Genomic DNA, 1,153,433 nt, shown 5'->3' on the forward strand with positions numbered 1-1,153,433 from the left:
CACACATGCACAGACAGTTATGGCACAAACTGTGGTTCACAGTAAATGTCCCAAAGACAAGCTTGTTCCTTACTCATTCCAAAAGGTTCCTTCAAGCCATTCAAAACTCTTAGATAGCCTTATTGTTTCCGTAGGAGGAAAGAATACAAGTCTTTCTGGCAACCCTTCATCCCTTTACCAACTGTCACAACAGTTTGAACAGTTCTGGAACTATTGGGTATGATGGCATCCTGAACCACCTGGTACTAGGGAGATTGTTTCAAGAATGGCTAGGGCACAAAAAAGGTTAAAGACCAGGATGGTATTTGAAAGATCTAGTGGTCGCTACATAAAAGGTCATCCAGTTGATCAAGTGGTAGAATAAACCTAGCGTGTCAAAAGGACACTGTCTCTATAGTCCCCGCACCCAGATAGCAATTACAACCAACTCGTCAATGACCAGTTTGTTAGCTCATCTCCAGATGTACAGCTTACTGTTTACAAGCAGTGTGGACAATACAGCAGAGGAATACATTCATGTTTTAGAAATGATAAGTTACTCACCGTAGTGACTAACATACTCTTAGTCGCCCTTTCCTCCATACTGTATGGGTGTCCCTAGCTAGGGACGGGAAACTGAACCTTTTTGGCCAGAAAAATCATCTTCACCTTTTAAATTTAGAGGCACGAGAAGGTGCGGCTATGGAGAACATGTGCTCCCCTGACTCTGCCCACCGGCGCCACTCCTCAGTCCCCTTTGACATGTCGACAATATTAACATTGCCTAATGACACCAGTTCTATTATGGGGCAGGATGGTGGGACGTATGGAGGAAAGGGGACTATGGACTTGGAGTACATTAGTCACTACGGTGTGTAACTTATAATTACTCCCCCGTCCCCTTTCCTCCATACTGTATAGGCGATTACAACTGAATGTAGCCCCAGGGTGGAGAGAGCCCCTCTTAAGAAGTTCCTCAAGACTGCCTGGCCAAATGCTGCTTCCGACCTGGCGCTGGCATCCAAGCAGTAGTGCATGCAGAAGCATGAGGGACTAGCCACATAGCCGCTTTGTCGATAACCTGCCATGGAACATGTCTTTGGAAAGCTACTGCCGTGGCCTTAGCTCTGATGGCATGGGCATGCATGTTTGCTGGCAATGGCTTGTGCTGCCCCTTGTACGCCTCCCTGATGTCATAACCATCCACCTTGCTATGGAAACCTTGGAGGCCTAACAGCCTAGTTTTGATCCCCCAAATGTGATTTACAGGGCATCTGATTTATGGAAGCTCTTTTTTCTGTCCAGGTAAAATCCTAGCGCATGTCTGACATCCAGACAGTGCAATACCCTCTGAGCCTCATCCGTAGTATTACCGACATTCTTTGTGGACCCTATCTCCTCATTCAGGTGAAAAGAGGCTACAACCTTAGGTAGAAATGCGGGGTTCTAAGCACTACCATGTCCTTGTGAAATGTAGTATATGGCTCTGAAGCCACCAGCGCCTGCATTTCGCTGATTCGGCATGCTGAGGTAAGGCCCACTAGCAGGGCTGTCTTGATGGCAACTAGCCTGATGTCCGTGGATGACATAGGTTCAAATGGTTTATGTTCCAGGGTCAGGACCACATTAAGGTCCCACATGGGTGTGGTTTCTTGATGCGTGGATACAGTCTAGTCAGACCCGCTAAGTGTCTCTTAATCACCGGATTCAAGGATGAAAATAACTCCATGCCTGAGTTCTTAAAGGCCCCAATAGCCACCGGCTACGTGCAGCATGTGTCTACCTCATACCTGCCTACATTCTCAAAGGCAAAACCTGGGGAATGATGTCACTGATGCCCCACCCCTTCCCCAAGACCCCGCCCACCCAACTCGACCACTGTAAAAACAAAACAAATGGCTGAGACACGCAAACAAAAGAAAGAGCAGTCTTTTTTTTGTGTGCGGGTGTCACTCTTCACATCAGTGCAGGAGATGCTGCTAACTGGGTGCCGGCCTTCAGATCTGTCGCAGATTCTTAGTTTCTGCCCACACCTCGATGTGATTGGCCACAAACAGTGTGTTTGCAGTCCATTACGTAGAGGTGTGGGCAGATTTCCTTGAATTGCGGGAAACCCTGGAGACTCCACGCTCTTTCTCGTAGACCCGAAAAGCTTAAAAACATGGAGTCTCCGGGGTAAACCCGGAGACTAGGCAGTTATGGTCTACCTGCACCCCTGAATGAGCGAGGTGCGCTGAGGATAGAACAACGTCCAACAAGCAAGTCAATGGATCAATTTCCTTTGTTCTGCCCAGTGACAGAACCTGGTCCACTTGATTTTGTACTGGCTCCTGGTAGCGTTGCTCCTAGCCCCTTGTATGATAGCCAGGTTAGCCTGTGAGAGGTGCAGATGCTTCAGGGTAACCTGTTCAGGAACCACGCTGCAAGGGCTAACTTTTACAGGGTGCAGTGAACCACTCTGCCCACTTTCTGGGAGAGTAGGTGTGCTAGGCTGAACGGGAGGTGTACCGGGGACTGATCCGACAGACTGTGACAGGGTCTTGTGGGCCACCATGGCGCTATCAGGATGAGCCGACGGCCCCGCGACTGCCTACCCCGGCAGATTACCCTATGCACCAGGGAAGTGGGGGGGGCGTACGCGTTAATGTTGTTCCATGTGATCTGCGTCGCCTAATGAACCCCTGCCTTGCCCCAGCCAGGAAGCCAACTGGGGGCACCTCCTGTTGGCAAAGAGGTCCACCTGCGGATGACCCCGCCTAGTGAAGATCCCCCTGAAGGACCTCCTCGTTCTACTGCCATTCGTAGTTGTCTGAGCCCAGCCTGCTGAGCCTGTCAGCATCTAGGTTGGACTCCCCCGGGAGGTGGATTGCCAACAAGTGCATGTTGTTCACCGGAGCCCATTCCCAAATGTCGATGGACAGTCTACAGATGGGAGGAGACCTGGTTCCATCCTGATTGTTGATGTAATACATGCATGCAGGCGGAGCGGTCAGTCTCTAATGAACCGAACACCAAGAGCTTTTGACTTCAAAAAGAGAACAAGATATGTGCTTTGGTGTCAGGCATGCAATCAATCCAATCCAATGCATTGTACAGTGGCTTGTGTACAAGTAATGCAAGGTGCACTTCTCTGTACTAGCTTCATATACCAGATCCCAGCATAAGACCAGATGGTGCAATGTACCAGTGATTAAGTCTTCATGGAGTGGGTAAAAAAATACACCTGCCAGTCTCCATCCCGGCACCAAGTTGGGACCTGTGACAGTCTCCTGCCCGCCTCCTTGGACAAAGGGTGGGGAGGGCGTGGGGTCAAATGCCCTGACTGCTTTGTGATGCTAGGCCTGGGGACTTTGCCGAGAGGATCCCCTTAACTTATCAACCATTCCTCTGTCATTTGGCAGGGGGCTGTCACAGAAGCAAATAACAAGGCCCTTTCTCTTTAAGGGGGTGAGGCTGTCGGTTTAGGTGGGCTTTCACGCTTGAACACTTTGGCTAAATCTGAGCTCCTGATTTCAGTTTTCTCAAGACAATTATAGCCATCAGACAATGCACACACAAGTAATCTTGCAATGAGAAGCCTGTGTACAACTCATTTACGGTTGAACAATGCTGGCTGATATAGCTAGAAACTGAGGTCAGCCGTAGTAGCCCTACCTCGTGACAATCAAAGATGGCAGTTGACCTTAACGAAGGCTCGCAACGGGCTGCGCATCAGTTTGGCGCAAGGCAGCTGGGGTCGTGTGAGGATCACCATCAATTTAATAATACATATCTTCACCTGCCTGCAGATACACGTGGGAGGTCTGCAGGTGTCAGCCTAGGGTGCTATAAAAGCCTCTAGCCTTCTCAGAGTGAAGTGTGTATTTAAGAACCAGAAGAGGAGCGGTTTCAGAGCATGCTGAAGGCAAGAGTGGGAGAGAGCCAGTTGGAGAAGGTGAAGGCTGGAGAAAGGAGGCCAGAGGCCAGGGCAAGGAGGTGGTAGAAAGTAAGGAGGCCAAGAGTGAGGTAGTAACATCAAAAGGAATTATGGGGTTGGATGGTGAGTAACAGGAAGTGAGAAATGAGGTTGGTGGTACCAGAAAGGCAGAAGATGAAGAATTTAATTTGGAGGTGGCTGGAGGAGATGACCTAGGAGGAGAGCCAAAGGTTCGAGAAGAGGAGCTTAGAGACCAAAAGGAGGAGAAGAGGAACGATAGCTAAGTGAATGATAAAGGAGCGAAGGAAAAGGAACAGGCAAGTTGCAAGACTGACCAGAGGACATTGTGAAGGGGTGGTGGTAGGACCATGCAGTGTAACATCAAGGAGGAGCAGAATGAGGGGTTCAGTGGAGCTGTGTGAAGAAGCAGGTGTGGCCGTTTAAGCATAATACATTGCAAGTCATCAAGGAGGCAGAAAAGAACTGTGTTGTGAACCGAAGGGAAGAGAAAGGAACCACACCACCCATAGACCAGCATTGGCGGCCAGCCTCCTGGTTGAAGCTCAACTTTGGGGCACAACATGGCACTTACCAGCCTGGCATACTACAGCTTCTCTGGTCTAATGTGCAAGCGCATGAGGGGGCAGAGACCAAAGCAGAAGAGCCTCCTAAGGTTCTAGGACCATAATGTAACTAGGAAATATAAAGAAGTATGGGGCACTTAAACCCTCAGACTAACTGCCAATTTGCCATATATCCTAGACTGGACCCTGTATTGATAGTAACAAAACCCAGTGTTATTGGAACCCAATGGTGAAGCCATCCCTCAGTTGTTACATCAGGAAGTGACTACTTAACCTTAAGGAAAAGCCCTACTGATTCTTGGAATCTAAGTTAAGCTAAACCCCAGAGAAACCATTCTACTTGCATATCGCTGTAGTTGCTTAAAGAAGTGCTAGGGATGTCTGAAGTCATTGCAGGGAAATGTTTTAGGCCCATCATTGTACCATTGGGATTACACAGGATAAACCTACAACTTAATTCCTATTTCGGTGTCTATGCATTGTTGACCCACTTTGCTTCATGACAGACTTCTTAAGAATTGTGTATGCAGAGAGCATGGTTACATTAAAAATGTGCTGCGTTCAGGACACCGTTTGGTGCTTTGTTTATATTGTTCATCCATGCGTACCGCTGGTGTGGATGTTGCATGTGCTGTTCTCATTTTTTTTCCTGTTCCCTGTATAAGTGTGTTTGAACCCATCCTGCCTTCATGGCTCTTGGCCAGTGTCTTTGCTGTATCCTGCTTACACATGTTGCTAGTTGCACTCCCATCCTCGTGTGACCCTTATTGAGGCCCATGTGCCCGTGGAGGTGGTGCCACCAAGTGCAGGAGGCCCAATTGGAGTCTCATGGGGCTGTGGCCTTTCCTTCTGTCATATAGTGGCAGTCAGCAGCTGTTCATCTGGTGTTGTCCCAGTTGTACTTTGTTTTATATTTTAGCCTGGTTAGTTCATAGTATCATTTTTTTTTTAAAACCCTCTTCCGTCTTTGTCATGAGATAAGTGGATAGGCGGTGTTTCGTGGTCTTTTGCGTATGGGTGTCCAGAGGAGGACGTATGATGGTTGGGGGTGAGGGAGAGAGGAGTTTGGGTAGCCCTCTACCTGTGGTGCTTGGATGTATGGGGTGTGTAGTCCAAGGGCGGGGCTGACTTGGGATGTATATTGGTAAAGGTCCGTGGTTGTGGCAGACCCAGCGAAGATTCTGTTGCTGAAGTATTTACCCATTTGGGTAGTAATGTATTTGTGGTTGTGCTTCTCTACTTCCATCTTCCTCGCCTTCCAGATGTTTGTTTCCTTCAATGGGAAATGGCGTGAGTGATGGTGTACGAGGGCCTGGAGTGTCCCTTTTGCCTCCCCCTCCGTGGGTTTCTGGTTCATTTTATCATCCGTCGTTTTTTGAGTGTTAAATGATTGCCTCCGGGAACAACCTTTGATTTCTACCACTTTCATGAGGAGAGGCGTGGGGATCTAGTCCTGCTGTCTGTGATGTCATGGGTGTGGGTGATATGGAATGTTGTCTCTTGTGTGCCCTTTTTCATTTGGAAGAATACCTTGGTGGTGTGGGTTTTGCCAGTCTCCCTTCTAGGCATTAAGAAACTTGCCAGAACAAGTGGGCTTACTTTCAGCCCACTGTCCTAACCATCCTTCCTGGAACCCAACTGGCACAGATCATAACAATAACATCTTTCCTTTTGTCAAGGAGAAACATGTATTGTTAAGGCGAAAACTGGAATCCATGTCGAAAAAAGCACCATGACTGGTTCGAAGCTTGTTGGTTCTTGTACTTGGATGACCTCCCTCCCTGCCTTCTAGTATGCCATCCTCAGAGCTTCAATAATTGACTGACCTCTCTGTGTGACCCACTCAGGATCTGCAATAACCTGCTTCAGTCTTTTCTATAGTACGTTCATTTTAAAACCAATGTCCATGTTGCCATAGTAACTGGCAGATAACTTCTATTTGTAAGCAAGTACACGATATGCTGCTACGCCTCTCTTCAGGGAAAACTGTTTTTGGGCTAGCTATTATATGGCAGTCTGAGTAGCAAACAATGAATTTCTGCCTTGCATTCCCATTTCCTGTAAAAAGTAAAACTAGGTACTCGGTGTTGCCAGAGGAATGCACAAAATGTCACTCTGCGGCTGGACACACACAGAGACACACACAGCGACACACACAGCGACACACACAGCGACACACACAGCGACACACACAGCGACACACACAGCGACACACACAGCGACACACACAGCGACACACACAGACACCCACACACAGACACCCACACACAGACACCCACACACAGACACCCACACACAGACACCCACACACAGACACCCACACACAGACACCCACACACAGACACCCACACACACACCCCCCCCCCCACCCCCCCAGACTCTGACAAAGTGTTTAAAAAAAAAGTGCTAACGACACTTGGAGCTCAATATTTCTTTCTTGAATGTCCTGTATTTGACAATATCAAACATTCACAAACTTTCTGTTGTGGTCAGCAAGGCACCAATGTAATAGGCTCTTACTAGGTAACACAACTCAGCAAGTTGAGGGTTCTCCTAACAGAACAAACCTCTGTCCCGTATTCGAATCTGACTCGCCACGTATTCTTGAAAGTGATTGAGTTGCATTACATTGTGTAATAATTTACAGAATCTGACACGAAGCACTGGATGAAAATTGGATATCATAATTATCATTATTACACACCAGCAACGTATGGCCCAGTTTCTTTTGATATTTGTTATCAACGGTAGGACCATAGGCAAACACATTGTAATATATTTGTAGAAGGATATACATTGGAGGGACACGATGAAGGTAAGCAATTCCATTAACTGTAATACCCCACAGTAAAAACACTGATCCCTGCCTTCTCCCAACCGCTATATTCACAATGTAATTGCCCCAGGTTCCAAGCTCCAGAGCTTGGAACCTGACCTAGCGTATCTAAGATAGTACACAAATCTAACCCACCCCCAAAACTGAACTTAAAACTCTAGAGAGTGACAAAACCAAAACAGAAGTGAAACTTAAAATTGTGGAAGAAAGAAAAAATTATGAAACAAAAAAATCAATTTACACTTTGGACAAGATAACATTCTAACACTATTGTAACTAAGTTACACATTGAAAAAAACGAATAAAGCATAAGACTGTTATATATTATATTTTATGACCTGACCTCCTTAAACCAAAAAGGTGTCTTCCTCACCCGCCCAGATCTAGCTCCTCCACCCATCCCGTCCTTCCCACTTTCATCATTTTCAAAGCTGCTTCTACCATCTACTTGTTCATTATGTACTTCAACTCTCTCCCTACACCAACTGCTGAATCCACACCTGCCAAATCACCACACACATCAATGATTGTCCGTGCTCTCACTCTGTCAGAATCTGGGCTATCCCTCCCGGCCATAAGTCCCACTACAATAATTTCATCCATATGATGTATTTTATTTGTATTGCGCTCATACACAATTGTTTCAGAGCACGACGATGCAAGGGAGGACAAAACGATTTTACTAGGCCCGTGACATTGAGAACTCGCAAGTGCAGTGGAGAGGGAAGGGGGAAGTGCAAAGGAGAAGGGCAGAGTGGAAAGTACTGAGCAGGGGATAAAACAACTGGTAGTGCAGCCAACAAGGTGGCAAGTGTAAGGTTAAAGCGCAGACAAGGGGTGTCTAATAAGTTCAGGTAAGGGGACTGTAGGGTTGCAGATACAGACCCAAGTGCAAGGGTTGCCAGGAGGCAGTACGGGTGTGTGGCTGGGTGGACAGGGACCTGGGCCCGAAAATCAGAGGGTAACCAGGTGCCCGTTGCCGAAGCAGACGTATCAGCAGGGGAGAGGAAGGGCAAAGGCAGAAGCATACGATGGTCTTGAGGTGCTTCCGGAACTGAAGATGATTCTCCTCGTTTCAGAGAGGCAGGAAGGCTGCTCCAAAGGGAGGCTCCAGCCAAGGAAAGAGACCTACCCTCAACTCATTGCTTGGAGAAGCGACTGGCCCTGAGGGAGTTGGAGGAGCAAAGAGCTCGAGTAGGAAGGTATTTATGGAGGGAGAGTTGAATGTATTGTGGACTTAGGCCCCAGAAAGCCTTGTGGAAAATGCAAAGGGTCTTGAATTTAACCCTTTTAGCCACTGGGAGCCAATTAAGAGATTTCAGGTCTGGAGAGATGCAACCCAGGGCTTGAGGTCAAGGACACGTCTCGCTGCATGTTCTGGATGAGTTGCAGAGGGCTGAGAGTAGAAGCAGCCAGATTTAGAAACAGGATATTGCCGTAGTACAGCTTAGAGAGAACCAGAGCTCTAGAGACAGTGAGCTTCTGGGGGAAGTAGAGGAACCTTCGAGGAGATGCAGTTTGTAGTTTGACTTCTTAGAGATATCGGAGATGTGAGGAGAAAAGGAGTGTGGAGTCGAAGATGACCCCGAGGTTCTTAGTCTCACAGGTGGGAGCAGGAAGAGGGCCAAGGGAGGCCGGCCAGCCAGAGTGTGACAGGAAAGGGGGGTGCAGGTGTGCCGAGGAGAATCTGTCTTACTGGCATGAAGGCAGAGATCATTGGAGGCATACCACTCCTGGATAGTGGACAGTCGTAGATGAGCGGAGAAGAGGTGGCAGAGGGAAGCCTGAAAATGAGCTGAGTGTCGTCCTCATAGCACTGAAAGTTGGAGCAGAGACTGGCAATGCGGTGGGCAAGGGGTGCCAGGTATTGGTTGAAAAGACAGGGAGAGGGGTTAGACAGGCAGAGAGTGAGGAAAGGAAGGACCCAAGTTGGACCTGGGAGGGGTGATCAAAGAGAAAAGAGGTCTGCCAGGCCAGGGCCTGATCAGTGATACCCAGGTTATTATGGAGACGTTTGAGCATGATGGCATGGTTGACTGTGTCAAAGGCAGAAGAGCGATCGAGTGGGATGAATACAGAAGGGATGTTAGTTGAGGTTGGACAGCAGGTCTTCACGGATGTGCAGGAGAGCAGTTTCCGACCTTCTGGCAGCTCCGAAGCCAGACTGATTGCCATGGAGACAACCAACAGAATCGTTGTGAAGATTAAGATGGGAGATGGCCAACTTTTCCAGGAGTTTGCCCAGGAAAGGAGTGATTGAGATCAGGCTATAGTTAGCCAGGCATGAGGAGTCGGCTGTGGGTTTCTTGAGGAGAGGGTGCACAAGAGAGTGCTTCAGAGAGGAGGGAAAGGCTCCAGAGGCAAAGGAGAGGTTGCAGAAGGCGGCAAGAGCAGGAGCAAGGGTGTCAATGTGGTCCTTGATGGTTTTGGACAAACAGGGAAGAACCTGTCTTGACAAGACCTTCATAGATCAGACTTGTCTGGAAATCTCGTCAGTGGAGAACAGAAGAAAGGAAGAGGGAGGGGACAGATGCAGGAGGGCCAGAGAGGGGAGGCAGAGGGGGGAGACAAGGAAGCTGAGGAAGGCAGCGAAGGGACAGCGGGAGATGAAAGGAAATTGATAAGGCGTGGGAAGCTTGGATAAGGAGAAGTCTGGCCTGAGGGCCTTGGCCAAGACTGTGACATTCAGGTATACATTAATGATAACCTTAGAGGAGTGGAAGGAGGCCGGGAGGGCTTCCCAGCGGGTGCCACCATTAATGGGAGAAGAGGAGAAAGGAGAGAGCACAGAGACCATATGAAGAGTCCATAGATATGGACCTATCTTCTAATCTCACTGCATTAGATAGAACCTCCACCACTCTTCTAGGTTCTGAATACTTAGACTTCCCTTTCGATACATTTGATCCAGGAAACACTTAATAGAACTCGCCTTCCTTAGTCTCTTGCCATAGTCCTTTTTATTCTTTTCTTGCAGCTGAAACAATCGAGGTCGCTCCTTCATCTCCCCTTCCCTCAACTCTCCACATTCCTTCTTAACATTAATCGCTTTATTGACCCAACTGGGATGGAGTCCAGTATTAGCCTCCCTCCTCTCCTCGTCAATTGGAATGGCAAAATTCCTTTAACACCACGAGGCGCCACCCTGATGTTCCACAACGTATTCACCGTATCGCTCACATTCATACCATTCCTAAATGCTTGTTCCACAGCACCAACAACCTCCCTATTAAATCGTTCCACTAACACATTGGAATGCAGATCATACAATGACGTAAATTTCCACTTAATTTCCTTACTTTTGGCATTCACCTGGCCACTTCTAAATTGAGAAATATTGTCACTTATTACCTCAGATGGGTATCCTTCCCAGCCTAAATACCTGCTCCATAAAACTCACTATTTCACTGCTAGATACTCGCTTCACTAACTGGATCTCTGACAATTTCGAGAAATAGTCCAGCATTTCCATCAAACTTAGTCTCGCTAGCAATAGTACTATATGGTCCTAAAACGTCTATTCCAACACACATCCATGCACCTTCCAGTGGCAAGATAGGCAACAATTCCTGTTTTTGTACTTTCATTCTCCTTTCAGAATTCTGACAAGGTTAACATTCCCTTACTTTTCTCTCTACCATCACGCCTGTTCCAGGCCATCAATACCTTTCTCTTAACATCTGCTTAGTACCCATTATCCCTGGATGCACCTCATGGGCTTTGTCAACCAACCTTTCGCTAACACACCCAGAGCTACTAGCACCTGTCCTCTAAGAAGCAATCCATCCTCCACAGACAATTCTCCTCTCGCTTGTCAAAATGCTCTGTATTCCTCTCGTTGTTCTTCACAGACCACCTTGGTAGTCGAGCTTCTGCACTCAAACGCACAACCTAGCGATTCTAGGTGTTGCTTTCATCCTCCCTTTTATCGTTAGCACTTCTACTAATGGTTTGTGTGCCATACGTACGATGAATCACCGTCCCCAAACATACTTCCTAAAGTATTGAATTCTCCACACAGATGCTAAACTCTCCACACACACATGCTAACCAGTGGTTTGGTTTGTTTGTAAGAACTACGTTCACCTGGGGGCTGGAGCCCTAATAATATACTTTATCGAAACAGCTCGAGTATATCAAGCAAAAAATTAGAAGTCTTGTCACTTAGGTTTGGAGTTTAGCAGTGATTTATTAACGCACACAAGCTGAAACTTGGTTTGACCCGTCTCTCTCAAGTCGTGTGTTTGGGAGCAATTAATGTTACAGGTAGAATGATGAGCTCCGGCGAGGCCTCTGCAACAAGATGAACGGTCACATCGATCTTTCGATGAAAAATCGCCGTGACCACTCATCTTGTTGCAGAGGTCTCACTGGCCTGTTAGATTGATACTCGGCAGAGCCACCACACCAGGGCTCATCATTCTACATGTAACACTAATTTCCCCCAAACACATGCCTTGAGAAAGACCCCTGTCGGGTCAAAACATGCGTCAGCTTTTGTGTGTTAATAAATCAAGTGACAAGACTTCTAATTTTTTGCTTCATTTAATCAAGCAAATTCGATAAACTACTACGTTATTAGGGCTTCAGTGCCCAGGTGAACGTGGTTCTTACAAACAAACCACTATTTAACTTGCAGAGACAGAAGAGCACCGTCTCCTAAGAACTACTTATTGGCAGCAGGATCCACTTCAAACTACCATGATCAGCACAGTCATCTGTTTATTCTAGTGCTCTACACACTACTTTCGTACTCACACATGCCAACAACTCTCAATAACTGAATATCTACTTTCACAATCCGTCACTGCCAGTTTTGAAAAGTAGCTGTGGGAGTATAATGTGCCTCCCGCTACTACCCCCTTCTTTTAAAGTATATATGTTGATTGGTGGCTATAGGCAGAGATGAAGCAGCCCTTTTGCAGAGGCACAGGTTGTATGCTGTGATATTTTGGAAGGAAACTGCATTCTATTGAGTTTGTTTGGCCTGAGGCAGAAGGTCCTATGTCCACTGACCTTAAATGCCAGTCATTACCGATTCTGAGTAGACGAACATACAGTCGGGCCTAGAAATGTAAGATGCGATAAATCTGGCTTCATGTCTGCAATTTTAGTATGGGAGTACTTTCTCTGGCTAATTTCCTGAGCGGTCATTCTTGAAAGTGTCTTGGAGGCTTCACAGATATCTGCCAGCCGTGTTTTTTTTGCCAAGTTTCATATCCGTCTGCTTTGAGTTTGCTTTAGTATTTCTAGAATTGCTCCAACCAAAGACCACATTCAGAGTTCCACCCCAAAGTTTAGTTCACCTCTAATTGTAAAATTAAGTATTGACAATAAAATTTCAAAGGAACTACTTCCATTCTTTCTAGTTGTGTACATGTATTTTGAGAGAGCTTGTCGAAAAGGGACGGCCCGGGATACGTTTAGGCCCAGGTGGAAAGTAGGACGGTAGTTCCTATACCAAAAAGATCCCAAGGGTCTACAAATACCAACAATTGCCTAGCAATATACAATAATGAATGAACCAAGGGCGAGCATCTTGTGTATTGATTCACATCACAGATTTGCAGATTTAAAAGGTTTCAATTGCACTTGATGACGGAAGAGGCTCTGTTTCACCACCATTGGACTGCTTTCACAGATCACTGAAGGGAATGCAGCATACAGCTCTGCTGCTGGGTGCAGATGAGTGCTCACAAAGCCAGTGGTAACATGTGAAAAGTGTTACTTCTCTCAATATCCAGCACTTGCCAAGTCTGCAGTTTGTTTATATAATTCTACCCATCCTAAAATATTTTGGGAGGGCTGGACACTAGGCTACACATCCACCTGCATGCACACGCTAAACAGGTGAGCGTTCCTTTGGAAACTCTAACACCAGCCCCATATGGAAGAGGTGCCCGGGAATTGCTGAAGGTGCTGGGGAATAGAGTTGTAATCTGTATCCCATTCGGAGTATAAGCCATGAGCTCCTAGGTACCTGGCAAGTGAAGCGGCACGGAGGTACATGATTATGTCACAGGGAAATTAAACACTGCTGAAAATGGCGAGGCAGAAAGCTTTGCTTACCGAAAATGTCGAATTCCTGTATTCCCTATACCCGACATCCCTTTACTGCTTAAAACCATACCTAGGAGGCCACCAGGAGGTGCCGGCAAGATGGCTGCCTGACGGAGACGCTCTGTGATTGTCCCCCCTTGTTCCTGGAGAACATAGCTGAATCCTGCATGATTGTGGGGTACAGAGTGTGGCAGTGGAGAGACAAAGCTCAGTGGCCCCCGTGGGTGTCCTTGGAAAGTACTGGACCCAGTGGATCGGCTGTTCAGAGGGCCTTCAGTTGAAGTTCTGGGAGAGGGCTTGGAGACTGAAGAGGATTGCAGTCTGGCTTTTGGAATTCTACTCCTGAGCCCCCCTCCACCCCAAGCGTCTTGGAGGGGCCCGGAGTCAGGTGAGGAGGGGGGGTCCCTTGAGCCGTTGTGTGGGATGGTGTGTTGCGTCACGATGCAAGGCCCTGCCAGGAGTGCGGTGACGGCCGCAGAGCCCGGGTGATGTCGTACAGAGTGCAGTAGAGCTTGAAGTGGCAGTGGAGAACCCCTGACGCCACCTGGGAGAACGTAGATCTGGCGGAGTGACACTGGTGAAAAACCTGGGTTTTAGAAGTCCACCCTGGAGGAGATAGCAAGAGGTTTTGAGCCCATCTGTGGGGCGCTGGATTATCTGGATAGTGGGGGATTTTGACAACTGACAGAGAGCCTGGGAGATCAAGGCAGCTGCTGCCCACCTGGGGTGAAGTTTAAGTACAGCAATCTACACGTGGGGGGCCCACAAGAGTGCTGCAGCGATGTGGAAGATCACTATTACCCCCCAACACCCCTGGGTTCAGCAGGTAGGCTTGGGACTGAATTTGCACACCTGCGCTGATGGACTGGTGCTCCAGTAACCCCCCCCCCCCCCCCCATTCATGCTGCTAAACACATCTCACACTTCGTAGGTACTCCTCTACGAAGTGTGAGATGTTTGGCAGCATGAAAGGAGGTGGGGGGGGGGAGGGGTTACTAGGGCGGCCACCTGAGGTAATAATAGTTTTGCATACCCTGAACGACATCTCAGGAAGAAAAGATTTTGGAGGACGTGCACTGATGCAGTGGTAGATGGAATGGAAGGCTGCAACGCTTTAATTTCCAGCGGCCACAAACCATGGCTTATGTGATGGGGGGCCAACCTGAGAAGGCCCAAGACACAGAAATAGGCACCATCAAGAAGGACATTAACTTTATTTTGGAGGAGATCGGAGGTATGCGCACCGATATTGGTGCAAAAGTTGCAGAACTATCTGGTAAGGTAGTAAACATTGAGAGGATAGAGTGCCTAGAGGCCAACCAGTCATCTGTGGATGTCCTGGAGACTCAGCTGAACATGAGGCTTTCGAGGAGGAGTTGGGGCTCAAACTAGACGATATTGAAAATCGTGAGAGGCGGTGTAATTTACGTTTTTTTGGCCTCAAGGAAGCAGAGGGTGAATCTCCCTCAGAAGATAGAGGGGATTCTGGCAAAGGTCCTTGTGGTAAAGGAGGACCCTTGTATAGTGCTTGATAGGGCCCAAAGGGCGGGGGAGGTTGTAGGGGCCCCTGCTCTGTACTGGTTAAGATCCATTACTATATAGATGAGGCCTGCATCCTGAAGAAGATGAAGGGAATGGGCTCCTTTGATTTTGAGGCTCTAATGTCTCTCTATTTCAGGACCTCTCCACCTACAACCGGTCACTCAGGAAAAAATGTGCCTCCTTTACCCAATGGCTATGGGATAAGGTTGCAGGCTATAGGTGGGGGCACCCGTTCGCCCTGATTTTTCAAGTGGGAATGAATTAGATACCACTTGGTTATGGAGGATGATATTCAGAGAGTGTCAAAGGAGCTCCTGGAAGAGCAGGAGGTGTTGGTGCAAGGTAATGAGGGAGGATTAATGGTGAGGGTGGGGAGCAGAGCATATACCGTAAAATCCAGGGGATGAGGAAATTCTGGAAATGAACTACTGTCGACTAGGAGAGGGCTTTCTTGATAGGCTCTCTGGTCCCTTGCTTGATGGAGCATTGTAAAGTCCAGAGGGCGATTGAGGGGAACCGACCTTGCTGGGTTTAGGGGTGTTTGTGGGGAATTTGGGGGGGGAGGTAGTGTTTGGGGTGGGATATGTGTGGATCTTCAGAGTGGAGAGCTCCCGAGGGGGTTCACGCTGTCTATGTATCTTAGGATGAAGTTGGGGTGTTCTAAGGAATTTCAAGGGGGGGGGGGGGGTCCTGGTGGTTCAGCTTTCCATGGTCATTGGAGGGAGGAAAGTGTGGACGCCTAGCAGGAGGAGTCAAGAGCAGGTGTGGCTCTCAGAAAGAGGAGAGGGGTGTTGGCGTTGGCGCTAGTTCGGTTGTATGTCTTTATCTTCATGTTTACCCTTTGTGTCTCTTTTGGGTCCGAATGGGTCCTGGGGGCCCCAGTGAAAGGTACTGCAAAGAACGTTGGCAGGTATGGTGGGGGGCCAGCATCGGATGGTGGGAAACTTTGTGAAGGGAAGCGATAGTGTTCAGCTGGTGGTGGCTTTGTTGAATGGGATGGGGCTAATCTCCCCCTTCAAAAGTACTACTAAACTACTAAAAAGGGAGTTTGGAAAACAAAGGTTGAATGTCTTGTGTGCTCAGGAAATGCATTTTCTGAGGGCAGAGGAGAGAATCTGGAAAGCGGGTGTGTGCAAGGAAGAAAATGTGGTGTTGCCATCCTTGTAGGGTCGGCATTTAGGTTTCAGAAGGTGGTGGTGGAATGTGATCAAGAGGGACACTTTAGTTTCATGAAGGGTCTTATGCAGGAGATGGCAGTGACATTGATCTGTCTATTGTCCAAATACGGGACAAGTAGTTTCTGGGAAAATGTGGGGCAATGACTTCTATTGTTTACAGAGGGTTACTAGGAACAGACACTGGCACCCATCACCCAGGCAGGGGCTCTCCCAACTGCCTAGGCTTGGACCCCTCACCAACAACATTCTCTCATCCACACCATAACATTCCACAATACATCACATGCTTCTGCATACACTAAGAAGCACATCACAATACATCTCCCTTCCATCCAAAGACACCACATGCACACAAAGCACATCACAACACATCCCCCTTCCATCCAAAGACACCACATGCACACAAAGCACATCACAACACATCTCCCTTCCATCCAAAGACACCACATGCACACAAAGCACATCACAACACATCTCCCTTCCATCCAAAGACACCACATACACAAAGCACATCACAACACATCTCCCTTCCATCCAAAGACACCACATGCACACAAAGCACATCACAACACATCTCCCTTCCATCCAAAGACACCACATGCACACAAAGCACATCACAACACATCTCCCTTCCATCCAAAGACACCACATACACAAAGCACATCACAACACATCTCCCTTCCATCCAAAGACACCACATACACAAAGCACATCACAACACATCTCCCTTCCATCCAAAGACACCACATACACAAAGCACATCACAACACATCTCCCTTCCATCCAAAGACACCACATACACAAAGCACAACACAACACATCTCCCTTCCATCCAAAGACACCACATGCACACAAAGCACAACACATCTTCCCCACATACACACACAGCACATAACACGTTCGCCATCACACACAGTCCCACTGTGCACCTATTTTAGAGAGACGCAACTCTGTAATAACCATGGGAGGCGTGTCCCCCTCACCCCTTCTTGAACTCTGAGTCATCAATGCGGATGGCGTCTCCCCCCGCCCCTACTCTTGCTGACCTTTGGTGCAGCACTCTAATAAAAAGTCGAGGTGCAAACACACCCGTATAAAACCAGGTGGGTGCGAACTTGCCCACCCTCTCAACTTTGTACGGACTCACTCCCCTTTAGAATGCAGAAGGCATGACCCTCCCTATCTCCTCGGTGGGACGGACAGTCTCTCTCTCTCTCTCTCTCTCTCTCTCTCTCTCCCCCTCTCCCTCTCCCTCTCCCTCTCCCCCCCCCCCCCCCAAATCTCCTTGGTGGGAGACTCACAGTACCAACCACGTTAACAATAGCCTCTACACAACATGACATTTACATGTGGGTCTTCGTCGCCTATAAGTTCGCTGTTAAGTCAACTCTTATAGCTGCAAATCCTCAACTTTGCTGTACAGGCAACAAAAAAAACACAATCTATCTCGTATTTATCATGACAACACCGCAAAGCACAATGCTTCATATAGTAAATCCAGTAATAAACTTCACACTTTTAAAAATAAACTGTATGATGCAGCTGACTTAAATGATGTCCCGTCCTGAAATTCCTCAAGGCGTTATACCGACTCTGATGTACAATTGGCACTAAACACCTCACGTAAACACTCTCATTCTAGGCTACACACTTTAACCCTTAAACTGTTCACCTCGCAGACATCACACGGTCTCTGCTTTCCTCGCACAGAAACGGCGCTTCCACATTCTCTGCGCACATTTCTCAGGACTTGCGTTAAATTCTTCTTTAACAATGGAAACCATGTGACACATGAAAAGCCATGTTTAACATTTCACCAGCTTCAGCATTGCATCTCGGGAGAAAAGTCTCCTTCCAGCAGCAGCCCAGCCTGCCGCTAACATAACCACTGCATTTGTCCATTTGCCTTTTTCTGCCAATTATTCCTTTGTGCATGCACCCCGCTGCGCTTTGCTACTTTCCACACAATCAATTGGCATGACAGTATTTCAAATGGCAAACTTGGCCGCAGTTTTATTTGCATGACAACAGAACTATTGTACACATTTGTGACCTTCAGTCTGTAAGTGTGGCGCTTGCTTTCCGGCTTTGCCTTGCTTCCCCCTATACTTATGTATAGTAGACCCCCAAATCTCCCGACCCTTTGTACCTGAGCCTATCCTGCCCGTGCAGGTGTCCGTGGGTGGGGAGAGCGCCATTTGTTTTGGGGGAAGCTGAGCCTTGTTCGTTACCACCAGACGCCCCCGCCGTTTAGGCCCCCAAGAGGCGCTGGTCCGGAAGAGCGAAGACCCATTCCGTTTCCTTCTGGCTCGTCTGGAGTCTATCATTTGTGCATGGTTGCCCAAACACCGCCACGCCACTTAGTGGGTTCTTGCCCACTGTGGCTCCCCTCCTTCCTGTCTCCTCATAACTCCAGCAATTTGGTACAAATATTCCAGAAAAAGAGCTCCATTCCCTTTGTGGACAAGTGTACTCCATCCTTTAGGAAGTACTTGGGCGTCTTCCCATCAATCAATCAAGCCATGCCTGATTTGATGGAAACCTCTGCCCCTGCAGAACTTTGCAATGGCTCCATTCAGGTTTCTTCTTGATTTTTCAACTGCTGAAATAATCTCTGCCCCTCTCCATTGTGCCCGGGGAATAACTTCAGACCATACAATTTTCGTTTTGCCCAACTGTGCTGAGATTTCCTGCAATGAGCTCGTAATGTCCTTCAGCAGGACACCCCTCCCCAGGCTGGTCAGGTCGTTCCCTCCCAAGTGTATTACCAACACCTCTGGCTTCCGCTGCCTATTCAGTAATTTCCACAATTGCCCCTTCAGCTGCGCCCACTTCATCCCTGGCACCCCGTGCCACTCAATCCTGAACTCGCCGGCCGTCAGCGCCTCCTGCTGCTGAGTCCAGCTCGCCTTGGCCCTTGAGATGAATGAGTGCCCCACTACCCACACGGTGCGTTTCCTCCTTCCTTGTGCTGCTGGGAAATGACAAATGGAGGGAACGGCATGGTTAACTTACATTTTTTCAGGCCTGATATATCGTTTGTAACATCCCGAAGACCATCTCCCCAATTTCTTGATGTCCTCCGCCCCAATTCCCCGACTGCCGCGGAGGTGGCGGCCCCTATTCGGAATGAATGTGTCCCAAACCGGCCCCCCGTCAACCCCATCTTTGCCAAACCTTGTGCCATCACTTTTTTAAACTGAAAGCGGCTTAATGCGGACCCGTCTCTGTGCAAGAGCCACGGCGCCTCTGCCTCAGATGGCAGCCGCTGCTGGAGAAAGTTGGCCACCGCTGTCACTGGGCATACTCTGCTTGTCTGAATGGCCTGCAGTGTTAATGCCGCCCCCTTCCCCTTCTGATCCGTTTTTGACCTTCTCACATAGATGACAACCTGGGTGCTGTTCACCTGTACATCCCTTAAGCAGAAAAACCCGTTACCCTTGCCATCCTTGTTCTCCGGCACCAGCTCGCTGACCCTGAGCGCCGCAAAGAATGCCACCGTAAAGGCGGCCGTGAACAGTACCCTCTCGGCCTCGTCGGTACATACTGCGCCCAGACATTTAATCAACCCGTGCAATTTCAAAATATCAATTGGCCGCCTCTCATCTGGTTTTGGTACAGTTTGCTTTGCCCAAGCTAGCATGATGTAGTGTTCCTTGGTGGGGTCCTTCTCCCCTTTCATCTTTGCGTAATGCGCAATGGCCGCCAAGTGGTATCCTACCCATGCCCGGGTCTTCCCCGTCTTCCAGCACCATCCCACAAATGCCCGTACCGGGTTCTCACCTCGGTCGCCTGTTAGCACCTCTTCTTGAAATTGCGTAAAACGGTCCCAACATGCCCTGTACCTCTTAGCTGTACCAGGCTCCAGTGCTGTCTCTCCCAGAGAGCTCAGATCACCCCAATCATCCCCCACCATTGTTCTTTGAACGGGGCCATTTCTTTCCTTGCTTCAGGGCAGCTTTCTCAGAACTGGTCCCACTGTAAACGAGACAGAGAATCAGCGGCCATATTTTTTACCCCGGGAATGTGCTGTGCCCTGACTTCAATGTTCAGACTTAACAGACTTTTGATAAGTTCCCTGAGTAGCCTTAGAACCCTCGGATTGCTGGACGACCCTGTGTTAATAATCTGGACCACCGCCAAATTATCCGACCATAAGGCAACTTTTGTATTCAGCAGGTGCTTCCCCCATAACTTAAATGCCACTACTATGTGGAATAGTTCCAATAGCGTGATGTCCTTAGTCACCCCTTCCTTGTGCCATTCCAGTGGCCATGCCACGCCACACCACCTGTCCCCCAGGATCGCACCAAAACCCAAGGACCCTGAGGAATCGGTAAACAGTTTGAGCCTCTGACTACTAGCCCACTCTGCCCTCCAGATCGCCACCCCATTGGATTCCGTTACGAAGGTATCCCACATCCTGAGGTCCTCCTTTACCTTGGTTCCCAACCGGACGTGCTGAGAGGCGTGTTGCAAGCCTACTGTCTTTAGTTCCACACTGGCGATGCTCTGCCCAATGGTATTACCCTCCCTGCAAAATTGAGGTTACCGGCCAATGACTGTAGCTCCCGCAAGGTTGCCTTGTTTTTCCCCAATAGGTCTCGTATCAAGACTTGTAACTTCTGTACCTTGTCCTGCGGGAGCCTACACTCCCCTTTCACTGAATCAATCTCAAATCCCCAGAAATTCAATGTTGTAGTTGGACCCATGGTCTTCCCTGGTGCCAACGGCACCCCCCAACTGTTCCATTCGCCCCTGAATTTCCTCCATCAGGGCCCTGCACTCCTCTGTCCCCTTTCTCCCAATGAAGAGGAAATCATCTAGGTAATGCAAAATTCCCCCCTCCTTTTTCTGCCTCACTGTAAATTCCAAGAAGGAGCTGAATGCCTCGAAATATGCACATGAAATGGCGCAACCCATTGGCAAGCACCTGTCGTAGTAGTTGTTGTTACCCACTTTGAAACCCAGCAAGTGGTAACTGTCTTTGTGGATTGGTAACAATCGGAAAGCTGACTGTCTGCTTTCCCTAACAGAGCCCCTTCCCCTGCTGCTTTCACCATTTGTACCGCATCCTCCAGGGAGGCGTACTGCACCCTGCACCACTCCTCCGGAATGCCATCATTCACTGACTGCCCCTCGGGGAAGGATAGGTGGTGGATCAGGCGGAACTGGCCCTCTTCCTTCTTCGGTACCAACCCTAGTGGGGATACTACCAGATTGCTTATGGGTGGAGCCGGGAATGGGCCTGCCACTCTCCCCAGTTTCACCTCCTTTCCCACCTTCCTTTCTACAACCTCGGGTTTCTCCAATGCCGACCGCAAGTTGGCTGCCTCCTTCCCCCCCTGGCTACCCGCCCCCGGGATCTGGAAGCCCCACCTGAACCCTTGCCACAACAACTTAGCATCCGCCTTGTTGTGATACATATTCAGAAAGGGAGTCATGGCAAGGAGGCTAACTGGCGTAGGTAATGCCCCTTTAATCACACGTTTGACATTCACAATTTCCCCCACATTGCATTGTTTTGCCGGCATATTTATCGTTCCTTACTGGTGTGGGATTCGGTTGAGCCAAGTTGAGTTTTAGGTCCTTCAAAAACAGAACTAGACCAAACAAGACTTTACATCGGAACCGTCAAACATAGCTTTCCACCAATCGTTGGCTGAAAAAGTTCGACGGGCCTCGACGAGAGGTCCGAACAATTTTGTTCGTAGTGAGCGGAACTTTGGGCAAAACAAGATCGTGTTTTAAATTCTCTGTAGAGTGTTCACAGAAGCAACAACTAAGATCAGCGGTTTCTTTGGATGCCCAAGTGCTTGATCGATCTTTAATTTAAAATAGACTTAAACGAAAGTGCAAATATAATAGTCTCGAGGTCTGGTCTGGAGATTGTGTCAAATATGGTTGTAATTTTTCCAGCTCTCTTGCTTCAGGTGGTGCATCTTTTATAAGTCAAGAACATGTTATATCGATGCAGGTTTGATGCCAGTCCGAAATGTTGCTTCTTTGATCCTGGAGAAAATGGAGGAACAGCGCATCTTAGAAAATGTGTTTCATGTTTCAAATTGGTTTTCGAAAACGGATTGGTACAGACTTTTTTTTTTTGATGTCCTATATCCAAACCTTGGCTTCTAGGGGAAGATTCCTTAGCCATATATGCTGCTTCGATTGATCGATCTATGGCCTTTGATCTGGTTGATGAGGCTATTTTGTGGACTAAATTGAACAACCTAGGACTCCCGAAAGGTTTGCTGATCATCCTTATCCATCTATATAAAGGAGCCTCTGTCCAAATAACGAAGGAGTTATGTCCAAACAAATTCCAACTTCTAATGGGCTTTGACAGGGTTGCATCTTGGCCCCCTGCCCTTTTAATCTATATGTGGCGGATGTCAGAGGAGGTTAATCTAATGCCTTTGTTCCACCCAAAATTGGGGAGCTCTGTATTTCATGGACAGCTGATGCTGGTGACTGTTTTATTTGATTGCACTCCAGTTAGCTTAGAAAGATAAATTGATGTTTTTACTCTTTTTTTTGTGTGTGAAGATAAGTTGAGGATTAACCCCCAGAAAACTGTAAACAGAAAAAGAATACCTATTCTTGGTTTACAAACCAATCTAAATTACTGTTCAGAGATAGTATGCTATATTTGGGCTATCCAATTGTCTCTCATCCTTCCAAAGTTTTTTATAGGAACTTTTTAAAATAAAAAGCAACTACGTTAGCTGCCCAAATGTGTAAAGCAGATGCGGAAATATGGTACATTTCCCATACTTCTGGTTTTGAAATTCTACGTAGGTAAGGTTATCCCTAAGTTTATTTATTGTTTGGAAACCTTCCCAGGGTGGTTGCTTTGTGAACTGAGTTCCGTTGAATCCTTGATGTGGCCAAAAGATCTGTATTTCCTGCCCGATAGCACCTCAATTTCAGCAATACTTTTTGAACTGGGTTTACAATATTTGCATAGCAAAGTACCCCTCCCTGTAACTAAGATCCCTACAAGAAACAGCGCCACAATGCCCGAGGGCTGCATGTGCGCTATACAAATTTAATAAATAAAGTATGGTGGAAACAACTTGCAATATATAGCAAATTCCACACCTCTCTTAAACAGTCTTTATATGCTGAATTTGGGAAATTGGGTGGGCATAGAGTGCTCTAGAAGTGCATTTTTCACCCATTGTTCAGTTGTTGCACAAGTTGCATCTACCCTTTGAAATCTTGATTACCAATCTGGAAGAAGTTAAGGAAATGCTAAGTTTTATTATACAACCATTTAAGTTTACATCACAGACGAGTTGGTACCACTGAATTATACTTGAGGTTGTTTCTAGCTACAAATCTTAGAAATGATTTTATGCATTTCTGTTTGAATGCCCTCCTTACAAAAGAGATTGTATGTATCCTAAGTCTACAGCCTCGGGAATCGGCCTTTTGTAGCTTCTGTAAAAATGTCCAGGAAAAGGAGACTTTGCTTCATTTGCTTGTAATGTGCCCTGCGCTTTTGGAAAAACGTATTTTCTATTTTGGTAAATATCTATCAAGTTTGGAGTGGGCAGTGTGACAACTCTGGCTGAATATTTTGAACGGGAAATCCATTTAATTGAAATTGGCAAGATTCTTGGAAAATGTATGTAAACTGTATGATTAGCTACAAAGCACGCGATGCACTTTAAAGGCTACTGAAGAGTTTGTCAAATATTTGTTCATCCTCCTTTTTTCTTTAAAATGATGCGTGATGTATTTTTATGAGATTAATTTAATGGTTCGTTTTATTGGAATTTGTACTACTTAATATTTTTAGGACTATTCTTTGAGATTAACTTAACTTTTATATAAGATGGAAGTTTATCTGTAGGTTTTAAATGAAAATTTGGAAAGGTTTCTTTAAAACGATACATAAAGATTGAATTGAACATATACTTACTCGGCCCTATGAATTCCCTGGCTCTCCCTGCTCTGCTTGATTAGTCTTAAGATGAAGACGGGGAGTGCATTCTATGTCAAGATGGGAGGCAAGCATTATGCATCTCCGATTCCTAGAGAAATATTTGTAGCTTACAACAAAACTCTATAATTTGTCCAGCCGCTGATCTCCTGTGTTCATAATACTCTGACATGCTTTCCACCTCTTTCTTTGCTTTACCTGCTCATTGTTTCCTACGATGTGTTATTGTGCAGTCTGTGATTCTCTTCCTGGTTCTTAATTGTGCGGTTTATGGACCTTGTTTGGGACCTTGTCCTATGCTGGAGTCTGACCAGCTCTGCAGCTGAGTGTGCAGAACTAAGGCCCTGCCCCAGCGTGATCATATCTCCCTCTACACAGGACTTCCAATACCCTACAGATGTGCTCACAGCAAGCTCTGTGGGCATGTTGCACAATGAGCAGATACACTTGGCTGAGCTCCAGCATTAAGACCAACTCACCAACACCACACCACCTGCGCCCCAACCACAAAAACGGGGCAGACATCAGTGATCCTTGTGGGCAGCAAACATTAGCTTGACCGAATCTGCAGATGTAAATGACTTCAAAGGCTACTGGTAGACTTGTTTCCAGGGAATGTGAAAAGATTCAGGAGAGCCTCTACCACGCTTAGTTTTATCCATTAGTATTTGTCAGTGAGTTATGACAATTATTATCATGCCATAACAATGGTCCCCAAAGTGGGGCCATCTAGTTCTTTGTAGCTCGGTGGAATCTACAGTCAGAAAGACTACATTAGAAGTCCTTATACCTGTGCAACAGTTTGGCAGCAATGGATGAAGTTCTGGCCCCATGCAGCAGTGAAATGTGGAGGGAAAATGCACGCCCACCAATCAGAAACCACCCCCTGTGCAATCTCTGACTCTTGATGCCGCACTAGTCAAGGATGCTTTTGCTAAGTTTTATGGAGCTTTCTTGGAGAAAAAAAAAAGCTCTGCTCCTGTGTCTTGACCCTCTGACATGGGCAATGTAAAAAAGAAAAGGCTACTCAGTTTTCTAGTTCTCCCCAGACAATGCGACTGACGCATGAGTCCACAGAACTTAGAGCTATATTTTAGATTTCCACAATTGTGGGAACACGACAACAGCCATCTCAGTTCTGGTGAAGCACACAATGTCTCAGAATAGAGAATGACACTGGGGAGACCCTCACAGCTGGGGGACATCACGGCTCTGTGATGTAGGTCCCATGGCAGGTAATTGGTTTATTCCTCAGCTTCCCCACTCCATCTCTAGCCTGCTTTGTTTGGCCCCATCCATTGCTCAGAAGAGCCCCTTGTTAAGGAGGGAGCCCCCAATTATGCTCCGGGAGTGTTCAGTATTCTCCTTAGAAAAGGGCGCATGAGCAATATGGCTCAAATCTTCAGATATCTAACCCCAGCCGTGTGTGCACTAGCTGTAAAATACCATCAAGTGGACAGCAACGAAATGCATAACCTTATTGTCTGTTATCCTGTGACTATTCTGTGCATGTATATATCTGTATTGTTAATTTATCTTGTGTAACTAAGATGAGAACATACCTGTAAACTTCGCGCCGCGATATCCTCTGGTCTGGAGCGCGTTACAAATGAATAAACAAACGTATATGTGGAAATGCCATTGGCTCCATGGAGAAAGAATGTGACATTGATTCTGTGGAGGAGAGCCAATGTAGGTAACAGTGAATACTTGATCTTTTGGACTTGGTGGGCTACAGAGCCGGAACCCTGGTGCAAAGGACTGGTTTGAAAAGTGCTGAAAGTTAACAACTACACACACACACACACACACACACACACACACACACACACACACACACACACACACACACACACACACACACACACACACACACACACACACACACACACACACACACACACACACACACACACACACACACACACACACACACACACACACACACACACACACACACACACACACACACACACACACACACACACACACACACACACACACACACACACACACACACACACACACACACACACACACACACACACACACACACACACACACACACACACACACACACACACACACACACACACACACACACACACACACACACACACACACACACACACACACACACACACACACACACACACACCCCCCCCCCCCCCCCCCCCCCACCCCCCCCCCCCCCCCCCCCCCCCCTCTCTCTCCGTTGGACACAGCTTTTAATGCAATGCTTGTATCAGAAAGATAAAGTATTACCGATTTGAGAATATAGGATTGGACGGTGCTGAGTGGTGGTGCAGCACACTACCTGGGTTTGAAGATGGCACCTGTGCTACAAGTACCGCAGGTGGCAAACCTGCACATATCCCCTCTCAGATTAACAAATGTAGGATCTCTAGCTTATTAGGGTGACTGCCAATCACACTGCTCACTCAAACGCTTCAACCAGCAGACGACACTTAGTCAATTGAGCAGTCCATACGTTTTTTGGGACCAGATAAAAAGGAGGAGTTGTGCGAGTGTTAGAGGCATTAGGCAAAGAACAGTGTGCAGCGGTGAGGATCACAGTCCAGAGATTAGGGGTGCAGAGGTAAAGAAGGATGTGCAGTGAGCAGAGCTGGCAAAGGTGACCATGACCGTGGCGTGAGGATGAGCGAGGTGAATAAAACTGGAAGATGAGAGGGGAAAGCAGAATATTTTGAGTGAAGAGGTGAGGGTAAGAGTAGGTGGGGAAAGGGTGTATCAGGAGCAGAGTACAGAATGACAATTGTTGGGGTGGGAAGGAAGGGGAGGCAGATGGAGAAGGAGGAGGTGAAAGTCAGAAAGAGGAAATGTAGTGAGAAAGAGGAGACCAAACAGAAGGTCCACCAGAGAGAGGGCTGTCCAAGGCCAGTGCTCTTGGAAAGTCTCTGAGCTTGGTGCATTAGTACCTAAGAGGGTCTCTAATCAGCTGTCATGGGGTTACGCCTAAGAATCTCAGGGCCTGCACCTCCAAAGGATCCTAAAGTGTCCGGCATCTACTCATCTGCTAGACGACCCAAGAGACGACTGGTAGCAGTGGTGGTATTCCTGAAGAAGTGACTTCCTGACCACATCAATGAAAAGCCAGACCAATAACTTCAGCAGGTAAAAGACGTGTGGGGAACATGCAACCTGAAAGACTTACATTTTGTTGTTTCCTGCCAGGAAGGTGGAGCCTAACAGAGGGAGGCAAGGGCTTTGGATCAGGGCCCTATAGAGAAGCTGGATTTGTTTGTTCTGTTGCATTCTCATCAAGTGACTTCAGTTACACCCTTGAATCACTTAGCCATGCGTTGAGCCCTTGACTCTGGAACACGCCAAGCCTCCCCCACACAGGCTGATGGTGTAACCCTTGGCTTGTGGATATAGCATGCAAGAGCCCTTTTCTGGAGCTATTGGTTATATGCCAACTAAAAATAGACGATCTTTTTTAGTTCATTACAGCCCCCAGTTTTTTCCAGGCATACTTTAAACTGCAATGCTGGGAGTTGATTCTGTCACTGTATACTGTTTATGGTAATGCAAGTATGTGCCATGGCTCCCTTTGACGAGGGCCTGGTGGAAAGAACATTCTGGAACAATGGAGAATTCTCAGTTGTGATTGCAGTGAATGGGCTGCCCGCATCAGCTGAGGGAGTGACAGTTGCAGGAAGCAAGTGGGCAGGGCTTCTGCTTCGTGTGGCCCCACCAGGGCCTGGGCAATGTGGAGGCCTGCGATTGCTAGAAGCTTCTCAGAGATGACATTTGGGCATTGCAGCATCAAAGTCCCAGACCACAGTGTTGCAGAGTGGCTCCCTCTTGCCAGAGCAGAGGAGCTTATGTGGATGGTAGAGAGGTGCTCTGCAGTGCATGTTTCCTTTCGCCCAAGTGCAGTGTACTTGCGATGTTCTACTTTTCTGGGGTTGGATGATAATAATGAAATATCTTGAGCCAGTTACATGAAAGCTGGTTTCATTATTGCATTCAGAGTTGTTACATCAACATTGTTACACAAAGTAATAGACAACGCCAAACAAAGTGTAAAATATGAGCACTGGACTTTATTTATTTTTTAACCTCTAGGTACTACAAGTTTTATATTAGGAGGTAAGAGCAGAGGATGAGCAGCAACGCATTACCTCCTTAACTGGGTCCCAAAGCACCAAAAATGGAGCCGTTTTTACTATTTAACTCTATAATCCAAATACTAGGCTGATTTTGCAGCATCCTGCAGTTAACCTAGGTTAGCATGATATTATTTACCGGTGGGTGACAAGAGAGCCGTTATGTACCTGTAGTACGACATTTACATCCTCGTATGACTACAACATGCACATTCCACAAAGTGGCTCAAGCAACGAGAATACAGATAGAATGGAAATGGGTGGAGACTTCCTTCTGAAGAGGTTGAGGTGATCACAACTCTATTTCAAGAAACCTTATCTGACGGGTGCCTACAGCAGTTTGTCGACTTCTCTGGGTACATTGCACGCATGCACAGGTGACAAGGTGGTGTAAAACATAGCAGGGACAGCAGCAGACAGGACAAAAATGAGATCAGTGATGAGACACTACGACGGCAACAGGCGTTCTCAGCTTCCTCCGGCAAGTCTCTGCTCTGTTAACGAGGCCTGCTGGGAAACAGTTTTGTTCTCATGGCTTCTGAGTTTTGATACAATTTCCAGGAATGCCAAACTCTGCACCTCCTTGTGTAGGGGTTCTAGAATACAAAATGAACTCTATTATTATATTACCATATATGAAATGTGATACAAATAAAAAAGAAAACATACACACTCTTGGTATGAACATCTGGTTGGCGGTACACTTAATACCCCATACAGAGACTGCAGAACTGGCCGGCAGTGCCAAAGGAGCCCCCACATGTTATGAGTGCAGTATCCCTTAACTTCCCCACCCCCATTTGCTAGTGCCCTTCAGTGTGCACTCTCTTTTGCATGTCTCATCGTGAATATTTATGCCAATACAAATAGCTCCCTGTGTTAGGTGATAAATTGCCATATGAGCTAAAGCTATGTAGCCTAAGGACACCTGCAGACGTTTTTAGCCACTACAAGCCACCCCTCCCCCTACACATCTTAAATGAAAATGTTTATCTCACTAGGTAAAATAAGTGAAACCAGATTCAAGAACCCTACTTTCAATATGGAGTTGTTACATTGACCAATACGCTTTGCATTTTTTGACGTGCTGTCCTGAATGCATAATGGAAGCGAAAACCTATGCATCAAATAAGGGGCCTCATCACGAGTTTGCAGTAACCCTTAAAATCAGCGGTAACGCTATCGGCGCCGAGTTTAAGGGTCCGTCGGATCAAGAGTACAAATACCGCCGGCGCCATTAGAGCCGGCGCAAGTACAGCAGGCTGTTAAAGTGTCGGCTGTAAAAGCGCCAGTATCCATTCGTGCTAAAACATACCAATCACAAGTCTGGCGTAGGCGCTATTAGCGCCAGAAAAGCGGCGGACAATCCGCCGAAAATACCCCCAGAAAAATGCTGGAGGTAAAAACACAGGCCACAGCAATAAGGGCCCAGGTGAAACCAATGCAAATCAGAGGCCACAAAGGACCCACCCACGCACAACACACCCTCCCCAACACCATTCCACCAGCAGGAGCAGGGAGGAGACAGCAAAAAGGGCCCAGGTGAAACCAATGCAAATCAGAAGCCTACAAAGGACCCACCCATGCACAACACACCCTCCACAACACCATTACACCAGAAGGAGCAGGGAGGAGACAGCAATAAGGGCCCAGGTGAAACCAATGCAAATCAGAAGCCTACAAAGGACCCACCCATGCACAACACACACTTCCAAACACCATGCTGCCATTTGGAGCCGGGAGCCTTGATGTGGACATTTACCTTCTGCGCCTGGAGCTACAGAGGCTAGCCAACCAGGCCAGGGCCCTGGGAGCGCAGGGTGTGGTGGGGATGAGGAGGAGGAGAGCAGCACCAGCAAAGCAGCCAGCCAGGCCCAGGCCAACACCCTGGGCCCTGACTGATGGCCAGTTGGTGACCGAATATAGGCTGGACAGGGCAACCATCACCCAGTTGCTTGACACAATCCAGGCTGACATCGGCAGCCGTATAGCAATCAGAACAGCACTGTGTTCGTGCTACAATTCCTCGGGACTGGCAGCTACCAACACACTGTTGCCATGATGCACGGCATGGCCCAGTCCACCTTCAGTGCCATGCTGGGACAGGTGCTGGATGCACTGTTGATCCATGTGAATGAGCACATTGCATTGCCTGCCACACAGGCACAGGTGAACCAGCTGAAGGGTCAATTCCATGCCATTGCCCAAGTTCCGAATGTAATAGCAACCCTGGACTGCACACATGTAGCACTCATACCACCCCAGGCACATGAGGCTGCCTACAGAAACCGGAAAAAATTACCATTCCCTGAATGTGCAGATGACATGTAGCCCTGACCTCATCTTCAGCCACTGCTGTGCCCGCTACCCAGGATCCACCCACGACACCCAGCGTACATGGAAAGGCACCAAGGCCAAAACACATTGATGTTGGGTGAGTACAAAAGTAGTCCGTAATTCATGTTGAATTACATCAGATGGGGCTGGTCACACACAGTGAAATCCCTGCATGCCAATAGGCAGCACCATCACTGCAACATTTCCATGCATGTACCTTGCACGAGAACCCTTGGACATGTCCAACACAGCAGAACACACCCAGTCTGGATGTCAGTCATGTGGCAGCACAGTCACATATGGAAAGCCTACTGCCACAAAGCTTCCTGTTTGTGCTGTGTCAGGGTGGGAAGCTATACTGCAACACAGACATCCAAGCCTGGCCACCCGACAGTCATGCCAATGTTACACGAAAGTCGGCACATCCACAAAATCACTACACAAAAGTAGTCTGATTAACGACCCTGTACATCCCTGAAACACTGACCCCTGATTGGCCAATCACATGCCTGGAGAACAGTACATAACAGTGGCAAACAGCAAATGGGAATGCCAATGACTCATGGGCTAACCACATGTCGCATGCACAAGCAGATGGAAGGGTCCCCTCCTCCAGTGACAAAGGACAGAGTACTGTTACATTTATAAACAGAGGCGTAGCAAGTTGTAAGTACTCCATTGATTCAATGCTGCTCCTAGCACAGCACACTCCACAATGTAAGTGACCAAATGATAAGTAGGCCATATGTTATGCATGAGTGTGATGCACATAACAACTCACAAATACATATACACAGCTGTATGGCAACCTCACACCATGCATGTCCTGGAAGTCAAAGGTCGGATGCCAACATTGCAGTGAGATAGTATGACCTTCGCGACACAAACTTGATCCTGCTGACAATTTCACTGATGACTGAGCCTTGTGTACCCACTGAACCTACCTTGTCCCCATACCTGCTTTCTCTCCCCTGCAGGTGATTCTGGATATCCCCAGTACACATGGCTCATGACCCTTGTGTGTCATCCACACACTGCACCTGAGCGGACATACAACATTGCCCATGGACGTACACGCATCTGCGTGGAGAGGGCATTTGGACTGCTGAAGGCACGCTTCCAGTGCCTATACCGTACAGGAGGGGCATTGATGTATGCACCTGAAAAAGTAGGAAAAATTGTACTTACACGTGCCATGCTGCACAACATTTGCTGTTGCAGGAATGTGCCACTGCCCCCCGATGCTCATGTGCAGCCACCTGAGGATGGGAGTGAAGATGATGATGTGCCAGAAGGTGTTACACGTGCACCCAGGAATGGGCTGAGGGAGGGGAGGTTGGCCAGAAAGGGCTCGATTGATAACTTTTTTTGATATGGGCGACGGCTACATTTTGCACATGTGACTTGAACATTAAAGAGCACTTAATCACAATCACAACTGTCCATGCTTTGTATGAATTTTAAATGTGATTTATTCAAAGATTTTCTATCCCACCTCACCCAGTGAACACCCAGTACACAATCCCCCCTCCCTTAGGGAACACCCAGCACACAATACCCCCTCCCCCAGTCAACTCCCCACAACAGTGCAGGTAGGTGCATGTTCCGGGTGCTTGCCATGTCCTGGCCCCTCTTGTGTGCGGGATCTGAGGTGGCGCAATGAACGCCGCCTAGATGAAGGCTCAAGGGATCCCTCCGTGGGTGTAGTGGAGGTTGATGGGACTGACCCGGTTGCCTGCAGATGCTGACTGAGAAGGTTGTTTGATTCCCTTGTCTGCACAGCTAGTGCAGATACTGCCTCGCACAACTCCCGTACCCTTTGGCCAAAACCTGTCAGGGCTGAGGTGCATTGCTCCACCACTCTCCGTGTGCGCGCGTTGTCTCAGGCAATGTACTTGCAGCCATGCCGTATGGACGCGCTGATGGCCTTGATGTGCCGGCTGTGCACTTTGGCCATGGATTCCACTTTTGCCTGTTTGGCCTCAATTATGTCCAGACATCCCATCACAGCTGCTCCCGTGATGAAAGGTAACCCTGGTGTGGCAGGTACCGGCCTGCCACTTGTGCGCTGTTGGGGAGGGGAGGCTGCATGGGGACATGTTGGCGGCTTGGATGGGGCTGCTGGGCTCTGAGTGCCGGTCTTCCGGGCTGCTATATGATGGTGTGTCTACATCTGGCTCTGGTGTGCGGACACGACACACATGCACACGTGGGGTTTGTGCTCCCTGTGTGACTGGCCCTGGGGTCCCCAGTGGTGTGCCCATCCCTTCGGCATTGCTGGTTCCAGGGGAATGCAAATGTCCTGCCTGATGCGCAGCTGGAGGTGCAAGTCCCACATCGGGCTCTGACCCACAGGTGATTCCCTCTGCATCGAAAGTCTGCATGGTGCCTTGGGGTGAGCTAGGTGCTGACACCGTGCGGTCATGTGGGTGCTGCAGTGGTCTGGTTGGGCTGCAGTGATGTGGGATGGGTCCGGCGTCTGTTCCATTCCACGCGGCCCCTTTGCGGGGTGGTGGTGCTGATCGAGGTACGCTGCATGGGGCACTGTGATGGAGTGGCATCCTCACCGTCATAGTCATCCCGTGAAGATCGCCGTGTGCCTGTGGGGTACATAGGGTGTGGATTGAGTTCAAGAAAACCTACATGAGTATCAAGCAGTTCATGCCATCAAGTGGGATTGTAGGCAGTAGCAATTATGCATGGCACTTGCAATGTGTTCAATCCCTGTGTAGTGATTGGTGGAATGTGTGAGTGTGGAGGAACACTGAATGGAAATGTTTGTGTGCCATCATCACATACGGGATTGGGATGCACCATGCTCAAGGTCCTGGGGGTTTATTAATGCACAGTCACACTCTATGTAGCTGTCCCATGGCTATGGTTGTCTGTCCCCTGCCCCTTGTATTGATGCACTGCACGTGCAGGGGAGTCTGGGCGGCACTACGGTTCAGTGGTTCAAGGGCTCCGTTATGGGTGTCTGCAGTGCCTCACACAATTTCATCACATTGATTCACTCAGGGTCTGCATGTGTGGTCCTTTCAGATACATGCATTCAGGGTGGGACTCACCTGCAGTCGGCTCGATACCAGTGCCTGCCTCTGTTCCACCTATTCCCTCTATGGTGCCCATGTGGTGGTGGTGGTGGTGGTGGTGGTGGCCCTCCTCCAGTTCCCCTGCTTGCACTCATGTGCTGTGAGAGTATGCCACAGACTCTCACACGCAAGTCATTGAGGCGCTTGCGACAGTCCTCGCCATCCCAGGGCACGCGCCCCACTGCAGACACCCTTTGGCTGATGTTCCGCCAGATCTGTGCACGACGTTGCCCACTTGTCTTGTGCTGCTGCAGTTCATAATGGTGGATCTCTGCCTCCTCCACCAGTACCGCCAGTTCCTGGTCACTAAATTTTGGTTTCCTGACCCTGTCCATGGCTGACTTGCCCCTAGTGCGCTCCTGTGACATAATTAACTCTTCCCAGGGGTGGATGGCTTGCAGGAGCTGTGATATCCGACGGTTTGGGATTTCCAAGATGGCCGCCGATTTATTTCCCAATCTGGCGGTGACGCATTTCCCACACGCTAATAGCGCGCTTATGGCGTGCTATTAGCACAGTATGGCGGTAGCGCACGGTGAGCTGGATTTACGGGTTCTTGGGCCTTTTTCCCCATCGAGCACTATTTGCGCTAGCGCCATGTCCCTGTGCAGGCAAACTCATGATCTGGTGGACTATCCGCGGGGGGCTTGGCGTTAGCGCTAATTACGCTCGATGGGATAACCGCTGCATTACTGCCAAACTCGTGATGAGGCCAAAGGACTTGATGGCCTCCAGTTGCTGGATAGGAGGCAAAATATGCCATTGAATTAATTTTGCAGTGAATCATAAGACATGCCCTAGCCAAAGTTAAAATAGATCACAGTGAACAGGCGATGAAGGGGAAGGCACATGGGGATAGAGGCAGGTATATATGTGTACTAATTTCTAAATCTCCATGCAGGACAAAGAACAGAGAAGTTATTTATTTATTTTTTAAACATGTTTTTTATTGTTTTTCACATATATAAGTAATCAACACAAAACATCCTTCATTGCCCCCTCCTCCCTCACCTCTCACCCCGTTCAGTTATATCTCTGGAAAGTCTATGAGCCATATATGTCTGTTATTTTGATATTGTGCGGACACCATTGTTCCATATAGTCTGACTGCAAATATGCCAGAACTGTCCCCCCACCCCCATTCCTTCATGAAGGATTCCTTCTGGCCCTGTAGGTGGAGCGTGATCTTTTCCATGGTCATTTGAAACCACACCTTCTGCAGCCATGTGAATACCAAAGGTGGGTCTTGCTTTTTCTAGTTTCGGGCAATTGTTGCCCATGCCGCAATGACCATGCCCATAAAACTCCTCCAGTGTGCTTTGTGAAGACTCTGGGCCTGTTGATCCTTGAATCCGCACAGCCACACTTTCTCCCCCAATTGATCCACCTCAGGGAACATCTTTTTCATTTCCGTTCGCACTTCCATCCAGAATACCTTGACCCCTTGACAGTACCACCAGATGTGCCTCCATGTGCCAGATTCCAGGCACCCCCTCCAGCAACGATCCAACGTTTCCGGGTACATAGTGTTGAGCCTCTCTGGTGTGTAGTGCCATTGAGTAATTATTTTTAACCACATTTCTCTGGTTTGCACTGCTCGGGTGAGTTTTGGGATACCAGCCCACAGTTCTGGCCATTGCTGTTTTGATATCTCTTACCCAAGCGTACCTTCCCATCTCTTCATGTATGCCCATTTGATTTCTTCACCCTGTGTATTGATAAAGTGATAGTGTTGAAACCAGTTTCTTAGCACCTGAGTTGGTTATTAGGTATTTTTCAAATGGAGTTAAGTCCCTTATGGCACCTTGTGTGAACTCTGGGGTAGCAAGCCGGTGTCTGATTTGCTCATATTTATACCTGTCCGCCTCTGTTAGGTTCCACATCTTTTTACATTTGGTGAATGTTCTTATTTCTTTGTCTTGGAACATTTCCCCAATTTTCCTGCACCCTGCGGCTTCCCATTTTTCGAAGGCCCCTGAGTCTTGTCTCGGTGGGAATTGAGGGTTCCGACAGATGGGCGTGAAAGGGGCCAATGGTGTGGTCATGGTACCCTTACGGGTTTGTTCGTCCCAGGCGTCTAAAGTGGTTTTCATGACCTCACTGATGCAGAGATTCGGGTGTCTGTGTTGCTTGTACTTCCATAGTAGATCCTGCAAGGGAGTTATGGCGACCGCCCTGTCTTGGGTTACCCATATTGTTTGTTGGTCATCCCCCAGCCATTCCTTCAGGACCCAAAGTTGCGCTGCTTGATAGTATTTCCTGAAGTGTGGGAGTGACATTCCCCCTGCTCTGGTAGGTGCCGTGAGGATGGCTCTGGTGACCCTTGGGGGTTTCCTGTTCCACACACAGGTCGAAATTGCCTTTGACAGTGCTTTAAAGAAAGAATTTGGGACTGTTATTGGGAGGGCATGGAAATAGTACAGCACCTGGGGGAGTATGTTAATTTTCACTGATTGAATTCTGCCCCACCAAGAGACCTGTAGTGGGCACCAGCGACCTAGGTCCCTCTTCACTCGAGCCAGGAGTAAATACCTTTATCTAACATGTCCACCTTGTGTGCGAGTGTTACTCCGAGGTACTTGATTCCCATCTCAGCAATTTTTAGCCCTAGCGAGCTAGTCTCATTTTCCAGTGTCCCTTTCTCCCCTGCTTAGAGCAAAGTCTCTGATTTTTTCCAGTTTGTTTTTAGTCCAGAGATCTCCCCAAAAGCCTCCAGTTCTTTTAAGGTTTGTGGTAGGGACCTCCCCGGGTCTTCAAGGGCCAGCAGCATATCATCTGTGTAAGCTATGACTTTGTGCTGTCTGCCTGCCATCTCGATCCCCCTTACCCCTGTATATTCCCTGATTTTAATTGGGAGTGGTTCCAGGAAGATGGCGTAGAGGAGGGGGGAAAGTGGGCATCCCTGTTTGGTTCCCCAGGTTATCTCCACCCTATCCGTGACCTCCCCATTTATCGCTATTCTAATGGATGGAGAATTGTAGTTGGCTTTGACCATGTTTATGTATTGATCTCCAAATCCCATGTGTTTCAATTTTTTGAAAAAAATGGACCACTCAACCCGGTCAAAAGCCTTTTCGGCGTCTAGTGAGAGCAAAATTGCAGGTGTGTGTGTAATACCTATTTTTTCTACCAGGTGAATTCTTCTTCTTAAATTGTCATGTGTTTGCCTGCCAGGAATGAATCCTGATTGATCAGAGGTTATTAGGGCAGGGAGAAGCAGGGAGAAGCGGGGACAGCCTGGCGGCCAGGATTTTGGTATAGATCTTAGCGTCCAAATTTATCAAAGCAATAGGGCGATATGAACTAGGGAGGGAGGGATCTTTACCCGATTTATGGAACACCAGCACCTTTACCTCGTTCATGGAAGGGGTTACGTTTCCGCAATCCTTAAATGTGTTCAATAATCTTGTCAGAACTGGAACGAGTGTGTCCGCATACTTTTTGTAGAAGGGAGCCGTAAAGCCATCCGGGCCTGGTGCTTTGCAATTTGGGAGTCCAGCGATTGCCCACTTCTGTGATCCGTGATTCCAACGCCAATTTGTCTTCCGCAGATATTTTTGGAATGGGGCGAGATTGTAGGAACCTGTCCTGATGCCAGTCACCCGGGTGCTCCATCGCATATAACTCTTGATAGAATGCTTTAAAGGCCTCCCCTATTTCTTTGGTGCATGTTTGTCTCTCCATGTGCATTTTTGACCTTCAGAATAGTCATAGATTTTTGCTTTTCGCAGAGTTGTCTTGCTAGGTATCTGTCCGCCTTATTGGCCTTGATATAGTATCTTTGCTTGAGAAAGAGGAGGGATTCCTCTGCCTTTTTGTTGCGAAGCCTATCCAGCTGTCCTTGCACATATTTCAACGCCTTCTTGAGACCTCGAGTGGAATGAGCTACCAACTCCCCTTGAATGTCCGTTATTTTCTTTTCCAGTGCTATTTCCCAGTCGTGCCTCTGCTTCTCCTTGGTGGCTTTCAGCGCTATCATATGTCCCCGGATCACTGCCTTGAAAGCCTCCCATACTGTTCCCAGTGGAACCTCCTCTGTATCGTTTTATTCAAAATATTCTTTGATTTTGTCCCTTGTTGCTTCTCCCATCACCTGGTCTGAGAGAAGATCCTGTGGCAACCTCCACCGCCAGAGGCCTCCCCCCTTTCCTGGGATCTGAATGTCCAACCAAAGCGGGGCATGATCCGATAATGCTATAGGGCCTGTTTCTATTCCTTGGATTTTGCCCATTAGTCCCACCGACGCCCAAAAATAATCTATTCTCGACATTGTGTTATGCACATGCTAGTAGTACGTGAAGCCACTTGCTTGACCCTTCATTTCCCTCCAAGCATCGCACAGCGCCAACTGCTCCATCTTTTGCTTGAGATGTTTGGACGGAGCACCCTGGCTTTGGATTCCCCCCACACTCCTATCCAAGGATGGTTGCCAGGCCATATTCAGATCTCCTCCCATTACTACCTCTCCTTTCGCAAACCCCTCTAATTTTCCCACCGTGTCCAGCAGGAAGCCGTCCTGCCCCGAGTTTGGTGCGTATATTGTCGCCAGGGTAAGTCGAAGACCACCTAATGAAACGTTTACAACGCAAACCTCCCATCCCTATCCGTCTGCTTGTCTGAGGGTTGCGTCCATTCCCCCTTTAACGGCTATCATTACTCCCGCTCTTTTTTCGCCAGCATTCGCTTGCGCCCAGACAGTGTACCCTCTGAGGCATACCTTTCTTTTAACCTGGGCTCTTATATGAGTTTATTGGAGCAGCAGGATGTCCGCCTTCTCCCTCCTAAGCAAGGCCTCTACCTTTTTCCTCTTCACTGGAGAATTCAGACCCCTTACATTAAATGAAAAAATTCTGAGCTTCCCCATCTCGTCTAGTCTACTGTGGCTGCCAACAATCCCGAGTTTTGTGATCCCATCTCTCTTCCGGAGTACCCCTCCATCCTTCCCCCCAACTCCCTAACTCCCCCCCCCAAAACTGCTAACACTAACCCAACTTTGGTCCCAAGGAGGGGCCGGGTACCTAAGGATGCTAGGTCGTTGCGCCTATCACTCCCTGCCCTCGAATGACTCGGGGTGAACTTTGCGGGGAGTCCTAAACCCTGCTTCATCCTCAGACCTTGATACTTGTCAGTTCCTGGTCCCCAGCCGGGCCGCTGGGTATCTGGCTCTGAGTGTCCCTCCATGATTTCCTCTCCAGCCTTCTATATTCAGAGACTGATTACTATCGGCCCCTTTGTCCGAGTTTCTCCTCTACTCCACTGTAGGCTGCCTTGTGTTTCCTCTTCCATATGGTTTCTTTTTTTGCCGCACTTCTTCCCATCCTCTCGGCCTCTTATGCTGTTCCCCCTTAGCCTTGGCGCCCCTGGTTGCCTACTCTACTTGCAGGTCCATTACATGGAGCCCTTCCTCACAGGTAGTCACTCTTCTCTGTTTGCCATCCCACTCGAACAGCAGACCAAATAGAAACGTCCATTTGTACCTTCTTTCTTTCGCCACTAGCTCCTTTACCAATGGGGCCATCTCTTTCCTTTTTAACAGTGTCACTGATGCCAGGTTCTGGTATAACTGAATGTCCACCCCATTTATCCTTATGTGATCTACTTGCCTCGCTCTCCTTAATATTTGCTCTTTTTGCACGTATGAGGAGAGGGCCACCAGTACATCTCTAGGTCTTTCCCCTGGGGCGCCAGTTCTTTTCGAGCCCACTCTGTCGATCACGATGCTTTCCGCTTCTTGCAATAATGTCTCTAGATACTTCTTGAACCGCACTCTTGAGATCCTTGTCCAACACTGACTCGGGCATACACTTAATGCGGATATTTGATCTGCCGGAGCGGTTTTCCAAGTCTTCACATTGGATTTCTAAGTTATGGGTTAACCATACCAGGTGCTCTTGCGTTTCACTGTTCTGCCGTGCTTCATCTTCTGCGTTTTGTACTTTTCTCTCTAGGGTATCTGTCCTTTCTTCCAAATTAGCTACATCAAGTTTCAATTCTTGGACTGTCTGCTTCATTTGGTTCCTCATTGAAGTGAATTGGTCCTGCACAGCAGACATGAACTTGTCCTGTAGCTCCACAAACCAAGCACGCATGTCATCCTTTGTTGGGGGAAGACTGCATGGGTTGGGGGGATGCCGTCAGCTGTGGGGTCTTCCAATGACCTACCCTTGGTATTTACTGGGGTGTCTGATGACCACATTTGTATCAAATTTGAGTCTTGTCTGGCCGATTGTGAAATTGTTTGGCTTGCACCCCCTTTTCCCTTAGCCTTGGACATTGTCCCCTAGTTACGGCGGTCCTGTTGTGTTTCTAGAGGACCTATGGGGGGCAAATTGTGCTGTCTCCACGGAGTGTGCCTTTGTGGTCCACTTCCCACTGATGGGTAGGGAAGGAGCTAGTGGGCAGCAGGTTTTGTGGTTAAGTGGCACTGTGGGGAGGGTGTAACTTCTCTCCTGCTCCCTCCTGGCCTGAGCTTCTTATGTGTTCTCTCACTCCCGTAGCTGGTACCTCAGCGTGTTGGTGCGGAAATCGCTGTCTCCTCCTCCCTCTATGCTCCTCCGCACTCCGGGTCCCGTCTTGCAGCGCCGGAGCGTGAGCAGTGTCCCCTTGGCTCTACTGGTCGATATAACCAGCCGCCTTGCATGCACAACGCTCCCCGGTGTTGACGTCCGTGCTTGCGGGCTCCCCTCCGCCCCTGGCCTTCCTCTGCTCATCAAGGTGCCGTACCCTCTTCCGGGGGGCTTGGGGGGATGGGTCACCCGTGCCTGCAGCCTCAGTGTTTGCGTGGTCTCCGGCGATGCCCGCGCAGCAACCTGCCCCGAGGGCAGTGTTCTGAGGCGGCCGCGGGGTGCCTTCGGGCCCAAGAGTGTTTTGGCTTTCTCCCACGGGAGGAGGTCTGCGAGTTTCCAGCTTCCGGCCTCCACCTCTATCCCCCACGGCCTCGCCTCGTCGCTCACCTGGGATCACCTGTGGTTCTCGAAGGGGGAGCGGCACCCGCGTCCCCTGGCAATGGCGTCTCCTCTGATGAATCCACCGGGGCGATCTCCCCTTACTACTGTGCCGCTGTGTCTGGGGAGAAGTTGCTCGGATTTTGCTCAAGAAGTGCTTTATTGTCAGCGGCCCGGCAGGAGCGCGGTTCAAACGCGACTTCCAATGCCGGCGGCCATCTTGGAATTCCTTTTTTTTTTTTTTAAACCACTTGCACAACCAAACTTCTCATCACACAGATTACAATGAAGCCTGTTGTAAAATAAAATTTGCATATATACTGATTGGACAGTTAAATAGTGTCTTGAACCATTAAAAAAGCTGGATTTTTTAATGGTCATTAAGGACTTCAAATTACAGGCTGTAGCTTTGATATTTCTTAACCGAACTGTACAATCACATTTTGCTGAAAACTGTTCTTTCTTTGGTCGATTTCCCAAATAGAACTTTAAAGGACTAGTATTTGATAGGGAATCATTGGAATACAAGATGAAATTTGACCAAGCAGTGCAACTGGATTGTCTCTTACAAGTGGCTAACCAAGGTTTTTCAATCCTGTAACTTTGAGAATCCAATAATTAACTCCAAATTAGTACTTTTTAAAGTACATGATCCATAATTAATAAGGGGAACATATAATTTAGCCTATTTCAGTTTGGTTCATATTCAGGTATGAAAAATGCCAGATGGCAGCACTGACATTGCTTTTAATTTTCAATTTAATATGGGTATCCATTTATAGCAAGGTCAGCGCTGCCACCTAGTGAATATTTTTGGGATAAACCCCTAAAAGGGAACATTCTTTCCAGGGAGATGTCAAAAATCAGATTAAATTGGATTTTACTGAAATCCAATAAGCCTAATCATAATTCAAGGGGCAGACCACGCAACCCTCTGAGTGTCATCCATTTTAGTCTGGTGCATGGTCCTGTGCAAAGACACAGGGACCGACAGTCTGACTATCAACCAGCTTTGTAACTCTAGTCTTTGTAACTGTGATCTAGACCTCCAGTATTTGTCTCAGTAGGTCACACCCTTTCTCACCCAAATGTCTCTTCAGCATTCAATTTCCAGTATAGAATGGTTCTTGTGGCATTTGCTTGTTCAGTGTCAAATTGGGAGATGAAGTACCAAGGTATATCTCTGTAGACACCTTGCTCATCGGGTTCTACAATTCAGCACTCCTTTTTTATAACTGGCTTGAATGAGCTTTGCTTGGTGCCAAAGCTCCTGAAGATGCATGTTAGAGAGGAGCCCTAGTGACAGTCACCTGCTGAGTCATGCATAAGTAGTGCATACTGAAGAAATCTCTCATCCAGCAGCAGCCATGTTGTAGTAGGGTTTGTACTGTTTGAGAGAGATTTTTTGAATGTTGCTTTCTTGTTGATCCCACTTACAGCCCTGTTTGTTAAGGGTCCAATTAGCAGATATTGTGAGACTGAGTCAGGCAGCATGCAACCAGCTGTTCCTAAATGTCCGTAGATATGCTCCCATAACCCAGAAGCAATGGCTATCTTGGCGACTCCACCCCCTCCAGCTTTAAGTGAGATGCTTTAAGTGAGACAGCAAGTCTATTAGAAGGCAGCATTACACACCAACAAAACCTAGACTGCTAATGTAAATCCCTAAAGAATAGAATATTTATTTTCATTAACTTCAATTCTACCTACCTACCTAAAGCATCCGACTTCCGAGTGGTATGTCAATAGATTTTCTTCATGTTCAGGCATGACTTCAACGAATGTAGGTTATATGTGGCCCAAAGCCTTTGAGCTCCACAAAGTAGGACTTGGGCATTTTGTCTGATCTTGAAAGGGCTGCAGTCATATTGTTAATCCCAGCTGTAGCCAATTCAATCAGGCATTTGAGTGACTTGTTTGTGACAGTCTAGCTGAGATATGGGTGGGGATTGTTCTTTGCATCTGGTCGGCTAGTCCACTGACGCAGCCAGGCTTGAGGAGAGCTGAACTCTATCCCATGCTTGTGTTCACAGACTGACATTGGGTAGTGTGCTTTTCAGCACATCATGCCCCGCCGAGAGGTTGTAGGGTTTAGGCTCCACATTTGAATCTACCTTTATTTCCAAATGTTGTTTGTTTAATAAATTCATGTATTGTTCTGACAAACATGTCGGCAAACTACGCAATGAAACTAATTAGTGCAAAGATAGGAGATGTAGTTTATCCAAAGATTTTTTTACAGCTGCAAGTAACAATTACTTAGTAATATCTGTTTTAGGTCTAACATGGCTCTGTCATCGAGACTTCTTTGAAGCATTTCATTTCATGTTGTACAGCAGTAGCATATTTTTGTAACAATGTGTTGCATTGTGAGTGTAATAGAAACACTTGAAGTTAAGTGTAATGTACAGAGGTGATTGAAATCAAAGGCAAAACCATGCAAACCAAGATTGAACATGATAAAGTGAACGTCGACTCAAGCTTCTTGAATTTTGGCCAATTGGGTCTTAGCATCGAGAGACAGCCCAGCCTTCATCAGGACGTTATTCATGCTAGGGGCAGCAACTTCTGATCCAAAAGTGTAGAACATATTTGGCAAATTAGCCTCTCTGTGGAAACACGAAATTTATCATAAATAGTTGCTCACTCATACGAATTCAAAATTGAGATGCCCAAGTGATACATATAGTGTGAGCGTTGGTGAGTACTTACGTGTAGGTTGCTTAAAGGTCTGTTAGTTGTACTGGAAGTAATCTCCTAATGGATTCTATGCAAATTCCCATCTGTGGAATGTATTTTTCAGTGAGCACTCCAGCTTGCGGGGTTACCGACCTGAATGGTATACAGAAAGTATATCATCTAGTGAAGAGTATGTAGAGAATTTACCAAATGTGGCAAGTGTGGGGGTCGCCCAAAATTGGTTGCACTTGGTTGGGTAAAACAAAGAATCTTACCCGGATGCTAGGGCTAGGTTGTGCTTCTGGGATGGATGGTTGCAACAGACTCAGGGTGGATGAGGAGAACTCTGTGCATGGATCTAATCTAACAGTCATATCAAGTCACAAGAGGAAATCACTGTAGGGTTACCGTACCCTGTACATCCGCTTGCTTAAATCCATTTGGCCACAGTTCCTGAATGGCAGACCACAGATGTAAGCAACTTTGTTGACGAGTTGTGTGTACACTTACCATACCAGTGCCTTCAAAACAGGGAATACTGTTAAGAATAGCAATTTTGAGTGGCGCTGTGTGGCAGCCATCTAGGAAGAAATGTTGGGTCCTGTGTGAGGCAGAGGAAACCTCTGGTTGTGAACAATAATCAGAGCACCTATGTCAGAAGGATTGAGTGTGCTCCTGGCACCAAGATACTGTTTATAAGTCGGTTATTGTCGCGCAAGTGTGTCAGTATGAGCATTTCTTATTGAGGGTGCACACGTCGGTCCTAAAGTGGTGCCAATCAGACTGGCTCTTTATCTGGGCAAAGCGTTGCACAGTTTGTCTGCTCATTAAGGCCAGTCTTGTGGGTATTTGATATGTGAAATCAATATTGCTCTAACTTGCACAGTCGGTTAGATAAAGAGAAATTGTTCATGTCTGGGTGTATGCTTTAATAATGAACCATATGATAGAAACATGACCAGTGGTTGTTACATTTACTATCATGACAATTAAGCATTATGTATTTTCCGAGATATATCTGCTGATTATTTACTTTTTTAAGCATGACACAGGCAGCCTTGTGATCCATCAAGTAATAGACCAATCGCTGTAATCGCAAACATTAAAGCAAATCTAAGATGAGCTGCATTACTAACTCATCGTGCTTTGCAAAACAAAATGGCCGCCTTACGCAACGCAATGACGTCATTACGCAAATACGTGTGAAGTTATCGCGTGATACGGCCTTTTCCCAATAAAAAGGCGCTTGAGCCACTATAGACGAGACATCAGGATGTGGCAGGCGCATTGTAGCCTCATCTGGTAAGAATCTGTAATGCTGCTCTCTATATTTACTTTATCCATCCTTACTCCGAGTATGGTAATTTACCATCTCTCGATACTTTGAAAAACTGTTGGTAATAAGTTCTTAAATATTACTAAAGCAAAAAATGATCTACCTTTTCTTTTTTGGGTACTTTGCACTGACCAATTTGAAGGAAACTGGTAAAATGCAATCATTGAAAATAAATTGGTTGAAGGACAAAAATTGAAAAAATACTCTTTAAAACATTTTGAACAACTACAGGGTGAGTAGTAAAACCCTCTGGTTATTTAGGATACAAATACTGTGCAGAATATCCAACTATGTCTATTAGGATGTTTATGTTGATACTGATTTGTGCTAACCTTACTATCGTAGACATCTCTCCTGATAAGCCACTGGACAAAGTGGTGTAACACGTGTTGAGAGAGTAAATTAATGCACTGTAAACCATATATGGTCATAAATAAACAAATTGAAAAAGGTGAAAAGTATTTGACTATTCTTGGAATTAAATATACCAGTTGGCTCATAAGGACATTATCTTTTGATCTAAAACTGTTTAAAAATCAGGTGAATCTGTTTTTAAATTGGTACATCACCTAATGAAATTGTTTACCTGAAGTACAGAGAAATACACACCTAGATTTATTGAAACAATGTAGTTTTCAGGTAACTGATGTTGGGTTTCCTTTTTTGGGGGTGGGGTGGTGGGTGCAGCCAGGCCTAAGAGTAATTGGGAGAGAGGACCCAACATCAGCATTGTTCATTCACATTATAATACGATTCATGTTGGTTCTGGTTGGAGTACTTTGCATTCGGATCCGGTAGGATCAATTATGACAAACTGAGAACATTGGAAATTATATATGGCAATTACGGCAAGTGATGCAATATAAGAAGGGTGGAACATCACATATCCAACTCCTTAAGGGCTTAGTTTTCTGCAGAAACACTCCTGGCTGGTTAGAGAGTGTGGAGTCGCTTGCAGATTTTATTTGTAAAGTAAACACATTATTAAGGGGGGGGGCGGATTTAAAGTTGCAGTTTTTGGTCAAACTTTCTGGGTGTTGCATTAACTAAAATGCTGAGGTTGGAATTTTGTATGCGACTGTGTGCCTTCAAGTTGGAGCAAGTTCAAATGAAAAGACAAAATGAAGGCAGGCCTCTGATTGTCAAGGGGAGGCAACAATTGCTTATGTCATGTCGTTCCGCACACAACAAAGGACAGATTGAATTTTTATCTAGAGCCTTTCCTATAATTATTGCCTGGAAAGAGGGGAACCTACTAGTAGGAGGTTATTTCAATTCAGTGTTGCATCGCAGCAGGGATAGGTTAATATTAGAGAAGTACACGGATGGGGAGAACAGAGAGAGATGGCCACTCCCATTTAGTTCTTTCTTTTAAATATATTGTAACTGGGAGATACCTGGGGGCAGTCCACCATGAGAGGAGGACACACATTATCAAAACACCCCACAGCTTTTCTAGAACAGTATTTATATCACTGAAGCAGAACCATTGTATTATGATCACTGCAATTATTCCCATGTCAGATCATGATACAGTTTTTCTGCAATCGGACGTGCCAGAGATTGAAAGCTGGTGGGGGAGGTAGCTATACAAAAAAATCTCGCCTTTGAGTCACTCGACTGCTCACTTTCCAGTAGTTACTCTAAGTCTGTGGGGTCATAAGTGGCATCAAATATCCATGGTGGGGGCAGACAAATTTCAGAATCGGTGTTTTCCCTCATTCTCTAGGCACTTCATCACAATGCACCCTGGATTAAGATGCCAATGTATTAATGTCTCCCTTGAAAGGGCAGTGCCAGAGTACACAGCTCAAACGTCCCAAATGCTCAGTTACTTCCAGAGTATCCCATTCATGATAAAGAACCCGGGTTCCTAAGCTGAATCCTAGAATATCACATGCTTGTATGTGTGGACCTGTTTTAATTCCATTAAAGAATTATAGCGAGCAAGGAACAAGTTACTTACCTGTAACTGTTGTTCTCCAGCATGGGTCTGGCATGGATTCACATGCTCATGAATATGCCCCGTCGTGAGGCTGGGAATCCTCGGTAAAGAAAAATCAGTATCAGTTTTGTTTCTGATCTGTCTTTCGTAGTAGTAACCAATCACTGATCTCTGCGTCATACTGACCACAGCCAATGACTGCCATCTCCCTAAGCCCCGCCTCTGGCAGCCATCTTCAGATTTGGTAGCACGTGAAGTGGCAGTATGACCAAGTGAAGAGCCGCAGAGGGGTAGTCGGGAGGGTTCGCATGTGAATCCATGCCAGACCCATGCTGGAGAACAACAGTTACAGGTAAGTAACTTGTTCCTTCTCCAGCATGGGGTCTGGCATGGATTCACATGCTCATGAATAAAAGAATACATAGCAGTACACACATGCACAACCACGGGAGGTTGCAAAGGCTCAACATTAAGCATTACATCCAAAACTAAACATTAAGCAATTCTTACCTCCTCACCAGGCTCACCTTAGGCGAACAGGTTGCGCAGCACTGCTTGGCCGACCCTGGACTCCTCCCTGGAATCCCGATCGACGCAGTAGAATTTCGTGAAGGTGTGCGTCGACCTCCACGTAGCAGCCCTGCAGATGTCCAGCAAGGGCACATCAGATAGGAACGCCGTGGTAGCTGCGATCGCTCTGGTGGAATGGGCTCTCGGACGGCCAGGCAGCGGTCGGTTTGCCAACCGATGACAGTACATGATACAGCCGGAGAGCCATCTGGAAATGGAAGCCTTCGAGAGAGCCTTCCCCTGATTGACAGGTCCAAAGTTCACAAAAAGTTGTGACGTCTTCCGAAAACTCTTCGTGCGGTCCACGTAGAACTTCAGCGCTCTAGCCGCATCCAGCGAGTGCAAAGTCCTTTCAGCCGGCGACAAAGGCGACGGGAAGAAAACAGGCAACACCAAGGGTTCGTTGAGGTGGAAGTCCGACGGCACCTTGGGCATGAAGGAGGGGTGCTTCCTGAGCACTACCCTCGTGTCGTGAAAAGTCAAGTACGGGGGCTTGCAGGAAAGGGCCTGCATCTCTCCCACCCGTCGTGCGGAGGTGATGGCCACAAGAAACGCTGTTTTCCACGACAAGAACTTCAACGGAGCTGAGTGCAGAGGCTCGAACGGAGGTCCCATGAGCTTGGTCAGCACCACGTTGAGCTCCCACGCCGGGCCCGGACGCTTCACCGGCGGGAACGATCTGAACAGTCCCTTCATGAATTCTTTCACCAGACGAGACCACAAAGACGTCCGTCCCGTGGTTCTGGTGTATCAGGAGATCGCAGCAAGATGAATCTTGATGGAAGCGTGCGCCAGTCCAGCCTTGGCCAGCGTCAGCAGGTACGGCAGTACTTGAGGAGCCGTAATCCGTAGAGGGTTAATGTTCTGTACATGGCACCAGACAGAGAACCTCTTCAATTTGTGTCCGTAGCATTAAAGAGTTGAGGACGCCCTGGCCTTTGCAAGAACCTCTCTGCAGTCGGCCGGTATGTCGTAACCTCCAAACTCTAACGCTGCAGGAGCCAGGCCTGCAAGTTCAGCGACTTCGGGTCGTGATGGAGGATGGCGCCTCCTTCCCTGGAGAGAAGATCCGCGTCCACTGGCAGCTTGATTGACGGGGACGCTGACAAGTCCAGAAGGTCCGGGAACCATATCTGCCTCTGCCACGCAGGTGCGACGAGGATCATCCTGCACCGTGACCTCTTGAGCTGGTTGATGAGCCGGATCAGCAGCGGCAATGGAGGGAACGCATATAGGAACAGGCCCTCCCAGGGGAACGAGAAAGCATTGCCCATGCTCCTCGGCTGGGGAAACCTGCTGGCGAACCTCTGGCACTTGGAGTTCGTCGCCGTCGCGAACAGATCGATCTGGGGTGTGCCCCACCATCGGAAGAGGCGGTCCACTAGATCCTGTCGTAGTTCCCACTCATGGCACGAGTGCAGCTCTCTGCTGAGCGAGTAGGCGATGGTGTTTTTTATTCCTGCCAGATGAAACGGCACCAGAAACATCCCTTGGGCGACGGCCCAATGCCACAGATCCTGCGCCTCCTTGGACAGGGCTGGGGATCTGGTACCGCCCTACTTCCTGATATAGAACATGGTGGTGGTGTTGTCGGTGAAGATCCTCACCACCTTGCCCTTGAGGGATGGAAGAAAGGACCCGAGGGCCCAAAACACTGCACGGAGTTCCAGGACGGTGATATGGAGGGACGTCTCCGTCGTCAGCCAAAGGCCCCTCGCGTGCAGATTTTCGGTGTGCGCTCCCCACCCTTCCAGGGAGGCATCCGTGGTCACTGTGTTCTGGTGGCCCGGGGTCTGGAAGTCCATGCCCGCCGTCAGATGCGCGCGGGTGCCCCACCACCGGATCGCTCGTCGGAAGCTCTCGTCGAGTGTGATCCTGTCCTCGAAGCTGCCCGTCGTCTGGATCCAGCGAGCATCCAGGAACTCCTGTAACGGGCGCATCCGAAGCCTGCACAGGCGGATGAGATAAATGCAAGAAGACATCATTCCGAGGAGGGACTCGATGGACCTCACCCTGGCCGCGTCTCCAACCAGCATCCGCTGCACCTTGCCCAAGATGGCCCTCGTCCTTTCCTCCGACGGAGAGACCAGAAGCGCCACTGTGTCGAGCTTCGCTCCCAGAAACAGTGCGTCTTGTGCGGGCACCAGGTGGGACTTGGCGTTGTTTATGGAGAATCCCAGGTCCGTGAGTAGTTGGACGGTCCTCGCCGTGTGCTCCGCGGCGAGCTCCTTTGTCTTTGCTTGGATGAGCCAGTCGTCCAGTTAGGGGTAGACGTGGATCCCCTCCAGGCGCAGCCGCGCGCCACAGGTGCGAGGCACTTGGTGAACACCATGGGTGCCGACCTCAATCCGAAGGGAAGGGCTGGTAGTGGCGCCCTTGGACCACGAATCTGAGAAACTTTCGGTGTCCCTTTAGGATGGGGATATGGAAGTAGGCATCCTCCAAATCCAACGACGACAGGAAATCGCCCTCCTCCAGCTGACCCAGGACGTGCTGGAGGGTGACCATCTGGAACTACTGTGCCTTGATGAATTTGTTCAGTCGTCGTAGGTCCAGGATGGGACGCCATCCTCCTGTCTTCTTCACAAGGAAGTATCTTGAGTAAACTCCGGAGCCCCGAAGCCTCTTTGGGACAAGCTCGATGGCGCCTTTCTTGAGCATCGCCTTTACCTCCAAGAGAAGTTGAGGGACGTGATGTTCCTTCCTGGCCACGGGGGGGGACGTGCGGGCACTTCTTTAGAAACTCGAGCGCGTGACCCTGGCCCAGGGCGTCCAGCACCCAACGGTCGATGGAGATGGACTACCACACGCTGACGTAGTTCGCCAGCCGGCCTCCCACCGGGATGCTTCGGTGGGGGCCCGACCCCACGGCCGGTTCAGTCCTGCTTCGACGAGGCTTTGCCGCCTTGTCCTCCCTGGCGACGACGGCGGGGTCCGCCCGACTTGCCTAGTCCCCTGTAGGCTTCCTGTGACGACGAACGGGCCGCTTGACAGTAGGTGGAATATCCGCCGCCGGAACCTTTGGAGCCACCCTGCTTGCCTCCGGCGCTCTGAAAGGGCGGCCGTCGTTGCTGGAGAACACCAAGAGCCCCGGCCATCTCTGTGTCCGTCTTGATGGCTTGTGGGGAACCGTTCACTGTTTTCCCAAACAGGTTGCTCCCGTCGAATGGCATGTCCAAAACTCTGGTCTGCACGTCCTGCCGGAAGTCCGTTGCCTTGAGCCATCCACGCCGTCTAAGGCACACGCCGTTGCCCAACTGGCGAAAACCAGTGTCAGCGATGTCCGTCGCTATCGTAATGGCGTGGTCCGACGCCACTTCTCCTTCCTGCAAGATCTCTAGGGCCTCTTGTCATCCGGTAGGAAGTCCAGCAGGGGGGCGATCTTGTACCACAACTCCCTGTCGTAGCGGGCTACGATGGCTAAGGCGTTGGCAGCCTTAATCGTCTACGCTGCCGATGAGATGACTCTGCGTCCCATTGTGTCCAATTTCTTTCCCTCGCCGTCCGGTGGGGAGGTACACGTAGAGGCCGAAGCCCCCCCCCCCCGCTTTCTTCCTGGCCGCCGCGGAGGCGACCGAGTCCGGGGTCGGCTGTGCCCGAAGGCACAAGGGGGCCGCGTCCGGGACCCGGTACTTCTTCTCGTACTGATACCTTCTCGCAGGCGTTATGGATGGGTTCTTGAGGAGGGCGAGACCCTCATCCCAGATATCGTCCAGTAGAGGTACAGCGAGGACCGTCTTCCTCTTGGTCTCGCGCCGTTGATAAAGGAAACCTTCCTCCTCCTTCTTCTCTTCCGGGCAGAGCCGGAAAAGCTCAGATGCCCTGGCGATCATGGCATGAAACGATCCAATCTCGTCGGGCGGGGAGGAGGTGACGACGTAAGATCCTCGTCGTAAACCTCGTCGTCTGTACCCGTCGCGGCCATGTCCGTCCCCGTATCATCCCCACGGGTCGTGGACGGGGAGGAGGGCTGAGCAGGGTGCGATGGTTGAAAAGGATGTGGAGGATGAATCCTTAGGAGGAGGGCTCCCAGAAGGGCCTGGCTCCGGGTCCCCTGTCGGGAGCGGTTCTTCCGTTGGTGGCAACGGCAATCTCGTCCTTATCTCCGAGCATAAGGATTGTACAGGCAACAAAATGGCCACTGAGTTGTCTTGCGGCACTGGTTGAGGGGATTCCGACAGGCGGTCAGGAGCCTCGTTGGCACCCTCGACGTTCTCGTCGTCTCCTACGTCGGGATCCCTCCCGATGGGCTGGTCTTCTGCCACGCCAATGCCGTGGCTTAAGACTTCGATCAGCTCCTCTTCAGAGGTTGAGGCCGAATCCACGACGACCTCCTGCCCCCCCTTTTTCTTCTCCATCGGAGGTTTCACGGGGGTCCTGTCGATGGGCTTGAAAGAGGACTCCCTCCGCGGTGGCAAGGAGACTCTGAGCCCCGAAGTCGCCTCCACTGGTGTAGCCTCCACAGGCTGAGTCAGGGCCGCCGCGACTGTCTCGATAGAGGTCTTGGCAGGGTGGATCAAGGCTTTCACCACCTTAGGTGCGCTCACCGCCTTCTCCTTGGGGGGAGGGTCACCGCCTCGCTCCCCCTCCGATGGGGCCTTCGAGCTCGACCAGGGTCTCTCCAGGAGCTTCGCCGGGTGCTCGGCCTTTCTCTTACCCGAGCCAGAGCGTTGGCTCGTGGTTGATGGCGGCGGGGAGGATGCGCCCTGCCTGGCAGCCGTAGAGCCCGACCGTTCGGCGCTCCCGGTGCCAGCGGACTCGCGGTGCTTGGCCTTCTGTTGGACCCCTGTTGCCGGGGCGCCCTCAAAGGTCTTAGAAGACCGCTCGGACGACTTCTTCTTCTCGCCTGACGGGCTCTTCCCTTCCAACCAGTTGGCGAGACGCAGATGGCGGTCCTTCATGGTCCGCTCCGACATATTGCCGCAAAATGCACAGTCCTTCTCCACGTGCGTCTTGTCCTCATGTAGGCAGTAAAGGCAAAGGGAGTGTTCGTCCTCCTTAAAGACATTCTGAAGCTGGCATCCAGGGCAGACCCTGAACAGCTTTCCGGGCGTCGAGCTTCCCTTCTCCTGGGCCATGTCCGAGATGGGCCTGAGAAACTTCTGGAGTCCTCCAAAAGCGTGGCTTGATGAAATCTTCACCCTTGAGGGGCGTAGAGGAATCTGACACGGGTCCCTGTTGATCGGATAAAGAAACGGTGGAGCTTGAGGCTCTTTTGACTGAAAAAAGAGAATTTTCCTATGAAAAAGCGCGAAAACGCACTACAGCTCGAGAGCAATAGCACAAGGATCCCAACACATGAACGTGCTGTAAAAATCTGAAGATGGCTGCCAGAGGCGGGGCTTAGGGAGATGGTAGTCATTGGCTGTGGTCAGTATGACTCAGAGATCAGTGATTGGTTACTACTACGAAAGACAGATCAGAAACAAAACTGATACTGATTTTCCTTTACCGAGGATTCCCAGCCTGACGACGGGGAATATTCATGAGCATGTGAATCCATGCCAGACCCCATGCTGGAGAAAGGCGCTACCAAATGCTCTTGATGGGCTCCAAGGGAAAGCATTGTGAGTAAATACTTTGTGCTAACCCTAGTTTACACTACTGATGCTTGTTGGCATGAATTCCTTATCCGCTTCCTATCCTTTCTTACCCAGACTCCACCTGTGCTGATGCCACTTCCGGAGTTTCCGTGCTCTGGGGGAAACACTCACTTTGGGGCGGGGGGGTGGGTTGGGATGCGGGGGAAAAGAGTCCATTGCAAGTCCCAGGCCCACGCATGGCCTCAGCAATGAATTTACAATTTAGCTGGATGCACCTAGAGCTCAGGGATATGGCCATTGTTTTCAGCCAAAGAACACAGGCCCCTTGGCTGTAGTTAGGAGTTCAGACAACTGCCTCTAACATCCCTGCCACTTTCAGATACTGAATACCTGAATGCCGTCTCCACATTTTTCTTCTACATTTCCTTGTAACCTGTGGCCCCTTCTGAGCTGCACACTGGCAAAACTGTTTGCCTGCAGTTGTTCATTCATCAGTCACGTTGGGAGCCAGCGGGACACACACCTGCACAAGTCTCCTCCCACCATGTACATGCCGTCCGTGCATCTGCTAACCCCTTTTATGAGGGTGGGGGGGAGCAACACATTTTAGATGCATTGAAAGCATCCTTCCAGCCCCTTGTATGAGTGTGAGGAGTACACTGCCTGCTTAAACGTGCTGTATCTCCTATAAACACTATATAAGTATCACAAAGCATGTAGGCATTTTAAAGCAAAAACACAGTGGGCCTCATTACGATTTTGGCGGTAGCCATGCCGCTATTGGCAGCATGGCTGCCGCCAAAATCGGGTCTGGGTTCCCAGAATGGGGAATTACCGGGCCATTCCGAGTTCGGAGGGCCCGGTAATTCCTCCCTCCAGGAACCCGGGCCCAGACCCTCCCCATTTCAGCCCCCATAGGGCTGAATGGCAATGGGGGAGGGAGCAAACAATGGGCCGATTACGAGCAGCCCGTTGTTTGCTCCCTCCTCCCCACGCGGGACCCGGTAAGCATGCCTGGTTTGACCAGGTGTTACTTACCTGGTCCCACGAGGGGAGCTTGTAATGAGGCGGAATGGGTTTAACGGGTCCACCTCCTTTAGCGAGTCCCGTTAACCCGTTCCGCCTCACTTGTAATGAGGCCCAGTATGCGTCAGTTACACTCCTAAAATGGATGTACTCCTCCATGCAGCAAAAAAATACACTTCTTGCATTCATTACATCAATGCAGCATTAAACTGCAGACACATTGTTTAGCTTAAGGAACACACATTTTAAAAGTTCAGAATCATATCCCCAATGCTGGAATACCCCATTTCCAACCTTATCACCAATAGGGTGTTTTTTTTCTTAGGTAGTGATTCTAATCTCAGTAAGATCATCAGGTGTGGATCCCATTGCCTCGCCCAAGAGCAGGGTCGATGAAGAGTAGCAACTAGATTGTCTATGCTTTTCTCTAGTGTGGTGGCATGGTTGGAGGTGTGTGCCTGAGAGGACTCTATGCTTTCACATCCTTGTAAACAGCAGAGGAATTAGATTGGAGCGGTGTCCTTGTGAGGAAATCTTATATCAAATAGGGCTTGGGGTCGCCAAAAATATATGTTATGTTAATTGAACTTTTAAAGCATGCGGTCTACAATGGTATCTTTGCGATGAGGAGGAGGTGAGGAGAACAGCTGAAAAAAACCACGTAGAATTAAAATAGCAGGGTCTTCAGAGATTTTCTAAAGGCTAGATGGTTGGATATAGCCTTGATCGTAGGAGGAAGGTTGTTCCACATTTGAGCCGCCGCAACCAAAAAGGCCCGGCCTCCAATGCGTATGAAGGGATTACCAGCAGTTCTGCTGAGGAGGAGGAGCACAGCATGCGAACAGGGTCATAGCGAACAAACAGACTGAAAATATTCTGCTCCCAGTCCATGGAATGCTCGATGAACAATGCACAATGACTTAAACTCAAGTTTACGACTGACTGGGAGCCAGTGCAAAGCACAAAGCATCGGGGGAATATGAGCTCCATATGGAGATACGAGCAGCCCGATTGTGAAGGCGCTGCAGCGCTTGATTAATCCCTTAGGTTGCGCGAGATATAGCGATTTGCAGTAATCTAGACGGCTAAGCACCATGGCTGCAACAACTGGAGGATGAAGAGTGACAGAACCTTTTTCAAAATCTTAAGATGGAAGTGGCATGTCTTGTACACAGCAGAGACCTGGTCGTGCATCGATAGAGAGGCAGAGAGAATAACACCCAAATTCCTAACCTTGGTCACCGGGACCGGCAGAGAGCCCAAACAAGAGGGCCAGAAAGAGGAGACCCAAAGTGAAGGATAGGGTGGGCACCAATCACCAACACCTAAGTCTTGTCACCATTCAACTTCAAACAGTTCCAACTCATCCACTCGCCTACAGCGACCAGGCACTGGTGGAAGCATGACGAACCTCAGTAGGAGCTAAATCCAAACGAATTAGAAACTGGGTGTCGTCAGCATAAGAATAGCACCGGATGCCAAGGGAGTGGATGAGACAGATAAGAGGCCAGATGTATATATTGAAGACAATGGGTGACAAGGCCGAACCCTGTGGCACCCAAGTGAGGTTAAAGGAGCGAGACAGAAAAGGAGGAAGAGAAAGCACCTGAGTGAGATCAGACAGAAAAGAAGAGAACCACAAGAGGACCTGGCCTGTAATCCCAATCTTGGACAGGCGGGAAAGCAAGATGGGATGATCGACCGTATCAAAGGCTGCTGAAAGATCCAACAAAATCAGAGCCCCAACACCACCAGTATCCACCAGCCTGGCCATGTCATCCAGAACTGACCCAATATGCTTTGCATACCCCGACCAGACCTAAAGCCAGATTGGGCAGGATCACGCAGTGTAGATGACTCTAAAAAGGAAGAGAGAAAAGAGGAGACCAAGGATTCCAGCAATTTCATAGAAAACGGGAGAAGAAAATAGGGCGGAAATTAGAAAGGAGGGAAGGGGCAAGTGACGGTTTCTTTAACAAAGGGAAACAGTAGCAATTTTAAATTCAGCTGGGATAGTTCCTGTCTGGCAGGAGACATTCACAGATGTAGTAAGTTCTGTAAGGATATCGCCAACAATTACTTTCATGACTGCTAACAGAATCACATCGGAGAGAGAGCCAGATTTAATCAACTGTATGGCCCCCATAACTGTTTCTTCAGAAAATAGATGGAAGGTAGACCATTCGTTAACTAAAGTAGGACTACCTGCTGAAATAGAACAACTATTAGAGGTTGAAGGCAGTAAGGAAGTTTGAATGGCAGTACGAATGGTATTGATCTTGGATATGAAGAATTGAGCAAGAGAATCACAGCGTTCCTGAGTGGAACAGAGAACAGGTGTAATTTTCTCAGAAGAGGAAAGAGCGAACCACCGAAAAAAGAGTTTTAGGTAGACAGAGGGCTGACTCCACCGTCTGATTGAAATAGTCTTTTTGCTTCGTGAATATCCATAAAGTAGGCTGCAGAACAGGCTTTAAATTGAGCCTTCGCATTAAGATCATAGGCAGTACGCCATTTGCGTTCTGTCTGCTTAAGCTAAGCTGCTTTAAGTGTCAGAGTGAACCAAGGCTGAGTGGGAAGCATGCGTGGATGAATGCGCCGGTGAGGGGCAATTATGTCCGCAGCTTCACACAGAGAGGAGAGCAGAGTTTGAGTTGTGAAAGTCCATAAAACCTTAGCCCCTGCAGAAAGGGCTGTAGCTATTGATCTCACTGCAGAAACCATAGAGATTTGAGATCTAATCATAAAAGAACATCCATGCTTTTGCAAGTGACTGATTAGTTCGTTAGAGCATTTTATGACGGTCCCATGTGAACCGATACCACTGTGGAACCTGGAAAAGGGATGGATGAACTTGTTTCTATGTTCGGTAACATTGGGGATATGATAAATCCATAACATGTAAGGGTTTTCATACATGTTGGTGTACTTAAACCTTTTGGTTTGCACCTTCACTGTTGTTGAGGGTTGTCTTTCTGACAATAGAACACATTGAACGATGCCTGAAGTATGAAAGGTGCGTTTCACTCAGCCTGGGAACTAGATCACACAATAGTGAAGAAATTAGGCAATTTACCCTGGGTATCAGAGAAAGGCTAGTCCACTTCTGTGGCATGCACAGTGCCGAAAAGGAAATGTAGTGAGTTTGACCTAGTCCTTCGAGGTTAAAGTGCAATCAGTAATTAGAAAAAGAGCATCACATTATTGAGACAATTTCCTACCTATGGGATAGGAATTCCTGTGTCGCCCCTAAATCAAGCATAGACTAATCTACTGAACCGAGAAGAGGCTAAAGCACAATTATGCTGTTTGAATGGTTTGGTGCCTCTGGCCTGGCCCACATGTGCGACAAAGCTTGTTGCCAGATTCGGTGCACGGACTTTACTGCTTGTCTCCAAGGATGACATTTGTCTTGGGGCATTGCCCTCTATTGTGGATGTATCGGTAGCTCTTGAGTGGGCCTATTTGATGGGCTCCACAATCTAGAGTATGCTTACTCACTACCTATATGCCAACATCGCAGTAATCAAACTGATATTTCAATAATTCCTAAGATTAGGCCCCAACTATACACACCACCAGGGCTTGCTTAGGTGTTTGGCGATTCCAAGAGTCACGTGGATGTACTGAAACAAGACAGACCTGTCTGTAGGGAGGTGGCCACCTTAATATGGTGTTTCATATTTAATTACGGTCTCTGATATCAAGACAAGTAATAATGAACAGCTGCTAGCTGTTTTAGTACACTGGGCCTCATTACGAGTTGGCCGGTAAACCGCTGGTAAATCTGCCGGAATACCGCCAAACGGAATTACCATTACTGCCACTTGGTCCGGTGGAATTACCGCCAGACTGCAAGTGAAGTAAATCCCCATTTTTTGAGAGTCCATTGGACTCCATAGCTCATTTTTGGCAGAATTACTGCTGTGGTAATTCTGCCGATTTTTGGCAGAAAGTGGGAGGATTTACCTCCAGCAATTTGCAGGAGGTAAACCCCCACTCAGGACCATACTCTTAGTATGGCGGTGTGGGAAAAGTGGTAGCAATTCCATTAATGCCAATGTTTTCTTGCAACATCATACACGTAATGAGCCCCAGTGTATTTAATTGTAAGAACCCACAACTGTAGAAACACCTGCTAGAGATAAAATCTAGTTACATAACAATACATTCTTAACAGCACCAATAACAGACATGAACCTGCAACTCCTGAGTCAATCCCGCCCTGATAACATGTTACTCCTGCTTATTTCTAGACTCCACTGGAGTGTGCTTCAGAATGTTAATTCTACCACCAGCTGTGTATGCACCCCTCCAACTTTACTCCAAAACTATGCTCCTTCACCCCCTTTTTGTTGCCCATTTTGGCTCCAAACCATTATAAGGATGTTTTTAAGTTTGCAGGGATTACAAAGTTATTGCTTTTTTCTCTCTTCATTTGAGCATGCCATCTTCTATGTTATGTTTGTTTAAAGTTTTTTTTTTCTTCAGCTCTCTCCTGCCTTAGATTTGGAGAAAGCAGTGCGTTATACAGTTGAGTGCACTAGAGGTACTTGTTAAGGCCAATTGTCTATCGGTTAGGTCAGAAAACCATTTTTTTTACAGGAAGCGATCAGAACATAAACTGTTGCCCAACTGGATACAAAGTGAGAGAAGGTTGGAACGAGGAAGTTTGGTTTCAGTGTTATCTGGTTTCTCCCAAAAATGGCCTACCGTTACTCTGAGAAGCATCTACTGGTCTGTAGTAGTAATGCAACATCCCCATGTGCCACCTCTTGTTTTCGCTCCTTTCAGCTCCTTGCGCCCCTCCACTGGAACTCCCTTCCCCTCTCTATCCGTTCCATCCCCACTTATTCCTCCTTTCGTGTCTCCTTAAAATCTCTTCTTCTCCACTCCCCTCCCTGATACTGTGATCCTCCCCCGCCCTTTCCTCTCCCCACCCCTCTTTTATCCTCTTCAACTTGCCTCTCTACCCCTGCCTTGTCTCGTCTTATGCCCCCTCTCTCGCCTTCAGCTTACCTCACTTCCTGTTCCTCACTCCTTTCCCCTCTCCACCCCTTCTTCCCTCATTTATCGCCACTGAAAAATAGTTTTAGTTGCTGTATTACTGGTTTGATTCATATCTTGTAATTGCTTCTACTGTTAATGTATTCTTGTTGTTATAATGTACAGCGCTTTGGTGTAAAGCGCTATGTAAACACAATAAACATAACTACAATTCTACATCAGGTCTTGTCAAATGGTAACGTTTACATATGAAATATAGCCAAGTGATTTCTGCAACCACTCTCTGATAAACCAGAAGATGCCTCACCCACTAGTCCCTGGGGATCTGGCATCCAGGTGGCCAGGACACAGCCTTCACTTTTGGATCCAGTTCCTGGGGGTTGACCAGTGCGGGAGGATCACTTGGGTGAGGGGTCTTCGGGGACCTTTACCCCTTCCTGTCTGCTAGGATATTTAAGAACTCTGCCCCCTTTTACAACATAACACTTTCTCACTAACAGCCCCCTCCAAGGGAAAACAGACTTTCACCTGAGCCATGTACCTGACATGTCCCAATACCATGGTAAGGCAAGGTCAGGCAATTATCAACTGTCACTTACACCCGACTTACATTACACTTCCCCACATGGATAAAAGGCGGAGCATGAGAGCACCCGCTGGGTGAGGCAAAGCACATGAGGAAAACGTTCCAAGATGGCTCTTTAATGAGAGGAGAAAGACGGCCAAACAGAAGGGGGTCAACAAGGAGGGAAGCTCCCTTGACCTCTTCGACAAGTAACCATTACTTCCACAAAACCTCTAGAGAAACCGTAAGACCAGGAAACCAGGCTGAAGAATCCTGCATAGTGTGTAAGAGGTACCCGGGGCCCTCCCGCATCAGTAATTAAGGCAGGGAGAATCTCCAGCTACTGTGGTACTGTCCTTTGCTCCAAGAACAAAGCTGCTTCAGTAAAAGCAACACAGCCAGTGAGTTGGGGAGACCGATACAAGACTGGTCTGTGTGGAAGCCAAGGTTGCAAGCAGCAACATTGTATGGCGAGCGCTGGAACGAACATTGTTAAAACGCGTGTGTTAAGAGACATGAATGAAATGAAACTGCTGATGCATGATTGAACTTTAAAGCGAGCTACAATACCTTTGACAGAGTGGACCGGCACCGCGTGAGTGCTCAATCAAAGGTCACTGTAAGGTACCCAGCTGAGAAGTGATAAAAGTAGATAAAGATGGTCCAAGCCCGCAGAGGGAGATCAATTGAAAGAGAATGAATAAATGTGAATCGAAATGGTCCTGTGACGGGTCAAGTCAAATCCTGCGCACAGTCGAAAATTTTCGATAAAGTAAAGATTGTAAAAGTATATAGATTTGGTCCAAGCCAGACGGAGGGAGATCAATTGAAAGCTCTGTGTTAAAGTGGGTCTAAGGCCGGCCGAGGGGGACCCGGGGTGAATCAAAAATCACCCAAGGAATTGTACATGAGAATCCTGAGGAGAGGAAAGGAACTTTTGAATGTTTGTTGCATCAGGCCCTCTAAAGTAAGAGACATTGAATGGCAAAGAGACTGTGACATAGAAGGCCCCGACACTGAGATTTGAACTGCAACCTCGAGCTAGAGAAGCCAGAGATTGTGCTAAGCTCGAGTGTGCTGCCTTGTCCCATGTTGAAAACATGGGAAAGGGAGGCCAATGGCTTGAATATCCAGACATATAATTTCTTGAACACTTTTCTTTTGCATAACATGGTTTCCCACACTATTTGTATTTGGAAGTAAGGATTGGCAATAGGTTTATTAATATAGGCCCTTTTTATTTTGACAAGTCCACTAGGACTACGTTATTATTTGATGGATGTACTTGCTCTCATCTTAGGTTTAGATAGCAGTTTTTCAAACCCAATTGAAGTAAAATAAACACTCTTGAACTGTGATCACTTGTGTCTGTCTGATTGCTTAATATCATGCCATCCTTACAACTCCTTTGCCACTGGTTCGTTCCCCTTATCCCTCACACACTCCCTTGTGTGATCTCTCCCGAAAAAACATTCAGCAGACCCCAACTGCCCAGCCAACTACTGACCTATCTGGATCACCCTCTTCCTTGGGAAACTCTTGTAGAAGCTTGCCTTCCCCAAACTTACTTCTCATACTGAACTTGTTGGCGGTCTCCACGACCATAAATCTAATCTGCTGGATTCTGAGCATCCAGAGGCACGGAACTGCTCTTCTGAACACCCGTGAAGAACTGCTTGTATCTCTGGACTCCATCTCTCCTCTGCCTTCGATACGGTCAACTATTACATCCTCGTAAAACGACTCCACGATACACTGGGTATCTTGGAGCAGGCACTCTACTGGCTGACCTTCCTAAGTGACCCTCCATCCCAGGTTATTCCAATCACCTTCTCCTCCTCTACCTCTCTCTCCACCTGTGGTGTCCCCCAGGGCTACAACCTCTCTCCTTGGCTCTTTGACAATTACCTTGCTCCACTGGCACTCCTCATTTCCATCTTCTCTCCTAACTTCCAGTGATACACAGATGTCTTTTCTTTAAACTCTGTGCTGACCCTCTTACTTCCTCCATCATCCCAGACTGCCTATCTGCCATCCAGTCCTGTTGCACTTCAAACGATCTCTGCCTCAATGCCAGCAAGACTGAGATCCTTCTTATTGGGACCCCTGCTCCCTCTAACTTCCCCTCACTTTGGCCATCCTCTATGGGCTCCCCCTGCTTCATCTGAAGCCAGAAACATTAGAGTCTCTCTCGCTCTCTCTCCCGTTCTCTCCCGCTCTCTCCCCTTGCCAAGAATTCCCACTTGACTACTACAATATCCTTTTCTTGAATCTACCCTCTTCCTCTCTAGGACCCGTCCAGCTAATCCACAATAGGGCAGCACGATTTATCCTTGGCCTCAAGCCCAAGGACCGCATCTCTCATGCCCTAAAAACCCTTGACTTGTTGTACTGTCAATCTGCATTATTTTATGGTTAGCATGAACAAATCCATCCATGCATTAATGTAAACGCTGTTCAACAATATAGTATGTTCTGGGCTATCCTGGATCGAGAGTTGGTGAGAGCCATGCAGAAAGATATAATGTATATTTGTTATTATGTATAGTACAAATTCCAGTTTCGAAGCGCTATATATGTTTGTGTGCCAATGCGAAAATGATGAATGCAGCTGAACACAGTGTAGAGATATTATAACAGCTTGTCTTTTGGCAGACTGTCGGCTATTCATGAGCAGAGAATACAGCCTTGACTGCGGGAGGAAGAGATGGCAAGAATGTTGTTTGTTTCTTCAGAGTTAGGATGTCTTGTACAAGAAAGTTGGCACGATATGCATTGCTTTCTTAGAATATGTCCAGTACAGTACATGTTGAAATGTATGCACATAGGTAGAAGCATGCTGTTTCCATGGAATGCTTCTACGCATGTAATGTACGTCAATGCCACTATGTATAAACAGTGGATTTCTGTTCAGTAGAGGAGCGAGGGAGCTCTCAGTGCTATGGTGTGCTGGGTGGCCGTGCTAGAGGGCTCATTGCTAGTGTGACAGCTAAGTGCTTGGGGCTTGGCTTGATAGTGAGCAGCCAACTTCTGCTGCCATGCATAATAAACTGTGTTCTGCTTAAATATCTATCCCAGTGTCTTGTGATCTTATTTTGTTTCCATAGTATATAATTTTGTGATTTACAGCACAGATTAAATTCAAATCCCTCTGCATCATCCATAAATCTGTCTGGGAACGGGGACCACGCTATGTGAAACTTGCTCTTACTAAATACTCTCCCCCTACACCTCCAAGTTCCAACTCTCTGTGTGTAAAGCATTTCGCTAAACAGAGGGCTTGAGGCCGATCCCTTTCCTCAGCTGGCTCCCTCTTATGGAACCGTCTCCGCCTTCCTCTTAGTCTTAAACCGGACCTCCTCAAATTCCAGAAGCTCCACAAGACTTTGCTTTTCACCTCCTCCTTGCCCTTCTTCCCACCTTTGCTAACCTCACAGTCACTGTGATTGGTGACCAGGGCATTTGTGTGGCCTTCGGGGCCCTGGCCTTCCACACCCAATCGCCTCAGCCTCTGCCCACAAATAGCACTTGCCTTGGCACCCACTGACCTACACCACTGTAGGCCTGCACTTCCCTACTTATTGCAGCTCAACGCTCCCTAGCATTTACTACACTGAGAACTTACATCTGCTGCTGACCCACGAGCAAAGGCACTCCAGCACTTACCCTCGACTCCCTCCTCTCTCTTCTCTCTGCACTTGCACGATCTGAATGCTCACAAGGCCTAGTAGGTTCGTCTTTATCGATTTAATGTATACATTGCTTTCAATCCCATGTTCCCTCCCTGTTGCCGCTTTGAAACACAATTCACTTGTTGTATAAGCGCCTAACAAATGCAAAATAAATAATTACCAACTATGTACCTCTCTTGGGTCTTTGCAGTCCTTAAATTCAACCTGCACCTCCCACCTCCATTCCTCTTCCCCTTTCAGTCGCTCTCTGCAAGCTCTGGACAATCTCTTTCGCAGCAGCCTCCATGTCCCTAAGCACTCTAGCAATCCCTGGCAGGGACTACTTTTCTGACTGCCTAGTTATTACACCTCCATTATCAAACCTAATTCACCAGGTCCCAAGCTTCTCTTCAAGCTTAACTGGTTGTGGTTACAGAATTAACTTCCTTGAGAGAAACACCCTCTCTCGCACACTCTCACTGTATAGTCACAGTCTCTCTTGGTTATTGTATAATTCCCCAGTAGCCCTTCTTATATTTCATATGGTTTTGCCGACTGGTTTGCTCAGATCACTGCTAGCCAGGCTGGTCCCCAATAAACAGCTTTGGGATAATATGCGGTTAAGTTAATGAGCTCCAACTGACAGAAACTCTGCCCTTCGAACTACTCCTCAGGTCCAACTTCAAACTTGGCGTAACTTTGTTAGATGAATACCAAGTTTGCCTACCTACACAAGACAATGAGACAGGGAGGGAAAGCAGATCGGACTGGCCTGTAGGGCAATAGAGCAATGCCCGAAGTGGAGGGCCAACATGATTGCACATGCCACTTTTTTGGATCAAACTGGGTCAGTGAAGTAGCTCATCAATCCAAGATTGATGAGCTACTTTACTGTGCAGGTAGTTGTGACCAGTTTTACTGAAAGCATATTTTAAATGTACAATTTGCAACACATTTTACAAGAGAACTCCCTATTTGGTACTACTCATACAGTCTTTTGCCAAAGGAATTGCCATTTGTGACCGTGGTGCCCGAGCGAACTTTATGCCCCAGTATGTCCTTTAGGGAAGGGTTAGGTGTTCAAAAGTGGGGGAGGAAGTGGTAAAATAAGAGACCAGCACATGGTGTACTTACAGAAGTCCAAGGGATATCACACACCCTGCCAATCACAATACCACTCAATCACATCCATGTGACATGCAAGCCGGACTGCAACACATCCCTCTCATATGTAAGACAAGCACAACAAAGACAGTGGGCTTTTGAACCAAGGTCTGGAGGGGACTCTGCAGCCTGGGCATGTCGGCCATCCAGGACACTGCAAGAGCCGTGAGCTACTTGGAGGCAGTAGAGGGTGGGAGCTTCAGAGCCACCATCTCAACCTATGGCTGTGCCCAGACCTGAGTGATGTGATTTCTGGACAAAAAATACAGGACTAAATCTTAACTCTATTGTGATTGCTTGGTCCCTAGCTCATATGTGCTGATGCAAGAGGAGGCTACCCCAAGAAAGTCACTATATGCTTTGGCAATACTGCTGCTGCTAAGGACCCAACAAGACATGCAGAATGAAATTTCCTAGTTTGCGGACCAGGCTCTAACAGAATATGCTGATGGAATATCCACCCTGTGGGATCTCCCATGTCAGGGAGGGCCCCAGTGGCAAAGCGGGAAGAGCACATGGAATATAGTGAGTGGAAAGCTGAGAGAATGGAACTGCTGCCTGAACTCACATCTCTGCTCAAGGGTGGAGATCCCTGCAAGCCGATCCAAGAATCTACCAGGAAAGAGGATCAAAGAGACCTCCAAGAGCCTGAAGGCAGGTGGAAGCCGAAATTAAGGTGGGACCATAGATGGTGTGTCAAATGAAGGTGTTGAACGTAATCTACAAATCATAGCGCCCCATGCAAAATGAGCAAATCAATGCCCTAATGGGAATGAGGAGGCGAGGGCTATACAAATCCAGCGTAGAGAGCAATTAGGAGAGATGTAGGCCTTGTGAGAGCCAGGAGCAGATCTTAGTAAAGCGGGCCAGAGTGCAGCAGGAGAAGCAGTCTTGCGGGAGCTAAGAACACAAGGATGAAGAGAAAGCCAGAGACGCTACCAAAAGAGCCAGAGACTGGCTCCAAGACCCACTGGTCATATGTCACCTGGGCAGGTGAACCCAACAGCTTTGACAAGGAGCGAGGGGTGGTCCCAGGAGCTGGACTCACTTAGTCACCTGAAGCATAGGTGGAAAGTGCACCATATCCTTTCATGTTAATCAGGAGGTCGCCACCTCCCTACTGTGAGTGAGTGGGTCACCATATCGCTTATATTAAAAACATGCAGTAAAACGTTCACCAAGACCGTGAAATGGCTAAATGGGAACAAAGAGTGAGAAAATAGGACTCACATATTGTTGGCCAGAATTCCTTCATAATTAAGGTCTAGAAATGTGAGATGGCACACTTTTCTTCCAGAGAATATGTGCTCTGGGTTAGGTGGCATGAGGAGGCCTGGGCCCAATAGACACAACTTTCCAGTCCACTAGTAGTTTGAGACTTTCTAACATGCTTGGTCCCCACAGAAACTAGGGGTGCCTACCCTCCTACACAGTCATTTCAAAACACCCATATTAATATACAGGCTCTTTAGACAGTTTTTGCTACTTAACTTTGTTTGTATTGTAATATGGGTCTCATTCCAAAAGCGTGTTAGTTTTATTTTTCAGGGAGAAGTTCATGTTTGTAGGATACTTTGAGCTGCCATGCTTCCCTAATTAGGGTTACCCTATGGGGGAGAACAATAACTAAACACTCACCTGATCCCATGACGGCACAGATCAGCACCATAGAGTTGTATTTGATTTCAGGTGCACTTGACTCATCTGTTAGCAGCCTATGGAGCACTTGAACCAATTTAGCATTTTCTAGGTCCTTCTCAGCTGTGCCTGAAATACACAAAATGAAAAACTCAAATAATTTGCAGCAGACCATGACTAGTATATGAACATTGTCAAACTTGCAATGGGATATTTGCTTTGTTGAATAATTCATTTTTAGAGAAAATCTTTCAATTTAACGAAGTTAGCTACTAAAGCCATAGCTAAGTGATTAGAAATTTGCATGTGAAATTATGCAACTGCAATTGGCATTGTCCGAAAAAAAATATTTCTCAACTTTGCAGCGTAGTAAAAACCAGTGAATTTGGAAAACATGCTAATGAAGTAACATGTTTAATTGCATCTGCGTCAGATGTAAAAGCGGTTTCTAATAAACAAGTTAAAGTTACTACTACCTGTAATACCTCCACAAACATTGCCAATGTGTTAAAGTACAAACACTGAGTTCAAAGGTAAAGTTTTAAGCCTACAGTTGTCAGGCGTGCCAATGTTAAGGTACCAATACTTAATCTAAATCAACTAATATTCTAATACAAAGTCCATTACACTATGAATCAAAGCTCAACTCACACTGCACCACTATTTCACAATGTTTGCTTTAAATATCAGGAAGCTCGCAATATAACTTAAGTCCTCTGGTGAATCTGCAAGAAATTTTAACAGCTGACTTTCCCATTTGATGTCATTGAGAATGCTTACTCACCGACAGACCACGAAAATCACTGACAGAAACGCCACCAATTTTGGACTTGTAGTATGTCCCAGGCACAGTCCTCAAAGGACATGGTTCCAGACCTATGCCCTACCCTACAGTGCTAGGCCTGCAACAACCCACAAACGCCATGACTTAGCTGCACTACTACTACCCAACGTACCCAGAGGGCTTGGCCTTCAGCCATTGCTCGTAGGTACTGCACACCCCAAAACTAATACCTCTTTCCTCTATACCCACAGTTTATTCTGCCATTTGAGGTTTCATGTGGCACTAGGAAACAGGTAGACCACTGGTTATGGCAACTGGAGATCATGCCCCAAATCGCAGGAGGATAAAAGGAGACATACCTAGGACATGCTGCACCATATGCATCCATATAAAACGGATGTCAGCCATTTTATGATGACACAGACATGGTCAATCAGTTAACCAACCTCAGTGAGACATGGTCAATCAATTAACTAATCTCAAAGTGTGCACTCATATTGTTGAGGTTGAAATGCTGTTTCAAAGTAGGACCAACAGAATCAATGCCACGTCTGAGAACGCACCTATGAATTTAGATATTCAAGCTGGTTGTAAAAGTATAACATCCAGTGATACCTTACAATCCCAAATACACTTTGTAGATGATAGGGTATGTTATTTTGCTGTCTACACACTTAATTGTCTCAAGTTGCTTGGTGACTGCCCCTTTTGTCTCAGACAACAAAGGATTACAAGGAGTTAGTGTTAATTGCGACTAAGGTGAAGAGTGTAGTGACACAGCAATGCAGAATGGGGTGATTGTCATTTAATTAACAAAGAAGGTGAAGGGTGGGCTTGAACTTAGATAGGCAGGTTGTTTCATAGCTAGGGAACTTGATTCACAAAGCATGCATTCTCCTCCTGTGATGTGTTTGGAGATGTGTTGGGTCCAAGACAAGGGTCTACTAAATGTATTGGGTGAGATTGTGTAAATGTCGCTAAGTGGGGTGGTTTGTGCTAATATTTTTTTATGTGAGGCAGAGACTCTTAAGGGTGATGCCGGTGGAGACTTTACAAGACATGTCCTACATGTAGCTACTGCACTTTTGAATTATGAGCATCCTGTTAAGTTGCCAATGTGGGATGCTGACTTAAATCACATTTTCACATTTAAAATATCTTTGGCTACTATTGAGTAAAGATCCTGGGGTAAGGCGGGCTTAGGGTAGGGATTTTCTGCGTTGTACGTTTGCCCCCATGATAGCAGCAAAGATTTTGGAGTTCAAGTGCTGGTCAGCATCCAGAATGACTCCTAGATACTTGGCAATGGTGTAAATGAGGTCAACTGTATGAGAGGAGGGGGTAGTTAGAAAATGTGTTAGGGCTTCAAAAGGAGTTGTGGGGAGTGAACATTAAGACTTTCATCTTGCAGCCTTCCCCACTTTCTGACCACTTTTGACCTATAATTTGAAAGCAGCCAAGCATACCGATATGTTAGTTGAGTTTTGAGAGCTGCAGAATCATAAATTGGCCTGTTATCTTCCTAGGAGTGGGTGTTCACTGTGACATCGGAGGATAGACATGTGGATGTTCAAGAGGAAGGTTAAGGGAACATCCTGTTACCCTGATTGAATAGAAATTTCAGAGTTTAATCTGTTGGTTGAACCCATTACACATTGCTCCAAACCATTGAACGGGTGAGATTTCGCTCTGTTTGCCTTATCTACTATTTTCCTACCATTATGGGTGAGGCATGGTGGTAAATGTGGCCGACAGGCTAGGGGGAATTGTCTGGGATGTCATGCAAGATGGATGCTATGGCAGTTTTGGTGCCATGTCTTGGTTTGATGCTATATTGGCATGGTTCAGAATGGAGTGTGATCATAGGTAGTGTTGCAGTTGGGTTATAGTTGTGAATAAAAATCGAGCAAGTGAACCAGAAAGAGAAAAAAATTGAGTTTCACTTCAGTCTACTAGGAAACATGTGTGTCTGCTTCAAGAAGCTTATATGTCTAATTTTTCAGAGGATTGAGGTACACTGAGCAGGGGTTCATAGCCTTTACTGTTCACGTTGGCCCAGACATCATTGTAATACCAGTGCAAATGACATTTGTCTTTCACAATCAATACATATGCTAGCCTTTAAATATTGAAAGACCACAAATTCCAAGTAACACTGCAAAATAAGGTTGAGAAAATTGACCATGAATTACAGATCAGATGAATCACAACCACCAATAACCAAGCTGGAAAAGAAAGATTAGCCAAGCTATTGTACATTCAGGGTGGCAGACTGTGAGGCCCTGAAACAGCAAAAAGAAATCTAATGAGGGTATGTGCTCCTGGAAAACAAAAGATAGTTCTACAATCAGAGAGATGAGAAGGATCAGAACTGAAACCGGATTTACAGTACAATAGGCACTAGGGTTTATAAAACGTTGGCAGAAAACCCAGGTTCAAGGTGGCGAAAGACCACAACATTCTCAGGCTGTGACCAAGAAACACATGGCTACTGTGAAGGCCTCATGAAGCAAGACACAGACAACAAATTAAAAATTAAATTATTAACTCAAATGTCAGAATGCTAGAAGGCCTAACTTGCCCTATGCCAACATGGGATTTGCCTAGCGGAACAAAACTAAAGAAAAGTCTGAGTCAGAGTGCAACTTAAAAGTCTGTCTGCACCCAAAATCTATCCTTGCCCACACAATTAAAGCAGTGTGTAGGGATGTCAATAATGAAAGAAATGGTGATCAACAAAGGTCTGAGGTTCCTCCAACTCTTAGCTTCCTTTTTAGTTCACATTCTCAGAGTTCCAGAGTTCAAGAAAGTTCAACAAAAGTCTCAAGATTACCTTTTCCCAGCCCAAAGCAATGCAATTCCACACAATCCTTGGGGTTTCCTTCACCAGGTTCAATGCAAAACAGTTCACACAAAAGGGGGTCTTGAGGCTCAGTCCCCAAGACAGTATTTGTAGTTCATCAAATCTCAGGGTTCCCTTCCCCAAGATTTCAATGTAGCACTTGCACTGGTTTCAATTTTTCAATGTTCAACACAAAATAGGCCCACTTGACCCTCCTTCTGGTTTGCTTCACCGGTTCACTCACAGTGCTGCTTGGTTTATTTCACGATATCTTTTGATTTGAAGGAATTTAGGGCTCACTGGTCTAGGCGCAATTGTCAGACCACAAAGTGCACCCATCACAGGTCACACAAGCAGGATCACTCTGCTCCCCAGCCCCGATCAAGTTCTTCTGCACATTCACTTGTTTCTCTTTAGCAGCCATTTGGCTTATGTGCCGATTTACACTTTGCTGATTTCTCCTGGTTAGCCTCTTGGCTTTGTCACCAGGTGTTACACAATTCTTGTCCTTTGCAGGAGGTTACTTGCAAATGGCACCTTCCCTTTTGGTTGTCATGCGTTGTTAACTTTGCACATAAGGTGTTATTCAGTTCTGTATGCAATAAGCTTAGCTCAATTTCAAGGTTTTCATTTAGGTCTATATTTGATATGTGCGTTTCAGTTATGTTTCAAAGTTTCATTAAATTCTGCGTTCAATAAACATATTTCAGCTTTGTTTTCAAAGTTGCAATCAGTTTGGTATTCAATAAATGTAATTCTCCAGCATTGGATCTTTCATGGATTCACATGCTTAGAATATTCCCCGTCGTCAGACTGGGAACCCTCGGTACACATATATATAGTCATTTCCAATAGGAAAACTTCTGCCCTATCCCCGTCTGCGTCCTCTACGGGGCCGCCCACGTACGCCCCGTTGGACGTGATGGTATATAAGCCCCGCCCCCGCGGGTCCCTTCAGATTTCAACCGTCTCCAAAGATAGTGGGATCTCCTCGTGTATTTTCTTCAAATACTTATCGATTGTTTCTAACTCCTGCGAGTTGGTCTGTTTGGTCCGCTTCCAACTCCTACGAGTTTTGTTAGTTAATCTGGCAATAATGTCGGGTAAGCCTCTTTTCCGCCCGTGTGCCACGTGCGGTCTAAAGAAGGTTTATGAAGGGGATGGCCACCTTGACTGCATCTACTGCCTTCACCCCCACCACTCGGCGGACCAATGTGATATCTGCAAGGGGTTTTCCCAAAAAACCCTGAAGGACCGGAATCGGCGACTGGTCTCGTGGCTGAACGACGGCGCTGGAGCGTACCCTCAATCGGAGGTAGGATCGGTGCGCAGTATCGCCTCAGCGAAAACATCAGAAGCCTCCCGACGCTCACATCCGTCGGAACCTCCGGCCAAAAAATCACGGCCTACGGGGAAGGACGTGCCTCGAAGTCATTCCTCTAAGGCCTCATCGAAAGAATCGACGAAGAAATCATCTTCCTCTTCTTCTTCGTCGAAGAAAGACAAGGACAGGCCAAAATCCTCCTCGAGCGATCAGAAAAGATCAGCTACGAGTAGAGAGGCGGATAAACACAGGGAGAGCTCCGCGAAGGCGGGACCGCCTAAGCCACCTGCAGGCCTTCCGTCGACGACGACGATGGCGACGATCCAAGTGCCCACTCCGTCACAGTCCCCCGCCTTTCAAACGGGCTCATCGTCGACGACGATTCCCTCGTCGACGGAGTTCCAGGCCTGGAGGCCAGAAACGTTCGACATGGGGCTACCCGACACACTGCTACAAGAACAGCCAGTTTCGATCGCCTCCAAAGAGGACGACGGCTTCAGAATAGTGAGCCCGGAAGACCTGGGGCTACGGCCCAGATTTCCTTCTGGTGCAACCTGCTCTCAAGTTTTCACCCAGCCTCCAAACGCCCAGGCTACTCTCTCCATGGAGGTACTTTCCTCCTTACACTCGCTCTTGAAGTCCCTGGACGAAAGGCTCCCGCCTGCTCCGACGACTCCCCTCGTCGACGAGCCCGGACCTTCACACCGCCCGACTAGATCGGTCGTGGGCCCAACTGCTCCAACAGTCCAGGAAGAAGGTGAGCTCTCGGACTCCCTCTCTGAACAGGGGTCAGCTTCTAATATCTCCCTCTCGCCGTCGAGAGACCCGTCATGGGTTTCGGATGTGGAGGTGGATCCTCCGAAAAGTCCCATTCACCCATCTCCACCGGACGACATAGGGGCCTTCCATTCCATGATGGAAAAAGCCTGCAAGGAGTTCGGTTTGACCCAACAAGAAGAAAAGAAGGACTGCTTCCTCTTTGACCACATGGGCAAGAATAGGCGTTCCGTTTTTTCGATACCGATACTGGACCACGTATGGAAAGAGGGCGTCCAAACCATGCGGCATCCATTCTCGGAACCTGCGGTCAAAGGCCGCGTAGAGAAAAAATTTAAAGTTCCAGATTCGACGCCAAAATGCCTCTCTGCGCAACCCACGCCTGACTCGGTGGTATCGGCGGCGGCGACGAGAAAGGCAAAGGCCCAGCATAAGTGCTCTACCCCGCCGGACTCCGAAGCTAGACGCCAAGACGCTTTCGGTAAGAAGATCCTGTCAGTGGGAGCGTCAACAGTGAAAGCAGCGAACTCCCTGGCAATCATGGCCAGGTATGACAGGGAGATGTGGCACAGACTGGCACCCATTTTGGACCACCTCCCCGAAGAACACAGAAAATCAGCTATGTCCCTGGTTCGTGAAGGAGAAGAAGCCTCGAACCATGCTATCAATATAGCGGTGGACCTGGCAGACTCGGGGTTCAAACAAATTAACAATGGAGTGGTTCTACGACGCCAGGCCTGGCTCAAATGCACCAACTTTAGACCCGAGGTGCAATATAAGGTCGTCGACATGCCTTTCGAAGGTGACCACCTGTTTGGCGAAAAGGTGGATGAGGCCTTGAAAGGAATGAAGGGGGACTCTGAGACGGTGCGCTCGCTGGGCTCCCTCCAAAGCGGTAAGCCCTTTCGTTCCTTTCGCCCCTTTAGAGGAGCTACGGGAAACGCACGATTTGCGGGATCCAGGGATAGAGCATTCGGGAGGTCTTCATATCCGTCCCAAGGTTATAGACGCGCCTCACAGTCCTCGACCCGACGCAGAAATTTCCAGGCCTCTAAGAGACGTCCCACTTACTCGTCGTCGACGGGAAAACAAAAAGATCAACAATGACGTTCTAGGAGGGAGAGTGTCAAGTTGCGTCGAGGAATGGGAGTCTATTACGACAGATCGGTGGGTTCTGGACACGGTGAGACTGGGACATTCCCTAAGATTCAAATCCAGACCTCCAAAACGTCCACCGATATGCCTGTCTCAACCACACCTAAGCGTCTTGCGTCGAGAGGTTGCGCTCATGCTAAAAAAAGGCGCCATCGAGTTAGTACCTGCCTCACAGAGAGGCTTAGGGGTTTACTCACGCTGCTTCGTAGTAAAGAAACCAAACGGGAAGTGGTGCCCCATCCTCGACCTACGGGACCTCAACAAAACCCTGCTGAGTCAAAAGTTCAAGATGCTTACTCTACAGGAGGTAATCAGATCGGTCCAAAAGAACGATTTCCTAGCGTCTCTGGACCTCCAAGATGCGTATTTTCACATTCCGGTGCGCACTCACCACAGGAGGTTCCTGAGGTTCCTAGTCGGCCAAACACACTACCAATTTACTGTGCTCCCTTTCGGCCTGAAGTCCTCCCCAAGAACCTTTACAAAGTGCCTAGCACCCGTAGCAGCCTGGCTGCGGAAGGAAGGGCATCACGTTTACCCGTACCTCGACGACTGGCTCGTGAGGGGATCCTCCCCAGCGTCGACCAACGACAGCCTATTGACCACCTTGCGACTGCTATAGCGTCTGGGATTTGCAGTGAACTACGAAAAGTCTTCACTAAAGCCCTCGAAGAGCTTGAAGTTCCTAGGTGCTCAATTCGACACCCACACGGGACTAGTGAAACCATCCCGGGAAAGGTTGTTGAAAATCAAACACCTGACAAGCCAACTTCGTTTACAGAGAAGGTTGTCAGCAAGAAAATATGCGGCTCTCCTCGGCTCCATGGCATCGTGCATCCACCTAGTCGCGAACTGCCGGTTGTTCATGAGACCTCTACAGGAGTTCCTATCAGACAGATGGAAGCAGGCCACAGGCCGCTGGTCGGACAAGATAATAGTCGACGACGAACGAGTTATCAAAGCCATCCGATGGTGGAAAGTGGCGCGCAACCTGGACAGAGGGGTCCCCTTGTAGGAGCCGGAATTTCAGAACACCATCATTACAGATGCCTCTCTGTCGGGCTGGGGAGCACACATGTCACGTCACCAAACCCAAGGCAGGTGGTCGTCGACCGAATCTCGCCTACATATCAACGTCCTGGAGCTAAGAGCGGTGAGATGGGCCCTGAAATCTTTCCTCCCCCACATCAAGGGGTCAAAAGTAAGAGTGCTCACGGACAATACGACAGCTATGTTCTACCTGATAAAACAGGGTGGCACCAGATCCAGGACCCTCTCGAAGGAAGCTCAAAAGATCTGGCATTGGGCTTTAAAACACCACATCTCCCTAGTAGCATACCACCTACCGGGAGCGAAGAACTTACAGGCGGATTCCCTGAGCAGGACGATGTCACAAATACACGAGTGGGAGCTGGACTCCACTCAACTCGGGGAAATCTTCGAAAGATGGGGGACCCCGTCGATCGATCTCTTCGCCACGGAAAGAAACCGAAAATGTGCTCAGTTCGCGAGCAGATGGCCCCAAACAGACTCCCTGGGGGAAGCGTTCTCGTTTCCGTGGACAGGCAAGTTCCTCTACGCCTTCCCTCCATTTCCCCTCATACGGAGGACGATCCAGGGGATCCACAGGTACAATTGCCGGGTCATCCTAGTGGCCCCGCGCTGGCCGAGGCAACCATGGTTCTCAGACCTCCTTCATCTGTCGCTGGATCAGCCGATACCATTCAGGAAAGTACCGAACCTCCTGTCCAGGGACGAGGGGACCGTGTGGCACCACAATCCGGACAGCCTGAACTTAACTGCATGGCTCCTGACTTCTCGGAGTTCGGGAACCTAAAAGTCTCGACTGATTGCCGAAGGATTCTGCAGGCGGCCAGAGCCCCGTCCACTAACAAATCATATGCAAGCAAATGGAAAAGGTTTTGTATATGGTGTCAAACACAACAAAATATACAACCTTTGGAAGTAACTCCGGAGCAAATCCTCCCGTATCTTCTTCATCTTGCGGAAAGCGGACTGTCATCATCGTCAATCAAAGTACACCTGGCGGCTGTTTCAAGATTTACCAGAAGAAGACAGTCCCCTCCACTATTCAGTGACAGGCTAGTGAAGCATTTCATGAAGGGTCTGTTTAGAACCTTCCCTCCGGAAAAACGGTTCCCACCGTCGTGGAGTCTGAACACGGTTCTAGCTGCCTTAAAGAAGCCTCCCTTTGAGCCAATGTCCTCTTCATCTCTACAATTTCTATCTTGGAAACTCGCGTTCCTAGTTGCCATCACTTCGGCTAGAAGAATGTCGGAACTACAGGCATTGGTCATAGACCCTCCATATCTGAGGTTCTTTAAGGACAAAGTTATTTTATCAACTAACCCTTCATTCATCCCAAAAGTACCGTCGGTCTATCATAAGCACTCGACCCTGGTACTCCCTACTTTCTTTGCATCTCCTTCGTCGACGGCGGAGAAGGCTCTTCACACTCTGGACGTCAAAAGGGCACTAAAATTTTACCTACAAAACAAGATATCAGAACCACCAGACAGCTATTCGTCGCCTACGGCCCCTCGGCTAGGGGTAAGGCTATCTCCAAACAAGGTCTGGCTCGCTGGGTCTCCTCGGCGATTACCCTGTGTCATTCCAAGGCCGGGAGACCTCTACTGCATCGTCCCAGAGCCCATTCCACGAGATCGACATCTTCCTCCGTGGCTCTATGGGCAGGAATTCCGCTGACGGACATCTGCCAGGCGGCGGCATGGTCTGTTCCGCACACGTTTACGCGCCACTACTGCCTGGAAAAGCAGCACGCGGATGAGGTACAAATGGGAAGGGCAGTGCTTCGCCACCTTTTTCAATGAGGTAAGCCAAAGTTTCAAGTAAAATGCTGCCTATTATTATTATTATTTGGCCTCAGCTGGTTTTTCTGAGTGTATACATGGAGGTGCATAGTTTATTGACCTAAACATAAGTGGTTGGGTAGATATGTGCGCAAGGGGTGCATACTGAGTCATATGACATAGCATTGTATGGCGAAAATCCGTTTCGTATCAGTATAATAAGTTGTTGCTTACATACATGGTGTAAACGGTAGTGTTTGGGGGTGTCTCTACGACTGTAAGTTACATTGCACTCTCACCTCCTTCTTGATGTTACTGCTTTACAATCTATTCTAAGCATGTGAATCCATGAAAGATCCAATGCTGGAGAAGGGAGTAGTTTCTTACCTGTAACTCCATTTCTCCAGCATTGGTATCTTTCATGGATTCACATGCGCCCTCCGGCCTCCCCGGACTGCAATGTGGAAGATTGGTATGCAAGCAAGTTTTCCCCCTGTTATCTTGGAGGGGTCGAAATCTGAAGGGACCCGCAGGGGCGGGGCTTATATACCATCACGTCCAACGGGGCGTACGTGGGCGGCCCCGTAGAGGACGCAGACGGGGATAGGGCAGAAGTTTTCCTATTGGAAATGACTATATATATGTGTACCGAGGGTTCCCAGTCTGACGACGGGGAATATTCTAAGCATGTGAATCCATGAAAGATACCAATGCTGGAGAAATGGAGTTACAGGTAAGAAACTACTCCCTTCAACCTTGGTCCGGTGATCAATAAACATATGTGGCCCTTAATTGCTCAAGCATAGCCCACTAGGAGCGCCCCGGTGCTAAGTGCCTTCCCCGCCACTCACTGGTCTTGGCGTTCCTCTCCCAGGGCTCTGCTTCTCTTCCTCTGTCTTGCAGACTGATGGGCTGGCTTCAGCTATCCCCGCTCGGATTCCGGATGCCGGCCCCGACACGGTGGCGGCCCCGCTTGGTCCGTTCTTCCTTCGGTCTCGTTCGCAGCTCCAACTGCTTTCTGTCCTACACGGAGGTTCCCAAGCCTGTGGCAGCTTCCAAGCCCAGCTTGTCCTGGGTTCCACAGGTCCTCTTCGATCTTGGCCGGCTTCCTTGCTTCCTCTGGGGTCCCACCACAGCTGTCTCCTCACGACACAGGTCCCTGCCGGTCTCTGCCACACAGGCCTCCCTGTTGCTCTCTTTTGCACTTTTGGTTTCGCTTTGACAGGTTGCAGCTGTGGATTTTCAATTGGGTTTGCCTGAACCATAATTAAAAGGATATGCCAGACTTTTAAGGCACTCTCCAGGTATCGTCTTCGTCCCAGTACTAGAGTGGTGAATTGAGGTAAAAGATGGGGGGAGACGTCTTACAGTAGCCTATTAGGGCCGGGGGAGGGTTAGGTTGGTCTTCAATAGGGAAAGGGGGATATCATTTCTCACCTGTGGGCATCCCACTCCCAATCCCCAGGAGCCACCACTGAGGTGATCATCCACATTTTGTCCAACCCCAGGATCCGGATCCAAGAGAGTTGGCCTTTCCCTGGCCACCTCAGAAGAGGATCCAGGGAGAGTAGGAGTGGGAACAACCTCAGATTTCAGACAATAGATCCTTGAACGAGTGAGCAGCTAGACTTGTGAAGCAGAAATGCGGAGTGTGTTGCCCTAGAAACGGACTTCAGGTGGCTTATCCTTGGTTTATTAGCGTCAGGAGCCACTGAGGGTAATACATTGTACATGCTTCTGAAACAAGCATTATTTGGAGATCCAAAAGCAGGGAAGCTATTGTCACATTTGTGAGCTGGGGGGCTCTCTGAGTGTTAAAGTGTCCTCAGATTTTACAAGCGTGGAGCTGCACAGGTCTTGAAGAGAGATGAACGGGCACACAAAAGGAAAAATTGCATGCATTATGTGCTCCAATATGTATTTGTTTCAGCAGCACCCTGAACTCAACTTATGAACACCATAGGGCAAAATTGCTATCAAAATATTTCTAGGAGAAGTTGCGTCTCGACAAGTGAGATCTGGGAATATTTCAGCTACTAGCTGGAAATGTCTCCTCCGCTTAGAGGTAAACATTGTTTTTTTAGGGGTGGTGCTTGTGGCATGGGTCTGGCACCAGATGCTCATGGAGATTAATGGGCTGTAGAGACAGGCCTGATTCACACACAGCAAAATGTAGAACTTCTCTTTAAAATGCAGTTTGTACCAGGTGCCTCCATGGAGGTCCCCCCACACCTCCATCCTCCTCCACTGTCTATGTGCTTTATCACTTTTGGGACTGCATGAACAATTAATCTGTCAAGACAAAAACTTTGGAGAAGGGAAGTGGGTAGGAATTCAGACTCATAAGGTAATACTGATGGCTCTGCATCAGAAGCGGTTTGTTGAGGAACACCCCTTATGACAAATGTCTGCTGAATGTCCAACTTGCTCAACTAGAAAGATGGACTAATATGTGTCGCAGACATGCTCTGTGCAGATACAACGCAAAGTGACAACGCTCAAAGTCTAATAGAGCCAATATGAATTATGAACAAACATCTGGTGAGAAGATTTTTTTAAAACTGTTCAAATAAAACATTGTAAATTACAAAAAAGCTGCATTCAAGATACCAAAAGCAGGGTGGGTAGGGATTGGTTAGAAGAGCTCAAATTTAGATTAAATGAAGACTAAGCAGAAACAAAAAAGCAACTGTACTTCATGTTTTGGTCACTGGCTCCAGTGCAATCAGGAGAATGATTTCTAAAATGTCAAAAAGGACTTTCCTGGCAATGCAAGTGAGAACAGTGGAGACCGCACATTTGCTGTGGCTCTTCCGTGTATTAATGGAAGCAAGAGGACTCCGAGCAACACAGGTTCGATCCCCAGGTCTGCGCTTAGAAACCTCTGGGTATTGAGTGCGTTCTAAATAACCAATTATAATTACTCAAGGTGCCTCTAGTACACAAGCACAGCAGAAGGTGCCAGTCCAAATGATGTCCCTTCAGTTCAGAACAGGAACAAACGCAAGAGAAGCAAAGTAACAAACTTTCAGGAATGTTAAGGAGATCAGGTAAGTAACCTGTAGACACACCCAGGCATGAGAAGCCATAGTTGACAGTCGGTAGTCAAAGTAAAAATCCATTTGTTCCTTCCTCAACAAACTGCTACTACAAACATGCATATAAGTGCAAAAAAGTACAACTGGACAACTGTGTTCCATATGCTTGTGATAGACGCAGCAGAAGCTTGTTTGCTGGTTACAATTAGGGTATTATTCCCAAAATAACCCCAGTATGAACATAAACATACACTACAAACATTAAGACATCTTATTGTCTGTCCCATTTGATCAATAATGCTTTAAGAATAGTCAGTTGATCTGCAGCTAGAAAATAGGGGATAAGCGCGCAACCAGGGAAAGAGGCAGTTGCGGCTTTACACCCCTGTAGCTGTGATCATTTAAAAATCTTATGGTACCATTATTGAATCTACATCTGAGTCTCAAGCCTCCGTCTCTAAAAGTTGCCACCCCAAAGACAAGACAAATAAAGCTCCCTCTGTATTTAGCCAGAAGAACATCCCGAGTGGTTGGAATCTTGATTGATGGAAACCGGGGCAGCTCTTTGTGCCAATGTTGTCTGATTTGCCCTGGTTGATAAGGGGGAGGCAGAAGGGATGGAGATATGGAGAGTGATTCAGAGTTTTATAGATATTTGCAGCATAAAGAAAAAAACTGCAGAACCCAAAGCTCACAATAGGACTTGGAAGTGGCAGTATTTTACTCATTTTTGGAAGTTGGGAGTAAAATGATTTCTTGCAGAGTAAAAAAAGGACGACTTATTCTGAATACTTGTATTTTTTTAAGCGAGTAAAAATATATTTTAATTGCACAACACATCAATTTATATTCACCAAATAATTCATGCTAATTGAAAAATGCAGTTTTACCTTAAGGTGCCTCTTCATTGCTCCTTCCAGTGGCATTGCTCTCCTGATACCACTGATTCAAAGATATCTTGATTCGGACTCATGTCTGTCTGTTTTTGTTCTCTGGCTGTCTCCCCCTTTGCATTGCCCGCTTACCCTTTTCCTCTGTTTTCTTTTTCACCCCACAACCACATTTGGGTTGCAACCTAGGTGGGGGTCACAGTTCGCCCATACAGACATGATTTGAGCCTTAGAAGAACCCTAAGGTGGTGCTGCGTGAAGTATAAAAGCCAATTTACATAACATATCCATGGAGTGGGTATAGCATATGGGTGGAAGAATGGGGCCATGGTCATATGGGCTGTGGTTGCCTACTTTTTGTTAGGGGCACCTGTAGGGCTGCCTGAAATCATATCCTTTTTTGAGGTAAGCAGCCAGCCCTCTATTGCATCAGGTGAACATCTTAGAGACCAAAAGAGAATGTGCAGAAGTGGCAGAGTATTCTTCCAAGCAAATCGAAATCTTATGAACAAATACTGTGGAAAACAATTGAGAGTTCCCAGCCAGGTCAGGTCAAAGTTTGCAGATTCACCTGATTAACCGGTTCCCCTCCAGGAACAAAAACTACAACATCACAAGCCTCATGCCATGTGATCAAATGACCAGTGTACCAAAAGAGAAGGGAGAAGGCCCAGTAGAACAGACTGGCACAGAGTAGCAGAAATGCCCCACAGAATGACAGCAGATTTGTCTCAAATTTTTTCCCCAGCTAGTTGCACCTAAATATTCCATTTAGGGAGAATTGCTATAACTGAAAACATAAACGGCACAGAGTCAGTCTGTTCTCCTTTCCAAATCCCCACGTAATATGCATTGCAACAAGAATGTCCCGATTTGAAAGTGATCATTCCCAAACATCACTGCACGAGAGAGAGAGAGAGATATCCCTTTTGAATTGCTTGAGCCGCATACCAGTTCTCCCTTACCAGCAGAACAAAGAAGCCAAAGTGCTCCCTGGCTCAGATTGAAATGCCACTCTGCGACTCCTTCAGAAAGATTGCAATCCCATAGACTTTGGAAACACTCCCATCTGCTGGAACATTTACTATAGCAGGCTGCCATCAAAAATCTGCAGAGAGAAAGGGGCAGGGCTTGGAACACCTTATTTGAATTCTGCTGAATGTAACACATCCCAGGTGGTGAAGAGAGGGACTAATTGCCTAGTGAATCGGAAGGGGGGAAACCAATGGAAGAACAAGAGGGAACATGAAAAAGGGCACAGGAAACAGGAAGCTGTGGGTTGTTAGGTTGAGGTCAGAGGAGGTGTAGGTGGCCCCCGAGACAGGAAGAGGAAGGGCAGTGTAGAGGAGCGTGGAGATGGTTTATAGAAAAGCTAAGGTTTTGGCTGGTTAGAAAAAGTGGTACTGTGGTGTGAGTATGTCTAAGGTGTGCGAGTGAAAGGGGTAGTAGGAGAGTAGGAATTGAGTAAAAGGGTAACTGGAAGAGTGCAAGAAGGGAAGGTGAAGTGATAGTAGTATGGATGTGAGAGTAGTAGTATTGTGGGGAGTAGTAGAGGTGTGGAGGCAGAGGTGTTGTGGGGGAGCGGAAGCAGAGTAGCAGTGGTGTGGGAGGGGAGAGAAGATAGGTGGGAGAGAGACTAACAGAGGGATAACTAGAAAGAGAGCAGGAAAGTGGAAGATGAGTGGGAGGAGGGAAGTCTAGTATCGAAGTAGGGAGAGTATAACATATGGGAAAGGAGTAAAAGGCTGTGAAAGATCAGGGGAGTGTCCTGAGTGATGGGAAAGCACTATCTAACTGTGGTCCCTGATAGTAGTCACCTAGATTGTTCCCAGAGGAAGTCTAGATAGACAAGGTGTTTGCCTTTAGACCTTCACCAACAGACAGATGTTTTTTAGATAGGAGGGGTTACCAATCACTAGTACCAGTCCGTAGTCAAGGGAGCCTGGGTTATAGTGAGACTGCAGATTCCTAAATATGGGAGAGAAAGAGAAAAAGAGATTGATTGAGAGGGAGCTATTAGGCCCCTTGCTAAATTTAAAATTAAAAGCTTCGAACCTCATCTGGGAGTTGGTGTGTTCTTGAGACCACCTGTGACACCTGGGAATATTGAAACATGAAAGTATGCATCTTTCTTGTAATCCCTCTTTTTTTAGGAGGTTTTTGTTCATGTTCGTTCATCCTAAACTTTTGAAGTTTTACAAATTTGTTTGCAGGGCATAAGATCTAGGAATGTTCTTTTGGATTAGTCTTTTTTGGGTACAAGGAAATACAGATTTAAAAAAAATTATTTTATGAGTGCAGACCTAACCTGAGAGCAGCGCAGCGATGTACAAGGTTTGGGTAGCCAGCGTTTGGGCTGGCACTGCGAGTTGCGTTTTGTGCATCCTTTGGGATTAGTACATCATCAGGTGCTGTTAAAAAAAAAAAAATCACATTTTGAGAGATTTACGAAATTAGAGAATTGTGGGTGCATTCCGAGTCGATTCTGGGATTGAGTTCCAGAGGGTGGGTACATGACAAGAGAAGGATTGTTTTGGGGATCTCTCCTTGCAGACAAGCTGTGATTTGAGCAGGTTGGTCGACTTGCTGCTTATGAAGCGTGTGCCACCAATTATATCGAGCTTAGCAGTCAGGTACGCTGGTGTGCTTCTTGGGACTGCTTTGTAGATGATACATGCAGTCTTGAACAGTATCCGGGCCTGAAGAGGAAACCATTGTAGTTTGCGTAGGACGGGTTGCTTCAGTCAAGTTTCTGCACACTCGTATTAAGACTGCACCGTGGTGGACTGGTTTTAGCATAGCCAAGTGAGAGACTGGGAGCCCCGTCAGTAGGGCCTAATTCCCCCCCTACCCATTGATTTGCGAGACCACAAGGGTCTGCACTACGGTCTGGAAAAATGGCAGCAGGATAAAGGATTTGATTTTGCGAAGGGTGGAGATTTCGACCCAGATTGTTTGGGCCTTCTTGGCTATGTGTTTCTGGAAGGACAGACTGCTGTCAATGGTGAAGCCTGAGGATTTTGCTGAATCCGAGTTTTGTGGATTAAATCCTTCTAGGTGCATATCAATGAGCCAGAAACAACTGATGTCCGGTGGGCATTTTATTCTCATGTACAACCGATATTAGGGGATGGCTATATCGAGTTCTTTGAGGAGTGTATCGAGTGTACCGAGAGGTTCCGTGTTAAAGTTTTAGAACAAACCAGGTTGATCTGGACAGCCTGGTGTCTGGCCGAGAGGTAGGAGGTAAACCAATTCAGGACAGTGTCAGAGAATCCCATCATGCCAGTGAGGAGGGGGGAGGAGGATACAGAATACTGCGTGAAATGGAGCGGAGAGGACAAGGAGGCACAAATCGCCTTCATCTATGATTTGGAGGGCATTATCCACCATCTCGATGGTGGACGTCTCAATGCTACACTTGGGACGGAATCCAGACTGATAGTTTTGGTGGTAGGTGTAGCTTCTTGGAGGAAGTTGTGTGGTCTTCCTAGAAGCTTGGTACCGTCCCCTCTCTTATTGTGCTCATCACCCACTTGTTCCTGGTGATCGCATCTGGTGCGTAGCTAGATTATGTTAAACTTCCTCCTACTGGAGAATTATGAAGGGAGGCATGGCCCCGGATGTCAGTTTAGAGGGCTGCAACATCCTCATAGAGGTTTGGCATCTACCTCGTCTATGACCATGACATTGTGGACACTGGTGTGGAATAATAGAAAGTGTACGTTCCTGTACTCCACCCGCTGTACAAAGGTTGGCTAAATTGATATGAAGCGTGTGAAACAGGACTAGACTTTAAAGGACCACACATTCGAGGACATTACACAGTGCTGATACAATATTCTGCAAACAGAAGACTTGAAGAGTATTGTGATTTTTTTGTATTGCTTTCGCCAAGTCCTCATTGTCAGTCTTTCTGAAGATCAGGGATTTTCTTCAAGAGGTGATGGCCTATGCTTGTCTCCATCTCTGTGCCCTCCAAGCATGGCCCTTTACCTCTGCTGCCCCAGTAACCTGGTTTCAGCCACATCCAATGCTTTCTTAATGGCCTTTTCGAAAGCAGCCTGCAGAAATCTTGGATTCTTTTATTAGAGAATCAGATCATCCCACTGTGTCCTGTTACACTGTACCAATAACGCCACTGCATTGGCAAATCGGCAAACTGTAGGCTACTTGAGAAGTCATCCTGCACCCAACAATAAATCTTTTATTTTTCTCTCTGGTGGGTGTTCTGTGGCAGAGAGATTGGTGTTGCTTCTCTTCCAGCCGATATCTACTGCCAGAAAGTCAGGTGATGGATAGCCCTTAATGTACATGGAGCCAGAAGGTGATGGCTTGGACTTTCTCATTGTATGGCTTAACAGCTTTTGAAGCTGCTGGTCTAAGCCAGGAGGAAGCTAATCATTTTTTACTCACTTCTTTACGAGGAATGCAGTGAGAAAGTGGCTTCTACTCCTCAAGGATATCTTCTATGAAATCAATGTCACGTTCGGACTTATACTAAAGTGACCTGCTATTCTGTTCAGAAGTGCAGTGTATTCATAGTGATCCCCATAGGGCAGGGAGTAATCCGAGGTTCTGCATCTATTGTCTATTGGTATTTATAGAGCACCTATGGCCAATGGCATCTAAGGGCTACAGTTCAAACATCTGTAATCGCCTTGCAGTACTTGCATCAATAGAGAGGTGTTTAATCTCGTTCTAAATCATGACTTTTTTTGTCTCGCTGCGATCCTGTGGAAGTGTATTCCAGTACTTAATGGCTAGTGCCTGAGAGGACCTCTCCATTGCGTTGGATCGTTTTATTCCAATACTAGTGAGAAGCAGAGCTTGAGAAGAGCTAAGAACACGCAGAGGGAAATAGAGCTGGAACTACTTTGGAAGGCATTTTTGTCCCATCTTCTAGAGGGCTTTAAACACCAGAACGAATGCCTTAAATTTGATTCTGGCTGTAACCATTAGCCAATTTAATTTCCAAAGAACACGGGTTAGGTGCATTCTTTGCGAGGCACCTATAACTGCAGGGAGGTTATGTTATGGATTACTTCAAGCCGGCTTAAGGTGAGTTTTTCGGGCAGTCGTCGGGATCCCCTTTGTCTTCTTCTTCTTGTCGCTATTCCTCCTCGTCATCTAAATACGTATCATAGTTCTGATAATCTTCATCTAGACCAATATTTGTTGGCAGGGATTCGGCAGCTGGGGGTTTTCTTACTGCCAGTTGTCGAAGTGTGTGAAAAATGATGTAGTGGAGCTATGTTCCCTGTTGGCCTGCCCCCACAAACCCCATTGCATGCACCCTCCCACGCGTAATACAAACACCCAAAGGAACGTCCAGTGCAGTGCACTGAAGTGCACGTCTTCATTTCTTCCTACACTATTATTTTAAAAACAAAACCATTCCGGAAGGGTTTCTTTAAACCTAGCCTTCAAATAAATAGTTTTTTTATTTGTTTGTACATCAGATTCCCAAATTCTTAATGTTTTCTATTTAAAAAGTTGTATTAGAATCTTCATTAAAATTATAATGCATTCCAAACAAATGAGCACGGAATGCTGCAAACAATGTGGTACATATCTAATCTGGGGTATGTATCTGCATATAAAAAGTCAGTCTTACCAGCGAAAGCCATTAAATAAAGAGGCTTGTGTACATCTAATAGCAGTGCCTCACGAAAGGATGAACATTTACACGAATCGAAACAGTTGGCTTTGCCAATGCTGGTTTTTAACTGGACTTCAGTTAAACACATGCATAGTTTTTATAAATCAAGTTGCTGAAGGTAGACCTGATTAAGAGTAGCGGGTTTACAACTCCAATTAAGTCTCAGAAGACAGAAGACTGCTTTGTAAAAACACTGGCAGGCACTTTTGAGTGCAAGGTTTGATGGTAGGTCTTGTGAAGTGAGCTGCAAGAGTTCCCATGAGAAGGTGTTTTGGGCGGGGAGGGGCAGGAGCTGGATGGGAAATGCCATAGGGATGGTCATGGGCAGTCAACGGGTGGGCAAATGCCCAAACACCTCCAAGCTGTGTCCCTCCTCATATGCCATTCCTCCCCATCTGTACTCTAATGCAATAGTTTTGGCTTATAGGTGTTGCAAGCAACAGATAATAGGCCAAACTAAAAAGAGTCACTGTCAGGTGGCTTGATTTCTCTCATATATGTGTGCAATTGCACTGTGACCACATTCACAAGTTTCTCTACACCTCTATTATTGATATTTTGATTAAGAAAAGACGATGAGACAGAGGAACTCATGTAACCAACTCAGAAAGCAGCCACGTCTTTCCGCAGGGAGGATTTTTGCATAGGTAATATCTCTGCTACAGTGGTCGAAGCGTACAAAAAGAACTAGTGGAACCACGTTCCCTACTGGCCTGCCCCCACTCCCCCGACACCCCATCACCATGGTCCTCTCGCACACAACACAAACCTTTAAATACTCACCCTTCCTTTATGAGGGACCGTTCAGTGCAGTGCACTGAAGTGAAGTGAAGGTTTCAACTTCTTCGTACCCTTTTAATTTTAAAACGAAACCATTCCGGGACGGTTGTTTTTGAAATAAAAGTATAGGAACAGTAAAACAAATCTAAAAGTAGAGGAGCACCGCTCCCAACCGCTTCGACCACTGTTTGCTGCGCTTCCACACCATGGGTTCTTCCAAGACAAAAAAATGACTTTCCCATAGTGGTATCAACATAGTTTGTGTCCCAAACCTATATGCATGGTTGAATGGGTAATTTAGTCATCTGACTAGCAGCTGATGTGCTTCCTCTTCCCCAACATCTTCCTCGGAAGCTGGACATTCTAAAAGCCCATTTATTTGCATGCGAGAAGCGATAAGTTGGCCTCTACAAAAGTGCTTGGAGATGCTTGTCTTTTGGAAGGACCACTAGGTTTAGCTGGGGAAGACCCCTTTCCCTCTAAAAATGGATCTACCCTTTTCATGCTGAACAGGTGGAGTGTGATTATGTTTTATGGCGCGAGGCCCGAGAGTGCTCGACGACTTAGTCTTCTTGTGGGTGTCCATAGTTTTTCAGCAAATTCTCAGCGTTCTCACGTTAGCGAGTGATTTCAGACCTTGGACTGTGTTTGATTTGGGAAATGGAGCAGCCTCATTGGCAGCAAAAGTTTTCTCTGTAGAGCGGCTCAACCTGGGCCCTATAGAACTATGGGCCGACTGCAAGGTTTACCTTTAGCACCACGTTTATCAGCTGCTCGAGCATGGAGTAAGCGTTCCGCAGCTCCAAGTGTTTTTGGTTTAAGGCACGTACACGCCGAGAACTTGCTTTCATGTTGGCAGGAGTGTTGCTAGGTCTGGAAAAGATCTGGGGCCACACTAATGTCTGGACTGTTGGGACTCGGGGCTAACTAGCCATTTGGCTGTAGCTCCTGAGCTTCTATCCGAGGCTATAACCATAAGACCCGCGGCTATAGCACCCTCATACCACCTTAGCAACATCTCTGCCTGTTGGTCTCGGAAAGGCAATTATCTTCCAAGGACTGTGTATTGCACTCCAGACAAAGTGCATTTGTAGTGTTTGCCAGGGGAAATGGCCCAAAGTGTCGCCCTCACAATTGTGACGGCCGAAATGGCCGACTTTTATTTTTTTTAAACACCCCCTTTACACCACATATATATGTGGGGGGGGGGGTATGGGATATTATATTCTTATGGGGGAAGCAGGGGTCTCACCCCGCATATGTATGTTGTGTAAAGGGCGTTAGCGGCATTTTCGGCCATCGCAATTGTGTGTGGTCGCAGGGATCACATAGATCCTTTTCCATGAGCGGCTATGAAATGAAGTGCGGCATGTGATGTAAACAGAAAGCGATATTGAGGCATTCTAATGCAAGGTGGGGGTAAAAAGAATATCTCCCTCCTCACCAGGGGTGGACTGCCCTGTAGGCAACTCTGGAGATTTCCCTGCAGGACTCTGCACCCTGGGTCTCTTGTGTGATAACCTATTTATTTCCAGATATACTCATAGGAAAGGGTTGGGCTGGCTAGAAATGTATAATATGAGGCCACTTTTATTTCCATGGCCTCTTTTGGTTCTCAGTCCACCCCTGCTCCTCACTCTCACTATTGTATGTCTCAGTGGCAGATGGCTCTGTCGTGAGGCGTCGGTAAAGTGATTCTTTGCCTGCTTGCTTGAAGAAGATCACTTTAAAAATGGCGGTCTCAAAAGGACGGTTTAATAGCGTCGAATCACTGTTTACTCTGCTCGAGGCGCCGAATTGATGAGGGGAAAAAAATCGATCTGAGGACGTTGACACATGAGATACATAGGTGCCTGCACATGTAGGGTAGGGACAGTGACAAGAATGTTTCTGACAACGGCGTTTTCAATTCCAAAAAACAGAGTATAATACCAACCACTAGATGGCAGCCCATGCAGAGTATGCGACTATGTATAAACAAAGACGTTTTTCCTATTTGGAAATAGAAATGAGTTTAAAAAATGATACATTTTTGAAAAATTATTTTAAAGCCCCTTAAAATATTAACTCAGAATATTTTTCTATTAGTGCTGCTTGGAAAATAGAATAATGAGAGTGGGAAAGGTATAAACAACAACGCGGATTATACAATTGGAACTTAAAAACGGAATTGTGCAGTAAATACTTTACAAACGACATTTACAACACCATCCAAATTTGAATCAGATCCGACATACAGTGCTCAACATAATACATTCAATCTGTCACTAAAACTTAATTTGGATATAAATATCCATAAAAGCAACAATCACAAAATCTTAAACACGCCAACAATAAAATATAAACTTCTTTTATTATGGTACTCAATGAGCGCTGACCTAGCTTCGAGAAGCAACTGAGTGCTTTACAGAAGTATGCAATAGTACAGATGCATAATAGAGCGCTTTTCAGTGGTAACAGAATAGCTATGCAGCAGGGGGTAGGGTACAGAGGGCACAGAGGAGGGGTACAGCTGAACCAGGTGGCGGGCAGGAGAGGGGTAGGCGGCGTCTAGCGAGTCATGTGGAGCAAGGTGACGACATGATCTCCTAGGTGTTGAGGACGAGAGACTCATTAACGAGGTGGGTCTTGAGTTCTTTTCTGCATTGAGGGAGCAAGTCTGATGCTGACGGGAGGAGGCTCCATAGTCTTGGGACGCAGGCGAAGAAGGCTTTTTTTCTGGTCCTTTTTCTTTTTGCAGCAACGGATTTCAAGTCTGCACGCGTCCTGGATTCTAGGTGTATGCTGTCCACCGGAGATGCTCAGTTTCTCTGTTCGTAGCTGGATGACTTGAGGGTGACTGCCGTATAGATGATACAGCAAGACCTGAAGGAGATTTGTGCATGCAGTGGGAGCCAGTGAAGGTCGATGAGGGCCGTGTTGATGTGGTAGTATCTGCGTAGACCCTTGATAAGGCATGCAGGACACTTCTCACAGCGCAATGGAGCACGGCGGGAGGCTTTAGAGGAGTGCTTTGCCCCACCCAGGTTGGATAGGATCAATGCTTGAATGGTGGATCTAAAGGTGTCCGGAGGGTGGAAGAGCTTGACTTTGCGCAGGAGGGAGAGCTGATATCAAGCTGTCAAGAGTTTTCTTAGCTATGTGTTTCTTGAAGGAGAGGTGTGTCACTATGAAACTCAAGGGACTTGGTCCAGGAGGTGAGCTCAGGTGTGAAGCCCTCACAGACCTGGCCATAAACCATGAACTCTACGTCTGGGTGTTCTGTGGTGTTGGTGAGGAGTAGGAATTCGGTCTTTGAGGGGTTGAGCTACACGTATGCACTGGATATCCAAGACTGGAATAGCGAGCAGCAGATTTTGAGCCTATGGATATACTTGGAGTCTACCTCGAGGTAGATGTGTGTCATCAGTGTATTGGTGGATTTTGATGTGTGTGGCTAGGAGGGTAACGCAACGGCTCCATTTGTAGATTGAAGATCATTGGGGAGAGGGTGAAACCCTGCAGGACTCCACAGGTGACGGCTTTGGCGATCCAGAGGAGACTATCTGAACAAAATTAGAAGTTACTCACCGTAGTGACTAACGTACTCTTAGTCCATAGTCCCCTTTCCTCCATACTGCCGCCACAGCATTCATGAGTCTGTTGAAGACCCTGGGGGGCGAGTTGAGGCCAAAAGGGAGCACCTTGTATTGAAAATGGTAGCCCATGATCCAGAACCGTAGGAAAGAAAGATGGAGTTGCCAAATTGGGATGTGTGGGTACGCGTCCTTCAGATCCAGGGAGCACATCCAGTCTCCCTTGTCCAATGTCTCCGCTATAAAAGCTGGCGTATCCATCTTGAATTTTTGCAGGGATAAGGAGAGGTTGAGGGTGGAAAGGTCCAGCACAATTCTCGGGCCCAACTGGTTCTTTTTCTGAATGGCGAAAAATCTTGGAGTAAAAGCCCAAGCTTCGCTGGGAGGCTGGGACTTCCTTCATGGCCTGGCTCTCTACGAGCGACCGGATCTCCGCCAAAAGAGTTGCTGTCCCAACCTGTGGGAATGGAGGGGAGGAGGGCGGAGAGGCTGGGATAGGAAGGTGGTACCCCGTGGATACTACGGTTGGGATCCAGGGGTCCGCAAAATTCTGGTGCCAGAAATGTGCAGGGAGAGCAAGCCTGCCCCCCACCGGCGACACGTGGACCAGAAGGGGTGCGTCATGCTTTCTTTTCCTCAGAGGCTGCCGCTCAGGAGGAGGACTGGAAAAAGCCCTTAGCCCTCCCCTCTTTTTTTGTTGCTTGTGCCGGCCCTGAAACAGCAAGCAGTCCGGCTGCCTGGATCTGCTTTCCTGGAAGCCACAAAACCCTCCATATGTACGACCCCTTTCCAAGCGCTGCTAAAATTGGATGTATGATTTGGGCGTGGTCTTCTTGAGGATGGATAAAGACTGCCGTTTATGAGCTGTTTTTCTTTTTGTCCAGCTCTTTGTCCGTAGAGGAGTAAAAGAGGGTCCCCCCCCCAAACGTTAGACCTAGAATGCTCTCCTAGACATTAGCGTTGAACTTTGTTGCCCGGAGCCAGGCTGTCCTCATGTCCATGGCAATACAGATGGCACGGCCTGAGGTATCGATATGAGCCACTGTGGATTACAGGAGGTCATGCGCCACCAGCTTGGCTTCAGCTAGCCCCGCCTTAAAGCGCGATTGGCTCTGGGTGGAGGGTTCCGGGAGGAAGTCTGCAATTTCCCGATATAATCTCTGATTGGCGGCAGCCCGCATGGCATCGGTGTTGGCTTGACGCAGATGTAAAGAGGCGTTGGAATAGAGTTTCTTGCCATATGTCTCCAAGATAATCTCCTTGCCTAGCAGCGCTGCAGAGGAAGAGGCTGAGGACGACTGGGGCTTCGAGTATAGTGATGCTGCAGCAATCACTGAAGAGTGTGGCTGAGGATGGGCCGAAAGCAAGAGTGTATCCCCGCCACCTGCCTGTACTTGGCGTCCAGGCGTCGATTGACCGGCTGGGGAGAGAGGGGTTCCCTTCTTGGCCAAGGAGACTACAGCGGTCTGCATAGGAATTCCCGATTTGGCAGAGGGCCATTGCGTGAGGACTTCAGCCAGAACCCCCTCTGCCGGCTGCTTGACCTCGGGTTGGGGGAGGCCCAGGTACTCCGCCAGACCAGCAAGACATTCGTGGAAGGCCCTGGCTGAGGATGGCATGTCCGGATCCTCCTCAGTATCCTGCAGATCTGGAGGATCTTGTGGAGGAGGAGAAGTAGCTGGCGCCAGAGGCTGGGGTACAGAGCCCGCGGCCGGAGGTTGATGTGGCGGCTGTGTTGGAGCCCCCTGTGGAGCCAGCTGGGGAGCCGGGGGAGGTGGCTGCGCCGGGGCAAGGGGCGCCGGCATCTGTGGTGCCGCTAGCATTGCGAGAAGGACATCCCTGATGGCGTCTTTGATGATAAACCCCATCTGAGGAGACCTCATGAGGCCGAAAAACTTCTCGAAGAGCACCTCCCCACTGGCCAAAGAGGTGGCAGGGGGTGCCGACGAGGTAGTGGGGAGCTGCTGCGTACCATATAGACGCCAAGGAAAACTGCCCTGTGCAGCTGAGGGGTAGAACTAGGCCAGCCCCACCTTGACACTCGTTCTTCGCCGAATTCCTGGAATGGTGTCAGACAGGTGCCTCTTTCTGGCGCAGCAGCTATTTTGTCGAGCTGCCTACCACGTGCATGCGACGTGGTGCTCAGCCCACTGGGCCTGGCCTCGTCCAAGACAGTTGCGTGTGGATCATGAGGCCTACCCTGCACCTCAGGCCTAGGCCGGTGGGTGTGCCACCCTCAACCTGGGCATCAATAGAGCTGCGTTTATGCGCCCCCTCAGACGTATTGCCAGTATTAGGGCATAGCCCCTCGGATGTACTTCCGATGTTAGGGCATAGCCCCTCGGCTGTGGTGCCGGTAAAAGGGCGGTCTACCGGTGTAGATCCGGCAAAAGAACCCTCTGGTCCCTCAACACAGCGCCCAGGAGGATCAGAGGATCCCTCGACCCGAAGGCCGGTAGCTGAAGCAGCCTCGGTGCACGTAGAAGGACCTGACCGGTCCCTCCCACGTGCGAGAGCGCCAGGGAAGGAGTCTCCCTTGCGGGGTGTGATGGAAAATATCGGCCCTACCTTGGGCCTTGTTCGATGCTTCACAAAGTTCTTGAAATCCTCTGGAGGCGACCTCTGGAAGAGCTCCCTACACCTAGTCTGTTCTTCAGCCCCTTTGAGGACAGCGAGTCACACGCCGAACATGATTGCCAACCGTGGTCTGGGCCAAGGCAACGTAGGCAGAGGGCATGGGGGTCTGAAGTTGGGAAGAGCCTGTTGCAGGATGGACACCTGCTGAACCCTGTAGAAGTCGACATGCGCCGAGGAGGAGTGTGACGCCTGAGGACTCAGTACCTGAATGATAGATAAGACCAAAAAAAAGACAAAGAGTATCCGCTCATGGAATTACATAGCCGAAGCCAAACCCAGGAGCGCTGGTGAATTCAGCCCATCGACGCGGAATGGGGACTGAGGTGTGGTGCCGGAGTGCGGAGTCAGGGCAGTGCATGCTCCGTCGGCCGTACCCTTGCGCGCCTCTAAATTTAAAGGGGGAAAAAGGTTTTTTTCTGGTGAAAAAGGTTCTGTCTCCCGCCCCTTGGAAGGGACGCCCAAGCAGTATGGAGGAAAGGGGACAGGACGTAAGAGTACTGTTGGCGTGATGGACTTTAACCAGCATAGGACTAGGTTGCAGATTACCATGCGCTGATGTAGGGTGTCCGTAAGCGCCTGATGGTCTACTGTGTCAAAAGCAGCTGATGGGTCAAGTAGAACCAGTAGGAAGGGGTGGCCATAGTCAAGGATGCTGAGGGTGTCGACCACCTGTATGGTTACCATCTCTGTGCTGCATCTGAGCCTGGATTGGTAGGTTTGAAGGATATTATTGGTGTCAATGTGTTGCTGCAGTTGTGCGGCTACCGTTTTCTCAATGATCTTATCTAGGAAGGGAAGATGGGTGATGGGGCAATAGTTACCTAGGTTATCAGGATCCAGAGTGGGTTTCTTTAGTAGAGGGAGGGTTTGTCCTGTCTTTAGGGTTGATGGGAAGGTGCCTTGATTTAGAGAGCCGTTGATAATCTCCAGGTAGGGAAGGAGAGCTTCTGTGGAGAGGGTCTTGAGGATGTGGTCTGCATACGATGTGGCATTGGAGGGCAGACAAGGTTTCTACCAGGTCCTCTGTCGAGAGCGTCTTAAATGTTTCCCCAGGGTGTGGAGATTTCGCAAGGAGGGATGCGAGCTGGGTATGTGGACACAGAGCCGGTGTCTATGTGCTGGCAAATTATGCTAATTTTGTTGTTGAAGGTGTTGTCTACAGTGGATTTTTCTATGGAGTGTGGTATGGCAGGGTCGGGTAGCGGGTTGATGCAGTGCTTGACCGATTTCAAGAGGGCTCTGCTTTTTTAGTTGGCTTCTGCTATGGTGTTCTGATAGTAGGAGGCCTTGACTGTGTTGATTAGTTGTCAGCGGTAGCTCAGAGTTCCTTGAGGCGCACCAGGTAGGTTGCAGCCCTGGAGTGGCACCAGTTTTTTTTTCGTGTTTCCTGATGTATCTTTTGCTAAGGTTGAGTTCTTGCATGTAGCAGGGTGATGATGGTTTTGGTTTGCAGGTGCGTTGTTTCAGAGGTGTGTGTTGGTCGATGGAGGTTGAGAGGGTGGAGTTGAGTGCTTCCAATAGAGAGTCGCTGTATGGTTGGTGTTAATTCCATTTAAGAAAGAGGTTGGTGAGGTCATCTATGAGGGCTTCCACCAGGAAGATCTTGAAGTTATTTGTTTAGAAAAGGATATATCATAAACATCTATTATGTATACCAGCCTTGTGAATAATGCTAAACAAATTAACCCATATGTCCAACATTTAATTCCATTTATTATGAACTAAAAGATTGTAGTTCCAAAAGAGAGCCTTTGTTAATGAAGAAGCTAGTAATGGGTCAAGGAAACCTTTTCCATGTTTGAATGAAAGAGCAAATTATTCGTACAGTTATTTAAAAAAGGGTTAATAGGGACTTAAGAGCGGTCACCTGCACGCATGTAATAGCTCAGGCTGTGAAAGAATGTGCCACTCCAATTGATCATTCAAACTCATTAAATGTGATTTCATATGGTATATTCATCATTATTCCCAATAGAGTAAGGCTCTTTCCATGCTGGGCTTCTTAGGCAATAGGTCACCAATCCACCAGAGATAATTGTATGCATGTTTATATTTAATAAAGTGTTTTTAAGTGATGCTACCAGATTCTGGCTTTCAATATGCTGTCTATGTTCATTAATCTGGATGTTTGCAGGTCTAATGGTTTGCCCAATGCATCTGGAACCACAAGGAAAGTCGATGCAGTGTATGGCCCCTTGAGTTTCATAGTTAGTCATTGCTTTAATGTCAAAACCTGATCAATGATTTGAAGATTAAGTTCTTTCAAGGGCCCAATAATCCACAAGGCTTTCTGTGGGCAGGGGTATTGGTAGTTAAAGTGCATCAAATGGTTTCGCATGTTTTTTTAAACTCTCCTGAATGCAAGTAAGGCAGCTTCTAGCAATAGAATTGATCAAGATAACAGGGAGCAATACTTATGGAGGAGTTCCCTGACCTGCTGAATGTCAGGATAAAAGGTCAAGACACACGCTAATCAGCGTTAGTCCAAGTTCTTTTAATGAAAAGGGCACACAGGCATGTACTTAGCCCGTTTATTGGATTGCTTAATACATTTCTTTGGATAACCTCCACTTGGTAAATGTTGATCCAAGTTGGCAGCATGTTCTTGATAGTACTGTACAAATGTGCAGTTGTGTCTAATGCACAGGTGTTTCTCATATGGAAGATTATCTCTGATAGACTGGTGGTAGCTACTGTAATGTAAATGTCTGTCAGTTGGTTTCCTACACAGGGCACACATCAGTTGCCATGATTGATGGTAAATCGAAACATCAAAGAAGTTGATGTTGTCTGAACTGGCAGCTATAGTAAACTGAATGTTAAAATGTAGGCTATTGTACGAGTGGAAACATTGGTTGCCATCACCTTGCCAGATCATAACATTGCTGATGCTTTGTTTCCAAATTCTAATATTTTGTAGATAAGGATTGGTGGTTGTTAATATTTTTTCTTTTTGTATTCACTCATATGAAGAATTGCCAGACTAGGCGCAAATGCAGCACCCATCTCTGTAACCTTCACTTGTGAATACATTTTTTTTATATTGAAAACAGTTCTCTGGGATAAAGAAACAGACATAAGGTTGATAGTTAAATATTAAAGTGTGACTGAATTCAATATTTCACTTATGCATTGCACTGCCTAGCGCTGTGGAATGTTTGTATATAAAGGATGTTTATCCATCCTGTGGAGGGTTTTGACCCATGTGGAATCATTAGACGGGGTGAATGTGGGGATTAAGCTGTCGCTGCCCATCATTTTGCCCCAGAACAAAAATAAATCGGAGTGGGTAAAGATGGGGATGCGCTGTCGCCGCCCATCATTTCATCCCAGAATCCAGGAGAGCTGCGCAGTTGTGCGCACACCAAAATGGTTACCTAACTTGCCACCCACCAGTGTAAAGAAAGGTCTTTGTTAACAAAATCCACTGTTACTGATGTCAAAAAGTTGCTGAAATCGTGACTCATTGGACCACTTTAAAGATTCAACCCTTTTTGTGGGGTTCCACATAACCATCTTACTGTAAGGAGCCCCATCAAAACAATGTTAAGCAAGGATTTACTACCATGTAAGAACCATTCCTGTTTAGAATGCATTAATCCAAGAAAATCCCAAAATTGCATGCAGTACCAACAAAATCCTCAAGGGGGCGCTGGCGGTCTAAACTCTGACAGGAGAATTGAGTGCAGTTGCTGACAAAGGGATTTGACTCAGCTGACTTCAAAGGCTGCATTTTAATTAAAAAATTAGCCACATGCTGTTCCCAGAGGCCTGAAGCCTGGGAAACCCTATCACCTCCAGAGCTTCACACTAGGAGTTAGAATCTCACATGACATTTTGATTGATAGAAGGCAGACTGGCTGGGAGCTTCCCAGAGACCACACAAAGGACCCTTTCCTCTGAAAGGAATATGTTAATTCTGAAATGTTTAATGTCAACAAAGCCCTGCCTGCCCAGAGGACTGACCCACCCAAGTCTTGGAGGCGGACCTCAACACTCTGAGGACTGAATTGGAAGTAAAATATATATTTTACAAAAACACTGATAACTCTTTGTAATCAAATGACAGAAATGTATAACTTTGAGAGCTTTAATTTAAAAAATGTACCTTTAATTCAAGACTAAACTCGAATTTGTGTGATGTTCTGGGGCAAAACCCCATTGTTTATTAATATTACAGACTCCCTGTTTCAGCTAGACAAACGAAAATGCATTGGTATGTGGGTAGATATGTGAGGAACAGTTGTATAAAATTTAATGAAGATCCAATGTTGTTTAGCACATTAAAAAGTGCTAGAAGTTGCCATTTGTGAATGCAAGCTCCTAGAAACAGAAGATTTGGGACAGAGTATACCTCATGTGATAGGTGACATGGGTATGTAATTTCAAACAACTGTGTAACTCTGAAGTATGTATTTTGATCATATATAGATTTGGGTGCACAGATGATAAGGGAGGTTCTTCAAGAGATCATAAATGGCTGACATCACTCTGACACAACTTAGTTCGCCAATCAGGGGACGAATGAAAGTTTGACCAATTAGAAGCTGAGAGAGAGGTAGGGTCAGTGATGCTAGAACACACCCACATTCTAAACACATAAAAGCAGACAGACAGGACAGATAGAGACCTTCAAAATCCATCTGCCGCTGGAAGCTCTGCCGGAAAAATCCATACTTACCTCCATCAAACCTCCAGAGAGCCAAACTAGAGACTTCAATCTATCCAGAACTAGAGACCAGACCAGAGGGAGAAAGCAGTGCTGTACCCAGAGAGAAAGCAGTGCTGTGCCCAGAGAGTGACCAGAGCCCAGTCTAAAACCCTGACCAGATCCGTGATGAGGCCCATTTAATTCAAGAATATAGTGTGAGTACCCAGCAGAACTGTGTAGAACCAATCTCTTAGTTTAAATTCATCTAATTCAATCTATTTAACCTAAGTAGAACTGCCTCCTAGCTGTCACCTGTCATTTCTAGTTGCAAGCTGCACTTGTCATTTTGAGCTTTTGAAATTTGCAAACCCAAAAACGACCTTTATTAAATCGCTCATATCTCCGCGACCGTTTGGGCTAGAGACTTGCAGTAACTTTCCTCTGATAGCTTAGAATCGTAGCTTTGAATCGCACCAAGAACCGCATTCCTACCCCTTATAGTTTTACCGCAATCGCGGAACACGCATCCGCGAATTTTACCGCGATTTGCAATTTCTTCACATGTAAAAACTGCTGCTGCTTGCCTTCCATTTGCCAGAAATTCGTTTGACCTGCTAACTATCCCTGCATCATTGCTAGTGTGAGCCTGGACTAATATTAACTAGATACCACTCACCCTGAACCTCTGAAAGGGAATTAAAAAGCATTTCCAGCATATTTCTCATCCATTGCTAGCACATATCAAAGCATTTGGGCCTGTGTTTTCAAAACTCCTATCTGTTTTCTGTAAGCTTGCTGGGATTGAACTGAATCACATTTGATTGCATTTCTGAGAACTGTGTGCTTCCTTCCATTTCCTTGCCTTGCATCAAGGGGGGGAGGGGATTGCCAGAGAAAAGTGATTACATTGTTTGGTTGAAATCATATTGAGTATTTTCTGTACTGCATTCATTGAATATTGCATCCACCTGAGCTTACATAAAGCATCCTCTACCACATTATACTTTTGTTCCTAATTACCAGTGTGCTACCTTACCCATTTCATCTCAACTCCTTAGTAATTATAAAGAAGTGTGCTAGTGCCAGATTCTCTGTTGTCAATCTTTATCATATCAGATTAAGTGTGCTATTCAATTATTAATTTATTATAAAGTGTTATATATATATCTATTGTTTAAATCATCAAATAAACCCTTTTAACTTGCAAAACAGAACTACTTCTTGGCTCAGTGGGGTCAGGGGGATTCCAAGAGAGGGGTGTTATATAAGGGTAGTCATCCAGAACGCATGAACTGGACCTAAAGATATATCAATAAGGGTTTTCATTCAGTATTATAGACTAGGCGTTGACTTAGCTGTAGTGTTGAATTGAATCCTCTTACAATCCAGAGTGACTAAAGGTTCTGTGTGCAAATCAAATGTGATGTTTTCAAGTAGGTTAATGGCTGCTGTGGTGTCCTGAACGAAGGTGTCTTATTTTACATAATGGTTTTAAAAAGAATTCCACATATGTACTAAGCGGTTCTAAAACAGAGACACACCCAGATGCAATGGTTCTATCTGGGGGAGACTTGGGTCCCTATGTAACTATGGCAACGTACACACTCTCCTACTCCTAACTGCACCCCATTCACTACTTCTACTCCCAACATCTTCCTCATCTGTCCCTCCGATGTCTCCCTCTACATCTTGCCGCCTCCCTTTGATTGCACTCCCTCACCCACATTACCACGCTCTCCTCCACTCCCTCCTTCACTCTATTACAACTCCATCCCACCTTCTTCTCAGTCACCATCCTTTCACTCCCACAATCACTTCACATGAACAATCTCACTGGCTACTCATGCACGCACACTCACCAACCACTACCACTTGCTTTCACCATCTAATACCTGGCATTTTCCAAAGAAATGTCTCCACACTGCAATACGCCGTCCTTCTTCCTGCTGGTCTCATGGTCTGCCACCTCTTCCTCCTCTCAATTTACCTGAACAGCCCACAACTTCCTGTTTCCTGCTGCCTCTCTATCCCCCCCTCTCCATCTACTGACTGGTTCTCAGCCCTGCCTCTTTTCTTCATGCAGGGCAGCCATGCTGCACGAACGGCGACCTCTACTGCAAACTGTTCAAGTTCATGTTAGAGAACCGAGGCGTGTTTCCCCTTCAGGTACGCACATTCTGGTTGAGCGGTTGTGGCTCTACTTAAAGTCCCTGGTCGTCTAAAGTGGCGGCAGCTGTTTCACTTCAGTACATGCTGAGGCGGGAGTCGGGGGGAGGTATCGGTCTCTCTCACCGTCCGTCGGTCTCTCTCACCATCCATCGGTCTCTCACTCGGGGCGCTAACGATTTGTTTTCCTGTTGGTGGTGAATTTGTTTGGCTGTTGCTTCTCTGGTAGTTATCGGAAAAAGAATAAGAACTTGACCAGAATTTCTGTTCGAAGGTATGCAGTGATGCAAGGTGGTACTGCAGATATAAAGACTGGCACTTGGGGGACAGGGCAGAATTGTGGCCCTTAACTGCTACCATTTCCCTATGGAGCATGACTGTCCCAGCCTTCTACCCATGTAGACCTCCCACCCCAGCCTGAGAGGGGTACCCATACCCTCGTGACAGGGTCAAGTTACTGACGACATCACATTGGAGAGTCACTGCTAAAACGCCAAAATAAGTCCTTTGGGACAAATTGTTCAGAATAAACCATATCACTTTCCCAATGACTTCTAGTACAAAACCTATTTCAGCTATATAGCTACCAAATGTAGTAGTGACCTTATGGTGCTAATATTTAATGCAGCAAAACGTGAGAGCTGTAAATTAAAATAAGATTTTGATGGGGCAGAGAGGAACTTTCTGGAACCGCTAGCAGTGATGCTGAAACCAAGGATAAAAGACTTACTATTACCAAACAATAAGATCATTTTCTAGCTGCAAGGATTAGTAAAACAAATACACTTGCAAAATATATACTCGAGTTTAAAAAATAAGTAATATCCCCTTAATCAACTGAAGATTATGTCAATAACCTTTCAAGAGAAACTATGAGGCTTGAATCAATATCAAGGCAGGCCTTCCTATGGGAAAAATTAGGGACCTTCTCTGAATCCTCTTGAAGGGACTTATTCGGAAGAAACAATCTATACTCCGACAAGAGACATCCTTTTTTAGGGGGAGATGCGCATAAGGGGGTGACAGAAAACACAAGATAAAAAGCAACCCCAAATGTGGTTTGTGATCTTTTTGTACTTTCCATCACATAGTTTATTCTGTGCAAATGGGGTGCACAGCCAGTGGTGGTAGATGAAGTCGAGGAGTGGCCCTATGATCAGTCAACTAGCAGAGGGAACATAACTGCACCCTGAAATATCCTCGCATACAAGAATGGATGTTTGATTCAGCTGGCATATGATCTGTCCTCGGCTCTCCAAAAATGACCCAAACAATATCAAAGTATTTCTATTTTACGACCTGCTTCTGTCATGTGCAGTCGTATAAAAAAATGACCTCTGCTAGTAGTCCTTTTAATATAACAACTGATGTGCTATATGGTTTGTTAACGTCCTAAGCAGTTAAGGAAGAGAGGGTAAATGAGGTCCCGGGGGTTCTAAACAAATGAATTTTTCTTTCGATCATTCTGTAAAGATTCAAATAAAATGGATGGTCCTGTGTGCTGCTGGGAATGAAGGAATTGAACTCTGGTTATAGACACATAGACTTCAGTGAATATTCCTGTATAGATGCAGACAATAGTTTTCCATTTCATCAACATCCGCTAACATAACAAATGACACATGTGGGAGGAGACGAATAAGGCAGCAAAAAAAAAAACAATTCAATTCTTGGCGATATCATCTAAATGTAGATCATTTGCAATATTTAGAATGCTTACCTCTTTGGCAAATTATTTGCATTCAGGCTTGTTCTTCGAGCCCACTCTAACAATAGGCAGCACATTAACAATGCATTTTACATTATAATAATCCTCCAAAGGGATAGGGCGGCATGCACTTACACTGAATCAGAACAGAAAGGCCATCTTAAAAGAGAGGTCTATGCATGCAATACTCGCTAACGGGCAATGATGGGATACTGCGGATTAGATCATCAGCGAGGCAACTAGGATTCCGCAACATGGCCTATTTTCAACAGGTCTTGCTAGAATCATTTTGTAACAGCTGATGCAGTTAGACAGACTGTGATCAATAGACAGGCCAATGTAACGCATCAAACATACTACAGTATATAAAGAGCCTGGAAGAGCAACATAATGGAATACCTACCTAATTCTAAAGATGCCATCAATCCCAGAGCGACAAGGGCTTCATTTTGCATTATTACATGCTCGCTAGTTGCCATGGTAACTAAGTGCACAATGCCGCCACTCTGCACAATGGTCCTAATTACATCCTGAAATAAATAAACAGGTAGGAAAGGGGTTTCATTACAAGTGAAGAAAAACGACAGACTTGGTGATGGGCTTTTTCTGGGTTGATGATTATTCTCCTCCCAGAATGCAACATAATTCTTTGAGGTCAAGCGTGGATCCTCGCAACCATTTTCAACAGGGGTTTTCCCTGAGGAGCGAGAGCATTGAGACTAAGATGTAAGTAGATTTAGACACCTGAACCCAAGCATCCGCCCCACTGCTGTGTTTAACAAAGGCTGACCTACCTGTATGCATTGAAAAGTACGAAACAAAAGATGCAATATTTTCCTTATAGTTCATTAATCAATAATCATAAAAAAAAACACAGGTGGTCATATCAAATTAGAATTTCAAGTGGATAAAAAAACCTACAGATAGCTTTAATGTATTGTGCACAGCCCAATCAAATACTATAAGCACTCATGAGTTAATCGTACAAAATGCATCTCAAAAGTATCACACAGAGGAAATAGTTTTGTGCATGCAGATTTTTGAAAGCTGGCTGTTGAAACAACCCTCCTATAGAAATGAAGAGCGCATCTGTGGCATTTTCATAAGAGTAAATGCCAACAGACATGGTCTTCAGCCCCATAGAATTTCGGACACCGCAGATGTCTTTAAAAGAACACAAGATGGCCACTTTTAATGAGGATGGCTCATAAGGAAACAAACACTAACTTGATGATGTAGTCAAACTTACAGAAGGGTGAGCGTATGACATCATGCCACTGCAGCTGGTCCACTTAGTAAAAGGCCTGTCCATAATCATTAGATTATAATCACAAAAGCAAGATACCCGTTCCCTTCCCCCGATGATAAACCCCTAAAGGCAGGACACGTCACGCAAGACATGCCAACTAATAGGAATAATTGTGAGTGGAGGTGTCTCAACATCGCAAAAGATACAATCTCACATTCATTACCATTCCTTTCCACAAAAAAAGTCATTCTCAGGTCACTACTATTGCAATGACGTATTTGCCAGACAACTCAAAAAGTTTCTCAACAGGTTGCCACGGATGCAAGCGCAGACCTGCTTGTGATTGAGACAGAAAAGGTACTAGTCTCAACACATGGACTCCAAGCCCCCGGCTTAATGCACACAGGCCATCACAATCAGGCCGACCAAAAGAACGGCCCCCAAACAATAGACATATTCGTAAAGCTCATGTCTCTTTATACAGCACCAACAGCACTGATGCACTCGCAGCACAAATCACAGGGGCCCAGGGTAGTTTGCTATGATCTCTTTGATAGATTTGTGATCTAACAGCTTTATGGCTGGTGGTCTGGGACTGACCTGCTCGCTGGAATGTTGGGGTCTTGGGACAGGGGCATCTGGACACTCTAACTTATGGTTTGGGCTGGGGAGGTCAGAGGCTCGTGCCCTCCTTCTCATGGGATAGTTGCTTGCAGGGAGCTCTCGGCCCCCTCATTGCCTTTTAGGGAACATTCTTTCTGAGTTACACGTGCGGTTAGTATGAGACAATGAGAGGCTTAATGAATCCCTGTGGGTTTGGCCCTGCCACTGCTGCCCAAGCTGCAACCAGCTCCTGCATTCACACACATTTCTATGTTTCGTGTTCGGGCCTACTGTTCTGGCTGCAGTGCAGCACCAGGACTCGATTTCAAGATGGCTGCTGTTTTCTAAGATGGCGTTTCATATTCTTGTGCAATCTACACCCAGTCAGATAATCTACCTACAAAGCAGTTTCTATTGTTACCCCCCTCCAACTTTGCCAAGCGCCTACAACATACTGTTAGGCCTCTGCTGAATTCAAACCCTCCTGGGGACCTGGGATGATCGCCCCTGCATCCCAACACCTCCTTGGACAAACAGTTGGAAGCAGCGCCGGCCGTAGGAGACAAAGAAGACTTTCAATATAAAGAGGCAGCTGCAACGACACAGGAATGGGGCTTAGGGTGGGATGCCAGGAGGACTGGCTCCCCCTCCATTAGCCAAAAGCAGTCATCCAGCTTTTTGTTAACATGAGCTTTGGTCTGAGACTTTTCTCAGACCTTTCTGGCTAAAGAGAGGATGTCTTTCTGCAGCGGAATACCCGAGCAGCCAGTGGAATGCACAGCAAAGACCTCTGCTAGCACCCCTGGCACTTGTGGGGCCTGTTCAGAGTAAGCCACACCTAGAAATTCTGCTAGGCCCTGAAGATGGTCATGAAATGATTCGACTGAAGCGGAAGGCTCCCCTACTGTGCTTCACCGTCCCCCATTCGTATCCTCTGGAGTGGAGTCTGGGTCTTTCTGAGGTGGAGCCGGAGGCGGCCCCACCTGATCCAAAACCTGCGAGGGCAGGTCAGAGGCAATGGGATCATGCAGCAAAGGCAGATCGAGCAATGGTGCCAGAGGTTGGAAGAGGCAGAGGTGAGGGGCCCAGAATGGAGCGGGCACAGGATGCAGTACCGGATCCCCTGGCAGAACTGGTGGGAGACCCAAAGGGGGAGGCCTCGGAGGCAACACCTGGGGGACCACCTCTTTGATGAGCTCCTTAAGGAATCCTGCAATTTGCTGAGAGCGCATAAGTAGAAGGAAGCACGCAAATAAATGGTCCTCACAGGCCAATGGATCGCACGGGCCGGCCCTACGGCGCACTCGGCCTCTTGTCTGCCTCGGCATGCTGAGGCACCTGGGAAGGATATCCAAATGGCTGGCAGGAATATAGGTAGCCCTGCGGGGACCCACCCACCCAAAGCCTAACAGCCTGAGCCAAGCTCTGAGGGAAGAGGACTGGAATCGCCCTGAGCAGCCCATTCCGAGCACGAGAGGGGGTGACTTGAAGGCATGTTGTCAGAATCTAAAATGGCCGCCGGGCATGCAGGCTCTGCCACATGCTTGTCTGCCATCTTGGAGACCTGCACCACACCCTGCTGGGTCTGACATAGTTGGGCCTGTTTTTGATCTTACCCTGAAGTGAAGCGCTGACCTCAGAGAGGGCTCCGGTAGGCCTAGGCCCTCAGCCAGAGGGCTAAAAGTCAAACTGTCCCCCCGTGCAAAGACCTCAGAGTGGGCTCAGGGAGGCTTTTTGCCCTCAGCCATAGAGTTGGTAGTTGTATGGGTCCGCGCCTGGAACTGGAGCACGAAAGTCCCCCGCACCCCTGTGCAGAAGGAGAACTGGAGCGCCCCTTGGTGGCAGGCCTGGAAGAGCCCCAGGCCTCCTCGGCGAGGGAGCCGGTAGCCTTACAGGCCTCAGGCCTTCCACCGATGTCAGGGTCTGGGTGAGCCCTCCCAGCCGAAGCCCCGGAAAGGTATCTCCAGGCTGGGGTGCCTTGGAGAATAAAGGACCTAACTTCTTTTGACACAAGGCCTTAGCCATAAAGTCCTTCAGGTGGCTGGGTGTTGAAGTGTGGAAGAACACCCTCCAGCGGGAAAGCAGATTCTTCAATGAGCGATGACCAAGAGAACTGCAAGCCGCGCACGCGTCCCAGCCATGATCAGGGCCTCTGGCACATGAGGCAGAGTGCATGGGGTCTGAGGCCGGGAACGAGCGGTCACAGAATGCGCATATCGTAAAACCTCTACGGTCAACATGCGCTGCCAGCGATACCGTCCTTGCGGAAAAGGGAACCGAGTTGAGGCGCCAGTGGGTGGGGCCTCAGGGCTGTTCCCATGCTCAGGAGTGCACCCCTGCATGCTATACTAAATTTAAAGTTGAAGCTCATATTTGTCGCTGTCAAAGTTTCCGGCACTGTCCCCATGCTGGGGGACACTTACAGGGATGGAGGAAAGACGACGGGACGTATGAGTTAAACTATTCCATTCTGACGAATTCCTCAGTAATTCTTTATTATGGCAAACAGTTCTCACTCTCTCCCCAACTTCACACAATTTGGAAAAAGGGTTCCCTTCCTTAGATTGCCACGTGGAACAATTTAATGAATGAATAGTAGCACATTTGACTTTGTAATGGGATCATGGCAAGCAAACATTAAATAATGAAAAGTTTGTATAAGCCCTACATGCTGAGGTTGGTTTCCTGTTTTGCAACGGTGCAAATAATCAATGCTACTTTTACCCAAAAACTCAATTTATCGACTTCGGAAGGACGAAAAACGGAGTCAACACAGCCAAAAAAAAAATCAAAAAAATATCACACCTGTATGGTACAAGTGCACACTCTACGTAGCGTAATGAACTTGCTGAGCTATTCGACCCGCTAAACCAACTTCAGGCAATCTTAAAATGGAGAATAATTACTTTGAAAAGTAAAGCTTTCCCCCCCAAGATATGCTCTTCTCGCCAAGCCCGTACTAACCTCAGACCCTCTTAAGTAATTCCTCAGTCACGGACTGTGGCACTGTAAGATGTACCTGGTATTCACAGTATTGTTGCTCATTGCACAGTTGTACTGTCATGCTAAAGTATACTTTTCCCTTGCACCTGCTGCTGAAGGCAGAAGGGACAGCGGTCATGTAAGATGCCCTTCTGTACTTGCCAAAAATAAAGGGGTTAGAATAAGTGAAAGCACCTCTTTCTTTTGAAGCTAGAAGATACGGCATATTTTCCAATTATCGAAACTCAAAAATAATCACTCAAGGTTCCCCGAGTAAATCATAGGTCAATGGAAGTGGCACGAAAAGCATGAGCTTAGGGCTTACACATGTGCATATGTCCTTATTTCGTGATACATTCCCATAAAAACACCGAAAATAAATACAAAACAACCAACATATTAAAAGTCAATCAATATATAGTGTACACAGGATAAAACCAACTAACATATACAGCCCAGCCTGGATTCAGTGCAACATGACAAATGAATCCATTAGTAAAACACAAATGCAGAATTAGCCAGATATGTAATATGCTTTTATTAGAATGGTGCAGAGGAACCAGAGCAGATAGAGGAAGTCACATGCTCCCAAGGGAATCGGACACTTAGTGTTTGTCCAAGATCGAGGAACAAGAGGCAATAGAACGGGCGAGAAAGTGGTCTCAGAAGGAGGAGGGAAATAATTAACCAGTGGAGTGGATCCAGTGAGAGGTGGACACAAGAGGATGAGAACAGAGAACTGCAGAGCAAAACATACTGGGGCAAGGAATCGGGGGAAAGATATGCAATACCTGTAACGCCACAAAGCGAGAGTGTGGTGGTGCATGCCGATACACAGTTCAATAGCCCGCACCGCCCCCTAAGGGACGATATATGGAAGTAGTTCCATGCTGGGAAATGAGGTCCAATGGACTCAGTCAGGAGTTTGCAACCTTGGGCTCTCCAGGCTATTTATACTACAACTCCCAAGATCCCCAACCAGTGAATAGGCAGGCTACATCTGGTGGGAGCTGGCCCAAGGCTAAGTCTAATCCAAATATTAAGTAAAAGTAATGTGTTAATTGGAATAAAATCCACAAATGTATGAGAACATCCAAAATATAACCAATCCGAATGTGCATAAAACTCCAATTACATCCCCATAGCATTAATTCCCCTCCAGTTACATCCACATTATAACAATATAAAGTTGCTTAACTCTAAATACAAACCCCCAACACCACCCCAAACACTGTCACTCTGAAGTATGGAACCTTTAAACCTATTAGGCAAGAAGCACTCATATAGACAAATATAATTCTGATACTTCACAACCTCTCCAAGTAACAGCAGTAAAATAATGACTGCCCATTTACAACTTTCTAGTTTATTCTGCAAGCTCATAGATAAAATAATAAAATAAGCAGCTGCCAAAGTCACTTCTGGTCAAATAGTACTGGGCGCCCGTAGTAATGTCTCCCGTAAGGGTCTCACGTTCAATTAACTATGGCCTGAGCCACCTTACCCTTAAGGGGAGATATGCTGCACACAAAAATATAAAAGTAGATCTTTGTTTTTTTAGCTCTGGCAAAGCTGAGGGCCCAGACACCAACATGCCCCCACCTTAAGTCATTTCCATGCCTCCTCCATAGGGAGAACATACCCGGCTTGAATTTCATGTATGGAGCTCTCATCCCAAAGCAATTCATGATTTCCGGAGAACCTTCTGGGTGCAAAAATGTCCTATTACCCCAATTGCCCTTGAAAGAGAAGGTGGGGTTACCGATAAATGCTGTAACCAATGCAACATTTAGTACATTCATAAAAGAGAAGCAAAGGCAAGACTTGAACAGGTCCTTCATGCTGGGCAATGAAATGCAAATCCTCAGCCCAAGTCTAAAACGGTGAGCAATAGAGAATGAAGAATCCAAGTATAATGCATGTGGGTGGGGGAGGGCGGGCGGGGGACATCTTACATTCATCTCAAGAACCATTGCAATACCAACACTCAAGACATACTGGGAAACTTTGCTCCAGTGTGTGTTATGGTGATAATCAAGGTTAATGCATATCGGAAACAAAGTCTAAAGTAAAACTACTGCACACCACAGCCCAACATGTGGGCGAAATTAACTCTGAAAAAGGTTCAAGAAACACAGCAACATGACATGGGCACAAAGGACACTGCTACTTCTGGCCTATGCCCATCAACACGTGGTTTTGCTCTTTCCTCTGTCCCCACTAATCCTTCCTAGCCTCGCCCGTTAGCCCCAATTAAAGCTTCAAAGGGTGGTAATGACTGACAGCAGGCGTAGCACAAAGGTGACAATGGAAATAAAAGTGATGCACATGCTTTCAAGCACAGCACCCATTTAATGTCAATGGGAAACGTGGGCATGCGCTACAACAGAAGCAGGACTGCTTCCTCCCAACTTCCTATGCCCTACAAGCTCACTAAGGCAGTGCCATCTCAGCCCAACATCACATGTCCCTTAACAAAAATCTCACCCATTTCACATATCACTTCAGTTTCTCTTACCACCTTGACAATGATACTCAGATCATCTGCTTTTTGTCCTTCACCACTGACATCTCGGAGTGCGTTGCCAGCTACCTCACTCGAGAATCCCTCACTCGACCCCTGCCTACAGGCTCCTCCCAGGTGGCCAGGGGAAGACAGGCGCTTCCTGATCCCAACCCTGTGGGGGGTGGGGGGCGTGTACTGCAGGAGGATCACCTGGGTGCAGACAGGGCCCAGGGTGGCGAGGAGATTCCGTGGGATGAGACACTGTATTTTCCCTCTGACAGGAAGAATCTTCCCAAGGTACCTAAAGAGGTAATGGCATATTGTCATTTTAATGTCCCTAACCCTCCTGTTAGAGCTAGATTTATGGACTTTAATGTTGGGAAGGTTCAGCAACCTTTACCAAAATAAACAACTTCCTCAAACCCAAAGGTGCAATATACAGGAATATGGAAATACTGTATTCACTAAAATATCTTCCTCTGTAAAGGCTACATTTCAGAGCCCCTCTCTTTATAACTTTAAGGGAATTAAATCTACCCTTAAAGGTAACTTAAATATGACAACTAACTTTTTAAAGAACTACAAGTGCCTGAATTCCAAAGGGACTGAGACGAGGAAGAGGGCTGAAGAGGCATGAGGGTACAGCAGGCGGGCAATTCAGCTTAAAAGCCATTACAGTAGTCAGGCAATTGAGCCCAACAGCGCACACCGGAAGGGACCAGGGAGGCATAACAGGCCCCCTCAACTAGAGAAAGAAGGAAGGAGTTGAAGGAGGTGGAACGTTGGTTTGAGTGCAGGCTGTAAGTGGGAGAACAAAAAGGGATGCAGGAATGTGGAGAGAGCAGATTTCACCTGAGTTTTCTGAGAGAGGCCTGTCCTCCCAAACAATGACGTGCAGAGGCTGCGCAGTGGAAGACGTACAGGAGAAACGGGTTTCATTGTAAGCCTGATTGCCATGGATACCAAGCTGTTGGCGTGCCAGAAATTGATGCCAGAACCAAATTGTTGAGCCAAGGAACTCGGGAGCAGAGGAGACCCCCAAAACATGTGGCTGACCTGAGACACCTGTTCAGGAGAAGGGTGTGGGTCCCCAGTGAGCCAGAAGCAGCAGAAGTTGTAGCAGAAGTTGGGAAAGCAGTGCAACTCAGAGTTTTTCAAAAGCTGGAGAATGAAGCACAACGTTCTAAAACATTGCACAATCCTTGCCAGTAACTACAGCTCCTTTGGCACTTGTGTAAGACTTCTAAGTGAGTAGAAGTCGATCACTGTATTAAAAATCCTCTGAACAATGGAATTGTAACACACGTATTGAATGAAGATTTTCTCACGCGTGTAGTAAGCCAACGCTGTTGAAACTCATTGTTTCACTAACCAAAGACTATTACTGTTCAGAGAGTGGTCGCGTGTCCCTAATTAAGAAAAGGGAACAATGTGGAAGACCATTTCAGAACGTTGAACCTTGACTATATCAAAGTTACAATCTTTACAGTGGGAAAGCGACATTAACAAATCGTCGCGTGTGCCTTATTGTGATTCCCCAAGGAGGCCCAAACTCTATCCTTTGGTTCTACAGCAGTGGTCTTCAAACGTTTTTAGCCCATGCCCCACTGAGCAAAATGTGGGCAGACCTGTCACCCCCCCCAAAATGCCAAATGGACAGCAATTCCAAATGGCTAGGAAGGAACAAGTTACTTACCTGTAACTGTTGTTCTCCAGCATGGGTCTGGCATGGATTCACATGCTCATGAATATTCCCCGTCGTCAGGCTGGGAATCCTCGGTAAAGAAAAAAAACCAGTATCAGTTTCGTTTCTGATCTGTCTTTCGTAGTAATAACCAATCACTGGTCTCTGCGTCATACTGACCACAGCCAATGACTGCCCTCTACCTAAGCACCGCCTCTGGCAGCCATCTTCAGATTTGGAAGCACGTGAAGTGGCAGTATGACCAAGTGAAGAGCCGCAGAGGGGTAGGCGGGAGGGTTCGCATGTGAATCCATGCCAGACCCATGCTGGAGAACAACAGTTACAGGTAAGTAACTTGTTCCTTCTCCAGCATGGGGTCTGGCATGGATTCACATGCTCATGAATAAAGAATACATAGCAGTACACACATGCACAACCACGGGAGGTGGCAAAGGCTCAACATTAAGCATCACATCAACTCAACATTAAGCATCTTACCTCCTCACCAGGCTCACCTCAGGCGAACAGGTTGCGCAGCACTGCTTGGCCGACCCTGGACTCCTCCCTGGAATCCCGGTCGACGCAGTAGAATTTCGTGAAGGTGTGCGTCGACCTCCACGTAGCAGCCCTGCATATGTCCAGCAGGGGCACACCAGATAGGAACGCCGTGGTAGCTGCGATCGCTCTGGTGGAATGGGCTCTCGGACGGCCAGGCAGCGGTCGGTTTGCCAACCGGTGACAGCACATGATACAGCCGGAGAGCCATCTGGAGATGGAAGCCTTCGAGAGAGCCTTCCCCTGATTGACAGGTCCAAAGTTCACAAAGAGTTGTGACGTCTTCCGAAAACCCTTCGTGCGGTCCACGTAGAACTTCAGCGCTCTAGCTACATCCAGCGAGTGCAAAGTCCTCTCAGCCGGCGACGAAGGCGACGGGAAGAACACAGGTAACACCAAGGGTTCGTTGAGATGGAAGTCCGACGGTACCTTGGGCATGAAGGAGGGGTGCGTCCTGAGCACTACCCTCGTGTCGTGGAAAGTCAAGTACGGGGCCTTGCAGGAAAGGGCCTGGATCTCTCCCACTCGTCGTGCGGAGGTGATGGCCACAAGAAAAGCTGTTTTCCACGATAGAAACTTCAACGGGGCCGAGTGCAGAGGCTCGAACGGAGGTCCCATGAGCTTGGTCAGCACCACGTTGAGCTCCCACGCCGGGGCCGGAGCCTTCACCGGCGGGAACGATCTGAACAGTCCCTTCATGAACTCTTTCACCAGACGATGAGACCACAAGGACGTCCGGCCCGTGGTTCTGGTGTATCGGGAGATCGCAGCAAGATGAATCTTGATGGACGCATGTGCCAGACCAGCTTTGGCCAGCGTCAGCAGGTACGGCAGTACTTGGGGAGCCGTAATCCGTAGAGGGTTAATCTTCTGTGCGTGGCACCAGACAGAGAACCTCTTCCATTTGTGTCCGTAGCATTTAAGAGTCGAGGACGCCCTGGCCTTTGCAAGAACCTCTCTGCAATCGGCCGGTATGTCGTATCCTCCAAACTCTAGTGCTGCAGGAGCCAGGCCTGCAAGTTCAGCGACTTCGGGTCGTGGTGGAGGATGGCGCCTCCTTCCCTGGAGAGTAGATCCGCGTCCGCCGGCAGCTTGATCGGCGGGGACGCTGACAAGTCCAGAAGGTCCGGGAACCATATCTGCCTCGGCCACGCAGGTGCGACGAGGATCATCCTGCACCGTGACCTCTTGAGCTGGTTGACGAGCCGGATTAGCAGAGGCAAGGGAGGGAACGCGTAGAGGAACAGGCCCTCCCAGGGGAACGAGAAAGCATCGCCCATGCTCCTCGTCTGGGGAAACCTGCTGGCGAACCTCCGGCACTTGGTGTTCGTCGCCGTCGCGAACAGGTCGATCTGGGGTGTGCCCCACCGTCGGAAGAGGCGATCCACCAGATCCTGCCGTAGTTCCCACTCGTGGCACGAGCGCAGCTCCCTGCTGAGTGAGTCGGCGATGGTGTTTTTTATCCCTGCCAGATGAAACGGCACCAGAAAAATCCCTTGGGCGACGGCCCAATGCCACAGGTCCTGCGCCTCCTTGGACAGCGCTGGGGACCTGGTTCCGCCCTGTTTCCTGATGTAAAACATGGTGGTGGTGTTGTCGGTGAAGATCCTCACCACCTTGCCCTTGAGGGACGGAAGGAAGGACCTGAGGGCCCAAAACACTGCACGGAGCTCCAGGACGTTGATATGTAGGGACTTCTCCGTCGGGAGCCAGAGTCCCCTTGCGTGCAGATTTTCGGTGTGCGCTCCCCACCCTTCCAGGGAGGCATCCGTGGTCACAGTCTCCTGGTGGGCTGGGGTCTGGAAGTCCATGCCCGCCGTCAGATGCGCGCGGGTGCCCCACCACCGTATCGCTCGTCGGAAACTCTCGTCGAGCTTGATCCTTTCCTCGAAGCTGCCCGTCGTCTGGATCCAGCGCGCATCCAGGAATTCTTGCAACGGGCGCATCCGGAGCCTGCACATGGGAATGAGGTAGATGCAGGAAGACATCATCCCGAGGAGGGACTTGATGGACCTCACTTTGGCCGCGTCGGCCACCAACATCCGTTGCACCTTGCCCAAGATGGTCCTGGTCCTCTCCTCCGACGGGGAGGCCAGAAGGGACACTGTGTCGAGCCTCGCTCCCAGAAACAGTGCGACTTGCGCGGGCACCAGGTGGGATTTGGCGTAGTTCACGGAGAATCCCAGGTCCGTGAGGAGTTGGACGGTCCTTGCCGTGTGGACCACGGCGAGCTCCCTCGTCTTGGCGCGGATGAGCCAGTCGTCCAGGTAGGGGTAGACGTGGATCCCCTCGCGGCGCAGCTGCGCCGCCACCGGTGCAAGGCACTTGGTGAATACCCTGGGTGCCGACCGTAGTCCGAAGGGAAGGGCTTTGAACTGGTAATGACGCCCTTGGACCACGAATCTGAGGAATTTGCGGTGCCCCTTTAGGATGGGAATGTGGAAGTAGGCATCCTCCAAATCCAACGACGATAGGAAGTCTCCTTCCTCCAGCTGACCCAGGACGTGCTGGAGGGTGACCATCCGGAACTTCTGCGCCTTGATGAACTTGTTCAGACGTCGCAGGTCCAGGATGGGGCGCCATCCTCCCGTCTTCTTCTTCACGAGGAAGTATCTCGAGTAGACTCCGGAGCCCCGAAGCCTCTTTGGGACGAGTTCGATGGCGCCCTTTCTGAGCATCGCCTTTACCTCCAGGAGAAGTTGAGGGACGTGAAGTTCTTTCCTGGCCACGGGGGGGACGCGCGGGCACCTTCTTTGAAACTCGAGCGCGTGGCCCCGGGCCAGGGCGTCCAGCACCCAACGGTCGGTGGAGATGGACTCCCACACGCTGACGAAGCCCGCCAGCCGGCCTCCCACCGGGGTGCTTCGGTGGGGGCCCGACCCCAAGGCCGGTTCAATCCTGCTTGGAAGCGGCCTTGCCGCCTTGACCTCCTTGGCGACGACGGCGGGGTCCGCTAGACTTGCCTCATCCTCTGTAGGCCTCTTGCGACGACGAGCGGGCCGCTTGACGGTAGGAAGCGAAACCGCCGCCGGAACCTTTGGAGGCGCCCTTGCCTCCGCCGCTCCGAAAGGGCGTCCGTCGTTGCAGGACTCCAAGGGCCCGGGCCGTCTCAGTATCCGCCTTGATGGCCTGAAGGGAATCGTCCACTGTCTTACCAAACAGGTTGTTCCCGTCGAAGGGCATGTCCAGGACTCTGGTCTGGACGTCCTGCCGGAAGTCCGTAGCTTTGAGCCATCCACGACGTCGAAGGCAAACACCGTTGCCCAGCTGGCGGAATCCAGTGTCGGCGATGTCGTGGTCCGAGGCCACCTCACCTTCCTGCAGGATCTCAAGGGCCTCCGCCCTCTTGTCGTCCGGCAGAAAATCCAGCAGGGGAGCCATCTTGTACCAGAGCTCCCTGTCGTAGCGGGCCACGATAGCCAAGGCGTTGGCCGCTTTAATCGTCGTCGCTGCCGACGAGATGACTCTACGCCCCATAGTATCCAATTTCTTTCCCTCGCCGTCCGGCGGGGAAGTCGATGTGGAGGCCGCACCCCCCCCGCTTTCTTCCTGGCTGCCGCGGAGACGACGGAGTCCGGGGTAGGCTGCCCCCGGAGGCATAGGGGGGGCCGTGTCCGGGACCCGGTACTTTTTCTCATACCGGTCTCTTCTAGCTGGCGCCGTGGAAGGGTTCTTGAGGAGGGAAAGGCCCTCATCCCAAATGTCGTCCAACAGAGGCACTGCGAGGACCGTCTTCCTCTTGGCCTCGCGCCGCTGATAAAGGAAGCCTTCCTTTTTCTTCTCCTCAGGGCAGAGTTGGAAAAGCTCGGAAGCCCTGGAGATCATGGAGTGGAAAGATCCGATCTCGTCGGGCGGAGAGGCCCTGGTGGGAGGCGACGACGGAAAATCCTCGTCGTATGCCTCGTCGTCCGTACCCGTCGCTGCCGTGTCAGTCCCCGTATCATCCCCTCGGGTGGACGGGGAGGAGGGCTGGAAGGGGCGCGACGGTTGAAAAGGAGGTGGTGGATGGATCCTTCTTTTCTTGGTAGGGGGAACACCAGAAGGTCCCGGTTCTGGATCCCCCGACGGGAGAGGTTCCTCCGTCGGTAACGGTAGCCTCGTCCTTATCTCGGAGCATAAGGACTGTATGGCCAACAAAATGGCCGCCGAGTTGTCTTGCGGCGCTGGCAGAGGGGAATCCGACGGGCGAGCAGGGGCCCCGTCGGTATCCTCGACGATGTCGTCGTCACCTGCGTCGGGGTCCATTCCGACGGGCTGGCCTTCTTCCACGCCTAGGCCGTGGCTTAAGACCTCGATCAGCTCCTCTTCTGAGGTTGAGGCCGACTCTACGACGACGCCCTGCCCCCCCTTCTTCTTCCCCACGGAGGGTTTCACGGGGGTCCTATCGATGGGCACAAAGGAAGACTCCCTCCGAGGAGGCAGGGAGATTCTGGGCCCTGAGGTCGCCACCACTGGTGCAGCCACCACAGGCTGAGCCAGGGCCGCCGCGACCGTTTCGATAGAGGGCTTGGACGGATGGATCAAGGCCTTCACCACCTTAGGTGCGCTCACCGCCTTATCCTTGAGGGAGGGGGCACTGCCACGCTCCTCCTCTGCCTTAGAGCTCGACCGGGGCCTCTCCAGGAGCTTCGCCGGGTGCTCGGCCTTCCTCTTACCCGACCCAGAGCGTTGGCTCGTGGTTGATGGTGCCGGGGAGGGTGCGCCCTGCCTGGCGCCCGTAGAGCCTGACCGTTCGGCGCTCCCGGTGCCAGCGGACTCGCGGTGCTTGGCCTTATGTTGGGCCCCCGTCGCCGGGGCGCCCTCAAAGGTCTTAGAAGACCGCTCGGATTTCTTCTTCTTCTCGCCAGACGGGCTCTTACCCTCCAGCCAGTTGGCGAGACGTTGATGGCGGTCCTTCATGGTCCGTTCCGACATGTTGCCGCAAAACGCACAGTCCTTCTCCACGTGCGTCTTGTCCTCATGAAGGCAGTAAAAGCAGAAAGAGTGTTCGTCCACCTTGAAGACGTTCTGCAGCTGGCATCCAGGGCAGACCCTGAACAGCTTTCCGGGCGTCGAGCTTCCCTTCTCCTGGGCCATCTCCGAGACAGGGCCTGAGAAGCTTCTGGAGTCCTCCGAAGTGTAGCTCGACGAAATCTTCACCCTTGAGGGGCACAGATAAATCCGACACGGGTCCCCGTTGATCGGATGTAGGATCGGTGGAGCTTGAGGCTCTTTTGACCGAAAGAATCGAAGTTTTTTGTAAAAAGCGCGAAAAAATAGCCCTAACACTCGAGAGCAATAGCACGAGGATCCCAACACATGAACGTGCGGTAAAAATCTGAAGATGGCTGCCAGAGGCGGTGCTTAGGTAGAGGGCAGTCATTGGCTGTGGTCAGTATGACGCAGAGACCAGTGATTGGTTATTACTACGAAAGACAGATCAGAAACGAAACTGATACTGGTTTTTTTTCTTTACCGAGGATTCCCAGCCTGACGACGGGGAATATTCATGAGCATGTGAATCCATGCCAGACCCCATGCTGGAGAACTATCATACGCCATCACCGCAGCCTACTCCCAGTATACTGCCTGGGCTCCCCCACCTGCTCCCATCAGTCTCTCGGCTCTCTCATCCCACTCCTAACCCAGTCCCTGTGCTCTCCCCACTCAACCAGAGACCCACGGCTCTCCCCACCCTGCTCCCACCAATGTCCTTGGGCTCTCGCCATCCTGATCCCACCACTATGCCATGGCTCCCTCCACCCCGCTCCCAGCACAGTACCAGGGCCATTGGCGGCTGGTACTTTTTAATCAGTGGAGGGGCATACTTATTTCTCACAGATATGCCATAGTTACCGAGCTTAGTGATGGAGACCGAGCCAATCTAGGGGTGTTCGGAGGGGTGGGCGGGTTGGGTTGGTAGGTAGGTAGTCCCTCTGGTTTTATTTTTAAAAAAATGGTTTCAAACATTGCATTTTAGAGCATACATTTACAAAACATGCAGTAAAACAGTTTGCAATTGGTGCAGGCATGGTATTTTTTACTGGACGTCTATGATGGATGTCCAGTGCAAAATAGCATCCCTGTCCCCTGGGCTCCACAGTGCCTCAGAAGGAGAGCTAATTTTGCAGGTGGGTAGGGGAATTGTGTAGCAAAGGCATTTTTAAACCCGCGCCCCCACTGCCCACTCACCAAAGTCAGCTCCATGAACCAACACAAACATTCATAGAGCAAGCACACCCATCATACATTCACTCATAACACAAGCATACACGCATCCAAACACAAATAAATAAAAAATTAATGAACAAACTTACCTTCTGCCCGGTCCTGAAGTTTCCTCCCCAGCGCTCCAGCTCCTGCATCATGAACAGGAATAGGGAAACAAAAGCTTCCTGGTTCCTGTACATGCGCGCAAGCGCCTGAGTGTGGGTGCTGAAATGCCCTGCTCCAGCCTGCCCTGTCTGTATTTGCGAGGAGACACAGGAGCTCTGCCTCACACATACAGACATGCAGTTCCCCGGCCAGCATTTCCAATGAAATATGGAAGACTGGCGAAGCAAAGCACCTGAGACTTGCATGGCTCATTGAGCATGTGCGGCTGGGGCACTGAACTGTCAAAGTGAAACCTTGTTTCCGTTTGATAGTTCAGCCAGCCCTGGCGCACTCCCTCAGCGTTTCACTGAGCTGGCTCCTCCATGATAGGTGAAGGGGCCACTGGGTTAATGCCTCCCTTGCCCTGTGCTCTCCCAGCCCAGCTTTTTCTTCCCTCTAACATTTATTTACTTTTCAGGCTAGGGTCTTTCAGCCACCCGCCTGAGGACGGGGGCGCATGCCCCACCATTTGAATGCCTCAGTTATATAGGAATACAATTACAAATTAATCTTTAAAGCTTGAAAACTACATCAAAGAGTGGTTGTATGTCCCTAATTGTAGTTTCTACTGAAAGACAACAGTTTACGTTGTGTAACAGTAATATACCTTTCATTTACAAGAATTTAAAGATTATAAACGATTGAAAAAGAGAACAAACATTGCCCAAGCCAAGAGGAACCCCATACTAATGGTAAAGCTGAGCCTTTTTCCAGAGTTTAGAGCAATCCAGCTGCATTGTGAAGTTACTAACAAATAAAAGGCCCAAGATACAAGTATCCAAACATTACCTGAAGCTAAGAGTGGCACCAAAGGTTCTGGGTAATTGTTTGGGCTGATAGCTGGGAGAAAAGTGAAGGTAAAGCTAGGAAAGGGGAAGTAGATGCTTGCACAAACTATTTTGAAGCAGACTTAACCTGTAAGCCTAAGACCACTGAAGCCAGAGAGGAGGGTCTTGAAGGCAAAACCAGGTTACTATTGTGGCAGTTAAGACAAGAGAGGCAAAGAGGTGGCCCTTTGAAGAAAGCTATTCAATTTAAGAGTGCCTTGCCTTCCTGAGGAGGTTGAAGTACTTTAAAAATCTATCTTGTCGAAGTCTGTCTAAAAGTCATAGAAGCTGTGGCAGTAGTCCAAAGTATTGGAATTAAAGGTGTATATCTGGTTGTCAATAGATTCTACATTGCAGTTGTTGAAATCAACATGAAATACTGTGGGACAAAGGTGACCGTTCTCGTAGCGAAGCTAGTAGAAGTGGAAGTGGCAGTATTAAGAAGTCATCCTGACAATTATACCCTTTTGACTGCTGAAACTATAATTCATGAAGTCCTAACTGTTAACCATGAACTGTGCAACATTAACAGTGTGGATAATGTATTTTGTTTTGTTTTTTTTAACTGTGGTAAATCTTCTTGTGGGATTGACAAAATGATCGTGGCCAGGATTACCAATGTGGCTATTGTCTTAGAAGTGGAAAGTGGATAACCTTAACCCCAGGAAGAACATTTGTTGTAAGTGCAAACTTTTGTTGATGAACTTTTGCTTTGACTTTAACAATTGCCAAGAACTGAGACATTTTCTTTTTCTGGTTGAACATTTTATGAAGAGACTATACAGCTTGGGGAAGGCAAATCTTCCACGACATTAGAAGGTCATTTAGGAAATGTAAATAGTGTTGATGTCATGACGAATTGCCATATCTTTCCAATCTGTGTTTGTTGCTTAGTCTGAGGGCAAGTTATCCTGTGTTAGTGTGTTCCCTTAGCTTTTAGACTAGGCAGAGAATTTGTCAGCAGAGTAGCGACATTAAGGTGTTTTGATATATTTTCTTTAAAAATAAAATGGCATATTTTGAAAGATCTACAAACGTTGTCTGCCACGCATTACTGACCCCTCACACTCTTCACCATCCGTCACTGGATGGCACTATGTTGTTTTATGCCAAACTCCTTTAAGATGGAAGTCACCTTTCTCCAGGCCTCCAACACCAGCAGCACTCTCCCAATACACTCCGATTTCAAGTTTCCAGTCTTTGTATTTATATCTCTTCATGGGCTATGCCTCCACTACCAGGATGATTACATCACCCCCTACTCTCCCACTGAGGCACTCGGCTCACTAACTCTCTATAACCTACATGTCACACAGGACCCGTCCTGCCCTTCTCCCCCTGTGGCATCAAAGCAGTTCAGTAAGCAGAAGTATATAGGATCTGTCTCAAGCCGCAAATGCTAGGCATGGAAGGGCCCCCTACTATATGTCACTTTGTGCCCATTCCTAGAACTCACTGCTCGCCCTAACCAGACAAACAATTGTAAACTATGTAACTTCTGGACCAAGGATTGAGTCCCTGTCTGTTTTTGTATTTCACATCAAGCGTAAGTTTGAATCTACTCAACCAGATAAATACAAAAGTACCCCATCCTCAAAAGCTGACATGTACCATGCAACAGACGTCACTCCTACCAACAGCTGACTTATCCCCTGCAGCAGTGCCCGCCAACCCTCAACATCTGACATGTTCCCTGCCCCAGCCTTATTCAAAAGCAAAAACACACTTTTATTCACCATCCACAGATAAATATATGGCTGAGGGAAGAGGTCTACCCAAAACAAAATGGAACAGATTAACTCCAATATAGATTACCCAGCCTCCAACATCTTTTTGTCTGACGCATTTAAGCTTTCCTCCCCAGGCTTAACGAAGTCAAAATATACAGTGGACATAAACATGGCTAGTGGGAAAGCTACTTTATTCTGAAGGCCCAAAAGTAGTAAGGATAGCATGCATGGGAGAGATAAGTACCATCACCTGTTTTATTGGTGCCAGGTCGTCGTCCGAAAAAAACCAAAAAAAACCATCCTCCCTCGCGTGTCCACCCCTCGGGGCCGGGATCCATAAGTGAGGGCCCTTCCCTGGCCACCTGAATAGAGGGTCCCTGGGGAGTAGGTAGGAGAGTGCATGTAGGTTTCTCACAGGGTGCAGGTTGAAAAGGAGTAGAGAGGAAGGCAAAGGAGTAGGCTTGAGCAGTAGTCCAGTTTGTTGAGCATGAGAGTGAAGATGACAGTTTTTGTAATGTGGTTAGCAGAAAATGACACATGTTGAAGAGGTTACTACGTGCAGCAGAGGCAGTGGTAGCGATTCATTGTTGCATTTGTGGGTCTCCATCAATGAGGACACCCAGATTGAGTGTCTTGGGCGAGGGAGCGAAAGGTCAGACGGGAAGGAGATAAAAGATGGTAGCGATTGCAATGGAAGACCGCAGAAAGAGGACTTCCTTTTTTAAAGAGTTTAGCATGAGTCAGTGTAATTTGTATCGTAAGCATGTTCCTGGAATGCCATACCCTTGAGAAAAATACATTACTTATAAATCCTTAGTTCCCAATTTGACTGCACAAAAATCATGTAAAATACCATCTAAACATTGCCAGTACATGATTAATTGTTGAGGCAGAAGTTGCCAAATGACTTAATCTCTTTAGTTAATTTAGGGGTAACGAACCGACACAGTCTATCTTTTCTCTGGGTCGTGGCTTTCCTGCAGGTTTAGAGTCTTGTGTCGGTGGTTTATCTCCATTAGGCATAGGTCTTTGTAGTGCCAGGATACTGCAGCCCTACCCCATCTTGCTGATGTCATGTGCTTAGTTCTTCAATTGAAATTGGTTCAAAAAAGGATATAGTAATTTGCAACAGATCTGTCTGTTAATGATTTCTTTCATCATGTCTTGAAGGTTTCTACTCCTTATTAATGTAGATTAGACCGTATCCTGGTAAAGGGGAACCTAGAACACCGTGAAGCATTACCAGACCTGTTTGCACCTAAGCTAAGATGGAGTCCTTTACAAGGAATGAGGTTACTTTCACCGCAATATCTTGTGGTGCCTTCTTTTCCTGGGCGGACACCTGGTGTGGCAATGTGAGCTCCTCAATCTATTTCATGTGGAGACGAGAAATCCAATATGTCTTTAAAGACTGTTTGCATGCTTCCCCAATCCCCCTTTTTTGTTCATGACCGATATGGTGTCCGCCACCACCTGCAGTTTTCCAGGTCTTCCGATTTGAGGCAGTATCTTTGGCGGTCGCCTCGTTTAGCATCAACATGTCATTCCCCCTACCCAAAGATGTGTAGATACATTTAAATTTGGATATGGCTTTCAAGAGGTCTCATTGAAAAAATGCAAACTGAGGTCTGATCCCACTGAATCTGAGCATTACAGCAAGTCAGACTTGGTGAGGGTTGCTCATATGATAAGATAAGATAAATTATTTATAATGTGCTTAATACCCAGAGGTTTCCAAGCACGGACCCGGGTATCGAACCTGTGTTGCTTTGTGTCGTCTTGCTTCCAAGACAAGCACGTTGCTGCTGAGCTTTCCTCCCGAGAAATATACAGTGCTAACTGTAGGGGCTGTCATTATTTCAGCTAGAGATGTAGTGTCTGTAATTTCCCTTCATTCAAAAAATACAGTGGTCTCATAATATGGTTACAGAAGCTGAGGAGTTGCCACAAGCACTGCAGATTTGTGAGGTAAGTATATTCCTGTATGGGGGCAGATAAGCGCGGTTCCTTGTGTTAAAATCCCCGCAAAAATATTGCGATACAAATATATTGGCATATTTTTGCAGTGATATTGAGGCATGGACCCCAAGGGGGACACCCCCGCAACCCCTGCTCCCACAAATTATCCCCCCAAAAATATCGCCTATGGCAAGACAAACGACCATATGTACGGCGATATTTTTGGTGGGGATAACATGTAGGGATCCCATAAGCGCATCACCCAGCTGGTGCTAAATAGCTCACTCGCTTAACACACAGGATGCACTCGCTCAGGCGCTGGTAAAATGACTCCCAGTCTCTCTACGAATCAGCACTGAGCATTCAGGAGGGATTTGCTGCTTCTCGTGTAAACCGCATCTCACCAGAGTGTGGGGAGCAGGGGTACACATCCAAATAATGCCCCATTGCTGCGTTATCCTGGCATAGATGTATGGATGGTCCTGGACTATGTTTCAATCGACAATTCAGTGCCCAGATGCCATGGTACGGTGCGCTTTATAAATGGCAAAATAAATAAAACGGCGCCAGTGCTTATGACACCCAACAATTAAGGTGCACCTGCTCCATTTAATCATTGCGTTCTGGATCGACCCTCACCTCTCATACTGCTATTTATTGTGGAATAGTCAGGTGGCTGGATTGAACCTCCCCTCCACCCCCATCACGCCACCGCTCTCCTGTACACTTGTCGCTGTGCTGATTAGCCCCTGGTCTCCGCCCTCAGTTTGCAGTGCAGCATTCGGGCACTAAATACTTCCCTCTGGGTGCAATAACCCCCATCTATCTAGGGCCATGTTGTGAAGTACATACATACACAGGGGTAGATTAGTGCAGCTGTGGCTTCTCGCTGAGCAGGTTTTGGGCTCGCAAGGGAAGACGAGGCTATGTTGTCTCAGAGTCGCCTCCTAGTTCCCTGCCACACTCCACTTCTCCCCCAGGGTCCGGGGACATTTTTGTTGGGGCATAGAGCGGGCATGCTGTTCTTACCATGCTGTGGTAACCCCCTCACAGCAATTCTACTCTGCTTTAAGCAGCACCAGCCACACCTACTTGAGTGTAATATATATTCGCTCTAGGTTTCACCAAGGAGCCATTATGGTTTAACCAGTGCGCGCTGATGACCACACACACACCCCTCTTTCCATACCTTTAGAATCTAGGATTGTTCTTGGAAGCTTGTGACTCTTCTGTAAGACTGAGCTTTTTTTTTGGGGGGGAAGGGGTGTAATTCTAAACTGCCAAATTAAGATTCTGTTTGCAACATGGGGCCCAACTCTTCTATGCACGAATCCCTCCTTACCAGCAAAGTATGAGGCTGTAACCACTCGCATTAAGGCACTGTAATCCATCCAAGTACAGAGTCTGAGGTAAAGGGTTCCTCTATATACACCTACCTCGTGCAACTCTGATTCCCGCAAAGTGCGTATTTTCAGCTGTGGGGGTGCTACCCCAAAGGCAGCTGTCTACCAGCATGAATGAACACCCTTATGGGCCGGGTCGGGAATTCGGAGCTGTTACACCTGCACTGGACTACACTACTAACCCCTTCCAGCACTTTCTATTATGCGCCCATGGTGCACTACCTCCTGACTATTCTGCACACGCTATACACATGTTTTCAATGCATGCCTTTTTTTGCAGGTGTAGACCGGATATACATGCTATACGCTCCTGCATGTACTATTTATATTCAGTCATGTGGGCGTCTGTGACAAGGCATTGCTAACCATAAACATTTAAGACTTCTGATCACTTCATCTGCTCACCCCTGCTCCGGGTTTTGTACACCTATGGGAGGTTGGTTCCTAGCGTTTAGATTCCTTTTTGGCCATTAGTGCAAATACAAATCACATCACGAACAGTGAAGTCCATTAAGCCTGGCAAGTGCATGATCAAGTTACAGATCAAACCTAAAAAGGGAGAGACATACAACCAGAGTGAAACATTTTTGCCAAACTCTGAGGGGGTTTATCTCAATAAGGCATGTACACAACAGAATGGTTGAATGCAGTGTGTGGCAATGCACACGCCACTTTAATAACCTACTATCGTGCTGCTGTACTTTTGCAAGTACATCAGAGGATCAAACATCCCCCCCCCCCGATTTCTCACTCAGTGCTGCTAGTCAATTTAGGTCACGTGCTGCAGTTGCCTAGTTGTCATTGGGTAAGCACAATGGACACTTATATCTGTACGGCCAGTTGTATTGCTATGTCGATACGCCAGTCTCCATTTAGAGATACTAAAACTGGTGTGGACCAACAATTGAGGATAATGGGTAGCTAGTTCACCGACTAAACACACTCCTGATGGTGCAGGAATACAGGAGAGGAATATCTAAGAATATTTCCTATATTGAAAAAACGAATCCGGTAGATAAATTAGATTAAAGCTATGATGTACAAGAATAGCAAACAATGTTTTTCGTCTTGATGTCATTTTGAAGAATAAAAAATTCTTTAGGTGAAAATGTATTTGAATTAAAAAAAATAAGCATTTTGCCAATGAAAACCGGTAAACATACAAGTAAGAGACATTTTGTAATGTAAAAGCACCCCGGCCATAATGAAGAAAACAAGAGACAAGGGGAAAGTATACAAAATGTGCTGTGCTGCGATTTCCTTTTCTTGTATAAAATGGATGATTGCAAAAACGTTACTGAAATACAAAACAAAAGACTATTGGTTGCGTAACATTACAATCATGTTTCTTTGTCTACCAAAGTACTAGAAGTAAAAACCAACCTTTGATTTACTGTGTCTTATAAGTGCAGAGAGTAGTCTGTTCGACTCTCCAATCACACCCACATGGTCCTTGGCTTCACACCACTCCACCAAACGCTCAACGAGCGTTGCATTTTTCCCCAGCTGTTCAGCGGCTTCCGCTACATAACAAGAGTAGAGATGCAAATGTTTTATAGAAATATCGTCATATACAGAGTGAAATAATAAAGAAGTCACAATGTATTGAAGCATCGACCTAGAGCCTGATGTTCGTGGGGTGAAATGTTGGTTCAGATGAGAAGGCAAATGTTGAAAAGAAAGAATGCATTTGAGCACCACTATGAGCACTAGCAGCCTAATCCTATCCAACAAGGGGGCCCAAACTGGAGGACGGTGGGGGGATTTGAGCCTCTGTTAGCGAGTTGCAGATGGTCGGGCACGATAGGAAGCCTGCTGGCGAGTCTTCTCTTTACTAGTTACCTTAGCCTCCAACCTTTATATTGTTTTGCAACATGTGGTGCGAGGTTGTGGGGTTTAGCCTCCAAGGATGCTGGTGTTCTCTCTGAGATTGCTTAGTAGGGGATACATGCAGTTTGGAATATAATCCTGGAAGGGAGGAGGAGCCAGCCAAGCTTGTGCAGTGTTGGAGAGATATGGTCAAATTTGCAGGCACCAGTAATGAGGCGGGCCGCAGCGTGGTGGGCTGCCTTGAGGATGGCTAAGTTTGTGGCTGGAAGTCTCGTAGGGAGGGTGTTTCTCTCGTCATTGTATGAAATCACGAGGGCTTGGACCACCATGCGGAAGCCATACGGGAGATGGAGGGTTTCATTTTGTGCAGACCTGTAGCCACAAGGTTTGAGCCTCTTTTGGCTAGGTCCTTTGAAAGGAAAGGCTTCCTTCAACAATGAAGCCCTAGTATTTGAGCGAGTTTGACAGTTGCAGAGTGAATCCTCCCATGCAGATGTCATCCAGCGATTCTTCTAATGTTTGGGGGGGGGGGGGACTGGTGAGGACAGAATTAGACGTCGTGGTTATTAGTACTTGGTAAGCATTTGAAATCCATGCTTGGATGATAGCCTGGCAAGTGCAAAGGCTAGAAATGTCCTTGCGGTCACTGACCTTAAAAAGGTACAGCGGAGTGTCATCAGCATACTGATGGATGGCTATGTTGCCATTTCGGAGAGAGTCCAAAGGTTTCCATCTGCAGAGTGAAGATGAGGCATGTCATGTAAATATATATTTTACACTGTGCACTATCACCACCTGAGTGGTCCCCTGGCACATCTGAAAAGCAAGAGGCTAAGGTAAATTAGTGGGTCTGAGCGGGAAGAAACACAAGAAAGCTGTGATGTGCGCTTGGCAGTTTGTTTGGTTTACACCGTTCGCTGAACATAGCTGTGAATTTTCGCTCGGTTGCTGTCATGTGCTCTTGTGCAAGGGTATGTGTGGTTTGTTTCATCGTTGCGGTGGGGAGAGGATGGAATGAGCCCATCTATACTTTCACACTTTGTTGGAAGATATTATTTATACAGCATTCATTTGTGATAAAGAGATGACCAGCAAGGTTTGCTTATCATGAAATCAAGTGGTTTCAGTGCTTTGGTCTTTATCAGCGCCATTTTGTGTCTTCGTTATGCCCAATTTACAGATGTGGACTTTGCTCCATTGGATTTCATCCCCATTCCATCTGCAGCTTTGTGTATTCTGAGTGGATTCTAAGTATTGGTGACACTTGAAGCCAACAGTGGAAGTATTTTCTTATTTACAAAGAGGACCCTCAGTACCAGAATAACAAGCCACAAGTGAGGCACCAGTCACTTGCAACTAAAATTATTAAATAGCTGCAATCCAAATGTTTGAACTTACCTTGTGCATCTATTAACATCCTCAGTGTTCCCAACAATTTGAATTGAACAGGAGGCATCTCAGATCGTAGAAACTTGAGCACCTCTTCGGCTACACCTGCTGACAGCATCTTTGCTTTATTTACAACTAAGGATGAAAATAAGAAAATAAATAAGACACTCTATAGTATTTTTTTCTATTGACAAATGGTATATTAACTAAATTTATTAGAAATACAAATAGGAAACCGTGTACACAAAAATATATTCCAGAACCATTTAACCAGTAACCAATCTAGTTTAGCACGTTCTTCAACGTGTGGCTTTACAGTGACAAAGCACCATCTTGTGTGGATTTCTTCCACTGAAATCTCAAGTTAGCTGCAAAGCATGTCACCTTCGTGCACCCAATCCTGGATGCCTCTGCCTGAAGATTTACAGTAAAAGCTAAATTATCCAACACCATTGGGAAATGGAAAGTCAAAAATGCTGGTAGACCAAAAGTCGGTTGTCCGAGCTGGATAACAAAGCAAAAAGGTCAGGTAACCAGGATTCTTGGCCTGCTTCCTCTGTTATATGGCTGCACACGCAACTATTAATGGCAGCCATTTTAAAACGCTGCATCCAACAGGATCGGCGTTCTAAAAGCAAACTGCTCGATAAATCTACTCCAGTCAAACCAGGCACTACTTTCAGGCATTATACATCAAGGGATCTATTTAGTGGCCACACCCAAATGATAAAATAAGGAATATGAAGAAGGGAATTATGGAGTTTGATAATGCTATTCATTTCCACTTCACCTTTTTAGGGGTCTTCACCCGAGAAGGGATTCCCCTCAACCTTTAAATGGTATATAGCACCATGAACTGCTATGGGCGAGTTAGTGAAAACAACATTTCTTTCTTTTTTGCTAGCAGCATAAATACATAAATACACAAAAAATTTAGCTGAACACCTATTGATTGTTATTATTGATATCTGTCAACAGATACAAAACAAGAAGCTTTAAAATATTTGAGCTATTGAAATCAAGCAGCACTTCTTTTTTCCTCCTGATGAGCCACTATAAGAACCGCGGTGAAACACGTGTAGAGGAAACGACTGATTAAGGTAGTAGCAACATCGGATATGATATGATAGGTTATTTATAAACGCACTTAATACCCAGAGGTTTCTAAGCAAAGACCCGGGGATCGAACCTGTGTTGCTCCGTGTCGTCTTGCTTCCAAGGCGAGCACGTTTCCCCTGAGCTATCCTCCCGAGATATACCTGTACAACTGTGCACTGCTCAGAAGCAATCAAAATAAAGCACAATTGTTGAATTTAACATATTACTATTTGAAGCATCTCTGTTCTAATCTACAACTACACACCCAGGTGGATGATTTTGGGAACTGGTGCAAAGTATTGACTCCACTCTAACAAAACTAATCTTTGAACATTGGGCAGACACAATTGTAGGGGTCAACTAGCGCCAGCTTTGAAACATTAATTATTTCAGGTTTTTCGCTACATGTTTGAATGATTTCTGCAACACTTTATTAACATCGGCTCCAAAATGCATTTCCTTATTTGGAACCATTACTATTACCAGCAATGGAGATGCCAGTTAATTGAGCGTTAATAAGGTGTTCATTTGAATAAGGCACCCTTTAAAAAGGTTTTTACTTACTGCACAACATATTAAAAGAAAGATCCTGTAACTGAGCTGGTCATATGAGAGAATGTACAATACATGCTTTGACTCCTTCAATCGTCCCCCCCCCCTTGACACAAGGGACCTTGCTGTCCTGAGTGTGCACTCTTGCCCTACACGACTGTCCCACCTGGCCCCAGCAACCACCAATATAAATTCCTGTGATGCAACATCAAAATAATCCGTCAAACCGTTATCAGCCAAAGCTACACGTCTTGAGGCCTAGAGGGGAAAAAAGGCACTGCACATAATTTTGGTGCCTCCTTTAAAGTGCTCAGCATAATCATGCTCAATTTAAGCTGGATTCATACTTTGAAGAAAGCCAGTGCAGGCTGTGGGGGATTCAATGTAGCCTGCTTTAAGCGGCCAACTCAACGTAACATTCCAGCCCTCATGCTCACTACTTGCTGAAGTTGCACGGTAGTCCTGTGCCGTTCAGTGCAGGACTGTGGACTGATGATCAATCCTCCAAATGATCCAGAGCAGACAAAAGCAGAAACGGCGAAAGGAAAATTCAGGAGCCTATAAAACAATATTTAGGTCGCTGCCCTGGCTCACTCCTACATGGTGATGCGTCAGTCAGCAATTTTCGGTTTCATGTGCATTTACCACGGCTCACTTTTCCTGCATCATCATTCCCAGGTGTGTTTTTCACATGATAGCCTTGTACCCTCTGCACTGACCCTTCTTTCCCGTCCCCTTGTTTTCTCTTCCCAGTGTCCTATATGCAGGGTAGATCCTCAGAAACCTCCTCCAGAATTATCTTTCTCACTAGATGCAGCAAGCAGACTTCTTCCCCACTAAACACCTATATCATACCTTAAAATTCTTGCCCCTTTTCGCCTCCCCTCGCTAACCGACATAACTGGTGTCATCAGCAGCCCTGGTTTTCATCTTGCCTCAGGTTACCTCTTCCGCAGACCATCCCCTGGTTGCTACTTCCGGGTTCACGTCTCCTCTTTTCGGTGTCCTCTGTACGTTCACACCTCCCCATGCCTATCACAGTGGCCGTGTTAGCCCTGAGCCATAATTCAAGCGCTGTGTGTGTAGATAAAATGTTGTGTCCCATTTTGTCAATGTTAGGTCAGCCAATGCTAATTGCCTTCAATTTGCTGTGCTCCAGCTACAACACCCTCCAGGCAATCAGAGATAGCAGATTATAGTAGCACTTACATAGATTCATCAAAGCAATCGCAACACTGCAGAATATATCTCATGAAGCGGGGCAGCGCTCCGTGGAACCCACAATGGGGAAATCCAAAAATGAATCACCTTCCAAAAAAAAAGAACCGCCTAGGAACCATGGACCCATATAGCATCACAACCCTCCGATAAAACACAACTAGGCCATGGGTGGTAGCACCTACCCTGCCCGGTGATCAGCATTTGCACTAGCAGTACTCAAAGATATAGGATTTGAAAAGTAATGTTTACAAGACCACCATCAGAAGGGCTGAGCCATGTTTATGTCAGAGCAGCCCGGTCTATGGGTCAAAGAAGGTTCTTCACTGCACAGGTCATGAAAGGTTATGTCACACACCAAGCTAGCACTAGGATTGAGCAATGTCAAAGTAGTATCTAGCCTCAAGACAGGCGTTCTGATGGATGCAGACAATATTCTCCAGCATTTTAGAGATTGGAGAATAGTTGCCCGGCCCATCCCAAGCCGGAAGGACATGACTTTAGAAAACATCTGATGTTTAAGAACCACAACTAGAAAGATAGGCCCAAAGTTGCAATGGTTAACAGAGCAGAATTTCTCAAACACAATTGTGACAACTCACGATGAGACATTTATCACTGGGGAAATCATGCTCCGATGATATCAATATTGAAAATGTGCTCCATTAATCTGGAAGATCACCTAGCTGTTGAACAATGTAAAAATCCTTTCAACAAACATTCACCCTCTAGAAGATTCTCACTGACTATTCTTCACGTTTATTCCTGTATCATGTTATTGACACTTCATTCATGGTTTTAAACTTGTGAAGGCCTAACAGTCTTAATGAGGTATTTCTGTTTATAGCTTCAGAGACTGTGCTAATTAATATACTGTCCTGCACCACTCGAAGTAGGATTTCATATAATATTGTGACATTCAATCCAATTTCAAAGCTTTATTCGGAACCGAGTCCAACAAAGTATAAATAAAACTATATTACAAACATGCATTATTTATATTATCCTAGCTGATATACCCAGCGTTGTTTGGGATTTCATTTATTCATAGGTACTATTTGTTAGAAATCCTGTAAGGTAGCTTTTACACATTTTCGGAAAGGCTCCATAAAACCGCTGAAAAGAAAAATGTATTTGATATTTAAATTTGTTTTCTTATGTTACAAAACACAATTTTTTGTTGCTCTTAAAAACTCATTCTGAAACTGTAAGTGAGAACACCACAGGAGGTTCCTGAGCAGCATGATGGGTGACATGATGCCGACGGTGCCAAGTGCCAACACACTATGGACCTAAAGTTTATTATTACTAAAGTACATGTTCATTTTAAGGTTGGTTTATAAAGAACATGTTATGCTTTTCCAGTTGGACCAACGGTATACAACTGATTTGGGGAACCCACGCTAGAACAGCCAACATATAACTAATTGCCCGTGGGAGAAAGATGAAGATTTCGAGTTGGTACCAGTGCACTTGATTGTCTGGCCCTGTGCCTTGTTGATCGTGATACTGAATGCCAGCCTGACCGGGAACTGTAGGTGCCTGAAACTGAACGGCACGTCTGTCGGAATGAGGCGGATGAATAGATCATCTCCTTTTAAACACTGTCTTTTCAATTATGGTGGGCAGCAATTTTTTTGTATTTATTTTGTTACGCGCAGCTTTGTGCCATTATTCATCATAGGTGGGTCGAGGTTGTGAAGCGGCATGATGGGTGACCCAACTTTCGGTCGAAGGTGATGTGGTGGCATTCCCGGGGAGTCAAGTGAGTTGAATTCTGTTGGATGGTTTACAGCTTCATCGGTATCCACCACCATATCGATTCAGTTGTACTCAGTAACTGTGCCTGGAAGCATATCCTGAATCTGATTATTCATTTCATTGACAGAACACTTTTCTTTTTAGCAGCAACGATAGCTTGTTCATACAGCCACTCATGAAATAACACTTAAGCATTATTCGTAAGAAAGTAACATAAATGCCTGTCGTACCTCTTTATATAGCAACAATTTGGAATTTTCTAGAATGCTACCTACACCTTCTCCTATGAGGTTCATTCACCTCCCATACGCCTTCGCCTTATGCCTCTCATACACCTTTGTCTCCGACACGCCAACGCTTCACCAAACCACAAAAATGTTTAACTTTTATATGGGATACATTACTCACCGTAATCGTATTACTGATGCTTGTATCTGTTTAGATTCACATGCTATGCATAGGCCGACATATAGTGGTAGTCAGAGTTTTACATTATTTGTTTTCGAAACTCGAAAAGGGACGTCGACAAGCGTGTCAGTAATACTATCCCCTAGTGTGATCTCCACTGTACCTATGGTCCTTCATGCGTTGAGGTCCCTCAGATTGATTTGTTTCTGACATGAGGTAGCATGAAGTGTAGCACGAGTACAGATGTAATAAAGCAGATAAGAAGCAATAAAGCCAGAAAACCATCCATGCACCTTATTCTCCAAGAGGGGAGGAAGGGTGAGCGCATGTGAATGTAAGCAGATACAAGCATCAGAAACACAATTACGGTGAGTGATGTACCCCTTCTGAGTCTTGTGGATCTGCTTAGATCACATGCTATGCATATACTAGCGAGCAGTATCAGGAGAAGGAGGTGGGTTGTGCGAAGGTACAGCAGCAAATAGATGTTTTAGCACTGCTTGTCCCCCCGTGAATCTGCTTTAGAATGTGTGTCAATGCAGTAATGCTGAGTAAAGGTATGTATGGAACTCCATGTAGCTGCTTTGCAAATGGCGTCTACTGGAACCTTTGCAATAAAAACCAAAGTAGACCCTGTACCTCTGGTAGAGTGAGCTCTTGGTGTGAAAAGCAGAGTTTTCTTTGATAGGGAATAGCAGAGCTGTATGCATTTCACTATCCATCTGGGGATGGCGTTCTTTGAAACGTGATCACCTTCCCTGCCAGGTGCTATGGAGACAAACAGCTGATCTATTTTTCTTAGTGGTTTTCTTTTGTTTAGATAGTACAAAACTACCCTCCTTACATCCAAGTGTATGGAGGTTTTTCTCTGCTGAATTGGATGGATTTTGAAATGAAGTGGATAGGTCAATGGATTGGTTAACATGAAACTTGGATATGAATTTAGATGAAAACCTTGGGTGTGTTCCAAGTACCACTTTGTCTTTGTGGATAACAAAGAAAGGACGTGTAGCTCACTAAGCCTTCTTATTGAGGTGATGGCTTCGAGAAAAGCGGTTTTGTATATTAGGCGTTTGAGGCTGGATTTGTGCATAGGCTCAAAGGGAGGACCCATGAGCTTTGAGAGTACAACATTAAGATTCCCAACTTGGAGGAGGGTTAGAAATGGGAACATGGGGGTAAAGTCTCTTATCTCCTTACATGAAAACCTTAACATGAACTTTCTACCAGGACACCTTGCTTTGTGAAGTGGTGTACGCAGACGCTGCTAGGTGAACCTTGATGCAGTTAGATAGTAGGCCAGAGTCTAGTAAGTAGGGGATGTAGTGAAGAATGTGTTAAGGAGTATATTCAATAGGGTTCATATCCTTTGATTAATACCATATTACAAATCTTTTCCATTTGTTGAAGAAGCACTGCCTGTTACATTTGAGCGCCTCATTGACGATTTCCATACACCTTTGAGGTAATTTTTAATCTCCAAACTCTGACTTCATGAGCCAAGCTGCCAAGTTCATAGACTGAGGCTGTGGGTGGAATGTTGTCCTCCCCTTGTACTTGGACAGCATTTTGTGGGGGCACAGGAGCTTGATTGGTTTGCACATCGCCAGCTTGAGTAGATGTTGAAACCAAAGTTGTATCGCCAACATAGGAGCAACCAGGATTAGAATTGCTTGTTCCGGGTGCATCTTGTGAACTATCCTGCTCAAGAGTGGTGTCAGTGGAAAAGCGTAAACAAATTTCCCTGACCAGCTAATCCACAGGGCATTCCCCCTTGGGCTGGGTTGAGGAAGCCTGGATGCAAAGTCGGGGCATTGTGCATTTAGACTTGAAGCAAACAAGTCTAAAGGAGGATAACCCCCAGAGGGAAAGACGACATCTAGAATTCCTCTGTTGAGTTGCCACTCGTGTTTCTCGGGTAGGGGATCTCTGCTTAGAAAGTCTGCTAGAGAATTGAGTTCCCATTGAACGTGTTGAGACACTAGGAACATGTTCCGCTTGAGTGCCCACTTCCACATTTTCTGGGATAGCCTGGACAGACTTTGAGAGTGTGTGCCTCCCTGCTTGTTTATGTCGAATATGGCAGTGGTGCTGTCTATGAAGACTTGCAGTTTGGCCAGTTAGATGCAGTTGGAAAGCTTGCGGGGATTAGAGTACCGCTGGATATTCTAGTAGGTTGATGTGGTTTTGGGTTGTGGTCTCTGTTCACAGGCCATGCGCTGTGTGGTGAAGGCAATGGGCAACCCAACGGGAGAAAGGCATCCGTTTTAATTATAACTTGTATTGGAGGATTGTGAAAGGGTTTCCATTTTAACAGATTTACCTTTGCCCACCAGCGAAGTGCTTGTACTAGGGTTAGCGGAACCACCACTGGATCGTCCCACTGAGCCCTTTCCTGAGACCAATGTTTTGCTAACCACTCCTGCATTGGGCGCAGGCGCACGGTGCATATAGTACTAGATAAATGCATAAAGCCATCATCCCGAGCAGGCGCATTGCCTTGCGTACGCTTATTTGGCGACTGGCGAGATGAGGTATTTGCAGCAGTATGTTTTGAAATCTTTCGTTTGAGGAGAAGTTTAGCCCCTTTTTTGTCTTTATGATAGCTCCAAGGAACTGCTTGGAACGAGGCTTGATTTTTTCTCGTTGATTGAAAACCTCAATTTGGAACAGAAGGTTGATTTTTCTTTGGGAATTTTTCTTGCAAATTTGGGGGGATTCCCCTGTTATCAGTCAACTCGTCCAGATAAGGGTAAACTGGGATTGTCTGCGTACATCCGCCGCCACTACCTTTGTGAATACCCTTGGAGCTGAGGTTATGCCGAAGGGGAGCACCCTGAATTGGTAGTGTTGATTTGCTACCTTCAAGCGCAGGAATTGTCTGTGCGCTGGGAACCTTGAAATATGAATGTATGCATCTTTCATGTCCAATGTAGCCATGTAGTCCACTTGTTTTAGCAGTGCAATTACTTCTCGCAGCGTAGTCATGCAAAACATTTGCGGTTTGACATATGGGTTTGCAGGGTGCAGGTCTAGGACAGGGCGCATTGTAAGGTCTTTCCTTGGCACAAGAAGTACATTGAAAAGATACCCTTGTTTACCTGGTTTGCCGGGAGCATCTCTATAGCATCCTTTTCCAAAAGTGCTTTGACCTCTTCCAGCAGAATGGGCTGTTCCCTGCTGCGTTGGCAGTCTTTGTCTTAGCGGGTGGTTGGGTGTTCTTTCCACCGTAGGAGTTCCATGCAATAGCCTCCCCCTACGGTGGAAAGTACCGACTTGTCTGATGTGGTCCCCGACCATGCATGGGTAACTTGACAAATGAGACCTCCAACTGGAGAAGCATGGGAGGGGACCTGGAGCGGGTGGTCATTGCTATGGGGGGTTGGGTGGGTGCAGCATCTGGTGAGGAGGCTCTGCCTCTACCCCTAAACCTTCTGTACCCCCTTTGAACATTTTGCTGGGAGGACTGCCCCTGCGAGGTATCCCAAGATAAAGTTAGAGGACAGTTGGGAGTTTGGTCCTTGAAAGCACTGTGTATTAAGCGCGCCTCTTTGCACTAAAGGTAAGTAAGCTGTCCCAGGAACTTGAGGGTGCCACACTCTTCGTTAGCACTTTCAGTGCATCCTCGACTGCTTTCCCAAATAAGGTGTTTGGTTCGATCGGCATATTAGGCAGTGTGGCTTCATTCTCCAGCTTAAAGCCGGATTGTCTTAGCCATGCATGGCGCTTAAGGAGAGTACCCTCGGCTACTATACAGCCTGCATTATCTACTGCATCCAGATTATTCTTCAGGATGCAATTTGCCACCTGCTTACCCTCGGCAACTGTTTTTAAAAGCTGTGTTTTAAGGGCCTCTGGGACAGAGTCTATTTGTTGTGAGATCTCGTCCCATTTGTGGCAATTGTAACTTGCCAAGAGCTTGGTCTTATTAACTATCCTTACTTGATATGCAGCTAAGAAAGATACTTTCCTGCCCAGTGTCCATATCTTTTTGCTCTGCTTGTCAGGAGGGGCTTCAGCAGAGGCTAAGGGCATGCCTGCTCTCTTTCTTGTGGTAGTTACGACGAGAAACAGGCTTTAATTGACCCCTGATGTATAATGGGTTGGAGGGGGCTTATCTGAATATCTTTTCAATACAGGGGTTAACTGCCCTCGTAAGGTTGGGGGTAAGTAATGAAGGCTGAATGCGCCTCTGGATGGACTGCAGGAGTGGTATAAACTGTGCTGCAGACCTCCTATCCCCAAGGATGTCCTCTACAAAGTCCTTGTCAACATGTGCCTCTTGGGTATCAATCTTATAATGTTCGGCAGCCTTTAAGGTGAGCTCATTTTACTGCAGCTGAATATCCACAGGGGAGTCAGCCACGGGTTGGTCATGATGGTTCTGGAGATTGTATGATGTAGACGTCATTGTCATCATAATACTGATCTGTGCCATTTAGGTCCACTTCGTCTGCTAATGAATCATGATCTTGAGAGCTTGAGACATGTTCGGTGAAGTACTTGGCTGGCATTGTCTAGTCGTGGTCTTTTGGCGGCAGGCTGGTTTTTAGTGGCCTCCCCTTGTGAGGGCCCTTGGAGGTTGGACTGTTGATCAAGACAGTCAACAAAGCATGACATTCTCCACATTACTTGGTCGAATTGTTCAGGGATCCATTGGGTGGAGCTTGGAAAACCTGTGGGAACAGGGGCAGAGATACTCTCTGATGTAGGGGGTTGCTTGTGCTGCATTGCCCCTGAAAGGGTGTCACTAGAGAGGGTTCTAGAGAGGGTTCTTTAGCCTTTGAAATAGGTGATTTAGGGAACAGAGGCGACGATTTTGTGTTTTTTGATGTTTTGGACTTGGTGTGTCTGGGACATGTTTAACGAGCTCCCTCGTTTGAGTTATTGGATAGGGACGTCTGAGCGTCTTTCAATGCACGTTCGCCAGTACCCGAGGATTTGTCTGTTTTGTTTGTGGTGTCGGAAACAGACTTCGGCGTCTGTTTTGGGGGCACGTCATGTGGCGAACGTGATGGTGATGATCCAGGAGGACCGGGATTATTCTGACATTTCCTTCGACACCGCATGTGGCTGATTGGTCAATGAAGTGGTCGACTGTCGGCGATGGGGTGTGTGTGTTTTGTGTGACGTGCAGTGTGGGTGCTTGAGCCACCAGGGTATCGTCTCCGTAGCAGGAGCACTGGCCTGCCTGAAGGAGTTGGGGGCTCGCACGTGGGTTCGGATCGCCTTCGGCATCACTTAGGACACTGCCATCGCTGGTGGCTCCATTCACGTCCATAGCAGCCTCGGCCTGCATGGTGTGATGGACCCAGCGCTTAGTCTTACGGCCCTTTTGTGTCTTGGCCCGAAAAAGTTTGAAGAACTTGCAATGCTTTTCAGGGTGGTCCCTGGGGAGGCAGAGGTTACATACCCTGCTTGCGTCCTTACAGGGGAACTTCCTGTTACAGGAAGGGCAAAATGGAAATGGTGTGTTTTCCATAGTATGGAAAGATGACATCTTGGCGATGGAAAAGGAAGAATAGGGAAATAGGCATTCTTTAAAGGAAAGAAGTTATGACCTCCCCCCACTCTCCCTACTGTGAAGGGCCAAGGCCCGTTGAAGCCTAAGTAGGCCTCAGTCAAAGTTAATCGAGACGATCGAAGTAGTCGTCGTCGACAAAGAATCCGTCGTTGCAAGCCATTGCTGAAGATTTTACGGTGTTATGGCCGTCGAAAGGATAGGAAGAAATCTAACTTTTAAAAACGTATATAATCAATGGCGTTAGCCAGAAAGAAGGAACTCTGCAACTTGCGTCAGACTATGATGGTGTAAAAAAACAATCTGAGGGACTTCGACGCGTGGAGGACCATGGGAACAGTGGACGTCATTCTAGGGATGGTATTACTGACCTGCCCTGTCAACAACCCTTTGAGTTTTGAAAACAAATAATGCAATACTCAGCGACTACCTCTAGATGTCGGCCTATGCATAGCATGTGATCTAAGCAGATCCACAAGCCTTAGAAAAATATATATATTATTCACTGAAAAAACTTTGTTAAAGGGTTGCAAGGTAAAACTGAAAAACCAAAGAAATATGCCTGTTATGGTAAGCTAAGCAACCATAACTTGTGCCACTGCCATGCACTGCTAAGATTAACGTTGAAAACATCAAAGATGGCACCAGAAATGGGATGGAAGGGTCTTTGGAATTATTGTACTAAAAGCTTTTAAAGAGCTTTAATGTACTATACATTATTACATTGGGAAACTTGCTTTTCAGTATTGATGGTATCAACTTACAATCATGACCGAACTAAAGATGTCAACTTAACCTCACCATCTCTGGTATGGAAAAGGATAACAGAACTGGTACAACCGTTCTCCTTTCTTGATTAATATCACTTAAATTGGAGTTTAATAAATAGTTTTGCCAGTTTTGAGAACGAAGAGTAACCATTTTTTTTGTGTTTGGTGCCACCCAGTTTACCCGTCAAGCCACAAGTATATTTTGTGGAGTAATTGGAGTGCCAACTAATATTAGTTTTAAACTCGTGGGTAACTGATTTTATTCAATCAGTTGATACTCTATATTTAATATTGATTTGTATTACTTGACCAATGCCACAGTTCCCTCATGTCACAGTACATTCACCAAACCACTTCTCGCCTGAAATCAATTAGAGAAATTCAGTTTGCCCTCATTTTAATTGCGTCCTCCGGCAACTCCACTTAGGTTCGAGATTATTTTTCAATCGCCACATCAGTGTGAGTGTCGCCCTCAGTATCTGCAGAATTATGCGCACATGTAATGGACCACACAAAAAGCAAATATTATGATGTTCGCTTATACTGTTCAAAGGGTCTTTGGGAAGCATGCAAGAGGGGTCACCAATTCAGGCTCGGGGTCACCAAACTGAACAGTGCAAGAGTGTCATCTCAGAGTAGAAACAAAATCAGTACATGAATGGCCTGGGCTAGGAGGTGTGATGAAGTATACATATCACCTCAAACAATTTAAAAACACAAATCAAAACTCATTACTTCATGAGGAATATTTTCCGGATCTATGTAATTCCATCGCCATGTTTTTTCGTGTAGATATTTGCTGCAGATCTTTGGCCGAAATGAATCATCGATTTTTCTTTTTTAATTTGGGGGGGGGGGCTAACCCCAATCCTCTCTTCCTAGTTTTTTACTACCTATTCCCCACATCCACTACACCTTATTATTTTACCTTTACGCCCCCCTGGCCTCTATATTTGTAGATGAATTTTTGGGCCACAAATCAGCAGCAAAAAACTGCAAAAATGGCAGGGTGTTCCATTTGACCATATTTTCCATCGCATAAGCCTTAGGCTGGCATCCCTGAATGGTTTAGTCACCCTCCCTACTAAGTAGAAATGGTTTGTGAGCGTGGGCGAGACACGTATATTTCTACACACACAAGCCTTTTTAGTTTGGTCTATTAGGTGGCGCTGAAATGCTACCTATAAAGCCGAAACTATTGTCATTAAAATAAAACCTTAAACATAAGAGCTTGAAACAGGGGCTTTGAATGTAGGTTTGTAATGCTTTTCAATGCAGATGACATGAGGATGGATTTATGTAGATTGGCTATGTGTCCCACCCATTTAAAGCCCATTGCCAAGTAAAAATCTATGGGATATTCCTCCCATTCCCACCCATTTTCCCTCCAATCACAACTCTTTTTGCACGCTTTGGCTGAATTTGTATTGTGTGGTGAATTTGTCAGCCATTTTCAATTCCAAAATGGCGGAAGCCATCTGTTAACATTATATAAAAGTTATTTGACTTGATTGATGCTTTAAAATAGATTTACTGCAGCTTTCAATTTATGTTACACATTTCACAGTATTTATTAAAAATAAACAAGGTAGCGTAATAATTTTGTGATTTGTGGGGGATTGGTCTTGTGTTTTTGATGCAAGGAGGATCTGATTGGATGGGCAGTTAAATTATGTTATTATTTTGCAACGTTCTTGAAATTAATTCAGAGCCACCGGCGGCTTGCTTCCCCAGATGTGAAGCCGTCACCGGCAGCGATTTTGTTTTCCCAATGTTAATTTGGGTTTCCGCCGCCGCCAAATAACGTTGCAAATATGTACTGGCAGCGGCTTGCAATGTTGTTAAGCCGCCACTGGCACGTATTAGCAACGTTAGTCAGAGGAGTTTGGCGTCGGCTTGGTAAGTCACAGGCAAATACTGCATGGATTTGTGAGTTTTAAACAATGTTGTTGCACTTGCAAGAGAAATGTTAATGATAATGACTGGCTGTTGGCAACTGCGATGTAAATACAGCATTTCTTCTGTTAAAAGCATATGCTGGGGCCAGTCATGGGGAACTCCGATTTCTTTGTTGCATGTTTTTCAAGTGTGACCATAGAGACTCTTCATGAAAAGTGTGAAATACTTCTTCTTAAACTGCTAATCATGACTAGTCACACAGGTGGACAGTAGCTATTGTGGTACTTTGTGAAATGTGTGCATGCAAGCTGCTCCCAGCTGTAGTAAACTTATGATCAGGCAAGCAAACCGTGGGTTTGGAAGCTTTGGGGCGGTGTCCCATGTCCAGCGCCACTGGGAAACGGAAACTAGATTGATTGTCTGCAGAGAGAAAGGATACGTTCTCTAGGAGTGAGTGAGAGGGGTCAGGAACAAGGGAAGGTTGCGGCAACAGACCTTTTGGTGGATACCTTGCTGTTTAATAGTTACTGAATGACTTGCGTGCAGATGGGGACAACATCGAACACAATTTAAAATGGTAGTCGAAATGCATTGCTGGAAATCAAAAACAAACATTCGCTGGGGGCTTAGTGTGTACGATGGGTGGGGCCAGGAGAGGAGTCGTGCAATCAAGTTGTAGGCGAATGAAGGAGGCCAGCATTTCCCCAAATTAATAATAAAAATAAAACAAATACTGGCAATAAATAGATACAATTGTAATACACCAGGAGCTGGTTTAAAGCTGCAATTAAGCAATTGCCTTTCTCCAGCTCTTACCTTTGCTCTCAGCCCTTACTTTTTCTAATCACCTTTCCTCTCATACTCACTTTTTCTCTTACTCCCTCACCCCCCCTTCTCTCTCAAATTTCCTTTTGCTCATCGGCACCCTCTATCAGTGGTTTCTTCTGTTGCTCTAATCCCCTTCTCATTCCATTGCACACCTGTAACCCTTACTGCAGCCTCCTTTAAAACGTTGCACTCTCCTCCTTTCACGCTGGTGCCTACAAATGCAAAGAAGAGTGAATGCCGAAATGATTGCCATTGCCAATGCTCGTTTCTTATGCCGCTACAAATCCCCCTTGCCACAGGCTCAAGGAAGTATCCTGACATAGCACTGAAAACCTACCCGATCATCTTCGCTTATCACCTACCCATGACAGCTGGTCTGCCTTCGGGCCCGATACTGGGTCAAGTGACACTTCACACATCCCCCCTCCCACACCTCTCACCTGTAGCAGCTAAGCGATAGAAAACCAAAGGTAATACAAATACAGGCAAGTTTGCAAACCCATTGGCTTCTTGTAATCTTGACTCATGGTGCCACAGGCAGGAGAAATAGTATGGAAAATATGTTTCTTGAATATTCCTTGAGGTAAGAAAGACTACTGGAGGTGGAATGGAGATGAATGACCCTCCACTCCCTCTGTCACACTAAAATGATGTAGGAAGAGAATATATATGTCATTTTAGGAAAAAGCGAAACATGACACTGCCACCTGGTAACTATCTCTGGATGTTTATATCCTGCTGCCTGTTTCGAATTTAATGTGTTTTTAGATTTAGTCATTTTTAAATGTATCTATTGAGGGAAGTAGACTACTCGAGCCGCATATAATACGGTTTAAAGTTGCAAGGAGAAATGCTACATCAGAAGCCCTGTCATTTGTGTAGTGAACTACAACTCCCAAGTGAGCTGTAGTTCTTCGGGCTATGTACCCCGTTTACAGGCGCAACAGAGACCAGCCGGTCTGTGTCGCTCCTTGGCTGCAGAGGTGCAGAGTGCGCCCATCCTTTTTGAGGTAAGACTCATTAGTCCAGTGTTATTAATCGGGTATCTACCACTGAGGCATTAACTACCATGTGCATTTTCTATTCTGCTACTGAACTTTTGTCTTTTAGGCACACTAGTCATGGCTTGCTACCGCTTTGTACTTTAAATAAAATCAGACTACACAAACAGCCTGGAAAATAAACAGTATCCTTGCAACCTTAAGCCAACGCCCGTGAAGGCTGCACTCATTAATGCCCGTTCAGCAGTGAAAAAAGCTACAGCTTTTAATTAGGCCATTTGCTCCTTGGACCTTGATTTTTGTTTTATTACTGAGACATAGTTCTCAGATAACTTTACAACACATTCATATGCTAGTTCCAGTCGACTACCATGTAAAATGGCATAACGGAACCATGTAAAAAGGAGGTGGAGTAGCCACTGTGATGAGCTCCTCCGTCGGAATTGATAATGTTCGACTGGGATGTTTCATCGCAAATTATGGCCTGTACGTATTACCCATCACCCAATGAAGCCCATAACTTTCTCCTTTGTTATAGACCCCCTGGCTCAGCCACTTTGTTCGTGGACACCCTTGATGTTTATCTAGGTTCTCAAGCGCTCCAACATCACAACTTTATTATTTTGGTCAACCTTAATATCTGGTGCAATGTTATGGAAGATGGAGACTGTAAATATTTGAATGACATTCTTCAGATACATGATCTTCAAATGTTATACCATCTGGCTACCCACATTGGTGGGCATTGTCTCGATCCTGTGATCTACCGAGGCTCAACTCTGGTTGATGGAACTACACCGTCAGTCAGTCCGATCACTCACTGGTGAGTTTTTTTTCTATGGACTTCATGCCATTTTAAACTATACAATATCGTCCAGTACGTGCAATTAGGTCGCCGTAAAAATGACCTGCACCGCATATCTGATAGGGATCTGGTTCAGAGTCTTCCGCCTATACTACCTACTGCGGATTGTGTAAACTACTTCTCCAACCTGATGTCAGGGCTGCAGAAAAATTGTAATTTTATTGCCCCACTAAAAGCTATTAAAGAAAATAAGAATAATAATAAATGGTATAATGAGAATCTCAAAATTCTTAAACAACAATATAGGAAAAAAAGAAAACATTTGGTGCAAAACCAGAGACGAAACTTCTCATCAGGGAGCCAAGACACCCTTGGCTACGTACAAAAAAGAAATCCTGCTGGCTAAATCGCTTGTTTTACAAAATCAAATTGAGCAAGCAGAGAACCAATCCAAGGCTTTGTTTTTGGTCATTAGAAATGTTTCCATCCCTAAAAATGTGAATCCTTAATCCCTGGCCTCTGTCACTCTGGCCAACGAATGTAATTGTTTATTCCAGGTGAAAGTTAATACCATCAGAAACAATATGTCTGTATGCTCAGTGTCCACTGAAGCAGACTTAAGTATCTCCCATCCTACATCTGTACCTAATTTTGGTCCCAAATTCTGGTTTTCCACTGTTGGGTCAGATGAAATTCTTGGCTACTTGGAATAGCCAAAACCTACACATTTTGCCTATGACCCCGATCCCGGCATGCCTGGCGAAACACGCCTCGGTCCTGAGCAAAAACTCTGGTGTCTTTTATAAATGCTTCTCTATCACAAGGCTGCGTTCCTTCGGAGTTAGAAACATAATTCCTTACACCACCGTTAAAGAAGCCAACTCTGGACCATAAAGTTTTGGCTAACTATCGCCCAATAGCCGGCCTGTTATGGCCAGCCAAAATTCTAGAAAAGGTGGTGACAAAAACAACTTCAGACATTTATTAACAAATATAAGATTCTCTACTGTTTTCAGTCGGGTTTTAGACCGGCCCATGGAAACAAAACCGCCCTGTTGAAGGTCTGGGATGACCCGTTGGGGGCTGCTGCCGAAGGTACTTTTATAATGCTTATTATGCTGGACCTGTCGGCGGCCTTCGATATTCTTATTACCAGGCTGTCATCAGTGGCACGTTTCGGAGGAGGTCATAAGATGGTTTGTGTCCTTTTTATCAGAACGTACCCAGCAGGTAAAAATGGGCGACTGCCTCTCTGAAACTGTGTTGGTTGAGTGTGGGGTACCCCAAGGGTCCTCACTATCGCCTTTGTTAACACCTATATTAGCATTTTGCTGAATATTCTATTGGAATTCTGTTTGTCATACCATTCCTATGCGGATGACACCCAAATTTACGTGCGACTAAACCAACCAGCTGAGGATGCTGGAAAACAAACTGCAGTTGAATCCAGAAAAACCGAGGTTATTGTACTGGGTGCGAGAGGGAAGGTACAGGACAAAGTTCATACTGTCCCATGTCCATCCCTCTTTGACATACCGACCAAGTATGTGGACATTGTAAAAAAACTTGGCTGTATCTGGCAGTCCAGTATGGACTGCAACTCACTTGGTTAATCAGATGGTGAAATCTGTATATTTCCAACTAAGGCTATTAAAACCAGTGATGCCTCTGATTGTGGCAAAGGATCGGCCAATGGTGGTGGGAACATTAACCAATGCTTGGTTAGATTACTGTAATGCTCTTCTCATAGGGGTGCAAACATTTCAGATTAAGAGGCTCCAGGTAGCTCAAAACACAGCTTTTAGGTTGATTTTTTCACTGAACAGAAGAACTTCAATCTCCCAGTTCAGAAGACAGTTACGCTGGCTTCCACTATCTCAAAGGATTCTCTTTAAGGTACTATGCCTGGTATTTCGGTGCATCGAAGGGATGGCACCAGCTTATCTGAGCGCAAAGATTCGGTTGCATCAACCGCAGAGACAGTTGCGTTCCTTGGATCAGTGATTTCTGCAAATTCCAAGGGTTAGAACGGCCAGATGGGGCAAACAACGGTTCTCAGTCCTTGGTCCTCAAATGTGGAATGCTCTTCCACTGAACCTTCGACTACATAAATCCCTTACAATCTTCAGGAAACAATTAAAAACGTACCTATTTGTTTAGTATAGAAGTCATGTGTTTTTCAAACCCCCAATCAACATTGCGACAAATGTATAGAGCAACATGCTGCGCCCAGATGCATTTGTGCTCGGTCCCTCCAAGGGTATGCACGGTACAAATCTACAAATCAAATCATATCCACACAGAGCCTCTATGGCTATGCAGTCACTGAATGAAAAGCTTGCATTTTTGCTCCGTATGAGAATAATGCCATTGCCTAATAACATTTGAGCAGCGCTTCTTTTGGTATAGCTTGATCAGACCAAGGCTGACTGCACAAGGCTGGAAATACATACGCGTTTCAACCTTTTGGAGATTCCATTGAGTTCTATCGCATTAAGGGGGTGGGGGTTTTAAAAAGCAGGGTTTGAAAATGAGGAGCTGGGAGCCATTTAGCTCCTGATTGCTTGCAGCCTAGAAGGGCCTCATTGGTTTGTCACCAACATATACCAGGAGTTACATTTGGCTCCCCAGACCAACTGATGCCGAACAAACACACCTATGAGAATTTAACTCCATGCATTTGGAAAAATCCATCAATAAACATTAGGACACATCTATACTACATTTAAAGCATAAGGGGTCATGAATAATGTACAGAATTATTTATCCATGTTATATGGAAGTTGGATTTGTGGAATGCTATGTACTAGCTCCTTGTTCCCCGGTGGTAGCTCCTGGTCATTGGTTAGTTCTTGATACCCAGGATCTGCACTTAAGCTCCTGCAATCTTAATTTTGAGCCCTGCATAATGGCTGTGGTTTTTTATTGCGACCAGTAACAAGTGTGCTGGCAAAGTTGTGTATCTTCTGCAGTTTGTCCAGTAGGTAAACAGATTAGAGTGTCATGTGAGAAACCAGAAGGTGTCTCACACACTAGTACCCGGAGATCTGTCATCCAGGTGGCCAGGACAGGGCTATCGCTTTTGGATCCAGTTCCTGAGGGTGGACCAGTGCAGGAGTATCACGTGGGTGAGGGGTCTTTGGGGAGTGGGACACCGAATGGTGAGACACGGTATCCCCTTCCTTGTAACACCTTTATCCCATCTTACCCAGTAGGATATTTAGGAAATCTACCCCCCCCACCCATTTTTACAACACACTTTCTCACGGACAGTCTGCTCTAAGGGAAAACAGACTAAAACCTGAGCCTTGTACCCGACATGTTCCAATACTATGGTTAGGCGAGGTCAGGCAATTATCAACAATCACTCACACCCGACTTCCATTACACTTCCTAACACAGACAAAAGGCAGAGCATGAAAGCACACTCTAGGCAAGGCAAAAACATGAGAAAACAGCAGTTAAAAGGATGGCAGTTTAACGAGAGGAGAAAGGCCATGAAACAAAAAGGGATCCAGAGGAGGGCAGTACCCTTGACCTTTTCAACAAGGAACCGTTGCTCTCACAAGTCCTCGACATTGGAAAACAAAGCCAGGAAAACAGGCTGAAGAATCCTGCATTGTGTGTCGGAGATAGTCGGGTCCCTCCAACCTCAATAATTAAGGTGGGGAGAATCGCCAGCCACCGTGGTACTATCCTTGGCTCCAACAACAAAGCCGCTTCAGTGAAAGCAACACAGACAGTGAGTTGGGAAGGCCGATACGAGACCGGTCGTTGTTGAAGTCAAGGTTGCAAGCATCAACATTGTATAGCGAGCGCTGGAACCAACATTGTTAAAACGTGTGTGATAAGAGAAGCGAGTTAAGTTAAACTGCCGATGACTGATTGAACTTTAAAGCAAGCTACAATACATTTGACAGAGTGGTCCAGCACTGCATGGGTGCTCAATCGAAGGTCTCTATAACGGATCCAGGTGAGGAACAACGAAAGTAGATACATTTGATCCGAGCCTGGCAGAGGGAGATAATTTGAAATTGAAGTTTTCGATGTTGATAGAGTAAAGAAAGTTTGTGGCAAAATGGATAAAGTTGGTCCGAGCCCGGCAGATGGAGATCAATTGAAAGCCTTGTGGTAACAGTGGGTCTGAGCCCAGTGGCGGGGGGCCTGGGGTGGTGAAGTGAAAATCACTCAAGAAGCTGTACATGAGAATCCCAAGGAGAAAGGAACTTTGGAATGTTTGTTATATCAGGCCCTCTGAAGTAAGAGACTTTGAATGGCAAAGAGACTTTGGTACAGAAGGCCCCGAGATACTGAGATTTGAACTGCATTCTCGTGCTAGAGAAGTCAGCCATTGTGCCAAGCTTGAATGTGTTGCCTTGTCCTGTGCTGACAACATAGAGAGGGGAAGCCAACGGCTTGAATATTCAGACATATTATTTCTTGAACACCTTTCTTTTGCATGACATTGTTTCCCACACTATTTATATTTAGAACTAAGGATTGGCAATAGGTTTATTGGTATAGGCCCCTTTTATTTTGACAAGACACCACCAGGACTGTTATTTGATGGTCGTAGTTTGCGCCGATCTTTAGATTTAGGATTACATGGGCGTTTTTCAAACCCAGTTGAAGTTCAATAAACGCCCTTGAACTGTGATCACGTGTCTGTTTTACTGTTTGATACCATGCCTTCCTTAAAGTCAGAATTGTTTCGCTCAGAGTTCTTGATGGTGGCAAAATCTTCTGCTGAGATGTCTGGAATGATTTAGCAGAGGGTTTTGTTGAGCAGCTGAGTAGAGGTACACGTACACATACAAACACACATTGACTTCAGCAATCTAACCCGTCATGCTCATACTTTTCTCCACAAGTGCTTGCGGGGTATATTTTTGTCTTTAAAAAATAAATCGAGTGCGCGTAGTAGAACAGTGCTATAGGAACTTAAGCATGTGTTATGATATTTGAATGAGGACCTCAGATTTTAATCTGTTGAGTTTCTCACTACAGTTGCTCAGACACTGTTTGGGGATTACAAATGTTCCCTGAATGAGGGTAGACTTGGCCTCTTGACCTTAAAGAAGAGTTTCCTGCTACCTCTGAGTCGGTATGTCAGCAAGAGTATGAGTGGGAGCACTAGTATGGACACAGACTCAAGTAATTAACCTAAAATAATAGTTGAAGTATTGAAATGAAAAAAGTACATAAAGACAAAATGTAAACTATACAAACAAATGTGACGCAGCTAACATAACCCAGACCATAACCCGCCAACATAAGCTAAAAGCATTTACTATTTAAAGAAAATAGGCACTTTTTTACAATGCATAATTTCTGTCACTGCTAACAGAGGATGTATATAATAATAAACACACTCCTTTCCAAATTAAGGAATCCGATCCATCAGCAGCAGATCTCCTTCTTGCAGTGCAATGCTGCTGATGCCTCCAAAGCTAGATTGGTCAGGATTAACTCAGACACCAGAAAGGTCTGAGTCTTTCACACTGGTTACTTCTCATTTCTTTGACAAATTGCACCAACCTCATGTTAGCGTGAAAATTGGGCCATTGCACCCCAGGTCTGTAGCCCTGCATGTGTGAGTCATTAATTTGTTGACTCAAATATATCTAACATAATTTTATGAGAGTGGAAGATAAAAGTTTTCTAGACAGCGAGGAAAGGGCTGCTTATGCCATTGCAAATTATTGCTGGAGTATATTCCTTACCGGGAATAGCTAGATTCCGTAGAGCGCTGAGAGCCGCATGCTGTACTGTTACATTGCCTTGTTCTACATGTCTGTCTAGCAGATCCATAAGCTTTTGAACTATTCCATTGTCCACCATATGTATACAGTTTCCATCTGAAAAAGAAAAGGAAGTGAATGGGTCTCGCTTCCAAATGGTCACATGACAGTGTTCACTACAAGCAGCCTTACCAGCTTAAGATCAATGGAACATATGCAATGATTAGTCACATCGGTTGAATTGCGTCCCTGGAAAAAAATAGAAATTACAGCCACCCAGAAAAACACATTTTGCTAAACCTTAGTGCTTTGGGCGGCACCCATTTGTATGCAATGCATTTTAAAACACAAATTAATAAGGTTTATATCACAGAATAAGCTTTGATCATGGTACTTTGGCCTTCAACAGTTATCATTTTAGAAAAATACTTTAAAGTAACCTCATAATGCAAATTATTCTTACTCCAGTAGTGTGCCAAAATATCTTAATGAATATTCAAGATGAGAATAACATCCAAATGGTACCTGTAAGGAAGGCATGGCATCAAAGTAAGACAGACACAAGTGGTCACAGTTCAAGAGTGTTTATTAAACTGTAAGAATGGGTGAGATAAACGCCTAATCTAAACCTAAATCTAAGATGGGAGCAAACTACGACCATCAAACAATAATACAGTCCTAATTGAGTCCAGTCAAATAAAAAGGCCCTATGCTATATAATCTATTGCTAATCCTTACCGCTACAAAATAGTGTGGGATAATCTTTACAAGAAAAGAAAGCGTTCACAAAATGATAGGTCAGGAAGTTATGGCCGGGGTCTCTTCCGCCACGTTTTTAGCACAGGACAAGGCGGGAATCTTAAGCACAGCACACTCGTGGGCTTCTCCAGCACGAGGTTACAGTTCCTTTTCCTTGATATAAGGGCCTTCTGTGCCCAAGTCTCTTTCATGCAAAGTCTCTTGCCTCAGAGGGCCCGATATATCAAAATGACAAACAAAAGTCCCTTCTGGTACTCTTCACAGTATGCGATTACTCTTTGCCTCTGGATCCCCCTCAGCAGGGCTCCGATCCTTCTCTCAACAATAGCCTCCCTCAATCGGGCTCAGATCAACCATTCATTGTAGACATCCCTCAGTCTGGTTCACGTTTGTTACCACAATGTTCACGGGTGTGTTACTGTTCACCCCAATTTGTAGGCATCCCTCAATTGGGTTAACTTTTGCCTCAAACAGTTCACCTTGTTTTCTTACAAATGTGGGATTCACTTCCCTTAGCTTTCTCCTGGCATCCCTCCGTCGGGTTCACACTGCCATCCAGAGTAAATATCATAACCTTGTAATCTTCAAGAATCTTAATGTCTTTTTTAAACAACTGTGCAACTTCTTCAGTGATTTCATGAGAGTTGCTGGTTTTCACAAAATCACATGGCATTCCCCTCTTCCGGGCACAAACGCCACCTTCACAGTTCTTTTAGTTTTGTGCACACTTTCACAACGTGTCAAAGACTTTCTCGTGTACAAAGGTTTTGGCATGACCCTTGTATGTTCACTTTGACATTTCCCGCTGGCCTCCCCTAGGCTTCTTGGACTCTGTAGTTTCGCTAATCAAAAAGTTCTCAGCTCAATAGCTTCACTTTCTTTCAGCAAAGGGATACCAAATAGAGTCTTTTGAATGAGCATCCATGTGGCACTGTACCACTCTTATGTCTGGTTCCAGTTTCACTCATAAAAGACCTATATTTATGATCTTCTTTCTTTACATACAATGTTGCCACTGCAACCTTGAGTCTAACACAGTCCCGTCCACTATCAGCTTCTTCAAACTCACCGGCTCTGCTGAACTCGTTGGCGTTTCCTTTGCCGCTGGAGTCAAAGATGGTACCACGATGCCAACCGCTTCTCCCCGCCCTGGCAATCAGTGCCGGAGGGTTCCACCTACCGCTGACATCTGACACCACTCGCCAGCTGCGATTCCCGGTCTGACATTTGCTTTCACTGAGGTTTTGCGGGTCTGGGTTGAAAAGGACAAGGGCAATTCCCTCCTTGTCGCCCTTTCAGATCTCTCCGCCTTTCTCCTCCGTTTGAACTGTCGTCCAGCAATGGCTGCTTCCTCATGCGTTCTGCCTTGCTCAAAATATGCTCTTGTGCTCCGCCTTTTATCCCTTTAGGGAAAACAATGGGCAGTCAGGTGTGTGGAGTTACCATCAATTGCCTGACTCTGCCTGTCCCTTGTGTTGGGAATGGCAGGTAAACGGCTCTGGTGTTAGTCCGTTGTCTTTCATGATGTGAAAAAGTGTTTGAGTCAGAAAGGAGGGTTGTGGGGGGGTGGGTAGAGTTTCTACGTATACTACGGGGGAGGATGGGGAAAGGTGTCATGGGGAATGTAAGGGAGAATTCTCAGAAATGTGTCAATTCCCTCTACATTAGAGACCCCCGGCAACTTTGCTGGATTTTGAGGACTTGATTTCTTTTAACCTGGAGAAAGTAAGACCCCTTTTCCCCACTCTCTCATGTATTTGAATGTGATTTTTGTACTCTGTTTCTTTTTGGTTGTGGAGTCTGACAAACTCTATAGGCATCATCTTTTACATTGTGGCACACAGCACCTTTAATGCATTAACACAGGGAAGTCTATTAGATTTCTGCAAGGTTTAAATACCTTCTCTGGGATAAACTGCTGTTTCCCAGAGCAGTAAAGTGAAATTGACTTTACTTACATAACTTTCTAGACCCAGCACACACCATTTTACAATAGGATGCTGGAGGGGTTACCTTGTATCCCCTTTTGTGTAACTTCTCACGTAACAATTTTATTGTACCCTTTCCTCACTGAATGGCTGGTGGCAGTGGTTTCGTTTTTACTACTGTGGTGTGCATTTACAGCAGGCTGCGTTCACAGCTGCAGTAAAGCACCCAAGGGTGCCATTTTTGTCAAAATGGCTCTGTTCTTCTTTTTTCACCATTTCTTTGTGGAAAGGTCCTTTTTGAGATTTACTCTGCGTGCCAAACCAGGTTTGGTCCCTTTGTTCGTTTTGCCTTTGGCGGGATTCACAAGTTAAGCCCACCTCTGGCTCCAGGGTGTTTGGGGTAGGCAGAAAGTGAGGGAGGTGCCCGAAATTCCCTGTGCTTAGTCTCCCAGGAGCCCCAAATGCACTGTGTGATGATTGTGACGATTGGCTGGCTGACTGTCAGGCAAGGACAGCCAACCTGCTGGGTGAGTGACAGCTAGGCTGGAATTAAAGGGAGAAAACTGTATAAAAGGCAAGTCTTTTGGCTTGGAAGGCAGAGTCGACCACTGGACGAAGGAACCGAAGAAGAACTTGAAGAGGACGCCTGCTACAACTCCTGGACCGTTGGTTTGCCCCATGAAGTTCTGCCAAGTTCGCATCAACAGAGAAGCCTCTGCAAGGACTACTTTGCCCCTCGAGTTGGTGGGACCAATCAACTCCAAAGTAAGCCACCTGGACATCCATCTCAGAGCTGGTTGAATTTCCACAGAGTTGCTGCTGGAAACCTTAGAGCCAGGGAGAGGAACACCTGTTTGTGTGCGTTGCTTTTAAGTTGGCCAAGAGCTCCAGGAAGATCCTCCAGACTCCCAGGAAGCAGGACTGACCGAGCCTGAGCTCCCTCAACAGAGTGCGGGACCCCAGAAGCCAGGAAAGTCCACCTCGACAGCCAGGAACCGCAGTGTTGCTATTTGCGGTAGACGCGAGGAGCTGAAACACTGAACAGCCACTGAAAGTGAAGTTTGTCAGTTGCAAGTTTTGACGGTCCCAGTGCAGTGCAGGAGTCCCCAGATGTCCTCCTTCTTCTCCCCACAATGGAGGCCAAGGAACAGTGAGAACTGCAGAGCTTCACAGGAACAGGAGTAATCTGCTACATCTTTTCTTCATCTCAAAGGTACTGTACAAAGTCTAAGAGAACTTACCTCTTTCTGTAGAGTTGCTTGTATCTTCTACTACTCACAAGTCTAACAGCTTCTGGACCTACATTGATTCATATTTCAAAGACTTCTGAAACATTGTGCAAAGACTTTTCTACTCACCTTCAAAGAAGTGCTTCAGCCCATACAGACTCTTGCCTATTGACATTGGATCTGAAATTACTCTTATTGGGGGATCTGAAAGTATTTGCCTGCTTAAGAAATATAGTGGTAACTTGTTTGCTCCAATAATCTTTTCCTTTTTACTTGCCCTTAACTAATTCTGAATGCCAACAGTAATACATTAATGTCAACAGCACTGTAGCAATTGAAGTCACCTGTGGGTGTAGGACTCTGCTGTATGCCATCCCAAATGGGTATTTACAGATTCTGAACTAATAGATTGTATAATTTTGAAGTACATTTGTGTGGTGTTTTACAGTGCTCCCTACTGAAGGTGGCTTATATTAACTGACTGGTAAATAAATTAATAATTGTTTTATCAAGAAACCCTGTGGGTAAGTGTTTGCTTGAATACTTGTCACTGTGAACCTCTTTGCAACTCCCCGACAGCTCACATTGACCCCTCTTGAGATAAGCCTGGCTACTCGTCCACACTACCAACCTGTGTAGTACAGACTTATACCAAAGGTTGGGTTACTACTGCCAGGAGGTCAGGGTTGTTGTAGTGCACCCTATGGGTACTGCATACAATCTTGCCTAACAAGGAATTATATCCCTCATCCTAGGGGGGTTGAAGGGTGAGTTTTGTAGGATTTTTGAAATTATTGCAGGAACTGTAGTGTTTTGTCAAAGCAGACAGAGTTCGAGAAATAATCAGAGGGACGGAGAGCAGAATGACAGAGTATTCGGATAGGCAACCAGAAAATAAGGATTCTGGGAGATGTAGTTTCCTCCTGCTACAGGGTTTGGGTTTCCAATAGGTTTACCAGATGCAGAGGGGTTGTTGGATTCTGGTAAGGGACATTCATTGGATGGAAGAGAGGGTGATTTTGAACAGCCCATAAAAGCCTCAGGAACTTGGTTTTCTTGTTTTCTCCCCCTGTGTAATACTGCGTCTCACATTGGGCATTCCCTCCCGAGCATAACCGTGGGTTCCCCTACCCAGGTGATCCTCCCTCGCTCGTCCAGCCCCCCTTGCCACCTGAATAAGGGATTCTCTGGGCCTACTTGGGTGAATACCCTCAGGATTCTCACATACCCCTCAAATAATGTGCCACAACGCAATGATTGGTTCCAGATTCATGGGTTGACCCAATGATGGCACCTTTCCCTCTTCCACACACCCTCCCTTAGCTCACTGTCCTCCTCCCATTTTATCCTCCTTTTTTTATACAGAAGTGTGCTTTCTATGCAGGTTTACACAACATACTGTGAGGGTGCAGAAGACAGACTCTGACACAAAGGTGGCATGTTTGGGGCTAAAGGCGTTTATTAAATAATAAAGCAAGAGAAAACCTATCTTTCCTTATTCCCAAGAAGGGGTTCTGTGCCTCAATTAAAGATAAGGTGTCTGTCAGGATGTCTCTTTAAGTAAAAGTGTCCACCGTCCTATGTCAAGAAAGTCAAGACAACCTTACTTCTGTCCCTTACACTATAAAATAAAGAACAAAGCAGTGCTGCTCCAGTCCCAGGAACAGGTCTTCCTTCTCCTGGGTTATGGTCCAAGATCCACGCAATGTTTCCTTGGTGGGCCAGGAGAATACCTCCCTTCTGACTTTCAGTCTCAAATAGCCTGGGGGAATGACCCCCTTCCCCAGGTCACTAAGTTCCAAGCAATCTCTTACAACCAGGGGGAATGACTCCCTTCCCCTGGTCTTCCCTTCATTAGGTTTCACACCTTCGACATCCAACTCTGAATGTTTAGGAGGGTCTGCGACCCTGGCTTCTTTTCTTTGGTTTGGCCCACCTGGTTCACTTCCTTGCTAAGGACTGCCACGAGGAAGATGACTCTTATCACTCTTTTGGTTTGGGTCCCCAAACCTGGTTTCTCTCCCCTTCTCGTCATGTCCCCTTGGCTGCCTCGCTTGGCAAGTACTGACACAAGGGTACAGTCCTGCTCGTTATATCCGTACAGTATTTTTGCCTCCTACCAGTCCCTGCACCTCTGCTGTTACCTTGCCTGTTCCTGGGATGCGTCGCCGGTTTTTCCTGGGGTCCCTCTTCTAATCTGTATGCTGCATGGGCATCTTTGTGTCTCAGTACCTTCATCTCGTGGATCTCCCTTGGAATGAAGCCGCCTCCTGCGTTCACATCACCATCTGCCAGCCCCATGTTACCATATGGACACCATTGGTCAAAAGAGTCCCGTTGTCCCCTCGACTGAGTGAACAGCTCTCAGATCCATCCTGGCCTTCTCTGTATCTCCTTCTCGCTTCCCGGTCTCTCGTCTCTCGCTCTCTTTGTTTGCGTTGCTCTGGTAGGTAGTTCATTGTTGATTTTTATGGCGTAGTCTATAACGCTGCAGTTCCTTTTTGGTATTGCTCTTCATTGTTCCTGTGTCCCACCTCGTCCCAGTACTTGGCTTACCTATGTTCCTGATGTTGTTCTTCATGTCAGTACTTTCCAGGACCTTCAGGTGTAGTCTGCCCACTATCCTTCCTCTGCCAAAGCATCAGTTAGACTAGATGTGATGGCAGAGTAATTGCGGGTGAACCTCCTGTAATATCCAGCAAGTCCTAAGAAAGGTCCCCAGATCTCTTCGTTTTTGGAGCTGGTGTTTCCTGGATAGCACTGACCTTTTCTAACTGGGGTTGGACTAACCCATTCCCCACAAACAATCCCAAGCATTTCACTGCCGACTGGGCTACGTGCTCTTCCCAGTACTGACTATGAATGACTGTCATCTGGATATGCGTTGCAAAATCTGGAATATCGTCACAAAATCTGGTCCATTAGCTATCAAAAAATAGCAGGAGCACAATGGAGCTGAAATGGGCATACTTTAAAACAAAATAGTCCTCTGGGGTGGAGAATGCTGTCTTTTCTATGTCCGTGGGATTTAAAGGCACCTGCAAATAGCCCTTGGTGAGATCAATCAAGGAAAGGTAGACTGCTGACCCCAGTCGATGAATAAGGTCATCAATCTGTGGCATCGGATAATTATCGAACTGGGAAATGGCACCGAGTTTCCTAAAGTCTATACAAAACCTCAACTGCTTTGAGGTGGTTCAATAATGTCTCCAGCTAACATTTTCTCCACCTCTTGGGGGACTTTTTCCTTCTTTACCTCTGCGCTCTGATAGAGCTCTAAAATTGATGTTTTTTCTAATTGTAGTGCCGATGTAATGTTGGATTCCTTTAATTCTTCCAGGCTTTCAACTAAAGACATCCGGGAATTGGGCCAAAAGATCTTGAATGTGTTGCTGTGGTGGAAGTTGAAGGGGTACTAAATTGGTTCCCTCTGTCTATTCTGACAAGAAACTGGCCATTACCATGGAGGAAGATTAAACTGGGACTTCTTTTCATTCCTTCAAAAGCTTGGCGTGGTATATTTGGATTTTATTTCATCTATCGGGTTGGACAACTCAATAGTTACAGGGGCCAGTTCTCTTCAAGACCTCATTGAGGCCATGCCAGCTGGACAGCATTTTGTGTTTTGAAGTGGGTACAAGTGCCAATACCTTCTGTACAACAGAAAACGACTGGGGTATCGCCTTTTTATCATATTTGGCATTTTGATTTTCCTGTACTTTTGCAAGGTGGGAATGTACTCTCTCACGACGGTCATATGTTCTTTAATCAGCTGTGCGGTTTAAGTCAGGGGTATGATTTCTACCCATGCCTCCCTCAAAAAGTCTAGCACGTCTCTTGGATCGCGTCCATAGAGTAGCTTGAACAGGGAGAACCCAGGGAAGTTTGGGAGCCTTCCTGTCAAATAATAAGCCCCAAAGAATCATCATATACTAATCACAGCCGCCGGCCACTAGCAATTTCTTCAAAATTCTTTTTAAGGTCTTATTGACTGTTTCAACCAACCATCTGTCTGTGGGTGATGATTCTTAAGGGTTTTAATCTGCAAAATTTGTTTTACTTCTGCAATGATCGTGCTCATAAATGTTGTCCCTTGGTCTGTCAACATTTATTTCGGGAAGCCCACCCGTGATAGAAAAGGGATCAAGTTTTTTAAGATTTGTTGAGATGTATTGTTCCTCAATGGGAAGGCCTCAAGGTAGCGTGTGGCATAGTCGTGAATGACTAACATGTATTTATTCCCTAGTTTAGATGGTTCTAATGTGCCTATTAAATCCATCTGTATTCTGGGAAAAGGGACCTCACTTATGGTCAATGGTTGTAATGGAGCTGGAGGAGGGCCATGTGGAGCGGTCTTTTGACAGAGAGAACATGTAGCGATAAAGTTCTTTACATCTGCATACATGCCTGGCCAGTAAAACCTCATCACAACCTGTGCCTGTGTTGTTGCCCTTCCCTAAATGTCCCGAGGTTAGGTAAGAAAGTGCTGTTTCTAGGACTACCCTTCGATGGCTTCTAGGGACCACTATTTGGGTTTGAGGGGTTCCCTCATTGGTGGTATCTCCAAGATATAATAACCCTTGTTTTAAAAAGGGAAAAAGGATGGACCTTCTTTACTTCTGCCTTCATCCTCACTTTCAGGAAGGCTTTGACCAGAATAGGGTCATTGCGTTTTGCGAACAGTAAATCAGGAATTATCTCAGGGGCACTTTCTTTGTGTGGGGCTTTGGCATTTGCACTTTAGGGTGTGGATCTTGGTCGGTGTGCCCCAAAAGCTTTGATTCCTCTTTCCGTCAGGTATTGCTTTTGGCTTGCTACAGGTTTGGGAAATAGGCATTTTCTAAATTCCCCTGGGTGATTTTCTCCCTAGTCTTTACATGGTAAGAAAATGTACAGTTCTGGAGAAGTTCTTTGACATCACCCCGGTAGTCTGGTCCATGACCCCAGCCATTACATCCAGACCGTGTTTCCAAGTGAGACCTGACCAATCGGATGTATGTACCGTTGGGGGGGCGCTAAGACTAAGTCAGTTGGTAGGAGTTTTCTTTCTCCAGGCCCCATTATAGCATCACACTTTATGGCTGCTCTTATTTGGTTTGGCCCACCTGGTTCACTTCCCTGCAAAATACTGACACAAGGAATATGGAATAGGAATATGGGTCTCCAACCCCGTTTTCTCTTCTTTGATTTGGCCCCCTTGGTTTACTTGCCTGCCAACGACTGTCACAAGGAAGATGACTATTATCATTCTCTTGGTTTGGGTCCCCAACCCAGGTTTCTCTCCCCTTCTCTTTATGTCCCCCTGGCTGCCTCTCTTGACAAGTACTGACACGTGGGGTATAGTCCTGCTAGTTACATCTATAAAGGGTTTTTGCCTCCTGTACCTTCGAGACTCTACTGATCCCCATGCCTCTACTGTTACCTTGCCTGTTCCTAGGATGCATGGCCTTTTCTTCCTGGGGACGCTCTTCTACTCTGTATGCTGCGCTTGCATCTCCATTTCGCTGTGCCTTCACCTCACAGATCCCCTTCCAAGCCCTTTGACCAACCGTATGGACATGGCTCTTGTGTTTGCGTCACAGTCTGCCAGCCTCCTGTTACCATCTGGACTCTGTTCAGCAAAGGAGTCCTGTTGTCCTCTAGACTCTGGAAGTGGACAGCTCTCAGCTCTGTCCTGGCCTTTTTGATATCTCCTTCGTGCTTCCCGGGCTTCATGGTCCTTGTTCTGGTTGGCTGTGGCTCCCGTATAGGTATTGCTTTGATGGTTATGGTTTAGGGTGAACCACGCCTCCGCGATAGTCTATACCGCTGCAGTTCCTTCTTGGTATTGCTCCTAGAATTATAATAATTATAAATGTTCTTTTATAACGCACTTATCTTGGACTAGTTTCTAAGTGAGAGCCTGGGATTCCACGCAAACACGCTGCCCCTGAGCTATCTTCCGACCTTCATTTTTCCAGTGTCCCACCTCGTCACAGTACTTGGATTACATATGTTCCTGATGTTCTTCTTCGTCTCAGTACTTTTCAGGACCTTGAGGTAGCTTGCCTTAAAAGAGTACATAGGTCTACTGTCTACAAAGAGGTTTGCAGAAGGAGAGGCTAGAGAGTAGGTCTGATGTTTTCATAAAGGCTATACCCTAGATGGTCATCTTCCTCCGTAGGGGTGGGGGAGGAGGAGCCCCTCCCCATGAGATCCTCACGCATTATACCAGCCCAGGGGGACTATCGGGTAGCAGCCTCACCTCCCTGGCCACATGGGAAAGGATTTGCCGTCCAGGAGAAGTGGAAATATCCAGTGATTCATGCAATACATATCATAAATTGGCACACAGATACATAAAAGGCTCCCTTGACCTGTAAATGTGTTGTGGTGCTTCTCTTATCACATAGCATTCTGCAAAAATATAATTCTGGGAAAAACACAGCATCCACGGACCACACAGATAGTTAGGAAATAAATAAATATACATACTAACAGCAAACCTATCCCAGTTATATAAACATTTATTTATTTCTCCAACGAGAAATGTGTCAAGGACCCCTGTCTCATTTTGGAAACTCCTTGTTTGTTCAACAATTATCTCAGCTCCCCATACTAGTTGTCAATGACCATGGGGAAAGACCCCTGGTCTTGGGAAAGACCCCTGGTCACCCTTATTTAGCCCCCATTAGTGAGCAGAAGACAGTCATATGCCAGGAACAAATACTGCTTAAAAGGACTTACCACAATACCAGAGATTGTATTTGGAAACTGTGTGGCCTCCACTCTGCTATATGTCAGATGTCCAAGGGAAAGTTACAAAATCTATAGCTTTGAAAAGTATTTAGATTCAACAAAAGCAAACAAGCATCCCAGTAAGACGCTTGATGTCTAACATAAGAATCAATATTACTCAGCACTATGCATTAGTCAGTTAGTTTGTCTAGAGTTTTAAGAAGGGGTGAGCTCAGTTTTCCCATGTTGATTACTTTTTTACATACGTCATGACAGGATTAAACCTCAGTCTTGAGTCAATGTGTGCTGAAATAATGTTCAGCATTAATCCATGTGAAGTGAATGACTGTAAATGTGCAAAGTATGTCATTGTTTGGAGGCCATTTTGTGTCATTTTTTGTAAACAGCTTCATTATACAAGATTGTAAGTTATTCCTTGTAAGGCTTAACCTAAAAATTGAAATGTGACCAAAGTGTTTATTACCTGCTTGCATCTCCTGGCTTTCCCTTGCTCTTCTCTACTATTACATTGTTCTTACAATTGAGAGAATTCTATCTGCTATCACGATTTGCAGTTACTGGGCAACTACCCTCTATTCAGTTGGTATGGATATATTAAACATAATTACATCTTTGTTTTCTTCAATGCCATTCTGCTCACAGTATCAGCGAATGTATGGTTGTCTTATATGTATGTTTATGTAGTGAATCCCTCAGTGAGAGGAAACAAGGGGAAGCAAATCCCAAGAGGGGCAACGTCTAAAGTCCCAAGAAACAGAGTGTTGACCGACATAAAACCCGACAGAGGGATGTCCACTATGAACTGTTTGAAAAGATATTGAGAAAACAAGGGAAGTGAATCCCGCTAAAGAGAGGAGAGAAGGGTCAGCGCCTAGAAGAGGGGACCCAAGGGGGAACCCATCACCCAGAAAACATTGGGAACAAACTTTCATTTGTTGAAGGAACTTTATTTTTGTTAGTTGAAGACCTCAGGTCCTCGAAGGCAAGAGACTTTCAAGTGAAATGAGACTTGGCCATTGACAGCTCTTTAAGCTGCCATTAGAACTGTTGTCTCGAGCTGGAGAAGCCCAAGACTGTACTGTGCTCCAAGATATCACCTTACCCTGTGCTCAAAACGTGTGGAAGGGAGACCCAGGCTACCGCTCCTGACATATTATTTGAGAACACTTCTTTCTTTTCTTGAGAACTATCCCACACCCTTCATGTATTAGTTGTGAGGTTTGTCAATCTTTTTTTTAGTATAGGCACTTTTATTTGATATGACGCCACTAGGAATGCCTTATTTTTCATTTGATGGTCGACGCTTGCTCCCATTTTAGATTTAGGTTGAGAATAGGCATTTTTCCAACCTGAATGCAGAATTCATTGTTCAATAAACACTCTTGAACTGTAATCACTTGCGCCTGTCTTACTTGTTGCCACCATGTGTTCCTCAAATTTGTTGCCACTATGTGTTCCTCACATTTCGTCGTAACACCATTTCCCAATACTACCAGGTAGGTTACCTAGGAATGGAACCTCCCTGCCCCCTTTTCCGACATGAACACGTTCTCACGGACAGTTCACCGTGAGCAACAATGGTCTAACAGCCTAGCCGTATACCTGACATGTCCCAACACAAGGGTCAGGCAGAGTCAGGCAATTACTGATAATTACACACACCTTCAATCACACTTCCTCACAGGGATAAAAGGCAGAGCACAAAATCACACTCTGAGCAAGGCAAAACACACAAGGAAGCAGCAGTTCTGAGATGGCAGTTTAATATGAGAAGAAAGATGGCAAGACCAGAAAGGGTTGCAAGGAGGGAATTGCCCTTGGCCTTTTCAGAGGAAGGAAACCGCTACTTTCACGAGTCCGCGACAATAAGAAACATAAGACCGGGAATTAAAGCTGAAGAAAGGTGCGTTGTGTGTCGAAGGTACCCGGGGCTCTCCCGCATCGATAGCCGAGGCGGGGAGGAGCGCTTGCCGGCATGGTACTGTCCTTGGCTCCTACAACAAAGCCGCCCCACCCAGTAAAGTCAGCACAGCCGGTGAGTGGGGAGACTGATAGCAGACCGGTCTGTGTTAGAACCAAGGTTGCAAGTGGCAACATTGTATGAAGAAATCTGTGAAGAACTGCGTGTAGGATGTATATGATGAGCGATGCGAATATAATTGAATATCCAAGGAGTGGCTGAACTTTTGAAACCAACGTTAGATGCAATATACAGTGTGGTCTGGCGCCACGTGGATACTCATTCGAAGGGTCTGTTAGGTATGCAACTGAGTGTAAAATTGTGAACTTTGAAATCGAAGTGGTGCTGCAACGAGTCAAGCCAAACCCTGTGCACATTCAAAAGTCTTTGATAGCTAATATGAACTGTAATTGGTCCAAGCCCAGCTGAGGGAGACTAATTGTGAAAAGGGGATCTGAGCACCGACTGAGGGAGATGCTCAGTGAACCGTGAGTCACCCGAGAAAAGATTGTGGTACAAAAGGGATCTGAGCCCAGATGAGGGGATCCAGGTCGAAGAGTGAATCGCCCTACTTGAATACTTGGAATGCAACTTTTTTGTTTGACACATCAGGCCCTCTGGATCAAGAGACTTTTGATAACTTAAGAGACTTGGGCATAGAAGGCCCTGATGCTTGTAATAGAACTGTGTCCTTGTGCCGAAGAACCCCACGAGTGTTCTATGAACAAGGGAAGCGCCTTGTCCCGGGCTGAAAACGTGGGGAAGGGAGGCAAACGGCCTGAACACCCCGATTTATCATTTTCTGAACACTTCTTTTTTTGTTTTCATGAACATTACCCCACACTATTTGTAAACTTGCAGTAAGGATTGGCAATAGGTTTTTTAAGTTTAGGCCCTTTTATTTTGAAGAGACTCCACTAGGACTGCGTTATTATTTGATGGTCGTAGCTTGCTCCCATCTTTAGATTTAGATAGGCGTTTATCACACCCTTGGCAAAGCTCAATAAACACCCTTGAACTGTGATCAGTTGTGTCCATCTTACTTTGATACCATGCCCTCCTTACAGTGTATATATGTGAATGTTGATAAATGAATGGCTTATGGCTGTGGTATGGATGGATGTGTGATTTTAATTTTATTAGGACTTATTTCATTATTATTATGTGAGGTCTTGTTTCTTTGCTGTCTGGCTTTTGTCTTGAAGGAAATTTCACATTGTAAATGATGAGGAATACATTATTTTTCTAAATAGATCCAGAGGTATTCTCTTTTTTTGTTCAACAAGAACCATCAAAATGAAGCAAGATGTCAGATTCAACCATAGTAAATTATAGGACGACCAGGGTAAGAAAGGTTGTCCTAGATACAGCTTCCAGGTGTTATTTACTTGCACACAGGGGACTTGCACATAGGCTGTTTATATCCACCAAAAGACAGAGGGTTTACATTTCCACCTTGTTCAGCTTCTCAATGTGTCAGCCCGACAGGGCTGAATAGATTCAGCCTTTTTGTTGGACTCCAAGAGACTGTCCACAGAGTCTTAGAAGGTTGCTTGCTCCTAGTCGCCCTGTTGTAATTATCACCTCTTCACCAATGACTTAGCGGGCCTCCTTCTGTCTTAGCTGTCTTCAGCTTCCTTTTTCTTCCTCACAGCCCCAATTCCCCTGATCTCAGGCACACTTCACCTAGTTGTAGTAAAGGGCACAAAAGTGGGCCATACTCCAAAAGCAGTCAGGCCCCAGTCAATGCCCTTCAGAACCCACACAAAACTGGCCCACATTCTTTTTATCCAAATCTTTAACTTGTCGAATTGGGTTGAGCAAACAGTTATATCAAGTCAATGGTAGGAGAAGGCATATCAAAATATTCCATCACATTTCCATTTATACGTAAAAATACAGTACCGAGACACCAAAAGCAAACGCTACAAAATATTGAACAGCATATCAGCACCCAGCATAATCAAAATACATATTGTCTCTATGAGCCAGATCCACTGCTCTCTTAAAAAAGAAAGAATTGCGTCTAATTGGATGCTGGGGCGATTGCTACATCCACACCCGAGAGCTGAAGGCATCTATCTGCAACTCCACCCATTACAGTCCCCTCTTCATCTCCAGTCACGGCCAATATGAGTGCAGGTTCGACCCAGTTAGTTGTACTGTCAACGCCTGGAAAGGATTCCACAAATGAGTGCACATTGTATTCCCCCGAATTTAGACTCTGGGGTGTCCGGGCCCTGGCACCGACATGCGACAAGTGGGTGGTGGTATCTTGGGATCAGCTGTGCGATTTAGTGACTGGTACCCGGAGAGCTTGTTTGGGACCATAGACCAATTTGTAGCCAAGATGGGTGGAACGCATGGTCCCCTCTACCAATATTACTGTATGAAGGGGGCCTTTCACTCTTGGACCCTAGATTTACCCTCTGAACTCCAACCTTCCCCTCTGCTGTATCCGTCAGCTGCAGGCACGTAGTCTCCACGCTATACAAAATGACAAAAACCTTTCACTTCCACAATACTCCAGCAGTAGGTGCAAATGGGAAAATAGACATGGCAGCATGTTTATACACTTGTAAAGTGTCCGTAAAAGGCTGCAAAAAAATTGATTCAAGTCTGAGGTGTTGCAAAGGGTAGATGTGATTACAGCTCGACAGGTCAAATTTCAATTGGCCAGCAGTGAGGCCTGCTCGAAGTGTGGCATACCAAGTCCAATGATTTTTCATATGATATGGTCCTGCCCACTACTACAAAGGTTTTGGTCGGCTTTCTCATAGAGACAGGCAAGATAATGAACAGACTATCCCAATGGAGCCTCTTCTTTGTCTACTTGGAAAGACAAGCAGCCTCCCGAAGGCCCTCAGTAGACTATTGGCAACATGCCTCCCAAAGGCCAAGTATTCGATTCTGCTCTCATGGACACACAAATGTCCACCTTCAAGAGATGGTTGGAGGATATCCCACAAGAACTACTACCGGGTTGTGAGCCAGCGAAATATCTCATGTGTTATGTAAAATAAAATTGTTCCCAAATAATTATTGCCTATGGGATAGGACAAACACATGTGCATTAAGTTTTCCAGCACTCCACAGTCCCTCCAAAACATATGCTGATTAGAGGGAGCGATGTTTGCGGAGGTGACATATGCTACCTCAGAATGAGCTTGTAAATCTTTTTATTGGCGACGCATCTAGAAGACTGACGAGATCTTTCCCAGATGCAGGCAGCACATCAGGGGGTTTAAGAACCTCCAGCTCCTTTTCCTGTTGTGACATGTTATGCCCGCAACCATGACCCTCAACGTCTACTTCGTCAAATCATTTCTACAGTTTTGAGACCGCCTCCGCCCGGCCCACATTCTTATTGGAGTTTTGAAAGACCAAGATTGCGGGGGACATGTTTTAACATCTCTGGTCTGAATAATGAACCATTATCAGGAAACCAGTATATCTACTGTCGGCAACAAGAAAAATGTAAAAAAAAGTCATGCAGAGTAGTGTCCCAGAACAGTAAAAGAGAAGAAGAATGGAATTCATTGTTTGCACAAGCTAAGAAAGGACACATCTAAAGTAACCAATTTAAATTCCTGGGAGCATAGGAAGGACGGTCTGTGGCCCTGGCACATTCTTAACTATGAACCCTCACCATCCTCCACATGCACACAACACACGAGGTCGTTCTGCAGAGTGGGAGGTTTCGCGAGGAGGATACATTCCGTTGCTTGCAGGTTCATGGCATGAGAGATGAAACAAATAGCCTAAAAATATTTAGTGTGGGGCTGCAAAAAAGGTCCTCTATTAAAGATATTGTGCTGCATAAAGTAAGGTGTTCCAAGAAATGAGCATTGCAGTGGCTTAAAGAGTGGCATTCAGGTGCCCTGGCAGGAGTGGTCCTTTCATCTCTGCATATTCCATAGGAATCTTTTCAACTTGACTAAATGATATGAACTGTGGGGCATGACTGTCAATGGATTGTCCTTAAAATGGTGGTTATGGAGATTTGTGAAACGGAATTGTGAAACGGTACTCGGGGACCCCATATAAACGAAGGACCACCATTTTGGAGAGAGGCGGGGCTTGTGGCATACACAAAAGCTGCTTTTATTGAGGGAAATTGGTCTGGTGCAATGGAGAGAAATGCTGCACCTGTTTGCCATCTATTGTCAGATAAGAGGTATAGACAACGAAGCACAAGAGCGTGAGACCGAACCTTCTTCCAGATCCAAAATGTATCACCAAGCTCCAGGTTGAAGAACTCCTTCCTAGAATGGCCATTCTCTGAGAGCAAATAACATGCCCACTGTGCATGTCCAGCCATCTCTGTACTGCGGCCTCTTCGGATTGAGAACATAGGAACACATTGTGTCTATTTCCTTCTAAAGGCTAGATAGCAGCTTCTTTCGCAAAGTGGTCCAATGCAAACTTCCAATTAGTTAGATTTGTTTTAGTGATCAACCGATTAAAAGACCCTTCCCATAGCAGCTTCCATGTGGTGCTGCTAACAGGATCCTTGAGTATGCAGTTTGGGGTTGGGAGGAATCCTTTGTGGCAATAATCTGTTATTTATTATAAAAGGAGAAGCGCCCCGGATATGCCAATACCGCCGGGTCACACTGCAGGAGAGCTAACACGACAACCATGCCCTTTGCAAAGTCCCTCAGGCAACACCATTGTAAAATGGAGACCTCTGCCCCAAACTCACTACAACTCCGGGGTCCTTCTAATCTTATGTTGATGTAATTTTTGTTATGTGCCAGTGCCCAGGTTGCATCGCAAAGGTTCGATCGAGCCATAGCCACCACCTGGAACTTGCCAAGGACCAGACATTGGTTGTGCCTGAAATCATGAAGGATTTAGTACATTTCCCATGGGTATGCGAGAATACCAATCCGCAGAATGAAGTGTTTGTTTTGTTATACGTCAAGCACTATCGCACTTCGGTGCACCATTTATGGACATCGTCATTCTGCAGTAAGTACTTTGTTAAAATGATTACCATCCAGAGTAAAAAAATAAAAAAGGTCAGACACTATCGCATTTAGCTGAATTTTGAGTGTAGCCACTGTATAGCATTTAACTGAATATTTGCGTGTAGACACTGCATTACATTTAGCGGAAATTGAGTGTAGCAACTGTTTTAAATCTAGGTGCATTTTTTTGTATATCCACCATGCTTTAAACCAGCTGTATTTCACAGTATAGCCACCAAATTGAACAGAGTACCGCTGCCCTTTGAATCCCTGCTCCTCTCCCGCATACCTCCCAAGTACCACACACGCCCTAAAGGGCCAGCCACAGTACACACAAAAGACACTAACCACACATTCGCCACATCAAACACTTGCCAAAACCCAAACACTGGGTGTTGCCCCTCTGGACACAACCCCAGTATACACTCAAAAAGCCGACACGCACAGATGTTGGTTTCTCCTGGTTCTGCAAGCAACAGGAGAGCACAACCTTCACCCTATCCCTCCCCCCTCATTAACCAACCCACTTCCTTACAGAGCCACCTGAGCGCCTGGAGACCATGCAAATGGTAGCCGTGTGCAGTATTAATCAACATAACATTTGTCAGCAGTCATCTGGGACTCGTTATAGAGCTCATTAGATGAAGGGTTTTCAGATAAAAGCAATGCGACCTATCCTTCCTTTTTAAATATTGAATTATTTAATGTCTTAAACAGTCTGCTTTTGAATAATATACATGAATATTACATGAGTTTAAATTATACCACACTGCGTTAAGCCATTTTGACAAACACTTTGTGCGCTCTTACCATTTCTGGCAAAATTGGCAATAGCCAGTGCCCCGGCAAGCTGTAACTGATGGTTATTGGAAGGGAGCCAGGATAGCACTCTTTGGAAGACACTGCCCTTTCCGCCATCGAATAGCTTCTGCATGGATTCATCTGGAGGAAGAAAGAGAAGCAAACCAATATGTAATAGAACCAAGTAACATGGCACATAATTGCTGTCATCACTGGTTTAGACTATGTTACTGAAGACATTCCTGCTGTTGGCTTCTAAACATGCATGATGAAATGCAAAGGGCAAATCAAGCGAAGATGCATACATGTTTTCCTGACTTATCTGTGCAAAGTTCATATGCAAGGGGGGACAAATGATCATTCTGAGGGTGGAAGTGATTCCCAAGAGAATCTGCCCAGGGCAATGATTTCTTCTCTCCTGCAGAAATTAAACGGGGGTGCCTGCAGCATACCAGAGTGTAACCGATTTTCATGTAAGGATGTTCCCTGGTACTGAGATCCTTGTTGTGCTTTTCTCCTCGTCTGGTCTCCCCCTTCCAGGGGCTCGGCACAGTAGAAAGTGGTCTGCGTAAACACATGCCTGTCTTTCCCAGCTACTGAAGCAGGGATCGAATTGTAAAACACATTGGAGCAGCTAAAGGTTTTCCCTTTTATACAGTCAGTCTGTGCGTGCATGTATAAGCAATCAGAGGATGTATTGCCTTGTCGGGGTGAATGTATAAAATGAGTGTGCTTGTGCAGTGGGAGCATGTATGGGCAGTTTCAGTGTGTGTGTGTGTCTTGGCATGGGTGACGTTGATTGTGCAATGTGTGGGTGCATGTACATTGTATGGATGTATGGGCAAAAAGTGAGTGACGTGAGCATGTTTGTGCAGTTTGCGGTGGCGTGTGCAGTGTGCGCACTGCAGGGTGCATTTCAAAACCCCTGACCAATTTTGTCTACATGACAAAACATCCACAGTGATAAATCCCCATAAGTGCACGCCTAAAGTCGGTACGCACTGGTGTTTTTGTGGGGTACTGAGGCATTATATATCAGGAGTTTATATCAGGAAATGTTTGGGGCAAGTTTTTTTTTTGCTTGGTCGGTAGGGACTGAGGTGAAATTGGGAGAAATGGGGAGGCGTATGTGGGGCAGAAAAACATTTTTAGAGAGAATTGGGGGCAGTGTGAAATGGCATGGAATTGAAGTGCTGTCTGGCTCAGTGTTTCGCTTTTCACCAACGTAAGGACATCCCCCAACCTTGTTAGTGTTACCTTTCGGATTCTGCACTTTCTTTTGGTTTCTTTGAGATTCATCGGATGCAAATGGACTGGCCGACAGACTTGCCTAAGAGAGTGGCCTAACAGCTGAACACCCGTGCCAAGCTTTGTCACAGAGCACAGCACAGCTGAGCTGTGGAATGTGGTGATGACTCGGACTGCCAGGCATGAAAAGCCTCTCCTAAGAAGTACACAGTGATTAAGCTGCTGGCTCAAGTCCCAAAGCTGCCAGAGCCTGCCTCGCAGAAAGAGCCTGCAGTTGCGAAATGTACTTGCTTCCCACTGTTCTGCGAAATGACCTATTTGTTAACACAGGTGCATTATACGTGCTGGTTTATTGGTGAAGAATAGATTTTGCTACTCCATTGTACATTAGGATGAGCCAGGGACTGGGAGGGGCAGAGCAGAGTGCAGCCCTCCTATGCACTGGTGTGTGTTCCCATTACAGCCCATTTGGAACAAGTTACTTACCTGTAACTATTGTTCTCCAGCATGGGTCTGGCATGGATTCACATGCTCATGAATATTCCCCGTCGTCAGGCTGAGAATCCTCGGTAAAGAAAAAATCAGTATCAGTTTCGTTTCTGATCTGTCTTTCTTAGTAGTAACCAATCACGGATCTCTGGGTCATACTGCCCCCAGCCAATGATTGCCCTCTCCCTAAGCCCCGCCTCTGGCAGCCATCCTCAGATTTGGTAGCACGCCAAGCGGCAGTATGACCAAGTGAAGAGCCACAGAGGGGTAGGTGGGAGGGTTCGCATGTGAATCCTTGCCAGACCCATGCTGGAGAACAACAGTTACAGGTAAGTAACTTGTTCCTTCTCCAGCATGGGATCTGGCATGGATTCACATGCTCATGAATAAAAGAATACATAGCAGTATACACATGCACAACCACGGGAGGTGGCAAAAGGCTCAACATTAAGCAATACAACAACTCAACATTAAGCATCTCTTACCTCCTCACCAGGCTCACCTTAAGCGAACAGGTTGCGCAGCACTGCTTGGCCGACCCTGGACTCCTCCCTGGAGTCCCGATCGACGCAGTAGAATCTTGTGAAGGTGTGCATCGACCTCCACGTAGCAGCCTGCAGATGTCCAGCAGAGGCACACCAGACAAGAACGCCGTGATAGCAGCGATCACTCTGGTCGAATGGGCTCTCGGACGGCCGGGCAGCGGTCGGTTTGCCAACCGGTGACAGTGCATGATGCAGCCGGCGTTGAAGGCGACGGAAAGAAAACTGGTAGCACCAAGGGCTCGTTGAGGTGGAAGTCCGACGGCACCTTGGGCATGAAGGAGGGGTGCGCCCTCAGCACCACCCTCGTGTCATGAAAAGTCAAGTATGGAGGCTTGCAAGATAGGGCCTGGATCTCTCCCACTCGTCATGCAGAGGTGATGGCCACGAGGAACGCTGTCTTCCATGACAGGAACTTCAAAGGAGCCGAATGCATAGGCTCAATGGGGCTCCCATGAGCCTGGTCAGCACCACATTAAGCTCCCACGCTGGGGCAGGAGCCTTCACCGGCGGGAATGATCGGAATAGTCCCTTCATAAATTCCTTCACCAGGCGATGAGACCACAAGGACGCCCGTCCCGTAGTCCTGGTATATCGGGAGATGGCAGCCAGATGTATTTTTATGGAGGCGTGAGCCATTCCAGCTTTGGCTAGCGACAGTAGGTATGGCAGCACTTGAGGGGCCGTAATCCGCAGAGGGTTAATCTTCTGTGCACGGCACCAGACAGAGGACCTCTTCCATTTATGACTAACACTTGAGAGTCGAGGAAGCCCTAGCCTTTGCAAGAACCTCACTGCAATCAGCCGGGATATCGTACCCTCCAAACTCTAGTACTGCAGGAGCCAGGCCAGCAAGTTCAGTGACTGTGGTTTGTGATGGAGAATGGCGCCTCCTTTTCTGGAGAGAAGATCCGCGCCCTCCGGCAGCTTGACTGGTGGGGACGTTGACAAGTCCAGAAGGTCCGGGAACCAGATCTGCCTCGGCCACGCTGGTGCAGGATCATCCTGCACCTGGACTTCTTGAGCTGGTTGATGAGGCGGAGCAGCAACGGCGTGAACGCGTATAGAAACAGGCCGTCCCAAGGGAACGAGAAAGCATCGCCCATGCTCCTCGGCTGTGGGAACCTGCTGGCAAACCTCCGGCACTTGGAGTTCGTCGCCGTCGCGAACAGGTCAATCTGGGGTTTGCCCCATCGTTGGAAGAGTCGATCCACTTGATCCTGGCGCAGTTCCCACTCATGGCACGAGCGCAGCTCCCTGCTGAGTGAGTCGGCGATGGTGTTTTTTATTCCTGCCAGGTGGGAGGGAACCAGAAACATCCACTGGGCGACAGCCCAGTACCACAGATCCTGGGCCTCCTTGGATAGGGCTGGGGATCTGGTGCCTCCTTGCTTCTGTATATAGAACATTGTGGTGGTGTTGTCGTGAAGATCCTCACCACTTTGCCCTTGCTTGGAGGCGGCCTTGCCGCCTTGGCCTCCTTGGCGAGGACAGCGGGATCCCCCTTGCTTGCCGCGACCTCTGTAGGCCTCCTGGGAAGAGGAGCGGGCCGTCTGGCGGTAAGTGGAGGAGCCACCGCTGGAACCTTTGGAGGCACAATGCTGCCTCCAGAGCTCCGAAAGGGCCGTCGCTGCTGAAGCGCCCCAAGGGCCCGGGCCGTCTCCGAGTCGGTCTTGATGGCCTGTATAGACTCGTCCACAGCCTTACCAAAGAGGTTGTTGCCGTCGAACGGCATGTCCAACACTCTGGTCTGGACGTCTTGGTGAAAGTCTGTCGCCTTGAGCCATCCTCGTCGTCGGAGGCAAACTCTGTTGCCCAGTTGGGGAAATCTGGTATCGGCAATGTCCGTTGCCACCATTATGGCGTGATCCAATGCCACCTCGCCTTCCTGCAGAATTTCTAGGGCCTCCGCCCTCTTGTCATCAGGTAGGAAGTCTAGCAGGGGAGCTATCTTGAAGCAGAGCTCCCTGTCGTAGCGGGCCACGATAGCTAAGGCATTGGCCGCCTTAATCGTCGTCGCCGCCGACATGACTCGTCGTCCCATGGAGTCCAACTTCTTGCCCTCGATGTCTGGCGGGGAAGTGGAAGTTGAAGCCGCCACACCCGCTGCCTTCTTTTTAGCCGCTGCCGAGACGACAGAGTCTGGCGTGGGCTGGACCCTGAGGCACAGTGGGGCGGCATCGGGGACTCAGTACTTCCTCTCGTACCTGTCCCTCTTGGCGGGTGTCGTGGAAGGGTTCTTGAGGACCGCAAGTCCCTCGTTGCAGATGTGCCGAGCAAAGGTACCACGAGGACCGCCTTCCTCTTGGCCTCTCGTCGTTGGTACAGAAACCCTTCCTTTTTTTGTTCTTCAGGGCAGAGCTGGAAGAGTTCGGATGCCCCGGTTATCATGGCGTGGAAAGAGCCAATTTCGTCAGGTGGGGAAGCCCGCGGGGGGGGGGGGGCGATGACGGGATGTCCGCTGTGTCATCGCCGCCCTCATTGTCCGTCCCTGTGTCCGTCGCCGTATCCTCTCTAGGGTCCGGTGAGGACGAGGGGTCCACAGGTCTCGCAGGAGCGAGGGGCGGAGCGGGGTGGACTCTCCTCCGCTTGTTCGGAGGGCTTCCCAAGGGGCCTGGTTCTGGATCCTCCGTCGGGGTCCGTGGTAATCTCTTCCTTATCTCGGTACATAAGGATTGGATCGCCAAAAAATGGGCGCAGAGCTATCCTGGGGCTCGGGAAAGGGCTGCGACGGACAGGAAGGCCATTCCACTGGGCCCTCTTCGTCGCCATCGTCGCTGTCTTCGATCACATCAGCAGGGACCGCCCCCTGGGATCGAACCCACTCGATCATCTCGTTGAGGCCTATGAACCTCTCGTTGAGGCCTATGGACCTCTCGTTGAGGCCCTTTGCGGTTTCCACCAGCTCCTCCTCAGAGGCTGATTCCGAGTCTGTAATGGCCACCGCCCCCCCCCCCCCCTCTTTTTCCGCTGGGGGCTTCACGGGGGTCTTAATGATGGGCTAGAAAGAGGATTCCCTCTGCGGCGGCAGGGACACTCTGGGCCCAGAGGCCGTTTCCACTGGCGTAGTCTCAGCCGGCTTCGCCAGGGTCGCAGCAACCACTTCGACAGAGGCCTTTGCCGGATGGATCAAAGCCCTCACCACCTTAGGTGCGTCCTGGGCCTTACCCTTGGGTGGAGGGTCAGCACCTCGCTCCCCCTTCGAGATCGACCGGGTCCGCTCCAGTGGCTTACCCGGGTTCTTGGACTTCCTCTTCCCCGAACCAGAGCGCTGGCTCATGGTCGAACGTGCCGGGGAAGTAGCGCCCTGCCTGGCAGCTGAAGAGCCCGACCTTTCTGCGCTCCCGGTGCCCGCGGACTCGCGGTACTTGGCCTTCTGTTGGGCCCCCGTCACCGGGGCGCCCTCACAGGACTTGGAAGCCCGCTCAGACTTTTTCTTCGCCTTCTCACCTGCCGTGCCCTTCTCCAGCCAGGCGGTGAGGCGGGTACGACGATCTTGTTTGGTCCGTTCCGAAAGGTTCTTGCAGAACGCACAGTCCTTCTCCACGTGCGTCTTGTCCTCATGAAGACAGAGACAACGCGAGTGCTCGTCCTCCTTGAAAACGTTCTGCAATCCGCATCCAGGGCAGCACCTGAGCAGCTTAGATCCGGGCGTCGGGCGTCCCTTGTCCTGGGCCATGTCCGTCGAGGTAGGCCGCAGATCTTCCGGAATCCTCCAAGAAGTGTAAACTCGACGAAAGCTTCACCCTTGAGGGGCGTAGAAGAATTCCGAAACGGATACCCGTTGTCGGAAGTAGAAACGGTGGAGCTTGAGGCTCGAATAAACCGAAAAAATTAGAAAATCTCCTGAAAAAGTGTGAAAACGTAGCAAAAAACTCGAGAGCTAAACACGAGAACGCCCAACACTTGAGCGTGCAGTAAAAATCTGAGGATGGCTGCCAGAGGCGGGGCTTAGGGAGAGGGCAGTCATTGGCTGGGGGCAGTATGACCCTGAGATCAGTGATTTGTTACTACTAAGAAAGACAGATCAAAAAAACGAAACTGATACTGATTATTTCTTTACTGAGGATTCCCAGCCTGACAACGGGGAATATTCATTAGCATGTGAATCCATGCCAGACCCCATGCTGGAGAACTCTACTTCTGGTCTCCTGTATATGATTTGTGTCCAAGTACCGAGTGTCTGCGGTGGCGTGGGGGAGCTGAATGAGCACTTGCATCGTGGGGAGCGGGACGGGCCTTTAACAGATGGTGCCAATCCCCAGGAGCTCCCCTTCCTGATGTGCATGACTGGGGTGTACAACAATACAACAGGTAAGTTAACAGAGTGTTTTTCACTGTACCTGTTGAGCCTTGACTAGGGGACTGGAGTCTTCAGGGACTCTAGGAATAATACAAAGACACTGCCTCGGAGTGCTGCAGTGGTACAGTACAGGGTTGCAAGGGCAACTACATGACTGCAATGAGGTCAGAGCACCTGTCATGGAGAGACAGTGTAGGGTTGATGCTGTAAAAGGCACCGGGTAGGAGTGTGAGGTCGGAAGCCTGAGTTAACCTGCAGTAAGACAGATACCAGTTACAGATTACAGTTATAGATCACAATATGGCAGATGCCAGTCCTCTGACCAGGCAAGAGGCGGGAGCAGATCGGTCATATAAATCAGGTCGAGGGCAGTGCTGGAGAGGTTGACAATTGGGATGTGGTCCCCCAGTCGGTATAAAGGAATAAGGAGGTGGAGGTTGCAGAGGAACAGCAGTTACAAAGGGTACCGCAGGAAGGAACAGGGGAGATAGTGCTGAACTACATGCAAAGCACAAAGATATCACAAAGGGACTGAAGATAGGGAGGGATCAGAGACTCTCAGATTTTGCAGTAATGCTTACGAAAACTTTCATGAGAGCCACAATATGGCGGCTATTGCCAGACGTGATAATCAGGGTGGCGAAAGGGAAGGTGGATGTGGAGGAAAAGTTAAGGTCCACCCAGGGATGGGCATACATTCTGAATGCAGCGGATTACACATGGCTGACAGTGAGAAAAGCAGTGCCGGTGAAGGAGTGCAAGGAGTGGGAGGAGGGAGAACACACAGAGGGGCAGGAATGTGAGGTGCTCGCACCAGTGCCTGTGGGGATTGGGGTGGATGACAGAACGCTGTGGGGGTGGCTCCATGTATTTCTGAGCAAGGGGAGGAAGAGTCAGGAAACACTGGCTGGCTAGGTACTGGGAGAGGCAACTGTGTGCAACAGAGGGGAGGGAGGACATTCGGGAAACAAGTGGTGCAATGACAGATTTGGCAAATCGATGCCTGCAGGGAGAAAGAGTCAGGGTACAGATAGTGCTAATGGTTGTGGTGACGCCAGCTACTAGGAGTACCACCCACATTCTGACAAACAAACGGGATCCTGACAGCATGGGGGAGACATGCCTAGACAAAAGGGGCAAGAAAATCTGAATTTCAGCAGGACGGGTGACTGTGCAGTGTGCACTTTAGATGGGGTAGTGAACAAAATACCAGTGCAAGGGGTAGCGTCAGGCGAATGCATGTCAGATTGTCAAAACACAGCAGGACGCTTTCAGGGCATGTGCACCAGAGAAGAACATTGACAGGCCCACATATAAAGAAGGTGGTCAGTGGACTCAATAGTGTGTGGGGGAAAGAGCACAGTATGGTGAATTACAATCAGTGGTGTTGGGTCTGGGAAGAAAGAAGATAATTCCGTCTGAGCGGGAGTGGCCCATGACACCTGACAATGACCTACAGCCAATGGCATCCATAGATCAAAAGCAGTGGCATGTGGCGGAGGGCCAACAGCTTGAAGTGGTGAAGATTATCCTACAGAAGAGCAAGAAGGAGGGTCAAAGAAAATGTGAGCAGCTCCTGGCAGATTGGAAAGTGGAGGATGAACACATGATGCTTTATATCAATGCAGAGAAAGAGCAAGACAATGTGTTTCAGTGCCTGACAGATGGCCTGGTGGCCAATGACAAAAGAAGGCTGGCAGGAGCGCGTGAACATTTATGTGACTTGTTGGAAGAAAAAAAACAGAAAGATTACCAAAAGGAGCAGTTCAAAGAGATGGATGCGAAAAGCACACAACGGGAAGACTGGTTGTTTGTTCTCCATGGTCTACTGTGTGAGCGGTCAGCAACCACGTATTCACCATGCAAGATGCTATTTGGGAGAAATATGACAAGCACTGACAAGCTGCTGCTGACACTGACTGCAGGTGCACCTAGGGACTGGGAGGTAACTAGGGGCTTACTATGTACTGGAAAGTAAGAGAAACATTTACTTTGACTTCGATAGTGCAAACAAACATGACAGACACATGAAGGAGGCAGTGCTGAATGTTAGCGTGACAGGGATGCTCAGAGTTAGAAAGGGATGGATATTTAGTTATGACTGTTTTTGTTGTTTTAGATGCACCCTTGATTATGGCTGATGCGAATAAGTGGGGCAGTGTTTATGCAGTGCAAAGCAGGAATTAATGGCTTTGTCTTAGTTTGATCATTTTTATTTTTTTCTTCCTTATTGAGAATGTATGCATCAGAATAGTTTTATTGCAGTGTGCTTTATGTAGAAGAGGTGCAAGGCTTTGGTAAGCGATTCATAGATAAAATGAGAAGGGAGAAGAAAAAAACATGTGTTACCTTTCTTATTCTGCACTTTCTTTTGGTGTCTGAGATTCATCAGATGCAAATGGACTGGCCTACAGACTTGCCCAAGAGACTGGCTTAACAGATGAACACCCATGCCAAGCGATGACGGAGAGTAGAGCACAGCACTGCTGGGCTGTGGAATGCCGTTATGCCTCAGACTGCCGGGCACGAATAGCCCCTCCTGAGAAGCACACAGTGGTGAAGCTGCTGGCTCAAATCCCAAGGCTGCCAGAGCTTGCCTTCCAGAAACAGCCTGCAGTTGCGAAATGTACTTTCTTGCCCTTGTTCTGCGAAATGACCTGTTTGTTATCATACATTCTTTATACATGCTGGTTTAAGGGCGGAGAAGAGATTTAGCTACTCCATTGTACATTAGGACGAGCCAGGGCCTGGGAGGGGCAGAGCAGAGTGCAGCCCTCCTATGTACTGGTGTGTTTTCCCATTACAGCCCATTTCTCTCTACTTCTGGTCTCCTGTGTATGATTTGTGTCCAAGTGCCGAGTGTCTGCTGTGCCTGAGGTGGCATGGGGGAGCTGGGCGAGTACGATTATCGTGGGGAGCAGGACGAGCCTGTAACAGTTAGACATAGGAAATATAGCATGTTTAACAGGATCAGATTGAAGAGGTCCTCTAAAAAAAAAGTTTACAAAATGCCAACAGACTTGCAGAAGTGGGAGCGTGAGGACAACCTCACATAACTGCAGGTGGCTAAAACTCATTTTAAAAGTGCAGATTAATATGCATTTAAAATGTCAGTTGTGCACCCAAAAATAGTAATATACAGTTAATGTGGGTAAATGCTAAAAGCAGCACTTTTATCACTGTTTGGAGTCTCCTTCAAAGGAAGCCTCTATATTGCTGTATGAAGGATCGCTTAGGTCCCATTAGACATAGTTTGTCTTGTTGTCTGGTTTCCGGAGCTCAATGAGATAGAAAACATTCCCCTTTATGGGAGGGTGCACACTTTCAAGGGGGCTTCTGAAACAAGATCAGTCTTTGGTATTGAAATGGAGTCATGTGAACTTTACGACTTATCTGAGGCTACAGAACCAGGGCTGCCGCTGGTGATAAGCTGACGTCAGCAATGGACCGGGCCTTCGGACTAGAGCAGTCATGAAGGGGGCACTCGCACAGAGATCGTGCCACGGCACAAGTCACCCTGAAGTTGCCAGCGTAGGAGGGACATTCTGAATGCAAAAATTAATTGGACCAGGCTTGCCTAAAAGTCTTCTGCAACATGTTGACATGCTTGATCACACAAAGTATTTGGAACATGACTTCTGGACCGGTGTGGAAAGGGGAAAATTGAACTAGTGGTACTCTGGCTGCATCCAAAAAGGAGGGAAATGGATGGTCAGGGCGAGGGGGGTTGAAGGGGCAGGGGCTTGGTACAGGTGGCGAGTGTGGGGGAAGGCGAGTCGACCAGGATTACATACCTTGGCTCAAATTGTTGGATTTCAAGGTCTACAGTAAGGTTTAAGTTACTTACCTGTAGCTATTGTTCTCCAGCATGGGTCTGGCATAGATTCACATGCTCATGAATATTCCCTGTGGTCAGGCTGGGAATCTTCGGTAAAAGAAAAAACAGTTTCACTCTCTTACAAACTGTATTTCTCCTTTAATCCAATCACTGTGCTCTGGGTCATACTGCCCCCATCCAATGACAGTCCTCTCCCTAAACCCCTCCTCTGGCCACCATCTTCAGATTTAGTAAGCACGTAAAGTGGCAGTATGACCAAGAGGAGCCGCAGAGGGGACCAATGGAGGGTTTGCATGTGAATCTATGCCAGACCCATGGTAAGTAACGTAAACCTTCTCCAGTAGGGGGTCTGGCATAGACTCACATGCTTATGAATACATAGCAGTTCAACATTACACAACCACGGGAGTTGGCAAGGCCCAACAGAAGCCATTATATTTACTCCTGCAACAGACTCACCTCAAGCAAACAGGTTGTGCAGCACTGTTTGGCCGACTCTAATCACCTCTTTGGAATCCCTGTTGATGCAGTAGAATTTCGTGAATGAGCGTGTGGACCTCCATGTATCAGCCATGCAGATGTCGAGCACAGGCACACAAGACAGCAACAGTGTTGCCATAGCGCCCGTTATGGTGGAGTGGCTCTTGGAGGGCCGGGCAGCGGTCAGTTAGCCAACCGATGACAGTGTGTAATGCAGCCCGAGAGCCATCTTGAAATGGAAGCCTTGGACATGGCCTTCCCATGGTTCACAGGACCAAAGTTCACAAACAGCTGTGAAGTCTTCTGAAAACTCTTCCTGAGAGTCACGTGAAACTACAGGGCACGAGCAACGTCCAGCAAGTGTAAGGTCCTTTCCGCTGGAGACGAAGGTTTCGGGAAAAAACAGGTAACGCCAAACGCTAATTGAGGTGGAATTCCAACAGAACATTCGGCATGAAGGAGGGGTGTGTACGCAGCACCACCCTCGATTTGTGGAAAGTCGGATAAGGTTGCTTTCAGGATAGTGCCTGGCTCTCACCTACACTCTAGGCAGAGGTGAGGGCCACAAGGAAAGCAGTTTTCCACAAGAGAAACTTGAGTGGGGCCTGAAGCGGGCCCCCCCCATGAGCCTCATCAGAACCATGTTGATTTCCCACGCCGGAGCAGGAGCCTTGACCGGCAGCAAATATCTAAAAAGTCCTTTCATAAACTCCTTAACGAGTCGATGGGACCAAAGTGAAGATTTTCCTGGTGACCTTGTGTAGTGGGAGATAGCCGCCAGATGTACCTTGATGGAGGCGTGGGCCAGACTGGCCTTGGCCAAGGATAGAATGCACGGCAGGCTCTATGGGGCCGTGACCCTCAAACGGATAATCTTCTGTGATCTGCACCACGTAGCTGTATCTGTAGCACTTCATGGTAGACAACATGCTGGCCTTGGCGAGGACCTCTCTGCAGTCCGCTGGCAACTCATCCTCCAAACTGTAGGGCTGCAGAAGCGAAGCCCTCAGATTCAGCGATCCTGGGTCGTGATGCAGGATTGTGCCTCCTCTGGTGAGAAGATCTGGAACCACTGGCAGCTTGACCGGAGGCAAGGCTGACAAGCTGAGAAGGTCCGGGCACCAAATCTTCCTCAGCCAAGCCGGGGCGATGAGTATCATCCTGTCTTGACAGTGAGTGTGTTGATGACACGTAGCGGCAGGGGGAGCGGATGAAACGTGTACGGAAACAGCCCTTCCCACGGGAAGGAGAACGTGTCACCCCCAGGCTCCTTAGTTGGTGGAATCTGCTAGCAAACCTCTGGCATTTGGAGTTTGCCGCTGTAGCAAACAGATCGATCTGGGGCCTGCCCCACTTGACAAAGATGCGGTCCATCTGATCCTGCCGAAGTTCCCACTCGTGGCAGGACCCCAAGTCCGTTCTGAGGGAGTCTGCAATGGTGTTCTTGTCTCCCGCTAGGTGCAGAGGGATGAGTAACATCCCTTGTCCAATGGCCCAGCGCCACAGGTCCTGCGTTTCTTTGGAGAGCACTGGGGATTGGGTGCCTGCCCGTTTCCTGATGTAGAACATGGTGGTGGTGCTGTCTGAAAAGCCTCTCCACCTTGCCCTTCAGAGATGGGAGCAACAACTTAAGGGCCCAGAACACTGCCCGTAGCTCCAGGATGTTGACATGGAGACCCTTCTCCTCAGGCAGCCACAGGCCTCTGGTGTGCAGACATCTGGTGTGAGCTCTGTAGCCTTCCAGGGAAGGATCTGTGGTGACAGTCGCCTGGTATGGAGGGTTTTGAAATCCTGTGCCCTGGGTGATGTTGGATCGGACACCCATCATCCTATCGACTGATGGAACTCGTTGTCGTGAAGGATCTTGTCCGCGAAAGCTCCCAGACACCTGTCCAGCGGACATCCAGGAACTCCTGAAGGGGGTCGCATATGCAATCTGCAGAGCCGGATGAGGTAGATGCAGGACATCATGCCGAGCAATGACTTGATGCGCCGCACTGTGGCTGCCCTCGTCGACGACAGTCGCTGCACCTTCCCTTGAATGGCTGCTACCCTCTTCTCCGAGGGTGATGGCAGGCAGGACACTGTATGGAGTCTGACGCCTAGGAATAGCGCGTTTCCGCAATGGTGTTAAGCAAGACTTTGGATAGTTGATGGAGAATCCCAGATCAGTCAGCAGCTGGACGGTTGTCTGCGTGCGTCTGATGGCCAACACTGGCGAGCAGGCCCGAATGACCCAGTCATCGAGGTACAGGTGCACGTTGTGTGCCCCGTAGACGTAGATTGGCAGCCACCAGCGTTGGGCATTTTGTGAACACTCTGGGGGCTGACTTCAATCTGAAAGGTAGGACCTTGAACTGGTAGCGCTGGCCCTGCATTATGAAATGCAGAAACTTGTGATGTTTCTTATGAATGGGGATATGGAAATAGGCATCCTCCAGGTCCAGAGACGTCAAGAAGTCTCCTTTCTCCAGTTGGCCAAGCGCGTGTTGAAACGTGACCATCCTGAACTTATGGGGCTTCAGGTATTTGTTGAGACTTTGCAGGTCTAGGATGGGCCTCCAGACCCCCGTCTTCTTAATGACCAGAAAGTATCTGGAATAGACTTCGGAACCCCCAGAGCTTTTGGGGAATTAGCTCCATCACCCATTTTCGCAGCATGGTCCGTACCTCTTCCAGGAGCTGAGGGATGTGCTACTACTGATGGGTAGTTTGAGGGATCCACGGACACCTGCTTTGAAACTCCAATGTGTGTCCCTGTGCAAGAGCATCCGGCACCCATCTGTCGGTGTTGATCTTCTTCAACTCGCCGATGAACCTAGTCAGCCGGCCTCCCACAGGGGTGAACACATGGGGGCCCGGCGTCCTAGACGGTTCAGGCCTGCTTTAGCGCCAGTGTCCTGCCCTGCGGGCAACAACAACACTGCCCTCCACCACTGTAGGCCTGGGAACGGCCTCTGTAGGCTTCCTGAGTTGTGGCTAAAGGAGGGCCGTTTGCAAGAAGCGGAGAAACCTTTGGCAGTCCTGCTCGACTTTCCCCTGGAGTGAATAGAAGATCGATGCTGCTGGAGAGTGCCAAGGGAACGGACCATCTTGGTATCCACCTTGATGGCCTGGAGGGACTTGTTGACGACCTTATGAAACAAGTTCTGTCTGTCTAGGGGCATGCCCAACACCTTTCACCTGGACCACCTGCCGGAAATTTGTGGCCTTCATCCAGCCTTGGCGACAAAGGCAGACACCGCTCCCCATCTGCCAGGACCCTGTCTCAGCGACGTCCAACGCCACTGTGATGGTGTGATCAGATGCTACCTCCCCTTCCTGGAAGATGGCGATTGCCTCCATCCTCTTATCGTCGGGGAGGACCTCCAGAAGAGGCCCCAGCTTGTACCACAGCTCCCAGTCATACCTGGCTAGGATCGCCAGTGCGCTGGCCGCATTGACAGTGGACACTGTGCTGTAAATCACCTTCCTTCCCATGGCGTCCATCCGCTTCCCCTCGTTGTCTGGAGGGAACAAGAACGGTTTGGCCGACCATTTTCTCGTGGCCACCCATACCACAGAAGCCAGCGATGGTTGAGACCTCAGGCACTTGAATGTAGAGTCCGGCCCCCAATACTTCTTCTCCAGCCTATCACGCTTAGCTGGAGCTGAGCAAGGGTTCTTCATGAGGGCCAGGCCCTTTTCCCACATGTCGTCCAGAAGGGGCACTGCCATGATTGCCTTCCTCTTGGCCTCGCGCCTCTGGTACAACAAACCATCCTTCCTGGTGTCCTCGGCCCCAAGCTGGAATAGCTCGGAGGTTCTGTAGATCATGGAGTGGAACGATCCAACCTCATCTGGTGGGGACACCCTATGTGGAGCATCCAAATGCAGAGACTCACTGTCCACTGCAACAATATCTTCATCCTTGTCTGTAGTCATGGCTGTATCCATGTCTGCTGGGGGGGGAAGGGTCCCAATGTGGAGGCTGAAATGGGGGCATCAGGTGACGCTTCCTCTTCTTTATTGGAGGCCGATTGGGGACCTGGGGGAACACCAGAGCCAGGTCCGGGGGCATACTCCTCTGGATCTCTGACACCAAGGTGTGCATGGTCGACAGAATGTCCAGAGACACGCCCCTCGGCTGAGCTGGCTGGATCAGAAAATGAGGCCCTGTGCCATCGTCAAACTCTTCCACGTCCTTGTGGACCGCGTGCAAGGACTCCGGGTCATCGACGTCCGGGGACAAGACCTCCATGGCTTGGGTGGCCACGGTCTGGGAGGGCTGTTTTGGGGGCCTCCCTGCCCCCGCCTTATTCCATCCCTCCCCCCGCAGGGCTTGAACCTGGGCCTGAGACGGTTTACCTCTTCTGGCGTGCCAGCAGACTTTGCCAAATTCACTGCGGCAGTGTCGCACCTTAGGGGCAGGGATACCTTCTGTGCTGCAGGGGCTACCTTTGCAGGGTCAATGCCCTTAGCCGTTGTGGCAGTAGCCAACTCCATCATCGACAAAGTCTTAGCCTCTGCTGACTGGGCCTGCTCGGGCTGGTCAACCTTCTTCTCCTCCGCCTGTGGCTTCTCTGACTTTTCCCGAAGTTTAGCCGGGGTAGATTATTTCCTTTTTGAGGAAAACTCAATTGTCGGCAGACAATGGAGGCAGAGGGGATATCGATCGCGCCCTATCCACCTTGGGACCCACTTCCGGGGCGAACCCGGGGGACTCACTTGCGGTTCTTGGCCTCGTCTTGGGCCCCCCCATGGATGAGGTGCACCCTCAAGGGAATTAGAAGACCGCTCCTTGGACTGGCTGGTCCTGGTTGAGGCATGACCCTGCTCGGAGCACGGGGCAGAGACCCTGGTGTTAAGCCACAGTCTACTGTGGCTGTCCCTAGTCTTCTTGGAGAACCCAACCCGAGGCATATCTCGCACTCCACCTCCTTATGGTCTGAATGTAGGCAGTAGAGGCATTGCAGGTGCTGGTCTTCTACAAACACATTCCGTAGCCCACATTTGGTGCTGGGCTTGAATAGGGACTTTCCCTCCTTCTCTGCGGTCATGGTCGGAGGGCACGAAGTAGGCCCGATGGCCTTCTAGAATCTTTGATGATCTTCGCCCTTGAGGGGTGCTGAAATTCACACACAATTGATCCCTGCTGTCGGCAGATGGAGAAGAGAGCACACAGGCTCTTTTGGAACAAAAATAGAACCATTTTCCATCGAAAACACATGTTTTTTCTTTTCCCAAGGATTCCCAGCCTGACGACAGGGAATATTTATGAGCATATGAATCCATGCCAGGCCCCATGCTGGAGAATTATGTCTTTGCTGGAGAATGACATGCATTACTTACCGTAAAAGCCTTTCTGATGATTGTATCTGCTTAGATTCACATGCTGTGCATATGGTCCGACATCCAGTGGTAACCGCAGAGTATTGCATCTTGTCTTTCGAGAATCGAAAGTGGACTTCGACATGGGCGTGCCTGTAACACCATCTCTACGTGACATGTAGTGTACCCAAAATCCCTCACGCGTCAAGGTCCCTCCGATTATATTTTTTCTGCGAAGAGGGAGCCTTGTGACCATCGTAAGTGAGTACAGAAAAGAGAGAGAAAGTGGTAAGACATCTATGTTCCTTCCATCCGAGCGGGGAGGAAGGGTGGGCATGTGAATCCAAGCAGATACAATCATCAGAAATGCTTTTACGGTAAGTAATGCATGCATGTCTTCTGATGTTTGTTAATCTGCTTAGAATCACATGCTGTGCATAGACTAGCGAGGAGTACCCGGAGTTGGAGGTGGGTTGTGAGAAGGAACAGTAGTGAAAAGATGTCTTAGTACTGCTTGTCCCACCTGAGAATCAGACCTAGAATGAGTGTCTAGGCAATAGTGTTTTGTAAAGGTGTGTACAGAACTCCAGGTTGCCGCTTTGCAAATAGATTTGAGGGGAACATTTGCAATTAATGATATGGACGCCCCAGTGCCTCGAGTGGAATGTGCTCTAGGCTTGAAGAGCAGTTCTCTCTTAGCAAGATTGTAGCAGAGTGTAATGCATTTGACAATCCACCTAGAGATAGTGGATTTGGAGACTGCGTCTCCTTCTCTTCCTGCCGCAACCTAAACGAAAAACTGATTAGTCTTTCTAAGTGGTCGAGTTCTTTCCATGTAGAATATGACAGCTCTATGTACATCCAGTGTGTGCAGGGTTCTTTCTCCCAAGCTTGAAGGATTTTGAAAGAACATTGGTAGTTCTAATGACTGGTTCACGTGGAACGTTAAAATGAACTTAGGTGCAAATCTAGGGTGAGTGCGCAGAACCACCTTGTCTTTGTTAACTGTTACGAAGGGATCTAGGATCGAGAGTGCTTGTAGTTCACTTACCCTCCTGATGGAGGTAATAGATATTAAAAAAGCAGTTTTAAAGGTGAGGTATTTAAGACTTGCTTTGTGCATGGGCTTGAAAGGAGCCCCATAAACCTAGTCAACACCATGTTTAGGTCCCATCCGGGAGCTGGGTTAGAAATGAGAGGGTGCATTCTTTTTACTCCTTCCATGAAAGCTTTAATAAGGAACAAGTTACTTACCTGTAACTGTTGTTCTCCAGCATGGGTCTGCCATGGATTCACATGCTCATGAATATTCCCCGTCGTCAGGCTGGGAATCCTTGGTAAAGAAAAAATCAGTATCAGTTTCGTTTCTGATCTGTCTTTCGTAGTAGTAACCAATCACTGATCTCTGCGTCATACTGACCACAGCCAATGACTGCCCTCTACCTAAGCCCCGCCTCTGGCAGCCATCTTCAGATTTGGTAGCACGTGAAGTGGCAGTATGACCAAGTGAAGAGCCGCAGAGGGGTAGGCGGGAGGGTTCGCATGTGAATCCATGCCAGACCCCTGCTGGAGAACAACAGTTACAGGTAAGTAACTTGTTCCTTCTCCAGCATGGGGTCTGGCATGGATTCACATGCTCATGAATAAAGAATACATAGCAGTACACACATGCACAACCACGGGAGGTGCGGGAGGTGGCAAAGGCTCAACATTAAGCATTACATCAAACTCAACATTAAGCAATTCTTACCGCCTCACCAGGCTCACCTTAGGCGAACAGGTTGCGCAGCACTGCTTGGCCGACCCTGGACTCCTCCCTGGAATCCCGATCGACGCAGTAGAATTACGTGAAGGTGTGCGTCGACCTCCACGTAGCAGCCCTGCAGATGTCCAGCAAGGGCACACCAGATAGGAACGCCCTGGTAGCTGCGATCGCTCTGGTGGAATGGGCTCTCGGAACTGCCAGGCAGCGGTCGGTTTGCCAACCGGTAACAGTACATGATACAGCCGGAGAGCCATCTGGAAATGGAGGCCTTTGAGAGAGCCTTCCCCTGATTGACAGGTCCAAAGTTCACAAAAAGTTGTGACGTCTTCCGAAAACACTTTGTGCGGTCCACGTAGAACTTCAGCGCTCTAGCCACATCCAGCGAGTGCAAAGTCCTTTCGGCCGGCGATGAAGGCGACGGGAAGAAAACAGGCAACACCAAGGGTTCATTGAGGTGGAAGTCTGACGGCACCTCGAGCATGAAGGAGGGGTGCGTCCTGAGCACTACCCTCGTGTTGTGAAAAGTCAAGTACAGAGGCTTGCAGGAAAGGGCCTGGATCTCTCCCACTCGTCGTGCGGAGGTGATGGCCACAAGGAACGCTGTTTTCCACGACAAGAACTTCAACGGAGCAGTGCAGAGGCTCGAACGGAGGTCCCATGAGCTTGGTCAGCACCACGTTGAGCTCCCACGCCGGGGCCGGAGCCTTCACCAGCGGGAACGATCTGAACAGTCCCTTCATGAATTCTTTCACCAGACGATGAGACCACAAAGACGTCCGCCCCCGTGGTTCTGGTGTATCGGGAGATCGCAGCAAGATGAATCTTGATGGACGCGTGAGCCAGTCCAGCCTTGGCCAGCGTCAGAAGGTACGGCAGTACCTGGGGAGCCGTAATCCGTAGAGGGTTAATCTTCTGTGCGTGGCACCAGACAGAGAACCTCTTCCATTTGTGTCCATAGCATTTAAGAGTTGAGGATGCCCTGGCCTTTGCAAGAACCTCTCTGCAGTCGGCCGGTATGTCGTATCCTCCAAACTCTAACGCTGCAGGAGCCAGGCCTGCAAGTTCAGCGACTTCGGGTCGTGATGGAGGATGGCGCCTCCTTCCCTGGAGAGAAGATCCGCGTCCGCTGGCAGCTTGGGGACGCTGACAAGTCCAGAAGGTCCGGGAACCATATCTGCCTCGGCCACGCAGGTGCGACGAGGATCATCCTGCACCGTGACCTTTTGAGCTGGTTGATGAGCCGGATCAGCAATGGCAATGGAGGGAACGCATATAGAAACAGGCCCTCCCAGGGAAACGAGAAAGCATCGCCCATGCTCCTCGGCTGGGGAAACCTGCTGGCGAACCTCCGGCACTTGGAGTTCGTCGCCGTCGCGAACAGATCGATCTGGGGAGTGCCCCACTGTCGGAAGAGGTGGTCCACTAGATCCTGTCGTAGTTCCCCACTCGTGGCACGAGCGCAGCTCTCTGCTGAGCGAGTCGGCGATGGTGTTTTTTATCCCTGCCAGATGAAACGGCACCAGAAACATCCCTTGGGCGACGGCCCAATGCCAGAGATCCTGCGCCTCCTTGGACAGGGCTGGGGATCTGGTACCGCCCTGCTTCCTGATGTAGAACATGGTGGTAGTGTTGTCGGTGAAGATCCTCACCACCTTGCCCCTTGAGGGACGGAAGGAAGGACCTGAGGGCCCAAAACACTGCACGGAGCTCCAGGACGTTGATATGGAGGGACTTCTCCGTCGGAAGCCAAAGGCCTCTCGCGTGCAGATTTTCGGTGTGCGCTCCCCACCCTTCCAGGGAGGCATCCGTGGTCACTGTCTCCTGGTGGCCGGGGGTCTGGAAGTCCATGCCCGCCGTCAGATGCGCGCAGGTGCCCCACCACCGGATCGCTCGTCGGAAACTCTCGTCGAGTGTGATCCTCTCCTCGAAGCTGCCCATCGTCTGGATCCAACGCGCGTCCAGGAACTCCTGTAACGGGCGCATCCGAAGCCTGCACAGGCGGATGAGATAAATGCAAGAAGACATCATTCCGAGGAGGGATTTGATGGACCTCACACTGGCCGCGTCCGCAACCAGCATCCGCTGCACCTTGCCCATGATGGCCCTCGTCCTTTCCTCCGACAGAGAGGCCAGAAGCGACACTGTGTCGAGCTTCGCTCCCAGAAACAGTGCGTCTTGCGAGGGCACCAGGTGGGACTTGGCGTAGTTTATGGAGAATCCCAGGTCCGTGAGTAGTTGGACGGTCCTTGCCGTGTGCTCCAGGGCGAGCTCCTTCGTCTTTGCACGGATGAGCCAGTCGTCCAGGTAGGGGTAGACGTGGATCCCCTCTCGGCGCAGCTGCGCCGCCACCGGTGCGAGGCACTTGGTGAACACCCTGGGTGCCGACCTCAAACCGAAGGGAGGGGCTTTGAACTGGTAGTGACGCCCTTGGACCACGAACCTGAGAAACTTTCGGTGTCCCTTTAGGATGGGGATATGGAAGTAGGCATCCTCCAAATCCAACGACGACAGGAAATCGCCCTCCTCCAGTTGACCCAGGATGTGTTGGAGGGTGACCATCCGGAACTTCTGTGTCTTGATGAATTTGTTCAGTGGTCGTAGGTCCAGGATGGGACGCCATCCTCCCGTCTTCTTCTTCTTCACAAGGAAGTATCTGGAGTAAACTCCGGAGCCCCGAAGCCTCTTTGGGACGAGCTCGATGGCGCCCTTCTTGAGCATCGCCTTTACCTCCAAGAGAAGTTGAGGGACGTGATGTTCTTTCCTGGCCACAGGGGGGACGCAGGGGCACCTCTTTAGAAACTCGAGCGCGTGACCCTGAGCTAGGGCATCTAGCACCCAACGGTCGGTGGAGATGGACTCCCACACGCTGAGGAAGCTCGCCAGCCGGCCTCCCACCGGGGTGCTTCGGTGGGGGCCCGACCCCACGGCCGGTTCAGTCCAGCTTCGAGGAGGCTTTGCCGCCTTGTCCTCCTTGGCGACGACGGCGGGGTCCGCCTGACTTGCCTCGTCCCCTGTAAGCTTCCTGTGATGACGAACGGGCCGCTTGACGGTAGGTGGAAAATCCGCCGCTGGAACCTTTGGAGGCACCCTGTTTGCCTCCGCCGCTCCGAAAGGGCGGCCGCCGTTGCTGGAGAACCCCAAGAGCCCGGGCCGTCTCCGTGTCCGCCTTGATGGCTTGAAGGGAATCGTCCACTGTTTTTCCAAACAGGTTGTTTCCGTCGAACGGCATGTCCAAGACTCTGGTCTGCACGTCCTGACGGAAGTCAGTAGCCTTGAGCCATCCACGCCGCCTAAGGCACACGCCGTTGCCCAACTGGCGAAATCCAGTGTCAGCGATGTCCGTCGCAATCGTAATGGCGTGGTCCGACGCCACCTCTCCTTCCTGCAAGATCTCTAGGGCTTCCGCCCTCTTGTCGTCTGGTAGGAAGTCCAGCAGGGGGGCCAGTTTGTACCACAACTACCTGTCGTAGCGGGCTACGATAGCCAAGGCGTTGGCCGCCTTAATCGTCGTCGCTGCCGACGAGATGACTCTGCGTCCCATCGTGTCTAATTTCTTTCCCTCGCCGTCTGGCGGGGAGGTCGACGTAGAGGCCGCGCCCCCCTGCTTTCTTCCTGGCCGCCGCGGAGACGACCGAGTCCGGGGTCGGCTCTGCCCGAAGGCACAAGGGGGCCACATCCGGGACCCGGTACTTCTTCTCGTACCGATCCCTTCTAGCCGGCGTCGTGGATGGGTTCTTGAGGAGGGCGAGGCCCTCATCCCAAATATCGTCCAGTAGAGGTACAGCGAGGACCGTCTTCCTCTTGGCCTCGCGCCGTTGATAAAGGAAACCTTCCTTCTTCTCTTCCGGGCAGAGCTGGAAAAGCTCGGATGCCCTGGCGATCATGGAGTGAAACGACCCAATCTCGTCGGGCGGGGAAGCCCGGGTGGGAAGTGACGACGGGATATCCTCGTCGTAAACCTCGTCGTCTGTACCCGTCGCGGCCGTGTCAGTCCCCGTATTCTCCCCACGTGTCGTGGACGGGGAGGAGGGCTGAACAGGGCGCGATGGCTGAAAAAGAGGTGGAGGATGAATCCTTCTTCTCTTAGGGGGAGGGCTCCCAGAAGGGCCTGGCTCCGGGTCCCCCGTCGGGAGCGGTTCCTCCGTTGGTGGTAACGGCAGTCTCGTCCTTATCTCCGAGCATAAGGACTGAATAGCCAACAAAATGGCCGCCGAGTTGTCTTGCGGCACTGGTTGAGGGGAGTCCGACGGGCGGTCAGGAGTCCCGTCGGCACCCTTGACGTTCTCATCGTCTCCTATGTCGGGGTCCCTCCCGACGGGCTGGTCTTCTTCCACGCCAACGCCGTGGCTTAAGACTTCGATCAGCTCCTCCTCAGAGGTTGAGGCCGAATCCACGACGACCTCCTGTCCCCCCTTTTTCTTCTCCGTCGGAGATTTCACAAGGGTCCTGTCGATGGGCATGAAAGAGGACTCCCTCCGCGGTGGCAGGGAGACTCTGGGCCCCGAGGTCGCCACCACTGGTGTAGCCTCCACAGGCTGAGCCAGGGCCGCCGCAACTGTCTCGATAGAGGCCTTGGCCAGATGGATTAAGGCTTTCACCACCTTAGGTGCGCTCACCGCCTTCTCCTTGGGGGGAGGGTCACCGCCTCGCTCCCCCTCCGATGGGGCCTTCGAGCTCGACCGGTGTCTCTCCAGGAGCTTCGCCGGGTGCTCGGCCTTCCTCTTACCCGAGCCAGAGCTTTGGCTCGTAGTTGATGGCGCCGGGGAGGATGCGCCCTGCCTGGCGCCCGTAGAGCCCGACTGTTCGGCGCGCCCGGTGCCAGCGGACTCGCGGTGCTTGGCCTTCTGTTGGACCCCCGTCGCCGGGGCGTCCTCAAAGGTCTTAGAAGACCGCTTGGACTTCTTCTCGCCTGACGGGCTCTTTCCTTCCAACCAGTTGGCGAGACGTTGATGGCGGTCCTTCATGGTCCGCTCCGACATATTGCTGCAAAACACACAGTCCTTCTCCACGTGCGTCTTGTCCTCATGTAGGCAGTAAAGGCACAGGGAGTGTTCGTCCTCCTTAAAGACATCCTGAAGCTGGCATCCAGGGCAGACCCTGAACAGCTTTCCGGGCGTCGAGCTTCCCTTCTCCTGGGCCATGTCCGAGATGGGCCTGAGAAACTTCTGGAGTCCTCCAAAAGCGTGGCTCGACGAAATCTTCACCCTTGAGGGGCGTAGACGAATCCGACACGGGTCCCCGTTAATTGGATGAAGAGACGGTGGAGCTTGAGGCTCTTTTGACCGAAAAAAGAGAAATTTTTCTGAGAAAAAACGTGAAAAAAGCACTAACGCTCGAGAGCAATAGCACGAGGATCCCAACCCTTGAACGTGCGGTAAAAATCTGAAGATAGCTGCCAGAGGCGGGGCTTAGGTAGAGGGCAGTCATTGGCTGTGGTCAGTATGACGCAGAGATCAGTGATTGGTTACTACTACGAAAGACAGATCAGAAACGAAACTGATACTGATTTTTTCTTTACCGAGGATTCCCAGCCTGACGATGGGGAATATTCATGAGCATGTGAATCCATGAGCATGTGAATCCATGCCAGACCCCATGCTGGAGAACTGGTATCTTGCACCATGACACTTTCTGTTGTGACCATGTGTAGGCTGAAAGTGCAGATCGGTGTACCTTTATGGAGTTGAAGACCAGGCCTGAGTCAAGTAAATGAGTTGGGTATAACACAATGTGTGTGGGAGAGCAGTTAATTGGATTAATGCTCCGAGTTGCAACAGATGGCAAACCGTTTCCATTTACTGGAATAGCAGTATCTGGTATTTGGCTTTCTTGCCTCCCTGAGAATGTCCATACATCTCTGAGGGAGTTGCAGGTGTCCAAACTATGACCTCAGGAGCCAGGCCGCTAAGTTCAATGTCTGCGGGCATGGGTGAAGCGTCTCCCCTCTGTCTTTCGACAGCACGTTGTACAGGCAAGGCAGTTTGACTGGAGGAGATGGGGACATCTCCATCAGATGAGCAAACCACGGTTGACGGGCCCACATGCGGGCCACCAATATCATCATGACTGGTTCCTGGTGCATCTTGTGCACAATCATGTTGAGAAGGGGAGTCAGGAGAAAAGCGTAGACAAATCTCCCTGACCATGTTATCCAGAGTCCGTTCCCGTTGGGAGCGGTTCTGGGGGTACCTGGAGCCGTAATATTGTCATTGAGCATTCACCAGAGTTGCAAACAGATCTAACTCTGGGAAGCCCAATTCTGCGAAAATGTTGGAGACGTTGTCTTCGTGTAATCGCCATTCGTACTCCCTGGGTAACAAAGTTTCTGCTGAGTTTGTCTGCTAGAAGATTGAGTTCCCCTTGAACATGTTGTGATAGTAGGAACATGTTGCGTTTGAGAGCCCACTCCCAAATGTTCTGGGACAGTTTGGACAGCCATGGAGAATGAGTGCCCCCTTGTTTGTTCAGATAGTACATGGCCGTGGTGCTGTCTGTGAGGATGAGTATCGTCTTCCCCTGCAGTTGTGTCTGGAAAGCCTTTAGTGCTTTGAAAACTACCAACAGTTCCAACAGGTTTATATGGTTGGATGCTATGTCTGACGACCAAGCTCCGTGCGCTGTTTCTTGAAGCAGGTGAGCTCCCCACCCTGTAAGAGATGCGTCTGTGGCTTCCACTGCGGGGGTGGTAAAGGATTTCCCTTTCAAGAGGTTCTCCCTCAACCAGCACTGCAGCGAGAGAACAAGGGCCGGCGAGACTACTAGGTCGTCCCACTGTCCGCTGGCCTGACACCACTGGCTGTTGAGCCATTCTTGCATTGGGCGCATGCGCAGGCGCGCGTGAGGAATCAAATAGAAACATGATGCCATCATTCCTAGCAGTCGAATAGCCTTGCGTAGAGTCACCTCTCGACTGGCTACATATTGAGGGATCTGAAACATGTTTGGAGGCCGCCCTTTGTTCGGAATTAGAGCCCCTAGGAATTGTTTGACCTGACTGGGGTCTAGGCTGGATTTCTTTCCGTTGATAGAGAATCCCAGACTGAATAAAAGATCTATCCTCTTTTGGGTATTTAACAGACATGTTTCATAAGAGTCCCGTTATGAGCCAGTCGTTGAGGTAAGGATAGACCGGGAAAGATTGCCTGCGCAGATGTGCTGCTGCCACAGCTAGTACTTTTGTAAATACCCTTGGTGCAGATGATATGCTGAAGGGTAGTACTTTGAACTGATAATGCTCGTCTTGTATCATAAATCTGAGGTATTTTCTGTGCGCTGGCAACATTGAAATATGAAAGTATGCATTTTACATGTCCAGTGTTGCCATGTAATCCCCTGTGTTAGCAGTGAGATTACTTCCTGCAATGTGACCATGCAGAACTTTTGTGACTTTACAAATTTGTTTGCTGGGCGCAGATCTAGAACAGGGCGCATGGTTAGATACTTTTTGGGTACACGGAAGTATACTGAATAAATACCTTCTTTTACCTGTGCCAGAGGTACGATTTCTATGGCTCCTTTCTCCTGTAGAGTTTCTACTTCTTGCAGAAGAATGCGAAGATGGTCTGGTGTCAGTCGTCTTGCTCGTGGAGGTCTGAATGTTGGGGACCGGTTGAACTCTATACAGTACCCGTGGGCCACGATCTTTAGCACCCACTGGTCTGTAGTTATCTCCTCCCATGCCTGAAGAAACGATGTTAGCCGGCCCCCGACCGGGGAGGAGTAGAAGGGGACCCGAATCGTCAAGTCATTTTTGAGCCTGAGGCCGGGGAGCCTCTAGGGGTATAGATCGGGCCTCTTCCTTTGACACAGCGTTGACCCCTTTGGGGATACAGGGTGGTGTATCCACTATGTCCCTGTGTAGAATTCCAATTGTTTCCCGATGAGTATTGTTGCTGAAGGAAGCGTTGGCCACGAAAAAGCCATTTGGATCCAGATCCTCTTCTCGTGGAGGGTCTCTGTGTGATCTGGTCCTGTGTTTTTAAGGTGTCATGCTCCCTTTTTGCAGTTTAGAGGACCTCATCTACCGCTTTCCCAAACAGGTTGGATTATTCCACTGGTTTATTAGTGACCCTTGCGTCTCTGGCTTAAATCCAGAGTTCCGCAGAACAAGCATGTCTTTTTAGGAGTGTGCCCTGAGCCAGGGATCGATCAGCCGTTTCGGCGGAATCCAAAGTATTCTTAAGAATGCTCTGGTTCACCTGTCTGCCTTCAGATATAGTGGAGAGGAGACTAGTATGTAGGGGTTTGGGAACCTCTTGTATGCCTTCCTGTAGTGAAGCCCAATGGGCATCGGTGTAGCTGGCCAACAAGGTATTGTTGTAGGCAATGCACGTTGAGAACGCGGCCGCAACCGTGATTCTTTCTCCCAGGCCGTAAAGTCATTTACCTTCCTTATCAGGGTGTGCCTCGCCTGACGTTTGGCCTGGCCGAAGACTGATTTGGGGTTGTGTGCTTTGTGCTGTGTACATGTTCGTCTATGTCGCCGGGGTGGGACTTCCCCATAGCAGTGCCTAAGCCATGCCTATCGGGCCGGGGACAGACGAGCGTTCTGTCGAAAGGTCAAAAACCTCCGGTTCGGAGGTATGCTCGTCACTCTCGCCGTCATCACATTCGGTGGCTGCCGCAGTGGGAGAAAATTCAGACTTTGACATTCCGTAGGCCGCCCACCGCTTGACTCTACGCTCCTTTAATATCTTAGGATGGAGGAGCTTACAAGCCGTGCATCCTTCCTCCTTGTGATCGAGCGGTAAGCACCGGTTACACCGTCTGTCTGTCTTTCCAAGGGAATTTACTCCTACAATTAGGGCAAAACCTAAATGGAGTCCTCTCCATAGCTGAGGATGGTTAGAGTGACGAAGACTAAAAGGGAAAGAGGAAGGAAAGGGAAAGGCATTCTCAATCTGTATAGAAATGTCCACCCCAACCCCACTCTCCCAACTGTATATGCCGGCAGAAGGCCCGGCCACGTGGTCGGCAGCGCCGACTGGATCACTGCCCGTCGAGTACTTCAAGGTCTTTGGCGGAGGTCTGTAACAGCTGTCAAAATAAGAAACGGATAGGGTGATATGGATAGTTTATATAATTAATGAACCACAGGTCGATGGGACAATAAGCAAAGTCTTTGACGAGCTCCGCATCAAGGCGACCACTATGCTGGGCGGAAAAAAACAATCTGAGGGACCTTGACGCGTGAGGGATTTTGGGTACACTACACGTCACGTAGGGATAGTGTTACAGGCACGCCCATGTCGACGTCCCCTTTCGATTCTCGAAAGACAAGATGATATACTCTGCAGTTACCATTGATGTCGGACCATATGCAGAGCATGTGATTCTAAGCAGATTAACAAACATCAGAAAATGTCTTATAGAGTTTACTTACAAAAAACACAGATTGCATAATAAAGCCACATGACAGCATGTAAATATTTATAGCAGCATGTTACGAATCTTTGTGGCTTTAATGTTCACATCCTGAATGGTAAACTACAAGTACCAGAATTCAAGATAATGCCAAACTGAAAAATCTAGTTAACCCCACTATACCTTCCAGTGATTTAAGACATGTAATAAAAGAAGTTGTGCAATAGACAAAGATAGATATGCAGATTCTTTGTCACAAACTTCCAGCACATGTTTGACAAATTGGCGGCCATTCTTATATTCCCAAAGTGCACTTGTTTTTATGCAAAGCAGCCAGAATCCTATATTCAGGGTACCCACATTTCTGAATACCTAGCTCTGCCCCCTCAGTCCCGCCCACACCACAGACAACCTACCCTGTGCGTAAAGGGCAGGGGGGATGAGTTCCCCCATTAAATTGTGTCAATTTCCAGTACTGCTTATACATTAAAGCACGGTGCAAAACTTATCTGACAAACCCGAGTGGTTTGTGGTAGAAACTTTCAGGGCAGAACTTTAGCAATGGCAAAAACTATCTGGGAGATCCCCAACCTGGTCTTAAATTGACAACAGATTGATTAGGGAGAAGTCCAAACCACACTTCGCCAGTGTAGTGTTTGAAAACAGGACTGGTAGAGCCCAGTAACCTTGCATTTGGCGGAGTGGGTATCAATGCATCACGGTGAGAGGACACCTGCCGAACTTCAACGAAGATGCAGAATAACTTCAAGCAGCCATCAGAAATCATATTTTTTGTCAACTGCAGTGCGTTCCTGCTAGTCATTGCTACAACATTTAGCACATACTCTGAAATCACCTTACTTAGTGCGGGCGTGGTTTGAGAATGACAAGCTTTTGAAATATTCAAACATTTGGTCAATGGTATTTTAGTCAACAAAACAGCGAGGGAAGTGGCTATCCGAACATCAGACTAGCAAAGACAGATTTCTGTAGGCCAAGGCAATGGCTTTCATTAAAAGCTTGTTGAGTAAATCCACATTTCCGTGAATGGCTCATCGACACATGTAGCATGCAACTGACATTTTCCTCAAGGACATCTAAAGGTTTTGAGGTTTTTAATTGAATGCATCCAATTTTCAAGTTCAGGACCAGGCAGAATCTCACATAACGTGACAACACATATTCTAAAATTAGTCACCTTAGGCAGCGTCCTTAGGGAGATCTGCGTGATCCAGACCTCAAACAATGGGCCTTGCTGCGTGTATTGCGCAGTCAGTAGTGGTAATTCCACCATATTCAATTACTGTGACTGACAAAATACTGCCTCCAGAATCCAAGGGGTTTCTAGGACTTCTCACCAATAGGGAGCAAGCCTGGTGTTGCGAAACAGCAATTCACCCAGGATGACAGAAATTACTTGTACTAGTCCTGCATGGAAAGACTATTCTGAAACATTGTGAAACTCGAAAACCACCAAGCTAGTGATATTAGCAAGTGTGAAGCATCAGTGGAATGACAGCAATGGGTTAAATTGTTTTTTGTAATGACGGTCTTCAGCTTGACTATTAAATAGGTGCTCCAGGCTGCCACTAGGGCAAGTAATTTAGCAGAAACACTGCCATACTTTCGTTTGTCTGCTATTTTCCAAAGATCGGCAGCTATATATTTGTTGTATCTATTCACGCACGCAATGACATTCCAATGTTCTCTTTGGAATCTCATTGCACGCGCAGCGTTAAGTGACTGTTGAAACCCAACTCTAATTTCCAGCCCGTGCATCCTAGCGCCTGGACCCACATAGGGTTTTATCTTCTGATAAACTTATATTGTACACTTTATACTTACCAGATGTGTGACTCCGTCCTTACAGCATTTTGTGGTGACGAGTGGGAGAGAAGAATGATCCATTGAGGAAGGAAGACCTCTGCGCTCTTTGGTGGTGGCCAAAGAGCGAGCAGCTGGGGGGCCCTGTGGTGTTCATTGTGTGTCATAGCCTACGAAGAATGCCATGTGCACTGCCTAGTGTCCTCTGCCACTGATCCTTGGTGAGGGTTGGACCAGCTTTGGCACGGCATTGTGGAGAGAGTTTCGATGCTTCACAGCAGTGCCATTTCCTCAGGAGAGTGCTGGTCTGGGGCAGTGGTGGCGAGCCCTGTTTTTTTCCACCCATCGGGAGCTGTTAGTAGGGATAGCCTCAGGGTAGTGACGGATCGGGCTCGTATCGGAGCTCAGAGTGTTGGCGCTCTGCTCTTCTCTTTGGAAAGTGTGGCTTTGTACAAGCCGGACCCTCCCTATATCGGGGCCTAGGTCGGGGCTCTGGGAAGAAGGAAATTAGCCTCCTGGTCAGGGCAGGCACCGCAGTGTCGTGTGTGTGGAGCCTTGCTGCTCTGTCTTCTCCCGGGTTTCCTTGCCTTAGGGTGATTTCCCCGATTGGCACTTGCATTTGAGCCCGGAGTGATGACGGCAAAGCCTCCCTTATCGAGACCGAGTCGGGGCTCTGGCATGTTGGACACCAATGTTGGGGCACCAGAGCGCCTGTCGGGGCTAGTGTCACGGTGCTGTGTGTGGAGCTAACCGCTGTGTGACTGTTTCCGTCATTCCCGGGGGCAACGCAGTATTGAGAGAACGCTGTAATAACAAGTTTGCACATTAGCTGGCTGAAGGTTGTGGGGAACAACTCCTACCATAGCTAGGCTGCTGGTTCCAGACACTGGCTGTTCTGTGAGTGTAACACCATCTTCTGGCCAGTCTATTGGTTTAATGTTTGGAGAGCCATAGCTCAGTCAGGCATGTTGATGGGACAGCAATTGGCTTTTAATGCTAGGCGCTATTTAGGCCAGGCTACACACTCAAACTGCAGTATTTCAAATTCAGGTTGGATTTTGCCCAGCTCCTTTTGGCAGTGGGAGTCCATCCTGCTAAAAACACGTCAGGTGGCAGTGGGAGATCATCCTGCCAGGGACAATTAGGGTCTTGTTGTTCATCACGATAAAATATACTTAGCATTATTTTGTGTCTTTTCCCTTCTCCTTTGTACATTGTGATGGCAATGTAATGTGATTTGGTCTCATTTCTGCCAGTGGGCGGCTGCTCCTGCTTCATCATTGCTTCAGGAGGGGGAGGCTGGTGTTTATGTGAATGTTATCCTGACTGGGGGTGGAACTTAATTCCTCTAACATAGTTTCCCTGAGTATTTGCCTTCATTCTTTCCACCAATACCACAGTGCAGAACCTGTATCCTCCACCGAAATTCTTGGCTACGCCTGATGAGCCGCCAGTTCCATGGGAGCACTGGAAAGATTTGTTTAAAGTTCTATTTTGTGGCATCTGGATTTGAGAAGCTTTCTGCTGAAAGTCTTCAACTCTTATGTGTTGTGTGGGGGCAAAGGCAGTTAGGGTAACAAAGAAATTACCAGGTGTACAAGGGGTTGATGGTGAAGACAGCGGAAGTGGGGGTGGAGTTGGCTTGTATGGTAAGGCAATGAGGAAGCTTGAGACCCAGTATGGCAAACAAGTAAATGTTTTGGCAAGGTATACATTTTTTCAAGAAAGCAGGGGATTCGAGAATCAGCAGATTCATTTGTGGCTGATCTAAGGCTCATGGCATCATGCAAATTCACGCGGAGGGGGAATGAGTACATCCGGGACCAGCTAATGATGCACACATCTAATCCCAAGATTCAGGAGCAGTTATGGCAGGCGAAGAGCCCTCCCCTACAGGAGGCATCAAATATAGCCAAGGGGATGGAGCTGACAAGCAGATGTTTGAAGGAAGTCAATGCTAAAAGCGGGAAGGAGAATGTGAATGTGGTTAGGGACAGTGAAGGGGAAATTGTGTCTAATAGCGAGGAAGCAAAAGTGTGTGTGTGTGTGTGGTGAAAAGGTTTAACAAGGCAGATGGAAATCAAGTGTCCCAGCATGCCACGCATAAGGGGCAGTGCCCGAGATGTGGGTTTGAGAAGCATGCTCTAACCCTAAGGAGTCTCCAGCCATGAGAGTGAAGTGCATGAAGTGTGGCAGAGTAGGTCATTTTGTCAGGTTTTGTAAATCCAACACCAGCGTGACAGAAGGTGAGGCAAGTGTGACGTGTGTGGAGGAGAAACAGGAATGGTCTAACAATATTCTCCACATTGTGGGTAAAGTGGGAATGATAAGGAGGAGAAATACACTCCAACTGAGGTGGAAATTGTGTTGTCAGGGAGTGCCATTAAAGCATTTGGGCGGATTCTGCGTCACCCTATAAAATCATTTCGGAGGAAAAATATAAGGAAAGTTGGGGTGGCAAATGCCACACGTTACACACTTCGGACATCAAGCCCAAAGCGTATGGGGGAGGTAAGATTGACATCCAGGGTTTTGTTTGGTGGAACATTGCATACAGCAAGACATATTCATGTCAAAGTGTATGCGGCGGCCAATGGCGATTGTTTTGTGGGGTGGAAGCACCAGGGAAAGCTTGGTTTGGAGTTGCATCCCAGAAAGGAAATACAAATAAGGTCGATTGGTAATGACAAATCTGAGAAATGCATGGATGAAGTGTGGAGTACGTTCTTTATTGTGTTCGGTAAAAAGGATAAGTAGACTACGTGGATATTGCCACAAAATTCAGTTGGTAGAGAGTGCTAGGCCATGTGTGCATAAGGGGAGGACCTTCCCTTGGGGGTGAGAAAAAGTCAGGATGGAGTTACGTAGTCTGTGTGAGTGGTTATCCCCTATTTCTGTGACCCAGCATCCTGATGGGCGGATAAGGCTGTGTGTCGAAATAAATCAAAATATATTGGTCAACAGACATCTCTTACCCAAGATGAATGAGTTGGTAACTACTATGGAGGAGGTGGAGTGATTTTCCATGCTCAACCTGTCAGCGTACTACCCGGTGGATATACATCATAAAACAAGAGCACAAACATCTTTCATTACACCTATGGGGACGTACCAGTTTAATAGATTGCCCTTCGGCTTGGTGTCTGCTGTCTTTCAGAAGATCATCGAAGATTAATTGGATTTATTCCTGGGGTGAAATGCTGCCAGCAATATATTCTAGTGGAAGCCAAGTTGAAGTTGGAACATGTGAATGCATGAGGTTTTCAGAAGGCTCGGGGTGGCGGAATTGACTGAAAACGTATAAATGCCAATTCAAGGTCTTTCTTGGGTCACAAATTGTCTTGAAGAGGTTTGGAAACTTGTCCGGAGATGGGTGATGCTATTCTGGAGATTAGATAGCCATCTAACAAGGATAAGCGTAAGTCATTCCTAGATTTGATGGAATTTTATGCCACATTTGTGGGGAACTTTTCAGCAAAGTGTGCGGTATTAAAGGATTCATTGAAAGTGAGGCCAGAGTTTGTGAGGGGGAAGGAAGAAGAGGATGTATTCAGGATGAACCAGGAGGTGGCCGCACCCACGTTACACAGGTTCAATCCGTTGGCAGAGACAACAATCACTGTGGATGCTTGGCTCTGTGGTCTGGGTGCGTCCGTCCTCAGTCAGTCCAGAAAGGACATGGAGGTGCCAGTGGCGCTCGCATCACAGGAACTCACAGAAACTGTGTCTAGGTACTCCACCATTGAGCACGAGAGCTTAGCATGTTATTGGGCTTCAAATTACTTCAAAAAGGTATGTGTGGGGAATTCCCTGTGTCATAAAAAGCGATCATAAGCCTTTGGCACATTTATTTTCCACGGGGGGTCGGGTTTGGCTACACCAAGAGTAGTTAGATGGTTATCTGCGTTGCAGGGATTTAACTTTGCAGTCAGGTTTGTTCCAGGGTGTTCTAATCCTATTGCTGTTTTTTTATCTAAATTTCCGAGGATGGGTTTGGTGGAGGTAGAGGTAGTGGGAGATGAATGGATCGCACAGGTGGTGAATAATGTGGACAGTGCATTTTCTAAAGAGATTTGGTTGGAAGGCATGGAGTGATATGGAGTTGAAGGAAGCCAGGCCAGTTCACCTTCCTACAAAGTGAGGGATGAACTGAGCATTTCGATGTGGGGTTTGGCCATGGGCGAAAGTTTGGTTCTACTCGCATCACTCCGGGGTGAACAGGTTAAGTGTGCCCATAGAGGCCATCTTGGCAAAAGCTTAAAGGCATGGTCTAGTAAAAATTGTTATTGTCCCTACGGGTCGCTCATGTTTTTTTAAGCCTAAGTGGCTCGATTTTAGAAAACTTTCCTATGGACCTTACCCGAGTTTTCGTTTATTAAACTTATCTTGGTCATTTAAAAAAAGTTTGTTTCATTCCTTTTCACAGGTGGTACAGGCTGGTGGCCTATCGTTCCTTTACATGGTGGCTCCACGGGAGGCTTGGACACTGCGTTCGAAGAGTGATACCCACCTGTGCTGTTCGTGCCATTAGAGAAACGTTCCCGAGTGACAGCGGTCAGTACAGGGGATTTTCTCTCGCTCTGCTGCAACCTGACTTGTATAATCTTTAAAGTCTTGTATTTTTGTGTCATGAAAATAAGATACAAAATAAAACATCACATATATTTTAACAACTGTTGTTTCGATTTTTTAAATGAATCAAGTGTGTCTCCATTCGAGGATGGACGTCAGACATCTGTGCTCCGAATGGGTGAAGGTCTGGTCGCGGTGAAGCAGGGTGGTCACTATCTATCTAAGCTAACATAACATTCTCCATATTCATGCACTAAATAACACTTGTTCAAAGTCTTTCAGTAGGTTATGTCTCTATAAAAGTCACACATATATCTATACTAACAATTACCATTGGATTATACAGTCTTGACCACTATAATACACCGGTTGAAGTGTGGGTCTGTGCTCACAAGAATCTCTGGTATGTGGCATTTGTTATTGATAAGCAACGATATACTATCATTGATATAAAGGCGATATACTATATATTGATATAAAGGCGGTTCACGCCAGTGGATGAGCGCTGGTATGGGGGGCTGTCAGGGGCGCGAAAGGCCAAGGTGCCAAACTACATGTACACTTCAAAAGGTATCCCACGCCAAGGGGCCATCGCTCACATGGCCTCCTCAGACCCCGTGTCTCCAGCCAGGCCTCCCCTTGAAGCAGGCCGCCTCCCTGCAATCCACAGAAGTGTGTCTCCATTCAGCAGTCTTCCTGTGCCTTATCTGCACGCCCCAGACCCATCCATCCCACCCCCCTCTATCAAAGGCGGTTCGCGCCAGTGGATGCGCGCTTTCAGGGGGGCGAAAGGCCAAGGTGCCAAACTACATGTACACTTCAAAAGGTATCCCCACCAAGGGGCCATCGGTCACATGGCCTCCTCAGACCCCCGTGTCTCCAGCCAGGCCTCCCCTTGAAGCAGGCCGCCCCCCTAAGACCACGACATACATACGTCATTCATTCACAAACACACCCCTGTTTCTAATACTTTATAAACCACTTGATGTCTCATGAGAACATCTTTGTGCTTTGCAAGTCAACTCCTGAATGTGTTACCTGGCACCCACTGAGATCTACGCTAATCTGCTCGTCGTCGTGCTATCCGTGAACTTCTGTGACCGCTTAGAGCAAACCCATCAGTGTGCTACCTGTGGCCACCCACCTATTCTCCTGCAACATACTGCTCTGCTTGCTGAATCCAACTGTTTGTTGGTGAAGGTAAGGCCATGTATCCTAGTCATATTTCGCAGATTTTTAAATTTCTATCTATTTGCGAGTAGAGTACACAATAGTGCTATGTTCATTGGTCTCATTGCTATTGACTTGAGTTTCCATTGCTATGCTATCAATAGATCTATTTATTTTCATCTGTGTCTATTGTCATCGAATTGCATCCTTCGGGGGTCCAGTCTATAATGTAAGCATGTTTCCTTCTCGTGCAATACAGAACATCCAGATTTTAGTCACATCATTTATACATTTCTGCAATTTATGCAAATACTAAGCCACACATAATGAACTGGTATAGTTCCTGCGACCAAAACAAACCTGGCATTGATCATTGTATGATTCATTTACTTTTGTATCAAATCTTTATTCTTGAAGATTGTATAATAATGTCGATATTTACTTTTCAGATTTATCAACAATGCCTGCCTGTTCGATTAGCGGTTGCCCTTCGAAGACCCATGCGAAATCTGAAGGCACTAAAATGCATGTATTCCCGAAAACTGTTGATCGAATAAGAGAATGGGTCAGACATTGTGGATATCCACTGGATGAGCTGGAAAGTAGAGTCCAACAAGTCTTACAGGACAAGAGGGGTGATCGATACCGCATCTGCAGCCGGCACTTTTCCTTGGACATGTACACAACATCTTGGGTAACAAAGAAGAATAAACGGCGAACGACACGGAAATTGCTCGAAAACGCTATTCCCACTCTATTCGTCCACATTCCGCCACCGGTGAGTCAAGTGTCCGGATTTAGCTTTAGGCCTTGCGGTGGTGTGTAGGTATCCGAACGGATTAATTGATATTGTAGGTGTTCTATCCCTTGTAATAATTTCTATATTGATATGAGTGTATAGTTTTTTGAATAATGACATTTATCAATATATTCTTTTTCGATTTCATAACCCAAAAACGCAATGTATATATATGGGAACAGGGAACTGTGCTGTATTGAGCATTTTTCAAGTATTCTGTCGCCTTGCATGGCTATTTTTAATATTGGCATTTCATTATCAATCATTAATTTACCTTTACAACTTCTTGACTATCCCTTGAATCTGAAGCAAGAACATTCTACATCCTTGACGTGGTCGCAGTTATCAACCACTTCTAGCGCATATCAGGTAATCTTACTAGGCTAATCCGCTACAGACTTGTTTTATGCATGTCAAGTAATAGTTTTATTTTATCGTGTAATTATTTTACCGAATGTTTGGTTAGTGCTTTCCAATTGATATACACCTAAGTTATCGTCCACTGGTGTTTGTTTTCAGTTATAATTAGTGTTATCCATACTAATGCAAGTACTGTCTTTCAGGGAGATGCTGAAGCGTCCGCCACATCTACAACATTTCTAGATGTTCTTCACCAGCAGGAGGTATGGATACTGACGGCTCCATCGAGCGTCATCATCAGAGCTGGAATTCTTGTCGTTTGATTGTTCTACACAATGTTTCATTCGTGGTTAGCCGTTGATATGTACCTGTGCTGTCGACCCCAGGTGTGTGTTATGTTTTCACTATTGTAATCATCACTAATGCAAGTACTATGTTTCAGGCAGTTGATGGAGCGTCAACCCCTGCACTTGATGCAGAGCCTGACATTCAAGTAATTCCAGGGGAAGTAGAAGCGGGACCATGCGTATACGAATCGGCGCAACAGCTTTCGGAAGTGCGCACTACATTTGCAACATCCATAGATATTCTTCAGCAGCACAAGGTATGGATAATGACAGCTCCATCATGCGTGATCATATAACGTGATTCCATTTGCTATACTTTCTTCCCTATTAACGCAAGTGCTGTGTTTCAGGGAGACGACGAAGCTTCCACTACAATCACAACATCCAATTTAGATGATGCAGATGTAAATAAATCAGAGAAATAGGTCGATGAAATGTGATCATATTTAGATTTTCCTTGATTCTTTTGGACAATGCATCATTTGCGGTTATCTCTTTATATGTACCTGTGCGTTCGACCCCAAGTGTGTGTTATGTTTCCAATATTGAAAACCATACTAATCCAAGTACTGTGTTTCAGGGAGACGACGGAGCTTCCACCACAATCACATCTCATTTAGATGATGCAGATGTAAAGGAATCGGAGAAATAAGTCGATGAAATGTGATCATATTTAGATTTTCCTTGATTCTTTTGGACAATGCATCATTTGTGGTTATCTCTTTATATGTACCTGTGCCGTCGACCCCAAGTGTGTGTTGTGTTTCCAATATTGAAAAGCATACTAATGCAAGTACTGTGTTTCAGGGAGATGCAGATGCCTCCTCTCCAGTTCAACCATTCATGGCAGTCCATGCAGAGCCAGAGGTATGGATACTGACAGCTCCATCGAAATAGATCATCACTGGTCGAATACTTGTCGTTTGATTGTTGCACACAATGTTTAAATCGTGTTTGGCTATTGAGATTACCCGTGTGTTCGTCCTCACGTGTGTTTTATGCTAACAATATTTTGATACATAGTAATGAAAGTACTATGTTTCAGGGAGACGATGGAGCCTCATTCCGTGCTGTCTATGCGGATAAAGAAAATATAGTCATTGCAGCGCAAGAGGAAGGGAGGACATGCGGAAACGAATCGGAGCTACAGCGTGCAGATGTTGAAGGTCAAGTCAAAAAAGTTGCCAAGAAAAAAAACAAAAAAAGGTTAGTTACAAACAGTTCATAACTTTAAAAAAAATGTTTGTGCTGGGGACTATTTTATGTTTTTTTCCAGTCAATTGAACTACACTTTATCTTGTGTTTAAACTGAACATCCCTTTTCCAATCTCTCCTCCAGTTACCCGTGGGTGTCAGAACTATACATACACAGACAGTGAAGCGAATGAGAGATGTGGCTTTCCAGACCGTGTACACTATGGAGGAACTATTAATTAGGCGAGGCGTGTTCAGGCTCGAGATGCTCATGTCCAATGGCCAGAACATGAATTAACTGTGTTTGGAGACTACAGAAAAGTTGTATTGGACCATACCTACAGTGCGACCGCACCACCACAAGAAGATGTTATTGAATGTATTGAAGATAGCTCTGAAGTAGTTGCAGATCAATTCACACAATCTACACCCGCCAAAAATTTGCCACCAAAAAACCTGTCGACATTGTTGTGTTCTCCCATCAATGTTGAAGCAATAGATGTCGAAATGACAGAGAATGAACCAGCCGCAGCATCCATAGACGCATCAGAACTTGATATCAGCGATATTACTTTCCAATGTGTTGAAATCTCCACAACGTCACAGGCCGAAACAACGTTGACGCAGGATGACAGTCTAATGAAAGAGAGCAAATACATTGTATTCGACAGTTGTTTGATGGAAATTATAAGTATGCTGAAATGTGTGCATTCCATTGGAGGGAAAGTATGTGGGAAGCCATTGATTAATGTGACTCGTCAAATAAAAGGCAGTAACGTCAAAATAAATGCCGCCTGTAGATTAAATCATAGGTTCTCATGGTCTGCACAACCGATGCTGGGGAAACTGCCAGCAGGCGATCTACTGTGTGCAGCTGCATCACTTTTTAGTGGCTCCAGTTTTAGAAAGTTAGAGGCTTTCTTTCAGTTTGTGGGACTCCATTTCATTTCTAAAGCGCTGTACTACATATACCAACGTGATTATCTGTTTCCGGCCATTAGCGATGCTTGGAAAATTGAACAATTGTCTCTAGCAAGTACATTCGAAGGCGAACGATTCAGGCTAGCCGGCGATGGACAGTGCGACAGCCCTGGATTTTCTGCCAAGTACTGCACCTACCACTTTCAGGACATGGATAGTAAGAAAATTGTGAGTTTGGTGGTTGTGCAGGTAACACAATGTACATCGTCAGTGGCCATGGAGAAACTAGGATTTATAAAATCAGTGGAATATCTGCAATCAAGGGGAATGCACATCGACCTCATAGCCACGGATAGACACATTTCAATTGCCAAGACAATGAGAGAGCAGTTCCCACATATTAAACATAATTTTTAACTTATGGCATCTTGCTAAATCAATCAATAAGAAAATCTCGGCTGCAGGGAAAAAAAAGGTTTTGAAAGTATTTTGCAGTGGTCCCATTCTATCACCAACCATCTTTGGTGGAGCTCAAAAACTTGTGAAGGGTCAGTGGAAATACTACTTGAAAAATGGCGGTCACTGATGCACCACTGTACCAACGTTCACCGCTGGACAGCAAATCAACATTTCCACCAATGTGAACATGGCCCTTTGTCCCCAGAGGAGGCACGGAAGAAGAAGTGGTTGATTCCATCTTCACCGACACACAAAGCCATTGAGAAGATTGTTTTCGACAAAACTATCAAGAGATTTGAGAGGACTGACAGAATTCTGTCACACAGGAGATTTGGAGGTGTTCCACAATATGTGCCTAAAGTACAGGCCAAAGCGCTTGCATTTTAGCTTTCGGGGCATGAAACATCGCACTCTACTAGCGGTCTTGGCCCATAACAGCAATATCGGACGAGAACAATCTAGGACTAGGGGTAAAGTAAGGATGCCTCGCTACACTAAGGTGTTTTCAAAACGAAGTAAGCAATGGGTGATCAAACCAGTCTATGATGAAATGCAGTTCGACTTTGTGAAAAGGCCTTATTGTTGCTGTGTTAGAGAAGCACAGATATGGAATTTTGGACGTTTCTGTGCAGAGCAGTGATCCATTGCCACCGAACATTGCGACTGTGCTATGCCCACCCGAAGCACAGCTGATTGTGAAGTACAAATCGCGGTTTAAATAATTGCAATACGATTGTCTTTTTATAAATAAATGTTATTGTACAGTGTACCTGTAACCCTAACCCCTACCTTCACCATCATGGGTGGCGAACAAGCTGGGTGTCATCTTTGAATTCTCTCTATTCACCTCATATGTGTATGTATATATTTTTCTCATGTCTCATCTCATGTAAATGTAAATGCTGCGCACTGTTAACGGAGGGGAGGCTTGCGTATTGCAAATAATAAAACAAACAAACAAACAAACAAAAAATCTCACTTTTAACTCAACTCCTGTGGTACTTTATACTTTCCCTGACCTTCCGCCAAAAATTAAATGTCTCAATTTGGGATGCAAAGCTCGCAGATAACGGGGACAAAATTGGGGCACTTACAACGCACCAACCAAGCGGGCCGTGGCATTTGGGAGAGAAGCCAGTTCGCATTTGCACATTGAGGCGCACTACATAGACGGATTCTAAACTTCAAGTTCTCACAGATGCCTATACTACGTGATGTTGCAAATAAAGAATGCGAAGGACAGCGGCTTTGATTTTCAGCTCGCGCCCAAATGAGGCCCACAAGTCGCACTGGAAGTATAAGGGTCTATTGTTTTTTTACCTTGAGACAGGGACCATGCCGAAAGAACTACATTTGAAGGGGGTGCGCAATAACGTAAGAGACGATAAGGCAGAAAATTCAGAAACTAGACAGTTTCATTTTAGTTCAGTATACGAAAAATCATTGTCAAGAGCACGGTCCGTTTTACAGACTGCATTACAAAGAGACACAATGGAAATTTCAAATATAATGTAAGTAAATGTTTACACGCTTTTATACCGGAATGAAGATTTAATGAATGGATGCATGCATGAATGAATGAAGAGCTAGGAAAAGCAAGGAAAACGTGTTCGTAGTGGGCACATGTGCATGCAGGTCCACTGGTCTCAACGATCTCGGTCCTTGGCCCAGCCACTTTTCCCTGCACTGCCTACCTGCACTATGGGACTGTCTCTATCCTTCAGAACCTTCTCCCCGCATTTACCTTGCACTTTCCACCAGCTGGCCCTATTATTTAATTTGTATTCAACTAACCATGTACAGCACTTTCCACCCCCTCCCCCCTTTCCCATGCACGATCAGAAAGACACCTGGCCTAGTAGGATCGTTGTCTTTCTGCCCTTGTTCCCCACCTGCCTCGTCGCGCCTAGAAACACTTGAGTATAGGCGCGTTACAAATGCCATATCATATATCATATCATTCCTCACGCATGTAGACTGTCGTTTATCATTGTGTGTTGGCCTCGATTTATTTCGTTACTTTTCGCATTGATTTTAGAGCCAAACATACTCCATTGAACTATCCTTGCAAGCAAATAGTTTCTGATCGGCTGTAATAAATAAAATAAGTAATATTAATGAAGATCGGCTGGCGAGACTAATTAAAAAATTTTTGTTTTCATAACTGGTATTTGCTCCCCTTCTGCTACTGCCATCGGTTTGAGACACCAGCAGATGGATTTTACAGTAGACACCTGCAGCTTCGTGTGAACAACTGGAGCACACTGACAATTTTATGGGACGATCGCCAAGGGCCCACATGCACTTACGCTGTACTAGTGGCTAGAAGCAACATATCAACCTTTACGATGGCCTAGTGCCTAGTTGATGGAACAGCCTTGCGGTTCACCGTGCTTCCAAAGTGCTTCTTTTAACGAAAAGCAACACCCTGTGTACCATGGCGGATACAGATAAAAGAAAATAAATGGCTTTTGGAGTTCATATGGCAATTGCTGAATATTCTCTAAACATTTAATGTAAAATAAATGTACTTTACCAAATGTACTGTGTTGCTGTTTGATTTTAAAGTTGTTTCATATTCCGAATTGTGGCGCGCTGTGTTGTGAGATGGTCTGTGTTGGTTTCCGGGTTCTGTGTGGAGTCGCGTAGAAGACGACTGGGCGCGTTTGCCTACGCAGCACAGTAACGTCACGGAGAGAGGCGGGGAATATGAATGTTTGGATAATGTCAGGCTCAGGGGCAGGGGAATTGATTTAGTGCCGCAAAAGCAGGTCAGCCAGGGCGATGCGGCAAGTGATAGGATTATTAGAAAATGGTGGCGCCCTGGTGCTTGTTTTCGCGTGCGTTTAATGGACGAAAACTCGGGTAAGGTCCATAGGAATGTTTTCTAAAATCGAGCCACTTAGGCTTAAAAAAACATGGCCGACCCGTAGGGACAATAAAACATTTTACTAGACCATGCCTTTAAAGCTTGAGTGAAGTTCTGGTGGCCCAGCATGGACGACATGGTGGAGGAGGGAGTGGGATTTTGCATTCCTTGTGGTGCAAGTGATGCATCTTTAAAGACCCAGAAGATGGAAATGGGGAGTGTGGAGGTTCCAGAGCATGCACGGGAGAAAGTGGCCATTGACTTTATCGAGCCTATGAGTATGTTGGGGCAGGAACATAGATTTGCCATTGTAGTTGTAGATTACGCGCCCAGGTGGTTTGAGGTGGAATTCATGGAAAGCAAGTGTGTGATTGAGTTTATGGAATTACTGTTTTCCGGAGAAGGGTATCCCAAGATTGTGATTTCTGGTAATGGCGTTCAATTGGTGTCAAGGGAGATGAGTAAATACTTGGATAGTAACGTCATTGAGAATCGCTGCACCGCCTTCTATAAACCCAACGACAATGGGCTAGTTGAACCCACCACTGGTATCATAAAAGAAACATCCAAATGGTATTTGCTAATGGTCTTAACTGGAAGAAAAGCATCCAGGAAATGATGAGCGTTCAGAGATACGCCTCGCGTGCTGAAGGGCGTTGCATCGTTTGCGAAGATGAGGGGTAGGAAGATGCTTTCAGAGTTATTCCCACATTGGTTGGTTGCGGATAGACATATTGAGGATGAGTATAAATTGGTGGAAGGAAGGCTGCCGTGTGTTGCTGGTGTGGTGCGCATAAAGAAGAAATTTTGTGTGCCCAAAGGATGTTCCCGTTATTTCGATCCCATCAAGGTGAAAAGGGTAGGGAAAAGTCATGTGGTGACAAGTGATGGCAGGCCATGGAACATGGACCGTGTTGCCATTGTCCGCCATCCACATATCAAGGAGTGTGATTCCAGGGAAGGGCGCAGCGCTGCAGTTCAGCATGAGGGTGATGATGAATGGTACAAGGGTGTCCAGAACAGTGGCTGTAGTGCAGAGCGCGATGGTGAAACTCTCCCATTCCGGTGATGTTGATTCTCATTGCAGCAATAATGATCCACAGGGAGGAGAACATGGGGAGCTTCTCGAAGGTTCTGTGCATAATGGAATGGTCAAGGGAAGGAGGGCTAGTTGCACTTCAAGTCGGTTAAGAAGACCGTCTAAATTTGATGATTATGAAACTTAAGTTTCCTTTGTCCTGTGCATTCTCCATTATACGAGTTATATCTACATCTCATTTTGATGCCACTACTGTATACATATTGGTTCCATGTTTCATTTTGTATTGTTAATTAAATCCTGCATTTTGCTTTTATAAGTGTATGAGGAAACTTCGGTTGTATCTATTCAGGCATATCTCTTTTGAATGTCATCGCGTTCGCGGCATAATGTGACGTCGAGCCCCTGCATCCTAGCGCATGGACCTGCATGGGGTATTTATTATCTTCTAATAAACTTATTGTACACCTTATACTTACCAGGTGTGTGACGACTCCTTACAGCAATATAGTTGCAAACAATTCAAGTTAAAACTACATTGTATCCACTAGATGGCAGAAAATCCTCAGAAAAGGTAAACTTTTAGATAATACGAGAAAGGGAAAAAGATAATACAATAGAGGGTAAAACAAATGGTTAAACCAAAGTTTATTCCAACAAATGAAACGAGAACCCCGCCCCCCAACAGCAAGTGGTGACATGGGTGGTAGTAGTAGGCAATAACCACGACCCATTTCTAATGCTCTAAAATGATGTCGCGCAAATGACGCAATAATAACTGCTGCCCAAATGGAAACAACAACATGGGAACCGAGTCAAGCCAGGTCCACCGAGTAGCCAATGGCACGTGGTCTACCGCAAGGGGGAGTGACACAGCCAAAGGCTGGAATATTTCAATAAAATATCACATCCAATTACAATATACATAGTTCAAAGCGCTTTTAAGTTGGCTTCCTAAGGGTGAAAAGGCCCGTTGCAAATTTGACTGATATTTTTTAGCACACAAAGACTCCCGTGTTAAAATAAGGAAGGATCTGACCGAGAGCTTCGCACACATACATAAAAACCCTCCCAGCCCTCCACTCCAAAAAATACCATTACAAATACACCTAGATTAGTGCTTTTGCTCCTTGGCGAAGACACGGTTGAGCGCAAATCGGCAATGACTCACTTGCAGTCATGAAAAGGGGAATATGGGGAGATGCTGTGGATATAGGACCAACTAGGAAGGGCGCACGGTCGCCACCCCCTAACACACCCTCACGACACCAAACAAAAGTGCGATAGGGGAACAGAGCACCGCGGCGTAGCCTGGGCCCCCTAAACAAGAAGCTCCCCAAATGACAAGAGCCAAGCAAGTATGGCAGCATTATTAAGAGTGTCGAAGGGCAGGACTGGCCCGTCGTTATTTAAGACCAGATCAAACATACACCAGCCACAAATGCCCCCGCCTGAAGCAATGAAACGAAGGTATTAGAATCTGTGGTTCACCCCATATCCGCCGTCGTGTTACAGCGCGCGGCTTGCTGTGCCGCCCCAGCAGCGATCAAAAGAAATGCGGGTAATCTCTTAAAAGCCCCTTAACCCCTTCATCCTTTCTGGAATCACAAAAGTGGCTTTTCAATGGCAACATTTACAGTCCACGACGAGGTTAATTGTGTTCGAGCATAGTTCCAGGAAGCTCTTTACCAATAGCAGCCAGAAGGATGGTATGCCAGCCTCAGGATAAAGGCAGGACTTAGACCAATTGCATTACGAGAATTATACACACTAAGCGCTTTGAAACACATTGGGTATAGGCGCTATATAAAACTATCATATCACATCACAGCATAGGCACGGATCTCTGGTTAGCAGCCTCACAGCATGTAGTATTGCTGAAGCAGGCACACAGGAGGCATTTTAGAGGCAGCAATAAAGGTACACATGCCATATCCTAGATGGTGGATAAGGGGTAGAAGCTAGCAGGAAGGGGCACGGATCCGAATATCGACAGCTTTGAAGAGGGCCATGATTTTTAAGTGGTGCTGCCATTAGTGAGCAAAGAAACAAATGAGTTTGCAGTGTGTGCGATGCATAAATGTTCGCTTTGAAGCCAACTAGTGGGGCTTTTTTCAAGAGTCTACCCTGAGAATCAAATCACATGCGTGAAGCTGCTGCCACAACGGATCTATGCCAGGAATGGCCACTTTAAATCACATGCATGAAGCACTTCAGCTTTCAAGCATGCGATTTAAAGTGACCATTGCTGGCACACATAGGTTGTGGCGCCAGCTTCATGCATGCAATTTAAAGTTACTGACATAGATAGGTTGCTCACTTTCAATGATATGCAGGAAGAGCTGCATTTGTATTTGTATTTTATTTATTTATATAGCGCAGAACCAGGCCCAGAGGCTACCGGGCGCATATCTTCAACAGTGGTTACAACAACACATGGACATGGTGCAGATCATGGGAATCCCAAAACTAAGTGCAGAAGTGCAGGTAAAAAACATAGTATAGGTCATAAGAATCAAGCAACAGAGCAGATAAGACAAGCATACATGTCAAACTGGGGTATCAGCTATTCAGTAGGACATGCAGTCATCTGAGGCGGCTAGCCAATGTTTAGCTTTGAGTTTAAATAGGTTGAGTGATGATCAATTTCTAATATTGAGAGGCACAGAATTCCACAGTTTGGCTGCCAAGACAGGGAAACTAGTTCCTCCGGCTGTCTGGAGGTTGAATCTGGGGATGTAAAGGCTCTGGTTATGGGCAGACGTAAGTGTTCCAGAGGGGGTATATTGCGTGAACCGCAAAGCTAGGTAAATAGGGGCTAGGTTATGAAGGCATTTGTAGGTGAGGGCAAGTGATTTTAGAGAGATCCTTTTGGCGACTGAGAGCCAATGCAGGTTCTTCCTGGTAGCCGAGATATGTGCTGATCTGGGGATGTTGAGGGCTGCTCTAATAGCGTTATTTTGAGTGATTTGGAGTTTATTGAGGTTGCATTGGTTAGTGCCTTGATACAGTACATTACAATAGTCCAGTTTGGACATAACCAGAGTCCTAGCGAGGCTGATGCAATTCTGCGTAGGGAGGAATGGGCGACAAGCTGTGATCAACTTACATGTGTAGGCTGATGCAGCAGCAACTGCATTGGCTTGTCTGTGCAAAGAAAGTGAGGAATCTAGGTAAATTCCCAGGGTTTTTGTGTCTTTGGATACTTTAGTGGGGTTGCCATCGATGTTGAATGAACTGAACAGAGGGTTCAACTTATTGAGTCTTTGTTGTGTGCCTAGAATGAGGAGCTCTGTCTTGTCATTAAGACAGAGCTCATGTTGTGCCATCCAGGCTTGGATGACAAGGTAGATGTCGTTTAGTGATTTAGAGTCAACAGAGTAGTCGCCCATGATGGGAATGAGTATCAGGGTGTCATTCGCCTAATTAGTGTAGTTGACACCCAGATAGTGAAGCACATCAAACAGAGGTTTAGTAAATACATTATAGAGGGTAGGTGATACGCACGACCCTTGCGGAACCCCACAGGGGACAGGCGCTGGGTCAGCTGAGGAGGTGGGGGAGAATACTCTCATGTTTCTGTTGTCTAGGAATGATCTGATCCAGTTGGTGGCGTTGTCAGAAAAATGAGCTGCAGATTTCAAGTGTTGACAGAGGATTTGGTGGTTGAGCAAATCGAAGGCAGCAGATAAGTCCAGTAGGAGTAGTAGTGCCAGTTTGCCATTGTCTTTTAGATCCTCTATTTGGGTTTTGAGATCCAAAAGGGCTGTTTCAGTCCCGTGTTTGGGTCTGAAGCCAGATTGTTTTGTACCCAGCAGACTGTTCGTTTCCAGATAATTCTGTATCTGTAAGTAGGCTGCCCTGTCTAGTATTTTTTAGGAGAAATGGGACAGTAGTGTTGGGCCTGTAGTTGGATGGAATCTCTGGATCTAGGGTAGGTTTTTTTAGTAGGGGAATGACCCAAGCATCCTTCAAATTGTTAGGGACCACTACCGATGGAAATGAGGAATTGATGAAGGAGGTTATGAAAGGCGCAAGGTCATGGGCCGATTCCTTGATGATCAGTGCCGGACAAGTGTCGCCTTGACAATTTGAAGGTTGTAGGGTACTGATGATTTTTTCAACCTCACTGATGGTGAGTGGTGTAAAGCTGAATGGGTTATGGGAAAATGGGGTAGTCATTTTCGGAGGCATAGACTTAGGGGAGGAGTGAGAAGGGTGTTTTGTTTGGCCTTAATTTTGGATTGCAGGGTAGCAATTTTGTTAAGCAGTGCGTTTGAATGTTATTACACCACATACTGTCTTTGATGCAGGAGTCGGGGACGGGTGAAGGAGATTCTAGTTCTTTAAGAATTTTAAATAGCTCCTTAGTGTTGGATTCAGCTTTCAATATACGTTGGTTGTACGTCTCTTTTTTGGCTTGAAGGATAGCTTCCTTATAGTTGAGTGAGGTGATGAGAAGGGAGTCTTTATTCGCCAAACTAGGCTTACTTTTCCAGAGGGCTTCGGCCTTCCTCTTTTCCTTGCGCAAAAATCTCAACTGTGGGGTGAACCACGAATTCAGATGAGATCGTTGTTTTGCTTTGCGTATTTTGAGTATGGCTATAGACTCAATGGCTTGGAGTAGGGTACGATTGTAGATGTCTACAAGGACGGTAGGGTCCTTTTGCTGTAGGGCGCATTTGTTGAGGATGGGGAGAATGAGCGGAATCAGTTTATCCCTGGTAATGTCCTTTTTATTCCTAGTGGGTATGGCAGGGGCTGTGGTGGGTTTGGGCTGGAGGTTGGTGGCTGGTAGATTGAACGTAATGATGTGATGGTCAGACCAGGCGCAGGCAGAGTTAAGATGAGATTGTAATGTTACAGTTATGGTCAGAAATCCAATCGAGTGTTCTGCCCTTGTTATGTGTGGGTGCGAGAATATGTTGTTGCAAGTCTAGGTTACTAAGGGTGGTGGCAACCTCGGTTGCCATATGGTCCTTGAGGTCAGAGAGGCCAAGATTGAGGTCTCCTAGTAACAGCACCTGAGAGTTAGGCTTAGTATTGGCAGACAAGATGGATGTAATATCTGTGAATGAACCTAGTGGACCAGGGGGTCTATAGATAAGGTGTATAGTAGCTGTTTTAGTAGGTGAGAGGGATAATTTCACGGATAAGTATTCTGCTGAGCTGAGTTGGGAATTGGTAGTGGTTCTCATAGTGATATTATCTCGATGTATAAATGCGACCCCTCCTCCTTTGGACAGGTTGGAGTGACGGTTGTTTCTAATGATGGAATAGCCGTTGGGTAAGGCTAAGGCGAGGAGAGGGCCGGAGGCAGCATGTAGTCAAGTTTCAGTGATGGCTAAGAAATCAAGGTTTTGGGCTATGATGAGATCAGCGATATCGAGAGCGTGGGCCGTGAGGGATCTGGAATTGATGAGTGCTCCCTTAAGCGCTGTGATTAGAGTGTGAGAGGGGGGGAGGTTGGGCATCGTGGGTGTATCCAGTTGTGTATGGGCAGTAAGGTTGCGCTGGGCGCAAGGTGCCCGGGGCAGTCTAGATCTCAGTCTGGTATTCCTAGATAGTAAGGTGCAAGGTTGGTTAGGTGTGGGTTTTGTTGCAAAGTGCCAAATCCATAGAGCTGGTCGTCGAGGTACGGATTAGTTTGGCGGTCTGTGCAGAGATGCATTGTGAAGTAGTGTGTGGGGAGGTGGTTGTGTGTCTTGGCAGCGCTAATGGCGAGAGTGACGATTGAATACACTGAGCTGACGAGGTAGGTAAGGTGGAGGCAAGCAGAGTGCCACAGCCGCATGGCGTGTCCTGATGGTTAGAATCTCAGGTAGGAAGAGGTGCCAGGTGCTTAATAGCTTGTGAGGTATTTGACCGGATGATAGTTCACCAAAAGGTGTCCACCACAAGTGGCAATAAGTGGAGGGCAATGGGTAGCCCCTAGATTCGAGATCTCAGTATAAGGCAAAAATGCACATAGATAACCCAATGCAATAAGGAGCACCTAAATTCGAAATGTCAGTATAAGGCAAAAATGCACATAGATAACCCAATGCAATAAGGAGCACCTAAATTCGAAATGTCAGCATAAGGCAGGAGGTAATGCAGTAGGCCTACAGTATGGCAGGTGAGTATAGGGGTAAGCACAGTGGGATTAGCAGGCAGTTGGAGGCAGAGGGATGCGCATAATCACATAAGTTTTTGCGCTGCAGCCTTCATGCTTGTGATTTTAAAGTGCCCATTAGTGGCATAGAAAGGTTGTGGCCTGGGCAGGCTCATCCATAATGAGTGTGGGGTACCGATCCACCAGAACCCTCGCCCATTACTTAGGAGCTGCGCCAGCCCATGAGCACTCTCTCAGCTCCTTGTTTGCGGTTTCCCTTTGACAGAGTGTACCCCAGACGTGCATGTCAAATGGAACATGCAAGGCTGAGGATGTTTTGCTTCCCCGGCCTTGCATGACCCTTTGGGGGACGGAGATTGGGCTATTGTATGTGTGAAGTGGTGCTGTGAACCATCGTCTCCTTGCACATACAAACTGAACGGGGTATTGCATCATCAGTGCTCCGGTTCCTGCACACATGTGTAGGAACCAGTAAGAGTACTTGCTGGTTCTTGTTTGTACTGCACTGGAGCTGGAAGCGTGTTAACACATTTGTTTCTTGGTACCTATGTTAGATGCCCAGTGGTTGAAAAAAGACCAGTGGTTGAAAAAAGAAAGCAAGTTTGTGTTATTACGTGCCTGGACTGGAGTTTTTGGGCAGGCAGTTTTACCATTTCTTACTGTGGCATACCATTGTTATTACTGGATATCTATGATACTGCAAGCATGTACAGTGTTGTTGCTTGGATAGACTAGCATTTTGAGGCATCCAATCTAGCCTTTCTTACTGTGGCATGATTTTATTTCACAGGACATCAATGATAAAGCAAGCATGGTATGTGTTCTAACTTGGCTAAACTGGCATTTTAGGGCTGGCAGTCTAGCCCTTTCTTACTGTGGCATGACACGTTTTACTGGGCATCTATGCCCAAGCATGGCATGTATTACTTGGCTAGACTGACATTTTGGTGCAGCCAGTCTATCCAATTCGTACTGTGGCATGGCTTTTTATTCTGGGCATCTATGATAAAGGAAACAGGATACATGTTAGCAGGTGTCCAGACTGGAATACATTGTGCATCCAGTTTGGACATATTTTCCTATTGTGACATGGTATTTTTTAAAGGCAAAGCCAAAAAGAGTATGTTCTTTTTTTGGGATACTGCCATATTGGCAGAGTCAATGTGGACATGGTTTTGTATAGTATTACTGGCATTATGTGCAAAGCAAACATGAGTATGTTCTTATACAGGAATTCTGACAACTATCGGTGCATCCAGCATGGAAATTTATGGGCACATAGAGTGTGAAAATGTTTTTATACTGGCATATATCGTGGGCATTGAGAAAATGCTCCTGTGCACTGCTGGTGGCTTGCATCTATTGCAGATTTGGATTGGAGATACCCTACAAAACCAGTTTTCCACAGAAAGTGTGTTGTATAATGCAACATTTGAACTCAATATTATACTGCTTCCTCCCTGAAGCCCCTTGGTTGCTACAGGAACCCGCGCTATAGCTACAGCTATAGACTTTGCAGGGAATGGTCACTATAAATCATACACATGAAGCGCTTCATGCACGTGATTTAAAGTGACGCTTTGTGGCATGGATAGGTTGTGGCTGCAGTCTAATGAAGATGGAAAGTTCTCCAATTTAGTGTACTGTTGTTGGCATGGCATTTCCTGGAATTTTTTGTCAAATATTGTGCTGCAAACCGTATTACTTCAGCCCATTATTTCATAAAATTTTCCCCACTTAATTATTATGTGCTAATTTGAGGAACTATTTAGGCCCCTCCACTCAAAATATTCCCCAGACATGGCTGCCCATGAATCATGAAATTGACTTTTTTCTTTTGTTTCCGTAGAGAAACAATTACAAATTGTATGACTTTTCATCCCATATTTCTGAAAAATGGTGCTGCAAAATGCATCAATGGAGCAAAATTTTACAAACAATCTCGGGTGCAACCCTCCCCACTCACCAAATCCCCACGTAATTATTTAGGGTGCCCTCGCTATGTTCGGTCACTCGCACCAATTTGAGGAAACTTTAAGGACCATTCACTGACTACATTCACCACCCCTGTGAAGACTCACCCATGAATCATTTAGAATCTTGGTGCCCGCTTCAGGAGCTATCCTCCCCCACATCCATCCCCACGGCACCAAAACATGCCTTCGCCACTGGAAGGATACTGCCCAAACGATAAAAGGACAGCACCCATGCTTTGACAGATCAACAGAATTCACATGGTTCCCTTTTCAATTTGTAAGTTATCCAGCCTGTTTTTCTTTCCTATGAATTCTGGGACTTGTCATGAAATCAAAATGGGATATGCAAAAACTACTAGTTCCAGAATGCAAAAAATAAAATCCAGATTGGTCGACATACTCATGCAGGAAATGAGAAAGTTTGAGAGCTGTGGATCACCGAGTATTCCTCTTTGGGTCACATATTTGGGCTGCAGGCCTCGATTCGATCCATTGTAGGGAAAATCAGATTTGGGGGAATTATCCAATGTGCCCATTCCTTACTGGATCTCCTCCTCACCCACACAGAATATTAAAGCAGAGAATGAATGGGTATGGTGAGGCAATGGTCGGTCTCCTCTTTCCGGCTGAGTGGGATGGCTGTACTGATTATTCTCCCACAGCAATTGTCATCTCAAACGATGATGAAAATATAAGCACCAACAGCTCTGACATAGTGGATAGAGGATACAGTAAGAGGCTCAAGGCCCCACCGATCCTTTAACTAGTGCAGTATCTTCCTATCCATTGTAAAAGAAAGAAACATCTTGAGCCTGGCGATTTGCGCACCATAATTCACCCTTGCCCTAATGGGCCTTGTGCTGCAGCTGCTTGCTGTTCTTTGTTTCTACTGTGTGCCTGCCTGCTAAGTGGACCTCTGCCATGAGGTGCTTTCAATATGCACCTTCCATCATGGCTGCCCTGGTCTCCTGCCCTCTCGAGCGCTGGGCTGCCTGACTGCCCCCCTCCTCCTGATTGGACAGGGACCCACATTTGTGGGACAATCGGAAGGTGTAAGCCAGAGCCGACTCGAAGGCTCACAATCAAAGGCCCTGACTGTGCCTGGCTGGGTCGAGGAGTGCCTGGAGAGGCACAGTTATTACAACTCCAGCTATGAGCCGGCCCCCAAACTAATTCCTGGACTGCTACTGACTTGCACGATCCCTGGAGTCATGATTGTGAATTTGGCCGACCTCCATATTATCAAGATTACCACAAAACATCCAGCCCTAAGTGTTCGACAACGGGCCTTGCACGTTTCAAGGAAACTCCGTTCCTCTGTTAAAAAGCCAAAATGCCTTTTCCAAATCCGTGCTGCCATGTTGCCATGGCGACTATGGAGTCCTCTCCACAAGCAAGACTACCGCGCTGCACGGAGGAGGAGGAGCCAAATGAGGTCGCGGCTACCCGTTATAACGCTTCCGGGTAGCCGTACTCGCTGCTTCTGATTTTCGTCTGAATCACAGCAAGCTCTCGTTCCCATGTCTTGTCCCCCTTGGCTGCGCCTGTTCATTTTTTGCCTTTGACCACAGTCTGTGTTTCTTGAAACGCCTTGTTTCCTTGTTTATCTGCATTTGGATCATTTAGACATTGCCGAACCCCGGAACGCTGTTTGACCTGCCTTTGTCTACTGTTTGTCACCTCCTGAACTGCTTTCAGGTTGCCGAACTCCTGAACGCTGTTTAACCGGCCTTGCCTGCTGTTCTATTCTGCCTATACTGTCCGCACGCTGCTGAACCCCGGAACACTAGTTGACCTGCCTTGCCACAAAGTGAATTCATCCTTCTTTAACATTTCGGATTCACCACGCTGGGTCAAAAGGAACAGCAACCTGATTCTCTACACTGTGGCACCATCATCACCTTACATGAGTGAATCTGCATACCCAAGAGAATAGCGCACAAACTAGAGACTGACACCTTGCGCTCAGATCGTTAGGCGTCCTCGTTTCGTCGGGGTAGTCTGTGGACTAGAGACTGCCAAATCCTGTCTAGGTGTCCTTGTTTCGTCGTGAGTCAGGGATAGGTTGGGTTTGCAGAGTTTTCTCAGTAGTGCCTTCCCAGTGTCTGCCCATTGGTAAGTCTCTCTATGTTTGTTATTTGTTCATCATACAAATTTCCCTATTGTCATTTATTGTCACTTCCCGAACTTGTCTTTCACGCTCTGTGTTTTGAAATCTTCTGATATACGACCTTACCTTCTACAGCCACATTCTCCGTGTAGATCAACACCCACTGCAGTGTTCCCAGATCGGCTGCCTTGTCTACACTCCACGGTGTCTGTGTCCATCTCCAGCTGCTGCAGTAGATCCATCTTTCGACTAATTGGTTCCTTTGTAGTTTATTTTGGAAATACAAAAGGGACACACTGGTAGGAAGAACTCAACAGCTAGTCTTTGAGTTCTTCTACCAGGCCTCCTGATCACGAGTTGGACTAACTTGACATAATCAGAAGCCTTAAATATATATAGAAAGAGGGATGTCAATGATACTTTGGTTAATGTTATGCAACTGATGGCTTAATTGAGGATCGATATGACGGCCGCTCGTAATGCCACTCAAGCAAGGATTGACGAACTACAAACACGTGCCCCACCTATGGCGTCAGTGCACCCACCGGCACTGGCTTCCGGCTCTGCCTCTCCGAATCCTCAGCCAGCCGTACAGCCTTCAGTGGTTATGGCCACACATTTCCCCTTAGCTCCTCCTGAACGATTTCATGGCGACCCTAAAGTTGTCAGGCTGAGAGGTCCTGTGTCCGCGGAAGCTTCTGAACCCCCGACAATCCCCCTGAAATGTAATTCCCAGAACTAGATATTAATTCAGCTCTGCAAACTACACCCCGAAGGGAAAGGGGGAAGTGGATAACAAAACAACACCAGGCTGACTGCGTCAAGGCTAACCAAAGCTGAACCTGCAGAGGATATAAGAAAAGCAGATACAAATCCTTTTATTACTTACTAATCTTTAGAGTTGGAAATACTTTACATCCTTAACTAATAATTAAGAATCATACCTGGTTCTTCTCTTGAAGTTTCTTAGAGAAGCTTGTAAAGAAGCTGAAAATCTCTCTTACTTGAGTCTCTTGAAATTCACAGCAACTTCTTATTTTGGGCAAACCTGGAAAGTTTTGCTCTTTCTTTTTCTTTCAAACTTTTCTTTAGTGTTCAAAACCTTTTTACAATTCTATAGAGTTTGAGAATTCTTGAAGAAACACGTGCTAAACACACACGCAGTTGATCTCAATGCTGAAGATTCGCACGTTGAAAACTTCCTGCGTTGAAGAACACGCGCACTGTAAGGAAAGTCCACGCGCAGAAAACACATGCGCTTGTAAACACACGCGAAGCAGAATTCACGCGCAAACGGATTCTCGCGCAGATAACACACGCGCTTGTAAACACACGCGCTGTTGAACTCCCGCGCCTATTCACACGTGCCTTATAACCCACGCGCAAAAGAGTTCACACGCGGTCGAGTTCACGCATTAAAAAGCACACGCGCTGGTAATCACACGAGCAATTGAGTTCTCGCCCAGAAGCACACGCGCTTGAAAACACACACGCAATTGGGTTCTCACGCGGCGTACAGATTCTCGCGTTAGGAAGCACACGCGCTGGAAAACGCACGCGCAATAGAGTTCTCACGCGGCAAACAGATTCTCGCGCATGGAAGCACACGCGCTGAAAAAACACACGCGCAGTTGAATTCTCTCGCCATGGAAGTACACGCGGTGGAAACACACGCGCAATTGACTTCTCACTCCGAAACAACGCGCTTGAAAACAAACGCGCTAATTTCACACGCAAAGGTTCAACGGTTAGTTTCAGATTACACGTAGTTCGTGTTTAACAAATAGCGTTCACCCGTTAACCTCGCGTAAAACTTCAAGCGCACTCAAAAAGTTCAAAATATAAATTCAAAGATAACATTTTACGAGTTCTCACTTAAATGTCTTTAAGATTAACAGAGCGGCAGTTAAACAAAGTTACTTATCTCCAGAACGATTTCCTAAAGATCTTCAGAGTTTCCTGTCTTCAAAACGCATTCCTGACAGCTGAGAACTTCTCCTGAAACCCCCAAGAAAGTAGCCGCTCAACTGCTAGCGCCTGAAGGATAAAATCCACCAGGCCCAAGTCTTAAGCAGGAGCAGCCACTGCACACGTCCTCTCAGCTGGGGTTAAGATGATGAAAGGCAAAGAGTGACAGTTTAGAATGTTCATTGTTGTTCTGCAGTGTTTTCTAACCAATCAGAGCTGTCACTGTGAAACTCCATTTTGCCTTGGGTCAGGACCAGGATTCTGAATCAGGAAGTTAAGGCCAAACCAACTACAACTTCCCACCCACACAAGGCTAATCTAAAAAGAATGATAAAAGAGAAATAATGGAAAGAAACTTGAATAAGGGAAAATAGCCTGAATAGGGGAAGGAAACCTGACAAAAGTATACCGGACTTTCTTAAATCAATGCCGCCTGCATTTTTTGTGTCGCCCCGCGGCCTTTCCTGACTCGGCTACAAAGGCAGCCTTTGTATTGTCACACTTAGCCGGTACCGCACCCACATGGGCTAACCCTCTATTGGAGGCCGGTAGCCTGCTACTCTTTGGTTGTGATGCCTTGCTGGAGGCAATGGGTCGGATATTTGATACTCGTTATAGAACCCAAGCCACCGAATTAGAACTCCTGGCTATTCAACAAGGGGCCCATCTTTGTTATCGTATATAGCTAAGTTCAACCAACTGGTTGCTGAAACAGGCTGGCCTGAGGACAAGAAGGCCTCATTGTTCTATAAGGGCTTATCGGATAATATCAAAGACATCCTTGCCACGGTTCCAGTGGTACCTACGGCCTTCCATGAACTGTTAGACCTCGTCCTTCAGATAGATGCTCAAAGAGCAGAAAGAAAGGGCGAAAAAAAAGGGCACAAAGCCTGTGTTGGTCACCCCTTCTCTTGCATCCTCTAATGCACCTGAGCCTATTCAAATTGGTGCCGTGCGGGGTCCTTTAACATCCATGGAAAGAGAAAGGAAACGTTTGAACAATCTGTTTCTATTGCGGGTCCCCCGACCATCTTTTGAAGGCTTGCCCAAAGAAACCCAAGAAGTCGGGAAACGCACTGACTCGGTAGCGGATGGAGTCCCCCTACTGAGTCCAGTGTCTCAGGACTCCATGATGTACTCTCCAATCATGCTCAATGCCTGTTTCCAACCCGTGTCGGGTTCTTCTTGGCTTGGTGAACCGATTCTGGACTCGGGAGCCACTGGAAACTATATTGATCTCTCTTACGCTCGTGGGAAAGGCGTAACCTTTGTGGCCAAAACCCACCCAGAGGTTGTGAATGCCGTAGATGGTACCTCATTATTGTCCGGCTTAGTCACTGAACAAACGGTGCCCTTGGTTATGACAACTCACAGGTCATGTTGAAACCATCACCTTCAATGTTATCACAGCACCACAGTTCAGAATCATTATTGGTTTACCTTGGCTCAGAACACATGACCTGACAGTTGACTGGAACGAAGGGAAGGTTACTTTTAACTCTAAGCACTGTGAAAACCTTCGTAAAATACACCAAATATCTACGGAAGGTCCTTGTCGAGCTCTCATGGACGTTGCATCCGCGGTGGGTGCTCTTGTTGTCATGTCTTTGCCTCACGAATATTCGGCTTATCAGGATGTCTTCGATGCCAAAGGAGCCGAGGTTCTACCACCCCACCGGCCCTATGACTGCCCTATTGATTTAATTCCTGGAGCTAAAATACCTAATGGAAGAGTATATTCCTTAACCACCAAAGAGGATGTTATCTTAAAGGAATATATAGATAAGGCCCTCAGTACGGGCTTTATCCGTCCGTCTCCTGCGGTTTCACCTATGTTCTTTGTACCAAAGAAAGAAGGGGCTCTTCGCCCCTGTATGGATTACCGGGAGTTGAATGCAGTCACGGTCTGAAATCAGTACCCAATACCATTGACTTCGCTACTCTTAGACCAATTAGGCAGTTCCAAGATATTCACAAAATTGGATGTAAGAGGTGCATACAATCTTGTGAGAATGCGTTCAGGGGATGAATGGAAGACTGCATTCAAGACAAAATACGGTCTCTATGAGTATTGTGTTATGCTACCTTTCAACATTTTATCAATGATGCCTTTCGGGACATGTTGGACACTTATGTTGTGGTTTATCTAGACGACATTCTCATCTATTCTCCATCGTACCAGACCCACATTAAACATTTATCTGCGGTCCTCCAGCGACTAAGAGACAATCAGTTGTACGCAAAGTTAGAGAAATGTGTGTTTCATGCTACCTCTTGAGTTATTGGGTTATAACATCACAGACAAGGGCGTACAAAGGAATGACACCAAGGTCAAGGCGGTTTTGGAATGGCTGGTACCTTCTACCCTTAAACAATTACAATCCTTCCTGGGATTTTCTAATTTCTACCAGCGTTTCATAAAATCCTTTTCCAGTATCGCTGCTCCCCTTACTTCTTTGACCAGTTCTAAACAAACCTTCTGTTGGAATCCGGCAGCCCAGACGGCTTTTGACCGTCTAAAATCCTCGTTCACCTCCGCTCCCATTTTAATGCATCCTAATCCAGACCTACCATTCGTGGTAGAGGCTGACGCCTCGGACATTGCGGTCGGGGCCATCCTTTCACAGGAATGCAAAGATAGTGGGCAGCTACATCCGGAAGCCTTTCATTCCAGGAAACTCACCACTTAAGAGGCAAACTATACTATTACAGAAAAAGAGCTCTTGCCATTAGGGATGCTTTCCTCGTATGGCGTCACCATCTCTTGGGGACTGCTCTACTGGTTCAGGTTTTCACAGATCACTGTAACCTCTTGGCACTGCAGTCGGTAAAATGCACTACCGCCAGACATGCCCATTGGCATGAGTTTTTCTCCATGTATCATTTTCAAATCACCTACAGACCCGGTTCCCGACACTCTAAAGCAGATGCTCTTTCCAGGTTACATGGTGTTTCTCCATCAAGAGATGAACGAACTATTTTTCGACCTGCTCAGGTAGCATGTGCTTGTGGAATATAAAAACCCTTATGATTAGCCCTAATACAATGGGCTAACTCTAGTCTGCAAGTCATCCAAGAACTGAATCTCACTGTGGTTCATGGCATTCCTTACCATGATGGAGTGGTGTACCTGCCTGACTCAGAAACTCGTACCACGGCTATGCGCTGGTGTCATGAGACCAAATTCTCAGCTCATTCTGGCAGTCGTAAAACGTTGGAGTTACTACGACGCTGGTCTTGGTGGCCAACAATGTCTAAGGACGTTCTGGAATATGTAGCCACTTGTGCCATTTGCGCTCAATGCAAGAGCATTCCAACCAAACCTATTGGCCTATTACAAGCATTGCCGACTCCTGGAGAACCATGGGTCATGATCTAGATGTACTTCATTGTCGAATTGCCATGTGATTGAGGCCATGATACTATTTGGGTCATTATTGACTACTTCACGAAATTGGCCCTTTTTGTGCCCTGCAAAGGGTTTCCTACGGCACCTGCTTTAGCTAAACTATTCTTGCACCATGTTTTCAGATTATTTGGTCTTCTTTGTGTGATTGTAACGGACCGTGGATCACAATTCACGTTTCTGGCGAGCTCTTACCGCCTCCTTGGGTATCCGAAGATCGTTTTTCCACAGCATATCATCCCTAGACGGATGGGCAAACCGAAAGGTTGAATGCCACTCTAGAACAGTATCTTCGATGTCTTACCTTGCAACACTAAGAATCTTGGTTGCCCTTGTTGGACATGGCAGAGTTTGCATACAATAAATCAGTGCACTCTGCTACTGGAATATCGCCCTTTTTTGCTATGTATGGACGTCATCCTCGCACCCTGCCCATGCAGCCAATCCCATCACCCTCTAGCCCTGCGGCCGGGGCCTGCGTACGGGACTTGGCTAAAATACGAGATGAGGTTTCTTTGCATTTGCGGAAGGCTAAGTTACAACAAAAGACTCAAGCCGACGCTCACAGACTCCCAGCGCCTGAATATAGGGTGGGTTCCAAGATCTGGTTGGCAACTAGGAAACTTCGTATTCCAGGTCGTCGTTTCCTTTTGCCACATTTTGTTGGCCCCTATCTGGTTACTGCTATCATCAATCCGGTTGCAGTACGTCTGGATCTGCCAGATAGTTGGCATACCCATCCCGTGTTTCATGTTTCTTTGTTGAAAGCTTGTCTTCCCTCCACTAGGTTACCTCTGCGCCCCTCTCCGGTCAACGTTCAAGGATGTGATGAATACGAAGTGAGCCACATCCTGGATACTAAGGTTCGTAGAGGGAATCCTCTTTACTTAGTGGATTGGAAGGGTTATGGTCCGAAGGACAGGACCTGGGAGCCTGCTGTGAATAAACATGCTTCCCGGTTGGTTGCAGATTTCTGGTCCGGGAAAGGGGGGCCTTCTTTGAGGCGGGGAACTGTCAAGATTACCACAAAACATCCAGCCCTAAGTGTTCGACAACGGGTCTTGCATGTTTCAAGGAAACTCTGTTCCTCTGTTAAAAAGCCAAAATGCCTTTTCCAAACCCGTGCTGCCATGTTGCCATGGCGACTATGGCGTCCTCTCCACAAGCAAGACTACCGCGCTGTATAGAGGAGGAGGAGCCAAATGAGGTCGCGGCTACCCGTTATAACGCTTCCAGGTAGCCATACTAGCTGCTTCTGATTTTCGTCTGAATCACAGCAAGCTCTCGTTCCCATGTCTTGTCCCCCTTGGCTGCACCTGTCCATTTTTTTCCTTTGACCGCAGTCTGTGTTTCTTGAAACGCCTTATTTCCTTGTTTATCTGCATTTGGATTGTTTACACGTTGCCAAACCCCGGAGCGCTATTTGACCTGCCTTTCTCTACTGTTGGTCACCTCCTGAACTGCTTTCAGGTTGCAGAACCCCAGAACACTCTTTGACCTGCCTTGCCACAAAGTGGAATTCATCCTTCTTTAACATTTCAGATTCATTACGCCGGGTCAAAGGGAACAACAACCTGATTCTCTACACTGTGGCATCATCACCTTACCTGAGTGAATCTGCATACCCAAGAGAATAGCGCACGAACTAGAGACTGACACCTTGCGCTCAGATCGTTGGGCGTCCTCGTTTCGTCGGGGTATTCTGTGGACTAGAGACTGCCAAATCCCGTCTAGGCGTCCTCGTTTCGTCGTGAGTCAGGGATAGGTTAGGTTTGCAGAGTTTTCTCAGTAGTGCCTTCCCAGTGTCTGCCCATTGGTAAGTCTCTCTATGTTTGTTATTTGTTCATCTTACAAATTTCTTTGTCATTTATGGTCACTTCCTGAACTTGTCTCTCACGCTCTGTTTTGAAATCTTCCGATATACGACCTTACCTTCTACAGCCACATTCTCCGTGTACATCAACACCCACTGCAGTGTTCCCAGATCGGCTGCCTTGTCTACACTCCACGGTGTCTGTGTCCATCTCCAGCTGCTGCAGTAGATCCATCTTTGGACTAATTGGTTCCTTTGTAGTTTATTTTGGAAATACAAAGCCACACATTGGTAGGAAGAACTCAACGGCTAATGTTCGAGTTCTTCTACCAGGCCTCCTGATCTCGATTTGGACTAACTTGACACATATCCAACTCTTGTGAGATATTTTCAGTGCGATTTACCTCCTGCATCATCACCTTATCTAACTTTATTACTTTCACTGCATTTAATCTCTCATTTGTGTTTAGCAGTACTGGTGAACCATCTGTCTTGCACGGTTTGCTGCCTTCATTTAAAGTCCATTTTGGGGCGTGCTTTTAAAGTCGAATTTGGGTGCTATGCTTTCCTGTGCACCATCTTCTTGCACGGTTTGCTTCTTTCATTCAATGTCGATGTTGGGGTATGATTTTAAAGTTGAATTTGGGTGTTTCTGCTTTCCTCTTCACATATAGTTTTTTTCGTTTGTTTAGTTTTTTGCAAATCGAGGCAGAAAACAATGCAATGCAAATATATTAACGATACATATGGTGATCCATTCTTGTATGAAATGTATATCACATTACCGTGATATTGTAACTGTATTTTTCATAGTGTACTGAGGGAAAATGATATGTGATGCCACTTCCTGTTTTGTCAAGGGGTGAAAGGTAGTGTGTTCCATTGCTTCTCGTGATGTCACTTCGGGGTGGGTCACATGGCATCACTTCTTGTTATGTCAGTGGTCAAGGGTCATGTATTCAATTTCGCTACCTCTGGCATTTTGATGAAATGGCTTCCCTGAGATGGAGCGAGGTATGCAGGCACGTGCTGGCTTCTGTTGAAGCAACGTTTGATTCAGTGGACTCTGCACCTTTGCGATACTCAAGTACTTGTGGCCACTGTTCGCTTCCTCGTAATTCTTTGCTAAGCCATTATAGGTCTGGGCTGGGATTCAGTGTATATACCATACATGTTTACGTCAAAACAAACTTCAATGCAGAAACCTATTTTCAAGGTTTGTGGATCCATAAAATTAAGTGGCAGACTAACACCTCTGTTTCGACGTAGGGAACATAAATTGGAATCCCTGTGTTCAAGTGGCCATTTAGAGTGGACAACCACGTGTTGAGGAAGAGAAATATCTGAGCGAATGCAGCATTATGTTAATTAATAAGAAATGTGTGTGGAGATTTTTCTTTTTCAAAGAAGGAAATTCTATATTATAGTTCAGCGCAACATTTAACCTTTGTCTTTAATTTTAAAATTCAAATATCTGGCCACTGACGAAACGTTCTAGGAGATTTTATGCCTCGCCCCTAAAACAGTTGCTATAAGAGAACCGCTGATCTCTACCTAAGTTGAAGCTATCTTTCTTTCTATGAGAGGAATTTCTGTATCGTTTTTTATTTTTTCCAAGTGTATTGTTTTCCCCAAACATGTACTGATTTAGTTCTGCTTCAGCTGATCAAAGCCCTCCCTAACAATCTATTCCATCATTGTGCAGCCCTGGATGCTATATAATGTAACCGGAATGTGTTTTGAGGCAGATTCTCATATTCCGTAGGCGCTTGTTTTGTTGGAGCAAGATCACAGGGCAAAAGTGAATTGGGATTTCTAGGTTTCGCTTGTTAGACTGGATTCCCTGGGATGAAACATCATATATATTACTGGAGATACTTAAAAGGCTCCGACAGCTGCTGTGGCCCACTGCCATGCTTCCTTTTTTTGGGTTCTTGCTGTAGGATCAAATAGAGGAAAGTTAAAACAGCTTCCATGGTATCAACTGCAGAAGTACCTGGAAACCAGCTCACCGACTAAAGAGATTTTGGACAAGAATCATCAATGATGGGGGACTCCAGCACTATGGAGGAAATACACAGCAAATGGAAGGGCCATGAAGAGCTTTTGGACAAGAATCATCAATGATGGGGGACTCGGCACTCTGGAGGAAATACAGAGCAAATGGAAGGGCCAGGAAAAGCTTAGGGATTGAGCCCATCAACCCCAAGTGTAAATGTTAGCCACGCACAGGTAACAAACTGTAGGGGTTTAGGTGGTTTTGGCCCCATCTTCTTGGTCGTGTCTTCATCAACCCGGAAGATGAAAGCTACAGTTGATGCGCCAGTGCCTCAATCGGGTATCGAACATCTCAGCAGAGTATCAGCCAATGGCATTTTATTGCCCTTCTTATTCCACCCCTTAAGAGTTTTCTGTAAACATCCAATGGAATAGTTAGGAAGGGAGCCCATAGTTGAGGATGGGTCTTCATATATAAAACACACTCAGTAGCACGAACGTCTTACCATCAGGCAAGGTCAGGCACGTAGAGACAACGTCACTAACCTCATCCTAAGCCCTGCAAACACAAAGAGGACTCAAAATGAAATATCCAGCTATTCCCGCGTGAAGCAGACAAGCCCAGCAGAGGCAAGTCCTGCACTGTCCAGTAACAGTGTGCGATTGCTCACACATCCTGCATGGTTTTGCCCCATCACCAGTTAAATAAGCAGACAAAGAATTGACTTGGATGATGAAATCGCAATGAGAAAGAAAACTGAGAATAAAAAGGTTGTGGGGGCTTACAGGGTCCTAAAACGGAACCACGCCACAGGGTCCAACTTCTGCAGTCTGTGTAGACATAGTGAGGTGAATCAGTGATGCGCATTCAAGTTATCTTAATGCAAGTTTCTACAAAACAATTTAAGACTCTAATCTTGGGTAGAAGGTGGCAGCATTGCCATAAAACGTGTACTGTGAAGAATGAAATACAAAAAATACACTTCATGCAACAGAGAACACTGAAACCCAAACATTTCAATACAGCTTTTATGAAGAGTAACATTTGAAAGTTGGTTAAAGGGAATCCAATTATCCGTGTGACCAAGCATAAGCAGGCAAAGGTGTGCATCTGAAGGCATAGTTGGAACACGAATTGTGGCCACAAACAGTGAAACCATTGCAAAAACTGAGAATAAAAACACACCTGAAAAACCGAAAGAGAAAACGATATAAAATATAGAACATTCTGTCCTGGTGAAGACCATCATTCATCAATTTTTTCGTGTTGCCATCTCTACTCACCTCCGAGAAGAAGCAGAACCATGAGATCGGAGGCCGTCTTGAGCTCCGCAACGTCGTCCTCTTTTTCGCTGTTCACAGTCTGATGGACTATCTCCAGAAGGCACTCCACCAGGCCAGCTTCAACCAACTGCAGCTTGATGATATCTGTGGAAGGCATGGACAGGCCGCGGGCATGAATAATATTAAGCGGATGCAGAGAGCCCATAGCTGCATACATAGAGCGCACGCTTGCCCCTCACCCATTCTGCCAACCCGACAACATTTCCATCTTCAACCTCTGTGTGCTTGGAACGTGAGGGGGTCATTAAGAGTGGGTCATTAACATTTCAAACATCAGTATTTGCCCAAGAACATTTCAATGGTCCACCTAACTCCGAGGCAGGAGTCGCGAAATACCTCACATGATCTTCCCAGGCCATTCTGTGGGTGTATTTAGAAATGGATTTCCCAAGCGTGCCACATTTTACAAACCACAGGGGGAGGTAAAACATGTAAACTGGCCCCCAAAAAGGATTTGCAATTCGTTTTTTTTATCTGTACAGGTTTCAGATTGGCACATTATAAGGGAGTCAAAGCATGGGCTTCGCCGATGCACCACTCCCAATACCGTAACTATGCAACGCATTATAGGGTCATAACTGACACCTTTGTGCATTTAAAAAAAAATGTACAGTCAAGGCAGAAGCCATGACTGTATGTAAGCCATTTCCACCATCAATGCAATGTTGAAAATCGATTGTGAAATGTAACCAACAAAAAAAATGAAGGGGCGGGGGATTCCAGGAATACCACTGCATTAGCAGTGGGTCTGAATCAGGTGCAATAATGCCTGAGGTGGTATTTACCGCCAGATGTATTGAGCTAATCCACCCAATTCATATTGTCCCTGCACCAGGTTGCACCTACTGTCCTGCTTTGGAAAGGTCTGATGATGCTGCGTTTTCACCAAACCTTGCACCTTGAAATAGTAGGAGTCCCCGATTGTTGTCATGTATGAGGAAATAAAGGTTTGCTCTCCCTTGAAGTCTGAGGGCCTAGGATTGGTCTCTAATGAGAAGAGGACATGTAGACTGTGCCAGACTCAGGATAGAGAAACCGCAAAACATTGGGTCGTAAATTATAAAGCACTAAAGGACTTGAGAGATTTGTACATGCATCCAGCTGGGTATTCTCTGAGAGTCAGTGGAGATGGAGCACGAGGAGTGGCTCGCTAGCACTTTCAACTGCACTAATTAATTTTATAGATGACATTTTTAAATTTAGTAAGTGATATAAATGGACTGACAAAGGAACTTTCAAGTTTAGCTGAATAAAATATATGTACTATATGTAGTATATAACATGGAGAAGTAAATGATGTGTAATTTCGTTTTTAGATCTATTTGACGTATAATTATAATTGTAATCATAATTGTTCTTTTATAACGTTCTAAGCAGAGAATCGGGATTCGAGCCTGTGTTGCGCTGCAGTGTCTTGCTTCCAAGATAAACGCGTTGTCCCTGAGCTATCCCCCCTCACCAAGTATGAACTTGTTATATGTATATTTATATGTATGAAGTGACAAAAGCGCTATCTTTTTTTGATTATGTTTTATGTATTATTTAAATAAATTAAGTGCTATATTCTGTTTCTCGTCATGTGAAAGGTTTAATACGTAACCAAATCACAATGAATACAACATTTTACAAAATGAAAATAAAAAAGGTATTGTCTTGGCCAAGGCCCAGTCTTTAACGCGGATTGCGAAAGCATGGACCCAATCCACAGAGAAGTGTCACCGAAGCACGTGCAGCTTCACCAGAAAGCTCCGACTTATTTCAAGGGGACATGAACAGCATTAAATCTGGAGGTCAAAAGAGGTTTATTTTATCCATTTATTTTATTGGATATTTGTAAGGCGCCTTTACAACAAATAGACTTTCTAAGCACCACAAGACAAAAGGGGAGGTGGGGGGACAACGGAGAAAGATATAATAACGACTTTACTAGGCCTTGTGACATTCCGAATGTGCAGGTGCTGCACAAGAAATGGAGGGGCGGGGGAAGAAGTGCTAATCTGCGCAAAACAAGTGCTAAACTGGAAGGGAAAAGGGTGAAGAGGTGAGGTGCAAGTGTTAAGGCGAGGCCAGCGGGCAAGTTCCAGGGAATGCAGGGAAGAGGGAGGCGGAGTGCATCGTACTAGGACTCCAGGAATATTAGCAACAAAAATGACTAAAAGCGTAAATACAGACATAAAATTGCACAAAGAGCACCTGGTGCAAATTCCGTCTGCTTCACAAAACTCGGAAAAGGCTATTTGCAACCAGGGCTAATTAAAAAATGGCTGCCTGCGACTGGTTGGTCAGGAGCTGTGCAACACCAGATACATACGCAGTTTGTATAAACAAAAAGGGGTTCTCTGGAGGAATAGCAATGGCTGGGTCCTTCAAATGAAGGTCGCGACCTGATGACAGAACAAAAAATATGTATCCTGCAACTCTACAGGAAAAAGTGTCACTTTTGTTTGGTTCACTTTTCTCGGAAGATGCTTTCAAGAAAATCAAACGCTTTTCAATTTAACAAAAAAAATAAACTTGTGGCCATTTCTAATATAGTGTTCTTTCTTCTCCTGTTTTGTTGGAGAATCAGGTTTTATGAGCCAAGCAGAGCCGGCCCTTTAAAGGAAAACGAAAGCAAGGACTGAGAGCCGAGGGACAGGAGTAGGGATTTGGGGGGAGGGGAAAAGCGAGGTGTTAGTGAGTGTAAGAAAATAAAGGTGTTCCGACGTATCCTGTGTCTGTGGAGTCATCGCATGGTTGGGCCGGCACCAGAACATAACTGGAGATGAGCAACGGCCCACTTTGCTGTCCCGGGAGGAGAGGACGTGCACAGCCCGGAACGGAGGAGGCGAACCAGGGCTGAGGATCCAATGTGTTGGCAGAGGAGAGCTGTTGGAGGGAGGAGACCCAAGACGCCCAGCAGTGCTGCCGGTGAGGAGGCAACGAGGAAGCAGAGTAGACCAGGATGTCTGGTGAGCAGTCTACGGAACGAAGACTGGCCCGGAGAAGGGACCGCCAGGAGCGAACGCCCAGCAGTAAAGCCGTTGATGAGGCAGCAAGGGAGCAGAGTAGACCAGGATGTCTGGTGAGCAGTCTACGGAACGAAGACTGGCCCGGAGAAGGGACCACCAGGAGCGAACGCCCAGCAGTACTGCCGTTGATGAGGCAGGAAGGGAGCAGAGTAGACCAGGATGTCTGGTGAGCAGTCTACGGAACGAAGATTGGCCTGGAGAAGGGACCGCCAGCAGTGCCGCCGGTGAAGAGGACCACTACGAGGCGGCAGCGGAGGAGCAGAAGGACCACCAGTGACGCAGACCGAGGACGGCTGCAAGAGGTATGGAGGCGGCCGAAGGGGGCGGGAACGAGCGGCGGATCCTGCCGCACGAGAAGACGTGTGAAATAAGCACCCGGACAAAAGAAGCCACTAGAAAGCAAGGAGTGGCGTTACACGCCAATAGACAGTTTGCCCACGCATCCGAAACCACTAGAAAGCGACAATTGCCCTAATAGAACCCACGGGGGAAGGCAATCTACAGAACCATTAACCCACTAGAAAGCGAGGGCTATGAGTTCTGCCCTCACAGAACCCATGAGGGAAGGCAATCTACAGGCACATTAACCCACTAGAAAGCGAGGGCTACACAAGTACAGCCCACTAGGAAAAGGACAACTCACAGGCCATAAATGCACAGAGAAAACGACAATCACCCACAAGAAAGGACACCTACACCAGAGATAACACCACTAGAAAGCGAGGAATAGGTGGTCCAGCATACTACGCTCAGATGGTAGGAGCCACAACGTCGCACAAAGACCAGGTCACACAGAGTGACGGCTTGCAGAGCAGCACGCGTCCTTTAGGGGGCACAACACTAGCAAAGGCAAGGCAGACATACCAACTCAAATATGTCACAAGCAGGGAGCACGGTAGCGGACAGTGCGGCACCACTCCCAGCAGGGTTAACACCCACCAATCCAATATCATTCCTACGCTGACCAAATCCCTTCACGCTTGTGCCACAAGAAAACCAAGGCCAGAGATGACAGGAATGGATGGATGAATTGGAAGAATTCATGAGAGCCGTGGGAAATCGAGATGCACCGAGTAACCTAGACATCTTCTCCAACCTGGTGGGCAAGGACATCAAAAGCATCATCAAAATCATTCCTGCTCAAGAGATAACAACCTACCCACTACTCATCACCGCAATCAACGGACGCCTACTGGTTCTACTGAAGAGAGACTATGAGCGATACACCTTCAACCAGTGCACCCAGGCACCCCATGAAACAATAAGACAGTTCATCCTACGTCTCCAAAGGAAAATAACATACAATGACTTTGCCAACTTCAACAACGACAAAGCCCTCCGGTTAAGGGTAATAGAGGGGTGTCTGTCCTCCTAGTTTAGGAAACACCTTCTGAAGAAACCCCTCCCCCTGTAGGAGATAGCAGAACTAGCAAGGGTTTATGAACGCGTCTACGTCAAGCTGCCAATATCAAGAACCCAAAGAAACTAGACATGGTAGCCGCCATAACCAACAACCTGCAAGGACAGACCCGCTAATTTGGCGCCCCGTCCCTCCAAGATACCTGGAGCACATGCCGTTGGACCCAACCTGAGAGACGGTGCTATCGCTGCAGGTTTGAATTTCCCCACAAAAGACAGTGTCCCGCAATTGACCAGATGTGTGAGGTGTGGCCAGGAAAATCATTTCCAGAGCATGTGTCGAGAAAGAGCACCACAACTGCATGCCTACAGGCCACCGATGCAGCAGATGCGAAACGGAAGTTACAAAACTTCGAAGACACCCAACCCAAGACCGTACCCAGAGAGAGAACACTAGGAACAACCCCCTCAGAAACACACCACACCCCGGATTCATCAGAGCCGTGGAGAACCTACAAATGGAACCAGCGAGTGGCACACACAACAGTCCAGAGTAACTCTAGCACATGCAACCCATCCCTGACGAAGGCCCGAGAATCAAATTCACCACTGGAGACCCGCACAAGAACCCTCCCATCAGAGAACAACCCAAGACGGAACAATACCAGGAATATGAACGGTACAGTAGAGAATATGTCCGACTCATCGGACAACAGTGCAGCACCCCGAGTGACTGTAAACCTAGGAGGGCTCAATACACCGTTCCTCACACACACAAGAGCCAAGGTCAATGTAATGAATGAGAAAACATACAAAGCACTGACCGAGGCATACCCCCTCCGACCATCTCAGGCTCACATCTTCCAATGGGGCACGACCATACCCCTAACATCCAAGTGCCAATTCCTGTGCGACTTAGAACACAAAGGATGAGTGCCAGTCACGATTCACAGCCCATTGACTGGGAGATGCCTCCTAACCTACAAAACAGCCACTGCACTACAATGAATCAACATTCAGTACGATCAGTCAGAGTTGATCCAAGGATTTCCACCAAACGCCCAGTCCATACGTGCCATGTCCCAGAAGGCACTAGACCTTGAGACCATAAGAGCCATGTTCCCCAGCCTGTTGGAGGGCGTCGGCATGTTAAAGGACACTGTGATCAAACTTCACATCAACCCCTCGATACGACCAGTGCCGCAACACCCCAGGGGGATAGGATTCCATTTACAGACCAAAGTGACTCACGAGTTGCAATTGCTACTCGACAACATCATCGAGAGAGGGGTAGGGCGCAACCCCTGGGTGTCCCCACTGGTAGTTGTCCCCAAGTCAGACAGCCGCCTTTGACTCTGCGTCGACATGAGGATGCCCAACACGGCGATCCAAAGGGAGAGACATCCAGAGCCAAACAGGGGACATGCTGGTAAGACTCAACCAAGCCACCCGGTTCTCGAAGCTGGACCTGAACCAAGGCTACCACCAGCTAGTCATCGATCCCGAGTCACGCCCTATAACAACTTTCACGACGCATGAAGGCCTCTTCCGGTACAAATGGTTAAATTTTGCAATCTCGTCAGTGGCCGAGATTTTCCAAGAGACCATTCACAGACTGATAAGCCCAGTCATAAACGCATTAAACTACTTGAACGACATCTTAGTGTTTGGTGTCACCCAAGACCAACACGACGATGCACTAAGGCAGGTCTGCCACATTCTCCAGGAAGAGAGCCTCTGTTACGCTCACCTGGTATCCACAGGGACACCACCCAGCCCTGGTAGGATGATTTGCACTCTCAAATCATCTCCCGGTCCCTTAGTAAGGCCTCTGGTTAAAGATGGGTCTGCAATATAGGAGAGCTGGATTCAATACCAGATTATCTGTTTACCTACCTCCCTTGGCCTCAACTCCTTCCCCCCCCTTGGGCCTTCTCCTCACCTTAACATTGTAAGAGGTGGATTCTCCGCCCTGCTCCTCGTGGCAGGGGCGCGTAGATGTGGGGGGTGAGCAGCGACCAAGTTACTTCACTGGTGCAAGCCCCCCTGGGGGAAACCAGGCCTGCTGCGAGTCCGTAGGTTTGCTGCTTTGCAGTCTTTATATGCAGTTCTTATGCTCCTCTTAATTCGAATAATAATGTCTTGCTTCTTTCCATTTAGGTATGGAAAGGTATTTTGGTGTTGTCATGCAGTTTGAAGATGAGCATTGGCCAGTAGGCGAAAGCGCAATGTGGGCGATGCTGTCCGGTGAGTTATGCGCGATGCGCAGCGCTGTTTCGCCTTTTATATTGCTAACCTGTGTCTTTTCTCCTTGCAGGTTGCAAGGTTCCTGGCCGAGCGCCGTAATGTTTCAGCAATGGATGACTACCCAGTTAAGAATTGTGTGGCTTTCTTCATTCGGGAGGAAACATGAGTAAACGCTTAGTAATGCTGTCTTTCTTTCTCCTCTTTCCAGGTTATGGTATTCCAGGATGCTTGCGGTGCCGGATGATGGAGTTCGTACCTTCAGGTGAGTGGAACTGAAGTCAGCGATGGATTGAAGACAGGATACTGTTTCATGCAAGTTTTGTAGTGTTCTTTCTCTGCAGGTCCTTGGTTTCAGGTAAGCTGGCATCAAAGAACTGGACATGGTGAGCGTTACGCTGCCCACAGCAGAATAACGCAAAGCATGTTCTGCTGTTTGGGTGTGGTTTAAATAGTCTCAGCTAAAGTAGTCCAGGTAATATAGTCCCAGGCCTGCCGCACCCAAAAGACTAGACCGCATAGCTCAGTTCCTTGTAACTGAGCTGTGTGTGTGCCTCCATGTTGGCTGAACCCCTCCCCCACGCCCCTCCAAGTAAAATAGTCCCAAGTAAGGAACAAGTTACTTACCTGTAACTGTTGTTCTCCAGTATGGGTCTGGCATGGATTCACATGCTCATGAAAATTCCCCGTCGTCAGGCTGGGAATCCTCGGTAAAGAAAAAACCAGTATCAGTTTCGTTTCTGATCTGTCTTTCGTAGTAATAACCAATCACTGGTCTCTGCGTCATACTGACCACAGCCAATGACTGCCCTCTACCTAAGCACCGCCTCTGGCAGCCATCTTCAGATTTGGAAGCACGTGAAGTGGCAGTATGACCAAGTGAAGAGCCGCAGAGGGGTAGGCGGGAGGGTTCGCATGTGAATCCATGCCAGACCCATGCTGGAGAACAACAGTTACAGGTAAGTAACTTGTTCCTTCTCCAGCATGGGGTCTGGCATGGATTCACATGCTCATGAATAAAGAATACATAGCAGTACACACATGCACAACCACGGGAGGTGGCAAAGGCTCAACATTAAGCATTACATCAAACTCAACATTAAGCATCTTACCTCCTCACCAGGCTCACCTCAGGCGAACAGGTTGCGCAGCACTGCTTGGCCGACCCTGGACTCCTCCCTGGAATCCCGGTCGACGCAGTAGAATTTCGTGAAGGTGTGCGTCGACCTCCACGTAGCAGCCCTGCATATGTCCAGCAGTGCACACCAGATAGGAACGCCGTGGTAGCTGCGATCGCTCTGGTGGAATGGGCTCTCGGACGGCCAGGCAGCGGTCGGTTTGCCAACCGGTGACAGTACATGATACAGCCGGAGAGCCATCTGGAAATGGAAGCCTTCGAGAGAGCCTTCCCCTGATTGACAGGTCCAAAGTTCACAAAGAGTTGTGACGTCTTCCGAAAACACTTCGTGCGGTCTACGTAGAACTTCAGCGCTCTAGCCACATCCAGCGAGTGCAAAGTCCTCTCAGCCGGCGACGAAGGCGACGGGAAGAACACAGGCAACACCAAGGGTTAATTGAGATGGAAGTCCGACGGTACCTTGGGCATGAAGGAGGGGTGCGTCCTGAGCACTACCCTCGTGTCGTGAAAAGTCAAGTACGGGGCCTTGCAGGAAAGGGCCTGGATCTCCCCCACTCGTCGTGCGGAGGTGATGGCCACAAGAAACGCTGTTTTCCACGACAGAAATTTCAACGGAGCCGAGTGCAGAGGCTCGAACGGAGGTCCCATGAGCTTGGACAGCACCACGTTGAGCTCCCACGCCGGGGCCGGAGCCTTCACCGGCGGGAACGATCTGAACAGTCCCTTCATGAACTCTTTCACCAGACGATGAGACCACAAGGACGTCCGCCCCGTGGTTCTGTTGTATCGGGAGATCGCAGCAAGATGAATCTTGATGGACGCGTGTGCCAGTCCAGCTTTGGCCAGCGTCAGCAGGTACAGCAGTACTTGGGGAGCCGTAATCCGTAGAGGGTTAATCTTCTGTGCGTGGCACCAGACAGAGAACCTCTTCCATTTGTGTCCGTAGCATTTAAGACTCGAGGACGCCCTGGCCTTTGCAAGAACCTCTCTGCAGTCGGCCGGTATGTCGTATCCTCCAAACTCTAGCGCTGCAGGAGCCAGGCCTGCAAGTTCAGCGATTTCGGGTCGTGGTGGAGGATGGCGCCTCCTTCCCTGGAGAGTAGATCCGCGTCCACCGGCAGCTTGATTGGCGGGGACGCTGACAAGTCCAGAAGGTCCGGGAACCATATCTGCCTTGGCCACGCAGGTGCGACGAGGATCATCCTGCACCGTGACCTCTTGAGCTGGTTGACGAGCCGGATTAGCAGCGGCAAAGGAGGGAACGCGTAGAGGAACAGGCCCTCCCAGGGGAACGAGAAAGCATCGCCCATGCTCCTCGCCTGGGGGAACCTGCTGGCGAACCTCAGGCACTTGGAGTTCGTCGCCGCCGCGAACAGGTCGATCTGGGGTGTGCCCCACCGTCGGAAGAGGCGATCCACTAGATCCTGCCGTAGCTCCCACTCGTGGCACGAGCACAGCTCCCTGCTGAGCGAGTCAGCGATGGTGTTTTTTATCCCTGCCAGATGAAACGGCACCAGAAATATCCTTTGGGCGACGGCCCAATGCCACAGGTCCTGAGCCTCCTTGGACAGTGCTGGGGACCTGGTTCCGCCCTGTTTCCTGATGTAAAACATGGTGGTGGTGTTGTCGGTGAAGATCCTCACCACCTTGCCCTTGAGGGACGGAAGGAAGGACCTGAGGGCCCAAAACACTGCACGGAGCTCCAGGACGTTGATATGTAGGGATTTCTCCGTCAGGAGCCAAAGGCCTCTTGCGTGCAGATTTTCGGTGTGCGCTCCCCACCCTTCCGGGAGGCATCTGTGGTCACTGTCTCCTGGTGGGCTGGGGTCTGGAAGTCCATGCCCGCCGTCAGATGCGCGCGGGTGCCCCACCACCGGATCGCTCGTCGGAAACTCTCGTAGAGTGTGATCCTTTCCTCGAAGCTGCCCGTCGTTTGGACCCAGCGCGCGTCCAGGAACTCCTGCAACGGGCGCATCCGGAGCCTGCACATGGGAATGAGGTAGATGCAGGAAGACATCATTCCGAGGAGGGACTTGATGGACCTCACCTTGGCCGCGTCGGCCACCAACATCCGCTGCACCTTGCCCAGGATGGTCCTGGTCCTCTCCTCCGACGGGGAGGCCAGAAGGGACACTGTGTTGAGCCTCGCTCCCAGAAACAGAGCGTCTTGCGCGGGTACCAGGTGGGATTTGGCGTAGTTCACGGAGAATCCCAAGTCCATGAGAAGTTGGACGGTCCTTGCCGTGTGAACCACGGCGAGCTCCCTCGTCTTGGCTCGGATGAGCCAGTCGTCCAGGTAGGGGTAGACGTGGATCCCTTCGCGGCGCAGCTGCGCCGCCACCGGTGCGAGGCACTTGGTGAACACCCTGGGTGCCGACCGTAGTCCGAAGGGGAGGGCTTTGAACTGGTAATGATGCCCTTGGACAACAAACCTGAGGAATTTTCGGTGCCCCTTTAGGATGGGAATATGGAAGTAGGCATCCTCCAAATCCAACGACGACAGGAAGTCTCCTTCCTCCAGCTGACCCAGGACGTGCTGGAGGGTGACCATCCGGAACTTTTGCGCCTTGATGAACTTGTTCAGACGTCGCAGGTCCAGGATGGGGCGCCATCCCCCCGTCTTCTTCTTCACGAGGAAGTATCTCGAGTAAACTCCGGAGCCCCGAAGCCTCTTTGGGACGAGTTCGATGGTGCCCTTCCTGAGCATCGCCTTTACCTCCAGGAGAAGTTGAGGGACGTGAAGTTCTTTCCTGGCCACGGGGGGGACGCGCGGACACCTTCTTTGAAACTCGAGCGCGTGGCCCCGGGCCAAGGCGTCCAGCACCCAACGGTCGGTGGAGATGGACTCCCACACGCTGACGAAGATCGCCAGCCGGCCTCCCACCGGGGTGCTTCGGTGGGGGCCCGACCCCACGGCCGGTTCAATCCTGCTTCGACGAGGCTTTGCCGCCTTGACCTCCTTGGCGACGACGGCGGGGTCCGCCAGATTTGCCTCGTCCTCTGTAGGCCCCCTGAGACGACGAGCGGGCCGCTTGACGGTAGGTGGAGAAACCGCCGCCGGAACCTTTGGAGGCGCCCTTGCCTCCGCTGCTCCGAAAGGGCGTCCGTCGTTGTTGCAGAACTCCAAGGGCCCGGGCCGTCTCGGTGTCCGCTTTAATGGCCTGAAGGGAATCGTCCACTGTTTTCCCAAACAGGTTGTTCCCATCGAAGGGCATGTCCAGGACTCTGGTCTGAACGTCTTGACGGAAGTCCGTAGCCTTGAGCCATCCACGCCGCCTAAGGCAAACGCCGTTGCCCAACTGGCGGAACCCAGTGTCGGCGATGTCCGTCGCAACGGTAATGGCGTGGTCCGAAGCCACCTCACCTTCCTGCAGGATCTCCAGGGCCTCTGCCCTCTTGTTGTCCGGCAAGAAGTCCAGCAGGGGAGCCAGTTTGTACCAGAGCTCCCTGTCGTAGCGGGCCACAATAGCCAAGGCGTTGGCCGCTTTAATCGTCGTCGCTGCAGACGAGATGACTCTGCGTCCCATAGCGTCCAATTTCTTTCCCTCGCCGTCCGGTGGGGAAGTCGATGTGGAGGCCGCACCCCCCCCCCCCCGTTTTTTCCTGGCCGCCGCGGAGACGACGGAGTCCGGGGTAGGCTGCGCCCGGAGGCACAGGGGGGCCGTGTCCGGGACCCGGTACTTTTTCTCGTACCGGTCTCTTCTAGCTGGCGTCGTGGAAGGGTTCTTGAGGAGGGTGAGGCCCTCATCCCAAATGTCGTCCAATAGAGGCACTGCGAGGACCGTCTTCCTCTTGGCCTCGCGCCGCTGATAAAGGAAACCTTCCTTCTTCTTCTCCTCAGGGCAGAGTTGGAAAAGCTCGGATGCCCTGGTGATCATGGAGTGGAACGATCCAATCTCGTCGGGCGGAGAAGCCCTGGTGGGAGGCGACAACGGTACATCCTCGTCATATACCTCGTCGTCCGTACCCGTCGCTGCCGTGTCAGTCCCCGTATCATCCCCTCGGGTGGACGGGGAGGAGGGCTGGAAGGGGCGCGACGGCTGAAAAGGAGGCGGAGGGTGGATCCTTCTTTTCTTGGTAGGGGGAACCCCAGAAGGTCCCGGTTCTGGGTCCCCCGACGGCAGAGGTTCCGTCGGCAACGGTAGTCTCGTCCTTATCTCCGAGCATAAGGACTGTATAGCCAACAAAATGGCCGCCGAGTTGTCTCGCGGCGCTGGCAGAGGGGAATCCGACGGGCGATCAGGGGCCCTGTCGGTACCCTTGACGATGTCGTCACCTGCGTCGGGATCCATCCCGACGGGCCGGTCTTCTTCCACACCGAGGCCGTGGCTTAAGACCTCGACCAGCTCCTCCTACGAGGTTGAGGCCGAATCTACGACGACGCCCTGCCCCCCCTTTTTCTTCCCCACGGGGGATTTCACGGGGGTCCTATCGATGGGCACAAAAGAGGACTCCCTCCGAGGTGGCAGGGAGACTCTGAGCCCCGAGGTCACCACCACTGGTGTAGCCTCCACAGGCTGAGCCAGGGCCGCCGCGACAGTTTCGATAGAGGGCTTGGCCGGATGGATTAAGGCCTTCACCACCTTAGGTGCGCTCACTGCCTTATCCTTGAGGGGGGGGACACTGCCTCGCTCCCCCTCCGCCTTCGAGCTCGACCGGGGCCTCTCCAGGAGCCTCGCCGGGTGCTCGGCCTTCCTCTTACCCGACCCAGAGCGTTGGCTCGTGGTTGATGGTGCCGGGGAGGGTGCGCCCAGCCTGGCGCCCGTAGAGCCCGACCGTTCGGTGCTCCCGGTGCCAGCGGACTCGCGGTGCTTGGCCTTATGTTGGACCCCCGTCGCCGGGGCGTCCTCAAAGGTCTTAGAAGACCGCTCGGATTTCTTCCTCTTCTTCTCGCCGGACGGGCTCTTCCCTTCCAGCCAGTTGGCGAGACGTTGATGGCGGTCCTTCATGGTCCGCTCCGACATGTTGCCGCAAAACGCACAGTCCTTCTCCACGTGCGTCTTGTCCTCATGTAGGCAGTAAAGACAAAAAGAGTGTTCGTCCTCCTTGAAGACGTTCTGCAGCTGGCATCCAGGGCAGACCCTGAACAGCTTTCCGGGCGTCGAGCTTCCCTTCTCCTGGGCCATGACCGGGCCTGAGAAACTTCTGGAGTCCTCCAAAAGCGTAGCTCGACGAAATCTTCACCCTTGAGGGGCGCAGACGAATCCGACACGGGTCCCCGTTGATCGGATGGAGAGTCGGTGGAGCTTGAGGCTCTTTTGACCGAAAAAACGAAGTTTTTGAGAAAAAAACGTGAAAAAAATAGCACTAACGCTCGAGAGCAATAGCACGAGGATCCCAACACATGAACGTGCGGTAAAAATCTGAAGATGGCTGCCAGAGGCGGTGCTTAGGTAGAGGGCAGTCATTGGCTGTGGTCAGTATGACGCAGAGACCAGTGATTGGTTATTACTACGAAAGACAGATCAGAAACGAAACTGATACTGGTTTTTTCTTTACCGAGGATTCCCAGCCTGACGACGGGGAATATTCATGAGCATGTGAATCCATGCCAGACCCCATGCTGGAGAAATAGTCCCATTCTAATGTTGGTCTTCATGATGGTTATGAGCCTGGCGCCAAAGGCACCAGGACAGACTCCAAGAGAGTCTTGGATGAGGTTTTAAGGCCTTTGACCTGGCTGGTCAAAGGCCTGACTTGCCAGTGAGGGCCAGGGCCAAAGGCCATGACAGCCTCACCCTCAACGGCATAAAGTGCAACATTTTTTATTTTTTTATTTCATTTAGTTCATACAAACTTTTAAAAAGAAAAGTTAAGAAAAAAAAACAAAAAAGAAGGCAAAGGAAAAAGAGAAGAAGAAAAGGAAATTGTAATCCATAAATCACAAAACTAAGTGCTCAAGACAAGCAAGGTAGATCAGCGAGGCAGGAAAGGTCCCACCCTTCCAAATCTCTATCATGTCCACAAAGTTTTTTCAGTTATGCATGATCTTCAAAAAGGTTTAAATCGAGCAGTAGTTTTCCTATTTAAAAGTCTATACCAAATGCCTTCCCAATTCACGTATTTTCTGTTTTCCATACAATATCAGTCTATCAACAGCATTTCAAGTTTTCGTAAAAAACAGACCATAAGTGTCTTTTTCTCTCAGATTAGAAAACTTTAATCACATATCTTCTTTGCATAAATTGGGGTATGTATTTACCACTTGTTTCAAATGTATCGTCCTCAGTGATTTTAGCCCTTCGCAGTCTAGAATTAGATGTTTTAAGGTCTCCAAGTAGTTCTCGCAAAAGCAGCATGTTAGTAACAGCGTTTGTTTGAATCTCTGTTTTCAACTTACCCTTGAATTGAAGAGGTTAAGTCGATATTTCATAAAGATTTTTCGGAAGTTGGCATTCCCTTCCCTTGCAGCATCTTTCATTAGAGTATAACAATTTCTATTGTCTATGGTTGCACACCAGTCTCGTTCCCACAGCTTTTTTTTGACATCATTTGGATTATTTTTTAATGTCTCAGTCTGTATATAGCTCCTTCAGGTGTCCTTCACAGGTATTCATCCATTTAGCTGGTATTGACTCTGGGTTCCATTCCCTCAGATCTGCTAATATTTCAAACTGCGGCATCCTCTTATCCAGAATAGTTTTCCAATATAAGGACAGCATATTCTAGAGCACCCTCGCATTCATTGATATTAGATTTAGTTCATATCGCAAACATGCGAACGGTAAGCCCTTTTGCAGTTGAAGTACTCTTCTCCAATACTGGCTTTCAAGTTGTGACCATATATTAGCCGGGGCTCCTAAAGTGCTTTCTGCCCCATATATTAAAGTCGGGACTGCCTTCTGATTGTAGTGAGCAAGTACCGGCAGCAAGGAAAACTACACATATTTCTTGTTTACAACCATAGCTTGACAAGCTAGTTTGCATTTTTGTTTTGCATTTTCAACCCATGGCGCATCGTTTATATTGCTGTTTATCCACATCCCAAGATATTTGGCCTTAGAGACGCACTTTAACACTTCATTATTTAGACGCCATTTTGGTTCCTGACTTTTGATTACTTTTTTTGTCCGATTAAGATCCTGCAAAATTAGTATTTCAGATTTAACAGGGTTGATCTTTAGTTTATTTTTAATGACGTAGCTCTCCAGTGCTGCTAATTTTCGTGTTTAGCCAATTGGCGTCAGGTCAAGGTGGGCGATATCGCCGGCGTACAACAGCAAATTTACTTCTTTGTCATTGCATTGATTTTGGGCGGGTTAGAATTAATGGCTTCAAAAACTTCTCCGATATCTGATAAGAACAAACAGAACAGGGTAGCCGCTAATTGGCATCCCTGTTTTACACCACAGTTGGTCAAAATTGTTGGAGTGTTCCAGCATTATCGAGTCGGATCTTAATGACCGTTTTAGTGTGTAATTCTTTAATGGGTTGCAACAGATTTTCTGGGCACATCCATTTTCTCATTTTTCTCCAGAGCAGTCCTCTATCCACAGTGTCAAATGCACTGGATAAATCAACAAATGCTATGTACATTTTTCTGTTTTGTCGTATTGCCTCCATCTTTAGGAAGTTTATCAATGTTAAGTTAAGGCCACAGCCAACACCTTTAACAAACACAGCTTGATGTGGGTCAAATCTCGCAGTTTCTTCCACCCACTTCAAATGTTGACATTGTAGCTGACTTGCAAAGATTTTACCTACCACGTCAAGGAGTGCAATCGGCCAATAGTTTTTTGACTGTGTTATGTCCCCTTTTTTAAATATGGGGACAACGATTGCACTCCGCCATGACATCAGGATTTTTCGGTTCCGTAAAATGGATGTGAACAGAACATAACAGAATTCGGCCCATAATTCTGGCTGCTGTTTTAGTTGCTGATTTGTCAGGCCGCCGGGTCCAGGAGCTCTGGATTTGCTGTGTCTCATTATCTTTCTTAAGATATCGTCCTTTTCAATCAAAATAGACCAAGTGTTTACAGGCTCTTGTTGTGTAACCACGATATTTTCTTTGCTGAACAGCATTTTGGTATAGTGGTTAACCCACAATTTTTCTGATACCATGTTGTTTATGAGTGCTCCTTGGGGCACATATACATCATTAAGCAAGTTCCAAAGGGAGCTTGTATTTCTTTTGGATAGAGTCTCCATCATCAACTCCGCATCGTGTTGAATCATTACAGATCTATGGCTGATCAACCAGTTCTTATGGGTTTGTCTTGCCTGTTTTTTTAGTCTCAGGGCTTCCTCAGCTGGATGAATTTGATCAGTTTTTATTGCTTTATTTAGAACTTGTTTTATTTGCTATTTCGTGGTCCCATGCATGACTTTTTTAAAGTCCGACTTTGATTTCGTCATGCATGTTTCCCGATATGCATATAGGAGCACAGTATATTCTGGTCTCTCTGGGTCATACTTATTCTCCAACGATTTCAGTATGTCACGTATGTTGTTCTCTTCCAGCCATAGATGGTTTCGCCATGGTACCACAACTAAGTGTTCTGGTTTTGGTGGTTCTCTCGTTTGATGTGCTTTCAATTGAAGTTTTAGCATGCAATGATCACTTCGTCCTATGTTGAAAACTTGTAATTTTTCAACTTGGGTTCCCAATCTCTCAGTGGCAAACCTATAGACAATAATTGACCTTTGTTGATTTCTTTGCCAAGTGAAGTTAGCTGGAATATCTCTAGGGGTGTTTCTGTTTAGCATCTTGAGATTCCATACTTTTATTTCATGCATCCATGCTTCAACCTTTACTTTAGCAGGTAAATTCTGATTTATGAAGCAGTTTATATTTAGATCACCACAGATCAGAATATTCACGTTAGCCTCTTTGCAGTGAATTTCGCTCAGAATTTAGAGACTTGGGAGATACATTTTTCTTGACGTATAGCGTCATATTGCCAGTACAAATTCATCACCACTAAAGTCTTACCGATTTTCTTCGTATATGACGGTAGTGAAATCCTACTTGAATATAAGGTGATACATTTTTGTGGAGGACAATACGTGCACCGCTTTTAACTCTTAAGGTTAAAAGGCCTGACATCGGCCTGCCCTTAGCACCCTTGATAGCTGCATTAAAAGCGGTCTCAAATCCCTCAGCTATAGGATTTTCCAAGAGCCATGTCTCCTGGAGACACAAAATGTCAATCAAGTTCAGTTGGTATCTTGCCAAAGAGATTAGAATGACCTATCGTATTCCAAGATGCTATACAGACATTTTCCAAGTGGCCAGTCGCTAGACGTTAGCTCTCATTTACCTTGTTCGAGTGCGACATTAACAAACACAGCATATGATTCTTTGGACACATCTTTTCTGATCAGGGCAGCAGAGCAGATCCCGACAAATTCAGCGCCATCCTAAACCTGGCGAGCCCGAAAGATGTGTCCGAGCTACGATCGTTTCTAAGCATGGCTGGAAACTGCGCGCAATACCTTCCCCGCTAGGCAACGCTCACCAGCCTGCTACGACAACAATTCAAGAAGGATCAACCATTCACATGGGATGAACAGTGCCAGCACGCTTTCTCCACAATCAAACACGAACTGGCTAACAAACAGCGGCATACTTCAACCTACAGTGGGACACTGAAATTACTGTAGATGTCAACCCGGTGGGCCTAGGCGCCATCCTAGCCCACACCAATCCGCAAACAGGTGGCCACAAAACACTTTGAGACGGCAGTGGGGGAGGGGGGAGCAGACAGAAGAAACCTGCTAAGGATGGCAAAGATACAAGGAGAACTGGCCACAACGGAGCAAGGAACACTCCTGAGAGGAAACTGGCTGGTGGCTACCAAAAGCCTCAGGAAGCCCCTGGTCATAATCGCGCACGAGGGACACCGAGGCATAGCCAACACAAAGAAGATACTACGCAATCAGGTCTGGTTCCCCCACATGGACACCATAGTGGAAGACACACTGAGGCACTGCGTGCCATGACAGGTGAAAGCGGCAAGCCCACCCCGTGCCCGCTCCAGACAGTTACCGTACCCGAGGCACCATGGCAACAAGTGGCGCTAGATTTCTACGGACCGCTAGAAGGAGGCCACCTATTAGTGGCAATTGACGAATACTCCAGATTTCCACTAGTGAAACACGTTCTGACCACAGCATTCCACCAGGTCATGGTCGTGGTGGATGAGCTATACAGAGAATGGGGCGTCCCCAAGGTGGTAAGAACTGACAACGGTCCACCCTTCCAAGGGCAGGAGTTTGCAAAGTTCACAGCCCACCTAGGATTTCACCACCAAAGGATTACGCCGCTGTGGCCCCAAGCCAACGGCATGCTAGAACGCTTCATGGCCACCATCAAGCGAACACGCCAGAAAGCTGCGGCAGACCAGACCTCCATGCCTCAAGCCATCTCCCAAATGCTGAGGAGTTACCGCAACACACCGCACGAGACAACCAGCCGGATCACAGCAGAACAAATGATTACATATAAGCTACAGACCAGACTACCACAGCTGGAAGACTACACCCCGGCGGAAGACGCTGAAATCAGGAGAAGAGAGGCTGAAAAAAGAAGGAAAGCTAAAGAGTGGACCGACCGGAAGCGGAAAGCTAGGGAACCCCAAATCCCGGCAGGCGAGATTGCGCTGGACAGACAGACAACAACGGAAAACCGACTCCAGATATAGTCCAGAGCCATTGGTGGTAACGGAAGTTAAGGGCCCATGATCACGGCCCAGGGAGACCACGGGAAAATAACCAGGAATGCCTCGTTCTTCCGCAAGATGTTTCAAGAGGACCATGAAGAGGATGCGTACATCAAGGACAAAGAAACAGAAGCCAGAGAAGCACCCGGGGCACCCCCCCCCGAAGACCCGCCGCCGAAGGCGCCTGATGACCCAGCAAATGACCTGCCTGGCCACCCCCAGTGGGTCTCACAAAGGACCCCCCACCTCATTGAAGAAATGTAGGACATGGACTTCCATGGTAAGTAAGGGGGGCTGTTATGGGCCAAGCAGCGCCGGCCCCTTTAAGGTAAAACGAAAGCAAGGACAGAGGGGAGGGGCAGGAGGATGGGGGTCGGAAGGGGAAAAGCGAGGGGTCAGTGATTGAAACAAAATAAAGATGTTCTAACGTATCCTGTGTCTGTGGAGTTATTGCGTGGTTGGGCGTGCACCAGAACATAACATCATGTCTATTTGCAGATGAAAAGGGCGGGAGGTACAAACTGCATGTGCCACAGGTGTGATTCTTTATAAATCAATCGAGTAAATCAAAACATTTTAAAATCTTCATTGTTCCTTTTTCACGCAGGGCTATGCTCTCAAATTGGAGTGCCTCTCACCTACTATCTAAGTGAGCACACAAACCTAAGGCGATAGTGTGATATTGTGTGACCAACGCTCATGTAGTCCAACGCCTGTATTAATCGTAAGTCAACGCTGGGTTTGGATAGACCACATCTTCCCCTTAGTGTCTGCTCGCCCAGCAGTGTTTCGTACTGGCCCGAGTGTTGAAAAGAGTAAAAAAATTGTGAGATACAATGCTACTACTGCTTTACTGGTTTGTTTTACGCTTGGTTTCTCGTGTCCGCTGTGAGTTTTCATGTTCTGATGTTTGTAATTCTGATGCCTGTTCAATGAAAACTTTCAGACAGACCCCTATGATTCGAAGTATGACATCTTCAAACATAATCGAACAGGGTATGGGATGTGTCCTAACAAAAAATTAATGAGGGTTACTAGTTCTCCTAGGTTTCGCCGCACTTTAAGATAAAGGTACCGTTTTCCATTTCCCCAGAGCGTCCTACGGCACTGGTTCCTTATGAGGTATGGGACATGAACGCTCAACATAAGACCTGCTGGTATTATCACTAACTCAAAAGAGTCAGCTATATTGAAGGCTTCAAGAGAGAACTAAACAAGTGCATGGGCCTATTCAGTGGCATAACACAAAATAAGTGGCCCCTCCTCCAAGCCCTGCTCCAGAGCCCCCCCACGAGCTGTGCCACAGACTCTAGGGCTGGCATGGGACACCATGCATGATGATCATTCTGCCACAGGGGCACACTGTGGACTGTACTGAGTGCTTAATTTTGTAAATAATTACCAGGGCCCACATTTTCTAGCGCACCCGGGAGACATCGGGCGGGCAACTCCCGGCTCACTACTGCCAACATCCATGATTGTTCCCCCAAGGTTCATGCATATTAAGGGTTAACGCTGCAACTTCTACTGGGTATTTTGGGTGATGGATGCATTAGCCATGGAACATGTGCAATGCACAGAGGCCAAACAACATACAATAACATACTAGTTTAAGATAAATGTTTGACTGCTTCTTTAAACACATCATCATTGTTAACATTTGGCTCGGATTGTATAGGTGGCAATTGGAACATGTCGACCATCTAGCATCAAGTTCATGAATAATGAATGATGCGCCGACACAGGGTGAAGAGAATTTGGCTGGTGCACACTGCTGTTGCTTGTTGTGTGACAACCGCTGAGGGAAAATTAATACATGTGCCAAAACACATCATGAGACAGTCTAATACAGAAAGTGCTGGGGCTCAGAAATAAGTTCCCGGGCTGAACCCTAGCAAAAAACCCCACAGGGCTGAACCCTGGCAAACAACCCCACAAATTAAACACTGGCTACACGAGGCAAAATATGTACCTTTTTTATCCAACCTTACATCTTTCAAGTAGTAAAGAAACAACTGGTGGTGGCGCCCTACCACTGGCACCCAAAGATACCAGCCCCCACTTTGTGCAGACAGTAACATTATTATGCACATGGCAGTGGCAAAGGCAGATTTCTATCTCAGGGACGGCTGCATGCCCTAGACAACAAATAATGGGACCCTGAAAACATGTATTTTAGGTCAGCAAGCATGGTTTCTGGTGGGCTTGTTTGCATCTTGTCTGCAGACTGTAAATACATCTCTCAGGATTACATTGTAAATAAAATGTGAATAAAAGACCCTCCCACTCAGTAAAAAAACAAAAAAAGACTTAAGAGTGAGTAAATCCCCCTCGTTGTGTAAATAAACCACCCATGAGTCAGTGAAGAGGGTCAAATACAATGCAAGTTCCTGGCTGCTTTACAAACATAAGCGTGACCACAGCTTTGCGTCTGATAATGATTAAATCGGGAAAGCATTCTGGCCAGGTCATGCACTGTGGTCTTCTGCTCATTTCATTTTTCACAACACTCACCCAAAAGGGTAAAATGTCTGCAAACCATGAGTCACGTGTATACTCATCTGCAGATCCGTGCTGTTCATTTGTAAGGCATGGGCTTGGATGACTTATTTCCCAAAATGAATTCCTCTCACAGCCTGTAAATTGTTCACAGACAGGGGAAATCGCGCCGGGCAATTGGTGGGGGACTGAAGAAGGCCCACGGTGCTCATTAAGGTGCCCCTTACCAGGTCAGCCCCCCCTGCACTGCGGGGGCTCCTGCAACGCCAGTGGGCCTTTTCTAAAAGACAATATATATGTGTCCATACTCACTAATGGAATACATATTGACCCAGTAAAAAAGCTCCCTGATTGTTTCTTTGTTTACTCAAACTCAAGAGACATAAATGAACAGCAGGTTTCATAGTTGCCTCGAGTTTCCTCCACGTCCAGATATAGTCACCCTCGGGTGGCAGCTCACCTTTCTACGGCTGTACAGCATATGGCTGCCAGCCGCCACCTCTTACTGCCCCCTTGCCTTAAGAATTTGCCTTACTAGCAAGACCTTCACATCACACCGTGCCAGGGTATTGACATTAGCCAATCAGCAAGAACTTCATAGAACCATTAGTTCATCTTCAAGAACTTTATCCCAGCGTGCCAGGGTATTACCATTAGATTACCAGCAAGTACTACTCCACTCCCCCCCACTCCCCTGTGCCAGAGTAGTTGGCAGGCTGATGCTATTCTCATCTACCAGCCCAGGGTCGTTAGAGCGCCCGCCCAGTAGGCTTGCCGCGACTGGCCATTCTTCCTCTCCGATTGTCAACATCTGAGATGGAGCCCTTTACCCATACTTAAGCATTGGTTCTACTCAGTAGAGTGGCAGCTCCCTGCAGGCTTTGGGTTCTCCTCCTCTCTTGCTCTAGGGGTGAATCCTGTTTATTCTCCCCACCCCCTGGTCCTTATTAGTTAGCTTAGGGCTTAAAGGCCTTGGCCCCATACTTTGAGATTCTGTGGAAGTGCAGCTGGCTTTGCATGGCTCCACGCTCCCTCTCTAGCCTCGGGAATCGAGCCTGATTGTACCGGGACACCCCTGCAATCTTTATGGGCATGGATGGGATGTCCATGGGACCCGGTGCTGCTCCAATACGTTGGCACGTGCCAGTGCTTCTCCACTGCAGAAGCGCTGCTTTGCCATCTGCCGCAAAGCCGCTAAGCATACCTTCTCTGCTCCAGTGACACAGCGGAGAGGTGGAGACAATCTGCATCCATGTCTGCACATATGAAAGATCGATCACCTGCTAGGAAAAGGGGGGACCGCAAAGCGTTTCCCCCAGGGGTGTTTTTGGCGCTGCACAGGCCAGCGAGCTGGCCTGCGCGTAGAGCGCCCTCCGGGGTACTTAAGGGGACAGGGAAGGCTCTGGAGCAGGGGACAGTTGGGACGTGCGTTTGACCCAGGTCGCCTGCTCCCGAGCCTTCCCTGCGTGGGGCCACGTTAGTTGGCGAGCGGAAGCGAAGCAGGTTTTAGGACAGTTAATTAAGGGGGACTGGTAGTTTTATAGTAGTATATGTATATATATATATATATATATATATATATATATATATATATATATATATATATATATATATATATATATATATATATATAAAGAAAAAAAAGAGGAAAAACCGCCATGGAGATGGACAGTTCAACCTGCACTCCAAGTCATGTAAAGAAGCAGCAAGGTCCCGTTCGTAGATAAAAAGAGCTTGAAACAAGTTACTTTCAAGTTTATTAAAGATACAAAAGTTGCATCATGTAATAGGGAGGAGGGGCTAAGCATAGTATAAATAGCAGGGTAAGTCCCTTCATGGTTTCTACACCTCGGCAAGTGGATACCTGTGTAGGTAAAACAATGGCAGACATCTTGTAAAGTAATGGCAAAGTGCTTGTACCTAGAAGCAAATAAATGACATTAGGACACAACCCAATCACAAAAACACAGGGGTTTGATTGATTGATAGATATTTTATTTGTATCGCGCTCATACACAAGTGTTTCAGAGCGCAACAAGGCAGGGAAAGGGAACAGGGGAGAACAAAAACAACGATCTTACTAGGCCCAGTGACATTGAGAACGTGCAAGTGCAGGGTAGAGGGAGAAGGGGGAGAAGTGCATGGAAGGGGGAAAAAAAGGATAGTGCGGAGAAGTAAAAAAACAAAAATAATAATAAAATAATAAATAAAAAGGCAACAATGGGAGTGCAGCCAGCAAGTGGCATGTGCTGGGTTTATGGCAGCAGGCTGTGTAGGTCTGAAAGTGCAGGAAGAAAAGGGGAGGGCTGTATGGGTACAGATACAGACCCCAGTGCAGGGGGTGGCCCGGAGGCAGTGCGTGAGGGTGGCAAGATGAGCAGGTACCTGGGCCCAGAGGACAAAGGGTGGCCAGGTGCATGGTGCCGAGGGAGAGTAGAATCAACAGGGGGGAGGGGAGGAGAAGGCAGAAGCAAAGAGGAAGGTTTTGAGGTGCTTCCGGAACCGGAGATGGTTCTTCTCAAGTTTTAGAGTGGCAGGGAGGCTGTTCAAGAGGGAGGCCCCAGCCGAAGACAGAGATCTACCCCCAGCTCGTTTCTTTGAGAAACAACTGACCCTGAGGGAGTTGGAGGTAGAGGAGCGGAGTGCTCGAGTTGGGAGGTATTTGCGGAGGGATAGCTGAAGGTATGTAGGACCCAGCCCCCAGAAAGCGTTGTGGATAATGCAGAGGGTTTTTAATTCAATCCTTGCATCCACTGGGAGCCAATGGAGAGATTTCGGAGCTGGAGAGATTGGAGTGGTTGGAATTTTATCCGGACAGAGAAGGGGCTGAGATTTTGAGAGAAGGTTTTTGTCACGGTTTCAGGATGGGTTACCAGGGGCCAAGGGTGCGTCGGTGGGTGGAAAATTTAAAGTCCGCTAAGGAAAATGTGGAGGTGGTGAGAGAAATTGGGCAAGGAGATAGCGGTGGGGAGGGTAGTAGGGCCATTTGATGATCTGCCGGGAGATTTAGAGGTATCCCTGCTGGGTGTTGTACCCAAGAAGGTTTCGGGGGAATTTAGATTGATACACCACTTATCATGGCCTGATGGCATGTCCGTCTATTATATCGCTCCGGAAGAGTGTGGGGTTGTATACGCAAGTGTGGACCAGGCAGTGGGTTTTGTCATGATGCCTACCTCTAAGGAGCCAGGCCGGGCCCAGCAACCCCAGAGGCAGACATCATTTTCCCCAGGGAAGTCTCAGCGGGCCCAAGTCGGGGCCCTTTGGACTCAGTCCTGGCGCCTTAGGCTCCAGGCTCATAGCGGACCCCAGTCCTGGCGCCTTAGGCGCCAGGCTCATAGAAGAGGATATGTGTTTAAGTGCTTGGGTGCACACTTACCTGATGCAGACCTTGCTGCTTCATCCAGGCCCTCTTGAGGCCTGAATGGGACTACTTAACCTATAGGACTACTTCACCACCCGGGTGTGGTCGGGGAAGGATACATACCTGATTGGTGGAAGGATACATACCAGGAACTTCTTCCAAGGCTATTTAAACCCCACCCGAACAGCCACACATGCTTCGCGTTGTTCTGCACCTAGCAGCTGGACGCTCACCGTGTCAGCTCCTGCATCCTGACTTCAGCCACGCCTGCCAGCACCCTGGAACACCTGCAAGGGGAGAAAGGAAGAGAATAGGAGAAGAAAAGCCCTTACCTGCTAAATCTGCATCCCGGAGTCATTTCTCCAACAGCCCTGAAAAGGAAGACATCATTTTAAAGGCATTTCGTTTCGATCGCTGCAGCGCTGCATTTTACTCACCTTTGCAAGGCGCTTCCATCTTCAGCAGCGATCTTCCGGATTCAGCTACGCTCCGGCGCCTAGAGGAAAAAAGACAAGAACAAAGGTGAGAGGGAGAAAAGGAATAAGGAAAGCTCAGTTTCCTTTTAAGTCTTACCTGTTGGATTATTCCCACTGCATTTCGGGTCCTGCCGCTTCCCGGCATCTCCGGACCCCGGCCCCTATGGGGAAAAAAGACAAAGACATTGAATGAGCGAATGCAAAGACATTACCTGAGCGCTCATCCAGAACTGTTTCACTTCGGGTCGGCGCCATATCTCCGGCACTCCGAACCCCGGCCCCTAAGGGGAAAAAGACATAAGCATTAGCGCTTGCTGCAATTAGACAACGAACATTATTATTAAGCTTGAACTTTTGAACAGAACTTTTACAGCGCCTTACCTGAACAGTCAAGCTTACCTGAACTCCCATCAATCCTCAATCCAGTGAAGTAACTGGGTTTCAACGCGCCCCTGCATCAGAAGCAGGATGGAGAGCTCATCCTTCCAAACCCTAAGGTGAGGCTTCACGGGGAATCGTGGAGGAGGTATCGTGGAGGGTTGGAAGGGAGTGGGAGGCTTGAGCATTGTTCCACAGTGGTAATACTCCCTTTTCACGCACAGGAGGGTATCCAACGAGCCAGGGAAGCCAGAATAGAGGGGCCCTTCCTGTCCATCTTCAGAGTTCTGCGCCTTCGACGCCGCGCCTCCGTGGGAACCAGGTGAGCGTTACAGAACGCGAAGCCTTACCACAATTTCCCACCTGGGCGCTATGGAGACTTCCGAGACAGATCAGCTGGCCCATCTTTTAGGGGAATTACGGGCAGAAGTGCACTTAGCCCGCCAGGAGACTAATGCTCTCAGAAGGGAACTAATCCTATCCAAGGAAAGAACTGATGATCTGGCCAAAAGGTTATTGCAGGGCCAGGCAGAGCACACTCCTTTGCCTGTTTCCGGAGATATTTCTACAACAATGGGTTCGAATAACCCGGTACAAATCAATCTACCTGGACACATGCCTTTGGCCCCGCCGGAACGTTTTGCGGGGGATCCCAAGAAATATGCCGTTTTTATGAACCAATGCCGTTTACACTTTTTATGCAGGCCCGGGGCCTTCCCCAACGACCAGACCAAAGTAGCCTTTGTACTATCTTACCTCAGTGGCTGTGCTGCCGATTGGTCTATTCCATTGGTAAATCAGGATGATCCCATTCTCCGGGATTTCCAGGGCTTCCAGGCCAGCATGGAAAGATTGTTCGCTCGACACTCGCAGGGACAGGCCCTTGACAACGAACTGCTATCCTTACGACAAGGTAATCAGGATCTTTTGTCCTATATCGCCACCTTTAATAGACTGGTTGTGGAAACCGGATGGCCTGAAAATAAAAGGATCACATTGTTTCATCGAGGCCTGCGCGGAGAGCTTAAAGATGTTATAGCTCAGATAGTAGATCCACCCCAGGCCTGCGCAGACTACATATACTTAGTGGTTCAACTTGATCACAGACTTCAAAATAGAAAAGCAGATCGGCTCAAGTATGAAACCAGAGTACCTATCAAGACCCACGTTAACTCCAGGAGTACTGACGTTTCCGAACCTATGCAAATTGGCAGTGTTAAAGGACCATTAACGCAGAAGGAACGAGAGAGAAGGCGACAAATGCAACTTTGTCTGTATTGCGGAACTTCCGGTCACTTTCTTCAAAGTTGTCCAGTTAAACCACCCAAGAAGGTGGTTGGAGCCACTGATAACGAGTTATTGACACCTGGTTCGGGAAACGACCTAGCCCGACAAGCGTAGGGGTCCGCTTGCCGAGCTTGAAAACAAACTCTTTGACCTCGCATTTTGTCATGCCAATGGTGCTTGTGAACCCAAAACAGCCTCAGCAGTTGCATGCTATAAAAGCATACATAGACAGTGGAGCTATTGGAAATTACATAGACCGTGAATTGGCTTCCAGGATTAAGCTTCCTCTCCGCCCGAAAGTAACCCAAGATGTAATTACTACAGTTGATGGAACCGAAATAGCCTCAGGGCCTGTAACGCATTCCACAGCTGAAATCACTCTGGTGGGTCAGGACGGACATCGGGAAGCAATCGTGTTTGATGTGATCAAGGCCCCACAATTTCAAGTACTTCTTGGAATCCCTTGGTTAGAAACACACAATCCGAGAATAGACTGGCAAGCAAAGAAGATAACTTTTCCTGATTGTGAACCAACCTGTTACCCAAGGAATCCAGCTATGGGTCTAGCCTCTGTAACTTCCACCCCTGTACAGCTACCATCTGAATACCAAGAATTCCAAGACGTTTTTCAGAAAGAGCAGGCTAACACCTTACCTCCCCATCGATCTTACGATTGCCAAATCGACTTGGTACCCAATGCACAACTACCTTGTAGTAGGATTTATGCTCTTACTGAACCTGAGAACCTGCATTTGCGCCAGTATTTGGATCAATACCTGGCCAATGGTTTCATTCGCCCATCAAAGTCACCAGTTTCTTCCGCTTTGTTCTTCGTACCTAAAAAGGAAGGAGACCTTAGGGCCTGTATTGACTACCGCGCCCTAAATCAGATAACGATTAAGAATCGTTACCCTTTGCCCCTGATACCTGAGCTTATCGACCAAGTAAAAGATGCTCGTGTGTACACCAAGCTAGATCTCCGAGGAGCTTACCACCTGGTACGTATAAAAGAGGGCGACGAGTGGAAGACTGCATTCCGCACCAAATTTGGGCTCTTCGAATATCAAGTAATGCCCTTTGGTTTGTGCAACGCACCTGCCGCCTTTCAGTACTTCATGAATGATGTTCTTCGGGAACTTATCGATGTTTGTGTCATCGTTTATATTGATGACATCCTAGTGTATTCCTCCTCAGAATCTGATCACAGAAACCATGTTAGGGCAGTTCTTGAGAAATTGCGCCAGCACAAATTATTTGCCAAGCTCGAAAAATGCGTTTTTCATACCACAGAAGTGGAGTTTCTCGGATTCATCCTGACACCTCAAGGAATCCGAATGGACTCGCGGAAAGTGGACGCCATTCTCAAATGGCCATCTCCTAGCTCTGTGAAGGGAGTGCAAAGCATGCTTGGCTTTGCCAATTTCTATCGAAGGTTCATCCCGGAATTTTCTCGAACTGTTCAACCCATCACAGCTCTCCTAAAGAAAAATAAACGCTTTGAATGGACTGTTGAGGCTGAACAAGCCTTTCAGGACCTGAAAACCAAATTCACCTCTGCACCTGTATTGAAGCACCCGCGCCCAGATCTCCCTTACATCGTGGAAACCGATGCATCCAGTTCGGCCATGGGAGCTGTCCTGTCGCAAAGAGACCCAGAAACTAACCAACTACACCCTGTAGCCTTTTGGTCCAGAAAATTCTCTCCACCTGAACTCAATTACGCAATTACCGACAAAGAACTACTGGCTATTAAATCAGCTTTCAAGGCTTGGCGTCACTATCTTCTCGGTGCAAGACACACCATCACCGTAATTACGGACCACAGAAATTTGCAGTATTTAAAGACGGCCAAAGCTCAATCTTTGCGACAACTCCGATGGGCTTTATTCTTTGCGGAATTTGATTTTGTAATTACCTATCGCCCTGGCTGCAAGAATGGTAAGGCAGATGCCTTATCCCGGATAGGCATGGAAGAACCCAATTCGAGTTTAGAACCTGTGCCAATCATACCGGAACAAAGAATTCTGGGCTTGACTTCATTACAAACCATTGAGGACATCCAAACTCAAGTAAAACAGCTTTTTGACTCTTCTGCCTTACTGGAATGGAGTCAAAAGGGTCCTCACTACACCGTTAAGGATGATTTACCCTACTTCCAAGAGCGGTTATTTCTGCCAAGTAAAGAATTGCAGGAACTTGTCATTACCCGTCATCATGAATCATTAATGGAAGGACACCCCGGTATCGCGAAAACAGAAGAAAAGATCAAACGCCACTTCTGGTGGCCTTCTTGGAGAAAAGACAGTCATTTGTGTTGTCTTGCGGAATCTGTGCCCAAAATAAGAGTCAAAAGAAAAGGCCAGCCGGCCTACTTCAACCTTTGGACATTCCACCAGCACCTTGGCACACCTTGTCAATGGACTTTATAACTGACCTGCCTCCTTGTGGTGGTTACAACACGATTCTCGTAATAGTGGATCTATTCTCCAAAATGGCCCATTTTATCCCTTTAAAAGGATTGCCGTCAGCTTCCACCTTGGGCAAGGAATTTATGGAAAATATAGTGCGGTTACATGGTTTCCCTTCCATATTAGTCTCAGACCGTGGAAGTCAATTTATCTCCCACTTTTGGAAGAAATGTTGCCAACTAGCACAAATAGACGTGCGGTTATCCACCAGCCACCACCCCCAGACCGACGGACAAACCGAGAGAACCAATCAGACTCTCGAGCAATATCTGCGGTGCATGTTACACCAATGCGAGTTGAATTGGAAGGACATCCTTTGGATTGCAGAATATGCATACAACAATTCAGTGCATTCTGGAACCGGACAGACTCCTTTTTATACCCTGTATGGTCACCATCCTCGGACCTCTGACCTAGATCCACCTCTGACCCTGGAGATGCCTGCAGTAAATCACCTACATTCCACAATAACCCAAGCCTTCAAAGAAGCTACAACCCACTTACAGCAAGCCAAGAAAAAGTATAAAGAAAACGCTGATTTGCACCGAAGTAAAACTCCTCCTTACCAAGTAGGAGATCAGGTATGGCTAGCAACTAAACATCTACCCCTCAAGGGTCAGCGAACTTTTAATCCCAGATTCATTGGGCCTTACCCCATCAAAGCTATTATCAACCCAGTGGCCTTTAAACTCGATTTACCATCCAACATGCGGATTCATCCCGTTTTTCACGCATCTCTTCTAAAACCAGTACAACCTGGAACCAGACTGTCTGAACCCCCAGGCCCTGTCCAAATTGATGGAGAATTAGAATTCGAAGTGAAAGACATTTTAGATTCCAAGATAGTTAAGTCGAAACTCTTCTATCTTGTTGATTGGAAAGGATATGGACCTCAGGAAAGATCTTGGGAACCCAGTAACTATGTTCACGCACCACGATTAATTCAAAGATTCCATCGAACATTCCCGCACAAACCAAAACCCCCGGAGGAAAAGACCTTGGGTGGGGCCTTGAGGGGGGGTACTGTCATGATGCCTACCTCTAAGGAGCCAGGCCGGGCCCAGCAACCCCAGAGGCAGACATCATTTTCCCCAGGGAAGTCTCAGCGGGCCCAAGTCGGGGCCCTTTGGACTCAGTCCTGGCGCCTTAGGCGCCAGGCTCATAGCGGACCCCAGTCCTGGCGCCTTAGGCGCCAGGCTCATAGAAGAGGATATGTGTTTAAGTGCTTGGGTGCACACTTACCTGATGCAGACCTTGCTGCTTCATCCAGGCCCTCTTGAGGCCTGAATGGGACTACTTAACCTATAGGACTACTTCACCACCCGGGTGTGGTCGGGGAAGGATACATACCTGATTGGTGGAAGGATACATACCAGGAACTTCTTCCAAGGCTATTTAAACCCCACCCGAACAGCCACACATGCTTCGCGTTGTTCTGCACCTAGCAGCTGGACGCTCACCGTGTCAGCTCCTGCATCCTGACTTCAGCCACGCCTGCCAGCACCCTGGAACACCTGCAAGGGGAGAAAGGAAGAGAATAGGAGAAGAAAAGCCCTTACCTGCTAAATCTGCATCCCGGAGTCATTTCTCCAACGGCCCTGAAAAGGAAGACATCATTTTAAAGGCATTTCGTTTCGATCGCTGCAGCGCTGCATTTTACTCACCTTTGCAAGGCGCTTCCATCTTCAGCAGCGATCTTCCGGATTCAGCTACGCCCCGGCGCCTAGAGGAAAAAAGACAAGAACAAAGGTGAGAGGGAGAAAAGGAATAAGGAAAGCTCAGTTTCCTTTTAAGTCTTACCTGTTGGATTATTCCCACTGCATTTCGGGTCCTGCCGCTTCCTGGCATCTCCGGACCCCGGCCCCTATGGGGAAAAAAGACAAAGACATTGAATGAGCGAATGCAAAGACATTACCTGAGCGCTCATCCAGAACTGTTTCACTTCGGGTCGGCGCCATATCTCCGGCACTCCGAACCCCGGCCCCTAAGGGGAAAAAGACATAAGCATTAGCGCTTGCTGCAATTAGACAACGAACATTATTATTAAGCTGGAACTTTTGAACAGAACTTTTACAGCGCCTTACCTGAACAGTCAAGCTTACCTGAACTCCCATCAATCCTCAATCCAGTGAAGTAACTGGGTTTCAACGCGCCCCTGCATCAGAAGCAGGATGGAGAGCTCATCCTTCCAAACCCTAAGGTGAGGCTTCACGGGGAATCGTGGAGGAGGTATCGTGGAGGGTTGGAAGGGAGTGGGAGGCTTGAGCATTGTTCCACAGTGGTAATACTCCCTTTTCACGCACAGGAGGGTATCCAACGAGCCAGGGAAGCCAGAATAGAGGGGCCCTTCCTGTCCATCTTCAGAGTTCTGCGCCTTCGACGCCGCGCCTCCGTGGGAAGCAGGTGAGCGTTACAGTTTGGTAAGGAAAGTGGGGTGCAGGGCCTTCATTGCCAAGTACAACATTAAGCCGGCTTTCAGGTTGTTGCCGGTGCACCCAGAGGATCTTTGGCTGTTGGGAATGTAATTTGAGGACTGCATCTACATTGACAAAGCTTTGCCAATGGGGTGCGCAATTTCTTGCGCCTTGTTTGAGCGTTTCAGTTCTTTTACAGTTGGTTTTCTCATACAGTTCTGGTTGGGAAGGGGTAATGCATTACCTGGATGATTTTCTGTTCATTAGCAGGGCAGACGGAGAGAGTGAGTGTGGGAGGTGCTAAAGATGTTTCAAACCCTGATGGGAGAGTTGGGGGTGCCTTTGGCGGAGGACAAAACCGAGGGACCAGCAGTGGTGTTGACCTTTTTAGGGATTGAATTGGACTCAGTGGCCATGACCTCACGCTTGCCGCACGACAATGTGAGCAAACTGGTAGGATTGCTGGAGAAAGCGGTGGGGGCTCAGAAGATGACGCTTATGGAAATGCAGAGACTGGTGGGGCATTTGAATTTTGCATGCAAGGTAGTGGTCCCAGGGTGGACGTTTTGTAGAAACATGGCGCTGTCTATGGCAGGAGCAAATTGCCCACATCATCGGGTACGGGTATCAGGTGTAGTTCGGGAAGACTGTAGGATTTGGCTGCGTTTTCTGGAGAGTTTTAACGGGGTGTCCATGTGGTTGCAAGGGGATCCGGTGTCATGGGAAGTGCAGATATTTTCAGATGCAGCAGGTGCAGGAGGTTTTGGAGTGTTTTGGGGAGGAAAATGGTGCGCAGAGAAGTGGCCATCGTGGTGGTTGAAGGAAGGGAGGAGCATAGCATTTCTTGAATTTTTTCCTTTGTTGTTGGCAATGGAGTTGTGGGGAAAGGAGTTGCAGAACAAGAAAGTGAATTTCAACATTGACAATTTGTGGTTCATGTAGTGAACAGGCAGTCGGCAAGGGACCAGAGGGTGGCGAGGCTGATGAGTTTGTTCTGCTTTGCATGGAATGGAATGTAGTGTTTAAGGCAACACATGTGCCGGGGAAGGATAATGGATAATGGCATTGCTGATGCATTATCTCGTTTTCAACGGCAGAGATTTCGTGAATTGGCTGCAGGAGCGGACAAGGAGGGGAACAGGAGGGGCAGCAGATTCCGGAGTAGTTGTGGAAGATAGGAAGTTGAGAGCGCTTTCATCGGTGGAGGGTTTGCTTGCCCCGGCGTCTAGGGAGGCATACAGGAGAGCTTGGGAGGATTTCATAAAAGGGGAGCTCGTAGTTGGAAGGGTAGGGGGAATGCAGAAGAGCGGAGAAGGGATGATGTCACTAACTTCCTCTTGCGGTGCATGGATAAGGATTGGTCTAAGGCAATTATAACGGGGAAGATGGCAGGGATCAGTTTCTATGGGAAATGATCTTGGAGTTTTCAGCTGAGCAGTGGAGAAATGGCGACCAGGATGCTGGAAGGTTGGGCAAGGGAGAGTAGGAGGGAAAAGGACAAGGAGACCGGTATCGGCGGACTTACTAGCCAGATTGTGTAGGGCTGTGGGGGTTTGCAGGTCAGCCAGGGAAGGAGAGTTATTTGCGACTTGCTTTACATGGCTGTTATTTGGGGCCTTTAGGGTTTCTGAGCTGGTGGGAGGAAAGGGTGGGGTAAGGGGACTGCGCTGGGAAGATTTTTTTTTTTTAACGGAGTTAGGGCTGGACATCAGGATTAAGAGGTCTAAGACAAATAAAAAAGGGAAGGGCTCTTGGGTTTTGCTGGGTTGGGATGCAAGGATTTGTGCCCGGTGCGGACAGGTTTGGTTTTTCAGCATGAGGATGGGTCGAATATGGTGGGGTGGTTATGATTTGAAAGTGATATTGTAATTTCTTTTTCAGATGCTGCTCGGAGGGCAGGGGAGATGCCGCAGATTTGGATTGTGGGCCACTCTATTGTTTAGTGGGTGGGGAAGGAGGCAGAGAAAAGGGTTTTTGGCAGGCAATTGGGTTGCAGCTACAATGTGGCATTGGTAAGATGGTCCGGTTTCAGGGGGCTTCGCTGGGATCAGTTGCTGCCTATGTTGGCGGGGTTGAGGGAACGCTATGGGTCTCCAGAGGGGGTGATCATTCATGTAGGGGAAAATGACCTTGTAAGAGATACAGGTGTGGCTCTTCTTAGAAAAATGAAAAGGGATTTGGTATGGGTCCTGGAAATGTGGCCCCAATCATGTGTAATTTGGACTAAGTTGTTGCCACAAAGAGTTTGGAGGGGAGCGAGAAGTGAGGTAGCAATAGAGCGGGCAAGGAAGGGAATAAATAGAGAGATGGTAAAATGTTGTGCCTCAGCGGCGGTGAAGGTTTTGGAACACACAGAAATAGTTTATGAAGGTTTCAAGATCTTCAGAGAGGATGGTGTCCAGTTTACAGGAATAGTTATTATCTGGCGGATTTGACCTTGCAGGTGGGAGAGATAGTAAGGAGTTGGCAGTAGAAAGGAGTGGTAGGGGTGGGGCAGAAAGAACACCTCGGTGGAGGGTTTTTCTGTTGCTGGAGGCATGGCCTCTTTAGATGTGGGGGGAGTGAAGCACAATGGGGGAATAGCGTGGTAAAGGATAGGGGTGGTGTGTTTGCACAAACAGGCTACCCCGGGGGAACAGGTATAGAACGTGGAGGGGCATGGCCCCGGGGAGAAAGCGGGATGCCTTGAGAAGATGGTAAGGAGATGGTAGGGACCGAGGGATAGTTAGGGAGGAAGTGGAACTATTTAATTATTTATTTGTTGGGGAAAAATGAAAGAGTTGAAGTATTAAATTGGTTGTTTAAAACATTTTGTTAGTCTGTAAGGCCATGGGAGCCAGGTTAGCGGTTATTTGTGAGCTTTGGCCTGCCACATTAAAGCAACCTTTTCCACTACAAGCGAGTCAGGGTGTTTTGTGCAGTAAGCCAAAAGGCGCGGGACAGTGCGTGTTTACTCAGCATGTGTTTCACAGCCGCATCCCTGTTCAGAGGTTGCGCACGTGGTGTGTGAACATCTAGCATTACAGTGTGGCCCCCTAGGTGTGGTCAACTCTGTGCACACAAACAGGTACATACAGTCAAGACTACTCGCCTCCACTGAAAGGGAGACTGCAGCTCGCAGCTTCAAGTAATAAAGGTAGACAGACCAAACTGAAGTATCGCGTTAGACGCCAGCGGTACGAATCTACATAAACCACAGACGTGAGGCCAGCTTCTAAACCGTCTTCAGCAACAGCGCCTCAATTAGCAGCTGGAACGTTCTGCTTCGACTCGGAGTGTAGGAATGTCTTCCGTGTCCTGAACATTAGTCTGCAATAGTACATGAAGTGATTTCCATCACTTTCTAAATTTCTTTTAACAATTTCTGAACAAGATGGTCTGCTGTTCTATTATTTACATCACCACACAAAGCCTCCAAGGGACTTTTCACTAAAGAAAAAGCAGATGACAAAGAGCATCCTTCACAGAGGGCTACTGCCTTAAGCATTACAATGTGGAAATTATGAGTGGGGCGGTATTCTGGCAGTAAATCAATCAGATTACCACCCAATGGAATGACCGTTGCCGCCACTTGGTCCAGCGGTATTGCTGCCAGATTACAAGTGACGGTGTCTGGGTGAAAGTGGCCATTTTATTGAGTCCATAGGACTCAATGGGGCATTTTCGGAAGAATTACTACTTTGGAAATTCTGCCGAAAACGATCAGAAAGTCGGCAGATTTGCATCCAGCTCATAGCTGGGGGTGAATCCTTCAACTTTCTGGCCATCTCATAGTCGGGTGGTGCGGTAATGCAGCAGCATATGGTAATACCGGCACATTTAACCCGCACCGCCAAAGTCAAACCCTGTTTTTGAGTTTTGTTTTTTTAAATATCAAACCGAAATAAGGTCCATCCTCCCCGCATTTATTGTTATACCAGGCAAGTATATTCACAGCAGCACAGATACTTTCACACAGCAACAGTTGAACGTACTTGAAGAAAGCAGATGCTATGTGCCAAAGCTGGATCGCCAACCACACAAGATGGTAAAGATGCGCTTTGGTAAAGTATGGGTTGGGGCCCCTCCCACGCACCGCAGGAGACTGGGGCAACATGCTCGCCTTGGAAGCAAGACAACACGGAGCAACACAGGTTCGATCCTCGGGTCCACGCTTAGAAACCTCTGGGTATTAAGCGCGTTATAAATAACCTATCATATATCACAGTTTCAGCTATAAGAAACTAGACTTGGGTCTCTCCTTTTCTCACATGCAGGTGAGAATTGCAAAGGACATGAGACAGAGTGGGAATTCACCAGACTACAGGAGGTAGAACAGCAGCAATCAGAACAGCAAACGTGATCTAGATTAATGGGTTTAACCTACTTAACATCAACACTCACGCCATTTTTACATCCATCACTACAGGAAAATATACAGTGCCCTTTATACTGATCATCCCCCCAAACCCCTGAAGAAGATCAACAACGGGAGACGGAAACATGTCATCTCAAAGATCAAAACGTGCGGTTAATGTAGAAATGATGTACTAGTAATGCATGTCTGAAATGCTCAGTCACAAAAACACAAGGTTATGTTGCCTTTCTTTGCTACCGTGATTAATGTCTGTATATATAGCCTAGTATAATACATTTTGGCTTTCCTCTCAAAAGAAACCAATGTATGTAAAACAGAGCAAGGTAAAAAATAAAAATGGTGTGGAAAGGAATAATGGAGTACAAATGTGATCTTCCTGACTGAACCATATGACCAGAGGCGTATCTATGCAGGGGGCGTGAGCTGCTGGGGGGCCTTCCTCAGGCTTTACAACTCATTTTAGTGTTAATAGAAAGAAGAAAAGTTTAAGGAAATCTGCTAAAAATAATGAGCTGTATCATCATGTGTCCATTATAAAGCACTTTCCTCCATATTCTTACATCTATGAAGCCCATTACCCAACTCTCGTTGCTATTCATTTTAGTAATCTCAGAAAAATGAAATGCTTAGATTGGCTTTGAATATGTGATCTGCAGGTTGCGCCCAGCCATCTGCAACAGATGTAGTGACCTGCAAGCCTACTTATCGGTTTACTAGAGGAGTCAGTGACACCCCCCGCCCCCCGTGACAGGCCACTTTAGGCTCCCGTGGCTGTCTGTCATGCCAAATGCCATATTCTTTGGGTAGGATCACACTCTGTGGCCTGCAAACATTCTTGTGCCAAAGGCATTAAGAAGTGATAATGCCACCAGGTCCCTGGATCAAGTGATTGCCAGATTCAGGTGCCCTCCTTCCTTGTAACCTAGCTCATGCTAGCTAAGGCAACGTTAGAGGTGTTGGTGGCCACCCAGGGAGGAGAGGAGAGGATAGGATGGCTCGTATATGGAGGGCTCTGCCACAGCAGAACATGGTAAGATTGGCTCCCCAGAGTAGCATGATAACATTTTCCCTACATGTGATTCAGAGACTGGCAATGAAAACAAAAGTCCTGAGATTCAGAGGACCAGCAATACAAGGCGGCAGCATGCAGTTACGAGATGCTCACCTAGTGCTCAGCACCTCATGGTGCTAGAGCACCAACCATACAAGGCTCCAAGCCGCCATGTCACGATAGCCTTACTTCCAGGTCACTTCTTCCACTCAAACCAAGCGGGACCTACTGGAACATCCATCACAGGTTACCACCTAGGCTCTGCACTCCCTCACTCCCACTAAAGACTGGTTCAGAGAAGGGGAGAAAAAGGGACTTGGCCAGACAATAGGGGAAGGCTGGTGCACAGGACCATCAGGGATGAGCTAAAACAAAACCAAGAGCAATCCACAGAGAGGCGAGTGAGAAAAGTGCAGGGTCCTACACCGGAAAGTAAATGGTCAGAGGTGAAACCCAGCTAAAAAACATGACAGGCCTGCTTTAGTGGAGCCTGCTATAACGCCGACTGATCGCTGCAGCAACCCACAGGATGGCAGAGAACAATTCTGAAACCAAAGATTATACATGAAGCAAATAAGAAATCATAAAAAGCATACGGCAAAGGTGTAAAAGACAACAGCGTGTCCTTCCCCAGCACAGTACCCCATCAGGGCACTGGTGTCTGGAGAAGAACGAGCACAGGTTAAGTGGGAACGTCTGAGTGTACATACTTGCATACATGCAGCCATATTTCCCTGCTTCCCAGACACAAAGTTAAAAAGTTGAAAATCAAAGGAAACCACGTTACATAGAGAAATTTGAAAAGTTGTGAACAGAAGAAATAGTGTTCTCAAATGGTCAGGTATTGGGGAAGGAAGAGGGCTATATGCTGCACGAGATCCGTCAACAAAAAAGAAGCCATGAAGACAGTGTTCTTATGCGGTAGGCAGGAGTAACCAAAAAAAGCACAATCATGGAAGAATGACTATTAATCACATATATGTTTCTTATACTGATGTAAACAGTGGTAACTATGGAGCCAGACAGCCTTTTCTCGTGGCAAAATGCTTAGGCCAGATTGTCAATTCACCAGATTTGAAATTCTACAGACTCCAAAGAGGGGGCCCTAACACATTTGGAAAACACTAAAGAATGTGACATTCTAGCCAAAGAGTTAATTGGCGTGGGCATTCATAAAGCAATTTATATCACTATGTATGATGGGAAAAGAAACGTGAACAAAGAGGAGCGACACAAGGGCTGGGTTCATGATGGATTCGTTATGGCCTAGCAGGTGTGCAGAAATATCAGTAGTTGTGCCTATACGTAAGGGCCTTTAAGCTAGGTTTACTGAATAAATGTGAGTGAAATGAATGAAAGACTAACTCCCCTTTCTGCACTCCATGCTAAACTCTCCTCGGTTCATATCCTCTTGGATCTACAATCAGCTACTTTTGACATGGTCAACCAGCCTTCTCTTCTCTCCACACTTGCTTCTCCGGGACCTTCTCAAAGGGTCCTCCAATGCTTTTACTCTTACCTCTCTGAAAGAACCTGTTCAGTGTCTTGGGCTGATCACATCTCGTCCCCACATTCCCTTCAATTTGGTGTCCCTCAAAGCCTTGTACTTGAAGACGATCTCTTCTCTCTTTACACTATCCATCTCTCCACTTTTATCACTTAATTCAATCTCTCCTGTAATTTCGATTTGGACGACTCAGATTTTCTTTTCCAGAACCCACGCATCTGAAATAATGGCCCGCCATTCTCCGAGATGCCGTGCTAGCCTGCCCCCAACTGGCAAACCATGGGTCATGGCCTCATGACTGAGTTGTAGCGGATGCGGCAGCCCATGATGGCAAAGAGGCAACGGCCCGAGTGGCTTTGGCACCACGATTTCCCCGACCACCACAGGATCTTTTTCTCTGCCCCTTTTGAATGGCAGCCCCTCTCGCTCTACCAAAAGAGGAGTAGTAGCAAAAGGAACCTCCCCTCCATTGCTGTCCCCTAGGACAAAAAGGCGGAGGTTGCCGTAATGCAGCGCTCAAAGACTTTGCTGCAGCTTTGGAGGTCTGCAACCTCTCAAGGCTCTCATCAGCCTTACTGCCAAACAAATGAACGCCATCAAAGGGCATGTTCAGAAGACAGGATTGCACATCCGGGGCAAAACCCGACTTCCGCAACCACGCAAACCTGCGTATCACGGTGCTCGCAGCCATGGACCGGCTGACACTATCTGCCGTGTCCAAACCCGACTGAAGGGATTCGCACTACTTCAACCCCATACTCCCAGCAGAAAATATCTTCCTCGCCCAACCATCGAAGCGCTTGTCGTCCCAATCAGGAGGGATGGTATGGTACAGAGTGTCATGATGCCTACCCCCGAGCATCCGGATCGAGTCCATCAGCCCCGGGAGCAGGCATCCAGATACCCATTAAAAACCCAACAGCCCTGGCTGGGGGCTGTTTGGATTCAGTCCTGGCGCCTTAGGCGCCAGGCTCATCATAGAAATCAGTCCTGGCGCCTTAGGCGCCAGGCTCAGACTTTACTTACCTTATGCAGACCATGCTGCAAATGAGTCCAAGCCAACGTGAGGCCTGGATGGGACTATTTTATTACAGGGACTATTTTTCACTGGGGTGTGGTTCTGTGGAACTTCTTACCTGGGACTACTTTGCAGGCTATTTAAACCACGCCCGAACAGCAGCCCATGCTTTGCGTTATTCTGCATCCAGCAGCGTGATGCTCACCGTGTCTGCAAGTCGGCATCCAGTCTTCTGCCACACCCGCCTCGAATCCGGAGCTCCTAGACAAAAGGCAAAGAAAGGAGAAGAGGTTAGATCACAGACATTATTTGATTCCTTACCTGATTCCGGACACCGCACATCTCCGAGCCTGGAAAGGACATTATTTCAGCACGCGTCGCTTCGCCAGCAGCAGCGCCGCGTTATACTCACCAGTCCACCGCATCTTTCGACTCGGCGCTGCCTCCATCATTTTCTTCGTCGAAACCCAGCACCTGGGGGGAAAACAAAAGGAATAACCAGGTGAGCCGAGAAAACCAACAAGGACAATCTCTTTGCCACCATAGGCTTACCTGCTTTACCACCGGAGGTATTATTCTTTAATTCGCTGCATCTTCCTATGCCGCACCTATAAAGGGAGAGAAAACAGCAAGTTAAACTCATGCAACTTTTACCGGACAGTGTTTAGTAATACAGACTCTTACCTGAACGCCATCAGCTACCTCCAGGCAATATTCTTTTGGAGCCAGCTGCAACCTAACGAGGGAATGTAACAAGAGTGAACATCAGACTTCTTGAACTCTGAACTTTATAGACACTGGAGTCAATATTCCTCCGGAACTCCTCCAGTACCTTCAACCCAGTGAAGTAACTGGCATCTACGCGCCCCTGCATACCATGCAGGATGGAGAGCTCATCATTTAAAAACATAAGGTGACGTTACCAAAAGGGAATATCGGAGGTGATTAGTGGGGAGAACGAGAACTGTTGGGGGGCCATCACTAAAGTCCACGGGTGGCTAAATCCCTTTCTCCACTTGCAGGAGAATACTTCTACGAGTCCAGCAGACAAGATTAGGCGGGCCAGTCCGGACTGTCATCTCTTCACTACGCATCACGTTGGTGGAGACCGCAGCTGTCCGGGTCCGATCGACGGCCCTGTGGGAACCAGGTGAGTAACACGCAGCCTGCTTCGAGGAGGCAGTAGCCGCCTGCACCACCAACTCTCTGGAGTAGGGTTCGATGATAAGTAGCAGGGGTCACTACTGGATAGGCGGTATTGTTTCAGCAATTACTTGTTAACTGCCTACAGACTCTCCGGAGCAGTCCAAGCCGCCACCGCCACCCTCTTTTGCAAAGCCATGTGAAACGGCAACACCGGGTCAGTGGACGGACCCTGATCCAGGATATCAGTCAGGTCATCCTGATCAAACCCCACTGGGAGGGGGGGCAGGCCACCCCAAGTACTCAAGTCACCCTCAACATGAGACGCCTATAGAAAGGCTCAGCATGCGCCCCTGGTTCAGGCCGGCCAAACTCCACCTCCGGAGAGGTGTAGAGGCCACTGGCGTCATGCAATGACTGACGAGTTCCTCCATCTGACTATGCCCAGACAAAAGGTCATCAGGAACGTCAGGATGCACAGGCAAGCCCATCTCCTGATCAGACAATTAATAAACCTCCAAAATGTCTTGCAAAGGTTGGAAAAAATCCAATCTAGGAGGTGGAACAGACCTGGGCTCAAAAACAGGCCTCACAGACTTACTGCAAGCCTTCCTCAGAGGATCCACAGCCCTCAGGGGCACCTCTGGCAAATCCTCCACAACAGCGGCGAGGGCACCGAGGTAATCAGTGTCGACCAAGGCGCTGACTTCTTCTTCAAAGGCTTCACAGGTCGCAACGGTCTCGATGGCGTCGAGGACCGGGACCTGGACCTGGCGCAGCTATGGCCATCTCCCTCGTCCGATCGGGACGGCTCCTGATGATCGTGCAGACCTCCCCAGCCCGAAGGCGTGTGAGTGGTGCACCGAGCCCATTCCCTTGCCGTTTTGTTTTTTGAAGGCGCCGACGGAACTATACCTTGCGCGCTAACATTTGCTGGCGGAATTAATCCTATTCGGCGAGTGACAAAGGCTTGGTGGGACAAGTCAACCGTCTGGCAGAGTCCTCCTCCTCCTCCCCCGAGGAAGGCGACCGGTGCCTTCGCTTCCTAGAATGCCTCGAGGCAGAGGAATGGCGGGAGCCACTCCTAGACCCCCTGGATTTTCACTGATGCGGAGAGTCGCCCCTCGAGTCATTGGTCGAAAGCCCAGCAGACTTCGATTTACGGGGTTTGGACACCCTACCTACCTTTAATTTCCCTTTACGCTCCGGCAAGGCCTTCGACGTCAGGGGCTGGCAGTCCTCGCAGTCGTCCGTGGCGTGGCTTTCGCCAAGGCACCAGAGCCAGATGTTGTGCAGTTCCGTGATGGACATTTTTGAACCATAGTCCTGACATTTTTTAAAGCCCGACCTCGGGGTTGTAGAGGAAGATGAAGACATTGTTCGAAGAGAAGAGTCGAGCGCGCCGAGATTCCAAAGCAAACACATTTGCAGAAAAAACGGAACTGAGGCTACGGGCGTCGTGAGTCCTATATATAACATCCGGTGACGTCAACCCACGACGGAGGACCTCGAGGGACATTGGACCGAAGCCATTGATGCAGGACGCCCTCTGGTGAAAATTTTCCGAAGCAGAACAGCTGTGGCCATTACCAGTCATAGATATGGAATACATCAGAGGACACAATCCCTTTGAAATCAGCTTGTTATCACTTTCTTCAGACATTACTAACCACCAGCCCTCCCCACTTAGAGACGGTCTTTTAACAATTTCAAATTTCGTTCTTAATGCTTTAAGTTTCTGACAATATAACACCAGATGTTTCAGCGATTCCTCTCCATTTGCACAGAATCTGCACCTTATGTCCATGCGGGAACTTCTTTCCCTCAGATTTTATATCTCCTTAGTTTGGAAAAGGTTTATGCGGAACTTCGAAGAAAATATAACGAGTTATATTGTGTGAGTGCCAGCTTAGGATTTTTGTCACAAGACAGAGAACTCTTTTTGATTTGGACATCCTGACACAGACATTCCATAGTTTTGTTGAAACCCATCTTAAGGTCAGGGATAGGTAGGATTTCCCCAACCCCTCTAATCTTTAAATGAAAGTCTTTATTTGATACAAAGCCTGTTACTGTGTCCAAGTCTACCTCTTGATTCCTCACAAGCATCACAAGGCCACAGAGTATGTAAATGTTGTTTTCTCCCAGTACTTCCCCTTGTTTAGGAGGCACAACACAGAAATACCCCTATCCCCACTACTTTTTGTTCTTGCCTTGGAACCTTTACTCCAAAGGATTCATAAGAATTACGCAATTAAGGGGGTGGGCTCCTCGGATGTATACTAATTGACCTTTTCACAATTGACCTCGGGAGAATTGACCCAATTTAAAAGGTCAATTAGGACATATATGTGGGGGGAAACTCCCCACAAACCCCCACCCAATCCAAAAACCCCTGCAACCCCCCACCCAATCCCCTTATATTATTTATAATCACAACCCAATACATATATAAAATAACTAAAATAATATAAAGGTCAATTGTGCAGAAGGTCAATTAGGACCACTATAATTAGTTCAATTTGGACAAAAGGTCAATTGTAAAAGGTCAATTTCGACAATACTGGCTCCTCAGGTTTTACAGTCAAAGTGTCTGCTTAGGGTGACATACAGGTCTATCTAGAGGAACCGGAAATGTCTTACCCCCTTCTTGCAAGAGATCAAGCAGTACTCTGGGGTATCCGGGTGTAAACTTAACTTAGGCAAAACCGAAGTAATGCCTCTAAATAATGTATGTTTTAGGTCACATACCAAGGGGCGGGGTCTCAAGTGGCAGCAGGGCAGTATAAAATATCTGGGTACTGACTTCTCAAACATAACTGCTGACACCCTAAAATTGAACTGCATGTGTATTAAATCCAAGATGGAATTGTTACTGAGCAAACGGTACCAGTTACTACTCACCTGGTGGGGGTGACTTGAAACGACCAAAATGTAGATTTCCTCAGTACTTGTGTACAGCACTGGTAACACTACTCTCCTCCACTGGCCCTCATCCTTTTTCAAGGACATACATAGGGGATTAACCACATTTATATGGAAAGGGAAGAGGGCCAGAATAGCCCTTAATAGTCTCCAACTGCACCCGCCAAGGGGGGACACAGAGGGTGGAGTGAAATTCCCTAATTTTAAAAGGTTATCTGACGGCTTTTAGAATTAGCCAGGGAATCTGGATCAGCAACTGGCATCGCTCGATCTGGAAGCATAGTTTACATACCCCTTTCAAACACGTGATACCTCACGGATAGGAGCCAAACCTTCTCTACAGGGGTCGGCCCGATATGTTTTACCTGTGATGCGTTGCAAACATGGGGTGCTTGCACAGGTGGTGAACCGTATTATCCTGGTGAGTGGCAACTCTGATACAGTTCAAATATTGGAATGGTAGATACATTCCTAAATTGGGCTACTTGGAAGAGGCCGGGTACATTGTACCTACGTCAGATACGGTCAGCCTCTGTAAGCCTCTTTTCTGTACTACAGAAGATGGTTGGCTTACCTGCCAGAAAATTCTTAAGGTATATTCAGCTGGCTAGATGTGCAGTGAAGAAGGAAAATGGGGCCGTAGAAGGAGTGAGTGGTGGGTTGGAGGAAACCTCCCTGCAATGTGTCGGGCATTTACGCTGCCCTAAATCAGGGAAATAAGACACATCCCAATAAGAAAACTGAATTGGCATGGAATGACGACTGTACAGTCTGTGAAAGCATCACGAAGGAGACAAACAGAACAGGTTCAGGAATGGTTCTCAAAAGGCTTTGTTAACTTAAAAGGCAGGATGGAGTAAGGCCTAAATTGCCCTATGTTAAGCTGGGATTTCCCTACTTAAAGAAAACTAGGGTAGTGTGTGTCAGGAAGTCCAAATCAAAAGTATGTCTGTGTCCAAAACACATACTTGCCTTCACAACTAACTGTATACAATGTGTAGGGATGCCAGCATCAAAAATGAATAGTGTTCAAAATAAAGTTCTGAGCTACTTACACATCTGGGCTTGTAATCAGCTCCCTCTTACCCAAGTCCAAAGCAGTTCCCTTCCCCCAAGAGTTCAAAACATCCAGTTTTTCAAAACCCATTTCCTTGGGACGAGTCATCTCTTTTGTCATAAATACTTTTCACTGGTTCACGCAAGTAAGTCTGTTTCTTGACTTCAACATCACATAAACGGCTGTTGCAAACCACAAGCTTCTTTACATTTACCTTCATTGGCTCTTTCCATAGAGTGGGGTGCTCGGTCTAGGGGCAGTTGTCGGACAGCACACTGCACCCATTACAGGTCATGCAACCGATACTTCGTTACACTTTCTGTATTATTCTGGCTCTTGCCCACACAGGTCTCCTCTTAACCTGCAGTTCCTTGAACTCTTGTAGCTTTGGCCAATACTCAGTTTCTCATCTCAAACCCTTCATAGTATTCTCTGGGCTTTGCCAACACTTGTATCTCACAAAATTCACTTCATGGTATCTCCTTCTTGCACCACTTTGCTTTGACTTCTTTCACAAGTGTTCATAACTTGCTTTTACTCTGTGTGGCATTCAAACCTGCTTGCAATATTTTTCAATTCGATTGGTGATCAAAATAACTTGTTTCGGCATTCAAACATGCTTATAACAATTTTCAGCTTGTTCCGTATTCAAAGGCAATTGTTTTGGGATTCAAAAGTGCTTATAACAACTTTGTTTGTTCAGCATTCAAATGTGCTGGTTTCCAGTCCCCAAGGCACCCTGGTATGAGTCTCCCTGTTTGCCCTCACCTGCTTCATGCAGTAGCTCCCTTGGTTTTTTTTCCATTCTCTAGTCTGCCTTCCAGCCTTTAATAGCTCCTTTCGTCCCGTGTGGACCGCTTACTCCCCTTGAGTCCTGTGGTGAGTAGCTCCACTCTTTCCTTGCAGCAGCTATAGAGCACACTGCTCGCTCTCCTGGTGTCCTGCTGCGACTGGAGGGCTTCAGCACCCACAGCTCAGGAGCAGTGCTCTCTATAGCAAGCTGTGTGCACCAGACAGGGAGGGCAACAGGATTTCCAGACCTTCTAGCAGCCAGCCTTGGCCTCAGCATCTCTCCCTCCCTCTCTTCTGCTTGACATGGCTCCACTCCAGCCTGCACCATCTCTCCAGCCCGTTTCTTTCTCTCCAGGCCGTCTCTCTCAAGGTGTATAAAAATGTTGGCCGCACAATACAAGGAGATTGTTAAATGACCTCAGGTGTGGGTCATTGAGTGCAAATGCCTGATCATGGTGAAACATATTAGCTGGACATGCCTGCCTATTCCAACTGAAAAACTCTATAGCCCTTGTTTGCATCCCAGTACCAGAGTGGAGTTTGCGGAGGTTTGAATTAAAGGAAGTGTGCATAACTCTGATTCATCCTCATTTTGGTACTTGACTGATGTGTGTCTGTATTTACAATGCAGGACTGATTGATTGATATTGGTCTAACCCAAATGAGGATGTGTCGCCTAGTTGGTTTCTTCCATGTCCCAGTGTTTACATTTCGTGCACGGGGGAGCAGGGGGCAAGAGAGATAACAGTAGCTTAGAAAAGGCTTGTGGATAGAGGGTTGATTCGGAAAAGGGAAAGTGGGATAGCATCTCTCACCTAAGGACGTCCTCTCCCCCTCCACAAGTTCCCTCCATCCAAGTGGTCCTCCGTCGAATATCCACCCCTTAGGGTCGGGTTCCAAAAGCGATGGCCTTTCCCTATCCACAGAGAGGGGGATCCAGGGGGAAAAGAAGTGAGGACACCTTATGGTTCCTCAAGGTCCACAACACTGGAAAGTACATGGTTGAACATTTGGCCAAAACAAATCAGACACTTTACTTGAGGCTTCCACTACCCAGATGCTTTATATGGTCTATAAAAGAGCCGTCTGCCCAACATCCCACCTTACAAAAGCAGGCTAGTCTGGGGATAGCTTACTCTGCTGTTCATGCAAGGAAGAAAAAAGCCCCCTTGGATCAGGTGTTATTTTGGTGCAGATTCTCAAAGGCATTCTGGGCAGAAGTCTGGCTGCGGGTCCTCCGCATTTGCAGCTCGAACATTCCATTCTCCCCGTGGCTGTGTGCATGGGCAGTCAGAACCCCTCACTCTAATGAAATAGCACCCAAGAGAAGCTACTGGAGTGCCTAATATCCTTACGAGATAAAGACATAACGTCGAACTGGAAGGAGCTCTCCAGCCTGTCGCAATGTTGCATTGGTGGAACCTGCTGGCGCATACTCACTGTATCAAAACTTAGCTATCCAGGAAATCTCTGGGTTCTAGATTAGGGACCTCTATGGGGCAGCATCTAGAGGAGTTTAATTCCACGTGAGAGGAGGTGGGCCATAATCCAAGTTATGTGTGATATACACATGATGCTCGCAGTGAGATCTGGAGTGGAGCATGGAAGGAGGCAATGGGGCTTATATAGTGACTGCTTAAAGCTGTCAAGTGTAGTGACCGTCCAGCCACCAGAGGAGCTGCTAAACCAACCAGAAATGCTTATGGACATCCTTTATGCAGCAGGCCAGGGGCAATGTATGGGGAAAATACAATTGACCTGGTGGCACCTACATATAATTCTGTGGGTATGTATTTCATTACATTTCTCTTTCCTTTTCATGCACCCTTGTCTGTCTCTCCCTCATGTCTGTGGTGCAAGTGTGTTTAATTGAATATATTTGATGACTATTGATATAGCGAAGAATACCAACTATATGTCTTGTGTGATATGAAGGTATGATGTTCAACTATGTTGAATGGATTACCGGTTAAATTAGTACTGTACAGGGTTGATTATCGGGTTAGGGATATTTGTTGATGAATTGATTGGACGTGCACGCAGGGGAACTGATGAATTTGAAGGTGGGTCTATGTGATGATCGTGTATGGGAGGAATTAATAGGGGAACCAATCTTAAGGGACAGTGAGCTAAAGACTTGGTAGAGTCGCTCCCAGGGGTTACACACCCAGGAATAGGTCATTGGGCTGTGTTTGTGCTGGTAGAGAGATTCCCAGACCCCCCCTTGTTTTGCAATCTTAAATTGGATCACCTAACTTAGATCTGTATGGGCGAATGATTGAGCTAATCCCAGATCTGCAACACCATTGCCATTCTAGCATTGCCGCCACCGATCGAGTTGGGAACACAGCCTGCCTTTATTCAAAGGAGGACTGCAGAAAAGGATATGTTCAAACCCTCAGCTATAATCGGTGGTGTACTATCGACTTTTGCACCCCTGTTGTGACGAACAATGGTAGGTGTCACTGTCCCCAACGCTGTCTGCGAGTCAGTCCTTACTATTCTCATGTTTTATTCATATTATTGCATATAAGGCAGGAGTGTGTTAGGGTGAGTAATACTCTGTATAAACTACAGATGTAATAGTGGGTTACTTTCCTGGGTTACTTTCCTGAACTACAGTTGTATTCTTTCGATCTATTGTTTCAATGAATTATTGTATTACGAGAAAACCAATAACATATTTAAAAAAAAAAACAAAGTTAATGGTTCTCCTCCACCCTCCCACCCGACCCCCCCCCACCCGACCCTGTGGGAAACTGTTAGTACATGCATGTAGACAAGTTGGCATCACAAGCAATCTGTTCTGTATTATTTGTATCTGTTTTGTTGAAGGGAAAAATCAACACAAAATTGGCAAAGAATGGGCATTTCATATTGGAATGAAGAGAAAAGGCAAGATAACTAGGGATGTCTACATCTTTCTTCAGAAAATGGGTAAAGCAGACTATGTGAGCCGAGTTCTCTTCACAAAGGCAATTAATGCTTATTCAACAAACTGATCTTGTAGCACTTCAACAACGGTGCTTTGCACTTAACACCACCATACTAACACCAAATCAGAACCTGAAATAGCTTAAATATGTTAAAGATTCATGGTGATTGTCAGATATTAAGAAAGCTCAACGTCCATCATTCCTTTTGGTAAAGTGTATGGCATCAAATAAGTTGATAACTTACAGCATTTGCACTATTCAAATATCCTATGTTATCAGGAGACTTTAAATAGAGTGTATATAAATGGTATGCTTACCATTTTCTGCCAGGGGTGCCAAAACTTCAAAAATCATTTCTTTCTTTTCATGCTCGGCCTGCTTTTTGAATAACTTTACAAGTTCGTCTGCAATATTTGTGGCAGCAAACTGCTCTTTACTTGATTCTACAAAAAAAAATTAATAATTTAGGGATGGATGGTTAGGAAGAACTTTTAAAAATGTAAATACATGGAACTTAAAGTATCTGCAAACCTTGAACTCTATAGCAATCGGGTTACATGTCTTACATACGTGTGTCGAACCGCAGAATTACATTTTCAAAATACAAGTGATACCTCTATATATTTCCTATATTAGTCTCTGAACAATACGAACAGTCAACTGCCTTCAACAATAGTTTCACTGACAACAGAGGAAATGTCTTCTTAGCCTAATGCAAATGCTTCATAGGTTGGACAAGTTGGAGCTCTTTGTGAAGGTGAGCACTATGAGAAGGTGCGTTACACTTTCTAGCCACCTCCCTCCTTAGCCTATTCAATCGCCTTCACCACCCATTTTGAAAAGGACTATACCCTTCCAGTAGTTTCTTCCAAGAAGTTGCTTTTTAGATAATTGATTTATAACAGCTTAGTTAACCTGAGTACATATTCTGCCTCTCAAAATCTTACAATTCCAGCACTGGTTTACAATTGCCCTCAAAGTGAAACTTCATATTTTGCCCTATCACCAATAAATTATGTGAAATATGAGGTGCACCTATTTTATTTAGGCTGAGTAATTTAGTCCTTCGCCCACAGATTTTTAAGGACCGCACTACATCAAATAATGGTACAGTCAGTGCTTAATTTGCGGGGGTGTTTGCCAGGGTCAGCCCTGGGTCCCATTTCTGAGACACTGCAGTTATTTTCTAAGACTCAGTCTGATTATGTTGTGTTTTGGCAACGTTATTACTAGATCTCATTCAGCAGTTCTCCCACAACAAGCAACAGTGTGCCCTGGCCACATTCTCTTCACCCTCTGTTGGAGCATAGCTATTGTTGAACATGAAAACCCACGTAGACAGCAGAGTTGAAGTTATCCATTTTCATTGATAACAATGAGTTGGAAGGTGACATTGCTGAGTGTTTGTGCTGGCCACACCTACACACTTATCCAGTCGTCCTGCATAACATTGGATCTCCTCTACTATTGCAATACGGAGCAACACTTGTGAAGGAATCATGATGTAAGATACAGACAACTGATTTTAAGTTCAAACAAAAATGATTTACAAACTTAAATGTCAGGGTGGTTGAAGGCCTAACTTGCCCTATGCCAAGGAGGTATTTCCATGCCTAAAGAAACTAAGGAAAGTCTGAGTCAGTGAGTGCAACTTAAAAGTCTGTGTCCATAACCTATACTTGCCCTCACTTTTAAAGCTAAACAATGTGTAGGGATGTCAGCATCAAAAGAAATTGTGTTCCAAATACAGGTCTGAGCTTCCTCCGGCTGCTGGGCTTACTTTCCAGCTCCCCCTTCCCCAAGTTTAAGACAGTTCTACAAAGCCTCTAGGTTCCCTTCCCCAAGAAGACAGCAGAATTCCCAAATAGGGGTCTCGAGGTTCCCTTCCTCAAGACAACCACAAAGTACTTAAGGTCACAGGTTTCCCTTCCCCAATACTTCAGCGTGTTCAGCTTGCACTTAGTCTCTCAATATTCAAAACCAGTTCCATGTCAACTTTACACTCCTTGGGTTTCTTGACAGTTCTTATAGCTTGATTTCTTCTGTCTCACTTCAGCAATCTCCTTCATACACTTGGATTTGCACTCTGCTACTTTATCTTTCACAGGTAGGGTATCTCCGCTCTAGGTGCAGTTGTCGGACCACACGGACCACCCATTACAGGTCATGTAACCGGTAACCCTAGGCTTTCTTGCCCACATAGGCTCTTCTATAACTGCCCCTGGGTTCTGGTTCACATTCACTCGACTTTCTCCTTGCCAACCTTTTAGCTTTGCCACAATGTGTTTTCCTCTTTGCCAGTCCCTTGACGTTGCCACCATGTGCTCTTTCAAACAGTTCACTTAGTGGTTCTCTCTTTCACGACACTGCTTTCACACTCTTCAGCAATATTCAATCCTTGCTTTTCACTGCATTTCATAAGATTATTTGCTTTCATTATATAGTTCTGAGCTTTTATTCTGTTGCTCACAGTCCATCTTATTCATATTTTTCCACACAACCCGTTGCTTTGGGTTTACTATATTTTGCATATAATATTTAGTTCATTCATCATTCACTTTTGCTCTCTAACAGCCCCCAGGAGTGCCCCGGTTTGAGTGTTTCCTCCTGTGCACTCACTGGTCCCTGGCATCTCCTGCGGGCGGATGCTTTATTTTCTTCTGCTCTGCTGACACGTTTTCTTCGGATTGCAAACCACGCTCGACACTTAGCTCCACTCTGTGGATTGCCAGCAGCTCTTGTTTCCCGCAGACACTGCTGGTAGCTTGCAGCCATCTGATTTCTTCTGTGCCCCGGAGCTCCTGCTACAGGCATCTGACCAGTGAGGCTCCCACCACTGTGGCCTTCCCACAGAGCACCTGGGCCTCGGCTCTACAACTCCTTTGGGATACTTCCCAGTGACCTGGCTTCCCAGCAGGACCCTACGTTGCTGCCTCTTTTTGCACAGGATTCTCCCCTCAGGCTCACAATGCTCGGCCTGTCTCCTCTCCTGCTGGTCTTTCCATTCTCCTTGTCGGCTCAACCTTTTATACACCTGCAACCATTTGAAAGGTTGCAGGTGTGAGTGCTCAGGCCCAATTGCCTGACCATAGTTAGTGGAGTACTCTGGACATGCCGGACCCTGACAACAGTCTGCAGGCTTCTTCCTTGTCTCAGTACTAGAGTGGGGAAATGACATGTTAATGTGCACTACTCCTAGTTGCTGCTTCCTCGTCCCAGTACTATAATGGCATGAATGAGGGGAAATGGTTTGCCATAATCTATAGAGGCAGGGGAGGTTGGCTCTCACAAGGAAAAGGGAGATACCATGTCTCGCCTGCGGATATCCTCTCCTCAATCCCCCAAGGACCCTCCACCCAGGTGATCCTGCCTCGCATCTCCACCCCCAGGGTCAGGATCCAAACGTGATGGCCTTTTTCTTGGCCACCTGAGAAAAGGATCCAAGGGGAGTAGGTGTGAGGATACCCTCAAGTTTCTCACACACTAAAACATTAGTTTAGGATTGGCAACAAGAGGATAGTTATCAGTTAGCAGCGCCAACACAAGGGAATGGCCAGGGAATACACCACTTGAGTAGTGCATCCATCACCCAAAATAGCCAGTGGGAGATGCAGCGGTAACCCTTAATATGCAGGCACTGTTGGGGAACAATCATTGGTGTTAACAACAGCTGATGGAACAAATATCTCAGCAGTCAGACCTGCCTTTAACCATGGATAGTTCTGATTCTAAGTTAAATTATATAACTGCACACCCAGTACCTGGTGGAAGATGGAAATTGAAATAGAACCCATGTCTGGTTTCAACATGATGGCCTCTGGCAATCCACAATTATACTGGCCAAAACCTATTTGTGTCATATCATTGTTAGCTTGCAACTCACTGACAGGACTGTTGTGTGTATGAATGCCTAGGAATTGGGGTTCACCCAAAACAACCATATGGGCCCACCTAGGAGACCCCATCCCCATGTTTTTCACCTCCCCCAAAAGCCAGGAACACTCCCCAGAAGGCTAACTGGGAGATACTACTTCAAATGCAAGCCCCATCAGGGCAATAGAGCACTTCGACCAGGGTGGTAATTAACAGAGACTCTAATGTAGGTGGACAGGAGAAGAGGTGGAGTAGAGTAGCCACAAAGAGGGACTTTCCAGCAAGATAGGCATTCCACCATCTTGGGGTTTCCTATGGTTCCCAACCTTCCTTTGTCCCCATTACACTTCATGCAGACAAAGCACTCTGGATATGACATCAGGCAGACGACTCTGAAATACCAGCCAGAATTGACCCCTTACAAAAGGCTAGAATGTAACCAATCCGCTGTAGTAGATTGCTTATTTAGTGGGGTGAGAACACCCCGTCCCCCTGTTGAATCCTCTTTGCATTACTGAAAGATTTCCCTTGGAACCTTGTTGAGGATGACGTCTGCTCCAAGCTCCAAAATCTTCTGTCAGAGGTGAAGGCAAAGACTTGCGAAGGAAAGATGTCACTTTTCCCTCAACCATCCCTGGGGAACATTTGGGGTGAACTGCTGGCTGAAAACGGCCTACTGCAAGCTAAGGCCACTTATAACGGATTACCATCAGGCAAGGGTCTGAAATCCCTGGCTTCTTTATTTTTATTATTAATACTTCCATCTCTGAAAGGCTATTCTGCTGATCAGATTCCCCCTTCATAAGCTCCATGCCAAGCATAGTGTGTATTTGTGCCTTGCTGCATCAGTATCCTGATCTGCGGTGCCTGCTCTACCAGCGGCACAGAGCAGGTTCAGAGGTCACAGGTGCCCAATTGACAGCTCTAGTATCTGCAGCACTGGGGCTGCATTTAATATATTCACCCCTGCACCAAAACTATGATGATCATAAGTAGCCCCTGCCGGTGGCAGGTTAAACTCTAAATATAAGCGAAGCCTGGGTTAAAGCATGGTGCATGGCACTACTCACGATTATGCAGCCACATCCAAATTTGATAACTCACATGTGTCGGCTCCTGTGGGCCAGCTCAGCTGTAGAAGGTGATATGTATTCTGGTCGGACAGGCTGATGCTGGCAAACGACCAGACAGGAACCTGAATGGTCTTGCATCTTCTTTGATCTCTTTGAGGGGTTAGGTAACACCCTCCTCCACAGAAAGTGGCACAACAGGCAGCTGACCTGAGCCCACACATCAAAGGAGTACACCCAATCAGAGGGAGTAGTCTCACACTAGGGTACTGCATTTCTAAATGCCTTTGATCCTAGTGAGAAGGGAAGCAGACGAGATAAGTGTAGATAGGTGATCTCTGTACAGTGGGGGAAGACTTCCACCACCTTGTTTCTCTACCTCTCTCTCCTTCCTGTCCCCTCCACTTCCTCTAGAGCAAAGTACTCGTGAGCGTTGTCAGATAGGCACAGTCCACTCATTTCAAGAACAGGCATTGGGCCACTGAGGGAGGGTAGTTTTAGTTCAATAACCTTTGGGCTTTTACCTTTAAAAGAAGGAGTCCCACATAACTTCTTTGAAGATGTAATTTGCATCTTGCTGGGAGAACAGTCCTTTCCAGAGTCCTCCAGTTGTGAGGTGAAGACAGATGTTCCAAGACAGAGGTGAACTCTGCCCCCTTACTATCCCCAGGGACCATTGGGGCTGAACCAGCTGCTGGAACAAGGCCTGCCTTTCTGCAAAGCACAGAAGTGCCAACGACCTTACCGTGTTGAAGGACCCCTGCAGTTGTGTGCCAGCCCCCACCATGCTTGGGAGCACGAGAAAAGGACTCATCTTGTCCTGGAGGCCATGAATTGGCACTCGCAGCACCGAGAGGCAAACAGACTGAATCCTAGTGTTTTTTGCCGTGGACTTGCTTGGAGCTGTGTTTCAAGAACCATTCGACACATTTAAACCACCAGGACCCCCTGTTGCTGCTTTTTGCACTCTCCTGACCTTCAAACCGCTAGCACAGTGCTAGGAAGTCTGGTTAGGTGCTGCCAGACCACACCCAGAACAGCAAAAAGGAACTGCTAACTTCCCCTGGTACATTCTAGGGCCCTGGAGACTGGTTAGATGACTTACACTTTTGCACCCAATAACATATCCCCTTTTTGAACATTGTGGTCTTGGTAATTGCCCTTTGTCCCCCTGTCTCATTACCCACAGCGCTGCATCTGCTATCTTTTGCATATTTTGTGTTTTCTACAGCGGTAGGTTTTTGTAGTGTTTTCTAGTCGGTCAATATTGTACATGGTGTTTGATTAAAGTATCTTTTTATAGAACCTTGATTGGATAGTCTTTGATTTTGGACTGTTTTTTGGACTGTTACACTTCACTGTTTGGGTTGCTAGTGAACCACATTCACACCCCTCTTGAAAGTATAGCCTTTTCCAGGACCATGTTGTTGCGGTTGTATACGTTTTGGCCATGACACAACTTTTCGCTGCCGAATTGACTGGTCAATTTGGCCGCGGAGCCAAATTAGCAGCGGTCATATCCGCCCTCATTTTAAAAAAACACCCAGACTCTACTTACCTTTTTGTTTTCTACGCATGTTCTGACCCTGCGCGTTTCGTATCTGCTGCCGCATGGACCGCTTTTCTTTCTTTTTTTTCGTCCCCCACCTTCAGACCTCCGGAAGCGGGGGACACCCCCGCTAACTTCAAAGGCCATTACTACCAAACATGAGGAGAGGGGACACCACCGCAACCACGCTCCCCATGTTTGGTAGTGATTATCCAAAATGATTCGTATAACACACACACCAACCGATTACAGAGTTCAGATGGAACAGGCTGCAATAAGAGAAATCCTACAGCTAGAGAGGGTGAGTCAAAAAAGCAGCACTATCAGAAAAGGCCGCAACTCCACTCAGAAATGAAATCCGAAACGACAGCTGACCCATTTAAAGACTTCTATCACAGGCTCGAGACATCATCCTTGCCACTGAAAATGCTCAGACCGAGCACCTGACCATTGCAAACACTCAGGGAGAACCTTTAAATTCCCAGGCCTATATTAAAGACCAACTCCCTGAACAGCAGTGAAAGACTTTGAGTGCAGAGTTGGTGAGTTTTGGCGCAGAAGAACAGTTGGAAAAAGAGGCAAGGACTGTGGAAAAGAGGAGACCACCCTCGGAGTAGAATGGAGGAATGTGCAGAGAAATAGAAACCGAAGAGTGTAAAAGGTTGGAAAAAAAGAAAAGCTGGAGGGTGAAAGAAGGAAGGAGGGAGAGAGAAAAGGAGAGAGAACATTTGGAGAGTTTAGGAAGGTGGGAAGCAAGAGTAAACACGAGAGGAGGGCGGTGCAAAGAAAGAGGAAGGTGGAAATTACGAGAAACCCCAGAGAGTGGAAAAAGGAGGAGAGAAAGAGGAAGAGGGCAAGAAGGTGCATGTGCAACATATTCCAGGATAAAAAGTAGTTGAGCAGGACACCCAGAGAGTAAAGACAAGAGTTTGTAGCCCATGAACAGGTATATTATGTATTGTGTAGAAGGGCAGCAACAACAAAAAAACACAAGGCTGTGAACAAAGAAGGTGGCAAGAGAAAAGACCAAACCTCAGGCCAAAGAGGGCAAAACGAGAAAAGGGTTAATCTATGGCAATACAAAAGACACCGAGAACAAAATGAAACAGCTGCCAGGGAAAAGGTGAAGAAAGAAAAGACAGACCACGGCGAAGGAAGTAAGAGACAATAAGGAAAGGCAGAGACCCCGGACAGTAAAGAAGAAAAATGAGCTGAAGACAAGAACTCATACTAAAAAAAAATAAGTAGGATGAGGGGCCTGGATACTTAATCATGGAGAAAATTAGCTGAGGCGTGGCCTGGGCACTGAGCCCAGAGAGACTGTTTCCTATCATGAGAACATATAAAAAAAAAAGCATAGGCAAGGTTTATGAATGCTCTAACAAGTGAATGAATACAAAAAGTGAATATTAAGAAACCGATCATTCATAAACATCCTCAAATTCATTTGTCAAAAAGCCTCTTCTTAAGAGCTGGAGTTGGGTCCAGAAATCTCTACATGCAGGGTGCGTGGCCGGTTGAGGAGGCACGTCCTTAAGTGAGCATTTCTCCCTAGACCGCAACGAAACTCAGCCAATAAGAATACGATAGTGGGACATCAAAGCGATGTAAACACCAAGTCCTCAAACAAATTGGACGTTGGCACAAAAAAAAAAAAAAAAATAAAAATAAAAAATAAAAAAGAGTCTGTGGTAGGGAATGCTTCATCAATCGAGTTACCAATATGAATATTTTCATAAAAATTCTCAAAGAGAATTAACATCGGTTGAGGATCCACCCGAATTCACTGCTCTGTCCATGACCATGTAGTTGTCCTCTTTATTGCTTTGTTAAACCTTAAGGCCACATAAGACATTTTTGAGATGGCTTCAAGCTTTACACACAAGCTTAAGTTTTCTCAAACAAAATGTGGAACAGAACGATGTTGAGTTGAAATGTTGTTGGTTGAAGAATAAACCGTGGGGTGCCACAGATCTAACTTACCCCAGTGTTCGGGTCTACAGATGCCACCCCACGGCAGCGAAGACCCGGGGCTGAACACAGAAGGAATTCATCCGCTGCTGACAGGCAGCGTGAGGAATTGGCTGCGCTTCCCTGCTTGCTTTTACTGAACAGGTGATGTGCAGGAAGACCTAGCAGACTTTTGGGGAAGTGCACAAGAGCCCAGCAGGGCACGCATAGTGAAGAAGCCAGGTTAAGGGAAAGGACCCAGCGCCGTAGCACGACGCAGCAGTCATTTTGGGTTGCTGTGGTTACCCATAAACAATACAAGCATCTCAGAGCCGCTACTCACATCTTCCTCATCACAGTATTGAAAACAAGAAAAACAAATCTTTTCTCTTTTCCGTTCATTTTCCTTGCCCATCCCTTGCTGGTACTGCATCCTTGGATTGGGGCATAGCGTCAGTGTTTGATCTTCAAACTAGAGCGTTTGATCAGATTTTGGAACTTTGGCAGCGATGTGATCATAGTGTTCGGTATGCAGAGCATGCATGCAAAGCCTCCCCCTTCCTTTCTGCCCAGCCTAGGGGAGCAGACAATACCATGGGAACTATGGTAGGACTCGTTTAAGGTCTACCTCAGGGCAGCGGGTGGAGCAAGACACATCGATGACCAGAAGGAGGCGGCACTGTTGAACTGTTTGGAGACAGAGGGCCTGCGCATCTTCAGACATATGCCAGGCAAACAGGTCACTATTGAGACTGACGATGGAGACAGAGTGGTGAGTGCCTCCGAGACCGCCTTACAGAAACTAAAGAAATGTTTTGGAAAGACACTCAATATTGTGTTGGAGAGGTACCATTTCTTCTCCAGAGTTCAAGGTTCGGACGAATCCATGGAAAGTTATGCTACAGCCCTTAGGACCCCAATGGCGACATGTAGGTTCACTGGATTATTGGATGAATACATAAGGTACCATATCATGATGGGCACATGTAACGCCAAGGTAAGAGAGAGACTATGGATTGAGAGAGACCCCTCTACGGAGAAAGCTATGGAAATGGCCTGTGCAATTGAGGAGCCTCCTAAGAGCATCAGGGCGATGACACACAAAGAGGTTGCAGGTCAGCAACGGAGGGTTGGCGGGACAGGCTGTGTACCCTACCAGGAAAGGAGGAGGATAAACCTATCGCAACAGGACAGAAGGACCACAGAGCACTGGGATGAAGCCCCGCTGCAACAGGTGTGGGTGGAGCAGCCACTCCACTGGGGCCAGAGACTGCCCGGCCATGTCCGCAGAGTGTAGGTAGTGTGGCACGAGGACATTTTGTAAAACAGTGCAGAGCAGCAAAGGAAGGATCATGCCTACGGAAAGGAAGCATTAACTTTGTTGAGGTACCAGAAGAGTTGAGGGTCCTAGTGCCAGTGATAAGAATGGATAATACTGCATGTCCAAGTGGAAAAGAAAAATTGGCCATGGTGACTGAATGGTGCGGACATCGAAATGATGGTAGACTCAGGGTCCCCGTAGAGTAGACTATGGTTCCCCCCACAACCCCGAGTTGTTTGAACAGACCTTCAAAAAGTCAGTGGAGTTGCTTATACTCCGGACATTAACCCCAGTGCCTATGGACAGGTCCTCATCACTGTGTTGGCGTATGAGTAGTGGGCTGACATCCAATTTAAAGGCAGACAGGCCAAGGGGAAGTTGTAGGTGGCCAACTAGGGAGCCAGTGTCCTTGTTTGGGATGAACAGGCAGCGTTGGACAACTAAATATACCCAGGCAGGGCTGTACCAGTTTTGTGTGTGGAGGCAGAAGTCGAACAACAGATATCTAAGGAGGGCCTTAAAGTGATGTATCCCACCATTTTCAGCGACAAGCTAGGGAAATTGAGAGGGTTTTTACCCAAAATTATACTAAAGAAGGGTGCAATACCCGTTACCCACAGAGCCTTGTAGGCTCATGCGGGGCTCAAAACGGAGTTGGACAAGCTGATACAGGTGGGTGTCATCGAAGAAATTGAGTCATCGGAGTGGTTGTCACCAGTCATGTTGGTTAAGAAACAAGATGGGGGCCGAAATGTGTGTAGACTTGCGGGACCTTAACAATAACCTGGGTGGACAGACACCCTCTCCCAAACATCAAGTTGCTGACCACAATGGGCAGAGCGTCATGGTTTTGCACATTAGATTTGTCCTCGGCCTACCATCAGATTGAGGTGCACGAGTCCTCATGCCATTTGAGCTCTTTTGTAACACCTTTTAGGGCCTTCATGTTCCACAGGATGGCATACGATTTGGCATCCGCAGCAGCAGTGATTCAACGTTTGATGCAAGAGCTGTTTGGTGGCCTGGCTGGTGTAAATTATTTTTAAGATGACATCCTGGTGTGGGGGTGTACGGAGGATGAGTATGACTGGAGGGTGCATCAAGTGTTGAGAGTGCTACAGGAGAAGGGGTTGACTGTGAAAATGTCAATATGCCAGTTGAAAGTGCGTTGTCTCAAATATTTGGCCCACACCCTTGATGGGGATGGAATAAGGCAAAAAAAGAGTTTGGGTGAAGTACTGAAGGGTGCATCTGTTCCAGAATCAAAGGAACAGCGAAGGTAATTTCTGGTTATGGCTGAATTCTACGTGAAATTCACCCCAGCATATGCTGAGACCGTTCACATGAGGGAATTACTCAAGAGGCATGTGTGGACAGATTAGTGTCATGTGTGGACGGAGCTCTGTCATTATCGACATTTGATGTCAAGGGGAGAAATGTTTTGACTGTTGATGCCAGTGAAGTGGGCCTCAGGGCCATTTTGTCACAGTGGAGAGAAGGGGAGTACAAGCCCTTAGCGTTAGAGTCCAGGGCTTTGCGGGACCCAGAGACCAGGTACTCAGTCATTGAAAAGGAGGTGCTCGCCGTGTACTGGGCATCCAAAGATTTTCAGACACTCCTCTGGGGTTTACCCTATGTGCTGCGTACTGTCATGATCACCAGCCAGTTTCCAAATTTAGTCTATGGGTCCTTAGGTTTAACCTTGTTAAAGGTATTGAGAGGTCCTGCTGTTAAGTCAGATTTATACTGAAAGTAATGGAAGTTCATTTCCCTCAATGGCCGCCAGGTTGTGCCATTGAGAAAGCTAACATTACTAGTCTAGTCTTTGACCAAACTCTGTTATAAGTAGTCATTTCCTGAGGGGACTCGCGCTTCGCGTTGCTGACTGCCCTGCAGTACGGACGCTTACCGCGGTCGTCTCAGAATTCCAGTCACAGCATTTAGCCCCTCCTGTTTTAGCCCCTTGCCTTTTCCTCAGTCTCCGAAGTTTTGCCCTTCTGTTATTATTCTTCCCTCCCATGTATAGCACCCTGTCCTGTTTACGGTTATTTAATTTTTCCTGTCACTCGCCCCTTGTCCCTCCTCAGAGGTCCTGACTGAAAATTGTTGTTCCTCACGCAAGTACTGTTTTGAGTGTTTTTAGATGATTTTGTGTGGCACTCGTGTGAGGTATCTATTTGTAACAGAGGCTGTTGGTTATTCGATAATTACATTTTCATTTGAATAACGTTTCCTTCTGCTTAGGTCTTGTCACACATTGTTCAGTTTATTCATGAACTTTTTTCTTTTCTGTATTTAGTTTAGGTATTTAGTGAGATAGTGATTATTAGAGCCTTACTCTCCATTCCAATCGCTAATACATGTTAGAAATGTCGCTCTGTATTTTAGGCACCATTTGGTTATTTTGTTATATTCCTCCTTCAGCTAGGTTCCACATCAGTCATATTATTATAGAGTGCCCTATTGTTTGTTCTCTCCTTCGTCTCCACTCTTCAGGACATGCGCCCTTGCGTGACGGAGGATGGAGAGCTCACACAATTAAACATTAAGGTGAGCTTTTATCGTTACTGTTACTTCAGTCACCAAATGGTGTGAGGGTTTTCATAGAGAGCAGTAGTTAAGGAGGGAATTTGTGGGGGCGTGGCTACATGGCCACGGACTAAGACGTGGTCTTTCTGGGCTCCTGCTGATCCGGCATCGATCCTGGCAAGAAAATGCACTCAGAGCCTGCTGAGTGACGCTGTTTTGAAGCAATGGTCGCGTGAATGAGTAAGGCATGTAGCACCCCGAAGAGTCGAGTGAAATAGAATAAGAAGTGCGAAGTTATGAGCTGGTGAAGTTGCCAAGATCTAAACAACGGCCGAAACAAAATGGCGCTCAATTAAGAACAAAGGGACGAGCCTTTGTTCGGCCGCATCGTAACATTGAGGAGCTGCGCGGCTACCCAGCAAAAGCGGACTCTGCCCACCAAATGGGGATCGTAATGAAAGTAAATAGCGGCAGTGATCACAGCTGACGCACTGCAGAAGCTTGCATACATGCGGTGGACTGACGACAGGAGCAACAAAGTATCACAGCGTGACTGAAAGTCTGGAAAATCTAAATTCGAGTGCATGAAGCACACTCATGCGCGGAGACAAAGTGGCAGTGAACAATAGGCTGCCCTCTAGATATTGGAAAGCCGGCGCGCAAGACGGCCGGGAAAAGGCACCCTGTGACGGGAAGCGGTACATTGCAGCAACTGAGGTGTGCTGGGACCAGGAGTCGCGGTGGCGGAGCCCCAAGCACTCGGATGGAAAAATAGCCGTGCGCGAGATGAAGCCTTGCACGGGCAATGAAAGCACAATGAGGACGCAACGTGCATAAACAAGATACGAGCTGGTGAACGGTGACATTAACATATGCCCAGTGGACCCCTGTTGTGATTCCATGTATGGCACACCCCTGGGACTGTATCCAGACGTGCACACTAGATGCAAGATGGCCATGTACTGATACAGTTGCATAAGGCGTGGAACGGGGGGCAGAGGCAATCGAGCTGGGATGACGTTCAGGATCATGAGCACACAGGTGCCTGCAGGAAGCACAAGGAGGCGTGCAAGGCGATCCCAAAGCTGCACCTAGAAGCAACAGAGAGTGAGGGGACTGTGAGTTGCCTTTATAGCAACGGAGAGCAAGCAGTGCAGACAGCGCACACTAATAGAATGGAATACGAATGAGTGGACAGGAAAGCAAATTAGACATTTCTGTTGCAGTGAGGAGAACGAAAAACCACACAGCTGAGATCTGCACACACTCAGAGGCACACCAAGGGGCTCCTGGAAAATCGGAACACCGCGCTTTGCCCTCACCTGCTGTGAAGGCACTCACTGCATGTGCTCGTGGGAGCACATAACATCCCAAAGATCCAGCTCTGTGCTGGGCTGATAGACATATCTGCCAATAGTAGTTCAGAGACCGCAAGCAGTGGCCGGAAGTGTAGTAGTGGCAATAATAGGTGCACTGGGACCGGATAGTGTGGAGCTGATGCCTCCAAGCCTGGGCAAGGCCTAGGATATTGAAACTGAGTGGGTGCCTCCCCCACTGGTGGAAAACTAGAGGCGGGCTGCACCACAGCGTACGGCTGCAGCGCCATGTCCAGCAAGCCTTCAAGACTAAAAGCAAAGCAACCCACGCTGGACGAATTTGCCAGGACACTGCTGGGCCCGGAAAGCGCCAGGAGTAAAGATAAGCCCCCCGCAGGCGGCATGGCTGCCTCGGGCACGAATCAGGAGGTCCTAGCTGCGATTGCAGACTTGAAAGCGGACTTGAAAGCGGCCTGGGAGGCCAAGCTCGAAATAGTGGTGTCTGAGCTGAAAACTGCGTTAGACCTTAAGGTCGGAGAAGTGCAGGAAGAAGTGAATCTACTCTGACAGGACGTAAGGTCTCTAGCGGAGCGCACAGAGAACCTTGAGAAAGCGACGAGCTCGAACACAGCGGATTGTGCCTCACACAAGTCGGAACTGCATATCCTGGTACAGAAAGTAGGCAATCTGGAGAGTAGGGCGGAGGAAGAGAAAGCCGCGCCCGAAGGAACAACATCCGCATTGTGGGTCTGCCTGAGGGGACGGAGGGCCACAACCCCACGGAGTTTGTGGAAAACATGTTGCTGCAGGAGATACCCGGAGGAGCCCTGTCTCAAGGATTTGCTGTGGAACGTGCGCATAGGACTCTAACGAAAAAGGCCGCCACCAGGCAATCCGCCTAGGCCAGTTACCGCCAAGATCCTTAACTACCGAGACCGAGAGAGGATATTGGAACACTTCCGCAAAGGTGGAACAATTAAGCGGGGGGAGGCAAGCATGACGGACTACCCAGACTATACCCTGATGGTGCAGCAGAGCCGGATGAACTTCGGGCGGTCAAAAGAAGACTGAGGGAAGCAGGTCATAAATACATGCTACTTCACCCGGTGAAATTGAAAGTTTTTCACAGGAACAAGACTTTGTTTTTTGACACTCCGGAAGACGCCATGGGATGGCTTGACATGCAGGGTTCCCCCCAGGAGCCCGGTATCCAGACGGAAGAAGGAGACGGAAGAGATAAGTAATGAGCACCGAGAACACTGGGAGAGGGAGCGATTTAAGACCATGGGACGTGACTATGGTCATTGATATGACCTGTTAGTGGATGAGACCAGACTAGGTTAGATAATGTTTTGTGCGCAATGAAACTGGTGCTTCTTAAGGAGCCTAGCAGAGCTAGTCTTAACACCCCCATTTAGTATTAATTGTTAAGTGGCCATTAGGGCGACGTCACCCCACTGAGCTCTGAGTATATTAGTCAGGGCTAGATGTGGGGGTGCCTGAGATCCAGGGATGGAGCTGGGCAACAGTTGGGAAGGGTGCTGTTGTGGAAGGGATGGGAGGGGGGAAGGGAGGGAGGCGGGGAGTTTGATATGTATATAGTTTTGGGGAGTTTGAGTTTTAGTTTAAACATGAGCCCGTATAGCAGGATTGTATGGTTGAATCTGTGTCGCGCAGGGGGGTAGGATTTGCTGGAGGTAGAAATGGAGGACGGGAATGAGCTATGGGGGACCTCAAAATAATTACATGGAATGTCAGGGGACTTAACAGCTACCTGAAAAGGAACAAGGTCATGTTGTATTTGAGGAGGCAGAGGATAGATATCGTGCTGCTGCAGGAAATGCACCTGACACGGGAGAAGATGGAGCTGATTGTTAAGAAATGGAAAGGGGTGGTGGTGGGCTCGACATACTCTGCGTATGCTAGGGGAGTACTAACCTGGGTGGCGCAGCATGTTCCGTTCCAACCATTGCAGGAGTTGGTGGAGACGGATGGGAGGATGGTCATGTTGAGAGGATTGGTGAAGAATAAAGAGATCAGCATTATAAACACATATGCCCCCAATCGGGACACAGCGGCTTATTTCAGGACTCCGGGTGCCAACCTCGGCATGTGTGTGGGTAGCGCAGTGATCTGGGGTGGTGATTTTAACTGTGTACTTAATCCCAACGTAGACAGATCGGATGGCGGGGTGTAACGAGGGGGGCCAAGGATGGCGCCCACGTTCAGTGTGCGTAGTAGGCCAGTGGCTTTAGCCTATGAGGGACACCTTGGGCGTACTTTGATGAAAAAGAGGGAGTGTTACTGGTGGCCTGTGATGGACAGTGATGTAGAGCGGGCAGTCGGAGATTGCGCCTCATGCGCTGGGAATGACAAGAGTCAGGTGATTAGAAAGCATCCAGTGGTGATTTCGGACAAAGTGTGGAGCTGTGTGGCGTTGGACATAATGGGACCTTTTAATTTGTTGGGTGAAGGGGATGGATTCATTTTTGTTTTGATTGATTACACATCCATGTGGATTGAATTAGTCTCTGTGCATTCGATTATGACCAGTTCAGTGCTGAAGTTTCTTCAGCAAGTGTTTGGCCGAGAGGGTTCACCAGACAGCATTGTCACCGACAATGTGCAGTTTGTCTCACAGGAGATGACAACATTTATGAAGGCGTGGAGTATAAAACACCACAGAACAGCCTTGCACAGATTTGTGAAGGGAGCGATTCAATTGGTGTTGGCCAACGGTTTGGAGTGGCGTGGTGTATGGACTGATGCTCTAGTTGCACGTAGGGAGACTCCCAATAGGTAGACTGAATGCGCACCTTTCAAACTCATGAGGCAGGAGGCGCAATGGGAAGCTGAGAACGGGAGGGATGGGCAAGGGTGCATTTTGTAAGGGTTAAGAGTCCACGTTTTGTGCGAAAAGGATTGCCAGTTTTTCTTCCTCTGACAGAAGTGATCAGAGTGGGTGATGGTTACATAAAATTGAGTGATGGTTCGGTGTAGATTAAGGGGAGGGTCTCAGTACAGGAGCGTATCCGGAGCGTGGTGAATGGATGTGTTGGTAGGAGCCAACCGACCACGGAGGTCCTACTGGAGTACAGGTGCCACCTTCTATCGTGGAGGACATGTCAAGGGTTGTTGGGGAGAATGTGGGTGTTGCTGGTGTTCCTGAGGTGTTTGGATTGCATGTTTCTTCCAGGGCCTGCAGTCCGCCCAAGATACTGGAGGATTATGTTTGCCAGTGATGGGTATTTGCTAAAGATGTTGGGGGTGTGAGGAAGTGGTTATTTCTGTTATCTATAATTTTCCATTCTCTTCTTTTGCTGCATCTTGTTCTTTTTCTACATCTTTCGTTTTCCTACTTTGTCCTTGTGGGTTTGGATAACGGGGGGACGACGGGGTGTTGTACAGATCTAACTTACCCCAGTGTTTGCGTCTCCTCTGGAGTACTGCAACTACATCACAGTCCTTGATCCCTATTCATGGAAGCTTACGGTCTGTGCCCTTGGGGCATGCACCAGGGCATCACCTTGTCTGCTTCATTGTTCTGGGCGGGAACAATGAGCAGGTGCACTTCCTGAGCAGGCAAGGTTTGAAAGAGTGAGAGCTTCACCTACAGGTTCACGTTTCCTTCAAGAAAGCAGCTACGTCTCGAATAAACAAATTCCTTGCAGATCTGGCTGGCCAAATTCAATGTCGCTGGGGAATTCATTTTTAGATTAGCTGGTGGGAGACCACCTTATATTCTTTTCCACAGATAATTCTATTGTACCGCCAACCATTTACAAGTTGAAAGCTTCAAACTGGGCCTCACATTTGGAACACACACAGCATGGCCACTTGGCAGAAATAATCTCCCAATTTATTAAAGTAAGGAACAATATGTTAAAACATTTTAAATCTCTCTACCATTTAGACAGTCGAGGCATGTATCGGTCCTTGAGGCTACATTGATGACAATGGTCACATCTCAGGTCCACAATTGGTGTATGTGTGTGGATGGTTTAAAATCCATCCAAGGACCTTCCCACATGTGTTTGCGAATTGCATTGGTCATCTGTCAAGCCCTGATGGCCTTTGGGAATTCTTTTTATTTTTTATCTCTGGCTATAAGACAGAGCACCGCACAGAAAAAGAAAATGGCTGAGGCACATCTTTAATGCAGCCAAGTATAAGGCAATGGCAGTGTAATCTGGGACACTTCACTTTAAAGTTCAGGCTTACAGTGTGACTGTCGAGCAGCCGGGGTTTAAGGAATTACATATGTTGGCATTACTCTGTCGGTCTGCATGCCCAGTTGCAGCCATAATTACAATCCTTTGTCGACAATAAAAGCAAATCATTGTGTTTTGGTTTGTCCTAATGATACTATGTTGTTAATCCGCAGCACAATTTACAGAGATTCGAAAAGGCCCCGGGTCATCATGAGTACATGCATCATGGCTTTTTAATCAATTTCACTTTGCATGATTGAACTTGTAGACCTTTAATCAGTTCTCATGTCAGTCCTGCTTTTTCATGATTGTCATCCTGTTTTTTGCATTTTATTAAGAGGCAGAGGACCAATGATGTGTGCGACATCTTCTGGCAGAGTAATTAAAAGTGGTATAACTATAGCTTAAACGGAACTGTTGCTGTGAACTACCGAAAAGTAGGGCTATCAAAAGAGCCGGGAAGCATCCCAAAGAACTGTGTTTTGCGAAACGCTTTGAACTCTTCGGGGACTGAACCCCAATGCCTCGTTAACAGGGCTGTTGCAAAATGTGGCGAGACCTGGAGCAAAACGTTTGGTGAGGCCACCTTACAATTTTTCGCACTGGGCTAGCGGTGGCACCGCCACAAAAAGGAGACTCGAGAAATCTCCCCTTGAGTTTGTGTGGAGGATCCCAAATATGGTTTATTACTACAACTGCAAATCATTTACAGCAAAGTTAGATTTTTCTACTGAAGGAAGGTTTATGCCAGACTAAGATTTGTATCATTTGCATATATATATATATAGGATGGCATGTGGTGCGTGACGCCAGCATTAAGGAGAACCCTGCCCCTGTGCGTGCATTGAAACATACATTATACACCGTGACAGATAGGTGATGTACAGTGGAGGCTGGTACATTTCTAAACTAAAGAGGCTTAAATGTTTGTGCCAATTATGCAGGATCAACAGAGCACAGTGAGGGAGCCCAAACTAAACAAGGGTCGCTTAAGGGGGTTTCTCAATCCCATAAAAATGTTTGAAAGATTGGGTTAAAATGATGCATGTTACAGCACTTTCTTTGCAAAATTGGGTAGAAATCCATACAGTTTGCAATTGATTTTGTATGGAAGCACATGGAAAATCCCAATAGTTGGAAATCCCCAACCGTGCACAGGAACATGTTCCAATACATTTCATGCCGCCTTTCCACACAACATATGCTAGTATAAAAATATATTCATGCTGGTTGTTCCCATGTATGTCCATGCAGCTGCCTCAATATATGCCATTATTCACATGTACGGACTCCCAGCCAGTGAAAATGCCAGTAAAAATGCCATGCCACAGAAAATATGTAAATATGTCCAGGCTGAGTGGGCACCATAAGCGTTATTACTGGCTAGATTGGCCTAAATTCAATTTGGGCCAATTTAGCCAAGTAGTATGCTTGCTTGCTTTAACCTTGATGCATAGTCCTGTGCATCAAGGGTAAAGCAAAAAGAGCATTGGCAATGCTAACAGTTCGGGCTTTCATGTAGGCATGGGAAAGGCACTGCTGTATTGGTATTAGCTGGCCGTTGATGGTACCAGGTGCAAAATTATTTGAGTACCTGAGCAGCTAATAGCAGTGCCTAGCAAATGCCTAATACTTATGCAGATGCCAAAACTGTTGGCTTTACCAATGCTTGTTTTAAACAGGACTACAGCGAAAGATATGAAGGGTGCTTTTAAATCGAGTGGCTGAAGGCAGACCTGGTCAAGACATTTTTATTACACTAGTACTGTGTTTACAACTCCGATTAAGTCATTAACTCTCTGAAGACTCCTTTGAGATGATACTTGCAGGCACATTGAGGGCAAAGTTTGATGGCAAGGCTTAATTAAAGCTAGCTCAAAGCGTTCCAATGAGAAGGTGTTTTGGGTGGGGAGGGCAGGAACTGGGTGATAATTGCCATAGAGATTAGCATGGCCATGAGAAGTCAACGGGTGGGCAAATAACTAAACAACATCTACAAACTTTGTGTCCCTCTTCATACTGTACTCAATGCTGTCATTGGGACGGATCTTCCCAGATCCGGGATCTAGCAAAAAATTACTCTGCATATATCAGATCGAGCTCCACAAACTGGGAAATCTATGTGCACTATATGTATATTTTTGAATGTGTGTTCATGCTTTAAACTATGTTGGGAGGGGAGTTTTACCGTGGTCGCTAGGTTCCAAAGTGAGACACTCCCCCCACAAGTCCACTTGAGGGTCTGAGCGGGAGCCCTGTGAAATCCCTTGTCAATGTTGCACTGTACTGGAAATATTGATGTGCATTTTTTAGGTTTAAAAGGGGTGCAAATTTTGAACTTTGCTGACGATAAATCCTCTAAGGGGAAGAGGCAAATGTTCATGGGGGTAACTAAAATACCTACCCTACACCCGGCCTCTTTCACTGCGGCAGGAGGGATGCCCCAGAAAAAAAAGTCCATTTCCACCACTGTCAGTTCGCTAAAGCAATCATTTTGGCTTATTGGTGGCACACCTAATAACCAAATCAAAAAGAATGCCAAGTAAAAAGAATGCCATGGAGTGGTGCAACACCATTGAGCAGATCGTGCTCTAACCCCCTCCCGAAATGTTGGGCTTTGTTGACTCTACCTGGCTGCATGGGCAGCGCCAGCCACCGGCCACTTTGAGGCAGAAGGTCTCTTTTGATGCATCGCCAGCCCGTAGCACTAGTTAAGGAGTGGCAGCAGCATCAAACATGCAGAGCGCAAAAAACCTTTCCATGCGATATCAACAGAGTCACTTTGATAAAGCCAAAATCTTAACTTCTGGTCTCAGCTTTTTAGAGAGTCCACCTCTCCAGAGAGTAGCATAGCATTATGAAATGGGAGCAGGGCTGGCTGAAGATGTGTCAGGGCTGGTAGGGGGCAATTTCTTGAGGTTTGGGTGCACACCTTGCATTGCTGATTGGAAAAATAGGCCAAGGCATCGGTGGAGTGCTTAAATCAATAATGCAACGAGGTGGTTAAAAACTGCAGATTATCAGTAGGTTTCTGTGTCATAAGACTGTCAAAATGGGGGCAGCTGCTTGGGGGCCCATTTCAACTGTAAAAGCTGAAAGGCCCAGATGCCATCCCTGAGTGGGTAGACCGACAGCGCAATGGGTTTATCGGCCCCACTCACTATCTGCTTTCAAAAATGTCATCCAGCCGCTGCCGGGCTGACCAACAGAGCCGTAGCCAGACGGAACAGGACACAAACGTTAAATGGTTCCTGGGATTCGCTGTTAACAAAGGCCCTACAATTACTAACATAAACCATTTCACTGTTAGCACCTGCATTCATATGCATACATTTTTAGGTAATTGAAATCATAATGTGGGGTTAGCACTTGCATGCCAGGGGAGTGATTAGAAGGGAAGTGGTGACATGAGACATCTCGTTCTCACAGCAGTCCTTAAGTGTGACGTTTCATAAATGAAGGTGAGCGTTAGCTGCTTGTAACATTCAAGCTTGACCAGAATAGTCTCATTCGAATTTGGAAAGATGTTGGGTGCCCCCACACAATTAAGTTTGCCCCCTCCCTCAGAGCCCCTGAAGTTAGTGCCTCTCCCAACATTTGAAGTGTTAGTCCCGCTGACACCCTGGACATTTTAGCCTAGGTTCACCTCTGATGCCATGACCCCCACCCCTTAATGAATTGTCCCACAGGGCAGCTACATTTAGGGGTGGGCTGCACACACACTCACATACAACACTTTCACCCATGCATTCATCCACCAGTCACAACTCCTTCATGCATGCATACATACATAAAACCAAACACATAATTGACACAAACACCAACATGCACGCATGCTTTCATGCACATATACATACTAATTTAAATACACAAATATACACAATTAATTTAAAATAAAAAACACTTACCTTACCTCCATGCACCTTTCAAAAGCCCCTGCACAGCCTCAGGGGACCGGATGGCCCCAACTCCGGCATGCTCCCTGACAGGAGAGAACTCCTCACCTATCAGTAAGCATGTTCACGCTGAGCAACGTGAACACGCTGACAGACAGGAGAGGAGTCTGGGAGAGGAGACAAATGTAACCATCTCTGGTTCCGAAAGCACCTCAATAGCTTCCTCTTTTCTTTTGCCTTCGCTCGCCTTCTCCCCTACTGATCGGTTCTCTCTTGGCACCATGCACCTGGCCACCCTGTGTCCTCCGGACCCAGGTACCTGCTCACCCTGCCACCCTCCCGCACTGCCTCCGGGCCACCCTTGCACTGGGGTCTGCATCTGTACCCATACAGTGCCCCCCCTTTTTATCTTCCTGCACTTATCAGACCTACCCTGTCTGCTGCTTTAAACCTAGCACTTGCAAATTGCTGGCTGCACTAAAACTGTTTGTTGCCTTTATTATTTATTGTTATTTATCTGTTTCTCCTCTGCTTTGCACGTTCCACTTCTCCCCCTTCCATGCACTTTTTCCCTCCCCCAGGCACTTGCGCGCTCTCAATGTCACTGGGCCTAGTAAAATCGCTGTTTTGTTCTCCCCTGTTCCCCTCCCTCGCCTTGACGCGCTCTGAAACACTTGTGTACGAGCGCGATAGAAATAAAATATCATATCTTTTCATTTAGCATGTCTACATTGTCAGCTGAATAACGGAAGGCAGCAGAGCTCACGGAGCACTGCTGTATCCCATTATTTTGCAGTTTATTGCAGAGCCAAACGGCTTCGCAACTAACAGCAAAATCATTGCAGGGGCAGAGAGCAGAAAGCACAGTCCCCCGTGTGAATAAAGGACACGGGTGGACTATGCTGCCTTCTATTTAGGAGAGGGTGCCGCGAGGCCCGGGGCCGTTTGCCCCTCCTGCCCCCGCCCTCATGACGGCCCTGCTTGTGAACTGTTTTGAACTTGGGAAAGGGGAAGCAGGTTACAAGCCAAGAGCTGGAATAAGCTCTGAACTTTATTTTGAACACTATTCATTTTGATGCCGACATCCCTACACATTGTATACAGGTAGTTGTGAGGCCAAGTATAGGTTTTGGACACAGACATTTGATTTGGACTTACTGATAAACCTTAGCACAGGGCAGGTTTGTCCTTACTGCATCCTGCTTTTTAAGTTAATAAAACATTTCAGAATCAATTTTAAATCTGTGGTCTGTGTATACTTCATGATGTCTTCACACCACCATACATAAAGGTGTGTAGTTTACAATTGCATATGATTTGCCATTTACCCCAATGTGGCAGTGGTACACTGTACCAGACATGGATTCAGTAACATGGCACAATCATCTGACTGCAGTGTATTCACTATTTTAAATAGGGCTGTGCCAAATCAAATTCCGGGCTACCATTGGTCCAGGAGTGAAAATCTGTTTCTAAACCATCAATCAGCTCCACAACCCCAATACACCAAAATGGATCCGAACAGATTGGATTATACAATCATACAATTAAAATTATAAACCTCCTTATCCAATTTAAAACGGGTGAATGCTCATCTTCTCTAAAGGTCCTGAACCATTGGTTATTTGCAACACAGCGAAAATACAAATATTACCCACGGATAAAAGGAGTATGCAGTCATTATTATCAAAACAGACAATCTAATAACACTACTAGTTAGAACTCACCATGTTAAGGAATGCAGAGTACAGACAGTTTCTAAGAAGGAAAAGGGATACACTCTGGATACTGACAGGAGGGTAGTTGGTATGCTAATAACCACAACAGTTTTTTAAAGGCTTCTTGGCTTCAGCAAAAAGGGCAAAAGGGCCTTAAAATGTTTCTCGGGCCTTCCCGGAAGAGCCAGGGGAACAGAACCACAATGTACCTCTTGCTGTAGGTTTTCCTGGTGCTCGACAGCATCCAGTCTGCTTCAGGGTGCTTTTCAGGCTTCGGCAACAGAGTTCGAGACAAGAGTCAGCGGCAGGTTAGCAGGCAGCCAAACAGTTCGGCGAACAAAGCCTCACAGTGACTCAGGGCTAGGAATCTTTGTCCAAGTGCTGATCGGCGGTTCTGCAGCGCTGGACGAGATGGCTCTGGTTCATTCAGTAACTGCGGCTCGACAGCGGTAGCTCGACACTTGAAGGCGGTCAGCGCTGTAGGCAGTTGCAGATCGAGGAACTCGACTTGCTCGAGAATGTCCTTTAAGACTGACAGTGGCACTGCACTTCTTCCTGTCTCTTCAATGGGCTTGTGTGGTCCTTGAAGGTGGGTGGCCCAGGATTTGACAGTGGGTTACAGGTAGCTGCGTTGTCCTTGGTTTCAGGTTCAGAGATCTTCTGGCACTCCGTGTCCAGGGAGCTTGCTGCAGAGGCTAGAAGGGCACACTATGTTCTGGCAGGGGACCGGTTCTGAAGCAGATGGAGGGTATTCAGAGTTCTTTTCTCCCTCTGTTCCCTGGGAGAAGTTAAGGAGAGGGATCTTGCTTCCCTCTATAGATGTTCCTGGCTTTCCTTCACTGGCGGAAGCTGTAAGGCAGACTGTACCTTCAGCCAGGGTCCAAGGATGAGTGGTTCTTCGTGCTTCAAGTGAAGTCTTCAGATGATCTGCCCGCAAGAGGGGCTCCAGCCCTCTCTTAAAGCCAAATGGGCCACAGAGATTGGTTTAGGTTGAGCTACCTCAGTAAACGATTCTTGGGGACCCTACCAACAATGTCTGTATGTGTGAGGTGATAACCAGTGTGTTTTGCAACAGAATAATATAAGGGGGTCCTACAGGAACAAGGGGGGTCCCAGAACCAATATGGCTGAACCCTTCTCTCAGCAGAAAGAGTTCTGGGTTCACACCCCTGTGATACTAGGTCCCACCCACCTTCTTGTCTGCTGTGATCAAAGAGTCTCTCTAGTTAAGGGTTCTCCCTGTGTGGTTACTTTTTAAAGCAGCAGATCTCCCTTGAAGGTGAGAGGCCAGACTCTCTGGCTTCTGCAAACCACATTCTTGTATCTTATGAACGGGGTCCCCCTATTGGGGGTTGTCAACTGCAACAATAACATAACAGGTGTATTTGTAGCACACACGTTCACCCACAGAGGGTCATATTGGCGCTATTGACAGATAAGAGATGTATATTGTTAACCAAAATAATGGTACTCATTTCATCTAGCTCGGAAGGATGAACGGCTGAGGGGACCTGTCGGGATTTGAACCTGTGACCATGAGGTCAAACACAGGCTCCTGTAGTGGATGTATTAGTCCACTGAGCCAAAGACCCGGCTCTGACATGTCAGATCACGGTCATTGATATTGAGAGGCGGGAGCTGGCTTCAGGTTGACACAGTTAAATATGAAATGTTTGTTGGATTTCTGGTCTCCTTTGTTATCCTCTGCAGCCAGGCCCCATGGGGGCCTGTTTGAAATACCCTCTACTGGTAGGTTAATCGCTGCCACCTGCTGCAGGGCTAACAAAGGAGTAGGGTGGTTCCAAGGAGGCTGTGTCAGTCAGTTAATCAGATGCCCATGGCAGGTGGCAGCTCCCCTCGCCCCCTTGGGATGACATTGTGCTCTCCTCGCCTGTCATATTCCAACTAAATATGACAGGGGCGGACAGTATCTGTACACTGTGTCAATGCCGGAGTACACAGGTCTATGCGTTTGTCATGGTGCGAGCATAGGAAAATGTGTAAGGATTAGCCCTACACATTTTCCTGAGGCTGATCTAAAATCATCCATTTACTTAAACATTCCAAAAAATCCCAGGCGAGCCCACACCCACCATGCCGATGTTCGAATTCCTCACAAGGGCGCACTAAGATTAGTACACAATTATTTTCTGTGTTGCAATTAGAAATGCGCCTGCGTATTGTGCCAGGCATTGCATTGTAAATATTGCACTGTGCCATATGTTCCTCTTTAGAACGCACTGTAAATCATATGGCTTTCAAACAATTTAAAAAATTCTGCTTTGGAATGCACCTTTTAAAAGATCTTGGTGGGGGGGGGGATCACCCCCAAACCTTTCTTGGGCGGTCAGACTTCATCTCATTGGGAGAAGGAATTTTTCTCACACCAATATGAATGTTAACCAACCGCAACTGACAGAACTAATAGGGCAGGATGGGGGCCCACATAGTTATGGGGCCTAGAGCGCCCACCAGGTCTTAATATGGCACTGAAAGCATAGATAGCTCTGTGGTAAGCCGGAATCTGAATGCCAATGGGACTGCAGTGAAACCAAGCGTGTAGGATTTATAGAGAAGAGTGTTGAAGGGAGGGGAAAGAGAATGTAGGTTGCTTTAATTATGTGCAGCAGCCTTTGGAGCGACTAAGAAATGTGGAGCTTTGGGTATAGCCAGAGCTGATAAGATGAGATATATGGGGCCTGACGGAGAAATACTGGGAAGTTGTCTAAAGGAAATAATGAAGAACATGCGAAGTGGGGGGGCTATGGCCTGGATGAGACCATATTTGGGGGAAAACAAACATTTGAATATAGTGGAGATGGTGGCATTGGCTAGTCTATGCCTTAAATGCAGTCTGGAAACCCTTTTACTGGGACCATGACGAGAGCCTGAAAAATCCTCTATGCGGAACAATGCTGTACATGCGATTTTGTATCTAAATGATCGCCCATTTATTTTTTCTTCTCTCCACTTTCCCATGAGTGAAGATCCAAATATTCGAAGCTCATGCGCAGTGGTTTGGGGGTCAGTTCAGCAAAATAGGAATTGATGCTCTGTTATGACCCAATGTATGGTCTGTACCAGAAGAGAAGAGCACAATGTGAGCAACTTGGACTAAGATCCGGTTTTCCAATTGGAGGATCCCCCAACTGGCTGGAATGTGGGTTAATATGGGTCTATTGTAACACTGCAAATGTGAGGGGTTCGCTTATTTTACCGGATTTAAGTCATCATGTTTCATTGGTATTGTAAAGGCATTTTGCTCAACAATAAATTAATGTTGACCTGCCACCAAAGTCCCCATATGACAACATTTCATGAAAACTAGGTTGTTTAAATCTCAGCTGAATTTTTAAATGGATTATCCGACTAATTAAAAAAGTCCCAGAAAACAAAAACTAGGTGTAACCCCTTTTTTTCTCCTCTGGTGTAACATCACAGATTATGACACTGCCTTGATCCCTTCAGGTTGTGAACAGCTTCACGGCGATAATTTACAAGAGGAGAGGGTCTCACAGGGCACCTCAGCTCTTAAAACTCAGAACCTCTGCAAACTGCAGAACGTCAGTTTTCACAGGGGAATGTTCCGGGTACTTTCATAGTGCCCTGCACCTGCCAGTGCTTTATGAAGAGGCACTTCTTCAGAAACACCACATCTGGCCATTATAGAATGTTACATGTATCTGATCAATGGCTCCGACACTAGATACAAGAGACACAACCAATACATGTGTGCAAACACGGGGCGCTCAACAATATACAAAAGGTCAAATGACCGTGCTCATAATAGCCCAGTAATATGTTTTACACGAGTGATACTTGTTATTTGGCAAGGTGTACGCAGGCTGGGAACAGCACATGCGGCAGGGGTGTTTAATAAAGCCCACGCACGGAGTGCATAGTGCTAAAAGGATTTGTTTTCCTCCGCCAACTAATTCATCCAGGCACAATTAAGGACAGTTTTCTTTACTTAGAAGGTTACCCCATCTCAATACAATGAGGTTGCAGGCTGAAAAATAAAAGGCACAGGTTAGACGTCTAAGAAATGTAGCGCCTGCTAACTAGAAGTAGCGCTGCTCCTTCTCGTTCCAGTTTAGCAAACCCTTACAAGGGACTCCCAGATTCCATGGCACCTTCCTCCTAGACACAACAAGTCCCGAAAGCAGAACGGGCATTTAATGCATGTAATTAACACCATGTCTGTAACGTATGCTAATGAGACCCGATAAGGCACTCTTCCAGGACCCTCAACTGATCTCCTTGGGGAATGCTCTACACCATCCTTCATCTGAACACAAGCGGTGGCATTCCAATCCCATGGTATAGCAGACACCTTAGCTGCCATCTGTAAATGAATACACTCTGAAGTTAGCCCAGCCTCTTTAATGCTTCAAGTGGGCATCTCTATAAAGGGGCGTGGTGCGCTAGAACACCTCCTGTCAAAATGTTACATGTCCTGTACCAAACCTGCCTCTACATACTCCGAATTGTAATGTAAAACCGTGTCATTACGTCAGTCACTGAGCCAGTACAACACTCTCATCCTTAGTGCTGACAATTACAAAAGGGGCTATGCCCTCCCTAAAGCAGAGCACCTCACCTCTTGAAGGGCTACTCGATTAATAAGAATGCCATACAAGGGTTGAGTAGACAGCTTACAGTGTTAGGTTTTAGAACCTCATTTGCATAGATAAATGAAGAGAGCGCCCATGAGGTCCAGGAATACAAATCTGCTACTCTGGGAACATCGCTTTAGGATCTCTTACCACAAATACCTTAAGGGGGAAGTTCACTCAAAAATATGTATATGGCTCAAAGGATGGGCCATAATCAAAAATATATATAAAAAATATTTTTAAACAGAAGCAAATGAGGCTCAAACTCAAAAATGTCAAGCACTAGGAGGCATCCATTTTGTGAAATGGATGAGCCTCCTGTGCTTGTGTTAAGCTCTGCCCTTGCGAAATAATGAAGCAAAAGCCACCTACTGGTACCTTTTGTTTATTACAGCTGGCTTTTGCTTCATCATTGCCGGAAACCAGAGAATGCAGTCAGGATCCTGTCTGTTGCTGGTAAGTGCTTTTTTAAAATGTATTTAGTTGGAAAATCACAACAATTATAAATACAATGCTGTTGTATCCATGATTGCAGTAGCTTTCTCTTTGAGTCTCTCCTCAAAGCGAAAGCCACTGCAACCATAAATAGCATTTTTTTTTTTTTTTAAAGTTTCCCAGGCTCCCCCGAGCCAGAGGAGCCCAGGAAACATAAAAAGAAAACCACAGAAATCACAAATACAACAGTGTTGTATTTATAATTTCTGCACCTTTTCTTTTGGATGAGTCCAGTCAATTATGAATACTTCGACGGCATCCGGCAGAGTATTCATAATTGCTGCAACTTTCTTTTCTAGTTTTCCCGAGCACGGGAAACTAGAAAAGAAAGATGCAGCAATTATGAAAACTCTGTCGGTAGCCGGTGAAGTATTTATAATTTCTCTGCCTTTCATTTTACATTTTTTGTGCTTCCCTGAGCTCGAGGAGCACAGAAAACATAAAATGAAAGCGAAGGCAGCCTCCTCTAAATGTTAAGCTCTGCCCTCCAGCTGCAGTAAGCAAAAGCTCGCAGTAAGGGGCTTTTGCTGCTTGATTATTGTCAACAGAGCAGAGCTTAACATGAACAGAGGAAGCTGCTTCAAATCACAAAATGGATGCCCCCATGCAAACACTGAGCCTCATTGCCTCAAAATGTTACATAGGAACGTTCTTTAAAAATATGTTTTATATATATATTTTTGATTATGGCCCATCTTTTAGGACAATAACATTTTTGAGTGAACTCCTCCTTTAATTTCCAGCCTTCTGCTTACCTCAGAACAAACGAAAAAAGAATGCTGCCAAGTGGCAGCCACAAAGCAAATAAACACAATTGACAAAATTCAATACTCCAACTATCCCCAATTAGAGAGGGAACTGGATGGTAAGAGTTCTGTCAGTTGGCTGGAAGAGGGCAGAAGATGTACTTTGAGCGTTTAGAAAATAAACATATTACCCAACCGTGCAAGTGTCCTCATTACTACACAATAGAAAAAAGGAACATTATTTGAGGCTAGTGAAGCAGTCAACCTCATGGTGAAGGGGACGATTAAAGCACTGCCCCTAGAAATAAAATCACAGCATTATGCACAGTCGGCGGGGTTGCTGGCGGGGGGCATTTGGGGCGGGGGACTATAGCCCCAGGTCTTTTGGTTGTAGCCCCGGACAGAAGCTCAGGGGCTACAACCAAAAGGCTAGCTAGCCCCGAGTCCCGACATTCTAGACATTAGCGTAGCCACTGATCTTTTCCAGACCTAGCAACACCCCTGTAGCACAGTTATATTCTCAAATTATGTCCTTTTCGGCCATAGAACCTGGAGCACACCATTTTAGATTGAACCTACATTGTCACTCGAACACTATTCTTGATTTTAATGGGCCCACGCAAGTCTCTCTATATAATGTATTTATACATTCAGGAGCTTATATGGAGACAAAATGAAGGCGTGCAGGCACTTCGTAGCTCAAGTGAGTTTGACCATTGTGAAACCTGGGAAGATATGAGACACAGGAAAAGGCGGCAATACAGCCTGTGCGTTGAGAGAACATTGGATAGGGAACTATAATCTAAACAGAAGGGCACGGCCAGCAGCTTACAGATGGGGAGATGACTTTCCAAGACATGTGAATGCACCAGACCATCCCCTCTACACATAGGCTTCATGGAAATTCAAAAACCCTAACTAGGGGGCACTGGTTAACATGCAGAAAGAGTGAAAATCGGGGGTGGGGGGAGATCAACTACACCATTCCAGAGCACAGAGAAACGCAAAGGTTGATGGAAGAGAGCAAGGGCATGACCAAAGCAGAAAGGTGGTCATCTACTGCTGTAAAGACAGTCTGTGGTACTGAAAGAGTGAGGCCGATTCAGTGATAGTTCTACTGTAAAAGCCATGTTATCCGGCATAAACCGGGGCCAGATAGTAAAATATGCCAGAGAACAATGGAGGATTGCCTGATGGCATAGACCCTATAAACAGATCAAACACGCATCTTAACAGCGCTTCCTGGTCTGCCCTTCTGTTTATGGGCACTGGGTCATCCAGAACATCTGATACATGGCCTTGAAACTTTCATAGCTAGCATGTTATTCACAGGTATGGCACTATAACCAGCAATGACAGGTGGCGGTAAACGCAGTGTTACGGGCAATGGAGTGCCCCCATAACACAGCTTTTGATGTTACAAACATACAACCAAAGGACCAGTTGCATAAGCACAGAGAGGACCACAAAAGGTGCGTAAACGTGGGAAATATGAAGCGCAGCCATTGCAGTACTGTGCCTTCTTGCAAACATGGGAACTAGCAGAGCTACGGAAAGAACAGCGCTGGCGGCCCAGAAGATAGAGCACATGATGCGTTAGCATGAAAGCTACACATAATAACAATCCCATAAAGGAGAAGGTGCAAGACGCCATGGTTAGGCAACAGATTGGATGTAGATGTATTACAGTATCATGGACGTGGGGAACCAGATGAAGAGTGGGCTATAGCGAATCCGTAAGATTCATGCTCAACCCCACTTCAAAACACAAGATCAATGCAAATCTTAACAATGGGAGAGATGAATGAGGACGTCATGAAAAAATCAGTTGGACTAAGCTATGTTCTTAGAATGGCTCTTAAAAGTGGCTCATTGATCTCGGGATGCATCAATGGGTGCGGTGGTTTCGGAAGTTGTGAAATCCCTGTTAGACGGGACGGCAGACCACCTTAATCTTACATCCATGAAGAATAGTGCGATTAAATCACCCAAGAAAAGCACTCTTATTAACAAAGGCACGCCCAACTATTTTCGTCATTTCGAAAGGTGCACAAACTTGAGACATAATCCTGCAAAAAAGAGCACATCCGCATATGTTGTAGTGGCTCCGTAAAGACACTCCGTCAAACATTCAAAAGAATGTGCCTCTAAAGCCAAGCAGCCATTTTCTGGAGTCACAGGAAGATACTAGTTAAAACAGAAGCAGTACTTCATCTCACCGCCAGGCAACATGCGTGTTGCGACTGTCTTTGCTCTGCCTTCAATATTGTAACCCATCTCTTCATGTGTCCCTCGGGTCACGTAGCACCTAACTATTCGCTGATACTGGCACCATGTAAGATACTGTAACCAACTTGTATATATTGTATATCTTTTATTGTGTATTCCTCATTTATACTGTTATGCTAAATATGTAACCTGTCAAACAAGCTTCGCATTTTCTGTAACTGCTGCGCCCTGTTACCCCTGGGTCTGGTGCGCATTACAAATTAATAAACTAAACTGGAATTCCCCTTACTTTTCTGACAGTCTCTCACCTGGATTCCCACCTTTTACAAAAACTAGATTCCCAGCATTGTACCGAAAATCTGATTCGCTAGTGCCAGCCACCAGTGGTTGCTACATTGCTCTCTTAGCCATCTGGATACAAGGAGACTTGTTCGGCTTGAAGTATATTGTGGTAGAGAGACATTGGGCTCATTACACGGTAGGCGGTAAGGGTTAACGGTCACCGTTAATGGTACCGGTGATCGTTAACCCTTACCGCCTGATTACGAGGTCCCTTTGCGGTTTGGTACTTTAACGCCTGCTTTTTAGCAGGCGTTAAAAACCAACCCGCAAAGGGACCAGGGTGCTAATTACGGTACCGCAATTTGCGGTACCGTAATTAGCACCTTCCCCATTCCCATTATGCCCTATGGGAATGGGGAAGGGCAATGGGGGAAGGGGGAATTATCGCCCCGCCAACCTTGGAATAGGGCGGTAATTCCCCTTTCCTCCAAGGCGGTGCCAGTATTTTACTGGCATGGACCAAGGTGCGGATAGCCTACCGTGTAATGAGGCCCATTGTGTTTACAAACTACTTACACTTGCCCTTTATTTCAGGACCACAGTCCTCCTTGAGGGAGCCGATTTTTCTTCCTGTATTGCCTGAGTGACAGACGCAGATTTTAAACCACAACCCAGATAGTGGATCCAAGAATCTCAGGGGTTTTTAACTGTATTCATCCTCATTCTTGTGGCCGGTCAGCAATCAACCAAACAGGCTCGAAGGATGGATGCTTATGCAAATTGCTTGTTAGTGATGGTACAGGCCCTGCCCGAGCTTCAGACAGAAATAAAGGCCGTGTGAGCAGAAAATGTACATAGAGCCAATGAACTACAGGCCAACATTAGTGGAAAGAACCCCATAAAAGTAAATGGTCAGCTACACGTAGAACGTCTTGTCCTTCTGAGGATTCCCATCCACACTGAGGCAAGCATATCTAGATTACACTTCTCCATAAAGGTTTTCAGGAGGCCTCTGGACCACCAGTGTTGTGCAGCATTCTTTGCCAAAGATGAGTCAAATTTCTTGAACCGTCCCAACCTTTTCCAATCTGATCAGGCCAAGATAACTCCTGTTATCATAGTTAACAAAGGACACCTTACACTCGGTAACCCCTAATTTTGCAAACCAGACCATGGACCGGGAATCATATCCGTCTTGTACAATTTAAGCTCATTTTCAAAAGATGACAGATAAAATGAACAGACAGAACTTTGAGAACTATTTTAGAATTATAAAAAAAGGACAACAAGTTGGTTCTCTATGATGTACAGTTCCAAAAATTAATCTAGAATTAAAAGTGGCCCAATGAGACGGCTGTGGGGGTGCTTGAAGCCACCATTCCTCAACCAGAGACAGCAGCTACCCTTTTCAAGACACCCTTACAAATTACAAAACTTAAGGGGAGGCGAGGGGCGAGAGGGGGCACCATCCCTGACAGGTGGCTCTTAGTAGCCTATTCAGATCACCTTCTGAGGTCGAAGTTGTGCATGCATTGAGGCCTATCGAACCATTACTTTATGTTCTGTCCCCAGGTGCAGGGAAACAATTTTGATCAGCCATAGAAAGCGGAAATTGGTTGAGCGACAACTGAGCAACATCCGCTTACCCTCATGCCTCCTTTTTTACTATAGAGTAGATGTTAAAGTGTAGTCAGAAAACGCGTTGAAAGCATTGTTGGACTGTGCGGCTCCCAGGTGTTCATGGTAACCCATTTGTCATTAGAACTACTACCCAATTGATAGCTATGCCCATGGCTGAGAATATGGGCTAGGTGGATAGTAGTGCCCACACATCACGGAATGTAACTTATCAGACCAAAGAATTATCTCCGATATGAGGAGCAAGAGATTTTATATAAATGTTCCCAAAGTGCCTATTATTTTGGAAATACCACGGCTCCATAAGCACAGTCCACAGATTAATCGGACATAAGGTATTATAAGAATCTTTTCCTTGTTAGGTTTGCAACACTGTATTGTACATTGCCAACAATAATCCCGATTTGTTATGACTATTATGGACCCCATAACCACGGAGAAACTAGAACTCACGAGTATGTGCAGCAGAAGCTCTTCCACCACATGGAGCTTATGATTGTGCCATAGACTTCCTTCCCCATACACAAATTCCCCATGGGTGCATGTATACACTCACAGTACAAGCAAATGAATGTCACAGATGGCAAGAAAGTCACACCAAACATCGGAGACAATTCAAGGGTTTTTATTTGGAAATTTGTGAGGGACATGGCCTTTCCCCCTCTCTCTATCCTGGGAAGGGCAGGGGTCCTCCCTAACCCATGCATCCTTCTCCCCAGGTTAGTGCTAGAACTTGGTAACCCCCGTCTAAAGGATATGTTGGGCTGCAGCGTTTACCTAAAAGCTTGGCCTAATCCATTTTACCTTCCTTAGGGAACAGTCTGACCTTTACCTATCCGTCATTCGTATTTTTAAGGTTAAGGATGTGCCTTCAGCCACCCATGTGTTCTGCCACGCCTTGATACTCCTTTCCCTGATCATCCTCCTGATGTTATCTTCTCCCTACTGTCCTTTGACGTTCCTATCTCCTCCCAATCTCTAACTCCTCCTCTGATGTCACACACTCCTCGCCTCCACCCCTTCGATCTTACCACATCTTCTCCTTCTCCCCTCCTAACTGCCCCTTCTACTATGCTATGCCATTCCTACTCCACGCCTCCTCCACATAGTAGTACTCCTCTTCCTCCACAGTTCTACTCCTCCTTCCACTCCTCTACACCCATCACTCCACCACTCTCTACAACATGCTTTTCTTTCACATCCACATTTACTTCACAGTCTCTCCTTACTCCATTTTACCTATTTTCACTGAATTTCACACCAACGGCCAAACAAACTGCAGTACCCTTGCCCTCACTAACCAACACCCCACCTTTCCAATAATTCACCTCCACGTTCTACCGCCTTGTCCTTCTCCTGCTGGTCTCTTGCTCCTCCTCCTTGAACTATGCAGACCTCCCCTGAAGCCACCCTTCCTGTTACGCCCTCTTGTAGCACCTCCGCTCTAGTTGTTGGTTCCCTGGCTGCAGGCATTCTTCCCCAGTATTTTCCCTGGGGGGGCGGGTGTACATGCATGAAAAGAGCATAGAGCGAGGGCTAAGCCCCACCCACTCCCTCTGCGTACATCGCAGATCCTCCACGGCGGCCTTGGTAGGCCCAAGTCTATGTTTGTGTATTGAGGCTAGCTTTAGTAGCTCATACCAGTAAGTCTGTGAGCTGGCAAGGCCCCAACCCATTGCTGTGTACCTGGTGGTCTAGGGCTGTTTTATCGGGTCCTATGGCAAAGACAATCTAGTGAGATTACCTCTGGTGATGAATAGAACATTATTTGTAACACACATTATGGCTAATTTGAAAACTAGGTTAAGGCATTTAGTGCATATAAAGCTCCAGAACCATTTTAATACCTCATCAACACCATTTTGATTTCGATCATCAAACCCCATGTGCCATCAGAAACACATTTCAATGGTTTAGGAGAGGCTACAGCTGCACTCGTTGTAAGCAAAGCTAGAGAAACATGCATTCAACCATTCTTCATTTTGTTTCTTAACAGCACAAGAGGTCTAGATGGATCAGTTAAAGACTGAACTGGTTCTGCACTGGAAGATGACATTCTCTGTTAAAAATACACATCTTTAAGATCGGTTAACGTTTACGATGAATTCATTTAAGATTTTGCTCAGATCAAGGCTCTGCTAGTACATCTTACAAAGGCGGGTGCTCTATTCTGCTGGTCAGAGGAACAGAAGCTGTCAAATGCCTGTGCACTGAACCAGAGATTCCCTTCAACACAAATGATTTGCCATCCTGATGAATGGCAGCCCTTAGTAGCTTCTGCCCCTCTTCTGCTTCAGGGGTCTTTTGTGCCTAAATTCCTGTTGGGGTAATTTCTGCTTTCTCCATTTGAAATTACACCGGTCTTCTGTTCAGGCATTTTGACCTTCCCCCTGTCTTCCTCAGGGGTTCTCGTAAGTCCCTCTGCTTCTGTCTCTTACCCCCTCTGTGGTGTATTCCCATCTTTTACATGGTGGCCCTTTTCTCTCCTGGCTCCTCTTTCTTTTCAGAGTATATCTTCTTTCCATGTGTCTGTCTCTTTGCACATCATATTTTAAGGGGGCCTGGATTTTTGCCCCTCTCCTCTCAGGGATCTCATTTATGTTCTGGTCGCTCTACCAGGGTCTTCGTGAGGTATTGCCTTAGCCTCTTCCCAGGCTTCTTAGGAGGGGCATCTTTTCTACCTTTTGGGCATAGGTGGGGCTGCACGGGTACTCTCCTTCTCCCCCCGGGTCAATCTGTTTTATCCAGGCTCTTCAGGCAGCTTCCAGGCAGGCAGTGCTTCAGGGTAGTCCAGGCTCATTCGCCCAGGCAGCATCTCCTCCTTCAGGATACAGCTCCTTTTCCCTTCACCTGCATCTGGAGAGACAAACAGGGAACCTGTCCCTGACTGAGACAAGTTCAGAGTGAGCTGGCTTTGGTTTTTTTAGTCAGACTCCTCCTCATCCTGTTTGCATCTGATTGGAGGAATCCCTGCTTAAAGGATTGGCTTGCAGGGTGTTTCCACTCTGGTCCTCATATGTTAGGCTCACTTTCCTGATTGGCCAGTTGGATTTCTATAGTTTTAATCATGATTTCACTTTCTTTATCTCCTTTTATTCATTTTTCTTTTATCTTGGTCTCTTTAAAATATTATTTGTCTGATCCTTCGGGATTAGGTTTTAATTTGAGTAATTTAAGTATCCCTTACATTCCCCAGGTTCCTCCATGGAGATTTGAATCCGGGTCTTGCCATAGGCTCTATGGTCTGCCAAACATCCAGGACTCATCCTGTCTGTCAAAGGAAAGGTATAGGGCCTTTCCTGAGAGGTCCTGTAGTGTCTCTCTTCCATCATCTCTCATCCACTTCCATCTCTCAGCGAGGAGCACGCCGTTGCCTGGCTCCCAGTGCTCCAGCACAGGCATGCAGCGGAATGGATGCCCTGTTCCTCCACGCGTCATGAGCTGCAAAACTGCTGCCAGTGTCCCACTCCAGTGTGGGGACCACTACCTGTTAGACCACTGTCCTCCCCAATGCTTTTCTTTTCACCTCGGCAACCCCTAAAATACAACTAGGCAACATGCGGTCAAAGTACAGTAAAAGTGGAGCAGCAATTAACATCACTGATTGGTTAGCCCAGAGGCTCTGTCTGTTACCTTGTAAAGTGTAGGTAGCCCGTCCATAATACAAATTCTAACAATTAGCTGATTTGAAAGCATGCCAGGAGGCAGGGCAATCCAGCTGCACCAGCATGTTGGGTTACATAAGCTTTAATTTCTTCTCTTACAACTTCTTTAGTACATTAGAATGTGATCCATGTACTTGGAATGGCAATGTTTGATTTGTGTTAGTCCCTTTCTTGCAATTACTTTCATAGAAATGTGGGTAGGATTTGTTTAGCTCAATTGAAACCAGAGACCGGACCAATCCTTCTCCAATAAGGGTTGAAGTGCGCGATCAGGAGTCCAAGTGGACAGCCTATAAAGGATGTGATGTTACTCTACTTTTCTGAATAATCAGCCATCTTTCCCTTACTTTCTTTTCGTCCTGGCACCGTTCTGGATTAAAACCTGCACCGCGTGTTAGATTGATGATATCTCGCAGACACAGTGTTGTGTCAGTTTATTTCACTTACCTCCTGGGGACATAAAGCCCATCTCGAAGTTAACACACAACAATGACTGCGCAGTGACTAGTTGTTCCTAGCGCTGAGAGACTAACTTCCCTGATCAGCAGGGCTCTGCTCATGGTTTGTATTCTGCATGATGAACGACTTTTGCAGGCAAAGCTGTGCAAGGCTAATCGGGGTGACTGTGGTCTTTACCAGGTCCCTTAATAGCTGCAAATAGTGGCTCATAGTGTTAGGACTCTTAATAAAAAATAATAATACCAGTTTATATATATAGCGCTAGGTCACCCGAGGGCAATGCGCGGTAATCGCAGTTCATATTATTACCCACCGTGTGGTACTCAATTTGATGAACTCGGAAGGGTGAAAGGCTCAGTTGGCCCCGCCTGGATTCGAACCTGCCTCAGCAGGCTAAGCGCAGATATCAATAACGAGCGCTAAGCTCATTGTGCTATCGGAAAGACTCAAGTGTTAGACTCCTGAAAAAGGTTTAAATACCACAAGCCACACAGAGTTTAATTGCTGAAATTCTAACAGACTGCCTGCTGCTTCATGGAGGGATTACTGCCACATTACCGAATGCAGTAATACCCAAAGTGGTATTACCAAATTCCCCAATGAAGTCCTATCGGACTGCACAATGGGTAATAATTGAATGGCCTGTATGACTCTAAATCGTGCAGAAATGTCTTGCTACTTCAATGCATTTGATGACAGTGTTGTAGTTTGGCAGTTTTCCCAGAAGAAATGCCCACAAACGTTTAATAAAGCCCTTTTTATTTTGCACTTGTGTGTATCTGTGCCTTTTCAGTGGGAAATGTCTATCTATGCATACGGAAGAGGTTGACATGGGGGTGTCGATACACACTCCCCCACCCACCCTCCACCGCCACGTGCCCTTGATAACCATGATCACCACTGAGAGCCGAAGAACTGTAATCTAGGACTTGGCATTCAGCACTGGGTAGGGTGTGAATGGCCGGGGGATGAAGGGGAGGTAGGCATAGGAATGCAGCTTTAGTGCTTTGAACAGGCTTGTGCTGGGCAGTAGTGCATACAGAAGTAGAGCAAGATAAGCATGCATGATGTATGTAGGACATAGGCCCCATGCATTTTCGCACATCTAGTTCTTTTTAAGTCATTGCTACTTATGTATTTCATTGTTCACACTGCCTGCATTTCATGTCCATTCCTTTTGTTGAAAGAATGTTTCTGTTTTTACCATTTTTATTGTAAGGAAGGCATGTTATCAATTGTAGACACAGACAATGGATACAAGTTAAAAAAACCTTCATTTGGGAGTTTTGGTTGGGTTGGTAGAATTCCCAACTGGCCCCAACTCTAGAATGGGAGTAGTCTCGACCACTAAACAAAATACAAACAAGTCCAAGTCATTCTAGTCAAAATAAAAGGGCCATAACAAAAAAAAACTAACCTTCCCCTCCTTCTCATATGACAAACATGTTAAGGGAATATAAAAGCAAAAATAGTGTCTTAAAAGAAATGTCACAATGGCTTAGGTAACAACTCCTTTCCCCACGTTCAGCAGCACAGGGTCTTGAGAGTTTCTTAAAAAGGATAGGTGGACTGCACAGTTCTATCAGTCTTCCACACTCTGGCTCACTGGTACAATTCGAGAGTTCAAGCTTGGGATTCAAGCTTTTGGCAGTTCAATTAATTCCTTAGGCTTAGTACGCCTTCTCATAAACACACAGTTCTACTTTTGACTTTTACTTTGCAACAATTCAACAGAGGCTTCCCACCGCCGGGCTCGAGCCCGTCTTTCTCTTTGCGAGGATTCCCTTCCCTACGTTTTGTCTTTATATCTTTTCAATGTCTAAGATTTTCGAAACTGCAAGGCTTTTACATAGACCTCTGCATGACCACTTCGACCTATGTTTAAACAATTCAGCAATCAACAATGTTCCTCATCTCCCATTGCTTTTTCGTACTTGTAGTTTATTATTCGCTTTACTTTGCCCTCCTTGGCCTCGTTCAAAGTTGATATACTTTGCCCTCTCATGTCATGCATCAGCCCTGGAAATGCTGGCATCGGTGAAGATACACCTAAGATGGACGTTGTGGTTCCACTTTGACGGTCTATGCTATTTCCAAGATGGCCGCCCGAACATATTTACGTCCATCAGATCCTAGAGCCGGTGCGTTGTATCGTCTTTGGATTCGGACGCTGCTAGTCTGTGTTGCTCAGTGACTCGCGTATCTTTTCCCGTTGCAGTTCTTAGTCCCTCTATTGCTCTCTCTCCCCTGTCTTCTGGCACACTCGGGTCTACATCTAGTCCTAAGGTAATATTTCTCTGGGATTTTTCTATACTTAGCCACCATAGTTTGTTTACTTTCGGAAGCTCACTACTTCCGGGTTTCCTGTACTTCTGTTGACTTACACTATTTGTTGTTCGCTTTCTAGCTATTTCCATTCTACTTTTTCACATCCTTCGGGTCCCAGATCTCTTTTCTGGTTCTCTTCCTCCTACGTTCATTCTATTTCTCCTAGGTATTTTCAGTTCAACAGCCACTTGGCGCCTTCCACCTTTTTGCTATTTGGTCCTTTTAGTCTTTTATTTTTCCTTTCGGAGGTCTTTGCTTCTGCCTTCTTTACTTCACTTGTGGCCTCCTTTTAGATTGTGCTCGTTCATACTTCCTGGTGTGCAGGCTGGATTTCTCTTCCTTGGAAGAGTCTTGGAGGCTTCCGGTGTCTTACCGCTTCGAAAGTCATCACTGTCCCATCAGAGGTGTTATTGGAATATTTACCATTTGCGCTGTTTTCCCAGTAAACTAAAGACAACGTGACAAAACTTTCTTCGAACTTTGGAAAGAACTGTTTGCTGCGTGCTCCATCACTACCTACCAGCCTAAACCAGAGGAGGACAGCTCTTCCACTCTACCAAGGATTTTTTCGGCCTGAAGGCTTTTTCCCTGAATTGGGGGCTTGCTCCTCAGGTGTCCCCTGGGCTTGGATAACCTTCCGGTCAAGGTGGCCACCGAGGGAGCTCGTCTCCATTTATGTCACAAGAAGGAGAAGAAGGGCAAGGAGGCTAAGAAACCAAGAAAGAAGAAGATTTCCGAAACACCAGAGAGCTCCTTTGTAGATACAGGTGAGGAGGAGTTAAGAGCGGTACTATCAAGTCCTGACATCTCAGCATATTCAGAGTTCACATACTTTGCTTTTCACTTATTCAACTTTTGTTCAGGATCGTCAATACTTTCTTGCCTTCGGTTCCTGTTTAATACACTTCAACTCAGAACATTTCACAGAGACTTTCGAATGTTGGATTTCACCTCACAGGACCACTCTGTTACTTTGAATCCATTCCTTTTACAATTCAGCAAATGTCCTTTCCATTACGCATTTTATCGGCACACGCGCAAACTTGAACTTTTGGGTACAGTTACTTTTGCTTTTAACACAAACTGGGCTTTTGTTGCCTTTGATAACTCACCGGTTGTGTTAATTGGGCTGCGCTCCAACGCCTTTAATGTAGCAGTCAAGGCCATTACCAATGCCTCTTCTGCTCCTCCCCATCTCCGTCTTTGGCCCACTAGAATCCCGGGTGAATCTGAAGCAACGAGAACGTTTCTCCTTTCCGCTCACTCGGTTTCAGTCTTGGAATGCTTTGGCTTCCCAAAAGTCTGGAATTCTTGCCTAGCTCTCTCGTTCTTCGCAGCTACCGATCAGCCTCTTGGCCTTCCAACTTCCATAGCCTGATATGCATCAGCCCTGAAAGAGCTGCTCCTTCTCGTACCCAGCCTTGCTCAGAGTGTGCCTGTGCGCGACACCTTTTATCCTGACAGGGAGTATTAAGTGGCAGGTGTGTATAGTTAGGATTACGTACCCGACTCTGCCTGGTCTCATTAAAGGGACAGAGCCATTGCAAGTCAGTAGAGGTAATCTTCCTGGCCTCATTCCTCATCTTCCTCAGCTCAGTAGTGCTGTCAATGTGAAGTGGGGAGGAATTATGCGAGCTGTAGTTTCCCATAAAATAAGCAGGGGGCGGGCTGGATGGGTTGTGGAAAAAGGATGGGAACCATGTCTCGCCATCAGGTGTTTCTCCCCCACTCCCTGTAAGGAGTGCATGGTATCAATAATAAGACTGACACAAGTAACCACAGTTCAAGGGTGTTTATTGAACTTTCACAAGGGTGTGATAAACACCTATCTAAACCTAAATCTACAGATGGGAGCAAGCTAAGACCATCAAATAATAATAATGCAGTCCTAGTGGAGTCTCATCAAAATAAAAGGGCCTATACTAAAAAACTATTGCCAATCCTTACCACTAATTTACAAACAATGTGGGGTAGTGTTCATGAAAAAGAAAGAAGTGTTCACAAAATGATGTCAGGATGCTTGGGCCGCTGGTTTCCCTTCCCTACATTTTTAGAATTGGTCAAGGCGGGTCACCTGAGCAAAGCACACACACTGGCTCCTGTGGCACGATGATACAGTTCAATTTCTACAATTCAGGACTGTGTCTAAGCCTCTTTACTTCTTGCAAGTCTCTTGACTCAGAGGGCCTGCTGTGCAAAAACACGCAAACATTCTGTTCCTTTCACCTGTATTCAAGTTGGGTGTTCGCCCTGGATCCCCCTCAGCTGGGCTCAGATCCCTTTCAAACCAATGTTCAGAGCATTCTCTCTCGGTGACTCACGGTTCCACCCCGGATGCCCCTCGGTCAGGCTCAGATCCCTTTCTTTCGCTCAATTAGTCTCCCTCAGCCGGGCTCAGACAAATTGTGATGTACATTAAACTAGCAAAGATATTCAAATGTGTACAGTGTTTAGATTGACCTGTTGCATGACCACTTCAATCTCAATATTCCTTTTTCTCACACTCAGCATTAGTTGGATACCTAACAGAGACTTTCAAATGAGTGCCCACGTGGCACCAGACCACTGTTTATGCTAACTTTACTTGGCCTCTCAAAGTTCAATTATAAGGTTCAACTACTCCTTTGGTTTACTATGTGTGTGTCACTCATCACAAACGCCTCACACACTGTTCTTTTCATACAAAGGTGCTGCTTGCAACCTTGGTTCAAAACACAAGCTGGTTTGGTATCAGTCTCTGCGACTCACCGGCTGTGCTGTCTTTTCTGACACCGCTTTGTTGTAGGAGCCAAGGACAGTACCATGATGGCAATCGCTCCTCCCCGCCTGTGTTATCGATGCGGGAGATCCGCGGGTACCACCGACACACTGTGCAGGTTTGATCAGCCTTATTTCCTGGTCTTTGGTTTCTTACATTGCAAGGCTCACGAAAGTAACTGTCTTTAGAGGTCAAGGGTACTTCCCTCCTTGCGACCCTCTCTGGTCTTGCCGTCTTTCTCCTTGTATTAAACTGCCATCTTGGAACTGCTGTTTCCTCGTGTGTTTTGCCTCGCTCAGAGTGTGCGAGTGTGCTCCGCCTTTTATCCGTGTGGGGAAGTGTGATGAAAGTCAGGTGTGTGCAAGGATCCGGAATTGCCGGACCTTGCCTGACCATGGTGTTGGGACATGTCAGGTATACGGCTCTGCTGTTAGTCCGTTGTCACTCACAGTGCGCTGTCCTTGAGAAAGTGTTTGTGTTGAGAAAGGGGGTGGAGTTTAAGTTCCTAGGTATCTTACCTTGTAGGATGGGGAAAAGGTGACCCGAAGACCCCTCATCCAGGTGATCCTCCCACACTGGGCCACCCCCAGGAACTGGATCCAAAAGCGATGGAGCTGTTCCTGGCCACCAGGATGACAGATCCCTGGGGACTAGCGGGGGAGACACCTTCATATTTCTCACAGGACCCCCCCCTCTGCAGGTGATCCTCCCTCGCTCGCTCGTCCAACCCCAGGGTCGGATCCAAAAGCGATGGACTTTCCCTGATCAGCTGAGTATAGGATCCCCGGGCAGTAGGTTGTGAAGCAACCTCTGGGTTTTCACATTATCAATAAATCCAATAATACATAATATGATTGAAATTATGGCACAATGTTTTTCCCCCTTTAATCCAGTGAAAAGCAGCACAGGTACCAAATAAAATGTTTGCAAAACTTATTTCAGTGAAAAAATTAAAAATACAGCACAGCAAAATGTGTGCAGTGTAAGATGCAGAATACGGAACAAACTGAGATGGTGTGAACCAGTAGTGTACCCCAAGAGCCGTTTACTGTTCAGTGGAAATGAGGGAGAAGGATCAGTCTTAGTAATTTAAGGAAGGCATGGTATCAACAGTAAGACAGAAAAGTTACCACAGTTCAAGGGTTTTTATTGAACTTCAAAAAAGGGTTTGAAAAATACCTATAGAATCCTAAATCTACAGATGGGAGGAAGCTATGAACATCAAATAATAATGCAGTACTGGTGGTTTCTTGGCAAAATAAAAGGCCCTATTCTAATAAACCTATTGCCAATCCTTAACTCTAAATACAAATAGTGTGGGAAAAAATGTTATGCAAAATGGAAGAAGTCTTCAAGAAATATGTCAGGATGATCAGGCCGTTAGCGTCCCTTCCCCACGTTTTCAGCATGGGACAAGGTGGTACACTCGGGTTTAGCACAGACTCTGGCTTCTCAAGCAGTTCAAACATTAGCATCAGGGCCTTCTCTGCCAAAGTCTCTTGGCCTTTCAAAGTTTTTTCTTTCAGAGTTCCTGATGCGACAAACAAACAATATGTTCCTTCTCAGGTGTTTCACTATCCACCTCGGAATCTGTAAAGCTCACCTGGTATCCATGGGGACGTCATTCAGTCTGTTCTGACCTCTTATGACCTCGAACCCTTCCCTGGAGGCTATTCAACCAGAGACTGGGCTTGAAACACAGGATTGATAGAGTTTAACTCCCTATTGTCTCTGTGTGCTTGAACCCCTTGTTCCCCGGGGTCCAACCCTTCCCTTTGATCCACAGCTCACCTTGTTTTCTTGGATAGTGTGCTCTCCGTCCTGCCTTCAGCGCAGGGGCGCGTTGATTGATGCGGGCTCATTGCTGCCTAGTTACTTCACTGGCAAGAGTCCGACAGGTAAGTTATAATGAGTCTTTTGAACAGTTCTCCAACTTTGTTCCTTTCCTTCCTTAGATGATGGCCGGAGTCCGGGGATGGCGGCGTGCTGCTGAGATGAGTAGCGCTGAAGGTGAGTGAGAGCGTGATGCGCGATGCACCCCTTTCGTATTTGCATTGAACGGAGTTATTTTTCTGTGTCTTTTAGGTGCCGCGACGTTTTCAGTGTGGATGCCGGTTATGAAGAACAAATGCGGTGGGTAAGCGCGGTATGCGGCGCCTCTAGATGTTTCCACGCTAACCTGTAGTGTCTTTTCCCTCTTGCAGATGGATGAGATGTTCCGGAGACAGAGTTCCCCCAGAGTGGCCGGGATTCAGGTAAGTGTTTGAAGCTCGTACAGTATTTAAAAATAAGTGAAGATTTGCAGAATGCTTACTAATGCCTTTTTTCTGTTCTTTTCCCTTTTCCTTAGGAAGCGGCGTGCCGGGATGGGAATGACACCGCCAAAGATGCCCGCAGAACAGAAGGAGCGATGACTGATGGGCAGAAGCGCCGCAAGGTAAGCCTGTTCCCAACGGTGTTCTTGCAGGAGCTGAGCGCAGATGCAGGCCTACTGGAAACCGATCCGAACACGGTGAGTGTCAGGCTGCAGTGCAGAAAACGCAAAGCATGTTTCTCAGCCTGGGTGTGGCTTAAATAGTCTCTGGGTATCCCAGGTGCCTCTGGGCTGAACCACACCCAAAAGACTAGACCGCACATGCGGTTCTGGGAACCGAAATATGTGGGGGCATCCATCTTGTCCCCATCAATGCACTACAAGTCCAATCCATAATGTTATCCTATGGGAGTGAGTGAGTCTGGTGCCACAAGCGCCAAGTCTGACTCGAAGTGGGTCTTTGGAGGGGCTGGGGACATGAGGGGCAGGAATCATGACAGAATCCCCTTCAGCCGGGCTCAGATCCCCTTCAATACAATGCTTGTCAGATTTTCACATATCCAATTTCTCGGGTGATTCACATTCAGTCTCCCTCCACTCGGGTCGGACCAACTTTGATTCACTTGAAGACAAACTTGCTATATCCCAAAAGCTTTCAATTGGTCTACCTCATTTGGGCTCGGACCAACTTTCTCTACTTTGTCATTTTAATCAGCCCCCCTCTGCCGAGTTCAGACTGACTGTCTATTTAGTCATCAACTTGCTTGGCAATATCAGCATCGAAGACTTTCGATTGTGCACAGGATTTCACTTGACCGGTCGCAGGACCACCTTGACTTACTGTTATTTTGCCAATCTTTCACCTTTCTTAACTCTCAGTTGGATATCTACAGAGACGATTGAATAAGCACCCACGCGGTGCCGGACCACTCTCTCAAGGGCATAATCGCTCGGTTTCTAAGCTCAATCACTCATCTGTTTTACTCGTGTTGGTTATCAAATGCATTTCATACACTGTTCGCTTCAGCATTCACCATACAATGTGGCCGCTTACAACCTTGGCTTCAACACAGACCGGTCTGGTATCAGTCTCCCTGACTCACCGGCAGTATGGATTTCTCTGGCGCTGCTTTGTTGTAGAAGCCAAGGACAGTACCACAGCAGCAAGGGATTCTCCCTGTCTTGATTATCGACGCAGGAGAGCCCCGGGTACTTCCGCCACACAATGGTGAAGGGTTCATGAAAGTAATACTTCCTCGTCGAAAAGGCCAAGGGCAAGTCCCTCCTTGCGAACCCGTTCTGTTTTGCCATCTTTCGCCTAGTGTTAAACTGCCATCTTGGAACTGCTGCTTCCTTGTATGCTTTTCCTTGCTCAGAGTATGCTCTTGTGCTCCGCCTTTTAGCTGTGTGGGCAAGTGTAATGGAAGTCAGGTGTGTGTGGTGATCAGTAATTGCCTGACTGTTGTATTGGGACATGTCTGGTATACGGCTTGGGTGTTAGTCTGTTTTCTCTCATAGCGAGCTGTCCATAAGAAAGTGTTTGTTTTGTGAAAGGGGAGGTGAGTTCCGAAATATCCTACCTGGTAGGATGGGGTAAAGGTGTTATAAGGAAAGGGATACTGCGTCTCGCCATCCGGTGTCCCACTCCCTGAAGACCCCTCAGCCAGGTTATCCTCCGGCACTGATCCACCCCCAGGACCTGGATCCAAAAGCAATAGCTAGGTCCTGGCCACCTAAATGACATCCCCGGGGACTAGTGGGTGAGACACCTCAGTGGGGAAGTGCAGCTGAGAGACGCTGCCTAAAGAGACGCTGGCTGGGAGAATCTCGACCTCTCGGTAGCGACCAAGGTAATGCTGTGCTGTTGAAAAGTTAGTGGAGCCAACTGGCGCATGGAGGAGGCAGCAGAGAGCAGACTGCAGGAGCCAGTCTGCTGTGAGGGTTCCACAAGAAGAAGAGAAGGGAAGGGAAGACTTCCTGGTGTACGCAAGCACTGTAAAAACAGCCTCTACAGCGCTTGAGCCCCGAGAAACCCAGAGCAGGCAAGCAGGAGCCATGAGAGACACGGAAACCAAAAAGCAGAGGCAGCAAACCCGGGAAGAAGGAACAGGATGCTGAAGAGCCGCTGCATTCTTACTGCAGAAGAACCGGCACAGCCATGGAGAGCCGGGACACCAAGGCATGCCAGCAACCCTACCGAAGGCAAATAAGAGTAAAGGAAGCATAAGAGAATGGGAGACTCAATATTTCCTAAAGAGACAGTTGAATGAATCCAAAATATTGTCAAGTTTACAAGTATGCCCAGTGAAACATATGAGAAAGTTCTGGAAGGAGAATATACCAGGCATATACAAGTTACAAGAGTATTGACTGAAGTACATGAGAAAGCCCCGTCATGAGAGTATAGCATGGAGATTCAAGTTGTAAGAGTGTTAAGAGAAGCTCACGCAAAGTCAAGTTGGACAATGTGTAACGCAAATCACATAAGGGAGTCCTGATAAGGATACATCAGATATAGCCAAAGACTGTATTGAAATCATACTAGAAGAGAAGAAACCTGGCAGGAGTACACCAGATATCCGACCAAAATTAAGATTAACAGCCAAGTTATTTTACATAAACTTTGTTTTGTTGACCAGAAGAAGCCCAAGGAAAAATCATATACTTAAAAGTTTAAAGTGCATTTAAGAGAAATCTAGGTGAAGGGAGACATCTGGAACTGTGAACTTTATTCATCTGGGTTGAGGTTCCGCTGTATCCTTTTTGAACATTTGTACACTTTTCAAGGCCAAAGACATTCCATTTTTCCCCTTAGAGTTAATTTATAGCGTGTGAGGGCCATGATAGTATTTCGGACATAGGACATTTTGCTTCGGCCATCTTGACATTGGACAGACACTTACTTTCTGCTCCTGGAATAGGGATAGTGAGGCATTACCCAACCCCCTTTTTGTTTTTATAAAAGTGTTTGGCCCAAACCATGACCTCACTCTGTCCGCGTCTCATTCCTGGCTCCTCACATTGCATTGTAAATAATAGATGTTGCTATGATGGTATTCCATTTTATTTACTGAGGATGAATGGCAGAATGGACCCTGCTACAATTTGAACTTATGCGTACAGGTTCCTCATGGATCTCTGGTGATCTACATATATAGACCTGGCACCATAGGATGAACCCTATTTCATGGTATTGCCTCCTCCAGCTCACCTCATTGTTTTTGCTGTATTCTGCCCTTTTTTAACAGTACTCCTTTGCTGAGTGCCAGGTACATACATACATACACTCTGCATATTTTTATGGGATCTACAAGACACCGAAAGCCAAAATAACTCTAAAATGTTCAAGAGTAGCGGAAGAGGTCCTAGCTGCTGTTGCTTCGCCCATTTGGAGTTTGATTCGGATATCAGGAGCCTGTTGGTGGAAAAATTATAAGTTACTCACCATAGTGACTAACAGTCCCTTTTCCACCATACTGCATGTGCGTCCCTTCCAAGAGACGGGAGACAGAACCTTTTTCACGAGAAACAACCTTCTTCCCCATTAAATTTAGAGGCACGCAGGGGTGCTGCCCTGGGGGCATGCGCTGCCCTGACCCCACCCTCCGGCCCCACACCTCAGTCCCCATAGACGCGTCGACAACGGATCAACCTTGCCTAACGACACCAGTTTTATTAGGGGGGTGAATGGTGAGATGTATGGAGGAAAGAAGACTTGAGGACTAAGAGTATGTTAGTCACTACAGTGAGTAACTTATAATTACTCTGACGTCCCGTCCCCTTTCCTCCATATTGCATGGGCGATTACAACTGAGTGTAGCCCCAGGGTGGAGAGGAGACCCTCCTTAAGCAAACCAGTTTCTAAGAACCGCCTGCCCAAAAGCCGCATCTGATCTAGAGCCGGCGTCCAAACAGTAATGCTTGCAGAAAGCCGAAGGGGGGCCCAGGTGGCCGCCCTGCTTATGAACTGACAGGGGACATGTCGATGGAAAGCGATGGCCGTGTCCTTGGCTCTGACCGTGTGGGCGTGCATGTTGGCTGGCAGTGGCTTATGCTGTCCCTCATAAGCTTCTTTGATGGCCGAGACCATCCAACGGGCTATTGAGGCCTTGTACCCCAGTCTGGAGCCGCCAAAGTTTACAGAGTGCCCGACTTTCGGAAACTCTTGGTCCTGTCCAAGTAGAAGTTCACGGCACGCCTGACCTCTAGTCTGTGAAGAACTCTCTGTGCCTCGTCTTTAGGCTCGGCAAAAAGCGTAGGCAGCACCATTTCTCTGTTCCGATGAAATGCAGAATTCACCTTAGGTAGGAATGCTGGTTGCGTCCGCACGACTACTTTGTCCTTGTGAAACCTAGTGTAGGGCTCTGAGGTGACCAGTGCCTGGATTTTGCTTACCCTGCGAGCCAAGGCCGACTAGCAAGGCTAGTGGTTACTTAATGGTTACCAGCTTGATGTCCGCAGATGCCATTGGCTCAAATGGTTTGTGCGCCAGGGCACCCAAAACTATATTGAGGTCCCACACAGGGTGTGGCCTCCTGATGGGCGGGTAGAGTCTGGCGAGTCCCGTTAGATGCTTCTCGACAATCGGGTTGGAGGAGGAGAACACCTCTTCCTCCGAGTTTCTGTAGGCCCCAATGGCTGCCAAGTAAGTGCGGCAAGTGTCTACCTGCACGCCTGAGGGGGCGAGGTGCACTGAGGAGAGCACGTTGTCCAGTGTACATGCAAGGGGGTTGATATCCTTAGAGTCTGCCCAGTGGCAGAACCTGGTCCACTTGCTCTTATACTGTGCCCTGGTAGCTTTGCTCCTGGCGCCCAGTATGATTTCTAGATTAGCTTGGGACAGGCTGAGGTGTCCTAGCGTGACCTGCTCAGGAAGCATGCTGTGAGGGCTAGTTTGTGTGGCGTGGGGTGAATGACCCTGCCCCCCTGCTGCGCCAGAAGATGTGCTGGGCCTGTCGAAAGTGAATGGATGGTCTCTGAGAGGCTGAACAGCTCCGAACCATGGCCTGGCTGGCCACCATAGAGCTATTAGAATGACATTGAGGTGGCGAGACTCCTTGATCTTGCACATCACCCTGTGAATCAGCATCATGGGCGGGAAGGCGTATGCCGTCATGCCATTCCACTGAATCTGAAATGCATTGCTCAGGGAGTCGGGGCCCTACCCCTGTCAGGAGGCGAACTGTTGGCACTTCCTTTTGTCCCAGGAGTCAAAAAGGTCCACCTGGGTGTGTCCCAATCTGCTGAAGATCTCCTGAAGTACGAGGTGGTTTAGCTGCCACTTATAATTGTCTGCTCCCAGTCTTCTGAGCCTGTCCACCTCCAGGTTGGATTCCCCCGGGAGGACGACGGCCATGAGGTAGATGTTGTTCTCCAGGGCCCATTCCCACATGCTGACTGCCAGTCTGCACAGCGGGGGAGCCTGGTACCTCCTAGCTTGTTGACATAGAACATGCTGGTCGAGTGGTTTGTCTGAATGAGGACGACCTTGCCCTCAATAACCGGAAGGAAGGCTCTGCGCGCTGGCCAGATGGCCCTCAGTTCCAGCCAATTGATGTAGTACTCCTGCTCCTGCCGGGTCCAGGTGCAATAGACGCAGTAGTTGTCCAGGGTGGCCTCCCCATCCCTCGAGAGAGGAGTCTCTGTAGTGATGGTGAGCTGTGGGGTAGGTTGCCGGAAGGGCTTCCCTGTCCGCAGGTTGCAGTACCTGGACCACCATGTGAGGTCCGGGTGAAGAGAGGGAGGAACATTGATCATCACCGTCTGAGAGCCCCGCTCCTGGTTCCATGGTGCCACGAATGCAGCTGTAGCCTCCTAATCCCGAGTCTCGAGTGGGGGACGGCCAGTAGGACCACTGCCATGAGACCCAGTAGGTGTTGGTACCACCTGGCCGATGTCACCTCTCTGCTGAGGAAGTGCACAGTGTCCCTCTTGATGGCCGCGATCTTGTCCTCTGAAGGAAAAACTCTCTCCGAGCCCATGTCCCAGATGAGCCCCGAGAAGGTCCGAGTCTGCAGCTGCGACTTCTTGAGATTAAGCGAAAAGCCCAGATCATGAAGTGTGTTCATGAGAGCGTGGGAGGTGCAGTGCGATAAAGCCCCGACGAGCCAGTCATCGAGGTGCAGATAGATTTGGTGGCCCTGAGGCAGCCCTGGGGACCAAGTTGAGGCCAAAGAGAAGCACCTTTTATTGGAAATGGTAGCCCATGATCCTGAATCGTAGAAAAGAACGAACGATGAGGCTGCCAAATCGTGACGTTTAAGTACGCGTCCTTCAGATCCAGAGAGCACATCCAGTCTCCCCTGCAAAATGTCTCCGCTATTAAAGCTGCCGTAACCATCTTGAATTTTTGTAGAGGTAGGGAGAGGTTGAGGGTGGAAAGGTCCAGCCCAACTCTGGTTCTTTTCCTGAATGGTGAAAATCCTTGAGTAGAAGCCCAAGCCTTGCTGGGAGGCTGGGACTTCCTCCACTGCCTGGCTCTCGACAAGTGACCAGATCTCTGCCAAAAGAGTTGCTGTCCCAAACTGTGGGAGTGGAGGGGAAGAGGGCAAACCTGCCCCCCACTGGAGACACGTGGACCCGGAGGGGCGTGTCATGCCTTCTTTCCCTCCGAGGCCGTTGCGGAGGAAGGGGACTGGAAAAAGCCCTTACTCTCCCCCCCCTCCCTTTTTGTTGCTTGCGCCGATGTTGGTTTGGCAAATATCTGCAGACTCATTTCTACCAACCTGTGACACAGTTGCTTAAATTGTAGAATAAATGATTTCTAGCATACATTAGGTGAAGGGTGAACAAGGGCGGCATTCATTCCGGTTTGTCACAGGGAAATAAAATGAAGTTAAAAAGACAAAGAGAGCCATGCCGGCCATCTGAGATTATTGCAAGGAACAGAGACACCCAATGGGTGTGAATACATGCAAATGTATTCATTATATATGTGATTGTATTCCTTGCATATGTATAGAAATGTCTCTGAAACCATGACGAGAGACAGCATTCAAACACATACCTTTATCTTCAGGAGGACACACAAGAACCCTGCTCAGTTGACAGTAACCAAGGAGAACACCACCCCCCCCCGCACCAGATGCTGAGTCCCAGGTTCCAAACAAATTGACACACTAGCATGAAACCTATCAAGAAGTGAACAGCTCCTGAAAAAAACAACAGCATAACCTATATTGTATTTATTTTTACTTTTTTAATTTATATAGCGCTTTATGCCAAATCGCTTTACTACCGCTTTGGCGCTATTAAAGCGCTATATGTTCAGGCTGCTACAAAACTAACCACTAAACGCGACCAGTGAAAAAAGCCATTCCGTTTTTTTCAGTCTTTTAGACCTTTTTTGCAAAAAGCAAGCACACTCAAGTAAAACAACATGATATTCGAAGAATGAAAACATTGGTGTAAAATACACACATTGCTAAGAACCTAGGATTTAAAGGGCAAAATATGATGCTGCAGGGATGCAACAAGTAAAAAGCTGGAGGATATTGACGGTCTAAGATCGGATGACCAGATTCTTAAAATAGAGTAGGACTACAGCTTCAACAAATAGTACGCCAATAAAACTGTAGTCCTACTTCTATGTCAGTGGCTTTTTCCGCACAGAGTACGTGTTCATTGAAAGCTCAAAGCTCTCATTAAAGGAGAAAAGTCATGGTGCAAGGGGGAGGGCATGAAACGTGGCGTTTCATGCCCTCCCCCTGCCCGATTTCAGCATTTGTTCGAGAGGCACCGGCAAAAACCTGGCCAATAGCCAGCGGTCCCCAAAACCCGGGACAGGGTTTCAAAACTCAAAAAGTCTCCAGACGCCAGGACCAAGCGCAAAATACCGGGACGGTCGCAGCAAGAACAGGGACATCTGGTCACCCTATCTAAGATGATGCTTGGTTGTTGCATGGTCTAAGAGGAAACAGGGCGTGGTCAGGCAGAAATCTCAGAAGACAAAGGATTCAAGGCAGCAGCAATCTGAGCCCTTAGATGGTGCAAGGCATAAAGAATATGATTTATGAATGGAGTGCTTTAGGTTTAAGCTACGCACAAAACCCTTGTGGTGAACATTCAGTCACAGCCATGCTCTTTCCTGTGGCTTTGCAAAGTAAAATAGGGTAAACAGGGTACCATTAAATTGAGTATCCAACAGCCGCTATTACAGCACTAAGAAGTGGGAGCTATCGCCATTAAGCGCATTTATTTATTATTAATGTGATACAGTTTTATACATAAGTAAAAACTTTACACATAAGACAATCAAACAAATCACTATAAAAACTTAAAGAAAGCAGAAGAGACAGGAATTCCCCGATACATGTAGGTAAATGTTACAAAGGCCAAAAACTTCTATTCTTTTCTTTTCAACTCTATACAATTTACAGAAAGATTTCCGCAGAAACAAAGAAAAATCAAAAATATACAGCAAAAGAATAAAAAACCAATAAAAACATAAAGTAGAGGATAAAAATAGCACATTAATAAAACCGGATTGTGTTAAAAAAACATCATGAACCCCAGGAAACCAGATTCAAACAAATACATTAAATCAGCAACAGTACAGTATTTAAGAATTCTGTCTGTAACATGACATGATTGAGCTAGCCTCAGCAATGGACAGTTATCGTTACAGTGTACAGTATTCCTCAGTCGGCAGGAGCTCAGATTTAAGAATCTGGGCTAAATTGGTCTGTGGCAGCTGCAAGCGCAGGATTCATATCTCCTGTGCGTGGAGTAATTGCAGGCACAAGTGATCTGCAGCCGATTAAAACAAATTGCTCGGGCCTTTTCATTTCGAAACAGCTGGAAGCACTAGAGTCAGGCATGCTCTGCTGTAGATGCAAGCCACCGTCTGCGCAGAAATGTGCATGTCTGTTGAAAAGGTAGAAACAACTTGCTTAAATGCAACAATCTTATCACTCTAGTAAAGTAATTGCTCTACACAAGGGTGTATTGTCTAAACCGGCTAAAGAAGCAAGCAAAAAAATATATATACATTTAAGATTAAAAGGGAGAATGAACAACAGCCGAGAGTGCGAGCGTGAATAGTTCAAAACCTTAAGAAATGCAAAGGGGTGTAAATAATAAAAATCCATCATATTCCACTTTTTGAGGATGAGCGGCATCGCCAGTTACTTGCATCACCCCCGTCGATTCAGCCATCTCCACTAGGCACACGCCCTGGAGTGATTCAGGACTGAACATATGGTTCCATTAGAGAATGAAGCAAAGCCGATGAGCCCCCAGAGATATCAAATCAACTAGCAGAGAAATAATCAGGCGGTACGAAGAAAAGCCGTTCCCCAACAAAATCAGCCTGTCTATTCGAAACTACCCTGAAAGTCACTCAAAAAAATCCAGGACTCCATGCAATGGAAAAGAAAGCATCCAATCTAAAGGCAATACCCATCAATGTAAAATGTAAACTGAATTTGGCACAGAAAAGGATATAATTGACAAAAAAATACAATTATCTTTAATTTGTCTGAATCAGGATTTGTCTAGAAAATCTAGACATGTTCTCAGCACGTGGTAGAATAGGAATCTGCTTGATAAGAGGAAAGCCCGTTGGGATAATCAAGAGAAGTTGAATGTCCCCAACCAACCTGATGTGCCATATGTCCTGAACGAAGTTATATGGGGACAAGGGAGAAAGTCCCTACAGTGGAGGCTCAAAGACTTCACAGCATAAGCTGAACCTGAGGCAGCGGGCATAGAGGTTGCGATGCACATTATTTGTTTGTATGAGCAGACAGGACTGAAGAGTAAGGATTTGCTGATGCCACCTGTCCCCAAAGTGTCCCGACCATGAATCATTGATAGGTCTGTGCAGATCAGGCAAATGAGTGGTGTCTGCAAATTATGGCTAGTCCTGTACGGCTTCAACAAGGCGGTGCAGGTTTTATATTGCTGTATTTTATTGTACAACACATCATATTCTGGGGTTCTAATACAAATTTATCTAGATGTGGAAAATCCCATGCCCAAAGTGTTAAAGGCTGTGCCAACAGCGTGGCATCGGCACTGCATATAAGAATGTGGGATGGAAAGTGCATGATGTGCACGTGGAATGCTTCCCTGGTTGAGGTTTCCTGGAGTGTCCATTTATGAAGGACTTGGCAGAGAGTGGTTGCTTCAGATCAGTGCATCCCTAATCTATGTTCTTACCTTTATGTAACTGAAAATAATCGTATTGCTTTTTGTGCTATATATGGATGCAGGCTGCTTATTAGTGCAGACTTACTTCACTAGAAGTAGAGTCTAGGAACAGAGGAAGCTTCTAATGAGCCATTTCCTTCCCATGATCAGTATACCTTTTTCCGCTCCTCCAAAGTATTTCAGCAAGGAGGGCAGGTCATCCCAATTAATGGCCAATCTGTAACATATAGCTGGCTATTATGGCACTTTACCAGATGCGGCAAGAACCAGAGTGTAGGGTCACACTGAAACATTTAGAGAAATCTGAAAGGATACCAGTGCTCGCACTACGGAAGCTCTTAGGCTAAAAGTCACCCCTTAAGCAAATGATCCCAGAAAGTTCCACAGACAATTCTGTGGAAACCGTGTTGCACGCATGCATGGTAAAAAGGATACCTTCAACTAAAGTAACAATCAGGTAGAACAATTATAGCAGGCAAAAATAATAAGGCTTTTGCTAACAAAGACTTTACAAAGACACAAACAATAGTTCCTACGAAACGTTTACAACATCCAATACAACATCCACTACAATGTTAGAATATTTTTAGCTACACATGAATAAAAACATTTGTAAACGAAATTCCTATTAAAAACAAATTAATATAAAGTATTGTAACAGAAAACTTTGTATTCAAATTTTAGGTGTGCAGAGGTCTGCAATATTGAAACCACTTCAACTTGTTTCGGGTATTCCCTTCTTCAGGAAGCAAGACCCTTTAACTTCCAGGAGAGCCCATATTCTGTTGTATGAATTGATGGTGTGCAGTCTCCATCATAAGCGGCCTGCTCTACCCACCCATGTGTCCTCCTGTGTCCGATGCCTTCATCTTGTGCTGCCCAGTTGGAGATCTTTATAACAATTTCTCGGGTAAAATCCTGGGCCACGTCCTAGCTGTCTGCAGATGTCGCCTGCTGGTCAGGCATTCTGTGCTGCTTTCCGTTTCCTTGAGCAGGATATTTGTTTCTTTCACAGTGTGATTTCTAGGTTTGTTCTTTTCCTTTGTGTCAACTTCTTTTGGTCAATGGTGATCGGCATACTCCTTTTTTCATACTACACCCTTTACCTATGCATGAACACACCCATGATCTCACCATCAAAGCTTACTACCCACGTATTTATTTAATTTGTATTTTATTGAGCATCTGGTTAGGCACTTTTGTCATTGTACTTTCTGCTCCACTTCTAGGCCTAGCATGTACCCTAGCTATTAACGCACAGCATTTATCCGCAGAGTGCATTTTCAAATCTAGGTACTGTCCCATTGTAACCTAGTCCTAGTGAGCACCAGACTTGCATTGCGTAGCTGCGCGCCCAGACCATGATCACCTGGTTCACTCTCACTCTCACCATGTTCCCTTTCTGCATCTTGCCGGACAATGTACACTGCACCGGCATCACCTTCATAACCGTCAACAACGGTTAAGCCAAGCTAGGCTGCCCTAGGCACTACCCGATCCCCTGCCCTACACCCTTCCTACCCTCCCAGCCCCCTTTTCCCCCCAACCACCACTCCCATCCTACTTCTTCCGTAGACAACAGCTCCCTTGCCAATGTGACCTCTAACAAGACTCCCAATCATAGCACACTTAGTGCTCTTTGTCGCACGGGGCCCCCCACATTGAAATCTCCAGAACCCCTACGCTCTACCAACCCCAACCTCACTATCCGCAACAGACTAGGCACCAGACTGCCCCTTACAAACAGCATCCACCTGACCAAACTCAACACCAAAACTAAGAAGAAATCAAAGACCCCTAATGCGCCTGACCCACTCCCCCTAAAAGGAGCCTTACTCAATGCCAGATCCCTGGCCGCCCACCCCACAGAAATTGCTGACACTATTCTAACATATGATGTTGACTTCCTTGCCCTAACGGAAACATGGCTACATGAGGCCTCAGGACCACACTTATCGTTAGCCATTCCAGCCAACTACTCCATCCTTAGAGCTGACAGACCTAATGGTAAGGGAGGAGGCATAGCTATCATCTCCAGATCTACACTAGGCTGCAGACTAGTCTCCACCCTATCTCCTAAATCTTGTGAGTTACTCACAATCAAGTTACAAACCTCCCCCACTAGTACGATCACACGACACCTTATATATAGACCTCCAGGCCCTCCGGGAACCTTCGAGGAAGACATTACAGCGCTCATTGCTGAAAATTCCAAGCCACTAGCAGAAACTATTATCCTCGGCGACTTCAACCTAGGCTACAATGACCCCAAGGACGCACCAGCCGCATCCTTAGCAAACGCCCTAACTGAGCACGGATTCGCTCAACTTAGCACTTCACCAACTCACCACAAAGGCAGAATTCTCGACTGGGTAGCAACTCTTAACTGCAACACCACCTGCAAGGTCCCCCAACCTCTTACATGGACAGATCACTACCTTATCCCACTCGAAATTCATACCAACCAGGCCACGCGCAAGAAACGCCCCCTGGCACCAGCCTGCCCAACCAGAAACAAGCGCAACATCACGGCCGAAGCCCTACTACCTCTGGTCCTACCCACCCTCAACGCTCTACCGGACAATGCTGACCTTAACCTACTAGTCGACTCCTTCAACAACTCCATGGCTACCGCCATTGATACCATTGCCCCTTTGAAACTACGTAAAAGTAAACCAATAAACCACCTCAATTTGTGGTACACTCCAGAACTCAAACTACTCAGGAAAAAGAAAGCCAAACTAGAACTTTTATGGAAAACTTACCCATCTCCTGAAAACAAATCCAATCTTAAAAACATCTCCGCGCTACACAAAAGTGAGATAATTCGCACCAAAAAAGATACCTATAATGCCAGGATTGACCAGGCAGGTTCTTCCACCAAAGAATTATTTAAAATTCTAAAGGAGCTAGAAAACCCCAATCCCCCTCCAGACAACTGCTCAAAAGATAAACCCTGGTGCACCAGCATCCAGAATGCCCTCAACAATAAAATCACAGGACTCCAGACCAAAATCGAGAACAAACGTCAACAACTCCCCAGCAACAAAACCGCCAACCCTAGCTTAAGCCCACCAACACCCAACAAAGCCAATTTAGGCTTCACCTTTAAGAAAGTGACCACCCTAGAAGTCAAAAAAATCATCCCTTCCCGAAAACCCTCTAATTGCAAAGGCGACAGCTGCCCTGCCCAAATAATAAAAGACGCTGCCAGAGACCTCTCCCCCTTTATCACCAAGTTAATTAACCTCTCATTTGCCAGCAATTCTGTCCCCAACAACCTAAAACAATCCTGGGTGCTCCCTCTCCTAAAAAAAACAATCCGTGGACCCAGCCATACCAACAAATTATAGACCCATCACTACTGTCCCTTTTCTGTTAAAAATCGTGGACAGAGTCGCCTACATCCAGATTCAGGAGTACCTGGAATCCAACCAACTGCTAGGTATTCGTCAATCTGGCTTCAGACCTCAACACGGAACTGAAACTGCCCTGGATGACCTCAAAAGCCAGATTGATGAAATCAAAGACCAAGGAAAGGCAGCCATCCTACTTCTCTTAGACCTCTCAGCGGCCTTCGACTTAGTCGACCACGAAATCTTATGCAACCACCTCTCCATCGCAGCCCACTTCTCCTCCTCTGCCTCCGCATGGATACAATCCTTCCTGGCGAATAGAACCATGCGAGTCTTCTCCACTACAGCTGCTGCTGACCCCATCCCCCTCACCTGCAGAGTCCCACAAGGCTCCTGTGTATCCCCCACCTTGTATAATATATTTACGAAGCCCCTATTCGACAAATTGGACCGTCTGGGTGTCACCTACACTAACTATGCAGATGACACCCAGATTCTTCTCACCATCTCAGGCAACTACAATGTGGACGTCACCCGGATCAACAAAATCTTCTCAATCATTCAGGCATGGATGGCCACCCACGGCCTCTGCCTGAATGATGAGAAGACGGAGCTTCTGCTGGTCGGCTCTCCTAACAACCTGTCTAAACTCAGTCCCATCTACAAGAACATTATCATAGATGGTAACACCAAACCTTAGGTTTCCACCTTGATGCCAACTCCAACCTCTCCAAACAACTCAATTCAACCGCCTCAGCCACTGCCTATACGGGTAAGCTAATCAGGGCAAGCAGACCCTTCCTATCCCCCGACAGCTGCCTCACTCTGGCCAGAGCACTCATTCAATCCAAACTAGACTATTGCAACAGCCTGTACCTAGGAGCCAACCAATATGTAACTAACAAACTCCAGGTTCTCCAGAACAATGCTCTACGCGCAGCACTCAACATCCCAAGGCGCGAGCACATTTCCACAACCAGGAAAGCGTGCAAATGGCTCTCCATACAGCAAAGAATTGACCTCAAAACTATCTGCCTCACCTACAAGGCCTTAAACAACCTAGCCCCACCGTACCTCTCCAACAAATTCACTCTAAAATCCACATCCAGAACCACTAGATCATCCAACTCCCTATACCTGCTAGTGCCCAGATATGCCTTAAAAAGAGCAGGAGGCGCGAGTTTCACTGTACTAGCCTCCCAACTTTGGAACACCATACCACTCAAAATTAAAACCACTGAGTCCTTCCCGATTTTTAGGAAACTTGTTATTGGCTGGTTACTGAACAAAGAGTAGCATCCACCATCATCCCGAATATCTAACAGCCGCAACCATACCTGCACTATATGTAAATTGTTGTACTATGTACATTTTTTGTAAATTGATGTACTTGTAAATGTAAATGCATATCTTTTGCCTGTAACCGTGTTCTTAAGCGCCCTTCTACCCACGGGTCCGGAGTGCTCTACAAATAAACTAAACAAACAAACAAACTTCTACATCAGAATTGTGTTTGAAAGCACCACAAGCATAAATGGGAAGGGAACAGGGAAAAATAATGGCAAAACAGTTAAATATAGATATTTCTCTCATCGTCCTTGGGCATTTGGATGTGCAAGTGCAGTGAGGGGGGAGTGCAGGAGATAGGGAGGGTGGGGAGCAGAGGAGTAGACAAGTGCTGGTGGTGGGCCCGGGAGGGAAATGGCAAGGGGAGCCAAGGAGGAGAACCTCAGAGTAAGTGCTAGTGCAGACGACTCCCAAAGGTGTGGATGTAGAGTCGCCAAGCAGGGGCTGGCAAGGGCAGTGCTGGTAAAGACTGCAAAGAAGGACCTGGAATCCTGTGAGATTTATGAGAATCAGGCAGCAGCAGTGGGGTGATTAGCAGGTAAGGAAACTGGGTAGGGAACAGCAGAGTTTTGAGTAGTTTCCAGAATCTAAGGCAGTCCGGCTTAAGTCTGAGAGGGTCAGGGAGTCCATTCCGAAGGGAGGCGCCACCCGAGGAGAGAGACCTACCCACCCACGCTCTGCTTGGAGAAGGGTTTGACAGTCAAAGAGTTGGTGTTAGAGGAGCGCAGGGCTCAATGATTTCTATCTACTGTGTTTAACAAGATGTTAAATCTTCCACATTGTTTGATCCTCAAGTTCACCTGGAAAACCAGGTCATGAACTATTCCATGAGGGATTCTGCACTTTTGGGGGTCTGTGGGGGCTTTAGGGGTGGGGATATCACTTTGTAAATAGTGACAAAATACTCTTGTGGGGTGTCTCTTGAAAAGGGACCTATGTGGTCATATTCAGGTTTTTAAATGTTATTGGGGCAATGCATTTTGGTCTTGCCATAGAAATTGACAAATTTGATGATGTGCAGGATAGCTGTAAGAAATGCCAAACAGCATTTTATGGCAACTATTGAAAGCTTCTCCTATTTTGACTCCTACTATTGTGATCCAAAAGTCAAGGGCACATGGGCTCACAGGCTATCCAGGGTTTATGAGAAGCAGACAAATGGAGAACATCAGCGTATTTGCTGTTTTCTGTGTAAGCAGTTGGCAGCCAAATACATGAATCAGAGGTTTGTGAAAACTCAATCTTAAAAGTGAAGCGCTGGTCAAGGGATCCCACTGTACAGAGGCCATGACAGGCTCAGTATGAAAGGGGAAAGATGGTTATGTCCCGACAAAAAATTGCCAGATTTAGAGACTGGAGAAAGAGGGCATGAAATATGTAGTCAAGGAGGTAAGAGCATTTTGGTTACAGCTTTGACTATGGTACACTATTGTAGATAGTCGCCCAAGAAAGATTGAGACTATCAAAAAAGAGTCTCAGTCTTGGATCTATTTATTTGCTATGGTCGATTAACTTTTGTTTCCAGAAATTAAAACGAGTAGAGTAGTACAATTTTGAGTGATTTAGCATAATCGAGGACTATTCAACATAAGTGAAAGAGAAGGTAAAAATGGTATTTAAAAGACAGTCCCTGTAGTGACCACACTACTCCTAGCTCACAGGGATGTGGCCAAAGCCTTTTCACAGCAAATAAAGCTAAGGGCTTTTAGCAAAGCTGGTAAGCATATGCTAGACTCTGTTCTGCTCTCTTAGGTCTGCCCTCTGGCTTCGTCCATCTGCCCTTTTTTATCCGACTAGGCCAGACCTCAGGGTTAGTTAACTCAGCGAGGGTGAAGCTGAAACATATGTAATAAATGGAATTCCTGCATAGAAGTAAAGTAGTCTCATGGGCGAGCAACATTTAAATTCTCCTATGACCAGGACCCTTCGTCTCCATACTCATGGGAAATGTAATGCAGCTTGCTCAAGAGGCTACACAAACTGCCATAAAATAGAAATAACAAAATCAATTTCACAGCGTTACTGAAAACACAGGATGATGGGTCTTCACTCTACACACGTTTAGTAGAATAGCTGGCCTGAATTGGACATCAGCCCTGGAACTAATATCCATCGAGTGGAGCACACAAAATACTTAAGGCAACGCCCGAAGGGCAGCCTTGCATACATCAAAAAGGCACATGTCCCTGAAAGTCAATGGATGGCGACCTAAAAAATGACTGCATGGGCTTGCATGCTTTTTGGGGGTGGGGGGGCATCTTTGTCAGATTCCAAAATACAAGGCACTTTCAATCTTACACTTGGAGAGTTGGGAGCTGCTTTCCAGGATCAAAGCTTCCGTAAGTACCAAAACGCCTTTATGAGTGCGTAGTGAACTTGCTGTTCTCCAATCAGAATTTAAGGGGTTTAAAACTGTATGTAGTATTCGCTCATAATTAGACTCTGCTGTCAAATGTCCTGGTTTTATGTCAAAAGCAGAATGGACTTCAGCCACAAAAAGAGGCTAGAAAACCATAAAAGTTTCCCCTCACTGAAAGAGACTGCAATTTACTAATTATTTTATTTATTCTTAAATTTTTGTTTTAATTGTTTCTATCGTGACACTGGCCCGTAGGAGCGCGTTACAGAGTGTTCAGGAGAAGCCAGAAGCTAGTGCTGAGCTAGCATTTTTAACAATAACGCAGTACTGTGGGGGATTGTCAGGGCTTCAGTCATGGGGGAGGAAGCAATGAAAGATTTTGTGAAACTGCATGATGGAAGGAGCAGTACAAGCCTGCAGGGGGAGTGAGTTCCAGAAGGGTGGGTTATAGCAGGAGAAGGTTTTATTTACAGTCCTTTCCTTACGGGTAAGCGTGGACGCTAACCTTTTCATGGTCTAGCTACGGGAGGTGCGGGAACCTCCTGAGATTCAGAGTTTGGCTGCCAGGTAAGAAGGGGTTCCGTTGGAGACCGCTTTGTATGCGACGCATAAGGTTTTAAAGAGAATCTTTGCAGGGAGGGGAGCAAGTGGATATCACGTAGAATGGGGATGCTGTGGTCGAATCTGCAGGCACCCATGATAAGACCAGCTGTTCCATGGTGGGCAGCTTTGAGGGGTACCATGTACGTGGCTAGGAGCCTGGCAAGAATGGTGTTACCCTGTCAATGTATGAGATGACCAGTGCCTGGACTACTGTACAGAAGTTGGCAGGGGAGATTTTCCTAAGTGTGGAGATTTGGAGCCAGGCGGTTCGGGCGGCTTTTGTGGCCACATGTTTTGGAGAGAGAGACCGCTATCGACAATGAAGCCTAGGGATATTTGGCCGAGTTGGTCAGTTTGGGGGCAAATCAGGCTAGGTTCATGTTGTCGAGCCAGTTTTGGACAATCTGTTGTTTGGAGGGGGGCCGATAAGGAAAAACTCAGTCCTTTCAGTTAAGTTTTAGGTAGGGGTTGAGTTGTAGGTAGGCGGATGACATCCAGGTCTGGATGATGTCCAAGCAGCAGCAGAGACAAGAGATGTCTTGAGGGCCAGTAACCTTAAGGTACAGCTGCGTGTCATCATGGTACTGGAGAATGGAGATTCAGGTGTAATTTGAGCAGTTTCCCAGGGGCTCCATATAAAGGTTGAAGATGATGGGTGAGAGAATGGAGCCCTGCGGTACACCGCAAGATACTGGTAGGCGTTTGGATCTTAACTGCCCTATTTGGATGGCTTGGAATCTGTTGCCAGGGTATGAGGTGAACCAGACATGGACTTTTCCTGTGAGGCCCATTCTGGTGGCGAGGATCGAAATGAGCATGGGATGGTCGGCCGTGTCAAACGCTGCTGAAAGGTTGAGGAGGACGAGGTGGTAGGAGTTACCTTTGTCTGTAAGATGAAGTGCGTCATCTATCAAGTTAAGTGTGTCAGTTTCCATGCTACATTTGGGGTCGGAACCCTGATTGGTAGTTACGGAGGAGGCCAAGTTGGTCGATTTTGCCCAGCAACTGATTGGCTACAGCCTTTTCGATGAGTTTCTTTAGGAAAGGGAGGCTTGTGATGGGTCTGTAGTTTGCTAGGTCAACAGGATCGCGTGAAGGCTTTTTCAAGAGGAAGAGAATCAGCCATGTTTTTAGAGAGTCTGAGAAGGAGCCTTCAGTGAGAGAGGCATTGACGATATTAAGTAGTGTGTTGAGTGCATAGCCTTGGAGCCGTTTGATGATGGAGGTTGGGAGGAGATCGTCCGAGCAAGCTGTGGGATGAGGGATGCGAGAGTGTCAGAGAGGTCCTTAATGGTGAGATGGGTGAAGGCTGACTGTGGGGCAGGGGATTAAGGGGGTGTTCGAGGTGCGGGTGGGGTGACTCCTTGGAGGCCTTTACAGAGTCAATAAAGTCCCTGATTTTTGCAATTTTGTTGAGAAAAGTGGTTATTGTATTGCATTTCTCCTGCAAAGCCAGGACCTCGCAATGTCAACGAGGGTTCTGCTCCTGTTAGGGGCACCCTCACTTGGGGTGGCATAAGCTGATTTTGTGTCAGTAATCAGCTTTTTGTGCAAGGGTTGCAGGGTTTTGTGTGAGGAGAGATCCATCGGATGTCAGTGTTAACACCGTTTTCCCCCATCAGCCTGATTGGCCGTGAGGAGTGTACAGCAGGTGGATGATCTGGCCTTCATCCATGTGGTCTTTAGCGGAAGTGGGTGTTAACCAGGTCAATGGTGGCAAGGGAGAAGGCTTCAACGAGCTCCGTAGCATATCTGGTGGAGGGGACGGTGGCCAGAGCTGGGTCAAGGAGGTCCACAGGTAAATGTTTGAAGGTGCGGCAGGTGATCTCAGGGATTGCCGGGTGGTCTGACCAATCGAGTGGGATGGGGTCGGCACAAGAGAGGAGATCCAGAGGTGTGAGGACGAGGTTGAGCATGTGAACCCCTGTGTGGGTTGGAGAGAGAATGATTTGTTGGAGGTTGCAAGAGTCGGCTAGTGCGTAGAGTGCATCGCTTGGGTGTTTAGAGGGTGGTGTCTGCGGGATGTTGAAGTCTCCGTGAAGGATGTTGCTGGCGTGTGCAATTGATGCTGAGGAGATAAGGTTGGTGAGGTCCTCTATGAACGACCCATTCCCTTGGGGCGGGCAGTATGTGAGATGGAATGTGATGGAGTCCTTGTGGAGCTGGGGAATTGACGGGACACTGATTGAATGAGAAGGAGGGTGTGTGAATGGCAGGACTGTGCAGGGCCAGTCTGACTTATTGATGACCACACCCCGCCACCTGTCTTTCCTTGCCGGTCAGTATGTTGACTACTGTATCCGGGTGGTAGGAGAACATCCAGGATGTGCTGGGAGGAGGGGGGGGGGGGGGCAGTAAACCACGTTTCCATGATGAGGATCGCATCAAGGTTACTATTGGTGATTAGATCAGCGATGTTGGTGGTGTGGGCTACGGCCGAACAGGCGTTTACTAGCATGGTGAGCCAGGACCTCATGATGTGAGGGTGTGGTGGGAGACACAGTACAGTGATGAGGTTGGACATGGTAGCCACTCATGGCTGCCTAGTTTGCATTGACGTACAGGTCCTGGCGATAGTGGGGATAGGCTGAGGATGGACAAGACACATGGTGATGTATATTGGAGAATTTGAGGGGGTTGACCCTGGGCCCTGCCAGGCCCTACCGAGCATAGCCAGGCTGTTTCCTTGTCCTCATACGTCCTTAGCCGAGGATGCCTAGGTGAGAGGTTATAGAAGGGAGCCTTTGGGAGCGTAGGATGGAAGGCCTGCTTAAGTAGGAAAAAGAGTGGCAAAACCAGAAGCTTACCAGTGAATTATAGGTGGGAGGAGACCTAATCCCCTTGCCCCAGCTGCAAAGGATGCTGGAAGGCCTGCTTAAATAGGGAAAAGAGCAGGAGCAAAGAGCAGGAAAACCCAAAGGTTACCAGTAATTGGCTGGTGGGAGGCGACCTACTCCCCGTGCCCAAACTGCACTGAAAGAGGCTAGCAGGTCTGCTTAAGTAAGGAAAAGATTAAGGGAAAGAGCAGGAAATCCGAAAGCTTACCAGTGATTGGCTAGTGGGATGAGAGCTACTCCACTTGCCCTAACTGCACTGAAGGAGGCTGGCAGTCGTGCTTAAATAGGAAAAAGAGTGGGAAAACCCAAAGCCTACCAGTGATTGGCAAGTGGAAGAGACCTAATAATACCCTTGCCCCAACTGCACTGAAGGAGGCTGGCAGGCCTGCTTAAGTAGGAAAAAGAGCAGGAAAACCGAAATCTCACTAGTAATAAATAGGCAGGTGGGAGGAGACCTTATCCCCCTGCCCCAACTTCTTGAGGAATCCTCCACTCTTTGATGATGTGGCTCGCCGCTTTTGTACGGATTTCTAATTTGTGGTTGTGATCCTTCAAGTGGCTGAGGGAATGGGCCAGACATTGTCTGAGAGGAGACTGGGCTATAGTATAATGCATTTCGATTGTTTCACTCACTGTCTGGACATATTGGCCTTATGCTAGATTTTAGTGGGCCTCCTTTACGGTGTGCTTCTATAAATGCATGCAGGAACAAACATGTGCTTGTTCTGCCAAGAAAGCCTCAAGAAAACTTTCTTCCAAGGCTGGTGCCACAGGTATAGCTACCATCAAGGTATCCATACTGTTAGGCTTTCTGAACTGCAGCTACATGGCACTCTTCCCTGGAGGCTGGAGGCCTTGCAGGACTTAATTTACCACTGTGCCTTGCTCAGAAGTGGACAAGAAGGGTTACGTTAGTCAGCTGAAGCATTGGGTTGCCAGTGCGTTATGGCCAGTTTCCGCATACACGAACACCGTCCATTAGCATAAAAAGCCACACAGACCAAAGCGCTCTTCACTGAGTGTTTGTGCCCACGCTTCCACATTACCTTGCCTGCAATCTTTGTTTTCTCTGCACCTGTACCTACTACTCTGTCCATTACTCCATTTCCCCATTCCCCCGCCTTCTTCCCTGAACATGCTTGCCATGGTCTGTCTAAACCCTGCCTAACCTCTTTTAGTGCCTGATCTCCTGCTTAGATCTCTGCCTGCCTTGTGGACTTCTTTTGGGTTGTTTGGATCTGGATTATTTCCATTGCCTTCATGTTATGAACTTGGTCTGCTCTTTGGATTTGCTGTTGGATTACGTTTTAACTCTGGATGTCGTGGTGTTTCTACTCTGATCCCTGTGACTCAAGAACGGGTTTTTGTTCCACATGGTTCTGAGTATCGCGTTCGCGTGCCACTGGGATAGGGCCTTGCATAATTTTCTTTCCTTTTTGTTTGTGCACCTTACGCCGTCAGTGTAGGTTCCCTGATCTAAGGACTCGGTGTAATGGAGGGAAGGAAGGAGTAAGTGACTCACTAGGTTTTCTGTGGGCCATCTCTTAACCCTAGGTAGGTGTATCTTTTCTGAGTGTTTCCAATATACTACTCTTTATGCCTTCTATGTTCATACATCACCTGTTTTTTTACGTTGTACTTTTTCCAGAATTCTTTTTTTGCCAAAAAATTGGATTCTTTTTTATTGGGGGTCCCAAACCCTCCTTCCCAATATTTATTCCCTATACCTTCCCCCATCCCTCATTTTTTGAGGATTTTATTTCTGGCAAAACAGGTTTGACAAAAAGTGGCATGAAATAAAAACTGGCGATTAATGAACGTCGTACCCGTTATACAGACCAATATCTCCCTTTTTCTGCAGCCTGGGGGTTCGAGGTATCAGTGCTGTTCCTTCCTCCCACCTTTTGTCTACCACTTTGGAAAATCTCATGACATTGAGATTTTGAAGAGGTGAGTATTAAGATGTGTTAGGTTACCTTGCAGATTCTCATTGGTTATCAAGCCACTGATGACCAGGTGAGGTATCCCGGACACGTAGCACCATCCATACACACATGAATGGCCTTTATAGACAATGGAACAACTTCCTCCTATTCATACTTTTCTTTTCAGGAAACCTTTGTATCCTACCTTTCATCCAGTGGAGGCAGATTTTGAACCAATGACTTTAGTGACTGATGAGATGTTGCAGAAGGCTGCATAGGAAGCAAGGGGGGCACCATTGGTAGTACAGCACTAGGCACTCCCACAGGCAAAGGAATGTGCAGAACAACTGAGGCAGCCACAGTATTAACTTTCCTAATGTGGTCCTTGAAATATTTCCTCGTATCTGAGGCTTTTGTTGCTGAGACTTTGCAAAAAAACATTTTGATCACAGAGCCTGGGAGGAAAGAGGCTCTGCTGGATTTCACGGTTGAGGCGCATGCTTAGCCGGGGCGCCTCAGACGACCATGGATGTGTACAGAACAGATGAGTCAGAGATTGGGAATGTGAAAGCCCACGTAGCCGATGGAAGAGGGTTACAATCAACCTGACAGTTGAAGGGATCTAGGAGTAGCATCTCAGATTCAGGGTCAGGAAAAACCAAACCAGAATCAGCATTTAATCTAAAGTTCCTTGCAGCCATGTCTTGTAGTGTAGTGCCAGGAATGTTGTCCTGAAGTTTAACAGAGTACTTGGCCTGTCTGGATTCAGCCTGCTTGCTTGAAATGGCACACCCACACACCTCCATCATTTTGGCGCAGTCTATCACATTCTGCAAAATCCTGATCCGTAGAATGGTCTCCTTAGAGGACATTGACTTCTTTGGGTAGGAAGCGCAAGAAGTAGTTGTGCTGAGCTATCCATGGAATTAATTCTAGCAATGAAAGATGCCTTGGGTACAGTCCCAGTACGAAACACTAGACGCTCTGGAGACGTCTTTCAGTGTGAAATATGGGTTTGATGACAGGGTGCAGCTGCAGCCCCTCAAGGAGAACCTTAATATCAGGGACTTCAGAGTCGATGACACAGGTGTCAGTACCACGGCTTAATCTCCGCCAGTGTGGCAGTGTCTCTTACCACAGCGGGATGTGTCGTCCTCCCTGGGGGACCGTGAAACCTGAGAAAGCATCACCAGGGTGAGTTGGTGAAAAGAAAATAGAGGGGCGGTATTAACCTTTTTCCTCCTCCTCTTTTCAAGCACTTAAGAAATTCCCACAAATGAGGTCGATGAACAATATCTGCACAATGCTGAAAAAGCTCACTGAGCACTCTCGCTGAATGCGTTACTAATGAGCACAAGTTCCATCTGCGCTCAGGGCCTACACACAAACAAAATAAAAGGCCTGAAGATCCATGGCTGGGAGCGGGAACCCACAGGACCCGTAGGAGGACATCTTTAAAAAGGAACAGACAGAGCCATCCTGCAATTGCAAAAACAGAATTAAATAAAGACGGAAAGCATGCAAATTATTAAAAAAAAAAAAAAAACGCACAGCTTGTTTTTAAGTGGCCAGTCCTGAAGGTGTGGAATCAAAGACTGGTGGCCGAAGCAGGAGAGTGGGGCATGGCAGGGCACAACTCAACTGTCACTGTTGCACTGGTTTCGCTAACAGCTCTGAAAAGGATTTTTTACTGTGCAATGGCTATGCTGGTTGTAGGTCAAAGGATCGAATCAAAAGGACCGAAAACAAAAGGGTCGATTTTTTTAGGGGGTCCCCCCAAACTCCCTTTTTGTGGTAAAAAACACTTTTTTATCCTATACGGAAACCCAAAAAATATATATATATTAAAAAAAAAAAATTGACCCTTTTGCTTTAGGTCCTATTGACTCGACCCTATGGCAATCGATCCTTTTGGATTCGAACCTTTGACCGGACACCAATGTTTGTCAACCCTCTGGGACGGATATGCTATAAGCATGGAAGAATCCCCCCGGCCCCCTGCAGTCAAAAGAGTCACTCTTACATTGATGTTAGATGCTATATTCACAGCTTATTTTCTACCTTTCATCACCTCAGTTGTTATTCCCTATAGCCCCATCCCTAAATCTTTACCTAGCTAGTCTGTTCTCACTTGGAGGTTTGCTTAAACAAACTCTTCTCAGTTGATGTGGGTGGCCCTCCGCATCAGAAACACCACTATACATAAGCTGTGGGGGTCCACTTGGAGGCAGCCTTAAGGAGATGAAGAATTGAGTAATGAGGCAGAAGAATAGTAAAGCGAGGATGCTGCATGAGGTACCCTTTTAAGGAATCTTTCAATGAGGGGCCCTATTGCCGAAAACCCACCCGGAAAGGGCCACAGGTGACATGGTCACTGATTCAGACTTCAAATAATCACGTATGTTTGCGTGGAAACACTGTTCCCGGTGTGAGGTTGTGCAAGGCAGAACTATTCACCGGGGAAGGCTAGACCATTTCACCTCTCCAAGGAGAAACCAGAAGCCATTTGTTACAGGAAAGCAGATGTGGCACATGAGAACGCTGCACTTACCAAGTTCTGCTAAATTGCCGAACGCAACAAGGCACATTTCTGTCAGCGCTGTGTTCTGGCAGTGGATCCCCAGCAGCTTCACTAGTGTAGGAATGACATCCATATTTATAAGCTGAGCTTGCAGGATATCTAGGCGGGAAAGGAAAATCAGATGAATTGTTAATGCTCATTAAGATGACATTAAATATTAAAGAGTATTTCGTTTGAAAGCAAAGCAAAAGCTGCTCAAATTGTGAGAAATTAATCAGAAGGTTAAAGAAAAAAAAAAGGTTCCTGTTCAGTTTCAAGGGAAAATAGTAACAGAAAAAGAGAGCGCTGCCATCCAACAGTACTAAGATACTCGGACGCTGTGTACACATAGCCGTGCAAGGAGAAAAGGAGTACAACCTATTATCCAATTTTAAAAAGCAAAAGAGAAGGTGGTGAGAATAAAAACAGTGCAACTCTTGGAGGAAAAAAAAAAAGAGTGAGGAGAAACCATAAATAGTTAGCTGAGGCAATGCATTGGAGGGTTTAAGAAAAGCCCTTACAGGCTCCTGTTCATATGCCTATAAATTGAGCACATAATCTTTTTAGAGAGGTAGCTCATGTTTAAGACCTGCGTAGTGAAGTCAGTTTTATGGCTGATCGGAACTTAAGTATGCTACTGGCTTGTAAAAGGGAAAATTGCATAATATTGATTTTACAGTCGGAGTAGTACAATAGATTTTCTCCACAATCTACTAATACAATTAACCTGCCCACTCAGCACAAGGGCACATATCAAGACAACAGAATAAAAACAAGCGGGGAGCGAACGTCAAAAACAACCCGTTTTCAAAGGTTTTAAATGTGACAAAAAGTCCTATCTAAAAAAAATAAATAAAAAATGATTCACAAAGCTGCCGCGCCACTCAAATGCAAGAATAGGATTTTCTAATATGGGCGAAAAGACCCACAGATGATGGAGCACAGATTGCTTACACTGCTGTCTGTAGAACAAAAAAAAACTATAAGGAATATACAGTGCAGTTAAATGTGATTGAACTGAGAAGTAAAGACTTAAAAATAGACAAAGTGTATTTTTTACATTTTAAGTCTGATAACCATAATCCATGTATACGTTAACATCCAAAAGGACAACCAACCGGAGGCTTAGTGCCACAAAAGTAAATGAATTTGTTAAAAGTATTGAAACAGCACACAACAGAAGCTCAATATGGGATACATTACTCACCATAATCGTATTTCTGATACTTGTATCTGCTTAGATTCACATGCTGTGCATAGGCCAACATCTAGTGGAAGCTGCAGAGTATTACAGTTTGTTTTTCGAAACTCAAAAATGGCGTGCCAGTAATACTATCCCTAGTGTGGCGTCCACTGTACCCATGATCCCTCACGCGTGTAGGACCCTCAGATTGTATTTTTTTCTGACATGAGGTAGCATAAGGAGTAGCGGGAGTACAGATTATCCATGCATTTAGATAAGACTACAAGCATCCATGCGCCTTCTCTCAGAGGGGAGGAAGGGCGGGCGCATGTGAATCTAAGCAGATACAAGCATCAGAAATACGATTACGTTGAGTAATGTATACCTTCTGAGGCTTGTGGAATCTGCTTAGATCACATGCTGTGCATAGATTAGCGAGCAGTGTTAGGAGGTGGGATGTGAGAAGGGTCATGAGCGAACAGATGTCTTAGAACCGCTTGTCCTACTTGAGTATCAGTCTTGGAATGAGTGTCAATGCAGTAGGGCTGAGTAAAAGTGTGAATAGAGCTCCATGTAGCTGCTTTGCAAATTATGTCAAGGGGTACATTTGCAATGAAAGCCAGAGTGGCCCCAGTGCCTCTAGTAGAGTGGGCTCTTGGCGTAAAAGGCAGAGTTCTTTCAGAAAGGGAGTAACACAGCTGGATACATTTGACTATCCATTTCGAGATGGCACCTTTAGTGATGCGATCTCCCTCTCTGCCTGTAGCTACGGAGACAAACAGTTGGTCTGTCTTTCTTAGCGGTCTGGTCTTGTCCAAATAGTAGAGGACCGCTCTTCGCACATCTAGAGTGTGTAGTTTCACCTCAGCAGAGCTTTTGGGTTCTTGGAAGAAGGCCGGTAGCTCAATGGACTGGTTAACGTGGAATTTTGAAATTAACTTAGGTGAGAACCTTGGGTGTGTTCGTAGAACCAGTTTATCCTTATGAAGAGTAAAGAAAGGATCCTGCACTGACAGAGCCTGAATTTCACTGACCTGTCATGATGCCTACCCCCGGGCATCCAGACCAAGTCCATCAACCCCGGAAGCAGGCATCATGTTACCTGGAGCAAACTCAGCAACCCCTGTTAGGGGCTTTCTGGGTACAGTCCTGGCGCCTATGGCATCAGGCTCATATGGGACATCAGTCCTGGCGCCAATGGCGCCAGGCTCATGTGTTAAAACTTACCTGATGCAGACTATGCTGCAAGGGATCCAAGCCCATGTGGGGCTTGAAGGGACTATTTTATCTTGGGGACTATTTTGTTACTCGGGTGTGGCTTTGGAGGAATACTTGCCTGGGACTACTTTTAAGGCTATTTAAACCACGCCCGAAGAGCAGCACATGCTTCGCGTTATTCTGCATCCAGCAGCGTAACGCTCACCGTGTCTGCAGTCAGCATCCAGCATCCTGCCACGCCCGCCTCGAGTCCAGAGTGCCTAGAAAGAAGGGAAAGAAGAAAGGTTAGAACAAGAACTTTACTGGATTTCTTACCTGATTTCGGATTCAGCACATCTTCGAACCAGAAACAGACTTAATTTTAAACGCGTCGCATGGCCAGCAGCAGCGCTGCGCCATACCCACCGTTCCTCGCAGCATCTCTACGATCCGGTGCCGTCTCCATCACCTGGTTGCCGCATTCCAGCGCCTAAGGGGGACAAGAAAACAACAAGGTGAGCCAAGGGAACACACAAGGACAATCTCTTGCCACCATATGCTTACCTGATTTTATCGCAGGAGGTATTATCCACCAGCACGCCAAATCTTCCTACGCTGCACCTGCAAGAAAAGAGAAAGCAGCGAGTTAAACCTTGGCATCATTTACCGGACAGTGTTACAAAACACAGACTCTTGCCTGAACGCTTTCAGCTGCCACAAGGCGATCATCTTTTGGGTCTAAGCTGCAAAAGAAACAAGGAATTGGACAAGAGTGATTAATCTGACATTTTGAACTCATTAGAACTATATACTTACGGCCTTTCGCCCGGAGGTTTGGAGCCAAGATTTGTCCAGAACTCTTCCAATATCCTCAAGCCAGTGAAGTAACTGGCCATCAACGTGCCCCTGCATTCTTCGCAGTATGGAGAGCTCATCATACAAAACTATAAGGTGAGCTTTGTGAAAGGGAATGTCAGAAGTGGTAAGTGGGGACGCAGTGAGGTGTTAATACTCAAATCCACGGGTGGCTAATTCCCTTTCCCCGTCTTTAGGAGACTACTTTTACGGGTCAAGCAGACGAAGCTAAGTGGGCCAGTCCAGTCAGTCATCTCTGCACTACGCCTCACGTTGGTGGAGACCGTGGCTGTCCAGTTCCACTCGACACCCCTGTGGGAGCCAAGTGAGCGTAACATGACCCTTCTTATGGATGTAATGGCTACTAAGAAGGCAGTCGTATAGGTCAGGTGTTTGAGACTAGCTTTATGCATGGGTTCAAATGGGGGGCACATGAGTTTAGCAAGCACCACATTAAGGTCCCACCCTGGTGGTGGGTTAGAAATTGGAGGGTGTAGTCTCTTAACCCCTTCCATGAATGCTTTAACCACTGGTACTTTCCACCACAACACCTTGCTCTGGGAGGTGGTGTAGGCTGATAACGCTGCCAGATGTACCTTGAGTGAATTAAATAACAACCCTGCTTCCAGCAGGTGGAGCATGTAGGTGACAATATTGGAAGGAGTACAATCAACTGGGTTGATTTGTTTATTCTGGCACCAAATAACGAATCTCTTCCATTTATCAAATTAACAGTGTCTTGTGTTTGGTTTCCCAGATTCCTTTAGGATATCCATGCATCTCTGTGGTAGATTGAGATGGCCAAACTTTATGACTTCAGGAGCCATGCTGTCAAGTTCATCGAGCTGGGTTGAGGAAGCACTGTTTGTACTTGGTGCTGGGCTAGTAGGTTGTGCCAGCACAGGAGTTTGATGGGTTTGCACACTGCCAGTATGCGCAGGTGTGGGAACCACGGTTGCCTCGCCCACATGGGAGCAACTGTTACGCTCACCTGATCCCACGGGGGCGTCGATCTGGACTGGCCCGCTGTTGCTTCCACCAGAGTAACACGTAGAGCCGAGATGACAGACTGGACAGACCCACTTAGCTTCGTTTGTTGGGCTCATATGAATATCTTTCTGCAATGGAGAAAGGGAATTAACCTCCCGTAATCTGAGCGTTAACCCGCCTTCCCACTCCCCTTGTCTGCCCACAGAACACTCCTGAAGTCCCCTCTTAATCTCACCTGAAGATTTGGAAAGATGAGCTCTCCATCCTGCGTCGAGCGCAGGGGCGCGTAGACGACCAGTTACTTCACTGGCGTGGAGGAATTGGTGAGTTCCAGTATTGACTCTGAAGTCCAATTGTTCGTAAGAGTTCAAAAGTCTGATCTTCACTCTGCCAGATTCCTTGCAGGTTGCAGATTTAAACCACTAGAAGAGTTCCAAGTGGCAATAGGTAAGATCCTGGTAAGTTTATTGTGGTTCTCCCCTTTGGGGCCGGGGTACAGCGATGATGCAGAATTAACTGCGCCGACCCGAAATGAGGTGAGTACCCCCCTGCAGTAAATCAGGTAAGTCTTCGGGGGTGGTTTGTATTGCCCTTGCTCACCTATTTGTTCTGGTCTCCCCCAGGTGTCGAAGAATGGCCTGCAGATGCTGCGTTCGCGATGGAGTAAAGGAATGCAGCCCCGGATGGTGAGTTCAGCGCGGCGCTGCGAGGTGCGTGGCAACGCACCTGTGAAGGCTTCTCTCTTCCAGATTGACGATGTGCTGGATCAAGGATTCATGTAAGGGTTTTGTTCTGACCTCTTCTTCTCCTTTTCTTGTTCCAGGTGTTCCAGGGCTGAAGCGGGCGTGGCTGAAGACTGGAGCTGCTGAAGACACGGTGAGCGTTACGCTGCAGCAAGCAGAATAACGCGAAGCACGTGTGGCTGTCCCGGTGTAGCTTAAATAGCCTTGGAAGAAGCCCCAGGTAAGTATTCTTCCACAGCCCCACCCGAGAGGAAAGGTGTCCCTGAGGTAAAATAGTCCCTCTAAGCCTCATTTGGCTTGTGGCTTCGTGCAGCATGGTCTGCATCAGGTAGGTATGCAGCATGGTCTGCATCAGGTAAGTTTTCTCTAATGAGCCTGGCGCCCATGGCGCCAGGACTGACTTTATTCTTATGAGCCTGGCGCCATAGGCGCCAGGACTGTAGCCAAATAGCCCCTAACTGGGGTTTTTGGGCATGCTTCAAGTGGCATGATGCCTGCTTCCGGGGTTGCTGGGCCTGGTCTGGCTTTCCAGGGGCAGGCATCGTGACAGCAACTAGGGAGTGGGTGGAAAGGCGTAGGAAAACATCCCTGACCAGTTCATCCACAGGGTGTTCCCCTTGGAGCCTGGCTAGGGGAACCTGGATGCGAATTCTGGGCATTGTCTGTTTTTCACTTGTGGCGAATAGGTCTATAGTGGGGAAACCCCACTGTGAGAAGAGGTCTCCTACGACTTCTTCGTGTAGACACCATTCGTGTTCTTCTGGGAGGGGATCTCTGATCAAGGCGTCCACTAGTGAATGGAGATCCCCTAGAACATTTTGAGGTGACAGGTAAATGTTCTGTCTGAGTGCCCATTTCCAAATTTTCTGAGCAAGCTTGGACAGATTTGGCGAACAAGTCCCTCCCTGTTTGTTAATGTAAAACATAGCTGTCGTGCTGTCTGTTAAGATCTGCACTGACAGGTTCAACAGGTGGGGTTCGAACGCTCAAAGCGCTCTGAATATTGCCAGAAGATCTAGTAGGTTTATGTGATTCTTGGCCACTGTGGGACCGGAGACCCTGAGCTATGTGGTGAAGGAGGTGCGCTCCCCACCCGACAGGGATGCGTCTGTAGTGACTACGGCCTGTATCTTCGGGTCGTAAAAGGGTTTCCCCTTTGACAGGTTCTCTCTTGTCCACCAGTGAAGACTCTGTACCAGTGTTGGCGAAATGACCACTAGATCGTCCCACTGAACACTTGCCTGAGACCACAGTTTCGCCAACCATTCCTGCATGGGTCGCATTCTTAGGTGCGCGTGGGGAACCAGGTAAATACATGACGCCACTATGCCTAGCAAACATCGCTTTGCGCACCCTTATTTGGCGACCGGGCTGATATTGAGGAATTTGTAGTAGTAGATACCGAATTCTTTCCTCTGATGGAAAGGCCAACTCCTCTTGCGTGTTTAGGACAGCTCCTAGGAACTGTTTGGAGGTGCTTGGCACCAGGCTTTATTTTTTCTCATTGATTGAGAACCCCAATTCGAAGAGGTCGATCGTTCTTTGGATGTTGGAACTGTAAATTACTGGGGTTTCCCCCATGATGAGCCAGTCGTCCAGGTAAGGGTACACTGGGATTGCCTCCCTGCGTAGGTGTTCCGTCAGTACCTTGGTGAATACCCTTGGAGCCGAGGCTATACCGAAGGGCAGCACCTTGAACTGTTAGTGCTGACTGTCCACCTTGAAGCGCAAGAATCGTCTGTGCGCTGGGAACATGGAAATATGAAAATAGGCATCTTTCATGTCCAATGTTGCCATGTAATCTCCCTTTTTTAGGAGGGGGATTACCTCTTGGAGCATAGTCATGTGAAATTTTTGGGGCTTGACATACTTGTTTTCAGGGCGTAAGTCTAATACTGGGCGCATTGTCAAATCTTTTTTTGGCACAAGGAAGTAAGTTGAATAAATACCCTTGTTTACCTGGTTGCCCGGGACGAGTTCTATCGCGTCCTTTGCGAGAAGATTGATTATTTCCTCGAGGAGGATCTTTTGGTGGTACAGGAAGTGTATTTTTTGTCTTGGAGGGTCGTTGCGGGGGTGTTCCAGCAGTTTGATGCAGTATCCCGCAGATACTGTGGACAGCACCCATCTGTCCGAGGTGATCCCTTCCCATGCTTGGGTGAAGTTGGAAATGCGCCCCCCTACTGGGGATGCGTGGGAAGGGACCCTGAGCGGAGTGTCACTGTTTGCTGGGAGGCATACCGCCTCTGCCTGGGCTGCCTCTCCCTCTACCGCGGCCCCTCTTGTTACCTCTACCGTAACTTTGGGTACCTTGTTGGTTGCTACCCCACGATGTACCCTGCCCCTGTGAGTAATTGGAACCCCTCTAGGAATTTTGTCAGCGTGAGCCACGAAAATTATTATTATTCCCTCTTTGGTTTGTGGGTTTGTTAGTCAATTGTCCAGGGACTTTAGGGTATCGTATTCATCCTTGGCAGTTTTGAGTGCCTCCTCTAATGCTTTGACAAACAAGACATTTGGTTCCACCGGCATGTCGATAAGAGTAGCCTCGGTCTCTGGTTTAAACCCTGACTGAGCCAAGCGTGTCTCTTGATGAGTGCTCTCTGCGATGAGCTGGCCTGCATTATCTACGGCGTCAAAGGTCGCCTTTAAAATGCACCCGGACACCGATCTACCCTCCGACGCAATCTGGGCTAACTTGCCCTTTAGTGGTTCAGGTGCGAAGGCAATGAGGGCAGCTACCTGCTCCCACTGGTGGCAATTATAGCTTGCCAGCAGAGTGGTGGTATTGGCGATTCTTGCCTGGTAAGCGGAAGCGGAGGCCACTTTTCTTCCTAGCCCATATATCCTCTTGCTCTCCTTGTCTGGGGGAGCTTCCGATGAGAGGTGTCCCCGCTCTTTTCCTGGTGGTAGTGACTACCAACGAGTCGGGCTTAAGTTGGCCCCTTATATAAAGTGGGTGTGACTGGGCGGCTCTGAACAATTTTTCAATTCTGGGGTTCACAGCCCTAGTGAGATTAGGGGTGAGGAGGGAAGGGTCAATTCTGCGTTGAATGGACTTCAGAATTGGTATGGCTTGGACAATGGGTTTCTTATCCCCATGATTTCTTCTGCAAAGTCCTTCTCTTCTTGAGTGTCTATGTGAAAGTGCTCTGCAGCTCTAGCTAAGACCTCATTCAGTAGAGGCTGATTATCCACAGGTGAGTCAGTGACCGGTCGTTCTTTGTTGAAAGGCGAGTCTAGATTATAGACCTCTGCCTCGTCTTCCTCCTCCTCCTCCTCATCCTGGACCTCGTCACCGTAATAATCGACACCTGCTTGGACGTCCAGCATTTGTATGACTGGGTCTTCAGCATACAGGTGGTATGGTTGATTAGAGAATGGGTCTGAAATGAGGCCCTGAGCTGGAGTTTCATTATGAGGTCTTTTACCAGGAGGCTGTGTGTCTTTGGATCCTGAAGGAGTAGAGTTGTCAGGGGTACTCTGATAGCTCAGAAAATAATCAGGATTCTTTTCATAGAAATTAGCTAAAGAATACATTCTTCTCATCACCCTGTCGATGTCATAAGAGCTCCATTCCCTGGAACTGGGGATGACAACCTCCTGCTGAGGCTCCTCTCCTATTCCCATATCCTGTAGAGTGGGAGGGATAACTCAGGCTTAGTGACAGGGTCAAGGGTCTTAGATTTATCCTTATCTGAGGACCTATGTTTGTCCTTCTGGACCTGGAGTGCAGATGTCGTCTCTGAAGACTTTCTCTGCTGTTTGTACCCTTTACCATCACTAGAGGAGTGTTTCCCTGATGGTTTGACTTTCAGAATCTTTTGACTCCTGGCGCTGAGATTCGGGGGTGTGTTGGCTAGGTGCCGTGTCTTTAGAGTGTATGCGTCGAGACTCAGAGGCAGATGCGGAAAGTGCTGCCGGAGCCGACTCTAAGCGTGCTGCTTGGAGGTGGAGGTCGGATTCGTCTTACGACGACCATACCTCCGTGACTTTGGTGAGCGAGGCACCCTTTGCAATCGTGGACGGTTGCCGTGTGTCGTGAGGCGATCGCCCAGGGGACACTGATTCTGTGGACCACTCTCTATGTGCCTCCTTCTTCCGAGCGCTCGACACACGTGTCGAGTCTCGGCTGGGGTTAGTGTGCTTATGTGCAGTAGTGTGGGTAGCGCTCGTGTCGCCGGGTGTGGTCCCCATAACTGCCCCGCCGGACAATCCTCCGAGGCCGGTGACTCGCGCTTGGGTGTCTATCGATGCCCCTGTGCCCTCGCCGTCCAAAACTGCGGCGTTGCTGCAATTACTGAAGGAACCCACCGCCTCCATGGCCTCGAGCTGCCTGGCGTAATGGGCCCAATGTTTAGTGGAGCGGTCCTTTAGTGTTTTAGCCTTAAAGAGCTTACACGCACTGCAGTTTGGGGTGATCCCTAGGCAAACAGAGATTACAGGCGTTATGCTTGTCAACCCAAGGAAACTTGTAGTTGCACATGGGGAAGAATTTAAATGGAGTACTCTCCATATGTCACCTTATGGCAGCGGGCGAATGCATGTAGGAAATAAAGGGAGTGTGATTATGTCCACCCCCCACTCTCCCTACTTGCAGGGCCGAGGCCAGAGGCCTTCCGAGGCCCGGGCCGAGGCCAGAAGCCTTCCATGGCCCAAAGTCCGTTGTGCAGTCTCGACGGTTGTTCGTTCTTCAGATTAGCGTCGATCTTCGATCTTTCGACGTGGGATTGGAAGAACAGGGGTTTTTTTTGGATGCATTATGACAAAATGGCTGAAAGCCAGGGAACTCCGGAACAATGCTTCCGACAAGTATGGTGGAAAAAAACAATCTGAGGGTCCTACACGCGTGAGGGATCATGGGTACAGTGGACGTCACACTAGGGATAGTATTACTGGCACGCCCTATGTCGACGCCCATTTTTGAGTTTCAAAAAACAAACTAACACTCTGCAGCTTCCACTATATCTCGGCCTATGCACAGCATGTAATCCAAGCAGATTCCACAAGCTATATATATATATATATATATATATATATATATATATATATATATATATATGCAGTTAGCTTGAGGATGTACAAACGTAGTGTCGTTTTTTGTTTTCTTAGTATCTCAGACTGCCCGTCCCATTAAAAAAGAATAGGTTTGGAGGTGTGTCGTCTAAAACTACATGAAAATGGGATTGTCCCAGCATCAGTTAAAGTGCTCCTCAAGCACGATGACACGCACCTTTGATATGACATTTTCAATCATTTTAAAACATCCTTAGGTTAATTACTTAGTTAAAAGAAATTAAGTGCTTATACAATTTGTAGGTAGCTATGGTATCTAAATGTTTTTTTGTGATTTTCTCTATTACACAAATAGGTTTTATTCAGATCTTTTTTTAATGTATTCTGGTTCTTCCGTTTCGTATAGCAGAAGGAAGGATGCTGCAGGAGCGGCCACTAATGGGGTCTCTTTAGCCAGCAGTACACATTGACTGGGCATGTAATCATGGCAAACACTAAGCTGACCACATGGTCTCATTTCCTCCACAACTGGTTCCTGGTGATTTATATTCAGTGGGGATACAACATGGACCACCTGCACCTTAAATCGAGAAGGCCCTGTGCAAGGTGGGTGCCGCAGAAGTATTTCGATGCAATGGAGGCATGGTGTTGGTGGAACGGTCCATGGGTGTGGGTCGGTATTAGTTAACTGAAATGTCCAAGGAAGTGATTCAGTAGAAAGTGACGGATTCTGCACGCAACCATGCAACACCTTAGGGAGGAAGATCCATACTTGTAGAAGACGACACACTGAGGATTTTAGGGTTTCCTACTCTCCTGGATGTCCTACTCTTCCTTCTATAAGATACATCTCTCCTTATCCAGAGCCAAACATTTAAAATGCCTAAAAAGGTTATATTTAATGATTTCCACGACCACTGGGTGTTCATAAAATCAGACACATTTGGTTTTTTTACCACAAAAGAGTTCTTTGAACACACTTTTCTTTCTTTGGACGGGTTGTTGCATACTAAATCTGCAGCCTCTATTCAACCGCACAGGGAAATCATTCTCTCTTGAGAAAAGACTATCTACAGTACATTTGGCCGACACAGGGAACCACATCCTTTTCCGGCCTTAGTGTCTCCACTTTGGCTGAAAGCTGCTTATCGACTGCTTTTTTAGCGAGTGCTATGCTAGTAACAATTAAGACCATATCACTTTAGAATTTAGTAAATGCTTTTGTAACCGTTTAATAAAAGCTACTGAATTAACAGTTAGTGAAAATTGTATAAGCAGCTTATCTTAACGTTTAAAGAATATAAGAACTGCTTGTAGCAGATCAATGTCATCACTGTTCGGGAACTGTTATTTAAACATTCCACCTGCTTGATAAGGACTTGAGAAATGTTAAGCAAGCATTTTTCTTTGAATGAATGGTTTCAATTGGATGCATTCAGTGAAAATTAGGTCTGCAACCAGTGACCTTGATCCCATTTTCCCCTCCCAGATCTCACAATACTGTGAACATTCCAAGGAAAAATATGGACAAAACGATGCAAGAAATTGCTTGACTACTTTGCCTTGTGGATGATCATGAAGTTATTATCTTAAGAAATTGAAGGACTATTTTAGCTAAATCAGTAATTGTCTCCATACAGCTCTGGAAAATCTCCAAGCAGAAGCACAATTTTATTTCCATAATATGCTTTCAAATAATCAGTGCAGGGCCTAGCCTGAAGGTACCTTTGAAAACAAAGGAGTAGGAACTGGCAGAACATTCTTGAAACGATGCTATATTAGGACTCAAGAAAGAGGCCCCACAAGCATAGTAAGACGGAAACATATCCTGAAACCCAAAATATAAAAGAGGCCAGCTCTAAAAGGCTGGTTGGTGAAGCAAATTAGGGTCCTGCAAAGGGAATATGCACAGCAGAGCAACCCCAGCTACCATGAGGGTAAGCGCAAGGATGCATGGTGCACCAGGCAAAGTGCCATTTTGGCACCCTTCTTCCTCTGCAGCGAGGAAAGTTGTGGCACGCTCATTATGCTAGACTGCAGGGTAGTGCCCATGACGGATACAAGGATTGGTCTTGCCAAAGATCTGCACCATACCCTAGTCAAAATAAAAGACCTTTCTTAATCATCGACTAAGCATGCATACTATTAAAAGAATGACTCATTTAAGCATTTACTAAGCCCTACCAAGACTTATTTATGGTATGAAAAACTTAAATTAGATAATGCTTGCATAGCCTAGGGATTTGAAAAAGTTTAGCAAATGCTTAAACCTCCTTATGAACTTTTTTATGCTAGCAAACATTAAGACCATGTCACTTTAGAATTGGAATTTTTTTTTTTTTAATAAATGCCAATAAAATAACAATTGGTAAACATTTACTAAGAGCTTACTCAAATGCAAATCACTGCTTGGGAACAGTTAGTTAAACTTTCCACTTTCTTGATAAGGGCTTGTGAAATGTTAAGCAAGCATTTCTTTATACTTATTAATTCATTTGGCATTTGTAAAGCACATCAAGCCCACAGGCATCCAGGTGCAGGTTACAGTGATAACAAAGCAACATTTGAACAGTACATACAAGAAACATGTTGGGGCAGAGCTTAGTTGCATTGCATGGTTTAGTCATAGTCATGCAAGCTGATTAGAGCAGATTAGTGGTCTTGAAAAAAAGCCAGTTTGAGACATTTGTGGAAAGTTCAGAGTGAGGGAACGGCTCTTAGAGAGAGACGTAGTGCATTCCACTTCTTCGTCGCCACTACTAGGAAGCTGGAACCACCTGCTCTTTGTAATCTGAAGCTTGGTATTGAGAGGAGGTGAGCATGAGTGGCCCGTGTTGGTTTAGTGGATTGTGATGTAGAGAATTTTTGAGGTGAGGTATATCAGCGCCGTGTTGGCGAGGCATTGGTGGGTGTTTTAAACAGAATACACTCTCATATTGGCAGCCAGTGTAGGTTTCTTCCAGCTGGAGAGATGTTGTCTTTCTTCGGGAAGTTTAAAGCCACTATTAGAGAATTATTCTGTATAATCTGAAGCTTGTTGATATTCTGGTTAGTGGTTCCTGCGAAGAGCGCATTGCAGTAGTCCAACCTGGAGACTATAAGAGCTCTTGCTACTGTGACACGGCTCTCATTGGAGAGGAAAGGTCTGCTGGCGGTGATCAGCTTCGTGGTACATGCTGCTGCGGAGGCGATGGCATTTAACTGGTTAAGGATAGTGAAGCGTCCAAGCACACACCCAAGATTTTTACTGCTTTAGCAGCTGGGATGGTGTTGCTGTCAATGATGGACTTGTATGCTTTGTCTAGTTTATTCAGAAGTGGTCGAGATCCGAACAAGAGCAGCTTGGTCTTGTCATCGTTCAAGCACAAAGAGTGCAGGGCCATCCAGGGCTGAATAGTTTGGGAGATCCTAGAGTGTTGCAGTCTGTGTTATCGGATAATGAAATAGGAATGAGGATATGGGCATCATCTGCCTAGTTTGTGCAGGAGATAACCAATGAGTCTAGGTGGTCGAAGAGCATTTTAGTGAATATATTAGTGTTTGTAGGCCTTGGCAAGCGTGGTAAAGTGATCTTTGTTGGGTGTGGGGGTCCTTTTCGCTTGGATGAACGGAGGGATTTGAGACTTGGGGTAAAGCAGGTTTTTAGGTGAGCAAAAGGCTTTTGTTTTCGATTGGTCAAAGGAGCAATTTAATCAATCGTGTGTAGAAGAGTTTGGTTGTATAAATTAACCATGATGGTAGGGTCCATTTATTGTGGTTTGGAAACCTGTAGGTGGTTTCAGCAGTGGGAGTATATGGTCAGCAGAAATATTCTGAATATTTCTCGTTAGGGTCACTTGTGCCATTATTGGTGACGCAGTGGTTTGTTGGTTGGTAGGGATGCTGAAGGAGAGGACATTGTGGTCCGAATATGGACAAGGCTCTTTACAAAGGATCTCGATATTGCAGTTGAGATCTGCCAATCAGTCTACGATATGCCCTTGTCGTGGTTAGGGCATGAAATGGGTTGCCCAAAGCAGAGAGCTTGAGTGGAGTTTGCAAGGGCGCTTATGTCTGATGGATCCTTGAAGTCTAAGTTTACGTCACCTCGAAGCACAATTGGAGGATGGTTTGGTGTCCGTTGAGGGGAGTTGCGAAATATCATCCTTGAATGATAAAGTAGGGCCTGGTGGTCTGTAGATTAGGTGTAAAGTCAAGGTGGCATTGTGGGAGAGGGTCAATTTGGTTGACAGCAGTTTCCCTGATCGTATGGTATAATTGTTTGATTCTCTGAGGGAGAGAGATGATTTGGCTATGGATGCTACACACCCTCCCCCCTAAGCAGAAGGTTTCTGTGATGGCTAATAGGTCAAGGTTATTGGATATTATGTCAGAAATATCCAGTGCATGTGCTGTTACTGACCTGGCATTGGTCAAGGCTCCTTTGAGCAGTATTGGTCAGCAGTAGTTAGGGTATTGTATAAGATGGACTTAGGCTAGTTGGTTATAGTTACCGGGGCTGCTGTGCTTGGGCAATCCGACACTTGAGAGGGTGCTACAATGATAACGCAGTCTGGCACAATTGATTGGGCTAACACTGTCTGGCAGTCAGGCAGCAATTGCGGTGCTAATTTAGTGACACTGGCAAATTCACAGTTTCAGTGGCTATCATGGGAAGGCAAAGAGGCATCACTGAGGGTGCTGCTATGGTAGCACTATCTGGCATATTTAAATTTTCAGTGGATAACATCAAATGGCAGAGAGGCATTACTGGAATAGCACTATCTAGGGCATTTTAATTGTTAATGTCTAACATGGATGGGCAGCAAGGCATCGTATCACTATCTTGTGCAACTGCAGATATATGAGCTAGCCTGGACTGGCAAAGAGGGTGCCACAATCAGTTAGGGTGCTGCAATACTAAGGTTGTTATGCACATTTCGGAAAGTTAAAAAAGTGTGGCCATCAGGCAACATTGGATGTGCTACCGTGGTAACACGGACCAACACATTTGCATAGTATGGCATGGAATAAGCCAAGCAGCGGTAGCAGTGCTACCAATTTGGGGGCAACCGGCAAGTTAGTGTAGCTGAGGAGGAGTGTGTGATTGTGTCTGCTAAGTCATTCATGCACATTCCACTGAGTTAGTGTGCGATCCGCATTTGGGATGTGTGGTATGTAGGTGTCAAGATAGTTTTGTGCAAGGGCACTGCGCCTATGGTCTACACCTGGTTGTGTTAGACTAAAGGGCAATGAGGAGCGCAAGGAGCAGGTGAGAAGCAATGGTCTCCGTGAACTTAGGTGGGCATTCCTGATACGGGTGAGCATGGGTTTAGAAGCGTGCCGGCTGCAGAGGCTGATACGCCTAGAAAGTCTCCTGTTTCTGTTGCAGCCAGTACAGGATAGAGACATGTAGGAACTATCTGTGACCTTAGCAGGTACAGGAACGCCGATTCCTTTTCCCGGGGGGGGGGGGGAGGTGGTGGAGGTTCCTGCGAAGAAGCAGATTAGTGGATATTAGAAAGGGGGTTGGTCGGATGGCGTCATGGTTTGGTGATATGCGGGACATTGATAACGAAATTAAACAATTATCATTGTCAGTTCTTGCATACCTGGTATGTGAGTCGGCGGATAGGCGGCTTCCAGAGGCCTGACAGGGCCGGACAGGGGAACACATGTCGGGCCTTTGCAGGGGGCCGGCTTCAACTGCCTCCAATCAGAAGGGGTTGGGGGAGGGCTTCCAGAGAGGCAACATGGGTGCCTGTGCTATTAATAATGCGGCTGCCATTTTTGAAGGACTACACAGAACTTTCCCGATAATACTTTTCAAGTACAGGGCATCTGTGGAAGGCATTTGATGTTCGAAATCAGACCGGATTGACCTAAGCCCATCAAGGCTTACCTGATTAAAAGATGATAGCAAGCAATCTCGCTTATTTTCTTAGTTGGAATAATTCTTGTTGCAGCGAGACTCATAGCTGTTTGTCTGTGCCTCAATGGAGCTGGCACACGGAGAACAGTCTTTGTTTAGGGACATTATCATGAATGAATGAATACTATGAATTGGGCACATTCAGTCAAAAGTAGGTCTGCAACCAGTGTCCTGGATAACATTTTCAGATCCGAGATCTCCAGATACTGCAAACAATCCATGGAAAGAATGGACTTTAACAAAACTACACAAGGCACTGTTTGAGTCTACTTTGCATAATGAGTGGTCATAAATGTTATTTCTTGAAGGCCTTAAAGGACTGTTTTCGAGGATCAAAAATGTGCATGTATGAGGAGCCTGAGATATCATGTCTTGGTCGAAAGCATGGAAGAAAAATGTCACTGGGCAACATTCGGGTCAACAAACCTTGAAAAGCTCCAGTAATCGGCTGGCGGAAGAAAAACGTACACTCTACTTATAGATCGTGTTTTTGGTAAACTGCTGGTTGGTGTTGTTCGAACGGCTTATGCTTTTGGTCCAGGGCACCTCAACCTGCTAGGGCAGCCACAGCAAAGCTACATAGGCCATGTAACAACTACTTTCAGGGATTGATATACAAATAGAGAAATTCATTTTTCAAGGTGTAACTAGCAGCCTACAAGGAGGCCCAATGTAAAATTCACCAGTGTGCTTTGGTTAAAAAGATTAAGGACCAATGCTCATTGTCACAGAGAAAGAATAACGCCATCCATTCCTTGGCTATACATTCTCACCATAAATTAGCATGCTTCCAAGATGCAGCTTTTTCTCTTTCCTCATCACCCATTGCATCACATGGTATCTAGAGTAGCAAATGCGGGGCACAGAATGAATCATCAAATTGACTTACGATATGGTATCGCGATTTATACCACACACCGCTGCCATTGTCATGGTCTCCAGGCTCTGGCGGATCTGCCAATGAAGCAGGGCTCAGGAGGGTTAGTTAGTGGGATGCAGAGTTGGAGAGCAAGAGAGCTTTGTTATTTTGTTGGTAGATTCAGTTCGGAAAACCGCTCAGTGTGTGTTGGTTTGCTGTTAGTTGGTGTTGGTTTGGTGGTGGTTTACATTGCACTGGTTAAAAAGGAATGCATTTTTTAAGCATGGCCTACGCAAGCAAACTGTTTACAGAAGGTCTGATGTAAACATTTTAATAGGCCCTATGTAATCATGTATAGAGCACTAGAAGTGTAAACAGATCATTCTTGCATGCCGATTTCAAAATGCCAAGTAAAAACTTAAGCTGCCTAACAAAATTTTCTTTTTAGCGACTGCTATTATAGTGAACAGTAAGACCACATAATTTTAGAATTTAGTAAACATTGTAGTAACTGTTTGATAAATGTTAATGAATTGACAGCCAGTGAATATTTTATAAGCAGTTTAGAACTGCTTGTAGGAGAGAAAAAAACTCATCCCTCGGGAACTGATATTTAAACATTCCACCTGCATGATGAGAGCGTAGGAAATGTTAAGCAAGCATTTTTCTTTGTCCAGGCTGGGCGTACTAGCTTACGCAGAGACCCTTCTGACATGGAGGAACCGTTTGGATAAACTGGCCTCTAATGCTGCTCAGGAGGCCTCTTTCTGGTGTGCTCCCCCCTCTTTCTTTATTTCTCTTTCTTTCTCTCTTTCTTTCTCTCTTTCTTTCTCTCTTTCTTTCTCCCCTGTGGAGGAGGAACAAGTCCTTCAGGCAGTTACTTAAATCTGCTTCTTCTCTGGAGCCTGTTCCCCTCTGGGTTGTGAAATCCATTGGTGCTGGGCTTATTACGGACGGACCCAGTTGACCATTCATTTCAGACTGACACTATTCCTGCATTCCCGAAGCACGCGTTGGTTACCCCTTCGCTTACGGGGCCTTCGACCTTTCCGCCCTTTTCTTGCTACGCATGTATCTTGAAAATGGTTCTATTTTTCACTTCATGGATTCCAAGCACAAACACAAAAAACGTGTCATGGTCCCAAGAGGAATTATTAAGCAACAGCTTTGTTCAACAACCCCAAATTCCTTCACCCTGTCCAGTGCTTGTGGGAGTGTAGGCGTTGGCTGATACTGAGAGTAACAAAGCTTCTCTGGCGGGCAGCAACCTCAATAGCACGAAAATAAGACCCATTGTTTTAGCTTTAGAGATGCTATGAAAAAGCGCCTAGCACTATCAAACTTTTAACGCAGCAGCACGCACAGAAACATGTATTCTCAAATGTGTTCCACAATCACTGACCTCGCCTGGTTTGTGGCGCATCAGTGAGATGAGATGTTCCTCCCTGCCAAGTTAACCAGTTGCATGGGCAACACCTCCAGCCAGTGCTAGATTTTGCTTAAAAATGCATGATGGAACGTGTAGTTTTGTTTTTTCCCATTGCAAGTGTGGGCCTACAAGCCCCAGCATGCAGTGCAAAAAAAAGACTGGCTCAAAGATTCTGTATGGAACAGGGAAAGTGACCACTATGGAGGATCCTGTGTAGGGTTTAATACTGCACAATCTTGAAGCGACGTTTACAGGAGCCCTGCCACAGAATGACATTTATAACAGAGTCAGCCCTACTGGACCTAAAAATCCAGATGGACGAGGCAAAGGACAAGGGTAATCTAGCCATTCTCCTACTGCTAGATCTATCAGCTGCCTTCGACCTCGTCGACCATCAGATCCTCACAGAACATCTGATGACCTCAGCGGCCTTCTCTAACCAGGCGACTGCCTGGATCCAGTCCTTCCTAACCAACCAAACCACCCGAGTCTTCTCCCCAGGGGCATCAGCACTCCCTGTCCCCATCACCTGCGGCGTTCCTCAAGGCTCGTGCGTCTCGCCGACCCTATACAATATCTTCACAAAGCTATTGTTTGACCGCCTAGATAATCTAGGTGTTACTTACACAAACTATGCTGACGATACCCAGGTTCTCATCACCCTATCAGGGTGCTACGACGAGGACTCCACCAAAATCAACAACCTTTATTTAGAGATCCAAGCCTGGATGGCAGAGCACGGCCTATGCCTCAACGATGAGAAAACTGAGCTCCTCATTGTCGGCTCCCAACCCCGGCTAAACAAACTAGACCCCCGTTACGCGTCCTTCAACATAGACGGTAACCTAATCACAGTAGCCAAAGAAATTAAAACCCTTGGGGTTTATCTAGACTCTACTCTCTCGCTCAAAAGACAGGTGAACGCAACTGCCTCTTCAACCGCTTACACCAATAAGCTCATCAACGCCTGCAAACCTTTCCTATCACCTTCTAGCTGCATTACACTAGCCAGAGCGTTAGTGCTCTCAAAAATTGACTACTGCAACACCCTCTTTCTTGGCTCATCAGAACACAACCTGAACAAACTACAGGTACTTCAAAATAATGCCATCAGAGCAGCCCTCAGTATCCCACGAAACGCCCACATCTCCAGCTTCAGACAAGATGCTCACTGGCTCCCAGTACGAGACAGAATCTCCCTCAGATCCCTCGTCATCGTCCATAAATGCCGCTCTAACGACGCACCCAAATACCTGGCAGACAAGTTCCACAATCACACCTCAACTAGACCAACTAGAACTCCATACGCACACTGCCTCTCTGTTCCCAAATTCTCCCTAAAAAAAGCAGGCGGCGCCAGCTTCCCGGTCCTAGCTGCCAAACTATGGAATGCTTTGCCACCATACCTTAGAGCAGAACCCTCATTTTGGACTTTTAGAGCCAAAACAAAAACATGGCTTTCCAACAAAAATGCCGTTTAATGCACTTTCTCTCTGCTTGCCTTTGTTGACCACCTGTAACCCGGTCTACTAAGCCGTTGTTGTTTTTTCACAATCTGTACTGTATATTTTTGCCATGCTGTAACTGTTTTTAAGTCTCCGGCGCCCAGCTACCCCAGGGTTCGGTGCGCGGTACAAATAAATAAACTAAACTAAACTAAACTAAACTATACGGCCTCCCCGGTCCTCTCCTTTCGCATCACGCGGATTCCTGTATTTGCTCACTGACACTTCATTATGGTGCTGCCTGCGACTGTTCTGACACGTTAAGGTTTTGGTATTTTGGACAGAGAGCACCACATGCGAATTAAGAATTAACATTTTGATAAAATGGTTTGCACAGAAAGGAATCCATCCCGTCCCGCGCACACAAGCTCAAGGGGAGAAAGGGCAAACACAAAAAACATTGTTGATGAATGGGAACAAATTACAGTTACACTACAAAAACCTATCTTTAAAAAAAAAAAATATTTATGCGTTTAGTTTATATTCAGTCATGAACAAACTTTTGCAAATAAAACAAAAAACTATTTTCAGCCTCAGAGCGGAGCTTCTCATGGAGGCCCTGTGGAATATGTACAGGCCAGATGCCAAGATGAAGACACAGAAATAATGAAAAAGCCCCAAGGAATTTTCCAAAATGCAGACAGAAAGAAACGTAATCTGACCAAGTCATGATGTCAACCACGCTTCATTCATTGGAATTGGACCGGACAGTGCTAAAGTACCTTGAAGGCGTGAGCCAGCGAGAACAGGTACAGGAGGCGCTGCAGAGCCATCATCCGCAGCGGCATAAATTATAAGTTACTCACCGTAGTGACTAACTTACTCTTAGTCCTTGGTCCCCCTTTCCTCCATACTGCATGGGCGTCCCTTGAAAGGGACTGGAGATGGAACCTTTTTCAACAGAAAAATCCTTCTTCCCCTTTAAATTTAGAGACACACAGGGGTGCGACCCTGGGAGCAAGCTCTGCCCTGACTCCGCCCTCCGGCACCACCCCGCAGTCCCCATGGACACGTGAACAATGGACTAACATTACCTAAAGACACCAGTTTTATTACGGGGGAGAATGGTGGGACGTATGGAGGAAAGGGGACTAAGGTCTAAGAGCACATTAGTCACTACGATGAGTAACTTATAATTACTCTTAGGTTCCATCCCCTTTCCTCCATACTGCATGGGCGATTACAACTGAGTGTAGCACCAGGGAAGATAGGAGTCCCTCCTTAAGCAAACAGGTTTCTAAGAACCGCCTGTCAGAAAGCCGCGTCTGATCTAGAGCCGGCATCCAAACAGTTGCGCTTGTAGAAAGCCGAAGGGGTGGCCCCCCTGCTTATGACTTGCCAGGGGACATACTGCTGGAATGCGATGGCTGTTCCATTGGCTCTGACCGTGTGGCCGTGCATGTTGACCGGCAGTAGCCTATGCTATCCCTCGTAAGCTTCTTTGATGGCTGAGACCATCCAACGGGCAATGGAGTCTCGATAACTCAATAATGCTCCGCAAAAGGTGACAAAAAGTGCATCGAACTTGCGGAAGCCCTTGGTCCTGTCCAAGTAGAATTTCAGGGCACGCCTGACATTTAGGCAGTGCAGAACTCTGTGCCTCATCTTTGTGCTCAGCAAAAAAGTAGAAAGCACTATTTCTTCATTCAGATGGAACACGGAAGGCACCTTAGGCAGGAATGCTGGGTGTGTCCGCAGGACTACTTTATCGCTGTGAAAAGTAGTATAGGGTTCTGAGGCGACTAGTGCCTGGATTTCGCTGACTCAGTGAGCCGAGGCCAACTAGCAAGGCCGTCTTAATGGTGACCAGCCTGATGTCCATGGACACCATTGGATCAAATGGTTTTTGCACCAAGCCACCCAGAAATATGTTTAGGTCCTACATGGGGTGTGGCCTTTTGATGGGCGGTAGAGTCTGCGAGTCCCGTTAAATGTTTCTTGACAATCGGGTTGAAAGAGGAAAATACCTCCTTGTCCGAATTTCTGTAGGCCCCAATGGCTGCCAGTTAAGTACGGCAAGGGTCAAACTGCACGCCTGAATGGGCAAGGTGAGCCGAGAAGGAGAGCATTTCGTTCAAGGTACATGCAAGGGGGTTGCTATCCCTAGAGTGTGCCCAGTGGCAGACCCTGCTCCACTTGCTCTTATACTGGGCCCAGGTAGCTTTGCTCCTGGCACCCTATATGATCTCTAGATTAGCCTAGGAAAGGCTGAGGAGACCTAGCGTGACCTACTCAGGAACCATGCTGTGAGGACTAGTTTCTGTGGAGCAGCGTGAATGACCCTGCCCTTCTGCTGTGCCAGAAGATGTGCTGGGCCCAGTGGAAGGCGAATGGGGGGCTTCTCTGAGAGGCTGAACAGCTCCAAGAACCATGGCCTGGCTAGCCACCAGGGGGCTATTCGGAAGATGCTGAGGTGGCGAGACTCCTTGATCTTGCATATCACCCTGTGAATCAGCGGTGGGGGCGGGAAGGTGTATGTTGTCATTCCGACCCACCGAATCTGGAATGCATCGCCCAGGGAACCCAGGCCCTGATCCTGCCAGGAGGCGAAGAGTTGGCATTTTCAGGGCAGGAAATCATTTCCAGGAGGCAAAGAGGTCCACCTGGGGGTGTCCCCATCTGCTGAAAATCTCCCGCAGTACTAAGTCCTTCAACTGCCACTCGTAGTTGTCTGCTCCCAGTCTGCTGAGCATGTATGCCTCCAGGTTGGATTGACCTGGCAGGTGGACAGCCGTGAGGTAGATGTTGTTCTCCAGGGCCTATTCCCACATGCTGACGCTAGTCTGCACAATGGAGGGGATCTGGTACCTCCCTGCTTGTTCACATAGAACATGCTGGTTGTGTTGTCTGTCTGAATGAGGACGACCTTGCCCTCGATAACCGGCAGGAAGGCTCTGTTCGACAACCAGAAGGCCTTTAGTTCCAGCAAAATTGATGTGATACACCTGCCGGGTCAAGGTGCCATGGACACAATGGTTGTCCAGGGTGGCCCCACCCCATCCCTCGAGAGATGAGTCCGAAGTGATGGTGACCTGTGGGGTGGGTTGCCTGAACGGATTGCCCATCTGCAGGTTGCAGTCCCTGGACCACCACGTGAGGTCAAGGTGAAGAGACAGAGGAACTTTGATCATCTGGGACTGAGAGCCCCGCTCCTGGTTCCATGATGCTGCAAAGTGCAGCTATATCCTCCTTCTCCTGAATCTCGTTTGGGGGGCGGCCAATAAGACTGCTGCCATGAGGCCCAGTAGGTGTTGGTACCACGAGGCCGATGTCACTTCTCTGCTGAGGAAGAGCACCGTGGCTCTTGATGACCGTGATCTTGTCCTCCGAAGAAAAAACTTTCTCGGAGCACCTGTCCCAGACGAGCCCCAAGAATGTCAGGCTCTGCATAGGCTGCAGCTGCGACTTCTTGAGGTTGAGCAAAAAACCCAGCTCGTGCAGCATGTTCATAAGAGCGTGGGAAGTTTGGTGCACTGCTTCTGGAGAGGTCGCCCTAACGACCAGGGTACGGGTAGATGTGGTGGCCCTGGGACCTGAGGAGGTCCGCCACAGTATTCATAAGCCTGATAAAGACCCTGGGGGCCGAGTTGAGGCCGAAAGGAAGCACCTTGTATTGGAAATGGTAGCCCATGATCCTGAATCTTAGAAAGGAACAATGAGGCTGCCAGATCGGGACATCTTAGTACATGTCCTTCAGATCCAGGGAGCACATCCAGTCTCCCCCGCACAATGTCTCTGCTATCAAAGCTGGTGTAACAATCTTGAATTTTTGGAGAGGTAGGGAGAGGTTGAGGGTGGAAAGGTTCAGCACAGCTATCCGGCCCGCCTGGTTCTTTTTCTGAATGGCGAAAATCCTGGAGTAAAAGCCTAAGCCTAGCTAGCAGACTGGGACTTTCTCCACTGCCTGGCTCTCAACGAGCGACCGGATCTCTGCCAAGAGAGTTGCTGTCCCAACCTGTGGCAGTGAAGGCGAAGAGGGAGGAGAGGCTGGGATAGGTAGGTGGTACATGGAGAGCAAGCCTGGCCCCCACTGGAGACATGTGAACCCGGAGGAACGTGTCATGCATGCTTTCCCTCTGAGGAGGTTGCGGAGGAGGGGGGACTGGAAAAAGCCCTTACTCCCCCCGCGCCCCACTTCTCCTTTTTGTTGCTTGTGCCGATCTTGGCTCGGCGAACGGTCCGGCTGCCTGGACCTCCGCTCTTGGAAGCCGCTGATCCCTCCGTATGTACGCCCCTTGTCCGAGCGCTGCTGTGACTGGGTGTGCATTTTAGGCATGGTCTTTGTAAGGATGGATAAAGACTTGGCCGTTTGTGAGCCTTTTTTATTTTTATCCATCTCCTCGTCCGTGGTGAAGTGGAAGAGGCCAACCCCCTCGAACAGCAAGTCTAAGATGCACTCCTGGGCATCCAGGATAAATTTCGTAGCACAGAGCCAGGCCATTCTTTTCATGTCCATGGCAAAGCAGATGGCCCGGCCAGAGGTGTCAATGTGGTCTACTGTGGACTCCATGATGTCTTGTGCCACCATCCTGGCCTCTGCCAATACCACCTTGAATCGAGATTGGCTCTGCGCCGAAAGCTCTGGGAGGAAATCCGCAATCTCCCACTACAGGCTCTGGTTAACGGCTGCCAGCATGGCATCCGCGTTGGCTTGACGAAAATGCATGGACGCATTGGAATACATCTTCTTCCTCTATGCCTCCAAGATCTTCTCCGTGACTAGCAGTTCCGCAGACGAGGAGGCCGAGGATGACTGAGACTTGAGTATAGTGATACCGCAGCAATCACCGAAGAGTGTGGCTGAGGATGGGCCGACAGCAAGAGTGTATTCCCCTCCATTTGCCTGTACTTGACGATCTATAGTACACGTGGGCGACACAGGGAACCACATCAGATTCCGGCCTTAGTGCCTCCACTTTGGCTGAAAGCTGCTTATCGACTGCCTTTTTTTTAGCGAGTGCTATGCTAGTAACTATTAAGACCATATCACTTTAGAATGTAATAAATGCTTTTGTAACTGTTTAATACAAGCTACTGAATTGACAGTTAGTGAAAATTGTATAAGCAGCTTATCTTAACGTTTAAAGAATATAAGAATTTCTTTTAGCAGATCAATGCTATGACTGTTCGGGAACTGTTATTTAAACATTCCACATGCTTGATAAGGGCTTGAGAAATGTTAAGCAAGCATTTGTCTTCATTTATTTGGCATTTGTAAAGCACACCAAGCCCACAGGCATTCAGGCGCTGGTTAGTAATAAAACAGAAAGCAACATTAGAACAGTACATACAAGAAACATGTTGGAGCAGAGCTTAGTTGCATTGCATGGTTTAGTCATAGTCAAGCAAGCCGATTAGAGCAGATTAGTGGTCTTGAGAAAAAAGCCAGGTTTTGAGACATTTTCAGAAAGTCCAGAGTGAGGGATTGGCTGTTAGAGAGAACGGTAGTGCATTCCACCGCTTCGTCGCCACTACTAGGAAGCTGGAACCACCTGCTCTTTGTAATCTGAATCTTGGTATTCAGAGGAGGTGAGCATGAGTGGGCCGTGTCGGTCTAGTGGATTGTGCTGTAGGGAATTTTTGGGTGAGGTATCTCAGCGCTGTGTTGGCGAGGCATTTGTGCGTGTGTTAAACAGAATAAGCCCTCATATTGGCAGCCAGTGTAGGTTTCTTCTGGCTGGAGAGATGTGGTCTTTCTGCACGATGTTTAAGGCTGCTCTTAGAGCATTATTCTGTATAATCTGAAGCTTTTTGATATTATTGTTAGCGGTTCCTGCAAAGAGCACATTACAGTAGTTCAATCTGGAGACTATAAGAGTTCTTGCTATTGTGACAGCTGTCATTGGAGAGGAAGGAACAAGTTACTTACCTGTAACTGTTGTTCTCCAGCATGGGTCTGGCATGGATTCACATGCTCATGAATATTCCCCGTCGTCAGGCTGGGAATCCTCGGTAAAGAAAAAACCAGTATCAGTTAAAAAGCAGAAGATCAAGTGATGTGACTGCCCTAAATATACCAAGCCCCGAGTCTCCGTGCAGTTTCAACCACATCTAAAACCTTTCTATGACAAGTTTAATCAGCAAATGTGTACTAGTAGACAACATTGTGTCCACAGTGCACTTGATCTCCACGTTAAGCCACAACGCGTTACATGCTTTTCAGTTCTTTAATCCATGGTACGCGCTGTTGATACAGCGCTCATTAACCCACGCGTGCAACCTCAGCGGGAGTAAAGGACCCAGAGGCGTGACCTGCATGCGGTGGCCATCTTCAAAATAGGCCGATTCAGTTATTAGCACAATACATTAAGCGGCAGCACAAGTTATACTTCTATCCATGCGGTGATAATACAATATGTTAAAATGTTGCAAACCTCTACCAAGAAAGGCTCTCATTTTCTCAGCCTATGTGAGTGTGTTGAAGGAACAAGTTACTTACCTGTAACTGTTGTTCTCCAGCATGGGTCTGGCATGGATTCACAGGCTCATCAATATTCCCCGTCAGGCCGGGAATCCTCGGTATAGAAAAAAAATCAGTATCAGTTTCGTTTCTGATCTGTCTTTCGTAGTAGTAACCAATCACTGGTCTCTGCGTCATACTGACCACAGCCAATGACTGCCCTCTACCTAAGCCCCGCCTCTGGCAGCCATCTTCAGATTTGGAAGCACGTGAAGTGGCAGTATGACCAAGTGAAGAGCCTCAGAGGGGTAGGCGGGAGGGTGCTCATGTGAATCCATGCCAGACCCATGCTGGAGAACAACAGTTACAGGTAAGTAACTTGTTCCTTCTAAAGCATGGGGTCTGGCATGGATTCACATGCTCATGAATAAAGAATACATAGCAGTACACACATGCACAATCACGGGAGGTGGCAAAGGCTCAACATTAAGCATCACATCAAACTCAACATTAAGCATCTTACCTCCTCACCAGGCTCACCTTAGGCGAACAGGTTGCGCAGCACTGCTTGGTCGACCCTGGACTCCTCCCTGGAATCCCGATCGACGCAGTAGAATTTCGTGAAGGTGTGCGTCGACCTCCACGTAGCAGCCCTACATATGTCCAGCAGGGGCACACCAGAAAGGAACGCCGTGGTAGCTGCGATCGCTCTGGTGGAATGGGCTCTCGGACGGCCAGGCAGCGGTCGGTTTGCCAACCGATGACAGTACATGATACAGCCGGAGAGCCATCTGGAAATGGAAGCCTTCGAGAGAGCCTTCCCCTGATTGACAGGTCCAAAGTTCACAAAGAGTTGTGACGTCTTCCGAAAACACTTCGTGCGGTCCACGTAGAACTTCAGCGCTCTAGCCACATCCAGCGAGTGCAAAGTCCTCTCAGCCGGCGACGAAGGCGACGGGAAGAACACAGGCAACACCAAGGGTTCGTTGAGGTGGAAGTCCGACGGCACCTTGGGCATGAAGGAGGGGTGCGTCCTGAGCACTACCCTCGTGTCGTGAAAAGTCAAGTACGGGGCCTTGCAGGAAAGGGCCTGGATCTCTCCCACCCGTCGTGCGGAGGTGATGGCCACAAGAAACGCTGTTTTCCACGACAGAAACTTCAACGGGGCCGAGTGCAGAGGCTCGAACGGAGGTCCCATGAGCTTGGTCAGCACCACGTTGAGCTCCCACGCCGGGGCCGGAGCCTTCACCAGCGGGAACGATCTGAACAGTCCCTTCATGAACTCTTTCACCAGACGATGAGACCACAAGGACGTCCGCCCCGTGGTTCTGGTGTATCGGGAGATCGCAGCAAGATGAATCTTGATGGACGCGTGTGCCAGACCAGCTTTGGCCAGCGTCAGCAGGTACGGCAGTACCTGAGGAGCCGTAATCCGTAGAGGGTTAATCTTCTGTGCGTGGCACCAGACAGAGAACCTCTTCCATTTGTGTCCGTAGCATTTAAGAGTCGAGGACGCCCTGGCCTTTGCAAGAACCTCTCTGCAGTCGGCTGGTATGTTGTATCCTCCAAACTCTAGCGCTGCAGGAGCCAGGCCTGCAAGTTCAGCGATTTCGGGTCGTGGTGGAGGATGGCGCCTCCTTCCCTGGAGAGTAGATCCGCGTCCACCGGCAGCTTGATTGGCGGGGACGCTGACAAGTCCAGAAGGTCCGGGAACCATATCTGCCTCGGCCACGCAGGTGCGACGAGGATCATCCTGCACCGTGACCTCTTGAGCTGGTTGACGAGCCGGATTAGCAGTGGCAAAGGAGGGAACGCGTAGAGGAACAGGCCCTTCCAGGGGAACGAGAAAGCATCGCCCATGCTCCTCGCCTGGGGAAACCTGCTGGCGAACCTCCGGCACTTGGAGTTCGTCGCCGTCGCGAACAGGTCGATCTGGGGTGTGCCCCACCGTCAGAAGAGGCGATCCACTAGATCCTGCCGTAGTTCCCACTCGTGGCACGAGCGCAGCTCCCTGCTGAGTGAGTCGGCAATGGTGTTTTTTATCCCTGCCAGATGAAACGGCACCAGAAACATCCTTTGGGCGACGGCCCAATGCCACAGGTCCTGCGCCTCCTTGGACAGTGCTGGGGACCTGGTTCCGCCCTGTTTCCTGATGTAAAACATGGTGGTGGTGTTGTCGGTGAAGATCCTCACCACCTTGCCCTTGAGGGACGGAAGGAAGGACCTGAGGGCCCAGAACACTGCACGGAGCTCCAGGACGTTGATATGGAGGGACTTCTCCGTCGGGAGCCAAAGGCCTCTCGAGTGCAGATTTTCGGTGTGCGCTCCCCACCCTTCCAGGGAGGCATCCGTGGTCACTGTCTCCTGGTGGTCTGGGGTCTGGAAGTCCATGCCCGCCGTCAGATGCGCGCGGGTGCCCCACCACCGGACCGCTCGGCGGAAGCTCTCGTCGAGTGTGATCCTCTCCTCGAAGCCGCCCGTCGTTTGGATCCAACGCGCGTCCAGGAACTCCTGCAACGGGCGCATCCGGAGCCTGCACATGGGAATGAGGTAGATGCAAGAAGACATCATTCCGAGGAGGGACTTGATGGACCTCACCTTGGCCGCGTTGGAAGCCAACATCCGCTGTACCTTGCCCAGGATGGACCTGGTCCTTTCCTCCGACGAGGAGGCCAGAAGGGACACTGTGTCGAGCTTCGCTCCCAGAAACAGTGCGTTTTGCGCGGGTACCAGGTGGGACTTGGCGTAGTTCACGGAGAATCCCAGGTCCGTGAGAAGTTGGACGGTCCTTGCCGTGTGCTCCACGGCGAGCTCCCTCGTCTTGGCTCGGATGAGCCAGTCGTCCAGGTAGGGGTAGACGTGGATCCCCTCGCGGCGCAGCTGCGCCGCCACCGGTGCAAGGCACTTGGTGAATACCCTGGGTGCCGACCGTAGTCCGAAGGGGAGGGCTTTGAACTGGTAGTGACGCCCTTGGACCACAAACCTGAGAAATTTTCGGTGCCCCTTTAGGATGGGAATATGGAAGTAGGCATCCTCCAAATCCAACGACGACAGGAAGTCTCCTTCCTCCTGCTGACCCAGGACGTGCTGGAGGATGACCATCCGGAACTTCTGCGCCTTGATGAATTTTTTCAGACGTCGATCCTCCAGTCTTCTTCTTCACGAGGAAGTATCTCGAGTAAACTCCGGAGCCCCGAAGCCTCTTTGGGACGAGTTCGATGACGCCCTTCCTGAGCATCGCCCTTACCTCCAGGAGAAGCTGAGGGACGTGAAGCTCTTTCCTGGCCACGGGGGGGACGCGCGGGCACCTTCTTTGAAACTCGAGCGCGTGGCCCCGGGCTAAGGCGTCCAGCACCCAACGGTCGGTGGAGATGGACTCCCACACGCTGACGAAGCTCGCCAGCCGGCCTCCCACCGGGGTGCATCGGTGGGGGCCCGACCCCACGGTCGGTTCAATCCTGTTTCGACGAGGCTTTGCCGCCTTGACCTCCTTGGCGACGACGGCGGGGTCCGCCAGACTTGCCTCGTCCTCTGTAGGCCTCCTGAGACGAGTGGGCCGCTTGACGGTAGGTGGAGAAACCGCCACCGGAACCTTTGGAGGCGCCCTTGCCTCCGCTGCTCCGAAAGGGCGTCCGCCGTTGCTGCAGGACCCCAAGGGCCCGGGCCGTCTCAGAGTCCGCTTTAATGGCCTGAAGGGAATTGTCCACTGTTTTCCCAAACAGGTTGTTCCCATCGAACGGCATGTCCAGGACTCTGGTCTGTACGTCTTGACGGAAGTCCGTAGCCTTGAGCCATCCACGCCACCTAAGGCACACGCCGTTGCCCAACTGGCGAAACCCAGTGTCGGCGATGTCCGTCGCAATAGTGATGGCGTGGTCCGACGCCACCTCACCTTCCTGTAGGATCTCCAGGGCATCCGCCCTCTTGTCGTCCGGTAGGAAGTCCAGCAGGGGAGCCAGTTTGTACCATAGCTCCCTGTCGTAGCGGGCCACGATAGCCAAGGCGTTGGCCGCTTTAATCGTCGTCGCTGCAGACGAGATGACCCTGCGTCCCATAGAGTCCAATTTCTTTCCCTCGCCGTCCGGTGGGGAAGTCGATGTGGAGGCCGCACCCCCCCCGCTTTCTTCCTGGCCGCCGCGGAGACGACGGAGTCCGGGGTAGGCTGTGCCCGGAGGTCCGGGGTAGGCTGCGCCCGGAGGCACAGGGTGGCCGCCTCCGGGACCCGGTACTTCTTCTCGTACCGGTCTCTTCTAGCTGGCGTAGTGGAAGGGTTCTTGAGGAGGGCGAGGCCCTCATCCCAAATGTCGTCCAGTAGAGGCACCGCGAGGACCGTCTTCCTCTTGGCCTCGCGCCGTTGATAAAGGAATCCTTCCTTTTTCTTCTCCTCAGGGCAGAGTTGGAAAAGCTCGGATGCCCTGGCGATCATGGAGTGGAACGAACCAATCTCGTCGGGCGGAGAAGCCCTGGTGGGAGGTGACGACGGTAGATCCTCGTCGTATACCTCGTCGTCCGTACCCGTCGCTGCCGTCTCAGTCCCCGTATCATCCCCTCGGGTGGACGGGGAGGAGGGCTGGACGGTGCGCGACGGCTGAAAAGGAGGTGGAGGGTGAATCCTTCTTTTCTTGGGAGGGGGAACACCAGAAGGTCCCGGCTCAGGATCCCCCGACGGGAGTGGTTCCTCCGTCGGCAACGGCAGTCTCGTCCTCATCTCTGAGCATAAGGACTGTATAGCCAACAAAATGGCCGCCGAGTTGTCTTGCGGCGCTGGCAGAGGGGAATCCGACGGGCGATCAGGGGCCCCGTCGGCACCCTCGACGATGTCGTCGTCACCTGCGTCGGGATCCATCCCGACGGGCCGGTCTTCTTCCACGCCAAGGCCGTGGCTTAAGACCTCGATCAGCTCTTCCTCCGAGGTTGAAGCCGAATCTACGACGACGCCCTGCCCCCCCTTTTTCTTCCCTGCCGGGGATTTCACTGGGGTCCTATCGATGGGCACAAAAGAGGACTCCCTCCGAGGTGGCAGGGAGACTCTGAGCCCCGAGGTCGCCACCACTGGTGTAGCCTCCACAGGCTGAGCCAGGGTCGCCGCAACAGTATCGATAGAGGGCTTGGCCGGATGGATTAAGGCCTTCACCACCTTAGGTGCGCTCACCGCCTTATCCTTGAGGGGGGGGGGACACTGCCTCACTCCCCCTCCGATGGGGCCTTCGAGCTCGACCGGGGCCTCTCCAGGAGCTTTGCCGGGTGCTCGCCCTTCCTCTTACCCGACCCAGAGCGTTGGCTCGTGGCTGAAGGTGCCGGGGAGGGTGCGCCCTGCCTGGCGCCCGTAGAGCCCGACCGTTCGGCGCTCCCGGTGCCAGCGGACTCGCGGTGCTTGGCCTTGTGTTGGACCCCCGTCGCCGGGGCGTCCTCAAAGGTCTTAGAAGACCGCTCGGATTTCTTCCTCTTCTTCTCGCCTGACGGGCTCTTCCCTTCCAGCCAGTTGGCGAGACGTTGATGGCGGTCCTTCATGGTCCGCTCCAACATATTGCCGCAAAACGCACAGTCCTTCTCCACGTGCGTCTTGTCCTCATGTAAGCAGTAGAGACAAAAGGAGTGTTCGTCCTCCTTAAAGACGTTCTGCAGCTGGCATCCAGGGCAGACCCTGAACAGCTTTCCGGGCGTCGAGCTTCCCTTCTCCTGGGCCATGTCCGGGCCTGAGAAGCTTCTGGAGTCCTCCAAAAGCGTAGCTCGACGAAATCTTCACCCTTGAGGGGCGCAGACAAATCCGACACGGGTCCCCGTTGATCGGATGGAGAGTCGGTGGAGCTTGAGGCTCTTTTGACCGAAAAAACGAAGTTTTTGAGCAAAAAACGTGAAAAAATAGCACTAACGCTCGAGAGCAATAGCACGAGGGTCCCAACACATGAACGTGCGGTAAAAATCTGAAGATGGCTGCCAGAGGCGGTGCTTAGGTAGAGGGCAGTCATTGGCTGTGGTCAGTATGACGCAGAGACCAGTGATTGGTTACTACTACGAAAGACAGATCAGAAACGAAACTGATACTGGTTTTTTCTTTACCGAGGATTCCCAGCCTGACGACGGGGAATATTCATGAGCATGTGAATCCATGCCAGACCCCATGCTGGAGAAAGGTCGGCTGGCAGTGATCAGTTTCGTGGTATATGCTGTTGCAAAGGCAATGGCATTTACCTGTCTGAGGATTTAGTGGGGCAAGCCACTTTCCTCATGGAGCCATCATCCGACGAGGACGGGTAAGGCGACCGGTGATGCCGCTTCCGGTAGTGCCTCGACGAGGAGTGGTGAGAACCACTCCGGGAACAAGATTCCCCTGGACTCCTTCCGATGGGGAGAGTCACCCCTCGAGTCGTCGGTGGAAAGACCAGATTTTTGGGATTTACTGGGTTTGGATCCCTGACCTACCTGCAACTTCCCCTTATGCTCCAGCAAGGTCTTGGCAGTCAACGACTGGCACTTCGAGCAGTCGTTGGTATTGTGGCTCTCACCAAGACACCAAAAGCAGATACAGTGTGGGTCCATGGTTGACATTTTGGATTTACAATCCCTGCACTTTTTAAAGCCCGACCACACAGTTGGATGGGTCAAAGAAGACATTATCGAAGTTGATAACACGAGGAGCACCGAGTTCTCGAAGCAAACACGTTTGCGGGAAAAACAGAACTGAGGCTACGGGCGCCGTGCATCCTACTTATAACATCCGATGATGTCACCCTCGATGGAGGTCTTCAAGAGACATCGACCCAATGCCATTGACGCAGGACGCCCTCTGCCAAAAAATGTCCGTAAACAGCACAGCTGTTGACATTAAATGTCAAAGATGTGGAATACATTGGAGGACACAATCCATTCGAAGAACTGTTTAGTCTGTAGTGTTACCCCGCCCCCTTTATATAAGAATACAAAACTGCTGGTGTACTGGGACTGATCCGAGTTATAGATGCATACCATCTGATCACTAACACCAGCCTTCATTTGTCCTCTTTTCCTTGTGTTGTATTTAATCTGAGCTAGTGTTTCTTTATAGAGGTTTGAGGTATACCTTCAGCCATCGCCTTCCCTGTCCCAGTCCTACTCCTAGAGCAGTACACCCACGTTTATCCAGGAACGCAGGTAAGCGGGGATGCCAGAGACAGTTGGAATTAAGTGATAATAAACCAGAAAGTGTGTTACTGTGCTAGTCTGCACCAGTTTCCTGCCAAGTGAGAGAAAAAAGTCCCCACCCCACTACACAAAGCTTTAGGCGAGGATTTTCCCATCTTAGAGGAACATTGGAAACTTAGTTAGCACTCTGGATCCAATAATAATCCTAAATTGTTTAAAATATCAGTTTGGGGTTGCCACATTCTAACTTTCACAGGATTCTTCTCAGGAAAACACTCCGTATGTAGATTCAGTCTTGAAGTCAGACATAGTATTCAAATGCCCACCAGACCCAGGTCTTGGTTTCTCTGGCCTCTGGTTTACCAGGTTCAAGGTAGCCAATACCATATATGGCCACATCCAGTTCCCACCACACAAAGTAAGTCAAGATTAATTGTACAACCCCTTCAGAGTTTCTAATGAAAGAACTGCATAAAAGTAGCAAACACCCCCACAGTGGGCTTATTATATTGAGGGTGGAGGAGAGCTTAATATCAAAATGGTGGTTATTCACAATCTATTATATTTCGTTCAAAATGTTGCAGTTTTGCCAGGAAGGCAATTCTTTGACAAAGGTTTTGGCAGTTTTACTCCGAGTTGTTTGGAGATATCAAATTGGGCTTAAAGGGGAAATACTGAAGTGTACCTTTGACCAGGATACTATGGTGGCCTCTGACATAGATTTCCTTTCCCTCAGCACAAACACAATTTTCCCCCTACTGGTCGTTTGGTTCTGGGGTGTGCCCACTTGTGGACACAGAGCGTCAACCCTACCATTGTCACTGATCATATGATATACTTCATATGTATATTAAAAGGAGATTTTACATTTGACCCATTTAGGTGTACAACTCAACTTTCACCAAGGCCAAACTCTATGCGTAGCTCTGTGATGCTTGTCCATATTCTTGATAGGCATTTCTATGAGAATACAGAGCTGCTTCCGACTTGTGATAGTACCATTAAAGCACAGTGGAGTTCTGGCGGCATAAAGTGTACGTATACGCAGATTGGATTTTTGTTTCCAGAGATTTTCTGCAGAAGAGTGAATGTTTTAATCTTGCTCTAATATTATTGTATGTATGATGCATTTAAGGGTTTGAATGTGGCCCACCCACATGAGCCACATTCCAACTCTGTAAGAGTATTTGTTTCTTATAGTAGCAGAGATATTGCTTCTTCAATTCGACTGCCCCAAAAATGTGATTTTAAGATGAGCAAGTCCAGCTCTCAATCCATATCGGATAAGAATTTGCGCTCAAATTTGCTTTCTTAAATTTTAAGTATCTTTGAATTACTATCAGAAGTTGGTTTAACTAAAAGTTCTTTATAGGGCACATATTACACCACAGATAAAGAGCCCATTTGTGACAGAGGATTTAGCCCGCCCTAGGTTTCGAGGAAGAGATACAGGGAAGATCCATATGTTTGGGTTGTGTCTCAGTGTGGCCGATTTCTGGAAGCAAAGTTTACAAACCTTATTGCAGATCTTTGGAACAACTGTGCCTTATGATCCTCCAGGCTTTCTTCTTGGTAGTGACCTGGTGCAATGGGGAAGACATATTGTGGGATCATCTAGACTGGGCAATGTCAGAGACATTTGGTCCCCATTTCATACATTTCTGTAGGATACAATGTCCCTTAAGGAGCTTAATGATAGTAATGAAAAGATTGTTTTGGTGCAGATTTGAATTTGTACACCGTTTCCTGTTACTCAAACTACTGTACCTAAATTTTCAAAAACAAAAACCTTAGCAGGCTCTGGAGTGTTGAAAAGTGATGTACAATGGGATTAAGATCCATGGAAACCATAATCGTGTCTTGTTTACTGTGTCAGCAATTAAAGAAATTGAAGAATAAATAAAGTAGGTCACTGCCATGTCTAGCATGTCAATTAAAATGCAAATTAACACATGCAGGTTAGCAAAATTTCTGTCTAGTAGCCACACTCCAAGAAACTCAGGGAGCGGTCTTCTCAGATAAACGAATAATGGGAAAATAGAGAAACAAAACTAAAACCCGGACTGGATGCAGGGAGCAGAATTAGGGGCTAGGAAAACAGTAAAGGTGGAAAACCATCAAAACCCTTCCTTTAAGACAGAAAAGGCACCAGAAAATCGGTCACTGAACCAAAATATCAAGATCACACAAACAAACCACCCTCAGAGGGACTACATCTGCCACAATGCTCTTCTGTCCCAATCAGAAAACCCAGAACGGACCCAAAACGGATCAGGGAGGTTAAGTTGTCCCTTCAAAGCACAGGAAGCCGTAACAAAACCTTTCATGGTCAAGGTGAGACCCTAGGGAAACCCCTTTCATGGTCAAGGTGAGACCCTAGGGAAACCCAAACACCTGTGCAGAACCCTTAACCCACTTACCTGCCCAACAGCAGCACAGTATTAGGTCTGTCGCACAAGCTGCCTCCTCAGCTTCTGCCTGCATACAGAACTTCAAAATCGCCACCAGGGTTTTTATACAGTCAGCTCTATCTCCCAAGCCTCAATCTGAATCCCAGAAAGTGAGAGAGCAGCCTCACATCCTTTAGGCTCACAGCTGCAGACAATCAGGGGAAGGGGCAGGGGTGTTGCTACATAAGCCCAGTCATGACTGCTGCAGGGGAGCAGTGCCACAGATTTTGAAGACTGGAGACAGGAGTCTGCCAGAGAAAGAAGCTGTAGAAGGGGCAGCAGGAGAGACAGTTGCCAACATGACCCATTCCAATCTGTGCTTTTCCAAATTCTTTTCTCTCTGCATTCTGGGACGTGTAGTTCCACTTTTGCCATTATAAAACTCGGAGTAGAAGTCCCAGAATGCAAAGGAAAGAACCAAGACTGGATAAGCACCTACAGATTGGAATGGGTCATGTTGGCAACTACGCAGGGGAGAGAAAAAGGTGATCCTCATAGAAGAGAAGAAAGTGGTGAGATTTAAAGGTGATAGAAAAGGGGATTGTAGGCCAATATTTGAAGTAGAGGAGAAGGGCTGAGGCAAACCCACGAGGGAATTGAAGCCCAATATTTGAGGTAGAGGACAGAAGGGCTGTAGCAAACCAAGGAAGGGCTTGTAGGTGAATATTTGAAGTAGAAGAAAGAAGAGGGGAGACAAACCCAGGGGGGGCGTGTAAACCATTACCTAAAATAGAGAAAGGAAGTGTAGAGGCAAACCCAGGAGGAACCTGTAAATCAGTCCCCGAAATAAAGAAGTGATGAGGAAAACCCAGGAGGGGCTTCTAAGACAGTACTCAAAGTAGAGGACAGAACAGTGGAAGGAAAACTGAGTGAATTCTAAGTCCATATTGGTAACATAGGAAAACAGGAAAGAAATAAACCCAGGAGAGGGTTGGAAATCTGTAGTAGGAATAGAGTACAAGGGGGAGGAAAATCCCAGAGTGAAGTTACAGAGGGACATGGGAATAACCCAGAATGGGAAAGGAAAACCCGGAGTGGAGTTAAAGAGGGAAGTAGGAACAGTACAAAAAGGAGGAAACAAAACTTGAGTGAAGTTGAAGGATGGAATAATATTAGAAGGTTGGCGGGAGAACGTAATACCTGGAGGGGGAGGCACTGACAGGTAGTCATTTCACCAAAATGCCTGTGGTAGCAGAAGTGACATCACATGACACTTGCCCCCCTGATGACATCACAGGACGTGATGGCCCACCCCCAAGTGACATCACGGGAAGTCATGGCAAACGACCTTCAGATTTTTCAGATACATCTAGCACCGTGTTTCCGGATGCTCTCATTTCAGCCAGATATAAGAGGGAGGCGTGATTTGTCCACAATCACATATTTGGGGAAATGTCATTTTCCATATGCTACGTGGAGTCTATATGTAAAACTCACATAATGCAGTACTTGTAACAGGATAACTGTAATCTCGAATGCAGGCTACAGCTAATGTTTGAAACATCTATAGATCAATAGACACAGAAGTTCTAGTTATCTGTGGTGTTGCTGTGTTAAACAAGCCAAAAAAGCACTGACCTGGGGAGGTGTGCGCGGCCGTTTACCCAGGAGCAAAATACTGCACGAGCAAGGCCTGAAAATTAAATCATTGACCAGGATTTAGTCTCAACAAAATTCCCTGGTTATAAATGTATCTATTAGTCAGCTATCACTACAACAGAAGAAACCTATTAGACTGGTCTGCGTGCACACAGGAGTGCACTTGATAATGTTAACTTTGCTGGAGTATAATAATTGGGAAAGATTCTTTCAATATACCCAAAACCCCCCATAGTTTTAAGCATAATACTGGGTGCCAGAGGATTTAAAAATCCCACACCATTTTATGTAATATCATTGCTGCACACAAATCTGTGGCACCACACAGTTATTTTAAAATGAAAACACCCACAAGTTGCTTCTCACACAGGGACTCACTGGCAGACTTGAAGGCGCACACTGCACACTAACACTTTGTCAGACCAAGTGGTGCCCAGTGGCGTGCACAAAATGTGGCCACCCTCGCGAGCCACACTGTCGAGGCCCGCCCCGCAAGCTCCTTAAAGTACAGGCCACGTAACACTCTAGGCCGGCCCAGACCACCACATGTGCGCAATGTCCATGATTAGTATGCCGCTGCAGGGGCATGCACTACTGCAAGTGAAAGAAGGAAATATGTTTTTTAATCAAAGCTTAAATCTTTCAAATAGTGTTGAAAGAAGGGGGAGGTGCCTGGTCCACAAATATACCACTGCTGGATGGTGAGGTGTTCTTTTAGAGAGCCCGAACTAGGAAATGTTTTGAAAAATGGGTTAACCTGGTGCATCGCACAGCACACTTTCTGTGAACATTTCGGTAAAAGGGCAACAATTTGGGTAAAAGGCCAGCAATCGGTTTTGTAGGGTGTTGGGTAAATCATAAAAAAACTACAATAGATGCAAGTCACCAAAAGTGCATAGGGCATTTCCCAATGCATTATCATGCCGGTTCCTGCAATATATGCAAGTATAAAAAAACATGTTCATGCTGGCTGTGACCATACATTTCCATGCTGGCTCCACCAACATATCCTAGTATGCCGATATACGACCATACTACTATTTGCTTTAAGATGTTTTTTTATAGTATCATTACTTTCACTGGGAACAAAACTAGCTCTGCTAATATATGTCAGTACTCCTGTATAAGAACATACCCTCCCATTGGTTTGACCATTAAAAGTGACATGTCACAATATGAAAACCTGTCCAAACTGATTCCAATGTAAGCCAGTCTAGACCCATAAGAACACTTATCATGCTTGATTCATCATAGATGCTCAGTTAATAACGTCATGCTACAGTAAAATATATACAGGCCGCTACACCAGAACATCAGTCTAACGCGGTAACACTACTTATCATGCTTGCTTTTTTAAAGATGCAGAGTAATAGATGACATGCCACAGTAAGAAATGGCTATACTGACTGCACCAAAATGCCAGTCTAGCCAGGTAATGACACAAGCGTTTCTCTGCCCAAAAATACCAGTAAAATACGCAAAGTCAATGAAGGATGTGGCACAAATGCTCGGGTGAGTGCCAGTCTCCCAGGGCTTTACACACACATGCATCCCCTTTCACCCACCAGTCACACACCCATACATCCCCTCCCACATTCAACAACACTGAATTCACCACACAGGCACACACTCAACCACCACCCAGAACATTCAAACACACACCGTCACGTTCATACACATTCATCCACCAGTCACTCATACTTCTTTTCTTACCTCCACCCATTGCATTATCTAGACAGGCACAGAACCCACCCACCCAAAACATTCATAAACGCACCATCACATTCATACTCATTCACCCACCAGTCACTCGCACCTTCTCTTACATACACTCATCGCATTCTCACACCCACCCAGAACATTCAAAAACATACCATCACATTCATACTCATTCACCCACCAGTCACACACTCATACACCTTGTCTTACCTCCAGCCATTGCATTCTCTACACAGGCACACACACACCCACCCAGAGCATTCAAAAACACGCATCACATCACTTCTCATTCACATGCATAAATCTGACACACTTCACACATGCAAAATACACATTTAAACATTTAAAAAAAATCCTGCTTACCTTTTTCTTGCAGCTTCACTTCATCCTTCCAGGCAACCCTCGGCTCCTCTGTGCTGCTCACAAACAGGAACCAGGAAGCTGTGAGAGCTTCCTGGTTCCTGTATGTGAGCTACAAGGAAGCAGAGGGAGAAAGGGTTGGAGTTGAATGTGGCATGTGACATGTGCCACATGTCACTGTCAGCTGCAACGCCAACCCCTACTGAGCACCTCCCCGGCCATGGCTTCACCCTGATGGTGGAGGACTGAGCCGGGGACCCACCAGACCTGGCGTGGCGGGGCCCCTGCTTCACCAGGAGCTTCCATTTTTATTTTATTTTTTAATGTTTTGTTTTTATTTGGGGTTGCAAGGGAGTTCCCAGGGGTTGCAACTGAGGCACCAGGGGTGGCAGCTGCGACTCCTTGCAACCCCCAAATGACAGCCCCAAGCACTGACAAAAGGCCAAAGCAGTAGTAAGACGACCTTGAGAAATCCGGAGGAAGAGGCTGCAGGCGACAGCGAGGAAACCAGAGTGATACAACTTCAGTTGAGCAGAGTGAAGATGCTTTAAGGGTTGATGAGTTTAGGAAGGGAGAGTTTAGTAAAATATGGAAAGGAGAGGCAGGAGCGAGAGTCATTTAGAAGTAGGAGGTTTGAGGGGGCCAGGTCAGGCCCTAGGAAGGTTTACAAAGGGAGAGGAGGTTCCAGCGTGGGTCAAGGAGCTTAGCAGTAGGTCAGAGAGGTGGTGAAAAGAACCAAGTCAAGAACAAAGGCTAGTGCACAGTAGTCCTTTTGCCTCTCTCCTTGCTGACCCCAACAAGATCCCGAACCATGCCTGAAGATCAGACAGAACATTGAGGACTGGTTTAGTCTTTGGGTACGGGATCCCAGAAAGCCTGCAACTAGGCTCTGAGGAGCAGAAGAAAAGTTTACAAAATATTGATCTGGGGAATGAGGTAATTTCCCCGAGACATTTGGAAACAGTAGCCGAGATCTGACAGTTTGAACTCGCATCTTGACATTGAGAAAACCATTGCAATCGACACTGAAGGAAGACGACACTTATTTTGTTATTTTCACTGGGAAATATCCTGTTTACATTTCAGCTGGCCCTCCTCTGTACACAATCCCTAATAAAATTGGCTAACTTTGAGAACGAACATCCTCTTGGCGTACTTCTTGGTTCCAAATGTCCAGTTTGTGACACTACTTGGACTAAGACACCTGTAAAGTGGAGGCAGGCGCTGGTTAAACATCACATTGCTCACTTCCACATTCAGAGATAGTTTCAGGGCCTGAAGGAATACGAAGCGAAGCATAAAGGAAAGTAGGAAATGATAATTAAAGGAGGGTGACTGTATAATGTGTTGTAGGAGCAGCTAGAATGCAATACAATAATATTGCTTTTGTTTTATGATTTTGTCGAGCTACCCTCCATCTAATAATGTAGCACTAAAATATAATACAAACCAAGGTGCAAGGTCAAACGGGTAAGTACTCCTCTTACTGATGGGGACAGCCTGTACTGCAAGTTTCAACCCTGCAACGGGGCCAACCCAGCCCTTCATCCTACCAATGTCTATCAATGGAGTACAATTATTTTTGGTAATAACACCATATGTTATTACATAATTTAGAAGCACAAGTAATCCAGCCTTAAACACTACATAAGAAAACAAATATTTGTACTAATTATTTCTATATGTGAGGTGAGTGTTCCACCTGACGCTGCACCACAGCGGTAGGATGTCCAATTTCACAAAGTCAGAGCAGGGTTTACAGTGAATACAGCAGTAAAGGAGCAAGACCCACACCAGATTGGAAGCCCCGGCTTGCATCATTTATGTATTTCTTGTAGGAAATGGGACTGTGTACCGCTGGTATAGACCACGTTTTCCATGCTTTCTGGGCCTAAATAATGCATGATTGTAATCATGCACTACTGTCCTGGAATTTCCAAACAAACACAGAAAACAATCCCCTTTCTAAGTTAACCATCTTTTAGGCCCATCACTTATGAGTTGGCACAGGCCACCCAGACTACTGTAAAACAGGGGACACTCCATAAGACGGTTGACTCCTACTATGCATCGAAAAGTGGGTGCCTATGCCAGATTTATGCAGGGCTGCATCAGAGGTCTATCCTCGTATTCATCCCTTAACATAAATAGCATATAGATGTATTGTCTGCCATGTTTTGGGCTGCTGTGATGCATGCATGCAGGCTTGATCAGATCTTCTGCTGGAGGGACGATTCAAGTTTCACATGTTCTGCATCATGTTTGCCTATATGTTTCTTTTGCCTCAATATCAGCTGGACTACTCGGTATGTCCCCATTTGCTTAGCACTGTGCTCAGGCAGACTAACAGTGGAAATTACCTGATAACTTACCTGCAATACTCATTACACAGAGCCCACTGTTCCCTTGGTTTCATGTAGGGGGATGGTGATATTGATATCCGTAGGGTGGTGGTATTTACCCCCCTTCATTTTAGGGAGGAGTCTCGGTAAGAATTTATTTTAAAGAGGCAACAAGGTGCATATCTGATAGATGGGTCACCCTCTTCCTTTACTAAGGACTGTAATACTGTATAGTAGGGTTCAGTGTAACAAGGATTACCAGCAAGTAATCAGGACAGTGTTGCTCCTTCCCTAACACCGGCCTAGCCCCACTCTCAGAGACGGAAAAATCCAGACAGTTCTGTAGGTCAATGTATTACTTTACTATATGCTGTGACCTGTTATCTGTCTTGATGCTGCATAGCATTTTCTTTAAAATAAACTCTACAAACACAAATACTGGAAACATGTGCTTTCTTTGCTTGGTAACTATTACTGTAGAGCCACTTGTGTGAGAGAGAAAGGAGTTAGCAGTAGTGCTGAATGGAGAAGGCAGAACACCGAAAAGGAGAGATATTGTAGTTGGGAAGCATTTGAAAGGACATTTTAGTGCAGCATCACACGAGATGTGCCCACAAGAATGACTTTAGTGAGGAAGCATCTTTCAGAATAGAATCAGGATAGAAATAGAGAGATGCATTCATTTCTAAAGGAACATATCAACAATGTAATCATTTCATGTATAATAAGTGGAAATGTTGATTACAGACGTAGCAATAGGCACTAAGGGAACATGTGTAGGTCTTGCACAGATGGCATGAGATAATGCCGGTACCTAGTGGTGCAATAGAGGGCTACCAGCCACCATGCCCAACAGATATGAGTAGCCAGTTAAGAAGCCACATGCACTGCAAGATTAATATCAACCCAACAATTTGGTTTAATATTTGATAATCATAGCAATTTTATGCTCTCAAATTTGATTTGTTTTTAATTTAGTTTGATTGCCGTCTTATTTTAAAATGATTAAGGTTAATTAATGAAGACTTAGAATATAGATTTTGCTATGAAAAATACTGTATTTAAAGGAAATGTTCAGTCTTGTTTACCATTGTCATTGCTATAGTTCATCAGCATGCCACAAAAGACAGTCATGAGCTTCTGATTGGCTGGATCTGTTATTGCGCACTGTGACCTCAAGAGGTCAACTACAACCTGCGCGCCACCCGCTTGTTCAACTGCAATCCTGCCCTCATCTGGAAAAAAAAGAGTTTGGTTAAAGAAAATAAAGAAAATACCTACCCCCACCACCACCAAATGCAAGGGCAAGCAATTCAACATTGTGTGAAATTAATAGTATAAAAAATAAATTTAAAAAACGTCCTGGATTTCTTGATGAATGCTCTCATTAGACCTCTGGTGCTGCACTTTGCCTGCTCCCACAAGTGGGAGACACGATAATGGATGGGGCTAGCTTTACCCATCAACCGCATGCACCTGACGGCTCTCATATTAGAGGAAATCTAATCTAGACATGTTGAGAGCAACACTGATGAAGAACTTCTTCAAGGCATGATATTGCCTTGCCTGGCACGGAAGCAGAAAATGTGCAGGCTGGAGGTAGCAACTGGGCAGGGGCCCTACCCAGACTGCCTCTTCAGGCAGGCAATGGCAGGTGGCTTTAAAGGCTGCGATGGGAAAATGTGCATGCGATAAATCGGTCTACTATTAATAAAATTGGAAAACCGTTAAGCTTCAACCAGCTTCTAATTTCTACTCATCGGAGGCCTGTGTTCTGCCTTCTATGGTGATCTGGGGATGCCCTCATGCGCTCTTGCCCATTTGCCCTAGTATCTAGATGCTATGTACCAACTAACCCCTCCCAGGAATGACAAACACCCAAGGGTCAGAAGGTCCCCTATCACATATGGTCAAATGGGGCAAACGGCTCCCAAGTTATTGTTTGGGTATTTTCAGAGAACATGATCATGAAATGAGCACGCAGAATTGGCTGTAGGTCCAAATAGACTCTTTACTGATCAAAAGTCAGACCGGTTTTCTTTTTTGCTAGAAGTTAGAAAAAAATCTGTTGCCAAACGTAATGCTTTTTAAAGTCCATAATTGTATCTATCAGCACCCAGTGAACGTTCAGTGAAAGAACCCTCTTACAGGTTGTAACAATTAAATTTCGCAAACCCCCAATTTTGTGAGATTAGTGGTCATCTGGCATCCCACATTTTAGCCTTTATTTCATTGAGCCCTTTAAGATCCCCGCTTGTAGATGCATCCCGATTGGTTATGTGCGGCACTCTCCTAATGCCATTGCATAATAGCAGTGCCTCTTCCCAATTAATTCAAATGATCTGTAGCAATTGTGGCATTGATTGCGGAACCAAGTAGGGGTAAGATGCAATCAAACGTATAGGCCCAGGCACTCTGAAATTCAGAATGACTGCCCCACTCCATTAGTCCTCGAGCCCCTTGGCTATCGCTATCTGTTAGAGACGCAGAAGCTCTTCGGCCCAAGAAAATAGTAACTGGACCTTCCAGAAGGTTTTATAAGCAAATGTCCTTTTGCCATGATTTATTTCCCCTAACAGTCGTATAGCCCAACCTTCTCACCAACCCCCATCCCTCAAGGGACAGTGCTAGCAAAAAGGTAGGTTAAGCTTCTAAACCTCTCTGGATACAGCCATTCAAACCTTCTGGTTACTAGAGTGTGGTTTATTAAAGATATCACATGTACTACAACAATAAAACTTATGTGCACTCTTTAAACCTGACTCAGCGAGCGGTCTGGGTTACAAGGCCAAGTGAAATCAACATTTCAATATTCACACTTACACATGTACAAGTAGGGCTTCATATAGTGCAACCCTAGCTGTAAAGCAACAGGACATGGTACAACAAGGGGACAATAAATGGGCACAAGGGTATATTAGGAAGGACATTTAGCGAGGGGATACAGAGGATTACAGGCAGGGTAAACATGTTCGGGAGAGAAAGGCAGACCCATTGTTGATTAATTTGTTCATGGATTCATGTGCTCTGTTTGAAGCTATATTCTGGTCTGTTTCACAAAATCTGACCTTCCTAATGGTACTGGTGAATGCCTGGATCCACAACAGCAGTTACCTCCCTTGCCATCAGCTGTGATAAAGAAAGCAACATGTGCTCCCTCTTTTTGACACCATAAGACCCCAAGGTATTAAGCAACTCTCCCCAGAACTTTCCATCTTATGCCAATGTTTACCATCTTTAGGATGCAGATCTGGGCTCAACAGTAATGGGTGTGATAATGAAATTGGCTTATAAACTATATAGTTTGTGGGGGTAGAAATTATTTAAATAAAGTCAACCTAATTTTGATGTTTCTGCATGTGTGATGCCATTGAAGATGCAACCTGAAGAGCAGGCCAGTACTGCTTCAGTGCTATTTCATAGGGCATTGAATAATGAAAATCATTTATAAAACCAGAACACTGGTTCTTGGTCGCATGAGAATGTATAGTTCTCTGCTTACAGACTGACATTTTGCTAAATAACTATTAGAAGTACGAGTGGTCAAAATGGAACATTTAATTTTTTTAAATGTGACAGAATGCACTTTATACAATATTGAGATGCTGACAATTTACACACTATAAACTCCATCTGAAATGAAACATAATAGCCAGCACTCACTACAGCAACATTTTCAGACCTCTATTAAACTATCACTTAGATCAATGTATGGAAGATGAAAGAAACAGTGGGGGGTTGAAATTAAAGGGCCTCATTAAAAGTTCAACGGAATGGAAAAAAATGAAGCTAAAAAGGCATTAACAGAATTGTAAAAAACATTTTTTATTTAGCATACGGTTTCGTATAGAAACCTTTTAGCTTTAACTCAATTTATAAACACAAAACATTTAGCAGAAAAAACAAACAGAAAGGACAAATATAGCATCTCTTCCCATATAATCCATAGCAATTCTCAACAAGCAAACGTTCATTTTGATGCTATGTTAATTTTACCAATTTTGTCAAACATTATTGCATAAAGTTCCAATAAAGCAAATGTTAGAGATCCTAATCCCTAACATCAACTGAGTTCAGATGTCTCTTTCTGTTAGGGTGCTGTATTCCGAGAATTTTTTTCCCAACAGGTTGGATCTTACATCCCCAACTCCCTGGCAATTCATGATTAAATGCTGTAGGGATTCCAGCGAGTGGTTGCAGAGTCTGCAGTAAAAGTCCCTGTGTTGCTTATGTTTCCTGGCCTCCAACACTTCCCTTGTCGGTAGGAGGTTCAGCCGTAACCTAAAAAATGGAGTACGTGCTTTATCTGATGGAAATTTCGTCAAGTATGGGACCATTTTTTTTTACTCTGCTTCTAACATCCCTACAATGCTTCCCATACAATTTGTAGGACAGATGCTGCATCCACAGTATCAATCCAGTCCTGATCGTAGCAAGCTTTTTTTTTATGTTTTCAGGGTCATCTTTTAAAATTTTAATGCTCCAGCCAATGCCATTTAGAATTTCTGTGCATTTGCTGCTCCAGTCTTTCAGTACTTATTCACTTTTTGCTAGGAGAGCCTGATGTAATAACTTAAACCCTCCTTCAGATGATGGTATAAGGCACTCTCTAACTCTCTGGAAGACCCTGTCTCTATACAGAGAGTATAGGGATGTTAAACCAAGTTCTTTCCTAATGATCGCTACATACGTCGAGTTTGGTAAAGATAAAACATATCTCCTAAAGGTGCCCTCGATTAATTACCACATTTTCCAGGGCAACATTAATGAACCTTCAAACCCATATGTTAGTATTGGAGATACTTTCATGCTGTAAAAAGTAAGTAATGGAATGAAGGAAAATTTGCAATAGCGATTTTTTATCATCATTGCTTGTACAGCTAGGCATTTCGTCTTCCTTTTTAACTCCTCCTCCCAATGTGCATCAACTGAGCTGTCATTTATTGAGGTGCCCAAGTAAATCATTTGAGTTATCAAGGGCATTATTGTACTTCCAATTGACCAGCTACAGCCTTTTAGCTTTCCCCCGGTTTTCCTCCCGAAAATCAGGACACTGGACTTAAGTGGGTTTATCTTCAAACCATTTGCTGCCAAGTATGTTGCGAGTGTGTCGAGGTGGAGATGCAATCCAATCAGAGTCTCGTCCATAATTATCACATCGTCGGCGTATAGCAATTTATTGACTGGTGTTCCAGCTATACTCTGGGAGTTGGGGGGAGCACCAGACAGCTTTAAATGCCTCTTCCATGTCTGCTGTATACAAGTTAAAGGATGCAGGTGCTAAGCGACAACCATGCTTTAAGCCAATTGTGGTGGAAATTGCTTTGGTCAGGTCTCCAGCATTATTTAATCGTATCCTCACCTAAGTGGATGTATGAAGGCTTTTTATGGCTTCCAATAGGTCTCGTGGACACCCCCAATTTCCTAATTTAGACCACAGGGCTTCGCGGTTAACAGAATCAAACGCCTGTGAGAAGTCCAGAGAGCCCAAATATATTTACTTACTGTTAATAAGTGAAGTTCTTATTTTCAACAAATTTATCAAGAACAGATTCAACGAGGCCACAATGCCCTTCTCAAAACCAGACTGCCAGGGACCCCGATGGTTTGTTTCTTTGCTCCAGGTGCTTCAGGTTAAGGTCTGCAAATATTTTCCGCATTACGTCCAAAAGGGCAATAGGTCTGTAGTTTCCAGGTTGTGACCTATCACCCTTTTTAAAAATTGGGACTATAATAGGGGTAGTAGGGGTAGTCCACGACGCTGGCATTTTCCTCCCGAGTTTTATCTGGTTGAACAGGTCAAACATAAAGGATGCCCATTCCACCAGATTCTACTTCAGGATCATGTTGGTTAAGCCATCGGGTCCTGCAACTCTTGAGTGTTTAATCAAGTCCAGAATATATTCCCTTGTTGTTTCAAAGGCCCAGGGAAAAAATGTCTGATCTTGTTTATCCGTGTAAGGCTCTATGAATTTACAAAAGACTGCTGAAGCAAATTTTCCATTCTCCTGCCGAGATTATATTCGTTAGCAGTGAGTGCTGAGGAGCCTCGATAGAATTGAAAATTCTGCAAATTTCGCTAGACTTTTTAGTAGCGATTAGTTGTAAATGTGTTCAACATCCTTCTGAATCATAGTATACTTGTGCAGTCTTAACCAATTTTTGTAATTTTGCTAATCTTTAAGGTTGCCTGTGGTTTTTGAGGAAAGACCTGTTCTATAGGGTTTTTTTCAGTCTGTTCAATGCCTGTTTTTTAATGGACACTGCCATATCAAATTTGTGTTGATGTTGCAAGATTTTCCTCTTGCCTATATTGTTTTTCTCCATATAAAGACACAACTGCTTCGGGTAGTCCAGGTCCGTTTTCAGTAGAGAAGTATCGAGAGCCTCTGTCAATGAGATTATATTTCCTTTCGATAGTCTCAAACTGTTTCTGCCCGGATGTACGGCGAGATTTCCGATGTTAGATTGTTAGAGCTTTTGTGGAGATCCTGTGGTCCGAACTTGTAGAATGTTATTATCACTCATTATTGTAGTCGTTATTACTAGATCCCTTATGTATGGTCTAAGGTTATCAGAGGCAAAGATGTAATCCAGAATGTGGCCTCGATTACCTCTCTTCCAAGTCACACTTGGTGGTGAATCTCCCATCGTAAAACCGTTCAAGATCTCGATGTTTCTCAATCTTAAAGCCTTTCTCCACTTCAGTCCACGTAAAACTACTTCATCTGAATTTGAGAGTGGAATTTCTATCAGAATCAAGTCGGGACTGAATATTAAGATCGCACACATGATTATCTAAGTTATTTTGCGACTCTTGCCTAAACAATCTCATTCAGGACTTGATCAATAAAATTCTTGGCCAGCTCCGAGTTGGAATTCCAATAGAGATTACAAATTAGCCAACCTCCTGTGGTGTTAATATGTTTCAGTTTCATTTCAAGCAAGACAATTTGGATTAAAGGGGAGACATTCTTCACCCAGGTTACCTTAAAGCAGCTGTGTGTATTTACTAGGCAGAGCATGCCTGCCATAGGCCGACCCTTTTGTCCTTTAATAGCCGGGTTCAAATAGGATGCAAAACCATTAAGAATTGTGGTGCCTCTTAGCCAAGTTTCATGAAAACAGGCTATATCAACCATCGCGTAAGGAAATTCCCCATCACCAAACAGGTGATGGAAACCCCTTGTATTCCAGCAGCCCAGGGTAAAACCACTCAGAGTGTCGTCATCCCCCACTCTTTTGGCATTAGGAAGTTGGTGCCAGGACTGCTGCTAGCCACTCACATCCACCTTCTTTATTTTCTGCATATTTGTCTTGGTGCCGAGCCCCAGGTTCCTTGTGATGTGAGTTATCCACAACTATCCTAAGATTCATTGTCGGTATTGGGAGGTCATTATTTTGTTTTGGGCCCACAACAGTCGATCTCTTTTGATCGTTGCCCAAAGGACTACTGGGTCTCCTCCTTGATACATTCGGGCCTTTTTGGAAGGCTCTTCCAAGTTCCTCTAATAGCTCTATTTCCTCAAATGTATGTGGATGGATTAATTACTTTTAGTGGGAAACCCATCCTAGTCAGTTGTAGAGTTTCTCTAACCAGTAACTGTTGTGTTTCTTTTGAGAAGAGATGAATAACAACCTTGTCTTTCTGTCGCTCCTCTGGGAAGGCAACCAAATCAAGATCCTTGGGACGAATCGAGGCAAGAGCAGGATATGAAGGAGTTTCAGAATGTTCGCTCTGTTGAGGATTAAGTCATCCTTCATGTGCAAACTTCTCTCCAATTCCACCTTTATTTTGGAGGACTTGGTATAGTTTGCTTCTGGTAGCCCATGGACCTGGCAGAAAGAACTCTGGTCTTTTTTAATGTCTTCTGTTGGAGTCCCTTTATTCCCCCCAAGAAGTTTGTTTAGCTGTCAATTATTCTCTTCTAGTGTCTGGAAGCCGGCTTCCCGGCTCTTAGACCAAGAATCCCCCTTATTTAAAGAATTTGGATTGCTCATATGCACCAGTGAGGATACTTTGACCCTTTCACAAGGCCTGTGGGGAATTGGTCCTGGTTGACTACTAGCGTTGTTGTCTTTGTGCCTCCATTGATCAGGGGCGGGTTCATGTTCACTGATACTTTCATGGTCCATTACATCAAGTGGCAGTCCCCTCGTACAGTGACTTGACCTCAATACGACTAAGCGTTCCACCAGCGTGTTTCTCGTAGAAAAGACCTCATCCCAGTCTTGCAAGTAGGTAGAGAGGTGTATCAATTTGTCAAAACCGATAGATGTGTCCTTTTAGTACGGACCTCCTTGTCCTGTAGTTGGAATCTAGTCCAAGGGATTGCTTGGGTGTCTCAGATGATCTCCCTCGTCCTGTATACACATTACGGAATCATTCATTGAATCTTCGGAGGATCTCTCCCTACAAGGTTCCAGCTGGTTAGATCTTCTCCGTTTGGGAAGTGAAGTCTCTGATGTACTTTTAATGGATTAATCAAGACTTTGATCATTTCCTTTTTGTCGTAGCTGTCCTTCTGGGCCCACCTATATTTTGTGGTAGCTCCAGGGGTTTGGAGAAGACCCCATATCTTTTAGCAGATGAAAGTTCAGGAGATAACAGCAAAATTGATTGTTTCATGTGCAATTTTGGAACCTGTAGTTCGGCTCGTAGAGTGTCCAACCAAGGTTGATCCCTGGTGGGAGAATTGTAGGTTTGCTTTTTTCTGAAAGCAGTGGGTCAATTTTTCCAGTAAAATATTTCTGTTTGTGGCTCCTGCTTCAGTGTGTTTAGAGCATTCATCAATAGTTACCAGATCTTCAACTGTTTCTGCTTGAATCAGAATATCGTTGATGTCCTGGACATACAAAACGGCCTACGATTTAGTGTCAAGGAGGCCCTCTGTTTTTCTTTTTCTTTTATGATAGGGTCTAAAATGATCTTCAAGAAGTGTGTAATATGCTCAAGATTTTTATCCATGTTTTCTTGTGGGGGCGAAATAAACCCTTCAACAAAAATGATTTTTCAATGGAGCATAGCCAAAAGAGTACTTTGATCCTTCTATTGGTCAGCTACATTTTCATGAACAGGGCCGTTGTCAGAGAGAAGGCCGCAATCATGTTTGCATCTATGAGCAGAGTCGTCGTAGTTTTCTCCTCCATTTGGGCAGCAACTAAGAGTAATAACAGATCTTCATCTGATATCTTGTTGGTATCTGCTATATTGAAATCAACTGCAGAAGAAGTAAGCCGCCAGCGTTTAGAAGCATTGAACAGTGTTCTTAATAGACTTAGATTGCCATGCAGGCCATTGGTAACTCAGCACCCTCTGTAGATTGTACAGGTTGCCGTCCAGCTTCTAAACATACTTCTAGCTCAAAGTTTCCCGTAAGTTCTTCAGGGTCAGGTAGCACTCTTGAATTCCATTTGCTAATGTTTCATTTGGATTTAAAGAATTGCCTTTGCCCTGAAGAGGTTGCTCATTAGTGGAAAGAATCAGGTGGTTTTCTGCCGTGCACAGCGTTTCTTCCAATGGTGTAGCTGCTTTTGTCCAAGCATAAAAGAAAAGTTGCTTCGCCTGCAGATTTACCGGTCAGGCCCATAGGTTTCCAGGCCGAAGGACACGGTATATTGCAGGACTGTTTCTTCGGTTTGTTTATACCCGATGCCCCAAACGTGTATGGTTTCAGAAACCCAGACTTGGACCCCCTTCCTCCCTTGTCAAGCAGACTCTGTCCATTAACTAGGAGCAATATTGTCAGATCTCCATTTGTTTTTAAGCCTAGCTCTAACCTGCAGGTCTGTGATTCGTTACTAGGATCCAGTATTTTAGGAAAGTTGCTGTTTATGTTTGACGAAGCCGCTTCCTGCAATTCTAGATCAGCAGACTCACACAAGCTTTCCAGAATGTAACACGAGGAACTTGTCTTAGATGTAATTTCGACACAAATGTCTAAGGTGCATGAAGACCGCAAGTCCTTCATTGGTGATACAAGGGATTCCATGGCCGTCTCAGAAGTCCTGCTATTGTCAGAAACCTTAGTAGGGTCACTTGTAGTAATCATCATATACAAAAAGCGTTGTTTGGAGGAACCGATGTGTGGGATATTCTCATGGTTGCCCCCTCTGTATCAACCACACTCCTCTAGTGCTTTCAAGCCACACAGATCAAAGGGCCAAGACGGTGCAGGCAGTAATGTATTTCTCTCAGAGTAACACTTGGGAGAAGAGTAACACAGCGTAGGCTAGGCTGTTGAATATCGCTTGACAATGTTATGATATCAAAGTATCCGTGTGGGGGAGCTTTACGCTTACTGGATGCCTGTTTGGCCACGGTTTGCAAGAGGTTTTAATGAAAGGAGGGGTGAAGCTCCTCACACAGACGCTTCCTTCCTCTCAAAGTTAAAGGGCACGACGACCTGGAATCAGCCGTGCAGTTTCTCTGTCTCTGATTTGGAATGTCCGAGACCAAGAAGCAAAATTCTGCACACCAGTCAGCAGGAGATCTTGTGTCCGTTACTGAACCCAGACACCTGACACCGTGCTGCGCTCTGCGCTGGTGTTGGTGTAATGTAGTTTCCTTCCTTCCTCGGTCCTCCTCCAGGGGACTGGCCTCTTCTTCCTCGCAGACAACGAAGGCAGGGCAATTTACCTTGCGGCATAAGTCCACGCACTGCAACGACTCCAGGTACGGTGCAGGTAAAGTCTGTACACAGTTCAGCAAAAAGACTCAGGAATAAGTAAAACCTGATACTATGCCACACACTGCATTAACAGAATTGCTGATTACTTACTGACAGTTTACTGCAATACCAAATTCCACTTTCGGTGGTAAAGTGGATGGTTCACCTCCAGCAAAAAGCTGCAAGTGAACCCTCCAATTTACCTGTAAATATCATATTTAACGAAAAGGATTTACTTCTTGTGAAATTCGCATGGTGTCCTATGGACTTTTTTCCGAAGCTAAATTTCACAGTAAATCCATGGGACTGAGTGGTGGATATGGTAAACAAATCGAATTACTGTCCAACCTATAATGGGGCTTTTGTTACAAGCCAAAGAAACAAAAACAGTACTATAGTTAAAGCAGGCCAAAACACAGTTTATTTCTAGGCCACGCCCTAGAGAACCATCACTTTGGCAATTGACAATTTCACTCTCCAAATAAGAGCTACTACAGAAACAGATGCCCAGAGAAGTTCACTTACTATTGAGATTGTAGAGCATCCGGTGCAGGGAAACTATTGTGCACCTGAGCCATTAGGACTCAGCTAATTGGGTCCAGACAATTAAATTAGTCTTTTGTCAAGTTAAATAAGCTCTTACACAACAGATGGCTGCCGCTGACACTCGCTGGATACAGCTTTACCAGAAGAACGAAATGCGTACCATGAAGTAATTTCAAAATGTATACTTTGTGCAGAACCCGCATACATCAATAACCCATTATGCACAAAGTGACAACAATGCTTACATCCATGAATTCAGAATATAACCACAAATCTGAATTTGCCATTTCCCCATTATCAAATATGTTGTTCGAGAATTACATTAAAGATCGATATTTCAGCTCTTATTAGCTCTCACTCCTGAGTTGAGGGTGCTAGCTTGCAGCTGACATATCCCACTTATGATGCATTAATGCCAGTAAGACGGAGATCCTCCTCATCGGCACACCCACTCTCTCATTTCCTGTCTCTGGCCGGCCTCTCTTGGCCCTCTTGCTGCTCCCACCTGCGAGGCTAAAAACCCCTGGGTCATCTTCGACTCTGCACTTTCCTTCTCTCCTCACATCTCTGACATCTAAGAAGCCACACTACCAGCTGCACCTCATCCGAGGGTTTCTTCCTTTCCTCTCCTTCCCACAGAAGCTCACTGTCTCCAGAGCTCTGGTTCTCTCTAGGCTGGACTACTGCAACAGCTTCTTTCTCAATCTGCCTGCCTCTACTCTACGTCCTCTGCAACTCATCCAGAACAGGACTGTGAGACTTGTCCTTGGCCTCAAGCCCAGGGATTGTATCTCTCCAGGACTGAAATCTCCGTACTGGCTACCAGTGGATGCGAGGATTAAGTTCAAAATCCCTTCTGGGGCTTGCGGCCTCAATAACTTAAACTCTCTCTTCCTAAATATCTTAATTCTCGAGCTCTGCGCTCATCCGCCTCCAACTCCCTCAGGGTCAGTCGCTTCTCCAAGCAACGAGTTGGCCAGAGATCTCTTTCCTCAGCTGGGGTCTACCTCTGGAACAGCCTCCCAGCCTCCCTGAAACTTGAGGAGAACCATCTCTGGTTCCGGTTGCACCTAAAAACCTTTCTCTTTGCTTCTGCTTTTTCTCCTCCTCTGTCCTGCTGACCGCTTGGCTTAAACTGCACTGGCTACCTGGCCACCTTGTGATCTCGAGCCCAGGTCCCTCCCCCGCCAGTCATTCACACCTGCACTGCCTTCCTGGCAACCCAGCACTTGGCACTGGTTCTGTAACCCTACAGTCCCACCACCAGTACTTGCCACCTGATTTCTGCACTTACCTTTGCACTTGCCAACTGCTGGCCGTTACTTTGTGATTATTTATTCCCTTGTCCTGCACTGTCCCTTCCCCCATCTGATGCACTTGCGCGATCTGAAGGACACCTGGCCTAGTAGGATCGTTGTCTGTCCTCCCTTTGTTCCCCCTCCCTTGCCTCCTTGCGCCTTGAAACACTTTTGTATAGGCGCGTTATGAATTCCATATCATATCATCAAGCTCATTGCACGATTGTAGGAAAGGAGCAGAGCCCTTGTGGGTGTGTTGCAAAGGAAACCAATCGCAAGAGCCATCAAATCCAAATTATCAAATCCAAATTATCCAAATCACAAAATGCAACATGGGTAGGGTTTGACATAATACAAAAAATGGTGTTCCTACAGGAAATAAGAATACTGAATATTTTTTTGTCTGCAAATATACATACAACTTGGCTGAATTAACTTATACCAAAATGTGCAGAAGGGAAGGATGATTGGGCACAAAATCCAATTGAGCCAGAAGGAGACCAAGGCTACGGGGATATGTTCTTACCTGGAACAAATGCGCTGTTGAGAAGAAGATGACCTTGATGCCCAGTGCCTTCCCAATATCCGCTGGAGGACAACGCCAACAAAATGGGGGCCATGAGAGATTCCAGAGGCTGATTCCTGCCCATGAAATTTAATATGACAAATGCAGTGGGCCAGAAATTCTCTTATGTTTTTGGTTTAAGCAGAATTCTCTTAGCAATAGAACTCTGAAAACCAGTGTGGGGGTATTGCTCTCCCAACAGTAAGTAAAATAATTCCCCTGGGCTTGTTTTCGAAAGAGGAGGGTCTCTTGGAACCTGTGTTTAAATCTTATTTGGCAAAGCAATTAAAAATGCCTGATGTATGGAAAGGTTTATGTTACTTACCTGTAACTGTTGTTCTCCAGCATGGGCCTGGCATTGATGCACATGCTCATGAATATTCCCCGTCAGGCGAGGGATCCTCGGTAAAAGAAAAAACTGTTTAACTTTCACTTTAAAACTATTTCTCCTCTAAACCAATAACTGTCCTCTGGGTCATACTGCCGCCATCCAATGACAATCCTCTCCCTAAGCCCTTCCTCTGGCAGCCAACTTCCGATTTGGTAAGCACGTAAAGTGGCAGTATGACCAAGAAGAGCCACATAGGGGTCGAAAGGAGGGTTCGCATATGAATCCATGCCAGACCCATGCTGGAGAACAATACTTACAGGTAAGTAACAAACCTTCTCCAGCATGGATCTAGCATAGATTCACATGTTCATGAAAAATACAAAGCAGTGCCACATTACACAACCACAGGAGGTGGCAAGGCTCAACAGAAGCAATTAGCACTACCCCTACAGACTCACCCCAAGAGAACAGATTGTGTAGCACTGCCTGGCCGACTCTGGCCTCCTCCCTGGAATCCCTGTCGATGCAGTAGAACTTCGTGAAGATATGCATGGACCTCCACGTCGCAGCCTTGCAGATGTCCAGCAGGGGCACACCAGAAAGTAACGCCGTCGTCAAAGCAATCGCTCTGGTGGAATGGGCTCTCGGATGGCCCCGCAGAGGCTTGTTCGCCAGCGGATGGTAGTGAATGATGCAGCCGCAGAGCCTCCTTGCAATTAAGCCTTGGATAAGGCCTTCCCATGGTTTACAGGATCAAAGTTCACAAACAATAGAGAAGTCTTCCGAAAACTCTTTGTGCCTGATATTCAGAAGTTCAAGGCACAAGCAACATCCAGCGAATGCAAAGCCCTCTCCGCCAGCAAAAAGGTTTCGGGAAGAAAACAGGCAACACCAAGGGCATGTTGATGTGGAATTCCGACGGAACCGTCAGCATGAGACAGGGGTGCGTAGGCAGTACAACCCTCGAATCATGGAATGTCAGATACGGTTGCTTGCAGGACAGGGCCTTAATCTCACCCACACGTCTGGCAGGGGTGATGCCACAAGGAAAGCAGTCTTCCACGAGAGAAACAGGTTTGAAAGGTGCCCCCATGAGCCTCTTTAGGACCATGTTGAGTTCCCATGCTGGGTCAGGAGCCTTCTCCGGAGAGAAAGATCGGAAAAGCCCCTTGAGGAATTCCTTGACAAGTCTGTGAAACCACAGCGAGGATCGACCTGGGGATCTGGTGTAGCATGAGATGGCCACCAGGTATACCTTGATGGATTCGTGAGCCAGTCCAGCTTTTGCCAAGGACAGCAACTACCGTAGAATCTGAGGAGCTGTGACCCTTATTGGGGTAATATTCTGCGACTGGACATAGCAAAACGCTTCCACTTGTGGCCGTAGCACTTCAGAGTCGACGACGCCCTGGCTTTGGCGAGGACTTCCATACAGTCCGCTGGCAACTCAACTTCCAAACTCTAAGGCTGCAGGAGCCATACCCTCAGGCACAGCGATCCTAGGTCATGAAGGATTGCGCCCCACTCTCTGGTGAGGAAATCTGGCAGTGCCGGCAACTTGCCTGGAGGCAACGCTGACACTCTGAGAAGGTCCGGATACCAACTCTGCCTCAGCCGCGCCAGGGTGATGAGCATCATCTTGCATTGACACAGAGTGTGTTGACAGCACGTAGCAGCAGAGGAAACAGGGAAAAGCATATAGAAACAAACCTTCCCACAGGAAGGAGAACCCATCCCCCAAGCTCCTCTGTTGGTGAAATCTGCTGGCAAACTTCTCGCATTTGGAGTTCGCCGCTGTGGCAAAAAGATCGATCGGGGGTCTGCCCCATTTGACGAACAGGAGGGCCACTTGATTCTGACGAAGTTCCCACTGGTGGCAGGAGTGCAATTTCCTGCTGAGGGAGTCTGCAATGGGGTTCTTGACGTCTGCCAGGTGGATAGGGACGAGGAACATCCCCTGTCCGATGGCCCAGTGGCACAAGTCCTGAGCTTTCTGGGGATCGAGAAACCCCTTGCTTCCTGATGTAGATCATGGTGGTGTTGTCGTTCATGAAGATCCTCACCACCTTACCCATCAGGGATGGTAGTAAAGACTTAAGGGCCCAGAACGCTGTCCGTAGCTCCAGGATGTTGATGTGCAGACCCTTCTACTCCGGATGCCACAGCCCTCTGGTGGGTAAACATCCAGTGTGAGCCCCCCCCCAACTTTCCAGCGAGGTGTCTTTGGTGACCGTCCCCTGATATGGCGGGGTTTGAAATCCTGTCCCCTGGTCAATGTGGGGGCATACCCCCCACCACTATCGGCCGCCAGAACTCCTCGTTCAGGGACTTTGTCTGCAAAATTCCAGGACACTTGCATCCAACGAGCATCCAGGAATTCCAGTAGGGGCTGCATCTGCAACCTGCAGAAACGTATGAGGTAAAATGGAGGAAGACATCATGCCCAGCAACGACTTGAGGGCCCGCACCATGCGGTCTTCACCGACGACAACCGCTGCACCTTCCCTTGAATGACTGCTAGCGTCTCCTCGGAAGGTGACGTCAGACAAGCCACTGTGTTGAGTCTGGCACTGAGGAACAGTGCGTTATGCGATGGCGTTAAGCAGCCCTTCAGATAGTTTATGGAGAATCCCAGCTCCATCAGTAGTCGGACGTTCTACTTCGTGTGCTCATCAGCCAGATTCGGGGAGAGGTTGTGTATCAGCCAATCATCCAGGTACAGGTATACGTGTATGCCCTGCAGACGCAGATGGGCTGCCACCGGTGCCGGGCATTTTTTTTAACACTCTTGGGGCCTTGAACTGTTAATGTTGGCCTTGCAGCACAAACCGTAGGACTTTTCAATGTTTCCTGTGGATGGGGACATGGAAGTGCGTGTTCTCTAGTTCCACCATCAAGAAATCCCCTTCCTCCAGTTGGCCGAGCATACATTGCAACGTGACCATCTTGATTTTTTGGGATTTCATGTACTTGTTCAGAAGGCGCAGGTCCAGGATGGGTCTCCAACCCCTTGTCTTTTTTCTTATGAGAAAGTATCTGGAATAGACTACGGAGCCATTGGGGAACAAGCTCCATCACCACCTTTCCATAACATGGCTCTCACTTCTTCCAGGAGCTGAGGGATGTGAAGCTCCTGACAGAGAACCGGTGGAATACGTGGGCACCTGCATTGGAACTCCAAGGTGTGTCCCTGTGCAAGAGTGTCCAGCACCCATCTGTCAGTGGTGATGATCTTCCACTTGCTGACGAACCTTGTCAGCCGGCCTCCAACCTGGGTGCATGATTGGGGGACCAACATCTTGGATAGCGGCACCCTGCCCTGCGGGGGGGCGACGGTGATCACTGCTGTAGGCCTGGGAGCGACCTCTGTAGGCTTCCTGCTTAGAGGATCGGGGAGGTTGCCTGTATGATGTGGAGAATCCTTTGGACGATCTGCTCAACTTTACCCTGGAGGAGCGAAAAGATGAGCAATGCTGCTGAAGAGTGCCAAGGGAATGTGCCGTCTCTGTATCTGTCTTTATGGTTTGAAGGGATTCATCGACTGCCTTCCCAGAAAGATTTTCTCTGTCGAAGGGCACATCCAGGACCTTCGCATGAACGTCCTGACAAATGTTTGTGACCTTCAACCATCCCAGCCAATGAAAGACAGACTCAATTTGCCATCTGCTGGAAACCTGTGTCCGCGATTTCCACTTCCAATGTAATTGCATGGTACAACCCCACTTCCCCTTCCTGAAAAAGGGCGAGAGCTTCCATTTACTTGTCGTTGGGGAGGAATTCCAGTATCGGCCCAGCTTGTACCAAAGCTCCTGGTCGTATCGGGCCAAGCTAGCTAGAGCATTAGCCGCCTTTATCGTGGATGCTGCTGTGTAAATGACTTCACCATGGCATCCATCTTCTTCCCCTCGCGGTTCAGGGGAACTGATGACTAAGTCGGGTGAACTGAACGTTTCCTTGCGGCAGCGGACACTAAGCGATTCCTGGGACGGTTGTGTCCTCAAGCACTTGGGCGTGGAGATCGCACCCTATATTTCTTCTCCAACCTGTCTTGTTCGGTTGGAGCCGTGCATGGCTTCTTCATGAGGGATAGACCTTCCTCCCAAAGGTCATCCAGAAAGGGCACTGCCATGATAGTCTTCCTCTTGGACTTTCGTCGCTGATACAAGAAGCCCTCTTACTTGGTTTCTTCGGGCACCAGCTGGAACAGCTCGCAGGGCCTGGGGGTCATCGAGTGGAATGATCCCACCTCGTCTGGTGGAGAGACTATGAGGGGCATCCAGGTGCAGTGATTCATCATCTGCTAGGACGAAGTCCTCATCTTCGTCGATTCCCGTGGCCGTTTCCATACCAGTGTCCGTGTGTGTATCCGGGTCCGCTGGTGGAGTCGGGCCCGAAGTGGTGGAGGAGGCGGAGGTGGAGGCGTTGGATGACGCTTCCTCTTCTTACGCAGAGACTGATCAGGAGCCTGCGGAACCACAGCTGCCAGTGCTGGGGGCAACCACTGCTGGATCTCTGTCACAAGGGTGTGGAGAGTCGAGAGGATGTCCATGGATATGTCCCCCGGCTATGGAGGGAACGGTGGAGCGCTAGGCCCTGCACCTTCGTGGTCCTTGTGGACCGTATGGACGGACTCTTAGTCATCGTCGTCTGTGGATGAGATGTTCATTGGTTGAATGCAAACCTTGAAAGGGCTGTTTTGGGACCTCCTCGCACTCCCCCTTTTTACTCCCTGAGGGCTTTGAACCGGGATCTGGGACGGTGTCTTCCCTCCTCCCTCCACCCCCGGTGGTGCTTGCAGTCTCCGCTGCTGCCTCAGCGGCTGTGTCACGCCTCAGAGGCAGGGATACCCTTTGTGCTGCAGGAGCCACCCTCGTAGGATCGGCACCTACTGCGGCCTTCACAGCAGGTGTCGACAAGGCGGTCAACGAGGACTTTGGCTGCTCCATTGGAGTCTGTTTGGGCTTTTTTGGCCTTCCTTCTCTTTCTCTGGCCTAGGCTTGTCCGATTTCTCCCGTAGCTTGGCCAGGGTGGAACACTTCCTCTTTGAGGAGGAGCTTGATGGCAGACTGGCTATGGAAATGGACAGGGATAGCGACCGCGGCCCATCCAACCTGGGACCCGCATCAACGCTGAACCCGGTAGAATCGGACTTGCGGTTCTTATCCTTATCTTGGACCCCCACGGATGGGGTGACTTTGAAGGACTTTGATTGCTTCCCAGAGGGAGACCGCTCCTCGGACTGGCCGGGTCCTGGGCAAGGCATGACCCTGCTATGCCTGTCTTTCTTTGTCTTCTTCAAGAAGCCCGGGCATATCTCACACCCATCCTCGTTGTCCGGGTACTTGCAGTAAAGACATTATAGATGCTTGTCCTCCACAAAGAAGCTCTGTAGCCCGCATTTAATGCAGGGCCTGAAGAGGGTCCTTCCCTCCTTTTTCTCCTCCGTCATGGTCAGAGGATGCGAAGTAGGCCCAAGGTGGCCTTCCAGAAACTTAAACAAATCTTCGACCGTGGAAACAAAAATGTAACTTTTCCAAGAAAAAACGTGGAAAAAAAAATCTACAAATTGCTCGGAGAGCAACTCGAGGGCTCTCAACACAAACGTGCGGTGCAAATCTGAAGATGGCTGCCAGAGGTGGGGCTTAGGGAGAGGACTCTATGGGGGCAGTATCACCCAGAGGACAGTGATTGGTTTAGAGGAGAAGTACAGTTTTAATGTGACAGTGAAACTATTTTTTCTTTTACCAAGTATTCCCAGCCTGACGACGGGGGAATATTCATGAGCATGTGAATCCATGCCAGACCCCATGCTGGAGAACTACCCTTTTATTATTAAATTACATGAAGTAAAGTAATTCCTCGAGGATAAAGAAAAATAGAGGGAGTGACACAGAGTACCAGTTTTCCAAAATCAAATTTCCTATCAAAGCTTTTTATTCACTGCTAGCTTCCCCTTTAAAAGAAAGCAAAACCGTCTGCAGCTTACCCTTTTCTATTCTCAAAGAATTGTTTATGCACAGCACAAACTAATACTTTCTTCATATTTTCAACTACTCACTTGAGCTCATATTTGGCAATTTTTTCTTTTATAGACATTTGAGTTGCTATTGAAAACCAATTTTTGAATGTGAACTGTATAGTAACGTACCTTAACATATTTAGTATACAGGCCGCAGTGTTTTCATTATTACTGCAGTCTGAATTCATTTGTAGTATTTAAATGTGAATTGTCCTAGCACCGACACCTTCTGCAGGTTCATCAATTTATTATTTTAAATGAAATTAAAATATTCTGATTATGTATAAGAGCCTCTTTATTGTCCAAGATTGTGGGTTGGGATTGTTGTAGTGGAGCGTATTATATGCCATTCTTCCCAATACATGAACCACCATATAAGAAAATAAATATTTAACAATCATCCTTACTTGTGCATGCCTTAAATGAAACCAATAGAACTGATGAACAATATTTTAGACTACCCTGAAAGACTTTACTTTTGCGCAGACATTCCTTATTTTATTTAAACGCAATAAACCAATCAATTCTGCCAAACTTTATTCATATTCTTTCCTGTGTTAGTGTCTCGCTATATGCTGGCCAGCATCAGAGAGCTTCCAAATTGGCAGGTGTCTTCCTTCCACTATACCAAAACATATGATGCACATTTCTTGCACTGTGAAAAGAAAATTCAACAGAAAGATATGTTGAAATAATTAACACTATTTGGTGCCTAGGGGGCCACTCTCTTGCCTATGATAGCTAGGGACACTTGATAATATAAAAGGAAAGAAGCAACACAGAGTAAAATGTTTTCGTCAAGAGGGAATGTAAATGCTAACAGAGAGAACTAACCACTTTGCTTCTGGAACAGTAATGGTTGGAATGTCCAGGGATAGCCCATTCGACAAAGGAAATTGAACTTGGTTGTAGCAACACCTAGAGGCTCTGGTTACTGGCAGACGCTGAATGCAGGGGAAGATTTTGCCATTTCATGCAAAGATCTCAGCATCTTTTTAAATCTTGTTGATGCAACACTGTCGCATACTAAAGAATATTTATCAAGTGAATCCATGCACTGCCAAACATAAGAATGCTGAAAAGAGGAATAGAAAGTGGCACCAGCTTGCCTTTAAAATTAATTAAAACACAATGGGCCTCATTACACAGACGGCGGTAACCATGGCGCTATTAGCGCCATGGTTGCCGCCGGTATTTTACCGAGTCCGCCATGGTGAATGGCGGAATTACCGCCCTATTCCAAGGTGTGTGGGGGCGGTAATTCCCCATTCACCACGGCACTTCCCCATTCCCATTTTTGCCCCCATAGGGCTCAATGGGAATGGGGAAGGCGGTAATTACGGTACCGCAAATTGCGGTACCGTAATTACCTGAAGGTACCTTTGCGGGTCCCGTCCTTAACGGCTGATAAAACCAGCCGTTAAGGTAGGGTCCCACAAAGGGACCTCGTAGTAAGGCGGTATGGGTTTACCGGCACTGGTACCCTTACCGGTGCCGGTAAACCCTTACCGCCGTGTAATGAGGCCCAATGGATTTCCAAGGTGGAAATAGAGAAACTGACATTCAAGAATGAGAAGTTGTAAATCACCAAATCAGGAATGTCCCTACAGAGGGATAGCCGTGAGGCGTGGCCTATGCATCATGTGTGTGCGTGTGTCATTGTAAAGCTGCAATCGCTGTAGACCATGAGATGTGTCTCACTGCTGTGTCTAACTTCTGCTCATAGCTAACCCCATTGTGAGAAGATATAGAATTGCACCACCAAACTCTCACCACACTGGAAGAGGGAAAGAAGAAAAACGGCACACAAACTATTATCCAATAAACAAGTGCTTGAAGCGGGGCCTGAGAGGTGTTATGTTATGTTGACTTATACCGCTCACTGCTGCAGCCCAGGGGCAGTCTGCAACTGCTCATGTGGCTCTGTAAGAAAGAGGACAGGATTGGTTAGTGAGGGTAGAGCGATAGAATAGGTCCCGAACCAATGGAAACTGGCGTCTGTGTGTGTTGGGTTGCAGATTGGTTGATTGTGTGCACTGGCTTGTTGTATCCAATGCCTGGGTTGTTTTTGTATGTGAATGGCTGTTATGTTGGGGGGGTGTGTAGTTTGGCTAGGCCATGGGCATGTATAGTACAAGGGAGGTGTGTAGAAGGGGAGTAGCAGTGGGGTGGTTATTACATTGGGTACTTTCAAAGTTCTTCTAGGTGGCTAATCTAAATGTGACTCATGGCTAATCACAATTCTTTCAAAATGTGATGCATGGCTAATCGGCACAATTAAATGCAAATGTGACGCATGGCTATTCTCTGCAAATCTATCGAAATGTGAGGCAAGGCTAATCTTCACATATCTATCCAAATGAGACACATTGCTAATCTTCCCAATAGGCCTATTATAACACATTTCTTCCCTCCAAAATACATTTGGGCGCAACACATTTTGTTTCCCGCAAAATACATCTGAATCCTGCATGACGTCTGCCCCCTAGTATACATGTAGGTGCAGCACATTACCTTCCACATACCAGTACAATGGCTAACTATGAAGCATATCATAATGGCCTACTATGGAGGGTAGCACAATTCAACTCTGAGGCCAACTATGTTAGCACAGTTTACATAGTAGTAGTAGTCTAAGAGTGGCTGGGTTTCTGAGCATAGCACAGGTTGTGTTTCCCGTCCGTACAATGGCTAGTTATAGGGCCTGGCAACGTTTAACACAAATTAGCGGTGTTGCAGAACACAATGGCTAACTATAGGGTGCAGCGCAGTTATATCTCAGGGCGCAGCAGGGAAATATAACAAGGCTATACCAACAGATAAGTGTGAAGTATGGCTACCGTTCATCATTTAGGCTCCATTTAGAGAATAGCTGTGTTACACACTTAAACTAAGTGCCAAAATGGCAAACTTACACAATTAGGCTAGATTATGTGTAATAAGAGTTGTGGTGTTTTACTGGAGTAGAGTAATGGCTGTACTACCCACCCACGCCACACCACACTTACCTTATCTGTCGCTGTAGGATGTCTGCATCAGGCATGCCAGGCAAACACGGCCAAACAAGGAGTGGTGCTGCTTCTCCGGATACAGCCCTTTGCCTCTCGCCCTTAGCAGAAGGCTGACCAGGCAAGGCTGCCCGGGGAAGAAGGGTGTTTCCTGGTCATGTGACCAAGGGCACAGGCCAATCAGAGGGAGTGAAATGCAGGCTGGGGCCTATGGATTACTAACGGCAAGCCAGGGAAAACTACAGACAGTGGACAGGTACCCCTGACTCCCTCAGCCAATTGCTATCAGGATGGAAGGAGACCGGAAAAGGGAACAGAAACAAACAAAGGACTACATATCCAAGGCATTCCTCTAAAAGTTGAACCAGCACAAAAACGAGTTGGAAATTCCACTTAATACACAGAATTTGTTTTTTAAAATACTGCAAAGCAGCTGGAAGCCTATTACCAGGTACTTGTTGTACAGGATGTATATGGGTTACTAACTGCAAGCCTTGGAAACTACTGCCAATGGGCAGGCACCCCAGCACAAAAAAACGAATTTGGAAATTCCAATTAAAACACAGATACAACACAACACACCACCCCAACCACCAAAGGAAACCTCTTACCAGGTGGGGTGCTGCGAAGTGAAGGACTGCTTCAGTACCTTTTCAGGTGTGTTTGGACATCATTGCCAACAATGTATTCACAAATGGATCCAAACTGCCACTTTAAAGGCATTTTGTTCCAAACATGTTGCCAAAAGTAAACCGTTTTAGAGACAGGCCAGCCTCCCCTACCAAACAGCCATGGCACCCTGCCTTCAATGCATCTATACCCCATCATAGGCAGGCAAGATTTGGACTCCCTGTATTTGGAGTTCCGACTTGAGGAGCACCACTTTTGATGATACACTTGCATTTGATCACAAGGCATGAGCCATATCCATCACTTGAAAGAAGCAAAAATACTGCATGCATAATTTACACTGGACAGCCTACTGCAATACCACTGATGCACACCTTCGAACATAGAGAATTTCATTGTCTGCAAAATAATGCGGTGTTAGAAAATGATCTTGCCACTACAAGCTATAGTCTGGTAACAAAATATGCTTGCATTAGCTGGAGACTTTGCATTCCTGGCCAGTAAGAAATGGTGCACTCTGTATGTCGGGAGCTGGAAATATTGCTTTCGAGAGAGTGACTTAGGCCTGGCTAGTAGCTTGCAACTTTTGCTCCTGAATATGGGGTATTGCTCATAGTGGTTACCTAGAAGCACAGATGTTTATAGTCATTCATAATCTAGTTTAATTAAATAAAGACATGCAACACGCGAGAGATGCAACTGTATTGGAAACATAAATAATGCAGTGCCTCTACTAATGAAGTGTTTGGTCTGATAATTGTGTAGACCCTAATTACATGCACACATCACTGCTACCTTTCATCACAGAGTGTCATTCCTACCCTAAAATATAGAAAACACTTTTACAGATTCCAATGGGTATCTCCATACTAAGATGCGTATCATTTCTTTTAAGATAGACTGATGCACAGAAAGAAGTAAAACTCTTTTTTAAAGTGTTTTTTGAGGGCCTGTTACTTTTTTCTGCCATTTGTAAAATGGATTCATATGCCCCATGGTACCAGAGGCTTATTCTCCGTTTTAGTTTAATAACTGGCAGAAATTGGCAATTAAAAGCCACTTTTGCCTGAAAAATAAGTGTCTGAAAGGTAATGGGTTAAATGCTACTGTTAAGCTGCTCCTGTGTAACTAAAACATCTTATGCAAGTGTGCGGACAGCCACTTTATTTCCAGTGGTGCAGCACAGCCCTAAATCAAAGTAATTGTCACATTGTGTAGTCTTTTGTAAAGAAAAGGCGAAGACTAGTAGATACGTGCTGTTTTTGTCTAGGGTAAAGTAAATGACTTTTAGGATATTGTAAGATATAAGAGTTGCAATGTTAAAAATGTATGAACAGGTGTACATACTTGCCTACAGAAAAACCCAAACTGATGGCTTTGTCAATGCTCGTTTAATATATCGCTGGGGGATGTGCAAATCGCTTAAGCAGCTAGTGCACAGCGTGTGAAACACTAGGAATCTTCCCTAAGAATTTGTGTATGTTCGTTCTTATGCAGTGGAAGCCACATGTCTTGCTAAATATAGGAAAAGGTCACATGTCCAGAACCTAGAGAACATCATTTTATGTGTATCCCGAAAATGTGGATGCTAGGATTCTTGAGTTGCTCTATGAGTTGCGCATTGCTGCAGAAGGTCTCACACACCACTGTGTAAGTGTTTGCATCAATAGCGCCGCCTTATTTGTCTAGGGGTTAATGGCCTCTAGAATCTTCTTGCCCATTTCGGTTTTCTTTTGTATTAAGGTATAGTCCTTTCTCTGTTGCTACTATTTCAAAATGGTATTTCTACTATTTCAGATCTTTGTAGAGGTCGATGGGCTCACTGGACAGGTGTATCCTTTGCTTACTTCAATATTCGTGAGTCAGTTAATGGATCAGGAATTATGGATATGTTTATTGCGAGACCCCTCTGTGTGAGGGTCTGTAACACCAGTAGTTACTGATCAAGTCTGATCTCTTCCCATTCCTTTTTTCTTGAGATGTAGGTAACTAGCGCTCAGACTACACTTAATCTTTGTAGTAAAGCTGTGCCCCAATTTCTCAGAGGAACTCTGAACCGTTCAGGCACTGAAGCAAGTAATGGGGATCCACCTAAGTGGCAGTGAAACCAAAGACTTATACATCTCGTGTTGCAGGGGCAACTTCCTTGGCCCATCACTGAAGCCATTAGCTAATGAATGAAACCAGGATGGGGAGTGCACAGCCATTAGTCCCTCAGATCACATTAGTGGCAGAAGAGAAGGTCCACCCATATAAGCTATAACCCTCCTCTCTCTTTCAGCTCAATGAGTAGGCTTGCCAGAGGCAATTGTGACCTTACAGCAGAATTGCTGTCGGCAGTGATTTTTACATGGTTATTCCAATGCTGCCTGAGGTCCATCTTCTATTAGGGCCCAGGAGCTCGTCTTTTTTCAATGTTTTATAATGTTTCAATAATGACGACAATAGACATGGACAGACTGGATACAGGAAGTGACAAATGAAGTAATAAGCCAAACTTATTTTTGTCTGTAGGGTTGGACACTTGGTCAAGGGCCGCAATGATTTACATTATTGTCAGGGTGTAAGAAGGCTGACTCCAAAGTGCAACTAATAGTCTACTCATTCAGTCGTGTTTTCCAACTAACCAATACAGGACGCTTAGTAATAATAATACCTAAACGAGGCAATTTAGAATTCAAAACAAAACCTGCTAAACAACCCGCTTCTGTGCGGAGCCAGCCTTGAGAGGAGGACACAAGGTATTCATGTTTTCAAACTAAGACTATTAACTAAAGAGGTTGGGGTAATGCATTCTTAGCCATGTTCTGAAGAGCAATTTCCCTACCTAAAAAGCATAATTAAGGTTCTGTCTGGGTCAGGAAGTCCGTAACTAATCATCTTTCCTTGTTTCCAAAATGTTCTATCCCAGCTCTCACACCATAAACAAAATAACAAAGGGTGCAAGGAAATGTCTGTGTCGTGATGATGGCAAAAGTGTTCAAAAAGCAACAAGTAATAATTCCAACAAAAATGTTCTCCAAGGTAAAAGGGCCCTGGACCCAGAGGATATTTCCCTTCCCCTAGATTCTTCAAATAGGATTGAAAAAGATTTCCTTTAAGTAACAGTTCGATCTGCTTTGGATTTACAAAGTTCTTGTTTAAGCAGAACAGTTTGGGTCTCACATGGTTCTTGTTTAAGCAACATAGTTCTGTAATAAATTCTGTGAAACCTCTTGTAGTTTTGCAGGTTGCCTGGTATACTACAAGAATATTGGTATGTATGTGTTGACTCTTAAGTGGTTTTTCGTAGGGACTTTAGGTAAGGGTTTACCTGAAATAAAGGATGCCAAATGGGAGTTCTGGGTGTTTGGGTAAAAGATGGAGTTCTGGCCACAGACGTTTAGAGGAGAGTTTTCTTCATTTCCTCTACGTGGGGGGACCATGAGCTGACAATAGGCCATTAAGGTATTGGATGCCAGCTGATCATCTTCATGGGCAGGTGGGGGAGGGGGGAATACCGCGTCTTCTCAAATGGAGTCAAGCCGTCTCCCCGATAGTTATCCTCTCACATGTGATCCTCCCTCATATATCCACCGTTGGGGTCAGACAGCTGCTGCAGTCCCCTGGCCATGTGGGAGAGGGTCACTGCAGTGGAATTTGTGATGATTCCATTGGATCCATCCCAATTCCAAAAAGAATATTTTTGTTTTGCTGGACTAGGGTTGGACATTTCGAAATGGGATTTGTGACCTCTTATTTGTACCATTCCCTTGAACATTTGGATTATAGCTTAGAGTAGCCAAGAGGCTAATAACTCATCAGGATTAGGAGCTTCCTGTTGGGCACAACTTTGACATTCTTTTGTAGAGTGAGGCGTCCCTGAAGGGACAATGACTCTTGGATTTGGCACAGAACTTTATGATTTGGACACTCCTCCCTGGGAGGTCTTGCTACTGGAGCATCATTATTGGTGCAGACATGTCCTTAGTTCCTATGGGAGTTTGCTCCAACCACTTCCCTAACAGAATACAAAATAAAGCAGTCTTGTGTTCACCACAAATAGAGTGTTGTATGTGTCATTGCTCAGCCTTACCATGAAACACAATCACCAACAGTAATTGTAATCTGACTAACGTTGTATGCTGCCCCAATATTTGCATTTATAGTTATAAGCAAGAATGTAGCAGTACATTTTTAAAGCGATGATGGCCATGAGACTATTGTACACACAGACGATATGCACTGACATACACTTCTCAACTATCTGAATACAGTATTCAAATCCTTGGATGGATTAATTTTAAATGCCTACCAAAAACATTCACCAGAGTCCTCTGCTTACATTCATCTGGAGACAAAACAAATTGTTGACTTAAAAAAAATAATAATCCAACATTGTGATATTATGTGCATTTTGTGCCTACTTGGACCAGGTGGTAATAGTCTATGCAGAATCTTTTTTATTTTGTATTCAAATTTTTATTAAATATAAAGAAATCAAACCAAAATTACAGACAAATTAGAAATCTCCACAAACCTGCCAATCACATTAGAACATAAACAGTAGGCCAGATACAGTCCTATATTAATTACATCAATTCTAAAAATCTACCTCAAATTTCTATGTTGAGTCTTTAATTAATCAAACATACTTATCTACTGAATATACCAACAGTATTAAAAAAAGATAATGGTATCACACAGAAGAGGAAATCAGCCTAGATCCTTTAAAATGTATTCTGTGGAACTTGTTTGCTTGCGCAAATATTTTGACAACCTTTTTCTTTTCTTAATTGGTGTATTCCCTTGTACTACTTCAAGTCTGCAAACTAAATTGAAGAGCAAGGACAGTTTAAAACATTGTCTCATTAAAAGCAGAAGTGATGTCCCACTTTTCAAGATTGTATCAAACAGTTTTATGAGACAATCCTGAAAAGTCGGGCATCACTTCTAAATAATGTGATATTAAAGCTAAACACATGTTCCACCTGACAAGGTGCAATACTTCAGCCAAGGCTTCCTCTACCAAAATATCTTAACACCTCACTTTCCAGAACCTTTCCTGGTGTAACCTGCAGACCCAAAAACACATCCACCATTAGAATGGAAGCCGCTGTCCGGCCAGCTCCCCAGGTACACTACCATGACCATGCAGTATCAAAGAAATCATAGTCACGTCAGTTCAATGCGTTAGAGCAAAGGACATTTTTTTCATCCATGCAACTTTTGCGGGACCTCTTGTGAACTTGATCTTGCAGTTAACGCCAGACTGGCTGTAGCCAATCAAATAACAGGGGTGGTTAAGAAAGCTGTTCCATAAAGTGGTCCAAGATGAAAGTGTTGTAGCTCCGTAGAACATGCATCGTCCAGAAGACATATTGCAGATAAAACGCTTAAGTCATCCTGTGCAAGGAAGGGGTGCACCAGAATGTATTAATAATTAATGATGTGTCTCACTTTCTAAATCGACATAAGTCAATGCCACCACCCACTACTTGGCAGATACTGGATTGCCTGCATGGGTGCTAAAGAGCAAGCTACCTGTCACTCAAAAGGCAAGCAAGGCAAGCTCTCCACTAGACTACACACAAGGACAGGCAGCTTTTTCCTGCAATTTGATCCTTTTTTAGGCAAGTCCCAACACTACTGCTCTTCTCCATGAAGATTTTCTATTGTATGCTAAGAATTCATATGTTCAGATGTTATGCGAATATAATTGCAACTAAACTATCTTATAAGCACTGAATAATCTACATAAAGCAAATGAGCGAATTTCACAATGAAACCGAGCTGCCAAAAACCCAACAAACTGCTCAGCTGTAGATCAACAGAATACAAAATCTGGTAGCCTCCGTTGCAGAACTCTAGGTTAGCTTACCATGGAGAGGTTAGCTTACCGGGGAGAGGAAGATTCAGGGGTTGGTGTCCATAAATCACCAATCCCAGAAGAAATCTCCAAGATCCATGAATGTGCAGAAAACAAAACAGTGCTGATTTAGTTGTGTAAAGTTGTGTAAAGTTGTGTAAAGAAATAGCCAGACCAACACTAGTAATATATTGATGTTACAGATCTATGTAACATTTGTCTAATGCTTGCAGAGGTCCAATAGCAGATGTCTGATATATTTTGCCATGTTATTGAGCAATCGCTTTGTACAGATGTTTGAAAGTAAATTAAAAAGGAGATGGTCAAATCTGACAGGACCTATAGATATACATTGGCAGTTGAGGCTCATTCTATCTGTTTTGGGTGCTACCAGTTGAGGGGTGACATGCACTGGGATCAAGTTAGCTCCTGGTTTGAATCTAGAAGAGCCTGGTCCACTTGACACAACCTGATACAAGGAGGTAATTTTGACTCCACAGGGCAGCATTTGCCATGCAAGCATACCCGTATATCATCAAACCTATGGGTTTGGGAATGTGTATAAAGGTTAATTGGAAAATCTTTTAAAACCTAGCAAATAGGTCATATGTAATTGACAAGTTATACATTGCATCTTATGTGATGTTAGAGCGCTATGGAGTAACTCTTTTCAGTCCCCAGAGTAGATCCTGCTTCCTGCTTGATATCAATAAGCAAGAGCTGTTTTTTAGCTTCTGTTCACCACTGAACCGGGAAATGCGGCATAATGGGCCATGAAGGACGCAGCAACATGATGAATCACCTGGCTGGAAAAGGTCCTAAACAGTATGGGTGATGCTCAACAACTGATAGTTTAGTTGATAGTTTAGAGCCAGGGCAGATAGGTAGCTGCTATCAAACGCAAACCTATCAAGACAAAGACTCAAAATAAAACAAATGGGAGGAGCCAAGGTGTCACTGTGCGTAAGCACACATTGGCTGCGTAAATCATTAATTGTAGAAACAGAATATAGGCAACCATCTGCTGCGGGAAAACTGGCCCCAAGAACAAGCCCAATAATAGGCTTCATGCTGATTTGGAATGAAAATCTCAAACCTTGTGCGCTCCTACTTTTCCTTTCAATACTTTGAAGACAAAGTATGCTTGGCCTTTGAAGTGGTCAGTGCTTCTATGCCACCCAATGCATTAATGGTGTGTAGGGAGAAAATGGTAGATGTCGCATTCTCATATTGTAGGTTTAGATTTCATGAGACTTTGGCACATTTACTGTATTGAGGAGAATATGTAAAAAAAAAAAAAACATTTTATGCTCAGACTAATCACATTTCATGCTTGAGAAATATACAGACTTTATAAACCGCTGGAATGCCCTTACGACGACACTATGCATGCATCCAGACATGCATGTCCCTATTGTGTTATCCCCATACTCAAAGGGTTAACATGAATTCAGAAGAGATAGGGATCCCACATTTCATGCTTTCCTCAGAAAGTACCCTATTTAGGTCACATGCAAATTCAGGATTTGCATTTAAATCATGTCCTCTCTATAAACCCGTTTCTGCTCCATTTCTATCAGGCGGAAGAGCAAATCCCCTGGAATGGATAAGGATTACCGGTATTTATCCTGTGTGGCGTTTTTTTAAGCAACATGGCTTGATTTCAAAACACCACGTTTTCTAAATCCTGACTCGAAGCTACAATCATGCATGACATAAAACACATCAGAACGTCTGCTCAGGGCTGTGCAGCGGCTGTGAATAGGTGGCAGTAAATTACTACAGCACATGAGTAAAAGTATGTTTTATTTAAACATAGAAGATTTGACACTGCACAATGGTCTCATATCAGCATTACTAATGTCATCGTAAAACAAGAGCAGGATTATATTTGTTAAATTATACACCGGCACAAATGGGATTCCGATTGCAGAGTGCAACAAAGCAACGCTAGTGTGCAAGCAAAAATGCAAAAGCCAGGTGTGTAGGAAAGCCCACCCTGTGTGCTCACTAGTTATGCCTTTTATTTTGTGGTGGCCTCTTTATAGAGAGGGAGGTGGCAGAACAGCCCTGAGGGCCCCTAAAAACTTGGTGTGAAAGCCCCTGCAGATGAGGAGACAAGCCATGTTCTGGAGAGTTCCCCCCATACGGCTCCTGGGACCCAGACCTGGCACATGTGAGGAGAGGGCAGCTCTGCACGGTCACTTTCAGAGGGCCCCTGCTTAAGGGAGGGTAACAGTTTACAGAAAATGCTGGATATGGTGGCAAAGATATCAGACATCGTGTAATACTCTTTATGGGGTGCCATATATGGGCCCGTTTTGGGTCTTGGTATTTCTACTTGCAGGGATCGGATGACGGCAGACACATTGAGATGCAGGAGTTGGAATATTAGAGGTCTGGGTAATTACTCTAAGATGGTAGACTGCAGTTGTATGTAGAGCAGCACAAAGCCTGCATCTTTTCACTGCAGGCGACACACTTGAAGGCGACAGGTTTGCCAAGAGTTGGGGCGCACCACGCTTTTACACACAAGACTCGACCCAAAGCTAAGGGGGTGATGACCCTAATTCACAAATCGCTCCAATATATACTTAAAAATAAACAGAGACCCCCTACTGCAATACGTGCTGACATACAGTATACTGACAGTTCTGGAGGTGGTACTATGTAACATACAAACCCAACACAGATTAACCAGAGTTTTACACGCAGGTAACAGACCTGCTTGGCAGATATTCCCTGGTCCCGGTCCTGTGTGGAGGGAGGGTGGAGGGGTTTAATACCATCCTTGATCTCAACTTGGACAGATATGGCAACAGGGCTCCACTGCTGTCCAGAGCTGCCCGTACTGTCCTGGATAAGCAGACCAGACTCGGGTGGTGGATGACTGGAGATTATTACACCCTCATTCCGGGGGTTATACTTTTTACTCGACTGTGCATGATTCACATTCCAGAATAGACCTGTGGCTAATATCTGGAAAATTAATCAATCGTATAGCAGACGCATACATACTCAGACCACTCCCCAATCACCCTGACCGCAACCTGGGATGAACAGCAGTCCCCCAGATGCTCCTCCGGGAGAGAATGATCGAGAGGGAGAAAGAGAGACAGAGAGAAACGGTTGACTGGACATGGGCTTGTACTAAGGCTGTGCAGGACAGTGAACTAAGTCCACAAAGAGGGAAACTAAAGTCAGAAGTGCGAGTCTGGGGCCTGCATCCATATGAAGATAACTGTGAAACTGATCGACGGTACACGCAGTACTTGGCAGGCAAGTAAACCAAGTCTGCATGTGACCCCAAAGGTTGGAGGATTTTTCTTTGCAGTGCCTGGTGGGAGGAAACCAGGTCTGCCAACCAGGGTCAGGGACCCACTCAAGTTTGGAAACATATCCAAGCTCCTTTTGTGTGTGCAACTTTATGAGAAGCCTGAACAAGAGTGATATTCCCTAATTCTTCAAGGTCGGAAGATTTCAGAACTGCCTTGTCCAGGGGAAGGGAACCACTTCCTTTGGGCTGGAAAGACGGAACTTTTGCTTTAGTATAAACTTAGATGTGAGGGACAGAGTTAGGATGTTGATCTTGGAACTTTTGCTTTGGACATTCTGAGACTAGTTATTTCAGTTGAGGCAGGGAACCCCCTCTTACAGTTAGAGCGAGATAAGGCGTTCTTTTCCTTTTTACCTTTGAATAAAAGTTTCAAATAATCACCATGACCCCGCTGTGTCAGTCTTACTGCTGCACCCTTACAGAAGGACACAGAAAGGGACTTTTGAGTTTGCAGATTTGTCTGCTGACAATTCCCGGTTAAGATTCTATATTGTAATTAGCAAATGCACACAGGTGAGAGAGAGAGAGAGCTTTTCAAATCTGTTCTTCTACAATACAAACACATTTTACAACTGGTCAATTAATAAAAACTGCATACAGGCTGATGTAAAGCTAATGCAAACCCTGGTCAACTATCAAAACATTGCAAAATCCTGTGAAAAATAAAGAAGCAGATTCACAGCCCTGTGTTTCACATGGACAAAAGAGACACACAGATAGCCTAGCTGCAGTTACATTACTCGTGCCAGGTGGAACAGTGACACGAATAAACAATGTGTGGTGGTGGACTGCTGAAGGCACCAGTTATAGTGCCAGATTGAATAGCATCACCACTTAAAAGCTCAACCTTGCATATTTTAAAGCCTGCGATAGTGCACTCCTATACATGAAGTGCATGTGTCTGGCTCTACACTACTGGCCAATAACATTGTATATAGATTAGAATGGTGACATTTCCACACATCAGAATAGCCTCTTCGCTAAAATAAAAACGTGCCTTGCATCATGGCAACAGCCTGCTTGCTGTAAAAAACCAAAAGGAATACATATAGATGCAGAAAATAGGTGGAATGTGCAGTAGAGAAGTAAGACTAAAGGGGCATTTGCGGGCAGCGTTCTACAACGGTTGCCCCATTTTATACCGTGGCACAGGCTTTCAAAGACAGCCATTCTGTGCATCTTTCTTTCAAGGAGTTTCATGCTTCTTCTTTGTATTGCACCTTTGACTTAATGAGCTGTTTTAGCACAGAAAAGAGGTCGGCAATGTTGCATTGTTTTTCCTGGTCACAAGCACATTGGTCAGACACAGGCCACGTATTACTTGTGTCAGACCGCAGCGTGCCACCCATTAACCACATGGTACTGAACTGTATAAGCAGCAGGGAAACCAAAAATCTGCTTAAAGCATAATTCAGGCATTAATCAACAAATGTTTCCCTAACGCACACAGTTCCACTATCAGCAAAAAGTGGGGAAACGCCATTGTAGCAAGCAGCATGCAAATAAAACGTCAGTCATATAAAGCAACGCCTAGCCTTTTGAAAAGGTACCAAAACTACAAACGGATATAGCACGTAGGTGGAAAAAACATCAATATGCTAAAGCAGGGCAGATTATAGGCAGAGTTGCCAGCAGGATTCTGCACCACTAGCCAAAACTTACACAGCAACCCAGACGTTAACTAAAAGGCTAATCCCATCACTGAGAAGCCATTGTGGTCTGTATTCAGTAAGATGCAAGCGCCTTTGTACTGCACACCCCATCTCTAATATTTCCAGCTGCTTTAGTATAGGCTCGAGGGAGGGGCGGTGGCAATGTTGTATCGTGTTTGTGGTCACAGAAAATATTTGTCAGTTTTTAACAATGTATTTAGTTAGCCAGACTCGACAATACCACATATTAAGTAGATGTGCACTGCACCAGTAGCATGGAAGCAAAATAATACATTTAAAAACATCAAACGGCTGCAATCTATCCCCATGCAGACAGTCGCACTAGCAGTACAAAGGTGGAAAAACAACACTATAGCAGACAGCAGGAAAACAAACTGCAAGCCCTTTAAAGCAACATTCAGCACATTTCTCATAAGCTTGAATAGCTCCTCTGGCCCTTTGCAAAATGGCTACTGCTGTAACAGAGCTTTTAGCTGGATGCACTTGTCAAGCATGACAGAGCAGTTAGCTCCAGAGTCTCTCTCTACATGCATCTTCATTAGCTCTCTGGTGCGAGCATGGCTCGTTCTAGCCAGAGCGAAAAATGAATGTGCAGTAGTCTGGTAGTCACCAACAGTAAAAACGTTAAAGGATTGCAACAGTTTTTACACTTTTTCGGCTAGTTATGGTGCCGTCTGTAAGATGGAGGCCGATCCTATGGTATAATGTGCAGGACTGGGCACTTAATAATGGGTAAATAGTGCAAGTGGCTAGCAGTACGATTATTTGATCATACTAAGCATGTAACTGGCAATACAGAATACACATTTTCACAACACACACGAATTAGCTTTGTCCACACTTGCTGTATAAAAAAAATGGAATAAGCAACTTAGTTTATGAAGCTTTGGGATACCAACTCATAGCATGACTGTACTTAACGGGGATATCATGGCTTGAATGGGTTCAACATCCCTCGCAGATTGCAAAAAAAAAAACGAATTGCAAGGCCACATTTGTAAATGTTTTATTTGAAGACAATGCACATCCGTTTTATAATGATCAATAGAGGCCCATATATACATATACAGCTGGCTCGATTGAGGTATACTCTCCTAGAAACCAATGCTCCCATTCCAGTGAAAGTGGATTAACAGGATTCACACATTTACTCTTGCAGCCGGATCTACAGCTAGATTAGCTGCTAGAGTAACAAACTCGCGCACACACACGCCCACACACACGCATAGTCCACAGGCCATAGTCCTGCACTAGTCTCTGAACTCTACGAAGCGTGATATTTGGATTCGATTTCCATTATGCAATGGAATTGGAAATGACGAATATTCCAATTTGTTGGTCTGCTGAATATCCGCCCTGAACGGGGACCATTTGTCAAAGTCTTTATCACGTGTGTGTGTCCTTGCAGGCTGCGTAATACAATCTCGCAGCGTTATTCATCAAACGCTTTAGGAGTTTCCCAATGTCATCTGTAAAATGTTTGTCCTGCGTGTAGTTCCACGCAGCTCTTGGGCTTGCTAGTCCTTGAAGTCAAACTCGTACGGCAAATAACAAATGCAATATTCTAAACTGACCTATGAAGTTTGATTGCATAATGAACCTTTCACATGCGCTGCCTGTTGAAACAGCCTATTTACCTCTGCCACCTCCATTGTGATTTTTGCATCTGCATTGCCTAGTGAAATAGCCAATTTAGCCTTGCTGCCTCCACTGTGATATTACTTTTGTTCCTCCGGCGAATTGGACTACTGAGCATTGTGGGTCACCTCCTGAGATATCCATACTTTCCCAGATTATAATGTGGATTATCATCCTCTAACTGCGCTCTGGTCTACAACGTGCCAAACCAACCCATTACTACAACACACGCTTTCAGATTGTCCACGACTGCCCCTGATTTCGAATGGCTCCCAGGAAAGTCATCCATTCCCAACTATACACCTAACCCCCTAAGAGCCAACATCCTGTGTGACCCTACACTTAGGAACTGCAAACTATGCTGAAGACTACCAAAAATATTCAAATTACTTGCCAGCTACAATACTGCACGTATCCATAACAGAAGTTAATATGAGGCTACATCTACCAAACAAAACCGCCCCCACCAAATGCTGCCACCAATTACAACCAAAAAAGAGCCATACAGTATAAATCACCAACTAACCTAGCGAAACACAATAGTCCGGCACTACCTACCCAACCACCAACAAGCCCTGCCCTCAAAGGAGCCCTTATTAATGCCAGGTCATTAATAGCCAACGCTACAGAAATTGCCGACCTCATACAAACAGGCAACTACGACTTCTTAGCCGTTACTGGAACTTGGCAACACGAAGCGGCTGGCCCTGCCTTGATGCTTGCTGTACCCACTAATTACACTATCTTTAGAGAAGACAGAACCAATTCCCGCAGAGGAGGCATTGCCTTCATAGCCAAAACTAACCAGTCTATAAGAATAGCCACTCCCCTGCATGCCAAATCTTGCGAGTCCTTAACTATCAAGATGCTCACACCTGATTCACAAACTATCACCATACACCTGATCTACAGGCCACCAGGCCCCATCGGATCCTTCGAAGAGGATATATCCACGATCCTCTCGGATAATTTAAAAAAAACTCTTCACAAGCCCTTCTACTAGGAGATATGAACTTGTGCTTCAATGATCATCGAGATGTACAAGTTACAAACATAGCTAATATCCTCTCAGAGCTTGGCTTCACCCAAAAAGTAACTCAGCCCACCCACGAGAAAGGCCGAACTCTTGATTGGGTGGCAGACCATAACTGCAATACGACTATCATCTCCATTACTCCACAGGCATGGACAGATCACACTCTCATAGCCTTCTCCATAGACGGCTAAAATCATCTTGTCACAAAATAACATGTTAGCACCGCCCACGCTAACAAGGAATAAAAAGAATATAACCACAGACAGACTTCTACCACTAATCCTGCCTACGTTAAACTTGTTGCCAGACACACTAGATCCATCCACCCTAGTTAATGAATTCCATACAGTCATGGCCATTGCCTTGGATACTATTGCCCCATTAAAAAAGAGAAACAGCAAACCTAGAGCACACTTAAATGCCTGGTATACTCCTTACCTAAAATCCTTAAGGAAAGAAAAACGCAAGTGTGAATCCACCTGGAGACTTTCACCTTCAGAAGCGAATAAAGCCATCCTTATTAATACTTCTACAAAATACAAAACTGAGATACGGCGAGCCAAAAAAGAAAGTTTTGGCAACAGAAAAAAACTGCGAAATCATGCACCAAGGAGCGCTTTAAAATACTAAAAGAATTGGAGAACCCCATTCCGGTACCTGATAACTGTGTCAAAAATAAAACATGGTGCTCCAACATTAGGAAGGCTCTTAGTGACAAAATTGCCACTCTCCAAGTTAAAATAGACAAGAAAAAATTAAACCTACCACTGCCCAAATTGAGAAATCACAAACTACTGCCAAACCAGAACAGCGATTCAACTTAAATTAAGTATCTATACTGGAGGTTGAAAAAATAATACTATTGCTTAAACTGTCAAACTGTCGAGGCGATAATTGCTCTGCCCAAATAATAAAATATGCAGCAAGAGATTTATCTCCATTTATTTCCAAGCTTATTAATGCCTCTTTTACCTCAGGCACCATACCAAGCAATCTTAAGGAATCTTGGGTCCTCCCTCTCCTTAAGAAGCAATCATTGAACCCAGCTATACCTACAAATTATAGACCAATCATCATGGTGCCATTCCTACTAAAGATATTAGATAGAGTGGCCTACTTACAGAACTTTCTAGAGTTGCACCAACTCTTAGGCACCAGACAATCAGGCTTCAGACCACAGCACGGTACTGAAACAGCACTTATTGATCTTAAGGCCCAGGTCGACGAGCTTTGAGACCAAGGAAAACTGCCCTACTTCTCCTGGATCTCTCAGCAGCTTTGGACCTGGTGGGCCATAAAGTACTCTGTAACCATTTAGATTCAGCAGCGCATTTCTCGTCCCAAGCTATAGCATGGATTAAATCATTTTTAAGCGAGAGAACTATGAGGATCTTCTCTACCTCAGCAGCTGCAGACCCCGTTCCTATCCTGTGTGGTGTACCTCAGGGATCCTGCGTCTCCCATACCATGTATAACATTTTTACTAAGCCCTTGTTTGATGATCTGGACCTTTTAGGTGTCACCTACACCAACTATGCAGATGACACCCAGATTCTCATCCCACTTTCTGGGGATTACAAACAGGATTTGGCCTTGGTGAATAAGATAACTCATCATCCAGGCATGGTTGGTACTTCACAGTCTATGCCAGAATGATGACAAAACGGAACTCATCATTCTCGGGACCACACCAAACATCAAGAAACTAAGCCAGTACTACACATCCTTTGTTATAGATGGCCATATAATCAAAGTTGCTAAGGAGGTAGATAAACCAGGTTTTTACCTTGATTCCAGTCTTAACCTAGTAAAACAAGTAAACGCTATGGCATCTTCAACAGCATACACTTGCAAGCAAGCTGATCAGATCAGCGAAACCATTCCTCTCCACAATCAGTTGCACCGTCTTGGCAACTGCACTTGTGCTCTCCTACTGGACTACTGCAACGCCCTCTACTTGGGATCTAATAAACACATTATTAAGAAAATCCAAATACTGCAAAATAATGCCCTGAGAGCAGTACTAGGAATATCTAAAAGAGAACACATATCAACAATTATAAGACAATCTAACTGGCTCTCTACTAGTGACAAAATCAAACTTAAAACTGCTTCCCTAACATTCAAATGCCTCAGCAGCAGACAGTGTTTCAAAGCTGGTGGAGGAGGGGCGTGAGCTGGTGTTTTCCATTTGGATGTTGCAGAAGTTCCATCGATCTTCCTAGAGCTGCCAAGCAGATCCAGCATCCAGGAAAGGCCGGCATTGTCATCAAGAGACTGACACAACAAAGGTACAACAAAGGAACAGTTGTGGACCAGTTGAAGCTGAAGTCTGCTGACCTTTCCTGCTCCAGCCCTGCTCCAGTCCGCTGTCTATTGCGGTGAAAACTCTCTATCCACTCTTCATATACACCGTGCATGTGCGGAGCGCTGTGCGGTGTGAGAGCAGTGTGTCTGGTATCCGGAGTCCGCGAGGAGCGGTAAGCGGCCACCCCACTTTTCTTTCAACCACAATCACCATCCACCAAATTGTGCTAAACCAAATAAGGAAGGAGACAGACTCTCTTAAAACTTTCTCTGTCCCCCCCTTCCCGGCATTAACTCACTCCCACCCCCGCAATGATGGCCCCACCGTCCTCCAGCAAGGTGGAGTGGGGAGAGGCATAACGCCAGCATGTCCCATTGCCGCCCACCCCACGTCAACCATACCATCACAGGCAGATTTGGAAATACCGTTGGCAATTGTACTAGCAAGCGACCTACTAGTGCCACCATCCTGTAATCCTACTTGACTCCGGTGCCGAGCGCCTTCTGCACTTTGGACGAGGGAGCAATGTGCCCAGCACTGAAGCCGGGCGGGGCCCTGGCACCAGCGACCCCGGATTCAATAAAATCTCCAGTAGAACAAGACTGGGACTCCCCGGCTCATTCCTCAACCCCCGGCAATCCCACCGCGTTGGCGAGCGGCAGCCCGGCATAGTCTATCAGAGGACGGTCTTGGCGGGAGCCTGAATGGCTGGGGGCCACTGAGCCGCAGGAGCAGTGTCGCCACACCGACCGGCAAGAAAAATCTACAACTGACTTCCAACGCGGGTCCAGTCGCGCCTGACTCAACCACTATCCCTGCAAGGCTTCTGACCACAGCCCAGATCCACAACGGCGCAAAGTCAACCTCTAACCCTGCGCCTTTGAAATCCATCCTAAGGCCCTCAATAAGGATCAGCTCCACTGATTCCTCTGACTCAGGGCCAGAAGAAGACCTCACTACAAATGACTCAATTAATCCTGACGACGCTGTCTTCATAACAAACGAAGGAAATCAGGACGACCACCCTGATACTACAGTAGACACAGAAAGCCAGGGAAACGCCACAGAGTCATCCGCAAAGACGGCACCAAACAGCCCATCTGCAAACCCCCTGCCGACCCCAAGTTAAACAGAACAAGGAAAACAGGGAATATAAAGCAAAGGAAAACAATATGAAAGGAAGCCTGAAAACAATAAAGACTTCAGCAACCAAAATATTCACGAAAAAACCCCGTAAGAGTGGTATTAAACCACTGGTTGGGACCAAGTGTTTCACAACTCTGCTGATCTCATCATCCCTAAAAGAATATTTCTTTAAACAACATAAAAGGAAATTGGATCAAGACACAGAACTTTCCGATGCCGAGATCTTGGAGGCAATATGGGAGACCCTACCTGTGAAAGAAGCACGAAAAACTGACCAAATTGGAACTACGCCTGGCCCGAATCAAACACTGGTCCACCTAAGTCACAAGATGAAACAAAGGCACCTAAAATAGTGCCTCCGAATCAACTTCCAACCGCTCCTAAGAAACCTACTTCCACCCAATCAGACCCAAAGCACCTCCCTGACTCCAATTCTGAAATGGCAGAAAAAAGAGCCCTGACCTAAATGGGCCCTGGAACAGCAGCTCAGTCAGGCACAACGATACTCTCAACCTCCTAGGCCGGGCGCCAACAGGCCGCAAACCAGCGGCAGAACGACTTGCGTGGACCAGACCACACATCCAAGGGGGCGACCGAGGAACTCCTGCGACACATCCCTCGGTGCCCAGGAATTCATGGACATTCGAGTCAGGCCAATCTCAAGAATTAACAACTTCACCAGAGAAATCATATTCAGATAGGCTCTTCCAACACCAGAGTGAAAGGGGCCCATATAGACCAGCCAAAAACAGACTGAGCGAAATCCTGTCGTCTGCCAAAAGGACTGCCCCAGCAAAAAACCAGACCTACTCTCATTAATGTCAGCAGTAACAATCACACTAGCCCCTTTTGGAAAACTGTATGAGGCAATCAGCGACGCATTAAAAGATAACACTTCAATGATAGCTACGATGACATCAAAATTGACATTTATTTAAGGATACTTAACAGCCCTCGAAAACCAATTCCACCAAGAACCAATCTACCCTTGAAGCCAAAATTGCCAAACTCGAAGAACAACTCAAGGAAAAAAATCAACTGGTACAAAGCCTGACCATCTCATCCTCTAAGGAAACGCAAACCTCAAGCAGATGGGCCTGGCGCCGATCTTCACAAAAACTACTACGCGGACAACCGCCGAAATACCCGATGCTCTAACAGAAAAAAGCCCTTTGGTAAACGAGCCCGAACACAAACAATCGCCGAACAGAAACTGAATCCAGAGGAAACACTCAGCGGACCGATGAACCAAAACAAACACTAGAAAATTCTGCCCAGGTACTGTTGGTACTTAGCAACGGTGGCCCCCCCCCCTCAGTCAAAACAGCAGCGCTGAAAGAAGTCACAAAGGACACAAATGGTCCAACAAGCGTTTCTTCCAAACATGGGCAATCGCCTAAAACCATAGTAGATTTCCAATCCAACAATGAGTGGATGAACATCTCACAGCATCTGGATACACCAGAGGCCACCCTAGACTCATCAAAAAAACTATGTATAACGACAAGTTACGTTACTCTCCTCTCATCATGAAATCGACATTGTGTCAACACTCGGAATTAAACAAAACTGAGGAACCTGAAAAGCGTATACACCAGAGGCGGCTGTCAAGCACGGTAAACAAGGACAACTTGGAGAGAAAAAGGAACCACCAAACGACCCCAAAAATGCAAAGGGAAGATGGGGCAAAAACAACATGTCCTGGTAAGGACCAGCCAACCTCTATACATCGACCAACAAAAATGGTCCTAAAAACTTTGAGTCAAGTCAGCACCCTTTGACATCTGACCACTGACGATTTCCAGTTGATCGAACCGTATCATCGGAAACACAGAGCAAAGGCCTACTTGCATATAAGAAATGAAGCCATCCGTGAAATCCCAAAAGAAGTTACCAAAGACCTGCATCAACTGGGCTTCTACCTCCAATACAAAAGCGTCACACTAATCAAGCTGAAATGGAAAAATCGAAGAGGAGAACACAGACAAAATCACACTACACATCTAGAACCGAGGAACTCTATAAACAAAACAGATGACAGTACAGCTCAAGTCGCACTGACAGCTTGCAACATAAAACTAATACCTAGCTGGAGGATAGCGAAAGACGAAACTACACCAACACGACGTCGAAGCAGGATCCGAGAAGGGACGAGCGCAAGAGATTTGATCAAAGTCCAATGCACATAAGCACACGAATGGCCAGGACAAATTCTCTAGACCACTCAAGGCCATGTAGGCCAAAAGAGAAGATCCCAGACCGGCTAAATCTCTCTCCATGGAGCGAAAAAGTGAAAGCGCGAGACACCGAAAACTCAGCCAAAGGACCATGGAGGTGGCTAACAGACACTTTTGGCCAAAACCAGAAGAGATGGCAGCAAACATCGAGACCCCATTGTCATATCGACCAGCCTAAACCATCGATGATCAAGACCGTCAAGAAACCATTGACGATGGGATCCTGGAACACGAGAGGGTACAAACATCCAACCCGCCCTAGTGACGTCAACCTGGGAGCTTTTGATATTATATGCCTGCCGGAAACCTGGCTAACCGACAAACCCTCGCAGGACAGGTTCAGTGTAAAATTGTCTGCAGCATCCAGGGCTTTGATGGGTAGACCATCCTCTGGCCTTCTGACAGCCATACACACAGGCTCAGGCATAACTGCTAGGGGAAAAATAATGGAATCCTATGGCATGCTTGCCATCTTAACATCATGGAACCATCTCGAATCAGGTCACGACACATGGACCAGATCGAACCTGGCGATAATTCATCTTTATTGGAACCCCGAGAGAACAACCCCCAAAGCATTTTGTAAATCCGTCGCCAACGCCATTGACACCATCTACGTGGATCACGACATCGCCAACATCATCATCTGCGGAGACCTAAATGCCAAATGCAAGATCGCAAACGCAGTCTCAAGTTCCTCATCACTTCAGTCATCAGCCGACGAAAATGGCCTGGCATGGACAAAATTAATGAAATCCAGAAACTTCCACAATGTGGCTGCACTACAATCAAATGAGCCGCAGATACCAACTTGGGAAAGGCAGGAGTCTTCAGCAACTTTGGATTACATATTTTTAACACAATCCCTGATCCCCCATATAATTTCTTTCAAGGTCCAGAAAACTACTGAAAGCGACCACAACCTTTTAATGATGTCTTGGGGTGGTCCGGGCCAGGAAAAAATCATCCACCCATCAGCAGTGGAACCAAATATACGGCAAACCCGCTTGCGCCTCATTTCGGGAAACATAAGAAGAATGAAAAGAAACTAACCACAGACCCAGGTTTTACGCCACCCCTGTCACATATTCAGAGACCGGACTACCTTCCCCTACTGATGGCCCACAGGGTGAGTTTAGCAGGAAACAAACGGAAACAACAGCGAACCAACCACACTTTCGATCTCAAGGTTGTGCTCCAACGTCGTGAACTGAGAAACCTGAAAAAAACAGCGCTCCGTCAACAATCAGAAGTGGCATGGGCCACATACCACAAGGGGGCGGCGATCTACAAATCTTGGATTAAACTCCACAGACTGACCCTCTACCAGAATGATGCTAAGCCATGTTGAAAACTTGGGCCTCCAAAAAAACTAGTGATTTCTGGAACCTACTTAAGAGCGTAAATGGCCAGAAAGTTCCTCCTCTCTCAAACATCTTTTCAGAACAAAAATGGGTCAGCTATTTCACAGACCTGTTTCGCCCTCCATTACCCCTGGAAACAACTGAAATACAACTGAGCCAGGATCCTTGGATATCTTTGACCAACGAAGACGACATCATAAGAGCAATCGCAAAACTCAAGTCCTCGAGAGCCCCAGGCCCGGACGGCCTCACAAACATTGATCTGAAAACACATCCAGAAGAGTGGGCGGCAGTAATTAGTGAAATATTCAGACAATGTCACAAATCAAAGCAAATTCCGGAATCCTGGACAGAAGCCGTTCTCGTCCCAATATATAAAAAAGGCAGCAGAGAAAGTCCAGCCAACTACAGGCCCATTGCCCTTCTAGATATCATCGGCAAAATCTTTGCGAGACTGCTGCTCTTGCATTTTCAAAAATGGGCACGAAGTTCCCCTTGCCTAGATGTGTTCCAGACAGGATTTCTAAAGGATGCCAGCACGGCGGTCAACCTATTGTTACTGAACATAATAAAATAAAAAGTGAAGGCAGGCACACCTAAGATACATCTGGCGCTAGTGGACCTTTCGCAGGCCTTTGATAAGGTTGGCCGTAGCAAACTCTGGCCAAACTAAAAACCTGGAAATGCCCGCCACCAATACTCGAACCGATAATGGCTTTGCATACGAAACCATCCATGCGCGTCCGCTTAAGCCAACAAGGACAACTTTCAGATATCATATATTCAGAATGAGGAGTCAAACAAGGCTGCCTGCTTGCCCCGGTGCTTTTCATCGCCTTCATTGGAGACTTTCAAGTCTCTGAAAACAAAATTCGAACTTTCCCTCTGAAGGTAGGACAGGACAGATTGTCAAGACTGTGGTATGCGGACGACCTGATCCTACTGTACCAGACCAAAATAGGGCTTCAACGCCAACTAGCAAATCTGGCGTGCTACATGAAAAGTAACAACTTGGAAATTAACAAATCAAAAACAAAAGTTCTCCTACTCTCAAAATCGACCAAGGTAGGAAAAGTTCAACCAACATGGTTCCTAGAAAACACTAAGATCAAAGTGGTCAAAGAATACAAAAACCTTGGTGTATGGATTGACAACTCATTAAAAGAAAACACTGTGCAAAAGTCCCTATGGGACAAAACAAGAATCCTCACCGCCCAGAGCAATAGACAAAAAATTGGTAAAGTTTTTGTGGATCCCGGCTTTGCAATTCTATAAATTTAAATTTGTGCCAGGTGTGACACATGGAATGAACGCAAACCTAAATATGCCCTCAGCAATTTGGGTCCAACTCGAAGGTTTCATGTGGAAGTCGGTCTTGGGCCTACAGAAGTCAGCATCAATGGCGGCGATCCGGTGTGAATTAGGCCTTCTGTCCTTAGCATCAGTAGTGGAGCAGAGCGCCATGCAGCTGTACAGAAAGACTCTGCTGACCAACACCCTCCCAGTGTACCAGGTAGTAGCGGAGGAAATCAAGAGGAGCGGATGCAAACCACTAAACAATTGGGTAAGAAAACTCAGAGACAAACTGGAAGAGCTAGCATGCACTGAAGACATCCTCATCAGCAACCCGGAAAGAATGAAAACTAAGATGGAGCTGCAAGACTGGATCGCCACAACCAACAAGATCTTGTCTAACAAACTACTAAAACACCGTCCACAATAAATTAAAAACCCCAGTGAAGTATTGTGAAAAATTTCCAGACAAGGCACTGAGTAAACTTCATGAGAGCCCATCTAAATCTGCTACACACCAGGGAAATGTTAGCCATCAGATCTTTGTCCTACACAACCACATGTCGGCTATGTGAACAGCAAGATCAACCTGAAACTATCAGGCACCTGCTCACGACCTGTCCCCAAATGAGTAAGGAAAGAGAGGCGTACTTATCACCACTCATATTCTACCCGTCTGTGCTAGACGAAGAAACCGGATGGAGGTGACTAATAGCAGGTGATCGGCTAGATGGCCTATGTCAGCCGCAAAAAACTTGGACCTAGCCCTGAAAAAAGCCAACCTCGCAATGGAAATTGCAGACCCAACACAAACTGACATTGTGGTAATAGGCCACAAATAAACCCCCAGAGTCGGCCAACACCTTGACCAGCCCACGTATGCCAAACCCAGTGACTAATGCTAGCTCCCTTCTACTAAACAAGTGGTGACGAAAGTGGTGGCCTAAGTACAAAGATGCAACTACTATTGAAGAAGGAAAAATGGTAAAAATCTTAAATGGTAAACACAATAAAAAAATAAAAATAAAAAATTGAAAAAATTAAATAAAATGCCTCAACAACTCAGCACCTAGCTACTTGACAGAGGTTCAAAAGAAAATACACAGCCAGATCCACCAGAGCTGCCTATACTAACTGCTTATCAGTCCCCCCTTTCAAAAGGACTACTACCGGAGGGAATAGCTTCCCCGTCAAAGCGGCCCAATTGTGGAATTCCCTCCCTCCTACCTTAACGACTGACCAATCATACCCACATTTTAGATTAAATATCATCAAGTGGCTTAAAGAAAACGATCTATAGCGCTTGCATTACCTGCTACTCCTAGTTCCTAACTTTGTAACCAAACGGGACCCTGACTCTCAGCTATGGACCCCTACGTGTAACTGCATATGTATCTCATGCTGTATTGTTGTACTGACCTGTATTTATGTGACCTTGTAACTTTGTAAGCTTAAAGTATTCCTGTTTCCACGCCCTGATACCTTCGGGTCTAGCACGCGCTAAAAACAAACAATATGAACAGTGACAAAGCGAGTAAGTGGAATAATGCACTGTAGCGTATGGGAACGTGCATAAAGAAGTCACTTCTTTAATGTAGCTTTAATTTGTAAGGACGCGGGCAGCGGACAAGACATTTAGTGCTGCAGTGGGTTACCTATTCAAACGATAACCGATACAAGGACCATGGTGGATGGTGCGCTCACCAGCCGCGGGGTACTTTGTTAACATTGTGACATAGTTTGAAAGGGGCGTCTACCTCCTTCCGCTTGCGATGGGAGATGAACGGCGGCAACCGAGATCGCCTTGTTGTCACAGAAGAACCAGCTCTACTGATACAACAAAAGGACCTGCCTTCTATTTTCTTATTGTGCTGTAGCGTAGACAGAGAAATGCTTGCTTGAGATTTCGGAAGCACTTATCAGGCAGTTGGAATGTGAAGAGATTTCCTGGTGTATTGGGAACGTATTGTTAGTAGGTCCTGGATTAGATGAGAACATCCAATAACTGGCTATTGAAGATATGCGTGACATATTTATGCGTGACATATAGGTTAAGTGATCTCGTGGGGGGTTTGGGGGGTTAGCAGGAGTTGGGCCTGGGTTGTCAGAAGTCTGTTGTGTGCAGTATTTGAAAACAATAAAGAAAGATGGATATATAGGTGAAAAAACAGTTGGAATAGTTATGCTTTCATTAAGCAACCACTAAACGGCTTAGAAAATGTCATGTGACTTTCTATTTAGCTAACTTGCATGTTTAGAGCCGTGGGTAGGGTTTAGTAAATGCTTAAATAAGGTATTTTGGAAGCAGTTTACCTGCATAGTCAGTGCGTCATTATGACTTTGGTGGGAGGTGTGGGGCTGATAACCAGATAATCAAATGGATTCCCTCCTGCTCTTTGCTGAAGGGGGTTCCGTCACAGGCAAGCCCACTGACCGTGCTGTCAAGAGTTAGAAACCGGCTGTGTGCAGAGTGGATGCAAGGAGACATGAAAGGAGAGCTGGCAGACTATCTGCCCACAGCCCGAGCCATACCAACTTGGCCTCGGGTGGAGAGGCGAGACTCTGTGCCACCTTTGCAGTGAATTTATAAATAAGACGCTGGAATGGCTTTTGAAAGAACTAAATTAGAGGTCATGTAAAATAATGCATGACAGGTCTAGCTAATGAGCACAACAGAGCATAGCCACATAAGAAGCAGCCAATAACCGCAATGACAGTAGGGGAGCAGGCCTCTCTTGGCGTACTAAAAAGAAACAAGTGGCAATGGCCTTGGGACCGGAGTGCCGTCCTGGCAGACTTCCTATCCCTCTCCCCCCCCCCCCCCACCACCACCCTGATGCCTTCAGAATGACTCAACCCAGAATATGCATGCTGGGAAGGTTTGGGGAGAAAGATTGCATTTCCATACCCACAATGCCCTGCTCTAGGATTACACCCAGATACGGAATTCTCTTTTGAAATATGGCGTACTCTCAAGTGGGATAAACTGGGAAGTAGTAAGTGAACACATACGATCCGCTACCGTCATCATAAGCGGCAACACCTTCGTCAGGAACAGAGCCTTATAGACACTTGGCTCTCCGTACACACGCCAGTGTTGGTTCACGCGACGGAGGCTTAAACCGAGTCTGGGCCCCATCCAATGGGCAGAGCACGAGCAGTCTCAGCCACAAGAAGCGTGTGGAGGAAGAGCGAGAAACAGTGGCCACTGAGCATCAAGAGGAAGCTTACCCGGTCCATAACAACCAGCGGCCCAAGTGTAAAACCAACAGTTGTGGAACTATGTTCCCATTGGCCTGCCCCTTTTCTGCCCACTCCGCATACTCTGTTTGTTTGTTTGTTTGTTTATTTAGTATAGCGCGCAAAACCCAGAGGTAACAGGGCGCAACAGAGGTCAGGAAGATAGGATTACTTAAAAACTTGGTTACAGAATAAGATAGGCATGAGAAAAAGTGCATTGCATTTACAGTTACATTGTGTGGGATGTGCATATATACATATAGTTGAGCGAAGGCTTACAAATTTACATATTAATACTGTGCGTAGGGGCAGTTCGGTTGCATTTACATATTTACAAATTTAAGGCTGTGCATGGTAGTCAGGTTATAGCACTGGCATGATCAGATTAGATGGCAGGGTTAGTCGTGAGGATCATTGGCCCGCAGCCAAGTGAGGGTGTTTCGCCTGAAGCTATAGTAGGATTGGTCAGTCCTAATGTGGAGTGGGAGGGCGTTCCAGTGTTGGGCTGCCAGGACAGGGAAGCTGCTGCCGCCGGTTTTCTTTTGTCTGAAATTGGGTACCTGCAGGCAGTAGGAATTGATCGATCTGGTGGGGCGGGTGGACGTTTTTTTCTTTATTCTGGATGCGAGATAGGGGGGGGGCTGCGTTGTTTAAGCATTTGTGGGTGAGTGATGCCGTTTTGAGGGAGATGCGGTCATGGATTTTAAGCCATTTGTGTTCTCTTCTTTTGTTGGAGATGTGTTCCTTAGAGGGTAGGTTGAGGGCTGTTCTGAGAGCGTTGTTTTGTAGTGTCTGTAGTTTGTTGGTTATGCATTTGTTGGCTCCTAGGTACATGGCGTTGCAATAATCCAGTCTGGATAGTATTAGGGCGTTGGCTATGATGATGCAGCTAGCTTGGGTGAGGAAGGCTCTACTTGCCCTAATTAGCTTGCATGTGTAGGCGGTGGAGGATGCTAGTGAGTTGACTTGTTTTTTTAGTGACATGGTTGCATCAAGGTGAAAGCCTAGTGTTTTCACTGTTTTGGCCACTGTGATGATATTGCCATCAATGTTGAAGGCCTTATAGTTGGAACTGAGTTTTTTGAGATTGGTATTGGATCCGAGGAGCAGGATTTCGGTTTTCTCATCATTTAGACATAGACCGTGTGTGGCCATCCATGCCTGAATGATGAGATATATTTTGTTTACCAAGGCCGTATCTGAAGCGTAGTTGCCTGAGAGGGGTATGAGGATCTGGGTGTCATCTGCATAATTGGTATATGAGACACCCAGTCTGTCCAACTTGTCAAATAGGGGCTTGGTAAAGATGTTGTAGAGGGTGGGAGAGACGCAGGAGCCTTGGGGCACCCCACAGGTTATTTTAATGGGGTCTGCTGAGGCTAGGGTGGAGAAGACCCTCATAGTTTGGTTGTCCAGGAATGATTGGATCCAGGCTATGGCCTCTTTCGAGAAGTGGGCTGCTGAGGCCAGGTGTTCGCACAGGACTGCGTGATCCACCAGGTCAAATGCTGCCGACAGATCGAGGAGTAGTAACATGGCAGTGTTCCCTTTGTCGTTAATCTCATTGATCTGGGTTTTAAGATCGATTAAGGCTGTCTCGGTGCCGTGCTTCGGTCTGAAGCCTGATTGGTGGGTGCCTAGTAGTTTGTGAGTTTCAAGATATTGCTGAATCTGCAGGTATGCTACTCTATCTATTATCTTTAACAGGAATGGCACCGTGGTGATGGGCCTGTAATTGGTGGGAATGGCGGGGTCTAGGGTTTGCTTCTTGAGGAGAGGCAGGACCCAAGATTCTTTGAGGTTGCTTGGTATGGTGTTGGAGGAGAAGGATGCGTTGATCAGCTTGGTTATGAAGGGGGCTAGATCCCTAGCAGCATCCTTGATTATTTGGGGAGGGCAGTTGTCGCCTTTGCAGTTAGATGGTTTAAGTGAGGCTATAATTTTTTCTGTTTCTGGGATAGATATTTTGGTAAATCTGAAGAGATTATGGCCTGGACGGTTGGCTGTTTTGTCGTGGTTGCTGGGAGATGCTTCATTGGTGGTGAGAGAGTCTTTTTTCAGAGCGATTTTGGTTTGGAGACTTTTGATTTTATTAGTTAGGGCGTTTTGGACGCTGGTGCACCATGCTTTATCCTTAATTATATTGTCTGGTGGGGGTATAGGGGATTCTAATTCCCTTAGTATAGCAAATAGTTCTCTAGTGTTGGAGCTCGATTTTTCGATTCTTTCATTGAATAGTTTCTTTTTTGTGAGTAGAATTTCTTTTTTGTAATTGTTTGCACAAAGTTTGAGTTGTGATTTGTTCTCTTCTGTAGGGGAGTTGCGCCATTGGCTTTCAAGTTTCCTTTTGTGCAGTCTAAGTTCTTTCAGATGTGGGGTGAACCAGGTGTTCAGGTGGGCTTGCTGTTTGCTTTTTTGCAGTTTTAGAGGGGCAATGATGTCTAGTCCTTTTTTTATGGTATTGTTATAGTTTTCTACTAGGAGTTCTGGTTTTAGATTATCGGGGAGAGCATTGAGGGTTGGCAGTAGTAGTGGTAGGAGGTTGTCAGGGGTTATGTTTTTTTTTGCTCTAGTGGGTAGTGGTGGTGCCATGATTTTTCCTGTGTTGACTTCTCTATTGAGAGATAAGGTGAAGTCAATGAGGTAATGGTCTGTCCAGTGCTGGGGAGTGGTTTTGGTAATGATGGTGTCGCAGTTTAGAGTGGCGATCCAGTCCAAGGTCCTACCTTTATTATGGGTGGGGGTGAGCACTCTTTGGATTAGGCCGTGTTCATCTAGCATGTTAGCTATGGCTTGTGCTGATTTGTCGTCAGGGTCGTTTAGTCCTAGATTCAAGTCGCCTAGTAGTAATATTTGGGTGGTGTCTTTTGTGTTGTTGGCTAGGAGGCTGGATAGGTCTGCTTCGAATGAGCCAATGGGGCCGGGTGGCCTATATATTAGAAGGATGGTTAAGGTGCGACAGTTGGAAATGGGTAGTTTGGCTACTAGGAGTTCGCAGGATTTGAGAGGTGTTTGGGGCAGTGGTCTTAGCTCGAGGTTTGTTTTAGCTATGATGGCTAGGCCGCCTCCTCTGTTGTTGGGCCTGTCCATTCTGATTATTTGGTAATTTTCTGGAATGGCTATTGAGAGTGCTGGGCCTGCTGCTTCGTGCAGCCATGATTCAGTGATAGCTAGGAGGTCGAGGTTGTTTGAGGATAAGGTGTCTGCTATTTCTGTGGCGTGGGCCATTATCGATCTGGCGTTGATCAAAGCTCCGGATATAGTGGTAGTGTTGGGTGTATCCTGGATTGTTATAGGGATGAGTTTGGGTTGGGTGGGGTTGTAGCAGGGTGTGATGTGGCTCGGGTGGATTTTGGTGTGTTGCAGGGTGGGTCTCTTGTTGTGGTAGATGGGCTCGTAGAGACGGGGTAGTCTGGCTCGTAGTCTAGTGTTTCTTTCTAGGGTTGGACAGGGTGCATTATCTGCAGGGTACATGGTTATGGTGGCAATGACGATGGTAAGGTGTAATATATGTATGAGGAGATACAGTAGGGTGGCTGTTTGGCTCTTGCTAAGGTACATTGTACGGTTTGGCATATGTAGATAGACAGGGGGTTTACCTGAGTTCACAACTCAGGCTAAGAATGGCATGTGCAAGTAGATGCAAGTAGGCAAGGGGTTCACCTAAGAACAGTAATCACATTTAGGCTAAAAATGGCATGTGCAAGTAGATGCAAGTAGGCAAGGGGTTCACCTAAGAACAGTAATCACATTTAGGCTAAAAATGGCATGTGCAAGTAGATGCAAGTAGGCAAGGGGTTCACCTAAGAACAGTAATCACATTTAGGCTAAAAATGGCATGTGCAAGTAGATGCAAGTAGGCAAGGGGTTCACCTAAGAACAGTAATCACATTTAGGCTAAAAATGGCATGTGCAAGTAGGCAAGGGGTTCACCTAAGAACAGTAATCACATTTAGGCTAAAAATGGCATGTGCAGGTAGATGCAAGTAGGCAAGGGGTTCACCTAAGAACAGTAATCACATTTAGGCTAAAAATGGCATGTGCAAGTAGATGCAAGTAGGCAAGGGGTTCACCTAAGAACAGTAATCACATTTAGGCTAAAAATGGCATGTGCAGGTGGATGCAAGTAGGCAAGGGGTTCACCTAAGAACAGTAATCACATTTAGGCTGAAAATGACATGTGCAGGTAGATGCAAGTAGGCAAGGGGTTCACCTAAGAACAGTAATCACATTTAGGCTAAAAATGGCATGTGCAAGTAGATGCAAGTAGGCAAGGGGTTCACCTAAGAACAGTAATCACATTTAGGCTAAAAATGGTATGTGCAAGTAGATGCAAGTAGGCAAGGGGTTCACCTAAGAACAGTAATCACATTTAGGCTAAAAATGGCATGTGCAAGTAGATGCAAGTAGGCAAGGGGTTCACCTAAGAACAGTAATCACATTTAGGCTAAAAATGGCATGTGCAGGTAGATGCAAGTAGGCAAGGGGTTTACCTAAGAACAGTAATCACATTTAGGCTAAAAATGGCATGTGCAGGTGGATGCAAGTAGGCAAGGGGTTCACCTAAGAACAGTAATCACATTTAGGCTGAAAATGACATGTGCAGGAAGATGCAAGTACGCAAGGGGTTCACCTAAATTTGGTAATCATATTTGGGCTAGAAATGGCTGCAGACATATAAATAACTCTGCAAGTTGGACCAGTTAGTAGAAAAAGACTACCACATGGGCGGGGGGGCGCACCACTGTATTGTGGGTTTCGAATAATACCAAGAAGGATCTGTGGTGTATGAGTAAACATGTATTCGTGTCTACTGTACTTGCTTCTTGAGTACTATAGAATGATAGCTGTTCAGTAAATGAGATCGCTCCAATCACACATTAAGAAATGCATACAATTTGTTTGGCGTTAGAGAATGTCAGAGTTTCCGCAGCTGGTGATTGTTACCGCTTCTGTCGTTAGAAAATCAACAATTACAAATGTAGGTGTATCGCTTCAATTATTTTTTTATAAGAGCTTAGCCATCTTATGTAGTTAAGCATTACTCACCAAGACAGTTCAGTTAAGCTGACAGGTACCATGGTGCTGTTCATGGCCAATGTACCATGCATGTTTAGAATCATTATAGTGCGGCTGAGGGCGTCTCCAGCTTCTGATAGTGAGAGATCCTGGAGTTGAAAGGGCAGAGATCCAGGCCCCTGGCTCCTTCGGCTCCGAACAGGCACCCAACAGGCCTTTGAGCTGGCCGCCGGTTTCACTACCCAAAGTGAAACCCCATACCGGGCCATCCTTTCCCCCCTTCCACTCTGCAACGCTGCATTCTACAACAATGCACGAAAGGCATTTAAAGGGCCACCATTAGTGTGTCGTTGTCCCCCCCCCCCAGCATGCAGCTTTATGCAGCCTCCCCCTCCCTTCACCCACCATTTGTACCTCTTAAGGGAAGTGCACATGTCTGTAGCCATGCCCCCACCCCCAATTACCTGTAAACATTGCTGAACCTATAGCAAAATCATAAGCAGATCACTGCCGAGTTGGGCCTTTTGGCTGCTTCAGAATGATTTTCATGTCCCAACTCCCCAGCAGTCTATTGAAATAAACGCCAATCCAGGTATGCAAGATAGCCAGTGACATGTTACACTGGCTGGTTATCCTCAAGCATCAGGTTAAAATCCCCAGTAGAGTAGAAGTTTTTCTTTTTTTTAAACTAGAAAAAAATGACGATTCTTTCGGGTTAAAGTAAGAGAACCTCATGGATTGCCCCGAGAAGTAAGAGAACGTCGTACCCTTTAGTTCCTGCCCACTTTGACCTCTGGTAAGAACCACAAACATTTCAGATAAGCAAAGTGTGGTTAAACTGAGCCTGGTACAAGGGGGCCAGCGACGAAGTGCTGTGCTGCCTGACAACAAAAGAAAATGTGTGCAGGAGATGGGGCAGCAGAAAGCGAAGATACCCCCCCTTAGACAGGCAGAGAGTAGTGAAGGTGCCCAAAGCACCAGACCTGGCGCATCGGCCTCCGGGGGCGGGTACTGAAAACAACCTATGCGCTATATAAGTGTTCGAGAGCATTTACCAACTTGTTTGCCGTCATAGACTCTGTGTGCACAGTGCCTTAAACCTTGAGATACTTGAAGGCCAGAAACAAAACAAGGATAATGTAATGCAGCAGAAATGCATTTTTTTTTTTAAACTTCAATGTGCTCAGCCACAGGGAAACAAGCCAAGCACTTAAAAACAACTTCCAGGAAATCCTTCCCCAACATAGACAGCTTAATTGGCTCCTTCAAAAGCGTCTCTGCTGTAAAACAGCTTTTAGGAGGATGCACTCGTTATGCATTAAAGTGCTGGTGACTGGCACCAGGGCCTCTTTCCAATATATATCTTCATCAGCTCTGGCAGAGAGCAAACTCTCTCCAGGCAGACCGAAAAGGGAGCATGGCCCACTGCAGGCTATACATCACTATACAACTAAGCGATAACCTGCACGGCACCACTCAAAGCAACACAAAAGAGGGATAGTTGCAGCTCTAACCTGACGGGGAAACGGGAAAAATAACATTTCTTAATCTCTTTCCACAATAAAGTGACATTCACAGAATCTCTGCTGTCTTTCCAAACGCACTTACTTAAGTCAAGGAAAAAATAAAGAATTCAAACGGCTTCGCTGGTGTAAAAAAAAAACAGGTGTCCAGTCAATTGGTCGACAGCAAACTGGTCGACTGCAATTTGGTCAACACCATTTGGTCGAATGCCAAATGGTCGATTTTTTTTTTTTTTATATATATGTGTTTTGTGGGTTTTCGTGTGGGGAAAAAAATAAAGAAAAAAAGGGGGTTGAGGGGGACCCCCCCAAAAAAAACCAAAAAAGGGGTAAAAAAAAAAAAATTCGACCATTTGGCATTCGACCAAATGGTGTCGACCAGTTGTCCTGTCGACCAAATGTTTTCGACCAATTGACTGGGAGCCCTGTTTTGAAAACAGCTTGCAGCTCAAAGAAGTCTGTATGGTGGCCTGGCCTGGCAGATAGCTCTGCGAGTTAAGTGTTTGCTGTTGACATCTCTATGTGAAGGTCAGTTTAGAATAGCACTATGTTCATGGACATCGTGTAGGGGCAGCCAGGGGTCGCAGCTGTAACCCTGGGCATTGCGTTGCTACCAATGGCGTATCATCTGCGACCTCTGCACCCCCATAACATTAAGTTTTATTTTCTCCAATACGTTCCCGTGTGCCTGAACTGAAGACAGCAAACGCTTTCAAATGCAGCAAAAGTCACTGGGATACAGTGAGGCGAGTGTGAAGCAGAGCATGGCCTTCCAGAGATGCATACAGTAGAAACCTAAACTTTGATCTAGTTCTCCCGTGTCCCTGCTACTCAGCAGAGTGTTGATAACTTGTTTGCATTTTGGCGACTGGCGAGTTCTCCAGCAGCACGTGCCGTGGCCGAGACGCTTTTCTTTGACCTGCCCTGAAGGTCAGTGTCCAGAAGGAGTGGACTCTTAAAGCAGTTGTGTGCCTGAAAGTCCTGGCTTGTACTGCGAGTGCTTGTTCCCTTGTATTTGTGGTTCTTACATTCCTACTTTTATAATCTGGACCAGGGTGTTGTCATTTGCTTAAGCAGTTTGTAAAAGACCTGCTGTGTTATCCTAGGCCCACCTGTGAAATCACTCCTCCGTCCTCCCCATCTTGTGCCACCCTCCCCATGCCATTATCTGCAGCGGAATCCGTCCCCAGGGGCCTGGAGGGGGAAGAGAGGGTTTGCAGCTCCTGGCTCCAATCATTGAGGTTGGCTTAGCTAATGGCGGCCGCTGTAATTGGCTTTCTCTGGCTTCTCCACATAAGCTTGGGAGCCTTTGTCATGAAAATGGTGCTCAAAGTTCTTCTTTTACTACCAGTCCTTGGAATCAGAGAATCGTTCCTGGGACAGAAGGCTCTGCGGCTCTATGCGCATTGAAACACCTGTGTATTCGCGCCTTGAAACACCTGTGTATAGGTGCGTTACAAATGCCATATCATATATGAATCTGCTGACCGTGTACAGGATGGATTCCGTCGAGCTGTCCCTTGTGCAGTGTCAGGTTTGAGTAGTTTATTCTGTTCTAATTTTTAGTTGCATTCTGGGTCTTCCGGTTTATAATGGGAAACGCAAAATTGCATGTACCAGAGTGCACAGTAAAAGCAGAACTGCATGAGCAACTCAAGGATGGCACTGAAGAGCTTCACTTTTTGTAAGGTCGAAGCGATAACTACGGTTAAATTGGTTAATAATAGCACCCAATGCTGAGAAAATAATTGATATCGCCTGGATGACACACTCGGGTGATATACAGATCTCAGCAGAACTCAGAGGAGAGCTCATGTTTTTTAATATCAACGGTTAATAAACTATTCAGGCAGCTTAATGAGTAAAGTGCCTGCCGCTGAGATTAGTGTTCATCTTGCAGATCAGTGGGGCCAACTGGACCTCCCATCCATTCCCTTCTGACATTAATACATTCAGTACCAATAAATGAAGTTGCAAGAGTAACGGTCACTTACACTGGAAGAAAAACGCAAAAACCACTGGCAGCAAGGGATATATAAAATACATCTTTTAGGGGCTAATACAAGAAAAAAGTGAATATTGCCCGCAAACAGCCCCAACAAAAAAAGTGACATCAATAAGGGAAACAAACATGAGGTCTAAAGAACAAGTTACTTACCTGTAACTGTTGTTCTCCAGCATGGGGCTGGCATGGATTCACATGCTCATGAATATTCCCCGTCGTCAGGCTGGGAATCCTCGGTATAGAAAAAAATCAGTATCAGTTTTGTTTCTGATCTGTCTTTCTTAGTAGTAACCAATCACTGGTCTCTGGGTCATACTGCCCCCAGCCAATGACTGCCCTCTCCCTAAGCCCCTCCCCTGGCAGCCATCCTCAGATTTGGTAGCACGTAAAGTGGCAGTATGACCAAGTGAAGAGCCGCCGAGGGGTAGGAGGGAGGGTTCGCATGTGAATCCATGCCAGACCCATGCTGGAGAACAGTTACAAGAAAGTAACTTGTTCCTTCTCCAGCATGGGGTCTGGCATGGATTCACATGCTCATGAATATAAGAATACATAGTAGTACACACATGCACAACCACGGGAGGTGGCAAGGCTCAACATTAAGCATTACACAAACTCAACATTAAGCAACTCTTACCTCCTCATAAGGCCCACCTTCAGGCGAACAGGTTGCGCAGCACTGCTTGGCCGACTCTGGACTCCTCCCTGGAATCCCGGTCGACGCAGTAGAATCTCGTGAAGGTGTGCGTCGACCTCCATGTAGCAGCCCTGCAGATGTCCAGCCGGGGCACACCAGACAAGAACGCCATGGTAGCAGCGACCGCTCTGGTCGAATGGGCTCTCGGACGGCCGGGCAACGGTCGGTTTGCCAACCGGTGACAGTGCATGATGCAGCCGGAGAGCCATCTGGAAATGGAAGCTTTCGAGAGGGCCTTCCCCTGGTTCACAGGTCCAAAGTTCACAAACAGCTGTGATGTCTTCCGAAAACTCTTTGTTCGGTCCACGTAGAGCTTCAGCGCTCTAGCCACATCAAGCGAGTGCAAAGTCCTCTCGGCCGGAGACGAAGGCGACGGGAAGAAAACTGGTAACACCAAGGGCTCAATGAGGTGGAAGTCCGATGGCACCTTAGGCATGAAGGAGGGGTGCGACCTCAGCACCGCCCTCGTATCGTGAAAAGTCAGGTATGGAGGTTTACAGGAAAGGGCCTGGATCTTTCCCACTCGTCGTGCGGAGGTGATGGCCACAAGAAATGCTGTTTTCCACGACAGGAACTTCAACGGTGCCGAGTGCAGAGGCTCGAATTGGGCCCCCATGAGCCTGGTTAGCACCACGTTGAGCTCCCACGCCGGGGCCGGAGCCTTCACCGCCGGGAATGAACGGAACAGTCCGTTCATAAACTCCTTCACCAGGCGATGAGACCACAGAGATGATCGTCCCGTAGTTCTGGTGTAGCGGGAGATCGCCGCCAGATGTATTTTGATGGAGGCATGGGCCAGCCCCGCCTTGGCCAGCGACAGCAAGTACGGCAGCACTTGAGGGGCCGTAATCCACAGAGGGTTAATCTTCTGTGCACGTCACCAGACAGAGAACCTCTTCCATTTGTGTCCATAGCACTCGAGAGTTGAGGTTTCCCTGACCTTTGCAAGTACCTCCTTGCAGTCGGCCGGGATATCGTACACCTCCAAACTCTAGTGCTCCAGGAGCCAGGCCTGCAAGTTCAGCGACCTCGGGTGGTGATGGAGGATGGCGCCTCCGTCTCTGGAAAGAAGATCTGCGTCCGTTAGTAGCTTGATTGGGGGGACGCTGACAAGTCCAGAAGGTCCGGGAACCAGATCTGCCTCGGCCAAGCAGGTGCGAAGAGTATCATCCTGCACCGGGACCACTTGAGTTGGTTGACGAGTCACAGTAGCAATGGCAACGGAGGGAACGCATACAGGAACAGGCTGTCCCAGGGGAAGGAGAAAGCATCGCCCATGCTCCTCGGCTGGGGAAACCTGCTGGCGAACCTCTGGCACTTGGAGTTCATCGCAGTTGCGAACAGGTCGATCCGGGGTTTGCCCCATCGTCGGAAGAGCCGATCCACTTGGTCTTGAAGCAGTTCCCACTCGTGGAATGAGCTCCCTGCTCAGCGAGTCGGCGATGGTGTTCTTTATCCCTGCCAGGTGGAAAGGCACCAGAAACATCCCCTGGGCCACTGCCCAATGCCACAGCTCCTGGGCCTCCTTGGATAGGGCCGGGGACCTGGTTCCTCCCTGCTTCCGTATGTAGAACATCGTGGTGGTGTTGTCGGTGAAGATCCTCACCACCTTGCCCTTGAAGGATGGGAGAAAAGACTTGAGAGCCCAGAACACTGCTTGGAGCTCCAGGATATTGATGTGGAGTGACCTCTCCTCGGGGAGCCAAAGGCCTCTCGCGTGTAGGTCTCCGGTGTGTGCTCCCCATCCTTCCAGGGAGGCATCCGTCATCACCGCCTCCTGATGTGTTGGGGTCTGAAAGTCCATGCCCGCCGCGAGATGCGCGCGGGTGCCCCACCACCGGATAGCTTGGCGGAAGATCTCGTTGAGCGGGATCTTGTCTTCGAAGCTGCCCGCTGATTGTATCCAATGGGCATCGAGGAACTCCTGTAGAGGGCGCATCCGCAGCCTGCAAAGGCGCACCAGGAAGATGCAAGACGACATCATGCCGAGGAGGGACTTGATGGAGCTCACTCTGGCCACGTCCGTGGCCAGCAGATGCTGCACCTTGCCCAGGATGGCTTTTGTCCTTTCCTCCGACAGAGAAGCCAGTCGCGCCACTGTGTCGAGCTTGGCTCCCAGAAACAGTGCGACCTGCGACGGAACTAGGTGGGATTTTGCGAAGTTGATGAAGAATCCCAGATCCTGGAGCAGTTGAACGGTCCTTGCTGTGTGCTCGATGGTGAACTCCCTTGTCCTTGCCCGGATGAGCCAATCGTCCAGGTAAGGGTAAACATGGATCCCCTGCAGGCGCAGCCACGCCGCCACTGGTGCTAGGCACTTGTTAAAAACTCTGGGTGCCGACTTCAATCCGAAGGGCAGGGCCTTGAATTGGTAGTGCATGTCCTTGGACTACGAATCTGAGAAACTTTCCGTGTCCTTTTAGAATGGGGATGTGGAAATAAGCATCCTCCAGGTCCAACGACGATGGGAAGTCGCCTGCCTCCAGCTGTCCCAGCACGTGCTGGAGGGTGACCATCCGGAACTTCTGGGCCTTGATGTATTTGTTTAACCGACGCAGGTCCAGGATGGGGCGCCAACCGCCTGTCTTCTTTCTGACGAGGAAGTATCTTGAGTATATTCCGGAGCCCCGGAGTCTCTTCGGGACGAGCTTGATGGGACTCTTGAGCATCGCCCTTAATTCTAGTAGCAGTTGAGGGATGTGATTTTCCTTCCTGGCCACGGGAGGAATGTGGGGGCACTTCTTTAGAAATTCAAGAGTGTGCCCTTGGGCCAGGGCATCCAGCACCCAACGGTCAGTGGAGATCGACTGACTAAGCTCGCCAGCCGGCCTCCCACCAGGGTGCTTCGGTGGGGGCCCGAAACTACGGCCGGTTCAGTCCTGCTTGGAGGTGGCCTTGCCACCTTGGCCTCCCTGGCGACGGCGACGGGATCCTCTTGACTTGCCATGCCCTCTATAGGCTTCTTGCGACGAGGAAGGGGCTGCCTGGTGGTACATCGAGGCGCCACCGCCGAATCCTTTGGAGGCACCTTGCTTGCCTCCGGAGTTCCGAAAGTGCGGCTGTCGTTGCTGCAAAACTCCCAAGGCCTGTGCCGTCTCTGTGTCGGCTTTGATGGCCTGAAGAGATTCATCTACTGTTTTCCCAAACAGGTTGTTCCCGTCGAAGGGCATGTCCAAAACTCTGGTTTGCACGTCCTGGCGGAAATCAGTTGCCTTGAGCCATCCCCGCCGTCGAAGGCAAACACTGTTGCCCAACTGTTGGAAACCGGTGTCGGCGATGTCCGTGGCCACCGATATGGCGCGATCCGATGCCACCTCTCCTTCCAGCAGAATCTCCAGGGCCTCAGCCCTCTTGTCGTCTGGTAGGAAGTCCAGCAGGGGAGCAATCTTGTACCACAGCTCCCTGTCGTAGCGGGCCACGATCGCTAGGGCGTTGGCCGCCTTGATCGACGTCGTCGCCGCCGACGAGATGACTCGTCGCCCCATGGCATCTAGTTTCTTTCCCTCGCTGTCGGGTGGTTTATGGTTTCTTCATGGCCCCCGCAGAGACGACCGAATCCGGGGTAGGCTGGGCCCTAAGGCATAGGGGGGTGGAATCTGGCACTCGGTACTTCTTCTCGTACCGATCCCTCTTGGCAGGTGCAGTGGACGGGTTCTTCAGCACCGCAAGCCCCTCGTCCCAGATATCGTTGAGTAACGGTACAGCAAGGACCTTCTTTCTCTTGGCCTTCCGCCGTTGGTAGAGGAACCCTTCCTTCTTCTGTTCCTCGGGGCAGAGCTGGAAGAGCTCTTATTCCCTGGCGACCATGGCGTGGAAGGAGCCAATTTCGTCGGGTGGAGAAGCCCGAAGGGGTGGTGATGGAAGGTCTATCCCGTCGTCACCGCCATTGTCATCCGTCCTCGTTGTCGAATCCGTCGCTGTGTCATCTCTGGGCTCCGGAGAGGGAGATGAAGGCTCTACGGGCCGCGAAGGGTGGGGGAGGATGAATTCTCCTCTGCTAGTTTGGAGGACTTCCCAACGGGGCGGTTCCGTCGGCTCGCCCGTCGGGGTCAAAGGCAACCTCGTCCTTATCTGCGTGCCTAAGGTTTGGATTGCCATCAAAATGGCTGCCGAGCTGTCCTGCGGCCCGGGCGTTGGTTGCGGCGGACGAGATGGCTGCTCCTCCACTGGAGCCTCGTCGTCGCCACCGCCGCTCTTCTCGATCACTTCCTGAGGATCTCTCCCCTGCGATCGAACCTTCTCGAACCTCTTGTTGAGGTCTTTCACGACTTCAACCAGCTCTTCCTCAGAGGCTGTATCCGTGTCCGTGAAGGCCATCACCCCCCCTCTTTTTCCAACTGGGCCTTGATGGGGGTCTTGTCGATGGGCTGGAAAGAGAATTCCCTCTGCGATGGCAGGGAAACTCTGGGCCCCGAGGTTGCCTCCACTGGGGTAGCCTCTGCAGGCTTTGCCAGGGACACCACAAATCCCTCGATAGAGGCCTTAGCCGGGTGAATCAAGGCCTTCACCCCCTTGGGCGCGGTTGAGGCCTTCACCTTGGGGGATGGTCACCACCTTGCTCCCCCTCGGCTGATTCCTTCAAGATCGACCAGGGCCTCTCCAGAAGCGTCCCGGGTTCTCAGATTTCCTCTTCCCCGAGCCAGAGCGTTGGCTCGCGGTTGATGGTGTCGGTGAAAGCACACCCTGCCTGGCAGCCAAAAAAGCCTGACCCTTCGGCGCTCCCGGGGCCCACGGACTCATGGTGCTTTGCCTTTTGTTGGCCCCCCCGTCACCGGGGCGCCCCCACAGGACTTAGACCACTCGGACTTCTTCTTCTTCTCCTCACCTGCTGGGCCCTTCTCCAGCCAGCTTGCGAGTCGGGTTCTGGCGGTCCCTCATGGTCCGTTCCGACAGGTTCTTGCAAAACGCATAGTCCTTTTCCACGTGCGTTTTGTCCTCATGAAGGCAGTAGAGACATCTTGAATGCCCATCCTCCTTGAAAACATTCTGTAATTCGCATCCAGGGCAGTTCCTGAACAGCTTGGATCCGGGCGTCGAGCTTCCCTTGTCCTGGGCCATGTTCACGAGGTAGGCCTCAGATCTTCTGGAATCCTCCGAGAAGAGTAACTCGACAAAAACTTCGCCCTTGAGGGGGCGTAGAAAATTCCGAAACGGGTCCCCGTTGATCGGAAGTGGAAAAGGTGGAGCTTGAGGCTCGATTGACCGAAAAAGATTTTGATTGAACTCTTTGAAAAAACGCAACACGCAGTTAAAGCTCGAGAGCTAAAGCACGAGGACTCCCAACACTTGAACATGCGGTAAAAATCTGAGGATGGCTGCCAGGGGAGGGGCTTATGGAGAGGGCAGTCATTGGCTGGGGGCAGTATGACCCAGAGAGCAGTGATTGGTTACTACTGAGAAAGACAGATCAGAAACGAAACTGATACTGATTTTTTCTATACCGAGGATTCCCAGCCTGACGACGGGGAATATTCATGAGCATGTGAATCCATGCCAGACCCCATGTTGGAGAATGATTTGTCTCCATTTCGTTCTGGGGCTGCGAGATTGTGATAAAAGAAACCGGAATGAGTGACAGAATGGGCTCCGTCTAGAAGATGTGTATGAGGTTTTTACTTGCAATTTTGCGATAACTCTTCATTCCGGACTCCTCCAGCTTCTAAGTGCTTGACCAGGGATTGCACGACATCCTCCAGTTCTAAAGGAGAGTACGTTGCACCTGAATTGGTCCCCCATGTTTGACCAATTTGTAGAAATAAAATGCTTTGCCCCTGGGTAATTAATTGTAAAAGTATGCGTGACGGAGTGTTGCTGTGGCAAGTATTCTGGCTGTAAAACTAGGTTATGAAAAATGTGGTAGTTTTGAGATCGCATTTTTAAAAATTATTTTTGATGTCCCCTATCCCCAAAACACTGTCCTGTGGCCCCCACCCTTCGGATACATAAATATGATCCATCAATGTCACATTGCAGCAGTCCTAGTGGGTGGCAGGGGAGTATGGCACTGGCGCCACCTCGCCTAGGTCTCCTTACAGATTACCATTACAGAGCAGAGGTCCCCCTGAACGGTCCGCGGCACACTCGCATGCATGCGTTCTGTAACACCACACAAGTCATAGATCAGTAGCTTGCAGCTTCTACACTGTTGGAAAGCCATGATGCTGAGGTGTGGGGATCTGGTTGCGAACGTACACTAATGGGCGACACCGGCGCCAAGTAGAGAGACACAACACACGTTTCTTTTATTTATTTACATAGCGCACACAACCCAGGGGTATTTAGGCGCTTTTATTCAAGAGATTGGTTGCAGTGCTTCAGGTTACAGAAAGGAAGCGCATGAGGTGATTACATCATAGAGGAACGTACAGACGTAATGCAACACACACAAAGTGCAAGAGAGTTCAAGGTGATTACGCACACACACAAATGCAAGTGTCAATTCAATGAGCAGATACTTGGAGCCTAACCCCATTTTGCAGGGCGGCAGCAAGGCATTCGGCCGTATTTATTTATTAAATGCAGTATTATATATTTTTCTGGGCATAGGCATGAGAAGTGTTATTACGTGGCTAGATTGGCATTTTGGTGCAGCCGGTCTAAGTATCTTGCTGTGGCATGGCATTTTTTACTCTGAATCATCAAGGCTACAGTATACATAAGTGTTGTTATTACGTGTCTGGCTTACATTGTGCAGCCACTTTTGACATGTTTTTTTTACGGTGGCATTGCATTTTCAAAAGCAAAGCAGTAAGATAGTTCAGCGGGTTGAGAGCATGCTGCAGTGATCTGTGCGAGATCTGCAGGTTGCAGGTTCGAATCTCGGCAACCCCAACTCAGCCTTTCATTCTTACGAGGTTACTAAATGAGTAGTACTAAGTTCGGTTGGGATGATAACTGTATGTACATATGTGCTATGTATAGCGCTTTCACTAAAGTGCTATAGAAATAACAAATCGTTATCATGAATTAAAGCATTAATGCTCATGTGCATTGTGGGTGACTTGCATCTATTGGATTGTTGGATACTGTAATATTGCAGCAACTGGCAACGTAGGGGCTCTACTTATTTTACATTGACAATATCCGACATGCAGCTACGATTGGCTTAATATGGAAGTAACTGGCCATGCAATGCTGAAGTGGCATATCTATGGGAGTGCCTCGGCCTGTGTTGATTCTATTGTGCCTAACCCTATCATATCATGACTCCATCCATTGCATATGAAGGCAGCATTCTTGTTAAAATGTGGTTGGTAACTAAAATATTCCTGTCTGCTTTAGTACCCAGTTGGGTATTTTAAAAATGGTACGTTTATGTACTTTTTTTTATTTTTTTACACCCGCAAGGGTTAAAAAGGAACTGATGCCATCCAGGTAAAAGGTCATGTGACATCACTTCCTGTCATGTCATCAGGCGTGGGATGTCACTTCCGTTAACCCTGGCATTTTGTTAAATCAACGTCCAGGACTATGTTATGAAATTGGGCAGTCACAACCCTGTTATTCGCAGCGCTACAGACCTTCAATAATGAGCATTATATAGAAACATGGTAAAATGTGTTAACGGCTCATGCTATTACCAAATTACCAGCAATTCTTCACAGCGCAGGCCACAGCCACTGAGGACATGAATATTATAAGTGAAAGTGCTCACTGCTGTGTTGAGAAGTATTTTGCTGGTCACCTTGGAGTTCTAAGACATTATAAGGGCCCTCGGCCTATGACCCACCCCCGGTCAATATAGTCATGGACCTCCTGGGTGACTTGCAATATCCTCAACATTTACAGAAGGGGACACTTAATCGTGTATATAAAGCATAGTTTACAGGCTGTTTTTACAATTGAAAAACACGTCCTGTTGAAAACAAAGCCTGAAGCCCACCTACTGGCCACAAACACTTTCCTCTCCTCTTATGTCGTCTGTGGGGGAAGGAGCCCTTCTGCAACCTTTGCAATTCATAAAAAGGAAACCGCAGAGCTTGGCCTCTCTTGCTCGACCTTTAGTTGATGCTTATTTCCTGCTAGACCCATTCATTACAATACAAGATACAGACAAATGGTTTTTGACCATTTGCAAAAGTGGATCATGGTTACCCTTTCATTTAAAACCCACACCGTGTTACATTAAATTCTGATTTCTAAGGCGCATGATCAACAAACAAAATGCGGGTACAAATATGCACTGCACGGCCCGAGGACAACGGGTGTTATTCTGAGTGGTGAAACAAATACTATGTGCAAATTATAAATTGAAAAAAAATGTAACATCAAGTTTATTTCGACAAAAGTCATAAAACCATATCTTTATATACAAAAAAATACACAGTAATATCATTAGAGCTACAATTGTTTCGTAATGAACTGAAAAATCCACAATACAATCAGATAAACTGGTATTGAGCCCCTATTACGTACATCCTAAAATATATCATGAACCCCTCCTTATGTGCAACAAGGAACATGTTATCTATCTGCAACTATTGTTCTCAAGCATGGGTCTGGCATGGATTCACATGCTCATGAATATTCCCAGTCGTTAGGCTGGGAATACTCGGTAAAAACAAAGCAGTTTTGCTTGAAAACCTCCTCCCATTAACCAATCACTGAGGTCTGGTCATACTGGACCCATCCAATGACAACCGTCTCCCTAAGCCTCACCCCCGGCGTCCATCTTCAGATCCAAAAGCATGCAAAGTGACAGTATGAACCAGTAGAGCCACAGCAGGGAGGGAGGGAGGGTTTGCATGTGAATCCATGTCAGACTCATGCTGGAGAACAACAGTTACAGGTAAGTAAGTACTTTTTCATTCTCCAACATGGGGTCTGGCATGGATTCACATGCTCATGAATATGAATATACAGCAGTACATAACACAATCTCGGGAGTTGGAAAAGCTCAACAGAAGTACAATCACTTACTTCCTGGATCAGACTCACCTCAAACAAACAGGATGCGTAGCACCGCAGGGCCAACTCTGCACTCATCCCTGGAATCCCTGTCGACAGTAGAATTTCGTGAAGGTGTGTGTAGACCTGCACATAGCCACCCTGCAAACGCCCAGCAGGGGAACACCAGAGAGAAACGCTGCAATTGCTGCTATGGATCTGGTGGAATGGGTCCTCGAAGTGGTCTGTTGGCCAGACGATGACCGTGCATGATGCAGCCAGAGAGCCACCTGCTATCGAAGCCTTTGACAGGGCCTTCCCGTGATTCACAAGATCATGATTCACAAGATCAAAATTCACAAAGTTGAGATGTCGTCCGAAAATCCTTGGAGCGTATGCAGCAACCTTTCATCGGCCGAGGAAGGATTCAGGAAGAAAAATGGAAGCAGCAGGGGTTCGCTGAGAAGGAATTCAGAAGGAACCTTCTGCATAAAGGAGTGGTGGGTCCGTATCATCACCCTCCTAGCATGAAAAGATAAGTATGGTTGCTTGCATGAAAGAGCCTGGATCTCCTCGACCCACTTGGCGAGGTCATGGCTACTAGGAAATCCATCTTCCATGAGAGAAACTTCAGAGGAACCTGATGCAATGGTTCAAATGGTGGCCCCATGAGTTTAGTTAGAACAACATTGAGTTCCCAAGCTGGGGCAGGAGCCTTCATCGGCTGATAAGTCCTGAAGAGGCCTTTCAGAAATTCTTTGACGAACCTGTGAGACCACAGTGAAGGCCTGCCCCATGATCACTTGTTCCGGGAATTGGCTGCCAGGTGCACCTTGATGGAGGCGTGAGCCAGAAACGCCTTGGCTAAAGACAATAGGTACAGTAGGAGCTGAGGGGCTGTGACGCGCAGAGGCGTAATCTTTCGCACCCTGCACCATACAGTGAAACGCTTGCATTTGTGGCCGTAGGACCTTCCTGCATTCTAGAGGAATGTCATAATTCCCAAACTCTATGGCTGCAGGAGCTAAGCCGTGCGGTTCAGAGACACTGGGTGGTGGTGCAGCATCGTTCCGGCTTCTCTGGAGAAGTTGGGAAGAACAGGAAGCCGGATGGCTGGTGCTATTGCCATGCGGAGCAGTTCCGGATACTAGATCTGGCAAGGCCACACCGGGGTGATAAGTATCATCTTGGTGTGACAGCGTTTGAGTGTGTTGATCACACGTAGCAGTAGAGGTATTGGAGGGACTGCGTACAGGAAGAGGCCCTCCCATGTGAACTAAAACATCCCTGGTGACCGTAACCTGGAACCTGAAATTGAGCTCAATGCGTAAGGTGTTTGCGCACTGCCCACCACTGGATGGCTTGTCTGAAGTCCCGGTTGAGTGCAATCTTGTCTGTCCACTTGCCCGTGACCTGGAGCCACCTGGTGTCTAGAAACTCCTGTAGAGGTCTCATCTGTACTCTGCAAAACGTAATCAGGTGAATGCAGGAAGATATCATGCCAAGTAGTGACTTGATGAGTGTACCATCATGAACTGAGCCGTAGCCAGGCGATGCACCTTCCCCAACATAGCCGTCACCCTCTCCTCTGCCAGAGGAAACGCCAGAGATGTCACTGTGTTGAGGCAGTCACCTAGAAAACGAGTGTTCTGCGATGGCACCACACAGGACTTAACATAGTTGATGGAGAATCCGAGTTCCGTCAGAAGGCGTATGTTCTCCCTGGTGTGCCCCACCGCTAGGGCCTGAGAGGGGGACCTAATGAGCCAGTTTTCCAGGTACGGACATACATGTATGCCCTCGAGATGCAGGTCCGCTGCCACTGGGGCCAGGCACTTCGTGAATACCCTTGCCGCCGATTTCAGGACAATGGGCAGAGCCTTGAACTGGTAGTGACGTCACAGATTAACAAGGGGGGGTCCTGGGAGTCCCTCTGCCAGACATTAGTCCTGGTTACGAGAGACTTAGCCAGAGTCTTTAGCTCACTAGGTTTCACAGAGAAGAAATATCCCAAACATATCGGTCTTTGTCCTGCCCATGTGCAGTCCAGCACCGAAATGCTAGGCAATTCTACTCTGAACAAGAGTACCAACAGAAACCGCAGACATGTGTTTCGGTCTGGTTGGACCTCATCAGTAGGGTGGATCTGTGCCTCTCTAATAGTGAGCAAGGGGTCCACGTCTGGATTCCCCTAGTAACTTAGGGTGAGACCCAAAGTTACTTAAATATGCAAATTAACAAGGGGGGGGTCCTCTGTGATAGATAGTGAGCTAAAGACTCTGGGTAAGGCTCTTGTAACCAGGACTCATGTCTGGCAGAGAGTCTCCCAGGACCCCCCCTTGTTATCTGCATATTTCAAGTAACTTTGGGTCTCACCCTAAGTCACTAGGGGAATCCAGACGTGGACCCCTTGCTCACTATTCTTAGAGAGGCACAGCTACACCCTACTGATGAGGTTCAACCAGACGAAACACGTGTCTGGGGTTGCTGTTGGTACTCTTTTTTCAGAGGAGAATTGCCTAGCATTTCGGTGCTGGACTGCCCCAGGGCAGGACAAAGACTGATATGTTTGGGATATTTCTTCTCTGTGAAAGATAGTGAGCTAAAGACTCTAGATAAGACTCTTGTAACCAGGACTCATGTCTGGCAGAGAGTCTCCCAGGACCCCCCCTTGTTATCTGCAGTGACGTCACAGAACCACAAAGCGGAAGAACTTTCAATGCTTTGGATATATGGAGACGTGGAAGTAGGCATGCTCTAGGTCCAGCGTCACTAGAAAAATCCCCTTCCTCCAGCTTGTCGAGCACTTGCTGCAATGTGACCATCCCAAATTTTTGGGACTTCAGGAATTTGTTGAGGCTTCGCAAGTCTAGAATTGGACACCAACCCCCTGATTTTTTCCAGACCAAAAAGTATCTGGAGTACAATCGAGGCACAGTGGGACGGGTTCTATTGCCACTTTTGTTAACATGGCCTGCACCTCTTGCAGAAGCTGGGCCATGTGCAGCACCTTTCTTGGCACTTGGGGAACGCAAGGGTAACCGTGTTTGAATTCCAGGGTGTGCCCCTGACGAAGTATGCCCAGCACCCACTCGTCGGTGGCGATGCTCTTCCGCTCAGTGACTAAGTGCGTCAGACGACTCCCCCCCCACGGGGGGTGCGAAAGTGGTGGTCTGGACCCTTAGCCTGCTTGGGCATCTGCATCCTAGTTTGCGCAAGACATCAACGCTGTGCCCCTCCACCAAAGGCCGGCAACCTGCCCTCTATGTCTCCTGTGAGGTGGAGCGGGAGGGTTGACAGTATGAGGTGGATGCATACCCCTTAGATGATCTGTTGAACTTCCCTCTAAAGGATTGAAAGGATGAAGATCATCATTGCTTCAAGGTCCCCAGTGATCGTGCCACTTCAGTGTCAGTTTTCTTGCACCGTTTCGCTCACTACCTTGCCAAAGAGGTTATCCTCATCGAAGGGCATATCCACCACCTTTGCCTGGACATCCATTCTGAAATTTGTGGCCTTTAGCCAGCCCTGGCATCTGAGCGCCACCCCATTCCCCATTTGCCGAAAGCCTGAGTCTGACATCCATCGCACGGTGATGGCATGGTCTGAGGCCCCCTCGCCTTCCTGAAATAGGACTAAATCCTCGGTCCTCTTCTCATCCGGCAAGAAATCCAGGATTGAGCCCAGCTTGAACCAAAACGCCCGGTCATAACGGGGCAGGATAGCCAGGGCATTGGCAGCCTTCACGGTTGAGGCAGATGAAGTGCTTGCCCATTATGTCCATCTTTGTTCTCTCCTGGTCCGGGGGAACCATGGATTTGGAGGACAGGTTTGCCGACCGCTTACTGGCGACGGCTGACACTGCAGAGTCCGGGGACGGCTGCGATCTGAGTTATTTAGAGGCTGAGTCAGGCACCCTGTATTTCTTCTGAAGCCTGTCTCATTTTACTGGTGTAGAGCTTGGGGGCTTCCTCCTCCCAAACCTCGTTTAGTAGAGGAATGGGTGTCACATTCTTCCTGGATGAAGTCTGATACAACCAATTAGTTCATCTAAAACTAGTCTTTTACTGGACAAAATTATGGTCCAATCCAATTCAATCTAAAAACAAAATGGCAATGCTTATTGTTTTGGGGAATGATGGGGGTACTAAATTACTCTGGTTTCAGCAATTAAAAAACACACTATTTAAGATAGGTAAACATGAGGCATGGCAGAACCTTGAAAACATCCCAAAATGGAGGAGTTTTAGGCCACCTCTGTTGCCGGTTAGGTTCGACCGCTACATCATTGGATCTTCGATCCAAGGGTTTCTCTGGTAAAGAAACCCTTCCTTCCTTTTTTTGTCAGGTACTGAGTTGAAAAAGGTAGACGCCCTTGAAAGCATGGAGTGGAGGGAAGCCATCTCATCAGGAGGAGATGCCCTGGGGGTGGGGGTGGGGGTCATCGGCACCCAGCGGTTCTCCATCAAGTGGCACAAAGTCATACAACTCATCTGTTTCCGTGTTGCCTGTATCCTTGTCTGTTCCCTTGTCTGTATGGAGTGGATCCACCACCGGTACAGCTAGAGTGGGAGGTGGCAAAGGCCGCCTGGTGTTGGATGGCGCTTTGTGTGCCGTGGTCTTAGAGGAATGTGCCATGGGGTGCTTCCCACCGGGGTCATATTTCTGACACCAGAGTGTCTAGTGTAGTCCGAATATCCAGGTGCATGTCTCTAGGGCCCTGCTGGGGCACCACCGGGGCTGGCGCTGATGGAGGGCTAGTGTACCTTACTGGCACTGATGGAGGGCTAGTGTGCCCCGTTGCCCATCGGACTGCCCCTCCTTGGTCCGAGCAGAAGCCTTCGTGCAAGGATTCTGTCTGAACTTCCCTTGTTACCTCCCTTAGACCCACCGTAGGCCTGGGGAGGAAATGTGTTGGCGGCAACAGTGCTCTTGATCTTCCTGCCTTCTTTCGGGAAAGAAACGACCAGTGCCTTCACAGACTGTATTCATGGTCAAGGCGATCGTCGTCGTGGCCGGAGTGGTTGTAGTCGTAGGCCAGAGAGGTAGTGTATCCCTTGATGACGATTTCTCAGTTGACTGACATGGTTGTTGACGGGACAGTCAACAGGGTTTCCAAACTCAGGAATCGAAGATCCAATGATGTAGCAGTCGAACTTCACCGGCAACAGAGGTGGCCTAAAACTCCTCCATTTTGGGATGTTTTCAAGGTTCTGCCATGCCTCATGTTTACCTATCTTAAATAGTGTGTTTTTTAATTGCTTAAACCAGGGTAATTTAGTACCCCCATCCTTCCCCAAAACAATAAGCATTGCCATTTTGTTTTAGATTGAATTGGATTGGACCATAATTTTGTCCAGTAAAAGACTACTTTTAGATGAACTAATTGGTTGTATCTGGTCCACCCTAATTCACTGTGTAAGGCTCTCATGGAGGAAGAATTCGGTAAATACAATAGTCACTTAAAATACTTATTTTCTAAAGTTGTAAGACTGCTGGTATTCCAATATCCCCAACGTTCTGCTACATATAGGGAAGCTTGCCTGGCTTTCAGTTTAAATATAGTTAAAGCATAACTGATGCTCCTGCAAATTTGGCAACCGCTGCACTGCATTTGGTCATGTTGGCGTTGCTCTTTTGGATCGGTTTGTCCCATCTCCTTTTTGCGGCAAAAGACATTTCCAAATAGTCGTACAATTTGACACACTATAGTGCCTGCCCATTTATATCTACATGAATATCCTTCCTTTAGGAACTATTATTTTTCTGGCGCATGATCACCTTCGTTTTACTATAGTTTATTTCCAATTTCTATACTTTGCACATGACAGAAGAAATTAAGTTGCTTATGGAGGCCTATTAGTGTTGTGGAGATCCGGACGGCGACGTCAGCAAAGAAGTATTCCTATCCTATCTCTGCCTAAAGCTGGGGCCTCTGCTGTCAAATTTCAATTGGGGATGGCTATGTCATTGATGACTAGTGAAAACAAGCTGGGAGCCAAGACACATCTCTATCTGACTTTTGTCTACTTTAAAGACTTGGGTGCACTCCCCTTTAAGCCCCCACTTAAGCATCACTGTTATCCAAATAGACTACCATGATCAGATTTAGTATAGCAGAGTATCCCCTTCCAGACAAGAGTGGTCTAAAGATTGTATCACGGAACTCCATCGAAGGCAGTCTTTAGATCCAAGAAGGCCTTATAAACACTAATTTTCCTAAGGCTTATATATTTTAAAAGCAGCAGATATATTCTTTATCTCTGACCAATTGTGCTAAGCCCTTTTTGAAAACCCGCTTGTAGGTGTGACCGTGTTGTTCATGGTTATCCACGCCATCGGGCGAGTCTAAATTGCCCTCCCATAAATCTCACATGAGGCATCTATTAAAGAAATTGGGTAATAACTAGAAACATCCCTCTCGCCCTTCTTGCGTATTGGTTGACCGATTGCTTGGCGGCATTAAGTCAGGATTCAACCACTAACAAGCAGGACATTAAAAATCATTGTCAGATATGGTGCCCCAATAGATGGTTGGGCTTTATAAAGATCCACCGGGACACAGTCAGGGCCTGGTGCTTTATGAGATGTTTCTACTTTAATAGCAGTGACCTCCATCTATATCAAACTGTACAGGAATATTTTCCTGCCCTCCACTAGCTGTTGGGGTTTGGATATTATTTAAATCAGGGCCATCTGTCTCAGGTGCACAGTATAGTGCTTTAAAAGGTGAGTGACACTCATCAGGAGTGATGCAAGCTTCTAACATGTTTTTGATATTATTAATTTGCATGGATACGATTTGCCAAAATACTTTCACATCCTTGATTTTGACTTCCTGAAATAAAGATTCCAATTTATTCTCCTAATGGTCTTTTATTTTTTACACACTAGTCTTACAGCTGCGGCAAGCCTTTGCTATCTCGAGTCGGTCAGCGCTTCTCTTTTTAATATCTTGAACAGGCGAGTTTGGCACAATCTACATTCCTTATACCAGTCCCATTTATTTTCACTGGTAGCCCTTTTTGTTTCTGTGTTCCCTAACTGTGGTTTGGTGACAGAGGATTTTATTTTGTTTAGTGCAAGTGTGGAAGGAGACCCATGAAACTGAGCCGCCTGCGTTACGGTCTTGAGGGAGTATGGTGAAAGAACCATTATTCAAAAAGAAATGTTTTCAAGAGTTTTCAAAATCACAAATAGTGCTTTTCCAGACGAAACTCTATAGGAAGCATGTTCCAACTGTGCTGCGAGAACAGGAAAAGAACGTCCATATCCTCTTGCTTTTGAACATTTTGGGACATCCATCTGTCCTTTTGCGTTAGAACGAAGGCACCTAGAAGGAGCATACAGTTGTGTTCTTTCTTTAAGGTAGGGGCCTCCCCATAGATGCACCTGTGAGCCAGTATGAGAAACCAGAAGGTATCTCACCTACTAGTCCCCAGGGATCTGTCATCTAGGTGGCGAGGACACGCCCATCGATTTTGGATCCAGTTCCTCCGGGTGGACCACTGCGGGAGGATCACTTGGGTGAGGGTCTTCGGGGAGTGGCAGTGGGACACCGGATGGTGCGATGCAGTATCCCCTTTCCTGTAACACCTTTATCCCATCCTACACTGTAGCATATTTAGGAACTCTACTCCCCCAGTCCCCTTTTACAACACAAACACTTTCACATGGACAGCCCGCTATGGGAGAAAACAGACTAATACCCGAGCAGTATACCTGACGTGTCCCAATACAAAGGTCAGGTGATGTCAGGCAATTACTGATCATCACACAAACCTGACTTCCATTAAGCTTTCCCACAAGGATAAAAGGCGAAGCAGGAGAGCACACTCTGAGCCAGTGAAAGCACACAAGAAAACAGCAGTTTTGAGACGGCAGCTGAACCAGAGCAGAAAGGCAGTAAAACAGGAAGGGATCGCAAGGTGGGAAATTCCCTTGACCTTTCTGACAAGGAATTGTCACTTTCGTGTAAGACCAGGAAGCCAGGCTGTAGAATCCTGCATTGTGCATTGGAGATACCTGGGATCAATAATCAAGGTGAGGAGAAGAATCAGCCGCCGTGGTACCATCCCAGGCTCCAAGAACAAAGCTGCATCAGTGAAATCAACACAGCTGGTGAATTGCGGAGACCGATACAAGACCGGTCTGTGTTGAAGCCAAGGTTGCAAGCAGCAAATGTGTATGGCGATCGCTGGGACGAACATTGTTAAAACGCGTGTGATAAAAGACGCAAGTAAAGTTGAATTGCTGATGAGATTGAACTTTGAAACCAAGATACACTAACTTTGACAGAGTGGTCCGGCACCACGTGTGTGGTCAATCGAAGGGTGGCAAAAGTGAAAGATTTATAAAGAATTGTGAATCGAAGTGGTCCTGCAACGGGTCAAGCAAAATCCCACACACAGTCGAAAGTCGATGTTGATTCAGCAAATAAAGCTTGTGTTAAAGTAGATCAATTGGTCTGAGCCCGGCAGAGGGAGACCGATTGAAGGTTTTGTGTTAAAGTGGGTCTGAGCCCGGCAGAGTGGGGCCCAGGAGCATAGTGAATCACCTGAGAAATTGTGTACATGTGAAATCCTAAGAAGAAAGGAACTTTAATGTTTGTCGCATAAGGCCCTCTGAAATAAGAGACTTAGAATGGCAAAGAGAATTTGGCACATAAGCCCCTCATACAGAAGTTTTGAACTGCATCCTCATGCTAGAGAAGCCAGAGTAGCCAGAGTGTGCTAAGCTCAAGTGTGCCGCCTTGTCCCATGCTAAAAACCTGGGCAAGGTGAGCAAACGGCTTGAATATACAGACATATCATTTCTTGAACACTTTCCCTTTTGCATAACATTGTTTCCCACACTATTTTGTATTTAGAAGTAAGGATTGGCAATCAGTTTTAGTAGTATAGGCCCTTTTATTTTGACAGACACCACTAGGACTGCGTTATTATTTGATGGTCGTAGCCTGCTCCCATTTTTAGATTTAGGATTAGATAGGCGTTTCTCAAACCCAATTGAAGTTCAATAAACACCCTTGAACTGTGATCACTTGTGTCTGTCTTACTGTTTGATACCATGCCTTCCTTACACCAGGGAGAGAGCTTTAAATCTAATTCTAGCCGGCACGGGTAACCAGTGCAGCTTCTTCCTAGCACAAGTGAGGTGTTCCCTCTCTGGAATGTCAGATAATTCTCACTGCCTCGCTCTGAAGGACTTGCAACCTCCCTAGGCAGCTCTTATTGGCTCCAATTAATTGAGCATTGCGAGACACCCCATCAACCTGTGCCCCAGATCCGACAGAAACCTCTAAGTGGGCCCAAGCATCTTAACCTTCTCCATGACTTTGACGGAAAAACCCTCAATATTCAGAGAGTTGTATTCCGGACTGAGCTTAGTTCTGGCTTGTGAAGAGCCAAAAATCATCAATTCGGTTTTAGTGCTATTTAAACACATCGAATTGCTCGACATCCAGTTTTTTACCAAGTCGAAGATGTCATCTAATCTTGCTGAGACTGTACTATACCTTCCGATCAACTCCAATACATCAATAGTTAAATATCGTCTGCATAACTAGAGAAGTGAATTCCCATATTAGTTAGAAGGTTGCAAAGAGGTCTAATATAAAGACTAAACAATGTCAGAGACAAACAGGCTCCCTGCAGTACACCACAGCGAATTGGCTTTGCATCTGAGCTAGTATCACCCCAGCACACTTGGGCAAGCCTATTGCTCAGGAAGGATCTAATCCAGCCAATAGCCTCTAGTGAGAATTTCCTGATAGTACCCAACACATCCAACAGGCGAGACCATGATCCAGCAGGTCAAAGGCGGCCGATAAATGACAATGCATTACTTACCGTAAAAGCATTTCTGATGGTTGTATCTGCTTAGATTCACATGCTGTGCATAGGTCCGACATCCAGTGGTCACTGCGGAGTATTGCATTTTGTTTTTGTGGTCGAAAAGGGGACGTCGACAAGGCGTGTCTGTAGTTTTTTCCCTAATGGTGCAACTACAACCTGCTTAATAGAGTGGTACAGTGCCATGACTAAATGATGCATTAGCAAATCGAGCCAGGAAAGGTGCAAAGATAATCAGATTAAATCACTCAGTATAAATTTAGAGGGGATAACATAGCTTTGACAGGATGTGGGACGCATGTTCTTTAAAAGATTCTTCATCTCATCCTCCATTATCTGTTTGAAGAGAAAACCAAGCCTCTCCCTCTTTTCCTGTACCTGTTTCACAGCTAGGGTTTCATTGTCCAAGCTACTTATTATTTTGGCGCGGCAGAGATTATTTGCAAAAGCTTTTTTATACCTTGTAGCAGTCCTCACTAGTGGGAACACAATATTGAGGCCGGGATGATGGTTCCTTCAGTTGTCTATAAATCTCAAATAGGTTTATTTGTTTGATTACCTGCCATTTCAATCTGATTGTTATAGAAGTTTCTCTTAGCCTCAAAAATCAGTTTCTTATAGGGAGTTTGCATGGATTTCCATGCTAGCTTATTTTCAACAGTTTTGTTTTTCTCCCACATCCGTTCGGTCTTTTTCTTTTTCAGATCGTTAAGGGTTGGTATCAAACCACTCCTGGTGACTCACTATTTCTGACAATCTTAGGTCTCAAAGCAGATACGTTCTCCATGAGGGCATTTAGCCGAGTGTTATAAACACTAACTAACCTCCATGGGGTGTCTAGGTCAGATGTACCAGACATAATGAAGTCTAGGCACGACTTCAAGTCCTCAGATGTGATTTTTTTTAAGTTCCTGTTCATAATTCTCCTGGGAGAATTGATTAGAGACCGGGTCCCAATAAATACCTACATGACAGCTGGGCTAGGCATGCTACCCATCAAGTCCAAAGAGCGTCCACGTCACAATATAGACACTCAAAGTAAAATCTCCTAAATTGCATCAAATCCATCCTCAGGTTGGGAAGAAGCAGTTGATAACCAAATGGACCAGCTCAAGTCTGTCCACTGGTCACTTTGGCCCAAAGTGCATCAAGCAGACCTGTGAGGCCAATTGGCTTTGTAGGGAAGTTTGAACACATTAGAAGAACCATTTGCAGACAGTGAAACTCGTATTGCACACAGGCAAACAATTTCATTGTTATAATAACTACCTTAGGGATGAGTACTAAAGCTTCCCTCTAACAAAGAAAATCTAACCTACATTACCACAAGAAACCCCAGAGTCTATTCCTGTCTCTCAGGAGCTGCATGAACAATTTTCGAAATGCATCTCTAACTAAATGGAAAATCTTATTCCATCCTCCCTATCCAGCCTTCCCTCCCCACTTGCCCCTTCACTCACTGGAGTCATTCCCTCTCATCTCAGCACAATCCATTTCCAGTATGTGCAGTACTGCAAAATCTGGCCCACCCTTTGGCAGTTGCCTGACCAACATTCTGAAAGTCTTATTTATGATAGAGTCTATATTTCATCAGCTCCACAATGCTTCTCTCTCAACAGGTACAGTCCCCTTTGCTTTTAAATACTCTATTCTTACTCTTTTTGCTTAAAAGGCCTTCTGTCTGCCCTTTGAACCCCATCAAGTTTAGAGATATTCATATATCACTTCTCCCTGCACCAGCTAAGATGCTTGAAGACCATGTCACTTTTGAACCATTCCTTGTTATATTCTTGTGAGGAGGATTTTGGCCCGGGACACCACATTACCAAGTCAGTTGTGATTACGGCACTTGATGATCTGTGCCAGGTGATGTTGGCAGGGTTGTAGTGCCAATCCTTTTGGATTTGCCAGCGGGACACAGACCAACCATCCCACTACTCTGGACCACCTCTCCAGCAAGGGTGCCTGTGAATTAAGCTCTCAAGTGGATTCACTTCCTCTTATCCAATCACACTGGCACCATCACCCCTTTTCCTTTCAGTTCCGACATTTTCCTTTTGGTGTTCCCCAAGGCATATTTCATTTGTCCTGTCTAACTTTTATGTTAGACCTTTGCCCACTCTTATTGAGTCTTTCAGCCTTGTCTTCTGATAACATCCACCTGCTCCTACTTTTGGACAATCACCCCTCTGTACCATCTGAAAGACGCCATCCACTTTTAAATCGCCTTGATGCAGAGTTGAACGTCAACAACCTGATACTTATTGGAGATAAAATGCAGGTCATGCTGGTTGGCAAAAGCTCATCCTCTTTGGGGGTATCCATTTCTAGTCCAACTACGGGCCTGCACACCACCCAGTCACCTTGGTAAAAAGTCTGGCTGTAAAACTGGACATGCAGCTTTCCCTACTGCCCCAGGCTATACTGGATGCCTCTTCTTGCTTCATTGAGATCAGCAACCTGAAACACATTTTTCCTTTTCTCAGCTTTCAGCAGTGACTGCCACAGTTCAACCCAGTCATGCCTCCTACAATGCTCATTACGTCTGCCCGACTACAGTATTAAGCACAGTAGACAAAAATTCAAGTTGCAAGCTACTAGCCAGCCATAAAAAGGTCACTTGCCACCTCATTTCTGCATACCATTTCTTACGGAGGCTAACACAGGGTCAACGTTCTGGTCTTGGAAGCAAGATCACGCAGAGCAACAGAGGTTCAAATCCCGGATCCGCGCTTAGAAACTGAACTCGGGTATGGTATTAGGCGCGTTATAAAAAAATTATTACATTAAATTAAAAAAATTACTTGCCAAGTGTGCACATTTTCCACCCTGTTAAGGAACATCAGATCATTTAAAATACTGCCGCCCGGTTACAAAAAATAAAACTTGCTGCATCATTAGTTCTATCTTTTACTCTATACATCCACTGCCTATTAAACATGTCTCTTTCTTGGAACTCTGTACCATTCATCGCTGCTTCTTCACCCAGGCCACTAGTTTCTGGCATCAGGTCTTCTAATGTACACCCATTTATGGTCACTGCAGTCTGTAGAGTTGCCAGTGTGACTGGCTGGTTGCTAGGTTTGTACTGTCGCTGTTATGTCTAGCGCTGCACATTAACTACATCTCTAAAATAACCAATGATATCAGATTTAATAAACCCTATGTTTGGCTGAATTAAGACATACGTTTAGATCACACCATGTTTAGCAAGTTAAAGTGCACAGCACAAAGGGCTCAGTGCGGACGACCATGTGCAGTCCTGGTCCTCCGAGCTACACTCAGGCCAAGCCTGATCTTATTATATACATAAAACTGCAAGAGTCCAATCATTTCAACAGTAGGTCTCCAACTATTAATATAATATTGGGGGGGGGGGGGAGGAAGAGTACAAATGAACAAAAAGTGCCTGTAGTTTAAAAAGTATCTGCATGGTCCACCATGACAGTTATTATGCAGATGAAAAGTGAAGTTGGCGATATCTACGAGGTTTCAGGATTTGAGAATTTCTGGCATAAAAAGGTTTACCCTGCAAACAGTTACCCCCCCCTAAAAGTAGACCTCTTTGCGACCTAACTAATATGGAAATTCACTTCTCTTGATCCATTGTGCACCTGCTACCATCAATATCCAGTTAATAGCTCTACATCAGTGAAAGGCAAGGGCCTTTCCCATGCATACACAAATGCCCAAACTGTTAGCAGTGCCAATGCTTGTTGCATAATGGATGCATACCACCCCCTCAGGACCCTCACCTCTCTCCCCAATCCTGGCAGAAGAAGAGGCCGAGGCGGTGTGGATTCCACAAAAGGGCACACCAGCACACAAGGTATCATGAAATGTCCAGGATCGCACACAAATCCAGCTCCTTCACACAGGATAGTGGGGATAAACTATTTCCAATTGGAGAACCCTTCGATGGTACATGACTTTTTTTTTTTTTAAAAGTACTCAAACGTAAAAGAGTAACAATTAGTCGTAAACAATGGCAATGTTAAAGCAAATGGGATTGGCAAGCCATAAAAGGCACGAAAATAGTCTGCAAGTAAAAGTACTTTATAATCCATACAGAGGAAGGAGTCCTCTCCCTCGAAGGCAAACTTCTCATCAGGGAGATAGCGAGGAAAAGTCCTGTACATGGATTTTTTTTTTTATGACTGAGGCATTTGGTATTCCTCTTTATTCGTCAAAGGACCAAAAGAAAAGCGTTTTAACAAAGCGGTATGAAGCCCTTCAACGGATTAGTCGTGAGAGCTTGAATTACTTTTTGTTGATTGATGGACTTGGAAAACAGTCGCACTGCCAGCCTTTTGTAACTGTGCAGTCACCTCAGAGCTACAAAGTCAATGTGATTGGAGCTCTGCAAACACAAAAGGCAACCAAATTATTAACGGCAGCAACCCCTAAACTTAACCAATCACAGTTTCTGTGAGCAGGCCAACTAGGAGCGAAAGGAGAGAGAACATTCCGGTCGAGTACATGTAACACATGTTCTATGGGGCTGGCTGAACAGGTACATTGAATCTCACATTCAACCAGCTGCTCAGACCCCACCTCCGCCCCTTATGACTAAATTGTCTGTAATTTCTGTGATTTTTCTAGACTGGTTAATGATAGAATTAATAGGAAAATACTGAGAATACAAACCCTACAAACTCCAAATGTCACCTACCCCTGCTGTGAGAGTAGATGCATGCATACCTTTCTTGTGAAAGAGGGCGGTCATGGAGGACGTATGAGTGAACTGATGAGCCTAACACCTCTGGACTCCTAATAGAACTCACTGAACTCAAGGCCTGAGATGGCGTGATGAGCCTGGTCATTAAGTGAAAAACAGAATGTTCTTTCCCCTTTACCGGGATGATATGAAACCAGACCCTAATGCGTTTACTCTCAGGTGTCCATTATGGTGACTTTGACAGACTTGACTAATGACCAGTATGGCTGCCCTCAATTTAGGAATGTCCTGCACTGGATATTTTTTTTAAGGTATCCAGGTTCTAGGGTATGATAAAAACCATTCATTCAACGCAGCATTTATCTTCAATGCTTCCTTTCTCAAAATTAATAAAAACCCAAAATATGAACAAGATTATGCGACAATTAGAAAGGTAAAAAGAATACCAAAACCAGGAGTTCTTGCCTAATCTCTGTGCAGCGCACATATTCCTGTATTTGGAATGCCTTATAATTGTGATACTCGGGTGTGGTGTTTCTAGAAGAGTATCCTGCTTCTGCTGAGAGACTATATTTAAAGAAGCAAGCCGGGTTTAAAGTGCACTTCTTTATTGCTTGCTAGCACTGAAACTGGTGCTCCTAACACGTGCGTTGCTATTCCCCTCTCGTCCTGTTACAGCACTCGGCGCCTGCCGCATTGGCACGGCTCATCTAGTTTATCCTGATACCACGATGCGACATCTCCCCACAGGGCACAAAAGTAACTTCTGACCTGGTGTCACCGCTTCATATTCATATCTCTTCAATAAGTCATGCTGGTCTCGGGGCGTGGTGAAGCGTTCACTTGTTCACTCAATGGCAATGTATTCATGCCAGATGAAGCTTCTTCCCTCAGCTGTTCTTCCTCAGCATCGTCCTCAACATCGTCCTCCCTCAGTTCCCTCTGTACCAGGTATTTATTGAAATGAGACAACATCTGGGCAATCACTCGATCTGGAGTTCTCGCAGTTACCATGGATGCATTGATATGAGATACTGTCATGGGTACCATCAAATATTTCCCGTCTTTAAGAGGCGCCAAGAAATTAACTGCCACCTTGCTCCACACGGTCTCAGGCAGCTCCGACATCTGCATCATGTAACGATCTATTTAGAGACTACCATTAACATGGGGAGTTTATTCTCCCGCCAGTTAAAGCACCCCACAAGATATAATGTATTTGATTCTGTCTAGCCCTGCCTAAGTCTCACATATAGTCACCGATAGCCCCCCCCCTATGCCACCAATAAGCCATGATACAGGCAGGGGTACAGAACGGATATATATATATTGATTAAATAATAGGTTCAATGAAAATGTGCACCAAATGCTCATACACACCACCTTCTCTGTGGCACCAAATAAAGCTTCAATACAAATACTCACTTTTTGGAATTTCACTTAATGGGTCTCATGTACAAGGACCACAGGACAAACAACAGTTTAAAGCTCTGTCCCACAAACGCCTTTATGTCAAAATTAAACAATAACTTTAATCGTGAGCAGTAGCATTCCTTGACAAGATTTAGATTAACATCAAATTGCAAAATTGTTCTATTGTCAAAAGCAATTTGACAAATGCAGCACTTGTAGGTTTAATTTCCCAGCGCACTTAAAAATGCAAGCTGGTTTGAAAGCACAATAGACTTAATATTTCGGAATGATATAACCCTTCTTCCTTCTTCACCCTGAAGCAATACAAAATCTCTCTTCTATCAGGGTCACTTTCTCACACTCAGGAGAGTGTGTGCATTTTTCGGATATATATATATATATATATATATATATATATATATGGGTTTTGGGGGGTTTGGCGTTGGGTGGGGGGTCCTGGGGGGTTTCCCCCACATATATGTTACAATTGACCTTCACAAATCGGCCAATTGTGAAAAGGTCAATTGTAATTCGAACAGTTTTAAAACGAACAATTCATATACAACCCATTTTTCAATTAGGAATTACACTTTGTTTCATTTAGCCAAGCACGTTTCTTACCCAGCACCAAACCCAGACCCTCCGGAAACATTCAACACCCCTCTGCTTAAAGCCAAGATCTGAGGAATGGTGGCAGTTAGGAATTTCATTTTTGGACAAGGACGCATCCCTCTCTTTAGAGAATTCTACGGGTTGACAAGAAAGTCAGTGTACACAATCAGACTACAGTTTTGATCAAGTGATAAAAAGATTTGAATCCCTAGTTTGCGACAATTTGTATCTTTATTGAATAAGTCCTCTTGAGTTTAGGCAAGTCCTCAACACGTGTTTCCCCACCTATATTTGGTGGTTCAACAGGAAGATGATAGCAAATTCTAAATATTGATTCATTGGAGCCGAGTTTAATCAATTTTTGTGAGTTCGAAAATTAAGAGAGGGAATGTTTGAATTTCTTCTGACCATTCCTTTTGTTCAAATTGGTTTTAAAAAAGTATTGTGTTTCCAGGATACGATTGCCCTCACGGAAGATCCACACTCGGAACACATTTAGTTAATTTTGAATGTTAAAATCACCTGTTTTTTCAATGAATTATTTTAATCAAAATGTACTAATGGTCTACTTCCATATCCCCACCCACCAACTAAGGAAGGTATTGAATCAAAGAAATTCCAACCGTTGGTTCTGTTGGACAAGCTACTTACATTGAAAATCGCAGTTTTTGGTGCTCAGGAAAGGCATCAAGACTGTATGCTTGGGGGAACACAGGGGTCTGGTCAAACAGCCTCTCCAGGTCCAGTCATCACCCTCCATCAATTATCCCTCTCTTGGGCTCTCATTGGTCATAGGATCCAGTCAGCTTTTAGTCTTTCCCAATTGCCGTCTCTCAAGCAAGGTTAATCCTGCAGCAGTTTTTTAGTCCTGGCAACTTCCTCCTCTCTGGCTTGTGCAGCCATTTTTAACCTAAAAGCCACACCTCCGAAATATTGAAATCAGGAGGTGTTAACTTATTGGCCCTGAATTTTAATTGGACACTTAAAAGTCCTCTCCACCGCAAGGCCCAGCCCCTCGCTATGGTTAGGCCCCTAGAGTCTATAGTTGAAATGAAAGGAAAGAGGAGCACACCTACTAGCATTTACATTTTTTTACATGTCAGATTTGCACTCAAAAAGTCCTAAGTGGCGAAACCCATGGTTTGCCCAATACAATATATATACATATATATATACACATATATATATATACACATATATATATATATACACATATATATATATACACATATATATATATACACATATATATACACAGAGCTATATGACCCATGAAGAACATGACAAGTTGGTTATCTAATTATAAGAAAGAGGTCTTTTTCAAATGTACTCGTTGCAACATCTGTAAGTACGCCAAAACCCGGAACTCTTTCAAACATCCTATTACTGGCCAAACAGTTTTTATATCTGGCATAATTACCTGCGAGACGGAATACGTTGTCTATGTGCTGACCTGTTCATGCAACAAGTGGTACATAGGAAGCACCAAATGTAAATTAAAGACCCGTATCCAACAACATGTATGGGCAATTGTGAACAATGATGCCAATTACCCGAAGGCTAAACATTTTGCCGAGTTCCACGACAAGAACATGAGCAGTTTTGGGTTTTTTGGTGTTCATAAAATAGAGACAGGACCAAGAGGAGGTGACAAAGAAAAGATCCTGTGACAGAAAGAGACTCGCTATATATCGGACTTTGAAAGCAAATTTCCAAATGGACACAACATAGACGAGGAACTCTATACATTTCTAGGCCAGTAATTGACAATTAAGTGATTCTTCCTGCTTCTGGTTTCCTCCATTGATGTTTTATGCTTTTTTGCTTGTAATTTCTTTCTTCATCTTTTGCCTTGTTCCTCTTCTCTTTTCCTGTTTCCCCTCTTCCTGCAAGTTGCAGACATTATATATAACAAGATAAGGAAATCGGAGTGATTCTGCAAATTTCAAGTCCGCTAACATTGTAAAATGCTTAATTTCCAATGATGAAAGAGTATTAAGAGGAGGATGATAATTATCTATCCCCTCCTTCCTTGGAAACACCCATTTTAATATTGGTTTTAAACTTTTTTGAAGCATATTTTTAATTCACTAGGTGGTTGTCTGTTAAGTAATATTTTTACATTTGTGCGACAATAGATTTGCGCCCTCATTACAACCCCGGCGCTAAACCATGGCGCTATTAGCACTATGGTTGGTGCCGGTGTTGTAACAAGTCCAAGGTTGGCGGGGCGGTATTTCCCCATTTCACCATGGCCCTTCCCCATTCCCATTTTCGCCCCATGGGGCTCAATGGGACTGGGGAAGGCGCCAAGTACGGTACCACAAATTGCGGTACCGTAATTAGCACCGAGGTTCCTTTGCGGCACCCTACTTTAACGGCTGGTAAGGGTCCCGCAAAGGGACCTCGTAATCAGACGTTAAGGATTTAACGGCACCGACACCTTTTACGGCGCCGTTAAACCCTTAACACCAGGGTCATAATGACCCCCTTAGTCTTTTTTAACCAGAGTTTGATTATTAACATGTAATGTAGAGCTTGTGGAAATAACTGCCGAGCCAGAACAAAAGGAGACGAGATGGCAGGCACTTGGATATAATAAGAAAAAAATCACAGACTGTTGAATTGTGCACTTTGCACTTTAAAAACAACCAATGTACCTTAGCACAATTTCCTTGCACTATGCACTTTGTGACTTTTGCACTTTAGAGAGATTGTTGCACTTTATCGTGTTTTTTGTATCATGCACTTTAAGGAACTGGGAAAAGCATATAAATTGATTGCAATTTTATGATTTATGAATTATGCTAATGTCCGATTTTTCTTAATGAGTCTGTTATTCGAACTTAACTAGATGTCCAAATGCATGCTAAGTGCTGAAAAAGATATGGTCCGCTACGAGGGGCTTCATTGACACGCACCTTACCTGTGGTAGTCCATGGCGGGCAAATAGGGTAATTAATACACACAGTAATTCCGCATCAGATCCCTATCAACGATAACCTATAGGGACTCTATAGATACATTTGGTGGTAGCGTCATGCATTAGCATTCATGCTACAATCTGCAACAGTCAAAGATGTCTGCCATGGTTCTGCGTTAAGGAGGTTGTGGTTTCCAATGGAGTCCCTCTTCTATTTCGGCTAAAACAGTGGCCGGTTGCTCTACACCATGTTGTTTAAAACTCTGGTTTGATGGGGACGCATTGTTGTGATCAAGCGGCGAGGCAAGCCGCGAAACGCGTTAACGTTCCCAACACGCACAGACACTTTGGGAGAGCCAAATTCTGATGGCTTTAAAATTTTTGTAAGAGAAAAAATACATTACAGACTGACTTCCCCTCTCTAGTGGGCCTGTGAAGACACAGGGCTAGGTACAGTGAAACTGCTTATTTATTGTGCAGACTAAGCACCCTGTGGGAAAGAATTATTACAATTGAATGCAATATGGCAAAAACATAAATCACTTTAATATAAATTCATTAAAACATCTTTAAAACATGTTCTTCACTTCTACGCAAAGCAATCATACCCATCATTCCACTCATACGTTTTACAAACACGGGGTACTGCAATTTAGATTTTCTTCTAGCATATTAGTTATTTGTGATATGCATGACATAGGAAAAACCATTTAGTTTCCCTTTACGGTCAACATATGTTTCGGCCCTTAATAAAGTACCACCGTTGTCTGCGGTGGTCAATAAAACAGATGTTGGGCCATCTTCAGGACATTCATTTTTGTTTCTTAGAAAATTAGTTTTGTTCCCCATTCACATAACATGCCAGATCTATAACATAAATGATACATATATTATAATGTTTTTGCCATATTGCATTCAAATGTAATACTTTCCTACAAGGTGCTTAGTCTGCACAATAAATAAGCAGTTTCACTGTACCTAGCCCTGTGTCTTCACAGGCCCACTAGAGAGGGGAAGTCAGTCTGTAATGTATTTTGTCTCTTTGTAGACTCTTTGTAGACTCTCCCTTCCACCAGACTTCCACCCCCCCCCCCGATAACAAAAATAAGGGAGTACCCACTCATATAGCTTTACAATGTTTGTGCCACTTTTTAAGTCATTAATTTAATAAAGATTACTATTATTCTTGAACGTTGGTGTCCGGACTGCGCAAATCTTGTGATGTGAACAGTGCTACTCACCCTGCCTGATGTCATCAGTGCTTTGAATATATATATATATATATATATATATATATATATATATATATATATATATATATATATATATATTCAGATTAAGTGTTAATCATGGCTGACTTATTAAGATGCCTCCTGTCTCGGCAGAAGGTTGCAGGTCCGACTGATGATTTTTCGCACTTTACTCACAAATAAAAGTCATTATCACCATATTTTACACACAGTTACATCATTCACTAATCTACTACCTCCCAGAGTTCCAGCCTAGGAACATATTCTGGGGAGCTAGAAATGCATTTTAGGTGTCCCAATGGCTTAGAGTAAATGATACATGTCCGTTTCTGTACGTATCACGATTCCAAGGTTATTGAGCAAAATGTGATTCCCAATATAACCAAAGTGGGCACATAATTGCATAAATATGATTGACCATCAAAAACCCCCCTAGGTTTCATTTCTTGTTAGAGTTTTCATTTATATTGAAACATATGCTCCAGTATCTACTACTTTGTGTTGATTTTAGCCAGGTGTAAAGTCATTTCGCCTTTGTTCTCACAAGGATAACGCGTGATCCTGTTGCTACTCTCTGAGAACAGGCCTCAATAAAATTATTCCTGGTCCCTGCAAGCATATTCTGAATAGAAACTGCAGCATTCTTAGGCATTAGAAACTTAAAGTCATGCCTCTAGCAACAGGCACTTATCGGTGAAGGTTACATTTACTTGGGCACATGAGGCATTTTTGATGTGGTAGCTGAAATAAAAAATACTTCCTTTTCAATCTGTTGCATTTACTTTTCATTTGAAGCCTTTTAACATCTCTCATCATGACATGAATGTCCCCTTCGCTTTATGATCTACATTCGAATGGTTTAAGTTCCTTTTCTTTCAAACTGCAGAATGCCTGCATTTTCAAGGCATCTTTCTTTTGTCAGCAAGGCTGCCAGTGTTGAAAAGTAGGCCTCGGTCAGATGTAATGAAAGGTCATTTATGGCTTTGAATTTCGCATGCAAAGCCCATTTTGTAAGGGAATTTTTCTTTATTTACAAACAGCATTCCGTTATGTGGCAGACGCAAATGATATGCCGATTTTCATTTTTCCTCATAAGTAAATGAAGGGTAAGCTTTTATACTCCTTTTTTTGTTCTTGTCATTCACAAAGGGTCCTTTGATTTTAGTCTCTGGAAATAGCATGTTGATGTGGTAGTTTAAAAAGGACATGCAGACTGTTTTTTTCTGTCAACAATGTGCCTTTCTAGATCCTGCACTTTTTAGGCTTCTGTCAGCCAGCAGTGTGTTTTCCGGGTTCTGCATTTCTAGGCCCAACGTGGCTCATTTCCTTTTGTCTTGGCCCAAATGTATCTATCTCATGGTGCACTGGTATAGATGGAAGGACGGTATGGTGCGTTCCAAAAGAGCATCGAGTCCAGGAAACCACATGGTGTCTGATTTGCAGCTTCGTGGCAACCTCCCCTCAAGGTCCATCAGGAGCAAGATCGACAATTTGTTGCTTCAGATTGGAAGGAATCACCAGGCAAGCACATCATGACCAGTCCCTCCGTAAAAGGACAGCTCATCCTGAACTTACTTGAATGCACACAGATACAGTCACGCATATGGTTCCATCTTGATGCCCAGGTGGAGTCACAGAGATTAATCGTCAAGATAATATCAATTCTTGTAAGTTACATAATGTTTCGTAAAGTACATTCACTGATCAGTGACATGAACACAGGGTCAGACGGGTAATGAAATTGATGGAGAAATCCCAGGCCGGATCAGGTAGAGGATGTCTAGATATAAAATCTGCTTTATTGTATTCTTTCCCTGGTTTATGAACGATAGTGATGTCATACTCTTGCAACTGAAGACTCCATTGCTCCATGCGTGGTGGCATCTTGCACTGTGGATTCTGTGGGACACCTGAGGGTATCCTCACACCTACTTCCCTTGGATCCTCTTCTCAGGTGGCCATGGAAAGACCATCGCTTTTGGATTGTGACCCTGGGGGTGGAGATGCGAGGGAGGATAACCTGGGTGGAGGGTCCTTGGGGAGAGGATATCCACAGGTGAGAAATGGTTACCCCCTTTTTCCAAATGAGAACCAACATCAGCCTCCCCATGCCTTTATAGGCTGTTGTAAACCCTCTCCCCTAATTTCCTCGAATTCATTCCAAGATGGTACTTGGACGAGGAATAGGCAACTAGGAGTAATACACACCAACATCCTTTCACCACTCTAGAACTGAGATGAGGAAGAGGCCTACACACTGTTGTAAGGGTCTGGCATGTCCAGAGTGCTTCACTAATTCTGGTCAGGCAATTGGGCCTAAAGACTCAAACCTGCAACCTGTTAAACGGTTGCAGGTGAATAAAAGGGGGGGCCGGGGAGAAATCCTGAGGAGTACGAGGTGGTCGAGGGTGGTCCTGTCTGGAAACCAAAATGCCGGCAAGAACGGAAAGGGATTGTGGTGTCAGGGCCAGGAAGGGCCATGCAAAGCCACAGTATTGGGCATCTCATTGGTCCGTGCCTGCATCAGGAGCTGCGGGCCAGAGAAGAAATCCAATCGTAAGTCACTGATAGCGTACGCAGGACACAATGAGAGGAGAGAGAGAGGAGAGAGAGAGGAGAGAGAGAGGAGAGAGAGAGGAGAGAGAGAGGAGAGAGAGGAGAGAGGAGGAGAGAGGAGGAGAGAGGAGGAGAGAGGGGAGAGAGGGGAGAGAGGGGAGAGAGGGGAGAGAGAGAGAGGGGAGAGAGAAACTGTGAGCAGGGCTCGCCGTCTGCCAAGAACGTGTACGTGGAGCAGAGCAGGAGGTGACAGCTGCCCGGAGAAGACACTGCAGACCATTAAGTGTGGAAAAGGGATTACTCGAACCGGCTGCTCCTGGGGCTGTTGTGGCAAAAGGAATGCCGAGTGAACGAGAAATAAGGTGCAAGATACGTTGAACTAAAGTAAATGGTTTTGAGGATTACTACAAAGTGTGAGCAAATAAGAACTGGAAACTATTGAATACTGAACTGAATGAAAGCTTTTGCTGAGTACAAAAAAACCCATGTGCAAACAACAAGTTGATGTGAATAGTTGCAAGTTAAGAGCGAATATGATGAAATACAATGTAAAGGAAGTATGCAACATTGCTGAGGAGTGGGAGGGCAATTTGGTGAAGGGAAGGGGGCACCGCAAAGTGAACTGTATAACAAAACTGATGGTGGCAAAGTCCAGAGACTGGCAAAGAGTGAAACACGTTGTGATGAAGGCAAAAGTCTGGCAAAAAGAGAGCCAACTGAATGAACAAGAACACAGGTGCAGTTACAGAAGGGCCTGTGTGGGCAAGCAAGCATAGGGCGACCGGTTGCGGGACTTGTGAATGGGTGGACCGTGTAGTCCAACAACTGCACCAAGACCGAGTATACCCTGTCTGTGAAAGCCAAAGAAACATACAGAAAGCAATTACTAGTGCATGAAAGAGATTGCTTAAGAGAAGCTGAAGAAAGAAATCTGTATGAACTGTCAATAACTAGGAGTATAACGATGACATGAAACTGGGTTTTCAATATTGAGAGACTGAACTGAAGTACAAGTAGGCAAGCTGGGCAAGTTAGTGTCTTGGGGAAGGAGAATCCTGAGACACATTTTGAACTGTGCTTTTTGGAGAAAGGAACCCGAGATATCGTTTCGGAAGTGTTGTCTTCTTCTGGAAGTGAGCCCTAAATTCCTTTTGAACATTGCTGTCTTTTTGGGGAACGGAAGCCCGAGATTTCCTTTGAACTGTGTTGTCTTCTTGAGGAAAGGAACCCCAATACTTTTTGGAACTGTCTTGAACTTGGGGAAGAGAGCTGGAAAGTAAGCCAAGCGCTGGAAGACGCTCAGACCTGTATTTGGAACACGATTTCTTTTGATGCTGACATCCCTACACATTGTTTAGCTTTAGTTATGAGGACAAGTATAGTTTTTGGATACATACATCCTTTTAAGTTCTTTAGGTAGAGAAATCCCACCGTAGCATTGGGCAAGTTAGACCTTGAGCCATCTTGACATTTAAGGTAATACATTTTTGTTTGAACTTTGAATCGTTTGTCTGTGTCTTGCTTTATGATGCCTTCACATTTCCCACAGATGATGATCAGCGCCTGATGATCGGTTACTATCGTGAACTGTTTCTCAAACAAGAACATGTGAAAATGTTCACAGGCCCAAACCACAAGTCCTTCCTTTTCCATATTCAAAATAACTTTGTTCAACAGCATAAAGGCCATTACTGGCATACGCAATCACTGCTCGTGGAGATTCTCTCCCTGGTCTTGTTGTGCGATTATGGCCACCAGACCAACTGGACTCGCATCCACCATCATCATCATCAGAACATAGAGACCAGCCAAAGTATGCCATGTACTCTGCCAAAGCAATCTCCTGCTTAATCGGCTGGAATGCACTGTCACACTAGAAGGATAATTGAAACACCACATACTGCTTGGTGAGTTCTCTTCGATGGGTACTGGTGGTGGCAAAGTCCTTGATATACCTGCAACAGTAGCTGGCTTTTCCCCAGAAATGACTGGACATTGCTAATGTCCTTAGAGGGAAGAGAGCTCAGAAATAGCTGTGACTTTACCCGGGTCTGGTCACATGCCTTTCAGAGAGATTATCCGTCCAAAGAATTTCAGATGAGGCTTGTGAAAAGAACATTTCTCTGCATTGAGTGTTAAACCAGCCACCACCAATGCAGCACATATTTATGTGAGTGCTTGATCATGCTGTTCCAGCGTGGACCCGAATACCAAATACTCTCGAAAAATGTCAGCAGCCATAGAGATGCCAAAGCTCAGGTGCTTGTACCTGAATAATCCCAGGTGTGTTGAGAACATGGTTATATATCTCGATTGTGCATCCAGCTCTATCTGATGCTATTCTTTTTTGAGGTCCAGCTCCAAGAACACTTGTGCCCTGTTAAGCATGATTACTAAGTCATCCAGATGCATAACCAAGTGCCTTTCTGACCCAATCGCCTTATTGGCCTGCCTCATGTCTACACAAAGGCATATGTCACCATCTGTATTTTTATTTGGACAGCTAAGCTGCGGGACACCCAGGGAGTGGGACCCGACACTGGCTCAATGTTGTACTTGGCTATCAGACAACTGATTTCCTTCTCAACACGTGATTGAAGATCAATCAGTATTCGTTGGGCATGCTGGGCTCTTGTCAATGTTTAACACTACTGGTTCACCTTTGAGTCGCCTGAGCCTTCGAAACAGACGGAAATTGGTGTATAATTGGATGTGACAATTGTACAGGAACAATGTAAATTCCTATTGCCGTGGTCTGACTGAGAAAGCTGCTCCCAGGGACTTCTCCTTGGAGGACGTGAACATACGATGGAAAGTTCCATGGTTGGTTGGCAGACCCTTTGGAACACTCAATCAATTCAGAACGTTTTAAAACTGTTGGGTTCACCATCTTGCTGAACTCTGAAATGCACACGATGTTCAACGTTGCACCTGTATCTATGAGAAATTTGACTAGGTGCTCTCCTACCCACACATCAATGTTGCAACTCTGAGAATTTACTATATCGGACATCATGTATGCATAGTCTGTGCTCTCACCCCTCCCAGAGGGTGACAGACCTCGGACGGCCAGTCACTTGCTGAGCATGGCTTACTAGTTCCCTTCTGGCAGTCATGTTATGGTTGACAGGTGCAGGATTGTATCAACTCATGTCACGTCTTGTGGGTATAGAGTTTCACATGTTTGCTAGGTGATACTGTGTCACGGTTACTACATGTCTGCCCTATAGTTGCACACTTCGCATTAACTTCATATGGAAAAGGTAGTATCTGTAACACTGGCCTCTTGTGGAGTATCTTGTAATTGGCACATTATTCCCATACTTGTTCTTGAATGAGTGCTAGATTTGATAAAGTGACTCACACTTGGTGTCTTTTCCAGTCTCTATTTGCACAGCTTGTGCTTCAGCTCTTGCTTCTGTCCTGGCCATCATCAGAATGGTGACTAGAGGAAGGAGCTCGCTCAACTTCTTCCGAAAACGTGCTAACGGACATTCTCCAATGATGCTGGGGGAAATGGCCTCTTCCTTCGTGAAGTGGTGAGCTATCAGTTTACAAAGTCTTGTTGTAAATGAATCCATGAATTCTCCATGCACCAGACAGGCATTATTAAACGCATGTCTCTCATGATCAATGTTCCTTTTTTGATCGAAATATATGCTCAGGACATCCATAAGACCCGTATATGAGTCAATCTGATCGGGTGGGAATGTGGTAATGAGATCCTCCACTTCATCTCCTACCAGGTTGAGTAGCAGTCGCCTGGCAAATGTGGCAGAGGCATTCTCATTGTGTGCCTCCTGGTAACTCTTGAATCTTTTCAACCAGCATTCCCATCTTCGACCAACAGCCTGTGGATCTGACACGTCAAAAGGAGTCGGAGAGTGAAATGCCGCAGCACTGGATGGTTCAACATTCGAGACTTTGGTATCAGATATGGTGAGCACTTTGTGGGGGTGCACTCAGATCAGTTTTCTGTCATTCGAAGGTCACTGCTTCATACCTTCAGGTATACTGGTGTTCGTGGATGAGGATCTCTTTGGTAGCAATTCATTATTTCTCTCTCGCCCTGAAGAAGCTATCAACAGCAAAACACATCTTGGCTGAACAAAAAGCAAGTATGTTATTGAGTTTATAATCAATAAAGGAACGAGATTTGGACAGTCTGCAATAAGACATACCTACACTCTGATGCTCAATCATCCTAGGAGAATTTGTAATAAAAAGAGGACTCAACAACCTACATTCAAAAATGAATCCTTTGACAAATGTGTGTTATTTCCTTAATGTTGTTTTGGAAACGAGCACTGGATACTTGCATCCTTGTCCACGATTCATGTGTAGGCTAGTTTTAGTGCAGAAATCCACTAAGTCAACCTTGAAAAGAGTTTGTTTGGATTATGCAGCAATTTAGCGAGGGCAAATAGGAGTATTCTCGTTGGCACTGCACGGTTTCTCCAAACACAATGTACTTCGAGGTACAATGATAATCACAGCAGCATCAAAATTCAGAATTACAGAAAACTCTTCAGCCTGTTCAAAACCACAAACAAAAAAAGAATCTTATGGGCGACTTCAGTCAAGGAGTTTTATAATAAAGAATGCTTTGCTTTCCATCTGTGCCTGGAGTAGTAGCTGGCAATTGCAGCACATGCTATTGCTTGATGGCCCGCTCATGCACTTCATTAAATGAGTGCATGCCTCGCCTATCACAAAGGTGTGAGGGGGGGGGGACTGTATTTTACTATAGACTTTGACAAGCAAGGTAAGCCAACGAGGAATACTCATTCTTATCTTTCTTAGGAGGGTAGCCTTCCGCAAAGTTGCACCAGCAAGAACCTGAATGACTTCGAAAAGTAAGACGCACAGATCACAGGAAAACCTGGACAGAAGGGATAAAATGGGCTCAAGATAAAAAATAAAAAAAATATGAGGTCTCGGGGTTGAGAAAGAAAGTTGGATTGTGATTGCACAAGATACTTGGAACATGTAAATCTGTGCTTGGAAATTACATCTAGGTGAAGAATTTCATATTAACATTTAAAGTGATAGAAAAGGAGGAGAGCAAAGTGTCTTGCGGGGCAAATTGAGTTAACAGGTACGTATTGCAAGTCAAACCGCAAACAATGCAAATGAAAAAAGAGCGACTGCCAACACTCCAGAGTTTTCAAAGAAATAAAAATAGCCTCAAGTCTTTTGCATTAGTGGCCAAGTTCACGTTTGATCCTGTACATTTCCCCAATTCTTTTTGATGCCCCAAACAGCCACAAATGCTGGTGAGATACTGTGTCCAAATGACGTCCACTTTTGAACTTTTTAATTATAATCAGCCAACACGTGTTGCACGCTTAGCGCACCTTTTTAAGGCTCATTTATTTAGAAGGATCACATCAAAGTTGCGTGCGCACAGAATCCTTTTTCAAATAAAGTCCCCAGCGTTGGCTTTGTGTGTGTTCTGTCACAGAGAGTTATTTTATTATAAATTGCCGGCATGTTCAACGGTGCTCATAATGTATGTGATGCTTCCCAAGTATCATCTGTCGCCGAATCCACGCTGCATTAGGAGCTGGAGATTCAGTTTGAAAAATGAGTCCATTCTCGCACAACTCTAAATTGATCAAGCTGATCAAATGAGCCTTGAAAGGCACCTTCAGTGCGAGACACATGTTGGCTGATTAACAAAAAACTGAATGATATTGACCACATTTTGGACACAGTATCTCTCTAGCATGTGTGGTTATTCAGAATTGCATTCTGCATTGTACAGGACCAAAGCAAACTGGTCTTCTAGTGTGAAAGACCGAAGCCTCTGTTTTTTCTATTGGTTTGTTAACATGAATGTAATGGAAAGTTCTTTAGTGTCACCATAGAAACTTTACTTTCATGAGGCGATTACATTCAATAGGAAGGTAATCAAATAAAAAAGCTTCCTACAACATCAACATCCGTCAGTCTTAGCTAATGACTTTTGCTGTTGGAACAAACGGAAGAGCATCACATATTGGATAAAGGCACCCAAGTTTACAAGTAGGTGTTACACAAAGTCGCTGGCAGATTCCCTCGGGGCGGACTAAGCGCGTGCACTGTGGCACTACGTCATCCTTGGGACTTAAAGGGAAACTATTGCACGTTTCATAACCTCTCATTAACATGAATTGCAGTATTGTTTTATCGCCATGGTAACAATGTTGGCAAGCACCCCTCTATGAGAAGTAAAACATCTCGTTCACTATAACAGGCTGATTTTCAAGGATTTCCGATAACTCCAGCCACCTTACTAGCATAAAGGTGGGGAGAGATGCCTGTAACAGGCTCATCCACCGTAGCCGAACAAATGCCCCTTGGGGGTGATAGAAATCCCTGATGCTCTGTTAAGCCAACAGTGGCGATTGTCAAGGAGATGCCTACTCCAGAGATTAGCCATGTTTGCGTGGATAATATCTGACACCGTACATTGCAGAACTCCGTTAAACATGGACGTTTCCAATATCAAGCACACTCTGTACATTTTTAAACACAACACATGCATTACAGTAGCTGAGATAACGCACTTCTTTACACCAAACACTAGCCACCCCAAATATGCAATTGTGCACGAGGAGATTGCCAACATTTTCAATTTTATACTGTAAGTAGGCGGGTGAGTTCTGTACTTTATGTCCACCCATTTTAATGTCAGTATCTAAATTGGTGGGAGCTATTTAGGTCCTGCTTGTAGCCTCAAAGAGCCTGGTTAGCTGGACTTCAACAGCTAACAGGATCCAATTTGGATTGCCAGTTCCACAGCGCCAAGGCAAACATACCTTTGTATTGTTGCCTATAAATGAAGTGTTAGGACAGATATAGAAGACATTTAAAACCTAATGGGTCATTTGTAATGAACATATACATTTATTGTTTGCATGTGAAAATGTGATTTGCTACACACTATGCACTAGCTCCCAGTTCCCCAGAGGTAGCTCCTGCTTCCTGCGTGATACCTGCTACTCTTCTGGGGAGCTGCTTTTAGCTCCTGTTCATCACATCTTTATTTTGATCCCTGCATTGAACGCTCTCGGCACAGTTGAAAGGAGTGCAGCCTGCCAGTGTGATTAGTTAGCACACTCGCCCCCTCTGCCTCATCACTCCAGTTTTAAGGACTCTGTATATACTGCCCTTGGCAGCTCAAATGAGGTACAAAAATATGTGTCCCTTTTAGGCAGCCGTGAGTCAACAGCTGGTCTACGAAAAGCTGTTCATCTTGGGTGTGAAAAGAAGCAGGAGAAGCCAACTGGCCCCCAAGGAAGCAGTTAATACGCTTTCTAAAAGTATATTATAAGCATGTGCAACACCTTACCCATTCTCCGAAGGATGGAATAAAGTTCATTGAAATTTAGATGAACGTCTGCCAAGAGCGACGCTTCAAAAAGGAAATATAACAGTAGGGTTGAGTTACTAACGAAAAATGTACTGCTATGCCAACTTTATAGATGTTTCAATATTGACCCACCCAAGTCTAGCTCCAGGATTAGAACGTTCTTCTTCCACTCATTTGAGAAAGTGAAGTCGAAGGAGGAATTGCAAAATAAAAGTTGTGCAATGAGCCGCACAGAACTGAAATACTGCTACTGTACTCTAGTAAACCGATTTTTATATGGGACGGCAAAGTGCCCTCAACAGCCTACGACAACACCAGGCAGTAGTCTTCCCCTACCCCGAGCTCCCAAGACTATCAGGTGACCTCATAGGCAGCAAGAAGAAAAGGCCTAAGGAACCGGGAGGAAATAGATATCAGCAGTTTCTGTGGCGAGTGGCACAGAGTCAGAGTTACGCCATCATGCAGCTCTGAGCAGGACAACTGTGGAGAATCGGACAGGAGAGGTTAAGCTACGGCGAGCCAGCTGATATCAGAGTCGCTCAGCAGCAGTGAAGGCCAACCAAGAACCTTTGCCAGATCAGCAGAACCTGGGGTGACAGAACAAAAGCATGAGTGGGAAGTGGAAGAATTTGCCAGCTACCTGTGGGCGAGTGGATTTTCCAGAGGAACTTGTGATGAGTTGTCCCACACAGAAGAGAGTGTGAGACAAAAAAACAGACACCCAGTACCTGGACACAAAAGGAGAGCAAATGGGCGAATACCAGGAGCAAGAGGGAGAAGGGGGTAGACTCCAGGATGGAGAGCGACACCCACTGTCAAACCCTGATGGTGCAAACCACTGAGAAATGCTGCATGTTGGGCGTCAAGAGTTCCTACAACATATTAAGAATATTAAGCCAAATTAAAATATTGCATGCTACATAGAACACAGAATTAGAACCATGCAACAAGGTGAGGCTAAAGGGCAATATTGCGCATGGAAACCAGAATAACCAAATCCCCAAAACAAGTTGAAAAGAACACTGGTGACTTCGCAGTTTGACAGGCGGATTACCTGAGAATGCTCGAAAAACCTGTTACAAAGAAAGTTACCTTTAATTGTACACCATTGTTCAATTCATCATTTGGTCATGTTTGTCACCGCTGGGTCTGCAGGTGCGTGTTTCTGGCTCAAACTAATCAGACCTTGAAGCACTCTGCAACTCCTGGGGTGTCTGTTATAATGTGAGCTTGTTCATCAATCTGGAAGGGGAGTTTGGCGTCTGGCCTTATAGTGATCCTACTTTGAATCCTTTTGAGAGTTTCAGGTGCAAGTGATAAAAGGTCATTGCACCTGAAACTCAGGTCGACATCAGCGACGACATCGGGATGGCTGGAACCCTGCCCCTCATCACCCGCTCACATTGAATCAATGGAGCACCTCGCCTCGACGACGACGCTCCACCCGAGATACTAGGGCCGTGCAACTGCACCCCCTGCCTTTGCCCTGCCTCTGCCTCCACCTCTGATGCCCAGGGAGCACAACATCCATTTTTTTTAAAATAAGCCTGAAAGTCCACCGGAGCAACAAGCGTGCGAGCACCCTCTAAAATGGCCGCCGCACTATCTGGCGTCCTCGGTTGCTAAGCAACCTCGCCAGCTGATCCCCGAGCGGAGCGCTCTGATTGGCTCTGCATGCCCATTTCCTCCAGCCAGCAGCACCGGAAGGCGAGAGCCGGCCCGCCCACCTCAAGGCCTGCTACGACAAGGCTGGAGCCTGTCTCACCGACCAAGCCGCGAGGCGCCAACCCCTGCCCATCGCAATCTCCCTCGACGAGACCTCATTTCCCCACGGCACGTTGAGTAGCTCATACCTGGTGCTCCACAAGGCCACCTACACCGCCTGTATCTGATCCACACATGGAATGAGACACACGCCATGCCAAGACCTGTCCACCATCCTCGGCCACCAGTAAGCATACTATGCCTTGTTAATTACCATGCTGCCTATTGAACGCTGACATTCGCCACTGCTACCTCCCCTCGGCGTGCCTCCTACATTATACTGTGCCCTCCCCTTACATCTATAACGGCTCATCCAATTGCGAGCTTACTGTATGTTAGCTAGGCATCATACTCGTGCGCACATTCCCCACCACCCACGCGCACTGCCCTCTTCTGCTACACGACTGTGTACAGCCACCGAGCTCCACGTCAACGAGCAGCTACTAGCATGCACACCTAGCGGGAAGTCAAATCTGCACATTTTATGTTTTAAACCCAAAGTCAAATCTGCTTATTTTATGTTTCTAGCCCAAAGTCAAATCTGCACATTTTATGTTTCTAGCCCAAAGTCAAATCTGCATATTTTATGCTCTAAACCCAAAGTCGATTCTGTCCACCCACTATACTCAACATGGCCCTCGCCCACCCCGTTAAGCTCCCATGCTCCGACTCCATCCGCCCTACTCCATTCCTACCTGCTCTACGCACACAAGAGCGCCACATCCACCAGTCCTCATCACCAACACTATCCCTAACCCCAAACCCACAGCCAGAAGCACAACCCACACGTTACCAGTGCACATAAGAAAAGCCAGACTAGAAGCCCGCACCACCACATCTCACACTAATATCCACCACAAACTCACACTGCATTCAAACCCCACACCCTTTACCATCCCCCAACCCACCACACCCCAACACCCGTCCACCAAACTCCACACCAACACCACCAAACACAACCACAACCCTGCCAAGCCGAGCACAGACAAACCCCCCCTAATCCAGCTAGCCCTCATCAATGCTAGATCCCTACAAGCACACGGCACAGAAATACACGACCTAATCTCTGACCTCGAGCTAGACGCCCTAGCCATTACAGAAACTTGGCTACATGAAGCCTCTGGTCCTGCCATATGCCAGGCCCTCCCCCCTGGATACATCATCCTCCGGCAAGATAGACCAACACACAAAGGTGGAGGCGTGGCCCTAATAGTCAAAGAAACACTGAAGGCTAGACAAATCAAACCTATCTCACCCGAGAACAATTTCGATGCCCTATCAGTAAAAATCTCCCTCTCTCCTAATGACACCATGACAATGCACCTTATCTACCGACCACCAGGCCCACTCCTGAATTTCCAAGCCGACATCCTCCACCTACTAGGGAACAATCTCAAACCCCACACTAAAGCCATACTCCTAGGAGACCTGAACCTCGGCTTCAATGACACTAGAGACAAGGAACAAGTTACTTACCTGTAACTGTTGTTCTCCAGCATGGGTCTGGCATGGATTCACATGCTCATGAATATTCCCCGTCGTCAGGCTGGGAATCCTCGGTAAAGAAAAAACCAGTATCAGTTTCGTTTCTGATCTGTCTTTCGTAGTAATAACCAATCACTGGTCTCTGCGTCATACTGACCACAGCCAATGACTGCCCTCTACCTAAGCACCGCCTCTGGCAGCCATCTTCAGATTTGGAAGCACGTGAAGTGGCAGTATGACCAAGTGAAGAGCCGCAGAGGGGTAGGCGGGAGGGTTCGCATGTGAATCCATGCCAGACCCATGCTGGAGAACAACAGTTACAGGTAAGTAACTTGTTCCTTCTCCAGCATGGGGTCTGGCATGGATTCACATGCTCATGAATAAAGAATACATAGCAGTACACACATGCACAACCACGGGAGGTGGCAAAGGCTCAACATTAAGCATCACATCAACTCAACATTAAGCATCTTACCTCCTCACCAGGCTCACCTCAGGCGAACAGGTTGCGCAGCACTGCTTGGCCGACCCTGGACTCCTCCCTGGAATCCCGGTCGACGCAGTAGAATTTCGTGAAGGTGTGCGTCGACCTCCACGTAGCAGCCCTGCATATGTCCAGCAGGGGCACACCAGATAGGAACGCCGTGGTAGCTGCGATCGCTCTGGTGGAATGGGCTCTCGGACGGCCAGGCAGCGGTCGGTTTGCCAACCGGTGACAGTACATGATACAGCCGGAGAGCCATCTGGAGATGGAAGCCTTCGAGAGAGCCTTCCCCTGATTGACAGGTCCAAAGTTCACAAAGAGTTGTGACGTCTTCCGAAAACCTTTCGTGCGGTCCACGTAGAACTTCAGCGCTCTAGCTACATCCAGCGAGTGCAAAGTCCTCTCAGCCGGCGACGAAGGCGACGGGAAGAACACAGGTAACACCAAGGGTTCGTTGAGATGAAAGTCCGACGGTACCTTGGGCATGAAGGAGGGGTGCGTCCTGAGCACTACCCTCGTGTCGTGGAAAGTCAAGTACGGGGCCTTGCAGGAAAGGGCCTGGCTCTCTCCCACTCGTCGTGCGGAGGTGATGGCCACGAGAAAAGCTGTTTTCCACGATAGAAACTTCAACGGGGCCGAGTGCAGAGGCTCGAACGGAGGTCCCATGAGTTTGGTCAGTACCACGTTGAGCTCCCACGCCGGGGCCGGAGCCTTCACCGGCGGGAACGATCTGAACAGTCCCTTCATGAACTCTTTCACCAGACGATGAGACCACAAGGACGTCCGGCCCGTGGTTCTGGTGTATCGGGAGATCGCAGCAAGATGAATCTTGATGGACGCGTGTGCCAGACCAGCTTTGGCCAGCGTCAGCAGGTACGGCAGCACTTGGGGAGCCGTAATCCGTAGAGGGTTAATCTTCTGTGCGTGGCACCAGACAGAGAACCTCTTCCATTTGTGTCCGTAGCATTTAAGAGTCGAGGACGCCCTGGCCTTTGCAAGAACCTCTCTGCAATCGGCCGGTATGTCGTATCCTCCAAACTCTAGCGCTGCAGGAGCCAGGCCTGCAAGTTCAGCGACTTCGGGTCGTGGTGGAGGATGGCGCCTCCTTCCCTGGAGAGTAGATCCGCGTCCGCCGGCAGCTTGATTGGCGGGGACGCCGACAAGTCCAGAAGGTCCGGGAACCATATCTGCCTCGGCCACGCAGGTGCGACGAGGATCATCCTGCACCGTGACCTCTTGAGCTGGTTGACGAGCCGGATTAGCAGAGGCAAGGGAGGGAACGCGTAGAGGAACAGGCCCTCCCAGGGGAACGAGAAAGCATCGCCCATGCTCCTCGTCTGGGGAAACCTGCTGGCGAACCTCCGGCACTTGGTGTTCGTCGCCGTCGCGAACAGGTCGATCTGGGGTGTGCCCCACCGTCGGAAGAGGCGATCCACCAGATCCTGCCGTAGTTCCCACTCGTGGCACGAGCGCAGCTCCCTGCTGAGTGAGTCGGCGATGGTGTTTTTTATCCCTGCCAGATGAAACGGCACCAGAAGAATCCCTTGGGCGACGGCCCAATGCCACAGGTCCTGCGCCTCCTTGGACAGCGCTGGGGACCTGGTTCCGCCCTGTTTCCTGATGTAAAACATGGTGGTGGTGTTGTCGGTGAAGATCCTCACCACCTTGCCCTTGAGGGACGGAAGGAAGGACCTGAGGGCCCAAAACACTGCACGGAGCTCCAGGACGTTGATATGCAGGGACTTCTCCGTCGGGAGCCAGAGTCCCCTTGCGTGCAGATTTTCGGTGTGCGCTCCCCACCCTTCTAGGGAGGCATCCGTGGTCACAGTCACCTGGTGGGCTGGGGTCTGGAAGTCCATGCCCGCCGTCAGATGCGCGCGGGTGCCCCACCACCGTATCGCTCGTCGGAAACTCTCGTCGAGCTTGATCCTTTCCTCGAAGCTGCCCGTCGTCTGGATCCAGCGCGCATCCAGGAACTCTTGCAACGGGCGCATCCGGAGCCTGCACATGGGAATGAGGTAGATGCAGGAAGACATCATCCCGAGGAGGGACTTGATGGACCTCACCTTGGCCGCGTCGGCCACCAACATCCGTTGCACCTTGCCCAAGATGGTCCTGGTCCTCTCCTCCGACGGGGAGGCCAGAAGGGACACTGTGTCGAGCCTCGCTCCCAGAAACAGTGCGACTTGCGCGGGCACCAGGTGGGATTTGGCGTAGTTCACGGAGAATCCCAGGTCCGTGAGGAGTTGGACGGTCCTTGCCGTGTGGACCACGGCGAGCTCCCTCGTCTTGGCGCGGATGAGCCAGTCGTCCAGGTAGGGGTAGACGTGAATCCCCTCGCGGCGCAGCTGCGCCGCCACCGGTGCGAGGCACTTGGTGAAAACCCTGGGTGCCGACCGCAGTCCGAAGGGAAGGGCTTTGAACTGGTAATGACGCCCTTGGACCACGAATCTGAGGAATTTTCGGTGCCCCTTTAGGATGGGAATGTGGAAGTAGGCATCCTCCAAATCCAACGACGATAGGAAGTCTCCTTCCTCCAGCTGACCCAGGACGTGCTGGAGGGTGACCATCCGGAACTTCTGCGCCTTGATGAACTTGTTCAGGCGTCGCAGGTCCAGGATGGGGCGCCATCCTCCCGTCTTCTTCTTCACGAGGAAGTAACGCGAGTAGACTCCGGAGCCCCGAAGCCTCTTTGGGACGAGTTCGATGGCGCCCTTTCTGAGCATCGCCTTTACCTCCAGGAGAAGTTGAGGGACGTGAAGTTCTTTCCTGGCCACGGGGGGGACGCGCGGGCACCTTCTTTGAAACTCGAGCGCGTGGCCCCGGGCCAGGGCGTCCAGCACCCAACGGTCGGTGGAGATGGACTCCCACACGCTGACGAAGCCCGCCAGCCGGCCTCCCACCGGGGTGCTTCGGTGGGGGCCCGACCCCACGGCCGGTTCAATCCTGCTTGGACGCGGCCTTGCCGCCTTGGCCTCCTTGGCGACGACGGCGGGGGCCGCCAGACTTGCCTCGTCCTCTGTAGGCCTCTTGCGACGACGAGCGGGCCGCTTGACGGTAGGAAGCGAAACCGCCGCCGGAACCTTTGGAGGCGCCCTTGCCTCCGCCGCTCCGAAAGGGCGTCCGCCGTTGCTGCAGTACTCCAAGGGCCCGGGCCGTCTCAGTATCCGCCTTGATGGCCTGAAGGGAATCGTCCACTGTCTTCCCAAACAGGTTGTTCCCGTCGAAGGGCATGTCCAGGACCCTGGTCTGGACGTCCTGCCGAAAGTCCGTAGCCTTGAGCCATCCGCGACGTCGAAGGCAAACGCCGTTGCCCATCTGGCGGAACCCAGTGTCGGCGATGTCCGTCGCCACGGTGATGGCGTGGTCCGAGGCCACCTCACCTTCCTGCAGGATCTCAAGGGCCTCCGCCCTCTTGTCGTCCGGCAGAAAATCCAGCAGGGGAGCTATCTTGTACCAGAGTTCCCTGTCGTAGCGGGCCACGATAGCCAAGGCGTTGGCCGCTTTAATCGTCGTCGCCGCCGACGAGATGACTCTGCGTCCCATGGCATCCAATTTCTTTCCCTCGCCGTCCGGCGGGGAAGTCGACGTGGAGGCCGCACCCCCCCCCGCTTTCTTCCTGGCTGCCGCGGAGACGACGGAGTCCGGGGTAGGCTGCGCCCGGAGGCATAGGGGGGCCGAGTCCGGGACCCGGTACTTTTTCTCGTACCGGTCTCTTTTCGCTGGCGTCGTGGAAGGGTTCTTGAGGAGGGAAAGGCCCTCATCCCAAATGTCGTCCAACAGAGGCACTGCGAGGACCGTCTTCCTCTTGGTCTCGCGCCGTTGGTAAAGGAAGCCTTCCTTTTTCTTCTCCTCAGGGCAGAGTTGGAAAAGCTCGGATGCCCTGGCGATCATTGAGTGGAACGATCCAATCTCGTCGGGCGGAGAAGCCCTGGTGGGAGGCGACGACGGAAAATCCTCGTCGTATGCCTCGTCGTCCGTACCCGTCGCTGCCGTGTCAGTCCCCGTATCATCCCCTCGGGTGGACGGGGAGGAGGGCTGGACGGGGCGCGACGGTTGAAAAGGAGGCGGTGGATGGATCCTTCTTTTCTTGGTAGGGGGAACACCAGAAGGTCCCGGTTCTGGATCCCCCGACGGGAGAGGTTCCTCCGTCGGTAACGGTAGTCTCGTCCTTATCTCGGAGCATAAGGACTGTATAGCCAACAAAATGGCCGCTGAGTTGTCTTGCGGCGCTGGCAGAGGGGAATCCGACGGGCGAGCAGGGGCCCCGTCGGTATCCTCGACGATGTCGTCGTCGTCGCCTGCGTCGGGGCCCATTCCGACGGGCTGGTCTTGTTCCACGCCTAGGCCGTGGCTTAAGACCTCGATCAGTTCCTCTTCTGAGGTTGAGGCCGAATCTACGACGACGCCCTGCCCCCCCTTCTTCCCCACGGAGGGTTTCACGGGGGTCCTATCGATGGGCACGAAAGAAGACTCCCTCCGAGGAGGCAGGGAGATTCTGGGCCCCGAGGCCGCCACCACTGGTGCAGCCTCCACAGGCTGGGCCAGGGCCGCCGCGACCGTTTCGATAGAGGGCTTGGTCGAATGGATCAAGGCCTTCACCACCTTAGGTGCGCTCACCGCCTTATCCTTGAGGGAGGGGGCACTGCCACGCTCCTCCTCTGCCTTAGAGCTCGACCGGGGTCTCTCCAGGAGCTTCGCCGGGTGCTCGGCCTTCCTCTTACCCGACCCAGAGCGTTGGCTCGTGGTTGATGGTGCCGGGGAGGGTGCGCCCTGCCTGGCGCCCGTAGAGCCCGACCGTTCGGCGCTCCCGGTGCCAGCGGACTCGCGGTGCTTGGCCTTATGTTGGGCCCCCGTCGCCGGGGCGCCCTCAAAGGTCTTAGAAGACCGCTCAGATTTCTTCTTCTTCTCGCCAGACGGGCTCTTACCCTCCAGCCAGCTGGCGAGACGTTGATGGCGGTCCTTCATGGTCCGTTCCGACATGTTGCCGCAAAACGCACAGTCCTTCTCCACGTGCGTCTTGTCCCCATGAAGGCAGTAAAGGCAGAAGAGTGTTCGTCCTCCTTGAAGACGTTCTGCAGCTGGCATCCAGGGCAGGCCCTGAACAGCTTTCCGGGCGTCGAGCTTCCCTTCTCCTGGGCCATCTCCGAGACCGGGCCTGAGAAGCTTCTGGAGTCCTCCGAAGTGTAGCTCGACGAAATCTTCACCCTTGAGGGGCACAGATGAATCCGACACGGGTCCCCGTTGATCGGATGTAGGATCGGTGGAGCTTGAGGCTCTTTTGACCGAAAGAATCGAAGTTTTTGTGAAAAAGCGCGAAAAAATAGCACTAACGCTCGAGAGCAATAGCACGAGGATCCCAACACATGAACGTGCGGTAAAAATCTGAAGATGGCTGCCAGAGGCGGTGCTTAGGTAGAGGGCAGTCATTGGCTGTGGTCAGTATGACGCAGAGACCAGTGATTGGTTATTACTACGAAAGACAGATCAGAAACGAAACTGATACTGGTTTTTTCTTTACCGAGGATTCCCAGCCTGACGACGGGGAATATTCATGAGCATGTGAATCCATGCCAGACCCCATGCTGGAGAAACACAGCAAAACCCTTGCTAAAGTCCTTCTAGACCTACAATTCATCCAGAGAGTTGACTCGGCTACTCACACCAAAGGCTGCATACTAGACTGGCTAGTCGACCACAACTGCAGGGTAGACATCAGTTCAAACACACCACAACCATGGACCGACCACCACCTTATCCATTTTTACATCCCAACAAAGACAGCTATCAGTCAAATCCCTCCTATGCCAGCTGCTCTAGCTAGATCTAAAAAGCTACTCTCCAAAGAAAGGATGTGCCCACTCCTAGAAGTCTCAGCACTAGCATCACCCACCTCCAACGACCCCAAAGAACTAGTCACACTCTACGACACCACTATTTAAGAGATCATTGACACTATTGCCCCACTAGAAACAAAAAAGCTAAAAAACTCTTCCACATGGTTCAACCAAGATCTACGTGACCTAAAAACACTCAAAAGACAAGCACTCAAAAAATGGCAATCACACCCCTCCACCCCTCTACGCGATTCTTACTTAACCATTGCCAAGCAATACAAAAACGCCAAAGCCAAAGCTGATGCATACAACACTAGAATCGACAATGCCCAATCACACTCAAAATAATTATTTGCGATTTTCAACGAACTAGTCATACCGCCCGCTTCCAAACACCAAACAATCAAAGACGTGAATTGGTGTAGTGACATCCAGAAGGCCATGCTCGACAAAATTGACTTACTCCAAAAGAAAATCAAAGCCAACCTTGACAATCTACTCAAGTCTCCCCACAAAACGCGAACTGCCCCCAGCCCCAAGCACGCCCCCAAAACAAACACAACAACAATCCTCCACCGCCTTTCATCTTTAGAGAGGTAACCGCCCCTGAGGTCCTATGCATCATGAAACAAATCAAACCCTCACTCTGCAAGGGGGACATCTGAACCTCTAGCCCACTTCTTTGCTACCTTCATTAATGCCTCATTCGCCACCGGCACAGTACCCTCTTCCCTCAAAGAAGCTTGGGTTCGCGCACTACTAAAAAAAACCTACGCTAGACCCAGACTCACCCAACAACTACAGACCCATTACAACAGCGCCATTCCTGCTGAAAATCCTCGACAAGGCCGCATACCTACAGATACAAGCTTACCTTGAATCTCACAACATCCTAGGCAAGAGACAGTCTGGTTTCCGCCCACGCCATGGCACAGTCAGCACTACTCGACCTTAAGAACCAACTCCTAAAAAACATGGATAAAGGCAAATGCGCCATCCTCCTACTCCTTGATCTGTCGGCCGTGTTCGACTTAGTCGACCACAAAACACTAAGTACACATCTCACCAACACAGCCCATTTCTCGACTAAAGCCACAGCCTGGATCTCATCCTTCCTGGAAGGCAGAGCTATGAGGGTCTACTCAGACCAAGCATCAGCCACCCCCTCCCCTATCAACTGTGGAGTACCACAAGGGTCCTGCACCTCCCTGATTCTATACAACTTATTCACACTCCCACTATTCAACGACTTAGAAGAATTCGGCATAACGTTCAACTATGCCGACGACACTCAAATCCTTCTCCCACTAACTGGTGACTACGAGCAAGACCTGAACACCCTACAAAACACTTATGCCATCATCCAGGCATGGATGGCAGCCAATGGCCTCTGTCTGGAATGTAAGGCCCTCATGCCTGAAAGAAAAAAAACGTAGGGTGTACTAGCTCTTCTTTTAATAAATGCTCTCATTGAGTGGGAATTAAAAGTGCATGATGCATAAAAAGCAAAATACGTGAAGGTATAAACACAAAAAACATTATTGACGGTTTCACTGAGCCTATCACGCACAAATAAAGGCATTTCTCAGAAAAGCCAAGAGTCCATAGAAAACACCCTAGGAGGATACACAGGCCAGGAAGTGCAATAGAACACTTGCACAAATGTCAGGCTTGAAAAATTGAAATTGAGTGACCATCCTCTGGAAACAGAGTCTATCTGATCTCTAGCCAGGCACGTGAGAATCTGCCAAAACAGTGGCAGCGCCCCGAGAGAATCACTTTCTACTGAACTGTGATTTTCCCGTGTCCTGCCAGAAAAAGGACATCCTTAAAAAAAAAGTGCCATTTCACAGGGCACGGTGTAAAAACAAATGCAAGAAAAACGTTAATTATACTATGGGAATACGTGTTTGAATTTTCCTAACAAAGAATTGTGGATTACATTGCATAGTGAGCCATTAGTCAACAAAGCAACACCTGGAAGAGGGCGAGGCCCAACACTCATGGACATTGCAGGACCCTAAACATAATTAAACTACAAAATAACCAAAAACAAGAAACCCGCTGGAGGCCCAAATCTGTGATGTTGCACAACAAAGTTAACGATTGTGAGAAATCCACCCCACAGATACAGCGCAGTCTACCTTCCTCCAGCACTTTGATGCTGAGCATGGGGGGGGGGGGTGAAGAGAGAGAATTACCTGCCGATTAGGAACACGCATTGAGAAAGCCAAAGTGTCTGACTTTATTTCATGTCAATAGCAGTTCCCTATGTCCAGAAACAGCCATCATGTGGTCCAGTGACAGCAACGCATGCTAAAATGTGTTATCAAATGCTGGGTGAAGTCTCACAGGGTGAAGTAGTGCTCTCATATGACAGTTCTGGCATAAATTACCCAGCTGAAATTAAATACGCCCATCTGCTCTGAAATCAATCTACGTCCAGATGCGGCTATGTATGTCAGGTATAGACATCTTATATACAAGGTTAATCCTGTATGCCAAATAGACCCTTGTATGTTGCCTTGAGCCTCACATGCCTATAGAGCCCAATAAAATGCCATGGTGTACAATCACATGGCCAGGTACCCGTAACACATGCAGGAAAGCATGTCCATCAAAGTATGCAGGCGCCACAGAACTACATTTCCAACAAGGCACTCTACTTATTCCGTAAAAACGCTATAGAATGTTGTAGACTACACTCCACCACGTGTAGCAATGTCCAACACAAATACATGTCCCAAATTACACTGACCAACACAGTGCCGAGCCAAAAATGACAATTTTGAAGAATACACTCTACCTCGCCAAGTACTGATATCTAGACAGGACTATATAGCCCAGAAAGCGTTACACCCTACTCCATATCATTCACATGCTAGCATATCCCACATCATATTTGCTTCCATCTGTGCAATTTCCATTCACATGTTTACATATCGCAGAATGTACTATCTTGTGCAGTATGGAAGCTTACATCGTGGACGATTCTAGTTCCAGAACGCACTCTGCTTCAGTAAAGCTGCTTCAAAAGAACTACATGTCCCAGAACGTGTTCTCGATCTCATTGAGCAGATAACCAAATTGGACATCTCCCAGAATGTGCTGCGACTCAATGAGTAAATAGTTCTCCACAAGACTGTGTCCCATAAACCAGGTAGCGTCCCTCAATACAGATGTCTGTCTAGGACTGTGTCACTAGAGGCACCCCACTTAACATGGAATCCTGCATCACCCCCAACACAGACATGGCTCCATTGTTAAGGAATATGCAATGCTCCATGGAGTATAGAAGGGCGCACAGGACGACATTTCTATTCCCTCTGCCTCGCATTGGACAGATCCCTCGGTAGGACGACGTCCCAAAAAGGTACTTTTCATCTCCAAGTACGGATGACCCTATAAAGAATTAGGGGGGGGGGGGGGGCGCGGTTGGGGTGATTATGCTCTTAAGAAAAAGTGAAAACTTTCTCATGGCACGATGTCTACTCAGTGAATGTCTAATTGTAACTGGATGTATATTAACCATGTTGATTTATCAATGAAGAAAAAAGTACCTGTCTAAAAATACACGGCAAACTCGGTTCAGAGCTCTCCCCATTAAAGTGCTACATTTGCCCAAATTAACTCGGTCATGCCCCCTGGAGCAGGTCCCATCCGACTACACACATTCCAATAGACTGATGACTTAGGGTAAACACCCTATCTAAACCACACACAGAATGCCCCCTGCCACAGTGTGAAGGAGCTTCCTCTCCAACATGGCCCCTAACACAGGATGCACTCCGCCCAACAGTATGTAGGGGCCCCACAGAGCACTAGGTTTCCAAATGAACTTTGCTTCAGTATGGAAGGGCGCTCACAACGTAACACCCAAATCCCAATATTCCCTGTTGCTATTGCCATCTCCTTGTTCGGTAATTGACATGTCACTGAACTAAGTTTATCAAGCACGGGAAGAAGAGGTTCCAACAATGCCTTTCTGGGATATGAACCTGTGACCTCTAGCTGGTAGGAAGAAAGGACTGTGAGATGGAGACGGAAGCGCACACACACACACCCAGACACCTCTCAAAAGAGTGTCCAAGTCTATGGCTAATTACCTACTTGGAGAACTTTTTTTTTTGTTTTTAGCAGACTACCAGGCAACTACCACATCTGCTGTGGGTATTCATGAAAATCCACCCAATTACAGCTTTACCAGTGGAAACAGTGAGGGTACTGTTGGAATAGCCCTTGTATTTTTCAATGTATACTAAACCAGATTGTGGGAAACCAGGCACATGTAAGCAGCTATCAGGCCCCTTGCTTTCCCAACTAGGCTTCTACATTACAAACATTCAGTTTCAAACCAAAAACTGGAAGGGCATTTGTTGCCATTAACAAGAATTACCCGTCCCAAAGACATCCACAAAAAGTATAATTGGATTATAAAATTGGCAATATTAAAATGCTGGGGAATAGGATTGCAGAATTCCGAAGCAAAATTACTGGTTGGACGTGGTCGAGAGCTTGGAAAAGCAGGTCATGTGGGGTAACCCTACTCCAGCGTAGAACACTTGTCAGACTGATATTCTCACTTTCGCTGATTTGACGTTTTGATTTATTTGAATAGAACCCGTTACTGCAAGCTACTAAAACCTAGGTTAGAATTGCTAGATTTTGACCACACGAACTATCACGCTACAATTACTTGAAATAGTGATGGTATTTTAACAAGTGGGAAAAAGTTTTTGATTTAACAAATAATTAAATACTTTATTATCATTAGAATTTCCAGTGGGAAGCACATTTATTCCCATTCCATAATAAGGCAGTAAGCGACACAACAAGTTGCTGAAAATATATTGCTCCCAAAACAACCCCTAGATTTCTACTCTCCAATCGTAAACCAGACTTCAGGACTAGGATCACATCCATTGGTGATGTGGGAAGCCATGCCAGAGGCATGTCCTAAGTGGGGCAGACTTTTACCAAAGCACCTTGTACCAATTGGTTACACTTTTAAAGAGGTTCCAAAGATCCCCAACACCAGGAGAAAGAAGAGCCGCCATTCCAGCAAAGAGAGCAAGTCATCTAGCAGAGGCCTTCAAAGAGGACTTTGTGAGCACCAACTGGGATTAAACACATTATCAGTATTAAAGATGGTTCTTGCATAGCTCACAGACATATTGTTAATAAGGGTGTCCTAGATTACTGAAACGCCAAACCGCCTCTGCTACAGTAAATTCTCCAAACAACAAACAAAAGAAAGGAAATCTGGTGGTTTTCCAGGAGCAGAGTAAGGATGGAGAATAATGGGGATTATAAAATCAGGCTCGGCAGTTTGCATCAATAGTCCTCCTTGAAATATCCTCATAGAAAAAAAACTGTGCTTCAGAGGTTGCACCCAAGGTACCATCAAGCAGTATCGGACTGGGGAAGAGCAGAACCGCTGCTGGAATTATACTGAGCACAACATAAAGACATACTGGACTGGACACATATGTTATTAAAAAGTCACTCAACCAACAGCCGTGTTGCACTTAGTTTACTGGTGCCACAACATTCCCTGTAGAATGGAGCACCTTTTAGCAAGCTGCTTAGTCTTCTACTGCTATGCCTGCCATCCCCGGGGTGAGCTCAATCTTCATCAAGCAGATCTATGCATTCACGCACTAGAAGGGGTGCTTTCACTGAACCACACTGTATCTACAGTGACCACCCATGCTCCAAAGCTTCGGCCACGGCCGACTAGACCGCAGCTAAGAGACTGTCCCGTATATCATACGCCCACCCCATTGCCGCCTTCCAGTAGTAGATCATGGACAGAAGCAAGAATAGCAACATCATTGTTGCATACCTCATTCTGAAAGCACTCTGCACATCATCTTCCAATTCAGTCATCCTTGACAGGATTGAGCTGAAAAGTGGGTGGTGGACCCCCGCTATTCTGGCAACAAATAACCGAGGGGTTCCAGCTACAGACAGACCACTGGTGTGAAAGCGGTAATATTCTAAGTCAACAGAAATGTATCGACACTTGAGCAACTGCAATACTAATTCAAAACAGGGTTAAGTTGGACGCTAATCCCTTTGTACCACCATATGGCATACCCAGTAACAAAAGACACTTTCAGCAATACCACCAGCAGAAACACTTCACATATGCATCAAAACACACAGGCATTGTCCAAGAGTGGCCAGCTAAATTTACAAGTGTGGCAGTTCAGTGTGGCAGGACACAAAGGCGCACACTTTGGAGTGCCCAGAGTACGAGTTGCCCTGCTTTATAAAGCAATGCATGCTTTAAAAACTTCCACCATCCTAAGACTGCAGCACAGTAGGTTAGTGAGCGTGCACCCACAAAAAAAGCATAAGATGAATAGTCAACACTTTCAACCATTTATTCAACTGGTGTCTGTTTAAACAAAAACAAATGCACATTAAAAAACAAATAAATAGAAATAATGTGTAAGCATACAGTAGAAAGCAAAGGAATTTGAAGAAAATGAGTGCCATTTCCAGTATGTGGCAAATGTCTACCAAACCCCTATGACAATCATTAGTATTTTGAGGCACAGCAGTGACCGAGTACCTTCTAGCAGACAGCAACCTTCTTTCAACCCGAGCCATCTTTTATCAAAAATAGAAGGTAGCAAATTACTTGCGTTTCAATGATTTCAACAATTTGCCCGTTTTGTTTACTTGCTTGAGGATGAAAGGCACAGCATTTCATAGTCTGGGATCTAATGTGAGGAAGAACCAAGCATTCCCTGTGAGGAGGGTAACTGGCTAAGCTGATCTGAGGGCCCTGTCTTATGGCTTCAAGTTGTGGCATTGCTCTACCAGAGGATTAAATCTTCAGGTCTTGCAGAGCTGCCCGACCGGAGTAGTGACAAATAATTCGTGTGTCCCCAGCATCCTGGGGGGATTACTCTTAGGGTCTGAATAACAGGAAGGCAGCTCAACTCTGACACCTACGATTCTATGAATGTCCTAAATGGAAGAAGTAGGACAAAGTTCCAGCAAGAGACCATAAGAGCACCCATCGAAATCAGTCTGACTTTGCTTAAAGTGGAAAAAGGATGTAGAAATTCCTTAAAGTAAAAATGGTGGCAGCCTGAATCTGTCTACCAACATTGATAGCAGCTGACCTTCTGGTTTACAGAAAAAAGCCTAAGAATGCAATTTAGAGCACACATTTTACAGCTAGGTCGCCGCCATGTAGGGCTGAACACATGTACCGGGACACCGGCTGATCCTGACTATTAGATAATTATTCTTCCCATCCCTACGAAAAAGGTATTAATGAACACAATGATTTGCAATTCTGACTCGAGGCGCAGTGACCAGCAAATCCCTTCCAAACCTTCACCCCTCTCCGCTCAAAACCACATCATACATTTTCCTCTACTTTGTACACGTTTCATCATCATAAATTGCTATTTTGAATTGTCTTGTTAGTACTGTGATGTTTGTTGCTGTGAAAGTGGCAAAAGCACTTCTAATGAAAACTAGTTAAATGAAGAGTCACATAGAAGCAGATTGATTCAAGCAACATCTCAACAAGAAGAAGCGGCCAATGGTCGAATGAGGTCCGTGAGTAGTGGAAGCACAAAATGAATAAATAGCGGAGGACAGAGGGTGCTCCGATGAAGATTGTTACCATGGCTAAAGGACGTAACTAAACTCTTGGCATCTTTTAGCAATGACACAAGTCAGGCATATCGTCTCAACAAGATTAGTTTGGCCCATCCACCCTATCGCTGCATCTAAGGGCAAACCAATAGTTAAACACCACAAAGTGCGACTGCCACCAGAAGGATGGCTTGAATGAACAGAATATTTTAAAAAGAGCACAAAAACGGATAAACAAGTTCACTGAAACAGATAAGGCACAAGTAACTTATCTGTAACCCTTGTTCTCCAGCTTGGTTCTTACATGTAATCACATGCTCGTGCGTATTCCCTGTTGTCAGGCTGGCAATCCACATTAAATTTAAAGCAGTTAAAGTTAAAAACTGCTCATCTCCTATCCACTTTGGGTCATACTGCCTCAGCCAATGACACTCTTCCTCCTAAGCTCCAACCCTGGCGGCCATCCTCAGATTTTTAGCATGCGTTTCTTGTGTTGGGTGTCCTAGTGCTTCACTCCTCCTTTTTCCTATTTTTGAGAAATCTGGAGCCGATGTCTTACTGCGTTCATCTGGACTCCTTCTGCAGGCTACAGATGAGATCCCTTCAAGAAATTCTGGAAGCCAGGTGGCAACAGGTCACTGACACATGGACCAACAAGATTCACCCTGAACTGGGCATTCCCATTTACAGAGGATGTTCAGCCTGATGACGGGGAATATTCATGAGCATGTGAAATCATGCAAGACCCCATGCTGGAGAAATATTCATTATGCACAGTAGACAAATACAGCCAAATAGTTCAAAGCTGAAATGAGCCGAAATTCCCCTGAGACTATGCAATGGATTCCTCACTTCTTAATGAATGCTTGTCTAATTCTAGTCCATCTATCAGTTAAATAAAGATGATCTGCACAGATTCCAGCACATCGTTAGTGATAATCTCACCTAGTCTTGCTCTACAAATCACAGCTTTCCAAAGAAGCCGGGATACAACATGCGGCAGAAGTAGATGATTCATTTCAGAGGTCAATGCCGGAAACAAGCACAAGGAGAGTTCTGCATTGACCTCGTTAGCGGTTGACAGATGGGGCAGTAGAGCAAATTGCATTATAGTCTCGTCTGCTTCGAGGACACATTTATGACAAAGTCGCCAGAGTGAATGTCAAATCACGTTAAAGTCGACAAGACATGTCCATCAACTGACCGCTTATTTTACTTACCGTTGCTCAGCTTAGCTCCTTCACCCAACCACTTGTTTCCTTTTCTTTATCTTCTTCCCTCCTGCATCTGCTTTCACACATTGCACTTCTAGCATGAAGGCTGCTTTCCTGTGCCCTCTATCCTCATGATCATGTTGCACCAAGTCCTGTTGTGTTAACTTGCATGGACCATATACATGTCATCTGGACACTTGTATGTCCATATTCTGAAGGCAGGATTTAAATATTAAACTTAAACAGTTTTATCGGGGATCATACAATCCTCTATGCCCTGACAGAGCGGTCGAGGAAACATGAAATCTTAGTACTGTTAACGGCAAATAGTTAACTTCATCTCCAGCACAATGGATACTAAGGCATGTTTTTATTTGCTAACTTTCATCCACTTTTACCTACTGCCAAATGCAGTTGCTAAGATTGTGCGTACCCTTTTTTAGCATACATTTGTTTAACGAAAGATCTCTGACTTTCTGTGAACAACTTGTTTCCACCAGGATTCAAACATACTTCTTGGTGGACCAAAAATCAACACTGGCACTCCATTAAACCCAGCGCATGAAAGTCAGCTTTTGGCTTGAAAGAAAAGGCGTCATCTACGATGGCTCGTACTTCGACAGCATGCCTTTAAAGTACAAAGAAGGAACATGCACATGGAATATAAAAATGCATATAGACCGTAAAAAATTAAAATCACAACCAAATAGAAATACAGCTTAGTGATGCAGCAACATAGCAAAAAAGTATACAGAATTAAACATAGTGGAGTTATACAATTGATGACCCGCTGGCATGCTGCTTCCTAAGCCTGAAGATTACACAAAGTTAACCTTTTTAGGACATAGATGCTGCCAAGGTCCAGGACCAACAATCGGTAGAATAAGGCAGGCTAAAGCATTAAGACCTCTAACTCTACATAATGGGAAAAGTCTTTTGCCTGATCTTTAGGTACCATGAGCACAACATGCATAACTGTTCCCTCCTTCCCTTCACTCTGGCCTTCCTCCTTGGGCTCTCCCCCTGTGCCTTCAACTGAAGCCAGGACCCTGGAGTCCTCTTCGACTCATCTCTTTCCTTCCTCCCTCCCTCCCTCACACTCAGGATATTGCCAAGAAGTCCAACTATCAGCTCTTCCTTCTCAAAGGATTTCTAGCTTTTCTCACTTTCCTTCAGAGGCTCAATGCGACTCAAATCTCTCTAGACTTGATTACTGTAACAGCCTTCTCCTGAATCTTCCTTCTTTCACTTTGCAACCCCTCCAGCTTATCCAGAATAGGGCAGCAAGACTTATCCTTGGCCTTAAGCCCAGGGACTGCATCGCTCCTGCACTAAAAAGTATTCACTGGCTCCTGGTTGCTGCACGGATTCAATTCAAATCCCTATGCATCATACACAAGGCTGTCTGGGCCCGGGGACCACACTATCTTCAGCTTTATCTCACTAAATACTCTCCCTCTCCACCACTTTGCTCCCCTGGCACCAAGTATTTGTGTGTAAAGCATTTTGCTAAACAGAGGGCAGGGGGGGTTGCTCACTTTCCTCTACGGGCTTCCTCCTTTGGAATAGCCCCTCCCCTGCGCCTTCAGCAGGACCTTCAAAAATTCCAAGAGCTCCTTAAGACCTCTTTTCCTCCTCCTTCGCTCCTCCTCCCCTCTGCTAATCACGCAGTTGCTGAATAGTGTGTCCTGGGCCCTTATGCATCTTCAGGGCCTTGACCTCCCACACCAATTCTTTCCAGCGCCTGTCTTTCCACAGCACTTGCATCTGCACACCCTCCGCTGTGGAGACTCGCACTTACACCTCCTGCGGCCGAAGCCGTGTAGCACTCTACATACCTAGCACTTCGTCCATGGCTCACCCACGTGCTCGGACTCCCCAGCACTTACCCCCACCCCTTTACTCCTGCACTTGCATGTTCTGAATACTCTTAAGGCATAGAAGGTTCGTCCCCTTTCCACTTACCCCTCTGCTCTTAAATATTGTAATGTATTTCCCACTCTCTCTCTCCCTCTCCCTCTCCCTCTCCCTCTCCCTCTCCCTCTCTGCTCTGTGGGCGCTTTGAAACAGTATATTCCTATTGTATAAGCCCCTAACAAGCAAATATATATATATATAAATGGCGGTTTCCTTCCATAGAAGGACAATGTAGACAGACTGCCCTTGATCCATAGCATGGCGCCACTAGGCATGGGCAGGACCAATTGGCAGTAGGTCAAATCTAAAAAGTGATATTAGAAACGTATCCTTGCCCTTTAGGATCCAGTCCAAATACTCATCCTACTGCAAGAGGAAGAAATCGCCTCCAATTTGTATTACTTTGATTCAACATTTCCTGATCGAATCTCTCAGATTCCCAGATGGGGAGTGGAAAACTCAAGACTAACTCCACATAATATGTTGTTATACTATCGGAGTTCATGAAAAAGATTTCAGCTGTCACTTTGAATAAGGTCTTCTGCAAGTACCACAAAGGAATTCTAAGAACATTATCTCTAGGAAGGATCCCTTTAAGGGTCTTCAATATCGCTGCATCTGGTTTAGTTAAACAAACCATTCAAATACGAATCAGCCTTAATTTAAGGTCATCAGAAATATAAGGTTGTTTCTTTTGCTATAAATTAAAAAGAGGCACTGAGGTCGGAAGGTTAAGGTGGCACCTAAGAAAGACTTTCTCGTTTAGCTGAATAGTACGAATTTCCTCCATCCCCCAAAGCTCTTACCCAACACAGCGTGATCACTCATGGTTTTTCCTGCTACATCCAGATAGTGGTTGAAGTAGTTTGGTAACCCAGAGAATTTAATGTGCAGACGATTGTGCCACATACCTGGGCCACAGATTGCGTTTGTTTACGTGAGCCCTCCAGCACCAATTGTGTGAGAAGGCTACACCAAATTACGAGCACTAGTGAATGCATTCAAGCTTAATATTTTGAGTAAAAAAAGGGAGGACACTCGTTTACGTCCAAGCATCATTACCTTCGATTTAGAGGCACTGACCTTCAAGTAGTTGCATCCCATGAAGAAAGTATATTTATTAATCATGTCCTGCAGTGTGCGCGAAGGGGTTCTGGCCATTAACAAGGCCTCATCCACATAGCTCAGTGCCGCCATGTAGGCTTCACTAGTAATTAGCACATCGGCAAGTGTGCCTTTCAGCTCAGACTCTAAACACTTCATTTTGAGGTTGAATAACAGGGGTGTCAAGACGTACACCTGTTTCAGACCCCAGTCATCACTAAAAAAGCCTGTGCGCTCGCCGTCTCCTCCATACCGCGCCGAGACCTGGGTATCATGATGCATGAGCGTCAATAGACGTAAAATATCGGACGGTCTTCAAGGACCTTCTAAAGCCTTGCCTGGCTAGTAGCTCGCAACTCTAAAGCTTTCCCCCTGTTTTGATCACCCTGGCCTCAGAATCAGACAGACACCACCGATGCAGTAGTGGATCATCAGATGCTTAATTCACAAAACAAACCCGTCGCAGCCACATTCTAAAAGGTGAGGCTGTTACTTATTTTACTTCTCGGCTAACAGACTTAGGCACATCGCGCATAGCAATTGTAAAATATAAATACTAGTCAACATAGAAAACAGTACACAGTTAAAACATTCTACAGTGCAAAACTGAGTAAAACCCTGAATTGAATTGGGGGGAAAATGAAAAAAAGATGGGTGAACTAGCTGAAAAATCAGTTTTTTTCAATACTTACGGCTATCGTAGCATATGTTTCCAAGAGCACGTCCGGTCTGTAGCAAGACCTCTTGGTCTTTGGAGTTCAGCAGCTGGACTAGAGGAGGAATCAAACCCGCATCCACACATGGATTTCTCATGAATTCTGCAAACAAAAACATTGTGTTAACACCCAATTTGCTTTGTCTGATTGATCTTTAATTTACAAAGCTATGCACCTTGAGCTTTGGTGATAGTTTCCTTGTTGCTGCAATATTTGTATTTGTGCTCATTTACCTTCTATAGCCCTTTACGCCAAAGTGCAGTACATAGATGAATGAGATGGTACATAGAAATTATCTGACAATTTCAATGCAGAACAGAACAGAGAGAAAGAACAAGACAAGAGAAAACCATACGAAAAATGAAATGGAAACAGTACAGTAAACTGTCCAATATGAGGGTCTGACAAATAAAGACAATTTGTAAGACAACAAAACAAAATAATTGGCTACAAAATTGAAATAAAAGGGAATTGAGGAGTACAGACTGAAATAACAAGGAGAAGACTAACTGAGCACAAGCCAGGCAGAATGAAGTACACACTACACGGACAAACAAGTGCTACTGATGTATTAAAGCAAGGTCTAGTGATGTAGTATTGGTATATACATCTATTAATGAGGCGATATTACATGAAGCAGTGAGCCGACCCCGTCGTTAGCAACCCGCCAACCAAGTTAACATGGGTGGCAGTGCAGTTACCAACAGGTTCAGCCCGCTGCCTTGAGTAACATCGCCATTAGCACCCGTGCCATCATTATACTGATGGCACAGGTACTAATCTGTGTGGAAACCCCGATTCCTGCTGTCGTCCGCTGCCGCCTGCAGAGCCGAGTGACAGGGAAGGGACGTGAGCTGCAGCTCTCAATGAAGACAAGCTGTTACAGCGGCAGACATATTGGAATGGTGACGTTTGTAGGATATTAATACAGAGATGTCCTGTAATGCTTCCAAGGAAATTGCTGTCTTTTTGGAAACACATTAAGAACTTACAAGATGACAGCAATGTCATTTGAAGCATTACGGGGCATCTCTGTGTAGTCTTTCACTCAGCAACACAGACTGGAGTTTGTTTGGCGGTGTAACGTCACTTTTTGCTACCTGTCAGAAAATCCTACCGACAGCAGGCATAGGGCACCCCACCCAGGGGTAGGAAAAAGTGATGGGGTTGGAAAATCTGACAGACTGACCTGTCATTTTTTCCTACCCGTCAGAAAATCCTACCAAGAGCAGGCATTGGGCAACCCACCCAGGGGTAGGAAAAAGTGACAGGGTAGACAAATCTGACAGCCTGAACTGTCATTTTTACCTACCCGTCAGAAAATCCTACTGACAGCAGGCATTGGGCAACCCACCCAGGGGTAGGAAAAAGTGACAGGGTAGGAAAATCTGACAGCCTGACCCGTCATTTTTTCCTACCCGTCAGAAAATCCTACCGGCAGCAGGCATTGGGCAACCCACCAATTTGTTGATGGGTAAAGGAATGACCGTAAGCGCCACATGTGATGTTTGTCACTCAAGGACCAGACACCAAACCCTGCACTGAGCAGACAGAGACACTGAGCAGACACAGGCAGTGATGCAAGTACAAGGAGTCCATATCAAATATATAATGCTGAAATTCAGCACCAAAGTGTGAAAAATAGTTCAGTTTGTTTCAACATTACCAACGGCATTAACATTGGTGTGGATCATTCTGTGTGTCCAGTGGAAAAATGTCTGAGTGGAGACCTTCCAGTGGCAGTGCAGTAACAATGGGAGCAGACTTGCTGGCCAATTGCTTAGCATTCTACATGAAGCAGCAATACGTGTCTTAACCTGTAACTACCACCGACTGAGATTGCTGAATTTGGTTGTTGGCTCCAGGAAAAGCAGGAACACAGCACCCCCTCCCCCACTGCCCCCTCATCCTTATGCCCCATACAGCCCCTGACTGCCACCAATTTGTCCTCCAGGTCCCTCTGTTTCTTTCTCCCCCCCCCAATCGACTTTGCTGGTCATTTCCTGTGCCCTTATGCCCCAAGAGTCAACCCTGATCCAAAACCCTCCGTCCCTAATCCCTGAATCAGTCTTCCCCTTACCCTCCAGAATACCCCCCCTTTAAGCCCACTACCTGCTCCTTTTTCATAATCCCTACCACTGCTTCTCACCCCCTTTGAAGTCGGTAAGCCTTCACAAGGAAATTATTTCTGTTATGGTTTGGTCCTTAACGGAAATAATTTCTTTATGAAGTCAGAGTGACTTCAAGAAGAAACAATGGGCATCATTACGGGTTTGGCTGTAACCATGCCGGTGCTACCGGCAGGTTGCCGCCGTCGCCCCCAAACCTATGGTTTAGCTTAACTTGGCTTTGCTTAGCGTGTGATGTCTACTTGAGCACAGTTTTGCAGAACACTTAGATAATAAGTATTTCTAGAACAGCCGAGAACTTTGCTTCATATGTCAGAAACCTAAATTACTTTGCACCTTGTTACGCCCCCCCCCCACGCTAGGTACATGGGATAAGTATTCCACTAATTCAAAGGTGTATTGTCCAGTCGGGTAATTATGTGATTTGCATTGACAGTCACTGTGCGACTGGTTTTCTGGCCAGATTGGGCCAGCCTGCTGAGCCACTTCGCCATGCAGCTGAAAGCTTCAGCCAGTCTTTTGACCAGGTTGTTAAAAAGATCATTGCTGTTGAATAGATCTTCTTTAACTTGTGCAGTTTGGATCACTTTTGTCAACCTCATCCCGTGAGCCCCCCGACAGTGCCACAAAAGGAATGAAACCCCACATGCCACTGTGTAATGACAAAATGAAAATAAACGGCCAACCCTTAACCAACCTATTCCAAATTGCCAACAGTCAAAGGCGCACAGCCTCAACAGAGAAAGTGTGGGCCCTTTCCTTGTAACTCCTTTTCTAGTTCATCATTCTTAGTTGACTGTGGTGTGTGTCAGTGCCCTGTGCTACCCGGAGCCCGCATGGCGCGTTAACACTATGCATGCCTAATGCCCCATCCTTTAATTCTGCATGATACCAATATTGGCAAGTACCTTTTCCACTCTCGGTTAACCTGGCACATGAAACCACGGAGCCCGCATGTTGCTATAACCTCACCATGTATGCCTATTACCCCCTTGCTTAATTATGCCTGGCACCAGTATTGGAAGGTAGCCTGGTGCATGATTATGCAGCTTTGGACTGCCTTTTCAGAATGTTCCAATTAGGACTACCCATCTATCTACACATCCATCTCACTGGAGCTCTGTGCCCCTATGCACTTGCACGTTCTCAATGTCACTGGGCCTAGTAAAATCGCTGTTTCGTTTCCCCCTGTTCCCCTCCCTCGCCTTGTCATGGCAAAACATGTAAACTTGCCACAAGAGAGGACCCCAGCACCTGTAAACATTCCTACAAGACCCCAATACACAAGTACTAACACCTCGAAACTGTGATGGAAACCACAAATGCTACTTCCAAACAGTAAACACGCTTCCCCACAGATACGGGGAGGTAAGCAGACACTGATAGCATCTAGCATCGTCTATTACCCTCCAGGCAGAAGCAGAAAACACAAAGGCACAGTACTGCCACTTCCAGGCAGACTCCGGAAACACATATGCACATTACTGTCACCCGTAGGTGGACTGGCCTATAGGGAACTCTGGAGATTACCCGTTGGGCCTCTGCACCCTGGCCCTCTTTATGTGGCATTCCCACATTTTGCGTAGGAAAAGCCTTGGACTTGCTGAAAATGAGTAATATGGGGCCACTTTGAATATTACTTCCAGGCCCTGTTTTAGTTCCCAGTCCACCCCTGCAGTGCCATCTAAGAACAGACCAAAAGCATTCCATACGCAATAACTGACACTTCCAAATAGATTTGAAAACCTTAGAAACAGATCACCAAACACTAGCTGTCTACGCCCCACAGCATGACGATGAGCTGCGGCCATTTAGCTTTTTGCTATTGCAAGCAGCGCAGGATACCGTACCGTGCAACGCCGTGAGCTTTGGTAGCGCCTTGCAGCTAAGCATCAGTTTTAAGCGCTATACAAAGAAGCCTAAGGGCACATCTTCATGCACTGCTCTGGTGCCAGGTAACATGGTACTGCCATTTGCAATGGCTTACTGGTGGCACATGTTCTCTATGCACTGGTTAATAGGTGGTCAGGTGTTTCTCATCAGTGCAGCTCCAATTTCTGTGCTCGTGCGTGGCCGCACAGGTCACTGCAAAACGTCTTGCACTAGTGCAAAATTGATGCCAACAGGCAATCTAATCTTTGGAGTTTACGTTTAAAGTTAGGCTTACCATCCCAGGTACAACTCAATCTCTGTGGACCAGTTCGTTTCCAGCCCCAAGCCTTCCTTTTGCAAACCTTGATAATCTGCTAAATGTCATTGAAGTAAATGAATACCACAACTCCCAGAATGCATTTGGTTCTTACACAAAACCCAGATATGTCTGCATTTAGTGATCCATTGTATATACCATGCCCTAAACCTCAAAAGGCATACTGCCTTGGCGAACATTCTACAAAACATGATGATGAAAGGTTTCTCCCGTTTCTCATTCCCGAATTCCACCCCCACTCCACTCTTGCGCCGCCTGCCCATAACTCACTATGCCCTGTACATTCAAGATTTCTTGATCACCACATCTTGATGCCACTAAGTCCCCCCCCCGCTACTACAACCTGAATTCCCTGCCGCATGCACCCTGGTCCCTGGACCACATGTCTAACTACGCAACCTGGCTAGGTGCGTTGCCACAGCCATAAACTTCAGGCGCCAAGCCATACCGGTCTGTTATTTAACGTTTCCTTTGGTGCTTTCATAGCTGGCATGTTTTGGTTAGCACTCACAATAATCAGTATAAATTCTAGCACACAGCCGAGTGCGTTTTAACAGTCAAAAGCCCATGCACTCCAGAACGTGCAAAGCGACAATATTGCTTCCAGTATAGCGCTCAGGATGAAGCTTCGCAAGTCCCTTATAATACGCTACAATGCAATACAAACAATCCTGGCGGGTACCATAAATACTCTTCGCAAAAGTTGACTCCCCAAAAAAACAACATTTACCATGGAGCTGTATGTATGCAGGTCTGCCACGTTATGTGCGCCTTATGTCACCACCAAGGCAGTAAGGTTACTTACCTGCAACAACAGCGCTTGGCATTGGTGCCTAGTACAGGTGGCTATGAGGGCAACCAACTGCCGATTCTGTAGCAACGGGGCCTCAGCCACACTGTCTCCGTACATTTGTTTACATTTTCCAGCCGCTTTAAAGACATGTGTCCCACCCTTTTATTTCCCTCCCACTTTCCCGGGCCAGGCCATTAGGTGGCCAGGCCATTAGGTGGCCAGGCCCTCTCCAAATTTATGGGCTGACTTTATGACCCAAAATTATGGTCCTGCGTGGATTGCCCAAGGTGACACCGAACACTCTCATCTCTCACTTGGCCCGCCCTGCATTACCCAACACTGGCCCCCAACCCTTGCCCCTTGGAATGCAATCTCGCGTTCCCAATCACCCCCCGGACATACCGAACACCTTGGCCCAACCGTAACTAAACCGCCAACCGCCCCTGCTGCATATTCCCTGCACCGCCCTACTTTTCCCGGCCCGACCCTTCTCCTACCAAGCTGCATTACGCCCCTCGCACCATGCCTCCTTCTCCCCTGCCAGAACCCCCACAAACATCCCCGTTCCCTCCCTAACCTTCTACCTTGTCTCCCCTCCCTGCAAACTCCACATCCCATGCGTCTTGCTCGTCCCATACCAATTCCCCCATTAAAACCCTTGGTTATATTTTTTGCATGTTACCTTTGCACATCACTCCCTGCAATGCGGCATAAAATGCCCCCTTATGCAACAGGCAAAAACCCAATCTTTTAGTTCGTGCTGTTCACCGCACAACCGTGTGACCCAACTTTTACACCCCCGCTCCCTGCCGCATCCCGCTTACCGCACCGTATTCTTGCATGCGCCTATCTGCTCATTTATACCCCCGCCCTTACTGTGTCCACTACCTAACCTCAACTTACCGTTCCCTTTTCGCCCATCCCTGCACCTCAGCTCCTCCCTCCCGACAATTCCCCCTACCCCCTGAATGAAGCCTGCTCATCTACCACCTCTAACTCCCGCTGCCCGTATCCCCAGCAAAACGCGCCTACCCCCCATCTGCAATGAGCGGCTTGGAGACTACGCGCCTTGATATTTAAACAAAGTTATATCACCACCTTAAATCATCCAATGCCCAATAACCTTCTCGCCCCCTTACAGCACTCGCCTGGATCCCCTAAGGAAACCCTAACACTGATACACATGTAACCATCTTTGAGGCACCATTGCCAGTGCATGAAAGTGCCAAATTGACACGGGACCGCCGAATACTTGTACTGGTAAAACATTCATGAAGGGGTACTACCATCCCGCCGTGCACAACTAACGTATGTAATGTATATGCTATGCGCAAGGGTACCGCGTGACGTTCATCCCCCATTAATTGACACACCCAGGGTGACGCTCGCGATATCCCTTATAATATGCCACAATCCACTACAAACAAAACTGGCGGGTACCATACTCACTCTTCGCCCATGTTGCTTCCCCGAAGAACATTCCACCACCGTACCCTAAAGCCCAAACAATAATTGACGCAGGTGCTGCCTTGTAAATAAATAGCCCGCGGTGCCCGCCCCATACACCGCTTGTGCTCCACCGTGCTTTCCTACTGTAGCGCCCCCTCCGTTCCCGACTTGCATGTCCCCACTTGAAATATCCTTGCATGCAGAGTGCATTTGTTTATGTTTTCTTGTAATTAATCCGCAAACCATTGATTTTGCATATGTCTGCAATTCATTCAAGAGTTTCTAACTCCCACATAAGTCTGGTCACACAAGGCCAGATCGTCAACATATGGAACACAGTATTCCCGACTTGCGTGTCACACTTGAAATGCCCAGTTGGCTTACAACCCTACAGGCCCCAAACCCTTATAATGAGTTTACAGTCCCTTCCCTCGAGTATTTGCCTCCTATAAATATTCTAGCACTACACACAACTTTTTCCTTGTTGGAACCAACCCCTCTTCGCTGGAAGTCACTAGTCAGCCACATATGCCCTGTTCTTGTACAGTTGCAGAAAAGATAGCTCACTGTGTAGGGTACCTGCTGCTGAGATCTGTGCTCACAGCATATATATTACACGTACAATCGTACTAAAGAACAAAACAGTTTTTTCATTCTGGTCAATAATGAGTATTAACATCAGTGATGCTAAGAATCACGATATTGAAGTGTTTACAGCTATGTTTATTTTTGTTATAGCTTGTGCACACTGCTGCCTGTGCAGGTCCCCACTGTGTAGGGTATTCAATTCAGGCTTCCTCACACGCGCTGAACATGCGCACGCATGTGCAGTAGCTGGACTTATCACGAATTTGTACGTGTATGTGAACTAAGTGCATTATCATCACGTAAATAATGCACTTAGTTCACATACATATACATTTGTTTAATATGTTTTGCACATTTCGTGCTTACTAGAATCCTGTGAGCCTATAAAACAAAGTGCCCCCTGGGTTCAGGTTCCTTCGTCCGTTGGGTTCGTGGTTTTTATGTTGCTAGTGACACGGCTTCACCGTATTATGTAATTTGAGAGAGCCTGGCTCTCAAAGTTAAACGTATTGCACCCCCGGGACCCCAGAAAGACAGGCACACCACATTCCTTTGCGTCAAAAAATCCGTTAAGTAATGACTGAGCATGTGCACGCATGCTCAGTCAGCAGGATAGGATTTTCTGACACGTAGCAAAAAGTGACGTTACACCGGCACTGAGAAATTTTGCTGCCTGGAGCATATTGTATGTCGTGTAAGGTGGTTTGTTTCAGAAATGTTTGTCCCTTTTTGGGAGAGGGGTAGTTGCTGTGGGCTAACAGATACAGCGTACTATATTGTACATTGAGGTTAAGGGCGAAAGAACAACATCGCAGAGGGTGACATAATGTACATGCTCAAAGCGCGGGCTGTCCTTGCTGAATACAGCCCACGTTCCCAGCATTTTGATTGGCATATGACGCCACACAGGGTGCTAATGCATGAACGCCAGTAGCTAGGCTTTCAAAACAATGTTATCGTTTGTTTTTACAACATTTTCAAAAGTAGAGCGATCAAGAGACAATAAAACAAACTATTGTTGTAATTCTTTTATACTTCTTGATTTAGGACAATTTAATATTATTATTGGAAAGAGAAAATCTAATGGAAACAGCACAAACTTCCTCTGGAGAAAAATCTGTATCCTCACCATAACGGAATTCAGAAAATCTCTCAAACCCACTTAGGAGGTAATGATTGGATGGAGATTATTCTATTACAGCAGTCAGGGTATCCAGGAAAGATGGATACACTCGGCTTCGTTACAAGTATGGCGGTGCAGAAAAACAGCAGTAACGTAGCGGTAAGTGTTACAACTGAATTACACCACCACCGTACAAAACGTTAGGCAATGAAGTGGAGGATTAACCTCCAGCAAAAAGCTGGAGGTAAATCTGTCACTTTACGGCCAAAAATTGGCAAAATCGCCAGAATTCCCGCCAACAGTAATTCTGCCAAAATCGCCATTGAATCCTATAACTCCAATTGATCAGGACTAAAACCACCTACCAATACTTGTAATCCAGCAGTAATTCCACCAGACGAAGTGGCAGTAACAGTAAATCAGTTTGGTGTATCAGCTGATTTACTGTCATAATACCACCAAACTTGTATTGAGGCTGATTTTGTCACCGATGGGTTGAAGGACACCAACTCTCTGAGACAGTTCAAGGGTTTTTATTAAGTTCGGAATAGAGTCTCACACTAAGGCCCATCCCTCTCTTTTACGTCTCCTGTGGGCTTTCCGTTCCCTAGCCCAGGCATCCCTAAATACCAAGGTGGTCACTAGACATCAGTAAACCCCCAATGTCTAGGAACGGTCTGGCTTATAGGAAGGGGAATCATCGTATCTCTCTGGCTCCCTCCAGAAATGTCTAGGTGGATCCTAACCAGGGGGACCACAAGAAAATCACCCGGGTCTTAATTGGTCATTACCACTCCCACTCTTGTACAGCTTGCCCCGATGTTCCTGCCTTCCTTTTCCTTCCTTCTAACTCTCCGAAATCTATATCGATATCTATATCAATATCTATATCAATATCTATATCAATATCTATATCGATATCTATATCAATATAGATATATGAAACCCTTGTGTACAGGCGCGTTATAAGTGACTTGTATCATATTCTCCTGTCGACTGCTCTTAACTCTCGGCTCTACTACTCTTCCCCTCTCCATTCTACTACTCTCCACTCCTGATTCTACTACCCCCCCTCCACTCCCACTTCTCTCCATTTCACCCCACTATACTACACACATTACATTTTTCCCCTCCCTTCTTCCAATCACCCCCCCCCTTCTCTTTATCAATCATCCTGTAGTCCTAGAAGAGAGGAAAGAGCTCTGTCCGAAACAGGGCACTAGCGCTATTTGGAGATAGGTAGAAATGATGTTTGCAGCCAGGTACAGGTTGAAGGCACAGAGACTGGGACCTTCCCAAATGCCACACGAAGTCTCTGCAGCAGGACAAGTTCTGACAAACACTCTGGTAGGCCCCCTGCCCAGGATTGAGATCAGTGTTCATCCCCCTCCCAACCACTTGACAGGGTCTGGTTCCTGACCCTGTCTCAGTTGCTTATGGAGTAAAAGAAAAAAACGCCTCAATTTAACACGATAGAGGATAGAATGGCAATTTTCTTGTCAAATCTTTGGGATTATAAAATAAGGGTGAACAAAAAGGGAAGCTCACATCCACAAACTGCATCGATGACCTTCCAAAGTGGAACATGTGCCAATAAGGAACATTGTACAAAAAATGACAGTGAATATATGGTAAGTCTAACTTTATTTAGTACCAACTGATCATTCTTCATATGCTACTATGTCATGTCCGCTCATAGATACAATACACGTAGGATGGATATTCTAGTGTAAATTTTGGAAACCGGTCACATCTAAGTAGTTTTGGTTAGAAATTAAATGGACTGCAAATCGCAATTCTGATGTTCGAGATAAGTCTGCAAAGATCATTTGATTTCCTCAATATAAAACAGTACATACAAGTAATTAAAAGGCAACATAACACTTTCAAATACTTGATAACTGCTCAAATAGGGAACTTGCATCTCGTCTGCTGCCCTAAGCCGTGTCCTCCCATTACAAACGTGACAAATCTTGTTTGTATTTATTCCAGAAGAAAGTAATTAAAACACTTATAATGCAGACATTGGAGAAACTGGATTGAACTCAAGCAAACAATTAAATCATTCCTTAAATTGGAATCGATTGCACAAAGCAACTCTACATAGGTTAGTTACAGCATAAACCAACAGAAGCCTTATGACAACAAAAATTATGGTTTCAGGTTCTGATATAACGAGCAGTGTTGTAATTGCCTCCATTTGCTCTGTTCCTCAGCAGGGCGGTAACGATGGAAGATCTGCCCTTGGCAGCTTGAATGAGATTAAATCCCATCTGCGAGGCAGCTAGGGGAACATCCTTTTAAAAACATTTCTCAAGTTCAAGTGCATGGATTCTGCATCAAAGTTAGGTGTGCTAAACAGCCTCACTGTCATAAAACTTGGTGCCTTTGAAAGTGCAGTAAGGAGTCTCGAACCCAGATGGGTCAGCCACCCCGCAGGGTGTGTCGCTGTACCAATGATATCCATTCAGTGTAAGGGAGCAGACGTAAGGCCCGGACACAATGGTGGCATATTTTTGGGTACAGACTTTTATTAATCAAGAAAGGGTTGGAAAAAGGAATCTCTGTCCCTAAAGCCGAGAAGGGTTTCCCTGCCGCGAAGGAAACTATTGAAATCGTCAGGATATCTAAAACCAAAAAGTCTGCCAGTTTTCTGTCTCAAAAGCCTACTTCTGTCCCTAACACTAACAACCTAAACCAACTGTGCAAGGAGGATCTCTTCGCAAAGGAAAGTGTTCATGGTAGTTCCAACAAACAGAAAAGTTCCCAGTATCTCGGGCAATCAAAAGTCATGAAAAAAACAATGTTCATAAGTATTGGATTCCAATGCTACGGTTGTGTTCCTTTCCCCCAAGACTACTACTACTTTCATTACTTTTGGGATTCTGAGCCCAGTATTGGATTCACAGTTCATATCCCACCAACTTGGCACACTTCCCTACCAAGCACAGGATTATGTCCTTTTCAATTTCTGGGTCCTTGACATTCTTGTTCTCAACTTCTTATGTGGGTGCAAGTCCCATACTCTCAAGGATCTGAATGGCTTGATTTACTCTCCTGTCAATCCGTTGTCCTCTCATGGACTGTCTCCCTTCCTCTTCGAGTGTTCTAGACCCTCTTGTTTCTTGTTACTTCAGGTCTTTGCCTTTCAAGTGGGTACAGGTCCCAAACTCGCAATATAGTATTGTATCTGCTTGGTTTACTCTCCTGCCAAGCATACCAACTTCCCTTGTTTGCTCCTTTTTCACTTAGGGTTCCAGACCCTCCGATTCTTGACTTCTCATATGGATGCCGGTCCCAAACTTGCACTTTGTCATATCCATTTGGTTCACTCTCCGGACCAAACATACAATTCCTCACTCTTGGTTATTTTCGATGGCCCAGACCCTCTTCTACTTTGATATGGAAATGGGTCCCAGAATCACTATGTTCCTTCCGGATCCCAGACCCTCTTGTTCCAGGCACTCTCTTCACCCTGTTACTCCGCCGGACCTCCCACGCCTCTTGGGCAACCTGAGTACATGTTTGCTTCTGTGCTGTAGGTACCAGCGTATGCCAAGCAGCTGAGATGTTCATCGAGGCTCCAGTAGCATTCGGTTGACAGGCGGGCTATGCAGACATCCGACTCAGCTCGGCTGCACGACCTTCCTCACAGTGGTTGCCCCAGGGACTGGTGTGCCCAGAGGTTTGTCACAAAAGTAGCGCAAGTGGTCCTGCAAGCTCAGACCAGGTTCACATTCTCCAATTTCGCTGGTCATGGCTTCCTGTTCCGCTGCTGTCTGCTCAGCTCCTGCAGTTCCTTCTCGGAGAATGGTACTCTCTTTGCATTCCTGCTGAGCTCATTTTGAACACGCTGGTTTCTTGCTTTCATTTGGGCCAATGACATCTTTTGAGAAGCTAGACCGCTCCCGCTGATCCTTCAAAGTGATCCTGGGACTCGCAGTCATCTTCAACTCAGTATTTCTTTTCAAACTCTATGTAAACTACTCAGTTGGTATTTCAGTCTTGACAGCATGTTATTTTGACAACAGTACACATTGGCTCTTGCTAGAAGGGGGCAAGGAGGACTCAGTAATGGAGAAGGGGTTGGTGGCACTGAAGCAGGGGTATAACACGCCCCCGGGAATAGTCGTCCCCAATCCCATAAGAGGCTTCCTTTCCCCATGTGAAACTTCCTTGGTGCACCACCCTTGGGGGGGGTGGGGGGGATTATTGTACTGTGGATGCCCTGTCCCTTTGGAAAGGTCTCCCCATAGCGTACAAGGGACGACATCCTCAAATTAGTCACATCAGGAAAAGCTACATAGAGCAGAGACATGTTCACCATGCATGCTGAAAGTGGCATCCATGTAAAATGCCTACTGGCTTAATGAAGCCAATTTCTTATTATACAGATGTAAATTAGCAGCCTTCCTTTAATGGCACGGAACCTACCTCTCAGAAAGTATATTAAGCTAAACTATAGGAAAACCCTAAACGGACCTTCTGCAGAATGGGGTGTATTTTAAACATGCATCCCCAAGGCAAAAACAGATAAGCATTTTGTTTTACCCGTCATATCTTGTGGCAGTGTCTTAACAGACTCAATTGGATGCTGGAAAGATTGTGGCCACAGGATTTTGCAGCCAGTGTTGCAAACAGAACTAAAGCTATAACCAATGGCACTTACTTTTTTAACGTGCAAAAAGTACCCATCTCTGATTGGGGTTTAGCTAGTGTGATGATGCCCTATCTCACATAATGTTTACCAGCTGGTGGGAACCTAGTCTTGGAAGTCTCTTGCTCTATCATCCACTTCTGAGTGCTGAGCTGGGCTTGGCACAACTGAGGATGGCTTTTGTTCTCTAGGTTTGTTCTCTGGCTTTTACACCACATTCACATGTGGGGCAGACAGGTTTATAGACTCGGTGAAACCTATTACACATTGGATCCTGGAAAATTGGGGATGAGGGGGGGAATAGGAAATGGAAGGCATTTGCAGTCAGTCATTTTGTTCTCTAGGCGGTAAATATGGGTAGAGCCAAGTCAGAATAGGATCTCTGGTTTAGGGAAGATCATTTGCACCCTTTTAACTCCTCCATGCACCCATAACTTAATTTTGCTAGGTGACTCTTCTAGGAGAAGGGTACTGTCCCTTCCACCCTATTTTGCAGCAATACCCAGTGTCAGATGTGGGAGGCTTGGCGAAGGGAATGGGTGAACCTAGGGCCAGGAACTGCCACCTGCTCCTTGATGCAGGCTACAGGGGTGATGCAAAAAGTATTGGTCGTGTCCCCCCAATCAAATCCAAGCCTCATCTCGACAGGTAGTCCCACTGCCATGAGATTCACAGAACTGGCTTCATTGGCACAGTTCTCAATTGGTTTGCATTGTACCTCACTGGCACCAAGCCATCTAGATGGGCATCCTAGGATCAGACTGTTACCGGGTCATCTGCAGAGTGCCACAAGACTCAATACTCTCTGTGGTTATCTTTAATCTATTCATGGAGGCACTGGGATCACTTAGTGACCCCGACATCTCGCTCCACCAATAAACGGAGTGGCGTATACCCAATTATTCCTAAAAGTCATGGGTACACAGTACATCTGACACTATAGCACATACCTGAAGCTCAATCACGCAAAACAGAAATCATCCTACTTGGTCACCCACCTATGGAGGACATCATTAAAGGGAGTGACTAAATGACATACACCTTGAGTGCTTAACACCTCACCTGGCCCATACTGCCAAATCACTCATGTTCACCATAGACAGCACCCACTCCCCCCAACAGCATATCAACAAAAAAGCGCGTACCGCCCGATGCCAGATAACTCTCCTCCAGAAGGTAACAGTCTTCTTTCCTCCTGCAGACTTCAGCAAGAGTTTAGGCCTCGCTATTAGTATTGCACAACGTTGGGAGAAAGTGCCTCCTCACCGACGTTCGAGTGACGCACCTTGCCTCGGAGTCAACCAACACGCCATGGCATGACTCATAAGGGGAAACAGGTAATTCAACCACATTTCTTCCATTCTAAGTGAGCTGCAATGGCGTCCTATCCCAGCCAGCATACGCTAAGATATTACCCATTTTTGGTGAATTATATTTTTGCCACGTTTCCTTTGGCACTTTTTTCCCCCACCACATACCTATAAATGGGGGGGGGGTTTAGCTCAGGTATATAGAAGGGGCGTTTGGGGAGGGGCGGGGGAGAGTGTGTGTAAGAGGGGTTTTCTTCCACTTTTTTCGGTAAACAAGTGTTAACATCGGCACAAATAATTTGGCAAATATTTCATTCGGCAAAGAAGTGGGAAATATTCATAGACCCCTCTTACACTGCCTGCATTAGCTATAAGGCAACCACTGTTTGCACACCTGCCTACCATGCTGTAAAACTCTGTAGCTCAGGTGGGGGAAGGACATTGCGAGGCTTGAGATGAAATGGGCACGTAAGTAAAGAAATAAGAAATGAGCCTTCTCTTTCTATGCACCCCTGCCTACTGGAACACAATTCCAGTGTCAATACGGACCCCGAAAATGCAGTATAGAAAGGAACGCAGGACCTTACTCTTCATTCAATACCTAGTGGCATCTACACTCCCTGCCACATCCCACCCCTATGGATGGAACAGCTCATGCCACAAAGTAACCCCCCCTTTCTTACCTCAAATGTTACCCTCAACCTCATGTACAGCGCCTCTTTGTGTTTTAGCTAGGTTTGCTCTATATAACCCCACTCCCCCTTACCCAAATACAATATAAATACCATAGCAGCCGCACCAAATGACACTTTGGTGGTGCCATGGGGGAGAAAAAGTCAAGAAGCACTTTTTGGGACATGCCATACTATCTACAAAATCCCTTTCATACCCCAGGATCAGGGGCATGATAAACAGTAACATGCTTATTTAGAGAATTTTTGAGGCGGAAACAGTGTGTGAAAAATGAAAGGCAGCAAAGGATTATATTTTTCATGCAAACGTATTATAAAAAAGAACACACCTACGCATATGCGCTGCAGGCAGAGGTGGGAGTGCTAAAATGTTGATGAATATTTCACATCAGTTATCCGAACATTAATAACGCAGTAGATGTTATACGTGAAGCAAACCATTGCTGAACATTTGACCGGTGCAACAGCAATAAAAAAACAGCTACAAGAACATAAAATGTTGCAGGCCGGAACACGATGACAATGGCACACAATATCATAAAACAATCACAACCTTGCGCACCATGGCAGGCAAAAGGAGGCATGTGGAAATGTCTAATGCCAATTTGCAGGTACATGTAGATAGGAACCCGGAGGGCGCCGCGTCTCTTTGGCAGATGGGTACTCTACAAAAGCAGGGGAAGACAGGGAACACACCCGGGCATCAATTCTAGCTGGTAGATAGGGTGTCGCCAAGGAACAAAGTTTAGAAAAACATCTGCAGGTACTGTGTGCAGAACGCACTCCCCTGGACATTAGTTTACAACCAGAGGAAACAACAATCTAAGGGTATAGTCCAAGGAAGGCCCTCCAGAGCCCAAGAAGAAACAAACCTTAACTGGAAGAGACAGATACAGTTGTTTAAAACCTACAGCTAGGCTGGATGAGCCAAATGCTGAAGTCACCTGGAGAAGGTTGGAGTATCGTAGCCACCAGAATTACCTGAAATCCTAGGATTTTCTGAAATCTTTAGATTCATTTTGGGATCAAATTATTGGGAGGGAAAGTATAAAGGAATTGAATCCCCAGTTCATTGGAAGCAGGTTCATCAAGGGGTGCTTTCACCCTTATGCATTCGCCTTTTCTATGGAAAGAAATATTGAAGTTCAGAAAAGCATCACTTCTTGCAGCTATGCTTGGTCATGATGGTGTGGGTCAGCCTGCTGACACTAACTCCAGTCGTTGAGTGGCGGTTAACCTGTGGTTGGCACCCCATACTCAAATGTACTCAGAACATACGTGAAGGGTGCAATTACCACCTCAAGTTCCCTGCTTGTTGATATAAAACATTGGAGTAGTCCTGTACTTCTATATTAAGTCTCTTCTGCCAAACAAAGATGAAAAAAAGCGATTGGGAATCATGGGGATTTAACTTGAGAATGTTGGGTTGGAAAGACATACAACGTTGTGCTGTGAAGGCACACAAAATTGCCATCTGCACAGCATCCTCTGACACTATAGAACTGTTTAGCATCCTGAGAGAACTGTAAGATTCTTGCTCTCTCGTCTTCACGATTACGAAAGATGCCAATTGGTGTACTCGCATCCAGAATGTGATCCTGAACAAAATTGAGAAAATCAAGGGTGACATTGCGGCTAGTTTGAGCACCCTAAAAGGCTGTACCCCCACGGTCAAGAACAGAAGACCGATCATTCTTCGGCCTCAGTTCAAGTTGAGGCAGATGGCTCAAGCAGATCTTGTGGACATCCTAGAGAGAATTAAACTGACAATCTGTAAGGGAAAATCTGCCCGGCTTCCATTGTTAAATCATGTGCTGTGATACTTGCCCCTCTCATCACCAAATTTGTCATTTCCTCCTTCCTTAAGAGCCATGTCCCAACAGATAAGCATGGATTTCGCCCCATTTTGAAAAAATCTACTCTGGATCCAAACCTGGCGGCCAATAACCACCCCATTATAAATACTCCATTCTTACTGAGGATTCTGGATAAGGTCACCCACTGCCAAATCCAAGATTTCCTATGTCTCCATAACATCCTAGGTCCGAATCAATCAGGCTTTAGAAGCACTGACAGTACTGAATGCACTCTACTGGATCTTAAAGCTAACATCATGCAGTACTGTGACGAAGGAAAAACCGCTCTCCTGATGCTATTGGACCCAACTGCAGAATGCGATCTACTGGACCATTCCATTATGGTAGCTAGACTACAAAACTATGCCGCTTTCTCCCGTTAGGTCTCCAGCTGGGTTCATTCCTTGACAAAACGGATGGCCAGAGTTAATCATGAAGACTCTATGGCTGAGGGATGTGCGCTATCCTGTGGTGTACCACAGGGTTCCTTTGTGTCTCCTGCTCTGTTCAAGATTTTCACACTTTTTCCTCTTTGAGTTGCTAGAAGACTCAGAGGGCATCATCTATGCTAAGTATGCGCACAACACATTTCCTTATAACACTCTGTGGCAATCATATCTTGGATACTGTGACAATAAACACAGTCTACAACCATATCCACTTATGATTGTTGCAGAATGGATTGGCACTTGACACCAAAAATGACACTATAATTGCCGGTACTGCACCCAAATTATGCAATTTGCACACTGCCTATCGATCTTTCCAAATCGCAGATTGTACGCTGGTGAATCTGCCTCCTCAAGTCAAGACTCTTGGAGTAATCTTGGATCAAGGTCTTAGTCTCCCTCTAGAATAGCCTCCCTGTTGCCCTCCATTTTGAGCATGATCTCCTTAAATTCAATATATAATCAATATAATAACCCAACTAAGACTCTGGGTTTTGATCTCGTAAGACTGGTCATATTCATGTGTACAGAAATATCAGTGTAGTTAGTAACGGTGTGAACAAGTACACTGTACTGGTCGACACATTCGTGTTTCCAGCTCAGAGGTAAACTATATTTTATTTCAGTTTGCATTCAAATCATCCCCTCTGGGCTTTCTTCAGGACACACAGTCCAACACAATGTAGTGTACTTTTAATCTCCAAAGACAATGGGGAGATTTCAGAAACCAACACTTGGATTTCTTCTTTAGGTCTTGGTCCACTTAGTATTGCGCTCCCACTTTTCAGTACTTGCCTTTACTTATTCTCTTGTTAATCCGTTTTATGATGCTCCACTGGTGACAATATCAGCCATATGCTGCACTGGAGATGTTCCTGCTTGTAGGATCATGTGGTTATTTCAAGCTGCCCCAATTGTTTCCGTGATTTTTTTGTTTGCCTATTGGCAGGCATGAAGACGTCCTAGTCGTTCATACGAGTACTCTAGAGTACTCTAGAGTAGCAGCATCAGGAAATGAACATACAATGGGAGGGGTACACCTTCAGGTCTGAGGGAGAAAGGAGACACTACCATCACAGCAATGGAATGTTCCTCGATTACCGTTGTGGGCTGGTCACTTGCTTCTTTTGCCCCACACAGCCATCCATGGGTGCGATGAAATGACATTGTATCACAAATGCCCAAGCTAAACAGCTCAGGGACTGTATAGTATTCTAAATACTGTATAGTATTCCCTGCAGCTCTCTGGCCAGCCTCTCTTGGGCCTCTTCCTGCTCCTACCTGCAAGGCAAAAAACCTCGGGGTCAACTTTGACTCCACACTCTACTTCTCTCCTCATATATCTGACGTCTCTAAGAAGTCACACTACCAGCTGCACCTCCTTAGAGGTATTCTTCCCTTCCTCTCCTTCCCCCAGAAGCTCACTGTCTCCCGAGCCCTGGTTCTCTCGAAGCTGGACTACTGTAACAGTCTCTATCTTAATCTGCCTGCCTCCACTCTCCGCCCTCTGCAACTCATCCAGAACAGAACTGCGAGACTTGTCCTTGGCTTCAAGCCCAGGGACCGTATCTCTCCAGGACTGAAATCTCTACACTGGCTCCCAGTGGCTGCGAGGATTAAGTTCAAAACCCTCTGCATTGTCCACAAGGCCTTCTGGGGCCTGGGGCCTAAATACCTGCAACTCTCTCTTCCTAAATATCTTCCTTCCCGAGCCCTTCGCTCATCCGTCTCCAACTCCCTCAGGGTCAGCCGCTTCTCGAAGCAACGAGCTGGGGGTAGATCTCTCTCCGCGGCAGGAGCCTCCCTCTGGAACAGCCTTCCTGCCTCCCTGAAACTTGAGGAGAACCATCTCCAGTTCCGGAAGCACCTCAAAACCTTCCTCTTTGCTTCTGCTTTCTCTCTCCCTCTCCCCTGCTAATTCTTCACTGAATCTGAAACTTGGCCACTCTCACCGACCTCGGTCCTGGGCCCAGCCACTCTCCACTTGCACTGCCTCCCTGGCAACCCCTGCACTGCGGGACTTTCTCTGTATCCCTACAGCCCCCCCTTCCCAGCACTTGTCTGCACTTACCTTGCACTTGCCACCAGCTGGCCCTATTTATTTATCTATTTATTTCTATTCTACTTACCTTGTACTGCACTTTTCCCTTCCCCCTACCCCTGCACTTGCGCGGTCTGAATGACACCTGGCCTAGTAGGATCGTTGTCTGTCCTCCCCCTGTTCCCCCCTCCCTGCCTCGTCGCGCCTTGAAACACTTGTGTATAGGCGCGTTACAAATGCCATATCATATCATAAAGGAAACTGAACGTTTCAAACCAGCTTCTTGAATCAACATGTATAAATAAAGATCAACTGACTATAAACTCCTCATCACCAATCTCAAACAGTGAAATAATAATTTCAATCTAATACGTTATTTTTATGTTCCGATCTACATCTAATGTATACATTTTCAGCACAGTTGAAACACGTAGTGTAAATAAACGTTAAAATAAAATGTGGGGAAAATATAATGTAAATAAATTGCAATTAAGGCCAATTCCAGCATCTGCGAGATGTACTGAAGTTAGTTTTAGGTGGTCATCAAACTACGACCTTAAAATGACTAGATAAAAGATTTTAATTATTTATGGAAATGCACTGACATTCTCATGGAAATGGTTCAAACATTCTTCATAATCGAGAGAATACAATGAAGACTTTGCATGTCCACCAAACATATTGTAAAATAAATCTTCACCCTCCCAAAAAAGGCTGAAGTCCCTAAAAAAGGGGGCCCTCCAGAACACAATCATAATTAACTAAAGTTGAGCTAAATATGGCTCTAAAACACTTCATGCTATCAAAAAACTAATCAAATTATAAGGAACGTGTCCAGTTACTGGTGAAAAAGTGAAACTTTTTTCAGTCGGTGTGTTCTTAATATTGGGACATTTTTACAAGAAGATGCTCACCAATAAATAACTTTTGGATCAGACTTCCTCTTACCGATCTCTACTGCATATAAAAAATAAATAAATAAAACAAAAAGTGCCATCATACAATGCTGATTAAAATAGATAAAAGGTAAATACAAAATAGTTACAAAACAAAAATAGGAAATCTAAGTCTTATTTACGCAAACTGATTTTCAGTTGGAACTATAGAAAACAGACATACTTTAATATAACTGAAACATCCCCCGGCCATCTCCGCACGCCACAGGAGCAGCGTGGACATTGCTACATTGAAGGTACGCCCTGATGGGCTTTTAACATGCCCTTTATGAAAAAAAATAGAAATTCGTGCTACGAGCGCACCACACCCTCTGCAATGCCTGAAGAGTCTTTATTATGTCATCTGTGGTAGCGAAATTGTGAGGCATGTTTTGCTAAAGGTGTAGAGGCCAGTTGCCCATTTAATTTAAAATACCAAATTTCTTTTACAAAATAGCCACCTGCTAGACGTGTAGTGGAGTCGATTCACAACTGCCTAGCCAGCTGCCTCTCTGATTGGGCAGCCCTGCAAACAAGAGCCAATCCTGGGAACCAGCATGAGGATCTGCCTGAAACATGCCACCAAGCATAACACCTGGTACGACTCTGAACTTGCAGCACTGAAACTCAAGTGCAGAGCTGCGGAACAGAAATTGCAGACCTGAGGCTCACCCTCTGACAAACTGGCCTATCGCCTTCTCTAAAGACAATACGACTTTCCATTTGTTCCATGAAAAGGGCCCACATCCACGCTCGCATCTCCAGTGCATCCAACAGCACGGCTGAACTCTAACATCTGGAAGGAACTAGACAACCCTTTCGCAGTATCCACCTCACCTCTTCCCTTCTCAGGCCCTCTACAATGCATTGGCCACTCACTTCACTGCAAAAACTCTTCCTTTCTTTTCCCCCTCACAGCCTCCATTCCCTCTAGCCCCTATGGCCTCCCATCCTCCCTCTGCCTTTCCCTACTCCTTTTCTCCTTTCACATCTGATCAGGTCACTAGAGTGGTCAGCTCTATGAAGGTCTCCTCCAAACAGGTCTCCCCCTGTTCTTCCAGAACTGTTAAGGACAATATAAGCTGACTTGCACTTGCTGATTTCTGCTATCACTCTCTTGCTACTCTCTTGTGCGCCCCCTCATGAAATAAACATCTACCGACCCCTCGTGCCTGGCCAACTACCGCCCCATCTCTATCATCTCCTTCCTTGGGAAACTCTTTGAGAAGCTGGTCTTCCCCCAACTGACCCAACATACTGAGCGTGTTGGTTGCCTACACGACCATCAATCTGGATTCCGAGCATCCAGAGGCATAGAAACTTGCATCTCTTGACTAACTCTCCAGCTGTTCTCATTCTACTTGATGTCTCCTCTGCATTTGATAAAGTCAAGCACTCCATTATCCTCATTAAACAGCTCCACGACACCTTAGGTATCTCGAAGCGGACATTGGACTGGCTGACCTTCCTTCCTGATCGTCCCTGTAAGGTTATCCTGGGCTCTTCCTCCTCAGCAACAGATATCACCACCTGTGGAATTCCCCAGGGCTCCAACCTTTCTGCCTGGCTCTTTAACATCTATCTTGCTCCGCTTGCGCACCTCATTTCCACTTTCTCCCCTTACTTCCAGTGTTATGCAGATGACCCACAACTCTTCCTCAAACTTCCCTCTGGTCCTCTCCTTACTTCCTCCATCATGCCCAACTGACTATCTGCCCTCCAGTCCTGGTGTGCCTCCGATGATCTCTACCTCAACACCAGCAATACGGAGATCCTTCCTATTGGGACTCCTGCTCCCCCTTCAATCTGGCCTCGCTCTACGGGCTCTCCCCTTTCTCCTTCATCTGAAGCCAGAAACCTCAGTGTCATCTTCGACTCCCCTCTTTCCTTCCTACCGCACATCTAGGACCATGCCAAGAAGGCCCACTTTAAACTCCACCTTCTCAAAGGAATCCTTCCTTTCCTCACTTTCCCCCAGAAGCTCAATGTCTCAAGAGCTCTGGTACTCTCTAGGCTGCACTACAGTAACAACCTATTCCTTAATCTACCCTCTTCCTCTTTACGTCCCCTCCAGCTTGTCCAGAATAGGGCTGCAAAACGTATCCTTGGCTTCAAGCCCAGGGACCGCATATATCCAGCCCTAGAATCTCCCAACTGTCTCCCGGTTGCTGCAAGGATCAAATTCGAATCGCTCTGCATCATCCACAAGCTGTCTGGGGCCCGAGGACCACGCTATCTACAACTGGTTCTCACCAAATACTCTCCCTCCAGATCTTTACGCTCCTCCGACGCCAACTCTCTGCAAGTCAAGCACTTCTCTAAACAGCAAGCTGGTGGCCGATCTCTTTCCTCGGTTTGCTCCCTCCTCTGAACAGCCTCCCCCTTCCACTCTGTCTTGAGCTGGTCCTGCTCAAATTCTGGAAGCTCCTCAAGACTTTCCTTTTCAGCTCCTCCTGCCCCCTCTGCTTCTCTTGCTTAACCCCACAGTCGCAGAGATTGGTGAATAGGGCCCTCATGTATCCTTCTGGTCCTGTCCTCCCCACTTTCCTTCCCCCCCATCCCCTTCAGCCTCTGCCCACTCCCAGCACTTGCCTTGGGGGAGGTGCGGGGGGGCACACGACTGTGCTGGCACAGGTCTGCACTTATTATTGGCAGTTGACCACTCTCACCAATTGATATCTGCCAGGCACTAACCAGCTGCTTGCATCTTACTTCCTAGCACTTTCTTAATGGAACTAATAGCACTTACCCCCCTCCCTTCTCTCTCGCTGCACTTGCACGTTCTGAATGCTCACAAGGCCTAGTAGGACTGCCTCTTTCTTTCCCTTCATTGTTATTATATTTGCCTTTCGTGCCCATGTTCCCTCGCAGTTGCCCTGCGCTTTGAAACACAGTTTACTTGATGTATGCGTGCCTTACAAATGCACAAATAAATAAAAACATGTGCCCTATGCCCATCTGAATAATAGGCAGAACCCACCTGCCTTTTTTCAACACATTTTCCATATATAAAAACAAAGTTTTGATGAAGCAATATTTGAACATACATTTAATTGACAAAAATAATCAAATGCTAATTTTACCCAACCGTTTTGGATTGTAATAAGACAAAAATGAAAATTAATTGAAACATAAAACTTAATTAAATCAATAGCATCTCAAATATGAATCTATAAATCATGTCTTGAATATCAGACCAAAAACATATATATCAGCAATAAAGTTACTAAAATGTTGGTACATATTATTGAACCGATCACAACATAATCACATTCCATAATTGTGCAGAGAATGTAGTTAACTAAAAATGGATGACATTATTTTAAAAAATTAAAAATATAAATTACTTTCAAATAATCAATAACTAATACAAATGTAACTTAATAGATTATCTTATTAATCAAAATGACAATTTTAAAATTGATAATTTGCATGTCAGTTACATTATAAATCAGTAACAGATGTACATTCAAAAGTATTGTGTATCAAGACATACACAAATTAAATTCAAACTTGGGTCAACATTTGTTGCTTTTTATTGGTGTTGATAGTCACAAGGCCAGTACATTGGGATGTGAACCCCTCTCAGCCGGGTATGGGAGGCATACCAGCGAGCAAACCAGAGTCAGTCTTTCCCCTGAGGAGTACACTGGCAGTTGAGTGGGATCCAGGTCTACTTTCTGTCAGAATGTTATTATGCAACCCTATAGCTGGTAGCACAACCTGCAGTTCACCACTAGTCTAACAGAGAAAACTGGTAAATCAACAACTATGCTGCGGCAGTGAAGCTATATGATGCTCACCACAGCTGGCTGCGACACTGCAGCTAGTGGTCCATTCGCTTAGAACACCAGGGACTTTACCGACATAACTTACCTAAGGGGAGCAGAGAACAAACCCCCTAACAAACTGGAATATAGAGCGCTTTGGCTGCATAAGTCTTCCATGGTGTGCCCACGTACATAAAAGGCAGGAGCCTATCCCACTTTTTCACGTTTATGCTAATTACGTCACCCAAGGTGACAACCCAGGTGGAACGATAGGAAGAGATTGGACAGGGAAAACAAACCAATAGCAGGAAAAGGGGACATAAAAAGAAGGACAGGAAACAGCAAATTGAGAGTTGTTCAGGTGAGATAAGAGGCGGTGGCAGATCAAAAGACCAGCAGAAGGAAGAAGCAGCAGAGTGGATGTGATTTCTGGAGACTGTAAGGTATCTGTTATTGATTGCAAGAGATACAGCGTAATTAGGGAATGCAACAGTGTCGCAAGTGTGGTTAGATGAGTTAGTGTAAGGAGTACATTTGAAGTGTAGTAGAAAAGATGAGGGAGGAGTAACATCTAAGGGTGGAATTGAGGCCTAGAAGGTATGAGAGACCCCAGAGGAACAGAAGAGAAGAGGGAAGAAATTGGAGGCGGGCGGGTTTGGAGAATTTGAGACACCTGAAGGTGTCTCACCCGCTAGTCGCCGGAAATCTGTCGTCCAGGTGACCAGGACACGGCCATCACTATTGGATCCAGTTCCTGGGGGTGGACCAGTGGGGAATGATCACCTGGATGGGGGGTCTTCTAGAAGTAGAAGTGGGACCCAGACGGGGGAGACACGGTACCCCCTTCCTTATAACACCTTTGTGAACACTTTTTTTCTTTTCTGGTGAACATTATCCCACACTATTTTGTAACTTAGCAGTAAGGATTGGCAATATTTATTTTTAGTATAGGCCCTTTTTATTTGACAAGACACAACTAGGACTGTCTTATTATTATTTGATGGTCGTAGCTTGCTCCCATCTTAGATTTAGATCAGGCGTTTTTCTCACCCATTTATACTTAAAAAAAACACCCTTGAACTGTGATCACCTGTGTGTCTTTTCTGTTGCCACCATGAGTTCCTTAAAAGAAGGAGTGTAGAGAGGAGTAGTCGGAGAGGAGAAAGTGAGCATGACAAAAGAAAGACAGAATCATGCAGAATATTTGCAAAGTACACTCCCTTACCCCTTGGAACACTAACAAATGGGTAGAGTAGGGAAAGACAAAGTCCTTGAAGTAGTTTACTGAGATAAGACCAGGTGCCTCTAGGCTGATACCAGAGCGTATTTAGCCTGTCAGCATACTGAGGGTGAACCAATTGGCATCTAATAATCAGGGCTAAGAACACCTAGGATGGGGAGGGTGTGCTTGAAGACGAGAGAGACAACCACAGGGCCATTTAAAAATTCAAAACCCACTGACCGGTGGTAGTCCTGGAGTAATTCTGCGTGCCATCTTTGATACAACTATTGCTGAAAAAAGTTTTCACACGTTGTTGACCGTGTCTCATTCATGACAGAGCCTGGTGTGTATCCAGTTGTCTAGACTGGCTGTAACCAAAACAGCCATGTGGGTCCCCACCCATGAAGCCCTCTGCTTGATACCCTGACAAGACTTGACACATTCCCCAGGGATCAGGAACACAGGAACTTGGTTCAGCTGGTAAACAGTGCTTCAGAGACAGTCCAATTATTACAATGACCACTTTTCAACAAAGAGATGAATAATGAAGTCCCATTTATGTACACAGCTAGATTGTGCTTCCAAACCTCATGTCCCCTCGTAGCTTCCCGTAGACAGAGCACTCTGGATATGGAATCAGAAGGCAAAGGACACTTGCTACAGTAGCCTGTATTGGAGCAGTGTTGGTATGCACCGGTCCACTGTGGCTTTTTGCCTACTTAAGGGGGAGCCCTCCCCTTAGTCCAGGGGGCTGTAACTTTTGGCTCTCCAGATGTTTTACACCACACTTCCCATCAACCATAGCCACAATAACCAATGGTGAAGGATCATAGGATGTGTAGTCCAAAACATCTGGAGTGCTGCAGGTTGCAGACCCCTGGCCTTAGTCGATTCATCTTTTGACCATTCTTGAAGATTTATCTGGAAACTGATTGGGAATACAGTCTACTCCAAAGTCCTCCGTCAGGGAGGTAAATACCACGATCTCCAAGTAAGAAACAAGCTCTTCTCCCTAACTGTGCCACGGGATCATTAGAAATGACTGTTATGGATCAATGCCTATCTGCTGCCTGAACACTGGAACCTATCCTGCTCACTGGAGTTGAAGAATCCCTCCAAGTGTTCTTTTGCAGGTGGTCTGCCTGGTGTGAAGTGCAGAAACAAGCACTCACATTGCCCATGCAGACCCTGGACTGGGTTTCCAAGAAAGTCAGAAGCCCAGAGGCAGTCCAAATACGGACTTCCACCTCAAGACACTTTTCGGGGCTGCACGACTCACATGGAGCAGATACAGGACTTGCAGTGCTGCGTTTGGCACTCCAAGTGCTTTGATCAATTTACATGTATTTTGAGCCATCTCAACGCAAGCTCAACCCATTAACTGACTGTTCCGACTGGACGCATACAGCGGATTGACTCCGTGAAGCAACGATTTGCTGCTTCTTCAGGGCCAACTCGATCCAGCTGAAGCATTGTCTCAATTTCGACTTGAAAACAGTCATGACCAGATGGAAGTCATGACTGTGACATGGCCAGACTCCACATCAGACTCGACCTGTTTGAAGCCATCGTGTTGACCCTTCTTGAACGCCGACTTAAGAGGGAGAGGAGAAGGGTTACTACGGAGTGCAGATTAATCGCAAATGGTGTTGGTTTTGAAGTAACCTAGGGAGGCCAAGTATGCAAAGTCAATTTGAGGTATGTTGAATATTTCTACTGAAGGTGAACAAAGCAAATTTTATAAAAATGCTATAAAAAGGGGCCCCCAAGTAAAAATCTTCATTCATCCCTACGGGTGAAAGTGAGTCAAGGCAGTGAATCCAAGAGAGTTCTCTTTGTGAAAGGATTTTCTGCAGATCCCCTCCTCTTGGGAGCGGGCGCACAACTTCTAGTATGACAACTCTCATCTGTGCCACCGTATGATGATGGTCTCGAAAATGCCTATAAACCTGCGATTTGATATTTTTGGTACGGATGTTGGATTTGTGCTCCGTCCATCTTTCTTTCGCTTTTCTCGCCGTTTTCCCGACATAGTATTTCCCACAGGGACATCTTAAGGCGTAGATAACGTTTTTAGAGTCACAGGTGGCATATTGTCTTAAATGTATTTTCTTTCCAGTGTTGCCATGTCGGATATGGTCTCCTTTAATCACATTGGAACAGTGCTGGCAATTCAGACATGGGTAAGTTCCATTTTTTGGTTTGTTGAGAAAAGTTTGGGCAGTTTTGTTTTTAGCAGCTTTAATCAACTTATCTCTGAAGTTCCTGCCCCTTTTGTAGGCAGGTCATTGGCTATGGTCCCGCCTTTTGAATGACATTGAGGGAGTAATTGGGAGTAAGGGATAACCTTCATTAAGAGAAATCTTTATCACTCATAGGTCACTACCTCGTGTCAGTGGCTGTGGATTTTCCTCTTGAATGATATTGAGGAAATGAACACTGATTGGGAGTAAGCTCTACTGCTCCTGATCTCTTCCTCATCTCAATAGTTTGTATGTGGTCCCTATTGGGATCTTGTGGGGGGGGGGACTAAAGTGGATCTACTAAAATTTTGGGGGGGATAATACAATATACCATTAAAGCCTGGGGAATAAAGGGAACATCCCGGGAAGGGGGCGGGTATGCAGTTTCCTCCAACCATGTCCCATCATTTTCCTGAGGTGTACTTCGCCCGCCCCCAGTAGGTCCTCCCACAGGGTCAGGATTAGGTAGAGGCTGCCTTCACCTAGCTACACAGGAGGATTCGGCCCGAGGGAATAGTAGTGAGGACATCGCTAGATTCATCATATTGCATTTTCTAGTTTGTTATTGCATTCTTGATTGTTTATCTAAAAGTATATACATTTCTTTAGACTGTAACAAATCCAAGGAGTTTGCCCCCTGTCCCCAAAGGCGAGCCACCCCCTTTGGGTCTCCTTTGGGACCAGGGAAGGGAGCCTGCTATGCTCAACACCCTCTAGGAGAAAGGAAAAGCAGGATCCCATTGGAGGTGACCCTTCCTCAGAGAAAGGAAAACCCCAGAAAGGGACACGGGTAACTATCCCTTTGCCCCAAACCCTAAGACCGTTATTGGCAATGTTGAAGGCGATGTGTGAGAATTTGAATGGCTGAATTGGTTTCTGACACCACCTATCATCAGTCCTACACCGAAACAGTGAATGACCCACTCCCCTGGGGCAGCCCCTGGTTAAACAGCAAAATAGGAGAGACGTGAAGAAAAGCCCACAGAGCTTGAGGGAGCCAGAAGCTTTGTCAGAGGTGCAGCACGGCTGAGAGCGAATACACCAGATGTGGCGTCCCTAGCCGCGGTCAGTGCAGATGAAAAGCAGCAGCGACTACCAGTTGTGTACCTGAAATGGCCCTACTCAGAGCAGTGGAAGAGTACTATCGATATTGCTATTTTTTTTGTGTATGGTGCTCTTACTTAAGCGTTTCAGACCGTGACAGGGCAAGGGATGGGAACAAGGGAGAACAAAGACAACCATCGTACTAGGCCCCATGACATTGATAACATGCAAGTGCATGGGAGAGGAAGAAGCGGAAAGTGCTGACAAAGGAGAAAATTAATAAAACAAAAGTAAATAAATAATAAGAGTATAAAAAGGTGGAAGTGCAGCCAGCAAGTGGCAAGTCCTAGGTATAAGGCAGCAGCAGGGTGTGCCAGAATAAGTGCAGAAAAACAGGGGTGAGGGAACTGTAGGGTTACAGATACAGAACCCAATGCAAGGGACTGCCAGGAGGCAGTGCAGCTGGGTGGCAGGGTGAGCAGGTGCTTGGTCCCGAAAGTCACAGGGTGACCAGGTACACGATGTCGAGACAGAACAAATCAGAAGGGGAGAGGAGGAGAGAAGGAAGAAGCAAAGAGGAAGGTCTTGAGGAGCTTCCAGATCCAGAAATGGTTCTCCTCAAGTTTAACAGTGGCAGTGAGGCTGTTCTGGGGGAGCCCCAGACAAACACAGATCTACCCCCAGCTCGTTTCTTGAAAACAGAACCTGAGGGAGTTAGAGGTGGAGGAGCAAAGAGCTTGGGAGGAAAGGTATTTACGAAGGGAGAGCTGAAGGTATTTTGAGCCCAGGCCCCAGAAAGCCTTGTGGATAATGCAAAGGGTCTTGAAGTTAATCCTTGCAGCCACTAGCGGCCAATGGAGAGATTTCAGGGCTGGAGAGATATGATCCCACAGCCTGAGGCCAATGACAAGTCTCACAGTCGTGTTCTGGATAAGTTGCAAAGGGCAGAGAGTAGAAGCATGTACTCTAGACCTAGGAACCCTAGGACCCTAGATGCACCAAGAGACCGACCCAGAGGAAAACTACAGCTGCAGACCCATGTGAACATGGGTGTAATTTTAGGGGGCGGACGGGGGTGTTTGTCCCCCCCCGTCCCCAACTTTCATGGAACACTATTTTGTCCCCATTGGCTGGGGCACCTTTTCTTCAGATGTCATGCCCCCCCCCCCAACATTTTCACCAAAGATAGTCCACTGCATGTGAAGCTAGCAGGAGACAGGCAGAAGAAGATAAGCAGTTTCTCCGGGGAACCACAAGGAGGGCATTAAAAGCAAGGAAGGAGAAGGCGGCCTCCAGAGTGGGGAGAACCCAGAGAAGCCCCTAGGTTGGTAGAGCACAAACAAGTCCCGGTTAGGGGAGGATACAGAGAAACCCCAAGGTGGGGAGTGTACAGAGAAGCCCCAGAGAGGGGAGAATACCAAGAAGACCCAGACTGGGGAGAGAACATGGTACAAAGACAAGCCTAGAAGCAGGTTAAGACACGAAAACCCCAGAGTGAGGAACAAGAATAAGAGAAGCCCTAGAGTGGGTAAACCACAAGAAACCTCAGAATGGGGAAGGAGGAAAATGAAAACCCAGTGGCAGAGGAGGCCCGGAGGGGGTAGAGAAAGACTGAAAGATCCGACTGGAGGGTGGGGAGAAGAACAGCACAGGGGAAAGCTTCCCCGAAGGGAGAAAGACTGAAACCCAATTTGAAAGAGGAAGAGACTGAATACGAACTGCATGAATGGGGCTATGCACAAAGGCAAAAGGGCCCATCGTAAAGCGACACAAGGGTGGTGGGCAGAAGAATTTAAAAGAAAGAACTCATTTTGTTTTAGGCAATATAAAGAACCCTGATGGACTCAATGAAAAATTAGTTCACAGAAAATATAATTAAAAAGGCAACGTTTTGCGTTCACTATTGATTAAATTACACATTGAATACTGTATGAGTGATTGCACAAGGACACCCACACAACAGTCACATACACACCTATATATGCTGATGTATATTGTTTACAGTTGAAGCTGAGATAGCGGAGGGAAAGGAACATCCTGCATTTAAAGAAGCTTGCTGGGTCCTCAATGTGGGAGAAATAAATCTACACGGTACACAAAATCAGCAGGGCATTTCCTAGCAGTGCTACTATCCTTTAACTGGATAGCTTTGCAACTTCTCAGAAGAGCGCATTCTATTCATGGCAGAATACCAGCACTTCTCAGTAGGGTTGCAATACGGGTTGCATAGTAGGAAAGACACTGCTCTATAGGATTCACATATTGCCAGTAAAATAGCGCAGCGGGTTGAGCGCTCGCTGCTGCGATCTGACCGTGATCTGCAGGTCACAGGTTCGAATCCCGCCAAGCCCAACTCAGCCTTTCATCCTTCCGAGGTCGATAAATGAGTACCAATTTCGGTTGGGTGATATTGTATGTAAATATGTGCTCTGTAAAGCGCTTTGGATTAAGGCGCTATATAAATAACACATCATTATCATTATTTCTAGTAATGTAGAACTGTCGCGTTTAAATCTCAGACGAGCACAGATTAATATGAATGAAAATTTAATCTGAATTCCTCCCTCTCTCAGGCCCTCCTTATTGTAATTGAGGTATGGCGCACACTAACAAAGTGCCAGGGGGAGGCAGATATTTTAGGCACAAGTGCCTTTCTTCCCACATCTTCAACAACCTCTCCCTTAACCATACTGAAAATGTGACTGACACTTTCTTAGCCCTGCCACTCTTTTAGAGACCCCTGCCTGTTCAGGAGGCATCTTGCTTTCCCTGTGGGTTAGTCCTACCAGAGGTCAGTAGATCCGTCGAAGGTCAGCGGCCGGGGAAGTATGCCCTTTACTTAACTGGCAGAAATCACTTGGGAGAATAAACAGATAAAGCTACTGTCTCGGACATGAACCAGTTCTGTTTAATAAGGCATTACGAAGAAGGATATATCAACTTGGTGCCATGGCTGTTGTCTAGGGCCTTCTTTAAATCTGTATAAACCAATGAAGAGACCCGATGTCCATCTTTTAAGAAAATAACAGACGACATCAGTATACATCAGCTCACTCATTTTTTCAACCGTCAAATGGTGGGTCAGCAGCACGCCTATTATTCTAGCCTGTGCACTTGAAGTAAGCACAGAAATCTCAGTAGCAAGTGTTCCAAATATGAGTAACTGTTGCTTTGTGTAGTACCTATGCATGAGGAAAATACAGATGACTGCGAAATGGGAGATTTTTAGTTTTGGCCTAAACAAACAAACAAACACACACACACACACACACACACACACACACACACACACACACACACACACACACACCTTTATCCTCAACTAAGTGATGTGGACTCGTTTTGGTCCTTACAAAACCTGCTGCTTTGGTACGTATTGCTTCGTACCTCTTCCCTATCTCATTAGTCCAGCTTGAGCGAGCAAGAGCTTTCTGCAAGGCCTCAAAATAACCGTCCTCTCAACACCTCCGATCGCCATTTAGTACTACTGTGCCTACGGGGGTAATATTCTAGAATTGTCAGAACTATGATGAGCCACACCAGTTATCAAAATGTTCAATTTAAGGTACAAACATGCGAATTTTACAAGTTCAGTTTTGAAACTCACGAACGCCACATTACCTTGCTGTTGCTTTATCATCACAGGGCATACAAACGCTAGCGATTGACAGGAGTGACAAAGACTTCGATGTAAACATGCGCACAATACGTTCAGCAGAATGGGGGTAAAGCGCATGCTGAAACAAGGGGCGCAGGATGGGAGATGAATACATTCTAGTCAATGAAATGAAAGCTAAAATGAAGTAAAACATACTGACAGGTGAGGTGTAAAACTGAAGATGTTCCTGCAGAAAAAGGCCCCGTAGAAAACCTCACCATTTTTGGCTACTTCTGCAATGATGTGAGCTACTTTTGCCGTACACTTAGACTGAGGAGATATGAGATTTGCAAACACCTGAAGTGTGCCACTTTCTTGGATTCTTTCGCTGGTCTTCGTGTCTGCAAAAGAAAATAAATACAAATCGAAATGTATTACAATTATCAATACAAGACAGCATTAATCGCAGTATACATTTATAGGTACAGCCTAGTTTATCCGATCACCAGTCAGCAGATCAATGAAGCACTGAGGGGGTAATGAAGGTGTGGGAGGAGGGACAGGGTGATTCAAACAATGGAACGTGGCCTGAATGTTGGTTGCTGTCCAATTATTGATGGGCATGGCCTAAAGGGAAGCAGTCTGACCAAAGCAATACACAATGAGACCCTGTGTCAGGGATCCCCTAGCTGGGCGAGGCTGTTGTGAGGAATTCGACCATCCGCATTGTGGGTGTGTGCTCGCCTGTTTTACATTTTTTTAAAAAATCAAATTGAATAATGGTAGATCAACCTCCAGAAAATGTGTGGAGCTAATCCGCACATTTTCCTAGGCTCACTGCACGGCATATACATACACCAGTGTACGCTGGGTCAACGCAGCCTGCAGGCGCCACAACCCAGACATATTTAGTGGGAATATGACAGCCAAGAGTACATCAAAGCATCTCATAAAAGGGAGGGCAAAACCTTCCTCCTGTCATGGCCAGCCTAATTAACCAACAAAGGCTCCATGTATCCGCCCTGTTCTTTTGTTAGCTCTGCTGGTGCCAACTTCGCATACTAATCAGAGTTAATTAATCAGAGTTAATTCAAACAGGCCCACGGGAGGCCTGCTTGCAGGACTAACAAAAGACAGAAGAAGCCCAACAACCTTTGATGATACTGGTGTCAGGTTGACGCAGTTTACACTAGTCATCCCCACAGGGGACCCCACTCAGAAGGTACGAGTATTGTGGTTTGGCGGCGACCGAAAGTCTGGTCTTGCCGCAGTTTCAAGGGCACTTTAATCAGGAATCACAGAGAGCTCCATTAACTAGACAGACCCTTTGATCCACAACGGACAGGAAGAGGAGTGTGACTTAGTATTACATGTTTTCACCAATTTACCTGTTCTGTTGCAAAGCACTCTGGTTATGACCTCATACAGGAGATAGTTGGTGGGGACCCAGGATTGGTTCATTAAGGTAGGCTTAGCCTACACTAATCACTGGCCCATTTGGCTTTAGAAGTGGGCAGAGCCCCACTTTTGGTCAAACCTGAAGACTTTGCATGGAGTAACAAGAACAACTCATTTGGACCCTGGCTGAAGGTACAGTCTGCCTTACAGCTTGCTTCATGAAAGAAGGCCAGGATTTCTGAAGAGTGAAATCCTACCCTAAACATCTCCCAGGGAACAGAAGAAGATACTGAATCCAAAAGACCCCCCAGCAGTTCCAGAACCGGTATCCAGCCAGCACACAGCATGCCCTGCTAGGCTGTGCAAACAAGATTCCTTGTGAAATCATGCTAGTTAATCTCGACTCCAACTCTCCTGCTGTTCTCATTCTCCTTGATCTCTCCTCTGCCTTTGACACGGTCAACCATTCTATCCTCATAAAACGACTGACACCCTCGGCATCACTGACCGCCACTGGTTTGGATGACCTCTTTCCTCACTAACCGCTCTTACCAGCTGCAACTGGGCCCTTTCTCTTCCACCACCACCCTCTCTACCTGTGGCGTTCCCCTGGGCTTTATCCTCTCGCCATGGCTTGTCAATATCCATCTCCACCCTCTTGCTCACCTGATCGCCTTCTTCTCTCCTTATGTCTAGTGCTATGCCAATGACACAACTTTCTTTCAAACTTCCCTCTACTTCCCCCCTCTTCCTCCTCCCTCATCCCTGACTGTTGGGCATGGTGTGCAGCGAACAATCTGTCTCAATGCCAGTAAGAAGGAGATGCTCTTCATCTGGACATCTGTGCCCTCTATCTCCTACCCTCTGGCCACCCTCTTTGGGCCCTTTACCCCCACCATATTGTGAGGCCACAAACCTCAAGGTCATCTCTGATTCCGCTCTCTGCTTCACCCCTCACATCATGGACCTTACCAAGAAATCCCACTTCCAGCTCAACCTCCTCAGCATTCTTCCTTTTCTCACCTTCCCCCAGAAGCTCAATGATGTCTCCAGAGCTTGGGTACTCTCCAGGCTGGACTACTGCAACAGCCTCTTTCCTCCCTTCACCCCACTCTAGCTAATACAGAATAGGGATGCAGACATATCTTTGGCCTCATGCCCAGGGACTGTATCTCTCCAGCACTAACATCTCTCCACTGGCTCCCGGTGGCTGCAAGGTTCAAATTCAAGACCCTCTGCATCATCCATAAGGCCTTCTGGTGCCTGGGACCACGCTATCTCCAACTTTCGCTCCCTAAATACTCTCCCTGTGTTTATTTGTGGGGAGAATTGCATAAACAATCGGAGCTATAGGACAGCGCTAACCAGTGTATAATATTTTATGTCGCAAGCTACAAGCGAAGCATTGCATTGCATTTACTTTACACCCTGGCATCAATGCCATTTCTCCACATGCACACAGCACACCATGTCTTACTTGGCAATAGTGAATTCACACTCATCAACAGCTAGGTGCAAGAGCTCATTTTGTGGCCTGCTTAAGGACCGGTAAACGATGTGACCACATTTTACAGACTATCTAAACTATGCATGCAGCCTGCTCACTCTTCAATGGATAATTTTACTTGCCATGTTTTAATGGCCATTCCTACTGTCCCAATCACAATTATTCTGATCATTACTTATAAAGCATCTCTTACAGCCATGACTGCACACTTCTAAATGGGACATTTTTTGTTGTTGTGACAAACACAAAATTCAGGGGCCACCTGGGGTTAGGCACAGAGCTTGGGACCACGGAAGAGGCCCACAGGCTAGGTCTGTGGGGGGTCACATGGAGCTCTCCACATGTTTTTCCCTCCGAGGCCTACAATCCCTTAATGCGGACTATGATGTAGAAGGTGGATGGAAGTTGTAGGCCAAGAACATTTGGAGCACCGATGATTGCAAACCCAGCAAATGCACTACCAGTTAATAGTTGCACACACTTTTGGAAAGACAGTGATTTATTTAGCCATTCCCATTTAAAAACAGGACACCAGGGAATAGCGAAGTCACAGTACGATTCATTAAGCCTTTTTTTTTTTTTTTTTTAGCCGAGCATCTGTAAACCGATCCAACGTTACTGTAAGGCCCGTCGTACCTGCCAGAAGACCTTCTACAGCAAATTGGTTCAAGCCGTTGTGCAGCATTCCCTATTATCTCTAGGCTAGGAAGAGACGCCATGGAGCCTCTCAGCCCTTTGAAGAGTGATAACAAGTATATTCTTGTTATTGTAGAATATGCCATTAGATATCCTGAGTCCTTCCCCCTCAGGAATAACATTATACATATTATTTGTATTCTGTGCCAGCTCACAACTATAGTAGTCTCGACCCATGTAAACCTTGTCTGAGTTAAGCTGCATTACGTCCCGTCAAGAGACAGCAGGACATTAGACTGGCTAGGCTGCATTAACCAGAACAAGTTATGATAGAAAAAGAGAGGGAAGTTTTGAAGTCAAATCTGGTGTGACGCATGAAAAAGTGTGTAAGAGGTGGAGATTGCTGTATTGCAAATGTATAATGTAAAGTGTGGGTGCGTGAGGGGTTCGGGATGTGCTTAGGCTATCCCAAGTATATTGTGTGCATGATTGACCAGGGCCATACAAATGGAAAGGCTGTGTTTTTTTTTAAAGGTCTAGATAAACAGGGTACCCAAGGACAAATGTGCAAAGTATGTTTGTTGCTGGTCAGGAAAAATAAATGAAGCAGTTATAAAGGGTAAGCAAATAAGGATGATTTAAGGAAAGAAAAATGAAAGGATAGGTGCCAGGGCTCAAGTCGAGGATACAAGCGGGGGGATGGAGTCCACCCACTTTATTCAGAGGGTGGACTCAGTCTCCCCTAGCTAAAATAGAAACATTGGATGTCCTCTTTGAATGCATGATTTCAAGCCGACCTCAGTCATCAGGTGTGTAGGCCAGGCACTTCACCACTGCACTATATAACCTGATGAAAAATAACAAAACTAAAGGTGAAATATCCCATCTCGGTACTGCAAGTCCCAGTGAAAACATTTGTATTGGTTCTTGGAGTTTAAAACATGCACACCTTTTAACGTTTTCAAAAACACTATTAGAAGAAAACATCCTGTCTTGGTTTTGTGTGCGTGTTGATTTTATGAAAGGCAAATGACATTCGTCCTGTTCAATTTGGGTGTTTATGCAAAGCCAATTTAATGAAATGCGCATATTTTGCCTTGATATGCTCATTTCTGGCGATGTCAACTACCATTGCGTTTGTTGATGAGTCCCCCCACTTACAATTTTAGGACTTGTCCCCTGATAGGTGCCATCCCTCTCCAATCTCCACAAGCCAGGGGCTTGCACAGCCAACCTCAGGGGGTGCTCCAAGGCTAGCCCCCCCCATTCCCCTGCCAAATCGACTCTGGAGGTTGAGCTCCTAGCCATACCAGGTCAATTCCACATGAAGCCAGAGCCCCCCACCATCAGCATTCATCCTCCAACTGACGCCAGCCACACCGCACTATCCCCTTGCCGCCATGTTCCCGTACCAAAGTCCCTACTAACTGTATCTCCCTTCTCCGATTTCCCTAGGGAGATTTTGACAGATCCGGATCAAGGAGCCAACTTTACATCAAATTTTAAGTCTAGCCTGAAGAACCTCCTTCATCTAGACATCAAATGTACCTCCATTTTATTTTCACAATCGGATGGCTTAGTGGAGGTCTTTAACTGAACCGTCAAGAATCTTCAGCAGCAGCTTGTCAGTGAAGATGCAGGGACTGGCCAAGCTAATGCTGTGGACCCGATTTGCTCTGTGGAAGACAACACAAGCTTCCAAAATATTCTCCCTCTTTCATTTGGTGTATGGCAAGGAAACTGGTCATCTTCAAATCTTCAACTTGCTGAGAGGATTTTGGGAGAGACAGGAAGACACAGTGTGCAAGATATGCAAGCATGCATCTACCGAATGCACCTTTTGTTTGGTCAAGATCTACAAGAAAAGCTTTCTCTCTGGGTTTGTATCTTGGCTCCTTATATTGTCAATAAACAAAATGTCCCATTTTTAGAAATCTGTTGCTTATGCTTATCTCCTCTGACACTCTTGGAATTTCCTTCATGAGCTCTTGTAGCTCATGCCAACTGTTCATCTGTCTTTTACTCTCTTTAATGTTATTCTTGGAAAGATTCTCCTGAAGGTATCCTCTCACAGTCTTTAATTTGCTTTCAGTTTTCTCACATTCCTGAACTCCAACCTTCCTTCGGTTTTGTAAGATTGCATCTGTGTTAGAAATCTCCTCTCCTGGGTTTTCTTCACTGGTTTCTTTCTCTTGTTATTTAATTCACTTGGCAATTTCAAATCATAATTCTTATTAGACATGTATATGAAGTGTCTTCCACATTCTTCAACACTAAGCTCCTGCGTTTGTTTACTCTCTTCCCAGGGTATGTATTCCCACCATTTCTCTGTTTCCCACTCAGCCTTGAGTGTCAAGCACTTTATTTGTTCCTCACATATTTACTTTTTAGGGTTTACTGTTAGAGTGTCACCTTCAGGCCTTTCATGTGGTGATCTCTTTACAATAGATTGCCCCTGTAGCCTCCTGCCGCTCCCTTTCACCCTTGTACCTTTGTTACTCTAGGGTGACGTCACGAGGCTCGGCACTTGCTCGTGTAACCTACTTCGTGTTCTCGCTTCTTGGTCTCGGGTTTCTCCAACTGCTGTGGTTGAGGGATGCTGGTGGGTGGGAGCTGCCAGTGCTCCCTGCTGCAATCGGCTCGGCGTTGGTAGACAGGTGTCTGGCCCACCACGGGATGGTCATGATCACCCCACCACGTCAGACAGGTTCTCCACCAGTCCTCAAAACGGCCTCACAGTTGGCTGCTTTGCCGGGCCTCTGGCGTCTTAAGCTGCCTTTCTTTGCTTTTTGAACAGTTGCGGGGTCCACAGCTTCTTCCTGGTCCGCCTCTCCAAGGGGTGAATAAGTCAGGGGGCTACCCCTGTGCACCATACTCTCTTCTTGTGATCCACTTCTTCCAGTTATATACAGATCTCTTCTTAAAGAGATTTTCCTTATGGAAGACAATCCCATATATGCAGATTGGGTGGGTTGTCAGAGTTCCTCGTGGGAATGAGAGTTCTTGTCCCCTAAGTGGGAGTGACTCACATTGAGGTTCCACTTGCCCCGACCCTAGGGAGGGCCTTGCGAAGCAGGCTCACCTCCCTAGCCTCAAAGGCGATGTCTTGCCCTGGGGAGAAGGGATGAATACATGATATTTGTCACAGAACCCTCAGACACACAATCAGAACCTGGGAAGTACTGTTTGCAATGGCTCTGCCTGAAATGGCTTTTGAAGAGGATTCCTAGGGATCACCAACCCTCTCAAATGTCTGATCCACAGGATTTCCATAATTTCAAAGCAAGTTTCATGAACAAACCAGGAATAGCCAAATTATTTGAACATTGTATTGAGACTGCCCCAGGTAAAGCTGTTGTGGCTCTATCATCTTTCAGAAGCCAGAGAGGAAATGTTAACGGGTAAAGTCAAAACAATTTTGGGCGTGCATGTCATTATTCCACCCAGAACTAGTTCTCCCCTTCCCAATTGTCCTGGTAGGGAAACCCAAGACTGCACCTGAAGCTTTGGATAGGCTTTCAAAATGCAAGGTATCGCCTCTGCCTCGTGTAGTTTAAATTATCAAACTAATCTGACCAGTTTTAATACTCGATTACAATGGACCTCACCAAACAATACTAGCATGATCCCCTGTACTGGAAGATCAAGAGAAGACATCACTTTCTAAGCTCATGGGGTTGTAACAGTTTACTGTGTCCCCATTTGGTCTGCATGGGGCATCATGGACACAATTCTGCAACCCCACAGAAGTATGGAGGCACATGCCTAAACAATAATATCACACAGCATAAATATGTTACATCTAGATTAAGTTTGCCAAAGTCTTCAGCAGTACTGTCATCAAGCAAACCTTTGCAATTGTCAGCCAACTATGTCCATGGTCAGTTGGCTTCAAGTTTGTGAAGGGAACCATGTAACCCCAGAACATCAAAAAGGAAAGCTGAATAAAACATCCCAAATCTCAAAACTATGAAAGACCCACAAGCCTTTCTTGGAATAGTCAAATAATATATATGTATTCTGAACGTCACCACTCTGGATGCCCCTTTGACTGACCAACTCAAGTGGACAGAATGAATCAACTCAAATAGTCAACAGAAGCAGAGGCGGCTAATGAGAGGTTGAAGCAATCCCTTTCATAGCCACCCCTCTGGAATTTCCCTTGAAGAAACTTTGATGTTGCAAATGGATGCCTCCCATGTCGGCCTAGAGTGGTCTTCTCCTCAATTAGGGATGAGGTATAGCAGCCAATTCATTTATCAGTCAAAAAGTATACCCCAGAGACCTTAACTATGCCATCACATTGTTTGAATGTTTGTCCATTGAATGGGCCAGAGAGGCCTTTAGATATTATATTATGTAAGTGGCTAGAAGTGTGTACTAGTTACCGACCAAGCCCCTCTGTATGGCTCAAAAGAATAAAAGAAATCAAAACTGGAATCAAGAGATGGCTTAACTCTTTCCAAACATGTTCCTTTATTGTGGTTTACATGGAAGGACGTCTACAGATGACACTGCACAGACAACACAAGTGGGGGGCTCTAAGAAGAGGATTAATTATGTGACGAAGTCACCTAATTGGCCCCAATGGTGTGTGTGAAGGCAAGGTGAAGGGGGCAAGCCCCACCACCTGTTACACAATGTTGCCCTGCCCCCCGAAATCACGAGGAGCCTGGGGGAGGGGACCACCATCTTACTTTTGCTAGTGCTACTGGTCCTTCAAATAATTCTGTATCTGACACAGACACACTCACTGTGGCCCGAGTCCATGTGGACCAGTGTGATTAGTTACTTGAGTTCTTAATATGTTTTTGGTCTGCGGGTGCTGAAACCTGTAAGACACAGCAGTCGCCGACTCCACCCCCAAAACAAAAGAGGTGATGGCTGGAAGGTTTAGAATGAATCTTAACCTCTGTCATCGCTCTGGGCAACCCTCCAGACCATCGTTCTTCGCCTGCCAAGCCATTACAAAAGGGGAAAGACCATATGCAAATCAGGCTTGGTCCCACCCCCAAAGGGGTAGTCCAGCCCCAGCTTTACATGGAATAATTTGTTGTGCTTCATTGTGTATGGGTGCGACTGAATCTTCCAATATGGCAAACCGACAAATTAATGGCCAACTACATTCCCAAGATAGCTTGGGACAGACACACGCGCTCGCACAGCTGAGCGTAATCCAGGAAGCTGTCATTAGTCGCTGCTACCCCTGCCAGTTGCAGATTAATGAGAGGCGGCACGGGCGGACGCAGCGTTCAGAGACAGCGGCAGCAGCAGGGAGCACAGGTGGTGCAGCGGAGAGACCCGGAACACAGAGCAACTATCCGGGCCTGGCGCAGTGCATCGTCGTCACATCTCGTCCGAGTAGTCCCATGGGGCTCCCGTAATAAAGCGAAGTAAAACTACTTGCCCTGTTTTGCAGTCAGATTCATGAAAAGTAGAACTACTTGTCCTGTTTGCACAGCGTTTGATTTCTGAAGTTGCATTCATGAAATAATGGTGTTTTGAACTTCGCTTGTGAAAGAACAAATGACTACACATGTCGTTCCTTGTGGCCCGTCCTCATGAACTGAATGACTTATGAAACATGAGAAATGCATAATTGTTGGGATGCTATGGTCAAGAGCTACCAAGAAGAATTAGTAGAGTTACCTAATAACGAAAATTAGCATGTGTTGAGATTGACAAACAAAACAGCTAGTGGGAGGGGGCTGCACTATATTGTTAGGTTGCTGATATTGTGCTCCATGTATGTTGTGTCTGTTCATGCAATGCTTTTTCTATTAGGCTGTGAGCCATGTGAACCGTCATATGAGGGAGCCCCAGGTGTTAGTTTAACTTTGCCCACCAACTCTTCCATGTTGTTCCCAGCTCACCCTCACGTTCTCATCCTGCTTGATGGTGTCATGGGTACTAGGGGAAGGTTGAGAGGGTTAGGTTTGGAAGATTTCAGGTGTAGGTGGGTCCAGGATTACAGGCAGGTTAGTCAAGTTAAAGACTGTTATTGTATGGCATTAGCATATGTTATTTCCCTACAATACCCCCTACCTATCCACTCTTGTTTCCCTAACCCTCTTTCTGGTTTCACCAAACTCCTCTTCCTATCCACAACCTCTCCCTAATCCCTCTTCCCCCATTGGCTGCCATGTGGTCTCCTGTGATTCTAATATCAGGAACCTGTGCTAAACACGATGGGAGGGTCGATCCCATTCGACTTCTTTGGTTCAAGAGAGCGTCAATACTCTCCCTGGTAATCTTGACATAATAATCTGCCCCCATATACAGGTTATTACTACCACCCAAGCCAAATGGACACAGCCACTCCCCCTTCAGCAGTGGTGCTAAAGGCATTGCAAAAGATTCTGGTAGAGTTAGCACACAGCAGGCAAGAACCATCAGCATTGAAGGCTCAGGTACACAGGTTGGTGGCGCAGGGAACACCCTTGCAGGCGTTCAGTTCAGTGTCCCATTCGTCGGACCCCTACGGTTATAGTGCAGCAGCCAAGTAATGTACCACAGCGTCGTCAGAGATTTGCAGAGAACCCAAGAAAATGTCTTACATTTTTTACAGTGTCGTTTTCATTTTTTATGTAAACCTGCTGCTTCTGAAAGCATGCAGGCTCAAACAGCTTTTGTTATTTCATAAGTGAGGTGGGATGCTGCAGCATGGGCTGTGCCACTAGCACAGAAGGATGATTCTTTATTGTACGATTGTGGTTTGTTTCTGGATGAATTTGGAAGATTTGATAGACAGGAGGTGTCCCTTCAAGACAAGGACTGCTGGCATTACATCACGGAACACAGGTTTTGGTTTCATACGTCACTCAGTTCAATCGCTTGGGGATAGAGACAGGCTGGCCAGAAACCAAGCAGACAGTGTTGTTCTAATAAGGTCTACGGGAGGAATTAAAGGACGCCATAGCACAGGTAGAACCACAGCCCACCACTTGCACGACCATGATTGATTTGGCATTGCAATTAGATCATCACATGAATGAACATAATGGGGAAAAGAAGAGACCTGACATGCTACCATTTGTGCGATTGGATAAAGGAAGGGGGTTGCGATCAGGTGAGGTGGAGCCAATGCAGATTTGGAATGTGAGGGGTCCATGGTCCACAACAGAGAAGGAGAAAAGGAAGGCAAACTATTTGTTTCTATATTGTTTGCAATCAGAACACTTTATTTGAACTTGTTCAAACACTCTGGAAGGGGGTGCAGGGCTGGACAAAAGTAAAGGGAAGGCGGAAAAAGGACAGGCTCGACCTTAGGGGGAACGCAGGTGTCGGATCAAATCCAAGTTATTGAGTTGGATAGCAAATATAATGTTGGGTAAGACTCATTTGCACATTTTGGCTACTATGTTCTTTGCCCTGACAGAGCAGGTGATATCACAAAGATAGATTCAGGTAATTCATATACATTGCATTGGCAGAATGATTGGGTTTACCTCTACAGGATAAACAAAGGTCAGAGGGAGTTCCATCAGATGCGGATGGTGTGTTCATTTGGACATGAGGAGGAGATTACGTTTGACTTGATAGAGGCTCCTCAGTTTGGTCTTATACTTGGAATGCCCTAGTTGGTTAAGCACAATTCCAGGATTGATTGGTCCAAGCAGGAAGTGTCCTTTGAGTCTCCAGGTTGTAGGTCCCATGTGCAGAATTTGATGGGTCCAGCCACCTTTTTGGTGGAAAAGGCACAGGCATACCAAATGGTGAGGTAACTGGGGACGGTTATTCCCTCCCAGTACAGGATGTATGCAGAGGTGTTTAACAAGGGCGGGGCTGAGAGGTAACCGCCTCATCGAACATACGATTGTGTCGTAGATTTGGAAACAGACGGTAGGTTGCCCTGTAGTTGGATTTATGCTTTCACAGAGGCAGAGAATCAACATCTGATGGAATATCGGGATGATGTTATGTTACTTGGCATTTATATAGAGCACTATATATCATTGGTATGACCGCAAAGCGCTGGTAGGTTGAACGCCCTCAGGAACCGAAGTTCTGTTCAATAGAGAGAGAGACCGCCTCACTACGAGGTTGGAGGTAGCCTTGCCGGTTTTACCGGCTAGGCTGCCTCCAAACTGGCATTCAGGTCTGGCTCCCGCGAATGGGGACCCGGTAACTGCCCTTTCGCTGGTGCCGGGCCCGGTACATCCCCATTCCCATTGAGCCCGATAGGGCTCTATGGAAATGGGGAGGGTGGTAGCACCGGTACCGTCAATAACGGTACCGGTGCTACCATCATGTTCTGCTCACGGGTGCCGGTACGGCCACGGAGGTCAGACCTGGTGGTTGCATGGGTACTCACGAGCAGAACTCCTAGTATAGTGGCACGGTAGCAACGGTGCCGGTAGCGATACTGGCGCCGTTGTTGCCTTACCGCCATACTTGTAACGAGGCCCATAGTGCCGTAGGGTGCGATGGTGCACCAGATGTGTGCAGCTATGTAATTGCCCGGTGGCAGCTGCGTCCTAGGGTTTAGGTGTGGTGCTGGTGAGGTGGGATGGATGTGTGCAGTCTGGTGGGTAGATATCCAGACTGGGCTCTGGCTGCTTTAGGCCTGAAGGACGCATATGTGAGCAACTATGCCGGAAAGTGCTCAGCAAGCTGTGTTTTATTGGGGTGATGAGATGTTTATGAGGTTGTGTTCGTATGTGGACAGCTAGGCCAAATTAATAAGGGGTATAGCTGTGTTGTAGTTGAGTGATGGTGTGTAGTGATGTGAAGTGATGGTTATCTTTAGAGCGCCTGAGATCAGGCATGTGAACAGTATTGGTGGGAACATAGCGACACCGAGACAGGGGGCGATATGGCCATATAGGACGGGGGATACAGACAGAGCATACATAGGGGGCGATGCCGATATATAGCAACAACACGGGGTACAGGGAGCTAATTCCATAGAATTCCGATCATTCCATCTGTCCCATTCATTCCGTCCACCCCTTCTACTTGATCCACTATCTATTCCACCCACTCCACCCATTCCATCTATCCCATCCGTTCTACCTATTCAATCTATCCCATCCACTCTACCCATTCAATCTATCCCATCCACTCTACCCATTCAATCTATCCCATCCAATCTATCCCATCCACTATACCCATTCAATCTACCCCATCCGCTCTACCCATTCAATCTATCCTATCCACTCTACCCATTCAATTTACCCCATCCACTCTACCCATTCAATCTATCCTATGCACTCTACCCATTCAATCTATCCTATGCACTCTACCCATTCAATCTATCCTATGCACTCTACCCATTCAATCTATCCCATGCACTCTACCCAATCTACCCCATCCGCTCTACCCATTCAATCTATCCCATCCACTCTACCCATTCAATCTATTCAATCCATCCCATCCACTCTACCCATTCAATCTATCCCATCCGTTGTGCCCATTCAATCTATCCCATCCGTTGTGCCCATTCAATCTATCCCATACATTCTACCCATTCAATCTATTCGATCCACTCTACCCATTCAATTTATCCCACCCACTCCATCCACCCTTTGCATCCACTACATCCACTCTTTTCATCCACTGTATCCATTTTATTTGTTCCATCTATTCTATCTATTTATTTCATTCTTTCTATTTCATTCATTCATTCCCTCTACTCTTGATTCCGTCCATTACATCTGCTCCATCCAGTTCCATCCAGTCTATCCGTTCCATTCATTCTATCCATCCAATCCACTCCATCTGCTCTATCGATTCTATCCACTGTATTCACTCCATCTGTTCCATCTGCTCCATCCGTTCCATCCACTCCGAACCATTCCATCCAACTCCATCCATTACATCCTATCCTGTGGGTAGGATCGGAGGTCTTTGAACATCAGGTAGAGAGTCTCGTTGTGCGTTTCGTCATTGGGTTGTTGGGGTTTCAGACCCATCTTTAGGGTGGTCATTGGTGTTATGGGAAGAGCCATGTTTTTAGTAATTTGCGGAATGACAAATAGTCTTGGGTGTGCCGGATGTGAGGTGGAAGCGAGTTCCACAGAGATGGGGCCAAAGCTGAGAAAGAGGATCCTCCGATCCTGACGGAGTTGGTGGTTGGGATCACTAAAAGGAGGGCAGAGCTTGATTTAGGTTGCAGGGAGGGAGGTAAGGTTTTAGCTTGTCTTGCAGGTACAGAGGGCGGTCTTGTGCACTGCACAGTGAGTGATGCACAGGGTCTTGAAAGTGGCCCTGTGTCCAACTGGGAGCCAGTGGAAGGTACTGAGAGCTGGAGGTGTGGTCTCTTGGACCCATGGCTAGTAGCATTTTGGCAGCAGTGTTTTGTGCACTTTGCAGTTTATTAAGGTGGTATGCCGGGACTCTGATGTAAAGGGAGTTAGCATAGTCCAGTCTCGAGATAACTATGGACAGAACAGCGGCAAGTCTGTTCGGGAAGGAGAGGTAGGGACAAATGCACCTAAGAATTTTGAGATGATAATGACCAGATTTAGATATGTTGATTAGTCAGGAGAGGGTTAGGTCAGAGTCCATAGTGCATCCAAGGTTTTTCACTGTTGCGGAGGGGGTGGGCGGTTGGCCCATGGATGGGGGCCAAAACAGTGGACAGGGGTGCAGCTCAGTGTTGCCGCACACCAGGATTTCAGTTTTAGTGGTGTTTAGGAGGAGGTGGTTTGTTGTCATCCAACGGTCGATATCAAGGAGGCAGGCTGTGAGGTTGGGCTGGGAGTCTGTGTCTAAGTTGAGGAGTCCAAGGTGATTTGTGTATCATTGGCGTAGTTGTAGCACATGATATTGTGGGGGCGGATGATTCCGGGGAGGGTGGACATATAGAGGTTGAATAGGAGGGCTGATAGACGGGCGCCTTGCGGTACTCCAGTGTTAACTGGGCAAGAAGCTGAGGCAAAAGGGGAGAAGAGGGTTATTTGTTTCCTTTTGTTGAGGAAGGAGGCAATCCATTTGAGAGCGGTTCCACGGATTCCTAGGGTGTGGAGGCGGTCAAGGAGGATTGAGCGGTTGATTGTGTCGAAAGCGGCATAGGGGTCTAGGAGAATTAATGCAGCGCATCCTGCGGAGTCTGCAGTGATTTTAAGATCGTCCCAGATTGAGGCCAGAGTGGTTTCGGTTCTGTGTTGCAGTCTGAAGCCTAACTGGGCGGGGTCGAGGAGGTTGTTGGCTTCGACAAAGGCGTTTAGTTGGGAGTATGCAGTACGGTTGATGTTTTGCAAGGAATCTGGTGTTCGAGGTGGGACAGTAATTTATGGGGTCAAGGGATTTTTTTGGGGTTTTTTTTCCAAATTGTTTTTATTGTATTTCTTAAACATCAACAGTGGGACTGTCTCTCAATCCCTAAACCCTTTCCCTCCCTCCCCCCACCGGAGTGCATTATTTTTCCCGTCCCTTATATCGAGTCCCCAAGAACTTACCGCCTGTGTTATCTGCGGGGTGGATAGCCAGTGGTATAGTTGATCGTATTTATATTTGTCCTTCTGCGAGAGGCCAAATAGTTCGACACTCTGCGAATGATATAATCTGTTGGCCGTTAAACATATCTCCAATTTGTGTGCAGTCTGATTCTTCCCATTTCTGGAATACGCCCTTCTCCTGGTTGGAATTCTAGGTTTCTTAGTATTGGCATAAAGGGGGCGGGACCTATTGTCAGGATTTCTTTTCTAGTTGTCTTGTTCCATACCTCTAGTGATGCACTCATTACTTTGCAGATGCGGACATTCTGGTGTTTGTGCTCTGGTCTGGTCCAAAGGATTTTACAGAGTCTGTTCCTTGCCATCGCTCTGTCCTGTGCTTCCCAAATCTTCTGGGAGTTGTAGGGGATCCATTCTTTAAGGACCCACAGTTGAGCTGCTTCATAGTATTTACGAAAATGTGGGAGCGCCATTCCCCCCACTTCGCTCTTCGCTGTAAGTATCTGGCTCGAGAGTCTCGGAGTCTTTTTCTGCCAGATGTATGCTGTTATTGCTTTGGTAAGGGATTTGGATGGGAAGCGCTTGGAAGGTGTATAGTAGTCTGGGCAAGTCTGTAATTTTTATCACGGTCATCCTGCCCCATCAGGAAATCGAGAGCGGATTCCACTTTTCCAGGTCCTTTTTGGTCTTTTCTAGGAGGTCCGGAAGATTCTCTGTGTAGAGGTTTGCTATTTTGTTTGTCAAAGTTATTCCAAGGTATTTGATCACTTTCTTTGCTACTTTTAGCTGGAGTTCCTCTGCCCGTCTATGGATTTCTTTGCCGTTTCCTGCTATGATTAGGATTTCGGATTTCTGCCTGTTGATTTTCAGTCCTGATATGGCGCCATAGGTCTCTATTTCTCTCATAAGGGAGGGAAGGGACTTCTTCAGATTTGACAGCGCCAATAGCAGGTTGTCTGCGTACACCATTGACTTATGTGTTGTCCCCCCCCCCCCCGATATCGATCCCCTGTATTTCTGGGGTTTCTCCGATCCTCTGCAAGAGTGGTTCCAGGAAGATTGCATAAAGGAGTGGGGAGAGTGGGCACCCCTGTTTGGTGCCTCTTCTTATCTTGATTGCGTCGGAAAGTTCCCCATTTACCGCAACGCCGGCCGATGGTGTATTGTAGTTGGCCCGGATCATCTTCAAATATTCTTCTCCCATGCCCATCTTCCCTAGGATGTGGAATAGCAGCGGCCATTCGACGCAGTCAAACGATTTCTCCGCGTCAAGCGCTAGTAGTATGGCTGAGGATCTTGTATGTCCTGTCTTTTCAATGAGGTGGGTTATCCGTCTAATGTTATCATGGGTCATTCTATTGGGGATGAACCCTGCTTCATCTTGATGAATCAATTTAGGCAGAACTTTCGTAAGTCTCTTGGTCAGGATTTGGGTGTATAGCTTCGCGTCCAGATTTATTAATGCTATGGGACGGTATGAGCTTGGGGATTCTGGGTTCTTCCCTTGTTTATGAAATACTAGGATCTTCGCCTTGTTCATGGATGGGGTGATATTTGCATTGTTTTTAAAAAGGTATTGAATAACTGTTAGGATCGGAGCCAATTCCCTTGAATATGTTTTGGAGAATTTTGCGGTAAACCCATCCGGCCCCACTGCCTTGTTGTTTGGTAGATCTCGGATCGCTTCCGCCACCTCCTCGTCTGTGATGGGCCTATCTTTGCTTTTCCTCTTGCGTTACTGTCTGCAGTGTCACATTTTTCAGATAATGCGGATTGATCTTCTCTTGGATTATCTGTGGCGTATAGTGTTTGGTAGTATTCTTTGAAGATTGTTCCTATTTCGGTTGTGCCGTGGACATGAAGTGTGTGTATCCCGGGGTCACAACCGGGTTTTCCTCCACGTGTCCTCCATAGCTAGTCTTGCCATAGCCTTCTGCAGGGCCTTTGATGGCGTTCCATGCCACAAGTACTTGGGGGTTGATCGGTCTTTGTTGGGGTCCCATGCAATGTTGAAGTCTCCGGTTAGTATGATTTCCGCCTTCACGACGGATTCCAGCTTATCTATGCTGTATCTTATAAACCCATCCTGCCCCGTGTTGAGGGTGTATATCGTTGCTAATGTCAGGGGGTAGACTTCGATCAGCATATTCACGAACAGGTATCTGCCTCGTTTGTCCGTTAGTGTTTCTTGGATGCACACATTCAGGGAGTTAGCAAATGCTATTAACACCCCTCTTTTCTTCTCCGAATCGTTTGCTTGAAGGATTTGTGTGTATCCCTTAATACGTGTTTTGCCTTTGCCTTGTTCTTTTATGTGGGTTTCCTGTAGCGTTTTAGGATGTCAAATCTTTATTTGTATAAGAAATATTCCATTTTCTTTTTACAGGGGAATTTAGCCCTCGAATGTTATATGTAAGGATTTTTAGCCTCATCTTCTGTAGATGTCTTCCTGCCTTTCATGTTTCGCTTGGATCAGTTGACTTGGTTATCTTTCCTTCCGGTGTTCCTTCCCGCCCCCCTTCCCAACTTTTCCCCAACAGTTCCCTTAACTCCCCCACACCCCCCCATTACTTCCCAGAGGAGGGCCATGGGCCCTATGATCGCTTGGACGTGTTGCCTTTCGTGCCATGCCCTCACAAGCTCAGGTATAACTTGGTTGTGGGGGGTCTAAACCCCACTTAAAGGTTTCTCGAGGTCCTAAAGTGCTTCCCGGCTCCTGCCATTTATGTGCAGTTGCCTGCGGTCGCTTCATTTTCGAAAATGAATTCTTGGGTGTGCGCTTGTCTTTGGATGTTACGGTTTGCCATCCTCTCGGGGCTCTCTGCCCGGAATGGGCTCTCTGGTGAGGGCCCTTCCCGACGTTTCTTCTTGTATGTTCATGATTCGCAGGCCTTCCTCGCACATGGTTATCCTCTGTTGGGTACCCTCCCATGTGAATAGGAGGCCGAATGAGAAAGCCCACTTATAACGGATTTGTGTTATGAGTTCTTTGGTGACTGGTGTCATTTGCCTGCGCTTCTGGAGAGTCGTTTGTGCCAAGTCCTGGAACAGATGTATATTCACCCCATTCATTCTTATCTGATCCATCGTGTTCGCTTTCCGTAGAATCTGCTCCTTCTGTGTGTATGAAGTCATTGCGACTAACACATCACTGGGGCGGCTTCCAGGTTCTCACAAGCGTTGCGGGCCCACCCTATGGACTCTATGAGGATCTCTGTTTCTCTTTCTATTATATCTCTGAATACTTGCTGCACTGCGGTTTTGAGGTCTTTGTCTTTGACCGACTATCATGTTTTTGATTCGTATATTTGATCTTCGAGACCTATTTTCTAGGTCCTCACATTGTATCTCCAAGTTGTGAGATACTCTGGCCAGGCGTTCTTGTGTTACCGTGTATTGTTGCGCCTCCTCGTCCATATTCTGAACTTATCTCTCTAATATATTGGTCCTCTCCTCCAGTTTGCCCATATCTATTTCAGTTCTTGCACTGCTCGTTTCAGATCGCCCTTCATGGTCTCGAATTGTGCGTGCATGGAGGCCATAAATTGGTCTTGGAATTACTTGAACCAGTCTCTCATGTCTTCTTTAGTGGTCATGTCGGCTCTTTCCTTTTCTACTCTTGGCTGATCTTCCTTGTCCTTTTGAGTAGTCATTTTCGAGTTCCCTTGCATGTCTGCCTCCCAAAGTAGTGCCAGATTTAGGTCCCACTTCCCTCTAGAGGTTGTTGCCTGCGATTGCCGGCCCCTGGATTTGGACATGTGTGCTGTCTCTGCCCAGCTCGTGGTCTGTATAGCGTGATTGAAGTCCACTCTCGCTTGGTTTGGATTGGGTATGTCGTGGTGGTTGAGCGTACCCTGCTTCTCTTGGTTGCACCACTGGTTTTCCCCCATTTCTATCTCACCGATCTGTATGCTTGCTGCTGGTTTTCTTGAGGGGGAAGGCGGGTGCCGTGTATTTCTCCACCGCAACTTGTTTGGTGCCTCTTATTATGGGTGGGTCTTAAGCCCTCTCTAGTCTGACTGGTGATTTTTCGTGTGCTTCCCCTGATTTCATGTGCCCGTGATCAGTGTGTGGGGGTGGGGGCGTTTCAGTGGTGATCTGCATTTTCTCTCTTGCCCCCCTGCGCCGTTGCTGGCATGCGTGAGCTGTTGGGATCCACTATGTTGCCTGGGGGGGGCTCTATCTATTATAGAGTGCTCGAACACTTCTTACAGCAAATATGCATCCCCCGGGGTGTCCCCTCTGCGGATCTCCTCACCTCTTGTATTTTTGTGTGGTGCCTCGTATGTGCGTCTGGAGTAGGTCTGACCTTAGACAGGGTGGGGGGTTCACTTTCCCCCATGCCTTCTCTCCTCTCTTGGGCCTCCTGACACGCTTTGCCATGTCCAAGGCTGTGCTTCCCTTGATCTGTGTGGTGTGCCTCAGGCACGGGAACTTTGATGCTGCTGCTGGGTCCCACCCGGGGCGTCCGACTCTGCGTGCTGGCTGTCCTTCTCGGCGCTGGCCCGGCTGTGGTTCCTGTTGGTCCCTGTCGCGTTTGGCAGGTGCCTGCTCAGCTGGGTGTGCTCGGGGGGGGGGGTGTGGGGGTTGCTCGCCCCCGGCCTCACCTCTCTTGGGCCTCTCCTTGATCTCCCTCCATGGCGACTCCCTCAACGCTGCTGCTGGGACTCTTGCCGGGGCATCCCGCTCTACCTGCTGGCGGTCCTCTCCCTCTTAGGGAGCGCGGATCCACTCCTCGACACTGGCCCGGCCGTTATATGGTGAGCTTCGCTTCTGTTGCTCCCAATTGTGTTTGACTTATGCCCACTTGCCTGGGTGTACTCTTTCATGCCCTCGTTTCTCCCGGGCTCGCCGCTCCCTGGTAGCTGCTCTTCCTGGTGAGCCCAAGATTCCAGATTCTGTTGCAGGGGGCCGTGTTCCCCTGCCGTCTGTCTGCTGCCTTGGTGGGCTCCCGCATTGGCGCTGGAGCGGTGTGACGGCGGTGCCAATGTATGCTCACCCACCTCCTTAACACCTTCTCTCGACTCGTAAGCATCTCCTCCAGTAATACCAACCTCCACTGGGGCCGCGGCAGCGTTGATTGTCTAGCTTTATTATGTCGGCCCGAGCCGGGATACGGAGCACCGCTCACGCTCGTCTTCCCTGCTCGGCGGCCATCTTGGAATCAGGATGGTTTTTTTTGTAAGAAGAGGCTTGACATGTGCAATTTTGAAGGCTTCAGGGAAGATTCCAGAGCCGAGTGAGTCATTTAGGATGGTTCTTGTGTACTCTCCTGCGCAGGTGGATGAGAATATTTCTTTGAGGACTGAGGCGGGGCAGGGTCCTGGGGGGGGGGGGGTGAACCAGAGGGTTTGAGAGCAGAAAGAAGGTCAAGAAATACTTCTCTGGAGATTGGGTTGAAAGAGTCAAAAGTGGGTAAGGTCGGTGTTGCAGCGGTGGGCTGGTGGGTGGTTGATAGGGTGGTCGTTTTTTGTGGTGGGGAGGAGGGATTGTTTGTTGTTAAGGGAAGTCTTTCTGTCAAGAGCTGTGGTGTGGAAGTGGAGCGAGAGAGTCACAGAGTGATTGTGATGAGGTAGATTGGGCAGAGGTACAGGTGGGTTTGACTAATTCAGATATGAAATCTGTGGAGTTCCTTGCTGCGGTTTCCACAGTTGAGAATTCGATGGTTGTAGAGGGCCTTTTTGGCTTTTCGGATTTCTGCTTTATAGTTGCGATGGTGCAAGGAGAAGGTGGATCTACTGAGATTGTTTTTTTTTCTTTGCCATTTGCATTCCAGGGATTTGTTTAGTTGTTTGGCATTCCTCAGCTCAGGAGTGTACCATTTGGGAGATGGTCCAAGGCATGAGGGTGTGCCCTTTAGAATGTGTTGGGCCATTCATGTGAAGGGAGAGGTTAAGTGCATCAAGGCTGTCGACCAGTGAGTGGGTCATGGGGTTGGTGGGGATGTCTAGCCAGATATTGAAATCTCCTAGTAGAGTCAGGGAGGGGTGGTTTACTTGGATGGTGGCTATAGTCATAGAGAGTCATGGTCGTGAAATGTCTGTCATAACCGAGAGGTCTGTCGATGATTAGGAAGCTGTGGGAGAATGTCAGAGGCCGTCAGAGTTTAACAAGAAGGAATTCACACATGGGAGTTGACGAGTGAGACAGAGAAGTCAGATTTGAATAGGACTGCCACGCCACCTCCTCTGGAGGGTCTGTTGAGCGGGATGAGGGAGTAGTCGGGGGGGGGGGGGACTCATGCGCAACAGGGACAAGTCGTCAGAGAACCAGGTTTCTGTGATAAAGACTAGGTCAGGATTGTCAGAGGAGAGGAGGTCAAATATGCTGGGTCTGTTTTTTGCTACAGAGTGGGCATTAATATGGATGCATCTGACTTCAGACTTCAGAGTGGGGAGTTGTCCTGGAGGTTGTAAGGGTGTGGGGGGAGTAGATGGGGTGGGTTGGGGCGTGGGGCCTTCATGGCTGGTGGAGCAGGGAGAGGAAAGGGAGGTAGGGTGTCAGCGGGTTCCGGTTGATGAATGGTTGGGTCAGGTCAATGGAGGATGGGAAGAGTAGGCGGGCAGTGGAGAATGTGAGAGGGGGGATGGTAGAGTTGGGAAGGTGGGTGTGGGTGGGCAGTTGGTCAGAGGGCGGGGAAGGATGTGGGGCCAGAGATTCTTGTGTGAAACTCAAGGGGCTGGGGATGACTGGTGTGCGGGGGAGAAGTTGAGGGAGAGGGTTTGGAAGCATGGGGATGGTAGGGGGAGTGTGGAGGGGATGGTGGGGGAGTGTGGTGAGAATGGGGGTGAGATTGTGGGGTTGGGTCGAGGTAGGAGAGGTGAGGAGTAGATAGTCATTGAGAGGGTATAGGCTTGTTTTCTACTTTTCAGGGTTTTTAGTGCAGTCGGTGTGTGAGAGAGGGTGGGGGGGTTCGGAGGGTGATTGACATGAGGCCACTGTTCTTGGCAGGGCGAGACGTGCAGTTTTTAGAGAGGGGAAGGGATATGACAGGGGGGGTGTTGACTGGTGTCGATGGGGGTATAGGGCAGGCGGAAGGAGTACGTGGGAATTGGCGGGGGTGAGCAGTACTGCAATGGTGTGGGGGATGAGGACTCTGAGGTATTCGGGGGACAAAGGGGGGCGGTTTTGATTGGAGGAGGGTGGGAGGAAGGGATGGAAGAGAGGCTTTTGGATTTATGGAGCGCCATCAGGCTCCTCTGGCTTGGGCGTTTGATAGGGTACAGGGTGTCACGGTGAGGGTTACTAGGGAGTTCTCAATGGCGGGTGGGAGTGGAGCGATAAGTTTGGTTGGGATGGGATGGGAAAGGGGGGGATGGTTTAAGAGGAGGGAAGCGCACCAGAGTGAAGCTCTCATTTTAGATTTAGATGGGTGGCGGGGCATCATGGTGTGGAGTAATGGGGAGTTCTGGGTCGCCATCAGGATGTGGGGCAGCCTTATGAGGTAGGTTTCCTTGTGATGCAGAGTACAACACAGTTATCTAGTTGTGAGACAGTCTTAGGAGGTAGGATTCAACACAGTAATCTTTCAGTGAATTCGAGTCATAGGGGGTGGAATGCAACAGTATTGCTTGACCACAATATCTAGGAGTGACACAGTCTAGAGATGCAGAATTCAGCACAATAAACTTTTATTTCAAACTCAATGTTGCTTGACCATAATCTCTAGATGCAGAATTCACCACAGTAAATTCTTTTGTGCACACTCAATGTAGCTTGACCACAATATATAGATGCAGAATTCAGCACAGTACATTTTTAGTGCAAACTCAATGTCGCCTGGCCACAATATCTAGGTCGCAATTTAACACAGTAGACTTTTGGTGCAGACTTAATGCGGAGCGCACCATCTAGAACACAGTCTTAGGAGGAAGAGTAGAACACAGCCGAGGAGCAACTAAGGCCGAACTTCACGCTTCCATCTAAATGCGGCTTAGATGCACACTACCATTCCGGACTACATTGAGGTGTTGCACACGCTAGCATTCACAGGTCTGTTTGAGTGTGGCATATGCAAGCATTTACAGTTCTGGAGGTAGGTTGTTGTTAATTAAGAGTGGCAGGACTTTCAGGAGTTAAGGGATTGCTTTAGTCCCCACCCGTGCCACACTTAATGTAGTAGTTGGTGCTTGTTGATGGCAGGCTACAGGCTTCACGCTTCTCCTGGCGTCTCCTGTGGACATCTGCTGACAAACTCTGGAGCCACCTCTGTAGAGGGCGCCCTTTGCCTTGGGGCCCTTAGCCGAGGGGGCTGCCGGGCAGGGGGCTGCCCTGGTTAGGTGGTTAAGACCCAGGACAAAGCAGCAGGCTCCAATCAGGGGGTGAGGGTGGGTGGGAGGCGGGGGTAGAGACCAGGAAGGGGCCAGGGACAAGCACACGGCACAGAGGCCTGGGAGCACTAATTAGACCTAATTTGAGGCAAAAGGGGGTTCATACGACTATCAACGTCATCCGCATCCTCCCCTCTATTTTTTGTGCCAAAGAAAAATGGTACACTCAGGATGTGCATAGATTATCACGCACTAAACAAGGTAACAATCAAGAATAGGTACCCTTCCCTTTGTTCGCCATGCTCCTCGATCAGGTCAAATCAGCAGTAATTTACACAAAATTGGATTTACGAGGGGCATACCACTTGAGAGTTAAGTCGGGAGACGAGTGGAAGACTTCCTTGAGAACGAAGTTTAGCCTTTTTGAATATTTGGTCATGCCATTTGTTTTGTGCAATGCCCCGGCTGCCTTTCAGCATTTTATGCAAGAAGTACTAAGACAGTTAATTGATGTTTTTGTTATTGTGTACATTGACGATATGTTGATCGACTCAGAATCCAGAGAGCAACATGTGGGACATGTGAAGGCAGTTTTGCAGAGATTACAAGAGTACCAACATTATGCCATACTGGAGAAATGTGCATTTCACACTGAGCGGGTGGGACTCTTGCGATTTATTCTGACACCAGAGGGCATCATCATGGATAAAAAGGTGGTGCAGACAGTAACAGATCGGGCCCTCGCCTCAGTGTGTGAAAGACATGCAGTCCTTTTTAGGATTTGCTAATTTCTACAGGAGATTTATTAGTAATGTTTCCCACATTGCGATTCCTATAACTGAGAAAGTCAGCACGGTTTAGTTGGAATGAAGAGGCAGAAATGACATTTCAGGAGTTGAAAGAGCATTTACGAGTGCACCGGTGTTGCAACATGCAGCTCGAGACCTTTTCGGGTGGAAACAGATGTGTCAAATATTGCTCTTTTAGGACTGATTTGCTATACTCTGGCCTGGTGGACAGATGTATAGAAGGCTAACCTGTATTATGACAGGAACAACTCTGGGAAGCTGTAGCCAAACCAGTTTAGGTAGCAGTGACAGGCTGTCTAGGCTAAGTTCTTCAGAGGGGGGTGAGCTTGTAAAGGGTCCACAATGAGGTCACACACTGGGCATCACAAATTGCACTTCGACAGGATGTATAAACATAGTTATTTAATTATGGCCAAAACACACTATAGGAAAATGACTACAAGCAGGTAGACTAATCACACAGCAAAACTAAAGACATACATACACTTGGTTCAAATGCATAATATACATCAGATACTCCTGCAAAGGAAAGGTCAGTCAAGTATTATGCACAAACAGGTTCACAGAGATGATCCCTAGCTAACATTGTGCAGCCTCAAGTTGCCTGGAGCCTTGTGCCCCATTGTTCAGGATACAGCCCCACAGAACTTAGGATGCAGGGAAAAATGCAGGTAGGGTCACAGGCGTCCAGTGAAGGGTTTTTAGTGTTAAGGTTCAATGTAGACGAATGGCCAAAATTAGCCCCAACATTCAGAAGTTGTGCACAGGCAAGTAATGGCAAAGTCAAAAGTTTTAGAATTAGGTTTATTATAAGCCCATTTACTTACAATGGGAGTATATGGGTAGGTTAAAAGCTCAGTAACTTACCCCCCTTACTCTGAAACAAAAGTAGGGTGTCCTCTGTTGCTTTTCCCGCCAAAATCTGTGGCCCTCTATTTCCAAGGGTTGCAGGTTCAGGCTCCACTCTGGTTGGTGCCTTTTGCTGGTGCAAGGACTCTTGGTAGAAGAATGCAAAAATACTTGATGCAGAGCACCCCTCAGGACTTGACTCCGGTCAGGTAAGCAGTTTTTGGACAGTGCACACCATGCACAGAGATGCAACAGGACTCAGTAGCCGCAGTCAGACTTTCCGGTCCATCTCGGGTCCCCTTTGTGCTAGGACGCAGGAGGGAGCCTTGCAGCGGCAGCTGAGGGTCCACCAAGTTTCAGCCGAAACTTGGTACAGTGACATTGCTAGCTTGGTAGCCCAACAACGAAGCTGGTCAGCCACAGGATGGTTCCAGGAAACTTCCAAAGGCTATTTTTGCCAGGGCACTGAGCAGACGCTGGGAATGGCTGGTCCCTCCACTCCAAAGGTCGCAGCACCATCGCAGGACTACTAAAGATCACGAGCAAGACGGGGCTCCACTAGGGCTGCAGGAGAAGTAGGTTGCCAGGCCTCCTTCAGTCAGGTTTCAGGTTTTTTGCAGGTCTCACAGCTGGACAAGATATTTGGCTCCTTCAGGTTTCTCCAGGATCTCTGAAGAATGGGTCCTCTTATCCTAAAAGTCAAGTAGGATTTGAAATTCCCACTAGCCAATAGAAGGACTAGCCCACACACACACACCTCAGCAGTGGTCCAATCAGGACCATTTGCGGGAACATTCATGGATGCCACTCAAGACACACAGAAACCAGTATGTGGATTGGAGACTACTGACCCAGCCCACATCCTGCCTGCAACCACACGGTCCTCCAGTAGCATGCCAAAAGCTTCTGCTTTCCCGGGCACTGGAAGTCCTTCTAAGGATTTTCCTTGCCTCTCAGGCCAGGAAGAAGGCTAAACCAAAAGATGGAAAAATAACTGGCGAAAAATCTCGTGGCATGGCCATGTTCGACCAGTAGCCACAGTTAGTAGCCAAACACGGTAAACCCTAAACGAAATTCCCCACAAAGTGGGGAAAGTGACTTCTGCCACCAGCCCATCTTTTAAGTACATCTAGAGTAACCAAAAATCCTCTGAGTGTTAGTCTAGGGCAAAACAAAAATGCACCTCATTGCACTGTAGTGTAAGCTCCTTTGCGCAATGATAAAAAGTTACCACAAGTGATACAAAAGTAACAACAAGTAGCAACATAGTAACACGACTAAGGGAAACACTGTTTCCCAGTACTGATAGCCTGAAGGACATATCAGTTTCCCCATAACATATGAGCATAGGCCAGTGCAATGAAGCTTAATGCTTCACTGTACTGCAAAAAGTACAGGTCAGATTAAAAAATAAAAGCAAAAAGTTTAGGGGTTCCATAAAGATGGAAGGAAAGGTGCAGTAAAGAGAATCTTTCCCAACAGGCGCAGTGTTCTACCAGAAGGATGAGGAGGGCATTTGTCACGCAGTGGCATATTATTCACAGAAAACTCACAAGTTGTGAACAAAACTATTTGATTACAGATAAAGAATTATTTGCTATTAGGGCTGCTTTTTTGGACTGGAGAAATTATTTGTAGGGAGCGAGACACCATGTTATCAGATAATAAGGATTTACAATACTTCAGAACAGCGTAGACACTCAGTCGAAGGCAGTTAAGATGGTCCCAGTGAAGAAAAGGAGAAGGCAGAGGGTAGCCTGAAAATGAGCTGGGTATGATAAGCACAGCACTGAAAGTTGGGGCAGAGAGCGGAGATGCAGTGGGCAAGGAGTGCCAGGTATTGGTTGAACAGCCAGGGAGAGAGGTTAGTCCCGCTGGGGAACACCGCTGGTAGAAAAAAAGATATCTGAGAGGAAGGACCCAAGTTGGACCTGGGAGGTTCGGTCGGAGAGGAAATAAGTCAGCCACGCCAGAGCCTGACCAGTGATAAACAGGTTATCACGGAGACGGTTGAGCAGGATGGCATGGTTGACAGTGTCAAAGGCAGAAGAAAGATCAAGCAAGATGAGGACGCACGGGGTGTTGGAGTCAAGGTTGGAGAGCAGGTCTTCACGGATGTTCAGGAGAGCAGTTTCCGTGCTTCTGGCAGCTCTGAAGCCAGACTGGTGGTCATGGAGGCAACCAACAGATTCAGTGTGGAGATTGAGCTGGGAGATGGCCAGTTTCTCCAGGAGCTTGCCCAGGAAGGGAGTGATGGCGATTGGGTGATAGTTAGCCTGGCAGGAGGAGTCGGCAGAGGGTTTCTTAAGAATAGGGTGCACAAGGGAGTGCTTCGGGGGGATGGGAAGACTCCAGTGGCGAAGGAGTGAATTCAGAAATCAGCCAGGGCAGGAGCCAGGGATTCAATGTGGTCCTTGATAGTTTGAGGAACAGGGGTGAACCTGTTTTGACGAGACTTTCATAAATCGGACTTCTAGAAACCTTGTTTGCAGAGAAAAGGGGAAAGGCAGAGAAGGAGGGTGGGGGGTGGCTGCACAAGGGCCAGAGGAAGTTCTGGGAGTGGCGGGAGGGAGGCGATAGGAGGAGAGTGAGGACAGAATGGCTTGAGTTTTAGAAATTAAGTGAGAAGCCAGTGCCATGCAGAGGGCCTGGGAAGGGATAGGAGAGGTACAAACTGCAGCAGGATTGGCCAGTTCCTTGCAGATTTTAAAGAGTTCAGCCGAGTTGTTAGATGCCGCAGCGACGCAGGCTTGGATATGAGCTCTCTTCTTGGTGAGGACGGAGAGTCGGTATTGCCTTTGCAGCAGGCGGCAGGCCAGTTTGTCAGAGGATGAACATGAAGCACGCCATTTCCTCTCAGCCACCATGCACTTGTGTTTTAGGATGACGAGGTCTGAGTCATACCAAGAGTTACACTTGGTTTTGGGCTTCAAGCGGATTCTCATGACAGAGTCACGGATATCAAGAGTATCAGATATAGAAGAGTGGAGCGTGGAGAGGGCTGTGTCAGGGTGAGAGTCGGCCAAAGGGGGAAGAGTGGGTGAGAAGGTGGCGGCGAAAGCCTCAACTGACACACGCTTCATGGGTCGGATGACAGGGAAGGTGGGTCGCAGTGATGGAGGTGGCTTGGCCTGAGGGTTAGGGAGGGTGAGGTGGGAGGATAGGAGAAAGTGATCACTCCAGGAGAGAGGAGTGGAAAGAGGGACTGAGGCGATCAGAACATTGAGAGTGTGCCCTGCAGAGTGAGTGGGACCAGAGGGGAGAAAAGTGAGTGAGAGTCGCAGAGGTCGCAATAGAGTTCAGAGGGAGGACAGGAGGCATCCAGATGGATGTTGAAGTCTCCAAGAAGGAGGAGGAGTTGAGTTGTAGAGCCCAGGATTGAGGAGGAGAGGTCCGCACACTCCGAGAGGAAGGAAGACATCTGACCAGGTGGCCGATAGATAGTAGCCACAGTAAGGGAGTGGCTAGGAGAGAGAGAAAGAGAGCCTGCATATGAGGAATTCAAACGAGGAGTAGCCCTGCGTAGGAATGACAGTGGCAGGAATCCACTCGGGGAAGATCAGAGCTACACCACCCCCAGAGTGGTTGGACCTGGGCACGGAGAGGATCTTGTAGCCGTCAGGTAGGAGAGTGTCAAAGCTAGTGACACAGCTGGCCGTGAATCATGTCTCGGTGAGATAGAGGACATCAAGGTCAAGTTCTAGCAGAAGGTGGCAGATATCAGAGGCCTGTTTGACGGCACAGCGAGAGTTTAGAGTGGCAATATGGAGAAGGTTGCCATCCTTGAAGGACTTGAAAGATATTGTGAGATTGCATTGTCTGCCAAGAATTGTATCGGACAGAGGACCTCAGTTAAATTCTAGATTTTGCAGTATGTTATGAATCAATTGTGCAGTGTCTAGTAGTCATCACCCCTAAACTGACGGGCAGACGGAAAGTGAATCAAATGTTGTAATTTGGAGGACGGCATGTCATCATGGGTGAGAGCCTTGTGGTTGGCAGAATTTACATAAAACAACACTGAACACGCATTGCTGGGCATGGCGCCTAACGAATGCCTATATGGGCATGAACAAAACATGATACCAGAGAACTTGTCAGAGTCTGCACAGATCTTGGTCTTCCAAGCGAGTAAACAGTTATTTCTTGACATTAGGCCAAAGGCATAGCACAATCTAGAGAAGGCTAAGGTTGCCTATAAAGCACAGGCAGATGAGAAGCGCCAAGGTACAAAGCAGGTGACAGAATGTGGTTGTCAACTCAGTATTTACCTTTGGTGGGCCCTTGTTAGTTTGTGCCCCGGTTTATTGGACCAAATGAGATTGTAAAATGTGTGTCGCCAACACCGATGTGCAAGAGATTGTCTAAAAATGTGACGATACATCTGGTTTTCCATGTGTCTCATCTTAAACCTGCAGCTCCAAAGGTGACTAGTAAGAGGCCGCCAGTCATAATTAAGGATGGACAAGCAGAGTATGAAGTAAAACGGATCTTGGACTCCAGGAGGAAGCAACGATGTTTGTGGTACATGATAGATTGGCTTGGTTAAGGACCCGAGGAGTGTTCTTGGGAACTGGCGCAGGCAGTACATGCACCTAGGTTGGTGACACAATTTCATGTGTAAAATCCCGGGAAGCCAGACTCTGGGGGAGACTGGGAGAGAGGAGGTACTGTCAAGAAAGGTGGTGGGATCAGAGGAAGGCGGGTCAAGCGCGGCAAAGTAGCTTGGGCCAGGCACACGTGCTCTCACACAGCAAAGCGTAATCCCGGAAGCTGTTAGCAGCCGCCCGCCCGTGCTAGGTGCAGATTATTGAAAGTCGCACGGGTGGACATGGCGTCTGGAGACAGCAGCAGAAGCAGGGAGCACAGGTGGAACTGAGTGCAGCTATCCCGGCCATGCAGCAGTGACTCCAAGAAGCCCGGCACAATGCGTCGTCGTCACATCTCATTCGGGTAGTCCCATGGGGCTCCCGGACTAAAGCGAAATAAAACTACTTGCTCTATTTTGCAGTCGCATTCATGAAAAGTAGAACTAATCGTCCCGTTTGCAGTGTTAGATTTCTGATGTCGCATTCATGAAATAATGGTGTTTTGACCTTCTCACTAGTGAAAGAACGAATGACTACACATGTCGATCCTTGCAGCCTGTCCTCACAAACTGAATGATTTATGAAACATGAGAAATACATAATTTTTGGGATGCCATGGTCAAGAGCTAAGAAGAATTAGTAGTTACCTAATAACAAAAATTACCGTGTGTGGAGATTAACACAAAACAGCTAGTGGGAGGGGGCTGCACTATACTGTTAGGTTGCTGATATTGTGTTCCATGTATGTTGTGTCTGTTCACACAATTCTTTGCCTATTAGGCCATGAGCCATGTGTGCCATCATATTGGGGGGGACCCCAGGTGTTTGTTTTATTTTGCTTGCTTAATTATGTTGTTCGCAGCTCACCCGCATGTTCCCATCCTGCTAGTTTGTGTCATGCTAAGCAAGAGTACTAGGGGAAGGTTGAGAGGGTCATGTTTGGTAGATTTCAGGCATAGGTGGATTCAAGATTACAGGCAGGTTAGTCAAGTTAAAGACAGATATTTGTATAGTATTACAGTTTGTTCTTTCCCTACAAACCTCTTTCGGTTACCTATCCACAACCTCTCCCTAATTCCTCTTGCCACTTGGTCCCCTGTGATTCCAACATAAGGAACCAATTTCAACCACGGTGGGAGGGTCAATCCCATTTGGATTCTGTGATTCGAGAGAGAGTGTTGATACTCTCCCTTGTGGTCTTGACAGTGGGAGAAGGAAAAGATTGTGGTCCAAGCAAGGAGGTTGTCTGACAGACAGGCTGGGCATCAGATTTGAGACCTAGAGACACAGTGACAGTCAATGCTAAGAACCAGATATTTAAGGAGGAAAGTGAAACAGGATTTTGACATAGTATAGGACACATGCGACAGGGAAGCTCCTTAGGACATGGCATGCACTTAAAAGACCCCTCCCAGCTCGCCTTACCTCTAGGAGATTATGTGCATCGTAATGCAGCAAAGCTTGGAACTTCAACACGAGTGTTTGTTCTACCTGACAGACAGTATCCAACCTGCGGCCACAGGGAAAGGGCCACCAGAGAAAAGAGGACACCCCATGCAGCCAAGCTGTGCCTAAGAGTCAGTTGACACCAGGGAGAGACCCGAAAAGACTTATGAAATCCTTTCTGAAGCGAGAAGACAGTGTTTTGGTCTTTCCATTCTGACCCCTATGTTTACATTTGCAAGCCTTTGTAGATAATTTCAAAGAAATCCTGTTTTGAATTATATCCATGAGTTATGTCCTTTGTGGAGTCCCCACTTGGTTTCCTTGCTGCCCCTCACCTCTAGAATATGTTAGTCTCTTAAAGTCTAGATACATTATTTGTGATAAGTGGCCTGGAAATCAATGCAAGGCCCCATTTCTTTGCTAAAACACAGTGCTTTCATGTTCTTTTAGGTTTCTAGAAAGTGCTAAGGATACAAGTACCTTCATCAGGTTAGGAATTTGGCTTAAAGCATTCCATATTCCTTAGGAGAAGTAAAACAATCATGTTATGTGACCAAGTATATAATTTACAAATTAGTATCTCAGATGTTTTATAGTGTTGGGTCAAACAGCCCATAGCTTGTCTGTTTTTTACATTGTACTGTATATTTTAACATATACTAACCTCACATTTTTGTCTCGGGAGGATAGCTCAGGGGCAACACGCTCGCCTCGGAAGGAAGACGACGTGGAGCAACACAGGTTCGATCCCCGGGTGATATAAGCGTGTTATAAATAACCAATTACAATTACATTTGATTTCTATTTAATAGCTTTTGACTGTGTGCTTTTGTCAAAATGAAATACAATCACACTGTAAAATGAATAGATGCAGTGGGTTGTTGTTTGTTAACAGTATTGAACTGAATTGAAATCAACAATTGGTTTGGCTCAAATGAAGCACCAGTAATTCAAAGTTCTTAATTGAGTTTGGAGATTTTTTTTTTATTTAGTGACCATCATCATCCTAGCCAGTATATTGCAGCTCTGCAGGGACTGCCAACTTTGGCAGTTTTACGGAGTTCTGTGAAGAACATATCAGGGCCGATTTATGTTGGGTATGAATAACAGGTAAACAAGGAGTTATGGCATAAAGAGCAAACAGTTACAAAAAACATTCATTAATGTTTGTGTCAAGGAGGTGTAGGCAATCAAGGAAGAGAAGGCTGAGTCTTAAAAGTCCAGAGAACCAGTGAGAGTGGTGAGCCCATGGAGCTAACAATGTTGGTAGAATTATGATAGCACTAATCACCTTGATAAATTTATGGAATCAAAAGGCTCTGATGCGACAGGTCACAACATGGGACAGAAGAAACTTGGACCATTGCAGCAAGATTTGCAATAAGAGAAGCATGTGAGACTTGTGCTAAAGTTGTGTAGGCGACCGCATAAAAACCGACACCAACATCATTGTGAATGGAGTTCAGCTTGAGATGCGAGCAGACTGCATAGCAGTCTACACACTAATTAGGGAAGCGAGGGACCAAATGTTCAAGAGGAGAGAATCTGTTGACGTTAAAGAAGATGCGTATACTGTTAAAGCCAATCGACATAGCGGGTGTGTTCGATGCCAAGATTTGCTTCAAGGGGTAGAAGAGCAAATTCTAAATTATAGGTGTCAGATAATGGAGGACGATAAGGTGGTAGGGGAAAGAATGAATTATGCATCATGCTTAAACAAATTGCAGTTGAGTAGGTTCTTAATGTGGAAGACCTGGATAATATGGAATTGAAAGAAGAGGGGCCGTTTCCAGATGTATTTGTAGGCCGTCTGAGCTGTCTTAAGTTCCATGACCGAACAGGATTATGTAATGTTGCAAACCAACATGTGGCCAAGTCACGCTTTTGCCTAGGAGCGTGAGAAATGAGGTTGTGGCTGAAATGGTGAGATTAGAGTCCTCAGGTAGAACTAAAAGAACAGAAGCAACCGATTGGGCTTCCCCAGTCGTGGTGGTGTAGATGCCCTTAAGCCAAACTGAATTACGTGTAGTCCTGCGTGGTTTTAAGTGGATATTTGCCAACCAATTTCCTTTACCCAACACTGGGGAGTTGGGAATGCCCACTGGAAACTATACAGTGAAAACCTATTCTCTAGTTCCATGTGAATACATCTTTTATACAAAAGTCTTACATCAGGTTTGGAGAAATTTCGAAATTTTTTGGCAGTTCCATTTTCCCTTTTTCCCTCATGGTGAGTTGTCCTCCATGCTTCCTTAACATCCCTACTCTTATTGTCAAACCTTAAACTCGTTACACAATATTTTTAGACAGAAAACTATCACAACATCCTTACTGCAAATTTTTTTCTAAAAACACTAAGTTTGGACGTCTGTCTTGTTGTGCTTTATGTATTCTATGCTAAAGAAATGTGGCTTTGATCCTGGTTTTGTTTCCTCTGTACGATTGCTCTACACCTATCCAATTGCTAGGGTTTGTACTAATGTTATGCTGTCAGCCCCACTTCATATAGCCAGCGGCACTCACCGGGGATGCACCCTGTCACCTCTGTTATTTGCCATAGCTATTGAACCCTTGGCAGATCTCATCAGGCACAAGCACAGGGGCATACGGACAACAGGTGAACCTGAAATTATATCCCTATATGCAGATTCGCATTCCTGTCTATGTAAGGAACACACAAATTCACTTACAGCGTATCAAGCACCATGTCAAAGCTTTTGGTGAACTGTTAGTCTCCAGGCGAACTGTAATAAGTCACTTTCCTCTCACAGATTCCACAACTGAACCCTGATGCCTACTTGGGTTCTTGTGGGCTATGACTGCAAACTGATACTTTGGGATCACGTTAACTAGGTATCGCACTACTTTATTTGACTGCAACTATGCTAGACACTTGGCTCACCTCCTGCTTAAACCTTCAACCTGGGCACGGCTGACCCTGGCTATTGCGGGCAAAATAGCGTTGCTCAAAATGACAGTCCTCCCGAAGGTTCTTTATTTTTTCAGAACATACTTTTTGGCCTGGCAAGAAATGGTTCTAAGATCTGGAAGCCGCCATTATTTCCTTTGTGTGGCATTCGGGCACTGTGCAGCTTAAGTGGGATACCTTAACCTTGCCTTATGCGGTGGGGGGGAAGTTTGCCACCCCTGACTTTAAAATATATTTTATGTTGTGGACATTTCTGTTCTGTGAAAGGATGGTGAGCTAAAGACTCTGGTTGAGACTCTAACCCAGGATATAGGCCAGTAAAGAGACACTCCCACTACCCCCCCTTTGTTTATGAATCCATTTTTGAGTCCATCACTGCTCGGTGGAAGCATCTACCCTGGAAAAAGCTGGGTTACTGTTCCATAATGGGAAGTTGCCATAATAGGGATGGTGAACTCCCAACAGCTTCTACACCTTACACCAGGCCAGGGCAGGGCAGTGACACTCGCAGGATCGAAAGGGCAAGGATCTACTGACGCATGTGGCACCACCAGGGATCAAATATTGTGCTCGCACGCTGAACACCTCTCGAGCTTGACATGCAGTATAGATGCATCGCTTGCAAACCAAAAAGCTGCATATTGCACATGTCAGCGGCTAGAAGCAGCTCTTTGCCCAGAGGCGCTTCACCCGGAGGAAGGTGTCAGCAGAGCTTTATCAAGAGGAAGGCAGCAAGCACAGGTGGGAGCAGAGAGTTTACCCAGAGGACAGGCAGGCAGCAGGTGCAAGTAGCGCCTACCTAGAGGACGGCACGCAGCAGTTGTGGCAGTGTAGTGGTTGTCGGTGGTTGCAGCTGAAGCTTTCACTGTCTTATGTGCAGGTGTGCTGTTGCAGACTAACCACTTGTAAGTAAGCAGTGAGCCATGTTTTTGTTTTTCATGCGAGTGCCAGCCAAGTAGTACTCCTCTTTATTTGGCGTGTTGAGAGTAGATTATATTTTAAAGCGCTGATAGATTTTGTAAGACGATTGGGGAGTATTTGGCATAATTGTGTGGTCTTGGTCTATTTCATTGAAAACCAATTACTACATACGTTCCCTTACTTTGAAAAGCAAAGTTCATTGGTTTGGTCTTTGTCTGTATCTGTTTTTTGGGCAGTAAACATTTTGTCATGGCTTCACGTCAGATGTCTGGTGAGGAGGCTCTCGACTTACTGATGCAGTCTGACACGGAACACGGCACAGAACCAGAAGCAGAATCTGAAACAATCTTCTTCTGAAGGTGAGCAGGAAGTAGATTTGGGAAGTGAGTTTTCTGTTGAGGCTAGTTCAAACTCCTCATCTGATGAGGAAGGGAACGGAGAGGTACATGCACCTCGTGTGGCACTTCCCACACAAAGTTCATCTGCAAGGTTGAGGGGACATGCAAGGAATATACAAGTCATCACATGGCTGATGAGTGTGACTGGGTGCCTCCAGCAATGGCTCTGCCTGTTGTGCCACCTTTCACTGGAGTATCAGGATGCACAGAAAATACAGATGGTTTTGAGCCTATTGACTTTTTCAACCTTTTTGAGGATGATGGGTTCATTTCAGATATGGTTGAGCTAACCAATCTGTATGCTGAACAGTTCTTGAGGGAAAGAGGTGCCAATCTAAAATCCCATTCCCGAGCACACCTTTGGGTTCCAACTACGAGTTTTGAGATGAGAACATTTTGGGGTCTCACTCTGCTCTTGGGACAAACAAGGATGCCGTCTATTTCTCTGTACTGGTCTACTGAACCTGTATTTGCAAGTCCTTTTTTTCCAGCAACAATGAGTAAAGATCGCTTCCTAGCACTAGAACGTATGCTGCATTTCAATGACAACTCTGCAGCATTGCCAAGAACTGACCCAAATTGTGATAGGTTATTGAAAATTCAGCCATTACTGAAGCACTTTGCACAGCGATTTTCTGAGGTGTATGTTCCTAACTAGAACATGTTCATTGATAAACCTTTGGTAATGTTCAAAAACCAGCTACTGCTCAAGCAGTATATTTCAAGCAAGAGAGCACAATATGGAATCAAGGTTTATATGTTGTGTGAAAGTACCACTGGGTATGCCTACAACATGAAAGTCTACACTGGAAAAGACTCTAGCATAAACCCTCCCCGCTGCCCAGCCCATTTAGGGACCAGTGTGAGGATTGTGTGGGATCTTGCCACATCATTGTTCCACAAGGGTCACCAATTGTATGTGGACAATTTCTACACCGGAATACCACTGTTCAAGGAATTGTACAACGTGGGCACACTGGCATGCGGTAGAATCCTCAGTAACCGCAAAGGCTTCCCAGACAACTTGTGTGTAAGAAGCTGGACAAGGGAGCATGTATGGCATTGTGGCATGATGAACTGTTGGCACTAAAATTCTGCCACCGAAGGGATGTGCACATGCTGAGTACTATTCATGATGAAAGTACTTCCCTTGTCACTGTACACGGGCAGGCTCAGCAAGTGCTAAGACCCAAGTGTATTCTGGACTAGAACAGGTACATCGGAGGAGTAGAAAAAATAGACCAATTACTTGAGTTATACCATGTAGAGCGCAAGACCTTGCACGTGGTACAAGAAGTTGGCAGTTTACCTTATCCATCTAGCTACATACAATGCATATGTTGTATATCGTGCAGCCGCTCTAGAAAACAAACTGACATTTTTTAAGTTTGAATTAGCAGTTTTAACTTCGCTGACCGTTGTGCATGTACCAACTCACACATTTGCAGAAGAAGAGCATGTAGCCAGATTGCAAGAACAACACTTTGCTGATAATGTGCCTGCCACCCCCAGGAAGACACAACCATACAGAAGATCTAAGGTGTGTACAAAACAAGGAAGGAGGAGGGATACTCAGGTGTACTGTCCCCAATGCCCTTCAAAGCCAGGCCTCTGCCTACAGACTTGCCTTTCTTTGTATCATACAAAGAAAAAGTATTGGGAGATCGAGTGATTTTCTGAAATGCCCATCTTTCCTACAAAGTGACCCATGGACTCCCGATTCATGCAACACCCAATTTACTTGTGTCTTGGAAAAGACAACACCATTCAGAATTCCTCCACTTGAGGCGTGCCTCACCTTCCATCAGCATTAGAATTGCAACTGCAAACTTCTTGATGGCTCTGGCCTTGGAGAACACCAATGAACTAGAACTGAAGTAGATATAATTTGCATTTCCCCTATACATGTGCAAGATCGACTAAGTCGAAATCAGGGGCTCCCAATGGCATTGATCCAAACAACTATCAGAATGTTTTGTTAGAAATTTTGAAATTGCGAAAAATGGCATGATCTGCTGCAGGTGGGAAATTATGTGCTCTGTCTTATACTTTATACAGTTTAAGGAAATAGCTTGTAATCATGGTGTTCAGATATCAAACACAAATGCATTGGTGTCACTGTATTTTGTTGTTAGGTGTCATTTTTCTTACTTTTATGATGGACGACATATGCATTTGTAATTGAACGTACAAATGTTAGGTTTTGTTTTTTTTCTCTTTTTTATATTATAAAAATATAATCACCTAATCACCCTTTTCTGTGATATCATTTATTTTAATATGGGAGGTCTCCTACCACATTTCTACAATGTCAGTAATAACACATTATATTCTCCTAGTCTAAACATGCATGTGTCCCTAAAGAATACCTTTGTTTACTTTTATCTAAATCCCACCTCGATTACCCAGTTGACTTTATACTAACTATATGCCTCAGATAAATTTACAGCCACTATGAGAATTTGAAAGAAGGTCATGCTTTGAGGTAACCCACCAGCCCGTTTGTCACACTTTATTCACATGTGGCTTATACTCCACATTTGTTCCATCACTCCCACCCCATAACATTTCCTGGTTCCCCATTTGTATTTTTACACATTGATTTTCCCTCTCTTCTTTATTAATTGTGCATTTCTTCCACCCAAATAATCTTGTTTTGGACTCCATCGATCGTCTGCCCGGTCTTATTTGTCCTCTTTTTAGGCATGCTTTGCAGCAAGTTCCTGGGACTTTCACTGCATAGGCCACTTAGGCCATTCAACGATATGGGAGTTTTCACAGGAGTTTGTCCACTGTCAAAACTGCACAGCAGACACATTTGTGTATGGGCATCTGGTTAGGTCCCTTGACCCTTCTCTCGGCTCATAGGTTCGAGTGCCGCCAATTCTCCGGGTATATATAGGGTTCTCTTTCTCCCCGCCTGTAATATAAAACTGAATGAGTTTCCTTTAAAAAATAAGTGTCTCTATCGTCAATATTTTTCCTTTCAACCCAACCCTTTAAAACCCATTTAAGTGTTACCCTTAAACATTCCATTCCTTCTACTCATCAAACTATCCAGAAGAGACCACATCACTCCAGCCCTAAAAACACTACACTGGCTCCCAGTAAAACATTGCATCACTTTCAAAACAAAGTGCATAACGCATAGGGCAATCAGCGGACAAGGAGCAGAATTCCTACAAAAGAAAATAACAGTCTACAAACCAACGAGACCCCTCCGATCAAGCAACGAAATCTGCTTGGAACTCAAACCATACCTTAAGAAAAAACTTGGAGGCACCTCCTTCTACCACTTAGCAGCAAAGACTTGGAACATCCCTGACGATCACCTAAAATTCAGGAAATCACTAAAAACCTGGCTCTTCAACACCACAGACTAAATCTGGAAACCGAAACCGGAAAAAGGATGACTAATCCGGAAAGGACACGGAGATCCCCGACCTGAGAAGGTAGCTCCCACGGCACCTGGATGGGTGACACCGGATAGACTGGAACACAGGCAGCATGCACGAAGACGGAGCCAACTCCCCCAGACAATCCCACCAACACTTTCACCCGTCCCTTAGTTACCGCCAGGTACCACAGTGGTGTGGAATTGTCGAGATATTGGCAATCACCACTCTACCTGAGAGGTTGACATTGGCAGGTGCACTGGCCACAGGTGTATGAAGGGAGGATAAGGGGAGCTATGAGAGAGCATGTTAGAGGTGGGGACCAGAGGAGTAAGGAACCTTGTATGCCAGTCGGATCCAGATCAGGACAGAGCCGCACCAGGGGAGACTTCGCAAGCCGAGCGCCTGAATTCAGGATAGAGACGCAAACTAACCAACCCTACTAACAATTTCCCTTTCTGCATACACCTCTCAAACTCCAAACACAACCAAAATCTACAGCACAACAAACTGCACAAACTTCACTACATTTCAACAACAAAACAAAAACACACATAGTCTTGCACAACATTACACGACGACTACCGGCTGCAAACGTCCCAGGCCCAGCCAACGGACCCACCGGGCTGAGGCCGCCAACAGCACATCACTGCTCTCTTGCACTTTTCCTGCCTCTTCCCACTAACTCAACCTCCCCTCCTCTTTCAGAGCCGCCAGAGCACCAGGGGACCACTCCGGTGGCGATAGTGCGCTGTACAAATGTCCATTAACATTAACATGCTTCGGCACATCTCCTTGCACTAGAATCACCCATGGAAGTTGTTCACTGAAGCCAAGAAGTAAACGTCACCACATATGATCACATTACATGCTCACTTGTCCTAAGATCATTGGGAATGAGGTACTGAAACTTTGAACATCTTAACTTAGGTGACTTATCTTTTACAGATCTGGAAGTAATGTGACGTGATCAAAGACTGCAAAGCAAGAGTGCAAACGGGAACTAGTGAGCAGTGTCCATTCCCTCAATAATTCTCTATGTCAATGCCTCTTCCTCACTAGGTTTGTCTGGAAGGTCACTGCTAGACATTCTTGAATGCTTGTGGACTGTGGTTTGGACCTGTGGCATCCATGTGATTTCTGCAGAGACCAGGTAGATGTAGCCTTCCTGCAAATGTGTAATGATGACATGTTTGTTTTGGTACCATAACTAAAGGAGTGCACTATTACCAAGGCGGCAACCTGATCTGTGGGAAAACAAGATAATAGCATGACATGAGGTTGAGGACAGTGCTGGAGATAGTGAGATATGCTTGTCTTACAGACAAAAAGGACACTGCTAGTTCATGAAGGAAAAGATTAACTGCAACATGAGTTATCCAGGTAAGAGAGACCACGAAAGCATGATTTGGCGAAAGCGATTAAGGTGGTTAAGAGACCAGAGAACAGACAATAGAGAATTCAATTTCCGGGCCAGGTGGAATTTAGTTTCAAATTTGTTAATACATGGGTTTTCAAATAAGATCAGGAATATGTATTGGCTTGGTAAAGAAAAAGAAAGGTTTTCAGTTGGTTGGATGAATACAAACAGGAAATCAATATCAGAAAAGAGATTGCCATGGCACCTGCTCTGGGAAGGTTTGGTGTTCAATGTTCAAAGTTTTATTCCAACAGATGCGTGTGAACATGGAGTGGGGATGTACGACACAGGGAACCAAGAGATGACTGCAGACAATTTAAAAGTTCACTACCCGTTTTATTTTGATCACAGAAAGTAGGAGTAGGTTTGACGATGCCCCAAAGCATGGGGTTGGATGAACTCAATCAGGACTCTGGATCCCCCCCAAAACCCCCGAACCTTCCTATAACAGTGGTCGTCAGTCCTATCTCCTCTCTTCTTTAGATCAGGTCTGCCTCCTCAGCAGGCAAAACAGCCACTTACAGACTCTGGGAGTTATAGTGGCCTGAAAACCTTGGGCTTGAATCTGTCCCTTTTTTGCGCCGAAGCAGAGGACCTGACGGGAGTTTAGCAGCATGCAGCTATATGGACCTGACATGGGATAGGCTATTTGGGTCTTATTCAGTCTCTTATTCAGGGTCTTTCTAGAACTCTTCAGGAACATCCTTTTAACACATGCTATGAAGAACTTGGAAATCTTTGACTTCATCCCCAAGTATTCTTCCCCTCTCTCTTCTCTAAAACCTTCACTTCCCTCCTCCATTGTGTTGCGTCTCCTTTTCCAGATCTATCCATGTCCTTGCTCGTTTCTCGATGTTTGCTTCTCTACTTTCACTTTGTCTTTAACCTACACCATGCCTTCCTCTCACATCCTCTTTCTGGTATTTGCGTCATAGTAGTGTGCCTTGTGCTTGGATGCAGTTCATTTGGCAACAGACTTACCAGGCGCTAGTAATTGACTAGCGGAACACGCCGCTGGCTGACGTAATACATTCACCTATCATTTTGGATTCATATGTCAAGCAGTTTATGTAGCTGCTGGTTGAGAGGATTACGCTGCGTAAGACCTAATGTTTCTGACATATCTTGCATCCTACGAATGGGGTCTGCTGAGCGAGCATTGCCGGACACTTATCTTTCATGGAACCAGGCTTCCCAATCAGCACTGTGGATTTCAGGCACGCCCACTTTGGCTCCTCCATGAACCCTGTTGCCCTCTTCCAACTCCGGCTGTGCTTCCTCATGAGGTAACTTCTTTCTAGGCCAACAAAATATTTTAGGGATAACGGGGTTTGCTATGCATAAAAGGCTAGAGATGTACTCGGCCACTAGGAGATCTGCCATATCTCTCCTGCAGTGCCTGCCTCATGGCGCCGGTGGTTGACCCGGGCCCCCATGGCCAAAGAGCCATCTTCTAGCCTAGACCATGTGACAATATGCACTTATTTTAAAGTCTTAATTGGATATTTTTATAATTATATTCATTTAAGGGAGTTATGATTGGACAAGGATTCAAATAAATATTTGATGAGCTGAAGATAAAAGCAACTCCTAGGTACCAGGCATTGCCAGTAAGTACTGCCTCTGGGGAACGAGGAGCTATTATACAGTATGCCACACATGTAATTTTCATATGAGATGCAAACCATACATTTTGTCAACTATATATGACGCATTAGTCTTAAAATGTCTTATAAACTTGTCCTAATGTTCCTTTACCCATATTGTGAAACACAGGGCTAATGTCACACGCGCATTTTCTTATAGCACCAGTTGTGGAGGGGAATCAAAAGTAGCTCCTGGCAGCGGTTGGTGTCAACCACGAGGCCCTTCTATGCTTTGCGTAGGAGATAAACAGCTCCCAGATGTTGTTCTCTTGGTTGTGAGGTTGTTGGATTGTAATGAAAAGTGTGTCGTATTCTGTAATGGCAAAGTAACAGAATGTTGGTGTGGAAGGTTTGTAGGTTTCTGGACAGTTACTAGGCGGCCAAGGAAAGATGACAGAGAGCAAGGAAGCGGAGGAGCAGGGCCAGATTATGATTAAATACAATCCTACTTGTACACTTCAACCATAGCTTCTCATTTCTGCTAACTATTTGAGCATTGTTTATTGATCCTGCAGGGACAGCTGAAAGCAGCACACCTTTGCCTGCTTTTGCCACCCGAGAATGCCCCGTGACTCAGTTTCCAGACAGAGGGGAAAGAGTCACAGAAGACGTTACACAGGCTCCAAAATAGGGATAGTTGGCTGCATGTTCTAGGCGATAATGGTAGACAAGAGATTATTGAATGCTTTTTCCCCAGAAGAAAGAAACCTCAAAACGATCACCAGACCTGAGACAAACATCGGCAAAGAATCACGGAATGTGCAGGTGAATTGACTCAGTCAGGATTTTTCTTTGCAGGAGATGACCTTCAAGTGCACACAGTAAGTGGTACGCTCTGGCACAGCAGAGTTTATTCATTTGTACAGTTGTGCTAACACTCGAGTACAGCAGAATGATGGGGATCTTGTTAAGTACAAATACAAGCACATTAAGGAGGGCTGTCATGACAGACGTGCACACACGCAAAAATTCAACCGCACGAATATACCAACAGGCCTATTTTCATTTCTCAATGCTAATGTTATGTTATTTCAAACTAAACACTTCTGGTGCAATAAAATGACCACTACACATTTAGTGTGTATTCATTTAGTTTTGTGTATGCTACTTGTCACCGTACTGCCTTTTCTGGAGGACTGGTCGGTTGATTAATATTTCGGCCGTGCATTAATCAGGGAAGTCCAATTCTCAATAGCCAAATCCACATCCAGTATTCAGGATATAGATCCAAAATTAATTAACACAGTGAGCCTACATTGGGGGTGTTCAATAGTCAGTGGTCACCAGAAAACGTGGTATGGTTAGCGCCAGCCCCACAGGTAAGGGGTGCATCAGCCACTTACTTCCTAAAAAAGGCAAATACTCCCCAAAAATACAATACTCCATACAAAAAAATTGAACACTGACATAGGGTGCCTTTGCTCTTGCTTTCAGCCACACATCTCTGTGGATATGTTGGTACAAGTAGTGCCACAGGAAGAAGCTATTACTGCCTGATCTGATGAGATAAAAATGTATCTTTTAATGTTCATGAATAACTACTGTAGAGTCGTCATGAAGCAGGACAGGGACCACAGATTCAAAGTTCAAACAAACTTACTCTACTTATCTTAAATGTCAGGATGAATTGAGGCCTAATTTGGCCTAAACTAAGATTATCTGTAGTTCCTTTCAACTTCAGATGTGTGGCATTTGAAAATCATGGACAGAAGCAAAACGTTCAAAACACTTGACTGTGTAATTATGTTTGTTTTCACAGGGCCTTAATAAGTAAAAAGGTATTTTTAGCCCTGCTTGTTCTCCAGGATTTGACGGGGGTAGTAGCATCAAAGTATCTAAGTGCAATGTGACTCACCTTTAAGTCTCTGGCCTTTAACAGTCTCTAAACCGGTGCCTCCGACTCTTAGTATTGATGCCAGGTTCTTTTGGGCAGAGCGGTCTGCCTGCACTGCCCGGACCTAAATTCTCAGGATACAGTTCTGCTTCAACTGCACAATTATAACAGTGCCCCTGCATAGAGTTGGACATGGATTGGACAACTCTCAGGCAAGTTCATGTACTTCACATCCCCTCCATTCATACCACCGCGCCATGTTTTTGAAATGTCTGTACTACAATGCAATTCTCAACAAAGCTTTCAATTGACTGTCACAGTTTCTTGAATCATCTCCCTTAGTTTTGGGAGTTCTTTGCTATTTAATCCACTTGACTCACATTTGACTGACTTATTTCTTTGCACTTGTAGTCTTGAATCACTTGATTACATTAGCAATCTTAAACTTACCTCATTTAGATTTCTTAGTGCTTGCTTTCTTGAGCCACTTGTCTGGGTTGCACTTTAACACTTCACTGACCAGGATTTATTAACACTTTGTACTCGCGACACTTGACAAGAGTTAGTGCTTTCCCACTTGACTCACCTGTAACCTTGGTTCAATTCACTTTATTAACACCTCTGTGCATACATTCATTATTCCTACTGTACTTTGCCAACACCAGTGTGCTCTTTGGAGTTTTGGAACCACAACTCTCAAAAAGTGGAATTGTACGATCAGACTGAAAAAAAAGGTCCAACCATACAAAAAGTCCCAATGCTTCCACCAAAGGTTCGAACAACTAAAGTTCAAACCTTTGGTGGTAGCATTGTAGGTAAGTATAAAAAAAAGAATGCAGGGTTGTACCCTGCAACACCCCGCTCAGTATACTTTAGAGTATAGTGAGGAGAGGTTGCGGGGGAAACCCCTGCAGCTCCAAAAAGCAAAAAAAAACAACAAAAAAAAGAAAGGACTCTGCGGTGCCCGATCACAGAAGTGAAAGGGAACAGGAGTCGCAGGGACACAGCCTGAAGAAAAGGTAAGTAGGGTTTGTTTATGTTGGGGGTGTAGGTGGGGGTGTGTTGAGAGTCTGGGTGGGGGGTGTCGTGGGTGTGGTGTGGGTGGGGGTGTGGGTATGTAGGGGTTTTTAACGTGTGTTCGCATGGGAAATGTACTAACCTTTTGTGGTTCGTACATTTCACATGCAAAACTTTCGGACACGGGAAATTCAGCCGCAGTCGATCACGTAGATCCTCAAAAGGCAACTTCTCACTGGTTCCCTTGTTTTGTCAGTGCCAATGTGCTCATAAGTGCTTTGATATGATATAATAAGTCATTTATAACTTTCCTGTGCAGAAGTGGTACAACAACTCATAGGCTGTCTTCAATGGGTCCCTTGATTTTTCAGACAATTTGTGCTTCATGGAGATTTGGAAACCACTCCTATAAAGCATTTCTTCATTTCCTTGATGTCCGTAAATAGATTTTGTGAATTCACCTTCGGGCTCTCGACCCTTCTCATGCTTGAATGCCCACATGCTCGACTCCTCACACATCTGCACTTTATCCTCATCTTTACTGAAGTGTGATACACAGGGTCTTCTCTGTAACTCCTTCCTCCGTTTCAGAGCTATTTGGTGACGTACCTTTCTCGCAACCTCTCCACTGCGAGCTCCTTTGAAGGCCCAAATTCCTCTCACCATTGCTCAGGAACCTCCTGGTTTTTACATACTGCTTAGTAGACATACCTTATCACATGGGCCGGTCAGTGTGTGGGTCTTTGGATGGCCTTGCATATCTGCACTGCTGCTGTCTCAATACCAGCTTTCCCCAACAAGCAGTTGCAAGGTTTGCTGCTTCTCACAATCGGGAGTCACATTTTCAGACTCCTGTTCTCAGTCTCTGGACACCTCGCTTTCTTCCTATTTAACCTCAAATTCCACTTGCTTCTGTGATCCATTTTCAATTTCACTGACAAACTGTGCTGCTCGTGGCATCAGATATGCAATGCCAGAGAGCAAAGCCTTTGCTCTTCTTGTTCTCCACAGGATTAAATCGGGGAACATCATCACAGCTGTTTTTTCGGTTTCAATCGCATACAAGAGTGTGCAACGGAAATGACTTGTTCCCCTCCTCTTAGACCTGGGATTTCAGTTTGGACCATGTCTACCTTCATACAGCAGGACAGAATCATTTCACTTCTCTTCGAATTGAATAAAAGTGGTTTCTCTTATTAAACTTAAACTGGTTACTTGAAGGACATCTTCCAGCATGCAATTTGAAGAACCTCTTTCAGTTTTAGACTTGAGCTGGCACCCTAAACCAAATCCGCCAGCAGGCTATTTAAATACCTTGTCTGCTTCTCTGTATGTTTAAGATAGCACTCATGACCACATCTTCTACTAGCATACATCCAGGATTGTCTCTGGAGGATAGCTCAGGGGCAACGTGCTCGCCTTGGAAGCAAGACGTCGCGGAGCACCACAGGTTCGATCCTCTTCCTCTACACCACTCCGATGCGCTTGCTGCGCAAGGTCAACTTGCAATGTTTCTTCTCACAGCTGTGGCTTATCAGGTATCCAGCCATTCATGACTTCCCACTTCTGCTCAGCATTCCTGACAAACTGTTGATGCAGTCGAACTCTGATCTCTCTAATAACTTGCTATTTGAAGTACCTGTGGCTTCACAGACCTATTCAGATGTGCATAAAAATTGAAGACAGACTCCTTTTCCCTGCTGGTGGTATTCTTATGGTGGCACTTCATTACACCGGACAATTGTTTCTGGGTGATTTGTACTCTCATTGTATTCATAAAAGGAATTAATGTGTAGGTTCCCCCTCTTCCTGTCCAATTCCTTACAGTTTGTTTTCTTTATTCAACTGGAACCCTTACTATAAACCTTTTTCTTTTCCATATCACTTTTGTAGTTTTGGTTATGCACTATACTCTAATCCCAATCCATATACTAACCCTCCCACATGATGTTTGCGGTTATACCTACCTCACTTCTATTCAATTTCTGTTATTCGTCACCCATTAACAACCTACTTTTTTGTGTCAGAGGCTTACTTTGTCATAGGAATGGTGTACCCAAGTTACAAAGACACCATCGACTTGTCTTTTTTTGGGGTATTTTTACAGATTACAAAGCCCAAAATTCAGTCGCCAAGACCGACAGCCATCCTGTCCCCAGAGCTGATAAACAGCATTGACAAAAAATCCACACGTCCGTAATTAAGATCAAAAATGCATTTCATGTAAAGGATGTGCTGTAAGTCATGACTGCATAAAGCAATGCAGAAAGGGTGCCAAGTAAAAGGCTTGCTTTAAAGCTACAACTATCATTTTTTTCTCAGTAAAACACAAAACTCCTCACTCCCTTGCCTCTTTCCCTTACTCACAGAAACACTGGTTTCATCTGTGCTGTAAACGACATGCTATAATAATGCATTACAAACACATACGTGATAAATTGGCATGGGCAAATTACTACACAACACAGTAAGCATGCACTTGGACAGAACAACAAAGCCTTTTCTTCTTCATGGTAACTTACAGAATCAAACATTACCAAGAGAGGAGGCAAGTATTATATGGGTTGTATACTAATTGACCTTTTCACAATTGACCTCGGGAGAATTGACCTAATTTAGAAGGTCAATTAGGACATATATGCGGGGGGAACACCACGCACCCACCCCCACCCCATCCAAAACCCCCTGCAACCGCCCACCAAATCCCCTTATATTATTTAGAATCCAAAAGCAACCCAATAAAGTTCAATTGGGGAGAAGGTCAATTAGGACCACTAATTAGGTCAATTGAGCAAAAGGTCAATTGTAAAAGGTCAATTTGGGAGAAGGTCAATTAGGACCACTAATTAGGTCAATTGAGCAAAAGGTCAATTGTAAAAGGTCAATTTGGGTAATACCATTATATGCACCATTATTCTAACAAAAGCAAATTAATGGAATATGCTTCAACATTCCTTAAAACAGCCTAGATATAGTTCATATCCTTGAAGGTTCCAAGTGGTTCAGATCTGTCTTAATTTGCTGCTCATAACAATATAGTTTGTTTTTGTTCAATAGACTGATTGTATACACTATGGTGTTGTCAAGGTTTTTAACATGATTATTTGTTAGGTTTTCAAAATAATGGAAAAGATCTTTTTCGTTGGACTGCGGTATATATTTAAAATTCGTTTTTTCTCTGCTGCACTTATTTTTTAACTGTGGTCAGTTGGTTCGCCTGAGAATTGCTAGAGCTCGCTATGTGAATGGGACGTAGGTGTAAACTGACAAGGAATGACGCAACCTACTTGTCAAAGATTCTTTACAATAAACAGGTAAGCTTAAAGAGAATCTTTTACGAGTATGTTAAAAGGCATTACAATTCATCATCAAGTTCCTTCCAAGTAATTTGGTATTACTACATTCCCGAAGTGGTGCTCCGGTCCCAGAGAACTAATTCAGGAAGGCAATGTAGGGCCATCTCAGGCTAAACCAGTGGAAGGAGTGAAGTAGCTGAAAAAAGGGAAGAGGAACAAGAGAGCCAGCAGTGGAAAAAGGAGGCGGCGTGGGGTGTAGGGAGATGCTGTGGCTCAGGACCAGGAAGCCTGAAGCACGTCAGAGGAGAGATGCAGTGCAGTAGAGCAGCAAAGGAAGAGGTGGTAATGACGAGAGGGTGGGAAGTGGGGAGAAGGTGGTGCAAGGGGGTTAGGGGGAAAGAGAGCGAGTGAGAGCAGGAGAGGCAGGAAGGAAGTCAAAGCTATGGGGAAAAGGACGTCAGAGGCACAGAAGCAAGTATTAAAGAATGTTACAGCTTATTAAACTATAAGTCTATCAGGCTCATATCATGTGGATTTCAAATTTGAACATGGGTCATGAAAATAATGAAAAGCACAGCTTGAGGCAACTCTGAGCCTTTCATTATAAGTGCATACAAATAAAACCTGTTGAAATAGGAATAATAAAGCATCACAACTTTTCACCAATTACAATAGCAAGTCAAAATGTAATTTTTCTTGTTTTTGAAAACAAAACTCACATAGAAATGCAACGTGCCAAGGGACTACATGTCTGGTTCACTTGCAAAAAGAACAGATTCCCGCGAGGAACCCAGCACAAGAATGACTGCACTTAAATTATTCAGAATGAAAAGACCAGTTGAACTTGGGTTCTGAAGAAATAGAAATTAGAAGTTTGAGCCTTTGAATGCCTTGTCTGTACCTAAAGTGTGAAAACATTTCCCAATTACTTTTTTGTACTCACTTTAAGGCCTTCCCCAGGGCAGCCTTGCCCGGGCAGTCAGCTAAGGGCAGCTCCCATCCCCTGTTCACCCGTGGGTGCTTGACGGAACGCTACAACTACAACTCGGGTAAGGTGGTACGGGCTGAGAGCACAGCCATTAATGTGTTCTAGAAAACCCTGCCACTCCTACATTGCTACTACCAGCTCTTACCACAGTATTGAATCTGCATCAAGACCTCTAGTTAAGTACTGTACTGTATTGAACGTTGTTGTGCTGTGTAGCTAGCCTTCGCTAAACTCTCTTTAACATAGTCCACCACACCCATGTATGTTGGCACATTTTCCACACTCAAAATCCTTCCAGCTGCTGACCCTACCCCACTGAAACTTATATGGGCTCATAAGCCACACTTTGCGACTGCTTTGAATCTTGCCGCACTCAAAAGGCTTAAGATGCCTATGCTTTGAACTTAGAACAATTGTGAAGGTTAGCCTACGTATTTCTAGCACCATGCCACAATTCTAGTGTAGCCTCTGTGCCTCTCCAAAGCTCTTGATCATGGCTACCCATAAGCTTGGCGTCTCCCCCTGGCATGCACCCGAGTGTAAGACATCCCGAACTGTGGTTTTTAGTTACTGCACGTTTTGAATCAAGCAGCATTTTAGGTTCTACTCATGTTTTGAATCACAGTGCATTTCTGGTTCTGCACATGTTTTCAGCCTGGCTGCGCTTTGGTTGATGTTTTAGAGGCTGTTTGTATCTATAGGTAATACAACTGCTTAGAAGCCTGGTACATTTTAGGTACTGCATATGTTTCGAATCTGACTGCATTCTAGGTACTACAAATGCTTAGATACCTGGTACATTTTTGGTACTTCACATGTTTGGAATCTAGCATTTTAGGCACTGCACATCTTTTGAATCAGGCTGCATTTTAGGCACTAAAAATGCTTTGAATCCCGGCACATTTTAGGTACTGGATATTCTGCATCCGCTTGTTAAGTGCCACCCCTCAGAGAACACATTCAGAACCCCTGTTTAAGTCCTCAGGCAGCATCTTTCAACCATGGCTAGCAGTTCCCAGATCAGAGCGACAGTGGTTTTTCCAAAAAACAAATCCCTGCTCCTCTCTGCCACTCTCCACTTCCCAATCGCACACTCACCTCCCCTTTCCAATCCCCCAGTCCCCCAAACACACAAACCCCTGAACCTCCCAACCTACTCAAAACTTCCCCTCTCTCCCCCTTACATCCTCCTCATTCACATTTCCCATCCGTAAGCATAGCTTGGGCCACCTTGGCAATCACACCTACTTGACAGCCCCACCCAAACTAACCATTTCACGCCCACCTTCATGACACCCAGGCTTTGACACTGTCAGCACCTCCCCAGAATATTCTCCAGAGCAAGGTAAAGTATAATTTCAGAGCAAACAGGACAAACAATTCCACTGCCACATCAAAAGCAAAGTCCCAACTGTGGCTCAAGGTATGTAGTTCCGCACCACTTCGGTGGACACCCGCCACAGGCACAGCTGATCAACCGCACAATTTTTCTCCATACACCAGACTAAAACAAAAAGCACAAGATCTCTACCATCAGAATCCAGCTATGTCCTACGACAAAAAATTTAGTCTAGCTGGATGCATAATGAGTCTCTCGCACTTGCACACTTGCCTGACTACCTCTCTGCACCCATCCATATGCCTGACCATCACGGATAGTTTAATGGGGCTCCGCCATCCCGCCCAACTCCCTATTAGGCCAAATGCACACACGCATTCTAATCCTTTTGGACAACTTTCACATACCTTGGACTTCGGTCCCCCGAGGGCATTCCCCCCACAAGCACGTTGAGGTCATACTAATGGGATAAAGGTGCTATATAAATGACATATTACTACTACTACTACTAAGGCTAAAACTACAGGGAACACTAAAAGGACACCATTTTCCAATGGGGTTGGGACTTTTGCTCAACCCCAACTGATTGTAAGGGAAGAGGTCATCATTAAGTGGTCTACAGACACTTTAAAAAGAAGGTCAACCTGTCCAACTGATTGTTCACTTAGTGACGAACAGGGACCTAAACATACAAGGCGAGGAGGGAGCTGGGATGGGGCAGTGGCATGTACGACTGGGGTTGTGCATGTAAGGTGGGAAGGGGGGAGGAGTGGGAGGGGTGTCCGGGGGAGAGGATCGGAGAAACCTCCATCTCTAGAGAAGATCTGAGAGGGAGGGTGGAGAGGTGAGGTCATATGGGTTAACTAAAAGGGTGAGCTCACAGACCGTGGTACACCGCAGGGTAGGGGGTGGAAGAGTAGTTGTGGGTAGGAAGGTAAGTACTTAGATGGATTCCGGGGGGGGGCTTCCTGAAAGGAAGGGTATTGAGAAGAGGTAAAAGAGCATAAGTGAAGGTGGAGGGGTGTTGACTTTACTTGTTTTACTTAATTGCATTAAAAGGCTATATACAGTAATGTTGAGTAGAATAATTTTGTCTTATAGTTCTCCTATATTGAGCAATGTAATGCACTTCATCACAAATTGTGGTCCATAAATCTGAGGACTTTGCCTTCCTTCCCCATGCCATTCTGGTCTCTGGTCTAATCTGGCTTTTTAAAGTGAAATGTGCTCTGCCAAGCAGCACCGCAGAAAGGGTCAGTTGATGGCTGAAACAGAACAGACCCACTAATGGGGCTTTACCAAGTCATAATAGAGGAGTCAATACATGAAGCCGGCTGGTGGTGGGAAAAGGGGACCGGAACAGTAAATGGGGAATTAATTAGTCAGACATTAAATACATCTTCAGTATTTACAGTTATGCAATCCAGTGGTGACAGTGGTTGGGTATAATTTGGGGGATGACAGCACCATCTCTCCTGGCCAAGGGGTGCCCTTGAAGCAATTCCCTATTGGAATGTCCTTCATTTCCAGGGGTTGTGCATTATATTTACAGGGAAGGTGAACGACCAAAACCAGGAGGCAGCAGTGGGTATAAAGAAGATTATTAGATTGGGTAGAGCACCGGAGGGTAAAGCACAAGGGGGTGAATAACGGGGGATGGATTCAGCCAGGTAGGGGGCTAGCCCATTAATGTATTTGAACACTAGACAGCACTTGAACAGGGAGCCATTTTGCGTAGCCAGTCACTCCATGTGAAGGCTGTGCATGGAAGTGAGTGAGGAATGTGAGTGTATGGGTAGCAAAGTTCAATACATTGTGGAGTAAAGGGTGAGATGGGGCTGGAGGTCAGAAATGTTAAGCGCGAGAGCCACAGCTGCAGAGCAGATGAAGTGCTGACATTTCTCTCCCCTAAAACAGAGCCTCAAGCATGAGAGATTTGGGGGTTGTAGTAAGAAACGCAGAGCAACATTATATCAGAGAGAGGACACAGGGTGCGACACTGGAGGCCCGGATACTTCAGCTTTAGTGGAACTGTGCAAGAAGGCAACACAGCACCATCCACTGACAGATAACAGATTTGGGTATCATCGGCAAGTAGGTAGCAGAGGACTATAGTGTGAGAGAAGAGAACCAACAACAAACCCTTGTTAGATCACTACCGGCAATAGGGTGGCAGAAGTGGTGCCAACGTTTCAGGAAAGAGAAGGCGGGATCAGCATGGTAAGAGCCACCCAAGTAAGCCAAATGTAGTCCCTATTATTTCTTCACCAAATGCATGTTTATTTTAGTCTTATAATTTGCTCTACACAGTAAATGGCTAAGTGGCACAAGTAACAAAAAGAGCTGAATTAGGCGTTTCATATCCTGCAGTGCAGTTTTTCCATTACTGCAAAAAGATAAATACATTAATTTACAGGATAACTGATGCTGTAAACTTTGAGGGCGGTCTTCAAACTTTTTAGACCATCTCCTTTTGCCCCCCCTCCGAACAAAATGTGGCCAGGCCAGGCCCCCTCCAAAAGTGGCAAATGGACAGTAAGTTCAAATGGCTATGAACTATCGCGTGCTGTCACACACCTGCTCCCATCAGAGTCTCTGGACTCCCTCATCCCACGCCTAACCCAGTCCCCGTGCTCTCCCAAACCTGCTCCCACCACTATCCCATGGCGCCCGTCCATCCTGCTCCCCACCACAATCCCTGGGCTTCCCCACCCTGCTCCCAGCACAGTCCCAGGGCCAGTAGTGGCTGGACAAATATTTCCACCAGATATGCCATAGCGACTGAGCACAGAGAGGGAGCCCAAACTAATCAAGGCAGGTTCAGGGTTCATCCCTCCCCCCCCGTGATTTTATTTAAAATAATGGGTTAAAATATTGCAGTTTAGAGCATACTTTAAAAAACAATAGGTAAAAAGCCAAACGGTTTGCAATGGATGCTGGGGGGCCCTGGGGGTAAGCATTATATTTTTTACTGGACATCTATGAGAGATGTCCAGTAAAAAGATACCAGCCCTGTCCCCTGGGCTCCACAGCGCCTCAGAGAGCTGATTTTGGCAGGTGGGTAGGGGGATTGTGCAAAGGCATTTTTAAATCAGCTCAACAGACCAAAACAAACAAACAAAAACAAAACACAAACACAAAAACACACAAAAACACATACACCACTATCATTCACACAAGGACCCATCACCATACACTCACTCATAACAGAACCATACACGCATCCATACACATATTTAAATAAAAATAAATGAACATAAACGTACCTTCTGCAGGGGACTACGCTTGGGTGCTGAAATGCCTTGCTCCAGACTGCTCTGTCTGTATGTTCGAGGCGCCGCAGGAGCTCCCCCTCACACATACAGACATGCAGCGCCCCTGGGGAACTGAAATAACCATCAAATGGAAACAGTGTCTCCCTTTTGACAGTTCAGCTCCCTTTGACAGTTCAGCCAGCCCAGGAACACACCCTCAGCTGGAAAAAGCAGGTGAGGGAGTTCCCAGTGTTTCACTGGGCTGGCTCCTCAGTTCCTCCATAATGGGTGACTGTGCCACTGGGTGGACTACCCCTCACCCACTATGGATGAGCCGTGATGCTTGGACTGGCCTATAGGGCAATGCCCGTACCATAAATGCAATACTAGTGTGGGCCAGTCAAAATGGCCCACTTTTTTGCCAGTTTGATGAGTTACTTCACTATGCAGCCTAGTAGTTTGGATCATTGTTGCGGAATACATATTCTTTAAATATCACAATTAAACTTACATTTTAACAAAAAAAGAAAAACCCTTGGGTACTATTCAAGCAGTCTCTGACTAAAGGAATGAATATCCATTTGCCACTGTGAGCCACTTTTTCATTGGTGCCTGAGACAGTTTTATGCTCCACTACGACCATGTGAGCCACCCCAGCCGATTTCCTCCAATCTCAAAAATATTATATATTTTACATTTCATACATGCTGGGCTCTCGCACCCCTTCCCCCACCCCCGGGATGCGGCCGCAGCCCCACAGTTTGAAGACCTCTGGCCTAGATAGTCATAGTGTCTCATTTGTTCATGGGGGGAGGGGGCCGGGGGGGTTGTGGAGTAATTAATCGGCAACTTAAGTTTCACGAATGTGCTAAATTTTGGGCAAAAAAAAAACAGTTTACTTTTCCCTATATTTATCTAAAATGGAGATCCAAGCGTTTCTCATCCAAAGCCTCAAGGGTGATCACAAGCCCCCGTACAGATGTGGATAGGAGAACTGCATGGTCTGCAAAAAGGAGTACAGACATGCTTCTTGGCCCAGCTTCGGTCAATCCAGGGATTTCATCCTAACATAGCGAACCACTTCATCAATGCATATAAAAAAACAGGAGGAGGGCGAGGACACATCCCTTCCCCACTCCCTTAGTTACCCTGAGTCAGTTCTCCCCCAACGGACTGAGGCAGTATTGCTACAGTAAAGTTGGATTATTATCCACAGGTACCCCTCCTTTTAGCAGTATTGACAATAACATCTCCAGTGACACGCAGTCAAATGCTGTCCGAAGGTGGATGAAAGCAGAAAATACTTTCAGGGCTGTGTATTTCTGCATGATCATGTGGAGATGAAAGGCCTGGTCCATTGTGCTTAATTTTGGTAGAAAGCCAGCTTGTAGGTGGCCGATCACATTTCCCTGGGTCACCCACTTCTGTAGGTGCTCGTAAATAATTCTAGCAAATATTTTCCCAGCTCCATCTAATAGGGTAAAAGTCTTATAATTCCCTGTCTCCCCACCCCTTCATATAGATTGGAATTATTGCAGTAGTTTGCTAGGAATGGGGGGCCTTATTGTGCTCAATAATTGTGTTAAAGAGAAGCCATAGTGCTGGTGCCCATACTGTTGGTTCGTCCTTGATTAAGTCAATAGGAGTTAAGTCTGGGCTAGGTGCTTTTCCCCACTTCTGAGAAGATATTGCATTATGAACCTCCCATAGTACAAGATGAATTGGGGCGGTAATATTCCCTCTGTCACAGTTCTGTAGGTCAATGCTCTGGACAACTAGCCTACCTTCCATTCCATAAAGCTCCTGGAAGTGTTTCTTCCAAGTATTCAGGCTAATGTCGGTCACCACATCGGTCACGCCCTTCTTTGTTCTCGTTCACTATCCTCTAAAACATGCGGGAATCCCCGGATCGAGTGGCTTCCTGCCTTTTATCCTATTCTTGCTGTGCATAGCCTTCTTTTTCTGTTTTTATCAAGGATTTGTAGGATGCCCCAAGTAATCTCAACTCAGTCTTATCTGGACCCTGGCGTCTTTTTAAACAATTCAAGATGTCAGACTTTGCTATCCTACAATCCTCATCAAACCAGGTGTGATATTTTATTGCACGTTTCTTAACACTTTTACTGGGTTTAGTGACAAAGGGTTGTATGGACAGGACCAGTTTATTGTAGACAGAAAGGATGTCTATATCATGGGATTCCATCCGAGACAGATGTTCCAGGTCAGGCAAGATGGTATTGTAGATGTGTGGTCTTAATTGCAGCAAGGCAAGATCAGGCCATTTTATCCGCCATTTAGATTGGCCCTGGATGTGGATGGAGTAAGTGGGATTACTACAGAGATCACTAACTGGCCAGATTTGACAGCTTCAAAAACAATGGCCTGTGATCACTCCCCTGTTTATTTAAGACTTCAAAATCTTTTGCACTGCCCCATAATTTCTTTGACAAAGTCTATATGTGAGGGGCTTCTATTCCCTTCAAAAGATCATTTTGCCGGCTGGTCCTTTCTAAAGCAGCTATTACAAGCCCCAAGTCCCATGCCAAGAAGTGTAGTGGCACAACTGAAAGCCATCGGATGGGCCCTACCTATCAATGGTAGCTCCAAAGGAGGTAATTCCCATACCTAATCCAAATCGCCCCATGCACCCACTAGATCTTCGAGGGGCTCTATTTGCAAGTTTAAGTCACCCACAAGTGTGATTTGGTGTTCCAATTTCTCATAGCTCATTCTCGTTTCTACGAGGTTCCTTACTAACCTTACTAATTCAAATGCATTATTCATAGATTTATTAGTAACCAGATTATACACATTACACAGGTCTATTGATTGGGCTACCAGTGATCTCAATACCAGATACTGGGTGCCTGGGGAACCAGATTCACCATTAGATATTTGGAAGTCGAGGGCAGTGCTGGTCCATAGTGCTAGCCCACCAAAAGGCCTACTCTTCGGACCCCGTGGAAGTAGATCACATCATATCCCCGAACAAAGTTACGCCAGTCAGTCATGGACTACCAGATATTTCCTAACACTAGCTATATTCCCGGAGATTAAACTAAGTTCTCTCTCGCCAGACTGCTTCTTTCGTTCAGGGACAACAGTGTGTCCATCTACAGCTTCAAGGTCCTTGTTGACCTGACCATTGGGCGTGATCTCCTTCCTTAAGATCTTTATAATGGGTCCAGGTATAATGTATTCCAAGTATCACTGGACTGAATATCAACTGTCGGCCCAATTGAGATTCTTGAACCCATTGGGGGATATGTTCTTAGCTCTATGGAAAGCAGACCATCCATTAACCAATCTTTTTTTATTTTTTAAACCAGGATCATATCACCACCACAATAAGGCATGCTCTGCCTCACCTCACCCACTTCACTATGTCACTTCTAATGACAGTTTTGCAGCATTTTATGAATCGAAGATAATTAATAGACTTATTTACAAGGGACTCATGACCCGGGTGCAACCCTCCCCACGTTATGTAATGTGACAGACAGCCACGTTTGCTGTGCCCTTGCACTGGGGAATGTTGTTAGATGTTTAGTGGGAACCCCACCGTGGTCAGATTGTAGGCTACTCATTATCTTAGTCGCCAGGGGTATGGTATTTGGTGGAGTGATCTACGGAAGCATGTGTTTTTTGGTACGTGGATTGTGGGTCTTTATATTGCCCACCAAGTTAGCAAGGTACCCACCCTGGTCCTCCGTGGACCCTCCATGCGTGCTACTAAACACATGTGTGTCCTCCCGGGGGACGGGCCAACATCCCGCTCCTCCATCATGTAGCTCCCAACCCCCCCCCGACTATGTGCTTTGCTTCCTCCATTGTTTGGCTTCTCCATGGACCAGGGGACATTCTTTTGGCAGGGTGGCTTTGGGTGGTTGTTCAATGCTTGGTTTCCCAATTGTCTTGTTCCCTATTGGGGTGCATGTGCCCTCACACAAAAGCACCCTTGGCAACCTCTCTTTAATACATGCTATGTCAATACCAGAGAGTTGAAGCTGTTCCTGGATGACTTTCTCCAGTTTCTTGTACATATATTCCATTGATCTGAGGAAACCCTGTAGTGATTCCAGAAGGCAATCCCTGTAGTGATTCCAGAAGGAAGGCAATCACCCCACCCCACATCTGGGGTGTTATGCCCACTGGTATCACTAGTTTGGGTTCCTATGCACTAATATTCGTATGGTCTATGATACCCTGTGGTATTGCTAATGCCCCTCCAATGGGTGCTTCAGCTGCACAGATATCTTTAGAAGAGTTAGCACATCCTCCAAGACCTGGTACCGGTTAGATGTGGCAATCATAATTCCAATTTCCCCTTCTTTCTCCTCCATAATGGACTTGAAAGCCCCCCCCCCCAACCCTCTCGGACTGCTGATATGGGTTACCTCCTAGGTTAGTTCTACAAGCTGGACTAGATAAAATTAGGAGATCCTTATAATTCATGTGAAGTTCTATAACCTGTACTCCTGCATCACCTTGCGCAAAAATGGAGAGGGCATCATTTCTCCCCCCTCTTGCACCTAAAAATGCCCTATTTAATATGCAACCATATGATCCTTTTGCTTCTCACGATGCCTAGGGGTATGTAAAGTTTTAGTGTTTTCTGTTGCAGATATGCAATTTGGGGATGAAGCGGGTTTCCTAGTAGATACATATTTTGTTGCCTCATTACTGGGCCTTCAATGTCATGCAGTAAATCCTTTATTTCTGTTAAGAGTACGCTTGCATCCTTGATTGGTGCAATTTTAACACCCTTTGCCACCCCCTCCTCCCCCCACTCCCTGGCGAAATAAGACTGGACTGCCTTGCGTTTAGTCTTTTTGCAAGAGTGAACTGGACCACATTTCACTATAAGCAGCAGGTGTGTCAAAACAGGTGTCCCAAAGCAGGGTCTAAAACGTCCGCTCAAAATGGAGCAGCTAATATATTTGTATACACAATGTAAAATACACAATGTAAAATGGTTCTGAATAGTAAAACACTCCCTAATAAGATGAATCCAGTTAGAACAGGACAAAGCAGAAGGAAGAAAAGCAAACCAACGATTGTCCTCAGCTCTGCACGCATGGGATTTAGAAGTATTCCAAGTGTGAGCTCTCAAGCTGGGAGTTGTGGGGCCAAACAATAAGCTCTCAGGCAAAATCCTCTGCACTTACCAAGTAGTCCTGCCAGAAAAAAAAATCAGTTTTGGGGCATAGAAGTCAGTCAATGTCTGTGAGTGTCCCCACAAACCTTAGGGCTAGGGAGGCACGCCCAACAGCTCTGAGAGCACGCTTAGTCTGAGGCTCCCCCTCATTACACCCAAGGTGGTCGGATTACGTCCTCTCCTCAGGGAATGCCACGACTCCTTCACATATGGCAATTTGCACCATAAATAAATCGAATACAGATGCAGCCTTCCGGTATTTACTGCCTTATGCCCCTTGTGATGAGCAGAAGCATGTTCTCAAAGCTACCATTTCTTTTATATAAATAGTTTTAGAAAAAATGTCTGGAAATTTAGAAAAATATGTTGCTGTGCCATTCATTTGGCCAATTCTCTTGTTACTGAGAGCAAAGTGTAACTGAATTCTCCACGTATGTGGTCATCCACCCAAAAGATGAACACTCCAAAGTTTTGGAGCAGGTCTTCAGGAAGTTCAACTACCAGACAGCCATGTAATACATCAAAACAAAGCAGCTTTAGCTTTCTAGAGATAGTACATGTTTCTGTGAGGGTCAAAAGGAAGGGCTTATGAAAGACTGCCTTAATTAATCCAGAACGAATTTTGATTGTTTCACTCTTCTGGCAATCGTGAGCAAGCGTGGCTAGTTTTTATTTTCAAATTGTTAAAGAGGCAGCAATAGACCTGCCCTTTGATGGCTTGCACCCATCTAAATAATAGACTGGTGAAGCTAATGGTGAATGGAAAACTGACAGTGCGATAATGAGGATTACCCCTGCACACTACGCAGGGAGTCTTAATTCTATTAAAGACACAGAGGCAAGCATTATGCTTCAACTTCTTTCATTTTGCTCTTCAGGAGATTAAAAAAAAAACTGAAAATGAGTGCAAACACTAATTATCCTTTTTTTATTCCCTTCTGAAAAGTCTCTTTCTGTAGTCCAAGACACTTACTGTGCCTGTCTGTCACTTCCTGCCCTTTGCTCCTCCTCTTCTTTGGATGCTCTGAACTGCACCTAGACTTGAACTGGAACACAATTTCTCACGAGATCACGTCCTCCATGAACACACCTAGGCTCTTCCAACTTGGTCTTGGCTACGGATCCCACTCCTCCGCCGGCCATTCCTGGACGCCATCACGGTCTTTGCGGTCAGCCATTCTTCTGATAGTCTCCTATCAAATGGAAACAATGCCATTAGACTGGAGAATGCACTGCCGTACAGTGTCGAACGTGCAAAAGGTGGTAATACATGACATATATACATACAGTGCATGCGCTGGACGAGAAATTAATGCTCGCCTCTGTGTCTTTAATAGAATCAAGTTTCCCTGCGCAGTATGCAGGGGTAATCTTCATTCGATGTCAAGACCGGAGGCAAGCATTATGCTTGCTTAAATCTTAGATAATCGCCGTTGCTAGTGATGGTACTGGCATAAAGTAAAAAGTCTTAAAAAGGCATTGTCGTTGGCCCAATCTGCCGCTTGAAAGATGTCTCCAAGGGCCACCCCGGTCGAGAGCGCTTTGGACACCAAAGCCCCTCTGACAGAATGTGCCCCCAAACCGTGTCGGATCAATCCCTGCTAGCTGAATGACCTCATGGACCCATTTCACTATGGTGGCTGTTGCTACCACCTTGTGAGGCTTCCAGTGCGCCATCAGCAGCTGAGACATGCCCGCCAGTAGCAGCTCTGCAGTCTTACACTCATTCTCAAATACACTCTGGCGCGCAGAACTGGGGTTTGTCCACAAGCTACGGGTAAGTGATCGACGAAGAGTTAGTCTTCGCCCTCCTAGTGAGAGTGAAGGTAATTCCATCTGGTCCATACACCTTCCTATCTATGTCTAACAGACCGACATCCGATACTCTCCTACACGATACTAAACACAGCAGCATGGTCAGTTTCCCTGAGAGTTGAGTCAAGGATAGATACTTTATGGGCGGCCAGTCCGTTAGGAATCTTAGTACTATGCTGACGTCCCACGTCTGCTTGTATCTCAGGCTAGGGGGAACTCAAAACCAAGCCCCCTCATGAGCCTTACTATGGGTTGTCCACTACGGGTCCACTGTCCATTTGCTTGTGTCCCGCTGATATTGCCGACCAATATAGCCCCCATGGTCCTGAAAGCTTTCCCTTCTTCCAAGAGCATAGCTAGGAAGTTAAGGATTGCCACTACAGGGGCAGAAACAGGAGGAAGATTTCTCCCTTCGCACTATGCCAACCACCTGCCCCAAGCCGCATCATAGCTACTCCGAGTGGAGGGAGTCCGCGATAAACCCTGCAGCTTGTTCCCGGTATAGCCCGTCTCTGCCTGAGACCTTGCATGCTACCAGGGGGAGTGTTCCCTTCACTCTCAGAGGATGGAATTACCCAGTTGGGTCCGTGAGCAGGTTTTGATCGGACGGGAGAATTCACAGGAAATCTGAGGAGAGTTCCATCAAAGCTGGAAACCACACTTGCGACTTCAACATGGGCGCTACTGCAATCACTGTCGCGTCTTCTCTGCGCACATTTGCTAGCACTTTTCTCATCTTCGTGGAGGGGAGAAATGTGCAGTGCGTTTCCCCGCTCAAGTCTTGCAGGAACGCGTCTGGTCTGTGTGAAAAGGGCCCCATATCCGTTCCAATCAACTGAACACTTCCTTGTCTAATTTACAGTCACTAGAGTCTAACAGATGTTGCGAGTTCCAGTCTGCACCATATTGAGCGTTCCTGGAAGATACTCACTGTCACAGAGATTCCCTCTTGTAGGCAATAGTGCCAAAAGCCTTTTGCTAATTCAGCCAGGAGTCTGGACGTTATCCGTCCCAGATCGTTTATATATCTGACTGCTGAGGTGTTGTCCATCTTCAGCAAAATGCAGCAGTTTGCTTTTCCCTTCGTTAAAGCTTTTATCGCGAAATACCCAGCTAACAGTTGTAGACAGTTTATATGCAGCTGTAACCCTTCGAAGCTACATTTCCCTCCTGTCTCTAATGCGCTGAACCACACTCCCCAGCCTGCTCGGCTGGCATCTGAGTCCACTATCAGGTCTCAGCGTTCGCCAAAAATTGCGCGCCTGTTCCACGCTTCCATATTCTGCAGCCACAATTCTAGTTCCATGATCGCTTCGCGAACCAGCTGTATCGTCTGATGATATTGCAGACATTGGTAAAGATGTTTGAGCTTCAATCTCGCCAATGCCCTGTAATGCAGAGGCCCTGGAAACATGGATTGAATGGAGGACGCCAACAGTCCGACTATCCTCGCCATTACTCGGAGTGCCAGTCTGCTTGGTGAGACAATGTCTGATCTCTCTCTTAATATCCCTGATCTTTCGCGCTGGTAGCTTGAGTGTGGCTTTGTTAGTGTCTACCACAAACCCCAGGAAATCGAGACATCTAGCCGGAGTCGTGTCTGACTTCTCTTGATTTATCAGGAAGCCTAAAGATGTCAGCATGCCGCTTACACATGCCATCTGATCAGCTAGAGTCTCTGTCATCTACGAACAGCAGGATATTGTCTAGGTAGATAGTTATGCAAATTTCTTTCTCCTTGATGGTTGCCGTCACTGGCTTCATCATGGTGTTGATGCGAGGCCGAAGGGCATAGTCTTGAATTGCATAATCGCCCTTCCCAGTTGAATGCGAGAAATGTGAGATATGCTTTCTCTCCCGGCACTGTGATGTATGCGTCCTTTAGGTCTATTCTTGCTAGTCGGTGCCCTTCTCTCAGGGTGTCTCTCAGTGTATGGATACCTTCCATCTTGAACTGCCTGTACGTCGCCGAACTGTTGAGGTCTTTTCAAATTTATAACGGGTCTCACTTTCTCTTTCCTGTGTACCAGGAACTTATTGCTCACAGATCTTGGAGCTTGCTCGCACCGCTCAATGGCTCCTTTCCTTTCGAGCTGCGAGAACTCATCTTGGAGGAGACTGCGCTGCTTGTGACAATACCAAGGGCAGAAGGAGTACTTCTTGGCGGGGTTCCTGCATAAATTCTATTTGCAACACCCGAACAGTCTGTAGCACCGAAGCATTGCTGGAAAGCATGCACCAGTTTTGGCAGAAACGCAGGGTTCTGCCCCCTACCGGCGGGAATGTACTGGGTCTCACCTCTGTTAGAGCTCTGCACTCTTCCGGTTCTTCTGCTCCTGCGTCCCCTGTCAAATCTCCCTCTAGACAGGAAGGAGTCGTGCTGTCTGCTTCGCCAGTAGTGTGCTCTATTTCCTTGAGGTCTTCAGGTAGATTGGAAGCGACCGACCGTTCGACCTCTATAGCGGCTGGTCCTGGCAAAAATTCTATTGGTAAATATTTTCTTAATGGATGCTTGAGCCTTCTCCAGGGAGGTATAGGTTCCTACGAACCTCCCCATCTCCTTACCAAGCGCCTCTGCAAACAAGCCCTGTGCTGCTTCCCCCTGCCTCTTAGTTGGCAAGGTCGCTCAATTTAGATTCCATTTTTAACAGGAGCCCTTTCCTCCTTTCTGAGGAGATGGCGCAGTTAGCATTTTCTAGTAGGCAGACTGCCCTCTGGACCCAACTTGCGAGGTGTCCGGAGCGATCTCTTCTCCTGTATCCCTAGCTCTTTCGGCTAGGTCCATAATCTTAGCTAATGGCCCTGTCAGGTCTAGCACTTTTTTACTGACAGCTCTTCCAAGACCTGTCCATGCCTCTATTCGGATTCTTGGACACTTTCGTGATGAATGGTAGCATTTTTGGGTCAAGTTCTGGGGCTTCTGCCACGTTCCCAGCTAGCTCTGGCCAACGGCATTCAGCTTTCATGTGTGATCTAGTGTCCTTATCTAGCGCTTTGCGCATTCTTTGCGCCATGTACTTCACTACCCTAGGCGAAGGCTGACAGTCCGCGGGTCTGGGGTTCCAGATGTCGGCCGGATTAAACATATTCAACATCTCCATCTCTTCTACTTCGGGGTGTTTCTCCTTCCGGAGTCTCTTACCCCTTGTAGGACTTGCCTGCTCTCTTTCTGGCTTAATATCCTCGTCTTGGGATGAGGCTGGATCTTCTGGTGAGTCTGCCTCTGTATTGCCCACATTGCCTTGCCACGGGGACGGAGGGGGGTCTGGAGGCATGGCACTGCTGATTTCTGTAAAAACGTGTTTCTTAATTTACTAAACGCCTCAGCTGCCTCTGGGTCCTTCCTTTCAGCCCCATATTGCTGACCTGAGAGAGTCGAAGAGCGTTTTCTCCTCCGGGTCTTATTACTTCCCTGCAGGCTTTTAGCCCCTGTGGATGTGCTGTCTTGATGGACTTGCTTGTCAGCCATTTCTGCCCCAGGCTGGATTCCAGGGTAGCTAGTCTTTCCTGAATGTGTTTCATCCCCTCTGCCACCCCCCATCCACCAGTGAGCTTCCTAGCACCTCCTTGAAACTTAGCGCTAGATCCGGAGCCTGTTCCTCCTCACTCCATTCATATTTCAACATCTTTATGTTCGGGTGCTGTGTGCAAAATACATTATGTGCAGGCTTAGTTGCACGCCCACTGCTCTGCTGGTGAGCCCTCATTTATCGTGCCGTGAGCTCTCACTATGATTGTCTGTTGTGGGAGCCGATTGTATGCTCCATTCTACACTAATGGATAGCTAATTGTGAGAAGAAAGTTTTGTTTGTATCTGCTCGAGCATGCTTCGGTGTTAATCCGCTCGGCGATCCATTCTTGGGGAGCATGTAATGCCCGATTTTGTTGCCTTGCTGTTCGCTAGTCTCACTGAGGCCAGATGACGCAGGGAGAGATCAGACTTCCGCTGCATCGCATGTGCGACGCGGCCATGCCCTGTTCCGCCCCAGGGGTGGTGCCGATGCATCCTCCCTTCAGTAATGTTCCGCCGAACTGAACGGAGCCCCGGCATCCTTGAGATGAAGCATAGGCTCCGTCCAATCTGAACTGGTAAAATGTAACCGCTTGAGCGATATTCGCTAATCTTGGCTAAATGAATGTGCGAGTAGCGCTAGTCGAACGACGTACTTCATGGTAATACAGTGATCGCATTATCCCCAAGTGAAACGCTCCACATTCAGCAACATTCTTCTTAATTAACTGTCCAATATTACATGAAATGCACCTTTACATGATCTTTAAAATGTCATACATGCTCAGCAGTAAGAAAGGGTACTTAGCTTGGTGAAGAGAAGGAAAAGAAGAGGAGGCGCAAAGGACAGTGACAGACAGGCACAGGACATATCTTGGACTAAAAGACTTTTCAGAAAGGAAATATATGTTGGAAAAATCAGTGTTTGGAGTCATTTTCAGTTATTTTGTTGAATCTACTTAAGAGAAGAATTAAAGAAGTTGAAGCATAATGCTCGCCTCCGGTCTCGACACAGAATGAAAATCATGCCTACCCTACGGTGAGGTACTTCGGCAAGTGAAATGTTCACCTACACAAGTTTGAAACAAGGGAAGAGTGACTCAAATATTCATCCTTCAGAGATACAGTTCCATTCAATTGAGTGATGCCACCTACAAATGCAGCATAGAAGCAGGAGGAATGTGGCATGAAGCACTATGTAAACAGTGATATTATTACCATTATTGGTTAACAGGTGGTTTTACTGCCAATATTTTAACCACCAATTTTCTACTACCGACAAAATACAGGGAAACATACCATAGGCCCTTGTAAACCCCCAACCCACTCCCGCCTCTTGAAATTCAATATCCCTTTCTCAAATGTAGTATTGGCTTTTTTCATTTATATGTGGTCGGTGGATGTTATTGAAATTCACATTATGCACTGACAAATATGTGCAGTGAATATTCTGCAACTGGGTACCCCATTACTTTAAATCCTGTGTAAAAGGTCTATATGCTAGAAGATCTAGAGTACTTTATAAGACTAAACTGCAGAGAAATAAACCCATTGTATTGTTAACACCAAGCCCTCCACATGGGTTTTGGTTTGGTGGTTCGGAAGCGTGTCCAGACCTGCCTTCCAAAGAGTTGCTTCCTTTGATTAATATACCTGGACCTTGGATAAGGTAGATTTCCACGTTTATAGATCAATTATCTCATTGCTACAGAGAAATGGCTCATGTGTGCAAGTTGAAATGACATGTGTGTTGGGGATTGTGATGCCATGTCTGAGGTTTGCCAATGCCACTCATGTACAACTGTCATGTGTTTATGAGTCAATTATACAGTGCCCTGATGCCTGTGTTTTATTTCTCCCTGTCTGCAGCGTCAACTGATGAAGAGGGCGGAGAAGGTGCTGTGGAGCACAGCGGCAGGGGTCGCACCACCAGCCGGAGACGCAAGGCCCGGCTCCCCTCCCAGGTTGTGATCTCGTCGGGGAGTGAGGCTCTTTCAAGATAACCAAAAAAAATACAATTTTGTTTGGCCTACCTCCGCCAGTCCAGTCTTCATAAACTGGCTGACAAGACATTACGAAAAAGGTTTTCAATCAGTAAAGCAGCTCATTGCTAATTAAGAACATTGCGCCTGCTCAGTTCTATGAAAAATATCGGCAGCAGAGAGACCACTAGGGTGGCACGAAGGACAATGGCCGTGTGTCCACAACTGGCCTAGAAAATGACTGACCGGACAGGCTGGAACAGAGGATCTGGAGTGGTCTGGGGACATGTCACCGACACCCCCGATGATTGAGGTCAGTGCCACATTCAAGCGGTCATACTGCACCAGGCGGGAAGCACCCTGCCTACAAAGACGATCAGAGGGCAGGACTGGGGAAGACCGGAGCCCCGACTCAGGCGGAAGAGGAGTGGGAGCTGTGCCGAGAAGCCATCGGGCATGGCGAGCTGATGTGAGGGAAGGGCCCACTCGCATAGGATGTGAGAAGGCAGTGGAGCAGGGCTCTCAGCGTTTTAGTGATCGGTGAGGCCCGCCGGTGACTCCCGGGTGGCTGTCGACCTGCCCTGAACCAGAGGGTGGACAGTAATCCTGCTGGCGAGGAAGCACAGACCCCTGTGCGGCGGTGAGGGGGTGAAGACCCAGCTCCACATGCGGGTCCCCCCTGAGGTTGGTACTGTGATAGGTCCATATTGTTTGGGGGCACGCATCATCAGAATCCTACTGCATAGGGACGGTGAAAGTCTCCCCCGGGCTGCAAATGTTGGTGCTGGCAGACCGTTTATTTAAGTCACAGGGCATATTCTGAGGGCTGTGGCGGAGGATTGGGTTTGAAGCGGGTCTATGCTCTGGCCCTGTAAGCCGACTGCTCTCCCAGCACTACTGTTGTGGGGTCGTGTGGCCTACTGCGGCAGGCCGGACATTGGCTGTGTTGGATATACTGCTTCCCCCCATGAAGGTGAGGAAAAGGCTGGTCACGAGGAGTGACTGGGGAGGCGCAGGGGTCCCAAAGTGGAATACCCCCACCGTACAATAGATTGGCAAGGCAGATCAGATAAGGAGGTAGCACATTGATACTGCATCACACACCCCAAGGGGAGTAAAAATTGATAAAAGTGCAGACGTCATCAAGGATCTTGGGGACTTAGGAAGTATACAGCAGGACATTCATGCAGTATTATCGGAGCTGAAGGCGTTCCACGAAATAGTGCAAGGATCGATGGGATGCTCATGGACCGAGCCACGAAAGTGTAAAATAGCATTGACGCACTGGAGCATAATCAATGCTCGGCCGATATTACAGAGGCTTGAGTTAGTTACATGAGTTCAAGGTCAACTCTGCTAATGTTCAACCAAAGAAAGAAATGTCTCAAATCATTTCTTGATGTTTTAAAGTAACGCTCGTTAACCAAAGATGCAATGATAGCAAATCATTTCTCCTTGGTTAAATATCCTTTTTCCCACTTCCACCAAATCGCACCAATGGTAATTCCAACCACAATGTCTTTTCACCTCTTCATGTAGACTTGCCACAGTTCAACGGTAATGCAATATCTCCAATTGTCAGTAATACACAGTCCTTGGTTAACAGTTAGCATTTCCTTATTTACAGTTTTACACTTCACAATGGTATATTTGCCATGGATGACTTCTCAGTGCTGTTGCTTCTACTGCAACAACTTCACTTCTACTTAATTCACCATGAGAACAGTCACCTTTGTCTCACAGTTCTCCACTTGGCTTAGGCTACTCCAATGTTGCATCTACTGACATCCAGATATACCACCACAGTTTCAGTGATTTTTACTCCTAGACAGGCTTTGAAAACATAAGTACTTCAACACCTTCAAATAGGCAACGCAATCTTCCTCTAAATCTCTCTCTTCAAAAGGGGCAGCCTCTTTGCCCCTCTTGTCCGCCTGTCACAATAATAACCTGGGTTTGCCTTTAAGGCTCACATCTCTGTCTTCCACAGACTTTGGCACCACAGGTTGTGTCAACTTCAAAATAGTCTTTACAAGTAGCCAGTTTCCCTTCCTCAACTTTACGATCACCTTTCTGCCAGCCCAAGTAATTACCCAGAAGCCTTGGTGCCACTCTCTTAGCTTCAGAAACGCTTGCACATATGTATCTTAGGCCAGTTGAACTGTTACTAACTTCACAGTAACAGTTAGATGGCTCTTTAACTCTGAGAAAGGCTGGTTTCACTTTCAATATGGGGACACTCTTGACTTGGGCAATGCTTGTTCTCTTCAATAGCAGATACATTTCATCTTCTTATATATAAAAGGTATGCCACGTTAAAGTAAAGTTTAGAGTTCAGACATTCTGTAGGAATCACAATTAGGCATATGCAACCACTCTTTGATATAGTTTTCAAAAGTTAAAGACTTCAACAATTGTTTTATCAAGGTTAGGCATTCGGTAATGGCCTTCACAACGTTCACGCTTCTCAAATAATGACACTTGACCACTCCTTCAGGTAGATACAGTCTGTTAAGGGTTTAACAATGGTTTAAGCAGAGCTTGCTCTTTATGCGAGTAAAAGGTCTATCCTGTCGCCCCCACAGGGCCAGTATAGTGTGCTACATGCTGGCCCTCTGAGGGAACACACAGATAGAAAAGACAGACGGAGAGGTGGGGGGCAGAGGAAGGAGGGTGTGTGTGTGTGCGCGTTTTGGAAAAATCCATCCAGCCCACCATGGAGCTGGATGGAATGTTAGGAGTAAAGGACTGAACAATAGAAAATAACTCCCCAGTCCAATAATGGGCTGAGCAGGAGAGCGAAGAGACGAAGCCAACAGGATTGAAAAAGGACATTTGGAGAGGGAGAAGAAAAAAAAAAAGAGACACACTTACCTGGTGGGGGGAGGGTCGCTGCCTCGAGCGGCCCACTGGGGTCTTAATCCTTTGGTAAGCGCGGGGCGGTGCAACAAGGAGCCCCCACAGAAATTGTGCAGGGGGGCCGAGCTACTATGTTAATGTTAATGGATATCTGTACCGCACACTATCACCACCGGAGTGGTCCCCTAGTGCTCCTATGCAAGGAACAGCTCGGCCGCCCCTGGGCCATGGCGCCCGTCAGCCTGCCTGGGAGCCAGACCGGACGGCCCAGAGACATTTATGGCTCAGGCAGCATGGCTGCCAGGGCCTGTTAAGAACAGCCCGGCCAGGGCCGCGTGTGAGGTGCAGCCCCAACTGGGCTCCCAGGCCGTGCCTTCAAAGGCCCGCCTCTTGGCCAGCAAGGCGGGCCTGTCATCAGAAAAAAAAAACTCCCGGGCTGCGCATGTCAGAAGCAGCCCAAAGGGTGGTAGCGTTGAAGGCGTAAGCCCTGGGTGGGCCTTGGCGGCCTTCCAGAGTGAAGAGGAGGCAGAGAGGAAGTCCTGGGTCGCTCTGTTGAGTGGCCCAGGTGAAGGAAGCCCCGGGCTGCCCAGCGTAGTGGCCCGGGTGAAGATGCGGCCCACCCCCTGCATTGCAACAACGCATTGCAGGCGGCTGGAGGAGGCCTCGGCGCACAGCAGCGTCCCCATAGCAAAAGGGGACACCACCTGAGGCTAAATTGTGCCCCGGCCATGCAGTGACTGAGTGGGCCCCCCAGCCAACTGGGCCCACCCTAAAGTACTATTTAGGCCACAGGTCATGGCAGTGATGTCGGGTGGGACCCCCAGCCAACAATACCCACCCCAAAATAATATTTAGGTCGCAGGTCGCGGCAGTGATGTTGGGTGGGCCCCCCGCCAACAGAGCCCACCAAAAATTAAGATTTATATTGCGGGTGTGCGGCAGTGAATGTGGGCGGTCCCCTGTGCGTGCAGAAGGCCACGCAGAAAAGGATCAAGAACCTGGGCTGCTGGGGGTGAATGGTGGCCCCAGGTGGTGAACGGGGCAAACCTGAAAACAGAAGAAAGGCCAGGCCTCAGACCAGACCTGTGGGGACGGGGGCCCCACCATTCAATATCAACAGGACCAGCCTGCAACTAGCACTCTCCAGCCTTTCACCCATTCAGAGCCAGCACCCCATGATGCACCTCAAGTTACTGTGAAGGGGTGACTGACTGCAGCAGTCACCCCATTGTAATATAGCATTGTTTGTTGTATATATGTTGCGAGTCTGGGTATATATCTTTGAGTAGTCATGTGTATAGGTGTTCAATGTTATGTAGGGTAAATGCTAAGTAGCGGGACGTAGAGAGTTGGGGTATTAGGGGAATGTTGGGTAGGGTAATTGTTAAGTAGGAATAGATCAGATGGCCATTAATTTAAATAGAGGGTTGAGGGGAGGCAACCCAGCGTGAGGTGGTGGAATAGGTTGGAAGCCTGCCCAAGGCCCCTTTGCAAGATGGGACCACCCACAGAGGCCATCCTCTAGCCTTTCTCTCCATGTGGGTGGTACCTGAGTTTACGAAGGCGATTGGTTGTGACAAGCTCATCCTTAAGAGTCCCTGGGACCCCTCCAAGGAAGGGTGAGTGGACGTAGGTCGGCCCTGCTTAGATGCAGTTCAAGCCAGGGGAATCCTAGGGTCTAGGTATTAAGAATAAGGGTGTGTTTAATAAAGAGGGGCCCCATTGGGGTCTCTATAAAGAATTTAGTCTGGTGTCAGTGTCTGAATTGTCAAAGAACTCACGGTGTAGCCCATCTCCTGAGTTACTAACCTTTTCATTTGTAGGTTGCTAAGCGTGCCCCCCACCAGAGCAGGTGTACTGGGATGGTTGGGTGGTATACCTGGGAGCTGTCCCTGCTGAAGGGGAGGGAAGAGTGCACCCTTGCCGGGAGCGGGGCTGGTTAACCAGGTGACATCTGTAGATCTGCTCTTGCCGTATTTATAATAGGCTTCCTGGGCCAGGAAAAAAAGGGGCTCCAAAGGGCTTTCCTAATATATGCAAGTGCTACTTTTCCATTGTTCATGCATTATAACTTCAATGAACAACTTCAGCTTGCTTTAAATCACACGTGAGTGGATAGGAAAATGGATACTATGGCTGGCAATGCTCGCGCAAGGTATTCAAATACTAGGCTTCACTCACCTGCTTCTTAACACATGCTCTGCAGTTTGCACTGCCTCCACGACTTCTGCCACAACTTCTACTGCATCTGGCTTCTTGGGGACCCACACCCTTCCTCTCTGAAAGCATCTTCAGTCCGGCCACACGCTTATGGAGCCCCTCTCGCTCCCGAGACCCACGGCTTGACAACTGCTCCTCGCCTCGGTCTCCAACACATTCGATGCACGGAAACCACAGCAATAAGGCTCACATGGGGAAGACAGCTCGCCTGCACGCCTTCTGCTGTACAGCATCTGCACTACAGAGTTTGGAGGAACAGAACCCCCTCAGAACAAGCAGGTGAAATCTGTTGTATCCTTGCTCCGGTGTCCCTCTTGTTCTCCCACTTCAGCTATGTTTGCCAGCTTTGTGCCTTCTCTCTACAACTCAAATTCCATTCACAGCTCCAGCTGCTACCAAGTGCCTGCACCTGAGGGGGCCTTTTATGCCTCCAAGGTTCCTTCAGGTGTGGCCTGTTAGGCTTAATTGCCCGACTACTGCTACAGCATACGTCTTCAGCCTTCTTCCTCGTCCTAGTACTTATGGGATATGGGACATGTAGTCCGCTTAAGCAAAATTTGCTGTTTTAACAATTGGGTTAACTTTAAGGTTAGATTTATTTCCCTTAAACTCATTAAAAGATTGACTGTTCGAATTGATTGCAATAGAGGAAGACATTTGATTTAAGACACTTTTGCTAGATCCTTTCACATTATACCTTTGGGAGTAAGGAATGCTCTTATTCCGAAATACCTTAAAAGAGCTTTCTAATAACAAGGCTTGCTCAGATTTAACAGAACCTGTACCCCAAGTCATGAATCTTCTCTGTGGCTCAGGGATATGATGACAATATGCCATCTCCTGTTTTGGCAACCCAGAAAGGCACTTCCTTTCAGAGGACAAATACTGTGTCTCATCACAGGTGATCTCTCATCACCCTGGGCCCTGTCTCCTTCCAGGTGATCCTCCCGCAGTACACCACCCCCAAGGTCAGGATCAGGAATCGTCTGCCTTTCCCTGGCCTCCTGGAAGGAGAGTTTAGGCAAGGTTTCAGAGAGGTTTCCATAGGATTCTTCACAATAAATTATGAAAGAGTGGCAATCAATGTTTGGTGGAGTGATAGGTGAGGTAGGGATCAGGTGTGACATATGCTCAGGAGGTTATGCTCATCAGCCATGGCAGAGTTGCAAGTCTTTTTTGATGGTGTAAGGATTCCAGATTGAAAGATATTGGGGATAGGATGAGTTGATGCAGGAAGGTAGATTGTGGTGTGAGAGAAATTAAGCATGCAGCACTGAAGTGCAGACAGAGACGTGATGGGCAGATAATGCGAGGGGCAGGGAGGACAGCTCAGGGGTAATGAGTTTGGCTTTTGAGTAAAACAAAGTAGAGCAACAAAGGTTTGAATCGTGATCCCACGCTTAGAGACTCGTTTCCGGTATTGAGCGGGTTATAAAAGACAAATTAATTAATAATGGCGAGTAGTTTAAGGGTAAAGGAGGGAGAGGAGATCTGGGTGTCATCTGCAAACAGTTCATAGGAAAAAACATAAAAGAGGAGATGCCAGAGAACTGTGATCTGGTTTAATTATTAAGGGAAAGACTCATATTGGCAGGACCGCTGTGGGTTTGTTAAAGGATTTTACGCATAACATGTTGTACAGAGCATTACAGAAGTCAAGGTAAAATGGTGCAACAGCTAAAACTAAAGCTATTATGTCTAACATGAGATGTTAGCCGGTTAAGTGTCTTAAGTACATTCCGACTGGAGTATTCACATGAGCGCCAGTTAACAAGCCGGTAATTTAATGTGAAAATACATTCTTCTTTCATCACCCAAGCTTGGGACCCATCACTTCGAATAGAAGAGTTTTGAAAAGGCACAAATAGTGTGAAACACTTCTCAGCTGACTACTCAAAAAGAATACAAATAAAACTAGCTAGATATTGTACAAACCATCTCATTATGTGTTGTCATTTATAGTTTAGCGACTGATCGAAAGCCTGGCATTTCAAGCGCAAAAGAACTGAGCAGTTGGAGGTTTCATATTTGTGCTCTAGACGCGTTGAACTCTGGTAGGCCAGCGGAGTACACTTGACACCATACTGAAATACTGACCGTCAAAAAAGTCATTCACAACCAGACTTTTAAGCGAGAAAGTCTTTGAACGTCTTACAAACCTGAATGTTTTCAAATCATTAGACATTACATTTTGTGACGTTAGCCCTGTATGACAGTAGAACATGCTTTCTTATCTTTAGACAAATCAGAAAGACGAATATAGGCCCAAACAGCGCTATGACCATCAAAATGTTCTGGCACATGAAGCATTGGAGAACTTGTAGGGTGTACTAGTATAGCCCTCTAATCTTGTATAGCCTGCAGACTGTCCAGAGCAGAAACTTGTCTGCACACTGCCTCTCTGTGCCATCATTACTTGCTGCTCTGGAGCATTCCGTCTCCCTTTGGGCCTGCTTCCAGTACATGGTGCAGCTTTCAGTGTAGCTCTGGTTTTAATAGCTTTTTAGACCCTGCCCTTGGCCATAACATTGTTAGTGACCCTTCACACCTTGTTAAACTCTCGGGCTGAACACTGGTATTTAGATCCATTTTCATGGTCTCAAATTGCAGGTATAGCCCCCCACCCCGCCCCACAGCCTGGTTTTCTATCGTAATTAGAATATGGTTTCTTCTCTTAGAAAATGAAAGTGCAGAATGCAGGAGCTATCCATGAAGGAAGCCTGCATTCCATGCTGCTTGTTTGTTTTTCTCATTATTTCCAGCTCTCCAGCCAATCAGCAAGTTTGGAACGGAGGCTCCAACCATCTTGTAAAGACTGCATTTGAACCTTCTCTATGTGATGTGCTCACGCCTGGTTAAGGCCAGTCAAAGCATGCTCCTGACAAAGTTTCCTTTTTCTCTCCTGCATAAGGAGAATGTTAGAGTCCTTTCTAGCGGCTTCTACTGTGCGCTAGGAGACATTCACGCTTGTTAGCGGTCCTCGACTTTGGCTCCAGACCAGTAGGTTGGGTGGCATCGCCAAACACGCAATGGAGCCCTCTCGTGTAGGCTACAATGCTTCATTACCAGAAGAGCAGGAATTCATAATTTTGTTGCCACCTTTCCTCGTCCACGGCCCTGATGTATTAAAGCATAATATTTTAATCATGTTTGCTTTTTGACTTCGGGGCACAGTGCATCTACTGCAGCGGGAAAGCCAAGTCATTAAGAGGGCATGACATCTACGCTTCAGAACATCACTTTTACTTACCATCTACAGACTACAGCGGTCACAAATTGGTATTCGATTTTGAATGATGTGGTACCAGTTAATGTAATTTTTGAGATTTCTTGCAACAGACTTTTAGATAGCCATGATTTATTCACTGAAATACGGGATAATCTGGTTGAAAATTTAATCTGGTAAAAATTAAAAAAAATCCTGAACTTCTGTTAATACTTGGAATTATTACTACAAATGATGTATTATTTAAAATGTAAAATTGTGAATCAACCAAAATGACAACAGTGGCATTTTCTGAAGACAAACCTCAGAATGTGTGGGAATAAGTGTTGTATTTTTCATATCAGAGTACTGAGAAAAAGGTAACTGGATCTATTTGATGGTGTGCATACAGAAAAAGAAAGAAAACCTTTTGCAGAAGCAAAGTGATTTACTTGTGTGTGTCCTACAGTATCCAGGGCCGCAGATAAGAACATGTTTGAGTATGTAGTTTGGAAAGTTGAGAGTAAAAGGATTTTTAGGCATTGAAAATGTAGTTCTCATTTCGTATCTTGCACACATATTGTTTCATTCTTTAAAATAAAATGGCATTTTAGCTAGGAATACCCCTGAATGAAAAGTCACAATTGTATCATGTACGCAGTGTTCACGTCAGGCAGCACCATAACAGAGTCCCGGGGAAAGGCACTGCTCCACCTAACACCCGAGAAGTGTCGGTGACAAAGGAAGAGAAATAATAACCTGTTACTCCAATGTTTTCTTTTTTTGTGGATATTGGTCTGATTTTAGGCAGATATGCCACTTATCTGGTGCTGTGACGATATCCATCACCCACTTCTTTGTACAGCATCTGATCTCCTTTTCCATGAAAAATATGATAAAGGTGTCCATGGCTATGCTGCAGCAAAACCTATTTGCTAAATACCAAGATGTGCCTCTAGAAGGTGTCATTTTTGCTCAATTGAGGGGAATGTGGGGATCTAGCATCTATATATAGAATGTTTGACTCGACTAATTTTAAAGGGGGAAACGTTTTTATAAGCACGTTCGCAGTTCAGAGCTTATGCACATTGAACACTTCCGGCATAGGACACACATCTCACACTATAGCAGCCATTTAGTATATGCAGGAAGTGTTAGGCAACCAGGATGAAAGAACTCCCCCAGTATATACAGATTAATGTCTTTTTACTTCCATCTTGATGAGTAATTTGGGAAATGTTTCATCAAAAATATTACCTTAAAAAAAAACGTTTATGCAACCATGACATGGAGGGTACTAAGCATTTGGATTTTACTAACACAAACCAAACTGTTTTTTGGAATGCTTATTGTAGGATAACTTAAATGTCTATTCATTTTTTTTTTCTATCGAACATTATATGACAATTCATCTGATAACCGACTTAACTTTGATGTTTTCTAATTCACTATTTTGTAAAGGTTTGTAATAAACCAAACTAAAAATAAATATTAAAACCCTGATTAACATGCTATTGATGGGAAAAGGTTTCAAAAAGCATTGATAAAATACTAAAGCTATAAATGCAGATATTTACGCTGCATGGACACAAATATAATCGTAAAACTCCGTTGCCTAACGTTCGACTTCTAAGACAAACTATATGCAGCTTATTTTAATCAGGCCGACTAGTGAAGTACTCTATTCTCAAAATGACATACACCGCAGTAGGGGATAAACAAACTTCTTACTCAGCAGTAAATAGATTGTCATATACAAAAAGAAGTTGAATTATCTAAAAAAGTGTCCTTCTCTAACAATCTCACTAATACCAGATCATATATCTTTTTCACACATTAGAACAATTTTTATTAATCACACGAACATCGTATTTTAAAAAGAAAACAATAAAAATGATCATATAACATAACAATTGCACAAAACCTAAAACAACACAAGAGCAACCAACATAAGTGGGTCCTAACGATGTACTTTAAGGGTCAAGACGTGTAACTGATTCACACTTGGATCCCTAAACCTCAATAATTTTGGCTATTTCCTGTTCTTATTGGTACAATTATAGCTTCCCGACTTGTACAAGTTTCTGTACATTCATAACATCAGATTCGGACATTCTTCAGGGGTATGTAATGTCTTGTGTCGATTCCTAAAATCTTTAGTATAGGAGAAGTGCCCTCTCTTGATTGAGCGATTAATATCCTGGATTTCTTCATAACCTGAGCTGATTTAGATATGCAGATTTCAAATCCTTACAGGAATTCTTGCCTTCTTTCCTCTATTCTCCTGATATTGGAAATCCAAATAATTGGACTATCTTTATTAATCACACGAACAGCGTATTGTATAAAAAGTGTAGTATTGTGACCTGCCAGGTGGTTCCAGGCCATACTCTGCGAGGAAATGGAGAAGGGCAGGGAGTGGAGAAAGGGTGAGAGGTAAGCAAATAATGAACCAACAGAGAAATAAAACAAGCTAGTAGGTCATATAGAGTGGGGTAATGTTTGTCAAAGTGTGGGTGCCTGATGCAACAATAAGCGTGGCGCATGACATGATTGTGCTCAAAGTTACGAGTATGTTGAAAGAGGTCTGTAGATAAGGCAGAATTTAATTAAGAAAGGTTTAATATAGTTGTATAAGTTTATTCTGATCATTAAAAAAATCCATTAAAGATACAGTGCAAGGTTCATAAAACATGAAAATGAGTTAAGAGAAAAATTTAATATATTTATTTTTATTTATTTCGTTGTTTTTGGTTCATAGAACTATACAACTATTACATACAAACACATAAAATCTTTGACATTTATTTTTTAAACAATTTTTGTTAACTTTTACAACATTCAATCAACACAAGAAAATAAACTTAGCGGTATATGTTATACATTTTTAAGTATCTCGTATCATATTAAACCATAGCCGCTGCTTACCCGTTACCCTCCTCCCCAACTTTGAGCCTACTCCATTTCGCCTTCCGCCGTTATATCCTCTGGGGATATTCCCTCTTCCGCGTTTTGGGAGGTATCATATTCGCTTGGGCATACCTGGGTGAACCCAGACAATGTGGCCACAAAGCGCCTCCAGGCCGTCAGTGTATCCCCTTCTTCCTCCCCCCTCTGTTGGCTGCTTCGGTCCATAGAGCCGTTTCCGTTTCAGCCCATTTCTTGAGAGCATTCCACCAAACCTCTACCTTTGGTCTGGTACATGCTTTCCAGCCCATGGCAATTCTGAGTTTGGCAAGTATGTAAGCCAGGTCTTTAAGTTTACTCACATGCTTTAGCGTGCGTGGTCTAGGGAACCCCCCCCACCATACATGCACACACCGATTCCACATCTAACGTGATCCCCTTCTCGGTCAAGCGGTGGGCTACTTCTCTCCAAAATGTACCAATTTCCGGGCATGCCCAGAACATGCGTCATCCCACCATTCACTTCTCCACACTTGGTACATGTTTGTATTTCTGCACTCTTAAATCGGGCCATCCTCTGGGGGGGTCATGTACGTCCGAGTTACGTACAGCTGGATTTGTTGCAGTCTTGCATTCCTGGACACATTTTTATGGTACCTCTGAGCCCTCTCCCACAGCCCATCATTCATGTTTTCTCCCATTTCCTCTTCCCAATCCCGCTTTAGCTGGGTCACTTCCTTCCCCACCCTGGTCATCAACAGTTCGTAGATTCAGGAAACCTCATGCCCTCCCTCTGCAAGATCATCGATTGTTTCATCACATCTTTGAAATTAACATTATTTCATGGTTGTAATCAGAGTATTACAAACTGTAGTATGTGGTTGAGTAATAAATGTGTTTTATGCACAAAAAACTCATTGGAGAGAGTGGGAGCTTTCATTCGCTGGGAGTACCTTTAATTTCACCCACAAAACAAACTGCAGCATAATATTTCTTGGACTGCCAACTAATCTGTTAAACGCAAATGGAGGGCAAGGAGAGATGGGCCAGATGTCTGTCTTTTTGTATGTAGTGGCAGTCTGGCCCCCTTTTGTGTCAACTGTTACCAGGATGTGAGCAGTTTCTTTTCACTTTCTTTTCATGGCGTTAGCCATGCTGCACAGTGCTGGGTGTCATGGTGAGCCTGGGCACTTGTGCATTTCCACATTCCCATATTTTAACACTTGCAGACGTGTACACATTTTCACACACCCATTCAGACATTTGCACTAACCCATTTGCATACTTGCAGGTTTACACATTCTCACACAAACACGCACTTGCACACTCTCTAACATTTGCACATTTACTTATATGCTCTTTGTGAGGTAGAAGCAGTGGCAGCCGCCCTGGATACTGGGAGAAAGGAGGGGGTTGAGGAAGAGTCCCATCAATTGCTGGCCATCAATGAAAAGAGACAAACTACAGGTCTCAAAATGCCCCACGAAATACTGCATCAGGGGGGAGGCACACCGATGGGTAAAGAAAGGAAAAAAAAGGAAAGGGAGAACCGGGTTTCCTTATGTTAAAACCGCCCGAACACAAACAAAGTACAGGGTTAGCCCACAGTGGACGGAGCAGGGAGGAGGTGGGGAATCTGAATCAGGTGTGTTAAAACCGTTGCTGAGAACACATGGGGCTGATTACGGGGGAGGGGCCGGACAAGAGTTAAATGCAACTCCAAGAGACTCAAGAGGCGTCTTATTTTTCAGGAGCAGCACGTGGCGAGTGACGCCACACCCGAGTGGAGTGAGACCAGCCAAGAATACGAGTGGGCTTACTAGTAGTAAGCGGAAAGTTCACAGATTGACACCAAACCCGGTTCAAGGCTCAAGACCTTTCAGTGGAGAGAAACGGCCGCCTAAGACGGAGGATTCGGAGTGGTGAAGTGTATACTATTGACATTGTGTTAATTTCGTTTTCATGGCCGGCGGAAAGGTTGAAGGGTGAAAAACCTGTAATCGCCTGGCTGTTATCTTGGAACTAATTAAGACCAGTAGCGGCAGTTGCAAGTAAAGTAAGGCAGAACGCCTGTGCCTACGAGGTGAAAAGAACCGTCACCAGTTGGCTGAATTTATTGATCTGTGACCAGAATTTGTTGTGCAATAAACCACTGTGAAAGAAACCCTTGTTTGTCTCCTCCAGCTGACTACTTAACACTCTTACACAAAAATGTGCCGATGTACACACTTGCACACTCTCCAATAAGCACATACACATGTCCAAACATACTCTCGCACAAATGCCGACTTGCATTTTTGCCCTCTAATATTTGCACTTGGATATTCACTCGCACATGTTCACACTGACATATGCACATTCAAACTCTTGCACAATTGCCCATGTGCACACTCGCAGATATGCGCATGGCATGTGTGCATATGTACTTTTTCACCCTTGTGCACAGTATGCACATGCTCACACACACATTTGTGCGATACGTGCATGCTCATATTTTCACTCACATATTTAAATAATATACTTGCAGCCAAATGTTCAATTGCAGATTTGGACATTCACATGTCCACTCCCAGATTTCCACACACATAAATTTGCAAAACTTGTGTATAGACGTGTTACAAATGTCATATCATATGACTCACATGTGTGCTCATGTTCACTTTTGCACACTTAAACGTTTGCACTCGCACACTTGCACACTCACATTATAATAGATTAACGTTTTCCCCACTGTATGCATTGTTTGCTCTAATTTAATTGTCATAATGTAGGACTTGTTCCCCGGTTTAATTGTTGCTCCCCTGCATGAACTGTTAGCCCAGGTTGAATTGTTTAAACTAGCTCACTTGTAGCCCCGCTTTATTTTGCTCCTTAGCATCCTACACTAACTGTTGCCCCACTGCATGAATTGCTCGCCCCAACACCAACACTCTCGTCTTCATGCACAAACACGCTGAACACAGATCAACTACCACACTCACAAAAGCCACTTAAAACCCCTCCCTGTCAAACAGATCTCTAATCCTCTACAACCACACCAAACGTGCATAGTTTTGGCTAACCCATGCACCCAAGCACCATGGACACACAAGACTCCCATCTAGACATGAATGCCTCCGTCAGCGGTAGATGTCCGACAGTACGGCAAATGTTTTGGCCTGCAGTTTCCATCGCACCATGGGGCATGGCTTACCTACTGCTGATCCATGTCCGGGACTCAGAGTACCTAGAAAAAGACCCTCACACACTACCAGAGTACTTCTGAACTGCATGCCTCACCACAGCAGCAAATCGATCTTACATTTTCCCTCACGCCTCGCTAACCTTGTCCACTCCTTTGTCAGATCGACCAGAGCGCCGTAGTCCATGCAAATGGCAGCGGTAGATGGCATAAATCCCTGTAACCTAACATAACATAACCTTGTTTGTCCCATATTGTGTTCATGGTTCAAATACATTTGAATGTAGACTGCAGGTTACCAGGTGGAAGGGCCATTATTTGGCGCAAGAATGTTTTGCGACTCATCCTCTGAGCTGCACATTTATAATATCCCCATAGCTCACTTACATATAGAATCATTGATTATACATTCACTGTGTACACATCAAGGCATTTATCTAATGTATAGGCCTCAAATCGATAGTAGAATATCAATAACCCTTTAAGGCAAAGGAAGGCGCTTTCCACTAACATCTTTATGTGTATTGCCCATGAACAGTACGAAGGAAAAAAGAAGACTCAGGTGGGTATAAGAATTAGCCAGCTCAATTCCAGTTTTATTGAGACACCACTTATAAGATTTCCCTTGCTTCCAAAGACCGTTATTTCGGTCTCATCTTTGCTTAATTTCAGACAACGAATTCAGATATTCATTGGCATAAATGAGCCCTTGTTGAAATCCCGATGGTGTTAGATTCTGTAACACTGTATTATTAGTGTACAAAGGTGCACTATACAGTACCTTATTCAGGAACCAGATTAACTTTCCAAACAGACGTGTAAGGGTCAAAATCATCGGAAAGAAATAAAATAAATTAAAGTGGGTCTAACAGGTGTCCCTGTTTAACCCCTTTATTAGAACCAAAGGGTGGCGTGCAACCACCTACCCTCGACTAGCGAACTGATATCTTAGTGTCTACAAAACACTTTTGGACAAGCTTAAAACATTCAGATGAAATGGATCTTATGCCTATTTCAAATGCTTTATCTAGGTCCAAGAAAGCAGCAAATACTCCCTCCATTTACTTTATAATATTTTTCTATAATTGTATTCAAGATAAAACATTAATGAACTGTGCTATGTCCTCTTCTAAATCACGCAGAAGTGGGAATCATGATATTATTGCAATTGGCCCATTCATCCAATGTGGCCAACAAGACGCTTAATGAATATCGTACTAGAGACTCATTTGTCTTTAGCAATGGGGGTCTGCATAGGATCCTTTTATAAATACTGGCACAATCACACTGCTCTTCCATGACTCCGGGGTCGCTCTTATTTCAAAAACTGCACCAAATAAATGTGCCAATACCTGTAACCACCAATGTGGAAACAAGATAAAAGCCTAATAAAAGGAAAATGGCACAATCCTCAAGTTACTGCCGAGGTGAAGCAGAGGGATATAAATTGGGAAACGGTCATGAACACAATTGTTTATAACCACTCCCGAGGTTTAGAAGGCTATTAGCAGATGAGTTGTGCAACTAAAAAGGATCTTTTTTATTGCGGGGAACAACATTACCACAAACAAGTAACTTGCAATCTTAATTTAATGTACATGAAACTAGTAAACATTATACATTTTGTGCTTCTTTGAAGTGTTAGTTTGGGTAACTGAACTGGACGTGTTCCTTTCTACCTAGTACACACCTGAAGACCAATTGTTTCTCTGCTGGTTGCCATCTGCTGCACAAGTCAACATTTGTATAATGTTGTCTATACCAGAGATTACAGACTGCATTCCGCGCCTCCCAATTAGCAGAGAGGAGGTACACAGTGGTATCCACGTGCTAATGCTTTTTACAACACTGGAATGTTGGCAGTTCTATTGCACATAACGCAACGGCAGAGGAGAATACTTGTCACAACATCTCAGCATGCCTTCTTTGTCTCCCCTATTTAAAAGGAAACTTCTAACCTTGTTGGGTGGAATGTTCTAATAGCAATAAAGCCTCACTCCTTGGGCCATCATCAGTCGGTAATGTCCTTTGGCCACGGTTAAACGGCCTTGTTTCGATGGAACCATTATTTATTTTTTAGATTTGTAAAGCGCACTGCAGCCCAAGGGCATCGAGGCGCTTTATTATCTTTTGTCAAGGGCCATTACCATGTGGTAATACCATTGGAATGCAGCATTACTGCTTACAATGAAGTTCCACTGTTTAGTTGCCCGATCCAGGTGGTTTGGCTTTCGTAACTTCTTTGGTGGCACCAAGCATTCCTAGAGTAGGCCTTTGCCGGCCCTCTCCTGAAATCCCTCATTGACTGTGGAGGAATTGAATTATCCTTAAAGTATGCTATTTTCCTCAAACTTGCATCCATCGCTTTTACTTTATATACTCTTAAGGAGTGAGGGTATGAAGTTCAGTAATCAAAACTTTAATTCGTCATTCACAAAACCAAATATATCATGTTCATCTTCTTTTTGTCAGATACTGTGAGGCAGCAACCTCAAAGTACATTTGCGTTGGCCTGAAAAAGTGTTGTCTGCCTTGGCAGTGTTATTTTGTTTTTTTTTAACACTTTGTTAGTGCAAATTGACCTTCCAGTGATACATATATTGCAAAAGATATACACCTATTTTCCACTACTTGGGGTTTCTCTCTTATAACTTCAGAATCTTTTGCTTCTGGTTGTTCCTTTTCAACAAGCATCTGATGTTAGCACTTTTCGATCAAGCCATATTGGCCCTGGGAATGGTGAGGCTAGGGCTTGTTTAAGAAATTCTTGCAGGGAGACAGGTGGAAAAGGCAGCGTCGTCTGATAATGTTAAAATGTAATAATATGCATCACTGGAGTGGTTTGAAAGATTTTTTTTAAACCAACTCTTGGAGACTGATTTCTTAATGCTATCTGCAGCTATTAAGTATGTTTCCAGGCAGCCAGAATGGGAGGCCTTCGGGGGTCGCGGGGGTGGGGGTGGGGTGGCGTTGGGGCTTCTGTTGGTAGCAATTCGTACAGGTGACGGAAGTTCAATACCAAACTTGTAATTTGGAATACTGGCTGTAGAAGTGGCCAACGCGGAAAGTGCATTGAAAGTCCTATTGCTAAATATACATGGGCATCAGGGGTGGCGGATCTGGATTCTTTTTTAGAACAAATTCATGAGTGTATAACAACTTGACGGAAGGCAAATGAGGGTGGTTTGGTGTTTGTAGTGTGGGATTTGAATGCAGACTGTTTAGAGGCTCTGGTAATAGCGTATCCAATCCTTCGAACTTCCAAATCCCGTGCTGGTTTAAAATGGGTAGCAATGTTGACATCATTGGACCTGAATAGGATTGTTCGAATTAAAAGCGATTCTGGCAAAAGGGAACACACTTGGCAAAGGGGGGACAGTAAGTCAGTTTTGGATTATGCGTTTGTGGACTATGTTATTTTATGTGTGCTCAGATTTTGTGGCAACACATAAAAATTGGAATGACCATAGCATGATTAGTGCAGGTTTCAAGATAAGCTATGTAGAAACAGGACATAGTGGAGTAAGGGATATAACTCTCGCAAACGGGGGGAGAGAGGGACAAGATTGAAATGGATAAGAAAAGAATGTTGCTAAACTAAATCAAAACTTAAAGATGCTGGTTGATTCATCTTGTTATGAAGGGGAAACTGTTTTGTGGTAAAAAAAATACTTGGAAACTGTTGCAAAGTGTACACATTATATACTGAGGGATGATAAAAGCAATAACTTGATCGGGAAATTCATACATACACACAAAGTATAATGAGATCTTGGTTTTGAAGAGAAGACAGCTGAAAAGCAAGATAGAGCTAATAAGGTATAGTCCAATAGGAAAGAAAACAAAACACGTGTCCTGAAACAAGGATGCAAGATTTTCTGCAAAGCCTATAAATAAACGCTGTTGCAGGGTGATGTAGAATGAATGTTCAAAGTATTAATAAGAAGAGATCCTAGGAATTTTTGGTCCTTAATGAACTCCCTGAATAAATCAGGTGTTAGGGCAGGTAAATGCTGTCTAAGAGGAAGGATGGGTGAAGCATTTTGGGGATTTATATTCTGGGAAAAATAAAAAGCCACAGTGTGAAGCAATGGACAAGGTTGTAACAGAATCGTTATCCTTTGGAATTGGATCCTGGTACAATCTGCCAACTGCTTAAGGCGGTAAAATCATCTCAGGCATTAGGTCCTAGTAGGATAAAAAATGAGGTACTAAAAAAAATGACCCGAATACTTGGGCAATTGTCCTGTAATTTCTCTTTAAAAGTATAAAGCAGACTGGGATGTTGCCCAAAACATGGAGGTGAGCGTATGTAGTCCCAATTTACAAGAGGGAGGACAAATGGGACCCAAAGAATTAGAGCACAATCTACCCGTTGAATGTCGGAAGCTAAATATTTTTAAGACATGTGGAGGATTTTGTAGACAACAGGGAGATGGGACCAATGTCAAACGGGTTTCTGTCGGGGCCATTCGACTAATATCAGCGGGCCATAGCGAGGGAATTACAGGAAAGGACATTAGGGACGAAAAATCTGACCATCTATGTGGCATCAATAGACCTGTCTGCAGCGTTCAACACGGTTTACCGTCAGAAATTGTGGCAGATATTACAACAATGGGGAATGCTGCAAGGACTTTGCAGGTTAATCGTGGTCCTACACGAAAATAATTCAGGAATATATGTGTCTGAATCAGTATGGCGACTGCTCACGCAAGATAAGTACAGAGGTGGGTCTGAGGCAGGGATGTGTCCTGGTACCCTGCATCTTTATTAAATGTTTTTATTTTTTATTCAGTTTATTACAAACTTTTAAAAATACTATTGATCACATTGCATCCAATCAAACATTCATTTCATCAGATCATTCAGTCATTTATGTCTTTCTGCTTCTTGCTTTTTACTTCAATAGCAATGTATTCACTTGGTCCAAATAGAACGTCAGAGCAAACATTTTTTATTGTATACTTCTGAAAACAGCAACCACCAGTACTCTACACACATAGATGGTCAATCTAATATGTAGTGGTCTTTGTGCTTTGTTCTCAAGGTTTTCAATGCTGAGCAGAATATGGTCAAATGCTTCAGAGTTTTTTTGGCGTTATTGCAAAATCTGCACCTCAGATCTAAAGGCAAATTGTTCATCCTTACGCATGGTCTCTCTTTAGTTTCGAATAGGCTCAGCTGAAATTTCATATAGATTGCTCTGTGACATTTAATTGGAAATGTTTCTAAGTAACTTGGTAGCTTTTTGAAAGATTTGATTTCAAGAGCAGAGTTTTGCATACATCTATGTTGTAATCTCTGTTCTGCAGTGTCCATCCAGTCTTGATACCACAGTTTTTTTATTTTTACTGAGTTCGGGTTCACTTGTAGAGCATTATTATCTGTATTTAGCTGCTGTAAAATTCTTTCACATCATTCCACTCATTTGCACAGAGTGGTTTCATTCTTGATGCATTTTGAAATGTTCAGTATGTTAAATTGTGGCGGTTGATCTGCTGCAATAATTTTCAGATAAAGCCCAAGCATGTTCCAAATCACTGTTGCATTTATTGATACGAGACCTAACTCATATCTAATGCATGCGGTCAGAGTTCCTTTCGGCAGCCACAGGACTTTTCGCCAGAAGATATTTTCAAAAGGTCCACATATATAGAGTTAGAGCAACCCAGAACACATTTGGCTCCATGAATCAGAGCCGGCACAACCTTTAGTTTGTAAAAGTCAACCACTGGTTTTATCGATAATTAGCCAATTTTTTTTTATCATAGCACCTTCGGCAGCGACCTGTTTACATTTTGCTTTGGTCTTCTGCACCCAAGAAGCATCATTGATGTTACTATTGATTAACATACCCAAATATTGAGCCTGATTTACGCATTTTAGAGTTTCCTTCCCAAGATACCACTGGTATTGTTTTTTTGGGGCCTCCTTTTCTTCCTCTGAGATTTTGAAGGATTAGGATTTGGCAGGATTTATCAACATACTTATTGATAAATCGCATCAACATACTTTTCCAGAGCAGACAGTTTCCATTGGAGCTCGATGGGGGTTACATCCAAAAGGACTATATAGTCTGCGTATAGCATCCAACTCGGATTTCTGTTGATTTTTTGAAGAAACGCAGGCACACTTCCCAAACTTTCCCCAATATCATCATCATGAAACATACTTTTATTCAGCATTTTAACCTTTAAATTATAAAAATACAATTCATACAAAAAGAACACAAATGTAAAGATATTCTCAATTGATAAAAGAAATCCATACAGTGACACTATTTAGAACATAATGGGCAGATATAAAACAGAAATGACATTGTAAGGTAGTATAAAAACTGGACTTCACAATAAAAATTACTGCGGTTTGTAAATCTTTAGCTACGCTCCTGCCAAGATATAGCTGCAGTGACTATTGGGAAGAGCACAGCTCGCAGCCACCGAGTCTCACTCACCCAGATCTATGTTGACAGGGCCATACCTAATAATCCTGCCTCTCCAACAGCCATGCCCTATGGACGAAACGTGCAGTGCCAGAGAGCACATGGGGAAGGAGACACTCACTTAGGAATGGTAGAGCTGGCACTGCTTGGCGAATTCCTGCATTTTTCAGAATGTTTTATTACAAAGTAATAGGAAATGCAACACATTTTCCGATCCAGAGCCACACATGGAGCACAGCTCTGATTGGGACCCCTGCCACCACCTAGTTAAACAGGCCACTGGAAGGGATCCAAGCCTAAAGCAGATTTAAAGAGATTTCTCAAAGGGCACATGGGTGGAGTCAAGATAATTCTTCAACCCCAGTTCTAGTGAGGTATTGAGGTATTCCCCGCCAAACTTTAGTTTTGAGGCATCGACTCCAAGTTTGTCGTATGTTTGCTTTTTAACCTTGTTTCTTAGGTCAGTCAAATTCCATACCAATGGCACCTGAGGTTCACTCCATAGCTCAGGCATGCCTAATTCTAGGAGGCAGTCATACATGTGCGCTAACCACTTTAGTCTTTCCCCCTTCACGGCTCATTAAATGTGACAATGCCTTGCTATGTACTTCCAGCCCTTCCCCATTCCAAATCCTGGCCCAGAACATGACTGGTCTATTCACAATCGATTCTGCGACCCCATTATTATCTAGTTCGAGGTGGACCAGGGCTAACAGTACCGACACTGGTAAGAGTAATAATATCTTTAGAAATGTGTTTTCACAAACACATAGGGCACGGGAATTAGTATGTCCCCATAGTTCCGAGCCATACATGGCTGCTGGGATTGCGGGTTTATTATAGTGTTCCAGGGCAGGTGAAATTGCCCCCCTTCCAGGTTTAATCAAGAAGGATGAAATTCCACCACAGTATTTATTAAGGGATACTAATGATTTTTTTAACTTGTGGTTCCCAGCCACCAGTTTCCTCAAACTGCACTCCAAGGTAGTCATAATGTGAAACTTGTTCTATACTAACACCACAGGCTTGTAATTTTACTGTTCTCCTTTTTGCATGCTGCAGCCTAAAAACCATCACCTTACAGTTTGCCGTATTTAGTGAGAGGTGTAGTTCAGAGCATTTATTTTCAAAGATGGTCAGGGCACACTTCAGGCCCTGGGGTGTTGTAGCCAAAAGCACTGTCATCCGCATAAAAAAGAGTGGGATATTTATCCGTGTGAATCTTCGGGCTATCCTGGTACCCACTCATCAATAATTTCTTGAATATAATTAATGAATAGGGATGGGGCCAGGGTTCTGCCTTGCCTTACTCATATATTAACCCCGAAGTCCTGTGTCTATTCACCCCTTAACCCATTTCTAATGGTGGCTGTGTTAACAGACTATACTGATCGTACAATTGCAACCAGTTCGGACAGTGCTTTTCGCCTCTGCAGAATATTTCACAGTTGCTCTCTTGAAGCGGTATTGAAAGCCTTTTTTAAGTCTAGAAAAACAGCATAGAGATACTTTTTTCAATTAAGTATATTTGGCAATAATCAAAAACAAGATAAAACAGTGATCTATCGTACCTCTATTTGACCTGAACCCACCCCCCCACCCCCCGTAAATGAGTTATTATATTTTCGCGGTCAGCCCACTCTTGGAATGGTTTCAATAATGATTTACCAAAAAGCTTACTGACTCCATGCAAGAGCAAGATGGGATAATAGTTACCTGGGGAATCTCTGCCCCCTTTCTTATAAATAAGTACTATTATAACCCTATGTCAGGAGGCTGGGATCTTACCACTACTCAGAATGGCATTAAACAATTTGTACAGAACTGGAGCCCATATCCCAAGCTCATCCTTAAAAAGATCTACTGGGATTAAATCAGGGCCGGTTGCTTTGTTGTTTTTCAGATTATTAATAGCAATCTCCACATCCCTTGTAGTAAAAAGTAAGGGTGGCTGGGGTACGTGGCTTATATACTATCGAACTAGTGGCCAATTGAATTTCCCTTTGGTAGAGATTAGAAAAATGGACAAGCCAATAACGCTTGCCGATATTACATGGTGGCTCTCTATCCCCAGTCATGTTCTTCTCGCTCGGCAGTTTCCAAAAAGAGCAGGGGTCCCTTGTCTGCAGGGTGCTATATAATCTGCCCCATTGTTCACGTGCAAATTCCCTTTTTTTTCTGCCCAATTAGCTCTTTATGTTTTGTTCTTAGTGCTTGTAGTAGGACTCAGTCGCAGCCCTGTGGGTTCACAAACCACAGTCTCTTTTTTGGCACTGTGACAGACCGCATTATACCAACCCACTTTCTGCACAGAAACTCCCTTTGTAATACACGCAGACTAGGATACCAGGGGAACTAAGTTCATTAGAAGATCTTTGAATTCGTTCATTATCAAGTTGTCATTGGTATTTTCCCTGCAGATTACAATATTATCCAGGGTGGAGGCACACATAGATGGTACAGTGTCCACCTACTATTGATCCCATATATATATTTTTTTTTAACTTAGTTGGGGTTCACTTGTAGAGCATCATTATCTGTATTTATCTGATCTAAAATTATTTCTCATCGTTCCGCCCATTTGCACAGAGTGGTTTCATTCTTGATGCATTTTGAAATGTGTAGTATGTTAAATTGCGGCAGTTTATGTTCTGCAATCATTTTCCGATAAAGCCCAAGCATGTTCCAAATCACCCTCGCATTTATTGATATGAGACCTAACTCAGAGTTACTTTTGGCAGCCAGATATTTTCAAAAGGTGCCCATATATAGAGTGAGAGCAATCCAGAGCACATTCGGCTCCATGAATCCGAGCCGGCACGACCTTCAGTTTGTAAAAGTCAACCACTGGTTTAATCGAGAATGTGCCAACATTTTGGTTGATCACGGCACCTTGTGCAGCGAGCGGTTTACATTTCGCTTTGGTCTTCTGCACCCAAGGAGCATCATTGATGTTACTATTGATTAACATATCCAAATATTGAGCCCGATTTATACATTTTAGAGTTTCCTTACCAAGATACCACTGGTATAGTTTTTTGGGCCTTCCTTTTATTCCTCTGAGATTTTGAAGGATTAGGATTTCAGATTTGGCAGGATTTATCTTGAGGCCATTTGCATCAACATACTTTTCCAGAGCAGACAGTTTCTGCTGGAGCCCAATGGGGGTCACATCCAAAAGGACTAAATTGTCTATGTATAGCATCCAACCCAGATTTCCGTTAATTTTGAGGAAACTCGGGCACACTTCCCAAACTTTCCCCAATATCTGAGATGACCAAGTTGAACAATATGGATGCCAATGGACATCGCTGTTTACCACCTCTATAAGTCTTTATAGGGATAGACAGGGTTCCATCTCGATCAAGGCAGATTCATATTTCAGTTCCTGAGTGCAGATCTTTAATTGCTGTGATCAGACTTAATGGACAATTCCATTTTTTCAACTTAGTCTATAGCAGTTCTCTTTCTACATTGGCGAAAGCGTGAGCTAAATCGATAAAAGCAAGGTAGATTTTCGTCCCTTGCCTAATTGCCTCCATTTTCAGTAAATTGAGCAACAGGAGATTTTAGCCCATACCCCATGCCCTTGACGAATCCAGTTTGCCTTGCAGCGTAGGTAAAGGTCGTTTTGATCCAAGCTGCTAGATGATGTTGCAGTGGAGTGGCAAAGATCTTTCCTTCGACATTGAGGAGTGCAATTGGTCAGTCATTTTTTTGATCTGATCTTATACCTTTTTTTAAATATAGGTACTACAATTGCGCTCTTCCACGATACCTGTATTGCACATTCCTTCAATATTGTTCCAAACAATGGAGTGCAAAATTTAGCCCACTCATTAGGATTTTCTTTTAGCATTTTGTTAGTTAGGCTGTCAGGGCCAGGGGCCCTAGAAGAGCTAGTTTGAGTGATATTCTTCAAAATGTCTTTTTTGTTCATGTCAAATCAATGTCCCATCGATTTAGCTCAGGGAGCCATGGTTCTTCTATGGCCCCTTTCTTCATGAACAGCTCATTATAGTGAGTAATCCACTGTGCCTCTAAACCATATTACTCAAGCTGGCTTGATGAGGGGCATCTAAATCATTAAGGGTTTTCCAGACGTCACTTGAGTTTTTATGTGAAAGGATGCTCATCATGGTTTCTGCGTCCCACTGTTCCATTACACATCTATGGGAAGTTAATCAATTTTTTTTTTTACTTCAGTTTTTTTCTCGATGAAACATTTCTCATTGTTTGACTTCATGATTGATGTTTTCCGAAGTTCTCACTTCTTTATTAAAATTTCAATATCATGAACAGGACCCTTTTGAACATCATGTTGAGTGAGCCTTGGGAGCTCTCTGTATATTGTTCCAGTAGAGCACAATATTAAATTTGTTCACAACTCTTCTTGTTTAACATCAGGAGAGATCTGCAAAAAGAAATATTTACCTTATTAGCATCCATCCTCAATCTGTTTCTGCTGGGATCTACAATTAAATATGGATTCCATGTAGCTGGACACTTCTTTGTTGCTCCAAGAAGTGTTATTTTCACGAGATTGTGATTAGTACGATTCATATTAATCACACGCAACATACTCCTTTTCTGGGCAATTTCCTCTGAGACATAAAAGTAGTCCAGGGCAGATATTTGGATATTTCTTCTCAGGGTTGCCCGTGGAGGGATGTCAACCACAGTGTTTCCATTCAATAGAGACAAATACCTAGCCTCCATTTCTTCTATCAATTGGGACACCACTTGATTGTTACGTTTGGTCTTTTCTGTTTCATGCCTTTCGACAGCCTCCAGCTTATCGCACTCAATATTGAGATCACCGCAAAGTATAATGTTTGGGCGCAACTCCATGGACATGATATCAATTCTCTAAAATATCTCATCAACAAACTAGATGGAGCCGGCTGCCTGGTGCTGCCAGTACACATTTAAGATAAACATTTTGTCCAAGATCCCTCAGTTGATCCAATAGTTCAATTATGGTTAGTTATAAATAGGGCCATTGGTTATGTGTACCGATTCCATGGCATCCACTCGTTTTTTTAATTAGAGGGATCAATCAAGCCATTGGACAACCCTTTTTTCTTTTTATTGCAGGATTTACGGTCATCTCGTATCCATCTACTATCGGCGCCATGGAGAGCCAAGTTTCTTGCAAACATAATATATCCAGAGATCTCAATTTGTGGGATGTGTTATTAAACAGATTAGCAAATCCCCTGGTGTTCCACATGCCCATCTAGAATGAGGTTTTTGTTTATTCCGATCAGCATTAGTTGTGATTACGTCCACCCAGCACACCTGCGATCCAGTTCAAGTTGTGCTCCTTTTCATCCATATTCAATTCACCTTGTTTGTGTTTATTCGCTTCTCCTGCTTTGCTTACGGAGACACATTCCTTTGAAGAGTGTCCCATTTTGGATTTGATGTAATGCTCTTGATTATCACTGCGGCTTGGAATATTCTGAGTTTCGGACACTTTATCATCTGAATTGACCTCCAATATGTCAAATCCCAATGGATTGACAATGCACACCGCACTGAGTAGCATGTTGCATATCGTTTTTGATTGAATATGCAGTAGGAAACGATCATGCATTGCTTCATTGATAAATTAAACTGTTTTGATGTGATCCGATACAATCTTTCTCAGGATTGTACATGGTGTAATAGTTGCAACACATTTTTTCTGTTCAAGATAAGATCATCTTTGGCTGGTACTATGCGTTCTAGCAGCATGCAATAGTTTGAGAAAAGTTTGTTTTTTTCTTGTGTTTGTGGACAATGAGTGCTGTGATTTTCATTTTTTGTCATCACTCCATGCGACACAGATATTATTTTTAATCTCAGATTTCCACGCACCATTTTGATGCAAGCTTTTTTTACCTTGCATCTCAGTAGTTTATTGTTAATCTAATTCATTTTCATGTCCTTTGTGATGCAGAAGTCGACCTTGCTTCGGTAAAAGATCTTTCATTAGACTTTGCGCCTCTATTATTGCCCTCTTTGCAGCAATAGTTTGAAAGCGAGATATGTCCACACTGCGACTATGCTGGTCAACATCAGCTTGGATTTGAAGCCGGTGTTGAGATGATTTTACATACTCTTTGTAGGATCTTCATTGTACTCCGGCATGGAATCATTAAACGATTCGTCCTGTTCGGGTTCAGAGTGAGTCAATGCAAATGATCCTGTCCTGAGCACCTTCCTACTCTTCCCCTTCTTCTGTGTCATATGTGGACAAGTTTAACAACTCCGTCATGCATTCCTCAGCTTTTGATTTCTGATCGTCTATACTACTCTCCTTTTTTTTACCTCCTGCTGTTTTGATGGAATTAAGGGCACAGTGTATATAATAGGCAAAGATGTCTTCTGCGTAGATGTTTGGATTGTAACATTCAAAGACTTTATGTTTCGAAGAAATTTGCGTGAGTTATTGGCATTTTGGCACTTGCCTTTTGATTGATTTTTAGATTTCTTTCCTTGTGGTAAAATGTGTCCTCTCGTTTTGCTGGGGCAAGACTCTGTCCAAAGATAGCATAGGTTTCTTGAGAAGTGTTGTCGATATCCAACACTTCCCTTTCAATATTTGGCAAGTTGCCCATTAACCCGTCTGCATTTGCAGATGTTGAAGGTCTGGTAGATGGTTCATTGGCCTCCAATATATTGCTTGTTATTTGGCTTGAAGGCCTCAAGACCTTCTCACTAATATTCACCAACTTTGTGGAATTACCACCATCAATCACCTTAGATGCTTGAATGTCAAGTGCAGCGATCAAAGTGTTTTTTTACTGATCTTACACTTGGTTGTCCATTATCCTCGCTGTTAATTGGTAAATCACATAGAATATCACCATGAACATTTACATTATGATGGATTAGTCCCTTAGTGCCTCTTCATGTTTTTAAGCTGTTTAATAGTTGATCTTGTTTTAGTAGCATCAGAGCTTCACTAGCAACTTCTGCGAGAAGCCTTTATCCTATAGGTTGTTTTTTAACTGGTCTCTTAAGAGGCTCGCTGATAGTTCAGATTTTTGATTTTCGTTGGCAGCTTGTATTTTCATTGCATTTAACTCCAATTCCATATTAACTATTTTTGAATTCATCAATGCAATCAGTGTACTTTGGTCCTTAAAGTTGTCATTGAGTTGCTCGTACATTTTTTAAAAAGGAGCAACCACAATTGCCAATGCAGACAATATGTTGGGATTAAGTTCTTTGATCATTTCTTCTGTCATCTCTTATGTCTTTGTTTGATTTTGGGACTCCATGTGCAGGGATTGTTCTCCTGATTTTAGGATATTCCCGATCAATGAATGATGAGTCAGAGGACGACTCTTCACAAGAATCAACAGGAACTTCCGTGCATAGCGACAGTTTGTTCTTAATACCTCTGAAGTTTTTTGAAGGGCTGTCTCCGGACACGCCATGCTTTGTGGCAGTTTGTATCCTGCGCTGAGAACACAAAATTGGTAGAGAAGAGCTATAATCAACTCTTCTTCGTTTTGAGGGCGTTTGTCTGATTTTATGCTGTTGGATGTATTGTGACAAACCTTGTTACCTTGCTTGACAACCAACGACTGAAGGCACATGTCTGAATTTCTGGCTTTGTCTCTGGTATGACATCGAGCGAAATGCGGTTATTGATTTTGTCATTTAGCTGTGTCAAATCTCTAAGGAGTTTATCTGCTACAGCTAAAGAATTGTGCCATTGTTTAAAGCACTTTTTTTTTGGTTGCAGCTATTCTCCTTAGCCTGGTCTTTCAGCAAAGTCGATGGAAGCATACAAGTGTACAGTTGCAAATACCCCATCTAGCGGGGCCTGTACTTTTATGTCTGTCGAGTTCCTTAAATCTGGTGTTTGGGCCAAAAAAACCTTATAATTAGGCTTCATTACCTTTGCATCAGAGTTTAGAGGATTCGGAGGAGCTTGATTTATTTTTGAGGCATTGTCTTTGTGCATTTGTTTCCTGGTTCCATTAGTTAGCGGTGTAGATACAGTGAATTCAATAACTTCAATAGCTTTGGTAACTTCACTAGATTCAGTAAACATGCCCGCAATATTCGATGAATCACAATGTGCGCTATGTGCTGTGCTAACTTGCATTTCAAATACTTGCCCATGCATTGGATCTATGGGCTGACTTAAAGAGAGCATTGTCATTCCACTGTCATTTGTAACAACTTCAGCCGCTTTAGTCGTCATGTCTTGAGGCACATTTTCATTGGTATGGAGATCTACACAAACATTCCCCATGAACTTCAGACTCACCCACCACCGCTGCAGCTTTTTCATTATTCAAACAGTTTCCCGAAGCGATTGCTGCGTTTGCGGTTAGAAGGTTCAGGTCATTTTTTTTGTGTAATCGCAGAAACCTCGCAGCCATGCACAGTTCTATGAGCGCTCGACATTTGAATCGCGGGAGGGCAGGAAGAAGTACATTTTGGATACAGAGCACATTTGGGCAAGGATTTTCCAGGGTGCTGTGAATTAGAAAGCAGCGACTTTATCTGAAACATGCGCACAGTTGGTTTCATTCATCTCGCTTACTTATTCATTTTCTGCTCGTTCTATGTCGTTCCCTTAAAGTCAACTGTGGCAGTACAGAGTTGCAGCGACGAAGTTCTAATCACATCTGTGGATGCATAGACAGCCAACCATGATTCGTGGCAACTGGAAGGAGCCCAGGGTTGTTCAGAGGAGCCCCCGTGTGCCCTTGGTAACTCAAGGGCACACAAGGAACACTCCTCGCACTCCGGGAGTCTCTGTGTCCAGGAGTGAGGTTTTGTGTTATTTGCTCTCCTCCATGGAAGTAAACAGTGAGAAAACACTTCTGCAGCAGGTTCAGCACGGACAAAACAGAGTTCAGAAAACAAGGAACACTCCTCGCATTCTGCGACGTTATGCGTCCAGGAGTGAGGCTTTGTGTTATTTGCTCCTCCTCCTTGGAAGTAAACAGTGAGAAAACACTTCTGCAGCAGATTCAGCATGGGCAAAACGTAGAGTTCAGAACACAAGGAACACTCCTCGCACTCCGCCCTGACTCCCTGTATCTTCAACTTGCATGTATCAGACACAGGGGAACACTAGTAGCGGCGCCCATGAGCCTTCCACGTTTGGGAGGGGTAAGGCTCTCTTGGGTGGCATATGCAGAATATTTCCTGCTTTTCGATGGCTTTAGGATAGGGATGAGGAGTACACGAAACAGAATGGCTTAACAATGAATCCAGCGAAGACCAAAATCCTGGAGCTATCAAGGGGAAGGAAAAGCAGTCTCATGATATCGAGGTTCGAGGATCAGGTGGTAGGGGAGGTCGCAAATAACAACATTTCTCAACTTACACTTTTCTTCAAAAGCACTCCTGAAAGAGGTACACGGCCTGCTGAACATGAAAGTTTTGAATTTGTTGAATCAGCTGGTCCAGGTTGACCGAATGTATGGAAGATTCTCGGTAAAGGCCGGAATTCAATTCAATGAAGAAAAGGTAGTCCCAGGGCTAGTATAAGGCCTGGAACTGTGGCCCAGTAAGAATTACAATTGGCTGGATGAGGTTGAATGGAAAATATGGAGAAGAGTACTGGGGTCCCAAGTGAGCTTCCGGTAGCAGCCATTCGATACGAGCTGCGCCTTCTCTCATTAAGGGTGCGAGTTCAGTGGCAGGGTCGGTCTTTATAAGATATTGTCTTCCAATTCTAAGGATCTAAGCCCGAAAAGGTTACAAAAAAAAAAAAAAGCCCTATACAACCAGGATTGGCTAAATACAGTGGACCAATTTCATGGGTACTCTTCCATGAGCCACCTCTCGCATGAACACAAACTAAGGAGCATGGTAGTATCATATCTAAAACTCTTCCCGAATAACACCTACCGAAATCTGATGAGGCGAAGGTGGAACTTGCTACCGATGAAAGATGTACAAATAAGGAGGGGGTTAATGGAATCTTTAGATCGGACATGTAGGCTCTGCAGGGCAAAGGGTCAGTAGATTCTTTAAGGCATCTGTTCAAGTGCTCTTCCCTTGACCTGGAAAGACATGCATATTTTGGGAATGAAAGAGGGAGTAGGGTTTAAGACTTGGAGGAAGTGTGGAAGAAACTCCTAAATCCCCAGTCCAGGTCAGTGAATCTGGCAGTGGCATCATTTGTCAAGACATGGACATTTTTATAGGTTGATAACATAGGAAGGAAGAATGTTTCATGTTGAGTTTTAGATTGTAAGTTTGTGATTGGATTAGTGAGATGGGTGTCTTCCTTTTTTCGGTATATAGGAATATTATAAGGTGCTTTTTTCTGTCCTTTTTATCTTTATGGTACTTCTTTTTTTTATTCTTCAATGTGTTTTAACTTGTTTATTGTGTGCTATGCTATGCTGAGCTGAATTTGAATTGTAAAAGGTATGTAATTAAAGCAAAACAAATAAATTAAAGGAAATAACGCTAACTTTCTATTATGAAAAATTAATAGGATTGCTAAATTTGAGAAATTAAATTTTTGGAATGTTTATTGAATATTAACACCAAGAGCTATACGCAAGCAATCTCTTACATGCACCACCCATCTGTAAACAATCTACAAAGGAGAACCATCCTCTTTGCAATCTGACCTCCATTCATCTTACAAAAATATTTTCTATAGATTGAATTCTTTCTTTGATATAGCCACAGCAGGCTGATGCTCAAGGCGGATGAAGGGGAAGAAAGGAACCCCCCTAAAACACAATACAAAAATATGCAGCACAGAATAGGGGTCCTATGCTCCTTGACCAAATCCCCTCACCTTAATGAGGCGTTTTAGGTATAGTCTGGGATGACTGTATGGTTCTCTTGGGATGGTTTAATAATGAGTGCACTACATAGGGGCGAGACTAAGGTTTAATGAATTTTCCACATTCAAGAATCCAAGGGATCAAGTACAGGGGATCATGTATACGGCATGAAACGTCAATAGGTTGGATATCAGGATGGAGAGGGGAGTTGTGAAACAGTTACCCACAAGGGTTCTCACAACATGGATCCTATCCAGATTTTATATATACTAGGGCTGCTACACTTCGATGGGGAGAACAAACATCAGCAAAACACACATGGAGCAGGCTACTCATCCCTTATTTCACCATCAACTCAGGGACTTGTGGACTGATGCATGAACAATTATAACTGCATCACACCTAAGCCAAATAATCTAACACCACCTTTATAACAATTTTCAACAATTAATACAACCAACACATACGAATACACATCACAAAATGTATGCAAATAGCAAAAGTTAAATGTGCAAAATGGGGTTAGTATAAAGTGCCAATGAAGTGCAAAGAACTACTTTTCCATAAATCTGAATATTGCTCAGTATACAATCTTAGAGATATGGTAGGCCCTTTATTTCATCAAGAGCCAAGCCAAAAATGCTTAATGATGAGTTTCAAAAAATGTTTAGGTCAACAAATCAACAATACTTGGAAAACAATGGGCTGCAAAATTATTTCATCTCACAACTCAAGTTTTAGAAATGGCATGTGGACCAGACAATGCCATTCATTACAGGTCAACACACTGTTTCAGCCCCTCACAAGGATTCGGCCATCCACCAATGTTCCTCTGAGAGTTTATTAACAGGCCTTCTTCAAGACGAGATACATTTACACAGCCGATCTGATCCAGTGACTACCCCCGACAGATTCATAAACACCTAAATGCGAGACACACCAAATAATATTTCAGACGTAGGGCACCATACATAAATGAAAATATTATTCTAGCCTAATCGCACGTCACTACTTACCTTACCTGGCATTTCAAGGTGTTCGGACAAGCAACATTTTCTTTCCTTGTTAATATAAAAAATGACTTTGCTGCTCAAAAGTAGAACTGCTTCATTTATTATGAAACCTGCAAACGAAGAATGAATACAATATATTTCAACTGCTCTGCTAGTTGTGACAGTATTGTGTTATAACAATTTATCAAGCACAACTTTCTGCTAACCTCTGCTTCATTTTGTGCTGTTCTAGGCAGATGGGAATTGAAGATCCTTAACAATATATTGACTCTGATCTGTGAAAAACGAGTGACAGAGCAAATAACTACCGATTGCAATCTGCTACATACCTTTATTATATCTAGTCAACATCTATTGATGGAATTATCTTTTGTAAAAATAATTTCAGTCAACTTTCAACACCTAGCGCCGAAATTCGGCTAGATTTTCCCTTTTGCTGATGAGCCCGCACACGTGCAGCTAGATAGTTTGTGACAGAATGCTACGATTGCGCAAGCTTGTACTGCCCAACGCTATATTAATAAACGCGGTGGGCAGCCGCAATCACCGGGTCATCCTCCGGTACATCCTCATAACGCCCATGAGCTTAAGAGGCACTGGTTCCTTGGTTAGCGCCCCGTGGGTTTATGATGTACTGTGTGTCTACTTCAGATGGTAACGGAATCGGAGACCACCACTGAGGGCGGCTGGGATTAGGGACACAGAAGAAGCAATTATGTTTTTGAGGCAGAGCACAGATCCATTCGTGGTGTTCGGGTCTGCCCGTTATAGCCATAGGACTTGGCTCCTAAGGAAGAAGTCACTGAAACCAAGCTTTAACTAAGTGCTATGGTCATATTAACTGCCCTCGAGGTTGCGAGCAGGGCTCTCCTCTGTGTCATTACTGTATATTAAGGAAGTAGCCACATGACTAACGCCTATAGATTTGGCAATTGTTTTAATGAGGCTGCGAGCAGTGCTCGCCTCTTGGTTTCTAAATGTAAATTGTTTGTACTTTTTGTATTAATTATGTTTTTATTCTATGTTTATAATATATGTTTCAACTTGAAGGCGCAACACCAAATACATGTTTTTTGACTGACTAGTAGGTGAATGTAGATGTGGCTGCTGTCGGCCATCTTGGAAAGATTACAAAATTACTATCTGTTGGTAATTCAGTTATATTTATTTATTTATATAGCGCTTATACACAGGTGAAGTGCTTCAAAGCGCTTCAAGGCAGGAAGGTAACAAGGGAAAACGGTAATCATTCTTAGGCGTTGAAGATTCTGAATGATCTATAACATAAAAACTAGCATACTAGGCACAACGACATTTCTACTAGTGCAAGTACATACAGTTGAGATCAAGCTCGGGGGAGGAGGGAGGAAAAGCGATGGGGAGGGACAGGACAGACAAATGAATTAGTCCTAGTAACATTTAGGTTATGCATACATACAGACGGAGGTGCAGAGATGGGGGGACAAAGAGTCCGGTCCAGCCTGGCCCTGGGTTAAGTGCAGAGAGGTTGCCCCGCTCAAGGAGCTTAAGCTGAAAGTGCAGTAATGTTGAACAAAGTGCAGTGCCCCAGAGGCAAGTTTAAAAGACTAGCGGGGTAGCCTGGGACCTGTAGGATCTGGAGATGAAGCAGTCAACAAAAACTGAAGAGAGTTAGGGAGGAGAAGGAGGGTGGAGAGAAAATAAAGGAGGTTAGCAAGGGAGCGGGAGATAGGAGGAAGAGAAAAGAGAGGTCTTGAGGAGTTTCCAGAACTTAAGGAGCTCCAGCTCAAGACGGAGAGAGGCAGGGAGGCTGTTCCAGAGGGAAGCACCTGCAGAGGATAAGGATCTACCCCCAAATCTCTGTTTGTGAAACCGGCTCCCAGCAGAGAGTTGGGGTGGGGGAGAGGGGGGGATGAGCAGAGTACTCTAAAGGGAGAGTATTTAGGAAGAAAGCGTTGTAGATAGTGCGGGCCCCGGCTTCAGAAAGACTTGTGGATTATGCAAAGGGTCTTGAACTTGATCCTTGCAGCCACAGGGAGCCAGTGGAAGGATCTCAGCACCAGCACGATGCAGTCCCAAAGCTTGAGGCCAAGGATAAGTCTTGCGGTTCTGTTCTGGATGAGTTCTAGAGGACAGAGAGTAGAAGTAGGAAGACTGAGAAAGAAGCTGGTGTAATAGTGCAGCCTAGAGAGAACCAGGGCTTTCGAGGTGATGAGCCTCTGGGGAAGTGAGAAAAGGTAGAATACCTGTGAGAAGGTGCAGTTGGTAGTTGGACTTTTTGGAGATGTCTGAGATGTGAGAAGAGAAGGAGAGAGTGGAATCAAAAATGACCAAGATTTTTTGACTCATTGGTAGGTGAGGGTGCAGGGCCAAGGGAGGCAGGCCAGTGAGAAAGTGGGAAAGAGGGAGCAGGGGTCCCAATGAGGATGATCTCTGTCTTACTCGCATTCAGGCATAGATCGTTAGCAGCACACCAAGCCTGAATTGCAGATAGACAGGAAGGAGGATGCGGCGGCGGCGGCTGAGGATAGCCTGAAAGAGCTGTGTGTCATCAGCATAAAGATGAAAAGTTTGAGGTAAAGGTAGAGATCCCATGGGCCAAGGGGGCCATGTAGATATTGAAGAACCAGGGCGAAAGGTTAGTTCCCTGGGGGACACGACAAGTAGAGAGTGGTAGAGGAGAGATATGGCCTGAGTTCCCACTGGGAGGGCCGGTCAGAGAGAAAGGAGGCGAGTCATGCCAGGGCCTGATCTGCGATGCCCATGGTATCACAGAGACAGGTGATCAGAATGTTGTGGTTTAACGTATCTAAAGCAGAAGAGAGGTCAAGAAGAATAAGGACAAAGGGAGAGTTGGATTCAAGATTTGACAGCAGGACTTCACAGGTGTTCAAAAGAGCAGTTTGTGTGCCTCTGAATGCTCGAAAGCCAGTCTGATGGTCATGGAGACAACTAACAGCTTCAGTATGGAGGGTAAGTTGCGCGATAGCCAGCTTCTCCAGGAGTTTTCCCAGGAAAGGGGTGATGGAGATAGGGCGATAGTTTGCCGGAATGGACGGATCGGTGGAGAGATTTTTGAGCAGAGGGTGAACAAGAGTGCTTGAGAGGAGAGGGACAACTCCAGTGGTGAAAGAAAGGTTGCAGAGGTTGGCCAAGGCTGGAGCAAGAGTGTCAATATTGTCCTTGATGGTGTTGGAGGGGCAGGGGTCCACCTGCTTGAAGGAGGCTTTCATAGACCAGCCTTGTCTAGAGAGCTCATCCGGAGAGGGAAGAGAGAAGAGGGGGAGGTGTGGGGCAGCCGAGGGGGGCCCAAGAGATGATGGTGCGGGGAGCGGGGGGGGCAGAAGAGAGAATAGGATGTCATATGTTTTGGTGGTGAAGTGTGCGGCCAGGACCTGCGTAGGTGTAGTAGAGGATGCAGCTGCAGTAGCATGGCCAATTCCTTACAGGCTTTGAAGAGTTCAGCCGTGTTAGATGCCGCAGAGATGTGGGCTTTACTGTAGACTTTTTTCTTGGAGCGGATGCAGAGTCTATATGGACTTTGAAGAAGGCAGCAGGCCAGTTTGTCAGAGGGTACTGAAGACCCCCATTTTCCTTACGCTGCTCTGCACTTGCATTTAAGGGCAGCCAGATCAGAGTCATACCAAGAATTGCACTTTTTTTCACAGACTTCAGTCGGACACGAACGTCAAGAATGTTGGAGAGTGAAACAATGGAAGTTGGAGAGCTGTGTCAGGGTGGGAGTCAGCCGCAGAAGTAGAAGGAGAAGAGTAGGTGGAGGCAAAGGCAGTCGCTGACACTCTTTTCACAGGTCAGATGACCTTGAAGGCAGGAGGTGGTGTAGGGTGTGCTATTGCCAAAAGAGAAGAGAGAAAATAATGATCAGTCCATGAGAGTGAAGTAGTGAGAGGAAGAGAGTGGGATGTCTGTGGTGATGAGAGCATCCAAGGTGTGGCCAGCAGTGTGTGTTAGATCAGAAGGTAGAATGGAAAGAAAAAGGGGGTCACATAGGTTATGGAAAGGTTCTGAAGGTTCAGGAGAGTCTAGTTTCATGTGAAGATCCCCCAAAAGGAGGATTGGGAAGAGCAGTAGAGGAGAGAAGATGTCAGGTCAGCCCATTCCAATAGGAAGGAGGGTGGACTTCAATGGAAAAACTTCACTTCTATTCAGCTGAGACATACTTGAGTTGACCAATGTACTGTGAGAGGAGTCTTAACTATGCATTTTCAATATTCACTTGTCAGGGAGCGTCAACATTATGGTTATGATGTAAGAGGTACGGCACAACACAACCACGTGAGGAACGCCTGTAACTGCAATCAAGAGCACTGATGGAATACAGTGCATATGTATCATTGTGGCAAACTGATGTTACAGACAAAAGAAATAGGGGCTATCGAGTGGCAAATGCTTTAGAGCACAATTAATCATCTTCACTGGATAGTTACAATGGGAAGGTGGCCAACACTTTCTACATTCTATTTAGTTCTGTCACTACTAAAACAGCAGATTAAAAAAAACAATGCCTACTCAATGCTTGTGTTTAGGGCATGACAGTATTTAACCTCTGTATCCACTTTTGTTCTGATTGTCTAAGGGGTTTATCTCGATCTCCACCTCTTGTGTGGGATTTCACTGTTTGGATGATGACCCACAGTAAACCAGTAGGCTTATGATTTTTACCTGTGAAATGTTCAACTAAGGGTTTATCTGCCACGCAGTACTTAATGCAGGACCAAGGTTTGTATATCATTTGCATGGCTTCGATTTTTGTTTTCCCGATATAGATCAAGACATTTAATACCATAAATAGCCCATGATGTTTTGAAAGTGGTAAATTCTTTAAAATTCCCAATGTACATCATAAAGTTCAATGCTTAACAGACCACGGTTCTCATGACCTAAACACAAGCAATGAGTGGGCATTATTTCTTTAATCGTCTGTTTTAGTAGTGACAGAAATAAATAAAATGTAGGAAGTGTTGGCCAGCTCCCTGTTGTAACTATCCACTCAATAGCCCCTGTTTTTTTTGTCAGTTACATCAATTTGCCACAATGAGACATATGCACTATATTCCATCAGCTCGCTTGATTGCAGTTACAGGCATTCCTTGCACTGCTGTGTTGCGCCGTACTGTACCTTTTAAATCATAACAATAATAATGTTTACGCCCATGACAAGCAAGTGTTGTAAACACATCATTAAAAGACTCCTCTCGCGACACATTAGCCAACTTGTATGTCTCAGCTGAACAGAAGTGAAGTCTTTCCATTAAATATCACTGAATTACCAACGGATAGTAATTAGGTAGGTGCCCCACATACAAAATAGATAGTAGCGGTGCGCAGGTACTAGACCTTTCCAAGATGGCCGAATGCGGCAACATCTAGACTCGGCTACCATCTGAAGTAGACGCACTGCACGTCAAAGTCGCGCTGGGCACTAACCAAGGAAACAGTACCTATTACAGCGCTGGCGTTCTGAAGCTCACAGGCGTTATGAAGATGACCCGATGTGTACGGCATGCTGCCACATTTATGAATATAGCGTCAAGCAAGAAAAGCTTGCAAAAACCATAGCATTCTTTCACATACCTTTTCCAGCTGCAAATCTACGTGTGTAGGCTCAAAGGTAAAAGGGAAACTAGCCGACTTTCGGCATTAGGTGTTGCAAGTAGACTGAAATTATTTTTACAAAGGATAATGCCATCAATAGATGTGGGCAGGATATAATGAAGATATCTAGCAAATTGCAATCAGCAGTGGTGATTTGTTCTGTCATTCATTTTTCACAGATCATAACCAATATGTTTTTCAAGCATCTTCATTTCCCATCCGCCAAGACCCAGCACAAAATGAAACGGAGGTTACTAGATCGCTGTGCTTGATTAATTGCAATAACACAATGCAGTCACAACTAGCAGACCAGTTGAAATATATAGTATTTATTGTTCCTTTGCAGGTTTCATAATAAATGAAGCAGTTCTACTTTTGAACAGCAAAGCCGTTTTTTTAGATCAACAAGGAAAGACAAGATTGCTTGCCCGAACACCTTGAATTACTAAATAAGGTTAGTAGGGACGTGTGATTAGGCTTGAATAATACCTACATTTATGTAAGGTGCCCTCAGCCTAAAATATTGTTTGTGGTTTCTCACATTGAGGAATGTATGAACCGGTCAGGGGTCGTCAACAGATCAAACCCGCTATGTAAATATATATCTCGTCCTGATGAAAAAGGGTTAATAAACTGAGGAGCGTTGGTGGGTGGCTGTATTCTTGTGAAGGGCTGAAACACAGTGTATCGAACTTTAATGAGTGGCATTAACTGGTCCACATCCCATTTCAAAAACTTCAGAGTTGTGAGATGAAATAACAGGCAGCCTGCTGCTTTACAAATGTTGATTTGTTGACCTGGAAACATTTTGAATCGCATCATTAAGGATGTTTTGCTTGGCTCATGACGAAATTAAGGGTCTGCCATAGCTCTACGATTGTACATGGATTATTAGTCCAAACTATGAAAAAATAGCTCGTTGTACTTCATTGGCACTTTATACTAACCCCTTTTTGCACAATGTGTTGCACTTTTGCTACTTACACAAATGTTGTGATGTTTATTAGTATGTGTATGTGTTGGTTTATTCAGTATTGAAAGTTGTAATAAAGGTATTTTTAGATTATTTGGCTTAGGTGTGATGCAGTTATAATGTTGTATGCATCAGTCCGCACAGCCCTGAATTGATGGTGTAACAAGGGAGGAGTAGCCTGCTCCACATGTGTTTTGCTGACAGTTCCTCACAAGGCATAATCCAGACAGTTTGCTTACCCATGAACACGGTTTCTGGGTGTTCCTGGTCCCATCTGCTACTTTCCCTGAACACTGAGCTTTTGGCTTGTTGTATCAGGGTGGGCTTAGTTTCAGTAGAGTGGCTAAGGGCGAGAGAAGGAAACAATCTCCCCTTTACGCCAATGTGTGCTGTGGTTTAACATAACCCCATTGGATTGCCTTGGGACAATGTATATTATAATAAAATCCACTCTGCATATTGATCACTAAATAAATTGGCTAGTGTGTCTTTTTCCTAGTGCAGGGAAGGTACTTCCTATTGGAAGCCAGCTCCAAGGGGAATGAAACACTTTACAATATAGTTGGGCAGGTCAACAGAGGCGTTCTTCAGGCTTTATCTAGAGCCATCCATAAGGATATTTCCCATTGATGTGGAGCATTGGTCTGTCACTAACTCTGCTGGCTAAAGTGACGAGGTTTAAAATGGTGGCCTTTCAATACTTTCTTTACTTTATGTTCGCCAGAATATCCCATATATTGTGGCAGCATCAGAATTCATTTAAATATTAAGTGAGCAATCTGTAGGTTACTCCGGCATGGAATTTCTATTTTTTTGTATAGGTTGCTTAAAGGGTGGGCCCTGCAACTTCCAGGCGTTTTTAAGTATTATTGGGCATCTCAACTGGTGGAAAATGAATGACTTCAGAGCCAGAGATCAGGTGAGGTAGCAAGAGTATGACAGTGAGAGATCCCAATTAGATTATCAACAGGGCTTTCAGGCTGCATTAACCGCAACCTGCAGCAAAGGGTGGTACTGGTTCAGAGGCAGGTGATAACATAAGTCTGGGTAAGGGTGAAATGGACATTAGAACCCCAGTTTTGAGACCCAATTAGGGAATTGTACTGGTTAACAGGCATTGGGTCATGGAAGTGTAGATGATTTGGCATACCAAAGGACATCACTGGGGATAGCCAAGAGAAATCTTGGATCCGGTTGCAGTGGCCATGTTGGGTAGGTAGGGTAGACCGCTTCATGGTTTTCTAGATGATTTGGGCCCACATCTAGGTGCATTTCCAGCTGCCTGAGTGTGTGTAGTTAGCGACCATGCTCATTACAGTTCCAAGGGATCCACAGAGTATACAAATCGTGAGTGGATGGTTGAGAGTGAAGTAATGTCTAAGATGACACATTAAGAGGCAAGCTTCCTTAATAGGTGATGGGTTTGCCCAGGAGTGTAAACGTTTTGGGAGGCAGCATTGAAAGTAACACTATAGGAGGTGAGAAGTTCTTGTCACTCACAGTCTGATCTGAGGATCTAGTCCAAAGTGGGACATACAAGTTAGGTCAAACTTGTTTTGGTTGGTGACATTTGTGGTGATAATAAGATGTTCCAGTGGTCTGCAGGCAACTCCCAACATTAGGTTGATAGTGGAAAGCAAGGTTCCAGATAGGATTCTGAGTCGGAGTATTTTATTTCCTACTTTTGGAAGTCAGGAGTAAAAAGATTTCAGAGAAACATGCAGTCCCATGTCCATTAGAGTATTGTTAGACAAGAAGAAATAGATTTGAATTTTAAAAACACTGGCATTTTTGTTGGGAGACAATTTCTTTGTGCCGCCTAATTACCACATATGAAAATACTATTTTATCTGAAAGAGCTTATTCACATCAGTTAACACAGTAGTAGGGGTCTTCTGTGTGTCATCCGCTGCTGAAACCCCTATCTGAATACAGCAATACAGGAGTGCTGGCAGCCAACAGGGGAAGGCAACACAAAAGAGTGATGGCTAGAGGATTGTCAATGAATCAAACACCAACAAAGCTCTGAGCAACTGTCCAAATGAAGGGGAAGGACTGTATGCAAATCAGGCTTGGTCTGATCCAAAATGGGGTATTCCAGCCCTAACTGCTAGATCACATGCCTCCTTCACGAGACTACAAGCAACCTCAGGCATGTTTCGGCCCCATAACCTTCCAGCCATCAAACTTCAGTTTTGCATTTGCCACAAGAGTGGGACGGATTTGTCCACATGTGGGCCCTGTGCCGGTTGTGCATAGAGGTCCATGCTGCACATCACGGATGATGGCCAATGAGTCTGAAACATGTCGGTGGTTGCCTGCAGTCTCATGTAGAAGGGATGTTTGGGTTTGCCCAGAGCAATTGCTAGTGGTTAAGATTACTTCATAGCCTTCCAGGCATCATTGTTTAATTTGGCAAAAAAGGGAAGACACCTGCAGATCTGTCATTCGGTTTGGATTATTTGCATAAGCAGACATGTACACTGCTTACCTTGAAGACTAGTGGGTAATTTATAGATTTCTGAATATTCATAATTGTGCATACAAGAACAGGCCATGTCTGAAAATGGTTGAGTTAGCAGAGGTGGCCGTTCCAAATGTCATTAATCTAGAGAGGTCAGGACAATGTAAATTGTGGGTGGCCCGTGGATGGCGGATTGTATTGTATTTAGTTATTTATACAGCGCTCTTTCACCATTTGTGTCACCAGCTTCCCAGCTATAGCAGCCTCACTCTCTAACGCCTCACCTACGCACCTTAGGGGGATTGACTCTCACCTAGCTTTCTGAAAAGCCATCAAAACCAGGCTGTTTGTTTGACCCACTTGTTTTTGATTTCTGCTTATATGCCAATGGCAAATGTAACCCAGCACCCAAATGCAACTGAGTACCTCATGTTTTCTATGTAATCATAATCTTACCTACGAACACTTTCATGCAATAGCGCCTCTATACATGTAAAAAATATATAAAAATAAATACTACTCAACTGGGTTACTATTCAATGCACTCTGACATTCAAATATAGGTTTCTCTGCTCAGTCTTTCATTTAACACGTTTTTTAAATGTGTCGTATTTTTACTGTTTTTAAATTGAATGAAGTATTGTTGCAATCAATGGTCTGGTCAACAGCAAAAGTGTTTCAGTAATTCATTCAAGTCGCCATTGAAAAACAGGTTAGACAACAGAGTGTACAAATTAAGGATAACTTGGCTGAAATAAACAAAGCAAATTTTATTATTAACCAAAATTAAGAAAGTACAGAAAAAGTTCAGTACATTCAAAAGTGTTTTTAACATTGGCAAATCCAGACAGACTTCATCTGGGCATGCAGAGGCCTGTGACTGAGGTTAGCGATTTTGAGACGTCTTCGTGCCAAAAGAGCCTGGGGATTTTCAAATGTGAGCCTCCGACTACCCAGCAATCCAGCTACAGAGAGCTTGAGCGCCAGTCGTTCATCATTCTCATGCAGACAGCCACCATGAGCATGTCCCATGAAGGATAGAAACGTACAGAAATTCGGGCAGTCAACTCAAGAAAATCACAATGCAGACTCTAGAATCTTTGACAAAAACCTAGTCTGAACCCACTTGGCATTCCCCTTTTCTTCTTTTTCACAAAGTCTGGGATGGCTCTTTTTTGTTTCCTCTCAGTTTTCATAACGGACGATGTAGTTACTATACATTAACAGGATGGGCCTGAGGTTGTTGGATCCAGAGAGGTGTGGGGGTCACCCAAATTCTTTGATGATCTACATTAATCTGCAAGGACATTCCTTACTATATTAGAATTCATTGACATTAGTTTTATACTCCTTTTATAAAACTGATGATCGTACTGGAAGCAATAGCTTCTTTGGGTTAAACAAAAAAAAAGGACAAAAGACTAAGGTAGGATATAAATTGGGTACATCAAGCTACGCATACGTTGCATCAGGGAAGGATTCTTGTAGTACAAAAATTGAACACTGATTTAAGCATTTCCTCGACACCTCCCACAACCCTTGACAAGTACACTTAGTACCTCTTCCCTATTTTGGGCAGTGCTCGGTTCCATTCAAGTAGGACGAACTATAAAAAACCTCCTACAATGTTTCGGATCCATCAATATTACTTTTGATCCTAGGCTTTACAATTAGAGTGTTACATTAAAAAAAAAGAAATCACCTCACTCAGCGTCTATAATACAGGGAAGCAAAGTTAAAGCAATTAAACATCAACTCACTATGAATACGTCCAAAATACAGTTGTAAAAATGCAGACAACGTTTATATTGTTTTGTTTAAATACCCAGCACTTGCTTCATAATGCAAAACCATAGTTCTAGGTACAGGGAAAGGGATGGGCCTTGAAATCCGTGCAAGTCTGACTTCAGAGAAAAGCCGGTTCTCTTAAAAAACATGCATGCTAAAATAGAAGGTCGATATTACAAGTACCCATGGAGGAAATGCACTGTAACCAATCTACAGACCACTGCATTGTACAATAAGAACCTTGGCTACAAGAACTTAAAACTGTGCACCGCATCCACTAAATCAAAAGAAAGTAAGCAATTGTGAGAAAATGCACCAGCAATTTATTAATAACAAACCGTCTTTGGGGTGGCGCGGGGGGAGAACTTGTGGCGGAAAGCACTGTCCCCATAGGATAAAATGCATGTTAAAATGATTTGATCTCAGTTCAGGAGAGTACACTTTCTACCCAAGTAACAGTATTCAATGGATTCTAAATCTAAGCAATATGGAAAGAATAATTAAAGGTACACCTATACAACAATATTATTGTATTACGATGTACAACAATTTAGTTCAAATGATTCAAAATTGAGTAGAGAACGGAACTGGGATGTCTTAAGCAATCATTAATAACCTACCAATTAAAAACACCAATTGGATCCTGTGAACTGTGTAACTACATCCCATAATCGGCTCTATGTCTGAAGGCCATGCACAAGAGGTCGCACCGTGAATTTCAGCACAAAAGGTTGCAATCCTGGGGGTGCAACCATTTGTGCACGTCGCTCTCACCTCCCTTGTCGGGGGTCTGCCTCCGAATCACTGGCTGCTACGCAAGATCATCTGCACCCCTCAGCCCGCTCTCTTCCCTACTTACCTGCTGAGGGCTGCGGCCTCCAGCACTCTGCTTGCCGGATTCCTTCTGCACTCTGCAAAGCACGTACCCAGAAGCCCAGGGCACACAGCACGGCGCACTTTTGTTCACAACCTTTTGTAACTATCATCCGGGTACGCGCTCTGCAGACTGCGAACGCCATAATCAAGATCTACTTTTTGCGTCAGACTTTGGACAAAGGCCTGCTGATAATCGGCAAATATCTAGAAGATACTCCTGTTTTTGCGGAATTATAGCATAGGGTATGTCCAGGAGGATGGACAAACTCTGCTATGTGAAATAAAAGACCAGCTACCAGACCGGCAATAGGCATGGAGCACCGCTGGGTGAAACCTGGCCTCTACGTGGCTTTCGATATGGTTTTAGCTGGCATAAAAGTATAGCAGGTTTAAAAGAAACTCCAATGCCACAGTGTGCACCTGCATCACCTGCCCTGAATACCAGGTATGTAACTATGTTTTTCAACAACTCCAATAAAATCTAAGCTCTGACGTCCCGCAAGGAACAACCAATTCATTTCTTATTGTAGCCTCAATTCTTTAATTTCCAAGTTAACCCTCTGCATGTTCTTCAGAGGAGAAGTCATTGAGTAAGTCATATTTCCAGTGCCCGGTTGTTGTACATTCATGACAAAGGCAATCTGGCAGACAACTGACTTGCTGTAAGTGCATCGCTTCGAAAGAAATGATGTATGAGAAAAGCAGGTGCTTAATGGAGTGCGAGCACTGGTAAAGAAAACAGTTTTGACTTTTAGGTAGGCATGGGAAAGGCAATTGCCATGCACTGCCATAATAGTACTACCTGGCTACAACACAAACCACCTCCACACCGAAGAATATGAACCCTGCCAGACCAACATAACCATTGCATACAGGGGCACAGATTACCAATAGCACTAACTAACCCGATAAACTTTCCGATATCCTGCATACTACTCCTCAAATACCAAACAAACCACACACATACCTCTATCGCACCAGAAACCTACAACCACTAGAAAATGCACACACTCCGCAACACCCAACTAAACACAACACACTACAGAAAACTAGACCAATAACACAAATCCTCCCACACACACACACGACAAACACCACCTAACCCTTAACAAATAAAACAAACTTTGCACACATTGACGGTTTTTTCCGAACTGAAGCTACCAAGAGCACATCAAAGCTCTCTAGCGCTTTCCCTCTCCATCCCACTAACTAAGACCGTCTTCCCTCTCCATCCCACTAACTAAGGCTGTCTTCCCTCTCCATCGCACTAAGTAAGCCCGTCTTCCTTTTCAGATCCACCAGAGCTCCTAGAGACTATGACAATGGCAGTGGAGAACGGTATAAATCACAAGAACGTAACATAGAAGACCTCAAAAGATAAAAAATTATGAGATTACCTGGGCAAACAATAGTAATGTTTAACTAACGCCTATACACAAGCCAAACCTGTTCACTTTGTAAATCCTTTTTTTAACAGGACTTCAGTACAAGGAACAGATATAAATCAATTGGCTGAAGGCACATTTGGTTAACAGATTTTTATTACACGAGTAGCGAATTTAAAACTTAAATTAATCAATGAACTCATGAAATCATGGGTAGAAATGACACTGCTAGCCAATGTTTGATGTTATTGCTGGATATACTGAGCTCAAAGAGATCCCAGGAGAATGCATTTTGGGCAGGGAGGTACAGGTAGTGGGTAAGACTAGCCATAGGAATTAGCATGGACATGGGCATTATAAGTGGCTAAATAACCAAACAGCACCACCAAGGTACATGTCTCTCCTCACATGTCATCTCCCTCCTAGCTGTACTCTAGTGCAATAGGTTAAGCTTATTGGTGGCGTTCAAGCACCACCTTCTAGCCTAAACTAAAAGGGGTTAATGTTACCATGGGGCCCAGTGAACACGTCATTTATATTCCAAGTATACATACATCAAAGAAACACACCCATTAACATACAGGTTAAGACTTTACTGTTCACATTGGATCATCCCTGCAAAATCATGCTGACGCCTTTGATAGTCTGCACAATTATTATACAACAATGCAATTGAAGTGCCAATATTTTCTGAAATGGAGGCATTGGCAATTATTCAAAGGGGCAATATCAGGGTTGGGACTAAATTACTGAAACCTGATGTATACAGAAAGCTCCAAAAAATGTAGTGTTAGTAGCAAACCAATTCGGTACTAGCGTCGGTTGAATGTGTGCCAGATAGCCAACACCACTCTCCACAATGCTGCGAATACTGTAGGGCACATTTATTCTAACACAGATGCCACTTAAGTGTAAGGCATTATGGGGCTATGCCAGATATGCAAACCAAAGCCCAAGGTCCCGCATTATGCAAGTGCTGTAGTTGAAGAAAGCCTTTTCAACAGAGGGTCCTAAAATATGAAACAGCCTGCCAGTGGCAGAAAAAGACCATATTGCTTTAACAACATATTGCACACCTTTTGAACCTAACAAAAGTAGCACATTTCCCTCAGTGGCTGTGTCATGGCCATTGACACACTATAGGTTTGATTATGTTACCTTGCACTTCCCTAACAAACAGGTTTACCATCCCGGCTGAAGAGCTGGGACAATACATAAACATGAAAGCGCATTAAGTGTGCTAAATGTTTAGGGGCTTTCCTCAAATAATGACAGCAAACAATTGTTTGGCCAGGTGATGACCAAGGATGCAAACTGTGGAAAAATTGCTTCAATACTTTGAGGGATGTGAATTTCTTAGAACTTACTATTTTGAGCTAGAGCTTGAAGCAGGCAGTCCAGACATCCCTCCACACTATCCACTGTGTTCTCTGCAAGCTTCAGCTTCTTCAAGGTGTCGCTCAGATTATCTGAATGGCGAGTATGAAAGAGGAAACAAATGTCAGAGGATAACAAGAACCAAATTCAAAATAATTATTTCACCCCACATTAAGCGTTTATATCTACATCAAAGAAACACTTTTAAGGAAGGCTAAATAAATCAAATAATCTTCTGCTTACATACACTGGAAATAATGTTCTGTGCCGGTGTGCACCTTTTAGTGACATGTTCTTCATACATAGGATATATGATGTGGCATTTATAACGCACCTATGCACAGGTGTTTCAAGGTGCGACGCGGCAAGGGAGGAGGAACAGAGGGAAAATAGACAACGATCCTACTAGGCCAGGTATCATTCAGATTGTGCAAGTGCATCGGGGAGGGGGAAAGTGCAGTTCATTGGATAAGAATAATAAACAGTAAGTAACGTACGGCCAGCTGGTGGCAAGTGCAAGGAAGTGCAGATATCAGGTGTCAAGTGTTGGTGGTGGAACTGTATGGATACAGAAACAGTCCCTAAGTGCAGGGGTTGCCAGGAAGGCAGTGCAGGTGTGCTACTGACGGGGAGGGGGCTGGGCCCAAGATCAGGGGGTGGCCAGATATACCATTCAACTCTATCATCTTGATTTATGATGGCTGAAACCGATTAAATGTTTTCTATATTATTTTCCTTTTATACTGCACGAGTTGTTTTAATGTGACGAGACCTTGTCTGTGAGTAAACCAATTGTGATGGATGAAAGCAGGTACCACTTTGAATTAGACCCACGTAAATTAGTATTCTTGAATAGTAATATTTGTATATAGTGGTCACCAAAAACATGGATTGTACTGTCTAGGAAAGATACTTATACGTAAAGAATGGGGGGAAACATTCCACCAATGTTGGTTCCACTGGATAGTAAATGCCACTTCAATTGAAAACACTTATGAACAAATGTTACAGTAAGTTACACGAACATTCCTCTAGGTTGTGTAGACCATTCTTTATTATATGAGCTCATTCAACATAAGTTACTTCAGTGGCAGAAACAGAATGTCAGATTCATGTCCATCCGTGCGATCATGACAAACAATAATACAAAACACAAATGTGTATTCTGTAACTTAGCATTGTGTGATATTATCACCCACTTGTTTCATCTCCTAGAGTGTGTTTTGGGTCTAGAATTAATTGAAAAAGATGTGGCAATTTTTGAGGATGCTCTTTTTGATCTGAGCACTTGGTGTGCTGTATTCAGAACCATAGATTAGTGATGGTTTTCTTTTTTCTATATTGTATAATAGAGATTCTCTAGTTTTTGAAAGGTTACAGATGCACTATGGGCTTGTGATGAGCTCAGAAGTTCCGATGAGCTATGGAGGGTATTAAATCAGCCAATGTTATAACTCCCTCCTGAGAAGAGTTCTAGCATCTGATGGTAACGCCCACAGACAGAAATGTCAGAGCCAAGAGTTGGGGAATGTATGTGGAAAGCATACAGGTGGAACACAAAAGAAAAATAAGACAAAGAAGCTACCCTAAACCGAGTCATGAAGGGATGGCTTCGGCTGCAGAGGAGGAAGTGTCATTCTTACAAAGAAGGCACTACTTCAGACTCTTATTCATTTGAAAATAGTGGGCTGAAAGCAAATTATCCTGAAAGTGCAACATTACTTAGAATTATTAAAAATCAAACAAAATCTGATTTTTGATAGCTTTTATTGGGCCACCTGAAATAATTATGCTGAGGTGGTAGTTTCAATAGCATTTGAAGTCCCAGAGACCTCTATCAGATGGTGGTCACACGATAAATGAGCACACAGAACTAGACATTTCTGTTACGTACAAAGAAAAACAAAGACACACGATTTTTCCAACTTTATACTCTGTTGGGTGCAGGAAGAAGTATGCAAGGCATTCAATCCTGCATGGCCCATCTATCTAAAGGGTAATAGAATTAGAAGGAAACACAGATATTCAAAACACTGAGGAGCAGTTCTCATTGCTCAGAAATCACATTTGAAGCACAGCCACTTTGTTCACCTAATGTTTTACATGCAACATCTGATGTGTCCAAACACTTGCGCATGACATGTCTAATAAGTTCAACACAGTATGAAAAGCCGGTAATGCTATTGTAGACACAATCCAAAATATCAAATTTAAAGACACACAGTTTGAGAAAGAAAGGTTATGCTTGTTCACACCTTCCCTACACAATCTAAGGTTTTTCACATGTACAGTGGTCTTAAATGTCCCATGTTTCCACTGGCCTCACGTTTTTTCACCTACAATGTCCATTAGTATCTACCTGACAAACACATAAGAATAATTGTTTGCAGTGATTGAGCCCAACCGGACTGAGAAAAAAGCACCCTTCCTCAATGTGTCGAGACTAAAACATTTTCAGAGGTTAGTGCTGGTTTTTGCTGCATCCATGTTGTGCAAGGATTGCAGAGTAGGTCAGCCAGAGTGATGTAGGCCTACGTGTATGCCTATGGTGGAACCAATACAGAAATATTCCCTAAGCTCCCAAGGTGCGAGGTGCACATTTTTCCTAGTTGTGGCTTAGGTTTATATGTGAGTAAGTTAGGCACTATCAAAGTGACAAATACAAAAATACGTTACCACTGTTAGAATGGTGAAATCTACACTGTTGGCTGGCCATGCCTCTTGTTTGAAAAATGGAAACCAATCAATTGGGCTCAGACATCCAAAATCGCCATACATGATGCCTTTTGTCCTTACACACGCAGTGCTCGGAAACATTGTGTCCAACAGTCGTATGTGAGGTGGTAAATAGGGATGTAACGGTATTACGGTATACCGTTAAAGATACCGTGAACCACTTAATTGAACAATAATAACCGTCACATTGTTTATACCGGTATACCGTTCATACCGTTAAGTGTGCTTTTCAATCTGATTTGGAAAAGCTGCAGTAAGCAAGTTCTGCGCAGTCTTGGTCTTGCACTGTTGGATGTGCCGTCTGCCAAGTAGTTTCAGTTTGAGCAGTTTTTAATGCCATTCCATAAACCACACGTGCCTGACACAAAATCAACATGTTAGCAATAGGAAGAATAAATACAGTGCCAAGAAGGAAAGGGGTTTACTTTTTATTATTTACATTTTTTTTTAAAGCGCTCACACAGCCCCAGGGCATCGAGGCGCTGTTAAAAAAATTGGTTTTGTTTATTTTGTTGCTTAATTGTTTTTGTCTTAGTTGCGTATTTATAACATGCTTAAACACCCAGAGGTTTCTAAGCGCGGACCCAGGGACCGAACCTGTGTTGCTTCGTGTGGTCTTGCTTCCAAGGCATGCAAGTTGCCGCTGAGCTATCCTCCCGGGACTTTGGGTTGGAGGCTTTGGGGTTTATATATTTATAATGGATAATGTTTTCTAAACATATGACAATGGCGGATTTCCCTGGTTCTATCATTGAATTTACATATAATAAGTCACACTGCGAAATTTAATCATCTCTGTGGGTATTCCCTGCTGCCATACCAAAGGGTAACATGTCCGTGATTACTGAACACCTTTTGGCCCAGAAGTAAACTAAAGGCTGTAACGTAAAGAGAGAGTGTGTGTGTGTGTGTGTATATGTGCACAAGCGTATACTACCATCAGACTCCATTGATCTGTGGCATGCATATTATCAATTTGGCAACATGTTCATCTTCACCAGTAGCCAGTGGGGGAGCTAAAAGCCTAAATGACCACTTAAGAAAAGCTATTCAGTTTGCTTTGCCAGTCGCAGCAGGGCCCCACCTCCCCCTCCTCTCCACACGTGCGTTTGTGTTTGGTGCAAGCAAGGGGTGGCATTTCAGTGGAAAGTATGTTGAAAAGCCCAATTCTGGCCCTGGGTGCATGGTTTTGTTTGTGATGATAAATCTGACAATTTATGACCTTTTAGAAAATATTTGTTAAGATTAGTTAACTCCAACTGCTATACCGCGATAACCATGATATACCGTCATTTGGCAAGAAGGTTATTGTACAGTCATAAAACTAATACCGTGACACCCCTAGTGGTAAAGGCCCGTTCTCTTCTAGTACTGATGTTGTGTTTGCCTCGAAAGTTCCAAGCAGAAAATAGGCTATAGTCTGCCATCAATCCTGTACCTATATTCAAACCAGCATTTTCGTGTTGTGAATCTTCACGTACTTAAACACCCATGTTGCTGTTTGTGTGGTATTTGAAAGGCCACCTTTCAGTACCATCACTGACAGGTCCTGCGGTGTATCTCCTTCCTTTGTGAGGTTTTGACCAACTGGTGGTTCTGTTTTGAAGTTCAAGGTGGTGACTCTATGCATGTGCATTCTTTTGTGTAGTTCCTTGCAAGTCTCACCAACATACTTTCTTTGTGGACATTTCTTGCCTTGGATGAGGTATACCACAAAGGACGATTTACAATTGTATGTGCCTGGTATCTGTAATGTTTGATCCTGTCAAGTTGCAACAGTTGTTTCGGTGCAGATGTGTTGAAGGTTTTTGCATCTCCTAACAACTCATGGGGATGCTCGCTGTTATTTGTTCCTGATGTACTAGAACTTTGCTTCTAGTGAAGGACTCCGCTAGATTTTCTGGGTTGTTTGTATGCAATTAAGGAGTTTCTTTAAAAATGTCCTTGAACTCCTCATCTCAGTTAACAATTGATTGTAGGTCTTCAACAGTTCTATACACGTGTGTTAGTGCTGGATGATAGGTGATAACCAAGTGTATTCTTTGCGTGGTTTAACCATCTCGGTATCGAAGCAGGTCATTTCTGGGTATTCTCAATGCCTGATCAAATTCCCTGACAATCTGTCTGGCTGAGTGTCCCTTTTGCAAGAAGAACGTACAAAGTGTTACAAATTGGTTTTGCCTGGTCTTCCTGTTGGAGCCTATATGTTGGTGTTGGATGGCTAGGCTTTAGATAGTAGGTCGTTTTGTGTGGCTTTGGAACCTTGTCCTGTGAGAGTTTTTGCTCCTGTCTTTTGGTTTCCTGTATGCAGCTTTTTCTAGGTGGAAGCTCTTTCCAACAGAAGTGGTGGTGTCCAGGAGGTTTACACTCACATTAGAGTATTCCATGGTGAACTTGGAGGAAGTGATTTTGGAATGCATACAATTGTTTGAAACTCTTCACCTTCTTTCCAAATCAAGAAAATGTCATCGATGTAGCGCATTAATGTTATTGGCTTCTGGAATTGTTCTAAAAACCGCTCCTTGAGTTCTAACATGAGACGTTTGTGCATACTCAAAAAATAGAATCCCTGGTGCTTCAGGTAAAGGTACAGAAAATATGATACAATATGAACCAGTACATTTTGGTTGACGAGAAATTCCCTTACTCTCTTATTTGTTCTTAAACACAATAAATTTTATTACTAAAATACACTACATTTGTTCTTACACACATTAATTCTAAGCACAAATTGATTATTCAAAAAAGAATTTCTAGGCTCAAACATTTTCCCCTTCCACATTCACACTCATATTCACATATATGAAACCTATCCTAAATGTTTTTTTACACATTGTGACACTTCATATATTGCCACTTCAACCACAATCAATTCATTGACTACTTTGACCCTTTAGGGTCATAGCGTTCTCAACCCTTTAGGGAGCGGTAATGGAGTGTGAATAAAGGAGTGCTCACCCTTGAATGGAGAAGAAGCAACACGAATAGGCAAGCTTCCGATGTGAGCACGTCACTGAGACATGCGGCAGGGCTACACAACAGAGCCGGCTGTGGCACAGAAAGGAGCAGAAGGAGAGAGAGAGAGAGCCAACCTGTTGTAGTGCCAGCCTTACCTGGAGGCATGACTATGCAGAGGACATGTTGGGCCTGGTGTCTGAGAAACGACAAAACCAGAATGCAAGGGAGGAACAAATCTGCTACCAACACAAAAGCAAAAGAGCAGAGCAACGCTGAGACGATCCAAGCACAAAACTCACTTGTGTCCAGACAGAACGCCAGAAATGTGTGGCGAACACAGATACCAAGCAGACGCCACCTCACTGGAGCAAACCCTGTGTTATAGATACTAGTTGCTCCTGGTGGAGGGAGGCAGAGACCAGAAAGGGGAAGGAGAAAGGATTACCCTAACCACTTAACAGGCACATGAAGGCCCAGTGAGAGAGAAAGAACCAAGTAACAATAAGGACATGAAAGAGGAGGCACTAGAAACTGAATCAATCTTGCACAGCACTTTGAAAACTATAAGAATTTGTGTATTTATTTTTAAAGTCACTGAAAAAGTTGAACCTGCAGCAAGAACAAAGGAAGGGGAGGCATTGCCCATGCCTCATACAAAACAATAGTAAAAGTCACACCTGGAAATCTCACGCTGGTGCAACCAAATAATAATCAAGAATGATAATGGCCTATCAGTCACTGTAAGATTTAATGTAACTCGTAAGTGAATCAACCAACATGTGTTTAGACCCTCACGGGTCTTCCTAATGGCACAATGTTTCTTTCAACCCAGTAAATCTGGGTCAATCACACTGTGTGAATCTGGTCTATAAAGAAGTGGCCAATACGGTGGTGATACCGCAAATGGTGTGAGGATAGAAGCACCAGTTAGGGCTGCATTGAAAGAATCCTTGACAAGGTCTTGATTCAGCGGGACAACTGCGGTATTCCCCTGAAGTTGTGTGCACAAGACGCTGTGCTGAGCAAAAAGGCTTTTGAAATTCTTAGCGGACCGAAAGGCGGGAATAGGACGGGTTTTAATTCTTCCCACTCTTAATGATACTTCCATAGAAGCCATAACAGGCTCTAGAACTCCCACACGCCATTGACAGTGTATTAAGCATCATGGCCTTTTACAAACACCTTGATAGGAATAACACAGCTGTCTAGCTGAAACTAGAACCTTTCAAGAATCCCTTCAACCCAGCACTAACCAGTGCGTCTATCCGCATACCATTTACGGTATCTCCACTGTACCAGCCACTTCTTTATGGACCAGATTCACATTTTAGATCCAATCAGTCAGACAGAGTGAAAGACCAAGACTTACTGGGACCCAAAAAACGTTTTGCCTTGGGGAAGACCTGTGCGGGTGGAAAGACATGTTGGCTGATTGATTCACTTATTTATATTAAATCTTAGAGACTAATACGCTATTATCTTTCGTTATTATTTACTGGTTGAACCAGCGCAAGATTTCCAGCCGTAACCTTTACTAAAGCAACAATAAGGGTTATGGGAGCCCAAGAAACCCGAATATTGTAATCAGTCAAACGGCTCACAGAAACTAACTAGAACCAAGAGAGGAATATGAAAAGAGGGGCTAACAATACTCCTGGGAGATAAGTGAGACATTGGGACAGAGAAACCAAAGAAAGGCAGAGGGGCCCATTAGGATGACTGAAGAGCCAATTCAATGGGAACACAGACAACCAAGACATAAACTTAGTGGGAAGAAAACCACCCAAGTGGTGAAGAGGAATTAGGGAGATACTCTTCCACCGAAGACAACTTGGGCATTTGATAATTTCAGGAACTTGAGACTATTTTGTAAACTTGAGAAACTTTTGGAACTTTGACAGATGGTCAAGAACTGGGAAACCAGAGAGATTTTTTTGTATGGGTAAGCATTGGAGCCAAAACCAGGAGAGATTTCTGAAAGTCTTGAGAGAGATTGGGTGAACAACTGAAGGCACGAGACACTGCCTCGTTTTCCGTAATATTTCTTCGAAGCGGTAGAGCCAGTTTAGAGGATTAGTTTGGACAGACCACATTTTTGTAATTTTGACTATTGACGAGCCCCTTAGTACAGTTTGTTAGGAAGGGAACTCCCCTTTTAGCAATAGGGCTAGACAGGCATAAATAAAACCCCATAAAAAGATATCCCCTGGTCTGAGTTCTCCTGGCTTGCCACACCATGGAAATACTCCTTGAGATGCAAGCGCCTTATGTAGTCTGATTTCCCCACAAAATTGAATTTTGACTAGTTCCTGGCACGGACAGAATGTCAGTCCCTTGGAAAGTAAAGATTCTTCAGCCTGTGCAAGTTTGTGCCCCGAGAGTATGAGAACAGATAGTTCATTGGTGGTAGGATCGCTCATAGGGTTTTCAGTGTTACCTGTGACCAATTCAGAAATAGAGGTCAGTTATGAATTATGGTAATAGATGAGCTTTCTTTTAAAGCTAGTCACCAGAGCCTGTTGTCCAGGAGCCAAAAGTGCCCATTGGAAATACATCAAACTCTGTAAAATAGATCAGCTTGGCTACAAACACTACACCCATAGCCTAGATAAATAGCCAATTAAAACTTGGAAGCATCACCACGAGATCACATGATATCTCTCAGATAGCTCAGAGAGTAAATTCTTCGCTATCTGTTTTATAATTGTTCATTTATAACGTACCTAATACCAGAAATTGGTTTCGAAACCTGGGGCTACCAACTCTAACTACAACTCTGCCTTTCGAACTTTGCTTGTACATTAATGGAGTATTAAGTCACTGAAAAAGTTGGATAATGGATAATTGGAGTTGGATAATGTTAATAAATGTATTGAAATACCTAAGAGCAGTAGCAGGCAATATATAAAAATTATGTATTCTTAGGGGATAACGAGTTGGAGGTGGCCCGTACCGGTTGGCAATAACCCAAAAGACGAGGCAAAAGTCGCAGTGAAGTTCTGGCCATTTATAATTGAAGTGCCAGTACAGCCCACTATCCAAGCCATTGTTGCTATTAGACCCTAACAAAGCATCCCGACGGATTCCCGCTTTTCATTTTGAATTGGTAAGGAGATTTGCTCTGGGAGTCGCTTCTATTAAAAAAAAAAAAAAGAAAAAGGTGATCTAAAAATGGTTCATTTTCTCTCTTCGCTGCATCAAGGTAAATGACTGATGAGGAGCCCAAGGGGCTCTGGACCCGGGCGTGCAGCTGCAAAGACAGGCCGCGTTCAGGAGAATCTGAGAGGCTAGGGCGGCCATCTAGCTACTGATTGATCGGTTATACGCCAGGGCCCATTATACGCTACATTCCGCATAGGGAAGGCCTTTAATACATGCAAATACGAATGTAAATCGCTATCCCCACTAGCCAAATAAAGTTAGGCTGTGCGGTCAGAAATCACTCTAATGCCCCACATATCTTTATTTTTCACGTTTCAAACTAATGTTTAAAAAGTGTACAGAATTCATTGATGCCTCAAATATAGTGAAAGCAAAAAAAAAAATGACTTGGGCCACGGTGGCATCCACACTTGGGAAGGTAGGGGCTTTTTGGCCGGTAAGTGCAGTTAGAAGGGTACTGCACACAGGCGCAGTAGCCTGAAATAGAAAGCTTTAGCCGCACAGCTTGTTGGAAATATGTAGCCTTGCTCCCAATGCCACAGACAAAAGAACAGCAGGGATGTCTTATTAACGATACATCCCATTATAAACGTTAGCCAAAAATACATGGGCACACCAGATGAAGTATCCGTTCCAGTACTACTGGGCTCGTCAAACCACCAAATGCCAAATTCTAACTGCGTTTTCAGAATCACTAACAAGAAAGTAATGTCCGTTGTTGGCATGCATTATAAGAACATTTTCATGAAACATTTTTAATATGAATATCCTACAACCCATACTTGATTTGTAGTATGCGGTGGGCCAACAAACTCATCCCGAACTCTCAAGCAAAAGTAGCTATTTTGCAATACCATAATTTCCACCCCAGGCAGAGCTATTTAGATGGCTCCAGACGTTCAAAGTATAAGGGGGCAATTAATTAAGTTAACAGGGAATGCCCTTCTTAGATCAGATGGGTAACACGAAGGTTTGGACAATTGCCAACTGTATTCAAGTTCAAGTGAGAGTAACCAAAGAATAGTCTGTTTTCCAAAGCCAGGTAGTCAACCTGTTCTTTGGAATAAAACCACCATGGTTGAGGGCACAGTTATTTCTCACAGAGAAAGAAACTACTGTGGGTTTTAACGCCCTCAGGGGCAAGGCTGTGTATGAAGACAGTGAAGGATAGAGTTGAATTCTAAATGTCCCTTCCTAGTAGACTCTTCTGTCCCTGTGTAGCGCAGCTGGGCCGCCTACAAAAACAGGGGATAGGATAAGAAGAGACACTAACTACTTCTAGATGTTATGCACCATTCAGCCTTGCATCAATGTGCCCGTCAACTACTCTCTCCCCCTATGTGTTTGCATGGGAAGAGATAAGTACCCGATCTAAAAACAGTGTTTACGTGATGAAGAGAACATACATCCACTGGGTTGTATACAAGTTTATTTGCCCAAATATTGTTTGTCACACCCCATCCACTGTGATTTTAAAAGGACTATCACAAAGTCAGGTTGCAATCACTCTGAATTTGTGTTAGACGAACATCAAAAGACCAACAGTACAACACTCTCCACTTGGCCGTCTTTCTATTAGTATGGCAGGTGGAGGATGATAAAAAAACTGCTCATGTATAGAAGGTATCTATCATATGTAGCAATTGGTGTGAGAAATAACTGTGCCCTCAACCACGGTGGTTTTATTCCAAAGAATAGGTTGACTACCTGGCTTTGGAAAACAGACTATTCTTTGGCTCCAGACCTTTCCAACTTCTTTGACCAAAGGAGAAATGATGTGAAGCCTCAGGGCTCAATCCAGTAGAAGAACTGCTGCGCATAGAGCCAACCAAGATGCAAGTCATGCATTGGGTGCTCTCACCATATCTCCCAGCGCATCCGCTTCCCCTCATTCCCCTTAGTTATACGTTCGATCTTCTCCACACTCCAAAATCGGGATGTCAGGGGTCAACTATGCGTCAGGATTCAGGAAGGGAATTGTGACAAATCGGGACTAATCTTCCTTTCTCCCCATAGGTGAGCCACCCCCTTTGAGGCTAGGGAGGTGAGCCCACTCAGCAAAGACCCTGCCTAGGGGTCGGGGAAAGTGGAACCTCGCTGGGAGTGACTCCCCTTCGTGACAAGGACTGCCATACATTGTCTGCCGACATAGGAATCGGAGATACTTAGCCCGATTTTGGATTCACCAAATAATGACATTTCTTAATTTTCGTAGGCTTCAGGTAAAGCCTGAACTCCACAGTAAAAGAGGAATGACACACCCCTTTTGTTTGTGATGACATACATAAAAAGACTATGAACTATGAATGGAGAGGAGAGAATTATATACAGAGGGGAGCCTCTGATGGGAGGGCGTCCTGAAAGGTGCAGAGACATGCTAGACTGTGGAGCAGGCAGTAACATGGCAAGTGAGCCGATTGCTAGGAGCTGGCACCCTGAGCGGCAACAAAGCCCAAGTAGCGAGAGAAATGGAGACAGTAAAGAGCTAATTACGCCTGGCAGCGTGACCACTCAGAAGACATGCAGGGCCTGGGGCAGACCGCAGCAGAGAGATCAGATGCCGATCCCTGCATGAGAAGTGCAACTACTGCTGAGCCGGGCAGAGTAAGGGAGGCAACCGATCTCAAAGAGGTAACGCCGCTGAGAGGGGCAAACCATTATACACAATGCTGAAGAAGCAACAAGGGTTACAGGAGCCAAGAAAACCTGAATGCTGGATACAGGCAGATGCCCAACCAAGGATTTGCTAAAAGCAAGCCTAACCGAGGGCCAAAGGGCTTTGAAGAGACTGCCAAGCCAAAGGGCTTTGAAGAGACTGCCAAAATCAAACTACATTGATACTAGAGGCTGGGAAATCCACAAGGTTTTACGGGAGACAATAAAACCTGAATGCTGAATGCAGATGCCCCACCGGATGAAATTGCTAGATTCCGCTTCAACAGCCATGGAAACAAAATCTCTCAGATTTCAATCCGCTTCGCCCATCGTTCCTGTTCCACCCCACCTGTGGATTTATCTGAAATGTTCATGCTCGCATGCCGAACCACTGCTGAAACCACACCGAAGCCGGCGCACACTCTGAATTTTGTGTACCTCGCATGTTTCATATATTAATATCGGTTTTGGCCACGCAGAACACACATTTTGGGACCCTGCACATGCGCTTAGCGTCACATTTCGGCACTGCGAGACCGAAAGAGTTTGTCATGCCCTGAAATGTTTTGGGGTCCCGGAGAATGGTTTGTGTGGGTGAAATCTGTCAATGGCGCGCAAAACATATTTTTGTACCGGTGCAAAGGTTTGCGGGGGTGCACTTGGGCAATGGCACGCGAAACTCACAGGAACCCAACCACAACTTTGATGGGCAAAATAATATGCTTGCCATGTGAAATTCCAGTGGTTGGAGCAGTAATAGCGCGTTCACAGAATGCGCGGAAGCAGAAACCAGTACACGTCTTTCACCCAGCACTACTACCGAGACCCTGCTAAAGTAAGCCGACCAAGCAAGAGACAAGGTTATGAGACTGAGAAACCTGAATGTTGCATGTGGGCAGGCGCCAAAGTAAATCTATTAAAGGGCAAAAGGACTTTGGGAAGCCCTAGAAATACAAAACCTTGCGAGCAAATATGGAAATGAAGAGGAGGTGAAGGGTTCCAGTTCTTCAAAACAAGAGGAATAGTACAATCACCTAGTACTATACTGTGAGGAATTGAAAAATGTTAAAAACATTTTTGAAGAGAGTTCCCAAACTTCATGAACTTTCAAAACCTTCTTTGGAGAGAGAGACAAACCATTGGGTAAAGCAAAGCAAAGGATAAAATCCATTGATCTGGCCTATTTCTGTTAAGTATTTCTAAGTGGTAGGACCAGATAGCAAGTACGTTTTGGACTAACGCCTATTCTTTTTTGGGACATTCGACGAGCAGCATTATTTTTAGTTTGTTAGATAGGGAATTACCCTCATTGCAGCAGGGCTAAATAGGCGTTTTATTAATAATTAAATAAACACAATTAGACATGGTATAGCTTGTAATTGCATATTTGTAAAGCGTTTATACACAAGTGAAGTGCTTCCAAGAGGGAAGGGAACAAGGGAATGCAGAGTAATTCTTAAGCCTTGAAGTTTCCGAAGGACCTAACAAAAAGTGACTAGCATACTAGGCCCGATGGCATTACTACTAGTGCAAGTGCATGACAAGAAGGGAGACGAGAAAGGGGGGAGGAAAGGGAGAAGAACATACATTCCATAAACTACCGTTCTAGGCCAATGACGTTTCAGATAGTGCTGGGGCAGGACAGAGTGAGGTGCTAAGGGGGTGGGTGGGTAGAAGGAGAAGAACATACAGAAATAAAAAACTAATGTGCTAGGCCTGGCAACTATGCCTAGTGCATTCGAGGTAATGTAAGTGCGCAGACAGAAAGTGAAAGGGAGGGGAGGGGAAGAAGTGCGCCCAATCCGACAGGGCCCTGTGTTAAGTGCAGAGAGGTTACCCTGATCATGGAACGAATTCCAGAAGTGCAGTAGTGGTGAGCAGAGTACAGAGGCCCGGATGCAAGTGCAAGGACTGGCGGGGAGCCTGGGACCTGTGAGGCTCTGGAGGTGCACCAGGCGACCAATCAGCAGAACAGAGCAGAGTTAGGAAAGAGAAGGAGGCGGGAACTAGGTGAGAATAGAGAGGCAGTTAGCGAGGGAGAGAGAAAAAGGAAGAGAAGAGGAAGGTCTTGAGGGGTGTCGGGGACTCAAGGAGATCAAGTTCAAGATGGAGGCAGGGAGGTTGTTCCAGAGGCAAGTACCTGCAGAGGATAAGGATCTACCCCCAAATCTTTGTTTGGAAAAAGTCTCACCTGCAGAGTTGGAAGAGGACGAGCGGGGGGCTCTAGAAGGAGAGTATTTAGGGAGAGCGTCTCTAGACTCCTTCCGGCTGACCAAAGTAGAAGTTGAACTATAGGTATTCTGTCTGTGGGGTCCTTATCCTACTTAAATTACTTAATAAACCTTGCTTTTTTTGAGTAAGCAGTCTCCGAGGTCACTTCATCAAAGAGTCATACGCAAGACTGGCAAGAAGGGCAAAATGACAGTACATGCAGAACAGACAAGAAGCCCACATGGACAATTCTCTTCAAATGAACTTTCAGGTGAGCACTGAAGTAATGTGCCGCATCACAAGCAAGTACTGCATGGGTGTATAACCTTACAGACGGTTCAGATATTATCAAAATATAACATTACCAGAAGTTTGTTATCGTAGTGAAGCATGATAACCGTCTTGGCCCTGTGAGGGCAGTATGTGCACAAAGCATGCATCCCTATGCAGCCAGCGCTTTCCCCATGAGCAACGCATTGATTTTTCCCTTGTAAGCTTGCTGCAAGTTTAGTGAAGGACTTCTACTTGCACACATCACAGATGAAAGATTTAACTTTGTGTCCCTTCCTATTAGCCTGCATCGTAGGGTTTATGTTGCAGAGGATCTGTGTCTGATCACGCTGATCCGTGCATTCAAGAAATTAGGCAAAGAACCTCTAGTGGACTTCCAGAGAACTACACCCTCAAATTTCAATTGACACCACATGGGAGTAACACGCTCAAATGAATGTTGGGAAAAAGAGTTGATAAGAATAAATAAAACGTACACTAATGCAGGTAACATAAAAATGGCTGAACAAAATAAACCTGGTTTCTCCTTCCTCGCTGCTCGTGGAGAACCTCTGGTCAATTGTTCAGATTCGAAGGAGGGCTTTTACCAATATATGCTTGTGATGTGTGTCCCTTATTTCAGTGCAGAAAGGAAAAGGGCCCTGCTCTTTCATTGCCCAGGAATGGGGGGGAGGGGGGCAAGAGACCCCTTACAGCAAAAAGGAGGAGGGTCCATTGAACAGTTAATTACAGCTCTATGCAGTCTTGCTGCCACTTGTGGATTCATGAAAGGAGATCATGATGAGCTGATAACGGACCAGTTATTGAGAAAGTGCAATAATGACCCCGTTAGAGGATTTGGCTAAAGGGCAATCAATCGTTCGATTAAGTTCTCAAGTAGCAAAGGTAAATGAACATTGCACAAACACCTACAACAAAAGGTGAGATGTGCAAATGAGACATAAGCAAAGATAAGAGTGCTCTACAAAAATAAATAAAGTTGGTCCTGGAGGCATCAAAATGTCATTTCCGAACACCTCACCTGTGGATAGCAGGAGTGGACAAAGGGGAGGAAGAAGGTGTGGAGATGTTAAGTGCAACACCCCAACCGTGGAAAGCGGTTTAGATTGGGCATATGCTGTTAGCATAGAGAGTGGGTCATTTAGTGTCAGCATTTTTTGCCGTTTGGTTTAGCACTTCTGTACACGTGTTATTTGGAGTTGGCTTTAACACACTTTGGGGAGCAGCACACAGTGAAAGGAGGATCAGAAACAACATTGCTCATTCTATTTAGAGTAGAGGCCCAGAACATTTTTTAAAGGCTGGAATAAGTGAATTAAGTTGTTCTTTCTTCGTATTCAGGAGAACCGAGAATATATGTTGCTTTGGTGGTTGGTGAAAGGGTGGCCGAGGTGCCACGTAGTGCAACATTTAGCAGGACAGATGTTTATGTCTAGTAACATTGGGGCGGTTGGCTGTGTTAGCAAGATTTCTGCCATTTTGGATTAGGCCCTGTTGAAGGCTTCAGCTTCTGACAGTTAGAACATTAGGCTGTATCTTGGAGTTTCTGTTTTGTTCATTTAATTAAAGTTTGTTCTTGCTCACCCAGCCCCAGGCAAGGTCCATGGAGGGAGGGGAAGCGCCGTGTAGATAGTTGATGGTACAAGGCAGAGCAGTCCACAGGAGCTGTGAACAGATGCATCAGGTCACATTGTTTCTGACGATTAGATTAGTGTAGCAGCTGTGAAGGACAAATCCTATTGAGAACAAGGCTTTGTATCCAGGAAAAACTTGCTGCAATAATCCTGCAGCCTAAAAAGCCGCCATTTAAAATGCACTTTTAAACGCATATATATATGTGGGGGGTGGGTTGGGGTAATACTTTGTGTTAAGGGGGAGCATGGGTGCATGGTTCGGGGGGGGGGGGTCTCCCACCACATATAAATGCATTCAAAAGTGCATTTTAAACTGCAGTTTTTCGGCTGTGTAATTATTTCAGGTAATATTTTTACATAGAAGCCAAAGCTTACGGTCCAGGTATTGCCAAGGCAGAGAAATGGGTTGGGGTTATACTGCCCCCATTGCAAAGAGGCAACATCATTGGAACTGCAGCAGACACACTGAATACAGCAAATAAATCCAAGAAATGAATCCCCAGGAGCAGTGTCTCGGCTATGTTTTTTAACCACCACCTGGTTCCCAAGAGAGATCGGGAACGATGCGTGCTAAAAAGCATATTTCAAGACAGGAGTCGCAAGAGGTGTTGCCAAAGAGTACAGTTGGAAGGTCAAAGAAGCAGTTTAGGGTTGGAAAGTTGTCCGATTTCATGAGAAAGTCCACTTAATTGCCACATGGTGTTCACTTCACTGTTCACACTCGCTCACGATTGGCTCTCTTCGATGCCACACCGTCACAGATATTTAATTGACCAATGGGGTAGTAAAATATAGGTGATGTTTACACTTTTGTATAGGGGCTAGCCAATGGGAAATGTGAAATTAATCTGTATTGGAAAGATGTTGCCAAATGTCGTTTTTGTAATTTCGGTCTTGAACAGATGCCAATCTTCTCCAGCCCTCTGAGCGCGTCAGCGTATTGCCACACTTTGTTAAACTTGAATGGGTCTACGTGGGACAAATCACAAGCTGTAAGTTGTAAACGTTAAAAGATTTTTACTGTTCTCCATTTTCCCCATCAAAAGGATAGTGTTTTGGGTCCTCTCATCACACCTCCCCATTACAGGTTACACCTCATTCCCCATTTCACGGTGTTCTACTAGATTGTCTTCACCATTCTCCAACATCACGCCAGGAGTTAGCTATGTCGTCAGTGGATCCTAAAATGCAATGGATATGAGAGGAGATGAAATATACATGTGCTGTCTATGGAGTATTTGCCCTAGTAAAATTACATAATAAACTTGGTTTCTTTGAGAAAGCGGTTTCTGGGGTCACTTAATCATAGACGGAGACTCTCCTAACGCAAGAGCTTGCCACTGCCACGACCGTTCAAGAGACCAAAGCAATGTGTCCTGTGATGCCAGAAAAATCATGGATGCAGCCAGAGAGAAACTAGTAACATCCAAATAGCTCATTTCCTAGACTTTCTTAAATCATTTTTATGACCAGAATTTGTATTTAATTTATTATGAACATTATTTTGCTCAATGTTGGGGGTAGGAAAGCTCAAACATTCCTATTCGCAGAGAAATTAACCAGTGATTAACCACTGCTGTTAGAACTGGGAGTTGATGGGACGAATACTCTGTACAGAACCTAATCGTGATTTTTCCGTTTCCATGCCAACTCAAAGCAAAGGTGCCATGCTTCATTCAGCCCCTGCTAGCCTCGTTTTGTTCCCTTGATACTTCCAACAGCGGTTCCTTTTTTTTATCACCAACCTGTCACAGCTTTAGCGTACATTCTATAGAGCTGAAAGACGCATGGGATCCTAGTGAATGTAGCAGCTTCCTGTATATGGCGAAATTAAAGACCACCTACAGCTTGGTAAAGACGAACAATAGACATAATCCTATTACTAGAATTATATATTTTTCTGTGTTTGAACAAGAACGTTGACAGGCATTGCGTGGCTGTGCAGGTGGGGGCTAGGAAATGTACAAGCAGCCTATACGTGTTCCTGAAAACATCAGACACGGAAATACGGCTTTAAGAGGAACTTTAACTTCACAAAAATGAAGTGCATTTTGTAAAGGCCTTGTTAGTCTCAACGGAGATTCACAGCTGCTGCTTCTATGCTGCCTGAAGATGCAAAGCCCCAGAATGTTTAATGATGCTCTGATTACTTAACGGTAATCTTCATTACTCCTAGGCCTACTCTTCCTCGTCACAGTACTTCATGAGGCCCCTGCCTCCGACACAGGACCTTCTTCTATTTCTTTAAATTCCTATAACTCCTCCCCCACATCCACGTCACTCAGTTTCATATTACCAAGCCAGAGCATGGGACCTTCCCCGCAGGGAGGGTGAGGAGGGTCGTCAGTGCTGTGCCGAGGAAGAGTAGGACTAGGAGTAATGAAGATTACTGGTAAGTAATCAGAGCATTACCTCCACGTCCACTCTTCCTCGTCCCAGTACTTACTTCATGAGGTATACCAAAGCAGCAACGGGGAAAAGGTCCCAATGAGAAACGGAGCTAAAAACAGTGCAGCAAACACACCCACAATAACTCTTAATTCACATCCTCACAGATAAAACTCCAACCACGAAGGAACCAACCCCCCCCGAGTGGGAGAAACTCAACCCATAGCGGTTGATGGAAATCCCTAGACCAGCCAAGGCGGCAGCCATACAAATCTCTTGCAGAGAAAAACCCTCCTTGCATCGGCCCAGGAAGCCGCCAAACCCCTGGCGGACCGCCCCTGATCGTGCGCAGGCACAGGAAGGCCAAAAACCATATAGGCACTGGGATCACAACCCGGAAGCATCAGAAAATGGAAACCACAGATGCGTTTTGCCCAGCCCCAGCCGGACCACAAGCAATCAGAAGACTATCAGATTGGTGGGAAAAAGCAAACCTAGCCAAATACTCCCACACGTCCCGCTGGACATAATGGTAAGCCAAGCCACCTCCTCATGCATTCTCGGATCATGAAAGAAGTCAGGGAGAACCAGATCCTGAGAGGTATGAAAACCGAGATACAATTTAAGGGAGGAACTTCGGACCACACCTCAGCAGCACCGAGTCTGGCAGCACCCTCAGGAAAGGAGGGTGACATAAAAGAGCCCCAATCTCCCCAATCCTACGGGCAGAGGCGAAGGCAATAAGAAAAGCAGATTTCAGTGTAAGATGGTTGATATCAATCTCGGAAAAGGGCTCAAAAGGAGGCCCTTGAAGGAACCGTAATACAAGAGGGAGATCCCAAGGGGGAAGCCCTTTATCAGAACACCTTCAGAGTGGAGGGTCTAAGAGCATCCATTATGTACTCAACTACAGGATCTGAGAACCCCTGAGATATCAACCTAGACTGAGCAATAGCCACACTGCCCATTGCATCCAGTGGAATTCCAACCGCGGATCCCCTTGAAGGGGACACGGCCACCTCGGAATCAGCCAAGGTTCCTAGGACCGAAGCTCCAACAGAGAGGGGAGCCAACTCCGGCGAGACCAGAACTGAGCTAACAACAACACAGTCACCCTGGACACTCTGATGCGCCAAACCACCCGGGGCAGAAGGGGAATAGGCGGAAAGGCATAAAGGAAAACCCCAAGGCCACTGTACAGAGAGGGCGTCCATTCCCCAATCCCCCCGTCCTGAAACCGAGAGCAGAAGAGGCGAACTTCTGCTGAGGCCGGGGATGCAAACAGGTCTAGAACCGGGGACCCTAATCTGACACAGGTCACTGCAAAGACCTGGGCCAACAGGACCAGTTCCGCCGAGGAGTGAAAACCAGCATCTGAGAAGATCCGCTTGAACATTGTCCACCCGTCTGATACGTGAGGCCACCAGAGACACCAGATGAGATTTCTCCCAGGTGCCTATCAGCGCTGCCAGAGCATTCAAGGAACAGCCGGAACCCCTTTTGCAGTTGACATATGCCAAGGCCGTCGTATTGTCCGATCGGATCAAAACCACCGACCATCCAGCAACTCCTTGTAGTACACCAGAGCTTCGACAATGGCACAACTCTTGCCAATTGGATGATCGCCGGCTCTCCCCAGATCTCACAACCCTTGAGCTGAGAGGACCCCCAATGTAGACCCTTTCTGCTGGCGTCGGTAGTAAGAGAGGCCACAGGAGGATGGATCATGCACACCTCAGCCTGTAGACCTGAAACCCCCCGCCACCACAGCGGGGACACTCGCAGCGCTGGGGACACCGAAAACACAACTACGAAAGCCGAGACGTCGGAAACCAGTGGGAGAGAGTATAAGACACCAGGGGACATAACCGAAGACGGGCTCAAGGAACCGAAAAAACGCAAGACGCCACGTGCCCCGTAACTTCAGCAACAGGCGAGCCGAGACACACTGCCTTCTGAAAACCCAGCCCAGACCAGCCAGCAAGCGCCCCCCCTGCACAACATCCAGAGTACACTCTCTCCAGACGTCCGGACAAGCAGTGCAGGGTCTTGAGACCCATAAGCAGTTGACACATCCTAGAAGGCATAGGGACCAGGAACACCCGCAAGTAGAAAACTTGACCCTGAACAGGGAGAGGAACGGGCAAGACGGTAACCCACAACAATCCTTCCTAGAGAACGGATCCCATGGCCAACTACTTGGACCGTGAGCTGGGTACCAAAGTCTTAACCATGCAAACCTGGACAGGAGGAGACGGGAACTGCAACCGATACCCCCCTCCGGAAGGAGCCCATTACCCAGGAAGCCGAACCCCACCGGTCCCATACACCTCAGAGAAGATAGAGACGAGGAGCCAGGGAAAACCGCCAGTCACTGCACTTGCACCAGAGGAAAATCACAGGACGTTGAAGCATGCCTGCGCCACAATATAACAGCATGCTTGTCAGCCCACAAAAAGATCCGACTTATCAAAAGGAAGATACAGGACAGCCCAGAAGTCCAGCAGACCAGGGCCCCCCCAGCCGACAGAGGAGCCACCAGGCTGGCGTCAAAAGGGCAGAGTACTGTCACAAAGCAGGGCAAAGCAATCCATCCCGGATAGCAGACATCAAAGGCAACCCCCCACCTGGGGTATTCCTACACTGGAAAAACCCACTGAAGTGACATCCCCCTCCACCGGCACCAGGGGCTCTGAGAACCCCTTTAAGCACAGACATCTGCCACCATGTGCCATATCACTTCCCACAAGTCTGAGAGGAGGCGTGAAAGCAACACGTCAGCACCTGAGGACCTAGGCCCTAAAAGAAGAGACACTGGGTACCCTCTGAATGGCCATTACTTCCATGATGCATTTTCTATAATTCCATGCCGGACAAGGGAAAAGAAAATCATCTCCTTTGACCTTCCCTCATGCAGTTCAGAGGAAGAGGACAGGACAAGGAGTCTGCGTCCATAGCTAGCACAGATGCAAACACACCACTAACTCGCCACATTACTGAGAGGTGGCTTGAGCCCTGTATCCAGTAGCCGGTAGCCCCAAGCTCTAAATCGTTCCAATGCGTCGGTCTAGGAAGGATGAAATGCCGAGTCAGCACCGCAGAAACTCGAACCCAAAGTGTAGACTATGCCAGGCGGTACCCTTCAGGCCGCTTGCAGACGCGTCCAAATCTGCGCCGTTTTCACAGGCTGCACGCAAAGAATGCAGCCAACATCCGGTGCATCCTGGGCTGCGTTTGTCTGAGGAGCGGGTGGTATGTGACATGCCTGCGACAGAACAGAGCCCCCGCACTTTCAAAGACTCTCTGCCACTGTCACCCCACGACAAGAAGCAGAGAGGCCAAGAAGCAGAGAGGCCACACAACAAAAGGGAAGGCTAGCCCATACTGCCAAGTGCTTGCCATCATTTCCAACAAAGATGTGTACACAAAGCACGAGGAAACGGCATGTTGAAGGTGTCAAGATGGCCATACCAGCAGGAGAGGGGGAAAAATATCAAGCACAGTCCTCCCCTCTCCTTACCTTCCCCCAGAGAATGCAGCTAACATCCGGTGCATCCTGTGATTTGTGTGTCTGAGGAGCGGGTGGTATGTGACATGCCTGCGACAGAACAGAGCCCCCGCACTTTCAAAGACTCTCTGCCACTGTCCCCCCACGACAAGAAGCAGAGAGGCCACACAACAAAAGGGAAGACTAGCCCATACTGCCAAGTGCTTGCCATCATTTCCAATAAAGATGTGTACACAGAGCATGAGGAAAAGGCCTGTCGAATCAAGATGGCCAAAACAGGAGGAGAGGGGAAAAACATCAAGCCCAGTCCTCCCCTCTCCTTACCTTCCCCCGGGCCATGCAGGACCCGGGACACAATGCTGACGCTGTGGTATGAAGCCCAGCAAAGAACCGAGCGAGGCAATCCCGCTCAACTGTGACCCCAAGCCCCGCAGGTGGCCCAGGAGCAGCGCCGCACCTGAGGGAGCCGAGGGCCCTGCCACACAGCCCCCCACCAGGGGGCCAGCAATCGGTGCTCCCCAGTGCCCCGCACCGGGAAGAAAAAGTCCAACCTGTTGGAGGCAGGAAAAATTAAACTGAGTGACGTGGATGTGGGGGAGGAGTTATAGGAATTTAAAGAAATAGAAGAGGGTCCTGTGTCGGAGGCAGGGGCCTCATGAAGTAAGTACTGGGACGAGGAAGAGTGGACGTGGAGGTAATGCATGCACAACTTACTCTTACCAAGCAGGTAAGATAGCTCAGTGGGTTGAGCGCTCGCTGCTGCGATTTGTGTTTGATCTGTGGGTCACAGGTTCCAATCCCGGCAAGGCGGGTTATTTCAACCCCGGAGCCGTGTATTATGCATACAACTTGCTGTCTTTTCTTCTAGCAGCAGCAAGAGACGCAAGCGGAGAAGGAAGCAACCAATCTCCATCGACAGAATACACCAATCAACGCACTGCGCCTTCTCAGAACACCTGTGCCTCTGATGCATGTTATGTCTTTGCTGCATGCAGTCGCATCAGGTCCGTTCTCTTCTTTCCGTTTGTTGTGCTTACCTATTGGTTTTTGTTGCTCATTTTAACCGGACGTGCTACGCAGGCATCGCTAGAGGGACTATGCCACGTTGCTGTTCTAATAATATTAATTGTTCCTTGACCCTCGGGGGATTTTTCCCCTTTTCGCACGGAGTCATCTCCCCCGGCCCCCGTCACTTGAGGTGGGATTTTGCAGAGGTGTTTCTGCTTACCTACATCTCTCTTTGTGGTCTACTCACAGACTGATTTTTGTTTCGGTAGGCCTTTATCTCCACGGGCCACTTGCCAGATGGCTTGCATTTCTTAAAGGTTTGCGTCTTTACTAGGCCCTTTCCCCCAATTACAGGTCTCCTGTGCGCCACACAAGCACAATTGCTTCCCTTTAGTGATGCTAAAGTTCCAGCATATTCCTATTCAATTCCTCAGCACAGCCTGAGAAATACTTTGTTTTCCACTCGTATTCTCTCACTTGCTTCGGAATGTGCCCTCAAACGGATGCGGAAGTGTACTTTTAATCCCGCTGTCTCGCCTCGGTTTTGAAGGCCAGTCTGCACTTCCACCCAAGGACAATTTACTTCTGTTTTTTTACTCCTACAGTTAGGCCATAAAGCAGTCACAGAGGCCATGCTTACAGTGTGCGCTGACATAAAATCTCCATATGACGCTTGGCAAAGTCCGCCAGTACTGTCCCTCTGCCTAAGGCCAAGGTAGGCAGGTCGCACAGATTGCCTCAATGGTTGGCCTCCAAGTTGTCCTTTCCATCGACCACTGTTGCAGGCCTTAAACTCATAACCCCTTTTAAAGTTAGACATGCTTTCTTCCTTTTCGAAAAAGTCCTGCAGGAAAGAAGAGACATTTAGGTCCAAGCATGAGGACGCTGAGGAGTCTGGGGTTGTGTGCACAACCATCTGCAGTTCATAAGGCTGGACATGCACAACCCACTTCAGTGATTTGCCACCTCCCTGTGCGAATGTATCCACTAAAGCACCTCTATATTTAACAAAGTTTCCATTCGACCGTAACCGCACCCAGTAGAACACTGGGCGGATCGGAAAATGGATGTTATCCCCTGCATACCGGTCTCTAATAACAGTGGCACTGTCGGAGTGCTTGCAGGCAACCCCAAGAAATTTTTCAGAAATGTATTTTCTACTGCTGACATTGAATGGGTGTTCAGCTGCCCCCATAGCTCTGCCCGTACATGGCAGCCTGTCTAGCCTGGGCTTTGTAGGCTTCCAATGAGATGCGCACTGCCCCATTACTGTGTTCATCAGAGCTCCGCTATACCATCCAAGGGTGATCCTAGCCTTTTCAATTTGCTTCGTCCAACCGCAGGATGCCGTCACTCAGACCCCCAGATAGTCATAAGGTGATACATGCTCAATTCTCGGGAGGATAGCTCAGGGGCAAACCGCTCGCCTTGGAAGCAAGATGACAGGGAGCAATGCAGGTTCGATCCCTGGGTCCGTGCTTAGAAACATCCAGGTATTAAGCACGTTATAAATAACCAAACAATTATGCCCTCCTCTAGCACTAACCTAAATGCCTCACAGCTTTTCCAGGTGCCGGTTTGGAAGATCATGGATTTAGTTTTAATAACGTTAAGGGATGATCAATTTTTCCTACAGAAGGCCGTAAAAATGTCCAGCTGCTTGCCGAACATTTGAACCACATGGAGGTCAGTTCTCCCAGCATTGGTCTAAATGCACTCTTGCAGGTTGTTCACTGCAATTCGTCATCACGCTCTTAGGTCCCTTTACGAGAGGACGTTTAAAAAGGAGTAAAAAGTTAACTATTCAATAAGATTTTAACCATCGAGTCCTCTGAAGAGGGAGACATGGGGGATTACCCATCTGAGTGCAATGATGTATTTAAGGATCATGACAGGCTGTCTCCCCATAGAAAGAAATGTTGGCAGGCTCTGCCTAAAGCTTGGTCTTCCTTGGAGGGTTATTCCCCTCCGGTCCAGATGTCATGACTGATGAACCTTTTGGGTCCAATGTTGCACCATGAAGATGTCCAACAAAGGGTTTCCAAGATGACCGCAGAGATTGGGGTAGTGTGAAGAGAGAGCTCCTCCTGGCCGCTCTGAAAAAAGGATGGAAGAGCCCCCCTACACATGTGACGACCACCACATTGTCCTTGTAAGGGCCCCGCGACTGGGGAGAAACATTCTAAGTGTGGTAATTGGCAGCATAGCGGCAACAGCTGACCGCGACAAGTGCGAGAAGTTATCGGGGCCTGGCATTGTTCTGAGCGGCGTGAAGCGAATGCCGGACAGAAGAACGCTTCGGTGCACGAGAAGATCGTTACTGTGGTTGCCTACAGAGCTGCCAGCCTATTGTGACAGAGGCATGTGCGGGGGATACTTGCGTGACTGAGCATTGGACTTTCGAAGGCTCAAGGTCATTCAGTTTCGGCACACATTCAGTGAGACGCTTCAGGTACAGAGGTACGGGTGACAACCCGCTCCATCAGAAGACTTCTCGGCACGGTGGCTGTGCGAACAGTGGACGCGGGGGCCTAGGCTCCTGGACACAAGAGGAGGCGCGCCCCTTCTAACAGCATGGGTGAGGGGGCACGCCCACCCCAGCATCAGTGGTGGTGGTGGTAGCTGCAGGTCCAGAGCAGCACGCAAATCACGGCCGCCCAGTGGGTGGGAGCTTGAGTTCGGGCACAGCTGATGACAACGTGGAGTGCATGACAGAAACGGCCTGCAGGTAGTCTGTCACTGTTAGGCAGTGGAAGACCCCTCCAATGTACACGGCTTCCCATCGGCAGTGAAAAGGAGCTCATCAGCCGAGTGCAGCGTTCATACTATCAAGGTTTAGTTGAGCCCCAAGAGGTACGGGGCCCACAAGATAGGAGGCTAGGCAGAACCGTATAAGTTGTGCTGCGCTTTACTCCGAGTCCTTATCCTAAGCCGTGCATACATTTGAACACCCGCCCTGATTAAATCATTTCAAAGTTCTGTCGTAGAGGAGGAATTTCCCAAGAAGAAACCGTTCGACATTTTTCAAGACCTCGATTGGATAACAAAAGGACTGCGATGCCCCAGAATTGGCACGGGGAAGGAGTCCATAAGACTTGGAAGGTACCAATTACATACATGAGTTAACTTTAGGAACTGACAAGTGAATGCCAAGAAGTGAGGCGGACCTCTGGTACTATTTGATTGACAAAAGGAAAAGAGTGTGCCTTTGATTAAAGTGAGTGGCAATATTAAACCTGCGGAATGGTGAGGGTAATTGTGTACGGTTAGAAGTGATGTTCAAGGTTTCTGCAGTCATACGGCACCTATAAGCAATCCAGGTATTTCGCGGAAAGAGGTCATCACAGGGCAAATCAACCCCAGACTGAGTGCATCAACAATCTATACCAGTGATCTGTGTGTGGGTTGGTAGTGTTAAAACTGAGTGGATTCTGAATTTGCCTGGTGAGGCCAAATTAACATTGCCTAGGATTCTACCCCAGCCACAAGAAAAAAAAAAGGGTGGAGGGGAGAACTGGCAAGTCTGTGACATAATGGGCCTCATTAGGAGGTAGCCATGGTGCTATTAGCACTATGGCTACCCACTTCCCGCATTCCGGGTCCGGGTTCTCGGAATAGGGACTTACCGGGTCATTCCAACCTTGGAGGACCCGGTAAGTCCCCATTCTGAGAACCATTCCCCATTCCTATTCGAGCCCCCATAGGGCTCAGTGGGAATGGGGATGGAGCTAATAGAGGGCCCGTTATTAGCTCCCTGGTAAAACCAGGTGCCCATAGTGGGACCCGCTAAGGGACCTCGGAATGCGGCGGTAGGGGGTTAACGGCAACGGCACCCTTACCGTTGCCGTTAACTCCTTACCGCCGACCTCTTAATGAGGATCAATGTCCCGGAACAGATCAAAAGAACCAATGGAGGGGGTTCCCATGCCCAAACAAAAAAAACAAGAAGGGCTCTCCTGAAATTATGGCGTAAAGGAGGAGAAGAGGCGCATACTGATGAACGCCTGTTAATTCACCAAGAATCAGTACTTGTATCATTATACCAGAGCAAGATTCAACAACCGAAGTAATTAAACAATGTTTCAATGATTTTGGTTATCAAAAGCCGGAAACGCTCCAAGTACAACTCGCCCTCATAAGAACCGAACTCGCTCAATCATTACAGGAGGTGAAAAATGATAACGACTTAGCAGAGCGAATCGAAACAAATCAGACTGATCTTGAAAATAGATCGAGGAGATGCAGCATTTGGGTGAAAACACTCCTGGAAACGATCGAGGATCGGGAATTAAAAACAATGATGCAACAGGGGTTTGCTGATCTGGTAGACTTCTAAAAAGGAGATGATGTCACGATAGATCGAATATACTGCTTCAGCCTGAAGCGCAAAGATCCAGGAGCAAGACCCCGTGATGTAGTTGCTGCAATTCAAAGGTATGGACAGCAAGAGGCAATTCTACAGGCAGCAAGAAAAGCAACTCCCATTAAGGTCAACGGGTCAGAAATCCAATTGTATTAAGATTTGGTGCAAGTAACTTTGTTGAAGCGAAGATGAATGGGTTCAGTAGTAGAAGTTTTAATCAAAAACCAAGTTCACTACAGATGGACATTCCCTTTCATATTTTTCTTTACATGGGTAGCACAACATCGGGTCACTTTGTGCGAAGAAGGTTCACAGATACTGAAGATACAAGAAGACGAGGAAAACCATCAAAAAGGAAGCTAGAAAAGTCCAAGAGAAAGAGATTCAGAAGATGTGAGTGGACTAAATCTTTGAGACAAAACAGATTAATTCCAAGAAACTGTCGACAGACTACGACATCCACGGTCGCGTAATGGGTAAATGTGAAGACTAATGTATTATGTTTAACAATCAGCAAAGTATGGGATTGTAAAGATGGTTGTGGTGGACAAATATGTTGCGGGGTGGAAGATCTTTCAGTAGAGGAGGCAGCAGGAGGAAGAGGGGGTACAGTGCTCGGTGTTTGGAATCGTGGGTTGTTGGGTACAGGTAGACCCACACAACTAATCCCTGGGTGTGTAGTTGGGCTCGACCTCGGGAAGGGGGAATAGGTTGGGCTTGACAGGGGCGAAAAGAGGGAACAGGGGGTGGGCTTGGGAGGGTCTGGGGTAATTGTGTTGTGGGACAGGGGGCGGTCAGCTAAGAAAGGAATTAAGAGAATAGATTTATTCAGATGGGAGGAATAAAAACATTAGAAGTCCTATCCTTGAATATTAGGGGTTTAAATTCCCCAGTCAAAAGACAAAGGGCCTCATTACACGGATGGCGGAGAACCATGGCGCTATTAGCACCATGGTTCATGCCGGTAAAATACCGGCACCGCCTTGGCGGAAAGGGGAATTACCGCCCCATTCCAAGGTTGGTGGGGCGGTAATTCCCCCTTCCCCATTCCCATTTTTGCCCCATAGGGCTCAATGGGAATGGGGAAGGTGCTAATTACGGTACCGCAAATTGCGGTACCGTAATTAGCTCCCTGGGTCCCTTTGCGGGTTGGTTTTTAACGCCTGCAAAAAGCAGGCGTTAAATCCCCCAACCCGCAAAGGGACCTCGTAGTAAGGCGGTAAGGATTTACCGGTACCAGTATTTTACCGGTACCGGTAAATCCTTACCGCCATCCGTGTAATGAGGCCCAAAGTCAGGTCGTTTTTGAGTCGGGAGAAACCCAGTGTAGAGACGTTTCAGGAGAATCATGTGTCAAGGAAAGATGCAAATAAGCTGAAAATATATGGTTAGTCACACATTGTTCAATGAAATGAAAAAGGAAAGAAGGTAGGGGTTTTAATAGCCTTACAAGTTTGGGTTGGTCAGAGCATACGGGTGCAAGAAACCGACAAGGAGGTAGATTTTTAGTCATCAAAATACAATTGGATAGAATGAGATATACGATTGCTACAATCTATACTCCAAATTTGGGTCATGACGTGTTTTTACAACAGGTACTGGGCAAGCTAGAGCGGTTTGCAGAAGGACAAATTATCCTAATGGGGGATTTCAATATGGCCTGGGATCCCTAGGTTGACAGGAGTAGGGCAGTTCAGACAGTACAATGACCCCAACGCAAACATTTAAAAGTACCATGGCCAACCTATCATTAATAGATACCTAGAGAGAAACTCAGCATGGGGATGCCTTTTATTCATCAGTTCATCAGGCATTTTTGAGTCTAGATTACATGTGGATCTCGGCTTCATTGTTGATATTGGCCCAATAGTTTTATCTGACCATGCACCATTAAAGCTAACAATTACTCAGGGCAATGAAGGGTCAGAGTTATGGCTTCGGAAATTCCAGGAACATATAATAAAACATCAGGTCATGGGTGAAGAAATCTGTGAAAAAATGTAAGAATATTATGAACTAAATGGGGCTCAAGACACCTGAAAGATGGATTTGGGGTGCTTTTAAAGCAACCGTGAGGGGAGAACTAATTGCAAAAAAAGCCAGAAGGGAGAAAGCAGTCCAACTGGAGCTGGAGACCCAAATAAAAGCAGTCATTAAGGAGATGGAAACTAATCACGGGGCACAAATACGCAAGAAACATAGGTACCCCAGGGGTCAATTAGAGCTATCACAGAGACGACATTCCAAGAAGGCCCCGTTGTATTTAAGACAGCACTATTATGTCAAAGCCAACAAGGCTGGCTCCTTGTGGGCACATCAAGTTCGAATGAAGGATGAAGGATGAAGCCAGGATCATCCGTACCATTGAATCTGGACAAGATAAAATTAGTTCCTCTTCTGGACATATAATAGAAGCATTCACAGAGTACTACTTTGCATTATATACTTTGGATTGCCCAGACCCCAAAATACAAATGACCTACCTGCAACAATGCCGGTTAAACAAATTAGATCCATCTGACAGGGAAGAGTTGGAGGATGAGCTAACGCCGAAGAAGAAGTGTGAGAAGCAATGTCTTTGCCCCTCCACAAGGTACCAGGACCATAGGCGTTTCTTGCAAATTTTTTAAAGACTTGCATTGAGGACTTAATCCCAGAGTTGACTTCACCGTTTAATTCCTTCAAGGGGAGGCAGACTTGGAAGGCTAGTACCTTTTGAAGAGGGAAAATCGAGATCAAACTCCTGCCCTCTCACCCGAGGCACATCAACAGACAGAACAGCAGGAAGAATAAGGAGCGCACTCATCATTTGCACCAGGATCCAGTATGCCCATTGGTGACAAATATGCTGAAAGACACACACTTCACCAACACTGCAACCTACATGCTACATTAGCCTCAATGCAGCAATACCAGTATCTACAAAACACAAGAATTCCTGTTTAAAGGCTTGCAGATGCTCATATGAATTAACCTAATCAAATTGGCACAGTGTAAAGCCATGTTTCAGGAAAATTACAGCCAAGTACACTTTTCTCACTGAACACAAGCCGCAGTGGGGATTTGTGCTGACTTCAGCAATGCGCCTCACAAACCCAGCAGCAGCCAAGGTCTTACAGTGAGATCAGATTCCTTTCCTTGAACGACTGTGAACTCTGCCAGACAAGCATTTTTAATTCTTCACAAATACGAGTAAGTCAGAGCAGAACATCAAGGGGCCAGTGTTTTTTCTCTGGGAATGAAAGACATTTTCGCAAGACCCACACATCATTTGAAACATAATTGTAACTAGAATGGCTCAGCTCTGTCCAATGAATGCCGAGGGCCCAGGGGCGAAAAGCCTGTTCATCTAACACTAATGGGAACAAATTCACAATGCAACAATTTTAGAATTAGGTAATGGGGGAGGCAGTTAAACCAGCCCACTGACACCAAAGTCCAGAGGTCCAATGATCAGGCGTCCTATAAGGGCACTATAGGTTACCTATCAGCTTAGCAGCCAATCTCAGGATGAGATATGTTTCTGGGAGCTGGTCCAATTCTGTGATGTCAGCCTGCAGTGTGTTACAAAGCTGGCTTGCAAGCCAGCCCCGGAGGAGACAGTGCTTGGATTTTCACTGTGCACAAAGCCCTCTGTGTGTTTTTTTGCTTCCCAGAAATAAACGCACTTTGGAACATGTTGCTGCTTGCTTGGAACTCTGCGCATTTCTTTGGGCAAAATGGGAGGTGTTGGGGCCTCCCATGGCTGGCACCCCCAGAAGCCCTGGTGGGGGTCCAACTTCTCCCCAACACTTTGTTGATTCACCCCGATCAATCCGGGTTTGTCATGGGCAGGCAAACATTCAACAACGCCAGACAGGTGAGTCATTTGATAGAGAAAATAAATAAGATGAGATGAGATTATCAGCAGGGGTAATGACTCTCAACGCCGAGAAGGCGTTCGATCATGTAGAAAGGTCCTTTTTATTCTTAACAACGGAATGTATGGCATTCGGTCTTGGGTTTTTGCAAATAGTAAGAGCAAACTATAAAACCCCAATTCTATGACCAGCTATCAATGGGGATCTTTCTAAAGTGGTTCCTGTTACTAGGGGGGACCAAACAGGGGTGCCCGCTTTATCCGATATTGTATATATTGCATCTTGAGCCATTGCCCTCTAGAATCGGGGAAGAAGAGAAAATCAAGAGGATCCAATTTGGGGGAGAAGATCACAAAGTAATGGCTTTCGCAGATGACTTATTGTTGACATTGATCAATACACCCTCCTCCTTAACAACCTTCGCAACAGAACCGACAAGTTGGGGAGGTGGCAGACCTAAAAATCAAGAAGTGAAAACATCAGGAAAGAGGGAAGGCTATGAAAACCAATTTATATTAACGGAACAGGGTATGCGATACTTGGGTACACAATTAACAGATTCCTTGGAGTCGATGTACCGATCAAATTATCTCCCCCTCCTGGTGTCAATCAAGCAGTGGCTTAAAATACATAATTTTCTGACATTGCGGATGGGAAGAATAAATGTAATTAAAATGATGGTTCTCTCAACGGTTTTGTATTTTTTCCAGGCATTACCGATAATGGTCCCCCTGAAATTCTTTAAGGCACTTAAGATATTGAGGGATTATATTTGGCAAGGCAAGAAATCTAGGGTTGCATGGAAGGTATTAACGGCACCCGTACAAAAGTGGGGTATGGGGATACCACATTTTCAAACTTGCTAATCAGGCTGCTAAACTGCGGCTCATTAGGGAATGGTTTAAAGGGGACTCTGAGAAAAGGGGGGTACAAATGTACAGAGCAGTAGTTGAAGTGTTTTGGTGTCTAAAACAGGATCGTCCCATTAACGTGTATAAAAGCAAAATAACAGAGTTGAGGGCGCAGGTATGGGATACCGTGGTGAAGGGATCATATCACTAGGTTTCCCTCTCCCTTTCGCAATAACCAGTTTACTCTGGGATTAGAACAGAATGCATTTAAGAAATGAGTGTGAGCAGGATGTTCGAAGGTCAGGAGATTAGAACATTCCAGCAATGCAAGCAGGTGTTTTTGTTGAATGAAAATGAACGATTAAGGTATGTTCAATTACGACATTGGCAAATGGTCAACAAGCATTTCATAATAAGGGATCTATCCTCATTCGAGAATTGCATCACAACAAACTCGGGTGATAGACATATGGGTGCGGCATTATATAGGATAATCAGTGAGAATTTTAGCCAAACGGAGTGGGGCTAGATGAAGCTATGGGCGAGAGATACAGGTACTGTTATGACAGAAACCCAGTGGTTGGCGGTTTGGAAGGCAAACACAAAATTGATGCGGGAAATCCAGATACGGAAACGTGGGTGAAGGTGATGGTACAATGGCACCTAACACCAGAGAAGCTCCAGATGCATTGCTTTATAAGAATGTTTTCGGGGGAATGCTGGAGGGGATGCAAAGAAAAAAAGAACATGGGTTCATATATGTGCAGGAAAATTAAGGTATTTTTGGGGAAATATTAACAAAGCAATGTATGAGATGTTCGGTCTCCAGTTACGAAGAGGCATAGGGGAGGCGTTGTTGGGTTTGGGTGACGTTTTGGAGGTTTTAACTGAAAGGAAACAAAGGAAAGCATATATGATATTGTCGGTGGCTGCAGTGTGACTCCTAGTACAAAAATGGAAACAATCTGTGGCCCCCAACAGAACACGCGTGGCTAACGAAAATGTGGCACCGTTTCTCTCTGGAATGGGTCACTTACGAACAAGAGACATTTAAGAATGACTGGGAGTTTGTGCTGGACATTTTGCACAAAGACTTTTATGAGAACTGGTGCTTGCAAAGAATACAGATTTTGGACTTGTTCGATTAAAAGTAAAACTGTCTGGATTAGAAGTAATGCTTGCATTGAAGTGGTAGCTGGCCGGGAGTCAGGGGGTGGTTCTGGTGGAAGGGTTTCTTTTGGGGGGGGGGGGGTGAAGTGATTATGTTTTGTTTCTGTATTATTTCTCTGTTTTTTTTCTTTTCTTGCATTTATGATACAAGAACGAAAATATCAATAGAAATACAATTAAAAAAAAAAAAAAAGATATCCAACATCACAATTCTAGAGATTACATCCATCTGATGTTGGACTAGAAATAGCCAGCTCAATTTTAAAAGTGGAGAGCCCTCGACCAGCGAAGGAGAATAAGACTTCTCAAACGTTGGAACTTGGCCCATAATTGGTGGCTTTCTTCCAGAAATCTAGCACAAAAACAAACAAAGGACATCTACAGAGAAAGTATTGCCTGGATAAGGCACTAGATGTTGTACAAATAACATTTAAGCTTCAGAGGTGAACCTTTCCTACCATACTTCTTTAGAATAGGATTGTCCATGGTTATGTCCAAAGGATTGTGTTGGGGACTGCTAGCAAAGCAATTTCTTTGGAAGATCGGAAGGGTTTGCTTATCAAATTTAACTACAGGTTCAAGGAATTGGCAACATCAGACCATGGCATTCCACAGAGGGTCTTCTGTTTGGAGAGGCCTGCCGTATGAACATGACCAAATATATCACCACCTCAACGAACTTGAATAAGGCTCAAGGCAACATATAACAGGTCTTCTAAAGAAAGGATTTGGCTCTGTCCAATAAAGATCAGGGATGTTATATGTTAGCCTAATCCTTATCCCATTAATTTTATCTGCAAAAAAGGAGCTCTTATTGAATACAAGGTACACAAGTAGCAGGGGATTTATTGCAACTTTTGCCTGGTAAAATAAAAGAAAAAGTATACTGCACTTCTAGGCTTTTAACAACCTGCTTATGTACAGCCAGAATCCTATGCTAACTTGTAGTTCTATCCCTACCACTACAAGAGAAAAAACAAACAAGTGCAACAAAAGAAATTCAACTTGGGTCCCTGACCCAAGCAAAAGAACAGTGGCTGGTTTCTGATCCCACTCCTGCTCCCTCCAGTGAATCTGTATCAATAGGGGATGCTCTCCCAATGGCACAGTTCAAGCAAATACAAAAATGACTCTTAGTCTTACTTGGGGATCCTTGGGTCCTGTCCACACTGAGTGTTTTTGTATTCCCTACCAAGAAAACTCCTGGCATTCTCTCCACCTGGGCAATTCCAGTTCTTTACCCTGCCTTGGGACATTGTTGCCCTTGCCCCACCGTGGGGTCTTATTCTCCCTCACACCACCTTGGGGTCCCATTCTCCTCAGCCAGCTTTGGGGGTCTGATTTCTACCACCCCGCCCGGGGGTCAGGTTTCTACCACCCGTCACCCTCCTCCCATTTCCACTGTGCACCTCTGGTCTCCAGGCAGTGCTACTCCGGAGAGTGAGTTCAGCTGACACAGCATGACTTCCTCAGTTTCACACATTAGGCCGAGTTCGCCCTCTCTTCCCGCTGGCTTCGGTCCGGACTTCAGCACCTGCTTTCGGTATGGCGGTTTTCTGCTTCTCAGGTGCTGTTCGCTCCTTGGTCAGTCAATCATTCCTGGCGTGAAAGGAGTTGTACGTTCATCATGCCTGGCCTACTCTCCTTTCCGACCACACCTCCCAGGTAAAGGTCTCCAGGCTTTTCCAGCTCCTTGGGTTTCTCTTCTCTCCCTTTTCAGCTCAGATTGGCTCTTTATCTCCCTCCATGCTAGTATATGGGATTATCCACTGTTCTCTTGTTCCAGGTGAGGGCAGAGAGTACAGAGGCTTCTCCCTTCAAATTCCCTGGATTCATCAAACAACAGAAGATATTTAAAAATGGAGGACATGCCCGTTCTCAGGGATTCCCTTTAGCTGGGCGAGAAGATGCCTCACCTAGAGCTTAAGGATGTATCCCTCATTGTGCATCCTCCTCATAAATTAATTCTACATTTTTTGTCAAAAACAATCCGTCTTCCTTTGCCCTTGGAGTTTCACCTAACTCCTGGAACCGGTTGTGTTGGCGCAATACCAGAATGTTGACCTATCTGAAGAGCATGCTCTTCTTGGCTTAGAAGGACCTTCTATGTTCCCATGTGTAAATTGCCATTTCGCTCCTCCAGGCTTCAGCCTAAGCCTGATCTCAGACACTGGTCTCCCTTTGGGAGCTACCATGCCTGGTAGGCCTGCTCATAGCCGCCTGACAAACCACTTTTCAGGTTCATTTGTTCTACATGGACTGGAGAAAATCTGAAAGGCTAGCATCTTGGAAGGGGGGGGGGGTTGTACTATGTCTGTTAAACACATCACAAAGCGGATTACCACCAGAAGACCTTTCCTCTCCACCGACAGCTGCCTCACCATCGCTGTGCGCTTCTTGGCTGCAAATTGGATTTAAGCAATGGCCTATTTGCTGTCACCGCCGCTTGAAATATCAACAAACTGCAGGTCATTCAGACAATGCACTCGGGCTGCTCTATACATGCCAAGGCAGAAACACATCTCGGCTGCCAGAAAAAACATCCACTGGCTACCCATACGCGAGTGCATTATCTTTAAAACATAAGCCATCACCCACAAATGCCTATCCAACTCGGCCGCCTCTTACCTTTCTCAAAACAAAAAGCACAATCCTCAAGACTTATCTGTTCGTCTCACGGACACCAGCTTATCACACCAAGATTTAGACTAAAGCGAGTAGTGGGATGAGCTTCCCCGTCATCACCACCAAGAACTGGAACTCATTACCCTGACCGCTAAGATTGGAACAATCGTACTGAACCCTTCAAAAACACCTTACAACACTGCTCTTCTCCCAGAGACCCTCTCTGGGCTGATGTGATCTACTTGCCTGTGACTAAGAACCTGACAATTGATGCCTTAGTGCCACTGGGTTTAGAGTGCTTGACAAATGTATAAATAAAATAAACTGGCTCATCTAGATCAGGAGGCCAGGGAAGAACCTCTCTGGAGGGTAGACTACATGCATGCCTGGAATAGCATGGATTGAAGACTTCACTCAGGACATAGTGATAGAATAGGTTGTGAGCAACTCCAGATGGACCCAGGATGTGCTGCTTAGATCCCCTTTGGAAAGTGCTCTCTTGAAGAGAAAACTCTCCACATCATTGTCTAAAACTGATGGCAGGCTCTTTGGACCTGAAGAGACTGAGGACACGTCTATCCTCATCAAAACTAAAAAATGAGCAATCTCTCAGCAGTAAATGCATTTATACTCTGGGTTACATAATCTTAGCGGTTCTTGCCAGATACCAATGGCACTACTATCTAGAACAGCACAGTTCCCTACAGGCGCAATACCACCTGAGCTGCATGGCGTCATAGTGATTTGGAACTCCTTTCCCATTCACAAGTCTATAGATTAGAAGCTGGAAAAGGAGACCTTCAGTGCTGTCCAAATCCGCTGCGGTCCCTTCACCACAAACGTTTTCTCTTCCAGACTCAAATCGCAGATTACGAGATTCTGGGGTCGAAAATGGGTCCCCCAAGCAGGTTTATGCTTTCCTTCCCCCTCCCCTCTCCATGAGGATAATTCTTCGAAGAGGAGTAACACTACCTCCCTGGTCATGGTGACCTCTTATGACCGGCACCATCATGGTTTACAGCTATAATAGAATATCCATGTTTTTTCATTTCAGTTTCCCCCATTTATCCGTACCATTAAGACTGAACACATGGACACATCGTCACCTGCTAACGCTTCTACCTCTTCAGGAGCAGGAGGTCCCTATTATCTTGGCTATGTTGGGCCGTTACTTTATGCTATAATATTGGTGGGTCGGGTGCTGTGATGGCGTCCCTCTCCTGCTGCGAGTCATCCTTTTCCTTTGGACGGCTCGGTAGGTGTCACCTACCCCATTAGCCTTTTCTTCCTTTTTCCCCCCTCTTCCCAGTCTGATCATCTTTTTGTTTTGTAGTCGTATGTTGTTGATTCTTTTTTTCTGCCTCAGGTTTTTTCCTCACTTTTTGACTCCAATAGTCAGTTGTTGGTCAGACTTCCCCTCTCCATATCCCCCCATTCTTTTGAATTTTCCGTTTATGTCTGGTCCCCGTTATGGGAGGTCCTATTCGTGTCAAGTTACTCTGGTTTGCTCATTTTCTGTATTTATTGCAGGTTTATATTATGCCCCTATATTTATCTAACTGTTTTCATGATATTTAAGTGTGTAACTTGAAACATTAATAGATGCAATAATCCAATAAAGAGGTGCAAAATGATAACCCATCTCAATAAATTTAAGCCATCAGTGGCATGAATACAAGAAAATCACCTATCAAGTGCCGAAGCGATGAAACTCAAATCCCTTTGGGTCAAAGAGGTCATGGCAAGTCCTGCGATGGGTAACAAAAATGGAATTGCTATACTTCTCAACAAGAAATGATCATCCAAGATTCTGGGCCAAGATGCTGACACCAACGGGCGATGGGTATGAGTCAAGCTTTTGATTGGGACGTATCAAGTTTCCATCCTGAATATCTATGGTCCTACCCTACAGGATCCAGGTTTTGGGTTTCTATGAAACAAAAGATTCTCAAAAATGACCTCACCCATCTTAATATGTGCAGCGATGTTAATCAAGTCCTCAATCCGTTCTTAGTTCATAAATCTAAATGTGTGTTCAAAATGTCTAAGAGGTTATCACAAAACTACGGTCTTTAAGGAGAGAAGTCGTTCAAAACTACAGTGTGCCTGTTAATCATACATTAACACAGTCTAAAAAGGAGACAACCCTGCTGTAAGCTGACCCTAGGGAAGAACACCCTGTCCCCATCAGGGGTGCCTTGCCCTAGGTGGCATGTGGTGCAACACCTATCTAACAAAGATAGTAAGGGAAGCGGTCCCTAAATTCCTAGAGCTATGGCATGTACCTTACAAAACTATTTGACCTATATCAAGAACAGCTGTTGAAAGGACGGCAGAACTGTACATTAGATTCTACCGTAACAGGACAAAATTGGTGATGCCAACGACCTCTCACCAAGCTGGCTAATTTGATTCCAAAAAGAATATTATGTTTAATTGTGCGCTTGGGTGTTGCAGTCAATGAATGCAGTTGGAATGTTCACTAAAGGAAACCAATTAAAAAGGCTCATTTAACTTGAGCATGTAAAAGGCTCACTATCTTTGGGAGTATAAAATCTAACTAATCCATCCAATATCTCTCAATTCTTGTGGGAGATATCCTCACCCGAAAGGTCGACCGGTTTCGATGGCGGTAAAAGGATAATCCATCTTCATCAGGACCAACATTTTTGAGAGAAATAAATTTACTTATCCAGAGTGTCTGTACTGGAGATTCCAAAGGTGGGTACATGCGTCCCCTGTAGTGAGACAAAAAGAGAGAAACAGGGGTCTTAAACAGAACCCAAGCCTGAGTCGCCCTAACATGTTGCCAGCTAAGCATGGGACATGCTTACACAAAAAAACTGCTCAGACGTAAACCTAGTCTCGTTCCATGGCTGGTTGAATCAATTGAATCCACACTTGAAATTCACGCTCGAAAAAGATACAGAATACACACTCCTAAGATCTTGCCATTTCAGCTGACAAAGGGGGACTCATCAAGTGTATACAAAAAAAACACTGACAGGAACTCACTCCTGTGTTACTCTAGCTATCACCCGAAAGCTCTAAAGATAACCTGCCTTTTGGCCAGTTTCTGTGGTATCGAAGGTTGTGTACCCAGACATCTGTCTATACCACACACGCCAAACAACTGAAAAATCAATTGGCTGACATAGGTTTTCCAAAAAGGATTATCAAAGAGACATAGAAAAGAGCAAGGAATATTTGACGACTCAGCAGGTTTCACTGCTGTGTAGTTACTCACCGCTCTTGAACCAAATCAAAAGAGGTTAAGAGGCTTTGGCCTATTTTGAACACTGGCAAACACACTATACCTGTTCCGCGCTTTGTGCTAAAAAGACGACCTAACATTAGAGACAAGCTATTGAAAATAATAGCACACACCACATCTAGGATTGATTCCAGCCAACGCCTCTATGGAACACCTCTCCTGTGAGAGGCTGTGCTCCGTGTGGCAACTGCTCTATGTGCACACAAACCTCATGCACTATGGAAATAGACATAGGCTGGCATAACCCTTGGAGGTAAAACACCTTTACAAATTGTAATACTAGGGCTGTTATTTACATGATTACAAGCCCATGTAATCTAAAATACATAGGCATGACAGTGAGACAAGTTCGTAAACGCATGATAGAACACAGATCATGTATAATAACAGTCAAATTGGTCGCTCCCATAGTCTCGCACTTTGTGGCTGAAGGCCACACTGCTGATCAATTTAAGTGGACTTTCATTGAAAAGGTCACACTGCCAAAGAGAGGTGGTCGTTTTCAAAACATCCTGTTCAGGCGTGAACAGATGTGGATCTATAGATTAAAGCCATGCCAACAGGGATTGAACGAGGACATTCAGTGGCAGGAGCTAGCTGTTATGACAGTAATATTCATCTGTCTCCGTGCCATGCTCTTCCTGCATCACCAGCCTTTGCCCTCATGAGACACTCCTTGGCTGTCCAGTGTTAGCCAGGCATGAACTTAACATCTAGTTCTTTCTCACCATCAGAGACAGCGAGTGATATCATGTGCTTTTGTGTCATTTGGTATAAGCATAGTGTTTGCATTGTGGTACGGATACAGACTTTATGCATAATTTGCACAATCTTCGCATTGAACCTACTGCACTATAACGCGGTTGTTGCATTGACGCTTCTTCAGCTGACTTGCACATGTTTGTGGTCCATCTGTTCCTCTCTGCTGAATGGTAATGCAGGCAGGCTGTCGTGTGTTTCCAGTCGCACATCCATCTAGCTCGCATGGATCAGCCCATGAGACAGCCCATGGCCTCCCCGTTTCTTTGAGCCATGTATGCACCAAAGATCCAGTTTATCCATAACATCAGAAACACCTAATGTCTTTCTGAGCTCCGGTGATGCACAGTACAAACATGTTTAAAATATGTTATGGATGCAATATCGAGGTATCATTTGCATTATTCTTGCAGTGATCCCATTTTTCTGCATCTTGCGTTTTATACACACACTCAGTCAACACTGACACTGCTCAGTGTGATGGCTAAGCAGAAAGGCTACCGCGCGTTCACATTCGCACTTCCATATAGCCAGTATGGATCACCCCCTTCAGCCGTCGTTTTGCAGCTTCCCCCTTACCCTCCCCTTTTCCTCTCTCCTTAAGAAGAACAAGTTACTTTATTACCTGGTAACGGTCTTTCGATGGGATGGTCCAACGACGTATTCCATATGTATGACATGTAATCACCACAGCTGTGCTGCTTCGGAAACTTTTTTCGGCGTCTGCGTCCTGCGTCGATGACGTCGATGCGCCGCCGTCGAGGACCTCCTCCGACATCCGACGTCATCCGATGTGATAAGTAGGACGCACGACGCCCGTAGCCTCAGTTGTAGTTTTTTCCCCCAGAACGTGTGACATTAGTCAACTGCCAGTCAGACACAAAGCCTTGCGGAAAGTAAGCTGCAATTGCAAAAGAAATTCTGCAGCGGGGAAGGCAGGGCAGGAGCGATATGGAATACGTCGTCAGACCATCCCATCGAAAGAACGTTACCAGGTAAGAAAGTAACTTGTTCTTCGAGGGGATTGGGTGCTCCGACGTATTCCATATCTATGACAGACTCCCAAAGCAGTACCAGAGCAAGGAGGAGGGAAAGAGTTTAGAATCAAAATTTAGAATAGCCAATCAAATAGCAGAGCAAAGGACCGCCTTGCCAAAGGCCAGATCCTGTCCTCGGATGGAATCGAGGGAATAGTGACGTACAAATGTATGTACTGAAGCCCAGGTGGCTGCATCACAGATGTTGCGAATAGGAACACCCCTCTGCGGGGGAAGGTATAATGGGCCCGCAAGCCAGCCGGTGGGTCCTTACCCGCCAAGCGGTAGCACTCCAAGATGGCCAAAATAATCCAGCGAGACAAAGTCTGTTTCGTCACAGCTTGCCCCAAACGCTTTCCAGCGTAACCAATAAAGAGTTGATCGTCCACTCTGACCCGGGACATGCGTGAAACATAAAAGCTTAAAGCTCTCCTAGGATCAAGCCAATGGAGCCTCTCCTCTTCTTTACCAGGATGCGGAGGAGGATAGAATGCCGGAAGAACAACCTTCTGGGCCAAATGAAATTCCGTCACTACCTTCGGAAGAAAAGAAGGACGAACTCTAAGGACAACCCTTGTCCTTGTGAAATACAGTGAAGGGTGGCTTAACTGAAAGTGCCTGTAACTCACTCACTCTGCGAACGGAAGTAACCGCAACTAAAAACACAGTTTTCAGAGTTAATAGCCTCAAAGGGCAAGAATGTAAAGGCTCAAACGGAGCACCCATAAGAAACTTGAGAACAAGGTTTAAATCCCAACCGGGCACCAGGAAAGGTGACGGAGGGAACACATTAGTGAGCCCTTTCAGAAACTGTGAAATTAAAGGGATTTTAAAGTAAGAACACTCTTCAGTCGAGCGCTTAAAGATGGACAGCGCCGCCAGGTAACCTTTAAATGGTACCCACTTGCAAGCCCCTGTGGGCCAAAGAAAGTAAAAAGGACAGAACCATGGGGATGTCACATGCAAAAGGATCCACATTCTGGATTCTGCACCAGTCGCAGAACTTACGCCAACGGTACAGAGACTTTGTTGCTGGCCTTCGGGCCGAAAGCAACACCTCCATCACGTCTTCAGGGAGGTCCCAATCCTTATACCTCAACCTTTCAGAAGCCAAGCGTGAAGGTTGAGGGATCTGACCTCTGGATGGAGAACCTGACCCCCCTCCCGTGAGAGCAGATTGTCTCGGTAGGGAAGACGACGTGGAGGGCAGATGGACAAGTCGAGAAGGTCCGGGTACCACGTCCTCCGAGCCCACGCCGGAGCAATGAGGATCATCCGTGAACCGAACTTCCGTAACCTCCGCAGCACTTGCGGGATGACGGGGACTGGAGGAAACGCGTACAGCAGCGGAAATGACCACTCCACCACGAACGCGTCTCCTAAGGCTCCTTTTGGAGGAAATTTCCGCGAGCAAAACCTTTCGCACTTCCGGTTGACACTGGAGGCGAAGAGATCCACTTGAGGGGTCCCCCAAACGGCGAAGATCTCCAGCAGAATCTCCTGAGCCAACTCCCACTCGTGAGAGATCGCGCTCTGCCTGCTCAGAGCGTCCGCCGTCACGTTTTCGTCTCCGGCCAGATGAACTGCCGAGATCGGAACTTCCTGCTGGATGGCCCAGAACTCGAGCTGCATCGCCTCCCTGCACAGAGGAAGTGACCCTGCCCCCCCTTTTTGTTGAGGTAGTGCATGGCCACTGTGTTGTCCGTCAGGATCAGGACACTCTTTCCTCGCACAGTCGGCAGAAAAGCCTTCAGGGCTAGCCTGATGGCCCTCAGCTCCAACAGATTGATATGGAGCCTGGACTCCAACGGAGACCAACGACAGCTGACTGTCAGCCCGTTGGCATGAGCTCCCCATCCCTTGAGGGATGCATCCGTCACGATCATCACCTCCGGCCAGGGAAGCCAAAATAGAGCCCCCTTCATCAAGTTGCCTTCGACGGCCCACCACAGAAGTTCCCGGGCGATCGAGGGCGGCACCTGAACCGGGTCCGACATCCTGCTGGAGGACTGCGACCATTGCGTCTTGAGTGCCCACTGCAAAGATCTCATCCGCAGGCGAGCCTCTGGCACCAGAAGAATGCAGGATGCCATGAGGCCGAGCAACCTCAAGAACTCGAACGCTGGGAGCGTCTGGGCATGCTGAAACTTGTGCACCATCTGCTGAATGTGAAGGGCCCTCACCTGGGGAGGAAAACACTGCCCCAGGGAAGTGTCGAGCACTGCTCCGATGTACTGGAGCCGCTGTGTTGGCATCAAATGAGATTTCTTTAAATTGAGGGAGAAGCCCAGCCTGTGAAGGGAGTGGCAGGTGACCGACAGATGATCCAGGACTTGCTCGGGAGAGCTCCCCCTGATCAACCAATCGTCCAGGTAGGGGTAGACGTGAATCCCCCCTTGCCTGAGATGCGCTGCCACCACCACCATGAGCTTGGTGAAAACCCTCGGGGCGGAGGTCAATCCGAACGGCAGGACCCGAAACTGAAAGTGCGAGTCGCCAACCACGAACCTCAGGTACTTCTTGTGCTTGGGAAGGATCGGCACATGGAAGTAAGCATCCTTGAGGTCGAGTGACACCAACCAGTCCTGAAGCTGAAGGGCCTGGAGGACTTGAGAGAGAGTAACCATCTTGAACTTGTCCTTCCTGAGGAGTTTGTTCAAACCGCGCAAGTCCATGATGGGTCTCAATCCCCAGTCTTTCTTCGAAATCAAAAAATAAGGGGAATACCATCCCTTGTTCCTCTCCGCTACAGGCACCAGTTCTATGGCGCCTTTCTCCAGCAGGGTTTGAATTTCCTGCGCAAGGAGCGGATCCGGACTCTGCAAAGAGAGGTTCCCCGGTGGATTGTCGCAAGGCCTGTGCCGAAAGGGAAGACGGTAGCCATGGGTTATGATCTCCAGAACCCACACATCTGAAGTAATGGCTTGCCACTCTATAAGATGCTGCGCCAGCTTTCCCCCAACCGGCGAACCATGGGACATGGCCTCATGACCGAGTGGGAGCGGCTGCAGCGTTACCTGAGGGCAAAGAGGCAACTGCCCGAGTAGCCTCGGCACCACGGGTACCCTGTCGCCCACCTCTGGTACCCCTGCGCTGGCCTCTTTGACTGCCAGCTCCTCTCGCTTTACTGAAGGACGAGTAATAGCAAAAGGAACCAACCCTCCATTGCTGTCCCCTAGGACGAAAAGGTGGAGGCTGGCGAACTGCAGCGCCCAATGACTTTGCTGCAGCTTTGAGGTCTGCAACCTCTCAAGGCTCTCGTCAGCCTTGCTGCCAAAAAGGTGTTCACCGTCAAAGGGCATCTTGAGGAGCCGGGACTGCACATCAGGAGCAAACCCCGACTTCCGCAACCACGCAAACCTGCGTATCACGGTGATCGCCGCCATGGACCGACTGACGCATTCAGCTAAGTCCAAACCCGACTGAACGGACTCACACATGGCATCCTTACCATCCTGGACCATAGCAAGGAAACCATCCAGTTCGTCCCCTTCGGGAATATGTTCAGCCGCTAACGCAACACAGTTCCACAGAGTGTGTGTGAAACGAGACAAGGCACAAATGGAGTTGGCCGTCTGAAGCGCCATAGCACCAGAAGAAAACACTTTCTTCGCCCAGCCATCAAAACGTTTGTTGTCCCTATCAGGAGGGATGGTAGGGTACGACGCCTGCTTTGCCGGGGCCGTGGCCGCCTGCACCACCAAACTCTCCGGAGTGGGGTGCCTGGTCAAGTAGCAGGGGTCGCTACTGGCTGGACGGTATTTTCGTCACAAGGTCCTGCCCACCGCCGGGAGACTCTCCGGAGCAGTCCAAGCTGCCGCCACCCTTCTCTGTAAAGCCATATGGAACGGCAGTACCGGGTCAGTTGGGGGATCAACATCAAGGATGTCCATTAGATCATCCTGCACAAACTCCCCTGGGGGAGCAGACCATCCGAAGCACTCAGAAACCCTAGCCATAAGGCGCCGGTACGAGGAATCGGCATGAGAGCCAGACTCAGGCCTACAAAACTCCACCTCCGGAGAGGTGTCCAGTCCACTGGCATCATGCAGTGACTGCCTCAAATCATCAAACTGACTATGGCCCGAGACAATTTCATCTGGAACCCGACTAGGAACCAGGCCATCAGAATCCTCATCCACCTCTGAAATATATTCCAGGTGGCGAAAAGAAGGCACCCGAGAGTGCTTGCTCTTAACCAGAGCCTTCCTAGGGGGTTCCCCCATGCCACGGGGTACCTCCGACACGAACGGCGTCGAGCGAATCAGCGCCAGCGTCGAGAGAACAGGCATCGGCGCCGAGAGGATCGCGTCGAGGAAATCGGCGTCAACGTCAGATGCAGCGCCGCCAGCATCGGCGGCATCGACACAGCCCTCGAAGCCGGAGCCCCGAGCGTGTCCTTCGACGACCTGAGCGTCGACGGCTTCGACGACTTCCTCGGAGCCGGAGCCTCGAGAAAGCCTGTCAACGCCCTCGACGCCTCAGACGTCGATGTCTTCCTCGAAGACCTCACAGGTACACACGGTCTCGAACGCGTCGAGGACCGTGACCTGGAACGGGTACGTCGAGAATGAGTCTCCTTGTCCGAACGGGACCTCTCCCGTGACTCGTGCCGACCACTCTTGCGAGTGGCGTCTCTCGACCTCTCACGACCGTCCCCACTCGGGGGCGCGGACGGCTTAGTACCCTGCGACTCGAGAATCGCCAGCATTTTCTTCCCGAAGGAAGCCCATTCCTCTGGCGTCGCACGGCTGGTGGGGTAAGCGACATGCCGGGCAGAGTCCTCCGAAGAGGACCTGGAAGACGACCGGTGTCGGCGCTTCCGAGAATGCCTCGAAGAGGCTGAGGAGTGGCGAGACCGACTCCTAGAAGGAGACCCACGAGACTTCCGACGATGACGCGGAGAGTCACCCCTCGAATCATCCGTCGAAAGCCCCGCAGACTTCGACTTCCGGGGCTTGGACACCCGACCTACCGACAACTTCGTCTTACGTTCGCGTAAGGCTTTGGACGTGAGCGACTGGCAGTCGATAGTCATCCGTGTCGTGGGCCTCCCTGAGGCACCAGAGGCAGGCGTCGTGCGAGTCCGTCACCGACATCTTGGACCCACACTCCCCGCACTTCTTGAAGCCCGGACGCGGGGTCGAAGACGAAGTAGAAGACATCTTCACACAAAGGATTTTCACAAAAACGAACAGGTTCAAAGAACCGAGAAGAACAGAACTCCAAAGAGTCAAGGGGTTAACCGAGATTCACGAAGCAACACGTTCGTGGAAAAAACGGAACTGAGGCTACAGGCGTCATGCGTCCTACTCATCACATCGGATGACGTCAGAGGAGGTCCTCGACGGCAGCGCATCAACGTCATCGACGCAGGACGCAGAAAAAAGTTTCCGAAGCAGCACAGCTGTGGTGATTACATGTCATAGATATGGAATAAGTCGGAGGACCCAATCCCCTTGAACCATTGTTTTGTGATAACATATCATCTTCAGTTAACTGTTAAGGAACACAATTGTTCTTCCGCATGTTCTCTGAATTTACCCTGTTCTTATGCAAAATGTCTAAGACCCACAAATCCTTTGTAAGCTGCCTTGCCAAGACCGGCCTAGTAGATTCATGGACGCTTTCCCATCCAATGCAGGTAGATTATACATTTCACTAGCCTCCACATGACACTCTCCCGCCTAGATTACATCTTCTCTTCCAAATCTCCCACTGGCATTATTATTGACTTCTCGATCTTCAATATTATCATTGACGATCACGCCCCCGTTTTGCACTTCTTTCACCTCAGAGGACATTAAAAAACGTCATCCAGATGGAAAAATCAATAACTATTTGTTGCAAGATCAGCAGTTTATCCAATCTGTTCAATCATTCCTACAACAATTTTTTGCTGAAAATCTAGATTGTGATACTTCAGTCATTCCCAACTGGGACGCATTTAAGGCTCTGCTTAGAGGCCATATCATGCTCATTCGGGTAAAAAAAAAAAAAAAACTACATAGAAAACATCTTGACGATCTATATAGCCAATTGTCTAATGATGAAAAACGTTTCTATTGAGACTCCAGTGTAACGAACCACCATATGGTTATGGCCCAATGTTTCCAAATTAATAATGAGGCCACTGAGGTAGCCGCTGGGACTGTATTAAAATATAAGACCAAGATTCACCAGACTTCCAACAAAGACGGGAAGTCACCCACTTCTTATCTAAAAACTAGGAAGGAGAGAACATGTATATCACACATAAAAGATCAATGTGGTACCTCCCTTTATCACCCTGATATTTTAAATTGTTTTAAATAATTCAATTCAGACTTATATACTCCTGGAACCATTGTCCCCTCCGAGAATATGGATTCCTTTCTCAGCAATCAATACAAATTCTTATGCCCAAATTGACATCTCTCATTTACAGGGTGATATTTTACTTCCTGAAATCATTGTGCCATTAAGGAGTTGGGTAAAGGAAAGGCCCCCGGGCCGGATGGTCTTTCTATGGAATTTTTTGATAGCTTGGCCCATTCCCTTACCCCAAAACTTAAATTCTTATACTCTTACTTTATTTCTCAGAAATCCTCTTCCGACTCCTTTTCTGAACCCCTACTCATCTTATTCCCCAAAGCTGATAAAGACCCCACACTTTCCAGAAACTATACACCAATCTCTCTTATTAATGTTGAAAACAAGATCGTTGCTAAAATCTTCACCAACAGAATTTAGTCTCTTCTCGTTTTGATCAAGCCCGACCAAGTTGATTATGTGAAGGGGCGGAACATCTCTGCAAATGCTAGATTATTGCTCAACACATTTCTTGTAGTCTCTAAGGACAAGAAAGACAGACAGACAGGGAGGGATACGCTGGAGTCGCGCTCGACGTGGAAAAAGCCTACAACCGGGTCAACTAGGACTATGTTTCAATCTCTCCAACGGCATGGATGTGGCAAGCAGTTTATCTCCCTTGTTAAGCTTCTCTGCTCCTGTCCCAAATCATCTATTAGCATTAATGGTCAATCCTCATCTTTCTTTCCCTTACATAGAGGAACTAGAAAAGGCTGCCCCGTCTCCCCTATTGTTTACATTCTCTCTCTCAAACCTTTGCTAGAACGCATCAGATCTGACAGAAACATTCCTGGAATCCCCTGTGGAAAATCGATTATTAAAAAAGCTGCTTATGCTGACTATTTTGTCATCCTTATTAAAAATCCCCAAACATCATCGTCCTCATCTGCTCGATAGACTTCATCAATTTTCCCTAGTTTATGGCTACAAACTTGACAAAAATAAATCCAAGATTTTACGACTCAAATCCTTTTGTATCAAACATGACTTTGAGGCGTTTGGTTTTAAATGGTGCAATGATTCGATTAAATATCTGGGGATTCGCTTTGCCTCAATAACTGACACCGCCAAACTTATCATGAAAATATTGTTGGATTGACTCAGAGAATTAACCTCAACGTGGTCTCCCCACTACCTCTCCTGGTGGGGTCGGCTTGACACCATTAAGATGATGCTGTCCCCCATTGGTTTATTTTACTTACAACTCCTCCCGATCTCCTTGTCTCCCTCATTTTTCAAGTCGGTCAGCTCAATTCTTATCAATTTCTTATGGGGCTCAGGTAAATATAAGAGGATCGCGGTTGCCAAGTTAAAAGCCCCATATGACATGGGTGGAGTTAGGTTTCTGGACTTCAAATTATATCACTCAGCATTTCTTCTTAAACAATCCCGCTGCTAGTTTGCTCCTCCTAATTCCTCAGACATTCCCTCATGGTCTGCTTTAGAAAAACACCTGGTACATCACTGATGTAGCCGACCTTATTTATGCATTTAATTACTCTTCTGCGGCCCTATCTGACCCCATGAAGGCCTCTATTTCCGCTCTAAAATTGTTTCGCTTCCCTCACACTAAATCCCCATCCAAGAATCTCTATCCATTGCTTTGGCACAATAAACAATGTTGCAATCAATATTAGAAGGAATCAGATTTATTCAGCAAATTGTCAATGGCTCCTCCGTTCTCAAATTTCAACAATTGAGAAGTCTCTTTTCCATCCCTGTTTCTGACTTCAACTTTTAGAATAACTTGGTTAATGCACACCTTGATGCACTCCATTTTTCGATCATCCTCCTTTTGCCCGATGCCTCTAGACTTTTGTGGTTGGTCATGGTTTCCGATATCAAGGCTTCAAAATGTTACAATGTTTTTACCACCATGAATGTTGTTTGGCCTGTGCGCTTGACATGGGAACATGAACTCGGATGCGCTCTTGATGACCACACTTGGTGTCTGTTGTACACTAGCATCAAGGGCATATCTGCTTCAGCCAACATTACACAAAATGTGTTAATCATCCACAGAGTATGTATTACTCCCCGGAAATTATCCAAATCCAAAAAAGATGCAGATGACAAATGTTGGTCATGCAGTGGTGCCCCTGCTTCCTACAAACACATGTTTTTTGACTGTCCATATGTATTTAAGATCTTGCAGGATGTTTGGAAAGTCCTTAAACTCATTTTTACAGTTGACGTTCCACTATCTTTTCTGAATATTTTTTTGGTAGCCTGGCTGTCACGAACATCAAATTACATACCTCTGCCAAGCTATACGTTTTGTTCATTGCCCTGGCTCTGAAGCTCATTACTACCAACTGGAAAGATTCGCACAATTTATCCATCAGGGGTTTGGTGGAACAATATCGGTCATGTGCAAAGAATTGAATTATGTATGGCCACTTGCCTGGATATCATACCCAAATATAATGCCAAATGGGCTTTTTTTTATTTGTTATTTAGACTGTTTTATTGTGTCATCACAAGGGACCTGAGCTGGTAGTATTTGATCTTTCTTCTATTCTTTCTGGGCATCACCTGATTCCTTTTATTCGTTCATCAGATTTTTCCAATGCTATGAATCAAAAATACCAATTATCACATTGTTATAAGTACCTCCCTCCCCTTTTTCCCCCCTCAGTTCTCGTGTTTGTATTTGGTCTGTCCCAAGTCTTTTGTTTATGAACCTCAACTGAATTGCAGATCAATGTTTTTTTAACCTCCCTCGCTAATCATTCTTAAGGCCCTACTCATTTGGCTACAAGTTTTTTGAATATGTTATCGTATTCCCCTGGATTGTATTGTGATCAATATTTTTCTTCATGACTATCTGCAATGTTGTCAATATGTATTGTTCTTAACCTCTCACAATCTCAAAGATTATTAAACGAACAAAAAAACAACAAAAAGCGTCTTTCAGCTCGTATACTGTGACGAATCCCATGATGTTGTCACTGCTTACAAAGGGGGAGCCCCTTCCCATGAGGCCAGGTTGGTGAGGCCACTACCCCATGGTCCCCCAGGGGGTGGTACTCAATTGGTGGATCTCACAGGAGGGGAAATCCCCTTTGGGAGCAGTCACTACCACATCGGGAGAACGCAGGATTCCCATCCAGCAAATGACACTGGTGCCCTTTTTCTGAATAATCCCACCTTTCCTTCCTCTCCTTATTCCTCTTCACAGTTACCCTCAAACCCCATCTACTTTGCTAAGGCAACTCATATGGAGAGTACTGAGACAAGTACTAGTGAGTTACCATCTCAATACTCACATAGTACTGAGATGAGGAGAGAATGCAGACTAATACAGAGTACACATTGGACCCACTTTTACCAGTCTAGTGATATGATATACGATATGATATTTTATTTGTTTCGTGCTCGTACACAAGAGTTTCAGAGCGCGGCTAGGCAAGGGAGGGGAACAGGGGAGAACACAACACAACAACAACAAAGATCTTGCTAAACCCAGTGACATTGAGAACGCGCAAGTGCATGGGAATGGGAATGGGAAAGGGAAAAAGTGCATGGAAGGGGGAGAGTTGAAAGTGCGGAGCAGAGGAGAGCAGATAAATAATAAATAAAAATAAATAGAAAATGGGGGCAATAAACATTGGTAATGCAGCCAGCAAGTGGCAAGTGCTGTGTTTAAGGCAGCAGACTGGGCAAGTCTGATAAGTGCAGAAAAAGAAAAATGGGAGGGCTGTAAGGGTACAGATACAGTCCCCAGTGCAAGGAGTGGCCAGAAGGCAGTGCAGGAGGGTAGGAGGGTGAGCAGGTACCTGGGCACAAGGGACAGAGGGTGGCCAGCTGCACAGTGCCGAGAGAGAGCAGATTGGCAGGGGAGAGGGGGAGCGAAGGCGGAAGCAAAGAGGAAGGTCTTGAGGTTCTTCCGGAACCGGAGATGGTTCTCCTCAAGTTTTAGATTGGCAGGGAGGCTGTTCCAGAGGGAGGCCACAGCCGAAGATGGAGATCTACACCCAACTCGTCTTTTTGTAAAACGATTGACCCAGAGGGCGGTAGAGGAGCGAAGAGCTCGAGAGGGGAGGTATTCGCCGAGGGATAGCTGAAGGTATTTTGGACCCAGGCCCCAGAAAGCCTTGTGGACAAAGCTGAGGGTTTTGAATTTAATCCTTGCATCCACTGGGAGCCAATGGAGAGATTTCAGGGCTGGAGAGATACGATCCCAGGGCTTGAGGCCAAGGACAAGTCTTGTAGTCCTGTTCTGGATAAGTTGCAGAGGGCAGAGAGTAGAGGCAGGTGGATTTAGAAAGAGGCTGTTACAATAGTCCAACCTAGAGAAAACCAGAGCTTGGGAGACAGTGAGCTTCTGAGGGAAGGACAGGAAAGGCAGAGTACCGCTGAGGATGTAAAGTAGGAAGTTTGACTATTTAGAGACCTCAGAGATATGGGCGGAGAAGGAAAGTGTGGAGTCAAAGATGACCCCGAGGGTCTTAGAGGTTCACGAACAGTGATTGGCAGAAGATAAAAACCCATGAACGACTTCACAGTTTGTCAAGACCTCCGAGGAGGAACCGCCAGAGCCGAGAGGAGCCTGATGTGCAGACGGGCAGTGACCGGGATGCTGTGCAGAAACAGTTTGGGGCTGGGTCAGGGCAGGAGGACCGCGAGAACCAGAAGCGGACCAAGACTCCAGGTGCCCCAGAGACTGGGGGACCGCGAGAACCAGAAGCGGACCAAGACTCCAGGTGCCCCAGAGACTGGGGGACCGCAGAAGCACACCAGCATGCCATCCCCAAGCAGACGAAACCTGCATAGCTGCTGCAGGGAGAAGAAAGTTCCAGAAAGTTACTGGAGTACCAAGTCTACAGATTGGAGAGAGCATCCACGCGAGTGAACCAAGTTTGCAGATTGTGTAGAGCATCCAGGCAACCCTTCTTTAGTGCAGCATTTGGTGAGAGGGAACCAAATTGTCTCTGGAGGATAGCTCAGTGTCAACGTGATCACATTGGAAGCAATGCATCACGGAGTAACGCAAGTTCGATCCCCGGGTCAGCGCTTAGAAACCTCTGGGTATTAAGCGCGTTATAAATAACCTATCACATCAAATCTGCACCCAAGGATCAGGGACCCATAGAGCCTGGAAAGAGTATCCAGACTGTTCCACTGTTCCTCTTCAGTACCATAGCTGGCGAGTGTAAGCTAAAGCTACCAGCCAGGGTCTGGGACCCCCAAAGAACTGATGTATCTAAGGAAGGCTGGGGAAAGAAAAAACGTTCACTGACAGCCAAGGAGTGGTTGTAGGTCGATAAAAAGAATCTGATCAAGACAAGAACGGTCTTTTGTCCAGGGGAACGGAGTCAACCCTCTGGATCAAGAAGACCTCTTTCATTTAGTTATCTTAGTGTGTAAGGGACAGAGTTAGGAATTTGACACTGGGACCTTTACTTGGACATTTGAACACCAGTTATTTCCATTGAGGCAGGGATGCCTTCACAGTTAGGGCGAGTTAGAGTTTTCTTTTCGCACCTTTGAATCAAAGTTGATAGCCAACTCCATGACCCCTCTGTGTCAGAGTCTTATTTCTGATCCCTTACAATACACATCGAAATATCAGGCTGTCACTTGTTGAGGATATTAAAAAGAGTGCTCTACCAGCGGGTTTTTACAATAGCAGTGTCATTCATTCAATCTTTCAGTGAAACAGATTTATTTTGTAAAAAGGTGAGAGTTGCAGTATATTTTAGTGCAAAAGAGGGAGCGTGGCAGAGACTGTTTCCATGTATATAAGTTATTGTAGTGACATCATATTTAACGTTACATTACACTTTCCATAGGACCATTAAAACACTGTTTCTCTAACATTTGACCTAAAAGGTCACTGTATTTGTAATTCAACTTTCCGAACATTAATTGCAAATTTGGTAAAGTTGGAAGAGCGCTTTCATGAAGAACAAGAACATTGGGGATAAGGGTGTTTTTCCATTGGGCTGTCCATAGACCAGTAAAAACATGCTTTTGGGATGTATACTGCACAGCAACAACAAAAAAATAATAAAGTATCAGGAAACTCGAAATGTTCACACTTCCCATTAACAAGAACGTTTCTATATATAGTTTCATGCACACAGAGGGTGATACAATGTAATACACCTAGAATATGACACATCCAAGTTAGCATTGCAGGAAGCACAGGCAGTAATGAAACACATAGCTAGCGTCGAAACAAATAGAACAACGATGCAAGCTAGCATTGAAGGTGGAGTGGCAGACTTGCAGAGATGAGCCAACCGCTCCAATGCCATGAGTTCCAGCAAATTTAACGCTAGGATTACTTGACCTTTCAAGGAGTTGCTTTTCCTGTGCGACTAACCCAGGGGCACTTACTAATGAATGTAATGCCCAAGAAATCATACTCAACCGCCTGCCAAAGGGTAGTGTGTCCTTTAGCGATTTGCAATGTTGGCATTTGTTTTCCCAACACATGGAAGGCCATGGTATTGGTGTTAGTCCTGTTTATTTGCAGCCCATTCTCCTGGCAGAATTAATAAAAATAATTCCCACTGCTTAGGTAGTCCAGTTGGCATCATGGAAATTAATACTGCAGCATCCGCAAATAAAAGAAGCGGAATCCTATTGTGACCCAACACAGGCGCATTGACGTTTGCACTGTCCGGTAATTCAAAAAGTGGGGTTATAAATATACAGAACCAAATCGGTGACAGAACAAACCATGCACCCTTCTGAATGGGAAAGGTTGAGAAAGGTCTCTCGCAAGGGACCACCTGATGACTGCTACATTGTTACCGTATAAGGCCAAAATAGCTTTTACCAATGACAGGGCAGTACCCAAGGTCACCAATCTCTCCCGAAAGTCTATTGACTGGGGCACAGTCGAACACAGCTTTTAAGTCCACAAAGCAGACATTTAGGTTATTCTTTTTTATGATTACAAACTTTTGCAATAACGGATGAAATCTAAAGCATTGGTCGATTGTACCAAGGCGTCGTTGGAAGCCAGTCTGGCAAGAATAGATTGCATTACATGATTTAATCCTGGCTAAACGGCCCAGCAGCCCTCTGGCATAGCTTTAGCCAACTGCATTGAGTAAGGAGATGGGTCTAAAGTTTTTTTCACGCCGTTTCCATCCCTTTTTTGTACAGTAGAATTATTTCTTCCCTTGTCCAGGAATTGGCAACTGTTGCTGAAACTGCTAAAATATTCATATGACAGGTGTCCAAATAATGATTTCACTTTTAAAAACGTCAATGGGCATCTCATCAGGGCCGAGTGCTTTGCCCATCTTTTGAGCATGTATTGCACCCTGGACTTCATTCAGTGTAAACAAGATATCTTAGGGTAAGCTATTTACCAATAGGGACACATGGGTATTGTCCGAAAACAGAGGGCACCCCGCTTCATGTAAGAGACTAAAGTGCTTGAACCAATCATACCTTCGGATGCTAGCACCAAGTTCATTATAATGACCCACATCAGCTTTTGTTATTTCTCTCTAGAATGTTCTGGGATCTTTATCATTAACCGCCTTTAGCACACTATTCCAATTTATTTGCGCAAAATATTTTGTGTACCTGTATTATGGTCTTGTATTCCTACCCTAATTGGCCCACAATTACCCTGTCATAGACTACGGAGCTCTTTACATAAGAAAGTAATTTTGATTTTGCCAAACTACAATCTTTGTCGTACCAATGGTTGAAAGCCAGAGCCTTTTTCTTCCCCCAATCGGTTTGCACGGTTTGGTCACCAGAAGAAAAATATCCTCAATGATCTTGGTACACAAATCCAGTACATTGCCCAGGGAGATACGTACATATGTTAAAACTTGCATCAAAAAAAGGAGAATATGACCATACATTTATACAATTCAGCAGACACTAAGTCTGTATCTAGTGATTCCCATTTCAGCGTTTGCCTAGCACTACCATGTGAGCTTATGAAAAGAGTTCTTGCGTGACTTATAGGTTCAAAACCATTGTTGGAGGAATCAACAATTCTACAGATCAGGGACGATGGTCACTTTCTACACAGGGAATTACCTTCAAAATTCACACATGGGGCCAATTGTGGGTTTCAATTAAAATGTAATTAATACGAGAGCCGTTTTTACCAGCAACATATGTGGAAATCACAGGTTTATCACCCTCAAGTCTGCCATTACAGGCCCTCCAGCTCCAAGTTGCACAGAATGTGTGCCGTCTCTAAGGCGTATCCATTTAAGCGCTTTGGTGTAGTAAGAGTTTAAATATGGGATGCACCAGGTGGAAGCCTCATCTTCCACGATTTGAGTCATGATTTCAATTGGCTCAAATTGCAGCTTCAGGTCACGTAAAATGATAAAATCTAGAGGTTCTTAACCTGGCCTCCTCAACAATATCTAGTACCAGCTAAAGAATGGCCATACCAGCTGCCTGGTTAATGCGGTTATAAAAATTCAATAGTAGTATTTGTTTCTTAACCGTGGGCGTGATAAATCGTGCCTGGAAACCTGTTGGTCAGGGTGCTGACCATTACTGGGGCATCAAGAGAAGCCTTCACCCATGTCATTACACCCCCACTGGTCTTCCTTGGATACCTTTTGCAACAGGAATTGGAAAGCTTAGATATCCTTGAAAGTACAAACTAGAGAGGTATCAAGTCTCCTGGAACCAGACGGAGTCACCAGTCATCATCCAGTAGATCTTTATCAATACCAGCAATATTCCAGGAAAGGATGTTGATACTGCTTAATGGGGGAAAACGAGCATTAGAGATTGGCTTCTCAGACATAATTGGTTTGTACTTCATTTGCAGTCAATCAACCTCATCAGGTTCAGATTCAATATAGGTGACCCTGCGATTTGGAACTGGGAGAACCATATTATTAGTACTGGATTACATAAAACCCAGTATTCATTCATCATCCTATGCATAATGTTACTAGTTTCCTCATGATTTGATGGTCTATGCAATGGAAGCTTGTCATTGGGCCTCATTACGACCCTGGTGGCTGCGGTATGAACGGTGCCGGTAAAGTACCGGCACCGTTCATATCGGGCTGTCACATTATGAGTTTGCTTGCGGGTGGCGGTATGCACGTCTGGTCTGGCCAGACGTGCATACCGGCTACCGCAAGCAGACCAGGATGCTAACAACGGACCCGTCATTAACGTGTCCATTGTTAGCATCCTCCACATTCCCATGGGGATGTACCGGATCCGGGTCCCGAAAATGGGAATTACCGGGCCCACAAAAGTCGGAACAGCCGGGTAATTCCCTTTTTTTCGGGACCCGGACCGGAGTTTGGAGGTAGCCAAGCCGGTAATGACGGCATGGCTACCTCCAAACTCGTAATAAGGCCTATTGTCACTATGCAGGACATCGGTGCAAGATGAATTTTTATCTCAAAGGAAGGTGGAATAGCTCTCAATTCAATCTCAGAACCCACTGGGGGCAAGAAAGGGGCAAACTTACGAAAATCGAAAGCTAGCAACCTTTGTTCTACAAACGCATCCCTAAAGTCGAGACAGACATTCTCATAGCTGGTGTTCAGCATGCAGTGGCTCTGGCATTATACTACATCAACGATCATCAATTGGGTACTTCCACAAATGTATTTTTTGTCAGGGGGCCAGGCTAAAGAGTGGAAGGATTTAGACGCAAGTCAGAAAAAAAGAGACTAGTACCGGAAACCATTGCAAATATCCCTACGGCGTCTGCCTTGCCGTAAGGTTGTATTAACAACTGGGAAGTTTCTCTGACTTATGCTGCACTAAAATTAATTGTATGTCCTGAAGATGGCTCCACAACTAACTGTATACGCAAGTACAGTGTTACATAGACCGAGAGCCGAAACACTTGTCGACAATTTTGAATAAGAAAATCAGACTTATTCGATGCTCTTCAGAATAGAAAAGACACTTTGTACACCGATGTTTCCTGACAAAAACAGAGATATCACTATCATACTAACCCCCCCCAGTTTTTCTAAGTGTAATTTTTGCTGTACCAATTATGTTCTGTATTTAGCATTTATGTCGTCTAAACATTAGTTGTAAACTAACTGAATATTTATATTTTGTTTATCATTTTGACTTGGCAATGAAGCCATTTTCTAAGGCTTTTTTCATGCATTCTATAAATAAAATTGTTTTTGGAATACAAAAACAAACAATATAATATTCAAAAAACCAGAAGCAGAAATAAACAGCTGATTGGTTAGGTAATACGGGAAGGGGAAGCATTTAGTGCCGTCCACTAAGTAAGGGAGGGGTAGCCAGTCTCCTTTTTCAGCTTGCATTATACTACGTCGTCCAGAATGATAGAATACCATAATTTCACAATCCTTACTCAATGGGCACTTGCTCTGCCCACCCCAAACAAGGGTACATTGAACCTATACACAACATTCCTGTTCTGCCAACATACATTATTCATTTCTGTTTCTTTATCCAGGTTTTAAAAAATGTTCTTGGTGGAAATCGTGGGCTCAAAGTGTTGCTCTTTGCAGGGCCACACATTGCAAGTGATTTTGATGTATGTGGCCAATAAACACCTTTACTTATCCCATCCCATGTGCACAGTAAACAAAATCACCACAGGGCCAAAACAGGGTGCTTAAAAAGCATCTTATCCTAGGAGTCATATGGGCTATCATGGTACCAGAAGACAGCACATAAAAAAATGGTGACAGTCACAGGTTCGAGGGGGGGCGGGGTCAGTAGAAGTCACTAACCACAACAATGAGATACAAAAAAACAAATGAAAAAAAACAAAAAGGTTTAGGGGTCCCCCAAAAAGGTGACAGCAAAGCTACCAAAAATGTAATTCTAGCTCTACAACACCTTCGGGGCCATAAAAGCTGCAAGAGAACCACACACATGGACTTGAGAGTATATGTCTGAGCAAAAGTATCCAGTATGCAGGTAACCAAGCGAAGTGGACCCATATATTTCCAAACGCCCTCTTGAAAAGAATCAACTACTTAAAGAAATTGGTTAACTGGCTATTAACCATATGCTCAAATCACAATATAGAGATGCTCAGCCTGTAGCGAGTAATTACATCAGAGTGGGCTTTTCCTTTTTTTTCTTTCATTTTCCCCCCTCGAGCAAAATGTAGAATTCTGGCCGAAAACCTATTCATCAATTTGGTGCTTCCTAAAAATATATTTGCCGGTAGACCAACATTGTATACTAAAGACAGACCCTTCAGCTGAAATTCTAAAGGTCATAGGGAAAACATTTTAGAATGTTCACACATCTGAGAAAACCACAGATAATTCAGCAGTATTGAAATGTTCAATACTGGCAGCAGTGCAAGGCAATGTAGAGTTGATGGAACCAATGCAGCTGTGTGTTTGTACGTGGAATGTATGTGTCAGAATCTTTGATTCAGCAATCATGTGCTTTCTGAATAGCGAACTCAAAGGCTGTGCTTCAATTCACGTTGATTGTCAATGGGCCTCATTCCGAGTATGGTGGTAGTCATGGCACTATTTGCGTCATGACTACCTCCCATACCGGTTCCAACTCCGGTTTGGTGAAAGGGGGACTTTCCAGTCCGACCGGTAAGTCCCCATTCCCATTTCAGCACAAATAGGGCTGAAATAGGAATGGGGGAGTAGCTAATAACGGTACCGCAAATTGCAGTACCGTTATAAGCTCCGAAGTCCCTTAACGGTCCCGTCCACAACGCCTGGTCAGATCAGGCGTTAAAGGAGGGACCCGCTAAGGGACCTCGGAATAGGGCGCAAAGGGATTACCGGCACCAGTGTCCTTAACGGTGCCGGTAATCCCTTTGCGCCCAACCTCGGAATGAGGCCCCATGTCTGGCTTTCTATCCATTCTAAGGAAATACCGGTATGTGTGCGCACCACCACCAGACTACATTTCCGTTTTTAGGCCAAATCATTAACCTAATCTTCTTGAAGGAAATAAAGAAATGCTTAATTGTTTTTTTTCTCTGCAATACGAAATTGTATTCATGGGGGCGGGTCACGCTCCAAAGGCATGCAGCCTCTCTAGGCTGAAAGACAGAACACCCTCATAGTCACAGCACTCTCTCAATGTGGATCGTGAGCACGCAACATGAATCTCGATTCTTCTAAATAAGGAATAGCACCTTGGCAATTCGCCTAAATCAGCATTAGCACATACACTACTTGCCAAAAAAATATATACATGAATGAAAGGGCAGCTACCAGCGGTGTGCTTTAAAAGTGGCAGTGTCTATCCTGATCCTGGCTCAATGGCTTGTCCGGAGGGCTACTGTGGGTCACTAGTCAATCAAAATGCAGAGGATGGGTGTGGCCATCGATGTGCTGACACTAGTGGTCCAAGAATAATATATATATATATTTTTTAAAGAGCAATACTCCTGACCTAGTGCAGGTTGGCCAGATATACAAAATAAAAATACGGGTTAGGTCAACTAACATAAAAGTAGGACTCATTTTCGACAGTGGTTGTCCAGACACTACACTTAAGTAGCAGTTGGAGGAGAAAGGGGTTTAGGCATTACTGTTAAACACATAATTAATCACAAACTACCACTATCTTAAGTTGTAAAATGGGTATTGCGTCCTTTATCCGACAGCCGTTTTTCCGATAGGGTGTTTTGGTGTGGGAGTTTTGCCGAAAATGTTCATCGAATTTTTTTTATTTTTTTGGGGGGGGTGGGAAAGAGTAAATAAAGGGTTGGGGGTGAGGGTAATAAAAAAGTAACTATTTAAGGGCAGGGAACTCTCCCAAAAATAATTTAAAAAAAATGTCTAGAACGTTTTTCGGCAAAACACCAGTCGGGAAAAAAGGAGTGGGCGAAATGACATGCAACCGTGTTAGCTTCCGACGTCGTTCGGAAGCGAAAGTAAATTAAATCGGGCTCCGAAATTAGAGCATTCAATAATACGCGGGAGCCGGGGCTGTAGATGTACTTCCTTTATTAACTGCGCCAGAACTGGCGTTAGAGGCGGTAGCTCCGCCTCTTCCCCTTTCCTGTGGCCACGCCACGACCTTTCATAAACAACGAGAAAGGACTTAACTTTAAACAAACGTGTCCATGGAAATAGGACACAACAAACCGTAAAATGCAGCATTTCTTCTGTGCACGATTATGCATTCTTGCCTGCCAGCTATGAAGACCTACTACCAAAAATGATAAGTTCTCCAATGGAAAAATAAACTTGTCGAGAAAGGGGGACAGAGCACCCAATTCAGGTAGAGCAAAACCGGGACATCTGGTCACCCTAATTCCCAGTGCAGTAGTCCTCATAAGGGCGCATAAATGGCAGTAAGGAAAGGTTTCTGCAGTCTCCCGACTCTCACACCTCCTGTCTGCCTCCGATTCCCTGCGCCCTAACTCCGAATTGCACTGTGCGCCTACTGGCATGTGCTATGAAGAGACTCTGCCAGCACGGCTGTATTTTCATCAGAGAGCTATCCTTATTCATTCCTGCCCTCTTCTGCCTAAACCACTAATAATGGCCTTCCCTGTTCGGGATGTTGGGAACAAGCCACTCTCAATCCGAGGTTCCTGCCACTTTTTTTAAACGGGTATCACTTGCACCAACTGTAAGCAAAGCTTTTCATTTGTAAAGTAATGTGATAGTGCTGGCAGCTCACAGGGGTCACGTGGATGAGAAGGTGACAAAAAACCTTGGAGGAGGCAGCTTTTTGTCTCTGATGGCTATTGTGGGAGCACCAGCATTTGAAATGATTCAAGGTCAGTGGTTATCAGTGAATATTTTCGGTGGAAGGAGAATAATATTTCCCACAAATTAGCACAAGGGGACAAGCGAAGATAGTGAGCCCCAAGGAACGCGAGGGGAACTTTCCACTTACGGGTTGAAGTGGTGAATTTTAACGCAAGATTTTCTAGAATATTCGCTAAAAGGTCATAAAACACTTTTTGTAAGGTAGCAAAAAGATACCAGGTCAACAACACAACACAGGAACACTTTATAACATTTTCAAGATGTTGGAACCACTGCAAAAATCTCTTCATAAGGAGCAGCCCAATGGCTCTGCCAACCATAAAACAGTAAGTAAAACACTTTCATGGGGGTAAGGACAATATTTGCCAGCACGTCCAGTGTAATTCACACGCTTACAGTGCTGCGTTTGTATATGCCAGCATGGCCATGTAAATCACCTAGTCCCAAGTTCATGCAGTATTGCCACTGTAAAACAATTATGATGGCCCCCACAATATATGCACTATGAACCTGTAAAACACGTCGATGCCCGTTTCTAAGATGTGTCACTATTGCACTAACGGTGGCCATACTATATATATATTAGAATGGTGCCATTTTACATCTAGTTTAACCCAGCCCTGCCAAATATGTACTCACTCACTCAAATGCCCCCACAGTGACTCACGCGCTTGCACGTGTGCACACTCATTCAACCTCATGCGTACAAACACACAGGTATACCATTTGAAACATGTAGGCATACGAACACTTCTAAAAAACATGTACCTTTGTTCACAACGATACACTTCTTTGTAGCCCCCCTCCCCCCACCCCCCATGAGGTTCGTAGCTTCAAAATTAGGCAGCAATAATTGTCAGAGAGCATTACATGCGAGGCTGGCCCTGGGTTAAAAATTGCTCTGCAATGCCTCCCACCTTACCTGAAGCGTAGCTCAAGAGTTGAGGCGTTGAATGATAACTCAGGAGCCTTGGTATAGTTAGGTGACTTTAGTAGGTTCGGTATATAAATACAGGTAATTAAAGATACAGGTAGGACAGGTACATGAGGGAAAGAAACATCCACTGGTCCCCCTGTGCCCAGTTAAGTGTCCAACTGACACCATAACATTCTGAAAGGAACACTCTAACCCAAACATTCCAGACACAGGCTCACACATACTTAGGAAACAGCTACCAACCCTGGATGGGTAAGACATAACACCATTGTAATGCATGCACAATGCATAATATAACACGATATATGATGCGGCATGTATAACGCGCCTATACGCAAGTGTTTCAAGGCGCAACGAGGCAAGGGGACAGCGATCTAACTAGGCCAGGTGACAACGAGACTGTGCAAGTGCACGGGAGGGGAGGGGGGTAAGGGGCAGGTTGAAGTGCAGAACATAGGATAACAAATACATAAAATAAAGAATAAAATAAATAAAAGACCATAAATAAAAGTGCGGTCAGCTGGTGGCAAGTGAAAGGGTAAGTGCAGACATCAGGTGTCAAGTGCTAGAAGGGCGCTGTAGCAATACAGAAACAGTCCCTGCGTGTAAAGGTTGCCAGGGGGCAGTGCAGGTGTGCAACTGGTGGCTAGAGGACCTGGGCTCGAGATCAGAGGGTAGCCAGGTAACCAGTGCAGTTTCAGTTTCAGCCAGGAGATCAGCAGGGGAGAGGAGGAGAGAAGGCAGAAGCAAAGAGGAAAGTCTTGAGGTGCTTCCGGATCCTGAGATTCTCCTCTAGTCTCATGCACTGCAGGACTACTTTACAGAACACTATGCAAAGCAGGCAGCAGGGACGGTGCACCAGGGGAGGGCCTGAGTTGGAGTGACTACTCCGTTCCCCACCTTGCATTGATTTCACTGCCATAACTGAAATGCTTTTATATGGACATTGGATTCTATTAATTGCACTAGACACTTTACTGCCGTTAACCGAAACATTGATTTTAACTTTTTTTAAAATGGTAGTAACATCGTGTGGACCGTACCTTTTCCATTTTTAATAGTCTCATTGACAATTTGATTTTGTTTTAGCTTCTGCCTTCTTTTAAACATTTTAGTTGCAAAGGCATGCCTCTCCGTAATTGCGCTGCTCTTCATTTGTGTGCTGAGAAGTACATTACCCAACAGCCTCGTAGTTCCTGTGCATACTTAAACGACTGGAGCCTTTAAGCCCAGCTGGTTAGGGGACCCCTTTTCATGTATTTCGCTCATCTTATTAAAGTGCATTTATATAAAGTTCACCCAAGTCTTAATCTGCTTACAGTTCGATTATACAACGACCGTTACCCCCTTGCAGCCACTTTTATTTTTAATTACCAGGTTAAGCTATTAGCTACAAATCCGTTTTAAGATCTTAATCGGGAAAAAAAACGTCTTGGTGATTTTAATCGTTGGTTCCAAGATAAAGCAGACCCAGATGCTATTCAACTGCAACATAATTTAAAAAATACAAATCTCATCATTCTTAATATCGAGCCCACACACATCAAAGGTAAGATCCTGGATTGGGTTGTATGTAGAAATCTTCAAATAGAAATCGTCAAGACTTGGATATGGTCATAACAACATACCATACCAAACCAAATATATCATATGCAGAAATTAACAAGGAAACTGGAATCTACTCAAAATATTTTGATTAGAAATTTGAATAAACTCTCCTCATCAGATCTCAGTATATGCATGACTCAAGTAATTGAAAATACCTCAGACGAAGATGACCCTGAAGTTCTAATATAAACGTATCAGTCATGTATATATCAAATGATAGATCAGGTGGCCCCACTGAAAACAACTGTGGCTACAGAAAAGTCAAATTTTAATGATTGGTATACCACAGAATTAAAGCAACTAAAGAAAACTAAAAGACAAGCTGAACGCCTGTGGCCTAAAACAAACAACGAAGAACATAAAATAGCTTGGAAAAAACATAATAAGGCCTACAAATATAGCATTCTAGAAACAAAGAACAAATTGTTTGAACAGCAAATATCGAATGCAAAAATTGATCCAAACAACTAGTATATAAAAGAAAATTGAAAATCCACGCCTACAAAAAATTCTTTCTCATCTTCACCAGGGGGCTGTACCAGAGTTCAAAAGGCTTTTGCAGAGAACATTTCAAATGCATGTGACAAGATAAAAACATCATTTGCCACACCTGAAAAACATACATCCAGTGCACAAAATATATTCTAGAAGGGAGCACAATCCTTTTTTAAAAGCATAAATATTTTGGAATTGTTAGAATGCATGAATAGCATGCATCCAACATCATGCTTATGAGATAGTCTTCCTTCTAAACTTATTCTTAATTACAAATGCATTTTTGGCCCATTTCTTGTCCGCCTTTTAGTCATAATAAAATTCCAAAAAGTATAAAAAGATTAACAGTAACCCCTCTAGTTAAAACATAAATAAAAAAATGAAAAATATTATAATGAAAATAAAAATCGAAATGTCTTCAGGATAGTGCCAATCTGCATCCAATAACAAGTACCGCATTTTTATTAAAGGTTTTAGATAAAGTCGCTACAGGAGAACTACAACATTTTCAGAAAGATAACATTCTTCACAGTAAACAATCAGGTTTTAGACAACAACATAGCACAGAAAGCCCCTTAGTAGATTTGCAATCCAACATGCTTGATCTGATGGATGCCGGGAAATGTGGGTTGTTATAACAATGGGTACTCCCAGGTTTTTTGTTGTCAGGGGGTCTAGTCTGTATACAAGGAGATTCTTAAGAGACAAGGAAACACAACAGACTGACTGCCCGTCTCTCTAAGGTCTTTCGACAACACAGATGCAGGTGCTAAAGTACTGTTGCGTAAATCTACAGTAGGTACTTTTTGAGAGAAAAATTTATTTAACACGGACCGTTAAATTATAAAGATATAAATCATTTTAATAATTGGTTAAAAACCACATATGTTTTAAAAAAGTTGTACATTTGTAGGCTTTTTCATACATCACGCATACCTTTCGTAACTATTCATTCGTACTGTGACATCAGGGTTTGACAATTTAAATTTTCTTGTGGCATATTAGTTGTTGATAATATACATGACATCAGAAAAACAATTTGTTTTTCTATAGGTCGACATATGTTTCGGCCCCTTATACTAGTACCACCGTTGTCTATGGTAGTCTAAGAAATCGTTAATGGGCCATCTTCAGGACAATGATGATTTTTTTGAAGCTTCAAGTCTTCACCCCTTTCTTTTCCATACGAAAAGCAAAATCTAAAAACATAAATAGTGCATGTATTACATTACAGAACGGTCTGTACTCTTTTAGTTGTTTTCAAGGTGATGGCCAGATTACTATGCCAAGAACGAAGCACCCACCTGTGGTCGAAATATATTATTCTGGACCACGGGGCTAGAGTTGTAGGGTATCTTCTATTTTACCCCTTGTCAGGAGCCCTATTAAAAGGGAACATATGTAGGGAGAATTACTACCCTGCATGTATACTTAAGTCAACACGTGGGAAGGAGAAAATCTCATTTTAAAATCCAAAAAGAAACTTACACTAAGCTTCTTAATATAGATGAATCTTCAGTATTCTCTGCTTCTGTACCGCTTGGTAGGTTGTAAACGCATAAGAACTGTTTACATGGGCAGCATCGAGAGTAATGCCTGGAAGAAGAGGGCGCGGTTAGAGACCAACCTACTTTAATCCTCTCACAGTTTTTGTTGAAGACAAATGTTTCAATGCATTTGTACACTTTGATTTAGGAAACTGCTAATTCAATATTATTTATAGTAACTGGAACTCAAGTGTCTGCTTGATGTTGTTATAAATTAAAAATCACATCCGTCAGTAGCTTAACAAATTTTGCCCTTGACTAGCTACAGGTCTACAAGTAGCCGTCTCTAGCGAAGTGAATGCCGCGTGTATGCGGTCATGTGAGCTTGCGTGTCTCACTATAAAGTGAATTAGTAATACTTTCTAGTAACATAGTGGCATACTTAATACATGCTTATTGTTACTCCAATACTGGTTTCTCTGCTCTTACTGTTCCCATGACCTTTTTGTGATAATCAGTTATTTAAATGCAAATACACTTGACGTGTTCTGCCTAGGTTGTTGTGAAAGTTTTAGGCAAAACCAAACGACCTGTCCGCCAACGTATTAACGAGCACAAATCCTGTATTCGCAATTCAGTCGAAAATAAACCATTAGTGGCTCACTTCGTTCAAAAACAACATAAATGTACAGATTTTATATGGTGCATCATACAGGTTATAAAAACCTCACCACGTAATGGGAATAAAGATAAAACACTCGCTCAAGCCGAACAAAAATGGATCTACAATCTGAAAACTGTCCAAAATGGGTTAAATATAGCTGTTGAATGGAGTGCCTTTCTTTGAAGAATCAAATTATGTTAAGGCACATACCTCAATACATCAGTGAGTCATCCATCGAACTCAACCATCTGTCATTTAGCAAGCAGCTCCCTTGTCCCAATAAAGAACAAAATCTGTTTAAGTAAAACTAAATGTAATTAACAGCCATGCAGAGAACATGCATATGTAAGTGGCTCTTGACTTACTTTGAGAGATTGCTAAGCTGTTAGGGATCTCCACACACATTCATGCAAGTTGCAGGCGCACCATGGCGCATTTCACATACAACTAAGTGGCACACTACTAAGTTCCACGCAACAATAGACAACATTGATCACAATCGATTTAGGTCCCACAAGAGGACGTTATTGTGGAGCCAATGCTGTTTGACTCATGCGAACACCTCCTTTTACGAAAATGTTCTTGAAATAAATACCGCTGTGCAAAGTGTTAAATAGCGGTATTACACATATGAGTAGCAGCATAATGCACTCACAGCACTTTACCCCTCGTATCATTAAAATAAGTTTTGCAAGTTTAACATGCTTACAAATGGCCGCAAACCTTTTTCGGCAGAAGCTAACGTGAGTAACGCGTGTAATCCGCTCACGTGATTTATATAAAACACACAGGTCCCTCCCCCCTCCTGCCTCCTCAAAGCTATTCAGCAACAGACAAGCGGACGCTATAAGAATTCAAACGCCGTCCTCTGCTAACAAACACTAGAGGTAAGCCCGAATGTCCTTAATCGTGTAGTAACAACTTTCAAGCACTTTAGACCCTTGTAGTCAGTTAAATTCAATTGGCCGGCTGCGCGGTAGTATGTGCCCAAACAGCACATTCGAGATTCTCTCAAATAGAACTTTCACAACAACCTAGGCAGAAAACGTGAAGTGTATTTGCATTTAAATAACTGATTATCACAAAAAGGTCATGGGAACAGTAAGAGCAGAGAAGCCAGTATTAGAGTAACAATAAGCATGTATTAAGTATGCCACTATGTTACTAGAAAGTATTACTAATTCACTTTATAGTGAGACACGCAAGCTCACATGACCGCATACACGCGGCATTCACTTCGCTAGAGACGGCTACTTGTAGACCTGTAGCTCGTCAAGGGAAAAATTTGTTAAGCTACTGACGGATGTGATTTTTAATTTATAACAACATCAAGCAGACACTTGAGTTCCAGTTACTACAAATAATATTGAATTAGCAGTTTCCTAAATCAAAGTGTACAAATGCATTGAAACATTTGTCTTCAACAAAAACTGTGAGAGGATTAAAATAGGTTGCTCTCTAACCGCGCCCTCTTCTTCCAGGCATTACTCTCGAAGCTGCCCATATAAACAGTTCTTATGTGTTTACAACCTACCAAGCGGTACAGAAGCAGAGAATACTGAAGATTCATCTATATTAAGAAGCTTAGTGTAAGTTTCTTTTTGGATTTTAAAATGAGATTTTCTCCTTCCCACGTGTTGACTTAAGTATACATGCAGGGTAGTAATTCTCCCTACATATGTTCCCTTTTAATAGGGCTCCTGACAAGGGGTAAAATAGAAGATACCCTACAACTATAGCTCCGTGGTCCAGAATAATATATTTCGACCACAGGTGGGTGCTTCGTTCTTGGCATAGTAATCTGGCCATCACCTTGAAAACAACTAAAAGAGTACAGACCGTTCTGTAATGTAATACATGCACTATTTATGTTTTTAGATTTTGCTTTTCGTATGGAAAAGAAAGGGGCGAAGACTTGAAGCTTCAAAAAAATCATCATTGTCCTGAAGATGGCCCATTAACAATTTCTTAGACTACCGTAGACAACGGTGGTACTAGTATAAGGGGCCGAAACATATGTCGACCTATAGAAAAACAAATTGTTTTTTCTGATGTCATGTATATTATCAACAACTAATATGCCAAAAGAAAATTTAGTTTGTCAAACCCTGATGTCACAGTACGAATGAATAGTTACGAAAGGTATGAGTGATGTATGAAAAAGCCTACAAATGTACAATTTTTTTTAAAACATATGTGGTTTTTAACCAATTATTAAAATGATTTATATCTTTATAATTTAACGGTCCGTATTAAATACATTTTTCTCTCAAAAAGTACCTACTGTAGATTTACGCAACAGTACTTTAGCACCTGCATCTGTGTTGTCGAAAGACCTTAGAGAGAGGGGTAGTCAGTCTGTTGTGTTTCCTTGTCTGCCGGGAAATGTGGCCTGCTAGTTCGATTACATTGCTCAGCGGCTTTTGATTTATTAAATCATGAGCCTTTATTAGCCTCCTTGGAGAAAGTCGGGAATTGCTCACCTAATGCAATACAGTGGATTATTTCATTTCCGACAGATAGGGTATCTGCTATTCATTGGGGTGATAAGACCCCAAGCCACCTGCCTGTCTCACACGGAGCTTGCTGCTATCCAACACCTATATCTTTACATGAAACCTCTGTGTAACATTCTGGAAGACTCAATTGTCACATTTACAAATTATGCAGACGATAACACAGTTGTTGCTTGAGCCATCAGGGGTCTACGAACAAGACAGCACAAATCATTACACTATCTTTAATACAATAAAGGAATGGATGCAAAAACATTGGAGGTGTTTAAATGGAGCGAAAACAGATCTCATGATTTTTGGCCTACACACCCAAGAACTAAACTTAACTCGAGATGAGTTATTTTTTATTAGACGATAGCATAGGATTGCAATCAAAAGCTAAAACCTTAGCCACGTTTATGGACTGCTTGGTTAGTTCCAAGGCCCAAGTAAATAGTATAGCACATAACACTCAATACCATGTAAAACCTTTAAGAATAAATTAGGCCATTCATTTCAGATAAAAATTGTGAAACACTAGCCAGAGCAACCATCCTATCTAGGATGGATTATTGCAACGCCCTGCTTGGTGGTGCCTCTAAGAAGGATTTACAGTTTTTGCAAACAATACACACCCATTAGCATCATAAAGAATGTCCTTCGTGGAGAATATATCTCTGAACACAGAAAAGCACTCCACTGGTTACCAGTTAAAACCAGAATTTTATTTAAAATGTTGGTCCTTACACACAAGGCACTTCATGTTAACTCGCCAAAATATTTCAAAGAAAGAATCACTCTCTATAAGCCAAATAGAAACCTGAGATCAAGTCACACATGTTCACTAACTTGTCCACGCCCTAAAATGATAAAAGGAAATGGAAAATAATTTGCTTTTAGGGTCTCTCGGGTGTGGAATACTCTTCCGTAAGACCTGCGTCTACAAAACAATCGTACTTTTTTGAAAAAGCTTGAAAATCTTTCTATTCGAATAACCTCCAAACTCATTAGCACTAGCACATTATCTTTGAAAGGCTTATTGTTTGAAGTGTTTTTGTCCACTTGTTGTGTGTATCACGCCCTGATGTTTCGAGTTCCTGGCGTGTAATAAAACATAAAATAAATGGGCTGTATACTTATGCACAGAGAAAAGCTTACATGTTCTGAAATATTTCTTCAAAGTGTTTGCACATAAAGACACTACTTATCTCATGCTACAGAATGTGTAAGCAAGTAGCATTGATTTGGATTTCATGTTTATTGATGCCAAAATCGTTTTAGTAATTAAATAAGTGTGTGAAGAATGATGGTGAAAATGTAAAGAAAGACATGCCCATTACATTGGACATTTGTCATAAAAATAGGCTGCTGTAATAGGAGTGAATTGATTGTAAATGGTACCACTTGCGAACGCTGCTGTTTCGACAGCACTAAAATTAGATTTCTTATCTGAATATTGGGTACAGGGTAAGATGTAAAATTTACATTTATTCCATATATGAGGCTTGGCTCTTACAGTGTAGGCAGGCCATGGCACAAATAATGAGCATGTACATTCTTTGTGCATGCTCACTCCTTAACGTCTTTGCTGAGATTGACATCAAACACACAAAGGACCAATTGCCATTGCATTATTTCTTGTATCTAATATGACAACTTGTCTGTTAGTATTGGACTGGTACAGCCAACAATCAAAGTAACTGACCAATCGTGCAATGCATGGATGTTAGTGAAGCTACATGATGCTCTGGGCTTGAACGAGAGGCAAAAAGAAAATGTTGTTCAGCATAGTGACTCCTGTACCCATCCCTTCATATCTATGGGGCAGTCCATTCTATGAGAATGAGACCAGAGCGTTTTTGCAGCACAAAAAAAAGAAAAATGGTTCCTTTATTTTGACTGCATTTCCATGGTGCACCATCCTGAGCCACACCCTGGGCTTTCCTCTTGAGTCCTACTACCTAGACCATACCTGACTGGTGGTTGCATTTCATAGTGGAAGGGAGCACAGAAGTCACTACAATAACCTTTACTAACTCTGTCATGTCCCTTTCTCCAACGTCAAGTCCCTTTTTCCTGTTCACTTATGGGAGGTTCCAAGCAATGAAACCCCCTAAAGAGGATGGACCTAACACTAGCTTAGCCAAATGCATTTTTGAGTACAGGCTTGCCAAACATTTTATCTGAAACGAATGCCAAGACTTGGCAGGCCATCAAAGGTTTCTCAGGAGGAAAAGGTCAATCAGAATGGATTCAGAACAGGTATCCAACCAGAAGAACCTAGTTATAAACTTATCAATAAGGAAGCTGAACTCCAAGGAATGGAGTATTTGACAAGAGAGACTCAGTTCTGTCCCAACATTAAATACTAATTTGAGGCAAAGATTGATCTTTACAAATTTGTCAGAAAGATTAAACTTAAATCATTTTATTTAAATTTTGAGACGAATGATAAAGGAACTCCACGGGAACGGGAAATGGAATTTCTAGAATTAAGTGAAGAGTAATTTCATACCCCCCTTCCCTCAGCCTGCCATTAATGTGTTTTATGAAAGAGTTGAAGGATATCAAGAAAATGTCATACAAAAAAATACTGAAACTTAAGTGAACATGTCAGTCATCAGAACTTTGCACGAGAATGAATCTATAGTGATCTACCTTGCGGATAAGGGAGAAGTGCAAGTAATTATGAATAGCGAAGACTATGAAGATTAATGCTACAGACAACTGAATGATGCACATACATATATATGACAAGATGTGTCATTTATAATGTGCCTGTACACAAGTGTAGACCATGTTCCCACACCAGAAATTTCAGGACAACTTAAAGCTTTATTATAAAAGGTGTAAGATCAACAATGGATCAATGATAAAACTAGATAATTCTTGTATAAACTATATCCTAAGACTCACATTACCAAAAATACATAAATCGTTGGAAAATCCACCTGGTAGACCTATAGTATCAGCGTCTGATGGCATTCTACAACCATTAGGAGTATACATTGATACAATTCTGCAAACTCTCATTCGGAAGTATCCAACTTACATCAAGGATACTACTAATTTTTTGAATATTCTTAACTCTTTGAATTGTGACACACATAACACTTTGGTCACCTTAGATGTTAGAAGTCTTTATACATCCATACCTCACAATTCTGGCATTGAGGCAGTTGATTGGACACTTCTCAGGGAAGACTGGGTGGGAGTACCAGATGATTTTGTAATTTGTTTACTTGAATTTATATCACAACACTCTTACTATACAAAATACAAATCAAAATACTATCTTCAAGTCTCTAGAACAGCTATGTGTGCCACCATGGCACCCTCCTCTGCCAATAGTTTCATGTTGAAATTTGAGAATTACATCACCCAGTATGATATAAATATATTCGATATTGGGGAAGTTTAAAGACCATGTATTTATGATTTGGACAAGAACAGTGGAAACTTTACAAGACTTTCTTGTATACCTCAATGCGATAGACACACTCAGTCAGTCACAAGATAGGTAACCCCCGGAATAAACTTTCTAGATGAACAAATAGAACCTAATACACATTGGGCTTTAGAACTAGCTTACATCAAAAGCCTACTGACAGGAATAATCTTTTGCACCGTATGAGTTTTCATCCACCTTCGAAAAACAGAGGTCTACCATATAGTCAACTCCTAAGAGTAAAATGTACCACCAAAAATGAAGAATGTTTACTAGAGTGTAAAGGAATAACGGATTGCTTTATAGAAAGGGGGTAGTCCCTCAGAAGAGCTCACAGAAGCTTATGAGAAAGTCAATCCACAGTCATGTGCCACTTTATTGGACACTCATGATAAGACCATAACACCATTAGTGTTTGTTAGCAAATAGAACACACAATCAAAAAGAATAAAGAAGTGCATATTGAAACACTGGTCACAATTAGAATGCGATAACAAAATGAGTAACCTTTTCAGTGATAAACCAATTTTTGCATACCAAAGAAGCAATACCAATGAAGCAATAATCTATGCGATTTATTGGTTAATATGCAGAGTGTAAGGCAACCAAAACGGTTCACCAAGAAAACTGGCACCTATACGTGCTTGAGTTGCAACAAGGGAAACACAGTTACACACTCTTGGACAGGAGAGAGCATTAAACTACGCAGATGTCCAACATGTGATACTACGCACATAATATATAGTATTAAATATCCTTGCAGCCTGTATTACATACAGCAGACAAGTCAAAAGACAAACTTAGGTGGAACAAGCACCACTCTAATATAAGACTATTCAATGAGAATTCAGCAGTAGCAAGACACTTTACCAAAAACAACCACCAAATATCTCAGGTGCGCTTTCAGATGTTAGAGGTTGCGGAAACCAGGAATTTAAGAATGAACATCAATAAAAAGCTTGAACAGACTTCACTGTCTACCCAACTGGCATGTACAAAAAAAACATGTTTGAGATGTTTTCTATAAAGTTAGTTAGCTGGGAGTGAGAAACAACTTTATTCCTAATGCATGATTTATTGCAATGAGATTTCCAAGTATGCTTCTTTCCCTTATAAACATTCATATGATGGGCAATTGTTTAGCAGGACGAAAATTGTGTAATCTTTTTATTTCTTTATATGCACCTATTTTTGGACATGTAGCACACACATTCCATGATACAGATGTGCTTATATTGTATTATGTCCAATTATGGAATATTTCATATGTATAAAGAAACATCTTGTCATTATCTTTAAAACAGAACTGTTGTATAGCGATTATATACAAACTTCAACTGACAGGTATGCTATAATCACTAAGATTTTGGATGTAGCTTTCAGAGGTTCTTCGTACTATATACAGATCTATAATTGTTTAATTATTTTTCAAATAGATCCTTTTGTGGTGACAGAAGAACAAGTTACTTTCTTACCTGGTAATTTTCTTTCGATGGGATGGTCCGACGACGTATTCCATATCTACGACAGGTAATGTCCACAGCTGTGCTGCTTAGGAAAATCTTCGGCGTCTGCGTCCTGCGTCGATGACGTCGATGACGTCGATGCGCCGTCCCCGAGGACCTCCTCCGACGTCACCCGATGTGATAAGTAGGACGCACGACGCCCATAGCCTCAGTTATAGTTTTTTCCCCCAGAACGTGTGCCACCAGTTTTCTGCCAGTCAGACACACAAGGCCTTGTGGAACACAAGCTGCAATCGCAAAAGAAATTCTGTAGCGGGGAAGGTGGGGGGGAGCGATATGGAATACGTCGTTGGACCATCCCATCGAAAGAACGTTACCAGGTAAGAAAGTAACTTGTTCTTCCAGGGGATTGGGTCCTCCGACGTATTCCATATCTATGACAGACTCCCAAAGCAGTACCAAGCAAGGAGGTGGGAAAAGAATTTAGAACACAAATTTAGCATGCCCAATCAAATTGCGGAATATAGGACTGCCTTGCCAAAGGCCAGATCCTGCCCTCTGATGGAATCAAGGGAGTAGTGACGTACAAAAGTATGTACTGAAGCCGGGGTGGCTGCATCACAGATGTGACGAATAGGAACACCCCTCTGCAGGGCAGTAGATGCAGCCACTCCCCTTGTAGAATGGGCCCGCAAGCCAGCCGGAGGTTCCTTACCCGCCAAGCGGTAACACTCGGAGATAGCTAAAATAATCCAACGAGAAAGTCGGTTTCGTCACAGCTTGTCCCAAATGCTTTCCAGCGTAACCAATGAAAAGTTGATCGTCCACTCTGACCTGGGACATGCGAGAAATATAAAAGCTCAACGCTCTCCTAGGATCAAGCCTATGGAGCCTCTCCTCTTCCTTACCAGGATGTGGAGGATGATAGAACGCCGGAAGAACAACCTTCTGGCTCAAATGAAATTCCAAAACCACCTTCGGAAGAAAAGAAGGACGAACTCTAAGGACAACCCTGTCCTTATGAAACACAGTGAAGGGTGGCTTAACTGAAAGTCCCTGTAACTCACTCACTCTGCGAGCGGAAGTAACCGCAACCAAAAACAGTTTTCAGAGTTAACAGTCTCAAAGGGCAGGAATGCAAAGGCTCAAACGGAGCACCTATAATAAACTTAAGAACAAGGTTCAAATCCCAACCGGGCACCAGAAAAGGTGACGGAGGGAACACATTAGTGAGCCCTTTCAAAAACGGAGAAATTAAAGGAATCTTAAAATAGGAACATTCTTCAGATGAACGCTTAAAGATGGACAGCGCCGCCAGGTAACCTTTAATGGTCCCCACTTGCAAGCCCCTGTGGGCCAAGGAAAGCAAAAAAGACAGAACCATGGGAATGTCACATTCAAAAGGATCCACATTCTTACCTCTGCACCAGTCGCAGAACTTTCTCCAACGGCAACGGTACAGAGACTTTGTTGCCAGCCGCCTGGCTGAGAGCCGGCCGCCTGGCTGAGAGCAACATCTCCATCACGTCTTCAGGGAGGTCCCAATCCTTATACCTCAACCTTCAAGAAGCCAAGCGTGAAGGTTGAGGGATCTGACCTCTGGATGGAGAACCTGACCCCCCTCACGTGAGAGCAGATCGTCTTGGTAGGGAGGACCACGTGGAGGGTAGATGGACAAGTCGAGAAGGTCCGGGTACCACGTCCTCCGGACCCACGCCGGAGCAATGAGGATCATCCGGAAACCGAACCTCCGTAACTTCCGCAGTACTTGCGGGATGACGGGGACTGGAGGAAACGCGTACAGCAGTAGGAATGACCACTCCACCACAAACACGTCTAAGGCTCCTTTTGGAGGAAATTCCTGAGAGCAAAGCTTTCGCACTTCCGGTTGACACTGGAGGCGAAGAGATCTACTTGAGGGGTCCCCGAAAGGGCGAAGATCTCCAGGAGAATCTCCAGAGCCAGCTCCCACTCGTGAGAGATCATGCTCTGCCTGCTCAGAGCGTACGCCGTCTCGTTGTCGTCTCCGGCCAGATGAACAGCCGAGATCGAAACTTCCTGCTGGATGGCCCAGAACTCGAGCTGCATCGCCTCCCTGCACAGAGGACGTGACCCTGCCCCCCCCCTTTTTGTTGAGGTAGTGCATGGCCACCGTGTTGTCCGTTAGAATCAGGACACTGTTTCCTCGCACAGTCGACAGAAAAGCCTTCAGGGCAAGCCCGACAGCCCTCAGCTCCAACAGATTGATATGGAGTCTGGACTCCTACGGAGACCAACGACCGCTGACTGTTAACTCGTTGGCATGAGCTCCCCATCCAGTGAGGGATGCGTCCGTCACGATCGTCATCTCCGGCCAGGGCAGCCAAAATGGGGCCCCCTTCATCAGATTGCCTTCGATGGCCCACCACAGAAGGTCCTGGGTGACCGAGGGCGGCACCTGAACAGGGTCCGACAGCCTGCCGGAGGACTGAGACCACTGGAGCTTGAGTGCCCACTGCAAAGATCTCATCCGCAGACGAGCCTCTGGCACCAGAAGAATGCAGGATGCCATGAGGCCGAGCAGTCTCAAGAACTCGGACGCTGGGAGATTCTGGGCAAGTTGAAACATGTGCACCATCTGCCGAATGTGATGAGCCCTCACCTGGGGAGGAAAACACTGCCCCAGGGATGTGTCGAGCACTGCTCCGATGTACTGGAGCCGCTGCGTTGGTGTCAAATGGGACTTCTTTAAATTGAGGGAGAAGCCCAGCTTGTGAAAGGAGTGACAGGTGACGGACAGATGATCCATGACTTGCTCCGGAGAGCTCCCCCTGATCAACCAATCGTCCAGGTAGGGGTAGATGTGAATCCCCCCTTTCCTGAGATGCACTGCCACCACCACCATGAGCTTGGTGAAAACCCTCGAGGCGGAGGTCAATCCGAACGGCAGGACCCGAAAATGAAAGTGCGAGTCGCCAAGTCGCCAACCGCGAACCTCAGGTACTTCAGGTACTTCTTGTGCTTGGGATGGATCGGCACATGGAAGTAAGCATCCTTGAGGTCGAGAGACACCAACCAGTCCTGAGGTTTAAGGGCCTAGAGGACTTGAGAGAGAGAGTAACCATCTTGAACTTGTCCTTCCTGAGGAGTTTGTTGAAACTGCGCAAGTCCATGATGGGTCTCAATCCCCCGTCTTTCTTCGAAATCAAAAAATATATATAATAATACCATCCATTGTTCCTCTCCGCTACAGGCACCAGTTCAATGGCGCCTTTCTCCAGCAGGGCTTGGATTTCCTGCGCAAGGAGCGGATCCGGACTCTTCAAAGAGGTTCCCAGGTGGATTGTCGTGAGGCCTCTGCCGAAAAAGAAGACAGTAGCCGTGGGTTATGATCTCCAGAACCCACAAATCTGAAGTAATGGCTCGCTACTCTACAAGATGCTGCGCTAGTCTTCCCCCCAACCGGCGAACCATGGGACCTAGCCTCATGACTGAGTGGTAGCGGCTGCGGCGTTGCCTGGGGGCAAAGAGGCAACTGCCCGAGCGGCCTTGGCACCTCGAGTACCCTTATTTCTACCTCTGGCACTCTTACGGTGGCATCTTTGACTGCTAGCTCCTCTCGCTTTACTGAAGGATGAGTAATAGCGAAAGGAACCTCCCCTCCATTGCTGACCCCTAGGACGAAAAGGCGGAGGTTGGCGAACTGCAGCGCCCAACGACTTTGCTGCAGCTTTGGAGGTCTGCAACCTCTCAAGGCTCTCGTCAGCCTTGCTACCAAAAAGATGTTCACCATCAAAGGGCATGTTGAGGAGCCGGGACTGCACATCAGGAGCGAACCCAGACTTCCGCAACCACGCAAACCTGCATATTACGGTGCTCGCCGTCATGGACCGGCTGGCACAATCTGCCATGTCCAAACCCGACTGAACGGCCTTACACATGGCATCCTTGCCATCCTGAACCATAGCAAAGGAAACAATCCCGTTCGTCCCCTTCGGGAATACGTTCAGCCGCTAATGCAACACAGTTCCACAGAGTGCGTGTGAAACGAGACACGGCACATATGGAGTTGGCCGCCTGAAGCGCCATACCCCCTGAAGAAAACACTTTCTTCATCCAGCCGTCAAAACTTTTGTCGTCCCTATCCGGAGGGATGGTAGGATACGACGCCTGCTTTGCCGGGGCCGTAGCCGCCTGCACCACCAAACTCTCCGGAGTGGGGTGCCTGGACAAGTAGCAGGGGTCGCTACTGGCTGAACGGTATTTTCGCGACAAAGACTTGCCCACTGCCGGGAGACTCTCCGGAGCAGTCCAAGCTGCCGACACCCTTCTCTGCAGAGCCATATGAAACGGCAAAACCGGGTCAGTGGGGGGACCAAGATCAAGGATGTCCGTGAGATCATCCTGAACAAACTCTCCTGGGGGAGCTGAGCAACCCAAGTACTCGGTGACCTGAGATATAAAGCGCCGATATGAAGAATCAGCATGAGTGCCAGGCTCCGGCCTACAAAACTCCACCTCCGGAGAAGTGTCCAGTCCACTGGCATCATGCAGTGACTGCCTCAGGTCATCAAACTGGCTATGGCCCGAGAGAAGCTCATCTGGTACCGTAACCGGAACCAAGCCGTCTCCAGGCGGGGAGAGGAAGACATCTGGGGACCAAAGCAGTGCCTGACCTTAGCCAGAGCCTTTCTAGGGGCTGACTCCGTGCCACGGGGCCCCTCCGACACCACCGCCTTGAAAGGCGTTGAGGGCGCTGAACGAGTTGGCATCGACAGAAACGGCGTTGAGCGAATCAGCGTCGTCGTCAGCTGCAGCGCTGCCAGCATCAACGGCGTCGACACAAGGCTCGAAGCCGGAGCTCCGAGCGGGTGTCTCTCGACGACCTAGGCGCCGACAGCGTCGACGACCCCCTCAGAGGCAGAGCCTTGAGAGAAATCGTCGATGACCTCGGCGCCACAGGCGCCACAGGCGTCGACGTCTTCTTCGAAGACGGCACAGGATCACGCAGTCTCGAGCACGTCGAGGACCGGGACCTGGAACGGGCATGGCGAGAACAGCTACCCTTGTCCGAGCGGGACCTCTCCCGCGAGCCGTGCCAACCACCCGAGCCCGAAGGCGTACGAGTGGTGTCTCGACCGGTGCCGACCGACCCCACTCGGAGGCGCAGACGGACCGGTGCCCTGCGATTCAAGAATCACCAGCATCTGCTTCCTGAAGGAAGCCCATTACTCTGGTGTCGCTTGCATGGAGGGATAAGCGACACGCCGATGGGCGGAGTCCTCGGAAGAGGACGGGGAAGGCGACCGATGCCGGCACTTATGGGAATGCCTCGAAAAGGCAGAGGAGTGGCGAGACCGACTCCTGGAAGGAGACCCACTGGACTTCTGGCGACGCGGAGAGTCGCCCCTCGAGTCATCCGTCGAAAGCCCTGCAGACCTCGACTTCCGGGGCTTAGACACCCGACCTACCGACAGCTTCTTCTTGCGTTCCCGCAAGGCCTTTGCCGTGAGCGACTGGCAGTCGACACAGTCGTCCGTATCGTGGGCCTCCCCGAGGCACCAGAGGCAGGCGTCGTGCGAGTCCGTGACCGACATCTTGGACCCACAGTCCCCGCATTTCTTGAAGCCTGGACGCGGGGTTGAAGATGAAGTAGACATCGCCACGAACAGGTCTTCACAAAAAACCGAACAGGTTCAACGAACCGAGAAGAAAACCGCAAACTCCAAAGAGTCGGGGCGTACCGAGATTCACGAAGCGAACATGTTCGCGGAAAAAACAGAACTGAGGCTATGGGCGTCGTGCGTCCTACTTATCACATCGGGTGACGTCGGCCGTCGGAGGAGGTCCTCGGGGACGGCGCATCGACGCAGGACGCAGACGCCGAAGATTTTCCAAAGCAGCACAGCTGTGGACATTACCTGTCATAGATATGGAATACGTCGGAGGACCCAATCCCCTCGAAATGGCAGGTTGAGCCGGTATGAATTACCAATAAGCCAAGCTGTGTATGAGACATTACGCACAATTAAATGTCTATGCCTATAGTGACATGTTACATATATATGTTTTTTTATCTCTAGAATGCAGGTATCCCCACGGCATAATTCGTTCTAGCTGTACACAATGCCTCTCCTGCTCTTACATACTCTCCAGACTACCTCTCAGCACCCTTTCACTACATGCACTACTCTAAGACACACTGCACAACCCCTCTGCCATCAGAATGGTACGAGTGATGCCTAGCCAACGGGACTACTTCTGTATACTTGTTATAGCGTCGCGTGCTGAAGCCACGTGCCGCGGATGGAATTCTAATGCTGGCACAGAATGCATGCGGGTGAACAAAAATCAACAAATTCCCAGGGGACTACGCATACAGCTCCGCCCCACATTATGCAAAGAGAGCAAGGAGTTTATCCGCAAATGCCTGATATCAATACCAAACTAGAGGATTATAAAACAGAATTAGAGCAAAAGAAAATTAAGAAGTTCAAACATGACACCTATGATTACATCATTGAAGAGGTGTACACATGGATGGATAGATACGGTCCGAAGGCACCAAAACAATTCTTCAAATACGCATCAAACAATACATCAAGCTCTGACTCAGAGGCTCAGAGAGATTCTGAATCCACCACAGATCAAACCACAGATATTGCAAACCTAATAGATAGCCCAGCAACTCAAACATCCCCCACTTTGGCCTTGTTAGGCGCACACCCAAAAGAACCCGCAGTGGAGGAGGAAATCAAAGAAACAAACCCCAAACAAGATTACAATTAAGGAAAACCTAGTGATTAACATTTCAAAAAGAATACCAACTACAACAGAAGAAGAAATATTACAAAAGGGACTCAGTTTTGTGCCTACATACGGAACAACATTATTCTCAATACCAAGATTGAACTTTATAGGTTTATCAGGAAACTCAAACTTAAGGTTTTCTTTGATGAATTAGACACTCAAGAAAGATCTGCTACAAATGTTTCTTATTACAAAGAATTCCAAGCTAAAAGTGGCTTCATACCGCCCATCACGGTACCATCCATTGATATATTTCAAAAGCAGGTCACCAGAGACCTTGAAAGAATAAGTTACAAATCTCCGCCACACAAAAATCTTAAACCTCATGAGATGCAATTGATCAGGGATCTCTACAGTAACAGGAATATCACGATACGCCCAGCAGACAAAGGGGGCACATTGGTCATCATGGATACCATTAACTACGAGGCAGAATGCACAAGACAATTACAGGTCCCCACAATCTATGCCCCATTGGATTCTGACCCCACAGTGTCTATCAAATGCAATCTGGAAACACTGCTGGATAAGGCCATGCAACTTGATTGGATCAATGAACACACACACAAGTACCTCAATAACCAACACCCAAGGATACCTAACTTTTACACCATACCCAAGATTCACAAAGATCTCATCAAACCTCCTGGAAGGCCAATCGTGGCAGGTATGAACAGTATCAACCAACCACTAGGTGTTTATATAGATTTCTTTTTACAGTCATTGATACAGAACACAGATACTTACATCCGGGACACCACATATTTTCTGCAGAAATTAAATACCTTACCTTTTTTACAAGATCACCTGATATTCACCATTGATGTCAAAAGCCTGTACACGTCCATACCCCACAACCAAGGCATAGAATCAGTGGAATGGATACTACCTCAAGCACCGGACATTCAAGCAAAAAAATAATTCATAGCCGAAAATTCCTATTTCCAGTATAAAGATCAGTTTTTCTTACAAATCTCAGGTACATCGATGGGTACCACCATGGCACCCACCTACGCAAACTGCTTCATGTATAACTATGAAATGGATCACATACTCAATAAGAATGAATGGAGCAAAAATATTCACCTTTGAGTATGCTACATTGATTATATTTTTGGCATCTGGACAGGCACTGAATCAGAATTTAACACCTTTTTTGAGTACCTTAACAGTATTGACAGAAGAATTCAATTCACCAAAGAAACATCCTACAGCAAAATCACGTTCCTTGATGTACAAATCAAAAAGAAAGAAACAAGCTACAATACCACTCTTTTCCGCAAACCCACAGACCATAACAATTTGTTACATTGATTAAGTTTCCACCAACCTAGCCTACTGAGAAACTTACCATACTGACTTACCAGTCAGTTACTACGTGTCAAGAGAATTGTCAGTGACCGAGGATTATTTACAACAGCAGACTGAAATGAAAGATATGTTTTTGGCACAGGGATACAAGAAAGAAGAACTGGATTCTGCTACTGATAGAGTGAACACTCTAGACCGTGACACACTCATAGTAAGCATTCAGAAGACTAAGAGAACTCAAATCGCCAGATTACGTGTCGAAATTTTCTGTGCAAAGTAACAAAATCAAAAATACCATTAAGAAACACTGGAGTATCTTTAAAAACGATATCAGAGTACAGAATCTGTTTGACGAATTACCAGTTTTTGCATATCAAAGAAGCCGTAACCTACGGGATGACTTAGTGAGAACAAGACCACCAGCAAAAGAACCCATTACACAATGACAAGGAACTTACCATTGTTTACATTGTACTAATTGTAATTTTGTGATTATGGGTAGCGTCATATATCATCCCCGCACAGGCAAAAAAATCTTCTGAAGACATACGGCACTTGTGATAGTGCTAACATTTATGGAATAAAATGCCCCTGCGGTAAGTATTACGTGGGGCAATCTACAAGAAGTGCAAAAACACGTTGGAATGAGCACCGCTCCTGCATTCGCAATGGGAATATGAATTCCACAGTGGCTCGCCACTGGGTCAACAAAGGTCACAACTTAACTCAAATAAGATTTCTGATTTTAGAAGTCTTGACCAAAAACAATGCACATGAAGATTTGGGTCTACGACAACAAAAGAGAAACATTCTGGATTGATACATTGGGGAGTCTGACTCCCAATGGTCTCAAAGAAGACATCAATTTCCATTTTTTTATTTGAATTTTTGTTTAGCTATCTGTAACACAGCCTACAACAGTGTGGATCACAGACTACACCATGTCTTGCAGGAAATGTGTAACAATTTGATGTTTTGCCCATCAAGCTACATTATGTACAGGCTAGAGGTACCATTATCCTTATACAGCTTAAAAACACCACAGACGCCCTTCCCGGACTACTGTCTGGGACCCAAGGTGCCGCCTGGGGCTACACCACCTGCATTGTGTGGAACACATACGTAGATACTTTTAAGTTTGTCTATATTTATTTCTATATTTTGTATATTAGCACCTTGCTATTCCCTATATTCTTCATGCATTTTGAAGTCACACATTGTGGCTATCATTAGTGTGGATGACTATTTTCTCTGTCTATTCCAACATTTTTCTTTTTTCAGCTTCCTTTAATCCGATTTCTTCAACACACAACACTCTAGTAGCTCTCCAGGCATTCAGAGCTGCCATCAGAGTCCACGCACATCACCATCATCCGCGCCCCGTGGCATCTGCACCCAACGCGGCTAAAAGCAGTTGCATTGCTTAGCAACCTACCAACAAGCCCCCGGCTTCCCGCACGCATTCTGTGCCAGCATTAGAATTCTCATCTGCGCCGTGTGGCGTGGCTTCAGCATGCGGCGCTGTAACAAGTATACAAAATTAGTCCCATTGTAACGCTCACCTCGTTTCCACAGGGACGCCTCACGATAAGCCGGGATGCTCTTCGGGACCCCTCACCTTTCCTGGAATTCAGGCTGTCTAGGATCGGCTCTAGAAGACACAAGGTGAAGTTGAACTGCTGTTCCTTGCCTTGCAACCTACCTCCCGGGTTCCCTTTGTATTTCCCCAAGGGACGTCTCTCACCTTGCTTTCTATAAGGATGCGCTCTCCGTCCTGCCGCGCTGGGCAGGGGTGCGTCGTTTATGGCACCATTCTGCCGAGTTTCTTCACTGGCGAGGGCCGAAGTCCAGACCGGCTGCAACTCCTTTTCAGGTAAGTCTTTACAGGTGAAAGCAATGTCTTTATTTGGATTTGGACCAAGTAACCTTCTCGCTTCTTCTTGCAGGTGTTGGGAGCTGCGGTGGAAGACGAAGCAGAGTTCGAGAAGATAAGATGGAACGCCAAGCGGCGCTGAGAGCGTCCTTGCAATTGGCTAACCTTTGCTTTTGTTTGTCTTGCAGGTCGAGAAGAACTGAAGAAGAATGGTTCTCAGGAATTCAAGGGGACGAAAGATGTCTTGAAGGTGATGGTCTTCCTGACAAACTGGTAAGTAGTTCCCAAAATGTCTCGTTCCCACTTTACCTTCCAGTGGTGGTGGTGGTGGTGCTGTTGGAGGACAACGAGCGTTGGATGACTTTGATTGCCGGAAGATGCTGCAGAGCAGGTAAGGATGGCGATGGTTCTTGCCTGTTCTCGCCCCACGAGGCCTGGATGCAGAGCAGGACCCGGTGAATGTCACGCTGCTAAAGCAGAATAACGTGAAGCGCGTGCCTCTAATCGGGCGTGGTTTAAATAGCCAGGTGGTATCCCAGGTGCCTTCGGGGCGGGCCCTGCTCTGGACGCTAGACCGCTGAATGCAATTTCCCAGTATTCCACATGGGGGCGGCCATGCTTGTCCATTACCCATTGGAACCCCTTCCCAGCATGTGTCTCCGATGCCAACAATGCCAGGACTGGCTCCAAGGAATCTGAGGGGAACCGAATAAGGTCTTTAGGGTCCCCTGGGCCCTCGGTGGGGATGAGATCGTGACACCTGTTGCCTAGGCAATGCTTGTACCTGGAAGCCGCCGGCTCCACACACGCGCCCAGCTCACTGCAGGACGCGGTCAGATAGTTGCAGCTTCACCGCTTGGTATGTTACGCACAGTATTCCTCACCCTTTTTTTTTTTTACACATTGACAGTATCCTCATACTTATTACAACACCATTATTTTGTTTACCAGATATTGACAAGCCCTCATTCACCGCCAATTCAAGGTGGTTTCAAGCAGTAATTCTGACTCACCACAGGATTCTTCCTAATTTTAGCAAGGTCATATTCCTTTCAGGTAACACTCTGACATAGACTGATTATTTCTTTCATCTCTCTAACTTGCTTTCACTATTTTCTTTGTGGCTATTTTCCTGTGACATCAAGTGAAACAACCTGCAATGGGTGTGTTGTGTTTACCCTTCTTTTTTCACAAATGTCAAATTCACCTGTGCTTTATGTATTACTTGCATTTCGTATCTGACTCGCCCTGATGAAGGATATATTCTCCGAAATGCATTGGCAAAAATAAGTCTATATTTTAAGGATATTTTGACCGCTTCCTCACTAAAAAGTTATTAGTGACCATTTTTTTTAAAAAACTCACCTTTCGGATATAAATTGGTTACAAAGAAACAAATACCAGTGTCATTTGTGTTGATTTACAAAACTAACAGGATATATTTTCACTCAACAACCTATAACTAAAAAAACCTCAAAATTAAGAATAAGAAATTCTGAAATTTAACATCCCAGCTGGGATCGAATGGAGAGCGACTGTGTGGCTTGGTTTACTACCCAGCCTTCTGCTATGCGTGTATTTTGAGTCAGTGCATCTCCAGACTCTTCGCGGTCAGCTCCCAACAAGACTTTTGAGTGTCACTTAAAGTGATTATGTTCAAGTGGTGCTCACTCTTTTTGGCTTTTCTTGGGATGAATCAGCACATGAAAGTAAACATCTTGTAGGTCAAGAGACACCAACCAATCCTGAAGTTGAAGGGCCTGGAGGACTTGAGAAAGAGTGACCATCTTGAAATTGTCCTTCCTGAGAAGTTTGTTCAACCAACGTAAATCCAGGATGGGTCTCAATCCACCATCTTTCTTTGGAATCAAAAAATATGGGGAATACCATCCCTTCTTCCTCTCCGCTACAGGCACCAGTTCTATAGCGCCTTTCTCTAGCAGGGTCAAGATGTCTTGCACAAGGAGCAGATCTGGAAGCTTCAAAGAGATTCCCCAGTGGATTGTCGCGAGGCCACTGTAGGAAGGGAAGGCAGTAGCCGTGGGCTATTGTATCCAGAACCCATGCATCCAAAGTAATAGCTTGTCATTCTTCGAGATGCTGAGAGAGTCTGCCCCCAACCTTCGAACCATGGGACATGGCCTCATGACTGTTTTGGAGCGGCTGTGGCAGGACCTGAAGGCAATCTCCTTTTCCCCGACCACCACGGGTACTTTTACGCGCATCCCTGGCGGCTCCTCTCATTCGACCAAAGGAGGAGTAGTAACGAAAAGAACATCCTCTCCACTGCTGTCCCCTAGGACAAAAAGGAGGTTGACGCACAGCTACGGTTAAAGATTTTTCTGCAGCTTTTGAAGTCTGCAAACTCTCAAGGCTCTCGTCAGCCTTGCTGCCAAACAAATGTGCGCCATCAAAGGGCATGTTCAAAAGACGGGCTTGCACATCCGGAGCAAAACCAGACTTCCGCATCCATGCAAATCTGCGTATAATGCTGCTCGCAGCCATGGACCGGCTAACACGGTCGGCCATGTCCAAATCCGACTGAAGGGATTCACACATGGCATCCTTGCCATCTTGCCTTACCCCTTTCTTCCCCTTTGGGAATATGCTCAGCCGCAAGAGAAACAATTCCACAGAGTGCGTGAAAATCTTGCCAAGGCACAGGTGGAGTTGGCCGATTCCAGTGCCATGCTCCCTGCAGAAAACACCTTGCGTGCCCAACCGTTGAAGCGTTGGTCGTCCCCATAAGGTGGCCGTAGCCGCCTGAACCACCAAACTCTTGGGAGTGGGGTGAGATGAAAGATAGCTGGGGTCACTACCGGAATGGCAGTATTTCTTAGTTAATGATTTGTTAACTGCCGGAAGAGATTCCGGGGCCTGCCAAGTAGCCGCCACCCTTTTCTGCAAGGTCAAATGAAAAGGTAACACCGGGTCAGAGGACAGACCTTGATCCAGAATATCCGTCAAGTCATCCTGAACAAAAGCTTCAGGAGGAGTTGACCAACCAAGATATTCCGTGACTCTAGCCATCAGTCTCCTGTAGGACGACTCAGCATGAGCCCCAGGCTCAGGCCTGCCAAACTCCACCTCAGGAGAAGTGTCCAAGCCGCTGGCATCATGAAGAGATTGCCTTAACTCTTCCAATTGACTATCCCCTGAAAGAACAGGAGCCACATCAGGCTCAACAGGGTCAAAATCTAAATCTGACCTCTTATCCTCCTCATAGATGTCATGCAGAGGGGCAGCCGAGGGTCTGGAGTCCTTAACAGGCCTCACAGACTTCGAAGTAGCCTTCCTTGGAGGATCCACCGTACCAGGACCTCCGACAGCAAATCCCGGCCAAAAGGCCACAAAGGCTCCGATGGCTTCAGCGTCGAGAGTGCTGAAAACAGTGCCGACAGCGCTGAGGGCTGGTACGAAGGCAAAGCTTTGACATCCGTATCCGAAGGACACTGCGCCGACGCCGATCTCGAGCCCTTAGCAGGTTTCTGCAGTCTCGCTGGGGACGAGGACCGAGACCTGGAAGCACGTCTCTTGCAACCATCCTGAGCCTTGTCCTAACGGGACCTCGAAGGTTCCCGATGAGGATCGCACCGAGGACCCGAGCCCGAAGGCGCACGAGCCACAGATGAAGACCGTTCCTTGCCGGCTTCATCAGAAGGTGCAGACGATACTGTGCCCTGCGATTGAAAAATCGCTAACATCTGCTCCCTGAAGGCAGCCCATTCCTCCGGAGTCGAGGACTTTGTTGAACAAGCCACTTTCCTCGCGGCTCCATCCTCTGAGGCGGCCGGGGAAAGCGACCAGTGACAGCACTTCCTAGAATGCCGAGACGAGGACGACAAATGGCGGGAACCACTCCGGGACCGAGACCCGCAGGACTCCTTCCGATGTGTAGAGTTGCCCCTCGAATCGTCGGTGGACATCCCCTTGGACTTAGACTTACATACCTTACTGGGTTTAGAACCCCTAATTACCTGAAGTTTTCCCTTACACTCCCGCAAGGCCTTAGCAGTCAGCGACTGGCATTTGGAACAGTCCTCGGTGTCGTGACTCTCACCCAAGCACTACAAACAAATGTGATGCGGGTCGGTAATCGACATCTTAGACTTGCAGTCCCGGCAAGTCTTGAAGCCAGACCGCGGAGTCGGAGGGATCAAAGAAGAAGACATATTCATGGAGGAATACACGAGGCGCGCCGAGTCTCCCAAGCAACCATGTTTGCAGAAAAAACGGAACTGAGGCTACGGGCGCCGTGCGTCCTCTTTATAACATCCGGTAACATCGTCCTCGATGGAGGCCTTCGAGGGACGTTGACCCGACGCCATTGAGGCAGGACGCACTCTGCCAAAAAAGTTTCCGAAGTGCACAGCAGTGGACATTACATGTCAAATATGTGGAATACGTTGGAGGACACAATCCATTTTAAACACAGGTTTTCTCTTGCTTTATTATTTAATACATGTCTTTTGCCCCAAACATATCACCTCTCTGTCACAGTTCTCCTGCACCCTTATCACATCACTAGGGCATTTGAGGCTGTGCTGGGCATATGATGGCAACACTGACATGTGAGGCTGCATATCATGCCTTATACCATGCCAATGAGGCATTAATTACCATTGAATGGCATTAATGTGGCATGTGAGGTGTCACTCGACATATGATGGCATCATCTTTGTACAAATGAGGCGGAGCATTACGTACGTGGAGTCTACAATGCATAAGTGCATTCCCCATTTTGAGCTTTCCTTTTTCCAAAGTGCATACATGCTTGCTTCTTACCCAACATCTTTCAAGATAAGTCCTTATATGTTGACATTTTGATTTACCATGGGTTTAGCTTTATTGGAACTATTACTAGATAAGCCCTTGAAAAGAACTATGCAGAAAGAAATGAGTATATGTTGGCTTAACTAAAGACAAGATAAGAGGAGATACACTAATAGGCTTTCCAGCTGCAAACTGTGGACGTGGGAGAGATAGAATGCAATCCCAACGACCCCATATAAAGTTATACTGGACAAATCACTATCTCACTGTGCTGGTAAAATTGTGAAAACTTAAGTGATTCTGTTAAGAATATGCTTAAGCCATACAAACCAACCTCACATTTACAGCGTATAACAGGCAAAAGTGTTGCTCCTTATACAGCGTGCGCAACAGAGGCAGTATTTTGACTGGTGACCAAAATGTAATTACAAGACAGCCAACATTTTCCTCATTTTTAGCTTTTATCAATATTTAAAATAATCCAAGTAACAAACAAGAATCTAAGCTTGCAACTAGGGCTATGGAGGACGATTGATGCAGGTAACCACAGAAGATCCTAAACTGCATCTACAGGGATTCAGTCCCCCTCGTGACCTTAGTCATCCCCATAAGTTCAAGACCTTCCAGGCAGCCAGCTCCAGTGCACTGCTCTGCGAAGAGCCACAGATAGAAGCCTGCCCTCGTGCCTAGAGTGGTCATTAATAGGGGGTGAAGTTGCTCTGTCATTTCCTAGGCATTTTAAGAGCTTGAGACAGTCTGCAGCTACATCAACACTAGCATTTGGCTCCTGGAGGTAGTGTTGGTTCTATGATTAGCAAGGACACGCCATTGACAGCCCTCTTCCCTTCTCCGATTTCAATCCCCCTTCTCTGACCATATCACTGTCCAAGTCCCTGCTATCTCTCCCCTTAGTATCGTAGTCTTCCCACACCTGGCACCCTTAACCTCTTCTCTGATCTTGGCCTCTTACTTGAAACACTGACAACTGTTTCTGCACTCATAATGGATGACCTCAACCACTCCAGTAGGTCTAAACGCAACAGCTCCAACTCCACTCCACTCCACTCCGACAACTCACTAATCAGCATACATAACGTTCCAACTCATACCCAATGCAACTTTCTTGATCTCCCCTTCCTATCTTAAGCTCTGGTCTCCTTCTCTCACAATCGAGACCCCCAACCACTCTTATTCACTTCACTATCTCTATTCCTCCCCCTCTTTCCCATCCCACTTCCTTGTCTGTCACCAAGCAAATTGAAGCCCGACTCCATATTCCCCTACCTTAACGAAGTCAACATGTGGCTCAAAACTCTCTACCACTTGCTCACGCCATTTCTCTCACCTTTACAGAATTAAACTCTGTACCGTTCAGCCCCTTCAATGGTCCCCAGCCTCCCAGCTCCTTTACACCTTTTCCACGTCCTCAACCTTGGATCTCCCCAGCCAGACAGCTGCATTGGATAACCATGCATTGCACTTAAACCGTGGGTGCAGAGATCAATCACACACGTGCCTTGTTACTTACAAGGATTCTCTACGGACCCTGACCACAACTCTTGACACAGCCAAATCCTCCTATTATACTAATCTCGTTTCCTCTCTGACTCACAAACCATCAAGGGTGTTACACAATAACTATTCTGTTTCCCCCATTCTCTCCACCAATAACTGACTTGTACGTCTCCAAGATCAACAAAATACGGGACACCCGCTCCACCCTTCTACCTCTTCCACTACCTCCCTCATTCTCTACAACTCCCATCTGCTCTACACTGTACTCCTCTCTGCCCCACTTCTCTCCCAGATATCCACTGAACGTAACCCATCCTGCACTCCAGTTGAAACCTTTACACTCCTAATTGTTCAGGAACTTGCACCCATCGCCTCCGCTCACCTCTCCACCTTATTCAACCTTTCTCTTCAGTGCATCTTCCCAGTGTGTTACAAAGCAGCCACTGTCATGCATGTTCCAAGTGCTATTCCCATCAAGCCCTCATTCTACAGACCTTTCCATCTTTTTACCATTCTACAATCCACAAGAGGGTTGTCTTCAACCACACAGTGAACTATCTATAGATGAGCACATTTGCTGGCCTTCACAATCTGGATTCCAGTACAAACACTGCTCTCGTTCACATGGCCAGTTCTCTTACAACTGGCTGCAACCTTCACCTCCCCTTCCAGTGCTATTTGCTGCATTCAACACTGCAAATCATCCTCCTCCTTCGGACTCAGTATTAAACTAGCTGTTAAGATGGTCTGGAAAACCCCATAAGCAGAAACGAGAGGCTGGGAAATCCTGCACTCAAGAACGTTAGTCAAAGTGAAAGGCAAAACCCACTTTATTAACAATCCAACATAAAGCAGGGACAGCACACAAGCATTGAATTCTTGTATCTCTCAGAGCTCGGATGCAAATCAAAAGATTATTAATCAAAAACACATCACTACTGATGTCATACTACAATCTTAGTTACAACAACCTACTGGGTGAAAGGATTAGTTAAGGGACTTAACTATATAGGGGTTTGTTTTCCTATTGGACTTTGCATATCTCATGGCTCCACCTGAAACCACCTCTACATTGATGATAGTGAACAGATTTAGACATTGATTCATGGAATTAGTGTGCTTAAAAACGGGGATTTGTGCGCCATTCTGCCCGCAAATCCCTGTTTAACAAATGGGGATTTGCGGGCAGAATGGCGCACAAATCCCCGTTTTTTCGGCGCACAAATTCCATGAATCAGCCAGGTAATCTCTACAATATGTGATTGGTTAGTGCAACATGTACGGGACAGCCTAGCAATGAGGGTTTTCATCGGTTGGCATCTTACTGACCAACCTTTAGCAATTGACAGGTTGTGAACACATGAAACAGACCAGAGTAGGGAGAGTGGCCAGGATTGGTTTTCCTTTCAATTAAATAAATATACTATCCCTCATTACTAGGACATGAGCCAAAGCAACTTCTTTGTAGTTAACCTTGTAAAGCGCCTAATTTCTGAGACTATGTGGGGAGTCGAGGCAGGTGCCCTTCTGTGTCCGGGGCTAATTAATAGACAGTGTTCTTGAATTATGGGCCACGGGTAAGAGGACCATGTTCTGAATTATTTCACCCTGCATTTGGGATTTTAGCTAAAGTACGAGTGTTATTATTTTCCTGACCACTAGGGACTTAGTCGATCAGTTCCCTATGAAGGCTTTGGGCTCGTAATTATCCTGCACCTGGCTTCCAAAGGCTGGTTGTTCTTTAATCTTAGAAAAATAGATCTTGTGCCATGGGAATTATTATCTTGTATCCTCTCCGAGCAGTCCAGACCCTCCATAATTTCTCAGTAACCTCAGCTGGGGCCACGCAGCTGTCTGTGCCCTGCGCATGGGTCTGTACCAGTAAATTCAGCAGTTTGAGTTTTCATGAAGCCTCAAGGCCTTTCATTAATTTCAATGCGCGCTGCTGCTTCCATTTTAAAAAAGATGGCTGCTCAGTACTATCGTGTTTCTATTTTAGTGAGCTATATAAATGTGTCATTCGTGTTGTACTCAGCTTTCATGTATAAATACATATTTAACCCAGTGTCTGTTTCTTCATGGTGAGTGCTTATTTGCTTCACGTCTATTGCGTCTATTGCATGCACATTTGTCATTTCACTGTGAGTTTGCTTATTCTCGCCATCTTTAGTTACATTACGTACATTTCCTGCTGTCGCCTTAATGAGTAACATTTCTCACCTGTGCGATATTGGGGGGGCGTGGGGAGCAGTGACTATGAATCAGATATCTGACTATCAACATTGTCCTATCTTATAGACTGCTTCCTCATCTCATGGTACTCCAGCACCTCATCCTCGACATCCCACCCAGTGGGTGTTCATCATTGGTCAATCCTAAGCCCACTTCTATTCCCCCCCCCCCCATACTCCTCCTTCCTCACCAAGCTAATTTGCTCATTTGGCTTTAAGTAACACTACTTCGCCAATCATACTCTGATCATCTTCTTCCTCTCCTCCATCCATGCAGTCTCCGAACACATAACTGCCTAATTACCATCGGCCACTGGATGCCCCTAAACTGCTCCAAACTCAACTAAAAGTCTTCTTTCTCCCAGGCTTCACCGCTAACCCTATTTTTCCCCGTCTGCCATCTCTTTTTTATCTGACATCCTCACCCCTGGTATGCATAAGCAACCTTGGAGTTCTCCTTGACAGCGTCCCAACACTGGTCCAGTTCCTAACAACCACTGCCACCGAAGCCATCACAATCCTCAAAAGAATTACAAAAATCCACCAACATCTCACACACCACTCAACTAAATCACTTAACTCTAAGCTTCTGCACAAAAAACTGGACTACTGCATGAGGCTACTTCTTGGTCTACCTCTCCAATTGTTTGCTCTATGAAAAAAAAGTTCTCAACTTTTGCACCACTTTAAACCTACACAGGTCCTCCTCCACTTATGCCTCCATTGCTCTCCATTCCAAAATCGCTCTTTAGATTTCTGCTATTGTCTACAAATCCATTCATAATCTTGCCCCTCACTATCTCGCTTTCTGCATCTCACTTTACTGTCCCTCTCAAACTCCCCATTCAGCACCTTTCAGTCCTTCACCCCTCTGCCTCCTCCCACTTTCGCTCCTTTTCCCACACCACTGGCGTGGTCTCCCTAGGCCATCAAAGTCATCTCTTCAGTGGAACTCTTCAAAGTGCAGCTAAAATTCCAACTGCTGGAATTGGAAAGAGCCCCCAAAAAACCTATCAAAACAAGCTGAGCCACCCACCTATCATCTATTCTGCCCTCAGGACTACACTTTGTAATTTTTAAAAGTGGAAATACTGGCAGCACGCTATCAATGTTAAAAATACTATTATGTCCTCGAGTGTCTGTCCCTGGTATACGATTCCACTCTCAGTCAGTCACCAGCTGCCATATGTCACTCAATTAAAGAATGCTCTTATGTAAAGGCTCCTTACCCTAGTGTCGTCTCCTCTCTCCTGCTGCCTCCTTTGCAAATCATTTCTATTCAAAATGAAACCTGTTCGTCAAATACAAATGCAAAACAAAATAGACAGCTGTCCTAGCACTAAACATGCCTAGTTTTTGCAGACATCGATTTCCTCCCCTAACCAGCTAGGGCGGGAACCATCCATTGTGTGAGACACCAGACCCCAACTCAACTATCAAACGTCAGACTGAATACCCTTTCAGCCAATCGGATGATCACAACCTTTAAAACAACGAAATGCCAAAACTTCCTCCATGGTGACTCAAGTTTGCCAAGGAGACAAGTGTTTTGATGTGGGCGCATTGCAAAATCTAGTGCTCTACAAAACTCCTAAAAATAATTAAATATTCAACATTTTCAAGCCGCACCCCCTAAAGGTACAGCTATATTTTGTATGCAAAATGTCACTACTGTGATGTTTGTCCAAGTGTTGCAGGTATCCAAAAGCTATGTGACAACATCAACCAAAAAGAAGACCTATCTCAAAGGTCTCCACTCACACTTTGAAGAAATCTGGCCCAATACGGACATTACATTTTCACAATTTGTGAGCAACACAAGTCGTGCCTTGGAGCAGGCTACCTTCTCTGTATAGATATAACCAACGCTGTATGGATAATAATGCAAGAACACCAATATCATTTTGCCACTTGTGGACAATGTTTGCAGGTCCAGCAGGGGGCTTTGTTAAAAGTATAACAGCCCCGTGCCCAATTAGTGCTGGCCTGGTGGGGTTACATGCTCTCCTGGAGTAGATGTAGAAATAAAGACACTGACACCAGTGGTAGTTCCCAATAGTTTATTAGATGTGTATAGTTTATTAGGGATGCGTTTATGTGTTTCTACTACACTGGTAGAGTGGTTTGGCCTAAGGCACAGCGAAAAAAGACAGTTGGGGAAACAAATCTTAGAATAACTGTGGAGGAGCACAGGGAATGTGGCATAGCTCTTTAGGGAGCCGTGGCTGGCTACGAGCGCCCCCCAGGGCATGAGGAACCCCGACTCTTGTCTACTTCTACCATGAGCCCCCGACGCTCGTCTACTTCTACCAGGAGCGGCCCAACATTGAGCAAGAGCTTCGGCTGAATCTGCAGTGCAGCCCAGGGAAACAGCTTTGGCCTGAAGGGAAGCCAGCACAACTGGTCCCTGTCTGCATGTGCGTGGAAGCTGAGGAAGTGAACTCTGAGGGTATTTCCATGCCCCATGGCCAGTAGGTGAAGGCCCAGAAGACATGAACGTCCCGGCCGCGTCAGCAGTGCAACCCGGGAGAGGTCTCCCAGGCGTTTGCCATTCCAGGAAGAGAAGGTAGCCTGTAGGGTTTGCCCTTGCCCAGGCCGCATAGGCATGGCAGCCCAAATGAAGAGGCCGTTGTGACGACCCCGGCATGACCAAGAGCAGTATTGTGCCGGTGCAGGAATGGGTAGTGGGGCGACTTGCCCACAGTGCCGCACAGGCAAAGTGAGAGGAGGGGGCCGCACACCTGCTCCTCGACCAAGGAGGTAAAATTTTGACCATTTGCAGCTACTGCTGCAAATGGGGCACCCCCAAAATGCCAAGGGATGGCACAAGGTTGGAGCCCATGCCTGCAGCAGTGATGGCAGCACCCCACTGAATCACAGGGTGCCGCATGGAAATAGTCTTCCCATATTGGTGGTGGTGACAACCCACGCCAAGGGGTGAGCCTGCCCATCAGGAACAGCAGTGAGGAGGCGGGCCCTGTCCGCAAAAAGAAGCGCTTGTGATCTGCCTCTGCATAGGCTACGATGGTGATTTGAAGCATCAGGGAAGGACAGAGAGCGCGGGGGCCAACAATAGAGATATTGGTACTGTGCCCTAGAGGGCTCATGCTTAAAAGGGACAATGGCTACCAAGGTTTATGGCCCCCAACATAATGTAAATATTGGATGACTAGCAGCTACATGCATACAATGGTAGTTAATTTACAAATGTTTATAGTTTGTTCATATATATTTTATAATCATTGGTATAGAATATAGGTATTTGTAGTTGTTGGGGGGGTTACGAGGAGTGTTACTCTTTTGTTAAGCCAGCCTGCAGCTGTTAGGGCGGTTGACATAATTTGTACCGCCACCAAGAGGACAGGGGGTGGTGGGTCACTGCAGCCATCGTGGCAACACTATAAAAAGAAAGCAGCAAATGCGATATAAATAAATAGCTCATCAGATGCACAAATCGCCACAGAAATGCAGACAGTTAAGCCAATTGTGGAGTGAGGGAAAAAAAAAAAACCATCCACATAGCAGCTGGAAAGAAGGGGCGCCAGTGTTTCGCATGGCATCAATGCGGACTAATCCCGACGCACAGCACTCTCAAAAAGTCATTCAGTAATGCAGCTGAGAATCAGAAGTGGGCAGAGGAAGAACTGGGAGACGAGTGCATACGGGAAACGCAAAGAAGAAAGAGGGCTCCTGCAAGGGCTCCCAGAAAGAGACGCTCGTCGGGCAACAACTGCGCCAAACTAAAAATAAACATAAAACAGATGGACAAACCCCAACTTTTAGGGGAAAGCCTATTTTACCTCTTACTGGCTTCTCTTATGCATGTAAAAAATTCCAATATGGCTGGTCTGTTTTTGTAGCTTACAGCCATTTCTGCATTTTTATTTCCGCCACCAGGCATTTTCACTAATTAAAAAGTGGTGACCATTATTTAGTTGTTATATAGGCTGGCTGAACCAATGTGACCAGTTACTAAGTTTGACTTGGTCACGGAACGAAGTAACTTGACCTACACATTGGGGACACGACTTTGCATGAGCAAGGCGAAAAAAGTAGACCCGAGAGTTGGGCATATTCAGTATTTGGTTTAAGAGATGTATTGTAGTAGACCACAACCTGCAGGTACCAAGAGATGGAGATGGAATGCAGCTGTTCTTTTATAGCTTGGAAAAAGCCATCATCTGCTGTCAAGTCCAACCTTTCCATTTTTGAGTTGGGGGGCCCCACTGGCATGCCTATGGTCGATCCCCAATACATGATTGAATTCTATTCAAAGTACATACAATGATATATCCGCAGAAGTCAAGAAACTACGAAAGCAGTATTTAGAGAGAAAAGCTGTGCTTGCATACACAACAGAGAATTTTGGAGGAGGCAAAAAGGGGACACCAAAAACCCTGATACTATAGTCCATGTCCGTTGGTATGTCAGTTTGAGAGCCATTCACAGGCTCTTTACTTTTCTTCGCCACACCGTCGCAGTCTGAACACACAAATAATCTAAAAGAAACCTCGATAAACAAGCAGTGTCACCCACCAGAGTAGGAAAGGGCAAAAAATGGAACAGATGGCACTCGATTGCAGAAGTCCCCTTTTGTCCACTTAACACAAACAAAGAAAAAAGACCAAGAGTGGGTTGGCACGCACCAGTCAAAGCTCCAGAGTACGTCCGATTTAGCAAAGTAACATGAAAATGTTTATTAAAAGTTCCTGCCTTGCAACGAAAAGAAAATACCCAGGAACCTCATCTCAAAGAAATCGGACAGATTTCCCATGGGAGGCAGAACTATTACAGTATTGTCGAGTTCCACAATTCAAGCCAACTGCCTTGAAAACTGAACCCTTTACATAGTCCTCCCACAGGATGCATGTCTAGATTTAGAGCATGTGCATGCATAGAGATGTCTGAGAAACCGTAGGGGATTTCACTCCTACTTCCCTTGGATCCTCTACGCAGGTGGCCAGGGAAAGGCCATCGCTCTTGGATACCAACCCAGTGGGTGTGGGGGGTGGAGAAGCGAGGGAGGATCACCTGGGTGGAGGGCCCTCAGGGGTAGGGAGAGGGATGTCCACAGGCGAGACACGATATCCTCTTTTCCCAACTGAAGACCAACCTGACCCTCCCCCAGCCTTTATGGGCTATTGTAAGGCAGTTCCCCTCATTTCTCCACATTTTACATTTGACAGTACTGTACACTAGCAACCTATTTCACCACTCTAGTACTGGGACGAGAAAGATGCATGCAGAGTACTACGAGGGCCAGGCATGTCCCTTTAATTATAGTCAGGCAAGCCCACTTGAGAATACACACCTGCAACCTGTCAAGTGGTTGCAGGTGTATAAATGGAGAACCAAAGAACAGTGCAGGCAGAAACCGGGAAGCCAGTGTAGGAGAGACCGGTAGGGGACCCTCTGACAGGAGGCATCTGGTGGGACAGGAGAAGGAGCCAGCACGCCGGCCCAAATCCCTCAGGGCCTGGGGAGCCCAAGGCGAGTGAGGCTGTGGGGCTGTGGGGCTGTTTCTGGTGTGGAAGCCTCCTTATATTGAAACAAGCAGCTGGTACTGCAAACAAGTAGGACAGAGAAGACGCTGTCCGCGTCTCTGTAAAGACATCAGAGGTACCGGCGTACCGCCGACATGCGAGCCAGGCTCGCAGGAGCTGCTCCAACGATTGGGGTATGAGAAGGAACCAGCGGAAGCTGCCAGGAAGTATGCTGAAGGACCTGTGAGTGTTGGGAGGAGCCACACAAGACCTGGGCACTCCTACCGGGCTGCAGAGAAATAACTATATATCGAATGAGATAACTTATTTCCAAGCCGCATTATGCCCATGAAGTACCAAACTGAGTGAAAGCTCGAATTTAAGCATATTGAATACTAACTTGAATACAATTTTCATGGATAAAGCAACAAATTGAATTAAAACTGGGAACAAAGTCAAATGATGCATATGGGCTAAAGCATATTAAATACTAAATTGAACAGAACTTTATGGGCAAAGCAAAATTGCAGATGACAACTAAAGGGGAAGTGCCCATGTGAAAGTAACATATGGAAGAGAGTGCAAGTGTGAAAGATTGTCATAGAAAGGCGGGGCATGGAAAAGACCACCTGAAAGTCAACTTTATGAACAGATGCAGTGTGGCAAGGCTAAAGACTGGCAAGAGGTGGGTGACACGTTGTGGCAAAGCCCAAAAGATAACTAGAAGAAACAGGAAGAGTAAACCTGCATATGAAGTCAAGAGGCCACAATGAGGAGCTAAGTAAGGTGACTTTGAACACAGGGCAGGAACAGAGGCACCTGTGTGGGCTCAAGAGCCTATGGATCATGGTTGTGTGACCTGTGATGGGTGGACCATGTGGTCCAACAACTGCGCCTACACCAGTGAGCCCTGAATTAGGAGAATCAAAGACACTGTGAAATTAACCAAGAAGAAACACAGCAATTCAACTGGTGAGGCAATCCAGAAGGAGGGTCAGGATGACCTTGAGCTGTGTTAAATTTGTTTGGAAAGGACTGAAGCAAATACAAGTGGCTAAGTTAAATTCTTTGGGAATGGAACTCTGAGACTTAAGGAACAGCAAGAATTGTCTCGAGAGCAGAGTCTCAAGACCATTTTCTTTTGAACTGTGTAGCTTGGAACTTGGGGAAGGGAACCCCGAGAAGTGTGTGGAACTGTGTTAGCTTGAACGTGAGAAAAGTAATTTTATGACACGTTCTTGAACTTGGGGAAAGGGAGCTGAGAAGAAAGCCAAGAGCGGGAGGAGCTCAGAACTTTACGTTGCTCACAATTTCTTTGATTATGGACATACCTACATGTTGTATAGCTTTAGTTGCAAGGGCAAGCATAGGATTTGGACAAAGACAGATATTTAAGTTGAACTCTTTGACTCAGACTTTCCTTAGTTGCATTCAGGTAGGGAAATCCCACCATAATATAGGGCAAATTAGGCCTTCGACCATCCTGACATTTGAGTTAATAAAGTATTTGTTTTTGAACTTTGAATCTGTTGTCTGCGTCTTGCTTCATGATGCCTTCACATGTCCAAAACCCTAACTATGTTCACAGCACTTCCATTTTCCCCTCTGACGCAGCAGAGATACTTTGTCAATAAACAATTGCCATTTTGGAGTGTATTGCTGAATCTGTGTGCATGTGCCTTCAATCCTCCAATAGTGACTTTCTTTTTGAATTAACATTAAACTATTCTACTTCAAAATGACGGTACTTTGAACTCCTCGTGTTGGCTTCCCATTATTTCACCAAAGGTAACCTTGCTAGTTGGCACTGGCTTTCTAACACTTTCCAGCTAAAAGCTCTGCAGCAGGTGTTTACCTTCGACAGAACTCTGCTTTTTTTCCTTTGGTCACGTAGTACACCCTATAAAAAGGGCATATTATGTACATGTCCCTCTGTTCTAAATACTGGGGAAAGTAGGCTGCCGTTTTCTCATTTCTAGAACAAGCCCCTCTACAACATAACAGGCATGCAAGCACTGTAGTTTGAATTCAGTTATTCCCAAGTCCACATCTGTTTGAATTATTATTAATAATATTTTTTATGGAAATTTAGGGAGCTGCAGTGCTAGAATTAGGCCTTTCAGGCACTTGCAAGATCAGTCTGGTAAGTGGACAAAGCATCAATGTCCTCAGTACTCTGCATTAAGGCTAGGATCACCTGTGACTGAAGCGCAGATCAATTGCTTCTTAGCCAGCAACTTCTCCAGGTGAAGAGTGTGATGGTCTGGGTAGTAACAAGTCAAATTCTTTAAAAAATAAAACATTTTAAACCTTACACTTTTCTAAAGGCATCACTTTGTTAAATTCTACATCTAAAAATCTAATTCTGTTTTTAGGAGCCTTATTTGGTCACTAGGGAACTCTTTCAGTATCCTTTTTGTTCAAATTCAGATCAGGCTTCCAGATCACCAAATTAGTTAAAACCCTAGTTGGTAGCTCTCCACAAAGGGAGGTCCATTGTTTCTTCAGTAGTGTTTTGTTTCAGAGTTACCTGTGGTGTCCCCCTCCTGCATGGGATGCCTTAGTAGAGGGCTGCTCTACTGACACAAAGGACCCGAGCATGGTTTGTCTTTTCTCAAACAAACCGGACCATTCCCTAGCCCTGCGTCACTTCCCTCGAGATCCACCTCAGAACGGCCCTGCCCACATATCTATGCCGGCAACAAACATTACATCTCCCCCCTTTTAACAACCAAGTTTAAACAAAATTACCCCATCTCCTCAGTGTTTGGGGTTTTATGCGGGCCCTTACCTAGTGTCCTTTCCACCTATGCTCCTGTACCTCTCAACCACTGTTCTATACGCCGGTCTCCCATTACTCATCCAAAGCTTTGCCATCTCCCAGGTAAGAGTCATCAGAGTCGTGTCCACTCAAGTTGGCTCTGGTGGAGGCCCATGCTTGCTCTTCACCACTTGGGCATTTCCACATCAAGTTAATGTCTTACGGAATCCACTCACCGCTCTCAGCATTGTGCCTTTTTTGTCAGTCACCATCAGGAGCGAAGGCGCAAATGCAGGGTCTTCTTTCCTGTGCTATCCTTGGCGCACTACCGCCTGGTGGTTTCCCATTTGTATGTCCATCTCTTTGGCTCCAGTGTGGGCATCAGCCCTCTCATCTTTTGTTTTTCTTCTCCATCCTGGTCTCAGGCCTGCTGCGCTGCCAAGCTTCTTGGGGCAGCCTGGTTTGAACTGTTCTCCCAAACATGAGGTCAGCTGGACACACTCCCGTGGTGCTGTGCAGAGTGTGCTTGTAGTCTCTCAGCAGTTGATGGAGAACCTTGCTGACATTTGTGACCTGTAGCACCCTTTTTCTGTTTTCCATAAACCATTGAACTACTCCACTAGCCTGCAGCCTCAATGGTGTAATATTGTGCTGAAAGCCCATGTAACAAGTGAAATTGGCGAAGTCCTAGCTCGTCAAAGGCAGGCCAATGTCCAACTTGATGAATTTAGGCATCCCGTAGGTTGTGAGCATACGGTCCAGCGCAGGTATTAGACACGTGGTGGCTGTGGGTGGAATCAATTGCACTTCTGGAAATCATGAGTGTTCGTCCACAAGCACCAAAACATAGGTCCCGTCTCTAAATGGTTCGAAGAAGTCAACCGTCAGTTCTTCCGATACCACTTCTGGCATCTGAAACAAGTGCAACGGGCTGGGGTGGGGGTGCTACCACACAGCATGTGGCGCATCTCTGTAGAGTATCCTCTACCCAGGAGTCCAGCCTCGGAACCATACTTTTTGTCTTAGCAATCTTTTAGTCGACGCCATTCCACATTTGCCCTCATGCACTAGATCGCTTCTGCAGAGAGCTGGCGAGCCCTATTCTGCAGCCTTTCATAACAATGTGGTCCTCTGCGATTGTGAGTTCATGCTGCACCAAACTCAAACAGTGTACCTCATCCCGCACAGCCCCACTTGTGTCTCTCGCCAGGGATTTAGCACGTTTCATTGTTCCCCTTCGCCAGACAGCTGGAAATTATATTCAGTGCTGGGTCCAGTTCAGACTCCCTTTTGAGCGTCGCCCAGTCAACCAGGAACGGCTTCATGTGATGCATCACATAATTAATGTAGGTGTCTACAATGGAAGGTTCCACTGCAGCAGACGCCCCCTGGGATGACAAGACAGGTAGCCAGCCAGGTTTTCTTCTTTGCCCGGTCAATGTACAATGGTGAACTCGTAATCTTGAAGGCGTAGGCCCCATCTCACGATTCTTGAGGCATCCTGGCCTTTGGATTGCCATAAATGGTTAAAAATTGCTTTATTGTCCGTGATAATGGTGAATTCATTTCCATACAGGAACAGATGAAAGTATTCACAGGCACATAGGCCCACTAAACTTTCTTTCTCTGCCTGAGAATATGATTGTTCTGTGGGGGGTCGGGGAGAGGGATCAGGCTCCTGCTGGCGTATGTCACTATGAATCGAGACTGAGGAGTTCCTGGATCATTCTGTGCCAGAATGGCACCCAGGCCGACCGGACTGGTATCAATGATCACCTCCGTAGTTCTGTGAGCGTTGAAGTATGCCATGTCCTCTGCTTTCGTGATGTTTCTCGAACAGTTTCAAAAGCCGCCTGGCACAATGATGCCCATCTGAATCCCTGGTGATGCTTTGTGAGCTCTCTTAGTGATACACGGATGGTGGTGTAATCCTGTAAGTATTGTGAGCAATAGTTTGCCAACCCCAGGAATTAATGTAGAGTATTTTCTGGCCTTGTGGTTTCATTTAGTGCTTCCACTTTGTCAGGGTCTAGCCGCATGCCTTGTTTGGATGAAGATAGGCCTGAAAAATCTGAGTGTCCGCTTGCAGAACTCACACTTGCTTTTATTTAATGTCAGGTGGGCTGATTCCAGACCTGAGAAGACGCAATGTAAAGTTGCGTCGTGTTCCTTTATCGATTTGCCAAATACCAAGATGTTGTCTGATTAGTTTGGGCAGGTGGGGACATGTTGTATGACCTTTTGTATTTCTTGATGGAAAAAGTCAGCCGCCAACAAAACCCCAAAACTCAAGCAATTATATTGGAAAAGCCCCATGCGAGTTCAAAAGGTCGTGCTATAGCGGGACTCTGGGGCTATTTCCAGCTGGTGGTACCCTTTATATATGGTGAGCTTAGAGAATACTGTCACTCCATGAAGGAGGTGAATCATGTTTGTGATTCTCGGCACCTGATGTCTTTCTCTCTGGATTGCTTCATTTACACAGAGTCATATAGCGCCGCTGACTGCCCTTTTGGGGACCAGTAATAAGGTAGACACTCGTGAAGTGGGCACCGTCGCTGGTCTGATAATATGCTGGTCCAGTAATTTCTTGATTTACTCTACCACCTGCTTCTTAATCTTAAACAATATACCCCAGTAGTGTTGGGGTACTGGCTTGACTTTTGAGCCGATGTGGAGTTTTACCTTACAATTTCTGAGCTTGCCAAGGCACTTTAATACATTTGGAAATGTGCATTTGAAGTCTGTGTTCTTTTCCAGGTATTTGCCATCATTTTGAAGAGAACGTGCACTAGCCCCATTTCCACTGCCGTCCCGAAACTGAGGATGCAGCCACTGTTGGTTTCTGTCTTTAGAATGTGGAGTGTGACTTGTGGGAGCAGACCACTGATATCACTCCTCTGCATGGTAAAAGTATATCAGACCTGTAAAGGTTTTAGTTTTGGGGATTGTGGAAGGTTGACATAAGCTTTCTCTCTTAGAATGTTCAAGGCTGCCCCTGTATCGATAAGAAATGTGGTGGGGGGTATCGTTCACATGCATCACCAGTGTCGGGCTGTCATTTCCCATCACCCCCACATACCCCTTTTTCCTTTGATCATTTGCGGATGATGTGATCACACCCCAATGTATCCGACATTCCTCTTGGACCGCCGGTATCCTCGCCCTTCTGGTGAGCATAGTTTGTTCCAGGTGGAGAGTCTGCCATTCTCTTTGACCCCAGCTCAATATTTCCTGTGTTTGCCGTTTGTTCCAATATGCGTTGAGTTTGTGCCCATGAACCTCTGTCTCTCTCGTGGTGATCCTTTCCATTGTTTCGGTATAGGTGCATTCTTGCAGACAGCCCGGAAGTGATCTTCACCCCCCAGAGGTGGCACATTCTTTACCTACCGCCCTGCAAGTTCCTTCATGAGGGTATTCATACCTGCATTTGAAACAAGTGTGTTCAGTGTGCCTTGTGATGGAGGTGGTCAACAGAATTGGCATGTATGCTTTCTGGCTCTTTTTTTTTGTGGTTGCAGAGTCACCCTATTCATGTTCTCCATTTGCTGATCTATGGCTTATTCTGTGTGGCCCATGGTGAGAATTTCCACCAGTGTTCTCAGCTTTTGTAGCAGTTACTTCCGGAATGCCTGAGATCGGAGTGCTTCATTGTTTGAATATCTGTGAAACTTGCAGTGCTTCATCTTAATGAGCAGTCTCATTACAAAGTTGTTGAGTTTCACCTTTTTCTTGCCTTGTCGTGTGGCATACGTGTCTCTCATAGTCCACATTTGTGTGTGGCGCTAAGTAGGACGACAGCGCCTCTTTTAGGTCATCAAAAGAGGCTGTCTCATCTATCAGTTCGCCCCGGATGTCCATTACTGCGAGACCCTCCGCTTAGGACAGCATGTTCTTTTTCATTTCATCATCTAAATGCCCCAGCGCTCCTATGTGCACTTAGAAATCCCAGATCCATCTTGCCCAGCATGGCCCAGAGTTGCTGGTGTCTTGTAGATCACATGCTGGGGGTAGATGCAGGGCCAGCGACTCACTCTGAGCTGGCTGAAAACTCCCTAATGCCCTCGCAGGCACCGTGGCAGGGTGACACAGATCCCTCATAAAAGTTGCAGACTCGAAATTAAGTGAATTGCAAACATTATACAAGACACGAATATCTGGAATAACAAATGTGATACATACATGGATAAAATCAAATATTGCCCCAAGAGTGAGGACTACACAAACTAAAGGAACAAATTATTTGCCTCTCGGTAATGTTCTTTTGGATTGGACGTTCTTACCATGGATTCTCTTCGGAAACTTTTCTGCTGCCAAGGGCTTAGGGAGCGCAGTGCAGCTTCACCAGACTGAACGTTTTATCCCATGCTGGAACAAACTGGTGTGGGGGAACCATATTAGAAATACCCCTCAGAAATTGAATAACTGGGGATTGTGAAAAAGGATCAATGCTCAGGGTCCCCCTGAAGACCGAAACTGCTGCAAGATACTCCTTTCACTGTACCATCTTGTAGGCTAGTCCGGGCCAAAGACCGAATAAATTGCAACAAAGAGGAGGTGGAGCAAGTAAAATGGTCCAGATCCCTCTCCCAGCACTAAGCTGAAAACATCTGCCCCATGGACTTGGTGGCGTGTTTTCTAACAGATAGGTGTATGTCCAGAATGTCCTCCGAACAATCCTATTCCGATACCTCAACCTTTCAGCAGCCAGGCATGAATATAGGCTGCTGTGGTTCAGATGCAGGACCTTCCCCTCTGAGTGGGAGCGGAGGTCCGTCTTTTGCTGAAGACACCAGGGAGGGTAGATGGCCATGTCCAACAACTCCCAGTACCATGTTCTTTGGGGCCAGTCCAGAGCAATCAAGATCCTCGTCCCCCCGAAGATATGCCATCTCTGAAGAACCAGCTGATGACCAGGATCAGCGGGAACGCATAGAGCAGGTCAAAGGCTCATCCGACCGCCAGGACATCCCACAGAGCACTTTGTCAAGGAAATTCCCTGGAGCAGAACAACCTGCACTTCCTGCTCACACTGAAAGTGAAGAGGTCCACCTGTGGAGAATCCCAGAAGATTAAAATCTCCTCCAAAACATCCTGGCAGAGATCCCACTCATGGGAGGTTGAGGACTGCCTATTCAGTGCGTCTGATTCAAGTGTTTGCTTTGCCAGCCAGTGAGCCACAGACACGCAGAAGCACAATCACATTGTTTTGCTGCACTGCAGCGAATAACCCACACCACCCTTCTTGTTGAGGTAATGCATGGCTACAGCATGGTTTGTCAGGACGAGTACCGTCTTGCTCTTCACAGAGTGGAGAAAAGTGACCAGGGCCAGCCTGATCACCCTCCGCTCCAGCAGATTGATGTGCTCCCGACACTCCGATTGGAACCACAGTCGGCTCACCATTAGATCTTGTAAGGGAGCACCCCAGCCCTTCAAGCATGCATCCGTGACTATGGTTACTTGTGGTCAGTGCAGACAGACTTCTTCAAGAGGGTCTCTTATGGACCAACACTGAAGATCTGCGGACACAGACCAAAAGAAGGTCTGAAGTCCGTCCCTGAAACTGAGACCACTGTAGAGCTCAAGAACCACCTGATGCACAGACGGGCCTCTGGTACCACCAAGATAGATGATGCCATGAGACCCAGCATGGTGAAAGAGAAATGATGCTCTGAGGTGCACAAAGTACAAAACACATCAACAATTATGCAAGTTTCATCATTGTGACGGTTGTATACCACCAAATCACAGAGACTGAAAAAAATGTATATAGTGTGAGAAAACTGAAGGGTTTCTCTCATCTAATCACAGGGGATCCTTGATCAAGGTGGCCAAAGAAGTGCCATAACTCTTGGATCCCAACGCTGGTGGTGGACAAGTTAGGGAGGATCACCTTGATGATGGATTCTTGGGGAGTGTTGGAAGGAAGACCTCAGGAGAGACATGGTATTTTCCAAAAGTGGCAGAAGCAAATAATATAATAGAAGTATTCATGGGCTATTTCAAGGTCCAATCTTGGAAATATGAAAAACCAGTAAAACCCTACACTAAAAAGGAAAGTACCAAACACAAGGCGAAAAGTTACATTAACATCTAAGGAAACTATTCTAACAATCCATCCTCCCTTTTCTCTGACTGTTGTTCTAAAGCCCAATCCTCTCATTCATCATCATTCTTACCCAAAGAGAATGAAACAACGAATAAAAGAAATGCCATTTTACTGTTACAATAAAAGATTTCATAAACATAAAACCATACCACTAAACTATTATCCCCACTGTTCTAGCAATTACAGATATGACACCTCTAATATCCTTAGAGGATACAACTCCCATCTTCCCTGTGACCATGCTAATACTGAGAAATGGTATCCCCCTTTCCAATAACCCTCTACCCAACATCCACTCAGCATACTGTCAGCCAGACCCCTGGTTTCCCCAGAACCCTCAATGCTTCTCCCGTCTTAACACCATGATGGAACACCCACATTCAAAATGACTTTTCTTTTTCTATGAATGTCCCTCTAATGAGGACAGGCGAAGTCAGGCACTTAGTTTGGTTCTTAGTTGGATTTAGGTGTTCGTGATCATAGCCAAGTATAAAAGGTGGAACCCAGATTCACAAAAGGAAGCACAGAAAGCAAGGGAGGCAAATGCGTGTTCGAGAAGTGGAGCAGGCGAGATGGTGAATAGCCGAGCAAAGGCTATTGTTAACCAGGCTTGAGAGAGCTGGATGCCAAGATGCTACAAGGCTGTGGCGAGGGAGCCAGGTCTCCAAGAAGTCGAAAGAGTTCATCAAAGGAAGCCAAGAAGCTGGTTAATCTCTCAGAACGTTGTGCCAAGATTTCCCTGAGACAGTAAAGCCTCCCAGGAAGGTCTGAGGGGCAGGAGGGCAGAGACCCTGACCTCGGATAAAAGAATCGTGAAGGGGGCATTATTAAAGTACAGCCGGTGAGTTCAAAGTGATGAGATCCCTGTTGTAATGACACAAATGATTACCAAGTTGCAAGCACAGTGACGCGTAAGAAGCGAGACGCGATGAAAGAAATCTTTGTTTTGAACTGTAATGAAAAAAAAGTAACAGAGTGGTCCTGTGGACTACTGCATTGTCGAAAGTCTCTCTGAAATGTGAAAGTCATAAAAAGTATCGCTGAAGTGAAAAGCGAGTTGAAAAAAGTGAATGGAAGTGAAAGCCAATGGAAAAGGCTACGGAAGAGAATAATCAGTGTAGCAAGATCCAGATGGGGATCGGATGAAACAGAACTGAGTGATTAAATGAATTGACAAGAAAGTGGGAAAGTGGCACGCTTGGAGAAAGACTTAACCGAGTATAAGGAATACGATAACCAGAATGCAACAGTGTCGGAGTGGTCAGGCATCAGAATAAGTAAAGCTGTGCCATTTTGAAAGTCTTCCACATAAACTGCATGAGGAAAGCAGGAACATTAGGGAAGGGAACCCTGTGTATTAAGTTGATAACATGTTGTAATGTAAAATACTAAATGGTTGAAAGGAAAGCCAGAAAGATCCATCCAGGAACATTGTTAAAGTAGAACTGTGTTATACTAGAGAGCATTGCAATCAGGCAAGTGAAACCTGAGAGAAGTACATGAACTGTGCCGAATTAGAAAACCATTGACTGCCTTTTTGTTAATGGTTTGGAACAAAGACATTTTGAAGATCCCGAGTGACTTAAGCTTGGGGAAGAGAGTTTGAGAAGAAACCCCATGACCATCCTGATCATCCTTTGAGACATATTTTATCCAATACCCTACACATTGTTAAATTAGAACGTGAGGTCAATCATACATTTGACAGTTTCTTTACTTTTGACAGACAGACATTTGGACTATTCTTTCTTCTTTATTTTAATGGTCGAGAAAACTCCCATTTAGACACGGGACATGTTAGGCATTCTTCCAACCCCATTTTTATAAAAAAAAGGTTTTCAAAACTTGTATCCTTGTGTCTTTGTCCACCTCTCAGCACCATGCCTTTCTCACAATAGGTACAAAAGAGTTCGAATTTTATACAATGTCCAACAAATTAAATAAAAGTGCTTGTCAATGTCCAAGCTTTTAGAACAAAAGTCCTCATACATAAAAACACCAACTAGTTTCGGCGACACTTAAAGATGTGGTCCTCCTTCGTCAGTGGAAGCATTTTAAAGTGCATGATAAGCATAATGCGGGTCAACTTATAATGAGTAATGATGTGCAAACTGCATGTAACAGCACTTGTGAAAATACGTGGAGCCAAATACGGAATGCAACCCCCTCCAAATTCAGGATTGTTGGAGATGCACGCATTACAAAATAAATGTGTACGGCGTCTGGTTGAAGTATATGAGGCTCTGGATGATCCAGATAGGAGTCAATGCTAAGCATTGTCAGTGTCTACTTCATACCGGCAAAGTGGTACTGAACTGAACCCAGAAGGAGTTCTCGCTCCCGAGACTCAGCATGTGCAGAAAAGCCAAGGCTGGAACTGTCGTTAAAGGTTGGAAAAAAAATGGACCACTTTGAGAAAGCTGTCCAGGTAGGGGAAGACATGAATGCTTGCACTCCTGAGGCTAGCTGCCACTACTGCTAGCATCTTGGTGAAAAGCATGGGTGCTGAAGAAAGACCTCAACGAAGGACTTTAAACTGGTAATGATAGTTCCTCACATTGAATATCAGATACTTCCTGTGCTTCTTGTGGATAGCCACATGAAAGTAAGTATCCTGGAGATCTAGGGAATCTATCCAAATCGTTCATATCCAGGGCCTGGAGGATCTGTCCAGAGTGACCATCTTGAACTTGTCCTTGTGTAAACACAAACACAAGTTCAGAAGCTGCAGATCCATGATGAGTCTTAGACCCCCAACCTTCTTTGGCACCAGAAATTAAGTTGTGCACCAACCCCTGCCTTATTCTGAGCTGGGTACCTTCTCTATGCCCCCACTCCCCCCGACCCCTTGCCAGGCGCCAACAATCTCCTCCAGCATAAGCGGTTTCGGATGCAAGGGTTGATGTTAAGGGGGGGGTGGGTGCTCTGCAGGATGAAGCAAAGGGAAGCAGTATCCCTGCTGGACGACCTACAAAGCCCAGGCGTCCAAGGTGGTATTTCTCCATTGCTCACCAAATTGGGACATCCTGCCTCCCACAGGGGATGAATGCTGGAAGTCTGTTTCACAGAGGCTTCACACTGGGGGTTGGGTAGGGCACCAAGGAGGAAGCACTGCAGCTAGGCACATGTCGCCCTTACCCTATCCTACCCTACCCTACCCCGTCCTTGCCTGCCCGAGGAAGACCGGCCTCTACCCCCTCTTCGCACAAGAGGCAAAGTGCTGCATAGCCATCCCCCAACTACTTGCCTGTCACCTTTGAGACCTGGAACTTTTGGAGCGACTTGTCAGGCTGGGTTTCTAAAGTTCATGCAATCAAAGGGCATGGTCTAGGAGCTTCTACTGGATGTCAATGGCAAACCCAAACGTCCTAGTGAAGAAAAGCACCTTAAATGGTTCTGGTAGCCATCGTCTTAGCGACACAGTCTGCAGTGTCCAAACAAGACTGCAATATCTGACCAGAAGCTTCCTTGCCATCTGTAACAATGGACAGAACACGTCCCACATTTAAGGTTTTGGGATGTGCTCTACCGCTTCTGTTAACACTAACCAGAGACCAAAGGAGAATTTGGCCAGTGCACAAGAGGCGTTGATGCACCGGAGCCCTATGCTTGAGGAGACGAAAATCTTCGGACCCCATGCATTCAACCACTTGCTCTCCCTATTCGGGAGCAATGATGGAAAAATGTTGCGGACTTGAGGTTCGCCATATCGGATAGCACCACCAAACTCTCAGGAGAAGCATGGGTAGAGACGAATAAGGGTTACAAAGGAGCCGGCCTGTGCTTCTTGGCCAGGTCACGGTCCACTGTGAGGACTGAATCCGGTTTGGCCCACAGTTCCACCACGAGCCCCTCCACTACCTGATTGAAAAGCAGCTCATCCATAATGTTGCTCAGGGCATACTGCGCTCTAGGCCTCACTGGGGCAGACAGCCCAAAAGTGTCGACTACCTGCACCATCAGTTGCTGAAAAGCAGCATGTGGTTAGCCAGGGGTGGAAGCAGACATCCTGTCGACCTCTGGTGAGGTGTCCAGGCAACTCCCTTCCTGCAAGTCAGCTGCCAGGTCCACCAAGTAACCCTGTTCACCATAAAACTCCTCTGGGGAAGTCTCTCACCTACCTTGGGTGGAAGGACTCCAGACTAAACGCCTTTCTTGGGAAAGGGAGGAACTCTTTAGCGACTCTGGTGCCATCAGCGCCAGCTGGTGCCATTGGCACCGTTGGACTGGGACCATATGCGGGGGGACCGACATCCGAAGACTAAACAGTGTGCCCTTTCTTGCGATCCTGATGTGTTGCACTGTGGACTCCCTGCCGTCTCCTCCAAGCACAGTGGGATCCGTCAGCTTGGCTGAAGGCGTCTGGGCCAGTGCTGGGGGAGGCCTTGGTGAAAGATGCTGAGCATCTTTAAACAGAAAACCTGCCATTCTACTGGTGAAGAGGATTTGGTCAGAAAAAGTAGCCGCAGGGCCTATTCCTCCTGGGCTTCATTGAAGGTGGTGGCTCTTCTTCGAGGACAAAGATGAGTGATGCCGAGAAGAACCATCAGGCAACCTCAACCTCTTACAGTGCTTCTCTTTCTTTTTGACCTTCCGAACATAGGAAACACACCTGGCAACCTCAAGTGGGTCCACTTATCCTGCTCTCTCCTTGTGGAGAAAGCTGCACAGCTTTGCTTTGTGTTCTCAGAGCACCTTCAGGTGCACTGACTGGCACGACGTGCAATCCTGCTGATTGTGGTCTTCACAAAGGCAATAAAGGCATATGCAGTCCGTGTCTGACACAAACATTGGGTGCCCGCGATCCGCGCAGTGCTTGAAACCCGAAGACCATCGGATTTAGCACCACAATTAATTTGAGAGATGAAACAAGACTTGCATAGAAATAATTACCCAAGAGCAGTGTTCCTAGCAGCAAGCAGAGTGCACAGAAAAAAGGAACTCCGGTCACGTGGAGCTTATATAATGGTCCCGACGTCATGTCTGGTGTAGAGCATGTCAATGAGTTGGTTGGAACCGACGCAGGTCTGCGCTGCGGCCCCTCGTGGCAGAAAGGTTTACGAAGAGAGCTGGTGCTCGGAGATAAATATAGATGAGGAATCTGTGGGAGGAAGGAATCCATTAGAAATATACTTATGGAGACAATGTAAATAATCTTCTAAAATATGGTCCTGAATGTTTCACGCAGTTGTGAGAAAACTAATGACCCCATGCATAAGGTAACCAGATAATGTGTAGTTGCTAAAATGTTTGGCATCTGAAATCACGGATGTGTTCGTTTCTGACTGACTCCTTGTCATAGGTTTAAATGCAATGATACAGTGACTGGTTGATCTTTCATTTTTGGGGAGATGCCCAAGTGGCTCCTAGAGGGACCTTGATCACCTTATGGGACAAGTGGAAGGATTGTAGCACTTGGGACACAATTTGCACTCGCCACTAGCCATTAGCTAGTGACATTTAACACTTGGTAAGTAAGAAAAGGTGTGTAGTGTATATCTATAAAACTGAGGTGGCAAGTGACTCTTTATGGCTGGCTAGTAGCCTGCAACTTTATGCCCAGCTATCTAAAGATTTTTTATATAGCGCCACTCGCCCAAAGGCCTCAGGGCACACACAAGACCCACAAACAAAAAAACACAATAACACACAGAGTTTAAGGGTCAAAGGGCCTCATCACGAGTTTGGAGGCAGCCATGCCCTTAATAAGGGCATGGCTGCCTCCAAACTCGGGTCCAGGTCCGTGGTCCCTGAATGGGGAAATACCGGGCTATTCCGACTTTGGAGGGCCCGGTATTTCCCAATTCAGGGACCACGGACCCGGACCATCCCCATTCGAGCCCCCATAGGGCTCAATGGGAAAGGGGAGCATGCTAACAAAGGGCCCGTTAATGACGGGCCCGTTGTTAGCATGCTTGTCCCCTTGCGGGACCCGTAAAGGACGTCTGGAATAACCAGACGTCCAGAGCGGGTCCCGCGAGGGGACCTCGTAATAGGGTGGTACGGGGTGGTACCTTTGCCGGCGCTGTTAACCCCTTACCACCCTCCTCGTAATGAGGCCCAAAGTCCTTAATGAAGCCTGCGATCAAATGCCAGTTTTAATCACTCGCTATAAAATAGAAATATTTTTAGACGTTTTTCAAAGTGTGGTGTAGATTCACATACCCCAATGTCTGGCGAAAGCGAATTCAAGAGAGCGGGAGCCCAGGCATTACAACAGCCACCCCATTCTTTTTAAAGATGATACGCTGTTAAAATGACCCTACTGTTTGAACGCAGGGGCCGTCTGACAGGGGTTCTTTTCACTCTGGAGGAAAGATTGAGCGGGGCTTCGCCTGCCAAGCATTTAAACACTAGAACAGAGCCCTTGAACCGAATACGCTGCTCAACTGGGAGCCAGCGCAATTTCCTGCGAGATTCAGAGAGCTGTGAGCGCCAACTAAGTCCACATAAGGACGCACCGCTCCCTTCTGTGTTACGTAGAGCTTCTTGATATTAGCTTGGGACGTCCACACCAAAAGACTATTACAATAGATCAACTTTGTGTTCACTATAGCTGCTGCAATCAGGGCCCTATTTACTTCCGCTAGGTAGGGACGAAACTGCCACAACAGGTGAACATAATATGAACATGAAGATTTCAAGTAGGAAACATGTTTTTTAAAAGAAAGATGAGAGTCAAAAAAGACACCAAGTCTCTTGAATGAGTCGGAAACTGGGATGGTATTCCCATTAATCACAAGACATTTATTTTGTGCATCTAAATTCTTTAATCTATGTGGTGTTGGCAGAATAAGCAACTCAGATGGAGTCATTCATGGCCAGGGAATTCATGAACATCCACTTCTGAATAGTTTTAAAAACGTCATCAATTTGTGTAACATCATCCTTATACACCCGAGAGAGTTTAACTACTATCTGGGTGTCTTCTGCATAGTTTGCAAACTTGACCCCTAAAGAATTAAGTAGGTCACACACATCGGATATATATATTTATTTTGAAAGGTAGAGATAACCAACATGATCTCTGGGGGGCACCACATGTTAGGAGCGTCCTTTGGGATTGGGCCTCTTCCCCCAAACTTGCATGCGGTCCTTGGACCCAAAAAGGATTTAAACCAGGAAGCCGCGGAAGAGGTACATTTCCCTACATTAATCATTTGCCTCCTTGACTTACAAGGTCTGGTAAAGCACTGGCTCTAATTCCTACCGTCCTTATCACATCAAATCGTCTGAAACAGGTTCACAAATTGTAAAAGATTAACCTAACAATGCATACAATAGTTTGGTTTTGCTGCGCTGCATAGAACATCTAAACACAGGTTCTTTTGCGAGCCCAATGTAATGTTTGGCTTGGTATTTCATATCCCTTCCACATTCATCAGAGATACTAATACCGTGTAACTCGGTTTTCAAATCTTGGAATTCTGCTGAAATGTGATGTGAGCATTCCTGACAAACGTTATCATCAGCTCAACGATTTATCTATTAACAGTGTGCTTATCTTCCCTTGTAAGTGAACGGCATAAAGCAGAGCAGGAGCAGGCAGCCGCTGCACTGATAGGATCAGCTGCGAGGCTCTCCTGAGGATGGAATTCTACTGAGACTTTCATACATGGCTGCCAAATAGATGCTGTCTAACGAACAGATGAAATTAAAATGGCCCTCACAATGTGCTAGAGCTGCACGCTCTTTTCTGAAACACTGATATGGTGCATTAAGAGCTTGCTACTAGGTGCGTTGCAACGTTTCACATTGGTGGTATATCTTTTAGCGAACACAATATAATAGTTGGTCCCAACTGGGATACACATTTCCTAGTGGACCAGTACCAAAACATCAACCAATGGAGTAAAATGCTAAGAGACACAAATAGTCACCCAGCACATGCCTGCTGGGAACTTACCCCAGACTAGCCAAATCTAAACACACAATGAAACTCATGGACATGCCGTGTGTACTAACCAACAGGGCCATAGCAATGGCCTGGAAACGCCCCGCTGGCCCACAGTACAATACATGGCTCAGAGAGCTGGAACGATGGGTGGGTGCGGATACCAAAGCCTGGGAAGATAGCGTAGCCAGATCCACAGACTGCACGAGCGGGGCCCTGGATGCATGGAAGGAACTAACATGGACCATGTTGCACCCCTCAGATGATAAGCCCCCATGAATGCCTCGCAGACCCGCAACAACAACTCGCTAATTATGAAACCACCTGAACAGTTATGCCTCGGAAAGTTACCTGAACCCCGTTCCTATCCCCCCTCCTCCTCAGCATCCCCTCCCGAGCTGAGATAGCTCACACTGAAACGCACAACCAACATATGGAGACAGTTATTTTTGTTTATGTTATTTTTGTACCTTTCTTTCCTCTCTTCAATTTCTTCCTTTTATTTCCTAAGAATAAATGCCAGCATGCTCATGTTCCTATAACAAAATGCCAATAAAGAAATTTACAAATAAACCAATGGAGTAAAATGCTCCCACTTCAGAAGCTAACTCACCTGGAGCCCTGGCATGAGCTAACACAGGGTACTTTGACTCTCCCCAGACCAACGGTTGCTATGCAAATATACCAATGTGGGAGTAACTTTGGGAATGCTCATATCTAAAAGATATTTTAAGCATAACAGGTTGTATATAATAGAGAAGAAGTTATACTTTGCATCTCAAAAATAAATATTTGAGTAAGCTATTCAAGTTCCTGCTTCTTGTGTGATGCATTCTGACCAGGGACTGTTTTTCGGTCTCGCTCATCAAATCTTTATTTCAATTCCTGCTATGTTACGAGTTCGAAACCTGTACTTGCAGTGCTAAATTTGCTAGTGGCTAAATCACAGCAATGACAAAGTAAAAAAAGAAACCAAACTGCTCCCTCAGAGCCACATGCCATTTGGGAATGGACAGGTTGGACAGTCTGGTCACAGATAAATGACCAACAGTCACAGAACATAATTATCTATGATATTAAACTAGAATTTTAATGTAGTTAATTATTTTTACCAATTATATTTTCCAAATATTATTTGGAGAGACATCTTTCTCCTCCCCCTACTTAAAAGGTGTTAAAGATGTATTTTAAAACAATACAACATTACAAATAAAATCTTTCCAAAATGCATTCCGAGGCTAAATCCAAATGTGTATTCAAACTGGGTTTATTTCTACTTTGAAACACTTACAGGATAGCAGGGATTTTGGCAGCCAACAGCAGGGTCCCCAGCTTGGATTTTTTAAAATCCTAAATGTGCAGTGTCAAGTATCTTGCTGAATGTATTCCATCAATTTTTCCCTTGGTGCGCTAATTTCGGACCCCTTAAAATTTGTTTTCAATTGGTACCGGTTTGCTCTGGTTATTTGACAAATAATTGGATACAAAAAAGGTGGACGGTCCATTGTCAGACTTTTTGCCAATTAAAATGGTAATATATGGGATAACGTACACCCTATTGTATGCTGGTAGGATATTGCAAGTCACAGAGGACGTTCGTAACCGAATAGAAGAACAAGGCCCAAGGCAGAGTCGTTTTATAAGGTCAAAGAACTGAGAGGCGATTACCAATATTCCTGTTACTTAGAGTAGCGGGTATTTTGTTCCTTATAATGCATGGCAACTCGCTGTCATCCTCCATTATCTGGCCTCTTGTTTAATCTAATGTAAAAGATATTCCATTTGATAGGAGACTACGCAGCAATACACAACACCATAGAAGCTGTGCACACGGTGTGAGAATACTATGCTCGAGTTCTAAAAGCTGGCGCTATGGCAGTGGAGTTCTCTGGACTTCTCCAGGGTACCCCGGTTTATCCGTTTGTACATGCGGGGAGAAATCAGGTGAGTTAGGAAGACCCTCCCTGATCATATGTACATGTGGTGTGTGCCGGAGTGTGGCACTTTTTGTCCCACCTTACCCCGCCCAATCCTCTGTACAAATGGAGTGCAGAGGTAAAGGCGTTCTTATACGTCACTTGATGCTATGTATCAGGTTGATATTAATAATTACATATATAATGATTCTATAAGTCTATTTAGTATATGTTTAGCAAGGTTGCTACAGATTTTGCTAATGTGCCCTGAAAAGGTTCTGTATGATAAGAAGACTCACAAACAGCAGACAGGGGTCATTAGTTCTGCACGCTGAACGTGTGATAGTTGATACAATTTGCTGCATCTTTTGTATTTGATATAAGCCAACTTCAAATAGAGGATGATAATATAGTGTGCAAACATATGTAAAAGGCACAGAAGCAAGAGATCCCAAAGAACAAAACTAAGAAGGGGAAGGTTGGAGAAAATCTCTTGTCAGGTGGCAGTAAGCAGACACTAATCGGCACAATACATGCTACTTCTGTAACCACCATAGCTTTTATGTCTGCTGCGATGGATGGGGCTAAAAAAAAAGAAGAAAAAAAAAGAAAGAAAAAAAAGAGATCTCATGTTGGGTAATAAGAAGCAGCAAAACAAGAAAGCACACTCAAGCAGTTTGGGGAAACACCCCTTAGACTCAGGCAGGTCAGTTGGGCCAGTTGTGATCCCTTAAAGAAGTTGAGAACCTGGTAATTGGTACATAGAAGTGGCAGGAAGTAAATCAGGCATATTAGCCAATTTATCAAATGTTGCATTGTTAGCCAAATTGGCTGGCCCACAAATGGAAATGAGGAGCGGAAAGGAGGCTATGATACTTATTAAGCAGCAGAAAGAAAGGACCCCAGTATAGATGATCAATACAGTAAGGTAAATCATCCGATAGGGCCCTTAATGTGGTTTAGGCTCTGTATTTGGATCGAGCATTAGAGCAGGGGTTCTCAGAAAAACTATCTCAGCAAAGCAAGAAAACGCCAATCAAGGAATATGTGTGTGCAAACTCGGAGCAAACACTTCTTGAGAATTTTCAGATTACGATGATTAAAAAAGGGAGGTTATTGCAGGTGCCCTGTATTGCTCATATATCGCCTACCAACTGGAATAGAATATCTCAAACACTATCTGGCAACCTGCAAAATTCTGGCAGCCGAGAAGGCTCTTTGCAGAACTCCATTTAGGTAAGGCCACCGTTTGTTACTGTATACATGAAGACTGACATACTCAATTTAGGTCAGAGAGGATAGCACAGCGCATATACTTAACGAGTATAGATTGCATACTGGCGTATATCTATTTATGGGCAAATAATGTATACACCCCCGATGTTTGGAGCTAAATGTAAGTGAATTGGGTGTACGGAGGTGTGAAAAAACGGTTATAGATTAATTAAGCAATCTTTCCAGGGTATCCACTCAATTTAAAAATACCTCTGAAGTGATCAGGCTTGTGTTTGGTGGGTTGATACCAGCTATTAATACTTGAGAAGGCCTGCTGTTTTGGGAAAAATGTAGTTATTAAATAACAAGCCAGACGGACCAGAGAACAGGAGCATAGGGTGGAAAGGGTACTGCATGACCCATGGTTTGATTCAGATCGTCTTAGTGCAAAATATGAACTGGATATTGAAGTCTAGGAAAACCCTACCCAATACCAGGAAGCAAAATGAAAGCTGAATATAAATAAACCAAAAGAAAAAAACACAAGTTCAAATGATAAATCAATGGGAGCAATTGGCAGTTCTGAGAGCCAAGCAAATTAAGGCTTACTGCTATATGTCCACCAAGGCATGGCTGACTTGACTAACAATTCTGATCCACATATATCTTTAGACTTCTGGCGTATCATTACCCAACTATAATGGCAGATGTTACATCGGAGCAATCTGTGCATGGTTTGGTCTCTATGAGTGGCATGTCAATGACCTTCCAATCAGATAGTTAATGCCAACTTTGGAAGAAATATCTAAATACCTGAAAGAAATTAAAAAATGAAAGGTGGATGGCCTAGACTGGCATTGCTTGCTTTTCTATCCGTGCCCAGATTGGTAAGCACCGATTTTGATGCATCTTTCTTTGGCTATTTGTAAATCATACATGGACCAATAGTCGCAATTTATATAAAAAGAATACTAGTACCTAATCATTTTGTTATTAACCTATTGATTTATTAGACATATTGGACAACATTTTTACAAAATAGTTAGCAATAAGAGTACAAACTGAGCGGATGATAATTACTTTATTCCATCCTTTCAGGTGGGTTTTCAAGGGGGCTTCACTATTATAGATAATTGTCAGATCCCATCTACCCTGGCCAATAAATGTGTAGCTGCCAGGGGAGGACATCTATATGTGGCGTTTCAGAACCTGAAGCAGACGTGCACTCAGTAGACCAATCACTGCTATGAATGAAACATAATTGGGGTTTCCACCTGGCCTCTTGAAGCCAATTCAATTCACCCAGTCATTTATTTATTCATAGAAATTAGAGGGAAGTAATGCTTTTTTGGCACAAGAATGCATACAAAATGTTTAACATTGATTTACAGAGCGGAGGACTAGTGTCCTTAATGGGTGAGATGATGTTGATATAAGACCAGATGATGCAGGAGAGGTATAAACATGAACGAGGGACAAGGACAGTACAGCATGATATAGGAACAGGAAAGTGGAGGAAGTGCTAAGTTTAGGATTATGGGGTGAGGGATAAGTGTTGGGGGTAGTTGTACAGAGGTGGGGGAGAAAAGAACAGGGAGATGTGGTGACGTAGAATGTTATGAAGTGTTCTTAGAAAGGAGGAGAGCTAGGAGGTTGATTTAAATAGTGAGAGTCGGAGTTGTGCAGAGAGCGAGGGAAAGATGATTCCATAGTAAGGGAGCATGAAGAGGGAGAGCAGAAACGAGAGGGAGTGCAAGGCGCACAAGAAGTGGATGACTAAGGAGTGAAAGGGAGAGTAGAGAGAAGGTGGGCCAATAGGTATGGTGGAGAAAGTCTGTGTATAGTTTTGAAGATGATGAGAATGAGTTTATACTTTGACCTCAGTCTCATAGATAACCAGCCTGACTGACGGGCTGGGAACGTGAAGCGGGGTAGGTTGAAGAGTGTATGGACAGCAAAGTTGAGAACTTTGTCAAGAGGTGACAAAAGCATAGTTGGGAATGCCATAGAGGAGACTGGTACAGTAGTCAGATAACGAAAGTACTAAATAGGAGATTAGTTGCATAGCAGTGTTGGGGAGAAGATGTATTAGTGTTCTGATCTTGAGGAGATTAAGTCTGGTCGCAGAGGCAGATTGGAGATGAAGAGCGAGAAGTTTTTAGATGCGTCAAATACGACACCAAGGTTGTGAGCATAAGCAGTATAGGGTAGGTGGTAAGAGGAATATATAGCGTTTGGATGGGAAGTAAAGAGCTTCAGTCTTAGTAGAATTTAGCATGAGTGAGTGGGATGCCATAATCAAACAATAGCTGCAGTTGGATGCAGTGGAAAGCGATCATATGCGTTGCCAGTAATAAGGGGAGTGAGGCAGGCTTGTTCCATTTTTGTTGGTTATATTTTTATCGGATTTGGACTGAGTTTCGGGTCAATTTGGCTCTGACCTGCCCAAAGTAAATGGGATTACTTACTGGGCACACAGCCACTCGTTTGTCTCCCCTAAAAGCAGTCCACTACGCTGCAGCACATCCAATTAAGGGAGCACAGAAATTTGACCGAAACACCCTTGTCCTACGTGAAGAACATTGGCTCCCTTGCCAGGCAAGGATGCTGTTGAAGACTGCATGCGTCATCAACAAAGCAAAGCAGTCATGAATAGCACACCAGCGAACCTGGTGGCGAACCTCCACATACCTGGGTGGCACATGCTCCTCATGCAGCAAACTGACCATCTGGCTCGGATCACAACTAGTCCGCAAAGACAGGACCCACAAACAATCCTTCTCTTGTTACACACCCACACTAATTCAATCCTGGTATTGGCTTAGAAATGCCCCCACAATTCTGCAATTTTCGTAAATGTCTGAAAACGTGGCTTTTTCAACAGCACGTGACCAATCGCAATGGATGCACAAACCAATACACAGATTGCAAATCAGAGTGGTGCTGCACAACTGGTAAACTATGAAAGCCCAAAGGCTAGCTACCTACGCCCTGTACAGCGCTCTGCTGCTTTCAAGCTATGTCAATGCTTTAAACAATACGGTTTTAAAAAAAAAATAGATTGTAAATGTATGAAGACAATACAGCCATCTTAAACATGATATCGAGGGGAGTGAAAGCTAGTTTAGAGAAAGCAATACCCAGATTTTCACAAAGTGCACTGGTGCATGTAAACTAAAAGTAGTCTTTGTTGAATGGGGCTTAACTTTAGGGGTACACTAATCTGGACGTTTTCCAGGTAATCCAAAATAAAGTTGTTCAAGCCATAACAGAGTTATAACAATTCCCTGCAGTATGTTTGTTAAGATTGCAGACTGGGGTGTATACAGTGGCAATCCTGGCAAAAAGCAGATTTGTTTTCTTTAGATATGCTTACAAATTTGCTGCAATTCTGATTGGTCATAACATCTTAGCGGACATGCCACCATTTTAGATTAAGTGGGGGGGGAGGACATATTGAGTTCTAACTTCTGGCCTGACTTCCTGGGACTCTCCCCACCCCAAGTCCCTCAGTTAAAAATCTAGGTGTTGCACTCCTCCCCTGTGGTTCCATAGAAGGCCAGATTGCGACAGTCTGCAATTCAGGTTTCTGTAAATGAAGACATCTCAGAAGTGTTGCAGTTTGTGCCTCCACAGTTCAGTGCGAATGTGGTCACAGTTTCAATTGTGCGCATGCTTGATTACTGCAACAGCATTTATCTGGGTCCACCTGAATTCCTGGTCTATCGACTCCAAATCCTCCAAACTGCCACCGACTTCATTGGTATTCTGTCAAAAGCTGGATAAGGTTTAAGGCACTCTGCATTACACACTGCCTTTTTTTCACACCGGATCCCCTTTCTTTCAATTTAAATTGACCCGTTATCTCCCCACGATCATCTTCTGCCAACCTGCTGGAACTATCCCCTTTTGTAAAGCCTAAACTGAAGGTCGCTCCTCCTCAGTATTAGCTCCGACATTATGGAACTCTGTTCCGGTCTTCCTCATAGATTCTGTATCATTTGTGCTTTCGTAGAGCACTCAAGATGTTTCTGTTTGGAGACCAGGGAGGGTCCCTTTGCTTGTTCTCCTACCTCATGGCTAGCGCCCAGATGCCTTTTTGGCCTTGGCTTGCGCTCAATAAATTGTATTACATTACAACATATAAATTAGTGCCTTCATAGAGTTTACTTCCATTGAGCAATGTACTCATTATGACTGTATGTCAGGTGAAAAATCGTGGAAAGCCGGAGTAGTATTTAAAAACGGTGATCTCGCCTGGAGTTGGAAATGCAATTTTTGCTATTCATTTGAACATTTGATGATCAAATAAGCTCCTGGAAAGACCAAACGTATGGAGACACAATGTGATTACAATTTGTGAGGTAAGGAAGATCTTTTGCACTTTCTTCTATCTTACCTGGCTTCAGAGCAGCCAGAAGCACATAAACTGCTCTCCTTAACACCTGTGAAGACTTGTGAAGAAAGGGGACTGAGGCTTGACTTAAGTTTATAAACTTTTATTTAACAGGCCCGCCCGGAGCCAATGGCACTTCCATCTCTAACCAGAACGGTCTGCATCTGTCTCGCGACCCCCACATTCTAATAACGGGGCTCGCGGGACAGGGATTGATCTCCCCCCTAAAAGATCAATTAAACACATAAATAACAACAAACAAATAATAAACTACCATAGAAACGGTAATGATATACAGAGTACTGCATTTAACGTACATAGTTTCCCTTCGTAACTCTCTTCCTCTGAGTAACAACTGTATCGCTTGTACCAAATGCCGTACCCAGACCCCTTTGCTCACCACCTTCACTCACACCTTCACTTCCAGCTTGTTTGTTCTCCCAATTCACACCATTCACATCAGTGGCCCTAGCTAATCTGCCCTTGGACAATACCTCACCACCCTCCACAATAACACCATTCCTAACTGCAATCTTCATAGGGCCAAGAAATCTGCTCTCAACACACTTGTTTATGGATTTGGGATTTTTAATACACTGATTCTCCTACTTTTCACTCACAAACCTTCACACCTTCTCTGTCAAATTGCTCTTTATTCTTTTCCTGTTCTTGCTTGACTAATCTCATAATCTCCTTTCTGTCTACCACAATAGACTTTGCCAGACCTGGGCAAAGTTTTGTCCCAGGTTCTCTTCCCTTGAGAGAAACAAAAGGAGAAACACCCGTAATCGAGTGTGGCGTGGTCAAGTAGCTCCAGGTCACATGGTTGAGTACCTCCCTCCAGGGTTAGCCCATTCGCATTGCCATTTGGATTCCCCCTTTCAAATATGAATTGACTCTCTCCACTAAGCTGTTGGATCTCGGATGGTATAATGCTGTCCTGGTATGTGCAATACCATATCCAACCAAAAATTTCCTCATCACCTCTGACACAAACTGTACTCCATTATCAGACACCAACTCAGTAAGAACTCCCTCCTTGAGAAAAATTTGCTCCAAAAACAAAATCAAATCCTTGGATGTCACTTCCCTAACTGCTTCCCATTCCACCCACTTGGAGTGGTAATCCACCAACACAAATAAATACTTGAACCCATCTCCTAAGCCCGCAATGGGGCCCATAATATCCACTGCCAATTTTACCCACGATTGACCTGGCACCGTGTTGGGAACCATGGGTGTCTCCATTACTACTCTACTTTTGTCACTCGATTGACATGACGCACAATCCTTTATACACCTCTGCCATCTTGTCCATTCCAGCCCACCAGTAACTTTGTCTTAATTTTCTCTTCATTGCCCCCTCACCTGGATGCCCTTGATGCACTAATTCCACCAAAACCACTCAGTGTCTCTGGAAGTACATAATACTGTCCCCTACTCAGCTTCCCTTCCATTAAACTTAGATCCTCCTTGACTTCCCACCACACTTCAAACCTTTTGTCAATAACTTTCTTATCTGGCCAGCCATTCACTGTCCACTGCTTTATCAACTTCAAATCCTCATCCAACAGTTCTTCTTGAATCCATCGGGCCCGTCCTCTACCTCAGCTACCACACATTCTTCCACCTCCTCTGTTCCTACTCCTTCCCTCCTCTCCATAGGTAGCCTAGAGAGACAATCTGCCACTAAATTCTTTTTACCCGGCAAGTATCTTGCATCAAAATTGTATGTTTCGAGTCCTAAACCCCACCTGCTGATCCTAGGGGATCCCAATGCCCACCTACTGCTCTCGAAAAGTTGTAACATAGGTTTATGGTCTGACCTCACAATAAGCCTCCTCCCCCACAAAAAATATTTAAAATGACTAACTGCCCAAAACATTGCCACGATTTTACGCTCAATGACCGAGTAGTTTTCTTCTGCTCCCTTTAGAGTTTGAGAAGCAAAAGCTATTACCCTCTCCGAATTATTCCTATCACATTGCATCAATGTCGCACCCAAACCCAAAACACTGGCATCTACCGCCAAGAAACATTTGTCTGCTGGGTCAAACTTGCCAATCGAGGGTGCTTTAATTATTCCTTCCTTGATCTTATCAAATGCCTCTTCACACTACACACTCCACTAACTCCCTTTTTTAGTAAACTTCTCAGAGGTGTAGATATCACCGCAAAATCCTTTACAAACTTATGATGGAATCCCCCCAAACCAAGAAACGATCTCACTTTATCCTCATCTGTTGGCGGAGGCGCACTCTTGACAGCTTCTACAAGATTTTATTTTGGCCTCACACCTTCATTGCAAATCACATGTCCCAAGTATTCCACAATCTCTACTCGAATTTTGCACTTGCTCCTACGCACCATCAGTCCAGCCTCACTCAACCAGCCCAACACTTGTCTAAGAATCTTATCATGCTCCCTTCCTGAATTAGCATAAAACAACATATCATCTTGGAAAGTTACAATATTGTGCACCCCCTCCATTATTGTTTCCATCACTCTTTGAAGAATGGCTGCTGCTGACGCCAGCCCCGAGGGCATCCTGCAATACTTGAAAGGTCCCCAAAGTGGTCACAAATGCCATTAAATGTTGGCACTTTTCAGTCAGCGGTACTTGGTGACAGGCTTGGGACAAGTCTATAACAGAGAACATTCTTGCACCATTCAATGTTGCCTCCTTTTCACCAATGATGGGAAGAGGATGTCTGTCAACTAGAATGTTCCTGTTAAAATCCCTTAAGTCTACACATAGTCTTATCTCTCCATTCAGCTTGGCAGCCACCACGACTGGGGACAATGTTCAGTCCCTTCGATAATTCCCTTCTGTAACAAATTCTCAATTTCCAGTTTCACTTTGTCACTCAGGTTCTGTGGTACTGGCCTCACTTTGTGCACTTTGTGAACAGCTCCACCCTTGAGGTTGATCTCGTGCTTGAGCCCTCTCAGCATTCCCAGCTCTTCTGTAAATACTTTTGGAAACTCCTGTTCCCATTTGTCCCTCACTTCAGCAACAGTGGTTGGGTATTCAGCATTTGCCTGAATCCTAATCCCCAATTTCCTCTGCTCACTCCATCCTAGGAGTGACAATCCCTCCTGGGTGACAGACATCCGCTTCACAACTTCTGCCATTCTACTTTATAGATGCTGGAAACTTTCCCAAAACTCTAATCTTTACGTTACCATAGGCATACGGTCCAATTTCATGCTCACTCAGCTGCTCTACTTTTCCTAGTACACAACCTTCAAAGGTTCTTCTCGACATTAATGTCCAGGGAGAACAGCTGTCAACCTTCATTGTGACTACTCTCCCATCTACTAGAAAGACATATGTAGGTCCATTTCCTCTAGAGGGCATGTCTGCTACCTCTAGTATATGTTTTCCTTGGTAGTTCTGTGGGACTACCGAACTTTCCTCTTGTTCCGGAAATCTTCCTCAACTCTCCACATTCTCCACTTGTCCAGACTCACGGCAAACCCTTGTGAAATGTCCTCTTTACATTTCAAGCAATTCAAATTTCTTGCCGGGCAAAACATACTTGTTGAAATGTGGCGATTGCTACCACATTGGAAGCATTTGACCTCTCTGTTCGCACCAGTTTTTTTGGTGCCTTTTACTGCCGCAACCTTGCCCCCTTGTGTGTTTCCTCTCATGGTCGACATATATTTGCATGTCTGCTCCATACTTCTGGCCATCACTACAGCCAATTCCAATGGGAGATCTTTAGATAGCAGTCTCTCCTGCACTTTGGCACTATTAGTGCAACTAACCAATTGATCACGTATGAGTGAGCCTGTTAATGCCCCAAAATCACAGGTGTGACTCAGTGTTCTTAATGTGGCAATACAATTCTCTACTGGTTCCTGTGCCTCTTGAGATCTCTGGAAAAACTTGTGCCTTTTTAATGTAGTATTTCTTTTGGGCTCAAAGTGAATTGACAATTTCCTCTCAGCTGTAATATATTGATCAGTATCTCCTTGGCCTTCTTGTGGCAGATCTGGCAATCTATCGTAGACACTGTGGCCCTCTGCCCCCAGATTATGCAGTAATATTGCTTCTTTTCTAGCAGGTGCAAACTTTTCTCCTCCAATGACCACTAGATAAGTATTAAAAAAAAATGTCCATCGGTCCCACCTGATGGCTGGTGTACCGGGTTCTGGTAGGAAAGGTGGGGGTGGGGGCGTGCTTGCTGCTGCCATGTTTACACAGCTTTGTAATATTACTTTCTATATTCTGTCTTGTTAAGTACAGGTTTCATTATGCAAAAATCACAACATGAGATTTGAATCCAGTGAAAATTGAGGTTTTAATTTGGTGCAACTCACTGCATTTTCTTCCAATTACACTTCTGAGTATGCAGGTTTACAGGCCATCTGCTGTGCCCATTTCCCTTCTCCTTATATATGTCGAATCACAGGGCACTTTGCTGGCAGGCTGCCTGCTCCGCCTCCCCTTTTGGCTCAGTGGCACGCAGATATGGGAAGAGGAAGTCTGTGGTCCTTTTGGCCGCAGTGTCGTGGTCTCCTCCCCAGTCTCCTCACCTTATTAGCCTGATGCTGCCCCAAAGCCGGGAATGCAACGGTTACCATTGTACGCAGCAAGATTACATAACCGGAGGTTATGACTCGTGTGCCGGTCCTGTCCAACACTCCTCCCGGCATTCAGCTTTCGTGAAGGCGCCGGCCCCCGTGCAGTGCTCCGCTCCTCTCCTATGTCAGCTGTGGCTGGAAGCACCGGCACCGGCTTCATGCAGTGCTCCTCTCCGCGGCGGGCCTGTATTACCTCGATCACATCCTCGTCACCAGTTGAAGAAAGGGGACCGAGGCTTGAGGTAAGTTTATAAACTTTTATTTAAACAGGCACGCCCGGAGCCAATGCCACTTCCATCTCTAACCATAACGCTCTGCGTCTGTCTCGCAACACCCACATTCTAATAACAGGGGCTTGCAGGACCGCATGCAAAGCACAAACCAACAATATCATTACAACTAGCTCTCCAATCTTGACTTTAATCTCCCTTCTGTGCTCATTCTCCTAGATCTATCCTCTGCCTTTGACACGGTCAAATATGCCATCCTGCTCAATCACCTCCACGACAACCTTGCTTTTACTGATCAGTCACTGACGGATGGCCTCCTTTCTCACCGACCGACCCCCTCAGGTCCGACTGGGGTCTTTCCTCTCTTCGATCTCTCTTTACTTGTGGTGTTCCACAGGGGTCTAGCCTCTCTCCCTGGCTCTTCAGCCATTACCTGGCACCTTTTGCCCACTGCATCACTACTTTCTGCTCCAATTTTCAATGTTATGCAGATGACTCTGCTCTTTCAGGCTCCCTTCAGCCACCTCTGCTTCATCTCTCATACCAGACTGTTTGGCCGGAATTCAGGAATTGTGTGCCACCAATGATCTCTGTCTTAATGCCAGTAAAACAGAGATCCTCAATGGGACACCTGCCGCCTCCTTTCCCCTCTCTCTGGCCGGCCACTCTGGGCCCTCTTCCTGCTCCTTCCTGTGAGGCTAAGAACCTTGGTATCATCCTCGACTGCACCCTCTCCTTACATCTCCGACGTCTCTAAGAAGTGAAACTATCATCTGCACCTCTTCAGAGGTATTCTTCCTTTTCTCACTTTCCCCCAGAAGCTCACTGTCTCCAGAGCTCTGGTCCTCTCTAAGCTTGACTATTGCAACAGCCTATTTCTAAATCTTCCTGCCTCTACTCTTTGACCTTTACAACTTATCTAGAACAGGACTGCAAGACTTGTCCTTGGCCTTAAAACCAGGGATCATATCCCTCCAGCTTTGAAATCTTGTGGCTGGCTCACCGTGGCTTCAAGGATCAAATTCAAGACAATGCATCGTCCACAAGGCTTTCTGGGGCCTGGGACCAATTTACCTCCAACTTTCTCTTCCAAAACATCTTCCTGCTCGAGCTCTGCGCTCATCCACCTCCAACTCTCAGGGTCAGACACTTCTCCAAGCAGAGAGTTGGAGATCTCTCTCCTCGGATGGGCCCTCCCTCTGGAACAGTCTCCCTGCCTCTCTCAAACTTGAGCAGGAGCACCTCTGGTTCTGGAAGACCTTCCTTTTCGCTTCCGCTTTCCATCTTCCTCTCCCCTGCTGATGCAGCCGGCTGCTGTGCGCACTGGCCACCTGGTCACCCTCTGAACTCTGTCCCAGGCTCCTGCATGTCCAGTTGCCCTTGCATTGCCTCCGGGCTCCCCAGCACTTAAGGGTCTGCATCTGCAACCCTACAGTCCCTTCTCTCTGCACTTATGAGCCACCCGCTGGCTGCACTTGTGAGTTAACTGCACTTGCCTCCCTTCCCCCTCCCCCTGCGCGATCTGAATGAGACCAGGCCTAGTAAGATCGTTATTTTTTCCTCCCTTGTTTCCCCCCTCTTTGTCTTGTCAGGACTAGAAACACTTGTGTACAGGCGCGTTATAAACGCCACATCATATATCATGGGGCTACAAGGCGACTGTGCTCAGGACAATTTTTTAAAATTATGAATATATGTAAATGCACAAAAAGGTGCTAGATGTTTTTACACAGAACCAATCAAGAAGTATCTTAAGCCCCATTTCAGTTTGTACAGGTGGCTTTAAAGATAAGAGATAAGTATATTTAAGTTTTAATGCGTTTTACTTGCATCTGAAATGTATTCGCTTATTAAGGCTTCAGGCCATGGTTTTAATCATCATGATTTTGGGGCAACTGGATAATTGAATATAGAATTTTACATTTTAATAAGGAAAGTGTTGACACATATAAACAATGTAGAACCTATTTGGATTTTTAAAAAAAACATTGGCAGCTTGTAATGCTTTGCAGAAAAACAGCTTAACCTGTTGAACAAAAAACATCTATAAAAAATACATATGGTTTAAAATAAATCATAACATGCAGATTTTGATCACCAATGTTAAATTCCATCAGTGCACAAAATAAAACAAGTGAAATGTTATAACTGATCTTACAGTAGGGATGTCTTTTACTTATTACAGGTAAATAGTGATGTCACAGGTAAATAGTGATGACAATCTATAATAAGAATTATTTACAAGCTTTTATACTGGTGTCACAGACTGCAATGCATTATAGATGGGATAAAGTACCATTTAGCGTTAATTATCAAGATAGCGCAAGTCTACAGTTAGTTCTAAGATCACTGAACCGTGATGACCTCCAATATTCCTTTTACATGTGGTAGGAAGTATTGTATTACTTATAACACATGGCCACACACTGTCAACCCATTAAACACCTGGCCTCTTGCTTAAACTAATGTAAGAGATCTTCCAATTGTTAAAACAATCCGTGTAAAATCGGTTTGGATTACACAAAAACCTCTGAAGCATCTAATGTGATGCAGAAACACAGTTGAAGCCATTTAATAAAATTAATCTAAAAACGTTTTGATATGTAAAGCAATTAACATGCAGATAGATTGCTCTACTGTGTTTCCCTCCAGCAGTGCAAAAAATAAACATACTAAACAATTCCTTATCAATCATCTGTAAAAACGGCAGATAGCGATTTTACAAGAAAAGAATGTGAAAAGCTTGGCATGTATAAGTACTGTAGTGCCAGCCGAACGTTGCGTTGTGCTGGCTCAAGCAGCACTCATTGTGTTGTCACAACTCAACTATAGTAACTGATTACAATGCAGTAGTAAGGTCATTTTCTTATTGCAGGTCAGTTTTCAGATGGATTCCTACAAACTAGCCTGGTGGACAGATTATAGAAGGCCACCATAGTTCTAGAGAACAGACACTCGATGGTAAGCCAAAACCCAATCAAGGTAGCAAGGAAGAGCAGTCAAGTCTATTCTCAAAAGAAAGTGAGTGTGGTCAAGGGTCCACAATGAGCTTACACAGTGAGGCACACAATAATTCAATGTAGATAAGCAAGTACAGAAATACTCTATTATAGGCCCAAAAACGCACACTAAGACATGAAATAAGCAGTTAGCACAATTTACGCAATATTCAATTATCAAACATATGTACAGTGACCTTTAGGTTTGTAGAAACGTATACAATAACTTAGTCTACACAAAAAGAAGGGCAGTAGCGATACAGTAAAATGAAACAAATTCACAAGAATGATACCCAAACTTTAGAAGTCCAAACCCTATGATGTATGGGCCTTTGTGCCTAAAAGTCACAAAGCTTCTTAGGAGTGGGGACAGATGTGGGAAGAGTTCGTGTTGTGGTGAAAATGTTTCAGAATGTACTTCAACAATGTTACAGGTCAATACAATTATTTTCCCCATCTTTAGGTACAGCTTTTAGATGAAACGATCAAAAAGCAATGGAATGGAATAAACCAACGTTTATTCTAAGGTTTAATATAGGGCATACAGGGGCAGCTGAATGCTTTGCGAGTACTCACCACCTGACTGATTTTCCCAGATGGCTTGTGGGTCGACTGGTGGGGTCAGCGGTGAGAGAGTCGTGGACTGTTGGTTTTGCCGCCATTTGTTCCAGTGTAGGATTTCAACGGGTTGCGTGTCAGTTATTTCTCCGGTCGGCTGCTGGTCCAGGATGCAACCCCTGGCAAAGAAGGCAAGTAGGATTCAATGATGCAGAATTTCTCTTGACTCCTCACAGGACGCAGAGGAGACTTTCACCAGGGATCACCGCACAGCGACGATGGCCGGAGTCTCTCCAGTCGCGATTAAAGACCTTCCAGGACCTTGATGCTGGGAAGCTGGAACTTGGCAGGAAGGCGACTTGTGGCACGAGCTGGTGACCACCAAAGTTCCATGTGAAAACGCAGAAAAGTAACGCTTCTGGTGAGGTAGCCCACTGAAAAGCTGTCAGTCCACTGGTAGTCCAAGAACACCACCCCCAAAACAACAAAAAATACATTTGTTATTTTGGAATTAGTTATAATGAGATTAGTTACTTTGGATTAGTTAAAATCACATGCAACCATTTGGACGGCTGGATCCGCGAGAAGGCGCCTGGACTCTGTGGTCCCGCCAGTCCATGAGTTGGAGCACCAGAGGGCCGTCGCAGATATGGTAGTCCAGCAGGGCTTCACCAGGCCAAGAGCAAGAAAGGATGCCAGGCCTCTTTGAGAGTCGTCCACAGATCTTCAGTCGGCTGCTCTTCTACAAAGGATAATTGGCTCCAACGCTGATCTGAAGAAATGGCTGGAGGAACCCACTTCTTATCCTAAATCCTGACTGGAAGCAAGTCTGAGCCCTCCAATGGTGAGAATATGCACCATTCTAAAGCCAGCAGTGGTCCAATCCGGGGGTGCTCTGGTTTTCACGCATGTCCCACACCTAGGGTTTCTGGTGCCCCAGATGTGGAGTGGGACCAAACAGTCTCACCCACTTCCTAGGCCCACACACAAATGGCATGCAGTAGCCTGTGAAAGCAGCATCTTTCCCGTGTGAATGCAGGCCCATATAAAGGATTTCCTGACCTAAGAAGGCAGAAAGAAGGGCAAACAACAAAATGGCCAAAGGACAAGTGAAAAATCTTGTGGCATGGCCATTTTAGCGTATTAGCCACGTTGAGTAGCAAAGGTGTGGTAAACACCACTGCACATTACAAAGAATGCAAAAATTATAAAAATGTATCTGCTGCCACAAGCTTGTCTTAAGGCACATATAAAAGTAACCAAAATTCTCACGTGTAAAAGACTAGGGTGATACAAAAGTATCCCCACTGCATTTTAAGATGCTGTTTGCACTGTTGCCAAAAAGGTAAAGACAAAAGTGAAATGAGCGAAATATCTCCTTCTGAAGGTCTGATCCTTTTCCCCCAGGAAAAAATTAGCAAAAGGCCAGGGGAGTGAAGCTGAAGGCTTCTGTAAACATTGGTTTACCAGAGGACCGAGGTTCGTGCTATACAACCACCGTTCAGCAGAGTACCCAGGGGCCAACAAACCATCCGCCCGGTAAATGACAGAGGACTCAGCCAAGGGCAAGTTAGAACTGTCCTTTATTTTACATAACTGGCAGGGATCATACAAGAAAACAAATTTCCAGAAATCACAGCTCCTGAGCCTGTGTCGAGAGTTTTTGTTAGCACATGTTAGCTAGTTTTTGCAGTTAGCAGTTTTTGTTAGCACAAGTTGGGGCTCTTCCCCAAAAACCTAAGAGCTTACACTATAGGGTGGCCGGGGTGGTAGTCCTTATAGACGGGACCTATAGAGGTTAGCTGACTGGACCGTCCATGTCAGGTGGTCTGGCCTGAGCCTTCCCAAAAAAATATCTATTACATTGTCGCAGGACTACCATTAGCCCTTGCCCTTTGCCATCCACCTGTGGATTTGTGTTCCCCGATTGGCTGGAATGGGTCTCCACAGGCCTGGGACCCAGCTCTGTTCTCAGCGCTCCATGTAACTTCTCAAGGTGATGAGAAAGACGGTGTCCCTCATTGTTGCCACTGGCATAACCTTGCGCCTTAGAGTGTGCCTGCAGGTTGCAATGTTGTAAAACGCCACATGTATCAGCGCTTGTCTGTTTCGCTGGGAACTGCTCTTCTTCCCACCGCGGATAAATCGCTACTGTTCGGCTCGGCTGCACCACATGCGTGAGGAATACAAAACTGGGCTTTTTGGTCTACAATTCGTGAGGATTTATTCTGCTCCCTGTCCGTGGAGCTAGGAATGTTCTGCTCGCCTCTGACCTTGGCTGCGAACACCAGTTCCGAGCAGCGTTCTGTAAAATTGGTTTTCCTTAGTCCCTTAGTATGAGGCCTGTGGCTTCATGTAACTCTAGTATAATTATTCTATGATTTTTATATTGTACTCTTTTCATTATGAGTTAGTGGTACTTGGTTCTTCAAGGTTCCGTATACGACCCTGTAGTTCCAGATGGCTAGTTGCAATGAGTGGCTGCAAGCTTGCTCTGCATCTCTTGCTTTCTTCCATTTCTGCGTTTGGCTAATGAAAGAAAATAAAAGGCTTTCGTCAGTATGTATACGGATCTGTCCTCTATCTACAGAATTGTGTAAGCATGTTCTTCGTGTGTGCACATGTAGGTCCGTGTAAAATCGTACAGGGATGGGAGTTTTCTTTGTGGCTAACATTACTATGTCGTGGTGTCTCCAATGTCATCAGCACAGCTTGCTATTTATCATTAGTACACCAGGTCCAGTGTTGAGGCACCTATATCCATGAAGACTTCGGCTAGTTTAAATGGTTGTCTAAGAGAATATCTGTTTGCATATGTAGAAGCCACTGGCCCTCCTGGGGCTGGCCAAACAGTGAGTGGCATCTTGCGTTTCTGGCTCTTCGGGCTTTCATGCTTATAGGGGTCAGGAAAAGCATTCCAGGGACCCTCTCTTCACTTGCCTGTAAAAAGTCGGGACAGGTTCTTAAAAGCAAAAGGTTTAGGGATCCATAGAATATGTAGGGAAAGATTCCCAAGGAGAAACCTTTCCTTACACACCCCTCCACACCCGCCCCCCAGACTAGGGACAGGGGGATCTCATCCACCCCTGGATGCTGTTCCAGTCGGTTATACATTCGGGCAGTCCATCGGCATTGCTATGTTGTGTACCTGGCTTATGCTCAACAGTGCAGTCAAAGTCTTGAAGGCTTATGGACCAGCCGAGCAACTTTGGATTTGCTCCCTTGTGGCCAGTTTGCACAGTGAAGGGAGTCGCATAGAGGTAGGGTCTCAGCTTCTGAAGGCACCACACTATGGAAAAACACTTTTCCACAGTCGTCGACCTGAGCGCTCTGTCCTTAAGCTGGTGACTAATAAAACATATAGGATGTTCCCTGTCTTTTGTCATCTAACTGTGAAAGGTCAGCACCCATCCCAGTGTCAAAGAAATCTGTCTCCACAATAAAAGGTCTCTGGTAGTCAGGTGCTCTGAGAACAGTGGTTTGACACAAACCACTTGGAAGGCCTTCACACACTCCTCAGTCCAAAAACACTTTTTGTAAGGGAAGTCAGAGGGGCAACTATGGTTCCATAGTCTGGCATAAAGTTTTTGTATTACACAGTGAGGCCTAGAAAAGCCCTCACCTGGGTTTGGGCTGTAGGGGTTGCTTAGTCTTGTATAGCCTGTACAACCTCATGCCCAAGGTAGGTCACGGACCCTGTCCAATCTGGTACTTGGCAGCCTTTATGGTCAAGTGGGCCTTCTGAAGAGCCTGTAATACAATTTGCAGATGTCTGACATGTTCCTCCCCAGGTGGGGCTGAAGACTGCTATATCATCCAGATATGCAATTCAGAATCTATCCAACCCATTCAGAACATGATTGACCAGCCTTTGAAAAGTGGCAGGTACATTCTTCAAACCAAAGAACATTACGCTGAACTGGTAAAATCCATCATGCATTGAAAATGCAGTCTTCTCCTTGGCATTCTCTGTCAGGGATATTTGCCAATAGCCTGCAGTAAGGTCAAAGGTGCTAAGGTACATGGCAGCACGTAGCCTGCCCACCAACTCCTGTTCTTGGAAGGGGAGGAACATCTGTCTTGGTGACAGCATTCAGCACTCTGCAGTCCACACAGAATCTCAAATCAGATGTACCTGCTTTTGGCACCAGAACCACAATACTGGACCAAGGACTACTAGTTGGCTCCATCACCCCTAGATCCAACATTTTGTTGAACTAAGACAATGCAAGATCTCACTTGGTCTGAACAACTCAAACTCCTAAAGTTGGTAGGCCCACGTCCTGCTCACACCCAAGTGTTAAGCCTGGAATTACGGAAAGCAAAGGGGATAAATTGCCTCAGGAAAGTCTTCACCTCACCTTGCTGTTGTAGTGTCATTTGAGGGGGCACTGAAGCCATGAGAAGGGCTGCCCTGGAACAGGTCAGGGAGAGATTCTAATTTCTCGGTCTCCTTTTCTAAAACCAGGAGCAGGGCTCCCATTTCATCCCCAAGGAAGAAATCCTTCAACCTATTAGTAGGAAACTTAATGGGAGCCTTTCTATGTCTTACAAGGTCTACTGAGTAGTTTTCCTAAGTGAGTCAACTTTTTAAGGCCCAGACCATGAACTCATGGTCCGGGCTTTCAACAACAAGTATGATGGAAGAAGGTCCCACTCCCTTCTTTGGGGCTCCCTAAGGACGCCAATCATACTTTGGAGAGTTCCAAATAATCGTTCTCTCCGACCAACTGATTGTGGGGGAGATGGGGATGACAAATGATAAAATCACCTCATCTTCCTTCCACTGGGACTGGCTATATCTGGACTGGAAGCTGCTGCCTAAGCCAGGTACAACTTCTTCAGGGGAGCTAGCCCTAGTAAAGGTGTCCAGTAAAGCTAAAATAACTGACTTGGCAGTGATTATTTGATGTGGGTTGGCATCAGGATACCTGGCGGTGTGATCAGCAACCACTAAGGTAATCATATCACCTGAGGATGTACAAAGATTCAGAGGTGTAACAACGTTAGGCCCTGTCTCTTCAAAGGATGCACCCACTACTGGTAGTGGCCCTAATGGATTCTGAATCCATGTTCCACTTTTGTCTGATTGCTGTCAGAAAGTGAAACTCCTATAGTGGTTTTCCACTGGGACCCCTATCAGGATTGCATGGGTGAGAACTGTGGAGTTACCTTGATATAAAGATACTCACATGGGAACTACATGCCACGCACCAACTACAGGTGGAAGGACCGCAAATCATGAGGAACCACCAACCCATTATGATCTCTGCAGGCTTACACACTAGTAGCCCACCTACCTGTTGCACTCTTTGTTTCACAGGAGGCTCATCCTCCAAAGGCCTTTAAGTTATGGTCTTTTCTGTTGGCACTTACTAAACTATTCCTTAGGTTACCCTTCTGCAAGCAGTGGGGACAACCATTAGAACACGAACACACACACACACACACACACACACAATCAGGAATTCAATCAATTTGTAATGGGACTATTTTGTTGCTAATCAGGGTCATCACCCACTACTCAGTTACAAAACATGGGATAGCTAGACTCCAAGTTCAATGAGTAAACATCTAGGAGTACTGTACGTTATTGTTCACTCAACTTAAGTTCATCTCAAGATTTCATACACATACAATTTCTATTTTTGTTATACTGCTGTGGATCATATCAAGGCTTGCCTTAATTTCAATTTTCTGGCACAGACGAGAAACAAATAAATGTTCCCTTCAACATTTGATGACTACCATGCAGCCAGTTTTGTCTTTTACCTCACACTACTTACTTAAAAAAATGGAGTTCCAAGTCCTGACACTGCTTCTCTTTACCACTATGCACTTCCACATGGAATATGTCATGAAAGTTAATTGCATTGCCTGCTGGTTATTTTAGCAAAAATAGGAGCAACGCTTTAACATATCGTTTCGTCTTTGGTGTTAATCTGAATAACAAAGTCACTCACCGTAGTGACTACCTTACTCTTAGTCCATAGTCCCCTTTCCTCCATTCTTTTGGGGCATTTCATCCATTGGGACGGGACCAGAGCACTTTTGAAGCATCGAAAATATTTTGTCCTGCTTTTATTTTTAAGCAGGGCCACCGCAGGTGACTGTAGCCCCACCTTCATGAACTCTGCCCTGCGCATCACCTCGAGTCTGTTGGGTGTCCTGACCCACGTTTGAGCTATCATGCTGCAACATTTGGTGCTGTGGGCTTAGAAAATCCAAGATGGCCAAAAAGCCCACATGTACGCCAGAATAGGAAAACTGTGCAGTACTGGCATGGAAAACATCATGATGGCCAGAACTTCCCAGAAAAGGCACAGGGAAATGCTTGAAGAATAGGCTGCCACCCATTTTTGCCTAGGTTGTGAGCACAGGAGGGCACTGCCTAAAACCACCATTGGGCTACCCACACAGTAGCCTGAAACCATTGGGAATGGCAATGCTGATTGCCAAAAGCAACCTAGAACTGTGGGGAATTCATTTTCTTAAATCCCAAAAACGGTTGCATTACCAGTACTCACCACTATCAGAAAGCCGGCGTTTTAAAACCACCAGACTTTTGTGTAAAACTGAACAAATGAAACAAAACCAGACCAAGGAAAGACTTGCTAAGAGGTGGATACAATGTAAAACTATACTCTGAAATGACTTGAAGGAAGTAATTATTTAATGTGTATGTAAAAATCGTAATAGACTTAAACTGGGGGACAAAAAGTGACATTTAGCTGAAACCTGGCTTAATGAAACTGAATTCTGCCTGACATCTACCCCCACAGGAGTTAAAACCTGCTCAGCTACTCTTCCCCTTGCCAAAAGGAGTTGTCACCTCTCTGATTAGATTAGGGGTGGAGCAGCTACAGGGAGTTGAACAAAGGCCTGTCCTGGTCCCAGGCAGATGGTTTATTGGGGGATCGTAAATGGCTTCCTTTTGAACAAAGGCCTTCCTTGACTCAGGCAGAAGTTATATCGGGGGCATCGTAAAAGTGGCTTCCTCTTGGCAGAAACAGGGAGGGGCAGCCCCCTCTGAGGACAGGCTGAGCTTAAAGAAAGTGGATAGACTGGTTTCTCCACCATGTGACCTGGTAAGACACACCCCTGTTGGCCAGAATATGATTTTAAGAAAGATGTATAACTCATGGTGCGGACTTGTCAAAATTATCTAAATGATACCATAATTCTTGTGATTTTTGTGCCCACATTTTAAGAGGTTTTAGGACCTGGTGGTACGATCTGGGGGGTTGCTAGCGGAAAATAGGGTTTCACTCCAAATGTCTGCATGTTAAAAATCTGACACTTCATCAATTAATGTCCACACTCCTTGCGCACATGTGTGCAAATTTGGGTAAATGTCCGATATTGCAAAACCAGTTAAAAAGTGCAAAATGTTGCCATTTCTAAATGCAAGCCCCCAGGAAGAGCAGAGTTTAAACAGAGTATACCTCATGTGATATGTGATGGGTGCATGTGATTTTAAACAACTGTGTATCTGTGCAATATGTATTTGAATCAAATATAGATTTGTGGGCAAACTGACCAGGGGAGGATCCTCTGACCCATAAAACCTACAGCATCACTCGGACTCACATTTCCTTCCCCCAATCATGGGAGAGGGGAGAAATGGGCCAATGACAAGTAGAGAGGGGCAGGCTTAGCTAGGCCCAGGCACACACCCATTTTCAAAACACATAAAAAGAGATTGCTGGGACAGGTAGAGAGATTCAAATCCAGTTGCTGCAACACGCTCTGCCGGACCACACAACATCCAGAAAATACCAGATCCAACACTTAGACTTTAAAACTCCAAAGAACTTGATTCAGAACTCAAAGCAAGGGCCTAAACCCACAAACTGAGAACTCTTCTCAGCAGGCCTCAGCATCCAGCAAACCTAACAGTGGTAGCAGCATCCAGGAGCCGTGCAGATCAGCGCTGTGTCCAGAGAAAGCTGTGCAGAAAGATCCAGGAGCTGTGCAAAGACGCTGTACCCAGAGATCCAGGAGCCGGGCCAGGAGCAGTGTCAGACCAGACCAGCAGAGCAGGGACCAGACGGTGTGCGCAGAGACCGTCCGGGGCGAAACCAGAACCGAAGCCATCTTGACCCGATCCGTGAGACCTAGACCTTCCAAATACATTGCGAGTACAGCTAGGACGGTGTGAAACCAAATCTCTTAGTTTCCAGTGATATAATTCAATCTATTTAATCTAAGTAGAACTGCCTCCTAACTGTCACTTGTCAATTTTGCAGCCGCATAGCTGTCACCTGTCATTTTTAAAAGCTGTCACCTGTCAATTTGAGTTACTTTAAATTCGAAAAACGACCTTTACAAAATCGTTCATATCTTTGGAACCGTTTGGGCTAGAAACTTTCCTCTGAAAGCTTAGAATCTTAGCTTTTCAACAAGCCTAGAACCGACTTCCTACTCCTTACACTTTTTCCGCAATCACGATTCACGCACTTGCGAATTTTACCACGATTTGCGATTTGGTTAAAAATCCAGCCACGTGTAACCATCAGCAGTCATTTCTTTCCTTGCTAAAAATTTGTTTGCCTCTTAATCACCATCTCTGAATCATTGCTAAAGTGAGCCTGCACTCATCCCTAGTATCTCTCACTCACCCTGAACCTCCTAAAGGGAATTAAAAGCATTTTCAGCAAATTTCTCACTTCATTGTCACCATATTCAAAGCATTTTGCCTGTGTTTCAAACTCCTACCTGTTTCCTCTAAGCTTGCTGGGGGGGGAACTGAATTTTGTATTGTATTTGATTGCATTCCTGAGAACTGTGTGCTCCTCTTTCCATCTCCTTCCATTTCTTACATTGCATAGGGGAGGGGGTGAATTGCCAGAGAAAAAATTATTTTATCTTTTGCTGAAATCCTATCAAGTTATTTTCTGTACTGCATTTTCATTCCACATTGCATCTATTTGAAACCATAAAAGTATTGTTGCTATCTTAACCATCCTATACCCACTCATCATTGATTATAAAGAAGTGTGCTAGTGCCAGACTATCCATTATTGATTACTGCTCAGATTAAGTGTGATATTCAATTATTAATTTATTATAAAGTGTGATATATATATATATATATATATATATATTGTTTACGTTCTCAAGTAAACCTTTTAAACCTGCAAAACAGAACTACTTCTTGGCTCAGTGGGGGCAGGGGGATTCTAAGAGAGGGGTGTTATATAGGGGTAGTCATCCAGAACTCATGAACTGGACATAAAGATATATCAATAAGGGTTTCCATTCAGTATCCCAGACTAGGCATTGACTTAGCTGTAGTGTTGAATTGAATCTTCTTACAAGTCCTTTACATTGTCAAAGTCAAGGGACTCTTAGCAAAATAGAGGATACTTAATAGAGGGGATGGTGGGCGGGCATATGGAGGAATGGGGACTATGGAATAGGAGTAAAGAAACGGGAGGATGGAAACTTCCCTTACTGGAACAGGTTCTTAGGAACTGCCGGGCCAGACTGGGCATCAGCCCGGGAGCTCAGGTCAAGACAATCGTGTCTGCAAAAAGGCAAAGGAGAAGCCCACATAGCAGCCTTGGCTATTGACTCCCAAGGGACATATTTCTGGAAGGCAACAGCGGCCGCTTTGCCATGGACCAAATGTGCATGAACGTCTTTTGGGAGCTAAAGGCATTGAATTGTATAAAAGCCTTTGAGATGCATGAAGCGATCCAGCATGAGATGGACTCTGTCGAAGCCGGTTTCTCCTTTGGGTCACCGAAAGTAACAAAGAGTTGTGAAGAACTTCTAAGTTTGCTTGTTCCGTCAAGGTAAAACCTCAGAGCTTGTCTGACGCTTAGATTATGTAGTACCCTTTCTGCATCCGAGACCGGGTTCGGAAAGAAAACCAGCAAGGATAGTGATTGATTTATGTGGAACTTGAGAATTTTTTTAAAGGAAAGAAGAATTAATGCAAAGTACAACATTATCCTTGTGAAACGTTAGGATCGGATGTTCGACAGAGCTTGAAGCTCACTTATTCTTCTTGCAGACGTTACCACAATCAAGAAGGTCACTTTCCATGTCAGGACTTGAGCTCTGTGAGGACCACGTTCAGATCCCATTCAGATGAGGAGGCCTGACCGCAGGAAAGAGGGGAAGACGACCTGCAAAATGCCTCTTGATTACTGGGTTTGCCAGTGAAAAAGAGCAACTGTCTGTAGACGGATAAGCTGGAATGGCTGATAAGTATGTTCTGCATGATAAAACGTGGATGCCAGAGGCTGCAAAGTCTGATATAAAAGACAAGACACAGTCGATAGAAGCCTGTCGAGGATCAAGCTATTTAGCTAGACACCAATGACAAAAAAAAAAAAAACATTTGCCTTTGTACTGAGCCCTCGTAGAAGGCTTACATGCCGCCTGAATTATGCACATATCCTCTGAAAGGTTAAACTGCGCTAAGGCCCTGAAGTCAGGTACCAGGCCGTCAAGCGGAAGGATTGTGGGGGGGGGGGGGGGGGTGGCACACCTGGTGATTGCTCTGGTGGAGGCGATGGGGAATCTGCGGCAAACTGATCGGTTTGCTCATCGATAGGTTCTGCAGCTCTGAAAACCAGAACCTGGCTGGCCACCAAGGAGCTATGAAGAGAGTGCAGTTGGAAGCGCGCCCGAGATCGACTGATGAATCAACGGCAAACGCGGGAAGATGTAAGCCTTCATGTTGTCCCAAGGAATCGCAAGGGCATCTCCTAAGAAAGATGCTTCGAGTCTGTCCCTGGAAGCATAAAGAGGCAGTTTCTTGTTTGTTGCCGTTGCAAAGAGTCCACCACTGGGGAACCCCATTGCTGGAAAATCTTGGTAAGAACAGTGCTGTTCATTTCCCACTCTTAACTCGCCAGAGACTGGCGGCTCAGGCAATCTACCGCAACATTGATCTGACCGTGAATGTCCATGGCCTGTAGCTGGATTGCCCAATTCCAAATCTGGATAGCAAGATCCACCAGAGGAGGGGCCCTGGTGCCCCCCTGCTTGTTGTTGAACATTGCTACAGAATAGTCTATGCAAATTCGCACTACTCTGTTGATGACAGAGGGCTGGAAAACTTTCAATGTCAGAAAAACTACCAGGAGTTCAGGGTAATTGATATGAGACATTCTGTACTGGGGCGTCCACCTCGAGGTGACGCAGCACTGCCCGCCACCCTCGGAGGGAGGAGTCTGTTGTAACCGTAACGTGTGGGCAGGGCTCCTTGAAGTCATGGAGGATGGAGGTCGGAATCATTTTGGAGTCTGGGTCCACTGCCGGGGACCAGCAGCCCCAGAGAGCAAGCTGGGTGTGTCTCATCTTCAGTCTCGCAAGGGGTAGGGCTAACACACCTGGAGCCATCAAGCCCAGGAGTCTCTGGAATCACCAGGGTGACGTGTGGGAGGACTTCAGGAAAAGCTGGCATGTGCCCGATAAATCCGCAATTCTGTCCTGCATTAGGAACACTCTAGCAGTGACAGTATCCCAACAGAATCCTAGAAAAAAAGAAAATCAGGTCTTGAGCAACCGGCATAGACTATTTCCACCAGTTCACTGTCAGCCACAGTGGGAACAGGATACAAGGGCCCCGCCAGGAAAGATTTCAATAAACGGAAACAAATTCTTAATTTTTTTTTAGGATTGTTGGAGGCTGGTGCATTTAATGCCACCCTGCTGTAGGGTACCCCAATCAGTGTAGTGGGTGGACCGACTCCAAAATTGAACTGATTTGTTCAAAAATCATATGAAACTAATTTTTTTAAACCTGTATTAATCAATATCGTATTTTACAAAAGGTAAAAACACATTTTATAACTAGTTCAATAATCAGACATGTCAATGCAGGAAAGTTAATGTGTGCATTCAATACAACACAAAATATATACATTCGGTCATGATTGGTTCTTTGTATTTGATTCAAATAGAAGGAAAGAAAGAAAAATAAAGTACAGAGGACAAAAAAGTTGAATTGCTGACAAGTTTACAGATTGGGTCTAGGTATCATAGTCCTTATTCTCTGACCAGTTTCAAATGAAACCGAAAGTTTATTCTTGGAACACTTAATCATGAACCAGGAGCTGGTGGAGTGAGTGAAGATCAGCCGTTTCAGCCCATGTGCAAGGACTCTTCAGAAGCCAATTATTCAAATATGGGTAGACATGAACTCCCTGCAGTCTGAGGAACACTGCGATGACCGCCATCATCTTTGTAAAGACACACGGTACCGAGCTGAGACCAAACGGCAGCACTCGACGTTCCCACGGAAAACCAAAAAGGTATTTCCGATGTGGACCCAGATCAGGATATGCATGTAAGCGTCCTGAAGCTCAACCACATTGAGCTAATCGCCCTCCCGGAGAGAGGACCTTATCTGGCTGGGCGTGATCATCTTGAATTTGTCTTTAGGTAGGAAAGGATTGAAGTTGGAGAGGTCGTGGATAGTGCGCAGGCCAGCCTGGTTAGGTTTTGGCACTCCAAACAGATGGGAGTAATAGCCCTCCCCTTGCTCCAGCATGGGAACAGGAACCACCGCTCGGAGGTCGAGAAGTTTCTGTACCTCAGCTCCGAGGGGCAAGGGGGCAACCCAGTCTGCTGAAGAGGAGGGGGAGTTTTCTGGGAGGGGCAAGCAAAAGCCCGCCCGGGCGGCAGACAAAACCCATCATTCTGATGAGATGGTCTGCCACGTCTCCACATGAGACTATATTCGTCCTCCCACCGGAGTCTCGGAGAACCGATGAAAAACATAATTTAGATGGTTTGTCAATGGCAAGACCACCTGTTGCAAAGAGGAGGCCGATGACTGAGAAGAAAACTGCCCACTTTGTCTTTTCTGCTTGCAGCGAGGCCCACCAGAGGAACCTTCTGCCCGACATGCACTGCGCTCCTGGAACCCTCTGAAACCTGAGAAGGACCTCATCTGGGTCCCCGACCTCTACATATAAGCCGCTTTGGCTGGAGATTTGGAAAGGACTGACAAATATTTAGCCGTTTGCGTGATTTCCTTTGTTTTATTGAGTTCCTCATCGATGTAGGAGTGGAACAGCTCTTTACCTTCGAAGGGAAGATGAAATACTTTGTCCTGAACCTCCTTCAAGAACTTTGTAGCATGCAACCACACGTGGCAGGAGAGGTCTACACCAACCAGAAGGCCCCGAGCAGACGTGTCTACATTATAGGCCGCGGTCTCCAGCAAGTCTGAGCCAGCACTCGGGCATCGGATAGACCATCTTTAAAATCTTCCAGCCTGTCCGGAGGGATACATTCCCGAAATTCAGAAAGCCACTTCCACAGCTTGAGATTTGCTGCTGCCAGGATGACTTCAGTATTCGCCTGGCGCAGCTGAAGAGCAGAATTGGAAAACACTTTTTTTTCCCCAATGGCGTCACAAAGTTTGTCCTCTTTGGACAGGACCTGAGAGGCAGTCATAGAGGATGTTGACGGCTTGGACTGGATCGTAGCTGCTGCCACCATTTTGATGAGGGGAATGGAAATGAAGAAGGATGTCTGACAAGTGTAGTTTTTAGCAAGCGTCAATTTTCCTATTTACATGCTCCCCGGAATGAGGTTTTTGCCCAGACCTTACGGGCTTCAGCTAGCACATCCTTTTGAAGGAAAAGGTCTATGCGCTCCTATGTCATAAGAGTTAAGGCTCCTGAAAGTACACCTTCTTGTGGAGCCGGAGACTCGGGTATTGGAATATCCAGCAAAGCCATCCTATCCACAACACGGTGGTGAAAGGCGCTGACAGAGTGGGGCGGGTCCTTGTTATCCTGCTCTGCTGGTCTTCGTCAGATGTAGCGGGAACAGAAAACTGATCTGCAGCATGTGGTACCTCAGACCCTGTGGGCATACTTGACTGCGCAACGGGCGTCTTAATCACTGGTGAAAGTGGAGGCAGTGGAGGGAGCGGCACTACCGAAACCTGCTGAGGTGTTGCAGGAGCAGGCTTCGGCTCGAGAGGCTTATGATACATTTCTTTGAATAGTTCCTTAAAGTATACCTTCATCGGTTCAGAGTGCATAAGGGCCTGGAATATGCTAAAGAATGCATCCTCAGAGGAAGGTCTAGGCACAGGAGTGGGTAGAGGGCGCTCTGGAGTGGCATACCCGCAGGATTGTAAAGAGGCTGGTTACCAGGATGGCCCTCCACCAACTGGATCCACATAAACTAAGGGAGCGGACGCAGGAGGGAGCAAGACTGTGGTGCGGAAACAGAGCATGCCAATCCCTTGGAGGGTGGAAAGGATTCCTATTGTCCACATTACATGAAAAATGCTGCTCGGCCCAAAAATAGGCCCCTCTACACCAGCCGTTGTGACGTTGGTGTGAAAGAGCTAGTCAAAATGGCCACCTCAAAACGCGTGGGTTGAACCGCCATTTTGTCACTGCCTGAGGTGATCTGCGTCACAGCGGTTTCAGGGGCTTTTTTTTTTAATCCATTTTAGCCTTGTGCCGGAACCTCGGCAGAGCCGGTACTAGCAGAACTAGAGCGCTTATGAGCCCCTTTGGATTCTGCAGAAGAATTAGCCCTCTGTGAGGGAACCTTGGCAGGGGCGGTACTTGAAGACTTGGGGCCTTTGTTGTAACCCTTACCTTGTTTATGAGGGAGCGCCTGGGCCCTCTGAGTACCAGATGCTGGTTGGACTGCTGGGCGTGGACTGCTAGGGCTTCGGCCTAAAGGAAGAACACAGACATTACCTAAGGAAGGAGTATATGTGTGGCCTCCCAGACCCTTTCCTAGCCTCCCCGATTCCCTTTGGTGTCTTCCCTGTGGGTGTTTGGCTCACCCAAGTATAAATGATGTTGGGCTCTCCGTCCTACTGTCAGTCGCAGGGGCGCTATTCTCTCGTATTTGGTGTGCACCACCAGTTTCTTCACTGGTTTTCAGGCCCAGATAAGCTGTGGCTCGTCAATGCTATATGTAGCTGCATTTGTTGAAATCTCTTACATGTCCTGTGGCCCTTTTCAGGAGTGGCCTAGAATGTCCAGTGGCGTAATGTCCTGAGGGTATCCTTGATGGCCTTGCCAATATTCTCGTGGGTGGTTTACACTGCCCTTGAAAATCAGGACACACGTATGGCTGTTCTGCTGTCCTCTGGAGATCGGGACACACGTGTTTCTAACTGAATGTAAGTAAACAGCTGCGGTGTCCCAAGCACTGCGTGCTTGCCTATTAATGTTGTCTTTTTTCACCTTGCAGGAATTAGCCCGTGTGAGAGCTCCGGAGCGGACACAACCACAGTGTTGATTGAGGGATAGATGCCGGCGCTGCTGAGGGATGAGCACCAAAGTTGAAGAAGGATCCAAGAGGACCCGCGCGATGCCGAGGGAGCGAGATGCTGCAGCTGGTAGGTTTCAGGAATGCAGAAGTCTGTTGCCGCGATCCGCTTCTATTTATTCTTCTTGCCTTGCGGGTCTGGAGCTGGAGTTCGCCGGTATGCTTTAAGCTGCTGATGCAGAGTAACGTGAAGCAAAGCTGCACACCTGGGTGTGGCTTATACAGGCAACCACTTCAGTCAGCTTGATGTGCACTTTACAAGAGATTCCTATGGCCAGATTGTCGGCCATCTTGGTAGAACCAGGAAGTTCATTATAACCTTTACCTAAGTCAGAGTCTTGACTGCAATGAGTGCCAGGTGTGCCATAAATGAGTCCAAATTGCCCCTACTCCAGTTTTCCGGGACCTGGGAGTGTTGTGTGTGTGTGTGAATGAGAGGACAGCCCGACCCTTGAGGATCAAAAGGTCTATAAATGCGGGGTGATTCTGTTGGTGGGCATGACATTTGCCCTCCTTCTTTGCCCCTTCGGCAGGATCGGTTCGACCGCAAGATTTGTGGGAAGGCTTAGGGTCACCCCCGATAGCCAGAGCCTTCTGAGGAGGCAACTCGATCTTGCTGGTTTTCATTATAGCCCCTAGTCGGGAATCCTTGTGGATAACCATGGTACCTTTAGTCATTGTAAAGGAAACCTTGAGACTAGGCTTTGTACGTTTAGTTGCGGACTTGGAAACCTTAGGAATAACCCCCATCAAAACAGCCACAGAAATGTTGGGCTTAACCTTACCCCCCAGATGGGGAACCTCGGATGAATATCCGGTCTCGAGAGCCCCTTGACAGGGGGCCTCGGAGCAAACTCCGGAATCCAGGTTAAATCCCTTTCGGGAAACTTCAGGGAGAACCCTGGTACCAGAGTCGCTTGGGCCCCTCCCGGAACCACAAGACCTGGAAAGGAGTCCCCTGGCTGGGTGAAGCCGGTCAAGTGGCACAGCGAGTAGAGCGCTCGCTTTGACATCAGTGCAGAGCCTGCGAACGCAGGTTCGAATCCCGGCAGCGCCAAACTCAGCGTTTCATCCTTCCGAGGTCGATAAATGAGCACCACACACCGTGGGTAATAATAAGCAGCGCTCAGATACCTGAGGGTTCGTAGCGCTATATAAATGCCAAATTATTATTATTATTATTATGATTGTCAGATGCTCCGGCATAGACTGAGGAAAGAAGACTGTGGAATCGGACTAGGAAGATGGAGTACAACGGAACTTAAAGAAAAATTCCCTACAATGCAAGGGCGTCCGATCCCGGCTGTGCGGAGAAAAAGACTGAAGGGTGATGCGCTGGGCGGAGTTCACGAAGAAGGGGCTACGGTCACTTGTGCTGGCCCCACGTAAAAACAAAAGGACAACAAATTATTTTTGATGCTTCAAAAGTGCTCTAGTTCCGTCCCGATGGACGGAATGTCCCAAAAGTATGGAGGAAAGGGGACGGGACGTAGGAGTATGATTGGCGAGCATCTACACTAATCCTCAGCTTGTCGAATTCTGGACACCATCTTTCCTCTAAGCACTGTATGCATTGGTGGTTCCATAGCTTAACTGCCCCTATATTGAGCTATGAGGGGTATTTTACAAGATGTACAGATGCATCCACTACGATGGGAGTTTAAAATATGGTCAACAAGAAGATCTGGCCTATGCTCCCATAATGTAGCGTTAAGCAAAGCCATGGTGGTGCAGCTTGGCCAGTAACAGCCCACTAGCCTGAGCTATGGTAGGCACGAATGAAGCGAGGGCCTTGGCGTGGGCTTAACCCCATTAATGGCCAGGCACTCCCCCATAGCATTAATTAACCAAATTAGCACCCCGGGCACCAATAGGAGGTGCTCATTTGTTCTTTAAGGGAATCAGATCACCAATGACAAACCAGATTTGAACGGCGGGTAAGAAGGTAAGGGGGAAGGGGGCCAGATCAACAAGGTATTGAAGTAGGGGAGCAGAGATGAGGGGGGCGGAGGGTGGACACAGTGGAAGCAGGACGGCTGTGGAGAAAACAAAATTGTGGAATGTGGGGATTTGGGTGAGAGGAGGCACCCCTGCCTGCTCCCCCCGCCCCCATGGCCCCCGCTCACCTTATTCCCATGGTGGATTTATTACATCAGCAAGTTTCCTTACAAATACTGCACAGTACTTGGCTAAAACTAGAAAGGATTTTAATTGTTCTCCAGCAATGAGGCCTCTTGGATAGCTCTAGCCTAATCCTTATCGAGCCTTCAACCATAAATGGCTTTCTGATGCACAGGAATCATTACAGATGTTCCAAGAAGCTGCAACTTAAATAAACTATTGATGCCTTTGTCCAGCACCAAAGAAGCGACCTTGCCCATCATAATCAAGGCCATCATGAAAAGCTTCTGAAACAAGTTCCAATTGGCCCAGAAGACTACTACTCGTCCTGAATCCAAGAGACACTAGCAGGAAGGGCATTCGTACTTTCAATATACTATGTATCCCACACCCCACACCTTGCAATCCATGTCTCGAAGCACTATTCATTCAAGATATTTTCTGAAAGACACACGAATACATGGTGTCACCCATTTAAATAATCCCCCTCCCCTCACCCAAAAGGCTACTGCTGGATAAATATGCTTATCCTTTTCCCAGGGTCTACTTTTTGGTTTTTGCTCCACTGCTGACTGACAGATTTTAGGTTTACAAAAGGAATTCTGGACTTTAATAACTTCATGCATTTATTTACAGCATTGCAACCTTTTTCGATCCCTTTAAGAATGCACGCCTTGTGCAATCGATGCGCGAGATGAGACACAAATGATATGTATTTATAACGCACTTAATACCCAGAGGTTTCTAAGCGCGGACCCGGGGAATCAACCTGTGTTGCCTTGTGTCGTCTTGCTTCCAAGGCGAGCACGTTGCCCCTGAGCTATCCTCCCAAGACAAATGGAATGTAAGTAGTGGATGCACTGTTGCAGGAGACAAGGGGTTGGCGTAGTGGTTTTATATGCCATCAATATCTGGTTAGCTGTAAAAAAAATAATTATTTAACCTAATTTAACACGGTAAGAGCAGTAGTCAGATGAAGGCCCCAGGGCAGAATTTGGGAAATATCTGCTAATGAGATGGTACCATCAAGAAGAGAGGAATAGCTACAATGATCATTGGCTGCTTAAATTATAACCACCAGTTTATGATGGGAGATGGGCAGTACACACTCCTATGATGAGATATACGAGCCATAGAGCACCTTAACGACATCCTGAAACAAGGCATCTAATGACCGACATATTGGGAGCAGCAAGACCTGAAACGACAGCATACGCGTGCGGCACTGCACCAGACATCAAAGAGCATCCCACTGTCGTCTACGACCCCAGAGGTCTCGCAGGACACGATACTGCAGCATGACTGCCTGTGCATCTCCCGCCAATCACATTGTCACAAAATGCAAAAGCAAGCAGAAAACGCGTCTTCCGCAAACTGCAGTAAACTAAATGTCGCCTAAAAGAAACAAAAATAAATAAATAAATTAAAAAAAAAAAATCAATCCATCTGTAGTCCTCCGAAAAAATAAGTATGCTTTCATTTCGAGCTTTTTTTTCTCTCAAACGGGGTAGATGAGCTATTAAGCATGTACGTTCCAGGCCTCAGTCTTGAGTGAGTTTTCCTTTTTTTCCATATGCTCAGTGGAAATGGGGATCAAGGGGCAAGGAAACCAAGAAAAAGAGCAATGCAAAGATAACTGGATGGAGTAGAAAAAAATAAAAAGTTGAAACACAAACAAAAATAAGATAATGGATAAATACAGTGGTGGTTGGGTATTTCTTTTATTTTTATTTGGAGGTGCATAAAAGTTTCCCACAAATATGCAGAGTCGACCAGGTGTAACGAGGGGGCCTGAAACAAGCAAAGGTGGTTCGGAAGTGTGGGGTTTCTACCCCCACCCTCCTAGCCCCCAGGACATTTGTAAAATATTTTGTTGCAATGTTGCATTTTACAACACACTGTGTAGAAATGGGTAAAAAAGTTAGTTTGCAATTGGTTTGGGGGAATTAACAGAACACTGGAGCATTTTCCAACGCAATTTCATGATGCTTAGTCTCACATTTCATGCTGGCTGTGCCCATCCAGTTGCATGCAATATATGCCAGCATCATCACATAAGAACATGCTCCTGTTGTCTTTGCTAGTAAAAATGCCATTCCACAATACCTTCCGGGAACAGCTGCCCAATGTTGGTCAGTGTAGCCACGTAAAAACACTCATCAGGCTCGCTTAAGACATGATGCACACTAAAATATTCCATAGTACCAATATATTAGGCAGAATGGTGCCACCAAAGTACGCCAGTCTAGCTAAGAAATAAACTTGTTTGCTTTACCCTTAATGTCCCGTAAATAAATGCCATGCCGCCGCGGTCCATCCTGCCCCCTAAAATTGGAGGACAGCTTCCCCCTCCACACATGCAGACGCCTGCCCTCATTCAAGTACATGCAACATACATTCTGTCATTCGCCCTTAAATTCATACATCATTCAAACAACTCATTGCATGTTCATAGCATGCATAAAAACAAACACACCCATTCAGATGCCAACACATTCATGCACGCAGACTTTCTCCTGGCTATCCTCAAAACATCTGACTTGAGCCTCCCTCCTGCTTCTAAACTCTTCCCTGGAACAACATGGTCCTCGAGAACTTACTCTATATCGCGGGTTGCTTTGTTACCACTTGGTCCTAAACTAAATCAGACTTTACCCCCCCCCTACCCGTTCTAGCTCCTTAGCTTCCTCCCCACTCCTCCAACAAGAACAGTCCACTTCCTTATCCTAAGGACTCAATATCTCTAGGTGGTATTATCCTAGCCTCTCATGCAAACAACGCTCTCCCTCGTGATTGTCTTTCCCACTGTAATCTTCCCTTTGATCCTCCTTCGACAACACACTATCCTCTTCTGCGATTTCCCGAAAGGTTCTCTGTCCCGTTTAATCTCATTCTCAGGTCCACTGAATGTCTATTAGCTCCCAGGTGTCTCCCCCCTGCCCCCAACTTCCCTCTCCAAGATGCCCCCCTTCTTTCACTCAGTTCCCAAACCATCTCTTTCATTTCTCTAAACACTCCAAAGCCCCCTTCTGCTTCACAGTGCCACTACTCTCTTTCTTACCATCTAACTCGGTCTCTAACGGGTTGATTCCCTCCATACTCCCTAAACTTTCTCTCAAGTTACCACAGACTAGGGTTCCCTGCCTGCAATACGCAGTCTTCGGGAACCTGCAAGCTCCAGGTCTTCCAGGATCTGCTATTCTGCTCCTGCTGGCTCTCCCAAAGACTGATCCTGACTGAGCTAGCTGGCTTTTCCAAGGGTGACTGTTCCTCCCTAGGGGGGGAAGAAGTGGAGAGGGGCACAGGGGGGGGGGGGGAGAAGAAGGTAACTGCTTTCTAGCGTGGCCATGTGCATCGTCAACTGGTCTGCCAGGGGGCTGGACTAAGGTAATATAAGGGCGAGTCGCCATTCTGGATTACAAACTGGACTGGACAAGGAGTGTGCTCTCATCCCCTTACCCTGGAATCTATCCCGAGGCTGCCTGCTTTTCTCTGCATCCTTGTGTCCCTGTGCAAGCCCATCATTTGTTTTATTTCTACAAAAACCATCTAGTAAACTTGGGTAAGCGATAGATACATTTGATCTTTATGTCGAGTGTTTGTTTAAAAGAAATTGCAAGAAGTACCTTGCTGAAGTACCGCTTGACCCGCTTCGGCACACTGTTTTCCTGTGACTGCGTTTGTTTGGGACCTTGGAACTTCATTTACCAGAACTCCCTGCTTCACTCGGACTTGCCCACTAAAGGGGCTGGACTTGGCTATATATTGAAAGTGCACGCGCACCAGCGCGCGCGAACCTAGCAAGAAGTACCTTGCTGAAGTACCGCTTGACCCGCTTTACCGCGGTGCGGCGGGAGGCGTGGGGAGACACTCTGCGCGCAGATTTTTCTCTCAACCCAGAGGGTACGTGTTGCCCTAGCTACGCCTTTATAACAGGTTTTGTAGTTTAATCTAATTTAATTTGTTTGCTGCTTGATTTTACCTGTGTGGTGTTTTGCTGAATCTTGAGTGATCTTTCTGACACCTAATCTCATCTCACCTTTATCAAGGGTGAGGTGCGGTCAGGCGCGGTCAGGTATAGTAAAGGTATTTAGGAGTCAACGGGGCTTTATCTCCTTCTTTTCGGACATCTTCTGTCCCCGTATGAGTTCAAATATTTATACCTTAAAAACCAATATGCCGGAAACAATTAGCCTAATAAATACACCGGCGGGTATGAAAGTTACACCGCAATCCCGATTATCGAAAAAATCAATAGTTTTAACACCGGCTCCACGCATTCCACTTCCAAATAGAGACATTCGAGCATTCTGTGCTAAACGGAAAGCATGCATGTCTGATGATGGGCATTGTGAAACAAAAAAACCATCCACTGGCAAGACAATTGTTTTGCCCGAGGGTCCCCCAGCTAAATCCCAATGCTCCAAGAACAATCACATTTCAAAAATGGTAACTATCTGCTTTAGCAAGTCAGGTCTTATCTACTCGAACAACCATTCGTGAGACAGATGGGGCGGGAACTAGTGCTCACCTTTTCAACTTGAACGAAAAAACACCTATCTTCAGTTCCACCACAAATTATGTCTCCGGCCTCCAATATTAATGGTACGACTTTAAGTATATCTGATAACACCTTGTTAACTGTGGTTCATACACCGAGTAAGCAAGTTATTAAAAACAAATCACTTTCGCCGGTAAATGAAAGTAATGAATCAATTATGGATATATCAAATATCTCCATTCATGCTAGCACCAGTAAAATTAGCACAATACATGGAAACTCCTATCAACATGATAGCTTTGAAGAAATTGCGGAAATCCCTCATAAGGCCATATCTGACTCCTTTGCATATCCAACACCTCGTCGTCACATTCAACTAAGCCATCATGAGAATCGGACAGAGAATCTTGCTCTTATCGAAATTACACTAGCTGCTGTTAATACAACGATGGCTAGCTTGTTTAAGCTTTTTGAAGGCTTGGATGTAAAAATCATGTCTCAGGCTAAACAAATACAGCAGATATTTGAATGGACTTACTCTATGTCATTAGATATGGCACTAACTAAAAATAGTGGTAACCAACATGAAGCACAACAAAAAAAATTAACTGCTCTAAACAAGATGAGTTTGCATCAGCCGTTCCATTGTTTGAACATGTAATATGTCCGATAGAACATCTGCCCTCAGAGGCTATTAATATAAATGATTCTTGGATCAGTTTAGATCGAAGTGTAAAGAGAAAAAAACTCGTAATATTAGATCAATTTCACGAGTGGAGAATGCCAATCACAAAACCACTCTTCTAGCCAGCACGAAAAGAGTTGCTCCCAAAATAAAAACGAACACTAAAACACTGATGACAGCTGCATCAGGGGATGTTGTGAGTGAAGTACTAACTCAACCTATTTTAATTTCTGACGCTACTCCTGTTGAGAGCTGTCACAAGATTCGAATTGCCCACCCTCCAAATCAACGGAGACTCGGGCTGGGAACAATCAAGGAGAAACTAGGAATGATGCCTCTTATAGTCACCACAAAAATAATGTGAATTATGCCCCGCTTAACGAAATTGTTGACTTAATTGATATGATTCCGGCTGAGCCCGTTAGGAAAGTGGTGCAAGCGAGGTCCTCTGCGCTGAACAGCCAAGCACAATCTCTATCACAAATAAATTCTCATGACCAACAACCTCTTCGGCATAAAATTGCCGAAGAATCACATATTCAGGGGCAAATGACCTCAATCAGAGCTGCGGTTGACGCTTACCTAAATACTAGATTCTTAGAGGCTAGTACAAGTGAACCTGTGGCAACTATGAGAAAGCATGATGAGTGCTATGACATGGAATCTAGAGCCCTAGTAAAAACTAAATATGATGCAATACATACAAAAAAAGATAGCTTGCAAGCTGAACAAATGAACTGCACAAAAGCAACAATGTCTGTTAGCACTAATAACCGTCTGGCTGTCGGGCAAGGTTCACATGTAACCTCAGATTCGAATGATAAAACTGAGATGCTGGCTGCACAGAAATCAGTACGTTTTCAAGAAAATCAGTTCAAAAAATCAGGGTCTCGTCAACACAAAAACACTTTTGCAAATTGTCATTCTTTGATCATGAAATGTAGAGATGAGCCCTATGAAAAGTACGATTTATGTAGAACCAGTGTTCTTAATATCTTTGGGGATGTGCATGATTTGCAAGATGTGTCGTCAAATGATATTGATCAAGTTGAATTCGTATGTGATCAGAATCTGTCGATTGTTCGCTTGTGGATTAAGTCAGGTTTGGTTCTGAACTCGATTTGGAAGGCCAAAATGGATTTGTTCAAGATGGGCTTCTTGATAGCTCAAGACCCTGAACGTCTAATAGAAGAACGTAAAGGCCTGGCTGTGAGTGAAGTTGAAGGATGCTTGGCCGTCTGTTCTTGCTCTTACTGTGGACCAATTGAGATACCGCGTCAAGTAGACGTGATTCATTCGAGGACATAACCATTAATAGAACCTAGCAACAGTCCCCTGTCTCTGGTTAGCTGGAACACAAGGGGACATACTCATCTTCAATGGTCCTCAAACCTTTTCTTAAATCCGTTTGATATAGTGGTCCTTCAGGAAACCTGGCTCTTAAAACTGCCTTTATGGGATGATCATGATATTGTCCTTTTGCCAGCCGTGGGGGGAAATAAGGGAAGACCGACATCTGGCCTTTTGGTGGCTGTCAAGACAAGTAAAGGTCTGAGTGTGAACAGATGGGCTGATCCTAATAATTTCACTCAACTGGTTAAGATCTCTGACTCTAACATTACCTTTGCTTTAATCAATGTGTATCGTAACCCTATGGGTATTTCTGATGATCTATTTTACAGAGATTTAGTAAGTATCCTAGAAAAGGTTGCATAAGATCAAAATGTGATTGCTACAATTGTGGTAGGGGATTTGAACCTTGATTGTTTTTCTGTAAAGATCTCTGTTGCTCAAGCACGGTGGTTAAAATTCACACTAGACCACAATCTGTTTATGGTAAATGGAGCGTTTCCCAGAGATATCCCGCCTCACCATACGTGGGAAAGAGGAACATCTAAATCTACCATTGATTATCTCTTTGTCACAAAAGAACTGTTCTCTAAAATTTTGGATTTCAAGATTGTTGAGCAAAAAGAAAGTGACCACCTGCCATTAACTGTAGTATGGCAGGAGAACCGAAATGAGCCAGAGCAAAAACAACAGTGGTATCGACACTCTTGATACCAATGTTAAAAAAACCTGCCTTAGATGGTCTAGGAAGGCGCTTGATGACTTTGAGAAGGGCACGAGAGAGTGTTTGGGCAGCGGGATGGAGTCATATGTGGAGGCGTTATCTACTATGAAAAACATCCACATTGACAAAAATCTAAAGTATCCGCATAGGCATACCTTTGATCCGGCTGTCCAACAAACCAGAGCTCGTTATAGGCGAGAGCTGAAGGCCTGTCTCAGATTACCATTGAAAGAGCGCAGAGAAACTCAGAGTCGCGTTAAATGCCGCTACCGTAACTGGATGAGGGCGAGGAAAGCGACACTCTTCCAGTCCGATAGCGAGTCGTTTATGCAAACCATCCAGAACAAAAATTCTGGACAAATATGGGCTCTCTTGAATAAAACGACAAATTCTACTCGAAACAATGACCAATTGAGTGGGGTGACTGAAGTTGCCTGGTTGGCTCACTTCACAAAGCTTTATGCAGATGCCAAATTTGATGAACACAATTATGTGAAACAGTGCTCAGATTCATGGCAATTAGAGTGTTCTGAGAATATAGTTGAAGATCTTATCAGAAAATCTTCCTCTTCTAGAGCAGTGGGCCCATATGGCTTGAGTAATGCCATGTTTAAGCACAATCCATCTAGATGGGCCGCCATTTTGAATAATATCTTTCAAAAAATCTTACTTTCCAGGGAAGTTCCAACTTCTTGGAAAACTTCTTTGATTGTGCCAATTTTTAAAAAGGGAGATAGAGGCTCTCCATCTAGTTATCGTCCTATTACTCTTCTTGACGTCCCGGGAAAAATCTTCTCTCGGCTAGTCTTGAGAGACTGTCAAATGGACGTTAGATTTCCATCATCGCGATCCGAGCCAGACAGGTTTTGTTGCGGGCTTGGGTACGGCGGTAAATTTACCAACACTGAATGCCTTGAAGATGCAGGCTCAAACCCTTAATCAACCCATTTATTTTGCATTTGTTGATCTCAGCTCAGCCTTTGACTCTGTGTCTCGTGTTAAGCTTTTTGAAAAACTTCAAGCTGCAAATTGTCCCGCTACTTTGTGCGATATTATTTTTGATCTACACTCCCAGACATCCATTAAGGTGAGGCTATCGTTGTTAGGCTTGTTGTCAGCTGCTATCAATACCTTCAGAGGCTTAAAGCAAGGTTGTATTCTTGCATCGGCCCTTTTCAACTTTTTTATACATGATGTGATGCACGCCATTATTCTGGTTCCATCTGATTCACCGAAGTTGAACGGCGTTGCTTTAAGGGCCTTATGGTATGCTGACGATTTAGTCTTAATTTCTAAAACACCGATAGGTCTACAACGTCTGTTAACCGCCGTGGGTTCATATTTGGATGATAATGAATTGATTATAAACATGAAGAAAACACAAATTGTGTATTATGCACCCAGAGTGACCAAAAGAACGAGAATGAACTGGATGATCAAGGGTATCAGTGTAGAGGTGGTTGTGAACTATCTATATTTGGGTATTTTGGTTGATGGAACCACACAAATGGATTCCCAGATGAGAGCTCTTGAGAATAAATTGGTGTCAGCAATTTCTCAGTCCAGAATTCTACTATATAAATATGGTAAGTTCTCAATCAGTTGTGTAATTGTATTCTGGAGACAAAAAGTGCTGCCCAAACTACTGTATGGTCTGGAAACGTTGAACATAATTAAATCTGCCTTCCTAACAACATTGGAATTTAAATTCTGGAGAGCCGTGTTACGTTTACCTTCATGCGGTCCAGGCCCGTGGGTGAGACACGAGTTGGGCCTCACGTCGCTGTTAGCGGAATATGAGTGGCGATTATGTGCCCTGTTTCGCAAATGTTTGGTACACACACACACGGATAATCTAACCATTTTGTCCAAGTATATGTAAACATCGTCTCACAAATTTGCGACTACTTGGACAAAATACATTTTGCGAATCTTGGCCAATGCTGACATAAGCATAGAGCTCCTTGTTATGAATCCAACCAAGGCAAAAGACAAAATCCATAAGAGGGATTGGATTAAGACCCAAAATCTCTGCCTTAGATATAAGGACTTCAACATCAGTGCTTTTTCTAATAAAAAGTTGGGAGAACTAGAAAGTTATTTATTCAGGTCTCCAACGCCGCAAGTGCGATCCTGCATCTTACGTCTCCGCTTTAACCTGTTTCCAACAAGAGATGTGTTGCTAAGGAGGCGACAAATTGAGAATGAGCTGAATTTTTGTAGATTCTGCACAAATAAAAACATTAAAGAATCATTAGAACATCTAATAGTAGAATGTCCAGCTTTAATAGATCTCAGAGCCAAGTGTTTTTGGAAACATCTAACCCTTTTTGGCTGGATGGCAGAAGAGCACAGATGGACTACTATCCTAGCTACAAGAATCATTAGTATCCGCATTGCCACATATAACTTCTTGAATGCCTTAAAATTGAATACTGACCTAAATGTAAATTTTAAAAAAAAACTAACTCCCAGTTGTGAATTGTACAGCAAAAATATGTTGGTTGCGGTGTCTTTATGATGCGCAGAATCTATTTAGGGTCGTAAGAAAAAGGGAAAAACCATTGTCTGTTCGCAAGTGGTTTGTCAGTAACTACGAACTAGTATGCAAATACTATTGATACTTCAATTTAAGCACATCCCCAATTTTATTCTCATGCTCAGAGACTCTTTTGTATTACTCTGCGTGGGTATAGGTGTCTAGCATTAATCAATTGTGTTAGTCCACCTTCATTTTATTTTACTTTTAACGTATTGGTGTTTCATGTTATGTTAACATCCAAAGTTTGGACATGTCGTCCATGTGCTTATCCAGTTTTGATCCAGTAATTTGTATTACAATGTTTTTTTTTTTTTTATTTTTTGTTTTTTTTTTGGTAATTGTACTGTTCTTTGAAATGAAGATATAATGAATCAAGCTTTGCATTTGATAAAAGTTGAGTTTCTCAGCTAAATTCAATAAAAAAAAAAAAATATATTGTGTCTCCTGGGATACTTTCTGGAGAGGAAGGGCAAAGGTTAGTGATTCTAACACTCACGCACATCTGCTTTCTGCCACTTGACAGAGGGAGAAAACAATATATTGTATTTGGTGGGTGCCACAAACTTACTTCCTGAAGCCCTCTGGCAGCATGGCCCGGGAGGATAACTCAGCAGCAACGTGTTCGCCTTGGAAGCAAGAGGACATGAAGCAACACAACCTCTGGGTATTTAAGCGCGTCCTAAATACGCACCTAAGAAAAAAAAACAATTACGCAACTAAAAAACAAACAATTCCTGTAACAGCACCTTGATGCCTGCGGCTGTGTGAGCGCTTTAAAAAAAGCAAAAAATAAATAAACAGCCAGAGGAATCAAAGTAACATCACCATTGTCCAGGTCGTTTGTTTCAACTTCATTCATTTGAAGCAAATGTGTTGAATTTTCTCGGCGTAAGAGTTTGCAGCTTGTTCCATTCTATGGGACAGATTTCCTTGGTGTCTCCCAATGTTTGTTAAAGGCCCCCAACCCTAAAGGTGCAAGTCCCCAGTATGTGTGACAAATCTCCTAAAAGTATTTTATGATTCTCCAACATATTTTCCAACAATTTATTTTACTTTGATAATCTTTCTGGGCCAATGGCGACAGCATTTATGTAGTAGTGTAGTAGTAGCAGGCCCAGCAGAAACAAGTATTGTGCGTTCTTGAAGGCTGGTTCTTTTGCACCCGCTTTAACTCTGCATGTAACATGCCACATTTTCCAAATGTACATAAACAAAAATGCACTTCTGTACAAGGTCATGTTGATCAGGGAAACCTGATCTGGATTAATGCAATCATGTTCATGCTAAAGAGAGAAAAGACTTGAAGAGAACCAAAGATGAACAAACTTCTACCCTCCCCCCCAAGAACAGATCTTCACCAGAGAAAAGAAAATGATCGGACTAAGTGTAAAATGTAACAAATATTGATTTACTTTTGACAAAGTTAAAATCGAGTATACACGTATAAAAGTAGGTTTGACATCAAATTACAAGAGCATTACTGTAGTTCGCTGCAAGTTTCTACAAAGTATATATCTTTACACTGAAATGTTTGTATACAATAATTCATAGACGTATTAATTGATGCATGATTACGTAGGATGTAAGAGCTAGAACACAGTTGTCCACAAATATGTAACTGGTTATTAGCAAATGGAATGCCTGTCGACATATTGCTGAACCAGGTTTTTCCATCAGATGAGTATTCTGAAATGTCCATGCACATGTGCAAATGCTTCCCACAGCGCACAGACCAATTATGTGCTGCAAACCTTTGCAGGATTCCTGGTCCGCTTTAAGAATTATTGTATTATGCATGGACATAAATTACACGGAAAGAAAACTCTGCAGTCCACTCCTATGAATGTAAAGTACCATGGAGCTAGTTTAAAATGGGCCTCAAGTGGCGAGCTGCCATGTGACCTTTTCCAAAAGATGCATTTTCAAGATGGTGTGCATGCTGGTTTAGAAATAATTTTCAAACCCTCCTTAGACCCAAATGAAAACGAACAAGACGTACTCCTGAGAAGAAGCAGTTTACGAAAGGACACATGTCTAGACTGCACTACCATCTGTGTTATTCTCACATACCCTCAAATCAATTCAACTTTAAAGCCTCCCACAACCTACACTACACACCTTACGGAGGCCATCCTGACCTCTTCCAATCGCTCTTCATTGTACGGCTACATGAACGAAGCCGGCACCTCTTTCAACACACACACAGTGGCATTACTAAAATTCATGCGTGTGCCTAGCATTGGAATGACGATGGTTTCGACCATTACAAGGCATTTTTCCCCTTTAGCAAGTCATGAGGCTTTCCCTCAGATCTATCCAGGGCTCAAGTCGAGGGTACATGCGGGGGACGGAGTCCACCCACTTTATTCAGAGGGTGGGCTCAGTCACCCCCCTCACCCCCCAGCTAAAATAGAAACATTGGATGTCCTCTTTGACAACTTTATTTAAAGATTTATCAAAAGAAATACATATCATTCCAAAACAACAGTTATGATAACAAGAAAACGACAAATAAAACGAAAAAAGCATTATACAAGTTGATACAAATAGTACAGAATAAATAAGAAAAGCCTATCAATTATCTCTACTAATCGCAACAAACCTAATTTGAAATGATAACTAGCCAAAAATCAGAGGAAAACGAGAAGAAAAAAAGAAACCACAAACACAAACACACAACACAAGACAAACACAATAAAAAGAACACAATAGTAAATTAACCACTCTGAAACAAAAACCATCGCCCATCAGCCCTTAATTTACACAGAGTTCATTAAAAGCCTCCCATTGTTCCTTATAAAATTCTTCTTTATGTAAAGCATAATACTTAATCCTCTCAAATCTTGAGAGCAACTGCACCTGCGATAACCATTCATCAATACTTGGTTTCTTTCTCGTCTTCCAGAGGCGTAAAATTTGACGAGTCGCCACCAAAAACACCTTATTAGCCCAAAACAGAGTCGCATAGCTAAAGTGAAGAGTGCCCACTGGTGATTTCAAAAGAACTGATGATGGTGTCCTTGGAAAAGAGATGTTCCCGACCAAATCAACTCTATCCAAAACCTCACTCCAAAAACCTTTAACCCTCAAACAATCCCATAACATGTGAAGCAAAGTGCCTTCCTCCGTAGAACAACTCCAACACATACTATCCTCCCTTAAGCTAAATCTGTGCATTTTAACTGGAGTCCAAAACAGACGCCCCAAAATCCTCTGTTGAATATATCGTAAATTTAGATACATTTTCATCCTAACTGGAACCTTCCATAGAAACTCCCAATCCTGCATAGAAATATCTCCACCCAGTTCAGCACACCACATAAGTCGAAGAGCATTCCATGAAGATCTAAATTTCTCTTCTACCGGGAACAACCTCAAATAACTAGACACTGCACGAGGCGCAACTACAATAAAACGACACCTTTCTGGTCTTTGTAACAAAGGGTCAGTAAGCATTAATACTCTCTCAGAAATCAAATCTCTCAACAATCTATATCTCCCCATTTCCCTATTATGTAGCATAAACTTCCGCTTCAGAGACTCAAAAGATATCATACCGTCATCATCCCATATGTCTCTAATAAGTAATATACCCTTGTTCATCCAACTCCTCCAGCATAGCATCTTATTATTGATCTGCAACCCCGGATTCTGCCAAATGGAGGCCTCCCCATAGAAATGAAGTCCCTGCCCTCCACTTACAAACAATGATGTGACTGCATCTTTGGAAGCATGGACATCCTGCAATGTACTGACCGATTTGGGTAACTTTCCAAGAGAGTACAGTGATTCAATTCGGAAGGGTCTCATCTTAAACTCTTCTATCTGAGCCCAAACTGGAATGTCTGATTCATACAACGAGAAATAGGATACACATTTTTTAATCAAAAAACTTTTGTAGTAATTTTCAATGTTAGGATAACCAAAACCCCCCTCATGTACACTCCTAACCATTAAATACCTGGGTATCCTTGGTTTCCTTGAAACTCCCCATAGAAACTCCTGAAAGACCCTAGCCACACGGCCCAAAACTTTTTTCGTAAACCTTAAAAGGTAGCGATTGAATAATGTACAGAACCTTAGGTAGGAGCACCATTTTAATAGCATTAACCTTTGCCCAGATGGATAAAGAGAGTCTACTCCACCTACGGAGCATAGTCCTCATGCTTTCCAGAACTTTATCTATATTGAACTCCGCCATACCTTTCACATCTCTAGACAAAAAGACACCTAAATATTTCACCCTACAGTTTTCCCATTTACAATTCCAATCTAATAATTGTCTACACACCTGAGCGTCTCGAGCAGGAAACACAACCGTCTTCTCCCAATTAACTTAATAACCTGAGGGCCCACCAAACTCAGAAATCATATTCTTCAAGATGTTTCCCCCCTCTACAGGATTACTAAGAACAATAACTATATCATCAGCATACGCCAAAACCTTAACTTCAACTTCACCAACTATAAAACCGGATAGGCAATCCGACTGCCGAATATATGACAAAAATGGCTCAAGAGCCAAATTAAAAAGGTAAGGTGATAGTGGACATCCTTGACGTGTGCCTTTAAATAATCTAAAAGAAGATGAAAGTACCCCATTCACCCAGACCTTTGCACTAATACCCGACTGTAATGCCCCAACAGCATTTATAAATAGGGGACCAAAACCCATCTTAACCAAAGTAAAATTTAAAAAAGCCCAACCCACATCATCAAATGCCTTCTCAGTGTCAAGAAATATGAAAATCAAATCATCAATTCCCGAGGATGACAAATTCAAAATATCCAAGAGAGTCCTAATATTATCACATCCATAACGTTGCTTCATAAAACCCACTTGAGACCTACCAATTAACAAACCCATATATTTATCCAACCTGGAAGTCAAAATTTTCGTAAATAATTTTCCATCCACATTCAAAAGTGTAATGGGGCGATAATTACAACAATTCGATGCATCTTTCCCCTCCTTGGGGATTACCGTAATCACTGCCTCCCTCATTGAAGGACATAAAACACCCTCCATAAGAAACCGATTATAGAGTTCACATAATTCTGGAGCTAGCTGCTCAGCAAAAGATTGGCAAAACTCAGTCGGCAGTCCATCTGGGCCAGGTGACTTACCAGACTTCATTTTAATAATGGCCTCTATCACCTCTTCAACTAAAATAGGAGCATCCAGAAATTCTCTGGCCTCATCAGACAGACCAGGAACTTCAATCTTATCAAAGAACTCCACCAGATCACTTTCTAACAGCACATGCTCTTCAGAGTATAACAATTCATAATAATTGCGAAAACACTCACCAATATCCTTCCTTTTCACAATAATCCTACCAGACTCATCTTTTATTTTCTGGACAAAAGACCTCTTGCACAAACACTTCAACCTATTCGCAAGCAATTTACCCCCAGAATCCCCTCTCTCCCAGAAGCGTTGTTTAGAATAAAAAGTCCCACGGTCTGCTTGAATCTCAGACTCCAGACGCAACTGCTCATACAACCTTTCCATCTTTAAACGATCCCTCACTGATCCAGTACGAGCATAAGCCGATTGTGATTTACCCAGATCCAGCTCAAGATCTCTCATTTTTGCCTCCCCTTCCTTCCTCACTCTAGATGTCCAAGTAATCAATTCACACCTAGCTGAGGCCTTAAACGCATCGCAAACCATTAAACTATCAGCCGAACCCTTATTTACAGCAAAATAGTCTGACACAAAACCAGAAAGCGATTGTAATGCTTTTTCCCCTTTCAGAACAAATGGTTTTAGCCTCCACCTAGCAGAATCCGGAGAGTGTGGACCAAGGCACAATCTAACCAAAACTAGAGAATGATCCGGAAGATGCCGCTCACACATTCTAGCTTCGATTATCGTCTCAGCCATATGATCTGATATAAGTAAATAGTCAATCCTTGAAAAGGAATCATGAACCGAAGAGTAAAACAAATACTCTACTGTCTTCGGATGCAAGACTTCCAAGAGTCAATCAAATCAAAGGTATCCACAAAATCACAAAATTCTCTACTAGATCTGTGGCCAGTAAAGGAGCACGCCGAAGATCTATCCAATTTGAAGTCCATAACACAATTGAAATCCCCACCTAAAATGATTACCTCTCCCCTCATGTCAGCCAGAAGTTTAGTTACAGTATCAAAAAAGAGACCCCCCACTGCACATCGGCCATAGACTGAGCCGATTGTAAACAGCCTAACTTCAAATTTCAAATCAACTAAAATGACCCGACCTGCACCGTCCATAACTATCTTATCAACACTTACACCCAACCCCCTTCTAACCAAAATTCCAACTCCTCGTGAATTAGTAGAATAACCATTCAACCACACCTTCGTATATCTAGAATTAGTAAGGAGGTTCTCAGTGCCATCCTCAAGGTGTGTCTCTTGAAACAGAACCACATCAATCTTTTCCCTCCATAATCTGGATAGAATGTTTTTCCTTTTAGAAGGACACCTCATACCTTTAACATTCCAAGTACCAATAGTCAATAAGCCCATACTTTAGTTCCCTCTAAAGCAAAAATCAGCAGAATCACCATTCACATGACCCCAATAAAGTGCATTACATCAAAATGATGAACAATAAGCAATTGACAATGGATAATCGAGTCAGAGCAAAAAACAACACACCTTGCTAAACAGACAAACAAAACAAAAGACACAAAGATACAAGTAAATTGAACAAAAAAGAGCCCAACAGCGATTGGGCCCACTATGAGTTACAATATATACAAAACTAGACCTATTCATGACCACCCTCCAGAAAGCTGTGCCCAAATTTAAACGGTATAAACTATCCATCTAGACAGTGCAACAAGTACAAGTCGTGAACAACGAGTAATATTCCCCCCAAACAGGAACCTGAGAAAGCCTCAACAAAACCCCAATATACCCATCACTCCAAAAATGCTGGCGCTACTATGTATATAGTCTCAGACAAACTCACCACTGCAAACAAACATTTATCCATCAGCAGCCACTCAAAACAAGCGACCTATGACCAAATCAAGATATATATATATAAAACAATGTCTCGTCCGTGCTTAGTGGCACAGTGACTACAGTGCGCAAACGATTGAATAGAAGAGAAAGGGAAAGAGAGTAGTACTCCACATTAGCCCTACACAAAAGCACATAGACAACCTTATCACAGTACACACATCAGCACAAGATTGCTAGATCACATGAGAAAATTAAACACACACCACCAAACCACTTAGCCATAACAACAGTGCCATAGACTACTTGCACTAACCCCAGCAACCACAATATGTATTACTACAAGGGTGCTCCCGAAACTAGTGCACAGTGACACACAAGACCCAGAGAAAAGGCGCCCCGGAATACATTATCAACATAAAAGCATCACATGTCAAGTAGTAAGCAAAAACCGATCCAACGTTACTGTAAGGCCCGTCGTACCTGCCAGAAGACCTTCTACAGCAAAGTGGTTCAAGCCGTTGTGCAGCATTCCCCATTATCTCTAGGCTAGGAAGGGGCGCCATGGAGCCGCTCAGCCCTTTGAAGAGTGATAACAAGTATATTCTTGTTATTGTAGAATATGCCATTAGATATCCTGATGCCTTCCCCCTCAGGAATAACATTATACATATTATTTGTATACTGTGCCAGCTCACAACTATAGTAGTCTCGAACCATGTAAACCTTGTCTGAGTTAAGGTGCATTACGTCCCGTCAAGAGACAGCAGGACATTAGACTGGTTAGGCTACATTAACCAGAACAAGTTATGATAGAAAAAGAGAGGGATGTGTTGAAGTCAAATCTGGTGTGACGCATGAGAAAGTGTGTAAGAGGTGGAGATTGCTATATTGCAAATGTATAATGTAAAGTGTGGGTGCGTGATGGGTTCGGGATGTGCTTAGGCTATCCCAAGTATATTGTGTGCATGATTGACCAGGGCCATACAAATGGATAGGCTGTGTTTTTTTAAAGGTCTACAATAAACAGGGTACCCAAGGCCAAGGACAAATGTGCAAAGTATATTTGTTGTTTATCAGGAAAAATAAATTATGCAGTTATAAAGGGTAAGCAAATAAGGATGATTTAAGGAAGGAAAAATGAAAGGATAGGTGCCAGGGCTCAAGTCGAGGGTACATGCAGGGGGATGGAGTCCACCCACTTTATTCAGAGGGTGGACTCAGTCCCCCCTAGCTAAAATAGAAACATTGGATGTCCTCTTTGAATGCATGATTTCAAGCCGACCTCGGTCATCGGATGTGTAGGCCAGGCACTTTACCACTGAACTATATAACCTGATGACAAATAAACAACTAAAGGTGAAATATCCCATCTCGGTACTGCAAGTCCCAGGGAAAACATTTGTATTGGTTCTTGGAGTTTAAAACATGCACACCTTTTAACGTTTTCAAAAACACTAGTAGAAGAAAATATGCTGTCTTGCTTTGGTGTGTGTGGATTTTATGAAAGGCAAATGGCATTCGTCCTGTTCAACTTGGGTGTTTATGAAAAGCCAATTTAATGACATGTGCATATTTCGCCTTGGTATGCTAATTTCTGGCGATGTCACCTCCCATTGCGTTTGTTGATGAGTCCCCCCCACTTACAATTTTAGGACTTGACCCCTGGATCTAGCTACAATAAAATGGGAATGTATGGTATCCAAGCAAACTAGTTTGGAAAACAGCAATAAAACCACTAAAGGCACATTCAGCTAACAGGTTTTTCATGAACACAGGTGACAAATATTTCAAGCGTTAACATTAGCAAAAGGCTCGGAGAATGGCTGCCTGTCAAACGGGCACCACACAATATCTTTCACAGTCGGAGGGCTTTTATTTCAGGTTCAGTACTGTTTGAGGGACGGTGGGGGGTATCCCATGAACAAGTAGGATGTATAGCTGGCCGAAAAAGATTACTTAAACTCGGGATAACGCGCCAAATATGAATTCCAACAAAGCCAATAAAGGATGTTTATATAAGCGAGTTTTCGAGTCTTTCACTGAAAAATTGACTCTTATATGGACTCTTCCGCCCATCTGCGCAAGGAGGCACTTCAGTAATCAGAAATGCACAAACCAATGTGCTATAGCCAAAGAACCTGACCTGATATGAATGATATCAAATGCAAGCGCCATTTGGTTCCCTTTTCTTCAGTGAGCTTTTTCAAGCAACTTTGCAGTAGAACTTAGTTGCCTATGCACATTTTATGAGCTGTCCCGTACTGCTTTCAAGAATACAATGGGCCTCATTACGAGTTTTGAGGTAGTCATGCAGTTTTTACCGGCATGGCAACCCCCAAACTCGGGTCCGGGTCCTGAAAAATGTGAATTACCGGGCCATTCCAACCTTTGCGGGCCAGGTAATTCCCTTTCGCGGGACCCAGACCCGGTACGACCCCATTCCCATTGAGCCCAAATAGGGCTCAATGGGAACGGGGAGGATGGTAACAATGGCCCTGTTAATAACGGGACCGTTGCTACCATCCTGTTCTGCTAGCGGGTGCCGCTCTGCAGGTCTGGTCTGACCAGGCGTAGAGCGACCCCGCAAGCAGAACTTGTAATGTGGCGGTCGAGTGATAACGGCACCGGCAGCACTACCGGTGCCGTTATCACTCTACCGCCAGGGTCGTAATAAGGCCGAATATGCTTATGCTAACTTCCCTGACCGAATTCCACAACACAGTTTTGAGGGGACAAAAAACTACAGGATGATTCTAGGTAATCTGCTGCCGAGCGGATTCAGGAAACAAATGTGCCTGTAGAAACAGGCCCGACTGGTGCTGAAAACCGGTTTCCAGAACTACTGCACAGAGAAATAATGGAATGAAGGAAGACGGGTACTTGGAACATTTCCCCAGTCTCGCACTACCTAAATGGTACAATGAAAATAACACAAAACAGGAAGGTTATGAAAATGTAATGTGATTTATCATTTTGTATAGCACCTTTTCCCATTGGTATGGCCTCAAAGCCCTGTAGGTGAACGCCCTCAGGAAACCAAAGTCCAACATATGGGAGATTCGTCTGAGGGGTTTAGAATGCGTGTGTCAAAAATATGTATACATTTTACAAATAGTTTTTAAATAAACAAGGTCAAACGGACAGCTCATCGTCTAGTAACTGCGGGATAGGTGCCGTTTCTCTTTTCTCAAGCTATGGGTCATATTAAGTTATTAGAAACAGGGTTTATTTTCCCTTCTGACCAAGTGAGGGTAACAGAAAAGCTGGGTTCATAAGATCATAGTATCATAGACCATATTTTTTGTAGCTCGCAACAAGCTCAGAAAATGTACTGACCCCATCTGCAATCAAATCAGCCTGACTGTACTGCAAAAAGGAGCAGGCCCTCCGAATCTGCTGACTCGTATCTGCTGATCTGCTCCTTCTCCGTTGGTGGTCATTAGGGAGGTGAGGCGGGAGTCCCAAGACACACAGCTCAGAATCCACTCTAAAAAAGCAAACGCAACAAAAAACGAAGTCTTGGGGATATTATTACTCTTTTGCCCTCACAGTAGCTTTCCGTCAAGTGCAAAGAGCTAGCTCAATACAGTGCTCGAAGATTCATGGCATTTGTTGCTCCCAGTCAAGTCTCAATAATGGTGTGTGTGACACTACACTGTTCCAGTCACGATGTGCTCAGTTTTTATTTGAAGGAGGCATTGCCATCCTTTTGTAATGGCACAGATGAGATAAAGGGGATGACATTTAACACTCACAGTGTTAACATGTCCATCACGTTTCTTTGACGTACAGCCATTCTTGTGCAGTTTGCAAATACACACTGAACAAAAGCAACTCACACCCAAATGGTGCGAGACTTACGGAGTTACGGCTTCAAAGAAACACTGAGAAAATGCCTTGGCCAACATAAAATGCAAATGAATGCAAGAAATGTGTATCATACATTCAGTGCCATCATTGAAGCACAGTATTATCTATGGCTAGAAAGTCTCAACATCAAACACACATGGCAAAACAACCGATACGTATTAACAGAAATTCAAAAATCATAAAACTAGACAATCAATATCGAATGCAATGAAAACAGAAAAACATGAAATCTTATAAGTTTTCATCACCACCACCCCCTCCCCCCAACGTTGTATTCCTATAACAGTGAAAACAATTTGTCCAGATAACAAACCACTCGATTATCCACTAGTTCAGGGTTGTCCAACTCTGGGCCTCGATGGCCGGAATCCAGACAGCTTTTTAAGATTTCCCTCATAAATTTTCATAATAGTTTAAATTGCTATACTTTTAAACCTTGCTGCTAAATTTGTTTACATCTTTTAAATTGACTTCGTATTTTATCGTGTGGTTACCAATTTAGTCAGAACCTGCTTAGCTTTTAAATTCCTGCAATATTTTTAACAAGTGAACAGATAGAACGCGTGCGTTTGTTGAATCTAATTTCTCCTTGCTCTTCTGTGTCGAAGCGCACTGAACTACAATTCCCTTCGGTACTGTAGTCCGTGTGCATACGTGTGTGACCTCAGGCGCGTCTGTGCCGGTCCGTGGCGTATGCGAAGGAGGCCATTTTCTCTGTGCGGAACACTTAATTGTACACGTGAAAGTAGTAAACTCTTGCACAGATGACAGGAGGCGTGATTAATGGCTGGATGTCTTTTATTGTATAAGGGACATCTGCCGCGAGCATGTAAGTATTAAAGAGCCAGGCGGCTGGGCAAACGTGCATAATAACTGCTGCAGGGCTGTGGGACTGAAATGTCTCGTAGTGTAAGCCCCCAGGCCTCAATCTCGGAGGAGCCGGCAGGACGCGTCTTGCCGCGTCCTCTGCTGCTCCCGTAATGCGCGCGAAGCGCGCGGGGGCGGTCCTCGCTGCCGTGGCGAGATCTCGCGAGAGTTGGTAACTCTCGCGATATCTCTACACACGTCCCTTTGGTGAGGCAAAGGAAGTTCATTGCAAAACGTAGTCACTGTATCTCACCGGTCTTCTGTGCTCTCTTCTAGGTCGGTCACCCTTTCCAGTGCGATCTTCCTGTTGCTCCTGTTCTGGTTCTGGCATGGGTGATTCCGGTTCCATCTCTGTTTCTTCCCTTTCTCTGTAGCTTCTCTCGGGCTCACGTTCTTCCCTTCGCTCATTGTCTATTCCTTCTTCAGCATGTGATCTCTCCGGGGTTCTTGCTCTTTCTTGTCTCTTCTGATATAGGGCTGCTCTTTCCAGATTCCATGTGCGCCCATCCTCGGTGCGGACATGGTTTGTTCCCCTGTGAATCACTTTGGTGGGTCTGCTGAACCGAGAGCCCGTGATTTGGTCTTTTTTCGGTAGTCTTATTTTAACCCAATCTCTCCCTCCAATGTCTGACGCTTGCTTGGTTCTTCTTCTTTGGTCACTCCACGTTTTCATACGTGCCTTGCTGTTTTCAATTCTCCACACCACTTCTGACATGTCCACTGCTTCATCTTCTCTTACTTTAGATAACCATGGTGGTATGAGCGTGGAGGCTGCACTCCTCCCTCTCAACATTCGAAACGGGGATATTTGCGTGATTCCGTTTGGAGTGAGTCTGTGGGCCGCTATGGCCTCCTTAGTGGTTTTTAGGGGGTCCATTCCAGAGGCCGTGGCTAGTTGGATTGCTCCCTTAATGAACCTGTTGGCCCTTTCAACAAGCCAATTGGCTTGGGGATGATACAAGGCCGCCTTCTTTTGGCCTATATTGTGCTTTCTCAGGAATTGTTCCATGTCCCGTGAGATCAGTTGTACCCCATTGTCTGTCCGTTACTACTTCCTTGGGGAGGCCTTCCCTTTGAAAAATTTCAGTGAGGACTTCAATTACAATCGCGGTGGTAATGTTTGGGACGAACTCAGCCTCGACCCACTTGGATAGGTAATCAACCAGCACTATGCCGTACCGATGTTCTGGTGCCATCGCCTCCAGGGGTCCTATAAAGTCTATGCCCACTTTTGACCACACCGCTTCTGGTACTTCTGTGGGAATTAGGGGTGCCTGTCTGAGTTTCAATCTTTTGTCGCTATTGAGGCAATCATGACACCGCTCTATCATAGTGCGAATCTCTTGGTCCATGGACGGCCACCAGTAGGCCTCCCGGACTCTGCGGCGGGTCATCGTGTTTCCCAGGTGACCAGCGTGGGCTCTGCATAGAATGGTGCTCCTCATGCCTACGGGTGGGATTATCTGGTCCGTCTTCATTATTATTCCGTCCGTTTCAGATATCTCTTCGGCCACCTTCCAATAGGGTCTCATGCCTTCTGGCATCGTTTTTTCACCTGGCCACCCTTCCTTGATCCACTCACGTATTTTCGCCATAGCCGGGTCTTTTCCGTCTTCTTCCAACCAGTGTTTCTCGCTGAGTTCCATATAATCAGGTGCTTTTATATCGGTGATGGATGCCACGATGCATTCTCCTTGTAGAAACGTGGTGGCCTTGTCTTTGCCTTCTGGCAATCTTGACATGCAGTCTGCCTGCGAATTCTTCCATCCTGAGATGTGCTGCACTTCAAACGTGTACTCCTGCAGTTTTGCTGCAATGTTTGCCAATCTGGGTGTGGACACTTTAGTACCTCCCGGGCTGAGCATGTGGATGAGGGGTTTGTGGTCTGTCACCAATTTGAATTTCGTGCCCCACACATATGTTCTAAAATGTTCTACCGCCCATGCACATGCCAACATTTCCTTTGCTATGGTAGAGTAGTTCTGTTCTGCCGAGGACAAGGCCTTCGAGGCAAAGGCTACCACATGCTCCGTGTCCCCCTTCTTCTGCGTAAGAACTGCTCCTAGTCCGTATGCACTGGCATCCGTGGTGATGACTGTATCCCACTCTGGGTTAAATGGCTGTAAACACGGCGCTTCCATGATGTGCCGTTTTATACTTTCAACCGCCTTCTTCTGGGGTTCTTGCCACGAATATTCCGAACCTTTTTTGAGGAGGTCACGGAGTGGTGCTGAGGTTTCTGAGAACTTGGGGATAAATTTTGCGTACTCCGCCAGTCCAAGAAATGATCTTACTTCGTCTTTGCTGGTGGGTTCCGGTGCTTTTATGATTGCATGCATCAAATTTTGTTTGGGACTGATCCCTTTTTCTGAGATTTTGTACCCCAAGTATTCGACTTCTTTCGCTTTGAATACGCATTTTTCATGGCGTAGCCTCACCCCTGCTTCTTGCAGCTTGATCAGGACAGTTCTCAATGTGGCATCGTGCGTTTGTTCATCCCTTGCGTACACAAGGATGTCGTCCTGGAAATACGCGACATTTTTGACCTTTCGTAGCAAGACATCCATCATGGGTTAAAAAGCTGATGCTGCCGACGATAAGCCGAATGGCATCTTGGTGAACTGATAGGTGCCAAACGGTGTGATGAATGCTGTGAGGGGTTTCGACTCTTCATGCAATTGTATTTGGTGATATGCGTTTCTCATATCCAGTTTTGAGAAAATTTTGGCTTCCTTCATCAACAGAATGAGTTCATTTATGCTTGGTAGTGGGTAGTTGTCGGTGATGACCTCTAAGTTTAAACTGCGAAGGTCAATACACACCCTTAGCTCTTGTGAGTTTGGTTTCTTTATAAGCACGACTGGGCTCAGCCATTCTGACGCTTCAACTTCTTCAATGACACCCTCCGCTCTCATTTTGTCCAATTGATTCCTGAGAGTGTCTCTTGCGGTTGCTGGCACTGGCCTCACTCGATGTTTGACTGGGACGGCATTCTTTTTGAGCATTATTTTATGGACAAAGCCCTTGATGTGACCCGGCTCCTCCAAGAAAAGTTTTGGGTAGTCACTCTTGACAATGGGCCCATTCCTCGCGCAGACAGACAGTACCTGGTCTTCTGTGCTGGGGTCCAGTTTGATTTTTAGCTTGTCTTGGTCGTCCCATCCCAGTACTGCTGGGCCTTCGTGGCTGAAATAAACTCTGGTGGTGGTTTCTCTTCCTTTAAACTCCACCTTCCCTTTGATATATCCCAGTAGTTCAACTGACGCCCCACCAAAGACTGTGGGTTTGTGTCGTGTGGTGAGAACTTGGACCTTTTCTTTTCCCACCATTTCCTTGTATGTCCGTAGGGGTATTATGGTGAGGTCCGAACCAAAGTCCGCCATAACTCTTGTTTCTCGACCGTCAATTTTGATTGTGCAATGGGGCTTTTCTCTTCTTGCCCTTGTGCTGTTTACCATAATGACTGTGGGTCTCCCCTCATCTTCTGAGGACGATTCTCGCTCCCTGTTGTGATCCGTATTTACACTGGTAACTTTCTTGTTTCTCCACCGACACACCAACGAGAAATGGCCAATGCGTTTGCAGATGGAGCACTCTTTGTCTCTGGCTGGGAACTCCCTATCGAACGCCAGGTGTTTCGTGCTGGTGTACCTGTGGCATTTCAGAGGTTCTTTCTTACCTCCTCTCCCCTCTCTCGTGTCTGGTGTCCGTCTTTCTTTCTTTGAGTGGAATGCGACTGCTTGGATTTCAGCAGAACTCTGGGTTCCCATGAGTTCTTTTAGTCTTCCCGCTGTTTCTTCGACAGCTCTGGCAATTTCGATCGCCTTCTCTAGTTGTAATTCTTTCTCCACAATGAATTTATCTTGTACTTTTCTGCTGTTGGTGTGGACTGTCAACATATCGCAGATGAGGCTCTCAGCATTGTTGCCGAAACTGCACAGCGCCGCCAGTTCCCGCAGCTTGGTGACGTAGTCGTCGACTGGTTCAGATATTTCTTGTCTGCGGGTGTAAAAGCGTATTCTATGCAACACCGTGTTTTCTTTACTGGCAAATCTCTTCACTATTCTCCTAACTGCCTCCTTAAAGACGTCATCGCTGTCCCCTGCCACCGGGATCGGAGTGAGACTCTCAAACACCCTCTGCCCTTCCACTCCCAGGGCATTAAGTGCCTACGCCGTGCCGCTGAAAATCCAGCCCCACCTAGCGCCTCTACATACGTCGTGAAAAGGGGTTGCCATTGCGGCCACGGGATGGCAGGCCTACCTGGAGTTTGCAGGAAGGGGGGTGGCGGCGTCGCTCCTTGCATGTTCCCACGTGGGTTGCAGTGGTGATCCTCGTCGCCAATTTATGTAGTAAACTCTTGCACAGATGACAGGAGGCGTGATTAATGGCTGGATGTCTTTTATTGTATAAGGGACATCTGCCGCGAGCATGTAAGTATTAAAGAGCCAGGCGGCTGGGCAAACGTGCCTAATAACTGCTGCAGGGCTGTGGGACTGAAATGTATCGTAGTGTAAGCCCCCAGGCCTCAATCTCGGAGGAGCCGGCAGGACGCGTCTTGCCGCGTCCTCTGCTGCTCCGGGGGCGGTCCTCGCTGCCGTGGCGAGATCTCGCGAGAGTTGGTAACTCTCGCGATATCTCTACAGTGAATTTTTGCATTTCTTATATTCCTCAGCGGTCTACAATAGTATCTCTGATCTTCTGTTATGGGCCATGCATCCACTAGGAAGCCATCCAGGCGACAGGTAATATTCTCGACTGGGTCTTAACCCACAATCTTTAATCACATCCCTCGCTATTAGAGCCAGTTCATGGACAGACTATTATTTTTATTTCTTTTCATCTCATCTCATATCAGCGCGATTTAAAAAAAGCCAATTCCGATCCCAAGTTAGTTTCAAGGGTTAGAAACCTCCAAAAAGCTACACCAAAAGGTATTTACGAATTTGGCTCTCTGAATGGTATCAAGGTACAAGTCAGTGCCAGTGTTTTGCCACCTCAGTAATTCACCAATTAGCACCAACTACAAATAAAGTTAAAAGGAAACTCTGCTCAGGTTCTCATTGGATATCATAGAATGGAGGAAAATAAAGAGGCATTGCAAGAGGCTTTGGAGGAAACAACCTTGCCAGGCAACTCTGGAAACCCACCGAACTGCTGCAGCTAGACATAAAAACGTCATCCTCAAAGCAGAGAAAACAGGATAAATAATGCACAATCCAACCAAAAATAATTGTTTAATATTCTTGCCAGTCCATTACTGCATCTCCCATAACATTCTTTCACTTACACATACATGTTTCAACGGAAAAGCACCCGACTAATTGCAGCAGCTGCTGAAAATGACTTACTGTATTGTATTGTATTGAAAATGACTATCCCGGGAGGATAGCTCAGCAGCAACGTGCTTGCCTTGGAAGCAAAACGACACGAAGCAACCGCGCTTAGAAACCAAAAATCAGAATTAATGGGCAAGTTAAAAAAAAAGTCTGGGAGCCCCTCTACTGAGAATGACCATGGCTAAAATAACCCATTCTATGGAATGTATCCCACTTGGTATCTTAGGGTAAAATCCCATATTTTACAAAATGTAGAGAAGTGTGGGCGCTCCTCTGTTAAGAACGAAAATGTATACCACTCATGAAGGTCTAACCAGTGTACCCTTAAAAGAGAAATACCCATTTCCATATCAGTCTGGTGCCACCCATAAGGGCAGTCCAGCACCTAAATGCTAGGCAATTCGTTAATGGGCGACTTTCCAGGGAAGGGAGGTCAGGAAGGAACACAAGACAGATGCTTTCCTGTCCCCGCTTTTTTTAAATCCTGGTATTGAGAGCCCTCTGCCAAGTAGACTCTGGGTATGAGACAAGGCCGAAAGGATATAATTTTGAGTTTTGGAACATAAAAAATCTCAATGTTTGCAGATGACATTGTTTTTATCTATATTGTACCCTAAAATGTCCGACTGTGGTAAGGAGGTAGTATCAGTTGACGGTGAACCCGTCACAATCGGAAATCCCTAGCTTGAACCTCACCCCAAGGCAAAAGCTTACACTACAGGCACACAACCAACCCCCGTTAACTTGGCAAAGAAATATTTCTAGGGTTTGGAAGGATATTTCTAGGGTTTGGAAGGATCCCTGGAGCCCTTTTACAACACACTGGGCCCGGGTGAGCCTGCAGCCAACCGTGCGACTGGCATTGGGACCTCCGGAGACCGACATCTGCCTCTCACCCTTCCTGTATCCAGACTGAAACAAGGAGGCTCTGTGTGCCCCTGCTCCTGCTTTGGTATTGGCCCCCTCCTTCACCATACGGGGTCCTGCTTGGGCTACCTTATCAACTTGTGAACCTGCAGCCTCTGTGGGTATACACCTACATCGGTCCGGCCCGCCGGACGTGTGTTTGTTCAACAATGCGCTTGGTCTCCTCCAACCATATCTGCTAGTATCTACTCCCTCTGCCCCTAGAGGTTCCTGCAGGTCATCTCTCAACTCTGGTCCCGTGATCACCTGGCAGCTGTCCATAATTACCACCTCATTTTCCTGCCCCAAGCACCTGGACTCCTCCAACTGCAGTTTCAGGTGCCTGCTCCCTCTGACGCTTCTAGCTCCTTCCGGGCCACCTCTCATCATTGGCCCGGAGTCCCCTTTTGGCGCCATTCTGTACCTGGACTACTTCAATTTCTATTCCGTGTGCTTGCTCCCTCTGTCTCCACTGTCCTTACCTGCCAACTTTAATCACTGGACTCGTGTCCACCTTTGGCGCCATTCCCGTATCCCCTCCTGTCGCTTTATACTCCCTCTTCTCTCCTGGTCCTTCATTATCCACTGCCTCCCCCTTCTGTAACTGTCTTACTGGTCTCTACCCGCCACATTCCTAACTCCTACAACTAGGGCCCTTCTCTACTTGTCCCTCTCCTTTGGTATGCGATCTTGCAAAACTCCCTTCCACCTCACTCTCCCCCCCTCTCTCCACCCTTCCTCCTTCCCCTTCTTCTCTCCCCTCTCCTCCTAGTCCTAATGCCTAGTCCTCTTCACTATCATCACCCTTGCTCCTCAAGTTACCCTCAGTCCTTCTCTCACCGCCCTAACCTGCTTTACCCCCCCACTGCCAACCACTCTGCCCTCATGAACACTGCTCTCTGGAACGCCAGATCCATCTGTAATAAAACTGCAGTTACCCTTGATTTATTCTTTCGCCTCAACCTTCATTTCCTCTGTCTTACTGAAACCTGGATTCCCCCTCATAACACCTCTGTCCCTGCATCCTTGACAACCTCCTCTTCCTCCTTCATTCACACCGCCCGCCCCTCTGGCCGTGGCGGTGGCGTCGGTCTCCTGTACCAACCCAAATACATCTCCTCCTCTTCTTCTCCAACTCTCCCCTCTTTCCCTTCCTTTGAATTCCTCTACAAGTCCTTCTCCACTCCCCACCCTATTTCCTTCCTGATCATATATCGCCCCCCGGCCCTCTCTCTTCCTTCTATGAAGACCTAGATCACCTCCTCTCACTTATCTCTCCTCTAACTGTACTTGGCGACTTTAATATCCATCTTCCTTCTCCCCCTCAATCTTCTCCCCTCCTCTCCATCCTCGACTCCTTCCTCCTCTCCCCCCTTCCCTCACCCCCTACTCATTCAACTGGGTCAACTCTTGACCTTATCTTCAATTCTTCCTATCCCTCCTCCCCTGTCTCTTCTCTTCTCTTCCTGTTTATCTCCCAGACCATGCTTTACTCTCAGTCTCACTATCTCCTCTCTCGCACTCCACTACTGCTAATCCCTCCCCTCCAATCTACTTGTGTCGTGATCTTCGTACTTTTGACGCTACCCTCTTTTCTGACTCTTGTTCAGCTTCTCTTCCATCTCCCCATGACTTTGCTCTACTCTCTGCGGACGATGCTCTCTCTTCCCTTTCCTCTTCTATCTCCACTGTCCTAGATCACTTTACCCCCTTTCTCTCTTTCATCCTACTGGGAAGCCTTCTCAACCCTGGCTTACCTCCCATCTCTGTTCTATGTGGCGCCTTCTCCGGCGGTTAGAGAGACTCTGGCTCAAAACTCCCTCACTTTCTAATCAAACTTCTTACTTTTCTTACCATGCACTTTACAACTCTTGTCTTGCAGCAGCTAAATCCTCCTACTAATCTAACCTTATCCAGTCCCAAGCCTCCCACCCTCGTCGGATTTTTCAAACTCTCTCCCGTCTGCTCTCTCCTCCAACTCCTGATCCCTCAACCAACTCCACACTCTCTCCTTCTGACTTTGCCAATTTTTTCTCCTCCAAAATCCTCACACTCCGGCAAATAATTAACTCCCTCTCTGACTCCACCTCTCCTCCTCCCCCCTCTCCTCCCTCTTCTACTATGTCCATCTTCTCACCAGTTTCCCCTTCTGTAGTCTCCTATCTTCTATCCAAAGCCCGCCCCACGTCCGCCCCCTCTGACCCGGTCCCCTCCGTTCTTATCCCCAAGATCTACCCTCTTCTTATCCCTTACCTTACCACCTTCTTCAACTCCTGCCTCTCCTCATCAACCTTTCCCTCTATGTTCAAACACGCAACGATTATTTCTATTCTAAAGAAACCCTCCGCCGATCCACTTCTCACTGCTAATGACAGACCTATCTCTCTTCTACCTTTCCTTTCTAAGATTCTTGAGCGCATTGCCTACTCTCAACTCTCATCCTTTGTTACTTCTTCCTCTCTCCTTCCTCCCTTCCAATCTGGCTTCCGTCCCAAACATTCCACTGAAACTGCTCTCACCTCTATCCTTAACTCACTCCTCTATGCTCGTCATGCTAAGCAATCCTCTATCCTTATTCTACTTGATCTCTCTGCAGCTTTTGACACTGTCTATCATCCACTCCTACTCCATACTCTTTCCTCCTTTGGATTTAAAGACCCTGTTCTAAAATGGCTATCCTCCTACCTCTCCTCCCGTTCCTTTGCTGTTTCGTGGGGAGGCCAGTCCTCTCCTTCCTTTCCTCTTAGCTACGGTGTTCCTCAAGGCTCTGTACTTGGTCCTTTTCTTTTCTCTCTTTACACCTCTCTCTTTGCCCCGGTCATCTCCTCGTTTGGCATTTCCCATCACTTCTATGCCGACGATACTCAACTCTTTCTTTCTTTCTCCTCCTTCTCACCTGACCTCCTCCTTAAACTCTCCTCCTGCCTCACTGCTATCAGGAACTGGATGTCCTCCCGCTTTCTCTCTTAACACCAATAAAACCGAAGTCCTTTTCTTCCCCTCTAATTCTCTTCCCCCTCCCTCCCCTCCTCCTTTCATTCACTTTCCTCCCTCTAATCTCCCGATCTCCCCCCAAGCTCGTAATCTAGGTTTTTTTTATACCTCTCTCACCTTCTCACAAAACATTTCACTCACCTCCCGCACCTGCCGATACCACCTCTACAATATATGCAAAATCCGTTCCTCCCTCACATTCCATGCCACCAAACTCCTAATTTCCTCTCTCATCTTCTCCCGCCTCTTCTACTGCTCTTCTGTAATCTTTGGACTTCCCGCATCTCAACTTGCCCCTCTTAAATCCATATACCACTCTGCTGTCCGTACCCTCTGTCTCCTTACCTCCCGTGACTCCATCTCTTCCTCGCTCTCTTACCGTGGCTGGCTACCTTTCCACTCACAGCTTAAATTCTACTTTATCTGCCTTGTCATCAAATCCCTCTATGGTCTTGCTCCTCCTTATTTCTCCTCCCTTCTCTCCTTCTATTCCCCATTCCGCCCCATTTGCTCCGCTGACCATTTCCTCCTCACTGTTCCTCCTTCTCCCTGCGCTTCCTCCCGTTTCCGCTCATTCCAACTCCTTGCACCTCTGCACTGGAACGGACTCCCTCTCACAATCCGCTCTGCTACGACCTTCGCCTCATTTCGCACTTCCCTTAAATCCCTCCTCCTCCATTCTCCCCCTTGAAAACTTCCCCTCTCTCCCCTCTCCTACTCCCATCTCTTCCTCTTCCATTTTCCCTCGCCCTGTCCAACTCCTACTCCTTCCCCACCTCTTCCCTCTCCCCTTTCTACCCCCCCCTCAGTTAATTGCTCTTTGCACTGTTTTGTTGAATGATTCAAGATGTAAATTTCGCTCCCGTTGTTAAGTGTTGTTGTTTTTTTTGTATTTTATTGTTCCATTGTACAGCGCCTTGGTGTAAAGCGCTCTATAAATAAACAAATCAATAAGCCTCACCTGGAATACTCAAGTTTGGTACAAGTCACACGATCCTCATGTTGTTGAGGACATTCGAAAGGAGATTTGCAGATGAAGCAAACCTTCGTTTCCATGGAAAGAAAGAATAAATGCTCTTAAAATGATGGCTTTGCCATATTTTCTAAGCCATTCCTAGCTCCATACAATAGCATGGTTTACATAAAATAAAGAAAGATACTTTCCAGTATATCTAGGAGGTTAAAAAAAATGTGAATATCTAGGAGGATTCTGAAGTCTTCTTATGAGAGGAGGTTTGCATGTTCTGTATATTTTAAGGTATTACCAAGCAACCCAGCTTAGGATTCAGAATGAATGGTGCAAGGTAGATTTGAAACCATAGTGGTCCATAGATGCAGCTACAGTCGGATAACGTCTTTGGAGAATTATCTGGTTCCCCAAACAGAGGCACCCTAAATCCTTATATGTGAACCTGGTTACCAAAATGGTCTTGATTATATGGAATGCCTTGGCGCCTTTCCTTGGGTCTCGCTACGGTTCTTTCACCATACACCCAAATTCATAGCAATCCAGAATTTACAACGGTCCTTAAATGCAGTTAGAGAGGTAGAGGGGGAACATAGGTTGGTGTATTTCAAAACTTTTTCACATGGGAAACATAACGTATGTAGAGTGCAAAAGGAAATCGGCACTGCACGTGTTGGATAGGTTTCAAGATTTCCAGCTCCTTTACTGGGGCATGCAGACACCGTTTAAAAGAAGCAGCAATAACGGCTCTATTACATTTTTACTTTTTAAGACGTGGTGGTAAGAAACTTCATCTCAAAAGGGCTGCCTTCAAACCCATGTAAGATTCTGTTAACGTCGAGATCACAAGAGATGTGGGGTTATATGACCTGGTGGCAATCAGACTTAAACAGATTCTAAGAACATTCAATATCAGGAATTGGCAAACAAATTGTGTGCATCTCAGAACAAACAGTCCAAAATAAGGGCTACTGTGTCACATAGATGCTGAAGAGAATGCTGGATGACACGTACAAATCTCCTTGTTTTGGTGGGAATGTTCAAAGATTAATGCATTTTGGAAAACTGTTAAATAGACTATTTCGGGGGTGTTGGGCACCAAATTGGGACCCAAAAGTAGCCTTGTTGGGGATCCAGGTGAATGGAAGCTTCCCCCCCTCCATTACCTGGGAGGGGAAATTGTCAACAGTGTTACTACCGACTAGGTTAGTGATAGTAGCACTGTGTTTATAATTTTCGGCTAAGTCTGTGATTGGAGTTCAGTGGAAGACACAACATCTCCATATCAACCTATGGTGGCATACGCTTTGGTGTTTAGTGGCATTAGATAAAATGAACAGCAAATATTCAAGAAGCAACTCTATTCTTCATGCATAAATGGCAACCCTTAATGACCTACTTAGAGAGACAACAAGGAGCTGATGTGCCTAGTGGCCCTAAATGTAGTGATTGATGAGCAATCCCCTCAGGGATTGTGCAGATTCTTGATAAACTGACAAGCTTATTGCCTTTTTCTATTTCGTTTATGATGTCTCGTATGACTAAAGTTGCTGGAGAACCCATCGAATTGTGCCAGACCAAGCGTGATTCTGAAATAAATAATCCTGGACTGAGATGTAGTACATTTGATTACAGATCAATGGGAGAGTGGGTTATAAAGTACATTGATAGAAGGATTCATACAGCAATTACAAAATAACTTCAAACTAACCTTCAGGCAAAAGGCTGTAAACATATGATGGCCATGTAAGGTTGAAAAATCAAAAAGGTTTTGATTAAGAAACCATGGGCCTCATTACACGGTAGGTAGTAACCATGGCGCTATTAGCACCATGGTTGCCGTCGGTATCTTACCGTGTCCGCCTTGGCCGATGGCGGAATTACCGCCCTACTCCAAGGTGAGTGGGGGCGGTAATTCCCCATTCACCAAGGCTCTTCCCCATTCCCATTTTTGCCCCCATAGGGCATAATGGGAATGGGGAAGGTGCTAATTACGGTACCGCAAATTGCAGTACCGTAATTAGCTCCGAGGTCCCTTTGCGGCACCCAACTTTAACGGCTGGTAAAACCAGCCGTTAAAGTCAGGTCCTGCAAAGGGAACTCGTAGTAAGGCAGTAGGGGTTTACCGGTACCGGTAAACCCCTACCGTGTAATGAGGCCCCATGTATTTTGTTTTTAAAGAGTGTCATTCAAGGTAAATTGAGTGGCTGCTATTAGCCAAAATATCGAATGGTAAATCTGATCTCCTGTCTTCAACAGCTTATCCCAGTCCAATAAAATCTTCAGCTCTACAAATCCCAGAGTTCCTATTTTAGCTGTATCATCAGGATACCATCCAATAATTTCAACAGTGACTTTAAACGGGTATCTAAGACCACATGCAACGTTTGGCATGAAATGTGTGTCCCCTTTTGAAACCCACGTAGAACCCACGAAGGGCGTTGAGACGTTTTAGGAAGCGACAAAGCCCTGAGTCGGGCAAGGCTGGAAAATAGAAAGTGAGTGGCCGAGAGCCCTGAAAAGTGCCTAGAATCTGTTAAGTGCTGGGAAACCTCAGAAGCACCTAGGAAATGAGAGAAGATGAGAAACTTAAAAGGGCTTGGTCACACCTAGAACTTGAGGGGTGTTGTGAAACGGGAAGCAATACATTGAACCTAGAAGGTACTAGAGGGAGACTGACATTCTTAACAAAAACTATAGTTAAAGACAAGCATCGGAGAGGGACTGCGGCCCTGACAAAGAATAGCACACTGGGAAGAATGTCAGATTAGTATGAGAAATAAAATGGTGAGATGAAGAAACATGGACTTGAATTCCTGTTGGCAGTGCTTCACGGGCACCACTATGTCAAAGCCCCAACAATTCTGCCAATAAAGTGCTATCAAAATGTCTTCAGCTCGATAGGCCTCCATCAGGCTTTCAGTGGTACTGGTGGGAAACCTAAAGTTAATCATAAGAGTGCCTAAGGTCACGAGGTAAAATAGATAAATAGCTCCATCATAACCCGACCCAGACTTCTTGTACATTTCTCCTAAAATTCCAATATCTGGATTACTGTCTGCTGACGGGCTGTGGTATATGCCAATGATCAAATCACTTTAAGAACAAGGTGTTAACAGCTTGGAGGTCATCTGACCTTATGGTAAGGACACGGGTGGCTAGTTTTTTGGAAATTATGGATTCATACTTCATTTGCTGAGCAGCTGTGAGGCGGGTTCATCAGGTCTCATCTGTGAAACTGGAATAGTCTTTTTGTTACTAGGCATGACGTGAAACATGTAGAATTAGTAGGTCTGTAGATAGATGCAGGAAAAAACACAAAAGGGTACATGTATACAGGGACTGGCTGACGGATCATGCCAAATGGATTTACCCACAATATCCTTCAATGCTCAACCTTCCAAATGACAAATCCTCTTCTGCAATGAAAATTGTCCATTCACCAAGCGAATGCCAGCTCTCTAATTCTTTCAAACTGAGGTGGCATGCGATACTTGTAAATCTAACAAGCGCACACTTTCAGCAAAGTGACAAAAGCGGAAACTGAATCCGACCCTTTATCTTAGACCCAACACCTCCATGAGGTCACACCTCTTCATCGAGTCCCATCTAATTATTTCCACAAATAGCAGAAAACACCCTTGTTTGCTCATTTATACTAACTCAATTTGCAAAAATCGTCCTCAAATAATCCCAGTCATAATACTTTACAAATACATGTTTTATCTACTGCCTCGTTATTAGCTAATGTACAAATAGCAGTGTTAATTGCCATGTCAACAGTCAGTTATTATTTGGATAAAATATTTAACAAGTAATTCTGCTCCACACTCTTAAGAAAGCGAGCATATAGCAGATGCAAGTATAACACAGTCTCGCCAGCTTGGCAGACTATTAGACGGCACAGTTGGTGCCGTGTAACAGGCACCACAGTAAGGTCAAGAGGGCTATCTGATCTGAACAGAATGTGCGGCAGGAAAAAGAACATTCCCATCTAAAGTGGTGCCGTTTCAATGTTCTCATAGTATGGAGCTTTGCAGCATTTTTATTGAATCATTCGAAAGAGTTTATATTCTACTTTACTAAACAGTGGCGCGGTGTGGCGAGGCATACAGGTTTTGACGGCTCGTCACTTGTTCTTACCAGAAATTGAGGCAGACAACAAAATACATTTTGTGTGTTTATTTACAATTGTACATAAAGTGTCAGGATGTGGTTGAAACGAAAAAGAGTGTTTGGATGATAATTGTGGCCAAAGGTAAGGTGCACATAATGTTCCCAGAGTGTCCATCTCTAACGCGGGGATATGGTCAACAATTTTCTTAATTGCAGAACTCAAATGAACAGGGAAAAAAAAAAAAAAATTCGAATGAACATTCCTCCAGTGCCTATACACATTTATCTCACATGTCTCTTGAAAGGAGGAGTCTCTTTTCCTCCTCTTGTACCCATAAGGTGAGTGCTTTGTCCTGTCCCACTCCGTATCCCATTGGCTATTCCTCTGCCATGCTACCTCAGCTTTGTATTTAAAAAAAAATGTTTTTGTTAAAAGTTTTAATGACATTACATGAGTTGTGCCAACTATATGAAGGGCCCTCACACCACAAACATGGACATTGTACAGCAACAACTTCACAATTAGAGGTCCTCCTGGATATCCTTTCTTTAACTGTATAGGGGAGGCCGAGTTCACATTAAATTACAGGGCACGCCATGGTGTCCTCTTTAAACTCCATTCAATAACAGCTATGTCCCTTTATTTTTTGTTCACAGGGGTGTGTGTGTTAGAAACGGGTCTATAGTATATGGAGAAAACAATTCACAGACACACACTACACTCTCCTCCTGTTTTGGATTTTATTTCAAATAGTGGCCTCGTAGTGATTACAGCTTCTCAATATTTTATATCTGCACATTGAACATTCCAATATTCATTATTATTTCAACACATTTTCAAATTCATTATAAAAAGTACCATAATGCATTCAGTCATACAAAAGTGTGTGCAAAAAGACAGGAGCTAGTAAAGTGCTTTTTCATTTAGTGCAAAAGAAATGTGCTTGCTAGCGCAAGCTGTTACGGGAAGTAAGATATGTTGTAAATATTCCACTTTTAATCCAGGTTAAACTGAATCTCGTCTCTAAATCAGAGCATATTTAGAGATGAGATGCCGTTCCTAATCAAAGACAGATCTCCCCTGAAAAGAGAATAAGGTTAGTGTCTACCTCTTAATTACCCAGGTGGTATAGTGGAATTTGACACCAGTGAATCTCCCACTGAGTTTTACTTTTCAACACTTCTTTTTTTAGATTTTTTGAAGCAGCCCAGGGGCTCAGTGATTGGTTCAAGATACCAGTAATCACTGTCCTGACGAAGGCCTAAGTATCAACTAACAAACTTTAGTCGATGAGCAGATTTTGTAATGATGGGCCGAAATAGGGTGTCAACATGTTTTGTACCCAATGAATGTTTTGAAATTGTTCTAACAACACAGAGATATGATGGAGTAACGAATTTCTCGGGAAGTTGCAAGATATGACATAGTAGAAAGAGACTGAATCATGAGAAGGATTTTTTTAAATAAAAAACTGGAATAAATAAGGATATCTCATGAATAAAAAGATTAAAAGTGGAATATCTACAACACATGACACCCCTGTAACAGCTTGCGAAAGCAAGCAAAACATTTTTTGCACTGTATGAAAAAGCACTTTACTAACCTCCCTTTTTTTGCACACACTTTTGTATGACCAAAGGCATTATGGTACTTTTTATAATAAATTTGGAAAGGTGTTTAAATAAGAATTAATATTAAAAATGTGTGTATATTTTTCTAAAAAAAAACTGTTGGGAGTGTTCCATGTGCAGTTATAAAATATGGAGAAGCTGTAATCGCTACAAGGCAACTATCTTAAATCAAATCAGAAACCCGGAGGAGGGGGTAGTGTATGTTAATTGGTTTCTCTTTAAACTCCATCAAGAGCTCACAGATGCCTGAGAAAATAGATCGCCAGTGTACCCTCTCTCGAATGCCAACCCACCATTAAACACCCGCCCAGAATCCATATACAAAGGTAACGAGAAACAAACCTAGTACAAGGACCAAAACACAGACATGTAGCTGGTATGCCTCTGCTCAGTAAAGCCCCTACAAGCTACTACAGTTTTTGATAGACTAGTTCTTTTGGTGTGATGTGTGAAGAACGGATCCCCCACTAAAACCCAGCCTAGATTCTCTGCCCAGGTGGCCAGGACAGGGCCGATGCTTTCTGGTTCCAATTCTGTGAGTGGTTTACTGCGGGAGGATCACCTGGTTGGAGCCCAGGAAGGTGGGGAGATTTCGTAGGGTGAGATATAGTATGGTTTCTTGGACGATAAGAATATCCCCACAGAGGTTATAGCATCTTGTCATTACGATGAATGTCAGTCTAGGGTTAAAATCAAACAAGTAAAATCTGGGACAAAAATGTCTAAAGATGTTAACTTTACAGAAACCATTTTTTATACCCCCAAAATCCCATACTCCCCACAATATCAAAAGGTATCCAACAAGAACATGTGACCTTTTTCTGCCCCTTCTGTCCCTTAAACGGCTAAACTTTATAATTCCTCTCTTAAAAATATAATGGGAAGAAAATCCAGCCTAAAACCGTTTTAAGAATTAGAGAAATCGAATTTTCCGAAAGTAAACTGCAAGTCCCAGAATCCCTCAGGGACTGTGACGATGAAAAGGGCTGAAGATGCATACAGGAGTCCGAGTCAGGCAGGTACTGTTAATGGCTCTGGGCAAGGTCAGGCAATTAGTCCCAAGGGCCTGTACCTGAACCCACAGACTGTGGGGGCTGCATGTGTCCCCCGCAACACCCCGCTCACTATACTTTAGAGTATAGTGAGCGGGGGTTGTGGGTGAAACCCCTGCAGCCCCGTAAAAGAAAAAATAAAAGGACCCTGCGGCGCCGGTTCCCGATCACAGAAGTGAAAGGGAACTGGCGTCGCAGGGACTCAGCGTGAAGAAAAAGGTAAGTGGGGTTTGTTTATGTTGGGGGTGTGGGTGGGGTGTGTGGTGTGGGTATGTACGTGTGTTCGCACGAGAAAGGTGCAAACTTTACGGCCGCGTTAAAAATCAGCCGTGGTCGGATCATGTAGGTCCGTCTTTCCAGGTGCGCCTAATTTCTGCAAAGGCAGAGCTGAAGTTGTAAATTCTCACAAGGCCTGTGTACAGAGGCAAGCAGCGGTAAACTGGAGACTAGGAGACTCTCCCTTGATAGCGCCAGATCGGAGACATCCGTGCAGCAGAGGGGAGTGGATCCCAAGAGTGCCCGCAGTAGTAGCAGTAGAAGAAACCAAGCCGGGAGGCAGCAGCCCACAGTCCTGCTCATTGAGAGTCGGAAAAAGAAAGCTCCGACTCCTGAACAACAGAAATACCTTGCCGGTAACTGTAGCCAGCTTTAATTGCACTTGCGCATACATCGAAGCGAGTAGATGTTAATTGCAAAGTGGGAAGACTTTTTGTTAAGGGAAACACAACATGCGCTTATGTAAAATGCTTGCGTGTAGTAAAAGTATTTCTTTTCCCTAATATCAGCATTACTTTGTTGCTGAGCGGTTGTGTGGCTCCAGTTAATACATAGAACGTTGCTCGTAGCTTAAATGAAGTAAAACTGACTTTCCTGAAGTGTTGCGAGCACCGTTTCAAGAGGCCACGTGGGATACAATGTTTCACGATACCTTGGAAGCAGAGTGCTGACCGAAAGGTGGTAACATCTCCCTTTGAAGTGGCAATTTAAGAGTGAAACCAAATCACATGTGCCTAATTTTGTTTTTAGTAAGTCCACATCTTGCAACCTATTAAAAGCTGAAGTCAAAGCCATAGAAGTGGTTGAAGCAAGAAAATATTTTCTCAGCCCATAGAGTGAACTCAATAAAAGTGGATCCCCGCTCAAACTATACACCAGTGTTCTGAAGTTGAAGTTATTGTTACCCAAGAGCTTTTAAATTAAATTTGACAAAATCATGCAAAGCTGGAAGAGTGGCACAATAGCTTTCGGGTAACCATTGGAGAAAAGGTGTATATGAAGCTTTGTACTTGTTACAAGAACATATTCTGAAATCTGCCTGGCTGAGACCATTTGAAAGGAGAAGTGGTCTAAAAGCTAGAAACAGATTTTGAGGTAGCTACATGACAAAAGGAAAGGCAAAGAGGCTACCATTCCTGGACATAAAACAGAGAACAGTGCCTTGCCAACCTGTGGAGGTCGAAGAAGTCTTGTTGAATTTGCCTAATCTTGAAGTTGCATTTGTAGCAGCAAACTTGCCTAATCTCGGAAGTTGTAGAACTGTTGTTGTCAATATTCTTGTCAGAATTGTAAATGCTGGAAGAGGTAGAAGCTGAAACTAACTGTGGTGCAAGAGAGTCTGCTCTCAGTTCAATAGAAGGAAGCTGCTAAAGAAGAGAGAAAACCTTAAGCCAAAGCATCCTGACAAACTGAATAAAAGAAGCTGCAGAAGTTGAAGGCAGAGAAGTTGTTGTCAAAGTGGAAGTGGTAATTTTGTCTTCAACTTTTCCTATTGTTTCCTGGAAGGAAGTCTTTCAGGAAACCCCATTGGTGCGGTTATTTTATGTGTGCACCTGTAAAAGGTGAATCTTCATCAAGCAAAGAGTTTTGCCAGTGGATTTTTATTTGTGTGAACTTTTATTTCTTTGGAACTTTTCAAGACTTTGGTTAAGACTTTTAGTTCCTTGGAGAAAATACATTTTGGGACATTCCTGGGGGAGCAGTCATCCAAGACACTGCATTTTGTAACCTTTTGTTTATGCGGTTTTCATGTTGCGTTCGAATGTTTATGTTGTTTAGTCTGAGGGTTAGGTTTGTGAATGCTAGTAGGTTTTTCCATAGATCCTAGACTAGGTAGGGAATCCCCTTGTAGAGTAGGTCTTGTTAGGGGTTATTTGATCATTTTGTGTTCAATAAAATGTTTAATCCTGAGAAAACTAAACAGTCATCAGTTTCACATGACTGACTCCTGTTTTCCAGCTTGCCACTCAGGGTTTCACTTGCTACAGGTTTGCGCTGGCCCTGGTGGAGTTTGATTGAAAAATGTGACCCTGCTCATACATGCCCACCTCTCCTTGTGGGAGTTCCACCGGGCCTACTTTGCTTCCAGTTATTTTCTGCCTGCTGTCGACTGTAAAATCTATACATCTCATATATTCTCTTGCTCCATACCAACAGGGTCCTCTGGAATTTCCCTGTTCTTACAATGGTCGTTTCCCTAGTCCCCTGATGGTCATATTACATCTCCATCACAATTGTATCCCCTCTGACTGATCTCGCTCTAGACTTCTCTCCAGTAATCTTTTCCCCTTAGGTCTCTTACTTCAAACTCACTCTCTCTTCGTCTATCAACTACACACTATCCTTACCTCCATGTCTACACATGCCCCTTATTGTATTGTTCTGCTACTTTCCAGCTTTTGTCCCTCAGATCCCCTTCTGAGGTCGTGCTGTTCTCTACCCTTTCACAGACAGTCTCTTTTCTCTCTAGTTCCATTAAGATTTTCTTCTGTTTCTGTCTTTTACATACTTCCAAGATGATACCCCTTTACACTCTCCAAGCAGATACTCTCCTCACGCTGTTCACAATCTACCTGTTCTGCAATCTCACTTACCTCTTTAATAACCCTGGAATCTCTCACCAAGTAGTCCTGAAACCTCTTCTGCTTTCTTTGTATACTTCAAGACTTCCTTCTGTTCCACTTCCTCACTGTTACTTTCAAGGTTGTATCCCTTGACACACTCTCCAAGAAGGTACCCATCACACTCTGCTCCCATGCTTCTATAATCTCACCTCTCACCATAGATTACTCCTTGCTGCACTTTGCTGTTGTGCTTTCTTCTTCTAGTTGACCCTGTCTATGCCAGATCTCACATGTTCTGCTGCTACCCTCTGGCCAGCTCTTCCTAGGTCTGTCTTCTACTGGCAAAGTCTCCTTACTTGGCGGTTCCCCGGACCTGCCTTCCTACTCGAAGCTCTTCCCAGGGCTGACAACACCTGGCTGGGCTGACTGAGCTAAAAGGGTTGTTCTTCCCCTTAGATGGTCTTCATGGAAACAGTCTGCACTGGTATGCTGTGTGCGATATTGTTCCCTCATTGGGCCATGTGCTCTTGCTCAGGTGGCCTCTCAGGATGCTGGCTTATAAAGCGAAAGGGGACCGCCATTTTGAATTTTAAACTGGGCTGGTAGACTGGTTCTCACCCCCTCTCAGGATGATGTCTGGTTTCCGTGTTATCTTTGTGTGAAGTTAGTGTGTGTTTTCTCCTAGTATGAATCTTTCACATCCAGGTAGGCTGAGTTATTGACCCATACCCTCCACGTAACCAAATTAGCCATGTGAAAACGTTCCCACCTTGGTTGGCATGAAGGCCTAGAAATGAAAAGAACAAGAAGTCAACCAACGGGGCAGAGGGGGCACACCTTGCAAAGGTTCTGGATAGGAAGTGGCCAGCAGGGAAACTGGAAAATAGGAAAATGTTGTCAATGGGTAGGGGGATTGTTTGGAAAACACATTACCAACAGATATCATAACTAATCCATGCCTAACTGCTGCACTCTGAAACACGCTGAAGAACAGTCTTCAAAATACAAAATGTCTCCAACAGGATGAGCTCAATGAAACATACCAACTCCAGCACCTTCTTCACTGGCAAACAAACATATGAAGCACAAAATGGCTGCAACATTGCTGGCTATTGGGGAGGTGTCCATTGAAGTCCGGTTTGTTGGCAGGCAAACATAGAAAGCACATATAAGCTATAGAATGTGTATGATTTATGGAAAATACGTCCTTCTGAATCCAGCGAGATGCAAGCAGACAGACTAGGAACACAACAATCCGTTTTGACTAGAATGATTTTATTTATTTTTATTGTCCATTTATAACACGCTGAATACCAGCGAGTGGTTTCGAAGCGCGGGATCAGGATTCGAACCTGTGTTGCGCCGCGCTGTCTTTTTACCAAGACAAACGCGTTGGCCCCGAGCTATCCTTCCTCCCCTACTTTTGAAACTTCAACATGAAGTGTTGGCTCTGTTGATCCCAGGTGTTGGTGCTTCAGATGTTTGAATAAGAATTTCTTTTGTAGATTCTGATACGTCACAGAATCTCCTCCTAAGTGAACAGGAGGATTCCCCCGTCCTGCCCCCCTTCTATGCTGGAGCACACGTACATCTATGACAGAAAAAGCAAGGTACTTGGTGTTACGTTATATGTTAGGGAGCACACACACATACACACTCACGACAAACATGCGCAGGCACACAGACACAGATGCGCTCCCCTCTTGTACACAAGGTTGACTTCGCTTAAGCAGTGGAACCCACACTTTGGCTCTCCAGGACATTTGTCTTAGAAGTAATAACAGTAGCATAGAGAAATGGTGGCCTCTGTTGCGGTTCCCAGTGTTGCATCTCTGGGTTTGGAAAGCTCTTATGAGTCTTAGTGGAAGTATGAGGTAGCCAAGCTGTGGAGAGATGCAGCTGAAGCAAGCCCTGCACTGGGCCATGTATAGCTGCAGGTGCTCCATTTGTACCCGGCACTGGTGTCTATGATATGGGCTCAGCGTTACCAACATCAGCAATAAGGAACCAACATGAGCTACAGTGCGTGCATCACCCAGCAATTTACTTTTGGGATGCTATTAGAGTTGCGCTCAACATTGCCCTGTGCACTTTAAAAGTGGTTCTGTGAAGGATTGTTTTCATCCGTTTCCAATCTGTTATTTTCACTGTAATGCGTCTTCCTTCCCTCTGCCCTCACCAACCAGATTTTGCTCCGACCTCCGGCTGCCTCCTCATTTGCCCTCTTCTGCTCCCTGTTCGATTTCCCTTAAGCACTCTTGTGGAACTGTTGGGTGACAATGTTTTCCACCTGGGTTTCCCTTTTCCTTGTGACTCAGCACTGTGATGGGCATTCTTTCAGATTATGTGTAGCTGGTATTCTCTTATGGAACGTGGGACTGAACTATCAATGTACCCTCCAGAATTCTAGTGTCTGACCTTCCTACTGTGGCTGTGGATACTGACTGTTCCCCTTTGCCGTTTCTGTGTGCTGGCATGTAGTCGAGGCCCCCAGTGTTGGTTTGCCTCATTTCTAGCATCACCGCTGCCACACTCAAAAGTACTTTTGAAACTTCACTTATTGGAGGGATGGGTCTGGTTATTGTTTTGGTTCCTGCTCTAATCCATTATTTATGTTTCAAGAAGCCAGCGGTAGCATTGGTGCTTGTTCTTTACTCCCAATCTTTTGATTTCGAATTCTGCTTGGTGGTTTTTGTGGAGTGATGGGCTTAAAGGTTTATGAGGGATGGCCCGATTCTGGCACATCGCAGGTGCACTAACCGTTGAGCAGATGGTAGCCCTTATCTACAAAGCTCCAGACTCATTGGCAGCAATAACGCAGCCCTTACCCTCCTTGCAAACCAATATGGGAATCGCACACAGGACCATCAATACCAAACTAGATCAAATGGAGGCAGAGACATCCGCAGCCAAATGAGGCACCTAAATTAGAGGCTGCAGCAGATCCTACGGAAAATTGTGGACTCCCCCACCCGCTTCCCTTACCAGTTGTAGTTCTCATGAAGCTACCATTCAGCCATAACAGATACACACCGCTTCCATTGGCTCCTTCCAAGTGATTTTCTGAGGGTTTCCAAAGGGTACAGAACATTCTCACATCAGTGTAAATCACACTCTGTGACTCTTCCCCTGTATGTCTGGATTATGCTTTAAGGGCAAATTTCTTATTGTCATATCTGGGAGGGGTGACTCCTGCATGGGCTAATCCTCTGTTTGAGACACATTATCCGATTCTTGGAAGCTTTTACTACAGCACTGGCCCAGATATTTGACAACAAGTAAGATACAAGACAAGATAACAAAAGCCTGCTTCAATATATGGACAACAGGCAGATACGATTCACCACAGGCTTCGGGAAGAACTGAACGACACCCGGGCAGTGGATGCCTCATTACCCACAGCATTTACTGGTTTTATAGATTTGTACTTGTATTTTGTCCATTTGTGCTGGCGCTACTACCCACTGGGTTTCTCAGCGCTTGATCATTATGCATTAGAACACAGAGGACATTGGAGACAACACGCAGCTACACTCGAACAAAAAGCTTTCCACTTTTTTTCTAAATTGAAGTCAAGAATTGGTTTCAGTTAGATCCGGTGGGAGGCTGTTGCACAATTTAATACCTACAATGGTGCAGAAGCGGCCATACGCTCTAGATGTCTTCCATATGGGGACAGCTAGCGTATGGCATATAGTATATCGCAGTGGTCTAGAAGTGACATACCAGAGATATCTCTTTTTCAGATACGGAAATTTACCATAAAGAGTCTTATGGATGATCGTCAAGAGTTAAAATTTAATATGGGCTGCAACAGGGAGCCAATGGAATCTATTCAGGACCGGAGACATATGCATTTGAACATTCACATTTGCCATAATTCTAGCTGCGGCATGGCATTTTGTAAGGATTGTAATCTCCTGATGGCCTATTTTGTTAATTCTGCAAATAGTTGTAATCCTAGAATAGCCCTGGCAATAATGGACCATAATGTCGTCCTCATTTGTGCTCCCCTGCAGTCACTGCGACCTTGGGGGGGCACAAAATACTGACTCCCATTGCTGCCCCCAAGCAGAGTGGGGGTTGTCCCCGCTCTCCTTGGGGCCAGTAACGGGAGTCAGGGTTGCAGGGGTGTCCACCGCTTACTATTGTGCTAAGAGGGGGACAAGAAAGTTTAATAAAACAAAACAAAAAACACTTGCGGTGTCAGCTCCGACCCACGCAAGTGGGAGGAACCGACACCACAGAGATAACAGGAAGTCGGCAGCGCACACCTAAGTGTGCCGCTTTGAAGTTAAGTGGGGTGGGGTGTGGTGGGGGGTTCGGGTGCTGCTGTGAAGTTAAGTGGGGTGGGGTAGGAGGGTTCGGGTAGGGGTATGCGGGGGTGGGAGGAGGTGGATAAAGTGATCCATTTGATCACTGCACCGCGCCATAGTTGGCGTCGACATTTTCGTCGGCGCAGTGATCACAGATCCGCCCCGGCTAATGTGGCACAGTTATCCTCAGATCTCAGAGGTCTTATCGATCTTGGATTTTGTGCTCCGGGTGGACAAACAACTGAGCCAAAGATAAAGAGAATGACGAAGACTAGCGCTTAACCCTTGGACGTCATCAGTTTGCAGGGACTTATCCTACACCAACAAGTTCCCGGGGACCATTCTCAGAACCCATTAAGGGTCCATTGTCTTAAGAGGAACGGAAAAGGTAGCAAAAGCATGCATGAACTGTGGCAAGTCTGATCATTGCATCCAGAACCGCCCACAGAGACCCCTGTAGCAGCTGGGACACGCTCCAGATAGTCCCTAGAAGGAACAGTAGGGACGAGTGATGGAACCCGCTCATAACCAGGTCTTGCCCAATACATTGCAGTCAGCATTCCCCCTCCCCTCCCATATTTTACCCTGTCCTGAGAGCATGGTCCTCCAGTGGAGGTAGCTGGCCTTGTGGATTACGGCGCTATGGGATATTTTGCATGCCCAACCATTGCATTTTCTGACCTATCGGAAGGTGCAAGCGGTGGATGGCACTTTTGTCTTCTAGATCAATAGCAGAACAAACCAGGAATATTACTATAACCTGCCAGGAGGGATGTATGGAGGTGTTGGCCTTTAATTTGATTGACACTGTGCAATTTATGGTGATACGATGCACCCCTTGGTTAGTGTTAGGCAATCCTGTCATATACATCCCCTCCACCACTCCCCGACCCATGGGTTTCTTTCTCCACGGGGTACAGTACACCTCAATATGAGGCCTAGAAGTGGGATTTGCTTTTAGTGTTACTGCAATTAGTTGGAGCAGTTTCTCCAGTTCAGCATTCCTGTTACAAGTCATTCTCTGATGTTTTTAGCAAGGTACGGTGAGTCACACTCGCTGCTCCTTGTAAGCACGGCTGCCCCATTGACTTAGTGCCTGGGGCAAAGATTCCATATGGTGAATATATGCCCCAACTGAGAAGGCAGGCTAGTTTCTCAGTCAGCACTTGGATGTGTGTTCAAATAACTTATTTACCATAATGCTGCCTTGCCGACGTTGTCGGTCTCCAGAAATGGACAGGAACTCCAGCCATGTATTCACTATAAGGCCTTTAATGACATCACTATTAAAAATTGGGATCTCATCCCATGGATTTATATCCTTTTTATTAGACCTGGTGAAAGGCATCAAAACGCATACAAAGCTAGATCCAAGTAGGGCATATAACCTGATCCGTACATGCATGGGGAACAAAAAGAATACCACTTAACAAGAGACGTGCTTCTTTGAAAACCAGGTAATCCTGTCATGTAATGGCCCAGAGAAATTAAAATGTCTTCTGCCAAGCCCTGGACCACTACGAAGTGGTATATTTGGATGACATCATGGTTTACTGATCTTCATTTAGTATCACAAGAGGCATGTATCCAAGGTCCTGCAGAAGCTTTGTGAAAAACGGTATGCCAAAGCTGAGAAACACATGTTTCATGTGCAGTGTGTATCATTCTTGGGTTTTGTTTCGACTACTCACTAGGTGGTTGCGGATCCAGACAAGGACGGTGTCGTTTTAGATTGGCTACCAACTAGCAACCTTAAGGCCCTCGAAGGGGATTTTAGATTTACCAGATGTTTCATTGCGTCTCTTCTATAGACACACCTTACCAAGCCTTCAATACCATTTGTCTGGATCGAGGGAGCCATGGGCATTTGCAGCACTTAAGCAGTCCTTTATGAAAGCACCAATTGTAGAGCATTTCAACTCATCTCTACCTTTTCTTAAGAAAGTTGATGCTGCGGCTATGGCTCTTGGGACTGTTCTCTAAACAGTGTCCTACTTCTGGTTTGCTGCATCCAGTGGCTGACTACTCCTGAAAGCTCTCCCCAGCAGTATTATGCCATGAAGAGAATAGGCATTATAATAATCCAGCAAGGATGCCTTTATGGAACAGAGGCACTACTTGCAAGGGGCTCATCATCCAATCACTGTATATTCAGATTATGAAATTGTGCTGGCATTGGACACCACAAAAAGCATAAATCCACTTCAGGAACGTTGTCCTCATTTTTTCCTGCATTTAATTTCTGAGTCAACTATCGTCCTGCACAGAATTCACTGAAACAGATATTTCCCCCCCACTCCCAAGCTACACACCCCAGAAATGGAGTCAGAGCACGATGGTCCTGCTATCCTGGGTGAAGATCATTTATTATACCACTGTTACTCACCCGCAGCACCTCTGGATAATGTGAAATATTGGTTTTCCCAGTATGGAGACAGTGCTCAATGGAAACCATCCTCACTGCTAACATTGCTTTTTATAATGGTTTGCCATACAGGCATGGGTTAATCTATGTTGCCAAGTTAGAGAGAAATGAGGCAATATGGGCAAACGTGTGCTTTCAGTGCACAGTGTACAGGAAAAAGAACCAACCAGCAAACAGGTTAGGTTCCTGTATCCATTGCCTATAGCAGCCAGCCTCTGGCATACAATCAGATTGGATTTTATTTGGAACTACCATCAGTCCACGACTATGTCAATAACGTTAGTAACAGACTGCATAAAAAAATTGGCCTATTTCATTATGTGCATGTGACTTCCAACATCGTTTAATTAATCACTATAAAGCTTAAGCATTGGTCAGGATAGTTGGCTTATTGTTGATCCTGGTCTCTGATGGGGGAACTAACTGCAGTTCACCTGCAGGCGTCTCCATATTGCTGAGAATTGATGCCTGTCTGTCCTGAAGAGTACCACCCACAGATGGAGAGACAGACAGATCATTTGAATCAAACCCTAGAGCAATATTTACTATGCTACTGTCTTCAACATTACGAGTATTGAGTGTCTTTTAGCAACAGTGGAATTCACATACAACAATGATGTACACTTACACTGGCCCATCGCAATTGTTTGCATATTTCCTTTTTTAAGCCCGGCGCTAACTTACTTTGACATCCACCTCCAGTTTTGCTACACGGTCACCCAGTAGAAATGAAGTAGATGGTCTCCTAGACTGGAGAGTACTGTGGGGCATGCTTTAACACTTTATAGCATTGAATTTGCAGCACACCTCCAAGCACTATATTTGGTGAACCAGTTTCATTGCCGTCATCCGTCCGGCCCTTGCATGGCAGAGGCTACTGTGAGATGAGCTGCACACCAAGACTTAATAGGCACCAACGTCTGCACTGCAGCACGTATCGCTGGAAATGCTCCCATTATAATTGGCACCAAGGATGAAGACTTGGTCGGACATTATTGAAGAGCAGAGCGGAAAGAACATTATTACAGTGACGTGCACCATTGTGTGTGTTAAACAGCTATTTATTTTAGGGATGCCTTAGGAGCAGTGCTCTTCAATGCTGCCCTGTTCGCATTGGAAGTGCTTCTGTGACTATTTTCCCTCTTCTCCTGCTCTGACCTTGCTTGTCTTCTGTGTCATTCCTTCCTTAGGCCTGCATTGCTCTGTGTACCAACCTCTACTTGCCTCCTCAATTACTCTACTCTGCTAATCTTGCCTCTCCCGTTACCAACATCTGACTGCTTACATACAGGTCATCTGACTGGAGCCACAAGTACTCTTTTGGAACTGTTGCTTGCCAATGCTTTCCCTCATGATTTCCATTTCTTCTATTTGACACTGCATTGTACTGGACTCTTTCAAATTATTTAGAACTGGCTTTTCCCTATGGAACTTGAAACTGTGACAACTCTCTGCACTCCCATAGAATTTGGTTACCCGACTTGGCTGCTGTAGTTGTGGGTGTTGCCGTTTCCCCTTCCCTGTTAAATCTACTTTTCGGCCTGTAGTTTAGGCCCCTATGTGTTTTGCCAGGTTTCTGGGATCTCCACTTGCATACCCGCGGGTAATACTTATACTGTATTGCTTACTGCTGGTGGGGGACAGGTCTGGTTGTTTTAATTATTATTCAAATCCAGCCAGGGATACAAATGGTGCGTTTTTTAACTCTACACCTTTTGGATTATCACTCCGTCCAAGTGTTTTTGTCTTTACCTGTGGAGCGATGTGGAGTCTGAAAGGTTGGAGGCCTGGCCTCAATCTGCCACTTTACACGTCCATAAACATTATGGCGACCAACAGGATCAGGAAATGCCCAACAGTCCTGCTTGGTAGTAGACCCTGCGTTTCTATCTGGGGCTACAACCAAGAGACACAAGGCTATAGCCCCCTTAGCCCCAGCAACGCCTCTGTAGGCGGGGGCGTTGGAATTCCAGTGGCATGCATATCGGCTCTGTAGTGCGCTGCACGGATGTCTGTAGCTATTGGCGTGGCCAATGACGTTTGGGTTCAGGCTCCTGGGAGTAAAAGGTGGTTTGTTTTATTCAAAAAACGTGTTCCTTGTTTGCAGTGAGAAGGCTGGGAAGCTTTGCAAGAAATTGTGGCTCAGGGTATTCCCCGTCAGGTGGTTATCCTGCTGTTTACAATGGAGGAAGGAAGACCACTCTTTGTTATGTTACCTCCATGGTTCATGCAATAGGTTTTCTTACCTGAACATGGCTTGCTCTGTCCTGTGGAAAATAACTGAAAGAATCAATTCTACTGCTAACTCTGGTTTCTACCTTAAGGTTCCCTGCATCCGTTTGTGTTTGTTCAAAGGCAGCATAGTGCCATTTAGTAATGTCGCCCTGTGCTACTCCCTACAAGAAGATTGCAGTACTTGAAGGCCTCTGATCCCAACACACATTCTCTTGTCACAGTTTGATCTCATTTGCATCCCCTGGACGTGAACTGCAAACATTATAAAAATGTTAATCAAATAAAAGGTAAACGTTCATTTAAAAAGGAGTAGTGCCTTAACTACCAAGGAAAATTCGACCCCCTGTGAGAATTTCTTTAAACCTTAAGAACCTCAGACATATCCATCATTGATTTAAAAAAATAAAAAAATAATTTAAAAAAACCTAGAAGCAAAGTGGTTTTATTTTCCTCAAATTTGCACCAGTTTTAGGTTTTGGAAAATGCAGTAGGCTGAGCAACAAATTAATTGTGGAGACACGACGTAGATCAGGTGAGAACTAGTGGGCAAGTAAACTGGACAACTGACTCATACACATAAGGCATTTTTACAAAGCTTGGAACGGGTCAGCAGCACAACTGGTCCCTAAAATGGTGCAGTTCTCCTTTGACCATCAGATGGTGTCGTAGTTCCAGTCATACGTGCACATCAGCAAACTGGACAAGTCACACTGTGCAAAAAGAACTTTAAGGCTCCAGTAAAAAGTAAATCTCTCCATAGATGTGTTTTTGGATATCAACACAACACACTAATAAGCACTAATGCTTGTGACAAGGATGCAGCGTAGTGTCTGCTATCTGCTGGATACTTCGAATCTGGCATTGAGGCTCATTTCACCAGATCTTTTGCAGTATTTATAATGTTCTCAAAGTTCAAACTCCATTAACTCATTTGTTTACGTCCAACTACCTTAATTTCACTTCCTCCAAGTAATGCGTTCGAATCTGTACAGTACTGGTCCCACCTGTGCATCAAACGTGGACCAGAACTTGCGGAGATACCAAAGGCATTACAAGCAGGGGTGTCCCAACTCCAGGCGTCGTGGGCTGCAAACCTGGCTGGTTACAGGATATCCTGCATTAGTATTCATGAGATTATTTTGCATACGGAATAGTAAAGAGATAAGAGGAGTTGGATAACCCTGTGCAATTACAGCAACAAATCGGAAGGTAGATCTTCATTCTTAAGAACAACATTTCCCTATGTGAGCTTCCATTGTGTCCGGTGCCCTTCAGTCCAACCAAGAAATTAAAAGGCAACTCCAGTGAGAGAATCCAATGGGTGCCATCTTTTATAAGCAGAATATAGTTAAGCACGGTAATGAGCTACCTTCACCTCCCGCCTGACCGGCAAATTAATCAAAGAGGTGCTGCACAGGTCTCGGCTACAGATGTGACAACATGGTGCCCATCGGACCACAACCATGTGACCATTGACAGGTGGGCACCAAATTAAACTAGGGTGCCTCTAGGATCTGAAGTCTGCAACCTTCAGCTGGCCAGATGATTTGGACTCCAACAACCATGATCTCTCACCACTGACTATGCGGCATAGGGCTGGTGGGAGTTTTAGTTCAAAATATGTGGAGAGCAAAAGGTTGCAGATGTCTGCTCTAGATGATCAGAGGACAAAACTGTTGTCCATTGAGGTCTTCTTCATTGTTCTCTAGAAGGAGGGAAATGGGGGAGTTTGTTTTTATCTTTTGTAATGGAAAAACTCAACGGCAGATTGTGTAAGGCGGAAGAATAACAAATTCTTTTCAACTGCACCTGTGGCCCCACAAAGTAAAGTGATCTTGCAAAGTGGCTAAATGCTGACTTACTCCTAGTGTAATGGGAGGGGGGTTCGACACACCCAGGTTGTAAGCTTATGACAATGGGAGTGGCACCCTTGTGTAAAAGGTAGCTAAGGAAATGGCATTCCCAACATGGGTTCCAAGAGCCTGCTCTTGCTTTCTAATGTAGAAGCTGGTAGCATTTTACTTTCGGTCCATAGCACGTACATGAGCTTCAGACGGCAGCCATCATTGTGGCAATGACGTTGAAGCCGCAGCCATGATGGGAGAAGTGGTGCAGATCGAATAGGGATTGGTTGGTGAGCATTCAAATGCTCATAAGGATGTAAGTCACTATTTGAAGATAAGGAACGCCTAGCTGAACGTTCCGCATTAGATCATGAAGGCAGGTGTAGCTGCCTGGGAACAGGAATGTGTATTATGTGAATCCTGAAACCATAGATTATTACTTTTGGGTGTAATGGAGAGCTCCCAGAAAAAATGTGGTCAATGTCACGTGGGTGGACTGAGCAGTACGAGAACAAGCTTGGCTGGTCCTGTACAGCTATGCCCCCAGGATGTACCGCTAGGAGTACATTTCTTTATGTAAAACACTAAATGTATTGCATAATGGCAATTTAAAAGTTATGAGGTTTGGCAGAGACCCTGCTATCCGACCATGTGTATGGGTGGAGAGAGGTACACTAGGGAAAAAAAGCAGGTGTGTGTTAGAGGATAGTCAAGTATGTGTGTAGCTACAGTTCGAATTGTGAAGGACAGCTACATTCTTATGGCAGCAGTGCTGTGCAAAGTGTCATTCGAGTTGTATGTGAAAGCAGATAGTTCAGGAGGGTGGCAACGCCTAGGGCTGAATCCAAAAGTGCAGAGTGCGAGAGGAAAGAATGCATTGGTTATTATCAAGTGAGCGCCTAGAATTGGCACGGCAACATTCTAAAACGTCTGGATTGATACATTATGGTGGATGCATTCTGCATGCATCCAGCTATAATGAAGTGGCTACATTCAGAAGCCCACTTAGCTGTAGAGGCAGCATTCTGCCAACACCTGCATTCCACGTAGTGGAACACATTCTACAATCTCCAGAAACCATAAGTTAGTCGCCCTCATGGTCAACTGCATTGCCCTTCCAAGTACTATACAACGCTATTACAAGAGACTCCATCTAAGTGGAAAACACTACCCACTATCAGTATCAAACTAAGTGCAATATATTGTTCACCCTCAGTGTTTGTTCATCTAAGTGTGATACGCTGCCCACTCACCAGTCCATCCAACTGCAATACATTACCCCATCAACCAGTTCAAGTGCAGAGACAATGCCCACCCTCACAATGCATTAAAGAGTAAGGATTTGCCCAGCCCTAAGCCATCCAAATGCGACAGTCCCACCCCAAAGACATCCAGGTGAAACACATTGCCCACCCTCAAATCCAAGCATGTTCAATACCTGGGCCCCCTTCAGAGTTCTTCAAAGTGTGAGATGCTAGACGCCCCCAAGACTGCTCTGTGCGTCATGCCCTCAGCTATTCCGAAGGAGGGGGGAAGCTGTGGCAGAGGGGAGAGATTTGAGTGAGAGGGCGAGACCAGGGCCCACCAATGAGTGAAATAAAATGGCTAAATGGAGAAATCAGTGGCACGGTGGGGTATAACTGCTGAAGGCCACGTTTTAAGGGCCTTTCTAAAAGAGAGGTGGCACTCAGACGGCGGGGGAAGGGAGGAAGGGAGTTCAGAGGTTGAGTGCCAGGACAAAGGAGGAGCCTCCTGGTATGGAGAAATTGAAGGGGGTGCAGGTCCATGAGGTGTGCAAAACCTGATCTTCGGATTTGGTTGGGGCGGGAGGTTGCAAGTTGTTTTGGAGGAATTCATGACCTCTCTTGAGTAGGGCACGATGCGTAATGCACATAGCTTTAAGAGAGGCCCAGCGGCTGATAGGCAGCCAGTGGAGCACCCCGAGAGCAGAGGAGATGTTTTCTCTGGGGGAAGAGTGCTAGGAGGAGCCTCGCTGCCGAGGTTTGGATCAGTTGGAGCTTTCAGAGTTGGAAGGCAGGGGTGCCTAGATAGAGGGAATTAGTATATTCTAGGCAGAAGATGATGAAGCAAAAGTGGGGATGGCTGGAAGGTTTACAATGAATCTCAACCCATTGCTCTGGGCAAGCCTCCAGACCATGATTCTTCACCTGCCAAGCCATTACAAAAAGGAGAAAGACAATATGCAAATCAGGCTTGGTCCCACCCAAACTGCTTGGTCACATCCCTAATGCACGAGACCACAAGCATCCCCAGACATTTTTCAGTCTTGTTGGGCATCATCAGTAAGGAGTAGGCTAGGTCTCTAGGCCCACCAGGCATGGGACCCAGGTCTGGGCATACCCGTCCTACTCGTGGTGACTAAGCAAAACAAAAGTGGTGATGCCTGGAAAGTTTAGAATGAAATCTTAACCCCGCTGAGGGGACCTGGCCTAGCAGTTTGGGCAGGGCTGCTCCTATTGGTGGTAGTACCCGAGTGATTTGCACATGTTTGGCACCCTTTTGCAATGGGCTAAAAAACGGTGGTGTGGAATGTTGCCCACAGCAATGCCAGTGGTTCAGATTAATTCAAAACCTTCCACCCATCACTTTTTTGGTTTTAGTTTGTCTCCCTATGTGCGAGAGGGTATGCCCAGACGTGGGTCCCTTGCTCACTGCGCCATAAGGAACAAAGCTGCACCTCACTGATGAGTCTCGGGAGAGGGGAATAGGTAAATGTTTAAGAGGGGAGAGTGAGGCTCCAAGAGGGACTCCATGAGGGACCAACCGGGGGCAGATGAGCAGGGGAAAAGAGTGGAGATATGGGAGCTGTACGAAAGGAAAGAGGCTATCCATTTTAGGGCGGAATTCCGGTTGCCTAGGGAGAAGAGTGTGTTCATGAGAGTGGTGCGGTTGATCGTGTAAAAAACTGCAGAGAGTTTAAGGAGGAATGCAGCGCAGCCTTTGGAATCTGCTGTTCTTTTCAGGTCACCTCAGATTGAGACAAGGGAGGATTCGGTAAACATAGGGGTCTGAAACCTAACTGTGCAGGGTCCATAAGGCCCTGGGATTCATGCGACGAGGCTTAGCTGGGAAAATGCTGTGCAATCCAGGAGTTTGGCAATGAAGCAATTGTTACAGATGGGGTGGTAAGAGAGGTTTTTCTTTTTAAGAAAAGGTTTGACTTGAGAGGTTGTGCATGCTTCCAGGAAAAAGCCTGATGTCAGTGAGTGGCTGATTACAGAACTGGCGAGGCTGCCTGCACATGTGGAAGAGAGAATGTTCTTGCGTGGGAGAAGGGGATTTTGGGTTGGGGGGCAAGAGTCTCCAGCAGATAGCAAGGGGCAGCTATTTGAGGGGAGCCTTACGAATTTGGGGTGGGAGACGGCAGAGAAGGAGCCGAACCCGGGGGTGGGGGGAGGGGAGCCAGGGTGGGTGGAAGGGTACTAGTTTATTGTAGATTAAGAGGTTTCTTTCAAGGGCTATGTTGTGGTAGTGGTCTGATCAAGAATTGCAGAGCACTTGGAAAACTAAGGTTGCACAGAGAAGGGTCTTGAACTCTGGCAACAGATCTGGCATTGACGAGTATGCAAGAGATGGGGCGAAGTGGGCGTTGGTCGGAGGAGGGTGTTGACTGAGAGGGGAATGGGATTTTGAGAGGGTATTTGGGGGGACATGAGAGGGGGTTTCAAGAAAGGGGTTGAAAGCTGTGAAGGAGGATGAGGTGAAGGAGAAGGGTTAGGCGGAGAAGGTGATAGAGAGAACAGCAGGGGGCTTGCAACTTGCAGGGGGATAGGGGCTGTGAGAAGATAGAGGAGTTACCAGGAGAGTGGAAGAGAGGATCGATAGGCTTGGGAGGCAGGGGAGTGGGGTGTAGGTGAGTTGAACAGAATGTGATCGTGGGTGGAGAGAGGGGAAGTGTTGTTTGTGGGTAGAGGGATTTCTGTGTCTAGGGCAAAGTGAGGGTGCCAGAGGAGTACGAGTTAGGGTTGGAGGGGCTGCTGAGAGGGGCATCTTTGCCAGGGCTGTGCTTAGGGAAAGAGAACAGTGAGAGGAAGAAGGGGGGGGGGGAAGAGTGCTGCAAGGTGGGAGGTGGGACTTGGATAGGAGGGAATATTGGGTTGGTGTTGTGGGGGGAAGGGAGGGGAGGGGGCTTGCTGGGGTTTGTGGTGGGGGGCAGTGGTGGAGGAAGTAGCGGAGGGCGGGTATTGGTTTCTGGTATGCCAGAAAACACCTCTAGTCTTGGAGCTGGTGGGCAGGGTGGCAGAGTAGCCAACGAGCAGAGAGGGTGTGGGTCGGCAGGGACTTAGACTACTAAGGTCTGGGAGGGCAGATGGAGGTGCCTGAAAACACATTTCGATTCAAAAGGTGCACAGGGCCTAAAATACATCAATCTAATACGGATAGTTTAGGAACATAGATGGATTCTAAAAGGTTCACATGACCTAAAATGCAGCAACAATCTACTAAAAAGAGCAGGGCTTAAAATACCTACATTCAGTACATTAAGTGTGATAAAATGCCTTTCTTCAAAACATGAACAGGGCCTAGAAAAGAGTTTAAATGCAGCACATGAGCAATACCCAAGGACATGGAGTTTTGCCTAGGGAGCAGGGAGGGGTCATAGCAAGGCACAGCATAATGCAAGTTTCCATATACTCAGGAACACAGAAGTAAATTGGGCATTGGAATATATAGCAGTGGCTGGATTTTATTTGTAGACAGTAATGGCTGTGCTCACCGCCCGTGCCGCCTTACCTTATTGTAGCTGCAGAAAGTCCAATCAGGCGTCCATCGGCGGACATAGGCAAACAGGGTACACAAGCTTTCCAATGAGGAGTTGCCCTTGACTGTACCCTTTTGCTGGCTTCCCGGACAAGGGGCTGCCCTGTGAGGTCTGCTGAAGAGAGGAAGTTCTGGTCATGTGATTACAATCCTGGCCAATGGGGCAGGTGGGGAGAGGAGGGAGGAGGCACCATCAAGGACTGACTACGAAGAGGGAGGAAAGACGCCAACATTGAGTTTTGCGGCACCAAGCACAGGCATGAAGTGCAAGTGAAGTGAGCCAAATGGAAAATGTATGGAAATAAACCTTGTCTCTGAATATGCAGTCTGTCTCTCAATTGCATCATTTGGTATTCTGCTGCATACACAAACTAATCTAGAGCCCTACTGTTTAGCCTAAACACCAAGACCACAATCTGCAGCAAAGCTTTACCGCCTCTGCCAGGCTCACGGTGCTCTGGTACCTGCTTCACTTTTCAACTCCACCTGCTCTACTCCCCACATGGCCTGTCTTTCATGAGAAAATATGACCGGAATAATGGTAATTATCATTTTTAGGTATTAAAATGACAAGTTAAAAGGGACAACAAAAACAGAACATCTCATTAAGCACTGACCTTCTCCAAAAATAAATAAATCAGCATGTTAGAGCATGCCCGACAAATCTGTGTACCTTGTCTGAACTGAGGCTCTAGACAACCTAAGTAACTTTGTAGGTTTACGGCAGCAACCTGTCTTCCTGAGAGCTGTGCAAAGCTTTGCAGAAATCATTTACTAATGGGTTCCTATGCAATCTGCCTGAATTTGGCAGGTGCTAAATGGACGGGGATTCAAAAAAATCCATTGGATGGGCCAGAGCTGTAAATGAAGGGTTAAAGCATTACACCTTGCTTTTGTGCCTTCCGTTACCTCTCTGTCCAATATAAAATTACCCCCTTTCTCCTACTTAAGAGAGGGTCCCTTGGAATGGCCCTCATGTCCCCTATGTGCATGTCAGCCCGAAGGATGAGAAATGAGAGATGCCAGTCACTGTTTGGCCAACCCCCAGGTGGACCGGTGCATTCCACGTATGTGAGCAGATATTCTATTAGACAACCGTTCAAACCCTATCCAGCTGATGTCTTTGTGGATACAGATACCTCGTCACTGGACCAGGTTGACTAATGATAAACATCCAGCGTGCTGACGTCAGTGACAACACGACAGTAACGTTAGTCAAAGTAAACTCGCATAGCTGCACGAAGTTACACAGACACACACATGCATACACAAAGAACATACACACACACACCGTTCTGTCGATAGAGGACGGATACATATACATACTGCCAGAATCCTTTCCTTTTTCACTAGCCAAATGCAGAAACACAAGAAAGCAAAGTTCACCCGGTGCAAGCTTGCATAGGTTTATTGCAACTAGCCATATGGAGCTACAGGAACGTATAAGGAACCTGGAAGGGCTAGAGGACCACTGACCTCTATAGAAAATAATATAATCTATAGGGAAACCATAGAATGACTAGTGAATTTACATGAACCCAAAGGCCTCAGAATAAGAGAAGAAGAGATGCAGACTCTGCAGCGCGAAGCACAGAGCCAGTGCTCACAGCCAAGGACAAGGCTGTGGGGAACATTCTTGGCTCCTGGGACAGGGAGCCATCTGTAAACTAACAACATAAAATCCTCAGTAATTGCAGACCGAAAAGCTCAGTTTTGCGGTCCTCACCACGTGATTCAGCCCAGCCGAACAATGGCCATTTACCTGCAGTGGGAAGAGAAGAAGTTTCCAGTGAAAACAGACAGAATTGATAAATGCGTTGTCCACCAAACATTGCAGTCGGCAGGCACTCCCTCAGGCTAGGTGGCTATGTCAGTGGCAACTATGGGGACACACAGTCTCTCATTAACTTGAAAAGGTAAACCGAGTGCTGTGACCAGGATAGGCTCCCAGGCCCAAGGAGACCCGCTCCAGCCAATCAGGATGCCAAATCCTGGGGCAGTGTGTGAGGATGCAAAGGCCAATGGTATTCCTGCAACGCTGCAACAAGGTAGATGATTTCGTATCAGGCGAACCCACCTGACATGGGAAGACCAATCTAACAACCCCTATAGAGGATCTCTATAGGTGGTATTACCTGAGCTACCCAATGGGTTCTGTTCTTACGTTTTTTGGGAAGGTTTGGGAATATTGACGTCATTACGGGATAAAAGCTTGCAGCCCCTGAGCTCAGGAGTTGAGATTGCTGCAGATTCTTTGATTTCCTGTATGGTCCCTGTCGGTTTGGAAAATAAAGGGCAGTTCTAATTTGCCCCATGGCTGAGTCCTCCATTATTGCCCCAAGAGGGTTTGATGGGCCCTGGGTACTCTGCCAAGCTGTGATTTTGTGGTGCGAACCCCCGGTCCTCTGGCATACCTTACACTACAGCGGTATGGCATTTAGGACTCCTGTGTGTTATGCAATTCCAGGACAGAGCCAGGCGTATACTAATGCATAATAAAAGAGCATCTCCATACTTCATGCCCAAGAACAACAGGGTTTAACCGTGAAGCTGGCCAGCATCTGCCTCCACAGGAACAGTGATGGCAGGAAGACAGGGTGCTTCTGATAAACCTAGCATAATACCCAAGATGTGCATAGCCACATTTCACAACACATGCACTTTCTGGAACAACACAGGCAGTAGCCATGCAATAGCCATATCTACCTCCCTCTTCCTTTTCGGATGCCATTAGTAAAACATGCTGCCAGTATTGGCTAAGGTGATCAAGGATGTATGGCCAGAGAAGGGCTGCAGGCTAACATCCACAGCCCCAGGGATTACCCATCTGACTGCAAAAAGGACATGTAAGCAAAGGAATGCCACTTAAAAATAGGACCTTAAAATTGTATAGCTCACATAAAGCGGATTTCACGTTAGTATCCTGCAGAGAAAGATTAAAGAATGCATTTCAGGGTTTGAAATTGAGGGGAGCTGGGAGCCATTTAGCTCCTGTTTGTAGCCTAGGAGAGCCTGGTTAGCTTGGCACCAACAGCTACCAGGTGCTACTTGTGGCTCCCCATGACAACTGATGCCAAACACACCTATGTGAATTTAACTATTCATGCGCAGGCCTGCCATGATGGAGTAAGTCAAAATATCGCACATTAACTGTCATTTGAAATAGGGGCTAAACAATGAAAGGTGAAAATTTAACAAATAAAGAGAAAGTGTTCTGCTCCTTTCGAACCGTTAAAAATGAAAACTTGTGCTGTTCATTTTCTTAGACTAAGCCAGACGAGCAACACCATAACCGGACACAGACCTGTACTTCAAGACTGAAAACGCATGTAATCCGGCTATCGTGCTTGAGTAAGTCTCCTGCACATTGCTCGGTGTCTTCCCTTGCACTATGCCTGGTATCCATCTGTGAAAGTGAGAGGGATCCAGGTGTATTACTCATTTGCCCTCTTATGCTTCATTTTATATCCATCATTTGAGACAGTATGTAAACTTTAAATGCGTTTCATTGGGTCTAAGTGCTAGAGCAAGGTGGGCCACATATAGTCCCTAGTCATACATGTGACACCCTTGCTTACAAGCATCACTATGCCCAACCCACACGGGGCAATCTTTCTATCTCGCTCTAAGCAAATGCAATGAATTATTATTACATTTTGAGAATCGTGAAACACTTGTCGGCTAATGAATATAAATTCACACAAAAATACGATTCACTTCAAGTTAAGTGACATATTCTCATGTGATCTTTACTTAACTTGGTTAAAAATGCCAACTAATCATTTAGCTGCATCTCTCCCTATAGTCAAACCTCTACCAGGAGCTTACGCAGGCATTGCAGTTTCCAGCAGTATGTTTCGAGCCGTCTCTTGCGGCAAGTAAGCTGTCGCACCCAACTCAAAGGTTGCACTGCCATGCTCACCCTTTTCCTTTTCTTTGGTCTCTACCTGGGTTTGGTACAGCTTGCCTTGTCTGCTGGATATTGCTCGCAGCCAATAGCTAGGGCTTGCATTCTTCTGAAATTATTGTAGGTGATCAGAAGGAGGAGACTGAGACAGGAGTCGCATATTGGTTGGCATAAACTTTTATTAATCAAAACGAAAAGGAGAAACCCAACTTTCCCTAATACCAAGCAGGGATTCCCTGCTTCAACGAAAATTAAGGATACTGTCAGGATGTCAGTTCAAAGTAAATGGTCCACCGTCCTGTGTCCAAAAACCTATTTACGTCCCTTACATCAACTAAAGCTGGTACCACTGTTGTTGGGTCCAGGAGAATGTCTCCCTTCTCCTGAACAGTGAGTTACAAGTTGTTGGTGAAAAAAAAAAAACACTTTATGAAACGAAAACCCGAAAAAAATATATTTAAAAAAACAAATAAGACCCTTTGGTTTTCGGTCCTGTTACCTCGACCCTTTGGTCATTCGATCCTTTTGGTGTCGAACCTTTGACCGGACACCCTTAGGATGGATACAATGAATTTCTTCTCTTGGTCTGGCTCAGGCTTCTTCGGGTGTCAAGCAAATGTCTCCCTTCTCTTGGCTTTCAACTACTTCTCAGGATACTGTAGATAGGTTGGGCAAGAAGAGGTATTGTGTGTCTCCATCTTTTTCCATTCTCCATAGATGCTTCACTTGAACTACTACTTCTCAGGATACTGGTATTTTGTAAGGGCCTTAACTCCTGTTGTGGGTGCGCGTCCCAGACTCTCACTGGATTCTTGCTGTGTTCGGTCCACCTGGTAAACTCCCCTGCCAGGTGTTGGGAATGTGTTAATTCTCTTGAAGGCCTTGATGATTTCTGTGCGTGTAGGACCCTACACTCCCACTCTGTGCCCCTCCAAATATGTCCACCTAGTATACTGTGACTATGAAGATCGCCTTGGAGGTCTTACATTATATCTCTGTTGGTGTGGGTCCTAGAAATAGGCTTGTTTCTCTTGGGATTCTGTCCACTTGGTATACTAGCCTGCCATGTACTGCGATGATGCAGATCCCCTTGGAGGCACATCACTCGCCACAGGTCACAGACCCTTCTTTTGCGACAGTCACTTCTTTCAGATCTCTGGCCAACCGTCCCCGGCATCCCTGACCTCTACAGAAGGCTTACCAGTGAGCTTTGGTTGTCTGCGGGTGCTTCCTAGCTTCGTGGCCACCTTCTGCTTGCTCCAAAGGCTGCAGCTGCTCTGCAGCGATTCCATGCTTCTAGGCTGCACTTCTCCGTCGGACCACATGCTCCAGCCTCCTTGTCCGGCTTTTTTGCCCAGATGTCTGCTTCTTTGGACCACGGCAGACTGGTTAGAGGTACTTCTGCCGACAGGCAAGCGTCCCATTCTCAGCACTCTTTGCATCCCAGCTCCTGCAGCGGAGTTCGAATCTCCAGCTTCCTCCTGGGAGGGTCGCTCTTTAGAAAGTCCTTCCTCCCTTTTTATGTTACATTCAGATTTGCTTGACTCAAATTGACTAGTGCGTTTTAACTGGTTCGGTGAAGTATGCCACATTGCTCCGCACTTCTACCAGGTCCCAGTATTACAGTCATACCTGTACTCAATGTTCTTCCTGGTCTCTCTGTTTCTTAGGGAATTGACATGTGGCTCATAAGTTTGGCGGAGTAGGAAAAACACTGCCACCGCCAAACTACAAAAGACAGCTGGCATTACTGGCACCGGTAATATGGAAAATCCCCCCATGGGGTCCTTTGGACTCCAATGAATGGGGATTAACATTGCCAGAAATTCCAGCAGATCAGGCACCGGTAATGGTATAACCATTTGGTGGTATCCCACCGGATTCAACAGCCGGATACCACCAAACAAATGAGGGCCATTGTCTATTCTGCAGATGTACATGGAAATGTGTGGGGTTATTGTGTCCAGTGTAGGATAACAGGGAGGATCGGGTGTAGGTGAACTATACTGCATTTCTTCCAAAGTCTCGTCCCTAGTTCTCATAGGGGGTTTCCCTCCCGCATGAGATCCACCCGCTGAGTACCACCCCCAGTGGCACTATCGGGTGGCGGCGCACCTCCATGACCGAAGGGGAAGGGGCTGCCCGTAGGGGAAAAGTGATGAATTCTGATGATTCATCACATTATCCACATAATACATTAAATGGGAATACCGGGTAGGAATAGGGATTGTGCAGGTTCACTGATGGGAAGATCTGTAAACAAGTGAGTTTGCAGTATACAGGATTTTACACTGGATTAAGTAGGACAACGTAATAACAGGATGTCTGAAAGGTTTTGAATTAATCTTAACCGCTGGCAGTGATCTCGGCATCCTTCCACACCATGACTGTTTGGCCTGTATGTGCCATTTTAAACAGGAGGCATACCCAACTCAGTCTGGTAGTGCCACCAATAGGAGCAGTCCATCCTGAACGGCTGCATCATGTTGCCTCTGCATGGAAATGCAAGCAACCCCAGACATGTTTCAGGTTCAGCTTGATTCCCGATGGCGCAAGTCAGAGTGTCGGTCTCTGACTCCCTCGAGCAGCCCACTTATATAGATGAGTTAATTGGAACTCCTAATTGATTCAACTGTTATTTGAACTGGCCAATATGGGATGGCCAACCCTGGAAGGAGGGAAGGCGGGAAGGATTTAACCAGTTAGCTGCCCAGTTCTGCTGATGTTAGAAGCAGCCTGATGTGGAGGGAAGGGGGAGAGGACGGCTGCCTTGCTATGATGAGGGAAACCTGAGGGAGCCCAGCTGAACCCAAAAGGGGAGAAGAGGCCCACACGCCTCTGATACTGGAGGCCAGAGGAGCTGGACGAAAGGCAGCCTGTGCTAGCCTCTGGAAGGGGTTTGGCAACCTAAACTTCCCCAGTGAAGAAGGGAATGTGGGCAGCCAGACTACTACTGAAGGGCAAGAGTTGAGAAGTGGTGAGGCCAGTGTGAAGGAGTCATTAAGAAACTCGCCCCCTTTCTCAGAGTGAAGATACCCCATGAGAGTGGATGACAGTAAGGATACTCCGAGAGTCAAGAGAAGGAGAGAGAGTGAAGATGCCACAAGAAAAGGGAACAAGAGTCAAGAGACCCAGAAGAGGGGGAGAGATTAACAGGGATAAAAGAGGAAAAATTGAGAAATACCCTGAGTGGAGTGAAAGACTGAAGCTCGGGAGGGGAAAGAAACACTCAGGAGTGGGGTAAACAAGTGAAAATTGCACCCCCAGGTGCCACGAAAAAGACTGAAATATCTGAAGACTTTATTTTGAATGACGTTTGGAACATTTAACCATTACAGTGGCACCTGAAGACCTTTCTATCCAGGGGAGAAAACCTGGAACAGAAGTAGCAGTCAAGCATCTTTTTAGTTGTTAAACCCTTCAGACTTACGTACTTTTGTTTCTATAAATGTAGTAGGCTAGAATAGGATGTGGGCTAGGTACTATGTTTTGATTCATCCTGACAAGAATACCACTCCTTTGACCATTTGAGTTTTAAAATAGGGAATATAGCTCTTTGAGTTACTTTCCATTATTTTAGTTTATTGTCTTTGAAGCTGGCCAAGTGGATAATCTAATCAGTGTTGAAGTGGGCGGGAGCAGTGCTCCTGTTTTTTTTTTTTTTTTTTTTTTTTATTAAGGTCACTGTTCATGTAGTTTTATTTTAAAAAATAAACCGTCCCAGCATGGTTTTGTTTTGAAATAAAAGTGAAGGAAGCACTTCCGTACACTGCAATTAACAAACATCAGGCAAATTTGTTTGGGGGTTTGTATTGTGCATGGGGTGGCGTGGCAATGGGGTTTGTGGGGAGCAGGGCAGGCCAGCAAGGAACATAGTTCCACTACTTCTTTTCATACACTTCGACCACCGAGTCCATTTGTAACAGGATAATAAAAATCCATGAACATCTCGTCCCAGAGTCAGAGTCGTACTTCTGGCTTGCCGCAATACCTACTGAGGCTGAAACATGCCTGAGCTCACGTGTGCTCTCCTGCAAAGGATTGTGAACTAGGAGTTCAGGATGCACTGGCCCTTTTGGGGTGGATTCAAGCTTTATTTGCATATTGACCTTCCCCTTGTGTAATGGCATGGCAGGCTGAAAAACAATGGTCCAAAAGGTTGCCCAGAAAAATACCAATGTTATTGATTGAAAACTTTCCAGCCACCAACACTTTTGCTTAAATAAAAAACAGCAACTGAAGTCAGTCTGTACCAACAATGAGTTCCAAATTTCAACTGGGATGAAAAGGTATTTTTCTATTGTACGTCAGTACATTTTTAAAATCTGTCTGACGTTACTCTATCCAATATAAAGAATGGTTGACCGCATAGCTGCAATTTCCAACAGGGTTGTTTGACCAAAGAATGAAGGGCATTCAATCCAAAACACAAATTTAAAAAAAACATCCTTCGCTGTAATGGTGGCCTGACAAAAACAGGGTTAACAAGGACCTCACTTTAAAGTGGATTGGACGAGAGAATAGAACGGATGAGAACACTCTATAAAATGATAAAAAAATGAAGGCATGCCTGCAGTTAAGAAATACCCACAGCTGTTGATTTTTATATATCAGGGTTCCTTTTGTTTCCAGTGTATTTGAAGCAAACCTCTACCAAGAGAAGGTCACCAGTCATGTGTGTGTGCTGTGTAATGCAACAAAATTAGAGAATGACCTTTGCGTACAAACGTCTCTTTGCGAATAACCTTCGCAAACAGTAACATGTTAAAACCGAAACAAAAGGATTACCAGAAACTGCAGTAACATTTTATGGAATACAATAATCCACTACAACCGAATCAATATGTACGTTATTTACCTTTACAAAATGATAAACAAAAAAAAACAAAAAAAAAACGAAATAGACAAAAAAAAATAAAGAACTCATGGAAAGCAATAAACCAGACCACGCATCTAAAACTAGAAATGCTTGCTATATCGCCCTCCATTTGGTTAGATAATTTCTTGAGAGTATAAAACGCTCTTTGCAATGCCGAACTTTCTAGAATGATACCAACCACTTAATGCAGAGCTGTGGAAAGAGATACAAACCCAGAGGTTGACCACAATAACGGTCTTAACGATCCACGTTTTGGATCTCTGGTGATCACTTCACAAATGGATCCACGCGTTAGAACTTCTCTCCAGAATCATTTCACTTTACATAGATGCCACAGATTTCAGGGCACTTTCTAACAGTAACATTTCCAGAATGTAATACATTGGACCAATTCTATTTGCTACTAACACCCTTGTCTGGTGCTTTTTTATATGCAGATTGGTTAATTTCGTATTTTTATCTCGTGGCCACAAATCACTGGCATGAGCATGCCCCACCTCACGTTATGCGCCAGCTCCCTCTTATCTGCTGTATGGGTTCTCCAGGGCCGCTGCCACCGGCCTCTCTCCACCCTCCGTTTTTCTCTTGCCTCCCCAGGACAGCTTGGCCCCACTAGAACACTCAAATAATACTCCATACCCCTTGCCTGGCAGACCACATCCTTGCAGTCCCACCCCATTTTGCTTTTCAGTGCACTTCTTCAGCTTATCCCCCAAACAGCCTTCATACCTCTCCCTCACATGGGGGCACTGATCAGGAATCATCCGAGGACCCCACGCAGACCACTGACTCCACAGGCCTTGGTGCTCATTAGAGGCACTGCAAGAGTAAATCTTGTATAAAGGTTCTTCCTTCATGCCAAGCTCTCAGTCGAAGATGCAGCCAACTGTGTAAACTGATGTCTACAGAAGCGGAGTCCACGCCCGTGCCCTTCGCCTCTCAACATCCTTCGGTATTGTTGTCTCGTCGGATGCTGTGATCTCAGTAAAACATGTCCTCCACCCACGTTAGCCTTCGTGACTTGTTCCTGCTGATATTGACAACGAAATCCTCACATTGTTCATCAAGTCCCGACTGCTCATCGGCAGAGTTCCTTCAGCTAATGTTGGTTGACCTCACCCCGGACGGTCAACCCGTGTGCCCTTTGGAGCCTGAGCAGCTGGGCAGTGGGAGAGCTCTGGTCAGCAGCTTTGTGGGCTGAACTTATAAAACGGGGGGGCTCCAAATTTTAAATCCAGTGCAAACACGGGCAGTTCTGGTGGGCCTTTCCATCAAATACATGTATTGATACGACTTCCTCTCCTTCTGAGCTCCCTGGCCCACAGAAATATTTGCCAGTGGGGCCCAAAGCATCCCCCCCCAGCGGTGCCCCTAAACTCTTTTCTTTTGTGCTCATATGTGTCCCAGTATGCAGAGGGCAGACCAGTGGAGAAACGGGTCTACAACCTGATTACTTCTGGCCCATACCTTGTACTATTTCCTGACACAAATCATGTTTCTAGGTAGTGATTAAGGCTTGGCGGGTCCCCTGTTTACATGCTCCAGAGCCTGCATCGAGTGTGTGATGGTTACTAGCCTCTGGGTCACCCAAGCCCCATCCTCTAGCCTCCAATTTGTGACTTCATTACAGTGGAATTGGGAGAAAGACTATGATGGATGCTCAGGCTGGGAAGCTGAACAACAGTGAAAAGAGAAAGGAGAAGGCGATGCTAGAACGAGGTCGCTCTCAGGTGCACGGTGTGGGTTAGCCCACTAAGGAGGGCCCAGCATGGTGACATTTTGAATTTTGGCAGGTAAAGCTCCAGGTTTTACCACCTGCAGAGCCATATAAACTAGACGAGAAATGCTTGTACGGAAAGAGCCACTCCAAACCTCTTGCCTCACCCCAAAGAAAACATGTGATCATCTGATCCGACCTTTTGTCAGTAGGCGCTCCTCCGACCACATAGAAAGCATTGCTACTGCTAAGTCACATCCTTTCTACACAAAACCACAAGTAAACCCAGACAGGTTTCCGGCTTACTGGCCATAGTTAGGTGTTGCTTAGGACACTAGGCAAGGCAAACTCCCTGATGCACAATAAGGCCAACACATGCCGCAGTTGCTTGTGGTCTCGCGCAAAAGGGATAGGACTTGTGTAGGCAGGATTTCCCCTTTTGGGATGGTTGCAATGCTGATTTGCATATAGTCTTTGCATTTGGCATGGCAGGACACAAAAAATGTCTGGAGTGTTGCCCAGAGCAATTGCCAATGGTTAAGGATTCGATTCATTCATAACTTTCCAGCCATCAAACTTTCCTATAGCACTCACACGTTTCATACAATCTCTCACAGAGACTAAAAATTAGGAGACATATGAGGCATGGAAGATGCCAATGATCATGCCACAATGTCAACATGTAGGGCCATAAATGTGGGCTGATGCAACTTGCACCATCTAGTTGGCAAACAGGTGCCAGAAAAATACCAGTATTGCATACATGTGTCAACGTTCTAAGCACTTTTACCAATGGTTTAATGTAAATTGGTGCGATCTAGAGCAAGCCAGTTAGAGGGATTCATTTAATGTACTGATTTGTAATCTACTTCCAAATAGTAATCACATTTGAAGATTGTGTGCTGTGACAGTTTGCGGCAGAGCAGTAATCGGCCTAGACCTCCCGAAATGGGTGCAGCACCCTGTCCTTTTAAGGATCCCTTCTCAATTATATTCATTTTTTGCTGAATGTGGTGTGTGTGCCCTCCAATACTGCCTCATTGTCCTGAAAACTATCCGTTCCCCTGAAAAAGTACGTTCAGTGTCCAGCAATAGTGAAAACTCCCTGCCCACTCATAATCCTGGACAGACCACTGCTAGAGGGTGCATGCATGCCTTTGATCCAGATAGACCGGTAAAGTTAGCAAAACAACTAATTTCAACAAAAAGGTTGGCCATTTCTGCAATAAATACTACAATGTACCTTTTTTTTTTTAGAAGGTGGTTGCCATATAGCTTTAGAGTTTACCTTCCCTACACGCCAACAAACATGCAATTCAATTTAGAAATGGAATCTCCGAGACGCCAAGTTCCATCATTCTAATAAGATTCTGTATGTCCACCCCTCTATGCAGGGCCCAAAATGACAGACGGCAATGGCTTAAAGGCTAGGTGTAGCAGATATTACATTGCAACCCCATTGACATTGCAGGAAGTAATGTTGCATGTCCCTTGACCCCAAGGAGGTTGAAATGAAAAAGAAAAGAGCTCAATATTAGTATTGGATAAAGAAGGTAAACGTAGGTTTAGGTAAAACCATATGTTAATTAGCTTGCCGCACGAGTATGCTATGGATGGGTTCACGCTATGACAGCAGGGATCGAAATTACAATTGGATAAGCAGGAGCTGAAAGTAGCTCCTAGGTATACAGCACTAGCCAGTGACTAGGAGCTGCCAATGGGGAATGAAGAGCTAGTGCATAGCGCTCTGCAATTCCAACTTCTGCGTAAAATGCAAACATATAATATTGTCCATTATTTATGACCCTTTATGCTTAAAATTTTGCACTGATGCGTCCTAATGTGTATTTATACATTGTCCCACATGCAGAGGGTTACATTCACACAGATGTGTTTGTTCGACATCAGTTGCCCTGGGCAGCCAAAAGTAGCTCCTGGTAGATGTTGGTATTAAGCTAACCTAGCTCTTCTAGACAACAAGCAGGAGCTAAATAGCTCGCGGCTCCCCTCAATTTCGAACACTGACAGGTACGCGCAGAAGGAAGGCATACCAGGGGGGCTGCCTTCATACATCAATGCAGTCTCTTATGGCCAATCGCTTCCAGTCAATGACAACCCACCCTTCCCCCCACCCCCACTGGTGCTTAGGCTGTATCCCGGCACACTGCGGAATAGAAATGACGGTTGATTTGAAATGTGTAACATAGGTGAACTGCTGCGGCCTGCTCATCTCTTGTTTCACTCTAAATCGATTAGATTGTCCTTGGTAAACTGCCAGGAAAACTGGAAGGTGCCAGGCTGGAGGGTTCAGGAAGCAGTGGTGAGGCCTCAGATGAAGGGGCGGATGTTTCCCACACCCGTACCAGCTTCTGGAGGAAGTTCAGGGGCCATGACAGTTCAGTGACACCAGGGAAGGCCAGATGAAAGACACTGAATAGACAGCAGAAGGGGACAGAACAAATGACAGGATCTAAAGCTGGGAGAATCTGTGCGTGTTGAATTCCATTAACCAGCCTACTAACCTCCCCCAAATACCATCCGGAGACGAATGTCAAAATTCCCTAACATAGGGTCCACAGGTAGCGGCGTGACTTATCTTCATCGTATTCTTAAGCCAAATGACATTCTGCTGAGAAATAATTCGCTCTGCCTGCCCTTGAACAGATGTCTTTTCAGCATGCATTGGTCAGCCTGAAGATGGACCTTTGGCTCGAGTAATTCAGGTACATCAGCTCGAGGTATGTGTGGAGGGTCCCTGAAAGCAGGAAATACTTGTACACCTTCGTATGCGTATGCCGAGTAAACTAAATCTCCAGAAGAGGTCCTCGGGTATAAGTAGACAGGGTTATGGCTACTAAGGGCCTGAATGTTTTACAATGGCGCAATCCCATTGGAAAACTGTGCAAACCAGGCCCCATGTCATTAATTAATTCAGATAAGATTGTGAGAACAAAAGTGTTTTTAGTATGAATGCTAGGTGTCTGGAGTTTATATACACGTATAGAGACGTGTGTTGAAATTGGGAAAGATGCTTTGAGGGAACTACCCAGAGGAACTTGCTCAACTTTTTCATACCGATTCTTTAGCATTTATGGCAACCGCCTGCTCAGGCTCCCAAAAGTTTAAAAAAATTAATAAAAAAATAAAAAAATAAACACATTCAGAGCCTCGTCAGCTGTCCCACATCAGGAACCCTCATCAGGCATGTGTAGTTATTTCAGTCAGGTTTTTTCTTTGCATTTATAACAGGAAAGCAAAATAAAAAATTCGAGAACGCAAACAATGAACTCCAGTTTTAATTATTCATGCCTGCTAAGGCCCAAATGGAGAGCTCTGTACATTTATAAAGGAGAGTTTGCTTTCTTTTACAAGGATTTGAAAACAAGAAAATGTTAATGCCATAGGGGAGGCTATGCATGACTCCATCCATTCTTCTAGTCAGGATATTCATATTAAGGATCCAGTCCACATCACAGATGGCTTGCGTGCCCCCACTCACAACGGCAGTCCCTTCCCACACAAAGTGTGAAGGCTCGTGCTATTTTCAAGCCCTTCTGGCTTCAGATGTCATGTTCTGGAGTTTCTTTCACGCGTTTGACTTTAGGTGCTACTTGTCGTAACTCCGCCCCTTTTGGTTTTCATTAGCCAATGCAGTCACGTTCCAACTCATTTCGTACAATTATCTCCCGATTTTATGATTAACCTCTTGCGTGTGGGATGTAAACAGTTATAACTTTTAAAAACACAGGCAGAGTTTCCATGAGTGGTATTGGTGCATGCCCCTCACCCCCCTTCTGCCTTTTGCTCTTGGGTTACGGCAGGGGACCTGCTCCCTTTGGCTTTACAGATGCTTTGGACTAAAACTACCAACAGACCTAGACAGCATACTCAAAGGAGAAGGATCTGGGAGCCATTGCCCAAAACATCTGGAGAGTTGCAGGTAGCAGACTCCTGGTTTTTGGGAGTTTAGAGATGAGAATTACATTTACCAACATTCTTTTAAGTTGGTTATTGAAATCAAATGCCCAGGAGACAATGCTTTACACAGCAGACCTGTGGTTTCTCCTCGATTAATGACAGCATCCATTTGCGAATGTTCCCTCTTGGGATAAAGTTGAACGCTCCACAAGAAAAGAACAGTGTGGCACATAACCATGGCGCGATTTAACAAATCCAACAAAAATAAAGACCCACTCTTTGGGGAAGGTTTCATGTGGTGTTGTCAACAGGGGAGTGGGGGGCAAAGTTGTAGGGAGTTCCCAAAACGTATTCTTTCCCAGTTATTCTTCATAGACACATACTTGGTCGCTTCTACATCCCAAACCATTGGTCGGATTTGTGTCACACCTTTGTACTACCTTGCAATCCTTTTGAGCAAACCTTTCTTGCAGTTTGAACAGAAAGTGACAACATATAGCTGACAGTTAACCTCATCTGGATCCACCTAGTGCATTCTGCATACACACATACGGCTACCTGGGTACCTCATTGGCTACTTTGGGTTCTGGTCCGCATATGCTCTTCTGGGGGACTATAACCAGTTTTTGCAGACCTGGTAAGGCGCAAACAGACTGGCTCTCTGAGCGAGAAAGGCCGGTGTCAAAGTGACAAAGGTTGGAGAGTACCGCCATTGTGGACTTTTTGTGGGATTCTACTAAACTCGTACTGAATAAAAAAAAGGGGCATGTTGGACCCCTCTGGGGGCACTGGAACACTAGGGATGGCAGGGTGGCCGACAGAAGGGTGCACATTTAGAAAAACTGCCAGCAGGTAGTCTGGTGACTACTAGTGGCCCACAGACCCACTTGAAGCCAGTGTATCCACTGGGTCCTGCCAGAGGCCAGGCCCAGTGGGCACTTCGCTTTGGGTGGCATAATGAACAGCAGTGGCTATTTCTGTAGTCCGAGGGGGTTTCCAGGAATGACCTTGTGTTGACCGAGTGTTGTATGAAACTGTTCTTAAGGCAGTTATCTAGACACTGGAGATTTACATTCTCTTTGGCGGTTAGTGCGTAAATGCAATCACAGGTTGCCTTAGTCCAGAAGGAGGTTTACATAGCCCCGATGAGGGTGTAAATTACTGGCTTCTGTCCATCTAAAGACATTTGTATTATGTACATAGAATGGTAATAGGAATGATGCCATGTCCAGGACTTGATGCACAATAAGAAAGGCTGAGGATACAGTGCTTGAATTGGCTGTCATCGTGGTTTTCCATTTGCTTGCTTTGAAAGATTATGCCTTGGACTCAACTCAATCAATGGGGGAGTTATGGCATGTCAACCATGGAGCACCTAGAATCACTCTGGAGGAAGGAGACTTGGTGAGACTACAGGGTATTCAGAATAGCCAAACCAGCAGGTTATTTATTTTAAGTATTTTACTCCCTATTTTTAGAGAGAGAGAGTAAAATGACTTTTCTCTGTTGCAAGAGAGTAATGTGACATCCAGCTGACGTGTGCAAAAACTGTATGGAAATCATTACCATGTGGCAACTGTCTGCATAGTGACAGAATACACCTTGCATTATTTCTCCAAGGTCTGGCCATTTGATCTCATGTATATATTTAAATGTTGAAAACACAAAAACCCAGCCAACAGTAAAGCCAACATGAATTTTATTGTGTGTTCTGAGGTTTGATAACAGAATTGTCTTTTGATGTTTAATGATGGTCCTCATTTCTTGGAGCTATTACTACCCAATGGTATGCCAATGTTATGATACAACAGTGCAGAGAGGCAAGGACTCCATCCTAAATTCTATACCTAATCTCATGGTCAAATGGTTAGTTATATAGCACTTTAGGCAAAGCGCTGTACATAGAACATATTTATCACAATTATCACCAAACCGAAGTCGGTACTCCTTTATCGACCTCAAAAGAATGAAAGGCTGAGTTGGCCTTGCCGGGATTCAAGCCTGCAACCTACAGATCACGCACAGATTTCAGCAACGAGTGCTCAACCGACTGAGCTATCTTATTATCTAACATCCTTCAGGGCTCGGTAAACTGAGCATCGACTAAAGTATAATAATCACTATGCCTAGAAGTTGGGTGAACCATATATGAAGCGCTGCATAGATTTAAATACCCATCTGGATTATCACTGGGACAGGTTTTGCTGAGTTTCTATTTCAATTAAAAATGTAACTCGTTTGTTTTTGAACAGCACTACCTGGAGAGTCAGGTTTTGGATGTTTTAATTGTAGTCTTGAAGATTTGAGAAGCTATAACACCTGTGATTGGTGTAATGACAATCGCTCACCCTTGTGCAAAGACTCTGTTGCCACTGAGCATTTATAGTAATGTACCCCATTGACTGCAAGGTTGAATGGTGGTAAACTGGACCGTGCATACTCATCATTTGCACACGGTTTTTATAATTAGAGTGTACATTAAGTGTGTAAAAGTGATCTGCTGCTGCACGATTATGCACACAGCAGAGGAACTACAAAATACAATATGCAATACTGGTTTGCTTTCACTGGGGAAATTTCTTACAAAAGATTAATTCTCAATTGTAACTTAGTTTTCCATCTTATTAATTATACAATCCTAAAATGTTAGGAAAATAAATATGCACAGTCTTTGTTTGCTCCATGTGCATCTACACACAGCAGAATGGAAAGAAACCATTCCTTTCATCACGGGGTATAGTTTCTTTTTTTGAAAGGCTTCAGAGAAATTAATTCCGTTTTAGAGGTGTTTCTCCATGGCCTGCAATTACATCCATGCAGATAAAAATCTGTGCACTGCCCTCTGCTCTAAACTTGTGTGTAAATGTACACATGAAAATAATAAAGCTGTCGTATTTACAATATTTTCATGTGTAAAAAGGCTTAGTATGAACCTTTTTTTTTTAGGCCTGGTATTCATCAATCGCAGGTATGGGCTCACGAAGGGCTTTTTTGAACAATTCGGATGTGCAAGGCAAGAGCATATGAAATGTCTATATAATGCCTCATTAGTCCATTATTTACTAGGGCTGCTGTTCCAAATGGTGGGGCATCTGGCCTAGCTTGCCACATATTTGCGGGCAGTGCCGATTGCTGGGGGTGTTAGCCAAGGTTTGGGAACAAGGGGCTGTGATACTCATCATTCTTTCTCGAAAGATAAATCACTTCCCCAATCAGGACACACCTCTGGAACCACCATCCCCTGTTCTTTGTTTCCAATTAGTAGCACAGAAGAGTTCAGACCCCAGATGGCAATTGTTTGCCATTACGATGCTTCAGGTGCCCCTGGGCATGGGGCCAAAGTGACCCCTGTAGCCATAGGCAGGGCTCCATATGGGTTGCTTGGGGCAAGGCCAAAAGCTCTACCCTATTCCAAGGACCCAGTGGGTGGCTTAGGGAAACCCAGGTTAGGGATGGCCCGGGCACTACTGCTCATGCCTAATGGAGACAATGGGTTGCCTATGGCAACGTGGCTACTGGGTATGCCTGCAGGCTATGCCCAGTGGATCTATCGGGTGGGTCACAGGGTCCCAGGTCAGGGCCATAGGCAGTGCCCCAGTTAAAGTAGGCACTGGTCCAAGGGTGGGGCTTTGGGCTCTCAGGGCATGACAGAACGCACTGCCTAAGTAAATGTATGTCGAGTACTTACTGCATGTAATCTACAATGGGTGAGACTCTTTTTTGTTAAAGGGGGCCTATGTAAAGAGGGAACACAAGTGACACAAGGAAAATGAACAAGTGAACAAGTGTGTAATTGTCATGCACGCGGAACAGATATTAAAGGTTAGGCTCTATCTACTTAAGAGGAATTGTGTCGTCCACTGGTGGATGGGGGCTCATAACTAAACTGCAAATGAAGTTACTAACATGTAAATAGTGACGCCTTACTAAGAAGCAACCATATTTACCAATACTCAGAAGTGAACCAAGGAGTTGAGTAAAAAGCAGCCCTATATATGCAGAAGAGATGATTAGCACTCGTTGTGCGACAATTTCCACCACTTGAAAATCTGTTTCACCATACTTTTTCGAGTTAGTGTGTCCTGATGACGGCTTGGAGGGTCCCAACCAATCAAAGAACTGATCCTAGAGACTTTTCTCCCTGCCTAGCTAGAAACACATGATGTGTTGACACCTACAGTGAATTGCTACCAGATATTCACAATGCCTTGCATTCACATTTTCTACTAACACCTCAGATCATGTTGCACAAGGTATAACTGCTTTAGGACCCCATTTGTGTCCATTTTTATTTTGTGTTATGTTCTTTTAATAAAATGTTTTTTCATTCGATCCGACCATTCCTTCCTGTTGAACGATGGCCTTCTGCGTCTGAACCCGAGCAGCTTTTTTCCCTGACCTAGGCGTGCCAGGTCAGGGCAGCCCGAGTACTTATTGCATGAAGCACTGATCTAGCTAGGAAGCAACATCATGCTTTACAACGGTTGAGTCAACAGAAGGTGCAAAGGAGAGTTTGCTTGTCAGGTAGATGACAACAAAGCCCCCTGACCAGTGTTTCATGGTTCCCAGAGTTTTACAGCGCATGGTTGCAGTGGTTTTTCACAGTGCACGGGACATGCCAGGATGAAGTCATCTCCGAGTTGTTCCTTTCAGCATATTTATGCTAACATTTTCATGATGTTGTGACCTGTGGAATTTTGCAGGGCTCCTGAGAGGCCTGCTTTTTTGGTAGCGTACGATGGTATTGGAGATGCCTCAGCCTTACGATACAGACTGTCTTGAAGTTCATTAAGGCTGGTATTGATAACCAGTGTAGCTCCCTGGAGATGTGGTTGTATTGCTTTATGCCAGCAGTTTGTATCAGTGTGGCACGATGTACTGCTTTCAAGGCTATGCACATCAAAGCAGGGTTACAAAAGGGAAGCGAGCTTCCTCCACCCAGGTGTGATAGTACCAACAACTGTACCACCATCCTGAAGATGAAAGGTGATAGGAAAGGCTTGATTTTGCACAGTAACGCCTGTTCCTGTGAGGCCATTTGGGCCATGTTGGCAATTCATTGTAAAGCCTAGTGATTTGGCACTTTTGGTTAGCGTCGCCATGATCCTTTTGCGATGCCACCGGGAATGAAATGTAGAATTGACCTATTGGGTATCTCTGAATTTCCTGTCCAAGTAACCACTGGGCATGGCTACAGGCTATGCCCAACGAGCACATCAGGTGGCTTGGGATTCCTTGATTTGGAACAGATTCTGGTCAAACCACTGACCGATTGAGAATCAGACAAGACTTGAGGTCGTTGCGAAGGTTTAGCACAACTCCATCCAAAGGTTTAGGCTGAAGGTGAGAGCAAACATTGGCCGAGGAGAAAGTAGTATGGATGCGAGTTCTTGTTTTCCCCAGACGGAACCTCGCAAAACATTTCGGTCGATAATTTTGTGGAAAGTTTTGTAAAGATTGGGAGAAAGCCACCAAAGGCCTAAGTGTCTCAATTAGTGCACTTCTGCAGAGTCTAAGGGTTGCTATAGTCAGCCCTAAAAAATCCCCTCAAATGCTTCTTAAACAAAAACATACAAAAAAGCACGAACACATTCCCCGGTACTTTGCACTGCCAGAGCTTTTGAGAGATGCTCCTGCCACACGGCTGTGCCAACTGCCACTTAACACAGAGGGCAATACGGGGTTAATTTGAGCTGCCTGCTGGATCTGCTTTGATCACGTCCGTTTTCCAGTGCATAGGTTTAAAATCATTTATACTGCAACCCGAAGGAAGGTGGGTGTGCTTGAACGTCAGGAGGGGAATTACGAGCTTGCTTGGTTAGTTAGCAGCTGCCATAGCACCTTTGAAGAGATGGTGCCGAAATAGGAAGTGGGTGTGTATTTGCAGGTTTCAAGGTGTGAATGACTTGTATCAGTCTGGCATTACAGATGCCATTTCCCGCAGTACCCAACGGGGTAGGCATATGCTTTTGACAGCAGTGCGGCTCATATGTCTCCACCTGCGTGGGAGTAAAAACTAGCACATACTCCAAGTGTCGCACACACGCCGCAAGCCCTCAATGCATAAAACTGTAGGCACACAGACGTGAAATTAAATGCTGCTCTGTCCGGGGTAAAACACTGCACTTGTTGGTTTTCAACATTTACCGCAAACTACGGTCATCTTCACAGAACAGTGATTTAGAGATAAAAGAAAGAGGGCATTTATTCCGCGTCATCCATGCACTTGCCAGTTCATCGAAAAATAAACAACCATTAGTGATTACAATTAGACTAAAGCACTGTGATGAATTGCCATCCGACAATAGGTATGGAAGCTCTGGCTTTTTTGATTTGTATGGATTAATAAAATGATTCCGGTAATTCCATCTCTGAAAGGGTAATCTGCTCATCAGATTCCCCTTTCATAAACCGCATGCCAAAAGCATAGTGTGTACATAGGTCTCAACTCGCATGCTTTTGGCGGGTGTCACCTGCCCTGAAATCAGTTCACTCACCCGCCAAGTCCCCTACGCACGCATTCACTTCAACGGGCCCTTAGCCACCATGTACAAAATTGGGCGTTTTTACCCGTCCTCGGGCCAGAAATGTTGAGAGCTATGTTGTGTACCCGTGCCCGGCTACATCAGTATCCTGATCTGCAGCACCTGCTCTACACTGGCACAGAGCAGGTTCAGAGGTCACATGTGTCCGCTCGACAGCTGCAGTCACAGCAAAGTGTATGCAGTGCACGGGCTGCATTTAAGTCATTACTATTATGAAAAGCCCATGATGGTGGCCATGTAAACTCTACAACCAAGTCATGCCTGGGCCAGGGCATGGCACTGCTCATAATCATTGCAGCCAGATCCAATTTGATATTACACATGTGTCAGCTCCTGTGAGCCTGCTCAGCTGTGGGAGGTGATGGGTAGTCTAGCTAGGTAGGCTGGTCCGGCCAAGGGACAGACAGCCAGGCCTCCGCTTTGATAGCTTTGTGAGGATACGTAAGGCCCCACCCCCCAGAGACAGCCACTCAACAGGAAGATGTCCCGGGAGCAGGATTTTTTTTCCTTTTTGAATTTAGGACATGGTCACCAGGTTAGACCTGACTGAAAAGCATTTTACTATGTACCAGTCACTTTTGCTCCCTAAAACATGCAAAAACTCCACCCAAAAAAGAAGAGGGAATACAAAGACTCCCAACAAAAACAGACACATAGGATCTGTCCTCAGCTTTTACCCATACGACTTCCTGGATATGTTTGGACCAACAGTACACATAGACCCACCAGAAGATGCTCAATTATTAATGCCAGATCTGAATAGGTAAGCATGTATTTTTTTTATGTGCATGAATAACTAGGTGCAAAGAAATATTTTTACAAAAACATGTCAGTGTTTTTTAAAATATATTTTACTCACTTATAAAATGCTGCCATTGGGAATGGGACTTCGTTTTTTTTTTACTACCTAAAATTAATTTTTCTCACAACTTTAATAGGATGTAAAAAACTCCCACTTAAAAATCGTATCTGTAGCACTGGTTCTAAGGCTGTAAATGCCAGCTATAATCTCACAAACTTGGTCCCGTTTTCATTAAGGTACAGGCTTTTCTATACATAAATTTGCATCATCGAGTGCTGCTGTTCTACGTATAGAAAGTGTTTGTGTTTTCTCAATTTGCATACAAAGTTTACATCAGAAAGTTAAAAAACAAATAGAACAACTGACAAGTGGGAGAAACAGACAGAGGACTACAGCTTCTGCAGGAGAAGAGGCAGCATTAGAAACGAAATACCAGGCTCAGAAAGCAGGCCTTCAAAAGGCACCCAAATCAGGTAGCAGAGAGGAGCTCCTTTTTTTGTATTTTGGAGACATTCGGTCTATGGCGCGAGTATACTACAGCAATTGGTGTGGATGCGAGAGAACCTGGGAATACTATGGCTCACAACCACAGCAGAAAATGCATTATGTGCATTTCCCCACTCCATGTAGGGGATACGTCACATTTATTTATGTTTTGCATTTATTTAAGTGCAAAACCCCAAGGGTCTCTCCACCCACAGCAGTTTACTCTAACGCGGGTGTAGCGCCAGGATACATTAACGGCTGCCTGCTTTTGAGTGTGTGATAAGGGAGCAGAGTCCATAGGGTTCTAGTGTAATGGCGTCCGCCATTTTTTAAACGACGATGACGGCCATTGCCGATCTTTGAGGTGCACATTGGCGATCAGATACATGAAGCACAGGAACTCGAAGGCGCCCTGATTCCAGTGCCTAAAACCGCATTATGCAGCGAATCATTAGAAGCCCCACAAGAGCCCACCTGATGCAAGAGGGTAGTGGTCAGGCTCTTCTCAGTGCATTCTACAGCTCCAAACAATATCAGGCTATTAAAGTATGGGAATCATACGCAGTTTATTAAGGACACAAAGCAATTACTGGGTCGTGTTACGACATGCCTGTCCTGTCGCACACATCCGACATTGCAAATGGACACCATAAAGACTACCATTCCGCCTCCACAGTGGACCTCGGATTCCAAAGTATTTGTATGAATTCCACTGGGGGAACAGAACAAGTGCTTTGGGAGAAGGTTCAGCACGCTGTCCAACCCTAGAAACGAGCAGAGCTTTGAAATTTCGAAAGGCAATTTCATAAAACTAAAAATACTTAAAAAACTACACATTGTGCAGGATTGAATTGCCAAACATAGGCAACATGGCAAATGCAACGCATCAGAAATCTAAGCACTCAAAAATGAACATATAATCAGTCCCTCTGGTAGCGAGCGCCTGCACAGAACTACTTAAACAGCTGTGAATGAAAACTTTAATTTAGCAACTGGAACCAGCTGGTAGAGCTCTATTTTAGGTAAGTGTAGGCAGCCTCTCTGCTACTCCGGATCTCCTGGTATTTCTTTTGCCAAGGAGAAAAGAAACGTAGTGATATGGGGGCAATACAACATAAATGCAGCTCCTGCCTCTCTCTTCTACCAATGGTAAGAAAACGATATTTAAATCGTATTTTCCGTTTATACAGTGCTTACCAGGTCTCTTGGCACTACGGTCATAAGTGTTATTACCCAATTCACTGGTACTCAATTTATCAATCTTAGAAGGATTAAGGGCAGAATCTGCAGGTCACGGAGTCCAACCTCTAATACAGGCCATGCGTAGATGTCAAAGAGCGGCACGTATCTCGCCGAGCACATAACACTGGACTGGCAGTTACAATTAAGACAAGTAGCTTTAAAAAGCAGAAGATCAAGTGATGTGACTGCCCTAAATATACCAAGCCCCGAGTCTCCGTGCAGTTTCAACCACATCTAAAATCTGTCTATGACAAGTTTAATCAGCAAATGTGTACTAGTAGACAACATTGTGTCCACAGTGCACTTGATCTCCACGTTAAGCCACAACGCGTTACATGCTTTTCAGTTCTTTAATCCATCGAAGAGCGGAAGCAAAATCAATGTTTTGCAAATTCATATTGAGGCGTTGTCATCAATGGTACGCGCTGTTGATACAGCGCTCATTAACCCACGCGTGCAACCTCAGCGGGAGTAAAGGACCCAGAGGCGTGACCTGCATGCGGTGGCCATCTTCAAAATAGGCCGATTCAGTTATTAGCACAATACATTAAGCGGCAGCACAAGTTATACTTCTATCCATGTGGTGATAATACAATATGTTAAAATGTTGCAAACCTCTACCAAGAAAGGCTCCCATTTTCTCAGCCTATGTGAGTGTGTTGAAGGAACAAGTTACTTACCTGTAACTGTTGTTCTCCAGCATGGGTCTGGCATGGATTCACATGCTCATCAATATTCCCCGTCAGGCTGGGAATCGTCGGTATAGAAAAAAATCAGTATCAGTTTCGTTTCTGATCTGTCTTTCTTAGTAGTAACCAATCACTGGTCTCTGGGTCATACTGCCCCCCAGCCAATGACTGCCCTCTCCCTAAGCCCCGCCTCCGGCAGCCATCCTCAGATTTGGTAGCACGTAAAGTGGCAGTATGACCAAGTGAAGAGCCGCAGAGGGGTAGGCGAGAGGGTTCGCATGTGAAACCATGCCAGACCCATGCTGGAGAATAACAGTTACAGGTAAGTAACTTCTTCCTTCTCCAGCATGGGGTCTGGCATGGATTCACATGCTCATGAATAAGAGAATACATAGCAGTACACACATGCACAACCACGGGAGGTGGCAATAGGCTCAACATTAAGCAATACAACAACTCAACATTAAGCAACTCTTACCTCCTCACCAGGCTCACCTTAGGCGAACAGGTTGCGCAGCACTGCTTGGCCGACCCTAGACTCCACCCTGGAGTCCCGATCGACGCAGTAGAACCTTGTGAAGGTGTGCGTCAACCTCCACGTCGCAGCCCTGCAGATGTCCAGCAGGGGCACACGACAGGAACGCCGTGGTAGCAGCGATCGCTCTGGTCGAATGGGCTCTCGGACGGACGGGCAGCTGTCGGTTTGCCAACCGGTGACAGTGCATGATGCAGCCGGAGAGCCATCTGGAAATGGAAGTCTTCGAGAGAGCCTTCCCTTGATTCACAGTCCCAAAGTTCACAAACAGCTGTGACGTCTTCCGAAAACTCTTCGTGCGGTCCATGTAGAACTTCAGCACTCTAGCTACATCCAGGGAGGGCAAAGTCCTCTCGGCCGGCGACGAAGGCGACGGGAAGAAAACTGGCAACACCAAGGGCTCGTTGAGGTGGAAGTCCGACGGCACCTTGGGCATAAAGGATGGGTGTTTCCTCAGCACCACCCTCGTGTCATGAAAAGTCAAGTATGGAGGCTTGCAAGATAGGGCCTGGATCTCTCCCACTCGTCGTGCAGAGGTGATGGCCACGAGGAAAGCGGTCTTCCATGACAGGAACTTCAAAGGCGCCGAATGCATAGGCTCGAATGGGACCCCCATGAGCTTGGTCAGCAACACATTAAGTTCCCACGCCGGGGCAGGAGCCATCACCGGCGGGAATGATCGGAATAGTCCCTTCATGAATTCTTTCACCAGGCGATGAGACCACAAGGACGCCCGACCCGTCGTCCTGGTATATCGGGAGATTGCCGCTAGATGTATTTTGATGGAGGCGTGAGCCAGTCCAGCTTTGGCCAGCGAAAGTAGGTACGGCAGTACTTGAGGGGCTGTAATCCGCAGAGGGTTAATCTTCTGTGCACGGCACCAGACAGAGAACCTCTTCCATTTATGTCTGTAGCACTTGAGAGTTGAGGACGCTCTGGCCTTTGCAAGAACCTCTCTGCAGTCGGCCGGGATGTCGTCCGGGTTGTGGTGAAGAATGGTGCCTCCTTCTCTGCAAAGAAGGTCTGCGTCGTCGGCAGCTTGACTGGTGGGGACGTTGACAAGTCCAGAAGGTCCGGGAACCAGATCTGTCTCGGCCACGCCGGTGCGACGAGGATCATCCTGCACCGGGACCTCTTGAGCTGGTTGATGAGCCGGAGCAGCAACGGCAGCGGAGGGAACGCATAAAGAAATAGGCCGCCCCAGGGGAACGAGAAAGCATCGCCCATGTTCCTCGGCTGGGGCAACCTGCTGGCGAACCTCCGGCACTTGGAATTCGTCGCCGTCACGAAGAGATCGATTTGGGGTTCGCCCCATCGTCGGAAGAGTCGATCCACTTGATCCTGGCGTAGTTCCCACTCGTGGCACAAGCGCAGCTCCCTGCTGAGTGAGTCGGCAATCATGTTTTTTATTCCTGCCAGATGAAGAGGCACCAGAAACATCCCTTGGGCGACGGCCCAATGCCACAGATCCTGGGCTTCTTTGGATAGGGCCGGGGACCTGGTTCCGCCCTGCTTCCGGATGTAGAACATCGTGGTGGTGTTGTCGGTGAAGATCCTCACCACCTTGCCCTTGAGGGACGGAAGAAAGGACCAGAGGGCCCAGAACACCGCGCAGAGCTCCAAGATGTTGATGTGGAGAGACTTCTCCTCCGGGAGCCAAAGGCATCTCGCGTGAAGATCTCCGGAGTGTGCTCCACAACCTTCCAGGGAGGCGTCCATCGTCACCGTCACCTGGTGAGCTGGGGTCTGAAAGTCCGTGCCCGCCGACAGATGAGAGCGGGTACCCCACCACCGGATCGCCTGACGGAACGTCTCATTGAGAGGGATCCTGTCCTCAAAGCTGCCCGTCGACTGGATCCAGCGGGCGTCGAGGAACTCCTGTAAGGGTCTCATCCGAAGCCTGCAAAGGCGCACCAGATAAATGCAGGAGGACATCATCCCGAGGAGGGACTTGATAGATCTTACCCTGGCCATGTCTGTGGCCAGCAGACGCTGCACCTTGCCCAGAATGGTCCTGGTCCTTTCCTCCGACGGGGAGACCAGCCGCGCCACTGTGTCGAGCTTGGCTCCTAGAAACAGGGAGACTTGCGACGGAACCAGGTGGGATTTTGGAAAGTTGAAGAATCCCAGGTCCGTGAGCAGCTGGACGCTCTTCGCAGTGTGCTCCACGGCGAGCTCCCTTGTCCTTGCCCGGATGAGCCAGTCGTCCAGGTAGGGGTAGACGTGGATCCCCTGTAGGCGCAGCCGCGCCGCCACCGGTGTGAGGCACTTGGTGAACACCCTGGATGCAGACTTTAATCCGAACGGGAGGGCCTTGAACTGGTAGTGCCGCCCTTGGACCACAAACCTTTTTAGAATGGGGACGTGGAAGTACGCATCCTCCAAGTCCAACGACGACAGGAAATCGCCCTCCTCCAGCTGTCCCAGCACATGCTGGAGGGTGACCATACGGAACTTCTGTGCCTTGATGTACTTTTTCAGTCGTCGTAGGTCCAGGATGGGGCGCCATCCTCCTGTCTTCTTTTTTACGAGGAAGTACCTCGAGTAAACTCCGGAGCCCCGAAGCCTCTTTGGGACGAGCTCGATGGCACCCTTCTTGAGCATCGCCCTCACTTCCAACAGTAGTTGAGGGACGTGATTTTCCTTCCTGGCCACGGGTGGAACGCGAGGGCACTTCTTCTGAAACTCGAGGGCGTGCCCTTGGGCCAGGGCATCCAGCACCCAACGGTCGGTGGAGATGGACTCCCACACGCTGACGAACCTCGCCAGCCGGCCTCCCACCGGGATACTTCGTCGGGGGCCCGACCCCACAGTCTGTTCAATCTTGTTTGGAGGCCGCCTTGCCCCCTTGACCTCCTTTCCTGGGACGAAGATCTTGCCGCTTGGTGGTGAGTGGAGGAGCCACTGCCGGATCCCTTGGAGGCACCTAGTCTGCCTCCGGAGCTCCGAAAGGACGGCCGTCATTGTTGGAGCACTCCCAGTGCCCGGGCAGTCTCTGTGTCTGTCTTGATGGCCTGAAGGGACTCATCAACTGCCTTCCCAAACAGGTTGTTCCCGTCGAAGGGCATGTCCAAGACCTTGGTTTGTACGTCTTGGCGGAAATCCGTGGCCTTGAGCCATCCTCGTCGTCTCAAGCAAACGCCGTTGCCCAACTGACGGAAACCGGTGTCGGCGATGTCCGTTGCCACCGTGATGGCGTGGTCCGAAGCGATCTCCCCCTCCTGTAGGATTTCAAGGGCCTCAGCCCTTTTGGCGTCCGGAAGGAAGTCTAACATAGGGGCGATTTTGAACCACAACTCCCTGTCGTAGTGAGCTACGATAGCCAGGGCGTTGGCCGCCTTGATAGTCGTCGCTGCGGATGAGATGATCCGTCGCCCCATCGTGTCCAACTTCCTGCCCTCGCCATCCGACGGGGAAGTTGAGGTCGAGGCCAATGCCCCCCCAGCTTTCTTCTTTGCCGCCGCCGAGATGACCGAATCCGGGGTAGGTTGTGCCCGAAGGCACAAGGGGCAGCATCGGGGACCCGGTACTTCTTCTCGTAACGGTCCCTCTTTGCCAGCGCCGTGGCAGGGTTCTTGAGGAGGGCGAGCCCCTCACCCCAGATGTCATCAAGAAGCGGTACAGCGAGGACCGGCTTCCTTTTAGCCTCGCGCCGTTGGTAAAGGAACCCTTCTTTCTTCTTTTCTTCTGGGCAGAGCTGAAAAAGCTCGGATGCCCTGGAAATCATGGCATGAAAGGATCCAATCTCGACGGGCGGGGACGCCCGAGCAGGGGGTGACAGGGGACACGTCCCGTCGGGGGGCGATGGGGGACACGTCCCGTCATCACCTCCGTCGTCATCTGTACCTGTTGTAGCCGTGTCCGTGCCTGTATCATCCCCGTGGGTAGCAGACCGGGGGGGAATGCAGAGCAGGCCACAAAGGTGGGAGAGGTGGCATAGGATGTGTCGTCCTCCTCTTATGCGGTGGACTCTCCGAAGGTCCTGGCTCTGGTTCCCCCGTCGGGTCTGGCTCAGGTACCTGTAACGCTCACCTGATTCCCGCAGAGGCGCCGGTCTTGACTGGGTGAATGCCGTATCTTCAAAGGTGATGTGTAACACACGGTTGGCTCTTTGGGCTGGACCTCTGTGCGCTGTATGTCTGACTCGAAGAGTAAGATGTCTGCAGATAGAAAATATGGGATTAATGAACTGGGGTTATTGGGTGCCTCTCTCCTCTTCCCTTTCTCTTCTCCTGTAGAACCCCAAAGGTTAAAGCCCTCACCTTAGGTAAGTGAACGCCGAACTCTCCATCTGCCTCGGGGCAGGGTGCCGTAACCAGTTTCTTCACTGGATAAGGGTGCAGGCCTCTTGACCTCAGAGGACTGCTGTCCGTCGTTAACTGCACGAACGGTAAGTTCTGGGCACTTCAAATGTCTTAAGTCTTTTGTAATGATATCCCTTGTTTTGCAGGGTTCCGGCGATGGCGGATGGCGGGCTGATGAGAGTTGAGGATCGAACCCGCGTGAGGAATAGAAGCGCCTGGAAGCACGTAAGTAAGCGCTTGTAGCCTGCTTCACGATGCGCACTAACTGTCCCTTTTATCTTGCAGGTACAAATTCGGAGCTTTAGAGAAGCTGAAGGGTGCTGGAATACCCACTGGATTCGGCGTGGGAAGGAGTAATGGCACGTGAGTAATAAAGTTGCCCAATGTCTTTAAACGCACCTTCTTTTGTCTTTCAGATGCGGGATGCAGCGCCGAAGGCCTCCGGAGCGTGCGAAGAGCTGGTAAGCTTTTGTCTTTCAGATGCCGGAATGCAGCGCGAGGCGTTGGTGACAGCCGATGGACCAGGTAAGAGATGCGCTGCCACTGAAGACCGTAGTGCTAACCTGTTCTTTCTTTGTCTTTACAGGTGCTGCTGAAGACTGGATTCCAGGATGGTAAGCCTTTGTTCCCTTAGGCCCAGGATCAGAAGCAGAAGACACGATACGCGTTCTGCTGCAGAGAATGCAGAATAACGCAAAGCAAGATTCATCCATCAGGTGTGGTTTAAATAGCCTCCTGTAGTGCTTAGGTGTCTCCTTCCACAGCCACGCCTAGGAAAGAAAAGAGTTCCTGCTTTCCAGAAGAGTTCCAGTGTTCTGAACCTAGGGAGTGGCTCCTGCCCCACCCAACAGGAAAAGTAGTCCCAAACAGAAGAGGATCAGGGGTTCAACTGGCAGGTAAGTAAGCAGCATGGTCTGCTGCAGGTAAGTCCACCCAAGCATTATGAGCCCGGCGCTTCCAGCGCTGGGACTGGGCATCTTTATGAGCCTGGTGCCACTGGCGCCAGGACAGGGTCCAAAAGGTCCCAATTGGGACTGGCTGGCACTCGGAACCGGGGTTATGGGTCTGCTTCCAAGGGAGTCGGGCAAGTCCTGATCTTTTGGAAGCAGAGATCATGACAGTACCTCCGTCGGGGGAAGGGGCAACCATCGCTGACAAAATGGCCGCCGAGGTGTCCTGCGGCGCCGGAAACGACAGGCGCGAGGGCTCTTGAGGAGCCTTGTCGGCGACACCGTTGTTCTCATCGTCGCGATCCTCCCGATGGGCTGGGCCTCTTCCACGGCTTCGATGAGCTCTTCTTCAGAGGTCGTGTCCGTATCCACGATGGCCATCAACCCCTCCCCCACCTTCTCCAACGAGGACTTCATGGGGGTCTTCTCAATGGGCCTGAAAGACGACTCCCTCCGCGGTGGCAGGGAGACTCTGGGTCCTGAGGGCGCCTCCACTGGCGTAGCCTCCACAGGCTGAGCCAGGGCTGCGGCGACATCCTCAATCGAGGTCTTAGCAGGGTGAATTAAGGCCATCGCCACCTTCTGGACGCCTGGGGCCTTCACCTTGGGGCGAGGGTCCGAGCCTCGCTCCCCTCTGCCGGAATCTTCGAGATCGACCGGGCCCTCTCCAGAAGCTTCGCCGGGTTCTCGGACTTCCTCTTACCCGAGCCAGAACGTTGGCTTTGGTTGATGGCGCCGGGGAGGATGCGCCCTGCCTGGCAGCCAAGGAGCCCGACCGTTCGGCGCTCCCGGTGTCCGCGGACTCGCAGTACTGAGTCTTTTGTTGGGCCCCTGTTGCCGGGGCACCCTCACAGGACTTAGAAGACCGCTCGGACTTCTTTTTCTTCTTCTCGCCTGACGGGCTCTTCCCTTCCAGCCAGTTGGCGAGATGGAGGTGGCGATCCTTCATGGTCCGCTCCGACATGTTCCCACAAAACGCACAGTCCTTCTCCTTGTGCGTCTTGTCCTCATGGAGACAGAGGCATAACGAATGCTCGTCCTCCGTGAAAACATTCTGAAGCTGGCATCCAGGGCAGGACCTGAACAGCTTCCCGGCCGTCGAGCTTCCTTTCACCTGGGCCATGTCCGGGGTAGGCCTCGGGACTTCTCGAATCCTCCAAAAGCGTAACTCGACGAAATCTTCACCCTTGAGAAACCAATACTGATTTTTTTCTATACGAGGATTCCCGGCCTGACGACGGGGAATATTCATGAGCATGTGAATCCATGCCAGACCCCATGCTGGAGAACATTGGTTACATTTATGAGTCAATGTAGGAACGCATTGCTTATCAGTCATAACTGTGGGACTGTACCTGAACACTGCTAAAGGAACTCGCAATTATCAGTATCATTGAGCAATATGCAAGGAGTAACTGTTCACCCTCCTGAACCATTCTTAGCCACAGTTGGTGAACCTCCCATTCCATGGCGAGAATGGGAAGAGTACTGGAAGAATTAGATCAATACCATTGACAATGTAACCTTCATAGCAAGAAAAAAGAAAAGGTTTTTGCATTCTTTAGGCCCAGAGTTTATAGAGAATTGTCCCCTCAAAGAACTAAGGTGATGATGGTGCAGATGAATGCGAGTTGGTTATGAAAGCTCTAAGCATCTACTATCAACCCAAAACAAAATGTAGCTGTGAATAGATATTATTTCTACACAAGAAAACAAATGAGAAAAAGTGTAGATGAATATGTCAATTCACTAAAGAAACAAGCTTTATGAATAAGGGCTCCTGGAAAAACCCTCCTCTGCCCAGGAAAAAAAACTTCCTATGTAACATTTTGAGCTATTCAAGCTCAAAATTCGCAAAAGCAAGCACATGGGCGCATCCATTTTGTGAAATGGATGCCCGCCTGTGCTGGCTTTTGCTTTTGCGGCACTAATGAAGGAAAAGCCAGCCAGCTGTAGTAAGCAAAAGCTACCGCTGGGTGGCTTTTCCTTCATTGGTGCTGTACGCGGAGGACAGGGACCTGAGACCAGAGCAGGAAAGCTGCAGCTGAATCTCGGTAAGTGCCATTTATTTAAAAAAAAAAATAAGCACTAGCTGCGTTTTTTTTCTAAGTTTTCCAGGCTAGAGGAGCCCGGAAAACTTAGAAATAAAACCGCAGCTTTAAAAATGTTGTATTTATGTTTGCGGTCGCTTTTGAAGCGACCGCAAACATAAATACAACGTTGTGTTTGAAAACGCTGCAGTTTTTCTTTCCAAGTTTCTCAGGATCCTCCGGCCCGGAGGAGCCTGAGAAACTCGGAAAGAAAAATCACAGCGTTTTCAAACACAACCGCGTTGTGTTTCTGCCTGCTGTGGCTATCACTTTGGGTCTCCGGTGCTCCCCCAGATTTAGGCAGATTTAGGCAGAAACACTGCAGCATTTAGGATTTCCCATTTGGGGCTCTCGGCCCCCCGTGGGGAGCCCGAGAGCCCCAAATGGAAATCAGCTGTAGGCAGAAACACCGCGGCATGTAAACACAACCGTGTTGTGTTGCTGCCTGCCTTGGCTTTCACTTTGGGATCTCCGGTGCTCCCCTGGGGGAGCACCGGAGACCCAAAGTGATAGCCACAGCAGGCAGAAACACAACGTGGTTGTGTTTGAAAACGCTGCGGTTTCAGCATTTTCAAACAATGTTGTATTTATGTTTGCGGTCACTTCAAAAGCGACCGCAAACATAAATACAATGTTTTTAAAGCTGCGGTTTTATTTCTAAGTTTTCCGGGCTCCTCCAGCTAGTGCTTATATTATTTTTTTAAATAAATAGCACTTACCGAGATTCAGCTGCAGCTTTCCTGCTCTGGTCTCCGGTCCCCGTCCTCCGCGTACAGCACCAATGAAGGAAAAGCCACCCAGCGGTAGCTTTTGTTTACTAGAGCTGGCTGGCTTTTCCTTCATTAGTGCCGCAAAAGCAAAAGCGGGCATCCATTTCACAAAATGGATGCGCCCATGCGCTTGCTTTTGTGAATTTTGAGCTTGAATAGCTCAAAATTTTACATAGGAAGTTTTTTTTAAAAAAGTGCTAGTATTATTTTTTTAATGTTGCCTATCTATTTTTAAAATAACATTTTTTACTGGACTATCCCTTTAATACAACGTATAGAGTACCACACCTAAATGTTATGAATACTGGTTTTTGTATTTTATAGTATCTACTTGATTATAAGTTTAGGTATAGTGCTGAACATCATGGGTTAGAGGGTGAAGCAATACAGATTTGCACAATACAACAAAATCAAGTGGAATTTCTTACACACGTCTATACAGTTAACAGAATACAGATTTCTACTGTCTATGCATAACGACAGGGGTCAAATCACAAACAAATGCAATAAGTGTACAAGATGTATATCGGTATAATACAGTGAAAAAACATTTGTGACTGTGGTTGGAAAAGTTTGTCTACACCAGGGTGTTTCGGCCGTATAAAGGGGCTCCATGGGCCAAATGCTTCTCACAGCCTTCGTCAGGACGGGAAAGGGGGGCACTATGCCAAGTCACAATATTGTCCTGCCTAGAATAAAAAGTGCTCCAATTACAGAATGAAAGGTCATTTCAATGCTATGTGCAAGAATAAGAAGGGCAATCAAAGGATAAAGTATGAAGAAGAGAGACGAGAAATGAGCCCCCCAGTGTAAAATCTGTGGCTTGCAATTCTTCTACCCTCATTTTGAATACTACTGTGCCAAATATGTTACCACTTGTGTCCACCACCACTGAAAATGAACCCCCGGTGTAAAATATGTGGTTTGCAATTCTTCTACCCCCATTTTGAATACTACTGTGCCAAATATGTTACCACTTGTGTCCACCACCACTGAAAATGAACCCCCGGTGTAAAATATGTGGTTTGCAATTCTTCTACCCCCATTTTGAATACTACTGTGCCAAATGTGTCACCACTTGTGTCCACCACCACTGAAAATGAGCCCCCCGGTGTAAAATATGTGGTTTGCAATTCCTCCAACTCCCATAGCGCACCTGTGCACACCACCCCACTGACTCTCCCCATGAAACCCCCTCCAGCCACTACTGAACCCCATCTTAAATGCGCTATGATTAACGCTAGGTCCATCAATGCCCACGCGTTAGACATCCACGACCTCCTAACCACCCATGATCTCGATCTGATCATGATCTCATAAACATGGCTACACGAGGCCTCCGGCCCGGCGCTCGCACTCGCACTACCCCCTGGATACTCCATCACTAGACAAGATCGTCTATCCAAAGGTGGAGGCGTAGCAATCATTGCCAAAGACTGCTTTTCTATCAGGAATGTAGAGAAATCCTTGCATAACAACAGTGACTACCTCCAAGTCAAAATCAAACTCTCTCCCCAATGTACCATTGCTGTCCACATTGTCTACCGCCCCCCAGGCCCAACAGGTGACTTCCAAGCCTCTCTCATCCACCTCCTCAAAAAACAATCTAAAGCCATTCTCCTTGGGGACGTTAACCTAGGTCTCCTGGACAGTAAGGACCCAGCAGCCAAATCCCTTGACTCAGCCCTCAAGGCTCTGGGCTCTGGGCTACAATAACACCATCATTAGCCCAACCCACACCCAGGGCAGAACTCTCGACTGGATCGCACAACATAACTGCCCACTCAACATCACTGGGAACACTCCCACCCCATGGTCAAACAACCACATCATCACCTTCAGCATCCTCACAACCTGCTCCACCACCCCCCCACCCCAACCACTGCCACGCTGCCTCGCCAGAAGCTCCCACCAGCTCATTAAGGAAAGGCTACTGCCCTTCCTCCAAGGCCCCAGCCTCCAGACCCCCTTTCTCCACTGACCCAGAAACACTGGCTACAGCCTACGAAGTTGCCATCAAAGCAGCTATTAACTCCATTGCCCCCCTTAAACCCCATAAGTCTAAACCTACCACCCATTCCAACTCATGGTTCACCCCGGACCTCCTCACACTTCCTCATCTCGCCAGAAGCGGCTGGAAGACCCCGATGACAGCCAGGCAGCAAGCACAAAAACCCACAGGAATGCCGGACCAAAGCGTCCCCCTCCGGCTGAAGTCTCACCTGACCACCCCCGGGGTTCCGCATATATGCGCACTCTGCAAAGGGGTGGCGATTTCTAGAACCATCTGGCAACGCACTTGCGCATTGATGAGCAGCCATTGGTTGCCAGCTGGGTCAACCGACAGTACCCTCAATATCAGGAATCCATGAAAATAACCAATCCCACCAATTCACAGTACGATCTTGGGACACTTGAGAAATGAGATCCCTCAAACCTCGAATATGACTTTCAATGGATCGTGAATGGTCACTTAGATTGAAACACATACCTTCGACTGCGTTACACCCTAAATTATGCTTTAGCAATAGATAATCAACAGCAGCTCTGTTTTGCAAAGTTGCTTTTCTAATAACGTGACTATCAAGGAGTAATTCTTCTAATGCCTGAGAAGTATGATTAAGGCCTTTGACTACTAAACATGCTAATTTCATCAAAGATTTGTAACCCCCAGCAGCTAAACCGCAAACTCCCACTAATGAAAGGGTTAATGCTAGAACCTCGCTTCTGATAACAAGTGTACATGTGAATCACAATCGGGAGATAGACCCACAGACTCGAAAGTTGACCTTTTGCCTCGAGTTATCGCTGGGTGTAAAGGAAACATCATTAGTCCTAATCGAGTTACGGCACATGGACCTCCGGAAATGTTAGCCGGAATATAAGTGTATGTGATGTTGCCACATGAAAAGAGCCATCCTGTTGAAAGTTTCACATGATTCAAATGACTGGCAGCTATCACTGTATGATTACAAGACATAGTATTATTTACACTGGTACATGTGCGTGGCACTCGCAAACATAATCTTTGCTCAAACATTGTATGATTTTGCTGTTTGGTTAAATCAAGCTGTTGGCATTTGCCAATTTCTTGTGCATTGCATGTCATAAAGTAGCACACATCACCTTGGGTTATATTATTATAACACGTGTCAAATTTCTCCATTTACGATCGGTTTCTTGGCAAAATCTGCAATACTCGTAAACGGAAAAAGATTGCCTAATATCAGAATCTTGAACCAAAGAATCATTATGTGTGACGCCGAAAATATGCTTTAGAACTGGAACTGGCGTCGGCACTGCTACTAAGCACGTAGTCAGTAAAGCTTCAGCATTGAGCACATCAGTAAGGCAAAAGTGCGTTATGTTGAGCACCTGCTGAGCCAGATATATCCACATATTCTCTGTTTGCGTAATCATGGGAGAATGTCTTCGCCGTCCTGAAGATGCTTCTCGCAAGTCTGGCATCAAGGTTGTTTTTACTTGCTCCTGACGTGTTTGCCGCATTTCACGAATCCATGTCTTCGGTCTGGCTGGCTTTTCGGCATTGGTATAAGGCTGCTTTTGGACAACATTACTGATCACTATCAGTATCCCCTTGATCACTGGCACAGATGTGACATTTTTTGTTGGTAGCAGCATGCTGTTTAACTCTCCCAAATGGAGTCCATTTAGTACCACAATTACAACAGCCAGACACAGGATCTACAAAGCAAACCCAGAAAAGAGATATCAGTATGTACATCACTCTCTCAGGTAACATTTGTCTGCGGGCACATATTGCCACTTCTTTCTACCGGGCTCCATGACTAAAACTACTTGGTCTTTGCCTGATGCAATGACATCTGTGGACACTAGTGGGCCACTTGGCCTTTCCACCTACACCTTCGCACCCGGTACCATACTGTCTGAAGAGCCAAAACCACAATCCCCACGGGTAGTTAACACTGTAGGAGGCTCCCCCTTCTTAATCATAGACAGCTTAACGGGAATAATAATCAATTGGGCCACCCGATCACCCTTGTGGATTGATAACAATTGGTCCCCACTATTCATCAGGATGACTTTGATCTTGCCTTGGTAATCAGCATCAATTACCCCTCCCAACACTTGAATTCCCTTCAATGATAGGCCAGATCTAGGGGCAATCCATCCCATATGCTCTGGGGGGGATTTGTACTCCAATCCCTGTTTCAATTACAACGATCCCTCTTGGGTCTAATCTGATTTCTTCATGGGAATGCAAGTTTACCCCTGCTGACTCTGGAGTCGCTCGATAGGGAGCTAAAGAACCCGGGGTAATTTTCCAGTACAATAGGGTTGAACCTGTAAAGTAGGAGTCATTAGTCGCATCAAAAGAGTTTCATGCTCATTCACAGGCCTATTGTTTAATACTTGCACCACATCTAACACACGATCACGCCAACCTGCCAAATTGCCATCTCCAGATTTGCGCAGCTGTTCTTTCAACAACCCATTAATTTGATAACCCTGAATCAGCAGGGTAATAAGGCACGTGGTACAGCCACTCAATGCTCTTTTCCTGGCAGTACTCCTGTACTAGTTTGCCTTTGAAATGTGACCCATGTCACTTTGAATCTGCAAAGGCACTCCATAATGAAATATGATCTGATCTAACAACCTGATGGTGTTCAGCTGTGTTGCACGCTTGCACGGCAAAACCATCATAGTCTGAATATGTATCCACAATAGTGTATGCATACTGACAACCTTTACTGATTGGCATTGGACCGATATAATCAATCTGCCAAATTTGACCTGGTAGTTTTCCTCTTCGCAATGTACCCCGAACAATCTGAGGGATAGGTCTATGCTGTTGGTGTTGGCATACTGGACATTGCAAAATGATCGTTTTCACTACCTCTTATGGAAGACTGATTCCACCTAATAGTAGCCTTTTCTCCAAGGTGCCCACATTTCTGGTGAGCCCACTTGGCCAAACCCTCCAAATCGTCTTCCTGAGCCTCCGCATCCACAGATGAAATCTTGGTGTGTTCGTCTGCAACAGAATTAAACCAACGTTCTAATGAGTCTGTGGCACAATGCACGTCCACATGATACACAGTGACTTCACTTTGTAATAACATTTCTTCAATATCTTGCCACAGTTCTTTTCCCCACAACTCTTTTGAATGAATCTTCCACCCATTATTTTGCCAGGTTGGCAACCACACTGCCAATCCATTCGCCACTGACCATGAATCTGTGTACACATAACATTGACCAGGGGTTTCTTGTTTCAATGCTTGGTAAACTGCGTAAAGCTCTGCAAACTGCTCTTCCCTTTCCCTGATGTTGTCAACATCTTTTTTGTCTTGGGATTGTACGACACTGCTTTCCAGTATCGCTCAGTTCCCACATATCGAGCTGAGCCATCCGTGAACCAAGCATGCTCTGTTTGTTCCACGGTCAAATCGCTGTAAGGTACTCCCCATTTCACGGGAGACTCACGTTTTGCAGGCACTTCCGGTGGTATGTAATCTGAGGGCGGTAGGTTGGCTACTTGCTCATGTAATTTTGCAACTCCACCCTTCCCTGATTTGGCTCTGTCTTGAATGTACCATTTCCATTTAATTATGCTGGCTTCTTGAGCATGTCCTATTCTGTGCGTTTTAGGAGAGCTCAGTACCCATTGCATGACTGGTATTTCTGGCCTCATCAATACATCATGGCCCACCGTCATTTGCTCGGTATCAGCAAGGGCCCAATAACACGCCAGCAACTGCTTCTCAAACCGAGTGTATGAGTTACCAGCATCGGGCAACTTACGACTCCAAAACCCCAATGGCACAAGTTTTCTGTCCTGTTTCTGCCACACGCTCCAGTTAGCATAATCGTCTTGTACATACACATTTAATTCCACTTCGCCTTCCTTTAATGGCCATAAATCAAGCACCTGCTGCACAGGTCAAGTGCTTTCTGCTGCTTCCCCCCCGCACCCACTGAAACTCATATTTCTTGCATGTCACCTTGTAGAGGGGGGCCAATATCTGCCCTAAATGGGGAATGTGCGGTCTCCAAAACCCAAACAGCCCTATAAACTGCTGAGCTTGCTTTTTGTTCATTGGAGTGGTGAATTCAAGAATTTTCTGTCAGGCTTTTGGCACCATTTCTCGATGCCCATAATGCCACTGAATCCCTAGGAATATCACTGTTTCAGCTGGACCTTGAATTTTATTCGGGTTAATCTCCCACCCTTCCTTCTTCAATCCTTCCATGATGACATCTAACTGTCTTTGCACACTGTGCTCATCCTTGCCCTGAATCAAAATATCATCAATGTAGTGAGAGATTTGTATGTCAGGTTTACACAGTATCTTGTCCAAGTGCTCTGCCACCAGCCGGTGACAGATAGTCGGGCTATGTATGTACCCCATAGGTAGCCTTGTAAAGGTGTACTGACGTCCACTCCAAGAAAATGCAAACTGCTCTTGACACGCTTCAGCAATTGGCACAGAGAAAAATGCATTGGCTAAATTGATCACTGCATACCAAGTCCCCTCAAACTTTTGGACATTCTCAATCAAGGTAATGGCATATGGGACTGCGGGTACTAAAGGAGGAGTGTGTTTATTCAACTCTCGGTAATCCACCGTCATCCTCCACGACCCATCCCCCTTTTTAATAGGCCAGAGAGGATTGTTCCATGCGGTGGTGATAGGGCGTAACAAACCCGCATCCACATACTCCTTAATGGTGTCTGAAATTTCCTTGTACCCCCAGGAATGCGGTATTGCTACCCGCTTGGTTGCCACAGGCACTTGCACTGGGGGCATCTTCAATTTGCCTATGGTAAGGGTGTACAGATCAATGCACTCCCCCCAAACTGGTACGTTGTCCCAAAGTTAACCCTTCCAGAATGTCACAGCCAATTATATAGTCAGGTATCGGGACAATCAACACCTGGTATTTCTGCCTATTCAAAATTGCCTATTTTCATCTCCACTTTCGTTTGTACTGCGGGGGTCTCCTTTCTCCCCCTCTCCCCCCGCCCCGAGACCTGTAATAGTAAATTGTTCACCTTTAAATCGTGCTGGATTGCCATGAATCAGAGAGGCCTCCGTCCCGGTGTCCATCAATGCTCGCACCCCTTGTGTATTTCCTGGCCTTCAAAAAATCTTAACATGGGGCCGCCTATCAACTTTTAAGCGAGCAGACGCTGCCGGAGCTTGGCCGTAGCCCTAGTCAAATTTCGAATGAGTGTGACTCGACTCCGCCTCTAACATTGCACTCACCACCTTTCTCAAATCAGCGTATGCTGGCTGGTACGGGGAAGGTGTCCCCATAGACCCTTCTTCTTGTTCTTCCGCAGGAGGAGCAGATTTTGAGGTGTCTCGCTGTGGCTTGGTTACTACCGGTTTCTTAACCTGTTTATAGCGCTCTTTTGCTGCAAGTCCTCTTTTTTTGTATAAATCATACATTCCTCGGGTTTAAATGCTATCAATCTCTTCGTGTGGCACCCCGTCTTTTAACAAAGCCAAAAACATGTACTTTCGGGACACTCGGGAGTCTCTGCTATCTTGCCGCCTGCCTTCGGTTCTTCTCTCACTACGCCCCTCTCTCTCCCGTGGCTTGTCTTCACTCTTGTCCCACTCCCCTAAATCTGCAAGTTGCCGAATGGCATCCACTACCTCATCAGTGGGTTTGCCCGTCATACCTACGAGCAAAGTCATAATGACACTTTTGGTGGCGCAGTTCTAATCACCATGTTTCGAGTTGAAACCGAGAGCGGCACAGCTCCCATGTGTCCTGGAACATCTACTTGAATTGCCTCTTTCATAGCATGCTCTCTGACTTTTTGAATTGCCTCTCTCAAAGTATACCACTTCGTTTCTTCACTAGGCCAATCTGTGGTAATGGGGTATTTACGGTTACATGCTTGGGCTATTAGGTGCAACAAAGACACCTGTGCATCGTGACCATTGTCATCAGGGGGCGGTCCTGCCCTTAACACCTCCTGTACATTGGTGTCAGTTGACAGGGGTAGAAAACGCGGTGAATCTGTGGAATCTACCAACAACCCTGCAGCACCCCATCTAACAATCTCACCATCCATGTCAATAAAGATTCCCCTGATTTTTGCCTCAAACGGGTAATTTCCCCAACCTCCTGCTGGGTGTAATCCTCCAGCGTGGTTAAATCCACCATTCCGCCTGCAGGATTCTGCAGGTGGGGTCCGGCTCGCCGTCTAACGGGCTTAGCCGCCACGGTTTTCTGCTTCATTTCCATTTTGGAGTCGGACTCATTTACGGAACTACTCTCTCGACTGGTTGAGTCAAAAATATCACCATCCCACTTATCCGGATCCCAGTCCACACCGGCGGTAGCGATTACAGCTGCCACCTTTCTTTTGTTGACCCCTCCCCTTCTTTTCCTATACTTATACCGGGCTACTCTGACTGCTGCCCTCTCGGCCACAGCCTGATGATATGTGTCAGCCTTATCTTTAAAGTTTCATTTGAATCTGCTGCATTAATGCAGTCTGCCTTTCTGGAGCAAGTTCTCTTTCTAATCGTGAAACCTCATTTTTCATTTCCACCTTCATTTGATGTATTTTCCTATAAGCATGCAAAAGAACCCAACCTCGCCTACCTAATGCAGCGCATTCTCTTCCACGTTCCACTGGAACTTGTTGCAAGCATACCATTACATCAGATGGATCAGCATCACCTGATCCCATGTTTCACTTATCCCTGCACCACATGCCCACGCCTGGGCCAATTTATCATATGGACCCTTAGTCCAGCCTGGAATGATATCAGAACATTCACCGCCAGCGGTAACGCTCTTTTTTCTTGAACAAACTACTCATTATTGCAAGCAAAACAAAACCTCTTTAGATCTATATTTTTTCATTCCACACTGCAATCACTCCCACAAGCACGCACACACCGGCAAAGGGGAAAAAAACAGCTTCACTGTTCAACACTCACTGCCAAATTACTTTCGCTTGCAAGGTAACCAAATCTTATCTACGTTCAAACAGATTCTTGAATATTTGGAACAATTCATCCCAAATATCCTGTTTCTGATGCCAAAAATGTATTGCTCTCCCAGAGTGCAGGGAAAATCATAAATCACCAATGCAATTACAGAGCCAATACTTTGAATGCAGAAGGATGCAATAACTTGCAACCACACACTTTTAGAGAATAATGAGCACTTATAAGGCTATTTATTCAAAGCTTAGAAGCAACCAGTGATAACATGGAAATAAATCACAGAAGCAGCAAAGAATTCAAAAGAAAATCACTGTGAGCGTAACTGGATTCCTCATCTCGCCAGAAGCGGCTGGAAGACCCCGATGACAGCCAGGCTGAGAGCACAACAACCCACAGGAATGCCGGACGAAAGCGTCCCCCTCCGGCTGAAGTCTCACCTGACCACCCCCGGGGTTCCGCATATATGCACACTCCGAAAAGGAGTGGCGATTTCTCGAACCTTCTGGCAACGCACTTGCACATTGATGAGCAGCCGTTGGTTTCCAGCTGGGTCAACCGACAGTACCCTCAAGGAGCAGAGTGCCTCCCTCTAAAAACAAGCACCATGAAAAACAGTCCCATAGCTCATAACAAGACATAAAAAAGTTAGCTTTCCCAGCATAAATGTCCTTGACTGCATACCAAGTTTGGAAAGCATGTTGTCTTCAGCACCGTCTATCTCTCAGAAAAACGTGTGCAGCTTTTCACTGCAGCATGAAGTAAATATCCATCATGGCTCCCAGTGCTCCCAGAATGCACTGCGCACCAGCGCCATTTTAGTTCAAGCAGAACACCCCCCCCAACCTTTTTCATTCAAACCCATTCTAGAAAAAGACATCATCAACATAATGAGGAACATCAAACCTTCCAACTGCAAAGGTGATGCCTGCCCAGCCACCATTATCAAAGACTGCACTGAAGCTCTTGCTCCCTTCCTTACAGCCTTTGTAAACGCCACATTCGCCACAGGGAAAGTCCCCGTCTCCCTCAAGGAAGCCTGGGTCGGCCCTCTCTTAAAAAAAAACAACTCTCAAGCCCACACCCCCCAACAACTATAGACCTATCACCACTGTCTCGTTCCTCCTCAAAATACTGGACAAAGTAGCCTACTTGCAGGTTCAACACTTCATTGAAGAGAACAAACTCCTAGGACTCCGCCAATCTGGCTTCCGCCCCAGACACAGGACTGAAACTGCCTTACTTGACCTGAAAATCCAGATGGACGATGCCAGAGACATGGGCAAACCTGCACTTCTCTTACTTCTTGACCTATCTGTGGCTTTCGACCTCGTTGACCATGACGTCCTATGCCACCACCGCTCCCCTACTGCCGAATTCTCCCCTCAAGCCACAGCATGGATCACCTCCTTCCTACAAGACAGAACCATGCAAGTATTCTCTGACCTAGCATCCGCCTCACCAACTATCATACTCTACGGTGTGCCCCAAGGCTCCTGCCTCTCACCCACCCTCTACAACATTTTCACACGACCCCTTTTCCTCATCCTCGACGCCATCGGCATTTCATATACCAACTACGCCGACGACACACAGATTCTCCTCACCCTCACTGGCGACTATGACACTGACTCCATGACCCTCAACAACCTCTACAACACCATCCAAGCCTGGATGGCAGACAATGGACTATGCCTCAACTCCGACAAGACTGAACTCCTCCTGGTAGGCTCACCCGACACGCTGAAAAACCTAGACTCCCAATTCAGCCATTTCACCATAGATTCCATCAAAATACCGGTCTCAGAATCAGTCAAAACCCTTGAAGTCTACTTGGACTCCAACCTATCCATGGATAGACAAGTCAACGCTATAGCCTCTGCGGCTGCATATCATGCCAAACTAATCAACGCAGTCATGCCCTTTCTCTCCAAAGAAAACTGCACAAACATAGCCAGTGCAATCACTGGAACTAGGCTTGACTACTGTAATGTACTCTTCCTAGGCACCTCCAACAAAAACCTAGAGAGGTTACAAATCATACAGAACAGTGCTCTCCGGGCAGCCCAAGGCATTGCCAAAAGAGAACACATATCAGAGGCCAGAGAACTAGCCCCCTGGCTCCCAATAAAACAAAGAATCATCTTCAAGACTCTCACATACAAGTGCATTCACCTTACTGCCCCCGACTACCTCTCTCAAAGGATCCACCCCGTCTCCTCTAATAGGCCAACCAGATCACCATATACAAACATGCTGTCTGTGCCATTAGTAAAAAAAGCTAGAGCGGGCGGATCCAGCTTCCCATATCTCGCACCCACCCACTGGAAAGCTCTACCTCCCACAATGCGAGGTGAGGCCTCCCTCAGTGCCTTCCACAAAACCATGAAAACCATCTTATTCACATAAGTTGCACTGCACCAGTGGTATCCATATCATATGCATATGTTCCTACTGTATAAACTATATTGTAATGACTAACTGTACCAACCTAAATATCAGTTTTATGCCTTGTAGAATTCATAATCTACCACTGAATGCCACTATTCCTGTAACTAAGCTCTTGCAAGTAACAGCGCCTCAATGCCCATGGGCTGCTATATAAATTTAAATAAATAAAATTAGATATAGTTATGATGGTTAGGACTAGTAACAAAAAGACCACTCCTAAGACCTTGTTTAAAATTGACGGCATAGTGTCAGAACTCAAAGTGGATTTGGGTTCCCCTTATACAATCATAACGAAGGGGAGATGGCAAAAACTATGCCCAAAAGGTTTAAACCCTGTCCTAAAGAGGTCAGACGTTAGTAACCCTGGTGCATTTGTGTGTTCACCGATTCAGATATTAGGATATAGACTTGTACTAGTTGAATTTAGGGGCAGGTTAGCAGAAGATAAAAGTATACGTGGCTTCAAAAGGAGTGAATGTGTTGGGATGGTAAGACTAGGGCAAACTACACATTAAATTGAATGCTGGAAGTGCGGAACCAATTTCGATAGTGGTGGCCAACAATTGAAGTGTTGAGTCTAAATATGTGGAACCAAAATATGTTAGAGGTAAAGAAAGATAATTATTCCCTAATGTCTTTAGTGAGAAAATTGGGAAACTGCAAGGGTAGAAAAATAAGATATTAGTGAAGCCTGATGTTCAACCCGTGACACATGCTGAGAGACACATTCTCATAGCCTACAGAGAGGATGTTAAGGTGGAACTAAACCGGTTGAAAGAGGAAGGAGTGATTGAAGGAGTAGATGAATCTAAGTGGGTATTCCCCATTGTGGTTACCAGGAAACCTAATGGCAAGGTGAGGATATGCATGGATCCTAAGTATTTGAACAAGGCTATCATTGTAGAAAAATACCCTTTGCCAGTTATCTCTGAAAATGTTAAATTTGATTGCTGGAGCTGTCACATTCTCCACTATTAACTTGGCAGCTGCTTACCACTAAATGCAGTTATATCAGGAGTCAAAGAAATGTACTACATTTATCAGTCCATTCGGAATGTACAGGTATGCTAGAATGCCGTTCCGTCTGCCTTCAGCCACGGAGATATTTCAGAGAGTAATGTCACACTTATTAGAAGGGATACCTGCCGTATATTTTTTACAGGATGATATATTAGTGTGTGGATTAGGCATGGAAGACCAGGACCAAAAGTGGTGTATGGTACTGAAAAGGCTAGAGGAAAAAGGATTAACAGTGGAATACACTAAGTGTAGGTTTGGTAGTGCGAAGTAGATTACCAAGGACACACTCGAAGGGTGATTACAAACCCAAATCTAAAGCTATGGAATCCATAGAGAAGGCCCCTTATCCTAGCACCAAAGATGATTTACGTTCTTTTTTGGGGTTAGGGTACTATAATACATTTGTTGCACTTTTTGCAGAAATAACAACCATTGAGAGAGATGATTAAAATAATTTAAAGTTTGTGGAATAGTGATAAAATGTATCCTTGATGCACCACTATTAGGTGGTTATGTTCAAGGAAGGAAATCTACAATTACAGTAGATGCCAGTTGCAAAGGATTGGGTGCTGTTTTATCTCAAAATGATGGAGAGAGAGAAAAAATAATGTTTGCCCCTAGAGCTATAAATGACACAGAAGCAAAGTATTGTGTGATTGAAAGGATTACTAGCAAGTTTTGGGCAGAGAGGGGCAGGAAGTGGGTGGGAATGACCATAGGGATTTGCATTGCTAAGGGCAGTCAATGGGTGAGTAAATTGTGTCCCTCCTCATATGCCATCTCTCCCTAGCTGCACTCCAATGTATTTCTGTTGGGTTTATGGCGCTAAAGCACCACCCTAAAAACAGAACTAACAAGATTCAACATGAGCCCTGCCGGACTCTAGTAGGGCAGTGGGGCATGTTACAGTGCCCATTGCAGGGTGGCAGTAGCGTGCATTCCATTGAACAACCCTAATGTGTACCTGTTTAACCTCAAACATACTCAGAAAAATCTTTGTCTGAGAAGTTTACAGCAACAAAACCCCCCAAAATTCAGGTGATTTTGTGAATAAACCAACATGCTCACCCAACGCTTTGGAACATTGTCATGATTCACTGCTGCAGCCCCGGGCTTGCTACATGGTCTCTATGGGGATGCTGGCAACGCTGTCATGATCTCTGCTTCCAAAAGATCAGGACTTGCCCGACTCCCTTGGAAGCAGACCCATAACCCCGGTTCCGAGTGCCAGCCAGTCCCAATTGGGACCTTTTGGACCCTGTCCTGGTGCCAGTGGCACCAGGCTCATAAAGATGCCCAGTCCCAGCGCTGGAAGCGCCCGGCTCATAATGCTTGGGTGGACTTACCTGCAGCAGACCATGCTGCTTACTTACCTGCCAGTTGAACCCCTGATCCTCTTCTGTTTGGGACTACTTTTCCTGTTGGGTGGGGCATGAGCCACTCCCTAGGTTCAGAACACTGGAACTCTTCTGGAAAGCAGGAACTCTTTTCTTAGGCGTGGCTGTGGAAGGAGACACCTAAGCACTACAGGAGGCTATTTAAACCACACCCGATGGATGAATCTTGCTTTGCGTTATTCTGCATTCTCTCCAGCAGAACGCTCATCGTGTCTTCTGCTTCTGATCCTGGGCCTAAGGGAACAAAGGCTTACCATCCTGGAATCCAGTCTTCAGCAGCACCTGTAAAGACAATGAAAGAACAGGTTAGCACTACGGTCTTCAGTGGCAGCGCATCTCTTACCTGGTCCATCGGCTGTCACCAACGCCTCGCGCTGCATTCCGGCATCTGAAAGACAAAGGCTTACCTACTCTTCGCATGCTCCGTAGGTCTTCGCACTGCATTCCGGCATCTGAAAGACAAAAGCTTACCAGCTCTTCGCACGCTCCGGAGGCCTTCGGCGCTGCATCCCGCATCTGAAAGACAAAAGAAGGTGCGTATAAAGACATTGGGCAACTTTATTACTCACGAGCCATTACTCCTTCCCACGCCGAATCCAGTGGGTATTCCAGCACCCTTCAGCTTCTCTAAAGCTCCGAACTTGTACCTGCAAGATAAAAGGGACAGTTAGTGCGCATCGTGAAGTAGGCTACAAGCGCTTACTTACGTGCTTCCAGGCGCTTCTATTCCACACGCGGGTTCGCTCCTCAACTCTCATCAGCCCGCCATCCACCATAGCCGGAACCCTGCAAAACAAGAGATATCATTCCAAAAGACTTTTAAGACATTCGAAGTGCCCAGAACTTACCGTTCGTGCAGTTAACGACAGACAGCAGTCCTCTGAGGTCAAGAGGCCTGCACCCTTATCCAGTGAAGAAACTGGTTACGGCACCCTGCCCTGAGGCAGATGGAGAGCTCGGTGTTCACTTACCTAAGACATCTTACTCTTCGAGTCAGACATACAGTGCACAGAGGTCCAGCTCAAAGAGCCAACCGTGTGTTACACATCACCTTTGAAGATACGGCATTCACCCAGTCAAGACCGGCGCCTCTGCGGGAATCAGGTGAGCGTTACAGAACGCAAAGCCTATCGCAAAACTCCCACCCAGGCGCTATGGAAACCTCGGATACCGACCAGCTAGCCCAGTTACTTGGGGAACTAAGAGCAGAAGTGCATGCAGCCCGTCAGGAAACGAATGCTCTAAGAAGGGAACTGATTATTTCCAAGGAGCGAACAGACGATCTCGCTAGACAATTGCTACAGTCACAAGCCGGACAAACTCTGTTACCCGCATCAGGGGCAAATCTTCCTTCAACATCCTCTACGAACCCAGTGCAGATCAACCTACCTGGGAATGTACCTCTGGCTCCGCCCGAACGATTTTCTGGTGACCCAAAGAGGTTTGCAGTATTTATTAATCAGTGCCGGTTGCACTTCTTATGCCGGGAAGCAGCCTTTCCAACTGATCAAGCTAAGGTAGCTTTTGTGCTTTCGTACCTTAGTGGCAATGCGGCAGACTGGTCGATCCCTCTAGTTAATCAAGATGATCCGGTTCTCCATGATTTTCAAGCTTTTCAGCTCAGTATGGAAAAACTGTTTGCAAGACATTCACAGGGGCAGGCCTTGGACAATGAGCTCCTTTCATTGCGACAGGGTAATCAAGACCTTTTGGCTTATATTGCGTCTTTCAACAGACTGATAGTGGAAACTCGATGGCCTGAGGACAAAAGGATTACGCTGTTTTATAGAGGTCTACGTGGAGAGCTCAAAGATGTGTTAGCCCAAGTAGTGAATCCCCCGCAAGACTGTTCGGACTATATTGACTTAGTCGTTCAAATTGACCACAGACTGCAGAACAGGAAGGCCGATCGTTCCAAGTTTGATGCTCGAGTATTTTCCAAACCACCAACTCCTACCAAAGGAGTAGACTCCGGGGAACCCATGCAAATAGGGGGCCTGAAAGGACCACTAACACAAAAGGAGCGGGAAAGGAGAAAACAGCTGCAATTATGCCTCTATTGCGGAAACTCGGGGCACTTTCTTCGAGACTGTCCGGTGAAACCAGCCAAGAAGGCAGTAGGAGCTGCAGTTACCAGGGTCACAAACTCTGAGCAGGGAAACGACCTCGCCCGACAAGAATAGAGGTCCTCTTGCCGAGCGTTAAAACCAGTTCCGTGACCTCGCATTTCGTGATACCTATGGTCCTCATTAGCCCTGAACATCCGGATCGATTACATGCGATTGAAGCTTACGTCGACAGCGGTGCCATCGGCAATTATGTGGATCATGAAATGGTTTTGAGGATGAATCTGACTCTTTGTCCAAAGGCTGTAAAGGACGTCATTACTACGGTGGATGGTTCGGAGATAGCCTCCGGACCAGTAACGCATACCACCCAAGAAGTGACGCTAGTAAGTCAAGATGGACACCATGAGAAGATCGTGTTCGATGTGATCAAGGCCCCTCAGTTCCAGATTATTCTAGGAATTCCTTGGTTAGAGAAGCACAATCCTCAGATCGATTGGCGAGCAAGAACGGTTCAGTTTCCAGAATGTGTCTCTACTTGTCACCCTCGACCTGGTGTTGCACTGGCAGCAATTTCCTCGGAGGCTCCTCAGTTACCTCCTGAATACCTAGAATTCCAAGATGTTTTCCGGAAGGATCAGGCTAACTCTCTACCTCCTCATAGGTCTTATGACTGCCAGATAGACCTGATACCTGGATCTACTCCTCCTTGTAGTAGAATTTATGCCCTCACCGAGCCTGAGAATCTTCACCTCCGACAAAACCTGGATCAATACCTAGCGAATGGGTTTATTCGTCCTTCCAAGTCCCCTGCTTCCTCAGCTTTGTTCTTCGTTCCAAAAAAAGAAGGGGACCTTAGAACTTGTATAGATTATCGCGCCCTGAACCAGATCACCGTTAAGAATAGATATCCGTTGCCTTTGATCCCTGAACTCCTGGACCAAGTCAGAAAAGCATGCATATATACAAAGCTGGATCTTAGAGGAGCCTACCACTTGGTACGAGTAAAAGAGGGCGATGAATGGAAGACGGCCTTCCGCACCAAGTATGGGCTATTTGAATATCAGGTCATGCCCTTCGGACTTTGCAATGCCCCGGCCGCCTTTCAATATTTTATGAACGATGTCCTCAGAGAGCTCATAGATGTGTGTGTTGTTGTTTACATTGACGACATCCTCGTTTATTCTTCATCGGAAACTGAACATCGGAAACACGTGAAAATGGTCCTCGAAAGATTGCGTCAACACAAACTTTTCGCTAAGTTGGAAAAATGTGTTTTCAACGTGACTGAAGTTGAATTCTTGGGATTCATATTATCACCTAGCGGAGTGCGTATGGATTCAAAGAAGGTCGATGAAATTCTCAAATGGCCATCGCCATCCTCCGTAAAAGGTGTTCAAAGCATGTTAGGCTTCGCTAACTTTTACCGCAGGTTTATCCCCGAATTCTCTCGAATAGTCCAGCCCATCACCGCCTTGTTAAAGAAAAACAAACGTTTTGAATGGTCTACCGAGGCGGAACAAGCTTTCCAGAATTTGAAGACTAGATTTATCTCTGCACCGATCTTAAAACATCCTTGCCCAGAACTCCCCTACATCGTTGAAACTGATGCTTCGAGCCTTGCCATGGGGGCAGTTCTATCACAAAAGGACCCAGTAACCAATCAGTTGCATCCGGTGGCATTTTGGTCCCGCAAATTCTCGCCTCCTGAAATCAATTACACTATTACTGATAAGGAACTTCTAGCTATCAAGTCCGCCTTTAAGGCTTGGCGGCATTATCTTCTGAGGGCCCGACACACCGTTACTGTGATTACAGATCACCAAAACCTGCAATATTTGAAAACCGCAAAAGCTCAATCCTCTAGGCAACTCCGTTGGGCACTATTCTTTGCCGAGTTTGACTTCATAATTACCTATCGACCTGGTACAAAAAACGGTAAAGCTGATGCCCTTTCTCGGATGGGAGTGGAAGAACATTTGATCAATCCTAAACCTGTACCTATCATTCCCGAACAAAGAATTCTAGGTGTAATCGCCACACAATCCATAGAGGAAGTTAAGGATAAAGTCAGGCTACTGGTAACTCCAGCAGACATACAGAATTGGCATCTGCAGGGAAAGGACTTTACGGTGAAGGACAACCTATTATATTTCCAAGAACGGTTATACCTGCCCAGCACAGATTTACAGAAAAAAGTAATCTCTTGTTATCACGATTCTTTAATGGAAGGACATCCCGGTATGACCAAGAGCTCGGAAAAGATCAAGCGCTACTTCTGGTGGCCGTCTTGGAAAAAAGATATCAGAGACTTTATAATGTCCTGTGGAGTATGCGCCCAAAACAAGAGTCAAAAGGAAAAACCAGCCGGCCTCTTACGCCCTATTGACATCCCGCCTCGCCCTTGGCATACGCTTTCTATGGACTTCATCACCGATCTACCTCCATGCTCCAGATACAATATGATCCTAGTAATCGTGGACCTATTCTCCAAGATGGCGCATTTCATTCCACTCAAAGGCTTACCAACAGCAGCAACTCTGGCCCGAGAATTTCTCGAAAACATCGTCCGACTGCACGGTTTTCCTTCAGTTCTAATTTCGGATCGAGGTAGTCAATTTATTTCTCATTTTTGGTGAAGTTGCTGTCGGTCGGCTCAAATTGATGTGAGACTTTCGACCAGCCACCACCCTCAAACCGACGGACAAACCGAGAGGACCAATCAAACTCTGGAACAGTATTTGCGCTGCATGCTACAACAAACCGAAAAAACTTGGAAAGATATCCTTTAGATAGCCGAATATGCCTACAATAACTCTGTCCACTCGGGAACTGGGAAGACCCCGTTTTTTCTTTTATACGGTAGTCACCCTCGAACCTCGGAGTTGGATCCACTCCAAGATCTTGGAACACCAGCAGTAGACCACCTGCATTCTACAATCACCCAAGCCTTTAAGGAAGCCGTTTCTCACCTTCAAAGGGCTAAAGAACAATACAAGAAAGGAGCAGACCAACATCGGAAGGAAGCCCCCCAATATCAAGTAGGAGATCAAGTCTGGTTATCCACCAAATATCTACCTCTAAAAGGACCACGCACATTCAACCCAAGATACCTTGGTCCCTATTCCATCACTACCATAGTAAATCCAGTAGCGGTCAAGTTGGACTTGCCCCCTCACATGAAGATACATCCGGTCTTCCAAGTCTCTCTATTAAAACCCGTGCAACCTCAAACCCGACTAACTACATCTCCAAAACCTATTCTAGTTGATGGAGAACTCGAGTTTGAAGTCAAAAGCATCCTGGATTCCAAGATCTCCAGATCTAAACTATTTTACCTGATTGACTGGAAAGGCTACGGTCCCCAAGAAAGATCCTGGGAACCTGCAGAATATGTCCACGCGCCTCGTCTAATCAAAAGATTTCATCGAACATTTCCCAACAAGCCCAAACCCCCGGAGAAGCCCGGTTTGGGAGGGGCCTTGAGGGGGGGTGCTGTCATGATCTCTGCTTCCAAAAGATCAGGACTTGCCCGACTCCCTTGGAAGCAGACCCATAACCCCGGTTCCGAGTGCCAGCCAGTCCCAATTTGGACCTTTTGGACCCTGTCCTGGCGCCAGTGGCACCAGGCTCATAAAGATGCCCAGTCCCAGCGCTGGAAGCGCCGGGCTCATAATGCTTGGGTGGACCTACCTGCAGCAGACCATGCGGCTTACTTACCTGCCAGTTGAACCCCTGATCCTCTTCTGTTTGGGACTACTTTTCCTGTTGGGTTGGGCATGAGCCACTCCCTAGGTTCAGAACACTGGAACTCTTCTGGAAAGCAGGAACTCTTTTCTTAGGCGTGGCTGTGGAAGGAGACACCTAAGCACTACAGGAGGCTATTTAAACCACACCCGATGGATGAATCTTGCTTTGCGTTATTCTGCATTCTCTGCAGCAGAACGCTCATCGTGTCTTCTGCTTCTGATCCTGGGCCTAAGGGAACAAAGGCTTACCATCCTGGAATCCAGTCTTCAGCAGCACCTGTAAAGACAATGAAAGAACAGGTTAGCACTACGGTCTTTAGTGGCAGCGCATCTCTTACCTGGTCCATCGGCTGTCACCAACGCCTCGCGCTGCATTCCGGCATCTGAAAGACAAAGGCTTACCTACTCTTCGCATGCTCCGGAGGTCTTCGCACTGCATTCCGGCATCTGAAAGACAAAAGCTTACCAGCTCTTCGCACGCTCCGGAGGCCTTCGGCGCTGCATCCCGCATCTGAAAGACAAAAGAAGGTGCGTTTAAAGACATTGGGCAACTTTATTACTCACGAGCCATTACTCCTTCCCACGCCGAATCCAGTGGGTATTCCAGCACCCTTCAGCTTCTCTAAAGCTCCGAACTTGTACCTGCAAGATAAAAGGGACAGTTAGTGCGCATCGTGAAGCAGGCTACAAGCGCTTACTTACGTGCTTCCAGGCGCTTCTATTCCACACGCGGGTTCGCTCCTCAACTCTCATCAGCCCGCCATCCGCCATCGCCGGAACCCTGCAAAACAAGAGATATCATTACAAAAGACTTTTAAGACATTTGAAGTGCCCAGAACTTACCGTTCGTGCAGTTAACGACAGACAGCAGTCCTCTGAGGTCAAGAGGCCTGCACCCTTATCCAGTGAAGAAACTGGTTACGGCACCCTGCCCCGAGGCAGATGGAGAGCTCGGCGTTCACTTACCTAAGACATCTTACTCTTCGAGTCAGACATACAGTGCACAGAGGTCCAGCCCAAAGAGCCAACCGTGTGTTACACATCACCTTTGAAGATACGGCATTCACCCAGTCAAGACCGGTGCCTCTGCGGGAATCAGGTGAGCGTTACAAACGCTTCCCATTCCAACATGGGGTGAGGGGGAAATCACGTTGCGGCCGCATGTTACACAACCTCATGATGTCACCGGCCCGGTAAACCAGGCAGTTCCAACTTATCACTCTTTTTCAATGATGGGAACCAGGTAAGCTAAGCATTGCAATAGTTTCTACATTGTAGGATGTGAGTTTCTTCCATTCTCCTTCCTTCTACATAACTGCCGTCTCCTACTTTTAGCCTTCCCTGTTGCTTGCTCTAACTCCCGCTCTTACCTGCTTGTGGTCCAGCTCGAGTCCTTCGTCTCTACCATCCTTCTCTGCGCCTGACCCGGTTCCTTGCGCTTCCTCTTTTTTTGCAATCTAAACCAGTGACCTCTGCGCCTTCCCTTCACACCCATTCTGCTTCATCTGGGCGTCCCCTTTGTCCAGAGCCTGCTACTCTGAAGTTCCATCTACCCTCTGATAGGCCAGTACCTCTGAATGTCCTTTGGTCTCCACATCTAGTGGTTTTTTTCCTTGTAAAGTTTGTTCCCACTCCATTGGCTCTACGTCCCCTGGGCAGAGCCACGAACCAATTCTCTCTCCTGGGTCGCAGCCGCTGCAGAGGGGACTAGAAGCCACTCATCAACAGACACCATTACCAAGATCCAAGGTAAAATGTGATCTTGACAATTATGAAGTGTGGAGGGGCATTTCAAACATGAGCCATCCTTACCAAACACCTAAACTCAGGAAGAATCCGTTTATGTACCACTGACAGAATATCAACTGCAAAGGTGTGAAACCATGACCTTTTTTTATTTTGTTATGCAAAACGTTGATGGTTTTCTAACAGAAAGTGAGCTCTGCTGAAAAGTCCTCAATGTCCAGTGCTCCAGGATACAAAAGTATAGGTGTACGCAAGTACCTTACGGACTGGTGTATCTACACACCAACAGCTGCAATGTGATCTGGCAATAGGACAGCTACAAACACACATGCATTACAGAAACAGTCTCCTGGAATAAGATTAATTGCAAAAGTAATTAGCTGCCTTCAACAAAGGGCATCCATAATTCAAAACATGTAATTTTAAGGAATACAATGCTCTGAACTCTATTATTGAATCAAATTGTTACACTTCAATATATATTGAGCACATACAAAACAATCGACAACTGATAAGTCATGATTTTATATGGAAATATAATCAATAAAATATGTACAAAAGAAAGGACAAAAGAAACATTGCATACATCCATATATGTCACCATGTGTACCCCATTTGTACTGCAATGTAGGGTTCATTCATAACTCTTTTCTTGAATCTTTAATTTATATTTCCTCAACCAATACAGATTAGATGATATTGGCAATTGCACACTTAAGTGTATGCTAAATTGGCAAGAACATCTAATTGGTATTGTTTTTTGCAAGAAATACTAAGTAGGTAATAAGTCAGAAGACCACATTATAGGATGAATATTATTATTATTAGTAAATATACCATCAAGAAAAGGAGCATTATTTTCCTGAAAAATATGAGAATACACATAAGAATATAGTAACCACCAGTCAAATAACACATTGCGTAACGCTAATAAATCATGTAAAGATGTCCATTGAGGGTAGGACTTGGCAGCGGAATGCACCATGTGCCCATTTATATAATTTTGATAATAGTGCCAGCACATGCAGATACCAAAACACGCGCATGGGTAGCACGAATTATTTTTTTTAAAAACTTTCCGGTAAGAGCAACTTTATTGACAATAGGGAAAGGAAACAACATATTTCAACTAAAGTTGGTTGATATTACCTTTATGTCAAATAAACGAAAACTAGATGACGATTAAGATACTCAGAGACCTATGAACTAGAAAGAATTGATGCTAGATAAGAAAACACCTGTTATAAATATGTACGATACGGTTGTAAACTTGGTTGTAAACTTAATGAATTTTACATGTATAAAGTATTGATATGGTGTTCCAATTTATCTAGGAAATTAATTGAAAATCTGAACTTCTGCAGACCGAATAAGAAGAGAAAAAGAAAAACGTGCTCTAATGTTCAAAATATCTCAGGTGAGCTTAGTGCTAGATTCATTAAAGTACACAAAGCTAGGAGCACAACAGGCAATATATGTAAGAAAATACTGAAATGGCTTGCTAATATATTTAGGTAAACCAATTGACAATGTTTCTTTTGAAGTACATAATAAGAGGAAAAAGAAAGAAAAAAAAGAGAAAATACTGTAGTCTTTGAAATACCTCATGTGAGCTTGACGTTAAAGCCTTTTTAGTAGACAAGGTTGGTCCTAGTACACAATAAATCTGTTGTAATTCATAATATTTCATTAACACTGTGATGCAGTCAATTTCGAACTATAGCAACAAAGAAATAGGAAATACATTTTCCCTAAATATATCTGAATATAATATATTAAACAAAAAAGTGTGATTTTTCTATCCAGTGGGAATATAAAATAAAATAAAAATGAGTAAAGATACATGAAAAGTTAAATAAGAGTTATGAATGAGCCCTACATTGCTTCTATGCATATGTGAAGTACATGTTGTTGATCCTGATTAAGGCTTACTTGAGGCATGTTGAAGAAATATTGCAAACCAAGTCAAAACATTTAGATCTTGTAAACAAAAGTATTACATTTGTAAAACCTGTATTCGAATTGATGTATGATGTAATTCACTCCTATGTTGGACAAACGTAGATCTGATGTTAAAATTAATTTGAATTATATATAAATTCATGTTGTATCGATTGTTGAATTGTGATGCAGGATCATGAATTGAATACAAAAAGGTGATCTACAAGGATGTATGTGATGATTCCATTTTTCTTTCTTTGTATAAATGTAATTAAATATTATAGACCATATACTGTTACAAAATAATGTTTTTACGAATGTGAATTGCATATTGTCAGTATATTTTAAAGAAGTGGGAACATTGGTTTGTTAATAGAGTACTGAGCATTTTGTGCCTTAAAATAATTGTTACCCTAGGACTCCATTAACATAGGGTAACCCACATTTTTTGTTAGAAACTCGGTCCATATTGATCTGCATTTTCTCATTGATTGGTGGCAGAACGTTGGCTAAACAAATATATAGAGGCATATCATACGAGGCGATAGTTAAAACTGCCAAAACCCACTGCCAAAACCCAATCAGATGTAATTGTATTGAAAAATTGTATGAAGTGACCGTTACAGCAGCAGGCACATTTGTGTATTGCATGTAATCTTAAAGTCCACCCACAACAGACTGTGGACCTGCTCAGAAGGTTTTGCTTCCTGCTGGGAAGTCTGGACACCTTCCTAGGAGAGTAGGACATATCTCTGCTGGGGCGGAGTGAAGGGTTGCGAGCTTCAAAAAGGTGTCTCCGCAAAACAATGGGAAGATTATAGCAGGAAGAGAATTACTGGAGTCCTTCTGATCTCAGGCAGAGAGGAGACCGGTATAATGTAGCTATGGAGAGGATCTGTGCACAGGGAAAGGGTCCAGCCATCTTGAAAAAAACCATGCCATACTTTCTTGAGATCCTCCCCCCCCACTCCCCCAATTTACTGAAGACAAGGCACTGTGGGAGCGGACATCCTAAAGAACAACCCTTGTTTCAACTTCAAGGAATAGCCCCTTATAAAAGGGCTTTGAGTGGACGAATCTATGTGGCCAAATTACTGTATACAGAGATGAGAATACCCTCCCTGAATTGAATCATCTATAGATCAACTGGAAGAAGATTATACCAGAATCTTGTTGGGAGTAAAGACTACCCAAATTCCCCATCCATTGGGGTGAAGATAAGAATTTCCAAGCTGGGTTCAGACTTCTCTGCAACATTCAGGTGAACATTTGAAATAATCTGCTTCTGAAAATACCTGCAGCTGGGCACTGGTACCCAGGACTCTGCCTGCTGAAGTGGAAAACCCTGCAAGTGTCCCATGCAACCCACCTGCCTAGGATGGGCAGAAGACAGACTTACCATTCCTCAGAGACACAGTGGAGAGCGTCATGGCAACCCAAGGACCAAAAGAAGCTGCCTTTGGCTTTCTCTGCCATTTTGAGCCAATCCGACACTACACTTTAAACTGTTTCGAGCCACACCATTTTCGATTAGCGCCTGCCTGTCCCAAGTGTCTACAAGCCTAGAGCTGCTTTGCTGAACCGCATCATGTCAATGGATCCCCATCAAGCCATTTACCCACTGATGTAGAAATGATTTTACGCATTGAGATCTAGAATAACCTACGAACCACGTGGATATGAGCATCAGTGCTTTTCCGAGATTCGAGCCGGGAGCTGTTGCTGCTCCTTGAATTGTTGAGAGTTGCTGAAACACATCGAATCAGCTCAACTGACTTGAAAGTGGTTTGACGCACTGGTTAGTCCCCAGAAACCCAATTCAATCAGGTTGAGCGTGAAGGGCGGCTACAAGGTATCGAACAGTGGCTCGGTCCCTCTGGCCTTTTTCCTATGGGCCCTAGAGACATTTAAGCCCCCACCTTAAACCATTAAAGACATTCTTGAACTTGTTGACTTTCTACAAGGCTGACCCCTAGAGATCCTTGTTCTTCAATCCAGAAGGCCTTCGGTGTGTATTTTGTAGGTGGTGTTTGTACTGCTATTCTAATTCATGTCTTATTTTTGTGGAACCTTGATTGGACATTTCTTTTATTTTGCTACTTACTGCAGTATCGTTGTTTGGATACTTCTATGCAGGCCCACCCCCTCATGAGATATATAGAGTTGAAATAGGTAAAACATTCATGTGTTGCCTAATCCACCTTTACGATTGGTATCGGTGCTGGTTTCCTACCTCTCAACTCACACGCTTTTGGCGGCGGTCACCCGCCACTTAGGCAGCTCTCTCACCCGCCAAGCTTCCTACACGCCTATAGGAATCCATGGGCTTTCACTCACCAAATACAAAGTGGCGTGTTTTCACCTGCCCAGGGCCAATAAAAGGTTGGGAGATATGTTCGCTGTAGTGTGTAGCCTAGTAGTAATTTAGACAACACTACTACTCTCCGTCCTGTAGAGCAGAAGTCATTTTGTCACAACCATAGAAAACACAACTATACTAGTACTAGCCGTTTTTGTCTGCACTGTTCACCGAACTGCGCCAGAGCAACTTTTAAGATGTACAAAGCCCCTCGATGCAAGAAAAAAAATAATGAATATTAAATACGCAAAGGCGCTGCATGAAAATGTCAATTCCTCCCGAGCTGAGAGTGCAACATGTTACCATTGTGTGTACTGCTGGGGATCAGTTGGCACGCCGGAGCCAATGTTGAACGCACGAGCGTCGTAAGGCGCCGCACAATGCCGCCACAGCTCCGAACAATCCCCTGCTGGCCAGGCACACAAGCCACAGTGGCGGCAAAACAAACACCTGCCACTGCGCCGGGAGACCTTTCCCTTTTACTAAAACCTTCCTGAATTTTTGATGATCTTCGACACATCTCAGGAAAAAGCGGGAGGAGGGTGCGTCACCACCAGAGGCTTAATCTCTCCTCTTTAAGTGTTAGGAAGGAACCGGATGCCAGCGCCCCGGTCCCAGGCAGATGCACACTTTGTGGTTTTCCTTTTAAGGTGGGCTGGCCCGTTTCTCGTCTAGATCATAGAGAGGGCGTACCCTCTTCTCAGCGACACGTGTGCACGTCGGAAACAGAACAAAGAGAATACATCTGACCATAGACTGTCAAATGCATACTTGGAATTCAGATGGGGAGGATGGCAAGAATCATATATAAAGACTTAAGAAGTCTATGTACCCACACACGATTTTAAACAAAGTTCGATTATTTTCTAACCCATATGTGTCGGGGATTTAAGTGCGTGCGCTGGGGCAAAGCCCCAACAGTCTCTGAGATGGGGTCCCTGAGCCAGGGCCCTGCCGGGGCTCACCCCGACTAGACTAGCCGCAGCCACACCAACCTCTCAGGCAGCCGTTTAGCTGAATGCTGCACGGTACACGGCTGCCTGCAGGTGTCTGCATTTGGGATTAGAAAAAAAAAATGGCATCGCCTTTTTTTTTTCTAACTGAAATGCTGACACCTGGAGTCTGCCATGTAACCGACCTGCGCTTTGGCTAAACCTGCTGGGTGATGTCTCTTTTTTCAGAAACAGGAGGATGGCTGTGTTGCCCAGCCTCTCCTTTTGTTTCTCAGTAAAAAGCTAACATGCAGCAGGAATCCCATTAACTGTGCTTGGTTAAATGGCTTCCACTGTGTGTACACTCTTTACTCGTAAAACAAAAGGGGAGGCTGGCCAACCCAGCCTTCCTCATGTTTCAGAATAAAAAGACATAATGCAGCAGGCAGCCCATTGCATTCAAAGAGACGTGCAGTTCAATTTTTTAACAACGGCTCTTTCAGTGAAAGGGCTGGGGGGGAGGCACTTGTTGGGGGCTTGGCCTAAGCACTTGTACTTAGGCCACACCCCCCAAAAAAAAGAGCACACCCCCTCCATTTACCACCACACTTAAAGCGTTGCAGCCACTGCCGGGGTCTCAACTAAGCAACAAATACCGCCAACTAGTGCCTCAATTTTTGTAATACAAGGACGACGTTTCTGTGCTTTTAGACCACTGCAGTGGTGATTCTCGCAGTATAAAAGCCAATTAACATAACCAAAGTACCTTCCTAACATCTGCAAATAAACTGTCCACACCAGCCTGCTTTTAGCAAGTCTTTTTTCAGCAAATCAACCCAAAATACTTATTAATTTACAGCCATCACAAGGCCACCTGCCTGGGTTAGGATGTATGGATCATGCATCTTGTTTTCATTGTTCGCTGGGTAGCTTTCTCTCTGGCCAGGATCACGCAAATGCCTGATGCAATATCCTTTCATTTTGGATTGTGAACCCAAATTGAAGTCTGAAAAGTTGGATGGAGGAGCTCCTGGCAGTGTGTTAAGGATCTCCGTCTTTAGTGGAACACCACTGGCAGGCAAGTGTGAGCTGGGAACCAAGCGTACCTGGAAATAATTACACATTTTCAGCAAGCACAACCCATTTTCTATGAACACATTTGGAAATCAGATATGTTGGCACACAAAAAGAGGCCCAGGGCGCAAAGGCCTACCTGGAGATCTCCAGAGTTCCCTATAAATCAGTCCACCCGTCCTGGCAGGTCAAAGTCCTGCTAATAATCTCAGGTAAAAGGACACGTTCATCGTTCGATGATATCTTCAGGCTATAAAGGGGTGTCCGAGAAGCAACTCTCAGGAGCAGAACCTTCCCAGAAGAGACCCCCAGACAAAAGAGTTTGGGACGAACGCTGCTTCAGTTTGAATGTACAAGGCAAATGCCCTCTAGGTTTGGACTCTGGCTGCTGCAGCCAGGGCCTGCGCATAATTCAGTTAATTTATCCCCGCAGATGGCGGGGCCTACAGCAAACTGACCAACCATCTCTGATGGATTAGGCACGGATTGCTACGGTGGCAGCAGTAATTTACATCAAGTTTTAGGTCTGGTTATGGCTGCGTCAGCTCTAAGATGAAAGAGACATCTTGCTAATGAGAAATGTTATTCCCAGAGGGCACTGGCGCTTTCCCTCTGCCTTTTTTTTGTACATCTCTCATGGCATATAACGTGGCTTGTTCTTAAGAGAGAGAAGAGAATATGGTATTGCATGAAAACTTATGAAAGCTGGTTTTAAAAGTAAAGAGTGGCGTATTTAGAGCGCACGCTTTGAAAGGCAACGTAATAAAACAGAGCAGACAGCCGCTGCAGAGAGGGGCGGCATGCTTCGGGAATAGATTATTTTCAAAACTTGAGAAACAGCTCCAAAAGCACTTTTACTAGTAAATTTGCAAGAAAGCAATTGAATAATACAATATTTCAAAGAAGGTAGCAGGCGCTCCTCTCCAGAAAGAACCTGGCATGATAACCTGTTCTGAGATGAGAGTTTGCAGCACACGCCTTTTGCTCACTGTACCTTTCACAGATGGGAAATACCCATTTGCATATCAGTCTTTGTCCCACCCACATGGGCAGTCCAGCACCGAAATGCTACGGCAATTCCTCTCTGAACAAGAGTACCACCAGCAATAATACAATACACTAGCTGTACCCGGCGTATCGTATACTAGCTCTCACTCTAGGTCTGTCACTTTCTTATGAATTACAGTAGTTACATTGTCAGTTGTGCGTTTGCTAGAAACACATCAGCTGTTGCATACAGCAGCGCATTGCTGGGCTAGGGGAAGGAGGAGGAGTTGCGATAATAGAAACTATTCATAGGAAATTATTTAAAATGTAATAACATTGTAAAGTGGCTCTTTAAAAAAAAAGAAATGCTCCATGTTCACTTCTACTGACCATTTCTTTATATGCTATAGTCATAATAAAATTGTTACACTTGTCTTGACAAACAAAGCACATTATCAAAACCTAGAATAACCAAATAAATGATTCTTATGTGGGGGTATATTTATGGGGTAACAATTAATGCAGGGAGTTAGTGCCCCCCAATCAAAAGTGCCACACCAATATACCCGTTTATATAATTCAATCTATTCCCGTCTATGAAGCATATCATACCACATAGATCCTGCCCCTTTAGCAATAGTTAAGCCAAGAGGTAAGACGGTGTGTAGAAAGAATATATATTATGTAAAATTAATATTTGCACAAAATCACACAACGCCACCTTCTCCGTGGCACCAAAACAAGGCTTCAATACAAATAAGCAGAACACAATTTGCTTGTGCGTGTTACCTAAAAATCACAGGACCTACAGCACAATCACATCTACAGTTTTCATTTCAGGTCAAATAAACACTTCAAATACTTTTTGGTCGCTCACCAAAATCCCTTAATGTCACGAATTATGCAGCACCTTGAAACATGAAAGATCATACGCAGTCAACTTTTCAGGGATTTTAAATTTAAATATGCAACAGTTTTCCGTTGGTAAAAAGAAATGAATTGACGGACGCAGCGCTCTTTATTTTTATCTCCCTGTGCACTGCTAACAGTGTTCTAGCACAATCAACTTCTAATAACAAAACATTTTTTATATAAAAAACGCTTTTCCTTCATCATAATGCAATGAAGAAGCTGTCTTCTATGGGGAGTCACTTTCACACTCTTTATAGAGCGTATGCTTTTAAAATCAGGGACTTTACTCTAATTTGGCAAGACACTTTTCTGCCCCAGCACAAGCCCAGCTACTCAGTTTACTATTGAAACTCCTCTGCTTTAAGGCAGGGTTTGGGAAGTAGTAGGGAACTTCGTTTTTTTTTTAATGCACCCATCCACTTTAGGGAATTTTGGGGTTGGCAAAAAGAAAATAGCAGTACCCAATTACTTGGACTATATTTGTATCCACACTGGAAGAGATGTTGATTTTGAACTTCAACAAGATCACCCTGTCTCATTTTGCTATAGGGGAATTAATTCAATTATTATTTGGTAAGAAAATGCTAGGAATCGACGTCCGTGCCCCACCCACTAAATAGGGGAAGGTATTAACTTAAACAGATCCCCAAAAGACTTACTTGTTAGACAAGTTTACTTATATTGAACAGCTCTGGGTTTTGTGCTCAGGAAAGGACATCAAGCCTCATGGGTCATCTCACAATAAAGGACAGTGATCTGGTCAGATTCAAACATCAGTCATGGAAAGCCTCCAGCATCTGTCCCTCTATTTGCCTTTCCTTGTATGGATCCCAGCCTATATCTCTTTCCCTGGTTTCCTCCACTTCCTGGGCAATGTTGGCTCTCCAGCAGCTCCTTCCCAGATGATTTAACACAGCTTTTCCCTTTTGCCCCATTGTGCGTCTCCTTTTAAAATCTAAACCACACCCACAAAAGTGTCTAAATTATGAGGTGCCAGCTCATTGGCTATTGATTTGGAATCTACGGTCCTCCCCCTTACCGAAGGCCGAGCCCCTCTATTTCTGAATGGTACTTTGGGTAACTAGGCCCGATCCCAGTGAATTTATAACCCCTCCAAATCAAAAGTACTTCTGAACAACTTCAATTAGGAACTTTAAACTCTACAAGGTGGCAACTTTTTCAGACTGCCTCAGGACTTAGATGAGGATAAAATGGCTGCAACATCTGCCACTCCATTTGAGGTCTATGACCTGCTTCGCCTGGTTTCTGGAGACAGAATTTTCGCTCACTATCCAGATGGCTGTGCACATGCTTGGGGCCCAGCACATAGAAACTCATTGTATATGTAGCACATGATAACTAAATAGACATTGAGACTAAAAGCAGAGAAAGGCCACCGGCACCACATTCTACCCATTTCCATAGGCGCAACATAAAATACTTCACTTAGGACATTAATACTTTTGCAAACTTGCTGCTCTATAGATACCAAACACTGGCCCAGCAGAACACTCAGGTTTTCTGCCTTCAAATAACCATCGATAAAATGCAAATAAACAGACCAAAGAGAACAAGGGGGACTGAAAAACGTATCTGAGGACTTGAACTTGTGTTCAAGCTCCATTACGTTGTCACGCTAGATGGGATATATTCTTGTTAGCGTTTGTTTGTTTCATTTGCTTTTATAGCACATCGAACCCAAGGGTATTGGCATACAGAAAAAAAACAGCCAGTTTTACAAGCAGTTCTCGAAATGTAGCGCTATGAGGTATTGGGGAAGCATTGCATCTCAGACCTTCATCATGTGCCAGCATTACAGTGGGAGGGAGGGTGGGCAAGATTACAGTAGCTGGAATCAAAGGTGTTGACCTGGCCAAACACGTTGCTACCAGGGGCAAATAACATAGGCTCAATTTGCCTTGGTTACTCTACTTAACAAGCAGGGTACTCTTGCATCTTCGTCAACGTGGCACCAGGGACTATACACCCATACACACAGGTGCGTGGGCAATATTTACATTGACTGAATACACAATGCACTTAAAAAGCATCTGATGCTTTCCATGACTTGAGTCACACTAGAGGGAGGAAAACCTGATCTCGCCATGCAATTAAGAAAAACATTTTTACTAACTTCGTTTTCATATTCTCTTTTTGCAACCAAAAAAATGCAAGCTACGTCTGCTTTGCATAACGTCACAAGGGAAGGACCGCTGTGTACATGTTGTAATGCATGTGAATGCATACTGGAGCCAAGGCAAGATTACCTTTGCAGGTTAAAGAGCATATCTTCAGAACAACCCTTACTGTTAATTTCCAAGCACATGCTTTTTCTGTTTCACAGTTGTACGGCCCTTTAAAGATACCGTTGAATTGGTGAGGAGGACCAAATAAGTGAACTGCAACACGGTAAACGGGAGTAAAAATGTTTTAAGCTATTAACAGAGCATAAAAACCCACTCGCCCCCACGTTCTCCACATACACATCATTTCTTACTCGCCAAGAGTCAATCGTCACTAGGCAGTGGCTAGTGCACATTTTGAGGCCTTTGGTAATTGATTAGACTGAAAGATTAAATTGGACTCATTTTGACTGAGTATCTACATAAGTCAGTTTTCTTCATTGGGGGGGGGGGGGGAAGAGGGGTTCGCAAAGCATTCAGTGCCCATTGGGTAAGTATTTGCTAACTGCAGAGTGATCGTGGTACATTGCAGATTATGAACTTCCTTTGCTAAACCAAATAATAATTGTCGTGTGATGGCCAAATCCTATGCCATTGTTTCCCCTCTACTCTAATAAGGCCCCCTGAGGCAACATACATCTACCTCTTTATTTTCAAATCCCAGGTCAGAAATAAAAGGGAGGGTCAGACAAAGCCACTGCATGCGTGTGCACATTCAAGTATTGATCCACATCTTAATGCCCTGCCGACTTGACAGATCATTACAAAGCTATAAAAATAAATAAATAACTGACTGCCGAGTTCTTCACTCGCCACCTAGTGGTACAATAAAGACGCTGCACCTTTTCTTCATGTGAAACAGCACACAAAAGAGCCTATGTTTTAAACATGTATTCAGAGAACTAAATAGCTTCTAGTTCTTACTCTGCTGTTCACTTACTGAGGGAAAGCAATCTGCTTCCAAATAGAGCAATCTTATTTCTCTTTCTGAAGAAACTGGCACCAAGAAGAAGTGTCCTCCATGACACAGCCTGCTTCATCAGCGGGCTCCTCAAATGTGATCACATTATGCCCACACTCATCAAACTACACTGGTCGCCCCTACAAATCGTGCATTGCCTTCAACACCCGCTGCATCAGTTGCAAAGCCGCAATCCCTCCTAGCTAGCCAGCAAGGTTACTATCTCTGGTAGCGATGCCCCACAAGAAACCAGGAACTGATCAGATTACAGCTTCAAAATTGGAAGAGAAAATATATCCCGGCTGTGGAACCTCATATCCCTCAACATCAGATTTGCACCAACCCTCATTTAATTCAGAATGGCGATCTAGACCCTCCTCTTCAAGGAGCACTTCCTCATGTTCCACAGACACCCCCCACCAACATTTCTTTTTGAAGCAATAGGGCTCCCTTCTACCCCATGACAGGAGGCCTCAAGATCCTCTGCAGATGACGGAAACAAGCGTTCCCGACTGCTGCGAGCTGAAGGCCTCGTTGCCTGGACCAACGGATTAAAAAGGTAAGAATATGGGGGGGGGGGGGGGGGGGGGGGGGGGGGTGTGTGTGTGTGTGTGTGTGTGTGTGTGTGTGTGTGTGTGTGTGTGTGTGTGTGTGTGTGTGTGTGTGTGTGTGTGTGTGTGTGTGTGTGTGTGTGTGTGTGTGTGTGTGTGTGTGTGTGTGTGTGTGTGTGTGTGTGTGTGTGTGTGTGTGTGTGTGTGTGTGTGTGTGTGTGTGTGTGTGTGTGTGTGTGTGTGTGTGTGTGTGTGTGTGTGTGTGTGTGTGTGTGTGTGTGTGTGTGTGTGTGTGTGTGTGTGTGTGTGTGTGTGTGTGTGTGTGTGTGTGTGTGTGTGTGTGTGTGTGTGTGTGTGTGTGTGTGTGTGTGTGTGTGTGTGTGTGTGTGTGTGTGTGTGTGTGTGTGTGTGTGTGTGTGTGTGTGTGTGTGTGTGTGTGTGTGTGTGTGTGTGTGTGTGTGTGTGTGTGTGTGTGTGTGTGTGTGTGTGTGTGTGTGTGTGTGTGTGTGTGTGTGTGTGTGTGTGTGTGTGTGTGTGTGTGTGTGTGTGTGTGTGTGTGTGTGTGTGTGTGTGTGTGTGTGTGTGTGTGTGTGTGTGTGTGTGTGTGTGTGTGTGTGTGTGTGTGTGTGTGTGTGTGTGTGTGTGTGTGTGTGTGTGTGTGTGTGTGTGTGTGTGTGTACACACAGCCCCACCCATACATTTAAGTGTGCACCCTTTCACCATACAGGCACACCCAGACAGCCACTCGTACATCATGCATGCAATTATATATATATATATATTGAATGGTGTGTGTGCGCTTGTATTCAGGGGCGCAATGAACCCTACATTTTGGTGGGCTAACCCTTCAAATTTTGAGAGAGGCACTAACCTCACGGGCGGTGGAGGAATCTAACTTCTTTACGCATTCTAATGAGACTATTTTAGTGCAGCTTCAATGTTACAAGCAATTCACTCTCTCCTTCAAGCCTGAAAGCACCCACTTATGAACGGCTATGATAATGAGCGGCCCCTGTCCCCTCTAAACCCTTCGAACCATTCCTCTGGTATGCAAATACTAAACCCACACCACGATTTCAAATACCTAAAAAATGAAGCATTTGAATGCAGGTACTAACAGTGTAATGCTTTACGTTAGTAATTGCCGGGCCTTTGTCTATCCTGTTCTGTCCAGCAACAGCTCTGTAGGTCAGCCAGGTCGAGTCAACATAGCCCAAAATGTCAGGGAGGTTAGGGAGGAAGGGGGGTTTGTAAGCCCAGTCAGCTCAATGGTGTTGCGCTACTGCTTGTGTTTAATGTCTTTTTTACTTATCGGTAATCTTCATTACTCCTAGCCCTATTCTTCCTAGTTCCACTACTTGTGTATGAGGCAATTTGCCTCATACACAAGTACTGGGATGAGGTAGAGGGACATGGAGGTAATGCCTGGCTTAGTTGCCTGTAATCTTCATTACTTCTAGTTCCACTCTTCCTTGTCCCAGTACGTACCTATAAGGCAAGTTGCTTATGTAAGCACTGCGACGAGGAAGAAGGGATGTGGACGTAATTCTGGGCAGAGGAGCTAATTTTGGTGGTTGGGGCAGGAGGGTGGGAGCGAGAGGGGATGCATGGGGGTGTAGGGCGGCCATTGCACGATAAATCCTAATGGTCCTCCATGTCCAGGCTAAGTGGGCATAATATGTGGTATTAGGGGCTAAAGAGACATTTTGGTGCAGCTAGTCTATTCATTTATTTTTTACTGGGCATCTCTCAGTCCTACTAAGTGTAATTACCTGGCTAGACTGGCATTTGAGTGCTGCCAGTCTAGCCATTTCTTACTGTGGGTTTTATTTTTTTCTCGGCATTTGTGATTAAATAACCATGATAAGTGTTATTGCTTCAAATGGCATTTTGGTGCAACCAGTCTAGGAGTCTAGGTAGGTCTAATGTGGCCTGGCACGCTTTACTGTAATATGTTATTACAGGTCTAAACTGGTCTGTATTGTGCAGCCAGTTAGACATATTTTCATTGTGGCATGGAATTTTTAGTAGCAAAGCATTACATTAAAGCATTAATGTTCCTGTTCACTGTTGTTGACTTGCATGTATTGGCATTACACTACAAAACAATTGCAAACGCTCTGGCTTTTTAGTCAATTTCTCAGAAAGTGTGCTGTATAATGCATTAACACACAAATGTATATCTTTCGCCTAGTGTAGTGTGCGGCCTACATCTGCAGCAGCACGTTTGTGTGTATTGCGCAAGTGTGGCAATCTAGGCCAGCCGAGGGTGTGGAGCGACCCGTGATTTTTTTCCGAGCTGGGGGTCGGAGTGCCCTCAGCATTGTTCGCAGGGGGGCCCAAAATGTTGTGCTAGGCCACCGACACCCCCAATCCCGCCCGCCAGCCGACTCCAATGCCAATTACTACTCCGGTTTCTTAAATGTATCTACCCTGCTGTAACTTGTAAATAAATGTCCGTTTAAACCGTGCTACTGGGGGGGGGGGGGGGGGGGGGTTGTCCTGAAAACATACATATAATGCTCTTTCACCATAAAAACAAACACTTAAATAATACAATTATATCCATTGTACTCACTCCACGTTGGGCTTTAACGCTAGCAATTCAATGGCACTCTGCAATCTCCAATCTGTTTTCACAAACATTTGGCGTTACCCATAGACCGAAATACATTTCAAATGTCTTATCAATAATGCACAAACAGTAAATATTCTATGGGCACTTGCACACACTTGACAACACTATGGGTAACGAGAACACCTAAATGGATCAAATTGGTGTACTTTGTAGGAAGGAAAAAAAATAAAGTGGGAGGTAGCCAATGGAACGCCAACAAAAATCAAGCCGGGGTTGTGAGACTAAGCGGAATCCATCGTTCACATATTGGGGGACTAATACAACAGCCAGGATCTCGCACATTAGCAGCGAGAACATAACAGTCAGCAGGCACTGCTGAGGCGTGTGCAAAGTGGTATAGTTTCCCCACTTGGGAATCCAATGACCACTCGCATCCACTGGCCCAGTGTAGAGGCCATTGGCACTGCCAGGCTCCCTCTTTCTGCAGTAAAGAATGTGCTCACTATTCGTATTTCAAAGTGCACCCTGTTGTAGGTGGAAAAGGAATCTCCGTAGTGAGCGGGCGCAAAGGTTTAGTTATTGCGTTTAAGTTGCTTTGCTAAAACACACAATGAAAGATGATTCCATAGCTTCTATGGGCGGCTCTGTATTTCCACGACGTATTTTGGAAAATATTCGCTTAATACGCCGTAGACTATCGCTACACGAAGCAGGATTTCGATCGCTTTATATTTCCATTGAAGAACAGAAGTCATGAAATAGGCAGAATTCTCATGGAATCGCTTCCAGGCCTATCCCCACATCAAACAAGCACGTGATGCGTCATAACAACCCCGCGAGGAGAGAGACTGTCGCCAATGCGTGCGTACTGTCTGTCACGAATTAAACACCCCAGAGAGAATTCTTTCCACTGAGAAATAAGTGAAAAGTTAATAAAATAACCAACCTATCCGTGCTTGCGAAACCAAATGATGGCCAGTTGTACCGTGTGCATCCGTTAGGCGGCGTTGATCGATACAGCTGCCACATTTATATGCAGGCTCAGACCGGCACACAGGGCCAGGGCAGCTTCTAAACAACATTGCGCCAAGATTCAACATCGGAATAAGTTCCGCCCCCTGCGCAGATCCACTACTTCTGACACACCCTGGCCACAATCATTGCAATTTGAATACCGTTTTATTGACATACCTATAATTGGGCGTGCACCGCTATCACTTGAAGCCAAATAGTGTCCTCTACAAAATACATTAAGTACTACTTTGAGTGCCTAAAATCATTCAGGTATGTCATGTTTATCCTTTAAAAGGGACCATTAAACAAATGCTGCCGTCACTTTTTTGATTGAGTACAGGCAGAGCAGCTGTGTGAAAGTGGCCGGACAGACTTTCCTCTGGTGGTTTGCTGAGGAGGGATGAGCTGAAGCAAAACCCCCAATATTTTGAATTAATCTCTGATCTTCCCTATATTTTACAGTTGAAAACCATTGAGCTGGAACAACAGTTTATGAAGTCGCTATTGGAAAATGTTATTTTCTTAAACACGTATTGATTTACTGATATAATAAAATGTAGTTAATAATACAGCTATTGCAGAGAACCCAGTAAGTTCGAAACCTGGTGTAAAATAGCTCTGGAGGTGGTGTGCCTTCAGCAAAGATCTGTATTCAGCCACTAGGCGAAGGTTCTAAAGCAAGTAAGCTGGCTCAATGGAAAGTGTGCCTCCGGCAGAGATGTTCTTGTATCGGAACATTGTTTACAACTCCTGCACTCCCTCATGTTGTCAAAATGAGTATCTTCGAATTGAGTAAAAGTGACAGATGTTACCAAAGACTGTGGCTATATTTTTTCTAACCAAAATGCTAGAGTCTTTGGCAGTAGAAACATCCCCCCCCAACACTAGAGAGTTAAAAACAAGGGACATTTGTATAATAAAGACAAGGAGATACAAGTTTACAATTTAGAAACATTGGACCAAATGAATGTACAAGTGAAACAAATAATTAAAACAAACACGTACATGCCAATCCAAGATCTGAAAATCAGCACCGTCCCTTGCCTAGAGGCAGTGCTCCAGATAAGATTTTGAGGTCGGAGTATTTTACACCCTATTTTTAAACTTTGAGAGTAAATGTGATTTTAAGGGAGTAAAAATGATGTTTTTGCAACATCTTGCTGACGTGTGCAAAAACTGTATGGAAATCATTACTAGGCGGCAGCTTTCTGCATTGTGACAGAATACACTTTTCATTATTTCTCTACCGTCTGGTCATTTGACCTCTCCTGTATAGATTTAAATGGTGAAAACACAAAAACCTAGCCAATTACACAGTAAAGCAAGCATGAATTGTATTGTGCGTTTTGAGATTTGATAGCAAAATTGTCTTTTGATGTTTAATGAAAGTCTTCATTTCCTCGAGCTATTACTACCTGATGGTATGCCAATGTTATGATACAACAGTGCAGAGAGGCAAGACCTCCATGCTAAATTCTATATCTAAGCTCATGGTCAAGTGGTTATTTATGTAGCACTTTTGGCAAAGCGCTGTACATTGAACTAACCTATTTATAACAACTTTCACCATACCAAATTCGGTACTCCTTTATCAACCTCGAAAGGAGGAAAGGCTGAGTTAGCCTTAATAATAATAATAATAATAATTATTATTATTATTATTAGGCATTTATATAGCGCTACGAACCCTCAGGTATCTGAGCGCTGCTTATTATTACCCACGGTGTGTGGTGCTCATTTATCGACCTCGGAAGGATGAAAGGCTGAGTTTGGCCCGGCCGGGATTCGAACCTGCGTTAACAGGCTCTGCACGGATGTCAAAGCGAGCGCTCTACTCTGCCTTGCCGGGATGCAAACCTGCAACCTACAGATCATGCACAGATTGCAGTAACAAGTGCTCAACCAGCTGTGCTATCTTATTGGCTTACATCTTTCATAGTTCAGTAAACTGTATTGACTGAGGTATAACAATCACAGTGCCTAGTTGTTGGACAAACCACGTTTGAAGCGCTACATAAAGTTAAATACCTATCTGAATTATCACAGGGATAGGTTTTGCTGAGTTTCTATTTCAATTACAAATGTAACTTTCATTTGTTGGTTTTTGAACAGAGCTTGCACTTCCTGGAGAGTCAGGTTTTGGATGTTTTTATTGTAGTATTGAAGATATGAGAGGCTAGAACACCAGTGATTGGTTTAATGACGCTCACCCTTGAGCAAAGACTCTGCTGCTACTGGCCATTTATAATAATGTACCCCATTGACTGCAAGATTAAATGGATGTAAAATAGACTGTGCATAGTCATCATTTTACACACTGTTTTTATAATTGGAGTGTAAATTAAATTATAAGCGTAAAAATGATCTGCCCCCGCATGATTATGCACACAGCACCAAATACTGGTTTGCTTTCACTACAAAATATGAATTCTCAGTTGCATCTTAGTTTTCCATCTTATTAATTATACAATCCTAAAATGTTAGGAAAATAAATATGCACAGTGCTTTGGTTTGCACCACACACACACACACCACAGCAGAAGCTGAATGGAAAGAAACCATTCCTTTTATCACAGTGTGCAGTTTCTTTTTTTGAAAGGCTTCAGAGAAATATATTCTGTTTCAGAGACTTTTCTCCATGCCTTGAATAAATCCATGTAGATAAAAAATCAAAAGAAGCGTTCTGGTTTCCGTCAAGTAATCTGACATTTGCACTGCCCTCTGCTCTAAACTTGTGTGTAAATGTTCACAGGAAAATAATAAAGCTGCCGGATTTCCAAGATTTTTATGTGTAAAAAAGCCAGGTACACACCTTATCTGGAGGCCTGCCCAGGGGTGAGCCGAGAACCATGGAGGACTCGGAATTCTGGTGCCTTTTACCATAGTCCAAAACACCACAAACATACCCCACCCAAAAAAGATATAAAAATGTTTATTGATTAATGAAAAGGCATTTTTAAAAATGCCTCAACCCCACTCCGGGGTTCGAAATGGAGATTGATAAGCAGGAGTTAAAAGTGGCTCCTCGGTATCCCTCATTAACCAGTGACCAGGAGCTACCACTGGGGAACGAGGAGCCAGTAAGTACATAGCATTCCCCAAACCTAACTTCCACATAAGATGGAAATATAACATTTTGTCCATTATTTATTACTGGTAGACTTTTAAAAGTTGTATAGAGGTGTCCCACTGTATATTTATTGATTGCCCCCAACACACAGAGTTAAATTCACATAGTTGTGTGTTTTCGGCATCGGTTGGCCTGGGAACCAAAAGTAGCTCCTGGTAGCTGTGCCAAGCTAACCAGGCTCTACTAAGCTACAAGCAGGAGCTAAATAGCTCCCAGGCTCCCCTCAATTTCGATCCCTGCCACTCAGTACCACAGGTTCAAAGCATGGTTTTAGCATCTCAAAGGTTTGTCTTCAGTAGCACTACAGCAGTCAGCAGGGTTCTAATTGATGTACCATTCCTTTTGTGTTTCAGTGCCTTGCGGAAGCCAGACGTCTAAAGATGCTCAGGCCCAAAATGAACATTCATTTGAAAGTCTGAGTAGACACATACCAGTCTCCCCTCACAGTGACTGCATATGTGCATACTATACTTTTGGGCCAGTCTTAGTTACTTGGGACCTGCCCAACTAGTGACACCCATGAATGCACAAAAATACAAACTGTGGCGTTATTGAATCGTTTATTTGATAATGCACCATCATCTTCCGTAGACAACAAAGAAAAGAAATGCAATAAAGAATGGATATACATTTTTGAAAGTGGGTTTTTAATTGGCAAAGTGTTTTACTGATCTACATAACTTTAATTATTAAAAGGCAATTATTAAAAGGCAACAATTCAGCTCTGTATTCGGCTCTGGACAGATACTTGTCCCACCTTTTGATAGTCGGCCGAATACTTAAATCTACCTTCGGTACACCCCTACTTACAATTAATCAGCAGATAACGCAGCAAACTTTTAAACAGGAATTAATTTTCTCTCATGTTTTTTTTTTCGTTGTCTTGATGAAGGGTACTCGCCTATAAGTTGCTGCTGCAAAAGCATACAATGCTGCTGCCTAATCCATCTATGCAAAAACGTTGCGCTCAATTGAAAGTGTAGAAAGAGCCAATAGCTCTCCAGATTTAGTGAACACAGCACAGCGCTCAGAGGCCATTTCAAATGCTCCAGCAGAAGAATGGGAAATGGGTGCGAAATAGAGGGAAAGAGTTAGCTGGTGGTGAAAAAGGAGGCAGTTTGTAAGTAGATAAGGTTAGGTTACAAAGAGTGCCTTGAAATTACTTCAAAGTGCTATAGGGGAAGATCAGAGAAGCCGGTAGGTGATGAGGTGAAGCAGTATTGTTGCCATATGATCTGCACACCTAGACAAAGTACAACAATGCCTGCCAAATGGTGCGAGTGCATGCACATCTAATGGGAAAACCTGGTATATGGTGACAGTACCCGAGCATAGGGTTGCAATTTCTAGGAAATGCCAACAAATGCTGAGTATTCATGCCAATAGGTGTCTAATGGTGCGAGTTACTGTGCTTATGATGTTAACTTCTGGCAAATAGTTGCATGCTGGATGGATAGCTCATGTGCAATGTGCTGGTTTTGGGAATGGGACAATGCCATGCGCCAAGTGTGATACACTGGTTGCACCAACTAGGCCCTTGTTCATTCTGAAGGTGATGAATCGAGTAGCATCAGTGGGTAATAATAATACTGTACTGTCATGTAGATGTGGTCCATCTACATGAAGCTCTATGATAATCACCAAATTATACATTACAACACAATGCCAATATATTAAAAGGGCAACTAAATTGAGTTATTGGCTATCTGATGGCAAACGCTTGCCATTTGCGGAATACCTGGCATTGATGGGAGTTCCTTACTGTAGGATGACAATACTCTTATTAGGTTTTATGGGGATATATCCTGGCAAAAATCAAATAATGGTAACGTTCGACATTCAGTTGTAACACTAGTCAAATTGTGAACGTGCAGGAGCTTGAAATGTCAATATCAACAGTAGTAAGCAGTGCTCCAGATACGTTTTTGAAGTGAGAGTATTTTACTCCCCATTGTTTAAAGTTGGGAGTAAAATTATTTTTTAGGGAGTAAAAATATAAAAGTCCAATTCCCAATGGGAGTATTTTTATAAGCGAGCAGAAATGTTTTAACTGGAAAACGGAAATTTTTATTGTAATAATTATTATTTCTTTGCACCTAGTTATGCATACAGATTAAAAGATAGATGTTTATTTCTTCCAATCATGCAGTAATTATAGCAGTCTCTCCCTGAGGTACTACGTGCACTGCTTGTCAACATATCCGTGGATCAGTGTGTGTGAAAGCAGGTGCACAAGGTCATGTGTCCGTTTCCCATTTTTTTTTGGGAGTATATTATTTTTAGGCAGTATTTGCCTATTTTTAGGGAGTAAAAGTGGCCGATAGACCCCTTATCTGTAGGGCTGATTGCAAGTAAGAATACCTTTCATGTCAAAACTGTTGGCTTTGTCATTAATTGTTGCAAAAACAATTGCGCTTTTATCTTTGCATATACAATTTTTCACAGTAAATAAAACACACACACCACCAAACAAAGCAAATAATCCCCTTAGGCACAAACCCGAACACTAACCCTAAAGGGCAGCACAATGGGTAAATACATTGCTTTTTCCCTACTTACTCAAACTTGTTTTCCCTCCAAGTAAATAGTATAGTTTGGCACGGTAAACGCATGCCACCCGAGCATGCGTTTGTAGTCCTGCCCTTTCATGGGAAATGCATTCAGGAAGATGTAGTCTTTTGTTTAAACAGAATTTACCAACCAGAAAAAAATGATTTTCATAAGAAACCCTAGTGGTGTTAGGATAACTTGGAGTCACTCGTTTGATTGCCCTAAAACATCAGACAAACAAAAGAATTTGCCTAATAGATTAATGGTCTAAAAGACCGTAAATGAATGCCAATTCCTCCTCTCCTCATATAATAACATAGTAGTGATAACTATTTATATAGCGCTTGTATCCAAATCACTTTACACAGAACATATTTTACATACATTATTACCCAGTTGAAAATGTGTAATGTATGCAACCTTGGAAGGATGAATGGCCGAGTCGACCATGCCAGTATTTGAACCTGCGACTTGCGGATCAAACACAGATCACAGCTTCTTAAAAACCCTATGAGCAGAGTATTAAGCTATTGGCTGCATCACTCGAGATAGATGGCTATGGGCAGGGCAGGCGTCTGTACGTGGAGTGCTCAACGATATTAAATACCAGGGCTTCCTAGTCTCCAAGGTGGGAGATTAACAGGCTGCCTGCTACGGTCCTTTCACCCAACTGTGCCCTGGGCCATTGCCTGGTTTCCCCATTTCTAGAAACGGCCTTGCACAAGACAATGCTTGTAAGGCCAGCCAGACTGGCAGGTGTGGTCCAGTTTTCAAGGCCTCAAATAGATTTGTGCACTGTGCAGCTGGTAATTTCAACACACTGGTCCAATATAATGAACACACATTTCTACCCAAAAATATGTGCTACAAAAACATGGCTTGTGAATTGCGATTTGTAAACGTATGCTACTTTGTAAAATAGGAGATGCAGGGTCGATCAGTCTGCATGCTACCACACACACCATTTATTTTAGTAGTTTTATAACGAGACTCCTGCAAAGCAAGAGGTGTTTTAGTTATGGTAGCGGTGACACCATTCAATATGCTTATGAAGGTGACGATGGAAAAAAGCCGCCAAAATGGAGGAGGCGCCCCGATAACCGGAGCAGGCGCCTCACTCCTCTTCCCTCCCCCCCACACCCCTCCCCCACCCCCCAGTAAGGGGGAAGGTATAACCCCAAAGCGCTCGGAAAGCCCACAAAGGGAAACAATAGAAAGGGGCGGGGCAAGCCCAATATAAGCGGCAGGCGTCCTACTGGAAAGGACTTGCAGCTTTCAGCAGAAGGACGCCCACTGCTGAAGAAGAGTATTTTGTTTTTCTTACCTGGGTTTTCGTTGTGAAGCGCTGACAGACGTCGGGAGGATTAAGAAGAGGATCTGCCATTAGGAACACCAGGGTCATTGGAAGCTCGCCAAAGCCGCGCTGCTGGTGCCGCTGCACGGGAGTGGGAGCAGCCGTCGCTGCTCGGAGTATCGAGGAGCAGCATGCACAGCAGAGGGGCCGCGGTACTGGTGCCAGGGGCTGCCGTGCGATCAGCCATTGCTGTCAGGGATCCAAAGGAAGCAGGAGTGAGGAACAGCACATCGCAGAGGTCTGCGGGAGCCACAGTGCCGGAGAAAGTCTAAGCGGGCCTGGAAGAAAAGCCGGAAGGAGCGGAACAGCTGTTAGGAGCAGTCAGCGAGCAGCGAGGACCACGTGGCGGTCCCGTAAGAACATGGTTTTGGGTAAGGCAGCCACAAAGTAAGGAAGGAGCGGAGAGTGCCTGCCAGGCGATAGATCCGGGCCGCTGGAGGGGTGAAGAAAAAAGTAGTTATATATGCATTTTGAAGGCATCGTGGGTGAAACACCCAACTAATTTTTCCTACTTGTGACTGTGCCGGGCTGCCTGGGCGAATCATCCGAACAATTTTAAATACTGTGGCTGCATCCGGCCTCCGGGGTGAAACAACAGGGTAAATTTAAAAACTTGTGACCTCATTGGTCCGCCTCGGTGAAGCATCCGAGATATTTTATATACCTGGGACTATCGTTGTGGACAGTACAGGGCTAGGTGAACAGCACGAGCCTTCCAGGACTAGTGTGAGCTGCGCAAAGCGGGCTCAGCGGGATAAAGCACACCAGCACGAATCTGCCAGGACTACTGTGAGCTGCGCAAAGCGGGCTCAGCTGGGTGAAGCGCCCCCAAGGGATAGCTGCGATATTTTAACTGCTTTATGAGCAAGAAAGATGGGGGCACAGCTGGGCGAGACAGAGATTGTATGGTCGGAAATCATTCCAAGGCAGGAATGGAGAGGTGATGAGAGTCAATCAGCTGTGGAAATTTCAAGAAGGAAATTGAATTGCGCAATGGCAAAATTCTGCAGGGGCAGAGGCTTCCCCCACATCAGGCATGGATGGATCAACCTTAAATCCCCGGAATACTACATAAAAGATGGAGTGCATTTGTAGCCGTTGGGAATGGAGACGTTTTTCTGGAATGGGTGCACAAAACTCTTGGAACTGTGAAAGAGGGGAAGGGGGAGACACGGTGGGCGGTAACCCACTTTCAGCGTGGCTGTGTTTCGTCGACCAGTGATAAGAGACAGACTCTGAATAAGCCATTGCAAAGTCAGAAGGGTCTTCGCTCTTTCGGACCAGCGCCTTTTGGGAGCCTAATCAGTGGGGGCATCTGGTGGTAGCAATGAGGGCTCAGCTTCCCCCCAACAAACGGCGCTCTCAGCCCAGGAACACCTGCAGGGGCAGGCGGCTCTCAGACACAAAGGGTTTGGGGGAGTTGTGCCTATTATGGACTTTGAGAAAGGGGGGGGGAAGCAGGTTTTGGATACGGAGCAGTCGCCGCACCTTTGGAGCTATTTTCACTATTGTTTGCTGTGTTTATTATGTTTGAAAATAAATCTGCAGCCTTTTTTTATGCCAAAAGAAAACATGTCTCATTCTGCACCTTACTGGAGGGAAAAAGGAAGGGACAAACGAATGAGCAAGGGTGATGTAAGTTGGCATAACAAATGGACAAATGCCCAGGTTATGAGAGACCACAAACCGGTGCCATTAAAGACGACAGGACCATCTTAGAGGGGAATTCTTGGTGATCGCAAAGCCTGATCCATCTATTGAAATCCCCTCTATGACTAGTTTCCAGACTCTGTTACGCCCTTTTACCTCTGGGTCTGGAGCGCTATATAAATAAATAAACAAAACAAACAAACATCATACAAAGTGGCACACACATCAACGTAATGTGCACTGTGGGGAGGCGCTACAAATCCAAAACATTAAAGAACAAGGCTCATACTTGTCACGACATGAATGCAAAAAAATCACAGTAGCCCAAATTGCAGACGGCTGGAAACTTTTCAGAGACACGCTTTTAGCCCGAAAGTAATCACAATGAAATTTGGTAAAAGTCAGCATTTTATCATAATATATTTATAGCGCTTAATCCCGAGATGTTTCTAACTGCGGACGCGGGGAATCGAACCTGTGTTGCTCTGTGTCTCGCTTCCAAGGCGAGCACGTTGCCCCTGAGCTATTGTCCCTGCGACAAGTCCCAGAAACCGCTTTTTTGGGTCTGGGATTTTGTCAAACGGATGCACGCACCCACAAACTAACAGCAAGTTATAGGTACTTTTATTTATTTTTGCATTTGTTTACAGCGCACAAACCCCTCAGGTATCTAGGCGCTAATTACAGAAAGTGCTGTCATTAACAAACTAAATAAAAAGGCAAAAAATATTCCAGCCACGACTTCTTTGTTGGCTGGTCCTTCTCAGCGGACATTAATGCTGCAACCTGGGATGCCACTTGCACGATCATCTCTAGAGCCGCGAGCGTGTTTCAAGGGAAGGACGGCGCAGAGGGAGGAAGTTTCAGGTCATCATCGACTGATAGACAGGGACGAAGAGAAAAAAATCCAAGCAGGGAGGAGGAGGGCACTGCTCCGCACAGAGAGGGCACGAGAAATCAACTGGAGAAGGGAAGGTACATACAAACACTGCACATCAATGAGGGATTATACACAGCAAAGACGTACGCTGTGCATGGATGTGGGGGGCATAACACATTCCCAGAGCGGGGCAGCTCAGAGTGACCCACAGTGCCCAAAAGACGGCGGGGGGCGAGGGGGTTGAGAAAAGGGAAGCGGTGCCCAGGAAGGATGGAAATGAAAGCAGCTCACATGATGAGGGAGGAATACACAGGGAAGGGGTACAGTGCAGATTCAAGGGGCATAATGCACAGAGAGGATGGACGGTCCACCTGGTGGGGAAAGCGTACAAGGAGGGGTAGGTACAGTGCGCTGAGTACATTGCACATGCTGGCAGTGCAGTTGGAGGAGGTCATCACGAGGAAGTGGCTGTGAAATGCACAATATAAGGAAGCGGATGTCTAGTGCACGATTATACCCAGTGTCTGAGCAATTGTATGTCCAATGCATTATGATGTCCGCTGCACGAAGAAGCGCACGTGCAAGACACGACCACAAATACTGCCATGAGCACTGACAGGAAGCAGCACACGTCCTATCATTTCCCAAGACCATGTCAGAGCCATCTCCAACCGAGCAGAATATCACACCTCGCGCAACTACTTATGATGGATGTAGAAAGGAGATGAAGAAATGCAATAATGACCACCACCACTCCCCCATGCCGTAGGGTGGGCACTCACCCATGGTGTCCCCCCGGGCGGAGGGCGGCGGTTCCCGGTGTGCTGAGCGGCCAGCAGAGAATGGCAGCGGCAGAGGGAGGAGGCGGAGTGATTACACCAGGCACTGCTGCTGCTGCCTCTGCTGCGGGGACGCGCGTGCTCACTGCTGGCGTGCACGCGGCTGCTTGGCCACGCGCGAACCGCCCCGCCTCTTCCCCCATAGCAGAGGGTGTGGACCACTCAGGAACGGTTGAAGGGAGCGCGCACGTACGTACACGTGAGAAGGAGAAACGCACATTATATCAGTCCCGTTGGAGTCAAGACAGGGAGAGGGCCAGGTCTATAGGAGTTTGTTTGTAGCTGACACTGTATCTGCGGAAATGTCCTGTTGGCAATCATTCAGAGAACGGGCTTGCTTAATTGTTGTTGTTCTGTCACGCCCTTTACCAAAGCATCCCGAAATAATGTGTGTCGTTATTTCAGTAGCTTGACTAAAAACGACACTAACCGATTCTGCAAGGGTCCTTTGTGGAGGGGTCACTGTTGGAAACTATGTGGTATTACACGCCAATACTCCTCTTCTTTAGTAAAAAAAAAAAAACATAAAGATGATTGTCAACTTGTTCAGACATGTTTCCTTAAATGCCCCAGTCCCACGCTCGAATACAAGTCAGTGGGAAAAATAATCTGACAGAATGCTATCTGGCACGGGTATGAAAGACCTAGCTTTTTTTCCTTTCATTTTTATTCTTAGAAAATTATGCAGCTAATTCTGTTTCTGAAAGGGAGGCTGTGGAGCCGAATGACGGACATCATGATTCAAGAAAGAGAGCGCCACAAGCATACATGCCAAGGGTGTCCGGTCAAAGGTTCGACACCAAAAGGATCGAATGCAATAGGGTCGAGGCAATAGGACCGGAAACAAAAGGGTCGAATTTTTTTAAAAAATATATATATTTTTTGGTTTTCATACAGTAAAAAAAAGTGGTTTTTACACCGAAAATGGGTGTTTGGGGGGACCCCCAAAAAAAAAAAAATTTGACCCTTTGGTTTTCGGTCCTTTTGATTCGACCCTATTGCATTTCGGTCCTTTCGATTCGATCCTTTGACATATAACCCATTCCAACATACTACCGCATCTTAGAGGGAGATTTTGTCTGAGAAATCGGGGGATGTACATTTTCCCATAGGAATGTATTGCGGCTACAATTATTTTAGGTCGGAGAAGGTGAAAAATAGCAATCTTTTTTATTGAAAAATCGGGAGTCTCCCGCCTAAATCGGGAGGGATGGCATGTATGCACAAGTCTTTTATTAGACAGCGCAGAGAGCATCAGCAAACATGCCAACATTCCAAAGCCCCCGAGAGGGAGATGTCAGCACCGAAATCGGGAGAATGCATTTTTCCCCATAGCAATGCATTGGGGATATTGCTATTTTAGGCGGGAGACAGTAAACAATAGCACTGTTTTTAATGAAAAAATCGGGAGTCTCCCGCCTAAATCAGGAGGGTTGGCATGTATGCATCAGGTACCATGTCACTGGCAACTGAGCTCCCTCACACCAAGCCCCAGCTGTTCCAGAACCCAGGGAAGTTCTTGAATGCAAACAAAACATAACACATCTTCCCCCTCACAGAGAACATAAAACAGAATAAGAAGGGTTGGGGAAAACATGGGAACAATCAGGAAAGAACAATGTACTTGCAATAAATATATTAATCATACACAAAATCCAAGAGCTTGGTTGGAAACTTTTTTCTCCTCCTTCTCAAACGACCCCCAGCAATGGTTGCTTCTCCCAACCTACGTTCGCTCACCACTATTTCACCATCACCCACACTGACCACACCATCATCTTCACACTACCTGGAATCAACCAACTTCTCCCTGCACAAGGCCAACTTTTCCTTGTATACTGCTAGCCTACCCATTGACTATACTTCTCCATCCACCACCACAACACTGTTCCTTACCGCTGCAATCCTTTTGGGTCCCCCAAATTTTCTCTCTAAGCATTGGAGTCCATACCTGGGATTTTTGATTAAACCCCAATCTCCAACAGCCCACTCATGCTCCTTAACATTGAAATTATCATCAAACACACTTTTATAGTGACACTGTGCTTCTTCCACCAACTTCATCGTCTCTTCACTATTCACATTCACAGTGCATGCCAACCCCATTCATCCTGGACATCATTTTGTCCCTGGTTGGCGTCCCTTCAACAAGACAAAAGGAGATACTTTGGTAACAGAGTGAGGTGTGCTGCACTAACTCCATATTTATTTATTTATGTATTTATTGGTTATTTGCTAGGCGCTTATACAATTAGCAAAACTGTTTCAAAGCGCCCACAGGGCAACAGGGTGGGGCAGGGGAGGTAGACAATAAATTACATAAAAGGTAAATAATTGAATTAATAGTACAAACAAGTAGTGAGAATAAGAGGGGGGGAGACAAACCTACTATGCCTTGTGAGTGTTCAGAACGTGCATACCATTTGTTTCAAAATCATACTCCACAACAATCCCGAACCCATAGCCAATTGGATGCCACCCTTGAAAAATCTCTTGCCACGCTCCAGCAGACCATGTGCTCTAGGGTGATATAAAGCCATCCGTGTGTGCTTTATTCCAAACTATAGCAAAAACTTCCTCATGTGCAAAGCTGAACGTCATTATCAGTCACCATCTCTGTAGGAAACCCCTCACGATAAAAAATCTCCTAAAAAAATAACACTAGGTCTGCAGTGGTTGCCTCCCTTACCACCTTCCACTCTATCCATTTCGAAAGGTAATCCACCAACACAAAAATGAACTTGAACCCATCACCCAAACCTTGGATGGGTCCCAATATATCCACTGTAACATTTTGCCAAGGCTCCCAGGGAACCTGCACTAGAAGAAGCAGTGTCTCCCACACTTCTTTACTTTTGTCACTTGCCAAGCACTCCTTGGAATTCCTGACCTCCATTCCTATATCACTATCCATTGCTGTCCACCAGTAACTCTGCCTCAGCATACTCTTTGTGCCATTGGTGTCACAATGCCCTTGATGGGCAATTTCTATCAGCTTCCCTCTGATGCTGTCATAGGGAATCACTTTGTAGCCGCTCCTGAGTTTCCCTCCAACTAACGCCAGCTCATCCTTCACTTCATAAAATCATTCAAAATTCTTTTCAATATTGTTCCTGCTGGGCCACCCTACTACTGTCCACACTTTGCCAAATACCTCATCTTCTCTCTTTGCTACTCTCCAATCCTCTTAAATTAAAGCACCTTGCTCGATGCTGGCTACAATAATTTCTTCTTCCTTAACTTCCACTCTTTCTCAATTGCTGCTACACTACACTGGGAGACGAGAAAGACAATCTGCAACCACATTCTTCTTCCCAGGTACATAACAAACTTGAAAATCATAATTCTGCAACCCTAATATCTATTTGGACCCCCGGGCAAACCCTTAGGGCAATTGCCACAAGCCAACATTTGCACAAGATGCCTGTGATCAGTTTTAACAATAAACCGTTGGCCCCACAAAAAAGAATTTAAAATGCATAATGGCCCAAAACACAGCCAACGCTTCTCTTTCCACAACTGAGTAGTTTCTTGTAGCCCCTCTTAGTGGCCTGGAGGCAAAAGCTACTACATGCTCCTCCTTCCCGTTATCTTGTTGCAACAATGATGCTCCCAGACCCAACAAACTGGCATCCACAGTTAGCAATGTCTTCTGGCCACTTACAAATCCCCCTAGAGAAGGCGCATTGGAAATCCCCTTTTTAATCTCTTAAAAAGCCTTCATACATTCATCTAACCACATACACATAACCCCTTTCTTGAGTAATGCTCTCAAGGAAGCTGCAATAAATGCAAAATTATGTACACATTTGTGATAAAACTCTGCCATGCCCACAAATGATCTGAACTGATCTTTGTCTTGTGGTGCCGGGACTTTACTGATGGCTAATATAAAATAAGAATGTCGTCTTGAAAAACAGTCACATTTATAACACCCTCGAAGACTTTCTCCATAATACATTGAAAAACAGCAGCTGCCAAGGCTAACTCAAAAGGTATCCTGAGAAACTTAAATGTCCCTTTCATGGTGATGAACACTGTTACTTCCTGACATTCTTGTGACAAGGGCAACTGGTGGTAAGCAACAGACAGATCCATTACAGTGAACCAGCTCGACATTCACCCAGAACAGCCAGAACCACCAAAATAAATGTTAAAGGGTGTCTCTCTACTAAAATATTTTTGTTGAGGTCTCTCAAATCAACACACAAGCAGATATTTCAATTGACTTTGCCACTAGAACCACCAGGGATAACCAATCAGTCCCTTCTACTCGTTCAATTACTCCTCTTTTTAGTAGTCCATCGAGTTCTCCATGCAATTGCCCCTTCGTGTGATGAGGTAAAGGCCGCACTTTGTACACTACTAGTTGTATCTCCTATTTCTGCTATAGTTACATGGTCAGATGCACTTGCTTGGATGCAAATCCCCAGGTTCTTCTGTTCCTCCTATCCCAGTAAGGATGATACTTTTTCGCTACAAAAATATCTGCTATGCATTCTCTGCCCTTGTAGCCAATATTTGCCCGAAACTTCCCCAAGAGTTCAATCTCTGCCTCACCATAACCACAAGGCTGGATGCAGGGAAGTTCCAACTCCTGTTCTTTTCCTGACAATGATCTTGCGAAAGTTTCTTTTGATATATTCGTCCAAGGGGATGCACTACCCACGTTAATGGAAAAATCTGAGCCATTTAAGCAAAATACATCGACAGGCCCTCATTTTCCTCCAGATAATGCCGTAATTTTGAACACGTGGCTAGGTCTTTCTTCGCTAAACTTAGGAGGCTGTGCTCTTTCTTGCTCAAATTGAGGGTGTGTATGCTCCACTACATTGATGGTGTTCTGCTTGCACATGCGTGTGAAGTGTCCTTTGCGCCTGCACTTGATGCAGTCTGCATTTCTTGCTGGACAAAATACACTGGCCACTCCTTGTCTTAGATTTTCACATCTGAAGCATTTCGGCTCCCTCCTACTTTCATTGTTTCTTCTCTGTTTTAGCGTTCACACCTCATAATTCGTTTTTTCTATCTTCTTCTCCCATGTATTGTGTCATCTGTTCAGCGCGCCTGGTGAGGTTCACAGCTTGTTCCGAAGTCAAATCGTTTGGCAATAACTTTTCTTGCACTCTGGAATTATTGGTGCATCTTACTAGTTGATCTCTGATCAAGGAGTTGGTCAATGCGCCAAATTCACAAGTGTGGTTCAGGGTCCACAAAACGGCTATGTACCCTTCCACAGGGTTCCATTGGCTCCTGTATTCTTTGAAAAAACGTATGTCTCTCAAAAGTCAAATTTGTCTTTGGTTCGAAATGGTCTTGAATCTTCCTGATTGCAAGCGTGTAATCGTCTAGGTCTCCTGCCCCTTCAGCTTGTGGCTCTGGCAGGCCATCAAATACACTGCGACCACCTGTCCCTAAATTATGAAATAACAACGCTTGTTTCCTGGCAGGCTTACATTTGTCCCTACCTATAGCCACTACATAGGTTTCAAACATCTTTATCCACCTCTCCCATCTTATTGGAAGTGTTCCAGGCTCAGCTAGAAATGGGGATGGACGAGGTATTGCTGCGGTGGCCATGGCCCAACAGGTGTTTTCTTTATACATTTCCAGAAATTGAAAATTATCTTTGCAGTCACTAAGTGAATTTTTGGGTAATCAAACACAAGCAGACAGTCACTGTTGCCCTTGGCAGCACCTGCTTCTCCTTGACTGCCACAGTTTCCTTAGCGTTATGTGTTGCTGTGGTAACGCTCTGTAATTATACTGAGGCATTGTTCAATGCAGCGTTGCACAGTCTAGGGTCCATTCCTCTAAATTGTCCAGGAACGAGCTGCGTTGTCTTCATCCCCTGGCCTCCTTCCCAATATCCTGCCCCTGGTTTGGGGCAAGTGCGTCTCCCTCTTCACCTGTTCGCCGGACCACGGGCCGTCTGGCACTGCTACTGCTGCAAGGAGTGGCCTCCCTGCTGACTTCCCGCCGCCTAGTGTAGTCTTCTAATTCTCGTCGCCAGTGTAGAGCCGAATGAGGGACGCAACGAGTCAAGTAAGCGAGCGCTACATGTCTTTTATTAGACAGCGAGGAAGGCACCAGATACCATGTCGCCGGCATCTGAGCTCCCTCACACCAACCCCAGCTGTTCCAGAACCTGTGGAAGTTCTGGAACACAAACAAAACATAACAGAGGCCTGTTAAAAATTCCCCTCTTTCATCAAAGCTCCATGACCGCATAGTGCATCGTTTTGCATTTGCTGCACTAGGGGCCTAGAAAGGGGCCCCAACATCTTGGTTTAGTATCAGAGCTTTCTTCTTCCCGTCTTCTCCTTTTCCTGTCGGACAAGGCATTCTGGTTATGTCATAAGGCAAATGTCACAGGAGGATAGCTCAGGGCCAACACACTCGCCTTGGAAGCAAGATGACCCAGAGCAACACAGGTTCGATCCCAGGGTCTGCGTTTAGAAACCTGTGGTTGGGTAATAAGTGCGTTATAAATAACCAATCATAACCAATCATAATCACTTGTTACACCGACAGGGCTTGGTCTTTTTATAGCAGGCTTTTTGTGGATCCATCTCCTGTTACAGTTTGCCTTTATAAGAATGTGTCTCACACTGCTCCTTTGATTCATATTTGGACAAGAGATGAAAGAAGAAGAATATGCCGTTGGTCCTCTGTTGGGAGTGCAGTCAATTCCAGCATCCTCTGCCATAAAGGTTTCAGAGAAACGATGCTTGCGCATCAGTTTTCAGGTAATGACAAACAGAGGCAGATTTATTTGTTGTCTTGCTAGCAAGTGAGCAACAGCATCATGCTTCTACCAGAACAGACTGATGTAACCTAACCCACTCTCCATACCCCTTAATTCTTTTAACTCACTCGTCAATTGATGGATTCAAAACCTAAGGATATTCTGGAAACTATGACTAGGCCCTTCGGCACACTTATCCTACATCCCGCCAATACAGAAAGTCATTAATCAAACCTTAGTCTCTTCATAATGCCTACTTCTAATTCCCGTGTCATGTGATGACTTCTTGTCCTGCGATCCCCACTGCGGGGCACCCCTCCTACCATGACAACTTCCATTTGTTCATGAGCAGTCTATTGCCCTTTCCAGTTACAGCTAGTCCAGGCAATCATGTAGGTGCTGGCGACCTTGGAGCAGATTGCTGCCTAACAGTGCTTTCTAATCTGTTATAGTGCTCATACCCAAGGGATCCATGGAAAGAACAAGCAGTAGCAAAGTTAGGAGAGTCAGGGGACTTTAATGAGTGTGCAAAAAGAGAAAACCTCAGGGGTTGGGCCTGGATGTTATAGGGGTGTGATCATGTTGTTGTTATTATCCACTATAGCTAATTATTTAACACTTCTGGGGATCTGGTGGTGGTGTCTATAATATGTTTCCCTCTCTTTCTGCATTTGCAACAACATATCAGAGACACTGCCAAAAGAACAGAAAACTATATCAGATTTCAAAACGGTGGTGGCCAAAGGTTTTTCCTTTATATTCCTAGTTAAATAACATTTTGTATCATAGGGACTGCACATAGTGGCGGTCCAGTGGGTTATCTGTAATGCCTGGATTTCTTTATTAAATATCACTTCTAATGCATGCATCTTCTTTTGAATCGCATTAATTTTCTAAACGTGTGGCCATCATTCTGACACATTTTCCAACCTCTGTGAAATCAGGCCGGTCTGAGTTTCTTCGAAATTAATATGTATTCTTATCATTTGGTTACTTTCTGCTGGCCAAAGCACATGATGCTTCGTAGCATTAGTCTGATGAAGAACATGAACATCTATAGAGGGCAATTATATAATTTCAAAACAGCTGTTATTTTCTGAAGCAGAATTGCACCTTGAAGTGTGGTGCTATCACATGTCCTTTCTAACACATCTTATTTCGCACCAGTAATACTTGACTTCTAGTTAGCTTGATAACATATTGCAGCTGTGGAGGTTGAGATGGGTCATAACAACCAATTGATGCCAAATACTAGCCACAGGCTAAGAGTTATTCCTGGGTCTTCTAGGAGTTCGCACTACCCACACGTCATGGTGAGTTACCCAGTCCAGATTGCAGGCTGGCTGCGGACCTGGTAAAATCTGGCTTGAAGCCCAAGTGCCATCCACTGGAACTTTAGCTTGAAAGGTGTTGGCTTCTCCAACTGCAGTACCCCACAGGTCTTTGGGATGCCTGAGTTGTTTCCGAGGTCCTTTGGCCAGTTACGATGGCAACTATCTTCCCAGATTCTTATGGGCTGATTGTTCAGGAAGTCTTGCACCCTGGCACATGCATAGTCCTATTCCAGTGCTGCTTCTGCAGAGGTAATGCTATGGATAAAGTGGGTCAGAAGTGCCTTGATTATTGAACTGGGTGCACTGATGACACAGACCTCACCAATGTTGGCATCTTTGTTAACGAGCTGTGCCCCAGAAGTAAGCCTGGTTGTCCGTTCTAAATGACTTAACTGGTCATTAAGAGACTGGCCCATTTGCACAGTCCTGCTGCAAGGACCCTATTTGCTCCATCCCACACCCTACCAGAGAGGTGTCTCTTATCCCTCCTTGGTAGAAATGCTTCCTGCAGCTGTGAAATGCATATAGCTGCTCCTTCAAAACAATTCAGAAACTGAGATTTGAGTTGAAAGGTAGACAAAGGAATAGTGAAGATAATGGTACATAGTGTTGTCCCCAACCAATCTATCACAGTAAGTGTATCATGTCAAAGAGTTTGTGGGGTTATTCTAGTGACACTGTGGAGTTCAGAGACATTAAAGACATGGGAAATTCATGATTAAATAATGGAGCAAGTGTGAGGGAACCTGAATAAGTGCAGGGCTATTGGTACCACTATCTGTGTCTTAATGCATATCATCCTCTATCTTGACCAGGTCTTGTTTTCTTCTGTTTCAGAGTATAAAACCAGCAACAAGTGCCTGATACCTCAGAAGCCTGACCAGAATCACCAGTCCATGCAAGAAATACCAGCTAAATGGAATCCAAACCTAATAGTAACAGAATGTGCCTCATGCAATTGGCAAAACCTGCCCTGGAGTCGGAGGAATTGGGCCAGTGCCAAAATAAAAATAGGCTGGATGTTCACCTCCCAAAACTAAAGGAGGCACCAAACAGCCACACCAAGAACCCCATACAGACTTCCAGGAAACTGTAGGGCAGTAAGCAAACTGGATCTGGCAAGATATTGTAGGGGAACAGGAGAGATCAATACACCCAGCCCCTATTTTTCACAGAGAATTGCCCAGAACAGAAGGAAACACAAGAAAAACTATCAGTCTGAGAATGTGGCTGTCTGAAGTGGATTGGAGTCGGAAACGGGGGCAGAGCTCAAAGGCTTCTTAAAGACTTTTAGAGGAAGTCCTGGTCCCCAGGGGAGTAGCTCAGCATAAGCAGAGAGGGAAGGGAAGGTATTGGGTCTGAGAGGATGCTACAAATTGAGTTGTGTGTGAGTGAGAGACTAATTTGAAGGCTGAGGTTGAGAATGCAGGGGTGGGGGTCGCTGATAGTGAAAAGGCTCTGTGAATGGGTTTCTGTGTGGATGAGTGAGAGGAACATACTAGGCAGGAGGACAGAGGGAGGAGTGTTGGGAGTGGAAAATTAGAAGCAAGTTGCGGTGCAGAGATAGGAGAAAGGTAAGACTAGGGCAACAGAGTGTGAAGATATAGAGGGAGAGAGAGGTAGGAACAGGATGCTGCTACGCTCATGTGGTCTCTGCGGAGGCGTTGGGACACGATTGCAGCCCTTCATGAACTTGAATCACCCCCTTCAGGCCTCTCCCCCAGTAGAAAAGCTGTGAGCGGTGGTACGTGGTGATACTGCTCTTGCGTGGAGACAAGAGTGTGTGAGTGTGCCAATCTGTGAGTGTTGTACCTCTCGAACCCTTCACCCCAAAGTACGGTTTCTTTGAGCATACGCTGGCCCATAAAGCTCACCTGTGAATTACGGAAGTTAAGCTCTCCTTCCCACTACCTCTGGCAGGGGCGCGTCAAATGGGATCTAGTTCCTTCACTGATCCCTGATGAGGATTAGTCGAGTCCAGCTGCGTCTATGCTTCTCCTTATGATTGGTAAGTCTTTCTTGAGCTTTTTTGATGCTATCCGTTCTGTTTAATGTATTTTTATGTTGCTCCTATTTATGCCCACAATAATGACTCTCTTCTGTTTTCTTCCCTTAGATAGAAATGCAGCCTCAATGCAGCTGTGAGACGCGGACGGATGGAAGATGGATGCAACTGCAATGTTGGACAGCAGGTAAGTGATGGTTTAAGGAGAAGCGCAAATTATTAGTTTTTTTTTGTTGTTTTTTTTGTTTTTATTTAACATTTATAAAGCGCTCACACAGCCCGCAGGCATCGAGGCGCTGTTACAGGAATTGTTTGTTTTTCTTAGTTGCGTAATTGTGTTTTTTTGTTGTTGTCTTAGTTACGTATTTATAACGCGCTTAAACACCCAGAGGTTTCTAAGCACGGACCCGGGGATCAAACCTGTTGTTGCTTCGTGTCGTCTTGCTTCCAAGACGCGCACGCTGCTGCTGAGCTATCCGCCCGGGACATGGCAAAGCACAACCTTAAAGTGACTGTTTTTTCGATGTCTAACCTTGTCTTCTGTTTTTCCTTGCAGGCGCTGCTGTCGATGATGGAGCGTGTTGTGCTGCGGTGCCAAGATGAAAATTTCGGCATTCCGGAAAATGTAAAGATGAATACTTGGTTCGCCAAAGAGATGTACAGGTAAGAACAGCTTCCCCCATTTGGTAAGTATGCTGGCAGGAAGCAGGATGTCCAGGAAGCAGGATCTTCAAAGGTAAGTCTGACCTCAGGCGATGGTGAGCATTATGCTGCTTGCAAGTGCAGAATAACGCGAAGTGTCTGTCGTGAGGATCGGGGCAGTTTATATAGCTGAGATTGTGGGCACGCCCATTAGGGTCGGGTTACCAGCCACACCCTGCCACTCCTAGAGAGTGAGCACGTACAAAGGCAATCCATTAGCAGCCACACCCAAGAATACACTTTGGGCTGCTTAATGGATGGAATGTTCAAGGTTAATGCATCCTGCTTAATGGATGGAATGTTCAAGGTTAATGCATCTGAAGTGCTATGTCCATAATAAAAGCTTTTTGGTGTTAAATCTATGTTCTTGTTTACTTTTGTTCATGAGTCTGGCGCCAAAGCCGCCACAACAGTGTCCACCCAGGTCTCCTGTAGATGGCGACCCCTGCATGCCTTTGCCCCTGACTTTATGACCATGACAGATGCAGAATACAGGTAGAAGGGTGAGAACAGTTGAAGGATGGAGAAAGGAGAAACACGAGAGCTCAGTAAGACCGGTGGACAGTGTTGAGAGAAAAGGAGGCGGAGGGTGTGAGAGAAGAGAGGACAGCCCTGAGGAGAAATCGCGAGCTGACAGTGTTTGGCTAGCGGCGTGTGGGGTTGGTGAGGAAAGCGCGTCACCTTTTCAACTTACATGAAGTCCGCTGAGCCGGAGCTTACGGTAATGACATCACCACGGACTAGAGCTCAAACAAAACGCTTTGTCAGACAGGAAGAACGGCTATTAAAGCGCTCCAAACAGCAGCAAGTAAGTCGCTATTTCTTGTGTGCTTTTGTCATTAAGGACTTATATAAGCCCGATGATCAGGATGATTCAGAGTCCGCAGTTATTGTTGTAAACATTGCCAAAGACTTAAATGATCCAAGTGGTACTTTGCCTAATTCCACCCTGCATAAGGATATGGTGGTTGTCAACCCTCCACAGGCTCGCTCTTTGCCGCCCACTGCAACCCAAGTAGTTTCCCTCTTGGACCAAACCTCTGACAGGCTCACCTCGGCGGCATCAGTGGTTTCGGAAGGGTTGCTCCCAGCGACGGCTCATACTGCTGTGGCGCAGTCACCCGGTGGTGCTGGGGGCCCGCGTGCGGTCTCAGCATGACTTGGCATTGGCAGCCGCGTCTTTCTCCTCCCCTACTCCTGCGATTGCGGCCGCGGGGCTCGTCAAGGGCTCGGCGGTCACGGCCGCTGACGTGGATGGGCGGGGTTCTGATGCGGCAGCTTCACTTTGCGCTGACGATACTGATGTGGGACAAGCCCAGTTGAGACAATGCCTGGACAGCCTTGAGGCTCACTCTTTTCACCATAAGGCGCCATTCACTTACTCCACTCCTAGTTGACCAGACAGCAGCATGTCAATAGGCGCTGTCAAAATTGCTTGCCCCCAAGAAGTGTATTCTGCAAGCAAGAAAACTTTACTGGTAACAACACAAGATTTAACCAGGCTTGAACACCTCAACGAGTCACAACTCCAAGATGAGGTGTTTGTTAAAGGTCCATCATTGGACCTTTGCATAGCCCCCACTGCAACGGCACTTACATCTCTCACATAAGCAAATGGTGACTCAGCTGCGCCACCCAGTGGAGCTTTTCAGGATAACAATATGCTTGGAAGGGCCCATCCTGAAAGGAGAAACTCATTAGAGGTTGTAACAAATGTCTTGCAAAATCTTCTTGTTTTAAATAAAGTTCGCTTAAGAAAACAACCTCAAGTCCCGATCCTTGAAAATGATTTGAATGTAAAAACCTCCCTGAAAAGAAACTGCAATAAACTTACTGACGCCAACGAAGACATCTGGGGGTCCGTAAATTATAAATGAGCTAGAACGGCAGAAGTTGTGTCCACAGGTGAATCAACCCAAGTGTCACCTGTAAATGTGCTGGAATCTCCATTCCAACTCCAACCAGCACTTGAGTCTTTGTCAATCTAAAAAATTGCATCATCAGCCTAGTGCAGAGTTTACCAAGGACGAGTCCTCATTCTTGGACTCATGTTTTGTCGATCGACCATTCCCTAAAATCAGGAGGGACAAAACACTGTTACTGGCCGCTCTACACGTCCAATTGAAGTGCCAAGGAAAAACATAGGTGATCAAGTGGCCTCATGTGTGCATGTGCCTATGAATGACTTGCAAGCGACTCTGATCTCCTCAATGACTATTTCATTGGTGCCCTTCAACAAACTTTATGAGGCTATTAATGAAAATACAAAATATCTAACAACCTTACTAGCCTTAAAGAATTCAAAAGTGCTGCATATAGAGGAACTGCATAGCTTGTACAACAATAAACAGGACGAGATAACGCAAAAATTGCCGACAGCCCTTTCTTTGGCAAATGACCAGAAAAGCAATGACATCATCGACAAAAAACTATTTGCGGAAGTGGCAAAAGAGGCATTGGCCCTCGTCCATAAGAATCACACGGACACAGGAGTAAATGATCAATCTAATCATCTAAAGGTCCCGTGTACGACGCCTTTTGACCTACCTCTGCCGCCAATGGTACAGCCTTAGTTGCTAACTCTTGCTTTAGACACGGAGGCTGATGTCTCAAAACAACTGCTAATTCTCCCGGAAGAAAACATAGGCCGGAAGGCCAATAGCCCGGCGGCCTTAATAAGTGCGATTCCAAGGCCCTCAGAGCCGAGACGGGTGTACAAACCTGCACCCTAATCGATGACCTTATATTATCTCCATCTAATGGTGACCTAGCCTCTGACAATCCCACACTAGAACATCCAGGAGAAATGTAATTCAACACTGCTTTTCATCAATCAAGAAGCTCTGCCAACTTGGCACGGCTCAATGTTCAGGTTGCAGGCGACTCTGCGCTTCGAACAACAGCTTTTGACTCGATTAGTGCCACTAAAGCTGCGGCTGTCAATTTAGTGAAATCGGCAGATGTTTTTCCTATATTTAGTGGTGCAGATTTTGTCCACAGAAAATCATGAATCAGAAGAAACAACAGCTGCCGCTAAAAAAGAAGTCAAAAAATCTTCCAGGGTGAAAGAAGACACAATTACGAGGTGCACAAACATTTTTGAGAAATATCAACGTGATACAGATCGTAGAGAAAGCAAACAACACGCGGTCACAACCTCATGTACTAACTAACGTAATTGACAACACGTTACTTATTCCACCTGTTGTTCCACATGAAGATGTAGTGATTCACATTGTTGATCCATACAGGCTTCCCAAGATGATCTCCTTGAACTGTCTGTGTATGAGGACTTTGACTGTGATGAAAGAGCACCGTCCGCTCGACAACCAGCAGAAACTGATGTCACAAAAGTGATTGTTTTGCCTGAGGCTCAGAGTGAGGTTCTATAGAAAGCAAACAACATGCGGTCACAACCTCATGTACTAACTAACGTAATTGACAACACGTTAGTTATTCCACCTGTTGTTCCACACGAAGATGTAGTGATTCACATTGTTGATCCATACAGGCTTCCCAAGATGATCTCCTTGAACTGTCTGTGTATGAGGACTCTGACTGTGATGAAAGAGCACCGTCCGCTCGACAACGAGCAGAAACTGATGTCACAAAAGTGATTGTTTTGCCTGAGGCTCAGAGCGAGGTTCTATCAGCAGTTCGTCCAGAAGGGGCCAGTGTGAATTCCGAGATGAATCCGCCCCATTCCACAGGAGACCTACAAAACAGGTCTGAAGTTTCTAACAGCGGTAGAACCTGTTCAATAATCCCGAAACCTGCTATACTGCCAAAAAGAGATCTTGCTCCCGCAAGCCCTGCGTTCACTGCGCTACAGGAAAAAAGAGAACGGCTAGCAGCTAGCTTGCAAACGAATCATCCTGGCATCTTGAAGCCCAGTCGACCGTCTCTGGACGATGCCAGTTTGGAACCGGCGAGGAACTCTCCGAGTATCTTAAACCTGTCAATAACATCATTAGTCCCACGAAACTTGGAAAGCCAGCTGATGAAAACAGCTGGCAAGCGACGAAAAGCAAGTAAAGGGCACGACGTGGATCGACATCTGGATTATACTTTGGAAGTCAAATTTATGGTGGAGATATTAGAGTTACGCGATAAACTGATTCTGAATCGTACCAATTTAATAAGATTATTACATCATATTCCACGACTATGTGCACTGGGCTCTCGGGACATAAAAATTGTTGAGTTTCCCCGACGAAAATCGCAACGATAAGATTGTACTGCATATTGAATCTAACATAATTGCAAGCACCATCCTTGAAGCTGGTGACGACTTATTGTCATTGGGTTTTGACATTTTCAAAATAACGGATGCTGGGACCAAAGAAATGACTGAGAATACGCCAGTAACTACGGAAGTTCTAACAACTTACAGCACTCAATCTGTTACACCTTCGACGAAACAACCAACTTCCCTGGTCGACCGAACCATCTACTATTCATACTCCATTAATTGATCCTTCACAACAAAATGGCCTATTAATGGCTGAATGTCACAAGGTTTTCTTTGTCGAGCCATTCTCAGCTCCAAGATCCAGTCCAATGGACAAAATTCATATCACCATAAACGGTCATAGAGCCGTCGACAATACTGAGATTGTTTCGTCAAGCAGCCCTGTGCTTAAAGAACAAAAACGTGACTGGAATTGGCTCGCTAAATCACTGAACGATAAACCCAGAAGTTAACGTCAGATGCACACTGACGCTCAAGTCTGTACATTTGCATCATGGAACACGCGAGGTTTTCTTCACCTACTAAATAAAAATTGGCTACAAGATATTCAGCTTGCTTGTCTACAAGAAACCTGGATGAGTGAACTACCTGTCTCCTCAGAGTTTGAATGTACCCTTAATCCTGCATGCAAGGCTGAGAAGGGGCGTCCAAAGACTGGCCTCTTAACCATGATGAAGCTGATTAAGCGATCTTCAGGCTACCGCTTAATAAAATCCTCTAACTATTCGCCGTATATTCAAGTCTCGGAGATAGGCAAGATCAACCTCAAAGAACATGGTGGACGTGATACAGGTGATAAACCTATATTGGAACCATTGCAGAGCAGGTACCTATGCATTCATCGATCAAGTCTCGACAGTCATCGACAGCCTGTCAGAATCTACACAAAGGGCTGGCATATTAGTATGTGGAGACTTAAACATTGATTATTTTGAGCCTCTGAAATCAGATAAAGCCCAATTAGCAAAGGAATGGCTGGAAGAACTAAATGCATGAGGATTATAGATGTTAGATGGCAGCACCCAAGGTGACATACCTCCAAACTCAACGTGGCAGCGTGGGGATCAGTCATCCACTATTGACTATATTTTTACATCTGACACACTGTACCCACTTGGGAGAAGGGCACAAGGGTTATGTTGTCCTCCAAGTTTTTACCCCGTTGGGTCCGCCCATCCAAACTCTCTCCACGGTTCATCGGACCTTATGAGATTGAGTCCAAGACCAATCCAGTTGCCTACCGTTTAAGACTACCTAAGACCCTTAAACAAATACATCCGGTATTCTATTCCTCACTCCTAAGGCCTTTTGTACCAGACGCTAGGAAACAGGTAACACCGAAGTTGATGATCTTACCCATTTCTACCTCAGAAGAATACAAAGTCTCCCAGATTCGAGACTCTCGGTATCATCGAGGGCGCCTTGAGTATCTCGTACACTGGAAGGGCTACCCCTCTTCCGAGGATACTTGGGAACCGGTTACACAAATACATGCCCCCCGTTTGCTGTCCCGGTATCACAGTCTTCACCCGGGCAAACCGGGAGGAAGGGGTCTTCGAGGGGGGCATACTGTCACGACCACAGGCGCTTGGCGAGTTTGGCGGCGATGGAGACTCCGATGCCATTAGACTGTTCCGCCACGTTTTCTCGGAAACGATATCCGCGGTCTAGTCTTTTCCATCATGGCCGCCGCCTGAGTATATCACTATTCACTTCTCGCCGGCTCAGCGCATTGCAACTGTGCTTTCCTGTGTTGCTATAGCGCTCCCAGTTCTACTTCCCTGCGACCTGTTCGCCCCTCTCTGTTCCCTTCCAGTCCCCCTTTTTTCCTCCTCTATTCCCATTTTACCTGCCTTCCTTCGGCTGGTTTCCTCCTGGTTCTCCCTGTGTTTTTTGCTCCTTCCGCATCTGTTTACCGTTGCTGCTCGCCTTCATTCCTCTCACTTCCATTGTTATTCTCCTCCGGATTCTGTTTTCCTCCCGGCTTGGACTTCGCTAACGGACCGTTTTCCACTGTCCTGTTACATCGGCATCGAGGGTTTTTTGTGCCTGTGGCTTTTTCCCTCATACTATTGGCTGTCGTGGAGAGGGGCCACCGTGGTATTCCCTGTAAAGGGTCACAGTGGCTTCCTTTCGCGGCAGACCGTATCTGCTCTCCAAAAAGAAGACTCAAGTGCGACACCCTACACGGAAGAAGCTCAACTATTCATCTTCTTCAGGTGAGGAGGAGGAAGTTACTTTGGGGGAGCTCTGTTTATCAAGTGGCGAGGAGGATATCGCGGACCCAGTGGCCATTCCTATAGGACCGTCCACAGTCCTTGATAGCACTGCTGGATGTCTTGGGAAAAATGTATGCATCTGTGCTTCAAAAAAAGTTGATCAAATGGTCCCAAACAGCAAAACGAGTAAACGAAAGACAAGCGGGATTCGTGAAAAATGTTGGATGCTCTTTAAATCTATTAATCTTGAATCTGTTGAAGATGGAAGCTTTACGTACTAATACAAAAGTATATCTTGCTTTCGTCAATTTTTCTTACGCGTTCGACATGATATACCGGGAGATACTCTGTTAGAGGCAATTAAAGAGCTACACACGGAAACTACAATGAAAATCCACTTAGACCAATTGGGCAACTTGTCCGCCCCGATTAAGTGTCATGATGCCTACCCCCGGGCATCCAGACCAAGTCCATCAACCCCGGAAGCAGGCATCATGTTACCTGGAGAAAACCCAGCAACCCCTGTTAGGGGCTATCTGGGTACAGTCCTGGCGCCTATGGCGCCAGGCTCATATTGTACATCAGTCCTGACGCCATAGGAGCCAGGCTCATATGTTAAAACTTACCTGATGCAGACCATGCTGCAAGGGATCCAAGCATCCAAGCCCTTGTGAAGGGACTATTTTATCTTAGGGACTATTTTGTTACTCGGGTGTGGCTGTGGAGGAATACTTACCTGGGAGTACTTTGAAGGCTATTTAAACCATGCCCGAAGAGCAGCACATGCTTCGCGGTATTCTGCATCCAGCAGCATAACGCTCACCGTGTCTGCAGTCAGCATCTAGCATCCTGCCACGCCCGCCTCGAGTCCAGAGCGCCTAGAAAGAAGGGAAAGAAGAAGAAAGGTTAGAACAAGAACTTCACTGGATTTCTTACCTGATTTCGGATTCAGCGCATCTTCGAACCAGAAACAGACTTCATTTTAAACACGTCACATCGCCAGCAGCAGCGCCGCACCATACTCACCGTTCCTCACAGCATCTTTACGATCCGGTGCTGTCTCCATCACCTGGTTGCCGCATTCCAGCGCCTAACGGGGACAAGAAAACAACAAGGCGAGTCAAGGGAACAAACAAGGACAATCTCTTGCCACCATATGCTTACCCGATTTTACCGCAGGAGGTATTATCCACCAGCATGCCAAATCTTCCTACGCTGCACCTGCAAGAAAAGAGAAAGCAGCGAGTTAAACCTTGGCATCATTTACCGGACAGTGTTACAAAACACAGACTCTTACCTGAACGCTTTCAGCTGCCACAAGATGATCATCTTTTGGGTCTTAGCTGCAAAAGAAACAAGGAATTGGACAAGAGTGATTAATCGGACATTTTGAACTCATTAGAACTATATACTTACGGCCTTTCGGCCGGAGGTTTGGAGCCAAGATTTGTCCAGAACTCTTCCAATATCCTCAAGCCAGTGAAGTAACTGGCCATCAACGCGCCCCTGCATTCTTCGCAGGATGGAGAGCTCATCATACAAAACTATAAGGTGAGCTTTGTGAAAGGGAATGTCAGAAGTGATAAGTGGGGACGCAGTGAGGTGTTAATACTCAAATCCACGGGTGGCTAATTCTCTTTCCCCGTCTTTAGGAGACTACTTCTATGGGTCAAGCAGACGAAGCTAGGTGGGCCAGTCCAGTCAGTCATCTCTGCACTACGCATCACGTTGGTGGAGACCGTGGCTGTCCAGTTCCGCTCGACACCCCTGTGGGAGCCAGGTGAGTGTAACATTAAGACGCATAAGGGGGTGAAACAAGGCTGCCCTTTAGCGGCGGCAATCTATAGTCTCTTCATTTCAGACATTGGTGTTGCAATAAACGCGCTGTGTGAGCATTTCCACCAAAGCTCCACTTGTCGCACATTAGCTGGTTGCTCTCTGCGGACGATTTGGTCATACTAGACACAACCCCTATTGGTCTGCAAAGAAAACGTGAGGCAGTGCAAAAATACGTGACCCTGAATAAACTGAAAATCAATGCAACTAAATGTGAAATCTTGTTGCTTACAAACTTGAGTGCGACACAACACTTAACAGATTTAAAGTTTGTTTGGAAGTTAGGTCATGACTCTTTACGCGCTTCTAAAAGTATAAAATACTTAGGCATCCTGCTAAATTCCAGCATTTATGATGGCCCGTGGATCACTGAATCTAAGAGGAAATGCGGTCAAATGGCCTGTCAGGCACTGCTTTTGCATAAAAGATTTGGAAAGTTCTCATTGATACCATTACGAAACTTCTATGAACAGAAGGTGTCTCCAATTCTAACTTACGGAGCAGAAAACGCACTGGGCTATTCGCACGCTCATTGGGCAACGTTAAAGAATACCTTTTGGTCAAAAGCTTTAGGCTTACCAAGTGGTATATCAACAGCGTGTATAAGATATGAATTAACCTTAATATCCTTACACGCACGAATTAGCTGGAACCTTTGGCCCTATTTCGTAAATCACGAGCGAGCGAGAAAATCCTTCAATTTCAAATTCTTCATGATACATCTTCAAACAGATGCGATATCGTCTCAATGTGGGTCAAACGCTGCGAGAATCTTCTATTAGAGTATGACATCAAGCTGGAACCTCTACATGCCAATCCTACCGCAGCGAAATTGAAGATCTGGCAGGCAGATTGGGCGTTCACGTGCGCTGAGAGATCCGCCTCCAGATCGATGGGAAATTCACCCACCGAGGCAAGAGGATTAATGTTGTACAAAAATATGTAAACCTGTTCCCGAATTCCAACGCAGGAAGACTTTTCATGCTGTTTCGCTTAAATGCCTTGAAAACTAAAGAGCGGACAAGCACATGGGCCTGTAATGCAGGATCGGATCTGTCCTGTCGTCTCTGCTCCGGTGAAGATGAGTCACTCAAACATCAGGTGCGGTTTTGTACCGAACTGAAGGACGTGAGATCAATTCATTTGGGTTACTGGAGTGAGGAACATCCATCTTTGTGTGCTGAGGATTGGTGGTTGAGAATGTTCAACGGCACTGATATCAAGTTAATAAAGCCTTTGATGTCTCTATTAGCTGTGATCGAAGGCAGGCTAATAAATATCCATTGAGACCGAACTGACTTTGGAACAACGGTCTAAGAGATGAAGACGGTTTCTAACCATTTGGCTGTTGTAAGGTTTGATGATGGGATGTGAGGGGTGTTTTGTTTTGTGTAATATTTTAAAGGTTTGTATTGAAACCAATAAAAATGTATTTAAAAAGAAAAAAAAGAAGAGAGGACAGCTGAGTAGGGAAAACCTGGGGAATCAGCCACCAGGAGGGGAGCAACAGAGCAACCAGGCTGTCTTGTTAGGTCCCTAAAAAGTTCCCGAGGCTGTGAATTCGGTAAGACTACATCTTTAGGCCTCTCGAGTCAGAGAGATAGAACTCCGGAGCTAGTTAACGAATCTTACAGTAACCTTGTAGCAGCAAAGTGAGCATGGGCTTAGAGGTGGAAACCCGCTTCAAGGCCGAGGTAAGCTGAAGGGCCCACCCCTCATTTTGGAACCCAAACCATTAAGTGTGTATACATATTTTTCTAATAAAAAGCTGGGATTTATTAGTTGTTGTTGAGAGATTTATGGAGCAACTTGTCATAAAAGGCTGTCGGTGAAGAACATGGTCAGGTGATTGAAAAAAGTTACTGAGAAACCGCATTTGTCATCAAACTGGTACATTGCATTACTGGTTTCTATTTCTTCGCTGTGTATGCCACACCTTACTGTCACTGCCACTGTGTGCACTCACTGTGGTATATATACTTCTGCAAGTCACTGACCTTTCTGATGAGTTTCCTGTCACATTCCATACGTTCATTTTTACCATATCATCATTGAACCATAACAGTTTCCTTTCCATGTCCCAATTGCCATCTATTTAATAAAGATTAGAAAAGCAATAGCAAGGCCCATTAGTAAATGTTACGTTTCGGGCCAAGGCATTTCATCTGGGGCTAGCGGTACAGGATAAACAGAGTTTCAGGTCGTTTAGGTTATCATTGTCTGTGATCCAATATTGGAGGGTTCACAGGGGCAGCGAATTGGGACTGGTTAACATTCAGCGTGCTTTGGAAGAATTCCCAAGAAAATGTCTATTCCACAAATCTATCCATGCCAGGTTGCAATGTATCTTTTCCCGACTTCCAAAGTATTTTCCACACATGAAAGATCCAGTTTTCTGCCAGGCACATGCCTTATTTGTATTGGCTTATATCCTTTCAAAAGGAAGAAAGTAATTCAGCATGCTCCAAAAGTAACATAATCCCAATATAGTATGGCCCCAGTACTTGTCACGCTTCATTATTTAATGGAAGACTTATTTTTGCAATGGGATGTGTTCACACCGGTGGGTAGTTCCCTACATTTCACTGCCAACCCAGTGGCCAAAACTACCTGGCACAGTGATTCCACCAAGCCCCTAATGCGCATTTCCATTGAAAACACTTGGCAAGTATGTAGTCCCCAAGCTGAAGTGGATTGCTGGTCTCTTCTGGTTCTTTGGTAAACGCTTCTCTTATCTGCATGTGAGCAGATCTAACTATGGAAATCAACGTTTTGTAGTAAAATGGGAGTACAAGATTGGCCAGATGTATGGTGGAGTGTGCATTCTTTATTGGCGTTGAGGAATGTAAACTCCTTGGCCTCCTTTAGATAACATCATGGGGGCTTACCCCAGTCTTTCGAATGGTTATACTTCTATTACTGAGCAACAAAAGCAGCAATGCCTCCAGCCACCTAAGGTTGGTTTCACTACAAAACTTCGAGAGCCTATTCTTAATGACACCGTTCTGATGCTCTGCTGACCCCGCTGTTTAATGATGGTGTGGGCAGTGGATATTGTTTTGTATTATGAGTGCTGCACACAGTTCCTTTATGAGCTGACGAAATGTGTACCTTTGTCACTGTTTATTCTGACTGGTATTCTAAATCTACGTTTAAAGTCCTTCAGCAACAGCTTTGCTACTGAGGCCGCATCCACTTTTCTATATCTATACACTTCTAACCAGCTGGAGAAAACATCTAAAACCACCAATACAAATAGCGAGTTATTACAGCAGTGCAGCTGTAGGAAGATTATTTGGATGTTAATATAGGGACCACTTAGTGGTGGATGTGCCTCGGGTTCTTTATGCACTGCCTTCCCAATGTTTTTTTTCTCCAAACAAATGGTGCATTGCCTACAATAGTCTTGGGCGATAGCTGGAAAATCGAGGGTAAGCCAATCCTGATTCAGTGTAGAAATCATACCCTCTTTCCCCACATGTGCAGATATGCCCGTGATATGCCCTAACCAAATGAGATAACAGTACCTTTGGAGCAATAAGACAATGGGGTTCATTACGAGTCTGGCGGTAAGGGGTTAACGGCGCCAGTAAAGGTGCCGGAGCCGCCAACCCCTTACCGCCACATTACGAGCTCTGCTCACGGGACCCGCTAAGGCCGCCTGGTAAAATCAGGCATCCTTAGTGGGTCCCGCAAGCAGACCAGGGTGCTAACAACGGGCCCGTTATTAACGGGCCCGTTGTTAGCACCCTTCCCATTCCCATTGAGCCCTATGGGGGCTCGAATGGGAATGGGGAGGTACCGGGTACGGATTCCTTGAATGAGGAATTACCGGGTCCTCCAAGGTTGGAATGGCCTGGTAATTCCTCATTTAAGGAACCCGGACCCAGTACCCAGTACCCGGTACCCGGTAAGGGGGTAGCCATGTCGCTAATAGCGGCATGGCTACCTCCTAACTAGTAATGACCCCCAATATGTTAATCTCGCCACAACAAATCCTCAAGTAATTGACGCCCTTTGCGAATCCAAAAGTATTTTTCTATAAGGCAGCATTTTACTCAGTGTCCTTGTGTTACGCTCACCTGATATCCCCGGGGGCGTCTGGAAGGCTCTGAGATCCGGAACCATGGATGCGTAGTTGCCCAGTGCTGAATAATGAATCTGCAATTACAGAAGGGAGGATTTGTAAAAGCTGGCTCTAATGGGTGAATCTCCCACCTCCCTCTGGCCGATCCCCTTCCCACTAAGTCTTTCTCACCTTAGTTATTTGTAGGGTGAGCTATCCGTCCTGCGTTTCTTGTGCAGGGACGCTTGACGTTTGTTGGCAAGCTGCCCGAGTTGCTTCACTAGTGCAGTGCGCCTTCCTTGGGTCCAGGCCTGCTGTGACCCCGAATCTGCTGATAGGCAGGTAGGTTTGTTAATTGTAAGTCTTTGTTCTGTTTATGGTGGGAATTCGTTAAAGTCTTTATCTCCTTCTTTTCAGGTGTGAAGGTCTTGATACTGGTGTGCCGGATGAAGACGCACTTTTTAGGCAAGAGAAAGCGCAGAGCGCGGCGCCTTTATTGTCTTTTAAAGCTAACCCGTGTTTTCTTCTCCTTCTCCTCACAGGCAGTTGTGATGCTGCGAGTGTATGGGAGGGTGATGAAAAAACTGGCCCCAGAATCCATTAAGGTAAGTAAAGCGCTGTGCGGTTGTTCAATATTGAAAGCAAACCTGAATACGTCTCCTTTTCCTTTGCAGGATGTTGCTGTGGTGCTCTGGATGGAAGCGCGGCATAGCCCGGTGAGACTAATGGAATTCGATGTTTTTGGAAGCGCGCACGTTCTAATATTGTTTTTTCCTTTTCTCGTTATTGCAGGTTACGATGTTCGAGCAGCAGCTGTGGTAGCGGTTCACCGGAAGTCCTTAAGCTAGTACTCACGGGTGAATGATGTTTCTTTTTCTCTCGGTTTCCACAGATTGCAGCCTGGTTGAGATGCTGAGTGCTGGATGGTGAATTCTCGGGTAAGGCAGAATAACCTTGTTCTTGTTCTTGTTCTTGTAGGAAGTTGCTCAAGACCAGGAGCTGGACACAGTGAGCGTCACACTGCTAGTTGCAGAATAACACAAAGCCTGTTCTTCAGCCTGGGTGTGGTTTATATAGCCCCTGTAAAATAGTACCAGGTAAAGTAGTTCCAGGCCCCAGCCACACCCAAGACACTAGACCGCATGGCTTGGTTCACAGGAACTGAGCCATGCGGTTGCCTCCATGTTGGATTTAAAGGCCCATGTACATAAATAGGACCTAGTTTGAACAGTCCCTCCTTCCTACATATGAGCCTGGTGCCAAAGGGGCCAAGACTGGCTCTAGGAGCCCTTTTGCAGTGGCTTTAATGCCCTCATGGTTCTGTGGGAGCCTGCTTGTGGTACAACTTGTGCCCCTTAACAGTGGTCATGACAGCTTGGTGCTCAAGTGTTCGGACGGTGAGCAACTCTGAAACTTCTGCCATTCTTAATACATACTGAGCATGAGAGTCAGAAACGTCAACCAATTTAGCAGTTGAGTTTGCAGAATTGTTCCTACAGGCGACCTCACCATCGAAAGGTTGATGTGCTACACACTAAATTACTGTATTTTTTTTGGTAGTATAATTGCCTCGAGCAAAGCGTTCACATGTGAATGATGCTTTATAGGTGAACCTGATGGGTCAGAGAATCCACGCTGCTTCTACAGCTGGCCAAAATCATAAGCAGCCCAAAAAAACATACCATGAGTCAGTGCATAAATTAACTGTTTATTGATCTGCCAATTTACAAGCCTGTGTCAGTGCAACCAATTTTGCTCTTTGTTCCGAAGTGACATTTGGTAATTTTATGCTTTCCACAACCAGTCTCCTGGTGACCAAGCCACTAATTGACAATGTTTGTCTCTACGACATGAACTATCCTCAAACTATATTAGATCATCATTATGTATGGTCATATCTCTCCTATGTGTTAATATGAAATCAGTGATGTCACAGATGGCCTTAAGAACACTCAAACTCCAAAGATGGGTTCAAGGGGTTCTTATCTTTAGAATTGCAAGTACTTCAATGGTTTGATGGTAGTAAATATCGTTATTTATTTGGTGATCTTCCAGCTGCCTAGTTCCTGTTGCTCTAGTGTTTCACGCTCTCGTTCCTCTCCCTGTCGTTCATCTCTCTACTCCTGCCCTCTCCTTATCTGCTTCTCTCCTTCTCACAAAGTATCTTTCCACTGCCTCCTCTTCTCTTTCCCTCCAATGGTGACAAGCTCTCCTGGCTTCTCTGTTCTCTCCACTTCCTCTCTCCTCTCTCCTTTCTATGCATTTCTGCTGTCTACTCTCCCATCCTTTCTCTTATCTACTCTCCCCTTTTCTTGCGTCCCGCTCTCTTCCGCTCCTCTCTCCCTCTATCTCTCTGCATCCTGCCTTTTTCTGTCCCTCCACGGGTTGCACATTCTCCTGGATTTACCTCTTCTTTACAATCTGCCCCTCTCTTCTCTACTTTCCCAGCCTCTCTGCTGTTTCTTCTCTCTTCTCTTTCTCTCTCTCTCCCCTCCCCTCCTCTCTCTACTCTCCCCTTCACTCTCTCCACCTCTTCTCCCACTTTCACCTCTTTCACTGCCTTAGATGCTTTCCTTACTTTCACTCAGTTATCTGACTACACAACCCCTAACACCCTTTACACTTTCCAGCAATCATTTACTTACTCTTAGCCACACTCGTTCAATCAAGTATCACTTTCTCCCACAACCAACACTTCACCTGTAACACTCTCCACCACAATCTTATCACTTTTCTACACCAGCCTCCTTCTAAACCTCACCCAAACATCCTGCATTGTCTGTTTCTCATTGGGTTTTTATACCCCTGACTTCCCTTGTTCTCTCTGTCATCATTGACTCTCCTTACAACCCGATTCCTCTAGCCAATCTAACGTTTCTGTTTCTCATAGGGTTGTGCCACAGTAGCGGGATATTTCAAAATCCCTCAGTAGCCCGTCCCCTTCTTATGCGTAGCAAACACAGCATTCCTCTCAGTGCGAGTCTTAAAGCTTTTTCTTCCATCGTGGAGGTAAAGTGAGTCTTCAACAAAGTTCGTAATACTTCACTGGACCCGTGTAGATGCAGGTTCCTCTTTGGTGCAGCCAGCGTTTTCATTCCAGAAAGCGCAACAAGACCATTCTTTGCAAAGCTTTCTGGGACTGTAGTCTTGTAAAATAACAAACGGTTCTGGCCAGCAAGGGGAACAGTTGGCATTGAGTGACGGATAGTGGTACCTATTACATACAAGATGGCACCAATAGGGAGGTCAGAGACTGGAGCTCTCCCAAAACCCTCATCCCACCTCTGGGACAGGACAACCTCAGGTTGAGAGGGGTCCCTGTCCCTGATGGACTCAAGCCTTGCACCCAGTCACAGTTAAAGCTTTACTGTCATGTGGTTCAATATTGTGTGGCTCTCCATCTACTGGAGTTGGGAGCAAGGATGCTGTTTTCAATACCGGACATCCATTCAATGTAATGTTAGAAGAGTTGAAAAGTATCACTTCATATTTACCTGGATACATTCATGTGCTGTGCCATGATTTTCATTAATAACACAACTACTAAATGGGAACCAGAAACCTTTACAGGAGAACCAAAAACTATGGCCCTCATTACGGATCCGATGGAAACCGTGCCGGTAAAACTGGCAGGTAGCTGCTGGACCCGTAATGATTTACCACCGCCTGACTCGCCGGAATTACCAGGGAATTAAGACCCCAGCATTCTGGAAGTCAGGCGCTGGTAAATGTTAATCCCCATTCTGATATCCGTCCCATAGGACTCAATGGAAATGAGGGCAGGTTCCGTTCTGCCGTCAGGTCTGACCCCGGTGGGCAGTATGGCACCCGCCCGCAGACTTGTAGTTTGCCGGTCTTGAAACAACGGTGCCAGTAAACTTACCGGCGCTGTGGTTTCTGGACCGGCAAACTTGTAATGAGGGCTTATATCTTTAGAGAGCTGTGGCTACAGAAAGTTGGCAGGGTGGCATCCCAAAAGGTACTGGGTCCAGCTATCTAATATAGTAGGTGAAGCATTTCTGGCACTGTCCATGCTTTTGTGTTAACACTGCTACTTGTAAAGGCATCATGAAGCAAGACACAGATAACAGTTTCAGAATTCAAACTTAAATGTCAAGATGGAAACGTGCCTAACTTGCCCTAATGCTAAGGTGAATTTCCCTACCTAAATGAAACTAAGGAAAGTCTGAGTCAAAGAGTTCAACTTAAGAATCTATCTGTATCCAAAACCCATACTTGCCCTCACAACTAATCTATACAATGTGTTGGGATGTCAGCAACCAAAAGAAACAGTGTCCAACATGAAGTTCTGAGCTTCTTCCAGCTCTTAGCTTCCTTTCAGCTCCCTTCCCCAGGTATTAAACAGTTCATTCAGAAGTCACAAAGTTACCTTTCTTAAGTTCAGAATGATACAGTTTTAACCAATACTCGGGGACCCCTTTCCCAAGTTCCAAGTAACACAGTTCCAAGAACAAAAGCAGCCTGAGGCTCTGTCCTCAAGTCCAATAAATGCTTCAAGTCACAGGGTTTCTTTCCCCAAGACTTAGTTTCAGTTTCACAAAAATATCTTTGATCTTTTTAGGGTCCTCTTTCACACTTGCGCCCTATTTGTAGTGTTATTTTTCATGTAAATATCTTGCTGTGTTAGTTTAAGTTTCAGAGTTCCAGTTAATTCTTCATTCAAAATATATTTCTGTTATATGTAGTGTTCACACAATTTAGAATTCAATATGCCTCTCTTTTGGTTCAATGTTAAAGTTCTATTCACTTTAGAATTCAGCACATAATAGTTTCAAAGTTTCATTCATTGTAGGATTCAGCATACAGTCGCTTTACACATACAGGGGTTTTAAAGTTTCATTCATTTCTGAACTCAAGATGTAACAGTTCTGCCTATTTCTAAAGTTTCCATTCAGTGCAGTGTTCAATAAAGGTGGGTGTATTCATAACACACTTTCAATTCAACCCGCTCGTTAATAATGCTTCAGGTTGCTTTAAATGTAAAACCCAGCACTAACAGACTTTAGAAAACGTGTTTCCTTAAAGACGCGACCCCTCCGATACAAAGTATTCCGGGTAACTCACTTGATGACAATGAATCATACAAGAGACCTTTGAAAATGTGTTTCCTTAAACACGCAACCACTCCGATACAAAGTATTCCGTTAGAATGAAAGAGTTCATATGTTCGCGCACCAGGTTTTCTTACTTGTAGAACCTCACGGGTCGCATTCACAGCTTTTCCAGCAGCGCAGATCGTACAGCCTTCTGCTTGTGATGTCAGTGGTTTAACTCCTGCCCCTCAGGCACTCCTGTGGTGACCTCCTGACATAGGGGAACAAGCACCTTGACCTCAAGGAAAAGGGACAGCCTCTCCACACGTCTCCCTTCACAATGTTCAGTCTGCTCCACGGAGCCACAGCTGCTACGCCACGCTTGGGTAGACCATCTCTCTATGCAGACCTCAGCGTCTCAGGTGTACTTTCCAAATAAAGTTCCCTGCTGTCTCTCCTGTCACTTTCTTTGCTGCTTGGCTGGTCTTCTTTTATACACCTACATCCCCTTGACAGGCTTCAGGTTTGAATGTTCAATCAGCCCTGCCTGACCACAATTAAAGGGTGATGCCTGACCTTCACTGGTCTTAACAGGCATGTTCCTTGTTCCAGTACCAGAGTGGTAAAATATTGTAGTCTTCATTGCTCATAGCTGCCTCTTTTTCGTCCCAGTACTGTCAGGGTTTGAATGTGGGGAAACAAGGGGAGCTGACTTACAATAACCTATAAAGGTTGGGGAAGGGTTGGGTTGGACATCAGTAGGGAAAGGGAGATAGCATGTCCGGTCCAAGGGCTCCCCACTCCCAGACACCAAGGACCCTCCACCCAGGTGATCCTACCTCGCTTCTCCACCCCCAGGGTCGGGATCAAAGAGCGATGGCATTTGCCTGGCCCCAAGCGCAGAGGATCCAAGGGGTTTAGGCGTGAGAATACCCTCAGGTCATTATCTCTATGTGCCCTAATATCCATTGCCTGCATTAACCCACTATACCAAGAAATGCTCTTATCTGAGTAACTGTCTGAGGTTTATGAATCTTATACACTGCTTCTTTCCTTAAGGGAGCTAAATATCTATGATCCTACATAATATGTCCCAAGTAGTTTTCCCCTTCCATGCACACCTATAACATTTCATGGATGTCATATATCCTTTGTTTTCCAAGGCAGTTAACAACACATGGCTATCTGCTTTGTATGCTTCATATAAAGGCAATGTTGATAGCAAATTGTCTACATACTGTACTACCACCGACTCCACTGGGAGCTTAACTTTGTACAAATATTTATTTAGCTGTTGCGAGACTAGTGGGGGGATTTAGTGAACCCCTGGGGCAGCCATGTCAACACTTCTTGGATTCCTGATAAGAAAATGCAAGCAAATACTGTTTTGATTTATGTGAATAGAGGAAAAAAAGCACAACATAAATCTACAATGGTGAGGTATGTGGCATTTGGTGGAATACAACATATGATGGTGGCTGGTTTGGATACCACTGGGAAAGCTGGAATGATTAGAGATTTTACAGCTGTTACATCTTGAAAAAATCTATATGTACCCGTTCCTGTCTTCTTGACAGGTAAAATCAGAGTGTTGTATGCACTGGTCGCTGGTACTACAATACCTTTCTCCAGTAAGGATTTTATAACTGGCACTGTGCCCTCTTCAGCGTCTGTCCACACAGTGTACTATCTATCTTAATCTTGACTAGTTTGGCATCTCTGATGCAACCTACTTCTTTAGTGTGTGCTTACCACAATTACTTAGGAACAGTGTGTGGGATCTGGCTTGTTGCTGTGCTGAGTGAATGCACCAGTTGCTGTGTGTCACGACCACAGGCCAGTCTAGGGGTAAGGATCACCGTAGCTCTAGAAGGGTTAATCCAGTTATTAGTAAAGTGCATTGAGGCAGTCTAATAGATTCCCCTTGAGTTATTAGGATTGCCTGTTTCCTTGTAATGGCCGCAGCTTAGTGACATAGAAAGACTAGCATCACGGGTCTAGTCTTTCTCAGTGTATCCCTATATTACGCGAACTCTGCTGAGACGCGCGCTTCGTGTTGTTGACTGAAGTTCAGTACTGACGCTTACCGCGGTCTCTCCAAGATTTCCTCTCAGCAGTTCCCTTTTCATTGCCCGATGCCCGTGCCCTTGCCAAAGCCTATTCTTGTTCTTCCTTAGCCCCGTTTTGTAGTTTCCCTTTCTATTTTTGTATTTCCTCATTTCCCCGTTCTGTCACGGAATGTTCGTTTCTCCTCAGTGAACTACGAGGAAATTCCACACACCCGCAAGTATTCCTCAGAATTGTTTGTTGTTTTACACAGTTCTATTTGGTCATGTGCACGTTGTATTCATGCTGCCGTGCAGAGGAGTATTTCGAATTTAGTTTTGGTATTTTAATGACGGTAACGCATGTTGTTGTTGTTGCTTAACGTTACCGTGGTGTCAGGGTTGCCTACAAAGAAGCACGCATTCACAGGGCTTTGAGTGCTGCGTCATATTTGTCGAAGCCACACTCGTATTTCTGTCAAGTGAATTGACTTGTATCTGTGAGGTACTGTATTAGCCTTGTTGTTGCAATTTTGAGAGACAGTTTTTTCTCCTCAGCCTAGTTTACGGAAATTATTTCAGTACTTCTCGGAGTGATAGCATATTTAGTTTTCTGAGGCATTTATTTATTTCTTGGGGAAGAGTAGAGAGTATCATTAGGTTTTCAAATTAAGGGAAGTTTTGTTTGTTGTCTCCACAGAAATTCTCTGCTCCTAAAGGAGAAGGTATTATTCGGGTCTTCAAGGGCGTTCCCGCAGAGTCAAGGTAAGCGTTACAGAACACAAAGCCGTTTTTGATTTCACTCTGCCTGAGCACCATGGAGACTCCTGAGGTAGATCAACTAGCTCAGTTATTAGGGGAATTAAGAGCAGAGGTCCATGCCGCTCGCTCAGAGACCAATGCACTGCGCAGGGAGCTAGTAGTTGACAGGGATCGTACTGAAGAATTAGCACGCCAACTCTTGAAGACACAAGTTCCCTTGCCCACAGCTAATCCCTCAACCCCCTTCCAGTAGCATCCCAAACTCCAGTCCAAGTAATTGTTCCAGGAAATATTCCTGTAGTGCCTCCTGAACGTTTTTTGGGGGATCCTAAGAAGTTTGCTGTGTTTATTAATCAATGCCGACTCCATTTCCTCTGCCGCCCAAGGGTTTTCCCCACAGATCAGTCTAAGGTACCTTTATACTATCCTATTTGGGCAGTTAGGCTGCTGATTGGTGTATTCCGTTAGTCAATAGGGATGATCCAATCTTAAGGAATCTTCAATAATTCCAGAAAGAGTTGGAAAAACTATTTGCGCGCCATACCCAGGGGCAGGCTCTGGATAATGAGCTGCTCTCATTACGGCAAGGAAACAAATAGTTATTAGCCTATGTCTCTGCTTTTAATAGATTAGTGGCAGAGACCAGTTGGCCAACTGAGAAAAGGACAACCTTGTTCCACAGAGGGTTGCGTAGTGAGTTAAAGGACGTGCTGGCACAGGTAGTCAATCCTCCGGAAGGTATTGCAGAATTCATTGACCTGACTATCCAATTAGATCAGCGTTTACAAGATCGTCGAATGGATCGTTCCCGCTCCGAGTCAGAACCTACTATGTTCGCCAGAAGGAAAATCCAATTAGAATTGGAACTGAGAGTACCACCGAGCCAATGCAACTAGGGGTTGTCAGAGGGCCGATTTCACAGGCAGAAAGGGACAAGAGACGTCAACAGCAATTGCGTCTCTACTGTGGTAGGCCTGGTCATTTCCTCAAGGACTTGGACAGGTTAAACCATCACGGAAACCCATTGGAGGTGTCAACCAAGAAAAGAAAGATCAAGTTTTGGAAAACTCCAGCACCCGACAAGTTTAGAGGTCAGCTTGTCGAGCATGGAAAAAGGTTTTGTGACCTCATTTCCAAGATGGGTTTTCCCCTTGTGGACAAGTATGAAGCTGAAAATGTATCTGCAGTCAACGGTACCCCTTTAGCTTCTGGCCCAGTCACACAATGCACAGAGAATCTCACCATGATTTGCCAGGAGAGACATAAAGAGAGGATTACGTTTGACCTTATAAGTGCTACACAATTTCAGATCATCCTTGGTATGCCCTGGCTCAAGAAACACAACCCAACCATTGATTGGCAATCTAGATCCTTGACCTTTGCTGCTGAATGTGAAGAATTTTGCTGTATAAAGAATAATCTTGAGAGTTCTGATCCTGACAAGAAAATTGCCGACTCTACACTTGGCTTGTATGGTGTCTTACCACCCGAGTATAAGGAATTTCAGGAGGTCTTTGAAGAAAGGTTGGCGGAGGGCCTTCCCCCACACCGGCCTTACGATTGTCAGATCGATCTTCTTCCAGGGGGACAAATCCCTTGTAATCGAATTTATTCATTAACTGAGAAGGAGGATGTTCATCTGAAAAAAAATTTAGACCAGTATTTATCTAATGGCTTCATCCGACCCTCTAAGTCCCCTGCTGCCTCTCCTCTATTTTTTGTACCGGAGAAAGAAGGGGATCTCAGGACCTGTATTGATTACCGTGCCTTAAATCAAATTACTGTCAAGAATCGTTATCCCATTCCTCTCATCTCAAATTTGTTAGATAAAATTAAAGGAGCACAGATTTTTACTTAATTAGATCTCCGAGGTGCTTACCACCTAATTCGAATAAGAGAGGGTGATGAATGGAAGACTGCTTTTCGCACAAAATATGGCCTGTTTGAGTACCAAGTGATGCCTTTCGGATTATGCAATGCACCGGCTGCATTTCAATGCTTTATGAATGATGTCTTAAGAGATCTACTGGATATTTGCGTCGTGGTTTACATTGATGACATATTAATTTTCTCAGCAGATCCCCAGGAACATGTAAGGCATGTTACCGCAGTTCTCCAGAAACTGCGTGAAAATTAGCTTTTTGTCAAATTGGAGAAATGTTCATTTCATGTCCAAGAAGTGGAATTCTTGGGTTTTGTATTATCATCTCAAGGAGTCAAGATGGACATTCGGAAGGTGGATGCTATACTCACTTGGCCAGCTTCTACGTTAGTAAAAGGTGTTCAAAGTTTTTTGGGCTTTGCAAATTTCTATCAATGCTTTGTGGAAAACTTCTCACAACTGGTACACCCCATCACTTCACTGCTCAGAAAGAATAAAAAGTTTGAATGGACTAAGGAGGCTGATGTTGCCTTTGAGTGTTTAAAAGTCAAATTTACTGAGGCTCCACAACACCCTCAACCTGATTTACCCTTCATAGTGGAAACCGATGCCTCTAATGTGGCGATGGGTGCTGTATTGTCACAACGCAATCCAGAGACTCAGGTATTAAACCCAGTGGCATTCTGGTCAAAGAAATTCTCCACTGCAGAACGTACTTATACTGTCACCGATAAGGAGTTGTTGGCAATCAAGTGTGCGTTAAAGCAATGGAGACACTGTCTGTTAGGGGCTCAACACACAATTACCATTCTCACAGACCACAGAAATGTACAGTAACTACGTGTTACGCTCACCTGACTCCCACAGAGGCGCAGGCCTGGTTTGGAGTGCTGTTGCCTCTTCTATGGTGAAGCGCAGGACTCGGAAGATGGACAGGACCGGACCCTCAAATCTGGCTTGTCTGACTCGCAGAAATATCCTTCTGTGTGTGAAAAGGGAGTATTAACAATCTGCGGGATAATGTGTAAGCCTCCCACTCCCTTCTCACCCTTCACAAAACCCTTCTGCGATTCCCTGTGAAGTCTCACCTTAAGGTCTGAAAGGACGAGCTCTCCATCCTGATTATGATGCAGGGGCGCGTTGTAATCCAGTTACTTCACTGGATCATGGATTGTAGAGAGTTCAAGTTTGCTTGACCTTCCCGGTAAAGTACTGTGAGAATTCTGTTTATAAGTATGAGCCCGAAATAATAATTGTCCGTTGTCTCTATTTCAGGTGCAGAACAAAGATTCCGAGATGAGCAATGGAACCGACAAAGGAAACTCAGGTGAGTTGTTTGATGAGAGGTTCCTTTAGTGTCCTTGCATTAATGCACTAATGCTTGTGTATTTTTTCACCATAGGGGCCGGGGTTCGGAAATGCCGGAGATATGGCACCAACCCGAAGTGAGAGGTGCAGTTCCAGTAGATATCAGTTAAGTCTTTAATGAGCGTTCAGGTAATGTCTTAGCATTCGCTCACTAATGCTGATGTCTCTTTTTTTCCCCTTAGGGGCCGGGGTCCGGAAATGCCAGGATGCGGCACCGACCCGAAATGAAGTGGGAATGACCCAACAGGTAAGTCTTATGATGGCAAATTAAGGTTTTCTTATTCTCTTCCCTAACTCACCTTTGTTCTTGTCTTTTTCTCCCTAGGCGCTGAAATGTGGCTGCGGATCCAGATGGTCGCTGATGAACATGGAGGCGCCTAGTAAAGGTGAGTGGAATGCGGTGCTGCAGCGATCGATGCGATGTGCTTTTAAAATGAATGTCTTCCTTTTCAGGATGGTCGGCGACATGTCTCCGGAATGCAGATTTTAGCAAGTAAGGACTCTTCTTTCTCCTATTCTCTTCTCCCTTTGCAGGTGTTCCAGGATGCTGGCGGGCGTGGCAGAAGTCAGGATGCAGGAGCAGACACAGTGAGCGTCCAGCTGCTAGATGCAGAACAAGTTGCTGCTTGGGCGTGGCTTAAATAGCCTTCAAAGTAGTTCCAGGTATGTATCCTTCCTCTCAGGTATGTATTCTTCCTCCTCCACACCCGTGTGGTTAAGTAGTCCCCAAAGATAAAGTAGTCCCATTCAGGTCTCTAGATGGCCCGGATGTTGCAGCATGGTCTGCATCAGGTAAGTTTACACCAAGCACCTTTAAACACAAAGTCATCTTTTATGAGCCTGGCGCCTATGGCGCCAGGACTGTTGTCCAATATGAGCCTGGCGCCAAAGGCGCCAGGACTGAGTCTAAAGGGCCCCTACTTGGGGCTGCTGAGACTTCCCTCTGGGACATGATGTCTGCCTCTGGGGTAGCTGGGCCTGGTCTGGCTCCTTGGAGGTAGGCATCATGACACTACGTTCTGTCAAGGCACAATCTGCTCGACAATTGAGATGGGCTCTGTTTTTCGCAGAATACGATTTCATCATTACCTTTCGTCCAGGAGTGTGTAATTGAAAGGCTGACACGTTGTCTCAAATTGGCAAAGGAGAGGATGCCTTTATTCCCCCAAGTCCCACTAATGTCATCGCAGGAGAGAGAGTTTTGGGACTGGTTTACGTTATGGACCCATTTTTCGAAGACCTGCAGAATGAAGTGAGGAAAACCTTGACTCTAGAAGAATTGCGAATGTAACAAACAATAGGGGAGCCCCTGTGTGCAAGTGTGAGTGGGGGCAAAGTATGTTGTATTTACAAAAACCGACAAAAGGGTACTCACACTCAAGACAGTCCTAAATTCTGTCCAACATTCAAGTTAAATCTCCATAGTAGTTTAAAGGCTAGTGTTTGCGAGGCAATCACTAAGGATACAACAAGGAAGAAGTCTGAGAAATGCTAACCATAAATTTATTGTTAAAAGCACAGTTTTTTGAGATTTTACACAATTTCTAAAACAAAAGATAAGTAAAAGAGAGCAATTGAACAGATAAAGAGAAACAGAACTTTCTTCACAAATACATCAAGTGCAAAAGAAGGGATAACATATTAATCACATCAAAATAAAACAATTCTTACAGGCTACCCATAGTTCCTGCAACATAAGGCCTTCCAGGGTGTATAAAAAATCACCCTGGTAGGCATGCAAAAAGAATATTATTTTAGCTGAGTTTGTATATTTATATTGAAGAATTGCGAACATGGGTTGATCAAGGAAGTCAATTCAGCACCCAGGAAGGAATGCCGTACTCCCAAGATCGTCTATATTTACCTACTGAGGCAATTAGAAATCAAGTAATTTCAAATTACCACAGCTCCTTGATTGAGGGTCATCCTGGGATAACCAAGACGTTGGAAAAGATTAAAAGACATTATTGGTGGCCTACTTGGCGTAAGGATGTTACCCGATTTATCCAGACCTGTGGAAACTGTGCACACAATAAGAACTCCAAGAAAAGGCCAGCAGGTCTCCTTCCACCCTTGAATGTTCCGCCAAGCCCGTGGCATACCTTATCCATGGATTTCATCACAGACCTTCCTCCTTGTGAGGGTTACAACACCATTTTGGTGATTGTAGATTTATTTTCTAAAATGGCTCATTTCATAGCATTACAAGGACTTCCAACTTCTTCGGAATTAGCTAAAACCTTTTTGGAAAATATTGTAAAATTGCACGGTTTTCCTTCCATCGTAATTTCCGACAGAGGTAGTCAATTTGTTTCAAGGTTCTGGAGGAAATGCTGTGGTTTAGCCAGGATTGATGTGCGGCTATCCACGAGTCATCACCCACAGACGGATGGTCAAACGGAGCGCACCAATGAAACATTGGAGCAGTATTTGCGTTGTATGCTTCACCAGACCGATGACTCTTGGCTGGACATTTTGTGGGTGGCAGAATATGCCTACAACTCAATTCATTCATCTACTGGACTCATGCCTTTTTACACTCTTCATGGTCGGCATCCTTGAACATCTGCATTTGATCCTCCAGCTCCATTGGAGATGCCGGCAGTCAAGACCCTTCATGACCATATCTTAACAGCAACAAGTAAAGCTCAAACCAGTTTAGCTTCAGCAAAGGATTCACAAAAGAAATTCGCTGATCGACATCGAAGTGATGCCCCAAGATTTCAAGTGGGTGATTCTGTCTGGTTGTCTTCCTGAAACTTGGCTCTGAAAGGTTCCAAGAAGTTTCTTCCCAGGTTTTTGGGTCCCTTTATCATCGAGGCTATAATTAACCCCATGGCTATGAGATTGACTCTCCCAAGAAAGATGCAAATCCATCCAGTTTTTCATGTCTCCCTTTTGAAACCAGTTGAGTCAGAAACTCGTCTATCTCAGTCACCAACTCCAGTAGAAATCAAGGAGGATCAGCCAGAATTCGAAGTAAGGGAAATTTTGGATTCCAAAATGGTGAGGCGCAAGTTATATTACCTGCTCGATTAGAAAGGGTATGGCCCGTTAGACAGATCTTGGGAACCTGTGGAGAACATTCATGCTCCTAGATTGTTAAGGAAATTCCATCGAAACTACCCAACCAAACCGGGAGGAGGGTCCTTGAGGGGGAGTACTGTCACGACCACAGGCCAGTCTAGGGATAAGGATCACCGTAGCTCTAGAAGGGTTAATCCAGTTATTAGTAAAGTGCATTGAGGCAGTCTAATAGATTCCCCTTGAGTTATTAGGATTGCCTGTTTCCTTGTAATGGCCGCAGCTTAGTGACATAGAAAAACTAGCATCACCGGTGTAGTCTTTCTCAGTGTTTCCATATATTAAGCGAACTCTCCTGAGACGTGCACTTCGCGTTGTTGACTGAAGTTCAGTACTGACGTTTACCGCGGTCTCTCCAAGATTTCCTCTCAGCAATTCCCTTTTCATTGCCCGCTGCCCGTGCCCTTGCCAAAGCGTATTCTTGTCCTTCCTTAACCCCGTTTTGTAGTTTCCCTTTCTATTTTTGTAGTTCCTCATTTACCCGTTCTGTCACGGAATGTTCGTTTCTCCTCAGTGAGCTACGAGGAAATTCCACGCACCCGCAAGTATTCCTCAGAATTGTTTGTTGGTTTACACAGTTCTATTTGGTCATGTGCACGTTGTATTCATGCCGCCGTGCAGAGGAGTATTTCGAATTTAGTTTTGGTATTTTAATGATGGTAACGCATGTTGTTGTTGTTGCTTAACGTTACCGTGGTGTCAGGGTTGCCTACAAAGAGGCACGCATTCACAGGGCTTTGAGTGCTGCGTCATATTTGTCAAAGCCACACTCGTATTTCTGTCAAGTGAATTAACTTGTATCTGTGAGGTACTGTATTAGCCTTGTTGTTGCAATTTTGAGAGACAGTTTTTTCTCCTCAGCCTAGTTTACAGAAATTATTTCAGTACTTCCCGGAGTGATAGCATATTTAGTTTTCTGAGGCATTTTATTAGTTTATTGTGACTATTTATACCCGCAGGTCATTTAGGGTTTCCCCTTAATCACTGACACAGCTCATAGGTATTTAGGCTAAGTAAAAGAAGGAAGTTTCAGATTGTTCCTTTCAATTATATCATTTTAAGAATCCATTCTCCCTAGTCACATAAGCCCCCATATTGTTGTTGTGGAATCCATTTTATCAACATTCTTCAGAACTAGCGCCCCTGTGTTAAGAAGCAGGATGGAGAGCTCACCCAAATAAATAATCAGGTGAGCTGGGAAAGAATTGTTTTCTGAATTATTTATTTCTTGGGGAAGAGTAGAGAGTATCATTATGTTTTCATGTTAAGGGAAGTAGTGTTTGTTGTCTCCACAGAAATTCTCTGCTCCTAAAGGAGAAGGTATTATTCGGGTCTTCAAGGGTGTTCCCGCAGAGTCAAGGTAAGCGATGCACTGTGTGAGTGTTAACTGTGTTAGTGTCAGCTGTTTTAGGAATGCCAGATGGAATGTGGAATGATGAGCTCAGCGGCAACGTGCGTGCCTTGGAAGCAAGACGACACGAAGCAACACAGGTTTGATCCCCGGGTCCGCGCTTAGAAACCTCTGGGTGTTTAAGCGCATTATAAATACGCAACTAAGACAAAAACAATTACACAACTAAATAAACAAAAACAATTCCTGTAACAGCGCCTCGATGCCCGCGGACTATGTGAAAGGAGGAGAGAACTGTAACCTGCATTGCCTATGGCAAACAAATCTATGTGAGAATCATTGTCCTTTTGTGCAGTATACTTGTGGAAAAAGCTGTAAGCCAATTGTGTTGAAAGTCAAAAGACTAAACCCCGAAGCAGTTGTTGGTTCAACTCTTCCCTTTGAGGATTTAAGTGTGAAAAGTTTGGAACAAGCCTTACCACAGAGTACATGTTGTAGTAGGTGTTTTAGCCTGGGAGGTGAGTAAACCAGGAAAGGGGAAAATAGTTAGTCCTGGCAGGCTAGTGGACCAGGAAGAAGATACCTTGAAGTACTGTGAATATGGTATAAGGTTGTGGTGGAAAAGAAGTTGCAATTCCACTACTGTGTTTTGACGGACTGTTGTATAACCATCCTGACTAAAGTGATGCTTTTGAATGAACCATCCTGACTAAAGGTGTTGCATATGATGGATAAATATGATGTGATAAAAAGTGATTGGTCTTCAGAAAAAAGAACATTTAGATTGACCTCTGACATCAGGTGTGAAGAGAAAGTCTTTTTGTTTTGCCAAGCAGAAGGTTGTGGACATTTTAACAATTGTCTTTAAGTGTATGAAACCTTGAGTAACTAAGATAGTCACTTTGCCAAGTGAAGGACATATTGAATAAAAAAAACTGAAGTGGAACTTGGCTAGTGAAAAGAACTTTCCTAAGATTGAACTTTGGTTTGAAGCATGCTGACTTGATCTTGGGGAAGGGGATCCAACCCTGGTAAAATGTCGACTTGTGAAAAACGATACCCAAGTTTCCGTCTGGCATTTCTGACACAAAGCTAAGACCGTTTCTATATGTTTACTAGGGAAACTCGAGAACACCTCATTTAGAGTACAATAGATGACAGAGTTTAATTTACATAAATAGGAGGGTCAGAGGGGCTCTCTTCCTAACAGGTTTATGGGAACTTATGGGCTCACTGAAAAAGCATGTGTGTCAGCAATCAGATCCAAAGTAACAGTTACTAGTTCATAAACTTGATATGGGGCTGGGATGTTTGAGATATCTACTGCCTCTATGCTCTGTATTGACATAGGGATGTTCAGGAGACAGTCAGACCAAATTTGTAACCAACTGGCCCGTGTCTTCCAGACAGAATATGGCTTGTCCGTCAACTTCACTATACATATGACCATCCTGATCTATAGGCATCATGAGAAGCATAGTGAAATATTCTCCAGGCTGTCTCCGTATTGTATATGGTCACTCATTCTTCCAGTGGCCTATGTAAGGAAGTCATGGTACAGGTAGTAGATACAGACACAATGTATACAAGTTTTGAAAACATTTATTTGGTATTTTGGTTGGGTTCTGTGAGAAATCTGACGGTGTCTCACCCGCTAGTCGCTGGGGATCCGTCATCCAGGTGGCCAGGACACAGCCATCACTTTTGGATCCAGTTCCTGCGGGTGGACCATTGTGGGAGAATCACCTGGGTGAGGGGTCTTCGGGGAGTGGGACACCGGATGGCGAGGCCCAGTATCCCCTTCCCTGTAACACCTTTATCCCATCCTACCAGGTAGGATACCTACGAAATCAAACTTCCCCTGTGCCCCTTGTATGGGAGGATTGGTCCAAGAGACCCCCCTCCCCTGCAGCCTCTCCCCCTTGTGAAGTCCATGGCTCGTCGGGGGTTCCCCCTGCCACCAGGGGCCCAGGTGGCGGGTGGACCACTGGCTGAAGACATTGACCAAACATGCTGTATTAAGCTAGGCCCTGGAAACCATTTTGTGAAATCAAAATGGCATGAGCCCTGTGCACCACAGCGCGGCCCCCACCCTTGCAGAGTCTCACTTGTCCCTGTGGCCGCAGCTCCCTGGCAGATCCGCTGAGAGCCCGTTCCCATGAACAGACGGACATGAGCTAGCGCTAGATGCAAACACTGTAACATTCACCTTCAGCAGTGTATCACTGTTCTCAGTATGACCCGGCCAGCAGGGCCGGGGTGGAAAAGAACTGTAAAATGGTCCCCCGACAAAAGCAGAGCCCCCGGATACTAATGAGCAAACTACCTGTGATGAAACTCTTCTCTCCATGACCTTTTTGACTAAAACATGTAACCTCCATGAAGATGGCAGAATGTGTGTTTATATGGCATTCTGGTTGAAGTACCCACATCCCCATAGCTATGCGCAAATGGTAAAAGTGTCCCGGGGTTTTCATGTTATATGTTTCACCGAGAAGAATGCACCCCAAGGTCCCATGCCATAACTGAACTAATGCTGCTAGAGTGCAAAGGAAGACAAATTCAACCCCATTGGGAGCTCATGTAAATGGTGCACGAAAATGCACAATATGTATGTCCAAGCTCACCATGTGTGACTGCCATCAGTCTCATTGGCCAGTTGTTCCTACGTGCTCCACCAACCTTACTACTACCTCGCTTACCGCACATGTATAGAAATGATACAAAATGTTGTGGTTGTTAAATACTTAACATATAGGTAACGCATTTGAAATGGCCATATAAAAGGCACTAACAATGTAGAAAACATAAGCTTTGAAAAGACTCAATGAGTATTGTACATTATATGAATGTTTATGCCTCTTTCACTTAATCTGCAACGCACGAGGAAAATACCATTGTGGGCATATCCAAGACCATTCCCCCTTCCTCACCATTGAAGCCTGCCAGACTGACAATCCTGGAGTGGCAGCTGCTCATTGGCCACCCTACATTCCGCACTAATGGTGATACCGGAAAGCCACATTGATGGGAGCAAGAAAATGCGAGAGACCCCTCAGCAGACTGAGGCCCAGCCAACTGCAGAATCACAAGTATATGTCCTGTCCTCCGGTAACAAGGGGGAGATGCTGTTTCGAAACAGACGATCATCGAACTACATATCAAAAGCATCATCAGAGCTCCTGGCACAGATCCCGGACAGATATCGATTATTCAGCTCTGCAGAGACTTTCTGTGCCTCACTCATCCCCAGCATCCAGGCACTAGCAAATGCAAAATGGCTCCAAATTACACGCTGGGAGCTGATCCAGCTGGCGAATGACACTGAAGAAGGATTTAACGTAATAAAAGTGGAACTGCGAGCACTGCGACTAATGACCATGCAAAATAGGTATGTCTTGGACCTGTTAACAGCAATGGACGAAGGTGTTTGCCGAAAAATTGGAAGTGCCTGCTGCACTTTCGTACCTTCCGAAGACGCAGATAATGGTTCCTTATCACACGTGATCGAAGCCGTACATAACCTAGGAGAAAGAATGAAAATGGAAGGTGGAGCAGAAGCCAGCACATGGTTCGACAACATCTTCTCCTGGGTCCCATCATGGCTGGGAATGACTGTTAAATTTTTGATGCCGACAGTAGTGTTCCTCCTTTTTATTTTGTGTATGTGCCAGGTGGGCCTTCGATGTTGTGCAAACGCAGTACCAAACGGTGCAATGATGATGGTGACAATGGGCAACGCTTGCGGTACGATACAACATATGCAGGAAGTAGAGGTACAAACAGGAACAGAAAACACACCAAGATTCCAGATGGTGCCCAGGTACCACAGCGGAGATGTAGTAGACAGGCTGTGGCACACTACAATTAAAGAGCCCCGTGTACTTGAATGGTATGAGGAGGTGTGGGTGGATTTGGATGAGGATGAAGGTTGTATATATCTGACCTGCACCCCGGACGAGTATGCTAGAAGGGGAGAAAGCCTGCGAGGGGTGTGTAGGGCATGGATGCCCATAAAAGGCACCCCTGCATGGGATGAGGCTGTAGCTGAAGAAGAAGAACGCAAGAGGTTGAGGGAGTTACAGTATTCGTTACTTAAGTAACGAAAGGGGGGAAATGTATGGGAGGATTGGTCCAAGAGACCCCCCTCCCCTGCACCCTCTCCCCCTTGTGAAGTCCATGGCTCTTCGGGGGTTCCCCCTGCCACCAGGGCCCAGCTGGCGGGTGGACCACTGGCTGAAGACATTGACCAAACATGCTGTATTAAGCTAGGTCCTGGAAACCATTTTGTGAAATCAAAATGGCATGAGCCCTGTGCACCACAGCGCGGCCCCCACCCTTGGAGAGTCTCACTTGTCCCTGCGGCCGCAGCTCCCTGGCAGATCCGCTGAGAGCCCGTTCCCATGAACAGACGGACATGAGCTAGCGCTAGATGCAAACACTGTAACATTCACCTTCCGCAGTGTATCACTGTTCTCGGTATGACCCGGCCAGCAGGGCCGGGGTGGAAAAGAACTGTAAAATGGTCCCCCGACAAAAGCAGAGCCCCCGAATACTAATGAGCAAACTACCTGTGATGAAACTCTTCTCTCCATGACCTTTTTGACTAAAACATGTAACCTCCATGAAGATGGCAGAATGTGTGTTTATATGGCATTCTGGTTGAAGTACCCACATCCCCGTAGCTATGCGCAAATGGTAAAAGTGTCCCGGGGTTTTCATGTTATATGTTTCACCGAGAATAATGCACCCCAAGGTCCCATGCCATAACTGAACTAATGCTGCTAGAGTGCAAAGGAAGACAAATTCAACCCCATTGGGAGCTCATGTAAATGGTGCACGAAAATGCACAATATGTATGTCCAAGCTCACCATGTGTCACTGCCATCAGTCTCATTGGCCAGTTGTTCCTACGTGCTCCACCAACCTTACTACTACCTCGCTTACTGCGCATGTATAGAAATGTAACAAAATGTTGTGGTTGTTAAATACTTAACATATAGGTAACGCATTTGAAATGGCCATATAAAAGGCACTAACAATGTAGAAAACATAAGCTTTGAAAAGACTCAATGAGTATTGTACATTATATTAATGTTTATGCCTCTTCCACTTAATCTGCAACGCACGAGGAAAATACCATTGTGGGCATATCCAAGACCATTCCCCCTTCCTCCCCATTGAAGCCTGCCGGACGGAAAGCAGAGGCCTGTGCTGCTCTGCTTCACCTCCCCCAATTCGACTAGAGCCGCTTCAAACATTCACGTCCCCCCCACAACTCCCAGGGCCGCGGCCAGCCACCTGAATTATTTACAACCCAGCAGTAAACCCTGGCCATAAACGCAGGTCCGAAGGCGTCCTTTCTTAGACTCCACGACCCACCAGCTCACCCCAGGTTAATGGCCCTTGTAAAATTAGGATACCCAATATTTTAGCAACACTGCAGGAACACATTCATAATGACTTCTAACGGGACATGATAACTTGGACAGCTCGCCCCTTGCCCTGAGACCCAACCTCACGACCTATGACACCCGGTCAACAGGACGATGGTAACCATGTATTGGTGTATCACCAAAAGACCCCACTCTAGGTGCATTCCTCCTGTGTTGCATTAACCTGTAGATTAACCTATTGGAAGATTTACCGGGGAAGATAATATTGCAATGTTGAATGAATGCGGTGTGCGTGGCCTTAGGGCAGAAAGCCAAGAAAGACGTTCATCACTGACACTGGTCACGGCTGGCACAACAACACCGCCCGGATGAACCCAGCTGACCTGCCCGTCCCGGCCCGGCCCACGTGGGTAACCAGTGACGTCCACCAACCACGGCAAACCACATCACAGCTGCACCTATAGTTAGTCGTCGCCACCCAATCCCCACAAACTTGTGCCCTCTATAGTGTGTAGGTTCTTATGACGCATTTTGTAAATATATACGCCTGTCTTTGCTATTGTCAGACAGAGCGCTCTCGGAGTTTGCAGAGTCCTTTGCATGCCCTATTCTGACTTATATAAACTCCCATTAAGCTCACCCGCACTTTGTCTTAGCCTTATTCTTATCTTGGGAGAGTCCATTATTGTCTCTCATTGTGGGGAGGATCGTGCTATCTGGGGACGCTCGCCTTCAGTCGTGAGCCCGACAGCATGATAATTATTTTTCCTTAACATATATATCCCTACCGTCCCCTTTGGCACGAAAATCTCCGGTCGAAAAGGGATACGCACGGTGCATTGGCTCCGGAAGGCTGCCCGTCAACGGCGACCGGTACGCTCAGAAGTGCGCACTCAACAGAGAGAGGGTACGGGATCCTGGTTGAAAAATCCCCTTTGAGTACCGCTCGCCGGAGCCGGGGCTGACCGTTGAGCGTACAGCAACACTGCCTGGACGGACCCAGTTCGGAGACTCTCGGTTCAAGACGGGCACGTGAGTATTAAGTGCGAGCGACCATAAATGGAGCAGGGGAGAAAAACAGGAGAGGGAACGAGGTTGTTTGAAAGGGGACCCTTTGGGACTACTAAGAACCACTCTAGGCTTTCTTTACTTTTTCTTTGCATATGGCCATTAGGATCAAGAGGTGAAAAGAGATAAAGAGACGGGAACCTAGCTCCGCGAAGGGGTAGAAGGCGGCCCCGCATAGTGCTATCTTGACTAGTACTGGGAATATATGAAGAAGTGAAAATAAGATAAACGTGTCTGGTAAAAGGGACACATGGTGAATACATTAGTGACTGCTATTCTTTCTATTCTGCTCTCTGGGTTTGCGGGGAAAAAAACAGGGTTAGTACGAAAAAAAAAAAAAAGAAAGATAATCTAAGTAAAAAGACGAGTTTATATCAAAACTACAAGACAAATTGATATCAGATTAAGAAAAAAAGGGACAGCTAGCAAGGGAGGAAAGGGATTACAAATTGAGCTGTGAATAGAGTATTGCCTATGGGTGTGTACGCATCACATGTGCCAGAACGTATTTGTTACGATGAATGTGTAAAAGTGGAAATAAGTGCATAATTATGGTGTGGTCATGGTATGTGCGACCAGAAGAAATTTTACAAGGAAGAGCGCAATGCAGTAAAGTGACTGTTTTTTTTGGATAAATTTGCTGAAGATATTGGTGGTGTACGAAGGGTGGTTTGCTTTTGTATGTGCCCCCTAAAAGTATACAGAATAAAGGCTGTGCGCAGCCATTCTTATATTGTTCAGGTGGCGGAAACACACGCAGGTCCCCACACGCAGTGATACACAAATACTTAGACATATCTGGTGATACATCTATATAAAGATATATATATGATGAAAAAGAGGAGAGGGGCGCACTCCAGTTCCCTGCACAGTAAACCTTCTCAGCTACAGGTGTTCTCCTCCGACCGGTTTCTGTGCCAATACACGTCATCAGGGAGGCTGTCTTAACTTGCAGCTCACAGCAAGTGCAGGTGTTAACATTTAGTGATGATTCTGCTGCAAGGACTTCTGGTAGCTGTGGTCATCAGGTTTGCAAGGAACAAACTCACACCCAATCCCATAAATGGGGAAAGGGGGGGGAGTAGCCTACAGTGAGGCACTCCAAAGTTGGGCATATGTTACCCCGGTGCAGCACCCTATAAGATTTCTGAAGATTCCACCCTTCAGAAAACTTGCAAATGTGATGAAAAAGAGGAGAGGGGCGCACTCCAGTTCCCTGCACAGTAAACCTTCTCAGCTACAGGTGTTCTCCTCCGACCGGTTTCTGTGCCAATACACGTCATCAGGGAGGCTGTCTTAACTTGCAGCTCACAGCAAGTGCAGGTGTTAACACTTAGTGATGATTCTGCTGCAAGGACTTCTGGTAGCTGTAGTCATCAGGTTTGAAAGGAACAAACTCACACCCAATCCCATAAATGGGGAAAGGGGGGGGTAGTAGCCTACAGTGAGGCACTCCAAAGTTGGGCATATGTTACCCCGGTGCAGCACCCTATAAGATTTCTAAAGATTCCACCCTTCAGAAAACTTGCAAATGTGATGAAAAAGAGGAGAGGGGCGCACTTCAGTTCCCCGCACAGTAAACCTTCTCAGCTACAGGTGTTCTCCTCCGACCGGTTTCTGTGCCAATACACGTCATCAGGGAAGCTGTCTTAACTTGCAGCTCACAGCAAGTGCAGGTGTTAACACTTAGTGATGATTCTGCTGCAAGGACTTCTGGTAGCTGTAGTCATCAGGTTTGCAAGGAACAAACTCACACCCAATCCCATAAATGGGGAAAGGGGGGGAGTAGCCTACAGTGAACTGGAGTGCGCCCCTCTTCTCTTTTTCATCACATTTGCAAGTTTTCTGAAGGGTGGAATCTTCAGAAATCTTATAGGGTGCTGCACCGGGGTAACATATGCCCAACTTTGGAGTGCCTCACTGTAGGCTACTCCCCCCTTTCCTCATTTATGGGATTGGGTGTGAGTTTGTTCCTTGCAAACCTGATGACTACAGCTACCAGAAGTCCTTGCAGCAGAATCATCACTAAGTGTTAACACCTGCACTTGCTGTGAGCTGCAAGTTAAGACAGCCTCCCTGATGACGTGTATTGGCACAGAAACCGGTCGGAGGAGAACACCTGTAGCTGAGAAGGTTTACTGTGCAGGGAACTGGAGTGCGCCCCTCTCCTCTTTTTCATCACATTTGCAAGTTTTCTGAAGGGTGGAATCTTCAGAAATCTTATAGGGTGCTGCACCGGGGTAACATATGCCCAACTTTGGAGTGCCTCACTGTAGGCTACTCCCCCCCTTTCCTCATTTATGGGATTGGGTGTGAGTTTGTTCCTTGCAAACCTGATGACTACAGCTACCAGAAGTCCTTGCAGCAGAATCATCACTAAGTGTTAACACCTGCACTTGCTGTGAGCTGCAAGTTAAGACAGCCTCCCTGATGACGTGTATTGGCACAGAAACCGGTCGGAGGAGAACACCTGTAGCTGAGAAGGTTTACTGTGCAGGGAACTGGAGTGCGCCCCTCTCCTCTTTTTCATCACAAAGATATATATATATAGATATACATCCGTATAGAGCAACCACGAACTATGGGGGCAGAACACCATTAGCCCATATTTGTAAGAATCTACCTGGGTATGCTGAACGCATTAAGAAATATCACGATCAGTGGATTACAGAGCTAAAGGGGGAAGGGTTACCCCAAATATGGCCAGAAGGGGGATCGTTTGACAAGAGTGTCCTAGATATGGTAGCTACATGCATTTATTTAAAATACAAGGGGAAGCAGTTACATAATAGGAGAGAAATATTAGACCTATGGAGATTGTTTGAAGAAGTACCCCCACCCAATAAAAGGGAGTTAGGTACTGATCTGCCATCTACCACTGACAATCCATTGCTGATACCAAAAGACGACAAGGTGTTGCAAGAAGGGGAGTCACCAGTAGAAGTAACTAGGTTGTACCCAATACTAAATAAGCCAGTGCCCGCAGAAGGACACAGTGACCCAACATATGTACCCCCAACAACAGTCACTACGACTCGAGGGCCAACAGCACCCCCACCTTATGAGAGTCATAGAGAGCGCGACCAGGTAAGTACACCAATAGTGAACATAAAGAAACTAACAGACGACCTAGAGTCCAGGCTCTCTGTAGCAAAAGACAAGCTCTCGAGGATAAAAAGCATATGTGAACAGACTGCGACTAATGCTGCTAGGTCAGAGCTCACATCAAGAGCACAGAGTCATGATAAAACCACTGAGGAAGGGTGGAAGAAGGGGGAGATATTGTTTAGGATACAAGAAGAACCGGCCTGAATAATTGAACTGGAGGAGAGGGAGGAGAGTACTGACGATGAGATAAGGACCACAGGAGGTAGAGAGGAGCTATTGTGTGATATAGAAGAGGACTTAGAGGAGAGTGAAAGATTAAGCATGGCAATGGGAGGAGGAAGCGAGGGGGTGGATGGCGCGTGTCCAGGGAGAACCATGGAAGAAGAGTGGACAAGACGACTAAGGAATAGGTTGGGGAAAATGGCACCACTAGGAAAGAACGGAATGAAGGTGAGAACAGATAAGACAACAAAGGGGAAGTTACAACTCCCACTAATACACAGGGGAGGAGGGAGGCCGAATTGCATACCCTGGGCTCAGATGGATAAGGCCAATCTGTTAAAGCTACTACCACCGCTATCAGGTGGGGCAAGCAAGTGGATATATGCATTCGAGAAACACACAGCCGGGGTACCTCTAGCAATAGGTGATGTGAAAAGGCTGCTAGTATCAGCAGTCGGAGATCAAGCTGACAGAGTATGGGTAAAGGCTGGCTTCCCGGGAGTAACGTTAGACTGCGATCACCATGATGGTGCCTCTTTTAACACAGTACGTGCAAGGGTGTGGGATGCATTAAGAGAGACATTCCCAGACACCCCAGATTTGCAGTCAGTGATGCAATGTACGATGAATGATGGGGAAGATGCTATGGATTACATTTTTCGGATCCAGGAGATGTGGAGAGCGGAAATGGGCACGCCCTGGTATCAATCAACATCATTATTTTACTTTATAATAAAGAGAGGGCTCCCTAAAGAGGTACAAAAGGCACTTGACAAAATTGCAGGTATTGAAGCAAAAGGGTGGCCCAAAATACAGAGCATAATAGTTCACCACTGTAAACGAATAAAAGAGAGGGAAAAGGAGATTGCGCAAAAAAGATTGGCAGACGAGGCAAAGTTAGTACAAACAAAACTGGAGAAGGTCGCTGCAGCAGTAGCCGTGCTCCCACACAGCAGGGAGGGAGAAGAGGAGGAGGAGGGGCTGGTAGCAATACAGAGGAGGATGGCAACGAATTGGGAAGGAGCAGGGCAACGACAGTGGAACGAGCAGGAGCAAAGTGGAGGTCCGCAGTGGCAAGATTGGGCCCCTCGAGGGGGACGAGGTGGTTACAGGGGTCGCAGAGGGGGTGGACAAGGGTACGGGGGAAACGGAGGGAATGGATGGCAAGGTCCCAGAGGTGCGCAGGGAAGCTGTTGGAACTGCGGGAGGTGGGGGCACTTTTCCAGAGAGTGCAGGAATAGATCAAACAACGGATTTCCAGAGATAGAACACTATGGCAACCCTCACCCGGGAAGCCCATATGGCCTTCCAATGGGACGACAACAGAGGGAACAAGAACAGGGGTACCTAGTGCAAAGGCAAGCACATCATTACAGAACACAGAACCACCCACAAAACAACAATACTATGCCCTGCACCCCAGGCAACCCTTTCGCAACAAATGCCAATGGAGCGCCAGCCCCAGCCCCCTACAGTGGTGTGTCAGTAGTTTCAGGAAGCGTCTTCAGCCAGGGGGGGACAACGAGACAACCAGCATAGGACAGCCCACAGAGAACACTTGCGTGTCCTGTTCTATCTACCACCTACGATGCAGCGGAGGAACCATTGGTAGGGGCGCAGATAGGAGACAAGCAGTTCATATTCATGGTGGATTCGGGAGCTGAGAAATCATGTATCCGTGAGGGCCGGTTTCCGTTATCTAACCAGAAGTTAGAGACGCTGGGGTTCTCTGGGGCTGTAATTGAAGTTCCTTACACAGAAGATTTGGATGTGACAGTGGGGGGTAAAACGGTAAAGACACCCTTACTGTATTATGAACAATCGCCAATAAACCTGCTCGGAAGGGACCTTCTTAGCAAGCTTAACATGACAATATCATTTACAGAAAGAGGGATAGTGTGCTCAACACCAGGAATATGCCCATTACGCGTAATGCTGGTGGTGCAGGCTCGGACAACAGCACCGGAAATACGCGGCATGCCAGTGGACGAAAGAATGTTCATCGAAGGTTTAAAAACACTGGCCCAGGTAGTTCCCGAGCTAAAAAAGTTAGAGTGGAGAATACCCGCAGAATTTATCTTCCGCCCAATAGTACGCCCAGACATAGCCCCAGGATCAGTGGTATCCTTAGACCTGCATGCTGTACAGGTATCAGCAAAAAGGATTGCAGTAATTGGGATGGACATAGACGGGTGTGAATGGCGCACTGTACTGTGCATCAATGCTGATATTGCCCTATGAGACTTATCTGATGAGGATCTCTTTTCTGATGCGGAGAGTGAAGGCGAGATAATAATGGAAATAGCAATGCCCTGTGACATTTTGATTCAGACAAGACAAGTACCCGTCCAGTTGATGGCAGTGGTGGGAACGCCACCGTCCTTTTTTGATGATGACATGCGACTGGTGCCAAACAATTTGTGGACAACAGGCCCCCATGATGTAGGTTTGTTGCATGGAGTAACACCAGTGGTAATAAAACTCAAACCAGGGGCAATTGTGCCCCGAGTGAAACAATACCCATTGTCCCGCGAAGCTGAGGAAGGGATAAAAGAGACAATAAATGCATTGCTAGCACAGGGGATAATAGTGCCCTCAAACTCCCCATGTAACACCTGTATCTACCCGATCAAAAAAGCAAAGGGAGGGGCTTGGAGGATGATCCAAGATTTATGTCCCCTAAATAACGTCATACAAGAAGAATTCCCTTTGGTCCCGAACCCTGCATCCATACTGTGCAGCATCCCAAAAACGGCATCACATTTCACAGTAGTTGATTTGAAAAATGCATTCTTCTCCATCCCCTTGGCAGAAGAAAGCAGATACTTAACAGCATTCACATTAGGGGGGAATAGATATAAGCATTGCAGGCTACCTCAGGGGTACTGTGAAAGTCCAAGCATATTCAACCGCATACTACACGAAGACCTGGGAAATGTATCAGTTGAAAGCACGATCATTCAGTACGTAGACGATTTGCTCGTCTGCGCACAGAGTGAAGAGACGTGCAGAAGAGACTCAGTAACACTCTTGACGCTGCTGGCGAATAAAGGGTACAAGGTGGACAAGGGGAAGCTACAATACTGTCAGTCAGAAGTGCTGTACCTGGGACAGCTGATATCAAAAGACGGGAAAAGAATAATACCTGATAGAGTAGAAGCAATAAGGTCAGTGAGAGAACCAACCACAGTGAAGGAGATGCAGAAATTCTTGGGAATGTGTAACTATTGTAGAGCATGGATACTAGATTATGCAGCCTACACAAGGCCATTACTGCAAGCACTCAAAGAGGCCCAGCAAGAGAACAGGAAAATAGAATGGTCAAAAGAAATGAGTGACTCGTTTGGGTCGCTAAAAGAGCTGATCTCGAGTGCTCCAGTACTCGCCAATCCTGATAATGAGCACGAATTTTACCTGTTCTCACATTGCAAGGGAACTCTTATGACAGCTGTACTGACACAAAAGACTTCCCTTGGACACAAACCATTGGCTTACTATAGTGGCACATTAGATGTAGTGATGCAAGGCCACTTCGCGTGCGAGCAGTCTCTCGCCGCCGCCGTGTTCGCCATTGAGAAAAGTGCTACAATAGTAATGGGGTGCCCTGTCACGTTGTTTGTAGAACACTCATTATTTGCAATACTTGAAAGATCAAAGAGTACACTGACCACCCAGCGAGCAACTGCCTATGAGATAATATTGTCCAGCGCCAATATTCACGTGGTAAGGTGCAGGACAGTAAATCCGGCAACATTCATCACAGAACAATGCACACTAGAGGACATGCAAGTACACAATTGTGCAACATACACAGGAGAAACGGGGGAGGGCACGGTGGTGTGTGAAAATGCCCTGAGCGAGGGAGAGGTGTACTTTGTGGATGGGTCAGCGTCGATTGACATGGACACAGGAGAGAAACATGGGGGACTAGCAGTAGTGAGGCTAGAAGAAGGTGAGTATGAAGTACTAGTACAGTAACGCCTTCCGTCCCATTTCTCAGCCCAAGCAGCAGAACTTATCGCCCTAATAGAAGCATTACATGCAGCTAAAGGATGTGCAGTAACAATATATACAGATTCAGCCTACATGACGACAAAAGTACACGAAGGTCTAGCCCGGTGGGGGCGGAGAGGGTTTCGAAGGGCAGATGGGACCCCAGTGCAACATGCTGAACTACTGAAGGAATTGATTGAGGCCTAAAAGATCCAACAGTGGTAGCAATAGTGAAGTGCCAAGCACATACGTCCAACACTGACGTTGTATCTTTGGGGAACGCGGCAGCAGATGCTGCTGCCAAGGAGGCTTCGTATTTTGAAAGACATGGAACAGGTGAGTACCTATTGCAGCACAAAACGAACGAAGAGCTTCCAGAAGGATACAATGCCATGCCCATATCACAAATACTAGAGCTGCAGGAAGGGGCCAGTTGTGATGAAAAGATGGTGTGGGAAAAAAGGGGGTGCAGCCAATCGGCAACAGACTTATTGTGGCGCCAAAATAACTCAGGAAAAGTAGTAATGCCCATCAAACTGTTAGAGATAGCATTTCAGCAATTACACTTTCCAGCGCATAATACTGTCAGGAAAGGAAGAAGGCGATGGATATGGCAGGGGAAATGTGCACAAAATACACAGTAAACAACCTTGAATATAACAACGTGCATTCAATACCCAAGACTCGTGTATACCACTATATGAAAAGGAATGTAGGGTAAGCACTTAGAACCTCCTTATGACTGAAAGGAAAGTCGGCAAACTCCTTACCCACTATGCTATTACAGATACTGACAGCGCTAAGCCCACGTAGAGGGCAAGCAGGGACAGAATCTGTAAGCTGACACTCTAGACGGTACTGAAAAAAGAATTTGGAAACAGTACCCACAAGGACCGGAATGACCACATGAATGCCAGTACTCACGAAGACCGGAAAGACCACTTGGATGTCCGTATTCACGAGGACCGGAAAGACCACTCAAAAGTCAGTACTAACCCACAACCCTGTAAATCAAACAAGAACCCAGAAGGCAGTAAAGGCAAAGAGTGAGGATGACTAAATACCTAAGCCCAAGTCAAGAGGCAAGAAGGAATAGTACAGTGTGGAAAACAAAAGATAATCACACAAGAGCTAGTTACAACAGCTTCCCACACCTAATAATAAAATAGGAAATAAATGTAAAAGTGTAAAGGAAAACATGGCATGGATCCCAATAGAAGGCAAGGATCAGGAGCAGTGAAAACGATATCAAAAGGGAAACTTTCCCACCCATCCAAGGTGAAAAGGCAGGAAACTAAACCTGTAAAGGAAAGATTAATGCAACAAGTCTTTCAGTAGCAAAGGACAATTTCTAGGAAACAGTGAACACAGGCAATTGGGCTACAGCAAAAGGAAAGCTCGGAGAAAGGCTGCCTGCAGACAGAGAAAGGGAGACAGGGATTTCCAAAAGGCAGAAATCAATTAGGCATACAAATACGAATTCCAGGACAAGGAACAAGAACCACTAACTAGAAACTGGGCACAAAAACTAGGAACCAGGAACAAGGGACCAGTCAAGACAGGAACGCTGCAACAATGACCAGCGCTGGACTGAAGCAGACTGAGGCTTTTAAAGCTGCTTAACGAGCACACCCCTCAGGCGTGTCGCCTGCTGCACATGCAGCCACAGGTGTTGCCTATCCTCCACCCAGCCTTGTCCTGCAAGGGAGGAGGTGAGGCAGTGAGCCAGGCATTCTGGGAAGCATAGTCATTTGATTAAAGCAGCAGTAGCATGCTGGCTGCCAAAAACCTGGAATGGATCCGGAAGGGAAGTAATTTGGGAAATAAGGTTTTAGCGCTCCCAATTCATCAGAACACTGTAGCATAAGGTTCGGAGGAAATGTCCAGTAGGGAAGAAACCCCAAAACATGCCCCCAAGTGGCGGGAACGGGAGCGAAGGGAGCGAGTCGTGACAAATACTAAACAACACATTGCAGCAGAGATACAGGAAGACTGGTTCGTGCCATGTCTCCAGGAACACATATCTAGATTGGCAATGGAGTGCACAACGTGCCAAATATATAACTCTGGGATGACGCTACAGACACTCAGGGGGACTATTCCAAAACCAACAGGGCCCTTCAGAGAACTGCACATTGATTATGCAGACATGGGGGAGAGGTGCAATGGGGCACGCTACATGATAGTGGTTGTATGTCCATTTTCCAGGTGGGTGGAAGCGGGTCCATGTGCTTGACCTGATGCTAAGAGCGCTGCAAAATTCCTAGTAAGGGAAGTGTTCCCGTGCTGGGGAATTTGCAATGTAATTCGCTCAGACAACGGCACTCATTTTGTGAACGAGCTCTTCAAAGAAGTGACCTCGTTATTGGGAATAAAGCATAAACTGTGCTCGATTTATCATCCTCAAAGTAACGGCGTTGTCGAAAAGTTGAACGGTCTGTTAAAAGGGAGATTGTCTAAATTGTGTTTTTCGTTGAAGAAAAACTGCATATACTGCTTACCCCTTGCACTGTTTGAGCTGAGGAATCAGCCGAGCAAGGATCACCATCTGTCCCCGCATGAAATTGTGACAGGGAGACGGATGCACACAGCACATTCCCCACTACTGCCAACACTCAGATACACACAAAAGCGCCACCATATTGGGAGATGAATTGAATTCATAGAATACCTGAAGAAGCTAACTAGGGCAGCGCGTGCAATCTCAAGGCAGCTCTCACCACCATTCACAAGGGAAGAAGGGAACACAACGGTGTCCCTTGTGGAACCTGAAACACAGGTACAATTAATGCCAGGAGAGTTTATTTATGTCTGGAGCTTTGTGCGCCGGTGGAATGCCCAAAGGTTCCATGGGCCGTACGAAGTGGTATTTTGTACACCTACAGCTGTAAAAGTAAAGGGGCTCAAATACTGGATACATTTGACAGATGTGCGAAAGGCATATAGTAGTGTACAGGAAGAGGTGGATGGGGAGGCACAGACAACAGCAAACAAAAGTAATGAAAATGATGAGTAAACGTGAACAAATTAATGGGGAGTGTAACTGATAGAATCGAGATAAATGGAAAAAAAAATGTGTTTAAGTGAAAAATAATGGTGTCAAAAATATATATTGTCTGCTCCCTTCTCTGTGCATTTCCCACTCCCCCCCACTACCCCACCCATCTCCCCTTTATGACCTCCTGGTACATACAGTGCCAACAAAAATGTTTGCATGCACGCACTTAATGCACTTTTATATCTCAACCAGGAACTACCATGGCAACAAACGGGCAGCGTGCAACGAATAGATTGATTAGATATAGAGAAGTTTTAGCTGAAAGATGTAGATATTCGTATGAGTGTGGGTTGTCTGTATGCATTACATTATTTTTTACAATACTGTTTGGCTTGGTTACTTATTGGTTTATAGCGTTCCTCTCTATCGAGATGAACGAGGGGGGAGGGAATAACGGGATTAATGTAACAAATCAAACCACAACTGTAAATACTAAAGAAGGTAGGTTTTTGGCGTGGGACGGATCTAAACTTGGGGATATTACACGACACCGGCAAATGTTGCTACCTCACCAAATGAAAGACTGCAGGAAAAAATGCGAAACAGCACAACTTCCCCATCAAAAGCATCTAATTACAATGCCCACAGTTTAAATGATCGCAACCCTTCTGTTATATCATGGCTGTATAACACCCCCACCAGCGTGCCCACCCCCACAACAGAAAACACACTGCTTGATAGTACAAAGAAAGAGAATGAAGAGATGACAGTGAGATACAAAGCATTATACAATGAATGGGGAAAGGTGGGTGGAGGGGAGAAAGGGGGCCTACACTGTTCCTCGCCCATGAAGCTGGGAGATATCTTAGAAATAATAGGAGGAAAAGGGAGGCGGGAAGAAGAAAATACGACGAATATTACGGGTTGGGACTCGACAAGATGGAAGACCCACGACACCCCCACCAGACAAATAAATGGTATGCAGACATGAGTGCAACTGCTAAGCAAACAACAAATGAGAGCTGTTATGTCTGCTCCCTCATTCCCCATGCTTCAGGTACACCCAAAGTATTGCTGCCAAAAGATTTGCCTATTGTGGATGCCCAATGTCTCCCTCATCTCACGTTGTGCAGAATTAAGAACACCTTCGAGGCACACGAGGTAACTTTTAAAATGCTGCAGAATGAGAAGACCTGTTATCCGAAAGCGGAAGGAGTGATATGTTTGGAAGAACCATTCTTTATAAGACAAGGGGCATTATTTTCAGAAAATAAGTGGAAAAATGAAGAAATAATGTGCAAAGCTGAAGCGCTGCGAGGTGTGGCACCAGAGAAACTGCAGTGGATAGAGAAAACATGCACACCAGTATGGAAGGAGCACATCTCAAAATTGACTTGGGTGACGGCCATTGAAAAGCCCTTCAAGCTACAGAAAGAAATAAACTATGAACTGTGTTTCAAGGGAGACGGGAAAGCTATCATGGGAGTAAACAAAAATTGCAACAAGACCCTCACCATCCCGGATATGAGAAAAGGAACAGCGGCCCTCATGGACACTTATTGGGTATGTGGCAACCAGGCATACCTGCACCTCCCACAATCCTGGAGTGGCAGCTGCTCATTGGCCACCCTACATTCCGCACTAATGGTGATACCGGAAAGCCACATTGATGGGAGCAAGAAAATGCGAGAGAGCCCTCAGCAGACTGAGGGCCAGCCAACTGCAGAATCACAAGTATATATCCTGTCCTCCAGTAACAAGGGGGAGATGCTGTCTCGAAACAGACGATCATCGAACTACATATCAAAAGCATCATCAGAGCTACTGGCACAGATCCCGGACAGATATCGATTATTCAGCTCTGCAGAGACTTTCTGTGCCTCACTCATCCCCAGCATCCAGGCACGAGCAAATGCAAAATGGCTCCAAATTACACGCTGGCAGCTGATCCAGCTGGCGAATGACACTGAAGAAGGATTTAACGTAATAAAAGTGGAACTGCGAGCACTGCGACTAATGACCATGCAAAATAGGTATGTCTTGGACCTGTTAACAGCGATGGACGAAGGTGTTTGCCGAAAAATTGGAAGTGCCTGCTGCACTTTCGTACCTTCCGAAGACGCAGATAATGGTTCCTTATCACACGTGATCGAAGCCGTACATAACCTAGGAGAAAGAATGAAAATGGAAGGTGGAGCAGAAGCCAGCACATGGTTCGACAACATCTTCTCCTGGGTCCCATCATGGCTGGGAATGACTGTTAAATGTTTGATGCCGACAGTAGTGTTCCTCCTTTTTATTTTTTGTATGTGCCAGGTGGGCCTTCGATGTTGTGCAAACGCAGTACCAAACGGTGCAATGATGATGGTGACAATGGGCAACGCTCGCGGTACGATACAACATATGCAGGAAGTAGAGGTACAAACAGGAACAGAAAACACACCAAGATTCCAGATGGTGCCCAGGTACCACAGCGGAGATGTAGTAGACAGGCTGTGGCACACTACAATTAAAGGGCCCCGTGTACTTGAATGGTATGAGGAGGTGTGGGTGGATTTGGATGAGGATGAAGGTTGTATATATCTGACCTGCACCCCGGACGAGTATGCTAGAAGGGGAGAAAGCCTGCGAGGGGTGTGTAGGGCATGGATGCCCATAAAAGGCACCCCTGCATGGGATGAGGCTGTAGCTGAAGAAGAAGAACGCAAGAGGTTGAGGGAGTTACAGTATTCGTTACTTAAGTAACGAAAGGGGGGAAATGTATGGGAGGATTGGACCATAAATGGAGCAGGGGAGAAAAACAGGAGAGGGAACGAGGTTGTTTGAAAGGGGACCCTTTGGGACTACTAAGAACCACTCTAGGCTTTCTTTACTTTTTCTTTGCATATGGCCATTAGGATCAAGAGGTGAAAAGAGATAAAGAGACGGGAACCTAGCTCCGCGAAGGGGTAGAAGGCGGCGCCGCATAGTGCTATCTTGACTAGTACTGGGAATAAATTTGTACTCCCCCCTTTCCTCATTTATGGGATTGGGTGTGAGTTTGTTCCTTGCAAACCTGATGACTACAGCTACCAGAAGTCCTTGCAGCAGAATCATCACTAAGTGTTAACACCTGCACTTGCTGTGAGCTGCAAGTTAAGACAGCCTCCCTGATGACGTGTATTGGCACAGAAACCGGTCGGAGGAGAACACCTGTAGCTGAGAAGGTTTACTGTGCAGGGAACTGGAGTGCGCCCCTCTCCTCTTTTTCATCACATTTGCAAGTTTTCTGAAGGGTGGAATCTTCAGAAATCTTATAGGGTGCTGCACCGGGGTAACATATGCCCAACTTTGGAGTGCCTCACTGTAGGCTACTCCCCCCCTTTCCTCATTTATGGGATTGGGTGTGAGTTTGTTCCTTGCAAACCTGATGACTACAGCTACCAGAAGTCCTTGCAGCAGAATCATCACTAAGTGTTAACACCTGCACTTGCTGTGAGCTGCAAGTTAAGACAGCCTCCCTGATGACGTGTATTGGCACAGAAACCGGTCGGAGGAGAACATCTGTAGCTGAGAAGGTTTACTGTGCAGGGAACTGGAGTGCGCCCCTCTCCTCTTTTTCATCACAAAGATATATATATATAGATATACATCCGTATAGAGCAACCACGAACTATGGGGGCAGAACACCATTAGCCCATATTTGTAAGAATCTACCTGGGTATGCTGAACGCATTAAGAAATATCACGATCAGTGGATTACAGAGCTAAAGGGGGAAGGGTTACCCCAAATATGGCCAGAAGGGGGATCGTTTGACAAGAGTGTCCTAGATATGGTAGCTACATGCATTTATTTAAAATACAAGGGGAAGCAGTTACATAATAGGAGAGAAATATTAGACCTATGGAGATTGTTTGAAGAAGTACCACCACCCAATAAAAGGGAGTTAGGTACTGATCTGCCATCTACCACTGACAATCCATTGCTGATACCAAAAGACGACAAGGTGTTGCAAGAAGGGGAGTCACCAGTAGAAGTAACTAGGTTGTACCCAATACTAAATAAGCCAGTGCCCGCAGAAGGACACAGTGACCCAACATATGTACCCCCAACAACAGTCACTACGACTCGAGGGCCAACAGCACCCCCACCTTATGAGAGTCATAGAGAGCGCGACCAGGTAAGTACACCAATAGTGAACATAAAGAAACTAACAGACGACCTAGAGTCCAGGCTCTCTGTAGCAAAAGACAAGCTCTCGAGGATAAAAAGCATATGTGAACAGACTGCGACTAATGCTGCTAGGTCAGAGCTCACATCAAGAGCACAGAGTCATGATAAAACCATTGAGGAAGGGTGGAAGAAGGGGGAGATATTGTTTAGGATACAAGAAGAACCGGCCTGAATAATTGAACTGGAGGAGAGGGAGGAGAGTACTGACGATGAGATAAGGACCACAGGAGGTAGAGAGGAGCTATTGTGTGATATAGAAGAGGACTTAGAGGAGAGTGAAAGATTAAGCATGGCAATGGGAGGAGGAAGCGAGGGGGTGGATGGCGCGTGTCCAGGGAGAACCATGGAAGAAGAGTGGACAAGACGACTAAGGAATAGGTTGGGGAAAATGGCACCACTAGGAAAGAACGGAATGAAGGTGAGAACAGATAAGACAACAAAGGGGAAGTTACAACTCCCACTAATACACAGGGGAGGAGGGAGGCCGAATTGCATACCCTGGGCTCAGATGGATAAGGCCAATCTGTTAAAGCTACTACCACCGCTATCAGGTGGGGCAAGCAAGTGGATATATGCATTCGAGAAACACACAGCCGGGGTACCTCTAGCAATAGGTGATGTGAAAAGGCTGCTAGTATCAGCAGTCGGAGATCAAGCTGACAGAGTATGGGTAAAGGCTGGCTTCCCGGGAGTAACGTTAGACTGCGATCACCATGATGGTGCCTCTTTTAACACAGTACGTGCAAGGGTGTGGGATGCATTAAGAGAGACATTCCCAGACACCCCAGATTTGCAGTCAGTGATGCAATGTACGATGAATGATGGGGAAGATGCTATGGATTACATTTTTCGGATCCAGGAGATGTGGAGAGCGGAAATGGGCACGCCCTGGTATCAATCAACATCATTATTTTACTTTATAATAAAGAGAGGGCTCCCTAAAGAGGTACAAAAGGCACTTGACAAAATTGCAGGTATTGAAGCAAAAGGGTGGCCCAAAATACAGAGCATAATAGTTCACCACTGTAAACGAATAAAAGAGAGGGAAAAGGAGATTGCGCAAAAAAGATTGGCAGACGAGGCAAAGTTAGTACAAACAAAACTGGAGAAGGTCGCTGCAGCAGTAGCCGTGCTCCCACACAGCAGGGAGGGAGAAGAGGAGGAGGAGGGGCTGGTAGCAATACAGAGGAGGATGGCAACGAATTGGGAAGGAGCAGGGCAACGACAGTGGAACGAGCAGGAGCAAAGTGGAGGTCCGCAGTGGCAAGATTGGGCCCCTCGAGGGGGACGAGGTGGTTACAGGGGTCGCAGAGGGGGTGGACAAGGGTACGGGGGAAACGGAGGAAATGGATGGCAAGGTCCCAGAGGTGCGCAGGGAAGCTGTTGGAACTGCGGGAGGTGGGGGCACTTTTCCAGAGAGTGCAGGAATAGATCAAACAACGGATTTCCAGAGATAGAACACTATGGCAACCCTCACCCGGGAAGCCCATATGGCCTTCCAATGGGACGACAACAGAGGGAACAAGAACAGGGGTACCTAGTGCAAAGGCAAGCACATCATTACAGAACACAGAACCACCCACAAAACAACAATACTATGCCCTGCACCCCAGGCAACCCTTTCGCAACAAATGCCAATGGAGCGCCAGCCCCAGCCCCCTACAGTGGTGTGTCAGTAGTTTCAGGAAGCGTCTTCAGCCAGGGGGGGACAACGAGACAACCAGCATAGGACAGCCCACAGAGAACACTTGCGTGTCCTGTTCTATCTACCACCTACGATGCAGCGGAGGAACCATTGGTAGGGGCGCAGATAGGAGACAAGCAGTTCATATTCATGGTGGATTCGGGAGCTGAGAAATCATGTATCCGTGAGGGCCGGTTTCTGTTATCTAACCAGAAGTTAGAGACGCAGGGGTTCTCTGGGGCTGTAATTGAAGTTCCTTACACAGAAGATTTGGATGTGACAGTGGGGGGTAAAACGGTAAAGACACCCTTACTGTATTATGAACAATCGCCAATAAACCTGCTCGGAAGGGACCTTCTTAGCAAGCTTAACATGACAATATCATTTACAGAAAGAGGGATAGTGTGCTCAACACCAGGAATATGCCCATTACGCGTAATGCTGGTGGTGCAGGCTCGGACAACAGCACCGGAAATACGCGGCATGCCAGTGGACGAAAGAATGTTCATCGAAGGTTTAAAAACACTGGCCCAGGTAGTTCCCGAGCTAAAAAAGTTAGAGTGGAGAATACCCGCAGAATTTATCTTCCGCCCAATAGTACGCCCAGACATAGCCCCAGGATCAGTGGTATCCTTAGACCTGCATGCTGTACAGGTATCAGCAAAAAGGATTGCAGTAATTGGGATGGACATAGACGGGTGTGAATGGCGCACTGTACTGTGCATCAATGCTGATATTGCCCTACGAGACTTATCTGATGAGGATCTCTTTTCTGATGCGGAGAGTGAAGGCGAGATAATAATGGAAATAGCAATGCCCTGTGACATTTTGATTCAGACAAGACAAGTACCCGTCCAGTTGATGGCAGTGGTGGGAACGCCACCGTCCTTTTTTGATGATGACATGCGACTGGTGCCAAACAATTTGTGGACAACAGGCCCCCATGATGTAGGTTTGTTGCATGGAGTAACACCAGTGGTAATAAAACTCAAACCAGGGGCAATTGTGCCCCGAGTGAAACAATACCCATTGTCCCGCGAAGCTGAGGAAGGGATAAAAGAGACAATAAATGCATTGCTAGCACAGGGGATAATAGTGCCCTCAAACTCCCCATGTAACACCTGTATCTACCCGATCAAAAAAGCAAAGGGAGGGGCTTGGAGGATGATCCAAGATTTACGTCCCCTAAATGACGTCATACAAGAAGAATTCCCTTTGGTCCCGAACCCTGCATCCATACTGTGCAGCATCCCAAAAACGGCATCACATTTCACAGTAGTTGATTTGAAAAATGCATTCTTCTCCATCCCCTTGGCAGAAGAAAGCAGATACTTAACAGCATTCACATTAGGGGGGAATAGATATAAGCATTGCAGGCTACCTCAGGGGTACTGTGAAAGTCCAAGCATATTCAACCGCATACTACACGAAGACCTGGGAAATGTATCAGTTGAAAGCACGATCATTCAGTACGTAGACGATTTGCTCGTCTGCGCACAGAGTGAAGAGACGTGCAGAAGAGACTCAGTAACACTCTTGACGCTGCTGGCGAATAAAGGGTACAAGGTGGACAAGGGGAAGCTACAAATCTGTCAGTCAGAAGTGCTGTACCTGGGACAGCTGATATCAAAAGACGGGAAAAGAATAATACCTGATAGAGTAGAAGCAATAAGGTCAGTGAGAGAACCAACCACAGTGAAGGAGATGCAGAAATTCTTGGGAATGTGTAACTATTGTAGAGCATGGATACTAGATTATGCAGCCTACACAAGGCCATTACTGCAAGCACTCAAAGAGGCCCAGCAAGAGAACAGGAAAATAGAATGGTCAAAAGAAATGAGTGACTCGTTTGGGTCGCTAAAAGAGCTGATCTCGAGTGCTCCAGTACTCGCCAATCCTGATAATGAGCACGAATTTTACCTGTTCTCACATTGCAAGGGAACTCTTATGACAGCTGTACTGACACAAAAGACTTCCCTTGGACACAAACCATTGGCTTACTATAGTGGCACATTAGATGTAGTGATGCAAGGCCACTTCGCGTGCGAGCAGTCTCTCGCCGCCGCCGTGTTCGCCATTGAGAAAAGTGCTACAATAGTAATGGGGTGCCCTGTCACGTTGTTTGTAGAACACTCATTATTTGCAATACTTGAAAGATCAAAGAGTACACTGACCACCCAGCGAGCAACTGCCTATGAGATAATATTGTCCAGCGCCAATATTCACGTGGTAAGGTGCAGGACAGTAAATCCGGCAACATTCATCACAGAACAATGCACACTAGAGGACATGCAAGTACACAATTGTGCAACATACACAGGAGAAACGGGGGAGGGCACGGTGGTGTGTGAAAATGCCCTGAGCGAGGGAGAGGTGTACTTTGTGGATGGGTCAGCGTCGATTGACATGGACACAGGAGAGAAACATGGGGGACTAGCAGTAGTGAGGCTAGAAGAAGGTGAGTATGAAGTACTAGTACAGTAACGCCTTCCGTCCCATTTCTCAGCCCAAGCAGCAAAACTTATCGCCCTAATAGAAGCATTACATGCAGCTAAAGGATGTGCAGTAACAATATATACAGATTCAGCCTACATGACGACAAAAGTACACGAAGGTCTAGCCCGGTGGGGGCGGAGAGGGTTTCGAAGGGCAGATGGGACCCCAGTGCAACATGCTGAACTACTGAAGGAATTGATTGAGGCCTAAAAGATCCAACAGTGGTAGCAATAGTGAAGTGCCAAGCACATACGTCCAACACTGACGTTGTATCTTTGGGGAACGCGGCAGCAGATGCTGCTGCCAAGGAGGCTTCGTATTTTGAAAGACATGGAACAGGTGAGTACCTATTGCAGCACAAAACGAACGAAGAGCTTCCAGAAGGATACAATGCCATGCCCATATCACAAATACTAGAGCTGCAGGAAGGGGCCAGTTGTGATGAAAAGATGGTGTGGGAAAAAAGGGGGTGCAGCCAATCGGCAACAGACTTATTGTGGCGCCAAAATAACTCAGAAAAAGTAGTAATGCCCATCAAACTGTTAGAGATAGCATTTCAGCAATTACACTTTCCAGCGCATAATACTGTCAGGAAAGGAAGAAGGCGATGGATATGGCAGGGGAAATGTGCACAAAATACACAGTAAACAACCTTGAATATAACAACGTGCATTCAATACCCAAGACTCGTGTATACCACTATATGAAAAGGAATGTAGGGTAAGCACTTAGAACCTCCTTATGACTGAAAGGAAAGTCGGCAAACTCCTTACCCACTATGCTATTACAGATACTGACAGCGCTAAGCCCACGTAGAGGGCAAGCAGGGACAGAATCTGTAAGCTGACACTCTAGACGGTACTGAAAAAAGAATTTGGAAACAGTACCCACAAGGACCGGAATGACCACATGAATGCCAGTACTCACGAAGACCGGAAAGACCACTTGGATGTCCGTATTCACGAGGACCGGAAAGACCACTCAAAAGTCAGTACTAACCCACAACCCTGTAAATCAAACAAGAACCCAGAAGGCAGTAAAGGCAAAGAGTGAGGATGACTAAATACCTAAGCCCAAGTCAAGAGGCAAGAAGGAATAGTACAGTGTGGAAAACAAAAGATAATCACACAGGAGCTAGTTACAACAGCTTCCCACACCTAATAATAAAATAGGAAATAAATGTAAAAGTGTAAAGGAAAACATGGCATGGATCCCAATAGAAGGCAAGGATCAGGAGCAGTGAAAACGATATCAAAAGGGAAACTTTCCCACCCATCCAAGGTGAAAAGGCAGGAAACTAAACCTGTAAAGGAAAGATTAATGCAACAAGTCTTTCAGTAGCAAAGGACAATTTCTAGGAAACAGTGAACACAGGCAATTGGGCTACAGCAAAAGGAAAGCTCGGAGAAAGGCTGCCTGCAGACAGAGAAAGGGAGACAGGGATTTCCAAAAGGCAGAAATCAATTAGGCATACAAATACGAATTCCAGGACAAGGAACAAGAACCACTAACTAGAAACTGGGCACAAAAACTAGGAACCAGGAACAAGGGACCAGTCAAGACAGGAACGCTGCAACAATGACCAGCGCTGGACTGAAGCAGACTGAGGCTTTTAAAGCTGCTTAACGAGCACACCCCTCAGGCGTGTCGCCTGCTGCACCTGCAGCCACAGGTGTTGCCTATCCTCCACCCAGCCTTGTCCTGCAAGGGAGGAGGTGAGGCAGTGAGCCAGGCATTCTGGGAAGCATAGTCATTTGATTAAAGCAGCAGTAGCATGCTGGCTGCAAAAAACCTGGAATGGATCCGGAAGGGAAGTAATTTGGGAAATAAGGTTTTAGCGCTCCCAATTCATCAGGACACTGTAGCATAAGGTTCGGAGGAAATGTCCAGTAGGGAAGAAACCCCAAAACATGCCCCCAAGTGGCGGGAACGGGAGCGAAGGGAGCGAGTCGTGACAAATACTAAACAACACATTGCAGCAGAGATACAGGAAGACTGGTTCGTGCCATGTCTCCAGGAACACATATCTAGATTGGCAATGGAGTGCACAACGTGCCAAATATATAACTCTGGGATGACGCTACAGACACTCAGGGGGACTATTCCAAAACCAACAGGGCCCTTCAGAGAACTGCACATTGATTATGCAGACATGGGGGAGAGGTGCAATGGGGCACGCTACATGATAGTGGTTGTATGTCCATTTTCCAGGTGGGTGGAAGCGGGTCCATGTGCTTGACCTGATGCTAAGAGCGCTGCAAAATTCCTAGTAAGGGAAGTGTTCCCGTGCTGGGGAATTTGCAATGTAATTCGCTCAGACAACGGCACTCATTTTGTGAACGAGCTCTTCAAAGAAGTGACCTCGTTATTGGGAATAAAGCATAAACTGTGCTCGATTTATCATCCTCAAAGTAACGGCGTTGTCGAAAAGTTGAACGGTCTGTTAAAAGGGAGATTGTCTAAATTGTGTTTTTCGTTGAAGAAAAACTGCATATACTGCTTACCCCTTGCACTGTTTGAGCTGAGGAATCAGCCGAGCAAGGATCACCATCTGTCCCCGCATGAAATTGTGACAGGGAGACGGATGCACACAGCACATTCCCCACTACTGCCAACACTCAGATACACACAAAAGCGCCACCATATTGGGAGATGAATTGAATTCATAGAATACCTGAAGAAGCTAACTAGGGCAGCGCGTGCAATCTCAAGGCAGCTCTCACCACCATTCACAAGGGAAGAAGGGAACACAACGGTGTCCCTTGTGGAACCTGAAACACAGGTACAATTAATGCCAGGAGAGTTTATTTATGTCTGGAGCTTTGTGCGCCGGTGGAATGCCCAAAGGTTCCATGGGCCGTACGAAGTGGTATTTTGTACACCTACAGCTGTAAAAGTAAAGGGGCTCAAATACTGGATACATTTGACAGATGTGCGAAAGGCATATAGTAGTGTACAGGAAGAGGTGGATGGGGAGGCACAGACAACAGCAAACAAAAGTAATGAAAATGATGAGTAAACGTGAACAAATTAATGGGGAGTGTAACTGATAGAATCGAGATAAATGGAAAAAAAAATGTGTTTAAGTGAAAAATAATGGTGTCAAAAATATATATTGTCTGCTCCCTTCTCTGTGCATTTCCCACTCCCCCCCACTACCCCACCCATCTCCCCTTTATGACCTCCTGGTACATACAGTGCCAACAAAAATGTTTGCATGCACGCACTTAATGCACTTTTATATCTCAACCAGGAACTACCATGGCAACAAACGGGCAGCGTGCAACAAATAGATTGATTAGATATAGAGAAGTTTTAGCTGAAAGATGTAGATATTCGTATGAGTGTGGGTTGTCTGTATGCATTACATTATTTTTTACAATACTGTTTGGCTTGGTTACTTATTGGTTTATAGCGTTCCTCTCTATCGAGATGAACGAGGGGGGAGGGAATAACGGGATTAATGTAACAAATCAAACCACAACTGTAAATACTAAAGAAGGTAGGTTTTTGGCGTGGGACGGATCTAAACTTGGGGATATTACACGACACCGGCAAATGTTGCTACCTCACCAAATGAAAGACTGCAGGAAAAAATGCGAAACAGCACAACTTCCCCATCAAAAGCATCTAATTACAATGCCCACAGTTTAAATGATTGCAACCCTTCTGTTATATCATGGCTGTATAACACCCCCACCAGCGTGCCCACCCCCACAACAGAAAACACACTGCTTGATAGTACAAAGAAAGAGAATGAAGAGATGACAGTGAGATACAAAGCATTATACAATGAATGGGGAAAGGTGGGTGGAGGGGAGAAAGGGGGCCTACACTGTTCCTCGCCCATGAAGCTGGGAGATATCTTAGAAATAATAGGAGGAAAAGGGAGGCGGGAAGAAGAAAATACGACGAATATTACGGGTTGGGACTCGACAAGATGGAAGACCCACGACACCCCCACCAGACAAATAAATGGTATGCAGACATGAGTGCAACTGCTAAGCAAACAACAAATGAGAGCTGTTATGTCTGCTCCCTCATTCCCCATGCTTCAGGTACACCCAAAGTATTGCTGCCAAAAGAGTTGCCTATTGTGGATGCCCAATGTCTCCCTCATCTCACGTTGTGCAGAATTAAGAACACCTTCGAGGCACACGAGGTAACTTTTAAAATGCTGCAGAATGAGAAGACCTGTTATCCGAAAGCGGAAGGAGTGATATGTTTGGAAGAACCATTCTTTATAAGACAAGGGGCATTATTTTCAGAAAATAAGTGGAAAAATGAAGAAATAATGTGCAAAGCTGAAGCGCTGCGAGGTGTGGCACCAGAGAAACTGCAGTGGATAGAGAAAACATGCACACCAGTATGGAAGGAGCACATCTCAAAATTGACTTGGGTGACGGCCATTGAAAAGCCCTTCAAGCTACAGAAAGAAATAAACTATGAACTGTGTTTCAAGGGAGACGGGAAAGCTATCATGGGAGTAAACAAAAATTGCAACAAGACCCTCACCATCCCGGATATGAGAAAAGGAACAGCGGCCCTCATGGACACTTATTGGGTATGTGGCAACCAGGCATACCTGCACCTCCCACAATCCTGGAGTGGCAGCTGCTCATTGGCCACCCTACATTCCGCACTAATGGTGATACCGGAAAGCCACATTGATGGGAGCAAGAAAATGCGAGAGAGCCCTCAGCAGACTGAGGGCCAGCCAACTGCAGAATCACAAGTATATATCCTGTCCTCCAGTAACAAGGGGGAGATGCTGTCTCGAAACAGACGATCATCGAACTACATATCAAAAGCATCATCAGAGCTACTGGCACAGATCCCGGACAGATATCGATTATTCAGCTCTGCAGAGACTTTCTGTGCCTCACTCATCCCCAGCATCCAGGCACGAGCAAATGCAAAATGGCTCCAAATTACACGCTGGCAGCTGATCCAGCTGGCGAATGACACTGAAGAAGGATTTAACGTAATAAAAGTGGAACTGCGAGCACTGCGACTAATGACCATGCAAAATAGGTATGTCTTGGACCTGTTAACAGCGATGGACGAAGGTGTTTGCCGAAAAATTGGAAGTGCCTGCTGCACTTTCGTACCTTCCGAAGACGCAGATAATGGTTCCTTATCACACGTGATCAAAGCCGTACATAACCTAGGAGAAAGAATGAAAATGGAAGGTGGAGCAGAAGCCAGCACATGGTTCGACAACATCTTCTCCTGGGTCCCATCATGGCTGGGAATGACTGTTAAATTTTTGATGCCGACAGTAGTGTTCCTCCTTTTTATTTTTTGTATGTGCCAGGTGGGCCTTCGATGTTGTGCAAACGCAGTACCAAACGGTGCAATGATGATGGTGACAATGGGCAACGCTCGCGGTACGATACAACATATGCAGGAAGTAGAGGTACAAACAGGAACAGAAAACACACCAAGATTCCAGATGGTGCCCAGGTACCACAGCGGAGATGTAGTAGACAGGCTGTGGCACACTACAATTAAAGGGCCCCGTGTACTTGAATGGTATGAGGAGGTGTGGGTGGATTTGGATGAGGATGAAGGTTGTATATATCTGACCTGCACCCCGGACGAGTATGCTAGAAGGGGAGAAAGCCTGCGAGGGGTGTGTAGGGCATGGATGCCCATAAAAGGCACCCCTGCATGGGATGAGGCTGTAGCTGAAGAAGAAGAACGCAAGAGGTTGAGGGAGTTACAGTATTCGTTACTTAAGTAACGAAAGGGGGGAAATGTATGGGAGGATTGGTCCAAGAGACCCCCCTCCCCTGCACCCTCTCCCCCTTGTGAAGTCCATGGCTCGTCGGGGGTTCCCCCTGCCACCAGGGCCCAGGTGGCGGATGGACCACTGGCTGAAGACATTGACCAAACATGCTGTATTAAGCTAGGCCCTGGAAACCATTTTGTGAAATCAAAATGGCATGAGCCCTGTGCACCACAGCGCGGCCCCCACCCTTGGAGAGTCTCACTTGTCCCTGCGGCCGCAGCTCCCTGGCAGATCCGCTGAGAGCCCGTTCCCACGAACAGACGGACATGAGCTAGCGCTAGATGCAAACACTGTAACATTCACCTTCCGCAGTGTATCACTGTTCTCGGTATGACCCGGCCAGCAGGGCCGGGGTGGAAAAGAACTGTAAAATGGTCCCCCGACAAAAGCAGAGCCCCCGAATACTAATGAGCAAACTACCTGTGATGAAACTCTTCTCTCCATGACCTTTTTGACTAAAACATGTAACCTCCATGAAGATGGCAGAATGTGTGTTTATATGGCATTCTGGTTGAAGTACCCACATCCCCGTAGCTATGCGCAAATGGTAAACGTGTCCCGGGGTTTTCATGTTATATGTTTCACCGAGAATAATGCACCCCAAGGTCCCATGCCATAACTGAACTAATGCTGCTAGAGTGCAAAGGAAGACAAATTCAACCCCATTGGGAGCTCATGTAAATGGTGCACGAAAATGCACAATATGTATGTCCAAGCTCACCATGTGTCACTGCCATCAGTCTCATTGGCCAGTTGTTCCTACGTGCTCCACCAACCTTACTACTACCTCGCTTACTGCGCATGTATAGAAATGTAACAAAATGTTGTGGTTGTTAAATACTTAACATATAGGTAACGCATTTGAAATGGCCATATAAAAGGCACTAACAATGTAGAAAACATAAGCTTTGAAAAGACTCAATGAGTATTGTACATTATATGAATGTCTATGCCTCTTCCACTTAATCTGCAACGCACGAGGAAAATACCATTGTGGGCATATCCAAGACCATTCCCCCTTCCTCCCCATTGAAGCCTGCCAGACAGAAAGCAGAGGCCTGTGCTGCTCTGCTTCACTTCCCCCAATTCGGCTGGAGCCGCTTCAAACATTCACGTCCCCCCCCACAACTCCCAGGGCCGGGGCCAGCCACATGAATTATTTACAACCCAGCAGTAAACCCCGGCCATAAACGCAGGCCCGAAGGCGCCCTTTCTTAGGCTCCACGACCCACTAGCTCACCCCAGGTTAATGGCCCCTGTAAAATTAGGATACCCAATATTATAGCAACACTGCAGGAACACTTTCATAATGACTTCTAACGGAACATGATAACTTGGACAGCTCGCCCCTTGCCCTGAGACCCAATCTCACGACCTATGACACCCGGTCAACAGGACGATGGTAACCATGTATTGATGTATCACCAAAAGACCCCACTCTAGGTGCATTCCTCCTGTGTTGCATTAACCTGTAGAATAACCTATTGGAAGATTTACCGGGGAAGATAATATTGCAATGTTGAATGAATACGGTGTGCGTGGCCTTAGGGCAGAAAGCCAAGAAAGACGTTCATCACTGACACTGGTCACGGCTGGAACAACAACACCGCCCGGATGAGCCCAGCTGACCTGCCCGGCCCGGCCCACGTGGGTAACCAGTGACGTCCACCAACCACGGCAAACCACATCACAGCTGCACCTATAGTTAGTCGTCGCCACCCAATCCCCACGAACTTGTGCCCCCTATAGTGTGTAGGTTCTTATGACGCATTTTGTAAATATATGCGCCTGTCTTTGCTATTGTCAGACAGAGCGCTCTCGGAGTTTGCAGAGTCCTTTGCATGCCCTATTCTGACTTATATAAACTCCCATTAAGCTCACCCGCACTTTGTCTTAGCCTTATTCCCATCTTGGGAGAGTCCATTATTGTCTCTCATTGTGAGGAGGATCGTGCTGTCTGGGGACGCTCGCCTTCACCCTTCACAACACAAACACTTCTCACCGACTGCTCGCTATGAGAGAAGACAGACTAACACCCGAGCCGTATACCTCATATGTAATGTGCTTTGAGGAGCTTTTTTGCTGATATCCTTGTGGCTGTACCTTCGTGACAAGTCAATATTCACAATCAGCTTGAAAATTACTTTTTAGTAAGTTGTGATTTAGTTGTGTTGTCTTTTGGTGTGTCGCATAGGTGTATGCAATCACGGAGACCAAGAGCTCCTCCACTCTGTTAGTTAAATAGAAAAGTTTATTGTGTGTTTACACCTTTATCTGCGCCAGTAGTATCTTTTTTCCTTATTTAAACCTCTGCTGTTCATAATATATGTAGAAATAACAGATTCCAATCAAGTCTGTGTGTGGAATATCTTTTATTTGGCCCTTTTGGATGACACATGTTTCCGCATTACACTTTTGCCTTTTTCAAATCCGGGCTTTTCCCAAGTTTCCGTAAACCAGTTGTTGGGGTTGAATCCCATATGAAAATAGTAGGGCTTGTGCTTTTTTCAGATGGGATTCAACCCCAGTAACTATTTAGCACTACAACGAAGCAGAATAACTGGATTACGAAAACTTGGGAAAAGCCTGGATTTGAAAAAGGCAATAGTGTAATGCCGAAACACATGTCATCCAAAAGGGCCAAAATAAAAGATATTCCACACACAGACTGGATTGGAATCTGTTATTTTTACATATATTATGACCAGCAGAGGTTTAAATAAGGAAAGAAAATACTACTGGCGCAGATAAAGGTGTAAGCACACAATAAACTTTTCTGTATACCTGATATGTCCCAAAACGATAGTCAGGCAGGGTTAGGTGATGACTGACCATCACACACACCTGACTTCCATTACATTTCCCCACTCGGATAAAAGAGCGGAGCACGCAAGTACACTCTGAGCGAGGCAAAGCACACAAGGAAGTAGCAGTTCCAAGATGGCAGTTTAAAACGAGTAAAAAGACGGCAAAACAGAAGGAGATCGTAAGGAGGGAAGTGCCCTTGACCTTTTCAACAAGGAATCGTTACTTTCACGAAACCTCATGAATAGAAAGCGTAACACCAGGAAACCAGGCTGAATAATCCTGCATTGTGTGCCAGAGGTACCCGGGGCTCTCCCCCGTTGATAATCAAAGCTGCTGTGGTACTGTCCTTGGCACCTACAACAAAGCAACACCAGAGAAATCAACTCAGCCGGCGAGTTGGGCAGGCTGATACCAGGCCGGTCTATGTTGAAGTCTACATTGTATGGTAAACGCTGGAGCGAACAGTGTATGAAGTGCATGCGATAAGCAGCGCAAGTAAAATTGGGCAATAGATGAGCGATTGAACTTTTAAACCAAGATATGATACCTTAGACAGAGTGGTCCAGCACCGTGTGCATGCTCCTTCAAAGGTCTCTGTAAGGTATCCAACTGAGAGGTGGCAAAAGCAAAAGAGTGAAAGAGGATTGTGTATTGAAGAGGTCCTACAATGGGTCAAGCAAAATCTTGTGCACAATCGAAAGTCTTCAATGTTAATAGAATAAAGAAAACTGATGCCAAATTAGATAAAGTTGGTCTGAGCCTGAACGAGGAAGAAGCTGAGAGGTTTGGAAAACAAGTTTGTGTTAAAGTAAATTAAAATTGGTCCGAGTCAGGTGGAGGGAGCCTGATTGAATGTTGTGTTGAAACGGACCTGAGCCCTGCAGAGAGGGATCCAGGGTGAACCGTAACTCACCCAAGAAATTGGATTCATGACTTGCACACATGAAAATCCTACAAGCATTTTATTAAAGGGGTCTGAGCCCGGCTTAGGGGTATCCGAGGTGAATAGTGAATCACCTAAGAAATTCAATGTGTGTGAGATCCTGAGAGGAAAAGACTGTATTGTTTGTTTCTGGCACCAGGGCCATTGAAAGAAGAGACTTGGAAAGGCAAAGAGACATGGGCATGGAAGGCCCTGATGCTAATGTTTGAACTGCACCCTTGTGCTAGAAAAGCCAGAGACTGTGCTAAGCTTGAGTGTGCCACCTTGTCCCGTGCTGAAAATGTGGGGAATAGAGGCCAACAGCCTGTATATCCTGACTTATCATTTCTTAGACACTTCTTTTGTTTACATAACACTGTTTCCCACACTATTTATATTTAGAGGTAAGGATTGGCAATAGGTTTATTAGGATAGGCCCTTTTATTTTGACAAGACACCATTAGGACTGCCTTAATATTAGTTGATGGTTGTAGACTGCTCCCATCTTTAGATTTAGGATTAGATAAATGTTTTCAAACCTTTTTTAAAGTTCAATAAACACCCTTGAACTGTGGTCACTTGTGTCTTAAATACCAAGCCTTCCGTACAATTGGTAGAATTCCCAACCGGCCCTTACTCTAGGGGGGGAGTTGTCTCGACCACTAAACAAATAACATACAAGTCCAAGCCAGTCTAGTCAACTTAAAAAGGCCTAGACTAAAGAAACCTAACCTTGCCTTCATTATCAAAATGACAAATGTGTTAAGGGAATACAAAAGGAAACTATTGTTTCATAAGAAATGCCAGAATGGCTTAAATGACAACTCCCTTCCCCACGTTTAGCACCATGGGTTGTAGAGAGTTTCTTAAAAAGGATAGGTGTATGGCACAGTTATATCAGTCTTGCACACTTTGGCTTACTGGTACAATTCAACAGTTCAGGCTTGGGCTTCAAGCTTCTGGTAGTTCAATCACTTCCTTAGGCTTCGTCCGTCTTGTCATAAATAAACAGTTCTACTTTTGACCTTTACTTTCCCACAATTCATCACAGGCTTCCCTCTGCCGGGCTCGAGCCTGTCTTTCTTTCAGTGGGGGTTCCCTTGTCCATGTTTTGTCTTAGGTGTCTTTTTCACTGTCGAAGACTTTCGAAACTGCATGGATTTTACATAGACCTCTGCATTACCACTTCAACCTCTCTTTAAACAATCCTACAATCCACAATCTTCCTCATCTTGCAACAGCAATGCCTCTTGGTACTTGTAGTTTCTTGTTCAGTTTAGTTTGCCCTCTTGGCCTCTTTCAAAGTTCATATACTTTTGCCCTCTTGGCATATTCAGAGTTCACATACTTTGCTTTTCACTTACTCAACTTTCTTTCAGGATCGCGGTTACTCTCTTGCTTTTGGTTTCATTGTAATACACTTCAACTAAGAACGTTTCACTGAGACTTTCGAATATGCGATTTTGCCTCGCAGGACCCCTCTTTTACTTTGTATCCATTCCGTTTATAATTCAGCAATTGTCCTTTCCATTATGTGTTTTATTGCCACACGTGCAACCTTCAACTTTTGAGATATAGTTACTTTTGCTTTTAACACAAACTGGGCTTTTGTTCCCTTCAATAACTCACCAGTTGTGTTAACTGGTCTTCTTTCAGCAACGCTCTTCATGTAGCAGTCAAGGCCGTCACCAACGCCTCCTCTGCTCCTCCCCAACTCCGTTGTTCACCCGGGAGTGTCACAGGCCGTTTTCAAGCACCTTTAAGGCTTCTTTCTTCCGCTCACTCGGTTTCAGTCTTGGAACGCTTTCAGCTTCCCGAAAAAGTCTGTGATTCTCACCTGGCTCTCTCTCGATCTTCGCAAATACCGATCAGCCCTTTGGCCTTCGATCTTCCATAGCCTTGTTCGCATCAGCCCAAAAGGGCTGTTCCTTCTCGTACCCAGCCTCGCTCACAGTGTGCCTGTGCGCGCCACCTTTTATCCTGACAGGGAGTGTTAACAAGTGGCATGTGTTTATAGTTAAGATTATGTGCCTGACCTTGCCTGGCCTCATTACAGCGACAGAGACATTGTAAGTCAGTAGAGGTAAACTTTCTGGCCTCATTCCTCATCTTCCTCGGCTCAATAGTGTTGTCAATGTAAAGTGGGGAGGAATTATGGGAGCTATAGTGTCCCATAAAATAAGCATGGATAGGGTTTAGATGGGTTGTGGAAAAAGGGGGATACCATGTCTCACCATCGGGTGCTTCTCCCCCACTCCCCGAGATTCCAAAACCCAGGTAATCCTCCTTCGCTTGCCAGGGATCCAAAAGCGATGGTCTTTCCCTGGCCACCTGAGTACGGATCACTGGGGACTAGATTGTGAAAGACCCTCTGGTTTTTTACATACCCTTACCCTACGCGATGTGGATGAACCTGTTTCACAGCGGAACCATGAAAGGTAATAGACGCTGCTCTGACCTTTACCTTTCTGGTGTTCTGCTGTGAAACAGTACAGTTGTAAGTCCAGAACCCATTGCATAACAGGTGTGTTGGATTCCTTTCGCTGACTTATCCAGATACGGGGAGAACGGTCAGTAACTAGGATGAATTATCTTCCCAAGAGGTAATATTTGAGGTAAAGGAGGGCCCATTTGATGGCTAACGCTTCTAATTCTAACACTGAATAGTTCTTTGAATGGATTATGTCCTCCCACATATTCCTCATCTTAGATATCTCCATATCCAGCTTTAGCTGCTTCGGAATATTTTTTCAGTTGCGTGTCAGTGCCTGTCGACTTGATGTCCCTCGAGTGCCTGCACCTCGGTGTCGACGTCGTCAATGGTATATACCGCACACAGCAACCGTTGGCTTCAGTTCTGTTTTTCCGCAAGAGCTATCACTTCAGAATATTGGCACCCTTCGGTTCCTTTGCAGCAACCTTTTATATTTAGTAAAAAATGGCATTATCACCTGCATCATCGACTCCGAGATTGGGGTTAAAAAAATGTCAATACTGCTGGGTGAAAATGTCCCTTACAGACCCCCATCAGGTGTGTCTGTGGTGCTTAGGATCCACTCACTTAACATCAGATTGTGGGTTCTGCCTATCGACGACAGTGAAAGCCCTGAAAGAGCATACATGCAAGTTAACTGTAGGTAGGTCTCAAATCCTCTTCAACAACCCTGTCGGAAAAAAAAGCGATCTTCCAACGAGTCAAGAGATGACTCTCCTCATTGGAAGAAAGCTAAAAGGTAACGATCACGCAGTGGCTCACACCACTCGTCATCATCCACACGGCGGTAGACGAAAAGGCGCCACAGATCTCAGTCTTCATCGTCGAGGTCCTCTCCGGAACGGTTCTCGTGTCTGCCCAAATTGGCCTCACTGGCTGAGTGGGAGAGGTTAAGACTAAAAATGCTCAAAGTATTCGAGAATGCAGCCTGAACCCCAATGAAGAAAGATAAGAGCCATGCCCATGTCGACAAACACGACAAAAAGAAGTCAAGGGACAAAACCTGTGTGCTCTCGGGCCCGGGTGTCCTGGGAATACTCCTCGGGAGCCCTTGGAGCTTCACTTGAGTAGAGAGAAGAGTCCTTTGAAGAGAAAACCATCCATGTCAGTCTCTAAAAAATCCTGGAAGACCTCGACGTCAATGACGTCGAAGACTTCCACGCCAATGTCGCCACAAATAACCAAACCCTCGAATGATATAGAGAAAACTTTCACCCCACTGCCTAGGAAATACTTTTTTAAGTCGCTTTCCTCAATTTATGAGGACGATGTGCCATCTTCGTATGAATCATGTCCTTTTGGGTTACAGTATGAGTCACCAAATGTTCCAGAGGCCTTAATTACAGAGGACTCAAGAATAAAAGACCTTCATGAAACCCTGCAATCTGCAAGTGGTTCGGACACTTCCCCAGAAATAGAATTTGACAGACCAGATGCCTCACACCATGCTGATGGATCTTATAGGCAACTAATGTCTAGGGTCATAGAATATCTGGGACTGAGTAGGCCTGCACCACTTTTTGAGCAGGACGACCTGACTGATATTTTAGATAAGTGGCCCCAGGAGGACCCTATACTTCCTTTCCATGAAGCACTACAAAGGACAGTTAATGCCAATTGGGAGATGGCAGAATTATTTCCAGAAGTGAACAAAAAACTGACAAGCAAGTACAGAGCGTCAAGCAGTGACCCAATGATTCCAACTCCCAAAAGTTTGGTAGTTCAGGCTGCCACCCAACTACCCCCTGGACATAGATGACAAGCGTTTTGACGCTTTGGCTAGAAATGGTTTCTCTGCAGGGAGTATGGCCCTTAAATCGGCACATGCCACGTGTACACTGGCCAAATTCACTTTCACCTTATAGGATTGCATAGTGATGGCAGCTGAACATATCCCGAAGGAGAAGAACGAGACAGTGTAATGCTTAGCAAATATATATCAGGAATAGGCAGACAGTTTCACTAACCTGGATCAGATGCTGCAGCGTGAAAAGAATGAGAAGTTTCCTGGTCACCCTATCCCCTCTTAGTGAAATGGCCAGGAAGGGATAGAGTTTCCAGGGAAACCCTCTGGGGAAGAAAACCCTGCGTCTTCTCCTGTTGATGTTCTTCTGCGTTGGGGTGGAGTAGAGATGGATAGTGCCCTGGGGGAGATAGTCAGAGCTGAAAGGTAATGAAACAGGTAACTGTAAAGTCTGCTCCCAAGGGTAAGTCTAGAAGTTAGGTGTGAGTAATCACCATTAGAAATCTCCCTGAGTACTTGGGCAGTTAGCTTCAGTGTCCGATGTAATAGATATAGCTCATTTTATTGGATTCCTGACTGGCAACTCCAATGGAACTAGAGAGGGCAATGGTAGAATGAAGGAATCAGATCGGGCTCAGAGAAGCGCCGGACACAGGAAAACACCTACTGAGTGTTCTGACGGTGCGTGCTGAATGTGCGGTGAGGTAGAGGTGCGGTCTGTATGTTGCCTGCTAGGCAACACAAAGCCCTGCAAGAAGAGTCAGAATCGGCCTGTGCTGGCGGTATTACAGCAAAGCGTAGGTGGGTTCTGGGAGAGTGAAGGCTCTGATAAGGAGAAACAAGGGTTTACAGAGCATGCACGAGGAGAGAGGACCAGGAGTTTAGATAGATGGACTCGTACCAAATTGGGCTTGACCTTTGGGAACTGAAGACGGGACGTGAGAATGACACGGAATGAGAGTTTGAGTCCTGGAAGAGAGAGAGCAGTAAGGGTGATGAAAGTAAGCATAAAACCTAGAATTCCACAAGTAAACAAGGATAACTAAGGCAAACTCACGGAGCGTTTGCTAAGAAGTGTAGCAACGTGAAGTGCCTCAGGCTGTGCTTCCTGACATCCTCTGCCTGCCTCAGGGGGCAGAGCCAGCCATCCATGAGAGTCAACAACAACTGGAAGGCTGCAGTTACTAGGAGCGGCCATCTGGGGGGAAGAATGCAGCCCCAAACTGCTTCCAATAGCCTGTGATCCCTGTCAGACGGCTTCTTAAAGATTGTCAAAGACGGGAAAGATGCCATCTGAAAATTCCTCCAGATTGGTCTTGACTCTGCTGACAGTATCGACAGAGCAATGGCAGCTAGCACTGTAAAGCGCAGATTGGCCTGGTTGAAAAAGTCTGGTTTTGCTCCAGATGTGCAATCTAAACTTATTAACCTGCCCTTTGACGGCACACATTTATTTGGCAGCAAGGCTGACGAGAAAGTGGAGAAGCTGCAGACCTCCAAAGCAGCAGCCACATCCCTTGGTGCAGTAATCAGGTAGCCACAAGCTCGCCGCACTGGTACAGCTTGGAGGGGCAAGTCCTTTCGCTATGACTCCTCAGTTGGAAGAGGGAGAGGACTGTTGAATCGGAGAGGTCAGAGAAGATTCCCCCATGGTGGTCGGGCAAGAGTTGCCAAGACCGCCCAGGCAGGGGCCACTTTACCATCAGCTACTGTATCAGCCACCTCAAAACCTCTCAGAGGCCTTAGTCCACAAAACCCCAATGGGGGGCAGACTCTCAAAGCATCTGAAAGAATGGCGAGGTATTACTTCAGATGCATGGGCATTGGAAACAGTAGCTCAGGGTTACTGCCTTCCCTTTCTAAAAAGGCCTCATGATCATCCACTGGGGAACAGCTCTTTCAAAGTTCCAGATTCTCTCTTTATGCAGGACATCTTGACCCTGCTAGAGAAAGGTGCTATAGAACCTGTACCTGTAGCAGAGAGGAACAAGGGATCCATCTTACTTTCTAATTCCCAAGAAGAACGGAGGATTGAGACCCATCTTGGTCTTAAGAAACTTGAACAAGTTCCTCAGTAAGGACAAGTTTAAGATTGTTACCTTTTCTTAGATCCTTCAAGCCCTCCAGCTTCAGGACTGGATGGTATCATTGGACCATCAAGATGTTTACTTTCATGTGCCAATCCATCACAAGTACAGAAAGTAGCTGAGGTTTGCTGTCTAATGTTGACAAGAAAATAGCATTCCCCAATTTGTCTATCAGGTCATCTATACAAGGAATAGGATATGCATCAAAGTGAGATAGCGTTAACTTGCGTAAAATCTATGCAAAATCTCCAAGTTTAGTCTGGTTTGGTCACCAGTACAATCGGAGATGACCAAGGACTTGAAGAAGGCTCGATAACGTTAACCCGGAGCATACTTTCCACTTCGTCAATGATTATCTTTTTCCTTGCCTCTGGAAGTCTGTAAGATTTTAAGTGAACTACTTTCCCCAGTGGTGTTCGTATATAGTGGTAAGTTCCATGAACCCTCCCCCGTGTTTCACAAAATAATCAGGAAATGTGGAAAAAAGATAGTTCAAACTTTCTTTCTTATCATTGGGGAGTTCTTGGAGTATTAGTTCTACGTTGTCCATTTCTTGGGGTGCCAAAGAAGAAAATATAGGAGTGTGGAAGGACTCTGGATTTTCTTTCCAACCCTTTTGAAGGTTGACGTGGTAGATATGAGAGTTTTGGCATCTGTCTAGTTGGGCTACTTTGCAGTTGCATATTCCCACCTGTTCTAACAACTCAGAAGGCCTGTGCCACTTCAAGATTAATTTATTCTCTGAAGTTGGCAAGCGAACCAGAACTTTTAGACCCACTGAAAAGTTTCTTAAATTTACATTTCTATCATATGAAAGCTTCTGTTGGTATTGAGCTTTCTCCATGTGGGTATGGACTATAGACCTCACTAGGTCCATGTGTTTTTGTAACCGAGTTGCGGTTTGAGACAGTGGTATTGGGGCCTCCTCCCTCTGTTCCCAGGTTTCCTTGAGCATGTCCAAGACATCCCTTGGCTCTCTGCCACACAACAGCTCAAAGGGTGAACATCAGGTAGATGCATGAGGGCGTTTCCTCGCAGCAAATAAGGCCCATGGAATCATGCGATCCCAATCTTTCCCACCTTCATTAACTCATTTTATTACAATGGTTTTCAGGGTCTTATTAAATCGTTCTACCAATCCATCTGTTTGAGGATGATAAACTGGGTTGTACTATTTCTCATAGGGAAGGCCTCAGGATACCTTGTAGCATAGTCAACGATCACTAAGACAAATGTATTGGACAGTTTAGAGGTTTTGAGGGGCCCAATGATGTCCATCTCGATTTGGGAGAATGGGACCTCTGTTACAGGTAGTGGATTTAAAAGGACAGGTGGAGGAATATTTGTGCTGGTCTTTTGACATATCTCACATGTCTGCAAAAAGTTTTGAATGTTGGAATATATTCCTGGCCAAGAAAACTGTCCACTGATATGGGCTTGGGTTTTAACTTGTCCTAGATGTCCTCCTGTTTAATGTGAGTGAGCAATTTCCAGAACTATTTTCTGATGGGTTTTGGGTATTACCAACTGGGTTTTACATGTTCCTTCCCCTGAGGATTCCCTTTGATATATAACAGTCTCTGTTTTAGAAAGGAGAAGGGACCTCCTTTATCATTGCCCTCAGACTCTGGGATTACTTGTAAGAAGAGAATTGGATGAAGAATTAGAATGAAAGAGGAGACAGCAGGATCACATTCAAAAGGAGCTAATGGAGCCAAGTCCAGCAATACAATGGGGTAGTGTAGAGGAGTTCCTGCCGTTACAGGGAGCGACGTCAGGACCATCTAGAGTAACCATAGAAGAGAATTTTGATATAGGAAGCATCAGAAACAGGATTGATAAAGCCTATCAAAGTTAAGGAAGGTAGCAAATCGGAAAACCGAGGGAAGGGAAATCAAACACTGGTCTTCCAATCACGTAGTGAAGAGGAAAATCCATTTAGTCTCAACCATAGAGCCTTGTCCCTAAGTAGACTAACCTTTGTTAAGGGTGAAGGGGACGAGAGTCACACTAGTTGGGGACTAGATGTGTCAGACTAAGAAAGGGAATCCTTCTGTGGGGAAGCATGTGCTCCCGAGGGAAGCCTGCAGGCAGACAAGGAAGTAAGATGGTCTGATCTTGAGCAACCTATGGATACGACGCCAGCTCCTACAGCATATCAAGAGCATCCCACAGGATGATTGTATAGTGAAAAGGGAGAATCACCACCATATGTGAGCAGGTTAAGATCGTTGACAGGGAGGTGATGGTCAGGCACCATTGTCCACCCCTTGGATAGACGACAGAAGCCGATTGCAGGTTAGCGTTTACGCAGTTTCTCTTATTGGAAAAAGGGTGAGGAAGACCACAGTATGTTCCATGGCCACAGATGGAAAAGGATAATTTAAGATGCAAACTCCTGAGTTTAACAGCGAGTGCGGAAAAATTGATTTATGAATTAGAAAAAATGACAGGAAGAAATGCCTTGGTAATAGAAGACATTAAGGGTCTCGTAGCAGCCATTCTTGGGGAAAGAGCTGATGACATATGAAAGAGAGCAAGCTGTTGCAGTGTGACAGCACAGAACACAGCACATGATGGAGCACCATTTAATAATGCAGGGCAGATGGCTGGAGGGTTCTTAGGGTACAGTATCCTGCCACATCAGACATGGATGCAATCATGACATTTAAGATGAAAGAGGATGAGGATGCTCTTACTTATATTCTGGACATTCAAGAGCGCTGGACTCTTGAAACGCGTGAGCTGTGGGAAAAAATGCTGGCATTATTTTACCACATTTTATGTCATGGGTTGCCCGAGCAAGTACAGAGGCAACTAAAAAAGCAATTAGCAATGGAAGCGAAGCCATGGGCAGCAATACAGTTGATGGCTGTGCACCACTCTCGAATGATTCAGGAGAAAAACAAGAAGAGAGACGAGGCTAGGAAACTTGAGGAAGCTAAAATAGTTCAGAAGAAATTATCAAAATATGCCATAGAAGGGGTGGTATTGACTAGCGGAGAAGGGTTAGGAGTATAGCAAGCTTCGGGTACATCACAGGCGAATAATCAGCACCCGATGGACCAAGTAGGGAATGGATTTGTACCACAAGGTAGATGCATGGGTTATAGAGGAAGGGGTGGATTTCAAAGTAATCGAGGTGGGTTCCATAACGCGCAAAATAATTATCAGAATCCACAAGGAGGGTTCAACCAAGGGAGACTAATTATAAGGGCTCCTCCTGTATGTTGGACTTGCGGGATGACAGGACACATTGCATGTGTATGTGGGAGCCAAGGTTATGTACAGAATGGCCAATTCTCAAGAGGGGGGACAGCTTATCCTTCAGCATATAGCTCACAAGCTAGGGTAGGGTTCACCCAAGATCAAACAGTTTATCAGACACAGACACCAGAAATGAAACAAGCACAGCAAGCACAACTGAGTCCACTGCAAGGGCAGTCACAGCACACTCCCATGCAGTTACAGCAGAATGCAAACACAGGACAATTATTGACACCTAGAATAGGGGATGTCACTGCGCTTGCAGAGAATCCCTTTACAGGTACAGGGGTATGCATCTATCCATAATAGGACAGCTCACAGGGTGACTTGATGTATTCAGTACTATCAGTGACACCAGATCCCCAAAAGGAGCCAAGGCTCGATGTGACTATAGGAGGCACATCTTTTTTGTTTCTAGTAGACACTGGGGCTACTCGTTCATGTATACGAGAGGGAGAATATCCAATGTCGGGAATTGCCATGAGTGCTCAAGGGGTCTATGGAGCTACAAGTCAAGTTACTTTTACTGATGAATTACCAGTCTCTATAGGAGAGTGGGGATGTCTGTTCCATTGTTGTATTGACGGCAGACACCAGTTAACATTTTGGGAAGAGATTTGATGACAAAATTCAACATGACAATTTCCTTTACTGATGAAGGGATAGTGTGTTTCACTCCTCGAATACATTATTTGAATGTGGGTGAATTTATATTGGCATTTGCAGGGCAAGTGGCCCTGAGAGGTGTTCCAATGGAGCCTTAGGTTTTTCTCTATGGGCTGAGCATTCTGTTGACATGGCTACCTGGCTTAGTGGGAAGGACTATGAGAATACCTGATGAATTCTTGTTTAGACCACAGATACCCATGGACGAAGAGGGGGGACTGACCATCCATATAGAATTAGATGCGGCCATAGTACGGGGGGAATGGTGATGCTTGAAAGAACATATGACGAGGGTAGGTACTCGGAGAACAGTGAGAGCTATGGAGAAGGGTAGAGGTTGACTGACGTCACTGGCAATTACATGTTTAGAGATAACCCATCGGATGATGTAGTAGTGTTCTTTTCTGAGCATTACATATTGGATTAGAATTGAGAAAAGGGAGATCCCACAGCGAATGGCAATAATACGGCAGCGTCCGGCATTGTTTGACGAAGACTTAGAGAAAGTGCCAAGCGCCTTATGGACTACAGGCCCTCATGACGTAGGCCTATTAAACAGGATAAAGGAAGTTAAGATAAAGTTGAAGCCAGGAGCAATTTTACCTCGAGCAAGACACTACCCAATGTCTCGAGAGGCAGATGAGGGGATTTTTAAGACTATTTCAGCACTGATGCAACAAGGTATCCTGGTGCCATCAGAATCATCGTGCAACGCTGCAGTGTACCCTGTGAAGAAATCAAAGGGATGGTTGTCGATATTTATACAAGACATGAGACTGATTAACCAGATTGTAGAAGCAGAGTTTCCTTTAGTTCCCAACCCAGCGACAATACTATGCAGTATCCCAATAGAAGCATGATATTTCACGGTGACTGATTTGAAAAATGTGTTTTTCTCAATCCTGTTGCACAAGGACTCACAAGACTTGACTTAATTGACGTTTCGCCAAATACACCTGAAATACACTTGTTTGCCTCAAGGGTACTGTGAGTTCCCATTGATCTTGAATGGTGTCCTGCAGATGGACATAGGCACTATTGATTTGAAGAGCGCTGTGATACAGTACGCAGATGGCATTTTAATTATTAGCACCACAGAAGATGAGTGCAGGCAAGACTCGATTCAGTTGATGACTATCCTAGCAGACAAGGGATATAAGGTAGACAAATAGAAGTTACCGTACTGTCAAAAGAGGTGTTGTACATAGGCCAGTTGATCTCACATGAGGGAAAGTGGGTAATGCCTGAAAGAGCTGAAGCGATCATGAAGACTGCAAAAACGCACACGGTAAAGCAGATCCAGCAGCTTCTGGTTCTATGTAATTATATAAGAGCCTGGGTGTTTGATTATAGTTTGTTCAGAAGAACCCTTTTGCAGGCTCTAAAAAAGGCACAGGTAAACAAGGAAAGAATAGAATGGACTGAAGAAATGGAGGGATAGTTTAAAAAGTTGAAAAAAGCAATTTTTACAGCTCAATGGGACAGTCATGATAGCAGTGCTTACACAGAGCACTACATTAGAGTACAAACCTCTGGCATGTTTCAGTGGGATTTTAGATCCAGTTATGAAAGGGCATTTTCCTTGCGAACAATCATTGGCAGCCGCTGTGTTCACAATTGAGAATTCTGCAAGTATTATAATGGGTTGTTCTATGACACTTTTTGTAGAGCATGTTTTGTTTGCTATTTTAGAGAAACCCAAGCATACATTGACATCTCAGAGCTTCGGCATATGAAGTGATGATCTCAAACCCAGCGATTAAAATTGTTAGATTTAAAATAGTGAACCCTGCCACATTTGTAGCTCGGCCTATGGCAGAGGGCGAGCATGAGCATGATTGTGCAAATTACATAGAATTTTATGATGACATACAGCGGGTAAAGTAACATGCGCTGTCAGGAGGGGACATTGGGCCTCATTACGAGGTTGGAGGTAGTCATGGCGCTATTAGCGCCATGACTACCTCCAATACCGGTACCGAGTCTGCCCTTGTTTAATGGGGACTTACCGGTCTATGCAGACCTTTGCCGACCGGTAAGTCCCCATTGAAAAAGACATTCCCCATTTCCATTTCCATTTCAGCCCCCATACGGCTCAATGGGAAGGGGGAAGGCGCTAATAATGGTACTGCAAATTGCGGTACCGTTATTAGCTCTGAAGTCCCTTAACAGGCCCCGTCCATAGCGCCTGTAAAACCAGGCGTTAAGGAAGCGACCCGCTAAGGGACCTCGGAATAGGGCGCAAAGGGATTACTTGCACCGGTGTCCTTAACGGTGCCCAGTATCCCTTTGTGCACACCTCGTAATGAGGCACATTCTCTTTATTGATGGTTTTTCAAAAAATGATCAAACAAGTGGAGAAAGGCATTCTGGTGCAGCTGCAGTGAGGCATAGAGCAAATGGCGAGTTTGTAGCAAGTGTAAGACTACCACCTCACTTTTCAGCCCAAGTGGCAGAATTGGTAGCATTCATTGTGGTGCTTGAGAATCATGCAGGGTATGAAGTGATGGTGTACACTGCCTCTGCCTATGTGACGTCAACCATACATGCAGGACTACCACATTGGAAAAGGAGGGCTACCGCTGAGCGGACAGCACTCCAGTGCAGCATGCATCATTATTGGACTGGCTTATTAAGGCACTAAAACTTCCAGTAGCCATAGCGATAGTTAAATATGCGGCGCATACTAAGCAACCTGACTTTATTTCTTGTGGGAATGAAGCTGCAGACACAGAAGCCAAAATGATTGCATAGTCACCAGATATTTCACGTTTTGATGTTCCAGATGTCAAGGAAAAAGTAGTCACACTTATGGTAGTAAAGGAAGGATTTAATAATTTGCTGAAAATGCAATTAATGGAGATTCAAGGAAGTGCACCACAGGACGAGCATGAATTAAGGAAGTGAAGGGGGTGTTTTCTACCCCCAAAGAGGCATTTTGGTGACAGGACAGCACTGTAAAGCCAGTGATGCCAGTAGCCTTATTAAGGGTCGAGCATGAATTATGGAAGTGAAGGGGGTGTTTTCTACCCCCAGTAGTAAACTGCATTGTGTCAAAGGTTTACTGCTGGGCAGACAATGCGAATGATTAGAGGAGTAATTCCTCTGCTGAATGGTCCTTTTCAGCATTTACATATTGACTATGTTGATATGCTGCAAGTATGTAGTGGATACAGGTATCTGATAGTGGTGGTGTGTCCTTTCTCCAGGTGGATCAAAGCAGGTCCATGTACACACCCTGACGCCACTTGTGCAGCAAAGGTTTTAGTATGTGAAGTCTTTCCAAGATGGGGAGTATGTGAAGTGCTGAGATCCGATAATGGGCCACATTTTGTTAATGAAGTATTTGAACAGATAGGATTATTGTTGAGCATTAAGCACAAGTTTCTTCTGCTTATCACCCGCAAGCGAACGGGATATGTGAGAGACTCAACAGCCTCCTTAAAGAAAGGATTGCCAAGGTTAAACTGTTGCTGAAAAAGGGATGGCCATATTGCCCACGCTTAGTTTTATATGCCCTAAGGAATCAGCCTGGTTCGGACCACCACCTCACACCCCACGAGGTAGTGACAGGAAGGCGAATGAGAACGCCTTTGACTCCTCCATCAAGGAGTAGAAGTGATGCCCAGAGTACAGCAAAAGTTTTAGGAAATAAATTAAATGAATATTTGACATGTATGACCGCTAGTATCTCTCTCATTTCAGATCAACTCAAGCATCCGGCGTGTCGGTCTCAGAACACAGATGAAAACCATTCAGCAACCAGATCTTCAGAATTATTATCAGTGACTAGACTCTTTGCTGGCGATACCATGTTGATTAAAAACTTCACTAGGAAGTGGCATGAGCCAAGGACAAATGGCCCTTACATTGTAGAGAACATTACTCCCTCAGCAGTGAAAGTTTAAGGTATACGAGTATGGATACACCTCAACGACATCAAGCTATACACCAACGAGGCCGCAGCACCCTCAGCCATCGATTCAGAAGCAAGACAAGAAGAAGAATTTCCACGTGTGCAGACTCGATCGATGACAAAGAAGAAAGATGATAAAGCTACAAGCTAAATTTATAAATGCAGATTTGCATTTGGACTGTGGTTCCCCTTGGACACTCCTTATAGATATTATAGCAGGTATGCAAATCTTTTGCTTGGATCATAGGAATTTTTTGAAAATTAGCTTTAGAGACATGTTAATACAACACAATTATGTCTGATCAACAACATTTGATTAAGAATTGGAAATGTGAGCAGTACACCGATTAGTTTCTTACTGAAAGTTTGTTTGACAGAATTTATGGTCCTCCCAGAAAGTGATGTGCATTGTCTCGTACTTACTGTTTTTTCTGTTTATTCTTCAAGCTTATCCTGCCCTTGTTAGAAGAGATGTGGACATACACACCTTTTTACAAAATCCCAAGAATGGCCCTGTAATAAGGAGGCTGCTTGTATCAATAGTAGAGGAGTTACTACAATTGCTCAATTTACCACAGTAACTGGAGTAAAGTGTGTTTCCTTCCTTAAATTGTAGTAGAAATGAGGAATGTTGAAAAAGGTACAATTTCAGAGAATGAGGGAACCCAAGAGATACCAGAATGGCACAAGTACTGGGGATTAATATGTTGGTTTGCAATATAGATATGCACTATTATGCTTTGTGCCTTTTTGTTTCTTCTGATTTAATATTTTATTGATCCAAAGAAGGCAGAAGTTCCTTTGATCCTCCCTACTCCAGTAACTCTTGTAGCTTTACCCATCACATCGCTGATAAGCCAAAGCCCCTTGTGTTATCTCCCCAGCATAAGGCTGCTTTAGAGTATTTTTCCTGGGCTGCAAATATCATGTTAGGAAGACAGAGGAGGAGTGCAGAGGAAGACAATGATGGGATAAACACTTATCTGGATAGTACAGTACACTTGGGTAATAACATGTGGTATTAGCACATGAAAAACAGTGGGAGAGAGAACCTCCAAGGAGAGTTACTATGTCTGTGGTCTCATACCTTATGCTATAGGAACCTCTAAGATATACATAGCTACAGAAGTACCAGTGCAACAAGCTCACTGCCTGACATATCTCACTCTCTGCCAGACAAGAGGACAGTTCCATGGTCGAACAGCAACCTTGATATGGATAACTGAAAAGACATCTCAAAGATAAGATAACTATGTGCACGATTTGAAGACAAAGGAGAAGCCAGAAACAAGGAATCTAGTAATAAGATATGAACAGCCTGGAATGAGCACAGCAGGAATCAGAAGGGAAGAAAATAAGATGCTAAATTGTCAAGGCAAGAATAAAGAAGAAATAGGAAGATGTAAGAAAAGAGGCCAATTGCAAATCAAAGGAACAGTGTTTACTCCAGAAGGATGGGCTGAAGGCCTAATTGTATGTAAAGCAGCAGCATTAACTGGGTATTTTGAGCCAGTTATAGATACTGCAGAGAATGAATGCAAACATCACTGGACGAAGATTGCAAAGTTACTGACATGGGTTGACGATAAAGGAGGCCGTTGCAGATATTACCTCTAGCTAGTGCAGCCCTGTGCTTCAGATACAATGGCACAAGGCAAGTTGGTATAAATCATCAATGTGGCTGAATTTTTGATGTACCAGGCATGACGGATGGAACAGTAGTTCTAATGGACCACTTTTGGGCTTGTGGGTCCAGAGTCTACATGAAACTGCCCAATAACTGGGCAGAGATGTGCTCTATAGTGCTTATCCATGTTCCAGCGTTGGTGATTCCGAAGAGTGACCTCAATATTGGAGAGGTTCCAAAAGCAGATGCACATTTGAGGAGGAGAAGATTATTCAAATTTCTCAACGGAACAAAGAGGGAGAATTATTTTTCAGCTAAATTGTTAGAAGCCTTTGATTCTATTCCATATGAGCACATGTTTTTCAACCAGACTTCAGCACTATTCACAACTATCTTTATGCCAGGAATTCAGATAATGGTGAATGCAAAGTGGTTACAGATCGCTTGCTGGGAGCCCCTGCAGATGATCAATACTACAACAAAGGGATTGAATGCTATCAAAGAAGAAGTGAGGGCCATAAGGGTGATGACCCTCCAGAACAGATATGCCCTTGAAATGATTACAGTAATGGATGGAGGAGTTTGCGCCAAAATCGGACAATCATGTTGCATGTTCATACCTTTTCATGATGATGAGAATGGGACCTTGACAGAGGCCATAACGTTGCTGACGAAGCTGCATGAAAATATGGAAGATGAGACAGAAGGCATTGTAGATGACAGTTGGTTTGCGTCTATCTTCTCATGGGTTCCTCAATGGATGGCGAATATTTTCAAGTTCCCGGGAGCAGTATTAGCGATGATAATGTTTGGACTCTGTGTGATCAGGATAATACTCTCACAGTGCAAAAAGACAGCAAAAAAGGCAGTAGGAGTGAAGATCATGATCGATGTCGAATCAGGGTTTGGACGCAAGAAATTGATGGATGAAGAAATCAGAAAAAATGGCCAGCATCTTAGCACCTGAAGGAACAAAATTCCTGCATCTAAGAAACCACAAGAAGTATGTGGGATGAAGGGTTTACTGTAATCCGAAGGGACAGTGCAATCATATGACCTGGAGCGTTGATGAGCATGTAAAATCAGCAGGATCCCTGAAAGGAGTGATAAGGATTTGGACTCCAAAGAAGCACTTCTTCAAGAGAGGATACCGAGATGTGAAAACTGATGAAGGAGTGGTTGGGGGAGTGTAAAGGAGCAGCTGAATGCCTCTGCAGGAAGTCCAACCCTTGTTTCGTCTATATGTTGGAAGCTGGAAATTGCGACATGCACAACGCCAGTGGTGGTGCCTATGCCACAAAGAGCCTTTGAGACAAGGTATCAATTGAGAAGACCCTATATAATGTATCCCCGTAGACGTGACAGTCTCTTGGAGGAGATCCCCAAAGGACTATGTAGATGAGAGAAGTTGAAGCTGGTGACGTCACAAGAAGCAAATGTGACGCACTGGGAAGAGTGGCTGAGAAGAGAATGCATACACCTTATAGAACCTGATGACGAAGTAAAGAATTGAGTAAACTTTCAAATGCAGAATGAATATTGCATGTGTGAAAAGCACTACAGAAAATGCAAGCCGTTTTATAACTATATCGATGCAGCAACGCAAGTAGATTAAGTAATCTCAAAGGCTGGCTATACATAGTGAATAGACTGCAGGTGGTACCGCCATTATGTAGATGCCATTTTGTAGATGCTGTTATATAGAATTCTGGACATTGGTGTCTCATTTGTAGTAAGCTCAGACCCACGGAGAAAGAAGGATTGGAAGGCTGTGTTGCACCAAGAAAACAGCTGAAGATCGGGGAAAAGCCTGGAATAGCTGTCTGTCCTAATGTCAAAGGAAGGTGCAGCCTAGAACCAGTTATCTATCTTTGAAGAACAAGTGAATGTGAGAAGCTGAATCATCCCTTGGTAAGGTATGAGGAAAGAACACCATGAGTGCCAAGTTTATTCATTCAAGACAATTAAATGCTGCAAAACAGGCCAAAGTATAGTTGTCATGCTCCCGGGGAGCCAGTTCAAGCCCTGCGTCCCCGAAAGCGGACATCCAGTCCCCAAGGAAGGACCCAGCAACCCCATATAGGGGCCCTTTGGACAGTGTCCTGGCGCCTATGGCGCCAGGCTCATAAAAGACATCAGTCCTGGCGCCATAGGCGCCAGGCTCATTATGGAAGTGCTTGGGTGCACTTACCTGATGCAGACCATGCTGCAGGATCTCGGCCTCCTTGAGGCCTGAAAGGAACTACTTTACCTGTGGGACTAATTTACCATCCGGGCGTGGTCAGGGAAGGATACATACCTGATTGGAGGATGGATACATACCTGGAACTTCTTCCAAGGCTATTTAAACCCCACCCGAACAGCCACACGTGCTTCGCGTTGTTCTGCATCTAGCAGCTGGACGCTCACCGTGTCTGCTCCTGCATCCTGACTTCTGCCACGCCTGCCAGCATCCTGGATCACCTGCAAAGGAAGAGAAGAAGAGAACAGAAGAAGGAAAAGTCCTTAACTGCTAAATCCGCATCCCGGAGACATCTCGCCGACAATCCAGAAAAGGAAGACTTTTATTTAAAAGCTCATCGCGTCGATCGCTGCAGCGCCGCAGCGCCGCATTCCACTCACCTCCATGTTCAGCAGCGATCATCCGGATTCGCAGTAACGCCCCAGCGCCTAGGGAGAAAAAGACCAGAACAAAAGGTGAGAGAGAGAAGGGAATAAGGAAAGCTAAATCTCCATGTTAAGACTTACCTGTTGATTCATTCCCTCTTCATTTCGGGTCCGCGCCGTATCCTGGCATTTCCGGACCCCGGCCCCTAAGGGCAAAAAAAGACATCAGCGTTAATGAGCGAATGAAAAGACATTACCAAAAAACGCTCATTAAAGACTTACCTGATTTCTACAAGGATTTCACCTCTCATCTCGGGTCGGTGCCTGTTCCCCGGCATTCTGTACCCCGGCCCCTATGGGGAAAAAGACACTAGCATTAGTACATTAATGCATGGACACAAGGGTAACCTCTTATCAAAAAACGTACCTGGAAGCCAAGCAAGTTTGGTTCTCACCAATCCGAAAATCCAGTGAAGTAACTGGATACCAACGCGCCCCTGCATCAGAAGCAGGATGGAGAGCTCGTCCTTCCAGACCCTAAGGTGAGACGCTACGAGGAATCACAGAAGGGTTTCGAGGAGGGTGAGAGGGGAAAGTGGGAGGCTGATTGCATTACCCTGCAGACAGTTAATCCCCTATTTTCGCCTACAGAAGGATACTTCTGCGAGCCAGACAAGCCAGATTTGGGGGCCCGGTCCAGTCCGTCTTCCAAACCCTGCGCATCACCTTAGAAGAGGTCACAGCAGCGCGAACCAGGCCAGCGCCTCCGTGGGAGTCAGGTGAGCGTTACAATAGTCTCCAGTCACATGAGTCAAGGATGAAAATAGGATTTGGATGTGCAGACCTGAACTGAGATAAGAGTGTGCCTATACTGCCTTTTATTCAGTTCCATGTGTTAATATCCCCGCATAAATATCGCCATACAAAAATATTGCCATATTTTTGTGGCAATATTAAGCCATGAAACCTGCGGGGGACACCTCCGCAAGCCCCATCATTTTTTAATGGAGCAGGGACACCACTGAAACCTCCGGTCCCAATAACCCCATAAATTATTACCAGTAACAATATCGCCTATGGCATTACCCCACGGCCATATATATGGTGATATTATTGGTGGGGATATTATTACCTGATACCTTTTATTCTCAGGAGCAATGATACTTTGCAAGTTCAAAGATGATCTCAATGGCAGACGGCATGAGTGATGAGAAATGTTGGGCTAATTGGGTGGAGAGACACAATCAAGTTCACCCATTGACACCTGGGGTACCAGCTTATGTGCTGCTAGTGAGCCGAATGTTCCAGAAGGGCATGAGCGGGCCAACCAATTGTAGAAGTCCATATAACGAAGGGCCTTCTAGTTTGAGAGCCAATGATATGCCATGTACTTAATAATTGTTGAAGATGACTTGCACTAGGGGTGGGCATAAGTTGTCCACCTGACTGCAGAGACCCAATCACAACCCTTCCCTATATAGAAAGTATGCTTTGATGTTCCCCTTAATACAACCACACCACTCCTTAGGTTTTCATAGTTTGCCACGTAGTATGATGTCACATATGATTAGTTTTTACTATATAAAAGATGTTTCTTATGAAATGCGTTGATACTTATGCTGTGCGACATCTGTTGATGTCCGTTGTAACTCCCTGTTTTAGACAATTGAAAAAACAATTGAAAAAAAAAACAGTCAGATAAGACCTTTTGCCAACTTCCTGAGTCAGCCTTATTATCTGGTGTCAGAGCTATATTGCATCCCCATCCTTGTATGACGTGTTACTGATTTTAAAAGGGCCCCTCTTGGGTTCACATTAATTATGTTAACGTCACTTGCCATATACACCTCATGCACTGTCCTCTTCAAATTCCTTCATACAATGTTGCTGCTTGCAAACTTGGGTTCCAGACAGCCCGGGTTGGTATCAGTCTCCCCAACTCACTGGCTGCCTTCGCTGGCTTTTCATTGTTGTATGAGCCAAGGACAGTAACACAACGCCAACCTCTTCTCCCCGCCTTGACTATCGGCGCAGGAAGCCCCGGGTACCTTCCACACACAATGTAGGATTTTTCAGTTTTGATTCCAGGTCTTATGTTTTCTTTTCTCAAAGGCTCATAAAAGGTACATTCTTTTGGTGAAAAGGTCAAGGGCTCTTCCTTTTCATTCCTTTTGGGTCTCGCCGTCTTTTACCTTGCATTAAACTGCCATATTTGAACTGCTGCTTCCTCATGTGCTTTGCCTCGATCAGAGTGTGCTCTCTTGCTCCGCTTTTTATCTGTGTGGGGAAGTGTGATGAAGGTGTCTGTAATGATCAGTAATTGCCTGGCCCTGCCTGACCATCGTGTTTGGACATGTCAGGTATACGGCTCCGGTGTAAGTCCGTTTTCCCTCACAGTGAGTTGTCGATGAGAAAGTGTTTGTGTTCGAAAAGCGAGTCTGGGGTGGTTTAATTCTTAAGTATCCTACCTGGTAGAATGGGTAAAGGTGTTATAGGGAAAGGGATACCGCATCTTGCCAACTGGCGTCACACTTCCACTCCCCGAAGACCCCCCATCCAAGTGATCCTCTCACAGTGGTCCACCCCCCAGGAACTGGATCCAAAAGCGATGGCCGCGTCCTGGCCACCTGGATGAAAGATCCCCGGGGACCAGCGGGTGAGACATCTTCAGGTTATCACAGGGGGGACCGCACTGTTACATTTGGAAGTCCCAACAAGATTTATAGTGCCCCCGAAGACCTAGGTGCTCTCTGCCGCACACTTTGGAGGCGTGACGCTGGCCTGCAGAGACCAGTTTCTGTGTGCACAACCAAGGAGGTGAGCAGATGCAGAGTTGCTAGAAAGTCTGCCTGATCCCTTAGGCGGGCCCCGATCCGGGTGGTGCAGGCTGTTGAGAGGGGAAGACTGAACATCGAGAGCACTCAGAGGTCCCATGTCACGTGAGTGCACTATCTTCTGAACACGCAGCATTGTGAATGTTTTTGTTCATTGTTGTTGGTTAGTTTGTTTAATTGGTTAGTAGATTAAGCTGGAAGGGAACTCCTCCATTGGGGGAAATACGGTGCTGTGTAATATTTTATGTGTAGTATTGTTTGTGATTTGTATGCGATTTGTATGAGATATTGAAGGTATCTCCTCCATTGTAGGGACAGATGACATCATAAGTAGAGTAGATTTATTAATTAATGTAGGGTCTCCCCTTAAAAAGGGGAAAGACAGCGCTGTATAGAAGTAGAAATGGATCCCTCCATCCTGCTGTAGGAGGGGCGAGAGGAAGATCTGATATATTTAGAGGTTTTGGCCAATATTTGTTTATAGTGGTATATTTAGAGGTTGTTATTTATTTATTTATTCATTAAGAATTCTTATAACTCCATGCCACATGCCCATAGGCCTCAGGGCGCGTACACATAATCAACAAGACAAAACACCACTAACAAAGAATCTTGGAACAGTGCGAGAGACAAGCCAGAACGGGGACTCAGAGATCAGGATAAGAGGAACCCCTTTAGAGAGACAGAAGTCCTAACCAAGCGGCAAGTGAAAGAGGAATGTTTTTAGTTTACTATTGAACTGAGCTGGTGTCTCGGAAGCTGTAAGGCTGAGAGGCAACATGTTCCAGGCAATAGGGCCTTGGACATTGAAACTGCGCCCACCAGCCTTCACCAATTTGAATGTGGGATTTTGTGTTTGGATTTGGTTGAGATGAGGAATGTGTGAGTAAGAAAAATGGAGTTTGATGTGTGTTTAGGCACCTTTAAGAAGGAAAAGCAAACCGGTTTATAATTAGATTTTTTGTAAATTGGTATTTTGGTGGGGACAAAGTTTTGTACAGGGAACGGCAGAATTTTTTTTTTAATCTTGGTACGCAGAGGGCACACACTCAAAAGACATTTTAGAGCATATCTATACCTGTCTATTGTCCATACAGAAAGGACAGAAACTGAAGAGTAGACAAAGGATTTTGAGCCCTCATCCAAGCTTGCATCTCTGCAGCATCTAACAACTCGGCCGAACTATTTAAAATCTGCAAGAAGCTTGCCAATCCTGCTGCAGTCCCTCCCAGGCCCTCTGCATGTCCCTGGCTTCTCATTTCATCTCTAAAACTCTGGACATCCTGTCCTCTCTCTCTTCCTCTCCCCCTCCTCCCTCTACTCCCTGCTCTTCCTCTGGCCCTTCTTCAGCCACCTCTCCTCCCTTCTTCTCTGCCTTTCCCCATGTTGTCCCCAGACGAGGTTTCTAGACAAGTCCGATCTATGAAAGTCTTGCAAAACAGGTTCACCCCTGTTGCTCCAAAACCATCAATGACCACATTGACACCCTGGCTCCTGCTCTGGCTGACTTCTGCAACCACTCCTTTGCCACTGGAGTTTTCCCTTCGCCCTTGAAGCACTCCCTTGTGCACCCTCTTCTTAAACCCTCTGCCGACTCATCCTGCCCGGCTAACTATCGCCCAATCTCCATCACCTCATTCCTGGGCAAACACCTGGAAAAGCTGGTCATCTCCTAGCTTAGCCAACAGATTCAGTGTGAGGATTGTCTCCATGACCATCAGTCTGGCTTCGGATCTGCCAAAAGCATGGAAACTGGTCTCCTGAACATCTGTGAAGACCTGCTCTCCAACCTTGATTCCAACACCCCCTGTTCCTCATTTTACTTGATCTCTCTTCTGCCATTGACATGGTCAACCATGCCATCCTGCTAAACTGTCTCCCTGATAACCTGGGTATCACCAATCAGGCCCTGGCTTGGCTGACTTCCTTCCTCTTCGAAAGACCCTCCCAGGTCCAACTTGGGTCCTTCCTCTGCTCTATATCTATCTCCACCTGTCGTGTCCCCCAGGGGTCTAACCTCTCTCCCTGGCTGTTGAACTAATACCCGGCACTTCTTGCTCACCACATTGACGCCCTCAGCCCCAACTTTCTGTGAAATACGGATGACACTCAACTCATTATTTTCAGGCTCCCTTCCGCCGCCTCTTCTCCTTCTCTCATCTCTGACTGTCTGTCTGCTATCCAGGAGGGGTGTGCTACCAATGATTTCTGCCTTAATGCCAGTAAGACAGAGATTCTCCTCATCAGCACACTTGCTCCCTCGTTTCGTTTCACTCTCTGAACAGCCTCTCTTGGCCCTCTTCCTGTTCCCACCTGTGAGGCTAAAAACCTCAAGGACATCTTCAACTCCACACTCTCCTTCTCTCTCCACATCTCTGACGCCTCAAAGAAGTCACACTACCAGCTGCACCTCCTCACAGGTATTCTCCCTTTCCTCTCCTTCCCCCAGAAGCTCACTGTCTCTAGAGCTCTGCTTCTCTCTAAGCTGGAATACTACAACAGTCTCTTTCTAAGTCTGCCTGCCTCTACTCTGCGCCCTCTGCAGCTCACCCAAAATAGGACAGCAAGACTTGTCCTTGGCCACAAGCCCAGGGATTGTATCCCTCCAGAACTTTGAATCTGCACTGGCTCCCAGTGGCGGCGAGGATTAAGTTCAAAACCCTCTGCATTGTCCACAAGGCCTTCTGGGGCCTGGGGCCTCAATACCATCAACTCTCTCTACCTAAATACCTTCCTTCTAAAGCTCTTGGCTCATCCGCCACCAAATCCCTCAGGATCAGTCACTTTTCCAAGCAATAAGTTGGTGGTAGATCTCTTTCTGCTGCTGGGGCCTCTCTGAAACTTGAGGAGAACCATCTCCGGTTCTGGAAGCACCTCAAGACCTTTGTTTTTGCTTCTGCTTTCTCTCCTCCTCTCCCCTGCTGATATCCTGGCTGAAACTGAGACTGCACTGGTTACCTGACTACCCTCTGATCTCGGGCCCAGGTGCCCTCCCCACCAGTTGCACACCTGGACTTCCCCCCTGGCAACCCTTGTACTCGGGGACTGTTTCTGTATCCCAACAGCCCCCTACCAGCACTTGACACCTGATGTCTGCACTTACCCTTGCACTTGCCACCAGCTGGCTGCACTTTTTATTCATTTTTAAATTTATTTTACTGTTATCCTATGTACCGCCCCTTCCCTCCCTCCCCCTGCACTTTTTCTTTTTCTCCTTCCCCCCTCCCCTGCACTTGTGTGATCTCAATATCACCTGGCCTAGTAAGATTGTTGTCTCTGTCTTCCCTCTGTTCCCCCTCCCTTGCCTCGTCGCGCCTTGAAACACTTGTGTATAGGCACTTTATAAATGCCATATCATATCATATTATATCAAATTGTGGAAAATGTTTGAGGAAGTGGAGGATGCCCTAATAACAAGGCAGAAAAAAATGAATAAGGAGATTACATTGCCTTCAGCCCTGCCCCCTTATGGGTGCTTTTCTGTACAGCCCCCTGCAGGATATACCAATCCCCATTATGTGCCTTTAGGTGATGATAGAAAAGGGCTGACAAGAAAACCTGCAGGGGCCATTACAAAAACTTTCAACACAGACTGCTGGCAATACAACATCCAACACTGTTAAAAGTCCAGTACTTTCAGAGATAGGAAAGCACACACAAAGGCAGATAGAGGATGTAATAGAGCTTGTTAAGCAGCACAGAGGCAGGAGGCACTATACAGCGGTAGCTGCAGACAAGTGGACATGAGGAATGATTATGTTAAAATTAGACATTAAACCTGTCAAAGACCTCCCTACCGTTGACGAAGTGGATAGTGATTCAACGTGCAGTGACCACAAGGCAGAAAGTGATGATGGCGGGAGTGTAACAGAAGATGCGGGGGAGAAGGCCTTTTGGGAAGACAGAAGTAGGGCATTATGCCAGAGAATAAATACCAGCATGGTCGGGCTGGCTCAGAAAAAGGGCCACCAAAATAGTTGTAGTGAGGAGCAAGAAGGAAGTGGCGAAGGTACAGCCTCAAATGCAGGGGACACAGTTTCCCCTATTACAGAAAGGCTGAGGGGGACCATATATGGATGCAGAGAATTTAATAAACATTTCGCCGTCCCTCAAAGCGGGGGCAGGTAACTGGGTTTACACCCTCGAGAAACAGACAACGGGGATTACCCTGGCTTTAGGAGACATGAAATGTTTGTATGCCTCATTACTGGGGGAACAATCAGAAACACTTTAAACAGTAATGACCATGACGGTGCACTATTCAATAATTGTCGAACATACATGGATAGTATTAAGGGAAATGTACCCAGACACCTCAGACATGCAGCCGATTTTAGCTTGTACTCTGAGACCAAATGAGGACCCTGCACTGTATATTCAGCAGATAAAGGCGATGTGGCTGTTAGAGACACAACCATGGGTTAGGAACTGCCCTGTTTTCTATCACATATTGGTGAAAAGGCTCCCTGAAGTGGTACAGGCAGAATTATGGAGAGTTGTAGGCATTGCGATGAAAGGGAGACACATAATACACCATTGCAGAGAAAAACAGGACAAGAAAAGAAGTAATATTGACCAAGCGCAGAAGGCAGAAGCGAAGCTGGTACAAAAGAAATTAGCTAAATTTAGCATGGAAGCAGCAGTAATTTAAAGCATTGCAGAAGGCCATCCCGAGCACAACTACCAGCAGGAAGTGGAGAGTGTAGTAGGATATCCTGCACAAGCAGGGTTTCATCAACAAGAAGGGCATTCTCCACACATTTCGGAAGTTAGATATTTTCCACATGGAGAGTACTTCCCGCAAGCAAGGGATGGCTTTCAAATTCAAAGGGGGACTGGGTTTGGATATGGGGGCGCAAGACCAGGGTTAAGAGGGTGAAACACTTTGTACGAGAGTGTGGGAGCAGGAATCAGGTCCAATATGGTCCTGCGGGTATCCCTGCATACCAGAATATAACGTATTCCACACAGCCACAGATGCAACCTCAACAGATGCCATTTGCATTACCCCTGCAGTTTCTCCCAGTCACCCAAAATGTCCCACAGCAGATGCTCCCAACTAACCAGATGCCTGCCGTTGCCCAAACTGTACAGAGTACGACCCAACAGCAGCAGTTGCCCCACTACCCACAACCAAATGCCTTCCAAGCACAGGTGCATGCACCTCCTTGTCTCCAATTCTATTTAATATTTACATCTAGACGCTTGTGTGTCTCATCCGCTCCTTCAGCATCAGGTGCTACTCTTATGCCGATGACACTCAGATCCTGATCCATTTAGATCTAGATCGGGCTGAGATTTCGTCGTGCCTACGGGGTGCCTGGCGGCCGTGGGGGATTGGATGCACCACAACTGGCTTAAATTGAACAGAGATACGACAGAGGTGTTGGTGGTGGGCTGTCCTCCCAATCCTTCACTTTGGGTGTCCTCCTTCTGGCCTTCGTCTCTTGGACCCCTTCCTGCCCAGGCGGGGAAGGTGAAAGATCTGGGTGTAGTCATGTTGGCTTCTCTCTAAATGGACAGTCGAGTAGCAGGCTTTTGCAATGCCGGTCACTTTCAGCACAAATTACTTAAGAAAGTGCTCCCCATGATCTTGGCTCCTCTTCGTCCACCAGTAGTGACAGCTATGGTACTATCCCGGTTGGACTGTTGTAACTCTCATTATCTGGCACAGCCTAAGGGGCTGATTCAGCGACTGCAACTCCTACAAAATTTAGCAGCTCTTGTGGCAACTGGTACACCTTAAGGAGCCCAAAATCCCCCGGTGCTTCAGTCCCTTCACTGGCTTCCGGTGACTCAACACATCAGGTTCAAGGCTCTATGTATCGTCCATCGGGCGTTACACGGCCAGGGTGCAGAATTTCTCAGAGCAAAGTTTACTCCCTACCATCCTAATTGCCGGTTGAGTTCTGCATTTGCTGACCTGCTTGTTGTGCCACCCTGCAGGTGTGTGTGAATTGGTGCACATGCTTATTCCATAGCAGCAGCTATACTATGCCCATAAAAAAAACTACCCAACCATCTGGCCTTTAGAAAGGCTGTAAAGACATTCCTGTTTTAGGCAGAGTGTTTTTTTGGTGTTGCTTTGTTGGTTATGGATGTATGCCTGCTCTCTAGCGCCAAGATACCTTAGGGTGACCGTGCGCTCATGAAATTTTCCTAACATAACATAACCCGTTCAGCAATGGGATACAAATGTGTTACCCCCAAAGCATGGTACCACAGTACACTGAGTGACAGTATTGGGAGGAAACACTTTCACGTTCCCAGGCACAGATACAACTGCCCATAGGACAGCCCACAGAATGTTTTGATGTGCCCAGTTCTAACAGTAACTGCAGACCCGGAAGAGGAACCACAGGTTGCAGTGACAATAGGTGACAGGATATTTTCTTTTTTGGTTGACACAGGAGTTACCAAGTCTTGTATTAAGGAAGAAAGGTTTCCTTTGTCTGACAAAAAAATGGACATGCAGGGATCTTCTGGAGCTGTTGTAACGATTCCTTTCACTGAAGATCTGCCCCTTAGGCACATAAGAAGTTGTAGCGCTCTTGTTGTATTCAAATCAGACATATTGGGCTGAGATATTATGAGCAAACTAAACATGACAATCTCATTGCCCCCAAAAAGGGCATAGTGTGTTCCACCCCAGGCATGTATCACACGCAGGTCGGTGAAAACATACAATCATTCTGTGCCCAAAGCGCTCTGCAGAGTGCACAACCTCTTCCAGAGTTATTCCTTTACGGGGTGTGTACACTGTTAGGATGAGTGCCCAGGATCAAAACTCACACATTGTGATTATCTACAGATCTTTGCTTACACTAGCAGTTCACAAGGACGTGGCACCAGGCACCACCATCATAATACAGTTGCAAGCAGTCATAACAAAGAAAGACCAAATAGTTTTGCATGGTATAGATGATGACAGCATTGAATCACGCACTGTCTTATGCATTGACCCAGCACAGAGCTTGCCAGACTTAACTGACAAATAGCTTTTTACAGACGATGATGACATAGGGGAGATGGTGTTTCAGATTTGCTTACCATCTCAGGTGGTTGTAGAACACATAGGTTCTCCTAAAAATAGTTCTTACCAAAGCACTATCAGCACACCTGCAAGAAGATCTGAACAGATTGCCTTGAGAAATATGGACCAGTGGACCCTCCCCCGATGTGGATCTGTTGAAAGGGATAGGATCTGTCTGCATCAGTTTGAAACTAGGGGCGATTCTGTACAAACAGTAGCCCATCTCACAGGAAGCAAATGAAGGGATTTATGTAACTATCTTAGCATTGCGGCCACAGGGCATCATACAGCCATCCGAATCCCAGCTAACACAACTATATATCCAGTGAAAAAGGTGAAAGGGGAGTCTTAGAGGATGGTGTAGGACCTCTGACATTTAAAGAACCGGTGGTGCCAAATCCGGCCACCAATTTGTGTAACATACCAACAGAAGCAACTTACTTTACCGTAGTTGATGTTAAGAATGCATTCTTTTCCATTCCACTGCACCCAGTTTCTCAGTACCTCACTGTGTTTACCTACCGCGGGCAACATTTCCAACCCTCATTTGCCACAAGAGTATTGCGAGTCCCCAAGCATTTTTAACAGATTTTTACAAATGGATTAAGGAAATTTGCAAACACAGAGCACATTGATAAAATATATGGATAACCTCCTGGTTAGTGCCACGGAAGAACAGTATAGAGAGGATTTGGTAACACTCTTGACATTACTGGCCGAATAGGGGTACAAGGTTGACAAGGAAGCTGCAATACTATCAAAAAGAGGTAATGTATCTAGGGCAGATAATGTCAACAGGGAGAAGGGTTACCCCAGAAAGGGTGGCAGTAGTGCAAAGCACACCACATCCAAGCACAGTAAAGGATATGGAACAGTTCTTGGGCCTGTGCAACTATTGCCAGTCCTGGATCTTTGATTATTCCAGTTATGCCATGCCGCTCCTACAGGGGTTTAAGGAAGTACAGTAAGTGAAGGACCCTCTAATATGTACGCCTGAAATGATCATGTCATTCAAGCAATTGAAGAGGGCACTTAGTGATGCACCTTTTTTAGTGACCACAGATTCTAACAATCAATTTGTTTATTTTTTCACACTCCAGTGGTCAGGTGATGGCGGCTGTCCTCAGGCAGAAAACATCAAAGGGACACAAGCCTTTGGCTTATTACAGTGCTTTTCTTTAGATCCAGTAATGCAGGGACATTTTTGTGAGAAGGCACTGGCAGCAGCAGCTTTTGCCATTCAAAAATCATCAACAAGTACCAGGGGCTGCCCAGTGTCACTGTATGTAGAGCATGCAGTGTTTTCTATCCTGGATTCATTCAAATGTACCCTTACCACCCAATGGGCTTCTGGGTATGAGCTGATACTCTCAAATCCCTCCATTAATATATGTCACCCCAACAGTGTAATCAGGGTTCAGCATTAGTGGTAGGGAAGTGTGGAGCCCCATACAAGAGGTACAGATTTTGTTTATCAAGGCAATGATGTAGCAGACACCGCAGCAATAGAAGCATCATATTTGCCATAGTTTTCAGAAAAATGTACCACACCTCCCCAGTCACACGACAGCAAGTACAAATTACTGAAACCTACTGGGATGTTCCCCCGAGCAAGAGCAAGCATTATGAACAAAGAGAGGGTGTTCTTTATCCCCTACAGATTTAATATGGAGACAAACCTTTTCAGGGAAGCCTGTCATGCCCCAGGAATTACTTAAAAATTCCCTCAAACAATTGCATCACCCAGAACACCACTCCAAACAATCCATTGCAGCAAATACACAAGAGGATTGGTTCATCCCAAATCTGCAGGAACACGTGGCAAAGTTCATTACCAATTGCATGACTTGCCAACGTTGCACCCCCGGCCTCACGTTGAAGAAAATTAAGGCAACATTGCCCCACCCTGCAGATCCTTTATAATATCTTCACATAGATTTTGTGGACATGATTAGCAGATGCAATCATTTTTCGCTATTTTATTGTTTTTGTCTGCCCACCCTCCATTTGGCTTGAAGTAGGTCCCTGTGCCAACCCTGATGCCAAATCTGCAGCTAATTTGCTTGTATGCGTGGTGTTTCCCCGATGGGGTATTTGTGAGGTGTTGAGGTCCAACAATGGCCCGCATTTTTACTACGACCTCTTCAAAGAAATCACTTCCCTATTGGACATAAAACATAAATTATGTTCAGCATGCCACCCACAAGCCAACAGTATAGTGGATCGCTTTAACCGCTTATTAACATGACTTGCGAAGATGTGTGAAATACTTCACAAGTGCTGGCTGCACTGCTTGCCACTAGCTTTATTTGCCCTGAGGAACCAGCCTGGTTCACACTACCACTTGAGTCTGCACAAGATCATCACTGGAAGGAGGTAGCAAGCACTGCTCACTCCTGCCCGTGCAACCTTGGACACAAACAGCTCTGCAGAGATATTTGTAGGTGAGTTCCAGGGCTATCTTAGGGAACTTACCCATTCTCTCGGGTTTATATCACAACAGGTCCAGCCCCAGCAAAGTAGGCTAGGTGCATCAACTGCAGAAACCCCAACACCACAAGAAGAGGAATTCCAGCTACAGCAAACCCAACTTAACCCAGACAATAGTATTTACCTGAGGAACTTCATCCACAAGTGGAACCAGCCCAGATTTTTGGGCCATTTACTGTCACTTATACTACTTTAACTGCAGTGAAGGTTGATGGGAGAAAGACATGGTACCACCTCTCTGACATATGGAAGGACAAAGGCAACACCTCCTGTGAGAGACCTGAGGGTATACTCACTCCTACTCCCACTGGATCCTCTTCTCAGGTGGCCAAGGAAAGACCATCGCCTTTGGGTCCTGACCCTGGGGGTGGATAAGCTGTAGGCTACTGTAACACCTCTCCCCTCATTTGACCTCTGACAGTAGTGGGACTAGGAAGAGACGACTAAGAGTAATGAACACTATAACTTCATTTCACCACTCTGTTACTGGGATGAAGAAGATGCCTGCAGAGTGTTTTGAAAGTCAGGCATGTCCCTTTAACCATGGTCAGTCAAGCCCAATTGGGAACCCATACCTGCAACCTGTTAGGTGGTTGCAGGTGTATAAAGGGAGGCCAGTAGAACAGCAGAGAGAGCAATAGGGAGGCCTGTGTTGGAGACACCAACAAGGGACCTGTATCATTAGGAGGCAGCTGTGGAGAGACCTGTGGAGTCCAAGGTAAGTTGAGGCGTTAGGCTGCCACAGGTGTGGAGCCTCTGTTACTAAGAAAAAGCAACTGGAGCTGTGAACAAGGAGAGAGAGAGAGAGAGAGAGAGAGAGAGAGAGAGAGAGAGAGAGAGAGAGAGAGAGAGAGAGAGAGACACTGTCTGCGTCGGTGGGGGAGAGCAGAGCTGCCGGTGTGAGCTTTGAAGTGCCCAGAATGCGAGCAGGCCTTGCGGAGACCAGCCCGCTTGCCTGTGAAACAGTACAGAAGCTGCAGTTTGTACCAGAGGAGGAATGCAGAGGTCCAGTGAGTGGAAAGAGATATCACTCAAAGCCGCAGGTGCTCCTAGGGGCTACGCATGAATATTAAAGTGCCATATTGACTTCCACATTGAATGAAAACCTAAAGTTAAGGTAAAGCATACATATTGAATCACTAACTGAATGAAAACTCGAAGAAGAGTTAAATCATGCACATTGACCATTGAACTGAATGAAACCTTGAAACGAAGTGAAACTGCAAAAGTTGAATATTGAACTGAATGAAACTTTATGCAACAAAGCTAATCGTTGATGATTCTCTATCTGTCCCTAAACCTAGATAAGTGGTGCACCATCGCATGCTAGGGTATGTTACTTCATGAGTGACAGTCAGTGAAGGTTGAAGGGTAAGAACAGCTATATTTTTAGCCTGTAATTGTATAAAGGAGGTAGATATACCTAGACATTGTTGTGTGGTCTTGGGAAACTCCAACCGAGTAAGTGCAAGACACTATTCCCTCATTGTGTTTCTTTACCATCTGTGACAACACTCTGCAGGGTCAGGCAAAAATCCCAGAAGATCAACTCCACAGCCCCAGCTTCCCAGAAATCTGCATGTCCTTCCTGTTCAGGAAATGGTATATCACAATTTATACCATGGCAATCGTGGGATGGCCATGGTTTAAATGGTGATATAGTGTAGCTATTCTCCCGTTGTCTCGGGAGGATAGCTCAGGGGCAGCGTGCTCGCCTTGGAAGCAAGACGACACGGAGCACCACAGGTTCGATCCCCAGGTGCATGCTTAGAAACCTCTGGGTATTAAGCGTGTCATAAATAACCTATCATATACAACTTTGAGCACTAGAGTCACTACATGAGAGTTTCACTTTCCTCCTAGGCCCATGTCTGGTGGGGACTGGTTTATGAGGTTTGGAGGGACAAACGTTATTTGGAGCAACCCACATACAACAAAGCCCCAAAACCACTTAACTCACAGTAATCTTCATTCAATCACTCTTCATTGTTCTAGTGGTGCTGTATGCTGGCAATGGGAATCATGGTACCAGGTGGGCAACTCTCTCCCTTTGACTGTGAAATTAGTAGTTTCCATTACCTGTCCCCACCATCTTGGTTCCAATGCACACTTTCACTGACAACTTATTATCAAGATGCAGTTCCCATGCTGCCAGGAATGGCAGGATTCAGTCAGCCCTGTTCTTGAAGAAAACTGACAGAAAAAAGGATGGCTTTGACATAGTAATCAGGTTGCCATCAGTCAAGTGAAAGGTTGCATTTAAATTATTCACTGGTGGAGATGAAGGCAGTTTTATAGGACATCCATACAAAACCAGATGGGGACTCAGCCTTGTCCTCTGATTGGGGTGGCCCCTCATACTGGGCAATACTAACGGAAGTGCCTCTGAGCGCTTGAGACCAGCCGCCTGGCTGATTTTTCACAGTTTATTTTTAATCATCCCATTCTGTCTCTCCACTGACCCTGCTGTGGATGGTGTGTGAAGTAGAGACTATGTTGAATGTTAATAGCAGTAAGGTGTTTTTTTACCACTTGTTTGCCAAAATGTTCTTCTGTCGCTGTTTATACTGGGAGGTATTACAAACCTTATCACAAAGTCGTTAAGTCTTTCATCACCAACATTCTTTTTTTAAAATGTATTGTGCATCTACTTAATTACAAAGTTTAAGCACATAAACAATAAGAAAGAAATGTGTTTGTTTCTACAATAAAAACATTTTACAATTCACAATATAAATAGAAAAAAACGGAAGAAAAGAAAACATAATTATTCACAATATTAATATATTTTTATTTTTTATTTTTTATTTTATTGTATTTTATTGGCTAAATGTAACCTTTAACTCATTGGGCCTCATTACACGGACGGCGGTAAGGGTTAACGGTCACCGTTAATGGCAACGGTGACCGTTAACCCTTACCGCCGTACTACGAGGTCCCTTTGCGGGTTGGAGGAATCAACGCCTGCTTCTTGCAGGCGTTAAGTACCAACCCGCTAAGGGACCTCGGAGCTAATTACGGCACCGCAAAATTGCGGTGCCGTAATTAGCGCCTTCCCCATTCCCATAGAGCCCTATGGGGCAGAAATGGGAATGGGGAAGGGCAATGGCGGAAGGGGGATTTACCGCCCCTCCAACCTTGGAATGGGGCGGTAAATCCCCTTTCCGCCAAGGCGGTGCCGGTAATTTACCGGCATGGTCCAGGGTGCTAATAGCACCCTGGATTACCGCCGTCCGTGTAATGAGGCCCATTTTCACATAGAAACATTAATATGATACATTACATTTACGTTTGGCAATATTATAAAAGACAGTTCAATTTCATTAAGAGCATATTACACATCTTAAAAATCTGATTATATGGTAATACAAAATTATAATTTGTTTAAAATAGTCACTATTTTCTGCCACATATAAAATAAAATACATGACCAAATTATTACCTGCAAACACCATAGCCCAGAATTGATCGGTACTAATAAAATGTATATCCTGCACTCATCTAAAAAAGCCCTTTTCATAAATCAGCGACAGTTTACAGCAATCAGTTAATAGGTGTCTGGCAGTCTCAGGCTCCAAGGCACATAGCCTACACAGCAGACAATCTTTGACAGGAATCTTAAGCCACGCTCCTCTATTGGCCAAGGTAGGGAGTTGATTAAGTCTTAGGCAAAGAATAAATCTTCTTAAAGTTCTGTAGATTTATTATGAAATTACATATGGTATTGACCAGACCAACTTGCCTTGATAGTTAGTTTTCCCTGCCAAATGCATCAAATGTTTATTACGGTCCCAGATTGTAGCCTTTTTTAAAATATGTCCGTAAATTTAGTAGCCAAGTTCACCTCTGGTTGATAGGTGCAGCCAATCTCTTCGAAGAACTTTGTGATCTTGTTATGCCATTGCCTTAAAGCTAGAGAGAAAACTAAAAAGCAATTCTCATCCAAGAAGGGTGCGTAGGATGATTCCTGGTTGCTCCTACTCATCATTAATTTTACAAAGAAGTTACATGCTGCAACCATTCTCCTGGTTGAAAGCGAAATAAGGCCCAATTCAACGCAAAGTGCTTCCATCGGGATGGATTGGGATAAATTTAAAGCATTTTTTCATAATCTCCCTTCAAGAATGTCAAGCCATGCAATATCCTTAACAGTAAAAAAAACTCTAGTCCATACAAAATGCTAGTAACAATGCATGCATTATATAACTTTACCAGCCCTTCCATTGAATAGCCTCCTGGACTTGAGATAAAGGTCCTTATAGCCTAGAATTTGGCTGTTGCTTTTGCCATAACAAATTTCAAAAAAATACCTTTTATCCAATGTATTGGTTATTCAAGTTCCCAAATGTAAATAGTTTGGTACTTCTTTTAGAGGCTCATTTTGAATAGACAAATAGTATCTTTTTATATTCTTTTGGTTGGCCTTGATTATCATGATTTTAGTTTTATTGAAGTTTAATTGTAGGTTATATATTAAGGAGTAGCTCTCCAAGGCAATAAGGCTGTGTAGTAAACCTATCGCAGTTTGGTCCAGGAGTATAATATCATCTGCGTATGAGAAGCGGGTGATAGGCTGGGTTTTCACACGCGGGGGGTGGTTATTGCAATTCCTAAAAGCCTTTTCCACTCCGGCAATGCAGATGTTAAAATACGTGGGCGCCAAGGTGCAGCCTTATTTCAGACCAAAGTTAACTGCCACTTTTTCACTAAGAGTGCCCTCTTAATTCATTAATATTTTATGGTATTATTATAGCACAATGCTTTAGCAAAATGAAGGATCTGGGGGTGCATATTATCTTTCTTCATTTTGTCCAAGGGTACCTGCCTATCAACCATATCGAATGCCTTGGTAAAATCAACAAATATATAATACATTGTTCTTTGATAAAAGAGTGCAGCTTATAAAATACATTAAAATCCAGATATTTGATAAGGTGCTAGAGCCTTTACGAAAACACGTAATCTGATTACTAAAAATATTGTGCAGAATAGTCCAAGAGTTAATATTGTTAAGTAATAGATTGCAGAAGATCTTGGCATAGTATCAATCATTGCCAGGATTCTATAGTTTCCCGGGGGAATCTGTAGCACCGTTCTTAAAAATTGGAAAATGAAGCAAATTTTGTCAGGACATAGGGATAAGACCTGTGTTTATAATCTCACAGAAGATGACACATGATATTTTTGCCCAGATTTTAGGATTCGTTTTATACAGAATATTTGGCAGCCCATCAGGTCCTGGTGCTTTTGATGCTTTTAAATTGGGAATGATTTTCTCGATATCAACTTCCGTAAAGGAGAAAAAGAAATGTGTCACACAATATCTGGTATCCCGCTTTGTCAACGATAATATCCTGTCTATAGTATATTGACAAGATATAATCCTTCCATGCCATGTTTGATATAGGATACATTTCTCTGACATTGCGAGTACCTGAGGTAAATTTGTTAAAATAGGGCCAAAATGTCTGCGTAGCAGAGATAACTGTGCCCCTATGCATTCTATACCAATCCTTATAGCGTGTTTTAAATTTTTTTAACTCGCCATACTTCACTCATAAAAGTCTTGTACATGCTTCTTAACCCATCGTGTATCAGATCGCTGGTCCTTTTTCTTTTTAACAACCAATTTATCATATAATTTTATGGGAGAACTGATTAAAAGTAATCCTTTTCTGACAAATCAGGAAATCCCTCAGTGGACACAGAATGATATGATAATAGGTTTTCAGATCTTCAAAAGAAGGAGTAGACTCTGTACATAGGGCTTTTAGTAGCAATTGGTTGATTTTCTGTATTTTAGATTCAGACAAGCTAATGCAATTTCCTTGGGCGTTAACCTTATAATTGCCCATCATTGGGCTGTCTTGGGCTTTAGACATTACCACAAAGGAGAATTCTGCTACAACATGATCACTCAGGTGGTAGGGATTAACTTAAAGCCATTTATCATTTCAAACCCCATGGAATCTGTTAATATTAAGTTTGTCCAAGAGAAGGTTCTACCATTGGTCCAGGTGTAAAACATATGATTGACCCTAGTATTGATCACATGTCACAGCTGATGAGACTTTATGACTATCAACCAGGGATTTGAATAAAAAACTAATTCCTCTTCCCCGGGTTCTATTGCCCATGTGCCGAGATGGTTCTTAACATAAGAGTATTCTTGCAAAAAAATGACTTTTCTATCCGGGAAACTGGGGCGCTTGAAATTGAAATCCCCCATAACATAACAGCCTCCAGTCGGGTAAATAGCCTTCCAATTATCTAGCATTACATCAAGAGGTTGGCAATAGTCTCAGTGGTATCACACCCTGGAGGACAATATACATTAATCAACAGAATCTTACAAATAGTGCTACTCCTTTCCACCTCAAGCTCAATAGCTAGTATCGAGCCTAAGTGCTGCTAAAAATAAAGTTCCTTTGATTTCAAGTGAGATTTCGCAGCAGTAATTAATCCCCCAAAAGGTCTGCCATGCTTATTTTTTCAGGCAGATTTCTGGAAGGAAACATAACCATCAATATTTGCAATATTTCCCTAACCCAAGTCTCCTGTAACAGTACAACATCAGCCGGTTCCTGACCAGTTCGTCACAAAAGAGTGGCAGCCCCTGGTGTTCCAAGACCTGATCACTAGTTGAGTTGTCAGCGACTTAAAGGGTCATTCTGAATCGCCAATATACTCACAAGATTCTCTGACTTGTCTTACCCTGGTCATTTCTTTAATTTCGAAATCTGACATCACTCGAGTGACTATATCACTTATATAATAATCAGAGAGGTTTACTGTCAGGTGAAATCTTGTTTTTCTTAGTTTTTCCTGCGGGTGAGAATTTAACAATCTTAATAAAATCGTAACTCATGGCAAGGAATATCGGGGCCTGTGTCATCACCAATTCTGTTATGATGGGTGAAACAAAATTAAATATTGCCCGGTTAGGTTCCCAGATAGAGACTGGAATTTCAACCTGTTTTAGCTCTGCAGTAATAATTTTGCTCAAAGTAGGAAGTCGATGGATGAGTTCAAGAACATCTGGCCTGTTTAAAAAGTGACTTTCAGATGTTGCATATAGGTCAGTTATCTTTATCTACTGGAGCAAGTGCCAGGAAAGATGGAGAGTAGATCTACTTTAGTATTATAGGGGATGTCTTCCTCTATCAGATGAGTAATGGGCTTAGGTTGTAAGGAACCTCAGGAAGCTGCTGAGGTTTACTTGTTATGGGGCCCTTTGGTTTATATCTGCTACAGTCATCCCCACATTGGCCTTAAGTTAACATTCCAGAGACACCTGCTTCTTTGGTATCTTCTCTAGCATTTTTGAGAGAAGTAAAGAAATTAGCTTTAACTGTTTCTAACCTTTGTAATCTACCTGTCGGGGCATCTCTGGAAGAAGTTAACCTTAGGCCAGTAATGTATCCCTGAGTCTTATTCGCTTTCTTAGTACATTCTGGATCTATGTTAGCTAAACTTTCCTCAGGGGTATTTTCCTCTATGCTCTGACTATACTTGGGACTTTGTATATTGCGAGCCTGGGAGGGTGGGTAGTTTCTTTCTTTTTATGTTCCCCATTGGGGTTCTTTATTTAAGGTGCTTGAGAATTGCATCTACATAGATTATACAAGTCAGACTTATTCACATTAAGGGCCTCGGCATTGGTGAACATGGTCATCGTTTTTGATAGTTGTGCTTTTAAAAATAATTGCCCCTTGTACATAGATTTACATAACATAACAAGAGCGTTTAAAGTGTTCAACATTTCAGGTTCTGTCAAATATTTCAAAAAAGGTAGCAGGCGCTCCTCTCCAGAAAGAACATGGCATGATAACCTGTTCTGAGTTGAGAGTTTGCAGCACACACGTTTTGCTCACTGTACCTTTCACAGATCGGAAATATCCATTTGCATATCAGTCTTTGTCCCGCCCACATGGTCAGGCCAGTACCGAAATGCTCTGGCAATTCCTCTCTGAACAAGAGTACCAACAGCAACCCCATACACATGTTTCAGCCTTGTTGAGCATCATCAGTGAGGTGAAGCTGTGCCTCTCTGAGCACAGTGAGCAGGGTGTCCACATCTGGTTGGCCCCAGGTAATGCAGGGTGACCAACCCCAAGTTCCTTGCAAATATTTCAAAAAAGGTAGTAGGCGCTGCTCTCCAGAAAGAACATGGCACGATAACCTGTTCTGAGATGAGAGTTTGCAGCACACGCTTTTTGCTCACTGTACCTTTCACAGATAGGAAATATCCATTTGCATATCAGTCTTTGTCCCGCCTACATGGGCAGTCCAGTACCGAAATGCTCTGGCAATTCCTCTCTGAACAAGAGTACCAACAGCAACCCCATACACATGTTTCAGCCTTGTTGGGCATCATCAGTGAGGTGAAGCTGTGCCTCTCTGAGCACAGTGAGCAGGGTGTCCACATCTGGTTGGCCCCAGGTAATGCAGGGTGACCAACCCCAAGTTCCTTGCAAATATTTCAAAAAAGGTAGTAGGCGCTGCTCTCCAGAAAGAACATGGCACGATAACCTGTTCTGAGATGAGAGTTTGCAGCACACGCTTTTTGCTCACTGTACCATCCACAGATAGGAAATTTCCATTTGCATATCAGTCTTTGTCCCACCCACATGGGCAGTCCAGCACCGAAATGCTATAGCAATTCCTCTCTGAACAAGAGTACCAACAACAACCCCATACACGTGGTTCAGCCTTGTTGGGCCTCATCAGTGAGGTGAAGCTGTGCCTCTCTGAGCACAGTGAGTAGGGAGTCCACGTCTGGTTGCCCCCAGGTAACTCAGGGTGACCAACCCCAAGTTCCTTACAAATATTTCAAAAAAAGGTAGCAGGCGCTCCTCTCCAGAAGGAACATGACATGATAACCTGTTCTGAGATGAGAGTTTGCAGCACACGCTTTTTGCTCACTGTACCTTTCACAGATGGGAAATAGCCATTTGCATATCAGTCTTTGTCCCGCCTGGATTGCCCATGTGGGCGGGACAAAGACTGATATGCAAATGGATATATTTCCCATCTGTGAAGGTTACAGTGAGCAAAAAGCGTGTGCTGCAAACTCTCATCTCAGAACAGGTTATCATGCCATGTTCTTTCTGGAGAGGAGCGCCAGCTACCTTTTTTTGAAATATTTCAGATTCTGTGTCCTGGGTCTCCAAACAAAACGAGATGGAAGAGGAATCATCATCTTCTTTTTGACGTCGTGAGGCATATGCATCCAGTGCAATAGAAGTTCAATCGGGGCAGTGGGACAAATCTGATGTCAATACCCCTCCCACAGAGGGGGTTTTGGTGTTGTCTTTTAAAACTGTATTTCCCAGTTTCAGCTGATTCGAATCAGCCTGTAGCGCAAGACCGGCTTCAAAAAATGTTTGCCCACTAGGTGAGTTTAAAGATTGGTTAGCCGGCAAAACTGTGTTACTTCGGATTTCTGCTTTAGCCTCTGACGGTGAGTCTGTATTATTTTACAACATGTTCTTCTTCAGAAACAAAGTTATTTTCCCTCTGAGTTTATCACCAATAACAATCAACTTGTTAAAGGCAGTTGGAATACCAGCTGTTAAAGTTTTCGTCGACTTGGAGCTTTTTTTTTTAGATTTGCTTTTTCAGAGTATGGGCCACACTCTGGGACCCAGGCCGAGAGGAGCGCAGTGGGTATTTCCGGCAAGTTGCAGGCATTATTTTGCTGGCATAAATTGGGTAAAGACTGAGTTTAAAATGTATAAGATACTCTATCGCACAGCGCCTTAAAAAGCTAGGGCAAGGATTCAGAATTCTGAGAGATTTTCTTATTACTGTGAATTTAGAATGACAGAGCTCAGAGGTAACGTTGTCTTTATTAACCCCTGCATTTGTCCATTTGCCTTTATTACCAATTCGTTCTTTGTGCACCTTCCTTCGCTGCGCTTCATTTCTACTCGAGCAATGAAATTGGCATGACAGACTATTTCAAATGGCAAACTTGGCCGCAGTTTTATTTCCATCACAACAGAATTATTGTACACATTTGTGACTTCAGTCTGCAAGTGTGGCGCTTGCTCCATGTCGGATCTCCTTAGCTTCCCCCTCTACTTTTGTATAGTTTCCATAGTAGCCCCGCAACTCCCCCGACCCTTTGCACCTGAGCCTATCCTGCCCATGCAGGTGTCCGTGGGTGGGGAGAGTGCTGTTTAATTTTTGGGGAAGCTGAGCCTTAGTTGTTACCACCAGACGCCCCCGCCGTTAGGCCCCCAAGGGGCGCTGGTCCGGACGATCAAAGACCCATTCCGGTTTCCTTCTGGCTCGTCCGGAGTCTATCCTTTGTGCTTGGTTGCCCAAACACCGCCCATCCTGGCCGTCCTGCGACAGCGACGTCCAGGTGTCACCCTCCTCCCCTTCCCGTTCGTGGGTGGGTGGGTGGAAAACAAAATCCTTCCTTCAGCACGGCGAGTTGTCGGCAAGGTCCCACTGCAGGAGCGAGATGTCTCTGCAGTCGGACCCCGCCGACTATAAAGAGGCTCGCCCCACCCCCTTCCTTTGTTTCGCCCTTCGCGGGCTTTCTGGGTTTTTTTGGCGCCGTTCCGCCCCCTTACCTCCCCTTTCCCAGGGGGAGGGGAAAAGTTGCCCGAGGACCCTGCAGCGGTTAACGTGCTGCCTCCTCCATTTGCTTCGGGTCTTTCCTGTCGTCAGCGGCATAACCCCTGCATTTGTCCATTTGCCTTTATTACCAATTCGTTCTTTGTGCATGTTCCTTCGCTGCGCTTCATTTCTACTCCAGCAATTAAATTGGCATGACACAGTATTTCAAATGGCAAACTTGGCCACAGTTTTATTTCCATCACAACAGAATTATTGTACACATTTGTGACTTCAGTCTGCAAGTGTGGCGCTTGCTCCATGTCAGATCTCCTTAGCTTCCCCCTATACTTTTGTATAGTTTCCATAGTAGGCCCCCAACTCCCCCGACCCTTTGCACCTGAGCCTATCCTGCCCATGCAGGTGTCTGTGGGTGGGGAGAGCGCTGTTTAATTTTTGGGGGAAGCTTAGCCTTAGTTGTTACCACCAGACGCCCCTGCCGTTAGGCCCCCCAAGAGGCGCTGGTCCGGAAGAGCGAAGACCCATTCCGGCTTCCTTCTGGCTCGTCCGGAGTCTATCCTTTGTGCTTGGTCGCCCAAACACTGCCACGCCACTAGGTGGGTTACTGCCCATCGTGGCTGCCCTTCTTCCTGTCCTTGTTTCACAACTCCAGCAGTTTGGTACAAATGTTCCAGAAAAAGAGCTACTTTCCCATTGCCGATAGGTGCACCCCATCCTTCAGAAAGTATTCGGGATTTTTCCTGTTGATCAGGCCGTGCCTGATTTGGTGGAAGCCTCTGCGTCTGCAGAATTTTGCCACGGCCCCATTTAGTTTCCTCCTTGATTTCTCAACTGCTGAATGGTTCTCGGCCCACCTCCATTCTGCCCTGGGAATCACTTCTGACCATATAATCTCCGTTTCGCCCAACTGTGCCGAAATCTCCTGTAAAGAGAGCGTAATGTTCATCAACAAAACCCCCCTCCCCAGGCTGGTCAAGTCATTCCCCCCAAGTGGATTACCAGCACCTCAGGCTTCTGTTGCCTACCCAGCAATTTACGCAGCAGCCCCTGCAGCTGCACCCATCTCATCCCCGGCACCTCGTGCCACTCAATCAGGAGTTCGCCGGCTGTCAGCTCTTCCTGCTGCTGAGTCCAGCTCGCCTTGGCCCTTGATACGAATGAGTACCCACACGGTGCGCTTTCTCTTTCTTTGTACCGCTGGGAAACGAGAGGTGGAGGGAATGGCATGGTTAATCACCTCTTTTCTGGCCTGATATATCTTTTGTAACACCCCGGAGCCCATCTTCCCAATCTCATGATGTCCTCCGCCCCGAAGCCCCCGGCTGCCGCAGGAGTGGCGGCCCCTGATCGAAATGAGTGTGTCCCAAACCGGCCCTCTGTTAACCCAATCTTTGTCAGGCCCTGGCCCATCACTTTCTTAAACCGGCAGCGGCTCAATGCGGACCCGTCTCTGTGCAAGAGCCACAGTGCCTCCGCCTCTGATGACTGCCGCTGCGGGGGGAAGTTGGCCACCGCTGCCACCGGGCATACTCTGCTTGCTTGGATGGCCTGTAGCGTTAATGCCGCCTCTTTACCCTTCTGATCAGTCTTTGACCTTCTCACATAGATGACCACCTGGGAGCCGCTCACTTGCACGTCCCTCAACCACTGTGCTGGGTCACTTACAACCTGTTTAATACCCAGAGGTTTCTCCGAGCCGTCCCGGCATTTGACCCTGAGCCGATTCGTGCCTTCTAGCTCTCCAAGCGAGATAATAATTCACCATTTTTAAAGGGCTAGGACCTCGTCAAAGTCATAGAAACAGTAAAAATACTCCACAGCTCCGGTTTAGATGCAGATTAAAATGCCACAGCAATCACTTTTCACACACTTGACATCTGTGTTCAATTCCATAACGATTTGTACTGTTGTTAGAATCAATAAGAATACAATCAATTCCTTAGAATCTCTTCAAGGCTTTCTTCCATATGGCAAAGGCCGCAGCTATCATAACTATTGGCTCTGCCCCAAATAAAGTAGACCAAAATTGATCATAGGAAATATCCGGAATATTTGCAACATAGCCAGAGTAACCTTTTTGGTAGTATGTTTTTAGAACCATACAGTTACTCAATAAATGTCAACTAGCCTCCACTGCTCTATGGCAAAGCCGACATGAACGTTCAATCAGCAGAATGTTCTGCCATGTACCTATAAACTCCATGGTTGGGACCAAGTTTAAACGTAAGTACAATATAAAACGTTTTAGCTCAATGGCACAAAGCTTAGTCAGATAAATACATAGTGTATGCAAAGGGACGCTCTGTTGTATGTACTCATTATACCTTTTTTGCCATGTAATTTATCAACATTTTTTGCTTTATGATATGATATGGCATTTACCCACCTGGTGCCTTCCTGGTTGCCACCCTTTTCACCACTTAGCAAGCTAAGTCAGCAGGTAAGCATGCACCACATGTGTTTACACCCTCTGTGCCCACAGGTCATCGCCACCCTCTTTGGTCCCCCCGTGTTGTTCCCTTGTGCTCCACCTTCCCCCACACATGAGTCTGTCCTGCTACATTCTGGTTTCACCATCACCGTCTTGTGGCCAAGGTTGGATTTTACTTTTATAGACTTCACTAATTCACAGTGCGTCACCCTTTCTCAACTCTCATGCTGGACTTCCTTTGCACCTTGTACTCATGGTGACACTGAATCATGCTGTTCCCATCTTCATCTTGTATCCTGGCTTGCAACATTATGTGTTACTACTGACTTCTGCTGTTGTATTTGCTCTCCTCTCTTGCTTCTCCACTCTTTTTGACTGCTTATTGTCTGTTCTCTCCTCCTCTCCCTTTTCTTATCTCCTCCCCTTACTTTCTTCTCTGCACTTACTCTATCAGAATTGTCCCTGGTCCTAGTATGATAGCAACCTCGTCTGTCGCTCCCCATCCCCTTACTGCCCCCCCCCTTCCTTCAGCACTATCTGAAACGTTGTCAGGCCTAGTACGATAGTCGCTTGTTTTGTTCCTCCCCTCCCTTTCTGCACCCCTCTCCCTCACCTTTTGTTTTTCTCCGGCTCTACCAGAAATGTCATCAGGCCTAGTACGGTAGTCGCCTGTCTGTTTCCATTTTCTTCCCACTCTCCCCCTTCCTTCCTTATCTATGTCTTAGCTCTTGCACTATCTGAAATGTCGTCAGACCGAGTACGATAGTTAATTTCACATCTTTACTGTTCATGGCCTGTAAGAATGTCATTGTATTTTCCCTTGTTCCCTCCCTTGCCTTGAAGCACTTTGAAACACTTTGTGTATAGGCGCTATATAAATAAACTATCTTATCACATCATTTATAACACGCCTATACACAAGTGTTTCAAGGCACGATGAGGCAAGGGAGGGGAACAGAGGGAAGACAGAGACAATTATCTTACTACGCCAGGTGACAGTGAGATCGAGCAAGTGCAGGGGAAGGGCAAAGTGTGAGGGGAAGCGGGGAGGGGGCAGTGCAGTGCATAGGATAAACAGTAATATAAATAAAGACAATAAATAAAAAGTGCGGCCTGCTGGTGGCAAGTGCAGGGGTAAGTGCAGACATCAGGTATCAAGTGCTGGTAAGGGACCATAGGGATACAGAAACAGCCCCTGAGTGTAAGGGTTGCCGGGGGGCAGTGCAGGTGTGCAACTGGCACGGAGGGGACCTGGGCCCGAGATCAGAGGGTAGCCAGGTAACCAGTGCAGTTTCAGTTTCAGCCAGGAGATTAGCAGGAGAGAGGAGGAGAGAAGGCAGAAGCAAAGAGGAAGGTCTTGAGGTGCTTCCGGAACCGGAGATGGTTCTCCTCAAGTTTCAGAGAGGCAGGGAGGCTGTTCCAGAGGGAGGCCCCAGCAGAAGAAAGAGATCTACCACCACTTCGATTTATTTGTTATTATCATTTCAAAGTTTGGCATAGTGCTTAGAATATCAAACTCTGAATCTAATGCTTCTACATGTGTCACGGCTGTCGATTTTAATTCCATGATGAAAGCATTTTTTTCTCCAGAATCCATGTTCTTACCCAACAATTGTAATAAGTCATTGGAATGTTGGCTTGTTTGCATAAGTTTAGCATACAGTAGCGATCTCTATACATACCACATGGTCAATAAAGAAGTTAACTCAAATTCCAACCTTAGTGCCTCGGCACCAGGTTTGGAAGATTAATAACCGCTCAAAGCAATTTACCTTCAAGTCGATCAATCCAAAGTACCTGCTTATATGGTAACGCTGCAAGGGCATAAGGTATACCAGGTACAATGCAAGTGCGATAAACTTCCAGAAGACTCTCAATGTTGTAACCTCCATGATGCTTTAATACCAGCATTTTTTCCAAATGTTTACTATGGTCTTATAACTGTAGTATACTGGTGTTATATTCATTCTAATGGGAAAACCCAAATAGATATACTCTTTTACTTTTTCAAGAGAGTCATCTTTCAATTTCCACACATGAGCTTTTTCCCAAACACATATTTTTTGTCTTAAGTGTGTTTATGACCATGGAATATTTTGTTGCGTAATCGACTAAGGCATCAATCGAGTGCTGTAAGCCAATCAGTGTTTGGTCTAAACAATATGATGTCATCAGCGTACGAAAGCCATGATATATGTTTGCCGTTAATTTTAGGTGGAAAGTTATGAGTTGATCAAAAAACATGGGTGAAATCGAGAGTATATAGATTATACAAAATAGGGGCCAAAACGCAGCCTTCTTTAAGACCGCGATTAGTGTGATGATAATTTGTGTATACACCAGCTAGGTTCAGTCGAACTCTAAATTAAGTATTTGTATATAGCTTTTGGATATAGTACAACAGAATTTGATTGATCCCCCAGGCCATGAGCTTACTACAAAGCAAAGGTCTGGAAATAAAATGTAACCCTTTGCTGAAATCAACTTAACAACAATACAAATTCAATTTGTGTTTGTTGCTGGTTTCCGCAATTAAATATTGAAGAGCACATATGTTAGTAACTGGGTTTTAAGCTTTTCTAAAGCCTGGCTGTAAAGGGCTTAACAGATTGTTTTTTACAACCCAGCAAGTACGTTTTCTTAATAGAACGTTGCAAAGACCTTCTGGCAGGAATCCATAATAGCCAAAAGGCGATAGTTGGAAGAGTCCAGCCTATTGCCTTTTTTAAAGATCGACACCAGCACAGATTTGCACCAGCTGCCAGGTATTAAGCCAGTAAGGTCTATATGCTTATATATGTTTGCTAACATTTTTGCCCAAAGTTCGATCGAGATCGATTAAGGAAAGGGCAGTAGCTAGTGGGTTAAGTTCTTCCAAGATAACCAATTTACCCAGATCTTGAATGTTGCTAGTGGCAATAAAAGTTTTATCGGTCACCAAAGTTCTGGTCCTTGTTTCAGTTTTCAAGGCAGACACTGGTTTGGTGAAAGTAGAGGTCTTATCGATCTGTTTTCCATTCAAGCAACCTGTCCACAAGCAATTGACCGGATTTAAGCAGCCGAACAATATTTCAGAATTCTGATTTGAGCATGTGGATCTTTGGGGTTGAATATCTGGCGTATCAGTTGACATTGGATGGAAATTATGGTCTAATGGCCCATTTAGAAGGACCTTTCGTACCGAACCTTCAGGCAATGTATTTGCCATTATTCATTTCTTTTGTGACTACTCTAGGGCTTTATGAGTATTTGGCTCACAATTTCCTTTAATAGGCAGCCTTAGGTTCTTTTTTTGTGTAAACTGTTTTTTCAGATTAGAGACAAGTTTAACAGTTTTGGTTGCTTTTGTTCTCAGGTGTGCTCTTTATGCTTCCACACTTCTTCTTCATCCCCGTACTGATCTTGAGGTCTACCAGTGAGTTAATTGGTCTCTCCCTCATCTCAGTACTTAAGGGACATATGTCCTTTGAGGTGTCCATGCACTTCCTCATTCCAGTACTTCCTATATTGATGGTATGGCAAAAACATATAGGAACACTAGGGAAAGTGTTGGTGGGAGGGTGGTAGGAACGTGTGTTAGGGTTAGGTGGGCTATGGGGATACCATGTTCTCCCCAAGTTGTCACTATTCCCATAGAGGGTTCCCACCCCATGAGATCCACCCACTGAGTACCAACCCCAGGGGAACGATCGGGTGGCGGCCTCACCTCCCTGGCCTAATGAGAAGGGGCTCCCCCTAGGGAAGAAGTGACGACATCTGAGGGTTCTTCAAATGGGATGAAGAAACTCCTAATCAATATTGTTATCTTATGCAAAAGGATCTTGAACCTTTAATGCAGAATGGTCCATCCACGGGCGGGGGGGGTTACGTTAAGAGTGTGCATCCAGAGGAAGGAGAACAAGAAGAGAGCGAAGAGAAAGCAGATAGTATGCGCAAGCTGGGGAAGCCCCATCCTGTGTAACACCTGGAGATGCTGAGGAACAAGAAGCTCGCATGTTTCAAACTCGCTGGAGGCTGCAGAAGGGAACACTAGACTTGTGGCGGACCCGCAGCGAGAGAACCCGAAGAAAGTGAAACCCAGTAAGAGGTGGTGGCGAGACCACAGAGAGAAGTACGTGGTGGACAGCTGGTCTGAATAACTTTGCTGATACCACCAGCAGGAGAAGGTCACGGTGTGCAGGTGAGTAGCCGAACACTGCAACACCATAATGTTTATTGAGTTTATATAGCGCTTTAAGCCAAAGTGCTTTACAGTATAACAACAAGTTACAATAATGAAAGAAGCATATTTACAAACATGAAACAAACCAGTGATACAGTATGCAGAACAATTTCCTTAAAAAGAGGGGAGGGGTGGCGGAGGAGGCAGATGATGGGGGTTTCAGTGTCTGATTTGAGGTCAGGGGAGTGGGAGGAAGAGGGAAGAAGGGAGGGGACAGGGAGAGGGGGAGTCCCCTGGTGCCCTCCTATGCCCCTAAGTGGTTTCAGTGTCCAATTTGAGGTCATCGGGAGGAGGGGGTAGGAGGGAGGGGAAAGGAGGGGAGTAGGGTGTTTGAGGGGGAGAGAGGTATGGAAGGAGAGTCAGGGGGGTGAAGAAGAAGGGCTTTCAGAGAGGAGCGGAAGGATGAGTAGGTAGGGGTGGAGCGGATAGAAAGAGGTAGGGAGTTCCAGTAGAGGGGGGCCAAGAGTTGGAAGGAGCGGAAGCGTGAGGAGGCACATGGGGCTGGGGGTACAGTGAGAAGGTAGAGATCAGCTGAACGGAGAGAGCGGGAGGGAGAGTAAAATGAGAGGAGGGAAGAAACATGGGGGGCAGGTCATGGAGAGATTTGTAGACAAGACAGAGGAATTGAAATTTCAGTTGTGAGAGGAAAGGGAGCCAGCTGAGTTGAGAGAGTGAGGTGCAAATAGAGTCTCGAGGGCCAAGAAGACAAAGAGTACGGATAGAGGAGTGGTAGATGGATTTTAGGGGAGTCAGGTGAGAGACAGGGAATCCAAAGAGGAGAGAGGAGCAGTAGAAGAGGCGGGAGAAAATAAGGGAGGAGATTAGGAGTTTAGAAGCATGATGGAGGAACACAATCTGAAAGACTGTTGGAGGATTGAAAATCCTTCATTGAGGGAATATAGTTTTTATTCTGGTGCACATGCTACATATTCCAGAATTGATATGGTATTGCTAGCAGGGGACATGTTACAGTACCACAAAACAAGTAGTACTGGCAGTATTGGACTGACTGACCATGCTCATGTTTCAGTGGATTTGAAGTGGAGTTATACTGTGTGTAGACAAAAGTCTTGGAGGCTAAATACCATCTTGTTGGACAATATAGCAGAGATGGACAAAATTGCAACTGAAATAGACTTTTTTGTAAAGGAGAATTGTAATGGAGAAGTTGGATCTGACATGGTTTGGGAAGAATTTAAGTGCACTGTTCGAGGTATGTTTATAAGTCTGGCGAGTGGGTTGAAAAAAAAATTGGACAATTCACAAAAATAACTTGAATTGAAGATTAAAAATTTGTCGGGGGTTTTGATGGTGGATCCTGTGAGAGTGGAATTGCTTCCCGAATTAAAATGGTTGAAAAGAGAGTTGAAAACGTTAATATCTAATCGGGTGGATAAGAAGTATTTCCATCAAAAATGCTCTTATTTTGAACATGGGGAGAAGTGTGATCGCTGGTTAGCATATAGATTGAGGCTGAGAGAGTCTGAGCGCTCGATCACTTCTATTGCAGACTCTACTGGTCAAATCACATACACTCCAGAGGTTATAAATTATGTTTTCAGAATGTTTTTTGAGGAACTGTATAAAAATGAACCCCATATTGATGCAGCAAATGGGGACTTTCTGGAGAAGATTCAGGTCCCAGTAATTTTGGAGGAAGAGGCTACCTTACTGGAGGAAACTCTTACGGTGGATGAGGTCAAATTGGCAATTTCAAAATTGAACGTTGGTAAGTCTCCGGGGCCAGATGGATTGCCAGTAGAATTCTATAAGTGGTTGCCTTACTCAGCATTGACATTATTGACGGATATGTACAAGACCTCCAAGGCTAAAGGAATACTTCCAGTTACGACTAGACACGCTACTATTTCAGTCTTCCTAAAGAAAGACCGGGATGAATCACTGGCGTCCAACTATAGACCGATTTGTTTGATTAATGTGGACAATAAGATTCTGGCCAAGATTCTTGCCCTGAAAATGGAAAATCTTCTGCTAAAGCTGATAGATCAGAATCAATCTGGTTTTGTTAAAGGTAGGATGAGGTCCAGTAACATGCGGAAATTGCTATGCACTATCACCAAGGCATCAGAATTGTCAGAAGACTCGGCTGTCCTGTCACTGGATGCCGAAAAGGCTTTTGATAGAGTTATTTGGCATTTTATGTTTAAGGTGCTGGAAAGGATGGGCTTCAGGATACAGTTTTGCTCCTGGATTAAACTGCTATATACCAGGCCAACGGCTGATGTTAAAACGAATGGTCAGTAGGAGCATTTGAATTAGAACGTGGTACAAGACAAGGTTGCCCGCTCTCTCCTTTGCTGTTCGTACTTGGTATTGAACCTTTGGCTATAACATTGAGAAATGAGGAAGGTTTACAAGGCATTAGATGCTGGGGGATGCTACAAAAAATGTGGTTGTACGCTGATGACTTGTTATTAGTTCTCAAGAACCTTGGTGAGTCTGTGCCTGTTCTGATGGACATTCTAGGAGCCTTTCACCAGTGCTCTGGATACAAGATAAATTGGGCAAAATCCGAGGTTTTACCGTTGGTCCTGTTGTGTGATAGACAATTTATTACACAGTTGGGCTTTGAAAAACTGTTGTACTTGGGGGTATGGATTTTGCCAAATGTTACTGATTTTGTGAGAGAAAATATGAATATGGTGTGCACTGCTTTTAAATCCGACTTGGAAAGGTGGTGCTTGTTGCACCTTTCCCTTTGGGGGAAGGTGAATGCTTTAAAAATGGCCAACTCCTAGAGGGAACTATGTACTGAGTATGATCCCATTAGATATTGAGAAACATTTTTGGCGAGAGCTGGATAGACTTATACAGGGCTTCTTGTGGGACCATAAGCCACCTTGTTTGAAAATTAGCAAATTGAAATTGCCTTTGTCTAAGGGTGGGCTGGGAGTCCCTAATTTCAGAGCATACCATCTGGCTTTTATGTCACGAACTGTGTTGAACTTTCTTGAATCAGAACATGATGATTGGATTTGTGCAGAGTCTAGCCATGAAGCCCATTATCCACTAGGGCTCTGTTGACCAGTAAGCCACATCGATCAAAGGTGGAAGACCCACTGACTAGGAGTTTGCGGAGTTCATGGGTTGCCTTGAGTGAGTGTTTGGGTTTCACTGCGTTGAAAGATCCGAGTGCTTCAATCTGGCTGAATCCAAGTATTTTGCATGATGGAAAGATTTTGTTTTGGCATGAATGGTACCTGGCTGGGGTGTGTTGGATTGGATATCTATTCAATGGTTTGAATTGGATGTCGGCTAGAGAGCTTTGGCTGAGGTTTGAAATTCCTACTTTTTGTTTGGCAGATTATAGGAAGATTAGGAGAGCGGTGGGAGATGTAGATATGGAAAGGAGGATCAATATAGACATGCTTGGTTGGGAGTCTGGGGTGAGTGGATGTGGCCTAGTGAGCTATGTTTATAGACTGATTGTGTCGAACTATAAGGCTAATGATGCTTTGAGATTTGATTGGAATCAGAGAATTGGTGAAGATTTTGAGGAGGATGATTGGATGCGTATTTGTGAGAATGTGCAATTGTGCCCTCTGAGTCTGGCTGACAGGTCGCGTCAAATTAAGATATTGAATAGAACGTACTGGACATCTGAGAGAATGATGAAAAGGGTAATGACTGATAGCTCTGAATGTTGGGCATGTTTACACGAGGTGGGTACTTTTGAGCATATGTTATGGGAGTACTCAAGGGTGCGAGGTTTGTGGTTTGAATTTGACCAGATCTGTGAAAAGATTCTTGGAGAGAAGGTTCATATGGATTTTAAGACCATTGTACTGGGTTCTGGGGATCTGTTGGATAACTTGACTACTTCTCAGAAGAAGTGGTTTTTTCGTGGGGCAATGGTGGGGAAGAAACTAATTTTGAGACATTGGAAAGCATTTACCCCAGTTACCATTGAGGAATGGATTGCAGAGATGCATTCTCTAGCGGATATGGAGAGGGTGCTGTATCAGAGAGCAAAGAAAAATACATTATTTAATAAGATTTGGGGCAAATTTATTTTATTGTATTAGACCTGTTTATTGATTGTATTGTGACTCCTGAGGGGAGGGGGTTGTTTCTGATGTATATAGTTTTGTTGGTTTTGCTGTGATTGTGGCAAGATGTTATATTACTGTACATATGTTTCTACAATGTGAAATTTTAGAAAAATAAATATTTTTTTAAAAAAAAGGAGTTTAGAAGCATGGAAGGTGAGAGAGGAGCAGATGTTGCGGATGTTGAAGAGGTGGTGCCGATAGGCACGAGAGGTTAGAGAGATGTGGTTGGAGAAGGAGAGAGAGGAGTCAATATGGAGGCCAAGATTACGGGCTTGGGTTGAGATAGGGAGATTGGAAGGGGGAAAGTGGATGAAAGGAGGGGGGAAGGAGAGAGAGTTTTAGGAGGGAAGAAAAGTACTTCAGTCTTGTCAGTATTGAGGGAAAGAAAATGGGATGACATCCAGTTTTTTATGGCCGTAAGGCAGGAAGAAAGAGTGTGGTGGAGGTCAGAGGTGAAGGAAGAGAAGGAAAGAAGCAGTTGGGTGTCATCAGCGTAGAAGTGGTGGGAGATGCCGAAAGAAGAGATGACTGGGGCGAGACGGGAGGTATAGAGAGAGAAAAGAAAGGGTCCAAGTATGGATCCCTGGGGGTCGCCATAGTTCAGGGGGAGGTTGGAGGAGGTGTGGCCACCCCAGGAGATAGTGAAGGATCGATTGGAGAGGTAAGAGGAGAGCCAGGAGAGGACAGAACCTTTGAAGCCGAAGGAGGACAGAGTGCTAAAAAGTCTGGGGTGATCTACGGTATCAAAAGCTGAAGAGAGGTCAAGGAGGATGAGAATTGAGGATTGCTTAGCGTAGTGAGCAGTAAGGAGAGAGTTGAGGACATTTGTGAGAGCAGCCTCAGTGGAGTGTATAGGGCGGAAACGAGACTGAGAGGTGGGGAGGAGGGAGTGGGAGGAGATGAAAACAGAGAGTTGAGAGTAGGCTAGGAGCTCGAGGAGCTTTGAGATGAAGGGGAGAAAGGGAGATTGGTCTGAAGTTGGAGGCAAGAAGAGGGCTAGCAGAAGGTTTCTTCAGGATAGGGGTGATGGTAGCATGTTTGAAAGCTGAAGGAAAGGTAGCAGTGGAGAGACAGATGTTGAAGAAGGTGGTTAGGTAGGGGATGAGGAGAGGGTAGATTTTGGGGATGAGGGAGGTGGGGATGGGATCAGAGGGGGCAGCACTAGGGTGAGTTTTGGACAGGAGACGGGAGACACAGGCTGGGGTGATAGGAGAGAAGGCGGACAAGTTAGCAGAGATGGAAGAGGAGGAGGGGCAAGGAGGGGAGAAGGAAGGAGAGCAGAGGATGTTCTGGTGAAGAGAGAGAATTTTAGATGCGAAGAAGTTAGCAAAGTCAGAGGGAGAGAGGGGAGAGTTCGTGGAAGGGTCTGAAGTAGGAGGGGAAAGAAGGCGAGAGAGGGTCTGGAAGATAAGGCGGCGGTGAAAAGCTTGTGAGTGGAGGAGGTTAGAATAGTAGGAGCTCTTGGCAGATGTTTGGCAAGAGTCATAGAGAGAGTGATATGAGAAGTGATAGGATTGATTAGTCACAGAAGGGGATTCGAGCAAGCGTCGTTCGAGGCGACGCATGGACAGAAGGTGAGAGGAGAGCCAGGGTTGTGAAGGTTTGTGAGAGGGGGAGAAGGAAGTAAGAGGATAGAGTTGGTCAAGACTGGAGAATGTAGAAGAGGACAGTGAGGAGAGGGCATCATCGGCCGAGAGGGATGAGAAATCAGGGAGAGGGAGAAGGGAGGAAGAACAGGAGTCAAGGAAAAGAGAAGGGTTGAAGTTGCGGAGATCGCAACGAGAGACGGAGGGAGAGGAGGGAGAGAGGGAGGATAATGAGGAGGGGGAGGAGTATGGGAGAAGGAGAGCAAGTCGTGGTCGGAGAGATAGTTGGGAAGAGACGATACGGGGGAGGAAGAGTAAGAAGAGAGAAAGATGAGATCGAGGGTGGAGCCAGAGGAGTGGGTGGGGGGGTAGGAAGGGGAGAGAGGAGCTAGGAGTCGAGCAAGGAGAGAAGAGGAGAAGAATGAGATAAGGTTGAGAGAGGGAGGTTGAAATCGCTGAGGACAGAGAGAGGAGTAGGGGATGGAGAAATAAGAGAGAGAAGATGGTCCAGGTCTTCGTAGAAGAAAGAGAAGGGGCCAAGAGGTCTGTCAATAATTCAGAAGGTGATCGCATGAGGGTAAGTGAAGGATTTGAAGAGAAATTCAAAGGAAGAGAAGGTGGGGAGAGTTAAGGTAGGGGATGAGGAAAGACATTTAGGGTGAAAAATTAGACCGCTGCCATCTCTGTTACCTGAGGGGTGTGATACATGAGAGAAGGAGGAAGAGGGGGTGAAGAGAGATGCAGGAACAGTGGAATTGAAGGGCGGGGTCCAGGTCTCGGTGATGCAGAGGAAGTGTAGGTTGAGTCGGAAGAACAGATCGAGGGCCGCAGGGGCTTTATTGCAGATGGATCGGGCGTTCCAGAGGGCAATGTTGATGATACTGGAGGGATTGGCAGTGGGGAGGTGAATAAGATTAGAGCGAGAAGGGATTGTGCGAGGGGCAAGGGGTGGGCGGGGGGAGGTGAGAGGAGGAGGTGGACATGAGGATGAGCGGAAAGTAGAGTATGAGCAGGAGGAGGAGGGAAAGGAAGAGGGAGAGGGAGATGGAGGGAGGCCGACGCAGGGAAAGATAGATAGAGTACATGACAAGAAGGGGATAAGAATAAGTGCTGGTGGCCACACAGCAGACTGTTGCCAGTTGGAGTAGGTGTCAGGAGCTGTTGCAAGTTCAGTAGAGGGGAGGGGGAGGGTGAGAGGGCTGGTGAGGGGGAGGTCTTAGAGAAGAAGGATGGGGAGTCACAGCAGGTGAGAGGGAGTCAGGGCAGTGGGGTGGTGGTTGCAGCAGCAGAGTGCCCGAGGGTGGATTGGTGAGGGTGGTAGGATCCTTTGGAGATCAGCAGCAGAGCGTTGGAGAGGTGAGAACAGCAAGATCCTAGATTAGAAATTGCAGCAGGGAGCGATCAAAGGCAGTTGGTGAGATCAGCAAGATTGATGGGGAGGAAGAGCAGCAGAGCGTCCAGGGCAGTGAGGTGAGCAGCAGAGGCCGAGGAGGCGGCCCTAAGGGGGGAGGAGTAAGAACCTTAGGCAGAGAGGGTGTAAAGGCAGTGGAGTGGAGGTTGCAGCAGCCGAGCGTCCAGTGGTGAATTGGTGAGGATGGTAGGGACCTTTGGAGAACAGCAGCAGAGCGTCCGGAGGAGGTAGTTGCAGTGGTGGTGGTGATGGCAGGCGCGACAGGTGTGATGGGAGGCGTGGCCGCGGCAGAGGGGCACTTGGCTGCCTCAGTTCCCAGGGCAGTACAGAGGGGGACTGTGTTGGGGGACAGGTGGTGGATGTATTGATGGGGGGTTGGCCGGGAGTGCCTAAAGGCAGAATGCAGGGGGGATACACAGAGGCTTAAGTGGTAGTGGACGGGGCCATTTGGCCAGGGGTAGGAAATTGGCCAGAGCCAGGGGTAGGGCAGACCAGGCCGGAGCGGCAGTAGGTTGTGTTGTAGGTCCGGGGGAGCCAGCAGAAGGAGCGTTGAGAGGTGGGTCGCTGTCGGGTGCTGAACAGGCCAGAAGAGCGCTACCGAAGAAGCAGGTCCGGAAACAGGCTGGAGGCAGGGAGCACAAAGGCGCTAGCAGATTGTGACCTTTGGTAGCGTGGATGAGGCGTTATGAAGCAAAAGAATTAGAAGGGAAGTGGTCGGCGCCTCAAGAACTGAGAGAGAGCTCCTGATGAAGAAGGTTTCCGAACACGTTCCCCTTCATGAATGATGGTAACGGGGAAACACAGGGGTACTCAAGGGAATCGTTATATCACACAGTTTACTCCTCTCAGTAGAAACTATGAAACAAAGTAACTAAAAAGATTATGAATTCCAAGAAGCTATTGTTGAAAAGCTGAATAGAATGGGAGAAAATCAATGCATAACAATACCCTGCGAAAAGGGGAAGATAATTATTGGTGAAAAGCTGAAGAGTGTGAGAGAAAACCAATTCATAAAAATACCTTGGGAGGAAAAAGGAGAGAACTTGTCATCCTGTACAAGGCAAAGGTAATAATAGACAAAAGTTCAGAGGAATTCGGCAATTGAGCCAGACACAAAGCTAAATTGAACAAGGCAAGTGGAACTGTTATTATCCTACAGAGAAAGAATATCAAAGTAAGTTTGCCTTCCAAGAATATGCAGATACACAAGGCCGAGAACAGAGAGCTAATAAGGAAACCCCAAAAGAGAATTTCAGAGACCAAGGCAAGCTCAATTATCCAAATGAGGAACTTCAAAGACTGATCAGAGAAGTCACAAAAGACTATTTGCGGATTGGATATTAAAAACTGTTACTCAATGTGGCCTCAGGAGAAGGAATCCATTCTCCTGACCTAAGTTAGTTTTCCTAAGTGGTAGGGTCAGTTAGGATAGTTTTTGGACAGCATACCTATTTATTTGGGATACTCAAGACTGACAAATAAGCATCTTAGTTAGTAACATAGGTAGGGACCACCCATAGTGATAGGGAAAGTTTGGCCTTATAATGTTACTTTAATAAAATATAATCTATCTTGAGAGTCTGTATCCTTCTTCTGACTCGCCACAATACCAACAAAAAGCTACTCACCCACAAAACACCAGTCCTCTGCATCCGACTACAAATGAACCTATCCAAAAACACTGGCATAGTATCAAAGTCATTCAAGTAGGCGTATATCAAACCTCTTTTAAAAGATTATATGGGAAACACAGAGACGACCCTACTAACTACAGACCCATCTCAAACCTACCGTTCCCAGAGAAAAATCTTGAAGAACGATGTGTATAAAGAACTACTCATTCATGTAGAAAACTACAGAATACTTGATCAATCCCAGGTCGATTTCAGAACCATGAGAGGAACCGAATCAGCACTCCTCTTTATATGAGACGACCTAAAAATGAACACGGACCAAAACACCCAATCGGCCCTCGCACTTCTGGACATATGAGTTCATTTGATATGATCAAGACCACAATCCTAATCAAGAGACTGGAGGAATCCGGTATTCAAAGCTCTGCACTATAATGGCTGAAATCTTCCCTCACCGACCAAACAGAAAGAACCCACATTCCATCATTCACATTGAACACAAAAAATACTACCTGTGGTGTACCACAAGGATCAAACCTCTCCCCACTCCTCCTCAACATCTCTATGACCCACTTTAATGAAACCCATTAAAATCCATGGACTGACAGCCTACAATTACGCAAACAACACCCAACTCATCTTCAAGATTACTAAAGACAACCACCAGGACAACCCGATCAATAACTGCCTCACCAACATAAAAACCTGGCTGGCAAACGACGAACTCAAACTTAACCCAACCATAATAGAAATTGTAATCACCCTGCGAGAAGACAGTGCAACACAGACATCCTTCACATGTCACCCGATCATGTGAACCCAACCGCAGAGGTCAAGAGTGATTAAAAAAAAATCTGGGAATCCTCATGGACAAATGCCTCACCTTGGAATCACAACACAATAGCTAAAAAAACTTTTACCTTCTGCGATTAATAAGAGGGATCCTCCCTTATCTCAACTTTGCACACAGAACCCTAGCAATCATCTCCTTGGTATTATCAAGGATCGACTATGCAAATAGTTTATACCTTTGAATGCCTGAACGCTTCACCAAAAATCTATAACACACCCAAAATACTGCAACAAAACTACTCCTGAGACTAAATAGAATAGACCACGTCACACCGACCCTGATACATCTACACTCGCTACCATTAAAGAAACATATCATCCTTAAAGCCCTCTGCAACGGTCCATATATCACTACACTCACAACGAGGCAAATTCATCTAAACACAAATTACCTGATACCATCTGAGAAGAGACTTATGATCTAGCAACGACCTCCAAATATAAACAAGACACTACGAGAAAAGATAATTCAGAGGCACCACCTTTTCCTATCTCATAGGCAAAGTATGGAACTCGATCCCTCAGGAAATAAGAATGACAGAAGATCACCTAACTTTCAGGAAATGTCTAAAACTATGGCTATTCAACTCGCAGAGATAAACACTGATCAACTGTTTAACAACCACCCCATGAACGGACCGGACCGCCCAACCTGTACAGTCCCTTCTTCTTCAAACCATAACTTGGAAAAAAGGAAAACAAGGGATGAAGTCAGAATTGAAAAACAATAGCATAACTACAAATATCAGCGATCACCCAAAACCCACTAACCACTTCTTCTCTCAAACACAACCCACACTCCTTAACTACAGCACACGCCCAGATGGATAGTGAATGAACCCACCAAAACATGTAAACCGCACATTTCTCTAACCAAGCTACAACCCCAATCACCTCAGACAACAAAAAACTCTAACGCTGGATGCCACCCTTATGGACACAACAAGCCCAGTGCACTAAGCAAAGCACATTGTGAGGGGTCAGAAATGTGAGACAGACAACTTGGTGAAGGTTTTTAACAAGAAGCCATTTTTATTAACTCATAAGGGTTTGATAAAAACATAACTTTCCCTAACCTAATGAGCATTTCCCCACTTATCAAAATAACTAAAGGAAAACACTCTAACAAAAGGAATATGTCCCTTACACTTCTACATACATCACACTCGTGAATGTAATCAATGGCAATTCAACTGCAACAGAACAAACAGTCACTTGGACTTTAACCAACAGTTCAAATAGAAGACACATCCTTAGCTCTCCAAATAGAGAAATAAGTTCAGCATAAATCCTTCTTCTTAAGAAACAAAACACTTCCACGATTCTTCTGTAGCAACAACAATGTTTTTCTTGGGAGGATCTAACACAATTCATTAAACACTTCAGTGGTTTCTCTTCTTCTTCTTCTTCTTCTTCTTCTTCTTCTTCTTCTTCTTCTTCTTCTTCTTCTTCTTCTTCTTCTTCTTCTTCTTCTTCTTCTTCTTCTTCCCACAATGCAGTAGTTCAATGATTTCTTCCTGGTCCACTAACCTCCAGGACTGCAACTAAAAGGTCCCTATCATGGTATACTTGCCTGCCAGTACAAACGTTCATAATACTACTACAAGTACTCTGTGATGAGGTTTATTTCAAACCTTTTAAAAAGTCTTTGACTTTCAACAATTTAAAAATTCACAGCTTCTTCTGTTGTTCTGTTTGTTCCTCTGTTTGTATTGGCCTTGTGCCAGGCAGTTACTTTCCTCTCCTGGGGGGCTTCTCTCCTGCCACTCTTGTTTTCCCATTTTTACATTAAACAGCTTCTCACAATGTCTTTGTATTACATTGGCCTCTTCTTCACTTAGGCAATGCTTGTTCATGTCTTTTTCAATTATTGCCTCCTTTTTATTCTTATAATTATGGTCACAATTAGCTGTAAGCGATATTCAATCAACACTACAGCTAAGTCAATGCCTAGTCTGGGATGCTGAGGAAAACCCTTATTGATGTATTTTTATGTCCAGTTCAGTACTCTGGATGACAACCCTTGTATAACACCCCCCTCTTAGAATCCCCCTGATCCCACTGAGTCAAGAAGTAGGTTTGTTTTGCAAATTAAAAGGTTTATTTGAAAATTTAAACAATATATATATATATCACACTTCTATAAATAAATTGATAATGGATATTACACTTGTGAATATGAGCAGTAATCAGCAAGAGGTAACTTATGAATAGGAACAAAAGAATAAGGTGGGAAGGAATGCTTTATATGGTTCTAGGAAACGCAATGATGAATGAAATGTAGTACAGAAAATAACTTGATATGGCTTCAACAAAAGACAATGTAATCACTTTTCCTTGACAATTCACTCCCCCCCTATGCAATGTAAGAAATGGAATGAGAGCACACAGTCTTCAAGAATCCCAACAAAATGCAATACGAAATGCAGTCCCCCCCCAGCAAGCTTAGAGGAAAACAGGTAGAGGTTTGAAACACAGGCCCAAAAATGCTTTGAGTGTGATGACAATGAAGTGAGAAATGTGCTAAAAATGCTTTTAATTCCCTCTAGATATTCAGGGTGAGTGAGAGATGCTTGTTAGTATTAGTTCAGGCTCACTTTAGCAATGCTCTATGAGTTATTACCAGGTTGCAAACGGATTTTAACAAAGGAAAGAATGGAGCTGCTATTTTGACAAGTGGAGAAATTGAGCCAAATCGCGGTAGAATTTTGTGAGTGCGTGAATCGCGATTGCATTTCGTTCCTAGCCCAAACGGTTCAAGAGATACGGACGATTTAATAAAGGTAGATTTTCGGATTTAAAGTAAAACTCAAAATGACAGGTGACAGCTTGCAGCTTCAGAATTGACAGGTGACAGTTGTGCAGCTTTACATATGACAGATGACACGATTTCTAGGAGGCTGTTCTAATTAGGTTAAAATAGTTTGGATTAGATTATGTTAACTAAGAGATTGGGTTCTGCACAGTTCTGGTGGATACTTACTCCTAATTTTGAAATGAATGGGCCTCGTCACGGATCTGGTCAACTGGACTGGGCGGTTCTGCTCACAGCGTCTGGGTCAGCTCTGCTCTGCTGGTCTAGCCTCTTTGGATACGGCGGGTCAATCAGGCACCGGTTGTGCTCACAGCGGTCTGGGTCTGGTCTGCGGTTCCGGCAACAGTTCTTGGCAAAGAATTCAAACAGCTCGCCCTGCTGTTGAATAGTTTGGTTAGGTTTGCTGGATTCTGAAGGCCTGCTGAGAATACTTTTGCTTGCAGTGGGCCTTCTAGGTTCAAAGTTCTGTAGTCTATGTTTAGCTTGGAAGTCTAAGTGTTGGATCTCTGGATGTGAAGTCGTCGGTCAGCATGCTCCGCAGCAAATGGAATTGAATCTCTCTACCTGTCCCAGCAGTCTCTTTTTATGTGTTTTGGAAGTGGGTGTGTGCGTGGCATAACTGAGCCTGCACCTCTCTACTTGTCATTGGCCCAATTCTCCCCTCTCCCATGATTGGGGGAATTGGGTTGTGAGTCAGAGTGATGAGGTCTGTTTATGGGTCAGAGGGTCCTCCCCTGGTCAATTTGCCCACAAATCTATATTTGATTCAAATACATATTTCCCAGGTACATAAGTGGTTGACATTACATGTACATATGGCATCTTGCTTAAGGTAGTCTCTGTTCCGCCTCTGGCGTTTCTAGGTGCTTGCATTCAAAAATGGCAACTTATTTTTGATTTTAGTGGGTTGTGCAATATGGGATTTTCATCAAAAATTATACAAAGGTACATTTCCCTTCCACATATATCCCAGTAACTTTCCATGTCTCTAGCTTAAACACATTGTCTACAATATTCATAATTAGCAGGGTTTTGCCCCAGAACATGGTACAAATTGGAGTTTGGACTCAAATCGTGAGGGCATTTTTCAAACTAAGACTCTCAAAGTTGTACATTCCTGTCATTTGGTTACAATAAGTTATCACTATTTCTATAAAATATATATTTGTTGCAATTCAACTGCCCAAGTGTTTGGGTCCGCCTCCAGAAGTCTGGGTGGGTCAGTGATCACATGTTTCTCCTTGCTGGCAGAGGGCTGTTGACAGGAAACACTCAAAATTAACATACCCCATTCAACAGAAAGAGCCTTTTGTGTGGGCTCCAGCAGGCTGCCTGGAAGTCTCTCCTCAATTAATCAACAGGGTCATGTGATATCCTGCCTCCTGGTGTGGGAATCTCTGAGGTGTTAAGAGTTCGCCGCCTCTTGGCCTCTGGGAACAGCAGGTGGCTAAGATTTTCAATTAACCAACAAGCTTTGAAGTCCCTGCCCCTCTTGCAACTCCTAAATACAGTTTCCCTGTCAGAGTTTAGACCGCTATCGCCACCTTGGGGAATTTGTCGGTACTGCATCCATTTTTGATTTGTCTTGATTTACTGCATTTCAATAGAGTGGTCTTTTGCTTGATAGTATAGGACCCTTGCTTAACATTGTTTTGATGGCATCCTTACAGTAGAGTAGTGATGTGGAACCCCCCACAAGAAGGTTGTATCTTTAGAGTGGTCTCGTGCCAACTGGGCAGTTCTCCTATTCTGGCGTGAATGTGGGCGGCGATAGCTCATCCCCACATCCACCCAGTCTATTGATTTAGTTTGTTCTGGGATAGAATAATGGGCGGCGACAGCTCATCCCCACATCTACCCAGTCTATTGATTCAACATGGGTCAAAACCCTTGACAAAACCCCCCCGCCCGACTACGCTTTGATTCAAGTCGAGGGGAAGTCGGGTGCAAAGGAGGTTTTGAGCCCTTGCGCTGGTATGTCCCCATTATCTTCTTCCAATTCTGTAGATGGCACAGTTCAGCATCTTTTCCTCCACCCAGTTGGTCAATCGGTTCTCCTCGCCGGTCCTGATGGGAATATTGGGCGGTACCCCGGGCCCCTTGGGTTTCTGCTCCCGGTCTCCAGATCGTCCTCCTTGGCCAGTCTCCAGGTTTTCTTTCTCCTAGGACGACAAAGGAAAGCGGCAATACCTATTCGTAGACATTTCTTCCCCACCATTGATATAGTGGGGTGGCATATACATTTTATAGTCAAAACATTTGCGTTCTTATTTTAACAAAAAACAAGATACAATCATAAAACATTTTTTTTCCCAAATCATAATATGTTAGAGACTATATGTGAGATATTTTAGGGTTGGAATTGAATTACTCTGGGGCGGTCCCCTCTGGTATTGCAGAGGACTCCTCCAGTTGTTGCAGAGTGTACCTGGGATGGCAACACTTTAGCTGATTTATATGGACCCACTTATCTTCCCCCCTCTGCCAAACTGCCTTTGGGGATGCAGATCTTATAGGGAACCAGGGAGATCTTGTCTATAATTTCAAAGGGTCCCTTCCATGTAGGCAAAAATGTTCGCTGTTTGGCCTGGTTCCTTTGGAAATTGTATAGATAGACCCGGTCCCCCACAGTATATTCCTTCCTGGTGGTCTTCAGGTCGTAGTGGGTTTTCATGCTATCAGCTTATCTTTCTAGATTCCGCTGAGCATAGGCAAAAGCATGCTGAAGGTGGTTCCTTAAATTCTCCACATACTCGTGAGTTGTGGAGGCATTTATCAGTGTCTGCTCTTGGGTTCTGTAGAGCAGATGCTGGGGAAGCACCATCTTGCATCCGGTCATCAACTCAAATGGTGACATTTTAGTTGCAGATGAAGGGGTAGATCTGATGGCCATTAGGACCAGAGGTAATCGAATATCCCAACTTGGCCCAGAATCTGCCACAAACCTTTTTAATATGCTCACAATGGTTCGGTTGTATCTCTCCACTGCTCCAGAAGAAGCTGGCCTGTAAGCAATATGTAGCTTCCTTTTGACCCCCAGTATCTCCCACATCTTTGTCATTACTTCACTGGTGAAGTGGCTATCCCTGTCTGACTCAATCCTTTGAGGTAGACCAAAACGGGAAAAGATGTGGTTAATCATCAGGGCAGCTGCTGTTTCTGCCTTGCAATTTGGGGCTGGGAGACATTCCACCCACTTGGTAAACAAGCATGGTCAACATGTACTTGTTTCCTCTAGACGAGCGAATTACAGGGCCTACAAAGTCGATTTGCAAATCTGACCATGGCAGTGTCATCCCCCTCTTTTGGAGAGGCGCACGGTGTGTGAGGGATGATGGCTGAAATTGTGCACACACAAGACACCCCTTCAAGTATTGGTCGAGGTCCTGCCCCATGTGTGGCCAGTATGCAACCTCTCTTAAGATTTCCAGTGTTGTGTGAAACCCCCTATGACCGGCGGTGGCCGCATCATGGGCGTGACTTAACATCAGGCTTCGGAATGAGGTAGGGACCACCCACTGATCATGGCCAGCTTGGGATTTCCTTACCAACAAACCGTCTTGGATTTGGAACATCTTTGGACATTTCATCAACACTCTAAGGTCCTCCTTCCCAATGTAATCGTTATCCGTCAGGGGAAAGTTCTCAGGATCCTCAATGTGTTGGTAAAACTTACCAATTATTGGATCCCCCTTCTGAGCTGTAATCAAATCAGCATCAGGGGTCTCCTTACTCCATTGTGCAGTTGAAAGATCATTGTGAGCATTCGTCTGGGACCTAGAGATAGCAGTGACCTGGATTTCCCCCAACAGGGACTCTATTTCTATTAGATCCCCTTGGATGGCCCCGGTTTTGGCCAGCTGATCAGCTAAGTCATTTCCAGTTTTGTCTGGTCCCTCTACTTTGGAATGACCCTTGATCTTTTTCCAGTAGATGGTCATCCCATTCGATGTGACCAGATCATCAATATTTTGGATTAACTTCCCATGTTTCAGGGGTTTGTTATTAGCACATAACATGCCTCTGGTTTTCCAGTTAACCAGGTGCTCCACAAACCCGTTCCGTAGATAATCCGAATCTGTGATTATGACCAGTTCGTGGAGTTGATGTTGGACAGCAGTGAGGATGGCCTGATGCACAGCCATCAATTCTGCCACCTGACCACTTCGGGGACCAATTTTGTACCCAGCGGAGGGTTCAGGAAACTCCTTCACCCATGCATTCCCTACGCCGGCCACCAGTTCTTTCTCCCCGTTGTCGTCAACATGGTACGAGCATCCATCCACATAGACAGTGGGCATTCCCTCACACTTGTCTTCTTCAAAGACTTTGTGTGGGGAATTAAGGTATGCCTCCATGTTGTCCTTGATTTTTAGACTTTCGTCCTCGAGACAGTTTTCTCTGGCACAATCATGCAAGTCAGCCAGACCTTGCGCGAGGGGACTCTTCTTGTTTTGGCCATATCTGACCTCCGCAGGAATGCCTTGCATTGACAGAATCCAGGAAGTAATTCGGGAATTACTCACATTTCCGGCCCGGATTCTGTCACTTTGGAGGTATTGCAGAGGCTGGTGTGGAGTCTCCACTATGATGTGTTCCCCCTGGATGAACGGGCGGTAATTCTTCAATGCCCACACCGTTTCCAGGAGTGTCTTTTCACAATCGTTGAATTTTTCCTCCACAGAGGATAAAGTTTTGCTCGCAATGGAGATTACTTTATTGACCTTGTCATGCTTTTGGTATAATACTGCCGTCAAGCACGTATTAGAGAACCCTGTCTCCAGGAAGAACTCCTTGTTTCTGACAGGGTAAGCTAGGCAAGGCGCTTGTGAGAGGCTTCTTTTGAGTTGTCTTACTGCCTCGGATTGTTCTGGACCCCATTCCCACTTGACCCCCCCCTTCAAGAGATGAATCAGGGGTCTAGTGATCTCTGCGTAGCCTTCAATTAACTTTCTGCTGTAATTAGTCAGTCCAAGGAGGCTCCTTAGTTCCCGCAGAGTTGTGGGATCCTTCAGTTTCTGAAGTGCTTCCACTTTCTTTTCTTGGGGACAGAGACACTGAGGAGTAATCTCATGCCCCAAGAAATTAACACGGGTTCTACACCACTGTGCTTTCTGAAAGGAAAGTTTTGCTCCGGCGGCCCTCAACTGCGTCAGAACATAACAGATCTCCGCTATGTGTTCCTCCACAGATGAACTTTTGATGAGGACATCATCTACATAAGCCAGGTTACCCGTCGCACCCAGGTCGGGCATGGCCTTATGTAATAAAATCTTGAATTCATTGCCGGAGTTGAGGTATCCGAAGGGAGTCCGGGTCCATGTGTACTGCTGGCCCCCAAAGGTAAAAGCCAGTTTGTATTGGTCCTCCCTACTGACAGGCACGGTCCAGTATCCATTGGTCAGGTCTATTGCAGTGAATACCTGTGACCCCTGGATCTGGGCCAGCCCTTGGTCAATGTAGGGCAGAGGCCATCGGGAAGTATGGACCCGTTTGTTGAGCTCCCTAAGGTCGGCGCAGAGTCTCCACTGGCCGTTTGGCGTCAATATTCCCAGCACCGGATTATTGAATGTGCTGTGTACTGGACGGATTATTCCCCGGGACTCAAGGTTCTTAATTATTTCAGTAAGGGACTCCATGGATGCGAGAGGCAAACGATATTGCTTCACAAACACTGGAGTCATTCCAGGGTTCGTGGGAATTGTTGTGGTGTGGATGTCGGTGCGACCACAGTCATATGAGTCTACCGCAAAGAGATCTTGGAAATCCAAGAAAACCTGTTTCAACTTTTGCTTCTGTTCCAGAGTCACGCAGGCATCAGCTAGGTTGACCCTCTCTTCCACCATCTGCCTGAAGCCTGGAAAGACTTCTGGTTTTGCTATCTCTGCGGCCTCCTCCAGCTGGGTGGAGAAGGCCCTGGTCAGAGTGCTGATTTGGACTGTGGCTTCAGGTGGGAAAGGCAGCCCTCATGGATCTGGAAAATCACCTCATCCCTCCTGAAGTCACAAGTCACATCTTCCTTACCATAAGGGCAAGAAGTGTACACCAGGAAGTTCCCCCCATGCCGGGTGAAAATCCTGTCTGGTGTTGTATTGTCCTCACTGTCACTGTCAAAACAGTCCTTGGGGATCGGTCCTAACAGTTCATTTCCTAAATCAATGGAGAAATGTCGGTCATCAACCGCCATTCCAATAATGGTGCCTGCGGCTAGAGTAATACTCTTTAAGTCGCTGTTATCCACCTTTATTGGAATGGTTTCATGTTCTATGTTGACTAATGGTGTTGGGTTTACCCCCAACCCTTGCTGTTGGAGAGAAGCATTTAGATGTATATAAGCATCAGGGTTTTTCAATTTTTGTCCTCTTTTAACTTTCACTTCCAGGGAGAATTGTCGGGTCCTTTCTGGGATGGTGACTTCCTCTTTGAGCTGAATTTCAACTGCATAAGGTAGCAATTGAGCTGACCTAAATGCTTTTTCTGAATCATCAAAGCCCATGGGATTATCCGCTAATAGGGACCAAGCTTTGAAGTTTATTAGGTCTAAACTAATGGCAAAGCGATTGAGAATGTCACTGCCTAAGTAAAAGGCGGCAGTGACATCTCGCACGACCCAACAATTATGGACTATGCTCTTGTTGCCAATGGAGATTTTGAGCATACACCTGCTTGGCAGGAGATGTTTGGAATTAGGTGCTTCCAGGTCCATTTCCCATTTGTCTATCAGTTTGAATGTCGGAATGGCTGGATCTTGTGGGAGTTGGCGGAACATGGCTTCGCTGATGAAGCTCTTACCGTTGTTCACACACACTCGAGCGAGAACAGAGTCCTTCCCATCATTTAACTGAAAAGGGATGAACAACTGCTCTCCAATTTGCTGAATATCAGCCAGGCTCTGAGCTGATTTCGCATCTTTCTGGACTATAGGAGTGGGAGTTTCTGATTGTGGATTAGTAAAGAATTTCAGGGTGTTTCCTTCCAGTGTGGAATACCACCTTAAACTGGAAGGAAGGTTGATTTTCAGAAATAGAGAGGACCCCCCATCACCAGTCTGTTGTCCTACTGCTATTACTGTCACGTCTGGAATTTGGTTGTTCTGGAAGTGAAATTCTACTTGGTCAGATTTTTGTTCAACCATGTGGCAGGTGCCATTTAAACTAACATGGTTGACACTCTGTTTTAATTTTATTGGTCGGCTATTCTGGGTCCAGAGGACCTTGTTTACACAATCTATTAGGGGTGACAACCTTCTCAGGAGGTCGTTCCCTAGTAAACAAGGGGTGCCCTCTGGAGTCACTACTATGACCGGGTGTTTCACCTTGTGTCGCCCAATTTTGATGTCCAAATCTGCAGTCCCCTCGACAGGAATTTCCTTCCCGTCAAAGTTCTGCAATTGTCCAGAAAGAGAGGTGAGAGGAATACGGTAATTCTCCCCCCTTCCTGCATTTAGTTCATCAAAAGCCTTTTTGGACAGAAGGGTAGCTTGGGATCCAGTGTCCACCAGTGCCGAAATTGTACCCTGCCCCTGTACTTGTACCGGGGCATAATATCTTCCCTCCTTCTCCTCAAGGGGGCACAGATAATGCACATTTTTGGACAACTGGTGGGCTAACTTTCTGGTTTTGGACATTGCTAGCGAAGAGATTTGGGCAGAATTCTGTGGAGATCATGGGGAATCTGAAAGAAAAAGTTGGCAACTGGAAATGGTTTCGGGTTCTGGGCCGCCCCCCCCTTTTTGGAGGCAGTCATCAGGATGGGTTTGACCCATGGGATTTTGGTATTGTCGGTTCTGGGATGAGATGATGGGCGGCGGTAGCTCAGTCTCCACATCTCCCCAGTCTGAATTGGCATCCCTTGGGACCCATTTTTCCTTGGGAGGAGTTCCCCCATCTCTGAAGGAGAAGATCCTTTTCTCTCCCTCAAATTGGAAGACCTGTACCTCCTCCACAAAGTGGGTCTGTTTGGGTCCTTTGTTTCTCCTACTCCCCATCTGCTCCTTGGGAGGCAGGCTTTCAGGGGCAGGAGATTTTGTTTCCGGTTCCTGATTTTTCAGGGGCTGTTTACAAGTTGGGAAGGAAGCTTCCTCCAAGGCTTTACACCCCCCTTCCCCTTGTGCCTCCTCCCTGGGAACCGGTGGGTTATCGGGGAGCTGCCCCCGTCATTGTTCTGGAGCACCAGGTCCAGAGTTTGGGGCATTCTGCGGTAGCATGCTCATCTGAGGGTTCTGTTGAGCCCTCAGTATGTGACCCAGATCCCGTGCCATATTTTGGACCTGGCGCTCAAGTTGTGATACCCGCTCAGGCTGATACGGGGCTCTTGTTATGACTCTTGCAATTATTTACTAACAACAAAGTTTCTATGAATATATTTTTAAAGAGGTTCACTGAACCCTTACCTGCGAAGAGGGAAATGGGTAAGGATGAACAGTGGGGAGCTTTCCCAGCTCCACCTGTGACCTCGATAAGGTGAAAACAAGATCCTAGGTAAAGCAGGGGAAACCCTCCTGGGGAAGAAAACCCAAACGTAGAGTATGACTGTAGGTCCGGAAGCAAAGTTTCCTATCTTTACGAGCGATGCAGAGTTTTGTGCGGATTTGCAGTGTTCTGGGTCCAGACGCATAAAGAGAAAGAGAAACCTTCTTAGTATTCTTGTTACAAGGATAAAGGGGTATGCAAGGGAGAATAGCAGCCAAAACAAATCAGGAAAGCAGTCAGTGGACTTACCAGTTGCAAGATATCCTTTGCTTTAAATTAACTTTTTGGTGCACGTGTTGCGCAAAGTAGGAAGTCTTGATCGGGTGTGATGCACAAAGTAGTAGATTGTCCTGGCGTCTGTGAGAGGGTGTTTGCCTTTATAGCAAATATAAATTGACTGTCTGACAAATTAAACAGATTGGCAAAAAGACCAATGCAGGGTTAATCCGACGAGTTCAGAAAGAAATTCCCCTTGGAAACACTGTGTTAGAAGTCACACAACAAGAAGGGTTTTAGATACGTATTCCTAGTTTAATTTTGACTAGAATTACTATAAGAGTTCAGAGTGGCAGAATGGCAGTGAGTATGAAAGGCACTGCTTTTCCGTTTGAAATTATGTGTTAATATACACACGGAGTATCTGCAGCCAAAGTCTCGCCGGGAACAAACTTTGAAAGGATCCCAAGATTAGTTCCGGAGTCGTAATCCAAACAAACTAAGCGAATGGGAAGTGCTGAGCAAGCCACGGGGAAGCCGTGCTGCAGCTCGAGTTACAGAGCAGGGAGAAATGAATGAGAAAAGAAAGGAAAAAAGGAAAGGAGATAGCACTTACTTCGCCCGGAGATCCATTAGTTTCACAGAGTTAAGTTTGAAGTAACGCGCCGTTCTGGGTTGGAAAGCTAGTAATAAAGGAGGAGTTAGAAGCGGCCATTTTGGAAGAGACTAGACCAACGAAGATGTTAAAATAATCGCAGTGAAAAGAATCCGCCATGTTGGGGAGGTGATTCTTGGCTTACCGATGTATTCTCCACCTTCTCCATAGGGAATACCTATGTATGACAGTATGCCCCCCTTGTGAGGGGTTAGGACCGGGTTTCCAGGGACGTGACCTGTGAAAACGTCGAATACAATCCGGAGCATGGACCTGTGAAGCAGGTTCCCATGTACGATCAGATATAGCATATCCTTTCCAGTCAATTAAATACTGAAGTACACCACGAAAGTAACGGGAATCACAGATGCCGGCCACTTCATATTCAGGCCCAGACTGAGTATCGACAGGCGGTGGGGATGTTATGTGCTTTCTCTGGAACCGATCCGGAATATAGGGTTTTAATTGTGATACGTGAAATACAGGATGTATTCTGGACCAGGAAATTGGCAGTTTCAGTCGGTAGGCTACGGTTCCAATGGCTGATAAAACAACAAAAGGTCCGAAATATCTGGGTGAGAGTTTGGAAGGTACCAGGTGGCGGGGGAGGAATTTAGAAGCTAACCAGACCTGGTCCCCTACTTGAAGAGGTGGAGTATACATTCTTTTTTTGTCAGCCTGTACCTTTTGTTGTTCTCTCGAATGGGTTAAAGCGGTAAGGGCCTTTGAATGACCTATCTTAATGGAATCCATCAAGGAAGTTATCGAGGGACTATGGGGACTAGAGGGAGTGATGGTAGGTATGCTGGAAGGGTGGTAACCATACGTGCAACAGAAGGGGGAGGTGTTGATGGAACTATGGTGGGTGTTATTATATGCAAATTCTGCTAAGGGTAAGAGTTCTGACCAATTGTCTTGAAGGGTTGACACAAAGCATCGTAAATAGTGTTCAAGGGTTTGATTTAGTCTCTCGGTTTGGCCGTTAGTCTGGGGATGGTACCCTGAACTTAAGGCACGTTTGATGCCCAAGGTTTTACAGACCAGGGTCCAATACCGAGATGTATATTGGGATCCGCGATCCGAGATTATGGTGTCAGGAAGGCCATGTTTAGAAAAGATTGAGTGGAGAAATATAGTGGCCATTTGGGCTGCAGTTGGTATTTTGGGAATGGCTACAAAGTGAGCAAGCTTGGTGAAGTAGTCAACAGTAACCATTATGGCTGTGTGATTATTGGAAGGTGGAAGATCAACAATGAAATCAGTTGATATTTGTTGCCATGGTTTGGTGGGGAGAGAAGGTTGAACCAGTAATCCAGAGGGATGATGGCGGGACGTCTTAGTTTGGCTACATACTGCACAAGAATTTACATAATCTTGCACATCTTGAGAGATTTTAGGCCACCAAAAGTGTCGGTTAATTAGCAACAAGGTTCCTTTCACGCCTCGATGTCCAGCGATAACGGAGTCATGATTCATTTGTAGAGCTTCCTTTCTTAATTCTTCCGTGGGAAGATACAATTTGGAATCATGGAAGTACAATCCATCTTCTGCGATGAGATTGAATCTTTGCTTGTCAATGGTGATAAGGGGTTCCATTGTGGAAGTTACATCCTTGATAGTGGATAAATAATCTCTAACAAGATAGATGAAAGTAGAGTCTGGGAACATCTTTTCTTTTTGAAAGGAGTGTTGGTGAGTGATGGGTTTTCGAGATAAGGCATCTGCCATGATGTTGGTGTTGCCTGGGATAAAAGTGAAATTTATCCGATAAGATGAGAAAAAATGAGCCCATCTGGCCTGTCGGCTATTTTGTGTTTCTGTATATTGTAGAACTCGTAAATTGTGATGATCGGTTCTTATCTCAATGGGGAATTGGGCTCCGATCAGTAAATGTCTCCATTCTTGTAAGGCCTTTTTTATGGCCAGAAGTTCCTTTTCTAGGACGGTGTAATTGACCTCTGAGTTGGATAAAGTCTTGGACAGATAGGCGAGAGGATGTTCTCTTCCGGCCGTGTCCATCTGTTTTAGTACCGCTCCTATGGCCTTGTTAGAGGCATCGGATTCAACTATAAAGGGTAGTTTTTGATTTGGTAGTCTCAAGATGGGGGCTGTAGTAAAGGCCTGTTTCAATTTCAAAAAGGCTTCCTGGGTTTCGTTAGTCCAGTCAAATTTGTGATTCTTCTTAAGAAGTTTAGTGATGGGAAGAATGGTACGTGAGAATTGTGGAATAAATTTGCGGTAAAAATTTGAAAACCCCAAAAAACTCTGAATTTCTTTTATGGTTTGTGGTATGGGCCAATTTAGAACTGCTTGTACTTTGGTGGGGTCCATTTGTGTCCCTTGTGCGGATAGTATGTACCCCAAATATGGGATTTGGGGTTGATGAAATACGCACTTTTCTAGTTTGGCAAAAAGATGGTTCTGTTTAAGTCTTCTTAATGCTTCCCGAACATGGATGATGTGATCAGGGAGGTTCTTGGAGAAAATCAAAATATCATCGATGTATACCACTACCGTGTGTAGTAAGAGGTCTGAAAAAACATGGTCTATAAACCTTTGGAAAACGGCAGGTGCGTTGGAGAGACCAAATGGCATAACCCTGTATTCGAAATGTCCGAATGGGGTTCTAAAAGCAGTCTTCCACTCGTCGCCTTTGCGTATTCGGATGAGGTGATAGGCGCCTCTCAGATCGAGTTTGGTGAATATGGTTGCTCCTCTCACGGCTTCTAGGATGTCTGGAATAAGGGGCATGGGGTACTTATCCGAAATGGTTATTTTATTTAACCCTCTGTAGTCTATACAGGGCCTAAGTTCAGTTGTATCCTTTTTTGGGATAAAAAATAACGACGCACCTGCCGGTGAATGAGATTCTGTGATGAGTCCGTTACGGAGATTGCTTTCCAAGTATTCATGTAGGACATTTTTTTCTGTTTGAGACAGAATGTACATCCTACCGAAAGGAATAGGTTGGTCTGGAATTAAGTCAATGGAACAATCGTCCCGACGATGGGGAGGGAGTTCTTTGTACTCAAGATCAGAAAAAACTTCTTTATAATCATGATAATGGTTAGGCAAGGTTGTCATCACTTTGATGGAGGTTGATTCCTGAGACTGAGGTATAGGCGGGAGGGTGTGAAACCCTACTGATCCCTCATTTAAACAATGGTTTACACAATGTTCTGAACCTAGAAAAAGAGTTCCTGCTGTCCAATTGATAAAAGGGTTATGTAGTCGGAGCCATGGAAGACCCAAGATCACGGGATAGTGGGCTGCTCTTATGAGGTCGAAAGCTATGTCTTCTTGATGGGTCGAAATAGTCATGTTTATCAGTTCGGTTTCTTCTTTGATAAGTCCCGAAGAGAGGGGGGTACCATCCACTCCTTCTACGGGGATGAATGTAGAACGTGATCTACGAGGGATATGATACTTGTGGGCCCAGTGGTCATCCAGGAAGTTTCCTGCGGCTCCACAATCGATCAGAGCTGGGATGTTGTCAAGTAGGTGATCTTTCACTCTCAATGATATTTTGATGAGCACCATTTGGGTAGAAATTGGAGAACTGTGTTTTCCTTCCCGGATCATAGTTCCCCTTATGACCGGGAATTTGCGTTTCCCGATCTTCTAGGAGGGACCAATGGGCAATCCTTTAACTCGTGTTCTTTGGAGGCACAGTACATACAGAGACCCAAAGTACGGCGTCTGGTTCGTTCTTCTGTGGTTAAGGGGCCTCTTGCAGATCCTACTTGCATGGGTTCTTCTTCTTTGGAGGATTTGGGATGGAATTTAGTATTTTCAGGTAAGCGGGGGTTTCTGGATCGTTTCTTTTCTGTATTACGTTCTTGTAGGCGGTAATCTAGTTGGAGAACCATAGTGATCATTTCCGCGAAATTCCCAGGTCGAGGCAGTCTAGAAATCTCGTCTTTTAGATCTTCGTTGAGTCCTCTACGTAGTAAGGTAATTAAGGCATCATCAGACCAGGCAGTCTCATGGGCCATTTGTTTGAATTGGGTTATAAAAGATAAAGTTTCCATAGACCCCTGTCGAAAGTCTAATAGATGCTCTTGTGCTGATATGATTACTTCTTGTCTTCCAAACATTGCCCTCAGACTATTGATGAATCCAGGATAGGAATCTAAAATTGGATTATTGGTTATCACTAGTGGGGTCGCCCAAGCGAGGGCAGCTCCTACAAGATTCGAAATCATATGGCCTACTTTAATGCGGTCTGTAGGAAAATAAGCAGGTTTAAAGGCGAATTGCACTACACATGAGTCTAAAAACTCACGAAGTTTTTTTGGATTACCATCATATTTACCGCCCGGTAATGGGCCTGGTGGTAAGTCGTGGTGTTGCATCATTAATTGTCTGAGAACGGCATTATCGTTTTTTAGGGTCTGGACCTCTGTGGTGAGATTTTGCAATCCCGCCATCATTTGTTGTATTTGTTGGTCCATTTATTCTATTATTTTAGGCGTTACTTTCTGTTATGACTCTTGCAATTATTTACTAACAACAAAGTTTCTATGAATATATTTTTAAAGAGGTTCACTGAACCCTTACCTGCGAAGAGGGAAATGGGTAAGGATGAACAGTGGGGAGCTTTCCCAGCTCCACCTGTGACCTCGATAAGGTGAAAACAAGATCCTAGGTAAAGCAGGGGAAACCCTCCTGGGGAAGAAAACCCAAACGTAGAGTATGACTGTAGGTCCGGAAGCAAAGTTTCCTATCTTTACGAGCGATGCAGAGTTTTGTGCGGATTTGCAGTGTTCTGGGTCCAGACGCATAAAGAGAAAGAGAAACCTTCTTAGTATTCTTGTTACAAGGATAAAGGGGTATGCAAGGGAGAATAGCAGCCAAAACAAATCAGGAAAGCAGTCAGTGGACTTACCAGTTGCAAGATATCCTTTGCTTTAAATTAACTTTTTGGTGCACGTGTTGCGCAAAGTAGGAAGTCTTGATCGGGTGTGATGCACAAAGTAGTAGATTGTCCTGGCGTCTGTGAGAGGGTGTTTGCCTTTATAGCAAATATAAATTGACTGTCTGACAAATTAAACAGATTGGCAAAAAGACCAATGCAGGGTTAATCCGACGAGTTCAGAAAGAAATTCCCCTTGGAAACACTGTGTTAGAAGTCACACAACAAGAAGGGTTTTAGATACGTATTCCTAGTTTAATTTTGACTAGAATTACTATAAGAGTTCAGAGTGGCAGAATGGCAGTGAGTATGAAAGGCACTGCTTTTCCGTTTGAAATTATGTGTTAATATACACACGGAGTATCTGCAGCCAAAGTCTCGCCGGGAACAAACTTTGAAAGGATCCCAAGATTAGTTCCGGAGTCGTAATCCAAACAAACTAAGCGAATGGGAAGTGCTGAGCAAGCCACGGGGAAGCCGTGCTGCAGCTCGAGTTACAGAGCAGGGAGAAATGAATGAGAAAAGAAAGGAAAAAAGGAAAGGAGATAGCACTTACTTCGCCCGGAGATCCATTAGTTTCACAGAGTTAAGTTTGAAGTAACGCGCCGTTCTGGGTTGGAAAGCTAGTAATAAAGGAGGAGTTAGAAGCGGCCATTTTGGAAGAGACTAGACCAACGAAGATGTTAAAATAATCGCAGTGAAAAGAATCCGCCATGTTGGGGAGGTGATTCTTGGCTTACCGATGTATTCTCCACCTTCTCCATAGGGAATACCTATGTATGACAGCTCTATTTTCTCCCCTGGGCTGATCCCGGTAAGGGTAGCTATCCCTTCTCTGGTAGTACCCCTGGTTGGGAAGATTTTGGTACCCCTCCACCTTTGGCCTCCCCTCTCCCAGATTAGGTTGTCTGGGCTCAGGGAATTGGGGAAAGAAGGATGGATGATTTTGGGGCTGGAAATTGGGTGGATACCTGGGGAAAAAGTTCTTCCCAGGATTTGGTGAATTTCTGCCCTCCTGGAGGAAGTTAGGAGGGAAGTTCCCCGGGTCAGGTGCTTGGCTGGATCCCCCCCCTTGGGCTGGAGGAGTCCACACATAACCCAGGATTGGTCGGTTTCCCTTGTAGCGGGGACTTACATAGTCAGGGGAGCGGGGACCCCATTTGTGGGACTACCTCCTCGACTCCCTGTCTGTGACTGGCCCGAAGGCCTTCTGGGCTGTGAATTATTTGGTGCAGGCAGGTTTTTAGGCCCCCCATCTCCAAATCTAAAACGGGGGCAACTTTTACCTCTGCCACCTTGGCAGCAGCAGGGGTGCTGTTGGTTTTGGGGTTTTTCGGCGCATTATTTTTAATTTCGATGGGCTTCTGCACCTCATAGATCCGGGTAGCCTGTTCAATGACCCAGTCTAAAGATCTTTTCTCATGAAAATCTCTCACGAGCTGGGTCATTATGTATTTGGGTAAGGCATGGAAAAACGTATTGATAAATTATCTGCTATCCGTGCGCACCCTTCTGGTGGTCTGCGCAAAAGCACGCTTTAATTCTTGCACAAACTCTTGTGGGGCCTGATCCTCCCCACATTGCAAATTGTAGGCTGCCTTGCGAGCCTCTTGAGGATTTCTGTGCACAGAAAAATGTTTCAAGATGGCCGCCCTGTATGTGGATCACCTTGAATGGTTTTGATCCTCCAGCCCCGCAAAGAAACTGGAGTATTCTGGTGAGAAGGTCCACTTTACATATTGAATACGTCTTTGGCTGTCCTTCAAATGGAAAGTCTTCATCATTTGCTCATAGTGCTCCAAGTGTTCCCAAACAGAATACTTGGCGTTCTTATGATAAGGCGTGATGACACTCCTTATTGCCTTTATTTGTTTCAATGGGTCCTTAAGCAATTCCCTTTTTGCCTTATTGGCCTTTTTGGTTCGGGTAACCCTGGTCCATTCATCCTCCGACTCAGAAGCGCTGCTCCCAGAGGTGCCCGTCTTATCTTCCAGGTTTTCCCGGATTCTGCGAGCCTGGGAATGGCTGGCAGAATGTGGGGACCTGGTCTCCTGTGTCCTGTGATGCTCAGAGGAGTCTTCAGATCTCTCCTTGCTACCAGGATTTGATGGGTATCCCCCCGACTGACCTAACTGGGCAGAGGTTTTCAGGATGCCCTTAGTGGGCCTACTCTCCTGGGGTTCCCCACTAAATTGCACTGTGCTTGGGTGCCCATACCCGGATGCCCGCCCCTCCATTCCTGGGTGGTACTGGCCTATGAGCCCCATACTTTTAGCTGGATAGTAATCTGCCATCCCTGTGGCCCCGTGCTCATGTGCGCCAGGGAACATGGGGGTGGCAGAGTCCAGAGACTGGTAGAGGTGAAGGCCTCTGGCACTAGGGCTCCTGAGGTTATGCTCAGGAGTTTCTCTTTCCCAGCGAACCTCATCTCTATCTGCCCCTGTTCCCTGTTGCTTCTCTGCAGCCTCTGCTCAGAAGAGACCAGGTCAGATTGGGCCTTTTCTAACGCCATCTGTTGCCTTCAGCACATTTGTCCTGCATGGCTCCCATATATAGATACAAATATGCCGCTATCCTGGCAATCTTATTGTGTTCATCTTTGGCCTTAGAAGCCATATATAATTCACTCAGGGCCACATGTAATGGACCGTGATCTCCCCATTTATCTGACCCTGTTTCAGTGACCTGTTGCGCGATTGCCTGCAACCAGACCGTTTGGTCCTGATGAGTTCACTCACCTCTCACAAATAGCTTATGTAAGAAGTGCTCTCTGGCTATTTTCATATCTACCAAGGTCGGTATTCTGGAATTTGAGTTCCTTCCTTACTTACAGAAGTTTGTATTTTATTTTGCAAAACAGACCGTTTCCTTAGAGCGTTCCTTTGAGGGAAGCTTTCACAGTGTAAAACAGCGTGGTGATCTAACCGGATATGTGTATCTGGTCAGTTGGCACACTGTATTAATCTGCACAAGTGGTAAATCTAAGCCAGAATATCCCGGACGAGCCCCCACTTCTGTATGCGATATTCAATCAACACTACAGCTAAGTCAATGCCTAGTCTGGGATGCTGGGGAAAACCCTTATTGATGTATTTTTATGTCCAGTTCAGTACTCTGGATGACAACCCTTGTATAACACCCCCTCTTAGAATCCCCCTGACCCTACTGAGCCAAGAAGTAGGTTTGTTTTGCAAATTAAAAGGTTTATTTGAAAATGTAAACAATATATATATATATATATATATATATCACACTTCTATAAATAAATTGATAATGGATATTACACTTGTGAATATGAGCAGTAATCAGCAAGAGGTAACTTATGAATAGGAACAGAAGAATAAGGTGGGAAAGAATGCTTTATATGGTTCAAGGAAACGCAATGATGAATGAAATGCAGTACAGAAAATAACTTGATATGGCTTCAACAAAAGACAATGCAATCACTTTTCCTTGACGATTCACTCCCCCCCTATGCAATGTAAGAAATGGAAGGAGAGCACACAGTCTTCAAGAATCCCAACAAAATGCAATACAAAATGCAGTCCCCCCCCAGCAAGCTTAGAGGAAAACAGTTAGAGGTCTTACAAACAGGCCCAAAAATGCTTTGAATGTGATGACAATGAAGTGAGAAATCTGCTAAAAATGCTTTTAATTCCCTCTAGATATTCAGGGTGAGTGAGAGATGCTTGTTGGTATTAGTTCAGGCTCACTTTAGCAATGCTCTATGAGTTATTACCAGGTTGCAAACGGATTTTAACAAAGGAAAGAATGGAGCTGCTATTTTGACAAGTGGAGAAACTGAGCCAAATCGCAAATCGCGGTAAATTTTGCGAGTGCGTGAATCGCGATTGCGTTAAAAGTATAAGGAGTAGGAAGTCGGTTCTAGGTTCGTTGGAAAGCCTAGAATCACAGCTTTAAAATGAAATTTCGTTCCTAGCCCAGACGGTTCAAGAGATATGGACGATTTAATAAAGGTAGATTTTCGGATTTAAAGTAAAACTCAAAATGACAGGTGACAGCTTGCAGCTTCAGAATTGACAGGTGACAGTTGTGCAGCTTTACATATGACAGATGACACGATTTCTAGGAGGCTGTTCTAATTAGGTTAAAATAGTTTGGATTAAATTATTTTAACTAAGAGATTGGGTTCTGCATAGTTCTGGCGGATACTCACTCCTAATTTTGAAATGAATGGGCCTCGTCACGGATCTGGTCATCTGGACTGGACTGGGCGGTTCTGCTCACAGCGTCTGGGCAGCTCTGCTCTGCTGGTCTAGCCTCTCTGGATACGGCGGGTCAATCAGGCACCGGTTCTGCTCACAGTGGTCTGGGTCTGGTCTGCGGTTCCGGCAACAGTTCTTGGCAAAGAATTCAAACAGCTCGCCCGGCTGTTGAATAGTTTGGTTAGGTTTGCTGGATTCTGAAGGCCTGCTGAGAATACTTTTGCTTGCAGTGGGCCTTCTAGGTTCAAAGTTCTGTAGTCTATGTTTAGCTTGGAAGTCTAATTGTTGGATCTCTGGATGTGAAGTCGTCGGTCAGCATGCTCCGCAGCAAATGGAATTGAATCTCTCTACCTGTCCCAGCAGTCTCTTTTTATGTGTTTTGGAAGTGAGTGTGTGCGTGGCATAACTGAGCCTGCACCTCTCTACTTGGCCCAATTCTCTCCTCTCCCATGATTGGGGGAATTGGGTTGTGAGTCAGAGTGATGAGGTCTGTTTATGGGTCAGAGGGTCCTCCCCTGGTCAATTTGCCCACAAATCTATATTTGATTCAAATACATATTTCCCAGGTACACAAGTGGTTGACATTACATGTACATATGGCATCTTGCTTAAGGTAGTCTCTGTTCCGCCTCTGGCGTTTCTAGGAGCTTGCATTCAAAAATGGCAACTTATTTTTGATTTTAGTGGGTTGTGCAATATGGGATTTTCATCAAAAATTATACAAAGGTACATTTCCCTTCCACATATATCCCAGTAACTTTCCATGTCTCTAGCTTAAACACATTGTCTACAATATTCATAATTAGCAGGGTTTTGCCCCAGAACATGGTTCAAATTGGAGTTTGGACTCAAATCGTGAGGGCATTTTTCAAACTAAGACTCTCAAATTTGTACATTCCTGTCATTTGGTTACAATAAGTTATCACTATTTCTATAAAATATATATTTGTTGCAATTCAACTCCCCAAGTGTTTGGGTCCGCCTCCAGAAGTCTGGGTGGGTCAGTGATCACATGTCTCTCCTTGCTGGCAGAGGGCTGTTGACAGGAAACACTCAAAATTAATATACCCTATTCAACAGAAAGAGCCTTTTGTGTGGGCTCCAGCAGGCTGCCTGGAAGTCTCTCCTCAATCAATCAACAGGGTCATGTGATATCCTGCCTCCTGGTGTGGGAATCTCTGAGGTGTTAAGAGTTCTCCGCCTCTTGGCCTCTGGGAACAGCAGGTGGCTAAGATTTTCAATTAACCAACAAGCTTTGAAGTCCCTGCCCCTCTTGCAACTCCTAAATACAGTTTCCCTGTCAGAGTTTAGACAGCTAGCGCCACCTTGGGGAATTTGTCGGTACTGCATCCATTTTTGAGTTGTCTTGATTTACTGCATTTCAATAGAGTGGTCTTTTGCTTGATAATATAGGGCCCTTGCTTAACATTGTTTTGATGGCATCCTTACAGTAGAGTGGTGATGTGGAACCCCCCACAAGAAGGTTGTATCTTTGGAGTGGTCTCGTGCCAACTGCGCAGTTCTCCTATTCTGGCGTGAATGTGGGCGGCGATAGCTCATCCCACATCCACCCAGTCTATTGATTTAGTTTGTTCTGGGATAGAATAATGGGCGGCGACAGCTCATCCCCACATCTATCCAGTCTATTGATTCAACATGAGTCAAAACCCTTGACATAGCTGACTTCAGTATTGACCTCTATTGTATTTGGCAATGGTGGTTATTGTTAACTGGTTTCAATATTGCCCTCTTTCTGTTATGACAACATTCTTGACATGGATAATAGTAATTGCAACCTTTCCTTTCTTGTTCTTTGTCAACGTTGTTATAGCTCAAATGTAACTCTCATTAGTTTGTCATTCAAAATAAGGAAAATCAGCAAGCGGTCGACCACGGGAAGGTTCCGGGGTTACCTAGCAACGGTAAACTCACTGGGCTCATCATACGCATCTGCTGCTGCATCCATTTTTGCTTTTTCTGCTGCCTTCTTTCTAACTGACGGCCTCAGTCATTTCATTGCGGCTCGTGCCAAGCGGGAAAGGAGCTCCCCTCACTCCCAAAGTGCTCTGGTGCACGTCAGCCACCCAAACAAGATGCACAGTCGGCAGAGTCTCTCTCTACTCATGGGGAAAGCCTTCCTAAACAGCGCTTGCCACTGCACAACCCCTGCACTTTCGATCTGCTAACTCGAAGACCCTCTCAGAGCCTGCACCCGATTCCGATACAGTGGTGACTCTGGTATTTTCGGTTTTCCACTTTTGCTGCTGCAACTGCGGTCTACAACTTCTTCTGCCTCCTACCCTTTTTGTTCTAATGGCCTACACTTAAGGGAACCTTGTATAATGAAAAGTTCAGCTCAGATGTGGGTCATAAGGACCACTAGACTGTGCTATGCAGTTTTGGACCTCTGAGTCCCTCTTCCTCGTCCCAGTATCTAGGGCATTGTGGGACTTGAAGTCCCCAATGTTCTGATTACCATTTTATTCACAGATCACAATTCTACAATAGGCCATTAAGGACGTCGGGTCTCTAGGCAAGGTATAAAGGGGTTCTCCCAGTTTGCCTGATCCAGTCCCCCTCTCATGTGATCCTCCCGCAGAACACCAAACCCAGGATCGGGATCAGGAAGCGTCTGCTTTTCCCTGGCCATATGAGAAGGGTTCCATGCCAGGGTCACTTGGATAATCGCCCCTGATTCATCACAACTTCCAGAAAGCTCACATGCACAGACTTCAGTTGCTCTTGCTTCTGCACACTTCAACTGATGAGCACAACATCTACCCTAGCTCTCTCTCCCTCACTAATCAACCCTACCCACTTTTTCTTACAGAGCCACGTGAGCGCCCGGAAACCATGAAAATGGCAGTAGTGTCCGATATAAATCAACGTAACGTTACATAACTAGAGGTAGGAATAATAATACCTTTATTTAAAGATGGATTCTATAACAGGCTCCCTGTTCAGATTTCAGAAGATACTGTGTGTTTCGGGGTCGTTTCTTAGAAGGATCAATCTTAATCTTGACTGATTCTGCATTTCTGACACATCCTATTTCATTATAAATAGATCAAAGGGTTCTGAAACAGCATCAATCAACCCCTGTAGGTCAGGTGACCAATCTTCTGACACAGGCATTGCTGATTTATTTCTGGCAGAACTTGAATAGTGGCTAAAACAGTTTCTGTATTTATGCTGGCAATGCTCAGCAATGCAAAACCTTTTTTCAATAAATTGTGCAATTACTTTTACATAATACATCACTGTCAAGCAGGGTGACTGGGGCAGAAGAGCTAAGGAGGAAAGCATACATATTAAGTTATTGGACCCAGAGTAACAATGAGAGGATCAGTGATCTTCTGTACTAGGGGGACATTGGCTATTCCCATTTCTTTTGCAGATTCAGAAGAGAAGGGAACATCAGCAAAACATTCAGATTGAATAGCTAATCTGCTGATGCCGGTATCGATTATACATGAAACTGCTTGCCCATCTAATTCAAACTGAACATAGGGACTTTCCTAGTCTACAGGTATAAGGGGAGAGATAGCGAGGCTCTCTCAGCCTGTTTCAGAGCTGCTTATCCTCATTTTGGGGTGAAGGCGATAGCCTGCCCTTGATCCACGCTAACAGAAAAGGCAAATGAGATAACCCTGATGGGCTGTGTCTGTTTTACCTTTATCATTGGATTCACTGCTGGATAAGTACCAGTTTTGGGCTGACTATGCAGCATAGCCACTACTGATCCCTGTACTGCAGAAGAGCAATAGTAATTTCAAAACATACGCCTCTTTCAGGAAAATCAGCCCCTGGATGATCCCACGTTTTGCGATGTGTTCTGAGACAATATCGGGGAGTTGCTAGTCTTATTGATTGGCAGCAAAAATACAATAGTTTTAATCCAAACAAAATACCCTTTTTGATCTAGAACATATTTTACCTCCCCCAAGAGGAGGCAATTGATTTCAATTGTGGCAAAAAGAAATCTGCAAAATACAAGATATCAAAGGACAGAACTTTGAGGAAGAATATCAGGCTTTTTTGGAGTATGTGTGAATGGTTTATTTGGCACATTGGCAAAACCTCTTTTCCTGCATTGTGTGCATGAATGAATCAAGTGATATCATAATTCTCAGCCCACCATTAAAATATGGGTCCTGTGACAGGGTCAGCGACTTGCCCTGTCAGGGGGATGGGACCCTTTTCAGTCTGGAGCAGAAGGCTGACCAGAGTGTTTGCCAGAGCTAGGGTGAGGGATTTGGCAGGACCCCAGTCTCTGCCCTCCTCTGCATGTGCCTGACTACAATTGGCGAGCACCACTTATCATTACCCCATACCTGCCATACCCTGTTCTGGCCAGTGTTTTCTTTCATCTATTCCAGGACTACTGAGCCCAGAAGTCCCTTCCGGCAGAGGAGGGAATCTGCAACCCTCAAGTAAGAGAGATGGCGGTGAACATCAAGACAGTCGAGCTCATGCCATACTGTCACTAGGCTCTGTCTCCTTAAGAGGCAGAATGAGATCACGTGGGGATGACGAACAAGAGGGGAGGAGTCAGGAGGAAAAAAGTCAGTATGCAGTCTGAAAGTGAATAAATAAGATATTTCTTTATCCTCCAGAGTCGCATCCTTATTTCCTTAGGCCAAGCGGCCTAACAACTGGCAACGAGGCAGTCTCCTGTGACCCCAAGTCTGGCGGGTGATCCCACTGTACAAATATATAAGGGACGCCTGCTTTTAAGTCTGTGGTCTATCAGGCAAAACGATAAAGCTAATGAAAAATTAGACCATCCAGACCAGAGATGACTTTTTCAGTTTGTAATCCTGAACTATTTATTTTTGTGACAACCTATATGTCAAATTACACAATAACAAAATATATTTATATAAAATATGGCTCTTTGAACTTAGAAAACAAACACATCCCTCCAGGCAAACTTCATTCACAACTTCTTCATACATTCATCACATTCACAAAAAATAGAAAACAATGATATTTTGTTCATATCACGATAGAGAGCATTTCTTCGTTTCACACTCGATTAATTTACAATGTGTCCATCTGTCAACATTCAGAGGATAGAAAAACTGTTTGTCGACATGTTTCGGTTGAGTTCTTGAAGTGGGCAATAACTTCCCTTTGTGTATTATGTTCAACCTTCTTCAGGACAGGAGACGATCGCCAATTCCGCGTGGTCTCATAGACGAGTGGGGGTGTGTGTAAGGCAAAGAGGCCTAGGTCTAAAGAATAAAGAATAAGAAAAATAAGAATGTCATCTCTGTTTCATAAAAACCCATTTCTTGAGTAACAGCTAACTACTAAGGCTGTGTGTGGACCGGCTCACCTCCTCTGATTTTTTCAGTGGCTGGCGTGTCGGTTCAATGGAGTGAATCCCGGCGTGAGAGGTCTCTTTTAATGAGTTCCACGTCGTGCATCCTACAGAATGAAGGGCATATACTCTCGTAAGTTTTATGAGAGAAGTCTAACATACTGTCAAACAGAACATTAATGAATCGGTACTCACTCAGTTGAGGGGCTCACAGAATAGTCAATTCATCCGAGCTGGGGGTTCGATAAGACTGCAGGGAAAGGAACAAAGTGTAAGGGCTTGCGGATAGTGCACCCTTGTGTCGCATGACTATTATCACAATATAAAACTTGCTTTAAAAATTCTATTGGGTGTCTGCTCTACGGATTAGAAACATTGTGTGAGGACCCACACTCGGGAACCCCGAGCCTGCATATCTAGACGTCCCTGCGGAGAACTCTCAACTACTCATGGTGAATGAAACAAAATGGAGCTTACTTCTAGGTTCTCTGGAGTGAATCCCTTGGGAGAGTATGCACGTTGCTGGTCAATCGCAAGTCACTGGAGTCACGAAACTGAAACAACAATACATGGTCTCAGCATATAGACGGAGGAGCACGAACTGGCATAGGCTATGTCTACTGCTATCTACTTACTCGGTGTGACCTCAGCTCTATCCGTCGGTGTATGCATCTGTTGACGCTCCTTTGCCACTGATCGCGGCGATCCGGCGTACGTTCCGAATAGCGCCAATGAACGCGCAGTCGCTTTGAATTCTGGATAATATGCGGCTGCTCGGCATTCTGGACATAGTAGTTCCCGAACACAAGCGGAACCAAAAACTATCTCCACATGAATACAGCGTCTAGTTACCTAACAGTGGTTGGTGTGCCTATGCTAGGTGTGTGCTGAGGGGTATGTCAAAGGCCACATGTGTTGTTATTTCATTTAACTCATGGAACCTCTCTTCCCATGTCGCAGGATTATGAAGAAAAGTTACTGGCGAATGTGAGAGTACCCCATAGTATCAAGTACTATTCAGGGCATTCCATTCCACCGAAATGTTTAATCCATGGCGGACCGTATCTAAAGAATAGATCCATTTCTGTTCCAGGCGGTGTAGGGCACTGGCCATATCCCCACCTCTTGATGTAGGGCATATGGTTTGTAATACAAACCACTTGATGTCTGTATCCTTGTGATGAAGTCTGTCAAAGTGATCCACCAGAGGTTTGTCGGCTGTATGGTTCCTGATACACGAGCGGTGTTCCCCAATACGTATTTTGACCTCTCGTGTGGTTTTTCCAACGTATAATAGATTGCACGGACATGAGATGATATAGATTGCGTTTTTTGTGTGGCAGTTGGTGTGATTCTTCATCGTCCATGTATTAGTCCCGTATTTGAAAATATGTTTGGTCTCAGTAAGGGGACATACGCTGCAGTTCCCGCATTTGTAGTGACCAATAATGGGAGGAAGTCCCCATTGATTCAGAATTGAGTTTTCTTTGGGTTTCTCGTAATACGTGTGCACCAGCTTTTGTCGCAAGTTGCAATTTCGTTTGAATGCGAACATGGGTTTCTTAGATAATGTACCCGGGTTCTTGATTAAATCCCAGTTCTTATTAATGATCTTCTTGATGGTATTGCTAATAGGGTTATACGTTGTAACACAGACCAATCTCTCGTGGGTCTTTTTTTCTTGACTGTAAAATGAGAGCCCTGTTGGTATTGGCTGCTCTCTTCATGTTCCTTTTTACCAGCTGTTTCGGGTAACCCCGTGTGTCCAATCTTTCTTTGAGTTGTGTAGCGTGTGTTTTGTAATCAGCCCTATCTGTGCAATTGCGTCGAATCCTTAAAAATTGTCCATACGGCAGATTAAATTTCAAACCCTCCGGATGAAAACTTGAGTAATGTAAGAGGGTGTTCTTGTCTGTAGGTTTCCTATAGAGTGAAGTGACCAGCGCATTCCCTTGTTTTCTAATCAGTAGGTCTAGGAAACTGACTTGAACAATATTCCATTCGATGGTAAATTTTATATTGGAATCGCACGTATTGAGCCACCTATGGAAGGTGAGTAAAGATGTATTATCACCCCGCCATATGAGAAATACGTCGTCTATATAGCGACGCCACATCTTCAGCTGTCCATGTGGTTGTGTTCGTAGTATGTTGTCGATGTATCTTAATTCGAAGTTGGCCATGTATAAATTGGCCACATGCGGGGCAAAGGTGGCACCCATACTTACCCCTTTTTGTTGTTTAAAAAGCTGTTTTTTAAAGAGGAAGAAGTTCTCTGTCATTGCTAGTCTCGAACACTCTAGTATGAACCCTGTTGGGGGTTTATGTGGTTGACTACGTGTGTCGAGTACTTCGGCTAATACTTCTAGACATGCCATTTGAGGAATAGACGTGTATAATGCTTCCACGTCCATTGTAACCAGCAGATCTCCTGCTTCAATTGAGACATCTTGAAGAATTCGAATCATGTCCGTGGTGTCCTTGATATATGAAGGCATTGCCAGGACAAAAGGTTTCAGGAAGAATTCGCTGTAAATGGACAGTGGTTCCAGTAAAGAGTCTATCGCTGACACGATTGGCCTCCCTGGTGGATTCTCGAGGCTCTTGTGCACCTTCGGTAGTATGTAGAATGCCGCTTTTTTAGGGAATTTCTTATTCAGAAATTTAGCCTCGTCTGAGCAGATCCATTCTTCTGTCAGAGCGTGTGTTGTAAGGCTTTTGATCTCTTCCTGTAGTCGTGCCGTAGGGTCTTGGTCCAATTTTTTATATGATCTCGTATCATTGAGCAGTCTCAGGCATTCTTTGTCATAGTTGAGGCTGTCCATGAGGACTATCCCTCCACCTTTATCGGCCGATTTGATGGTTATATTCTCTTGGCTGCTTAGGTTTCTGAGACTCACTCTTTCGTCTTTTGTCAAATTATCAGTACGGTAGTTGTTCTTCTTCAGACTCGAGAGCACTTGTTGCGTCACTCGGTTCTCGAATGTGATAATTTCCGGCGGACAAGTATGTGCCGGTGGATTAAAATTTGACTTCGTCTTCAGACCCGTGATGTTAATCTCTGCTGGATCTCGGTCTTTATCCCCCATATTGGTCTGATTTTGGCTGGGTAAATATATTTCAAAAAAGTGTTTGAGTCTAATATTGCGGAAAAATCTCTGTAATTCTAATTCAATGCTGAAAGGATCGGCTTTGGTCACAGGGACATAAGATAATCCTCTCGCTAGAAGGCTTTTTTCTGCGGGACTCAAAATGTGTGAAGAGAGATTGAAGATCGGCAAGGTGTCCGGATTCACTGGTTCGAGTACCATTGCCGGGTGCGTACCCCCTGTTGTTGGGGTCGTTGTCGTGGTCTTCCTCGTGGGCCCCCTCTGGAAAAACCCCCTTGTTGTTGTGGGAAGAAACCCTGTCCTCTTTGGGGTGTCCCGGATGGACCTGCCGAAGACGGGTCCGATCCGCTGGACGAGCCAGATGAATTGGAAAAAGTCACTTTCCTATTGCGTCTCGGGTTCTGATTCGGGTTCTGAGGTGGATTAGTAAAGAATCCTTCTTTAAGATACGGATAGGTTTTGTCTTCCTTGTAGCCAGCAATATCTTTTTGCAATTTAAATACTTTACGATCTAGATTCAATTGTTTAAATGTCTTGATCTCAATTTCTAGATTTTCCAGTATCTTTTTCGCGTCTTGTATATTTTTGTTATCCAAGAATTCCTTTTCCAAGATTGCTAGCTCGTCTCCCTGTTTTTTTGTTTCCTCCTCTGCAGTCTCGATTATTAATATAATCCAGTCCCGAGAGCAGCGATTGCCGACACCACTAAAGTTCTTTTGAAATTTAGGGTTATCAGTGAAAATACACGGTATGTTTCTTACTTGGAGACCTTCCGGAATAATTCCAGCCCTAAGGTATTCAAGCATCAGTTTGCCGTGTAATTCAGTACGGGTGATCTTTTTCTTTTTTTGTAAAATTATTTCACTTTTGTTTTGTTCACCACCTGTTGTTGTTTCGGCTATCTTTTCTTTTGTTAGCCATGCGGGTGTCTCTAAAAGTTTTTTATAGTGATCATCTGAAAATGAAAAAAGGTGCACATTCTCCATTTCTTTGTGACACCTTCCAAAGACTAATTAGCCCTTTCAGCCGTGGGCTGTACTTAAACAGAACAAATATATAAGGGACGCCTGCTTTTAAGTCTGTGGTCTATCAGGCAAAACGATAAAGCTAATGAAAAATTAGACCATCCAGACCAGAGATGACTTTTTCAGTTTGTAATCCTGAACTATTTATTTTTGTGACAACCTATATGTCAAATTACACAATAACAAAATATATTTATATAAAATATGGCTCTTTGAACTTAGAAAACAAACACATCCCTCCAGGCAAACTTCATTCACAACTTCTTCATACATTCATCACATTCACAAAAAATAGAAAACAATGATATTTTGTTCATATCACGATAGAGAGCATTTCTTCGTTTCACACTCGATTAATTTACAATGTGTCCATCTGTCAACATTCAGAGGATAGAAAAACTGTTTGTCGACATGTTTCGGTTGAGTTCTTGAAGTGGGCAATAACTTCCCTTTGTGTATTATGTTCAACCTTGTTCAGGACAGGAGACGATCGCCAATTCCGCGTGGTCTCATAGACGAGTGGGGGTGTGTGTAAGGCAAAGAGGCCTAGGTCTAAAGAATAAAGAATAAGAAAAATAAGAATGTCATCTCTGTTTCATAAAAACCCATTTCTTGAGTAACAGCTAACTACTAAGGCTGTGTGTGGACCGGCTCACCTCCTCTGATTTTTTCAGTGGCTGGCGTGTCGGTTCAATGGAGTAAATCCCGGCGTGAGAGGTCTCTTTTAATGAGTTCCACGTCGTGCATCCTACAGAATGAAGGGCATATACTCTCGTAAGTTTTATGAGAGAAGTCTAACATACTGTCAAACAGAACATTAATGAATCAGTACTCACTCAGTTGAGGGGCTCACAGAATAGTCAATTCATCCGAGCTGGGGGTTCGATAAGACTGCAGGGAAAGGAACAAAGTGTAAGGGCTTGCGGATAGTGCACCCTTGTGTCGCATGACTATTATCACAATATAAAACTTGCTTTAAAAATTCTATTGGGTGTCTGCTCTACGGATTAGAAACATTGTGTGAGGACCCACACTCGGGAACCCCGAGCCTGCATATCTAGACGTCCCTGCGGAGAACTCTCAACTACTCATGGTGAATGAAACAAAATGGAGCTTACTTCTAGGTTCTCTGGAGTGAATCCCTTGGGAGAGTATGCACGTTGCTGGTCAATCGCAAGTCACTGGAGTCACGAAACTGAAACAACAATACATGGTCTCAGCATATAGACGGAGGAGCACGAACTGGCATAGGCTATGTCTACTGCTATCTACTTACTCGGTGTGACCTCAGCTCTATCCGTCGGTGTATGCATCTGTTGACGCTCCTTTGCCACTGATCGCGGCGATCCGAAAGAGTGAGTCTCAGAAACCTAAGCAGCCAAGAGAATATAACCATCAAATCGGCCGATAAAGGTGGAGGGATAGTCCTCATGGACAGCCTCAACTATGACAAAGAATGCCTGAGACTGCTCAATGATACGAGATCATATAAAAAATTGGACCAAGACCCTACGGCACGACTACAGGAAGAGATCAAAAGCCTTACAACACACGCTCTGACAGAAGAATGGATCTGCTCAGACGAGGCTAAATTTCTGAATAAGAAATTCCCTAAAAAAGCGGCATTCTACATACTACCGAAGGTGCACAAGAGCCTCGAGAATCCACCAGGGAGGCCAATCGTGTCAGCGATAGACTCTTTACTGGAACCACTGTCCATTTACAGCGAATTCTTCCTGAAACCTTTTGTCCTGGCAATGCCTTCATATATCAAGGACACCACGGACATGATTCGAATTCTTCAAGATGTCTCAATTGAAGCAGGAGATCTGCTGGTTACAATGGACGTGGAAGCATTATACACGTCTATTCCTCAAATGGCATGTCTAGAAGTATTAGCCGAAGTACTCGACACACGTAGTCAACCACATAAACCCCCAACAGGGTTCATACTAGAGTGTTCGAGACTAGCAATGACAGAGAACTTCTTCCTCTTTAAAAAACAGCTTTTTAAACAACAAAAAGGGGTAAGTATGGGTGCCACCTTTGCCCCGCATGTGGCCAATTTATACATGGCCAACTTCGAATTAAGATACATCGACAACATACTACGAACACAACCACATGGACAGCTGAAGATGTGGCGTCGCTATATAGACGACGTATTTCTCATATGGCGGGGTGATAATACATCTTTACTCACCTTCCATAGGTGGCTCAATACGTGCGATTCCAATATAAAATTTACCATCGAATGGAATATTGTTCAAGTCAGTTTCCTAGACCTACTGATTAGAAAACAAGGGAATGCGCTGGTCACTTCACTCTATAGGAAACCTACAGACAAGAACACCCTCTTACATTACTCAAGTTTTCATCCGGAGGGTTTGAAATTTAATCTGCCGTATGGACAATTTTTAAGGATTCGACGCAATTGCACAGATAGGGCTGATTACAAAACACACGCTACACAACTCAAAGAAAGATTGGACACACGGGGTTACCCGAAACAGCTGGTAAAAAGGAACATGAAGAGAGCAGCCAATACCAACAGGGCTCTCATTTTACAGTCAAGAAAAAAAGACCCACGAGAGATTGGTCTGTGTTACAACGTATAACCCTATTAGCAATACCATCAAGAAGATCATTAATAAGAACTGGGATTTAATCAAGAACCCGGGTACATTATCTAAGAAACCCATGTTCGCATTCAAACGAAATTGCAACTTGCGACAAAAGCTGGTGCACACGTATTACGAGAAACCCAAAGAAAACTCAATTCTGAATCAATGGGGACTTCCTCCCATTATTGGTCACTACAAATGCGGGAACTGCAGCGTATGTCCCCTTACTGAGACCAAACATATTTTCAAATACGGGACTAATACATGGACGATGAAGAATCACACCAACTGCCACACAAAAAACGCAATCTATATCATCTCATGTCCGTGCAATCTATTATACGTTGGAAAAACCACACGAGAGGTCAAAATACGTATTGGGGAACACCGCTCGTGTATCAGGAACCATACAGCCGACAAACCTCTGGTGGATCACTTTGACAGACTTCATCACAAGGATACAGACATCAAGTGGTTTGTATTACAAACCATATGCCCTACATCAAGAGGTGGGGATATGGCCAGTGCCCTACACCGCCTGGAACAGAAATGGATCTATTCTTTAGATACGGTCCGCCATGGATTAAACATTTCGGTGGAATGGAATGCCCTGAATAGTACTTGATACTATGGGGTACTCTCACATTCGCCAGTAACTTTTCTTCATAATCCTGCGACATGGGAAGAGAGGTTCCATGAGTTAAATGAAATAACAACACATGTGGCCTTTGACATACCCCTCAGCACACACCTAGCATAGGCACACCAACCACTGTTAGGTAACTAGACGCTGTATTCATGTGGAGATAGTTTTTGGTTCCGCTTGTGTTCGGGAACTACTATGTCCAGAATGCCGAGCAGCCGCATATTATCCAGAATTCAAAGCGACTGCGCGTTCATTGGCGCTATTCGGAACGTACGCCGGATCGCCGCGATCAGTGGCAAAGGAGCGTCAACAGATGCATACACCGACGGATAGAGCTGAGGTCACACCGAGTAAGTAGATAGCAGTAGACATAGCCTATGCCAGTTCGTGCTCCTCCGTCTATATGCTGAGACCATGTATTGTTGTTTCAGTTTCGTGACTCCAGTGACTTGCGATTGACCAGCAACGTGCATACTCTCCCAAGGGATTCACTCCAGAGAACCTAGAAGTAAGCTCCATTTTGTTTCATTCACCATGAGTAGTTGAGAGTTCTCCGCAGGGACGTCTAGATATGCAGGCTCGGGGTTCCCGAGTGTGGGTCCTCACACAATGTTTCTAATCCGTAGAGCAGACACCCAATAGAATTTTTAAAGCAAGTTTTATATTGTGATAATAGTCATGCGACACAAGGGTGCACTATCCGCAAGCCCTTACACTTTGTTCCTTTCCCTGCAGTCTTATCGAACCCCCAGCTCGGATGAATTGACTATTCTGTGAGCCCCTCAACTGAGTGAGTACCGATTCATTAATGTTCTGTTTGACAGTATGTTAGACTTCTCTCATAAAACTTACGAGAGTATATGCCCTTCATTCTGTAGGATGCACGACGTGGAACTCATTAAAAGAGACCTCTCACGCCGGGATTCACTCCATTGAACCGACACGCCAGCCACTGAAAAAATCAGAGGAGGTGAGCCGGTCCACACACAGCCTTAGTAGTTAGCTGTTACTCAAGAAATGGGTTTTTATGAAACAGAGATGACATTCTTATTTTTCTTATTCTTTATTCTTTAGACCTAGGCCTCTTTGCCTTACACACACCCCCACTCGTCTATGAGACCACGCGGAATTGGCGATCGTCTCCTGTCCTGAAGAAGGTTGAACATAATACACAAAGGGAAGTTATTGCCCACTTCAAGAACTCAACCGAAACATGTCGACAAACAGTTTTTCTATCCTCTGAATGTTGACAGATGGACACATTGTAAATTAATCGAGTGTGAAACGAAGAAATGCTCTCTATCGTGATATGAACAAAATATCATTGTTTTCTATTTTTTGTGAATGTGATGAATGTATGAAGAAGTTGTGAATGAAGTTTGCCTGGAGGGATGTGTTTGTTTTCTAAGTTCAAAGAGCCATATTTTATATAAATATATTTTGTTATTGTGTAATTTGACATATAGGTTGTCACAAAAATAAATAGTTCAGGATTACAAACTGAAAAAGTCATCTCTGGTCTGGATGGTCTAATTTTTCATTAGGGTGATCCCACTGTGCCAACCACAAATCCAGCATCCTATTCCGCCATGCTGTTGGCGCGCATTCTAGGTGTCAGCAATCCTGCAGCACGTTGCCACGCTTGATCCTTGGCTGTGGATGTGAAACGTTCCAGACACATCCAGTTACTGTGTATGAGCGTCACAGCCATTCGCCATTCCTACCTCACGGCAATCTGCCAGCGGTCTCCTCCGGTCCATGTGCAGGAGCATGAGAAGCCACGTGAAGCTTTCAGGTGGGTGCCTCCTCCTCCCTCCATTACTGGCGATCCCACCACTACTACGCTCTGCTTCCTCCTCCAGACGGCCGCTCCGGCCCTGCATAAAAAATGTGCTTGCACCTTCCCCCGTATCAAGCGATCCTGCCGCCGTAACAGCCGGTCCGTTTTCCACATGACGGCTGCTACGAACAATAAATTGGCCGCTACCGCCAATCTCCTCCACATGACGGCCATCACAAATCCTCCTCCAGCCAAAAGAGAGCCACGTGCATCGCTTGATAAACACTCCCCAACTCGAACAAGCAATCCCACGTGCAACAGCCATACTTCTGCGCATTCTCCCCCCAAATGTTGCCCATGTACTGAACTGCCTATACACCAGGCACTTCCAAGGGACATCAAAAGACCAAATACAGAAGTAAATACGTGCTACCTTCAAAGTCTGAGCGGCCACAACTTCAACAACATTCCTGCAAAAGCTTCTAGATTTAGACCTGTGCACAGGCCACACGTGCACCATTTGGCAAACCACTGTCATAGACAGACCCACCAACAAACGGACACACATACCTTTACTGGGAAACCTGCCACAATGAGCAACCCCGAAACACTGCCTCCTCCACCCAGGTCAAAATCAAACTTGCTGCGCATGCCACTCGCGTTCACCATGGCCCCTCAAGTGGACAAAGGCCCGAGGTGGGTTGAATGGATGGAAGACTTCAACCACTTTGTAAAAGCGTCGGGTGAGTAAAAATCACCGAATTTACAGGACATGTTTATCAACCTCGTTGGCAGCGAAATCAAGGCAATAGTTAAGACGATTCCACCAGAAGAACAGCCAGATTTCCCCCTCACTAATGAACGCCCTAAATAAGAAGCTTGTGATTGAAACAGACCGAGACTATGAACACTACATGTTCAATCAATGTATGCAGAGGGGGAAGAAACCGTCGACGAGTTCATCACTCGCCTGAGAGTAAAAGGCACACACTGTCAGTTTCATGTTTTCTCACTGGAAGAAGCAATAAGGTTACAGGTGATAGAGGGATGCCTGTCTCTCAGGCTCTGAAGAAGCAACTACTAAAAAAGCTTCTTTCGATAGACGAGGTGCGCGAGATGGCAAGAATATTTGAAAGAATGAATGCACAGGCTGCATCCATGACTGGCACCCCCAGCTCCAAACAAGACAAGTATGAACTCATTGCGACAATTTAACCACTGTCACCACAACGTGGCGACGGAGGGGCCACATTGTACAGAGGGGCCAGCCAAACAGGGCCCAGACCACAAAGACAGTGCTACCGGTGCAGGATGACGTTCACACACTTAGGGACATGCCCCGCACTCTCCCAAAGATGCGGCAACTGCAGAAGAGAAGGACACTTTCAGTCCGTCTTCATGGAAGGCAGGCCTTTTCCCACCCCACAAATTAACCCACAACTACAGACCAGAATGTACAATTGAGCCCCTCATGGGCCATCATATCAAAATAGATTTTACCAACAAGAACCACAGCGCTACATAAGAGCTGTGGAAGAGTACCTAACCGGAGACTACACCCAAGACTGTGAATCGCATGACCAAGCCCCACACCTCAATGACGAATATGACGGGCCCCCACAAATGTATCAAGAATACAATATGGACCAGCAATTTGCACCCTCATATGGGAGAGATGACTATGATAAATCGTACCAAGACGATTACGTCAACCTCATTCAGGATGATCGAGAAGGGAGGGAGGCACCCAGGATAACCGTCAACATTGGAAACAGCAACATAATGGGCGAACAAGAGTTCCTACAGTTCTGTGAGAAACCTACGTTGGCCAAAACCAACTCAAAATGTTTTCAGTAGGGTGCAGCTCTCCAACTTCACTCCATAGGACACATCAAGCGCCAGCTCATGCACAATGGGCTGACTGTAGCCACCGTCATCCACGTAATCCGGAGCCCGACAAAAGGGTGATGTCTGTTGAGCTACAATACCGCATCCTGCCTAGGCCTCATCGATATTCATTTCCATGAATGTGACGTAATCCATTCCTTTGCACCACCAGGCGACAGGAATGAAAACATATGCACAATAAATGCCACCCCCACAATACAGAACCTCATCACGAAGAAGACAATCCCAGCAAACTTCCCGCTCCTATGCGCGGGTCTAGGAAAACTCAGAGGAGCTCCCATTAAACTGCACATTGAGAATTCTGTCTGGCCCGTGCCCCAACATTCCAGGAGAGTGGGATTCCACTTATAAGAGGCAGTCTCAAAAGAACTCGACCTGCTCCTCAATGATGGCCTCATTGAGCCAGCAACAGGCACGACACCCTTATTCATTGTGCCCAAGGAAGGAGGATGCTTGAGACTGTGTGTAGACATGAGGATGGCAAACACTGCCATTCAAAAAGAATGGCACCCTGGACCACAAATGATTGTCCAGCTCAACAAGTCTGTGATGTTCTCAAAATTGGATTTGAACTAAGGGTACCACCATTTGGAACTACACCCTGACTCGAGGGGCATCACCACCTTTGCCACTCATGACAGCTTATTTCGTTACAATTTTGGCATCTCTTCAGCAGCTGAAATTTTTCAGGAGGCGATCAGGCAGGTGATCAGACCGATTCTGGGAGTGCTGAACTACAGCGATGATATTCTTGTCTTCAGCAAATCCGGGGAGGACTAGGATACAGCCCTAATGGCGACATGCACCGCAGTACAAGAGGCAGGACTAACACTCAAAATTGGCAAATAGCATTTTAGTAAGACCAAATAGAAATTTTTAGGGCACATCTTTTCTGCAGATGGCATGACACCGGACCCCGATAAGGTCAGCACCATCTTGAACCTACAAGAACAGACGCAAGTGGCAGATGTCCGATCCGTTCTTGGGATGGCCAGCTATTGTGCTCGCTATATCCCCCACTATGCGTCCATTACTGAACCCTTACGACGCCTGTTGCAGAAAGACACTGCATTCACCTGGTCGGCTGAATGTCAGGAGGCATTCGACACAAATCAAGACAGCGCTAGGCGAAGCTCGTCACCTGGCCTACTTCGACCCCGACTGGGATACAGAAATCATTGTCGATGCAAGCCTGCTAGGGCTGGGGGCCATCCTGGCACAGACAACTGGCCCAGACACACACCCCAGGCACATCATTACATACGTGGGGAGAGCTCTAGCTGCCTCAGAATCAACATACTCGCAGGCTGAAAAAGAAATCCTGGAAACAGTTTGGGCCGCTGAACATTTCCATAATTTCATCATAGGGAAGAAGTTCACACTCATCACAGACCATCAGGCTATGCTGTCCCTGTATGGGAATCCACGCACCAAAATGCCTCCCAGAATAGAGCGCTGGGGTATCAGAGTACAAGAATATGACTATGACATTATTTGCAGGCCTGGGAGTGACCACAATCCATTAGATTACCTGTCTCGTCACTGGATGGCATGCCAGTCTCCAGAGAAGGCGACACACAGAATATATCAACTATGTGGCCACCAATGCACACCCACTAGCGATCTCGCTCGTGATGGTAGCAGTCGGGTCCGCTGCAGACCCGTCCATGGCGCTGGTAATCATCTTGAAAGTAAACAACAAATGGGAAGACTACAGACAAGCCATTTTAAAACACCAGGGAGTGTGCATAGAGGAGATGGACAGGCTTGCAAGGATACACTCAGAACTTGCCGTAAAAGATCAAGTCATCTTACTGAGAGGGTGCCGGCTAGTCATCCCTGTGACACTCAGAGCCGAAGTGATCAAGATGGCCCATGAAACGACAACTGCGGTGCCATGTGTGGTTTTCCTTCCTAGATTCGATGGTCGACAGATGGGTGAAGAACTGCCTAGCATGTCAATGCATGGCGAGGGCTGAGGCCACCGCCCCACTACAACGGACGCACATCCCAGAGTAGCGGTTTACTTTTATGAACCCATGGAATCGGGAGAGTATCTCCTGCCATTCATTGACGAATACTCGAGATTTCCTACTGTCAAGAAAATGGCAACCACTGCATATGCCCACGTAGCAGCAACCTTCGATGAAGTACTAAGTGAGTGTGGCATCCCAAGGACAATCAAATCTGAGAATGGACCCCCTTTCAACAGCCATGAATTTGCATCCTTCACGAAACTCATGGGGTTCACCCATCAGACGATAACCCCAGATGGCCACAAGCGAATGGAATGGCTGAATGATTTATGGCCTCCATTAAAAAGACAATCCAGAGAGCCTGCATTGAGGGCGCTAACCCCCAACAAGCGATATGTCGACTGTTATGAGACTACTGGAACACCTCCCACGAAGCCACCAATAAAGTGCCTGCAGAACCAATGATACAGTACGAGGTACATACCCGTATTGTGAGACACCCAACTGCCTAGCAGGAAGGACACCCTTAAGTCATACGAAGAGACACTGAAAGAAAAGAGAAGGCATGGATAAACAGAGAGGTGAGAAGAAGGGCAATGCCCAGAGACTTTCAAGTGGGCGATGAAGTTCTGGTACAACAAGCAACGATCAAGAAGACTGACGGCCATTATGTGCAGAGACCCCTCAATGTTGTGTCCATCAAGGGCAGCATGGTAACGGCTCAAAATGAGGACAGGGAAATCACGAGGAACAGTTCCCAATTCAAGCACCTCATCAAGAGTGAACATGAAGGATTTCCACCCCCCCCCATCCTGACCCCAAGCCGAGAGGGCCAAGGGATGACCTCTAGATACCCCCTAAAGCAGCACCACACAGGGCAACGGAACCAGCCGAAGCAGCAGTAGCAGCCATGCCCATCGACAGGAGTGAAAGACCCCATTGCAACATCCGAAGACCACCTCACCTAGCAGAAAAGTGCTGAGGCAGATGTTAGGACATTTGTCCGGGGGTGATGTTACTAGGCTCTGTCTCCTTAATGGGCAGAGAGAGATCACGTGGGGGATGACGAACGAGAGGGGAGGAGTCAGGAGTGAAAGTCAGTATGCAGTTTGAATGTGAATAACTAAGCCGTTCCTTTATCCTCCGGTGTCGCATCCTTATTTCCTTAGGCCAATCGGCCTAACAAGTAGAACTCGGAAACAGACTGTGAATGGAGCAGACCGCCATTGCGGGTTACCAGCAGAACGCCTTAGGAAAAGGGGGCTGGCCTTAAACAAACCCCCAAGTTTATTGCGATTTTGCGATCGCAGGAAATGCTGTGAAATACGGCTGCTTTAAAAAAAAATTGTGAAAACGGCTGTTTCGGCAAAAACCATCCGTGAAAATAGCTTTTTTGAAAAAAAATAACAGACAAATCGCCTTCACAAAACATTTTTGGGTGCAAGTGATGAGGTGTGCTAACACTTCTCATCATTTGCGCCACTGCCAGTAAAGGGAGCAGCCCAAATCACAAAGTGCATCTGAATGTGTGCATCTTCCAGGCACCCATTCAAAAGGTCTTTTCACATTTTTGTGCATTTGCACAAATCAGGGGGGGTTTCTGCACATTGAAAAGTGCATCCTGCATTCACAAACAGGATTCGGTTTTTTAAAGGCGTAGAAAAATATGGTAATCCCATGCACCTGTTTGGAATAGGCACATGGGATGCCTGTGGCATGATAGGATCTTTGCTGTCCCTGTCATGCAATTCCTTTTTAAGCTTGACAGCAGAGGTATGAAGAACTGATGCCTCACTTGCATTTCTATTCTTCAAACAGGGATAGGAATGTTTTTCTTTTTTGGATCACATTCTACACTTAGAGGCCCTTTAAGGGCACATCATGGTGAAATGCGCTCCCAACACCTACTTTGGTGCTGGGAGCCTATTGAACATTAGCATCAGGACGGCGCTGCTAGCACCATTTGCGCTAAAGCTGAGCCTTCTGGAAATATGCAGGTCAACTTTGAGAATAAGGTGACCTGCCCATTTCCAAAAACGGGGCATCTTAAACGGCTCAGCCGCTGCACTATTTTTTGTTGCCCTATTTTTGAAGAACTGGCCCAAAATCTACCTTTTCTAAACTTTTAAAAATAGTCACAATATAAGGGAAAGGAGAGGGAGCACAGTGGGCCAGTGTGGGAAGTGGTGGGACAGAGAGCAGAGAGGGAGCAGTAGGCCAAGGTGGGGCGGTGGGCCAGAAAGTAGATGGAATAGAGGAGTAGAGGGGGCTCACTGGGGCAAAAAGTACAGAGGGAGCAGATGGCCGGATAGAGGCAGCGAGCTGCATAGTGGAAGGAAGGATGGGGAAAGAGTGTGATAGAATGCAGGAGTGAGAAAGAATAAAGGACTGTAGACTGCAGAAGGAACTGGGAAGTGTAAGCTATCAGTTGGAAGTGTGGCAGGGACTGGGAACTGTGTGTTGTGACTTGGCATTGAGACAGATAACGCGTGTATGACTGGCAGATTGAAAGGTTTGGGGGTGTAAATTGTGATGGGGAATTGGTTAGTGTGAAGGATGTTGGCGACTGGGACATGTGGGTGCTTGCAGGATTGTAGAACATAGACGGAGAATATTTTCACCGTTACAACTGATAATGGTCAATGAAGTTAATAATTTTAAATAGGTATGCACATTCAACCAAAAAAGTAGTGCCAAGGACATCTGGTACTTTTCCTATTAAATAGATAGCAAAGGAGCAAATAACGACAACCTATCTCTCTTGTAGCCTCATAGACTGCCTCTTTATTGCAACCTGTTAATTTTAGACCCTCCAGTCAAAACAAAATGTGCCATAAAATACCCCGCAATATATTAAGCAAGTATCACTATACCTGCTATTCAATGCAGGTCGATAAGTTTTACTGTAAGATAACAAATGCCAATAAACAAATTTGAAAATAAATAAAATACCCCGCAATAAATGTAACTTTGTGCCCAAAAATGTGCTTTTTTATGCTGCAAAATATTCAATTTCATGCCGCAATATCCTGGAGGGTCTGCTTAAAGAGGGATCCCAAGTAGCAATTGGACTAGGGAACCAGTTGACCTTGAGGGCCAACGGAAGTGTGAGGAGGAACATAATGGGACACAGAAGGACCAAGGGAGTGTGGGTTGTTCAGTGAGGTCAAGGGAGAAGGCTGACTGGGAAACAAGGCGGAGGACGGATGGCACAGAGGAGCATAGAAGAAGATAACAGAGAGCTTATCGAAGGTAAGTTATTGGTTGGTGAGAGAAAGTGGTGTAAGAGTGTGTGCATGTAAGTAAGGTGAGCGAGTGAGACTATGTGGGCATGTTGGGCAGTAAGTGAGGCTGAGTGAGAAAAGGGAATCAGAGAGTGAAAGCAGGGTGACTAGGAGAGGAGGGGTGAAGAGCTGTGTAGAGCCCAGATGCTGAGCGGTCAATCAGTGAACCGCGCCAGGTGTAGCTGTGCATCAGACAAGTGGGATGCATCCTTTGACCGGTAGTGGAAGCCACTAAAAGGCATTCCGAGCCCAAGACCAGAGCTCTGACAAATGCCCTGGGGAAACTTCAAGAGCAGTTAAAAGAACTGAGAGCACAGCTAGAAAATGTGGCCATCCTAAAGACCAGATAATGTTGCAATAGACTTCATTCAGCACTTAAAGGGTACTCCCACCAAAAGAAACTCCAGTGTATATTTTTCAGTCGCGTAATCCTGCTATATTCAACCTTGCACCCAATCAGAAATCAGATCAACCAGAAGCAGTTGCATCTGCCCACCATCTCCAAGGGGCGTCAGCCGACTAGAATGTCTCCGTGTCCTGGCAGTGGCAGAGCTGGATGGGATGGTGCTGGCTGAGGTGACTGTCGGTGTGAATGTGGGCAAGCGCCCTTGAAAAGCCTGCTGGGCTACCAACATTGACTCAGCAATGCTGGATTGCACACTGTTCCCTTCCCTGACGTGGCGTGTCAGGGTGACAATGGTGGCCGCAAATCGTCCAATCGACCTGGAGAGCCGCCGCATCGACGTAGCATTGCTCTCATGCTGCAGCCTGGCCTCCTCCCGCTGATGCACAGCCTCCTCATGCTGCAGCCTGGCCTCCTCCAGCTGACTTTCCACCAGCTGCATCAGGGTGGCCTGTTGTTGCTCAAAGTGTTGCAAGCGTGTACTGAGCCCAACCATGGAGGGAGTTGGGGAGCGCATGGGGCTGTGCAGTTCTTGGGGGCTGAACTGTAGGCCATGGATGGGTGACACCTCATCCATGTTGTCCCCCTCACCCTGTTTTACTGCTTCGGCCTGCATGGCCGGGGCACTTCCATCACTTGATGCAGCCTCCTCAGCTGTGCAGATGGGCTGCGGATCATCATCCGGGGCTAGGGTGGGTGCCTGCATGGGGATGGTGGCGTATGCCGGTGTGCCTGATGTAGCCGGTGTGCCTGATGTAGCCGGTGTGCCTGATGCAGCCGGTGCTTGTGTGCTGGAGCAGCTAGCATCATCCTCCTGGATAGAAGTGCTGAGTTGGGCGTGTGCAGGTGGCCGCTGCGTTGCCTCTTGGCCGTCGCTGTCACTTGTCTCGACTGTGGGGATACAGAGGGCATGCTGTTAGTTGTGTGATGTTACTAGATGTGTCCATCACATGCATCCAACATGATAATTCATGACCACTTGCATGTACACACTTGTGACTATTGATGCAATCAGGTGTGTGTGTGTCTGCTTCCAGTCAGGCACGTACTGTGTGCATTTCCAGGGTTCATGCTTTGGGGATGTGTTACTTGTCATCTGGCCAGTCAGTGGGTCCATTCAGTCACTCCTGCCCTGTTGGGGGGGGCATTGTGAGTGGGTCCATAGGGTCACTCCCATTCACACTTATGGCTTTGTACTATGTGCACTTACCAGCATGTGCAGGTGGCTCACTCCTGCCTCTGCCTCTCCTATGCCGTGGATGCCTTTGAGGTGCATGACACTGCTGCAGCGCTCCTCCCACAGTTGCAACTTGAGATGGGATGCAGGGCTTCCACCAGTGCCAGTGCTGTGTTGGCGGTGTGCAGTCATGAGGTTACACACCCGGAGCCTGAGGTCATCCCACCTCTTATGGCAGTCCTTCACAGAGCGTGTGGTCACACCGACCGCTGTGCACTTGCGTGCTGCCTCCGCCCACACCTCCTTGCGCCGTTGCTGAGTAGCGCGCCGCTGGTCTGCACTAAAGAGCATTTCTGCATGCTCAACAATTTGGTCCACCAGAACTGTGAGCTCAGCCTCACTAAAGCGTGGCTTTTGCTGTCTGCGTGCTGGTATCCTGGATGCCATTCGATGAGTTGTCAGTCTCAGGGAGGTAATCTGACCTGTGGTGTCTGAGGATGGCAGTAGATTGTGCTTTATATAATGGCCGCCTCTCTGTTTCCGTTTTTTCCCGCGGTCATGTTGTTTCCCATTCCGGTGTTTCCGTGTCGGCGGGGGCGGACACAGGTTTAGCACCGTTTTCTGTGGCGTAAAGTCCATGTGCGTGGGTGTTTACATGACGGCGGTGACTCTGTTTCCACCTCGGTGTGTTGCGCGCGACTCAAGTGCCGTAATCGGCCCTTCTTTCTGCAATCTTGCGGTCGCGGAAGTGGAGTAACCGTCGTCACGGAATCACCGGATTCCGGCACGGCCGACTCGTAATGAGGCCCCATTTCTTTCGGTTATGATATCTCCATTGAGGAGAGACACCTATCTAAAGGTTGAATCAATGACACTTTACACGTACCCTACCCAAAGCCCCCCCCCAAAATTAGAGGATTTCTTGGAAGGCTGGTTATTGATGCCATTGGGTAAGGACCATTACACCCCTGCAAAACCTCACTCATGAGTCCACCCTTGAGTTTCCCACTGGTCACATGGAGCAGAAGGGGATTTTGCAGAAACAAGCAAGAATTGTAAAAAGGCTCTGGTCTTTGGTTTGCAGAATTCTCAGAAATCCTTTGCTCTATTTTGTGATGATGTGGCACGGTGGAGTCAAATGCATGGTAACAAGCACCACCCAAATAGCTTATAACAGTGCCACACTAGATCGTGTGACTGCAGGCTTACCGTCTTGTTTACATGCTGTGGCAGTAGCTGCATTGTTGGTAACGAAAGCTCATACCTTGGTTCAGGGGCAACCAGTCATTATAGCAGTGTCTCATTGTGTTGTAGCATTGTTCTTGAAAGGCAAGAACCAACACATTTCAAATTCTCATTCAAACAAATACGAAAAGCTTTTGATCTTCTCTGCTTCTAATGTAATATTCAATTGCTGTTCTTTTCTAAACCCTTTGCTCCCTACTCCCTTAGATGGGGAGCCCCATGATTGTTTAGCAGTGACTGAAAATCTCGTGCTGTCCAGAATTGATTTAAAGGATGTACCACTGCACTGAATAACCCTGAGATGATTGTGTTCGTTGATGGATTGGTTTACACCAATAATCTGTGTGAATGCTTGTCAGGATATGTGGTTTGTACAGTGCACGAAGTTATGGAGGCTATGCGCATGGAATTGTTCACAACTTTGTCATATTGCGAGGACGCAACATGGCTATTTGACATCAGTAGATACTATTATTTGGAATGATATCTATATATTTGGTATCCACAATTGAAACTCTTTCTAGCCTGGCTGTGGTGCAGGTCCTGGCATCTGGGAAGACATTCTGCTCCTCAAGAAACTGTGATTTACATACAGACAGGGCCTCATTACGACCCTGGCGCTAAGTGTTTAACGGCGCCATAAAAGGCTGCGGCACCGTTAAACACTTAGCGCCTTACTATGAGGTTCCGTTGCGGGACCCGACCTTAACAGCTGGTCTACACCAGCCGTTAAAGTAGGGACCCGCAAAGGGACCTTGGTTCTAAGTACGGTACCGCAATTTGCGGTATCTTACTTAGTGCCTTCCCCATTCCCATAGAGCCCTATGAGGCGAAAATGTGAATGGGGAAGGGCCATGGTTCAATGTGGAATTACCGCCCCGCCAACCTTGAAATGGGGTGGTAATTCCCCATTGAACCATAGCGGACCCGTTACAACACCGGCACCAACCATGGTGCTAATAGCGCCATGGTTTAGCACTGGTGTTGTAATGAGGGCCACATTCTTTGGTGCTCTCCAGATGCTGCATGATAGCACCCAGACTGCTTCTCCCTTAACTTGCCATATTGGCTCTTTCTGTGTCTCACTCTGGAAAAGGAGTCATGATTGGTATTGTTAATTGAGAAAGGTACACATCATACTTTACCATGGCTGACCAGAACCACTGTAATCCTGCCCTGTTTGTTTGGCCACCATTGTGCCCACTGAAAAATCATTTTCTTGAAATCCAGGTAGATTTCATACAGCTTCCTAAATGTCTTAATTATGAGTTTGCTTGGTAGTGGTTGATATGTTTTCAAGGTGAGTTCAGGCCTAAGCGTGCTGAAGGATTTACTCTGTCACTGTAGTTAAAAAGTGTTTTACTGAGTTTGTACCTCAATTTGGTCTTCCTGCAGTTATGGACAGTGACAGAGGTACCCATTTCACTCTGCAGGTGTTTAGAGATATCTACAGAGCCCTGAATATTTCTCAACATTTTTGTTTGCTTATCCTCTCCAATCTAGTGGAGCAGTAGAATGCTGCAATGATGATATTAAAAACAGGTTGCCTAAGGTATTCAAAGTGAGTGACCTCCGATAGATCAAAGTGCTATTACTGGTATTGTCGCATTTAACAAATAACCAGAGTGAAAAGCAAGATCTGCCTCCTGTGATGAATTGGGGGATTCAGTCCCTTCTCCTGTGAGGCTAGTCCAATACGCAATGTTCCCCATAGGGGTAGGGGTGGTAAGCGGGACCAAAAAAAGGGAGAGACTCCCCTCTCAGGGATAAGGACTCCCTTTCCAATTAGGAACTCCCTTATCATTATCCTCAAACATCCAGTACAACCCTATCAGTTGGCAGACAACTAGACTCCTCATACATATGTTAATGTGATGTAAAGACAGAAGAAACCTATCAGCCTGGTACTGTTAAGAGTAAGAACATAGGAGTAATAAAGAATACCTGTCTGCCAATCACTGAGACAAAGAAGCCTGAAGGAGTTATGAAGAGTACCATTCCAACACAAAGGAAAGACTAAGGACTTTCTTGAGAAGCTGGGGGGGGGGCAGCATGGCGTAGTAAAAGTGGGGGGGCCAAGAGAGGCAGGAAGAGAGACCCAGGTGTTTCAAAGCAGCTGGCAGAGGGAATCTGGTAACTCAGGGAGAATGCTAGTTTGCGAGCCGGCAAACAGCAGAAGCGACGAAGTGCCTGCGGTGCACTATCTGGAAAACAGACTGGAGAGAGTTTGTCCAGTGGCTGGTGGTCCCTGGATGGACATTGGAATGGGACTGGTCAGGAGCCCTAATCCTGATGTGCCTGAAGTAAAGCACATGGGTCTGTCAACCTGAAGAGAATTCCAGGGGAGGGAACAGAGCATGTGAGGTGGTGGCTAGGAAGAGGAGAGAGTGAAGACCCCTTTGCCTGCCGATACCACACACAGGCACCGAAGCCTGTCAAACGAGATAAGAGAAGAAAACCGCGAGGCCGTCTTGACTGAAAACGGAACAGAAACAAGATGACTCAGCCCCATTATACCAAAGGTAAAGGGGAGAGTGGCAGACCTAGGGAAAGGGTCATGAAATATAAATTGGACAGTCATACTTATCGCAGAAAACGAATATAAAGATGCGAGCAATCCTACTTGCCCCACTGAATGGCAAGATTATAAGAAAAGTGAGAATCACTCAGGGACTCATCGTATTCGTTTCAGTGAATGGCAAGATCACAAGAAGAGCAAGAGTCAAAGAAAGACTCAGCCTATTTGATCAGTGAGAATTTAAATAACAACAGGAAAAGGGGTTGCTTGGAGAACAGATTTGTTTGTCCTAAAGAAGAACGAAGGGTTGTGAAGTACAACATATATTGAGAGACTCAGTCAAGAATCAGAGGAAGTCTAGATTGTAATATGAAGAGTTAATGGAAACAAAATATAAAGGCTTGGAAAAGCCCCTTGAAATAACTGAAAGACTCATTAAGAGACATAGCAAGAGACTATCTAAAGATCTTGTATTGAAGAGAGCTTTGCCAAATCAATCCAGGAGGACGGAGTCATTCTCCTGGTCTTTTGTTGTGTAGTAATACTGGTGGTCAGCCTAGGTTACTTTCGGACGCAGGACATACTTTTGATTGTGGACTTCATCATTGATGACAAGCACCCTAGTTTAGTTATGTTAGGTAGGGAAACCCTCAGGATAGGGAGAGTTAGGCATTTTCTTTATTATTTTCCAGTAAAACCTTGGAAAATGGCACCTATTGGTCTGTCTCCTCCTTCTGACTTACCACACACCACATGAGATATTTACTATACACCCTTTGGGAATGGTGACTGCATGATGTTTGGATTTGTGCTTAGAAGTTGTCTCTATTATGAATTACTGTAATCCTTTATGAAGCCTGTCAGATCACTCTATTCCCATGTTAAGAAAGGACTGCTGGAACTAGCTGAAAGACTCAAGCCATTCCCTTAGACCCGGTGCCTGGGCCCATCTACGACTGCATCAGAGGAATTCAGCACTACAACAAAAGTGGCGAAGACCCTTTCAAGTGCTTTTCACTACGCGCACCGCACCATGTGTGAGAGGCAACCAAAGTGGGTCCATGCACCCAACTTGCAAAGTATCCAGCCTCCAGCTAAAGCAACAGAAGCAACAGCAATGGTTTGAGAGTATGAGAGTTTCATTCTTTGATAGATAATGGCAGGGGTGATTTGGAAGGATGACCCACAAATCTGCTCCTCTATGAAACATTTATGAGAAACCTGAAGGTGTCTCCCTGGCTATCCCCGGTTGTCTGTCATCCAGGTGGCCAGGACACGGCCATCGTTTTCGGATCCAGGTCCTGGGGGTGGACCAGCAAGGGTGGATCACCTGGATGGGGGGTCCTCAGGGAGTGGAAGTGGGACACTGATGGGTGGGATGAAGTATCTTATAACACCTTTTCCCCAACCTACAACGTAGGATGCTCAAACACTCTACCACCCCCCTTTCCGACACAAACACTGTCACATATCATGAAGGACGATGGACTAACACTCAAGCCATTACCTGACATGCCCCAACACCAGGGTCAGCCAAAGTCAGGCAATTGACCATAACCACACACGTAAGACGAGCAAGGCAGACTGCACGATGAGAGAGCTAACTCAGCACGGCAGTTCAAGTGGAGGGCAACGACGGCGCAAAACGAAAGGGTGACAAGGAGAGAAGCATCCTTGCCCTTTCCATCCAAGGCCCGTGAAACCTCCATAGAAGGAATAGTAAAACCGTGAACAAAAGCCAGTGTGTGTTGCAGCAGATGTCAACGTTACACAAGATTCTCTTTCGCTGATAACCAAGCCGGGGAGAGACACTTGTCTCGATGGTACCAACCTTGACTCCAGAGAGAAGAAAATCCAAGCTGTTCATCACAGCCGGTGAATTGATGGGAGAGCCGAAAGGAAACTGATCTGTGTTGAACAAAAAGTAGCAAACGGCTAATTGAACTGGGAAAATACAAAGAACTTTTGATATCGAAAAGGGGAAAAACCAGCAACAGGAGTCCAGCACCACATGGGTGCTCACGCAGGAAAATCTGGCCAATTACCCGATTGTTGAAACATCCTTTACCAGAACACCTTGGGAAAGGTGAGAAGGGGGTCAAAGTGGTCATACAGGGGTCTTGTAAAATCCTCTGTATAGTTGAAAGTCTTTGGTCGACAGATGATTGTGAAGCTAAGGGAAGTGAATCCTGCATCGTAACAGTTGAACGAGGAAATGTGGAATTGATAAAGTGGGCAAGAGTGAACCCAAAAGAGGGACACCGATAAAGAGGGGGCGAAGTCTAAAGTCCCGAAATACAGTGTGTTGACAAGAGTGAACCCGACTGAGTGATGTCCACAGTGGACTGTTTAAAGCCATAGTGTATACGGCAGAGGGAGGCTAACATTCAAGAAGGGTCTGAGCCCGAGAGAGGGGGATCCAAGGGTGAAAATGCATCACCCAACATATGCTGTGACCGCGCGACGTCGTTTCCACATGTGAACTGCACGGACGGAGGAGCCGCCCGTGCACCTTTGCAGCCGGACCGACATTGGCCTTCGGCTGCCCTCGCCCCCGGCTGTGCACGAAGGACTGGACATACCTGGGGGGCCTGAGGGACCTTTGTCCCCTGAGGGACCTTTGTCCCCTGTACCCCTTGTGGTGCACCTCATTGGTGACCATGGGTACACCCGGCTCGGCCACCCATGACCATATGAGCGCCAGTGAATGCCACCCTGCTCGCTTCCTCCGGTCTACGTCGTCCTAACCTGAGGTCCTGGGATGCTGGACCTAGCTCTCGTGCAAACATCTACTGAGGGTGGTCAGGACTGGGAATGGAGGCACTTCACCAATGGCCAACCGCAGTGAAAGCAACAACTACCTGAGCGCCCGGCCTCCCTGAAGCTCCTCCGACACGCTCTGCTGGCTAGGAACTGCAGCGAGCACCCGCCGTGTGGTGCCCTATCACCCTTCTGCTAATTTGTGGTCGCCTAGGGTGGACTGCCCTGGGGCCTGAGTCGGAGCCGGGAGCCACGATGGAGGATTGGGGGTGGAGCCATCCCTGGCTCCCTGGAGGACCGGAGTGGTCCCGGCTGCCTGCTGTGCGGGCTCTGGCACCGGGCAATACAACTGCAACTCATCAAGTAAGTGTGCACTGGGAGGGGGCACCCGGGCGCTGGGCCCTGGCTGGGCTAGTTTTGCCGCTTACTGCAGCACACCTAAAGTAATCACTACACTCTGGGACCCTGCTGACTAAGATTTGCCCGCTTCATGGCTATGTCCTTGACCCCTGCTGCTGCTCTGATGCTGGTGAGCCCGCTCCATAACGTTTTCCTGGAGTAGCCTGGATCAGCTACCCTACCACTGCCTCAGCACTGGGCTTCCCCTGGCCAGCAGCCCCAAAAATGATCAACCACTGAATCACTGGGAGCAACTACCGGCAAGCTGCCGCCTGATATCCCCATGCCAGCTCCCCCCCTGGAGTGCAGATTTACACTAGACTGGCGCAACTGCCTGGAACAAGCCTGTCTCCTCCACCGGGCTGCCAACCCCATCCATATAGGGGTTCTGGGGGGTGCTACCTCTCTAGCCGGGAGTGGAACACGACTGACCTGGCCACCTCCACTGAGTCGTGAGTGGGTGCTGGATGCCAGGCGGAGGGCACTGTCCTTCCTCTCTCCTGCTGAGATTCCCTGCTTGGATTTCCCTAGTCCTCCTGCCCCCCTCGGCTACCCTGAGCACACTGGGGGCTGGTTGATATTCTCTAGAGGGACGCGGGGCTACAGGCTGTGCAATCGCCTACATCGCTGACACCATATTGCCTTGCCTCCCGAGTTTGCGTTCCCGGCGGCTCAAAGAACCTCAAGTGACGACTAACCATCCAAAGGAACATACTTACTTGCCTCTTCAATGTCCAACAGATCTCGAGGTGCCGGCAAGGTCAGAGCTATGGATAAGTACGCTAAGGCAGCACCCAGACCTGACCAAGGGGGCCCTTCCGCGGACCAGGTGGATACAGACATACCTGCAGGACCCCCCTACCCTGACCTGACTGCAATGATGAAGTCCTTGGCCAAGAATTTTGTATCATTTCATGAAAAACTAGACGACATAAATGCAAATGTGGCGTCTCTCAAAACCAAGCTCGATCACCATGGATCCAGAATCACTGAAGTGGAAACCAGAATTGGTGCTAATGAGGACGAGGTACATGTACTGCAAGATACTGTAACTGCGCTTGCCCGCGACATGAAATTCATCAAAGGCAAATGTGACGACCTGGAATCCAGGTCACGCAGGAACAATATTCGTATTCTAGGTGTTCCTGAAACTGCGCTCAAAGGACGCATGGAACTTGCAACTGAAAACCTAATCAAGGACCTACTCGACAATCCCGAGCTTACACCGGTCTTCACTGTTGAGCATGCACACCGCGCACTAGTTCCCCATCCTAAACCTGGAGATTTTCCAAGGCCGATAATTGCGAAAATCCTGAGTTACAGAGATAGGGATCAAATACTCCGACTGGCACGTGAAAAAGGAGAACTAAGACTGGACTCGCAGATCATGAGAATCTTCCCGGATTTCTCTACGGGAATGCAGCTGGAGCGATGGCAGTTCAATGGTGTGAAGAAAATGCTTAGAGAGAGAAAAATTGAATATGCAATGCTGTTTCCTGCTCACCTGAAGTTCACTCACTGCAACAAACTTTACTTTTTCACAGTTCCAGATGAAGCGGTGAAATTTATAGAGGCGTACATCCCACTTAGTAATCCAGCGGATGACCTGATGGACAACGACTGAGGGCGTTCTGCCCCCTGAACTCCTTCACCCTCTCACTCATGGCCCGTCTGTGCCTTGGATGCACGTCACCTGCGGCAGAATGGGCCTCAATAACGCTATCCCTATCCCACTTAAACACAGGCCAATGGACGGCCCCGATCCTCGTCGCCGGTATGGCGGAGGCGGGTGGCGGTGCTACTGCCTAATTGGACCTAATACTGGCCCCAAAGTTTATGTCATAACTGTTATGGTTCTTCTATTTTGCTTTCGCTGGCTTCTCTTGTAATTTAGAGCATCAATTGCCGCTGCCAGAAATACGGTGTGTACTACAGCAAGTCATTAGTTAAATTTGGTCACAAGGCAGTGGCGACCCCCTCGGCAGCTGAAATGTTAATTCCTGCAAGTCTGTTGAGTTTGCACCCCAGTTGGGCTTGCGAGTCGTGCTTGGTTGGGGGGTGGCGCGCCAAGGACCGTTCTAAGGGTAGGGAGTTATTACACTGCTGATCGGGGTTGGGCAGTGAGGGTGGGGGGTGTTAAAGTTGGGGAATGTTACACAGAAAATGGTGAGAAGAATGTGGCATGGTTTGAGGTGTGTGCGAGACACGCCACAGAGACACACGCAATGCTGAGCGGAGACAGACTTAGCTGCTGGGATGTTCCATAGAGCCGTAACATGGCCATTAGACTGATGTCGTGGAATGTTCGGGGGTTAAGTAACTTTACAAAGACCTGCAAAATCACTGCCTATGCTCAGAGGCACGGAGTTAAAATACTCCTACTACAGGAGAAGCATGCCCTGGGCCGCCTTGCATCTTGCCTGGTGCCAACCTGGTGATCCAATTTGTTCTATACAAGATTTTCCACCCAATCCAGGGGAGTGCTTACGCTAATCCATAAATCTGTAAAATTCATACTGAAAACGAGCCACATATACCCTGAGGGTAGATATGTTGTCCTTCACTGTATGATATGCAATGAGGAGTATTTGCTTGTGAAAACATATGGTCCGAATATCGATGCCCCTGAATTTATCGACTAAGTGATCTCCCTACTTATGGGGTACACCGGGGTGCCTATCATATGGGGGGAGATATGAATTTAATCTTGGACAACGATCTCGACAGGACAGGAACATCCCGTAGAGCAACGTCCCGGGCTGCCTGCCGACTGCACACGCACATGATATCATTAGGCATACGCGATACCTGGAGGACACTTCACCCACACATGAAGGAATACACCTATTATTCGTCAGTACACGATAGTTCGTCTAGGACCGACTTGATCCTATTATCGAGTGGATTGATTGGCAAGGTAATAGACATCCAGATACTTGCCCGTACACTCTCCCCGGTGACTCAGATAATTAAGCTGGGGACGACCCCGCCTACCTGCTCCGCCTGGCGCTTCAAGTCAGAAGCGCTGCTTGATATCGTGTTGAAGACTGAGATCCTTTCGGATATAAACACCTTCTTTGAATGCAATAAACAACATGACACGACAGCTGGGATTCGCTGGGAGGCCTTTAAGGTTTACATTAGAGTCATGTGTATATCAAGGGAAGCGGGAGTGCTGAGGGTCATAAAACAAGACCTGCACCGCTCGGAGACTAGCCTTAAGGAGTTAGAGCGGGAGTATGCCACATCACCTACCTCAGCTAAACTTGTGCATATAAGGTCGGAACTGGAAACTTTTGAATCCCATGCCATGAGAGAACTACGTTACTACATGCGCCCACCTGGAGCACGTATATATGGGGAGGGAAACAGGCCAGGGAGAACCCTCTCTAGGCTGGTACACGCCAAGGGAGGCAGGTCCCGGATCGATTGTATCACGGATGCGAAAGGCACTCATCGCTGGTCTGACCAGCAAATCTTTGACAAATTTTCAGAATTCTATACTGCATTGTATACACCCCAACGCGAACACAACACACAAGACATAAGGGACCTCTTAGACCAAATCCTGATGGCATACATCTCCCAAACTACTAGAGAACAGTGTGACACTACGGTCACACTTGACGATATAGTTAAGGCCATCACTGATCTTCCAAAGGGCAAAGCCCCCGGACCTGGCGGGCTCATTTATCAGGAACATCTAGCCCTTCTTGCGCCGAAACTGCTTGAAATATGGACTGAATCACTCTGCCTTTCCACCCTTCCCCAATACTTGCGGGCGGCTCTCATAACGGTTCTTCTCAAACTGGGCAAACCCAGCAATGAGTGCAGGTCTTACAGGCCCCTATCACTCATAAATACTGACACTAAAATATTCACTAAGGTACTGACCAGCAGATTTCTTCCAATCATGGAATCTCGTCCACGAAGATCAAAGCGGCTTCGTCCCTGGGCGCTTGACAGCCCTCAATATCCAACGGCTCTTCAATGTAATGTCCAGGATTGAACAAAATCCGGATGCGGTTGCGGTCACACTGGATGCCCAGAAAGCCTTTGATATGGTTTCTTGGCAATATATGTGGGCAGTTCTCGAGAAGATGGGGGTTGGGCCAAATATGATATCCTACATTAAACTATTATACACATGTCCTGAAGCTAGGGTTCTGGTCAATTCCTTAACCTCCTCACCCTTCACTCTGCACAGGGGCACTCGCCAGGGCTGACCATACTCCCCTATTCTATTTGCGCTGGTCATCGAACCAATGGCTGATAATGTCAGGGCTCGCCATGCCCGCAAGGGCATACGCCTACAAGGTCATTTCACCAAAATGCCTGGGGAAGCGGAACTGACATCACACGACCCTTGACCTCTGATGACATCACAGGAAGGGATGTCATTTGACCCCACCCCAAAGTGGCATCACGGGAAGCAATGGAACACGACCTTTTACAACCGTCGACAAAACAGAAGTGGCATCACATAACATTGTTTCTGAGTACACTATGAAAAAGATATCACAGTAAAGTGATATACATTTCATACAAGAATGGATCACCATATGTATCGTTAATATCAGTGCATATAGGCCCATATTACCAAATCACTATGGGCCTCATTCCGACCCTGGCGCTAATGGGGTAACGGCGCCATAAAAGGCTGCAGCGCCGTTAACCCATTAGTGCCTGATTACGAGGTCCCTTTGCGGAACCCGACCTTAACGGCTGGTCTACACCAGCCGTTAAAGTAGGGACCTGCAAAGGGACCTTGGTGCTAAGTACGGTACCGCAATTTGCGGTACCGTACTTAGCGCCTTCCCCATTCCCATTGAGCCCTATGGGGCAAAAATGGGAATGGGGAAGGGCCATGGAGGAAGGGGGAATTACCACCCTGCCAACCTTGTAATGGGGTGGTAATTCCCCCTTTCTCCATGGCGGAGTCGGTAAGTTACCGGCATGGACCATGGTGCTTCTAGCACCATGGTTTTCCGCCTGGGTCGTAATGAGGCCCTATAAATGCAAGCAGACGTCCAAGGCCTAATGATGTTTTATTACATAGCAGTTAGGCTTAAGTGCTTCATATAGAACAAATATACATACAATATCATCCAACCTGTGTTGGTACTCATTTATCAACAGAAAGACTGTTTTTTGGGAGAACAAGAATGTATATCTGCAATTACAAGTCAGAACATGTGTGTGTAGCTACTTGGAGGTAGTCAACAAAGGACAACACAAGATGGTGAGCTGTTCTGGCCCTCAGGAAGAACAGCCTAGCCCTTGTGGGGGTGCTTTCCCTAGACGGCGATGGTGCAATGCCTATGTACCTCCATGCAGCTACACTCACGTGTTCTGACTTGTAATTGCAGATATACATTCTTGTTCTCCCAAAGAACCGTCTTTCTGTGTACCAATATTGCCCTTTACGGTTAGGGAAGGCAGTAGCACTTCGGCTTTCATTAGCCCAATTAACCCTGTTTTTATTTCTTATTACTCATTTATCAACCCCAGAAGGATGAAAGGCTGAGTTGACCTTGCTGGGAGTCGAACCTGCAACTTGAAGATCACACACACATTGCGGCAGCCAGCGCTCAACCCACTGAGCTATCTTACCAGCTATAGCTATCAGAAAACCAGCCACTCCAGAAACAAAGACCCACATGCTGCTGGCCACAGCCCATGAGCCTCAAAGTAAAAAAAAAGAAAATTGTTTTTGTTTGATTTTTAAAAAAATATTTTTCTTAGGGGTAGCAAGAGAGACTACAGGGGTAGCAAGGGAGACCCCAGTGGTTGCAGTTGCGACCCCTGGCAATCCCTAAGTGACGTCCATGACTTTGTGTAGTAGGGTTAGGTCCAGGAGGATATAATCTATCCTGGATTGGGTGCCGTGGACTTGTTAATGGAATGTGCATGACAGGGTCTTTAGCTCCTCGCGGACCATCACATCTGCCACCCCCAGTTGTTAGCTTGAACAAAGTGACGGGCCATTCTTCTCTGGGTGTGGGAAACTCTGGATCGGACAGCCCCCTGCCTGTCTATTTCTGGATCAAGTACCATGTTTAAGTCCCCTCCGACAATTATGGGCCCTTCTGCAAATGTCTGGATTTTCCCTTTCAATTTTTCCCATTGGTTGTCCTGGCCCTCATTGGGGCCGTACGACGAAATCAGGCAAACCTTTAGGTCTCTTATTACCCCCTTCACCATTATATATCGTCAATCCGGATCCCTTATGGTGGTGAGCTCTGTGAATCCTAGCTTATTAGCGATAACTACTGCAACCCCTCTTTTTCAACCTGGTATGAGGCGTGAAAAACCTTTTTCAATTGCCCTAGCTTTCATGGCTGGTACGCTCCACCTTTTCCAGTGAGTCTCCTGCAGGAACACAATGTCCAGCTTCAGACAAGTGAATTCTCGGATCACCAGGGATCTCTTAGTTGGGGAGTTGAGGCCCTTAAAATTCAACGAGCCCAAGGACAGCCCAGAGATCATCTCCTGCATGAGAATTGCATGACTTCCGTATCGATGTCTGGGATTGTAATGCCTCGGTTGTCGTCCTGCCTAGTGCCATCCCTAGCTATCGTTGACATTTGGTCCACCCCCTATGCTGTGGTATTTGCAATTTTAAACAATATCCCCCCTCCCCTCACACATTTCCCCAACAGCTTCAACATTCCCCCTACCCTCCTTTTTTCTATCGCATCTGGACCAGTAATGAAATGATTGTCATCCTTGGTCCAGACCACCAGCCTCCCCTGCTTCTTCAGGCCTCCTTTTCACAATGTTATAGTTCCTTGAACCCCCCCATTCAAGATCAGCATCCAAGATTAATACCAGTAATGAATACCACTTCACCCCCCACCACCTCACCACTGAACTCAACTGATTATCTCTGATCTCTCCATCCCGGTTCGATACCCCACTGACCGGCCTCTCCCTCCATAAAGAGGGAAGGGCTGGGGGATGGTGAGTGCCACTGCTGACTTTGCCCTACATGTTTCCTACTTAAATGGGGTCGACCAGAACATTCTTACCACCCTGCCAGGAACCATCTCAAGCCTGCCACGGGGAAGAGGGGGTTCAGCTTTTTCAATTTACGGTATCCACTGATGCATCATCTGTCACTGGTTTTCTCTGCCCTGTTTTTTTTTCCCTGCGCGTCCCTTGAAGTCGGGACAGTTCCCCTCTGGGTAGATTCTCCCATCAACTCTCAAGGCACCCTTCCGATGTCATCTTCAATTATCAAATTAAATTTGTATGCATATAATTCAAAGTTGAGCGAGAACGAAAATCCCCATCTGTAGAGGGTGCCTTTAGCTTTGAGACATTTTGTCAGAGGCCCACAAAGGCGGCGTCTAGATAGTGTGAAGGATGACAGGTCTTGGTAGATGCTTATCCTAGAGTCATCCCATAGTATTGGGCCCATTTGTCGGGCCTTTTCTAGAATCTTTGTTTTCTCCGGGTAGTAGTGGAACCTAGCCAACACGGAGCGAGGGCCCCATGTTCCACCTCCGGCTCTGTGAGCCCTGACAATGGTGGGGTCCGTAGTGTTCTCTTTATTGAACAGCTTTTTTATTACGTTAATTGCCTGGATGATGTCTCTTTGCGTTTGGCCATCTTTCTCCGGGAACCCAAAGAATCTGAGTTTATTGTGCAGTTCCCTGTTCTCAAAGTCATCCATTTTAAGGACACATTCCTCTTCCCTGCTTTCCAATTCCAAAATCCTCATGTCGAACAGTGTATCCAAAATTACCACTGAGGATTGGTTGGCATCTAGGCCTTGGACTCGGTCGTCCAAGTCAATAACCCTTTTGTCTAGGCTGTCAAGCCTATGCGTCATGTCCGATCTGATACCTTTCAGCTCCTCAAGTATCGCTGCCATGTCCTTCCTCATGGACGACACGTCATCTGCCATGCTTTGATCCTCCGGGTGGTGTTGTGGGGTTACTTGCTTGGTGCTGGGTTATACTGAAATTCCTGCAATGAGGCTGCCCAGCTCATGCTTGTGGTGGCAAAGCCACTGCCTGGCCAGACTAAGGAAGGCTGAGAGGCTGGGGCTCCCCCTTCCGGTCCGACCCGAGCTGTTGACACACCTTGGGCTCCTGGACCCTGAGCAGGGCCACAGTACTGGAGGGCCCCCACACTCTTCCTTGCTGGCTATGGCTGTGTCCCGGCGGGTGCCTACCCGATCTTCACCAACCCAAACCTGGTCTGGGGTTGGGGGCTCCTCTCTGGGGACTCTGTGTGTTCATCAGTGTCCTTCGTCGTGACCACCCCTGAGCCTGGGCGGGCGCTGGTAAATGAGGGTTTGAAGAACAAGAAGCATGGCACAGGGGTGGCTGGTACCACATGGACTTTGATCAGAGGAGATGTGGTAGGGAGCAAGACTCCTATATGGTCCCCTCAGCCCTCCCGAGCCTCCACCACTTGCCCGATGCTGAGTACTGTCCCCTGAGGGACCTGTTGCTCCAGTGCTCTGCTATGGCTGTTTGGGGGTCGGGGGTGTTAGTTGTCATCCTCCCCCTGGGGAGGCCTGCCAACAATCAGTGTCCTTCGGGGGGGCCCTAGGGCTAGGCGTCAGCTTCCCAATCTTGTTGGGCCCACTGGAGGTGTTTACAGGCTGGGGGAGACTTCCCAATGGACAGTGGGGCTCAGGGGAGAGACCCACTGGACGCTGCGTCTGTGTTCCTCAAAGTCCACTCCGCCCGCATCTCATTCCACGATGTTTAAGAGAGAGCGGGCGGATGCGGCCGTGTGTTGTGGGTTCCTCTCACCTGCTTCGTGCAAGCCGGGGATATCTGCGCAATCACCCCGCATCTCTGTGGCTCCTGCGCAGGACGTCGCCAAGGCCACCTCTTCCTCCGATGTATGCCGAGGCACGGTGGGGGTGATCACTGCCGGGCTCCCACATGTCGGCTGGAGTGCGGGGTCGGGCTGCTTCTTACTCCTGGACTGCGGGGGAGCGCCAGGGCCTGGGCTCCCTGGCGTCACCTCAGGATTCTCTGGAGCCGCAAGGCGGGATGGGAGACCTCACTGTAGCGCTCTGATTAAGGCACTGCGTATCTCTGCTTTCCCACAGACCTGCGACCCCGTTTGTAGGCCCCCACGGGGCACTTTGTCTCAGCTCGGTCGAGGGGAGGGGGAGTCGGGACACCACACTGGTGGCTAATTGAGGGGGCTCCACTCCCTGTTTTAGCCCTACTGCGGGACCGAATAGATGTGCTAGCACATCGATGCCCCCCCTGGTGGCTCTCCAACGTAACAAATTCAGTGGAAAAACTTTGTTAAAGGGATGTAATGGTTACAAATAAAATCAAAAATCCCAAGATATGTGCCAGTTATGGTAAGGTAAGCAACCATAACTCACGCCACCACCGTGCACTGGTACGACTAACACCCAGGACATCAAAGATGACATCACAATTTTCATTGATGACATTACTGATAACCTCAGAAATCTGGGACACTTGATTTTGTTCACTGACCTATGAAAGCAACCGGTTTTCTTGACTGACTGTAAGAATGTTTAAATGGAAAAGTTGATTTATATGTAGAAGATGTTCACCTTCTTGTATATCGTAGAAGAACTTTCCTTAGGGTTTGTTATCAGCTCATGGTGCACAGATATGAGCCAATACGCAGGCCGTACACCCACAATCCATTTGAGCACTTGATGATGAATTATAATGCTATTGACATTTTGTACTGATGTTGTTTGTGGCTTCTATATTGTAGTTTGCTGATATGTGCCTCTAATTTGTATGCATTGTGAGTCTTTATATGTATTGTTTGTACTAACACACATACGTAGTAAGTCTTGACTTATTACCTTTGTATTCTATGCTTAACATTACTGAAAACTCTGCAAAGATATCTTCAATTATTTTACAAAGCAAAATTACCAGAATAAAAATATTCTACTCCTACAGTGTATGCTGCACCCATTTTTATGTGTATGTATGATTACCTTCCTGTATTAATAACAACACTGTAATATAATGTTTTGTTTACATAGGTACATTTGTTCATACATTAAGTAGTTTTGCATAGATCTGCTAATCACCCCTGACACCTTGTTATCAACATTATAAACAGAACCCCTTGTAAGGATTTGAAAATTGTGATGTCCTGGGTGTTACTCTTAGCAGTGCACGGTGGTGGCACGAGTTATAATTGCTTACCTTACCATAACTGGCAGATTTCTGGCGGTTTTTCGAATTTACTTGCAACCTTAACATCCCTTTAACAAAGTTTTTCCATTGAATTTGTTACGTTTTTATTAGTGCAACTTAACTATAACGTCCCTTTAACAAAAATTTTTCACTGAATTTCATGGGTCTTTACCAGGATACCCTTAACTTGTCTACATGTTCCTTACATCATACTGACCCCCATTCTGGGCCATAGATTCAGAATCCGTGGACCACGCAAATGTCTGGGGACTTCGGACAGCATTCACGCTGCGCAAAAGCACAGGGGTGACCTTACACAACGGGAAACAACATATACATGAAACAATAAGAGATATATGTAGCACATCCTATGTATAGAAATTCTGCTCTTGAGAAACCAGAAGTATGTTTTCATAGGGTGCACAACATAATGGAATGCACCAAGCACAAAGTTTAGCTGTACACCTACCAGTATTACCTCAGTGGAACCTTGCTTAGACACTGACAATCAGTTGGCAGTTATTCCAGAAGAAACCCTTAGAAAAATAGTAAGTGCACTATATTTCTTTCTGTAGTATTACAATTTATTATGTGTACATAACTTGGAAGAAATAGCAGTATTGTTTTCTTTGAACAGAAATGGTGAGCACACTTGACTGGTTGGAGGAACATTCCCCCTGTGACGAAATTAGTGAAGAAAACAACTCTAATGGCACAGAATACATTTTTTAAAGTAGAAAAAGTGATGTACTTTGTTGAGATGTCACTAAAACATGGTTTTCTTTTTAACAGTACATAGTGGGAATGAGGAAAGCGATCCTGAATTACATTTAGATGAACCTGAACATGGTTCACAGACAGCCCCTAACTGCAAATGCACAGAATGAACTGATGAACTTATCTGAAAAAATGGATGAACTAAATAATAATTTTATACAGTTGATGATGTTTGTGGAAAATCAGGTGAAGGAAAAAGTACAATATCGCTGCCCGACTTATACCTATGCCCATTCACCCTGTCCCAACCAATCATGCTCATCAAATTCCCTAAATGAAAGATGCTATGGTGAAACCTCAATCTCTTCATCCCCTCATGAACTGTGCATAGGAAACCCCCATTCTCCCCTATATGTTTCCCATTCCAATTCCCCATCTCTTTCCTAATTGTTATGGTATTCTTTATTTATATAGCGCCTATACACAAGAGTGTTTCAAAGCGCTCAAGGAGGGTGGGAACAGGGGAGAAAACAACAGTTGCTGAGAACCCTTGAAATCCGGAGTGATGATTGTTTGCACAGGCAGAGTAAGTGTGTAAAATACATTTAACAGATTGGGGGAAACAAATAGGCCTGACAGTGATTCTGCAGTTTTACCAGTGCAATTAAGGGGTGAAGACAAGGGAGAACAGACAGACAATCTTCAGGCATAATGTGTAAGCATCGTGCAAGTGCACAAGGTCACAGGGATGGGTGTCCAAGTGCAACCGGTCGTTGGATACTGGGGTAAGTGCAGAGAGAGACACTCTTTAGGATTAATTCTCAAGTGCACTGAGTGGGTGGGGTGTAGGGCCCTGAGACAAGTGTGAAAGGAGGACTGGCGGGGGTGCCAGTGAGACTCTGAGGTACACCAGGAGGCCAGTTATAAGGAAGAGGAGGTAGAGAGGAGGGAGCTAGTTTAGCAGGGTAGAGGGAGAGGGAAGGAAGAAGAGAAGAGGAAGGTATTGAGGGGTTTCCAGAACTTGAGAAGATTAGGCTCAAGACGGAGGGCGGCAGGGAGGCTGTTCCAGAGGGAGGCCCCTGCTGAGGATAAGTATCTCCTTCCAAATCTCTGCTTGGAGAACCAGTTCACTCACAGAATGTTGGAGGTAGATGAGCAGAGGGCTTGTGAGGGACAGTATTTAGGTAGGCAGCGTTGCAGGTAGGTAGGTCCCAGGCCCCAGAAAGTCTTGTGGATAATGCAGAGGGTCTTGAACTGCAACCACGGGGAGCCAGTGAAGGGATTTCAGTGCCAGAGAGATGCAGTCCGTGGGCTTGAGGCCAAGGATAAGTCTTGCATTTCTGTTCTGGGTGAGTTGCAGAGGCCGCAAGGCTGAAGAAGGGAGGTTGAGGAAGAGGCTGTTGCAATAGTCCAGCCTAGAGAGAACCAGGGCTCTGGGGACAGTGAGCCGCTGGGGGAAAGTGATAAAGGGTAAAGTAGCTCTAAGGAGGTGTAGCTGATAGTTGGACATTTAGAGATGTCCAAAATGTGAGAGGCGAAGGAGAGAGTGGAATCAAAAATGACCTCCAGGCTTCGTGCCACACAGGTGGGTGCGGGCGCAGGACCAAAGAAGGCTGGCCAGAGTGAAAGTGGGAAAGCAGTTGCAGGGGTCCCAATGCGAACAATCTCAGTCTTACTGGCATTAAGGTAGAGGTCGTTTGTAGCACACCAGGACTGAATAGCGGACAGACAGTCAGATATGAGCCAGGAGGAGGAGGAGGCTGAGGGTAGCCAGAAGGAAAGTTGTGTGTCATCCGTGTAATACTAAGTTAGAGGTGAAAGTGGAAATTATACATGCAAGGACAGCCATATACAGGTTGAAGAACCAGGGGGATAGGTTAGGTCACTGGGGAACACCACAAGTTGAGACTGCTATAGTTGAGAGAAAGGCTCTGAGTTCCACTTGGGATGGGAGGTAGGAGAGAAAGGAGGTTAACCACACCACAGCCTTTCCTGTGATTCCCAGCGTGTCACATAGACGTGCAATCAGGATGTTGTGGTTTACCATGTCAAAGGCAGAGGAGAGGCCAAGGAGAATGAGGACAGAGGGAGTGTAAGTGTCAAGATTTGAGAGCAAGTCTTCACGGGTGTTCAGAAGAGCCGTTTTTTCCATGCCTCTGGATGCTCTAAAGCCAGACTGATTTTCATGAAGGCAACCAATAGATTCAGTGTGGAGGGTCAGCTGAGAGATAGCCAACTTCTCCAGGAGTTTGCCCAGGATATGATAAGATATGATAGTTTATTTATATAGTGCCTATACACAATGTGTTTCAAAGTGCTTCAAGGCAAGGGAGTGAACAAGGGAAAATACAATGACATTCTTACAGGCCATGAACAGTAAGGATGTGAAATTAACTATCGCACTCGGCCTGTTGACATTTCAGATAGTGCAAGAGCTAAGACATAGATAAGGAAGGGAGGGGGAGAGTGGGAAGGAAATAAAAACAGACAGGCGACTACCGTACTAGGCCTGATGACATTTCTGGTAGAGCCGGAGAAAAACAAGAGGTGAGGGAGAGGGGTGCAGAAAGGTAGGGGAGGAACAAAACAAGCAACTAGCATACTAGGCCTGACAATATTTCAGATAGTGCTGGAGGGTGGGTGGGAAGGAAAAAAACAGTAAGGGGAGGGGGGAGGAGTCAGACAAGGTTGCTATCATACTAGGTCCAGGGACAATTCTGATAGAGTAAGTGCATAGAAGAAAGTAATGGGAGGAGATAGGAAAAGGGAGCAGGGAAAGGAGGAGAGAACAGAGAGTTAACAGTCAAAAGAGTGGAGAAGCAAGAGGGGAGAGTGAATACAATTGCAGAAGTCAGTAGTAACACATAATGTTGCAAGCCAGGATACAAGATGAAGATGGGAACAGCATGATTCAGGGCCACCATGAGTACAAGATGCTAAGGAAGTCCAGCATCAGAGTTGAGAGGGTGACGCACTGTGAATGAATGAAGTCCATAAAAGTCAAATCCAGCATTGGCCAAAAGACGGTGATGGTAAAAACAGAATTTATCAGGACAGGCTCCTGCAGAAGTTGGCTTGTTGGGGAGTGAGGGGGGATCAGGGTAGAAGAATCAAGCAAAACAGGCAACACCTGTTGCGAGAATGGTGGGGCACAAGGGAACGTCACGGGGGGACCAGAAGGGGTGGGCATGGCCTGTGGGGACAGAGGGAGTAAACACATGTTGGTGCTTGCTTACCTGCTGTCTGTGCAGGGGGTCGGGCCCTGGGTTCTCCTGGTCCAAACAGGAATTGCGCTTTTCTTCGTCTGCCCTTCACTTAGGACGCCCAGGCGAGAAACGCCCTTGATCTAATAGTTTAGAGCAGGAAGGAAGAGGCAGGGCTAAGAAGGTGGGTGGTGCTTAGGCCAGGTGACCTAGATCCACTTGCACCTGCTCCCCATCTGCAAAGGAAAAGAGGCTGGAGGGCTCCTTAAGTAAGGAAAAAGAGCGGCAAGCAGGAAGGCACCAGGTGGGCGGGGCTTGCTAAGTGGTGAAAAAGAGCAGCAGGCAGGAAGGCACCAGGTGGGCGGGGCTTGCTAAGTGGTAAAAAAGAGCGGCAGGTAGGAAGGCACCAGTGGGCAGGGCTGAGGAAAAGAAAGGAGGAAAGGAGTGATGGAGATAGGGTGGTGGTGTGCTGGAATGGAGGGTCGGCAGATGGTTTTTTGAGCAGAGGGTGCACAAGGGAATTCTTATGGGCAGTTGGGAAACTACAGTGGAAAAGGAGAGATTACAGAAATAAACTAAGGGTCCACCTGTTTGGATGAAGCTTTCATAGAACGGACTTGTCTGGTGACCTCATCAGGTGTGACGGGAAAGAGAGAAGAGCAGATGCAGGGTCGATATTGCTTTTGATGGTGGCGGCAGGCCAGTTTGTCAGATGGTTCGCCCGACGCGTTCCATTTCTGCTCAGCTGCCCTAAACTTGCGTTTAAGGGCGGCCAGATCGGAGTCGTACCAAGAGTTGCACTTTTTGGAAGGCTTCAGTCGGACAATCATGACAAGGGCATGAGTGTCAAGAGTGTTGGAGTTAGAGAAATTGAGGTTAGCAAGTGCTGTGTCAGAATGGGAGTCAGCGAAAGGAAAGGGTGTTGGAGAATAGGTGGAGGCAAAGGCAGCCACTGTCACTTTTTTCATGGGTCTGGTGACTTTTAAGTCGGGTGGCCGTGCTGGGTGTGTTGCTGCAAGAGGAGAGGAGGTGCACGAAAAGTAGGAATGTCCCAATTTGCTAATGTGGATTTGTGGGGACAATAAACAGTATTCAAACAGAAAGAAAGGGAAAATCCACATATATACACCAAGTTATTTGGAGGTGTTAATCATAGCGGTTTAGAGAAGACCAGTACCAATGCTCAAGAGTTGAGTCATCAAAAAAGGAAAGTGAGAAAAATACAGGTATGTCTTCAAAATTATAAGAATTTCTTTTCAACATAGAGATTATTTCAAAAATTCATAGGCTTATAAAAATGATAATTTGATGTGAATATAAAGAATAAAAACATTGTTGAACAAAACAACATTAAGGAAATCACATGAAATAGTTGTGTAGTAAGAACAATATAGAGAAAATTCTGAGAATAGTTGAATATTTTTATCTACCGCTAGTATGCACCTACACTTTCCCACATTGGTTAGGATTAAGTCATGTAGGTGGTTGCATAGATGGGTAAAGGATAATGTGTGTGTATGATCAGATTCTGATCATATCTGGTTGTGTTAAACTTTGCCAAATCTGCCAATGTGTTTGCCTGTGTTGCAGTATAGTTATCGAGGAGCTTCCTAGAGTAGTTAACCACAGTATAATGAACAAAAAACGAAGGAAGGAGTTAGTGTGGTTAAGTGAAGCTCTGTGACACGTTTCGGCTGGCCGGGATTGGCGGCATCAAAAGTTCAGCCTTCTTCGGGGCATAAACAGGGACCTCAGTCTCCTAAATGTATTTATATATTTATTTATTTATTTATTTATTTATTTATAGTTTTAAAGCGCACAATCAGCCCGTGGGCATCGTGGCTCTGTTACATATAAGGCATTTGGCTGGTTACAGAAAGGAAGGTTGATAAGAATACAAGGCATTTTGTTTTACAGTCTATGAATACAATGCATTTTGTTTTACAGTTGCGTTTTTAGTTACATAAGCTGGAAGTACAGACATCAGAGCGTTTAAGGTACAGTTCATGTCAGAGGGAGGAGAGTGTGGATTATGTAAAAAGCGTGGTTTTGAGGGATTTACGAAAGGAGTACAAGGAGGGTTCGGCTCTGAGAGAGTTGGGGAGGTCATTCCAGAACTTGGGAGCTATGTGTGGAAAGCCAATGCCTCCAGCTTTAGCTCTTCTTATGGTGGAAACTTGGAGTTGGTTGTCATGTTGGCTTCTTTTCAGGCAGAGGGAAGATTTCCTGGTTATGGTTTCTGATAAGTATGAAGGAGCAGTGTGATTGAAACATTTGTGTGTGAGGGTGAGTATTTTGAAATTGATTCTTTCCTTGACTGGGAGCCAGTGAGCATTTCTTCGGGCCTGGGATACATGGTGAAATTTGGGGATGTGCAGAGCAGCGCGGAGCACATTGTTTTGCACTGTTTGGAGCTTGTTTAGATTTTTGGATGATGTGCCGGCTAAGAGGGCCCGCCAACATCTATAACAATACCCTCGCCCAAGCCATTGATTCAATTGCCCCGATGGAAGATAAAAAAGAAAGAAAATCCATGCACTCCAACTCCTGGTTTTCAGAAGAACTAGCTGTCCTGCGAACTAAGAAATGAAAAGCCCTATCCAACTGGCAATCTACACCCAACCAATCCTCCCTCAACGAGTTCAAAGGAATCTCACAGACCTACAAAAATGCCATATTCAAAGCCAAATCCGAATCCTATAATTAGAGAATTACTAAAGCCAGCTCCAAATCTAGAGAAATATTCTCTATATTCAAAGCACTCACTACTCCCGAGTCCAGCCCTGACGAAATCACCAAGGATGAAGCTTGGTGCACAGGCATCCAGACAGCCCTCCTTAACAAAGTCAAAACGCTCCAAGACAAAATTGCATCCCAACGTAAAGCACTCAACACCTTCCCTACGCCCCCCTCACTGCCCCCTCACAACCTTCACCCGGAAATACCCCTCTTTGCCTTTAGAGAAGTCACAGAGTTAGAAGTCTCCGCCCTGCAAAGGGGATATATGCCCATCCACCATCATCAAAGAGTGCTCATAAGCCCTCACCCCTATCATCACAGCCTTCATCAATACCTCCTTCTCTTCAGGAACCGTACCCCAATGCCTAAAAGAAGCCTGGGTCCGCCCACTCTTAAAAAAAACCCTCCTTAGACCCCACATCCCCTAACAACTATCGTCCCATAACCACCGTCCCCTTCCTCCTCAAAATCCTAGATAAAGCCGCCCATAACCAAATCCAGCAATACCTTGAAACCCATGCTATACTAGGCAGAAGACAATCGGGATTCCGCAAAGGACATGGGACCGAAACTGCCCTCCTAGATTTGAAGAATCAAATCACCAAAATAATGGACACAGGCAAACCTGTTCTCCTCCTACTACTCGATCTCTCTGCAGCATTTGACCTAGTGGACCATGTTATCCTCACCTCCCACCTATTCAATGCAGCTCGCTTCTCTCACAAAGCAACCACTTGGATCACTTAATTTCTAGAAGGTAGAGCCATCAAAGTCTACTCTGACCAGGCCAACGCTCCCCTACCACCATAAACTGTGGAGTCCCACAAGGGTCTTGCACTGCACCGACCCTCTACAACCTCTTCACTAAACCCCTCTTTGACTTACTGGATGCTCTCGCCATAGCCTACAGCAACTATGCCGATGACACACAAGTCCTCCTCCCCCTCACTGGAAACTATGACCAAGACACAGAAGCTCTCCTCAACATCTACTCCACGATCCAAACCTGGATGTCTATCAATGGTCTTTGCCTTAAAGGCGACAACACAGAGATCATCATCCTGGCACCCAGCGAAATTCTATCCAAGCTCAGCCAAGACTACTCACACATGACCATTGACAACACCAACATACCTGTCTCCTCTGCCGTTAAGACCCTAGGAGTCTACCTAGATGCTACACTCTCTATGACAAGACAAGTCAGCGCCATCTCCTCTTCATCCGCACTGACCACCAAATTCATCTATGCCATAAAACCCTACCTTACCACGCCCAACTGCCTCTCCATCGCTAGAGCCACCATAGGAGCAAGACTAGATTATTGCAGGGGAGGGGAAAGGAGGAAGGACAAGAAGAACAAGCAGATACAGAGAAATATCAGTAGTGCATTGAAGTACATAACTGTAATTACTATTTTCTTTTAGAAAGGTCTAGACAGAAGCTACAGGGTTTTGTTTACAAAAAAGAGGGTCACCTCTAAACTCGACCTGAAATTTCGACCAGGGGTATTTAGGAGGTGTAGTCTTAGTACTGGAATCGCAGACTTCTTATGGTGTGGCCGTGCTGTGCACTGCTCTTATTTTTAACAGAGGCTGCAGTAGTCTTGTAGATAAGCTAGTGCTGGTGGTTCCTGGGGAATATAACTTGACCCCGGTAGAATTCCACAGCAGGTAGTGATTACAGCTGCCTGTGGATTAAAGAATAATGTATCTAGTGTCATGACCCACAGAACGTGCCCCTTCTGGATTTCCTGGTCCTTATCGCGGCAGGGCTTGCATTCATTGTTTCTCCCAACATGGCCGTATCACGTGACACGCCTCGCACCAGCCTTCACGGCGGACGTAGTACGTCCCATAAATATGCTGCGGCCCCGTGCGTCTCAACGCTATCAACAGGTAGTGACTAGACGTGTACTTCGCAGCTTGGCGAACCCTTCTGTTATCCAAGTTCCTGGACCCTTATTCCCACTCCTTCCACCCTCTCCTTTCCACCCTGTTCCTGGAATCCATGTATCCTTGCGACCGCTTCTTCCTTCCTGGACGTCCTGAACCCGCGAGTATCCTGCAACGCTGAACACACACTGGAGTCGGAAGAGACTCGTGCCGGCTTGTACAAAACCCGATCCGCCCGCAAGAAGAATCTACCCGCGGATCACTGCATGAAGCGATCTCAGGTGAGACAGGGGGAGATTCACGACAGTTTGAGACGCCAAACGACCGATATTGAAACCGATATGGAAAAGGCCGTCCAGGATCTCATGCGTGGCATGCAAGAACTAACAACCGAGTTGCAGAACTTAAAAGCGGAGAATGCCGCATTAAAGCAACTTGTTTTGTCTCACGATTCCGCTACAAAAGAGAGTGTGTTACTGGGTGGTGTCGTAGACAAGTATGATGGGTCTGCAAAATCCCTTAGTGGATTCCCCTGGACTACTGGTTGGTGCATTTTACCTTTAAGCCCTATTATTTTTCAACTTCCAGGGCAAAGGTGGGCTTTATAATCTCGCACCTCGCAGGAAATGCATTGACTTGGGCTACTCCCTTAGTCAATTCTGGAGATGCCCTCCTAGATGATTATGACAGATTCATACAGGCTCTCAAAACCATGTTCGACTGCCCAGAACAGGTTTATAGTGCCCAGGAATGCCTACTTGACTTTCGGCAAGGATCCCAGGACATGCTAACGTATGTCACAAGATTCAAACAATTGGCCAAGGAAGCAGATTGGTCCTCAGAAGCAAGTTTCACTCCCTTCTGTAGGGGCCTAAACGAGGATATAAAAGATGAATTAGCCAGAGTGGCTCATCCTAGCTCATTCCAGGCTCTTATGGATTTAGCCATGCAGATAGACTTTGGTATCCAGGAAAGAAAGGCAGAGAGAAAAAAGACCAAGATGCCCTTCCAGAAAAGTTCTCTTGAGACTTCAGCAAAGACTGATCCTGTTCCAACCCCTCACACTGACCCGGAACCCATGCAAATAGGAGCTTTCCGTGGGCCCATTTCCCCACAAGAAAGGATGAGAAGGATCCACACAGGCTTGTGCATGTATTGTGCATCGGATAAACACCTGGTTAGAGAATGTCCTCTAGCCCCTCCACGGCGTTCGGGAAACGCCAGCTCCCGATCCTAGATGAAGCGAGGTGTCGGGAGAGAGATGTTTGCTCCACATCTATTCCATCCTTGAACTCTCCGGAACAGAACAACCTAGTGGTTCTACAAGCCTTCTTATCGTTATCAAAGAAGGAGACCTACCCCATCCTGGCCTCGGTGGATTGTGGGGCTATGGGAGTATTCATTGATCAAGATTGGGTCTTTAAGCACCACATTCCATATGAAGCCCGGGGTGTAATGCAACCTGTGGAGGCAATTGATGGAAGACCCCTCAGTTCAGGACCGATATCCTTGCAGACCAAGGAAATACAACTTTCAATAAACTATCACCAGGAATTGATCAAGTTTTATATTATCAAATCAGCCTACTACCCCATGGTACTAGGCAGGCCCTGGGTTGCAGAAACACAATCCATACATCAATTGGACAGCAGGATCCTTGTTTCTTGGTTCAGAGTATTGTCTGTCCCATTGTTTATCCCCAGATCCCTCCTCGATATCGTCTGAAAGTTATCTAGCAGATCAACAAGAGGCATGCATGGTTTCCAATATCGTTCAGGTCCCAAAGGCCTATCAAAGTTATGCTGATGTGTTTTGAACTGCCATAGTTCAGGCTCTACCCTCTCACAGACCTGAAGACTGTGCCATAGACACAGAGCCTTCAGCAGTGATTGTCTTTGGGAGGATGTTTATCCTATCCGAACCTGAAAAAGGCCCTCAGAGAATACTTGGACACCAACCTTCAAAATGGCACCATAAGACCATCGAAATCCCCAGCTGGAGCCTCACTGATCTTTGTTCCCAAGAAGGACACCAAGGAACTTAGACCTTGCCTCGATTATCGTGGATTAAATCAATGCACCCCCAAGGACCGCTACCCCTTACCCTTGATCTCGGATATCCTGGAAGCGCTGAGAGGTGCTGTAATCTTCACGAAACTGGATCTCAGGGGTGCCTATCATCTGATTCGTATCAAGGAAGGAGACGAATGGAAAACAGCCTTTAGAACACCTTTTGGACACTTCGAATATCTGGTCATGCCCTTTGGACTTGCTAATGTCCCTGCAGTCTTTCAACGATTCATGGATAGGGTGTTCTTTGACATGCTGTTTCTCTTCGTCATCGTCTACCTGGACGATATCTTGATTTACTCCAAGGACCTTTTAAAGCATGAAGAGCATGTAAAGGCAGTCTTACAGCGACTACATGAACACAGACTCCTAGCCAAACCTGAGAAATGCCTGTTTCACGTTACTTCTGTTCATTATCTAGGATTTGTCCTTAGTCCAGAAGGAATTGGTATGGATCATTCGAAGGTAAAGGCCATACTATCTTGGCCAGCTCCCACTTCCGTGAAACAAGTTCAATCCTTCCTAGGGCTTGCCAATTTCTATCGAAAGTTCATACCCACCTTTTCTGAGATTGTTCAACTGATCATCACTCTCTTGAAGAAAGACACTCCCTTTCTCTGGGGTCTGCACCTCAAGACAAGGCATTCCAACGCTTAAAGACAGAGTTTACTCAAGCTCCCATCCTAGCCCAACCTGACATTAATTGGCCATTCCTAGTGGTGACGGATGCCTCTACGCCATAGGAGCAGTCTTGAAGCAAGAATTTGAGGACAAGTTGGAACACCCCATTGCTTACCTTTCACAAACCCTGACTCCCAGTGAGACACATTATTCCGTCTTGGAAAAGGAACTGATAGCCATCCGCCAAGCCTTCACAGAATGGCGACATCTACTCCTGGGAGCTAGAAATCCAGTCCAGGTTCGCACGGACCATCGAAACCTTCTACAATCCTTGGAGTGTAGGAACAGTCGTCAGGCCTGTTGGGCCTTCTTCTTTGCCCAGTACCAGTTCCACATCAGTCATGTTTCTGGATCACAAAACATAATTGCTGACGCCTTATCTCGAAGTCCTGATTACGAAACTATTGAAGATCAGGCCTATCCCAAGATGTTTCCCCACACGATTTTTGTAGCTCAATCAAGCAGTCTTTTGGAAGAAGTCCGGATGCAAACCCAATCCTCTCAGTTCTGGAAGGATATTTCAAGGAAGAATCCATGGAATCTGAGAACCAAGGACAGATATGTGTTCAAAGATAATGCTCTAGTCATTCCTACACAGAAACTACAACAAAGGATAATAAACCTCTGTCACGATACCCTCCACTCCGGACATCGTGGCCTCACCAACACTCTCCGTTTTATACAAAGACAATTTTGGTGGCCTAGAATGAAGACTAACGTACAACTGTACATCCGAGCCTGCTCTATCTGCAGTCAAAACAAACACGATAACAAGAGACCGGCGGGTCTCCTACTGCAACCTACACTACCGACAAGTCCATGGGAATTCATCGCTACAGACTTCATTGTGGAATTACCACCTTCCAGGGGATACATGACTATCATGGTCACCATTGACTTTTTCACTCATATGGCTCATTTTACACCCCTGTAAAAACTACCATCCTTATCAGAACTCGCTGGAATCTTCCTGGAACACATTTTCCGCCTTCATGGACTTCCTTCCAAGATCATATCAGAACGAGGACCTCAATACGTCTCACAATTCTGGAAACATCTCTGTCACATTCTAGGAATCCAACGTGCTCTTTCATCTGGTTATCACCCACAAACTAACAGAGCTACGGAACGTGTAAATCAGACCCTAGAACAATGCCTTCGTTGTTTCGCCACCAAGGTACAGGATGATTGGTTGCTACTTATACCTGTGGCTGAATTCGCCTACAACAATTCCGATCACTCAGCAGTCAAGACCAGCCCCTTCTATTGCAGTCAAGGATTCCACCCATCAGTTTTACCTTCTGTTCTTCCACATCCTACACCAGTACCTACCGTCGACTCCTGGATCGAAACTCTCATCAACATACACAAGGAAGCCAAAGAACATTTAGAAAAGGCCCAAACACACACTAAGCATTATGCGGATTCCAAGAGAAGACCAGGGCCTTCTTATTCAGTCGGTGATCAAGTCTGGTTGTCCTCGAAACTACTACCACGACATTTACGACCAAACAAATTGGCCCCCCGGTACTATTGGCCATTTTCCATAAAAGAAGTGATCAACCCAGTCTCATTCCGGCTCAAGCTACCGACTCCTGGATGAAAATTCACCCAGTTTTTCACACTTCTTTATTGAAACCCTCCCGGAAATCCTGCAGACGCAGTCCCGTGGTTGTGGACGACTAACTGGAATATGAAGTATCCAGAATATGCGATTCCAGGTATAAACGGGGTCAACTTCAATACCTGGTTGAGTGGAAAGGATATCCTCCTAGTGAAAGAACCTGGGAACCACTTTCTAACCTGAACACCCCGCGATTGCTCCGAAGATATCATCTCATACACCCGGGCAAACCTGGTGGAACAGGTTTTCGGAGGAGGCATACTATCATGACCCACAGAACGGGCTGCTTCTGGACTTCCTGGTCCTTATCGCGGCAGGGCTTGCATTCATTGTTTCTCCCAACATGGCTGTATCACGTGACATGCCTCGCACCAGCTTTCATGGTGGATGTAGTACGCCCCATAAATATGCCACGCCCCGTGTGCCTCAACGCTATCAACAGGTAGTGACTAGACGTGTACTTCGCAGCTTGGCGAACCCTTCTGTTATCCAAGTTCCTGGACCCTTATTCCCACTCCTTTCACCCTCTCCTTTCCAACCTGTTCCTGGAATCCACGTATCCTTGCGACCGCTTATTCCTTCCTGGACGTCCTGAACCCGCGAGTATCCTGGAACGCTGAACGCACGCTGGAGTCGGAAGAGACTCATGCCGGCCTGTACAAAACCCGATCCGCCCGCAAGAAGAATCTTCCCGCAGATCCCTGCAAGAAGCGATCTCAGGTGAGACGGGGGAGACTCACGAAATCTAGTCAGTATGGACGGGGCAGTTGAACCCCAAAGATACAAGCAGGTTTTTACTATTGTGTGACACAAATAGATATAGCTTTGGGGGAGTGAAAGCTATTTTTATAAACAAGAGGAGAGGAGAGTTTCCGATGTGCTGAGAGAAGTGAGTGGTCAGTCCAAGAGAGGGAGGTAGTGAGAGGGATAGAGAGACGGATGTCAGTAGAGATGAGAGCATCCAAGGTGTGGCACGCGGTGTGTGAGGGTATGATAGAGAGGGAGAGAGAGTCGCCGAGGTTGCAGAAACGACCTGAGGAGTCAGGAGAGTCCGGATGGATTTTCAGATCACCCATCAGGAGCAGTTAGAGAGGAACAGAGTAGGGGGAGGTCAGGTCAGCCCATTCTGTGAGGAAGAGAGTGGCCTGACCTGGTGGCCGATAGAAGGTGGCAATTATGAGAGAGGATTTGGTGGAGAGTGAGAGTCTGCAAACTAGGCACTTGAAGGAGGAGTAGACCTGAGTAGGGATGGTGGACACAGGTATCCATTGAGGGATTCATTGTATGTCTTGTATGTATGTATTGTATTGTAATTGATTGTATGCTTTTGTTTTAATAAATATGTGTGTGTAGTGTTGGTGCGCTTTTTTTTAAAAGCCCAATTTGGAGTCTGCAGACTGCACGGCTGTCTGTAAACAAAATAGAGGTGCCCCCAGACATTGTGCTTGTCCGAACATGTCCCCTCGGTTGGGTCGCACTTTTAATTAGTTCCAGGACTCCACCCCTGTCCTATGATATGATATGATATGATATTTTATTTGTATCGTGCTCGTACACAAGTGTTTCAGAGCGCGACAAGGCAAGGGAGGGGAAACAGGGGAGAACAGAACAACGATCTTACTAGGCCCAGTGACATTGAGAACGTGCAAGTGCATGGGAAAGGGAAAGGGGAAAAGTGCATGGAAGGGGGAGAGTGGAAAGTGCAGAGCAGAGGAGAACAGATAAACAATAATAATAAATATAAATAAATAGATAATGAAGCAATAACAGGGTGAGTGTGGTCAGCAGGTGGCAAGAGCTGTGTTTACGGTAGCAGAACTGGGTTAGTCTGATAAGTGCATAAAGGAAGGAAAATGGAGCGTGGGGGACTGTGGGGGTTACAGGTACATTCCCCAGTGTGAGGGGTGGCCAGGAGGCAGTGCAGAAAGGGTGGCGGGGTGAGCCGGTACCTGGGCCCGGGGGACAGAGGGTAGCCAGGTGCACAGTGCCAAGAGAGTGGATCAGCAGAGCAGAGGAGGAGCAAAGGCAGATGCAAAGAGGAAGGTCTTGAGGTGCTTCTGGAACCAGAGATGGTTCTCCTCAAGTTTTAGAGTGGCAGGGAGGCTATTCCAGATGGAGGTTCCAGCCGAAGACAGAGATCTCCCACCAGCTTGTTTCTTTGAAAAGCGACTGACCCTGAGGGAGCTAGAGGTAGAGGAGTGAAGGGCTCGAGAGGGGAGGTATTTGCAGAGGGATAGCTGAAGGTATTTTGGGCCCAGGTCCCAGAAAGCCTTGTGGAATATGCAGAGGGTTTTAAATTTAATCCTTGCATCCACTGGAAGCCAGTGGAGAGATTTCAGAGCTGGAGAGATACGATCCGAAGGCTTGAGGCCAAGGACAAGTCTTGCAGTCCTGTTCTGGATTAGATGAAGAGGGCAAAGAGTAGAGGCAGGTAACTTTAGAAAGTGGCTGTTACAATTGTCCAACCTAGAGAGAACCAGAGCCTGGGAGACAGTGAGCTTCTGGGGGAAGGAGAGGAAAGGAAGAGTACCTCTGAGGAGGTGCAGTAGGACTTTGACTTTTTAGAGACATCCAAGATGTGGGAGGAGAAGGAAAGTGTCGAGTCAAAGATGACCCCGAGGTTCTTAGCCTCGCAGGTGGGGATGGGATGAGGGCCAAGCGAGGCCGTCCAGAGAGAGAGGGGAAAGGATGGAGAAGGTGTGCCGATGAGGAGGATCTCAGTCTTGCTGGCATTCAGGCAAAGATCATTGGCAGCACAATCGGAGATGAGAGCGGGAGAGGAGGTGGCTGAGGGTAGCCTGAAAATGAGTTGAGTGTCGTCTGCGTAGCACTGGAAATGTGAGCATAGAGTGGCAATGCAGTGGGGGAGAGTTGCCAGGTATTGATTGAAAAGCCAGGGCGAGAGGTTAGACCCCAGGGGAACACCACAGGTAGAGAAGAAGATAGATGATAGGAAGGACCCCAGTTGGACTTGGGAAGGTCGATCAGAAAGAAAAGATGTCAGCCAGGCCAGAGCCTGATCAGTGATACCCAGGTTCTCATGGAGACGGTTGAGCAGGATGGTATGGTTGACCGTGTCAAAGGCAGAAGAGAGATCGAGTAAGATGAGGACAGAGGGAATGTTAGAGTCAAGGTTGGAGAGCAGATCTTTGCGGATGTTCAGGAGAGCAGTTTCTATACTTCTGGCCGCTCTGCAACCAGACTGGTGGTCATGGAGACAGCCAACAGAATCAGAGTGAAGGTTAAGCTGGGAGATGGCCAGCTTTTCCAGGAGTTTGCCCAAAAAGGGAGTAATGGAGATTGGGCGATAGTTGGCAGGACAGGAAGGATCCGCTGAGGGTTTCTTGAGCAGAGGATGCACAAGGGAGTGTTTTAGAGGGGAGGGGAAGGATACTGAGGCAAAGGAATGGTTGAGGAAATCAGCAAGGGCCAAAGCGAGTGTGTCAATGTGGTCCTTGATAGACACTAGCACGCATGCGCACCTGATCTCACTGTGCTCACGGACACTGCGCCTGTCTGGACAAGTCCACACTGCTGTTTTGCAGTTTTCATTAGTTCAGGGACTCTGCCCTTGTCCTGCAGACACTGGCACGCATGTGCACCTGATCTCACTGTACCCCTGGAAACTGCGCCTGCCCGCTCGCACCTGTCACACTTTTAATTAGTTCAGGGACTCCACACCTGTCCTGCGGAAACTGGCACATGCTCACCTGCTCTCACTGTGCCCCCAGACAATGTGCCTGTCCGGACATGTCCGCTCGCACGTGTCACACTTTTAATTAGTTCAGGGAATCCAGCAACGTCCTGTGGACACTTCCACATATGCACACACCCTCCCCTGCGAAATAGGTGTCCATAGGACAGCCGTCGTGTCCGTCCGGGGACATCATCATGTGACCGCACCCGTGCTGTGCATCGGGAGTATTTGCAGACATTATCCGTACCCCGGACAGTTTAAAACTATATTCTTGGCAAATCTAGGGTGTTTGATGCTGAAACTTGACCCTTGAAGAGCTCCTAGACCGTGTTGATCTTGCAACTTTTTATAACTTTTTAATATAGTCCACGGACAGTCGCGCCATCCTTGGGCAGCCCCTCTAAAAGCCCACCCACTACTGCTCCTCATTGTGTGTTTGGCTGTCCAGGCGAGAGCACCTGCTGCTGGTTATGCTGTGATTATTGGAGACAATGGCTTCTACTATGGTCACTGCAGCTGCCCCACCACCAGCACCATCATCTGGAGGGCCTGGAGAGGGGAACAGGCATGGTTATACAGAAATGGATCAAGAGGAAGATGGGGATGAGGTACTGGAAGTCCCTCTCTCCAGCTCCCGACGTGAATCCTGGGTGTGCCAGCTTTTTACCTCCGTTGGGGGTGTACCTAAGGCTAGGGCAGACAAGGTTTGATGCACTGAGTTCAAGGTTGTACTCAGTCGCGGAAAACCAGGTCTGTACAGCTACGGCACCCCCTCCATGCGGCACCACCTCAGGTCCAATCATAAGGCAGCAGTTTGAAAGATTGTACCTTTTGAAGGGACGAGTGGGCTGACGGCCACTACCTCATCCTCATCATCCACTCATGCCACCGCAATGGACACTCCTGTGGGGCCAAGGATCACTACGGAAGCCTCGCAGGCCATCCATAACACAGTCGACCCTTTTATTTTGAGGGTGACAGTGCGGTGCATGTACTGTGACACACTGCTCTGTAGGGGGGAGCAGTTTCGGAGCACTTTCGAGGCCACTGTCCAGGAGCATGAGAAACACTGTGTCCTACCTGATTAAGGCCCACCCAACATCTTCCTCTCTCCACCTGCCCTTTCCTCCCTGTGATTGGTGCCCCTTTCCTCCCTTCCATCCCCGCCCTTGTCTCTCCTGCAAAAAAAGGCAAAATAAATATAAAACCCAAAAAATAACCAAAACATTTTTCTTTTCAGAGCCACCTTTCACAGTTGAAAAATAGAAGTACCAAAAATGTTTACAGTTCCCTATGCAGCCTGTGGAGTCCACAGACACTGCTGTAGAACACGGACATCTAAAAAATGTATGTGATAGTGGCATCAAAAACATGTAACTCTTTTGCGTGGGAAAGTGGTGGCTCTTAAAAGAACCTTTTTTTGTATTTTTTATTTTTTAAAGTTTTTTTAAAGTTTTGAAGTAAACTAGGCAACATCTACTAAACTAAACTTAGTACATTGAACTTGCAATAAGGAAGACATTTTATTATGGCTGTGATTACCGGCATCAGTAAGATGTACTCCATCTCTGCAGAAAATATTGGCAATGTCAAATTTCAGATTTTCATTATGGAACAATGTCATGCCAACATCTCCCAATAATGCATACACAGCCAGTTGATATTGCTCCGCGCTTTCTCCATTTGTGGACCAAATGTACTTGAGCGCATCAACATCTGTCTCTGGGCAATGCGAGAAATAATCAGTTTAGAATTCGGGAACAGTTCCTTCAATTTGCCAAATGTCTCCTTCAATGAACCCAGTTGGGGTTTGGTGATTATGTCACACCCCTGGAGTATCACCCATCTCCTTCCTAGCCATGGAACCCAAATGCAGATGACCCCTCCCACCTTGGTTGGCACAGGCTCCTGATTTTGATATATATAGGCACCATTAGGAAGCTAATGGGGGAAGAGGGTTAGGGAGAGGTTGTGGATAGGTAGGGGGTGTTAGAGTCACCAGAAAAAGGTTTAGGAATCTTGCATGAGGATGGGAATGGGGAACATAGGAAAAAAGACAAGACATGTACACATATCCTGAAACAACCTGTACCTCTCAGATCTATCACCTAGTAGAACCCTTCTTAATCATCTAACCTGACTCCTGTATTCATGGTCACCCCTGAAGCAGCAACAAACATTAACACATTGTACGTTATTGATGGCCGTAGATAACTTGCAGCAACAACACATGATACAACATGAAGCACAAGCAACAACATATCTTCTGAGGCTGTGTGGCATAATTATGGTAATGACTCTCCCCCTCCTGCTGTGTCAGCAGGTGAAAGGTTCTTCAAACCTTGAACATAAATGACTCTGGTTGACAGGAAATGAAACAAAAAGCAATCAGCTAGGAACAAACATAGCAAGTCCCTGCGTTTCCTAAACAGTGTCTTTGCGTTCAATGATTCGGAGTGCTCTCCCTCTGCGAGTCGCGGCATGCCTAGTGAGCATTCATGAGCCCTTAATCAAGAATATACACGCGCGGTTCTCCGCGGCTGTTAATCTCCCTTCTTCTCAGAGCACAAGTAAAGAAATCACATAAATGAGGAGCGGTGCTTCCGCACCAAGAAATATTCACATGCCCCCTTGAAAATTCATAGATGTAAGGAACACTAAACTGAGGCCTGGGAGGCTTGCCAGCACCTCGCCAGGCAATGTGGTATCCAGCATTGACGGCCGGCCCGGCCACTGCGTTCGTGCTTGTGCTCTGGAGGGACATAGCGCTGCAGAAGCGTCTTCAACGCCCAACCGGTCTGCCTGGTACATGAGCGTGAAACGCTCCAATCCCTCATCAGGGATAGAGCGTTGCAAATCACCACGGGCCCGGGTTCCTCCAGTCTCAAACACCTTACATGAAACCCCTTCTTCTTCTGGCCGGTGCCTGCATACCAACAATCACCAACAAGCAGCATGGGCCGGGAAGTGGCTTAAGTACCCTAATGAGGGACACACCGGTTCCTTCCAACTGCCAGAAAAACTCCCAGAAAAGACTCATGGGAAATGTAGTTTTCTGCCCATTTTACTTGTGGAAGATCTCCTGAGCTGCTTTCTCACTTGCATAGCTACTTTTTCCTCACATTACCCTCTCCTCTAAGCCCCTTCGTAGGACCTGGCTTACCTGGATGAGATCGATGAAACAGTCTTACTAGCCGGTCTGCATGCACTGCCTCAGCAGGTTCCCAAGAATCGTCCTCAGGACCACACCCCACCCAGGACATAAGATATGAAAGTCTGGAACCACACCTCTTGGAGTCCAAAATGTGCTGTATTTTGAACTCATCCTGACCATCCTTCATCACCCCCGGATCCTTCCTTGTCACCACTCCAGGAGCTGCAAGTTTAACCAAATAAATTTGAAATACTGGATGAATCCGCATATGAGAAGGCAAGCGCAATCATACTGCCGTATTCTATAAACAACGGACAATAGTATAAGGCACAATGAAACGGGGCAAAAACTTTCGAGACCCAAACTATTTAATGTGCTGTGTGGATAACCACACTCTATCTCCCACCACATACTTAGGACTTGATCGTCTCTTGCGGTCTTCGTGTCTCTTATAATTCACTTTGTCCTTATCCAGATTTTGGCGTGCCTTCTCTCGTATTTCAAGAAGCTCCCGCGTGCGTTCCATCACTGCCGGAATCCTATTGAATTTTGGAATTTCTTCTGGTAACATTTTACAATCTCACCCATATATACAATAATGAGGTGACATTCCTAAGGAGTAGTGCTTGGCATTTTTATAGCAAAACTCTGCCAGCCAAAGAGAGCGAACCCATGAAGATTTGCCTTTGGCCAAAACACATCTCAGGTATTGCTCCGTGGTCTGATTTACTCTTTCAGTCTGACCATCTGTTTGCGGATGGTAGCTGGTAGATAGAGCACAGGAGATTCTGAGTAATTTGCAGAAAGCACGCCAAACCTGAGAGGTGTATTGGGACTCCCGATCGGATACTATTGTCCTCAGTAACCCATGTAGACTCACTATGTGCTGCAAGAATAAATCTGCCAGTGAGCTAGCGCTTGGAATTCCATCCATGGTATAAAGTGAGCTTGTTTTGTCAGATAGTCTACTACAACCAAAATGTGTCACAATTCTCATTCCGAGGCAACTCAGTGACAAAGTCCATAGACACACATTCCCAAGGATCCTGAGGCGTAGCCAATGTCTGCAACAACCCTGCCATCTTCAAATGATCTGCTTTAGAGCGCACCTAGTTCTCACAACCAGCCACATAGTCCTGTACCTGAGAGGTCCACCCCTCCCACCAAAAGTGCCTTTGCACCATATCTTGTGTTTTCCTGATACCCATATGCCCTGCCATGGGAGAGTTATGACACCAAAATAACGCCTTCTTCCTCAATGTCTCAGTAGGGAGGAGCAACTTCCCTTCATGATAAGGTAACCCTTCTCGAATGACTCTGTCTTTTCCCCTCTTCACCCATTCTGTCCACCCCTCCTTTGGGAAATTCTGATGTATCTCTCCAAGCATCACTTGTGTAACTGCCCCCACAATCCTTTCCACCGGAATGACACTACGTTTCACTTGACACTGCCCTCCCAGATTTTCCTGCCTGGACAGTGCACCTGCCTTACCATTGCTCCTACCTGGCCGATATGTGACCACAAAATCAAACTCTTCAAAGTATTGGGCCCATCCCAATTGCTGAGAACTAAGATTCATAGCACACCTGACATATTGTAAGTTCCTACTACTGGAAGTCGAGCCCCCATTAGATAGTGACGCCATTCCAAAAAAGCTTCTCTGATTGCCAAAGGTTCTTTATCCATAATGGCGTAATTTTTTTTCACATGTTGTCAATTTACGAGAAATGTAGGCTACTGGATGAAGTATACCTTCCCCATTGGCCTGAGACAAAATTGCCCCTACGGCCAAATTGGAGGCATCAGTCTCTACTTGAAACTGTTTCTCCAAATTGGGATGACATAAGATTGAGGCCTCTGTAAATGCTGTCTTTAATCGTTTAAATGCTTCCTCTGCCTCCTGATCCCAGTGGAACTAAACAATTGACAAATGGGAGTAATAATGGCAGAAAAATTATTTATAAATCTCCTGTAAAAATTTGCAAACCCTAAAAACGATTGAATGTCCTTCACACATTGGGGAGTCGGCCATTTGGTAATTGCCTGTATCTTCTTGTCATCCATAACCACTCCTGATGGTGTCAGAATGAAACCCAAAAATTCAACTATAATGACATGAAACTCACACTTTTCTAACTTAGCAAATAAATGATACTCCTGTAATCCCGATAAGACTGCCTTGACATGATGCTCATGCTGTTCCAAGGACTTAGAAAAAAACAAAATATAATCTATGTACGCAATCACAAACAAATCCAGATATTCCTGCAACACCTCCTGCATAAAATATTGAAAAGCCACAGGGGCATTGCACAAACCAAATGGCATTACCAAATACTTGAATAAACCAAACTTTGTATGGAAATCTGTCTTCCACTTATCCCCCTCCTTCATCCTGATGAGATGGTACGCTCCCCTTAAATCCAACATGGTATAAATCTTAGCCATCTTGACCTTATCTAATAGGACAGAAATTAATGGTAATGGGAACCGATTCTTTATGGTTACCCTATTCAGTGCTGTCTAGTCGATGCAAGTCCTTAAGGTGCCCTCCTTCTTCGGACCGAAAAACAAAGGAGACGACACTGGAGATTTAGAGGGTCTTATAAATCCACAGGCCAACATCTCGTCTAGGTATTCCCGCAAATGCTGCATCTCTTTTTCCAACAAGCATTCACATGGCTACAAGGCAACCTAGCTTGTGGTTCCAAGTCGATGACACAGTTGAACGGCCTGTGGGGTGGTAACTGCGAAGCGCCACCCTTGTCAAAGACACTAACAAATTCCTGCTATGTTTCTGGCAGGGTGGTAACCACTGCCCCTATCTGAACCGGCTGATGAACTCCTTCTACCAAGAACGTGGTAGGGCCTCCAATGCCTGTCAAATGAGGTGCACACAGCTCATTTCCAAAAGCCAATGTCCTTCCTTGCCAGTCTATGCAGGGATTGTGTGACACTAACCAGGGCATACTTAAAATCATCCCGAATTAGGGCACCGCAATCAAATCAAATGTGATCACCTCCTCATGACCCTCACCACACCACATCCTTAGCTCTTGAGTCTGCGTGGTAATTGGACCCGAGGTCAAACATGAACCATCCACCACCTGCACCAACTCACTCTCCTTCTTGATCCCAGTGGGAATTACTAGCTTAGTAACCAAAGCAATATCTATGAAATTCCCCGTGGCACCCGAATCCACCATTGTTGATACCATTTCCTTAGTATTGGCAAAAAACAATGTCACCAATAGGTAGATATGAGGAGCCTTAACCTGCATGGTATTAGCCACTGTCGAGGGGAACTCTGTTTCCTGCTGGCTCAGTATAGTCATTCCCCCACTTACCGAGCCCCTTCTTTTCCCGGCTCCCGCCTCCATCTTTCTTCTCTCCCCCATGCGAGCGGGTGTATTTGGGCAATTCCTGATATAATGTCCCGCCTTTCCACAATATAAACACAAATTACTGGACTTCCTCTTTTCCTTTTCTTCAGCAGTCAAAGGACCCCTAACAAATCTGCATGGGTTCCCCCTGATCCCCACAAGTCCACAAGTATGTCCTCCTACCTCCCTAATCCTGTCTAAATGCACAAAAGTTTTTCCATCCATCCTCCTTTTCTCACCCCTGCGGTCACTCAACCGATGGTCCAACCACAGAGCCAGGTCATT

General features: G+C 46.1%; 1 protein-coding gene across 2 annotated transcripts; it reads right to left on the reverse strand.

Annotated features, from left to right (window-relative positions):
* Nucleotides 1–28,093: 28,093 nt before the first annotated feature.
* Nucleotides 28,094–937,505, reverse strand: RAP1GDS1 (Rap1 GTPase-GDP dissociation stimulator 1). 2 transcript variants are annotated; one of them, XM_069630544.1, is made up of 15 exons: nt 937,310–937,453; nt 653,129–653,230; nt 540,557–540,679; nt 508,147–508,272; nt 390,155–390,301; nt 347,378–347,506; nt 277,602–277,727; nt 229,137–229,280; nt 165,584–165,715; nt 147,169–147,303; nt 125,594–125,719; nt 123,749–123,888; nt 100,917–101,043; nt 65,694–65,822; nt 28,094–28,772 (listed from the first exon to the last, which is right to left on the reverse strand). In XM_069630544.1, exons 1-15 carry the CDS (start codon nt 937,311–937,313, stop codon nt 28,645–28,647), a joined length of 1,818 nt encoding a protein of 605 aa, XP_069486645.1. In that variant the 5' UTR covers nt 937,314–937,453; the 3' UTR covers nt 28,094–28,644. The 2 variants fall into 2 exon arrangements, with proteins under 2 accessions (XP_069486645.1, XP_069486646.1); XM_069630545.1 differs by lacking the exon at nt 390,155–390,301 and having other exon boundaries at nt 937,310–937,505.
* Between the last annotated feature and the right edge of the window lie 215,928 nt (nt 937,506–1,153,433).

Source organism: Ambystoma mexicanum, chromosome 6q (genome assembly GCF_040938575.1).
Source record: "Ambystoma mexicanum isolate Mex_15411 chromosome 6q, UKY_AmexF1_1, whole genome shotgun sequence".
Lineage (NCBI taxonomy): Eukaryota > Metazoa > Chordata > Amphibia > Caudata > Ambystomatidae > Ambystoma > Ambystoma mexicanum.

What these genes read in the sequence shown, in the direction of transcription:
- RAP1GDS1 (XM_069630544.1), bottom strand. An exon ending in GATGGCATCTTTAGAATTAG is followed by an intron (nt 65,823 to 100,916) that starts GTAGGTATTCCA and finishes TGTGTATTTCAG; the next exon opens with GCACAGCTGAGAAGGACCTA. An exon ending in CTGTGCCGTCATGGGATCAG is followed by an intron (nt 28,773 to 65,693) that starts GTGAGTGTTTAG and finishes TTTGTATTCTAG; the next exon opens with AACCCCTACACAAGGAGGTG.